At 32.2% G+C, this 924,982-nt stretch overlaps 50 protein-coding genes, 5 long non-coding RNA genes and 3 other non-coding genes across 88 annotated transcripts; 32 read left to right on the top strand and 26 right to left on the bottom strand.

Moving 5' to 3' along the window:
* The first annotated feature begins 42,894 nt into the window (after nucleotides 1–42,894).
* On the top strand, nucleotides 42,895–43,917 carry LOC130440674 (uncharacterized). Its single transcript, XM_056773938.1, has one exon. It carries the CDS (start codon nucleotides 42,895–42,897, stop codon nucleotides 43,915–43,917), a length of 1,023 nt encoding a protein of 340 aa, XP_056629916.1.
* A 24,335-nt stretch (nucleotides 43,918–68,252) lies between these two features.
* Trnae-uuc (transfer RNA glutamic acid (anticodon UUC)) lies at nucleotides 68,253–68,324 on the top strand. The gene has a single exon. It is a non-coding gene; the product is annotated as a tRNA-Glu (tRNA).
* Nucleotides 68,325–76,602: 8,278 nt separating this feature from the next.
* LOC130453142 (uncharacterized) lies at nucleotides 76,603–80,191 on the bottom strand. Its single transcript, XR_008911022.1, has 2 exons — nucleotides 79,415–80,191; nucleotides 76,603–77,053 (listed from the first exon to the last, which is right to left on the bottom strand). It is a non-coding gene; the product is annotated as an uncharacterized LOC130453142 (long non-coding RNA).
* An 11,745-nt stretch (nucleotides 80,192–91,936) lies between these two features.
* LOC130453405 (uncharacterized) lies at nucleotides 91,937–184,920 on the top strand. 3 transcript variants are annotated; one of them, XM_056793128.1, is made up of 7 exons: nucleotides 91,937–93,127; nucleotides 167,543–167,723; nucleotides 172,672–172,814; nucleotides 173,773–173,863; nucleotides 174,493–174,548; nucleotides 179,387–179,403; nucleotides 180,618–184,920. In XM_056793128.1, exons 1-7 carry the CDS (start codon nucleotides 92,344–92,346, stop codon nucleotides 180,627–180,629), a joined length of 1,284 nt encoding a protein of 427 aa, XP_056649106.1. In that variant the 5' UTR covers nucleotides 91,937–92,343; the 3' UTR covers nucleotides 180,630–184,920. The 3 variants fall into 3 exon arrangements, with proteins under 3 accessions (XP_056649106.1, XP_056649103.1, XP_056649104.1); XM_056793125.1 differs by lacking the exon at nucleotides 179,387–179,403; XM_056793126.1 differs by lacking the exons at nucleotides 179,387–179,403; nucleotides 180,618–184,920 and having other exon boundaries at nucleotides 174,493–175,939.
* Nucleotides 184,921–185,035: 115 nt separating this feature from the next.
* LOC130453406 (mitotic spindle assembly checkpoint protein MAD2A) lies at nucleotides 185,036–186,054 on the bottom strand. The gene is made up of 3 exons (XM_056793129.1): nucleotides 185,868–186,054; nucleotides 185,665–185,811; nucleotides 185,036–185,559 (listed from the first exon to the last, which is right to left on the bottom strand). The coding sequence occupies exons 1-3, from the start codon at nucleotides 185,941–185,943 to the stop codon at nucleotides 185,165–185,167; spliced, it is 618 nt and encodes a 205-aa protein (XP_056649107.1). The 5' UTR covers nucleotides 185,944–186,054; the 3' UTR covers nucleotides 185,036–185,164.
* Nucleotides 186,055–186,950: 896 nt separating this feature from the next.
* LOC130440701 (uncharacterized) lies at nucleotides 186,951–207,256 on the bottom strand. Of its 2 annotated transcripts, XM_056773986.1 has the most exons (23): nucleotides 206,580–207,256; nucleotides 204,190–204,251; nucleotides 201,573–201,625; nucleotides 201,186–201,499; nucleotides 200,690–200,896; nucleotides 200,448–200,632; nucleotides 200,279–200,388; nucleotides 199,734–200,069; nucleotides 197,642–197,864; nucleotides 197,331–197,589; nucleotides 196,774–197,278; nucleotides 195,103–195,494; nucleotides 194,542–195,042; nucleotides 194,387–194,478; nucleotides 191,332–191,624; nucleotides 191,045–191,276; nucleotides 189,790–189,933; nucleotides 189,317–189,454; nucleotides 188,195–188,424; nucleotides 187,901–188,080; nucleotides 187,406–187,793; nucleotides 187,210–187,345; nucleotides 186,951–187,130 (listed from the first exon to the last, which is right to left on the bottom strand). In XM_056773986.1, the coding sequence occupies exons 1-23, from the start codon at nucleotides 206,585–206,587 to the stop codon at nucleotides 187,082–187,084; spliced, it is 5,037 nt and encodes a 1,678-aa protein (XP_056629964.1). In that variant the 5' UTR covers nucleotides 206,588–207,256; the 3' UTR covers nucleotides 186,951–187,081. The 2 variants fall into 2 exon arrangements, with proteins under 2 accessions (XP_056629964.1, XP_056629965.1); XM_056773987.1 differs by lacking the exon at nucleotides 189,317–189,454.
* Nucleotides 207,257–207,391: 135 nt separating this feature from the next.
* Nucleotides 207,392–211,004, top strand: LOC130440703 (PAT complex subunit CCDC47). The gene is made up of 5 exons (XM_056773988.1): nucleotides 207,392–208,662; nucleotides 208,796–209,250; nucleotides 209,305–209,691; nucleotides 210,393–210,525; nucleotides 210,699–211,004. The coding sequence occupies exons 1-5, from the start codon at nucleotides 208,479–208,481 to the stop codon at nucleotides 210,935–210,937; spliced, it is 1,398 nt and encodes a 465-aa protein (XP_056629966.1). The 5' UTR covers nucleotides 207,392–208,478; the 3' UTR covers nucleotides 210,938–211,004.
* LOC130440707 (uncharacterized) lies at nucleotides 210,995–225,605 on the bottom strand. 4 transcript variants are annotated; one of them, XR_008909556.1, is made up of 2 exons: nucleotides 218,270–218,505; nucleotides 210,995–211,289 (listed from the first exon to the last, which is right to left on the bottom strand). XR_008909556.1 is itself a non-coding variant. In XM_056773993.1 (2 exons), exons 1-2 carry the CDS (start codon nucleotides 225,537–225,539, stop codon nucleotides 211,063–211,065), a joined length of 255 nt encoding a protein of 84 aa, XP_056629971.1. In that variant the 5' UTR covers nucleotides 225,540–225,605; the 3' UTR covers nucleotides 210,995–211,062. The 4 variants fall into 4 exon arrangements, 3 of the variants coding, with proteins under 3 accessions (XP_056629971.1, XP_056629972.1, XP_056629970.1); XM_056773993.1 differs by lacking the exon at nucleotides 218,270–218,505 and adding an exon at nucleotides 225,512–225,605; XM_056773994.1 differs by having other exon boundaries at nucleotides 218,402–218,486.
* On the top strand, nucleotides 214,513–219,675 carry LOC130440704 (protein spaetzle 4). Its single transcript, XM_056773989.1, has 4 exons — nucleotides 214,513–214,882; nucleotides 216,950–217,248; nucleotides 217,348–217,824; nucleotides 218,771–219,675. Exons 1-4 carry the CDS (start codon nucleotides 214,856–214,858, stop codon nucleotides 219,105–219,107), a joined length of 1,140 nt encoding a protein of 379 aa, XP_056629967.1. The 5' UTR covers nucleotides 214,513–214,855; the 3' UTR covers nucleotides 219,108–219,675.
* LOC130440705 (serine protease persephone-like) lies at nucleotides 221,517–225,220 on the top strand. Its single transcript, XM_056773991.1, has 6 exons — nucleotides 221,517–221,733; nucleotides 223,245–223,520; nucleotides 223,683–223,774; nucleotides 223,926–224,283; nucleotides 224,702–224,859; nucleotides 224,950–225,220. The coding sequence occupies exons 1-6, from the start codon at nucleotides 221,646–221,648 to the stop codon at nucleotides 225,109–225,111; spliced, it is 1,134 nt and encodes a 377-aa protein (XP_056629969.1). The 5' UTR covers nucleotides 221,517–221,645; the 3' UTR covers nucleotides 225,112–225,220.
* Nucleotides 225,606–225,830: 225 nt separating the features above from the next.
* Nucleotides 225,831–227,820, top strand: LOC130440454 (uncharacterized). The gene is made up of 2 exons (XM_056773599.1): nucleotides 225,831–225,893; nucleotides 225,949–227,820. Exons 1-2 carry the CDS (start codon nucleotides 225,888–225,890, stop codon nucleotides 226,345–226,347), a joined length of 405 nt encoding a protein of 134 aa, XP_056629577.1. The 5' UTR covers nucleotides 225,831–225,887; the 3' UTR covers nucleotides 226,348–227,820.
* Nucleotides 227,318–233,451, bottom strand: LOC130440453 (succinate dehydrogenase [ubiquinone] flavoprotein subunit, mitochondrial). Its single transcript, XM_056773598.1, has 11 exons — nucleotides 233,248–233,451; nucleotides 232,578–232,845; nucleotides 232,294–232,522; nucleotides 230,368–230,560; nucleotides 230,184–230,309; nucleotides 229,947–230,124; nucleotides 229,695–229,894; nucleotides 229,445–229,642; nucleotides 229,168–229,390; nucleotides 228,949–229,112; nucleotides 227,318–228,791 (listed from the first exon to the last, which is right to left on the bottom strand). Exons 1-11 carry the CDS (start codon nucleotides 233,311–233,313, stop codon nucleotides 228,642–228,644), a joined length of 1,995 nt encoding a protein of 664 aa, XP_056629576.1. The 5' UTR covers nucleotides 233,314–233,451; the 3' UTR covers nucleotides 227,318–228,641.
* A 114-nt stretch (nucleotides 233,452–233,565) lies between these two features.
* On the top strand, nucleotides 233,566–243,226 carry LOC130440451 (serine/threonine-protein kinase/endoribonuclease IRE1). Of its 2 annotated transcripts, XM_056773595.1 has the most exons (11): nucleotides 233,566–233,872; nucleotides 233,930–234,059; nucleotides 234,113–234,298; nucleotides 235,190–235,426; nucleotides 235,481–235,718; nucleotides 235,776–235,957; nucleotides 236,009–236,857; nucleotides 238,993–239,186; nucleotides 241,434–241,709; nucleotides 242,115–242,306; nucleotides 242,655–243,226. In XM_056773595.1, exons 1-11 carry the CDS (start codon nucleotides 233,810–233,812, stop codon nucleotides 243,120–243,122), a joined length of 3,015 nt encoding a protein of 1,004 aa, XP_056629573.1. In that variant the 5' UTR covers nucleotides 233,566–233,809; the 3' UTR covers nucleotides 243,123–243,226. The 2 variants fall into 2 exon arrangements, with proteins under 2 accessions (XP_056629573.1, XP_056629572.1); XM_056773594.1 differs by having other exon boundaries at nucleotides 233,666–233,872; nucleotides 235,776–236,857.
* Nucleotides 243,227–243,313: 87 nt separating this feature from the next.
* Nucleotides 243,314–247,518, bottom strand: LOC130440452 (ATP-dependent RNA helicase DDX42). The gene is made up of 11 exons (XM_056773596.1): nucleotides 247,442–247,518; nucleotides 247,108–247,310; nucleotides 246,905–247,058; nucleotides 246,628–246,853; nucleotides 245,300–245,587; nucleotides 245,029–245,243; nucleotides 244,548–244,973; nucleotides 244,217–244,333; nucleotides 243,886–244,154; nucleotides 243,534–243,717; nucleotides 243,314–243,482 (listed from the first exon to the last, which is right to left on the bottom strand). The coding sequence occupies exons 2-11, from the start codon at nucleotides 247,278–247,280 to the stop codon at nucleotides 243,414–243,416; spliced, it is 2,121 nt and encodes a 706-aa protein (XP_056629574.1). The 5' UTR covers nucleotides 247,281–247,310; nucleotides 247,442–247,518; the 3' UTR covers nucleotides 243,314–243,413.
* A 2,058-nt stretch (nucleotides 247,519–249,576) lies between these two features.
* On the bottom strand, nucleotides 249,577–262,114 carry LOC130440805 (protein quick-to-court). 2 transcript variants are annotated; one of them, XM_056774147.1, is made up of 12 exons: nucleotides 261,713–262,099; nucleotides 259,997–260,181; nucleotides 259,044–259,287; nucleotides 258,833–258,986; nucleotides 258,619–258,691; nucleotides 258,324–258,548; nucleotides 256,238–256,412; nucleotides 255,677–255,870; nucleotides 253,945–254,119; nucleotides 253,790–253,882; nucleotides 253,412–253,501; nucleotides 249,577–250,214 (listed from the first exon to the last, which is right to left on the bottom strand). In XM_056774147.1, exons 2-12 carry the CDS (start codon nucleotides 260,170–260,172, stop codon nucleotides 250,017–250,019), a joined length of 1,797 nt encoding a protein of 598 aa, XP_056630125.1. In that variant the 5' UTR covers nucleotides 260,173–260,181; nucleotides 261,713–262,099; the 3' UTR covers nucleotides 249,577–250,016. The 2 variants fall into 2 exon arrangements, with proteins under 2 accessions (XP_056630125.1, XP_056630126.1); XM_056774148.1 differs by lacking the exon at nucleotides 253,412–253,501 and having other exon boundaries at nucleotides 261,713–262,114.
* Nucleotides 262,115–266,408: 4,294 nt separating this feature from the next.
* LOC130440803 (clavesin-2-like) lies at nucleotides 266,409–272,296 on the bottom strand. The gene is made up of 2 exons (XM_056774144.1): nucleotides 271,994–272,296; nucleotides 266,409–269,366 (listed from the first exon to the last, which is right to left on the bottom strand). The coding sequence occupies exon 2, from the start codon at nucleotides 269,357–269,359 to the stop codon at nucleotides 268,499–268,501; it is 861 nt and encodes a 286-aa protein (XP_056630122.1). The 5' UTR covers nucleotides 269,360–269,366; nucleotides 271,994–272,296; the 3' UTR covers nucleotides 266,409–268,498.
* A 406-nt stretch (nucleotides 272,297–272,702) lies between these two features.
* LOC130440804 (partner of Y14 and mago) lies at nucleotides 272,703–275,389 on the top strand. Its single transcript, XM_056774145.1, has 4 exons — nucleotides 272,703–272,846; nucleotides 272,969–273,044; nucleotides 273,101–273,343; nucleotides 273,696–275,389. The coding sequence occupies exons 2-4, from the start codon at nucleotides 273,011–273,013 to the stop codon at nucleotides 273,971–273,973; spliced, it is 555 nt and encodes a 184-aa protein (XP_056630123.1). The 5' UTR covers nucleotides 272,703–272,846; nucleotides 272,969–273,010; the 3' UTR covers nucleotides 273,974–275,389.
* A 2,285-nt stretch (nucleotides 275,390–277,674) lies between these two features.
* Nucleotides 277,675–281,978, top strand: LOC130440802 (probable serine hydrolase). Its single transcript, XM_056774143.1, has 3 exons — nucleotides 277,675–278,124; nucleotides 279,351–279,407; nucleotides 281,015–281,978. The coding sequence occupies exons 1-3, from the start codon at nucleotides 278,094–278,096 to the stop codon at nucleotides 281,863–281,865; spliced, it is 939 nt and encodes a 312-aa protein (XP_056630121.1). The 5' UTR covers nucleotides 277,675–278,093; the 3' UTR covers nucleotides 281,866–281,978.
* Nucleotides 281,979–283,371: 1,393 nt separating this feature from the next.
* Nucleotides 283,372–285,745, bottom strand: LOC130440673 (probable serine hydrolase). The gene is made up of 2 exons (XM_056773937.1): nucleotides 285,737–285,745; nucleotides 283,372–284,665 (listed from the first exon to the last, which is right to left on the bottom strand). The coding sequence occupies exons 1-2, from the start codon at nucleotides 285,743–285,745 to the stop codon at nucleotides 283,793–283,795; spliced, it is 882 nt and encodes a 293-aa protein (XP_056629915.1). The 3' UTR covers nucleotides 283,372–283,792.
* Nucleotides 285,746–285,994: 249 nt separating this feature from the next.
* LOC130453305 (probable serine hydrolase) lies at nucleotides 285,995–289,737 on the bottom strand. Its single transcript, XM_056792967.1, has 3 exons — nucleotides 289,590–289,737; nucleotides 288,890–288,946; nucleotides 285,995–286,892 (listed from the first exon to the last, which is right to left on the bottom strand). Exons 1-3 carry the CDS (start codon nucleotides 289,621–289,623, stop codon nucleotides 286,045–286,047), a joined length of 939 nt encoding a protein of 312 aa, XP_056648945.1. The 5' UTR covers nucleotides 289,624–289,737; the 3' UTR covers nucleotides 285,995–286,044.
* A 2,344-nt stretch (nucleotides 289,738–292,081) lies between these two features.
* On the top strand, nucleotides 292,082–297,694 carry LOC130453303 (probable serine hydrolase). Its single transcript, XM_056792966.1, has 3 exons — nucleotides 292,082–292,831; nucleotides 294,767–294,823; nucleotides 295,093–297,694. The coding sequence occupies exons 1-3, from the start codon at nucleotides 292,807–292,809 to the stop codon at nucleotides 295,926–295,928; spliced, it is 918 nt and encodes a 305-aa protein (XP_056648944.1). The 5' UTR covers nucleotides 292,082–292,806; the 3' UTR covers nucleotides 295,929–297,694.
* Nucleotides 297,695–300,183: 2,489 nt separating this feature from the next.
* LOC130440499 (probable serine hydrolase) lies at nucleotides 300,184–314,955 on the bottom strand. Its single transcript, XM_056773688.1, has 4 exons — nucleotides 314,801–314,955; nucleotides 304,843–305,075; nucleotides 304,658–304,714; nucleotides 300,184–302,707 (listed from the first exon to the last, which is right to left on the bottom strand). The coding sequence occupies exons 2-4, from the start codon at nucleotides 304,877–304,879 to the stop codon at nucleotides 301,839–301,841; spliced, it is 963 nt and encodes a 320-aa protein (XP_056629666.1). The 5' UTR covers nucleotides 304,880–305,075; nucleotides 314,801–314,955; the 3' UTR covers nucleotides 300,184–301,838.
* LOC130440498 (probable serine hydrolase) lies at nucleotides 307,441–310,644 on the top strand. Of its 2 annotated transcripts, none has more exons than XM_056773685.1 (3): nucleotides 307,441–307,606; nucleotides 309,324–309,380; nucleotides 309,438–310,644. In XM_056773685.1, the coding sequence occupies exons 1-3, from the start codon at nucleotides 307,447–307,449 to the stop codon at nucleotides 310,283–310,285; spliced, it is 1,065 nt and encodes a 354-aa protein (XP_056629663.1). In that variant the 5' UTR covers nucleotides 307,441–307,446; the 3' UTR covers nucleotides 310,286–310,644. The 2 variants fall into 2 exon arrangements, with proteins under 2 accessions (XP_056629663.1, XP_056629664.1); XM_056773686.1 differs by having other exon boundaries at nucleotides 307,469–307,606; nucleotides 309,327–309,380.
* Nucleotides 312,014–315,117, top strand: LOC130440496 (inhibitor of nuclear factor kappa-B kinase subunit alpha-like). Its single transcript, XM_056773683.1, has 2 exons — nucleotides 312,014–312,206; nucleotides 312,271–315,117. Exon 2 carries the CDS (start codon nucleotides 312,318–312,320, stop codon nucleotides 314,424–314,426), a length of 2,109 nt encoding a protein of 702 aa, XP_056629661.1. The 5' UTR covers nucleotides 312,014–312,206; nucleotides 312,271–312,317; the 3' UTR covers nucleotides 314,427–315,117.
* Nucleotides 315,118–315,571: 454 nt separating this feature from the next.
* Nucleotides 315,572–317,253, bottom strand: LOC130440497 (snurportin-1). The gene has a single exon (XM_056773684.1). It carries the CDS (start codon nucleotides 316,888–316,890, stop codon nucleotides 315,697–315,699), a length of 1,194 nt encoding a protein of 397 aa, XP_056629662.1. The 5' UTR covers nucleotides 316,891–317,253; the 3' UTR covers nucleotides 315,572–315,696.
* A 50-nt stretch (nucleotides 317,254–317,303) lies between these two features.
* Nucleotides 317,304–322,888, top strand: LOC130440495 (DEAD box protein 52 homolog). Its single transcript, XM_056773682.1, has 10 exons — nucleotides 317,304–317,461; nucleotides 317,521–317,694; nucleotides 317,747–317,920; nucleotides 318,011–318,266; nucleotides 318,322–318,394; nucleotides 318,909–319,112; nucleotides 320,930–321,143; nucleotides 321,930–322,156; nucleotides 322,228–322,389; nucleotides 322,703–322,888. The coding sequence occupies exons 1-10, from the start codon at nucleotides 317,396–317,398 to the stop codon at nucleotides 322,815–322,817; spliced, it is 1,665 nt and encodes a 554-aa protein (XP_056629660.1). The 5' UTR covers nucleotides 317,304–317,395; the 3' UTR covers nucleotides 322,818–322,888.
* A 4,826-nt stretch (nucleotides 322,889–327,714) lies between these two features.
* Nucleotides 327,715–390,601, top strand: LOC130440492 (G-protein coupled receptor Mth2-like). 7 transcript variants are annotated; one of them, XM_056773677.1, is made up of 8 exons: nucleotides 327,715–327,825; nucleotides 328,380–329,068; nucleotides 379,113–379,295; nucleotides 379,760–379,838; nucleotides 379,915–380,093; nucleotides 380,143–380,308; nucleotides 381,065–381,265; nucleotides 390,097–390,601. In XM_056773677.1, the coding sequence occupies exons 2-8, from the start codon at nucleotides 328,567–328,569 to the stop codon at nucleotides 390,263–390,265; spliced, it is 1,479 nt and encodes a 492-aa protein (XP_056629655.1). In that variant the 5' UTR covers nucleotides 327,715–327,825; nucleotides 328,380–328,566; the 3' UTR covers nucleotides 390,266–390,601. The 7 variants fall into 7 exon arrangements, with proteins under 7 accessions (XP_056629655.1, XP_056629656.1, XP_056629652.1 ...); XM_056773675.1 differs by lacking the exons at nucleotides 327,715–327,825; nucleotides 328,380–329,068 and adding exons at nucleotides 336,567–337,134; nucleotides 387,298–387,474 and having other exon boundaries at nucleotides 390,097–390,229; XM_056773678.1 differs by lacking the exons at nucleotides 327,715–327,825; nucleotides 328,380–329,068 and adding an exon at nucleotides 333,450–334,300 and having other exon boundaries at nucleotides 390,097–390,599.
* Nucleotides 330,983–331,530, bottom strand: LOC130440494 (uncharacterized). The gene is made up of 3 exons (XR_008909545.1): nucleotides 331,441–331,530; nucleotides 331,196–331,307; nucleotides 330,983–331,090 (listed from the first exon to the last, which is right to left on the bottom strand). It is a non-coding gene; the product is annotated as an uncharacterized LOC130440494 (long non-coding RNA).
* A 2,476-nt stretch (nucleotides 390,602–393,077) lies between the features above and the next one.
* Nucleotides 393,078–408,293, bottom strand: LOC130453202 (pre-mRNA-processing-splicing factor 8). The gene is made up of 25 exons (XM_056792825.1): nucleotides 408,165–408,293; nucleotides 407,910–408,105; nucleotides 407,691–407,859; nucleotides 407,331–407,495; nucleotides 406,053–406,481; nucleotides 405,866–405,991; nucleotides 403,520–403,773; nucleotides 403,085–403,465; nucleotides 402,805–403,031; nucleotides 402,509–402,752; nucleotides 400,651–401,851; nucleotides 399,934–400,080; nucleotides 399,420–399,570; nucleotides 399,157–399,333; nucleotides 398,043–398,606; nucleotides 397,814–397,983; nucleotides 397,483–397,759; nucleotides 397,259–397,419; nucleotides 396,075–396,266; nucleotides 395,639–396,005; nucleotides 395,285–395,572; nucleotides 394,764–394,957; nucleotides 394,293–394,674; nucleotides 393,746–394,229; nucleotides 393,078–393,469 (listed from the first exon to the last, which is right to left on the bottom strand). Exons 2-25 carry the CDS (start codon nucleotides 408,097–408,099, stop codon nucleotides 393,315–393,317), a joined length of 7,095 nt encoding a protein of 2,364 aa, XP_056648803.1. The 5' UTR covers nucleotides 408,100–408,105; nucleotides 408,165–408,293; the 3' UTR covers nucleotides 393,078–393,314.
* Nucleotides 408,294–416,853: 8,560 nt separating this feature from the next.
* Nucleotides 416,854–444,232, bottom strand: LOC130453338 (potassium/sodium hyperpolarization-activated cyclic nucleotide-gated channel 2-like). Its single transcript, XM_056793014.1, has 2 exons — nucleotides 444,130–444,232; nucleotides 416,854–418,709 (listed from the first exon to the last, which is right to left on the bottom strand). The coding sequence occupies exon 2, from the start codon at nucleotides 418,655–418,657 to the stop codon at nucleotides 416,918–416,920; it is 1,740 nt and encodes a 579-aa protein (XP_056648992.1). The 5' UTR covers nucleotides 418,658–418,709; nucleotides 444,130–444,232; the 3' UTR covers nucleotides 416,854–416,917.
* A 4,141-nt stretch (nucleotides 444,233–448,373) lies between these two features.
* Nucleotides 448,374–476,290, top strand: LOC130453334 (mucin-2-like). The gene is made up of 19 exons (XM_056793012.1): nucleotides 448,374–448,428; nucleotides 453,031–453,213; nucleotides 454,319–454,578; nucleotides 457,737–457,861; nucleotides 461,034–461,163; nucleotides 461,235–461,420; nucleotides 462,066–462,328; nucleotides 462,394–462,522; nucleotides 462,587–462,759; nucleotides 462,823–462,942; nucleotides 465,023–465,243; nucleotides 468,300–468,402; nucleotides 468,479–468,641; nucleotides 468,707–468,829; nucleotides 469,567–469,731; nucleotides 470,582–470,827; nucleotides 471,282–471,356; nucleotides 471,525–471,587; nucleotides 471,646–476,290. The coding sequence occupies exons 2-19, from the start codon at nucleotides 453,042–453,044 to the stop codon at nucleotides 475,925–475,927; spliced, it is 6,999 nt and encodes a 2,332-aa protein (XP_056648990.1). The 5' UTR covers nucleotides 448,374–448,428; nucleotides 453,031–453,041; the 3' UTR covers nucleotides 475,928–476,290.
* On the bottom strand, nucleotides 452,142–477,275 carry LOC130453337 (uncharacterized). Its single transcript, XR_008911038.1, has 3 exons — nucleotides 477,162–477,275; nucleotides 460,898–461,118; nucleotides 452,142–452,623 (listed from the first exon to the last, which is right to left on the bottom strand). It is a non-coding gene; the product is annotated as an uncharacterized LOC130453337 (long non-coding RNA).
* On the top strand, nucleotides 477,232–482,224 carry LOC130453335 (mucin-2-like). The gene is made up of 4 exons (XM_056793013.1): nucleotides 477,232–477,562; nucleotides 479,714–479,906; nucleotides 481,116–481,490; nucleotides 481,552–482,224. The coding sequence occupies exons 1-4, from the start codon at nucleotides 477,554–477,556 to the stop codon at nucleotides 481,896–481,898; spliced, it is 924 nt and encodes a 307-aa protein (XP_056648991.1). The 5' UTR covers nucleotides 477,232–477,553; the 3' UTR covers nucleotides 481,899–482,224.
* A 381-nt stretch (nucleotides 482,225–482,605) lies between these two features.
* Nucleotides 482,606–486,963, top strand: LOC130453297 (probable RNA 3'-terminal phosphate cyclase-like protein). 2 transcript variants are annotated; one of them, XM_056792954.1, is made up of 4 exons: nucleotides 482,662–482,798; nucleotides 482,856–483,071; nucleotides 483,127–483,617; nucleotides 484,618–486,963. In XM_056792954.1, exons 1-4 carry the CDS (start codon nucleotides 482,783–482,785, stop codon nucleotides 484,972–484,974), a joined length of 1,080 nt encoding a protein of 359 aa, XP_056648932.1. In that variant the 5' UTR covers nucleotides 482,662–482,782; the 3' UTR covers nucleotides 484,975–486,963. The 2 variants fall into 2 exon arrangements, with proteins under 2 accessions (XP_056648931.1, XP_056648932.1); XM_056792953.1 differs by having other exon boundaries at nucleotides 482,606–483,071; nucleotides 484,618–486,958.
* Nucleotides 486,333–489,040, bottom strand: LOC130453296 (uncharacterized). The gene has a single exon (XM_056792952.1). It carries the CDS (start codon nucleotides 488,861–488,863, stop codon nucleotides 487,499–487,501), a length of 1,365 nt encoding a protein of 454 aa, XP_056648930.1. The 5' UTR covers nucleotides 488,864–489,040; the 3' UTR covers nucleotides 486,333–487,498.
* A 321-nt stretch (nucleotides 489,041–489,361) lies between these two features.
* Nucleotides 489,362–491,948, top strand: LOC130452812 (syntaxin-8). The gene is made up of 5 exons (XM_056792269.1): nucleotides 489,362–489,602; nucleotides 489,655–489,849; nucleotides 489,915–490,129; nucleotides 490,724–490,816; nucleotides 491,448–491,948. Exons 1-5 carry the CDS (start codon nucleotides 489,571–489,573, stop codon nucleotides 491,606–491,608), a joined length of 696 nt encoding a protein of 231 aa, XP_056648247.1. The 5' UTR covers nucleotides 489,362–489,570; the 3' UTR covers nucleotides 491,609–491,948.
* Nucleotides 491,949–492,067: 119 nt separating this feature from the next.
* Nucleotides 492,068–494,803, bottom strand: LOC130452810 (cytochrome b-c1 complex subunit 2, mitochondrial). Its single transcript, XM_056792267.1, has 8 exons — nucleotides 494,688–494,803; nucleotides 494,498–494,545; nucleotides 494,307–494,443; nucleotides 493,946–494,252; nucleotides 493,359–493,621; nucleotides 492,961–493,292; nucleotides 492,752–492,909; nucleotides 492,068–492,256 (listed from the first exon to the last, which is right to left on the bottom strand). Exons 2-8 carry the CDS (start codon nucleotides 494,540–494,542, stop codon nucleotides 492,173–492,175), a joined length of 1,326 nt encoding a protein of 441 aa, XP_056648245.1. The 5' UTR covers nucleotides 494,543–494,545; nucleotides 494,688–494,803; the 3' UTR covers nucleotides 492,068–492,172.
* Nucleotides 494,804–494,842: 39 nt separating this feature from the next.
* On the top strand, nucleotides 494,843–497,660 carry LOC130452811 (chitobiosyldiphosphodolichol beta-mannosyltransferase). The gene is made up of 4 exons (XM_056792268.1): nucleotides 494,843–495,524; nucleotides 495,618–495,862; nucleotides 496,670–496,961; nucleotides 497,392–497,660. The coding sequence occupies exons 1-4, from the start codon at nucleotides 494,983–494,985 to the stop codon at nucleotides 497,597–497,599; spliced, it is 1,287 nt and encodes a 428-aa protein (XP_056648246.1). The 5' UTR covers nucleotides 494,843–494,982; the 3' UTR covers nucleotides 497,600–497,660.
* A 1,168-nt stretch (nucleotides 497,661–498,828) lies between these two features.
* LOC130452808 (COP9 signalosome complex subunit 1) lies at nucleotides 498,829–502,413 on the top strand. 2 transcript variants are annotated; one of them, XM_056792264.1, is made up of 3 exons: nucleotides 498,829–499,034; nucleotides 499,159–500,505; nucleotides 501,577–502,234. In XM_056792264.1, the coding sequence occupies exons 1-3, from the start codon at nucleotides 499,026–499,028 to the stop codon at nucleotides 501,628–501,630; spliced, it is 1,410 nt and encodes a 469-aa protein (XP_056648242.1). In that variant the 5' UTR covers nucleotides 498,829–499,025; the 3' UTR covers nucleotides 501,631–502,234. The 2 variants fall into 2 exon arrangements, with proteins under 2 accessions (XP_056648242.1, XP_056648241.1); XM_056792263.1 differs by lacking the exon at nucleotides 498,829–499,034 and having other exon boundaries at nucleotides 499,068–500,505; nucleotides 501,577–502,413.
* On the bottom strand, nucleotides 502,333–504,815 carry LOC130452809 (uncharacterized). The gene is made up of 2 exons (XM_056792265.1): nucleotides 504,693–504,815; nucleotides 502,333–504,052 (listed from the first exon to the last, which is right to left on the bottom strand). Exon 2 carries the CDS (start codon nucleotides 504,047–504,049, stop codon nucleotides 502,880–502,882), a length of 1,170 nt encoding a protein of 389 aa, XP_056648243.1. The 5' UTR covers nucleotides 504,050–504,052; nucleotides 504,693–504,815; the 3' UTR covers nucleotides 502,333–502,879.
* Nucleotides 504,816–505,019: 204 nt separating this feature from the next.
* LOC130452805 (NHP2-like protein 1) lies at nucleotides 505,020–505,854 on the top strand. Its single transcript, XM_056792262.1, has 2 exons — nucleotides 505,020–505,181; nucleotides 505,238–505,854. Exons 1-2 carry the CDS (start codon nucleotides 505,179–505,181, stop codon nucleotides 505,616–505,618), a joined length of 384 nt encoding a protein of 127 aa, XP_056648240.1. The 5' UTR covers nucleotides 505,020–505,178; the 3' UTR covers nucleotides 505,619–505,854.
* On the bottom strand, nucleotides 505,769–509,152 carry LOC130452803 (damage-control phosphatase ARMT1-like). The gene is made up of 6 exons (XM_056792260.1): nucleotides 508,883–509,152; nucleotides 508,499–508,604; nucleotides 508,128–508,360; nucleotides 507,916–508,069; nucleotides 507,241–507,403; nucleotides 505,769–506,436 (listed from the first exon to the last, which is right to left on the bottom strand). The coding sequence occupies exons 1-6, from the start codon at nucleotides 508,981–508,983 to the stop codon at nucleotides 505,844–505,846; spliced, it is 1,350 nt and encodes a 449-aa protein (XP_056648238.1). The 5' UTR covers nucleotides 508,984–509,152; the 3' UTR covers nucleotides 505,769–505,843.
* Nucleotides 509,153–509,222: 70 nt separating this feature from the next.
* LOC130452804 (uncharacterized Golgi apparatus membrane protein-like protein CG5021) lies at nucleotides 509,223–510,521 on the top strand. The gene is made up of 5 exons (XM_056792261.1): nucleotides 509,223–509,411; nucleotides 509,479–509,552; nucleotides 509,653–509,887; nucleotides 509,944–510,057; nucleotides 510,122–510,521. The coding sequence occupies exons 1-5, from the start codon at nucleotides 509,397–509,399 to the stop codon at nucleotides 510,326–510,328; spliced, it is 645 nt and encodes a 214-aa protein (XP_056648239.1). The 5' UTR covers nucleotides 509,223–509,396; the 3' UTR covers nucleotides 510,329–510,521.
* LOC130452807 (uncharacterized) lies at nucleotides 510,399–512,072 on the bottom strand. The gene is made up of 2 exons (XR_008911002.1): nucleotides 511,954–512,072; nucleotides 510,399–510,855 (listed from the first exon to the last, which is right to left on the bottom strand). It is a non-coding gene; the product is annotated as an uncharacterized LOC130452807 (long non-coding RNA).
* Nucleotides 511,056–511,147, bottom strand: Trnai-uau (transfer RNA isoleucine (anticodon UAU)). The gene is given in 2 exon segments: nucleotides 511,056–511,091; nucleotides 511,110–511,147. It is a non-coding gene; the product is annotated as a tRNA-Ile (tRNA).
* Nucleotides 511,684–511,775, bottom strand: Trnai-uau (transfer RNA isoleucine (anticodon UAU)). Its single transcript is given in 2 exon segments — nucleotides 511,684–511,719; nucleotides 511,738–511,775. It is a non-coding gene; the product is annotated as a tRNA-Ile (tRNA).
* Nucleotides 512,073–512,076: 4 nt separating the features above from the next.
* LOC130452802 (TATA element modulatory factor) lies at nucleotides 512,077–518,462 on the top strand. The gene is made up of 11 exons (XM_056792259.1): nucleotides 512,077–512,537; nucleotides 512,594–512,791; nucleotides 513,585–513,803; nucleotides 513,892–514,048; nucleotides 514,104–514,734; nucleotides 514,786–515,555; nucleotides 515,618–515,936; nucleotides 515,997–516,258; nucleotides 517,113–517,447; nucleotides 517,501–517,620; nucleotides 517,685–518,462. Exons 1-11 carry the CDS (start codon nucleotides 512,273–512,275, stop codon nucleotides 518,069–518,071), a joined length of 3,663 nt encoding a protein of 1,220 aa, XP_056648237.1. The 5' UTR covers nucleotides 512,077–512,272; the 3' UTR covers nucleotides 518,072–518,462.
* Nucleotides 518,463–524,523: 6,061 nt separating this feature from the next.
* On the bottom strand, nucleotides 524,524–574,770 carry LOC130452639 (serine/threonine-protein kinase SMG1). Of its 3 annotated transcripts, none has more exons than XM_056791992.1 (9): nucleotides 574,036–574,770; nucleotides 571,051–572,713; nucleotides 569,550–570,434; nucleotides 564,449–566,990; nucleotides 559,833–561,140; nucleotides 534,525–534,787; nucleotides 533,143–534,463; nucleotides 526,765–528,582; nucleotides 524,524–524,837 (listed from the first exon to the last, which is right to left on the bottom strand). In XM_056791992.1, exons 1-9 carry the CDS (start codon nucleotides 574,358–574,360, stop codon nucleotides 524,760–524,762), a joined length of 10,203 nt encoding a protein of 3,400 aa, XP_056647970.1. In that variant the 5' UTR covers nucleotides 574,361–574,770; the 3' UTR covers nucleotides 524,524–524,759. The 3 variants fall into 3 exon arrangements, with proteins under 3 accessions (XP_056647970.1, XP_056647971.1, XP_056647972.1); XM_056791993.1 differs by having other exon boundaries at nucleotides 528,141–528,582; nucleotides 574,036–574,508; XM_056791994.1 differs by having other exon boundaries at nucleotides 528,231–528,582; nucleotides 574,036–574,508.
* On the top strand, nucleotides 546,120–557,584 carry LOC130452642 (5-hydroxytryptamine receptor 1A-like). Its single transcript, XM_056791997.1, has 2 exons — nucleotides 546,120–546,941; nucleotides 556,732–557,584. Exons 1-2 carry the CDS (start codon nucleotides 546,303–546,305, stop codon nucleotides 557,137–557,139), a joined length of 1,047 nt encoding a protein of 348 aa, XP_056647975.1. The 5' UTR covers nucleotides 546,120–546,302; the 3' UTR covers nucleotides 557,140–557,584.
* LOC130452640 (tyrosine-protein phosphatase non-receptor type 61F) lies at nucleotides 574,541–602,293 on the top strand. 2 transcript variants are annotated; one of them, XM_056791996.1, is made up of 9 exons: nucleotides 574,541–574,977; nucleotides 575,027–575,138; nucleotides 576,813–577,070; nucleotides 578,330–578,719; nucleotides 582,841–583,005; nucleotides 589,074–589,289; nucleotides 589,609–589,763; nucleotides 589,834–589,944; nucleotides 599,730–602,293. In XM_056791996.1, the coding sequence occupies exons 2-9, from the start codon at nucleotides 575,064–575,066 to the stop codon at nucleotides 599,752–599,754; spliced, it is 1,395 nt and encodes a 464-aa protein (XP_056647974.1). In that variant the 5' UTR covers nucleotides 574,541–574,977; nucleotides 575,027–575,063; the 3' UTR covers nucleotides 599,755–602,293. The 2 variants fall into 2 exon arrangements, with proteins under 2 accessions (XP_056647974.1, XP_056647973.1); XM_056791995.1 differs by lacking the exon at nucleotides 599,730–602,293 and having other exon boundaries at nucleotides 589,834–593,796.
* A 3,522-nt stretch (nucleotides 602,294–605,815) lies between these two features.
* LOC130452945 (adhesion G protein-coupled receptor B3-like) lies at nucleotides 605,816–607,665 on the top strand. The gene is made up of 3 exons (XM_056792489.1): nucleotides 605,816–605,970; nucleotides 606,020–606,193; nucleotides 607,347–607,665. The coding sequence occupies exons 1-3, from the start codon at nucleotides 605,889–605,891 to the stop codon at nucleotides 607,595–607,597; spliced, it is 507 nt and encodes a 168-aa protein (XP_056648467.1). The 5' UTR covers nucleotides 605,816–605,888; the 3' UTR covers nucleotides 607,598–607,665.
* On the bottom strand, nucleotides 607,611–611,711 carry LOC130452944 (peptidoglycan-recognition protein LE-like). Its single transcript, XM_056792488.1, has 4 exons — nucleotides 611,462–611,711; nucleotides 610,461–610,743; nucleotides 609,441–609,633; nucleotides 607,611–607,999 (listed from the first exon to the last, which is right to left on the bottom strand). Exons 1-4 carry the CDS (start codon nucleotides 611,702–611,704, stop codon nucleotides 607,717–607,719), a joined length of 1,002 nt encoding a protein of 333 aa, XP_056648466.1. The 5' UTR covers nucleotides 611,705–611,711; the 3' UTR covers nucleotides 607,611–607,716.
* A 631-nt stretch (nucleotides 611,712–612,342) lies between these two features.
* LOC130452602 (UNC93-like protein) lies at nucleotides 612,343–718,301 on the bottom strand. Of its 6 annotated transcripts, none has more exons than XM_056791933.1 (8): nucleotides 717,498–717,618; nucleotides 713,816–714,132; nucleotides 651,252–651,385; nucleotides 641,013–641,745; nucleotides 635,422–635,635; nucleotides 617,854–618,287; nucleotides 613,719–614,055; nucleotides 612,343–613,191 (listed from the first exon to the last, which is right to left on the bottom strand). In XM_056791933.1, exons 3-7 carry the CDS (start codon nucleotides 651,369–651,371, stop codon nucleotides 613,724–613,726), a joined length of 1,833 nt encoding a protein of 610 aa, XP_056647911.1. In that variant the 5' UTR covers nucleotides 651,372–651,385; nucleotides 713,816–714,132; nucleotides 717,498–717,618; the 3' UTR covers nucleotides 612,343–613,191; nucleotides 613,719–613,723. The 6 variants fall into 6 exon arrangements, with proteins under 6 accessions (XP_056647911.1, XP_056647912.1, XP_056647914.1 ...); XM_056791934.1 differs by having other exon boundaries at nucleotides 713,816–713,973; XM_056791936.1 differs by lacking the exons at nucleotides 651,252–651,385; nucleotides 713,816–714,132; nucleotides 717,498–717,618 and adding an exon at nucleotides 718,113–718,301.
* A 23,402-nt stretch (nucleotides 718,302–741,703) lies between these two features.
* LOC130453275 (carboxyl-terminal PDZ ligand of neuronal nitric oxide synthase protein) lies at nucleotides 741,704–831,425 on the top strand. Of its 4 annotated transcripts, XR_008911030.1 has the most exons (11): nucleotides 741,710–741,971; nucleotides 770,173–770,537; nucleotides 793,529–793,600; nucleotides 794,321–794,413; nucleotides 795,320–795,484; nucleotides 814,601–814,763; nucleotides 817,406–817,557; nucleotides 818,426–818,635; nucleotides 821,132–821,281; nucleotides 828,259–829,658; nucleotides 829,696–831,425. XR_008911030.1 is itself a non-coding variant. In XM_056792919.1 (10 exons), exons 2-10 carry the CDS (start codon nucleotides 770,430–770,432, stop codon nucleotides 828,478–828,480), a joined length of 1,335 nt encoding a protein of 444 aa, XP_056648897.1. In that variant the 5' UTR covers nucleotides 741,704–741,971; nucleotides 770,173–770,429; the 3' UTR covers nucleotides 828,481–831,425. The 4 variants fall into 4 exon arrangements, 3 of the variants coding, with proteins under 3 accessions (XP_056648897.1, XP_056648896.1, XP_056648895.1); XM_056792919.1 differs by having other exon boundaries at nucleotides 741,704–741,971; nucleotides 828,259–831,425; XM_056792918.1 differs by lacking the exons at nucleotides 828,259–829,658; nucleotides 829,696–831,425 and adding an exon at nucleotides 823,557–825,347.
* A 1,931-nt stretch (nucleotides 831,426–833,356) lies between these two features.
* Nucleotides 833,357–859,330, top strand: LOC130440672 (transmembrane channel-like protein). The gene is made up of 15 exons (XM_056773936.1): nucleotides 833,357–834,071; nucleotides 841,629–841,764; nucleotides 841,849–842,032; nucleotides 842,508–842,757; nucleotides 842,865–843,053; nucleotides 851,626–851,858; nucleotides 851,975–852,166; nucleotides 852,622–852,870; nucleotides 854,420–854,489; nucleotides 854,545–855,320; nucleotides 855,491–855,718; nucleotides 856,481–856,781; nucleotides 856,851–857,070; nucleotides 858,313–858,882; nucleotides 858,949–859,330. The coding sequence occupies exons 1-15, from the start codon at nucleotides 833,955–833,957 to the stop codon at nucleotides 859,251–859,253; spliced, it is 4,020 nt and encodes a 1,339-aa protein (XP_056629914.1). The 5' UTR covers nucleotides 833,357–833,954; the 3' UTR covers nucleotides 859,254–859,330.
* Nucleotides 845,926–848,877, top strand: LOC130453276 (endothelial lipase-like). Its single transcript, XM_056792920.1, has 5 exons — nucleotides 845,926–846,097; nucleotides 846,810–846,952; nucleotides 847,726–847,986; nucleotides 848,280–848,468; nucleotides 848,526–848,877. Exons 1-5 carry the CDS (start codon nucleotides 845,958–845,960, stop codon nucleotides 848,807–848,809), a joined length of 1,017 nt encoding a protein of 338 aa, XP_056648898.1. The 5' UTR covers nucleotides 845,926–845,957; the 3' UTR covers nucleotides 848,810–848,877.
* An 839-nt stretch (nucleotides 859,331–860,169) lies between the features above and the next one.
* Nucleotides 860,170–901,254, top strand: LOC130453331 (laminin subunit gamma-1-like). 3 transcript variants are annotated; one of them, XM_056793004.1, is made up of 13 exons: nucleotides 860,170–860,489; nucleotides 868,570–868,834; nucleotides 869,818–869,935; nucleotides 870,706–870,889; nucleotides 870,947–871,256; nucleotides 894,142–894,983; nucleotides 895,041–895,269; nucleotides 895,364–895,573; nucleotides 895,806–896,108; nucleotides 896,466–896,757; nucleotides 896,811–898,060; nucleotides 899,659–900,029; nucleotides 900,826–901,254. In XM_056793004.1, the coding sequence occupies exons 1-13, from the start codon at nucleotides 860,361–860,363 to the stop codon at nucleotides 901,165–901,167; spliced, it is 4,845 nt and encodes a 1,614-aa protein (XP_056648982.1). In that variant the 5' UTR covers nucleotides 860,170–860,360; the 3' UTR covers nucleotides 901,168–901,254. The 3 variants fall into 3 exon arrangements, with proteins under 3 accessions (XP_056648982.1, XP_056648984.1, XP_056648985.1); XM_056793006.1 differs by lacking the exons at nucleotides 860,170–860,489; nucleotides 868,570–868,834; nucleotides 869,818–869,935; nucleotides 870,706–870,889; nucleotides 870,947–871,256 and adding exons at nucleotides 882,012–882,165; nucleotides 886,313–886,740; XM_056793007.1 differs by lacking the exons at nucleotides 860,170–860,489; nucleotides 868,570–868,834; nucleotides 869,818–869,935; nucleotides 870,706–870,889; nucleotides 870,947–871,256 and adding exons at nucleotides 882,031–882,165; nucleotides 886,455–886,740.
* A 19,570-nt stretch (nucleotides 901,255–920,824) lies between these two features.
* LOC130453072 (uncharacterized) lies at nucleotides 920,825–921,494 on the top strand. The gene is made up of 2 exons (XR_008911019.1): nucleotides 920,825–920,940; nucleotides 921,215–921,494. It is a non-coding gene; the product is annotated as an uncharacterized LOC130453072 (long non-coding RNA).
* Nucleotides 921,495–924,982: the final 3,488 nt, after the last annotated feature.

Raw genomic sequence — 924,982 nt, 5'->3', positions numbered from 1 at the left:
TATTTTCTAGTGACATCTGTATTTAAGTAATATAAAATAGGTTTACAAGCATCGTGGAATATACAGATTCCTACATAATTTACATGTTGCCTTTCTTACCATCTGTTGAAAATACAATCTCCATTTTATGTCCAATAATATATTACATAAATTGGAATATTTCCTATCGACATCTATGCTCTATTGATATAAAGAAATGACTAGTTTTCCAATTTATGGATTCTTATATTATTCGTAGGGAGGCTTTTCAATGTTCTATTGAATGAGTGATCTCCATTTTAAATCTACTAATATTTCGTCGATCAGAATATTTTCTAGTGACATCTGTATTCAAGAACCATAAAAAAAGATTTTCGAGCATCGCGGAATTTACAGATCCCTACATAATTTATTTGTTGCTTTTCTTACCTCCTATTGAACATATTTCTTATGTCCAATACTATATATTTGACTAAGTTAAGTTAGGTTAGGTTAGTTGTTTCAATTACTTTATAATCTCGTTGACATCTGTACTCTATGAATAAGAAAATAAACTATAGACTTTATCCAATTTACAGATTCCTATATAATTTAAAAATTATCTTTTCATTACCATTGAATATACAGTTTCCATTTTATCTCCACCAAGATACATTTGAGTCACAGATCTAAATGTTTACTGGCGACATCTATTTATCTATAGAAAAAAACAAATTTTTCCTCAGATCGATATAATTTAAACGTTTGCTATATTTATTACGGAATATTTGAAATTTTATCGGATATTCACTAATCAAAAAGAATTTCAAACATATTTTCAAATATAGAGATTAAATTTCATAATCGAGAACTGAAAAGTTGACACAGCGACATCTTTATTGTAGTAGTGGAAGTTAATTCCCAAAGATTTCTTCAAGATTTTTATAATTTTCTTACTGCAGTGTCCTTTACTCATAAATAGCTAAAATATAAAGATAACTTGTAATTACAATTTTTACTTATACATTAGTTCATATAAAATATCATAGATGTCAAGAGAATTATTAATTATAAAAATATAATACAGGGCTAGGTTAGGTTGGTTTCTATGAAGGTATGACTTAAATTTAAGGAAAAAGAAAACTTGTACTATTCGATACATTTTACAAATTTATGAAATAATAAAGGATAGGAATTGGTTATATTTTGGAAATATAAATAAAGTTATTGATATAGTAGAAGTATATAATTTCGAAATTGTATTAAAAATCTTTCAAATAAAAGAAAAATTAATAATAATAGTCGATACGTTCTACTAAATCTTTATCTTTTTGTTATTTTTTTTTTCTTACAACTTATCTCGTAATTCTTTCCGTATCCGAGAAAGTTGAAAAGCATAAAATCAACTTTCATCCCATATATTCCCTAGACACATCCGCATCAAAGGTGGCAATGGAAATACTATTAGCTATTATAGATAGTCACTTACTTATATTACGAGATGTCATATTGGCAAAACTGGCCCGAGGCTATAAGTTCTTTAGAAATATATATATATATAAAGTTGTAGGCCTGTCAAGAGGCAGTCAAAATATTCGGAATTTATACACATACGTCGTAATTTGATATTTATTTAATCAAAACTTTCTATATTTCTATTTGTATGTTCCAAAAATTGACTAACCCAAACTGTCAACTGTCAACTGATAATGACAGTGACATTAGGTGAGAGCCCGATTTACGCAGGGAAAATGTAAATGTATACTTTTTTGCATGTAAAAATCCTAAATTTCTAAAATGATTTTATTCAAATTGATATTATCAAAATGTGGTAGGAAAAAAAACTATTTTTGTTCGGTATAACAATTCGAAAAGATTTATACGGAAATTTGGTAAAGAAACTGGACTAGAAACTCGATAAAAATAATTTAATGATTCGACTCTAGATCATCTTGTCACTGGAGAAATAATTTTCAATTTTCAAAAAGCGATTCCAGTACTTCACTTATTGTTTTATTTCCCATTCTATTGGCTGTTACAACAGTATAATAAAAATGTTTTCTTCGCAATTTTCCACGGAAAAACAAGACATAAATATTTAACGTCACCATAAAACTATTAATTTATTTCCACTTGTAGTTGATTCGATTCAAATATTTAGCTTTAAAATAAAAAGAAGATCGAAAAATATCGCCATTTCCTTTCCCGAAATAGCAACATCGAAATAGTGGAATATATTATTGGTCAAAAGAGTCAGCGAGCGTATTCCGATTGTGAATTATGATTTTAGACTACGAAACGAATCATATTTTCTGCGGCTTTTCAAAAGGACCTTCCCGTTTTCCGTCTCTAGCCTTTCCGCTCGATTTTTCTTATTTCGACATTTTGAAAACATGAACGTCACAAAGGGAATCAACACATTTATTTCAAAAACATCCACAATCAAAACCATCAAATAGTCTTATCCAAATGCAAGGATCGAATCAAACTCAGCTGGTTTTTGCATTGATCTTACGTCAATAATCCTGGTAATCATCAAACCTTGAAGACCAGAAGGTTTATACATCTACTATTGACTCTAATATTCTTTGTAAAGTTCTTTTAATTTGCTCATACCTTCTGTAAGTAAATCCAGATGCAGCATTTCATAAAGGGATTTCCAATAAGAGGTGTTATTTTCAACAGCCCGCTATTTCGGTAAATGTCACTTTTGAAGCTGTCATTTTTTGACATTTGACAAGTAGAAACTACGCCATTTACGAAAATGGAACGATACACGCTTCAACGACGCATTTAAATTATTAAAATTCACTATAAAAATGGTGAAAGTTTGGCAGAGACGGTTCGTAAAACTAAAACATTTTTGGGTCGACGCAATACAGAAATTGGTGGAAAAATTTGAGCTGTTGAGACGAGTTAGTGATGTGAAGATTAAAACCCGTGCACGTCGCTCAAGAACAACTGAGAATATTGCTGCTGTAGCCCAAAGTGTTGAAGAAAACCCAGGTTTGTCCATTCCTCGTCGTTCTTTGGAATTAGCCATTCCACAAACGTCATTATCCCGTATTTTGCATAAAGACTTGGGTCTTAAGGCCTATAAAGTTCAGTTAACACAAGAACTCAAGCGGGCCGATCATCGACAACGTCGTGTCTTTGCTGATTGGGTCCTTGAAATGCATGAAAATCATCTTAACTGATGAGGCCCGTTTCCACCTTGGTGGTTACGTCAAGAAACAAAATTGTCGAATCTGGGGCTCGGAAAACCCGAGAGTTATTGTTGAAAATCCTCTCCATCCTCGACGCGTCACTGTTTGGTGCGGTTTTTGGTCTGGCGGTGTCATTGGACCTTACTTTTTCGAAAATGAGGCTTACGGTGAATGGATTACGCTATCGAGAGATGATTAATGATTTTTTATGGCCGGAATTGGATGGTATTGATTTGGACAACGTTTACTTTCAACAAGACGGCGCTACGTGCCACACAAGCAACGAAATCGGACCATGTTATCTCTCGAAGAGGTCATCACAATTGGCCACCGAGATCTTGTGATTTAACACCTTGCGACTTTTTCCTTTGGGGGCAAACAAAGAAAGATAAGGTCTATGCCAATAGTCTAGCATCGATTCAAGACCTCAAAGATGGAATTCGTGAGGCTATCGAGGACATAGGGCAGCCGCTTTGCAATTTGGTTACGGAAAATTTCATGAAAAGGATATGGTCCTGTAAGCGCAGTCGTGGCGGCCATTTGGCTGATCTTGTAATGAAATAAACATCCGATCATTTTCTTTGAATATCAAAATAACACCTCTTATTGGAAAACCCCTTATTTACAGCTTGAAAGATCAGAATTAGTTATTTACATACTTCGGTTTGTGGTAGAAGTTTAATCATCATATATCATTGAAATTTTCGAGTAAATAATTAAATTCCTAAAGGAAAAATCGATTAAACTATATAAGGAAACGTTTATAAATATCTGTATTGAAATCGAACACTCAACACCACTCAAATCTCAGGTTTTAATTTACAAAACAAATCCAGAAAGTTGCGCAGATGGTTGGCTGCTGGTGCAAACAGTTTTTCTAAGTAGAATGTCCGTGGTGGTGATTCCCACGAGTATCGCGTTCCACGTGGTTGCCATTAAACACCTTCTAAAAATATTGTACACCAGGTGGTTGTCGAAATACCAGACATTGAAATTTCTACAATTAGAAACCAATTAACAGTCATAATGGACTTCCAGTTAAGATAAAGATCTGGAGATGACTGCCACAAGCTGGAGCTGTTTCCAAAGTTGATTTCAAGATACGACGATTTCTGAAGGTGAAAATTCGTCTTGATTTTGATTGAATTAATTGAACCGATACATTCAGAACGTTGTCAATATTTAGTTTTTAAAATTCAATACATTTTTTTTCATTTGGCTACGTCAATGAATCGAAATCCTCCACAAATTACCGGGTGAAACCTATTGAAGTCGTTCGAGAATACTAACAGTGAAAATTATTATTGATATGTAACACTTTGAGGGTGCCAAATAGATATGTTATATTCATAAGTGTCGGGAGTCAGTGAAAGGAATCGGTAATATGGAGATACGGCGATATTGTGGTAGAAAAATAGGAATTTAGATACAATGTTGGGGGTTTTTGGGTATCTAATTAAATGTAGCAGTTTTATAACTTGATCCTCAACTATAATATTACAACTTATTATAAGAAAAATAAAGTACAAGTTGAAAATTTACGAAATTTACAAACTCGAAACGTTTTTTTCGAGTTTGGTTAACTGTGGCTAGTAAGGGACGTTGAATTATGTCATTTATCTATTTATAATAAATTTAATTAAAACGATAAAAATCTCAATCCTTTATGTGAACTTTAAAGGTGGTTCAACGCCCCTACTGCATAACCTCAACTCAACAATCACCGAAATAATCTTCTCAACCACAAAGAGGATCAAGTAGCCTGCTCGACTGATTAATTGCGGCCCAATATGATCCTTCTAATTTCAATTTATATCTAATACTAGCACGGGACGGTACGTTGACGGAAAGTTGGATTTATTACAGTTTGGAGGTTCCCGTGTGAGTATTCCTATGATAAGATGGGGTTGGATAATCTTGAGAGGATTTTTGAATTAGTCCAAAATTAAATTATTCACCCAAAGGCGTAGGGTTCGTATGAAATACGTCTCACATAGGACTAAACTACAATCATAAACACCGAAAAAGTTGAAAAGTTTCCTTTGAATATTGAAAATCAGGTGTAATTGGCGAATGCTTAACAAATTCGTGGCCACAATGACTAGTTTTATTATAATCAGTTCCTGGGATGAGTCTAGATAGAGAGGGTGGTGAAAATGGGGAGGTAAATCTCGTATATGAAGCTACTAGCGCACCTAGAAAAACCTAGGATTCTCGCACTAAAGAAACTGAATAAATTTCTTAAATTTGTGCGTTCAAATGAAAATTATTCAAAAAATTTCAAGTTTTCACGGGTTAATCAAAACCAGGAGAGTGGAAATCAATCGCAGTTACATCGACGATAACATAAATAACAAGAAAATCAATTTTTTTCGGCGTTTATTTTTGTGTTTTTCTGTGACCTGTTTACTTTATGTTTTTATAAACAAGTTTCTTTTGTTTGTTTGCGGAAAATTAGAGATTTCTATAATTTCGAAGATTATGATAGTATATAAACCAAGTTTATAACAATACAACGGAATTAGGAATCAATTTAATCGCATAGCGATGGTGAAAATCGAAATAAACGGTGTATTTAAATAAATTAGTATGTTAGTGAATAGTTTAGTGAAGAAGTTTTAGTGTAAATTACGTACAACCGTTTTATGAATCGAAAATTTAAAAAAAATCTATTTTATTATGTTAGTATACTATTTCGAAAAGTTATTACGTCTAGTAATTGTATTGACCACGTTATTGAAGATCTATCAAAGATAACAACGCCCATCTATGTTATTTAAAAAAAAAATAAATAAAAAGATGCAATCAGTTCATAAATAAAAAAACAGGAAATAATCTGAGACAAGTGTGGAGTTCCCGTCGGTCGAAAAGGGACATTGGAAGCTTTAAGAGGGTACTAGTGACAGATTTCGACATCGTTTTTCCAACAGAGCCGGCTCGAGCCACTAGAAAACGGTTAAATTTTTATTTCTCCATATTTCTTCAAGTTATGTTGTTTATTCGAAGAAACAAAGTTATATCTACTGAAAACTCTTTGTTTTAAATCGATTATCATAAGTTAAACGTTTCTTCTTCCTGTTTAAATCATCGAATTTCATTTAAAGATTCAGTAGAACTAATACCTCAACTTTATATAATTTTTAAATGAGTGCTACCCATATTTTGAGTAGTTTGAGTAGTAGTAATTTTTACTTTGATAGCTTCATGACTTGTACCCATACAGGATGCTGTTTGTGGAAGGATTCATTTTCTAGTCCTCAATGTGGTACGTCAAAAAGACACTTCTGAACTTCAGAGAGTTCGTTGTCTTTTGAATCTTATTAAATCCGCTCCTGTAAACTGTATAAGGGCATCATATCGCCGCGGCGCTAATCTGATATTGTTGTTCCTTGTCTAACGCCGGACTCAGCTCAACACCCGGAAAATTAAGTTTGGTCTTGCCGGAAAAAAGCGATGAACAAGTGTCGAGGGTACGGATTTGTTGAGTTATACGGATGCCCGACGCGCTTATTGTAAACACAAATATTTCCTAATAAACGCTTAATTTTTGTCTTTAAAAAAATGACGAATTAATACACATGATAATAGGAAAAATTCACGGAAAACTGGTATGGAAAGGCGCAGTTCTAAACTTCGTACTACTCAGATATGAATCGGCTGGATGGAGGACCAAAATTCCATTCCATAACAACTGGACACTCCAAAAACTCAAAAAAGTGACATTTTGGTGTGAAATATTTTACAGTTGAAGCAGTTCAACTCAGAAATGGCATCTAGTTCAGCTTCAGAACAAATTAAAATGGACGAAACTTGTAGAGGAAAAGGGAAAAAGTTGTATATAATAAAATCCTGTCGTCCCTGCAAAGATGCAATTCTTACAAACGAAATAATGGACATCACATTGAAGACAAATTTTTTTTATAAAGAACCGAAATCGTAGATAATGAGTTTTATGAACTGAAAAGACTTTGTAAATAAACATTAACGTGTATCGATTATTATTATCGAAATGAATCATAGTTGTGATTCTGTTTACATAGGACTAACATCTCAATATGAAAAAAATAGATTAAAAACTCATCAATACTTTAACATACATTTCAGTATTAAAATATGTTAATAATAAATTATTTTCGTTCAGTCTTACCACACTGTATGATTTGTAACGTTTATAATTTGTAAACTAGAGTTTTTAATCTTTCTATGTTTTCAAGAGCTACACTGAAGACGTTAACTTAAGAGAGACAATCATTTCATTGTTTTTAGTGTGATATGAGGTCCTGATACAGGAAATATTCTCCTCTGCGGAGGAATCTTAGTGGGGAGTGTTTATATCGGTGGTCATCGGCTTGGAATTAATTTTGATATGACATAATGGTGAAAGTGAGTGGTCGTCGGACATCTGGACGATGAACGAACTCTCGAGGTTACAGGAAACCCGAAGAACGCCAACGATCGACGAGGCAATGTAATTTGTTTGGTATTTGGTTGATAATCTTATTTTTCTTTATCGTAAGTTGGGATTTAGTCCTGGATGATGAAGACCAGCTTTCGTATCATCTTGTAGATGGTCGTCCTGGCGGTCAGGACATCCTGGATGTCACGTATCTCCCTTATTTCATCATTTTTCTTGTGGTGTGGTTGGTTATTTGAATATTCTGGATACTTTAAAAGATTTAAAAGATATTTCTTTGTTACCCATCATCAATTATGATGCTGAACAAGATCGGGGTGAGGCTGTATTGTTCATAATTTATAGTTTATTAATGTCAGGTTATATTTGGAAGAAGATCGAAAAAATTTATTCATATATCATTATTATTACGTGCAATTGTTTCGTTATTGTCGATATTTTAGTAACGAAATCGTTAAACCGAATTAAATAAAACTGTTTTAGTTGATTGCGCGTATGCTGCATCAGGGAGCCATGATCGGGATCGAAAATTAATTGAAATTTCCAAACATAAATTGCTATTGTATGGGTTTCCATGTATTTGCTAACAAACTTATGAATATGGAACATTCGGGACCTGTATTATCCCTCAAATCTGTTAAGCGCTAATAAATATCTCTGCCGAATTGTTTATTTTGCCGATGTCACGTAGATGAGTTTGGTACGCGTTTGATTCCTATAAAATGAGGATTCGATTTACCGTATTTCATTTTTTAAATAAAGTATCCATCGCCGGAAACGCAAAATCGGGAAATTGCGTTTAGAAAATGCCAAGAAGGTTCCCGAATTATCAATAACAGAGTTAATTTCCGTGATATAACTCTAAAATTGAAATCGATACTTAATCAGATATCAACTAAGCAGGAACATTAGGTGTTTGGAGGCGTTAAATCTACTATAACTGCTGTCCTAAGTTCTAGTATAATTGTTTTATCCTACTAGGACTTATTACATCAGGTATGATGGTTTCCAGATCTCCAACCATTGTAGAAACGATATTTCTCGACCGTCTCCTGATTATTGAGTAAGCACCTCATTTAATGTCAGTTTTAGCAATAAAAAATTACTTCTAGAACTTAGTACATCAGGTATGATGGTTTTTAGAACTACAACCACTGTAGAAAGGATATTTCTCGACTATCTTCCGATAATTAACACCTCATTCTCTAACAGTTTTCGAAGATAAAAAATAATCAATCCCCTGGACGTATTGCAGCTCTATGGCTTTTATCACCCATAAAGTTGAATGTTTTGCAATGTTTTGTTTGTTTTTTTTCCGTTAAAGTACTTAAATAGCACTTGAATATTCAGCATTTTAAAAATTTATGTTGTTGATGTCTGTTCCAAATTTATTTTTTCTAAAAATTTATCACCAAATTGTAAATTGCCATCTTCATTGCCAAATTCGTCTTTTTTGATACCTCTTCAATAAGCTATTCTTCACTTTAGTATTAGCAGGTGTTTTTAATATTTCTTTATGATGTGGAACTGATTGTACTGTGTCTGGTATCGCATCCACACTGTTATCAACTGTTGCTATTGAGGTTATGTAATAAATATTTGATTTTCCATCACTTCCAGTCAATAGTGTGAATTCAAAACGTCCTTTTATTCTTTTTTCACTGAACTAAACGAAAAATGTCGTTTTATAAGATGATTTTCAAATTAATTGAAATGTGTCGCTCTAAAAAACATTATTTTTATGACAAATGCACTACGTTAGTGATATTACTGAACTGTTTTATGTTACATAACTAAATCTCACCTAAAAAACAAAAAAAAACGACATTTAATATTTATTTCTTGAACTCTTTGTCAAATAATCAATATTTCTTGACCTAAATTAATTAACCTCTATTATCTTATTCCAATCAATCATAATTGACATTTGTGACATTGACATTTGTGACAACCATGACAGATCTATCATAGACATCATAACCCACAAATAAATAAAGTAAACCATATTAAAACTAAAGAAATACTATTTGTTTACATATTTTCAAAAAGTGTCGTTTATAATTCATGCAAAACACATTCTAAAAGTTATACAAAAGCCAAATATCGAAATCATATTTATAAGATGATTTTCAAATTGAAATAAACAGATGTGTCGCTCTAAAAAACATTATTTTTATGACAAATGCACTACGTAAGTGATATTACTAAACTGTTTTATGTTACATAACTAAATCTCACCTAAAAAACAAAAAAAAATGACATTTGATATTTATTTCTTGAACTCTTTGTCAAATAATCAATATTTTCTCGACCTAAATTAATTAACCTCTATTATCTTATTCCAATCAATAATAATTGACATTTGTGACAGTGACTTTTGTGACAGTGACATTTGTGACATTGACATTTGTGACAACCATGACAGATCTATCATAGACATCATAACCCACAAATAAATAAAGTAAACCATATTAAAACTAAAGAAATACTATTTGTTTACATATTTTCAAAAAGTGTCGTTTATAATTCATGCAAAACATATTCTAAAAGTTATACAAAAGCCAAATATCGAAATCATATTTATAAGATGATTTTCAAATTGAAATAAACAGATGTGTCGCTCTAAAAAACATTATTTTTATGACAAATGCACTACGTAAGTGATATTACTAAACTGTTTTATGTTACATAACTAAATCTCACCTAAAAAACAAAAAAAACGACATTTGATATTTATTTCTTGAACTCTTTGTCAAATAATCAATATTTTCTTGACCTAAATCAATTAACCTCTATTATCTTATTCCAATCAATCATAATTGACATTTGTGACAGTGACATTTGTGACAGTGACTTTTGTGACAGTGACATTTGTGACATTGACATTTGTGACAACCATGACAGATCTATCATAGACATCATAACCCACAGATAAATAAAGTAAACCATATTAAAACTAAAGGAATACTATTTGTTTACATATTTTCAGAAAGTGTCGTTTATAATTCATGCAAAACACATTCTAAAAGTTATACAAAAGCCAAATATCGAAATCATATTTATAAGATGATTTTCAAATTGAAATAAACAGATGTGTCGCTCTAAAAAACATTATTTTTATGACAAATGCACTACGTAAGTGATATTACTAAACTGTTTTATGTTACATAACTAAATCTCACCTAAAAAACAAAAAAAACGACATTTGATATTTATTTCTTGAACTCTTTGTCAAATAATCAATATTTTCTTGACCTAAATCAATTAACCTCTATTATCTTATTCCAATCAATCATAATTGACATTTGTGACAGTGACATTTGTGACAGTGACTTTTGTGACAGTGACATTTGTGACATTGACATTTGTGACAACCATGACAGATCTATCATAGACATCATAACCCACAGATAAATAAAGTAAACCATATTAAAACTAAAGGAATACTATTTGTTTACATATTTTCAGAAAGTGTCGTTTATAATTCATGCAAAACACATTCTAAAAGTTATACAAAAGCCAAATATCGAAATCATATTTATAAGATGATTTTCAAATTGAAATAAACAGATGTGTCGCTCTAAAAAACATTATTTTTATGACAAATGCACTACGTAAGTGATATTACTAAACTGTTTTATGTTACATAACTAAATCTCACCTAAAAAACAAAAAAAACGATATTTGATATTTATTTCTTGAACTCTTTGTCAAATAATCAATATTTTCTTGACCTAAATCAATTAACCTCTATTATCTTATTCCAATCAATCATAATTGACATTTGTGACAGTGACATTTGTGACAGTGACTTTTGTGACAGTGACATTTGTGACATTGACATTTGTGACAACCATGACAGATCTATCATAGACATCATAACCCACAGATAAATAAAGTAAACCATATTAAAACTAAAGGAATACTATTTGTTTACATATTTTCAGAAAGTGTCGTTTATAATTCATGCAAAACACATTCTAAAAGTTATACAAAAGCCAAATATCGAAATCATATTTATAAGATGATTTTCAAATTGAAATAAACAGATGTGTCGCTCTAAAAAACATTATTTTTATGACAAATGCACTACGTAAGTGATATTACTAAACTGTTTTATGTTACATAACTAAATCTCACCTAAAAAACAAAAAAAACGACATTTGATATTTATTTCTTGAACTCTTTGTCAAATAATCAATATTTTCTTGACCTAAATCAATTAACCTCTATTATCTTATTCCAATCAATCATAATTGACATTTGTGACAGTGACTTTTGTGACAGTGACATTTGTGACATTGACATTTGTGACAACCATGACAGATCTATCATACACATCATAACTCACAGATAAATAAAGTAAACCATATTAAAACTAAAGGAATACTATTTTTTTAAATATATTTTGCCTTTTTTATTGTAGTATTTATAATTTTTGAAGTTGGCACCTAATTAGCACCTAATTTTGGCAATTTTTCGACTTGACGGAGCTAAAAGTCGTCTACTAAAGCGAAATGTACCAAATCAATTCATCAATTAGCTATTGAATTACTCTTGATTCATTAACGAATTTGGCTGGCCCGATCTACGATGGTCCCAGAAGTACCTGGCCTGACCTAGAGATAGCGTTAGTTGCTTTTTAGCTCCGTTTCATAGCCATGGATGGAACGTGAGTCCATCGATTTGCAAGGAGGGAGAACCGGCTCCAAAGAAAGCAAAAACCGTTCCATCTGCAGGCATGTTCATGGTGTCGGTTTTTTTAGATTGCGTTTGGGATAATTCTCCTAAAAAAGGAGAAACTATTAACGGCGAGGATTTTGTGAACTTATTACAACTTTGAGCGAAGAAATAAAATTAAATCCACTGCATTTGGCTAAGAGGAAACTAATATTCACCAGATTTAGCCCCTTCTGTTCCCAGACTTGAAAAAATGGTTTGGTGATCAAAGATCTTCCAATGAGCTTGACGATTCTTAATATAAAAAGAGTAATGAATAGTTTTATTCATTGGGCCAGGTACTTCTGAGACCAAACAGTCATTCTCTGTGAGTCCAGCGTGGATTCCCATTTGCTTAAATGTGGCAATTGTTCTTAGAAACTAATTAATTCAAGTGTACCTCATTCAATCGAATATGGAGAATATTAGAGAACAATATTTTGAATGGAAATTCAATATTAAAGTATGATCTTATTGGAGACGTATTCCATAGTCGTTTGGCTTCAAAACATACACAAGCTGAATCTTGAAATGGAAAATTTTCCATAAAATTGAAGGACAAAACTCCAATTGATCGATTAATTTGGATCTTCTTCAATGTTTTCTTGTACGGTGACTACATTTTCTTCAGTACGTTCTGTTCGATGACGCTCCGAAAACCGATTATATAGGTTATGTCAAACTAAAGCGTCAACCGTCAAATAAAGCAGTATTGCCAACTGATAAATATTGAATTGGTAATTGTTTTTTTTTTCTTATTCTTGTTTCCTCCTCGTTTCATTTTTATTTATTTACTAGACCGCTGTCTGTTGAACGAACAAAAAAATCTTACATATTTCATATCAAAGGAATATTCCCCGCAAAAGTTTTTCCGTCGGCGGCAACCGTAGTTGCCATAAGTCATCGCAAGATGGCGTCTCCTTCCGCATCGTTCGCGGATTTGCATAGAACGAAGTTTTATGCTAATATCCTTGATATATGATTATTTTTATTTGATTCTCGAAATTATTATATGGACTGTATCCGTATGGATGAAAATCATATTTTATATAGCGCGATCGTGGTTTTCACAGCTTATATTTAGTTACAAAAGTCGAAAACACACTTTCGCTTTTTTGTTTTGTTTAGAAGGTTACGCTTTGTGTTTGGGTATCATTTTAGTTAATAGATATTCAAAATACGCTGTTTATTATAGATACTATGAAACCATGGATAAATTATTCTTCCTTTTAGTGAATTTGCAAGTTTGCAACTGTAATATATCAAGCATACAATTATTTTTAAATATTTAGTTTGATTATTGCTAACGTCTCTATTTTTTGAGCTCCAGCTACAATTTGTCTCATTTCCTGACTTTATCATAGACTTAAATGTTATCGGATTTGAATATTGCAGAAACGATATCTACTATTTAAACTTTGGTATCGAGATCTATCTCTAATTGTAGAGAGAATTAGAAACTGTGGAGGTTTTCGATAATATGACTCAATCTACTGACTCGAATAGAGAAAATTCATTCTCAGTTTAATTAAAAACGAAGTTATGAGTGAGTAGAAACTGCTTCTAGAAAAGGCTTGTTTTTGCTTGATTAGGACATAAATCACATTTCAGATCATTTTTGGGAGATTCCAGATCATTTTTGAACATTCTAAATCATTATAGAGCATTACAGATCATTAGGAAAGATTTCGGATCATTTTCGAACCATCCAGATCATTATTGAACTTTCCAAATAATTTTGAAAGATTTTAGATCATTTTTACACATTCCAGATCATTATGAAGCATTTCATATCGTTGTTGAACATTTCAGACCATTTTGGAAGATTCCGGATCATTTTTGAACATTCTAAATCATTATAGAGCAACTCGGATCATTTTGGTGGATGATTTTTGACTATTACAAATTATTTTCGAAGATTCCTGATCATTTTTAACCTGCCAAATCATGATAGATCAATTCAAATCATTATGGAAGATTCTAGATCATTTTTCAACCATCCAGATCATTTTCGAATTTTCCATACTATTTTAGATCATTTTCAAATAGTCCAGATCATTATGAAGTATTTCAGATCAAATTGGAAGATTCTAGATCGTTTTTGATCTATCCAGATCCATTTGAGTTCATTTTGGAACATTTCTGAATATTATAAATTATTTTGGATGATTCCTTATCAGTTTTTAACATTCCAGATCATGATGAAGCATTTCATACCGTTGATGAACATTTCAGACTATATTGGAAGATTCCAGATCATTTTTGAACATTCTAAATCATTATAGAGCAATTCGGATCATTTTGGTGGATGATTTTTGACTATTACAAATTATTTTCGAAGATTCTTGATCATTTTTAACCTGCTAAATCATGATAGATCAATTCAGATCATTATGGAAGATTCCAGATCATTTTTGAACATTCTAAATCATTATAGAGCAACTCGGATCATTTTGGTGGATGATTTTTGACTATTACAAATTATTTTCGAAGATTCTTGATCATTTTTAACCTGCTAAATCATGATAGATCAATTCAGATCATTATGGAAGATTCCAGATCATTTTTGAACATTCTAAATCATTATAGAGCAACTCGGATCATTTTGGTGGATGATTTTTTACTATTACAAATTATTTTCGAAGATTCCTGATCATTTTTTATCGTGCCAAATCATGATAGATCAATTCAGATCATTATGGAAGATTCCAGATCATTTTTGAACATTCTAAATCATTATAGAGCAACTCGGATCATTTTGGTGGATGATTTTTGACTATTACAAATTATTTTCGAAGATTCCTGATCATTTTTAACCTGCCAAATCATGATAGATCAATTCAGATCATTATGGAAGATTCCAGATCATTTTTGAACATTCTAAATCATTATAGAGCAACTCGGATCATTTTGGTGGATGATTTTTGACTATTACAAATTATTTTCGAAGATTCCTGATCATTTTTAACCTGCCAAATCATGATAGATCAATTCAGATCATTATGGAAGATTCCAGATCATTTTTGAACATTCTAAATCATTATAGAGCAACTCGGATCATTTTGGTGGATGATTTTTGACTATTACAAATTATTTTCGAAGATTCTTGATCATTTTCAACCTGCCAAATCATGATAGATCAATTCAGATCATTATGGAAGATTCCAGATCATTTTTGAACATTCTAAATCATTATAGAGCAACTCGGATCATTTTGGTGGATGATTTTTGACTATTACAAATTATTTTCGAAGATTCTTGATCATTTTTAACCTGCTAAATCATGATAGATCAATTCAGATCATTATGGAAGATTCCAGATCATTTTTGAACATTCTAAATCATTATAGAGCAATTCGGATCATTTTGGTGGATGATTTTTGACTATTACAAATTATTTTCGAAGATTCTTGATCATTTTTAACCTGCCAAATCATGATAGATCAATTCAGATCATTATGGAAGATTCCAGATCATTTTTGAACATTCTAAATCATTATAGAGCAACTCGGATCATTTTGGTGGATGATTTTTGACTATTACAAATTATTTTCGAAGATTCCTGATCATTTTTAACCTGCCAAATCATGATAGATCAATTCAGATCATTATGGAAGATTCCAGATCATTTTTGAACATTCTAAATCATTATAGAGCAACTCGGATCATTTTGGTGGATGATTTTTGACTATTACAAATTATTTTCGAAGATTCCTGATCATTTTTAACCTGCCAAATCATGATAGATCAATTCAGATCATTATGGAAGATTCCAGATCATTTTTGAACATTCTAAATCATTATAGAGCAACTCGGATCATTTTGGTGGATGATTTTTGACTATTACAAATTATTTTCGAAGATTCTTGATCATTTTTAACCTGCCAAATCATGATAGATCAATTCAGATCATTATGGAAGATTCCAGATCATTTTTGAACATTCTAAATCATTATAGAGCAACTCGGATCATTTTGGTGGATGATTTTTGACTATTACAAATTATTTTCGAAGATTCTTGATCATTTTTAACCTGCCAAATCATGATAGATCAATTCAGATCATTATGGAAGATTCCAGATCATTTTTGAACATTCTAAATCATTATAGAGCAACTCGGATCATTTTGGTGGATGATTTTTGACTATTACAAATTATTTTCGAAGATTCTTGATCATTTTTAACCTGCCAAATCATGATAGATCAATTCAGATCATTATGGAAGATTCCAGATCATTTTTGAACATTCTAAATCATTATAGAGCAACTCGGATCATTTTGGTGGATGATTTTTGACTATTACAAATTATTTTCGAAGATTCTTGATCATTTTTAACCTGCTAAATCATGATAGATCAATTCAGATCATTATGGAAGATTCCAGATCATTTTTTAACCATCCAGATCATTTTCAGTTCATTTTGGAAGATTTTAGAACATTTCAGAATATTATAGATTATTTTGGATGATTCCTTATCAGTTTTTAACATTCCAGATAATTAGCCTGCAAAGTGATAATCCAGTGACACCTGGAAGATACAAGGACTAACTTATAGATCCAAGTGGAGTTAACCACTTTACTTTAGGTGAAAATCGAACAAGAAGCAGCTGATTATTAAACAATTTCCATTATTGCTCAATTTTTTTGTTTTTGTTGATACTAAATACACTAAAAGGGACTTATCACACCCGTTGCTCCCCGTAACCGCTAGTATAATAAGATTGTAAGGTTATGTTGGGATGACGTCACAACCAGCCGCCATATTGTCTCGGAGGACACCACGACAATATGGCCGTTACTCGAAATGACATATCCTTATGATTTGGGATATAATTTGGATCAAATTAAGATGGGATTTAAAAAGAACAAAATATTGCGAAGGAAAATTGATTACTAGCAATTTGGAAGAATCCGATTCAGATGATTTTTTTAAACGATCAATTAGGAGCGTAAAAGGATAATAATTTGTTGCGATATTTTGATTTGCGCAACCTTTTTATTAACAAAAATAATAAAGTCCCTTCTCGTTTGTGTCAACATCTATCTAGAAAATGTTGAAGTGAAAATTATTTGAGTAGTTTTCCCTTTTTATGTCCTTTTTATATGTTTATATGTTCGCTGATGCCCATTTCCGTCATACTTTCTTCGGTTTTGTATCATTTTATTCTTTTATTTGTCGATGGGGAACATTCTTTCCGCAATCACGTCGGCGATAATTCATTTTTAGATATTGATAAGGAAATACATATTTTTTTGTCCCAAAATATAGATACATATGTAGATCATCACTTTTATACAAAAACTACATTTTCTAGTGACCTACAAATCTATAATATCTTGAGATAAAATAGAAACCTTCCTGAATCGAATTTAAAAAATCTTCGTCCCACTTTTGATTATCAAAATCCCGCTTCCAAAAGTCATTTTCAACACTATCCGACTCTAACCTCATTATAAAATCTAATAAGAAAGACGATACATTTTCGGAAGAAACTAGATTATAAATAAAAGGGCTATAAAAAAAAAAATACAATTTTTGAAACTATGTGGAAAATGTCGAAGCGGGGTCGTTGATTACGACCCTTGGGGTTGGTTGGAAAAGCCGATTTTGCCGCCCGAAGGAAATAAAAAGAGAAGAGCGCGAAAATCTTTTTAAATAGCTTGGAATAAATGACGTCACGAAGCAGACCGCCGCCTCGAAATATGGCTGCCAATGTCTTAAGGTGGTCCGCCCAAAATATTACTTCGTCGTGGCTGTATTCAAATAAGCTCAAATATTACGATATTTAAATTGACGTTTGTAACAACAAATTCAACCAATAACCTCATATCTCAAGAATATGGTCATAATATGGCATCAAGGTCGTTGGTTTGTGAATATCCGGTGCGGAATTCTAGGCGGACAAATTATTAGTCCGCTTTTTCAATAAGCCATTCGTTGTGACATGTTTTTACAACATTTATTTGGCCCACCAGATCTCCAGACCTACCATACTTAGATTTATATTTGCGGGGTCGAATAAGAGACCCACGACAAGACATGATAGCCAGTCAACGATTGATTTCGTGTTAGGAAAATGATGGACGACATTTTGAATACCTAGGGTTGCATTAAATACGTGATTAGTTGTTAATTGTTGGATTTGTTACAAGATTTATTCAATAATTTGTTCTTACATTAACCTCAAATTGAAATAACGCCATCTATAACAAATATAAAGATTTAGAATTAATGTAGAATTAATTTTTAATTTCCGTTTGAGCGTTTAAATAAAAATTATTACCGTTTACACATTTTTTAAGATATTTCAAGACAGAAAAAAGATTTGAGATAATTTATTATAGTCCCTGAGAGATAGTCCACCCTGTACATCTCATACCATCATGTATTAATAACAATTGTGACTAATTTGAATCTTTTTAGTGACAACACATTTGCATTATGTCGAAAAACAAAGTTTAACTTTGTGTCTTCGATCTTGACCGATTTCGATGTTGTTGAATCTCTTCAGAGCGATGTAGCACTTTCTTGTTTGCTTCTACAATTGAATATCAGTTAAAAAATGTCTGTTTAACCGATATATAATGCTGATGAGAAGAATTATTACCGTTTACACATTTTTTTAGATAATTCAAGACAGAAAAGAGATTTGAGATAATTTATTATGGTTTATTATAGTCCCTGAGAGATAGTCCACCCTGTACATCTCATACCATCATGTATTAATAGCAATTGTGACTAATTTGAATCTTTTTAGTGACAACACATTTACATTATGTCGAAAAACAAAGTTTAACTTTGTGTCTTCGATCTTGACCGATTTCGATGTTGTTGAATCCCTTCAGAGCGATGTAGCACTTTCTTGTTTGCTTCTACAATTGAATATCAGTTAAAAAATGTCTGTTTAGCCGATATATAATGCTAATGAGAAGAATTATTACCGTTTACACATTTTTTTAGATAATTCAAGACAGAAAAGAGATTTGAGATAATTTATTATGGTTTATTATAGTCCCTGAGAGATAGCCCACCCTGTACATCTCATACCATCATGTATTAATAGCAGTTGTGACTAATTTGAATCTTTTTAGTGACAACACATTTGCATTATGTCGAAAAACAAAGTTTAACTTTGAGTCTTCGATCTTGACCGATTTCGATGTTGTTGAATCTCTTCAGTGCGATGTAGCACTTTCTTGTTTGCTTCTAAAATTGTTGAATCTCTTCAGAGCGATGTAGCACTTTCTTGTTTGCTTCTACAATTGAATATTAGTTAAAAAATGTCTGTTTAACCGATATATAATGCTGATGAGAAGAATTATTACCGTTTACACATTTTTTTAGATAATTCAAGACAGAAAAGAGATTTGAGATAATTTATTATGGTTTATTATAGTCCCTGAGAGATAGCCCACCCTGTACATCTCATACCATCATGTATTAATAGCAATTGTGACTAATTTGAATCTTTTTAGTGACAACACATTTACATTATGTCGAAAAACAAAGTTTAACTTTGTGTCTTCGATCTTGACCGATTTCGATGTTGTTGAATCTCTTCAGAGCGATGTAGCACTTTCTGATAAACGCTGATAAATAGATAAATATCGGGGAAGGACTACTTTCTATAGCGACCCGTCCTTTATATATCGATAGTCTTATTGAGGAAACATCCCGAAAGCAATGAATTTTGTTCTTAAGGACGTAACTCGGTGAGTTCTGGTGCCGATAGGGTGTCGAGCATACTGAATCTGAACCTCGCAAGGCGTTCAAATAAATCCGATTTTGTTATCTTTTTTACCATTCCTGATTATGACCGTCCTCAGTCTCATAAATTATTACGACATCTCCCAACTCGGTTTGCGTGAGAGAAAATTTATTAGATTTTCCAGATCCTAGTCAGATTTAACAAGATTCTTCGAATTTCGTCGAAAATATTGGTTTGTGTAGTAATTATTATAGTTTTTAATAGTTTGTAGAATATTTAATTGTTCAGAAAACAGTTTTTAAAATATTATTTACGTCGCAAACAGATAAAGAAATAACAGTTGAACTCCTATCCAAAACCAAACGCAATCTTGTTTAGGCGCCATTAACTTAATTAGTACCACTGAGAAACCCTTTTAAACCCCTTCAAAGGAAACACATAACCGTAACCAACAATTGGATATTTAAAATATAACAAACACCCCTAGAAAACAATTTTTATCATCAGCTCTCAAATTCGTTTCACATTGAACTTGAACAAACTTAATTTCAACGTCACTCAAAAAAGGAAATTCTTGTGTTTTCTTTATTCTAATACATTTTAAAATTTTAAATAAACAGTACAGCTTTTAGACCCTCAATATCGAGTTTACTTAAGTAGATTCCACGTTTCTTAACTTAACAGATGTTTCTTTGGGCAAATATAAATCTCTTGTATAAATTCTGTTTCAATTTTTTGGTTTTTTCAAACTTTCTTCAACACCATGAACTGGACAAAACAGTCACAACAGTCGAAACGATTTTACCAAAAGACATTGCAGACTTTTTAAACCAACAGGTCAAATATCTGATGTTTGGCTTCAAATAACCAGGTGCATTTCTTAATTAAAGGTGTAATATCATTTTTCCAGCACTTGGGTGTACATTTACTTGAAATAAATGGTAAGAATTGACACTTTTCCGTGATATTTTACACGATTCAGAGCCATATTTGTATAGATGAACATTTCCAAACAACACAATATTTTCGAAACAAAATTTTCCCATTAATCGAACCACCCCTTCCAATCCTTTATTTCCTGTAGTTTAGTAATTTCAATTCCACGAATTTAGTTCACATAAAGTTAATTTAAATGACATTAAAATAATAAGTGAATTTCGAATGAATCCCTATTTATAAAAATGTAGTTGCACGCCTATGGTTCAAGAACACTTATTCCGCCAAAATAAAGAGAAAGACATTATCTGAGGATGATTTATAATGTCGAGGGATAGTATTAATTTGTTCTGTTTCTAATTCGGATATAGATGGCGGTGTTTTGCTAATTGAAATTTATATTTTGGTCTTTTGTATTTGCAAATCTTGATAAGATGTGTGTTTAAAAGGGGTTAGAAAGCACAAGAAGGGTTCCATTTTTATACCGGAAGCCAATTTAATAGTTTTATCATTTCGGAATCGGAAAATAAACGAATTTATATCTGTTCATTTCTTTTTTGTCACGTGAACTGTGCCGCAAACATTGGACGCATCGTGTAGTACCGGCTTAATAATTGTTAACATTAATTTCGATGCACATTCGAATAACCGAAATTTTCGGTCGTGTATCATCGTGCACGTTGTCAAATTCATAATTCTATATTTGTAGCACGACAACACTGTATATATCTCGAAACTTAAATTTAAATAATTTAAAATAAAATAATTAAAATAATTTACGATATCTACTAAATATTTAAATTCGAAAAAATCAAACAACATACTTTCTAATGACATTTTTACGTCAAAACAATATGGCTTCCAATAGAAGGAAACATACAAGGAGAGCCTAAAGTATCATATCGTGTTTTAATATTGATCGATTTAGATTATTTTCGATTGAATCATTTAAGGCTGTTTTCTTATGGGAAAAACGTTAATTTCGAAAAAATCAAACAACATACTTTCTAGTGACATATTTACGTCAAAACAATATGGCTTCCAATAGAAGGAAACATACAAGGAGAGCCTAAAGTATCATATCGTGTTTTAATATTGATCGATTTAGATTATTTTCGATTGAATCATTTAAGGCTGTTTTCTTATGGGAAAAACGTTAATTTCGAAAAAATCAAACAACATACTTTCTAGTGACATATTTACGTCAAAACAATATGGCTTCCAATAGAAGGAAACATACAAGGGGCACCTAAAGTATCGTATCGTGTTTTAATATTGATCGATTTAGATTATTTTCGATTGAATCATTTAAGGCTGTTTTCTCATCGAAAAAACGTTAATTTCGAAAAAATCAAACAACATACTTTCTAATGACATTTTTACGTCAAAACAATATGGCTTCCAATAGAAGGAAACATACAAGGGGCACCTAAAGTATCGTATCGTGTTTTAATATTGATCGATTTAGATTATTTTCGATTGAATCATTTAAGGCTGTTTTCTCATCGAAAAAACGTTAATTTCGAAAAAATCAAACAACATACTTTCTAATGACATTTTTACGTCAAAACAATATGGCTTCCAATAGAAGGAAACATACAAGGAGAGCCTAAAGTATCATATCGTGTTTTAATATTGATCGATTTAGATTATTTTCGATTGAATCATTTAAGGCTGTTTTCTCATCGAAAAAACGTTAATTTCGAAAAAATCAAACAACATACTTTCTAATGACATTTTTACGTCAAAACAATATGGCTTCCAATAGAAGGAAACATACAAGGAGAGCCTAAAGTATCATATCGTGTTTTAATATTGATCGATTTAGATTATTTTCGATTGAATCATTTAAGGCTGTTTTCTCATCGAAAAAACGTTAATTTCGAAAAAATCAAACAACATACTTTCTAATGACATATTTACGTCAAAACAATATGGCTTCCAATAGAAGGAAACATACAAGGGGCACCTAAAGTATCGTATCGTGTTTTAATATTGATCGATTTAGATTATTTTCGATTGAATCATTTAAGGCTGTTTTCTCATCGAAAAAACGTTAATTTCGAAAAAATCAAACAACATACTTTCTAATGACATTTTTACGTCAAAACAATATGGCTTCGAATAGAAGGAAACATACAAGGGGCACCTAAAGTATCGTATCGTGTTTTAATATTGATCGATTTAGATTATTTTCGATTGAATCATTTAAGGCTGTTTTCTCATCGAAAAAACGTTAATTTCGAAAAAATCAAACAACATACTTTCTAATGACATTTTTACGTCAAAACAATATGGCTTCCAATAGAAGGAAACATACAAGGAGAGCCTAAAGTATCATATCGTGTTTTAATATTGATCGATTTAGATTATTTTCGATTGAATCATTTAAGGCTGTTTTCTTATGGGAAAAACGTTAATTTCGAAAAAATCAAACAACATACTTTCTAGTGACATATTTACGTCAAAACAATATGGCTTCCAATAGAAGGAAACATACAAGGAGAGCCTAAAGTAACATATCGTGTTTTAATATTGATCGATTTAGATTATTTTCGATTGAATCATTTAAGGCTGTTTTCTCATCGAAAAAACGTGAATTTCGAAAAAATCAAACAACATACTTTCTAATGACATTTTTACGTCAAAACAATATGGCTTCCAATAGAAGGAAACATACAAGGAGAGCCTAAAGTATCATATCGTGTTTTAATATTGATCGATTTAGATTATTTTCGATTGAATCATTTAAGGCTGTTTTCTCATCGAAAAAACGTTAATTTCGAAAAAATCAAACAACATACTTTCTAATGACATATTTACGTCAAAACAATATGGCTTCGAATAGAAGGAAACATACAAGAAGAGCCTAAAGTATCATATCGTGTTTTAATATTGATCGATTTAGATTATTTTCGATTGAATCATTTAAGGCTGTTTTCTCATCGAAAAAACGTGAATTTCGAAAAAATCAAACAACATACTTTCTAGTGACATATTTACGTCAAAACAATATGGCTTCCAATAGAAGGAAACATACAAGGAGAGCCTAAAGTATCATATCGTGTTTTAATATTGATCGATTTAGATTATTTTCGATTGAATCATTTAAGGCTGTTTTCTCATCGAAAAAACGTTAATTTCGAAAAAATCAAACAACATACTTTCTAATGACATTTTTACGTCAAAACAATATGGCTTCCAATAGAAGGAAACATACAAGGAGAGCCTAAAGTATCATATCGTGTTTTAATATTGATCGATTTAAATTATTTTCGATTGAATCATTTAAGGCTGTTTTCTCATCGAAAAAACGTTAATTTCGAAAAAATCAAACAACATACTTTCTAATGACATTTTTACGTCAAAACAATATGGCTTCCAATAGAAGGAAACATACAAGGAGAGCCTAAAGTATCATATCGTGTTTTAATATTGATCGATTTAGATTATTTTCGATTGAATCATTTAAGGCTGTTTTCTCATCGAAAAAACGTTAATTTCGAAAAAATCAAACAACATACTTTCTAATGACATTTTTACGTCAAAACAATATGGCTTCCAATAGAAGGAAACATACAAGGAGAGCCTAAAGTATCATATCGTGTTTTAATATTGATCGATTTAGATTATTTTCGATTGAATCATTTAAGGCTGTTTTCTCATCGAAAAAACGTTAATTTCGAAAAAATCAAACAACATACTTTCTAATGACATTTTTACGTCAAAACAATATGGCTTCCAATAGAAGGAAACATACAAGGAGAGCCTAAAGTATCATATCGTGTTTTAATATTGATCGATTTAGATTATTTTCGATTGAATCATTTAAGGCTGTTTTCTCATCGAAAAAACGTTAATTTCGAAAAAATCAAACAACATACTTTCTAATGACATTTTTACGTCAAAACAATATGGCTTCCAATAGAAGGAAACATACAAGGAGAGCCTAAAGTATCATATCGTGTTTTAATATTGATCGATTTAGATTATTTTCGATTGAATCATTTAAGGCTGTTTTCTCATCGAAAAAACGTGAATTTCGAAAAAATCAAACAACATACTTTTAGTGACATTTTTACGTCAAAACAATATGGCTTCGAATAGAAGGAAACATACAAGGGGAGCCTAAAGTATCATATCGTGTTTTGATATTAATAATTACTTTCCATCGAGTTATAGCGTATATACGAGGTAATTATTAAATATCTAGTTAATAATTGTCATCATTTATTACATAAAAATAACTTTGTAACTCAAGATAAAATAGTAGACGGACTTTACAAAAATATGAAACGAATTTATAGAAAGGAAATAAAAGTCCGTAAGATTTTTGAAATATGGTCGTTTCAACCTTAGAGAACCCATTGAAACGAACTCCAGAAAATGTAAAACAGTCCCGAAAAAAAATTCATTAAGAGACTATCCCTACTTCCTGCTTCCCGTCGTTTTAACTTCCTTCTCGGTAAAAAAATCTACATATTATTTATATATGCCGACGTCTGCTGCCTCCAACAATGGAGATGACTACGTATCTTGGAGAATTCTTTTCAACAACTGCGGAAACACCCCCTCCATATTCAGCGCTTACGTAAAACTTGATTCGGCCCGTAATCAAACTTGGTTACATCTAGCAACGTTAAGTGTGTCCTTATTGAAACATCCCCGGTCTATCTTTCCGAAAAACTACCCGAATAAGTTAGGAAGCGTGTTGCGGAATAACGAATGAACAGACGACACATTTATGGTTAAGTGGATCGAGACAGATCTAGATAACCAAGACCAGAATACTGATGTAATTAGATACACCGGGGTCACTGTGATGGACTCTATTTAAGCCGGGATAAACTGACGATAATCGTTTTCCCTCGTTGTGATCAGCATAAGAAATTGTTTAAATTTAATCTACTTATCAACTTGATACAAAGATGGCGCAACTACGTAATATATAACCGATTAAACTGTATTCACCCTTCGAATCGAAATTAATGGTAATTCTTACATTCTTCGATTGATTTTTGAAAACTTTTATAGTGAGTAATCAATCAGTCACTCAAAAATCGCATTTTCATTATATAGTGATTAATAGCGTGACGTTTACTGTGTAGGAATCCTAAATATACAAGGTCACTAAATTTAACAAATATTTTCATAATCGTTTTTTACAATGTTGTCGGACCTACCGCTTTTTTTAGAGATATAAAGAATTTTGATATTATAAGTGGATGATATATACTAGATTTGGTAAAAAAAGAATTGAATACACGAGGGTGGTACAAATATAAAACAGAAATTTTGAATAAACATAATAACACAGCTGATAACACATGAAAAACATAGAAAAAACGACAAAATAAGAAATAGGATACAAACAAAAGATTAAAAATGGGTTGGGCCTGATCTAACTACCCAAATTATCATTAAAATATCAAGAGGCTTCGAAGGTTTTTTACCAGACTTACAACACATGAAACTTCCCAACCAATCTGCCAAAAAAGAACAGGGCAACAAGATGCGAAGACCACAGATTAATGAGCTTGATGAGTCAATCCAAGTACCGATTCAGAACTGCTACTATCAAATGGAAACATGTAAGTATGTGTTTTATAGATTACGAAAAAGCTTTTAACACAATACAACATCGTAAACTTGCTCAAATATTTCGAAGCTTGTATTGCATCCAATCACCTGCACTTAGAGTTGGCAACGAACTTTGAAATCACCAGAAAATCATTAGAGGTGTTTGGCAAGAAAAACATTTTTAAATAAGCCCTCGAGGGTCGACAATTAGGCACATGGATCAACAATAAACACTTCCAAAGGCTCCTGGACATAGTTGGAATACACAGTCGGCTTTACGAACTCCGAATTTGATCTTAACCTCAAAATAAGATTCACAAAATGACAGGTCTGATCCTTGCACTGAAATTTAACACCATGAACAGATTGGAGGCGTTTGAGATGTGGATGTACCGGAAGATTTTGGCGAGAAAAACCAACCAAGTAATTTTGAGAAGAATATGAATGGCCGAGCACGTTAAAACAGTATACCTGGGACATGTGATGGTGGTGATCAAACATTGACTGTGATTCGTGACAAGCTGAAATATTTTCACGAAAAAAGCATCGGAAAGCTTCCGAAAAGTTGGTAAAAGTGGTCCGTTCTCGTAAGCAGCAAAAAAGCTTGTTAAATATTAAAATTTGTCTATGGTGATGATGTGCTAACTATAAAAACGAAGAAATGATGAAACTAAACAGGTTAGAGAATTAGTAGAAACATAGAAACCCATTTTTTTGGTAAGAATGATCTGAGATCTGAGACGATTTCCATAATCTTGAATATACATTAAAAATTTGTAGATTCGGCAACACAGTATGCTAGGATTTCGACTGTGTGCGTATAGACGGTTGCTACTATATGTTAGTAAACTAACACCATAAGTTAATGGACTAAAAGAATTCGATTCGTGAGTGTCGGCTTTTAATTTTTCCTGATACGCGTTTTTGTTTTTCCCCAGATGTGAAGCATCATTAATATTCTTTATATTTCGAAAACAAAAAGAGGATACAGGATAAAGGATAAAGTTAATGGGGTGATTAGTGATTAGATCATACAATAATTCAAATAATATCCTTTATTTGGTGTTTATTTATATGAAGCGTGAATCGTGGAATTTATATAACCACTTCTCATCGATACAAACCATTTGAAACGAAAAAGAAAAATTACTACGAGAAAATAGATTCTGTTGAAGGAAAAGTAATGCTACCACCTTTGATTTTCCAATAAAAACAAAATTCTCTAGGGCATCGTAGGCAATTATAAGCACATGTGACCTTTGAGCGTTTCATTTATCAAAACGACAATCGTAAATCACTTTTTTTTCCAAAGAAATTGATACATTTGGTCTTCTGCGACAAGGGAAATAATGATATAAATCGGTTTTTGATTATACGCAATACACTGTAGATAATTCAAGTTTTTTTTTATATACAGGGTATTTTCGGCAGCAAAATTCGTCTATTCCACCCTCTTGGTGTTGGTGATTGCCTAGAGGGCGCCATAGACCGATTTCCGTCACTATTATAGTATTTCGGTTTAAAACGAATGTGTTTTTTGTCGTTGAATTGAAAAAAACTCCGACTAAATGCCATAAATTATTGCAAGGGGCTTATGGGGACAATTCTCTATCTCGTGCGCGTGTTTTTGAGTCGTCTAATCGCTTCAGTGAAGGCCGAGAGAGCCCCGAACATGACCAGCACCCAGGTCGCCCTGGGACTGTTTCAACTCCAAAGAAAACTTCCAGCACTGCTTCGATCAATGAAAAAAACGTATGGAAAGGTGTGTGGTGAGGGAAAGGGAGTGTATTGAAAGGGATGCATTCGAATGTAGAATAATTTTGATAATAAAACCCTTTTTCGTAACTAATCTCGTTATTTAATAGCCAGACCTCGTAAGTCAAAGAAAATGGCTTATTTGCGAGGTAAGGTTTGAAGATAGAACGTAGTTTCATTTGACAAGTGACGTACAAATCTTCGAGGCGTATTTCTTCTTCTTTAAAACGTTGATATCACATTTTGAAAGTCGACAAGTCCAATGATTGTTATAATTTGTATTCTCCAGAGATTCGACTAAAAAGTACTAGAATACAAGGGAGATATGGCAACACTGATAATAATATGTCAAATTTGACATTGCCATCATAAAGTTTGACATCTGAATATAGCCCAACGATTCGTACAAAACCTGTGTATCCTGTTTATTCAACTTTTCTCAAAATGTTTGACGTTGTAGGCTTCAGGTCCTGTATGAGTTCGAAACTAGTTTGAACCTGCATACAGTACCAGTTTTCCAAATCTTTAAGAATAATCTAATAAACAGCGTGGCAACACTGTTAGCTCTAACTAATATGTATAAGAAAGGAACACTGTCGAACAAATACTTTCAGAAATTTTTCCATTGTTATTCTTCCCCCAAACTCATAGATTTCTTATTAGGAGGAGCGGAAAATGGTTGTCAATCCTTGAGACGAATCCATTTTTCAATCGATATCTTTAAAGGATTACAACCCCCTTAAAATGCGTTTGGTGTCAATTCTTGGTGCAAGAATATTGGAACCGTCAGCAGATGATGTCAATTTACCATTTACGACATCCAAAACCTTTTGATCAGTAAGGCGATTAGCCTTTTCCAACGCGACTAGTTTCTTTCATCCTCCAGTTTCCCAATAGAAGCTTCGAAATCAAATGATCCTGACGGGATCATGAACAACTATCACAGTGTAATTAAACTGTGTCAAATGTCAACGTCAATGTCAATGTCAATGTCAATGTCAACATCAATGTCAATGTCAATGTCAAAAGTATTAGATATTCAATATTTCGTAACGATACATTCTACAAATTAACGTATGAAATGCGTTTTCGCATTTTAGTCTTGTAAATCTGTTTTATTACAAAAAAATTGAGCAGGTTGCCCTGTACTGAATGCATGAGCTGCTCATTCATACAACGAAAGTAACATATGGACAAGTGGTATTATGCTCGACCCTGGAGACCTGTCAAAACCTATTTATACCCATATAGGAATCGTATATAAGAGTTGGATAGCCCCGTCCCTCATTTTACGTCGCCCATTCATCCACCCCTTGTCCTTGAAAGTGTTTGTATGCGGTTGCCGATATTGAGATCTAAGATTTATACGAGGGCATGAAAAATTTAACAAATAGATAGATAATAATATGGGATGTAGGTATATATACGAGGAGTCCCACTTAGAGATCGTTGAAAGCGACACTCATTTTGTTGAACATAAATTACCAATCATTTTATGGAACGAGGTATAATCAGGATAATATTTAGATAACTTTTCATCGGTTTCTTCATACTTTTTCTTTATATTAATATTAAAACTAAGGATTTAGCAGATTAATGTGAAATGTTGACAGATGACATTGGAAATATTGCGGAAAATTAAGAGATGTATACAGGGTGTCCCTCGACGAGCTAAAACTATCTGTATATGGCAAAATACTTATAGTAAACTCATGAAAATTTCTACCTTTGGGTTTTCGGATACGATCTTTTTAACTAAAATGTTTTCAAAGATGAACGACTTCCGGTTCTACCGGAAGTCGACTGTAACTTTGTTATTTTAAATAGAACACCCTATATATTAATACATTTTTAAAATATACGTAAAATTTTAGTATACTTTTGCCTATAAATATTTTTCGAAAAATGTATACTTTTTGAGTTATTAATTTTTTTGTAAAAAATTTGACCTTTGCAGACCCTTATAAATTATTTTTTTACGAAGATACCCTTAAAGATATGAAAATGATTTCTAATCATTTGCTTTTAGTCAGGTAAGACGTATTTGAATATATACTGAAATATTCTTTATTTTATACAGGGTGCGTATAAAAAGTGATCAAAGTTTAACTTCATAAATATCAAATTTCTTTATTTTTTCAAATAGAATACCATGTATATTGATACATTTTTGAAATCTACGTAAAATTTCAATATAATTTTGTTTGAAAACGTTTTTCGAAAAATGCATAATTTTCGAGTTATTAATTTATTCGTAAAAAATTTGACCGTTGCAGACCCTTATAAATTATTTTTTTACGATTATACCCTTAAAGATATGAAAATGGTTTCTATTCGGTTGCTTTTAGTAAGATGAGACGTATTTGAATCTACGTTGAAAAATTTTTCATTTTATACAGGGTACGTATAAAAAGTGTTCAAAGTTTAACTTCATAAATATCAAATTTCATTATTTTTTTAAATAGAACCACTCGGTTTTTTCTACATCTTGTCAAAGTCTGTAAGAAAAAATCAAATCAAATTGTATTTACTAATCCTATTCTAATTTTTAGTTGTTTCCGAGATATTTGAGGTTTTAAATTATTATCGTATTTTTTAACAAGTTTTGATTTTTTATGTATACTTTCAGTAGGCTTTTTAATAAATGACACTTATTTAAATGTCGTTAGTCAATTGTTGATACTTTATATATAAAAAAGTATACATGAATTTGCCTTATTTTTTACCCCTGAATCCATTAAAATAAAAAAAACCGGATGGTTCTATTTAAAAAAATAAAAAAATTTGATATTTATGAAGATAAACTTTGAACACTTTTTATACGCACCCTGTATAAAATGAAAAATTTTTCAACATATATTCAAATACGTCTCATCTTACTAAAAGCCACCGAATAGAAACCATATTCATATCTTTAAGGGTATAATAGTAAAAAAATAATTTATAAGGGTCTGCAACGGTCAAATTTTTTACGAAAAAATTAGTAACTCAAAAAGTATGCATTTTTCGAAAAACATTTATAGGCAAAAGTATACTAAAATTTTACGTTTATTTTAAAAATGTATTAATATACAGGGTGTTCTATTTAAAATAACAAAGTTATAGTCGACTTCCGGTAGAACCGGAAGTCGGCCATCTTTGAAAATATTTTAGTCAAAAAGATCGTATCCGAAAACCCAAACATAGAAATTTTCATGATTTTATTATAAGTATTTTGCCATATACATAATATTCTTTATCTTAAAAATAAAATTTACCTAAATGTATAGAAAAACAACATTTGGCAACATCGCAATCTCCATATATATCAGTATAATAAGTCATATATAACTCTGAAGGTGATAGTAAAAGTGTATCTTATTCAAATTGTAGTTTATATGAATAATATAAAGATTTTGGAAAAATGTACGCCTGAGGGGGTCGTGTAGAAGGTAGAAGGATGTAGGTATGTTGTTTTTCTTAAAATGTACTACCAAGAATATCAGAGATGATTAATTTAATTGCAAACTCCTATGACATTAACAAATTTATAAACGAAAGGTGACTTTTAATTCCATACACAATTATTAATGTTCTTTTCGAAGAATTTGTTCAAGAAATCCAGTCGAAGGGTGAAAATCGTCACCAAAGATAGGGTATCTATGTCTCTGTCGTTTGAGTGTCATCCCTGTACCATTTTATCGCTTTTCTGTTAATTTCTAATACGTAGAAGATAGAAAGACGTAGGTATGTTGTCTTTTCCTAAAACGTGCTGCCAGGTATATGGGAGATTATCAAGTTCATTACATACTTTGAGGAAACTAAGATTTGTACAAAATAAAGGCGACTTGGAATTACCTGGATCAGACATCGATCAGTCAGGTATCGAAGGATTAATGTTTTATCGCGAAAGTTGTTGGAGGAATCCGGTCGAAGGGTGAAAAACGTCACGAAAGATAGGGTATCTATGTCTCTGTCGTTTGGGTGACATCCCTGTACCATTTTATCGCTTTTCTGTTAATTTCTAATACGTAGAAGATAGAAAGACGTAGGTATGTTGTCTTTTCCTAAAACGTGCTACCAGGTATATGGGAGATTATCAAGTTCATTACATACTTTGAGGAAACTAAGATTTGTACAAAATAAAGGCGACTTGGAATTACCTGGATCAGACATCGATCAGTCAGGTATCGAAGGATTAATGTTTTATCGCGAAAGTTGTTGGAGGAATCCGGTCGAAGGGTGAAAAACGTCACGAAAGATAGGGTATCTATGTCTCTGTCGTTTGAGTGTCATCCCTGTACCATTTTATCGCTTTTCTGTTAATTTCTAATACGTAGAAGATAGAAAGACGTAGGTATGTTGTCTTTTCCTAAAACGTGCTACCAGGTATATGGGAGATTATCAAGTTCCAGTGCTATCTGTCGTTTGACGGCTTACCAACACAAATAAACAAAATAAAAATATATTTTGACAGTCATCATGTCGAAAAAAAATACGTTGTAGTCAATTTAATCCCCATAGGCGATCGTCTAATGTACATAACCTCTACTACAAAGCGGATCGACGCATCCAAAACACTAATCCCACCGAATACTTTTCAATAAGAATCAAATAACCTGCACATATGTTAGTTTGCAACGCCGGAAAACAATTTCGATATCGATTCGATAGAAAACGACAAGTTGACGGTCGAAAGATCGAATCTATATTTGTTTCTAACTTACTTGGCACCATAGGGATCCCTAATTCCACTATACGTGGAGTATTTATTCATCTCGTATGCGTATAGTGGATGGAGACCAGCTTTAATAAGGGGTGGTAAATCGCTAATATCAGTAGCGTAGTAAATAATATTTCAACACAAAGCAACAGGGAATTTTTTTATCATTATATCGAATTTCTAATCTAGAATGAACTAGACTTTTTGTAGAAGCGAATTATTCTTTAAATTTGTCCAACTGCTTGAAATATTGGATCCGGATTCATCTGCAAGAATCCTCCCATAACTTAGTGTGCCCAGAAGGCGCTATGTTTCAAAAAACTACGTAATATCAAGCAGATTGGAATGGTGAGATGAAAATCATCGACAAAACTCAGAAGAAGTGATCAAAGATCATGTGTAACGTCGCCTACTGACATGCAGATCAAAATGAGACAAACCTTGATGAAAATCTCTCTTCTGCAAAAGTTTGAGAACGATAAAACTTAGTTTAAATACCCTTCTAGATCAGTATAAAGTAAACGCATGCTTTTCATTTGTATACAGCTCTGTCATAGACAAAATCTTCTTTGGTCTGAGTTAATGGGTTTACAGAGATCGAAGAAACCAAATCTCGAGGAAAAAATCACTTTCTGCGAAGTAGAATGTCAAATAATGTTCCTGGTAAGAAATCTTCTAGATTGTATTGGAACCAAAATCTACATCTACAGTCCAAAACCAAACTAGAGCTTCTCGACTATATATTAGATAATTCCTTGTATAAGTTTTTTTTTATTTATATTGTAGGTCTAAGATTAATCTTTTTATGTGATTTATGAAAAAATTCGTACGCCTTTGGTTGTTTGAAAATTGGAGAGAGCGTTCAGCCCTTAGGATCTACCATATGTTAGTCCAGGCCGCGAACATTTGAACAGATGGCCTTGTACGCCAAAAAGTCATTAAACTATATTGTGTAGGATTGACAAGTGCTTTCGCTAAATACCAATTTATTATCAAAACTAAATCTATTCAAATCCCAGGACGTATACAGTCTAAAAAATAAAATAAACAATGTCTTCAAAATATGTAAAAAAAGCGGTTAAATATTTTGTTTCAATGTACAATATTAAATAATGAAAATTAGTTTTTCTTAATTAATAAACATTGAAAACACAAAATAATTAAAGACACTTATTTAAAGTAAAACCATTTTCTGGATGAACTTCTTGTCTAATGCTAATTTCATCTGAAGCTGCGATATCTTCATGTAGACCTCGGTCCAAAATGGTTTCTGAAGTAGTTCTCTCTAATTTTGTAATCAACTCCAAACATAGCCTTCGGTTGGATACACTGGGATAAATCTCCACGAAGTAGAGGTCGACCACGATAGAGGTGGAGTGACAATTTAGAGCCAGGATGAAGCAAGAGGCGATAGAACTATTATGGAAAAAGAAAAGGAAAAGAGAAAGTCACAAAAACATTGAAAACACAAAATTATTAAAGACACTTATTTAAAGTAAAACCATTTTCTGGATGAACTTCTTGTCTAATGCTAATTTCATCTGAAGCTGCGATATCTTCATGTAGACCTCGGTCCAAAATGGTTTCTGAAGTACTTCTCCAATTTTGTAATCAACTCCAAACATAGCCTTCGGTTGGATACACTGGGATAAATCTCCACGAAGTAGAGGTCGACCACGATAGAGGTGGAGTGACAATTTAGAGCCAGGATGAAGCAAGAGGCGATAGAACTATCATGGAAAAAGAAAAGGAAAAGAGAAAGTCACAAAAACATTGAAAACACAAAATTATTAAAGACACTTATTTAAAGTAAAACCATTTTCTGGATGAACTTCTTGTCTAATGCTAATTTCATCTGAAGCTGCGATATCTTCATGTAGACCTCGGTCCAAAATGGTTTCTGAAGTACTTCTCCAATTTTGTAATCAACTCCAAACATAGCCTTCGGTTGGATACACTGGGATAAATCTCCACGAAGTAGAGGTCGACCACGATAGAGGTGGAGTGACAATTTAGAGCCAGGATGAAGCAAGAGGCGATAGAACTATCATGGAAAAAGAAAAGGAAAAGAGAAAGTCACAAAAACATTGAAAACACAAAATTATTAAAGACACTTATTTAAAGTAAAACCATTTTCTGGATGAACTTCTTCTTGTCTAACGTTAATTTCATCTGGAACTGCGATATCTTCATGTAGACCTCGGTCCAAAATGGTTTCTGAAGTACTTCTCCAATTTTGTAATCAACTCCAAACATAGCCTTCGGTTGGATACACTGGGATAAATCTCCACGAAGTAGAGGTCGACCACGATAGAGGTGGAGTGACAATTTATAGCCAGGATGAAGCAAGAGGCGATAGAACTATCATGGAAAAAGAAAAGGAAAAGAGAAAGTCACAAAAACATTGAAAACACAAAATTATTAAAGACACTTATTTAAAGTAAAACCATTTTCTGGATGAACTTCTTCTTGTCTAACGTTAATTTCATCTGGAACTGCGATATCTTCATGTAGACCTCGGTCCAAAATGGTTTCTGAAGTACTTCTCCAATTTTGTAATCAACTCCAAACATAGCCTTCGGTTGGATACACTGGGATAAATCTCCACGAAGTAGAGGTCGACCACGATAGAGGTGGAGTGACAATTTAGAGCCAGGATGAAGCAAGAGGCGATAGAACTATCATGGAAAAAGAAAAGGAAAAGAGAAAGTCACAAAAACATTGAAAACACAAAATTATTAAAGACACTTATTTAAAGTAAAACCATTTTCTGGATGAACTTCTTGTCTAATGCTAATTTCATCTGAAGCTGCGATATCTTCATGTAGACCTCGGTCCAAAATGGTTTCTGAAGTACTTCTCCAATTTTGTAATCAACTCCAAACATAGCCTTCGGTTGGATACACTGGGATAAATCTCCACGAAGTAGAGGTCGACCACGATAGAGGTGGAGTGACAATTTAGAGCCAGGATGAAGCAAGAGGCGATAGAACTATCATGGAAAAAGAAAAGGAAAAGAGAAAGTCACAAAAACATTGAAAACACAAAATTATTAAAGACACTTATTTAAAGTAAAACCATTTTCTGGATGAACTTCTTGTCTAATGCTAATTTCATCTGAAGCTGCGATATCTTCATGTAGACCTCGGTCCAAAATGGTTTCTGAAGTACTTCTCCAATTTTGTAATCAACTCCAAACATAGCCTTCGGTTGGATACACTGGGATAAATCTCCACGAAGTAGAGGTCGACCACGATAGAGGTGGAGTGACAATTTAGAGCCAGGATGAAGCAAGAGGCGATAGAACTATCATGGAAAAAGAAAAGGAAAAGAGAAAGTCACAAAAACATTGAAAACACAAAATTATTAAAGACACTTATTTAAAGTAAAACCATTTTCTGGATGAACTTCTTGTCTAATGCTAATTTCATCTGAAGCTGCGATATCTTCATGTAGACCTCGGTCCAAAATGGTTTCTGAAGTACTTCTCCAATTTTGTAATCAACTCCAAACATAGCCTTCGGTTGGATACACTGGGATAAATCTCCACGAAGTAGAGGTCGACCACGATAGAGGTGGAGTGACAATTTAGAGCCAGGATGAAGCAAGAGGCGATAGAACTATCATGGAAAAAGAAAAGGAAAAGAGAAAGTCACAAAAACATTGAAAACACAAAATTATTAAAGACACTTATTTAAAGTAAAACCATTTTCTGGATGAACTTCTTGTCTAATGCTAATTTCATCTGAAGCTGCGATATCTTCATGTAGACCTCGGTCCAAAATGGTTTCTGAAGTACTTCTCCAATTTTGTAATCAACTCCAAACATAGCCTTCGGTTGGATACACTGGGATAAATCTCCACGAAGTAGAGGTCGACCACGATAGAGGTGGAGTGACAATTTAGAGCCAGGATGAAGCAAGAGGCGATAGAACTATCATGGAAAAAGAAAAGGAAAAGAGAAAGTCACAAAAACATTGAAAACACAAAATTATTAAAGACACTTATTTAAAGTAAAACCATTTTCTGGATGAACTTCTTGTCTAATGCTAATTTCATCTGAAGCTGCGATATCTTCATGTAGACCTCGGTCCAAAATGGTTTCTGAAGTACTTCTCCAATTTTGTAATCAACTCCAAACATAGCCTTCGGTTGGATACACTGGGATAAATCTCCACGAAGTAGAGGTCGACCACGATAGAGGTGGAGTGACAATTTAGAGCCAGGATGAAGCAAGAGGCGATAGAACTATCATGGAAAAAGAAAAGGAAAAGAGAAAGTCACAAAAACATTGAAAACACAAAATTATTAAAGACACTTATTTAAAGTAAAACCATTTTCTGGATGAACTTCTTCTTGTCTAACGTTAATTTCATCTGAAGCTGCGATATCTTCATGTAGACCTCGGTCCAAAATGTTTTCTGAAGTACTTCTCTCCAATTTTGTAATCAACTCCAAACATAGCCTTCGGTTGGATACACTGGGATAAATCTCCACGAAGTAGAGGTCGACCACGATAGAGGTCTAGTGACAATTTAGAGCCAGGATGAAGCAAGAGGCGATAGAACTATTATGGAAAAAGAAAAGGAAAAGAGAAAGTCACAAAAACATTGAAAACACAAAATTATTAAAGACACTTATTTAAAGTAAAACCATTTTCTGGATGAACTTCTTCTTGTCTAACGTTAATTTCATCTGAAGCTGCGATATCTTCATGTAGACCTCGGTCCAAAATGGTTTCTGAAGTACTTCTCCAATTTTGTAATCAACTCCAAACATAGCCTTCGGTTGGATACACTGGGATAAATCTCCACGAAGTAGAGGTCGACCACGATAGAGGTGGAGTGACAATTTAGAGCCAGGATGAAGCAAGAGGCGATAGAACTATCATGGAAAAAGAAAAGGAAAAGAGAAAGTCACAAAAACATTGAAAACACAAAATTATTAAAGACACTTATTTAAAGTAAAACCATTTTCTGGATGAACTTCTTCTTGTCTAACGTTAATTTCATCTGGAACTGCGATATCTTCATGTAGACCTCGGTCCAAAATGTTTTCTGAAGTACTTCTCTCTAATTTTGTAATCAACTCCAAACATAGCCTTCGGTTGGATACACTGGGATAAATCTCCACGAAGTAGAGGTCGACCACGATAGAGGTCTAGTGACAATTTAGAGCCAGGATGAAGCAAGAGGCGATAGAACTATTATGGAAAAAGAAAAGGAAAAGAGAAAGTCACAAAAACATTGAAAACACAAAATTATTAAAGACACTTATTTAAAGTAAAACCATTTTCTGGATGAACTTCTTCTTGTCTAACGTTAATTTCATCTGAAGCTGCGATATCTTCATGTAGACCTCGGTCCAAAATGGTTTTTGAAGTACTTCTCCAATTTTGTAATGAACTCCAAACATAGCCTTCGGTTGGATACACTGGGATAAATCTCCACGAAGTAGAGGTCGGCCACGATAGAGGTGGAGTGACAATTTAGAGCCAGGATGAGGCAAGAGGCGATAGAACTATCATGGAAAAAGAAAAGGAAAAGAGAAAGTCACAAAAACATTGAAAACACAAAATTATTAAAGACACTTATTTAAAGTAAAACCATTTTCTGGATGAACTTCTTCTTGTCTAACGTTAATTTCATCTGAAACTGCGATATCTTCATGTAGACCTCGGTCCAAAATGTTTTCTGAAGTACTTCTCCAATTTTGTAATCAACTCCAAACGTAGCCTTCGGTTGGATACACTGGGATAAATCTCCACGAAGTAGAGGTCGACCACGATAGAGGTCTAGTGACAATTTAGAGCCAGGATGAAGCAAGAGGCGATAGAACTATCATGGAAAAAGAAAAGGAAAAGAGAAAGTCACAAAAACATTGAAAACACAAAATTATTAAAGACACTTATTTAAAGTAAAACCATTTTCTGGATGAACTTCTTCTTGTCTAACGTTAATTTCATCTGGAACTGCGATATCTTCATGTAGACCTCGGTCCAAAATGTTTTCTGAAGTACTTCTCTCCAATTTTGTAATCAACTCCAAACATAGCCTTCGGTTGGATACACTGGGATAAATCTCCACGAAGTAGAGGTCGACCACGATAGAGGTCTAGTGACAATTTAGAGCCAGGATGAAGCAAGAGGCGATAGAACTATTATGGAAAAAGAAAAGGAAAAGAGAAAGTCACAAAAACATTGAAAACACAAAATTATTAAAGACACTTATTTAAAGTAAAACCATTTTCTGGATGAACTTCTTGTCTAATGCTAATTTCATCTGAAACTGCGATATCTTCATGTAGACCTCGGTCCAAAATGGTTTCTGAAGTACTTCTCCAATTTTGTAATCAACTCCAAACATAGCCTTCGGTTGGATACACTGGGATAAATCTCCACGAAGTAGAGGTCGACCACGATAGAGGTCTAGTGACAATTTAGAGCCAGGATGAAGCAAGAGGCGATAGAACTATCATGGAAAAAGAAAAGGAAAAGAGAAAGTCACAAAAACATTGAAAACACAAAATTATTAAAGACACTTATTTAAAGTAAAACCATTTTCTGGATGAACTTCTTGTCTAATGCTAATTTCATCTGAAACTGCGATATCTTCATGTAGACCTCGGTCCAAAATGTTTTCTGAAGTACTTCTCTCCAATTTTGTAATCAACTCCAAACATAGCCTTCGGTTGGATACACTGGGATAAATCTCCACGAAGTAGAGGTCGACCACGATAGAGGTCTAGTGACAATTTAGAGCCAGGATGAAGCAAGAGGCGATAGAACTATTATGGAAAAAGAAAAGGAAAAGAGAAAGTCACAAAAACATTGAAAACACAAAATTATTAAAGACACTTATTTAAAGTAAAACCATTTTCTGGATGAACTTCTTGTCTAATGCTAATTTCATCTGAAACTGCGATATCTTCATGTAGACCTCGGTCCAAAATGTTTTCTGAAGTACTTCTCTCCAATTTTGTAATCAACTCCAAACATAGCCTTCGGTTGGATACACTGGGATAAATCTCCACGAAGTAGAGGTCGACCACGATAGAGGTCTAGTGACAATTTAGAGCCAGGATGAAGCAAGAGGCGATAGAACTATTATGGAAAAAGAAAAGGAAAAGAGAAAGTCACAAAAACATTGAAAACACAAAATTATTAAAGACACTTATTTAAAGTAAAACCATTTTCTGGATGAACTTCTTCTTGTCTAACGTTAATTTCATCTGGAACTGCGATATCTTCATGTAGACCTCGGTCCAAAATGTTTTCTGAAGTACTTCTCTCCAATTTTGTAATCAACTCCAAACATAGCCTTCGGTTGGATACACTGGGATAAATCTCCACGAAGTAGAGGTCGACCACGATAGAGGTCTAGTGACAATTTAGAGCCAGGATGAAGCAAGAGGCGATAGAACTATTATGGAAAAAGAAAAGGAAAAGAGAAAGTCACAAAAACATTGAAAACACAAAATTATTAAAGACACTTATTTAAAGTAAAACCATTTTCTGGATGAACTTCTTCTTGTCTAACGTTAATTTCATCTGAAGCTGCGATATCTTCATGTAGACCTCGGTCCAAAATGTTTTCTGAAGTACTTCTCTCCAATTTTGTAATCAACTCCAAACATAGCCTTCGGTTGGATACACTGGCATAAATCTCCACGAAGTAGAGGTCGGCCACGATAGAGGTGGAGTGACAATTTAGAGCCAGGATGAGAAAATCACAAAAACCAATCAAGTAGAAACTTCAATAACAAAAAAAGGCTAAAACTTAGATGACCAAAACGAAGACCGGAATGGGAGACGACGTAGAGGTCAAGCGGCTTTAAAATTGGAAATCTGAGAAGAGGAAAGTAGGGAAAATGCTTGTCGATGAGTGTAGTATAAATAAATATTATCGGCCCTCTAAAATTAATTTCGAATCTTTGATAATAATCTCTGAAAACAACCCTTACATTTTAGAAAAAGAAAATGGGATAAATCTACTTAGCGATGCTTAATAATAAAATATGGGTCCTTTTGTCGTTCGGGATGCGTATAGGGTGAACAACAAACACCTGTGATGTGGTTCGAGCACACATATGGTACAGGCCAGAATCAATGGACTACCCCCGCAGTGAATGAATGAAAAATAAAAGGGGGTTAACATATTGTCGAGTATTTAAATACTGTTTAATTTCGTGCGGATCGTACGTTCAATTGTATCAACTATTACAACGTTCTTTACGTACAATTATATTAATTAATTAAATACCAAAGTGTACTATCTCTAATATATATCCGAGCTTTCGATTACTTCGTCTGGAAATTAATTAAGAATTTTGGTGTGTCGAATTTTGTAATTTTGATAATTCTCGACGTTTCGGCTCCCACTTTGAAGCCGTTATCACGTACGTTCATTCGCAAGAAGTGATTTCAATCTGCCTATTGCAGAAAATGGAAAGGATCAAGGACTAAATGATTTGTAAATGCTTAATATGATTCTCTATGTTCTGATCTGGAAATTTAGCCTAACGACGACATATTGAGGACAGAAGTTGGAGCAAATCCATGCCAGATAATGGAGAAATTCTCAAACATACTTCAACAACTTGAAAGGGAAATGAAAATGAATTTCCATTATTTGTCATACGTTTTATTATAACAAACGTATTGCCACAACGGCACCAAAATGGACCGTTTTTTATTTTCACATTGTATAAAATCGACCAAAATTAAAAATAAATTCCTTATTCTCGAAATGACTAGAGCTTATAGTAAGAATTCAATATTTTTATGATCCTTACATCTGCAAATGAAGTTTTAGCTTGTTTGACCCATCTGGGATGCTAAATATTTCATTTTTTCCATATTTTTTAGCTAATTTTACATTTCGCTTCTTTCTAATTGAAACTAATAACTATTAGATTTCAAAATAATCTTCTTTTCGTTATAAAACACCCTTAAATGTTTATAAATAGCCAATCGACTCATTAGTGATCATAAATGAAATATATTAAATTTTTGTTTCGTTTTCAACAACTCAATTCAATGAATATTTCTTGATATACAGGGTGGTCAATTGAAAAAGCATTATTTTACATCACGACGATGCAAAAAACGAAAATACGAAAATTAATGCATTGGAAAAATTTGGATAATGTTCAAAATGACGTATCGAGACATTTCACTTGATTTTTTTTTGTTGTGGTAATTAAAATTTAAAAATTAGATGGTAAAATACGAGGGTGGTCAAATATACATCAGAATTTTGGAAAAACCGCGCGTATAATTTAGTGTCGAGTTCCGGAAGTGCACGAGTTAAGCCGAAGTGGTATTTCGGTCCAGATAGTGAACTGAATTTCGTATTTATCACATTTTGAGGTTAGATTAACTCGAAAACTAGACGGAATATATGATTAACGAATAAAATATTATGTAAATTTCATATTGGGGTTTAAATAAATAGAAAAGGAATACCCACACACCCTTAATTCCCAATTACCTATCTAAATATATAGTTATCGTTTCAATATGTCCATCCTATATAATCCGTACCCCAAAAATTTCACTACGACTCCCATCTGAACATATAAAACCGTATTGGAGCAACGTATTTCCCAACTCCGCCTTCCCTTAAAACGCTATTGGTTCGCTTTTACTACGAAACGTAAGTTTACCCCTATAGGAGCTTTATACAAAATGTGCTTTTCTAAACGTATATCACCCGTCGCTTTCTATACCATACCATTTAGGATACGATCATCTCTATCCGACATAAGGGTGTGTTTCAAGCTGTTTTGAAGGGTAGGAATAGATATTGTACAATATTTGTACCCGCTAGTATCGTTTTTCCGCATTTAGTCTACAGATTTTGTCGAAGGAAGTCGTGAATGTTTTTTTGAAAGAGTTTTCGTAGTTTTTAGTGATGGAAGTTGCACCGAAAATGTTAAAAAGTGAATTGCACAGTGAAGAACTCAACCAAATATCTAGTAAACCAGTGAAAAGACCTTTCGACGTGGCTTTTTTGATGTTACCAGACGAAAAACTCCTACAGAAACAGAAACTACATAAAAATTTCGAAAATTGTTGTAGTAGTACGGAAGAAGATGAGGAAATCGACGTTATAGAAACGCCTCGTGAGTATAAAAAGTTGTTTACGCAAAAACAACAAATTTTCGACGATCCCAATTTGGTTAAAACGAAATACGCAGACGAACTTCGATCGAAAACTTTATCAACTTCCAACGATCAAAAAAGCGCGTTTACTAAAGTTAATTTATTCAAAGAATCCTCCAGACTTTCTCCAAGTTTAAGCACATCTCCGGATATAAGTTACCAAAGCTCTTTGAGTCCATCGCCTCCTATAATCAATAAAACCTACCAAAATTTCACAACGATATTATCACCTAATCAAATATTCAAAAACCAACAAGCGGCATATCAAAATCAATTTCTACAAGAAAGTTTCCCCACAACCGGCGCCGCCAATTTAGAAAACAACTTTTTCAAATCGCAACCCGACCTAATCCAACCCAATTACGCCAAAATCAGACCGATATATAGACCAGATCTACCCTACAGTTATCCGCAGTTTCCCAATCCGGAAATGTTGAAGATGACACCGCCGGATATAAGAAACCCCGCCGCTGCTATTCTAACCTCACTTCTACCGCCGTCTTTAGCCGCCCTAAGTTTACCGGCTCAAAATATTTGTGCCAAATGTAACATCTCATTCAGAATGACTTCGGATTTGGTGTACCACATGAGATCCCATCACAAGAGCGAAGCCGCCGAAAGCACGAGGAAAAAACGCGAAGATAAATTAAAATGTCCCGTTTGCGCAGAATCCTTTAGGGAAAGACATCATTTAACTAGACATATGACAGCCCATCAAGATAAAGCCGAAGATGAAACGAAAGATAATAATTGTGTAAAGAAAGGTTTTTAAACGAAAAAAATTGTTTTCTAACTAATCATTCCGACGATATTTTTCTAAATTCCAAGTTATTTGTAATTGAAATCGTTCAAATTTCAAAAAAAAACTGTTATACAAGTGAAAATTACATTTTTCATATTATTATGCTCCTTAGATCTATAAATAAAATTTTGTGTTGCTTGGCCTACATGACAAATAACTTTTATTCTCGAAATTACCATTAATTTTCGTTTTAAAACATTTTTTGACGAAGCCAATTGTGAAAATGCGTGCTTGTCGGAATTTGTTTTCTCGCTGTACAATTTTAAATTGTAGATATGCTGTAAATATATAAGAACAATGAATAAAATGTATGTATGTACTTTTTCGGAAGTAGATAAATGTTTATAACGTTGTTATAATTATTAGAATTAAAGTTACTAGACAGTATAAGCGGTCAAACGTGTATGTTAAAGCAATATACACTGAAAAAACTGTTCACGAACGTAATATTATCGGTGATGTACAATAATTCTTTTCATTTCAAAAAATTACTTTAAAAAACTGTATAAAGTCCGTTTAGAACGAATTTGGAGAATAAAAAATTAAATTTTGGGATGAAAAACTTTTTAATATATACATTTTATCTTGAAAACGTTCTTGGATTAGTTTCTAAACTTTTGTATATACATTGTACATTTTCTGTTGTTGATTTTTGTTAAAACTCTTGTGCAATATTCGAATTCATTTTAATAAAGTTATTTCAAAACTATAACTGGTCTTTTATTGTTCAAAACAATTCATAAATATTTCAAAATTACCTCAATTATAATTAAATATCAAATTTTTGAGCTACATACAATTTACATCAAAGTTTCCAATTTCTGGATAATTTAGACGTGCGATAAGGTCTTTACACGCGAATTGTATACAATATTTTGTCTACTACGAAAATTTTATCAAAATACAGCTAATTTCAATGATAATTTTCCTCATAAAATTATTTTTTTCAGTATCTTACGTAAAATAATGACTTCAGACGCACTTTTAAGCAGTACTGCGTAAAAAATCGTCTTATTAAGGTCTCCATAGTGTAGTGGTTAGAGTACGAGGCCCGCATGCGAGCGGTCCCAGGTTCAAGTCGCACTCTCCAAACCTATTTTTGATTCTAATGCTATTCCTGAATACTGATGCATCAGCCCGACTAAAATTGTCTGCTGATGACTTTATCAGGTTGAATCTTATTAGGGCCAACCTGATGATGATTTCGTATCAGGTTATCCTAGCGAGGTCCACCCTAAGATGGCCTACGTGATTAAAATAAATTAGTTTTTCTAGTTAATTAGGAATAGTGATAAAAATCCGCCATCTATCCATAATATACATGATCTTTGTCGAGTAGGTGCTTCATTATATGCCTAGTAACTTCCTCTGTTGTTTCACGAAAAAAAAAATACCAAGAAAAACCTTACAAATACTGTTATACGTCATAAATGAACTCGAAACGGGGATATTTCAGGTAAATGAAAAGGTAGTCCGTGTATATATTAAATTTATTAATTGTTTTTCATGCGTTTTGTTATATTTGTAAATATATATTTAATTTTTGTTTCAAATTTCATAATTGAAACATCGAATTACGAATCACGAGCCGAATAATCTTCCGAGTTGTCTAATCTTTAAGACAACCACGATCACGAGTTGGAATTTGAAACAAAACTTGGTGCGATGGTAAAAATAAAGAAAAAGGGAATAAATATGATAAACCCCAATCTAGATTGTTTAAATTGCGAGTTTTACCCTATATTTCGTACCTGGAATATTATTTACGTCTTTCCCCCGAAATATATTTCGAAAAATTTCTTAAAAATTGTATCAGAACGATCATCGTTAACGACATCATCGCCGACGTCGATTAGGAGTCGTATAACTCATCCGCCGCAGGATCCGGCATCAGCAACTCGACAAAACCCTCCCCCTTTTTACCGCCCCGCTCTCGAATCGTCCCGGAACGTTTCATTCAATTATTTAACCCTCTCTTAAACAATAGGTGGCTGTGAAATGAAGTGATCATTTTATAATGTTTGAATCACGGCTAACATGATTTGGATTTAATGGTGCGCGAATACCGTGATAAGCGAGTTGCAGTAGACGATATTTACCCCCTTCTCCATTTGTCCCCGATCTCCACGCGACTCCCAGTAAAGAATCAGTGGCAGGAGAAACGGCCAGGACAATAAATTCGTGAATATCTTTAGATTCAGGTAAAATTATTAAACGCGGCAACGTCGCTTATTATATTATACTGACGCCATTTTGAATTTTGACAGATCGAAAACGGAATTAACTTTGAAACCCTTGTAAACCGTTGTACAACCCTTTTTGTACAACGAAAGATTAAACTAAAATTAAATTTTTTTGATAAAACTATTCTCCCTTATTTTCTCTGGTATTTTTTTATTACTCTGCTTTTTATATATGGTGGGAAGTCGACAAAGAATTAATTTTTTGAAAATCTTAAACTTGATAATAAACTAGACGTGATTATGTATTTACAAAAATTAATTTGTGTTAACAAACAATTTTACTGTATATTTTGAAATGTCCGCGAAACTGGAGGTATTAGAGCTGGCAACATTGCATTTTACATTCCCACTATCCTTTAGTATTTAACTAGAAGTATAAATTCGTCAGAAAACATTTTTTTTTTTTTTGATATCTAAAAAAGTATTTTTTTGTTATCTTACGATTAAAACTTGTCAGTCCGCCTCTGGCTTTAACAAAATAATCGGTGATGTGTTTCGTGTATACAGTAAATATTCGAATGCATTTTTATTTCGTCGAGATAAACGTAACGCTCCTCTTTAGCTCTACAAACTTTTTTTGTCTCTAATATTTACGAGCCGCGATGAAATATACAGTGTGGACTAAAGGAAACGGTACGATACGCGACGTTGTTCCTAACCTCAAAGTTTTACTTGCAGGAAAGAGACGAGGAGGTTGTCGCATACATAAACACTTATTGTGAAGAAAAAGACAAAAAGAAAAGCGTGTGATTGTAGTTTTGACATAACCGAAAACCTGATACAAAATTTAGAAATGTGTTCAAGCGACGTAATAAAGTATCTGGACCAAGAGGTAGAATTTGTCGTATTGAATCGTCCTCCTAGGAAATTAAAAAAAAGATTTAGAAAAGAATAAGACGTTTTGAAGACGTGGATTTGGTTCATTTAATAAAAATTTATTTTGTCGATGTAAGTTTCGACGAGATGTGAGTATATAAGCAGCCAAGTCTTTATACTAGTATGTGAGAAGTAAATATGGGTTAAAACGAAAATTGGAAGCTAAAAATTTAAACATAATTTTTAAAATCAAAAAACAATAATAAATGAAATAAAATGGGGCGTTTGGTACCATATTTTTTGTACTGTGCGAGTTCGAAGCTTTTTTCGCGATATTTTATTCCGTTCGTGTTATTTCCAGGACTATTTCCACAACAATTTTCAGTAGCAGGTCCTCGGCAAATTGGTAAACCGACCAGTAACGACGAGAATCCCAACGACCGGCTCTCGAATTTCCGGGTGCGGATTTTCCGGAAGCGCCTCCATTGTACGTGACGTCATAATTAACAAACTAAACTTAACATGTGCTTTCCTGTCACCATTGTATTTTCTCGAATTAACGAGCACTAGGTTTCCTTTCGATAGACATCCACCCGTAGATCAAGTGACCCGTGTCGCGGCGATGCCGCCTCGTTTTTGCATTTATTTACTACGGGTCGGGATCGCTTTTTGGACGGTTATTCAGATTATATATGAGAAAATTTCCAATTTGTACGAACCGCGTACGGGTTTTGTCAAAAATTTGGGTAAAAAATTATCATCTATTCAGTTCAAGTTGTACGTATTTTCAAATACGCCCTGTAGTAGTCGACGATTCTTGGAGCCGGTTTTTTTATAATTTTCGGTTTCCTGAATATTTAATATAATAAAATCTACTAGAAATTAAAAAATATTGTAATAATCTGAAGACTTTTCGAACAAATTCGAAATGAAACATCAAAAAAGTATTTTTTTTTTGTATCAAACACAATAAAGAAGGTAAGTTTTGATTTTCTCATTAAAACAATTCGAGTAAGTAAATGCCGTCGAATAAATCTCTGAAATGGGACGGAAATCATATTATTTTTTTGAAAATGCGCTTGGTGAACTGTGTTTAAGAGTTCATTATCAAAAAAAAATGCGATGGTGAAAATACTCTCTCGAAGATTTATTTTTTCACATTATCTTTCGGTATTAAGTGATTTAGGTATAAAAGAAGGTAATAAATATTGTTTTTAATTCACAGTATGTATATACGAGGTAATAAATACAGATTTCTAAATATTTTTGAAAGAAAACCATAAATCGGTATCGCATATATACAAGCTATTACATCACTCAATAAATCGTGTGACTGACACACAGATGGCGCTGCCATTAACCATATGACGTTTATGAAGTACCAACTTATGAAATACTATGTGTCAAATGTCATAACATTTCGATTAGTCGTAAAAAAGTGACAACCATTTCAAAATAATTTCGTGTGTTAATTTATTATGACTTCTTGATGTACAAGCTCAGCAATCGCTTCAAAAGTGTTTTCCGGACTCTTCTAAATCGAAAAGAACAATTCGTTATTGGTTAGATGGATTTAAACGTGGCCGTACACACACCGAGGACGGTAAACGTTCTGGTCGTCAAATTGAACAAAAAAGTCCACGAATTGGTTATATCTAATCGTAAATTGATCATAAAGGTATCAGAAGGCAGCGTGTTTACAATTATGGATGAACATTTGACCATGAAAAAGATTTTTTCAAAATGGATGCCGCGTCTACTCACATTCGATCAAAAACAACAACGTGTTGATGATTCAGAGCAAAGTTTGGCCGTGTTAACACGTAATAAATCAGATTTTTTGCATCAAAATGAGACAATGGATCCATATCACTTGACTCCGGAATGTCGAAGAAAAACCACAGCTTCCCCAAGACGAATTACACTTCGTATTACACCGTATAGTCCAGTTTGTACAATTTTTTCCAAAGAAACTCCTCAATAAAACAATTATTTTTCGACTCCAGCTCGTTTCATGAAAAACCAATATACCTACAGTTTTTCGACGTTTTGACATCGGATTTTTGTTTTATTTTAGATATTTTATATCTCCTACTAAATATGACGTAGTATTATTTTCAGAAAAAGTCATTTAACCGATATTACGAATAATTATTCTGTTTACGTTCGAAATTCTAAATTACCTTGTATGTTAAAGAACATTAAATCAAATATTGACAGTTTGAGCGTGCGGAATAGGGTTTTTCGTATCAAATGTTTGTCAGCAACATTTCTCATAAATATTTCAAAACAGTCAGTATCGCTGGTGATGAGTTAAAACATTGAATTTTTGAAATATGGGCTGTCGTTCTGATATGGCCATTGTCATGATGTACGGCTTATAGCTTGTTTGTACCACGTTCATTTTTTTTTTCGCGTTTTGTACTAGATTTAATGATGGATTTTTATCAATTAGATATCAAAAATGGTAAAAATCATCGTTACTAGACGTTTTTATTCATTAATTTTGTTTCAAAGCTTTTTTTTTCTTATGTAATTTAAGCTAATAAACGATTTTTTCCATTAGAAACGTAGCAAACTTTATATATCTTTTAAAAATCGTTTATTTTAATGTTTTCTTGATATTTATTTCGCCCATAAATTTTTTATAGAACGAATTCGATAACTCACGTGTATATTTAACTTTTGACGTTTCCATTCCCACGTCACAATTCCTTCGACCATAATCTCCAAACAACATTATTAACGAAATGTGTTGTTTCGTCCTATATCAATAGTTGTTACCAAGTTTCTCCCATGTAATCTTATGTCACGGTTCCTTTGAAAGCGGCTGCGCTTACAAGGCGTGTAGAATTAATTACGTCGCAATGAATGCTTTCAGATTGGACACGGAAAGACACGTGACCCCTTTTTGTATGTTGCCGGATGCCATACACATCATTGACTTTTAATAGATGAAGACAGATTTACAAATTAGGTTAGGATTTTTGTTTACAAATGGGGTATGGAAACAAGGAGGATTTATGAGAAATTAAACGCGTTTCAATTATTATTATTATTGACGTGATTCGATTTAGAAACATTTTATAATAAATTAGTACAGAATCGAAAAAGAAAATAAATAAATTCTCCTTCAACTTCTTCTCATATTCGATAGACGTATCATTTACTTTTTCCAATATGTTGAAGTTGTTCCAAAAGATTGAGGTTATGAAAACGTTGACGTATGCGAGCGGCAATATGGCCGACCCCTTGCTCCGGCGGTTAGTTGAGTTCTAGATGTGGTCTGAATCCATTTGCGAGATTAAATTTGTGATTCATTGTTGTGGAATGGAGAGTTGTCACATATGTCGGCTCTGTCCCACGACTAAGTGGATAGTTACTGTATGTAGAAAATATTTTAAAGGCAAAAACCGCGACCGAACACACTCAACGTTGATTTACGTAAAGACTAGCGAACTGCGATTATCACAAACAACTTTATGTCGGGGTGAAAAATTAAAAAGAATATTCCACGTTTCCTAAAATATATTCGCAACCTGAAAATAGGAGATTCGATAATTCGATTGTTCGATCAAGAATCATTTTATATCGATAAGTAAATACAAGAATTGAAACAATCTGCAATCTCTTCCACATTCGAGAGAAAGTCCTGATTGATTGCTCCAACAAGAGCTCAAAGAAACGCGAGTGGCTGGACAGTCAGAAGAAGATTTACCGCAGCTAATCTTCTGACCAGTTACTTGTCCCAAACTAACCCTAGTCCATCTACGATTCGCCAGAGAACAAGTTAATCGGACTGACGAACCGTGAGGCTGCGTTCTCTTCTCAAACGAAAGCATATTGTGCCTACATGTTAGCGATAAAAGATGACGAGTGTTTGAACTTCCAGCACGTGTCTGAAGTATTTGATGGCGAGTAATTCTCTATCGAAACGGATCTCCGTTGGGCTGTAATTCTTTGAGACAAGTCCAATGACTTCCAGGTGTCGTTGAAGTGCAAGCTCCGTCGGTTGATTGAGTGTTTGTGGGTTTTCTGTTCTCCATCCCGAGCTCTACGTTTAAGCTTGCACGTCTACTTGTTTCCAGGAAATATTTTTGTTTTTGAAGCGTTCCAATGACTATACATCTTTTTCATTTTGGTTGTTGATGTCATCATGTATATATATGGGTCCCTGTCTAACTTAGAACCTCTCTAATCCTTAGCCTTCTACTGTATACTCGACAAGTGTTTTTGTGTTTGGTTTTTGGTTTTCCTGCATAACTTAATCTATGGATGTGTTTTAGCTTCTTCATTTGACTTTCAATGCTTGTCTTAAAGTGATTTTTTTGTTTTATAATGCACCTCATGAACCTGAATTTGCTTTTTCTATGATTTATTGATCTTGCTCCAGATTATCTTACTTTATCTTCGGTGTTATTTTTTGAGATTTTGAGATTCAACTGTCGGTTAAAACCGAATTTCAAAAGTGTCAACCGACAGTCGAGTGGTACTTTCTAACCTCAATTTTTCTTTACTTTGGTTTGATGAACTTAATTTATTATTCCTCCCGAAATTTTACGAAAACAATCTGCTTTGGATAGATAGTATTAATGTTGATTCATATGATAAATCTTTTTTAATTTATATAATATTGAAACTACATTTGACGTTTGACACATTGACACAATCTTGTCATTGGGATTTGATCGGTTAAAATTGAGATCTCAGTGCAGCCAACACGCAAATTTTCTATGTGTTGAATGATTTATTGATTTTACAAATGTTGTATAGAAACCTTTAGGAATATTAGGTCGACGCTGTGAACGAAACGGGAGGAAGACTGCTTACAATTCACTTTCGAGCATATATCCATATTAATGTAACCATATTTCATAATCTCATTCATATGGAAATCTCCAGCAATTAGTCAAAATTCCAGAATGCCAGTCCTCGAGGGCTTTATATTTTGATATTTACCGCCGCCTAAAAACAAATCTCTTGATTAAATTTTGTTACGCGGCTATATTTTCTAAATCCCATATGTATATATTATATACAAACGATATTATAGGAAAATATTCAAAAAATAATTTAAAAATAAAATACCGTCCATTAGTTAATAAATTGTCGCTGACTCCCAAACTCAACGGCGATTTACTCAACACAGCAATGAATGAAATAGTGCAAGCTTCTTTTAATCAATCTAATAGAGGGAGCCACTCGAACGATGCCAATAACTCTAAGCACTTGGTTCGATTGTGAACATCTACCCTATTTACAAAAATGATAAATGTAATATGAGCCCGCTCCATAAATATATTTCTTTTTTCCAAATCATGTGATTTGAACGCATCAAACGCTTCTTCGGTTCTAAAAAAACGTTGATTTTTAATCTGCGGGAATAAGAAGGAACCATCGGGTGCCATACAAGGATTGTACGGCGGATGATCCATCAATTCCATGTTTTGACTGTTCAAAATTGTTTGAACTGATATTTGACAGCTCACGTTGTCCTGGTTGCTTATCACCAGAGCAGCCCTACATTCGTACACGGTCTTGGTGCCGCAGATCATAGCTGAATTCATATTCAGTTTACCCTTCGAAGGTACCCACCAATTGCATATTATACCAGGTGTATCTTCAAAAATTATCGATTTATTTGATCTTTGCTTGGTGCTTGGTGTTGGATCCAGGTTCTGTTCATGATATTCTTTAAAATCTTCTCCATATTCAGATTTCTTTGGTTTCGACGATGTCCCGCGCTTACATCATAATGCTTCGTTGTTTTATTGAGAATTTTGCAGTTTCAAACTTGGAAAACTCATTAAAAATAGATTTTTCGTCTCCAAGTTTGCTTTAGCTACAATATTTAATCACAATGAGCAGTATAAGTGGAAATGCGATCTCCAGGACGTTAATACGGTATGGAGGAATCGATGAAGATCAGGACAAGGACCTTATATAGTGATAAATAATAATCAAGATCGATTTTTGATAAACCAGGTACTAGGAAATCAAATCAAGTCCAATATTGTACTACAAGAAGTATTTGTTGCATCAAAGGCTTCCAAAAAACCCATCAGATCTAGATGGAGTCGAAATTGCTAATCTTCAGAATGTTATCATGGATTGACTGCTTCTAAATACAGATATAGATAAATAATTCAAGCAATACAAAAAAAATGCTCAATACTGCCAATTAAGACCAGTAATTTTTTTCTATTACCAGCATATTTTGACCAACATCTTCCAGCTCTTGTTTTGATATGAATCGATTCTAAAATCACATTAGAAGAAAGAATATTATACACATTATAGTATGAAATATATTTGCTGTATAAGAGTTTTTATTGACTTGGCCCTTGGACTATAAGAATCATAATCATCAATGTGAAAATATGGCGTGGTCGTATATTATAATAAAATGTCATTTAGTAGATTTATTAAATCATTTTCTTTGGATGAATCTGGTTATCGACTATGATCATTTTGAAAATACCGATCGGCCATTTGTAGTTTTTATATTTTCAGCTCTATCATCGCTACTTTGAAGAGGGTCGTTAAAATAAATCATATCAAATAGAACTAATGCAATATTTTTATTATCGATATCATGTTTTTGAAAATTTTTTACAATTTAAATGCATTTATGAGAAAATTAAAACAAATAACGTGAAAATCTATCTGAAAAACATTGTAATCAAGTGTCCCAACCTCTACTTGGACGTTTTATGCCATCGATTTTGACGTTTAATGCGTTGTTTACTATGTGTTTTATGTATTACGTGACTATTTTTTGACGTATACCGTTTTTCGCATCGTTTTTGACGTTTGACAAGACCGAAGCGTGGTTTTGACCTTTTAAGTGTCATTTTTGACGTTTATTGCGTCGTTTACGATGTGTTTTATGTATTACGTGACTATTTTTTGACGTATACCGTTTTTTGCATCATTTTTGACGTTTAACAAGACCGAAGCGTGGTTTTGACCTTTTAAGTGTCATTTTTGACGTTTATTGCGTCGTTTACGATGTGTTTTATGTATTACGTGACTATTTTTTGACGTATACCGTTTTTTGCATCATTTTTGACGTTTAACAAGACCGAAGCATGGTTTTGACGTTTTAAGTGTCATTTTTGACGTTTATTGCGTCGTTTACGATGTGTTTTATGTATTACGTGACTATTTTTTGACGTATACCGTTTTTTGCATCGTTTTTGACGTTTGACAAGACCGAAGCGTGGTTTTGACCTTTTAAGTGTCATTTTTGACGTTTATTGCGTCGTTTACGATGTGTTTTATGTATTACGTGACTATTTTTTGACGTATACCGTTTTTTGCATCATTTTTGACGTTTAACAAGACCGAAGCGTGGTTTTGACCTTTTAAGTGTCATTTTTGACGTTTATTGCGTCGTTTACGATGTGTTTTATGTATTACGTGACTATTTTTTGACGTATACCGTTTTTTGCATCGTTTTTGACGTTTGACAAGACCGAAGCGTGGTTTTGACCTTTTAAGTGTCATTTTTGACGTTTATTGCGTCGTTTACGATGTGTTTTATGTATTACGTGACTATTTTTTGACGTATACCGTTTTTTGCATCGTTTTTGACGTTTGACAAGACCGAAGCGTGGTTTTGACGTTTTAAGTGTCATTTTTGACGTTTATTGCGTCGTTTACGATGTGTTTTATGTATTACGTGACTATTTTTTGACGTATACCGTTTTCTGCATCATTTTTGACGTTTGACAAGACCGAAGCATGGTTTTGACGTTTTGAGTGTCGTTTTGGACGTTTATTGCGTCGTTTACGATGTGTTTTATGTATTACGTGACTATTTTTTGACGTATACTGTTTTATGTATCGTTTGTGACGTTTGACAAGATCGAAGCGTCGTTTTTGACGTTTAATGCGACGTTTACGATGTGTTTTATGTATTAATTGATTATTTTTTGACGTATACCGTTTTATGTATCGTTTTTGACGTTTGACAAGACGGAAGCGTCGTTTTTGACATTTAATGCGTCGTTTACGATGTGTTTTATGTATTAATTGACTATTTTTTGACCTATACCGTTTTATGTATCGTTTTTGACGATTGACAAGACCGAAGCGTCGTTTTGGACGTTTAATGCGACGTTTACGATGTGTTTTATGTATTAATTGACTATTTTTTGATGTATACCGTTTTATTTATCGTTTTTGACGTTTGACAAGACCGAAGCGTCGTTTTGGACGTTTAATGCGACGTTTACGATGTGTTTTATGTATTACGTGACTATTTTTTGACGTATACCGTTTTATGTATCGTTTTTGACGTTTGACAAGACGGAAGCGTCGTTTTTGACGTTTAATGCGACGTTTACGATGTGTTTTATGTATTAATTGATTATTTTTTGACGTATACCGTTTTATGTATCGTTTTTGACGTTTGACAAGACCGAAGCGTCGTTTTTGACGTTTAATGCGACGTTTACGATGTGTTTTATGTATTAATTGACTATTTTTTGACGTATACAGTTTTATGTATCGTTTTTGACTTTTTGTGTGTCGTTTTTGACGTTTAATGCGTCGTTTACGATGTGTTTTATGTATTAATTGATTATTTTTTGACGTATACCGTTTTATGTATCGTTTTTGACGTTTGACAAGACCGAAGCGTCGTTTGTGACTTTTAATGCGTCATTTTTAGACCTTTTGAGTGTCGTTTTTGCAAACTGTCAATAGTTTCATCCAAAGTAAACCACTTCACTATTTACTAAAATTATCGTACAATATTATCTTTGAATACTTTACTGAAGAAGCTTTAGAAGCTCATTGAAACTTCGTTAATCACCTACGCCAGCATCTGCGGAGAATAGTTCTCATTTTCATCATATCCAACATGTTTCAATAGGATTTAAAGCTAGTACTAGAACAAATAATTCACAAGAGAAGAAAATGAATAAAAATCAAAATTTGTTTAATATTATAATCCAAAGAGAGACGGTTGTTTAACTAGAAAGTAGTTGGAAAATTAATGAGGTTATTTCCAAGCTACGGTCGATAAAAAACGTGTAATTTTAGTCAATTAAACAACACGTTTCGATAAAAACGCGATGCTAATATAAATTACAGAACTAGAATGGATCCCACTGATTAAAGGCCCCTTTGCTAGCAATAAAGAAATATAATTCTGCTTTTTTGTATAAATTGGAGAATAATACTATGAAAAAACTAGGTTAGATTTGTAACAATTGAAGATTTGTTCCCCAAAATTGCATTTGATCTAATTGACATTTGTTTGGTTGTAAAACCAAAAGTAACTGCGTCAACCACAACAATATAAATAACATCGAATCGATGAAGTCGCTGCTGGGATATTTTTGATTTAGAAATCTTACAACATTTTCCTCCCTAGCTAATTCTGAGGCAAATGGAACGAGATAACAAAAATAGTAAAATAAAAAGTTAAAACCGCGATAGATATCACTAAATTTATTAGCGGAATGTATTTTAGAGATAAGTTTCTATTACTAAATATAATCATCGCGGATTTTGAAGGGAAGTCTACGGAACGATCAGCGGTTCTCAAAAATTAAACATCCTATTCGCGAGTAATGGATATTACTCACTCAGTGAGTAATTGTTGGTAAATAAGTGAATCAGATCATCAATTTTCTATACAAATACAGAAGAAAAGGAAGTAGACAAGAAACGAGCAACGTTAGGAAAAACGAAAAACACTGTACTCGACGTTTGTAGACCCGAGAACAGCATTCGACCCAATCCGACGAAACAACTCGCAAGAATTGTATATAAAAGAGTGAAATTGGAAGCAAAACTGAATCAGATGATGACAATGGATGAACAATTATAGCACCCCTCGTAAAATGTGTGTATAATTGATATAACAAGAAAATACAAACGAAAGTATTTAAATAAACAAATGTTGGTATGATTCTACACATTTTTAACGTTTATATATTTAAAAAAAAATAGCCAAACGTAGTCGAATTCATCGATGCAGTTTTTTTTCTTTCCGCCGTGCTAGATTAGTTTGAAAGATGAATTTTTGAGAACCGCTGCAACAATAATTGATAGTTATCACTGAAAAACATTACAACCGCGACTTTGTTCGGCTGTGACAAATCAATTTGAAGATATACATATGTATGTAAACCCTTAATGTATGCACCCCATTCCCTTTTTGTCTTCCTCTTTCGAAAACATCCCTTAATACGAAAAGTGCCGCACTGTCGTTAAACATGGGGCTGATGAAGGGTCCAATACACTAATTTACTTCAAGTTTTTTCTTTATAAAGATATGTTGGTAGTGCTAAATACCTACTTGAATGACACGATAAAGAACAAGAAGAAATTTTTGTTTTTCCGGTATAATTATTAAATTAAAAACTAGTAAAAGTTTCGATCTATAATTTGTTTTATATGAATCTCAAAATTCTTAGGAAATTTACTTTAATTAATATTTTATGTACTGGGTATTGTTTGAAATTATTTTCTTCAAAGACAAACTGTTGATTTGACATTAATTCAAATTCATATTATTGGATTCATAGACAAATTAGGAATATACATTATGACTTAATCAAAAAGACTATAAAGGGGCTTAAGAAGGTATATATAGAAAAACTTTTAATTTCAAATTAATCGAGTACTTCGAATAGGGCAATAAATGGACAATCAATTTGTGACAGTTTTTCGAATTTGACATTTGACATAAAACTTTTGTTCCAATCTTGTGTGCTAAACTGCTAAATATGAGATGAGAAATATTAACGCGTGTTTTTTTGACGTTTTGAGTGTCGTTTTTGACGTTTTGTGTGTCGTTTACGATGTGTTATGTATTACGTGACTATTTTTTGACGTATACCGTTTTATGTATCGTTTTTGACATTTGACAAGACCGAAGTGTCGTTTTTGACGTTTTAAATGTCATTTCTGACGTTTAATGCGTCGTTTTTAATAATTGACAAGACCGAAGCGTCGTTTTTGACGTTTAATGCGTTGTTTACGATGTATTTTATTTATTACGTGACTATTTTTGGACGAGTACCGTTTTATGTATAGTTTTTGACATTTGACAAGACCGAAGTGTCGTTTTTGACGTTTTAAATGTCATTTCTGACGTTTAATGCGTCGTTTTTGACATTTAACAAGACTGAAGCGTGTGTTTTTGACGTTTATTGCGTTTTTGACGTTTATTACGTCGCTTACGATGTGTTACGTATTACGTGACAATTTTTTTACGTATACTGTTTTATGTATCGTTTTTGACATTTGACAAGACTGAAGTGTCGTTTGTGACGTTTTGAATGTCGTTTCTGACGTTTAATGCGTCGTTTTTGACAGTTAACAAGACCGAAGCGTCGTTTTTGACGTTTAATGCGTTGTTTATGATGTATTTTATTTATTACGTGACTATTTTTGGACGAGTACCGTTTTATGTATCGTTTTTGACATTTGACAAGACTGAAGTGTCGTTTTTGACGTTTTGAGTGTCGTTTCTGACGTTTATTGCGTCGTTTTTGACAGTTAACAAGACCGAAGCGTCGTTTTTGACGTTTAATGCGTTGTTTACGATGTGTTTTATGTATTTCGTGACTATTTTTTGACGTGTACCGTTTTTATGTATCGTTTTTGACGTTCTGAGTTCGTTTCTGACGTTTAATGCGTCGTTTTTAATAATTGACAAGACCGAAGCGTCGTTTTTGACGTTTATTGCGTCGTTTACTATGTGTTTTATGTATTACGTGTTTATTTTTTGACGTGTACCGTTTTTATGTATCGTTTTTGACGTTCTGAGTTCGTTTCTGACGTTTAATGCATCGTTTTTAATAATTGACAAGACCGAAGCGTCGTTTTTGACGTTTAATGCGTTGTTTACGATGTATTTTATTTATTACGTGACTATTTTTGGACGAGTACCGTTTTATGTATCGTTTTTGACATTTGACAAGACAGAAGCGTGGTTTTTTGATGTTTTGAATGTCGTTTTTGACGTTTTGAGTGTCGTTTTTGACGTTTAATGCGTCGTTTACGATGTATTTTATCTATTACGTGACTATTTTTGGACGAGTACCGTTTTATGTATCGTTTTTGACATTTGACAAGACAGAAGCGTGGTTTTTTGATGTTTTGAATGTCGTTTTTGACGTTTTGAGTGTCGTTTTTGACGTTTAATGCGTCGTTTACGATGTATTTTATTTATTACGTGACTATTTTTGGACGAGTACCGTTTTATGTATCGTTTTTGACATTTGACAAGACAGAAGCGTGGTTTTTTGATGTTTTGAATGTCGTTTTTGACGTTTTGAGTGTCGTTTTTGACGTTTAATGCGTCGTTTACGATGTATTTTATCTATTACGTGACTATTTTTGGACGAGTACCGTTTTATGTATCGTTTTTGACATTTGACAAGACAGAAGCGTGGTTTTTTGATGTTTTGAGTGTCGTTTTTGACGTTTTGAGTGTCGTTTTTGACGTTTAATGCGTCGTTTACGATGTATTTTATTTATTACGTGACTATTTTTGGACGAGTACCGTTTTATGTATCGTTTTTGACATTTGACAAGACAGAAGCGTGGTTTTTTGATGTTTTGAATGTCGTTTTTGACGTTTTGAGTGTCGTTTTTGACGTTTAATGCGTCGTTTACGATGTATTTTATCTATTACGTGACTATTTTTGGACGAGTACCGTTTTATGTATCGTTTTTGACATTTGACAAGACAGAAGCGTGGTTTTTTGATGTTTTGAGTGTCGTTTTTGACGTTTTGAGTGTCGTTTTTGACGTTTAATGCGTCGTTTACGATGTATTTTATCTATTACGTGACTATTTTTGGACGAGTACCGTTTTATGTATCGTTTTTGACATTTGACAAGACAGAAGCGTGGTTTTTTGATGTTTTGAGTGTCGTTTTTGACGTTTTGAGTGTCTTTTTTGACGTTTTTGAAGTTTACAAAATATTAATAAAACGAGAAGATATATTTTTACTCACACCAGCGCTCTATCACAACCCCACGCAACCTCCATAACCTCGGCCTTACAGAGGAGTAGCTACTACATCAGTGCTAATTCCTACTATGAAAAAATTATCCTACGAAACTCTCGAATTTATTAGATCTTCATCCACACCGGTTATTTGTGTATAAGGGTTTGAATTTTGATTTGTAAACAACCTTATAATGAGCCGGATCCAGTTCCTAAACGATTTAATGGTTTTCAAAGTTTACAGCCTTCGAAAACCACTAATTCAACATCGCTAATTTCAAAAAAAATTATTTTTTATTGAAGTTTTTGTCTTTATCTATTCTCATATCGGCTCAATTTCATATTACTCAAATATATTTTTATGAAGCGAACGCAAACAAATTTTGTCTTACATAATCTAAATGGAACTCAATAATCTTTGAATTTAGTCAACTGTGCGAATTTTTTTTGGGTAATTTTTTGAAAATTCTCGAGTGAAATCTTCATTGTTCATTACTACTATTCAGTTCTGGGGAAAAATATTCAAAAGTGAATTTTAACAAACTCATTTTAACTGCCGATCAGTTTTCCTGTTGGTGGACTTAAACCAGTAGATAAATTATTTGAAAGAGCCTCTATTCGACTTGTAACTGTTTAATATTAACGAAATATATTTGAAATATGAACATCATTGATCATATTCTTAGATAATTCGTTTCCTCCGGAGGATTCCTTTCAAATAATTTACTATTTGAAATCTGGGTTTTCCGGGAGTTTCACTTGTATATTTTTTGTGTTTTTATCATAAAATTTGACGTCTAAGGGTAGATTAATAAGCTTAAAAATAATTATGCATCTGTTAATGAGACATTTAGTTTAATAATAACTTCACAACTGAATAAAAATAACAATCCTTTAAAATTGAATATCCTGTCCATTATAAAATTTGTAACAGTTTTATTTTCCATTTCCACATTCTATTTTCCATGATCCGCGCAATCCCAGGACTAACTATACCAGGTGGGTGAAAGCTAATAAATATTTCCACGTTCCATCCTCGGAGGATACACGTACGTGTAGCTTCCTTAAATGTGCGGATGTAATTATAGTCCTAATACACAGATATGAACAATTAACGTGAAGAGACATTATGAAAACGGTAAAAGACGACGTCAAACAGTACCGTACTAAAAGATAATTCATAAAAATATCAAAAAAAACTTGTAGGAATCGTCTTAACTTATAATAGAGAATTATTTCGAAAATGTCGCTTTTAGATTGATAAAATTTGTTAAAATTGAGAATTTTTGAAAATTATGAGACGAATTAACTGAGAATCAAGCGAAACGTCGAGCGGAAAACGGTTCTTTAACCAAAATTCAATGATAGATAGAATAGAATAATGTCCTGGAGGTGTTGAACTCCTATTGCATCCAAGATTTAGTCCAGACCTTGCACCGTTAGATTACTATTTATTCAGATCCATAATACAATTCTGTCGTGGAAAAATTTTGAATCCGATGTCCACGATCTCAAAAATTTTGGTAAACGTTGGATTAGATAAAATACGATGGACTGTACTTCGAAAATCGAGGTTTTCTTTTTGTATTATTTGATAGAGAAAGTAAATATTGAAAATTGAAATAATTTATGAGACAATCTTCAAATATAAGAAAACACACAAAAGATTTTTCATCGAAAAAGTGATTTAAACAAAAATAATTTTTTAAATTAGTGCCAATTCGATTCTGTACTGACGTTCAGGTAATTTGGCAACAGGATTGGAATATTTGAACAGACACGTCTTCAGTATTTAGATAAGAATGTCATACTGCCTTGTATTTCTGATGGAAAGGTTTCCACTTTGAAAATACACTGTATGAAAGTTCATTTTGTATAGTTTTACTGTCGAATTTTCAACAAAAACATCCGTTGAGTCGAATCATCTACTGTAACTAAAAAATCAATTAAATTCAAGTTAATTTTCTGCTCCGTCGACTGTAAAAAGGCATTTGACTCCTCTATATTATAAAGGCAGATGCAGGAAGGATCCCACACAATTTCTTCCTTGGAAAATATGTTTGAAGAGACAGAACTAGACAATTTTGACGACAATATTGTACTGATATCAGCCTGAATAAACGAGGCAAATTCAATGATCTCAGAACTACCAACAGCCTCCCAAAACTTGAGTATAAACAGTAGAATGGAGAAAATAAGTATAGGAAAGACTTGGACAGCATTTGGCAAGCTGAGAAACCATGGAGAGGTCCATATTTAGTTGGGAAATTACAATATAAAAGAAGCACACATTGGAAATACTGCTGGACGAAGAGAATATTAGATCAGCGTCCCAGGGATCAGAAAAGGATATCCAAGATGTCGAAGACCCCTAGATCCAGCAGTGGACGAGACATGATGATGAAGCAGTAGATAAATTTAATAAAAACGAAGACAGTTGATATGAAAACAATAAAAGACAGTTTAAACTATTCCATATGTTATTAAAACATTGACACTAGAACTATTCTGAATATCATGATAAAGAAGATACAAAGATTGGTTTGCAACTGAGACATAAGATCATGTTTAACACTAGAAGTGATTCTTCCCATCTTCCATACGGTATTGGAAAGCGTTGCGAAAAAAACGTCATTCAGAAGGAATTAACAAAGATGAAAAAACTTTTGGATATGCCTCGGGACGAAGTACCGAAAAAGTTTAGAATCGAGTAAAGATTTTCCTTGAAATTAAGCCAAAGGATTTGTATCAAAAGACACTACACATCCCAAATCCTTCAGACCAACCAGCTTTGTGTCTAAGAATTCACCATCCGATATCCAAGCAGCCATCAAAGTTTTGAACTCGATTATCACGAAAAAATCTATTCAGGTCTATTTGGTCTGCAATTTTATACATTCCAATGGTGTTTCCTTAAAGTTAAATAAGTTATTTGGTTGTAAAACATGAGGTTTCGTAGCGTCATCATTGTAGAGTATTAATTCGACTCAAACGCTAGGAATTTTTTCGTCGCAATCCACCTGTTTTAACAGTGTAAACGCTCGAGGAAAACGGAAAAGGGGAAACTAAGAAAACCACGTTGTGAGAATACCATTAAGCATCCCATCTTAATTAGTGACTAAACGGCAAGTCGTCTTGGTATATCACTTAAATGGTTCGCAGATAAAATCAGCGCTCGGTATATTTGGAGTTTGAGCTGAATTCTCAATTACAAAATTTTCTGGTAAAGAGAAAGGTTTAGATCGCCTAATGAAACGGTAGAAAAATTAGACGGTATTAAAAAAAAAATTTTTCGTTAAGATGAATCGGGATACCGAACGCTATAAATCAAAATCTCTGGCGTATATATTCCGGGGGGATCCAGCGACTAAAAGCTCCCCCGAGGCCGAAGAGAGAAAATCATGTAAAGTAGAAAAGCATTTTGAATATTGCTCGGCTTGAGAGTTGGTCAGAAGCCAATATGTGTAGATACAAAATAGCTTCCAGGAAAATATGTAGTAGTTGTATTTTCTTGAAAGAATATTGAGTTGACGCCCACACGTATCGTACGAAATCGTTTTTTTTTTTTTTTCTAAGAGAATAATATATAAAACGGTTTACGACTGCCAATATTGTGGAAAAAATCATATCATATCATCATCATAATCGAAATGCTGCTGGATTGAAACTAGTACTTCAAATATTTCTTCCTGCTCGTCGAAAATTATCTGGGTCTTGATCTGTTCGGCGGTTTCTCGAGCTGCCTCCTTTTTCTCGTTTGTTTTCTGGTTCTTCTTTAGTCCTTTCAATTCGATTATAGCTGTGTCATCACATTTTCAATCATAAACAACAAATCTGATAAATTTTTCGTTGTTGTATTTGTTGCGTTTTGTTATATCACGTTTTATATAACTTCTCGTCGAAACGGAATAAAAAATTCTTCTCATTCGAGACATTATTTTAACTAGTAGTTGAATCATGTACAAGGCGTCCAATAAGAGTATCTATCGGGTATTTGTTTTCGCGCCACGTTCGAAACGGAGCGACGAATGCGTCCGCCATTTTGTGTAGTTTTAGTCACGACGGATCAGTACTCGGAGACGCATCGCGTATTTTGTGTACGAACGTTTTATCTTAACGGTAATTAAATGCTGACTGCTCAACGTCTGTAGCGTGCGGAGTATCGTACACGCCACGCCACGCCAAATGACGATAGCATTAGGAAATGGATCAGGATGTTCGAGAATATAGATGAGGCAGTTAAAATTCAAAATTCTGGTCGCCCTCGTTCAGTTAGTGATGAAGAAACAATTGAAGAAGTTGAGGAGTCGGTTCGTCGAAATCCACCTTTATCTGGACACCTTGTAGTACTTTTAAATTAGGTAGGGTATTTTATAAAACTATACTGAATACTCATCAAGCATTTCTTGACTTAGTCTCTTGGTATATCGGATATTAAACAATGAAAAACGTATTAACTCTGAAGTTATCACTAGCAGCCATGTTGTCTTTGTTGTTTTCTATGCGTTGAGAGCCATCTCTTTTTCTTAAAAATACTTAAAATTCTGTTTTTGCGAGACAGAATTTGCTCCTCTTGTAAACTAGGGTATAGCCTACTTACTAAACTAAATAAAGTCCAAAGTGTTTCAAAATATATGAAAGAAGACGTGACGTTTGACAGTTTGACAGAAATATTTAGGTTAGGTTAGGTTTCGCGGTAGAAAATTAATGTTCCAAAAAAAAAACTTGTCGTATTTAGTCAAATTTTCATTGTAAATTTTCCTGGAAAGCTTTTGAATGTTTGCCTACTTTCTTACTAAAGAAAACAAAAGGATTTGTTACAAATTTTACGTAATAAACAATTTCAAATTGGATAATTCGTATTTAATTAATTTTCTCTATGTTGTATAAATAATAAATAACAAGAATTTCAAACCGCAACCCTTCTAAAATGGCGTCGAGAGCTATTATTATGGAAAATAATTGAAATGCAAAGGTAGCAGCTCCTTATTGGGGGTAGAGATTTCCGTTTCTGCGGAATTAAATTAGCAGTGTTTGGAACAATGTTGTTAAGCAAGTTAGATTAGGGAAACAGTATTTTAATTGTACATTAAAAGTCGGTGAGCATAAAGCCGGGGGACTTTTAAAACCAAACAGAGAAGGAGGTAAGGGTAAAAAACCATCATACTAACTTTTTATTAACATTAATTCCAATGTTTTCGAATAAGATTTAAAAGTGAGTGAAAACCTCGTCAAGATACGGCGTCCTGTTTGCATCAAGTCCGAAGATCTAGATCTGGAGGTCTTTCTCTTCGGAATAAAGGGATTTCCTTCTGGAGTTTCACGATTCCAAGTCACCAAGTCACTCATTTAACTTAATCTTCTTTGATACACGTTTCAAAACAACCAATTTACCTACATCCGTCTACCTTCTACACAGTGTCATCACACCCCATCCTATTTCTTATTTACGCGAACCCATGCCGTGATATTTTGGATCCAATGTACAATGTATCGTCTGGTGTAGTCGCTTCTAGCTGAGTGACGCGGCTTCTAGTGATTAGACACGCCCGACGTACTTCAATTTTGCGTTTTGTATATAGTTACAGTTCTATGAAGTACAATTACCTTAAAATTGACATCAAATAAGGTCTTCAGAATGTAGTATGACGAAACTGAACCGAAAAAATGATTACGAAAGAGATGATGAAAGATATCGAAAAAGAAACGAGCGATAAACCTTAAAATCTTGAATATTCCCCTGAAATAGATTTGAGCGAGTACGTCCCTGTAGTCACGTTTAGGGAGTAACTCGGTTAGGCGCGTGTCGTAGTTGGCTGTGGTGTGTATTTTACGACAGCGAGAACGCAAACCAACAGCCGCCCGGGGACACTTTAAATAGCTTCCATTTCAAGCCAATAAACATGTAAAACACCTTATTATTACCGACCTCATGTAAACACCGCTTTACCACCGTCGTTAATATCGGGATCTGCCCTACCGACAATGCGATGCTCTAATAGAATCATAGAGATAATTATAGGTGTAATTTGGGATTGGGATTACCGCCATCTACGGATTATTATTTGTATTATGAAAATTGGAAATGGTAAAGGATACGTAAAAATAGTCCCTCGTATTTTCTTGAACTATTATTAGTTTTTTAAAAGAGACAAACAAATCCTACAACCAGTAAATCTGCATAATCGAATGAAGGCTGAGAATATTTAAAATAACCGCCGCTCCTCGCAAATATTTTCATAAATCTGTCAACGGTGATTGCGTTCGAACTGAAACTGATTTCGATTACTAAATATATATAAAAGTTGCGGAGGCAAATGGGCCGCCATTTGGTGCCGCCAACATAACGGCACTACTAAATCGGGGAAAAAACATCGAATCTTTATAAAGTGGATAAAAATGGAAATTATTGAAAAGTTATAGACTTATACGGTGTTTTTCGAAAATAATAAATTCTCGTCATTTGCGTTAAAAGTAAATTATTATATAATTGAATAACATTTAAATTTAAATCAAATTTCAACAATTGAAATAATTCTAATTATTGACCAAACATCCTGTATATAACTAAATGAAAATATCCAGAACGATATACTTCACTCGTTCAATCCGGTTGGTTATAATATTCTTATTATTCCCTTATATTTCTAGATAATAATCCGATTTGAAAACTCCAAGTTTATCGAACTGATTGTCAAGTGTCTAAAAGAAGAAAACTGTATTATCGGTATCCAAGCAACACATGATGTCAACAAGAAAATAATCTTCGTCTATTACAACATCCATACGCTATGAATCCAAAAAATATATTCTCGAATATAAAACGAACCCAATAAGAAAAATAAAAGTTTCATTCATCGGATTACTATAGATAGTATTAAAATTAAACAATAATTAAGAATTATATAGGGTCATGAATGTATATAGTTTCCTGTAATATAGAAAAGTTTAAAGTTCAAAGTATAGGTGGCGTAACGTCAATACTAGCAATAAAGAACGACCTGCGCTTAACAAACTATAGACGATGAAGGGTAGAACGACCTTTATTTATTGCATTTCGACAAGCATTATTATAAATTATACTTTGTATCCCTCATAACCTAGGCGATAAGATCACATCAAACATCCAATATGAATAACAACCAATAGGCTCTACAGATTCCTGTAATACGGAGAAATAAATAATTGTTAATTTCATTGTTGAAAGTAAAGGTGGCGTGGTATTAGATTTATTTATAATTAAAAATGTACTGCTTTTACAGAATTATATGAGATGGATGAATTTTTGTAATTCGACTAGTTTTAAGGACAATTAACATACTCTGTATAACGAAAAATACCGAAAACAATTAATTTTAACGATACAACTTTTGAACGATATCCAACGACATCCGTTTACATTTTATGTCAATCTCTTTATAACGTTTCTGGTGGTTGTCCCTGGGGACCAATCAGACCAGAGACCGCCGGCCATATTGAGTAATAAAACGATGACAATTAGTCATAAAGCGTTTATAGCTGAAACGAGAGTGTTCAAAAACATCTTTGAATTACTTTATCAAATGAGAAACTGGATAAATATGACGTCTGAGGCCGACTAACGAGTATATTCGCTTTTCAAGAAGCAATCAAAAAGGGTAGTTTTCTTGGCGACACTTTTTTTTATACATTTTTATACTCAATGTTCTAAAGGGGTAGTCGAAACAAACTAGGGATGCTGTCAATAAAATTGGATGTAGTTTTTCTTTATAAAAAAACTTTCGGCAATAAAGGAATAAGAAGTAATTGCTAAAGAGAAGTTTTATTTATATGTAATACAAGAAAAGCCTGTTATTGTTAACACGTTGACTGCCGTGGCAATTTTCATGACTTCGGTTAATAGTATTGTATCATTAAAAACATAGAATGTTAAAAGGGTTTAGAGAATGTAAAATATTAAAAAATATTTGGAGACGTTAATTACAAGTTGATTGGCAGTCAACGTGTTAACGTTGAATTAACATTTTCCTATATTACTAAGTTGGGATTTCTAGATCCATTGATGTTTTCAGTATTTAGATTGGATTAAGTCAGTTGAAGTTAAAGAATAACAGTTAAAATATGAAACTACTTATAAAGAATATTGATGAATAATATATTTCCCATCAGGAATGTTAATAGGTAAGAAATGTATTCATTATTCAATAATTTTTTAATGTCTAGTAAAATTTATGAGTAATACGATGAAAAAAATTGTATTTATAACAGTTTTTAAGATGTGTTATCATCTCCGGTATGGTCTAGTGGCTAGGATACCTGGCTTTCACCCAGGAGGCTCGGGTTCGATTCCCGGTACCGGAACTTTTTTTCCATTTCATTTTTTCAATATATTTTTTGAAAAGTAAAAGTTACAAAGATTTATAAACAATAAATCAATATAATGTTTATACATATACCCAGAAACTTATAATAATAAAAAACCTTATGCAATCACATTGTTTAGCAATAGAAAATTAAAAATATATCTCAACTCAAAATAAATAATTCGAAATTTGTGAATGAATATTATCGATAATAAAAATTTTTCGAAACTCATTAGATTCTATCATAGATTAAATTTCGAAGACTGTTTGCCATCTAGTAGTTAAAACATCTCACTGACAGTTTCGTTTACAGTTTCCTGTCGTTGCTACAAAGTAATCATGGAATGATTTCTATATATTCTATACAGAAAACTTCATATCGAAACCTATAGTGAGGCATTTATCATATAGATGCCGCTACAGTGTAAATCAATAATTATATTGTTGAAATTAATAGTATGAAAATAAGATTTATTAGTTTAATTCCTAAATATTTATGTTGATTCAAAATGAATTATGGATTAATTTATCAATAAAAATGCAACAATTACGTTGTTTAGAAATAATGTATTTTAGTAATGGAAAAATGTATACCAATTGTTGAGGTACATTTAAAACAGACGTTTTTCGTTATTTTTTTTTCTATTGTATAGTCGGGATGTTATTCCAAAAAAATATTAGTATGCCTAACTCCAGACTAATGATCAGAAAAGACGAAAGTCGGAGGTATAAGAGTTGATTTGAATGAATAACCTCGAAATAGACGTCTATGTTTAGATGCGGCCGCCGTTGTAGGCCAATTTCAAAGACACAAAGTTCTGTTAGATTATAAATTGTATAATAATTCGATTACAAGTTCTTTTTTAATCGAATATAATTGGAAATTGAATTATGATACTATTTAAAGCTTAATTTAGTTTTATTTTTCACACAAACCACCAGGGTATATTAAAGATATTAATTGATATGTATTTTTAGTAAACATGAATAATTTTTATGACAGTATGACTTTGCTTTTATAGTATTAAATTGATTTCTATACTTAAAACTGTGAAAGAAATATGTTTCAGTAATTTCTAGTTGTATAAATAGACTGTATATTTTTCAAATGTATACCAAGGGATTGGCCTAATTTAAATAAAATCTTATTTATAACACTAGTGTGAAAAACATTAAACTTAAGATAGATGTCGGGAAAAATCTTTTGATCCACAATTTTCTGTATCATTTTAATAAAATAACGAAAAGGGGACCTTAAATAACAATCGTATCTGAAATAAATATCAATTTTTGATTCATATTTTTTTAAAAATGAAAAAATTAACATAGGACTTTTGTCTTGGTACAAAATCGAGTTCCTCGGTGAAACAATTGTTCGGGAAAGTGTTTTAGGGAAACATTAGGTGGGACTAACTTGATAATTTACACTCCAATTATCAACTACATTATATTAACGGTTAAAAAAGTTTATAATTAATAACTGTTTAAGGAAAAACGTATAAAAACGAAAATATAAAATACACCATCAATCCCATGGGTGCTTAGAAAGATACACGCGGTCAAAAGTCAAAATTTCAGGTTTTTTTAGGTTTTTTAGGTATCATCATTGTAATGGTCAGGTTCTACGTAATATACACTGCTGGTCAAAAGTTATTGCCCGTCTCGTAATCCATTGAAATTTCACTCGGATAAAACACATTGAAGTCGACTACGAAACGTATGAATTGAATTGAAATATCAAAAACGAGGTTTTTTAATATGTATAACTTTGGATTGTATTAATTATTAGTAATTTTTACCTATGTTTTTGTCATTATAATTGTCTAAATTGACCGTACTATAGTTTGACAAGGTTCTACGTCACGCGCGTTCCATCCAATTAAATTGTTTTCAACAAGATGGCGATACACATTCTTCGGCATTATATCGTCATGTAATTTTGGCTAGTGCGGTTCTGGCAAGTTGTAAAAAAAAATATTCGGTAGAACATCTTTTCCTACTAATGAATGGGCAGGTATATTAGGATAATCCGCTTACTTGCGTTTAGGACACGATCTACAACTTCTATTGTACGAAATCATATTTTTTTTTTCGTCGACAGGTATTCCAAATTTCTCACACCTTCGCTATTAATAGGTAAATCGTCGGAACTCGTGATTCTTTGATTGCATGGGAATTTTTTTTTACCGGTTTGACATTTTTTCTTGTTATAGAGACGTACAACTGTGAGAAATTTCGTACTCGGAATTTTTGAGGTTATGTCATAGATTTTCGGACGTTTATTTCGATAAGTAGATAAAAATTGAGACATAACGGAATATGACGTTATGTCTCAATGTTGGTGATGAAATTAAAGTGATGGTGATCGAGTTTCGAACGATTTCTGTTGAAATTAAAACATGCTAAATCGATATTCTACTTTTTTATAACGAAATAAAGCGATTGTGAACAACCATTGGCAAGTTTTCAAATCGCATGAAATTGATACTGAGCAGAAACTAAGAAATAAATGAATAATAATAATAAAATCCCTATTAACTAGACTAACATATCCGAAAATACACATCTGAAACCCGCACGTTTTCACTAAGCTATAAATAGACGCGTATAACTTCTCTAGTTTCTTCTTTTCTTTTCTCAATTTTATGGAAACGATTCATAAGCTTTTTTAATGTCGAAATTTATAGAATTTGATTTCACTTTTATTAATTACAAATAAAAAAAAATAAGGAAAAGTAACCAAAAATTCATTTATATCAATTTTGTTTTCGTACATTTAACAAAGTTAAGAAAAATATTGAAATTAATTCGTGGTGTTCCTAAATTGAATATAATCTTGATTAGTTATAAGGAAACACAAGTTTTTGGTTTCTATTTTGATTTAAATAGCGAGATCTATAACATCAAAGTAAGTCAAAATAAATTCCCGATAAAATAATCAATTCTCTGTGTATAATTGTACCTATAAATATTTATTTACCTCACAAACATTCCGCTATTTCATCATTGGATAATACTGTCTAATTTCTTCATCACATTTGTGACTTTTCAATCTATTTTGCAAACATTGAAATGTTTGTCCCATGTAAACAACAAGCAAAATTGATATTTATTTGTATTTCTATGAAGCCTGGTATGAAAATTGCATCTGTTTCGAGTGTTTTTATGATATTCGTGACTTTTTAATCTATTTTCTTAACATTAATAAGTTTGTCATATGTAAACGTTACCACAATTATAAACCAACGTTCTTACAACAAAAACTCGATGTTTCTTTGTATGTTGATCGAACCTGGTATAAAATTTGATTCTATTTCGACTATTTTCCATAATTTCATGATGATGTCTTATTTTGATGACTTTGGAATCTATTTTGCAAACATTGAAATGTTTGTCCCATGTAAACAACAAGCAAAATTGATATTTATTTGTACTTTTATGGAGCCTGGTATGAAAATTGCATCTGTTTCAAATGTTTTTATGATATTCGTGACTTTTTAATCTATTTTTTCAACATTAATAAGTTTGTCCTATGTAAACGTTATCACAATCATAAACCAACGTTCTTATAACAAAAAACTCGATGTTTCTTTGTATATTGATCGAACCTGGTATAAAATTTGATTCTATTTCGACTATTTTTCATAATTTGATAATGATGTCTCAGTTGATGACTTTGGAATCTATTTTGCAAACATTGAGATGTTTGTCCCATGTAAACAACAAGCAAAATTGATATTTATTTGTACTTTTATGGAGCCTGGTATGAAAATTGCATCTGTTTCGAGTGTTTTTATGATATTCGTGACTTTTTAATCTATTTTCTCGACATTAATACGTTTGTCCTATGTAAACGTTATCACAATCATAAACCAACGTTCTTATAACAAAAAATTTTATGTTTCTTTGTGTATTGATCGAACCTGGTATAAAATTTGATTCTATTTCGACTATTTTTCATAATTTGATAATGATGTCTTTTTGATGACTTTCGAATCTATTTTGCAAACATTGAAATGTTTGTCCCACGTAAACAACAGTCAAAATTGATATATATTTGTACTTTTATGGAGCCTGGTATGAAAATTGCATCTGTTTCGAGTGTTTTTATGATATTCGTGACTTTTTAATCTATTTTCTCGACATTAATACGTTTGTCCTATGTAAACGTTATCACAATCATAAACCAACGTTCTTATAACAAAAAACTCGATGTTTCTTTGTATATTGATCGAACCTGGTATAAAATTTGATTCTATTTCGACTATTTTCCATAATTTCATGATGATGTCTTATTTTGATGACTTTGGAATCTATTTTGCAAACATTGAGATGTTTGTCCCATGTAAACAATAAGCAAAATTGATATATATTTGTACTTTTATGGAGCCTGGTATGAAAATTGCATCTGTTTCGAGTGTTTTTATGATATTCGTGACTTTTTAATCTATTTTCTCGACATTAATACGTTTGTCCTATGTAAACGTTATCACAATCATAAACCAACGTTCTTATAACAAAAAACTCGATGTTTCTTTGTATATTGATCGAACCTGGTATAAAATTTGATTCTATTTCGTCTATTTTCCATAATTTCATGATGATGTCTTATTTTGATGACTTTGGAATCTATTTTGCAAACATTGAGATGTTTGTCCCATGTAAACAATAAGCAAAATTGATATATATTTGTACTTTTATGGAGCCTGGTATGAAAATTGCATCTGTTTCGAGTGTTTTTATGATATTCGTGACTTTTTAATCTATTTTTTCAACATTAATAAGTTTGTCCTATGTAAACGTTACCACAATTATAAACCAACGTTCTTATAACAAAAAACTCGATGTTTCTTTGTATATTGATCGAACCTGGTATAAAATTTGATTCTATTTCGACTATTTTTCATAATTTGATAATGATGTCTCAGTTGATGACTTTGGAATCTATTTTGCAAACATAGAGATGTTTGTCCCATGTAAACAACAAGCAAAATTGATATATATTTGTACTTTTATGGAGCCTGGTATGAAAATTGCATCTGTTTCGAGTGTTTTTATGATATTCGTGACTTTTTAATCTATTTTTTCAACATTAATAAGTTTGTCCTATGTAAACGTTACCACAATTATAAACCAACGTTCTTACAACAAAAACTCGATGTTTCTTTGTATGTTGATCGAACCTGGTATAAAATTTGATTCTATTTCGACTATTTTCCATAATTTCATGATGATGTCTTATTTTGATGACTTTGGAATCTATTTTGCAAACATTGAAATGTTTGTCCCATGTAAACAACAAGCAAAATTGATATTTATTTGTACTTTTATGGAGCCTGGTATGAAAATTGCATCTGTTTCGAGTGTTTTTATGATATTCGTGACTTTTTAATCTATTTTCTCGACATTAATACGTTTGTCCTATGTAAACGTTATCACAATCATAAACCAAAGTTTTTATAACAAAAAATTTTATGTTTCTTTCTATATTGATCGAACCTGGTATAAAATTTGATTCTATTTCGACTATTTTTCATAATTTGATAATGATGTCTCAGTTGATGACTTTGGAATCTATTTTGCAAACATTGAGATGTTTGTCCCATGTAAACAACAAGCAAAATTGATATTTATTTGTATTTCTATGAAGCCTGGTATGAAAATTGCATCTGTTTCGAGTGTTTTTATGATATTCGTGACTTTTTAATCTATTTTCTTAACATTAATAAGTTTGTCCTATGTAAACGTTACCACAATTATAAACCAACGTTCTTACAACAAAAACTCGATGTTTCTTTGTATGTTGATCGAACCTGGTATAAAATTTGATTCTATTTCGACTATTTTTCATAATTTGATAATGATGTCTTATTTGATGACTTTCGAATCTATTTTGCAAACATTGAAATGTTTGTCCCACGTAAACAACAGTCAAAATTGATATATATTTGTACTTTTATGGAGCCTGGTATGAAAATTGCATCTGTTTCGAGTGTTTTTATGATATTCGTGACTTTTTAATCTATTTTCTCGACATTAATACGTTTGTCCTATGTAAACGTTATCACAATCATAAACCAACGTTCTTATAACAAAAAACTCGATGTTTCTTTGTATATTGATCGAACCTGGTATAAAATTTGATTCTATTTCGACTATTTTCCATAATTTCATGATGATGTCTTATTTTGATGACTTTGGAATCTATTTTGCAAACATTGAGATGTTTGTCCCATGTAAACAATAAGCAAAATTGATATATATTTGTACTTTTATGGAGCCTGGTATGAAAATTGCATCTGTTTCGAGTGTTTTTATGATATTCGTGACTTTTTAATCTATTTTCTCGACATTAATACGTTTGTCCTATGTAAACGTTATCACAATCATAAACCAACGTTCTTATAACAAAAAACTCGATGTTTCTTTGTATATTGATCGAACCTGGTATAAAATTTGATTCTATTTCGTCTATTTTCCATAATTTCATGATGATGTCTTATTTTGATGACTTTGGAATCTATTTTGCAAACATTGAGATGTTTGTCCCATGTAAACAATAAGCAAAATTGATATATATTTGTACTTTTATGGAGCCTGGTATGAAAATTGCATCTGTTTCGAGTGTTTTTATGATATTCGTGACTTTTTAATCTATTTTTTCAACATTAATAAGTTTGTCCTATGTAAACGTTACCACAATTATAAACCAACGTTCTTATAACAAAAAACTCGATGTTTCTTTGTATATTGATCGAACCTGGTATAAAATTTGATTCTATTTCGACTATTTTCCATAATTTCATGATGATGTCTTATTTTGATGACTTTGGAATCTATTTTGCAAACATTGAAATGTTTGTCCCATGTAAACAACAAGCAAAATTGATATTTATTTGTACTTTTATGGAGCCTGGTATGAAAATTGCATCTGTTTCGAGTGTTTTTATGATATTCGTGACTTTTTAATCTATTTTCTCGACATTAATACGTTTGTCCTATGTAAACGTTATCACAATCATAAACCAAAGTTTTTATAACAAAAAATTTTATGTTTCTTTCTATATTGATCGAACCTGGTATAAAATTTGATTCTATTTCGACTATTTTTCATAATTTGATAATGATGTCTCAGTTGATGACTTTGGAATCTATTTTGCAAACATTGAGATGTTTGTCCCATGTAAACAACAAGCAAAATTGATATTTATTTGTATTTCTATGAAGCCTGGTATGAAAATTGCATCTGTTTCGAGTGTTTTTATGATATTCGTGACTTTTTAATCTATTTTCTTAACATTAATAAGTTTGTCCTATGTAAACGTTACCACAATTATAAACCAACGTTCTTACAACAAAAACTCGATGTTTCTTTGTATGTTGATCGAACCTGGTATAAAATTTGATTCTATTTCGACTATTTTTCATAATTTGATAATGATGTCTTATTTGATGACTTTCGAATCTATTTTGCAAACATTGAAATGTTTGTCCCACGTAAACAACAAGCAAAATTGATATTTATTTGTACTTTTATGGAGCCTGGTATGAAAATTGCATCTGTTTCGAGTGTTTTTATGATATTCGTGACTTTTTAATCTATTTTCTCGACATTAATACGTTTGTCCTATGTAAACGTTATCACAATCATAAACCAACGTTCTTATAACAAAAAACTCGATGTTTCTTTGTATATTGATCGAACCTGGTATAAAATTTGATTCTATTTCGTCTATTTTCCATAATTTCATGATGATGTCTTATTTTGATGACTTTGGAATCTATTTTGCAAACATTGAGATGTTTGTCCCATGTAAACAACAAGCAAAATTGATATTTATTTGTACTTTTATGGAGCCTGGTATGAAAATTGCATCTGTTTCGAGTGTTTTTATGATATTCGTGACTTTTTAATCTATTTTCTCGACATTAATACGTTTGTCCTATGTAAACATTATCACAATCATAAACCAACGTTCTTATAACAAAAAACTCGATGTTTCTTTGTATATTGATCGAACCTGGTATAAAATTTGATTCTATTTCGTCTATTTTCCATAATTTCATGATGATGTCTTATTTTGATGACTTTGGAATCTATTTTGCAAACATTGAGATGTTTGTCCCATGTAAACAACAAGCAAAATTGATATTTATTTGTACTTTTATGGAGCCTGGTATGAAAATTGCATCTGTTTCGAGTGTTTTTATGATATTCGTGACTTTTTAATCTATTTTTTCAACATTAATAAGTTTGTCCCATGTAAACAACAAGCAAAATTGGTATTTATTTGTATTTTGATTGAGCCCGGTATAAAATTCATATAATATTTTTTCATAAAAATATTGTCCTGAATGTCACTACTGAATGAAAACGGAATAAAAACAATGTCAAAAGTACAGTAAACGCCACACCTTACTTTAGTTCTCACGCATCTTGAATGAAGGCAAACAAATTTTTTTTCGGAATTTTAAAGGTGCTCTCTGCTTCTTTCTTACTAATATACCAGACAAATATTTTCTTTGGGATTAGAACGTGACCATATTTCTTCTTCGCTATCTACAAAATTGAATTTGTATGTGTATGGGTATGTGTGCTTGTGATGGTTCTCCTCGTCTTCCTAGACTTGCCGGCCGATGAGCTTTATTTTGTTTATAACACAGACGAAGGCCAATTGATCATACTTCATTTAATTGTCGTGAGAAATTGTCTACTCCTTCAATATTCTACAAACAACATATTATATAAAGTAACAACTTTATTTCATATTTGGTTATAAATTTTTATAATCTAATATTATTTTGTCGGTAAAGATTATTTCATTGATAATAAATGTTAACGCCATTTTGAAACGTTCTGAAGCTACTATTTATTTCGTAAATATTATAGTTTATTAAATATTAGATATCGTTGACTGTCTAAACCACATAATATCAAATAATCTTAATCTGAATCATAATATTTACAATTAAAATACTACCGGAGCTCTACCAAATATAATAAGTTACTATTCTTTACGAGGGCGGTTCAAATACAAACGCTGTTGATTGTAGTTGTATTTATATAAGCAAAATATGGCATTACACCAAACCCAATCGCCATGTAGGATTTGAAGGACCGTAGGATGAAATTAATATTACTTTTGGTAATATCTCAAACTCAAATCACTCCAAACGGTGAAACATTCTACGATTTAGAGGTTATAAACATTCATAGATAAAGCAATTTTTTGACAGCATTCCAAATTATGTAAACTACGGTTACTGAAGTACTTTTGAAGACTATATATATAGAGAGAAAGGAATTGAGGTGGATTCTATAAGATTTAAGAGCTGGATCAGTAAAGAACCTATTTTTCAATACCCTTTAACATCCTTTAAGGGCATTAAGAGCTTAAATTATATAAAGCGTATTTGTCGATCGTTTAGAAAACTGAGGGGGCTTAAAGAAGGTGGTGGATTCGTAGCGAACAGGTGGTCTGAAAATATTTGTAAATTCCGACAAATTTGTGGTATAAATACGACAGGACCGTAACGGGATACTTTCAAACTGTTAAATGTAATTTATGACAAAATATTAACGAGCGAAAAAAGTATAATCGACTAGACGATATCTGATTGAATTAGAGAAAAATTTCTGTACGATTCGCCATCCATATAGTACGAAATGACGATCTGGCAACATGTTTGTTATTTTTTCTACCGAATCTATTATTTGGAAATAATATAACGATATCGGAAAAGCCGTAAATTAATGGAAAATACGGACGCCGAGACTCGTCGGCACACTTAACTCGTGGCGCCAGTATAGCTAGATACAACTAGACGCCCGACGTCGCGACGTAACATCGTTTAATAGAAATTGTAGTGCAATGTTGTCTAATCTTAATCGAACGTAAACATATATATATATATAGATAAGAATTGATAAGTATTTTAATTTTCGATCCTTGTTTTGCTTTTATTACTTTGGTGTACAATTTCGATAAATAATCGTCCAAAAAGGTTTTTTGTAGCGTTCTTCATTCGAATCCAATCAATTTTCAACAGATCTTCAATCACCCTTCCACCCCAAACCATCCCGAGGCTCGCTCCGCCGTGTTTTATTATCGAGATTTTAAATCCATTTTTTTCTTTGGTCCGCGTACAATCTTCAATTCATTAAAAAGGATTTTTGTTTTAAATTTTCAAATTGTGCTTTCTATAATATAAAATGTTTTGATTATGATTTAAAATTAGTCAAAACGTGAATTTGTTGTGTCACTAATTAAATTTCTGAACGTAACCATAATATTTGACATTTGACAAGCAACTAATATGTCGATCCGTCATCTATATCGATGATCCTTTGTGACAGTGACATTTCAAGTTATGTTTTTGTTAATTAATTACAATTATGTAGTCATAATTGCGACCACCCCGAGGCTCGCTCCGCCGTGTTTTATTATCGAGTTTTTAAATCCACTTTTTCTTTGGCCTGCGTACAATCTTCAATTCATTAAAAAGGATTTTTGTTTTAAATTTTCAAATTGTACTTTCTATAATATAAAATGTTTTGATAAAGACTTAAAATTAGTCAAAACGTAAATTAGTTGTGTCACAAATTAAATTTCTGAACCTAACCATAATATTTGACATTTGACAAGCAACTAATATGTCGATCCGTCATCTATATCGATGATCCTTTATGACAGTGACATTTCAAGTTATGTTTTTGTTAATTAATTACAATTATGTAAACAGTTATAGTATACCGATGATAACTAGTAGCTAAATTTTCGATTAACCCCGGTAGCGGATTTGAAAACGTGTAGATGAGTTGTATGCAATCGAGCAGAACGTTCACAAAAACCGGTGATGTATATCCGGTGAGATGTGCGGTGTCTACTCGTATTTAGTATATTTTTCTCACAAAATTCGTTCCACTTGGAATAAATATTCTCGAAAATAAATTTTTAATTGAAGATACTTTATCGTTGGTTTCAAATTTCTATTATGAAGACTTCGTCTCGTATTCAAAGTAGTAAAATCGATTGAAGTATCGTTAAATAAAAGTGCTTAAGAGGAAAACAAAATATCTGGACTTACCCTAGATAGTAAATTCCTCTGGAACGAACACGAACACGAAACTTCTAATTGTGTTGGGAAAAAATTGTTTTTGATGGGTTTCTTTTCCATTTTTCCTATCAAGACCTCAGGCTTTGACGACTTAATTATTTCGTATTGTTTGAAGAAACTGACCTATCAGGTAACGTGAAATTTTGGGTTTGTGCCATAAATTATAGCGAGTGCACCTTTTTGGCAGGTCGCGATATTTTCATGTTATTATTTTGTCTCGTTTCTCGTTGTTTTTTGCCATAAAATCATGATTAATTTTTCATTGCGCTATAGTTATACACCAGATTTTTTTAAGGATGAAATTTGGAAATTGAAAATTTTTATTGCGTTTTTGCCAATGTAGAGATGGAATATCCGTATCCATCCAATGAATTCAATGATTTTTCAACCTCTTTATGTCATTCTCTAAACAAAATTTCATTCTAATGATCATGAAAGCATTACTAGAAAACTAATGCAGCTTTTTCGATGTTTTTATACCATTTTGTAATTATATTTAATTCTATTTATAAACACAGTAATATTAGAGAACTGAATCGATATCATCAATGCTTTTCCCACCTCATTTTCTTCTACAAAATTCCGTTTTAATCATATGGAATTTTTGAACTAGACATCCACTAGAACAATCCACTGATTTTTCGTTAGTTTTTAAAACAAAATTTCATGCTAATCAACAAGATTGTATTCTTAGTAAACTTGTTTACACTTTAACCTAGTAATAAAATAAAATAATTATTGGCGCCTAATCTTTCTCCTCTGTCATCTGTCATCGTTCATTGTCAACGGGAGCTGATGGCCTCGATTATGAGAGTGACCAGCCAACACTGGCTGGTGGTATTCTGATTTTAGCGATACAAACTTATCATTATCTCGATTATAATCGTCGTTTTGAATCGCTTGAAGTTTGTTCTCGATTGTTCTAAGGATTGCTTTCGATGAAAAACATTTTTTTAGTAATTTTAAGAAAAATCATCAATTAATCAATATACCGCTGTCTCCCAAATTGCCATAAAACCTTATTATATGGGTAATTTATTATTTGTTGTTTTAACTTTGTTCTGAGTTGTTTTAAGTTTGTTCCAGAACAGCATAGAGCTGAGAATTACACTTTTAACGAAAATTTAATAAAAAGATCCGATCTTTGACTTTTTTTTATATCATAACTAATTGAGGATGTCGGTCTTTATGTTTTTTTGATATAATCGGATTTTTTTAAGGTTCTGAATGTTACAGCGACGTTCAAACTGTAATTATAATATTTTTAAACCGAAGCTAAAGTATTTTATTCGGTTCAAAAACTTTTTTCGCTTTGAAAATCAAACTATTTAAATGAAAGACATCAAACTTTGTGAACTGTCATTTGAAATATTATACGTCAATGTCAAACTATTTAAATGAAAGACGTCAAACTTTGTGAACTGTCATTTGAAATATTATACGTCAATGTCAAAATATTTAAATGAAAGATGTCAAACTTTGTGAACTGTCATTTGAAATATTATACGTCAATGTCAAACTATTTAAATGAAAGACGTCAAACTTTGTGAACTGTCATTTGAAATATTATACGTCAATGTCAAAATATTTAAATGAAAGACGTCAATCTTTGTGAACTGTCATTTGAAATATTATACGTCAATGTCAAACTATTTAAATGAAAGACGTCAAACTTTGTGAACTGTCATTTGAAATATTATACGTCAATGTCAAAATATTTAAATGAAAAACGTCAAACTTTGTGAACTGTCATTTGAAATATTATACGTCAATGTCAAACTATTTAAATGAAAGACGTCAAACTTTGTGAACTGTCATTTGAAATATTATACGTCAAACTATTTAAATGAAAGACGTCAAACTTTGTGAACTGACATTTGAAATATTATACGTCAATGTCAAACTATTTAAATGAAAGACGTCAAACTTTGTGAACTGTCATTTGAAATATTATACGTCAATGTCAAACTATTTAAATGAAAGACGTCAAACTTTGTGAACTGACATTTGAAATATTATACGTCAATGTCAAACTATTTAAATGAAAGACGTCAAACTTTGTGAACTGTCATTTGAAATATTATACGTCAATGTCAAAATATTTAAATGAAAGACGCCAAACTTTGTGAACTGACATTTGAAATATTATACGTCAATGTCAAAATATTTAAATGAAAGACGTCAAACTTTGTGAACTGACATTTGAAATATTATACGTCAATGTCAAACTATTTAAATGAAAGACGTCAAACTTTGTGAACTGTCATTTGAAATATTATACGTCAATGTCAAACTATTTAAATGAAAGACGTCAAACTTTGTGAACTGACATTTGAAATATTAAACGTCAATGTCAAACTATTTAAATGAAAGACGTCAAACTTTGTGAACTGACATTTGAAATATTATACGTCAATGTCAAACTATTTAAATGAAAGACGTCAAACTTTGTGAACTGACATTTGAAATATTATACGTCAATGTCAAACTATTTAAATGAAAGACGTCAAACTTTGTGAACTGACATTTGAAATATTATACGTCAATGTCAAACTATTTAAATGAAAGACGTCACACTTTGTTAACTGACATTTGAAATATTATACGTCAATGTCAAACTATTTAAATGAAAGACGTCAAACTTTGTGAACTGACATTTGAAATATTATACGTCAATGTCAAACTATTTAAATGAAAGACGTCAAACTTTGTGAACTGACATTTGAAATATTATACGTCAATGTCAAACTATTTAAATGAAAGACGTCACACTTTGTTAACTGACATTTGAAATATTATACGTCATTGTCAAACTATTTAAATGAAAGACGTCAAACTTTGTGAACTGACATTTGAAATATTATACGTCAATGTCAAACTATTTAAATGAAAGACGTCAAACTTTGTGAACTGACATTTGAAATATTATACGTCATTGTCAAACTATTTAAATAAAGACGTCAAACTTTGTGAACTGACATTTGAAATATTATACGTCAATGACAAACTATTTAAATGAAAGACGTCAAACTTTGTGAACTGACATTTGAAATATTATACGTCAATGTCAAACTATTTAAATGAAAGACGTCAAACTTTGTGAACTGTCATTTGAAATATTATACGTCAATGTCAAACTATTTAAATGAAAGACGTCAAACTTTGTGAACTGACATTTGAAATATTATACGTCATTGTCAAACTATTTAAATAAAGACGTCAAACTTTGTGAACTGACATTTGAAATATTATACGTCAATGTCAAACTATTTAAATGAAAGACGTCAAACTTTGTGAACTGTCATTTGAAATATTATACGTCAATGTCAAACTATTTAAATGAAAGACGTCAAACTTTGTGAACTGACATTTGAAATATTATACGTCAATGTCAAACTATTTAAATGAAAGACGTCAAACTTTGTGAACTGTCATTTGAAATATTATACGTCAATGTCAAACTATTTAAATGAAAGACGTCAAACTTTGTGAACTGACATTTGAAATATTATACGTCAATGTCAAACTATTTAAATGAAAGACGTCAAACTTTGTGAACTGTCATTTGAAATATTATACGTCAATGTCAAACTATTTAAATGAAAGACGTCAAACTTTGTGAACTGACATTTGAAATATTATACGTCAATGTCAAACTATTTAAATGAAAGACGTCAAACTTTGTGAACTGTCATTTGAAATATTATACGTCAATGTCAAACTATTTAAATGAAAGACGTCAAACTTTGTGAACTGACATTTGAAATATTATACGTCATTGTCAAACTATTTAAATAAAGACGTCAAAATTTGTGAACTGACATTTGAAATATTATACGTCAATGTCAAACTATTTAAATGAAAGACGTCAAACTTTGTGAACTGTCATTTGAAATATTATACGTCAATGTCAAACTATTTAAATGAAAGACGTCAAACTTTGTGAACTGACATTTGAAATATTATACGTCAATGTCAAACTATTTAAATGAAAGACGTCAAACTTTGTGAACTGACATTTGAAATATTATACGTCAATGTCAAACTATTTAAATGAAAGACGTCACACTTTGTGAACTGACATTTGAAATATTATACGTCATTGTCAAACTATTTAAATGAAAGACGTCAAACTTTGTGAACTGACATTTGAAATATTATACGTCAATGTCAAACTATTTAAATGAAAGACGTCAAACTTTGTGAACTGACATTTGAAATATTATACGTCATTGTCAAACTATTTAAATAAAGACGTCAAACTTTGTGAACTGACATTTGAAATATTATACGTCATTGTCAAACTATTTAAATAAAGACGTCAAACTTTGTGAACTGACATTTGAAATATTATACGTCATTGTCAAACTATTTAAATAAAGACGTCACACTTTGTTAACTGACATTTGAAATATTATACGTCAATGACAAACTATTTAAATGAAAGACGTCAAACTTTGTGAACTGACATTTGAAATATTATACGTCAATGTCAAACTATTTAAATGAAAGACGTCAAACTTTGTGAACTGTCATTTGAAATATTATACGTCAATGTCAAACTATTTAAATGAAAGACGTCAAACTTTGTGAACTGACATTTGAAATATTATACGTCATTGTCAAACTATATAAATGAAAGACGTCAAACTTTATGAACTGTCATTTGAAATAATGTGCGTCAATGGAGAAATATAAAAATATGATTAGTAGCGATATCTATCGGTTAAATCGATGCATTAAATTTAGACAGACGACGATATCGGCGAAATCGATGAAATTCCTAACAGTTCCTAACAAATTCTACGAATCCAATCTCTAGTTCGTAAGCGGTAGTAATCGTAGGAGAAGGCGCCAACTAATTTAAATTATTTATTGTTGTTACCTTGCCGGCAACGGTGTATTTATATAATCGGCTTACCAGAAATTAACGAGTTTATAAATTTCCATTTAAATCAAATATTTACATTCGAGGTAGTTGAGAGTTGTCTGTTGGCAGTTTCAATATAATACAGATGGTACGCTTTTCCACTTACACAATGTAATGAAATTTACGGCGATTGAAGGAAAATCGAAACCGTACGGCATCACTGTACGATAGAATAGAGGCTATATAAGTTCAATAGGACATTTAAGAACTATAATTTTGAAAATGGAAACTCCCATTTTACCGGATATCAAAAAACGTGTCGACGGCGAGTTATTTAATGTTTACTCCCCGTATAACATCTAACAAATAGTCAGTCCACGTGGACTCATCATCTACACCAATGAAAACATCAATATCTCGAAACCTGATTAACGTAGAAACCTGGGGTTTGTTTTATTGGAGTCAGAGTTAAAAAATACCTCGAGTTTACCTGTTTTTATTGGTATTCGCAGGAAAATTGAAGAACTAATGAGGAATTGAAGGACCATTGGCAAGAAGTATTTAAAAGAATTAAAAATTGAATGGAGCTTAAAAACTGCAGAGTTTTGTATGTAATCGGAGTAGTTAAACTTTATCTTTGTCCAGCTTGAATGGAAAAACCTCCAGGATGTATATATTTGACAATTTCATCGCTAATTTCCATGGGGTTCCAATAGACGACGTAGAAACCGTCCACTACGGGAACCAGGTACCTCACAGGTCATCGCCATCGTGATAATTTTGTTTAGTGACCTCCAAAAACCTCCAGAATGTATATATTTGATCAATTTCATCGCTAATTTCCATGGGGTTCCAATAGACGACGTTTCCATAAAAAAATTAAGTTTTTGTAAACGATAAAAATAATGAGATCGAAGAAGACATTCAAATCCTATTAGAGAGACTCAAACGAGAATGTGAAAATGTAGGACTCACAATAAATATTGAAAAAACTAAATTCTCGGTTATAATTAGAAACCAAAATATGAATATTAACCTTATTATCACATTGAATGAAAAATAAATAGAATTGGTGCAAAAATATAAGTCGTAAACGTTGAAATGGATCCAGACGAAGAAACTTTGACCTTGAAAACTCAAATGATCAAAAAACTTGAGGCGTTTGAGGCATGTAACTCTATAGACGCATCCTGAAAATACCCTGGACTTCCGGAATCACCAACGACGAAGTACTAAGACGCGTTGGTCATAAAAGAAAGTTGTTGACAATTTTTAAACAGAAATCTAAACTTTCACGTCAGAATAGGATTGAAGGAATGTTATTTGTGGTCGGTACTGCTGTAGAAAGTGGAAACTCAGACCTTGGAAGCTCAAATGACCAAAAACCTTGAGATGTGACTCTATAGACGCATCCTGAAGATTCCTTGGACTTAAAGAATCCCCAACGCCGAAGTACTAAGACGTGTTGGTCATAAAAGAAAGTTGTTGACAATTTTTAAACAAAAATCTAAATTTCCACGTCAGAATAGGATTGAAGGAATGTTATTTGTGGTCGGTACTGCTGTAGAAATTGGAAACTTGGACCTTGGAAGCTCAAATGACCAAAAACCTTGAGATGTGACTCTATAGACGCATCCTGAAGATTCCTTGGACTTCCGGAATCACCAAAGACGAAGTACTAAGACGCGTTGGTCATAAAAGAAAGTTGTTGACAATTTTTAAACAAAAATCTAAATTTCCACGTCAGAATAGGATTGATGGAATGTTATTTGTGGTCGGTACTGCTGTAGAAAGTGGAAACTCAGACCTTGGAAGCACAAATGAACATAATCCTTGAGATGTGACTCTATAGACGCATCCTGAAGATTCCTTGGACTTAAAGAATCCCCAACGACGAAGTACTAAGACGCGTTGGTCATAAAAGAAAGTTGTTGACAATTTTTAAACAAAAATCTAAATTTCCACGTCAGAATAGGATTGATGGAATGTTATTTGTGGTCGGTACTGCTGTAGAAAGTGGAAACTCAGACCTTGGAAGCACAAATGAACATAATCCTTGAGATGTGACTCTATAGACGCATCCTGAAGATTCCTTGGACTTAAAGAATCCCCAACGACGAAGTACTAAGACGCGTTGGTCATAAAAGAAAGTTGTTGACAATTTTTAAACAAAAATCTAAATTTCCACGTCAGAATAGGATTGATGGAATGTTATTTGTGGTCGGTACTGCTGTAGAAAGTGGAAACTCAGACCTTGGAAGCTCAAATGACCAAAATCCTTGAGATGTGACTCTATAGACGCATCCTGAAGATTCCTTGGACTTCCGGAATCACCAACGACGAAGTACTAAGACGCGTTGGTCATAAGAGAAAGTTGTTGACAATTTTTAAACAGAAATCTAAATTTCCACGTCAGAATAGGATTGAAGGAATGTTATTTGTGGTCGGTACTGCTGTAGAAAGTGGAAACTCAGACCTTGGAAGCTCAAATGACCAAAAACCTTGAGATGTGACTCTATAGACGCATCCTGAAGATTCCTTGGACTTAAAGAATCCCCAACGCCGAAGTACTAAGACGCGTTGGTCATAAAAGAAAGTTGTTGACAATTTTTAAACAAAAATCTAAATTTCCACGTTAGAATAGGATTGAAGGAATGTTATTTGTGGTCGGTACTGCTGTAGAAATTGGAAACTTGGACCTTGGAAGCTCAAATGACCAAAAACCTTGAGATGTGACTCTATAGACGCATCCTGAAGATTCCTTGGACTTAAAGAATCCCCAACGACGAAGTACTAAGACGCGTTGGTCATAAAAGAAAGTTGTTGACAATTTTTAAACAAAAATCTAAACTTCCACGTCAGAATAGGATTGATGGAATGTTATTTGTGGTCGGTACTGATGTAGAAAGTGGAAACTCAGACCTTGGAAGCACAAATGACCAAAATCCTTGAGATGTGACTCTATAGACGCATCCTGAAGATTCCTTGGACTTAAAGAATCCCCAACGACGAAGTACTAAGACGCGTTGGTCATAAAAGAAAGTTGTTGACAATTTTTAAACAAAAATCTAAACTTCCACGTCAGAATAGGATTGATGGAATGTTATTTGTGGTCGGTACTGATGTAGAAAGTGGAAACTCAGACCTTGGAAGCACAAATGACCAAAATCCTTGAGATGTGACTCTATAGACGCATCCTGAAGATTCCTTGGACTTAAAGAATCCCCAACGCCGAAGTACTAAGACGCGTTGGTCATAAAAGAAAGTTGTTGACAATTTTTAAACAGAAATCTAAATTTCCACGTCAGAATAGGATTGAAGGAATGTTATTTGTGGTCGGTACTGCTGTAGAAAGTGGAAACTCAGACCTTGGAAGCACAAATGACCAAAATCCTTGAGATGTGACTCTATAGACGCATCCTGAAGATTCCTTGGACTTAAAGAATCCCCAACGCCGAAGTACTAAGACGCGTTGGTCATAAAAGAAAGTTGTTGACAATTTTTAAACAAAAATCTAAATTTCCACGTCAGAATAGGATTGAAGGAATGTTATTTGTGGTCGGTACTGCTGTAGAAAGTGGAAACTCAGACCTTGGAAGCACAAATGACCAAAATCCTTGAGATGTGACTCTATAGACGCATCCTGAAGATTCCTTGGAATTAAAGAATCCCCAACGACGAAGTACTAAGACGCGGTGGTCATAAAAGAAAGTTGTTGACAATTTTTAAACAAAAATCTAAATTTCCATGTTAGAATAGGATTGAAGGAATGTTATTTGTGGTCGGTACTGATGTAGAAAGTGGAAACTCAGACCTTGGAAGCACAAATGACCAAAATCCTTGAGATGTGACTCTATAGACGCATCCTGAAGATTCCTTGGACTTAAAGAATCCCCAACGACGAAGTACTAAGACGCGTTGGTCATAAAAGAAAGTTGTTGACAATTTTTAAACAAAAATCTAAACTTCCACGTCAGAATAGGATTGATGGAATGTTATTTGTGGTCGGTACTGATGTAGAAAGTGGAAACTCAGACCTTGGAAGCACAAATGACCAAAATCCTTGAGATGTGACTCTATAGACGCATCCTGAAGATTCCTTGGACTTAAAGAATCCCCAACGCCGAAGTACTAAGACGCGTTGGTCATAAAAGAAAGTTGTTGACAATTTTTAAACAGAAATCTAAATTTCCACGTCAGAATAGGATTGAAGGAATGTTATTTGTGGTCGGTACTGCTGTAGAAATTGGAAACTTGGACCTTGGAAGCACAAATGACCAAAATCCTTGAGATGTGACTCTATAGACGCATCCTGGAGATTCCTTGGACTTCCGGAATCACCAAGGACGAAGTACTAAGACGCGTTGGTCATAAAAGAAAGTTGTTGACAATTTTTAAACAGAAATCTAAATTTCCACGTCAGAATAGGATTGAAGGAATGTTATTTGTGGTCGGTACTGCTGTAGAAATTGGAAACTTGGACCTTGGAAGCTCAAATGACCAAAAATTTTGAGATGTGACTCTATAGACGCATCCTGGAGATTCCTTGGACTTCCGGAATCACCAAGGACGAAGTACTAAGACGCGTTGGTCATAAAAGAAAGCTGTTGATAATTATTAAGATAAAAAAAACATTTTACGCAACGATAAATATCTACTGGACAAATCTCAGCGTCGAAGAATTGTTTCACGTTACTAGCGACGGAGACGCATCTAAAAACGTCTTTAATGAGAATATTACATGAGAAAAAGAAGAAGAAAATCTTTTTATTACCTAAAACTTGTAGTTGTACCGTTCCTTACCCTTAAAAACTCACCCCTTTTCTTTTCCAGACCTCAGATATCCCGTAAATTATTCTTCCTTCCATTTTTATTATTTTCTTCTATTTTTCCAATATGTCTCATCGTACTATTTTTTTTTTAATCACTTTGTATCGTTTTTAAAGGGTTCTGGTCTATTAATAAAGAAAAATTGACAAAAAAAAATGTAAAAAATCGTGGAATGACGGTGGTTGGATTTCCACCGTTTAATTGCGAATTAAACCCGATTGAACTGGTATGGATTACGAATGCTTCATTATTTTATTACTCTCTCACACATAAAATGGATTGTTTTTAATTTGTTACCTGTTTTTTTTAACAGGTAATTGACGTTTGATAATAAATCAAGACTATCAATAAAATAATAAGAGAAATATATTAATTTTATCAGTTTTAAATAAATATACAAGTTTTTTGGAAATTATAAAAATACCGCGCAAACCGATAGACGAAAATAAAATTAATTCGCGTTATTAATAATTCATTGATAAATATTTGTTATAAAAAATATCAATAATTCAAATGTACTTGATTATAAATGATCCTACCAACAAAAAAATGGTTGCATTATAAAGATGGCGCCAAGGAGATAAGGAACGAAAAGATAAAATAATTATTGAGAGGATGCTTGATGAAATAATCGTGCCAATTGATATTAAAATTTTGCTGATAAATTGAGAAAATGTGGGGCAATCCCCGATACTGATAAAAAAAAATTTCACTATTATATTATTTTTAGGAAATTTCGTAATCTCATGATTATTTTTCGTATCAGATGCAAGTTCTGGTACTGTACAGTGTGTCCTTTTAACTTCGTAGTGCATGGGAAATTTTCTTATTAATAATATTTCGAAAAATAAAATGATTTTTCGTATTTTCTCTGTCGTATTTCAACTTTCTCTATGATTTCATGATAGAAAAATCGAATTGGACTAAATATCGATCAGAATATATTCATACTCCAATAAAAGTTTTTTGAAATTTTGGTCCTATCGAAAGTCGACAATAACTTTGTTATTTTAAATATAACACCCTGTATATTAATACATTTTTGAAATCTACGTAAAATTTTAGTATACTTTTATTTGAACACTTTTTTCGAAAAAGGTATAATTTTTGAGTTATTAATTTTTTTGTAAAAAATTTGACAGTTGCAGACCCTTATAAAATATTTTTTTACGATTATACCCTTAAAGATAAGAAAATTGTTTTTATTCGGTTGCTTTTAGCAAGGTGAGAAGTATTTGAATCTATGTTAGAAAATTCTTCATTACATACAGGGTGCGTATAAAAAGTGTTCAAATTTTAAATTCATAAATATCAAATTTTTCTAAGTAGAAACACCCGATTTTTTCTATTCTAATATCTGGATAGAGGTAATGTATTTTTCATCCCCGAATGCATTAAAATAGAAAAAATCGGGTGGTTCTATTTAAAAAAAAAATAAAGAAATTTGATATTTAAGTTAAGTTAAACTTTGAACACTTTTCATACGCACCCTGTATAAAATGGAAAATTTTTCAATATAGATACAAATACTTCGAACTTTGCTAAAAGCAGCCGAATAGAAACCGTTTTCATATCTTTAAGGGTATAATCGTAAAAAAATAATTTATAAGGGTTTGCAACGGTCAAATTTTTTATAAAAAAAAATTAATAACTCGAAAAGTATACATTTTTCGAAAAAAGTTTTCAAACAAAAGTATACTAAAATTTTACGTAGAATTCAAAAATGTATTAACATATAGAGTGTTCTATTTAAAATAACAAAGTTACAATCGACTTCCGGTAGAACCGGAAGTAGGCCATATTTGAAAATATTTCACTTAAAAAGATCGTATCCCAAAACCTAAAAGTAGAAATTTTCAAGATTTTGCTATAAGTATTTCACCATATACCGATAGTTTTATCTTGTCGTGGGACACCCTGTATATAGAAGTTAAAGATGACTGTTCTTCATCGTCTTTCATTGACCTCTCCGACCCTTCTTCTAATCATTATATCAATTACATTATTTCTTCAGTAAAATTCGCAGATTTGGCGATTTGCATTCAAAAAACAAATCACAGATATGACGGCTGCTTCGTAAATTTCGAAATATGACAACACTGATGTGTATATGTCAAATATGTCATTGTCATCATAAAATTTGACATTTTCAATGTCGAACGTACTATCCCGAACCATCGTGCTTCGCTGGTTTTCGCTACAGAATAAATTTCGTAACGATCTTTCAGGTCCATCACTGCAAAGAATAACGGTCAAATCTGGATGATACATCATCATTTGTTTATCAGTAGAAGAAGAAGAAACCAATAGAAAAACACTAATCATTCTCCATCTAGAACAGTCAAAACATCGAATTGATTCATCATACGCCGTATAGATCGATGATTTTCTTCTTATTTCCGTAGATAAACAATAAATTGTGAGGTTAACGTTTTTCAAACGCATTAAAAAGTCTATTGATTGTAATGTAATGTAATAAATTGCGAAATAAATATTTTTTAACGTTGAATAGAAATACATTTCGAATATATTTGTAGTAAAATCGAAAAATTTTAGTATTTGTTGTGTGGAAGGTGTGGCGGTAAAATTTTCGTATTCTATAAGAAGGTAAACAAACAATGAACAACATTCAAAGAAAGAGTCATCGGTACACGGTGTAAAGAGAAAAGAAGAAGCGAGCGTTTCGGTTTTCACATGAATAGCGTCCGCGAATTGAGGCGTCGGTCGCGTCGCATTCGTCCTACTCCGTCGAGTCGTCCAAGTGGTGGGGCCAGTCTCTATATCAGAACTTCAGTGTAGCTTGGGCCACCCGACGACTAACAACCGAAACGAAATTTGTTATCTACCTACAACACGGTTGCCGATTTTAAGTATACGGCGCGTCGCGTGTTTATTAGGTGCAACCGCATTTAAATATTTATATTTATTTATATATAAAAAAAAAGGAAAAAAAATTGAAATAAATAGTGCGTCAGTGCCGATCTCTGCGAGATGTGTGTGTGATATATTATCGAGTTATGTGACATTTAGGGATGCCCGATAGATCGTTATTGACGATTTTAAATTATCGGAAAAATGAAGCATCACCACATCATCCGTATTATCTTATATTCGCATCTCGATATCAGATATCGCCACATTACCACGGATACCGGCTCTTAAATACGTCTTAAAAACAAATCACCGACCCGATTTAGACATGTACCAAAAATGCGTATGTTTTCTATTTCTAGTTATCCTAGCCGTTCTAAGTTGTTCAGCTTTCCACATAGATAACCTCGTCGCCATGGCGGATTTTTCCAAAAAAAATGTCCATTTCCAAAAACCCCATAAAATTCGGCATCACAGGCTATGGAGGACTCAAGCGCGCGATCGATACCCCAAATCTCAAATCGAAACAATCGTATATTATCCCCCACCACCGAAACATACCCCTTCGATTACACCCTCGACCATCGACGGTGAGACTCTCGAACGAATCTCCTCGAATACTTATTCTAGATCGGGCGAGATTTCCATTTCCACGACGTTTCCCAATGAAAATCTCGCTCAGATTCCTCCGACTGATTACGTTGTATCAAGAGCGCAGCGCTCCTCGGATCATCGACAGAGGAAGCCCAGATGGACTTTGAAGCAGAACGAAGATATTTTCGCGAAAGCTTTTAAAGCGAAGCTCGTAGTTTTGGCGGACGTCGAATCGAAATCTATCAACGAGGCCAACGGGGCCTGTCAATTTTACGCCAAAGTGATAAAAGATTTCAAAGGTAACGCGCAAAAATATTTCGGTAGTGTAAATAGGTACTTGAGGCATATTGTGACGGCGGCGTGCGATCTAGTCAAAGAGATGAAAATCTCCAGGAAATATGTGTTGTTGTTGAATAAAAAAAACGATAAATTGGTGTTGATCGACACCCCGAAACCTAAGAAAGATCTGAGGGCGTCGACGAGGAAAAAATTTAACAGGGTGTGTAAATCGGGGTTTGGTAAGTCCAATTTCATGAAATATCTATCATTTCTACTACCACCCCAATTATATTTCAACATCATAATACAGGGGGTAATCAATTAATATGATTTTTCACTCATTCAACAACTAATAATCCTACAGAATACTGTGTATCACATCAAAATTACGTTTTTTCATATTTTAAAACATATTTAGAATCAGTTTACTTTCCCCATTATAATAATTAAAAGTTGCGATATATTTTACGGGGTATTTAGAAAGTTGTAACGAATTTTACATAAAAATCGTAAAATTAAATACCCTGTACAATACAAGAGAAATTTTTTTCTTACAAAACATTCGAATAGTAATAAAAATCCTGGAAAATTACTTATTCCATTGAATCTGATACGGGGTGAATCAAAATAATACATTATCTTCTCCGTTTTTTCCATTACACCACCCTGTATTGCATATTTTATCGTTAAGCTGTTTCCAAATATGCCGTAAAATATAGGGTGTTTCATTTAAAAAACGTAACTTTGATATGGCACAGCATTTTGGAATATTAATACTTCAAATTTTCAAATTGATATTTCAACGGAGAAACGATACAATAAATCGCCTTGTATATTAATAATTGACGTGTTTTAAGTAGCGTGTCTGGAATATACAAGGTGTAGCTGAAAATACGAGTATTTTTTTTTTTCGTGACAAAGCTGGACGCGTTTAGAATTGTATATATAAATTCCCACTACGAAACCATTCGTAATCTAGCTGGAAAAGAGGGTAAAAAATACTGTCAACTCCTTTTCTTTACTAATTTATGATGATTTATAAAAATTTTTTCACACGATGCAGTAAACAACTATCAAGAATTCGACTGTGCGTAGAAATTTCATCACCGGCTTTGGAAATATCAATTTAAGTTTTAGTGTTAAATTTTGCACCCTGTATAATATTTTTTTTGATGCAATAAATGATTTTGAAACTAAATAATATATATTTTATAAAATTGTTCGTTCTGTAGTCATTCACATACCTAAAGTTGCGTTTTTAGTGTTCCGTGTAGCTAAAATGACAGTTCTGTATTGCTAAACACTTTCGGAACGTTCTGGAGTCACTCTAATGTTGACAGTTGACAGTTTCAGTTCGATGATTTTGCACAACCTTAAATTTTTAATGTTCTCAAATTATTTGTTGTATGTTTGTTTTGTTTTATCAGGATTTTTGTCAAAAATCGCTCTATTTTCGATAAACAATGGATTGAAAAGTCAAACCTCATGTATTTGTTAATGTCTGTTGATTGTAAATGATTAAAATTTTATCAGATAATGATACATTATATAAAATGTACCAAATAAACATACCGAACAACAACAAAAAGTTTTAAAATCCATATTGGAATTGAATGACTGAAACTTTCTGAAATTCCTAGTGGAAAAACAGAACGACAACTTGATGACATTATTGACGTTGATGTCAAATGTCAAATGGTTGAGCGATTACTGAAGATGAAATCCATGGGTTGGAATTTTGCAGATACTATTTACATATGACGCCCAATACATCTTTTGGAAAACTCGCAATTTGTCTTGTACTTCGACTCAGAATACAATATTAGCAGTCTTCAATATTTTGGTCCTTGTCAGATGGTTGGTATTTCCCTTTAGAAGTAGGCTATGATCATAGCTGCTGCTCTAAATGGGTCAGATGATGTGATGTTGAACAATTTGCTCATTTTGTAAAATCTTAGATGTTGCAGATGGTTTTTCGTTTTGTCTTGATGATACGTCAAGTTTTCTTGTTCCCTCGTGGAAGAATCTTTCGGATTGGACACTAATCCAAGGAGTATTCAACACTTGTGACCAGGAACTTGCCTTTATGCAGAAATTTGCTTCGTAAGCTCCAGAAAACGTGAAAATAACTTTTTATTAACTTGTACTGAAATCTTGATCGTTTTGGTGTACACTAGTGCCATCTAGCGACACAATGTTAATATAAAAACCTCACTTTGATCGACTGGGATTTGTGAATGTGATAAAAACTAATTCGAATGTATAAAAAAATTCGAAAGTAAAGTTTAGAACGAAAAAAAAAGTGTTTTAGTTCCATTTTTGGGCATAAATAACCGAAAAATAATTAAATTAACTTTAAAACAGAGAAAAACTAAAATACATCGATTGTAAAACACTTAAAAACCGATTTAAATAATTTTGAAAAACATTGAATTGAATTGATAAGACATATAAAACGAATGAAAAATAATGGGGAAGTTAAAAGAATAATAAAATGGAAACCCTTTAAAATCAATGATAAAACAACAAATTAAGATACCAAGTATGACGTAGAGATGGCGGTAGTTGTTTGAAAAAATACCGGAATATTTGTGTTTTATTTGTTAGGTTAGGTACTTCTACAAATTGTTTTCGTCGGGATTTCATCAAGTATAAAAATAATTCTAATGATTTGATATTTTTTTTTTTTTCAATTTTTCATATTGTTTCTGTGTTTAAAACAAACAAAATTTTGTAAAATTATGTATATCAAGAAATATGATCTTGTGACCTATTACAAAAGACGAGACTCTTGCCAACAATTTTTGAACTAAAGCAACTGCCAAAACACGAAATTATGATCTGGGCGACAACATTATTGATCTAATCAAATGGAATTTTCGAATATTTCTCTAGAAAATTAGTCGGTAATGTTGAATTAATAACGTTAATTTCCTATACTTTATTCAAATAAATTATAGGAGAAATCTGTATAAAAACAGATAGAAATATGTTCGAGGGGGGCAATTTATATAAATATTTGTTTATGTTAAATTAAATTGTGACAAAAACCAGTGAAAGTTTGAGTTTTAAGATGTATCTTAATACTTTATTATATTTATCTAAGGCCTATCCACTCTCGGGTGAATTGGTCCACTTCCCGGAGCACCTCCTACTCCTATTTTTATTGCTTTCAACTTCTTTTGTTCTATTCTATTCTCTCCTATTGTTGTTTGTGTCGTTATCATCATCATGACCCCCAGAAACGGTCAACCAACTACTACTAGAAGTACTGAATCGCAAATTATCAAATTTTCTGTAACTTTCCAATTAACATTGTTAAAAACATGTCTTAGCTTATTCGATTTTTGAAATTTTAAGGTTATGTCACTTCAAAATAACCCCCTGAATAGTTCCATCGCTTTCTTCTTCCCATTCCAGTTTCAAACAAACTACCAAATTGATTTTTATCGACATACTTTGAGGCTCTAAAATTCTCCAGGGATTCAACTTGGTATAGACGCGAATTACCTCCAATCGTCATATTTTTGGGCCCCTTTATATGTCTATTTACAGATCTTATCATATTTCGTTTCTTGTTCGTAAATTCCTAATTTGTTTTTCTCATTTTCTGTTCCTTCATCTAGTGCTTTGTCATTTCTTGTTATTTGTGCTTTTTTTTCTATTTCGGCACCTCTTTTGTTACTTCGAGAGCTCCGTCAATCCCAAGCACTTCTCGGAGCTCCTCCTCCTCCTCCTATTTTTATGTCTTTTATTCTCTCCGATTATTAGAACTTTGGTTTTTAATCTTTTCATTTTTTATAAAGCCTTCCATGTCTTTTAAATCTCTTAGAACCTTTAAAACGTCTTTCCATTTTCCAAAAAATTTGTTGTTTTGTTTTGATGTTTTGGATGGCATTTTCGAAAATATTAGCGTAATCAAGATGCTTGTAATTTATTCTTAATTTAGAACTAATTTATTGTTTATACAAGTATGTTCGCGTGTCTTAATTATTTTCATTAATTCAATTATTAAATTAATTAACAGTTCTACAAAATCAGTTCAATTACATATGCTTAATTGTGTAATTTTTTTGCGTTGTTTCTTACAGTTTTCTTGTTAGGGCAATTCAGACATTGGAAGTTACATAAATTCCCATTAAGCTGAAAATCCCATCGTTTCCGTGTATGGAAAAAATTTTATTCAAGGTCAAATGTCGAAAAAATGAATTTTTCGCGATTATCAGCAAAACGTAAGTAAAAAAGTAAGTTTTATCATAAAAATACCTCAGGCGAAAATTGTAGATATTATTGTATTAATACTTTTTTTCCTACGAGCCACCGTTTCTGAGATATAATGAGCTATTAAATTAAATTAGTAAATCTGAAACATAACTTTTACAATTTTTTGTATCATTATATCTCAGAAACGGTGACTTATAGAAAAAAAAGTATTAATACGTTTTTAGTAGATAATTTTATGATCTATAATTTTTGTCTGAGGTATTTTTATGATAAAACTTACCGTTTTGATGATAATCGCGAAAAACTAATTTTTTTGACTTTTGACGTCGAGTAGAATTTTATTTTCAATTGTATTAAACAATTTTACTGATTTTCAGCTTAATGGGAATTTAAGTAACTTCGAATGTCTAAATTGACTGGATTATAGTGGCAAATAAAATTTTTATTTAATGTCAAAAATCAAAAAAATGAGTTTTTCGCGATTATAAGCGAAACGGTAAGTTTTATCATAAAAATACCTCAGACAAAAATTATAGATCATAAAATTATCTACAAAAAACTTGTTAATACTTTTTTTTCTACGATCCACCGTTTCTGAAATATAACGATTCAAAAAATTGTAAAAGCCATTAAATACGATAGTAAATCTGAAACATAATTTTCACAACTTTTTGTATCGTTATATCTCAGAAACGGTGGCTCGTAGGAAAAAAAGTATTGATACGTTTTTTGTAGATAATTTTATGATCTACAATTTTCGTCTGAGGTATTTTTATGATAAAACTTACCGTTTTGCTTATAATCGCGAAAAACTCATTTTTTTGACTTTTGACGTCGAGTAGAATTTTATTTTCAATTGTATTAAACAATTTTACTGATTTTCAGCTTAATGGGAATTTAAGTAACTTCGAATGTCTAAATTGACTGGATTATAGTGGCAAATAAAATTTTTATTCAATTTCAAAGATCAAAAAAATGAGTTTTTCGCGATTATAAGCAAAACGGTAAGTTTTATCATAAAAATACCTCAGATAAAAATTGTAGATCATAAAATTATCTACAAAAAACGTATTAATACTTTTTTTTCTACGATCCACCGTTTCTGAAATATAACGATTCAAAAAATTGTAAAAGCCATTAAATACGATAGTAAATCTGAAACATAATTTTCACAACTTTTTGTATCGTTATATCTCAGAAACGGTGGCTCGTAGGAAAAAAAGTATTGATACGTTTTTTGTAGATAATTTTATGATATACAATTTTCGTCTGAGGTATTTTTATGATAAAACTTACCGTTTTGATGATAATCGCGAAAAACTAATTTTTTTGACTTTTGACGTCGAGTAGAATTTTATTTTCAATTGTATTAAACAATTTTACTGATTTTCAGCTTAATGGGAATTTAAGTAACTTCGAATGTCTAAATTGACTGGATTATAGTGGCAAATAAAATTTTTATTTAATGTCAAAAATCAAAAAAATGAGTTTTTCGCGATTATAAGCGAAACGGTAAGTTTTATCATAAAAATACCTCAGACAAAAATTATAGATCATAAAATTATCTACAAAAAACTTGTTAATACTTTTTTTTCTACGATCCACCGTTTCTGAAATATAACGATTCAAAAAATTGTAAAAGCCATTAAATACGATAGTAAATCTGAAACATAATTTTCACAACTTTTTGTATCGTTATATCTCAGAAACGGTGGCTCGTAGGAAAAAAAGTATTGATACGTTTTTTGTAGATAATTTTATGATCTACAATTTTCGTCTGAGGTATTTTTATGATAAAACTTACCGTTTTGCTTATAATCGCGAAAAACTCATTTTTTTGACTTTTGACGTCGAGTAGAATTTTATTTTCAATTGTATTAAACAATTTTACTGATTTTCAGCTTAATGGGAATTTAAGTAACTTCGAATGTCTAAATTGACTGGATTATAGTGGCAAATAAAATTTTTATTCAATTTCAAAGATCAAAAAAATGAGTTTTTCGCGATTATAAGCAAAACGGTAAGTTTTATCATAAAAATACCTCAGATAAAAATTGTAGATCATAAAATTATCTACAAAAAACGTATTAATACTTTTTTTTCTACGATCCACCGTTTCTGAAATATAACGATTCAAAAAATTGTAAAAGCCATTAAATACGATAGTAAATCTGAAACATAATTTTCACAACTTTTTGTATCGTTATATCTCAGAAACGGTGGCTCGTAGGAAAAAAAGTATTGATACGTTTTTTGTAGATAATTTTATGATATACAATTTTCGTCTGAGGTATTTTTATGATAAAACTCACCGTTTTGATGATAATCGCGAAAAACTAATTTTTTTGACTTTTGACGTCGAGTAGAATTTTATTTTCAATTGTATTAAACAATTTTACTGATTTTCAGCTTAATGGGAATTTAAGTAACTTCGAATGTCTAAATTGACTGGATTATAGTGGCAAATAAAATTTTTATTCAATTTCAAAGATCAAAAAAATGAGTTTTTCGCGATTATAAGCAAAACGGTAAGTTTTATCATAAAAATACCTCAGATAAAAATTGTAGATCATAAAATTATCTACAAAAAACGTATTAATACTTTTTTTTCTACGATCCACCGTTTCTGAAATATAACGATTCAAAAAATTGTAAAAGCCATTAAATACGATAGTAAATCTGAAACATAATTTTCACAACTTTTTGTATCGTTATATCTCAGAAACGGTGGCTCGTAGGAAAAAAAGTATTGATACGTTTTTTGTAGATAATTTTATGATATACAATTTTCGTCTGAGGTATTTTTATGATAAAACTCACCGTTTTGATGATAATCGCGAAAAACTAATTTTTTTGACTTTTGACGTCGAGTAGAATTTTATTTTCAATTGTATTAAACAATTTTACTGATTTTCAGCTTAATGGGAATTTAAGTAACTTCGAATGTCTAAATTGACTGGATTATAGTGGCAAATAAAATTTTTATTCAATTTCAAAGATCAAAAAAATGAGTTTTTCGCGATTATAAGCAAAACGGTAAGTTTTATCATAAAAATACCTCAGATAAAAATTGTAGATCATAAAATTATCTACAAAAAACGTATTAATACTTTTTTTTCTACGATCCACCGTTTCTGAAATATAACGATTCAAAAAATTGTAAAAGCCATTAAATACGATAGTAAATCTGAAACATAATTTTCACAACTTTTTGTATCGTTATATCTCAGAAACGGTGGCTCGTAGGAAAAAAAGTATTGATACGTTTTTTGTAGATAATTTTATGATATACAATTTTCGTCTGAGGTATTTTTATGATAAAACTCACCGTTTTGATGATAATCGCGAAAAACTAATTTTTTTGACTTTTGACGTCGAGTAGAATTTTATTTTCAATTGTATTAAACAATTTTACTGATTTTCAGCTTAATGGGAATTTAAGTAACTTCGAATGTCTAAATTGACTGGATTATAGTGGCAAATAAAATTTTTATTTAATGTCAAAAATCAAAAAAATGAGTTTTTCGCGATTATAAGCAAAACGGTAAGTTTTATCATAAAAATACCTCAGACAAAAATTATAGATCATAAAATTATCTACAAAAAACGTATTAACACTTTTTTTCTACGATCCACCGTTTCTGAAATATAACGATTCAAAAAATTGTAAAAGCCATTAAATACGATAGTAAATCTGAAACATAATTTTCACAACTTTTTGTATCGTTATATCTCAGAAACGGTGGCTCGTAGGAAAAAAAGTATTGATACGTTTTTTGTAGATAATTTTATGATATACAATTTTCGTCTGAGGTATTTTTATGATAAAACTTACCGTTTTGATGATAATCGCGAAATACTCATTTTTTTGACTGACCTTGAGTTACAATTTTATTTTCAGTTATATTAAACAATTTTACTGATTTTCAGCTCGATGGGAATTTATGTAGCTTCACTCTTATTGTTTGGTCTAATTTGACCGGACTATTATTCATTGTTGGGACGTTTTACTGATAAATAGAATCTCGGGGTTTAATTTCATCCCGAGAAAAAAATTTGGATGTTGAATGGTTGGATTACGATTATATATAAATTTTTTAGTTTGGAAAAACAGCACTTAAACTCTTGTTTGGATTCTGAATGATTACAATTCTAATAAGTAGAATACTTAAAAATTCGAGTGGGAATATAGTAGAACAGTTATTTTGAACTTTTATAATCAATTTTCGTCTATTTATCATTGCCATTAGTTTGTTTTGCGAGTTTGCAGGTAAAATTATATCCCAGGAATGTTTTTAGTGATAGATAATCCTCATTCTTTACGCATGAGTCACTACAATATTAAGATATTGGGATTTCTGAAAAATTTTCAAAGTTCAAATGAACATATATATATTTAGAAAGTTATATAATTAACTTCGACTTATCTTTCAGTTTATTTACGACATATTTTCGTAGGAAACCTTTGTAAACAATGAAAATAAGTTATTTATTATTAATGACGTTTACTGAATAGTTTTGAAAGTATTTCAAAAATGAAAACTCATTTTTTTCATTAAAATTGCACAAATAAGCAAATAAATTTGTATAAGAAACCGAAATTTAGGACGGGCTTGATCAAACTCACAAAAAAAACTGAAGGAAACATGGAAAACAATAACTTCAAAAAAGTTATTAATTTCGTGCATAAAAAATACCTAGGGCTTCACTAATTACGTGGTTAGTTACATAAATTTACAATTGTTCACTTTTTACATGGTTTATTTAATTATTTGTTTCCGTTTTTAGTAGTACAGTCGATTCGAGTATTTGAAATATCAAATTTTTAAGAAATGCTTTTTCATCATGTCCGTTTTGTACACAGAAGCTTTGTAAGGTATCCAATGAGGATCTTACTTCCTTAACTGACACTTCTGATGCATTATCATCATCTTCATCGTTGATTTTTTCATTTGTATCAATCGCAGATAAAGTTTCGTCATCGATTAGTGAACCTGAGACAACAACGACTTCATACACTCCATTTTTTTTTTAATTTAACAGGTTTTCGCTTTTTCCAGACGAGGAATTCACCTTTAGTAGTTCGATTAGCATTCACGATGAAACAAGTCTGAACTTGTTCTGTTACTTTGAATTACGTACTTAGATGTCTTAGCAGCGGGCACACACGGACTTATAAGTGACTTAATCTTTACAAATCATCATCTTTTTGTAGCCAAGTGTAACAAGTGCTTACATATTACTTAAAATATCTGTTTGTCTTTTCTAAAACACCTTTTTAAACAACAAATTTTCGTTAAAATTTGTCGATACAAATCGTTATAACCAAAATGTATGAAACAAAGCCCTGTAGCATTCATTTCGCTAATTAAATATATATTTTGTGTTGCTGGACAAGATATCTTTCAAATAACTTCGAGTTTATAAAAATCGGTTAAACAGAACCGGACTTACATGGATTTTTTTCTTAACAAGGTTCCCACTCTCCCCTACGTATTATTTGAAGAGATCTACTAAACCTTATGGTTAAAATATGTGTGGAATTTGGTGAATAATTCGATCATATATAAATAGCCTTTTAATTAGGTGAATTTCAAAGAAATTTTTTTCATTTTATCAAATACGCTTTATAATTTTGGATATAAAATTCTGATACGGCCAAAGTTTGTTTTTATTTGCCCACTCGGTACTCGCAATGTTTATTTCAAACAATATAAAATCAAATTTTTTTTGTTTTTCAAATTTACATATAAAAATATCGCAAATAATTTTTTCGGTGGAATTTACCATCTACCTGGTGTGTGGATGAATTTACTGGTGGCCCTAATAAACAAACCACATTATTTAAATTTGAATTCTGTATGTAATTTGTTCTAATAATAGTTATAATTTTTATATATTTATAAATCAAGTGAGACGTAGTAATTTTCCCCGCTAATTAAAATGAGATGAGTGAGAAATTAATTGAATTCCCACGACACTTAAGTCTGAGAAGAATCTGACGAGGTAATTTTAAAGATACATTAAACATAAATAAAAAAATATTTGCCGTACAATGTCTGGCATCGAAATGCACAATAAAACCATTCAATACTGATTTATATTGCATACCATGAAGGTTGGTTGCTTCCGAAAATGCCTTCAATCATCACTTTCTGTTATCTGTCTACAAGCTGAGACCTGTCGTCGAGATTATTCAGACTAAACGCAGATTAAAAATAATTATTGTAGGTATATTGACATTAGCCACTCGCGGAAACTCGAATTTTTTCTTTAAATCCAAAAATGATAGAAAAAAATTGATTAATTTGTGCTTTTTACTCAAAATTTCGTATCTGTGTCCCGACAAAATTATAATATATTCGTAAAACAACATTTTTTAGACGATAAGAATGTTTTTTGGTTTAAAAATTTCATATATAACGTAAATCTTCAGTTTTTTGGTTGTACAATTTTGTTGGTGCTGTAGCCATTCCTAAAATCTATCAGAATATCATCTTAAATTATTGATTTTTCTTTAAACTGTCAATATATCCAATAGGTATATATTTTTGATTAATCACACCAGTTTTCTATTATTATGATGATATTTCAACATTTTCTCGAAATTTTTTCGAGAGTTCAATATCTTTATATGTTTAGACGGTCATACAGAACAGTAGTCACTCCAAAAATACCCATCCGGCTCTTAAATGGGTCAAAAAATGCGAAATATTCAAAAAAATTTATATTGTACCACATTTTTGGAAAGATCGCAAACTTTCTATATTGTTTAAAACACTCATACAATTATTTTCTCAATGTAATGGTTGGCAGGCCATTTTGTACATCCATTAGGTACTGTAGACACTTCCAATATCTATCAGAATCTCATTTATCCATCAGAAAAGTTTTTGAATGATAATTTTTCGACTTTTCCAAAAATTTTTCAATAATTTACACGTTTTATTACTTTTTTTCGTTGAAAAGTTTTATAACAAATAGTTTCCTAAAATAACTAACGAATTCTTAGGTAGTTGTAAATTGTACGTTTATTAGAAACAGTAGCCACTCCCAATATCCAGTATAACTTCATTATGTCAAACTAGACATTGTTTAAAACAATTATTTTCTCGATGTAATGGTTGACAGGCCATTTTGTACATCCATTAGGTATTGTAGACACTTCCAACGTCTAACAGAATCTCATTTATCCATCAGAAAAGTCTTTGAATGATAATTTTTGGACTTTTCCAAAAATTTTTCAATAGTTTACAAATGTTTTATTACTTTTTTTCGTTGGAAAGTTTTATAACAAATAGTTTCCTAAAATAACTAACGAATTCTTAGGTAGTTGTATATTGTACGTTTATTAGAAACAGTAGCCACTCCCAATATCCAGTATAACTTCATTATGTCAAACTAGACAGTATAACTTCATCTAGTTATTAAGAAAGTTTGACACTACGAAGGTTGCTACGTAAGTTTCGAAATACGGCAACATTGATGTGATTATGTCAAACTAGACATTGTTTAAAACAATTATTTTCTCAATGTAATGGCCATTTTGTACATCCATTAGGTAATGTAGACACTTCCAACGTCTATCAGAATCTCATTTATCTATCAGGAAAGTCTAAGAACAATTTACATTAGTTTATAGGTAGTTGTATATTGTACGTTTATTTGTAACAGTAGACACTCCCAATATCTAGCATAACTTCATTTAGTTGTCAAGAAAGGCGGACACTACGAAAGTTGGTACTTAAATTTCGAAATATGGCAACACTGATGTGAATATGTCAAATCTGACATTGTAATCACAAAGTTTGACGTTTTTAATGGTGAACGTACTCAGAACGTGTTATCACATATTTGAGTTGAGAATTATCTTATTGAAATTGTGAATATTTCGGAGCAATATTTATTATTTATATAAAATTTTTTCGTATATTCGCTAACCTCTTTTCGTTGAGAGCTTTTATATAAATAAATTCTTAAAATAAATATCGAGATTTCTATTTGTTCAATATTGTACGTTATTAAGGTGGAGTAGCCACTTCTAAAATATCTAAAATATAACGAAATCTCATAAAGTCATCTATTAAAGATGAAATACGGTATCGTCTGATGATAATTCTTCCTGTTTTCAGAATCACCATGCGGTGACAATAAATAAAAATCATATTCCCTACAAATCTAATTTTATCTCGAAAAAAAATGTCTCTACTCCCAGAGTTTGCGCAATCGATATTACTATAAATACAAAATTAGAACTAAAATTTCTTGTAACATAAACGTAACAAAACTAAAATTCGATAGCATTGATCATTATAATATAGTTGAAGAGAACATTATTCATTTTGAAATGTTATGGTTGGATAAACGAAACACAGCTTCCGTTTAACTATTTATATTTAGGTTAAGATACGCAGCCTTAAAAGATGGGCTCAGCTCTCACTGTCGATTGTTTTTCCGAAACGAATCAATTATGTCTTTAGTGTAAATGTCATATTCATCTGCCAGACAATAATGGTGCGGCGGGCGGCGTCTCGCTCTGCTGGCTGGGTCAGCCAATCGACGACTCTGTCATCTCAATTTATTCTTCCACTTATTATAAAAATTTCAAATAATAAAAATATTCATATATATATATATACACGGACATTTATTTAAAATGTGCAATATCCAGACTCTCATTTCAAATAATTCAAAACAATAGTCCAGTCAAATTACATAAAATAACAGTGATATTTTTAAAATCATTTTTCATAGCTTTAAACTGAAAAAAGTGATATACTGAACATTAGTTTTTTTTTGGAAAATAAGACAAACTATTCAAACAGTTGGTATAAACAATTTCTTCAACAATTATTTGGGAAATATTTTGGGATGACGTCACAACTAGCCGCCATATTGTCTTGAATGTCAAATATTGCGTTACATACATTATGGTTATATTCGTGTGTTTTAAAATATAATTATCTCAACCAAAAAAGCGCTCGAAACAATCAATTCTCTATACACAAATATCTTTTTTCGTGGCGGACTACAATATGGCTGACGTGTCAAAAGACGTTACTCCAAATGCCCAATCGGCTTGCTGAACAAGAAAAAACATCCACATATAAAGTCTATTTTGACTGAACTATCATTGCTGTTTGTCCGTACTGTCGAGATCGAAACAAAAGTAGAAGAAGACGCTAAATGACACACATTTTTTCGATTGTTTATGTGAGTAACAATCAGCATGCGACATATTTGCCCATAATAGTTTTAATATTTAATTCCGGGTAATAGTATGAAGAAAATGAGGAGATCGCTTTTGATATTTTTACAGTAGCGTACTTAAATTAACGTCAATAGATTAGAAAAAGAAATATAATAAAACATTTACTACCTAACCTTTTATGACAGTTCATAAATTTCTTCTTTTTTACTTTTCTCTATTATACAATTCATTTGTTTATGTATACACGAAATTTCAAGGTTAATATTGAGATGATTATCGCGTAAAATCATACCGATAATATTTTTTTTATTACGGATAGTTGTTCTTTTAAATAAATAATATACCGATACATTAACCTTATTTATCGAATGTACGTAATGGAAACATTGATAAATAAAGTAGTTAACTATGTTCATTACGACATTTTACGATTCGCCAGATGTATTAAAATCAGAGGTTAACATCTTCATAATTTGTTTATGGAAATGCCTAACGTTTGTATTACGATTCGGCTTGCAAACGTTCGAAGTAATAAATTAGATATTTACCAAAATGTTTTTGAAACAACGTAACGTTTTATAAATTGCAGTATCTCTTCATCTTTTATTTAATATTTATAATTTCATTTGAAAGAGTCAAACATATAATATAGGAAGATATATGATTCATACCTAGTGCACAGGGTTGTACTAGACCGAGTTACAAAATTACGAAATGTTTAATAATATTTCCATTATAGACATTCTAATTAAATTGCGTCATTTACGAATAAAACTATACAGAGTGTCTCATAAGTAACTTTTCAACGTTAAATTTCGAATTCTATGAAAAGTACAATTGCTTTACTTTATTTTAATCATTCGGTAAGATCTATAGGCCGTGGGAATGTTCGATATCCGTCACAAATGACATATAAGAGATGAAAAACATGTTTGGCTCGTTTATATGTCCCTGATATAGGATTAGTCTTCACTGCAGTACATTATGTGTGGTATTAGTTAAGTTAGGTTAGGTATTTGACTTCCGAGCCATTTTTTCAAGTATGGGACCAGGAAATAATCGGAGGGGGCTAAATGTGTGAACTGGTGCAATGTCTTGATGAAACAACATTTTCTTCTTAGCCAATAGCGGCCGTTTTGCTTGATTCTTCGCTGAAACATTGCAATAAGTTGATAGGGATTCAAGATTCAAGTGAGCAAACGCGGCACCCATCTTGCGCATAGTTAATAAACTAAACAACATGGCGTCTTCAAACATACGCTGTATAGATTGTGTCCAGGTATCCATTATGTTTGTTTCTCGATCTAACTTTGCATATTCATTTGAATAAGAAGGAACAGACGTGAATAGATCGAATTTTGAGGTTAAGATACATCGGGGAAACTAATCATATCAAAATGAGCGAATATCCATTCGGAAAATGGCGGCCGTGAATCATCTAGGTGTAAATTTATTCACTTTGTGATGTTACTAGTTTTTAGAGCTTATTATTTTTAGTTTTTCATTTTCATCGTAATTTATTATTTGTTGATTTACTGAGAAAAACTCGAAAATAATCGGAAAATCTGTTTTCTCTGAACTATTTCGCAAAATGATTTTTATTCTCAAAATAACTGTTCATTTCTAAAAGAAACATTGGAAATTGTTTCAAGAAAAACTAAATCAATTAATAGAATATGTACGAGGGTTGTTTAGAAAGTTTCATACCGCAACTTGAAGTTTTAAGTCGTCGATATTATTTGGGGAATATAAAATTTTTGATTAATTACAACATTGTGCAAACTTTTGAACTATTAACATCGATTTTTGGCCAAAAAAGCGTTTTTCTTAGTTAGTCACACGACTTGAAAAGTGAATTTGTATCTGTATGAATTGGCCAGCTCTTAGTAACCGTTCCAGTCCAATTCAACTTCTATGGGTTATTTAAAACAATATATTCATCGACGTGGCTCTAAAACAGCTCTAATGCATCGATTTTTGGCCAAAAAAAGCGTTTCTCTTAGTTAGTCACACGACTTGAAAAGTGAATTTGTATCTGTATGAATTGGCCAGCTCTTAGTAACCGTTCCAGTCCAATTCAACTTCTATGGGTTATTTAAAACAATATATTCATCGACGTGGCTCTAAAACAGCTCTAATGCATCGATTTTTGGCAAAAAAAAGCGTTTTTCTTAGTTAGTCACACGACTTGAAAAGTGAATTTGTATCTGTATGAATTGGCCAGCTCTTAGTAACCGTTCCAGTCCAATTCAACTTCTATGGGTTATTTAAAACAATATATTCATCGACGTGGCTCTAAAACAGCTCTAATGCATCGATTTTTGGCCAAAAAAAGCGTTTCTCTTAGTTAGTCACACGACTTGAAAAGTGAATTTGTATCTGTATGAATTGGCCAGCTCTTAGTAACCGTTCCAGTCCAATTCAACTTCTATGGGTTATTTAAAACAATATATTCATCGACGTGGCTCTAAAACAGCTCTAATGCATCGATTTTTGGCAAAAAAAAGCGTTTTTCTTAGTTAGTCACACGACTTGAAAAGTGAATTTGTATCTGTATGAATTGGCCAGCTCTTAGTAACCGTTCCAGTCCAATTCAACTTCTATGGGTTATTTAAAACAATATATTCATCGACGTGGCTCTAAAACAGCTCTAATGCATCGATTTTTGGCCAAAAAAAGCGTTTTTCTTAGTTAGTCACACGACTTGAAAAGTGAATTTGTATCTGTATGAATTGGCCAGCTTTCAGGAACCGTTTCAGTCCAATTCAACTTCTATGGGTTATTTAAAACAATATATTCATCGACGTGGCTCTAAAATAGCTCTAATGCATCGATTTTTGGCAAAAAAAAGCGTTTTTCTTAGTTAGTCACACGACTTGAAAAGTGAATTTGTATCTGTATGAATTGGCCAGCTCTTAGTAACCGTTCCAGTCCAATTCAACTTCTATGGGTTATTTAAAACAATATATTCATCGACGTGGCTCTAAAATAGCTCTAATGCATCGATTTTTGGCAAAAAAAAGCGTTTTTCTTAGTTAGTCACACGACTTGAAAAGTGAATTTGTATCTGTATGAATTGGCCAGCTCTTAGTAACCGTTCCAGTCCAATTCAACTTCTATGGGTTATTTAAAACAATATATTCATCGACGTGGCTCTAAAACAGCTCTAATGCATCGATTTTTGGCCAAAAAAAGCGTTTTTCTTAGTTAGTCACACGACTTGAAAAGTGAATTTGTATCTGTATGAATTGGCCAGCTTTCAGGAACCGTTTCAGTCCAATTCAACTTCTATGGGTTATTTAAAACAATATATTCATCGACGTGGCTCTAAAATAGCTCTAATGCATCGATTTTTGGCCAAAAAAGCGTTTTTCTTAGTTAGTCACACGACTTGAAAAGTGAATTTGTATCTGTATGAATTGGCCAGCTCTTAGTAACCGTTCCAGTCCAATTCAACTTCTATGGGTTATTTAAAACAATATATTCATCGACGTGGCTCTAAAACAGCTCTAATGCATCGATTTTTGGCAAAAAAAAGCGTTTTTCTTAGTTAGTCACACGACTTGAAAAGTGAATTTGTATCTGTATGAATTGGCCAGCTCTTAGTAACCGTTCCAGTCCAATTCAACTTCTATGGGTTATTTAAAACAATATATTCATCGACGTGGCTCTAAAACAGCTCTAATGCATCGATTTTTGGCAAAAAAAAGCGTTTTTCTTAGTTAGTCACACGACTTGAAAAGTGAATTTGTATCTGTATGAATTGGCCAGCTCTTAGTAACCGTTCCAGTCCAATTCAACTTCTATGGGTTATTTAAAACAATATATTCATCGACGTGGCTCTAAAACAGCTCTAATGCATCGATTTTTGGCCAAAAAAAGCGTTTTTCTTAGTTAGTCACACGACTTGAAAAGTGAATTTGTATCTGTATGAATTGGCCAGCTTTCAGGAACCGTTTCAGTCCAATTCAACTTCTATGGGTTATTTAAAACAATATATTCATCGACGTGGCTCTAAAATAGCTCTAATGCATCGATTTTTGGCAAAAAAAAGCGTTTTTCTTAGTTAGTCACACGACTTGAAAAGTGAATTTGTATCTGTATGAATTGGCCAGCTCTTAGTAACCGTTCCAGTCCAATTCAACTTCTATGGGTTATTTAAAACAATATATTCATCGACGTGGCTCTAAAATAGCTCTAATGCATCGATTTTTGGCAAAAAAAAGCGTTTTTCTTAGTTAGTCACACGACTTGAAAAGTGAATTTGTATCTGTATGAATTGGCCAGCTCTTAGTAACCGTTCCAGTCCAATTCAACTTCTATGGGTTATTTAAAACAATATATTCATCGACGTGGCTCTAAAACAGCTCTAATGCATCGATTTTTGGCCAAAAAAAGCGTTTTTCTTAGTTAGTCACACGACTTGAAAAGTGAATTTGTATCTGTATGAATTGGCCAGCTTTCAGGAACCGTTTCAGTCCAATTCAACTTCTATGGGTTATTTAAAACAATATATTCATCGACGTGGCTCTAAAATAGCTCTAATGCATCGATTTTTGGCCAAAAAAGCGTTTTTCTTAGTTAGTCACACGACTTGAAAAGTGAATTTGTATCTGTATGAATTGGCCAGCTCTTAGTAACCGTTCCAGTCCAATTCAACTTCTATGGGTTATTTAAAACAATATATTCATCGACGTGGCTCTAAAACAGCTCTAATGCATCGATTTTTGGCAAAAAAAAGCGTTTTTCTTAGTTAGTCACACGACTTGAAAAGTGAATTTGTATCTGTATGAATTGGCCAGCTCTTAGTAACCGTTCCAGTCCAATTCAACTTCTATGGGTTATTTAAAACAATATATTCATCGACGTGGCTCTAAAACAGCTCTAATGCATCGATTTTTGGCCAAAAAAAGCGTTTCTCTTAGTTAGTCACACGACTTGAAAAGTGAATTTGTATCTGTATGAATTGGCCAGCTCTTAGTAACCGTTCCAGTCCAATTCAACTTCTATGGGTTATTTAAAACAATATATTCATCGACGTGGCTCTAAAACAGCTCTAATGCATCGATTTTTGGCAAAAAAAAGCGTTTTTCTTAGTTAGTCACACGACTTGAAAAGTGAATTTGTATCTGTATGAATTGGCCAGCTCTTAGTAACCGTTCCAGTCCAATTCAACTTCTATGGGTTATTTAAAACAATATATTCATCGACGTGGCTCTAAAACAGCTCTAATGCATCGATTTTTGGCCAAAAAAAGCGTTTTTCTTAGTTAGTCACACGACTTGAAAAGTGAATTTGTATCTGTATGAATTGGCCAGCTTTCAGGAACCGTTTCAGTCCAATTCAACTTCTATGGGTTATTTAAAACAATATATTCATCGACGTGGCTCTAAAATAGCTCTAATGCATCGATTTTTGGCAAAAAAAAGCGTTTTTCTTAGTTAGTCACACGACTTGAAAAGTGAATTTGTATCTGTATGAATTGGCCAGCTCTTAGTAACCGTTCCAGTCCAATTCAACTTCTATGGGTTATTTAAAACAATATATTCATCGACGTGGCTCTAAAATAGCTCTAATGCATCGATTTTTGGCAAAAAAAAGCGTTTTTCTTAGTTAGTCACACGACTTGAAAAGTGAATTTGTATCTGTATGAATTGGCCAGCTCTTAGTAACCGTTCCAGTCCAATTCAACTTCTATGGGTTATTTAAAACAATATATTCATCGACGTGGCTCTAAAACAGCTCTAATGCATCGATTTTTGGCCAAAAAAAGCGTTTTTCTTAGTTAGTCACACGACTTGAAAAGTGAATTTGTATCTGTATGAATTGGCCAGCTCTTAGTAACCGTTCCAGTCCAATTCAACTTCTATGGGTTATTTAAAACAATATATTCATCGACGTGGCTCTAAAACAGCTCTAATGCATCGATTTTTGGCCAAAAAAAGCGTTTTTCTTAGTTAGTCACACGACTTGAAAAGTGAATTTGTATCTGTATGAATTGGCCAGCTCTTAGTAACCGTTCCAGTCCAATTCAACTTCTATGGGTTATTTAAAACAATATATTCATCGACGTGGCTCTAAAACAGCTCTAATGCATCGATTTTTGGCCAAAAAAAGCGTTTTTCTTAGTTAGTCACACGACTTGAAAAGTGAATTTGTATCTGTATGAATTGGCCAGCTCTTAGTAACCGTTCCAGTCCAATTCAACTTCTATGGGTTATTTAAAACAATATATTCATCGACGTGGCTCTAAAATAGCTCTAATGCATCGATTTTTGGCAAAAAAAAGCGTTTTTCTTAGTTAGTCACACGACTTGAAAAGTGAATTTGTATCTGTATGAATTGGCCAGCTCTTAGTAACCGTTCCAGTCCAATTCAACTTCTATGGGTTATTTAAAACAATATATTCATCGACGTGGCTCTAAAACAGCTCTAATGCATCGATTTTTGGCCAAAAAAAGCGTTTTTCTTAGTTAGTCACACGACTTGAAAAGTGAATTTGTATCTGTATGAATTGGCCAGCTTTCAGGAACCGTTTCAGTCCAATTCAACTTCTATGGGTTATTTAAAACAATATATTCATCGACGTGGCTCTAAAATAGCTCTAATGCATCGATTTTTGGCAAAAAAAAGCGTTTTTCTTAGTTAGTCACACGACTTGAAAAGTGAATTTGTATCTGTATGAATTGGCCAGCTTTCAGGAACCGTTTCAGTCCAATTCAACTTCTATGGGTTATTTAAAACAATATATTCATCGACGTGGCTCTAAAATAGCTCTAATGCATCGATTTTTGGCAAAAAAAAGCGTTTTTCTTAGTTAGTCACACGACTTGAAAAGTGAATTTGTATCTGTATGAATTGGCCAGCTTTCAGGAACCGTTTCAGTCCAATTCAACTTCTATGGGTTATTTAAAACAATATATTCATCGACGTGGCTCTAAAATAGCTCTAATGCATCGATTTTTGGCAAAAAAAAGCGTTTTTCTTAGTTAGTCACACGACTTGAAAAGTGAATTTGTATCTGTATGAATTGGCCAGCTTTTAGGAACCGTTTCAGTCCAATTCAACTTCTATGGGTTACTTAAAACAATATATTCATCGACGTGGCTCTAAAACAGCTCTAATGCATCGATTTTTGGCAAAAAAAAAGCGTTTTTCTTAGTTAGTCACACGACTTAAAAAGCGAATTTGTATCTGTATGAATTGGCCAGCTTTTAGGAACCGTTTCAGTCCAATTCAACTTCTATGGGTTATTTAAAACAATATATTCATCGACGTGGCTCTAAAACAGCTCTAATGCATCGATTTTTGGCCAAAAAAAGCGTTTTTCTTAGTTAGTCACACGACTTGAAAAGTGAATTTGTATCTGTATGAATTGGCCAGCTTTCAGGAACCGTTCCAGTCCAATTCAACTTCTATGGGTTATTTAAAACAATATATCCATCGACGTGGCTCTAAAACAGCTCTAATGCATCGATTTTTGGCAAAAAAAGCGTTTTTCTTAGTTAGTCACACGACTTGAAAAGTGAATTTGTATCTGTATGAATTGGCCAGCTCTTAGTAACCGTTCCAGTCCAATTCAACTTCTATGGGTTATTTAAAACAATATATTCATCGACGTGGCTCTAAAATAGCTCTAATGCATCGATTTTTGGCAAAAAAAAGCGTTTTTCTTAGTTAGTCACACGACTTGAAAAGTGAATTTGTATCTGTATGAATTGGCCAGCTCTTAGTAACCGTTCCAGTCCAATTCAACTTCTATGGGTTATTTAAAACAATATATTCATCGACGTGGCTCTAAAACAGCTCTAATGCATCGATTTTTGGCCAAAAAAAGCGTTTTTCTTAGTTAGTCACACGACTTGAAAAGTGAATTTGTATCTGTATGAATTGGCCAGCTTTCAGGAACCGTTTCAGTCCAATTCAACTTCTATGGGTTATTTAAAACAATATATTCATCGACGTGGCTCTAAAATAGCTCTAATGCATCGATTTTTGGCAAAAAAAAGCGTTTTTCTTAGTTAGTCACACGACTTGAAAAGTGAATTTGTATCTGTATGAATTGGCCAGCTCTTAGTAACCGTTCCAGTCCAATTCAACTTCTATGGGTTATTTAAAACAATATATTCATCGACGTGGCTCTAAAACAGCTCTAATGCATCGATTTTTGGCCAAAAAAAGCGTTTTTCTTAGTTAGTCACACGACTTGAAAAGTGAATTTGTATCTGTATGAATTGGCCAGCTTTCAGGAACCGTTCCAGTCCAATTCAACTTCTATGGGTTATTTAAAACAATATATTCATCGACGTGGCTCTAAAACAGCTCTAATGCATCGATTTTTGGCCAAAAAAAGCGTTTTTCTTAGTTAGTCACACGACTTGAAAAGTGAATTTGTATCTGTATGAATTGGCCAGCTTTCAGGAACCGTTCCAGTCCAATTCAACTTCTATGGGTTATTTAAAACAATATATCCATCGACGTGGCTCTAAAACAGCTCTAATGCATCGATTTTTGGCAAAAAAAGCGTTTTTCTTAGTTAGTCACACGACTTGAAAAGTGAATTTGTATCTGTATGAATTGGCCAGCTCTTAGTAACCGTTCCAGTCCAATTCAACTTCTATGGGTTATTTAAAACAATATATTCATCGACGTGGCTCTAAAATAGCTCTAATGCATCGATTTTTGGCAAAAAAAAGCGTTTTTCTTAGTTAGTCACACGACTTGAAAAGTGAATTTGTATCTGTATGAATTGGCCAGCTCTTAGTAACCGTTCCAGTCCAATTCAACTTCTATGGGTTATTTAAAACAATATATTCATCGACGTGGCTCTAAAACAGCTCTAATGCATCGATTTTTGGCCAAAAAAAGCGTTTTTCTTAGTTAGTCACACGACTTGAAAAGTGAATTTGTATCTGTATGAATTGGCCAGCTTTCAGGAACCGTTTCAGTCCAATTCAACTTCTATGGGTTATTTAAAACAATATATTCATCGACGTGGCTCTAAAATAGCTCTAATGCATCGATTTTTGGCAAAAAAAGCGTTTTTCTTAGTTAGTCACACGACTTGAAAAGTGAATTTGTATCTGTATGAATTGGCCAGCTCTTAGTAACCGTTCCAGTCCAATTCAACTTCTATGGGTTATTTAAAACAATATATTCATCGACGTGGCTCTAAAACAGCTCTAATGCATCGATTTTTGGCCAAAAAAAGCGTTTTTCTTAGTTAGTCACACGACTTGAAAAGTGAATTTGTATCTGTATGAATTGGCCAGCTCTTAGTAACCGTTCCAGTCCAATTCAACTTCTATGGGTTATTTAAAACAATATATTCATCGACGTGGCTCTAAAACAGCTCTAATGCATCGATTTTTGGCCAAAAAAAGCGTTTTTCTTAGTTAGTCACACGACTTGAAAAGTGAATTTGTATCTGTATGAATTGGCCAGCTTTCAGGAACCGTTTCAGTCCAATTCAACTTCTATGGGTTATTTAAAACAATATATTCATCGACGTGGCTCTAAAATAGCTCTAATGCATCGATTTTTGGCAAAAAAAAGCGTTTTTCTTAGTTAGTCACACGACTTGAAAAGTGAATTTGTATCTGTATGAATTGGCCAGCTTTCAGGAACCGTTTCAGTCCAATTCAACTTCTATGGGTTATTTAAAACAATATATTCATCGACGTGGCTCTAAAATAGCTCTAATGCATCGATTTTTGGCAAAAAAAAGCGTTTTTCTTAGTTAGTCACACGACTTGAAAAGTGAATTTGTATCTGTATGAATTGGCCAGCTTTTAGGAACCGTTTCAGTCCAATTCAACTTCTATGGGTTATTTAAAACAATATATTCATCGACGTGGCTCTAAAACAGCTCTAATGCATCGATTTTTGGCCAAAAAAAGCGTTTTTCTTAGTTAGTCACACGACTTGAAAAGTGAATTTGTATCTGTATGAATTGGCCAGCTCTTAGTAACCGTTCCAGTCCCATTCAACTTCTATGGGTTATTTAAAACAATATATTCATCGACGTGGCTCTAAAACAGCTCTAATGCATCGATTTTTGGCAAAAAAAGCGTTTTTCTTAGTTAGTCACACGACTTGAAAAGTGAATTTGTATCTGTATGAATTGGCCAGCTCTTAGTAACCGTTCCAGTCCAATTCAACTTCTATGGGTTATTTAAAACAATATATTCATCGACGTGGCTCTAAAACAGCTCTAATGCATCGATTTTTGGCCAAAAAAAGCGTTTTTCTTAGTTAGTCACACGACTTGAAAAGTGAATTTGTATCTGTATGAATTGGCCAGCTCTTAGTAACCGTTCCAGTCCAATTCAACTTCTATGGGTTATTTAAAACAATATATTCATCGACGTGGCTCTAAAATAGCTCTAATGCATCGATTTTTGGCAAAAAAAAGCGTTTTTCTTAGTTAGTCACACGACTTGAAAAGTGAATTTGTATCTGTATGAATTGGCCAGCTCTTAGTAACCGTTCCAGTCCAATTCAACTTCTATGGGTTATTTAAAACAATATATTCATCGACGTGGCTCTAAAACAGCTCTAATGCATCGATTTTTGGCCAAAAAAAGCGTTTTTCTTAGTTAGTCACACGACTTGAAAAGTGAATTTGTATCTGTATGAATTGGCCAGCTTTCAGGAACCGTTTCAGTCCAATTCAACTTCTATGGGTTATTTAAAACAATATATCCATCGACGTGGCTCTAAAACATCTCTAATGCATCGATTTTTGGCAAAAAAAGCGTTTTTCTTAGTTAGTCACACGACTTGAAAAGTGAATTTGTATCTGTATGAATTGGCCAGCTCTTAGTAACCGTTCCAGTCCCATTCAACTTCTATGGGTTATTTAAAACAATATATTCATCGACGTGGCTCTAAAACAGCTCTAATGCATCGATTTTTGGCAAAAAAAGCGTTTTTCTTAGTTAGTCACACGACTTGAAAAGTGAATTTGTATCTGTATGAATTGGCCAGCTCTTAGTAACCGTTCCAGTCCAATTCAACTTCTATGGGTTATTTAAAACAATATATCCATCGACGTGGCTCTAAAATAGCTCTAATGCATCGATTTTTGGCAAAAAAAAAGCGTTTTTCTTAGTTAGTCACACGACTTGAAAAGTGAATTTGTATCTGTATGAATTGGCCAGCTTTTAGGAACCGTTTCAGTCCAATTCAACTTCTATGGGTTATTTAAAACAATATATTCATCGACGTGGCTCTAAAATAGCTCTAATGCATCGATTTTTGGCAAAAAAAAGCGTTTTTCTTAGTTAGTCACACGACTTGAAAAGTGAATTTGTATCTGTATGAATTGGCCAGCTTTTAGGAACCGTTCCAGTCCAATTCAACTTCTATGGGTTATTTAAAACAATATATTCATCGACGTGGCTCTAAAACAGCTCTAATGCATCGATTTTTGGCCAAAAAAAGCGTTTTTCTTAGTTAGTCACACGACTTGAAAAGTGAATTTGTATCTGTATGAATTGGCCAGCTCTTAGTAACCGTTCCAGTCCAATTCAACTTCTATGGGTTATTTAAAACAATATATCCATCGACGTGGCTCTAAAATAGCTCTAATGCATCGATTTTTGGCAAAAAAAAAGCGTTTTTCTTAGTTAGTCACACGACTTGAAAAGTGAATTTGTATCTGTATGAATTGGCCAGCTTTTAGGAACCGTTTCAGTCCAATTCAACTTCTATGGGTTATTTAAAACAATATATTCATCGACGTGGCTCTAAAATAGCTCTAATGCATCGATTTTTGGCAAAAAAAAGCGTTTTTCTTAGTTAGTCACACGACTTGAAAAGTGAATTTGTATCTGTATGAATTGGCCAGCTTTCAGGAACCGTTTCAGTCCAATTCAACTTCTATGGGTTATTTAAAACAATATATCCATCGACGTGGCTCTAAAACAGCTCTAATCTAATCGAACTAACGAAAGAAACAAATTTTGTACTTGAATTTGAGCGACCCATTTCTGTAGACTTTAGATATGATTTGGAAATGAATTATTCGAACTAGCAGCGCTGTTTCTAATAGAAATAGGGATCAAAATAAATGAAATAAACATTATAAAAGCGAATCGCGTCTCAGATACACATCATGAATAATCTAGCGACAAAATATTACTGGGAATTGCACAAACTCATCGAAACATCTCGGCGCCGACTACTTACATCTATCGATGTAATTCCATACGAAAAAGGAGATAAAAATAGAAGGAAAAAATAAAGATAATTGTCCTTAATAGTAATTGCTCCGCTAATAACATATTTACCTACATTTTCTCAAGTGTGGGCCCCCCCAAAAAAAATGGCGTTAAGCGGATTTTCTCATAGAATTGAGTCATTCGAAAACAATGAGAAAATTTAAATTTGAAATTTCGAGAATGAGACGTCAACAACCAGTGAATAAATTTCAACATATATTTAATAAGATTACGGGGGTATGCGTGAATTTAATACAGGACCGTCTTTTACATCGATTTTAAGTTGGCATTTGAAGTTTGAAAAGGATTCAAGTGTATCGCGAGATTGTGAATTTCCTCACAAACATACAACGAATCAAAGTGAAGAAAATAATGTAAAATCACGATTAAAAGGAAATCCACGCGATGTTTGATGTGTCGACGACGCAAAAAACATCCACATTTTGTTTACAAGACGGAAATATCGAAAAGTTACGTACTTTTGAATCCTCCCTCGTAACCGCGAAACAAATATTTTTCTAGAGAAATCCAGTCGAATTTCTATAACTAGCAGTAGAAACATTTTTTTTTTTTTTAGATACTAATATGTTTCTTATTTTAGTTTGACTCGAGGCGAAATTCCAATTCCATATTCGCAGTGTCCGCGGAGACATTTTTTTTTTTTGCACAAGGAGAAATTTCTTGACAAATTTAAAGCGAAAAGGAGATGGGGGAACTGTGATCTTCGTGTTCGGGTTGAGAAATTTCAAGAAAGCAGTTTAGAGACGACCTTACAAGGTCCTTCGATCGAAACTGCTTTCCCTTGCATTAACGCATCTTCGGTTATTTTCAAAAGGATTATGCGGGACCCCGTAACTGCCCAATTTTAGTGTTTTTTTTTGGATCTATAGCTTACATGTCTGCAAATCGATTAAGAGCTGAAATTTCTGATCCAAATCGTCAATCTCAATGTATTAAACTATATTTTGAAACATTTTTCAACACCGACTCGGTGCAACGATGTAAAAGTCTGTTCTTCGATATTTTTCCATGAGTACCGTACGCTGTTGATCGCAACTCTGAACGAAATTTAAAGCAACCAGAAGTTAGACTGAAATACCGCAATTTATCGAGAATCATTTGGAAAAACTTTAGAATTCTCCTGAATGAGTAAAAACCACAAGCAGAGTTCGCGATTATGTCTAAGAGCAATTGGGAATAGCTGCAAACATTTTAATGATATACTGAATTCATGTGAGATCCTCGCATTAGCTGAAAATAGTTAAAAATAACTAAAAACTTCGTTGAAACATAGTTGGTAACCTGGAATTAACTGAAAATAGTTAAAAACAACCAAAAGTTACAGTAAAATGCCAAAAAACACTCGGTAATACTTGAAATAGTTATGGAACTATCGTAAATGCTTAGAATTAACTGAAAATAGTTAAAAATAAGCAAAAAAACTCGTAGAAATATCTGGAAATATCGGAAATTAACAAAAAGCAATTGGGAATAGCTGAAAACAATCTGAAAATAAACTGTACTTAAGTAAGATCTTGAAATTAGTTAGAAATAGTTAAAAAAGAATATAGACTTCGTAAAAATGTCTAAAAACATCGATGAAATGTTGGTGGTAACCTGGAATTAACTGAAAATAGTTAAAAATAAGCAAAAAACTCGTAAAAATATCTGGAAATATCGGAAATTAACAAAAAGCAATTGAGAATAGCTGAAAACAATCTGTACTTAAGTAAGATCTTGAAATTAGTTAGAAATAGTTAAGAAAGAATATAGACTTCGTAAAATGTCTAAAAACATCGATGAAACATTGGTGGTAACCTGGAATTAACTGAAAATAGTTAAAAACAACCAGAAGTTATAATAAAACGCAAAAAAACACTCGGTAATACTTAAAATAGTTATAGAACTATCGTGAATGCTTAGAATTAACTGAAAATAGTTAAAAATAAGCAAAAAACTCGTAAAAATATCTGGAAACATCGGAGATTAACAAAAAGCAATTGGAAGTAACTGAAAACATTCTGGAAATAATCTGTACTCAAGTGAGATCCTGGTATTAGTTAGAAATAGTTATAAAAAAGTTGGTGATAACCTGAAATTAACTGAAAATAGTTAAAAACAACCAGAAGTTATAATAAAACGCAAAAAAACACTCAGTAATATTTAAAATAGTTATGGAACTATCGTGAATACGTAGAACCAATTGAAAATACTGAAAAATAAGCAAAAAAACTCGTAGAAATATCTGGAAACATCGGAAATTAACAAAAAGCAATTGAGAATAGCTGAAAACAATCTGAAAATAAACTGTACTTAAGTAAGATCTTGAAATTAGTTAGAAATAGTTAAGAAAGAATATAGACTTCGTAAAATGTCTAAAAACATCGATGAAACATTGGTGGTAACCTGGAATTAACTGAAAATAGTTAAAAACAACCAGAAGTTATAATAAAACGCAAAAAAACACTCGGTAATACTTAAAATAGTTATGGAACTATCGTAAATGCTTAGAATTAACTGAAAATAGTTAAAAATAAGCAAAAAACTCGTAAAAATATCTGGAAACATCGGAGATTAACAAAAAGCAATTGGAAGTAACTGAAAACATTCTGGAAATAATCTGTACTCAAGTGAGATCCTGGTATTAGTTAGAAATAGTTATAAAAAAGTTGGTGATAACCTGAAATTAACTGAAAATAGTTAAAAACAACCAGAAGTTATAATAAAACGCAAAAAAACACTCAGTAATATTTAAAATAGTTATGGAACTATCGTGAATACGTAGAACCAATTGAAAATACTGAAAAATAAGCAAAAAAACTCGTAGAAATATCTGGAAACATCGGAAATTAACAAAAAGCAATTGAGAATAGCTGAAAACAATCTGAAAATAAACTGTACTTAAGTAAGATCTTGAAATTAGTTAGAAATAGTTAAGAAAGAATATAGACTTCGTAAAATGTCTAAAAACATCGATGAAACATTGGTGGTAACCTGGAATTAACTGAAAATAGTTAAAAACAACCAGAAGTTATAATAAAACGCAAAAAAACACTCGGTAATACTTAAAATAGTTATGGAACTATCGTGAATACTTAGAACCAATTGAAAATACTGAAAAATAAGCAAAAAAACTCGTAGAAATATCTGGAAACATCGGAAATTAACAAAAAGCAATTGAGAATAGCTGAAAACAATCTGAAAATAAACTGTACTTAAGTAAGATCTTGAAATTAGTTAGAAATAGTTAAGAAAGAATATAGACTTCGTAAAATGTCTAAAAACATCGATGAAACATTGGTGGTAACCTGGAATTAACTGAAAATAGTTAAAAACAACCAGAAGTTATAATAAAACGCAAAAAAACACTCGGTAATACTTAAAATAGTTATGGAACTATCGTGAATACTTAGAACCAATTGAAAATACTGAAAAATAAGCAAAAAAACTCGTAGAAATATCTGGAAACATCGGAAATTAACAAAAAGCAATTGAGAATAGCTGAAAACAATCTGAAAATAAACTGTACTTAAGTAAGATCTTGAAATTAGTTAGAAATAGTTAAGAAAGAATATAGACTTCGTAAAATGTCTAAAAACATCGATGAAACATTGGTGGTAACCTGGAATTAACTGAAAATAGTTAAAAACAACCAGAAGTTATAATAAAACGCAAAAAAACACTCGGTAATACTTAAAATAGTTATAGAACTATCGTGAATACTTAGAACCAATTGAAAATACTGAAAAATAAGCAAAAAAACTCGTAGAAATATCTGGAAACATCGGAAATTAACTTAAATAGCTGAAATCATTCTGAAATTAAACTGGACTCAAGTGAGATCCTGGTATTAGTTAGAAATAGTTAAAAACAACCACAAGCTAGAATAAAATGCCAAAACAATAGGGAATTATTTAAAAATATTATGTAACTTTCACGAGTGTCCGGAATTAATAAAAAACCCTTGAAATCAAACAAAAATCGGTAAAAATGACTGAGAACATCGAAAATCAACTTAAAACTTGCAATTCAAACACTACTCGACGCGATCTTTCGGGAATAAACTTAAACATCGATATTTTTACATACGACAACCGACTAACATAAACCAAATTTTAATTTATTGTAATAGGATTTCAACGACGCACTTTTGTGATCATCCACGTGAAAATGTATTAAAATGACTGCACCATTCAATTAGCCCCGCATTAAAATGATAAAATGTTGTTGAGGTTATGTTCGACAATGTTTACACCAGAAGAATGTCGGTTACATACACAAACAGTTAGTGTTGTTAAGGCCGATGATATGAAATGTCGTTCCTACTGTTTTTAGGTTCATAATGGTTCTTTCCAAGAAATATTTCCTTCTTTACTTGACTTATTCAACTTACTTTGTTGTTGCTTCTTATCGTATTCTATTATTTTGATTGCATTTCAATGTTTTGAACATTTATTCGCTCAATTTCGATATTTTATGAATCTTATAATATAATTTTATTTATTTCGTCGTTATATCGTTTATTATAATATATGTTCCCGTGGGAATACAACTTTTAAATTAAGTTTCGACCAACATAACAGTACTTATTGAGTTTGGAGTGAAAATACCTTGATTAAAAATTGGAATTCCACTTGTTATTTTCTCTTAAAGTTTACCTTGCATCGACGACAACGTCTTCTGTGTTTGAGTAAAGGTAGTAGCCATCTCGATTTTCCATTTACAGTGATTCTTTCCATATATGATATACTTGATCTTTATTCTTTTATAGAACTAAATACGCTTCGGATGACACAGGCGGGATTTTGGAAAGAGTCGTGGGTATAATAAACCCACTGGATTCTCAGACAACGATTTAAAATTCGAAATTTCGTTTATTAAGCAGCTTAACTTTGCTAACGAAATTTTTTGTTTCCTTAGTATCCGCCTTATCATATTTTTCAATACATTTTCTCTTTATTCTTGTAAACTGTCATGTAATACACTGTATAAATCATTTAGATCATTATAACGTTTTGTGCGATATTAATTGTTTCATGATTTGACAGTTCGGAATGTTTTAAAATGTACGTGATATAAACCGACCCCGGTGTTGCTCCGGTGTACAATTTGACTTGGTGTACACCGATCATAGATATCTAGTGTAATGTAAACAGCGTACTTACAGCTTTCATTCTAGTTATTAGCGTTTTTTAGAATAGTATTCATTTAGAGGTTTAACAGTACGAGGAATTTCGATTTAAAGCGAATTCATTGTTGTAAAATAACTCTTGGTTCGTATACGTTGTGACAGCTGTCACTTGACGTTGTCAGTCATGTATTAAAGGTTGTTTAGCAACTGACAGATCTTAACATTAATTTGATTTTTTTTTTGTTCCGATTGAATAAAATGAATGTTTCATTAAATAATGAAAGTTTTAAAAAAATCATCTACCTGAACTAGTGCTACATATATTCCATATCTTCTGTATGCCCTTCTGTAAACACTTAACGTTACCATAAACAAATAAATATTGAACACGTGCCGTCGAATTCCTAAGGGGTCTATTAGTAATGATATTCAGTTGAACTATTTTTAGAAAGGAAATTGATGTGGAGAGAAGTTATTTATTTATTTTTTTCTTATTCATTTTTTTTTGTTCACTTTTAAAGCACTCAAATTAAGAACATATTTCTATACATTTTATTATACGAATGATGCTATTTAAATTTCGAAATATGGCAACACTGATGTGAATATGTCAAATCTGACATTTTCTACAAACATTTTGACATTTTTGATAGTGAATCTACCCAGAACGAGTTGTCCTACGAGTGCTATTCGATTGTTTACAAATACTTGAATCATTCATCTTGTTGTGCCAAATAACATCGATGCTGTGGATAAACTCATCATTTTGTGACATACCGTGAGGGTATGAGGCATTTGCATACTTTTTTCCACAGAAACTCTTCTGCGCATGCGTCAATAGTTATGACTTATCAAAAAACCTAACCTAACCTCACAAAAATTACAAAATTTTCTTGTATTTATCGATTTTTCTTGAAAATAATGCATTTGCATACTTTTTTCCACAGAAACTCTTCTGCGCATGCGTTAATAGTTATGACTTATCAAAAAACCTAACCTAACCTAACAAAAATTACTAAATTTTCGTTTATCTATTGATTTTTCGTGAAAATAATGCGTTTGAATATTTTTTCCACAAAAACTCTTCTGCGCAAGCGTCAATCATCATGACTTATAAAAAAACCTAACCTAACCTTAAAAAAATTACTAAATTTTCATTTATCTATTGATTTTTCGTGAAAATAATGCATTTGCATACTTTTTTCCACAGAAACTCTTCTGCGCAAGCGTCAATCATCATGACTTATAAAAAAACCTAACCTAACCTTAAAAAAATTACTAAATTTTCATTTATCTATTGATTTTTCGTGAAAATAATGCATTTACATACTTTTTTCCACAGAAACTCTTCTGCGCATGCGTCAATAGTTATGACTTATCAAAAAACCTAACCTAACCTAACAAAAATTACTAAATTTTCGTGTATTTATCGATTTTTCTTGAAAATAATGCATTTGCATACTTTTTTCCACAGAAACTCTTCTGCGCATGCGTCAATAGTTATGACTTATCAAAAAACCTAACCTAACCTCACAAAAATTACTAAATTTTCGTGTATTTATCGATTTTTCGTAAAAATAATGCATTTGCATACTTTTTTCCACAAAAACTCTTCTGCGCAAGCGTCAATCATCATGACTTATAAAAAAACCCAACCTAACCTAACAAAAATCACTAAATTTTCATTTATCTATTGATTTTTCGTGAAAATAATGCATTTGCATACTTTTTTCCACAGAAACTCTTCTGCGCATGCGTCAATAGTTATGACTTATCAAAAAACCTAACCTAACCTCACAAAAATTACTAAATTTTCTTGTATTTATCGATTTTTCTTGAAAATAATGCATTTGCATACTTTTTTCCACAGAAACTCTTCTGCGCATGCGTCAATAGTTATGACTTATCAAAAAACCTAACCTAACCTCACAAAAATTACTAAATTTTCTTGTATTTATCGATTTTTCGTGAAAATAATGCATTTGCATACTTTTTTCTACAGAAACTTTTCTGCGCAAGCGTCAATCATCATGACTTATAAAAAAACCCAACCTAACCTAACAAAAATCACTAAATTTTCGTGTATTTATCGATTTTTCGTGAAAATAATGCATTTACATACTTTTTTCCACAGAAACTCTTCTGCGCATGCGTCAATAGTTATGACTTATCAAAAAACCTAACCTAACCTCACAAAAATTACTAAATTTTCTTGTATTTATCGATTTTTCTTCAAAATAATGCATTTGCATACTTTTTTCAACAGAAACTCTTCTGCGCAAGCGTCAATCATCATGACTTATAAAAAAACCTAACCTAACCTTAAAAAAATTAGTAAATTTTCATTTATCTATTGATTTTTCGTGAAAATAATGCATTTGCATACTTTTTCCCACAGAAACTCTTCTGCGCATGCGTCAATAGTTATGACTTATCAAAAAACCTAACCTAACCTTAAAAAAATTAGTAAATTTTCATTTATCTATTGATTTTTCGTGAAAATAATGCATTTGCATACTTTTTCCCACAGAAACTCTTCTGCGCATGCGTCAATAGTTATGACTTATCAAAAAACCTAACCTAACCTTAAAAAAATTAGTAAATTTTCATTTATCTATTGATTTTTCGTGAAAATAATGCATTTGCATACTTTTTCCCACAGAAACTCTTCTGCGCATGCGTCAATAGTTATGACTTATCAAAAAACCTAAACCAACCTCACAAAAATTACTAAATTTTCGTGTATTTATCGATTTTTCGTGAAAATAATGCATTTACATACTTTTTTCCACAGAAACTCTTCTGCGCAAGCGTCAATCATGACATTTAACACGCACATATAGATCTTGATGAATTTATTAATGTACTTGTGAAATAATAAGTTATTTCTACGGTTTGTGCCGAATCGAAAATAATATAGTACTCATATATTTAAATATCTATTTATTAACCGATACTTATATCTGTCAACCCTATTATAAACATAGTCTAGCTACGAAGCCAAAAAATCTGATTTATTTTTCACGAGATTTGAAATAAACTTTTCTATTTTTATATAAATATGAGCTACAGATCGTTATAACCTGGCAAAAATGGCCCTATATACAAATAATATGTACTAAAAGAATTTATGAATCATAATCTTTTGTTAACAATTATTAACTTGGTCAAATCTATTAAAATCAAAATATACATTAATTTCGAAGTAAATCCCATCTCTAATCGTCCATAAAATCTTTTTTTTTTTTAATAACTACAAGCAGGTGGAAGTGATCTTGATTAAGTTAGATCGTAAACAAAAATTATTTAACGGACCTGGTAGCTTCAAAAACAAACATTTAAATCCATATTATATATTCCTAAAACCGTCCCCTAAAATAAAGTTTGTCGCTTTTTAAACAGTCAAAACATTGTGATTTACAGACTCACACTATGATTAATACATAAAAAAGAAGAGTCGTTAAGTCAGATTCAGTATAAGAGGAGCTGACAATAATTTTTAAATAATATATCGAAATTTCATGTTATAAACTAACGATTAATATAAAATTAGTTTCCAAAATATTATTATTTTTTTTGAACGTAATATTCTTTTTTTTTGATATACTCAAATTATTTTAGCTGATAATTTTTTGTTCGAAACTTTTTTTATATCTAAATTGTTGTTTTCCAATTCTTCAATACACTTTATCATTATAAATTTTAATATTTAACTCAAAATAACATTTTTTTTCAATTAAAAATCACCAAATGGTTACAAATTTATAAATATGGCGAATAATATATCGACTACTCCCGATAGATTCGCGATGGGTCAACTGTAGTTCAAACGACGCCATGTTGTCTGCTGTTTCACCGATGATAAACATTGCGTGCTCATGTACAGGGTGAAACCAATATCTTTTTACCAAGATGATAATTATTATATTACACATACAGTTTTGAATAATTTTGAGCTTGATGTTTGAAGGAACTCTTGATCTTCTTTAAGCTTGAAAATTAACCGAAAAAAGGCACTTAGCAAAAAAGACTTACCCTTTTTCGTAACCAGTCTCGTTATTTAGTAACCCGACCTCGTATACTGTTGCAACATTTTGTATAAATTCGAATTGTCTTAATCGTACGTTATTCTTAGAAAGTGAAAAAAGCAGGTCAATTATTTTCACCAGAAAATGTAGTTTCTTGTAGATCTATTTCAGAATTTTCCGTTCCCAATACGTAAATAATTAGTATTACTTTTGGAAATCACTGTATATTTAATAAGTACAGTGAAAGACAGTAGAGAAATTTGAGGGAAGACCCAGTTAAACAGCTGTGATTTTTCAGTCAAGATACTAATAGAAAAAATTCGATATACACAGATTTTAAAACACTATTTTATTAGTTTTAGCCAGTGGCGGCTCGAGGTAAAATTTTTTAAGGGCTTTGCGATGTTTCCATGAAACTTAATCTCGCAGAAATGTTTGTTAAATTGTTGTTTTTATTATAACTTTTTAGTTATAATAAAAATTGTAGTATTAGATATGGATTATTATTATTTAAATTATGTAAGTATCATTTTTCTGCTCGGCAGTACTCAAACAAAGAAATTGATACAGTTTGTCCAGGTTTTATATTATTTTGTGGAATTTATCTACCGAACCGTTTATGCGAATTCTTTTTAAATAGCGAATGATTCTTAAAATAATAATTGTATATGTTAGTGGAGTTTGCCGTTTCGATTTATCCTTGCTAGAATTTTTAAATCGAGGTTAATAAACTTCCTAATTTATTTATTTAAAACTATAAATTCATCTGAGATTAATTAAACCAGTGGCGGTGGATTAGACTCTAAATTAACGTTTTTCAAAATAATCTCCATCGAGATTTATACATTTTACATGCGTTTTAACTAATTTTCTGTGATTAAGAAGAAATCATTTGGTACCAAATAAGGACTGTAGGGTGGATGACCCATCAATTCGGTGTTTTGACTAGTAAAAAACCTTCAAAAACTACCCCTTATCGAAAAATACCAATATTATAGTTTTTCCCACTTTTTTTCAATTCAAATGTTTTTCGTTTATGAAGCATAAGTATTTTAACATTTTGTATAATAGAAAATTTATATATTTTCAAGTATCAACCCTTAAAAATCGTTAAAAACTACCCTTCTGATGAAAATAACATAGGAAACAATTTTTTAACTATTTAAAACATTGCAATTTCATTTTTACCGTGAAAAATTCGAAGTATTTTGAAAAAAATTTAATTGGTTATTGATTTTTATTATTCAACCCTTAAAAATTACCCTTTTGCAGAGAAAGAAATAAAAATAAATGTAATAATTGCAAAATTTTAGATTTTGCATTCTTTTCGGTATTAAAGTTTTGATTTACAAAAAAAATTCTTATTTTTTATGTAACTCCATTAATTTTGAAGCTATCACGTCCTACAAAAAACCATTTTAAAGGTAATGTTTAGGGCTACAAGCCTATGTATGTTAGAAGGGTTTGAGACCATCCACGTTTTATTAATAAAGGGTCAAAGGATAAGCAATCCTCGCACTATAGTGACAGATTAATTTGGTTATAACTCCGTCAATTTTCATGCTACAAAAAAAAATAAAAAAAGCAAAAGAATCGTCATAAAAAATACTTTAATATGACTATCAATTTGTTTTTTTATCTCTAATAGTTATGGAGAAAAAATGAGCAAAAAAATGTTTTTTAAAAATAAAAAAAAATTAATATTTAATGTTCATTTTTTTCAAAATTATGCATTTCAAATCAACCAAACTTTCAAATTTCGTGAATAACATCCAAATAAAGTATTTGGTACTAGGAATAAGTTTGATTTTGATTTGCAATGGTATTAGTTTTAGTTTTTTAGCTTCAACTATTTTACACCATATCTCACTGAAATTTCAGTCGAAACGACTTTTATCATAGTCATTTGAAAGGTCTTTTTAAGCTCTTTAAAAAGTATTCTACGACTTTTTAATGAAAAATGTACCATTTTCCCGTTATTAGAGGTTAAATACTCAATTACGTAAAACAAAAGCTATTCAAGTATCATCTTTAGGTAGAACATTCAGATCTTAAAACGTAGCTCAATTTATTTGTTTTTTTATAAGCTTCATTTTCGTTCATTACACTTTTTTCGATAAAATGCATCGTTACACAGTTATACGTAAAAAACTATCGAAAAAAGCGTACTTAACTTATTAATCTGGCGAAAAAACTTTATATGACATTTTTTACCCCCCCGAGGGGGGGTTACACCATGTAGGTTTCACTTTTTGGATGCAAACCTATCATATGTCAAAATTTCCGAAGCCCAAATCTTTTCGACAACCAAATTTTCATTCAGTATTAAATGTTTGCCATTGGGTCTTCGTTTTTTTTTCGTATTCCTGCCATATTTATATCGATAATTGTCTCGATTCCTATATTCTAAGTGTACCTAATCTTCTGGCTTTCATGACTTGATAATTTTTTGTTTACGATACAGGTTTTTTATTTTCTAGTATGACCTTTCTCTCCAAATATTCTTCTAAGTAATTTCATCTCGTGAGTTTTTGGAAAATGTCCTTGGAAATTTGTATCATTTAATCTTGCTTCTATATATCTGGCGAAAAAACTTTGTATGACATTTTTTACCCCCCCGAGGGGGGTTGCACCATGTAGGTTTCACTTTTTGGATGCAAACCTATCATGTCAAAATTTCAAATAAATCGGTGCTGCATTAAAGAATTCGGAGGGAAAATGCTTCAATACCTGGCCTAATTATGTGGTATCCAACATAATTAGGCCAGGTATTGAAGCATTTTCCCTCCGAAGCCCAAATCTTTTCGACAACCAAATTTTCATTCAGTATTAAATGTTTGCCATTGGGTCTTCGTTTTTTTTTCGTATTCCTGCCATATTTATATCGATAATTGTCTCGATTCCTATATTCTAAGTGTACCTAATCTTCTGGCTTCCATAACTTGATAATTTCTTGTTTACGATACAGGTTTTTTATTTTCTAGTATGACCTTTCCCTCCAAATATTCTTCTAAGTAATTTCATCTCTGAGTTTTTGGAAAATGTCCTTGGAAATTTGTATCATTTAATCTTGCTTCTATATATCTGGCGAAAAAACTTTATATGACATTTTTTACCCCCCCCCCCCGAGGGGGGTTGCACCATGTAGGTTTCACTTTTTGGATGCAAACCTATCATATGTCAAAATTTCAAATAAATCGGTGCTGCATTAAAGAATTCGGAGGGAAAATGATTCAATACCTGGCCTAATTATGTGGTATCCAACATAATTAGGCCAGGTATTGAAGCATTTTCCCTCCGAAGCCCAAATCTTTTCGACAACCAAATTTTCATTCAGTATTAAATGTTTGCCATTGGGTCTTCGTTTTTTTTTCGTATTCCTGCCATATTTATATCGATAATTGTCTCGATTCCTATATTCTAAGTGTACCTAATCTTCTGGCTTCCATAACTTGATAATTTCTTGTTTACGATACAGGTTTTTTATTTTCTAGTATGACCTTTCCCTCCAAATATTCTTCTAAGTAATTTCATCTCTGAGTTTTTGGAAAATGTCCTTGGAAATTTGTATCTTTTAACCTTGCTTCTATATAAGTCTTCGATTGTGTCATATGCCTCTTGGAAGTCGATAAAAATTGCAAATTCATTCGTATTCCATTCTCTGAGTCTCCTTAAAAGTTCATATAAATAATATAACAAACAAATAATTTAATTAACCAATTTCTTTTAGATTTTTTGATAATTTTTCAAGTTGAATCACTTAACAAACATGGAAATTTTCCAAATATCAAAAGCATGTGTTGTTTCAGTCATAATTGCGCGTATAAAATGCACGAATTTATAATTTCATGTGCAGTTGTGCGTATTCAGATCCGATTGATAATTTATTTCAAGATAAACAATTTTTTTTTTCTAATATACACATGTTTCGATCATATGGATGATCAAGTTTATTATTTTTAGTGACATCAAATTAAACAACGATTCTATCATTAATCTCTTCCAAAACAATACACAAGGAATTTCGAAAACGTTTACGTAACATAAAGTTTTTATAAAAATTCTGAAAAAGAAATAAAAAATCGACCCCACCTCGTACGTAAGGAAAAATCAACATACGAGGGTTGCTACTTAAGTTTTGGGTAACAAATAAAAACAAATATTTATAATTAAATAGTTTTTTAAATCATGTGATTTGAACGCATCGATTGCTACTTCAGGAAGGTAGAAAATTCGATTTTTAGACCAAAATGAATGTTTCAATACGAACACCACTCGTATAACAACAAGTTTTGAGTACGTTCAACTTTAGAAATGTCAAACTTTATAATGACAATGACAGATTTGACATATTCACATCAGTGTTGCCATATTTCACAATTTAATTAGCATTAGTATACAAACGTGTTTAGAAACACTTGGAATTTTATTAATGAGGTTATTTAAAACGATTTTTGTAGTAAAAAAATTTTATTAACTAATTTATATGTATATCTAATCAAATTCAAATGATACTAGTTATTTTATTCGGCCCTGTAGACGTGAAGAATTGTCCCCGAAAATAAATTGAACGTTTTCCGGTGAAATAACCTCATTTTTAAAAAAGTTCCTGCGACTTTTTGAACATCATTAAATTAATTGATAGTTATATTTATAGCACAGACTAAATAATACTACTGACGAGTCCAGATGTTTCGAGCAATTTTAGCACACCAATTTTGTTTACGATCCGTTTCAAAACAATATCACACATTTTTTTTCTTGTTTTATAAGTGCCACTTTCACCATAACCTCAAAGTTACTATTGCATTCTAAAAACGCGGAGTTTCCGCTCGATTTACTCTTCTTCTTTTCCTCACCTTATCCCATACCCATTTTTTTCTTCTTCTCTTTTTCTTTTTGTCTTCTCTAAGGTTTTTGTAATAATAAACCTTCTAAATCGTTTCTGGTGATACTTATTGTCTTCCACAAGTTTGGATCGAGTCGAATGCTGGTCTCAGGTCGATGAACGGTAAATCCTTTTTCGTATCTTCTTTCTACCATGAAAGTGTGCTCCAAACGCTGCTTGTTCTTCTTCCAATTTCTTGTCTACTTATTTTCTTGGTCTTCCTTCCACGGAGATCGGGATTAGTAAGGCAAAAAGTTTGTTTTAAGAGAAAAAATGCAGCGTCAAAATGGAACTAGTAGATTTTTCTACAATCACCTCCCATATCCTTGACTTGCCTCCTTCTCATGTGAAACCTGGTTAAGTGGGAACTGGATAACCTCAATTATTGAGAGTTGCTTTTCATTAAGACTCTGTAGCTCAATTACCTCTATAAGTGAGACAGATTTGGTCTCAGTTTATTGATGGAAAAGGAAAACTCGAATACAAGCAACAGAGTCAAAAATCAACTTCCTCCAAGCCAGGAGATTTGCAAGAAAAGTTTGGTTTTCTGTTAGCAAAAAAGCTGGATTCGAAGTGACGAATGTATCTGAACCCGAGGAGCTGGAAATCTGTGCAACGTTTCCAGAATGGGATGAAATATTTCCTTTCCATGGATGTACTCATTTCAGAGGAGCTCCACGATGATGATATAGTTGCTACGTATTCTTCTTTGGATACAGAAGAAAGAGAAGAAGACTTTGGAGTACAAACAAATTCATAACCTCAAAAATACACATTTTTGTTAACATTTCGACGTCTGCAAGCGGGGGCCTCTGTAAATGAGACAAATTATAATTTTAAACCTGCTTAATTGGAAAACTGGATTATTGAAAATCCTTACTACGTCTTGATCCCTTGAGATCCCAATTGTATGTGGTTATTCTATCGTCTTTTTGGTCTTTTCTTTGCTTTTTCGTCGATTTATCCATCATCAAAAACTTTATGAAGAATATTTTGCCCAAGATCTTAAAAAATCTACTGTTTGTGATTGTTACAAGCTAACCACTATTTTTTTATCTAATTTGACCGGACTAATAGTGAAATGATAAATGATTTGAACAGTTTTTTTAGAAAATTAGGCAATTAACGACGACTTATACAAAATAGGAGAAAAAAAATACACACAGACGTTCCTGAAAGTTTGTATTAAGAAAATAATATCTTGAAAATACATAAAAAAAATCTGGACTCGACCATTTCCCGATGATGTTCCCTTACAGCTCGAGCTTCGGCCATTTCTTGTTGAAGCTGACTTGTCGTTACGGATCCTCTTCGTAAAGTCTCAAAAATTAACTGAATACACCACCACCAAACTGTCTGACGCACGTCTTCAGAGACTAAAATAACACCAAGTTCACCTTCAGTTTCTGAAGACGATAACTTTGTTATCGAAACGCGCGATTGTGAGTAATGGTGTAGAGGTGTCAATAGTCGATAGTCAAATAGTCAATATTAATTAAAAAATGTCTAAAATAACATAAAATTTATATTACCGATCTGTGCTGATCAAAAAATTCCCCTAATGCTGATTTTGTATGCAACGTTGCCATTTTTTATACATCGATATGTTGATAATGAAGATACCCCTTTAAAATAAATAATTACCTGTCACTGGTGACAGTTATAAAAACTTGAAACGTAAAACATCCCTAGGAAAAGCTAATCGTTGGATACATTATCACCCCGACTAGTCTGACATCTATATAAGTGGATCTAAGATATATTCCAGATGTGGGGATAGTTAATTTAATGTCTACGAGGGTTTTTACGAAATTATTTTTTCTTTTCGCGTTTTTCGTTGCGTTTAATAACCAAAACCGAAATTGTGATGTAGATTGTCTATTCGCAGTGCAGTCGTCTACGTATATTCTTCGAATTCGATCGAGTATTGATGGTTTCAAATACCAAATAGTCCTCAAGACTAGGTACGTTGCCCTGTTGTTAACTCTGCAATAATCATTCACAAATGAATTTCCAATTTTACGAGTTGGTTTGCTGGTGGTTGGCCTAACGGCGAGTAGGCAAAAAAGAAGAAGTGGAAGAACGAGAAAATAAAAAGGAAACGAGATCAAGAGTGCGCATATTCAAAAAGTAAATTAGCTCAGTTTATTGTTCACGCCATAATTCGCATGCTAAAAAACCAAATAAAAAACAAAAAACAAAAAAACAACAGAGCATCGTTTTCTTGTCAGACTAACAAAATTTTATTAGGGCATTTCAGTTGTATAGCGGGTGGTCTACAGTGGCGTCTCATTGTATAATTATTAATTACTATTCGGTATACAGGGTGTCCCACGACGAGTTAAAACTATCTGTATATGGCAAAATACCGATTCTGACGGAAGTCGACTGTAACTTTGTTATTTTGAATAGAACACTCTGTATATCAATACATTTTTGAAATCTACGTAAAATTTTAGTACTTTTGTCTAAAAACTTTTTTTGGAAAAATGCATAATTTTTGAGTTATTAATTTTTTTATAAAAAAATTTAACCCTTGTAAATTATTTTTTTACGAAGTTACCCTTAAAGATATGAAAATTGTTTTTGTTCGGTTGCTTTTAGTAAGATCAGACGTATTTGAATATATGTTGAAAAATTTTTCATTTCATACAGGGTGTGTATAAAAAGTGTTCAAAGTTTACCTTCATAAATATCAAATTTCTTTATTTTTTCAAATAGAATACCATGTATATTAATACATTTTTGAAATCTACGTAAAATTTCAATATAGTTTTGTCTAAAACGTTATTCGAAAAATGTATAATTTTCGAGTTATTAATTTTTTCGTAAAAAATTTGACCGTTGCAGACCCCTATAAATTATTTTTTTACAAAGTTGCCCTTAAAGATATGAAAATTGTTTTTATTCGGTTGCTTTTAGTAAGATCAGACGTATTTGAATATATGTTGAAAAATTTTTCATTTCATACAGGGTGTGTATAAAAAGTGTTCAAAGTTTACCTTCATAAATATCAAATTTCTTTATTTTTTCAAATAGAATACCATGTATATTAATACATTTTTGAAATCTACGTAAAATTTCAATATAGTTTTGTCTAAAACGTTATTCGAAAAATGTATAATTTTCGAGTTATTAATTTTTTCGTAAAAAATTTGACCGTTGCAGACCCCTATAAATTATTTTTTTACAAAGTTGCCCTTAAAGATATGAAAATTGTTTTTATTCGGTTGCTTTTAGTAAGATCAGACGTATTTGAATATATATTGAAAAATTTTTCTTTTTATACAGGGTGCGTATAAAAAGTGTTCAAAGTTTACCTTCATACATATCAAATTTCTTTATTTTTTCAAATAGAAAACCATGTATATTAATACATTTTTGAAATCTACGTAAAATTTCAATACAATTTTGTCTAAAAACGTTTTTGGAAAAATGTATAATTTTCGAGTTATTAATTTTTTCGTAAAAAATTTGACCGTTGCAGACCCTTATAAATTATTTTTTTACAAAGTTACCCTTAAAGATATGAAAATTGTTTTTATTCGGTTGCTTTTAGTAAGATCAGACGTATTTGTATCTATATTGAAAAATTTTCCATTTTATACAGGGTGCGTATGAAAAGTGTTCAAAGTTTAACTTAACTTAAATATCAAATTTCTTTATTTTTTTTTTAAATAGAACCACTCGATTTTTTCTATTTTAATGCATTCGGGGATGAAAAATACATTACCTCTATCCAGATATTAAAATAGAAAAAATCGGGTGTTTCTACTTAGAAAAATTTGATATTTATGAATTTAAAATTTGAACACTTTTTATACGCACCCTGTATGTAATGAAGAATTTTTTAACATAGATTCAAATACTTCTCACCTTGCTAAAAGCAACCGAATAAAAACAATTTTCTTATCTTTAAGGGTATAATCGTAAAAAAATATTTTATAAGGGTCTGCAACTGTCAAATTTTTTACAAAAAAATTAATAACTCAAAAATTATACCTTTTTCGAAAAAAGTGTTCAAATAAAAGTATACTAAAATTTTACGTAGATTTCAAAAATGTATTAATATACAGGGTGTTATATTTAAAATAACAAAGTTATTGTCGACTTTCGATAGGACCAAAATTTCAAAAAACTTTTATTGGAGTATGAATATATTCTGATCGATATTTAGTCCAATTCGATTTTTCTATCATGAAATCATAGAGAAAGTTGAAATACGACATTTACAAATTTACAAATACGATATTTGAATATATATTGAAAAATTTTTCTTTTTATACAGGGTGCGTATAAAAAGTGTTCAAAGTTTACCTTCATAAATATCAAATTTCTTTATTTTTTCAAATAGAATACCATGTATATTAATACATTTTTGAAATCTACGTAAAATTTCAATACAATTTTGTCTAAAAACGTTATTTGAAAAATGTATAATTTTCGAGTTATTAATTTTTTCGTAAAAAATTTGACCGTTGCAGACCCTTATAAATTATTTTTTTACAAAGTTACCCTTAAACATATGAAAATTGTTTTTATTCGGTTGCTTTTAGTAAGATCAGACGTATTTGAATATATATTGAAAAATTTTTCTTTTTATACAGGGTGCGTATAAAAAGTGTTCAAAGTTTACCTTCATAAATATCAAATTTCTTTATTTTTTTAAATAGAACCACCCGGTTTTTTCTATTTTAAAACATTCAGGTGTGAAAAATAAATCATTTTTACTTTCTTTAATAAATTTTTAGAGATACAGGTGCGGTCTAAATTTTATTATTATTATCGTGGTGAAAAATCCACGAATTAATCTCGGTATCGGCTCATTTTTTAAGCGCCATCTTCTAGATTTTTGACATTTTGACGTCCTAGTCATAAACATACTTCTCGTTACCAATAATGATGCGCTTAATGATTATAAACAATCGCTCTTCAATCGTGTCTTCTGGAAAATCTGGAACGTCGGTGAAGTTAACCTCAAATAAAGGATTAACCATTTGACGGGCCGTAATCATCTGCACACAAACAACCGGAATGACAGAAGGTTTCCATAGTACCATCAAACCTGCCGTTGGTCGTCATGGTATCCGCGCAACCGAATGCGAAGACGTAGACCCAAGCGTTTACCCGAGGAATACAAACTCTGATTCAAAGGGAAGAAAAAACTTTTATCAACCGATCAAACGACTGAAATCGTCCGAATGGGACATCACCAGACGATAATAGCTCGATTATTCCCCCAAGAAGTTAAAGAAACACCACAAAATCCGGAACAGCAACCGATGGACTATCCTGCAAAGGACGAGCACCAACTACGGCAACAACAGCAAGAGTTCGGTTCGTACAACGTTGCCCATGGATACCAAGTTGTTAAACGAGGAAAACTTGGAATTTCCAAAACGAAAACATCTTGGAAGTCAGACGTTGGTCAGTCGAGGATCGAAGGATTCGAGGAAACGATCGAATCTTGTTATATAATCTTGTCAAAAGCTAAATAAAGACCTGGACGATTCTCTCTTTTAGAAATTGAGTGGTGTCCATACTATGACATGCCTAACTTCAATTTTTGATATTGCGACGGTTAAGTTGAGGTTAGATATGTGTACAACCTAAAATAATGTCTTGTAAACAAAATTGCGACTTATCTACCGGATTGGATCCACAATAGACAACGTAAAGTTGGACAATCTCCAAACCAGAAGAATCGTCGTGATGGAAAAATGGTTTAAAAATTGAGAAAGAAGAAATATCACACAGAAAGTAACCTATTGCAAATTACTGCTTTATACCTACAATATTTTATGTTTGTCATGTCGATGGGGACGCCTATGGGGGGGCCTTTGCTCGGGTTGTGGGAGAAATAGGAGGCGGTGAGCTGTATAAAGTCAATTTCCGATCAGAGAAGGCGCTTAGACCGCGCCATATCAAATTATCAAGCGGTCGAGCGGTCCACAACAAAAAGATGTAGTTATCGCCTTTTGTGTTGTTTTTCTTTGTGTTCCGCGACATTAACTAGAGTGATTTGTAATAGACACAACACATATTATACGTTATTTTCAATAAAATAATATAATTTGTTTTAAAAAGGCATTTATACTAATTTATCAACATCAAAACAATGTCTGACAACCGAATTTCCGTCAAAAATTAAACTACGAACATACATCCACTTCCTCTATCACCACTTGACGTCACTATGTCTGAAGTGTGCGTCTTGATAATATCCATCTCTCTTTTTGTCTCTCAACACCTGATAGCTATCCCTCTCGCTCACTCGGCACCTGATAACCTATCTTATACACCACTTTTTGTTAATATTTAGGCCAGTTACTATCAGTTTTTTTATATAAAAATCGATAGATCCATGTAAATAATTCTATTTTCATTATATTTTTTAAATATTTTTAAAGCTAGTAGAACTATAAAAACATTTGACGTACGTAAAAAAAGAAGAATGTACTACAAGACTACATTCGTTGTTCTACAACAATAAATTAAAATAACTGTACTGAATATTTCAATTTTAACTCGTTTTATATAATTTTTATTGCCACCAGTTTAGATATAAAAATTTCAACATTCAAATCTTTTTTAAAAACGATAATAAAAAGCACTGGAACTACTACTACTTTTTACATTTATTGTCGTTGTTAATTCTTCTTTTTTATATCGTAAGAACCGCATTTTCATTCCAATCCTTTTATCTTTACTGATAACATTCTGTGATTCTTCTAGTCGTCGTGCTATCATGTTTTTTTTTATGCCAACTTCACTTAATATAGTAAACAATAATTAAAAAAAAACTAATTTTAAAACAGAAGAGACCTAAAATCAAAAATATTTAAATGCATTAATATATCAAAAGATCTAAGAAATTAAAGAAATTATAGTAATAATTATACAATCAAATTATATGTATTCTGTGTTTGTATTGTTTGACATATGTCAAGTGTTACTTCCTGTAATGAATAAGCTGTAGTGACTATCGGAAAGCATTTTATTCATTAAAATATACAATACAATTCTATGGTTTACTGCTCAACTCAATACCTATAACAATTAAAATAAAAACGAAAATACAATATATTTTATATATAGACTTTATTATGTACTTATTATTTAAAAAATATAAAAATTAGTACTTAGAATATGACGAATTTGTTTATTTTTTTTTTTTTCAATAATTAAAGTACTGGCCTATCGATACCGAGCAAGTCGTAACGACCATCAAGCATTGAAGTAGTTCAAAAGTAGCATCTGGTAGGCCAATCGGCCCGCGCGAGTAGTCGAAACGTTTAAAAATACATTCATCAAGAAGGCTGTGGCCGTACAGAGCCGGCTTATACCATTTTCATTTATTAAACATATATTAAATCATTAGTTTTTATTTATTAAACAAACATAATATTAATCGTACAAGTTTCACGTGGTTTTTTTCCATTTTTATCTTTGAGAAAGCTTATAAAACCAATTTCTATATTTATGTCAAGTTTTTAAAATGGTATTGTAGGTTATTTGATTGTTCGTCTTGGTCCTGTTCTGTTTGAGGTCGATCTACTGAGTGGCACGTCTCATCTGGACCGTCTGATTAATTAATCCACTGTTAAATTAGTTTTATGTTTCTGAAATTGTGGTTAATTGACAAATCTTAAGGTCACAGTATGAGTTCTTTAAACTTCGATGAGTGTATTATAAACAATTTTCGAGTTAAAAAAGACACATAATGTCATTTTAAGGTTTTAACACTTTAGATGGCTAATTTAAGTGTAATAGTAGATGATTTTATATCAAGGTCAAATTAAACTTATCGAAAAATTGACAAATTCGAACAATTATATCCGAATGAGTTTTTTTGTTATATTACGTATAATTGACTCGGGAAAAATTAATTTTTCTCATCAGAACAAATTTCTATTTTGATTTAAGACTGAAGTTTAATCGAAACACGTCGAATTTTGTATAAATTGAATGTTTTTAATGGTCTAATATGATACGACTTTTTATAATGGGACATCTTTGACCGCCAAGCCATCGTTTCAAGTCTTGGAATAGAAAATAATCCGAGGGGAGTAAATCTGGCGATTAGGTTGCACGGGATATCAATCTAAAACTTTGATTCATTAATTTTTGTCATTGCAATAACGGATGTGTGAGCTGGTGCATGTTGTTTTGGCTGATGGCTGTCAAAAAAATACTAAACAACGTGGCAGACTTCAAATTTCAAACATATACTTTACAGATGAGATTTTTCAAGCAACTACCGCTATCTCTAGGTCGGACCAGGTACTTCTGGAATTATCCTCGTACATAACTCGACTCTGACAGAGCAACGCTGCTTTTAGAGATTAGGCACGCGTGGAGGACTCAATTTTTGTACGTTTATACGAAATAATTTTGTTAAAATACACTTGGTGGTAATATTCTGAATGCGATTATAAACGTTTATATATTTTGTAACAAATTACGATCAGTTTTAATCCATAATTACATGCCAAGTGATTTTCGTAATAAATTAAAAACTGGAAAAAAAACGGGAAGAGAGTGTAATGTACTGAAACAGCCTTCAAAACACATGGTTCGCGAATCTTGATACATATCCAGATGCAATAATTGGTTTTATTCCAGATCAGTACATCTCGACAGTGATGTCATAATTACGCGATGACGATGATTTGATGAAACGATAATAAAAAAAAATACCCCAATCCCGGATCTTTTTCATAGTATAAAAACCATATTTAGATCGTCTATTTAAAACGAAAACAGATTTTTTTTTTATAAAATAACAGATAATTCGACATTTTGTGCAGGTGTACGTGAAATAAAAACGACTGTAGATTCACATAGTTTCAAATCGAATATTTTCGACGTGAAGCAACAAAATAAAACATAAATCACTCGGAACAAAGGAAATTAAACATTTAAAAAAACCATAAGAAGAAGAAACCATGAGCGTATCTAATGTGTAAAAAAAATGAGGAAGACAAATATATTTCAAGTAGGTTTTAAATAGTTTTTTACGGAATGTTTTCTGATAAATACACACTCCTGAAAAGGAGTTTAGAAGAAATTAGCTTTTTTGGAATATTGGTTGTGAATGACGTGAAAATTAAGAGAGAAGAAGTGGAAGAGTTTTATGGATTTTGAGGTTATGTGTATAAGAATGACAGGTCAAACTCTGAATTGCTTCAACACGTTTTTAATTATAACAAAAATAAAGTTAAAAATTAGTATTCCAAAGATTTCTTTGTATCTCAGCTGATAATTCCCATCTCGAGAATTGTAATATACGAGGTGTGGTTAAAAAAAAACCAACAACTTCGTCGAATTAATAACTGAAAGTAAATACGAATTGGAATTGCTTCATATACTAAATTTTGTTATTCACAACACTTTATGTAAATAAAAAAGAATTTTATGGATTTTGAGGTTATGTGTATAAGAATGACAGGTCAAACTCTGAATTGCTTCAACACGTTTTTAATTATAACAAAAATAAAGTTAAAAATTAGTATTCCAAAGATTTCTTTGTATCTCAGCTGATAATTCCTATCTCGAGAATTGTAGTATACGAGGTGTGGTTAAAAAAAAACCAACAACTTCGTCGAATTAATAACTGAAAGTAAATACGAAACGCTTATTTTAGAATTGCTTCATATACTAAATTTTGTTATTCACAACACTTTATGTAAATAAAAAAGAATATTATGGATTTTGAGGTTATGTGTATAAGAATGTCAAGTCAAACTCTGAATTGCTTCAACACGTTTTTAATTATAACAAAAATAAAGTTAACAATTAGTATTCCAAAGATTTCTTTGTATCTCAGCTGATAATTCCCATCTCGAGAATTGTAGTATACGAGGTGTGGTTAAAAAAAAACCAACAACTTCGTCGAATTAATAACTGAAAGTAAATACGAAACGCTTATTTTAGAATTGCTTCATATACTAAATTTTGTTATTCACAACACTTTATGTAAATAAAAAAGAATATTATGGATTTTGAGGTTATGTGTATAAGAATGTCAAGTCAAACTCTGAATTGCTTCAACACGTTTTTAATTATAACAAAAATAAAGTTAACAATTAGTATTCCAAAGATTTCTTTGTATCTCAGCTGATAATTCCCATCTCGAGAATTGTAGTATACGAGGTGTGGTTAAAAAAAAACCAACAACTTCGTCGAATTAATAACTGAAAGTAAATACGAAACGCTTATTTTGGAAATGCTTCATATACTAAATTTTGTTATTCACAATACTTTATGTAAATAAAAGAGAATTTTATGGATTTTGAGGTTATGTGTATAAGAATGACAGGTCAAACTCTGAATTGCTTCAACACGTTTTTAATTATAACAAAAATAAAGTTAAAAATTAGTATTCCAAAGATTTCTTTGTATCTCAGCTGATAATTCCCATCTCGAGAATTGTAGTATACGAGGTGTGGTTAAAAAAAAACCAACAACTTCGTCGAATTAATAACTGAAAGTAAATACGAAACGCTTATTTTGGAAATGCTTCATATACTAAATTTTGTTATTCACAATACTTTATGTAAATAAAAGAGAATTTTATGGATTTTGAGGTTATGTGTATAAGAATGACAGGTCAAACTCTGAATTGCTTCAACACGTTTTTAATTATAACAAAAATAAAGTTAAAAATTAGTATTCCAAAGATTTCTTTGTATCTCAGCTGATAATTCCTATCTCGAGAATTGTAATATACGAGGTGTGGTTAAAAAAAAACCAACAACTTCGTCGAATTAATAACTGAAAGTAAATACGAAACGCTTATTTTGGAAATGCTTCATATACTAAATTTTGTTATTCACAACACTTTATGTAGGTGCGTGGTTAGTAAGGCGAATTAAGGACCAAAAGAAAGCAATCGACTTGGACACATTCCCAACACATAAATATCAAATGCATATCTTCAAAACCTGATGAATACTGGTAAATATCTGGATTATTTAAGACTTTACATACAAAAGAATACCAGAGCCCTATTCTGACCTAAAGATGCCACGTGAATGTTTTTAATGGTCTAATATGATACGACTTTTTATAATAAGACATCTTCAACCACCGAAACATTGTTTCAAGTCTTGGAATAGAAAATAATCCGAGGGGACTAAATCTGGCGAATAAAATTCATGAGATATCAATTCAAACTTTAATTCATTAATTTTTGTCATTGCTATAACTGATGTGTGAGCTGGTGCATTGTCTTGATGAAACTACACTTTCCTCTTAGCCAAATGTTGGTTTTGGCTGATGGCTGCCAAAAAAATACTAAACAACGTGGCAGACTTATCTCTAGGTCGGACCAGGTACTTTTGGGATCATCCTCGTACATAACTCGGCTCTAACAGTGCTACGCTGCTTCTAGAGATTAGGCACGCGTGGAGAATATCAAATGAATATCTTCAATACCTTTATACGCAAAAGAAAATATCCAATTTAATAACATCTTAATATTAACTATGCAGATGACTTTATATATTGGACCAGAGCTCTATTCTGACCTAAAGATGCCACGTGAATAAGAACTGAATGAGTGGTTGATGGATTTGATGGAGTTTTACTTAAGAAACACTCAAAATTCACAACCATATCAGCTGGAAGTGTGTGGTATCGACATTAAACTGGTGCTTGTTCTTCTGGTAGTTCAAATCGATTGACATGGGACAGAATGACAATTGCAGATTCTGCGCGGAAGACATGGAGAGCAAACTAACAATTGGTTAATTAAATTATGTCAAAAGTGTCATAAACACAGTACAGGCGGACAGGATTTCAATTTACGTACAAATACTGTTGAGGAGGATCTTTAAAATTCATTCTAACCTTTACACACATGTTCAAATTGTACAGCGTACGTTTCAAGTTTGAAGACGTTATTTAGTATTTGTTTGCAGCCATCAATAGTGAACGTTATGTGATACAATAGTTTTAATTGATGGGCGTAGGCCAACCAATAAGAAAGATAAACTAGAATTTACTCTACACTAGGTGACGACTCCAAAAATGTTGCAGAAAATCCACTGGATGATCGTCGACTGGAAGTGCCCGAGCTACCAGACATTGTAGGCATTTCAAAAAGTGCGATACATCGCTTATTAACTAAAACTTTGTACATAAGAAAGTTGGGTGCAGCGTTTGCTTACAAAAGAACAAAAACAGCGTACTGAAGATGATTCCATTGAATTATTGCTAGGTAGTGAAAGATTTTCCAACAAGGAGAAGGTGATATTGGAGTTAAAGGCTGTTTTGACGATTATTATCATAAAAAGGGTATGGAACTTATTGAAAGTCGCGGGAAAAAGTGTATGGAGCCCCCCAAATGAGGTAACGTTGAAGAATAAATAAATTTTCTCCCAAAATTTTTGTGTTTTTTCTGTTGGGGCAGTTACCATTCTCGTAAATACTCTTCGAACTACAATTCCGATTGGATGTATACTTTTTTAGTAGATGTACGCTCATGTTAGGATTCATTACCGATGTGTATTCTATTTTCTATTGAAAACGCCAGAGTTGTCCAAATGCAGCAGTCCTTTTCTTTATATGACTCGTGAGAAAATTATTTTAGACTTAAGAATAGTGCAAATGTTTTATTCATCACTTTCGTGTTGAATAATACCGAGGAAATTTAAACAAATGTACACAAATAGTCATTTATACCGAGTCTCATCAATACCAATACCAAATAACGAAGTTATTAACTTATTTGGATATCTATGTTAAGATATAGATGCGTGTCTATATCTCCAGTGGGTTTGGATGTTTTGATTAACAAAAACTCCTGCTGAACAATCTTAGGATTGTTGCTCAATACTTAAAAGTTCTTGAAAATTACAAATTGCAGCACGTTATCAACAATACGGCATTGAAAATATCTGCAATTCAATTGAAAGGACCAAAAGGTAAAGAATCTCTGTTCTAATGTAGTCGTCGAAAGCTTTTCCCATCGTTTTAACTAGAAACTAGGTGAGGCTGGTTGCTCTGAAGAATTTTGAAAGCTTTAGTCTTGACCCAAACTTTAGACGGCTTCTCCTGCAATGCATCAAGTGAGTTTTAGTGTTCAGAAGGATTTTTTCTTTCCTCAATTCGGTATGGAAGTAACTTTAGCACTCCTCCAAAGCCTTAGTCTTGACCCAAACTCTAGACGGCTTCTCCTGCAATGCATCAAGTGAGTTTTAGTGTTCTGAAGGATTTTTTCTTTCCTCAATTCGGTATGGAAGTAACTTTAGCTCTCCTCCAAAGCCTTAGTCTTGACCCAAACTCTAGACGGCTTCTCCTGCAATGCATCAAGTGAGTTTTAGTGTTCAGAAGGATTTTTTCTTTCCTCAATTCTGTATGAAAGTAACTTTAGCTCTCCTCCAAAGCCTTAGTCTTGAACCAAACTCTAGACGGCTTCTCCTGCAATGCATCAAGTGAGTTTTAGTGTTCTGAAGGATTTTTTCTTTCCTCAATTCGGTATGGAAGTAACTTTAGCTCTCCTCCAAAGCCTTAGTCTTGACCCAAACTCTAGACGGCTTCTCCTGCAATGCATCAAGTGAGTTTTAGTGTTCTGAAGGATTTTTTCTTTCCTCAATTCGGTATGGAAGTAACTTTAGCTCTCCTCCAAAGCCTTAGTCTTGACCCAAACTCTAGACGGCTTCTCCTGCAATGCATCAAGTGAGTTTTAGTGTTCAGAAGGATTTTTTCTTTCCTCAATTCTGTATGAAAGTAACTTTAGCTCTCCTCCAAAGCCTTAGTCTTGACCCAAACTCTAGACGGCTTCTCCTGCAATGCTTCAAGTGAGTTTTAGTGTTCAGAAGGATTTTTTCTTTCCTCAATTCTGTATGAAAGTAACTTTAGCTCTCCTCCAAAGCCTTAGTCTTGACCCAAACTCTAGACGGCTTCTCCTGCAGTGTATCAAGTGAGTTTTAGTGTTCTGAAGGATTTTTTCTTTCTTCAATTCGGTATGAAAGTAACTTTAGCTCTCCTCCAAAGCCTTAGTCTTGACCCAAACTCTAGACGGCTTCTCCTGCAATGCATCAAGTGAGTTTTAGTGTTCAGAAGGATTTTTTCTTTCCTCAATTCTGTATGAAAGTAACTTTAGCTCTCCTCCAAAGCCTTAGTCTTGACCCAAACTCTAGACGGCTTCTCCTGCAGTGTATCAAGTGAGTTTTAGTGTTCTGAAGGATTTTTTCTTTCCTCAATTCTGTATGAAAGTAACTTTAGCTCTCCTCCAAAGCCTTAGTCTTGACCCAAACTCTAGACGGCTTCTCCTGCAGTGTATCAAGTGAGTTTTAGTGTTCTGAAGGATTTTTTCTTTCCTCAATTCTGTATGAAAGTAACTTTAGCTCTCCTCCAAAGCCTTAGTCTTGACCCAAACTCTAGACGGCTTCTCCTGCAGTGTATCAAGTGAGTTTTAGTGTTCAGAAGGATTTTTTCTTTCCTCAATTCGGTATGAAAGTAACTTTAGCTCTCCTCCAAAGCCTTAGTCTTGACCCAAACTCTAGACGGCTTCTCCTGCAATGCATCAAGTGAGTTTTAGTGTTCAGAAGGATTTTTTCTTTCCTCAATTCTGTATGAAAGTAACTTTAGCTCTCCTCCAAAGCCTTAGTCTTGACCCAAACTCTAGACGGCTTCTCCTGCAGTGTATCAAGTGAGTTTTAGTGTTCAGAAGGATTTTTTCTTTCCTCAATTCTGTATGAAAGTAACTTTAGCTCTCCTCCAAAGCCTTAGTCTTGACCCAAACTCTAGACGGCTTCTCCTGCAGTGTATCAAGTGAGTTTTAGTGTTCTGAAGGATTTTTTCTTTCCTCAATTCTGTATGAAAGTAACTTTAGCTCTCCTCCAAAGCCTTAGTCTTGACCCAAACTCTAGACGGCTTCTCCTGCAGTGTATCAAGTGAGTTTTAGTGTTCAGAAGGATTTTTTCTTTCCTCAATTCGGTATGAAAGTAACTTTAGCTCTCCTCCAAAGCCTTAGTCTTGACCCAAACTCTAGACGGCTTCTCCTGCAATGCATCAAGTGAGTTTTAGTGTTCAGAAGGATTTTTTCTTTCCTCAATTCTGTATGAAAGTAACTTTAGCTCTCCTCCAAAGCCTTAGTCTTGACCCAAACTCTAGACGGCTTCTCCTGCAATGCATCAAGTGAGTTTTAGTGTTCAGAAGGATTTTTTCTTTCCTCAATTCGGTATGAAAGTAACTTTAGCTCTCCTCCAAAGCCTTAGTCTTGACCCAAACTCTAGACGGCTTCTCCTGCAGTGTATCAAGTGAGTTTTAGTGTTCTGAAGGATTTTTTCTTTCCTCAATTCTGTATGAAAGTAACTTTGGCTCTCCTCCAAAGCCTTAGTCTTGACCCAAACTCTAGACGGCTTCTCCTGCAGTGTATCAAGTGAGTTTTAGTGTTCAGAAGGATTTTTTCTTTCCTCAATTCTGTATGAAAGTAACTTTAGCTCTCCTCCAAAGCCTTAGTCTTGACCCAAACTCTAGACGGCTTCTCCTGCAATGCATCAAGTGAGTTTTAGTGTTCAGAAGGATTTTTTCTTTCCTCAATTCGGTATGAAAGTAACTTTAGCTCTCCTCCAAAGCCTTAGTCTTGACCCAAACTCTAGACGGCTTCTCCTGCGGTTTATCAAGTGAGTTTTAGTGTTCAGAAGGATTTTTTCTTTCCTCAATTCTGTATGAAAGTAACTTTAGCTCTCCTCCAAAGCCTTAGTCTTGACCCAAACTCTAGACGGCTTCTCCTGCAATGCATCAAGTGAGTTTTAGTGTTCAGAAGGATTTTTTCTTTCCTCAATTCTGTATGAAAGTAACTTTAGCTCTCCTCCAAAGCCTTAGTCTTGACCCAAACTCTAGACGGCTTCTCCTGCAATGCATCAAGTGAGTTTTAGTGTTCTGAAGGATTTTTTCTTTCCTCAATTCGGTATGGAAGTAACTTTAGCTCTCCTCCAAAGCCTTAGTCTTGACCCAAACTCTAGACGGCTTCTCCTGCAATGCATCAAGTGAGTTTTAGTGTTCTGAAGGATTTTTTCTTTCCTCAATTCGGTATGGAAGTAACTTTAGCTCTCCTCCAAAGCCTTAGTCTTGACCCAAACTCTAGACGGCTTCTCCTGCAATGCATCAAGTGAGTTTTAGTGTTCAGAAGGATTTTTTCTTTCCTCAATTCTGTATGAAAGTAACTTTAGCTCTCCTCCAAAGCCTTAGTCTTGACCCAAACTCTAGACGGCTTCTCCTGCAGTGTATCAAGTGAGTTTTAGTGTTCAGAAGGATTTTTTCTTTCCTCAATTCGGTATGGAAGTAACTTTAGCTCTCCTCCAAAGCCTTAGTCTTGACCCAAACTCTAGACGGCTTCTCCTGCAATGCATCAAGTGAGTTTTAGTGTTCAGAAGGATTTTTTCTTTCCTCAATTCTGTATGAAAGTAACTTTAGCTCTCCTCCAAAGCCTTAGTCTTGACCCAAACTCTAGACGGCTTCTCCTGCAGTGTATCAAGTGAGTTTTAGTGTTCAGAAGGATTTTTTCTTTCCTCAATTCGGTATGGAAGTAACTTTAGCTCTCCTCCAAAGCCTTAGTCTTGACCCAAACTCTAGACGGCTTCTCCTGCAATGCATCAAGTGAGTTTTAGTGTTCAGAAGGATTTTTTCTTTCTTGCATTTGGTATGAAGGTTATTTTGGGTCTTCTCCAAGACTCTGGTATTGACCCCACCTCTAGGTATATCCTAATGTCCTCTTTGAAGAACCCCATAACATTTTTCGTCTTCAGTGATCAAACGATCAAAAACAAACAAGTTTTTCTGTCTCGTTCTAATATGGGAACATGAATTTCATCGAAAGTACACTCTAGTTATGCAATGTCTATGGTTTTAACTACACCCGCCTATGAGTAAACAACGGAATAGGGATTGAGACGTGAATAAAATCAGTTTTACTTCGAAATCCAACAACACAGCAACAATTTAATGTGTTTGTAACCTTTTTTTAGTAAAATATAGTTAATATAAACAATAAAATGAACAACTTTACAAAACGCATCTGTATCATTTATACTGTTATCGTTGTGGTAGTAGAAACAGAAGAAGAATTTTTTCTTTTTTCATTCTTCTAAGATTTAGTCCTGAATTTGTGATCTGAACTCGTCCTGACCATATGAGCCGAAGTGGAAAGGACAAATACGTATTCATGAGAGTTTAATGTTATTATTGAGGTCACGTGATGAATACAAGACCGTATTTGAAGTTATTTTATACAAGGTGAATTTATATAGATAAAAAAAAGTTATCCATATTATTCGAATTGAAGTAACGGGAAAAAACCGGAAAATTGTTACAATTTGTAGACAAAAGCTTGTAAAAACTTGAAAAACAAACGTAAAAATCAATAAATAAAATCAAATTTCAATGTACACAAGGAAACTACAATGAATCACAAAATTATAATTTATAATAACATCGATTTGATTTCAATTGGTGAATGATTATGCACTTTTTTCGCATTGTAAAGTATTGAGCCCTTAACTAATTCAGGAGTAGGTAGGTGAAGGTCGTGCTCCGCGTTCCTAGGTGGATAGTCGTGGAAGATTGAAGGTGATTTAATGTCCAATCGGGCAGATTCGAAAGTCCATCAGTTCCAGATGAGTATTTATGTTTGATGTTGTTAATTGTACTGTTTTAGAATTTGTTTTATCACGTTTCATTAGATTACGAGAATTGACGTGTCTTGGTCAAAAAATTGAAGGTTTTCGTGCACATTTTTCGAAAAAAATCAGAAAACCAACTGCGACAATTGGAGATCTCATCCATCAGTTCAAACAAAACCAGTAAAAACATCGAATTGATGGATCATCCCTTCGTATAGTCAAATTTCGAGTTTAACGTTTTTCTACATCTGAAGAAGCGTTCAACGAAACTTTAGTAGCAACCCTCGTAGATTTTTTTTCTTTGATAATAATGAAAACAATACTTTTTCTTAATCTATATAACGTTTTAACGAAACCATAAATAACGTCTGTTTACTTATTTTTATAATATAATATAAAAGCCGCCGATGGAATTTATTAAATTACAAATAAACAAAAAAAAGGCTTTCGGTTTTTAAAAGAAGAATGAATATGTTGATGTTTATATTTGATAAGAATTATTATAGAATGTTTGCCTTCAAAAAATAAAATCTAAACATTGAGTTTGTTGGTGCCTAAATATTTATTCTAACTACCTATATTATCACGAATTAAAATTATATTATGTACATGCCAGGATCAAAAAGATTAAACACCAAATATGAGGATTGGATATTGCTTTATCGTTTTTCAAAATATTCCCATTTCCATGCGTTTCAACCAATTATTCATTACGATTGAGGCACTACCACCAAAACATGTAATTAAAACACTTCAAATGTCAAACGTCAAACTTCACGATGACATTTGAATCTTCGCATCAACGTTGCCATATCTCTCAGCCAAAAAATTGTTACAAAATGTATTTGCACTTAATTAGATGTATAATGATCTGAACGAAGTTTCTTCACACATAAAAAAACAAGATTGGAAAGCAATAAGTTGATGGAAGTGACAAATCTGGTAAATTTTCAGTAAATATTTGGACTTGGGATGATTATCGATGCGTTCCGTTGTATCCTATATACTTTTCTATCCTTACAGGGATGTACATTTAGTAGTCCCTCAAAAAAGGATTCAAAAAATATCATTTTATCCTCATAAATTCCATTGTTTACCTTTATTTTCATTCCTCGTGTTGTTTTTATCTATCCCTATATATTTTTTCCACCCTTTTCCATTTTGGGTACATTATTCATTACGCTCCATCTTATTTCTAACTATCACGCATAAAATATTTTCGTGAATTACCTATTGGTTGTAAAATTAATTATGACAATACCCCGTATGATTTTATTAAAATTAGCGTGACGTATACTGACCTCTTAGTCGGTATACGAAATTCACAGACTCTAACGACGACGTCTGGAGTGAAAACCGTCGTTTTATTGGAAATTATTATGAAACATAATTTCCCAGTGGATTCGAAAACGGGAGAAGCTACTCTCACGGTTCGCGCCGGCTGGTGATGCCATCTATTTTTAGATATCTGGAAATATCTCAAGACAGCCGAGACACACACCCTACAATTTCTAATTCACGTATTTACGAGTTTTCTCGTTCATGTTTTTATCAAATAATCGCGGTATTAAATCCAAATCAATATGTTGTAATTAACATATATCGTTTTTGTAATTAACGACGCTTATAATTGAATTTTAAAAAGTTTATTTATCGTTTAAGGCTGATTCATAAACTTGACTTTTCGTTTGACGTTTGCTGTCAAAATTAAAAGCATTGAAATGCATAATACCATTCATGGTTGCCTTTTGACGTCGCCATCTGCCGTTGGTGACTTTCAACATATTTTTTCTCGTCGAACGTTCGTAGTAGATTGTCGCAATAAAAAATATTTTACATAAAATCGTCGATTGCAAACAAATAGCAGTACATACGTCAAAAAGAATAACGAAATTTTTAGGTTAATGACAGCAACGTCAAGTTTATGAATCGGACTTTAATCATATGAAAAACTCATTCGTCTTCTTTTTCTAACAGGACAAATATAGAATAAAACTAAACTCAAATTTCGTTAATTTCTTAGACATTTTGATATGTTTATGTTTCTAAATCATATTGATTTTAGGTTTCTTCTGATTTAGTATCAGTTTTTTTTTAAAGGCAGATAAAAATTTGACGTTTCTACTCCATTTTGATAAAAACCGAAGTGGGTCGAAACGTCAAATTTGTATATTTTATATTATGACATACAGTGTGTTTCATTTAGATTGATTACGGAAAAAATTGAAATATGATGTCTAGAAGTTGGAAATTATGAAATTATTCTAGTTAAAATAATGAACTCTGAGTTATAGATAATTTTTTGAATATTTGATGTGTTTCAGAAGAAAAATACCCGTCCAGCTTGAAAATACTTCTTCGAACTACGTGTTGGGAAATCTGAAAGCTTCAATCTTGTTCTTATAGACGAAAACTCATTTTCCCAAGTAGCATTTTTGAAAGTGTTCATGGCACTCATAAAAATTTTAATCAAAGCGGAATGTCGATGTTATACGAGGGGCTTCAAGTACGAAACTAGTTTTGTGTTTAAATTTTGGTAAATGAACAAAAAATCGTTGGTTTTTAAATTCAGAGCCATCTAAGGACTAAATGGCAAATTTATTTGTAAATTGAAAATCCATTTCAGCCCAATATAAGTTTTTATGCTTTTTCTATTCAAGATTTATTTGAAAACGTTCAAAATATGGATTTTATTCCTAATTTAAATTATTAACCGCCACAATTTTTGATATTTACGCAACGCAAATGTCCTTAAAGTCATCCTAATACTGGGCGATCAGATTAATACAATAAATTGTTTTGCAATCTTGAAAATCTTTCAATAAATTGAAATTTGTGGAATTTAAATGAAAAAATCTTATATTTCATCATTTTTTTTTTAAAAACAACAACTTTTTATACACAAAACATCAATATTAGTTGATAATTAGCTAAAAAATTGTTGATTTTGGATGCCATGTATAATTTAATGGGTTAAGAAGGTTAAAAACGTCTTTTTACGTAATTTTTTCAATCACCTTGTATAAATAACGTCATTTTTATGCACCTGGCATTTGATTGAACTTGTTGATCTATTTTTTTTTTCAAAGTATCATCATTACAAACATACATACAGAAAATAAATTACTCATCTGTCAACACTGTCATTTTACTGGATTTTATCTATGAAAATTAGTGAGAAGAAGGGATGAAAGTTGAACAAAAGTCCAGGTTTCTACGATAAATAAATATGTAGTTCAAAAACCTGCCAGAATAGCGCTAGCGTAGACCAAGGATGTAGATGATATAACCTAACGGGCATACATAACTGTCAAATGTCAAATGTTGATTCCTCTGATTAGTAGATAATAAAAACTATCAAACTTTGAAATACGTTGTTGACTTTGAAAAATATTGTTGTATATACAACATTTTGGAGTGAAAATACCTTGATAGAAACTCTAATATTCAAAATTTCGTAATTTCCTTTATTTTCCTTGTAATTTAGTTCGTTTGGCAACGCTGTCGTAGATGATTCACTTTTTTTCACCTCAGTCGGATAATTGGAATGGTGCCAATTTCGTTTCTAACATCAAACTACCAGTTTATAGTGAATTTATGTCAAAACTTGTAGATCTCACATTAGGTGATACAATTTTTAGTGGCTTATTTTTGTCGATAGTTTTGAAATTGAGTTTAATAAAAAGTGAAAATCGTATTAAGGGGTCTATTGATTTCTTAATTTGATAATTCCATTCACAAAATATCCGAAATATATAATATACGGGATGTTTCAAAATAAATAGATTCTGGTGTAACTTTCTGATGAGTTAGGGGTCAGTCGAATGGACCGGAGTGGAAAAATATCGAACAGGACTAACTTCAAAACGATTTTTTGCATGTTTATGATCGATTCTATATCTTTTGACTACCCTCAATGACCACAGAGAAATCTAAAAGTAATTTCAGAGCTTCAATTGTTCGAAAATAATTTTAGATTTATTTGTAGAACTTGAAAATGATTCTAATTGTTTAAAGATAATCAGAAATTATTTCTATACGTTGAAGTAATGTTTCGATTCCCTTTTGATAATTGAGGACGAAATGAATGGATCGGAATCGATTTTTGAATCGATAATCTTCACTGATTGACGTTTTATATTAAAAGAAATCAAAATAAATGAATCGCGATCGATAATCTTCACTAATTGACGATTTCTGTTGAAGAAAATCAAATTGAATGATTCGGAATCGATTCTTTAATCAAAAATCATCACTGATTGACGAATTCGATTAAAAAAAATGAAAATGAATAAATCCTAATCGATTTTTGAATCGAAAATCTTCACTGATTGACGTTTCCTATTAAAAAAATGGGAATGAATGAATCGGAATCGATTTTTGAATCGAAAATCTTCAGTTTGACGATTTCTATTGAAAAAAATGAGTAAGAATGAATTGGAATCGATTTTTTAATCTAAAATCTTCGCTGATTGACGATTTCTATTAAAAAAAATGAAAATGAATAAATCCTTATCGATTTTTCAATCGAAAATCTTCAATTTGACTATTTCTGTTAAAAAAAAATCAAAATAATTGAATCGGAATCGATTTTTGAATCGATAATCTTCACTGATTGACGTTTCCTATTAAAAAAAAATGGGAATGAATGAATCAGAATCGATTTTTGATTCGAAAATCTTCAGTTTGACCATTTCTATTAAAAAAATGAGAAAGAATGAATTAGAATCGATTTTTTAATCGAAAATCTTCACTGATTGACGATTTCGATTAAAAAAATGAAAATGAATAAATCCTAATCGATTTTTCAATCGAAAATCCTCAATTTGATGATTTCTGTTAAGAAAAATCAAAATAATTGAATCGTAATCGATATTTGAATCGAAAATCTTCACTGATTGACGTTTTCTGTTGAAAGAAAATCAAAATGAATGCTTCGTGATGAATAATCTTCATTGATTAATGATTTCTATTGAAAAAATTAATAACAATGAATCGGAATCGATTTTTGAATCAGTAATCTTCACTGATTGACGTTTCCTATTAAAAAAAATGGGAATGAATGAATCAGAATCGATTTTTGAATCGAAAATCTTCAGTTTGACGATTTCTATTAAAAAAAATGAGAAATAATGAATTGGAATCGATTTTTCAATCTAAAATCTTCACTGATGGACGATTTCTGTTAAAAGAAAATCAAAATGAATGCTTCGAGATCAATAATCTTCATTGATTGATGATTTCTATTGAAAAAATCAATAACAATGAATTGAAATCGATTTTTGAATCGATAATCTTCACTGATTGACGTTTCCTATTAAAAAAATGGGAATGAATGAATCAGAATCGATTTTTGATTCGAAAATCTTCAGTTTGACCATTTCTATTAAAAAAATGAAAATGAATAAATCCTAATCGATTTATCAATCGAAAATCTTCAATTTGACTATTTCTGTTAAAAAAAATCAAAATAATTGAATCGGAATCGATTTTTGAATCGATAATCTTCACTGATTGACGTTTTCTATTTAAAAAAACGAGAAAGAATGAGTTGGAAGCGATTTTTGATTCGAAAATCTTCAGTTTGACCATTTCTATTAAAAAAAAATGAGAAAGAATGAATTAGAATCGATTTTTTAATCGAAAATCTTCACTGATTGACGATTTCGATTAAAAAAATGAAAATGAATAAATTCTAATCGATTTTTCAATCGAAAATCTTCAATTTGACGATTTCTGTTAAGAAAAATCAAAATGAATGATTCAGGATCAATAATCTTCATTGATTGATGATTTCTATTAAAAAAAAATGAGAATGAATGAATCAGAATCGATTTTTGAATCGATAAACTTCACTGATTGACGTTTTCTATTAAAAAAATCAAATATCCTTCTGCCGTACGCCCATGTGTCATCTAGTGACAGGCGATCTCTCTTTTCCCGCTATCGAATTGTAAAATTGACGAAAGCGGCACCAACACGTAGACTAAAATCCTAAATAAAAATAAACTCGTCTCTTTCAGTTAAACAAACTCTGGTTAAGTGGTTTTCGAAAAAATAATAGTCAAGAAAAATGAGAAAACGTCGGGTCTCAGACAACTTATTTTCGGCTCACTTAACCTAATATAACCTTAAAGCTGTCAAACATGAAAAGCGTAATTTATTTATACGGTTATAATTTTCAACATTATTAATTTTATCATTAAATTATCATTCATTAATTTAACCAATTAATACAGTTTAATTCAATAAATGTTTCATAAACAAAACAATCTTATGATGAGTCAATTTTCTTGTATCGCCCTGTACATACGCGCTACTGTTTACTCCATATAGAGGAGATACGGTTTTTGCAACGTCTGTTTTGATTTTAGTTCGGACCACCTGTAAAAATGCGTCAGACATTGTTACTGTATTTAATTTAATGACATTTTTTTTTCTTCGGTTTGTCGTACTATGAATCACTAAGACTGACAATCGAAAAAAGTTAAAACACGAAGACGTTTAAGTTCTTCAAGTATATAAATAAACGATTCGTTAAACAACTATAATGGAATAAAAGGAATATCGAACAAATATTGGTTTTTGTCTAATTACAGTTTCAAAATTTCTATAGATATTAGATATACAGGGTGTTCCGGATGGAAAAAATTCGGGTATAACTAGATGACGTATAAATATAAACAAAACTAACTCATACGACTTTTCGTTTCTGAGTTATAGGCCTTTAAAGTTGCGGAGTCTTCAAACTTCAAACATATACTGTATATTCTATTACAGCGGTTTTTTCAAGCGACTACCGCCGTCTCTAGGTCACTCCAGGTATTTCCGGGACTATCCTCGTAACTAAAACTTTTATTTGACACACCTGTATAATATATCAGAGAGCTTGGCTGTTTCCAAATGGATATTTATTAATTATGAGTATGAAAAAACATATTAGATCACCTCGTATTATATTGAAATATCCAAAAATGCGATCTGACTAAGGCGAAAATAACATTTTGGCAAAAATATCCGACGCTATGGTGTATCATCGTAAAATCTCGCGTGGAATTGTAAAAAAAATACGCACTAAGTCATAAATGAGACATAAAGGTGTATAACGGTTGCATAAGTGTGTGTTTCCTATTTTAAATAATCGAGTACGAGAAGTTTTTGGTCACGTGCGAGAGATTTTTAACCCGAACGCCCACCGCTCCAATACGTTCAGCCCAATTTACTACAAATTATCAGATTTGATTCGCAAAAAAAAAAGGGAAATACGAACAATAGAAATTTATTCCAATTTTAATATTTATTAGTTTATTTTATCTCTGTATTATATCTATTATAAACACTTAAGCTTATTATACATTCCATTAAATTGTTCTAGTTAAATAAAATAATACTCCGCCCATGTCTAACGTCGCAATAAAAAATGATCGCTATCTTTTTCTAATTTATCTCATCTCTACCACTGTCTCTTACCATATATAAACATATCGAATGCGCGCGTCATCTAGCGGTCGAACCCCGTATCGACCACTCTATTATGAACTAATTAAAATTGCAATCTTCTTCTAGCCCGTTGCATTTACATTGTGTAATGGCGGGTATAAATTAACATTTAGATATAGAACATTTTGAATATAAACACACACATTATAAATCCAGGTAGCCTGGAACTAAACTTTAATAAATAAATAGAACGTATCCAAAGTAAATGTACCGAATAAATCTGATAGCGAAACAGCTTGAAATAGACTGTCGATTGGTCAAAGTTCACATTGACATAACCATCGAAACGTATTAATTAGATGTAGGAGTTTCAACTTTATACGGTAATTTTGTCTTTACGAACGTAAAAATTCTGAATGACATTTTACTGAAATTTAATATTTATCGTAAGAATCGAAAACAATTGGGATGATCATAGTGTTTTTTTACTACTTTTCACAATATCCGGAATATAAAGTGTCTAGAGTTTCTGAAATAATTATCAAAATCATTGTCAACGTTCAGAGGCGTACTCTGTCTACAAATAATTAACATTTTCATAAAATACAACCAAATACGTGTTTATTATTATTATTATTATTACTATATCATTAAGGTTTTAATTTTAGTCATTAATACTGAATTAAGGTTATGTAAATCATAATGTTTGGAATTGGAACGTTCTATTAGTCCATAAAATGCGCCATAGATGTCGGTTCACGGGATTACTTGACAACAAGCTAAGAAATGAATGACGGTTCCAAACATCACTATTAAAACATCAATATTAAGACTATATCCAATTTATATAAGTTTTAGATATAAGAAATAAAATTTATAAACATAAATAATGGAATTATAATAAGATACGAGTCAAATGCAAGTCTGATCCCAATGTTTACATTCGCGAGATCACATGACAGGAGAGATCGACGGTTCGCGCAAGCGCGGGAGCAATTAATTTCTTAAAAGGAGGAGATAGAAAAGGACACAGAGTTCTCTCTCTTACACATAGACGTTATAGCTGGTCTCTAGAATTTAGGATACATTATTTATTAATTGATATAATCCTATAGATATAAATTGAATCAGGACTGTGGGGAAGTCAATATACGTTACTGGAGATTAGTTAAGTATGAGGTTGCTTTCAAATCGATAATTATATAGTACAGTCAATTTCGGTAACGGTAATGTTTTCTGCTGTTCTAGATGACCTTGGTTGGTCGGATTTTCAATTTTCTAATGTTAAAACAATTCTTTGAAATATTTTTTGATCCATTTTCGAATACGAGGGATGCACCAGTTGCTAAATCGCCAAAATTTAGACTTATATAGCAAGGTATACTGAATTTACTTGAATTAGTTGTCATATTTTTTTTGTTGTTTTTTTTTTATTACTCATATCATTTATCCCCCCAACCCATCTCTGCAGAAGTGGCTTTAAGCCAGAATGAATCATAGAAAGCTCTGTGTATTGGCACAAAGCCAATTTGAACACTCATAAACTACGATCCAGTGTAGTACGGAATTAATTTCTCAGGGGTCTGTTATTTACATTATTAAAAATGTTATTGAAATGAGAAATATGATACATTTAGTATAAATCGATTACTATACAGGGTGGTTTATCGTGTTTGACCTTGGTAATCCTGACTGTAAAACACGAAGAAGCCTCGGTGAAGGTTTGGGGATTTTTTTGGGGAAAAAACGATTGGAGACATGGTAAAAATTGGGGGGATTTTGAAGAAATAAGGCTATGAAATATGTTATAAGGATTTGGCACGAATTTAACCCGATTGAGATTAAATAATATCAAAATTGATTGTTTGTGGGCAAAAACTTTTGACCGGTAGTGTATATGCACTACAACTATTTTGACGAACATTTTTCGGTACAGTTTTATGTATTTATTTTTAGAATAACTTTATATCGGTGAAAAATGCGTGTTTCTGATATAAATACTGAAATTTTTGTAATTTCTCGGTTCTAGTTAAACAGCTAACTGTTAATCGTCTGGCTTTTCGTCTACTCAGTCACAGGGACGTGGTCTTCATTAATAAATCATGACATGACAACGAAGATTCTTCAAATATCTTCGAGCAGACTGCGTCATTCTGGTCATATCAACGACCGCTGACAAAAAAAAATGATGGAAACGATGAAAAATAAAAAATTCGTAATCATGGAATTGAGATGAAAATAAATAAAAATCGATCAAAGTTTCAATACATTTATTTTTTATAAAACAATGGTTTTCATAGACAAAATGAAAGTTATTAATTAGGTAATTCCTACCATTTCAAATGTCTGGTTCAAGAAATACTTTTTTGGGTCAGAGTTCAGAGTTTTCACCCCAAAATACCAGGTAACTTTCCCCAAAAATAGTAAAACATACCATAACCTCCAATCTATTGAAAATATCTCAATATACAGCCACATCTCTGTCATTTCTACTTTTTTATTTTCCAAAAACTTTTTGAATGACTTCCAAGCAGCTTTTTCTCGACAAACGAGAGACTTTCAAAGGCCCCACATTCTCCAAATGTTCGCGAGAGTTGGTTCGTTGTCCGGATACCTTTTACTCGTCACGTGACCCTCAAAAACGTACGAACCCCCTACTTGGACACCTGCCCCCACACACACACATTTCATCCGATCACAAAATGGAATTACCACTCGCGAAATTCCAATCTGTAACGCGACGCGTCGACAACAGAGCCCGTTTTTTAAAAATATCTGGTACATCTTCTACACTATCGAACGATTTGGTAGCGGCGGTTATTTCTAGACCTCCGACATGGATACCTGTCCACACATAAACTCCAGGCAGTTTAATTCTTCTTCGATGAAGACGCGACGATTCTGATCGTTCCAGTACGCGCAGTTATGCTTGAAGGCGCTTCTTCTGACTACAAAATGAAATGCTGTAACTGCATAGCAAAATTCCAATCTACGATCGAAATTATCCTCGTGAAGTGGACATAGCGCGTCGACAACAGAGCCCGTTTTTTAAAAATATCTGGTACGTCTTCTACACTATCGAACGATTTGGTAGCGGCGGTTATTTCTAGACCTCCGACATGGATACCTGTCCACACATAAACTCCAGGCAGTTTTAATTCTTCTTCGATGAAGACGCGACGATTCTGATCGTTCCAGTACGCGCAGTTATGCTTGAAGGCGCTTCTTCTGACTACAAAATGAAATGCTGTAACTGCATAGCAAAATTCCAATCTACGATCGAAATTATCCTCGTGAAGTGGACATAGCGCGTCGACAACAGAGCCCGTTTTTTAAAAATATCTGGTACGTCTTCTACACTATTCAACGATTTGGTAGCGGCGGTTATTTCTAGACCTCCGGCATGGATACCTGTCCGCACATAAACTCCAGGCAGTTTTAATTCTTCTTCGATGAAGACGCGACGATTCTGATCGTTCCAGTACGCGCAGTTATGCTTGAAGGCGCTTCTTCTGACTACAAAATGAAATGCTGTAACTGCATAGCAAAATTTCAATCTGCGATCGAAATCGTTCTCGTGAAGTGGACGCGACGCGTCGACAACAGAGCCCGTTTTTTAAAAATATCTGGTACGTCTTCTACACTATTCAACGATTTGGTAGCGGCGGTTATTTCTAGACCTCCGACATGGATACCTGTCCACACATAAACTCCAGGCAGTTTTAATTCTTCTTCGATGAAGACGCGACGATTCTGATCGTTCCGGTACGCGCAGTTATGCTTGAAGGCGCTTCTTCTGACTACAAAATGAAATGCTGTAACTGCATAGCAAAATTCCAATCTACGATCGAAATTATCCTCGTGAAGTGGACATAGCGCGTCAACAACAGAGCCCGTTTTTTAAAAATTTCTGGTACGTCTTCTACACTATTCAACGATTTGGTAGCGGCGGTTATTTCTAGACCTCCGGCATGGATACCTGTCCGCACATAAACTCCAGGCAGGTTTAATTCTTCTTCGATGAAGACGCGACGATTCTGATCGTTCCGGTACGCGCAGTTATGCTTGAAGGCGCTTCATCCGACCACAAAATGAAATGCTGTAACTGCATAGCAAAATTCCAATCTACGATCGAAATTATCCTCGTGAAGTGGACATAGCGCGTCGACAACAGAGCCCGTTTTTTAAAAATATCTGGTACGTCTTCTACACTATCGAACGATTTGGTAGCGGCGGTTATTTCTAGACCTCCGGCATGGATACCTGTCCACACATAAACTCCAGGCAGTTTTAATTCTTCTTCGATGAAGACGCGACGATTCTGATCGTTCCAGTACGCGCAGTTATGCTTGAAGGCGCTTCTTCTGACTACAAAATGAAATGCTGTAACTGCATAGCAAAATTTCAATCTGCGATCGAAATCGTTCTCGTGAAGTGGACGCGACGCGTCGACAACAGAGCCCGTTTTTTAAAAATATCTGGTACGTCTTCTACACTATTCAACGATTTGGTAGCGGCGGTTATTTCTAGACCTCCGACATGGATACCTGTCCACACATAAACTCCAGGCAGTTTTAATTCTTCTTCGATGAAGACGCGACGATTCTGATTGTTCCAGTACGCGCAGTTATGCTTGAAGGCGCTTCTTCTGACTACAAAATGAAATGCTGTAACTGCATAGCAAAATTTCAATCTGCGATCGAAATCGTTCTCGTGAAGTGGACGCGACGCGTCGACAACAGAGCCCGTTTTTTAAAAATATCTGGTACGTCTTCTACACTATTCAACGATTTGGTAGCGGCGGTTATTTCTAGACCTCCGACATGGATACCTGTCCACACATAAACTCCAGGCAGGTTTAATTCTTCTTCGATGAAGACGCGACGATTCTGATCGTTCCGGTACGCGCAGTTATGCTTGAAGGCGCTTCATCCGACCACAAAATGAAATGCTGTAACTGCATAGCAAAATTCCAATCTACGATCGAAATTATCCTCGTGAAGTGGACAAGGCGCGTCGACAACAGAGCCCGTTTTTAAGAATTTCTGTTACGTCTTTCACATTGTTGTTTGATAGAAATAATGACCAAACTTATGTTATAAATAGATAGATAGACTGGGATAATTATAAATCTTATTATTATTTTAAAAAATGACTTTGTAAACGTTTCCTTCGAAATAGTGAGGAAGTTACGGGGCGACGAACAGGAAATTGTCATTATATAAAAAAATATCGGACAATATTTTTGGCAAAATATCAAAATTTCCATTTTCTTTATTTGTGTAACGATAATTACGAATTTATTTACATAGTTGTCAGATGTTTCATATTTCTTGAATGTAGCGTATTTTTTTTTTGATAATCTGTAAGATTAATTTTCGAGCAATCCTGTAGGTGAATATTTAAATTTCAAATAAAAATTCACAGACACATTCCTTCAAGTGAAAAATACACTCTTCGCCCAATTAGAATCCAAATTGTTTATTAGGATTCTATTGTAAATACCGTCAATTATCGACTGCTGCTGTCATCTGTCAAGATTTATCTCCGGCAACTTTTTCTTTAACCGAGTCTGGGAATTTCCGAAAATTTGAGTAGGAGCTGAGATGAGAAAGAGAATTTTTGTGTGGAAACAGTCGATTGTCGGCCGCGATTCGATCTCCGATCGTGAGGACGCGTGCGGAATATTAAACATTAAAACAATGCTGAGGAATCCACTAATAGTTCTGGCCAAATATGTACTTGCCCTGGCAAAACATGTCCTGCATCCAACTCAGCGGCGCTACCACAAATTTCTTATATATATATATATACCAACATTCTTCGAAGTCTACTATTTTTAACAATTTCGGATTTATGGGCAAACAATTTATGGATTTTAGCGATTATTTGGACGAAAACGAAACTAGAAGCAGCCACAGTATTCGCCGGATTTCACTGTTTGAAACTAATTTACAGTCAACTACAGTTTACAGTCCTCCATTTAACAATCTGTGCATCATTTGATTCAGTTCTAACTGGACCAGTTCCGGATCCCGAGCACCAATAACTGCCGCTACATTCCCATTAAATTACATCAACAAAGGTTCTTTTGGTATCCTGCTGTATCTTCGAGGATCTTCAGGGATCGGTTCCTCGAACGACTATCCATAATCCTCTGGGGATATTTCGACGTATTGTACTCGAATTCATTCCGAATGGAACGCGTTCTTAACGACCAGTTTGTAGTGAACTGTCTTTTTATTTAAATCCATATTATCTCGAGGCCGAGTCCCAGGCGTGTTCTATTGAAGACTTAATCTCGATCTGAAGAGCTTCTCCAACAACTTTTCTCCGCTATACACAATGGTCGATGGCAACGAAGAGTGGTCCTTACTTACAGCAACCGAAGATTGTACCAAGCAATCACTTTCAACACCTCTTCGGAGGAAACTGTTCCAAATTGACGACATTTTGATAAACGTAGGTTAATAACGCGTTTCGACACACAAATTATCGTCTTCAGGAAGCGAGAATATTAAATTAACGATTTTTAGTGATCCTTGAATAATTTCGATGGTTCCAGCACTGTGCGAAGATGCAACGTTGAGTGCAGAATGAGGTTCGAAAGCGCCCCGGTCCCGTTCCCATTATGCAGAATTGTATTTTAATTTTGTCGCGATCTCTCATAAACATAAAAGCCTCGATGACGCCCTTTTAACATTTTAAAACAACATTTTTACATAAATCAGCGCTAGTTTATTTGAAAAAAAAAATTGCCGATTCGAAAAAATGCAGAACGCGCCGCCGAAAGGTTGTTTTGAAAAAGGAACCGCTTCTTCGCTTTTATTTTCTGCCCGCTTTTCTAGAATTTTAAACAGAATAATTCTTGCGGCATTCGTTTTGTTTCTCTTTTACTTACCCTGTTATATACGAGGCGCCCCGCAGATAATAAATATCCTTATTAAAGATGCTGAAATGTTCAGCCTTCCGTGGACTCCTAGGGGTTCACCTAGATCCGTTAGAAGATTAACTGATCTAATGATGGAAATTTGTGCAAAAACCTCTCGATTTCCTCTTCAGAATCTTTGGTTTTCACCTGGACAACTTTTAGGATCATTGATTCAACCATAATTGATTGTGTACACTCCTGTAGAGCCTTCCTTAGACTTCTAGAGGTTCACCTGGATCCCTTCAAAGATTAACTGATCTAATGATGGAAATTTGTGCAAAAACCTCTCGATTTCCTCTTCAGAATCTTTGGTTTTCACTTGGACATCTTTTAGGATCATTGATTCAACGATAATTGATTGTGTACACTCCTGTAGAGCCTTCCGTAGACTTCTAGAGGTTCACCTGGATCCCTTCGAAGATTAACTGATCTAATGATGAAAATTTGTGCAAAAACCTCTCGATTTCCTCTTCAGAATCTTTGGTTTTCACCTGGACAACTTTTAGGATCATTGATTCAACGATAATTGATTGTGTACACTCTTGTAGAGCCTTCCGTATACTTCTGGAGGTTCACCTGGATCCCTTCGAAGATTAACTGATCTAATGATGAAAATTTGTGCAAAAACCTCTCGATTTCCTCTTCAGAATATTTGGGTTTCACTTGGACAACTTTTAGGATCGTTGATTCAACGATAATTGATTGTGTACACTCTTGTAGAGCCTTCCGTAGACTTCTAGAGGTTCACCTGGATCCCTAAGAAGATTAACTGATCTAATGATGGAAATTTATGCAAAAACCTCTCGATTTCCTCTTCAGAATATTTGGGTTTCACTTGGACAACTTTTAGGATCGTTGATTCAACGATAATTGATTGTGTACACTCTTGTAGAGCCTTCCGTATACTTCTGGAGGTTCACCTGGATCCCTTCGAAGATTAACTGATCTAATGATGAAAATTTGTGCAAAAACCTCTCGATTTCCTCTTCAGAATCTTCGGGTTTCACTTGGACAACTTTTAGGATCATTGATTCAACGATAATTGATTGTGTACACTCCTGCAGAGCCTTCCGTAGACTTCTAGAGGTTCACCTGGATCCCTTCGAAGATTAACTGATCTAATGATGAAAATTTGTGCAAAAACCTCTCGATTTCCTCTTCAGAATCTTCGGGTTTCACTTGGACAACTTTTAGGATCATTGATTCAACGATAATTGATTGTGTACACTCCTGTAGAGCCTTCCGTAGACTTCTAGAGGTTCGCCTGGATTTATTCGAAGATTAACTGATCTAATGATGAAAATTTGTGCAAAAACCTCTCGATTTACTCTTCAGAATATTTGGGTTTCACTTGGACAACTTTTAGGATCATTGATTCAACGATAATTGATTGTGTACACTCCTGCAGAGCCTTCCGTAGACTTCTAGAGGTTCACCTGGATCCCTTCGAAGATTAACTGATCTAATGATGAAAATTTGTGCAAAAACCTCTCGATTTCCTCTTCAGAATCTTCGGGTTTCACTTGGACAACTTTTAGGATCATTGATTCAACGATAATTGATTGTGTACACTCCTGTAGAGCCTTCCGTAGACTTCTAGAGGTTCGCCTGGATTTATTCGAAGATTAACTGATCTAATGATGAAAATTTGTGCAAAAACCTCTCGATTTACTCTTCAGAATATTTGGGTTTCACCTGGACAACTTTTAGGATCATTGATTCAACCATAATTGATTGTGTAAACTCCTGTAGAGCCTTCCGTAGACTTCTAGAGGTTCACCTGGATCCCTTCAAAGATTAACTGATCTAATGATGGAAATTTGTGCAAAAACCTCTCGATTTCCTCTTCAGAATCTTTGGTTTTCACTTGGACATCTTTTAGGATCATTGATTCAACGATAATTGATTGTGTAAACTCCTGTAGAGCTTTCCGTAGACTTCTAGAGGTTCACCTGGATCCCTTCGAAGATTAACTGATCTAATGATGAAAATTTGTGCAAATACCTCTCGATTTCCTCTTCAGAATATTTGGGTTTCACCTGGACAACTTTTAGGATCATTGATTCAACGATAATTGATTGTGTACAGTCTTGTAAAGCCTTCCGTAGACTTCTAGGGGTTCACCTGGATCCCTTCGAAGATTAACTGATCTAATGAAGGAAATTTGTGCAAAAATCTCTTGAGGGGGTTCACCTGGACCACTTTCTTGTGCTTTTTTTTAACAATAACAGAATGAAAAACAAATCTGCAACAAGTTTTTACACATCAATTGGGTCAATAGTATCTATTTTCGCGAAAAATTAGATCGCGCCAACTTGCATTCGTCCGTCAAAAAATAAATAAATCATCAAGATAAATTTTTTTTTTTTAGTTTCGACCGGTAATTGTTATTTACCGAGGAACAATCATTCGGCGGATGCGCTATTGTAAAACACAGTTTAATAATTTCGCATCGATACTATTATCAATTTAAAATTTGTTAGACTGTGATTGTAGTAAAGTGCTATTGCCAAAATTTTTGAGTCACCTGAATCCTTGAGAGACGACTATTTTTAAAACGACTTATCCTATTTTTCAGTGGCTATTATGTATTTACCTGCAAAATAACCTCGATAAAATGTGTTAATGATTTTTTTTGTGTGTTTTCGGAAGGTCCCAACAGGAAGAAAATACTTAAATTTCGAACTGTAAATCATAAAATATGTATGTAGCGCCATCTGTTGAATATTAGCTCAATTATATCGAAATTTTTGAAAAACGCGCCAAAAATTTAGTGTCCTGGAACGGATGTTACACTGATTGACACTTGACAGACCGATACCTGGAAATTCCGAGTAAATTTCTCGATGGTTCAAATAGGATACAATTGAATCAATCCTCCCCGATGTACCCGATTTCTGGTATCCTTAAGGGTTTATTTATTTTTGTTTTTTGTTTGTTTCAGTACCAACGAAGCCTCAAATAGTCGAATTGAAAGAATTCTCGCCGAAATCGCAGAAAAAAATTGAAAAAAAATATCGAATATTGACGTGTACGGTAAAGGGTTTTCCCTTACCTAGGATCACGTGGAGGCGGAATAATGTAATCCTGCATCATAATAAATCGTATAACGTACTCTATAAAAGGTGAGAATAATCAAATTTCAAATTTGTTTTGCTGATTTTGTAAAACGTAATTCTAATAATCGTAATTTCATATTTACAAAACGTATTAACAATTTTTTGATTTTTCCGATTAAAAAATTTCAATTTGGAAGTTTGGTTTGTTAATAACTCTGTCACCTACTTTCATCTTTTGAACTAGATGAGTCATTCAATAAAAGGTGGCGCTGCAAAGTAGAAAATTTTAGTTTTCTCGAAGTTTTATATCGACAGGTAGATTTTTACTCTAAACAACTTTGTATATCGCGCAAATCAAATTCATGACGTGAAAATTCCAGAAAAAATACCTGGTTTATAGAAACTATAGCTGCGGACGCTGTCTAAACGTGTAGTTTGCTGTTTTTTTCCCAATTCCCACCCCGACAAACAGTCTACCACGTTAATTCTACAAAGTTCTGGTCGACCATCGTTTCCGGACGAAATTGCGACAATACAAGAAGCAACGCTGAAAAATCTAACGGTTAACAACAAACGACGACGCGTGGAAGCAACCCCTAGTGATTTCGACCTTCCCCGAATCAAAAAAACACTTGGGTGGGGCGCTTTTCGCAAAACGACGAAGATGAGGTCCTGAACTACATTCACGGTGCTGTGACAGACTTTCCAAACGTGATCCTCTCGCAGAAATCACAGGGTGTCAGGTCCACAAGACTGTGCGGGCCACTCGACGAATCAAAATGGGGCGAAGCTCCACCTGCATGAAATGAAGAATGTTCGCGAGTGTTGGTTCGTTGTCCAGATACCTTTGACTCGTCACGTGACCTGGACACACACATATACACATCCTAGACAGGTTTAATTCTTCTTCAATGCAGACGAATCTGATCCATTTGCCAATTGGAAGTTTCCCGATAAATTTGACTCGTCACGTGACTGTTGGACAAATTTGGATCTTGTATCGTATTGAATGAACTCTAATAGTAGTCAAAATTTTCTGAAAACATCATTTTTTTTTGAATAAAATACAAAATAATCATCATTTCAAATATGTTAACATTTACTAATATAATTGTTTGTTTTTTTTGTGCACGCCAGTGACGAAGAGTGGTAAGTTTTGATTTTTTTCAACATCAACAAAGCTAACCAGTGCACTTGAACGTTATTAATCGATTGTTAACGCAAGCATGCAGGTGAATTAATCAAAAAAATATAAAAAACACTCGTTTTGATTCGTTAAATTCTATTTCAAAGTTGTGTTAATATTCAAGATTATGATATTAGAAACGTTGATGATGTTGTTGGAAAATCCTAAACTATGTTTCTTTTCTGATTGACATGGTCGTCGTTGTCGTCCACGAGCTTCTGAAATATAAGAAAATGTGATAGTCACTGGAAGGTTCTCAAGAAAATGCTCTGATCAAACTTTGGGTTCGTTTATCCGCTTGTGGAAACGTTTTTTCTTCAAAATAGACGTTTCCTTTGACCTTAACGTTCCCTTCTGATGAAAATCTCTCTTGCAAATTAAAATTTGAGGTTAGGAAACAGGAAAACACTGGCTGGAAGCCAAATATGGGTGGCCAAGCTACGGCTGAATCTGTTTTCTTTTCTGGTACTTTTTGAAGATAATTTTTGAACACAATCTCATGACTATTACTTTTACAGCCGATGAAACCATCTTTGTTTTTTATTTCGGAACAAACTGGACTTTTGCAACTCACTGTCTTGACTGTTTTTTGTTTTAACCACGTCAATAACGCCTGGAAATCGTTCTTCATCTAATTTTTGGCAAATTAGTTCTTTTCGTGTGTCATAAGCCTTTTCTAGATCTCTAACTTTGATCTAATGATAGTCAAGTACCAATTGGTGAATATTTCCGATGATATACACTACCGGTCAAAATTTTTGCCCACGCGAATGTCTAAACGATATCTTACAAACCAAAAATAACATTTCTTTACTTTATACGACTGCGACATATTACAACTTGTAAATATGGCTGATTTGTTAATAATTGTTCAACTGTGAATTATTTTTTTGTTCAAACCACGCCTAGGAAACGTTCATTTGAATGCTTTTTTGGTTCAAAGTGAAAAACACGGAACCCGACGTGCTTGTATAATTCTTTAGCCAGTTTTTTTGGTAAATTAGTTCTTTTCATGTGTCGTAAGCCTTTTCTAGATCTCTAACTTTGATCTAATGATAGTCCAGTACCAATTGGTGAATATTTCCGATGATATACACTACCGGTCAAAATTTTTGCCCACGCGAATGTCTAAACGATATCTTACAAACAAAAAATAACATTTCTTTACTTTATATGACTGCGACAAGTTACAACTTGTAAATATTATTTCTTTGGTGTTTATGATTGTAGTTTAGTCCCATTGCCGTCGAATTATAAATAACTCGACGTACCGTGATACAGGGTGGCCTCGAAAACCCCCAATCGCCTCGAAGATTCCCAAGAGTATTTGGAAGAATTTGATCGTTAACTCGATTGAATATAGGGTGGGCAAAAACTTGTTGGAAAGCTTTGAATGCTAATGAATATATTGTACGAAGCATGTGGATAATGTTCGAGCTTATTGGAATGAAAACTAAGCTTAATCTATGAAGAATCCACGTTATCTGTTAGAAAAAAACAGTACCGAGATCTTAATTGTATTGTTTATAAAGATGTATATAGAAAAGTGTCTTATAACAAAATTAAATCGAATTAACTCAAAAAATTGCTACAATATTGTTTGCCCACAAACGCCATATTGAATCACGGGGTTAATAAAGCCTAATTTTGATTTCTTTACAGAAAGTTTTCGGTACTGTTTGATATTGTATATATTATAAAATGTTTCTCGACGTTTTAAATAAAAAAAAAATTAACTCAAAAAATGGCTACAATATTGTTTGCCCACAAACTCCATATTGAATCACGCGGTTAATAAAGCCTAATTTGATTGCTTTACAAAAAGTTTTCGGTACCGTTTGATATTGTATATATTATAAAATGTTTCTCGGCGTTTTAAATAAAAAAAAAATTAACTCAAAAAATGGCTACAATATTGTTTGCCCACAAACGCCATATTGAATCACGCGGTTAATAAAGCCTAATTTGATTGCTTTACAAAAAGTTTTCGGTACCGTTTGATATTGTATATATTATAAAATGTTTCTCGACGTTTTAAATAAAAAAAAAATTAACTCAAAAAATGGCTACAATATTGTTTGCCCACAAACGCCATATTGAATCACGCGGTTAATAAAGCCTAATTTGATTGCTTTACAAAAAGTTTTCGGTACCGTTTGATATTGTATATATTATAAAATGTTTCTCGACGTTTTAAATAAAAAAAAAATTAACTCAAAAAATGGCTACAATATTGTTTGCCCACAAACGCCATATTGAATCACGCGGTTAATAAAGCCTAATTTGATTGCTTTACAAAAAGTTTTCGGTACCGTTTGATATTGTATATATTATAAAATGTTTCTCGACGTTTTAAATAAAAAAAAAAATTAACTTAAAAAATGGCTACAATATTGTTTGCCCACAAACGCCATATTGAATCACGCGGTTAATAAAGCCTAATTTGATTGCTTTACAAAAAGTTTTCGGTACCGTTTGATATTGTATATATTATAAAATGTTTCTCGACGTTTTAAATAAAAAAAAAATTAACTCAAAAAATGGCTACAATATTGTTTGCCCACAAACGCCATATTGAATCACGCGGTTAATAAAGCCTAATTTGATTGCTTTACAAAAAGTTTTCGGTACCGTTTGATATTGTATATATTATAAAATGTTTCTCGACGTTTTAAATAAAAAAAAATTAACTCAAAAAATGGCTACAATATTGTTTGCCCACAAACGCCATATTGAATCACGCGGTTAATAAAGCCTAATTTGATTGCTTTACAAAAAGTTTTCGGTACCGTTTGATATTGTATATATTATAAAATGTTTCTCGACGTTTTAAATAAAAAAAAAATTAACTCAAAAAATGGCTACAATATTGTTTGCCCACAAACGCCATATTGAATCACGCGGTTAATAAAGCCTAATTTGATTGCTTTACAAAAAGTTTTCGGTACCGTTTGATATTGTATATATTATAAAATGTTTCTCGACGTTTTAAATAAAAAAAAATTAACTCAAAAAATGGCTACAATATTGTTTGCCCACAAACGCCATATTGAATCACGCGGTTAATAAAGCCTAATTTGATTGCTTTACAAAAAGTTTTCGGTACCGTTTGATATTGTATATATTATAAAATGTTTCTCGACGTTTTAAATAAAAAAAAAATTAACTTAAAAAAGGGCTACAATATTGTTTGCCCAAAAACGCCATATTGAATCACGCGGTTAATAAAGCCTAATTTGATTGCTTTACAAAAAGTTTTCGGTACCGTTTGATATTGTATATATTATAAAATGTTTCTCGACGTTTTAAATAAAAAAAAAAATTAACTCAAAAAATGGCTACAATATTGTTTGCCCACAAACGCCATATTGAATCACGCGGTTAATAAAGCCTAATTTGATTGCTTTACAAAAAGTTTTCGGTACCGTTTGATATTGTATATATTATAAAATGTTTCTCGACGTTTTAAATAAAAAAAAAATTAACTCAAAAAATGGCTACAATATTGTTTGCCCACAAACGCCATATTGAATCACGCGGTTAATAAAGCCTAATTTGATTGCTTTACAAAAAGTTTTCGATACCGTTTGATATTGTATATATTATAAAATGTTTCTCGACGTTTTAAATAAAAAAAAAATTAACTTAAAAAATGGCTACAATATTGTTTGCCCAAAAACGCCATATTGAATCACGCGGTTAATAAAGCCTAATTTGATTGCTTTACAAAAAGTTTTCGGTACCGTTTGATATTGTATATATTATAAAATGTTTCTCGACGTTTTAAATAAAAAAACATTTGAATTATTTATATTTTATTAATTTTAGGAGGAAGAGTAAACTGGTGATCAAGAAACATGAGGCAGATTCTCTGGGCGAATACGAGTGTATAGCTGAAAGTCTTAACGGGCTTATGGCGTCCAAAAACATCACTGTTAAGCCGCCTCCACCTAGTGAGAATATTTTTAGCGGTACACCTTTTCTTTTCTGTCATCTTTTCGTCATTTACAATCAACCGATCACGTGTCAACAAACTTTACGTACACTAAGTTGGCATGAATGAACACACTGTTTACACTACAATTACACTGTTTGACGCGCGTTTCCTTTAGTCTCTGAAGACGAAAATTTGGTTATCGAAACGCGCCTCAGTCAGTGTAATTGCGAGTGTTGGTGTATTCATTATACATCGTTGCCAGTTTTCAATACATAATCGGAGAAGATAGGAATTGTTTTACCTTTGATTATCGTGTAATTTAATAATTGGTTGATTGTAATTTATGTTTTCCTTGTTCTTTTTTGAGAAAAGATCGAAATCTATTATTAGAATCAGTTTTTTTTACACAAAATCCAACCAATTGCGCCGACATCTGCGCAGAAGTTTCCAGTACTATAAAAAATGTTTTATTGTGGCGAGAATACAAGATTTCGTCTCCCGAAACCAACGTTGCCAACTCTCTACACATTTTATCACGAATATGCATAAATAATTTGTTAATTTTGATCTTTTCTAAGTCTGCTTGTTTTAACATCAAGTTCTAATAATATGTTAGCAAAAAATTGGATAGAACCATCATAAAAGACAAAAATAACATATAAACATTCAAAATTACACTGTCTGGTCCTTCGAGCCGGATACGAACCTTCGATCTACATGAAGCTCGAAACAACGACAATGTATTTGTGAAATACGTGGTTTCATTTGTATATTTCTTCGTACTAACCCTTATTTTATTACTATCCGTAAACATATTCGTAGAATGCTAGTTTGTTAAAGTTGATATGCAATTTCTTTCAAGGTCATCTAGTTATTCAATCAACTTAACTATTTTATCTCATAATATGCTTTTTTGCTTTAAATAATATTAGAATTGTTGATAACAACAATTTATATTTCCTTAATTAGTAATATTTGTTTTTAATTTTCAGCTAAAAGTTGTCCAAAACCATACGATACTGACTTATGTCAAAATGGGGGTAAATGCTTTTATGAAGAGTCTATCGGCGATTATGGATGTGTGTAAGTATCATTTCAAATGTTTTTTGTTATAAATTATCAGTTTTTCGAACGTACTATTCAAAAAATATCAAATTTATTCGCAAAAGTTTTCAAAAAAACGAATTGAAACATATTGTAATTCGTGGCGACATCTATGTATCAGAGATTACGTTAACTTAAATCTATTTATACTCGGTCACAAAATCTACTAACAATTGTGGGTAGATACGAGGGTTGTTACCGAAGTTTTGAGATGCAGCGTCCACTAGGAAGCGTTCGCTCGTTGTTTTAGCGCTGCAGACAGCGTGCGTCGTGAGTTGGCGCATGCTCAGAACGCGTTTCCGTGTCACATGGTCATACTTACGTGAAATATTTATTATTCTTCGACGAATGTGCTAGTTGGATCGTATGACAAGACGTTTTGAGTACGTTCGCCGTTAAAAATGTCACTCGGCTTCTATATTTTTATTAATTAAAAGATTGTTTTATATTTTTTCCACGTCCATGTTTGGAAACGTCAAAAATCGCACTGTCAACATTGCTTGTAAATGTAAAACTTAAACTTCTTGGTTTAATTAAACTCTTGTTACGTAATATACTATTACTAAAGAAACATAACCTCGAAATTTAACGATAGTTATTTGTTTCAGTTGTCCGGATAATTTTAGTGGGAAGAATTGTCAACTGAAACTGCCCAGTAACACGAGTATGTATCCCCAACCCGATTTATACGCTTGTAAATTAGGTCTAGCGACAAAATATAATTGTTAGACGAAAGAAAAAAATTATTTTCAAAACAAAAATAAAACGAGTAGTGATGGACTTTTTTCGAAAAGGCGATTGAGAAAGAAATTGTAAATTTTTTTTTGGAAAAGCCGTTTCGAATCGGAATCTTCTTCATTCAAATTTCGAATTTCGCATTGATAACAACATCACTCAATAAGTCGTTTGACTAAAACACTTTTTTTTACCAAAAATCATTCCAACGCTTCTCTAACTCTCTATGACGTGCTTTTAGAAGGATTTGTCCTAGCAACAAGCTTTTTTGAGATCAGCGAATAGCCACTAGCACCAAATCTGGACTATACTGTGGATAAGGAAGCAATTCGAAGTGTAATTCGTCCAATTTAACCATCGACTTGTGAATCGGTGCATGTCTTGGTCCGGTTCACCGGCTGCAGTCCATTCAGATGATGATCATTTTGATCATGAATCATCAACACGTTGTTGGTTTTGATCGACGTAAGTAAACGCGGTCAAATGTTTTGAAAATAACAAAAGTAACTTCACTTAAATGACTGTCACTTTTTTCTAACCAATCGAAACTTCACACACAGTGTTTTGAAAGTTGGTACTTCACAAACGTCAAAAGGATTTGTCAACGGCGGCGCCATCTGTATGTCAGTCACACGATTTATTGAGTGACGTTCTTCTTCTCGATTTTTTTCATTAAATCTTGCGAAATTGCAAATTTAAATGAAGAATATTCAGATTCGTAAACAGGAGGTGTTAGATTTGTTTCTACTTGAAGAAACATTGTAAAAAACTTGTTACCGATGTACATATACCAATTGTGTATATTTGTAAACTATCCTATATCTATAAGACTGTCTTAAACAAATTGAAGATAATTTTGGTTCAGATCCAATACAGTTATTTATACAGGAAGTCCCGCAAACAAGTATAAGTACACCATCGAATCGGTAAGTTTTTTTTTTCTATTAATTATAACTTACTAAGTTACTTTTTTTCGGGACATTCTGTATAAGGTACGCTTTTTACCAGTTTTTATAAATTCTACCATCTCCGAGTTTTTTTTTTCGAAAAGTTTCCGTTTGATTCAAAAAATTTCGAACGAATTTTTAAGGTTATACTTATACGGGGGATGGTTCAAAAGATTAAGTAAATTGGTAAAAATCGTAATACACCAACATCAGGAACTGATATTTTACATTTTTTTTTTGTATAAATTTCTGTAGATATATTTATTTATTACATCTTTCACTCACAACAAAGATAATGAGAGAATCTTATAACAAAACCTAAGATAGTTGTAAAATTAATAATAAAAAATATTAAAAAAAATAATTGACCAAAGAGTTGTGTTATTTCGGGTGAAACCTTCAAAAGGGGGAAAATTTATTTTAGGTAATTTGATATACAGGGCGAATCGAGCACAACTGACAGGTTAAAAGCAAACGCTAGATGCTGCTCTTGATATGACCTCTTTGGGAGAAAAAACTTTCCGTTAACAATAGATCGAAATGAAAAAATAACAAAATCTCTGTTTCTAAATACAACCGTGAGCAAAAAAATCGATTCAAATCGCACGATCGCGGTCAAAGTCTTTAGCAAAAAAATCTTGTTCGATGCTACCCCATTCTTCATTGAGCGGTGTTTCAGGGTCAGATTTCGCGGCTAGTTGAGCGGTTTTCAAGGTCAGCTTTCGCGTTTCGTTGAGCGGTGATTCGAGGTCGAATCTCGCGGCAGGTTTGGTGACGTTTCAAGGTCAGCTTTCGCGGCGTTTTAAGGTTGGATGTCGCGGCAGGTTTAGCGACGTTTCAAGGTCACCTTTCGATGCGTTTCAAGGTCGGATTTCGCGGTGTTTTTTTAAGGTCGGATGTCGCAGCTGGTTTAATGATGTTTCGAGGTCAGGTTTCTCGTTTCGTTGAGCGGTGTTTCAATGTCTGATTTCGCGGTGTTTCAAGGTCAGCTTTGCGGCTGGTTGAGCGGTGTTTCAAGATCAGATTTCGCGGCGTTTTAAGGTTGGATTTCGCGGTGTTTCAAGGTCGGATTTCGCGGTGTTTTAAGGTCGGATTTCGCAGCTGGTTTAATGATGTTTCGAGGTCGGGTTTCGCGGTTCGTTGAGCGGTGATTCAAATTCGGATTTCGCGGCTGGTTGAGCGGTTTTAAAGGTCAGTTTTCGCGTTTCGTTGAGCGTTGATTCAAGGTCGGATTTTGCGACTGAATGAGCGGTGTTTCAAGGTCGGATTTCGCGGTTCGTTGAGCGGTGAATAAAATTCGGATTTCGCGGCTGGTTGAGCGGTTTTCAAGGTCAGTTTTCGCGTTTCGTTGGGCGGTCATTCAAGGTCGGATTTCGCGATTGGTTGAGCGGTTTTTCAAGGTCAGCTTTTCTGGCTGGTTGAACGGTATTTCAAGGTCGGATTTCGCGGCTGGTTTAGCGACTTTTCAAGGTCAGTTTTCGCGTTTCGTTGAGCGTTGATTCAAGGTCGGATTTTGCGACTGAATGAGCGGTGTTTCAAGGTCGGATTTCGCGGTTCGTTGAGCGGTGAATCAAATTCGGATTTCGCGGCTGGTTGAGCGGTTTTCAAGGTCAGTTTTCGCGTTTCGTTGAGCGGTGATTCAAGGTCGGATTTCGCGATTGGTTTCGCGGTTTTTCAAGGTCAGCTTTTCTGGCTGGTTGAACGGTATTTCAAGGTCGGATTTCGCGGCTGGTTTAGAGACTTTTCAAGGTCAGCTTTCGCGGCGATTCAAAGTTGGATTTTGCGGCTGGTTGAGCGGTTTTCAAGGTCTATTTTCTCGTTTCGTTGAGCGGTGATTCAAGGTCGGATTTCGTGACTAAATGAGCGGTGTTTCAATGTCTGATTTCGCGGTTGGTTTAGCGGTGTTTCAAGGTCAGCTTTGTGGCTGGTAGAGCGGTGTTTCAAGATCAGTTTACGCGTTTCGTTGAGCGGTGATTCAAGGTCGGATTTCGCGGCTATTTTAGCGATGTTTCAAGGTCGGATTTCGCGGTTGGTTTAGCGACGTTTCAAAGTCAGCTTTCGTGGCATTTTAAGGTTGGATTTCGCGGCTTGTTTAATAATGTTTCGAGGTCGGATTTCGCGGTTCGTTGAGCGGTGTTTCAATGTCTGATTTCGCGGCTGGTTGAGCGGTGTTTCAATATCGGATTTCGCGACTTTCCTTTCATCCCCTATATACCCGATAAGATTTCAATCCGAGCTACGCGCTGGCCAATCCATAGCGGCAATTTCGACATATTGTAAATAATGTCGTACCGAACTTGCAGTACGTGGACGGGCATTGTCCTGCATCAGGATGAAGTTTTTATCGATGTTCGCCCCTAATTGCCTCCCTCCATTGTTAGTTTCAATCAAAATCGACCAGTTTTTGTTTCTATCGAAATTCCTACTCAACGCTTCGCTAATATTTGGGGTTGGGGTTAATTTGGGGTCAGTAGATGGACTCAAGGTTGGCAGTCACTTCTCGCGGTTCTCTGAACTCTTGTTGGGACTTGAATACCAAATTATCAGCGATGTGGTGCAACGGGTCTGTCATATCTCTCGTAGAGAAGACTGAAAAGGACGAAGCCTTCTACTGAGTAAGATCCTTAGTTTCCGAACATTATTCCAGGTTTTTTTCCCAGGTAACATCGAGCAACTTTCATCACTTGTCGTGTCCATTTTCTGGTAGAATTTTTGTTTATTGTTTGATGGATAATCGATAGAGGTGGATCGGGTGGATAACTTTTTATAAGGGTCAGTTACCTCTAATTAGAATTATCGTAAACAAGCTTTAAAATGGTGGTTGCCGATCATAACCTATTTGTTGGACCGTGAAAGCAAAAATATTTCATATCATTTTGAAGCTAATGGCTGAAGCTTCAAGTTTTCACTAAGAAAAATACAATTTTGTGTCCGGTTTTTTACCAGTGATTTGCGATTTCGGGGATGTCGTTTAAGTCGATGTTTTTGCTCGCCAGTGTATATTATTCAATAAATGTCGTACAGTTAGTTACCGGGTGACTTGAAAAAGTAATTTAAACAAATTATTGACGTTTTATCGTTGCTAATATGGCACAAACTTTGGGATCCACTTCTTTTTGTTTTATGAATAAAATTAAAAAGAAAAAATGTCTACGTTTAGGGATGATCAAGGTATGAAAGATTTGTAAATGAAATATAGAAAATTTTTTACCTCTTTATCGATAATTTAATAAATTTGAGTTAAATTACCTTTTCGTTCACCGGAAATAAATCAAAACGAACATTTGGTTGGATTATTATTGTTCTACAGGGTGTCCCATAAATAAATTGATAAATTATTTTTAAAAATACGGTAGATTCGTACTTCGGGGTGGTTTTTTAGCGTTTGCTTTTAAATTAAACGAATTACAGCTACAATGGAAAATATGGAAAAAAATGCTGTAAATACTCGATAGGTATGTAATTTGAGGTTTTTTTTTTATTCCTAATATTAACAAATTTTTTTCCATTTTGTCTAACTTACTAATTTTTCTAATAGACACCTACTTCTAGATTTGTTGTGAGTTTCAGATGTATTTGCTATTTATTCCGCATGCTTAGATACTATTAGTGGAGATACTAGGGTATAAATATGGACGATAAGGTGGATAAAACAACGAAAAATGCCATAAAACATTATTGGCAATTGAAACGTATCAAATTAGATATGTTTGTTTAAATACCGTACTAATATTCTTTACTAATAGAAGACGTAGTAGTTGATCAGTATTTTTTTTTTTTTGCTTTCGGCTTTGAAATGACCAATTCTTCCCTGTTTCAGATACACAGTATACAACGGTGAGTTTTCATTGTTAATTTTTCGGTAAGAATCCAGAAAAAAATCCCTTTATTATCGTTTACGAGGGTTGCTACTCAACCGCTTCTTCGGGTGTAAAAAAACGTTAACCAGAACGAACCATTGGGTGCCAAACGCGCGGATGAACCATCAATTCGATGTTTTGACCGTTCAAAATTGTTTGTACTGATGTGTGTGGGCTTGTTTTGTCGTTTTTGGCTCATTTCTGGCAAACAAATGCTGGTCTAATCACCCAGAATTCACCGTACTACTTCGCTCTAATCGAACTGTGAAGACATGTCCAGTTATTCCGAAAAAACAAACGACCATTTGCTTCGAAAAGCTTCGTGCGCGAACCACAGCCAAATTTTCGTTCATATTGAACGTATACGATTAGAACTAATGCCCAAAAATGCTTTAATCTCACGGTATATCAGTTTACGCACAGCATCGATGTTTTTTTGACACATTCACAGTGTTGTCATATCTCAAAACTTAAGTACCAACCCTCGTATAATATTTCATTTTATATACCAAACAAAATATAAAAATATCTCACTGGTTGTTAGTTACATTACCAAAAACTTTCACCAAAATTTAATTATCGCATATCTAGAAGTACTGATCTGAACTTTAAAACTACGGAGTGTGCTAGAAAAGTAACGAAACTAATTTTAATATCATTATTATAAACAAATCTATTCAATACTACCCTGTAGACGCATTGTTGCTAATCAGATTACTTTTCTAACACCCCACGTATGTAAATAATAAACTAACGTTAATTTTTTTTAATATATGTCACTTGAAACAATGTTGTATAGTAGCGAAAAAAAAATAATTTAATATATTTAAAATTGTAACCACATTTTCAACTTCCTACTGTATATATTATTAAATTCAAATATTTAAACGAATCTAACAACATTTATAAATGGAGAAATATTTTAGTACGCCCCTGTTTATTATATCTTATCTTCTCATCAAGTTCCATTGAGAAAAAAACCTTCGATGCAAAATGTACTGTGAAAATATCAAATTCATCAAATTTTACTGTACAATATCGACGTAACACCCTGTATTTCGAGGTAATAGCTTTTGTCTGCTTATCGGGAAATGTTCTATATTTCAATTACGTCACTCAATGGACCGGTATAAATTTTAATGACAACTGACATATGGATATTTGAATATATTTAATTTTTGTTTTTTGTAGGATTTCAATTGATGGAACCTTCGAGGAAAAATGTGGAAAAGAAGAAACGAAGGAGGAAACAACGACCTTGAATACGAACCAGGAGGTTACAGAGTATACCTCTGACAAAATGAAAACAAATACCAAAGATGTTTTGCATTAGTACCGGATAATTAGTCAACGGAACATTTCTTTGTAAGTTCGTGTAATATTTGAAAATAAAAAAGAAGAAGAGTTAGTTTTTATTGACTTTTCTCGTAATGATGATGTAAATACTCAAAAAAATGATATATTTATATTTATTGTCAGTATTTAGGCACAACATATAAGTGTAATTGGTGTAGAAAATTTAGTACAGTCAATAAATGGTATAAATTTATAGCCCAGTTATCTTTTAGAAAAAGTATTAGTTTGAGTTTTCAGTTAATGTTTGGAAGCACATTCAAAATAAGAATGAGAGTTGAGTTAACAAAAATTTCAACACTTTTTTGGGAAATGAATAATTCGAAAACCATAAATTCCCCGATTTGTCTAGAAAACTGTACTTAAAGAATGTTTTTGAATATTTTCGTATGTTTTTGTCAAAAAGTACATACAAAAACGAACATTTTGAAGAAAAATCAATTCAATACCATAATTTGAACATTTTTTACAAATTATCGAACAATTTCGTCCTATTAAGTAATATTAACTTGACCCGACCTAAAAAATTTATTAAAATTCATATAAATCGTTTAAATTATGATATTAAATTGACTTTCTTTACAAATTATTCGTTTTTGTGTGTACTTTCTGGAAAAAAAAGTTTTCAAAGGCAAATGGGAAAATTTATGGTTTTTTATTTTTTAACTGAACAAGAAAATGTGAAGATTTTGGTTTTCAAACTCATTTTTATCTTAAGTACGAAAAAAAATGAAAAAATACTAAAAATGTCAATTTTTCGTTGGAGTTGGAGTTTTTGGACATTCCGTAGATTACACATAAATTTCAAAACAAAACACTATTCTCTGAAGAAGATAACTAAATAGCAGAAACTTATATCGAACAATTCAAATACTCGAGACAATGATTGATCTTTAATATTTTGAAAAGAAAAAAATTCAATTCAGATTCAAACAGATTTCACATAATCTATTTTTCTTCTAAATTAACTGTGGCTTTAGTTATATTTTTTAGATTGTACTATATACTCAATGCAATAGAAAAATATCAGACATTACGTCAAGAGTAAACTGCTATAATTACAATATAAATTCGACCTAATTGAAAAACTGTCATAAATATATAATTCACGTTATTGCTCAATTTTAAACTCACTTTAAGGATCGGGCAAAGTAATTAATTTGAAAAATCTACATAGATTATTAATTTCATTCACACACAACAAACAATTTGTATTGTAAATGAAAATTACACATCCGAAAAAATAAATTTTACATACCAGAATTAATATGTTTTTTATAGTGACCAATACTCTTGTTGTTATTTAAAATCAATAAGACAATTTCCCCAAATTTCTTTTTATAATAAACATAAACAATTACTAACGACATATTGTTTTTCTTCTTTTTTATATATTAATTATGGATAAGAAGATGCCCAACGATAATTAATTCTAAAATATGCTACTGGACTCCTTCTCTATATATTACACAGTTCTCTATCCAGGTTCGGATGATTTTGTCATTTTGATTTTTGCAATTTCACTTGCTCGTAAACTTGATTCAAAATCGGATCACGGGAAATTCTTTGTGTATATAGCAGTTTACTCTTTTCTTTATGGATTCTTGTATATAATTTTGCGTCTTAGGATACTCGAGATATGTGATAGCGATAAATAGCCTCACTGTTTTAATTTTTATTTGGTTTGTTTTCTCGAATTCGACTTGTTACGGCTATTTGTCGTGTTATTGATAAGTTTTTTTATTGTGCTTATAAAATTTATATAAACCCACTAGCAATATTGTAATAATATAAAAAGCATTTCACCCTTCTTAACGCTTAACTGCAAAATCCCCAAGTAAAATTCCTTATTATTAAGAATGATGTAATGTAATTAATGTGAAACTATGATAACGTTATTTATTATAATTAATAACTATTTTTTGCTGCAAAATCTTGTAAGACATTGATATTTCGAGAAATAAAATATACAGAAAATTTGTCTTCTGACATCTTTATATTGTAATAAATTCAATTCTCCTTATTGTTATTAAAAGTTACCATATAAAATAAAGATTTCATCTGAATGATGTAAATAATAAATAAAACGTGTAGAACGCCATCTATTAATAACAAATTGAATGATAGATCATTTTTAAACTGGAAATGGCTAAGAGCACGACGATCCGACATCGGATCGGTTTTTATAATTAAAAATTATTTAATACACCGAACACAGCTATTTACTTTTGTTTATATTGTTATTTCAATATGAGAGTTTTGTAATTATAATCAAGTACATCCTACTTCATCAAACGTTGCCTATTTTGTTAGTAAAAATAAGGTTAATCGAAGTATAGTAGGAAGGTTAGTCAAGAAATTTTTAAAACCTTAAACTAAATATTCAAATTTATATTTAATTCGCTTGTATGAATTGTATACAATTACTAGAAATTTGAAATCTTTGTTTTATATCAATAATTCATTTTAGAATTGTCACAATTTTTTGTAGCAAAATGAACAACGAGGTATATTATTGCAAACATAGTAGAGACCAAAATGTTTCTTATAGATAAACTGAAATTTGATATTTCCTATAAGATTGATAGAAAACTGATTATTTAAAATCAATGAATGTATATTTTACTCATATACATATACAGGTATGTTCTAGTAGCAAAGCTAAAGTCTGCAATTATGAAAATCTTATGAAAATTGTGGCATTCAAGAAAAAAATAACTCAAAGTAAATAGAAAATCAAATAGTTTCGTTCGTAAAGTTTTATTGAAGCGGTTTTTCCCTGTTGGGTGCTTTTCTTCTGCATCCCGATGAGAGTTTTTACCTTTCGGTCATGGAGAATTAATTCAATCAAAATAATGGTATAGATTCATTCACAACAAACCTGCAAAGTCTAAAAATCTTCACTACTGGTCTCCCGCCTCCCCCTCTAGGAGTACAAAACGGACAGAACCGGCATGGCCCTGAATGTGTTATATTTTTTTTCATTATCTGCTTCATGTATGCAACCCAAATGAATCAAACTCTATTGCAATTGAAGAATCTCATCTCTATGTGAAAATTTTAGATTTTGTTATCTTATTTTTACGAGTTTTCTGTCTTAAGGAAAGCTAGATGTGATAAAACAAGATAAACAATAATTTTGCTATGTATAACCATAGATCTAATTTTAAAAAAATACTAAGATGTAAATGTTGTTTAAACAGTATTTCAAAACATAGACGTACCCAGAAAGTAATTTATACACTATTCTCCTCACCAATTTTTTTTTAAATAAAACTTTTAATATAATAATGTTTCAAATGTTTTCTGTACGTCTATGTGTTGGTGGTTGAAAGTTAGGTCCCGAAATTTCATATAAAAACTTTTTTTATATAAGAATTTTTTATGAAATGAAATGTATTTACCAAACTGTTTGAGCTTGACTTTTATATCACTCAGTATATACTTACATATACTAATTTTTTAAGAAATTCTTGTAACAAAACTCCAAAATGTATAGTGAGAATATTATTTAATTATAAAATGTATCCAGTGACAATAAAAGTTTAAAAAAATGAAAATGTTTCATTTAAAAAAATAGAAGAATGCAAAGGAATCGATTTCTGATGATTACGTCACTATAAATCAAGTTAAATGCATCGAATTCATATTACAGAGAGACAGTGGAATTATTGTACTATTGGAAGAAAGAGAAAGAGCATCTGTTTGATATTTCCAACACTGGAAACTTCGACGACATGGCAATCCAATCAAAGTAAAGTAGAGAGAGATAGCGATATTCTTGCTCGCTCAAACAAGCTCCCATACTTTTCTCTCTATATTTTTAATCTCGAATTTATAGATAAATGACATGATGCCATTTTGAGCTCGTTATCTATTATACGTTCTAATTTGAAGTGAATTTGACAAACGGAAATGTGCGATTCGATAATGAGACAGTGAGGTACTAAAGCGATTAATAAGCTGAAGAAAAGAACAAAATACTGAATACGCCTTTTTAGAACAATGTAGAAAAATCCAGATACTAGGATTGCAAGTTTTGAAAGATGAATTTATAGTCAACTCAAAAAAATATCAAAATGTGACTATTAACACTGAGTCATTAGTTTTGAAAGTCATGTAAATAAAATTGCACCCGAGTTCAATTGCAATCAGTTACTATCGTTATGATAGTGAAGTGTGTTCATAAATGGTTCCAGAGCTTACCATGAAACCCCCATACCAAACACCATAATTTATTATAGAAATAGAACACATTTCAAAAAAAATGTTTAATCATGGATTTATGGATTAAGAGCGACAGAAAAAATTATTTTTAAAATTTAGCTACTTAAAAAGAGAGTCACATGATATAATTAATAAAAACACTTAAAAACTCAGTTAAACTAATTCACATTTGTATAAATCACATGAGTTTCCATTCTATGAATATTTGTAGAAAACGCTCTCATTTGTACACTTTGGGCATTCTTAATATTAGCAGGTTCCGCTTCGGCCCATTCTTTAGGTAATTCCACATCCGATTTGGTATATATTTGGATATCGAAGCTACATAAACAATCTAAAAGGGGTAAGTACGAAACTGACGATGCTATTTGTTTAAGAACGTCCCGTATTTCATTTTTTATTTGATTCAGAGGTTTTTCGGATACTTTATCGGGGTTTTCTAACGTGTCTTCTTCATATTCAACTGTAAAATCCCATCGTTCCATCACTTCCATCGTTTTTACGTTAGTAATAACTAGGGCCACTTTGTTTACAGTTCGATCAACTAACCAACCTGAAAAAATACAAAAATATGAGTTACAAACAATAAGAATTGTGAAATCATAAAAGAAATAAGTAATTCTCTTAAAAATATAATTATTTAAATCGTTTTACAAACCTTTTAATTGTTCCAAAGTTGTATGTAAGAAATTCTTAATTTTATCATCTGTAGTCATCAGCAGCGTTAATCCATAATTTTCATCGTTCTTAAAAGATTCGGGAGGATATATTCCTCGTTGGTATAATATGGAATTTATACCATAATCTACAACAACAAAAAACGGATACATAACCTCGAATTACCTTTATTTTTTCACTTACTTAAATAATCACAAACTATTGCGGCTGATCCTTTTAAAGTTATTGCTGATTTATTTGATTGCATAGACGAAGTCATGATATTCTTAATTTATTATTTTTTTTAATACAGATTAATTATTTAAAAACACAAAATTTCCGTTAATACTTCAAATTCGAGCTTGCAGAACACTGCGACATCTATAGAAACATTTTTAATTTTACGTACTACTCACCAACTGCAGCTGTTATTTTCATAGAATATTAAATTATGTAGAGGTAAAGTTTATAATCCTAACTAATAAATAATATAATTAGTTATTTAGAGCCTCCTGCAATAATTTTCATGATTATAATTATGAGAATCAAATATTCACGAAATTGTGTTTATTAAGAGGTATATCAATGTTCAAGCTAAGAATTATTTGACGGCAAATTGCTTATTGTTTTATACCATAGAACAGAGTTTTGTTCATGGGTCAAAATATTCCGAATCAGTTCGTAGTTAATTGTACCATGATACGATAATTGATAAATAATCAGTCTAGAACGATGAAAAATGACAATTAATATTGAAGTCAGTTAAAAAAACTAAAGTGTCAAGTGTTAATTGTTTATAAAAGTGTCTCTTGTAAATAGTTCAATAAAGAATTTGACATTAAAATAAAATCTTCATTTAAGAGTATTTAAATTTTTAGTGCAACAATCCAGTGAATTTAAAACTCTGTAACAGTAATTGGATTAACGTTACAATTTTAAATATAGAAAGAGCGAGCTGGTCCGAACTGTTGAAAGAAAGAGAAGGAACGTCGGTATAACACTCTTATTTCTATTCTGATTGAATCGAACTTCCAAGTTGTGAAAACGCCAGGGAAAGAGGATGAGTTTTAATTTTAATAGCGTTTAAAAACAGATTTATAGTGGTAATTCCATTGGTACTGTTTTACTATAATAACGATTTCTTTATCTTTAATGTTAACTCTATGGTTGATAATGAACGAAATCGATGTCGTTCTCGAACAACGAACTGTTACCACAGAACTAAATTAAATTTTTCACTGTTATGTAATTAAACGCTCTCTACATGTCGGGAAAAAAAGAAGAAGATACAAATAAATATTTTATTTATAAATAAAATGCTAATGTTCTTATAATACAAATTCTTTGGTGTGGTCATTGTATGTCTTTTTATTTCAGGTAAGTAAAATATTTCACAATATATATATAATTTTTAGCCATTAAAGTTTCATCCATTGATCTATTGAATATTCTAATGCCGCTATCCACCTAAAAAATTGAGGTTAAATTATGGACACTATAAATATTTATATGTAATATTTATATGTACGAGAGTGGTACAACTTACCGTTTTTTGTCTGTTTCCGAGTCCGTATGGAAATAATAATGTTTTTTACTGCTATCCGAGGGTACTAATTCAAAGGCATGTTTTTTTGATCCTGATAAATATAGTTGTACTCTATAACCATGTAAATAAGCCACTCCTAAAGAGAAAAAAAAAGAAAAATGATTTTCTAGTACGATTAAACGGTTTAAATTCTCACCGAACGCATTTTTGGCGTTTGCATCTTGATAAAAATACAAACATGCCTCTTTCAAAATACAATATCTCCTGCTCCAACTCTTCCATTGTGTTCCCAATTTAACTAAATATCCAAAACATTCCGGATCTTTAATAGCACCAGGAGGTAACGACAAATTACTTTTCGTTCTTTCTAAATAACCATCCAAAAGTTGTTTATTATCTATCATCAATTTGTTCATTTCTTCCACCCATTTTTCTTGAGTACAACGAGACTCCGCTGCTAAATATAAAGGAACGCCATCTTGTTTTTGAACAACGAATACGTGCGACTTGGAAAAATTCTCTTCATCATCTACTATTTGGATTACTTGGTCGTGCAACATCGTCACGTCTACAGGGTGTACATCCTAATACGGAAAACAACAAAATAATTATCACTACATGTATCTATAACATATATTAATCCAGAAAAAGCATTCGATTTTGTTATATTCCTACATCTACTGGTACTTACAACGTCCGTTTTGTAGCAATATAAACAACCATTTTGTTTCAAACAGAACCATCTTCTCATCCATTTGTTGGTGGAAGTGCCACTAGCGTAACCGCTCAGTTTCCAAAGGTATCCACTATGTAAGATCGTCGAATTATCTTCTTCTTTTTGAGGACATAAAGCATAACATGTTCTTGCAACCTGAAAATAATAATCAGAACACCTTCTTTCATCAATCGAACAATGTCATCATCAGCCAGAAGAGGTGGAGTTTTTATATCACAACATGTCGAGATATTGGTATAAAATGTTTACCTCCATTTTCAATGTATCGCTTCCCGCGTGCGCCATTTTGACGATTTCCGAATGGTTTTTGTCCAAAACGCTTACGCCGTTCACGGAAAGCACAATATCCCCAACTTCTAAACCGCACGTTTCGGCTGGTGTACCTGGTTCGATTGCTGAAACTACCACGGGCTTTGAGCCGTGGATACGAAAACCGAATTCACCGGATTCTCTATGAACCACTACCTTTTTGTCACAATCTGAAATTACAACAATAAAATATGCTACCAACAACTACAAGTCCACATTTTCTATACATTTCAGTGATAACTTTATATTTAAATTAGTATTTTTAATAATTTAATGCGATTGAATAAAATTCTGAAAATTGCCTTGACAGTCAACGTGTTTAAATTCACAAACTGACTATTTTGAAAAATAACGTACGGAACGATTAGAACACCCCTTGTAAACTAAATCGATTGATCGCTCGACGTCATTGGTCACGTGTTTAAGAGACCGAGCAGGCTTTCAACAAAATTTCAAAAAACACTTTTCACATACCGGATCTGAAGTTATAATGAAAGTACATTGAATTTTATTAATTTATTTACAGGAATCTATATTTTAAAATTTATTCCAATTGAATCGAAATATTGATTCAAACTATAACGTTTTCGTCAAGCCGCCATATTGTATGCATGCTGTTCTATTTTCATTCTCAATAGCCATTTTTAGTCCAAATGATTTTATAACACAGAGCGAGACGCAATAAGATAAATCAGTGACATAATCATAATTAGTATTAAATCTATTATAGGAAAGAAAAAACAATTAAAATTGTTTCTTTCTATTCTTCTCATTTAACTTTCCCACCACTCTCAACTTCGAAGTCACGGCGATCCAATCAGAATACAAGCTGTCAGCTGTCATACTTCACTCTCTCTCTATCTTTAATATTGACTCTATGAATGTAACAGGGTCAGAAATTAGATAATTATGAATGTTTGACATATGAATATAGAAGTTATAAAAGCTAATCAGTAGTTTGAATATTACTAAAAAGGACGAAAAAGAAAATAATGTTAGTAGGTATTGTATTAAAACACATATTTTGAAGATTAGTTTTAAATAATCAACTTTTGAACGAACCCTGTAACGCCTGTTTTTTTCGACACCAAACTAACAACATTATCTTCAATATTTCTTCTAATTTTATTTTCAAGTCGACAGATTTTATTTCGTCGGGAAATAAATCGGGATTAGCATCAGTTAAAGATTTCTGTAATGCTACAAATTTAAAAATATTTAAACTCGAAAAAAATCAAACCAAATATATAAAAACAAAATTATTACTCACCCAACATTTCGAATTATCAAATTAGCGTCTAAAGAGAATAGTCCGAAAATAGCACGCGCGATGGTATGCAACGAGAAACGACGTTACATTAATAATACAAACGGAATCCGACCGGGTACGCTAAGATTTCTAACAATATTTTTAACTCGCCGAAGACTCAAATTATTAAATATAGATTCGAAAAGCTCATCTAAAATAATATGTATACCCGTTTTAAATATCACGTCACGATATCTAAATTATTCGTGCTTAAATTCAAACTTACCAAACGTTTTTTTCGTTTGTCTCTTATACATTTCTAAACAAGATTTTCGATGAACCATTCGATGTGTAACCGCTTGGAACCTCTTGCGAAATTCCTGCTCAGACTCAGTACTCGAAATCGAATCTCTACGAGAACTTGGTTTGTCTGCAGAAGTATATCTGAGTTAGATTTACTTGGTCTCAATTGTGAACAGTATAAAAATATGTCGATAATTCAATATTTCCGGCTCAAGAATTCATAATAATTGATAAAATTAATTTATATTCTATAGAGATGGTAACCATTAAAATTTAACTTGGGAAATTGTTATTTTCAAACTGATTGAAGTGCAAGTAGACAATCACATCTCTATAAATGTTCTGTGGTACTCATATTACAGTTTCCTGTTAGAAGTCTGTAGTTCAAAGCGGAGATGGCGTTAATATCAAACACTGCAGTTCAAAGACATGGTTAAACGGCCATTTTGGTTGACTTTAGATATAGCTTGTTTAATTCTTTTATTCAATACCGTTTTTGGGACAAATATAAACAATTATGTGGGTGTTTAGTGTGAAAAATATAGACAACTATGTGTCTGTGTAGTGTGGAAACAAAACAAAGTTGTAAGTAATATTTATCTTTATGTATTTTTAGGTTAAGTTTTGTTGTTTTCGTTTGAACTAGTGATAATATTTTGTTTATAACAAATAACTTCTGAGAAAATTCAAGAGAATTTGTAAATATAGGCAACATATATTTATCAGCTATATTTTCATTAGCAAGCATCTGTACTTCTACTTGAAAATCACAGTTTGTATTATTTTTTGAACGTATTTAAAAGTATTTTCGAATTCTAATATAGGCATCGAAAATTGTACTAAATGCTTTTATACTAATTCGGTTTTTATGATCTTTTTATGATAGGTTCAACTTTTTTCAACTAAATTGTGTAAATCATGATTTTCTCACAAAATATTCAGCAACAGCTTGAAGTTATTAGGAGTCTAATATTTCTTATCTGTTGGTATAAAATAAATTTATTCTGAAGAGATTATTACAAATTACTTTTATAATTCTTTTGTATTAGTGTGAAATTCTTTTCATTTTATTAACAATCAATTTGAACTTAGCAGTTCTGCTTTGATTTAAAATAACTAACATATTATAGAAGCGCGCTGTTGCCAGATTTATACTGAAAAAGTATTCAAATAAAATTACTTTGTATTGATATTGATTTTTTATGAAAATAGAAAGAAATTGTAAATTTTGAACTTACCACTTGGACTTGAACACGACGTCCTAGCTATAACTTCTTCTCTTTCGTCAATATGTATCCAACAGCCTTCTTTATAAGACACGTCGTAAATACCTACATCATCCTCATTTTCGGGTGCTCCTGGCAAAACACTCGGACTGGAATCCGCTGCTTTCAACTGCTCTTGACTATTATTCGTCGATTTTGCCATTGGTCTTAATTTATTTTTCAAATTATTACCTCGTTCTTCAGACTAAAAAAAATTATAACTAAACTTGAGAAATTCTGTAAACCAAATCCAAAATCACCTTTGCCCTAACATCGGACTTATAACGATTCTTCTTGTTTTCCAAATAATTTCTTTCCTCTGATCTAATTCTTCTTTCCAACTTTTTGAATAATCTACCGCTGGTTTTGATTCTGGGGGAATCCTCAAACCCCGCTGGAGGTTGTACGATCTCCTCGGGGTTCTCCAAACTCGATATACTTTTGTCTGGATCGTCTGTTGTCACTATATCAACTTCTTTTCCACAATGCAAACAGTGAATTTGATGATCGACAGTTTGACTACTGGGATCACTGTAAAAAACGCTGTCGCTACCTAAAAACGATGGAATAAATCTTTATAAATCGCGAAAAAACGCCTGGACATAAGTTACAATGACGGTTCGCGAGAAAACGACTAAATAAAAGTAAAAACTCACGTTTGTGAAATTCCTCGAGAAATAGTCCTAATAGTAATGAGAAGTGATAACTAAAAATGTCTATAGCAGTCGCGAAAAAACACCCGAACAGAAGTGATAACGGAGAAGATCGTTTATCTTTTAATTTCGCGAAAAAATGCCTGGAATCAAATGTCATTGACATCTAAAAAATTGTTTATATACAAAATTCTCAGGAAAATGTCTCACAGACGATCGAAAATATCAATAATCTTTAGAATTCGCGAGAAAACGCCTTAAAAAAAGTGACAATTGACAACTAAAATTGATTTTCTCTATAAAATCCGCGAAAAAACACCTGAACAGGAGTGACAATGGAGAATGTCGATTAACTTTAAAATTCGCGAGAAACTGCCTGAAATCAAATGTCAACCGACAACTAAAAATTTTGTTTATCTATAAAATTCTCGGGAAAACGTCCGACAGACGAGTGAAAATATCGATTACCTTCAGAATTCGCGAGAAAACGCCTGAATCCAAGTGACAACTGACAAGTGAAAATGTCAATTATCTTCAGAATTCGCGAGAAAACGCCTGATAAAAGTGACAACTGACAAGTGAAAATGTCAATTACCTTCAGAATTCGTGAGAAAACGCCTGAATCCAAGTGACAACTGACAAGTGAAGATTTCAATTACCTTTAGAATTCGCGAGAAAACGCCTGAATCCAAGTGACAACTGACAGGAAGTGAAAATGTCAATTACCTTCAGAATTCGCGAAAAAACGCCTGAATCCAAGTGACAACTGACAAGTGAAGATTTCAATTACCTTCAGAATTCGTGAGAAAACGCCTGAATCCAAGTGACAACTGACAAGTGAAGATTTCAATTACCTTCAGAATTCGCGAGAAAACGCCTGATAAAAGTGACAACTGACAAGTGAAAATGTCAATTACCTTCAGAATTCGCGAGAAAACGCCTGATAAAAGTGACAACTGACAAGTGAAAATGTCAATTACCTTCAGAATTCGTGAGAAAACGTCTGAATACAAGTGACAACTGACAAGTGAAGATTTCAATTACCTTCAGAACTCGTGAGAAAACGCCTGAATCCAAGTGACAACTGACAAGTGAAGATTTCAATTACCTTCAGAATTCGTGAGAAAACGCCTGAATCCAAGTGACAACTGACAAGTGAAGATTTCAATTACCTTTAGAATTCGCGAGAAAACGCCTGATTAAAGTGACAACTGACAAGTGAAAATGTCAATTACCTTCAGAATTCGCGAGAAAACGCCTGATAAAAGTGACAACTGACAAGTGAAAATGTCAATTACCTTCAGAATTCGTGAGAAAACGCCTGAATCCAAGTGACAACTGACAGGAAGTGAAAATGTCAATTACCTCTAGAATTCGTGAGAAAACGCCTGATTAAAGTGACAACTGACAAGTGAAAATGTCAATTACCTTCAGAATTCGCGAGAAAACGCCTGATAAAAGTGACAACTGACAAGTGAAAATGTCAATTACCTTCAGAATTCGTGAGAAAACGCCTGAATCCAAGTGACAACTGACAAGTGAAGATTTCAATTACCTTTAGAATTCGCGAGAAAACGCCTGAATCCAAGTGACAACTGACAGGAAGTGAAAATGTCAATTACCTCTAGAATTCGTGAGAAAACGCCTGATTAAAGTGACAACTGACAAGTGAAAATGTCAATTACCTTCAGAATTCGCGAGAAAACGCCTGATAAAAGTGACAACTGACAAGTGAAAATGTCAATTACCTTCAGAATTCGTGAGAAAACGCCTGAATCCAAGTGACAACTGACAAGTGAAGATTTCAATTACCTTTAGAATTCGCGAGAAAACGCCTGAATCCAAGTGACAACTGACAGGAAGTGAAAATGTCAATTACCTTCAGAATTCGCGAAAAAACGCCTGAATCCAAGTGACAACTGACAAGTGAAGATTTCAATTACCTTTAGAATTCGCGAGAAAACGCCTGAATCCAAGTGACAACTGACAGGAAGTGAAAATGTCAATTACCTCTAGAATTCGTGAGAAAACGCCGGATTAAAGTGACAACTGACAAGTGAAAATGTCAATTACCTTCAGAATTCGCGAGAAAACGCCTGATAAAAGTGACAACTGACAAGTGAAAATGTCAATTACCTTCAGAATTCGTGAGAAAACGCCTGAATCCAAGTGACAACTGACAAGTGAAGATTTCAATTACCTTCAGAATTCGTGAGAAAACGCCTGAATCCAAGTGACAACTGACAAGTGAAGATTTCAATTACCTTCAGAATTCGCGAGAAAACGCCTGATAAAAGTGACAACTGACAAGTGAAAATGTCAATTACCTTCAGAATTCGCGAGAAAACGCCTGATAAAAGTGACAACTGACAAGTGAAAATGTCAATTACCTTCAGAATTCGTGAGAAAACGCCTGAATCCAAGTGACAACTGACAAGTGAAGATTTCAATTACCTTCAGAATTCGTGAGAAAACGCCTGATAAAAGTGACAACTGACAAGTGAAATTGTCATCTTTAGAATTCGTGAGAAAACGCCTGAATCCAAGTGACAACTGACAAGTAAAATGTCGATTATTGCTGGATTTCACGATATTTTCAAATTTAACAGTACCGGCTTGCTTTAAAACGAATAATTGTTATTTTTATTGGTATTGTACGTACCGGGACTAACAGATCTTAATGATTCCGCGCTCAGAGCTTTGAGTTTAGTAGAATCTTCAACAACCTTCGAACCATGGCGAGTTAAAGACGAACTAAAAATAATACAATTTATTCCACCAAATGAAAATAAAAAAAAAACAATTTAACAATATCACCTCTTCTTCGGGTTTTTATCATTTTCCGAAATCAAAGTGTTACTTTGTGATTGCTTCGAGGATTTCTTCCTCGATAAACTTCCCGGTAAACTGGAGGCTTTCTTATCCGCATTGGTTCTTTGATTGACCGGAGATCTCGGCAACCCTTTCTTCTTATTATTCTCTTTAATTTTCTTCCCTCGTCTCGGGGAACTCTGATTGCTCAAATGTTTGACGCCAAGATCGCAACTGGATTCGTCTGAGGTCGCTTTATTTTCTTTCTCTACGATATGAGCTTGTTTTTTGAGCTGGGTGCTCTTTCTGCTACCTTGCATCGGACTCTTCATTCTCGATTTCGATCGTTTCGATTTTTCCCCCGAAGGTGAAGCTTTAATGTTTCTTTTGTTTGATTTACTGCTTAAAATGGAGTATGTTTCTAGATATGACTTGGGATTGTTCGATAAATCTAAAGTGAGGTCTTTGCAACGACGAGCCTTATTTTTCGGAGACGTCCAGGTGGTACTGGAAGCGAAACCAACAACGTGATTCTACCATTCGAATCGTTATAAAAAAAAAACTTACTCATCTTCCATGGGTGACTCATAATACCCGGACGACGAATACCTGACACTTCGTTCATCGTCAGAGGCGTTATGGGAGCAGACTTTTTTATTTCTTGAAGGCACTGTTTCCGTAAATCTATCCAACAAATCCGGTGTAGATCCCACGCTGTAACTTCCACAAGAGGAGCTGCTTTCCTCGGACGGAGTCGATCGGCCGGTGCGAGTGTGAGGCACTGGAGTATTGCAGAGACTATGGGAGGAATCTCCCGTCGATGGAACGGGAGGCGGTGGCGATGGTGAAAAGCGTGGGACTACCATATCGTCGCCTAATAATTCTACGCCTCGAGCGCTATCCAAGCTCGAACCGTCTGTTAAGTATGCTGGTTGGAGGTTATTGTACAAGCCGTTTCCCTTCGTAAATAAAACGACATTTGTATGAAAAATAATCAAAACGTTAGAAGTTTCCACACCAAATTTGCCAGAAATGTAAATTTCAGTACACGATACACGTATTGGTAAAAAAAAAACAATTGACAAATGTCGTTTACATACATAGAATTCGCGAAAAAATGCCTTAATAGAAGCTATGGATTGTAGAGAAAGAAGCGACAAATTCAAAATGTTATTTATAATAAAAGTAAAACGAATTCATTAGAGAACGCCTGAATAAAATTGACAAATGACAAAAACTGTCAAATCTAAAAGTCGCGAAAAAACGCTTCAAATTTTCCATCTAAAAATGTCATTCAACGTCAAAATTCGCCAGAAAATTAACTAAATAAAAGAGACCAAATGTCATATCTAAAATTCGCGAAAAAATGCCTAAATAATAGTGACATTCACGTCTAAAAATGTTCAACCTTAGTATTCGCCAGGACACGACGAAATGAAAGTTAAATTTACAAGGAAATGCTGGAATAAAGTGACGTTATAATGTCGTGTACACACATAGAATTCGCGAAAAAACGCCTTAATAGAAACGACAACTGAAAATGTCGTTTATATTTTTAATTGGTGACATGAATTCGTTATAAAACACCGACAACTGACAACCAAAAATGTCGATTATTTTGAGAATTCGCAAGTAAATTTCAACTTAAAATTTCATATTTAAAATTCGCGAAAAAACGCGATTAAAAATTTCGTTCAACTCCAGAAATGCCTGAATGCAAATAACAATTAAAAACGTGTTTATATTTAAAATTTGCGAAAAAATGCCTAAATAGAAGTGATATTTCCATCTAAAAATGTGCAATTTACAAATTCGCGATAAAACGCCTGAATAGAAATGACATTTACATCTAACGATGCCGTTCAAGTTTAAAATTCGTAGAAAAATAGGTGAAAAAAAGTGAAAACTGTATGTATCGTTTATTTTTACAACTCGCGAGAAAATGCCTCAATAAATGTGACAACTGACAACTAAAAGAGTGTTTATCTTAAAATCGGTAACAATCGATACATTCCATTATTTTGAATGTTAAAATTTCATTTCCACATTTTCGATGACTATTTTCCGATTTGAAACTTATTATTTCTTGGTAAATTATCTTGATTTTAGGTCCGTTCTAACTGAAAATTAGATTTTACATCATGAATATCAAAATAAAGACCGAAATATATCGAAAGGACCTAAAATCAAGATAATTTTTGGTTAGGTTAGGTTAAAAAGAAAATATTTAGTAAATACCTTGACCGAACCACTTTTCCTTGAACTATCGGTACCGGAATTGGCAGTGATATAGTCATCAGTAGTAGTACTTTCCGATATATCAGTATTAGTTCTACAAGAATCAGTTCTGGATAGTACAAGATTGGGAACAATTGCGGGAAGTGGAGATCCGACAGGAGTTTCCGGCGTAAGTTTCTTCCTCGTACTAACCGCGTTTTCCACAAATAAATATTGTCTCTGGTGCGACGTGACGGGATTTTCCGCGTTTTTTAGAACGGAAATCTTCCTCGAAAGCGCAACGTTTTGGTCCACAGTTTCTTCGTCGAGGATTTCGGTATCCATGGAAGATCTTTGTTGGTGTTGAAGCATCAGTAGATGTTTTCTTTTCGAAGATGGCGTTAACGCTATCGGCGATGTGGCTGAATTAAATTCCGAACTACTCAGAACCGTTCCGTTTTCCGTTCCGGAGTCTACTTGGAGTACAGTAGCTTGAGATTCGTTCCAAATTCCATCGGATTGATCCCTGGAAAATAAAACGTGACGGCGTTGCGAAATTCGGAATACGTTTCGTTTACCTGGTATCGTTGGCGAGGGAATCGTTTGAAGTGAACGGAGATAGCTTAGCATGCGGTAAAAAACTTATGGAAGGAACTATTGAATCATCTTTCAACCAGTTCTCCATGTTGATGTGTTGTTCTCCGTTGTACTCGTGATCATTTAAATAGGATTTATTGTAGATCAAGTTTTCGTGGAAATCTTCTTCTATAGATTCTTGTTCGTATATCCTATTACCCAGAGAAGGATACGGGTTGTCGTCGAGAAGTTTGAAAGCGTCTAAAACATCCTTATCAATAGACGAGGTTAATATTCAGAGCGCGAAAATTACCTTCATTTTGAATCGGAGTCGTTTGAAAATGCGGACTGAACGTTCTATCTTCTTCCTCGTTATTATAAACGTATTCGTGGCTTAAAGAATGTAGAGGTTTTTCTGGGACAACACAGTCGTCTGAAATTCTAACTCTTCTTTGTTCCAAAAGAATCTCTCCATCAGATAAAGCTTTCATCAAAGTTCTTTTAGACGATTTCTCTTTAGTTGGAGACAGATGTGGCTGAATAAAAAACATTTTAATAGAACAACCTCAAAATCAGCGCGATTTTATCCGAGATCCTAATACAATCAATTTAATCCATACCAAACGAACACTCCTAATTAATTATATATTTATTACCATTCAACAGAACGCTCCTATTACATCAGATGTCAATTTAATTTTATGTTGTTACTCTGTGCGATATTCGATAGAGGGAGGATCACTTCAAATATTTGACAAAAATAAAATTGATTTCCATCTCTTTATAAAATTCTAATACTTATTTTAGTCAACACGAAGTCTATTATTATTTTATCCGTGGTTATTTGAAAATCTTTTGATGATTGTCGTAAAAAACAATCACATACATAGAATTCGCGAGAAAACGCCTTAATAGAAGCGACCTTGAATCATCTATTGATACTTAGCATTTTATACAAGGTTGATAAAGGATAGGTTGCCCGATAACTTGTCCGCTTTTACGCGTGACGTCATCTGTTGATTTCAAAATTTAATTATATTAACTAAACACTACTTTAGAATAAAAGAATCGATCAAAACAGCGGATACAGAGCAAGAGTTAATGACAAATCGAACGTAAACACCGTTTCTTCTCCGTATCATTTCCAACAAGTGACGTAACGGCTTCTTTGCATCCACGTTATCGGGCATCCTATTCTCTATTAACCTTGCGTTTGATGTACGTCAACGAACGTATATTCGAACAACGTTGCCGGTTTTTATTTATATAATTATCATTAGGGTGAAGTGGACATGATATTATTTCGATATGCAATGTCGATTTAATTTATAATCAAAATTAATTTTTGTTTGTTCGTTTGTTCGTTTGACGTAAAAAAAAAGTTCATAATGTCAAACTTTTATTAAAAACGGAAAAAAATCGTTTTCGTTGTTAACTGATTATGTAAAAAAATTGTGTTACTTAAAATCTAATTTTTTTGGGGGAAATATTTTTAAAAAATCGATAAAAAGTTATTGAAATATTATACTTGAAAAGTTGTAAGGTATAGTTTGATTTCAAAGGAATTTTTTGCTTTTAAACATCGCTCAGCATTTTATACAAGGTTGATAAAGGATAGGTTGCCCGATAACTTGTCCGCTTTTACGCGTGACGTCATCTGTTGATTTCAAAATTTAATTATATTAACTAAACACTACTTTAGAATAAAAAAATCGATCAAAACAGAGGATACAGAGCAAGAGTTAATGACAAATCGAACGTAAACACCGTTTCTTCTCCGTATCATTTCCAACAAGTGACGTAACGGCTTCTTTGCATCCACGTTATCGGGCATCCTATTCTCTATAACCTTGCGTTTGATGTACGTCAACGAACGTATATTCGAACAACGTTGCCGGTTTTTATTTATATAATTATCATTAGGGTGAAGTGGACATGATATTATTTCGATATGCAATGTCGATTTAATTTATAATCAAAATTAATTTTTGTTTGTTCGTTTGTTCGTTTGACGTAAAAAAAAAGTTTATAATGTCAAACTTTTATTGAAAACGGAAAAAAATCGTTTTCGTTGTTAACTGATTATGTAAAAAAATTGTGTTACTTAAAATCTAATTTTTTTGGGGGAAATATTTTAAAAAAATCGATAAAAAGTTATTGAAATATTATACTTGAAAAGATGTACGGTATAGTTTGATTTAAAAGGAATTAAACATCGCGGTTACGTTTTTCGCAATCAAATTTGGTTTTCGACACGAAAATCTCTTAAACAAACGATATTTTGGATATGTAAATAACGAAAATTTGAATCGCTATCAATAGCAATAGTGCATATAAGATATAGTGTAAAAAAAATCTAAATTAGATAATTTTTAGTTAGTAACAAAATATTAACAAGTACAAACCTTGAAATCAATCATGATTTCCTTCTTACATTCCGTAGAATCCTCAGATTCGTGATCGGATTTGGTTAGAGACGATGTTTCGCTATCGATCGTCGGTATAGTGCGCTCTGGGGCGGCGAACGTACTCGGTTTCTCAACTACGAAAGGAGATCTAGGCGGTTCGTCGGATTGGGTGCGTTGTAAAGGATCGTGATCCGGAATTGATTCGAAATGATGAACTTCGCCGTTAATTGGCGATATACCGAACTTACTTCCCGCTTCCGAATACGATTTTATCAGCTTACGACCGTTGTTCGCTAGACCGTTCGTTTGAGCCCCTTGAGAAACCATCTTAACCTATAAAAATTAGTTACTACCGTATCTACCCGCATAGTACGAGGGTGGTTCGAATACAAACGGGAAAAACTCATTTTGAAAGACCGACGAAGCAAGTTTGCGCGCGTCTCTTGCAACGGTCGCAGACGAAACTTACATTTGAACCACCCTCGTAGCTAGATAAATGGATTAGGCGACGTCGAAAACGCTAAATCAACCGATTAATTTACCTTCTGCATTGTTCTAGGGCTTAAATTGATATGCGGCGGTATGGGTTTTCTACCAAGACCCGCTTCGGTTTGCGTAGCTTGCGTTTTCATTGGTACCCGTTTGATTTTATCTACAAAACCGATATTATACAAGGTGAAACGAAAATTTTACATACCGAATAAATTTTACCACAATAAATTTCTTGTTCAGGTTGTTTAGTAATGATAGGCTGTAATTCGGGTTTCCTAACGTCCAATAATCTTTCTTGGCTGTTTGTTATTTTATTCAAGTGTCCGGTTGAACAGCTGAGCGTTGATATGGCGTTGTCGAATGAAGCTAAAGTGTGGGATCTAGCGAAACTAACGTGTTTCTTTCTAAAACGAAAACCGGCGTAAAAAAATATTATCGAAAATTCATTTTGTATTATTCACCCCGGTAAAGTGCCGGAAGATGAATTCGAAACACGATCGTGGCCGTTTTCCATTATAGATTTGGGTTTTTCCATTCGTATAGACTCGTCGTCTGACGGCATCCAAGTGTAACGACTCGGATCGATTATGGGTTTTCTTCGGAAGTAAGAAGATTTTAGATCTTCGTCGTAGCGGTAGATATCTGATACTACCGGACCCCACGGATACCTGCAATAAATCCAAACGAAATATATGATGTACAAGAGTTGCTAGATCATTATAAGCCCCACAACTTTGGCTCGAACCCTTTGATGTCGTTAGACAGGTTGTGGGGTTTGCCCGGGTGTTTAAACGTCCTCCTCCACGCACCAACGCCTAAGGTGGCGTCTTAGATGGCAGCGACAACGCTTTTGGTCACACCCAGAGTGGGTTCTGGGCCGATTGGCGGGTTCGTCGGCATTTGTTCGCACAAACAAAAACGTTTTCGAACGGTGAAAAGTTGGAATCGAATACTCACTTGTTTCTTCTCGGATACGGCGCGTACTCCGAAGGATGTCTCTTGTACAGATCGTAAAGATTTTCATCTGACGGTACTTTTTGTCTAACGCAAGCGGTAAGAAGCGAAGTACTTGTAGAACACGAACCTTGATGAACCGATAGACAACCGAATAAGCTTTGTTTCGTTTCCAAGGCTCCTAGTCCTCGTTCCGTGATACAATATTGTTCTTTAATATCTGCTCTGTTGTAATGGGGAGTAGAACATCTATTTGTACGGTTCAACATTTCGTCATCCGATTCGTAAGTCAGAGCGTTGGAATGTTGGATGTTAGCCTGTTCAATGTTCAAAAACGAAACAAAAAATTCGATTAAATATAGCATTTGCAGAAATAAGAGCCTCTATTACCTGCGTAGATACGTCCAAATGATTGAAAACCACTCGGTTGCTTTCCGGTAATCCTAAACAGACAAAAAACATTAAATATGAGATTAAAATCGCAATAAAATTGAGCACATTTGATAGAGGCGATTTCCTATATCATTTTTACTCACCCTCGTATTCATTAGAAGAAGAATTATCAATTTTTTTACTCTGTCTCGTATATTTGATAAAAAATATCGACTTTTTCTACTAAGCCTCGTATATTTTATAACAGAAAAATATTAGACCTCGTATTCATTATAAAAGGAAATGATGAATTTTTTTAATAAACCTCGTATTGGTTATTGGAAAAAATCGAACTTCTTTATTATATCTCGTATTTAAGGGAAAAAATTATAGAACTTCTTCGCTGACCCTCGTTGTTCATGATAATAGTATACTTCTTATTTTTTCCAAAAATATATCGACTTTCACTAAGCGTCATTTTTTAGAAAATATCGTCGAATTCATTGAACTTTTTCAGTAAACCTTGTATTATTAATAGAAAAATATTTCGTATTAAGCTTAGTCTTTTATGAAAGAAAAAAAATTATGTAACTTTTTTACTCACCCTCGTATTCATTAGAAGAAGAATTATCAATTTTTTTTACTGTACCTCGTATATTTGATAAAAAATATCGACTTTTTCTACTAAGCCTCGTATATTTTATAACAGAAAAATATTAGACCTCGTATTCATTATAAAAGGAAATTATGGATTTTTATTAAACCTCGTATTTAACTTCTTCAATGACCCTCGTTGTTCATTATAAAACGTTTTTAGTATACTTCTTATTTTTTACAAAAATATATCGACTTTCACTAAGCGACATTTTTTAGAAAATATCGTCGAATTCATTGAACTTTTTCAGTAAACCTTGTATTATTAATAGAAAATTATTTCGTATTAAGCTTAATCTTTTATGAAAAAAAAATTATGTAACTTTTTTACTGACCCTTGTACTCATTGTAGAGAACTTTCTTACTGACCCTTGTACTCATTGTAGAGAACTTTCTTACTGACCCTTGTACTCATTGCAGAGAACTTTTTTACTGACCCTTGTACTCATTGCAGAGAACTTTTTTACTGACCCTTTTACTCATTGTAGAGAACTTTTTTACTGACCCTTTTAATCATTGTAGAGAACTTTCTTACTGACCCTTGTACTCATTGTAGAGAACTTTCTTACTGACCCTTGTACTCATTGTAGAGAACTTTTTTACTGACCCTTGTACTCATTGTAGAGAACTTTTTTACTGACCCTTGTACTCATTGTAGAGAACTTTTTGACTGTACCTCATAGTTTTGAAATCTAAAGTATCTTATATTTATTACGAATAAATCAAACTTTTGTTTACGGAACTCCTTGTATATATTGGAATCATCTAAAATTCTAATAACTCATCACGTGATTTTAATAAATAAAATTTAGAAATTAACTTTTTCAGTAACCCTTGTATTAACTATAACGCATAAAGATAAATTGAAAGCAAAAACTAAGTCGTTTTCTACACCGATGTGATCAAAGAAGAAACTAACCTACAAAAACTCCCGAATGCTAACAGTTCTTTCTTCAATATATACCTTTAAATATATTTATAAACTCCTATTTTTATCTTTGTCGCAAAATAAATTGATACGTTGTGTAGGTAAAAAATGACTTAATGACCCGTAAAGCATTACGTAATTTATACGTCGTAATAAATCATTTTCCTGGAACTTATCTCAAACAATATTTCTGCTATCGGTTTTTGTTGTGTATTTATAGACTTTCAGTACAAACCGACAACAACGCGATCACACAGACAAATTAACTTTCCAAAAGAGATACACCTACATACATTTTTTTCTCGACTGGAAACGTGATATATTGTAAATAAATAAAAGCTTCTTTATAAAATTAATATATTTCTTTCGTGTTTCTTTGCATTCTAAGAGTGACATACAATTTTCTCGAAAAAAGTGATGACGTAAACTCTTGCAAAAATGTATGATATAAAATCTGACAGTTGTGATATTTTTAATCAAACAACAACGCCTTTTGACTCGAAATATTACACAAGGTTTCTTAAAATTAAGATATAGTAGAAAATTTGATATTTTCCTCCCTATTTTGAAATCATTTATTACAAAAGAAGAAATTGAAATGGGATTCTGTGTGTTATAGAATTCAATAACACACGTTTGTAACAAAATTATTCGTGTATTTGGTATCATCGTTTGTAAATGTGATTAATTTTTACAAAAATATTATTAACCAAAGATATAATGTGTTAGTTTAAGAAAAGCTTAGCTTACAAATAAAAACTGAGGAACAAAAAAAACAAATTAAAGTGAACTCTGTGTACTATAGAATTCTATGAAACGATTTTATTTACCTACATCTTTATTATCATTCATTCTTCAATGATCAAACAAATACTTATTATTAATAAATCAAAATAATGTTTGGAAAATCCTTATTATTCTCGCTAACCTAAAATAGGAGTTAGTAATTATGTTGGCTAACTTTCGAATCGTACAAGGCTAATGAAAGAATGAAAAGAAGAAGCGCGCTCGTTGTCACTTGACAATAGGTTAAAAACCGGTATACATACTCACCTGGTGGATGAATATCCATTTCAATAACATTTGCTCGCAGTCTTTTGCCTTGCCCTGTAAATCTGAAAAAAATAAAAAACGAAAATGCGAATAATTGCCACGTGAAGCGATATAGTTAGAAGAAGAGTGTTATATAGACAGAAAACATGCACAAAAAGAAGTGGTTATTTAGGTTAGATCAGGTTTCTAAAGTAAGAGCGAAATTAAAAAAGTAGAAATCTGTATATTATTACGTATATTAATGCTATTATTACATAGATGGAACCAAATTTTAAATTGAAAATTATAAGGTAGTACCTTTATTTACTTTAATTTATACCTTGTTCATTCTATTATTTCAAATGTAGATCGATAATAAAATTATTTGATACAAGAGTCTATATTTGATTATACGTTAAAAATAAAGAGTTCAAAATAAGTCGTACCTAATACAGAAACCTATTGATAATTATGTTCAATTTGCTCGAGTACGTCAAAGATGGCGCTAGTAGTTATGAACTTGGAATTGAAATTATTATTTTTAAAATAGTTTTATACAGATTAAAATGAAAATAGAAAAATAAATTGATTTTAAAAGTAAAGTTAAGAAAGAAAAAATAATTGTAAAATTATACTATAACTTTTATTTGAATAGCGATAAGTGAATATTGACAACCATCATAGATAACCTTAATGTATGGAGGACAACCATCAAACTACATTTGATTCGACGATAAACATACAATTTTTGACTATTTCTATACTTATTTGCCTGTATAAACACACTTTTTGATTCGAAAAATAGGTAGGAAACATCCAATTGTGATATCTTATGTGCATAAAACAAAAATAACACGCTATTGTTGATTGTAAAATGGCGTTTCCTTTTTATGTCATACAACAATCACCAACTCCCCTCATTAAATGAATAATTGAGAAACGGGAGTCGACGGATTCCGATGTGCTTTTTAAAATATTATCCATGTCCGGAATAATATGCTATTTTATACACACCTAGGGAATACAGCGGAATGAAATTATGAAGTTAATTTCATTTCGAATGAAACAATGGCGTAGGTATTATATGTATGAGTCACGTAATCCAATTTTATATCATTAAGAATCTAACTACGCCACTGGATAGCAAAAAACCATCGCGGCTAAAGGTAGAATTTAGTAGATGTTTCTAAGTCTGTTGGCGCGAAGTCAATTGTTGAGAAAATACATAAGTACAGTTCCGTCATAAATATATTCGAATAAATGTTTATTATAACAGAATATTAGAGAAAGAAATTTTGAATAACTGATGTGAATAAATTTGAATAGTTTAGTTGAGTGGTTTGAAATTAATTAAATATTATCTCTATATTTTGTGATAAAATTTGATTGACATTAAAAATTACTGAAGCTCGACTGAGGTTAATTCTCCAAGCAGAACGTATAATAGACAGGAAAATGGTTGAAAACATCTGGAAAGCGAACAAAAAACATCTCCTTTTTCAAGATTAAAGGTATTTGAACGGTTTTCATACTTCAATGCACACATAGAGGCTCATTGTCGTCTTGGTAAGGATCTTACGTAAGAGCTTTTTTAAAGGTAAGGATGAATGTTATACAATAAAATGTTTGATGATAAAAGAAGTTTTTTTTTATATTAATGTACCTAGTTTGAGTTTAAGTGTGATTAATTATCGTAAATGTTTATTATTTACGAGGTTATTGACCTTTTCTTTTTACTTATTATAAAAATATAGAAACGTATTAAAAAAATAATGTAGAGTATAAAAAGCCGTGAAAATACAGTGGCAGCCAATTTAAGCAGTAATTTATAAACAAAAAAAGTTCTAACCATGCTAATAATATTGAAATATTTCGTTTTATTATTTTAATAATATTGCTGAAGTAGTAAAACCACTAACCATATCATCATCAACCTAACATAGTATTAATACTTGGCATTTACCATTGAGGAGTAGATACTTTGATTAGAAAATGGATTGAGGAAATATTATGCAAATTTGATGATTAAAAAATATTTTAAAAGCTTTCGGAAGAAATAAAAGAATCACCTATGTTGAAAGATAGTATCTAAGCAAAAATTTTGTTTACTTACTACAAAGTATAAGAAAAATAGTTTCAAAAAATCATATGATGAACTTACCTTTAAAATGCTGGTATATATCTGATTGTGAGTATATTCTATATATTTATAATAACAAATGAATATATAAATGTTGCTATTTATCCATAAAAATATTGTATGTCACTGTCGTTGGCCCCGCAAAATATTTATACCTTCGTTAAATATATATTTGAGTCAGTGCAATATATAAATATTTCATCAAATAATCTAAGCTAGCTTTACTAAATAGGCACCTAGGATTTCTGTCTAAATTAACTCATAAACTTACATGTCCATAGCAGCAAATTTTTATAACATCTCAAAAACCAAAAAAATGACGTTTTTGTATATTTATTTTTCTTTTTTTGTTTTTGAATATATCTTATTGATTTACTACTTTTAAGTTGTATTTTTTATCTCGAAAAAATTTATTTAAATTCGGTGTAAACGTTTCTTAAGTTTTATATTTAGTCTCAATTTTTGTTTATAAATATTTAGTGATTTCAAAATTTTGTTTAAATAAAATATAAAAGTATTTAGCACCAATTTAGTCGATTTAAGTGAGAACTCGTGTTACACGATCAACTTTGAAAAAACGACTATCCAGACTCCGGAGTCTGGATGCAGCGAACCCGCGCACGCGCTCTTTTACCATTCCCTGCACGCTTTACCCATACATGACCTGATTTTTCGCAGTCGCCAGAGACGCACTTGAACGCGATTTCAATCGGGATTCATCTCATATACGAAATTCTCACTACTCTTATTAAAATTTGACAATATTTTTAAGAATTCAATGTAAATAATAATATTTTCGTGCAGAACGTCAATAAATGTAATCTGTAACGTTTCACACTAATAATTATGCAACCAATTATACTTGTGACTTGTAAGAAAATGAATAAATTAATTATGATGATTTGAAGTAAATAAATACGATTATTCTCATTTATAATTGGTCGTTAATCCATTAAAAAAACGTAAAATTATGAATATATATTCATATAAATAAGATTAATAATATTCGAAATTCGTTTTTGGAGATTTGGAGAGTCATTAAAAAGTTTTAATTAAGTTTGATAGGTTTTTGTACCTAAAAATTCCGTATGTTAAATATTCTGTAATTTAAGTTAATTCAATTACATTTACTTATATTACTAACTCAAATTCAATAAAAATTGCGAACACTAAGACAAGAAATATCAGCTGTGCATAAACTCCAAAAAGCAATGCCTTCCGGATATGTAGATACGCACGCCTCTGTTTTGAATTTACGCGGTGGCAATTTTGTGTAATGTGAAATTTGGTGCGTGGACATGTTTCTCGGAGTGGGTGATACCTACACATATTTTTGAAGGTTGTACGATTATTGTTCAACGAAACCTTACGTTAAATTAATAAAAAATTGCAGGAAAGGAAACATCTACTTTGAAGAAACAATTGCGGAATTATTTTACTGTAAACTGTACTCCAGAATTAGCCATATGACACATGGTACAAATAATATAATTTTGGATCTTTTTTTCTATGAAAATCAGTTTAAACTAACATTCATATAAAAGAAGTTGAAATAAACATTGTAATTAGAAAAAATTATTCGCTAGAAGTATATTTGGTTGCATAACTATTAGTGTGAAATTACACAGAATAAGTTTACACGATATCACACGACAATTTTATTTCTTCTGACTAAATCAGCGCTATCCAAATGTGAAAATATTAACTACTAATTTCTTTTACATCATAAAAAATAGTAGCAAAGGTAAGTGTATATTTTGAAATAGCAGTTAAGTTATGAAAGTAGATGTTTAAAATATTACACTTGAAACATTTAGACTTTTGTTTTGTTGAACTCCGTAATCTGAAAACTAATTGTTAAAATCATAAAAAAAGTATGAGTAGCATGAACTCCTTATAATTTTTAAGAATCATGAGTTAGAATCAAATATTAATTCACTAATACACTGTTAAAATAAATTTTTTTTAAATTTGTTATTTTTCAACTATATTTTTTATGTTGGTACCTACTTGGATTGATTTGACATTGATTTATATATGAAACGTCTATGACATAGTTCGTTTGTGGTTCGTAACCAAAAAGAAGAATATATAATAAAATAGGTTACGTGATTGTAGAGTAACTAGATTTATAAAATTAGAATTTGGAACAAAATTTTTAGAGAGAAATATGTTGATACGTTACTTAATTCTATCAATATTTTTAATTCAAATTATTCAGTGTGGTTTAACTCATCAAGATAGTGATGAACTTGATTCGTTAGACAATGATTTTGCTGAATTTGAAGATTTTGATGTTGAAGACGAACAAAATGTACCTGAGGAAAATTTGAATACAGCACCAAAGTCATCAGGTTTGCTCAAATTTATTTTAATTAAATTTACGTCACAATAAAACTTGAACTAGATTTGTAAGGTTAAGCAGTGAATAAATATGATCAAGGTTATCATTGGGTAGATTAGACCCAAGGTGTTTTTATTTTGTAGAAAAAATACTGATTGAAGATGAAATAGATATAATAGTGAATGATGAAGATGACGATTCGGAATTTGAGCACTTCCAAGATGTGGAAGAATTTGAAGGTTTTGAAATAAAAGAAGAACAAGTAGAGAGTGAACCGAAAATAACAATAGCCAAAGTACCTGTAAACTTCCGCCAAAACTGGGATAGTTATTATTTAGAAATATTGATGTTGTCAGGATTAGTGGTGTACTTTATAAATTTCGTCACTGGGAAAAGTAAAAATGGCAAAATTGCTAATACTTGGTTCAATACTCACAGACAACTATTGGAAGATAATTTTTCTTTAGTTGGAGATGATGGTTCTTTAGATAGGAACGAAAATGTTAATTTAATTAAAGAAAGTGAAAATGTATTTACCCTTTGGTGCAGTGGAAGAACATGTTGCGAAGGTATGCTTGTGGAACTCAAACTAATAAAGGTAAATTAATAATTTTTCCATTAAAATATGTTATTCTAATCCTTTATTTTCCAGAGACAAGATTTACTAGCTATACTATCTGGTATGATGCGTCCTACTATGGACCAAATCCACATCACTGTCCGCATGAACAAAGAAGACATGGACACTTTTATATTTTGTCTCGCCGCTAAAAAAACGGCCCAACAACTCGTTAAAGACATGGCAGATTTAAGTGTATATTGTCCAGAACGTAAACCTGGTGATAAATTCAATGTTTCGTCATCTTTTAATGTAATGAGTGAAATTGGAGAAGCCACGTCTGCTATTTTGGATAGTAAAGTTTCAACTGTAATCAATAAATATCCTGAATATATCGATTTTATTCATTTTTCCGATCAATACTCTGGAGTAAAACAGACTGAGGATAGTGGAGCTTTAAAATTACCTGAGACTGAAAAAGTAAGTGAAACTTCTTGAATCAATTTTTTGTATAGAAAAGTTTGCAAAATAGTAAAATGTTGTATTTTTAATTAATTATTTGTAAAAAACAGCAAAAAACTATGATGTAGTAACAACAAAATTGGAAACATAAGTTCTTAAATATAAAAATATTTTTGATATTTTCTCTGGTTTATTGTTGAGGTTTTAAGCAAGTGAATATTTGGCAAATCTATTAAGTACCTGTATTTCCAATTAGTAAGTTTCCATATAAATACCAATCAATAACAAGATTCATTTATGTTCAAAGCGTGAGATGGTTGGCACATACTAAAAGGATGCCGGGAAATACATTTTTCATTGTATGAAAGAAATTGAATGGCCACAAAATATCATTTCAAGCATCAATCTCATTGATGAATGATACCAATGATAACCTTTAATTCATCAAGGGATGCACCATGCAGTGTCACCAATTTCCCATTAGATCTGAATTTGCCATGACTGCCCAAAAATCCCAAGGGCACACTTGCGAATCTGATGAGGTTGACTTATAATCAAGTCAGGTCTTCATTCATGGCAAGATCAAAAAATATTATTTATATTTCATCTGTATATGATTTAGATTTAAATATAATTTTTCACTAATTTCTAGAAATATCGATTTGTTAATGATTTAGATGTGGAATCCTAGTAAATTTTCCCTTTATTTATTATTTTAGGTGCTTATGTTCAACTTCAATATTCCAGTTAAAGGAATGTCTCTCGAAGAGGCTTGTTCAAAGTTAACTCCACTTATGAATATGGTATTTTATTGTATAGATAAAGTTAAACGTATCAGACTTACTAAAGAAGGTGAGTTCATTATTCTGATTATTCCTTGATTCAGTAAAATCGTTATTTTTTTAATATTATCTACTAAATCGATCCAAAACTCGCCAAAATGGAGAAATATCTTTATCTGAATGAATATAATATCGGTATATAGTTTTGAGGTGGTGTATTATTCCTATTTTTTATTGCTTTAGCAAAAACTAAAGCGGATAAGAATCGCCAGAAAGTTGAAGAAGCCTTTTTGAAGTCGACACATCAAGCTAGGGCAGAAGCTGCTGCTGCCAGAAAAGAAGAAAAGAGACGTTTGGAAAAGGAGAAGATAATGGCGGAAGATGATCCAGAACGACAAAGACGTTGGGAGATCAAGGAAGAGAAGAGGCAAGCGAAAAAGAGAGGACCCAAAATGAAACAATTAAAAGTGAAGGCTTTGTAAATAAATCGATCTCCTTTTCTATTTATAGTTTCCGGTAGTTAAATAAAACGATTCTTGTTGTACGGATTTTTATTTTATACCTTTTACACCTGAATATTTCATTTTATCATAAACTTTCTACGAGGTTATGTCATTATTTTTTCTACTTTTCTCATAACTTCTTGTACTTTCGATTTGAATTGTTCCATTTGCTGATTATCCAATTTGCTCAAATACGGTTTTAAATTTACAAAAACATTATCTTCCGTTAATAAATCCGCCGATCTCAATTTTGGTATTTTATCGATCATTTCCTCTACGTCTTTCCTTATTTTCACCCTTATGTGTTCTGAGGAAGCATCGTCAGGATTTGCTATAAAAAAAAACAAATATATGTACAGTAGTTACGATAAACAACTAATAAGAAAATTGAAGATTAAATTAGCCACTGGGTACTGACAAAACATAAGTTTATAACTATAAAAGTGATTTAAATTTGAGCAGACCTCGTATAAATCATTCCTTAATAACGATATAATAGTTAATATTAAAAACAGAAAGAGAGCGCTATTTAAGTGAAATTGAAGAGAGATACAATAATCTTTTTACTCTTTATTCAAATCTTGTCACTACCACCACTTGTAACTTCGACTCATTGCGATCTAATCAGAGTAAAAGGAGATATGCCGTTGTTTTCCTTATTCGAACCCCTCTATCTTTTATATTAATTCTATGTATATTGCTCATCTCAAGTTATTCTTCTTTTTCCTGTAATTTGTCCTCTACCTATATGATCATTCATTTATAAAAGAATGTTTTATGTGAAAACTATTCGATGAAATGGAATTAGTTATAAAAGAAGAATCTGATGGGATTGAGAAACGTCAAAAGTTTTATCAAACTAGATTTTTGTAAATATTATATTGTTTTACAACATAGTGGTAAGTAAAACGTATTCTAGTCCTTTGAAATTTTCGATGATATTTATAAGATTGCTAAAATTAAGGTTAGAATCAATCAGAATTTACTACAAGATTTATTAGTCATTTTTAACTTTTTTCTGTGAATGTATAGTAGAAATCTATGTATGAGAAAGCATTTTCATTGAACGTTGAAAAATAACGAAATAGATCGAAGCCTTAATTTTTATTAGTTACTTTGAACTTAAGAGTCCGAAAATCAAAACTATTTATCATCAGATTATAGAGTTGCCAAATTTATATATATTTGTAAAACGTTATCAAACCTTTTTTTAAATAATTTCTCTAAATTTTACATGAATTATTACTAGAAAACTGTTCAAATAAATTGAGAATATGCACAATAATTTTTTATCAATACATTACAGTAGCTTTTTATGATAAAATAAAAACTTAATCGTTTCTTATTTCTCGATACTACCTTCACAGTCTGGCAACGTTGTTCAACTGTAACTATTCGTTTTATGATTTGCGTTAATTTCTATATACTGCGAGTTTTAATTGAGAAGGAACCCTCTTTAAACCCGAATTTAGATACTACATTAATAACTTTACCGTGGTTAGATTTATTCTAATGAGAAAACGAATTGATAACAAAATATCGTATATTTTGATTTTGTTAATACTTACCAGTATCGCTATTTTGATTTTCGGTCTGTACAGTCGAGACAACGAAGCTAAAGAGGCAAATACTCAAAGTCAAAATGAAAATATAAAAATACTTCGACATCGTGATACTGTTTTCCATATGATTTATTAGAATTAGTTGTTGAAGTATAAGTTGAATAGAAAATTTTATTTCGGTAATAAAATGGGTTGTAATAAATAAGACAATAAATAATTTCACATAAATATTTATTAGAAAATGTAGCAATAACAATAAACAGTTTTTCATTATCAAAATCGATATAAAATTTAATATATGAAAATAAAAATCGAAACAAATATCGTTGTGTAGCCTCGTTACAGGGTGTTTAGTACACTAGTATCTACTAAATATTGTCTCAAGTGTTTACTTTATACAAAGAAAATTGTTTTCACTATTTAGCATCCAATAAATAAATTACATAATAATAAAAACAAGTACTAATTACCATATTAGATATGCAATTTATATATATTTCATTCGGGTCAACTAATACGTACCTCGTATACTCAAACATATACCTATTAAGTATTAAGTATCCCGAGATAAAAATAATTGTGGGAGCTTTGAGGTACAGTTAAAAATCCGGTAGGTACTACCATATAGAAAGTGCCTACCAATTTTTTTTGCATATCAAGTTTAATATCTCATTTTCAGTCGGTACCTTTGACCGACGTGATAGACATTTCCCGTTAATTTGTCTCCCCGTGTAAGTACCGCCCAGTCGTGAAATTAAGTATCGTGTCTACGCGCCGTTCGAAATATTCCACCAAAAATATAAGCTTCCACATTCATATCACTGGTTAACAAAATTTTTTTGTCACACGAAAACTTTTACCAAATTTTGAATGTACTATGGCCACCAAACAATAATATATCAATGGAAAAAAAGTATAAAAATCATTAACACCGGGGAAAAAATATCGTTTATAGTTTTTGGTAAATGTTCAAGTCCCAAACAGTTCAAATGACGTTTCATAAATTGAGTCACTCTCTTGAGACACCTTATCGTGTGACAAAAATAGTGTTTACCAGTGTATTTATTGATACAGGAAAATTTAATTTACGAAGCGGCATTTAAGTAAGTGTTTTTCATATTCTTGCCACTGTATTTTTGGTGGAATGATAAATAAATAAAGAAGTGGTGATAGGATAGGCAATTGAATGACAATACCACATGCGATGAAATGAGAGAATCATCGCTAGTGGTGGTCGAGGTTTTCTGGCTTCACACGCAGTATACAGAGTGGACAACTAAATTTTTCGTATTATTTGTAGGTAAACATAGAAAATGAGACGTTAAATTAAATACATCATCTATATTACGACGTAAAAAAAGTATTTTTTGGTTAATTCCACCAAACGTATCATTCAAAATCGATGATATATATCTACCAAGTCATCCGCTTATTTCAAATCAATAAAATTCTTATAAATATTTCCATTTCACATATTTGGACATATTTGGTATCGTTAACAATAAAACGGACAAAAACTTTTGAGCGGTAGTGTAATTTTTGATAAATACAATCGCGCGCTCCTTGTATACGGAGGAGGAGACATTTGGCCCACTTTGCTTTACTTTTTCTTCTTCGACACATCGTTGTTGCCATCAGAAAGCAGAAAACCAGAGAAACCTCATTTAACTTTAACCAACACTACAAACAATGTATCGGGTATAGCTGACCACACACGTCATTTATCTGTACGAGATGTTTCCGTTTTAGAAAAATTTTGTTTGACGTCTTTTGAATCTACGTAAATATTTATTTCCAATTCAATTATATAACCTCGAAATTAATAATTTTAAATATAAATAAACTCTATTAACAAATTTATAAGAGTTATCATCTTTTTAACAGTTAAATATTCAAAAATTCATAGAAAATTCTTTGTAGTTTTAAAAAATATAAAAAAAATTTCATTTTCTCTTTTTAAAAATACCAATTTACTATATAATATCCCGCCGTAGTACAAAATATAAAATAACGTAAAATAAGGTGTATAGTGTGTGGCCTGCCAAATATATCACCATTCACTAAAGTGTTGGAACTGAAGTTCTTCAGTCTGAAGAGTTCCAACGCACACACGCTCGTATCGACAATTTTAGTTCTTCATTGGCACTGGTGACTGACTGGCCTCGAGCCGGCGTGTTTTTGTGTGAACGCTGCTAGTAGGTCGCGCTTTCAACTTTTTTTTTCTGCGTTTTCTTCTATCATATATTTGTCGTGGTTGTGCTTTTTTGGATATCCACAGCACGGAAATGCATAGACACAGGGAAAAATTACTGTTGGATATTTTTTGAAATGCAAGATGATACTTTGTTGTTTTGTATTACTGGTGAGTAACGAAAATTTAATAACGAAAATTGGGTCAAAATTAAGAAACATTCGGTTGATAATAAAACGTTTTTTATATATTTTTTTACACAATTTGCGAAACAGTTCAAGTTCTAATCGCTTTATTACACCTTTTTTTTTTGTTTTTTTTTTTAATAATACAGACATACTTTACTAATACAATCTCGTACTCTTTTCAGTTTGTCTATGAAATAAAAATACATTCAAGTACAGTTGTGAAATAAAGATTTTTGAACCTTGTATTGATGAGCTTCATTTTTTGATAATTTTGTGCTAAATATTCACCAGAGTCTAAAAAATTATTCACATTTATTCAAAAACCCACATCTAGACCATGTGCGTAACTATTAACGGCAATATATTAAATATTATTATACAGGGAGTGGTATTACTGCGATTTTCAGTTGCCATACGAAATAAAATTAGAATAATATCTTTAAATACAAAAATTTCACTTCTATTGACCAAGGAAATAAAAATTTTACAAATAGAAAGTGTATTTTAACATTTTCAGACTTTTCTCGTTTTTCTCACATAGGATTTTACAATATTATATGAACTAGATTAAAAAATATAAGCAGTATTATTTTTTAACAACTAGTAGCGTTGTACACATTCCATATAAAAAATCTAGTTACCCTCGGAGAAATTTTAATGTACCAAAAAACTTTGTACGCGCCCTGTATTTCATCACTATAACGATATGTCAACGTACTTTTAAAATTACGTTGACGTTTGACATAACCTGTCACTGTGACTTTCACATGACACATGACAACATATAACAATTGCTCTCTATTTATAATGTTTTTTTTTCAACACCCTATATATTGTATTTGGTACGTAGTTGTAAGTAACGGTTTTTTTTACTTTATATTGTGATAATGTTGCAAAAATTATACGCCCACTTACTATTTCCATAAAATACGATTATTTTACCGTTTCTAATAACAATTAAATCAGAAGTAATAAATTACGAAGTTTCTTTTTTGCGATTAAAATCAACATAAATTTGAGGTTAAGAATAGCGCATAGTCGTAAACCCTCACTTACCTTTCTCTAAACGATCTTAATCCCATAAATTTATTATCTGTGATGTTATACAGTATTAATACGGATTTTGATACTTTTCAAAAAAAAAAAGAACAGATTCGAGCAAAAAGAAAATGGTCGAACTAAGTACTGGAATGTAGCGAAAGTAAATAGCAATTCAATGACTCAGCAGGAAAAGATTACCATGAAAGAATCGTTATGCGACGCCAGATAAAGTAGATGAATAAATTTGTCGTTATAAAAGTTTCTCTAAGTGAAAACTGCAGGTGCATTCTTGATTAGTTCCAAGCAAAAACATCAAAATAATGAAATAAAATTCTCCCGCCATATTCATATCAAACATTTGACGGATGAAATTAAATGTTGCCAAATTTATGTATTAAGTAGTTGTACCATATAAAATATGTCTAATAAGTGGGCGTAACATTTTATTCGTTGTAAGCAGTGCCACGTTGCCATGTTTATTTGATTTTTTTTCTTATAATATTGTGTTTCTTTATGACGTTTCCCTTTTATAAAAACGAATTTTTAGTATTAATTTACGAATTTACATATAAAAATAAGTTTGATACGAAATTTGATACATTAAACATTATTGATTAAAGTTTAAATTTAACTAAAATATTAACGAGTGTTGTAGCGTTACTTTTTCGAGAGGGAAATCAAAATTGAGTGTCTAAAGATGATCAGGTGAAAGCAATAGTGTGTTTCTTGAATAAATAAAAACATAAAGTTAACCCAGTGACCGACATTTGTCGGCCAATGGACAGAAATCGTTAATTTGCTGGGAAAGTACAGTAACGGACTGGTACAAAATAAAAATTCGCGAATCATTATATATATTTGCTTAGTTCGTTAATAAACAATAGAAAATAAATATTTATCTATGGTAATAAAAAACGCTGCTTCTAAATGGCATGTTTAGAACTCAGCTTCAAGTTTATCGATATTTTATTTCAAGTGAAGTTTGTGAAAAAAATTGATGTACTTTTAGTTGTACGCCCGTAGAAGTTTGGAATATGGGTATGACGCTGGTGGGGATCAAGCGACTTGCGGCCGACCGTACAGATCAGGCAAAATGTTTCGGCCGCCATGCGATTTATTGAAACAAGGATATTGCACTTCGGCGGGTAAAACCTACCCTTGGCAAGCAGTACGACGTTTCGTCAAAGATAACCAAGGACTCATGAGGCGGATGTACGGTGATCAGAGGCACGGGCATGTTCTCAGAACTGAATTTCAAGACGAACCCGAAATTTTAACACCAATTGAAAATAATTTGAGATATTCTAGGTATAGTATTAATTTAAACCGAAAAATCTGTTTTTATTTGGTCAAAAAATGAATAATAGATCGTTGTTAGATATAGATTTGGTGATATTTTCTTTCCAGATATAATTTTGAAGGGGTAGAAAATGAATATAACGAGGTAGAGAGCGAGGCCAGGTTCCTTCGAGACGATCTATCAAACGATGACGTACTTAACACGAAATTTATATACTCGGAAGAACCAATCATATCGATCAAATTGGCCGGTTTGAAAACGGCGCCGCACTTTCGACAATCGACCGATCGAACCACGAAAAGTACTCCATCGAAAAAAACCGAAGATTTCACAACTACGGAAAATTATTCGGATAATCCTGACGTTACTACCACCACTGAATCAACTTTCGAATCTACTACGTACATGATGAATGAAACTAGAGAAGATAGTACCGTTACTACTACTACTGGTACCACCGAAGAAGTTACTGCAGGGGAAAAATCCGAAGAAAAGGAAAAGATGGCAGAAACTATGTTGTTTCAAGATTTAGATAACGAAGATTCGAAAAAAAAAGTACATGTCAACTATAATATGAAAGGAGTGTAAGTTTTTTTTTTTAACAAATCTTCTAGTATTTATTCTAAAAAAAGATTTCATTTGAAAAATATTTTTCGATAAAAACAATTATTTACATTGAAATATCATAAAACATGGCAACGCTGTGACTTGAACTATCGATGATAAGAATTATTTTTAGGAAAGAATATTATATAGTTCGAATGAAAATTCTTCACTTTTTTATAATTAAAAAGAATAATTAACCCAAATATAATGATCTATATTAGTACTACTAGATATTTACTAATGCAATCGAAATTTCAACTGAATTGGCTTGTCATGATTAGTTGCTAGAGAGTAAATAAAAAAAAAATGAATTCAAACAATAATTATATGATATTATAGTTGTATTATAGAAGTTTGCAATTAGATAAACAAATTAGGTGAATTTTATTATTGTAAATTTGCGAAAATCATGTTGGATCTTACTTTAAAAATGGACGAATCCAGAACGTTCACCACTTTGTTTTTATTTTTACGACACATCTCACTCATTACTGCAATTGCTAATGTCCTAATAACTTTTTCACACTAATAAACACACTTTTTATATTTACTTACGATGTACTTTATTTTCTAACATCACTTTTTACTTGAAAATGCATTTTTATAACTTAATGGCGTGATAAACGATTGCACATGGCGGCAACTTAAACCAAACTGAATTCACGTGATCCAGATCCACTATACCAATAGCCAAAAAATTAATTGGACTACAATGCTGTGTTGCCTAGTGTAACACTTCCTCAGAAATGTTTGGAAATATAATATTTTATAAGAAATTCTTTCTGATATTACATTTAGTGGTTATAAAATATGTTTATCAAAAACATACCTTTAAGATTGGTGATTTAATCTAGTCGTCAAAATAAAAATACACGTTACAAAATTTTTAGAAATTAAGTTCTGTCAAACTTATCGCTTTTTTAGGAACGCTTGTCCTGTCAGGGAAGAAGTAGTAGCTCCCTTTTGGGCGAATAATACTCGAGGCGAAGTTTTGGCCCTCCTAAACATGTACCCTTTCGAACAATACGTACACTGGGAAAAATGTACGTACGAACATAGACAAATGTATTGCAGGGACGGTTGTAGGTGTGAACAACAATACCGGTTACACAGACTTTTGGCTTACGATCCTAGCAATGAGTGTCGCGGGATTTTTTCTGATTGGTTTAAATTTCCATCGTGTTGCGTTTGTAAATGTTACGATATGCCAGTGGAATTTAGAGTGACTTCTAGAAGTCCTAGATACCAAACTGGAAACTAAAAAGAACTAAAACAATGGGAATAGGATAAATATTGAGGAAAAAAATACGAGAAAAGCATTCAAAGTGTTGTACTTCTTCTTTTTTTTTTACTTTATCGAAACGATTTCTGAAAGTCTAACCTAAACAAGAATATTTCTAATTGTTTGATTTTGAGAATAAAAATCTGACAACACCGAATATTGATGCTGCATAGATACCAACGTAAATAATTTTATATTCCCCGTTACACGAGAAACGATTTTACTTATACTTGACAAATCTAAATTTTGTGTAGATGCTGCAAATGTCAAAATTGTAAACTTAACCTAAAACTTCATATTATCGAGATGTTATTATCATATTTGTCTTAGTTTTATCTGCATATTTAGATAAAAAACTTAAGGCTAGTGTTATTGTTAAAACTATTATAAAAAGTACAATAATATATGAACCATCTAGTTTAAAATTGTTAATTACTCATATATTATTATTTGTTGCATTATTTTTATATTTATTTAAACTTTTTAATGTAAATACTCAAATAATTGTTCATATTATCTAATAAAATTTTTATGTTTTATAATAAAGTCGTTTTCAAATTTCAAATCCTTACCACAAAATAAAAAGATATTAAATTAGGCAATCAAATATACATATGAAGGAAAATGTCAAAGAAATAGTATAGGCAACCAAATATACATTGGAATTGGAATAACCCGGAAGTATGAGAAGAGACAAATATGGACGAAGTTTGAATTGAAAATGTTGAAACGATATAAAAATTGGAATTAGGAAACAACATAACGTATCAGTTATAGAACATTACTGAGATTAGAGATAACAAAAGGCAACTAAATGAATATATAAATCAAATAGAAACAGGAAGTGACGATATTAGAGATGGGCTTGAAATTTTTGGAAAAAAACTAAACCAGAAACCTGTAGGGACTAGGATTTTTTAAAATATATATATGAATGTATAAGCTGAAGGGGTTAAGTAAAAATAAAAAGAAAAAACAAAGAAACTGTGCTACAATAGGCAACCAAATATACATATACATGAAACTGCCAATTGAACAATTGTGGATATACTTGCGTGAATGTACTAATGACGTAACTTACCTTCGGCGGCAAATTTGAAACTACGGTAATTTATAGCCTTTATATTTAAAAAATTATCATATTTTGAAAAACGTAATAACACTATTAAAATAAGCAACTCTTTAAAATAGTGAAAATAAGTGAACTTGCGTACATGTGCAGGTCTTTGAGGTCGTACAACAAAAAACTTTGTTAGAAACAAATCTTTCCGTAGTAGTCGACATTTTAACTTTAATCCCTGTAAAATTACTAGTATAAATGCAATTTAGTGGTGGTAGATTTTTACGAAAATAATTATTACACAATTAAAAAAAAACTCTTCACCGAATCATTTGTAACAACAAGTACAACAGCGTTGCCAGTTGACGCATAATCACCATTTCAATCTATAATTATAAACCTCAAATATTGGTACAATTGATTTTAGTACTACTTTAAGACAATAATCCCTTTTTGGGATGATATGCCTATTTTAACTAACATAATTTTTGTGAAAATATGATCGTTTTGTATATAATTTAATGAGAGACATTTGACAACGTTGTAACTTATGCTAACACTAAAATGGAGGCTTTTCCGCGTCCTTCTAAATTTGTCTGTGCTAATTCTCCCCTCTATATCTCTGGTGGGAATAAACTAAAATAGGCAACCAAATATACATAAAATTGTAATAACTTGGAAGTGGGGAGAAAAGATAAATATGGATGAAGTTTGAACATATTAAGTAATTTCGAATGTACGGTAGTCAAAGAGGTATGAGAATGGACTAAAATAGTAACCAGTTACCCAAGATGAATCAACCATATATTATAATACTCTTATTTACATTGAGGGTGATTAAAAAAATTAAAGGAGTATAGATTTTCGTGTTTTCCATTAAAGTTGTTCAAGAAATTATACGAGGGTCAAAATGTATTTAATTTAAATAATTGCCAACTTACTTTTCGATTTTTAAATCACAAATTTTTATCCGTATTGATGATATTTCGAAATATATATATAGTAAATTTCAATATTTTCTACTCAAAACATTCAGAAAAGTGATAAAAAAAAAATTTTTTACATTAGAAAAGAAAGAGTGCAGAAACGATACGTCAAATCCAAAACAAATAAAAAAAAATGATTTTAACGAATGTATGTTATACAATTGAGCACTTATGCTTAATATACAAAAAAAAAAAAATATATTTAGTTTTTGTTCAGACGCCGAAAAACGTTCATCTCGACCCTAACTGGTTCTTCGAATTTTGGATTTCCTAATAAACGATTAATCACGTTGTTAATGAGTATGCGCAATTATAAGTTTATTTAAAACCGAATCTTGCCATACAACTTTTGTTACCGACTATCCAGAAACAAGTTAACAGCCAACAGCGGAACGAATGTCAGTCGGTTGTGAATCCACATCAAGTCGATCTTGACAATGAACATGAAATTTTTTTAATTTGAAATTAGTGATGGAAAAACACATTTTGTTAGCGTTTTGTGTAGGAACAGTTATCTACGTATCCTGTCTAGCTTTCGAAGAATACGACAACTATGACGGTAGGTGTTTATATTTTAGAGGAAGTTATACCGTGAACGAAAAAAATATTGTTAGTGAGGTTGCTGTAAGGTTATCTTATAAACGATTAAAAATAAATTTTTGGGAAAATTAAATCGCGTTGTTGGTTAAAATTGAAATATTTCACATTAATTATATATTTACTCATCATCGAAAGTCTTTATTATACAAGGTGGTGCGTTAATACATAATATAATAGATTTTTTTTTAACCTCCTTGAGAATTTGAGAAAAATGGTTATTTTCCAGCATAGAATTATATAATTAAATACTAATAACATTATTATAGATGCATATTATGACGATCGTGTCTTATTTATATTCATATAATGGCAAACAAAAGTGGTTGTGACTAAAATTGTTTCTTAGCAAATTTCGTTCTAATTATCTCTTGTTTTTGCTTTGATATGACTCCCTATGAACAGTTTTAATGTAAACAAAACTCGACGAAGATTACAGAAGCAATTGGTGGCTTGTTTATTAACCAAAACTGGTTTTAAGTCAACTGTGCCTCTTGAAAATCAAAAGATTAGTCCTCGGAAACTACAATAACCAAATTAGTCATTTATTTCAAGTAGTGCATTGACACTTATTTTTTTTTTTTTTTATTAACATAATGAAACGGTTTAAGAATTCAAAAAGCTCCATAAAGACATCGTGTTCGATAATTTTTTATTTTGAATGTATCGACGTGATTGTCTCGATCAGTTTTGGTTAGCAGACACAGCAGATTTTATCAGATTTAAAACTAATTCGAAACATTACATTTTTAAGGTTAACAATTTCGCTTTTTTAATTTTGGAATTAAATTCAAATTTTATCTGAGCTTAGTATTAGTTACCATGAAACTTATTTCAATAATTTTTTGATGTTGATATATATATTTTTATTTGTTTCATACTTATCTGTAAATTTGACCTGAAGGTCAATTTTAGCGCGACATATCTATACAGTATTTTTGTTTTATATCAATCACGGATGACATATTGACACAGAAATCCCAATAATTATACCTGGTGTCTGTATTATAATACTGTCTGTCTTGAGTCTTAGTAAAAATTTACGTTCTTCAGCATATAATAATTCATTACGTATTTGCGATGTTGCCATCCTAATCCACAAATGTAATGTTGGTTGCTTACTAACTGATCAACATTATAGAATGTATTAGGGGTCATCCATATATTACGTCACATATTATTAGAGAGGGAAATTTACGAACTTCATCTACATTTATTGATAATTCTCGCTCACTATATTTTGAATGGGAGTTTTAAATAGTTTAAGTTGTCGACGATTCCTCGCTTGATTTTTTACTGTTCGGTTGTAAGCGAGACCATTGACAAGTGCTACCACATGCGCCGGCGCAGTGACGTCAATATATTCCTACTGTTTACATGTGACAAGGGCGGGGGAAGGAGTTCAAAAGTCCTAAAATTCGTGTGACGTAATTTATGTATGGTCTCTTATACGTTTATTTTCATTTTTTCTAGTTGGAGACGAATGTCGCGCAGGCAACACTCGCGGTATATGCAAAAGCGTATCAAAATGTCCCGTTGCTTTAAATTCATTGAGAAAATTACACAAACATAATTTAAAGAGGTGTTTATGGGATAATTCTGACGAAATAGTTTGCTGCCCGGGCTCGGAAATAAGAGGCAACTCAAAAATAGAGTCTATAACGAATGGAGGAAATGACGATTCCGAAGAAACAACCACCACTCTAACGGAAGATAGACGACAATCTAATAAGAGGAAAGCCGAACAAGGTAAAAAAAATATATTAGGTTTGTTTAATGTTAAGAACGGTTTCGATGTCCAAAGACCTCATCAGTATAACGTACATGCCTCTGAAGTTCTCGATTTGATTACTATTAGCATGTACGCGTATGCAACATTTTTTCCAGTGTATGTTTTTTTGTCAATTTCAGCTTGTGATAACGTAAGAGTGTCTTTAAAAGCAAATATCATATTTCACATAACAGATGGCGAAGATGCCAAAGAAAAAGAATATCCTCATATGGTAAGAAACATATAAATATGAAATCATATTTAAAGAAAAACGTTTTTGTTAAAATTTGAGGTTAAGTTCAAATTTGAGGTTAAATATCTTAGTTATATACACAGATTTTATGTCTTTTTTAACTAATCACCCTGTATATATTTAAATTCAGGTAGCTCTAGGTTTCGAAGACGCTAATAACCCTGGGGAGATAGGGTGGAATTGCGGCGCCTCTTTAATATCATCAAAATTTCTTCTCACAGCGGCCCACTGCCTCGACAAGGCTGTCAAACCGACGAAAGCCCGTCTGGGTGTGACAAAACTCAACGACACTAATCACGTCGATATAGACATTCGTAATATTAGAATGCATGAAGATTATAATCCTTTATTAAAAGTTGGTGATATAGGTCTGGTAGAATTAGCAAAAGAAGTTACTTTTTCAAATCGTATCAAACCGGCTTGTTTATATACTAACGAGACTGATCCACTGGGGCTTCTGGTGACTGGATGGGGAAAAACATCATTTTGTAAGTAATTTTAAAAAAGTCTGGCAACAATGTATCGTATTTAATACATATCAAGATCAATTTATTACCGCCAAATATCAAGACACGTTCTGGGTTAATGCGCAATTGTGTCATATTTGTGCGTTTTTATTTATCAAAATTCCAAATAGGACATCAAAATATTTATTTACAGTAAAAAAATGTCAATAGAAAAAATGAATGTATCAATAATAAAATTAATATACGAGTGGTATTTTCAAAATACTTTTCTATTTACAATTTCATTTTAAATAATATTCAAGATGGCGACGGTATGACATCACAAAACTTTGAAAAGACTTCTTATTCATAACTTATAGATTGATGAGGTTACACTGCTTTTATAATAACAGTTTTTGATAACTGTGATGGTAAATATGAAATTAATAACAAATTTTAGTTGAAGATGATAATAGAAGCAACATCTTACAAGTGGCGAAATTAGTTCCCGTTTCCGTGCCAGAATGTAATAATACCATTTTCTCTAGATCACTAGGAAGTAAAACAATTGATTCTAGTCAAATTTGTGCCTGGGGAAATACAAGCGACGCCTGCGGGGTAAGTAAAAAAGAAGAAGTAAATTCTTAACTATTTTCACATTAATGTTTTATTATCTCGTATAAAAAACCACTTTTTTGTTTATGTTAGGGTGATTCTGGTGGTCCATTGCAAATAAAAGATGGAGATGTTTACTCAATTGTTGGTATAGTGTCGTATGGTTCCGCATGTGGAGGAAGTGTTCCTGGTGTTTATACAAGAGTATCAAAGTACTTAGACTGGATTGAAAGATACGTGTGGCCACGCTTTTAATGAATTAGTTCTTAGTTTTCTTACGTGTCATTATTTAAAATGTAATTTGTATATTTATTCTTCATAATTAAAGTGTACAGCTGATTTAAATAAATTTTTTTAAACAATCTGTATTTCAATACATTAAGTTTGTTCCAAGCCAAAACGTAATTAATAAAGGGGTTAATTCGTTGCAAATACTGTCAAACTTCAAATTGCTTTGTGGATCTATCCAAACAAAGTTAAGACTTTCATTATACAAAAGGTAAAAACAAGAAATTAGTTATTTGAAAACTAAGTCAATATTTGTAATCTACTGAAAATTTCAAATATTATAGTCTGTGAATAAAATGTTCATGATTTTTCTACTAGACTTGCCATGATATTAATAACCTAATTTAAATATAATATTAAAACTTACGATTGTGTTTTCTTGCAAAAATAAACATTTCACTAAAACAAAATGATTTGAACTAAAAAGATGTTCAAAATGTTGACATGTACGTAGGTGTAATCACCAACTAATATTTGGATGAAAAAGAAGAGTCATATTAGTAACTGGTTACATTTAATAGATGTAGAAGAATTATTAAATGTATAAATAAACTTGTAATACATAATTTTCCTATCTTCACCTCTTATTTTATTTTATTACACAATTATACCCTACCTATTTTCTCAATTGATAAAATAAAATGTCAAATAACCATCGTATAATAGATAAATATCTCAATAAAAAAGAAGAATTAGGTTAGTTTTTAGTAATCTTATACATAAGCGGTGTTAGTGTAGTTAATATGATTGTATGAATAAAACTATTCATTTATTATACTGAGTAAAACATTTTCTTTGTTGTAGGATAAAATGACATGTCCTCTATGTAACAGACGTCTAAAATTAAAACAAATAAATTTAACCGAGGCGGTTTATTTATGTACAGATTTAACATGTTCATATCCCATTAATAACCAATGTTACATAGTCAAACGAAACTTGGAAAATTTACAAAAAATATCGAAATATTCCACCATTTCAACGGTATCTAACTCAAATTCTCCTCATGGAAATATCACCGATGTTGATAACGATTTAGATATAGACGAATTAGTATCTGAGACACTTACCAATTTGAATTATTCCAGAGAAAATGTTTATAATAATTTAGATACGAAAAAATTTGAGACTAGTGTGGGCAAGATTGAAAATACAACTTATGATGCAGATTTGGAAGAGTTTATTAATGGGTTAACTAATTGAGGGTAGTGTATAAGTAATATGTAAATATATATGAAATATATATAAAAGTGTTTTTTCTATTTATTTTTTGATCATTTAGGATGGATACAACTTTCAGGATGTTTTTTAACTTCTTTAATTTTAGTGTGAAAAATAGGGTTCCAATAAAACAGAAACAGTATATGGTGGACCCCAGGTAATCCAATAAACATTTTGTTGTATTATAGCGTCCTCCCTATAGTTAGAATTTTTCTAGAAAATAGTACCTTGTAATCAGACAAAGTACAGATCCAATAATATTCTAAATGTTATATACATGAACTCAGAAGTACAAATCAAACTTATTTATGTGAAGTTTAGTGAAGCAAATAGCTTAATTTTTATTATGGAATTGTCATTAATGCTTTAGAATTTACAAAAAATATTTTAAGAGGTATGAAAAAATGAATTTGTTTTCTGTTAAACATTGTTGAAACTTGAGATTAAAACTTAAACTTTATCCATTAGTAGAAGTTTGAAGTGGGATACACCATTCTCTTCAGCATATTGCAATGCCAGCTCAAAGGCGTTATTTAAATAGTAATTAATTAATTTTCCTAATCTATTGTTGTATAACTATCAATCACTTTTATAATTTCTTTGTTAGACATATCATGGAAAATATTCTCTTTATCAATGTAATAGTTGGTGAAGGTAACTTTCCAAGATTGATAAACAGCAAAATCCAAGTTTCGTATTAAATTCTTTCAACATTGTCTTTGATTGATTGTTATTTTGATATGTTTTTCAAAGTAGGTTTTTTAAAATCTTCACAAAGTAAATGATATGTGGATCCATGGGTTGATTCAGTGCAGAGTAGTTTGGCAGAAGAAATATCGCAGTAAGCATTTGTTCTCAGCTCTTCAGATAGAAAACTGGAAAGTTATTGCAGCCATTTCCTAACTTTTGGTACGAAGCATCCAAAAATAGGTTTCGAATGAAACTAACAGTGTTTTCGAAAACAATATATTTACATTTATTTTAGACACTAACATATTTTTTTCATCTTATATTAAAAAATACTTGAATTTTTTTATATTGCAACCAACTCAAATAGAATCACGAGAACAATATTCAATTATTTAAACTACTGTTTCAAATTTAAAAAAAATATTTTTTTATATTAAATTGTATTTTTATTTGATTTTAAATTACATTAAATAAAATTAAATTGTGATTATTTATCAGTATTTACCCTGTTAAATTCGAAATATTTAGAAAGAATTTAAATTAAATTCCAACTTTAATTTCCGATAGATTCCTTTAAAGTTGCTGGTTTTAATAAAAATAAATAAATAATCGAATATAAGGCAAATATATCACACGAAGAAAATACTTTATTTATTTTTAAATAATTGTGTCGTTTATTTTTAAGTACAAGCCTCCATTTAAAAGAAGTACCTTGGACAAAGTAATTAGAAAAATTGAAATTATGGAATTCAACAGAAAGAATATCTACAACAGAACCAATTGTTTGTACTATATAAAATGGCTAACTTACTGATTATTGAAAGAATGTACTTGAAGATCAGGTACACAAAAAATCTGCTGGTTTTTTTCACATTTTTTTGGGTTGTAAGCAGACTCTGATATATAATTCAGCATTGGAAGGTGTCAAAATAAGGCAAAAGTCGAAACTTATTTGGATTTAAGAGAAAATAGAAAATATTTTTGAGAATGTATTTGAAGACTGTATGGAGATATGATAAACACTTTCGATTGAAGTTTTTTTTTTCTAAAAAATGGTCTAAACTCTGAAATACATTTGAGTTTATGCAAAAAATACTTGTTTTAGAAGAAATGAAAGCGTTTTGAAATTTCATTTCAACTGTGATACAGTTTTGTACTCAGAATATAATAGAACTAAAAACTGGTAAGTTTTTATAAGTGTAGTTATTTTTTCATCAGATAATGGCCGATTTTTTGGGATTTAAACCAAGAAAAACTTTTTGCCAAAAGTAAATTAATAGATTATTTTTTTATACAAAAAAAATAAATTATGGCTCCTCTACAATTATTTTGAATCTACTACCAAAGATATTATAGAGTTCGTTTTTATTTACTACAATTACAATAAAACTAGAACCAGTGTAACCTCTTTCAAATCCAGTTACTTTATCAACTGAAAACTGATTATATATTAATTATTTTTAAAAATCTATCTCACCTCTATACATATATATTTGTCTACACCTTTTCGAAACAGCATTTCGGTTTTCCATAATTTCAACTACAAATAATTGCTGATTAACAAATTAATAAAGACTTAAATGTGTTTAATAAGATCTGATTGCTGGTGGTACTGTTGCGCATTCGGTTTTATCTAAAGTTTCATCTATAACAGGTCGGTAATTGATTTTAACTTTACCACTGTTTTCATCGATGGTGGTTAAAGTGTGTTTTCTCCAATGTTCCGTTATGGGTTTCTATAAAAATAAAACAAACATTACAATATCAAACTTCCAGGTACCATCTAATTATGCCTCTATCACCTGAACGTTGATAATAATCAAATTAATGCAGGTAATTGTAAAAATTTGACGTTCTATTCATTAAAATACAAAATTATTGAAATATAAATACCTTCTGTTGTGTTTCCAAAGGTTTGGTGTAATCGTATTCATCGATACGTACTTTGTAGTCTTCTCTAGCATGGGCCCCTCTGGATTCCTTTCTATTTTCAGCAGCTACGATTGTCTGCATAGCGTTTAACATCAAATTTTGCAATTCCAATGTTTCAACCAAATCTAAAATAAATAATATACAATTTTTTTATTAAAAAACTAAATTTATTCAACTAACCTGAGTTCCAAATTAAACTGTTGTCTGATACTTTGAGGTCTTTTAACTTTCCGTATAAACCGATCATTTTCTGTACGCCTTCTTGAAGGGATTCCTCGGTTCTGAAGACTGCGGCGTGTGTCTGCATAGTTTTCTGCATCTGTAATCGTAAATCCGCAGTACTAATACCTCCGTTGGCGAATCTACACCAATCTAAATTAGCAACTGATGCTTCACCTGCGTTCTGCAATAAATAAAAATTAATTTGATCGTAAAGAAAATGATATGATTATTGTACCTCTTTGATGTTACCAATACTTTCACCGGGTTTGTTTTCCTGGGCTATGGTGAGAGCACAAGCTCTTCCGAATACTACCAAATCTAACAAGGAGTTGGCACCAAGTCTATTAGCACCGTGTACAGATGAAGAAGCCGCTTCTCCGCAAGCGTAAAGTCCAGAAACGATTTTATCTTCACCGTTTACAGTTGTGAGCACCTTAAAAAAATTAAATTGATGTGACTAATAAAAATTATGAAATTTTATTTACCTGACCCTTGTAGTTAGTAGGAATACCTCCCATGTTATAATGTACCGTTGGTAATACAGGAATTGGTTCTCTTGTCACATCAACGCCAGCAAAGATCATGGCGGTTTCAGATATACCAGGTAACCTTTGAGCTAATTGTTCGGCCGGTAAATGGTGTAACTGAAGGTAAACGTGATCTTTTTCAGGACCACAACCGCGACCTATAAACAATATTTTTAATATAAAAACTAAATTAATAAAATAAATAATTACCTTCCCGGATTTCTATTGTCATACTTCTAGAAACGACATCTCTCGAAGCCAAATCTTTGGCTACTGGTGCATAGCGTTCCATAAAACGTTCTCCTTGTGAATTTATAAGATAACCACCTTCACCCCTACAACCTTCTGTCATGAGACAACCAGCCCCATAAATACCGGTAGGATGAAACTACGGAAACCATATATTTAAAATTAATTTCCATAAATAGGGGTTTATATTGATTTTACCTGGACAAATTCGAGATCTTGTGAAGGTAAACCTGCTCTAGCTACCATAGCATTACCATCTCCCGTACAAGTATGAGCTGAAGTACAAGAAAAGTAAGCACGGCCATATCCACCTGTAGCTAAAATCTAAAAATAAAAATACAAAAAAAGAGGGTTTGCTATCATGATAAATATATTCGCTTACAGTATTTTTAGCTTTAAACCTGTGTAGGGAACCGTCTTCTAGACACAAAGCGGTAATACCTCGACATTCTCCATCTTCCATTATCAAATCTAAAGCGAAATATTCCACAAAATAGTTACAGTCGAATCGTAAACTTTGACCATATAAAGTGTGTAGTAAACTATGACCAGTTCTATCGGCTACACAACAGCACCTTCAGTAAAAAAAAGAAATCACATACTTAGATGGTATTCAACGCAAAAATATCACTAAAACGGGGCTCATACATAAAATAAAAAGAAAATAGGAAAAAAAAGTTCTTTGGAGATGTACAAATGAAGTAATAGATATAATGGCATGAAATGTTGAATTAATTTTTTAATAACCCTTGTATAATTGTGTAAACGCTAATAAAAATGATAATTTTAGTAAAAAAAAAATCATCAAAACAAAATTATTTTGGAAATTTTTATCACAAACTCTGTGAACCGAAAAGATTAAAGTTAATTTAAGACTGATTTTTTTTAAATGTGCAATTAACTGAATTAATGGTTTTATACTGCAACCACTTGGATTAAATTGATATCAGAAATAATTGCATAATTAATCCTTGTTTAAACCAATTTCTTCTTCTTTTTTAGAACTCTTCGAGCCTCAGAATATTGGGATTTTAATTTTCTTTTCAACCAAATTTTTCCACACTTTCCTTTCCCTTGCTATCTCATTCATAATATTGTTTTCTCTATCATGTGCTACTTGTTGTAGCCAAATTTTTCTTCTTTTCTCATATCTTTTTGTTTTTGTCAGTTTTCTTATTAAATGTTGTGGTGTCCAAACCAGTTTAAACATCTTTTAAATATTTTGTTTCCTATTGGTTCCCGTTTGAGCTTCTCCAAAACTAGTTCATTTTTTATCCTATCCATCCTCGTTTTCCCTGCTATTCCACTCTTTATCTATCTGTCTATTTTTTTCTGTTACGTTTTCATATATTCCTTTTGTTAGATCTGTATATCCATCTCATACTATCCCCTACCATTTTTCTTTCTATCAAGTCAAATGCAGCTTTCAGATCGATGAATGTAATATGTAATTCTTTTTCCTTTCTATTGAGCTCCAAATTATCCATAGTTTGTTTTCTTTTTTATATTCTTGCTTTGTTCACTATCACTTCCTCCTTCATGATTTCTTCTCTTGTCCTATTGTTGTATAATTCACCTTCATCCTTAAATTCTCCTTCTCTACTCAAGTTTCTACCTCTGCCGTTGAATTTTTCTTCAAAAAATTCCTTCCATGTATCTAATAAATCTTTGTGTTTACTTTTATTTCTTATTCTTCTTATTTTCTTTCTTTTTCTTCCTCATATTGCTTTGATTTTGTTCCAAATACTTCTGTTATTGTCTTCTCCATTTATCCACTTCTCCAAATTGTTCTCATGTTTCCTTCTTTGCTTCTTTAATTTCTTTCTTAACTTTGTTTCTTATGGTTTTGTATGCCTCCTTATTTTCTTCCCTTATATTTTCAATATAATTATTTCATGTTGTCTTTTTCTGCTTAAACATTTTCCTTATTTCTTCTGTCTACCTTTTGGGTAGGGTATGGCTTCTCCATATGTTATTTCTTTGAACTTCCATCTTCTTCTAGTGTTACAAATTTTTTTTAAATTTCTAATTATTATGATATAAAATCATTATAATCAACCTAATTACCAAACTAATAATTATATTATGCATTTTAAATTGTTAATTAACAACTATAGAAGTAAAAATTGTATCAAATTTACATGTATTATATTAAATACTATTATTTTATAAAAACTTTTTTCCCAATATCTAGCACAAACTTTCTCAAAATAAGTAAATAAATGAATAATTCAATCAATTCAATATATTAAATGAGTTTTCACATCTAAATATATAATTCTAAATCAATTTTATGATATTCACTAACCTGTGAGCTTGACCTCCTTTCCCGAATTTCAAAGACTGTCCTCCAAAGGCTCTTTGATAAATTTTCCCCTCTTGTGTTCTAGAAAATGGCATACCGGCATTCTCTAATTCTATAACAGCCTTTGGGGCTTCTCGAGTCATGTAATGAATAGCATCTTGGTCTCCCAACCAATCTGAACCTTTTACAGTATCATACATGTGCCATTGCCAATTATCTTCCTCCATGTTACCTGAATAATAAGATTAATGATAATTTCATATTGATAAAATGATAAATTAACAAACCGAGAGCGGCATTTATCCCACCTTGTGCCGCCACTGTGTGAGATCTTGTTGGGAACAATTTTGTGACAACAGCTGTTTTAAAACCTTCTTGTACAAGGCCATAAGCGGCCCTAAGACCTGCACCTCCTGCTCCAACAACGACCGCATCATATGTGTGATCAATTATTGGATATACTTTAGATACATTGTCAGTTGTAGAAGCATTTTTTCTATCTACTTGTATATGAAGATCTCTGGATGCAACCAAAGGTCTTACCAATGAATTCAGCTAGAATTTATACGTTGTATACTTTATTTTTTAGAAAAACATTATACAATAATTAAACATATCATACATATTTGAGTAGTTTATATAAAATGCGAATTCAGATATAATAACCTAAAAACAAAGAAATTGTCGAAACATTTGAACCAATTATTCCTTTCTTCAAAGTATTACAATAAATTATAAAAATCGATTTTGAAGAGGCATTTTAAAATATATTATAATTAATATCAACTCATTATGTATTACACGTGTTTAAAAATATATGCATATGGTCCTTTATTAAGAGGAATTTTCTTATTGCGTCACTAATATTTAATATGTAAAAATTAAAAGGATAACAGTTTGTTATTAATTATACCTATGCAGGCGTTATGTAATAACAGTTTAATACTAATTACGTACCTTTGTAGAGGAAGAAGTTATTACGTTTTTCAAGCACGATGCTTGAAGTTTCAAAATACTGCTCATATTTTTGTATTAAATACCGAAATTTTTAAAACTAAGATCCCACACTATTTGAAGTCGGTAATTGTCACTATTTGGTTAACACAAAATGAAAAAAGTGCATTTTAAAGTCGATATACCAGTTCGTGTCGCCATCTAACGATACTAATCTAAAGTGTTCGTAACTTACATACACCATTTTTTATCAAATAATATTATTATTAAAATATTAAATTCATTGTAAATGATAATTTCGTATTTTTATAATGAAAATAAGTTTCTAATTATAAAATTTTAGTACAATAGGTCATAAATAATTAAAGTGATTATGAATTGACAATTTATAAAAAAGAAGAAATTTATAACGGGACGATTATTGTCAAATAAATGTTGATTGTCAAATAATGTAGACAAAAATTTCAATTTTATTATAGCTATAAAGGTTTAAATATGGTGTGAAATAATAGACGTTGCAAATATACCATTTTTTAAGTATTAAACCTATTTTTTATACCTAGATATGCCGACCCAGATTATCTACGTATTTTTATTTTTATCTTTATGTTTAGGAGAAAATATTAATGTTAGTATTTAAAGAAGTGAAATAGGATAGCGATGAATTAACATTTGTCCTTTACAGAAACGAAAATTTTCGAGTTTAGAAATAGTAAAGGATAAAGACGATCGAGTGTTATTATTTTCCACTTTGGACGGTACTTTGACGGCTGTTGAACAACAAACTGGAAAAGTTAAATGGAAAGTAAAAGAGAGTACGTATTTATAAATATCGTAATAATATGCTTTTACTAATAAATCGTTTTAGAACCAATAGTTCAAGTACCAATAAATGTGTCTAATGCCATTGTGCCTATTTATTTACCAGACCCCAGAGATGGGTCGTTATATTTGATAGGAGACGTAAGGGAACCTTTAAAAAAATTACCATTCACAATACCACAGTTAGTATCAACTTCTCCTTGTAGAAGTTCAGATGGAATTCTATATACAGGTACATAGGATATTTAAGACATTTGCTATCAAAACCAGCTCATTTTTGGAAATTATACAGGAGAGACAAAAAAACTTCTCACATCCACAGTTTTAAGGCTGAAAATTTTCTAATTGTAGATATAACCTAGAAGTTGATTAGTTTTTCATTTTGATTGGAAATCATTATCTGGGGCATATTTACATTAATTAGATTGAAATGAGTTGATTTTGATGCAAAAACACGATTTTTCATGCTTCTATTAAGTTTTTTTGTTCAATTAATTTTAAGAAATCGGTTTTTCAAGGGAGTTTTATATGCAAAGACTAGTTGGTGAAAACTTGAAATACCATTTCCCTGATTTGTGAATTAGAGCATACGCTACTGTTTTCCAATCTTTTCTTGCTAATATTTAACTGTAAAAAGGAGTGGTCCATTATTGTTGATATTATTTGAATTTCTTTAACATTGAAGAGCGAAAACCCCAACATACTGACTATGATCTTGTTCTAATTTTAGCCCCTATAGTCATCACAGAAACAACTTATTTCCTTGTAAGGAAAGTAATATCTTTGAAAAATTTAATAGAAATTTGTAAAAGATTGAAACCCTTTATTAGAGTCTCTTTTCTGTTCATTTTTGTTCCGGTAGATTATGAAAATATTGTCTCTTGTTTGTGGGGCTTTGGAGTGACTTTTGACAATAGTAAGGTATTATGCTTTAGGAAGGATCTGGGACCCAAGGGAAATGTGTGAAACAGATTATCTACAGAGTTGATCATCTAATTTTAGGTTGGAATAAACTTATCGTTTGGTCAGGTTGTGAAGGACTCTTTATAATATGCAAAAAAGTAGATTTCAGAAAAATATGGAGCTGGTTTTGATAGTGCGACTTATATGTTTTATATTTCAGGAAAGAAAAAAGACACTTGGTTCAAATTAGATCCGCAAAGTGGTAAAAAGCAACTTATCATGGGATGGGATGATTATAGCCCTACATGTCCTATAGAAACTGAAAGTTTTATCTATATTGGTAGGACGCAATTTAGTTTACGAATGGTAGATGAAAAAAACACAGATAACAAATGGAATGTAACATTTTATGATTATACAGCACGACTAATGACTAAAGAAGAGTTGAATAACTATGGTGAGTATACTTTTGGTGATTAAAAATAATATTTACTTTAATAATTTGTTTTAGATTCCGTACATTTTACTTCGGCTTCAACTGGACAGATAGTAACATTAAATAGACGCATGGGAAGCTTCCTATGGGACAGAGATTTAGGAAGTCCTGTAATTGGGGTCTATTTGTTAGATTCCGAGGGAATAATGTCTGTTCCATTTACTTCTTTAGCTAATCACACAATAACTCATCTTAAATTAGACCTCGAAGCGAAAGATGGGATGCTATATAACACAAATCACATGAGGCTCTAGTAAGTTCGGAATATAATCAACAATTCAAACACGGTTATCAAAATTATTTGTTTCAGTCCAACTTTATATATAGGAGAACACATGCACGGGTTATTCGCTTTACCGTCTCTAATAGATAAGAATTACGTATCCGTGATAGGTACAGATAATGGACCGCTTTTATTAGGAGGGCCCCACGCTCCTGATGTAGTCCGTCCGGAATATCCACTTCCAGGATACAACTACCGTTTACCGGATGGTAAAAAATTTTATATTTTTGAGAAATTTTGTTTATTCAGATTATTTGTAGGTGCTGATATAAACAACAACGTACTGTTTCAAAGTTTACCCGGTTTCCAGAACCATATAATCATTTTTACCGGTCACTATAACGTCCCAAGATATAGCGAACAGAAACTACTAACAGCTCATAAAGAATTGATAGTTTTTAAGGATAATTTAGATGAAATAACCGATATAAAAGAAACAGAAAGTACTAAAGAAGAGTTAAACTATGTACTAATCGATGAAAGACAAGAAGAAATTATTACAGAGACCCCTAATTGGTTTATAAATCAATATAAGGGATTAAAATTGTGGATAAATCGACAGGAAAATAAAGAACTGAAGATTTCTCTTATAGTAATGGGGGGATGCGTCATAGCCATGTTTTGGTATCTACAAGTTCAAGTGCGCGAATTTCAAAGTCAATCGCGTCAAAATTCCCAATCGAATCAACAAAGTATCGGTAACGTGACCAATGTGACGGCTTTAGCCGAAGAATTACCGAACGGGACGGTTAAAATTGGTAAAATTACGTTTAGTCCCGATCAGATACTCGGGAAAGGGTGTGACGGTACTTTTGTGTACAGAGGCGAATTCGACAGCAGAAGGGTGGCCGTTAAGCGTCTATTACCGGAATGTTTTACGTTCGCCGACCGTGAAGTGGCTTTATTAAGAGAAAGCGACGCTCATCCGAACGTTATACGTTATTATTGCACTGAACAAGACAGAATGTTCCGATATATAGCACTGGAATTGTGTCAGGCCACTTTAACCGAATATATACAGGGTACTTGCGATATATGTCAAATTGGTCCGCTGGAAATTTTAAGACAAGCCACGTCTGGTTTATGTCATTTGCATTCGTTAGATATCGGTGAGTTAGTTTCACTTCCAAGCTCGGATTGTGATTTATTTTTCTAAAAAGGCAGCGAAAGGTATGACTTTTGGTCGTGATAAGGCGATAATGTACCTGTGAACATTATTAAGGTCCCGTGTAATGATCAGTATGTTGGTATGAACCTCAACGTTAATTCAATCTCATATTACCACTAATATATACTCGAACGCATTCATTATTGCCAACTAGTGATATTCCCAATCCAAAGAATCACCTAGGACGATATTTAGTTATTGGAAAATCCCCTCGCTTGAAGTTTATTTGAAAAAATTAAAAATCCTTTATAAAAAATTTATTTTTATCGCCAACTAACTAATATTAAAATCAAAATAAACCTAAACTTAAACATACAAACACCGATAGGCGTCTGAACAATCTGGAATACTTCTGGCAACTAGAGCATTGTATCCAATCCGCGTCCACTGGATTTAGTCCTCAATGATAAAACCTCTTCTCACATAAGGGGCGATTGGACAGCGCCTCGCGCGTCTTAGTATCACAGGGTACATACCTACGGCCCCAAAAAGTCCTACTCGGTTCCCCGATCTTGGATGTAGCGATACAATTCGAAACCATGAGGATAGTATACAAGAACTGCAAGCTGGATCAACTGGCCGTACAAAAATCTGGACCCAGGCGAATGCCATGACGCTTTTCACCGTTAACTGTGACGCCCTGATACTGCATAATGGATCTGGTACACAGACGGTTTCAGGAGGAAAAGCTTGGAGACTTCTACGGGGGAATTCCCCCCCGAAATAAGCGGTATTTGCTGTTTAGGGGATACGGATGCGCGATACACAATCGACGGCACGGGAACACAGTAATTTGAATCTGTTCGGATATCGGAGCTGTCATACAAGTCATAAAAATCGAAAAGGTGTGCCTTAGGCTAGTGATAGAGTGCCACAAAGTCCTAGAGAATCTGCAAGATTCAGTTTCGGGTCACTCAGGGTCAACCCATCCTTGACCTTGGGCTTTTCACATCAAACAACTGTTCCTAAATCAGATTATTAACCGGATACGGTCGACTAAGACTCCATCTCGACACCGTGGGCATCACGGACGATCCAGAGTGCCGTTGGTACGTGTAGGGGAGTATGAAACTGCAGCATTCATACGGACCAAAGCACCCGATCGACTTCTCAAAGGACATCGGCCTTTGGTAACGTCAAGTTGGGCACCAAGGGCCCACGTGCTCAATGGCCCTTCGACCGTCCACTATGAATTAGTTTTTTCTGATTGCAATGATTCGGTTAATGGCATTATCATTTCCTTTGCTTTCGGTTTTTATTCCTTTGGCTTGTTTTTCCACCTTTGGTATGTTTTCCTTCCTCTTCTAATGCAGTTTTCAAGTTAGTTTCCATATTTTTCTTTTCCTCTTTAGTTTTATGATGTTAAAAATTCCACTCTTTTCATATTTCTTCTTTGTTTACCGTCCAACGTTTTTTTTTATCATCTGGTAATGGAGACAATTTATGGACAGTTTGTGGACCGCGCCGCATCGCGATTAGTCGATACCTAACTTTTATTTTATCGATAGAATCTTGCCCCATGGAGTTACTAACATCTGGATCGAAGTTGATCGATTGCTTGAGGCTGCTGATGATTATTTCGTCGATGGAATGGAATATTGGTCAACAATGGCCGCAATTTGAAGTCGAACAACTTCTCTGGAAGCTTTAGCAACAAAACCGACAATATCGTAGTCAGTTATTCGAGACGGAGCTTTTGTTCTTATCCACTATGTCTCCACACTTCCTTTCACTTGTCATTGAATCGTTCGCTTTCGGAATAATACAACGAGGTTCGGCACTAGATGGCGTTTGACGTTACGCGACTTTCCCCTACAGGTCTCGATATCTCTATGATTGAGCAAAGTAGTCAAAAAATGTTTGATTTAACGCTTGAAATCACAAAAATCGTTTCTGATGTACATTAGTTACACTCCTACAGTCCCGACTTGGTCTTATTTGATTTTTTTTGTCTATAGGATTTTCTTCATGCTCTATAAATTATATATTATCACAAACTATCTTTATACTTGTAATGTACCTTAATTGTGTTGGGGAGTGTAAATTGGAATGGCAAAGATATAAATTTTTTTTTAGTTCATCGAGATATTAAACCTAGAAATGTATTACTATCTGTACCAGATAATAAAGGACAAGTAAAAGTGATGATATCTGATTTTGGTCTTTGTAAAAAATTACAAGTAGGAAGAGTTTCATTTTCTAGACGGTCTGGAGTCACTGGGACTGACGGATGGATAGCACCAGAGATGTTGAACAGTACTAAAAGAACTGTAAGTCTGTACACACTTCGTTAAAGGAGTTCGATCATATTTTTCTTTCAAATACTCACTAGAATCATTTGAAATGAAAATTTTATTAATAAATAATAGAACTTATAGTTAGCAATATACGAACCTTTCAGATGTAAGATGATAAGTCCATTACCTCTAGTTACTCTTCAAAGAATTTCTCTTTTATTTCTGTTTTCTCATCTTCAGTTGGTCCGTATGCTATAACCTTTAATAGTTCTCCATTTTCTCTTTCTTTTATGTTCCTTTCTCGATATATACTTCATATTTTCACCTTTTACTATAAGGGCGACTTACGCTCTGGCAGGTTCTCCTTTTGTCCCTCGCGACTGTATCCTCCAGTGTCCTTTACTTAATTGTACTTTCTTTCTTCTTCGTTTCTGTTAATCCCAAATAATCTGTACCTGTCCCTTTTTTTCTTCCATTAGTTTCTTTTCTTTACCTGTTACGGTTTTTACATTCCATGTTAGTAGGGTTCTCCCTTTTTTTACTTCCTTTTTATTTTCATTTCCATCACTTTTCTTGTCCTTTAATTTACCTTCTGCTTTTTGTGAAATTTGTTTTTTCCTTTCTAAGCATTTTATTCTTTTTATTTTTCTTTTACTTGAGCTCCTTATCTGTCTCCTGTTTCTTCAGTCATCACCCTTCCAATGTTTTACCTGTAATTATTAGTTTTCTTTTGGTGGTTTAGCTCCCCAACTAATTTGTTTCCATTTCCAAAACTTTCCTTCATGTATCAGACTTTTACTTGCTGTCCATTATTTCTTTCTTCTTTTGCTTTATCTCTAATAATATTTTATAGGTCTTTATATAACATATCTTGTTTTCCATCTTTCCTGCATTGTTTATTTTCACCTTAATTACCTTTAACTAAACTTTTTCATTTATTCTTCAAGTTTATTGTTGTCTTTTGATGGTATGGGAATTTTCTTGATGATTATCTTCTTTTTCTTTAAATTTCTTTCTAATTGTTCTGATGTGTCGTTGGTTTCTTTCAATTTTGCTTTTTAAATCTGATTTTTCTTCATAATTTTTCAATTTGCTGTATATTTTCTCTTTGTTTATCCCTAACGTGTTTCATTCGGTATTCATTTTTATCTATTATTCCTCTTATGATGAATAATTCTTCATTTTATGTTTATTTAATGGGTGATCTTCTTCAGTATCTCTTATTCTTTTTGTATTTTTATCACCGCTGCTTTCTGTTTCTATTTATTTCCATCTTGGTGTTTTTCTTAATCACTTATTGTTATGGACCTCCTTAAATGATTATTTTTATTTATTTCTTTTAATTTTTCCTGAAAACAAATATTATTTGAAACGATTTTAACATGATTACTTTTGTAAATTTTCAGGCTCCATTTGTGTTTTAATAACCTTAAAGCTCACTTCACTTTTTCCTTGCTTTTGTCTTAATATCCTTTATTTATGACTTATATTTGTTTTAATTCACTACAAAACTATTACTGTTTTCAAATTTCTAATCAATAACTTTAAGTTTTTGTCCAAACAGACAACCGCTCTCTATGTGATTCAAAATTCAACTGTCAAATTTATAATAGCTTTGTTCGCGGTAGAAATCCTGTTGCTGTTCTGTTACCGGATTCATCAACAGTTTGAAATTGTGCGTTCGCGGTGCTAATAAAACACGTTCGGGATTTAAAATTCTATGTTCATGGCACAAAACATACCCAATAGGATAAGTTGTGTGGTTCGCGGAGCACAGAATTCTAATTCCGAACGTATTCTGAATGCGTCCTCGGATTTGGTAAGAATTTTTAATCCGGCGCGTCTGCATTTGTTCTACTTGCATTTACCACGAACTGATCTAATACCTATTTGTCTTTATACGTACTTTTCATTTAAAAAACCGTGGTAATTGAATTTGTATTTACAAATATCAAGAATTAAATCTTAATTATTCAATAAGGTGAATATCAAACTAAACGTTCGTGGACAACTTTGATTATTTCATTATTTTGTATTTTAAAAAATGAATTTTTGTTCGTTTTATTTAAAAACTTGTTTTCATTATGAAAAACCACAACTTGGGAAATAATTCACATTTCATTTGGAATTTTTGAAACCGTTAATAATGGTAATATTTAAAACACTGTTTACCACTATTACATAGACGATTCTTCGAGTGTAATGTTTACCAATAACTAGAAAAAAGCTCAAAGAACTAGAGAATGTAATGTAATCTAATTGATGTTGATTTTATTTCAGACTTCGGCTGTTGATATGTTTTCTCTCGGTTGCCTATACTATTACGTCCTATCGAAAGGTAGACATCCTTTCGGAGATAATTTACAAAGACAAAGTAACATTTTGTTAGGTAAATATGATCTATCAGATATAAAAGGACCAGATTGGAAAGTGAACGTACAGATTCATCTTATAACCTCTTTGATATCTGCTGAACCAGAATTGCGACCAAATTGTAAAGCTGCATTAGACCATCCCATGTTTTGGAATTACGACAATATACTGCATTTTTTTCAAGTAAGTACCTGGTAATTGTGATTATTATCATATTCAGTTCATTCATGTAGCTACCTTCCTTTCATAATTATGTATTGGTCCTTCATTTGAGACAATTGATGTCTATCGTTGGTTGTGGGTATCATTTGAAGGATTTGATTCTGTGGATGACGTCCATTACCTGGGTTCCATTGATCTTTGAGGAACTTGCAAGTTTCTTAGAAATTTCGGTCTTGAGGTATATGTATATAGGTTAGTCAAAGACTCTTTTCTTTAAATGCACATTTGAGTTTCTCCCAAATGTATTCTATGTCAAATTTTATTCTTCGATTAACTTCTGGTAGTGATCCAGAGCTGTGTATTAGTTGTCCCAGGTATATGTATTATTTGTCGACCCTTTGTATGTTATTTTATGTAAATTTTTAGGAAGTTAGTGATAGGATAGAAAAAGCAGATGGTAATGAAGAAATTTTAAACGAATTAGAAGCAGATAGTAACTATATTGTTAAAAGTAATTGGAGAGTACATATCCACGAAGAAGTGGCATCGGATTTGAAAAAGTACAGATCCTATCAAGAAAATTCGTTAAGAGATTTATTACGTGCCTTAAGAAACAAGGTTAGTATTATTGATGATAAAAATCCTGTAAAAAATGCTATATTACCATTTTTAGTTGATTTTTAAATACACTGAAAAAAATTGTTTGTTGTAAAAATTCACAAAAATTAATTATTGAGATATAAAAAACTTTGTAAATGGAAAATTAATTATAATTGCGTAATAATATTCGAATAAAAGTTGTAAAATTTACTAAAATTCAATTAAATCTACTAAAAATCATCTGTAAATAAATTGTAACTAACATATGGGATGGAATTTATTCAAAAACTGAAAATATTCATTAAATATAGCAAAATTTATTTTATTTGGGGGTTGCCACCATATTAATTTTTTTTTTTTTTTTAGAAACATCATTTAAGGGAGTTATCAGTAGAAGCTCAAAACATCCTCGGAAAAGATTCCAAAACGTTTACGACATATTGGCTCGACAGGTTTCCTCTGCTGTTAATCCACACTTGGATGATTATGCAGAACGTTGCGGAGGAACAACATTTTAAAAAATTTTACCACACCGCTTACAGATACAATTTAGAAACCTACAAGGATCAAATGTTGGAATATATATCGAAAAATCCTCTAGATTTACAATTACTAGAGCAAAATCGTGAAAACGATATTATTAGAAAAGAGAAAAGGTGTAGAACTGGAGTACAAGGTAGTCCCAGCAAAAAATCGGAGTTGGTTAGATCCGGGGGACTTTACAGGAATTACGATGATGTTAATGTTAATAGAAACATTGTTAGGAATTACCAACAGAAAAAGAAAAAAATTAAAAAAGTAGAAGAACCTCTAACGTGGGCGGTTCAAGATTGAACGTCTGTTTCAAACAAACTGTGATATTTACATTTGTACAAAGATTAACGACATTTTTATTTTACTGTATATATTTTTATAAATTAATATAAGTTTCAACATAACTTAGTCGTTTTGTTTTTGATCTGGTTATTCTAACCGTTTGACACAAAGGCTCAAGTATCAATACTTATGAGGTAAAAACACTTTAATAAGACAGAAAAATTTAATTGAATTACTATTTATCTACAACTGATTATTAAAAAAAAAAGGTCAATCGAATGTTTTTAATTAAATACCCCTAAAATTATCTTACTCCCATCTGGATTTCTTTCGAGTAGACGGAGGAGGTTTAGGTGGTTGATCTGAACTTGCTGTGAACTAAAAATATTTCATTACAATAAATTTGGTTGAAAAAAAATTTATACATACTTGGTTCATATATTGTGTTTTGAACGCCTGTTTCATCGCGGATAATCTATCGGTAGCTGGACCTCGAGCTTGTTGTTGAACTACAGGATTCGTACTACTTACAGATGCTGCATTTGATGACTTCTCTTTAAAACCCAAACCGATACCGCCTACGTTTGGATTGTAATCCTTCTTATTCCTAAACCTAAAAACATCCAACAATTTCGTTCAAATATGGACAAAAAGCGCGTTAGCTAATTATACGAGGTGTGTTTGTTAAATATATTGACCATAACAGAGAAAGGGGACACAATAGATTCTTTGGGTCGCGGAGTTATAAGATGAACTTTTAGAAGACTTGTATTATACGAACCTTTGTTTTTTATACCACGAACTCTGTAACGCCAATTCCAAAACTTCAGGTGGAACCTCCTGATGTGCGGCTTCCAAATTTTTAACGATATGTCCGGCAAATTCTTTATCTTTAGCTGTGAGCAAAGTATAAGCGGTACCTTGCATTCCGGCACGACCGGTCCTACCAATTCTGTGGGTATGAGTATCGATATCTCTGGCTAAATCATAATTCACAACTGTACGGACGTGGGGAATATCGAGACCTCTAGCGGCGACGTCGGTGGCTACCTATAAGAGAATATTAAATAATTATTACAGCTAATTGAATGTTTTGTAGTACGTGAACTTACCAATAAAGAACATTCATTCTTCTTGAATGCAGTTATGACTTTGTTCCTTTCCAATTGTTCCATATCACCGTGTAACAATAAACATTCAAACTCTTTGATTTTAATATCTCTAGCTACCTGCAATGGAAATAATTCCGTTTTTATTAAACTTTAAAATGTAAAATGATGCATCCAAAGCTGTTTTAAGTGAACCCCACTGTATTTTATAATACATTTTAATTCACAATGAAATATTATCCAGTATAACTGGTCCCCAAATTGAAAAAAAAAATATTTTAAAACATTTTATGTAATAAATTGATAGTATTTTAATAAAAAAAAACAATCTTACTAATTCGGCATCCAATTTTTTGGTAACAAAGACCAATACTGAACCAGCAGATAACAACTCAACTAATTTTCCGAATAACCATTCCCTTTTAGCCTCCTGGCTGGGTAAAAGTATAACGTGTTGTGTTACATCTTCATTAGCTTGCCCCGTAGTCCCTTGAGATATCTTTATGGGATTACTCAATGCGTCTTTAGCTAATTTTTCTATCCTTCTTCGAAATGTAGCAGAGAATAATAAAGTTTGACGATCGGGTCGTACGTGATTACAAACTGAACGAACTTGCGGTTCGAAACCTAATTCAAACATCCGATCGGCTTCATCTAGTACCAGAAATGTGACTCTTTGAAGATTGGTAGCTCCACCTTTTATGTGATCGATTATACGACCGGGAGTGGCTACTACAATTTCTGCACCTTCTTTTAAAGCCTGAAATATCGATTGTTGAGTAAGAAATGGTGTAAAGTGGCACAATAACACTTACCAAACTTTGTTCCCATTTAGATCCACCTCCGTAGGCACAGATAACTCTCAGATCATACACTTTAGCAAACTTCTTAGCCTCGTTATAAATCTGTATGGCCAATTCCCTAGTTGGTGCTAGGATCAAAGCAATAGGACCTTCCCCTTCTTCTACAGGTTTCTGGACGGACACATGTTTTATTAGGGGCCATAAGAATGCAGCAGTTTTTCCACTTCCTAAAATTTTTGTATAAAATTTTATATGAAAAAAATAATGGAACATTATTATTTACCTGTATGAGCTATTCCAAGCACATCTCTTCCAAGCAAAGCACAAGGTACAGCTTGTGCTTGAATGGGAGTAGGAGAAGTATATTCGGCTTTTATAATAGCTTTCATTAATTTCTCCTCGAATCCGAAATGGGCGAATGAAGAAACCGGTTTAGGGGGATCGCTTCCAGACACAGAAATATCCAATGTTTTTCTCAATTCCTTAACTTTGTTATCATCTAGTTCTTTTATTTCAGGATGATCTTCGTAGAAGATCTTTTCAAAAGGTTTATAATCAATTTCTGAATGATCTGCGACAATACCACAATATTTTAAATAAATAAGAATGTTAAGAAGGAACTATGTTAAAGTGAAAATTAGGTTTTTTAACAGTGCAACTCACTTAGAAAGAAAAAGTAGACTATATTTAAATTATTGCGGAAAATTATAATTGTTTTGCCTTGAAATTCTGGAAACTTAGTATAATACCCCCAAGGAGTTGGCACCACACTGTCGAGTTAGAAATATTGTGGCGGTTGTTCTATGTTGTTCCAAAATATCGCACCCCAGCTCAAATAGTACCTTAAGTTAAAAGAAATAAACTATCGGATAATAATTGTTTTACATGAATTCCAACTTTATTTTTAACTTTTCTGATGACAAAATCATTTTTTGCAGCACAGAATTTACAAGTTATCTTGATCTAGTTGTTCTAAATTGTTCCAAAGAATTGTGTTCAAGAAAATTTCAGTTTTTGAAATATATGAGAAAATAGTTTACTCAACGGATATCCCACTTGTATGATTATTCGATGATCTAATTCAAATATGTGGAAATAATTCTTATTTTCTACATTGTATTAACTCAACTCACAGCAGGATTTCAGTCAATTTTCCCAAAATTTTCGAAAAGTAAATTTTTCTCGACGCAATTCTTTGAAACATTTTAGAACAACTGGGAACAACCATTAAAATCATTATATCTTGAAAATTCCGTGCCATCAAAAAATTATTTTCTGCAAATTTCGTGAAAAATAATTTTTGGTCAAACTTCATCACAAAAGTTTTAAACTCAGCCCTAAACCTTTTTAAAACAATATAGAACAAACCTAGCACAACCTAGAACAACCATTAAAATATTCCTAACTCAAATGTGCATTGCCAACTTCTTAGAAGTTATTATAACCTTTAAATATACTAAATATAACAATGGGTATACCTATAGTACCTTATAGTGAGGAAGGACATCAGAAAAATAAAGGGATAAATAAATTAGAAGCTCCTGGGTACAAAATATAACAGATCAATTTTATGTTAGCAACAATTATTTAAAATAAAAGTATTATAAATACCTATTGGTGGTAAAGGATCGATTATTTTCTTCTTATCTGGTGCGATAGGATTTCCATCTTCATCATATTCTATATCTGGATAATCATCATCTATTGGTAATAGACCAGCATTAGGATTTTCTTCCATATATCTATAATAAGATTCTTCTATATCTTCTTCTTCCAAATCATTACGAATCCCTTGTGACTGATTTGCTTGGGTATCCTGCTGAGACTCTTTCTGAACCTTTAAGTCTGATGTTAGTTTTAAAAAAATGAAAAATTAGTAATAATTTACCTGTTGTTCTATTCCTGCCATATAAGCATCTAAAGGATCGTCTTCTTCCTCGTCTGTTGTTTTTTTTTGCATCATTTCTAACCTAGTGGGACTACCTGGTGCTGGAATATAAGCCAATTCTGGTACTTGTTCCTCGTCATCTTCTTCGAAATACCTAAAATATTGTTTTAATGCATAGTCGGCGGTGGGTTATAGATACGTACTCGTCTTCAGTAGCTGCTCTTTTTCTGCTAGTACCTCCCCAAGCGGCTGAAAGTGCATTTTGGCTTATAGCATTCATTGTAGAGTAACCTTGTTTTGATACTCCACTGGATGGTGGTGGTACGGCATTGTGCCTTTTTGTATTTGAGTGAATATTTGCATAATTGAAAGCCATTTTTCTGCTGTATTCGTTTAATCAACAAACCTGGAATATAATTTCAATAAGTGTTACTTACACAGTGTTTTTTTATTCTAATATTTCATATTATGATAAAACCCAAACTTCAATTAAATAAAAATACGAATTTCATCAGTAAATAAATTTAATAAACATACTATATAATCTCAGCAACTCGTCAAACAATCAAATTTGACATTTGACATTCTTCTTTTAAAATTTGAAGTATAGAAAGATCAGTGAGTAATCAATAAGTTCTTAAAAAAACAGCTGTGGTCATGACTATATTTTTTATTGAATAAAAGTAAATGATTATTCTTTACATCAGTTCTATCGAAGTTTTAGTTAACATATCCACTCCACTTAATGCCTACACCCGCAACTCCTGGAATCCAGCTCAAAAGACCATGGATGTTGTGGGCGAAAGTTTACGTGGAACGAGCATCTTAAGCAATATGGCAGAATTTCCGGGAATTTATGATTGCGTTTACTAAAATACTTAATTGATTTTAGGTAAAATAGTATAATTTGAATAAAAAGTAATTTAACCACGATTATTCACTTAACCTCAGATTAAGAGGTCACAATAATATTTATTTTCATTCTTGACATTTCGCCATTTTGCACGGAGGACATACATAGGGGATATCGATCGTTTCGGTTTAAAACTAGATTCATAAATTTGACTTTCCGTTTGCAAGTGACGTTTACTGTTTGACATCTATTGACCCTAATCATCACAAAAATTATATAAAAATATCTAAGAAATAAAAAGTTGAAGAAATATAGAATATTTTGTAATTAAAGGTGTTTTTATTATGAAGACATTATTCCCAAAGGATTTTTTTGGCTATTTGCCGTTTGACGTTCGTAGCAAATTCTACATCCTATTCATAAACTTGACGTTGCTGACGTTAACCTAAAAATGTTGTTATTCTTTTTTGTTTTCGTGATATTTTTGTGTTTTTGTTTTTAATCCGGTATTTATGGACGATATTATGAAAAATAACAAAGAGTTTTTTATTGGAAACATTAGGCAAAATCACGTGACCAACGCAAACGGATGTGATTGACTCCCGCTACGTCCCTGATTATTCTTTTATCCCCATCTCTTTCCTAGTTTTCTGTAATTTTTATTAGTTTTAACACGTTAACTGCCAGTCAACCAAGAAAAAATTTACAAAACTTTTTTTCAAAACCTACTACTCCTATGTAGTTCTACAGGACTTCTACTCCTTTTAGTCATAACTTGGTATTTAAATAAGTTTTTTTAGTGATATAATACGATTAAATCAAATTCTGAAATTTGCCTTGGCAGTCAACGTGTTGACTACTTATGAATTCACAAAACCACTCAATTCGTAGATATTATAAGTAATTTAAATGATTAATTGAAAAATAAAAAAAAACAACTTGTTAGTTAATCGTATCCTACTCACCGGTATACTAAGCAAAAAATTAGGAATTCCTAGAATCCTGTTAGTTCTAGATTACACCATAATTTTCTAATTTTTTTTGTTTTTGATGAGGATGAAGGTAATTAAAACTAATATTCATTTACTTGTGTTTATTCATGAACTACATGTAATAAATTGTACATCGATTAAGAATTCAGTTCTCGGGTAGGATTGCAATCCATAAACTAGTTTGGAAAAAATCGTATTTTATATTTAGTTGACGAATATCAGTGACTGTGATGGCTTTTTACATCGACACTGTTTATGTTTTTTAAGATGAAACTTTTTTATCGATTGAGCCAACTTGATCATATTTTTTGACAGATCAACTGCTTTATGCATTTTCCTTCCTTGCATTACTCAATTATATAAGGTTGGCAACTACGTACTTTCGCTTTTCACTGATAGAGAGCGTTGCTTTATTTTTTGAATAACGTATATTAGTGCTGTACTTTTCCGTTTGTCACGTGGTAACTGGTTACATTGACGTAACTTCAGAAGCAAGTATTGCATCATTTTTATCAAAGGTGTTAGTTGTGGGTTAATCGGAGTGAATAAATGAACATTTTCGGTATATTTTACTTTTTTATTCAGGAAATAATGTCAAGTTTATGGTGTACGTGTCATAATTGGGAAAATATATGTTTGATTAAATCATTGTTATAAAAAAGTGTTTTATTTTATACTACAAAAAAACCGAAATTACTTTGTTCGTCTTGTGGTTAGGGACTGGGATTAAACTAAGAAGTAAGACTCTCAAATTTTAAAACGATTGGTGGTCAAAACCATGACTCTTCAGGCACATTCGTCGTTTCTTTGGAAAAAAAAAACATATATGTAGTTGTTGCAAATTTATTGAAAAAATTTTAACAAAATATATCGTTTCAGATCGATTAAACAATTATACCATTAACGTAGCATCCCATATATTTCAAAAAATGGATATATAAGTATTCTACACTGAGAAAAGTGTCGGAAATATAAAATTTTCTACTCAACATTAAATATAGTGCGAAAGGCTTAATACAATTAGCTCAGTCAAGGATACGTTTCACTTTATTCAACCATAAACGACTTATTCGTTGAATGATTGAATCTAACAATTATCACCGGCACAGCCTTATTCTCAACTCAATTAACGATTACATATATCAGGCAAACACCGAAAATTAATTAAATTTTTATATCAAATTATCAATTATTAAAAAATCGTAACGATTTCGTAAACATTTAAATTTTCAACTAGATTTTAGGCACTAAATATATATTCAAAGAATCAAGTTAATCTAGCTCGTTCTATAGTTGAAATTTCATTAGGAGTAAAACCTAATATACTTTGGATGGCCTTCAAATGACCTTGACTGTTTTCTTTATCTGTTAAAAAGTAATAGACAGCTGATTTGAGGAACTGCAGCGTTATCTCTGGATCTATTTTGTTTTTATTTTTAGCTTCGATTAGTTGCCTGTACATTGCCTAAAAATAAAAATTGTACAAATTTAATTAGTTATTAGGGGTTGTAGTGGTAAATGTGAGGAGGTCACTACCTTAGATGATGTGGACTGTAATTTGTAAAAACGTATACAAATTGATTTATAGGAGAAAACCACGTGCCACTAGATGGCGCTGAATTTCGCTTCTATAGCGGTGAACAATACAATCTGTAAACTGATGCTGTTTTGTTTTTAGTGATTTTGGTGAGATTTCTCTATTTTTGTAATTTCCGCTTTTTTCTAAACGTGTTTGTGTGGTTAAAATAAAAAGTTGTGTTTAAGAATCAGTCTAAAATTGAAGTAACCCTTTTTAAGGGTTAAAGGTGCACAAGAATTTTATTGGCCACTAGAATGGGATTTTAAAAACCAGTACATTTGTATCACTACAACTTTTACCACGTTTTTATTGTTTTCGAATTGTACCTTGTGGATATTTAGTTTTTTTATTTCCGATAAGTACTTTAAACGGGTACAATATTATAATATATAGACTAAAATTTCAAAAAAAAACCTTTTATTGTTTATAAAACAACAAAACTAGCTCCAATGTTCACCTCTATTGAAAAGAAAATCAAAAGATGTCTTCGTAGTTTACGCAAATTGCAAAATTAAAGTTATATACTTGGTTAACAGTGATGTAAAAATTAATTACGATTATAATCTAATACAGAGAAAACTAATTATGTCCATGTACACAAACCACCTATTTTATTGAAGCTGCACACAGATGGCCTAAGGTTAGATCATTCATTTAATTCAAGTTCAGATCCCTAGATGGATCTGCTAGCATAACTATATATAAAGTTGGCGCATTTGAGACAAAATTGGATAGTTTAATGTTGGTAGACATTGTGCAGTTTCTCTTGATGACTCATTGTTGTTGTGTTAGTGTTTTTGTGTCCTTTTGATTATGTGTAGTTTTAGCTGTGGTTAATTTTTCAATATAACTTCCAATAATTGTTGTGTATAACAGTGAGAATCTATTAATGTGATGCATTTATTTCCAAATCGTCATAAGGACTTGAAATGTTTTAATAGATGGTTGCCAGCAATAAACAATACTAAATTATACTGTAAGGTATGTATTACGAAGTATTTTGATTTAAAATATATATAATTTTATTATTGCTTCTAAATGTCTAAAATTTATCTTTTTTTTAAAAACTATTAAAAAAAACAGAGAAAAAAAGAAAAAAGAGAACTAAAATCAAGAACATTTAGATGCATTAATATATCAAAAGGTCTAAGAAATAAGAAATTGAAGATTTTTATAATTTTATTTCTACATTATTGAAAATACACACACGTTATGTTTGGATTATTATTGAAGGATTATCAGATTACTTTCCAAAGCATTCTTGTCTACATTTGTTCTCAAAATTTCATCTTTTGCGATATTATATCTTGAAAATATGCCATTTTGAAAAATATTATAAACCATCATTAATTTGAAAATTCATTAGTTCTGAGGTAAGCAGTATGAACTACATTCAAATAATTCAAATTATGAATGAACTTTAAGTATTTTGTGAAGTGTGTCATATTAGTAGTTCAAGGTCAATCCCCAGTCGACGACAATTTGGTTAGAACAAATAACATTACCGTGATCAGAGCAGTATCTGATTAATTTTGTATACACAAATTGACTTTTTGAATGCTTATTTGATGTTTTGAAGCTGGCTATCAATTCGTGATCTCTGGAGGTAGTAATTATTATACTCAGACGGTTATTATATTTTGGTAATATTATTTTATATACACAAAAACAACACACAACACATACGTGCAAACAACTGTCAAGCGAAACGTCAAAAGTCAAAACAAAGAGATAGGGAACAATCAGATTCCTCAGATTTACATAAGCAACGTAGTAAATTACAAATAGACTACAGGAGTGTTGACGTCACACACCGCCATTATTAGGGCAGGTCAGGGAACCAAGTTGACGATCTTATATATGTTTATTGATTTGTGATTTTTTCGTATTGATAAATTTCCACATCACCATCTTATACAACAATGAACTAATTACACACTTTTTAAATAAGAACACACACTACCTCATGAACTTTGTTCGGAAAGTGAACTACAGCAATATGACGGCCGTGACGTCACGCTCCGGTTATCTATTGGTATTCTGACATGTTTGGCAGTGGCTAAGGTGCCGTCTCGCGTACAAATTAAATTATGTAAATTTGAATATTTTAGTAAAAATTATACCGGGCGATTAATGCATATCAATAAAAATATTTTGTTTCAACTTCTAATAATCCAGAAAATACAAATTATACATTTCATGCAATATTGTCTGATCATGCATCTCATAAAAGTAAATAATAGAATAAAGCCTGCAAATCTACGACAAAATGGGATTTTAGTCCAATAAAATTAGGATTTTGGTTTAAATTTAGATAATTTATTGTGTAAAAATGTTCGGAGTGTAACAAATATCCAAAATCTTCATCTTTTTCGACCAAAATTCAACAAAATAAAAATTCTTGGAACCGTTGAAGATATTCATAATGAAACACACTGTTTACACTACCACTACACCAACACTCACAATTACACTGCCTGACGGGCGTTTCGATAACCAAGTTATCGTCTTCAGAGACTGTAGGTAAAAGGTTATCGTCTTCATATCCGTTATTTTTGTCGTACGATGCGCGGTTTACGAGATACGAGAAAAAAAAATCTTTCTCTAGAATTTTGCAAAATGAAAGTACCCAACGTGTTTTCATCGAGTAGCCAGATGCAGAACGACGATGGTTACGCTAATTCTATATCAATAAAGTATTTTTCATATACCCCTGGTATATATTTTCTTAATTTTACGTCTATTTGAATAGTTACAAGTTTTTTTACTAGAAAATATTTTCTCATTTATACAATAGACGAAAAACATTTAGGGTATTATAATTTTGATATACGGGGTGTGTAAGAATATATGAAAGGAATAATAATGAACATATCTGAATATCAACAACTTTTTCATAACGGAAACCTTGTAAGTAATATTCATGCAGCTTTAAATTAATCACAGTAGTGCTAAATAGATACCCAGCTAAAAATGTCCCAATTTTTAGTATCCCTTCACCATTTTTTTTTTCATTAATAATCGAGGACATTGTCAGCTACGGTATCAATTCAGGTGCAAAATTGTACGTCTCAGGTGATTACCTTTCTTGCACCAAGTACCCACAAAGAAAGTGCCTCTTTCGCACTCAAGAGTGGTTGTGAATTATTAGAAGTTGATGCATATTCAACGTCCTGAAAAAACGTATCAATTTAAGCACTTATAGAATATTAGTTTGTTAATGCAATGTACATTAGTTATTAGAAAAACATTTTTTTCATGTTTCGTTTGCTAAATATTAAAAAAAATACAACTTGTTAAATAATGGATTGTAGCAAATGGGAAAGATAAAATGGGTTATTTTGGGGGGTAAATTCAAAGCAAACAATCATTTTGAGTCACGAAATTGCAAACTGACACATTTTATACAAAATAAGCAGATTTTCAGATACAACCGATAAGAAATAGTCTTTTATACTTACCCGTATATTTTCCAGCTCGTTTCTTGTCACTTGTAGTTCTTTTAATAATTCAGGAACTGACACACGACTAGGATGTTGAGCCAATTCGACTATCTATTAAAGATTGAAAAAAAAATGATTTTTTTAACATTAGAATTGATTTTACAGTGCATTACTTTGTTATGATGCTTTACTAGCTCTTCACTTCTATTTAGAAGTTCTTCTGATTTAGCAGTCTTTGCTGTTTCGGCGATCTGTTCATCGAGCTTCTTACTAGCTTCTTCTAATTGATGTTCCAGTTCTTTTATCCTTTCTTTGGCCTCTTCTAGTTCAGGAACAAGTTGCCAGTACCTGTATGATTAAGTGATGTTATACCGAAACCTGATTGATTTCTGATTATTTACAGTACAGCATCGATTATCCGGATATCATGTTTTTCTTATTTATTTATAAAGGTGAAATAATAGATCCCGGCTCTTGCTTATTGACTATTTATTATTATAAACTGAATTCACTGCACTACATAAAATTATTTATATATCTAGATCCATAAAAAACAGCAAATAGAATTTACAAAACACCACAAATTATGCACTATATGTTTAAGGATACTGACGAAAGAAATCAGACATTTTCTTTTGCTTAAAACTACTACAAACACGTTTTTTGCACCTAAATTCCTTAGTCTTCTTTTTTAGAGACAAAAGCTGGATGGTGTCACACTCAGTTTGACGCTCTAGCCACTTCATAGCTTTTTCCAAACAAGAAGACACCTCATGGTGGGTTGGAATTTCATTTTCTACTTGCTTCTTCGATGATTTCTCTTATTTAATCACTTGCTTGTGGTTCTTGAGGGTCATCTGGATCAGTATCACAATTTTTTTGCAAAACTCGTGGCTTAAGACACAGTTTATTCCATGATGTTTCAAGTGTGGTGTCATTTACGGATGTCCAAGCATCCTCCGCCATATAGACGGCGTCTTTTGGATTTAATTTCTTGTAATTGATTCTTCACCATTATCCAGATCTAGAAGCAGCATTTTAAGCTATTACTTTCTGTAGAAACGTTTAAATGTTTCTAACACACCCTGGTCCATTGCTTGTAGGAGTGACTGCCATCATGTGAACTCAAAATAACGTCTGAATGGTGAGTTAGTATATTATATATGAGTAAGAGCACTTTGTATACAACAGGAAGCTTGATTATGCACTTAAAACATCTAGGCTGCTTTGCTTTCCCCAGAATAAGCAACAGGAGCCTGTGATCACCAGTAGAGTTAGCCCAAACCATGGATGTAATGCGGGCCTTGCTGTCTTTGTTCCCAGGCGCTGTAGGAAACAAGGGACTTGGTTGGCAGCTTTTCCCAGTTGAAACCTGTTTCGTCCACATAAATGTTCTTGGGTTCAAAATTACCAAAACCAACCAACCTAAATCCTGAACTGCAACGTACATTACCATGGCGAAATGAAAGTTAGAACATCCCATGCGAAAATTCATCAAAACCTAGCACGCGGACGTCCTGATGACCGGTATTAGGATAATTGATGCTCTACTGTATTTCCAAAACTTCCCTTTAACCAGTTGACAAAACATTTTTAATTTGTTAATATTTATGCCAAAACATTAATCAAAATTATTATATTGGATCAGAAAAATCACCAATCGATTATTTCATTATATTTAAAGAGTTTCTTTTAAGGATATCATTTGTTTGACATATTATAACCATTCCCATGAATTAAGGACAAAATACTAATTGTGCCCTGAGTATCTACCTTGCATTTCCATCAAAAACTCTTATCTCTGATATATTCATACTTTAAAGCCCAAATACCACTTCAACTTCCCTATTTATAAACATTAAACAAAATAAAAACTTCTCTTAAAAATAAACATTTCCAACTAACCTGTCGTTAATTTCGCTTATCCTCTGTAGGAGTTCCTCAACTTTTTCGTTGTGTTTTTGCTTCAATTGTAAAGATTCTTCTTCGTGTGTTCTAACCAATTCTTGAAACCTCCTTTCGTATTCCTCTATGATTCTTTTATGTTCCTGATCTTCTTCTGTCGAAGTCGCTTTTTCTAATTTCCTCAAACTACTAGGCTAGAGTTTTGAATACGATTATATAAGAAATATTTTCCTCAGTCAAAAATATGAATCTCATAGTGTCTAAGCTGATTAATAAACTCGACTTTCCTTTTTCCGTTTGCTGGTACAAAATTAAAAACATTGAAATGCATAATACCATTCATGGTTGCCGTTTGACGTCGGCATCTACGTTATTTTGCTTAATGCTCCCAATAAATAAAAACTCTTCGTTATTATTCATAATATAGTTCATAAATACCGGATTACAAACAAAAATATCACGAAAACAGAAAGCATTAACACGTCAAAAAGTATAACTAAATTTTTAGGTTAAAGGTTAACGTCAAGTTTATGAATCTTCTTTTTGTAAATTTAAACTTACCGATTTACATTCTTCTGATTCTTTAGAATATACGGACGAACTTGTACAGTCTTCGAAATTGCCCGAATCCGTAAAAGAACCGTTAAGTTCATTTGGTACATGATTCCTAACCCCATCGATCGTTTCTTCCGGAGTTGTCTCATTACTGTTATTCTCTCTAACAGTAATGGCATCACTGCGAATTATATTAACAAGATTTTAGATTTTCCTCGTAATTTCATTATTTACCAGTTTATATTAATTGGAAATCAATAAAAATATTGGAATGTTTACTGTACACTCAACAATAATGATTGGTTTATAATAACGAAACGACCTTGAAACAAATAAACCAACAACACGCACAAAATACAGGTTATGTTCGTTTTACAATCTTTTCCCAGTTAAAAATCTTGCATTTACGGTTTTATAGAAAGTAGTTAAGAAAACAACACTATTCTAGTTTTCAGACATCCCTCATATAATATATATATAGAAATGTTCGTGTTTATATTTTGTTTTCGTCCATTTCTATACTTGTTACGTCATCGAAACGCCCTTGTTTGTTTAATTTATGTTTCAGGCGGCGTTGCCAGGTGCCTTAGATGCATACTTGAAAATATAGTGCAGTATTGCCAAAATTATCTAATTTTGCTTGAAATCATAATAAAAAAGTTCTTTCTTTTGTTTTTATGATTAAAAAACCATTGCCGCGAAAGATAAAATATTTTTTTAATAATTAAAAAAGTGTGTATACACACATACATTCACAATCTTATATAACTCTATAAATATATTCAGAAAAATATGTATGTAAGTTATGTCTAAAATATTTAAAAAATTATATTTAATCGAATTGTTCAAACATTATTGCTATAACAAGACCATATGACGCAAAACACAAATCAAATCTGTAAATGTATTTGACCAAATTATAAATATTGGAGTTTATATAAAAATGATCAAATTATGTGTCGTTTGGCAACACCGGTCTCAGGACTGGATGTGAGTGAGAGAAAACTACTTCTATAAATTTGAATGCTACAATTATCTACAACGTTGCCACATCCAGGGAAATAAAATAAATACATTGTAACACTAAAAAAGTTTATTAAATTATTCAAAAGAAATATCGTAAAGACAATTATGAAATTGCATGTAATCACAGACTAATAACACAATTGTTAACATTTCTAGAGTGAGCCATCATTGACCCTTCCACTTTCTATGATGTAATAACTTTAGCTACAGTGTAGCCAAATTCACAAACAGTATAAGTATATAGAGAAAAAATAAAATAGGAACAATTTAGTATCATTTACAATAAACTAGTATAAACAAGTGATTTAATTTGATTTTGTTGAGTTGATATTGAAATTAAACCATTCATTATAAAATAAAAAATTCATTTTATGAATTATTCGTACGAGATTTCTATATTAAGATAAAAAGAAACATGACAACACCGTTTAGAATTTTACGCTAGGTGGTGGCTGAATACGCGATAACGAAGGAATTTATTTCTTGCGGCGTTGCCTTCCAGAAACAGTGCATCTATAATAATTTTTTTAATTATTTGGCTATTTTGATATATAACTGTGATTTCGCTCGAAAAAAATTTTAATTATCAAAAAATTATGATTCGTGGTCGTGTAGTTTGTGGTAAAGTGGATCATTTATTTCAACTTTTCTCATGTAAGTGTCGTTATGTTTTATGTCAGACGCCATTGGCGGGCCATTTTTTTTTTGTTATTACGTATTATTGAAATATTTTGTTGCCTTACATCTCTATTTAACTATTAGTACTAGTTTCTTGAATATATGTGTGAATAAAAAGTCTATTCCTAATAAAAATTAATAACTATTAATATTTATAGGAAATTAATTCGATAAAAATATTGTGTTATTAGGTTTGTGTATGTAATCGACAAAAATATTTATTGCGCGGTTGCCAGTGTAAATAAATTTCACTAGAAATCAAGATATATAAATTTATGTTACAGTGAAACATTTTTTTTACATTGTTGCCAATTTAGATATTTTCATTAAGAAATAAAGAAAAATTACGTGAACATTGATTTATGTAAGTTAATTTTTTTGTACTCACCTCGAATTTGATTTGTCTTCTGGTGAACTCAACGCGGCTTTATATAATCTTAATTCAACTACTTCTTTGGTTAATTTCAAAATATCACTATCTTTCTCCTCCAAATCTTTCTGGGCTTGTTGCAGAAGATATTTGAGTTTTTTCACTTGTTTTTGAGCTCTTTGAGTCGGCGTCAGGTAGTCATCGCCTACAGCTCCTGAATGTTGGTTACAATGAAACACATACCTACAGAAAAAAAAATGTTTTCAACACTTTTCAACCTGTTTTTTTATTGCCAATTTCTTCAGATCCTTACTTCATGCTTCGTCCTGAAAAAGTCGTACCATTCCAAGCCACACTCGAATGATCACAAGACCCCACGCTGCTCCCTAATAACAATACGTAAAATCAAATGCGAACTATCAAGAGGAATACCATAAAACTATATGAGAGAATACCACAGATCTAAAAATCATCAGAGCAGGAAGATGGAAACGATTGTAGAGTTCCTAATTGCGTATCTTACTCACCTATACTGGTAATACTTTCGTTGTCCCAATTATCGATGGCACCAGTGGAATAAATCCTCGAATCTGCTGAAATTTGTCGATTCGGAGAAGATGTAACTAATGAAGGCGATTTGGAAGTATTGTTGCCTTGTCTAGCATTAGATAAAGACAAGGACTATAAAAAAAAATTAATATAAATATACCGAAAAGATCGAATTGTTTCGATACTCACCAGACTTCTCACTCTACTCGGAGATTCGGGCGTAGTACCATTTTTTAAAACGTCCACGGGACTTCTATATCCGATTTTCATATTTTCCGGTCTCTTAGTTCCATTTTGCACCCCCCTATCGCTCCTATCCATGAACGATCGCCCCCGTTTCAAATGAGGGTTCGACGATGACTGGTGCGTCGTTTCGGCCGAAGAAAATCGATTGCAGTGACGGTCTCTGTTCGCTACGACTTTCTGATCTGGGCTAATAGTACAGTTAAATAATAAAATTATTAGTCATCGGCAAACTTTTAACACATCACTCAAAAGTCGCGTGACTAACTAATAAAAACACATTTTTTTGCCAAAAATCTATTTTATCCATCAATCCACAACCTTCCCAGCAGACTGTTGTGCCTTTGGACGCTTCGGTCGTGGTTCAACGCCTGCAATCGACTCAAATGATGATCTTTTCGATTCCAAATTGAAATGATGGATCCATTGTCACATATCGACGCAAAAAATATGATTTATTACGTGTAAACATAGCCAAACACTGCTCTGAATCATCAAAACGTTGTTGTTTTTGATGGACGTGAGTAAACGCGGCATCCATTTTGTAAAAAGCTTTCTCATGGCGTCAGCTATCTCAGGGAATTTCAATTTACGATTAGATACAACCAATTTGTTGACTTTTTCGATGTTTTCTGTACACCACGTTTAAATTCAGCAAATAACTTTTTGACTAATCGAAATGTCATGAAATTTTACTTTTGAAACTCCGTACTTCATAAACGTCATATGGATTTGACAATGGCAGCGCCATCTTTGTGTCAGTCAAACAACTTATATAAAACGATATTTATCGTAAAAATAATATCAATAAAAATATATTCTATTACTATAAAATAATTGAGTTGATTAAAATTTTTTTATATGAATTTGTAGTAACATCTACGAATATTTTTACTTACTTTTCCTGGACTATAACGTTACCATCATCACGACGTCTAGAGCTTGACGTGAAGTTGAACGATTTCTCACCTTTTAAACGAAGACTGTTGTGTCTACGCAACGGAGTCGGACTAGCAGGGATAGGGATTTTAGTTTTCGAATTTTCGGGTATTTTCGTAAACATTGTTGCACTCATTATGATTCTCTAAAAACAATAACTACTATCCAGAGCGGTTTTTGAAAGGAATTAACCTCAAAATTTTATAATAAATATATCTACTTGTCATTCTGTGCAACGTTGCCGTTGTACATAAACTTAAAAACATCTTAGGGAAATAGTTAATAAGGATATAACTTCTATTCTAAATGACTTTAAAACAACTATATATTCATTTTTTTAATTAAATAAGAATTAATTATTTAAAACTTACATTGTGTCTTCTATTATGGTGAAAAAATGAAGGTACGTAATCGTTCATATCAACAAGTGAGTTTGTAGTAGATTCAAAACGTGTTTGTTTACTGTTTTTTTTTGTAATTTTAAGAAAAAGAAAATAAACTTTATTCAACGTATTATTAGAATGAATTTGTTTGCCAACAAATCACGAAGTGTACAGGACCGGTTTAGTTATTGAAAGAAATTCACAAAACTGTTTTTATACATTTGACCTTGAACTATTACTGGAATTCTACATAATTTTCCTAACCAAATTCAAATGATAGTGAATAAAAGCATGCGCAAATAAATTTTGAAATCTTTTCATTATAATTAATTGAAAATCAAACTTATGAATATGAAGTCATTATACATTCCGATCATAAAAAGTTCAGTGATCAGAATCTAATTTTTTTTTTCAAATAAAATATTAACCTACTTTTAAATAAACCTGACACCATTATTTAGAAAGTGAAAATCGAATATATACGTGCGGATTCATAACATTATATATACGAGGTGCGATTAAAAAATACGATAAATTATTTATTTTAACAAAAATTGGAAAAATCTTTTATATGGTTAAAAATAAGCTTATCTAAACGTGAAACTTTCGTCTGCTTTGTCGTGACCTTCTCAAGGTCAGAAAAATTGTTGTTTAAGGGAAGAAATGGGAAAATAATTCCCTAAATTCTGTCAAATTTTAGTTTTCTTGTATCCAGCCGACTGTTTGTTATATAAACACTCATGAGCACTACAAATTCTATCATCTTTTCACTCAGAAAAGTCATTTATCAGGGTATCTGCAACTATAACCTAAACTAGAAAAGTGAGGTTATGTTTTTGACGTTCGGTGCCTAAAAAGTAGAAAGTTTGTTAACTTCGACGTCAAAAGCGCGTACAAGTACAATCATTACGTGCTTTATAACAGTTTTTCAATTATTTGAACTATTTTTGACATTTATGGACGTCTAGAGGGCGTCGTGCTCGCTTTTATTTGACAGTTATGTACAGCTTTACACCTCTATTATAGTATATTGTTATTACAATCGACTATAGAGGTCGAAAAGTCGCGAAAAAATAACAAGATCAAAGATAACGTCATATAACTAAATCGGTACACCCTGTATACTTATTATTTTGGTGGTAATACTAATCAACTGATCTGAAAATTAGAAAAAATTTGATAAATTAACTTCGTTCAAAATTCCAGCCTCTCTTTGTATATAAAATATTTTCATTATTATGTGGTATATTATAAATATTTTGCTTAATCTTTTTATATATTGAATGTACTCACGTAATAACGTTATTTTTGTATTTTTTTTGCCATCTAGTTCAATACGCTGCCACCAATAAAAGTCTCCTAATAAATCACATCAACACTGCAACTATCACGAAACATATTGATGAATAAATGGAAAAAATTGTGAACGTGGACTGTGTTTCAGAACGATAACCACCGCGATTTGACATAATACTATAAAATTACGTTACGCTCCGTAGATTCAAGTCTTTGTGCATTGGTACCACCATGGTACAAATGTTCTATTACCAGTAGCGGACGCACGAGCTTCTTAAGTAATTATATTGCGCTAACGAGTTTTTTTTTTTATAATGAATCGATTTCAGACGTTGCGAAATTTTCTTATTTCGACATTTTGTTTATCGTTTATCTAGTTGAACTAAATGAAATGGAATTGATAACGGATATTATTACAACTGAATATTGTTATCTCTATTTAGATAATTAGGTAGTAAGCTATGTTTGGTTGATAAACTCAAATGTGTTTACACATATTTTCGGAATTATTTATTGCCATTTTTAAACGTATTTTGCACTAACATAACGATTTATATCGAAATCATGATAATTGAATCCTTTTGAGACGATTTGGCAACGTTTCATTGCGAATTTTTGACATATTTTGCTCTAAACAACGATTTACATTGAAATTAATGGTTGATAACTGCATTGGAGTCGATTTGGCAACGTTTTATTATGACCTTGAGATATCTTTTGCACTAACCCAATTTATATTGGAATTGGTGGTAGTTAACTCCTTTGGAGACGATTTGGCAACGTTTCATTGCGATTTTTTGACATATTTTGCTCTAAACAACGATTTACATTGAAATTAATGGTTGATAACTGCATTGGAGTCGATTTGGCAACGTTTTATTATGACCTTGAGATATCTTTTGCACTAACCCAATTTATATTGGAATTGGTGGTAGTTAACTCCTTTGGAGACGATTTGGCAACGTTTCATTGCGATTTTTTGACATATTTTGCTCTAAACAACGATTTACATTGAAATTAATGGTTGATAACTGCATTGGAGTCGATTTGGCAACGTTTTATTATGACCTTGAGATATCTTTTGCACTAACCCAATTTATATTGGAATTGGTGGTAGTTAACTCCTTTGGAGACGATTTGGCAACGTTTTACTGTGTCCCCAAGACATCTTTTGCAATAACATAACGATTTATATTAAAATCGTGATAATTAACTCACTCTAAGATGATTTGGCAACGTTTTATTATGACCTTAAGATATCTTTTGCACTAACGCAATTTATATTGGAATTGGTGGTAGTTAACTCCTTTGGAGACGATTTGGCAACGTTTTATTGTGTCCCCAAGACATCTTTTGCAATAACATAACGATTTATATTAAAATCGTGATAATTAACTCTTTCTAAGATGATTTAGCAACGTTTTATTATGACCTTAAGATATCTTTTGCACTAACGCAATTTATATTGGAATTGGTGGTAGTTAACTCCTTTGGAGACGATTTGGCAACGTTTTATTGTTTCCCCAAGACATCTTTTGCAATAACATAACGATTTATATTAAAATCGTGATAATTAACTCACTCTAAGATGATTTGGCAACGTTTTATTATGACCTTAAGATATCTTTTGCACTAACGCAATTTATATTGGAATTGGTGGTAGTTAACTCCTTTGGAGACGATTTGGCAACGTTTTACTGTGTCCCCAAGACATCTTTTGCAATAACATAACGATTTATATTAAAATCGTGATAATTAACTCACTCTAAGATGATTTGGCAACGTTTTATTATGACCTTAAGATATCTTTTGCACTAACGCAATTTATATTGGAATTGGTGGTAGTTAACTCCTTTGGAGACGATTTGGCAACGTTTTATTGTGTCCCCAAGACATCTTTTGCAATAACATAACGATTTATATTAAAATCGTGATAATTAACTCTTTCTAAGATGATTTAGCAACGTTTTATTATGACCTTAAGATATCTTTTGCACTAACGCAATTTATATTGGAATTGGTGGTAGTTAACTCCTTTGGAGACGATTTGGCAACGTTTTATTGTTTCCCCAAGACATCTTTTGCAATAACATAACGATTTGTATTAAAATCGTGATAATTAACTCACTCTAAGATGATTTGGCAACGTTTTATTATGACCTTAAGATATCTTTTGCACTAACGCAATTTATATTGGAATTGGTGGTAGTTAACTCCTTTGGAGACGATTTGGCAACGTTTTACTGTGTCCCCAAGACATCTTTTGCAATAACATAACGATTTATATTAAAATCGTGATAATTAACTCACTCTAAGATGATTTGGCAACGTTTTATTATGACCTTAAGATATCTTTTGCACTAACGCAATTTATATTGGAATTGGTGGTAGTTAACTCCTTTGGAGACGATTTGGCAACGTTTTATTGTGTCCCCAAGACATCTTTTGCAATAACATAACGATTTATATTAAAATCGTGATAATTAACTCTTTCTAAGATGATTTAGCAACGTTTTATTATGACCTTAAGATATCTTTTGCACTAACGCAATTTATATTGGAATTGGTGGTAGTTAACTCCTTTGGAGACGATTTGGCAACGTTTTATTGTTTCCCCAAGACATCTTTTGCAATAACATAACGATTTATATTAAAATCGTGATAATTAACTCACTCTAAGATGATTTGGCAACGTTTTATTATGACCTTAAGATATCTTTTGCACTAACGCAATTTATATTGGAATTGGTGGTAGTTAACTCCTTTGGAGACGATTTGGCAACGTTTTATTGTGTCCCCAAGACATCTTTTGCAATAACATAACGATTTATATTAAAATCGTGATAATTAACTCACTCTAAGATGATTTGGCAACGTTTTATTATGACCTTAAGATATCTTTTGCACTAACGCAATTTATATTGGAATTGGTGGTAGTTAACTCCTTTGGAGACGATTTGGCAACGTTTTATTGTGTCCCCAAGACATCTTTTGCAATAACATAACGATTTATATTAAAATCGTGATAATTAACTCTTTCTAAGATGATTTAGCAACGTTTTATTATGACTTTAAGATATCTTTCGCACTAACGCAATTTATATTGGAATTGGTGGTAGTTAACTCCTTTGGAGACGATTTGGCAACGTTTTATTGTGTCCCCAAGACATCTTTTGCAATAACATAACGATTTATATTAAAATCGTGATAATTAACTCACTCTAAGATGATTTGGCAACGTTTTATTATGACCTTAAGATATCTTTTGCACTAACGCAATTTATATTGGAATTGGTGGTAGTTAACTCCTTTGGAGACGATTTGGCAACGTTTTATTGTGTCCCCAAGACATCTTTTGCAATAACATAACGATTTATATTAAAATCGTGATAATTAACTCTTTCTAAGATGATTTAGCAACGTTTTATTATGACTTTAAGATATCTTTCGCACTAACGCAATTTATATTGGAATTGGTGGTAGTTAACTCCTTTGGAGACGATTTGGCAACGTTTTATTGTGTCCCCAAGACATCTTTTGCAATAACATAACGATTTATATTAAAATCGTGATAATTAACTCACTCTAAGATGATTTGGCAAGGTTTTATTATGACCTTAAGATATCTTTCGCACTAACGCAATTTATATTGAAATTGGTGGTAGTTAACTCCTTTGGAGACGATTTGGCAACGTTTTATTGTGTCCCCAAGGCATCTTTTGCAATAACATAACGATTTATATTAAAATCGTGATAATTAACTCACTCTAAGATGATTTGGCAACGTTTTATTATGACCCCAAGACATCTTTTGCACTAACATAACGATTTATATTGAAATCGTGATAATTAACTCACTCTAAGACGATTTGACAACGTTTCATTACGATTATATGACATCTTTTGTAATATTATAATGATTTATATTGAAATCACGATAATTAACTCCCTTTAAAACGATTTGTCAAATTTCATTACGGTTACATGACATTTTTTGTGCTAATATAACGATTTATATTGAAATCATAATAGTTAAATCCCTTTGAGACGATTTGGCAACGTTTTATTGTGACTCCAAGACATCTTTTGCAATAACATAACGATTTATATTAAAATCGTGATAATTAACACACTTTAAGACGATTTGGCAACGTTTAATTAGGATTATATGACATTTTTTGTAATATTATAATTATTTATATTGAAATCACGATAATTAACTCATTTTAAGACTATTTGGTAACGTTTCATTGCGATTCTTTGACTACTTTTGCACTAACGCAATTTATATTGGAATTGGTGGTAGTTAACTCCTTTGGAGACGATTTGGCAACGTTGTATTGTGCCTCCAAGATATCTATCGCATCAAAACAACAATGTATATTGGAATTTATGGTAATTACCGTTTTATTACAATTTTTTGACAATTTTGCACTAAAATCACAGTTCAAATTGGATTCATGGTAGTTAACTTACCTAGAAACGATTTGGTAAAATTCTAATGCGTGTATTCGACATATTCTACACTGTCACAATAATTTATATTTATATCATGATTGTTAAGTCTCTTGTACACAATTTGGCAACGTTTTATTGCGATTTCGAATTTCAAGTCACTAGTTTTAGGTTTATCGACCTGTAGAATATTTATTTGATTCAGTATCAAAATGTAAATCAATAAATAAAATTAGCCTTAAATAAAAAAAAGTCTTTATTAAAAATTTCACATAGAAATATTTATTTATTATATCGACTATAAATAAAATTTTCCAATATATAATACAGAGTGATACTTATAGATTCACGTTAAGCTATTATTGAGGATTTTAGCTGTATAAAGTGCCAAAGAAACACCCTGTATATGCGTTTCTACTAAAGAACAAGGTTTTGTCACGCATCGTAATTTTATAATAAATATTGAACGATTTGTTTTAATTAAAATATACATATAATGAAAAATCCTTATAGCACATAATAATATATCATTTTTTGTAAAAGTCCAGCATTACGTATCACTTGTTTTCGTCCCTCAGTCGTCCTATTATTATTAAAATACAAAACGGTAAGAATTTCGCAATATTTTTTACGTATAAGGTTACTAGAATATTCAATACAGCTATGTAAGAATATTAGCGGAAATTATACAAGATGGCGACTTGGCAACAGAGTACAACAGTCATAATTCGACTTAAACTATGAAAATTTCAAAGTTAAAAGTACTAATTGTAAAATAACAATATAACTATAGAAATTGTCTATAGTTTTATTATTTTTTCTTTTACTTTTTACTTGAACCAATCCTGCGCTCGTATGGCATCGGCACCATTATAATCTATATTCACCATAATGATTCTTATTGACCAATTGGATCAGAAGTTGTTGTTGTCATGACGACGTTGTGGAATTGGCGCCATAAAAACAAGTGAACAATAAGTAAAGAAGAAATACACATTAGAATGTGTCGACTCGACACTGTCGAGAGTAGATTTTATAACTAAGTATAAGTTGGTTCTATTAATTGTGTAACAATCTAAAAGGATTCAATAAAAAATGTTTAACGTGAAGTGTGTTAAGAAAGCTGAGTTACCGCCAAGAAGACATTCGTATCGTATGATTAATTTTTCCTGTTCATACTGTAAGTACTATTTATTGCAATATATTATTAAATTATAGTATTCGGCTTTCACTTTGAATTAGAAATTTTAATAATTACGGTGCTTATTTTAACCAATAATCCGTGTATAACAATGATTACTTACTAGTGCTAGTTCATCTAAATATCAAACATCAGCGAAATGTAAAATGCAAATCAAAATACAGTCGATTAATGATAGTTTTTTTACATCGTCATATTCGTGCAAAAGATTCAATAGAAAAAAGGTTATATCTCAGTCAATTTAACCAAAATTATCTTTGGTAAACATAATACTAAATCGAAACTAGGTTTGGTGAGCAATGGTACACCATTTATTATTCATTCGAAAACATATACACCAGTATAATTTCATTTGTATTAACAAGGAATGTATTATGTTTTTATAATCACAATAAACGTGAGATAAAGGGCAAAAAATACAAGTGTCATAAACTATTTTTTTAAATAATTCATTCAATCTATCATTGCAATAATATGAAAAGTTTCTAATTCAATAGTTTGCTTTATGCTATGCAACCCACAAAACAAACAGCTTTGTTCGTAGTTGCCAAATCTCACGTTGTAGTTTTTAGACCACGTTGAAAAAACAAAGTATTACAGTAATTTTTTATGATTCAGTAATTTCTTATAAAAAATAGGTAGTTTTCATTTATAATTCGAGTTATAATCTCTCATAAAGGGCGTTAATTGAACTTGTTAACTAAATAAATTTGACTTTCGACTATATTCAGCTATGATCAAAATAATAAAAAAGAAGAATGTGAATATAACTTGACTGATGTCATTTGATAGTTTTAGAGTTTTGTTTGTAAAAAGTTTAATGTATTCGGATATAATACAAGGTAAGTTATGATTATATATATAATGAAACTTATCTTAATTAAATTTTGAAAATTAGATATCGGATAGAACTTACCTCAATTCAGTTAGGGGGAAGTGAGAAACTTGTTATCAAAAAAAGCCCGGTTTTTTCTCAATTGGCCAACTTTTTAGAACTTCTCTTATATTTTCAATGACATTTGTGTTTTTGTTCTTTGTATATTTCAAATTTTTCAATAGATACCTATTTTATTAAACCTTTGTATAAATAATAGTTGGTGTACCATCAATCACTTAACCCTCATACTTCAACTAGTACCTTCAATCTCCTTCTCATATCCCAATTTTTCGTGTAAACTATCTAAAAACGTTCTGGGATCATAACTAGGTTCTTCCCCGCCCAATTCGGCCGGCAAAACGTCCTTATGAACGTGTTCGTGTAAAGTACTTAAATTATTACCGTGTACAAAAATTCTTTCTTTCACTTTTTCGTGTAAAAAAGGTTTGATGAAAGCCAGCGCCGTTTCAACGTACCAAGGCTGAGCTATAAAATGGATACCTTTGAATCTAGCCGGGAAACAATCCTGTAGTCCTTCAATCATCAATTTCAACATGAAAGGCTTAAGATAAGTCGATTGTCTGAACGTAAATTCCGTCCAATCTACTAAAACTACAAAACCATTCGATTGATTGTGAATGTGGTCAGTGAGATGTTCGAGTACTAATAAAAACGCCCTGTATATACTATTTAATCCGTAGCTACAGTCCCAGTTGTTGGCTGTGAAGAGAAGCACGCATCTTCCTTTCCTATCTTTCTGTCTTAATACTCCAGGCAGGCCGTTTTCTAAAGATTTTCTTATATCTATTGCTGCTATATTCATATTTTGAAAAATCTCCGGATGGCGTTTCTTGTAAGACACGTAATTTTTCAATAATAAATAACTTTCTTCCAAATCGAATTTTCTGGCGTATAAAAATTTTTGTAGGGTTTGATTAGATAAATTTCTCATGTCATTCTTCAAGTCGTCGTGTTCGCATTGGTTTATCATTGATTTGAGATGGTTTGTGGTGTCGTTGGTTCTTTCTTTGTGATCCTTGTATTTCGGCAAAGTCACTTTCGAAATGCTAAATGCGCTGTTGCGCATGTTGTATTCTAAAAACTCCGCCATGGTGCATCTAAAATACCAAAATTTGAAAATAATTATTAAAAATGACACTTGAAAGTTTCATCTACAAATTGTGGGAAAAAATTTTGTAGGTTCCATATTTCCTCATTAAATAAGCATTCAAATTGACAACACTGTAATTTTTTCTGCTAATAGTCTAGAAAAACTACACTCGAAAGTGATAATTAGATTAAAAATATTCATATTTCCTAAAACACACGTTAACTTTTCTTAGTGTATATCATATTATGCTATCCCTACTTAAAAATTTTGCACGTCAGCTTATTGCCACCTCTCTTTATTAGAAACTATATGTATATGTACAGCGTTGCCAACTTCTCACTTTCTGTTACAGATTCTATTCAATACCTTGTTTTATTCTTAATAATTACTCGTTACGTTTTTGATTCTTTGATTGTGAATATATTCTATTTGCTAATTTGTAAGTACATTTCAATCTGGTGATGTACGTAAAGTTATTTTAACTAACTTCTAGTAGTTCATTTTATATTTCTATAGAATCTTTTGTGGTAGTTAGTGAACAAATATATCATATGACAACACTGGTTATGTATGCTATGCAGATCTATAGGTTAGAGTAGTATTTTCAAACAAAAAATATTGATAATTAATCATTATTAGTGAAACTTTCAGTTAAACTTTATATTAAAGATATCAATATCAAAAATTTCCTTAAAAGCATGCGCAGATAAATCTCAGTTGATCTTTTGAAACATGTTGCAATTCTAGTGGGAAATCTAGTTACTTCTGGTTTAACATCCAACCAAATGTCAATCACATCAGCTGATTGATTGTAAAACTTATAAAATTTAACCTAGTTGATTCGTAATTTTCATTTAAGGCGTTTATTTTGAATTTTTTTATTTATTTCTTCAAATGTAAATTGTTTCGATTAGTGGCAGTCATTAAACAATGACAGCGACCTTTCACAATGTCAAACAATTTCTTAAGTGATTTCGTATTTTTTCAGTCACAGAACACTTTTACAAATAAGATTAGGGGGAAGTGGGAAACAATGTCGTTTTTTGTTTATTCAATCTGCAAATTTTTTATTGTTTTTTCGGAAAGTATTTATTATTTAATATTATAAATACTACCAGGGACAGTTAAAAAATCGTTAATACATTCTTTCCTTTTCCCAGTCTAGATACATTTTTTCTTTCTTTGTTCAGCAACATGGTTTATATGTCATAAACTGGTATCTGTTGTGTATTTATTTTTCAGTATTGTGAAAATATCATAATTTATACTTAGTATGTAAACAAAAAGCGACGTTTCTGTTTATTAATAATCGAGAAAACCTACATATACCATAAACAATGATTTACAACGTAATAAAATCCCATTACCTACTATATATAGTATTTTTTTAACTATTTCTACTGAAAAAACCTGTTAGTGTGAACACCTCCTAATATCTTGTCTTCTTTTTGACACTAATACCAATCTATGTTGCCAAATCTACACTACCACTATTGGCAATAGGGTTCAACTAATTCTGGAGCGTTCTATATATAGAAAAAAGTTTCGCATTTTAAGGTTATCTTTTTGACGTCACTGCATTTCCTAATTGTTTTGTTTACTTCACATTTTTATTGTAGAAGGGGTAAAACTAAACAAATGTAATGTTTCATTAATTTTGAAAATGTTTTTAAATTCATATTTTTTATACAATGAATTTACGAACATTTTTTTCTGTATTCTTCTTGACAATACTTTTGAAAGCCAGTGTATATCCACCAGAAAGTTGATAAACGTAAAGATATAGCAGAAAAGTTAAATCAAAACTGCAACTTTCGATATACAGAAGTCATATAATGGTAATCGATTTTATTTTAGGTTAGGTTTGTAAAAAAGAAGATTCTAACGTTCTTACGTTTACGTGTTATGTCATTTTTGTAACTACAAAGATATTTTTATAGAAAATTGACGTTATGGAAGAAATATCAAAGCTCGTTCTTCATATTTCTTCTGTAATATCAATTTAAAATATTTTTTATCACAGGAAAACCTATTTAATTTTACTTATAGACAGGAAACAATAAAATAAATGTGTGTACATATACGGATGAAAATGAAAACAATAAGACACGTTCGGTGTTGTATACCGTATGTCCCACTTCGAAATTTCGTATTAAAATCTGTAGGTATCGGTTTAAACTCAATCTGTTATTATTTTCACGCGTGTAAAACAAATATTAAAAGAAATAATTATATGAAACGTGTCGTTTTCCTTGTTTTGTTCATTTAGAATATATTTTGTGAGTTACATTTTAATAAATCATCCTGTATAGTTTATTTTATATAATAATTCCACTAGGCGCAATAAATTTAAATTTTAATCAATGACGTTCTCAAAAATATTAATTTATAACATAAGATTCGTTAATTTTTAAATGGATCATGTGTTATATTAAGTCAGGTCCTGTTTTTAATAAAATGATCAATTTTATTACTACGATTTGAAATATTTCAACTCCATAAATCGTGAAAAACCAACTTGGATATATTTCGAATGACATTAAGCCGAAAGTAGACAAAAATTAACACAAACCAATCAAGGTCATCGATAATTATCACTATTACTAATAATATTCAATAAACGATATACTATACCTAAATATAGAGTATATATAACTGTGAAAAACTCGTTTCAAACACTTTTTAAAACTATTTCAATCCATTTTGATACAAAATAATGGTCAGTGTTTAGTACCATCTGTCTTTGACAAGTGTTTGGGTTACCACTAAACGAGTCAGGGTTCTACCTCAGTGACTCACCGTTGGTACCGTCAATTTACACTGAAACACAGGATTCACCTGTTCGTAACGCCACGGATTTTATTTGTTGATTCAACTAGATTATCTCTAAAAAGAGTTTTTGACTACGCTGTTATTTCAGGTAGATAAGAGGAAATCAGTAATAATTTCGATAGATACGTAGTGAATTCGATTAGTTATCTATTTAAAATATTTTTGATGGCTTTGATAATTATGTTTAAATTAAATACAAGGTTATATCGAACGAATTATTTTATTTCATATTTTTAAGACAAACAAAAAGTTTATTATCGTTAACACAAATATTTTAATTATCCGTTAAATTAAGTAGTAAACCATATTCAAAACAACAAATTTTTTGAGTTTTATTTCAACAATAATTGGATTAAAAATGGCGCTGGCTATCAGCACCACCTGTACTATAAAAGCAGTACTATTATGTAGGAAACAATTTAGTTGATTGAAATATTTAAATTTTTCTCTTTCTGGCTAAGTAATAAACCATATTTACAAGAAGTAAAAATACAATAAAGTTGAGGTATCTTGCGACCTATTTCAATAATAATTGGATAAAAAATGGCGCTTACATTCATTACCATCTATAGCATATAAATAGTACTACTAGTTACCGTCTTCGTGTCGCTAATATCGCAGAGTAGGTATTGACAGCAGTTGATAGGTAACAAATGTAAGTAACCTAAATTAGTAATAATTAAAAAAACATATGAAGTTATATTTAATTTTATATAAATGTAAATAACTACATTATTTTCAAATTTAATAGAACTTGATTGATTCTGATCTATTTAGGAAATGTTCAATTCATAAATATAACCCAAATCAATTGTAAACATGTCGTTAGCAAATAATGTCGTGATGGAAAATGGTAAGTATTTAATTACATTTATTTATAAGTACAATTTGAATGTTTTACTGTTTAAGGAGAGCAATATATACCCGCTTCTCAAAGACCTGACGGTACTTGGAGAAAAGCTAGACGCGTTAAAGAAGGTTATGTACCACAAGAAGAAGTTCCATTATATGAAAGCAAAGGAAAACAATTTATGACTAGAAAGAATGATCCGGTTATATTAGCTACCGGGCAAGTTGCCAAAAAAGCTACTATACCCGGTTTGTATATCGTGGATGATGATGTTGGTGAAAAAAAGAAAAAATCCAAGAAAAGTAAGTTTTTTCTAATAATACATTGTTTTGTAATTTGAAAATCATAGTTTATTAAATTATATTATTCTAAGAAAGATTAAAAAAAAGTTTTAAAAAAATGAATGATTTGTTTGTCGACTTTTTATATGTTTTTGTTGACAAATAGTTGTGATTTTAGGTTATTTTTAATTTGAATTTAGTTTAAACAGATAAATATTTTGATATTTATAGGCCGAAATTTCAGTATTTTTATCTTTTTAAAAAACTAATTTTCAGTTAAAAGTGACCTAAAATTGATTTCTTTCCGCTTATTATCATATTTTTTTAAAAATCAACATTGTTCCTACTAAATACAGTTATTGCTCTTGTGTAGAAATTGAAGAAGTAGGGAAACTTTTAAACAGTGTTAAGCTGACAGATACACCGAAACAAAAAGACACCAAACCAATTAAAAAAGAACAAAAAAACGAAGGCGGGGATCCAGAAAAGAAATTGAAAAACTTGAAGAAGAGGTTACGAGAAGTAGAATCTCTTGAAGAAAAAATCAAAAACGGTACATTAGCCAAGCCGGAACCAGAACAATTAGTTAAAGTTAAAAGAAAAAACGATCTCATCCTTCAAATTCATGAATTAGAAAAGCAGTTGCAATAAGGTTAGTGTGGTATATTTAATGGGGTTCTAATGTCAATTTTGTGAAATGAAATACAAGGTTTAGTGATTACTTAATTGAAATTTTATCAAAAAATTGATAACTTTCTTTTTTTATGTAATTTTGTCTTTCGTAAGTTGAAGCTTAACCAATATGTTCATTTACTAAGACAATTCATTTATCAGATTTATTATTTTGACTTTACATAGATGAAATTGTGACCTAGCTGCATTGTGCTTCATAGTTACCAAGTCTTATACTTCAAATGCTCCTGAGGGAGTTCTTCTATTCCTTGACATAACCATGTATTTTGTCATGGACTCATTAATGGTTAGTCCCTTGGTACAGGATTCCTCCTCCGGCTCGTATCTGAGGGGTTTCTAACTCGTACCTAACACCAAGAGGTGTCTTGTGGTATCTATAAGTTATCCTGTTGTTAACCTTTATCTCACGGACTGTTTCAGTTATTTATTTAGCAATATTTTCCAAAAATGTCCATTATTCCACTTTATACACTTATTAACTTTATTTCTTGAATATTTTGTTAAAAACAGCAACATAACATCACTTAAAGTCAAGCAGTCAAGCCTCTTCTTGAGTTTTTGAAGTCAACCAGTACTAGCTTGGAAATCGATTCTTTTTTTTTTATATAAAATCCTTCCAGAAATTGTAGTGATTTAGGTATAATTCGATCTAATTAATTTTGAGAAAGACCAATAAAATGAATTTGTACTAAACTTCAAAGTTTTCCTATTTCGGGGCCCTCCAATCTTGATACATAATAACCCATTAAGTAACCTTTATACTAAAATCTTCTTCCAATTCAATTTTTTAATAACAATGAATTATTTCCTCAAATTTTATATATTATCAGATCTAATATTACAAAATTTGTGATTTTTCTTCCTTGCATGTGTTAATATTTATATTTTTAATAGTCTATTAGGAAGTCAAGTTCGAATCATGGATGAAATAAAAATGTAATTGCTTTATATTAATTAATATCGTTACCAATTGAGGCATGGGAATGAAAAATGCTGTAAATATCAATGAAACCCACAACGGGCATTAAGTCAATAAAATTTAAACCGTTGAAATGGTTAAAAATGCAAAGAAATCAGGTGAAAATCCAAAATATCACCATTTTGTTGTATATTTTCAAATATCTGCCATACCATTTATTAATTGTTGGATGATTCTAAAATATTTCACTTCATTTTGGTGTTTTTATACATTTACATGCCTCAATTTAACATTGTATATAGAATTTTTCTCAATTTTATAGAAATATTTCTGTTTCACAACGAAATATCAGCTCAACAACTAATTTGAGTGGTTTATTTATTATTTTCTATTGATTTTTAATTATTTTCAACATTTTAAATTCAATACACAACCAAATAAAAAATAAAACAAAATTGGAGTTTTTGTTTAATATTCCCGAATTTCAGTATACCTAATTTCTGCGTCATTGGTTGTACAGCTTCACAGTTCCAGTCTATGTTTAGCATATATTATGCTTAGTGTAATATGGGCTTAACAAGTAGTAGGTCAAATGAGCAAGACAGGTGTCAATTGTCAAAACCGATAAATTTTGTAAACAAATACGTGATATTTATTTGAAGAATAGTGTTGATTACAGTAAATTGCGACTTAATCTTGAAACTCGTGACGATGTTTTTGAGAATAACCTCTAGGTGAGTTTCCGTTTTGTCCATTCTCTAATTACTGCATTTCTTTTAAACATGCTGCAGGCTTACAAAGGAAAGAATGGGGGAAAATAATTAAAATTATATACAGAGGTGAAAGAAAAATAGTTTTAATTTACAAAAATAAAAAAAATATAACCTAAATTTATTTAATCATTTTTTGCCGGCATAATGTTGGCCGACGTGGTGTCTAACGCCCCATTTATAGTTGGCATGTTTATCTGTTTTTACAAAAGTGTGTACTGGTCCTGTAACGCCGTGACCATGATAATCCCTTTTATTTCTTTGAATCGAGATTCTATCTGCAATAAAAAATATTCTATTTATAAAAAAGCATTTTTAACAATGACTCCTCAAAAAATTACAGTTGCTAGACATAACCAGAAATCGATAAGGTTCGAATAATTAGTTAATGTTCTTGAAATATATATATTTTGTATCTCAAATCACCTATAATTGTCACCCTAATTCTTGGTGATATACGATTTTAAAAAAACAATATCGAGATATTTTTAATTCATGTTACTTAATTTTATTATATTACAATTTATTTATCAATATAATTGTCCCAACATATTTTAAATACTTCAAAATCAAAGACAGGTTTCCTGTACAGATGATTTATTATCCTTATTAGCAGTAAAGGACCTTGTTTAGAAAATTCTGACATCAAGAATTTGGTGCTACCAAAACAATCTCAAGCTTAGCACCAATTTTAACTATTCATCAAATAATATTTGATGTTTTATCTGTTTTTATTGGATTAAAGCATTTATCACACTTATTTAATGTTTTAAACATTTCCAAAATTAAATTTTGGATTGCAAACTTCACGATGATAATACATGTTTTAGAGAGAGCTACAACAACTCAACTTATTCCAGATAAGCCCCCCATTTTTAGTGTTGATGTTTTGATTATACAAACTATTCTCTATTTTTTTTAAAACGCAGTTTTGGTACTTTTCAGGAAATACAATTTTTTGAACATTATGTTCAGAGATATTTCTTAATCATTCAATTAACGTTAATTTTTTATTTTATCTCTATTTTCACTGTTTTCTCCTTTCATTTACAAATTTTTTCCCTTCAAAATCTCTACAATTCAATATCAACTCTTCATAATGCTTGAGAATTGGTTGAATATTCCTCAATTGAGGCCAAATATCACTTCCCGAAGAAGAGTTTCCAGTCAGTATTAAAAGTCAAACCAATACAAAGCCGCAGCTGTCTGAATTATTTAATAAGTTGTAAAAATTTCGGAAATGAAATTGAAGGTAAGTGTGTTCTTTAGAATATTTTGATAGAACTTGTTAACCTTCAAAATAGACAACTATAAACATGAATAAGAACTTTGAACTCACCTTGATATTGTCCTGAAGAGAAACAAAATAATACTGATGCAACCAAAAATAAAATATAACCCTGAAACAAAACATTTTAACAAAAATTGAAATATGACTTCGAAAGTATTTGCTTTGTAGTACAATTTTATAAAATTACTTACGATTTTTGAAAATTCCATTTTACAACACCTACAGAATAACCGTCGAAACAATCTTTATAAAACTAAATAAAATAACTGAAAATATTTAACAATTACTTCATTTATATACTATTATAATAGAAGAAAATAACCAGGCAGGCAGAAAAATAATACACTTTCTTTATCCATTTTTTTCCAATAAGTGAAAGTGTCCTGAAATTGGTTGCGATATAGTCAAGGTTCACTTATTTAGATCTTTTAGAAATTTATGAAATAAAAAGATTAAACCAGTTCAATTGTTCAAATTAAATATATATATATATTGATTCAATGATTCAACAAATCGTTTTATTTGACATATTCAAATTCTTTTATTATTCATCGAATTAGTGTTAAATATAGAATTGTACTATTGGAAGAAAATCCATTTAACACTCTATTTATTTTTACCCGCTTCTAATTAATATTGAAGATCCAATCAGAATAAATTGAAGAACGATAGTAGGTAGTATACTGATGTTCTTTTTTATATGGAGGATAGTGTACCCTTTGGTATTTTCTGTGGTGTAGGTCTTCAATTGATAATTAATAATATTTGACTCATGTCACGCCACTGGTAATTACTGAAACTTCGTTGAAATCACGTGATATTTTATTCATTACATACAAGTTCCTTTTTTTGTGAATGTTTGAAATTAGCTTCCATTAATACATAATACAACCACGTACGTTTTCAAAGGTTTGCGTTTTTTTTATTTTGTCTATATCAAGTTCAAGGTGATCGTATCTCACAATCGATTAGAATTTCAGTACATATTGAAAATAAAACGCTTCCAGTTCACGCTCGTCGGTGATAGTGTATATTACACCAGCGATTACATCCAAATAACAAACCTTTTTTGTAGGTTATGTTGATTAGTTTTTAAAAATGAGTGCAAATGTTAATGGTAGCATAAATGGTAAGTAAATTTTCGAAATTAAAATAATAAACGTCTTTTATTTCTCATAAAGGATTAAAGTGATAATAATTTTAGTAAATATACGAAACCATGCCTTTTGTTACGAATAAACAATACCTTGAATAACAAGTATTTCTAAAATGGTATTGTACATTACTTAATGTTAATACGAATGTGAATTATGTATATTAGAATTATTACTACTTTTTTACAAGTATCAGTGATATCAAATTGATAATATTGTAATACTCATTTGAAATGTATTTTACATATAGATTATCTAGGAAAGTATTCAAATATGTAGCGAATTTGTATTAGCAAACGAAAATAATAATTACAGTACACCAAAGATCATTTTGAACTATTTATTTAGTCCACTCAAATTAGATCCTAACTTCTGAATAAAGAAAATCATTACCTTCAAAAAGGTTATTGAAAGTAGAAGGTTATAGAATTAGAATAATAATTTGACGTTGATAACAGTTATTAGCAAAATGATTTTATAATTCATATCATTTACATAACCAGTAGCGTGCTCGCCAAATTTTATTGATAAAACTAAAACAATAACTAATTTCCTATTTAGTTACAATTATATTAATTCAGATAAAAAAAATAGACTTTCGATTTTCAAATGAAAATTATTTCAAAACTTGTTTCTGGTACTGCTGTTTTTGTATAATTAGTTTAGTTTAAATTAGACTGGGTTTTTCCTCTTTTTCTTTGCACTGAGCCTTGTTTGTTTCGACTAGAATACCGATACAACGTTTCCCATATAGAATAAAACATGATATTTAAAACAGGAAGAGTGAACTGTTTGAATTTTCTGTAAAATGATTTATTAATTGATCTATAGCTAAGCATTAGAGCAAGAAAGAACCAGACGAGGTCATCAAGGGTCGTCATTGTGTTCCAAACAAAACAAATTTTACATTTGTTAAAATTGAAAAAAATTGTGTTTCAAATTGTTTCTGAAGGCTTGCGATTATTTAATGTAAATTGAATCAATACAAATATTTTGAGGTTAAATTATTTTCATTTTGGTATTATTAATAAAGTGTTGATGACATTTTGTATTAAAATTAATTTGTTAGGATATATAAAATTGACTTTCTACAATTTTCTATGTTGCATTAAAGCAACTTTGACTTTGTGGTGTTAAGGAAGCTTTCGAAACCTTTCAAATATATAGAAATTTTCTTACTTTTAGATAAATTCTCTTTCAGGAGATTTCACAGAATTTAAAGAAGTTGAGATACCAGTTCCTTGGGGATACATTTGTGGTAAGATATTTGAATTTGGATTGATACATTTGGTTACCTTTTTAATATATATTTTTTAAGTATATTTATTAATATTGAACAAGTTGTTTATAAGTTTCCAATTTGATATTTTTCTAAAAACTTTCCTGTCAACCTCTTCTTCTTTCCTGGTGCATGTCCTCGAATATTAAGAACAGTAAACACGACTTCTGTGCAATTACATAGACAAAGACTACTATAAGACCATATAGTTACATGAACTCTGTGGTTCACTATATTGTTCAGTTTGATTAACTACAGCCAAGTAAATACCTGAACGAATAAATTATACTGTTTTTAATGAAGGTTTTACGTCGCGGTCGAGTAAATTCGTTTTAGTCATTGTTTTAATTGAAATAAATAATTACTGTTACTATGCAATTATAAATTATTTTTTGGATTTTTTAACAGGTTTTTTTCAACTTGATAGCACCTAAATTAAAAACAATTATAAATAAAGTGGAGAAAGTCCAACGAATGGAACTTTATCTTGAATAAACTAGAAAACAACGAAAAAATGTTCAAAATGTTTCATTTTAATAAAATTTCTTGAAAAATATTTCCAATCATCTCCGAAGTAGAGTTGAAGTGGCAACAACGTATATGGATAAATTATATTTGCCGATTTAGTTCCGAACCAGCTCATCAAATCATGGTTCTTTCAGTTGATAATTTTTAGAAACAGATCTGTGGTCCCGGTCCAATCGATTCTAGTTTTTACTATATTTTTAGTACGAATAAAAATCGGATTTGTTCATATTTATTTATCTCATATTTTGGAGTTTGAAAGAATTAATACATTATTAAAAATTATATTTAACAGTAGTGTAAGTTGATATACTGTAATTCTTATATCATGTTGTAGAACGCACTTTAGTGCTGTGGTCACGTCATCATGTCATTACTGTCATTGTTGTAAACATTCAGTTAATAACATAGAGTTGATATATCTAAGGTCAACGAACCGTATATAATTTCACTTTTTGTAGTAATTAAGAATCCGTTTTTAAAATCATAATAGTACATAAAGAGGCGTCCCATAGAGAATTTAAACTTTGAGGTAAAATAAATTATTAAATTCGTTGTAAGGAAGCGATTACGAATTAGTTTGGATTAGGTTCTAATTGTGATCTGTAAATAAAGTTGTATTTATATCAAATAATGAGCGATTTATTGAATTTCACTTCTAATAATGGCGATTTTGTTTATTATGTACGTTCAAAGAAAGATATAAAGAAAGCACGTTTCATAGTTCGACTAAAAATCTGTTAATTTTTTGTTTTTAATTTGATATTTCTTTTTTTTTTTTTTAAATTAGAATGTCCTCAGCCCTGGGCTGTTCGGCCAGTTTGATAAACTCCAAAATTGTATAGGTTATTTTTAAACACTATTTTTTTCATAATAAAAGAGCTCTAGATGTTATTTAGGGATAGTTATATTTCTAAATTCACTTGTCTTCTTTTATTGGTTGGGAAAATTAGGAGTTCATGTAATTTATAGTCCAAGATGTGTTTAGTATTGATATAATGTATTATTTCATCAATGTTTCAAAAGGGATTGTGCGTACTAATTTTTTTTTTTTGCTCAAGGAAAATGGTGGGGCTCGAGAGACCTCCAGCCAATCATAGGTATCCACGGTTGGCAGGACAATTCCGGTACATTCGATAAATTAGCACCGTACATCACACAACAAGGACTTTCCTTCTTATGTATAGATTTACCGGGTCATGGTTTCTCATCTCACATCCCGAAAGGTCTCCAATACAATCTCTGGTACGATGGCGTCTACTACGTCAGAAGAATAGTGAAACATTTTGATTGGAAGAAGATTACTATCATAGGACATTCACTAGGTGGCGGTATAGCTTTCTTATACGCCTCCATTTTCCCCGACGAAGTTTCCAAGTACGTTAGCATCGATATTTCAAGTCCCAGCGTTAGAAACCCTAAGAGGATATTAGAATTTGCAGGAATTCACATCGATAAACTGTTCGAATACGAGAAAAAAACATTAGCGCATACTCCTTGTTATTCATACGAAAATATGTTGGATATGATGCTGGACGCTCACGACGGTTCCGTAGATAAAGAAGGTTGCGAAATTTTACTTAAAAGAGGAACTAAACCTTGTCCGGATAAAGAGAACCTTTACGTATTTACCAGAGACCCGAGATTGAAAATAGCGGTTTTAAGTTTTTTAAGTATGGACAAAGTATTATATTTCGCTTCAAGGATAACTTGTGAAGTCCTAAATATTAGAGCCGAAGATGGTATCAAATTGGATCCCCCCGCAAATTACGATTTACCTTTAGATACGATAGAATGTACTGCAAAGAGGCTGGAAAGGGTGGTCGTTAAAGGAACGCATCACGTACATTTGACCAATGCCAAAGCTGTAGCTCCAATTATTATAAATTTTTTACTATCCGACGCGGATTAGGTCAATTCTTATTTTTTAAATAGAATGCAGTATTTAATATTTTCGTTTTACAGCTTTAAAACTAATTGTAATTAAAAAATGTTTTAAAATAAATATTTGTTGTTTTTTTTTTCGTCCCTGTATAATTAATCCTAACACATAAAAACATGAAAAAGTCACAAAATATATCCCAAATTTTAAATTTAATTTTCTTTTATAAAAAAATAGGTATACCTTAAAACAAATCTCAATTTCATATCTGAAATCGTTGGTTAAAAACGTTGAAGTTTCTATAGACATCAATTTTATTCATTAAAAAAAAAGAAACAAGACCTTGAACAACAACCGTCACGAAATATAAATCAGTTGGAAGTCGCGACGTTGCCAGTTTTAAGTTACGATGACGAAGTTCTGTAGTGCTATAGATTAAGCAAATAATCCTTAAAATATTATTTGTTAAAAACCGTATACAAAGTGTAGAAGTGGCTCTGTCTCTAATACTAATCACATTGTACAGACAGAAAGTTTTTTTCATATCATTAGTGTAATTTACCCCACTTCACCCTGAATACTATGATATATGATTTATCAGACCTCTAAAAACGTGATTTTTCCACGCACGATTAAAAATAAATCACGGATTGGATTAATAATTATTTTTTCCGATATATAATAAAGAAAATACTTTCATTGAAGCCATGAAATCAACATTCTCAATGTAATCCGTCAAATAAATTATGACCGTCGTTTAAGGTTAAAATAGACTAAGATCAAGAATTCCACAAACATTAGGACGGTCTACCTACCTAAGCAAATCTGTCAGACTGACTTCTGATGTTACAAATTACACATTATTACTTCACTTTATAGTAAAATGTCAACAAACAACACGATAATAAAATAAGTGGTTTGTTTCATGTAAAACTCACTATATAAGGTGATTTAGAAAGATGAAAGTTTCATAGAATGCTGTAATTTGTGCCTGGTTAATGAAACTAGACCGTACTATTTTTTGTAGAAGAGTCCTTGAACTAAAATCGATAATTATTTCCACGACATGTCCAGTTATAAGTCTAAGAATTGTTTTCATTATAGACAGTTATTTTAAACAATCATCTTCCTTTAAAAATTTAATAATAACTTTTCAAAGCCCACACACCAAACTTCAAATTTTTTTATGATAATCAATATTCAGTGTTGTTTTCGTATTTGGTATTGCTACAAATGTCAAATTGTGTATTTTATTAGAAGATGACAGCATTAAAATGTCACAAGCAGGGCGCCAACCACTTGGAACGGAAAAACCGCAGTTTCAGTTTCCGCAGGCAACAGCTACAAAAATAAACGTAAAGTTGGAATTCTTCAACAGTAGAAAGCATTATAATCACAAATATGTTGTTTACGCAGGAGGCTGAAGTTCAGATTAATTTTTCTATTTTTGGTGTAAATCACTAGATGGAACTGTCAGTATAAATAAAATCCACCTGATAGTTTATTAGTTCTGGTTATAAATGAACAAATATTCAATAAGGATTTTCATATTTTTTTAATTGTATTTAAATTAATCATTTATTTATACTAATCTTTCACAACATTTAAAATATTTCTATTATAAATTATCAAGTATTACAACTGCTTTAAAAAACAACTGACTACATGGCGATGTTGCCACAAGTAAATAAAATAGTTCAACATAAATAATCAAATTTACTATTGAGTATACGAGTACATTCAAAAGTGTTCCGTATTTAGAATTATATGACTCAAATATTTTCATTTATTTATACAAGGTGGTCTAAAAGTCATCACCCTATATCGGAAGCAGCTATAATTTTTGCAAATGGTGGTAGTTGTCAGTTTTGCTTTGACATTTGTGACGTAAACCATTTTCTTTTTTATATTCGATAAACTACAAAAAATTTTCACAATAATCTGTTACTAAATCTACTTATTGAGAATTTAAAAAATTGATAATAATAGAAGCGATAACTTCCGGGTGTATTAAATGCACGTAATGCGTCCCATCCACAAAGACTCTAACGATTCGCTCCGTTTGACTACCTTCTATCGCGTCCAAAATAATATCATAATTTTCCGGTGGATCTAGTTGCATCCCTCTATCGGCTCTGATATTCAATATTTCGCACTTGATCATCGACGCGAAATCTAATATTTTATCCATCGTAAACCAAGTCAAAGCGTCAATTTTCAATCTAGGATCCCTGGTTAACGAATAACAGTCTTTCCCATGACAAAATTTTATCCCTCTTCTTAATAAAATTTCACATCCTTCTTTATCCAACGTTTCGGAATAAGTTTCCATCATCGACGTTAATATTTCTTGGTAACTCCCCGAAATATCTTCTTCATAGCCTTTTTCGTAATCGAAGAGTGTGTCTATGTTACTTGCTGCTAGCGGAAGGATTTTTAAGGGACTCTTAATGCTAGGACAACAGTTATCAATACTGATGTACTTGGCGATGTCGTTGGGATAAATTGCGGCGTATAAAAATGCTATTCCTCCACCAGAAGAGTGTCCTAAGATTATGATGTTTGTCCAATTGTAAAATTTTACTAATCTTCTTATCACATACACGCCATCGTACCAGTGGTTGTAAATGAGGCCTTCGGGATACGGGGACGATAAACCGTGACCGGGTAAATCGATACAGAATAAGGTAAATCTCTGCTTTGCTAAAATTGGAGCTAATTTGTCGAAAGTGCCGCAATTATCTTGCCTACCGTGAATAGCAATGATAGGCTGAATGTTTCTGGGACCGTACCATTTCCCTAGAAAAAATATATTATTTCCTTTATAAATCTATTATCAATAATCAACTTTTTTGACAGATTAGGTCAATATATTTCTATGGTTATTCAGTATTTGAATGTATGCAACCAACATAACTCGTCTAGACAATATTTCATAATAAAAAATCTGGCAACACGGCAATATATTAGGACTGTATTTTGTGTTTGAATTGAGAATCCACTTTTATTTTTAGCAAATAATTCAAAATTATGAATACAATTACAATAAATAAAACAAAAAATAATTTACTGCGTGTTATACTCATAGACATGCCTATAGGTGAAGGTATACCTTATTCTACCATGTTGCCAAGCCGTTACAATTAACTAAAAAATTTAATTGATTCGTTTTATTCTTTACCTCGATTTAAGATTTAAAAAGCGAAAGTATAAAATTACTTAAAGAAGCTTTAGCTTTAAATAATATTTATAAACGGTAATTGAAATGATTAGAATAAAAATACTCAAAGATATAAACAAATGAAATTTAAAAATGGCAACACAGCAAATGGCTGTTAATGAATTATGATGACATTCAATGACTAATTTAATATAAATTTCAATCATATCTAGAATTATATTGTAACATTAATTCGAAAGATGTATGAATATAATAAATATTTCAAGTAACTAGTACTTCGTATTATTTTGTAATTTTTGTTAACGTAAAGTCGTGTTGAATTCGGGTTCGTTGTAAAGGTCATTGATTCGAGTTGTATACATTTTTTTTAGAATAAATGTTGCAGTGAAATTTTTTATTCAGAAAATTTTGATATGATAATGTCATTGTCTATTATTAACCCATATTTTCTTAATTATTTTTGAGAAAACGGACGCTATTAGAATGGAATATTTTGGTAAGATCATTTATGTTTTTCAAACCACGTGATTCAATATGACGTTTATCGACAAGTAGTTTCAAGGTGTGAATTGAGATTGTGAACGTTTTTATGATTAGTTTGAGTTTATTTTAAGGATTTTACAGTTGATTAGGCTGTTTTTAGTATATAAAATAGTTTTTCGAGATGCAGAGTGAACATAAAAAATTTTAAATTCTACACTCTCATATAGGATAACGTACGTTCGCCATATTGGAAAATTATGACGATTCCGATTGTGGTTGAAACATAAATAAATTCAGAGAAATAAACGCGGGAACTTTTTCAAAATATAATAAACACTTTTTTATTACATTATTTCCAGATTAATATTTTTGTGAGAATGATAATTTCCTTACAACTTTCATGTAGTCTATGAATAAGTTATAGGTTAGAATATGGGAAGTAAATTTTTGAGGATATTTCAGTTAATTGTAATTGAATAAGAAAAAAATGAAAAATGTCCTTAAAAATCTTTAATTTCAACGTAATTAATACAAAAGTTATTTTTCTAATCGGCACTTGTTTTTAAGAAGTTCAAAACAATTGGTGCGACAATATCGACGCCGGTTAAGTGAACGTGATGTTTCCCTTCGACAACGACCCTCTCGAATCGCTTAGACGAAGATTCAATCGGGTCTAAAACGTGATCGTAGAATTCATCCATGTCGAATTTCATACCATCATCCGCCCTTATGTTCAATACTTCACAAGTTATCCTAGCGGAGAAATCTAGAAGTTTGTCTATGGTGAAGAAAGTGAAGGCATCGATTTTCAATCTAGGATCTCTTGTGAAAGCGAAACAATTTTCCTTGTCCGGAGAAGGCTTCAGTCCGCGTCTCAGTAACATCTCAGCACTATCCACGTCCAAAGAACCGTGATGACCCTCTATGAAGATGTTCAACATTTCTGGATAATCGTAACAAAGAGAATCCTCGGAACCCTTTTCGTAATCGAACAGTTTATCTATGTTCGCAGCAGCTAAGCCCAGTACCTTCTTAGGATTCCTAAAACTGGGGCTGCAATTGTCGAAACTGACGAACTTTTCCACTTCATCGGGATAAGTTGAGGCGTATAAGTAGGCCATTCCCCCACCCAAGGAATGTCCTATTATGGTAATTTTTTTCCAACCGAAAAATTTGACTAGTCTTCGGATGATGTATACCCCATCGTACCAATGGTTATAAACGAGACCTTTGGGATAAGGGGTAGAGTAACCGTGACCGGGAAGGTCGATACAGAAGATTGGGAAACCTTCTTTTTGGATAATAGGAGCTAATCTGTCAAATGTGCCGCAGTTATCTTGCCAACCGTGGATTGCGAGAATCGGTTGGACGTTCCTAGGACCATACCATTTTCCTAAAACAAAAAGCTATACAAATTCGATGTACATTAATGAAGCAGATGCTTCCATACTTTTAATTACTCTATGTTTTATCACAAAACAATTATAGATTTGTAAAAAAGAAGAAGAATGCAGAACTAACCAAGAATGTAAATGTCAAAGCACTATTTTATTTTGTTTTACGAGAGATTTTTCTTAGAATTTGTACTTTTGATCACGAATAAGAAGAAATTAATTTTGTGCTAAAATACCTATTAGTTAAATCTCAATTTAGCACGTCGAGCTGAATGAATAATTTTTTTAGAAGCTGTTTGAGTTATTTCACAATTAAGAAACAGTGACGACTGGAAGCTTCAATTAATTCGGTGAGCTTATTCCCTTTTATCTAATGTATCCTAAATCAGCAAGTTATTTGTTTGTATTTGATGCACAATTGTAACAAAATCAATGCACAGTGGAAAAAAGTAGTTATTCTCGAAATCAAAACAACTGTATACAGGGTGTCCCAGAAATTGCACGCCAGGCTGACACGGGAGGTAGATCAGCTTTAGATCTATCAAATAAAAGCAACATGACCTCAGTAAAAGTTTTTTAGTTTTCGAGATATTAACACTTGTTTTTTCAGAAAATCTCAACTTTTTGCCCTATTTTTGTCTGTTATGGGCATAAAAAACCTCTAATTTATAATTCTTTTTTTTCTGGGCTGCAGAATGATGGGTGCCCTGCTCACTATGCCCGCGCAGTTAGAGCTTATCTGGATGACACATACCCAAGAAGATGGTTAGGACCAATTTTGTGGCCCCCACGCTCCCCAGATCTAAACCCACTGGGCTTTTTCTACTGGGGATGTTTAAAAGATAAAGTGTACAGTAAACCAATTCGATCTGTCGATGAATTGCGGCAACGAATCAATGAAGCAGCTCGCGAAATTACTAATTTAAGTTTAGGACGTTTAAAGACACAGTTTTTACGAAGATGCAGGTTATGCATAAGAGCAGGTGGCAGAAATTTTGAAAATCTGCTATAATAGTTTATTCAATGTAAATTCTGAATGGTAAATATTTATTTGAATGTTGTAATTGTAAAATCTAATGAAAATAAAAAAAATACAACCCTATGTTCTGTACCCAAATTATTTTGATGCCAGCCTACAACAACAATGGATAATGGATAACTCTATTAGACATTGCTAAACTAAAAAGCGATTACAGTAACTAAAAAGTTGTAAGTTGAAGACAAAAGTCGGCTTAACTTTGTATTACGTATTATTTTTTATTTGAAGTATTGCGAAAGTAGTACGACTTCAATGACTATACTTGATATTATTTAATTTTTAGTAAAAAAAAGCTATGAATATTATACCATTTTTTAAAGAGCACTAAGTAGGCTAGTTTTTAAGAACATTTTCTGACTCAGTCTGGTACATTTTTTTTTTCACAGTCGCTAACCAAACTTTAGTTAAGGTTTTCGCTTTGAAACAAAAGGTAAGATTGAGTTGTTTTTTTTGTTAATGTCGTGCTACTTTTTATTAAAATGAATACTGGGTTGTCTCAACCAACTATTAGTGGTAGCCCAGAAAAAAAAGAATTATAAATTAGAGGTTTTTTATGCCCATAACAGACAAAAATAGGGCAAAAAGTAGAGATTTTCTGAAAAAAACCTAAAAGTGTTAATATCTCGAAAACTAAAAAACTTTTACTGAGGTCATGTTGCTTTTATTTGATAGATCTAAAGCTGATCTGCCTCCCGTGTCAGCCTGGCGTGCAATTTCTGGGACACACAGTATAGTTTCTTTCGTGGTAAAATGTGTTTTGTAATAAAATGAAAGTGTCAAAGGTACATCAGATCACTTAACCTTCCATGAATCAAGTATTCAATCACTTTTAATAAATTTTATTTCACTTTTATTTGAAATTGTCTCTATTGATAACTTTTCTGTATGGAATGTCAGGTTTTTTATGTGTCACCATTTAAAATGAATATTTCAAACTATTTAAAGATTTGTACTTACCACAAATTTTTCCCCATGGAACTGGTACTTCAACTTCTTGGAAATCATTCGTATCCGCTAAAACAATAATTAAATTGCATTCAAACCAATTAGATGGCGTATATTTATTGTTTCCTCTCCTAATAACATAGGCAACACCTTTTACATTTTGTTATTGTATTGAAAATAAATTATGAAAATCAATTCAATTAATAGTAAATCAACTGATTGAATGTATGTAATTAACTTGTAAAGAGTTACATGTTACAAGGAGTTTGTCGAAAAAATATTACTTATAATTGAGGTTATTTATTTCATGAATACGAGAATAAAAACAAAGGAATTTGGTCACTTAATGATAGATCCTGGTATGTACAACATGAAGTTAGTTGTGAAATCGTTATTTTAATAGTTGATTCTTTATATAATTGGGTATTAAATTGAAGCTTAACTAACAACTTCGAACGAAAAATTTTATCTAAAAACTAATTTTAATAATAAGAACAAATTCAATTGCTTAATTTCGTTAACATTGTTGCATAAAATTGAACTCAAATATCCTAATTTGCTTGCGTTATGTATAAGTAAAAAATAGAGATGGGAGTTTGTACAGTTTCTCAAAGAGATTTTGATATAATTTCCATCTCTATACCTTCACCAATATAGAAATAAAAGTATTTTTAATTATGTCGGATCAAAATAAAAAAAAAAATTTACTTACGACTAGGGCCAGTTTTGGCGGTTATTTTACTCATTTTGAATTAAAGTATAAACCACGGAACAAATGCAAAATCTTATCGACTATTTCGATTAGATTAATAGACTGTCAAGATGTTACTGGACGAGCAGGGTTTTATCAGCCAGTTTTTGAGTTTATATAGGTCAAGATTGAAATTAAAAAATTCATATTTTACGGGAAACAATAGAAATAAAAGACACGTGATTAGTGTCAATAATGTGCAATTACCAGTACCGTAACATAATTTTAATAATCACACAATCGTGTGTTATTAGGTAAAACTTGATAATTTTCACGGAAAATAAACTAAACCACGTGCCTCTAGTAAGAATCAACTTGCACATTTTCTGTCAACATGCTTCAAAAAAGTATATGCTCCAAATAATTTTGTAATTTTATATAAAAGAAGAAGAAAGGATGTAATCAACAATTTTTGTTTTCACTGGTGGTGCAAGTTTTGTTGAATAAAACAAAAATCTCTGGTTATTTATATTTTTCATAAAACAAACAAAATGTATTTTAAGCATCATAATCTACATTATGAGAAAAATAAATCAGAATCTTGACAAGAAAATGAGCAAGTAGAACATTTTCTTTTATGAAAATTGTAGTTGTATAACCTATCGAAAGAGTTCACTCCGTATTAGCAAAAACGAAGATTTAATTTTATAAGCAAGAAAATATCTCACAAGGATGATTGTTTTGCTATGCATATTCACTGTTTTTCAATAAAAATAAATGTATAGTTAAAAAAATTGCAAGGAACTGAGAGAGTTACTTATGATACAAAAAGGGGTTATTTACATGATCTTCGAGCTTCAATATAAAGTGGTAATACGGTTTAGAATCTAAAGTAAAAATTTATGAAAACCCCAGTCTGTCTAAAACAAAAAACTAGTAAAATCATAACCCTGTAAGAGTTGAAGTAATGAGCAGTGATTGTGACTTGATGAATTATAGTGAAAGAAAAAGTTTGAAAAGCATTCAAAATGGGATCGACTAAGGAAGCATAATGGAATTCACAATTGCATAGCAAACTGTAAGTATACTAATTCTTTAATTATTTAAAATACTGATGCCTGTTAGAGAAACACGAATTTAAAAACCATGCAAGCAAGAATAATGATATGGCTACTAGATTATAATATTTATAGGACTTTGTCAGTACTTATTAAGGTTTTATAAGTTTTTCATAGGTTTTTATCTAAGTCAATTAGTTATTATCAGGTTTCATATTTATTGCAGCTTTTGTCTTTTCGTCTTCAGATAGAACTTGGATTAATATTTTGTTGAGTAATTTTTAAAATAACTCCAAGATTTTTGAAAATATGTTTATTCATTTGTAAAAACACTACTACCTAGTTCCACTCCTCTAGTAACATAAATTTTATTTCTCTCTTGTTCTCATTGTATAATAAATTAACATTATCAGGTGTAAATATATACAGAATGAATTATTAGTTAAATTCTTTACATTAAAATTACCAAGGGAAACAATTTGAGTCACAGAATCTTTCGTATTGCGAAAAATGTGCTAAATACGAATCACAGGGATGATAAGAGTTGGTTTAAATGAACCCACTACATAAAAAATTCTCTAATATAGAATCTTGTGAATCTATTTTCTGTTATTTTTGAGAAATACACCATTTAAATTTCATGTAATCACCGCATTTCTGGTAACTCGAGGGATGGGATGACTTGGAAGGTGATAGATCAACAATCTTTAATGTCTTGTTTCTATTCAAAAGCAAAGTACAGTCCAGAGATTTTCCAAAATGATTGATGTACTAAAATAGAGAGATTAATGAGGCATTAAATGTGTATTGGACAATTATATAATGAGGTGATTAAGAGAATTTAGAAGTGAATGTATTTTTTATTATTCTTTACATTTGATTGTAAATTAAAACTTGAAAGCAGCTCTGCCAAGTTATTGTATAATTTCTTTTGTCAATTTCTCATTCTCGATTCAACGATATTCAATTTTATAATCTACATTTTGACCTCAAAGTTTCATATTGTTGCAGATTCGAAATTAATTAACATGTCCACGTTTACATTTGCACATAAATTATAACTATTTTTATCAGCATTTTGAAATTCAAATTACAAACTACTAATTCGACTCAAAAAATAGCGATAAATTTTAAATTAGCACACATTGAAAAAATGCAATTGAATTATATGTAGATCTTTATAAATAATAAAACATTTGGCAATGTCACGACGATTTCGTTACCACGCCATCTAGATCTCTAAATGTGAACTGTGAAGAGGTGTTTTTAATTATTTCTTGGTTTTTATAAGTAATTTAGTTTCAATTAACGATATAAAATTAAAAAAAAATCGATAGGAAGTTATTTTTAGCGGAAAGCAACTGGTTTATAAAATTGTATTGATTGTATAAGGTCGAGTCATATGTTAAATCGTTCAAGGTTGGGAATATACTGAATAATCATCATAATTTGAATAGTTTTGTTTTCTTTATGATTTCATTTGTCGTGTGTTACCCACGTATGTTTTCTCAAAGGGGTATAAATAACCATGTATTTAAACGAAAAAATGATTAATAATCTACAATTAAATCTGGTGGGGATTACGTTAAGTATATATACGAGGTGTGGTTATTAAGTAACGAGACTAACGCTACTACATCGATTGCGATGTCTGTCGTGTCTGTAGACAAACCAGTGTAGCTGTAGCCTTCCCACATGACAAACATAAATTTTCCACGAAAATAGCTTGTAACGAACGAAATTTGCATTAAAATAAACTAGATTTGTGCGTGTCTAGAAGGAACTGACAGAAAAAGACTTTCTAATATAGCAATTAAAGACATCTCTAGGTCAGACTAGGTACTTTTGGAACGATTCTCGTATTAGGATAGCGTGGATTACTTTGGGAATTGTTTTATTTAAAAAAAAATATTGTAATCACCCAATTTATGTTTTATTTGTTTATTGACAATTTTCAGAGAACTTAGAGACTGAATTATACTAAAAATATTCATTTAAAGCGAATAAATAATAAAAGTTGATATATTGTAACGAATAACTAAAAATTTATACCGTTTTATGTTATTTTTTTTACTGCAAGTTACGCTACTGCTAATTAAAATTCTAGTAGCTTCTATTTTAATTCAAATTTTACCAAAATTCACTGTGTATCGAAACTCGAATAGTACGACTTAGTAAAAATGAAAGTATCTAGTCAATCGCATGGTAAGTCAATTTTGACAATTTTTTTTTTCATTTCTAATTTACGAAACGTAAAAAATCAGCTGATAAAATATGAAAATTACAAAAGATCGAATCAAATTCGTACGGGAGACCAAACAAATACTCCTAAAAGTTGTAATACTACAAATTACAAATAAAATTAAAATAGAACCTTACTAAAAACTGTTTAGTGCGTGAATTTACCGTTTTCGGGGTCGTATTATCCCAAATTAGGGGTCAATTAAGACAGACTGTATCAAGTTGAAGTAGCCCCAACCAAATCAGAGCTAAAGTAACATTTTTTCTATTCTAGGCATTTTTTCTCTTCAGCAAAGTACCCATAATCCCCTCAAATTAAAGTCTTTGTTGTAATTTATAAATCCAGTTCGCAAATCCGAACCGAAAGTCAACAAATTCAATTATTAGTGGAAGTACTAATTTTCGACACCTGGAGCCTCGATAATCGGATTCTATCAACTCGAAACTGCCAAATTATGATTCACATTAGAGGTAAATGGCTTGGAGATTTGCAAAGTATGAATTTTTATGAAGGAACCATAGTCGGTAGCTGCAAAATTGCATTTTTTTATCAAAAATTCATTGACGAAACAAATTTATTGTGTACGGAACTCTAAAAACAAACAGCGTTGACATATTGTGCCGATTTTCGCTGTATTCCTTCAGGATAACACTCAGATATCCAGGATAATTATTATTGAACTTCTTCGAGACCGTTTCGGCACGAATCTCATCGATTATCTGGATTCCGGAAGCTAAGCTGTAGCTAAACAAAGAAGAAGGAATGCCCAATCACAGAGACCGCGGAAGTCAGCTAGAATTGATACAACGTAGAGCAGTTACGCCCGCAGACTCCTAGAAAATCAATTTTCTATAACCTACGGAAGTTCAAGGTCAATATCTACAGGACAGGCACCATTCGAACTGCTCGAGTGTAATAGGGTTCTTACATAAAGAAAAATACACCAATGGGGTTGTTGGACTTGGAAACTGCAATGGTCCAGTTGTCATCAACACCGGGAGGAATATTCCGAGATTTGACCTAGTGGAAGATCCTCACTTTGAATATAATTTTGGAGAAACTTCACCAGCTAGGGCGAAAGCGACATAGGGAACTGCTAAAAAACTTCCCAAGCATTTTTCAATGATTTTGACACAATTTCCAAATAGTAGATTGTACAAAATTCTGATCTCTGATAGCTCATTTTTGTAACAAAATTTCGCTGTCAAAACTGGTATCTGGTATCGATTGGTGCGAAGAAATTCAATCCTAGACGTTTACAAGATGGTGACTAGCGACGAATCGAGGATACGTGCAGATGAATCCGAAATTGAACAACAACGGGTCTTTCAAGACGAGCCGAATCCAGAAAAAGTTTTTTTCGAAATAACTGCCATTAGAGCTACGTAGAACGGTCGATTCTGAATGGTAAACCAGAATTTGTTTGCCGGAATCAGGGGAACCAATCGCGGAATACGAATCAATCTCCATCACGACAATGCGAGGTGTCAATTTAATCAAAAACGTTTTTGAATAGTCAGAACATCGAATTGAAGGGGCGTCCGCCTTTTCGGCACTCAATTATCATCTTATTATTCCCTCAAATCAAAAATAAATTGCTAGGTCAACGTAGATCCGCCTGAAGAAGCGGTTGATAGTTCGAATGACATTTTTTGGAGGTACCTCGAGAAAATACTTCGACAATTGGTTCAAACGCATGTTGAAAACCAATAAATCGATATTCAATTACAAATATTCGTTTTTATTTATCTCGGAACTCGAGTAGCAACCCTCGTAGTTCAAGTTACAATGTTGCCAAATCGCTTGTAGTATTGCGTCTAATTAATTTTTCAAAATACTTCGTAAATAAGCAAAATTTTTATTCGGAAATCGCTGGAAATTTGCTTTTCATGTTACAGAAAATCCAACTGATTACAGAGAAATCAAACTTCCGGTTCCGTGGGGTCACATTTGTGGTAAGATTCCATTTCCAAATTTTTATATGAGGATGGTCCAAGAAGTACTTGACCCAACAAAGAAATTTATATTTGTTGGGTTAATTCCTTTCAAATAACAGTTTTATATCACGCATCGATGCCTAATTTCGCTATTAACGGCCGCCAAACAAATACTAAACAAAATGGCGTCTTCAAACAACTACCGCCATCTCTAAGTCGGGGCAAGTACTTTTTGGACAATTCTCGTAATGTTTTACGCGAAGTATTACAATTATTTTCGTTTCAAGGAAAATGGTGGGGACCCACTAACGTTCAACCGATCGTTGGTATCCACGGTTGGCAGGACAACAGCGGCTCTTTCGATAAATTAGCGCCGTACCTCGTAGAACGCGGTTTGTCTTTCTTCTGCATCGATTTACCCGGCCACGGTTTTTCGTCTCACATCCCGCAAGGTCTCGTGTACGATCACTACTTCGACGGGGTGTATTACGTGCGTAGAATCGTGAAAACCTACCGTTGGAACGACGTTACCTTCATAGGACATTCTCTAGGCGGTTGCATAATATTTTTGTACGCGTCGATTTATCCCCACGACGTCTCCAAGTTCGTCAGCCTCGACACGTGCGGCCCTTGCGGTAGAAACGGCACAAAGGTCCTACGTCAAGCCAATCTCAACATAGATCAATTGTTCGACGCGGGGGACGATTTTTGTTACGGCTACGACGAAATGCTGAATATATTGATGGACGGTCACAACGGATCTTTGGATAAAGAATCCTGCGAAATTTTGCTTAAGAGGGGATTAAAACCGGCGAAGGATAAAGAAAATTGTTACGTATTTACCAGAGATCCGAGATTGAGGATTAACGCGCTGCCCTTTTTCACCATAGATGAAATAAAGGATTTCGCGTCGAGGATAACTTGCGAGGTTTTGAATATCAGAGCTAACCGAGGTACGAAATTCGACGATCCCGAAAATTACGACATAACTTTGGATGCGATAAAACGTCAGGCTAAACGATTCGAAAGGGTTGTCGTCGAGGGAACGCATCACGTACATTTAACTAACGCCGATAGAATTGCTCCTATTATTCTAAATTTTCTAATTAACCGTACGGAATAGATTTCATTCTTCTACTTCATGTCGAAATGTTCTTCTTTTTCTCGATTGGATCGCTTCGATTTCTTCTTTTTTGTTCTATACATCCGTGACTTCCACCCTTCCTAAACAAAAAAAACCAAAACCACCAAAGCGATTGACCAAATTTGGATCAAAGGCAGCGACTGGAAGTTGTAGACTGCAAAAGAGACCAAACAAGAATGTTTTGGGGATAACCGCAGACAACATCGACGAAATGAGAACCTAACCTAACTAAATGAACGTCCCGGTTCGCCACCCATCTCTTGGTCATCAATAATTGACGCCCTTTGTGCATAATGTATACGAAATTTCATCAGGATCCGAGGAAGGATGTATTGAAGACGCAAAACTAAACTTTCTTCGTCGCCAATATTGATTGAACTGCCTTGTTTGTAGTAGGACGAAACTTTTCTTCTTCTTCCTTAATAGATCGCTGGAATTTGTTCTTTTTTATCTTGTATACGATTGGATTTCATATCTATTGGTAGTGGTACCAGTAGGACAAACAAAAACAAAGTTTGATTAGTAGTCGATTGGACATCCTCAAGCGGTGATGCCATATCTACGCATTTAGAGTCGGTTTGTTGTGGAATCGATGGTGAATCTTTCCTTATGGCTTGTGTTGTTTTATGGTTGAAGCTAAATGGATTCCGACATCAGCGGAAGCGATGCACGGAGTTCTAGGTTAGGAACTTCGTCACGAAAAGCACTACGACCAAAAATATTGGAAATTATGGGAGAAAGACGAGGAATTTGCAGGTTGGCTTCAAGGAAGTACCAAATCGTGTGTTTATGCTCAGTTTAGTTGAATTAATATTCCATATAATAGCTCCGACGTTGAGAGGTTGTTTTCTGCAACTAATAAAATGAAAACCTTCCAGAGAAATAGGATTTGCACGGAAACTTCAGAGAGATTGTTGCTTACTGAAAGATCCATGACAAACAACGCAGAAAATTTGAAATTTCAGAACAGCTCAAGCATTTTAATCTTGGAAAATCTTCTACATTGAGGTGGTAGATAATTTTGCATTTTACATTCTACCAACTTCTACATTTGGCACGGAATCTACTAATTTTCTGAAATTCGAGTTGGCAACGCTGTCTCCTCAACAACAAGATCATTTTCGTCGTCTTCTCCATGCTGTGATTTCAGTAGCAGTTGCAGATGGTTTTGTAAACACCAAGATTTTAGTAATGGGGTCTTATAATCTCTTGTTTTATTGGTTACGAAATACTCCTGATTCTCCATTCCAGCTTCTTGTCTATTTCAGAAAAATATCTTTGGTCATTCAAGCTGTTCATCCCCTTCGAAGCATCTTTGACTGGTTGTTCCTTTTGTTATTGTTTTTTGAACGGAAGCAATCTGATTGAGCTTAATGCAGCAAAGACCCAGGATGCTGTGGATGAGGATTTGGTCCTGTCTGGAGATGGATTCGTTTGTTAGGTCTTGAGGTTGGGAATTAGCTATTAACTTCAATTTATCAGACTAATTTCTTTGGAGAATTGCAAGTCTGTGGAACCAGCTACAAAGACACGTCTTTGTAGATGATTCGCTTTTCTCAGGGGACGCAAGGTGGTCAACCACCACCAAAATATTGTTCCAAGGGGTGTAGGTACCAAGATGTATTTAATGTGCTAGCAGATTTTGATTATTTTGTCAAGAAGTCATTGCATATCTTCACACCAAAATTTATTAACATACAACAGTTGTACTTGTATCAATAAACATATTTTTATTCTGTCGTATATATTTTTATTTATATATCCTGTTTCTACTCTCGTTTAAAGGATTATTACATTTGATTTGTAAACCTAACAAAAATTATAGTTTTTCGTCATAATTTTTTTCGATGCTAATAAAAACGTTGTACGAAGGGTTAGACACCGAAACTTTCATAATCGATGGTATCGGAATATATCTCGAATGATTTCGAATGCATTCAATTTCTAAATGATAATCTAATAAGTAGGACAAAGAATGAAACTCAAGTTTGAAGGATTATTTCGAAAAAAACAGAATTATTATGAATCGATTTCGGTACCCACCTCGAATTGTTTTGTAAACTTGACAAAAATTATAGTTTTTCGTCATAATTTCTTTCGATGCTAATAAAAACGTTGTACGAAGGGTTAGACACCGAAACTTTCATAATCGATGGTATCGGAATATATCTCGAATGATTTCGAATGCATTCAATTTCTAAATGATAATCTAACAGGTAGGACGAAGAATCAAACTCAAGTTTGAAGGATTATTTCGAAAAAAAAACAGAATTATTATGAATCGATTTCGATATCCACCGCGAATTGTTTTGTAAACTTGACAAAAATTATAGTTTTTCGTCATAATTTTTTTCGATGCTAATAAAAACGTTGTACGAAGGGTTAGACACCGAAACTTTCATAATCGATGGTATCGGAATATATCTCGAATGATTTCGAATGCATTCAGCTTCTAAATGTTAATCTAATAGGTAGGACGAAGAATGAAATTCAAGTTTGAAGGATTATTTCGACAAAAAACAGAATTATTATGAATCGATTTCGATATCCACCGCGAATTGTTTTGTAAACTTGACAAAAATTATAGTTTTTCGTCATAATTTTTTTCGATGCTAATAAAAACGTTGTACGAAGGGTTAGACACCGAAACTTTCATAATCGATGGTATCGGAATATATCTCGAATGATTTCGAATGCATTCAGCTTCTAAATGTTAATCTAATAAGTAGGACAAAGAATGAAACTCAAGTTTGAAGGATTATTTCGAAAAAAACAGAATTATTATGAATCGATTTCGGTACCCACCTCGAATTGTTTTGTAAACTTGACAAAAATTATAGTTTTTCGTCATAATTTTTTTCGATGCTAATAAAAACGTTGTACGAAGGGTTAGACACCGAAACTTTCATAATCGATGGTATCGGAATATATCTCGAATGATTTCGAATGCATTCAGCTTCTAAATGTTAATCTAATAAGTAGGACAAAGAATGAAACTCAAGTTTGAAGGATTATTTCGAAAAAAACAGAATTATTATGAATCGATTTCGGTACCCACCTCGAATTGTTTTGTAAACTTGACAAAAATTATAGTTTTTCGTCATAATTTTTTTCGATGCTAATAAAAACGTTGTACGAAGGGTTAGACACCGAAACTTTCATAATCGATGGTATCGGAATATATCTCGAATGATTTCGAATGCATTCAATTTCTAAATGATAATCTAGTAAGTAGGACGAAGAATGAAATTCAAGTTTGAAGGATTATTTCGACAAAAATAGAATTATTATGAATCGATTTCGATATCCACCGCGAATTGTTTTGTAAACTTGACAAAAATTATAGTTTTTCGTCATAATTTCATTCGATGCTAATAAAAACGTTGTACGAAATGTTAGACACCGAAACTTTCATAATCGATGGTATCGGAATATATCTCGAATGATTTCGAATGCATTCAATTTCTAATTGTTAATCTAACAGGTAGGACGAAGAATGAAACTCAAGTTTGAAGGATTATTTCGAAAAAAACAGAATTATTATGAATCGATTTCGGTACCCACCTCGAATTGTTTTGTAAACTTGACAAAAATTATAGTTTTTCGTCATAATTTCTTTCGATGCTAATAAAAACGTTGTACGAAGGGTTAGACACCGAAACTTTCATAATCGATGGTATCGGAATATATCTCGAATGATTTCGAATGCATTCAATTTCTAAATGATAATCTAATAAGTAGGACAAAGAATGAAACTCAAGTTTGAAGGATTATTTCGAAAAAAACAGAATTATTATGAATCGATTTCGGTACCCACCTCGAATTGTTTTGTAAACTTGACAAAAATTATAGTTTTTCGTCATAATTTTTTTCGATGCTAATAAAAACGTTGTACGAAGGGTTAGACACCGAAACTTTCATAATCGATGGTATCGGAATATATCTCGAATGATTTCGAATGCATTCAACTTCTAAATGTTAATCTAACAGGTAGGACGAAGAATGAAACTCAAGTTTGAAGGATTATTTCGAAAAAAAACAGAATTATTATGAATCGATTTCGATATCCACCTCGAATTGTTTTGTAAACTTGACAAAAATTATAGTTTTTCGTCATAATTTTTTTTCATGCTAATAAAAACGTTGTACGAAATGTTAGACACCGCAACTTTTATAATCGATGGTATCGGAATATATCTCGAATGCATTCAACTTCTAAATGAAACTCAAATCACTATTTTAATATATTTATTTTAACAAAATAAACTTTCTCTCTACATATATTCAAATTATAATTAAAAATAGTTTATTATTACAGTATAATATTAAATAAATCGAGGTCTATAAAGATATTAAGTATAAATATTAGTTGTCATATTTCGATATATCGAAATATATCGATTAATTCGAACGCGTCTATCTTAATAGAAGGAATAAATATTTAAAATACTATTATTTGCGATCACGAATAAACTATTTATCAGTACAAACTAAAATAATAATAAAAATGTTTTTTTCCTCGAATTAATGTGTAAATAAGACACACAAAAAGTTCCTATTCGATTCTTCTTTAAAAAACATTCGTTTAAACTGCAGAAAATAATCGATTATTATATGAATAACGCGTCGTAATCTGCGCAAAATCACGAGACCGTACCTCGATTACGTCAAGTAACGAATTAAAAATAATAATCGATTATTTTCGATTGCTTCAGATTTATTCATTAAAGAACCGATTAATTCACTTAATTCTAAATATGGAGTTAATCCAAATCGATTAATTCCGATTTTAAGACCTTGAGAACCTTCGAAACGTGTTAACGACTAAAAAATAAAAAAGTTGGTATTCCAAAATCATCCGAGAGATAGCATAGAGGCTGTCAACACATTTTGGGGTATGAAGTTAATAATAGAGATGCTTGACAACTTAGCTGAGGCCCTTACATTCATAAAACTCAGCATTCCTGATGACGAAACCTAGGTTTATGAAAATGGCGTCGAAACTGCCTAACAATCTATCGAATGGCTTCAAAATTAATTCGAAACCGAAAAAAATATAAGTCGGTCGGGAATGATTAAAATGAATCCCTTCCAGAAGATCCGAAGGTCATTAAAAGCAGAAAATTCACGAATTTTACTCCTTATAACTTATCATCAGTCATTTGAAACCATAAAAAGTAATTTACTTAAGATACTGAAGACTATACCAATAGACGCTTACCAGTGAATGAAAAATTGGATTAGACCTAATGGTCAAAGAGGAACTATACGAGGATGGTTCCAGAAGTATGTAGTCTGACCTAGAGATGGCGGTAGTTGCTTTAAAAAATACCAGAAAGTTCATGTTTCAAGTCTGAAGACGCCACGTTGTTTAGTATTTGTTTGGCGGCCATCAATACTGAAATTAGTCATCGTTATGTTTTTTTTTGTTGGGCTAGGTACTTTTGGGAACATCCTCGTAGAATAGCCATCAATACCGACTTAAATTTCAGTTCTATCCGTTTTTTCAACACATTAAAATGATTATTTCAATTAAATATAAAGTCTACATGTTGTACTCGATATTGCTCATAACATATTAATTTAACTAACATTAAAAAGTCTTAAATTCCATTAGTTCATTCTGCAGCTACTTATTCTCTGATGAAACTTCATTAAATTTACGTTATTCCAAAAAAAAAAAAACCAGCTCATAATCATCCGAATCAAAATTGAAATTTCATATTTAATCTTCGACCGCAAGGACAGGCTGCCATGTTTTGATGGACGATTCTTATACCAGTGCGAGTGCAAGACAAAAGATTGTCACGATGTTAGGTGAGGTTAGGTTAGTGTTGTAAACAAAGACAAAACGTACGAACGCGCGCGCGCGCGTGCGTGCGTGCATCTTCATAAATTATGTGTTTTAGCTACTTCCGAAGTGGATAATAAGAAATTTAGAACGATGGGGGCGACCGTTTCCACATCAGTTAAATGTATGTGGTGTTTTCCTTTGAGATAAACTCTTTCTACTCTTTTCGCGGATCGTTCTATAGCGTCAACTATCAAATCGTAATGTTCGGGTTGTTCTAATTGGGTACCTTGATCGGCTCTAATATTCAAAACTTCGCAGGTGATTCTGGACGCGAAATCACGAATTTCGTCCATGGAAAAGAATGGAAAAGCCACGATTTTCAATCTAGGATCTCTAGTAAATACGTAGCAGTTTTGTTTATCGGGCGAAGGCTTCATGCCTCTTTTCATCAAAATTTCGCAGGCTTCTCTATCTAGAGATCCGTTATGTCCTTCCATCATAATATCCAACATTTCCTCGTAACCGTAGCAGAGATCATAAAATTTATTGTTTTCGTATTCGAACAGTTGGTCCATGTTGTAACAAGCCACCGGCAACAATGTTTGGGGATTTCTCACTCTCGGTCCGCAGTTGTCCAGACTGATAAACTTAGCTACGTCATTAGGGAAAATGGAGGCGTACAGAAAGGTGATACTTCCACCTAAAGAGTGACCTATTAGAATGATTTTTTCCCAGCCGAAATATTTGACGATTCTACGGACGCAGTACACCCCGTCGAAGGAATGATTATATACGACCCCTTTGGGAAAATGCGAGGAAAATCCGTGTCCTGGTAAATCGATGCATAGAAATGAAAAACCGTAATCTACGAGGTACGGTGCTAATTTATCGAAAGAGCCGCTGTTGTCCTGCCAACCGTGGATACCAATGATCGGTTGTAAGTTCTTAGGACCCCACCATTTTCCTTTAATAAAAAAAATAGTTTATATTCAATTGTTGGGTAATTAATTGTATCTATAGTCTTATTTGTATGTACGCGAGAGTAATGGTGGACTTAACAGCAAATTCCGTTCAAAATTTGAATGAAAAAAACTTTATCTAGAAGAAATTTTCAAAGAGGATTATTAAAAAGTCTTTCGTTTCATGCGAGAACAGCATTTTGAAAAATAGCTTTCTTAGGAGTTATTTTCAATACTATAAACTAAAAAATGTATATTATATACACAATTTTTCAATTACACACCATGTTTGTTTACATTTAATCTCTAAATATACAAAAACTAACTTTTGAAACTTTAAATATTACGAACATAATTTTGACAATCAAGTACATCAACGGGAGTTTTGGCACAAGACTTGTCAAATGTCAAATGTCTAAAACTTAGATTACTACAAAATCATTACGAACTACACCAGATTGAACTGGTATGGACATACATAAAGGGAGAAGTTTCGAGAAAGAATAAATCTTGTTGAATGAGTTAAACAGTTGGTTTTGGAAGCTGTGCATAAATTGAAAACTGGGAAAAGGCAGTTAATTATACGAGTAAAGAAGAAGAGAAAATGTGATTTGTAAGATGTAACTTTACTTATAGTAGTGAATTTTCGTAATAAAATTATTTATTATGAAATAAAAGTTTAAATCTTTTGACAATCAGGTACATCAACGGGAGTTTTGACACAAGACATGTCAACAGAGTTAAAATGTCAAATGTCTAAAACTTAGATTACTACAAAATCATTACGAACTAAACTAGATTGAACTGGTATGGACATAGATAAAGGGAGAAGTTTCGAGAAAGAATAAATCTTTCTGAATGAGTTAAACAGTTGTTTTTAGAAGCTGTGGATAAATTGAAAACTGGGAAAAGGCAGTTAATTATACGAGTAAAGAAGAAGAGAAAATGTCATTATCCATAACAGATTGTAACAGATTCTGATTTTGATTTGTAAGATGTAACTCTACTTATGGTAGTGAATTTTCGTAATAAAATTATTTATTATGAAATAAAAGTTTAAATCTTTTGACATTCAGGTACATCAACGGGAGTTTTGACACAAGACATGTCAACAGAGTTAAAATGTCAAATGTCTAAAACTTAGATTAATACAAAATCATTACGAACTAAACTAGATTGAACTGGTATGGACATAGATAAAGGGAGAAGTTTCGAGAAAAAATAAATCTTGTTGAATGAGTTAAACAGTTGGTTTTGGAAGCTGTGGATAAATTGAAAACTGGGAAAAGGCAGTTAATTATACGAGTAAAGAAGAAGAGAAAATGTGATTTGTAAGATGTAACTTTACTTATAGTAGTGAATTTTCGTAATAAAATTATTTATTATGAAATAAAAGTTTAAATCTTTTGACAATCAGGTACATCAACGGGAGTTTTGACACAAGACATGTCAACAGAGTTAAAATGTCAAATGTCTAAAACTTAGATTAATACAAAATCATTACGAACTAAACTAGATTGAACTGGTATGGACATAGATAAAGGGAGAAGTTTCGAGAAAAAATAAATCTTGTTGAATGAGTTAAACAATTGTTTTTAGAAGCTGTAGATAAATTGAAAACTGGGAAAAGGCAGTTAATTATACGAGTAAAGAAGAAGAGAAAATGTCATTTGTAAGATGTAACTTTACTTATAGTAGTGAATTTTCGTAATAAAATTATTTATTATGAAATAAAAGTTGTACCTATATAATCAGTAGACCCAATTTTTTTGATACCTTGTGGAAAAATACAAAGTACAACGAATACTTCATGATTTTATTACTCTCTCATGCATAAAAATGGACTATAATTGATTTTATATAAAGTTATATCGAGAGAAATTAATTTTATTATTCTGTTAACGAACAAACGTCATTTATTAATTAATATATATATTTAATAAATGTTATTTTACCACAAATGTATCCCCATGGTACTGGTATTTCGACTTCTTTGACTTCTGCGAAATCTCCTAAAACAAAGAGCGGGAATTTCAAAAATAGGACGATTCGGTGTTTGAATTATAGCTTTTTCTATTAGAGTTTTTTTTATTACAAATAACATCCATTGGATGCGAAAAAAATTAAAAAAAGAACTCACCTTTGGGAAGATTTTCAATATTGATGATGTCTCTCATTTTTAACAATCAGTCGGCGAAACAAGACACGAAAAACAATGGCAGGGTGACAGAGACCAAGGGTAAACCACTTTCGATGTTCAAATGTGGTCTGGATAGATCACAACAGTGCCATTTGAATGAAAATCTCAATCACGTGATTGTGATTGTTTAAATTAGTGTATTTTTTTGTCGTTCCCAGTGGCGTAACCTTGAACTGTGGTTTCAAAAAAAGAACAAATTATATTTCGATAATTATAAAATTGTATTTTTATGAATTTTAAAATTCCAAAACATACGAGAAGTTACGGAGAAATAAACAAAATAAAAAAATTTTGATTAAATCTATTCAAAGTATTATCTTTGGTTAGTGAATTAGTTAGAAAAAGTTTTGTAATGATTAAGTCTTGGTATTTAACCTTGGCCCGGTCCTGGCAGTTAAGCTTGGCCCAGCACCGGCATTTTAGTATGGCCCAGTCTTGGTGACCAATCTTGGCCCATCGTTATCACTCCAGAGTTTCACCAAGACTGGACCAAGCCTGGCTTACAACCTTGGCTCAGAGCTCTACATAGTTGGGCCAAGTATGGGCCAAGCTTGTGCCTTTGGACTTTTCCTCTTTGGGATACGATAAATACATGATTAATTTGATGTTTTTCATAAAGAATTGTCGGTTGTTTTTCATTATTTATGAAATAAAAAAAATATTTAAAGATAGTTTTAAGATTTAATTAGTAATTTCGAGCAAAAAGTTCGTTCTGAATGCTTTCAAAAGTTATTTCATTTCGTTTGTTCTATAATTGAAAAGCCAGACTAATGTAGTATTTCACAATTATCCCGCAAAAGTTCTCTAACAATTAATTTTGTTTCATTTATCCCATTTTTAACGACAATTTCAACTGAATAAGAAAAACCACTATAAAAAATCGTTCCAAATCTATATATAAATAAAATAAATAATAATACACCTCGAAAAGGTTAAGTTAGGTTAGGTTAGGTTAGGTTAAATTAGGTTAGGTTAGGTTGATATATACAAACAAATTTTTCCAATTCCAAAGTATCGATATCTCGAAAACGAAGCGAGATATCGAAAAATTTTATTCTTCATATTCGACTTATTTTGGGTCGATTTACAAAATGGGGCGCCACGGAAATCGTACTCGTGCCTAAAAAAGTGTCAAAACTTTTCACTATTACCAACCAACCAAAAACGTCCGAAATTTGGTTTTTAAGAAGAATTTGTAAAATTTCTCATTTCGTATTTCGACTTTTCGGTTCAATCGTGATTTGGAGTGATTTGAATCGTCAACTGAAAGTGCCCGAGCTACCAGACATTGTAGGCATTTCAAAAAGTGCGATACATAACATATTAACTAAAAATTTTGTGCATAAAAAAGTTGGGTGCTTACAAAGGAACAAAAACAGCGTTGTGGAGATGTTTCCATCAAGAACAATTAAGACAATGGACTGAAAAATGAAGAACCGGCTCCAAAGAAAGCAAGGATCCATCTGCAAACAAGGTCATGGTGTCGAATCAATTGATTACGAAGAAATCAAGCAAAAACGGCTAAGAAGAAAGTGTTTTTCATCAACACAATGCACCAGCTCAAAAATTCGTTACTGCAATTGCCAAAATTAACGAATTAATATTTGAACTGCTACATAAGGCACCCTATGCGCCAGATTTAGCCCCATCGGATGATCTTCTGTTCCCAAACTTGAAAAAATGACTCGGCGGTTAGAGATTTTCCACCAATGAAGAGTTGATGAGTTAAGGAACTTGTTATGAAAAGATTATCGAACTTATTGAACTTCTTTGTTGTGCCAGGTACTTCCGGGACTATCCTCCAAACTTTTTGAACCTAATCTGGTATGACAAAGCCCAAAAATCGATTTTTGCGACGATTTATCTAGCCCTACAAATGAAAATGTGCAATATATTACTCAACAGCGATAATCCCGAAGATAATCCTGCTCCAAAACACGTTCACGGTCATTGTTAATTGCCCTGAGACGCCCCGACATCTATGTTTCAATTTCAGTACTGTTTATTTCAGGCTATACTGAAAAATTGCTAAGCCGATCCTGTGTCCAAGTAAAAAGTTCGTTATTACTTTGTTGTTAACCGATCACTTATTTGTATGTGCATTAAATTTAAACACACACAATGTAATTTACTAATTTTTGAATTATATAATATTCATAATTTGACCTTTTATTATAATAGAATATCTTCGAAGGTCTGATACAATGAATTTGCATTTTTTTTCGGTCTACACGTTTAACGATTCAAAAGAATTGCAATTGTCTGGTTTTGAAATTCAAATTAGAATAGGTATGAGTAAACATTTCCTAATAATATTGTGTCGGGTCTAATTAATCCGATGATATTGAGATGGATCGGGCTTTCGTGAATTAAAACATTTTTTGGATTCAAAATAAACACCTCTTAATAACTTAACGGAAGTAATCACTTGATTAATATACTATTAATTTCAATAAATATAGTTATTAATTGTCTCAAACGTGATACGCCACTGTAAATACTAACTTATCATTCAGAATCCACGTGATTCATATTTCTATTGAAATGGTTTTCGAATTGAGTTTTCAACTCACTTGCATACACCTGGAACGCCCCATACGGTGTCAAAGTCTTCTCAAATCGAATGAATCAAAAAAAATCTTTTGGTTTTTATCTGTGATTTTGTCAAAAATGAAGGATATAAATAATAATGATTATTATAAAGGTAAGGAATATTGTTAATAAATAAGTTTTCTACTACTATTTTTTAATCTTATAGTTTTTTTTATATTATAATCTATAATATATTTTATAATATTATTTACTTCTAATACGAGGGATGTTTTGAGATATGGCAACACTGATCTGAGATGTCAAATCTGCCATCATAAAGTTTGACATTTTGGGGAACGTACTCAGAACGTGTTGTTATACGAGTGAAATTTTCATGCGATGTTTTTCAATGACTTTTAACGTGGATTTGAATCAACGTATTTCGTTAGTTTTCCGAATTTAATCGTGATCGCACTTCGCTACAAGATGAATTTCGTGAGGATCGGCCGTTGTACCACAAACCATCAATACTGTGCGTAGTGAATCGTCTGAAGAATCAATAAACCAATTTCTATTTTCTCCTCTTGTTTTATTATTATATAATAAAATATCAGAATAATAAATAAATTTACCAGTTTTATCATTATTTCATATATTTTTAATAAAAAACATAGTATTATTTACTAATAACATTTTGAATATATAAAATTTAGCATTACAACGTCAATACTTAAAGATGACATCATCGTATGAGATATAGTACAGCGGCAACTTTATCATGTAGAAATAGTTGACAAAACTTAATTATTAGATAAAATAACAACATACACGACAATTTCTCCATAGATTAATATAGTTTTAATGGGGATTATAAAAAGAAAGGTACTAATCAAGTATATATCATTTAAGAAGTAAATATTAATGCCTTCCATCACTATTAAATAAATAAGTGGTTATAGTCCAGTAGCTAACTGTTTTTAGAATGAAAGTAGTAAATACGTCAAAGTTCAAAAATTATATTGTACTTGTAACCTAAGGGTTAATGCTTTAAAGCCTTTTGCATATAAAATTGACACAATTTTATATAATGAAAACAAAGTATAGGAAAAATGAAAACTTGAATAAATAGATTCATAATGAAAATACGCATTAACAAATAAGTGAATTAATGTTCCAAGAAAATACATAGAATTTTCCCACTTTTTTTGTTTCGGAAGATAACTTTAGTATTAATTGGAAAACTGTAAAATTTATGCAAAAAATAAAAAAATAATAAAACATGGTACTTTTCCTGTAGAAATTAATCATTTTTTTTTAATTAATCTCACCATTTATTATTCAAGCATTATATAGTTCATGAAATGTTTATTTCTTCCGGTCTTATTCAAATACAAAACAAATGTTCAGAAAAATTACCATGTTATACCTAATTTCTATAATTTGTGACTGGACTATAAGGTTATAACTAGCAAAGAACAGTAACCCAGACAAAGGTTACGTCATCAACGCTACGTTGCCAAGCGTATCGCAGAATTAATATGAAATCAATATTCAAGACGATATTCTTAAAACAGTTTTTGTGATCTTAATTTTTATTGTCATAAAATATAGTAATTAAAGTAAATGTGTATTGAAACAATTTCACATCTCTCAAGTATGAATATTGATATACAAATTTGATAAATACTAAAAAATATGAATTGGAAATTGAAAAATCTATTTGAATAATTTTTGTAGTTACCAAATTTTTGGACAATAAAAAATTATAAATTCCAATTGTGTTAACCTTGCAACTTATACAATTATCAATGGAATGAAATTGAACTTGAACTTCAACTATTATAATTTATTAATTAATTCTATCATTTTTTTTTAAATTTTCATTACAGCAGATTTGAACGATTTCAAGGAAATCAAAGTACCGGTTCCGTGGGGTTACATTTGCGGTAAATAAAATTTAAAACAATTATTGATTTTGGTGATAAACAAATTATTTATTAAAGGAAAATGGTGGGGTTCCACAAACGTACAACCAATCATCGGCATCCACGGTTGGCAAGATAATAGCGGCACTTTCGACACCGTAGCTCCGTACATAATAGAACGAGGCCATTCTTTCTTCTGTATCGACCTACCAGGACACGGATTTTCTTCTCACATCCCCAAAGGTCTCGTGTACAATCTTTCTTACGACGGTGTGTATTACGTACGTAGAATCGTCAAATATTTCGATTGGAAAAAAATTATTCTAATAGGACATTCGTTAGGAGGAGGTATATCGTTCTTATACGCCTCCACTTACCCGAATGACGTCATTAAATTTATTAGTATCGATAATTGTGGTCCTTGCCTTAGGAGTACACAGCCAATGTTAGCAATCGCTAAAAATAACATCGATAACCTATTCGAATACGAAAAAAAAGATTTCGATAATATTCTCTGTTACGAATATGACGAAATGTTGGATATTATGATAGACGGTCATCACGGTTCCGTATACGAGGAGGGGTGTAAAATTTTACTTAAAAGAGGCATGAAACCGTCGACTCATAAAGATAACTGTTACGTATTCACTAGAGATCCGAGATTAAAGATTAACGCTTTCGCTTTCTTTACATTAGAGAAAGTTTTACATTTGGCGTCTAGGATAACTTGCGAAGTATTAAATATCAGAGCTAAAGGAGGTAATCAAACGGATCCTAAAGAAAATTACGATATAATAATGAGTGCTATTGAAAAATCTGCAAAACGATTTGAGAGGGTTCTTATCGAAGGTACACATCATGTACATTTGAACGATGCTGACGTTGTTGGTCCAATAATTGTGAATTTTTTATCAGATGCATATTAGACAGATCTATGATTGTTGACACTTTAGTTTTTGATGATAAAAAAGAAGAAGTAAGGTTAGAAGTTTTACAGTGTGCTGCACTAGTTAATTTTTAATCAACGTAATAAAATGTTTTCGTAATAATAAATGAGAGTTTAGAACGTGTTATTTTACCGAAAAAAGACAAAATACATAAATAGCTACAGTTTCTAATACCAAATTTTTGTTAGAAAATTATTTAAATCAAATATTTTATTCTAATTTTGTATATAACATTATGTATACTTAGTAACAAAATCCAACAGCTTAGATTGTAAATATTTTGAATGATTTGATGTTTGTAAAAAAATAAAACTGAATAAATCATATTTTTACTCACACTAGTATATTTAGTGCCCCCAAAAGTGTATAAGTTTTCGTACAACTTCTCTTCTATAAAAGTTATATTATATGAATTATGCAACACATTATACAGTACAGAACAGGTAAGTTTGAGCCATAGAAAAAATACTAAAGATAGAGAGAACGCCATGAAAGTAGGATTGGAAGTGAAATACGGTTCACCACTATCTACGTCTTTTAATTAAAATAAAAACTTGTTATTCTCCGTTCTAATCACTTGAATCATACCGATACAATCAGAACAATGTGGAGTCGATATAGTGTATTGAATTAAAATTACAGGAATAAGCAATAAACAAAAGTTTGATGCCCATGATAGTTGTTGAATATGGCGAACGGCTATATCCGTTTTACCATAGGCGTACCACATAAAAATTATTATGTACCAAATAATGAAAAAAAGGTTCCTATAGATAAAAAGCTCCTTCAGACGTTAAAAGGAGGTTGGAAATACTCTGTCCTTTTTCAATATATGTCATTAGAAAAAGAAACAAAATAAAACGTAGAAGTGAGAGTTTTTTTTGTCGCTAACATTTCATTATTTATTTCAACGACTTTCTTCGTTCTTATAATAGAATTTTCAGCGTTTGTATTCACGTTTTCCAATTTTTTCTAAATGCTATATCCGCTGTCATCCACTAAAAGATGTCTTCCAAAGTCTCATAAGGTTTGTTCTTGGCAGCTGCACTGGAACTGGACCAGTGCAGGTCAGTTCATGAGTGTATAGAATTAGTTCGATCGGATACAAAGAACGATATAGTGTAGAGAGCAATAGAGCATTTGTTGATTGTTGTATTCGAGATTATTTGATGTAATTCAGGCCTTGTAGTATTGACAATAATGGAAAACGATTTAGTACTTTTACATTCGTCCGATGACGAAGATGTTATACCACCGTTTACAGATTACACTTATTGCAAGGCACTGGCTCAACTGACTCTAGACCAGTAGTATAGTGAACTGGGTGAACTAGTTCTCTTGCACTGCTACTAAGAACATCGACATTAGCGCTGGTTCTGCTACAAAGAACGCTTTAGTGTACACTTCCTGAACTATTTCTGCCAGTGCAGCTACCAAGAACAAACCTATAGTTCATTGTACTTTTCAGAATACTGGTAAACAGATGATAATATAGGTGAAGGTTTTTTGCTATAAGACCCGGTTTATACAGCAAAACAAAGTTTAGTTTTGACGCTGTATCAATTTAAGATGACTTCTTAGTCAAAAATGTACCGCGTGACCTCATTTGACACTCGTCGAACGTTAACACGAAATTGCACCTTTAATGTAACAGAAGTTATCTACATTCGGTAATGTAAAAAAAGTTGTATAAGCACAGGCGCAAATATTTCCCTCTTATTTATTAATCTTGTCAGCATTTTTATTTCGCTATGTTTATTTTAAAGCATGTATACATACCTTGTTTTGAAACTGCAGTTTTTCGTTTGGTTTAAATAGAAATACCAAAAATTTATTGAAAAATTAACACGGCTTAGGATGAAGCTAGCCGCATTTCGCTAAAAATAAACACCGGTCGAAGGTACAGGGTGTTGGTTAAATTAGTAAAAAATTCGATTTATCTACAAGTAAAATTTTATTTTTAGTAAAATCTAGGATCGTTTCATATTATGTAACAGAAAAATAATAAATAATGGAAGTAGGAACTTGGAAAAAAATTGCCGATTTGGGGTCAGGAGCTTTTGGTATCGTATCATTATGGTTAGATACGACGAAGGAAGATTACGCTGCTATAAAAATGTGCAAATTTAAAACGAAATCTAACTTAACACCAAGACAAATTGAGCGATGGAGAAACGAAGTAGATATTTTGAGAATTATCAACCATCCGAATATAATTAAATTCAAGAAAATTCCTCAAGAATTACAAGATTATTTGATGCAATATTGTTGTAATGACATGCCTTTACTGCCAATGGAGTATTGTCGGAAAGGAAATTTACGTCGTATTTTACTAAAACCCGAAAATTTATCTGGATTACCAGAAGAACAAGTTCGAGATATTCTTGAAGATATATCCAGTGGTCTCCAGCATCTACATAATCTCAAGATCACACATCGAGATATTAAACCAGAAAATATTGTTTTAGAACATTCGGAACAAAGGGAAACAAAAACAGTTTATAAAATTATAGATCTTGGTTACGCGAAAGAATTAGGAAACGAAACAGTAAGTTTTGTTGGAACTTTACATTATTTAGCACCCGAGATTTTCGAAGGTAGAAATTATAATAATAGTGTTGATTATTGGTCAATGGGTATTCTTACATTTGAAGTGATATGCGGTGTATTACCATTTTTACCTCATATGACACCTTTCGAAAGATTTATTAAAATTAAACAAAAAAGTCCTGAAGACATATGTATTTATAACAGTTATTCAGGACAAATAACTTATTCCTCTGAAATGAAAAAGGAAAATTTCATTTCTACATGTTTGAAACAACATATAGAAATTTGGCTTAAACGAGTTCTTACTTATGATCAAGAAATTCGATCTCAAAACTTTCCTAACGACACTAAACCATTTGATAACCTACAGGAAATTCTAAAGAAAAAAATAATCAACGTATTTTCAGTATCAAAACTAGAGTATTATTCATATGAAATAACCGAAAGTACTTTAGTAGGCACCCTTAAAGATTGGATATCGAGAGATATTAAAATCCCTACGACTGAATTTTTATTAATAATATCCGAAAATTCTAATACTAAAGATTCAGATCAATTATTCAATTTTGTAAATAATAATTTTATTTATGTAACACGCAAGTATTTTCTTCCTGAAAAGGTGATTTATAACTATCCCAAATTGATAAAAGAAGTAATGAAATCAGCAGCGCAATTCAATAAAATACATTTAAAAGCTTTGAGGGTACAATTTATATTCTTCGTAACCCAGGAAAAGCAAATAGCATCCCATTTCAATGCGAGCTTTCCTTTGTACCTCAATTTTTTAAATCAAACTCTAACCAAAGTTAAGAATTTGAAAAATGGTGCTTTATCTAATATCAAACATTTAGTAACGAAAATCGATTGTTACAATAAAATTAAAACTAATATCGATAATATAAATCTACGAAATAATGAGGAATATAAAAACAGTATAAATTGCGCTCTAAGACTGATAAGTGCCATAGAACGAAGTATAAATAAATACATTGAGTTAAATAAAAAAATAAAACTTGTGTGTAAAAAATTAGAAATTTTATCAAAAATAACACCGGAAATTATAGAAATAGTTAGGAGTTATGATTTGGATGCACTACATTCACAAGCTTTAAGTTTAATCGAAAAAACTGATACTAATAAATCAGCATTTATTTCTGGTATCACAAAATCAATATCGGCTGTTCTTAAATTGAAAACTGATGTTTTCAAAAATGAGAAGTTGAAATCGTTTTGCAATCTGATTGGTAAAATTATGATCTATAGTTTTAATCTAGTAGAGTGGATTCAGAATTACAACCGACATAATGAAGAGTTACTTAAATGTTTCGAACAAAACAAGACTGATCATTTGCAAATTCTTTTCGAAGCTGCACGAAAACCTAAAGAAAGTGATGAAAGTGTTTGTGATAAAGTTTCATTAAGTGACAGTTTGAATCAAGAGTTGATAAGTTTGCCATTGGAGTATTTGTTCAAACAGAATCAAGAACTAAGGTATAATTTTGAAAATGCGTTGTCTTCAGGTATATCTTTACATAAAAAATATACAAACGATTGTTTGAGATTATTGTAATTATTATGGTGATTTTCTGTGATTTCATTCGAACTTTGCAGAATTAAATAATATAAAAAGGAAGATTTGTTACAAATATTTGTTTATAATATAAAATGAGAGGCATAATAAACTTTTATATTTATACTTTTCTCGTTTAGAGAATTCTGTTGAAATCAATGATTATCAAAATATTTTTGATAGTGAGAATTAATTTGTTATAAACTTAACAGCAAAAAAACCGGTCATTTAGATTTCGTCTTATAATTTTGTTAAATGTATTAATCTTGTAAGAATTGGTCAATTTATAGGTTATTGAAACAAAATCAATAGTCAATAAAGAAACGGCTTGGTTAATAAATTAAAGATGTTTAAATGTGGGAAAAACTACTTACAGTTTAAAATAGGTCCGACAGGTAAATCAACTTTAAGGCAAATAAATCAAATCTCAGTTTTATCTAATTGTTTATTAATCCTGAAGGGATTAGTTAGGTTAGATTATGGATTTAAACCGTACATTCTAGGTAATAACTAGAATGCCCACAAAAACAAATACATTGCTGAAAATTAGCTTCTAATAAGAAAAATATGAAGTGTCCGTTTTTTTTGCTGTATATATTGTTAATATTATCATGTTACGGTATGAATAAAAAAAGAATTTAATAGCAATGTTGTCTAAAAAGTTTTATACTTAATAAACAAACAAAAGAAATTTTTTCGTATAATTATTTTTTAATATTTTAATTTAGAGGTGATAATAATAGTTTTGCTTGCTTTTTACATAAAATAAAACTGCAACACAACATGCTTTGCGTTTAAGGATTGAATAATGATGTATTATAATTAAGATTTGAGTTGTAATTATGTAATAAGAGGCTTAAGTGGTGTTGACTAAAACATTAATACAAACGACTGTTTCAAACTTCCCTATACATAGAAAAAAATAAAAACTATTACACAAATCATCATCTTAAGGGAACGTGTACAAATTACGTAAGGCTCATTGGGAAACCTAATATACGGGGGGAGCGTTATAATTTTGTCTTTCTTAGTCTTAGTTATTTGTAAACAATTTAATTCAATAATCTACCAACAGCTTACTTCATTACAGAATCCCTCATACTTTTTGTTCATATATTTTATTTATTTACAAATTGAAACAACTATTATTATTTAAAAAAAATGTTATTCAGTTTAATAAACACTCAAATAATATAATCGAAATCACTTTTTGTCATCTGTTAATAAAATCGATTATTTTAAAATGTTGGCCACATGTTGACTATGAAAATCATGATTCCATTACGTCATTATCACTTGTATTAATTGCATAACTATCCATTTCTGTATTATATTTGTTCACTTCTGAACTATTATTTTTGCTCTTTTCTGTATTATTAACAGAGCTCACATCTAAATCACCATTTTTATTTAATCGTACATGACTTTTCTTCTTATTATACCTCTCCCTAGCTGACATCTTGCTTTCAATGTACTGTTGAAAATTTATATATCCTTTTGGCTTTTTCGCAAGATAAACCTCTGGGACATCTATTCCCAATTTCTCTGGCAACATATAGCAGTAAAGCCAGGTTGCTAGAGGACTATAACTGAAAGTATAGAATCCGCATGAGTGATAACACACTATTCCATCGTATAATATTTCTTTTTCCTCTAATTTCAGTACTTGGAAAATTTTTTCTTGTAGTAAAGATCTTTCCAGAGGAATAGCTTCGATCAAATGGAAAGTGTATTTTTTACTGACGGATTTATATAGTTCAGGCATTTCATAAAATTTCGTTTTCAACCAATAAAATCTAAAATTAGCTTCACTGTCCAAAGTATACATAGCCGACCAATATAAACAGTCTAGTACAAAGAAAGTTTTATTACGCTTATTAAATATGCAATCTAAAACTGTAACTCCTGTTGCATTAATTCCACCGCCTCCAGGAAAATGAGTCTTTAATTTAAATAAATATCTACTTTTGATAGTGAAAAAAAGTGTTCGGCGCTTGTATGCTAGTAGCAATACGCGAAAACCTTCTGGAGCAAATTTACAAAGCCAGTTCTCTTCCAAATCATCTGGAATATCTATAAACCATTCTGTCAACATCAATTTGAATTTAGTAGATTCAGGTCGACGATATTGTACTTCAGACTGCACATATTCCATTTCTTCATATTCATCTGGTTCTTCTTGTTCAGATTTCTCCAAATGTTGTACAGACTCGTCCGTATGTTTGAAATCTTCAATATCACATTCATCCACTTGTTTGAGATCTTCAACATCGGATTCCTCTAATTCTTCGAGATATTTACCATATAATTCTCTGTTTTTATCTGCTTCAATGTGCCTTTTATATTTTTGTTCATTAAGAATTTGTTGCCTTCTTTCATGTTGTGATAATTGATGTTTTTCTTTATATTTATATAAATGGGCATGTGAGGTTATTGCCGCTTCAGGTGCCTTATCCATTGGCATTAAATTAACTTTTATACGTAACTAAACTTTCTTTTCTCTAACTATTATTATACACATAACAAATATTTAGTGGAAATTGCAAATGATCTTTCAAAATTCATCGATTTCCCATCAAAGTCGTTTTTGAGGTTTGAATTTTTGGTAGTGGATAATACTCATATGACAAGTATATGTTAAAAATAGAAGACTTGTACAAATTATATTTTTTAAAATATAGGTTGCCTACTGTTAGTAAATATCTAGTTCTCTACTTATATTTAGTCAGTACTGTTGTAATATTTATTATCACCAATGTATTTTAACATTTTTCAAATGCACTATCAAACTATTTACTCAGAAAAGTTGTACAGTAGCCACATCCTTTTTGACAGATATATTTACTATATTTGGGTTGGTACTTACGAAAAATATAATTGTATTTAGTTGGTACAGTGATTTTATCCACATTTCATAAGTAAGGTTAGATCACATTGTTTGGTAAATGTGTTTATCTTTTGGTTTTTAAATGGATGCATACGATATTTTTAAAAAACTTTCAAGAGGTGCTAAATTTTCTAGAGTACCAGTTAAAGTAAGTTATTCTAATTTATAATGAAATAGGATATTTGTAGAGAACAAATTTTATTTTAGGTGGAAACTAAAACGAATCAAGAAAGTATTAAAGTAGAACCACAAATTAAAAAGGAAGAAACAGAAAACAGCTCTCCAATTACACTACTGAGTGGTTTAAGTACAGAGAAAAAAAGGAAAAAACGTAAAGTTTTACCAGATGAACATAAACAGAAGACTTTGGAACAAGAAAAGGTAGAAAGAACCATTTAAAATCCAAAAGAGTGTTTGTTAATTTTATTTTTAGGTAAACCATTATAGGAACATTAATAATATTACTGTTGTTGGTCGTCATGTTCCGGAACCTTATAAATCATTTGAAGAATTTGAAGTTGGTACTGATATCATAAAAAATTTGAATAAATGTGGATTTGAAGAACCAACACCAATTCAAAAACAAGCAGTACCACTTATGTTGAAAGTATGTATTATAACTAATTTTAAATTTACATCTAATATTTTTATGAGTGAATTTACAATATTTATGGCTCTAAACTTGTCTATTGGTTAGGAAAGACAAATTTTAGCTTGTGCTCCAACAGGATCTGGTAAAACAGCAGCATTTTTAGTTCCTATAATACATTCATTAAAAGGACCTGAACGGCAAGGCTTTAGAGCATTAATATTATGTCCAACAAGAGAATTAGCGCAGCAAACTCAAAGGGAATGCCACAGACTTGCAGAAGGGAGAGGATTTCGAGTACATGTTATCAGTAAAATTAAAAAAGCGTTGATTCAATACAATCCCAATGGATCACAAAAATTTGGTATGTTTTTAATAAATTCACATGGAATGCAAATATTTTAGTTATCTTATTGCAGATATTTTGGTAACTACACCTAATCGGCTTTGCTATTTACTGAAACAAGATCCTCCTGCAATTTCTTTAAAAAAGTGAGTATATTTATTACTAGGTTTATATTTTACCAATTATTAAGGATTTAATATTGAAAAAATTAGAAGACAAGTGCCTCATCAAGTGAAGATTTATTACAAAATGAATATATCAATCTAGCTAGGAATGACCATAAATATGATGAGAGTCTTGTACAGTCCTCAATTGACATCTGAAGATGCTACACTTATCAAAAAATGCAGCATGTAGAATCTGTTGTCTCTATCCACGTTCTCTTCTTGTGCGGGACACTATGGAACTCCAGAGCACTACACCTGGTAGCATGTGGAACAGGAGGTGGCAGCTAGAACTATCCCTTACTCTAAACTTACTGAGAGGAGTGGGATTAAAAGATCAGCTGTAAAAACTGAGGACACAATAGATCCTGTGGGTCGTGGTGTATTTGGTGCCCTAAAACCTATAATAAATTGTATTTAGTGGGAATTAACTCATTTTATTATCCAAATCTGCTTTCATTTTTAATTCAACTACATTTTTCAAAATGGTTTCTAGTATTGAATGGTTGGTTATTGATGAAGCTGATAAACTATTTGAAACAGGAGTTAGGAGTTTCAGAGAACAATTAGATGAAATTTTGAAAGCGTGTGATAATCAAAACAGAAAAATTGCCATGTTCAGTGCTACTTATACACCCGCCGTTGCCAAATGGTGTGTTCATAACATGAAAGGATTGGTTAGAGTTACAATAGGTCACAGGTAAGGATCTCTTGATTAATGTTTTGCTTTTAGATCATTTTAATTGATTAAAATGTAATATGAATGAGAATTTTTCATTTAAATCAAATAATTTGAGTATTAATGATGATTTAGGATCAATAAAGTATCTAATATAAGAGTTGTAAACCTTTTTTACAAGAAATATAGTATATTCAGGTCTGTTTAGAAAATTAAACAGTATTTCAGAAAAATAAACAAGTATTTTATTTATTTATTTCTTCTCGCACAACTTACTAACTTACAATCTTTTTTAAAAACTTTATACGCCTCACTACAATTATAACTGAAATGAAAATAAATGACCAGCTCATTTTTTATTAAATCAGTGCCGCCACTTGGCATTAGTTGCTGAAAAAACTCTGTAAATAAATGCTGAGGTGGCAGGATCAATTTTAGTTACGTTTTTAAATTCTTCTGAATTGTTTACCGATTAATAGTACCACTTTTGGCTAGTTTCAAAGAAGTCTTTGTCGTCTTATATTTTTTTAATCACTTTGAAATTTGTTAATTCTGAATATAAATCACCCACATCAATATTGAATTTATACAAATTTAGATTATCTATAATTTTCTCACAATGATCAAATGTGACCAAGACTTCAATGACAAACAGCTAATTAAAGAAAACCAGTTAGTCGGATTAAAATTAAACCATTTCTCTAAATACAAATTACTCTTATAAATAACAAGTTATTAATAGTTCTAATAAAAACTTCCTGTTTATATTTTTGTTGCATCTTCTATATTTCAGCTTTCTTTCTTAGCGTTGTAGAAGAAAGTAGTTCGTTATCACTTTCCATCTTTCATACACTAAATTTAACACTGTTATACTCATCCCATCCCTAATTATTTTAATTTTATTAAAGTTGTAAAAGAAGAATAAGTTCCAAGCGAAAAAAGGTTATGTTTTGAGAGCGCACTCGCATGTCTGTCAATAAGTGACTGTCTTGAATATTTGACATTGACAGATTCGTTCGGAATCTCAGTGTGATTTGTTTGTTGCTGCGCTGCACTGAACGCCCTCCGACTAAATAAAAACAAATTTGTGTGTGCGTCAAAGTATGACACATAATAATGTGTTTACATTTTGAGTTCTAAAAACAGTATTTTGTATACTGTAAACTTTTTGTTCAACAATAAAAAGTATGATTTAGTAAAAAACTGTTATAGTTGGCAACTCTAGTTGTAGGTATTTATTTTTGTACAAAAAGGTATACGATAGACTACTTATGCAAAAGTTAATTTTATGGTGAAGAATATATGTAAAAAAAGCCTTAAAATATTTTAGAATGAAATTTGCAGTATATAATTCAAATTTAAAGGTGAGGGGTATCAAAAAAATTTTAATTAAATAGAGAAACGTTATTTTGTTCTCAATAATTTTAAAAACATTGTTTAGGTAATACGAATAATTACAATTACACTGCCTAACATATATTTCAACAACCGATACATTGTTTTCAAAGATTGAGGGTTCCCAAAAAACTATAAATTTCTACAACGATAAAAACACCCTATTTATACAGGATGTCATTATTTTCAATTATATCAAATACAGTAGGGTTCTAAATATATAACCTCAAAAAACAGATAACAACTGAAAGTTAAAGGACTAATATCCTTTTCATCTGTTGAACAAACCTATTTAGTAACTGATAGAAACAATACTTCCTGACCTAATTGATTTCTGTAGTTACAAGGGTTCCTAAAGAATGTTTAGATGTACAATGTAAGCTCTGAACTATCTTCTGATCTCACTCCTAATTGTATGATATTTAACAACGCATTTCTTTCAGAAATGCAGCAACAGATTTAGTAGATCAAGAACTTCTATTTGTGGGTAACGAACAAGGAAAATTGTTGGCTTTTAGAGATTTAGTTAAGAAAGGAATATGCCCTCCGGTTTTAGTATTCGTACAAAGTAAAGAAAGGGCGCAACAATTATTCAATGAACTTATTTATGATGGAATAAATGTTGACGCCATACATTCAGATAGGACTCAGTTACAGGTAATATTGAAATAGTCATTAAAGGAAACAGTATAGACTATTAACAGTGTAGAAGAAGAAATATATATTAGATTACCATAACTATTTATAAAATTTTGTCCTTATATTCTCTTTCTCTATTATGTCAGTATTTTTTTTATTTTTATTATCATCCCCTTCTTCATTTTATACCATATATCATTGATATTCTGTTTCATCATCTTTATTATCTTCCAATTGGTTCCGGAACATACTGGATTGGAGAAACATTATACTTGGGAGCTAATGAAATAGAAGATATTTGCTGTATAGAATCATCCCAAGTAGATTTAATAGATTAGCTCTAAATATAGAGGATCCCCAATCCCGTAGCAAAAAAAGGTGGTACAATAGACAATGACACTCCGAATTTTCTCTCTTTACGTCCTTAGTTTCTTCAATTTGTGTTATATGGTATTTCTAGCCTTCATGTATGTTCCTCACCAATCTATTATTGATTCTTATTTCGTTACTAGTCTGAAGAATTTGTCTATTAATTGTTTTCATTAATTTTCTTTCATTTCCATTGGATTTTCCTTTCTTTGTGTCTAATTTTCTGCTGCGTATATCAGTTGGTCTTTCTATTACGATATATCTTCATTTTTACATCTATATGTCCCCGTATTGTTTTATTTATTATTTAATTTTTCCATCCACACATTTTTTCAGTATACTTTTCATATTTATTCATTTTATATTGATATTTCATTCTCTTCTACTTCTCTGTTTTTTGTTCCTTATTTTTGTAGAAAATTATTTTTATTTTAGAGAGACAATACTGTTCGTAGTTTTCGAGAAGGTAGAATATGGGTATTAATATGTACAGAACTAATGGCACGTGGTGTGGATTTCAAAGGTGTTAATTTGGTTGTTAATTACGATTTTCCACCTTCCTCAATTTCTTATGTCCATAGAATAGGAAGAGCAGGACGTGCCGGGAGAAAAGGAAAAGCTATCACATTTTTTACTACAGAAGATACAGTTAACTTGAGAAGGTAGAAATTTTTATTCAAATACACTAAACATTCTTTTAATTATTAATTTGATGTATTTTTGTTTATTACAGTATAGCACATGTACTAAAAGAATCCGGATGCGATGTTCCATCTTATATGTTAACAATGAAGAAATTACCGAAATCGAAAAGGAAACAACTCGAAGTTAGTGCTCCAGAAAGAGATGAAATTATAACTAAACCCTTGTATGATAGAATTAAGGGAGGAAAGAGGTTAGTACTACATTTTTTTATAAATATAACAATTATTTAATTTAATTTTAAATAAGATTTTTTTCTTTGCATTAAGCAATTCAAGATTGTTTTGGAAGTTGTTTTTGCTCTATATCTCATAGCTTTACCTCTATAGAGTCCTCGTAAAGATGGATACTCGTTTGGAGGTTGTTTGCACCTCTTTTCAACCTTCGGGGTACCTAAACCTTTTTGCTTGAGTACTTTTCTTTAGAAATGTAGTTTTTGGTCACCCTTCTTTCATATAGATAACATTGTCAGCTATTTATCATCATTTTCACTTTTTTATGTTTAGGCAGAAGTTGAGGGAAATGTATAAGAGAATAAATGAAAAGAAGTCTAAATTGATGAAAGACAAAAAGAAGCCGAAGACGAAGCGAAAAACTTCAAGCAAACCTGAAGATGATTAATAAAATTACTTAAACATTATGTTACTTACATATATAACTTATGTAATAAATTTTTTTTCTTAAAATAAGTTTTTTATTGGAACCTTTTATTTCCTAAATGACGAACTATACCCTCCGCAAAGTATTTTGGACATAGTAGTGAGTCCTCTGGAATTGAATTTTTTTCAAATTAAAATGATTTAGCTGAGTTTTAAAGAAACACTGGTTAAAATAAATGATTATATTATTAAATTATTCATAATAGAAAAAAGAGAAGCGAATTAAATTTCTTCCTTCCTGAATGCCTTACTATCGAATTTTCTCATTCTCCACAAAGGACAATAAAAAGAATCAAATTCATTACCCAGCTCACCTCATTTGATAAATATCACACCAAACATAAGCTAATGAAAAGATTCTTTAGTAATATACTCGATGAATACAAAAATTTTGTATGTACTTACACAGATTCATCAAAATTTCAAGACGGTATTGGTATCATTATCATTACACCAACCTCCAAATACATGCTAAGAGCTCCTCCAAGCCCATCCACTTTTACTGCTGAATTTTATGAACCTAAACACCTGATACTCACAGATTCCTTTAGTTAACTTCACCACAAATTCCTTGGCAATCAAAATCGAGCAGCAACTGCAATATATACAAGACAACAACAAAAAAATTGGCTTTTGTGGATTCTCTCACATACTGAAATAAAAGGGGACCAAGAGGCAGACCTGATCGTTAAGAAAGCTGTAAATAGTGACAGTGCATGAACTTTTTAACAAGGGTCGATATTAAATCAACCCTAAAACGTAAAGTGATCAATGAATGGGAGAACAAATGGTCAACGTCCATACAATCTCCGTGAAACCGTCAGTGCTAACGAAAGATCGCGGAGACTTAAATGTTGCAACTGCACATTGACTATTAAACACATAATTGCAGAGTGTTAATCTTTCAATGTAGAAAGATCACGAACAATATCTCTATACAATATCACTAACCTCAAAAATTAACTCAGTCGGTTCTCCATCATAAACTTAATTTAACAAATATCGGTTGATAAAATAATATCACTTAACTTGTACAGTTAAAAAAATTGAATCACTTATAACCAGTATACGGTTGATACGAATTTTGTAATAAAAAAAAGAAGATTGCTCCCTAAAGATTCGTAAGCCACTAGAATGAGTTAATGGCACAGAACATACCCTATGTTCTGTGGTTAATGGTCTATAATATATTGGTAACAATGAATAGTATGACAGAAAATTGACAACTTAAAATAAAAAAATTCCCCAACTGTAATTGTAAGATATGAACCTCAAGATCACAAAATTGAAATATTCTAGATGATTTTAGATGCTAAAGATTTAATTTCATGTTTAAGAAACCCAGCATAGATACTAACAGATATTACGTCTAAAAAAGCATCTGGAAAATGTTTCAGATAATCCCTGATGAACACACTGTTTAACTAGCACTACTCCAACACTCACAATTACACTGTAATGTAATTCAAAGTAATCAGACATCTAACATTATAATTTAGAGGCAAAACCAGCTAGGAGAGTAGAAAGTAGCTTAAATATTCTTATCCAGACCCGAGGATACTTTGGACGTATTCAAAACACATTCGGAATTAGCAATCGGCGATCCAACAACTCGAAATTTTAAATCTCGAATATTGAAATTATGGTTATTTTGATGTCTCATTTTCGTTTTTTTTGCCAAAGATATTCATTTCAATCAAATCAAATCGATCTATATACAAATAAAATAAAGATTTAGTTTGTCCCCCACCACAATATGGCCGACGTTTCAAATCACGTATATAAAATAGGTAGCTTGTGCTTTAGTTGTTAAAATAGTTTACAGTTAATCAAATATTTTTGTTCAATAATTTCAATTATATCTAATAAACAATCTATTATCAACGGAATAATTCGAAATTTCCAAGTATGTCAAATGAATGAGTGACATTTCTTCTTGTCAAATAATGATTTATGCATATAGAATGACTCATGACGTGTTAATGAAGAAAAGGATACACCCATAGACAAAATAATAATTTGTGTTCCAATATTATAATGAGATTAAAGTTCAATATCTTCTATGTAGACATGTCAGGTTGTTCATTCTATTGTATACAGATTACGATATGCATGATGCGCAAGCTATCGTAAAGGTATTTGCTAATTATACTCGATGTCGTAGGTTATTACTCTTTGGATAGCCCTCGTAATAATAAAACATTATTAGAAATGTGTACTGGTTAAGAAATAGTGAAAAAAACATTTGAGTAAATGGGATAAGAAATATAAATATTATCACCAATAAAACTTTTTATGTCTTTTTAACAATTGTTTATACAAATGCAGATTTTCATTTAAACGTATTATAAATACAAATTATTCTGTAGTATCGGCTTATACATAATACATCTATTTATAATATGTTTATATAATTGTTGTAAAATCCATTAGAACATTTCTATAAACAGCTTTCTCCAAGGGAATTAGATTGTCTTTTTTTATTTTGGAACCTATCCAGTGGATAAGGTCTAACAAATTGATTATATTTCTCTTCAATTGATCTGTAATAAAAAAAAAACATCCCAATATGCTTTCTAATTTTAATTAACAGTTTGCTAGTTGCCAGTTAGGTGTGTGCGGGAGAGTTTAAAAAAATTGTTACCACAATTTACATAATTAGAAAAGTTAATTTGCAACAGGTAATTAATTAGTATTTGTACAAATTAACAAAATATAGAAATAAAACACTTTTTCTTGAAATAGTTTGTCTCAAAATTGAAGCGACGAAATAATCGAAATATAACATCAATATTTTTTTCTGAACATCAAGTTTGATAGTTTATGCAGTATTTTGTAATTTCAAGTCGATCTTACATTGTTTACTATAACTATAAGTATAACTGATTTAATAAAAGAACTAATAAAACTACTGGACATATGTTTTATTCAAATGTATTTTGACAATTTATTAGGTACTCGTAAGTGAACTTGACTTTCCGGTTGACGTTGACGTTTGCTGTCAAAATAAAAAAACATTGAAATGCATAAGACCATTCGTGGTTGCCGTTTTACGTCGCCGTTGGTGACTTTCAACATGAACGAATTCTATCTTTTCTCGTCGGCCGTTCGTAACGGCTTTGGTAACAATAGAAAAGAGCCAGTCACATCCGATTTCGTTTGTCACGTGATTTTGCCTAATGCTCCCAATAAATCCCATAATATCGTCCACAAATACCCAAATACACAAACAAAAACAAAAAGCAGTACACACGTCAAAAAGAATAACAAATTTTTTAGGTTAAGTGCAGCAACGGCAAATTTATGAATAGGGTAAATATACGTAAAAAACAGCAAACATCATCCTCGACCGGCCCTAAATATACAGTGTGTTAGATTTTATTCCACTAAAAGTAAATAAAGAACAGATTGAAATACTTCAAATATCGTTAACTCATTGAAATCATAGTTATATCATAGTTAATCATAATAAAACTCTTTAAAGATTGTTTTCACTTTTATTTTATTTCGTAGAGGTTAATCACCTTTAGAAGCCCTGAAACGAGTTTTGAGAAATTGCCTTCCGAGTGTAATCACAAAGATTTTGTTTTGCTTGTTGTCTTATACATTAAGGAACACATATAAATTAATTTTGTTATGAAAGTTTCTTTATATAAAACTCTTTTATAAATGTGTATTATTATTTTAGATCATTATAATGAAGGTAAGCTTTTGAAAATATATAATTAAATACATACAGATAACACCAAAAAATTGAAAATATAAGTCACATATTCAGTTATTACAATGTGATTTTCTTCATGTCACACTATATAAAAACAGAATGTTATACAAATCCAACTTGGTCCTTAGAATATAATATAAAAAAGAATAATATATTCTAAACAAAAACTATAATCAGTTAACAAATAAATGAGATCCTATACATGTAAAAACTGTATAAAACCTTTTTTTACCACATTTATAAGAAGTAAAGAAAGGATTTGACACGCCAAAATAAATCTGTTAATGTTAGAGAACGTATGTCACTATATTAGCTAATCTACTGAATTTATCGAATCAACAAATTCAAATTAGAGGATTCAACATAAAATAATACTAATAACTAATCGATTGATGACTTACATAAATTTTTATGATATATAACCTGCTTCAAAAGTACTTAATATCCCATACCCCATCAAACAATGAGATAGATTCTCATGGTCGCAATCTGCGTTTAAACTTATAAATAATACTGTCCGAGAGTTGCTATTCAAGTTTTGAGAAAAACAAATAAAAACAATTGGACATGGCTTTATTGTTTATTCTCAATTAGGATCAATACACTGCACCTCACGACATCGATTAATTTTTGAGCGATTGTCGAATTATACGGTATCCAACGCGATCTTTTAGACAGCGAAATGTTCTAACGAGTGCCCTGTATGACAACACGTTATGTGTCAATGTCACATCAGTGTTGCCATATCTTAAAACATAAGTAACAACCTTCGTATATACGACTGCAATCGGTAAAGAGCTCCGGATGTATAGTTGTACATTAAATAGTTATTTATATAACATCCATGTTATGTTTATATTAGTTTACAGATATTTATGTTAAGAATTATCGTTTATTTGAATATATATATAGAATAATTTATTTTGAATCTCTTTTTTGAGATTTCATGAACTCAATATCGAATATATAAAGAAGAGTCTAATTTATTTATTGGTTGTTGTGGTGACATCAGGATCGCATTTATTAATTAACGTTAATTATTTGCGTGTGTAGAACAATTTGATAATTTTATATTCACCACCTTCTCCATTTAACTAATTATGTCAACTTTGTTATGAAAATAGGGCGTAATATCAGTTATGTAACAAATTTTCTAGGTGTTAATCATTAGATAAACATAATATTCAGTATTTAACAATTTTTATTTATTAATAGAGTTTTTTACAAAAAAATTAGTAAAGATAAAGTAAGTATAATGCATTAATATCTTGTATTTATTGACGTTTCATGTGTCAAAATGTTTATAAAAGTTATAGCTGTCTAAAAAGTTTTGAACTTTAACCTAAAGATGATAAAACTTGTTAAGATTCACAGACTATTCCAATTTTGAGGTTAGGAAGGGGAGGTTCATGTAGTTGGTCACTCACATCCCAAGATTTGACATTAATAGATTTATTTCCATTCCCAACAAAACTGGAATATCTCAAACACACGCAAAATTTAAGAACATGAAATCTTTTTAAAAATTTCAAGTATCGATTAAAAAGTTTTCTTATGAGGTTTAAACCTTTCAGAAAATATTTTTATATGTTGTATTCAGATTAATTTTCGGTCAAATATCAGTATCAAAATTTGACCAGAATGGCGTTCCTGTCGGACGAGATATCATATGATAGTCCAGTTCAGTCTTCCGTCCGTCTTTGAATATGCAGTGTTGAAAAATTTTAAATGACTAGACTAACAAAACTTAACAAACTACCTTGCTCAATTAACGAATATTTCTATTGTTTTTTTTTCTAGATAAGCTTTCTTTGTAATCAGAATTAACCAAATATTCTTATTATACGGGACATCGCCCACGTACTTAAACATAAATAAGTACAAATCACTTTATCTACAAGGAAATCTATCACATCCTGTTAATCGCCAGTTCACGTATCGACCTGAGATTGAAACTACAATAATTGTTTTAGAAAAATACGTCGCAATGTTCGCTAAAACGATGTTGACTATTTTTTTATTCATAACGTGCTATTTAACAGTCTCTGGAGAACTTATATTGCACCACGATACAGAAGATAATCCGAAGGTTTGTTCGATAAGAACACCGTGTATCAAAAAGTGTTGTCCTGAAAATTATATTTTGAAAAAGCAAAATTGCACGTACGCGCCAACTTCTAAGCTCGAGTTTCAAGTATACGATGTACAAGAACAAGTCAACGATACTGTGGAATTTAACGTTATACATAATCGAGACTGTACTCCCGAGCAGAATTTGAGGTTAGAAGCCGAGTTTGAGGAAGACACGTATTATATTCAAAAAAATGGAACTATCTTGAAGCCATTCGATGAAAGTTTTCCTCGAATTTCTTATAGCCATTACTGTTTGGATAACATCGAGAGAAAAGGTAAAACGGAGTTTGCAGTTATAGTTTGTTACGATGCGGATAATTTAGAAGATACCGTTTCTCGTCAAACGAATTCTTTAGGTAAGTAACTAATGTTTATTCTAACATTTTTGGTAAAGAATATTGTTGTAATGAGTATTTTCGTTGAAAATTTTCTCATTTGCCATATCCAGAGGTCGGTATGAGTCAGGACACGCTCATAAGTCTTGTAAAGCTGTCGAAAAATATTGAAACGAAGCATGGATAGTTGTGTGGGTCTTTATAACACTTGTTCGTCGATAAGACGCGTTTTCAGAACGAGCCTTTGACAGGTGTAGTGTAGATTAGGGGTGGGCAAAATAATCGATTAATCGGGTTATCGATTAATCGATATATACTTTTAAAAATAATCGGTAATCGATTAATCGAAAAATAATCGATTAATCGATATATATTTTTAAAAATAATCGGTAATCGATATATATTTTTAAAAATAATCGGTAATCGATTAATCGAAAAATAATCGATTAATCGATTTATATTTTTAAAAATAATCGGTAATCGATTAATCGAAAAATAATCGATTAATCGAAAAATAATCGATTAATCGAAAAATAATCGATTAATCGAAAAATAATCGATTAATCGATAACTCGATTAATCGACATATATTTTTAAAAATAATCGATAATCGATTAATCGAAAAATAATCGATTAATCGACATATATTTTTAAAAATAATCGGTAATCGAAAAATAATCGATTAATCTATATACTTTTAAAAATAATCGGTAATCGATTAATCGAAAAATAATCGATTAATCGATATATATTTTTAAAAATAATCGGTAATCGATTTATCCAAAAATAATCGATTAATCTATATATACTTTTAAAAATAATCGGTAATTGATTAATAGAAAAATAATCGATTAATCGATATATATTTTAAAAAATAATCGGTAATCGATTTATCGACTAATCGAAAAATATCGATTAATCGAAAATATTCGATTGATCGAAAATAATCAATTTAACGATTAAAAAATTTAATCTGAATAATTATTTCAACATAATTCAATATCAGAATCTTACTTCCAAATATCTTCAACAATCGATCTTTTGAAGCTTTTTTTCCGATTTTGGAATAATCGAAAATCGATTCTTTTCGATTAATCGATTATTTTCGATTTTTTGATAATTGCCCATCCCTAGTGTAGTTAGGTAGACTTAAGCCGAGCTTTGTACAACGACTTGGTAATTAACAAACTTAATAACTTTCTTCAACGATTTGAAAATCTATTCCGCGTATTTTTGATAAAATTCTACTCTATAACTATTTCTCGTTTCCCTCCATCACAAATTTTCCGAGATAACAGTGAAAATCTTCAATTGGATGGACCCGAGGTAAATTAGTGAGGTTATGTTGTTTTGGCACAGAAAAACCATCGTTTCCTTTGATTTCTGAATTGACTAATGTCATGAAATTAAATTGTAAATAACTAAAGTAAACAAACTTATTAAAAGTAATCAAAATATTAAATTATAATCTTCGATAGAGTAAAGGTGAAAAATTATTGTTTTGTATAGTAACCTAAAAATGTTTTGTATGATTAATCGGTACTTGGAAATACACCCATGATTCATTGGTAAACTTTATCAAAAGGATTTCCGAAACCATCGAAGATAAAAGATAGTTCAAGGACTTCTATTCGATTATTTAAATCCTGTGTTTTTTTCATTATATCTTTCAAAAATAGGTTGAATTTTAATCTAACCGTATGTAAACCTGATCCAACATTATCGCCAATAGGATTATGAGGAAATAATTGTCAGTTTTTACAGTTAAATAACAAATTAAAATTTAAACAGTTACGTAAAGTTTTACATAACTAATTTTCATAACCTGCAAAAATTGCGGCGACTTTCACCCGAGTTGCTCGAAGAAGATGGACATACCAAAGGCCTAGTACTTCCCATTGAATTTTAAAGTTCTGTAGACTTCACAATGGGAACCGTTAATTGCCAAGGTTTAGTCAGAAATCGTCATCACAGACACCCCTCCAAAATTCACTGGCTACTCCACTTTCCACTTGGACAGGAGCCCATTCTGCCTCAACAGAACTTGAATTGATATCTTATCACAAACACCTCTACCATAACCATCAGATGAAACCTCTCAACACACACCCACACACTTGCAAACCGAGAAAGACTGTTTTTACTTACTAGAGTTCTCGTTCTCTTTCCAGCCAGGACATCAAACACAACCCCAGACAAATTTCACAGCCCTGCAGAGGAGTAGCTCCTATATCAGGGCCAATTTCAATAAAACCGTTTCCTGTAACAAATTTTCTTTATCTACCAATAACTTTTTCTAACGAATCTCTCTCTTAGGTCAGGTTGTAACTTAAACTGTCATATTATTTGATAGAGAAATTAGACAAAATACTAATTTCCAAATATATACTTACACAATTTTTAATTCAAATATCAGTACCTCGTAATACCTTCACAGTTTTTTCCTTTACTTTACACTATTAGACATCTCCGTCTCTGTCAAGGTCTTTTAATTGAAATGGTTAACAACATTTTTTTGATACTTTCAAACAGATAATCTAAAAATAGAAAACATTCGATTTATAAACGGGGAATTATTTTTGCATGTTCAATTCACTGATATACCCGGTGTTTAGAAAATAATGTTTATAACATATGCCTTTTATTTCTAAGATATGTTGCTTTCAAGTTATCCTAACCTCAAACTAAAATCTAGTACTTTTTTCATTGTATAATAAATAACTTTCCACATCATAACAATCATGATAATCATATAAAAAGTTTAAGAGATAACAAATTCAAAGAAATAAATAAAATGTATTTTGTTTTACCCTGTATATCAATTATTCGTACTCTTGACGTTGGTATACATCCAGTATTATTTATTATTTTTAAAATATGTTGTTTCCAACTTATCCTAACCTCAAACTAAAATCTAGTACTTTTTTCATTGTATAATAAATAACTTTCCACATCATAACAATCATGATAATCATATAAAAAGTTTAAGAGATAACAATTTGAAGGAAATAAATAAAATGTAGTTTGTTTTACCCTGTATATCAATTATTCGTACTCTTGACGTTGGTATACACCCAGTATTATTTCTAAAATATGTTGTTTCCAACTTATCCTAACCTCAAACTAAAATCTGGTACTTTTTTCATTGTATAATAAATAACTTTCCACATCATAACAATCATGATAATCATATAAAAAGTTTAAGAGATAACAAATTCAAAGAAATAAATAAAATGTATTTTGTTTTACCCTGTATATCAATTATTCGTACTCTTGATGTTGGTATACATCCAGTATTATTTATTATTTTTAAAATATGTTGTTTCCAACTTATCCTAACCTCAAACTAAAATCTGGTACTTTTTTCATTGTATAATAAATAACTTTCCACATCATAACAATCATGATAATGATATAAAAAGGTCTAAGAGATAAAAAGTTGAAAGAAATAAATAAAATGTATTTTGTTTTACCCTGTATATCAATTATTCGTACTCATGACGTTGGTATACATCCAGTATTATTTATTATTTTTAAAATATGTTGTTTCCAACTTATCCTAACCTCAAACTAAAATCTGGTACTTTTTTCATTGTATAATAAATAACTTTCCACATCATAACAATCATGATAATCATATAAAAAGTTTAAGAGATAACAAATTCAAAGAAATAAATAAAATGTATTTTGTTTTACTCTGTATATCAATTATTCGTACTCTTGACGTTGGTATACATCCAGTATTATTTATTATTTTTAAAATATGTTGTTTCCAACTTATCCTAACCTCAAACTAAAATCTGGTACTTTTTTCATTGTATAATAAATAACTTTCCACATCATAACAATCATGATAATCATATAAAAAGTTTAAGAGATAACAATTTGAAGGAAATAAATAAAATGTAGTTTGTTTTACCCTGTATATCAATTATTCGTACTCTTGACGTTGGTATACATCCAGTATTATTTATTATTTTTAAAATATGTTGTTTCCAACTTATCCTAACCTCAAACTAAAATCTGGTACTTTTTTCATTGTATAATAAATAACTTTCCACATCATAACAATCATTTTAATCATATAAAAAGTTTAAGAGATAACAATTTGAAGGAAATAAATAAAATGTATTTTGTTTTACCCTGTATATCAATTATTCGTACTCTTGACGTTGGTATACACCCAGTATTATTTCTAAAATATGTTGTTTCCAAGTTATCCTAACCTCAAACTAAAATCTAGTACTTTTTTCTTTGTATAATAAATAACTATCTACATCATAATAATCATGATCAACATATAAAAAGGTCTAAGAGATAAAAAGTTGAAAGAAATAAACAAAATACATATTGTTTCACCCTGTATACCATTTATTCAAACTTTTGACGTTGGTATACAGCCAGTCTTCGTTGTTTCGATCTCAGACGCGGATCTCAAGAATGATTTCGAATTCCTTCGGATACGATAACAGTCAAATTTGTAAATTTTACTTACATAATGAATCATCTCGTTTAGAAAACCCGTGATGATTGCGTGAAATGGAAGAATCGTAAACCGCAGTTATAATCCAATTAACAAGAGGATATTTCCCGCTTGTACTTCAATAATATATCTAGCAGGAAGCTGTTCGTGATTAATTCGTTTCTTTAGTTTAATTACTTCCAGAATTTTGTTGAGTGACAGCGACGATATGCAGTCAATACTGTTAATATTAATATTTTCAGTTATTTTTGATGGATTTTTTGTCATTGCAAATATCACAATGTGCTTGAATAATTTATCCGTGAATATTACGAAAGGAGTCGAAGACGGTATTACGATGGATGGGGTTCGGTACGAAGACGAAAATTATCTAAAAATTGAGAACGAAACTTTGAGTTGTGTTTGTAACATTAAAATGTGTATTCGAAAGTGTTGTAACGAGAATGAAAGTATGTTTCACAAGTGCGAATTAACTCGTAACAATCGATTGAATATTTCTTTTTATGATATAACTGTGAAGAATGACAGCGTGCACTTACGGGATTTTCACATGGTGTACGGATACAAGTGTCCGGCGGGGTTTATTGCTGCAAGGAGTTTGGGAAATATTTACGTGCAAACTAACGGATCTCTTTTTTATACTGAAGAAAATTATCAACATCTTTACGATATTCAAAATTACTGTATCGATGATTTTAATGGATCGACTTCCGCTTTATTATGTGAACCTGATGTAGTTGTTAAAACAAAGTATTATGTTAAAGTTAATGGTAAGTGAAAAATAATGAATTTTATTTAACTTTAATGTATGATACTTAGGGTGTATACTGCAACTGGAGGAAGAAAATAGATAAGGTATTATGCAACATAACCTCTCTTTATAATTCTACTATTCTATAATCTTCAAATACGTGTATATCTGTTTATTCTGATAATAGAACAAATTTTACAAAAAATTTACATCAGTAGTAGTTTTCAATGCCTACAGAAATACTAAAATATTCTATATTTAATATCCAAACTTTGTTTGCATAGTTTGTTTATAGTCCAGTCACCAAAAGTAAAAAATGGCGTCACAATTTTTTCGAACAAAAATCAATTTGTATGAAAAATTGGAATTAACCTTCATTAAAAGTTTTATATGCACGATGCTTCGTTCCTGATACTTAGGGGTAAAAACATCCCCTTCTCATAACAACGAGGAAATAAATATTTCAATCGAAATCGTGTAAATTCTTTTAGCAGGGAGTTGAAATATTTTTTCAAGTTACGAGGATGGTGCCAACAAAAATTTTGGAATAAAATATATTTGTTTTCCGTGTTTTTTGCGCTCTAATAATTCTATTTCATCAAAAACGATCCGAAAAGAAATGTCAAAGTTATATAGAAAAAAACCTTTTTTCGATTTTCTTTCGTTCACGATATCTCTCGAATGAATTAATCGATTTTGACCTGCTTGGCGGCATTCGACGTGGTTTTTTGAGGTTAAGAGCTGATAAATTTTTGAAATCGATCAGTAGAGCCGTTTAAAAATTATTTCAAAAGGATTACATTTAAAAATCGATTCGGCAACTAAATAGCAACAAATTTTGCATATTTTTTTAGTGATTCAATTATAGAGAATCAAAAATTCTTGTAAAGGAATCTAATGTACAAAAAAAGAGAATTTTTAGAAATGATTTACATTCATAAGAACGAAAAAGCTAATACAAGTATAGTCCGGTCAAATTAGACCAAAAAATAAGAGTGAAGCTGTATAAATTCCCATCAAGCTGAAAATCAGTAAAATTGTTTAAAATACAATTGAAAATAAAATTTGATTGTTTCCCGTCATTTCCGTGTATGCAAATAGTTTTATTCTAGTTCAAAGGTCAAGAAAATGAGTTTTTCGCAATTTTCAGCAAAACGGTGAGTTTTATCATAAAAATACCTCAGACAAAAATTGTAGATCATCAAATTATCTACAAAAAACGTATGAATACTTTTTTTCCTACGAGCCACCGTTTTTGAGATATAAGGATTCAAAAAGTTGTGAAAATTATATTTCAGATTTACTGTCTTATTTAATGGCTATAATGATTGCACCAAAAAAACATCGTCGTACTTTAGTAAAATCTTCGTCAATTGATAATTTATTTGATGAACTTATGACAGTTCCCACCAGTCAACAGAAATTTCTTATAAATACAAGTCTCGGTTTATTATTATAATTTTTTCATTATATCTCAAAAACGGTGGCTTGTAGCAAAGAAAGTATTCATACGTTTTTTGTAGATAATTTTATGATCTACAATTTTTGTATGAGGTATTTTTATGATAAAACTCACCGTTTTGCCGAAAATTGCGAAAAACTCATTTTTTGACTTTTGACCTTGAATAAATTTTTTTCCATAAACGGAAACGATGGGATTTTCAGGAATTTATGTAACTTGGAATGTCTAAATTGACCTGATTACTACAATTGATGATAATTTAGATGATCTATCGATTAATATAAATACGCGAATAATGTTTTAATAAAGACTAAAAAAGAAGTCGAAACGTCAAATTTCCATCTGTCAAATTATAAAAGAAACTAATTTTGAAACAAAAGAATCGAGAATATCGATAAACGTGATTAAATAAAAAATTTATAATTATTTTTATTGCAATTTGTTATTGTAGTTACGTTATTTATTATATTTATATATGTAAAAATAAAATTAGGCACGTGAAATTAAGAGTGGTGTGAAGTTCGATTTATATTCGGCGCGTGCGCGGACTCAATTTCAGAGTGCTCTGGTTGATTGAAGTTCGAGCGCTCGAGTTAGTTAGCAAGTCGAAACTCGATGACATTGACAAAATATTTTACTGGAGTCTCCGTGTATCGCTTCATTTCCAAATAAAAAAAATTATATATACCTCAGAAGGATTTCCTATTGTTTCCGCGGTTATGATAATTTGGTCTAATCATTTCCGCTAAAAGTCATCACAACTTAATAATAATTAAAATTATAATAATTTCGAAGTTATTCTCGTTGCGATTACACCGTTATCATTATGAACTGGTGTTTTATCGTCCGTATTTGCGTATTATTTTCATACGGTTTTTCCCAACCGCCGCCATGTCCATCGACTTTGACCATTGACATAACCGACGATTTCAACCCCTCCAATCAAAGTATACAATCCCGCGGATTAAATTTTCCTCCAAAGGACTATTTTTATCAAGACGGAAGGATACTAGGCTGTGTTTGTAATTTGAAACGGTGCGTTAGAAAATGTTGCGATGAAGGTAAAATATTCAAAGGTCGAAAGTGCGTACCCGCCGATGAAACGTTCGAAGTACCTGTCTACAATGGAACAGAACTTTCGAATAAAACTTTGAGCGACTTCTTCGTTTTGTATGGTAAAACCTGTCCCAAAACACACGTTGGAATAGCGTCTGAGAATGCTGAATATATATACATTCAGGAAAACGGGGATTTGTTCTACTCCGATTGGAATGAGACTTTTGCCGCCGAGAAATTTTGTTTCGATATTTTCGATAACGATACCAACATATCGACGATAATGTGCGCATATCATAAAGATGATAAAATGGACGTGTACCTCAACACCACTGGTAAGTTTTTATATTACAAATCGTCAAACCACCGAGTAATTTTTTTCAAGGGAACAGAAAATCATCCGACGGGGCTAAATCTAGCGAATACGGTGTACTAAATAGCAATTGACGAAACAACGTTTTGTTCTTAGCCAAATGCGGCCGTTTTCGCATGATTTCTTTATTCAAAATCCCAAAAAAACCGACGCCATGTCCTTGACTGCAGATGAAACGGTCTGTGCCTTCTTTGGAAACTATTCTCCCTTTTCAATCCAATGTTTTGATCGTTATTTTGGTTCGGGTTTGAAGTGATGGACCAACTTTTCATCCGGGGTTATAAAACGACGCAAACACTCGATGGAAACATCTTCACGACGCCCTTTTTGTTCACCCATCTTGCCCACAGTCCAAATTTTCAGTTTATATGCGATGTACCACACTTTTTGAAATATCTACTATGTGTGCCATCTCTAGATCAGACCAGGTACTTCTAGGACCATCCTCGTAGTCTTAAATCAAAACAACGCCGTGGCAAACTCCTGATCGAGCCCTCCAAGTAATTTTGATCCAAATTTGTCGCGCTATGTCTATAATACATTTTGCATTCGTTAAAGGTTAGCTGGTAACAAATCTGTCGATCTCATCTTGATGTCGATACGGTTCAAGTTTGGTCTACGTGCAGGCCACTTTAGAACCACAATATTTGTATCATTAAGGTACTGGTGTACTAATCTAGGTATATGAGGACGTGCGTTATCATCAAGGACATTGAGAAAATTTTATTTTTGTGAAATGTTGTAAGAAACGAAAGCCGTCAGTCCCAATTTTTCTAAATGTATCCGTTTTATCGATGGGGTTTAATTTACCCGGCGAATAATTTTCAATTCACACGATGCTCATTAATTATTAATAATAATTAATTACTTTATGAATATTTTATACCAGTATCGGTTATTACTTCTTAATTTTCAAATTATAATATTTCGAAAACGGTATAAAAAGTATCCAGTTTTAATAAATATACTTTTTCGGTGTTGAATTAAATGATGTTTAAATTTTGCTTGATAAATGTTTAATACTATTTGGTACGAATCGTATAACTAGTGCCCTCTATGAGAGTCAGATGGCGTTTTTACTGAGCAGCCCCCAAATATTTTTCAACTATTCGAAAGGTCTTGACCAATCTTAGATTTTGAGTACAATTTGAACCGAGTTCGACCAGTAAATTTTAAGGAATCTCAAAAAAACTATGAAAATTTCTTTTTTTCGAATGTGGTTTTTTTTTGAAATAACTTTTAAACGGCTTTATCGATCGATTCCAAAAACTAATCAGCTCTCAATATCAAAAAACCACATCAATCGCCGCCAAATCGGCCGATTTTCAGTTTCCATTTTGTTGCTTATTCTTTAGGCTCATTTGAACATTGTTCAACGTAGCAAATAAATTTCTTTAGCATTTGTTGTTCAATAAAATCAAATTTAAGGTAGCTTATACTAGAAATATTGTTGCTGATCGAAAAGATCGGCCGATTTTCAGTTTCCATTTTGTTGCTTATTCTTTAGGCTCATTTGAACATTGTTCAACGTAGCAAATAAAGTTCGTTAGCATTTGTTGTTCAATAAAATCAAATTTAAGGTAGCTTATACTAGAAATATTGTTGCTGATCGAAAAGATCGGCCGATTTTCAGTTTCCATTTTGTTGCTTATTCTTTAGGCTCATTTGAACATTGTTCAACGTAGCAAATAAAGTTCGTTAGCATTTGTTGTTCAATAAAATCAAATTTAAGGTAGCTTATACTAGAAATATTGTTGCTGATCGAAAAGATCGGCCGATTTTCAGTTTCCATTTTGTTGCTTATTCTTTAGGCTCATTTGGACATTGTTCAACGTAGCAAATAAAGTTCGTTAGCATTTGTTGTTCAATAAAATCAAATTTAAGGTAGCTTATACTAGAAATATTGTTGCTGATCGAAAAGATCGGCCGATTTTCAGTTTCCATTTTGTTGCTTATTCTTTAGGCTCATTTGAACATTGTTCAACGTAGCAAATAAAGTTCGTTAGCATTTGTTGTTCAATAAAATCAAATTTAAGGTAGCTTATACTAGAAATATTGTTGCTGATCGAAAAGATCGGCCGATTTTCAGTTTCCATTTTGTTGCTTATTCTTTAGGCTCATTTGAACATTGTTCAACGTAGCAAATAAAGTTCGTTAGCATTTGTTGTTCAATAAAATCAAATTTAAGGTAGCTTATACTAGAAATATTGTTGCTGATCGAAAAGATCGGCCGATTTTCAGTTTCCATTTTGTTGCTTATTCTTTAGGCTCATTTGGACATTGTTCAACGTAGCAAATAAAGTTCGTTAGCATTTGTTGTTCAATAAAATCAAATTTAAGGTAGCTTATACTAGAAATATTGTTGCTGATCGAAAAGATCGGCCGATTTTCAGTTTCCATTTTGTTGCTTATTCTTTAGGCTCATTTGAACATTGTTCAACGTAGCAAATAAATTTCTTTAGCATTTGTTGTTCAATAAAATCAAATTTAAGGTAGCTTATACTAGAAATATTGTTGCTGATCGAAAAGATCGGCCGATTTTCAGTTTCCATTTTGTTGCTTATTCTTTAGGCTCATTTGGACATTGTTCAACGTAGCAAATAAAGTTCGTTAGCATTTGTTGTTCAATAAAATCAAATTTAAGGTAGCTTATACTAGAAATATTGTTGCTGATCGAAAAGATCGGCCGATTTTCAGTTTCCATTTTGTTGCTTATTCTTTAGGCTCATTTGGACATTGTTCAACGTAGCAAATAAAGTTCGTTAGCATTTGTTGTTCAATAAAATCAAATTTAAGGTAGCTTATACTAGAAATATTGTTGCTGATCGAAAAGATCGGCCGATTTTCAGTTTCCATTTTGTTGCTTATTCTTTAGGCTCATTTGGACATTGTTCAACGTAGCAAATAAAGTTCGTTAGCATTTGTTGTTCAATAAAATCAAATTTAAGGTAGCTTATACTAGAAATATTGTTGCTGATCGAAAAGATCGGCCGATTTTCAGTTTCCATTTTGTTGCTTATTCTTTAGGCTCATTTGGACATTGTTCAACGTAGCAAATAAAGTTCGTTAGCATTTTTTGTTCAATAAATCAAGTTTAAGGTAGCTTATACTAGAAATATTGTTGCTGATCGAAAAGATCGGCCGATTTTCACGTGAATTATCATTGCACAACTAATAAAATTATAAAATTTTCATTAAATTGACTACTCTAGATAGATCTAGAGCTCTAAATGTGGAATATATAATTAATTAGACTTTGTATCATTTGCGTAAACCGTCTATAAAACAGTTGGGAGTTCCCACCCTTTTTTTCCATTTTCGCGATTAGGAAAATGCTTTTCTTGAACGCCACCGTAGGGGTTGTTAGGAACTTTTCAGCTTGGCATGTTCTTCGTTGGTATAATTTGTTGTATATAAAGGATTAACAGACAGGGGAGGAGCTACAGTTTTTCTAATTAATTAGAAAAAAAAAAAATAATAAACACGATGTATAACTTATGAAACGCGAGGTAGTTAGTATAATGAAAATCGTTTGAAGCTTCTATCCAGGACGTCAGTCGGTTTTTCTTACAATTTTTCACCTGCGAAACTAAACAAACATTTCGAATTTGTGTTTCTGAATAATTTGTGCGTGTACACGTTAAATTTAGATTGTTAAGACGTTGGTACGTGTTTTTATTCAAAAGACCACGAACATTAAATTTTTAGTACAAAAGCACAGCTGCATAAATCGATATGTACCGATTAATTTTCGTAATTTTTTTCTATCGAAGCGTGTATTCGGAGTCTGTAGTATTCCAAGGTCGATTCACGTCGTGCTGCGATCAAAAAGAGTTTCAAAAATTCAATAAATGTGCGTCACATCAAGATTTATGTCGACAAGATACGTTATTCGAAGAAGACGAAGCGAAAATCGACGAAGACAAACTATTAATAACAAGTAAAAACGTTTTGTACGATTTTGACGAAATATGCCTAACTGGCTACTTCGATGAGAAACTACAACTTTGTGTTAGAATTAAACGGAGCGGTGTAAGAAAATGTTGTCGAAAAGACGAAATAATCGTATCGAAATCGTGCCATCAAGTAAATAAAACTTTATCGACGATTTTCTTATCACAATTGAAAACGAAATCTGAATCCGAACAATATTTTCACGAAGAATTGAATTGTACCGAAAATTTCGAACGAGTTAAAGTCGATGATTTTAGTTTTGCGAAAAACGGTTCGATATTTTGGGAACACGGCGGTTATTACATCGATTCTAGTTTTTATTGCGTCGATCTTTTTACCGTTGATGGTACTTCGTTCGCACTCAAGAGTTTGGTGTGTGTACCAGAAGAAATTGCTTACACAGATAACAGTTCAATTTGGGGTAGGTAATATGTATTTAATCATATAGTACTAGCTTTTACCCGCGGTTTCGCTCGCATCGAATCCAGTAAATAAGTATCAGAAATCATTATAATAGAAAAGAACGAAAGAACGAACTCTGTAGCTATATTAGAACCTGAGATATAGATCTTTGAATGTAGAAATATTGCCAAAAACCTACAAAAATCCATAACTCCACACTGAATGTCCGCGCCTAGCTCTTCTCCAACTCAACCGATTTAAATGGTCAAAACATCAAAAGAAAGAAGGTATTTCAGAGATTGTTCTCAAACCAAAACGAACTCTGTAGCTATATTAGAACCTGAGATATAGATCTTTGAATGTAGAAAAATTGCCAAAAACCTACAAAAATCCATAACTCCGCATTGAATTACCGCGCCTAGCTCTTCTCCAACTCAACCGATTTAAGTGTTCAAAAACTCAAAGGAAAGAAGGTATTTTAGCGAGTGTTCTTAAATCAAAACGAACTCTGTAGCTATATTAGAACCTGAGATATAGATCTTTGAATGTAGAAATATTGCCAAAAACCTACAAAAATCCATAACTCCGCATTGAATGTCCGCGCCTAGCTCTTCTCCAACTCGACCGATTTAAATGGTCAAAACATCAAAAGAAAGAAGGTATTTTAGAGATTGTTCTCAAACCAAAACGAACTCTGTAGCTATATTAGAACCTGAGATATAGATCTTTGAATGTAGAAAAATTGCCAAAAACCTACAAAAATCCATAACTCCGCATTGAATTACCGCGCCTAGCTCTTCTCCAACTCAACCGATTTAAGTGTTCAAAAACTCAAAGGAAAGAAGGTATTTTAGCGAGTGTTCTTAAATCAAAACGAACTCTGTAGCTATATTAGAACCTGAGATATAGATCTTTGAATGTAGAAATATTGCCAAAAACCTACAAAAATCCATAACTCCGCATTGAATGTCCGCGCCTAGCTCTTCTCCAACTCGACCGATTTAAATGGTCAAAACATCAAAAGAAAGAAGGTATTTCAGAGATTGTTCTCAAACCAAAACGAACTCTGTAGCTATATTAGAACCTGAGATATAGATCTTTGAATGTAGAAATATTGCCAAAAACCTACAAAAATCCATAACTCCACACTGAATGTCCGCGCCTAGCTCTTCTCCAACTCAACCGATTTAAATGGTCAAAACATCAAAAGAAAGAAGGTATTTCAGAGATTGTTCTCAAACCAAAACGAACTCTGTAGCTATATTAGAACCTGAGATATAGATCTTTGAATGTAGAAATATTGCCAAAAACCTACAAAAATCCATAACTCCGCATTGAATTACCGCGCCTAGCTCTTCTCCAACTCAACCGATTTAAATGGTCAAAACATCAAAAGAAAGAAGGTATTTCAGAGATTGTTCTCAAACCAAAACGAACTCTGTAGCTATATTAGAACCTGAGATATAGATCTTTGAATGTAGAAAAATTGCCAAAAACCTACAAAAATCCGTAACTCCGTATTGAATATCCGCGCCTAGCTTCTCTCCAACTCAACCGATTTAAGTGTTCAAAAACTCAAAGGAAAGAAGGTATTTTAGCGAGTGTTCTTAAATCAAAACGAACTCTGTAGCTATATTAGAACCTGAGATATAGATCTTTGAATGTAGAAATATTGCCAAAAACCTACAAAAATCCATAACTCCACACTGAATGTCCGCGCCTAGCTCTTCTCCAACTCAACCGATTTAAATGGTCAAAACATCAAAAGAAAGAAGGTATTTCAGAGATTGTTCTCAAACCAAAACGAACTCTGTAGCTATATTAGAACCTGAGATATAGATCTTTGAATGTAGAAAAATTGCCAAAAACCTACAAAAATCCGTAACTCCGTATTGAATATCCGCGCCTAGCTTCTCTCCAACTCAACCGATTTAAGTGTTCAAAAACTCAAAGGAAAGAAGGTATTTTAGCGAGTGTTCTTAAATCAAAACGAACTCTGTAGCTATATTAGAACCTGAGATATAGATCTTTGAATGTAGAAATATTGCCAAAAACCTACAAAAATCCATAACTCCACACTGAATGTCCGCGCCTAGCTCTTCTCCAACTCAACCGATTTAAATGGTCAAAACATCAAAAGAAAGAAGGTATTTCAGAGATTGTTCTCAAACCAAAACGAACTCTGTAGCTATATTAGAACCTGAGATATAGATCTTTGAATGTAGAAATATTGCCAAAAACCTACAAAAATCCATAACTCCGCATTGAATTACCGCGCCTAGCTCTTCTCCAACTCAACCGATTTAAATGGTCAAAACATCAAAAGAAAGAAGGTATTTCAGAGATTGTTCTCAAACCAAAACGAACTCTGTAGCTATATTAGAACCTGAGATATAGATCTTTGAATGTAGAAAAATTGCCAAAAACCTACAAAAATCCATAACTCCGCATTGAATGTCCGCGCCTAGCTCCTCTCCAACTCGACCGATTTAAATGGTCAAAACATCAAAAGAAAGAAGGTATTTCGGCAAGTGTTCTTAAACCAAATCGAACTCCATAGCTTTATTAGAACCTGAGATATTCAGGATAGAACGTGTGTATGTGAAAAACTCCCATAAGTAATGTACAGGGGGAAATCGCATGAGTATAACTTGAGAATGGTGAAAATTAGATGAAATCCGATGGTTGATGGCTGATCTGTGCATCAATACCTTTCATTGAAAAAAAAAATTAAGCAAATCGGTTGGGTAGAACGCCTGAACGGACTCGGAATGGAAATCATCAATTTTTTTAATGTATAAGATTAGCGCGTTTCGAAAGGATATTTTTCGATAAAAAAAAACTACTTTTCTCTTATCCCTACTCGATTAGAACTTTTTCCGATTTCCTTCAAACGTCATAAGGACTTTATCAAGTTGAAACAACGCTATCCACACTAAGTCTGCGCTAGGATCCCATCAGGATAATCCTATTTACCTTCCTGAAAAGAAAAATGTTTCTCGTCAGGTTATTCCGACGATTGAATCAATTTTTTCTAAACGGATTTGTGCTAAACTAATTGAACAACGTTCCTAATCGATAGAAACAATAGAATGGCCGCGTAAGTCACCTGATTTGACTCATCTTGATTCCTTTTTATGGGTATACTTGAGATACCAGTATAGACTACTAAATATCGTTAAACTCAAAGAAAGGAAACGTATTGACGTTCACAGATAACTCAAACATGTCTTTGATGTTAAATTTATATTTTTTTGTAAAATACAGGGACGGATTAAGATTTGTAAGGCACAAAATAATATCAATATGTTCGATTTGTGGTATCGACACATAAAAAAATACAGAATGATGGGGCCCTGGTGAAATACAATGACTGATTCTTCCGTTAGGAAGTGGCGAGAATTAATCTCGGCGTAAAAACTGACAATTGTACCGATAAATTTTTTGCGGTTCACTGGTATATACATTCCGAGGTGATTCATAGTTTGAGAGTCCGACAAATTATTTATGTAAACACGTGGTGAAAGATTTTACCGTAATTTTAACAAAATTGGCTTCACTACTATCAACAATCACTATAAATTTAATGTATGTTTACTTATTTTAAACAGGACCGGCTTCGGGCGCAACTTTCGATGAATCCCGAAGTAAATCCTCGAATTTAAAAGTCTAGTTCGCCTCTTAAGTAAAAATACATGCTCAGAAGTACCTGGTGCAACGAATAAAACACAAAATTAACTGGAAATATTTTCACGACGATGTTTTTGTTCCATTGTAAGTAGCGTCCATCTTGCGCACAGCTTTGTCGAATCCAAATTTTACGTTAATATGCGATGTATCACACTTTTTGAAATGCCTGCAATGTCTGGTAGCTCGGGCACTTCCAGTCGACGATTATCTTCAATATTTCTGGAGTCGTCACCTCATTTGGTCGACCACTGCTGGTTCCTTTAGTCCAATTCTCTGTACATCTGTTAGGTGTTGACGTATCTGTCACTGTTTGCTTTAGGTTGGACTATTCTCTACGCAATAGATGCATACAGCCTTATAATATGACCTTAATGAGATGGAGCTTGGTCTTTGAACGTCGGTATTCGGTCCACAATGTTCTGAACAATTTCGGCGTTAATCATTTCAGTTATCAATCTGATTTCCTTGGTTATAGTTGGGTTTACTATGAGAGCTTGAGATTTTCTATCGAATCGCTACCTCTCAATTTCTGCTAGACCTAGCAATGCAGAGGAAAATCTTCCTATACCAAAGTTATCTAAAAATTATACCTTATCCTACTAAAAAGCGATTAAAAGATCCTGATTTGTGTTAGTCCTAGTCTAAATTCGTGATTTAAGTCACGATAGAGCCTTGTAGAATGATCCAGACTTTAAATTCTTTGTTGTAGTTGCCACAGAAAGGTTTCAAGTTGGAAAAAAGCCTTCTTGATACCAGAGGATCAAAACCAAAAAGACAATTTCCAAATCTATGACTTGGAAGTTCATTCTGATACCAGATCTATCCAAAAACATAAAATTATCCTTGTATCCTACTAAAAAGTAATTAAACGATACTGATTTGTACTAGTCCTAGTCTAAATTCGTGATTTAAGTCTCGATAGAGCGTTGTAGAATGATCCAGACCTTAAACTATCTCTTGTAGTTTCCACAGAAAGGTTTCGAGTTAAAGAAAAGCCTTCTTGATACCAGGGGATCAAAACCAAAAAGACAATTTCCAAATCTATGACTTGGAAGTTCATTCTGATACCAGATCTATCCAAAAACATAAAATTATCCTTTATCCTACTAAAAAGCGATTAAAAGATCTTGATTTGTACTAGTCCTAGTCTAAATTCGTGATTTAAGTCTCGATAAAGCCTTGTAAAATGATCCAGACCTCAAACTCTCTCTTGTAGTTGCCACAAAAAGGTTTGGAGTTAGTGAAAAGCCTTTTTGATACCAGGGGATCCAAACCAAAAAGATCATTTCCAAATCTATGACTTGGAAGTTCATTCTGATACTAGATCTATCCAAAAACATAATCCTACTGAAAGGCGATTAAAAGATCCTGATTTGTGCTAGTCCTAGTCTAAATTCGTGATTTCGGTCACGATAGAGCCTTGTAGAATGATCCAGACCTTAAACTCTTTCTTGTAGTTGCCAAAAAAAAGGTTTGGAGTTAGGGAAACGCCTTTTTGATACCAGGGGATCCAAACCAAAAAGATCATTTCCAAATCTATGACTTGGAAGTTCATTCTGATACTAGATCTATCCAAAAACATAATCCTACTGAAAGGCGATTAAAAGATCCTGATTTGTGCTAGTCCTAGTCTAAATTCGTGATTTCGGTCACGATAGAGCCTTGTAGAATGATCCAGACCTTAAACTCTTTCTTGTAGTTGCCAAAAAAAGGTTTGGAGTTAGGGAAACGCCTTTTTGATACCAGGGGATCCAAACCAAAAAGATCATTTCCAAATCTATGACTTGGAAGTTCATTCTGATACTAGATCTATCCAAAAACATAAAATTATCCTTTATCCTACTAAAAAGCGATTAAAAGATCTTGATTTGTACTAGTCCTAGTCTAAATTCGTGATTTAAGTCTCGATAAAGCCTTGTAAAATGATCCAGACCTCAAACTCTCCCTTGTAGTTGCCACAAAAAGGTTTGGAGTTAGTGAAAAGCCTTTTTGATACCAGGGGATCCAAACCAAAAAGATCATTTCCAAATCTATGACTTGGAAGTTCATTCTGATACTAGATCTATCCAAAAACATAATCCTACTGAAAGGCGATTAAAAGATCCTGATTTGTGCTAGTCCTAGTCTAAATTCGTGATTTCGGTCACGATAGAGCCTTGTAGAATGATCCAGACCTTAAACTCTTTCTTGTAGTTGCCAAAAAAAAGGTTTGGAGTTAGGGAAACGCCTTTTTGATACCAGGGGATCCAAACCAAAAAGATCATTTCCAAATCTATGACTTGGAAGTTCATTCTGATACTAGATCTATCCAAAAACATAATCCTACTGAAAGGCGATTAAAAGATCCTGATTTGTGCTAGTCCTAGTCTAAATTCGTGATTTCGGTCACGATAGAGCCTTGTAGAATGATCCAGACCTTAAACTCTTTCTTGTAGTTGCCAAAAAAAGGTTTGGAGTTAGGGAAACGCCTTTTTGATACCAGGGGATCCAAACCAAAAAGATCATTTCCAAATCTATGACTTGGAAGTTCATTCTGATACTAGATCTATCCAAAAACATAAAATTATCCTTTATCCTACTAAAAAGCGATTAAAAGATCTTGATTTGTACTAGTCCTAGTCTAAATTCGTGATTTAAGTCTCGATAAAGCCTTGTAAAATGATCCAGACCTCAAACTCTCTCTTGTAGTTGCCACAAAAAGGTTTGGAGTTAGTGAAAAGCCTTTTTGATACCAGGGGATCCAAACCAAAAAGATCATTTCCAAATCTATGACTTGGAAGTTCATTCTGATACTAGATCTATCCAAAAACATAATCCTACTGAAAGGCGATTAAAAGATCCTGATTTGTGCTAGTCCTAGTCTAAATTCGTGATTTCGGTCACGATAGAGCCTTGTAGAATGATCCAGACCTTAAACTCTTTCTTGTAGTTGCCAAAAAAAGGTTTGGAGTTAGGGAAACGCCTTTTTCATACCAGGGGATCCAAACCAAAAAGATCATTTCCAAATCTATGACTTGGAAGTTCATTCTGATACTAGATCTATCCAAAAACATAATCCTACTGAAAGGCGATTAAAAGATCCTGATTTGTGCTAGTCCTAGTCTAAATTCGTGATTTCGGTCACGATAGAGCCTTGTAGAATGATCCAGACCTTAAACTCTTTCTTGTAGTTGCCAAAAAAAAGGTTTGGAGTTAGGGAAACGCCTTTTTGATTCCAGGGGATCCAAACCAAAAAGATCATTTCCAAATCTATGACTTGGAAGTTCATTCTGATACTAGATCTATCCAAAAACATAATCCTACTGAAAGGCGATTAAAAGATCCTGATTTGTGCTAGTCCTAGTCTAAATTCGTGATTTCGGTCACGATAGAGCCTTGTAGAATGATCCAGACCTTAAACTCTTTCTTGTAGTTGCCAAAAAAAGGTTTGGAGTTAGGGAAACGCCTTTTTGATACCAGGGGATCCAAACCAAAAAGATCATTTCCAAATCTATGACTTGGAAGTTCATTCTGATACTAGATCTATCCAAAAACATAATCCTACTGAAAGGCGATTAAAAGATCCTGATTTGTGCTAGTCCTAGTCTAAATTCGTGATTTCGGTCACGATAGAGCCTTGTAGAATGATCCAGACCTTAAACTCTTTCTTGTAGTTGCCAAAAAAAGGTTTGGAGTTAGGGAAACGCCTTTTTGATACCAGGGGATCCAAACCAAAAAGATCATTTCCAAATCTATGACTTGGAAGTTCATTCTGATACTAGATCTATCCAAAAACATAATCCTACTGAAAGGCGATTAAAAGATCCTGATTTGTGCTAGTCCTAGTCTAAATTCGTGATTTCGGTCACGATAGAGCCTTGTAGAATGATCCAGACCTTAAACTCTTTCTTGTAGTTGCCAAAAAAAAGGTTTGGAGTTAGGGAAACGCCTTTTTGATTCCAGGGGATCCAAACCAAAAAGATCATTTCCAAATCTATGACTTGGAAGTTCATTCTGATACTAGATCTATCCAAAAACATAATCCTACTGAAAGGCGATTAAAAGATCCTGATTTGTGCTAGTCCTAGTCTAAATTCGTGATTTCGGTCACGATAGAGCCTTGTAGAATGATCCAGACCTTAAACTCTTTCTTGTAGTTGCCAAAAAAAGGTTTGGAGTTAGGGAAACGCCTTTTTGATACCAGGGGATCCAAACCAAAAAGATCATTTCCAAATCTATGACTTGGAAGTTCATTCTGATACTAGATCTATCCAAAAACATAATCCTACTGAAAGGCGATTAAAAGATCCTGATTTGTGCTAGTCCTAGTCTAAATTCGTGATTTCGGTCACGATAGAGCCTTGTAGAATGATCCAGACCTTAAACTCTTTCTTGTAGTTGCCAAAAAAAAGGTTTGGAGTTAGGGAAACGCCTTTTTGATACCAGGGGATCCAAACCAAAAAGATCATTTCCAAATCTATGACTTGGAAGTTCATTCTGATACTAGATCTATCCAAAAACATAATCCTACTGAAAGGCGATTAAAAGATCCTGATTTGTGCTAGTCCTAGTCTAAATTCGTGATTTCGGTCACGATAGAGCCTTGTAGAATGATCCAGACCTTAAACTCTTTCTTGTAGTTGCCAAAAAAAGGTTTGGAGTTAGGGAAACGCCTTTTTGATACCAGGGGATCCAAACCAAAAAGATCATTTCCAAATCTATGACTTGGAAGTTCATTCTGATACTAGATCTATCCAAAAACATAATCCTACTGAAAGGCGATTAAAAGATCCTGATTTGTGCTAGTCCTAGTCTAAATTCGTGATTTCGGTCACGATAGAGCCTTGTAGAATGATCCAGACCTTAAACTCTTTCTTGTAGTTGCCAAAAAAAGGTTTGGAGTTAGGGAAACGCCTTTTTGATACCAGGGGATCCAAACCAAAAAGATCATTTCCAAATCTATGACTTGGAAGTTCATTCTGATACTAGATCTATCCAAAAACATAATCCTACTGAAAGGCGATTAAAAGATCCTGATTTGTGCTAGTCCTAGTCTAAATTCGTGATTTCGGTCACGATAGAGCCTTGTAGAATGATCCAGACCTTAAACTCTTTCTTGTAGTTGCCAAAAAAAAGGTTTGGAGTTAGGGAAACGCCTTTTTGATTCCAGGGGATCCAAACCAAAAAGATCATTTCCAAATCTATGACTTGGAAGTTCATTCTGATACTAGATCTATCCAAAAACATAATCCTACTGAAAGGCGATTAAAAGATCCTGATTTGTGCTAGTCCTAGTCTAAATTCGTGATTTCGGTCACGATAGAGCCTTGTAGAATGATCCAGACCTTAAACTCTTTCTTGTAGTTGCCAAAAAAAAGGTTTGGAGTTAGGGAAACGCCTTTTTGATACCAGGGGATCCAAACCAAAAAGATCATTTCCAAATCTATGACTTGGAAGTTCATTCTGATACTAGATCTATCCAAAAACATAATCCTACTGAAAGGCGATTAAAAGATCCTGATTTGTGCTAGTCCTAGTCTAAATTCGTGATTTCGGTCACGATAGAGCCTTGTAGAATGATCCAGACCTTAAACTCTTTCTTGTAGTTGCCAAAAAAAAGGTTTGGAGTTAGGGAAACGCCTTTTTGATACCAGGGGATCCAAACCAAAAAGATCATTTCCAAATCTATGACTTGGAAGTTCATTCTGATACTAGATCTATCCAAAAACATAATCCTACTGAAAGGCGATTAAAAGATCCTGATTTGTGCTAGTCCTAGTCTAAATTCGTGATTTCGGTCACGATAGAGCCTTGTAGAATGATCCAGACCTTAAACTCTTTCTTGTAGTTGCCAAAAAAAGGTTTGGAGTTAGGGAAACGCCTTTTTGATACCAGAAGATCAAAACCAAAAAGACAATTTCCAAATCTATGACTTGGAAGTTCATTCTGATAGTTTCTTTCGACTCAATTTCAAACACTACAGTACAGCAATGTATTCGAAACACCTAAACATTTGGTAATTATCATGAACCCCACTTTCTAAAATTTAAACGTCATTTAGACTATTCCAAATCCATTAGTGTTCATTTTAATATATAAATAAATACTTTGATTAATCGTTTTCTCACATTAACCCAAGCCCTTACATGACGATTAATGATTAGTTTCTATCAATATTAATCTCAAATAAACACGATGGTTCTAATTTTTCGTAATTTTCTTGTATCAACAACTATTTTATCTGTTGTTAGTCACAAGTGTCCTGAAGAATTAAGTGTCGATGTTACTGAAGGCGTCGTTACGAATGGTGTTATAGAAATGTACGGGATGGTCTTCGAACCGGAGGATTATGACGTAGTGAACGACACAACTCGCGGGTGCGTGTGTCGTAAGAAAATTTGTGTTCAAAAGTGTTGTGGAAACGATCAACATTTAAACGGTCGCGAATGTGTCAACAGTAAAACCTACACCAATTTTCAATACTACAATTTCACAAATCCGGTAAGATCCCCCGAGAATTTATGGTATATTTATGGTAATCCTTGTAGAAACGATAGATTTGGTTTGGTACCTCGGGGGGACTATTACCTGCAGTCGAACGGTTCTTTGTACGCTGTTGATGAAATCGACTGGTCTTATAAGATGTATTCACCTTTAAATTATTGCGTGGACTACGATTTCCTTCAAGGTTTCAAGTTGAAAGCTGTGATTTGTGAGTTTGATATTGAGGAAAAATCAAACATTCTTCCAACCGTCGGTATGTTATTTTTTTACCTATAGACTTGTCCACGATTGGCCTTTCTACTTATTTCTAACACTAGCCCGTGTTTAAACATTTAAACTCCGTGATTTCGTCCTGTTCTTAGCTCCAAACTCTCCAGGAGAAGCTTCTTGATCGATTTTTAAACAGTACTCCACGGCGCAGTCAGTATTTTTTGTACCCAGGTATATATAATATAGACTGAAAGAAAATATTGTATGCAAACAAAGGAAAATCAGTAATTTTACGAAATTCTTAGTTTCAAAATGGTATACAAGACACTTTAATGGACTTTCTTTTCAATATAATAATTCCTATTCTATTTTCTGTTATCCCATTTATAAAACTGTTATTTTAGGGCCCACCTCTATTCCTTAATTGAAAACACGCGAACATTGTTTCTTATAATTTTGTTTTGAAAACAACGTCATCTAATTAAAACACAGTAATATAATTGAAGGGCGTAATTGTCCGTGGGGGCTGTAACAACCCATTGTTTCTATCAATTATAATACAAATTGCAACTCGACATATCGTGAAAACAATTTTTTATGCGTAATTTTCATGTTTGACAGAAGTGACGTTTCTAATGTCATTCATCAACAATTAACACTTAAATAAACTGTTCATATAGAAGTATTATATATCATTATATATGTATGAAGATAATTATATACTGTATTCTGTACGAATAACCAATAGTTCTAAATTACAACTTACAAATCTGCTTACTTAATTAAATCGTTACTAGAACTTCTATATCGGAATTCATCGTTACTAACATGATGTAAAGACTACAAGGTGTGTTCTTGCGCAACCGGATAGCCACAGCCAATGAGATGTCCCACTATCGGCCATATTGTTTTTCTGGCCAATCAATTAAATGCGGGAATTTGAATCTTTTCGTTTTAAGATTCTTATGAACAAAACGTTGAGTAACGAAGTTATTTCATAACGTTTTCATATTAACGTGATTTCAATAATTTTGAATAGATTGCAAACAAAACTTTTTAACATGTAAAGAATAAATATGTTTTATTTTTTTTTTTTCGTTTAACAAAGAGAATTAGATAATAAATAAAATGCATCGGGTGTTTTTTAACAATTTATTAATAAAACAACTGCACTTCGGATAACACATAGATTTTTATATCTCCACTAACAATAAAGTGCGCGGGGTTTTGCACGTAGCAATTTTTTTTTTAAATGATTATAATTCAAATAATAAATATTTGATTAATGTTAAATCAACTACCAAAAAAATATAGGATAAACTTGTAAACACTTACCGTGTTGGAGGTTAAGTTGTCTTTCTCCACAAACTTTTTTTCATTCGCTAAATAATTTAACATCTTTTGTAGGAAATCTATGGAAACTGATATCTTTACCTCTACAATTCGTATTGTTATTTGTGCATGCAAACTAGAAGTCATTTTAATTTCAATAATTACTCTATAAAATCAATGTAAATAAATATAAATCAGTCAGCTGGTGGCAGCCAATATGGCGGAAATTGGACTGCGCAGTAGAGGTCGTTATTAAACTACTGCGCATACGCTTTCACTTTGTCGATTGTCAAACTTTCTACTTCTTCCGACTAAAGTTGGGATTCTTTCTGGAACTAGATTTTAAAAAAATGGAATCTTCTAGGCTTGCGTTTTACATATGTCAAAATTCTTACTTTTGTTGATGTAAACTAGTGAATTTGCCCTGTAAACATTAATATTTTCTGCTAAATCACATTACGTCATTGAGACGCTTTTTTTTTGACTACATGACATGATTCACGCCAACGCTTTGCTATTTTTTTTTCTCCCACCTCATATTTATACCATTAGCGTAAGATTCAATCAACAGTTCAGTAATTAGGATAATTAATTGATATCTAGCTATAGATTTGAAAATTTAATCAATTATCTTTCTATGAGAGGTGCAGGATAAATATTTACCATATGTAATTGGGCGTGTTTCGTACGCTGTAGTAGAGGCGAAGCATTTCATGGCAATACATACAGAGTAGTTTGTTTTGAAAACCTAATTACCCAACAATACGAAAAAATAATTAATTTGGCAATATTGCAGATGTCAAATTATACAACAATTTATTTCAAACTTAGTTTATCTGCAATTTTAATATTTAACTACGAGAGATCATGTCTTTAAAGGCCGTATTCATTGAGGCATAGACTTCATCACGGATGGTGGTCTATGTCATTATAAAAATATGAAGAATCTTTACTCAAAATGTTCATACACCACTCGTTTCATTTCGTCGTCACTGTTGAAGTCGATTGAGGTCTATTGTCACATAAATCCTTATACATTCAGGTGAATTGGCGTCTACTTTTGTCAGATATTTTCGATCAACAATCCATTGAAGCCGATTGAGGTCGATTGAAAAGTTTAAAAGTCTGTTGACGCCGATTTAAGTCGAATCACATCAATTCTTATACATTCAGGTGAATTGGCGTCTACTTTTGTCAGATATTTTCGATCAACAATCCATTGAAGCCGATTGAGGTCGATTGAAAAGTTTAAAAGTCTGTTGACGCCGATTGAAGTAGAGTCACATCAATTCTTATACATCCAGGTGAATTGGCGTCTACTTTTGTCAGATATTTTCGATTAACAATCCATTGAAGCCGATTGAAAAGTTTAAAAGTCTGTTGACGCCGATTGAAGTCGAATCACATCAATTCTTATACATCCAGGTGAATTGGCGTCTACTTTTGTCAGATATTTTCGATTAACAATCCATTGAAGCCGATTGAGGTCGATTGAAAAGTTTAGAAGTTTGTTCACGCCGATTTAAGTCGAATCACATCAATTCTTATACATCCAGGTGAATTGGCGTCTACTTTTGTCAGATATTTTCGATCAACAATCCATTGCAGCCGATTGAGGTCGATTAAAAAGTTTAGAAGTCTGTTGACGCCGATTGAAGTCGAATCACATCAATTCTTATACATCCAGGTGAATTGGCGTCTACTTTTGTCAGATATTTTCGATTAACAATCCATTGAAGCCGATTGAGGTCGATTGAAAAGTTTAAAAGTCTGTTGACGCCGATTGAAGTCGAGTCACATCAATTCTTATACATCCAGGTGAATTGGCGTCTACTTTTATCAGATTAACAATCCATTGAACCCGATTGAGGTCGATTGAAAAGTTTAAAAGTCTGTTGACGCCGATTGAAGTAGAGTCACATCAATTCTTATACATCCAGGTGAATTGGCGTCTACTTTTGTCAGATATTTTCGATTAACAATCCATTGAAGCCGATTGAAAAGTTTAAAAGTCTGTTGACGCCGATTGAAGTCGAGTCACATCAATTCTTATACATCCAGGTGAATTGGCGTCTACTTTTGTCAGATATTTTCGATTAACAATCCATTGAAGCCGATTGAAAAGTTTAAAAGTCTGTTGACGCCGATTGAAGTAGTCACATCAATTCTTATACATCCAGGTGAATTGGCGTCTACTTTTGTCAGATATTTTCGATTAACAATCCATTGAAGCCGATTGAAAAGTTTAAAAGTCTGTTGACGCCGATTGAAGTCGAGTCACATCAATTCTTATACATCCAGGTGAATTGGCGTCTACTTTTGTCAGATATTTTCGATTAACAATCCATTGAAGCCGATTGAAAAGTTTAAAAGTCTGTTGACGCCGATTGAAGTCGAGTCACATCAATTCTTATACATCCAGGTGAATTGGCGTCTACTTTTGTCAGATATTTTCGATTAACAATCCATTGAAGCCGATTGAAAAGTTTAAAAGTCTGTTGACGCCGATTGAAGTCGAATCACATCAATTCTTATACATCCAGGTGAATTGGCGTCTACTTTTGTCAGATATTTTCGATTAACAATCCATTGAAGCCGATTGAGGTCGATTGAAAAGTTTAGAAGTCTGTTGACGCCGATTTAAGTCGAATCACATCAATTCTTATACATCCAGGTGAATTGGCGTCTACTTTTGTCAGATATTTTCGATCAACAATCCATTGCAGCCGATTGAGGTCGATTAAAAAGTTTAGAAGTCTGTTGACGCCGATTGAAGTCGAGTCACATCAATTCTTATACATCCAGGTGAATTGGCGTCTACTTTTATCAGATTAACAATCCATTGAACCCGATTGAGGTCGATTGAAAAGTTTAAAAGTCTGTTGACGCCGATTGAAGTAGAGTCACATCAATTCTTATACATCCAGGTGAATTGGCGTCTACTTTTGTCAGATATTTTCGATTAACAATCCATTGAAGCCGATTGAAAAGTTTAAAAGTCTGTTGACGCCGATTGAAGTCGAGTCACATCAATTCTTATACATCCAGGTGAATTGGCGTCTACTTTTGTCAGATATTTTCGATTAACAATCCATTGAAGCCGATTGAAAAGTTTAAAAGTCTGTTGACGCCGATTGAAGTCGAGTCACATCAATTCTTATACATCCAGGTGAATTGGCGTCTACTTTTGTCAGATATTTTCGATTAACAATCCATTGAAGCCGATTGAAAAGTTTAAAAGTCTGTTGACGCCGATTGAAGTCGAATCACATCAATTCTTATACATCCAGGTGAATTGGCGTCTACTTTTGTCAGATATTTTCGATTAACAATCCATTGAAGCCGATTGAGGTCGATTGAAAAGTTTAGAAGTCTGTTGACGCCGATTTAAGTCGAATCACATCAATTCTTATACATCCAGGTGAATTGGCGTCTACTTTTGTCAGATATTTTCGATTAACAATCCATTGAAGCCGATTGAGGTCGATTGAAAAGTTTAGAAGTTTGTTGACGCCGATTTAAGTCGAATCACATCAATTCTTATACATCCAGGTGAATTGGCGTCTACTTTTGTCAGATATTTTCGATTAACAATCCATTGAAGCCGATTGAGGTCGATTGAAAAGTTTAGAAGTTTGTTGACGCCGATTTAAGTCGAATCACATCAATTCTTATACATTCAGGTGAATTGGCGTCTACTTTTGTCAGACATTTTCGATTAACAATCCATTGAAGCCGATTGAGGTCGATTGAAAAGATAAGAATTTTGTTGACGCCGATTTAAGTCGAATCACATCAATTCTTATACATCCAGGTGAATTGGCGTCTACTTTTGTCAGATATTTTCGATTAACAATCCATTGAAGCCGATTGAGGTCGATTGAAAAGTTTAGAAGTTTGTTGACGCCGATTTAAGTCGAATCACATCAATTCTTATACATCCAGGTGAATTGGCGTCTACTTTTGTCAGATATTTTCGATTAACAATCCATTGAAGCCGATTGAGGTCGATTGAAAAGTTTAGAAGTCTGTTGACGCCGATTTAAGTCGAATCACATCAATTCTTATACATCCAGGTGAATTGGCGTCTACTTTTGTCAGATATTTTCGATTAACAATCCATTGAAGCCGATTGAGGTCGATTGAAAAGTTTAGAAGTTTGTTGACGCCGATTTAAGTCGAATCACATCAATTCTTATACATCCAGGTGAATTGGCGTCTACTTTTGTCAGATATTTTCGATTAACAATCCATTGAAGCCGATTGAGGTCGATTGAAAAGTTTAGAAGTCTGTTGACGCCGATTTAAGTCGAATCACATCAATTCTTATACATCCAGGTGAATTGGCGTCTACTTTTGTCAGATATTTTCGATTAACAATCCATTGAAGCCGATTGAGGTCGATTGAAAAGTTTAGAAGTTTGTTGACGCCGATTTAAGTCGAATCACATCAATTCTTATACATCCAGGTGAATTGGCGTCTACTTTTGTCAGATATTTTCGATTAACAATCCATTGAAGCCGATTGAGGTCGATTGAAAAGTTTAGAAGTTTGTTGACGCCGATTTAAGTCGAATCACATCAATTCTTATACATTCAGGTGAATTGGCGTCTACTTTTGTCAGATATTTTCGATTAACAATCCATTGAAGCCGATTGAGGTCGATTGAAAAGTTTAGAAGTCTGTTGACGCCGATTTAAGTCGAATCACATCAATTCTTATACATCCAGGTGAATTGGCGTCTACTTTTGTCAGATATTTTCGATTAACAATCCATTGAAGCCGATTGAGGTCGATTGAAAAGTTTAGAAGTCTGTTGACGCCGATTTAAGTCGAATCACATCAATTCTTATACATCCAGGTGAATTGGCGTCTACTTTTGTCAGATATTTTCGATTAACAATCCATTGAAGCCGATTGAGGTCGATTGAAAAGTTTAGAAGTTTGTTGACGCCGATTTAAGTCGAATCACATCAATTCTTATACATCCAGGTGAATTGGCGTCTACTTTTGTCAGATATTTTCGATTAACAATCCATTGAAGCCGATTGAGGTCGATTGAAAAGTTTAAAAGTCTGTTGACGCCGATTGAAGTAGAGTCACATCAATTCTTATACATCCAGGTGAATTGGCGTCTACTTTTGTCAGATATTTTCGATTAACAATCCATTGAAGCCGATTGAAAAGTTTAAAAGTCTGTTGACGCCGATTGAAGTCGAGTCACATCAATTCTTATACATCCAGGTGAATTGGCGTCTACTTTTGTCAGATATTTTCGATTAACAATCCATTGAAGCCGATTGAAAAGTTTAAAAGTCTGTTGACGCCGATTGAAGTCGAGTCACATCAATTCTTATACATCCAGGTGAATTGGCGTCTACTTTTGTCAGATATTTTCGATTAACAATCCATTGAAGCCGATTGAAAAGTTTAAAAGTCTGTTGACGCCGATTGAAGTCGAATCACATCAATTCTTATACATCCAGGTGAATTGGCGTCTACTTTTGTCAGATATTTTCGATTAACAATCCATTGAAGCCGATTGAGGTCGATTGAAAAGTTTAGAAGTCTGTTGACGCCGATTTAAGTCGAATCACATCAATTCTTATACATCCAGGTGAATTGGCGTCTACTTTTGTCAGATATTTTCGATTAACAATCCATTGAAGCCGATTGAGGTCGATTGAAAAGTTTAGAAGTTTGTTGACGCCGATTTAAGTCGAATCACATCAATTCTTATACATCCAGGTGAATTGGCGTCTACTTTTGTCAGATATTTTCGATTAACAATCCATTGAAGCCGATTGAGGTCGATTGAAAAGTTTAGAAGTTTGTTGACGCCGATTTAAGTCGAATCACATCAATTCTTATACATTCAGGTGAATTGGCGTCTACTTTTGTCAGACATTTTCGATTAACAATCCATTGAAGCCGATTGAGGTCGATTGAAAAGTTTAGAAGTTTGTTGACGCCGATTTAAGTCGAATCACATCAATTCTTATACATCCAGGTGAATTGGCGTCTACTTTTGTCAGATATTTTCGATTAACAATCCATTGAAGCCGATTGAGGTCGATTGAAAAGTTTAGAAGTCTGTTGACGCCGATTTAAGTCGAATCACATCAATTCTTATACATCCAGGTGAATTGGCGTCTACTTTTGTCAGATATTTTCGATTAACAATCCATTGAAGCCGATTGAGGTCGATTGAAAAGTTTAGAAGTCTGTTGACGCCGATTTAAGTCGAATCACATCAATTCTTATACATCCAGGTGAATTGGCGTCTACTTTTGTCAGATATTTTCGATTAACAATCCATTGAAGCCGATTGAGGTCGATTGAAAAGTTTAGAAGTTTGTTGACGCCGATTTAAGTCGAATCACATCAATTCTTATACATCCAGGTGAATTGGCGTCTACTTTTGTCAGATATTTTCGATTAACAATCCATTGAAGCCGATTGAGGTCGATTGAAAAGTTTAGAAGTCTGTTGACGCCGATTTAAGTCGAATCACATCAATTCTTATACATCCAGGTGAATTGGCGTCTACTTTTGTCAGATATTTTCGATTAACAATCCATTGAAGCCGATTGAGGTCGATTGAAAAGTTTAGAAGTTTGTTGACGCCGATTTAAGTCGAATCACATCAATTCTTATACATCCAGGTGAATTGGCGTCTACTTTTGTCAGATATTTTCGATTAACAATCCATTGAAGCCGATTGAGGTCGATTGAAAAGTTTAGAAGTCTGTTGACGCCGATTTAAGTCGAATCACATCAATTCTTATACATCCAGGTGAATTGGCGTCTACTTTTGTCAGATATTTTCGATTAACAATCCATTGAAGCCGATTGAGGTCGATTGAAAAGTTTAGAAGTTTGTTGACGCCGATTTAAGTCGAATCACATCAATTCTTATACATCCAGGTGAATTGGCGTCTACTTTTGTCAGATATTTTCGATTAACAATCCATTGAAGCCGATTGAGGTCGATTGAAAAGTTTAGAAGTTTGTTGACGCCGATTTAAGTCGAATCACATCAATTCTTATACATTCAGGTGAATTGGCGTCTACTTTTGTCAGATATTTTCGATTAACAATCCATTGAAGCCGATTGAGGTCGATTGAAAAGTTTAGAAGTCTGTTGACGCCGATTTAAGTCGAATCACATCAATTCTTATACATCCAGGTGAATTGGCGTCTACTTTTGTCAGATATTTTCGATTAACAATCCATTGAAGCCGATTGAGGTCGATTGAAAAGTTTAGAAGTCTGTTGACGCCGATTTAAGTCGAATCACATCAATTCTTATACATCCAGGTGAATTGGCGTCTACTTTTGTCAGATATTTTCGATTAACAATCCATTGAAGCCGATTGAGGTCGATTGAAAAGTTTAGAAGTTTGTTGACGCCGATTTAAGTCGAATCACATCAATTCTTATACATCCAGGTGAATTGGCGTCTACTTTTGTCAGATATTTTCGATTAACAATCCATTGAAGCCGATTGAGGTCGATTGAAAAGTTTAGAAGTTTGTTGACGCCGATTTAAGTCGAATCACATCAATTCTTATACATTCAGGTGAATTGGCGTCTACTTTTGTCAGATATTTTCGATTAACAATCCATTGAAGCCGATTGAGGTCGATTGAAAAGTTTAGAAGTCTGTTGACGCCGATTTAAGTCGAATCACATCAATTCTTATACATCCAGGTGAATTGGCGTCTACTTTTGTCAGATATTTTCGATTAACAATCCATTGAAGCCGATTGAGGTCGATTGAAAAGTTTAGAAGTTTGTTGACGCCGATTTAAGTCGAATCACATCAATTCTTATACATCCAGGTGAATTGGCGTCTACTTTTGTCAGATATTTTCGATTAACAATCCATTGCAGCCGATTGTTACTTCATGCTAATTGATGTTTTCTGACGTCTATTGACGTCGAAAGGGTCTGTTCAATTTCTGCGCACTTCGGCTGATTTTGCCATGCCTTTTCTTGATAAAATATAATATCCGCTTTTTTTGGCACGGTTCTATAGTTTCATCATTCGTTACAATTGCTCAGATCACAATCTCTTGGTCCTAACGACAAAGCTCACAACTCGACGAGAATTCGAAACACTCTTTCAAGTGTCAAGGACCACTTGGAATCACTTAACTATGAGGTTGGTGCCCATTAGGAGTGGTTAGTGTACAAACTGTCTTAAGTACGTGAATTATCTCACCACCCTGTTGGGAACCATTAGGATCTCTTAATTATATAGTTAAATGATACAAAGTGTCCCTTATTTTCCTTCCATTAAACTAATTTTTATCTTTTTTTAAATGTGACTGTGAAGAACCATAAATATTCTTTGCCTACCGGTTATTTATAGTTTTTTTTTTATACGATAAGATTTAGTACTTGTTCACTAACCACTCCTAATGGGAACTAACCTCATAGTTAAGTGATTCCAAGTGTCCCTTATTGGCGACTAGACGCACACTGTAATAAAACAGTTTTTAAACTATATTTCGAAGATACCCGACTCTTGTTAATCATATTTTTGAGTTATTGCTTCAAAAAATCCAGAATTATCTCTGTTGTCTACCGATTTAATCATTATTTATTTATTTATTTAGTATTTAAGGCAGCTTGTACACGGATACTGGGTACTTAATAGTTTGACAAGTTTAATTAATTATTTTTCTGCTTTCCAAAGTATTTATAATCGAGTTATGTAACTGGTGTAAACTTATGTATTATTTCGTCGTTGAACAAATGTAAGATGGCCTTGTAATTTCATTTACAAAAGAACGAGGATATTCTCGGAACGAATTATTTTAAACATAAAACTTATTGACAATATTAAACAAAAAAACCTTCTATGAATAATCGGTTCCTTTTGGTATGCCCATTACATAACCTTCATATTTTTCTCCGACACTTCAAACATTTTCATGAAATATGAGTAAATATTCTCGTTAATAAAATAAACAAACGGGAATTCTCGATCACAATGGATTATGTTTTTAATTTTTAGTCTTTTGTAAAAGTTTACCGCGATGGCACCGACTCCAATCAATCGATATTCTCGCATGCTATTTCTCTTGGTGATTAACGTCGTTTCCGGCTGCCGAATGTATTTGAGAAAATGCTGTCCTTTAGGTTTTATGTTCACATCAAATTATTCTTGCGTTCCCGACGATGTCCTCTTCGAATTCGACACCGGGCTAGATTACTGTCTTCTTTTCGGACATGAATGTTCCGACGGAAAAGTTCCTGTCGACATATCCGCGGACGTAATTGATTTCGATGAAAACGGCAATTTAAATATTTTCTTAAGTTCGGAATATAACGTGACCGATATTACGTACGAAAATTTTTGTGTCGACCATATTAACGAAAATACCGATATCGGGATTATTCTTTGTTTGGAGAACGATCCTGAAAGAAGTACTGGTTCAGTGTACGGTAAGTTCAATGGTACGCATTGTTTAAACGCAAGATTATTTTACATCGAACGCACTATTCACGTACTATTCACGTACTACCTATTAATAATACGCGAGTACGCTGTTTCAAACTGATCCATCAATCCCACTCCTTTTAAAAAGTCTAGAATGTGGAATGGCTGTTATTTTCGTCATTACAAATTTGCACGCCGCATTATCTGCTAGGTCTAGCATCTTTGGATGTTCTTTGAGGCATCAGAAGAGTCTTTGTCTGTCTCAACCCCCGTAGGTTGATCCAATGATTGGCACGCCGCATTATCTGCTAAGTCTAGCATCTTCGGTTGTTCGTCGAGGCAACAGTTCCCCGATAGAATTCTTGTTAGTATTCGTAGATTGTTCTTACGTTAATACATCCAGCAGATCTTCTTTGGTTATAGTTTCCAAGAAGAGTTTTTGCCTGTCTCAACCCCTGTAGGTTGATCCAATAATTGGTTTTGCTCCTATCCCCTTTTCCAAAACTTTTTCCGTTGTTTTGTAGCTGATACCAAAGAAGGGTTCGGATCCCATGAAGGGCTCGTCTGCCCCTGCTTTAGCGAGCTTATCATTAGACCAAAACTAGCAGTAGTAATTATTGAAAAATAGTTTTTCTGTGTTATTTTGGATAAAACTGTGATATATGGATAGCTGCCCGCTCTCAAGATAGTTTCCATGGAAATGGATAAAAACTCCTAGCATGTAACAATCCACAAGCTCCAAGGAACTATCAGAAAGTTTTCTTAGGCAAGTCTTACATTTCACACGGTATCGATAAAAAAATTTATGGGAAATAACTTGTTAATGGTTAGTATTTCTTTAATCCGACCCTGTCATAAAAATTTTACGTACAAACATGAATCGAGGTTTATTATCTAACCGGTTTAATAACATTAGTTTGGAAAATCCGGTTGATATTTTCAAAATAATTAAATAACATCCTGATATTCCGCGATTTGTTGCCGGATTCGTTGATTTATAATAATGTGCGTACATACACCGGACATCACACCGATTTTGTCCGGTAAAAAAAACGGACGTACACAAGCGCCCTAACCTAACTGAAAAAAGAACGTTACACGACAATTATTAAGCCTGTACCATACGATGCATGACTATTGATTTGGAAATTAGTTTAAAACTATAGCTTAGCATCTATTTCACCCCAAAAATATATTATTTCAATAAAAATAGATTTTTTACGTTAGTATTTCGAGTTTTTAGAAATGAACTTTGAATTGACCGCGAAAAAGGCCAAGACTGTCATGGCGTCTTGAATGACTTCCCGTTTTGCGAAACAGCTGTGTTTGTTTTTGACAGTCAATTGTGTCTTTTAATAAATAATAAATTCCTCTTATTATATACGAATACTGTATAGTGCCCCAATGTGAAAGTACAATGATAAAAACGCCAGACAAATTATTCATATACGTTCCAAACAATAAAGAAAAAAATTCCGTGAACATCATTCTGATGTAAGTAGGAAACAAAATTTGATGTATCTATTTATAAATATATAGTAAAAGTAATGAATTTTGCAAAATCTACTTTAATATACCACACATAACATATAAAATCGCCAGACAAATTATTCATATACGTTCCAAACAATAAAGAAAAAAATTCCGTGAACATCATTCTGATGTAAGTAGGAAACAAAATTTGATGTATCTATTTATAAATATATAGTAAAAGTAATGAATTTTGCAAAATCTACTTTAATATACCACACATAACATATAAAATCGCCAGACAAATTATTCATATACGTTCCAAACAATAAAGAAAAAAATTCCGTGAAGATTATTCTGATGTAAGTAGGAAACAAAATTTGATGTATCTATTTATAAATATATAGTAAAAGTAATGAATTTTGCAAAATCTACTTTAATATACCACACATAACATATAAAATCTCATTATTTAATTAAGTTAAAGTTATTGAAATTTTGTATTCGCTAACCTCAAAATCAGTGAAGTATAACGGCGTCAATTTTGGGTAAATTGCTGCAGTTTGCTTTTTTAAATCTTGATTCCATAGCAAATTAGACCTGTCTTTCAAGACTAAACTAAAAACGAACTTTATTAATTTAACAATAATTGCCGAAAACTCGAAATAACCTGGTTACTTTATACGAAAATGACAGCTACAACCAAGGTTACTAGAATAATAGAAGGTTAGTGATAATAACAAGATGCGCAGTAGACAAGTGACGTCACCGGTTCTACACAGTTGTGTTAGTTAGAAATATATTCGTTTTTATAAGCCAGATCAGCACGGGATAACACACATCCTCATAACTCGAACATAACGAGGTTCTGTTTGACATAAAAATATAAAAAAAAAAACATAATGACGTTGCTGTTGTTCTAGCAGCTGATCGTTTGTTAACAAAAAAACGCGCATGTCACAAACCTTCTAGTATTATTCTGGTAACCTTGGCTACGTGACGTCACGCTTTTTTTTTTATTACTGTTTAATGTCACGTGATCAAACGGCTCATTTTGTCGATTTTATTTTCCAAAAATATTGTTAATCTTTTATTATTTTTGTAGGAAAGTTGTTTTTTTTTTCTATTTACTAATTATCGTGGTTAATCATTAGAAAGTCAATTCAGTGGAAACAAACTTATTGTCGATATGTTTTCAGACATTCATCGTATTTTATCTATTACAAATGTTATTCTAAATCAAACAAATTCCAAATTGGATTTTTTAAATCGAATTTAATTTACCGAACTGTTGAAATTTTGTCTCGCCGTAATCGACATTGTTTTCTAAATAAACTGAAATAGGTATTTCCTTGGAAATGACATCAAATATTTATTTAACGTCTATTCACCATTTTCCCAACGAAATTTTGCAGTCATATTTCACAGTTCGTTAATGAATCAACAAATGATAAGTCGTACGTTTTTATATAACTGTCTTTTCTTATCTGTCCTATCTTATAGATAATTTACTAATAATCTTTCGGTAATTCGAGTTTAATGGTTTCTTGGTGGGAACTGGATTGAAAAAGATGTTTGTCGTAGTGTTTTTATTAATCGGTTTGCTACAAACTTACGGCGTTTGTGACGAGTCTGTTTGTGAAAATAGTGTTGACATTACGGACGGGATCCGTTCTGGTACTAACATAACCAAAGATGATATCACTTACACCGAAAAAAATTATTTCGTTCAAGGTGACTCGATTAAAGGTTGTATATGTAACGTTAAACAATGTATTCGGAAGTGTTGCGACGAGGGTGAGGTTATGAACATGACGACAAGGACTTGTGTAGCGGATAAATCTTCGGACACTCCTTACAGTGCTTTTTCGGTTTACAGTATCATAGTGGTACCGGATAATCAGATATGCGACAAAATAAAAACTAGAGTACTTATTAACGATGATTTCAGGATTATTGATGGCGAATTGATATGGGACGACGTTCATTTCGAAATGGACGATTATTGTTTGATTAAAAATGGAGATAATTATATTGCCATAGCTTGCGTTCAAAACCAAACATCTTTTGATGGATTCGTTGCTACTTCAGGTTAGTTATTGCTCCTGTTCGAAATCGGGGAGAGTACGGTTACCGTGGCGCCGCGATTTAACTTAATTACGCCGAAATAAATCGAAAATGAAGAATGAAATTTTTCGATATCTCGTTTCGTTTTCGAGATATCGATACTTAAAGTTATAATCAAACGTTAGTTCAAAATTCGCTGTATTAAACAGATGGCGTTCGATACTTCGTTTCAAATAAATATTTTATCACTTCAAATTCAATATGAATGGTGAGAGGGCGAAGCCCCCCAAAAGAAAAAAGAATAATAATAAAACTAAAATAATACTCACGCGAAAAAAAAAATTTTTACACAATTTTAGCTGTAAAAAATTCACGATTTTTCAACTTTTTGCACTTAAAGTGCACCACGAGAAGGTGAGGTTAGGTTAGGTTAGGTTAGGTAAGGTTAGGTTGGTATATACAAATATTAAATATGGATTTGTTGCTACTTCAGGTTAGTTATTGCTCGTGTTCGAAATCGGGGAGAGTACGATTGCGTGGTGCCGCGATTTAACTTAATTACGCCGAAATAAATCGAAAATGAAGAATGAAATTTTTCGATATCTCGTTTTGTTTTCGAGATATCGATACTTAAAGTTATAATCAAACGTTAGTTCAAAGCTTTATTGAACAGATGGCGTTCGATACTTCGTTTCAAATAAATATTTTACCACTTCAAATTCAATATGAATGGTGAGGGGGCGAAGCCCCCCCCCAAATAAATAATAATAAAACTAGAATAATCCTCACGCGAAGAAAAATTTTTTTACACAATTTTGGCTGTAAAAAACTCAAGATTTTTCAACTTTTTGCACTCAAAGTGCACCATGAGAAGGTTAGGTTAGGTTAGGTTAGATTAGGTTAGGTTAGGTTAGGTTCATATACAAATATTAAATAAAAATAAATTTTTCCAACTTCAAGTATCGATATCTCGAAAACGAAGCGAGATATCGAAAAATTTTATTCTTCATTTTCGGCTTATTTTGGGTCGATTTACAAAATGGCGTAGACATATCGAGACGTCACGGAAATCGTACTCGGGCCTCAAAATCTAAGGGTGTTCCGGAACTTAGTAGATGACGTGAAAATAATGCCGTGACATAAAAAACGAGTTACAGGCCTTCAAAGTTGCGAAATCAGAGCTTATATTTAAGTATATTTCCTATATTATACATTCGAACAATCCGTAACTTTGACAGGGACAACCTGTACAATATAAAGATAGTAAAAATGATTCTTCCGACGATTTTTTAACAAAAAAGTATTCTTTGTTGAACTCGATAAAATTTACGGTTTAGGAGATATGTAGATTTTTAAATCGTCGTTCGCCATAAAGTAACATTCTCAAAAAAATTATCATAAATTGTAATTATTTATTGAAAATACGTATAAAAAATTTCGTGATCCTCATATATTATTTTATTAATAACCTGAATGGTCAGCGATACTCAGAATTTCTTCAAAATGATTTCCCCCCCATGTTATGTGCTATTTCTCCAAACATTCGCAGAGACACGTGGTATATGTGCGACGAAACCACTAATTGGTGGTTTATCCGGGCCATTTGCATGGCCACCACGTTTCCCCGACTTAAATACAATGGATAAACGTGGTAAATCCAAAAAACGAAATGATCGATAAAATAAACTTCCGCAAGTGTGTCCAACTAAATTTTCCTACATTCCAATTTTTTCGTTACGTAAATAACATGATGTTCGACAGTATGAAGTTTAGTTAGAAATGTTTGTAATAAATAATTACAATTTATGATAATTTTTTTGAGAATATTTCTTTACGGCGAACGACGATCTAAAAATCCAAATATCTCCTAAACCATAAATTTTATTGAGTTGAACAAACAGACCTTTTTGTTAGAAAATCTATCGAAATATTCATTTTTGATATTTTTAAATTGTACAGGTTGTCCCTGTAAAAGTTACGGATCGTTAACTTGCTATGTACAACGATCTAAAAATCCAAATATCTCCTAAACCATAAATTTTATCGAGTTGAACAAACAGACCTTTTTGCTAGAAAATCTATCGAAATATTCATTTTTGATATTTTTAAATTGTACAGGTTGTCCCTGTAAAAGTTACGGATCGTTAACTTGGTATGTACAACGATTTAAAAATCTAAATATCTCCTAAACCATAAATTTTATCGAGTTAAACAAACAGACCTTTTTGCTAGAAAATCTATCGAAATATACATTTTTGATATTTTTAAATTGTACAGGTTGTCCCTGTAAAAGTTACGGATCGTTAACTTGGTATGTACAACGATTTAAAAATCTAAATATCTCCTAAACCATAAATTTTATCGAGTTAAACAAACAGACCTTTTCGCTAGAAAATCTATCGAAATATTCATTTTTGATATTTTCAAATTGTACAGGTTGTCCCTGTAAAAGTTACGGATTGTTAACTTGGTATGTACAACGATTTAAAAATCTAAATATCTCCTAAACCATAAATTTTATCGAGTTAAACAAACAGACCTTTTCGCTAGAAAATCTATCGAAATATTCATTTTTGATATTTTCAAATTGTACAGGTTGTCCCTGTAAAAGTAACGGATTGTTAACTTGGTATGTACAACGATTTAAAAATCTAAATATCTCCTAAACCATAAATTTTATCGAGTTAAACAAACAGACCTTTTTGCTAGAAAATCTATCGAAATATTCATTTTTGATATTTTTAAATTGTACAGGTTGTCCCTGTAAAAGTTACGGATCGTTAACTTGGTATGTACAACGATTTAAAAATCTAAATATCTCCTAAACCATAAATTTTATCGAGTTAAACAAACAGACCTTTTTGCTAGAAAATCTATCGAAATATACATTTTTGATATTTTTAAACTATACAGGTTGTCCCTGTAAAAGTTACGGATCGTTAACTTGGTATGTACAACGATTTAAAAATCTAAATATCTCCTAAACCATAAATTTTATCGAGTTAAACAAACAGACCTTTTTGCTAGAAAATCTATCGAAATATACATTTTTGATATTTTTAAACTATACAGATTGTCCCTGTAAAAGTAACGGATCGTTAACTTGGTATGTACAACGATTTAAAAATCTAAATATCTCCTAAACCATAAATTTTATCGAGTTAAACAAACAGACCTTTTTGCTAGAAAATCTATCGAAATATACATTTTTGATATTTTTAAACTATACAGGTTGTCCCTGTAAAAGTTACGGATCGTTAACTTGGTATGTACAACGATTTAAAAATCTAAATATCTCCTAAACCATAAATTTTATCGAGTTAAACAAACAGACCTTTTTGCTAGAAAATCTATCGAAATATACATTTTTGATATTTTTAAACTATACAGATTGTCCCTGTAAAAGTAACGGATCGTTAACTTGGTATGTACAACGATTTAAAAATCTAAATATCTCCTAAACCATAAATTTTATCGAGTTAAACAAACAGACCTTTTTGTTAGAAAATCTATCGAAATATTCATTTTTGATATTTTCAGATTATACAGATTGTCCCTGTAAAAGTAACGGATGGTTAACTATATATTTCACGCCGATATATCAGATATAATTTCATATACGATGTTGAATCGGTAATTTGCTGAATTTAAGTTTTGATTCTTGTTCAACCGCATGGTCGAACATAAATTTGATAACATCATGAAACAGATGCCACTTAACAACATTCAATCAATTAAAATAACAAATTCAGTTTATCTAATTATACCGAGAATGGTGACACGATTCGATATTTTTATTGTTTATTCGTTTTTCCTTCTCGAAAATAGTTCTACTTTGGATTTATGTGATCTAACCGGTACTACATCTTACACCAACTATACATCGAACGTCTTCGAACTCTGCGGATGCAAAGACAGTCGAATTTGTATAAGAAAATGTTGTCAATTAGGGTACTACCTATACCACGAGGAAGACGCGATTTTCGGTACCGACAAGAACGTCTGCGTTAGAAACGTAACTGCGGATCTGAATTTTTCCGTACCTGTGTATATGAACGAATCGAAGATTTACGATGAAACAAATTTTACGGTGGGGATGTTGGGGTGTAACCGAGGGAAGTTGTACAGATATTTCAAAATGGATAACGGTAATCCGGACGAAAAGTTTTACGTACAAGAAAACGGGACGTTATTCTATCCAAATTCCAAATATAAATACTACCAGAATGATAGATTTTGCGTGGATGAAGATGAGGGTTTATCAGTTTATTTGTGTTATACGTTGGACGACCCCTATTATCTTGCCAGGGAATTTAATAAAACAGGTATTTAATCATCGTTTTTAACAATCACCATCAGCTTTTGTGAAATCGAATCGATTATATTTAATTTTAGACTTAATCCATCAAAACCCCTAGATAAGTTGTTATCAACCCTCGAACGACAATCAATTACGCGACAAAGCTTCAAAAGACGCCACCTTGCGGTGAATTTTTGTCATATTTAAATGCTAATGAGGGTTCCTTAGAATACTTCTTCTGGAAATGCTGATCAGTGTCGCAGTTTCTTTTGATTTTAGGCATTTGAAATTTTCTGGACTAGTCATCTTCTGATGATTATCGTCCTCGGCGAAACAAAATTTCTTTTAATGAATAAACTTATTTTATACCGTAGTTATTGTTTCTTCTTCCTTATTACATCCCTTGAAACTCTTTAAGTACTTTATCAACTATTGTTTGTACTCTGTTTTTGTTCTGTTTCGATTTTCTCTCAATTATTTCTACGTCGTCTGTTATTTCTCTATGTATCGTCTCTGACAATTGACATCGTCCATTTTCCCTTCTATTAAAACATGAAAATCCGTCTAAAATTTATTTTGAGATCAATCTTCAGTAGGTGTTTAGATAGAGGACGTTTTAGAATCGAAACTTGCAGTAACTTCTCGTCGAAACGTGAAAAATATTTGGAAAATGGATTGGCGTCTTGGTGTTATTTATATTTATTGAGGATTTTGCTAATGATGCGTTTGTTTGAATGTGTTTTTCTTCCATATATCTTCCATTTTTAGCCTCAACTCTTCATTTGTGTCTAAATTATTTTAGCTTGTTGTTTCTTCTTCCCTATGACATCCCTTGAAACTCTTTAAGTACTTTATCAACTATTGTTTGTACTCTGTTTTTGTTTTATTTCGATTTTCTCTCAATTATTTCTACGTCGTCTGTTATTTCTCTATGTATCGTCTCTGACAATTGACATAATCCATTTTTCCTTCTATTAAAACATGAAAATCCGTCTAAAATTCACTGTGAGTTCAATCGTTAGTAGGTATTTAGGTAGAGGACGTTTTAGAATCGAAACTTGCAGTAACTTCTCGTCGAAACGTGAAAAATATTTGGAAAATGGATTGACGTCTTGGTGTTATTTATATTTATTGAGGATTTTGCTAATGATTTGTTTGTTTGAATGTGTTTTTCTCCCACATAGCTTCAATTTTTAGCTTCAACTCTTCATTTGTCAATTTTTGTGTCTAAATTATTTTACTTTGTTGTTTCTTCTTCCCTATCACATCCCTCCTAACTCTTTAAGTACTTTATCAACTATTGTTTGTACTCTGTTTTTGTTTTATTTCGATTTTCTCTCAATTATTTCTACGTCGTATGTTATTTCTCTAGGTATCGTCTCTGACAATTGACATAATCCATTTTTTCTTCTATTAAAACATGAAAATCCGTCTAAAATTTACTTTGAGTTCAATCTTTAGTAGGTGTTTAGGTAGAGGACGTTTTAGAATCGAAACTTGCAGTAACTTCTCGTCGAAACGTGAAAAATATTTGGAAAATGGATTGGCCTCTTGGTGTTATTTATATTTATTAAGGATTTTGCTAATGATTTGTTTGTTTGAATGTGTTTTTTTCGAAATTTAAAGAACCCTCCCTTGGATTATTTCCTAATTTGTTATATATGTTATTTGAAAACTCGTAATTCGTTGATTATATTCGTTGTGGCTGTAAGATATACAAAGAGGGTTACTAAATTCAGGAGATGGTAGCTCGTACGAAATTATGATGGATCGACCCCTTTTCGAGCCGTCACCCTTAAAAAATGGTGACTAAAATTTCAGTGAAACTATAATCTTGAAATTCTATAATTTTCGTGCACAACCTTACATTATACAGGGGTGGAATTACACCAACCTTTACTTTATATTATAACGAAACTTTCTAGATGAAAATTATAATTGAATATCCTTGTTTTATTCAAAAATATTTTTAATTATCAAATTTTTTAAATATTTAAATTAATTTTGGAAACTATCGCTTTGTATCGATCACGTAAAAACCGAAAAATATCTAAAAATTAGAATTGTAATGCCATATTTCATCACATAACTAAATTTGAACTCTAACCTATAATTTTAAGAGAAAAAAAATTTTTTAGGTTAGGTTAGGCTCGTTTAAAATCAAATTCCAGTTAAATCTACAAATATATCAATATTAATATTGATAGAAAAACAACTGTTTTCGTTGTTGAATGAATATGAAGAAATTGAAGAAAAGTTGCGTAAATATTATCCTGAAAATCGAAAAATTTACAAAACAATCCATTTATTTAGTTTTACAAACAATTTTCACGTGGAAATAATATAAAAGAGCGACCCTGGAACACGTGGAATTGCCTCGTATGAACTAGGTGGCACAAGTTTCGTTCTGACGTGCTTAATTTTGAATCGTTGTCGCAATTGCCTCAATTTTTTGGATTTTTATGTGCTATTAAGAGCGTTTGGCTGCCCCACCTCCAAATCCAATAAATTGGTCGCTTCCTAGCGCTGTTTCATCTTTTTTTCTAATATTTAATTGACATTCTCTTAAAGTACTAAAGACCGCACCGAAAAATCTTGTAGAAGCTCCTCCTTGGTTCCGAAGCAATTACTGAATCGTCTCGGTCGTTTGGACGGTCAAACCATCTCAAATTTTTATCTCCATTTTGATTTTTTTGAAGCAGCCACCGATAAATCGAGATTTAAAGCAAGATTTGAGTTTTTATTTTCATAAATGCCGTTTGTAGGCAAATTTCACGCGAAATTCGCGACGTTATTAATTTTTCCCTGTACACAAAACACTCCATTATGATTGATAGTTGTTTTCCACTTTTCTGGAAAAGAGTTCATCAAATAATAAATACGTAGCGTATCAAAAATATTTAACCAGGCACTAATGGAGTAGATTAACATTCAGATTATTAAAAGTATACATGATATGTATCAGTATATATCAGAGCTATTTTTCAATCAACTCTTTATCTTTTACCAAATATTTACTTAGTAGTTAGAATCGGAAATATCTTAAAGTGGCAGCTTGAACATTTATAGTCCGTGGTAGTGGTACAAATTGATTATTACAATTACTATTCGCCTACATGTCGAGATAACCACGTCCAGTAGACTGTTCCCTCTGCAACAAAGAGGAATTTCAATAAACTGCCGTTCCAAGTACTACATTGGTCAACGAAGAATGGTCATTCACCAGAAAATCGGCGACCTTCCTCGCGAGAAGCGTCGCCGGCACTCAGAGGACTCCCTTGTCCTGGAAGAAGGTCTACCGAGGGAAGCTTGTGATTAAATTTCGATCCCAGTTTACACCATTGGACATTAAACGTCGTTTGCAGCAATTGGGCCTCTACGAGGAAAATTTTGCGAAAGGATTTGGGTGTAGAACCTTATAAGATACGGCTGGTGCAAGAATTGAAGCCACGCGATCTCCCACAACGTCTAACTTTTGGTGAATGGGCGCCGGCAAACGAAGCCCATTTCTGGTTGAATGGATACATCTACAAGCAAAATTGCCGCATCTGGAGTGAAGACCAGCTAGAAGTATCGCAAGAGCTACCAATGCATCCCGAAAAAGTCACTGTTTGGTGTGGATTGTGGCAACATCGGGCGACGATGGTCGGAACGTTACTGTGAATGGCGAGCTCTGCCGTGGGATGATTGACAATTTTTTTTTCGCCCAAAATGGAAGATTTGGACATGCCTGACATGTGGTTTAAATAGACGGTGCCATATGCCACGCGGCACGCGAAAAAATTACCAAATTGAGAGCCGCCTTCGGTGAACAGTTCATCTCGTAAAATGGCCGCCAAAATCGGACGATTTAACTTCTTTGGACTATTTCTTGTGTGGCCATGTTGAAGCTAATGTCTATAGGGATAAACTAGCAACGTTCTGGAAGCCAATATTGAAGCATTTATTCGTTAATTTCCGGCCGATATGTTGGAAAGAGTTGGACCTTGCGCATGGTCTATCTAAACCGAAAAGTTGCATGAAATTATCTATTATAACGAACGTCGTATCGATTCCAATAAAGATATCATCAATTTTATCAAATTCAAATTCAATATCTTAAAAAATGACTGATTATAACCAATTATTGGAAACGCCAAGCTCCCGACCCCAACCTTACGTTGTGAACCACGCGACGCCGCTGGTTATCCGTAGATTAATCATTTTCTTCGTTGCTGTACTTCGATTGATCGTCCTCTTCGCATCGCTTGTCACTGTTTGGTGTGAATTGTGGCAACATCGGGCGACGATGGTCGGAATGTTACTGTGAATGGCGAGCTCTGCCGTGGGATGATTGACAATTTTTTTTTCGCCCAAAATGGAAGATTTGGACATGCCTGACATGTGGTTTAAATAGACGGTGCCATATGCCACGCGGCACGCGAAAAAATTACCAAATTGAGAGCCGCCTTCGGTGAACAGTTCATCTCGTAAAATGGCCGCCAAAATCGGGTGATTTAACGTCTTTGGACTATTTCTTGGGTGGCCATGTTGAAGCTAATGTCTATAGGGATAAACTAGCAACGTTCTGGAAGCCAATATTGAAGCATTTATTCGTTAATTTCCGGCCGATATGTTGGAAAGAGTTGGACCTTGCGCATGGTCTATCTAAACCGAAACCGTGGCCAAAACTTGCTTGAAATTATCTATTATAACGAACGTCGTATCGATTCCAATAAAGATATCATCAATTTTATCAAATTCAAATTCAATATCTTAAAAAATGACTGATTATAACCAATTATTGGAAACGCCAAGCTCCCGACCCCAACCTTACGTTGTGAACCATGCGACGCCGCTGGTTGTCCGTAGATTAATCGTTTCATCGTTGCCGTACTTCGAATGATCGTCGTCTTCGCATCGCTTCCCTTACCTTTTTGCAATTAATTGGCTGTTGCGTTGGCTCATGTACTACTCCGATATTCGCTCGAAGTCGTTTCTTGTCGCTGGCTTATTTTTTTTTTAATCACAATTACTTGTGAAAAACAAGCTTATCCGATCGGAATATCCAGTTCCCTCATGGCTTTCGAGTGATAGATTATTGAATAAATGTCGTATAAAAAAATTACAGATATAAACAATGACACCAACGTATTTTTATGATCTCATTTTCCTGTTAATTTTCTTGGAATTTGTTAGTGCCGTCGATGTTTCGAGACATTTCGATAAGTGCGACGAAAATGTAAATTGCGTTAGAAAATGTTGCGGTCCGGGACAAATCTTTAAAAAAAAGTGTTTGCCAAGCAACTCCAGTGAACCTTTCTCGGTGCCCCTTTACAAAAATAAGTACAATTATATAGGGATTATTAATAATTCCACCAAGTTCCTAATCGGAGAATTATCTTGTAAAATGTTCAAATTGAATCCTGATATTCCAACTGACGCTTATTTCCTCCAAGAAAATGGGACGCTTTGGGTCCCGACGTTCAATAAATTCTTCGGCAATGACGAATATTGCTTGGACGAGTCGAATTACCTTTCCGCTTTTCTTTGTTTTTCTACTGTAAGAGAACCTTTGGATCCCACACGTGAAACTAATTGCATAGGTAACTAAATTTATTACCATTGCGATAAAAAATATAGAAGAAGACATTTCAGATGTAATTAACAAGAAAAAATCCTTTAGGATCATGTAAAGTTTCAATTTATTATTCATACAGATGGTTAAGGCGGGTTTACACCGAACAAAAAACATGTCGGCAGAGGTTTTACCTCTGAGAAAGTTTCCGAGAAATTGCCTGTTCTTTAGATGAAAAAAAAAGTGTGCAAAATCAATGGATAATTGAGGTGGAATGATTAACCGAATGCTCCGTAGTTTAAAAATGTAAAAAAGCTTCATAGAAAGACGTATAATTGACTAATACGTCGCGAAAACTCGGAAAAAGTTTTTTTTTTCGTGACGTATTGTTACGTTGTTGTCTTTAAAGCGAACAAAACATTTTCCCATCTCGATTTGGTAACTCAAAAAAGTTCGAAAAGAAAAACTAGGTTGCCTCACCAATTTTGCATGTGTTTAAAGTTATTCATTTCAAGTTATTAAACTTTTATTTCAATTTGAACTCCAAATGTGGAGCGGAGCTTGTTCTTTTTCTACCTATTCCACGTTCGAAATTAGGCTCAATACAGTACGATGCAAAAAAATGCACAATCACTTGCCAATTGAAATCAAAGCTATAATAACTGCATTTCGCACGAATTTGAAAGCATATTTACTAGAAATTGCTCAATACGGTTATTTCTACACGCTGGTCAAAAACTATTATCGATCTTTAATACAAAATTTTCCATATTTTAGGATCTATTATCTCATTTAATCACATCAAATGAAGTTATTTTGTTTTGATGATGTATATCGTTATTTTTAGCTATTTACAAACACTTTTCTACAAATATTCAGCAATTTTTTGTTTCAACATGCTGCCCCTTGAAAGCCATTGCACAGCACATTTCCATATTCTCTGATTGACGTCTGTTAGAGCTTTTGCACGCATGTCATTTATGCAGCGCACCACTGGATGCATAATGTGCGCCGCGGGATTTTTGAATTTGGTGCGGGCCACTTAAGATTCCTTCGCGGGCCACAGTGTGGCCCGCGGGCGTGGAGTTGTTGTTTGTTGTCACTTTTTATTTCTGGAGTCTTGTGCCAAAAGTACAATGTGCAGTATTTCTAAATCTTATCATTTTTTTGTTGTTTTTTTATTTATCCTTGTCTAAATTACTATGTTTGATCATAACTTGTGACAAATAAGGAGTAATGCAGTGAAAACAATCCGGAATAATATAATATGATTGTTAATATTGGATTGGGTTGATTTTGGATGTATATGTCTTCAGAAGGGAAGAGAAAAAATCCTAAATTACAAATTTAATAGTTTTTCTATATTCTCTACTTCTCTAATTAATTCAATAACGAAGTTGAACGCCTCAAATCCCTTTTAAATTTAAAACAATCAAAATGGATACATATTTTGTTCCTAATATTCTATCTTGATTAGAAAATCTTAATAATAATTCACTATTTTGCTAAAATACATATTTTTGAATATTAATTTTAACCATTTTCTGTTCAAGTTCAATCCTACATTCAGTAGTATGTTTTTATATTGTGTAATATATTTCGATCTAGTCTCGAAGCAATTCTTCTAAACTCGAGACGAGACAATACCAAAAAAAAGTTTGTTTTTATTTAATCGTCTGAAGAAACCGCTTTTACAGCCCACGAAATATCGAGTTTAATACATTTTAGATGTTTCTCTCGACGAATAAGCTAAGCAGAAAATGAATTATTCATAAAAATTTTTCTACTATATATTTAAATTCCTGGAAAATTATACTAAACCTTGAATCGTAAGTAATTTCATTTATATATAATATTTTGTTTCGAAATACGTAAATAAAAACAGAAAAAATAACATACATAAACAATATGATAAGTTTATACGAAGGAATTTATTTATTAATATTCATAAATTTGAGAAAGCAACAATAAATTTATTACAATCTACATTAACATAGAAAAATGCGTTATAACACATATAGGAACTTTTCGTAAACTATGACAGTTGACAGTTCGGAAACCCGAATCACGTTCGTTGTTGTTCGAAAACTGATCGAGTAAATGCGATCAGCTGACAGGTTGTTTCATTTCTCTATGGTTTTTTCACTAGATAGAGAATTGTTTCAATCGGAGTTTTTTTCCATTTAACGAGAAATTTGAGAATGATACGCTGCTGCTGTTTTTCGTTGAACATGGTTTTTGGCAAAAAAAACACGTTCGCTTTAAAACCGATACTATAAGTCTCGTTATTTTAATAGCCAGACCTCGTATTCGTTTGATTGATTTATCTTTTTAGATCAAAATTTTTACGTCAGTAATTTAGTTCGAAAAAGTGACAAAAAGTTTCATCTATTTAATTATTAGTTTTTATTTTTATAATTTCTTGTCTATATCTTTCGTATAATTGAGCAATTCATCGTCTAAATGAAAAAAAGGATGAAATTTAGTGAGCAATAAAATAAAAATATGATTAACTACATAATATTTTATCGTGGCACCAATTACGTCTGGGAAATTCTAATTTTCTTACATCAATTAGTTGTAGACGACCTTTATGACTATGAAAAGAAAATTAATTAAATTAGTGGATATTAGTGTAGTATTAGTTATAGTAATAAAATCTTAGGTGGGTATAAGTTTGAAGGACATATAAATCGCTAATGAAACACAATCACGAAAGATAAATTAACAATGAAATTACCTTTTTTTTTACCTTTGATCAAGTCATGTTACATTTTATTTTATTCTACGTTCAATATTCTTATATATTTACTATTAAAACACGTCTACACGTATTAAACACACTGTTTACACTACAACTACACCAACAATTACTGACACGCGTTTCTATAACTAAGTTATCGTCTTCAGAGACTGTAGATAAACGTTTACCAGCTCTGAAGACAATAACTTGTTTTATAATAAAAAAAAATTATTCATAAAACCAAAATTTCATTAATATAAATTTGAAAATTTGTTTGCAGGAATGATAATATCGATGCCTTTTCTTCTGGCCACGTTCCTGGTGTACCTGATTTTACCTGAAAGAAACTTACATAGAAAAGCCTTGATGTCTTACGTATTCACCTTACTGGCTGCGTATATTACTTTGGTTACCATTCAAATGTATCCGTATCAATTCAAACCTGTGCCATGTCAAATTTTGGGTGAGTATAGAATAATTGAAATATTACTTAGTACATTTGAACAATTCCTTTTCGATACATTATTCAACAAAACTTGAGGTTTATTCAATTCAAAACCATTTGCATGATGACATCAAATAAGTCCAGTAAATGTAAATCGACATAACCAATTATGAAGACGTGGAAGTGGTATGAGGACAAGCAGCTGGATCAAATAAGGGATGAAAAATACCCAAAATAAGAATCAAAAAGCACCGATTTTAAAAGCAACAATAAGACCAATAATACAAGGACAGAAACATCAAAACCGAAATAACTCTTGGAGGCCACAGTTTACGATTCGATGTTTTCATTGGTGAACAGTGGAGATGATGAGCATTTTCAAACTCTAAATCTTCGTATTCTACTTTTTTTATTTTGGATATCATTTACAACCTAATTTAAATGTAATTTGCGGCTAATTACATCCTTATTTTTTTTTTTAGGATATTGTATCATATTTTTCTTCCTGGTGTCCTTCTTTTGGATGAATGTTATGTGCATAGACATGTGGCTAGCTTTCAGGTATATTGTTTTATTTATACAGGAATTCAAAATACTTAGGTGAAGAAATTAAATTCATTTGATTGATTTTTTTCAGTGGAATGCGAACAGTGATGTCAAAGAAATATGCTGAAAGAAAAAGATTCATTATTTATTGTATTTACGCTTGGGGTACGCCCATAATCCACGTGGGAATAGTTTTATTATTGAATACACATTCACCCCCAGACGCCGACTATTATCCAAAGATTGGGGACCCCAGATGCTTTTTAGGAGGTAAGTAAAAATCAATTAATAACGACAAGAAACTGATAATTATTTTTAGACGGAATGCCGACGTTCTATTATTTTTATCTACCGATGGCCATCATCATCGGCATTAACATTGTTTTCTTCATTTTGACCACCGTACGAATTCAACAAATTAAAAAAGAAACATCGATGCTGAAACAAACAGAAAGCAAAAAATCATACGAAGATGATAAACAAAAGTAAGTTGGTAATTCTACTTCTAAACATCACTCTGTATATATTATTATTATGTATATTCGACATAGAGTTAATATAAAAAATAGACAGGGTACTAATAAAATCAAAATCTTCTTTCCCGTCACTTGACTCTTTAACAGTTTTTCGTGCCAATTCGAATTCCCATACATAAGTTTCTCTATGTTTAATATCAATTCTATGATTCTCGCAGAAACGTCATTGTTCACAACCATAGGCAACCTTACAATTTGACAGTTCTATGTTTCAAGGTTGGATAATTTATTCTGTGAAAAGTGAGTGACAAGTGACGTTTTGACATTCGAACCGGATTTTGTTAATTCTGATTGAAACATTATAATTGAACACTTGAAGAAGAGTATTTTTTAATTTGGTGGTCCTTCAAATATTTACAACTCTCAAGGCACTAACAGACATGATGACTAACTTGGTTATAGGAAGTAGCCATCATATCGTAAGCAAAAATATAAGTTTTCATGATAAAAACACAAATTTCTGTAAAATGAACAAAATTTTGGAAAATTTGGAATAATAATAGCAAAATTATAGCCGTAAAAAACATTATGGATCATTATCATTATAAAAATAGTCCAGCATCGATTTTGTACACGGAAATATTGAACGAATTGGATTTGGAAGTCCAGGATCACTGTTTTAACACCAATTATCATTTTTTTTTCTTATTGCAAGTATATATATTGGTTTTAAATCATATAATTTGTTATTAAATTTGATTAAAGGTTTAACCTGTACTTAAAACTGATGTTTGCAATGGGTATCAATTGGATTATGGAGTTAATATCATGGACAGTCGAGAAATTGTTACGTGACACTCCTACGTTTATTTGGTATTTGTCTGACTTTACTAATGCCATGTACGGAGTTCTTATTTTCGTTATATTTGTCTTTAAAAAGAAGATTTGGCAATCGTTGAAGAAGAGGTAAGTAATTTATTAATTTCTTAGATACTACCCTTAATTTTCTTACACCCACTTCTGTTCATATTTATTCATTTCACTTACACTCTTTTTTAAGTGGTTCACATTTTTTTAACACTAACTTCTGTCCCATTTGTCTAGTCAACTTCAAGTTATTAGAGGTTTTCGGTGACTAAATAAGTCTTCCAAGTAAAAATTACGGGCACAGGTTATCCAAATTTCTGGACTTGTAACTCAAAAAATTATTTGAAATGCGAGTAATTCAAAATCCTCATAATTTTCGAGATCGCAAACTGTTTTTACATAAATTCATTTTACGGTGACAATTTTGAGGTTAGGAAAAATGCTTCAATACCAATTTGTAGACAATTTTGTTCTGTACATTTTTTGTTCCAGCACTTTTTTTGATTTTCTCCTAGTTTTCGAATAATTCGCGATTGGAATATAAACCCATTTTAAGGTGAAAATTTTGAGGTTAGGTACAAATACCTGGAATACTTTTTTGTAGAAAATTTTGTACTCTACATTTTTTATTATGGCAGTTATTTTTCGAATTCCTCATAGTTTTTTTGAGTTCCAATTCCAAAAACTTCGAAAATTCGTACCCATAATTTTGTTGAGAGTTGCTAGATTTATTCAGTATCCCAAAACCTCCCACTATGTAGAAAACCAAAACCGCCCAATTTAATTTAAGGCTTTAGCTCAAAATCGCCTAATTTGCCTGTATTATATAGAAAAGTCTAACGACAACCTTAAATTGAGGAAAAGTGTGCTGAAAGATATACACCAAAATGTTTTTCCGCAACGTGAATTATTTTTTATTGCAACATGGTCAAAACCATGAATACCGAATTTTCGGTTTCTAGATATGATTTTTTGTGTTTATATCTAAACCGAAAAAAAACATCAGCAATCAAGACCGTGTCATCAGTATTGATTCCTATCACCAGGTCCTTCAGAGCCTGCAGAAAAATCACCTCCTTATGTAAATGAATCAGGAGTGGTCACACCGCTTCCCTTTTGATTTTTATGGTATTAGACATACTATAATCTATTTTAACTTGTGCTATATAAATGGAATATTTTAAAAATCGTTTTCTAACCTCAACAAAACCCATAGTCCGCTTTTTATTTGTAAATAATCATCTTCAGAGTAAAACAATGAACAAACCTCCATATTTTCCAATCTTCTTTTTTAATATGCAGACCTGTCATCTTTCAACGAGCTATCATATTTCCTGTCAACATAGGTCATTTTCGAAAAACGTGATTTGAAACGTCGTATTGAACAAACAAATATTTTATTTAATTTGTCTATATAGAATTGATTATTTCGAACGAATATTTAAATAAAGCACCATTATAACCATGATTTTAATTTAAATAACCACAATATGGCGACTGGTTGTCAATCTACTAGTTTCCACTTTTGTACATTCCCTTTAAATCGAAATGCCTTTCTATAGTAAATGACAATTGATTGACAGATGACAAACTTGGATTTAATTTTATTCCATTCCCTTGTTGATAAATTGATTTAGTTGCTTCATAATATTAACGAATAGTTTCAAAGATGATTGTAAATTTGATAAATTAAATTTACCATATTTATAAACTCACAAAACGATTATATATCGAGTATTTATGGCGAGAAATAAATTTTAGATTGATACGGACGTTACACTCTCAGAAAGTTGATACGAGTGGAAATCAAATAGTTCATTTATCATTTACCATATTTATGAAATCCCGAAACGTGATAATTTAAGGTTATATCATTGACATTTGTCTTCAGTGGTTTTTGTATCGATTATATATCGAGTATTTATGGCGAGAAATAAATTTTAGATTGTTACGGACGTTACAAGCTCAGAAAGTTAATACGAGTGGAAATCAAATAGTTCATTTATCATTTACCATATTTTTAAAATCACGAAACGTGATAATTTAAGGTTATGTCATTGACATTTGTCTTCAGTGGTTTTTGTATCGATTATATATCGAGTATTTATGGCGAGAAATAAATTTTAGATTGTTACGGACGTTACAAGCTCAGAAAGTTAATACGAGTGGAAATCAAATAGTTCATTTATCATTTACCATATTTTTAAAATCACGAAACGTGATAATTTAAGGTTATGTCATTGACATTTGTCTTCAGTGGTTTTTGTATCGATTATATATCGAGTATTTATGGCGAGAAATAAATTTTAGATTGTTACGGACGTTACAAGCTCAGAAAGTTAATACGAGTGGAAATCAAATAGTTCATTTATCATTTACCATATTTATGAAATCACGAAACGTGATAATTTAAGGTTATGTCATTGACATTTGTCTTCACTGGTTTTTGTATCGATTATATATCGAGTATTTATGGCGAGAAATAAATTTTAGATTGTTACGGACGTTACAAGCTCAGAAAGTTGATACGAGTGGAAATCAAATAGTTCATTTATCATTTACCATATTTATGAAATCACGAAACGTGATAATTTAAGGTTATATCATTGACATTTGTCTTCAGTGGTTTTTGTATCGATTATATATCGAGTATTTATGGCGAGAAATAAATTTTAGATTGTTACGGACGTTACAAGCTCAGAAAGTTAATACGAGTGGAAATCAAATAGTTCATTTATCATTTACCATATTTTTAAAATCACGAAACGTGATAATTTAAGGTTATGTCATTGACATTTGTCTTCAGTGGTTTTTGTATCGATTATATATCGAGTATTTATGGCGAGAAATAAATTTTAGATTGTTACGGACGTTACAAGCTCAGAAAGTTGATACGAGTGGAAATCAAATAGTTCATTTATCATTTACCATATTTTTAAAATCACGAAACGTGATAATTTAAGGTTATGTCATTGACATTTGTCTTCAGTGGTTTTTGTATCGATTATATATCAAGTATTTATGGCGAGAAATAAATTTTAGATTGTTACGGACGTTACAAGCTCAGAAAGTTAATACGAGTGGAAATCAAATAGTTCATTTATCATTTACCATATTTATGAAATCACGAAACGTGATAATTTAAGGTTATGTCATTGACATTTGTCTTCACTGGTTTTTGTATCGATTATATATCGAGTATTTATGGCGAGAAATAAATTTTAGATTGTTACGGACGTTACAAGCTCAGAAAGTTAATACGAGTGGAAATCAAATAGTTCATTTATCATTTACCATATTTTTAAAATCACGAAACGTGATAATTTAAGGTTATGTCATTGACATTTGTCTTCACTGGTTTTTGTATCGATTATATATCGAGTATTTATGGCGAGAAATAAATTTTAGATTGTTACGGACGTTACAAGCTCAGAAAGTTAATACGAGTGGAAATCAAATAGTTCATTTATCATTTACCATATTTTTAAAATCACGAAACGTGATAATTTAAGGTTATATCATTGACATTTGTCTTCAGTGGTTTTTGTATCGATTATATATCGAGTATTTATGGCGAGAAATAAATTTTAGATTGTTACGGACGTTACACGCCCAGAAAGTTGATACGAGTGGAAATCAAATAGTTCATTTATCATTTACCATATTTTTAAAATCACGAAACGTGATAATTTAAGGTTATATCATTGACATTTGTCTTCAGTGGTTTTTGTATCGATTATATATCGAGTATTTATGGCGAGAAATAAATTTTAGATTGTTACGGACGTTACAAGCTCAGAAAGTTGATACGAGTGGAAATCAAATAGTTCATTTATCATTTACCATATTTTTAAAATCACGAAACGTGATAATTTAAGGTTATGTCATTGACATTTGTCTTCACTGGTTTTTGTATCGATTATATATCGAGTATTTATGGCGAGAAATAAATTTTAGATTGTTACGGACGTTACAAGCTCAGAAAGTTAATACGAGTGGAAATCAAATAGTTCATTTATCATTTACCATATTTTTAAAATCACGAAACGTGATAATTTAAGGTTATATCATTGACATTTGTCTTCAGTGGTTTTTGTATCGATTATATATCGAGTATTTATGGCGAGAAATAAATTTTAGATTGTTACGGACGTTACACGCCCAGAAAGTTGATACGAGTGGAAATCAAATAGTTCATTTATCATTTACCATATTTTTAAAATCACGAAACGTGATAATTTAAGGTTATATCATTGACATTTGTCTTCAGTGGTTTTTGTATCGATTATATATCGAGTATTTATGGCGAGAAATAAATTTTAGATTGTTACGGACGTTACAAGCTCAGAAAGTTGATACGAGTGGAAATCAAATAGTTCATTTATCATTTACCATATTTTTAAAATCACGAAACGTGATAATTTAAGGTTATGTCATTGACATTTGTCTTCAGTGGTTTTTGTATCGATTATATATCAAGTATTTATGGCGAGAAATAAATTTTAGATTGTTACGGACGTTACAAGCTCAGAAAGTTAATACGAGTGGAAATCAAATAGTTCATTTATCATTTACCATATTTATGAAATCACGAAACGTGATAATTTAAGGTTATGTCATTGACATTTGTCTTCACTGGTTTTTGTATCGATTATATATCGAGTATTTATGGCGAGAAATAAATTTTAGATTGTTACGGACGTTACAAGCTCAGAAAGTTGATACGAGTGGAAATCAAATAGTTCATTTATCATTTACCATATTTTTAAAATCACGAAACGTGATAATTTAAGGTTATATCATTGACATTTGTCTTCAGTGGTTTTTGTATCGATTATATATCGAGTATTTATGGCGAGAAATAAATTTTAGATTGTTACGGACGTTACACGCCCAGAAAGTTGATACGAGTGGAAATCAAATAGTTCATTTATCATTTACCATATTTTTAAAATCACGAAACGTGATAATTTAAGGTTATATCATTGACATTTGTCTTCAGTGGTTTTTGTATCGATTATATATCGAGTATTTATGGCGAGAAATAAATTTTAGATTGTTACGGACGTTACAAGCTCAGAAAGTTGATACGAGTGGAAATCAAATAGTTCATTTATCATTTACCATATTTTTAAAATCACGAAACGTGATAATTTAAGGTTATATCATTGACATTTGTCTTCAGTGGTTTTTGTATCGATTATATATCGAGTATTTATGGCGAGAAATAAATTTTAGATTGTTACGGACGTTACAAGCTCAGAAAGTTGATACGAGTGGAAATCAAATAGTTCATTTATCATTTACCATATTTTTAAAATCACGAAACGTGATAATTTAAGGTTATATCATTGACATTTGTCTTCAGTGGTTTTTGTATCGATTATATATCGAGTATTTATGGCGAGAAATAAATTTTAGATTGTTACGGACGTTACAAGCTCAGAAAGTTAATACGAGTGGAAATCAAATAGTTCATTTATCATTTACCATATTTATGAAATCACGAAACGTGATAATTTAAGGTTATGTCATTGACATTTGTCTTCACTGGTTTTTGTATCGATTATATATCGAGTATTTATGGCGAGAAATAAATTTTAGATTGTTACGGACGTTACACGCCCAGAAAGTTGATACGAGTGGAAATCAAATAGTTCATTTATCATTTACCATATTTTTAAAATCACGAAACGTGATAATTTAAGGTTATGTCATTGACATTTGTCTTCACTGGTTTTTGTATCGATTATATATCGAGTATTTATGGCGAGAAATAAATTTTAGATTGTTACGGACGTTACAAGCTCAGAAAGTTAATACGAGTGGAAATCTAGAACTTACAAGTAACAATAAGGTTACTTAGGAAATATTTAAGTATTTCAAAATGCAGTAAGTTAAATATGAAACATTGTTTGATGATGCACTTAATATGGGCAACAAGGTATTTTACAAGGTTGTGGATTGTTATTGAAATAGTGTAATAGAAGATGTCTAAGCGGTCTGAAAGAATCTTTCGTGAGGTTTGGTTCATATACGTCGAAGAAAATGTTTATAGTACAAATTTTTGTCACTTTCTATTTGGTTACCTCCTTCAGAATATGTTTCATTGATGATAAATGTTTACGTAGAAGGTGGGGCGGTTCTAACGAGGAATATTCAATGAAATCTTTCAACCGAACAACGGCGGAAACGAAATCTACCACCGTACATTCCAGGAAAAAGACAATGGAAGCAACTACTTTAAATGATAGGCAACAGCAAGTTTCGCATTATGATGTGTAGTACCCGTTATTGACGTTTTACAGGTTCAATGAAAATTATCTTATTAATTGCATGAAGAAAACGAATTTGTTAAAAAAAATTGTAAATTGCGGATTAAAACCGTTGGGTTCCGATCGAAATGGAAAAAGCTTGTTTATTTTATATGCTTATTGCTTCTAGACTGCGATTCCAGCGCTCCAATGTCGAAAGTCGTAAAATTACCATAAAACAAAAACATAAAAGTTTATGTTTTAGGTTAGGCGACTTTTCGTATTTTAAGACCCGGCCATTATTATTTTTTTTGTGTTGCAAAACGTGAATATGTATATTCAAATATAGTAACTAATTTTTCGAATTCGTTCGCGCGTCAAATTCCGATCGCATCGCATCGAACTGCGAACCACAATATTGAAAGTGCGCATGCGACCGGTTCCTGAACTGATTCGGAACTGATCCGCGAAGAAAAAGCTAATTCAAATCGTGATCGTGACTCTAGCGGGAAAGAAATTTTGTTTTTCTTATAAATAAACAAGCCCGCGAGCTTTTTTGTCGAAAAGAACTCGACGGTTTTATTTTTGATGTACATACGGCTTTAAATCGTCAATTCTATCAAAATATTGTGATTTTTATCCAGTGTTTGTTACAATTTGATGGAAATTAACATCGGTTAGGGTTTACTTTTCTTAGACCGCAAAGACATCTCGATATCAGTCGAATTAGTATTTTTCGGTTATGGTTTCAATTGAAAATATTATAAATAACTAACATGCATGAGCACGAATACGCTTTTTTGCACATATATATAGTTTTTTTGCACGGTTGTTTTATACACGCTTGATTTTGATAATTTTTTTGTGGTACTAAAAATTAAACACGTTTAAGATGAAAAGAAATCGTTAAATTCGAAATTGTTGTAAAAAAATTCATATGCAAACATTATGTACCTCTAAAAAATAGTTTGCTTACAACTATCTATGGAAAACTTCTTCTGTTTTGTTAGAAAATTTTGAATAATCAGATTTTTTAACCTAAAAAAAGTCTTCGACTAGAATTATAGGGAAAAATGCGTGTTTAGTAATGCTAATTTCATTTGAAAGGGCTTCAAACTGTTTTTTTTTAATTAGAAACGTCCCTTACCCCGTTTTCGTTCTTTTTATAGCACTAGTGCGGTAATTACCCCAAAAAACTAACCAATAAATTATTATTTATTATTTCTGCGAAGTATTATTAGAAAACAAAGAAAATGGCGTGTCTCGAGTGATTAGCTTCTTAGTAAAAAGTAACCGACTACAAAAAAAGTTTTCCATTAAGACTTTTGCGTGCTTTTGAACCAATCGTCGAAGCATTTTCTCCATTCCGATTGAGGTAGCGTCATTTGAACGGATCAAACGTATCTTCAGATGTAGAAAAACGTTGATCTCGCAATTTATTCGTGATGTGCGGGAATAAGAACGAATCATTGGGTGCCAAACAAGGTTTATACGGCGGACGAACCATCAATTCGATGTTTTGACCGTTCAAAAACGTTTTTGTTTGTACTGATGTACGGGAGTTCGCATTGTCGTAGTGGATATTGGTTTCCCTGATTTGTTTGGCGAACAAATACCAATCTATGTCGCTCTAATGAAACAGTAGCAACAAGTTTAGTTATTAAACAGGCGGCCATTTACTTCGAAGAACTTCGTGCGTGAATTTCGTTGGATTAGGATCGACTTGAAAGACCCAAAACAATCGATTGTTGTTTAATTTCGGGTTCGTAATCTTTGGAAGCATCGCGATTGTATTTTTTAAGCATTTCTTTGCTACAATCAACAAGAACGATTCTCAAATTATGCTGTTTACAAATATTTTTGGCAGCTAAATGTTCCTGCACTATTGAATCTATGCGAGTGGAATTAATGCCCAAGTATGTCTGAATCTCACGGTATGTCACGTGACGATCTTGCAATATCAGTTTACAGACAGCATCGACGTTTTCTGACCGATTTTGGACGATATTCATCCAGTAGCGAAGCTTCACCACCAAAAGTCGAAGCGAGTTCGATTTGATCCTATTTTTAAATTTTTCGACCAAGTTGAATGTTTCAAGAATATGTAAACAACTCCAATGTCACTCGTGTGACAAGACGTTCCGAGTTTAAACTTTATAATGTCAATGTCAATTTCGACATATTCAAATCAGTGTTGCCATATCTCAAAATTTAAATACCTACATTGGATTGAATCAAAAAAGAAGGGACACGTAAGTTTGTTCCATATTAAGCACGAGGGGTGTTTTTTAATAGTTAAAAAAAAGAAATTAATGTTTTATATCGTCCCATATTAATAATATTTGTAATTATTTCCATTCCAATTAAATATAACTACTATCTCCGCACTAGTAAAATAAACAAAGTATAGTAAGTTCTTTCTTGTACCATTAAAATAATGTTTTGAATGTTTTTTTTTAACTAAATTCATTCATTTCTCAAATTATTATGAATTAGTCCTTCCAAACAATTGAAATGTTGTATATTTGACGTAAATAGCCCCTCATAACTTTCCTTTTTCTTAGTTAAATGAGTATGGTAGTTACAGGAAAGTTATAGCACAACTTAGATTGTATTAATACTACAAACTAATTATTTTGTTAACACAATTTAATTTTTTAATACTTTATTTTACAGATACTATGTATTTATTGGTAAACCGCATCTTGCCCACTCTTTTACTACGTCATCAGCTCGCGGTACCCGGGCAAGTAATTATTCGACTACTGATACCGCCGTCAGTACTGATTACCGTCTCAATGATATGAAGAGGATCCCAGAAGAGTCAGCACTTAACAGAACTTGAAGCTGAAAAATATGTTTGTTCTATGTGCCATTTATGTTCCGGAGCTATATTGCACCAAAGATAATAATAGTTGTAACTTTAGTAAATAGGTAAACACAATTTTGGTTTCAATTATTATCCTATATAACAACTAGAATAAAATTTACACTACAAATGAAATAAATTGAGTATCTACACAAAATTTGGTTGGAAAAACGGCATAAAATTGGAGTACGAAAAGATATAAATAAATAATTAGTGCGGAAAGAAAATCGAAATAAATTGCTTGTTGATCAAATTTTTTGCTTAAATATTATAAGTTTTATTGAAACGAAATAAATTATTGTTAATAAAATTTGTATTTCTTAGTAACAATCCGTCGATCGGTGTAGTAGCCACTACAAATCAAATAATATTTTATACAAACCATAGACTTTATGCTACACCACAGAACATACCATAAGTATGTTTTGTGAACTACACATCGCGATTTATATACTTTCTATTGAAAAGAAGTGCCAACTTTAGAAAGAAACAGTCTCTAGTCTAAAAAATACATAGAAATGAGATAGGAGAGTAGGATTACAAATATAGTTTATCTGTGAGAACGATACACGAAATAAGAAGAAACTCGTCTAACAATTGACAAAGATAGACACCACAACTTTCTTCGTGTCTATAATTCGAACGAGAAGTTAATTTTGAAAACCGTAACAAGCTAAACTGAACAGGTACAGTAGCTTATATTTGCTTTGTTCGCGTGTCTAATTCCGAATCAATATGGCAGTACGAATCAGTTATACTAGTTCTAACCAACTGATACGGAACTGATTATGATCACATGCTCATTTCAATTTTATCGTTGGATGAATTGTTAATAATTCACAAATGTTTAAGGTATATTTCAAAAGCCAAATTATAATTATGTATTAAATAAAATAGGTTAGTTATGAAAAGTTTTAATACGTTATGAATGGATTTTAATATTTATTATTTTATTAAACAAAATGAAGAATATACACTTGGCACCATGGTTGAAACCTAACCTTTAATCACGTTTCTTTTGTTTGGGCCCGTATAGTGGAGTAAATTTTTGCTTATACACTTTTTTACTATTGCTTTTAATCTCTGCATTCTTTTCGTGGCAGATGATTTGATTTTTAAAATCACGTTCATACAGGTAAGTTGAGTATTTTCTCAAGTAATCCATATTAATTTTTTTAGTATAAGTATTTCGAGGCCCATCTATATATTTGGTTTCTTTATTTCTTTAATTTTTTCCTTTTTCCCACTATAATTCGATTAGAATCAATTATAATAGTTGCTAACTAGAATTTTTGTTGGTATTTTCAAATCTTTTAAAGTCCAAATAACCACATTTAGTTTACTAACTGTCTCCTTATAAAAGCTCTGATTATGTACTCCGATTAGATTCTTTTCAACAATTCAAGGTTAAATATTGAACTAATAAAAATTAAGATTCAATTTATAATTGAAAGAATTCATAAATTTCAGCTTCTAATATGATTTTACCCTATTAATTTTTCAGTATTGAAATATTGTGCCCAGTACTGAGACAGTTGTAGTCCTTGAATTATAATCAAGGAACTTCTAGAATTTCTAAGTTATCTCCATCAACACCAACTTAATTTTTGAGGTGTTCAAGAGTCTAATATTCAATAATGGTTATTTAATTTATTCTTGTCAAATTATACTGTTACTTACCTTTACAATCCTACTTTCTTTAGGTATATTTGATGACTACACTATCAACTATTTGAAATTGGATTAAATGTTATAAAAGTGTCTAGGAAGTTAATAAAAAGAACATGCTGTATCATTGAGTTTAATTAATATTTAATTTGTCTTATTTTTTCATTGTTACCATAATATTAGTTACAGTAGTTTGTTTTTGCATTCAAAATATGCCCGTTCCAAACGAATCCCAGATGGTAAATAAACATTTATAAAAATTCTCACGCGATATATTTGTTTAAAAGCAAAATTATAAACAATTGTTGGTGGAATCTATTTATATTATCAAAATTGTTATTAATCACTATATTAAGAAGATATTTATTTTTGTATGGTGTTTGGAATCGATATAAATTTTTCATTGTAGGATTGAAAGTGGTAAACACACTTTATGAAAAGTATGGTGACTGCCATAGAAAGAAAAGTAAACTTAGTTGTTACTCAGTGGAAACAATTTTGCAAAATATTTTTTCGCGATTCATTTATATTTAAAAATTTCCTGAAATTTGTTCGTTGTTGTCGACTTGTTACAATTTTAGTTTTTGGAAAACATCCTATTTCACTGATTGACATTTGAAATTGACATATGACAGTTTTCAACATAATTTTTATTGTTTCTGATAAAAATCAAATTTTATTTGTAATTTGTGTCATCTTGACTAGTAATAACAAAATGTGAGGTTGATACAGAACTCTGTAAAAAACTGGTAGACATTCATTGGTGATTAACACGAATGGATTTGTTAATATTGCACACTTACCAAAAATAGTTTATAGCACCATCTTGTTTGAATAAACGCTTGTTTCCCGAAAAGGGAACAGTTTGGGAATAAACTATATTGGATAATTGGAAGAAAATCACAACAATCAATCGAGAATTTGTTATCGGTATATAAGACGACACTATTTATAGATATGGAATTATGCAGGCTGGTTCAGCGTCTACATAAAATATGAGTCTGTAAAAATTTATGAGGATTGATAATAAATGCTGCAATGTCATTACATAGAATACAAGTCACAAATCGATGCATTATTTTGGAGTATTCTCTTTTCAGGATTATGAAAAATTACAATATTTGTAATTTTATATCAAAATGTAATTAATTATATGAAAAACAATTTATTTACATGTAATATGTAGTTATTTGTTACATCTACCTATCGATACTTATTTATCCCATACAGTATTAAAATATATTCAATTCTAATAAGAATTATTATTGAAATGAAACCAAAAGTCTGCAAACTTGAAACATTGAATATATTTCTTACAAAGTTGATAAAATATCCTTACAAACATCTACAAAATTATCTAAGCATATGCATCTTCTCTATCGGCACCGGCTCCATCACCATCTTCCAAAGAAGAGAAATTAAGGAAATGAGCAGGTCTGTGAACTTCGTGGTAAAATTCTTTTGGATTAGCCAACTGCAATTCATACTTCATACTAGGATCGTGCCTTACACCTAAAACAACAATCAAGGACTAAAGTAACATTTTACGGTACATAATGGAAAATTTTTAACCAACTAATGGATTTTCACACCATTATACCAAAAATTCATGTTTTAAAATAGTATGTTGATGTCATTCATATCAACAAATAATTTAACAGAAACTAAAACAGAATGTTTAAAAAAATTTTGTTCACGAAAAAAAAAAATGACCTTAACAATCCGGTATAGACTCAATATCTCTATAAAATTAACGTTTGGATGGAAATTTTACATTATAGACCTTACCCATAAAATTATAATTCCAAGATCCTTGCGTAGGCACCATAAAGAAACCCAAAAACCTATCAGACAATAACATCTGCACCTTTTCATAATGACTCGGCAAATACCCTTTGGGATTATTCCCCTTGTCAGTATTTTGTCTTCCCCATTCAAAACCGGACGGTGTCAATTTATAAGCGGTCAGTGAGCAAGATCCTGGTGTAAAAGAACAAGTAATTATAATGGTCTTCTCTCCATCCCATGCTGGATTGTCGGACATCAATTTAGCGTGGGTTGTGATATCTTGAGGAGATAATTGTGGCAATTCATTAGGTTGAGTATGGATCCATCCTAACGGTTCCATGTCTTTAAGGAACGGATGATTTGGTGGAGTATTCGGTATATGTACAGTTTGATGGGTACCCCATTGTGGTGGTAACACCAAACAACGCAGTTCTTTTACTTGGGGATTATCAGGAGGACTTACTCCGTATAAAAATGCACATATCTGGAATAGAACAAAATAAATGAGCAAACAATATTGAGGGAATTTAAAAAACAATGTTTCTACCTGAGCCCTCAAATCAGAAATAGTGACAAACTTCTTGAGAACATTCTTTGGTAATATATAGGTATAACCAGTTTCTTTGATATCATCAGAACTGACATAAATATGATTAGTTCTAAGGTGTAAATTCGTCGCGGAAATAGCTCTAACTCTCCATTCGGTCTTCGAGCTAAATGTTTGAGTTTCATAGTTGCTGGTGGTACTAGTGATAATTTCGTCACCGTGTTTGTTCACTGTTCTTGTAGTTGTAGCGGTAAGTTGCGACTGTTCTTTGGTCTGTTTTTCGATCTCGGCAATTTGTTGTCTTTGTGCCGATGGAGCACTGATCTCCATACCGAGGATAATATCACGAATTTCCGATTGCGTTAGAGACGCCACATTCACACTAAAAATTATTTTAGTTATTGTATCAATAATACAAATGATAATTGATTAATAAAAATACAAACTATACACATCAAAATAATAACTTACTTGTTTTTCTTTCCATAATCAGCAAGAATTAAATCTTTAAGTTGTACTTCAACCTTTATCCATTCATCATCAGATAATGTCGGCCAAATATGATGAGGTTCTGTTATTGTAGTTTTGTCTGGTTTTAATATAACTTTAGTTCTTTCGGTATTAACATGTAAAGCCCTTAATATTAAAATAAGTCTCGAGAAAGCCTAAAAAAATGAATATAGTCAAAACCTGATATAGCAACATTGAAGGGACCATATAGTTTCCGACGTTACGTCCGATAGTTGTTATAAGCAAGTAGTTTTATTATCATAGGTATCTACCTAGTATAGGTTATGTATGTGAACTTGTCAAATGAAATGTCAGAGGTCGTTATAGTCGACAAAATCGATAGTTTCGTCATTGTAAGCGGTATGTCGCCGTATCCGACGTTGTTATAAAGGCGGTATGTTTACTAGAGATTCGACAATTTGTAATAAGCGATCGGTTGTTGTAAACGATGTCGTTATAATTAGTTTCGTCAATAAACTTACTGTATACGAAGATATAGTCTTCAACCAATCATCGTACAGATTGAATAGTACCATCTGGGGTTCTGTAGCTTTCAAAATCAAATCTCCGAATTTTTCAATTTTAAGACAAGCCTGGAAAGGCAGCTGCAATTCGGAACCTTTGATGACTATATTAGGAAAGTCGAGTAAGTGAACCTCGAGCGGATCCAACATTCCTTTTCTTGTTACTATAATTTGTTTAGGTTGTTCTTCGACTGGAAGAGATCGGATAAGAGCTGCTACTTCTTCGGCAGTTTTCCATTTAGCTAACTGAAGTTTTTTAAAAAAAATCAAGTGATAATAATGGATAATATTAATTTAATAATATTTCCTTACCTGTCCTAAACGTTTTTGTCCGGCCCATACCGACGTATGAATGATTTTCAAGAACAATTGTCCAGTTCTTGGATTGAAAATAAATATAGCTCCATTAATTGGTTTCGTGGTAAGATTTCCTTCGAAAGTTTTATGAATCGTTACTCTGTATACGTTAGTATCGTCGACGAACCAAATTATTTGATTAGAGAATAATTCACCGTAGTTTTGACTCGATAGATAAGGTTCGGTAGGTTCACTGGAGTACAGTTGTAAAGCCTTACGTATACGTTCTCGAAGTACATACAAAGCGGGATTGGCTTTCATTATTTTCGCCATAGCTTGTTGGATTAATGGTTTACAACCTGGGAACCAATTACCATATGCACTAAAAAATTACAACATTTTCTTATACATTCAAAAACAATGAAAATTTTTCAACAAAAACAGATCTTACCTATGAAGGTTGTATGCCAAGTCGATAGCTATTAAAACTCCCGTGGGAGATGGGTATATTGACATGTTGTCTGTGGTGTAATCTAAAAATTTAGCCCGGGCATAACGTTCTACATCATGAGAATCATAATCACCCCATCTTAATTGTACATCTATCCAGTATTTTTGGGTGGTCGTATTGTCCATGGTGTCCCTTAAAATAAATAATCATGTGGAATATTACATATCATAAAACAAAGTCCTAATAGCTTGTATCTGTCGGGTATATTTGGTAGAAGTGCACTGGCCACCAGCTTTAATCCGAAAGTTAATTTAGATCTAGGTACAAGGCGATATTATATCTTGTTTTGGTAGATTATAAGAGCTAGGGAGTTAAGTCCACGAATCTACATCACTTTGACGTATTGATCTATTATGTACCCCAAAAATTTTCACTTGTCAAGTGGTAACGACTTTGCCATATGAACTACCTATCTGGTGGCTATGCGGTTCACCTTTTATGGCTTTAAGAAACTCAAATTTAACTACTGTAGCCTTTGTCTATGGATTCCCTAGCTTTCACAGAGAAAATGTTGAGCTGTTTCTTTTGGTTCATTACAGAAACGACAAGAGCTATTGAAGTGTCCGTGTCCAGTAAGCACACCAGTAACTCTCCTTAGTTCGTCTTTGTTCAATCAAGGGTCTTTCCAGACCAGTTGGTAAAGTACAAATGATGTTTTCTCGTTTTCCCACTTTTTTATGACCGTGGCTTAATGGCTTTTCAGGAAACCTATGAAATGTTGTTATCCTACCTTTTTTTCGCCACAGATAATTGGTTTGTTCATTGCCGTCTACTCTGGTGTGTTCAGGTACCCATATAAGAGTAAGTTTATTGTTTCCTCTCTGCTATCTGATAGGATAAATATCTTTGCATCGGTAGTAGTAGTAGAAGGTTCTGAATCCATTGGGATAGCGACCTTGGTTCTTGCTCCTACTAGTCAATTTTGAGCCGTGTTTTATGTCTTATTGTCTATTTAGGACCCTGAGAATTAATGTTCCCATTCACGGATAAGTACAAATTTGAATTTGAATAAATTTCATGGGAACTATATTCCAGGTAAAATCAACCATTAACATATTTGATACTAGAAAAACTTGATGTGTTGTTACCATCAACACTCTTTGAACTATCTGATCCTTACTTACTTTGTATCGGCCAACAATGACGGCCTGGAAACATTCCATTTATAAGCGGAAAACAATAAAATGTCGGCACAAGATGAATTCATTTTGTATGATTTTCTAGGATGTATTGTTTCCTTTTGGACAGTTTCAATTTCCAAAGCATCCAATTCTTGATCGAATACCTACAATAAACAGTGAGGTTATGTTTATTTATCTAGTTATTATTGGTAAAAAAAAATGTTTACCTGACATAAATCCATTACAATAGATTCGTGAACTTTTTGCCACAAGTGAGCCCGGAAAATCTGGATTAACGAAATTTTCAATGTAGGAATTTTACCGTGCATAAATATGCCGGTCAGATCTAATTGTACTTGGAAACCGACATACACATTAGCTCTGTTAATTGTAGGCGACCACCATAAAGTAAATCTACGGTTGGGGATTTGATTCAAACCAGATCTTTGCGCGTTGGTAAGTTTTTTGTATTTCATCGATTCTTCAAAACCTGATGCTTTTTCCCTAAAATATCATTTTATAGAAAATTATTGCGAGGCAAAAACATGAAAAGCTTACCAGAAAAGACCTTCCCATGTTGGGAAATAAGTACCTTTGAACAAAGTATGTTCTAAAATACCTTCAACACCACCGAGCGCTTGAATCATATCCGTACGATAGTTGTTAAGATTCCATAATTTACCATCGTGTCTCTGGTGAGTCCACCAGAAAGGATTTTGTTTTAATACCTGTAAATACAATTACACAAATCAAAATTGGTTAATAAGATTGAAAGAAAATCCTTTACCTGATATTGTTTAAATTCCGTTCTGATTCTCCATCCTTTGTCATACGCCAAAGTGTGCCTGTCTTTCTGGAAAAGCGTATTTATCCTCGGTATTCCTCTATCCCAAGAATCTTCCAAATCTTCCAAAGTCAATCTTCTATTTTGCGCGTTCGCTTCCTGTCTTTTAAGAGCGTACTCCGCCCACACTCTCTGGGAATCGATAAACTCCGATTCCCATGGTTGGATATATCTATACAAATTAGGAATTAGTTGATCTTCGTCGTGACTAATACCCGATCGGAAATGGGTGATGCCTACGTCGGTTTGTTTGGACCATCTCAAATCTGATTGCGGGATTAAAACGTGACCCATGGACAACATACCGAGTCCTCCCAATTCTTTCGGCGTATAAAAGACGACCGGCGGAAATCTGCTTGGCATTTTCGAATTCAGACCTATTTTGATACGCGTTTGGATTTTGTTTTCGCATTTTACCAATAAATCCAGAAGTTCTTGGGTATTTACGACGGCTTCTCGGAAATATGTCATTAGGCCTATTAGAGCTGTATTCCATTTGTTTACAATCTAAAATGAATAAATAATCAATCAAATGTTCTAGGTTAAAGTGAACTGTGTTAATTCACACTTGTATGCAATGGTGACATTAGGTGAACTAGTGTATCATTCTCCTTCTTACACTATTTATAATTTCTACTAGTCCTAATCTAATCAGATGTTTACAAATGTAGCAATGTCCTTTGAGTATATGCTAGCTCGGATTTATTGTAGTCCAGCTACATATGCTGGATCATAAATAAGTAAGAGGAAAACAGGGTACGAGTGGAACAAGATGGATGGAGAAGAAGAACGAATACAGAGATTAAAAGGTTACATGGTCAGGCAGGGATCGGATAAAGGGCAAATATTCTGCTTTGGTTGGGGTATATAGCCAGATTTAAAGGGAACAGATGGGTGAAAAAAGCTTTTAACAAGTTAGATGCATGTAAAGAAGACTTACAGAAGCTAGGGATAGCGAACTGGCGCACCTTTGAACAAAAGGAGTTGGAGGAGAAAAGCAGTAGAGATACTTCAAGCCATGGGTCTATAAGACCATACAGATTTGGTTAAATATTACCTTGGTAAATGTAGTAGAACCAGATGCCATGAGAATTTGTCGTACTCTATTGTGGAAGCGACTCATAGATTCGTCGTCTACCCTTAAAAAGCATTGTGCAGTTCTTTCTTTGCTTCCTTCATGTTGAAGATTCCATACACCGTCTCTGTGAGTGAATTCTTCATGTTGAGTACGACACTAAAACAAAAAATTTAATCTAATGATTCAGTGCAAAAATTAAATTAATAGGAAATAGTATGAGACCCATTTTTTTTTATAATTACCTTTGGAAGAATTCTACATTCGAATCCTGACATGTTGAATAACAAATTTGGATTATCTTTGGAATATACACTAACAAAACTGTTCTCCCATTGAATGGTCGTTACGGATCTAGGTAATCTGTTTTTGATATCCCAAAATACTGCTCTTCCCCTAAAATTATATAAAATTAAACCAATGCTTAAAATATTTCATTTAGTTAGGTTTAGATATGCTAAATATTGTTGCGAACTCGTCCTCGACATAGGTCATGAAGCCGGTTATAACAGAATTCTAAAATTTGAGGAAAGCGGAATTCGTTTGAGGTTTGTTTTTTTATATGTTTTTATCATAGCGGCGATTTTTTTACATTGTTTTTTAGAACGACTTCCTAGGAAGGTCTATTTATTTATTTGTTTGTTTATTTTCTAGAATTTTCGAGAAATTAGTATTGTGTATTTTATGGGAAAGAACTAACCAAATTCAAAATTATTAAATGACAATTACTTTAGAATAAATTGAAAAAAATACACTTACAGGTTAACGTCGTGCTTCATGAGTCGCATTCTTGCATCCCTGGGCCAACATTTCTTGTTATTATATCCAACAATATTCTCATTATTAGGATCCGGATGTTCAGTTAAATATCTTTGAATTAAATCTTTTGCCTCCTCGGCAGAGAATCTAAAAAAAGCCCTTGGTCAGATAATATCTACACATTCATTAGTTCAAAGTAGAGAGTGACGGTTGTTGGACCAGAAAATTACTTGTACGTTATGACGAATCAACAACGTGTAATTCTAGTCAATTAAAAAACCGACAGTGGTCAGTACTCATAGTAGATAGGTGATTTTTGAAGTTTTATTACGATACCTCCGGATGGAGGCCCCATTTTAAATCCTTACATGCGATATAAAAAAGAAGACTAACGCTATTAATGAGGACTACTGTTTATAAGCTCTCCAGTTAGTTTTGCGAGTTATTAGAAACAGTATTTAAATTTCGTAGTAAAGTAGTTCTTTTTTGTAAAAAAAAAAAACAAACGATGACAAGTTTGTATGTGACAAAATGACATTCCAACTTTTATACGATATATTATACAATGAAACTGTCATAAATGACATATGAGAAGATTTACTAGTCATGTCAGAAGGGTTACTAGAGCCTCTAGAGACAAATTTAATCGTATCAACCCCCTTTGATACGCGCTATATGCAATTACAGTTAATTTTATTTATACAACTTGATAAATACCTGAAAAACATGTGAATTCTATCGACATATCGGCAATATAATCGAATTGGATGACAAGTTTCGGATTGTACATCTTGAAACGTCAAAAAATCGTTAGGCATCTGCGGCGGTCCTGCCATTTCGCTGGCCCTTTGCAACCCCAAGACAAGTAAATCCAAAACTAAACCGTAATACTGTGTAATAAAAGAAGCAAACTGTAATCCCCTTATTATTCCATAACTGTTGGTATGATTCATATCTTTATAATTGATAACGACGTTATTTTTAGCCGTCATATAATCGGCAATGTTATGATCGACGATCAGTCTCAATAATCTATTTAATAGAGTCAAATCGATCTTTTCATAGAGTTTTTCGAATTTGGATTCCAACAAGACGTTGCATTCTCCTTCATTAACGTCCCATACGTCTTGAAGATTGTTGATACCTTGACACCATTTGTAAACTAATAACGGCGGAGGTTCAGTATCCGCAGGTTTTATCCAAGGCGGAAACAACCGTCTCTTATCTGCTTCATACCATAGATATTGATCTAAATAAGCATCTGTGATCTTCTCTAAAGGTTCCACGTCGTAAACCGGAATTAAATGACTATACAAATCCATAAATTCGATTCCCACTTCTTTGAAAGCTCTTTGGGTTAGAAGATGACGCTTAATTCTCGATAGAGCTTCGTGAGGATTATCGTACGCTTGTTCTATCAATCCTAATTCCTCTCTTTGACTCTGATTCAAACGTGATTTTACACTGTAGGCTTCTTTTAGTCTTTCCAAAGCTAAAATGAGTAATTTTGTATCGTGTTTGTAAGAAAGGGGCGGGAAAGGTATAGGGGCAAATCTTCTAGATTCCAACCAATGTACTGTTGTAGTATAAATTGCGACCGCTTCTTCCGGTGATATGTACGGACCATCTTTCAAATAATTATGCTGTCTTTCTTGTTCCGCTTTCAAATATAATCGAGTAAGACGCCCGAGATTTTTTTTGCATACTGTTTTATCGACAGTGGCACCTCTACGGATTCTTTCGCGATTGTAGTGAGCTGTATTTGTCCACCAATCCGCTTTCATCTTTACATAACGTAAAATCATGTTTTCGATAGGTATAGGAAGTCCTGGTACTTTCCACGGTATATTCGCCTTCCAACATCTCCAAGCTTCCGATAAATGTTGAAGAATGGTTCGGGCTTTGTTCTGTTTTATACCTGCAAAATTTAGTAGGTTTAATATTTGAAATCATAGCTTTAGAATTGGTTGAGCTGTTATGAGTTCATTTGATTTTTATAGGTTATGTAAGGTTAGTTGGTGGTATTGAATGTCTTCTTTTTTCTCTACAACAGAAATTCAAAACAATTAGTAACCAACTAACCTCACATAACCAATAAAAATTTAACTCCATTCAAAACGACCAAATCCTAACCTAAAGATTCACATAATTTTGGATAATGACCAGAATCAACATTTATTTCTTTTATTATTACTTGACTATAATTTCAGTCCCAAGCAATGAATGTATTTGAAAGCTCAGATATATTTTAAATAGTATATAGAGAGCATTCTAAGAAACAAACTACGATTGTTAAATGTTATAGGTTAAGTGTTTCTTTGTTTTTGTAATATTTTAAGCATTAAACAATTAAAACTAATTTACACTTTATCTTCTCGAGTCATTAGAACATATACTTAATAGGAAAATGACTGCATACCAACTAGCAACAAGTACTGGTAGCTTAAAAGTTCTGGGGTACATATGTACCCCATTAGCTGTTAAGTTTTTTTGTTTAACACTCCGTGCCAGTGACTATTGACTGGCGAGGTCTTATTGGCAAAACGCGTAGCAGTATAAGTGTTAATATAGGTACCTTCTGGCATCATGTCAACTATATCGTGCATTACGGAAGCTCTCAATTCCAAATCGAAATGCGATTCAACTCTTTGTTTGGTTACTGTTTTAGCAACTCCCTTGGAATGTCGTCCTTCGAATTGTCGGGACAAGAGATTCCCCAACCATCTTTCTAATAAAGGCGTTATTCCTCTCATAAAAAAGAGCCAGACTCTCCAACCAGGTGCCCAAAAACCGCAACCGGGTCCTTTACCAACAGGTCCCTTAAATAAAATTTTTGTATTGATGAAAATTTACAAGAAAAATTTTACTTACGGTATTAAATCTGTAATAAATAAGATGTTTCAAATCTTTACACATTCTGATTTGTCTCATAAGTTTGTATTTATATCTGTACATGCCAGTCAATTGCCCAACGTGAGCAAATATATACTGCAAACCGTCTGCCAATTGGAAGGCGTCCACATTATTCAAACGGTATTGTACATGAGAATCGATAATAAGTTTTGTCAATCTTAATATTTCTCTACATAAATGGAAAGCTGAAACAACAGAATTAATAAAATAAAATCATACTAGATAAAAATTGACTCACCATTTCCAAATCTGGATTTTTTTCTCTCCTTCGTTGTCAAAGTTTTGACGGGTTTCAAATTGAAATTATAATCCAAATGAAGATAATTCAAATTCTTTCTGTGTATTAATAAATTCAACATGTTATAACCTTGTCTACAGACTTGTAATCCAGATTCGACCCAATCTAATGTGGTAGTCTGGAAAAATTTGGTAGATTTGAATGATCTAAAGAGGTATCTCTTCTTCTGCGCCTTGGGTGGTCGATGCTTAAGAGCATTTAGTACGTAGTACTTCAATAACTTCTGGTAACTAACTCTCACTTTCACCGGTTGTCCCGGAGGACAGTGTTCCATGTACCAAGGTTTCACTAGAGGTACGTCAATGGCTCGTCTACAACGACCTTAAAATAAACAATAATTGATATATTTTTAAAATAATTTAATTACCTACATACCTGATCTCATGTTAAATGGTCTTGGTGCCCATAATAACGCGATACCATTTGCAGTGTTGTCAGTGTATAAAGGAGTTTCTTGTAAAAAAGGTTGAACGCTTTCTGGTAGAATATATTCTTCGTCGTCATCTGGCAAAGGTTCTAAACTTTTAACGGCATGTCTATGTGATATGGGGTTAATTAGGGGATCGAAATAGAAAGCTGGTAAATCAGGATCTTCAGTTTTTATATAGACAACATTAGGAGCATGATACCTGAAAATATTTTATGTATTTTAAGCAACTAGTGATTGAAACAGAAAAATTAATAATAAAAATAAAAAAAAAGAGGATGACAATGAAAATGAAGAAAGGATAACAAAGGAAGAAGTTGGCTAAAAATGAGACAAAATAATACCTGAAATTTTAAAACTTATGGGAGAGAAAGGTAGAGAATTATTCACAAAAATAAGTTTGGAATATGGAAAAGATACCAAAAGACTGGAAAGTATTTTCAATTCAGGAGACAGCAAGTAATATAACAACTACAGAGGATTAACTTTACTGTGTACACCGAGAAAATCCTAGATAACAAATTAAGACAATATAATGATACACAAAATGGATTGCGCAAAGGTAAAAGTGTACAAGATCAGGTATTTAACCATCAAACAACTTATAGATAAATCTGTCCGCCAAAATAAAGATGCAATATTTGAATTTACTGATATAGAGGAAGCTTTTGACAAAGTACTACTGACAAAAATATGGCAAACTTTGGAAAGAAGAAAAATAGATATTGACTTACAAAATGCAATTATATCAACAAAATGTCTACCATGTTATTAATAAAAACTTAATTTCAAAGGCTTTTTCTTTTCATAAACCCTACGGTTCGATACCGGGGAACCCAATGTTTACAGCTGATTGGTTATCGGACAGAATGATGGTCCACTGTTTGCGATATTTTTTCTCTAGAGTGAACTGGACAAATTTTTCAATTGCATAGATTTCTGCTTGTTGTATTACCCGTGCTTTCAGAGTGTTTGGTTTTGGGCCCCTGTACTCCTATTCCAGTTCTGTCTGGTGTTTTTGATCCCTCCGTATACCATTTAATGGCATTTTTGTACATTTCTTGTGTTGTGTTATGATCCCACTTATTTCTAATGCTTACTGTTGGAATAAACGTTTTCTCAAAGCTAAACTTTTTTGATGTATTACCCTGAAGCATGTCCCAGGTTTGGTCATTATTTAGGAACGTTTCTTCTTCGGTGATTCCATCTCTGAACATTCTAAGTAATGTTTTCTTCCACTTCTAGTGCAGCTATTGGGTATTATTTGATAGCCCCCTTTGTTTCTCGTGGTATTCGGATTAGTTCTAGTACCCCAAACCACTACCCCATATGAGGTGTACATCCACAGTAGTATCATTGGGTTACAACCCCAATTCCTCTCTGAGAAGTTACTGCCCACCATAGGGACTTTTGTAACTTTAGTGATTATCCCTTTTTCTTGTTTGTTCCAGAGAAGTTGACTATTCGCTCAATTACTTGCCCATTTAGTTTGATGAATATGAAACTATGACTCTCCCCAATAGACAAAAAGTGTATTGCAAGAAATGAAATATCTCAGGTGTTACAAAAAAAATGTAGATCAACAAATGACCAAAAACAGCATATCAGTCATGGAATTTATTGAACAAAGACATTTAAGTTGGTGAAGTCGTTCACAGGGAAGACTTAAGACCAGTGAAGAGAGACTTGGAAGCATAAATACCCAGAGAGAGAAGCAAAAATAACAAAAAAGAATAGTATACAGTATATAACTGAGAAGTTAGACCACACATCACGAAGTGGTATATGAATAATTTTTTTTTGGAAATGTTAGCAACATTTCAGCATTTCCGATTATAGACTCTAGATCGGAAAGAATATCATGTTACTTCTTATGTTCCACATACTAGTATATTTGTCATATTTTTTTTTTAAACAAATACAAAACTAATGTGGATTAATAACAAATATATGTTCAAAGGAGAACAAGTCATAAAAAAATGGTTAATACACTCTTTTTGATTGGTTTTATTTTTAAATATGACATGACTAACAACAAACAAGATTTTCTAATGACTTTGATAAATTATTCAGTTTAACAATGTGTAAAAATTAATTTAAGTTATGGGATTCCCGTGCAAAATTATGTTTGGTACCAAAAAAAAGTGAAAACGACTCCCAAATAATGCGAGAAAAAGTGTTTGCTCTCATTGAGAGTACAAGTTATTTTATCACTGGAAATTGTACAACAAAGTTAAAAATATTTCATACTAGCTTATGTGTTACGATACAGTATCAAATAAATAAATACTTACCAAGACAAGTGAACAAAATGGGGCATATTGTTATAAAGATATGGAAAAGCTATTCTGTATTCCGTTCTAATTGGCTGTCTAATGATAATTTTATTAATATCATTAAATTCATTCCAATCTTCATCACTATAAATAAATCAAATCAATAAATTAACTAAATATCTCAATATATATATTTAAAACTTACGCAGGATTCATATCCTTGATAAGAGGTTCAAACTTAGGCCCACCAGGAATTGCCATGTTAAGAGCTTTCGCAGTAAAGAAACTTTTAGTATCGAATAGATAAAAATAATTATTATCCACCAAATCAGTCAACAATTGATTGGCTAAACGGTATAAAGTAGCCATTATGGGTAAAGAAAGATTCCATTTTCTATAAGTTGCTCCGTTTACATATTTTGTTCCTACTAATGGTTTATGATCGTAAAACCATTTCGCTATAGCTGAATCCTCATCGGCATCTAATTCAATTTGGATTGCTTCCAAAGGTTCTACATCTAAAACGTTGTCTGCATAGTCTAGAGGTGGTTCTTCATCATCAAAAGGTGGAAACCGCATTCTTTTGAAATGTCTCCTATCTCTTTTTTCTCTCCTCATCATAATCCAAATAGTACTACAAATAATTCATCTTTTTATTTAAAGATTAAATTTAACTGTGTCCTGGCACTTGCTGAGAAGCATATATAAGTGTTATAGTGGTAGTAAGATATTAAAAAAATTATTACAATGTTGTTCTTAGGAGGTAATCTGAAAATACCAAGATCTTTACAACCTCAACACCCAAGAAGTGAATTTGCAGTTATGATGGTATTATATGTCCAGCTAGGACCAAATCCTGAGCTGCAGTGCCAACTTTATGAAAACAGCAGCATCAGAATAACAACTACTAAAAACAGAGGCATATTACAGTCCGGCTACAGCATTTGAAATGGAACACTATGTTTAAACTGTTGTTCCTTGAATTGGTTGTACTGAAATTATTAGAAACATTGAAAATAAAAGTGAAGAACTGACAAATATCTTTTGCATTTGAAGTCGCTGCGGCTTAGAAGTGACTACTGATTGATAAACTAGGAAAATATTTGACTATTAGAACATTACCGCAGGTTCACAGCTGATTGATAGTCAAATTCAATACATATTTCAATAAGAAGGATAGTTGTGTAATACAATGAGACAGGTTTTCACCAACTTTCTATTATTATACTTGGATTGTGGTATTGATTTACATATTCATAACTGTTATGTCCATTTATTGAAACTGGAATTTATTAAATATAATACACATAAAAGAATATATTTTCTCAAAAAAAATTATTACAAATAGTGAGAATTTGAAAATCAATCGATTTTATATAACTAACATTACATAATATGTTGACTAAATATAAACTGAATTAACACAACTTTTGGAAAAACTATAAATAATAATTAACTAAAAAAGTTTTATAAATGAACTTACCCCCATTGAGCAATATATACTGGCTCAATAACCCATGGAATTTCATTTACAAAAGTTATAGCACCAGTGATATGGTACAAAACTTTAACATCTCGTATCTGTTCCCAAGGCATAGGCATGTTTTCAAGGAGCTTCATAACTGCATGCGGCATATATTTTAAAGCTCTGCGTCAAATTTAAATATGTCAATACTCAGTTATTTAATTTAGAAAATTCAATATTAGTACTGATTTTCAATACTCTAAATTGGTAAATGTTTATATAATTCACAGTTATATAAATATGAACAAATTACTTTAAAAATAAACTTCCTTTATCATATTTTATGGTAATTACTTATAAAGCAGTGCTAGAACATACCCTAAGTAAACTCGTTTATCATGTCTGTATTTACGACTGCTCATATCTCCATGATCTCTAATAATTTTTCTAATATGTTCAGGAGGCATATCTTCTTTCTGTGCTTCGACAAACCCTAATTTTCTCTTATCGGCAAACCTTTTGGACTGTAGTTGATGCCATTTTTGGGCTACGACATGAATTTTGTAATTTCCATTCGCCATTACTAAAATAACTTACCTTTTTCCTGTAATTTATCTTCTGTTATAACATCTGACTTTGGATGAGGTGGTGGAATTTGTTGTTGTAAAGCGTGAGCATGTGCTTGAGCAGCAGCGGCTTGAGCTTGTGCATGTGCCGCCGCTAAATGCTGCTGGGCCATCATTGTAGCCCACGGATTGGGGCCCAACAAATACGGTGGTAAAGACATTGTAACCTAAAAATGCTATAATGTATAAACACTACTTTTATACTTTGGTTTCACTTGTGACTTACTTTTTGTGTTTGTCTTTACATGTGTAGTAATATTTTATAGATGTATATTAATTCAAACACACTATTTAATTATTAAATGCTATCAGAACGTATACACAACGAACACATAAAACATTCTAATTAAGATGCGTTTGGAGCAAAGTAGCTTTACCAACTTATCATTTCGTGTTTTTTTGTGAGCCAATCAAAAATTGTCAGATCAATACAATGATAAAACTTTTCTTGTTCCATGTCAAATTTGACATAAAAATATCAGTCAGCTATCATTATGCTTTTTAGTGGAAACTCATCTTAATTAATGCTTAGAGGGCTGTCTGTTTTTCAAATTGTACCTTATTTTCAATATATAATCCTTGTTTTATGAAATTCTTTCTTGCAACAGGTCACTTATTTTAATTCCGTATTTGATTTTTTTGTGAGTGAAATTTTATATCTATATATTTTACACACAGAGTATGCTGTTTCTTTGAATTATTTTCATTGAAAATATCTTGAAACTTTTAATTTTTCACAATAAAGTAGAATTTTTAGTTAGATAGAAAATATATCTGCAATCTCTACACAATAAAATAAAAATGAAATATGTTCATATTATTAGTTGATTCCTACGGTTCATTGACTACTTTGAATACACTGGGACATAAATTTATTTTTATTTTCACCATAATAAATAAATCAAGTTGCCCCTTTCTGAAGATTGAGAAGCAAAATTAAATAAAAACAGGTTAAAAATAAACATTATAATATTCCCCCGCCCGTAATTGTTTGATACCTTTCACCTTCTCACCAAGCCCATCTGCACATTGCAGACAACCACATTCTCCATAGCTGCTATTGACTATCGCGGAATCAGAAGAACTTCTTCGTCGAGTTCTTTTCGACGAGTCGTATTTTCGTAATATTTTATTCGGTACGCGGACGTACCTCTATATCCGTTTTGTGATTTGAATTTTGATTTTCTTTTTCATATTTTTATATTCCAAAGAGGGGAAATGAAGTGTAACAATTAACGGGTGGCGAATTAGTTACTTATTTCAATTGATATGTGATAGTTGATTTATTTTTTTTTGTGTTAAAGTTAATGAAAGGATAATAAAAGATGATGTCGGTAAGATTTTTCTTAACTTTCCACTTAATATTATTAATTATTTGTTTGTTATAAAAGTATTGCTGCAACAGGCACTTAGTTTCAAACAGATTTATTTTTGAAGATATGTTTTTGTAAGAAGCATAATTAAGTGCTTATTTAGAATTCAACAGGAAACTATTTATGCAACATTTGTTTAGTTGCAACTGTAATTTAAAAAAGATTGCAGAAATCGATTTAATTTATATCTACTTTAGGTACTAGCACTCGGCTGAAACCAATTTTAAGAAAGCTAAAATTCCAAATTTGTTCACCATGGAAACAATATTATTTGATATTAATTTTATACTAAAAAGAGTAGAGCAAGTTTGTTTCATGGTTATAAACAATTAATCAATTTCTAGTCATCAATTATCAACACAAAAGAAAGGTGGATTTAATATAAGTACAAAATATTGAGGCAGGATAAAATAACTCATACAATATATTCAAAATAATTCTGTTTTCTTTAGAACTTATATAATTATGACAAAATATTTTTAGCCACAGGTTATACTAAAAATTTGTTATATATGAATAGCTGAAAACAGTATCCGGGAAATTCATTTCCTTAATTATCTAAACAATGTTTTTAGTTTTAAATATTTAAATATTCCCGCTACATACATCTCACACGATTGGAATATTTATTGCGTTCATTGCGTACATTTGATGACACTGACTGTTCGGTTTCGTTCGGCAATCCATTTTATTTAGATCTTACTGCTCTAAGCATTTAAAAAGTTACTGCTCTGACTTCAATTATTTTGGATTAAGTTTTTTCCGTTATTCTTTTAGTATTCGGCAAATACCACGATCAATATGTATAACCTATGATCGCGTGATACAAATCGCTTTCCGCTCGTTCTGTTCCGCGAACAATATTACTGAGCGCAACTATTAACAGATATAAGTAATCGCATAGGTGATATCCCAGATCATCCACATTTTGAGTGATGTAGTTTTATTGATATCATTTGTTTGGATATCAACAATGCTATAAAAAAGAAGAAGAAATAACCCCATCTAATGGATTAAAAGATTATAGATATTCTGTATAAATATAAACTATCTGAAGTCCATAAAAAGGCAGCATTATTTTCTTCGTGTGATAGATAATCAATTATATTTAGCTGCTCCACGTATAGTTATAACGATTTGGATTTCTATATGAATCTGAAGATTCATTCATTATACCACCTCCGTATTTGGAAAGAACTTCAGGTTGTTTTTAAAAAATTGTGTCTGGTTTTGCAAAAAGGATAAAAACAAATACACTTTATGTTTATTATTTATCTGAACTACCTACACAAATAAGAACAGCTTCTCTCAGCAGATAAAATATTTTTTATGGTGTGATTAATTTTATGCGAATGAGGTAGATAACTTTTGCTGAACGGAATTCGTAAAATTGATGTTTATGATTTTATTTTGATATTAATAAAGTAAATAGAAATATATGATTTTGATGAAGCAAAATATCAAAATTCAAAACTTTGTTTATTTTCTTTGATATAAAAGCAAATATGAGCTTACTAGATTTTTTTATTATTTGAGAACTCTCAGCAATATCTAAGAATTAAATCCAGTAATCGATGAAAAGTATTTATGATTTTAATTTTTTCTAAACACATAAAACAGTCGCCCAGTTTCAATTTAGTTGTACTTCTATTATGAACGTCCTAATCCGAAAATTTTCTTGAAAAAAATATCTGAAGTGAAACATTTTATTCAGGTATAAAGTTTTCCTGACTAGCGTCAACAAGCCCTAATTTCATACCAAAGAAATATTTGTATTAGTCACATTAAGCGATATACGAGTGAGAATAGATAGGAAAATTTCATGTTTCAATTATGATAAAATGAAAAGAATTGGTGGTGGTGCATTTTAATTAGGGAACGTCACTTGCTGCTAGAAATTTTCCAGCGTCTATTTCTGAGCAATTTTGTTTTCTGTTATTCTGTAAAAAGTTATTTATCTTTTCAATTAATTTTTTTTATTTATTAATTCCGTTTAGTTTTTCAATTAAATTGACTGATTGACTATTGTATGTTTATTTTATATAAGTTTTCACTTGCATCGAAAAAGAAAGGTATTAGGTATTTCCTATTGTAACACATAAAATTGACTTCCATAGGATTCATTATACAGTAAACACTCTCGTCATTTAAGAAGATAAACTGTTGTAAAATTTCAAAATATATACAAATCTCTATGAGTTTTTTGAACCAATAAAAATTTTATTATAAACTTAGCATACAATGATACTATAAAATCTATTTGTCGAATCTAAGCTTTACGTCGTTATTATAAAAGTACACACTTTCACTTGAATGGATTTTTATCAAATATCAGGAAGAAAGTAAAACAGATGTGAAGTATTTCTCATAATGCATTAAAAAATGAAAGTTATAAATATAATAATTGGTTTCCCTATTAAAACTGAATCATCTTAATTTGAAATTAATTTCGGGGCGATAAGCAATCGAAAAATTCGGCCATGATATTTCATTCTAATCTAAAAACAGTTTTGTTCAAATATCTTCAAACAAATTTTTTTGCCAAAGAAAAACTATTTATCAATGAAATAAAGTTATAAATAGATACAAAAAAGTACGGTACATTAAAACAACAACCTTTTATGCAGAAAATTTACTATACATTTACAAACAAATATTGTTTGTTTTGTTTCAGGTATTTTCTGTATATTTTAATAAACATGATACAATAAATAATTATTTATATTTGTAGGTTAAGACAAACCAAATTCTTTCCAAGTAAAACGTATCAGTTTGTTTTGCATATTTCGTTTAATGAATTTCTGATTGAATCATAAATGATTTAGAGAAGATTCGCGATGTAGAAACTGGAAGACCTTGATTCCAAGATTACTTTTACTTTTATGAATATAAGAATTCCAATAATCTATACTAGGATTGTTATTGAAAAATTTAAACTCTGTACGCCAAATACCAATCCCCATGTTCGTTTTAGCTCTTAGATATACCTAGATATTTTTATACTGGGTGACCCAATAACAATGGCTTTGAGTCGTTCATAAGAATCACTTCATAGTATGTAATTAAGGGAAAAAATTATTCCAAAACTGGTACCGGAAGAAACTTGAAAATTAGTTTTTATTGAATAAAAAAAAAAAGATTTATTAACATAAATTTTATAAAACTAATCTAATCATGTATTCTATCTATATTTGAGAGTTTTGGTCTATTCATTTAAATAAAGTATGGGGTAGATTGGGATTTTTGATATGAAAAGGAAAGCCTATAACTCTGCTTATACATAACCGATATAACTTCAGATAAGCAGAGATTGAAAGTAGAAAAAATTTTACCTGCCTTGGTTATCGAGATGCGCGTCAGACAGTGTAATTTCGAGTGTTGGTGTAGTGGTAGTGTAAGCAGTGTGTTCAGAACTTCACACTAGTTTTGTTCGTGGTAGATACCCTGAACGCGTTCTGCCACCAGAATCATGCGTAGTTTGAAATTGTGCGTTCGCGGTGCTATTTCCGAATGTATTCTGGATACGTCCAAGAGTAAGGATTTCAAATCTAGTACACGTGTATTCATCCTATTTGGCATTTTTGTACCACGAACTAACCTCTAACCTAGGCATTTACTAACGTACTTGCAATTCAAGAAAAAACATGGTGTTTGAATTAATATTTGCAAGCACAAATCTTCGTCCAGTTAATTATATAAAAAAGTGAATATTCTGTACAATTTATTGAATTCAAATTATAATTTTATATGTTCATAAATCTCTCGTGGCAGAATGTATATTCAGAACATATTCCGAACAAAGCATGCGCATTTGACACGTCCAGAAGATATTCAGAGTACATTCGGAATGTATTCAAATTACCTACCTCGAACAAAGTTAATTATTTATAAAAATCGTGTTGTATTAAGTAATGTGATTATTAATAGTACAATTTCTTGATACGATGCTTGATTTATCTGGTAGCGGACACAATTTGACGTTGTTGATTAAATAAAAATGTATATGTAGGTATATTTACTAGTTTATTTATAGTTAATATTATTCACATCCCTTATAGTAATAACCTTTACCAAAACAATAGGCGGCGACAGCCGATCTAGTGGTCGTGCTGCTTCGTCTGTTCCGATCCAGTGAACAATCTGCTTAAATCTTAATTTCTTGCAGTATCCCGCTTTTATGCGAATATCTTCGTATGTCATTATTATGAAACAACAAAATTATTAGAGTGAGACTTGTTCGTCATTAGATAACTTCAATAAAATGTGATGAATATTAAATTTTTATGAATTAAAAATAACCCTAAATGTTATATAATATATTTATAGTTTTTACTAGAAAATTCTGAATACTAATGAGACTACTGTTACGCACGTCATTAATGTTGCATACCTATACAGACACATGTAAGAAAAAACGTTCTTAATACCTAATAGTTTTTTTATTAATTACAAATTAACTCTCACGAGCTTGGAAAAATAGTTATAATTATTTTCGCAAATAATTCATTGAAATTGTATGTGGAAAGTTACTTTGAAAGAAAAAATTATATATATATATATATATATATATATATATGATATCTAAGATTGCAGTGACGCAATAAAAACTTATTTAACAGATTTCACTTTTTCATATTTCATTACTAATATCGCTGAAATGTAATATGGAAGCAAATATCTATCAGCAAATTAATTCCATGAGAGAAATTACTTCTGCTGATATAACCGTGTCACATAAATTATTAATAGTTATGAGTATAATCACAAAATATACAAAAATGTTTGAGGTTAGGTTCAGAGATTTCGATATTCTCAGTTTAGTCCATTCATAAGTATAGTACGGTGACAATTGGGGCTTTAGGAAAATAAGTTTTTGATAGTTGGTAACATTGTGTTTAACTGTCTAATCATTGTAGGGCTTCCAACTTAAGAGTTTTTCCTCAAATTTAGGGGGAAATGTGATGTTTTTAGGGGATTTTTATAACTTCAAATATTTATTTTTTTGTTTCAAATTTTTTAATGTAGTATGTATGATTTTGAGAAATCAGAATCTGAAGACAGTTTTCGATAATTTACGAATAAAAAACTTGAGAAAAATGATGTTGTTGATTGAAATTATTTATCGATTGTTCGAAATTTATTATTCTTTTAATGATATTTTATAATTTTTAATTTATTATTCATTTAAACTTATTTAATCTTTTATTCTATTAATAACGAAACTTTTTAAAGGGAATTTTCAAATAATTGTGGTCATTTCAGGGTTTATTGATTGGAGCTTAGGGAAATAAGTTTTTGATAGTTGGTAACATTGTGTTTAACTGTCTAATCGCAGGGTTTCCAACTTAAGAGTTTTTCCTCAAATTTAGGGGGAAATGTGATGTTTTTATGGGATTTTTATAACTTCAAATATTTATTTTTTTGTTTCAAATTTTTTAATGTAATATGTATGATTTTGAGAAATCAGAATCTGCAGAAAGTTTTCGATAATTTACGAATAAAAAATTTGAAAAAATTGATGTTGAATGAAATTATTTATCGATTGTTTTAAATTTATTATTCTTTAAATGATATTTCAAAATTTTTAATATAATATTCATTTAAACTTATTTAATCTTTTATTCTATTAATAACGAAACTTTTTAAAGGGAATTTTCAAATAATTGTGGCCATTTCAGGGTTTATTGATTGGAGCTTAGGGAAATAAGTTTTTGATAGTTGGTAACATTGTATTTAACTGTCTAATCACCGTAGGGTTTCCAACTTAAGAGTTTTTCCTCAAATTTAGGGGGAAATGTGATGTTTTTATGGGATTTTTATAACTTCAAATATTTATTTTTTTTGTTTTAAATTATTTAATGTAATATGTATGATTTTAATAGTATGATTTAAAAAATAAGAATCTGAAGACAGTTTTCGATAATTTACGAATAAAGAATTTGAAAAAAATGATGTTACTGAATGAAATTATTTATCGATTGTTTGAAATTTATTATTCTTTAAATGATATTTCAAAATTTTTAATATAATATTCATTTAAACTTATTTAATCTTTTATTTTATCAATAACGAAACTTTTTAAAGGGAATTTTCAAATAATTGCGAGAATTTCAGGGTTTATTGATTGGAGCTTAGGGAAATAAGTTTTTGATAGTTGGTAACATTGTATTTAACTGTCTAATCACCGTAGGGTTTCCAACTTAAGAGTTTTTCCTCAAATTTAGGGGGACTTGTGATGTTTTTAGGGGATTTTTATAACTTCAAATATTTATTTTTTTTGTTTTAAATTATTTAATATAATATGTATGATTTTAAAAGTATGATTTAAAAAATAAAAATCTGAAGACAGTTTTCGATAATTTACGAATAAAGAATTTGAAAAAAATGATGTTACTGAATGAAATTATTTATCGATTGTTTTAAATTTATTATTCTTTAAATGATATTTCAAAATTTTTAATATAATATTCATTTAAACTTATTTAATCTTTTATTCTATTAATAACGAAACTTTTTAAAGGGAATTTTCAAATAATTGTGGCCATTTCAGGGTTTATTGATTGGAGCTTAGGGAAATAAGTTTTTGATAGTTGGTAACATTGTATTTAACTGTCTAATCACCGTAGGGTTTCCAACTTAAGAGTTTTTCCTCAAATTTAGGGGGAAATGTGATGTTTTTAGGGGATTTTTATAACTTCAAATATTTATTTTTTTTGTTTTAAATTATTTAATATAATATGTATGATTTTAAAAGTATGATTTAAAAAATAAAAATCTGAAGACAGTTTTCGATAATTTACGAATAAAGAATTTGAAAAAAATGATGTTACTGAATGAAATTATTTATCGATTGTTTGAAATTTATTATTCTTTAAATGATATTTCAAAATTTTTAATATAATATTCATTTAAACTTATTTAATCTTTTATTCTATTAATAACGAAACTTTTTAAAGGGAATTTTCAAATAATTGTGGCCATTTCAGGGTTTACTGATTGGAGCTTAGGGAAATAAGTTTTTGATAGTTGGTAACATTGTATTTAACTGTCTAATCACCGTAGGGTTTCCAACTTAAGAGTTTTTCCTCAAATTTAGGGGGTAATGTGATGTTTTTATGGGATTTTTATAATTTCAAATATTTATTTTTTTTGTTTTAAATTATTTAATGTAATATGTATGATTTTAAAAAATCAGAATCTGCAGAAAGTTTTCGATAATTTACGAATAAAAAATTTGAAAAATTGATGTTATTGAATGAAATTATTTATCGATTGTTTGAAATTTATTATTCTTTAAATGATATTTCAAAATTTTTAATATAATATTCATTTAAACTTATTTTATCAATAACAAAACTTTTTAAGGGGAATTCCCAAATAATTGCGATCATATTTCAGGGTTTATTGATTGGAACTTTAGGGAAATAAGTTTTTGATAGTTGGTAACATTGTTCGTAACCGTTCGTCGTGTATCATCCCAGCTGTCAAATTATTGAAAGACACTTATTACCAAAAAAAAAAAAATAAAAAATTATTGATATCAATTTAATTTACCACGTAAATATATTTTTTTCTACACTCAAATAAAATACGATTTGATACTTAATTAAAGAAGGTCTCTTCTTTGGCTGGTAATTTCTCTTTTATTATACTCGTCCAACATCGAGGTAACTTCCATCCGTTCTTCGGCTATATGTTGAATATTGGCCAACAGATCTGGATACGGATTGATCGCCTTAACGAAATCCTTCTGATCCAGCCTGTATATTTCGGAAACTTCCACCGCTACCACGGAAGCTATCCGAAACGTATTTTTGATCAGCAACGCTATTTCCCCGAAATGGGCGCCGTCTTCGAGATGACAAACCTCCTTTCCGGATTTCGTGTATATCGCCACGGTACCGGTCGATATGAAATACATACTAACGCCCGGCGTATTCGCTCTTATTATAACGTCGTTTACGAGGAACACTTCTATTTTCAAACACGAAATTATTCTTACTAATAAATTTAAAGGCAAATTTCTGAAAAACGTCACGTTCTCCACCAACTTTTTGCAAGCGTGCATATTCATTTCTTGCCGCAGTTGTTCGGATATCGTCGATAAAATTTCGTTTTCTCTAAAATATTTCTTTTGGAATTTGAATTCGTAATAAGTTAAAATTCTGGCGCGCATCTGCGTCGGTAATTGTTTGTGTCTCATGTATTCCTTGAGCTGCCTTTCCATGGCGTCGTATTTCAAAGCCGAAGACGTTTTGCCGGTATTAATCTCCATGATCATCGCTAAAATATATATACAGAACAAACTGGATCCGTACCATACGAAATAAATCAATATAATTTCTAATTCGGTTTTCGGTATTGTTTTGCCGTATCCCGAATTGTAAAGTAATAGGGATTTGTGATGCAGCGAATTTATGTATTTTATCCAGACTACGTCGTTGAGGTGATAACCCGTTTCGGAGGTATCGTAGAACGCTTCGAATCTATTGTAATAGACAATATTCGATCTTATGAATTCAATAACGCAACACATCACGTGCCAAAACAAAATCGTATACACTATTACCATCGCGGTCATATAATTAAAATGATTAATTTGAAAATAGTTGGCTAATATTTTCGAATACGCCGTAAATGTCCTTATCAATAAAAACCTGAAGATAGTCAACCACAAAATGATGGCCATCTGTTTGGTATTCATTTTATAAAAAATATCGACGTACGTCGGAAAGGAAGACAGTACGTCGGGGATGAGATTGGTCCTTAAATAATGTTTAAAAATTGACGGGAAATCCAACATGACCTTTTGCATCGGTTCGTCGTAGAAACCCGTAAAAAAGTTCATCAATACGTTCAGTATTAGAAAAGAATCGAAAAACAACCGGAATATATTCAAAATGGGATCGAAAGAAAAATTGGGATCTCGAAAATCGAATAAAATGTACAAAAACGAAGTTATTACGAACTGATACAATATAACCACCATCATAATTCCAGCCCAAACGATTCTGCCTAAACTAAACGGGTGTATGGCGTAAGGATAAAACTTCAATTGTCTTCTTCTTTCCGCCGAAATGGCGCCGAAACTTCTCAAATGGTGGGTGTACAATTTGCTCGTTTCGGAAACGACTCTCATTCTGACCAACCATCGTCTAAATCGAGCCAAAAGTGAATCTCCGGGGGCGTATTCGATATCGTAATCGTCCGATATTCCTTCTAACGTACAATCGTGTCCATAATTCAAAAATGTTTTTTTAATTCCCGATTTAGTGGCGCTGTGCATTTTATGTATATTCTTCGGGCCCGATACGACGACATGTCTTCTTGAATTACGTTTAAACATCGTTTTATTAGCTAATTGCTTTTCGTGGAGCAAATTCTCACGGTAGCTGAAACTATAAAAAATATACTTCAATACTTTTTGTTTTTCTATTTGAAATATTAAAGGGTCGTGTTTCGAAAGTTTCCGACCAAACGAAGAAGAAACGCCACGTTCTAATCCCTTGGACCGCGGCCGGTTCGGATTTTTCACCTAATTTAATGGAAAACTTCAAGAAAATGACTCTAGGATGTACATAAGGTAGATCGTAACCAAATATTTCTGTTCTATTACAGCAAATTCTCCAGTCTACAGTAACAAATTCCACCCTATACTTCTTGAAGAAGATTCTTCAGTATTTTTAATGGAAAACGTGACTACCAGTCGTAGCTTCTAACCAAGGACCCCTACGTCAAATAGTGAGAAAAATTCCCGGTTTTCAGTAAGCAAATTACTCAGACATCGAAGAGTGGATAGCGCAAGATTCCGTCGTCCACTTGGAGGTCACCGACGAGCTCCAGTGAACCGGAGAACGATAAAAATGACGATGACCTTGATCTGCGCTACCCAGGGCACATCTACTGGCACGTTTCTACGACGATAACGCAATATCGTAGCACCAAACAGATTTTGTGCTTTGAGCAATCAAAATTCACTAATAAAATTGACAAAATATGGTTTTTAATAAAGTCGCGTTGCAGCAAATTTAGTAACAAATCTCTACAAGCACTTTTTGAAGGAAATTCTTCAGTATTTTTAATGGAAAACGTGACTGCGAATCGTAGCTTCTAACCAAGGACCCCTACGTCAAATAGTGAGAGAAATTCCCGGTTTTCAGTAAGCAAACTACTCAGACATCGAAGAGTGGATAGCGCAAGATTCCGTCGTCCACTTGGAAGTTACCGACGAGCTCCAGTGAACCGGAAAACGAGAATAATGACGATGACCTTGATCTGCGCTTGAATTCGTAAACTTTTCAGATAACAGAATAAAGATTATGGGCAAATGTTTCGGAACTGCAGAATCCCGAAACAATGATCTCTGTTAGAACATTATAGCGGGTTTTCCAATAAGACGTGTTATTTTGATATTTAAGGAAAAATGCCATTTTTTGAGCTAAATGATCGGATGTTTATTTTATTACAACATCAGCCAAATGGCCGCCACGACTGCGCTTACAGGACCGAATCCTTTTCATGAAATTTTCCGTAACCAAATTGCAAAGCGGCTGCCCTATGTCCTCGATAGCCTCACGAATTCCATCTTTGAGGTCTTGAATCGATGCTGGACTGTTGGCGTAGACCTTATCTTTCTTTGTTGGCCCCAAAGGAAAAAGTCGCATGGTGTTAAATCACAAGATCTCGGTGGCCAATTGTGATGACCTCTTCGAGAGATTTTTCCCGTAAAAGATCGATGGTTTCGTTGCTTGTGTGGCACTTAGCGCCGTCTTGTCGAAAGTAAACGTTGTCCAAACCAATACGATCCAATTCCGGCCATAAAAAATCATTAATCATCTCTCGATAGCGCAATCCATTTACCGTAACTGTTGCTCCAGCCTCATTTTCGAAAAAGTAAGGTCCAATGACACCGTCAGAACATAAACCGCACCAAACAGTCACGCGTTGAGGACGGAGACGATTTTCAACAATAACTCTCGGGTTTTCCTAGCTCCAGATTCGACAATTTTGTTTCTTGATGTAACCACCAAGGTGGAAACGGGCCTCATCAGTTAAGATGATTTTCATGCATTTCAAGGAACAAATCAGCGAAGAAACGACGTTGTTGATGATCGGCAGGCTTGAGTTTTTGTGTTAACTGAACTTTATAGGCCTTAAGCCCTTAAGCTTTATGCAAAATACGGTGTAGTGACGTTTGTGGAATGGTTAATTCCAAAAAACGACGAGGAATGGACAAACCTGGGTTTTCTTCAACACTTTGGGCTACAGCAGCAATATTCTCAGTTGTTCTTGAGCGACGTGCACGGGTTTTAATCTTCACATCACTAACTTGTCCCAACAGCTCAAATTTTTACACCAATTTCTGTATTGCGTCGACCCAAAAATGTTTTAGTTTTACGAACCGTCTCTGCCAAACTTTCACCGTTTTTATAGTGAATTTTAATAATTTCAACGCGTCGTTCAAGCGTGTATCGTTCCATTTTCATTAATGGCGTAGTTTCGACTTGTCAAACGTCAAAAAATGACAGCTTCAAAAGTGACATTTACCGAAATAGCGGGCTATTCGAAAAAACACCTCTTATTGGAAAACCCTGTAATAACAATTTCAAAAAATTCCATCTGTTTGATATTAAATTCGAGAAATAGTAATTTCGAAAAGCGACGAGAAGTTTAGAGCACTCTAAAGACAATTTCTCACTCACATTTTCCCTTTCTATTCTGATTTAGCAATTGAGTTCGTACTTATACCCTAATTGTCGGTATATAAACTTTTATCATTATCTTCTGTTTTGTCGTTGACGTTTTCGTCTCTTCCTCGTATAATTTCACCCAATGTTATATTCCAATTTTGTATTTTTTCTTTCTGTTTGTATTTTCGCTTCAAAGACGACAGATCACGTGGATTATCACATATAGGGTTTACATTTAACCCTTCCCAAATTTTTTCCCTTTTTTTTTATATTTAGATACTTTAACCCGTGTTTTCCTTAGTCTTCGTATTCTTATTTATATTTGTGCTTTATATACATTCTCTTCGCTTCTTATTATCACGTTTTTTAACATGCCCCATGATGTTATTTTGAAAAATTTAAAGATTTCTTTTATTTTTCCTTTTCATACAATCATTTCGTTTTCGCTTCTTGTATTTTTTGTAAACGTCCTGTATACACAATCGATTGAGAAACGATATATTCGTATCTATGTTTTTTAAAAAAATATCGTCACGTCTTCAAATTTTCATTCCGTATTTTTTTTATTATCATTTTTTTCTACTTCGGGGTTTTTTTGCTTCCACATGAATTATCCACAAAATTTTTAGTTTTTATATTTTGATTTACTATTAGTAACGCTGATTCTCTCTCCTCCTTCTTCCATTACATCTTTTTATGATTCTATTCTCCTACAATCCCTCCTCTATCCAAACTACATCGTATACAAAAACTTCTTGGTAATTATTTAGTTTGGTTCACACACGCCCGATTTCCTTGAAATTTTAGTATGTTATACAGTTTTTTATGCTGAAAAAGAAGATGTATATATGTTGGTCACGGAAATTATTCCTTCACATACTTTTTCCAAGTTGAAAATTAAGATAGGTTAAGTTAGGTTAGGTTAAGTTAGGATAGGTTAGGTTAGGTTAGGTTAGGTTAGGTTAGGCTCGTACTCAAAATATTGAGTTACTATTCGTGATAACATACCTCGTTATGGAAAAATAAAATCTAATATTTGTACGAGTAAATAAATGATTATTGTTAGATATTGATTTGTGTCATTACTTTAGTCGTAACTGATTATAATTGAAGTTGGTCAACTATAAACCATGAAAAATATGTGAAGGAATGTTTTGCGTGCCCAATATATATATACATCTTCTTTTTCAGCATAAAAAACTGTATAACATACTAAAATTTCAAGGAAATCGGGCGTGTGTGACCTAAACTAAATAATTACCAACTTCTTCAGTTATTTGATTCTAGATTTTCATTTCTGGCAGTTATTTTTTGTTGATTTCTCTTTACGACGTTCAAATCTAGCTCTGAAGAGTTTGTCTTAGTTGTTTTATTGAGAAAAACGATCTTAAAGGCTTTTTTGTCGTCTAAATCAACTTAGTGCCTTTTATACTGAATGTACTAATTATAATTTGACTCCATTTTGTAAAGTTTTTGGTCTACTTCCTTGAGATTCGAGATTTCGTTTTACTGTTTAGTTTTTGCTTTTCCGTTTCGTAGATTTCCACATCTTCTGTTTTATTTTTTCATTAATTTAATTATCTGTTAATGCTTTTAGTTTCTTGGTAAAGTTGATATGAAATATTTTTATCTATAGTGAATATAAGAAGTACATTTACGCAACATTCATCGAAGTAAATTTAAAAAAAAAACTATTTTTCATAAAATATCCCTAAAAATTAAGGTTTTATTGAGTTGGTGGTGGTGCTTACCTTCATGTTACACAAGCCTTACTACAATTCAAATCATCAGTTTTATTCTGTTGGAAGATTAAAAGGAAAATAAACGGTATAAATTTCATTGAACATGAATTTTTACGAATAAAGTCATCTAGGTATATCCAACCTTTCAAAATTCTTTAATACTATTTTGGTGTTTTATATTTTCGTGTAGAAATAACTGTCAAAGTGACAAACGGTGATATAAACAATCAATAACGAAATATTCATAACCTATAACAATCGAAAAAGTGACAGTTGGGTATATGACTTTTGAAAGTACAGAAGAAGATAAATGATCAACGAAAAACACACTAATCAAAGTTGATGGTTTAGAATTTGGAATTTTTTCAATTATTTGATTGATACTGATACTGAAAAAATAAAAAAAAATAGATCAAATGTAATATTTGAAAGTTCTAAAGTCGATTCTTTATTGGTTGATGTTAGTCCTAATAAATTTCAGACGGTGCAAGGTCTGGACTATCTGTGCGTGTCTTCGATCTTATCTCCGGTAATTTTCGTGGATATTTCTCCGTTTGAATTGCAAGTTTTTACCCCAGCTGTCCATTAAATACCTTGGTAGGGCAAGGAGCTGCTTACACGACGATCTTGGTTAATTCGACTCCATAGTTTCAAATAGTTTCACATATCACAAAATCTGCCATTTTACTAACGAAGTTCCATAGCCAAAACACTCTAAATCGGCTTCAGATCATTTTTGAGCTGATGATCGTGAACAATTCAGTTTTATCGTGTGCATTACCTCGCATTAACAGGAAACTATTACAAATCTAATATACAACATATTGTTTGCGATCAGTGCGCTCTTCAAAATAAATACTTACCCAAAATATTATTGGAACATAGTAAACTTGGATTCTGTAGCTGATCTACCGAACAGTAGATTTGCAAACTGCTGTTTCGTACGCGTCCTGAAGGATATTTTTGAAGTTTCACAGTATTCTTAAAAAATATAACTTTAACGCGACCTGTAGCTTATTACTTTATCTTTAACGGTGTTTCCCGTATTCTTTTTAATCTATTTCCATTCTTAGGTGTTTTGTGTACTCCCAGATGCTTGATTTGTCTTACTTCTTGCTTTCTCTGTCATCTCCTTCATTTTTAACAGTGTTTCCCGTCTTCTTTTTAATCTATTTCCATTCTTAGATGTCTTTTTTACTCCCAGTTCCTTGATTTGTCTTATTTCTTGCCTTCTTTGTCTTCTCTTTCATTTTTAACAGTGTTTCTCATCTTTTTAATCTATTTCCATTCTTAGATGTCTTGTTTACTCCCAGTTCCTTGATTTGTCTTACTTCTTGCTTTCTCTGTCATCTCCTTCATTTTTAACGGTGTTTCCCGTCTTCTTTTTAATCTATTTCCATTCTTAGATGTCTTGTTTACTCCCAGTTCCTTGATTTGTCTTATTTCTTGCTTTCTTTGTTTTCTCCTTCATTTTTAACAGTGTTTCCCGTCTTCTTTTTAATCTATTTCCATTCTTAGATGTCTTGTTTACTCCCAGTTCCTTGATTTGTCTTATTTCTTGCTTTCTTTGTTTTCTCCTTCCTTTTTTAACAGTGTTTCCCGTCTTCTTTTTAATCTATTTCCATTCTTAGATGTCTTTTTTACTCCCAGTTCCTTGATTTGTCTTATTTCTTGCTTTCTTTGTTTTCTCCTTCATTTTTAACAGTGTTTCCCGTCTTCTTTTTAATCTATTTTCTTTCTTAGATGTCTTGTTTACTCCCAGTTCCTTGATTTGTCTTATTTCTTGCTTTCTTTGTCTTCTCTTTCATTTTTAACAGTGTTTCTCATCTTCTTTTTAATCTATTTCCATTCTTAGATGTCTTTTTTACTCCCAGTTCCTTGATTTGTCTTATTTCTTGCTTTCTTTGTCTTCTCTTTCATTTTTAACAGTGTTTCTCATCTTCTTTTTAATCTATTTTCTTTCTTAGATGTCTTGTTTACTCCCAGTTCCTTGATTTGTCTTATTTCTTGCTTTCTTTGTCTTCTCCTTCATTTTTAACGGTGTTTCTCATCTTCTTGTTAATCTATTTCCATTGTTAGATGTCTTTTTTACTCCCAGTTCGTTGACTCGATCTTATTTATTGCTTTCTTTGTCTTCTCTTTCATTTTTAACGGTTTTTCCCGTCTTCTTGTTAATCTATATCTATTCTTAGATGTCTTGTTTACTCCCAGTTCCTTGATTTGTCTTATTTCTTGCTTTCTTTGTCTTCTCCTTCATTTTTAACGGTGTTTCTCATCTTCTTTTTAATCTATTTCCATTCTTAGATGTCTTTTTTACTCCCAGTTCCTTGATTTGTCTTATTTCTTGCTTTCTTTGTCTTCTCCTTCATTTTTAACAGTGTTTCCCGTCTTCTTTTTAATCTATTTCCATTCTTAGATGTCTTTTTTACTCCCAGTTCCTTGATTTGTCTTATTTCTTGCCTTCTTTGTCTTCTCTTTCATTTTTAACAGTGTTTCTCATCTTTTTAATCTATTTTCTTTCTTAGATGTCTTGTTTACTCCCAGTTCCTTGATTTGTCTTATTTCTTGCTTTCTTTGTCTTCTCCTTCATTTTTAACAGTGTTTCCCGTCTTCTTTTTAATCTATTTCCATTCTTAGATGTCTTGTTTACTCCCAGTTCCTTGATTTGTCTTATTTCTTGCTTTCTCTGTCATCTCCTTCATTTTTAACGGTGTTTCTCATCTTCTTTTTAATCTATTTCCATTCTTAGATGTCTTTTTTACTCCCAGTTCGTTGACTCGGTCTTATTTCTTGCTTTCTTTGTATTCTCCTTTTGTCTCATCTTTCTTATAGTAATTGTACTTCTGGTTTTTAAATTCTTTAAAGTTAAAACTTCTCTCTATATTCCAAGGACTAGTTGCGTTCAAGGATAATTTATTTAGAAACATAAATATTTTATAAAGGTCGAAAATTGAAATCAAACGATCGGTGTTTGATAAATAACAGACTGGTTCAATGAAGTTGTTTGTCCTCTTTATAGGACCGGTTAGTCCTTTCAATACATACGATTTTCCTTTATTAAACAATAAGAAATGTGTTTAGACCATTTGAGACCACATTTCAACAACAATCTAATATTTTTATTCACCGATAATGTAATGTAGCTGATTAATTTCATTTTTGTTAGCCGTATGTTATATAATTTCACGTTTTCCTACATTCCTTTACTATTCTGACGATTAGACAACACGGCAAGGTTCTAAAAACTCTGTTCGCCATCGGCCTGTCGAGTATGCACGTCCTTGTCGTTATGTAAACCCCATAACATGATAAAATAATGACGGAACCGCTGACATATAAGTGTGCAATAATTATTAATATTTAACGGACTTGAGTAACGTTTAGCTTTCTTTCCTATGCGCGCGACACAGTTTTTATCATTTCCTTCAACATAATATTCAAATTAATATCAATATAAGAAACTATTTAAACTTATAGTCCAGAGAATTCGGCCTGTTTTTAAACTAGGACTGATTTGAATTTAAGTTGGCAATTCTGTTGATTCCTGATTGGTGGAATCGCAGCCGGTTTCACACAGCATGTCTTTGTGCAATTACAACATATAAAATAGGGAATAGCTGCGGCCAATTGGCTGGCGAACCGGTTGACCAGGCAGGGTTTTATCAGATGGGCAAGAAGAAAGAAGAAACAACGTGTAAATTGGAAGAAGTGGGTTTGAAATGAAAAAATTCGAATACGTGAGCAGAAGAAGTAAAAGGGAAGATACAAGTGACGAATAAAGAATGAAATAATAAAAATGGAAATAGATTTTGAAATACTAGGAGCAAAATAAGTCCCACTATAACTTATGCTACAGAGACCACGAAATAATGCTGGGAATGGAAAGAAATGCAAAAATTAATAAAAGAAGAACAAATAGAAGAAGTGTTGGAGTTGGTGATGTGGTAAATATTAAAAATAAAGAGTAAGATGGCAAGGACATAAACAGGGTGTCATACGACGAGTTAAAACTATCTCTATATGACAAAATACTTATGGTAAAATCATGAAAATTTCTACGTTTGGGTTTTCGGATACGATCTTTTTAACTAAAATATTTTCAAAGATGGTCGACTTCCGGTTCTACCGGAAGTCGACTGTAACTGTGTTATTTCAAATAAAACACCCTATATATAAATACATTTTTGAAATTAACTTAAAATTTTAGTATACTTTTGTCTGAAAACTTTTTTTGTAAAATGCATACTTTTTGAGATATTAATTTTTTTGTAAAAAATTTAAGAGGTTGCAGACCCTTATAAATTATTTTTTTACGATTATACCCTTAAAGATATGAAAATGGTTTGTGTTCGGTTGGTTTCAGCAAGGTCAGACTTATTTGAGTCTACGTTGAAAAATTTTTCATTTTATACAGGGTGAGTATAAAAAGTGTTCAAACTTTAACCTTAACAAACATTCGATATCTGGATAACGGTAAGGTTTAGGTATAGGAAAGTATTTATGAATGTGCCTTATTTTTTACCTCTCAATGCGTTAAAATAGAAAAAACCGGGTGGTTCTATTTAAAAAAATTAAGAAATTTGATATTTATGAAGTTAAACTTTGAACACTTTTTATACACATCCTGTATAAAATCAAAAATTTTTCAAAATAGATTCAAATACGTCCGACCTTGCTGAAAAGAACTGAACAGAAACTATTTCCATATCTTTGAGGGTATTCTCGTAAAAAAATAATTTATAAGAGTCTGCAACCTCTTAAATTTTTTTCAAAATAATTAATAACTCGAAAAGCATACATTTTTCGAAAAAAGTTTTTAGATAAAAGTATACTAAAATATTAAGTTAATTTCAAAAATGTATTAATATATAGGGTGTTTTATTTGAAATAACAAAGTTACTGTCGACTTCCGGTAGAACCGGAAGTCGGCCATCTTTGAAAATATTTTAGTTAAAAAGATCGTATCCGAAAACCCAAACGTAGGAATTTTCATGATTTCACTATCAGTATTTTGTCATGTACAGATAGTTTTAACTCGTCGTGGGACATCCTGTATAAGAAAGATCAAATTCGGGATTGTTAGATGAGGTGGGGGTTGATTTTGAAAGAATGTGAGTGAAAAACATGTAAAAACTGAAAAAGCTAAAGAATATAAGACAGTATGGAGCCTCTCTTGAATAAGGCAGACAAATACTTTATAAAAAATGCCATTCTATATAAATATGTAAGTAAAATACACATTATAACTTGTTTTGCAATTTATAATATTGCTATTTAACAATTTTATATAAATAATAAATAAATCTTGATACGAAAATACCACTAAAACTTTCGAATTTTTCGGACGTTCAGTATAGATATAAGATTGCAAATTTCTACACTGTACTGTCTTGAGAAACCACATTCTTTCATCGTTTTTGTCACATAGTACAAAAAACTGTAACGTAAACGCGATAAAAGTATAGTGTGGTGTTGTGGTGCCGCCAACCACGTTCTTTTATGTCTTATATGTTGTTAATACCGTTAGCTAACTACCCGATTTCGACACTACTTGAATCACCGACACAGTTTCAATTCTAATAACGTTTTAATTGTTTCATCCTTCATTTGCTAGGCGACAGTATGATTATTACCAAGTAATTAAACGTTACATTACGACGGTTTTTTTATTTATTTAATTTCCAAATCATATGAGCCTGTTTGCATCGTAGCTGGCACTAATTAATAAATAAAAGAAATGTAAACAAATTTTCTAACCTCAAATTTTATCATCAGTAGATAATATCTGATATTGTCTTGCTTTTGGAGCCTAATAGACAGAACGGAGCACCCAGTTGTTGGGTAAATCCCTGGCTAGATAAAACAGGGAAAACACAAGTTTTGCTGCAAGTTTTCACGAGAAAACTATTTGAAAATTGGCGAATAAACTTTATTTTCGTTGTTTGTGAGGTAGAAGATGAAGAACTGGAAGAAGATTATCTATAGGTATAGATTTATAACGAGGATTGTCTTTTCTAACCCAACATTTCTTCCCTAGGTAATCATAATTATTTTTCAAATGTAATCTCTAACCTTAATCCGAAGGACTATTTGTAGATGATATTGTTGGTTGTCCGAAAATCACCGTCAATCAAGATAATGTATTGTTATTGTTTTTTCTCGTTTTTAAACTGGAAGAACCATTTTAGGAAACCTGAACCAACTAGAAATCACTAGAAAAGTTACTAGATTTAAAGCTATGACATAATAATAACAAATGTCAAATTTAGTGACACATGAAGTTTTGAAAAGTCGTGTATTTATTGGGGAAACAAATTTTGAAATAATGATTCGTTTCTGATCAAATGGAAATAAATCAGAAAGGAGAAACTACAATAGACGAAAGTCTCAGTATTTAGAGAGCGGAGAATGTTTTTTTTTCGAAAATTTAGCCATATAAGAGAATAGTATCTGATTTGAGCTAGAGATGGCGGTAGTTACGGCATTTGTTTCTAGTTTGGAGACGCCACGTTGTCCAGTATTTCGTTGGAAGTCATCAATAGTGAACGTGGAAAAAAACATCTGTTATTAATGGCCAAAATTTTATGAATTGAAGTTTGAATTGCTGTCTCACGCACCGTATTCGCCAGATTTAGCCCCCTCGGATTGTATTATGTTCCAAATTATTGAGGTAACAATCATAAAGGGAAAATACCAAGGACAGGATGTCTTATAACGATGATTCCAACGATAAATCCTTCGATTTTAAACGTTTACAATTTGAGGTACGTCTGATAATCAAGATGATAAATTATGGTACAGAGCCTCGACACACAATGTATTGTCATTGTTTTTTTTCGTTGTTTGCTATTCCCTGTTTTTAAACTGGAAGAACCATTTTAGGAAACCTGAACCAACTAGAAATCACTAAAAAAGTTACTAGATTTAAAGCTATGACATAATAATAACAAATGTCAAATTTAGTGACACATGAAGTTTTGAAAAGTCGTGTATTTATTGGTGAAACAAATTTTGAAATAATGATTCGTTTCTGATCAAATGGAAATAAATCAGAAAGGAGAAACTACAATAGACGAAAGTCTCAGTATTTAGAGAGCGGAGGATGTTTTTTTTTCGAAAATTTAGCCATATAAGAGAATATCTGATTTGAGCTAGAGATGGCGGTAGTTACGGCATTTGTTTCTAGTTTGGAGACGCCACGTTGTCCAGTATTTCGTTGGAAGTCATCAATAGTGAACGTGGAAAAAAACATCTGTTATTAATGGCCAAAATTTTATGAATTGAAGTTTGAATTGCTGTCTCACGCACCGTATTCGCCAGATTTAGCCCCCTCGGATTGTATTATGTTCCAAATTATTGAGGTAACAATCATAAAGGGAAAATACCAAGGACAGGATGTCTTATAACGATGATTCCAACGATAAATCCTTCGATTTTAAACGTTTACAATTTGAGGTACGTCTGATAATCAAGATGATAAATTATGGTACAGAGCCTCGACACACAATGTATTGTCATTGTTTTTTTTCGTTGTTTGCTATTCCCTGTTTTTAAACTGGAAGAACCATTTTAGGAAACCTGAACCAACTAGAAATCACTAGAAAAGTTACTAGATTTAAAGCTATGACATAATAATAACAAATGTCAAATTTAGTGACACATGAAGTTTTGAAAAGTCGTGTATTTATTGGTGAAACAAATTTTGAAATAATGATTCGTTTCTGATCAAATGGAAATAAATCAGAAAGGAGAAACTACAATAGACGAAAGTCTCAGTATTTAGAGAGCGGAGGATGTTTTTTTTTCGAAAATTTAGCCATATAAGAGAATATCTGATTTGAGCTAGAGATGGCGGTAGTTACGGCATTTGTTTCTAGTTTGGAGACGCCACGTTGTCCAGTATTTCGTTGGTAGTCATCAATAGCGAACGTGGTCATCTTTATTGGGAATTAGCCCAACAAAATACGAAGAAATCCATTAAAAACGACAGCATTTAACTAATAACACATTAATGGTCAAAATTTTATGAATTAAAGTTTGAATTGTTGTCTCACGCACCGTATTCGCTAGATTTAGCCCCCTCGGATTGTATTATGTTCCCAATCATTGAGGTAACAATCATAAAGGGAAAATACAAAGGACAGGATGTCGTATAACGATGATTCCAACGATAAATCCTTCGATTTTAAACGTTTACAATTTGAGGTACGTCTGGCATTTGTGATAACAATAAATAAATCGTAAGGAAGTTTGTGGAATCAACTTGAAGTTTCCCAGTCGGAAAACCGTCACCTTAGATTATTACACAAAACAACAAAAAATACAGTTTCCTTTTGTTTGTTTCAAGTTTATTTTATACAAAAGTGTAGGTATTTCGTTTACCGATCGAGACAGTACGAAGTGCGCCGGGTTCAGTTAGTTGGAGATGAAAATAAATTTGAAATTGCCGCTATTAAAATAGATGGACTTTTTTAGTATTTTCTTATTGCCGTACTAAGCGATGGGACTTCTAATTCTGTTTGCTATCAATCAATTGTAACGATTATAGCGTGTCTCATCGTAATTTAATGGCAGGTAAATCATCACGCTCCATTAGAAATTCAACTAACTCACAGATGGGCGGACATTTACATTTACATCAATGTTTTTGTATGTTAATAATTCAAGTATAAAAACAGTGGGATTTTACGTGAGATATAATAGAACCGAAACAACTCACAAAAAACGTATTTCGACGATTATCAAGTTTAGAATTCAAATAATCCATAAACGATTTCGAAAATATTAAAATCAATGATCATAACCTCAAAATAATATTAAAAAAATGATTTTGGAAGATTCTGGACTCAAAGAAATACGTTTTCATCCTAAAAGTTGTTACTTGAATAGGAATAAATTAATTTTTTAGGTCTTTAACTTAATTCGTACGGTTTGATAAAAGATGGCGTGACTTGTATGATATTACTACGTTCCAATATTACGAAAACTTGCGTTGGAAAGCTACTGTCTTTTTTTTTCGCTCAAATATGTCGAAAAAGAGTTTTCACGGGGAGTTCTTCTTCATAACTCTAATATGAAGAAAAATGCTTCAAAATGTCATCGTATTTTGGTGGAAGTTTGGTTTGCACGATTTAAAAATAGTGATTTTGGCTTGGAACGTCCGTTAAAAGTTTGAAGATGAAGAACTGGAAGCATTACTGGATGAATATTGTTGCCAAATACAAGAAGAGCTCACAGAATCTTTGGGTGTCACTCAAGCAGCCATTTCATCAATGAAAAGAAAGGAAATTGGGTTCCACATGAACTCAAGCCGATAGACGTCGAAAGGCGGTTTCGCGTGTCGTGGAACGCCACAAAAGGAAGCGATTTTTGCATCGGATTGTTACTGGTGATGAAAAATGGATCCATTACGACAACCTCAAGTGTAAAAAATCATATGTGAAGTCCTGCCAACCAGCCAAATTAACGGCAAAACCGGATATGCATGTCGCGAAGGTAATGCACTCTATTTGGTGGAATCAGAAGGGTGTGCTGTATTATAAACTGCTGAAACTATCAATAAAGAACGCTACCGGACACAATTAATCCGTTTGAAGAGAGTAGTAGCCGAAAAACGCCCGGAATATGCGATCAAGCACGAGGCAATAATTTTCCACCGGCTCCAAGTTGCTAATTGGAAAACAGTGGATGGGAAGTTTTACCTCATCCGTCTTATAGTCCAGCCTTGCCCCTTCTGACTACCATTTGTTCCGGTCGATGCAGAAATTGGTTTGATTCATTCTAGGCTGCCAAGACGGCGCAGTTCTTTTGGAACGGAAGCCACAAATCGTGTATTTGGAATCAATAATTGAATACGTGAAGTGTAAGATCTTTCACGTATTGCATCTGATCTGATTAGTTTAACTTGTCTAATTTCGAAAGAATTTTAATCGAATTCCATAAACATCGAAGCAGGTGTGCTGGTTTAGATCTAAAATTGCATTATTCGGCATAAACTTAACGTGATGTAATAATATCGGACAGTTGATATTAGTGAAAGCGTCTAATTTCTTCACTTTCGTTTTAATGTAATTTAACATACTTGAGTTCGGTATGTGATACACGCCTTTTCGTTTAAAGTTTAAACAATGTTCGTAACTAAGAAATTTCGCCAATATTTGTTTACGACGAACAAATAACGATTTCTATAAAAATTGGTTTCTACGAATTTTCCGATTTACTACATTTCGGACCCCAAAGGGCTTCTACAAACCCCAAAATTTCAAAAAAAAACATTAAGAATTTAGTGAATTGTAAACCAAAGGCTTTCCACAGGTGATTCCCCCGATATATTTTATCAGAAGATGTTTCTGATAATCCCACTTGACTGTCGCTGTTTTCTGTCGTTTCCCGGGGTCTCTGCCCCTGTAGGTTGTCCCAATAATTGGTTTTGCTCCTATCTACCTTCTTTTCCAGTCCATTGTTCTGATAGCTGATACCACAGAAAGGTTTCGCGTCCCAAAAAGGGCAATTTAGTGAATTATGTCGTCGCAAACCAAAGGCTTTCCACAGGTGATTCCCCCGATATATTTTATCAGAAGATGTTTCTGATAATCCCAATTGACTGTCGCTATTTTCCAATTGGACTGATACAACGCTGGAAAACGTTTCCCGGGGTGTTGATTTGTCAAAAAATTAAAATAAGTTAATCCCCATCGAGACCCCCATCCCGGACTTACAATTTGTTGCTAGTAGCTTTTTCTCTCGTCTAATTTGCATTAGAAAAGCTTCAATCTTTAATTATTTACACCTAAATCTTTTGCAATGTCATCTGATGCATCTCTTCTTTCGATTTTGTTGTTATAATCATCATTATTAGGGTCCCACAATAAAGGTTTACTTTTGTAAAAAATCTTTACTCATTTTGCGGAAAAACCACGCACACACTTCTCCACTGAATATTTTCAATAAAGAAATGTTTATGTCCAAAAATTACGCCGGAAAACCACTTCGAAATACACTGAAACAAGCCAAACACTTGGTAGGGGGAGTCACTGACAAACAATCTTCGATCTAGGAATTGGAACATTCTAAGACAAACAAAAATGGCGGCTCCTTTTCCTTCCATACATGAAATGTTTGTTGGGATAGCGTCCATACCAAAAACAACGGCTAACATTGTTTGTCTAACGAAAAAGTTTGTCGAAATTTTTTCGACAGAGATCTTCGTCTTCAATTTCATACGTGTAGTGGTTTGGAGTTCCACACTTCGAGAAAATGCCACAAAGTCTGCTAGGTCTAGTGTCTTCGGGTGTTTGTTGAGGCCCCGATAGATTGTTCATACTTAGGTTGATACATTCAGCAGATCTATTCCGGTTATAGTTTCCCAGGAGATTCTTTGTCTGACTCAGCCCCTGTAGCTTGTCCCAATAATTGGTTTTGCTCCTATCTACCTTCTTTTCCAGTCCATTGTTCTCTAGCTGATACCACAGAAAAGTTTCGCGTCCCAAAAAGGACAATTTAGTGAATTATGTCGTCGCAAACCAAAGGCTTTCCACAGGTGATTCCCCCGATATATTTTATCAGAAGATATTTCTGATAATCCCACTTGACTGTCGCTGTTTTCTGTCTTTTCCCGGGGTCTCTGCCCCTGTAGGTTGTCCCAATAATTGGTTTTGCTCCTATCTACCTTCTTTTCCAGTCCATTGTTCTGATAGCTGATACCACAGAAAGGTTTCGCGTCCCAAAAAGGGCTTGTCTGTCCCCGCTATAATTTCCCTTCGAGCGTTATGTCCCAGAATCAACACTTGATAGATATGCTGCACGCTTTGGAAAATATCGAAGCAGTTGAATCAAAAAAGCTGCAAGAAATGCTCATCGATTGATCGAATGTATTACCGAGTTTGAGTATATTTTTGTATTGAATATTATGAAGCACTTTTCAAAGTACATACAGTAGCATGGAGTTCCAGAAGTTTTCTACTGAATAACTTGATTTTGATAAAAGACTCTGCCGAAAGTTTTTGAAAACGTTTAACTACAATCTGTAAAATACACTGAGTAAAAACATTAGGTCACGATTTAAAAAAAAAAAACGGCTACTCAGTTAGTGAAAATCGCATGTTTTTTTCGTTACTGGCACGAATGTTTTACCGTTGGCGAATAGTTAAAAGAAAACGAATACAAAATCAAACAAATAAAGCTAAATGTAAACAAACAATGACAAGTAGTTGTTTCACAATATCGTGCAGTGTTACCAACTTTCTAGACTTAATTTCCCTGTCTATTATATATGTAAATTTATTGACTTTGAAAGTTACTAAATATGTCGTCATCGTTAACGTAAAAATGGTTTCGAAGCTTGACTGGTACAATAAATTTATCGTACGGAATCTAAGATGTCTCGGTGATTTAACATTGCCCACGTTACGCCTCTAAATAACGGCAATTGAACCGATTTGCGGTACAATTTACAAAAAAGGAAAAATTAATATTAAAAAATAAAATTTGCATTAGTCATCTTCGTTTATAAATAAATTTACGACATTTTTACGAGGTTCGTTCCAGAAGTACCTGGCCTGATTTAGTGAATGGCGCTAAAAGATTACGTTGGATAATAATTTTTTTTTTCAAATGCTTTGTGTTTTCTATGAACTGCTATGAACCGTAGTGGTGACGCTAAAAAATCTAGATTCTTCGATCTCTATAACAAATAGCTGTCGAGTAATCTTGTGATCGACATTTTCGCGGTTATTTTCATAGATTTAAAATTTTCCCACGTTAATTAATAGTAAATTGATCTATTTTTATATGAAAATTAAATTTGCATTCGCTATACAGTACGTCCCCAATATTTAATAATATAGTGAGTAGTACAAATTTTCTTAGGTTAAAACAAATTTTGATTTCATTTTTTATTCGGTATTCATGATGTAGATCAATTATTGATTAATATAAAAAAGGAAATTGTTAATGTCAAGTCGTATTTTGATGAAGACAGCAACAGGTCGAAACGTCAAACTTTAAAAGAAATCCAAATGTCAAACTTCAACTGTCTTTAGAAAATTATGAAAATAAACTAATTTTAAATCAAAAGACACCTAAAATCAAAAACATTTAGAAACAATAATACATCAAAAGGTCTAAGAAATAAGAAATTAAAGAAACGTCAAATTTATGTTTCTCGATATTCTCGATTTTAAGTGTGATTCGATTTAAAATTAGTTTATTTCACAATTATTTGAAAAAAGATGAAAATTTGACGTAAATCATATTTAAAAGAAGTCGAAATGTCAAACTTCAACTGTCTTTAGAAAATTATGAAAATAAACTAATTTTAAATCAAAAGACACCTAAAATCAAAAACATTTAGAAACAATAATACATCGAAAGGTCTGAGAAATAAGAAATTAAAGAAACGTCAAATTTATGTTTCTCAATGTTCTTGATTTTAAGTCTGATTCCATTTAAAATTAGTTTATTTCACAATTATTTGAAGACAGATGAAAATTTGACGTAAATCATATTTAAAAGAAGTCGAAATGTCAAACTTCAACTGTCTTTAGAAAATTATGAAAATAAACTAATTTTAAATCAAAAGACACCTAAAATCAAAAACATTTAGAAACAATAATACATCAAAAGGTCTGAGAAATAAGAAATTAAAGAAACGTCAAATTTATGTTTCTCAATGTTCTTGATTTTAAGTCTGATTCCATTTAAAATTAGTTTATTTCACAATTATTTGAAGACAGATGAAAATTTGACGTATATCATATTTAAAAGAAGTCGAAATGTCAAACTTCATCTGTCTTTAGAAAATTATGAAATAAACTGATTTTAAATCCAAAGAGACCTAAAATCAAAAACATTTAGAAGCAATAATACATCGAAAGGTCTGAGAAATAAGAAATTAAAGAAACGTCAAATTTATGTTTCTCAATGTTCTTGATTTTAAGTCTGATTCCATTTAAAATTAGTTTATTTCACAATTATTTGAAGACAGATGAAAATTTGACGTATATCATATTTAAAAGAAGTCGAAATGTCAAACTTCATCTGTCTTTAGAAAATTATGAAAATAAACTAATTTTAAATCAAAAGACACCTAAAATCAAAAACATTTAGAAGCAATAATACATCGAAAGGTCTGAGAAATAAGAAATTAAAGAAACGTCAAATTTATGTTTCGCAATGTTCTTGATTTTAAGTCTGATTCCATTTAAAATTAGTTTATTTCACAATTATTTGAAGACAGATGAAAATTTGACGTAAATCATATTTAAAAGAAGTCGAAATGTCAAACTTCAACTGTCTTTAGAAAATTATGAAATAAACTGATTTTAAATCCAAAGAGACCTAAAATCAAAAACATTTAGAAGCAATAATACATCGAAAGGTCTGAGAAATAAGAAATTAAAGAAACGTCAAATTTATGTTTCTCAATGTTCTTGATTTTAAGTCTGATTCCATTTAAAATTAGTTTATTTCACAATTATTTGAAGACAGATGAAAATTTGACGTAAATCATATTTAAAAGAAGTCGAAATGTCAAACTTCAACTGTCTTTAGAAAATTATGAAAATAAACTAATTTTAAATCAAAAGACACCTAAAATCAAAAACATTTAGAAACAATAATACATCGAAAGGTCTGAGAAATAAGAAATTAAAGAAACGTCAAATTTATGTTTCTCAATGTTCTTGATTTTAAGTCTGATTCCATTTAAAATTAGTTTATTTCACAATTATTTGAAGACAGATGAAAATTTGACGTAAATCATATTTAAAAGAAGTCGAAATGTCAAACTTCAACTGTCTTTAGAAAATTATGAAAATAAACTAATTTTAAATCAAAAGACACCTAAAATCAAAAACATTTAGAAACAATAATACATCGAAAGGTCTGAGAAATAAGAAATTAAAGAAACGTCAAATTTATGTTTCTCAATGTTCTTGATTTTAAGTCTGATTCCATTTAAAATTAGTTTATTTCACAATTATTTGAAGACAGATGAAAATTTGACGTATATCATATTTAAAAGAAGTCGAAATGTCAAACTTCAACTGTCTTTAGAAAATTATGAAAATAAACTAATTTTAAATCAAAAGACACCTAAAATCAAAAACATTTAGAAACAATAATACATCAAAAGGTCTGAGAAATAAGAAATTAAAGAAACGTCAAATTTATGTTTCTCAATGTTCTTGATTTTAAGTCTGATTCCATTTAAAATTAGTTTATTTCACAATTATTTGAAGACAGATGAAAATTTGACGTATATCATATTTAAAAGAAGTCGAAATGTCAAACTTCATCTGTCTTTAGAAAATTATGAAATAAACTGATTTTAAATCCAAAGAGACCTAAAATCAAAAACATTTAGAAGCAATAATACATCGAAAGGTCTGAGAAATAAGAAATTAAAGAAACGTCAAATTTATGTTTCTCAATGTTCTTGATTTTAAGTCTGATTCCATTTAAAATTAGTTTATTTCACAATTATTTGAAGACAGATGAAAATTTGACGTATATCATATTTAAAAGAAGTCGAAATGTCAAACTTCATCTGTCTTTAGAAAATTATGAAAATAAACTAATTTTAAATCAAAAGACACCTAAAATCAAAAACATTTAGAAGCAATAATACATCGAAAGGTCTGAGAAATAAGAAATTAAAGAAACGTCAAATTTATGTTTCGCAATGTTCTTGATTTTAAGTCTGATTCCATTTAAAATTAGTTTATTTCACAATTATTTGAAGACAGATGAAAATTTGACGTAAATCATATTTAAAAGAAGTCGAAATGTCAAACTTCAACTGTCTTTAGAAAATTATGAAAATAAACTAATTTTAAATCAAAAGACACCTAAAATCAAAAACATTTAGAAACAATAATACATCGAAAGGTCTGAGAAATAAGAAATTAAAGAAACGTCAAATTTATGTTTCTCAATGTTCTTGATTTTAAGTCTGATTCCATTTAAAATTAGTTTATTTCACAATTATTTGAAGACAGATGAAAATTTGACGTAAATCATATTTAAAAGAAGTCGAAATGTCAAACTTCAACTGTCTTTAGAAAATTATGAAAATAAACTAATTTTAAATCAAAAGACACCTAAAATCAAAAACATTTAGAAACAATAATACATCGAAAGGTCTGAGAAATAAGAAATTAAAGAAACGTCAAATTTATGTTTCTCAATGTTCTTGATTTTAAGTCTGATTCCATTTAAAATTAGTTTATTTCACAATTATTTGAAGACAGATGAAAATTTGACGTATATCATATTTAAAAGAAGTCGAAATGTCAAACTTCAACTGTCTTTAGAAAATTATGAAAATAAACTAATTTTAAATCAAAAGACACCTAAAATCAAAAACATTTAGAAACAATAATACATCAAAAGGTCTGAGAAATAAGAAATTAAAGAAACGTCAAATTTATGTTTCTCAATGTTCTTGATTTTAAGTCTGATTCCATTTAAAATTAGTTTATTTCACAATTATTTGAAGACAGATGAAAATTTGACGTATATCATATTTAAAAGAAGTCGAAATGTCAAACTTCATCTGTCTTTAGAAAATTATGAAATAAACTGATTTTAAATCCAAAGAGACCTAAAATCAAAAACATTTAGAAGCAATAATACATCGAAAGGTCTGAGAAATAAGAAATTAAAGAAACGTCAAATTTATGTTTCTCAATGTTCTTGATTTTAAGTCTGATTCCATTTAAAATTAGTTTATTTCACAATTATTTGAAGACAGATGAAAATTTGACGTATATCATATTTAAAAGAAGTCGAAATGTCAAACTTCATCTGTCTTTAGAAAATTATGAAAATAAACTAATTTTAAATCAAAAGACACCTAAAATCAAAAACATTTAGAAGCAATAATACATCGAAAGGTCTGAGAAATAAGAAATTAAAGAAACGTCAAATTTATGTTTCTCAATGTTCTTGATTTTAAGTCTGATTCCATTTAAAATTAGTTTATTTCACAATTATTTGAAGACAGATGAAAATTTGACGTATATCATATTTAAAAGAAGTCGAAATGTCAAACTTCATCTGTCTTTAGAAAATTATGAAAATAAACTAATTTTAAATCAAAAGACACCTAAAATCAAAAACATTTAGAAGCAATAATACATCGAAAGGTCTGAGAAATAAGAAATTAAAGAAACGTCAAATTTATGTTTCGCAATGTTCTTGATTTTAAGTCTGATTCCATTTAAAATTAGTTTATTTCACAATTATTTGAAGACAGATGAAAATTTGACGTAAATCATATTTAAAAGAAGTCGAAATGTCAAACTTCAACTGTCTTTAGAAAATTATGAAAATAAACTAATTTTAAATCAAAAGACACCTAAAATCAAAAACATTTAGAAACAATAATACATCAAAAGGTCTGAGAAATAAGAAATTAAAGAAACGTCAAATTTATGTTTCTCAATGTTCTTGATTTTAAGTCTGATTCCATTTAAAATTAGTTTATTTCACAATTATTTGAAGACAGATGAAAATTTGACGTATATCATATTTAAAAGAAGTCGAAATGTCAAACTTCAACTGTCTTTAGAAAATTATGAAAATAAACTAATTTTAAATCAAAAGACACCTAAAATCAAAAACATTTAGAAACAATAATACATCAAAAGGTCTGAGAAATAAGAAATTAAAGAAACGTCAAATTTATGTTTCTCAATGTTCTTGATTTTAAGTCTGATTCCATTTAAAATTAGTTTATTTCACAATTATTTGAAGACAGATGAAAATTTGACGTATATCATATTTAAAAGAAGTCGAAATGTCAAACTTCATCTGTCTTTAGAAAATTATGAAATAAACTGATTTTAAATCCAAAGAGACCTAAAATCAAAAACATTTAGAAGCAATAATACATCGAAAGGTCTGAGAAATAAGAAATTAAAGAAACGTCAAATTTATGTTTCTCAATGTTCTTGATTTTAAGTCTGATTCCATTTAAAATTAGTTTATTTCACAATTATTTGAAGACAGATGAAAATTTGACGTATATCATATTTAAAAGAAGTCGAAATGTCAAACTTCATCTGTCTTTAGAAAATTATGAAAATAAACTAATTTTAAATCAAAAGACACCTAAAATCAAAAACATTTAGAAGCAATAATACATCGAAAGGTCTGAGAAATAAGAAATTAAAGAAACGTCAAATTTATGTTTCGCAATGTTCTTGATTTTAAGTCTGATTCCATTTAAAATTAGTTTATTTCACAATTATTTGAAGACAGATGAAAATTTGACGTAAATCATATTTAAAAGAAGTCGAAATGTCAAACTTCAACTGTCTTTAGAAAATTATGAAAATAAACTAATTTTAAATCAAAAGACACCTAAAATCAAAAACATTTAGAAACAATAATACATCGAAAGGTCTGAGAAATAAGAAATTAAAGAAACGTCAAATTTATGTTTCTCAATGTTCTTGATTTTAAGTCTGATTCCATTTAAAATTAGTTTATTTCACAATTATTTGAAGACAGATGAAAATTTGACGTAAATCATATTTAAAAGAAGTCGAAATGTCAAACTTCAACTGTCTTTAGAAAATTATGAAAATAAACTAATTTTAAATCAAAAGACACCTAAAATCAAAAACATTTAGAAACAATAATACATCGAAAGGTCTGAGAAATAAGAAATTAAAGAAACGTCAAATTTATGTTTCTCAATGTTCTTGATTTTAAGTCTGATTCCATTTAAAATTAGTTTATTTCACAATTATTTGAAGACAGATGAAAATTTGACGTATATCATATTTAAAAGAAGTCGAAATGTCAAACTTCAACTGTCTTTAGAAAATTATGAAAATAAACTAATTTTAAATCAAAAGACACCTAAAATCAAAAACATTTAGAAACAATAATACATCAAAAGGTCTGAGAAATAAGAAATTAAAGAAACGTCAAATTTATGTTTCTCAATGTTCTTGATTTTAAGTCTGATTCCATTTAAAATTAGTTTATTTCACAATTATTTGAAGACAGATGAAAATTTGACGTATATCATATTTAAAAGAAGTCGAAATGTCAAACTTCATCTGTCTTTAGAAAATTATGAAATAAACTGATTTTAAATCCAAAGAGACCTAAAATCAAAAACATTTAGAAGCAATAATACATCGAAAGGTCTGAGAAATAAGAAATTAAAGAAACGTCAAATTTATGTTTCTCAATGTTCTTGATTTTAAGTCTGATTCCATTTAAAATTAGTTTATTTCACAATTATTTGAAGACAGATGAAAATTTGACGTATATCATATTTAAAAGAAGTCGAAATGTCAAACTTCATCTGTCTTTAGAAAATTATGAAAATAAACTAATTTTAAATCAAAAGACACCTAAAATCAAAAACATTTAGAAGCAATAATACATCGAAAGGTCTGAGAAATAAGAAATTAAAGAAACGTCAAATTTATGTTTCGCAATGTTCTTGATTTTAAGTCTGATTCCATTTAAAATTAGTTTATTTCACAATTATTTGAAGACAGATGAAAATTTGACGTAAATCATATTTAAAAGAAGTCGAAATGTCAAACTTCAACTGTCTTTAGAAAATTATGAAAATAAACTAATTTTAAATCAAAAGACACCTAAAATCAAAAACATTTAGAAACAATAATACATCAAAAGGTCTAAGAAATAAGAAATTAAAGAAACGTCAAATTTATGTTTCTCGATATTCTCGATTTTAAGTGTGATTCGATTTAAAATTAGTTTATTTCACAATTATTTGAAAAAAGATGAAAATTTGACGTATATCATATTTAAAAGAAATCCAAATGTCAAACTTCATCTGTCTTTACAAAATTATGAAAATAAACTAATTTTAAATCAAAAGAGACCTAAAATCAAAAACATATAGAAGCATTAATATATCAAAAGGTGTAAGATATATTTTTATTTGTATATTGGAATATAAATTCAATTCTCTTTCAGTAGCTTTCTATCAAGTTTATAGATTTAATTACCTACAACCGGTTCAATTATGTAACGATATGTGTTGTGATCTGCCTTTTTATTTATATTTTGAGTGAACCTGTTGAATTAAACGCTCTAAAACGGCAAAACAATGATGATTTAACATCGAGTAATTTAGAAAATGAAAGTCGTTTCGGTTGACAAGATTACCTTCGCTTCGTTTGTAATACTCTCATTATTTTATGAATCGACAAACGGTTATTATTCAAGATCTTATTACATTTTAAGTACAGTTGTTGCAGAATAATTTAGGTCAATTATCTGTCATTATTCATTCACCTGTTAAATTTTTGATTTATATGTATGGTCTAACAAACCAAGCGATTGCTTTTTACTGATGTAAAATGACCTCAGATGTTCCCCGTCACCTTCCTTTTGTGGAGAACATCCCCTAATTCACATATTCAATGGTTTTGAGCTCAAAGCTCAAAAACCTTCCGACTGATCTCGACTATGGCATCATCTAATCGAAACAACTTGTTGAACCTCCCTCGTAACTGCACTCTTATTTACTTACTTTTTGCTTTGAGTTCCCTCCGAAATACTATGGCCAGAAAACAAACCAGTTTCTCAAACAAAAAAAAATCAGTCGATACATCCGCGTAGAGTGTTGTCTAAGAATTTTTTCTCAAAAACATTGTTTCGCTGTGTAGAGGTCAGCGGAGGTCATTTTAAATATTCAATTTGTGAAAATTTAAGTTTGAAACTTAATTAACATTAAACTAAACTTTTTTGATGATAATTTTTCTATTTATGCAGTAAATTAATGATAATTATGAATTACAAAGGTGTGGAGACATCCTGACACTGTCTAACAGTGTTCTAAAAGACATTACTGACTCTCAGACATTGCTTCCCTATTTTTTTAGTATCAGTTTTAAAAATAAAACACCACGGCTGAAATCAGCTCAATAACGCGAATATTTCAATAAGCAAAGTACAATGATGTTGTAAACAAAACAATACCACCAATAGAGACTGTATTCTGTGCTCATAACCTCACAAAATTAAGGAATTTTTCTGCATAAACTACGAGTAGGTATCATTTTAATAACTTTCAACTAGTAATTTAATTTATTGGTTTGATATTAATTTTCAATTATTTGTGCATAAAATTAAATATAATATTAACAATATTCGGTAATACCGAATCATACCTTTAAATAGTATTTGTATTGATCACTCTTGTTAACCTCAAATTTTTTTCTAGTTTCTATAAAATATTAAGTTCGTTTGTGTAGCTACCTATGTGAACACTCACGCAACTTTCTTTTTAGTATATCCTAGTAAATAAATCGTTCTCACAAACGTTACTTCCTAATCGAGTGATATGAAAGCTATTTCATGAAAATCTCAACGGCATACTTACTCACTTTTACTTGTTACAAATGACAGTTAGACGTTTAAATCTAATTTTTAATTTGAGAAAAACTTTAATTACAAAATACACGTTGCTGTACTTAATCATTCGAACTCAAAATAAATGAGGTTTATACATTCAATTGTAGCGTTTTATTCCTCTAAAAATCGCCATTAATAACTTTTTTGGATTTTAATCCCCAATTATCCAACGAGACTTTATTTTTGTTCAGTGCATTGCATCGTGTAAGACTCTTCGTGATTCAGGATCGGATTTAGGAGAGGGAATTCGGGGTAACAGAGCCTTCGTATTTCTAATAAGTGATTGAATCCTTAATTGAGATAAGTTTAATTAATCGTATACAACAATGAACAATAATGATAATATAATTATAAATATGTTTTCTCTTTGTTACCAAGCCTATTGATATTTAAAATTAAATTAACATCACAATGAAAGTGATGTTGGGTTTAACAATGAAGACTCTCACTGACTTTTTTTCCAATTTATTCTACCTGATCTTACTTATTGTAACACACCTTCGTTTAGTTCAGCCTGTAAACGTTAATTGTACATAGCTCAGGATGTCTATGTATATTTATGTTTCATTCAAGGTGAAAGAAAGGATTTTACAATCTTCTGAGCGGGTGACATAAAAACATTAGATCGTGATTAACTATTTTTAACACTGTTTAGCGAATAAAGTGGATTTGCTTCATGACTTCAGTTACGTACACAATTTATTTCAATGTACATATTAGTAAATAAATAGAAATAACTATAAAGCAAATTATTTTGTAAAAATTTTATGAACCTAACCTAAAAATTATATATGTAGGGTTTAAATATACAACACAGTTTGTCTACGTGTTGAAAATGCAAGAAATTAACAAATATTAGTATTCTATAACAAAAACACAATTTCCTTCTCGTAAAAATCGGTTCCATCGAATAAAGAATGTTGATAAATTACTTTTAAATTGTCTTCTTCGAAAGTTGAAGGTCATTAACGATAATATTGACTGTCGTATCCAATAGAATTTAGAAAGGAAGATTTCAATTAGTTTCTCATAACGTTAATTTATAAATGAAGAAAAATGCAATTCATGAAATGTATTCAGTAGGTTCAAGGTAATCTCCCAGAATTTGTTCATTATTACATAGTAGGTTTGTTAATATACTATTAATATGTTAATACTAACCTTGATATCGAATCCATTCGAAAATTACAGAAGGCATCGCAGGTTTCAACTACAACGCTTTTTTCTTTGATGCTATTATAACGAAATATATATATTTTAATACAAAATGGGAACCTTAAACGTTTAACAAATTCTCTTTTTACCAAATTTGTTTATGTTGTATAATTTTGTAATCAAGATTTAAATAACCTACGTTGTCCAATCAACTTCCTATTTTGTATACTCCCGATGACAATATATGAATCAATTAAAAATTAATTGACCAACTATAGTGGTTATAAAGTTATTATTCCATAATACTGTGAAACTTGTTCATTATTTGAACAATAGATGGCGGTAGAAACAATTATACCTTCTACATAGATTGCACAAGATGGCGCTAATAATATTAATGATTGAAAAATAAAATTCACAACATTTTTAATAACTACGATTGATATGAGTAATAACAATTGATTTTTGGAGCTGACTATTTAAAAAAATATATTGGAATTAGCTATTGAACATGTGGGACTAATTATTATCTTTAAATATATAATTCTACTGTACGTGTGTATGTCAATAAACTCCTCCTAGGCGGCTAGACCGATTTGAATGAATTTTTTTGTAAGCGTTTGGATGGTTAAGATTCACTAATCAGCCCGGCAGATGCCGCTGCATTCGGTATCTAGGTTATTTATTTATGTTGCAAGCAAACGGTAGGATCGATTTGAATGAATTTTTGTGTATGCAATTAAGTGGGGGCCCAAAAAAAATCATTTTTAAATCAACATGGCGGCGTTGCATTTATGTGGGCTTATGAGTGAATCGGTCAACATAAGTCAAATTCTTTTTTGTTGACCACTGAATTATAGTTAATAAGAGAAGCATTACACTTAGTAAAAGAATAAAATTTATATCAGAAAGGGTTGAAAAACTCGCTGAAAACTAGTTGATATACAATAGAAACTTATGATTATGGAAAAAATCATCTTGTTCCTTTATTTGATCGATAACTTTCTAGATAAGCTAGAATAAGCATACAATTTTTTGAGAGATGACTAAACGGCTAGTTTTTTGCCTCTAACTGTAATATATTTCTGTTTATTCACCAACAACACTTTTATTTCGAAATTACACGAAAATATAAGTGGAAAAAAAATGTATTTAGTGGTTTATAATGCAACTAAATAGTACTTTTCTTCAAGTCCGGTTTTACATATCGAACTAGGTAAATATTACATTAAAAATTCTTGAATATATTAAAACAATGGCCAGTGCTTCTCAGGACATTGAAACCATTGTTTTAACAATATTACAGAATAATGCAAAAAGGTTTCTATAAATACCGAACAATGAAATTGTTAATAGCTGTGTGGAAATATGCACCCACTGATTTTACTTCTAATTGCGTTATGTAAATTGTAAACGAATGGATACAAGTCACCTGAAGATACATGTGATGCTTAATTGCACTAAAACTGTTTTTAAATTTACGTAAACAAGAAGTAAACATAAAAAACTTCCAATAAACGGTGATTATGTCGCTCAGTGTGTATTGGTCTTTAAGATTTCACTCGAATCGATGCTTTTTTTATTGTTGTGATGATCTCCACTTGTCAAAAACTTTACGATATATGTTTTAGTAATAGTTTTGAATTTATTTGATTTGTAAGAATATATTTTTCATTCTAAAAAAGCAATGATTAATCTCTGAATCTAACAAATTGTCTAAATCCGCTGATTCCCAGATAAAAATGAAGTAAACAAATGATTTTGCTGTTTTTTATGAGGTTTGTGAACTTATTCGGTCGATTTTAGATTTTATTCTTTCTTTTTTATTGTGTTCTTCTCGGAAACTTGACTTTGTCGTTTTTTCCACCATGCAGTGTTTTGCTGAGCGTAGGCAACTTTCCTTGTACTTTTCAGTTGTCACTAGGTTATCACTTTGCAACCTACTAATATTTGATAAACATCAGTGAAAATTAATGTCTAAAAAACTCCCATTATACGCAAAATAAATACAGGTGTTCTAAATTTTATAAATTGCTTGAAAGCTTAAGCATTAAAAAACTATAAAAATACTCAGTTTTTGCTGTTTTACTTTCACTGAAACTGATCTAAAAAGTATCTATGGAGTCCTTTTAACACCACGAACCAAAAAAAATATATATATGAAAAACAACTCTTATTACCTGAATAACCACGAAAAGCTAACATTAGTATATACGAGAGAATCAATTGTTTACCCCACGGCAGCCAGTTTGACGTATATCAGCTGTTTTCTTACTTTACCTAATTTGGCCTACTTCTTCTTTTTTAAACACTTTGTAATCTCTCCTTTATATAAAACCAGCTCCTAGTAAAAGAATTTGAAATATTTCTTTTCATTGACAATACAACTTGACGTATATAAATTTTATGCAATTTGGATTTAGGATCATAAACAAAGATTATTGTGATGATGAATCAGCCGATATTATAATGTTATTATAATCTATATAACATGAATAAGTATTGTATTATTTGTTTATGGAAATTTTAATTAATGATATCTATTAACATTCCTAAACTTAATTATTTTATAGATTATATTATATTATTTTTCGGTTACAAAACCAACGTATATATATGAGATTTATAATGATTGTGAAACACAAAAAATGGTCTAATCAAAATATTTTATGTACCTATTTATTAAAAACACAAAAGTTTGGCAATTTTTTAAAATAATATTAATATAATCACTTTGATATAAATAATTGCATTCGTAATAATATTTGTACAAAAATTATTAATGACTGTTGTTAATTTGAAAAAAAAAAAATTCATACTAGATAAATAATACGATATTGAAACTGTCATCAAGATACAATTTCTGCAGTCTGTTTGCTGGTTTGCTAATAAAATTATATTAGCTTCGAATTGATGTACGAGGATTATCTGAAAAGTTTCCGATCTCACAAGGAAATAAGACTTTCTCATTTTTGTAAATAGTCTTGTTCAAATAATATAATATTTAATATTACATGCCAGAATTAATAATAATACTATTTTTTTCTATTTTCAGACGGGTATCTGTCGATGGTTATTTCTATTGGTTTCATTGGCAACATGGGTGACATTGACGAGTAAGTGAAACATTGTAATTGAGTTAAAATTTTGAAATATATGATAATAGCTCTGTTAAACACTGTTTGGGTAACGGAAAGCTGAATTATCTGGAAAAAGTCGCTTGGAAATGTTTTATGAATGTCCAAAAATTCTTAGAAAAAATTACAGACTTAATCAATTTGCTTTTAATTTCATACAAAGCTTTGGAATGTTATATGTCTTCAAAAATACATATCCTGCATTTCCATCTGGATTTCTTCCCCGAGATTTTGGGTGCTGTACGTGACGAACAAGGCGAAACTTTTCATCACGACATTTCCTTGATAGAAAATCGCTATCAAGGAAATGTCATCGCAAAGACCAGACGTATCGGAAATTGTAAATGTTTAAAATCGAGAAATTGACAATTTTTTGGATAAATGCACCTTGCAAGTAAAAATAACAATATTTTTTATTTTTATTCCCTAGAATATCAATTGGTTGTCAAATGTCAAATATTATGGTTGCGTTCAAAAATTAAATTCGTGAAAAAACTCAAGATTCATCAAACTACATATATTTGGTTGTCAAATGTCAAATGTCAAATATTATGGTTGCGTTCAGAAATTAAATTCGTGAAAAAACTCAAGATTCATCAAACTACATATATTTGGTTGTCAAATGTCAAATGTCAAATATTATGGTTGCGTTCAGAAATTAAATTCGTGAAAAAACTCAAGATTCATCAAACTACATATATTTGGTTGTCAAATGTCAAATGTCAAATATTATGGTTGCATATAGAAAATAAATTATTGACAAAACTCAAGATTCATCAAACTACATATATTTGGTTGTCAAATGTCAAATATTATGGTTGTGTTCAGAAATTAAATTTGTGACTATCGATATACATTTAGTTGGTTGTCAGATGTCAAATATTAGGTTGCGTTCAGATGTCACAAACAAACATGATGTTTCAATCACGTCTGACTGCATTATCACCATGTGGTCAACTTTTATTTCCGTCAAACTTGGAGAAATGTTGGAAAATTCGACCGCACTAAATCAACATTTATTAAACGTCGCTTTATCCTTCAATAATTCAAATAATAGCTTGAGTATCGTGAAAATTTGTGCATTAATGAAGCGTATAATAAGATAATGCAACACTGATTTTTATATTGTTACCGTTTACAAAAGATAAATTCTAGTTTTTATCTTGAGTAGATTCCCAAAAATCATTCGAATTCAGTGGTTCCAACTCTTAAACTTTCATATGACATGTTTTCCCTTAGTCTTGTAACGTTTTTCGTATTTATTCACACTCTTTCTATTCGTTCTCAATTTATTTACACTTAACTTACAATAATTTACTTATAAATATCACTTTTGGTTGTCAAATGTCAAATATTATGGTTGCGTTCAGAAATTAAATTTGTGACAAAACTCAAGATTCATCAAACTACATAAATTTGGTTGTCAAATGTCAAATGTCAAATATTATGGTTGCGTTCATATATTCAATTTGTGACTATCGATATACATTTAGTTGGTTGTCAGATGTCAATATTAGGTTGCGTTCAGACGTCACAAACAAACATGTTTCAATTTTTTTCCATTGAAATATTATTGTTTGGTGGCCATAGTACATTCAAAATTATGTCGCCCAGTGTTTTTATACATATTTAATAACTCTCGATTATTTGTGAGTCAATAGAACGAAGGCCATTCTTGGAATATTTGTATAATCGGTATATAATTTTAATGGCATGCAGACAATTAATCTTAAGCTGAATCGTGAGTTGATAAATGTGCTGTTGGCCAAACCTTTTCGCTTATGTACTTCATACACTAGATTTTTTCTAGTTAAATCATTTTATACCGTCAACTACGTTAATAAACTCGAATAATTTTAATGTCACTTCAATTATCTTGCTACAAACCACGCAGGCTACAATCTAGACTCCGTGCAACAAACTGTTGTTTTGCTTAATTATTTTTCTATGATCCTGACTCCCATATCAACCTCGGGATACGAGTGAGTTCTGTGGTTGTTACTGTCCAGAGTTCTTCGCCGATTAAAATATTCTCAATATTAACCAAAATAACTATATTCATATAAGAGTTTGAAGTAACGTTTTATTTTAAAAGTTCGAAACGAAAATTTTGATAAACTTCAAGAGAATTTCAATAAAATGACATTTTGACGTGTCTTGTTTGTAAAATATTTCATTTGCTATGAACTGTTCATTCTGAATACACTGTTTACACCACCACTACACCAACACTCACAATCACTCTGTCTGATGCGCGTTTCGAAAACCAAGTTATCGTCTTCAGAGACTGAAGGTAAAACACAAAATATCAAGAAGTGATTGAATCGATTTAACAAAAACTGATAATTTAGGAATTAGTTCAAGATAACTCGATGGAAATGTATTGAAGGTTATAGCTGAAGAGGCAAAAATTCTTCTTAAGAATAGAAACTCGTCAATTTTGAGGTTAAAAATCGGGAAGCAAATATTCAAAAGTAATTTTTGAGGAGGAAAAATGAAGGTTATAGTTCCGAAACATTCTCAGGTCCAAAATGGGGTGTTTTTGGTATTTTTTCCCCTCGTGGGGATAATAAATTCAACGACTTATTGTAAGACATTGAAAAGCATCGTGTTGCTATTAAAAAAAAAGACGTAGAATGCCGAGTAACCGTCTTTTCGCTTTTGGAAATAACTAAATCATCCTTCCTACAGTCTCGATCTAACACACAGTGACTACCAAAGTTCATAGTTATAATAGTGGGTCGTCATGAACTGTTTCGTCGGTTTGAACTTTTTGAAGTTGCTGGGGAAACTGTGTTCGCACCTCGCCCCCTTGAGTTACTGTTCTAGATCACTGGGTACATAATTACAAACTAAATAACAATTTACGGTCAAATTCAATACGTATAAACATGTTAAATACATAATTTGGATTACCTGAGACTAATGGTAACAATATCTAAAATAACTTTCAAATGTTTAACAAAATGATCAATGTTATTTTGGTTTTTTATCGACCTTGTCCTCGCGTAAGTTCAACTTAGTTCATATTGGTCTTTTTTTAAATTTGGGGTTAATATCCACCACAAAGGCATGTTAAACACCGTGTTTAATCGAATTAATAGCTCTAAGTCCATTGTGTGAGTTTCCAGGTGTGAAAACAACTCCTGTAACTTGATACTCTCTTAAATCGATCAACTGAAATGATAGTTGTATCTAATGAATTCTTTTTTATTTTTCCGCAAATAATAAATATTATTCTGCGAGTATACCACAAATCACGTTTGACTGCATTATCACCATGTGGTCAACTTTTATTTCCGTCAAACTTGGAGAAATGTTGGAAAATTCAACCGCACTAAATCAAAATTTATTAAACGTCGCTTTATCCTTCAATAATTCAAATAATTGTTTGAGTATCGAGAAAATTTGTGCATTAATGAAGCGTATAATAAGATAATGCAACACTGATTTTTATATTGTTACCGTTTACAAAAGATAAATTTTTATCTTGCGTATATTCCCAAAAATCATTCGAATTCAATGCTTCGAACTCTTAAACTTTCATATGACACGTTTTCCCTTAGTCTTGTAACGTTTTTCGTATTTATTCACACTCTTTCTATTAGTTCTCAATTTATTTACACTTAACTTACAATAATTTACTTATAAATATCACTTGAAAAATTTTTCCGACTACTTTCTCCTATTAATTCTTTTCGCTACGATTATTTATTTAAAATTAACTAACTACGTTTACACAAATTATTTATATACCTAAATACAATTCTGGAAAGTTCTAGAAAAAAAAATAAACGAAATAAATGGACTTTCCTTGAAATTATTTGAAATAAATATAATATAAAAATAAATAAATAATATATAGAAAGTTCTAAAAGGAAACATCAAAAGGCGCTTCCGCCATTTATAAAAAATGTGAAAGGCGCCTCGCGAATTCGCCGAATTATAAAAATTCCACAGTAGCTGGCCTAGGGACCCAACTTTAAGGCACTTCTAGCAGACATTGAACTGGTCTTGTCAATCAGAGCTACTATTTGATCATTCCTAGAGGCAGTGGCCTTCCTTGGTTACAAGACTTGCTTAAACTATGGTAGGCGTCAAAAATGCTCCCATATCTGGTTTATAATAAGTTCTAGCACACAATTCTAGTATACTATACCCCACAAATGGCAACCTAGAAATTTTCCATTATCAGGTACTAAAATGGATATTTCAGGTAGACGAAAAGGTAGCCAGAGTACATAATACAACTCGTGACTGATTCAATAAGATTATTACCTGGAATTTAGTGTCTAATTCACTTTGTAAGGTTGGAAAATGGAAAAGAAATGAATTTTTATTATTTGGGAAGCCGTGGCTAAGTTAAAATAGGTTAGGTTGACCAAATAAAATATAAATTTACGGAACAAGTTTCTTATATATCTTACAAAATGTAATATGCGTTTGAAATGTGAAATATCCCTAACGAGTTGTCTAATCTTCGTGTCAACCACGATCACGAGTTGGCGCACTGTCACGACATCAGTGCGCAAATAACGGCTCAATATTTACTTATTTTAATGACATTTTTCTTAATTTCAGATTCAAAGGAGATGCGCGTCGTTTGCTATTATACGAATTGGTCAGTGTACAGACCGGGCGACGCTAAATTCAGCCCCCAAAATATCAACCCCTATTTGTGCACACATCTTATATATGCGTTTGGAGGATTTACCAAAGACAACACGCTCAAGCCTTTTGATAAGTATCAAGATATAGAGAAAGGTAAATATGCAGTATAGAACCATTTGAATTTTTGAGGTTATGTGTCATTTTTGTGGTTAAAAGCTATTCTTTATGTTACATCTCACTCTTCGCCTTTAACTCTTCTATTCTTCTTTACAAATGCCTGAGATGAGAAGACAACAGTAACCAGAGTGTTTTTAGAGCAGCTCTACGCTCTACGCTACGCTGCAGGCAGCTAGAAGACCGATTTAAACGCCAGAGCAATCGCAGACCGCGGACCGTCGAAGTTTCATTGGCTCAATTAATAAAAATCATTATTGCAAATGGAAAGAAGAAACTATTGGAATGTGGTTTTCTTGGTGGACCAGAAATGTCTTTAAAAACTCGTTACAGTCGAAGCAATTTTGATTTCTATTGTAATAATCTCTTTTCCTTGTTCAATTGCTTCGATCCGATGGTAAAAGCTGTAGATGGAAGACTGAATGGAAATGGATGAGATGTAAAGGCGAATAATGTTGTTTATGAATGATTAAATTCGCTTTTATTAACGAGAAAGAAATTACCCGCGTAGATAACGCACAGACACATCAAAACATTTGTGTGTTTTGAAAATTTTGCGGGGAAACGTTTCGTTATAATGAAATATACCCAATCTCCCCTACAGCTCGCAATTTACCACATTTAACAATTCTGAATCGCAATTATATGCAAAATAATCTCGTTTTCTAAGTGATTCGAAAATTACGCGGTTCGAATATCGACAAACCGCGTAATTTTTGCAACAACTTCGTTGTTATATAAATAATTTGATAATAACAACCAGAAATTATTTTAATAATAATAAGCGAGAAGCAGAACGTTGTTTCTTTGTTATAAATAGATAATTTCTGATTTATTGTTAATAAAAGTTTTTTAATCGAACCGTCTAAGGATTCTGCGGTACAACCAGATCTCGAAAACCTCCAACTTGTTAATCGGAGTCGTCTTCAATGTCCAGCCTTCCTTAGACCACCACCACTTCACGAACCTCAATCGTAGGTTAAGATCAAAGATAAATAAACACTTTTCGAAACCTCAAGAAGAAGAAATCATCAATGAGTCCTAGTTCGATTCCTGTACGTTATTTTTTTATCGAATGTTCCAGGAGGTTACGCGAAATTCACAGGATTGAAAACTTACAACAAGAATTTGAAGACCATGCTCGCGATCGGCGGATGGAACGAGGGTTCGAGTAGATTTTCATCTATGGTGGCGAATCCAGAAAGACGAAAGGAATTCGCTAAAAACGCCATTAAATTTTTAAGACTGAACCATTTCGATGGATTGGATCTTGATTGGGAATATCCGTCTTTTAGGGACGGTGGAAAACCAAGGGATAAGGATAACTATCCACTTTTAGTCCAGGTTTGTAGAAAATCATTTATAATCATCATCTAAATTTTAGTTCGAAGCGATCCGTCTTCTTTACGTCTTTTATATTAGTCTCAGGATAGATCTGAGGCATACAAATATATTTGTTCACGACTTTTTTTATTAAAAGACCCTACTTTCCAATAAGAGGTGTTATTTTGAACAGCCCGCTATTTCGGTAAATGTCACTTTTGAAGCTGTCATTTTTTGACATTTGACAAGTAGAAACTACGCCATTTATGAAAATGCGTTCAACAACGCATTGAAATTATTAAAATTCACTATAAAAAATGGTGAAAGTTTGGCAGAAACGGTTCGTAAAACTAAAACATTTTTGGGTCGACGTGAAGCACCTTCTCGGACCGCAATACAGAAATGGGTGGAAAAATTTGAGCTGTTGCGACAAGTTAGTGATGTGAAGAATAAAACCCGTACACGTCGCTCAAGAACAACTGAGAATATTGCTGCTGTAGCCCAAAGTGTTGAAGAAAACCCAGGTTTGTCCACTCATCGACGTTCTTTGGAATTAGCCATTCCACAAACGTCATTACACCGTATTTTGCATAAAGACTTGGGTCTTAAGGCCTATAAAGTTCAGTTAACACAAAAACTCAAGCCGGCCGATAATCAACAACGTCGTTTCTTCGCTGATTGGTTCCTTGAAGTGTATGAAAATCATCTTAACTGATGAGGCCCGTTTCCACCTTGGTGGTTACGTCAAGAAACAAAATTGTCGAATCTGGAGCTAGGAAAACCCGAGAGTTATTGTTGAAAATCCTCTCCATCCTCGACGCGTGACTGTTTGGTGCGGTTTATGGTCTGGCGGTGTCATTGGACCTTAATTTTTCGAAAATGAGGCTGGAGCAACAGTTACGGTAAATGGATTGCGCTATCGAGAGATGAATAATGATTTTTTATGGCTGGAATTGGATGGTATTGATTTGGACAACGTTTACTTTCGACAAGACGGCGCTAAGTGCCACACAAGCAACGAAACCATCGATCTTTTACGGGAAAAATCTCTCGAAGAGGTCATCACAATTGGCCACCGAGATCTTGTGATTTAACACCTTGCGACTTTTTCCTTTGGGGCCAACAAAGAAAGATAAGGTCAACGCCAACAGTCCAGCATCGATTCAAGACCTCATAGATGGAATTCGTGAGGCTATCGAGGATATAGGGCAGCCGCTTTGCAATTTGGTTACGGAAAATTTCATGAAAAGGATTTGGTCCTGTAAGCGCAGTCGTGGCGGCCTTTTGGCTGATGTTGTAATGAAATAAACATCCGATCATTTATCTCCAAAAAAGGCATTTTTCTTTGAATATCAAAATAACACCTCTTATTGGAAAACAATTCAAAGATTAGTGCTAAATACTCAGACAATGTTTGTGATTCTTATCAGAAAAGAAGTTTAGGACAACTATCTTACGGGATAGATAAGGTGTACTTCTTGAGTGCCCAAAGCTGATTGGCTCACCATAAAATAGCTACCGATGGAACCAAAGCCCATTTTGTTGGTACATCTTCCAGTAGTTTAGAACCATCTGGTATGTGGCGAACTAAGATACGCATAAAAAAAGCCTTTTGCCTTTCTTATCAATCGACAGCTCTACTTAAACAGGTGGTAAATTTAACTGGTGACTGGTCTTTATACCGAATATGGTTATGAACGATCCCATCTCCATAGGTATCACGTTAGCACCCACACGTGCCAGTTGTGGTAGTTTACTTGATATAAACTCTAAACCAATGTTCAAATGGATCTGTTATCACAATATCTTCATTTTTTTTAACATTTTAAAGCATGTGTTGGAAAACAATTTTTGGTAATTTTATACTTTCGCGGTGCCCTCGTTTTTTGGTCCTAAAAAATCGAAAAATCATCCGATTTCGATGAATTTTTTTTTCAATTTGTTCGTTTTTACACCGGATTTACGAAAAAAAATATGAGAATAAAAAAAAATTAAAATTTATATTAGTTTCGGGGCTTTAAATGTTCATGAAAATGCACTCGATCACGTATAATTGTTGATAACTTTTTTCAAAATAATCAAATGAAGTTGTTATACTTTTTTTCATAATCTACACTAAAAAACGTACGAATTGAAAATAAAAATTATACAAAAATGTTGATTTATCATATTTTTACAATTAAAAATAATAACAATTTCTCTTAAAATTGACTTTTTCTCAAATATACACCTTTTTTGTTAAATAATCATTGAATTTATATGAACAAAAACATTCCTAAAATCACTTATTATAATCAATTGTACAATATTAAAAGTTAACTTTGAAAAATTTAAAATTTTCACCATTAAAAAAATGGTATCTTACTAAGGTTGATTGTTAAAGAAAATTTGGAGTGTGCGGGGAAAGGGGGGTCTGAAAAGCAAACCACTTACCCTCCTCCTAACCTAACCTAACCTAACCTAACCTAACCTAACCTAACCTAACTTAACCTAACCTAACCAATATGTTTTAATTTTTTATATTCCCATAATTTTTTTCGTAAATCCGCTGTGAAAACGAACAAATTGAAAAAAAAAATCAATTTTTTGGCGATAATATAAAATTACCCAATTTCTGAATTCTCCATTTTCAAATATTTTTGATTTCATACAAAAAAAATAGTAAAAATCGAAATATTATGATACACCTTGTAGTTATTGTTGATATTTAAATGTTTAGACAACTAAATTAAGACTGTTCTAAAAAGGTTCAGTTTCTACTAACAGTGAAAGTTCAGGTGTTCTAAACGTGCTAAATGGTATTGAAATTTTATTTAAATGATTAATAAAATAGATATATTTTAAATGTCAAGGTTAATAACTATTATTTCACCTAAATATTCCAATGGAAATAATCTATATTCCATACGAGGACTATTCATTTTTAGTTACCGCCAAATGTCACATGTCATCTGTCAAATTCCTTCGTCATAGATACTATACGAGGGTTGTATCAAAAGTTGTATACGCATGAGTTTAGAGATTCTCACTAAAATGTCAACCTTTTTGGACGTTCATTCGTAATTGAACAAAATTTCTATATATTGGTGAAAACCGTATGAAAATCAATTTAGTAGTTTTTGGACTTGACGCGAACGAACAGATATTTGTAATATTTAGAAATAAATTGTATATTTCAGGATCTTAGAGAAGAATTCGACAAGGAAGCAGAAAAAACGGGAAGACCAAGATTATTGTTAACAATGGCCGTACCTGCTGGGATAGAATACATTAATAAGGGATTCGACGTGCCAAAAATAACCAGGTAAAAAAATGTAACCACGTGGCAGATTTATAATACATAGAATGGCCTTCATAAAAAACTTGTTCTACAAGTGTACATCTATCGGGGTATAATTTGCTGTCACTTTTGCGAGAGAAAATTTCTTAGTAACCTTAAACATGGAGTTTGATTAATGATATTAATCAATTTATTAGTTGATGATCTAGCTTTGATTTTATTGGAAATAGAATGAATTACGAGGTAGTTTCGATTTTTTCATCGGAGCTCTTTCGAAGAGCTTTTTCCAAACATCGTTTTTCCGTTATTGAATCTCGAAATTTTCAACCGCGAATTGAAATTTTGACAAAAGTTTCGAATACCATTCATGTACTTAAAAGGATTTCCTTTTTTGCACTTCTTGTTTATCAAATTAAGAAAAAATCGTCATAACTGGTACAAACGTTAATTTTCCGCTGAAAATTGGATTAAATCAAAAACCCAATTAGCACAATTGCACTTGTGTCGTTTTTCTACGACAACTAAATTGGGTCACTGTTCCAATAAAAATCGGCGCGAAAAAAAAACTGACACTTCCGCCATCTCGCGTTTGTTTGTTTTAACGCAATATTGTCGTTATTCTATTCGAAAAATAATAGCAATAGGACATTAATAGAAAAATATAGACTATAACACGTGATAAAATGACTTATGCTTGCGTAATTTTTCCCCAAAAATAAATCCAATGCATTTAATTCAGGACAATGTTGTGGCCATGCATATCGACCTCCCCAGTCAATTCACCTATTAGAAAAAATGATTTTTCACATAATTTAGGAAGTGGGGAGGAGATCATATAAGTATAACTGACTTCCTGTATGTATTTTCAATAAATAATTACAATTTATGATAATTCTTTTCAGAATTACTCTTTATGGCGAACGGTTTCGTTGATATCTAAAAATCTAAATATCTCCTAAACCATAAATTTTATCGAGTTAAACAAAGAGTACCTTTTTGTTAAAAAATCGATTGAAAAATTGATTTTTGATATTTTTAAATTGTACAGGTTGTCCCTGTAAAAGTTACGGATTGTTAACTTGGTATGTACAACGATTTAAAAATCTAAATATCTCCTAAACCATAAATTTTATCGAGTTAAACAAACAGACCTTTTTGCTAGAAAATCTATCGAAATATTCATTTTTGATATTTTTAGATTGTACAGGTTGTCCCTGTAAAAGTTACGGATTGTTAACTTGGTATGTACAACGATTTAAAAATCTAAATATCTCCTAAACCATAAATTTTATCGAGTTAAACAAACAGACCTTTTTGCTAGAAAATCTATCGAAATATTCATTTTTGATATTTTCAAATTGTACAGGTTGTCCCTGTAAAAGTTACGGATTGTTAACTTGGTATGTACAACGATTTAAAAATCTAAATGTCTCCTAAACCATAAATTTTATCGAGTTGAACAAACAGACCTTTTCGCTAGAAAATCTATCGAAATATTCATTTTTGATATTTTTAGATTGTACAGGTTGTCCCTGTAAAAGTTACGGATTGTTAACTTGGTATGTACAACGATTTAAAAATCTAAATATCTCCTAAACCATAAATTTTATCGAGTTAAACAAACAGACCTTTTCGCTAGAAAATCTATCGAAATATTCATTTTTGATATTTTTAGATTGTACAGGTTGTCCCTGTAAAAGTAACGGATTGTTAACTTGGTATGTACAACGATTTAAAAATCTAAATGTCTCCTAAACCATAAATTTTATCGAGTTAAACAAACAGACCTTTTTGCTAGAAAATCTATCGAAATATTCATTTTTGATATTTTTAGATTGTACAGGTTGTCCCTGTAAAAGTAACGGATTGTTAACTTGGTATGTACAACGATTTAAAAATCTAAATGTCTCCTAAACCATAAATTTTATCGAGTTAAACAAACAGACCTTTTTGCTAGAAAATCTATCGAAATATTCATTTTTGATATTTTTAGATTGTACAGGTTGTCCCTGTAAAAGTAACGGATTGTTAACTTGGTATGTACAACGATTTAAAAATCTAAATGTCTCCTAAACCATAAATTTTATCGAGTTAAACAAACAGACCTTTTTGCTAGAAAATCTATCGAAATATTCATTTTTGATATTTTTAGATTGTACAGGTTGTCCCTGTAAAAGTAACGGATTGTTAACTTGGTATGTACAACGATTTAAAAATCTAAATGTCTCCTAAACCATAAATTTTATCGAGTTAAACAAACAGACCTTTTTGCTAGAAAATCTATCGAAATATTCATTTTTGATATTTTTAGATTGTACAGGTTGTCCCTGTAAAAGTAACGGATTGTTAACTTGGTATGTACAACGATTTAAAAATCTAAATATCTCCTAAACCATAAATTTTATCGAGTTAAACAAACAGACCTTTTCGCTAGAAAATCTATCGAAATATTCATTTTTGATATTTTTAGATTGTACAGGTTGTCCCTGTAAAAGTAACGGATTGTTAACTTGGTATGTACAACGATTTAAAAATCTAAATGTCTCCTAAACCATAAATTTTATCGAGTTAAACAAACAGACCTTTTTGCTAGAAAATCTATCGAAATATTCATTTTTGATATTTTTAGATTGTACAGGTTGTCCCTGTAAAAGTTACGGATTGTTAACTTGGTATGTACAACGATTTAAAAATCTAAATGTCTCCTAAACCATAAATTTTATCGAGTTAAACAAACAGACCTTTTTGCTAGAAAATCTATCGAAATATTCATTTTTGATATTTTTAGATTGTACAGGTTGTCCCTGTAAAAGTTACGGATTGTTAACTTGGTATGTACAACGATTTAAAAATCTAAATATCTCCTAAACCATAAATTTTATCGAGTTGAACAAACAGACCTTTCTGCTAGAAAATCTATCGAAATATACATTTTTGATATTTTTAAACTATACAGATTGTCCCTGTAAAAGTAACGGATCGTTAACTTGGTATGTACAACGATTTAAAAATCTAAATATCTCCTAAACCATAAATTTTATCGAGTTAAATAAAGAGTACCTTTTTGTTAAAAAATCGATTGAAAAATTGATTTTTGCTATCTTTAGATTGTACAAGTTGTCCCTGTAAAAGTTACGGAATGTTAAACATTGGGCGTGAGTCAGATAGAAAAATCACGTAGAACAATTTCTTGCAGATACGTAGACTGGATGAATATTCTGAGTTATGATTACCATTCCGCTTTCGAACCTTCCGTCAACCATCATGCTCCATTATACTCGCTGGAAGAAGAAAACGAATATAACTATGATTCGGATTTGAACGTGGTAAGTTGTTTAATTAAAAAAAGAAAATTTAGCAACAACAATCTTATAATACGTTAATTATTCATTTCTAGCATTATTCTATCAAACACTATCTGAAAAATGGAGCGGAACCGAGTAAATTGGTGGTCGGTATTCCAACTTATGGTCGATCGTTTACACTCCTGAATCCCGATGCTGTTGATATTGGATCTCCTGCAGACGGACCTGGAAATATGGGGGAAGCTACGAGAGAAAATGGATACTTAGCTTACTACGAGGTAAGACTTATTACCCACCGCATCCACCTGATCTGGCACCCAGCAACTTTTTCCTGTTTCATAACCTTAAATTTTCACTTGCAGGAGATTTGTAGCACACGAGAATGTTATAACAGGTTTTTTCTTGTATTTGAGACCTAGGAAACGATTAAACTTTTGTCAAATTTGACAAATACGTTTCGCAAAATGGGTACCGCGTCTTCATACAAAAACAACGTCGTGAAAATGTTTCCATCAAGTGTTTAGCAATGTTTTTCCTTAAAGGAAACGTCTTTCACTGACTGAAAAGGAAGAACCGGCTCTAAAGCCAGTTCCTTCTGCAGTCAAGGTCATGGCGTCAGTTTTTTGGGTTGTTATGGGTTATGCGAAAGTTTGAAAGAAAAAATCGAGCAAAAACGATCGAATTTGGCTAAGAAGAAAATGTTGTTTCATCAAGACAATGCACCAGCTCATACATCCGGTATTGCAATGGTCAAATTTAACGAATAAAAGTTTGAATTGCTACTTCAAGCGCCGTATTCGCCAGATTCAGGACTATTTTCTATTCCTAGAGTTAAAAAAATGGCTGGGTGGTCAACGATTGGGCAACCTAACCTAACCTAACCTCACCATCCTCGTAATCACGTGAATAAATTCATCTTTCAGATCTGTCAGTACGTTAAAGAACAAGATTGGGAAGTAGAACAGCCAAATTCAAAAGTAATGGGTCCGTTCGCGTTCAAAGATGATCAATGGGTGGGATATGACGACGAAGAAATAGTTAAAAGGAAAGCCGAATACGTAGCGGAGCACAACTTGGGTGGAATCATGTTTTGGTCAATAGACAACGACGATTTTAGAGGAAAATGCCATAACAAACCTTATCCTCTAATTGAAGCGGGTAGAGCAGCGCTGCTAGCAGCCCATGGGTAAGCATTTTTCTATTTTTTAGTTTTAAAAGTTGGACAGTAACGAGTGATCGGAATATTTTCAGAGTTACAGACGATAATCTCATCGCCCCAACGAAAAAACCTTTGAAATCTAGAACGAGAACAAGAACCAAAACATCGAATGTACTAGAAACTGAGAAACCAGAAAAAATACAAACAAGGAGAAGGAACAGGTACACGGATTGTTCTAATATTTCATATATTTCATTGTAAAAAATTTGTTGTATGTAATTTCAGAATAAAAACAATCAAAACGAACGAAGAGGAATCTACAACAATACGAAAAACGAGAAGAAAGGATACCAAGAATGTATCAAACGAAGAAGAAACTTCAAGTTACAGCAGTCTCAAAGTTGTGACGCCGAGTTACACCACACCGGCTCCACCGCCAACTCCCGATATGGACGGAGGTGATGTTCCTCAACGAAATTAATTTGATTTTTTTATAATTTCGAAATAAATCGTTATTTTAGATTTCAAATGCGAAGACGACGGATTCTATCCGCATCCAAAGGATTGTAAAAAGTATTATTGGTGTTTGAGCGGTGCTGGAGATTCTGGAATTATAGCTCATCAGTTTACATGTCCTGCAGGTGAGTACAAAACTATAAAAAAAAAACACTAGACCATTAAAACACACGCCAAGTTGTCAAATAAACTTTTTTCCTCGTGATTTACACCATTAGAATAGAAGTTTTTGTTGTTTTTATAAACATTGGACAAAAAAGGCGCTCGTCGACTAAATTCCTAAAAACCACAATCGACATATTTTTTGCTTAAGTCGTTTTATCTACCTATCGCAAATTGTTGTAAGTCTCTGGAGCGTGCAACGAGAATAGCAGCGGAGGATTCAGGACTAGGCAGGACCACAACAGCAAGAAATGACGGTTTTCTCGTCACCAGTGCTTTAAAAAACCGAACGGTAACGGAAAAAATTGAGAAATGTGAAAATAAGCCATTAGACAGTTGCTGGATCATCTTCTCGAACTACCGGACCGATCACCAGATTGAATTTGTTGTCTGATGAATCGCGATTCTGGTTTAAGGACTCAGATAGACGTGGGTCTGTTATAATAAGCGACGCAACCTTTTCGCATAATACTGCGCGCAAATCACGTAATTTTCTTGGCCTGCTCACAGTCCAGACTCACAGTCCATTAAAGATAAGATGTGGAGACTTGTACGGAGACTTGCGCTGGTCCTCATAAATTCTAACGAGCTTCGCGACATATTGGTGCAGGAATGTGATACAAAGCAAGCCTCATCGTTTGCAAGAGCAGGAAATACTCGCCAATTAATATAAATTACAATTACAGAACAATCTTATGACGACTTTGTAGGGAGAAACGGAAAACTACAGCTGGAGATCAGAGTTCATCTCATCGGGTATCTTGATATCACAAAGGTCCATGGATACGGCCCCGACCAGGACCTAACGATACATTTTAACGACAAAGAGAGTTTATTACACGCTGGAGTAATCGGTGAATGTCGAAATCCTTTTGCTGGAGCAGCTTTCTGCTGAAGCAACCCCAAAATAAGTGAATTTTCCTCTGGAATATAGACGGGTGATACTTATAGAACCAGAACTGCTATAAATGATATATTGGATAGATCTTCTTTGGTTATACATCACCAGGAGTATCTTTCTGTCCTCTCCAAACCAACCAGGAGCGAAGATTGGAGCTCAGAGCTTTAATGACTGCCACAGATGATAATCTCCTGTTTGCGATAATTTCTTCGTGGGCAATTCCAAAGGATGTTTGCCAACCTTCATCAGAATACTGCCCAAGGTTTTAGAATGTGTAATCCTGGTCCTCTCCATTCCTATTCTAGTTTTGTTATCATTTTGATGAGCAGCGATCGTTAGTGGACGGGAACTCCAAGTCGATAACGTCCGAAAATTGAGCCTTCAGGATAAATCCTTTTGCTGGGGCAACTTTCTGCTGAAGCAACCCCAAAATAAGTGAATTTTCCTCTGGAATATAGACGGGTGATACCCAGGAGTATATTTCTGTCCTCTCCAAACCAACCAGGAGCGAAGATTGGAGCTCAGAGCTTGCCACAGATGATAATCTCCTGTTTGCGATAATTTCTTCGTGGGCAATTCCAAAGGATGTTTGCCAACCTTCATCAGAATACTGCCCAAGGTTTTAGAATGTGTAATACTGGTCCTCTCCGTTCCTATTCTAGTTTTGTTATCATTTTGATGAGCAGCGATCGTTAGTGGACGGGAACTCCAAGTCGATAACGTCCGAAAATTGAACCTTCAGGATAAATCCTTTTGCTGGGGCAACTTTCTGCTGAAGCAACCCCAAAATAAGTGAATTTTCCTCTGGAATATAGACGGGTGATACTTGAATGGAACTTCTTTGGTCTTAAGTGTTCGGATTATACGTAGAATTGATCCTCTCCAAACCATCTAGGATCGAAGATTGGAGCTCAGAGCTTTAATGACTGCCACAGATGATAATCTCCTGTTTGCGATAATTTTTTCGTGGGGAATTCCAAAGGATGATTGCCAACGTTCATTAGAATGAAGCAGACACTGGAAGATCCCCTCCGTTCCTCTTCTAGTTCTGTTTTGGAATCATCCTTGTTCCATTTGATGGCGTTTCCGTTTAGTTGAATATTGAAAGATCCTGTATGCGTAAAATATGTTGTTCTTCGTAGGTCTTTATTTCAATAAAGCTGCAGATTCTTGCGACTATTCACAAAACGTATTATGTAGCAAGAAAACGCAGAAAGTAACGACCGCATCTCAAGATATTTCACCAGGTTCTACTACTTCGAGTCCGTCATCTACTTCCAGAGCTCCGCCGAAAATTACGGCGGCAACTAGTAGAACTACATTCGTACAAACATCCACTACTACCACAACGGAAGCATACGAGGTGAGTAAAAGTGAAAATACGATGAATCGGCAATTTTTATTAGTTCTTCCATTTCTTCTACAGTTCTACTAGATAAAGATTGCGAAACCGTCACTAAAGGATGCATGTGGGGTAATTTAGTTTTTTCCAGAGGTATTCCCATGGGTAGCATCGGTCTGTATCCTTCGTAAGTCTTACACCTCCTCAATTCGTGCGGATAACGCATATTATCTTGGTTTATCAAATTCCTTATGAGTTCCTTCTTATCGGCGGTTAGTACGTTCTTCAACGGATCCACACAAGCTCCGCATATAACCGGATTTTCTTTTTCTTTTCGAATCCAAAATTCTCGAGTGGGATCCGTATCGCCTCGAAGCTGGTCGTCCTCCCAAGCTTTACCGGACTTTCTAAATTTTTCAGCTAAAGCCGGCATTAGATTGATTTTCAAGGATACCGTATCGATTGTTTCTATTTTATCGATTTTCGGTTTGATTCGTTTGAAATTCGCTGCGCCTTCTCTTTCTTTTTTGCCCCATTCGGTGGTGTACGTCGTTTCGCAAAGCAAATCTCTTATTGCCGGATCTTCGATGTTATCTAATGGTATCGCCGGCAACATAAATACTCTCGGTCTAGTTTTTATTGCTTCTTCTTTTGGTACTTTAATAACTTCTTTCAATTCCTACAATCATAACAAATAGATGAGTTAACCCCTGACAGCTAGAATTATGTCATTTCCTTCGTTATCGCCCTTAAAAAAAATTATCAGCATCATCTTATGTACCGATTCTTACACTTTTCACAATTTACTTCATCACTACAACTAATTTATTGATAATTGTTGATGCGAAGAACAAGAAAAATAAGGAAGGCTTCCGATATAACGTACAAACCAAGGTACAAAGTTAACAGTGGATTGAGGATGGCGGAAAGCATCTTCGACTATTCTTCTACTATTGGAAGAAAGAAAAAGAGCATCGTTTCACCGATCTCTATCTCTCTCTACTCATTATTCTCCCCCTTTCTAGTTCCCACTACTCGTATCAACAAAGTCATAGCACTTCAATTAAAATAGACTAGATAAAGATAAAGAGGTGGTTTACCGACGTTTTTTCTCTTTCTATAAAAAGCTTTAAGCCATTGGAAAGATATATCTTGCTCAGTCTCTCTTCTATATTAACTTTTATCGTAAAGAGTTCAGTATTTTACGTATTAGCTAGATCTGGCTCCAGTACACTAGTGGACGGCCAAGGGCCTCCTGTTAGGCCCGTCGTAACCCACTTGGCATTACCAAAAGCAGACATCCTTTGAGATGCCAAGCGGGTGCTTTGGTTAGAACCTTTTGACGAATTAGCTGAAGAGAGAAAAACTGCAGTAACTTGGTTCCACTGCCGGATGGAGACCGCGTGATTTCCCCACAGCTGTTCTTCAAATGGCCAGTTGCACATTAGACCGTCCCTCCAATTTCGCGTAGCTACCACGGGGCCTTACCACAGATGGAATTTCAAGTCTTTTGGAACCAAATCCTCTCGGTGGAAAGCCGTGGTTGGAGGTCGCAAACTTAACAACCGGGGACGTTAAACCATGAGTCGTCTCGACTGCGTTTTTTTCTTCTTCGCTTCTCTGATGTTGCGGAATTTCAGCACCGGTGGGGCTTCGATATCGGTAGAAACCGACGCTTTTGGGGCACTGGGTTCCTTGGTATCTACTTGCTCAGAGCCCTTGCGGAAAAGAGAAGGTCTCTGCTCTTGTAAGGCCTTTGGAATTCGGCCAGATTTCCTGCAGACGCCTAATTAGGTCTCGGGTACCGTTCATCCAAGATTGCGTTCGCCTTGGATTAAGTTCCTTCAACCTCAAAACATTCACTTTCTTTCAATCTATACAACTAATGAGCAACTTACTTCGAAAGGTTTCCTAGGATCAGTATGTAATATAGGTTTGGGTGTTAAAAATATCTCGAACGGAACTTGTACATCTTTGCGTAATTTTCTCAAAGTACTGTGATCTACTGGTTCGTACGGTTTGGGTTTCTTCTCGATTTTTTCTGCTCGACCCGTTTCATAATCGTAAGTTGTTCTAAAAACATCGCGGTATTTTTTAAAGTCGCTTTGATATGTTGTAGAATAAGATGTCGTAAAGACATCTTTGGTGAGAGTTTCGTCGTAACATTCCATTATCGCCGACGAAATGACAGCCTGTCAATATGACAGATAAGTTTGTTTTGTCCGCTACTTCTTATTCCATAGATCAACAATGAAATTTCGTGTGCGGAAGGCAGACCACACGTAAGAGGCTTTTTCGACCGTCTCTGCAGAAGGTCCCGTTGGAAATTGAGCTAATGCGTTTGGATTATTCTCATTGCAATGAGCATTTGTCTTTAACCTCGAAATATCTGTCCATTGAGCTTCCTCTTGACCAGATCTTCGGAATACAATGAATTAGAAAGCGATTCGAAATCCAATTCAGTCAATTTCGTACTTTTTATCGAATTCTGACAAGATGAATTGTCTTAAAGAAACTTCTACTTCAATTAGTTATCGATTGTGAGCTCAAACACGATATTTATTGTTGTTTCGCCTCAATTAAACTGCTATTTATGTCATCGATTTTGGTAATCAAACACGTATTACTTACGGAAGCTTTTTATTACAGAAAAAGACATCTCTGTATTCTAACCTTAAAGTTAAAGCACACACAAACACTCTTAAGCATATGAAACAGGTTAAATCAGTTCCATATGAATTTCTCTAACGTTTCTGTTAACACTTGTATATATCTTATATTGTAAACACAAAAATTTTTCTATGATTGTAATGGTTAGATAAACGAGAAGTGTCAACGTCAACTGTCATAGTTACACTTCCGTTTCTTATCAGCGCGTCTTCTTTTTTTATTATTCTATGTCATTTACATCAAATGATTCTAGCGACTTTTACCATAGCATTAAAGTCAATTGTATTTTTTCCAAAAAGTTTTCCAGGATTTTTTTTTAATATTAGTATTACTAAAAAAAAGAACCTTCAGACAAAAATATTTGACGTAGTTACTACCATCGTTTATTATTTCTGTAAATATTACAGGAAGATGAAGAATATGAAGACGATGAAGATGAAGACAAAAAGAAAGAGTCGGAAGAAGATCCAAAAGTTATTAAGGAGTTGATAGAACTAATAAAAAAAGCTGGTATGTATTGGTTTGAATCACAAAAGTGATTTAGACTGCACCGATGCACCTACTACATTAATTATTGCATTTCTAGGTGGTCTAGAAGAATTAGAAAAACAATTGAATGCAAAATCGAACGTTGATAATAATTCAGAACAACCAACTACGAAATCGTCTCTATCTAAAACCCTATATGAAAGAGTGCTTAGCAAAGCGATTAAAAATACTCCAACTACAATACCTAGTCCAAAAAGCAGGTAAAATTCGAAAGAACTTTCAATTTTTGTAATTTATATTAATAAGAATTGTTATCTCATTCCAGAAACTCAGTTTTCCGTAATAGTAGAGGACCCCAAAGCGAGAAAACCGAAGAAGATGTTGAAAACACAACTACAAGAAAATCTGAACGTGCAAAACTGCAATATACTTCAATTTCCAGATCCAGGTATTAAAAAACAATAAAACTTTCAGAAATCGAGGATTGCTACGCAAGTTTCGACATATGGCAACACTGACGTGAATGTGTCAAATCTGTCGTTGTCATCATAAGCCAATCAGAACGTGTTGTCATACGATCGCTATTTGAGCTTACAGATACAGATTTTCTATGACTTTCGACGTGGATTAAACCAACTGCAATGTGTCTATTAACTCGTTTCGACTTTTGATGATGAAGAACTATCTCGAACCACCATGTCACGCTAGTTTTCCGAATTTAATAGTTGGCGCACTTCGCACTACAGGACGAATTTCGTGAGGTCGTCCAAAATCGGTTGTTGTGCCAGAAAACATCGATGCTGTACGTAAACTGATATTGCGTCATGTGATTGAGGCATATTTAGGCGTCGAAACGTTCTATTAGAGTAACGTAAAACCGTAAATTCTGAATAGTACACACCAGCCTTTGTGTACCAGAAGTTTTGAAGAAATCAGGGAAACTAATCGCAGAAGACGAATCATTCACCACGACAATACAAGCTCGGATACATCGGTTAAAACAAAAACGTTTTTGAATAGTCGAAACATCGAATCGATGAGTTTGGTTAGGTTAGGTTAGGTTAGGTTATACACCTGAAGAATCCTCGATGGAAATTCAATGATCTCAACGGAAAACATTTTGAAAAACAATATTTGTGTTGGTAGCTCATAAAATTTGAAAAACTCAACAATTATTTGTTACAGACCTGCAGTTTCACGTGATACGGAAGAAGATTCAGAAGACGACGAAGAAATAGAGGAAAAATCAACAGGTCAAACAACTAGAAAAATAACCGACAAATTTCCTGTTTATACAAATATAAGACGAGGTAGAATCAGTACCACGACGAAAGCTCCTGAAAATGACAGGTAAGTTGTTACTTTGGTGTCAAACTAGAAGCTTCTGATATGCTGCAGATCTTTAGAACCATCAGTTATTTATCGTTCTCTTTACCTTTACTTAAAAGCTAAACAAGGAGGTTTGAGCTGCAGAATATGCCATCGCCAGGACTGGCAAGATCCGCGATCACGGCCCAAGGAACGTTGATAAAAAATTGTTAATCAGTGAAGACCCAAAAAGTTTGACTATATATCTTTAAACGCAAAAATTTTCCACGAAAAGCCTCCACGGAGTTTCTAGACTGCGTAAAATTGAAATGAGTCGGTGATTAATAGAACTGAGCCAGTTTTCACAACAAGCAGCAGCTTCATAGCGGCAGAGTCCGTTGAGAACTATGGAGACAGATGGAGACGATTGGAACAAGATTTCCGAGCAATCCATTCTCACGTACGGCCGACACAAATGTAGATGCAACCCCAGTAACACAGTTTATATCAAAACAGACATAACCCCCAAGCTAATCCGTCAAAATGACCTCCAAGTACTCTATGTGATTCGTACCATCGAATCAAACAACTCCGCTACCAAAGAAACCCTTTTTTCGCCCAGGCTCGCCAATATACAGTCCTTCGTCTCCAATACCCTATCCGCCCATGAAATCTACCTCAACTTCCTAGACAACTCTCCCTACCACACACAAATACCTAATGGTCCGGGGGAGGGACCCCAAACCCTCACTTTGCTGGGTATAATCCGGACCCCAGTGTAGAAGGATGATTTAGACCCTTCCTCTTATAATTTTTGATTGTGCTTTATATAAAAGCTGTATTGAACTTGCTAAAACATCAACTCGATACAAATACTTTGGTTTTCTTTCAGGAATAAAATACTAGGAGAAGTACCTGTCGACGAAGACGACATTGAAGATGACGACGATACTGATTCGATCGAAGAGTTGGCTTCGACGACGAAAAAAACGAATATGCCCCAATACGTGAATATAAGACGACAGAGACCTTCTACAACTGAAGAAATTCCCGCTTCTCGTTATTCGGAGATCAGAAGAGGTACTACGACGGAATCTGTTTCTACAGAAGCGCCAATATCTTTATCCACTACGTCGAAGTGAGTATTATGAATCTAATTATCATAAGTATCATAACTAAAGTCGATTTTGTATCAGCAATTACTTATGACGCATATATTTACCTAGTATGTCTCATAACCTCACATTTTGTGACAAGCAGGGACGAGTAGGAACTCGTTCTGGCTTATTAAATACTTCATCAAAACGTGGATTGTAAACATGGTTTGTTTGTCGAAAAAAAGTGACTGAGAAGCTCCAGAAAGTGAAAATGAGTGTTTTCGACCGAATTTCGATCTCGAAAACTGATAAAAAAGTGCAAAAATCGAACTAACTTCTTTCAAACAGACGATTGAATAAGTGAAAGTTATAAAACATCTTCTTTGTTTCTTGTAAGGAGAGATTTCGAAAATTTTGATAAAAAAAATAGTTTCTAGCACTAAAATCGAATTTCTTGTTAACAATTATGATTAGTATGATTAATATTAATTTCAGATACAAACAAATTCGACGAGGGACAACTACTGCCATTACGAAGAAGCCATCAACAGAGGAGACGCAATTTTTGAGGTTAGTTTTCGATAAAAACTATTTAATAGATTATTTCAACTTGAATTTCCTTCAAAGCAAAACTAGAAAATTTGTTGAAAAGCCCCAGAAAGTAGTGATAAGTTAGACTTGTCTTGTTCTTGCGGTTTTGAAAGGTTAAGACCCGACAATCTTTATTTTTAATTGCAGTACTGACGTTTCACAAGACGAAATCCCAGTAACCGAACCGGAATCATCGGAAACAGAATTGGGGTAAAATCAGTTACATCAAATTCAATAACCGTATCATAATCTTAATTGTTTTCAACAGGTCAACAACTTTGGACAAATCATCCGACGATACAAGTGAAGACAATAGAAATATACTTAATGTAATAACAACAACAACAACTAAAACATTTATAACTACAACAGACGACATTAACACCGAAATTAATGAAACCAAAACAACCGAAAAGCCAAACTTACCTTCAAAGCCAAACCTATTTAATCCTATCCAAAGAAAACGGCCGCAACTATTCGAACCAAGACCTTTTTCGAAACCGACGGAAGCTCCAACAAAACCCCCAGCAACTCAAACAACTAAGGTGAGTTACGACTTTGATTCAAAGATCGATAAAATCGTTAAAGAAAAACCCAGTATAAACTTTAGATCTAGAGGCACTTCGAGATTTAATTCCCCGAAAACTGCAGATCAAGAAGATGAAAGCGAAATAAAACAAATAACACCGAAAAGACGATTAGGTGTTAGAGAAAAGTATACAGAAGATCACAGAACTTATAGACCATCTGAATTAGCAGATTTATCTTCTTTAACCGCCGTAGATTTTGATAACATCAAGGAATTACATGCGCAGACTAATCAACGAAGAAGAAGACCAACTACAACAACTCAATCACCCGAAATTGCGCAAAAATCAACGTCGCCTTTTAAAAGAAGAAGAATCAATGTGAATATAAACGATTTGAGTAAAAATTCACCGACAACTGAAAGAAATACTGTCGCGGATTCCTCGCCGTCGATATCGCGAAACAGAAAAATCATTCGTAGATTTAGAACAAGGACACAAGAAATAACGACACCTACATCCACGACAACAACCGTATATGTAAAACCCACGAAATCACTGTTAGACGTAGCTCTAAACGATAACGAAGTTGACGATGATAATTTCGAAGACGCAATCACAGAAGAATACGAAAATATCAAACTTTCGGAATCTAATATCAGAGAAAACAGTGACATTAACAGTTTCGGAATCGATCCGAAATTAAAAAATAAATTATTCGGAAAAAGTAGCGTTTTCGATAAAAAATCAGGACTCGTAGATGTATCTTCAACAGAAACAACAATAAGCAAAATCACTCCAACCGAATCTTCTAAAATAACTTATATAAACTCCGAACCAGTATTTGGTAGAAAAAGGAAAATAATCCGTAAATTTCGACCAACATTTAATAGAAAAAATTCCACAGAACAAATTAACGAAGATACCAAATCAAACGAATCGGAAACCATAGAAAAATTAAACCAACAAAATAAAACTGAAGAATCGAAAGTTCCTAAAAGAATATTCCGTCCAAGAGAAAACATCAGACGGTTCACTCCATTAATTATAGAACCGGAAACAACGTCCCCTAAATATTCACAAAAAAATAGAGGTCCTAATAGAACCTACAGACCAAAATTCGACATCACAACTAGTACCGAATCAAATGCTTCATCTCAAAAGTACAGTTTTGTACCAAGGCGTACTACTAAAGCTACATCAACAACAATTGCACCGGATGAAAATACAATTACAACTACTTCAACTCATAATCTAATAAGTACTAAAACAACTTCTCAACAACCAACAACAACCATTGAATCTGACGAAAATACCATTGCAACTACTTTAACTCGTAATTTAATAAGTGCAGAATATGAAACATCTGATACTGAATATTCAATTACTGAAGACACTACCACTGAAGAAAATATTAGTGACACGACGACAAAAATGGAAAATATCGATATTATACATACGGAAATTCCAACCACGATGACTGTAGATGTTGAAACAACTACTATTGAATTAGAGGAAGCGGAAGTTACAACTGAAAGTTTGGATCAAACAACTGATAGCGCAATCGCAACAGACACGACAACTGACACTCCTCTTGTCACTACAGAAGCTCTACAACAATCTACTGCGGAATACAAATCGAATATTCTACGACCAATTGAAACTAGACCCAAATTTATACCTTCTAAACTGAAAAACCTTAGTATAAATGAAAATACTGAAACCAGTAGCTTCAAACCAAGAATCAACTATAGAAATAAATTACAATCGACTACGATAAGTACATCTACCAGTGAAAAAGAAAAAGACGCGATATTATCCACTAAAATTAATAAAAGATTAAATAAATTTAGACCGAGTAGTAGAAACGAAGATATAAAATCGCTAGAAAATAGCCCACGTTTATCAATAAATAAAAATTTATACAAATATAAAAGACCGAAACAGATTACAAAATCTGAAGAAAATAACGACGAAATCATTGAAGATAACATAAACAGCAGTTCCGTTAAGAAACAGTTATCGAACAACAATATAACACAACAAGATATTGATGATATTGAAGATGCTACAGTAGGTAATGAACCCTATAGAGAAAAATCAGAAGAGAGTAATGAAAAAGAAGATGAAAGCATAGAAGTAACTGGTGTTTTAAAATATATTAACGCTGATGGTATCTCCATGAAACCACTACATAAAGATGACAAGCTTATAGAAGAAAAAGCTACCGAATTAGATGTAGAAGAAATATCGACAACGGAATATTCACCTCATACCATAACATCATCAAACGAAACACCCACAATCGTTACAAATGTACCAGAAACAACTGAAACTTTAATAAATGTTGACACTAGAAATGAAAATTCATTTGACAACCAACAATTTAGTACTGAAGAAAATATTGTTAGATATAGGAAGACTCTAAGAGAAGAAACTACCAAATCAATTAAAGAAGTAGATAAAATAAGTGACGATATTGAAGAAAAAATCTCTAATCGTAAATATTCACCTTATATAAGTAGTACTACGATTAGACCGTCAAATAAACCTTACTTAAGGTCAAGTTTTCCTAAAACGGTTACAGAAGAATCACAATCAAAAGATATCAATTTGGTAAAAATTAGAAACAGAAATTTGTTCAATAACAGAAAACCCAATTCTAATCTTTTTAATCCGGAGGAGAAAGATGAAGAAAATAATGTCAATAATAGTAAAAATTATAGTAGGTATATAAAACCTAAAAAAGAAGAAAGTTCTAAACCGGACGAGAAAGAAGACACGGTTGATAACAAAAAAGAAAAGTCGCCGAAACGTAAATATTCACCCAATGTCAGTAGTACTACACTTAGACCATCTAACAAACCTTATTATTTAGAACCCAGTTCTTCGACAGCTGTTCCACAAGAATTAAAAGATATCGATACTGATGCTGTAAGAACTAGAAACAAAAATTTGTTCAATAGTCGAAAAGCAAATTTCAATATTTTCACTCATTCAACTACACCTTCCACTGTAACAACCGATGAATCAATACTATCTACAACTATAGTACCAGAAGAAACATCTACTTACATTGATACTGATATTACTTACAACACATCACCTCTGCCCGAATCTACGAGTCTTATTCATGTATTTGCGGAAAAAGATGAAAAAATCGAAAGTGAAAAAACAAATGAATCAATGACAAACAAAGTTGAACGACTTATTGAAGTTAATAGAATTGTAAATGTGAAAACTAAAGAAGATAAAGTTAAAAATCACCACGTGGAACATGTCACCGATGAAGAATCGTCTATTTTAGACAAAATAGGCGCTATAAATAGAGTAACAGTTATAAAAGTAGTCGATAAAGATGGTAAATTGTTGGATAATAGCGAATCGAATTATACTCACACCACAGAGTCGCCTATAAAATCTTCTGTAGATATGATCATACAAATTGCAAAAATAGAGGAAGTTCCAAGTAAGAATCTGGAAAAAATAAACTTAACAAATATTTCAGTCGATATTAACCCACCTGTATCGCAAAGAGAAGAAAGGAAATTAGATTTAACAGGAAGTAAAATAGATTATAGTAAACATGAAAGCAATGGTAAGGCCGAGATATTCGGAGGACTTTCTCATATAAATATCATAACACCAAGATCTGTACACCTAACTGAATCGTCGACGATAGCTTTAGAAGGATTATTCCAAACTGAAAAACCAAATATTTTCACGAATAAAAATTCTATCAATGAAGAATTGCTAGAAACGGAAAATTCGAAATTTGTAAACATAAGAGTGCTACAACCAGACGAAGGTTACAAAACAAATAAAAAAATACTTGAAAAACCGAAAATAATTCCGATAAAGATATTGAAACAAGATGACGATATCGTGATGAAAGCGAAAGTAGTAGAAGTATCAACTAAATCGCAATTTAACATGTTTAAAATAGTTCCCATTAAAGTAGAAACTGCCAAACGTTTACCACCCCCGTTACCTTTAATAAGGATAAATAGACAATATAATTAATATACTTTATTATAATTTTAATTAATTTAAATTTAGATTTAATTTATGCTGTGTGTATATACAAAATGTTCTTGTTGTTGTTATAAAAATGATGTATGTTTGATAATCGGTGTAAATACTAAGCACCTTGTAATATATTGAGCACTCTACACTTTATTGTTAGTTTTGATTGTTTAATTTGAAACATATCCAACTAACCACCCCTATTAGTCCGAAAACTACCAATCCTAAACTTTCAGTGATAATGACGTTTTAAATTTAACACGAAAACAAACTGTCGATCAAAAAAATTGTTACCATGACACACTTTATATTTTTCTGATGAAAAAATAAACACAATAATTACACTTAATCTTCAATTAAAAACGTCGTTTTTTGATGCCCTTCATTTTAACTTCCTCTGACAGCTGTCATCATACATAAAAATTCTTGATTAATATGTGCCTAAGAGTTCATTTAACGTGTGTACTAAATAATCTATATTGAATATTAAAACTACTATTACTTATCTAAAATCTCCAAATTAAGTAAAAAATTATTTACATTAACTTACATACATGCATTTCATGTATTTTCTGCACAAAAAATATGCTATGATTAGATATTCTAACAATAAAAATAAATAGTTACGCACACGACAAAGTACCATTAGCCACTTCGTTTTGACTTCGTAATTTTCAACTAAATGTTAGATTTGTAGACAGGGATATTAATTTAAATCCTAATATTTTATTAAAGTGATAATAAAAGTAAAAGTTTGATTTCTTATATCTATTATAATTTTAAGGATATGAGGATAGTTCTTACCTTGTATTAACACAAAAAAACTAATGTACGAGAGCAAATTTTATTTAAGTTACTAGACTTTGAGAATAGTATGGAGATATAGAAAAAGTTGAACAATGCATTGTTGGATTATAATAACATCAAAATAGTTTCTTTTAAGTTTAATAAATGTATATGTACGAATTTGAGACCTAAATATATTGGAACATTCCTAAATTGTGTATTATTAACAAATACTTCTTTTTCCAATGAAAGCAAATCAATTTACTTTATTAATACCTTATTTTTTGGAATCAATAGAGGGGCATTACTTTGAAATATGTTATGAATAACATAATTCATTAAAATATTTCGCATCGATGAAGGTGTAATGAAATTTTTTTTACATCAAGTAAAAGAAATAAGATTAGACTGGATGTTATTAAACATTTCTCATATTTGGACTTACCTCTCACATGGCCTTAAAGGTTAATTGGCAATTATTTCCACATTCTTGCTCAAAATAGTGATTTAATGATACAGAGTTTGTTGCAACGATTAACAAATTTGTAAAGAATTTGATAACGTCCAACAAACATATAAAATTACCACCCGTCAGTTTGCACTTCTAGATCTTCAATTGTAACAATAAAATTTGAAATGTGTATACAATTATAACACTTAAATATGACTAAAAAACTGTTTTGACCAATTCGAGGTTATAATAGGTTATCTATAACGCATTGAAACGGTAAAGTGGTTTCTAACCTATATAAATAAAGTGTGAAAAACATTTCCCATTATAAATATAAAATTTTTAAAGTTTCTAATACTCGATATGTGTTTTAAAGAAAACTCTTAATGTTGAAGGTAAGTTTATTTATGTTTTCTTCATCATATAAACAGCTACAAAACCTGTATCATTACGCTTTATATATTAATCATTTCATTGCCTTGATTTTTGTTCGGTGTTCATGGATAGGAAACAATATGATTTTCTCAAACGACACAAACTGTTAATTTCTGTTCAATAAAGCCAGAGACATGTATTTAATTTATATTTACAAATTTATAAAGTAAACTCTTTCAGCAAATTACCAAACCAATTATTTCTGGTGTTCTGCATGATTAAAAATTCATTCCAGCTGTTTGCAAATTAAGATTTTTAAAATTAATCATAATATAACGGTTTTCATTATATAAACTTGTATATTATATTTTACTCTATTGGAAATCACTTTTACACGATAAGAATAAATCATGAGAAAGTTATTTCACTCAATGAAACGCAATTAATTAACTTTATTTTTATTAACATTTCATACAAAAACCTGTTTTCTTGTTCAATAATTATCGAAATTTCGTTTTTGAATCGCGATTCTTACAAATATGGATGAGTAGGTAATCATTAAATGTGATAGAAAGGTGAGTCAGGAAAAGTGATTTACAATAACCTTGAAAACGAAAGTGAAATATGCAGAAGAATTGTTAAAATTAATCAATTGTTTTCGATTAAGTTTTCATATTAAATTGATTAATTAACTGCCGAAATGAATGTAAATACCTACATAATATTCTATTGATATTTATATAACCATCGATAAACCTAAATTTACTAATTAGTTGGGGTAACCGAAGAGATGTGGTCGTTGAGAAACTGCTTAATGCTATTAGAAAAATAGAAATGCGTGTCCGCGGTTACGGTAACCTTATTTGTTAGGAATCTAATTGTTGTGGTCAAATACTGTAATTAATCATTAAACTGTAATATTAAATTATATAAAATAAAGTTATCCGTCAATGAACTGTACAATGATACTTTAGTTAGGAAATATAGAAAATCTACGACTTCTGAAAGACTTTCCCATGATAATGAGATACCATAACAAATATTAAAGACTAGAAGAGTGAATGACTGAAAAGATATGACGTAACAAACAAAAAAATATACTAAAAAAAATCTTCCAAATAACTGAGTGTACCAAAATATACAGAATATCGAAATGAATAAATTTGAATACAGATTTCAGAGAAAAAAAATTCTTGAATGTTTGGAAGTGGGGTCCACTCTATTTTTGGTCATAAAAAATCAATATTTGCAATATTTTTTCCTCATTTTGTTTATCTGTTTTACGTGTTTGAAAGTTTAAGAACTAAGCTTTCAACACTTTATTGGTTGACAAAAAAATATATATGATTAGTCGTATTACTATTTTTATTAACAAAAAGCAAAATTTTATACTCTAACTGAATAATTTTGAAACTTATGCAACGTTACAAAAAAAAACATGAAGAAAGAGAATCCTAACCTAACTTAAAAGATTTCTAATTATTTGTAAAAATTGTATAAAATATTATTTCATTTGTTTTTTTTTTTAATAGTTCGTTTTGTAAATATTTTTCAAAAAAACATGATAAATTCGTTAGAAAAATTATTAAATAAACTTTTTAGAGATATATCGAGGAATTTATAGTATTTGGATTTTTTTATTGTACAAACAAAAGTCTTAAAATATGGGTTTTCAAACTTAGGTGCCACATTTGTCTTAAATGCGACAAAAAACGATCAAAATTAAAGAAAACCATTGGAAATATCAATTTTTCCATTTTTTATGATCAAAAATATGGCGGACCCCACTTCCAAATAATAACTGAAGATTCTTGTATTAAATTTCGATCAAATACTTTATAATTTCTGCCAAACAGGTGAAATATTATAGATGACAAAGTTTGGGAAATGAAACTCAACAAGACATAAACATTTATTTGCATTAAATATTATAAAAGTATAAACTAACCTAAATGTGTTACTTTTTTTACGCTACAAGTCTATTAATTTCAAGGAAATGAATTAATCCATCGTAACTCACCTTGTAAATAAACCGACTGTTTTTCAATTTTGTGCTAATCCACTAATAATTCACTTTTTAACAATGTAGTTTAAAAAATAGCTATTTAACAGAATATTTACATATATTTCACTCATAAAACTAATCATATAAACAAAACTAAAAATTTCAGGTACCATTTAGAACCTTCTTAAGAAGAAGAACCACATTTCCGAAGAGATTTCAAAGTACGAATTCCATTTCGACTCCAGCAACGACTACAAACATTCCTTCACAACCTCCGTCGAGATTCTCAAAACCGACTGGCCCGTCTCGTAGAATATACAAGACGAGAACAACTACTATTAAATCATTAGAAAGTCAAGGTGAGATGAAAAAAATTCCTGGTAAGAAATTTTGTGGTACAGATATGGTGGGATAAAGGTTTAAAATTAATGTTCGTTATGGTTTGATAATTCTTATAAACCGGGACGTCAGCAATCACGTATATGTTTTTTAGATACAAATAAAATTAGGTTAGAAATTTATCACGTGATTAGAGGGGCGTATAATATAATCACATTATAATGATATAACCAGTGGCGGCGTATGAAAGGAATAATAATTTTAAATATACACTAATATTTTGATGTAGAATTTATATATTTCAAATATTTTACGGAAATATAGAGGGTAGAGGATTTTAACATGCACGAACGTACTAATGTCGTAATCGTCCAGGAGACAGCGGGTTTTTTTTAAAGAAATTTTATCCCAGCTGAATTTAATACAGTACTCTTACGCGTGGATGTCACGTGTTTTGTATAAAAAACCGGTATGATCCAGTTTTTGTTAATACTTGTTAATAATTTAGTAGTAACAGACATCGTTTGACACCCAACTTGAGTGGAATATTTAGATTTATACTTATTTTCGTTGTAACTTCTCATTTGCTTATACAGGGTGATAGGGGAAAACAGTTAAACTAAAATCTATGGGATTTGTGAGTTTTTGTCTAAATTTTCTTCTGGATGGAGAAGGGAAGTTCTGGAAGGGGCATTTTCTCTATAAGCTCCTGATTTTGTGATCGTAAAACTTGTAATTTTCTTTATTATTGTTATTAAAAGTTTGGAAAAGTAACTTGAGTAGTTTATATGTTCGAAAACTTGAGATTAAAATATATTTATTCATCCAAACAAAGTTCACAGCGCTGTAATCATTGGGGGTACATTTGAACTACCGTATTATTAAAGGGGAAGTGAAAACAGATTTATGAAGGGCTTGAAATGAAACCGGAAACTTAAAAAGGTTAGGTTCTACATCTGAAAGAATTTAAGGTTCATTTGAACTACTGCTTTAATTCTCAACTAATAATTAGTTTTAAATTGTTTTTTCTTAATTTAAACAACTGTAATTTGTTTTATCTTTTTATAATTATTGTCCAAATTTTACTTGGAAGTTCTAGAAGGGATTAGAATTTTGTGATTCTCCCCTTTCTGAATCCTCCATGTTTATTTCCAGTCTTTGTAGTGGCAGCACTGCATCTATCTAACCTTCTCATTTTAATTTAAAAATTAATTTTATGATTTTTCCAGAAACTTCTACAACGACCAAACCCAATACGGATGTTTCTTCCGGTTTCGTACGAAGACCTTTTATACGTCGACCGACAAGACCTACAACAACAACGAAACCTTTCGGTTTAGTAGCAAATTCAGACCAAAAAACATCACATGGTTTGGATCCTACTAATGAACCGATAGAAGTTAAAAATTCGATTCGTACAAACACGCCAAATACATCTCTAGTACTCCCGCCAATCCAGTATAATTCAATCGATGCTACGAGACCCGATTACCTCTTATTCGATGACGTTATGAGTACTACCGTTCAGCCTAGAAGAAGTACCGTCACGCCAACTCACCATTCCTCGACAACCACTCGACCTAAATTGTACCATACCTCGAGAAGTAAGTACCAAGGGGTTTAAAAAATTTCCATTAATGGAGCAAGAAAAATATTTAATTTTAGTTCGTCCAGCTATAAAGCATACAATAGCTAATACAAGTCCATACCAAACAGATTTATTCGGCAAAATTCATCGTCCGAATCTTGAAAGCGACAGTTTATATCCCAGTGTCTTAATGGATCAATTACCAGCTCAAACCAAAGTTTTGTTACACGGTAACGGGTTAATAGAATGTTTAGACCAAGGAAACTTCCCCCACCCTGCTTCCTGCAAGAAGTTCATATCATGTTCTAAAATGGAAAACGGAAAAATGATCGGATGGGAATATACGTGTCCGAGAAATTTGAGCTTCGATCCCATTGGAGGTATTTGTAATTGGTCTACTGATGTGTTATGTGATGTTAATTAATTCATGTATTAAAATAAATTATGTGAATCATTTTTATGGTCTCAATATTTATATTTGTAAGAATAATAAATTTACTCAACATATATTTGTTTTATTTTAAGAATCCTATTTTCTTAAACTTATCTAGTATTAGGTACACGATCACGACCTCGTGATCACAATCGCTGATTTCGTCAGTCCATTTGTCATAATAGCCGCGTGAACACATGTTTTTATGACTGTCACTTTAGCTTCACGTTGGTATTAATTTTGTACGTTTATGCCACAGAACATACCTTAAGGGTATATCTTGTGGTTTATTCTGGATATTTTACAACACTAGTAACGTTTCTAACTCTTTTTTGAATTGAGGAAAAAGGAAGATAAAGTTGGAGAGTTGGGTTCAGACAAGCGAGCGTGTCATCCACATCCACTTTGCACAGCGTTTAATGTCAGACTGACCAAAGATAATTGACACGGACTAAGATCAATTCGGTCCTGTGATTCTACGTTTAAACTTGATGTGATCATAGGATCGCAATCAAGATTGCAACTTTTTACTTCTTAGTTCTTTTTATATTTTTTCGTAATGATTCATTGATTATAGGTCTGTTTTGATAAAAAACAAATTAAAAATAAAAAGTTAAAAATTTGACATATTAACTTATTTCAAAATTTCCAGATATTTTGTGATCATTTACACCATTCAACATCGTATGTCAGCAATGTGGATCGCGATTATTGATTTGGATCTCTGATCTAAATCATCTAAAAAGTTATTTTTCATAACCCTACATTAACCTAAAATTTCGTATTTTGTAAAAGTGATTGTTGACTGTAAATACCAGAATAATTGGTTTTTTTTCACGTATATACTAAAAAATAAATTTGATATAATTGCAAGAATGCCAGCGAAAAGGGGTAATACATTAATATACAAAGGAAGCAATTACTTGAGGCAAAGATTAATTCTTTCAGTCTTAAGTGGTAGGCCTGTTCAAATAACTGATATACGGATCCAAGATGAAGAACCAGGTTTAAAAGAATTCGAAGTCAATTTAATAAGATTATTAGATAAAGTAACAAATGGTACAATAATTGAATTAAACGAAACAGGAACATCATTATATTTTCAACCAGGTCTATTGTATGGTGGTGCTATTGAACATGATTGTTGTACAGAAAGAGGCATAGGTTAGTAAACTGTTATTTTACATATTCAAACAGAAACTTTGTATTTGCATTGTAGGGTACTATTTGGAAGCTCTAGTTATGTTTGGCATATTTTGTAAACAGCCATTAAATGCCAAACTAAAAGGGGTAACTTCCAATAATATTGACCCTTCGGTTGATCTAATAAAAACGTCTTTACTTCAAACATTAAAAAAATTTGTATTAGACGATGATGATTTGGAATTAAAAATTTGTAAAAGAGGTATGAGACCATTAGGAGGAGGTGAAGTGATATTCAGATGTCCAGTAAGGAAACAGACAAGACCGGTACAGTTATATAAAAGTGGGATGGTGAAAAGAATTAGAGGAACAGCTTATGCTTTAAGAGTATCTCCGGCTATGGCAAATAGAATAGTAGAAAAGGCTAAGGGAGTACTGTTGAATTTTATTCCTGATGTTTACATTAGCGTGGATCAACGTAATGGGAAACAGGCTGGAAATAGTCCAGGATTTGGAATTCACTTATTGGCTGAAACTAATGAAGGGACATTTTATTCAGCAGAACAGGTAAAATTTGGCATTATTATTTTATTAGAGCAAAATTTATATGTGATATTTGTAATCTGATGGAACAGATGGAATTTTACTGGAAAAACATACCAAAACTAAGACAATCTAATAGTTTCCTAACCATATCAGTTAAGAAATAAGAGGAACTTCTCCTTAAACTACATTTAACTGGTGGTCGGTCTTCTGACAGTTCACTGCCCCGCCAAACACTATTTTAAGACAATGGGCAAGACAAAAAACAACTGCAGATTCTGCTAGCAAGTCATAGAGACACAGAGCATCTACTATGGGAATGTCCATCCAAAGACCTAGGTACCTTAAAGGGGAAGTGGAATATTAAAAACCCAAAAGACTTTGTACTTTGAAAGGGGTAGTGTTAATACTATGGGAAGTAGGATATAAAAATCCTTGAAAAATAGCCTCCTTTGGGAGCAGGAATCAAATTATTTTATAGGAAGCTGCAAATGTCCTGCCTACTTCAACTAAAGACTTGGCACCTTCAAGGGTTGGTTTTAATACCTTGGGAAGTGGGATATAAAATCTTCCTTTGGGAGAAATCTTTTCATTTTCTAAGTAAAGGTATAGAGTTGCTGAAAAGTCAAAACTACTGCCCAAACAATATGATTCATTAATTAGTAAAAAATGGTAATGATACTTTTTGGATTCAAACCGTCTTGTATCAAACACTAATATGACATTTATATTATAAATCAATATCTAAATTTTTCTCAACGTTAACCAGCTTTTTGATACATTAGTATTCACAGGTTGTTATTTTAAATAAATAGTAGTTTTGGGAGGCATTAAAAATATTTGAAATACAACTGAATTGTAGAACATAAAAGTAGAAGTCGGCCATAAAAAGTATAACGTTGAAAATAATAGAAAGAGTAAAGATGATAGGTATTGGAACTAACTTGAATTTTATTAGATATATATATAGTTTTTATTGAAACGTCAAAAGTAAGCTAAGCCGTCACTCTCAGTATTTTTTTAGGTGTCAAATGTTGTAGCAAATGGTGAGGAACCTTCTATACCAGAAGATCTAGGAATTGCTGCTGCTCAAAGGTTATTATACGAAATATATCTTGGAGGAGTAGTGGACTCGACATCTCAATCACTGGCAATTTTATGTATGGCTTTAGGTGATAAAGATGTTTCAAAATTAGTCACAGGTCCTCTATCAGATTATTCGATATGGTTTTTAAGACATTTGAGAGATTTTCTTGGTGTTACCTTCAAATTAGAACCTTTCGTAGAAGATGAAGAGTATAGTAAAAATGGTTCATCATCAAAAGTTTTATTAACTAGTATAGGAATCGGATATACCAATATAAGTAAAAGAACTCTTTAATTTTGATAATTGATCTTTTAATTATATCACCTTCATGTCGTAAAATTAGCTCCAAATTTTGTTTTTAGCTTCTGAGCAATATTTAATTCCTTCAAAATAATACAAAAGGTCTTTTTTACATATATACTCATTATAAAACTTTTCCACCTACCCCATAGGTTACTCCTATAATTTTTTTCAAATACATTTTTTAATTATATACAGGGAAAATATCAACAGGTTATTTTTTGTTAAATCAGTTAATATCACCAATTTTCATTGCAGTAGGTGTTTTCATAATTTTAAATAAACGAATATTCCATTTTCATAAAATAAAATTAGTGCTCAAATTGATTGATGAGTGAATGAACATATTGTAATCTATTTCCTTCCCCGATTAATATTTGTTTGGTCTAAATGGTACAGAAAACAATGACGAATGAAGATACTGGAAGAAAATACTCGGATACCAAATAATTAAAGTCTCCTGTAGCATTCTATTGAAAATATGGGTTAAAAAAATCTTCTATTGTCAAATGTGTTGCTTTGGATTGTTTGAGATCATTATTGATGGTTCATATGGTACCAATTACTTTGAACTCTGCTCTAATGTACCTTTATCTTCCATCTTTTTCAACCATATATCTTTTAATTGTCTTGAGGGTTGTTACAAGAACTAAATCTGTATATATTGTTTAGATATTAAATAATTCTGATTTACTTTTACTAATTAAGTATCAAATTACTCCGCATCCTTTTCTTGGTGGATTTTCAGTAGGAAACAAGCACGCCAATAGTTACATTCTTTCGGGCATTGTATTCTTGAAAATTTTTGGTTGACTATCATCTTTTGTGACATAAGAAATTTTATCTTTTGAGTTACACATCTTAGATTACCACACTATTTCTTCAACATTTTCAGGCCTGATACTAAACTCTACTTCATTACGTAGTGACAATGTTTTCTTTGTTTGGATTTTTAAAAATTTATATTCCAATCACCTTATTTTTGTTTCACGAACAACAAAAAACAACTTAAATCTAGAAAACAAAGTTTCACTATATTTCCACTTTCTCCACTTAATGTTAAAAGTTGTTTCTCAAAATGCACTAATCACTATCTTCAACCAATAAGTTCACCAAAAGCTGTATATTCTTTTAAAGTTTTTATTATCGATTTTATTTATTAAAAAAGAGTTATTTCACTTCTTCACTTACAATTGTTCTTACTACCTGGTTATATCTTGTTAAAATTCACATTATACTCAGCATTTATTAGTTTTTAAAACAGTAGCTATTTCACATTTTACCACACTATATTGGTGAATAAAAATATCAACTTAATATATACAAGGTGAACCTGAAATAAATTATATGCATCCAGTTATAATTTTTAATACAAATTGTTATAATTTTCACAAGATAACCTTTCAAAACTTTTTACATTCCTGGATAATTTTGATGATATTTCAAGCTAATTCTACATTTAGGACACTATCTGAATCACATTTTACAAAAAAAAAAAAGAAAAAATCGGGTGTATATGTTTATTTCATATGAATTAAAATTAAGTCTATGCCAACTAGATGATGAGCGTTTACATAGTGGAACCGTAGCAAATTAAACACCAACCTGTATATATTTCCGAGCTTTCAGATACTTATGTATTCAACGTCTGGGAATCAAGAATTGCGGTGTGGTAAATTTTGTAATGTCTTTTAATATTTCTATCAGGTTGATGAATCTAATGTTATTATTATAAAATGTATCACACCACAATTCTTAACTAATTGATTCCCAGACGATGAATACATAAGTATTCGAAAGCTCGGAATATATTAGAATTAGTACACTTTGGTGTTAAATTTTGCCACAACTCCACAACGAAAACGCTAATATATGTATGTATATATGAGGATTGAATTATTTCAGGTTAACCATAATTATAAAATTATTAGTAAACTTATCTATCCAAGGAATATGTTTTTTTTTCATGAATGGCTAGTGTAAAAATATTTATCAATGTGATGTACATACATAAAATAATTATATATACAAGGTCAGTAAAAGAAAAGAAGGCAAAACAAATGGAAATTATATCAAAAGGAATTAGAGAACTACCATTGCATTGGGATCTCCAAATTAAAAATTTTCAAAATAAAAAAAAAAATAAATAAAAGCCAGAACTCTACACAGAAAAATCATCAGACCTAAAATAAAGTGAAGGTTTTCCTAATGAAGAAAATTTCTTCAAAATTATAGCAATACTGTTGAATCTACAAGCCAGAAAAATAAATTATAGATTCCAAACTTATTAAAAAAATAAAAAGAAAAGCAATGTAGATAACAAAATCATCTTAAAAACATTATAAGTAATAACAATGATCCAGAGACAAAAAAATGAACATTTTAACCTAGTATCTGGATTATTCGGTGAATTTTTAGTGATACTAGACATCTTCTATCAAGCGATATTTATATTAAACTTAAAGATTAAAGTAAAGAACAACCGAATCTTTGGAAATAACTGTTAAAGCAAAGAATTTCAAGTCAGTCTTTTCAGTTCCACATATTTGTTAGGACACTTAACAGCAATATGACCTCTCTTTCTACATTTGTAACATAGTGGTGCATGACGACAAACTTCTGCTATGTGACCAATCTTGCCACATGTATAACACTTTTTGTTGTTCATATCTTCAGATTTCGGATTGTCACGAGTTGTAGTGGAATAACTCAAGTTTCTTTCTTCATATTCTTCCTCTAATGATTCTGGTTCTGGAAGCTCGGCGCTTAAACCATAATTTGGTATTTTAACCAAAAATTGAGAATACAATGTTTCTGGGGTCAAGAAATTATATTCTTTCGCTTGATTTTGGAGGTATGGATCATTCAATCCGTCAATCAAACATGATACAGCATTCATACCAGATATTTTACAATATTCTATTAAATACATTTTAGCAAAATAATATTCTGTAATAGTCTCATCTGGCCGTTTAATTCTATCTACTAATAAACGCAATGCACTGGCAAAATCAAAGGTATCAGGAAATGTTTTTGTAATTAACATTTTTAACTCAGGCCAAGTATACTCAAAAACATTTAAAGTTTTAAACCAAGCCTTCATTAAACCAGACATTTTAGTTTGTAAATAATTAATACAAGCAGTATCGTCATAGTTTCTATCCAAACAATATTCATTGATTTCATTCAGCCACAACGATGTACTAATTTTTGTATTTTTGCCGCCTGCTTCAACAATATCTTTATTTTTTTGTGAAGAATCTATATTTGTTGCTAGAGATTTACTGTGTACTAATAATTCTATCATTCTCTCCAATCTATCAATTCTATCATCAGATTTACTACTTCCTTCATCATTCAATGGCTTACTAACTGTATCTCTCCTTTCATCTTTACTGCTTTTGCCATCTAACGGTTCATCATTATGTCGTCTATCAGTATACTCAATTCTATCGAACGATCTCCTATCTCCATGCCTGTCAGATGTGGATCTCTTATATTCTCTATCCTCAAACTTCCTTTTTCCACCATCAAGTGATTTTCTCTTATCAATTCTACCATTATTACTTGGTCCAGGAGTTGGCGGTCTATAAGATGATGTCTGTTTATATTCGAAAATAGAGGGGTCGGAAAGCATGTCTAAATTATTTGGAAAGTGCTGCACATTTTCCTCATTTTGTAAATATTCCGATCGAGCTCTTTTATCTGAAACATGATGTTCTCTTCGTCTTCTACTACTTTTTTCAATTCCACGATTGTAACTCTTATATTCGTCTCTATGCTGAATTAGCTCTCCAACACTAATATCACTCAAAGAACTGATACTAAAAGTCTCTACGTCCATCTGTTCGGAATGCCTTCGAGGACTCCTACTTCTACGCATATCTTAATAAATATTCCTTCACTGAATCATTCAAAATCAAACACATGAAAAATAACTGTAAACAATATCTAAACACAAGCTAACATAGTCTTGTTTAAACTTATTCCATAAAACTGAAAATTGACATTTTTGACATAACGCATCTCGGGTGCATTCCACTAACCGTTCACGGCGCCTGAAATTATCTTTTGTGATCACGATTATAACGGTCTAGACTAAGTGGAACGGAAAAGATTGTGAACGTAATTGTCGTGAGTGCTTAGTGGAATGCATTCATCACCAGAATAAGTTAACCCCGATCATTTTCTGAATATCACCCGCTCACTGAAAATAAAAAATTGAATGGGTCGTAGTCATATGATATAATCTTTTATTTTCACCCTATAGTGCGTAAATAATGATCGGCTTAGCCCAATCATGATCTGAATTTATATGTCATTAGGATTTGAGGAACTCACCTCTGAAATATGACATATGACAATGTAAAAATGGAATTTAAGTCATAGATCAAATTTAAGTTCAATTATTTTTAATCATTTTCTTTTATTAGTAATTTTATGATCTGTGTTCATACCCATAAAACATGTCAGATAATACAAAGCGAACTTAACTCGAAGAAGATGATTTGAACTGCCTACGTTATATATCTTATTACTTATCTGATATATTTCTGTATATATATATTGTTTACTTTTATAATAAATAAAATGGCCCTTGGATTTCTTGACGAAGATCCATGGTAAGAGTTTTGATTATAATAAAAATTTAACTTGTTAATGTTAACATTACAGGTTGCTTGAACATGAGTGCTGTGAAAAGTTATATAGAGATATAATGGAACAGCTCACTCTAAGACAATCATACCCAAGAATTACTGATAAATATTCACAACTATCAGCAAATATAAGATTGCGTTTAAAACAATATAACAATGAAGTTGGCCAACTAAATCAAAAGCTTGAAGCCATGAGTAATACAGACAATATGTATCCTTTCAATATAAACAAATTAGTTATTAAATAAATATATTATTCCTTATATAAAGCATTAGAACTCCTGCAGAATACGAAAGGAGAACAAGACAGATCGAGTTACTGCACTCTAAAGGAATTAAGATGCAAAAACTATTTGATGAACAAGTAGTAAATACTTTTGAAGCAGATAGAAAAGCTCTGATTGGGAGTGGAACAGCTAATTTAGATATTGGACCAAGTACAAGTTATTCAGTAACTGATATTAGAGAAACTCAAAAACGAATTGTGGGAGGTAAGTTTGAATGATAATTCAAAATTTTTAGGCAATAAGTAAAATATGAGAATCTAATTCATTTGTTTTGATGTAAAGTTGAACAAATACAAATTTAAAAAAGAGAAATATAAAAATACTTATTCATATGATAGATGTTTTTTGAATTTGTTTATTGATATATAATTTCGCATCTTCTAGGTATTCTCTTAATTGATTTCTTTTTGTCTTTTAAGCTTTCAGAAAGTTATTTTTTAACTTTGAGTTAATTGAAATGACCAACATTATTGAGTTAGCTGTTGACTCATTTTAAAAATGCTATAATCTTCATTCTTGTTTAAAAATTCTAGAATAACCTAGAACTCATATCCTGTATAAGGATTATTTTCACTTTATCTGAAAATGCTAAGTGATCAAATACATTGAAATAATACTTTTTTCATGAATTTAGTACGTATTCGGTTTAAATTGAATCCCGAGGTAGCAATCATAGCTAGAAAATAGAACCAGAACTTAATGTTTTTTCAAAATTTCATCATATATTTAACAATCTGTGGGGGTGATAAGTATGTTTTATATTAACCAAGTGTAATTTTAATTGCTTTTTTTATATAGAACAAAATGAAGGACTAGAGAATTTATCAAAAATAATATCTCGCCAAAAAAATATAGCTACTACCATTTCTAAAGAAGTAGACTATCATAATGGTAAGTATAATTGATACTATTAGAATATAAGAATCTATTTTTTAGTTATATATTGTTCGATGTTTAGTAATATATGTTAATCAAATAGTTAAGTGATACAAAATGTCCCTTATTTTACCTAATTTTTGTCTTATATTAATGTGACTGTAAAAAATCATAAATTCACCTACCAACGTCATAGTTAAGTAATTCCAAGTGTCTAAGTTCCATTAACGTATCAAATTACTTACTTTTATTTTATATTGATGTGACTCTAACGACCATAATTCTATAATTAATTATAGCTTTCATATAAAATAAGATCAGTATTTAAGACAGCATATACACGGATACTGGGTTCTTAATAGTTTGACATTCGTCGAGTATGGTAGTCGAATTATTGAAACCAAGTTTAATTAACTATTTACTTGTTTAATTGATTAAACAGAAGATACAGTACAGGCATTCAGTATCAATTTATTATTGTCAAAAGTAAAGGCTTCAAATTTGGACTTCTTTAACCATAAATGAACCTTAAAATACTGCTATTATTTCCTCTTGATTTAATTCGTTGTCAACAATTAGGAAACAATTACAAAGTGGCAATCTATCATGGGTCTGTTAACTCATCATAAAAGCTGTTTATTTGTAGAGATATTGGATGATCTTGGAGACCAAATCGATAGAACAGATTCAAGATTAACACAAGAAACCAGGCACGTCGAAGTAGTTAATAGAAAAGATAAAACTTGTGCATATTGGGTGATAATTATTTTATTATTTATAAGTATCGTAACTGTGTCAGTCATTTAGTTATATACCAAAGTTTTATTCATGTTATATCCAATTTTACCAGTTTTTTTTTCTATATAATAGCGCATTTATTTTTATAAAAATAAGTATCCAGAATAAATTCGATTAATAGTGTTGTATATTTAATGCTTCCATTACTAATGAAGGTACATTTTTTATTATGTTTGTATAAGTGAAACCTGCGTAAAGACACAAAGTGAAATAACAGGGAAAATGATGATGTGAAGAAATGAAGTAGTTATAATAAAGGTTAAGCAGGAACCAATAGGAAACAAAATAGTACATACACAAAGAGAAGAACATCAGAAAGCCTAATAAGAAAAATGACATAAACAAAAGAAAAGTAGGAAAGAAAAACTTGGTTAGAACAAGTAATAGAGGAAGGAAGAAATGGGGGAAAAATCCCAACACACTGTCATTCGAAAGATCATAAAGGTTTCTGGAAATGATGCACACAAATAAAGTTTGGTAATACTTTATTTAATAGCTTCACATAAATGAAAAGTTGATGAACAAGCTATAGAATATATTTTATCAATAAATTATTTATTAAAATGTACAAAGTTATTTCAATTCATCTAAGTATGGTACATTAGAGAGGTTACCAATTGCCGCTAGAGTTAGTTTGGATCCAGCTTTTTTGAGGGCCTAAAACAATGATATAAATTTACCATAATATTAATAATTTCAATTTCTACTGTGTTATCACACCACTATTATCTAGTGGAACTCGTAATAAAGTATTTAATAGTAATTATTGGCTCTTAAAATGAAAAATGGTTATTAAGATCAGCTTCTGATACAACTATTCCAAATATATTTATAGTCTGTCTTTTTATCACTAGCAGTACAATTTCAGGGGATTAGTCATAAAATATTCACAAACTATAGGCGTTACAGTTCTTACTAAACTGTAAGATAATACTTATAAACTTTCATATTGTAAACAAATATTTAGATAAAAATTAGCTGAATATTTGACTACAATTACAATGAAACCTAAAAGGCAATACACCAAACATTCTCTGGAGCCAAAAAAACGAATTCTAAACCTATATTGGCTTGTTACAATTGAAACTTTTTAGAGATTTACAATTATGAGGGTCAATGATAGAGGAACAAACTTATAGTATCAATACTTACATTTTGAACATCACTTGTAGTAATAGAATCTACAACATCAGCTAATTGGTTAGCGGTTTGTAATTCTCCAGTTAAAACTGCTCTGGTTCCAATGTCTCTAACAACATCAGCTCCACTTTCTGAATTAAGAAATAGTGACGTCTTCAATTGATTTTTACCTAAAAAATTGATAATTAAAGTTGACATAAATCTTGATTTCTTTCAATTACCTTTTTGCACATCAGCATCCGTTATAGAACCAGACTTCAAAACGCTCACGGCTGTTTTAACTGCTTTTTCAGCAGAAGCTGAAGGGGCAGCAACTAAAATTCCAAACAGACCGCTGTCTGAATAACTAACATTGATAGCAGATGCTGCAATATCAGTTAGACATCCAAGTGATTTGTGATATAATCCGTGATCAACATTACTGTATTTTACCCTTGGACCAGAACCTATTGCACCTTGTAAAACTGCAAACGCAAGAGCCTCTTTAGTATTAGATAAGGCAGCACCTTCTCCGGCTACAGTAACATAGGCAATTTGACCACCTTTGTTTGATCTACAATTAACAGAGAATTATAATTAATCCTGAAAAAACCTATTAATAAACTCTTGTAGTACTTACCGAAGTTCGCCTCCTTTATACGGAGAAGGTGTGGGTTTGTTGGCTCCTGTTTGAATTTCCAAACTTGATGCAAATTGTTTTACAACATTCTCGTTGATACCTGTACCAACAACGGCAGCAGTACCAGAGAGAAAATTACTAGCAACATAATGCTGTAAGGTTTCAGATGAAACTTTCCCTACTTGAGATTTTGGAATGAAAAGGGAATTGCCTAAACCTTGGCTTCGGTAAGCTGCATTATGAAGTAAATCAATGGCTCTCAACTACAAATTAAGAGAAACAAAAATGCAGTGATTCATTCACGTTTTAAAATGAATAGTTGATTCCCTATTTTGTAATTAGCTTTATAAAAAAGGTTTGTTGCATTTAGTTATAAAACTACACTTACAATGAAAATTTATTTGACTAAAATGTTTAAACCTAAATCGTTTCTTCCACTGGATTCATCTTGTTACCAATTACCTGTTACACAGTTACCTTCGAAATTGCTGTTGATAGAATTAAGAAACCTTGCAAAGTTAATACTAGGAAAAGCTTATCAATGTACTTTGGAAAGTTGATAAATATATCTATCAATTATGTCTTACCTGTAGAGGTCTAGTGAGTATATCCAACATCAACCTGTTAGATAACTCTGACAATTCCCACGGTCTGAATTCTTGTTGGGTGGCTACTTCTGCTAAAAATGGTAAAGCTTTCTCAACAGCTTTCTTAGTACCTTCTAAGGTATATAAAATTGTTTCTCTGTCATTTGTAGCTGTTAAGTTGGCCCCAACTTGTTGAATATTACGAATAATAGCGAATTGAGAAGCATTTTTGGTAGATAGACCAGCTGCAGTTCTCAAAACGTGAGTAGTACCCAAGTTATCAGATTGTTCATTCCTACTTCCAGCCCTAAAGAGAAAATAAATAAATAAAAATAATCAATCTTTAAAAAATATCACATACCTAAATACAATCGACACTCTCGTGAGACTAGCATCGTTATCTACTGCAGCAACAATTAATTTATTAGGAAGAGTACAAGTTTTCAGCTCAGCACAAGGGTTTCCAGATACTGGCACAAGTTGGCAATAGTTTCTCGCCTATAATGAAGCTATTGGTAAAAATCAATATTTGTGTATTGTATATCAACTTACTGCAATTGCTCGAAAAATAGGAGCTTTCGTGAAGCTTGAAGCCATACTCTGAAATTCATTTAAAAACCTTCGGTTACATAATTTTTTAACTACATAACCTTTGTTATTTAATATTAGATCGACATAGCAGTTCGTTTATTTAAATAATTTGTTGTTTATTAAATATTCGTAAAGTGAAAACAATACTTACAATTTTATTATAGACTAAATTGAAAAATTTTTCTAGTTGGGTCAATTTTCCAGTTACTCTGACAAGTGACAATTTCAAGTAGTCTAATTAGCTCTTATCTTTCAAATAACAAGTCTTCTTTTTTACAAGTTACATAATCCTTAATTTTAGTTACCATCACGATAAAAAAGAAGCAGTATTAAGAGATATGTTATCTACTACTTTGTTCATGATCCTTTTTATTTTATAAAAACTAATTATTCGACGTTTTACACTGTCGCAATTTTAAACAGGAATTTTTTGTTGTATTGCTACGATGTCCGAAGAAAAGAAAAACGTTTGTGTAGTAGTATTAGGCGATATCGGAAGAAGCCCCAGAATGCAATATCATTCCTTATCTTTAGCAGAGATGGGACACACAGTCGACATAATTGGATACGGAGAAACTGAACCAATGGAGACAATTAAAAAATCTTCGTCTATATATTACCACTATTTATTGGCTCCTCCAACAATTCCATTGAAGTTATTAAACTACGGATTTAAAACAATATGGCAAGCTATAAACTTGATATTTTTACTTATAATAACTAGAAAGCCTGATATTCTTTTAATTCAAAATCCGCCTGCAATTCCCTCATTGATCGTATGTTGGTTGTTTTGTTTTATCATTAGAGCTAAATTTATAATAGACTGGCATAACTATGCACATACAATCATGGCTTTGAGTCTTCCAAAAGATAATATATTAGTAAAAATTACAAGACATGTAGAGGTATTTGCAGGTCTCAGAGCTTACAATAATTTTTGTGTGACTAATGCAATGAAAAATGACTTGAACAAGAACTGGGGTATCAGGTAAGTAAAGTCATATTTATTTGTCATTAAAATACTTTTAGTGTTATTAAAAAATTATTACACTGCTAAAATAGTATATTTGTGTTATCACAGTGCTACTACTTTGTATGACAAACCACCAACTATTTTTAAATCTATAAGTATAGAAGAAAAACACAAATTCATTATTAGACTTGGAAAAACGTATAAACAACTTCTCAATAATGATGGTTCTACACTATTTACACAAATAACAGGTAATGAAGTAACTTACAAAAACGACAGACCAGGTATATTAGTATCTAGTACAAGTTGGACAGAAGATGAAGATTTTTCAGTTCTTTTTTCAGCTTTACAAGGTAATTTATTGGAAATGTTCATGTTTAAAAGAAACAAAAATTAATATATTCTTAACCATTGCATATCTGAAGGTCCTTTACATTTTGTGAGCAAAAAAATCGACCCCTGCAATTTTAAGTCACTGGCAAAAAAACTGAACACAGAATTGTATTTTTCTTAAGAAAATCTTGAAGCTAATTGTATTAGCTTCAAAATGATATAAAATAATATGTAATGTTTTTTGCTCATAGTCCAACAATATATTACCACCCTTTATATGTTAACAAGAATGCTAATTAGGAGTAACTAATCCTTTATAAAAGGTTATCTAACTGATCCATCACTATCAGTTAGCAATTAAACGTCTTCCTTAACAACAAATAAGAATTAGACCTGAAAATGGACATAATAAGCTGCTCAAGCGGCAATCTCATTGCGACACGGCTTTAATTATCCAAAAATTGCGATAGCGATAGAAGAGAACAAGTCTACAGCAGACCTGGGGAAAGATTTGCAGTGTTGCATCAAAGAAAACGTGTCTTTTGGAGGAGGTGCCTGGATGGTTTGGACGGGCATTTCAATGGAGGTAATAATCAAGTTTGTTTTCATTGGGGTCAACGGCGATTCCTTTTCGTTTCATATTTTTTCTTTGTCAAAACAATAACTCAATAATAACATAGACCACTCATTGTAAAGCGCTATGACCAATGGATTTGAAATGCTATAGTCAGAAAACAAATGTAAGCTACGGTTTTTTTGCTGGAGACTTTTGACCTTAAGTCGATTTTTTTGTTCTGGGTTTAGAGGTTAAAATAATAATTTTGTAGAATACGAGAATCATATTGCTCAAGGTAATATAAGAAAACTTCCACAATTAATTTGTTTTATAACTGGAAAAGGTCATTTGAAGGAATATTACTGTAATAAAATAAAAAACGAAAATTGGAAACATGTAATTGTTCTTACACCATGGTTAGAATCTAATGACTATCCATTGATGTTAGCCTCTGCGGATTTAGGTGTGTGTCTTCATACGAGCTCGAGCGGTTTGGACTTACCAATGAAGGTTGTAGACATGTTTGGTTGTGCCTTACCTGTATGTGCCTACGACTTCAAGTGGTGAGTATATTTTAATATAAAATTAAAGCAGAGACTCGATTTACTGGATTAATAGTTTTTATTGGGCTTTTGCATAATAGTTGAGTGCATGCATTATTAAAAACAAACACTAATTTATAATTTTTTTAATTTTCTTATTTATATGTTATTTTACTTAATCATCTTGATTTTAGAAGTCTACTGATTGAACATAAATTTTTAAAAATACAATTTTTAAGAACTAATTTTGAATCAGAAGACACAATTATTAATATACTTTAGTCTTAATCAAGAAGTAATATATTTGCATATGTCCTAATCACTCCAATTTGTTTAAAATATTTGTTAATTATCACATGAAGGTATAAGATTATTTGATGGAAAATATATATCGAAAAATCAATTTTCCACTGGATGTAAGTTCAAAGAACATAGTTCTTGTTCTTTCTAGTTTGGACGAGTTAATTCAACATGGGAAAAATGGATATAAATTTAGCAACTCCGAAGAACTATCTAAACAGTTATTCGATTGGTTCCAGAACTTTCCTAATGATTTACATCAACAAGAGACTGAAAAAAAATTTAAAAACGAATTGGAAACATTCCAAAAGTTACGGTGGAGAGAAAATTGGACCAAATATGCAGCTCCTTTTTTTTAAATAAGTGAAAAGTATTATCTTTTACATGAAATATTTTAAATAAATATTGTTGATAAAGACAGTTGTTTTACTTTCTGAAATATTCCAGAACTTCAACCTACTAACATGTATTAGCATCAAAGAATCATTAATTTTTGACGTGTTGTTTTTTAAGACAGTTTGAAAATTTCAAAATTATCTAATACATAACAAAACCCTTTATCAGAACTACTTTAGAAAATGTCAAATAGTTTTGCCACTTACCATGTATTAAAAAAATTGGGAACGAGAATACACAAAAAAATTCAAAAGAAATATCAATGAATAGTACACATTTGGTACAAAAATCACCATAGAAGCTGCTACTATATGCTTACTACAAAAATTCTACCCGGGCATCGTCCTGGTAGAAATACATACAAGATATTTACAAAAAAACCATCAAGAATATGATTGCCTTTAATTCTGATAGTCTTGTAGCTACAAAAGCACTGAGTTCACATGTCATTGAAAAAAAAGCAGGTTCCTGGTCACATAAGAACTAAATGAAAAGGCCAACACAATTGTCAGAGAAGAAACACTAATGCCATTAATTGGTTTGATGTTTTTTTGTAATGTTATCGCGCCTACATCACACCCAGAAAAAAATCTTTGATATAACTAGAAACAAAACGCATCCGGATCTAGGCAAAATCAAACTAAACCTTCTCTTCGTATCATTATGTGGTGTTATGGAAAAAGAAGCACTCCATTCCAACCTGCACCGCTTCCAGGGTTTTTTTTTGATATAACTAGATCTAAGAAAAAAATTGTACTTTCTCGTGACTATTATTGAGCACTCTCACCTTAGAAAATACCAGATAAGAAAATTTCGAACAGAAAATAGTGTAAATTATATAGACTTGTAGGATTGAAGAGCTAATCTCCTTAAAACCAGCACAATTCATAGAAACTGGATTGTGAACAGTAGATTTCAAAAACAGTTCTGATAAGAGACACACTGAAGTTGCTGTGTAAAATTTAACCTCTAATTGAACTCACTTGACTTTATATACAACAATAAATGCTGAACACGTACGAATATTGTATTGCGTTCTCTCCACTAAAAGTTGGTGGTTCTGTTTTATAAACTGGACGGTAGTGTATATACAAACTATAGTACATATGAAATAGTGCATTTCCATTTAATGCAGAACAGTTGCAAAAAATTGACTAAACTATACAAGGTGAAAGTTTTACCAATACTTTTTAGATAACTGTAGTACCAACAGTTAAAAACAAAATTTGTAGATCATATTACAGGTATCTTCAAAATATCTAAAATTATGATAATTACGTAAAGAAAAGTTTGATTAAGCATCAGTGTTTATCTTAGATGTGTTAAAAAAAATAAACTAATCGATATTTATGAAAACATATTATATTAAATATAATTTGAATCGACAAAATGGCACAGGTAAGCAATTTTTATGTTGACCCATTTAATTTGTGTCATTTGTCAATACAATATTTTCAAACTTCATAAAAAATTTCCAAATCTTCAAATAAGGTTTTGTTCAAATATAATGTTATTTTTACAGAATGCAGTAGAACCTATGCAAGTAGACGCGCCACCAGAAGACAATGATAACAATGAAGAAGATAACTATATTGTAGAAAATCCAACATTAGATTTGGACGTTTATGCAAACAGCTACGTAGGATTGGCAAAGTTGTACCGGCTTATTTATATAATAGATCATTGCCCTTCCCTTAAATTAGAGGCACTTAAAATAGCAATAGCATATGTAACAGATACATACAATGTAAACTTGTATCAAGTTTTACATCAAAAACTAGCTGAGATAACTACAGCTTTGAACGTTCCTGATGTAGCAGCCCCTTCTACATCCCAAGATATACCTGCCATAGATAATATGTGGATGGAAACGAAGTCAAAAAAAGCAGCATTTAAGCTAGAAAAATTGGATAATGATCTAAAAAATTACAAATCAAATTCAATTAAAGAAAGTATTAGAAGAGGACATGATGACTTGGGTGACCATTATTTGGATTGTGGTGATCTATCTAACGCTCTAAAATGTTATTCAAGGGCTAGAGACTACTGTACTAGTGGAAAACATGTTGTTAATATGTGTCTGAATGTTATAAAAGTATCTGTATATTTGCAGAATTGGTCTCATGTATTAAGTTATGTTTCTAAAGCAGAGAGTACACCCGATTTCTCGGAAACTCAGTCTAAGGATTCCAACCAAATCATATTGACAAAATTGAAATGTGCGGCAGGACTTGCAGAACTAGCAACAAAGAAATACAAATCTGCCGCTAAGCATTTCCTTCAAGCAAATATAGATCATTGTGAATTTCCAGAATTACTTTCTCCAAATAATGTTGCCATGTATGGGGGTCTGTGTGCACTAGCAACATTTGATAGGCACGAGTTACAAAAAAATGTTATTTTTAGTAGTTCTTTTAAACTGTTTTTAGAATTAGAACCACAACTACGTGATATAATTTTCAAATTTTATGAATCAAAATATGCCTCCTGTTTAAAACTATTAGATGAAATTAAGGACAACTTACTCCTCGATATGTACATTGCTCCCCATGTTAATATTTTGTATACGCAAATTAGGAACAGGGCGTTAATCCAATATTTTAGCCCTTATTTATCTGCTGATATGCACAAAATGGCTTTAGCCTTCAACAGAACCGTGCCTGCTCTGGAAGATGAACTAATGCAACTTATCTTAGATGGACAAATTCAAGCTAGGATTGATTCTCACAATAAAATTCTTTTTGCTAAAGATGTGGATCAACGTAGTACTACTTTTGAGAAAAGTTTGTTGATGGGAAAAGAGTATCAGAGAAGAACTAGAATGTTAATTTTAAGAGCCGCAGTTTTAAAAAATAAAATCCATGTCAAGGTAAGTTTATTTAATGTTTCTGTTACATTTTTGCTTGTTTTTCTTTGCAAACAAAATGTCTACAAGGATATAATTAAACAAATATTAATCAAAATTCTCTGAAGTGATTCATATTGTGCACTTCATCTACTTTATAAGGTCAATTAATCTGTATTTGTACATTAATTATTTATTTCTACATGTAACTTTTAATAATTTTTAAACTAGACACTGTGGCTGCCAAGGACATGAAGAAAATTTTTTTTACTTTGTTTCAACAAGTTTTTTAACTTGTCTAATTTGGTCTTCGCCACAAAGGAAAAGAGCGATGAGAATGTGTCAATACAACTGAATGGGAAAAGGCAATTATCTTAGAACAAGTTCAAAGTTATGTAAATCTTGGAGTGGTTATCAAGGAGGAAATCTGGAAGAGAGGATGACGATGGGAAGTAAACAGTTGGAAGTGCTGAATGCTATGAGAAGATCCAAAATAATCTCCAGAAAGGCGAAGCTACATCTTTACAAAACAATAATAAGACCAACAGTGAGCTACAGAGCAGAGGAAGAGAATTTAGATATATGGGAAAGGAAAATACTAGGGGCTAAAAATGAGGGAGAATTATGACTGAGGAAAATAAATAATGAAATACGGAATCTATTTGAAGAAGCAGAATTAAGAAAAGATGCCAAAGAATAGAGTTGAAGCTGTCGAATAATATAAATAGAGTGTTCTATGCTAGCAGGAAGTAATATAGAAAGAATAAGTTGAATTTGAATCTTACAATATAATGTTCCTGGCAAGAAAAATAATTACATCTCGCTGGACCGTCAAAATGACCTGTCACAAAACAGGATTTATATACCATTTTTCATATTAATCAAAGTTTAATAATAACGCTTGTTTTAGAAGAACCGAGAGAATAATTGTCGTATTTACTTTGTATCATATGTTCAGTGTTTATAACATGACGTCAAGTAATATGGCGGCCGTACTGAAATGTTTAAACTACCTACAAAATTTTTGAATTTTCAATAATTTTTTTCTCTAACCATGTAAGTACTCTATTGTATATGCGTATTTTTTATTTTTAGAGTCCTCAGAGAGAAGCAGGTCAAACGGGAGAAATTACAGTTGTGCCGTTCTAAAAACTATCAACTCAGTTATACTAACTTATATTGATTTGATTTATTCGAAAGTTTTGTGCGAAATTCTTGTAGTTGTATATCAACATTTCAGTCATTTTGATGTTTTTAAATAAATACCCTATTTTTGCGACTGTATTATTCGTTTATTTTCAAAGTTGTTGAGAAACTGTAATAACGAACGTACACAATGATCGTGCTTGTACGCGCTCTTAACGTCGAAGCTTCTACTTTTTACGCGCTAATCGACGTTAGACGTCAAAATCCTAACCTCACTTTTCTAGTGTAGTTTGTAGCTGCAGGTACCCTGACTTCTCTGAGAGAAAGGTTGGTAGAATTTGTATGAGCTCATGAGTATTCATATAACAAACAGTCGGGTGGATAAAAGGAAACTAAAATTTGACATAATATAGGGAATAATTTTCCCATTTAAAATTCCATGACATAAACTGGCGATTAACTTCCTTATTTCCTACATTTATCGCACTGATTGTCGTTAAACGTCAAAAACATAACCTCAATTTTCTATTGTAGTTGCAGATACCTTAAAAAATGACTTCTCTGAGTGAAAGGTTGGTACAATTTGTATGAGCTCTTGAGTGTTTATATAAGAAACAGTGGGCTAGATACAACAAAACTAAAATTTGACAATACAGGGAATACCTTTTGTTAACTAACTTGGTAAAAGAAATAAAAATACTTAGGTTATTGTAACAGTTTATTTGAATATAAAAAACAATTAAATCTTACCAACCTTAAATTTTGAATCTAAATTTATCACAAAAATTGAAAATAAAGAATTTACAAATCTTTTTTTCACATTTTTCTATAGGAATTTAAAAATATTATGTAAACAATAAAGACACTAATTTTTTTCTAACATTTAAACTTGACACAATAGTTTTGATGCAAGTAGATTAAAAGTCTCACTGATTTGCATAAGTGACTTCATAAACAGGGTTAAAGTTGAAGGGGTTGTTTTTTTTTTTGGAATTTCGTGCTCATTGAGACTTTCAAACAACTTGCTTTGGACGATGAAATTTTGGATCAATTCCCTTATTCCCAGGGTACCTTCGGATTGAGGAAGGTCCTTTTTATCGTGCAGATATTTTTGTATATTTTCCTGTTTTGTCAGTATATTTCTCTTTCTTTCCTATTTTAAAGTTGAAATAGAATAAACATTTTATTACAAAAAATATATAAAAAATTACATTATACAACCATATTTTTTCTAACATTAAATTGGTAAAATTTAATCATCAGAAGCGTCAAATGGTTTTATTCCTAAATCATCTGAAGAATCATCTAGACTATCACTCTCAAATTCAAGTGAATTTATATTATCAACATATTTCAAACTCTCAAACAAATGTTTGATAAGAGAGCTCACTTTTTCTTTATCATTATCTAGATTTTTTTGTATTTGTAAACATTCATCTATTACAGATCGTAATATATTTGCTTTTTGTTCAATAAAATGACTACTTGGATTTGGCAATTCCAAAGATTTTATGTTAATCATTGTTGCAACTTCTGAAAAAAATTCGGATAAATTCAAATCATGTCCTTCTGTTGATTGTTTATCATCGAAAGTGTGTTTTACAACTAATTTATTTCCTGACAGAGTTGAAGTAAGTTCTTTACATTCTAAAAATATATTATTTATACTTGAGATATTTTTCCATTCTTGTTTTATTGCTTTAAAATTTTCCCTCAAGCTACTCATTGATGGATACAAAGTATATTTTTTATAAAAGTCCTCTTCCTTTGTTATCAATTCCTTTTTTGCTATTGAAATTTTTTTATCTAGTTCTGCTAGCTTATCAACGAGCATATTAGCAGCACACTTCTGATCATTTTGATATTTTTGGAAATTTTCAATTTTTTCTTTAGTTCGAATTTCAATTTCTGATGTCAATTTGTTTATATTATTCAACATTCCTTGGGTTATATTCGGATCTTTGTTTGGTATGGGACAGTAAAGTAACAAACCTGAATTTGTTTTCTTTAAATGCTCAAACATTACCAACCGGGATAGTATCAATAAAAATTTGGCTATTTTGAATCCACCCGGTGAAATCAAATGTGAAGACATTAGTGGAGGTATATTAGCATAATTATAAATAGTATTTAATTCGTTTATATACTTCAGCAATTCACTTCGAAACTTGTTATCTCTTTTAATTTCTAATGGTGGCCAGGATGGTAATTTCTTTTTTGTTAAATCTGAATTTAAAATATCCAATAGGTAATAAACCACTTCATAAAATGCAGCCTTGTTGTTTTTAACAAACATATCTTTTTTGAAAACCTTTTCAAAGTCTGTATTGGTTTTGTAAGTACATTTTAATAAATATATATTATTAAACATTTCTTCGTGTATTTTATTTTCAACTTCTTTGAATGTTCGTATTTCCGACATTACCTAAAAATCATTCCCCTATTTATGAACTAGCAGTAATAAATGATAACCACAAAGAATCACCCTTTATAGGACATACATTTTACTTGGAACAACTTGAATGAACTACTTGCCCCTCAATCTTGGTTTATGCAGTCAAAATTATATTAAACTAAACTTTCCTGGTGGTAATTATTTGGTTTATACAGTAAATTAACGATAATTAGAAAGTACTGGTGAACAATAGAACTCACCTGAGTATTCTGTGCTCAAAACCTCACACAATTAAGGAATCAAACTAAGAAGTTAAAAGTTGGCGAACTCTTCAATTTGAATTTAAATTTACTGTTAATTCACTTCATGAAATACAAGCACCATTTCAATGTCTTTCAACTAGTAATTTAATTTGTTAGTTTAATGTTTAATTTTGGCTACATAAATCAAGCTTTAATATAAGTTTATACACAATTGTCAAGGAGAAAAGATATTTATTGAAATTATATTTAAAGGCGAGCTTTTCATTAACGTAAATGTTCAGTTAACAAAAAGCTAATGGTTATTACTAATAGAATTTGGTGACAAATATAGGGAACATAAAAAACCAATTCATGAACTTAAGGCTTTTATTCTTTGTGGTTAAATGAAAATAATTCAATTACTACACCTTTTATGTATTCGTATTCCGATGTATAAAGAAAACTTTTTTTTAGTTACTAACTATAACGACTTTTTAAATTTGATTTCGTTTACTGTAACTGTCAAACGTCATTTCTACTTTTACTTTGACTTTTTAATATTTGCATCTACTCCTTAATATTAGATTTGAATTGAACTATAGAACTTTAAATATAATAATAATATTGAATAAGAAAATTATGGATCTGTAAAGAGCTACTATTAAAAAAAGTGTTTTTCTTTCGTTAAAATGACACTTAAAGAAGGGTTTGAGTACTATATAGTCGAAGGCCGATAATAAATACAAGAGCACGTGCGGTTAATGCTAACCTCAAAACCTTAAAACACGAAGTGGATTCGTTTGAAAACGTTTTCGGCAGTATACTCTAACCCCTCAGTGAAGCGAAAAAATCGCAGAGAGGACAGAGAAATTATTATTTTCGTCAAATCATTTCAGTAATTGAATAATTTCATCATGGTAAGCACCTTTCTATAAATATTAATAAATATATATATATGAATATTATATTTTAGGCCGAAGAGATCAACCCGAAAGCATATCCTTTAGCGGATCCTACGTTAACAACGAAAATATTGAACTTAGTTCAGCAAGCTATGAATTACAAGCAATTAAGAAAAGGGGCTAACGAAGTTACAAAAACTCTCAATCGAGGTATAGCAGAATTCATTGTGATGGCCGCTGATGCAGAACCTTTAGAGATTTTGTTGCATTTACCGTTGTTATGCGAAGATAAGAATGTTCCATATGTTTTTGTTCGTTCCAAACAAGCTTTGGGTAGAGCTTGTGGAGTTTCAAGGTCTGTTATTTCTTGCAGCGTTACCATCAATGAGGGTTCTCAATTGAAACCTCAAATCCAGACGATTCAGCAAGAAATTGAACGCCTATTAGTTTAAGATTTAAAGTACAAATGATTTTTTTATTTGTAATTTTTTTAATAAAATACTTTGTAGCTTAAGAGTCGCAATAAAATTATTTCTATGAACAAATTAATTGATTGAAGGTGAAATTGATATAAAATGTATAAAAATAAAACCATTTGAACATTAGATTGAAAATTTATTGGGTAAAAACAATGAAATTATAATAAATCAACAATAAAATGTACAACTTGAATTATATTATTCAATGGCAAGTTTCTGTTTGGAAAACTGAATGAGACCATAATCTCCTTTTTCCATCCATTTTTCATCTTCAGCTTCAATTTCTTCTGCTAAGCCATTTGGTAGACCGCAAACAATGTCTGCTTTGATAGTCCTTATGATACACAGTTTCGTAGGATGAAATCCTTGCAAAGCTTCATCAACAGGTGTTGCTGGGTCCCAGTTTTTCTCACCAAACAACTTTCTGTAGTTCAAGTCACCTTTAAAAAAAACAGCTTTCGCCTGAGCCAATTGTTTATAGAGCTCTGGTTCTACAGTAGACATATGAGTAAAATCAAATGGCAAAGTCCAAAAGTCTGATATTACAAGTGTCCATGTACCATTTTCTATATAACCTGACCATCTCCCTCCCAATAGTCGAAGATATTCGTTGTTACTACTTTTTAATTGATCTAATATCCAAAAGAAATCTTGTTGCATAACGTCCGAGATGAACCACTGAATCGTCTTGACATAAAGACGCATTGATTTAGCTAAACCTTTGGTTATCAAATAATCGGCTACACAGAGATCTGTGAAGACTTCATAACCAGAATTGTCAAATACAATATCTGAAAAAGGTATATTCTACAAAATACTTACAACAGATTAAAATTTATTTTACTACAGTAATTTTTATATGAAAATTTAGTATCTTATTTCATTCTAGAATAATTTAAGAGATTAATTATGGTAGCAGAAATAATTTAAAAACTTGATTTCAAAATATTCATTTTACAACAGCCCAGGGTTCTATTTTTTTATTAATATAATCAAGGTTTTCAACTTTTTACTGAATTTTTAAATTTTTATCTGACCAACAGCAACTTTTTTGATACCTGCATCTCCTTTAGAATCTTTCTACCTGAAATAACTGTGCACCTTGGACACGACTTTGACCATTCATTGAATTTATTCCCATGTTGAACCCATACGATACGATAAACTCTGCAGCAGCATCTTCATCGTACTTACAGTTGAAAACTAAGTCATACAGTGTTCTCATCTCACTTCCTAACAGTATTTCTACAGGTGTTTAATCTGAGGACCTCCGCAACTAAGCTACAACACTTCTGTAGGTCTATTTCACTACCAATTTGGATCTTTGTATTTTAGGTGTTTTCAATTGGAGTTTTTTAGGGAGATGATTTTTTTGGGACTTGAGAACACTGATCTAACCATTCTGAGTTTTGCCATCAACAATTCATTTGAACAGAATTCTTGCATGTACTTAAGAACAACCCCACATCTGACTCCAATTTGTATTATGTTGGTTTTCAGCTATTTATTTCAGAAATCAAGTTTTATAACTTTGTAATTAAGATTTTTTAATTTTCATTAATAAACCAGCAACGATGCTACATCATTTAACTCACCTATGATATCTGAACAATCATCATTTGAAATATTTTCCCAAATTGTCTCAGAGTCATCACATAATATATACTTATCTAAAGCGGCAGTATCGAACAATTGGGAAGAATCATTAGCTTTTCCTAAGGACAAGGATAAATCGCATTTATTTCCCCACAAGTTAACCTAAAATGTTTTTTTTTTTCGATAATAAAAATCTAATTAGTTATTACTTTTTATTATACATTTGGATTAAGCAGAAATGTATAATTGTTATACTACCCTACTGGTAGCGGGTTAATAACTTCAAAGTTTTCATTTGCTAATATTAGCACGTTATTCTCAGCAAAAGAAAAGTTTATCAATAGATGAAATTGTCAAAAAATGTAAAAAATAATTATCATCAATATTATCAAAAGGAAAAATTCGAATCAAATATTAATTTACTGATAATGCATTACATCTAGAAGACTTTAAAGATCCTAGAGTTGATTCTTACTATTGCAAATATCACTATATAATTTCAAATTATAAGGAGAGCAAAATGGATCTGTATCTGTGTTGTTCTATATAAATTTTCATACAATTTTCTTCAACTTTTTATTTCTTAAACCTTTTTATACATTCTTAAATGGAATGGAAAAACCCTTTAATCGCTAATTTGATAATAATCTACCATTTTAGTTATTGACACATACCTTGAGCAGCTGAATGAATTCATTTTTTTCAGGTGGATTCTGATTTGTTAATATTTTAACAATAAATTCAGCCAATGTTTTAATTATTGGTAGAGCTACTGTATACGCTTCTTGTTTTTGATGAAGAAAATAATCATAATCCTTAATTATTGTCCTGAAATAGAAATTAAATCAATAATGCCACTTTTAAATAAAAAAATATATTTACACACTTGGTTTCGAACATTTGTTTTATCCTTCTGTACATATAGCATTCAGTTAACAACCATATAGTATGAAAATGAGTTGTATGACCTTCGGCTACTGTCTGTTTATAAATATAATCATTATAAATTTTTACATCCTTAGCATCAGTTGTTAATGGTTTTAAGGATTTATTTGTCTGGATTTCATATTTAAGTTCAGATATTTCTCCTATAATTATCTTGAGTTCCTCTAGTGCAGCCTAAAAATATTTAATATCAAGGAATAAGTTTATTAGGTTTTTTTTATAAATAGTAATTTCTACTTAAATATATCTAACCAAGCATATAATCATACTCCTAAGTTAACATATTTTATCACAATCTTTCCAAAAAATTACCTCTCCGTATTTTTCAATGATATATTTTTTATTTCGCACTAAAGAATCTATCAAATTTGTTAAAATAACAGGCATTCTATGTTTAACGGTGTAAAAAGCAAAGCTCCTATAACAGAAATAAACATTTATGAGCACTAAAAACAATAATAATAAATTTTCTTGATTTTAGGTCTTATTTGATCGAAAATTAGTTCAAAAACAAAGGTAAAAATTGACGAAAAATAGTTTGATGAAGACCGAAATACGTTAAAATGTTACTTTTTATCTGTGTTTTCAAACTTTTTTTCTATCAAAAGAGAGCTAAAATCAGGAAAATTTATAAAAAAAAAACATAAAAAGGTCTAACATGTAAACAGTTAAAGAAAAATAATAGTTAGTTTGTACCTTTTATAAATAGCTGAAAGATGTACATTTCTAGGTGTTTTTATATCTAAACTACGATTTGATCCACATTGACAACTACCATTTGAATCGGTGTCAGACATTTCTTTAAAACTTATAATAATAAATTCAAATTATCCTATTGATTTGATAAATTTAACAAGTCATCCAAGTGGTTTTTAACTTGTTGACAAATAATTTGAAGGTTACTTTTTTAGCCATAGAACTTCTTCTTACACTAATAAGGCAAGTAATATTTTCATATATAAAATCCAGTCAGGAATTATCTAATTTTTTATAACGAATTGTATTGCTGTATTACATTAAAGTTAAAGTCATTTATCAATTTGATAAGTATGACTTTAACCAAAATGAAGCAAATCATATTCGAAATGTTCTATGATTTGTTATCCACATAGACAATAATAATGAACATTTAAACAGATTCAATTCTACATGATACTTTAAATTGCAAAGATAATCGGTTATCTGTATATGTTATCAGATTATTATCATTATGTCGTCTGCCAGAGTAAGTAAATAAACGTCTTTTTCTCACCAACAAAAATCGAAACAAAATATTGATTTTTATATTGCAGATGCCCCTTTTGGAGGATACCGTTGGTTTTGGTGAAGATGAAGGAGAATTTGGCGTTAAAAAAGATTCTTTAACGTAAGATAAAATTAAATTCATACATTAAAGTAATTGTTGTAATATATATGTAATTAGTTTAAATAAGTATTATAGATAATTTGTATTTACTAATTGGTAGGCATCCATATATTACCTTATGCCACATCGCATTTAGAGGAGCAGCTGTAGTAGTTTACCTATTATGTGAAGCATTTGGTGCAGGTTTTATAACAAGTTTTGTCAGTGTAATTTTATTGTTATCTGTTGATTTTTGGACAGTAAAAAATATTACTGGAAGACTTATGGTAGGTTTACGATGGTGGAATTATGTTGATGATGATGGAAAATCCCACTGGGTGTTTGAATCTGGACAGGTATTAATTCGATGATGGATATAGAGAAAATTTATTTATTATTTCAATATTTTTAGAACAGAGTAAATGAACGAGAGTCTAGAATATTTTGGGTTGCACTAATTTTAACCCCATTATTATGGTCTTTATTATTTATAGTTGCAATCTTTGGATTTGAATTTAGATGGTTGGTGAGTTGTGTTTTTGTAGATTAAAAGTTAATAAAATAAATAAATTATGTTCTATATTTTGTAGTTATTAGTAACAATAGCTTTAATCCTAAGTGGATCAAATCTTTATGGTTATATAAGGTGTAAAGTGGGCAGTAAAGAAAGTATGACAAGTTTGACTTCGGATTTTCTTCGAAAACAAGTTCTACAAAATGCAGTATCTTTAGTTACGCGTCAAACAGCTGCACAACCAGCAACAAATCAATCGAACAGACCAACCAATATAGTATAATATTAATTGGTAATTCCACGTGTGTTGAAATAAAGTGTAAGATACAGTGATTTGAATGTAATATATTAGATTTCTAATTTTGTAGTTATTTTATTTTAATACATTTTGTAATACTGTAGTAACAACTGATTAATCTGTATTTATAATTTTATTTTTTTTCCTTTTATATAAATAAAGTTTTCAAATTAATCGATGTGTTTTTTTCATTCAAACTAAACCTTTTTCATTAGTAAATTCAAAACAAAAACCTCAAAATAAAGACTAAAAGAAGTTGAAACGTCAAATGTTTATCTGTCTTTAAGATATTATAAAAGAAACTAATTTTAAATCAGAAGAGACCTAAAATTAAGAATATTTTGAAGCATAAACATATCAAAAGGTCTAAGAGATAAGAAATAACAGTTTATAGATATGATGAACTCCATTAATATAATCATATGGTAAATTTTCTAAATCTCTAGAAAAACTTCAAAATGAAATAACAATTTATGGATATGATGCACTCCATCAGCATAATCATGTGAGACCTGAAAATGTGTACAGCTTATATAATCTAATATAAATAAAATTCATGGTATAGAAATTATTTTAATTTTAAAAAATGATTGTAGGGATTTTTCTTTACTATGCTATATTTTAGAAATTTTTCATTTTTGTGCAAAAAATATATTACATGTCAAAAAAAATTATTTTCTGTTGAAATTTTTCTATATAAAAAAATTACTGCTGCTCCAGGTGAGGCTCGAACTCACAACCCCGGCATCGCTCACAACTACTGTCTTATAAGTACCGTGCGCTAACCAATTGCGCCACTGGAGCGACGTATTTATTTGTGTCAAAGTTCAGTTATTAAATTACACTGAATGAAAAAATTGTGAAAATAAGTATATTAATTTTTTTTCTTGATAAATTATCTTAATTAGTTCCAAAAAATAGATAAAAATTGATTTTTGGAACTAATTTTTTATCTAAAGAGACTTATAATCAAAATGATTTATTACGAAAAACACAACATAATAAAACAAATCATTTTTATAGTTTTCATCAATTAAGAGGAACTTTAAACTAAATTATTTGTATTCGCTTACAAAATGACACAAAAATATGAATGAGTAATACTTATAAATTATAAAAAAATACTTCTAATGGAATATAGACAAGTTTATGTGTGAAGTCCTCGAGAGATATTGCAATTGAATCGATCCATATTAAGTATATCTAAAGGGGTCTATCATAATTAAATTACTATCTTAATTCTATCTCTGTAAAATATAATATCAAAACGAACAAATGAAATAGTTTCTATATTTTCAGAAAAAAATTCAGTACTTCTAAAAAATAAATTTAAAAAAACATGCTCCAGGTGAGGCTCGAACTCACAACCCCGGCATCGCTCACGACTACTGTCTTATAAGTACCGTGCGCTAACCAATTGCGCCACTGGAGCGTTGAGTATATAGATACTAATAACCGTATATAAGAAAATCAAAAAATTATCAACTTTCTGGTTATTTTTCATAAAAATAATGAAAATAACAATCCTTTAATTTTATTATTAGATTCAATTTCAATATTCTATGCGTAATTTCTTCACGAAGTTATTTAATTAGTATAATAGTTATTACCTATAGTAGCCACAAATTTTAATATTATTTAATCATCGTATAATTAATTATTTTAAAAAACTCGGTAAGTTCTATTTCATTTGAAAGGTTTCAGCTAGTAGTACATGACAAACTGCTTATTTATCAGCAGTTTAAATGTCGTACTTGTCATTTTACGTCAACAAATTTTTGTCAACATGTCAAGTGATATATTGTAAAGTGTTTAAAAGTATATGATAAGAAAATATCGCATACCACATAAAACTTTAAAGCATAAATGTTACTTAAATAATGTATATTTTATCGTTTTATATTTATTCGTTAAAGAATATGAATCAAAATGAGTTGGTTTGATGCAGCAGGTCTAGCAAACATTGCAAAGTCAGCTCTTAAAGAAGCTCAAAAAACTATAGATAAAGCTTTAGATATTAAGGACGATGAATCTATTCTAACTCCTGCAAATACGCCCATAGATCCACTTTCAGATGACTTCTTTGGTAACTGGGGTTTGGCACAACCAAGTACCAGTCAGGATAAGAAAAATCAAACAGCCGTTCATCCAAAACAAATCAATGTGTCGAACAGTATTTGGGGATCATTTACAGGTTTGCTTGAATTTGGTGTTTGGACGATATGTAATAATTGAAATGAAATATCGTAGGATCTTTTTTTGAAAATAATCAGGATGGAAATAAATCACCTTCGATTACCAGCCTGGATGATACTCTGGACGGTATAGAAACGTTTAGTCGAAGTAAGCTTGTTGTACAAAATATAGAAGAAGTAGATAATCATATTTCTGATATTGTTGAGGGAGAAAAAGGTGAAAATACCCCTGATCAAGATGAAATTATTACAGGTAACATTCTTGATCAATTGTCTTGATTTTAGATAGAAAATTAGTTTAAAAAAACAAGATTTTCGATCTATTTCAGTCTTTGTCAAAATATATTTTTTGAAACTAATTTTCTATCAAAATCAAGGTGATTTATCAAGAATAAATTTTACTTACCAACTTACTGATGGTCAAAGCTCTAGTTCCTATCAAGGTCCCAACAAATAAATGCAAAGTATGTGGCCAATGTCTTGTCTCTCTAGGGTCTAGGTATTTTGAATCAAGGGATTCTCAAAGTTGTCAATATCGATTCTCTGGGACTGATCAAAAATCAACCCCTTTCAATTAACACAAGGTCTTGATTAATAATTAATTGATAATATTTACATAGAATGTTATCACTGTTGTATTTTTTAAAAACTGAAAAAGTTGCTTGCTCGGTTTTTTTTTAATTCAAACTATGAATTGGTAAGCGTGAACTTGAATGAGTAACTTTGTTAATTTTATTATCGCTGGCTTTGTTTATTGTAATTAACAGTCCACAGTCGAGAATAAAGTCCTTAGTGTTAAAAATAGAAGATATTATGTTATAACATTGTTAGCTATGTTTACAAATATTTTTAAAATAAACTAAGGTGGAGGTTTAACACTGCATCTTTTCAGTATTGATCAAGGTTTAGCTATATTTACAGAAAATTATTAATTACACTTGATATTTATCAAATTTGGTCTATTTAATTTATTAAATTTGCAAATATTCACTTTAATCTATTGTAAATTTGATTTTATTTTATTCCAAATGGGAAAACGTTTATAGTTGATACTGATTTGGATAATCAAAATAATACAAATACAGTTAAAAGAAGGGAGAAACAGACCACTTCACAAAGCAACAGGCTCTCAGTACTCAGTGCTGAAAGTGGTAAAAATAGTTCCGAGAGTGCTGATATTATAACTTGTAGTACAGAATGTACAAGTCCAGATTCAGAAATGTTGTCAGCCGGCCATTCCATCTCTACATCAAGTTCTGCATTAGGTAAGGTATACTTGAGTATTATTATTTTGTTTTTTTCATAAAATGTGAATTTAAAATCAGTTTATCTATAGATACTCAATGTATTTAGGTCTTCAGCCCACATCAGACTCCGTGGAAGTATTGGGCGATAGTTTAACTAGTCCAAGTTCTGTGGAAGTGATCGGTACTGATAGTACTAATAGTAGAAGACAGTCCGATTACACAGATGAAGTTATTTCACCATTGTCAGAAGATGAAAAAAGCAGGTAACATATTATATATTTAATGATGTAAATAAGAGTTTATTTAATATTATTTCAGTTCTGTTGATAAATTATCACCGGATAGTGTTGAAGTAATTCCAGAAGATCAGGATGAGAATAGTATTGCTGAAGATACAATGTCATATACATCAGTATCAGAAAGTACATCTGCAACTGTATTAGATTCTGCTTTTAACCCCCATCTAAAACCCCAGAAGATGTTAAAAGATACATTCGGTCTACCGGAAACTGTAAATGAAATTAACACAGATTCAGATAAAAAATATCCTCTTGTAGATGCTATTACAAGGGCTCCTGCTAGAAGTACCATGCAGTTGCCATTGACACAGGTTTTGATAGATACCCAACCACAGAGTATCAAACAAGATTTAACTAATATTTTACAAAAAACTAATATTATAGATATTCCAGTTGAGGTAGAAGAACATAGCATAACAGAAAATCCAATTGATAGTTATATACAAGATGATAGTTCACAATCAGATAAAACTATAACCGGAAGTGATAATATCATGGAAAGTAGTAGCGATACTAGTACAGCGACTGAGACAAGTAGCAATTCGACTTATTTAAAAAATTTATTAGCAGATGCAATGACAGAGAAAAGTGTATCTAACGAACCAAAGATGATAATGGATTCTAGTCAAAAAAGTCTCACTTTGTCACAGGTAAATATTAAATTTATTCAAATAAATTTATTTTAAATATTATCTTTTCAGGTAGAACTGATTCCTAGGGAGAATTCACCGATTAGTTCAGAAAGTCGATCGGATCTCGTTAAAATAGGATCAGATCACACATCAGGGGATGAATTAGAAACAACAACATCTTCCGATATAGAAATAATATCAAGTCCTAACGGCGACTCGAGTAGTACCCAAAGTAGACAGAGTCCCGCTAAACAGATTTGTACAAGAGCTAAAATGGAAACTGAGGGATTAGGCAAACTGACTATAAAGAAAATAAAATGTCATAATCGAGAATTATCGGAAGCTTCTAGTATAAGCGACGAACTACATCCCCCGGAAGTGGATAAGCTCTTAAAAAAAATAACCGAAATAACTGAAATATTAGAATCTAGAGAATCTAAACTCATAGATGTGAATCGTCGAAATGCCGAATTACAAGAAGTAAATAACAGTTTGAAGGTTCAATTGGATACCATAATAAGTAAGCAGTTGGAAAGTGCTGATTTATCGCAGGTCACTGAGGAATACACCCAAAGGATGTCTGCGTTAGAAAAGAAATTCCAGCAGGCGATCAGGGAGAAAGATAATTTAAGAAAGCAATTAGAACAGACGAAAGTGGAATCGGCAACTAGAATCAGCAAAGGTGAATTTGAAAGCCTATTATCAGAGAAAGAAGGGGTTATAAAAGAATTGATGCAGGAAGGTGAAAAATTATCTAAACAGCAGCTGCAACATTCTAATATTATCAAAAAATTGAGAGTTAAAGAAAAAGAAAACGAAAATACAATAAAACATCTCAAGTAAGTTTTTTTTTGTTGTTGTTTAATAATGTAAATTTATAATTTCATCATTTTTATTTTAGGGAAAACGTGGAAAGTCTTACAACAGAATCGGATCGTCTTAAAAAATCTCTAGCAGCGAAAGATGAAGTTGAAAGGACGCAAATAGAAGCTATCAATCAGTTAACGTCAAAAAATAAAAAATTAGAAAACGAAGTTAATAAATTGAAAGGACAATTGGACGATTTAACCCAAAAATATGATACTGTTAAAAAATCACTAGAAGCGGCTAAAAAAGAACTCCAAGAAAAAATTAAAACTAGTTCCGAATTACAAATGCGTGAACAGCTGCTGAATACTTTGGAAAATCAAAAGAAAATGACCGAATCGCAAAATTCCGAAGTGAGTTTTTTTCAAATTATTTTTTTTTTCGTGTTATTATTTGTTATTTTTTATCTGTAGCTGGTGGATCAATTAGAAGATTTAAGGCAAACGTTAAGGCGATATGAAGAAGATAACGTGAAAAACGAGGAAAAATTCAGGGAAGATAAAAATAAATTGATGAGAAAATTGGAAGAAGCCGAAGCCCGAAATGAAGAACTATCACAATCAGTATCTGAAGTTAGCAAACCCTTAATACGTCAATTGGAATCGTTACAGGCGACGCATTCATTGAAATTAGCTTCATTTGAAAAAATTGAAGAGGAACTCACATTAAAAATTAGTGAGTCATAATTAGAAAAAATAATTGATGGAAAATAAGGAAGGAATTTATTTTTTCCTATTAGAATTGAGGGTTGATAGATTATTTGAAATGTTTTACAAACATTTCAAAAGAATGAGGTTTTTCAAAAAAAAAACACAAAATTATAAAATTAAAGTTTAATGTGATGTTAGTTATCATGGAAAAGTTGATATCTAAAAACAATAAATCACTGAATTGACTTCTCAAATTACTGGCTTAAATCATTGCTGGCTTTTTTGATAGTCGAAATCGTTCAGAGTCTTTTGATTCTAAACTAACCGGAATTTTCAGTATTTTAATCATTTGTGAGGTTAGATCTGTATTTGTTTCATAACTACTTCAGTTTTCTCAACACTTTCTGAACACATTGTAATTTATTTGATGTAACCAATAGTTTTCCAAAAGTAGAATCGAACCTTTTCCTTTGTTATTTCTTCAAAAACAACTTTTACTTCTGTATCTTCCTGTATATCAACAAATTTACTTGTTAAATGGTCTTCCTGTTCAAAAAATAATTGTTATGGTCTATGGTAGAGATGAAACACCATCAAAAACAAAAGTAGAGGAATTAATAAATAATATGAAGAATGGCAAAGCTATGGAATTCCAATAGATCCCATTGTAATTTATTTGATGTAACCAATAGTTTTCCAAAAGTCAAATCGAACCTTTTCCTCGGTTTTTTCTTCAAAAACAACTTTTACTTCTGTATCTTCCTGTATATAAACAAATTTACTTGTTAAACGGTCTCTGTCACTTTCATTTGGAATTTTTAGATTGTTTAAATCTATTTTCTATCCTATCCAAGCCTGTTACGGTTTTTATTTTTTTAGCCGAGCTACAAACAAAATTACAAACCGCGACTAACAATGAAAGAATCATCAAAGATGACTGTATCCAATTAAGGTCGAAATTTTCGGATATGGAAAGCGAACTTAACAGCTTACGCCACAAATTGGAACTTTCCCAAATGGAATTGCAACAACAAAAAACTGAAAGATTCGTTAACGAACAAGAATTGAATAATAAAATCGAAAAATTGAATATTTCATTGAAAAAATGTAAAGAAACAATTAGTGAAAAGGAAAACGAACTTTGTAATTTGCAGCAACACTTTAATGCGGAAAGAGCTGCTTTCGAATTGGAAAAGAGACAAATTATGTCACAGGTGAATAAAATCGGAATTATATTACTTGTTTATAAAGTGTTTCTGATTTTTAGGAACGACTACCAACCGAAAATCAAGTAACTAGGTCTTCTAATGGCGGTAGTAATTCACCTACTTTAAGTTTAGGAAAAGTTTCCGTATCTGATTCCATGACTGGTTCGTTTTGGTCCCAGGCAAGTTATTTCTTTAAATAAAACTCGAAATATTAATTATCTACAGGATATTATTATTTTACAGGACGAACCGTTCGAAGTTACTGCTACCCCCCGTTACACGAACATGTTCGAGATGCAAATGCTACAAACAAGTTTGAAACAACGAGACGGAGAAGTGCAACAACTACAGTGGGAATTGAATCGACGAGAACAAGAACGCAACCTCCTCAATAACGAAATATCTAATTTATTAACGAAAGTAGAAAATTTGGAAGGTAAAGTAACCGAATTCGACAGCCTAAAAATAAAATTCGACGAATTGGAACAACAATATGATACGTTGTGTCAACTGTATGGGGAAAAAGTTGAGCAAAACGAAGAATTGAAATTGGATTTGGAGGATGTCAAGGATATGTATAAGAGTCAAATCGATGAATTATTGAGACAGCAAAGAGAACGTGCTAAATAGGTTTTATTTTATTTATGAAAAAGGAAACTAAAGACTTATAATCCATAAGGAATTAGTTATTGATTAGGGGGGTATTCTGGTCTAGAAGACTAAATTTTAGGCATTTTGAAACTAACGTGAAAAAATGTTTACTATCCATTTTTTTATAAGATATTTATTGACTTATTAAGAAAATAAAAATAAAAATATCTCAATTCTTGGAATAAAATTATTCACCTACCAGTAGGGAAACTCACGATTCGACTAATTTAGCAACTAGAAAGTTTAATAGAAAGTAAATGTACAAAATGTGATTATAAATTGATAATCCAACTCATTTTCCACATAATTATGGGACAAAAAGAAAAATCCTGAAGTTTTTTGAATAAAATTATTCACCTACCAGTAGGGAAACTCTTCATTCGACTAAATAAGCAGCTAGAAAGTTTTATAGAAAGTAAATGTACAAAATGTGATTATAAATTGATAATCCAACTCATTTTCCACATAATTATGGGACGAAAAGAAAAATCCTGAAGTTTTTTGAATAAAATTATTCACCTACCAGTAGGGAAACTCTTGATTCGACTAATTTAGCAACTAGAAAGTTTTATAGAAAGTAAATGTACAAAATGTGATTATAAATTGATAATCCAACTCATTTTCCACATAATTATGGGACGAAAAGAAAAATCCTGAAGTTTTTTGAATAAAATTATTCACCTACCAGTAGGGAAACTAAATTTCCTACATAAATGTGGAACAAAAAGGAAAATTACGAAGTTTTTTGAATATTATTCACCTATAAAAATTTTTAATCTGTAAAGATGTCAATTAATCAAAAAAAGTAGTTTGGAGAAAAAAAATTTGGGAAAATCCGTTCAAGGACATATTCTTAAGGGTCTAAGCTTTGAAAATATGCAATAAAATCGTTGTTTTCAATTTCTCGACCAGAATACCCCCTTAGATCGTATTTGAACTCGTTAGCTTAATTTCAAATAGTTTCTTCATGATTTCCAATAAATTTTCCAATATTTTGAACATATATAATTAAGGTATCAATAAAATATAAAAAGTAGCATTTAATTATCAAATAGATCATATACTCTGGAGATAATAAAACATGTTTTTGTTAAGGGGTTCCTTTAGTTTCTCGCCGGTTTTTTCAATATTTTTTTAAGGCCAAACCATTGAAATTGTCAATCTCATTGTTTTTGAATATTCTTTATTGTCATTTGAATAAGCTTTACAAATTTTTTCAAGTCAAAATATATAATAGAATGAAAGTTATAGTGGCCGACAGGAAGACATCAAGTACAAATGATGCTTGACGGTGAACAAGATGTCGGCTGTTCTGCTTATCCGAAATCTAAAAAACCATTTATGGTAGCAGTTAGTTAGATTTAGGGATATCAATACAATTGTCAGCACCCCTCGATTTTAGGAGCTGCCCAGGACCAAAGGAACCCCTTAATTTGCGGTTAAACTGGGTTGTAAAACAGTTTATGTAAATATATATGGTGGGTTTTAATGAAAACACTTTGTATAATGTGTCGCTATAATTAGATAGATGGTACGGTTTATTAAGCTGTGATATGTGCAATTTTTATATATCTTTAATCTGATACATTTATTTATAAACATGAAAATTTTAAAATTAGGTTATGTTGATAAATAAAATTTAAACTTTATCTTGTTTGGATTTTACTCACCCCTATAGTGAACTAAACCGAATAATTTAAAATAAAAGTCTTTAAACTACCGAAACGGCGCTGGGGTGCAAGAAAATCCTTAAATAACTGGTGAGTGGTGGCTGCAAGATCCAGCTCGCTAACAACTAAATTTGTATTTCTTCTTCTGTGACATACAGTGCCGATCAAAAGTTCGGATGGAACCGTGTAATAGTATTTGATTACAATATCTCGAGATGATTCAGTGAATGTTGAAATAATCAAAACCACATTTTACTTTTATATTTTTATTTGAAATTAGAATGAATATCAAAAAGTACGGATACAATTTGATCCTTAAAAAAATGAAATTAAACAAGATAGCAACAAACATCTACAAATAGTTTCGTCAGTTGTGATTCCAAATTATTTAAGATGACATAAGTTAGACAAGTTTACTGACATTAATATTTTCAATGTTTATTACGTGTCTTACTAAAAATCAATCTACTAAAAAACGAAAAACTCCCTAGCATTAATACCCTATTGTATATTTAGTACATTTAAATAAAAACATTCTTGCAGAAAATGATATGGCAACTGGTTCAAGACATTTTTTTTATGTTGTTTGTGTAATAACTGATTTTTGAATTGCAAATAATGCCAAATAAATTTCGTTATTTATACATATTTGTCTATGAAATGAAATAAAAATTCTGATAATCCTTGAAGGATATTCAAGATGCTCAATGGAACATTCAAGATTTCAAATCAGGGCAAATTCAATACAAATATACAACATGTTTTAGTACATTTTGTCACAAGTCCAATAGAGCTGGATAAAGTAAGAAAAATTATGAAATTAATAAAAAACCAACACGTTTTTGTCATAAAATTGTTTTGTCATTACTTGTGGACAATAAAATTATTGCGTCTGTATTACCTTCACATCTATCATTTCTGGGGTCATTATATGAGGCTCCCATGACTCCTTCATATTTTTTTTCCATTCAAAACTTCGTATTTTCAATTTTTCATAGAGTACGATATTATGCTTTTATATATTAAGCTCGGTGACTCACCTAATCACATATCCTAAGATCAATGTCATAGGAATGTTGTTACCTAAAAGGGAGAATTTCCAAATTTTAGGTTAGGTTAGTTTTGTACCTACTAGACCGAAAAATATGAAGGAAACGTGAACGTGCTATATAAACATACATAGACATGAACGCCCTATATAAATATACATGCTCAAAATGACCCCAGAAATTACATAGGTCAATGTAATAAAAGAGTTGTCTCTTAAAAGATGGAATTTGCTAATTTGAGGTAGGTTAGTTTTGTATCTTCTAGACCGAAGGGAATAGTGAGATGAATATTTAGAAGCATAGGATCGTAAACTATGAAAATACGAAATTTTGAACCGAAAAAAAAAAGATGGGGGGCATAAACGTACCCAGACATGCTCAAAATGACCCCAAAAATGACATATGTCAAGGTCATAGGAGTGTTGCCAACTTTTAACACATTTTTTTAGCAAAAATGTCAAAAACTTAGCAGTGCACAGTGATATAAATCACTTATAGGAATATTTGAGAGAAAAGAAAAATATCTTAAAGCAGTTTTCATATCATAGATTTTCTTTCATTTCAATGAACTAATACCTAACATCTAGTTTCAAAAATAAACTAATCGCAAAAGATGGTTGTTTAAAGATGTTAAGTTAAACAAGAATTTCCTAGGGTTATGATAGAACATTACAATTTATTTTTGGAACCGGACTAACACCTACAGAAAAGAAGATCAGTAAATGATTTCATGTTAATTTTACTGAATATGATATACTTAATGGACGTCTCGACGCGCTTCTTCTAGACATACAATAAACAAGAATATCATAGTTTTAATAAATGATACGCGATTCACACAATAGACATAATTACTTTTAATTTCATTCCATTTTTTGTTAAAAAAAGGGGAAAAAATCTTTTTTCTAACATATTTCAATGTGAATGTGGAAAATTTTATTATAAAACAGAAAAAATATAGAAAAGAGACAATAAATTAATAATAGAAATATTCTTAAATTGAAGGGGGCTAATGTTACTCGATTAACAATATTTTAATCATAATAAATTGATGCTATCGGAAGAGGAAATACTAGAAATGATACAAGAGGAGAGAAGACAAGACAAAATACAATCGGAATTGATCAACTGTATTAAAAAAGAGACATCATTTAATAAGCTATATACGGGAACCAGAGTTAATGCCAGAAGTGTGGAAAATGGTAATCGTGGTACTAATACATCAGAAAGGGAAAGAAGATGAATGCAGAAACTAACCGCTACTAGATACAGTCTACAAAATAATAGCTAACACCAGAAGAAGAAGAAGAATGAATACCAATTTATGCGGATTTCTAAAAATCTTTCGTTACTGTAAGAAAATTATTTGTACAGTATTACAAACGATTTTAAAATATTTCCAGACCAACATAGGATGAGAACAGGGACATCCGTATTACATTTATAATTACGAATGTTTCAAGTTACTACATTTTATTTTTAATATATATCACTTTTTGATAATTGAACCAAATAAAATCAAAATACATGAACAACTTTTCAGTTGAACTGAAATTTATTGAAAATAACCAACAGTTACGTACAGCTTATCCGAAAGTTTTCTAATTTTCTTACATATTATTATATTATTTGTTAAAAATCTTTCTATTATGACTTTTATTAATAATAAGCAATCGAATTTTGTTTTTACGATATTAAAGAAATCATCCAAAAGCGTTGTATAATATAAAAAAAAATAATATTTAAATGAAAATATATTGGATAAAATTTATTCCTCTGTATTATATATCTTATTCTAATCGTACCACCAAGAAATAGACCTTTTACTATATAACAAGATACAATCCTCAGAGATATGACATTTCAATATTCTTCACCAAAAGTCACCTCAAGTTTACCAAAAAATAAAATTTACTACATAAACCACCCATATGGAACCACATGGAGTACTTCTATTATTGTATATAATGAAATCAAGTGTCACAAACATGGCAGTAGATATGCTGAACACACTGTTTACACTACCACTACACCAACACTCACAATTACACTGTCTGATGCGCGTTTCGATAACCAAGTTAACCTTCAGTCTCTGAAGACGATAACTTGATTAACGAAACGCGCGTCAGACAGTGTAATTGTAAGTATTGAAGTAGTGGTGACGTAAACAGTGTGTTCAGTAGGAATGTCACTAACGGTTGCAAAAATTCTTAGTAATAATGGCAGTAGACAGAGGAATACGTTCGATAAAAACATTTACGAAGTTAGTTTTTCAAAAAATAAAATGAACCTTACACTAGATTTTCCAAATAACGTTTGGTAACAAAATTATTGGTGGAAGGGATCAAAATTAAAGTAATTATTGCTATTGTGTAATTATGATTCTGGTCATGTAGTATATCATAGTGATTCGATACTTATGTTCACCTCTCCATACTGTAATAATTTCAAATTCAATAATATACAGTATGTTCAGTATTATCAATGTGTATATGTTTGTGGATTTTACATTATAAAATTTTTGTGAATATTATTGGAAAAACCCAATTTCAAATGAACAAAAACAATGATACCAAGAACAATGCAACCCTATAGGTCTCTTTAGTGATTCCAATATATGATTTTATGAAAAATATTACCACAAAAAGTTAACATGTCTTTTTATACGGTTTACTTGTCCTTAAGGACTCGAAGGAAATGAAGGGAATTTTGGAAGAAGATGGAAACCGGTGTGGATTCCTCAGGGAGAAGAAATAAATTCTGAAATGTCCTGCAATTGCACGTTTAGTATTAAGAATCATATCTTTTAATACGGTTTACTTGTCCTTAAGGACTCGAAGGAAATGAAGGGAATTTTGGAAGAAGATGGAAACCGGTGTGGATTCCTCAGGGAGAAGAAATAAATTCTGAAATGTCCTGCAATTGCACGTTTAGTATTAAGAATCATATCTTTTAATACGGTTTACTTGTCCTGAAGGAGTCGAAGGAAATGAAGATGGAAACCGAAGTAGAAGCACTCTGGAGGTGCACAACTGAGAGTATCTCTTCGATAGCTTCGTCACAAGATACTGCTACTTCAGGAAGCATATGATGATATTAGGATTAATTGAAACTGACAATTAGGATGAGGAGCCAATAGGAGAGACCTAATTTTCTTGAAATTAGAACAAAAGAAAGTAAAAATGCGATAATAAGAAAATGAATGATTGATTTAACACCGTTTAAACATTTTTCGAACATGTACAACTCACTTTTAAAGTATCTAGGTATTTGTTAGATTAAAAAAAATCATTTTACATACAGTGAACATGTAATTTAACGAAAACCAAAACAGAAACGCCAAGTAAAACGTACAATTTTTGTATTAGATATTTTTTAAATTTGACTACCAATTTTTAAATCTATAATACGAATCTAATAATCTAATAATTGAGGAGGATGAAACAGTAATTTGTGAAAACAAAAACAGAACGAAAAGATGAACATAAGTAGTAATTCAACTCAAGATTTTGTAAACAGACGATTATTTCGTCAACTTCATATTAACACTTTATCTGTCACCTTGACAGAACTTATTTGTGTATTTGCCACCTCCGACAATACCTTGAACAATAAAATAAAAAGCAGCATTTATTTTTAAACACTTTGCCATATAGTACAAACAGCAAAGTTTTACCGATATTGCAAAATTCGAATTTTTTTAAAAACAATATTTATTTATTTATTTTTTTTGGTGAATATATTTGATCTCATTCAGTAGATTGATGGCATTATGATCTCTTGCAAAAACAATAAAACTAAGCAACTTGATTCGGTTAAGCAAGTATAATTAGATGGATATGCTGCTTTTTCCACATTTGCCGCAACCCAAGCTTGCGGAGCTCTACTAGTAGAACCGAAGGAGATCCAGGCGGTAGTATAACCGCCTTACTCTGTAGTGTTGTTGTCTCACACCCATGGAGTCCAGCCCTCATACAATAAAGCAAGGTTGTCCAAATTCGTTGCCTCGTGTATCACATATTCCACCTGAAAACATTAGAATTTAAGAACCATCACAAAAAATGACACTGACCACGTTATTGGTTTTGAAGAAACGTTTTTTGTAGTGTAAATATACTTTGGAATCAATAAAAATATGCTTCGAGAAACCGAACAAAAAGTCTGAACCGATAGTCAACCAATCCAACTCTTGGGGAAGAATTACATTCTGGTATCTCGATAAATGGAATTTACAACTTCGAAAATGCTAAACTAACATGTTTTATTATGAACCTAAGCCGTAAGTATTGCCGAAAAATTTTATACTTGAGAAATTTAGTTTTTGGAGGTTAGTTCCTGACAAAATAAAATGTTTTGTAGATATGTGAAGGTTATAAATCTAATAACTGCACATTTTGTCCAAAATCCGATTTCTGTTTTGTTTTAATACCCATATTTACAACAGAAATTGTTGGTTGGTGTGTTTGGTTTTAGATTCAATATCAAAAGAAGCAAAAGTTCGCAAAGGTATTTGAGTTGGTAACATAAAATGCATGATCGGCAACATTGTATAGCTGTGAAAGCATATTTAGGTACTGCAAACAAATCAAATAAGTTACGCAGGTCATAATGGTGGTATTAGGAGACCACAGATTAATGAATATTGTATTTTTATGAAATACCAGATAGTGGAGAATAAATAGAATATTGGAAACTAATTTAGAATTTAGATCTGACAGCAGGAAATTGTAGGAATTGTAGACGATAGATGGAGATGGTAGATGGGGTTAATACTCACCCAGAATTATAGAAGACAAAATATTGATATCAAAAAATAAAATTTTTCGGTAATTTCGGTTCTCTTGTTTTTTTAGGATGCAGGAATTTTTTTTTGAAACCTTCGTTTTTACGAAAAAAATACGTATAGTTGTTGATAATTTTTTTTACCATTAATCAGAATGAAGTTTTCATATTTTTTAGTGTATACAGAAAACAAAACGACAAATTTAAAAAAAAATTGTACGAAAATGTTGTTATTTCGTGTCTTAAACAGTTTAAAATAATAAATCTTCCTAAAAGAATTGACCTTTTCTCACATATTATATTTTTTATTTTTTTTTTGACCTAACCTAACAGTTTGAGTGAGGTTATGTTTGAAATGAGTACGATCTAACTTTGTATATAATTTGTTTGTATAATTGGACAAGAATTTTGCTCATCAAAGGAAACTAAATACTTGAAAAATCTCAATAGATTCCAAATTTTTACGAAAAAGAAATTTGGCGGAAAAAACGAGAAGAGGAAATCAACGATTTCTAGACATATAGGAAGACGATACTTATTTTAGACCTAACCTAACAGTTTAAGTGAGGTTATGTTTGAAATAAGTACGATCTAACTTTGTATATAATTTGTTTGTATAATTGAACAAGAATTTTGTTCATCAAAGGAAACTAAATACTTGAAAAATCTCAATAGATTCCAAATTTTTACGAAAAAGAAATTTGGCGGAAAAAACGAGAAGAGGGAATCAACGATTTCTAGACATATAGGAAGACGATACTTATTTTAGACCTAACCTAACAGTTTAAGTGAGGTTATGTTTGAAATAAGTACGATCTAACTTTGTATAAAAATGTTATATACGATAAGAAACATTAATAAACTCTTATTTGTAAAAATATCATAAAGAAACATTTCTACCTGATTTTTTTTGTATAAATTAATTAAAAAATATAAAAATTTCACTTTGCAAAAAAATTATAAACTATAATATTCACAGAAGAACGTTGATGATAACATTTAAAACGACAAACTATATGAAATCTGCAAGTGACATATTCCCCATATTTTTTTTTTCATAAATCCTCGCAAAACCAAAAAAAATTTCCTTTTTCTACATGCGATATACGAGGGAACGACGAAATATTCGTATACATTTATATATATATATTGAATCATATACAAAGCTTACTTGTTCTTGCACCGAGCTCTTCCTGCCTGGATCCGGATCCCTTCCTTCCAACTTCATTTTAACCCTACGCCAAACGTTAACGGCGTACGCGTTTCTCTGTTGTCCTTTAGTCGAATTCTCCTGTTTCTGACCCGGCAATTTATCGTCGATTAAACCTTTCCGTTGAATCAACTGCGCGCGTTTCTGAGCCGATTCCAAATTAAGCAAATCCTCGTATATATTTTCCGTATGATCCTTTATGTAATCCAAACGATTCAACAAATCTTCGATTTCTTCTCTGTTCAATTCCTTTTTGAATTGGGCGAATAGAGCCGAAAAGTGATCGATATATTGTCGGTATTCTTGTATGAAATATTGCGTCGCTATACTATAATCTTCTATTTTAGTCATTGTTTTCATTAAACCTTTCACGTCCGATATCAATTTACCGTGTATGTTGTAAATGGCTTTGAAATTATCCATTACGGATATCAAATTGTCGTTTTCGGCGAAACTCGTTTCCCTTTTGTCGTTCAATTCTTTTTGAGCTTCGGTGATGGTTTCCGTTAAAATTTCTGATATTTTTTGTAACCATTTGGGATCGTTGATTAGATCCGGCGTTAGCATCTTCAATATACTTTCTTCGGACGGTAATAGAGATTCGATTTTTGAATCGGTGTATTGGCAAGCTAGTCGCCACGTTTCGTAGGCTTTCAGGAAAGTTTTGTCGCGGTTTTTCGTTACTTCTGACGTTGCGGTTCTTAATAATTCGTGTTTTAATATAGTATCGTATGAAGATAATATTTGATTGGAGATTTTTAAAGCGAAATTTAGTTGGGCGTTTCTTTTGTCTACTGCCGTTTCGAAAGCTGCTGATATTTCGACGAAATTTGGGTTAGCACCTTTCGCCCACTTTAATCTTTGTTCGGCTTGTTCTATCAATTTGTCTTGATTGTTTTTGGCTTCTGTCATTTGTCTATAGATGCTTTGTAGATTTGTAACTTCGCTTTGAATGTCTATGGTAAATTTTGTCCTCACCGATGAAAATTGTTGTAATTGTAGTACCTCATCGAACATCATATTATGTACAGCTAACTGACTTTGTAATCTTATTGTACTAGATTGTAGTACGGTTAGTTTTTGTTCTATCTTTTTAGGTTCTTGTATTTTTTCCCAAGCTAATTTTAGGTTGGTTTCTAGACTAGAAGCTTGTGATAGTATGTTTTGCGAAAAGGTACCGTCTTTGAGTAGGATGTTCCACGCTTTAGTGTACAGTTCGTCTAAAGGTACTTTACTTTCGGCCCCTATGTCTTTTTGTTCGATTTCGTGGGTAACATCTAAACCTAAATTTTGTAGTAAATAACAAACGGCGTACGTTATAAATTCGGGTAGGATACCTAATAATTTTCTCGATATAAATTCCGCTATGAATTGTTTTACTGGTTTCGTTAGTTGTTCATCGTTGAAAACTATACCGGATCCTATACCTTTCAATGATTGACACATTTCTTGTACTAGGGCGAAAAATTCCACTATGGCTTTGAGTCTCTTTAAGAAAAATATGTCTTCGAGTATAGTTCGAACTTTGGGGTTGAATATGTGTGGTGCTATATTCCTTGCTTCTTTTACGTGATCCAACCTCTTCCATGATTTCGGTATATCGATATTACCCAAGGTGTTTGTTAAGTTTGTTATTTCTTGTGATAATTTTTCGAATAACCCATTGAATCCCATCAGGAGCATCTTCCCTTGACTTAGTTCCTCAGATTGGTTCGGTATTAGAGCCATAAATTGCTTTTTTGTATAAGCTACACGTTCCAAAATATATTCGTAGGTATTCTAAAAAAAAAAAAGCAAAATTTAATAAAGCCAGTACATAGAGACCAAAAAAATAATAAACAATTTGTGATCTTTCAATTTTTAAAACATTGATAACACTAAAAAGGGGAGATTAGTATTCAAAAAGATTTTTAAAACACCCTTAACTTATTTAAACAATGATAAACATGGGAATTACTTTTAGTATTTCCGGTTATACCAATAATTAGATTGTTTGACTTCCGATTAGATTTTTTGGACTTGGGATTCATGAACTAAACGAAACGACAGTTTTTTTTATTACAAAACCATCAAACAAGTTATCAATCAATTAAGATAACCTAACCTAAAATAAACGAAACCTAACCTAACAAAAAAATTAATCCGTTCGTTCTACTTAACAACATTAGACGGTTACCAATTCAAATATAAATAAAAGTTAAATAAATAAAAAGGTGACCAAATCTTTTTTCCTACTGTATATCTATCCCCTCCCCAGCCAGGCCTTCCAACAAAAAAACTTTTCGTTTAATTCATAAATCCGAACCGATCCAATTATTGGTCAAACTGGAAATTGTAATTTCCGACATTTGAGATATCGATAAATGGATTCTATAACCTCGAAAACGCTAAACTAACGTGTTTTTTATCACGATCGTAAACCGGGTAACTATAGAAATGTATCATTAATAGATAATGACTATTCGAAATATTTTTCAATACTAAACATTTTTCGTAATTACTCATTTAAATAGTATTAAAAAAATATCAGAAGATGTAAGAGAAAAATGACTAATTTGAGAAATAACAAGGGAAAACCTTGGTCAAGGTCAAGAAAATAAGCACGAAAAAGCTTTTTATCACTAGGTTAAATAGGGAGAAAGATTAGGATCTACCAACAGCGCTTACAAGAATCAAATTTGAGAATTTGGGAACTGGAGCTGGTGTGTATGAAGATAACTAGCTCCGCAGACAGAAAAATATAAGCAACAAGTGCTACAAAGTGATCCATTTCCACATTTAAACTCATGTGAGTCTTGGAATACCACGAGAACTTTTAAAGTCATTTGGGAAACAATGGAAACGGGAAGACAAAAATATTTTTCCGAAACCTAACGCCTAATCTATCCCAAAACCTTTCAGTTGTATAGAAAAAAAGAGTTTCAAGGGATGGAAGATGGAAATAGATCTAAGAAATGTGTGTAGTAGAAGTAGAACCGCATCTGGAACTCTATGGAAAAGAGGAAAAAGTACTGGATCAACTTATTACGAACTTACTATGCCATTACAAGCCTACGTAGAGAAGCCTTTGAACGAGGCACTTGTAGGAACCGAAGAGCGAGCTGGTGGTAGTTCGATAGATCTGATGGAGGGTATAATAGACCTTAGAGGTCACAATATAATGTTATATAATCTGAGATAAGAATAAGAAGCTTTTAGCTGCGAAGAATTAACCTTCAGGAAGCCTTTTCAGTTTATTAGAATCTAGAGGCATAATCGGATCATCTAATTACAGAATGTCCTGTCATCACAAACCAACACGGAAAAGGTTTTGAACGAGGAACTTGTAGCAGCGAGGACAAAAGACAAACTGGAGTTGATATAACAACGAAAGTGGATCTGTTGGTGATACAACAAGCCTCAAGGATCGGAGTACAACATTATATAGTCTATATACAGGATCATCTAGTTACAGAAAGTCCTGTCATCACAAACCAACACGGAAAAGGTTTTGAACGAGGAACTTGTAGCAGCGAGAACGTGATCGGGATCCAAAAGGCGAATTGGAGTTGATTTATCGACGAAAGTGGATCTGTTGGTGATACAACAAGCCTCAAGGATCGGAGTACAACATTATATAGTCTATATACAGGATCATCTAGTTACAGAAAGTCCTGTCATCACAAACCAACACGGAAAAGGTTTTGAACGAGGAACTTGTAGCAGCGAGAACGTGATCGGGATCCAAAAGGCGAATTGGAGTTGATTTATCGACGAAAGTGGATCTGATGGAGATACAAAAAGCCTCAAGGATCGGAGTACAACATTATATAGTCTATATACAGGATCATCTAGTTACAGAAAGTCCTGTCATCACAAACCAACACGGAAAAGGTTTTGAACGAGGAACTTGTAGCAGCGAGAACGTGATCGGGATCCAAAAGGCGAATTGGAGTTGATTTATCGACGAAAGTGGATCTGATGGTGATACAACAAGCCTCAAGGATCGGAGTACAACATTATATAGTCTATATACAGGATCATCTAGTTACAGAAAGTCCTGTCATCACAAACCAACACGGAAAAGGTTTTGAACGAGGAACTTGTAGCAGCGAGGACAAAAGACAAACTGGAGTTGATATAACAACGAAAGTGGATCTGTTGGTGATACAACAAGCCTCAAGGATCGGAGTACAACATTATATAGTCTATATACAGGATCATCTAGTTACAGAAAGTCCTGTCATCACAAACCAACACGGAAAAGGTTTTGAACGAGGAACTTGTAGCAGCGAGGACAAAAGACAAACTGGAGTTGATATAACAACGAAAGTGGATCTGTTGGTGATACAACAAGCCTCAAGGATCGGAGTACAACATTATATAGTCTATATACAGGATCATCTAGTTACAGAAAGTCCTGTCATCACAAACCAACACGGAAAAGGTTTTGAACGAGGAACTTGTAGCAGCGAGAACGTGATCGGGATCCAAAAGGCGAATTGGAGTTGATTTATCGACGAAAGTGGATCTGTTGGTGATACAACAAGCCTCAAGGATCGGAGTACAACATTATATAGTCTATATACAGGATCATCTAGTTACAGAAAGTCCTGTCATCACAAACCAACACGGAAAAGGTTTTGAACGAGGAACTTGTAGCAGCGAGGACAAAAGACAAACTGGAGTTGATATAACAACGAAAGTGGATCTGATGGAGATACAACAAGCCTCAAGGATCGGAGTACAACATTATATAGTCTATATACAGGATCATCTAGTTACAGAAAGTCCTGTCATCACAAACCAACACGGAAAAGGTTTTGAACGAGGAACTTGTAGCAGCGAGGACAAAAGACAAACTGGAGTTGATATAACAACGAAAGTGGATCTGTTGGTGATACAACAAGCCTCAAGGATCGGAGTACAACATTATATAGTCTATATACAGGATCATCTAGTTACAGAAAGTCCTGTCATCACAAACCAACACGGAAAAGGTTTTGAACGAGGAACTTGTAGCAGCGAGAACGTGATCGGGATCCAAAAGGCGAATTGGAGTTGATTTATCGACGAAAGTGGATCTGTTGGTGATACAACAAGCCTCAAGGATCGGAGTACAACATTATATAGTCTATATACAGGATCATCTAGTTACAGAAAGTCCTGTCATCACAAACCAACACGGAAAAGGTTTTGAACGAGGAACTTGTAGCAGCGAGGACAAAAGACAAACTGGAGTTGATATAACAACGAAAGTGGATCTGATGGAGATACAACAAGCCTCAAGGATCGGAGTACAACATTATATAGTCTATATACAGGATCATCTAGTTACAGAAAGTCCTGTCATCACAAACCAACACGGAAAAGGTTTTGAACGAGGAACTTGTAGCAGCGAGGACAAAAGACAAACTGGAGTTGATATAACAACGAAAGTGGATCTGTTGGTGATACAACAAGCCTCAAGGATCGGAGTACAACATTATATAGTCTATATACAGGATCATCTAGTTACAGAAAGTCCTGTCATCACAAACCAACACGGAAAAGGTTTTGAACGAGGAACTTGTAGCAGCGAGAACGTGATCGGGATCCAAAAGGCGAATTGGAGTTGATTTATCGACGAAAGTGGATCTGTTGGTGATACAACAAGCCTCAAGGTTCGGAGTACAACATTATATAGTCTATATACAGGATCATCTAGTTACAGAAAGTCCTGTCATCACAAACCAACACGGAAAAGGTTTTGAACGAGGAACTTGTAGCAGCGAGAACGTGATCGGGATCCAAAAGGCGAATTGGAGTTGATTTATCGACGAAAGAGGATCTGATGGGGATACAACAAGCCTCAGAGATCGCGGTATAAGTTATATACTCTATATACAGGATCATCTAGTTACAGAAAGTCCTGTAATCACTAACCAACACGGAAAAGACTTCGAATGACAAACTTATAGGAGCGACGACGTGACCTGGAACCGAAAGGCGGATTGTAGATGCTGTAGCAACAAGAGCAGATCTGTATGGTGACCTGATGGGGTTTAAAGGTCGCAGTTTAATCTATCTTGTTGTACAATGTCTCGTCATTACAAGCCCATATGGATAAGAAGCTTTAAAGATCGAGGAAGTAACCTTTTTAGGGGCATTCCAGTTATGGGAGTTTATCAGAATTCTGGAATTGATTGCTGTAAATGTTGTAGAGGCAAAGGCAGATCTCATAGGGACATAATAGGGATTAGAGGTCAGAGTATAACGTTATATATACATCCATGCGAAATTTCTCGGAGATTTTGGTTTTTTGTGGAATTCTACTTACCTGGACGTGAAGAATAATATTCGATTGTTAATAATACTTACGTTATAATCCATCTGCATTAGGATACACGTCAACAGCTTCTCCAATTGCACAATCATATCCGGAATGGAAACTCCGATATCTCCCACGACTCTATTGAGATCATTCACCAATTCAATCACCGATGGTTCTTCGGCTTGTATCTTCTTCATGGATTCCGGAAGTATGATGGTGTGAAAATTGAAATTCAAATCGTACAGTCCCTTATAGATGTTGCTCGCTATTCTGATACCGCCTAAAACTTTGCCGAAATTATCGGCGTAATTACGTTTCGAAGACGGTAAATTTCCAATCATTTCTACGGCTTTGGTACTATGGAGTAGGAGATCGTCCAAAAACCAATCGCCGTCGCGAGACGTGAGTTTTATCAACCAATCGCCGCTACGTTGCGCCGCTATTTCCAAAGTCAACAAATTTCTATTTAGCAATACGAGTTCGCTGGCTATGACGAACTCCAAAGCGTTAGTAGCTCCTTTTTCCATATTGACGAAAGTATCGATACCGGCTTTGGCGTTGTTGTACAATTTATCTAAAGATTCGTTGGAATCTTTGGATCTGATCGTTTCCAAATCGCCGAACAATTTGCTGACTTGCAAAATGTTTTCCTTGTAAATCGATTCCAAGCTGTAAGCCACGTTTACGATTTGGGGATGTAATATTGTCGTGGTGTCCAAGAATTCTCTTATTTGTTCGTAGATGACGTCGCAGCTGGCGTAATTGTTGGTTTCCAGTAGAAATTTCGACCATTTTACGTACATGTTAACCCTGTGCGATTCCTGATAAGATTTTGGACATTGGGATAATATCGAAAAGTAATCTTGATATAATTGCAAACATTTTCTTATGGATAGATTGAGATGTTGTAGCAGGGCGTGTACTTCTTGTTCGGAACGTTCGCATTGGGTTATCAGATCGTTTTTGCCGGCGTTGTGTAAAAATTCTTTCACCAAATCGAATATCCGCATGCTGTCTTCGTTCACGTTGACTTTAATTTCCATTAACCATTGGGAGAATTGTTGGGTATCGTATAATACCAATAGATTGGAATAAATTTTGACGTGTTCTTCGCATTCGGTTATAATATTACGCAATTCTGTTTTTGCGTTATTTACTGAAGCTTGCGACTTGTGGTAGGCTTCGAAATGTGACGGTAACGAATATAAGGAGTGTTTATGAAGACCTTGGGCTTCTGCTTCTTTCACCAACGCCAATTGTTGGTGTAGATCTTGAAGTTTATCTTCCATATCTGCAATTTTCACATTCAATTCGAGATAATCGTTGAGGTTCTTTATTAAATTTGGTATTTCGTTCAAAATTTCTTCTCTGCAACAAATGAAAATATGTTAGAAACGTTTCGTTTAGAAAACAAAAAAAAAAAAATTACTTGTTTTCGTTCCATTCGGCTTTCATTTCGGTACATCTCACATTGAACATTGATAGTGTCACTTCTCTTTCCAATTCTTTCTTACTCTGTTTCGATGACGTGTTTGTGTTTAATGCCCCGAATGTTGTACCGGCCAATACTTCGCCGCCGACCGTCCAATCGATCAGAGGATCGTAAACGAAAGCTTCTAATAGAGTCAAGAGAGTTTCTCTACCTTTTCTCATTACTTTTAACACGTTTTCGCACGCCAATCGGAAGATACCCTGAAAAACATTTCATTAGAGCGTTCCGACACGATGTTAACAATTATCGGCAAAAATATTTTCCGGTATCCGCGCGAATCTGTAAGTTTACATGTTAGAGTCATAGAGATATTGCAGATAGAGGCAACCGGATAGACGTCTTCTTAAACGAAGAATTTAGAAGTAAACAAAAATATAAATTGTAGCAGATACAATCGACGTTTGATTTTCCGTCTTATTCTCTCTGATGGTAGTTGTAGTTCGTTGAAAAAGATTAAAAAGATATAAACATTGTCATTTGCCAATTGTCAATTTGTCAATTCTGGTGGGTGTTATCTATGGGTATCACACGGGATGTAAAAACACACAGAATTCGTTTAAAGTGGGCATGGTACTATCGTCTTACTACGAGGTATGGCTATTAAATACCGAGACTGTTTTATTATAAAAAATATTTCACATTCGAATGCTCCCCTTCAATATATTTCCCTCCCCTCGTCACACACCTTTCCATACGTTTTTCCATTGATCTAAGCAGTGCTGGAAGTCTTCTTTGGTGAGGGCCTTTAGGAGCTCTGCCGTTTTTTGCTTTACCGTTTCCATCGACTCAAATTGGGTCCATTCCAAAGTAGATTTTTTTCTAAGCTTTCAAGGAAATCTGAGCAGACCGTTGACGCAAGAACTTTTGGTCAGGAGTCAGATTTTTTGGCACCAACTTCGCACAGACTTTTGTCATGTGTAATTCCTCGTGTAACATTTTTCAAATTGTTTCTTTATTGGCGTTTACAGCCTCGGCCATCATCCGGATGATCTGCACGTGTTTTGGGACGTGCATAGACAAGATATTTAGATACTCAACGCACTCGTCTAGAGCGCCCCCTAGGCGCGCAGTCTCGTTAATTAATAGTCAGACCTCGTGTTACGGTGTAGTTGGCGGACAGCTTTAGTTCACGGGAAAGCGATTTTTGGTCTAATACGAATTTGTTTTTGTCGAAAAAATACTACCAAAGCTGTTTTTTTGACAAATTAATGTTGCGAATGCCATTTTTTTGAACTTGAAAAATAATTATTTGTCTAAACTGAAATTGGAACATGGGTTTATTTCCAAAAAGCTGGATAAACCACTTCTTGGCGAAATTAAATTTGGTCCAATACGAATTTGTTTGGAAATGCCGTTTTTGTCGAAAAAATACTACCAAAGCTATTTTTTGACAAACTAATGTTGTAAAATCCATTTTTTGACAAAATTGTTCGTGGTGAAGCAATTTTTGTTCAAATTGAACTTGGGAAATAATTATTTGTCCAAACTAAAATTTGGAAAGCGATTTATGCCCAAAGAAAACCTGAAAAAACATTTTTTGGTGTAATTAGATTTGGAACAACCATTTTAATATAAATTGAGTTGGGAAAAGCCGTTTTTTTTTCAACAAGAACTAGCAAAGTTATTTTTTGTTTAGAAAAGCCGTTTTTGTCGTGAAAATACTACCAAAGCTATTTTTTGACAAACTAATGTTGTAAAATCCATTTTTTTGACCAAATTGGACTTGGAAAAGCAATTTTTTGTTCAAATTGAACTTGGGAAATAATTATTTGTCCAAACTAAAATTTGGAAAGCGGTTTATGCCCAAAGAAAACCTGAAAAAACATTTCCTGGCAAAATTAAATTTGGACCTTTTTTGTTGAAATTAATTTTGGGTTTGGTAAAGAATTTTCCGTTCAAATTAAATCTGATTTGTCCAAATCCAATTTGGTATGTTAATTTTTTGTTCAAATTAAACTTAGGAAGGAATTTTTTGTCCAAATGGGAAAATCGGTTATTTCTTGTTGAAATTAAATTCGGAAACGTCATTTTCATACAAAATTAAATATGTAAAAGACATTTGTGGCTTCAATTAGATTAGGAAAAGCCTTCTCTTGACCAAATTAAGATCGGAAAAGCTATAAAACTAAATAAAATTTTCTATCCAAATTGAATATGGTAAATAATTTTTCGCCCACATCAAATTTTCGCGGAAATTCACTTCAAAACAGCAATTTTTTGTTTAGAAAAGCCGTTTTTGTCGTGAAAATACTACCAAAGCTATTTTTTTCACAAATTAATGTTGTAAAATCCATTTTTTAACCAAATTGGACGTGGTGAAGCAATTTTTTGTTCAAATTGAACTTGGGAAATAATTATTTGTCCAAAATAAAATTTGGAAAGCGGTTTATGCCCAAAGAAAACCTGAAAAAGCATTTCTTGGTGTAATTAGATTTGGAACAATCATTTTAATGTAAATTGAGTTTGGATTTATAATTTTTTTTTGAAATTAAATCCAGATATGTCATTTTTGAACAAAATTGAAAATGCAAAAAGGATTTCTGGCTCCAATTGGATTTTTGAAAGTTCTTTCTTGCCCAAATCCATTTCTGTGCATTTCGATTTAGAGAAAATATTGTACAACGGCCTTAAGCGACAAATACACAATGCGTTTTCGTTATTCGCAAATTCATCGGGCTCCGATTGGAATTTGAAATAATACCGACGAAGAACAAATAAAAAAATTATGCGTCGACGTGCTAAAAAAATTAAACTCATATTTTATCTTTATGCGAAATATTATCAAAGGCGTTTCGTTAATGAAAATGATAAAAACCGTTATACCCATACAATTAATTATAGCTACCGAAAATAATTTTCATATTGACTACACAGGATTTTTACGTAGTCAGAATCTGGATGATATTATTAACCTCGGAATATTTAAAGTGTATTGATAAAAACGTTCGCATGTGGAGTTTTATTATCAACAAAATAAAAGCCCTGTCTGTCAATTACGGAGCAAGTAACAATCATCGAAAATTATCAGTGGCATCGGCAAAGTATACAATATACCGCGAGGTTCACGTATTTTATCAAAAACTACTATAGCTGTGAACATATCGTGATAAAACATGTCTTTTTAAGGACGATACTAGTATCCGTTTGCCTAATTCGTAAGCACGTTTCTCCACGTTCATAATTAGTCAAGGGCTCAATACTGTACAATGGAAAAAAGTGCGCAATCATTTGCCAATTTGAAATCGAATCTATAACATATTTTCCCGCATTTCGCGATAATTTGAGGGATTATATACTAAAAAGTGCCTTCTACTCTATAAACGATTTCTATCCTAATAATAATATCTTTACATGGAAGTTTTTCGCAGAGATCCAAACAACTGAACTTATCCACCTCCTTAACAGTCTATTATGCCCTTATTAAGTCGCATCTCCCTTCTGGGGTACGTGTGGTTCGACTCAATTTGAGCGAAACTTCAAATTACAAAAGAAAGCTGTAAGGGCTAAGCACCAGGGCTCACTGCACTTTAAAAGTTTAAAAATTCTGACTCTTCCTTCCTTGTTCATTTTTGAATCCGTTTGTCTAATTAGTAAGCACGTTTCTCCACGTTCATAATTAGTCAAGGGCTCAATACTATACAATGCAAAAAAGTGCGCAATCACTTGCCAATTTGAAATCGAATCTATAACATATTTTCCCGCATTTAGCAAAAATTTGATGGATTATATACTAGAAAGTGCCTTCTACTCTATAAACGATTTCTATCCTAATAATAATATCTTTACATGGAAGTTTTTCGCTGAGATCCAAAGAACTGAACTTATCCACCTCCTTAACAATCTATTATGCCCTTATTAAGTCGCATCTCCCTTCTGGGGTACGTGTGGTTCGACTCAATTTGAGCGAAACTTCAAATTACAAAAGAAAGATGTTAGGGCTAAGCACCAGGGCGCACTGCACTTTAAAAATTTAAAAATTCTGACTCTTCGTTCCTTGTTCATCTTTGAATCCGTTTGTCTAATTCGTAAGCACGTTTCCCCACGTTCATAATTAGTCAAGGGCTCAATACTGTACAATGGAAAAAAGTGCGCAATCATTTGCCAATTTGAAATCGAATCTAAACATATTTTCCCGCATTTCGCATTGATTTGAGGGATTATATACTAGAAAGTTACTTCATAATTATATCTCATGTATCATCATTCAATAATCTGTTTTACATGTGTCAAATCTAACAGAAACATAACAGGGATAGATAAGGGGATTAAACCCCTTTTTATGGAAGATAACCTAATTATCACACTTGAATTGTTTGTTTATGATTTGTATAGAGTTATGTCATGCTACCCTTCAACAACGTTAATATTAGTCGTTATTGCAAAATGTACAGGGTGGGTTTTTCGAGTTCCAATCGATTTAAAGATTTTTTTCGGGAAACCCTTCATTTTTAATAGATGAAACGACTCGTGTACAGATGGAAAATTCTCGATTTCAATTGTTGTTTTTTTTTGGGGTTTGGGTTTACTTGATAGAAGACTCCAAATTTTCACTCAAAAAAACATATTTTTTCTGTTAGTTATTGAGAATCACCATCTAGGATTCAGGACTTTATAAATCAAATCTCGCCGGTTTTATGGTCAGAAAAATGATAAAAAAACCATTAGTACCATCTGAAACAACTTTATCGCCGCTACAACTCAAACTTGGTTTTATAAAAAGTGATGCCAAAGTTAAAAAAGGCATTTTCGTCGGTTTTAACATAGAAAATAGCCAAAGATCCTGCTTTACTTAGATTTTCATGAAACAATTAATTGGTTGCTGGATGCATACCAAAAACTAGGACGCGACAAGTCATTGAAAATTGTTTTGAAGACGGTGGAGGTGAGGGGTAGATGAGAACCAGCTATGCTTGCATACTATTGTTGAAACCTCCGAAGGGATTTAGTGCCATCACCAAGTACCACCAAAAACGTTAAGAGGTAAGCAATACCCTTCGTATGCGACCGTGAAAAATTGGACTGCAACCTTCAAAACAAGTAAATTTTCCATTGAAGATGATGACCGATCGGAAAGGCCAGTTTCTGTGTCAGTTCCCGAAAATATCGACATGATTTTATCAGACCGTCGAATTAGGCTAAAACGGATCTGATCTGAAGCACTGGATATTTCATACCAACGCGTTCATCATATAGTTGACGTCAATTTGGACATGAGACAAATTGCTGCAAAATGGATCCCCAAATGTTTGAATGTTGACCAAAAGCGTCAATAGTAGAAGCATCCAGACTTGGGTACATTTCTACGATCCAGAAACAAAGCTACAATTGATGGAATGGCGACACTCTGGTTCTCCAAGATCTAAGAAGTTTCGTATCCAAAAATCTGCTGGAAAAGTTCTTGCTTCAGTTTTTTGGGATTGCCATTGAGTAATCATGATTGATTTTTTGGATAAGGGTAGAACAATAACTGGAGATTACTATTCGACATTACTACGGGGCAAAATTAAAGAAAAAAGACGCGGACAACTATCCAAAGGTGTTTTGTTTTTGCAGAACAACGCCCCTGCACACAAATCTCATGTTGCCGTGCAAAAAATTCGTGATTAGGGTTTGAATTAGTAGAACAACCGCCTCATTCGCCAGATTTGATTCCGTCCGACTATCATCTCTTTCCTCAACTGAAAAAACGTTTAAAAGGTCGTAAATTTTCCTTCCAAGGAAAGAATTGCTTCTCCTTTTGGCATTTTTTTGAAAGATCTAGAGACGTTGGCGAAAAAATAAGTTTTCTTGGTTGCATCGTGTTGTTATCATCTATTCAATTGCTTATTATTCGAATTGAATTTTCCGAAATCGTCGCAAATTCTACGCAGTAAAACAACAATAAAAATCAACACCCACATCGATACCGCCGGTACAATTTCTTTTGATAACGTTCGTTGGTTTATACACTTATTAAAAAAACATTGTTGGCATTGTAAATCCTACTGTATTAACTATATTTATGGAATACTCATTTACTGATGATATTAGTCCTTCAATTTGTTATAAAAAAAGGATTTACGTGATGCTTTTATTAGTTATCGATCATCTGCGTATTTTATATAACAAAACGTACGATTTTACGAAATTTGAAGAGATCATTGGTAGATCCTACTGGAAATTCTTTTGGTTTGATAATCAAGATAATAATTTTGGTCATTGCAATAAGCATGATTGTCTTGGTGGTGTTATTGTCTTCGCTCAAACGTTGCTGGTTTTTACAGGTCGAACGGTCTCGTCGAAACTCCGCTACCCAATAATTTACGAAGGAAAAGTCTTACCCAAAGCGGAATCTAGTTCAGCTTTTATTGGTTGGGTTAATTCCTTTCAAATAACGATGCCAAACAAATACTAAACAACTCGAAACTTTCTAATACCGCGGTTTATTTCAAGCAACTACCGCCGTCTATAGATTTGTACTTAGTAACTGTCATTGCAATAAGCATGATTGTCTTGGTGGTGTTATTGTCTTCGATCAAACGTTGCTGGTTTTTACAGGTCGGACGGTCTCGTCGAAACTCCGCTACCCAATAATTTACGAAGGAAAAGTCTTACCCAAAGCGGAATCTAGTTCACCTTTTATTGGTTGGGTTAATTCCTTTCAAATAACGATGCCAAACAAATACTAAACAACTCGAAACTTTCTAATACCGCGGTTTATTTCAAGCAACTACCGCCGTCTATAGATTTGTACTTAGTAACTGTCATTGCAATAAGCATGATTGTCTTGGTGGTGTTATTGTCTTCGATCAAACGTTGCTGGTTTTTACAGGTCGAACGGTCTCGTCGAAACTCCGCTACCCAATAATTTACGAAGGAAAAGTCTTACCCAAAGCGGAATCTAATTCAGCTTTTATTGGTTCGGTTAATTCCTTTCAAATAACGATGCCAAACAAATACTAAATAGCTCGAAACTTTCTAATACCGCGGTTTATTTCAAGCAACTACCGCCATCTATAGATTTGTACTTAGTAACTGTCATTGCAATAAGCATGATTGTCTTGGTGGTGTTATTGTCTTCGATCAAACGTTGCTGGTTTTTACAGGTCGAACGGTCTCGTCGAAACTCCGCTACCCAATAATTTACGAAGGAAAAGTCTTACCCAAAGCGGAATCTAGTTCACCTTTTATTGGTTCGGTTAATTCCTTTCAAATAACGATGCCAAACAAATACTAAACAACTCGAAACTTTCTAATACCGCGGTTTATTTCAAGCAACTACCGCCGTCTATAGATTTGTACTTAGTAACTGTCATTGCAATAAGCATGATTGTCTTGGTGGTGTTATTGTCTTCGATCAAACGTTGCTGGTTTTTAAAGGTCGGACGGTCTCGTCGAAACTCCGCTACCCAATAATTTACGAAGGAAAAGTCTTACCCAAAGCGGAATCTAGTTCACCTTTTATTGGTTCGGTTAATTCCTTTCAAATAACGATGCCAAACAAATACTAAGCAACTCGAAACTTTCTAATACCGCGGTTTATTTCAAGCAACTACCGCCGTCTATAGATTTGTACTTAGTAACTGTCATTGCAATAAGCATGATTGTCTTGGTGGTGTTATTGTCTTCGATCAAACGTTGCTGGTTTTTACAGGTCGAACGGTCTCGTCGAAACTCCGCTACCCAATAATTTACGAAGGAAAAGTCTTACCCAAAGCGGAATCTAGTTCACCTTTTATTGGTTGGGTTAATTCCTTTCAAATAACGATGCCAAACAAATACTAAATAGCTCGAAACTTTCTAATACCGCGGTTTATTTCAAGTAACTACCGCCATCTATAGATTTGTACTTAGTACCTATACGGTTTTAATAAAAAACGACCCATCAATTTCCGGAATACGTAGAGCGCAGATAAGGAACTTCATAATTAAATATCTTTGTTTAGATATACAGTTAAATGAATTTTGATATTATCGATCGACCTAGTAGCGTTTTCTAAATACCTACACAAAAACTTTTAATTTGAAAAATGAACGCATCAATTAGTAATTGGGTGTTTTTATTTCTCCATTAAGTTAATTGTACTTTTACACATATCGATGTGCAATTTTAAACTCGATTCCGATACTAGGAAACACGCGAAAGCCGTAAATATTATAAACAACGACGAATCATTTAATAGTTTTGAACTTTGTTTTATTGTCCGTTGAGGTAAAGTTTATGGATATTAATTGAATCAATTTGTTCCATATATAGGGTTATTGCTCGAAAAGTACATTTGTACGTGAAAATCGGAAAATTAGAAATAAATGCATACCAAAATGGTTTCTTTATTGTTTTTGCTCTGCACAAACTAATCCGGAAAATTAAAAAAAAGCTATAGAATCTAAAGAAACATTTCTAGGAGGTTTTATTGATATTTAAATCGCTTTTGGCAAGACGTTCCATCCATCTGGTAAGACGACAAATTGAACCAAGCATTAGATCAAATGTAATCTGCCCTTACAAGATGATATGTCGATGAAGGTCTGATCTTAAACCCTTCTGAGACTCTTCTAATTTCATCTAATAGTTCCAAAGACCCTCAGGGTCGAACTTACCTTTATAAACATCTACTTAATTAATATTTATTGTTCTTCCAAGTGTTTTATATATTTTATTACATTTTGCACGATATCTTCGATCAGTTTTTTGATTTTATTTCTTATAAACGATAAAATTTTGAATAAATATCTTTTGAACTAAACATGACAAGCCTATATAATAGAAACGGTGGATGGAGGTCTTCCATTATGTGACTCTATGTTCTACATACTATCTATCGATTGTCTTCTTCGCAAGTCCAACTACAAGACATACGTCCGTGGATATAGACAAAATTTCAATGTCAAAATATTTTATTACTCCTATTAATTGGATACATTTATTATAGCGAAGCTGCAACGTCTCTAGACCTTTCAAAAAAAAAAAGTTTCTTCTTGCTCTGCAAACCAGACCTCCACAGCTTTTAGTACTTCCTGGTTGGAAGGAAAATTGACGACCTTTTAAACTTTTTTTCAGTTGAGGAAAGAGATGATAGTCGGACGGAGCCAAATCTGGTGAACAAGGGGAGTATTCTGGTAATTCAAACCCTAAATTACGAATTTTGTGCATGGCCACATGAGATTTGTGTGCAGGGGTGTTGTCCTGCAAAAGCAAAACTCCTTTGGATAATTTTCCGTGATCAGTAAAGTCGAATAGTAATCTCCAATTATTGCTTTACCCTTATCCAGAAAAACAATCATGATTACTTCATGGAAATCCCAAAAAAAAAGATTTTTGGACACGAAACTTCTTGCACGCTGCAAAGTGTATGGTACTTGAAGAAGAATTGAATCATTTAGGATTCAAATATGAAAAAGAACACAACGGAAGAACATTTGTACAACGTACAAACATGGCTAGCCAAAGAGCATGTTTTGTTCGGAAATATAGAAAAAAATCGTGTTGGTTTGTTTTCAAAACAAGTTTTTTTTGTAGACGAAACGTAGATTTTGTAACTCATTCACCCTGTATATTAATATTTTCATCTACCTATTTGTTTAAATAACAATTCGTAAAAGTCCGACCTTTGGAATATTAGTCATAACGATTATTTCTACCGTGTTGATGTTAAAGTTTTGATTTGATTCATATGAAAATTATTGCTGACGTATTAGTCACGTGATGGAAGATCTCTGCCGTTTCTACTGCACTTTCCGCATAAAAAATCGGGTCTTGTACCCCTGTCATTCGAAAGGGGTTGAAGGTAGCGATATACGTATTCTCTAATATACAGGGTTTAGATGCAAAAAAATCAGAGGTGAGTAGATGACGTCCCTTCCGAATTATACATTCCGTCCTTAGGACTTTTCGACGAATGATTACGTATGTTCATGAAGTTTGACGGAATAAATAATTCTAAACTACTATATTAAAGCCAGGGGCGGTCTCGTGCCTAATAGTTAACAATCCGTAACTTTTACAGGGACAACCGGTACAATATAAAGAAAGAAACTCGATTAAATGGTTTAGGAGATTGGAGTGGATTTTCAGATCGTGGAATATACCAAGGAAACCGTTCGTATAAAGGAACATTCCGAAGAAAATAATCAGGGATATTTCTGGGAGTCACAACTATATATCAGGGACTGAACAAACTTGTGTATAATGTCCCGTTGCAAGGAACCACAACATTGCACCCAGATACGTACACATGGCAAATGAATTAGAACAGAAAATAAAGACCTTTTTGAATAATAATAACAGGCTAAGTTGCTGGACCACAAGCAGACAAAAGCTTGAAGCAGGCAACTTAGACCAGGCAATCAACACCTGTGCCACACCTGTTTTACGTACTAAAACAGAGCTAGAAGGTATTCGGAAGTTGACACGAATAATGGTGACGAAGAACAACAACCACCACCCGAAGTCATCCACTATTAGAGCAAAATTACCCCGAAACGAAGGTGGAAGAAGCTTGATCGACCTTCTCAACCAGCACTCTGGGCTAGTAATGAAACTACATGAATTCTTTCATAGGAAATCAGAAACCTCAACCCTAAATCGGATTATATTCAAGGATTACTCAACCCCCAACCTCGCATCACCAGAATCACGAAAGGCACTACACGGTAGACGTTATCACGACCTCAACCAGCCGCATATTGACAAGGAAGCTCCGAACAGACGGCTTACCAGCGGCAATCTCTTTCCGGAGATCGAAGACTTCATGATGACTATCCAGGATCAAGTTATTAACACGAATAACTACAAGAAAAATGTTATCAAGGATCCGAACACTCAAACAAACATCAGAGACCATTCAACATCTGCTTGTAGTGTGTTAGCTATTTATACCGATATAACCGAATGTGCAACATCATCCACAAGAAACTGGCCAACAAGTTCGGTCTTCTCAATACGTATAGACCGTATTACAAGTACCAGTCGCAGAAGGGGCTCGAAAATGACAATTTTAAACTTTACTACGATAGATCGATAGACAGGTGGTTGATGGAAGAGTCAATTCAGTCGTTCCTGTCGATGTAGCTAAACCGAGCACTAACAAACACCAGCAGAAACTGACCAAATACGCGGATATCGCAATTGAGATGTGGCGCAACGAAATTGTGGAAATGGTCCTAGTTATTACAAACTAGGGACTAACAAAAAACACCTTCGCAGGTGTGAATACCCGCCACACAGTGCGCAGATAGGTAAATAATAATAATCATAATGATCGAATGCATAATTTAACTTTAAAGGCGTATAACTCGGAAACGAGGGATCGCGCGATAATTTTTTTTGTAACGGCGTTATTTTTACGTCACGAATTTTTCGCATCAAGTCCCCGATCGCTTTATAGATAACATAATAAGTTTCATTGTGTCGGTAAGGTAAAAAAAAAAAAAAAATCGAAACACAGTTTGTATAAATTCAACGACGAACGCATCACAATTATTTCCCGATACCGAACCAGCGTGATATAAAGTTGAATGTAACACGAGGGAAGGAAACTCTCAAAAACAACTACAGTCGATAGTAAACGTCACAGAGCAACAATCACAATGATTTTTTTACATTTTAATAAACAAACAAACGACACGGAGATATTCGTTTTTATATAAAAGTGAGGAGTGTTAAATAAATTGTTTATATAAATATATATATATATATTTTTTTGAATAACAGAAGGAAATGAAAAGTGTTTGGTGATGGTGGCATGTGAATTTTGCGGTACCACGTTGTGGATGGTGACCAGTATCGGGACGACGTTTCTGACAATATTAGGAAACACCTTGACCTTGTGTACGATTTTGATGAGTAAAAAGTTATCTTCTTTAACGGCTAATTATTTTATATTCAGTTTGGCGGTGAGTGATCTCATGGTGGGTGTTTCTATACCGTATCATATGTTATTTTATACTAAAAGTGATTTTGGTGCCGTGAAAATCCGGTGTCTACTTAGATTCGTGCTGACGTCTTTCGCTTGCTCCAGCTCCATATGCAACTTGTTGTTCATCGCCATGGACAGATATTTGGCCATTGTTTATCCGCTGCATTACGCTAGATTTATGGTGAAAAAAACCGCTTACGCCCTTATAGCCGTCGGTTGGGTTGGGGCGTTTTCGGCTGCTTTCGTCCCGCTTATTTGGAACGAATGGACCGAGGGGGTTACTTGTGAGGTTGTTAACGTTTTCCCTCATAATTACATGCAATTTATATTACTGCCAATGTTTTCGTTAATTTGGACGACTATGTTTCTCCTATATACGAGGATTTGTCAGGAAGCTTCGGGACAACAGAAGAAAATTAGAGTTAACGGATTAAAGCATCATTCGAAATCGTTTCAGGCAAGTAGACATTTTGTTTTCAACATTTAATTCAATCAATTTCGATAATCAATTAAAAACGGCACTTGAACGGTTTAATTTCAAACTTATTGATTAAACATTGGCTGTTTATCTTCAGAAATTCGTTTAGGATAATTCTTACACACATTTTCTTTCTCAAAGTCGTTTCTTTCATAATTTTCTAATTAGAGACATAGAGACCCAGTACAATTTGTTTAATTTCGCCAATAAGATTTCGTTTAGTTCCAAATATGGAAAATCTAAAAGAAAAGGAACGACGTAAAATAATTTCATCACCAAAATCAAGATATGAAGAAACGTTGAGTGAAAGTTGGAAGGGAAGCCGGATGTATTGCTGCACGATGAGTCCAACGGTTGCGGCAACCTTCCAAGAACCTGGCCTGAACTGAAGATGGCAAAAGCGCAACCAATATACAAAGCTGTACTAGATTCTACTCTGGGTGAAACTGTTCCTTCGTTATCAACAGTAAAATATTGGGTAGCCGATTTTAAAAAAAACCAGCATCGCTGAGGGCGACCAAATGAGGTGACGACTCCAAAAATGTTGAAGAAAATCCACTGGATGATAGTCGACTCAGTATGCATTCCAAAAAGTGCGGTACATCACATAATAACTCAAAATTTAGACATAAGAAAACTGTGTGCAAGATGGGCGCTTACAATTGAACAAAAACAGCGTCGTGAAGATGTTTCCATCGAGTGTTTGGCAATGTGTCACAGAAATAAGGCCGTTTCATAACCAATGGACGAAACGTTGGTCCATTACTCCACGCCCGAATCAAAAAAACAATGCACCGGAAAAGGAGAACCGGCTCCAAAGATAGCAAAGACCGTTCCATCTGCAGGCAAGGTCATGGCGTCGGTTTTTTGTAACGCGCGTGAAATAATTTTCATCGACGATCTTGAAAAAGGAAAAACTATCAACGGCGATTATTATGCGAACTTATTGGAGCGAAAAAATCAAGGAAAAACGGCAGCATTTGGCTAAAAAGAAAGTGTTGTTGCATGCACCAGCTCATACATGGCCAAAGTTTGAATCACTACGGAGCTGAAAGGAGATTCCGTTGAAAAATACAGTAGAAACTCGATTATCCGGCCCTCATTTATACGGATTCGCGATTATCCGCACTATCAACTGCGACCAATTAAATAATTAAGTACACTTCCTGCCTGACACGCGTTTCAGTAACCAAATTATCGTCTTCAGAGACCGAAGCTAAACATATATGGATGTTGAGTCTTCCGAAGATGTTTTTAATATATTTGCATTGATCCATCCTCAACCCAATTGTGACTCTTTCTAGCAACATCTTTTGGATAAGCTTTTGTGCCTATACATTATTTTGAGAACTTTCTTACATGAATAATTTCAAATTTAGAAACCCATTGGATTTAGATTCATATAGCGAACTTGTTTATTGAAAATAATCATTCCAACCAACGTTTGAACACATAGAAATTGAGAAAAATTGTAAATTTTGAAAGTTGGAATATTTGTTGAAACATTTCGATAAAAATAAATTATTTCTCGACCCAAAACAAACAATCAACACTTTTACATCCTGCGGTTAAGTGTTTTAATGAACGTTGTAATGGAAGCTATGGGGTATTAAGAAAACAATACAGTGTTTACTTTGGAAAATGTACTTAATAGGTTTCGTGAGGAAGGTTGAGACAAAATTATTCAAAAATAACACCGTAGTTATTAACAATATTTATTTATACAGAGAGGAAAACCTATTCGTTGCTTAGTTATGATTTTCTTTGTGTGAGACAACACACTTAATGCAATATATCGTAACTTATCCTGAATCTACATCCTTCAAATTCAAATCTAAATCTATCCATGCGACCTTCTTGAATGAAACAACTTTTCACCTGAAGAAAACAGCTTGAGATCAAACTATACTGGATAAATTTATAAAAATCACAACTATTCCTCAAGAATAAGTTATTTGGATATAAGGATTACACCTAAAAGTTTCGCGGCTTCATGAAATATATATTTCAATAAAAAGTTCTGGAACTGATAAGAAATTTTCCATAGAACGTCTCCAACCACATAATTGTTAGGGATCTACAAGTTTTTCCGTTCAAGCTCTTAATCAGCATTCAATTATCGATGCACTTACCTTCCAGAGCTTTTTTAAAGTACATTATTGGAGGAAGAAGATTCTAGAAGGGACTAAGAAGAAGTGCTTCCATAGTACTCGTATTTTGAATTAAATTAATCGAGTATTTGTTGGGGTTTTCGTTCAAGTAACTACGTCCTTGAATATTAGTAAAAGTATGTCATGTTAGCACAGTTTGCGATAGATTTCAATAAAAAGTTCTGGAACTGATAAGAAATTTTCCATAGAACGTCTCCAACCACATAATTGTTAGGGATCTACAAGTTTTTCCGTTCAAGCTCTTAATCAGCATTCAATTATCGATGCACTTACCTTCCAGAGCTTTTTTAAAGTACATTATTGGAGGAAGAAGATTCTAGAAGGGACTAAGAAGAAGTGCTTCCATAGTACTCGTATTTTGAATTAAATTAATCGAGTATTTGTTGGGGTTTTCGTTCAAGTAACTACGTCCTTGAATATTAGTAAAAGTATGTCATGTTAGCACAGTTTGCGATAGATTTCAATAAAAAGTTCTGGAACTGATAAGAAATTTTCCATAGAACGTATCCAACCACATAATTGTTAGGGATCTACAAGTTTTTCCGTTCAAGCTCTTAATCAGCATTCAATTATCGATGCACTTACCTTCCAGAGCTTTTTTAAAGTACATTATTGGAGAAAGAAGACTATAGAAGGGACTAAGAATAAGTGCTTCCATAGTACTCGTATTTTGAATTAAATTAATCGAGTATTTGTTGGGGTTTTCGTTCAAGTAACTACGTCCTTGAATATTAGTAAAAGTATGTCATGTTAGCACAGTTTGCGATAGATTTCAATAAAAAGTTCTGGGACCTATAAGAAATTGTCCATAGAACGTATCCAACCACATCATTGTTCGAGATCTACAAGTTTTTTCCGTTCAAGCTCTTAATCAGCATCCAATTATCGAGGCACCTACCTTCCAAAGCTTTTTTAAAGTACATTATTGGAGAAAGAAGACTATAGAAGGGACTAAGAATAAGTGCTTCCATAGTACTCGAATTTTGAATTAAATTAATCGAGTATTTGTTGGGGTTTTCGTTCAAGTGACTACGTCCTTGAATATTAGTGAAAGTATGTCATGTTAGCACAGTTTGCGATAGATTTCAATAAAAAGTTCTGGAACTGATAAGAAATTTTCCATAGAACGTATCCAACCACATAATTGTTAGGGATCTACAAGTTTTTCCGTTCAAGCTCTTAATCAGCATCCAATTATCGAGGCACCTACCTTCCAAAGCTTTTTTAAAGTACATTATTGGAGAAAGAAGACTATAGAAGGGACTAAGAATAAGTGCTTCCATAGTACTCGAATTTTGAATTAAATTAATCGAGTATTTGTTGGGGTTTTCGTTCAAGTGACTACGTCCTTGAATATTAGTGAAAGTATGTCATGTTAGCACAGTTTGCGATAGATTTCAATAAAAAGTTCTGGAACTGATAAGAAATTTTCCATAGAACGTATCCAACCACATCATTGTTCGAGATCTACAAGTTTTTCCGTTCTAGCTCTTAATCAGCATTCAATAATCGAGGCACCTACCTTCCAAAGCTTTTTTAAAGTACATTATTGGAGAAAGAAGACTATAGAAGGGACTAAGAATAAGTGCTTCCATAGTACTCGTATTTTGAATTAAATTAATCGAGTATTTGTTGGGGTTTTCGTTCAAGTAACTACGTCCTTGAATATTAGTAAAAGTATGTCATGTTAGCACAGTTTGCGATAGATTTCAATAAAAAGTTCTGGGACCTATAAGAAATTGTCCATAGAACGTATCCAACCACATCATTGTTCGAGATCTACAAGTTTTTTCCGTTCAAGCTCTTAATCAGCATCCAATTATCGAGGCACCTACCTTCCAAAGCTTTTTTAAAGTACATTATTGGAGGAAGAAGATTCTAGAAGGGACTAAGAAGAAGTGCTTCCATAGTAATCGAATTTTGAATTAAATTAATCGAGTATTTGTTGGGGTTTTCGTTCAAGTGACTACGTCCTTGAATATTAGTGAGAGTATGTCATGTTAGCATAGTTCGCGATAGATTTCAATAAAAAAGTTCTGGGACCAATAAGAAATTGTCCATAGAACGTATCCAACCACATAATTGTTAGGGATCTACAAGTTTTTCCGTTCTAGCTCTTAATCAGCATTCAATTATCGAGGCACCTACCTTCCAAAGCTTTTTTAAAGTACATTATTGGAGGAAGAAGACTATAGAAGGGAATAAGAAGAAGTGCTTCCATAGTAATCGAATTTTGAATTAAATTAATCGAGTATTTGTTGGGGTTTTCGTTCAAGTGACTACGTCCTTGAATATTAGTGAAAGTATGTCATGTTAGCATAGTTTGCAGGAGATTTCAATAAAAAATTCTGGGACTGATAAGAAATTGTCTATAGAACGTATCCAACCACATAATTGTTAGGGATCTACAAGTTTTTCCGTTCTAGCTCTTAATCAGCATTCAATTATCCAGGCACCTACCTTCCAAAGCTTTTTTAAAGTACATTATTGGAGAAAGAAGACTATAGAAGGGAATAATAAGAAGTGCTTCCATAGTACTCGAATTTTGAATTAAATTAATCGAGTATTTGTTGGGGTTTTCGTTCAAGTGACTACGTCCTTGAATATTAGTGAAAGTATGTCATGTTAGCATAGTTCGCGATAGATTTCAATAAAAAAGTTCTGGGACCAATAAGAAATTGTCCATAGAACGTATCCAACCACATAATTGTTAGGGATCTACAAGTTTTTCCGTTCTAGCTCTTAATCAGCATTCAATTATCGAGACACCTACCTTCCAAAGCTTTTTTAAAGTACATTATTGGAGGAAGAAGACTATAGAAGGGAATAAGAAGAAGTGCTTTAATAGTACTCGTATTTTGAATCAAATACGAGAAAAAAATTTTCCATGGAACGTATCCAACCACATCATTGCAAGGGATCCACAAGATTTTTCCGTTAGGGAACAAAATGAAGTGACCAATGAAAAGTAGCATGAAAAACTTCGATCCCGATACAATTAACTGTCCAAAAACCTAGATTCATCTTCACCCGAATTGAGTTTTCTCCTAGCGATATATTTGGCATAAACATTTTGTTTCTACCAAGGTTTCGTCTTTTGTGATATATCGACAAAAGAAATTTGAAGATATCTAAATATTCCTTTGAATTTTTTTAAGCAAACGTGCTTTTGATCAGCATTCAACAATCGAGGCACCTAATACCGTCCAATATTTGTTATGGATTTCATTTAAAGACAACGTTTATGAACCTATCCATCAGTTGATATGTTTTATTCATATTTCTAGTTGAAATTCATGTGGTTTTCCAAATTTTCCACGAGCACTTTAGAATTCATATCACGAATACGTCATTTGGTTCAACAATGCGGACGTTCTACCGAAATAAAGGTACCTGTATATTAATTTCCTATTACTTCAACTTAATTAATTCTTATTATGAATTAGCCGAGGTAAACTACACTGAAAAAACAGTGTTTTTTTTGCATAACTTCACTAAATTCCCATTCCATTCAAAAACAGACGTGCAGCGTGATTGTTCACGAAAATTTCTTATGCTGATGTGATTCGATTTTACCTAAACCGGTCAAATTATATATTCGAAAACCAAAATATAGCAAGGAATGTTATGGGAGTATAGTATAAAATTTCGAAAACAGTAATTCTCAATTACCCCTCATATATTTTATATCAATCAATAAAATATTATGTGTTAATATTTCATATAAACTCAACTATTCATTTGATCTTGATAAAATTTTCGTAATATTTATAATGTGTGCGTATTTTGGTATGGCGAGCCTTAAGCCAGGGACGGACTGTTCCCAATGGTTATTGATTCAATATTTTTGTAACTCCCCGTATGGAATTACCAAAAATGATTCAAACTTTGAGCCATCGAAAATATACAAACTATGAACGCCAACAATTCGAAATAAAAGGTCTATTGGAAAAGTTAATATGAAGTACCAACTCCGGATTTTTTTACCAGGAACACTCTGTATATCACTAATAAAAATATCAAAAATTTAGATATTTTCGAATGTTGGTCATACATTTGTTCGTTTTTAATGAAACTAGCGGTTTGTTTTTCTCTGGAAAACCCAAATATACGAATAGCGCCTTATTCATTACAGAAGGGCATTAAAAAACATTGTACTAGTTGCTAATAAATTTAAAGTGAATATTATGTATAAAATAAATTCGATCCACAAGATTCCCATTCGAAATTCCTATCACTACATTAAACATTTCATAAACATCATTTCGAATATGCTATTAATGTTTATTTTTAGCTAAAGTGGAAATAATTCCATGCAGATATTAATTATAGTCCGGGAAAAACGTAAATTTCTACTTGGATTCGTTATTTTTGATATATAGGCTTTGCAACAAACTTTTTCACGTCTAAAGTTGAAGAAATCTTCAATTTAAATGAGCTGCATAGTCCCAAATTTATCATAATGTTTTAACAATAAATAATTCCATGCAGATATTAATTATAGTCCGGGAAAAACGTGAATTTCTACTTAGATTCGTTATTTTTGATATATAGTCTATGCAACAAACTTTTTCATGTCTAAATATGAAGAAATCTTCAATTTAAATGAGCTGCGTAGTCCCAAATTTATCATAATGTTTGAACAATAAATAATTCCATGCAGATATTAATTATAGTCCGGGAAAAACGTAAATTTCTACTTAGATTCGTTATTTTTGATATATAGGCTTTGCAACAAACTTTTTCACGTCTAAAGTTGAAGAAATCTTCAATCTAAATGAGCTGCGTAGTCCCAAATTTATCATAATGTTTTAACAATAAATAATTCCATGCAGATATTAATTATAGTCCGGGAAAAACGTAAATTTCTACTTGGATTCGTTATTTTTGATATATAGGCTTTGCAACAAACTTTTTCACGTCTAAAGTTGAAGAAATCTTCAATTTAAATGAGCTGCGTAGTCCCAAATTTATCATAATGTTTTAACAATAAATAATTCCATGCAGATATTAATTATAGTCCGGGGAAAACGTAATTTTCTACTTGGATTCGTTATTTTTGATATATAGGCTTTGCAACAAACTTTTTCACGTCTAAAGTTGAAGAAATCTTCAATTTAAATGAGCTGCGTAGTCCCAAATTTATCATAATGTTTTAACAATAAATAATTCCATGCAGATATTAATTATAGTCCGGGAAAAACGTAATTTTCTACTTAGATTCGTTATTTTTGATATATAGTCTATGCAACAAATTCTTTCACCTCTAAATATGAAGAAATCTTCAATTTAAATGAGCTGCGTAGTCCCAAATTTATCATAATGTTTTAACAATAAATAATTCCATGCAGATATTAATTATAGTCCGGGAAAAACGTAAATTTCTACTTAGATTCGTTATTTTTGATATATAGTCTATGCAACAAATTCTTTCACCTCTAAATATGAAGAAATCTTCAATTTAAATGAGCTGCGTAGTCCCAAATTCATCATAATGTTTGAACAATAAATAATTCCATGCTGATATTAATTATAGTCCGGGAAAAATTAGCTGCATAGTCTCAATTTATCAAAATGTTTGAACAAATAAATAAAAATTATTTTAGCAGCTTTCAGCTATGTATTAAACGGGGAGAGGGAGAAATTGGAACCAGTCTTTGAACATTTTTTGATAGAATATCGTGGTACCGCTAGTTATGTAGATTTCTTACGTCACATGCACAAATAAATCAGACAGAGCTAGCAAAAATCCTGATACGAACATTGGATTGACTTCGAAAGATTTGTAAACAACAAAAAAAGGAAAAAAACAAACTATTATGCATCAAATGAAGTCCAAATTAACGATAACTCAAATTGTTTTTATTTCCACACATCTACAGAATAGTTTCCTTACTAATGGTGGTGTTTATACCTTCGTGACAATGAATTCAATTTTCAAAATCATATAAATTCATCCCTGAACCAGCGTCAGATTTAAGGAGTATCTAGCCCAGGCCCCGAGCTGGTAGGGGCCCCGCAAAATTACTAATTTGATCATTTATTTTACCACAAATTTAATTTATTTTTACTTATAATTTATATTTATTTCAAAAACTAATATATTACATTTAAAAACGTTTAAGCTGATTTTGATTTTGAAGTGGGTCCGTGGTCGATTTCACCCCCAGCCCCACTACTTCTTAATCCAACTCTGTCCCAAACTAGTTCACCTTCCATCTTGAATGTTAAACTGAATTGATTCGGAAATATTTGTACACAAAAACAAAGAAAAAAAAACTATTATGCATCGAATGAATTCCAAATTAAGTCCATAAAAGTTAATCCCTAGTTTCCCTGGACTAACAAACATAGTGAGGAAATATAAATAATTGCACCATAACCTATATTCGATATATATTTCAAAGATGATGAAAGGGTATGACACAAATATTTTAAACTATCTGCATGTTAAAAAAAATATGAAACTTCAAGGGTGAAACAACTCTTGTATGTACTTTTGATAAAAAAGATCGGAAAAATCTAGTACGCTTTTGGAAATTTTCCGAAAAACTCAGAGTGTCTTTTACGTGTAGCTATTAAGTAACGAAACTGGCGCTTCTACAGAAAAATTACGCATACGTCATAAGTTAGCGTCCGTCAGCTGTTTAACCCGAAGCCTACTCTTTCGAACGCGATGTTTACCTGTAAACAAATCAGTGTAGCTGTTTCACGAGAAACTCAATAGAGAGAAAGAGAGAGATTCGTTGGAAAAATTTTTAGGTAGGATAAGGAAAATTTGTTATAGGAGGGAGGTTTGCTGTCCTGGCTGGAAAGGAGGAACGACATTTGCCAGAATAAAACGAAAAGAGAACTCTAGTTAGTAAAAACGGTTCTTCTCGGTTTGGGAATTTTTTTCTTGTAAGTTTTTTAAAAATTTTTCGCTGGTAAACTGGTTCACCAGGTTACAGGGGAACCGAAGAAAACCTGCAACACCGACGATACTAGAAACTTGGCAAAACCGCAGCTGAAACTTATAATTTATTGAAACGAGTATCTGGCAATTAATGTTTGTCGCGTCCACGCGCTTTTGAGCGATTTAAACGTTTTAAAGATAAACTAGAAGATGTTGAAGATGATTCACAGTTTTTCCACGTCGAAAACGGTAGAAAGTATCGAAAAAATTAGGCGGTACGAATGAACAAAGAATGAAAATTTCAACGGTACAAAACTGGTGCCTAGTTGCCAGTGATAGACCACCTTATTCGCCGCATCTTGTACCGTGCGACTTCGACGTCTTTCGTGATGTCAAATCCGCATTAAAAGGAACGAGATTTGAGTTTATTGAAGTGAAACAAAAATTCGCGGGATAAAACACGAATATTTCATATCACCATTTTGTTATTTAATAGCTACACCTCGTATATACCAAATATGAAAAAAAATATTGTTGAAAAGTTGAAAATTTCAGATTAAATTTTATGCTCCGCTAATCCCCCTCGTATATATGAATTTTCACTCGGTATATGGTGACAATTCAACCCCACAAAGGGTTGACCGTTTGATTATTTTAGTACCTAACCTAACCTTACTAAATTTCTTTTTTTTTTCTGTTACAGGTGACACTGATAATACTTGGTTGCTTCACCATATGTTGGTTGCCTTATTTTGTGATAGTAGTATACATTAGATCAACAAAAAGTTCCGAATCCGCTACACTATACGAGGTATTCTTCAATCTGGCAATGGCCAATTCCTGCATGAATCCCCTGATCTATGCTTGGAAAAATAAGAATTTCCGGAAAGGATTTTTCAGTTTATTAAAATGTCGACATCCCGATAAGACAACGGATTTCGTAACAAATCACGTGCCCAGCAAGAGAAATTCAGCTAACGCAGTTTGGAACATTCAATGCCACAGAGAAGAATTGACAACTGGTACAGAAATGTCTAATTATGATGAAAAAGGTGACAACGTTGTAGTTCAAGGTTCAGAAGAGAACGAGTTAAGAAGAGAAACTATATAATAAGAGATTTCAAATCGTATTTATGATAGTTTATTTACTTTTATAGTTATCGTAATTATATTTGAACAATTATTTGTGATTTATATCATATTGATTAAAATTAAAACTGATTTTATGATAAATTTCCATGGTAAGTACCGAACCCTTTAGAACGTACAATAAACGATGAACAAATAAGTCAATCACATTTCGAAAGGAAAATTTTATTAAATCCCCAACTCCAAACAACTTTTAACTGACCTTAAGTAAGGTAATAACACTCCTTTACTTATTAGGTCACTAATGGTTCTTTTAAATAATTCCAGTCCCAGTCAGTAAACTGACCGCAGAATTTATCGAAAAGAAAATGGTACTGAAAATAATTTTACTGTATCTTATTTAAAAATTAAAACGTTGGGCCCAAAGCAGTAGGATTCAAATGATTACCGATACTGAGGATAATCTCCAAAGGCTCCTTCAACACTGAAGCAAAACAACTCACATATTCATCAACATCGAAGAGACCAAATGCCTAGTGAAGTCCAAACATGTAAGTTGGAAATCGGCTCAAAAATTATCTAACAATTGAATCATTTTAAATGCCTGGGAGCAGGAATAACGATTCATGGTAACCTTTTTAATTAAATAAGAGAACAAACAATAAAAGCAGCTCGAGTTTCGGGATGCATGAACATACTCTATACTCTACACGAAAGAATACAGAACATAGGAAAGTAGGTGTGCAGAGACTAAAATTCTGAAACAAACATATAAAAAGAATGGAAATCACTAGACTTGTTTAAAACGCAGAAATAAACAGCCCAGAAAAAAGAAGACCACCTAAACTATAACGAGAATGCTGGATTTCGTCTTCCAGGCAACGAACAGGTAGTAGCCTACTAATATAGTCATCTATGTTAGAAAGAAGAAGGAAAATGGTCTAAATTATCAAGATATAGTAGTTCTGTACCAAGATGTACAAATAAGAAGAGTCCAGTTTAGTACACTCAACCCAACTATTAGATGTCAAGTTGTTAATAAAAAATAAAGCACATCTTAAACTAATTGGGATAAAAATGAAGGGTTAAAGTTATAGGAAGCAATTTAATAGACATGAAATGCTTTACTCACTTGGATTGGAAACAACGTATCAGTAAAAAGAGGAAACAACTTGACATAAAAGGGAAAAAATCTGAAATATGATCAAATATGGGGGCTGTGCTTCAAAATCTAACATACAAAACATTCAGAGATCTCAATCTAACATACAAAACATTCAGAGATCTCAATCTAAAATACACAAGTTATTAAAAAAAAGTTTGGGAGCTTCTGATTTAAATAACTTCAACAAATAATAGACGTCCCATGAAAATAGATCCACATGAATAAAAAATATAAGAAGTTATTGAAAAAACATCACAAAACCATAGAAATCTATCCAAACCCACTATTAGAAGAAATGTACAACAAACAAATGAGAAAAGTTTGACCGATAGACCTAAAATGAAGTGTTAGAGGTTGTTAACCTAAAAAAAGATAACTAAGATGTTAAAAAACGAACACGAGTGAACAAATTAACTTATAATCAAGTATGTATACAGAAAGATGTCCAATATGAGATAAAAATTTTAATATCTGCCAGAATAATGCAATTTTATCACATTTCATAACGTTTCTACATTTAACCAAACAAATAATTCAGAAATCTTAATCAGTGATTTCTAAAATGGTCCAGTAACATCCCCAGGGGTCCAGGGGGAGATTTACAACAGGACTATACTAGAAGTTATATAATAAAATTTGACTTTTCGACAAGTTGTTGTGGTGTAAATGTATCAACTAAGATTAGTCATTAGTATTTTGAAAGTGGTTCTGATCTAAATAATTGCAACATATAGTAGAAGCCCCATGGTATGGGGGTATAGAAACCCTTCCAAATCCACTATTAGAAGAACTGTACAACAAACAAATAAGAAAAGTTTGACTAATAGACCTAAAATGAAGTGTTAAAGATTGTTAACCGAGCACGAATGAATAAATAATAAACTATACAGAAAAAGGGATGTCCCCTATGGGATAACAATTTTAATATCTGTCAAATTAATGATGTTTCATCCGATTTCATAATGTTTGTATATTTCAATAAACAAATCATTCGGATATCTAAATAAGTAATTGCAGGTGCTCCCCCAAGGGTCCACGGATCGTTCTACATCATGAGTGTATTTGAATTTCCATAATTAGATCTGATTTTTAAATGAGTTGGTAAAATTTTGCAAACATAGTAACTAAAACTAGTAATAAGTATTTTGAAAATGGTATACGATGGAAAAAAGTTTGGGAACTTCCGATTTAAATAACTTCAACAAATAATAGACGTCCCATGGTATGGGACATTACAAAATCATAGAAACCCATCCAAACCCACTATTAGAAGAACTGTGCAACAAACAAATGAGAAAATTTTGACCAATAGACCTAAAATGAAGTGTTAGAGGTTGTTAACCTAAAAAAAAGACAATTCAGATGCTAAAAAAACGAACATGAGTCAACAAATAAAGTATACAGAAAAAAGGTTGTCCCATATGAGATAGCAATTTTAATATTTGCCAAAAAATGATATTTTTTAGCTATTATATAACTTCTAATGATCATGACGGATCGGTTAGAATGAATATTAAACGAGTTTGAATAATAATTAAATAAACACTTACTTCTACTCCGGTTACACCCAAGGCATCTCTAATGTTCGGTGTCAATCTGAAAGGCACTTTCTCCGGTACACGTAAAGTTTTTCCTTTCTCAAAACAAACGTTATAATCGATATGGACGACATCCCCACTAGTTAAATCCACTAAAACATTATCTAAATGTCTATCGCCTAAACCGATTATATAACCGATTATACTCATAACCGCTATGGAATAAGAATACCGTTTAATGACTTGCCACCACAATTCCGGACTCACCGAGTTACACCAAAACTCCTTCGACAACAAATCACTGGGAGTTTCATTCATTAGTTCGGTTAAAACTTGTTTCAAAACACTTAACGGCCACTCTTTGCGATTTTCGATGTTCTTGATACCGTGTTCTTGTAGTAGAGGATTCAATTTACTGTAGAAAAGATCGGAAGGTCTCAGTACGTTTCCGTTGAAGTTTTTAGCGTTCGGTTTGGCGATTTCGCGCTGTTGCCAACGTTTATATAACGCGAACACCGGAGTCGTACCGCCCACCCAGAATATCAAACCGGATCTCGGGCCCAGAGGTATAACCGAATAGTGTCTAGCTTTATAGAAATTCGAACCGGAAGGATCGGCGATTTGAGCCATCATGGTATTAGCTATACTGAGAAATTGCATTATTCTTTCGTCCAAATGTAAGTCTTCTAATCCTTTGAACAAATAGGTGTACGTCTGACCGTCGGATCCGAAAAATACCAATTTTTTCGGTTTGGTTTTCGTCGGTAGGATGGAAACGACGTTGGAAACGTGAGAAATGGTTATGTTCTTTTTAGCTATCGAAGCCAGACCGGGCATTGCTATGACGGTGTCTTTAAGAGCATAAAGAACTGGACTGATGTCTTGCATTTTGAGGGTATAAGAAGCTCGTTTGTGGAATTTCTGTTGGAACTTCTTCTGTAATTGTTTAAGGGGTAGTAAGGATTCTTGGGGATTTTCGGGACGGTCTGGATCTTTCAATTTTTTTATTACGTTCACTATATCTTCTAAATATTTTTCTTGGAAATATTTTTCGTGAGGAGTTTCAGCTGTGACGCTTGTTACTTCTAGTAATTGTTCTAATACGAAAATAATTGGTTTGATTATTATTCTATGTTTTTCTATGATGAGCGATGCTTTTTCCGCTTTATCTAAGCTCGTATTATCGTTCACTTTTTCTATTTCGTATTCCAATTGTTGCTGTCTCTTGGTAATTTCCGATTGGTGTTGAGCTAACGTTCCTATCCACAATTCGTCCCATAGAAGGGTGATTCTCCTTAGTTCCTTCACTAATGTTTGAACCTAAAAACAAAAGATATTTCGAAACAGAACTAAATACCATGCAATAACGGATAACCTCAAAAAAGTAAAGGAACTACCAAGAAAAAGAATATGGCAACGATACTACATTTCAAATAACCTATTGGAAGAGGTTGTTTTGAACTACTAAATAATTAATGAAGAAATGACGAGGTTAAGAACCCAACAAGAAGAAGAAATCAAAAAAATTCACCATCTTCTAGAAAATCAAAGCAAAAGAAAGTCAAACTGACCTTAGAAATAGTTAAAATTGTCCAAATGACCTTAGAAATGGTTAGAAATAAGTTTTCTAGAAAATCAAAGCACAAGAAAGTCCAACTGACCTTAGAAATAGTTAAAATTGTCCAACTGACCTTAGAAATGTTTAAAATTTTCCAACTGACCTTAGAAATGGTTGGAAAAAAGTTTTCAGTTGAATAAACTCGAGATTCATAAACAGTTATTCACCATCTTCCAGAAAATCAAATCAAAAGAAAGTCCATCTGACCTTAGAAATGTTTAAAATTGTCCAACTGACCTTAGAAATGAATGGAAATAAGTTTTCAGTTGAATAAACTCGAGATTCATAAACAGTTATTCATCATCTTCTAGAAAATCAAAGCACAAGAAAGTCCACCTGACCTTAGAAATGGTTAAAATTGTCCAACTGACCTTAGAAATGGTTAAAATTGTCCAACTGACCTTAGAAATGGTTGAAATTGTCCAACTGACCTTAGAAATGGTTAAAATTGTCCAACTGACCTTAGAAATGGTTGAAATTGTCCAACTGACCTTAGAAATGGTTAAAATTGTCCAACTGACCTTAGAAATGGTTGAAAATAAGTTTTCAGTTGAATAAACTCGAGATTCATAAACAGTTATTCATCATCTTCTAGAAAATCAAAGCACAAGAAAGTCCAACTGACCTTAGAAATGGTTAAAATTGTCCAACTGACCTTAGAAATGGTTGAAATTGTCCAACTGACCTTAGAAATGGTTGAAATTGTCCAACTGACCTTAGAAATGGTTGAAAATAAGTTTTCAGTTGAATAAACTCGAGATTCATAAACAGTTATTCATCATCTTCTAGAAAATCAAAGCACAAGAAAGTCCAACTGACCTTAGGAATGGTTAAAATTGTCCAACTGACCTTAGAAATGGTTGAAATTGTCCAACTGACCTTAGAAATGGTTAAAATTGTCCAACTGACCTTAGAAATGGTTGAAAATAAGTTTTCAGTTGATTAAACTCGAGATTCATAAACAGTTATTCATCATCTTCTAGAAAATCAAAGCACAAGAAAGTCCAACTGACCTTAGGAATGGTTAAAATTGTCCAACTGACCTTAGAAATGGTTGAAATTGTCCAACTGACCTTAGAAATGGTTAAAATTGTCCAACTGACCTTAGAAATGGTTGAAAATAAGTTTTCAGTTGATTAAACTCGAGATTCATAAACAGTTATTCATCATCTTCTAGAAAATCAAAGCACAAGAAAGTCCAACTGATCTTAGAAATGGTTAAAATTGTCCAACTGACCTTAGAAATGGTTAAAATTGTCCAACTGACCTTAGAAATGGTTGAAATTGTCCAACTGACCTTAGAAATGGTTAAAATTGTCCAACTGACCTTAGAAATGGTTGAAAATAAGTTTTCAGTTGAATAAACTCGAGATTCATAAACAGTTATTCATCATCTTCTAGAAAATCAAAGCACAAGAAAGTCCAACTGACCTTAGAAATGGTTAAAATTGTCCAACTGACCTTAGAAATAGTTAAAATTGTCCAACTGACCTTAGAAATGGTTGAAATTGTCCAACTGACCTTAGAAATGGTTAAAATTGTCCAACTGACCTTAGAAATGGTTGAAAATAAGTTTTCAGTTGAATAAACTCGAGATTCATAAACAGTTATTCATCATCTTCTAGAAAATCAAAGCACAAGAAAGTCCAACTGACCTTAGAAATGGTTAAAATTGTCCAACTGACCTTAGAAATAGTTAAAATTGTCCAACTGACCTTAGAAATGGTTAAAATTGTCCAACTGACCTTAGAAACGGTTGGAAATAAGTTTTCAGTTGAATAAACTCAAGATTCATACACAGTTATTCATCATCTTCTAGAAAATCAAAGCAAAAGAAAGTCCAACTGACCTTAGAGATGGTTAAAATTGTCCAAATAGCCTTAGAAGTGGTTGGAAATCATGTTTCAGTTAAATAAAAAAAGGATTTGTTACCTTCTAGAAATTCAGAACAGAAGAAGACTAAATTGACCAGTTGACCTTAGTTATTGTTGAAAATTGTCCAAATGGCCTTAGAACCGGTTGGATATCATTTTTCAGTCAAATAAAAGCAAGATTCTTTACCTTCTACAAACCCAGAACAGAAGAAAACTAAATTGTCCACCTGACCTTAGTTATGCTTCAAAAGTGTCCAACTCACCTTAGAAATGGTTGGAAATAAGTTTTCGGTTGAATAAAATCGACATTCAAAAACAGTCATTCATCGCCTTCTAGAGAACCAAAACTGAAGAAGACTAAATTGTTCAGCTGAACTTAGAAACGGTTGAAAATGATTTTTTAGTCAAATAAAAACGAGGTTTATAAAGTCACGGTGTTTTTGATATGGTTAGGGATATGCAGGAGACCTACGGCCTAATAGATACAAATGGGGTTTGTGTCAATTGAGCGCCAAGTGTACTATTTCTAATATATTTTTTGTTATATATTTAAAAAAACATCAATATAAATCTATAAGACCGAAAAAAATGTACTGAAATTGTTGAAAAATAATAAGGGTACAGCTGTCGGTTATGGATATAAAGTTAAAAGCAAATAGTATAGATGCAACGGAAATTAAACCTAACCTAACCTCTCTCATACAATGAGAAATGGAAATATATGAATTAAGATGTCGGATACCCGAAAAGAGAATACCAAAAAGAACCTTCGAAACCAGGATAACGGAAGATAGAAAATGTCGTAGCAGTAAGATGAAGCTGAGATGATGAGTGCAAAAGGGGAAGGAATAAGAGAAAGAAGGACACGAAGAAATAAGTTGTATACGTCACGTCCCCAAATTTTTTACGAGGAGTGGGATTAATAGATGAGTTGTAGTAAAGTGAGATCCTCAAGAAAGGGGGACACAATAGGATCCTTCGGATCGCGGTATGCACATACATACACCCAACCCCCAAACAAACAAACAGGCCGACACCTCCAATAAAAACAAATAAAATCCATCGGCCAACGGCGGTTTTAAATGTCGAGATAAAATCGTTAAAATTTTCGACAAAATAACCGACATTCTACTTACTTGTGATATAGTTTCGGGATCCTGCTTACTCAAAGTATCGACCATAGTTTTAAAACAAATTTGCAAACTGTTATTACTACCGACTGGTTCTTCGTTATCGTCGCTATCGTAATTATCGTCTTCCTCTTCGTTATCTTCGCAAGATTCGTTATTTTGCGACAGACAATCTTTCGGTAAGGTTATTTCGGAAAAATCGAATTTCAATCCGCCTTCCAAAGCGCCAACAACAGCGGGAAAAGTAATGAGATGCGGAGCATCTTCGGCTACGCGACAGAGTAAATCGGATACGCGCAATCGAACGTAACTTTCGGGATGGTTGAGTCTCGAAAATAATTGGGGTATTATAACTTTCCAAGGGTGCGTCGGAGTCGTTTGTAAACCTTCTTCTAAAATATTTTGTAATTCCAAGGCGTATTTAACTATTAATCTTAATAATCGCAAAGTGACTGTGATCGTATTGCATTCGGTGTTTTTGGTTACGTTTTCCGATTGTAGAACTAATTGTAAATATTTGAAATAAGCCTCGGCGCTTAGAGCGTAGTAATGGTAAATCCTCTTTTGGGTGCTTCTCCATATTTGCAACAAACTTTTCAATTGCGTTTCGGTAGCGTCTTGTAACACTTCGACGCATTGTAATTGAGACTGGATCATTTCCGAAGTTTTGATTTCGTTGGAATCGATATCTTCTTCGTCGATTATATTCCTGTTCGTTTGGGACAATATGAAAAATATTTTCGTTAAATCTTCTTCGGTCGTTTCGGGGGGTAGTAATTTTTTAATTTCCAAACAATGTTCGTCGGTTAAATTATTTTTTATCTCGGAACTGTGATCGACGATTTTTTTACCCCAACGATAACACCACGTGCCGAAATCGTTCCAACTTTTCGCCAAACTACCGTAATGGTGTACGCTGAATTGTAATAATTTCCCGATGGCGATTTCGTTTAAAGGGATTATATTCGAACTGGGGGATTCCCCCATACCGATTTCGGGTAAAACTAATATTAATTTTCCTAACGGACTGTTCATTTCGGTTAAGGAAACGTTATCGTTAGTTTGTAACCAATTGGATAATTTCAATAATATTTTGCTGCTCAATTTTCTCAATTCGTTAACGCCGAATAATTCGGCGTATTTGGATATGGCGGTGGACGAGGCGGCGCATAAATTGAAAGTTTGTTGATGGTTTTGTTCGAACGAATACGATAATTTGATTACTTCGAATACGGCCCTGGCTACGTCTACAGTCCAAACGTTTATTTCGCTTATTCTATGTATAAAAGTGTTTGTTATATTTTTAACGTTCATTTCGTCCGGTAGTACTACTAAATCTTTGTCTCTGAAAAATTTGTTTATTTGATTAATAGCCATGTTGAAATTTTTTTCCTTCCTCGATCTTTTTATTATGTCTAATCGTAAATTACTACAGAATACGTTGAAACCTTGATTTTGAACTTTGCCGAAATATTCTGACCACCAAAGTATTTTTCTCAATACGCTCGAATCGATTTTTTGTATTTCGTTTTCGAATGATTCCGATACTAAAAACACGGTGTGCGCCAAATTACCTTCGGCTATATGTTTCAAACCGTTTACGACGTAATGTAATAGAGAAAAGTTTTGTAAAAACTCCGACGGGGCTAAATGTAAATGATCTTCGATGTTATTTTGTATTTTCATCATTATCTTGTCGATTTCTTGGATGAAATTTTCTTCGTCGTTTCTTACCGCTAATTTAACGGCCACGTTATACAAATTACTTTCCGTCATACATATATTTTCGTATATACTCCAAGAATCTTTGTTGTTGATATTCCACGTGGACAAATCTTCGAACGCTAAATTTTTCGATTCGGCATCGAATAGTATTCGATTCGTTTCCCAATCGGTGACGTTGAACCAATATTTTCGTCCGTTTTCGACGTTGTCTTGCTTCGTATGCCATTCGAATAAATCGATCCAGTTGCTCATCTCTTTGTAACAAACGATTATTTGATCGATTATAAAATTGTGTATGTCGCTATCGAGTTTGTTGTTTTCGTCGGTTTTTTCTTGCAAAATTTTTTTGTAACCTTCGACTGCGGTTTCGTATTTTTTCGAACATTGTTCGGCGGCGCATTTCATCCACGAATACCTTTTACCGACTACCGTTTTACACCAACTGTATAAACCGTAGAGGGCTTCCGGTTCTTTGAGATGTAACATGGCTAAAGTAACTATCATAGCTACTCTTTCGAATTCCAAGGTATTAGTCCTGTTGGAATTTACGTAGTCTTTAAGGAAACAAAGTCCGTTCCTCAGGGCTATGTTTATTTCGCCACAGTGCAGAGCTATGTGCATTAGAACGATTCTGATGCGGCAAAACCATTCGTGGCACGTATTTGTATTGGCGATGAAAAAAGATCTGACCACTTTCGTTGCCGGCGGCATTGCCATCGCGCAACCCTCGGAAGCGTTGTAAATTGCCTTTTCCAAATTTTCCACGAATCTAAGTAACATCCTCACTCTATTTCCGTCGATGTTCGCAGAAATTTCCGGTTTTCTAAAAAAAGAAATAACAAAAATCGGTTACGACATTATTTTTTACGTAAACTTAAACTTTATCATATAACTAGAAATTATTATAAATGATATCGAAAAAAGGTTGATGAAAAGTATAATCGGTTGAGGTCTTCCACCATGCGGTGATTTATCGAACACATATCAATAGAAATCAAACATAAGATAGATTGTCTTTTCCAAAAGATCAACTACAACACGTAAGTTTCTTTAAATTGACGATAGTAATCGTACAAAATAAATAGCCATTAACTACCGTAACCTCTTTCACCACCGAGCCATTTTTTCTAGTCTGAGAATAGAAAATAATCCGAGGGTGCTAAATCTGGCGAAGAGGGTGCATGAGGTAGAAATTCGAACTTTAATTCAGTAATTTTGGCCTTTGCAATAACGGATATGTGAGCTGATGCATTGTCTTTCTTGTTAACCAAATGCCGAGGTTTTTGCTTGATTTCTTCGCTCAAACGTTGCAATAAGTTCGCATATTTCTTAGTTTTTCCTTTTTCAAGATAATCAATCCCAAAAAACCGACGCCTTTATCCGTAAATAAAGACATTTTTAATAATAATAGACTTGAGCGCTGCCTCAATATGTAACAGTGACATTGTGGCAACCAATTGTGTGTTTGTAGAGTCAAGTAATAAAAGTTCAAGTCAGAACTAAATTATTGTTACGAACTAGTCTCCGTCCTGGAGGCGTTCATGTCTCTGGAAGTAGTGGAATTCTAAAATTGGCCGTTTATAATGTACGTTCGAAATACCCGGAATTCGTTTGACGTTTGTTATTTATATAACTTCTTATTAATAGCATGCGGTTTATTTACATTGTTTCTCTTCAACTAATTTCTATTGTTATTTATTAGTTTTGTTTCTTTATTTTCTAGAATTTTTGAGAATTTCTTTTGGGATATATAAGCGGGTTCGTTTAGCACGGTTTAGTTAGTTTATAATAAATAGTCATAGTGGACAGACCGAAATAAACAGTAGCCAATGGAAAAAGGGAATAAGAAAAAAAGTATTCATACTTTTTTATAGATAATTTTTTGATCTACAATTTTTAACTGAGGTATTTTTATGATAAAACTCACCGCTTAGCTGAAAATAGCGAAAAACTCATTTTTTTTTTACCTTTGACGTTAAATAAATTTTTTTCCGTACACGCGAACTTTCGAATTATATTTTAAATAATTTCTTTGAATTTCAACTTGGTAGGAATTTACGTAACTTCGAATGTCTAAATTGACCGGACTAAAATGTATGTTCGCATTTTTAACGTTCGATTAATTTAAAAATTTTTGGGTAATCGCACCTCGAAGTAAAAATATCGATAAATCGAACACGTGGAGTGCAATAAACACTTTTTGCACGAGTTGCAAACAATATTTTTTCTACGTCCATGAATAATTTTTGGCTGCCATTTCCAGAACTGCACAGTTTCATTTTCCAAATCACAGTAGTCGAAATATAATTGATCAAAATCGTTTTTTATATTATTTTCTATATAAAAATGTTTATAGTTATTTATGCAACAAGTGCAAAAAGTGAATGTTTATTGCACGCGACGTAAATTTGTCTAAAGAGACCGTTAGGTCGAGTTTAACAACACGTCGAGTGCAATAAACACTTTTTGCACGAGTTGCATACAATATTTTTTCTACGCCCACGAAAATTTTTTGACTGCCATTTCCAGAACTGCACAATTGCATTATCCGATTCACAGTAGTCGTGATCACGTATGTTTGAGGCATTTAAGTTAGTGTTAATAAATTGTAATCATATGATATTTTGGAAAAAAATGCAAAAGGACTAAATAATTCGATCGTTTGAATGTTTATCTTGATCACAAACCCCTGTACTACAATGACAGCAATAAAGATCCGCTTTTTATTATTTTTTTATTTCTGTAGAAAAATTTAAATTGCAATTTTGATATTTTTGGTCATCGAAGGTGGGTTTCATAAGGGTTGAAATATGTAAAAAGCAACACTTCTGAAAAATACCGACGAAATATTCTCAATTCAATATAAATACACTTTTGAATAATTTTCAATTATAAAATTATTATAAAATAACTAATAAGATTCTTTTTCAACTTTTTATTTGATTAGGGGATGATTTTGAGGGGTTGCATGTATCTGATTCATCATAAATGCGTTTGAATATGCCAATAGATTTACGAATAATTCATTTAAACTTCAGTTGACCCGAAACAATAAGGGGTACTTTACATCCCTCAAAATATATTAAAGCCCGGTTCGGTACAGGGATGATTTTGTAGAAGAAGGTAAGTTTAAGTCTTTAAAAAAGTTTTCAGTATTACTACCCTTAGAGTATGGTCTTTTGAAGGGTTGCATGTACCCGATTAATCATAAACATCAATGATTTTTAAATTTTTAACGATAAGGGGTAGTTTTTACTCTTAAAAATGAAAAAAACACCTTTAGCATAGGATAGATTTTGAAGAAAGGGGGTAAATCGATGATGATTAACAAAATACCACAGTTTTAGAATATAAATTATAATAAGAAACGTGGTAAACTTACTTTTCCATTGGTTTTTTTGAAGTGATCAAATCGTTTCCCAAATTGTTCAGAGCGCTTTCGATTTTTGTGAAAGTTTCGTTGGGTTTTCCCAAGGGCGTTCTCAATTTATAATTAACACAAAATTCGGCGGCTTCCAACGTGATCCAACTATTCAAAACTTGCCTATTGTTCGTGATAAGTTCATAAAAGAGTTCCATGTTCATTTGTGAATCAGATTCGATGGCCCAACAACTATTAAATATTTCCTTCGCCCAATCGGATGGAAGGTTTTCTTTGCTGAGTAAATAATTCATTAAAGTCTTGAAATGCAAGGGGTACATTTCCCCATCGACTGTTCCATTCAAATGTAAATGTTGGGCCAAATACACCGTATGATTGTTGTATTCTTTTAGATAAGTGCTCTTCTGCTTCATGGAATGTATAGAATTCATTTTGTTCAATTCTACGACTGCTATATCCCAAGGTATGTTCGAAGATAATTTCGTATAACATTTACGGATTTCCGGTTTATTGGAATTGATGTGTAATTTACACAAATCGCTGATGTTTGTTAAAAAGTTGTAAGACCACGATAACTGTTTATTGGATAGCAGCTTATTTAAATTATCGTATACTATAAGTACGACGCTATCATTGAAACAGTAACCGCAACGGACCAGTGCATCAACCACCTTTAAAAATTTCTCATTTACGTACAAGTTTTCTAAATAGATTTCAGAATTTATGAGCACGTCATTCAACCACTGCAAGAGAAGTAAAAGTATCTCGTTGGATGTCTCAGCGGTGAGAGAATTGTGAATTATGTCCAAAATCGTTGCGAAATTACCAGAATTTGGGGATTTATTTGGAACATCGTTTATATTTAAACCTTCTGTTAAAGCGAATCTAAAACAAAAATAGAATGTCATTGTTGGTATTATTGTCCTCCCTAGTACGTAATTTCGAATGGTGTTGGGGTTAAGGATTCAAAATAAAATTGAACATTTTAAAAAAACTCTTGGACACCATTCGAAATTACATACTAGCAGGGACAATAATATCAACGATCAAAGTTAACATGGGAAAGCCATTTTCTGACTTAATTAGACTTGAAAATTTTTTTCTGTTGAAATTAGACTTGGAAAATACATCTTTTGACATATTTAGACTTTGAAAAGCCTTTTCTGTTGAAATTATACTTGGAAAAGCACTTTCATTATCAAGTTTAACATGTGAAAGCCATTTTCTGACTTAATTAGTCTTGAAAAGTATTTTCTGTTGAAATTAGGCTTGGAAAAGCCATTTTTTGACATATTTAGGCTTGGAAAAGCCTCTTCTATTAAAACTAGAGTAGGAAAAGCACTTTTATAATCAAGTAGTAATAGATAATTATATTTATACGAGATGAGTGTTATTAGTATTATTAAATATCTAAATAACTTTCCTCATTGTTTATATAAACTACAAATGTGTCTTGATTAAAAACTTGTGTTAAAAAATACAAAAATTCAATTTTTCTTACCTATTCATTATATTTGGAACCTCTTGGGTTTTGTTAACAAGTGTACTGTTCGATATAAAGTGATTGTAGCATTTGCAATGAGAAAATAGCAGATACAACATACTATATTGTAGAGCCGGTGCTTTCTTAGATAAATTCTTATCGTATGGTACCATAGTGACTCCAACAAGTTCAAGAATACTAGGTTTCAATGCCCACATAACTATAATAGAACTGGCATTGGCCAGCTGTGACAAACACCTCAATAGAAACAGTGTAGTTTCTTCGGGATCCTTTATTGCATCATAATCTTTAAATGGATTGTTTTGAGTGAAAGTTTCCACAATTGTTGGTACTATTTGTTTATAAACCATTTCCAGATCGCCTATGACGTATCGGTAAGCTTCTTGTAATAACGAAACGTTTTTTAAATTAAGAAGTGCTTGATATACACAAATAACAGCTTCTTGTATATTTTTAAAAGGAGAATATCGTAATTTTATTATCTCGGATTTGGGCCCAATTAATTTATCTATGATTTCTATGGGTAAATTGGCTGATAGTTCCTTAACTACTTTTGATATTAATACAAGTAGTGATATTATTGTTGCATCCGATAAATCTGATAACATTGAAATTTCTAGATCAATTAACACATAAATTTGTGTACAAAGAAACTGCGATTTGTTTTCGAGATACCCAAGTAATAAACCTATACAATCATTACCGGCTATTGTTAAATTGTCTGGTACATAAGTCTCCAAAGTATCATGTACTGTTTTTATTATTCTTATTAGGGATGAATTTATAAATTCAATTGTTACAGTTTTGTTAGTTAGAGGATGGAATGATGGTCCTAGACATTTTAAAACAGTATTCATGGCTAATATCAATACAGTTACATGATCAACTGTACCCATATCTCCAGTTTCTTTAAGTTGTGTAGAGTAATTACCAATATCTTCTAAAAAGTTCTCTATTAATTGGATGGAAAATTCTAAATAGTATTTGAAATGGTGCGATATTCTCTGTAGGCTTTTGGAAATAAATTCAATGTTACTTAAAGGCTGTGTATGATCTACATGCCATCCAAATAACAAATCTATGGTATCTCTGAATTGATCATAAAATTCACTTTGGTACATTTCTACTACTGTCACTAACACATCCAGAATAGATTTAAAAACTTCAGCATTTTCTGTTGTTTCAATGGTAGCAACTAAATTATTGATTAAATTTTCAACGTGACTCTGCAAAACTGGTTTCTTTTCCTCAAAACTCAAAGTCTCGTGAAGACTTTTCATGAGTAGAATCTGCATTTCTTCTGTACTATTGGCTAGCTTATTGAATAGCCAGTGCTGATATCTTTCAAAATCATTTTCTTGACCCATAATGTAACCCATCCGACCCAAGGCTCTGGCAGCTTGTCTTTTTGCCATAGGACCGGGAGAGACATGTAAAATTTCAAACATTGATTCACCAAGTATATGGAAAGCCTTCCTAACATAATTAGCATTATCAGGTAATAGTAAAACTTCAAGTAATTTTTTAGAAATAGCCAATGAGTTGTCTTGATCAGTTTCAATATTTAATCTTCTCAGAAGTTTTGATATTCTCGTGTCCTCTGGAAGATTTAATTTGATCTCAGTTTTCTTTTCAGGTTCATAAAACTTTCCTCTACTCCCTAAAACAAAATTATAAATACATTATATAATACTCAGGTACTCAATACTTGAATAGTGGATAATTTACATATAAAGACCAGAAAACAGTTTATTTAAAGTACAAAACTAGATGTTAATAAACAAGATGATGAAAAATATGCTTCAATAACCAATGTCTGAAATCAATAACTTGGGTATTGAAATGTGCATCAGACAGTGTAACTTTGGGTTTTTTTGTATTGGTAATGTAAATAGTGTGTTCAATATAAATATTGGTAATTCCAACTTAGTTAAGATGATGAAAGAGTTGATTACAGCATATTGAGATGTTTTAAATTGAAAAAAATTTTTTTTGAGATGTAAAACTCAGTATGTTAGCATGAATGTATCAGTATTGCAGCTATTACAATACACATTGATATAAATTATCTATAATTTATTTTGTTAAGGAAAATATTTAAATTTTGATCAAGTTATTTCATAGACATTGAGATGAAATTTATCATTTCTTGGGCTCAAACTGACAACTTAATGCAGTATATTACTGTAAAGTAAGAAATAAAAACTATTAACCTCATTCAAATGACCTTCAAGTATTTCATGTAATATGTAAATAATAAAAAAATCGTCAATGAGATCCATTACTAAGTCAAAACTATAGTATTCAATGGACATTGATTTGGGTGTGAAAAGTTCATAATAACAAGCACTAAGAACCACAATTATCTCTATGATTCAGATGTGCTACTCTATAACTCAATTAATTTTTGATATTGTATATAAATTTAAAATCTAATAAAACTTCCACAATATTCTAACATTCAATTAAATATTGACAAACAATATAAATTATCTAATATTTCACAATTTTTATATTTCAAGTTTTTTATCTTAAATACCCTCATAGATAGGTATCATATAAACATTTAATTTAATTTAGTTATTTAAAGCAATGGGGTAAACCCAACAGCTGATTTAAACCTGAATTACTAGAAAATAGTTTGAAAACGAAGTCATGAATGTAGTAATTAATTCGAGCTTTGTAAACAAATTATACAATAGTTAATATAAAGTGATTCAATTTGATCTAGTGGGGTCAATAAATATGTACTTCTTTATAACTGGTTCAAGTTTTTTTAGAGATATATCATTACTTAGTACATAATAAAAACAACTAATAATGTTATAGTATTTTCAACTGATAGAGACTTTGTTTATATTTCACTTAAAAAATGTTCTAATGAGATAAAAAGAAGATTAGTATGAATGAATAATACATGTTTTTAAATACGACCTTTAACATTTGAAACTATAAAAAGTACCCCTTAGTTGTAGAGCTTACCTAATGCTTCCGAATTTCTAGATTCATATTTTCTCAAATTATAAAAGTTATCAGAATAATCTCTATCTCCTTTTCTTCCTTGCAGACCTGATCCTCTACTTCTAGAGCTTCCCCTACGGTCATTAACTTTGCTAGACCTAAATTCAGTGGACCTAGTCCTACCTGTCCCGCCTTTATTAGTTCTAGCATCTTTTAAATACGATGTTCCTTTTACATCTTCGTCTATATTATCGTAATTATCTTCTGAATTCCCGTAATCATATTCATGAACCTCTCTAGAGCTTTTTGAGGCCCTGAGTTTGTACCCTGAATTGTTTGATATCATAACTCACATTACGGATGTAATTATTAACTTTTTAGTTTATCGAAAACTTTTCAGTATTGTGCGCACAATTCCGATTGAAAATTTTATTTCTAAAACAGATAAAAATCACCTTTTTGGTTAACTTCTAGCGATGTATCAGAATATTTTAATAATGTATAAAGGGGACAAACTATAACTGTCAGTCTATCATCCGTCAATCTATTGTCATATATTTCCTTTGCTTAAGCTTTGGTTATATTGGTTCAATGGTTAATAAATCCTATCGACCAGTTATATTTCTACATATATAGCTTGTAATTTTATTAAAATATTGAATCAGATTATATAATGCGAAGAATTTGTGAGAATTATGAGTAGGAGAATATACTACTTAAGTGTAACCATTGTAGTACTTCGATCACTGGACTTTTAGAGTTACGTCTCTATGTTTGACAAGTGACATGACAAATGATAGTTATATAAGACATTAAAAAGTTGTCAGTGTTCTGTATTCTGCGTTTACATACAGCATTTTGGAGCGGAGAAATTCTTTGTTCATTTTTTTATAAATTCAAGTTTTTATGTATTTCTTCCTAAAAATATAATGGCTGTTCGATTTCTATAAACTTACTTCTCACGTAAGTCATAAATTTATTATTAAAATATATTTTATAGTGCTTATTATAGGTTCATTTCACGCGAAGAGATATTTCCTAAAATCACAATGACATCTGGCAACAACATTGAATCGGAATACTTACAGCTGAATGCTAAAAATGAATGGCAAATTCTTTATCAGGTAATAATCATATGATTACTCATTAACTATTCATTGATGAAAACTAGACATTTCCTAAACTTCTTCATTAATTCGTAGATAATAATGCTTACATGTTTGGTACCACTTAAGTTGCTATCATACATTCTCATCATTATATGTTAGTAAATTCTATAGCATTAAATGATTTCACTCTCTTTGATGGTTACAGTTATTGCATCATTTTACAGTTGCAATATAATAAGATGTAATTATTCACCTTTATTAGTTACTGAAATATTTGATTAACTTAACAAATGCAAAAATTTATTTTTAAAATATATAATGTTTCTTATATGTGTTTTTGAAATTAGAACTTCTTAAGAATAAATACTGATTGATTCAATTGAATTAATTTCGATGTTTTTATGTACAATAAACGAGTTATTAACCCATTAGTGACCAAATGCAACTAAAGTTGCATGAATTTTCAAATAAAAAATTATCATGTTTTCGAGAAACTTTTAATATTAAAAGGATGAAGGTGAAAAAAGGAATAAGTGGCTTAGTTGATAATATCATGCGACTCATGGGTAACTCTTTTTTTGCCTGTTACCTGCTTAACTTCATTGTGGATAAAGGAAAATTATTTTCTTTCTAACAGAGCTATTATTTTCATATTCGTGAGTCCGTGGTAAAAAATGGAATTGGGAAAAGGATGATGTTCAAATTTTCATGCAACTTAAGTTGCTGCTTTTTTTAAGGAAAAACTGAAAAAAACGTGTTTTGATGTATCTCTATTCACAAAGAAAATATACAAAAAAAATTATATTTTTGATATATTGAAAATATAACTTGAATTATTACATGGAAATAAACCAAATTTTAAAAAGCTGTCTCTACGGGGGATAAACATTCATTTTTTAAGAGTATGAGATAAATGTAAAATGATTTCCTGTGGGAAATTGAACATGGTCCAATGAAATGATAATAATGTCGTTACAGTTTTGATAAATTGTGTTCTAGGGCCCCAAAATCCGCGATTAGGTATTCTTAAAAGACTCTCGATTCAAATGACTCCAGTTAATATGGTAGAAATCAACCAATTCATCTCTACATATAGGATTTGAATAAGGCCTAAAACAAAGTGGTGGCCTTATTTTTTCCTGGATCATAAAAGATTGTATGGTCCAAGGATGCTATTGCAGTTGCTGTTAGGTTCTAACATATACCTTTTGCAGAGAGAATTATGGCCATGAACCACACCTAGCTTATACAGGAAGAAATGAGCTTGGTTTGGATAGGTTAGATTATTCAATTGTGAAAAGGGAAACTGAATATAAAGTGTGTGTATTATGTAAAAATCCAAGAATTTACTTATGTAAGAAATGCTGTCTTTCACTCCATCAGGAATGTATTTTGGATACAATCAACCATAAAATATAAAATGTTGACCTTTGGAGAAACATTTTGAGAAATATATTAGTAAAAAACTTGGATTTTAATTCAGATGGTCATATTAACTGATTGTAATGAAATCTTTTATTACTTTCATTTGATCAAATAATACAAAATATTTACTGGGCGTTTGATATAATGTTTAAAGTGTTAGCATTTTTATTAAACTTTATTTTTGTAAAGATTGTATTTCTTCAAATATCAAATTTAACAAAAATTTGATATCATACTTTGGAATTCTGGAAATTATTGTTTCAGAGAATCCGCAATCAGAGTTATAAAGACAATATATACACAGAAGCTGTCAAACCACAAAATAAGATTTTAAATAGGTACAGAGATGTGAATCCTTATGATCATAGCAGGATAGTATTGAACCGTAATTCAATAGATTATATTAATGCTAATCTTGTTAAAGTTGAAAGAGCGAATAGACAGTATATTCTCACCCAAGGACCGTTATCTAATACTTACAGTCATTTTTGGTTGATGATATGGGAACAACAGACCAAAGCGGTGAGTGAACAACATTTATATTTATTTTTGATAATTTTATTGTAAAACATGCATTTGAAACAAAATATATACGAAAAAATTGTATTGTTTGAACAAACTAAATAAGTTTAGTTGACATGAAATCAAAATGTGAGAATTATGTGCCTTACTCATTACGTTCAAAAGTTTTTGTTCACTGTATAGTTTACGTGACATACCATTAATAAAAACTTAATTTTCCTATAGAAGAGACCTAAAATCAATACAATTTAGCAAAAAATTAGGGACTTGACTCCCATTGAGGCAAAAAGTGTTGATTTTATTATTATCAAAACCAATTGAATTTTGAGTTTTTAAAAATTTGTCTAATAAATATGGATTATAAATTGCTTAATATATGAGTCCCATTTACAGGAGAAAAAAGTTATAAATTTTCTTTAACTTTTTACCTTTTAGATTTTTCTCGTTTTTCTTTTTGATTTACTTTAATTTTAATAATAATTTTAATAAAAAAGAGACCTAAAACCTTTTTACTGGTAGTGTATATTGAAAACTTTTGTTGTACTGTTTTCTTCATTCAAAATGTTGATTATTTAATATGATATTCCTAGTAACATTTTTTCCGCTCCAATTAAATTTATGTCGGCAACAATAAATTAATATTATCAGTAAAAGTTCTGATGATAATATTCATAAATTCATCTTTATGTCATTACTAGATAACCAAATACCTGCTCAAACTTATCACATTTACATTTTTGTATTCATTCTAATACTTAATACAAAAAAATTGACTGTTTATTGTAATCATAAGTAATTCATATTAAGTGGCAATATAAAACTAATTATGTTTTTAAACTGTCTTGATTTTATGTCTCCTCTGTTATAAAATTAGTTTTTTTAAATAATTTTCGAAAGATAGTTGAAAATGTTGACGTTTATGCTTCTAAATGCTTTTGATTTTAGGCCTTTTCTGATTTAAAATTAGTTTCTTTTATAATTTTTCAAAGACAGATGAAAATTTGAAATTTTAAATCAGAAAAGACTTAAAATCAAGAACTTTTAGAAATATAAAGCTCCTAAGAAATTGAAGAAATTTAAAATGAATTGGAATAAGTCTCTCCATGAAATGGCCTCAAATGAAGCTTCTATCCTATAATTACTTTGTTCATAATGAAATTATTATTTGAAATAAGTAACCCTTTTGGTTTTAATTTACTGCAATCTCAATGCAGAAAGGGGTAAAAAATTATATTTACGGATTTGATTGCACATTTTAGGTAGTCATGTTAAATAAATTGGTAGAAAAAAAGCAAGACAAATGTTATCAATATTGGCCGTCCAAAATTGGTTCAGAACATATAATGAAACTTGAAGACGTCGGATTAACTGTAGAATATTTAGAACAGCAAGACCATTCTTATTATTTAACACGACTGCTTAGACTGACCGATACCGAAAGTGGCAAATCTCGTGATATCATACAATTTCATTATACAACTTGGCCAGATTTCGGAGTTCCTTGTTCACCTACAGCGTTTTTAGAATTCCTTAAAAAAGTTAGAGATGCAGGAGGATTGGAAGCAGACGTCGGACCTGCAGTGGTGCATTGCTCTGCAGGGATTGGTAGATCTGGGACGTTTTGTTTAGTTGATTCTTGTTTAGTTTTGGTAAGTGATGTTCTCTATTCCATATTAATATTAGTGATTTAGTTATAATTGAATCAGTCAGCGAAAGAACCATACAGCCGAGGTATACAACATGATTTTAATACATTCACACATCAATTGGCAAAGGAACTCATCGTCCCAATATATATGAATGACTGAAATTTATAATTCAAAAGATATTTTTATATTTTATCATCAGAAGCTCCCTATGGGAGTTTTTATTTTTCTTTTAGAAGGCATTTGAAAAAATATCTTGACATATATGAATGAATTGTATATTTTTTATGGATAATAGGGTAATGTTAGCATCTACAAAACGCTTTGAGAAAATATTTCATTGTTTTCCTGTACATGGTCACTCTTTTTCTTACCATGTGATGATGATATTGGAAGCGAGGAAATTTTGATTTTTAGTAACTGGATTTAACTGTCTCGATTTATGCGATTCCTATATAGTGGAATTCCGGGGTAGATTACTACATCTTGGCTTTGTTTTGTATACTTTTGAAATGATGATAACTTAATACTGAGAGAAAACAATCTGTTCACTCAAATTTTTGTAAATCACATTTTGGATTTCACTGTCTCAATTTATGCGATTCCCATATAGTGAAATTGTGGGATAGATTATTAAATTTGAGTTTATAGGTGACTTTTTTTTGTATATATTTAAAATAATGAAAACTTGATAAATGAACCTCAATTTTATAAATAAAAAAGCATATCAAGAAACTGTGCTAATAAAGGAAACAAAAATATTAGATATTTAAAAAGACTTTGCTTTTTGTTATCATTACGACTTCCTGGAAAGTGATTAAAAACAATACAAAAAGTACCATTTTAAATTCTATTCAATTAATAATAGGAATAGTAAAGTATGTGCTTTATTGTTTCATTTTATTTGAAGAGAAGAAAGGAATATTTTTTCAAATATGTTTTTTCTATATATTTTTCTATTTGCCTCCAGCATCAAAAGAGTCCCATTTACAGGAGAATTTTTTTCGAGCTATAAATTTTCCAAATTATCTCTAACTTTTAACCTCTTGGATTTTTTATGTTTCTCATGATGGTTTGTCTTGATTTTAGTTGTCTTTTCTATGAAAATCAGTCCAAAATAATATATAAAAAGTTTTTTGATTAGGTTAGGTTAGGTCATAGAAAAGAGACCCGAAATCATGACAAATCATCAGTAAAAACAATTTTTATGTTAAAAATAATAAGAAAAATGTTTTATTTTACAACACCAATCATTACATAAAAAAATAAACTTTAAAAATTGAATTTTTTACAAACCATAAAATTATATATACATAATATAATGTTAAGAAAATAATAAAGATTACATACTGGAATTTTTTTAAAGATAGTGTAATCTATAGAAATGAATAAAAACATAGACTACTTGAAGTTGCAATTATACAAATATACTGTAAGATGATAATTTTTGGAATGATGTCATTTAATAAACAGTTTAATTAAATTGGGCAAATAATGGGATTCCCAAGAGGCAACCATTCAATAAAATTCTTAACCATATTGAACGTATAATTACCCATTAACATCTTCCACATATATTTTTGTAAAAACTAAATTGAAATAGGTTTTGATTGATCATTTTTATACTGTTCCCACAAAGTTAAAACATAATTCTAAAAATTAATGGCCTAATAGTATTATTTGGTTATAGTTTAAATTGTTTTTTAAGGTTTTCCGAAAAATATTACACTCTGATTACTATTTCTCAACGTTCAATCATTATATCTTGATGTGTTTGATTTCCTATTGGATCGAGTCTTAATGGAAGTTTATTTAACAGCATGATCCTTTGATATTTTTAAATTTTAACGTACTTTTTGCTCTTCAAGCCCGAATAAAGAGGTACTGAACAATATAAGAGAATTGCCGAAGAAGCAATAATGCATTACATCACAAAATTAATTGATATTGTAGAGGAAATTAGTGGAAATCAGCTTGGACCAAATAATTTCGAAGGGGATCAAATCTGGTGATTACGATGGATGGATTGTTATCCAAATTTCAATACTAAAGCCTATATACGCATGTTTAAGTAAAAGTTACTAAAATATTTTCTCCAAACTATTGATTTGTAGTTCGAAGTATGAAACATATGAAAATTATAAAGATTTAAAGGAAAAATTCATAGTTATTCAAATATTGATTTACTGGTTTCAAATGTTCCACTTCTAGTAGTCTTGAATTAATATTTAAACAAAAGTAAATATTTGGCTATTTTTTTGGGTTATTTTATCTGTAAAACAAAATTTTTTATCAGTTTGTTTAAAGTGTTTTTTAATTGTATCAATATTATTTACTATTATTAGGTCATGCCTGTTTTGTTGTTCATAAGTAAACATAAATTTTATATAATTGAAATTTAATCTATAAATTGATAAACAGTTCCTTCGAATATTCATTAAGGATAGTACAAGTGACATTTCCAAATGAAACAATTTCATTTTTTTTGAAATAAAATACTTTTTGTTCACAAATTACAGATTATTAATTGATGAAGTAGTTTTTTGATGATCTAGACAAACTAACCTCTTATGTCACTGTGGCTATATTCACTTGTAGCAAGATCGTTGGTAATACATGGAAACGTAGGCCTAAGATGGTGTTTTGGTGGCGGAAAATTGAAGGAACAACAGGTTAGAACAAATTGAACAAAATTTAGCAGTTGATCTGTTTGGATAATACAGTTGCCTTGTCAACATATTCCACTAAAGCATCAGAGGCGCTGCTAAACCTCCCCTTTACCTTATAGTGAAGAAAAGATACATTTAACAATATTCATTAGCTAATTCAAGTAGAAAAATTGAATCAGGAAATTTGTCAGGTTACCAAGGGTTCTAGAACCGATAAAGCTATAGATCAGTGACAAACCAAGGGACTAAATGCAAAATATGATCAATAGAGATCAACCGGAAACTCGAAATAAATCTTTTTGGTAAACAGATGGCTTTGAAGCAAGAGCATGAAGCTGGATTGGGCATTTTTGGACCAAAAAGCACAGGAATACCATTAGGAAACTATTTTTCAAGTAGAGCTGCTAGTTACCTCGAAGGGACAAAAAACCAATGGACTAAATGGATAGCATGATGGACACAGATATTCCATTCAGGGTGGTAATTAATATCTGCCATTCATAGATCAATAAAGATCATCCGGAAACTGGAATTGTATCTTTTTTGTAAATAGATAGTTACGAAGCAAGAGCAAGGAGCTGGAACGAGCGTTTTTGGACCAAAATGAACAAGCTTGCACATTTGGCAACAATCATTAGCTAATTCAAGTAGAAAAATTGAATCAGGAAATTTGTCAGGTTACCAAGGATTCTAGAACCAATAAAGCTGTAGGTCAGTGACAAACCAAGGGACTAAATACATAATATGAACAATAAAGATCATCCGGAAACTGGAAATGTATCTTTTTGGTAAACAGATGGCTTTGAAGCAAGAGTAAGGAGCTGGATTGGGAATTTTTGGACCAAAATGAACAAGCTTCCACATTTGGCAACAATCATTAGCTAATTCAAGTAGAAAAATTGAATCAGGAAATTTGTCAGGTTACCAAGGATTCTAGAACCGATAAAGCTGTAGATCAGTGACAAACCAAGGGACTAAATGCATAATATGATCAATAAAGATCATCAGGAAACTGGAATTGTATCTTTTTGGTAAATAGATGGCTTTGAAGCAATAGTAAGGAGCTGGATTGGGAATTTTTGGACCAAAAAGCACAGGAATACCATTGAGCAACTATTTTTCAAGTAGAGTTGCTAGCTACCTCGAAGGGACAAAAAATCTCTGGACAGTAGCCACCTTTAGAAGGAGTCTACGTATTTTGGAGGAAGAACAATGATATGTAGAATATATCTTTAGATATAGGTACTGAAAGGTCGAAACTACCCTCAAACAATCCACAAACTGTTCGATTTGTGCTTAGATTTCCAAAAACGGTTTTTATAAGATGCTGGTAAAGATATCAAATGTTAATTTCTCACGATTTCAAAAGATTCTGGAATTTTTAATACGAATAAAAATTGTATGCGAAAAATGTTAGATTAATTATGCCACTAAAATGAAGTATATCTTTTCAAGATCGAAAAATATGGTATAAATTCCGTGGACGTTAAAGAAATTCTATTAGAAATGAGGAAATATCGAATGGGTTTAATTCAGACCGCCGAACAGTTGAGGTTTTCATATCAAGCTATCATAGAAGGAACTAAACAAATATTTAATCAAAATTCAGATGATAATAAGGTGAGTGTTACCATTTTATTTAATAGAGTCACATTTTATTATCACCAAATTTTTGTTATAATAAACGCATCTGTTAATTTTTCATTTCTATGTTTAAGGTTAGCAACTAAGTACTTTCGCTTTTCAATCATAGAGAGCGTTGCTCATGTCGGTGCTGAACTTTGACGTTTGTCACGTGATATTTATCGCATTGACGTACACTTTAGAAGCAAGTAGTGCGTGATTTTGTTGTGTGTATGTGTGTAATTTATAGAGTTACGGTGACAAATGCTCAAGGTATGATAAGTTTTCTGTTTTTATTACTTCAAATGTTGAAAAATTATGAAAAAGAATTTTAGCCACCCTAACTCTGTAAATATCACTAATAGCGAAATAACCGAGGATCGTTTTTGAGGAAAAACTTACAACTTTGACTGAACTTTTTCCAAAATTTTTAAAAAAAAGCAAATCTCATCAATTTTTTCACCCCTAATCAACGAATCTCTTTTCTTGGTCTATATTATAATCAAACCCAAGCGGTGCCTTGTATCTTCACTATCACCTGCTAACGATTGGCCGATTGCTGAGCCACATATCAGAATTGGTTTAAAAAATTTCGTTCTGGACATTTTCCCCTCAAAGTTGAGCAACGTCCTGGTGGGCTTACTAAAGTTGATGATGACCAAATCATAATTGACACTTAAATTCATATTCATAAGTCAAAAAATCAACACTTGCGACATGCACGTAATGAATCCGACCCTTTCTTGAAAAGAATCATCACGGGTGATGAAAAAAAGGTTCTCTACAATAATATACTGCGAAAACGATGATGAAACAAACACGATGAACCAGCACAAACCACATCGAAAGCTGAAAAACAACAAAAGAAGCTCTTGGTGTCAGTTTGATGATGTTACAAAGATGTTGGGTTTTTTGAGCTACTTCCAAGGAACCAAACGATGAAACTGGATGAAGCAATCAAAGAAAAACGGCCAGAATTGTCGAATCTGAAAGGTTTAGTGTTCCACCATGATGAAAACGCAATAAAAACTATTGGAGCTTGGCTGAGAAGTGATGCCACATCTACTATATAGTCCTGATCTGGTATCATCTGATTTGCCACATATCAGAATTGGTTTAAAAAATTTCGTTCTGGACATTTTTCCCTCAAAGTTGAGCAAGGTTGAGGTGGACCTACTAAAGTTGATGATGACCAAATCAAAATCATAATTGACATTTGAAATGTCTTGGGGTAGTTAAGGAGCTTGATATTTGGGTGCCTCACGAATTGAAAGGAATTCATATAAGTCAAAAAATCAACACTTGCGACATGCAAGAAATGAATCCGACCCTTTCTTGAAAAGAATCATCACGGGTGATGAAAACTGGGTTCTGTATAGTAACATACTTCGAAAACGATGATGAAACAAACACGTTGAACCATCACAAACCACATCGAAAGCTGAAAAACAACAAAAAAAATGCTCATGGTGTCAGTTTGATGATATTACAAAGATGTTGGGTTTTTTGAGGTACTTCCAAGGAACCAAACGATCAATTCTGTTGTTTACTGTTAACAATTGATGAAACTGGATGAAGCAATCGAATAAAAACGGTCAGAATCGTCGAATCTGAAAGGTTTGGTGTTCCGCCATGATAAAAACACATCTTTGGCACCTCGTGGAAAACTATTGGAGCTTGGCTGGGAATTGATGCCACATTTCCTATACAATCCTGATCTGGTATCATCTGATTTCGAAGTTTCCAGAGTGATTTGAGTGGTTAAACTTTCACAAATGACGATGACCTTCAATCTCATCGGTACAGCATTTTGCTGATGTCGAAAGGTCATTGAATAAAATGGAAAATATATAATTGATTGAAAAATATTCTTCGTTAAAAGAAAAGTGTTTTATTTTATACTGCAAAACCGAAATTACTTTGTCGCCAATCCAATATATAATGTCTGCTTTTTTCTCTTTGCCCCCTGTTGGTATAGGGATTTTTTTAATTGGACAAGATTGTGGAAAAAAGAGAATTTAAGTACCGCATTAGTTAGATCCAAATATTTTTGACGAGATTCATAAAATTCCAAAATAGGCCAAAAGCGCCAGAGCAAAAAAAGTACGTTTGTAATACAAAGTTCTGGAAAACTTTTTATCGAATAACTCGCGAACCGCGCATCGTACGACATAAATAACGGAAACTTTTTTTTGTATAACGCCTAGGTTTTTAATTATAGCGACCCAAACTTTTGACAATATGTTTTTTGCTAAATAATGATAAATTAGTTTGGAGCGCTACAATTAAAAACCTATGCGTTATACAAAAAAAAGTTTCAAATAAAAAAGATGCCAAAAATGATTGTCTACAAAAATGTTAATTTCTAAGTGGATTTTTGTTCTTTTAGTATCGATAAACTGTTCAATTTTTTACCGCGTATATCACAAATTATTGAATTGTCGATATGACAACGACTTTTATGTTCTTTAAGTTCTTTAGTAGTCGGAAATTGCATAATACAACTTCGATACGTTGCTATATTTTCTCCTAAATGCTTTTTCCGGTGGAAGTTTCAATATACCCTCGCCACACACCTTTCCATACGTTTTTTCCATTGATCTAAGCAGTGCTGGAAGTCTTCTTTGTTGAGGGCCTTCAGGAGCTCTTCCATCGACTCAAATCGGGTCCCTTTCAAAGAAGATCCTTTTCTAATCTTTCAAGGAAATCTGAGCAGACCGTTGACGCAAGAACTTTTGGTTAGGAGTCAGATTTTTTGGCACCAACTTCGCACAGACTTTTGTCATGTTTAATTCCTCGTGTAACATTTTTCAAATTGTTTCTTTATTGGCGTTTACAGCCTCGGCCATCATCCGGATGATCTGCACGTGCTTTGGGACTTGCATAGACAAGATATTTAGATACCCAACGCACCCGTCTAGAGCGCCCCCTAGGCGCGCAGTATCGTTAATAGTCGGGCCTTGTATTAAGGTGTAGTTGGCGGACAGCTTTAGTTCACGGGAAAGCAATTTTTGGTCTAATACGAAAAAATACTACCAAAGCTGATTTTTTGACAAATTTATCGGCGATTACAGCCTCGGTAATCATCAGGAAGCTCATTCGACGATCTTCACGCACAATTTGTTTGATTTTGGTTACTGTTTCCGGAGTTGAAACAGTCACAGGGCGCTGATAATCTTCAGTGTTCTCTCGGCCTTGACTAAAGCGCTTACACCACTCAAAAACAGGAGCACAAGATAGAGATTTGTCCCCGTAAGCCTTTTGCAACAATTTATAGTACTGAGTTATAGTTTTCTTCAATTTAACACGTTCGTTTCAAACCGCTACTGCGCAAATACTATAATAGTGACGGAAACGTGTTTTGGGACGCGCAAAGACAAGATAAAAATTCATTAGTTCGTCTGAATCGTTCAACTGATCCTGCGACTGACGTTTCCATAATATTCTCTGTAATCGTATTCTATTTTTGGAAATTTACAAGGTCCATAAAACTAGGAAGTTGTACTGTTGTAGAAATAGAATCCAGAATTAACAATCTGCTTTAGAGTTACTGTAATTTTTGTCGTGGTTCGCGAAGTATTCGACAAAACGTGTTTTTCAAGGTAGCAGATTACACAGGCGCCCCCTCTATGACGCCCAATTGAATTAACGTCCAGAAAACACCCATGAACATATCCCAAAAGAAATCCCTTCTCTAGACCCGACGCTTGGCCTAAAACCCCAGCAAAAGACAAGTTCTTCTTATAGTAAAGACGAAATAAAAGTTAGTCAAGTAATTTTAGCTTGGTTCCAAAATACCAAGAGTTTCTACATAGAGGGAGAGAAAGCAAATTATCTCAATCTTCATGTTTTATTTCTAATCAAATAATTGCTGTTATTTGAATTCTTCGAATCCGGATATCGATAAATGTAACTTTAGTCGTAAATTTTTTTTGTTGGCCACGGTATTTTCGAAACAACTCGCTAAATATCCAAGTAGTTGTTTTTAGAATGGAATGTGTAGTCTCGATTTAAAATTACCGGACATTGTGATATTTACATCATCGAGTTTTCTACGAAATATTTTATATCAATGAATTTTCTAGGAAATATTCGATCGGCTTTGAATTATGTGGTAGATAACCTCTTAGTTATTGCGTTTCTTCGAAATAATTAGTTTGACTTGATTTACGGATACGTAAATCGTTGTTCTGATTAAATTTCTATTTGATTGTGTTTTTTTTTAATGATCACATTTGAAACGAGTAAATTTAGTAAGAATAAGAGGCATCGATTTCGTTTATTTAGTCACCACCCGTTCCCGAATATTAATAGATACTTAATCGTCAAAAAAAGGATCATTTAATACAATATGTATTATCCATAACAAAATTATTTTATTCCATTCACATCCATTTTACAATAAAGTAACATTTGGGATTATATCTGCATCTTGTGTCCCGTTTATTATTGTCCCAGTTTTTGTTTCACACCTCCATGCTTCACTGATGTTTTTTCACTTAAAACAGTGCCTTTGTTTATGAATATGATGAATAGTAATGGATTCAAGCTTCCCATTTATCTTAATCCCATATTTCCTTATATATTATGACTGCAATCTCATTTTTTGCATAAATATTTTGTATTATCTTTAAAATTCCTCTATCGGCTAGTATCTTTGATATTTTCTCTCTAGGTACTCTGTCAAAGGCTTTTTTTAAGTCTTAAAAGGCCATGTACAATTTCTTCTCTTCTTGTATTATTATTTTTTATTTCATTAGTGAATACGTGATCTTAGATGCTTCTTCCTATTCGAAATCCATTTTTTGAGTCTGTCTGTAATTTGATTCTGCTCTCTAATATGTTTATCATCATTTTCATCGTTATATTTATTAATATCGTTCCTCGATAGCTGTTGCTACATCACCTTTTTTATAAAATTGTTACAATTAGTGCCTTCTGCTGGTCTGTTGGGATTTTCTTCTATAGTTTCATTAAAAATATGGAGCAGCATGTATTTTCCTTTTGACCAATATTTTTTATTGTACTTTTCCATTATTTAGCTCTGTTATTGTACGTTCTATATCTTCTTTACCAATTTTTATTACTGATCCTCCCATTATGTAAATTTATATAACATCTGTTGTGTAATATTCTTTTCTCCATTTTTATTTTCAACAAAATATATGTCTTGTTGTTTTCTGTTCTCACATTTTCTAATGTTTTTTGATTTGCTTTAGACTCTTCTTCTATTTTGTCTCCAAATTTTTAATTTTTTTCTCAAGGCTCTTATTTGAATTGAGTCATAATATGGGGTGTCAATCTGGTTTATTTAGTGACTACACATTTTTGAATATTAACAGTTACTTTATAATTTTCCAATAAAATCACGATTGGGAAAATAAATAACCTTCCATTGATGAATGAATGAATGAAAATAGGTATCTTTAAATATTAATTTCATATATAGCCAATTACAGCAGCAGTCTTAGCTAATTCGAGTAGAAAAATTAAGTCAGGAAATCTGTCAGGTCACCTAGAATGGTTAAAGCTAGAGATCAGTGACAAACCAAGGGACTAAATGCATAGCATGATGGTCACAGATATTTAATTCGGGGTGGTAATTGATAATTGCCATTCATAGATCATTCGCAGACTCGAAATGCATATTTTTGGTAAACAGATGGCTTCGAATCAAGAGCAAGAAGCTAGATTGGGATTTCACATGCATTTTTTTGCTAATGAGATGGTTTGGAATGGCGAGCAATCTCACCAACAGGTTTTGAGAAAAATGTAATTCAATATTCGATGAGGTATACGGCCATTTTGATCTAGTATAAAGCAGTAAAAACTCTTGTACAAATCATTTATGGAGAGACAACATGAAATGTATTTTAAAGTGATGATTGTGGAACAAAAAATGCGTTTATTGAGATTTATTTGGTGTTAAAAAAATGTTACTCTTTATTGTTGGATCCATCTATTCCCAATATTTTCCCTCCTCCAGATATCCAAATAGCTGAATCGTCAGAAGGTAACCCTTCCAATTTTCTGTGTATTTACTACAATAGTCTTATTATTTTTAGGACAACCATGTAGTAATAAGTAACAACATATCGCCAAATGTTTCGGAAGAAAATTCCGAATCTGAAGACGAACCTCCACCATTACCTCCCCCCCGAATGGAAAGTCTCAATAAAACAAATGGAAATGGTATTGATAGGCCTCTTCCACTTATACCAAAAAGTATATCTGAAGATAACGGTTGGAATTTCGAAAACAAAGAATACCAAGACGAAGAGGTAAATTTGTCTTATTTGTTCTTATTTTTTTATTCAAATTCTTTTTCATTTGATATTTGTATTCCTCAATTATGTTTCAATCCACAATACACAATAATAATTCCCTTAAATCACTTGAAATTGGAAAGAATGTGATGAAATAACTCTAAACTCACCCTCCAACATTATAACATCAATTTAATTATCCTGTTGTCTTATAATAACTGCGAACACATTAATTTTCTAATCAGTAGTTAAAGAAAATAAGTTTCTTAATTCATCCCTGAATTACCAAAAAAAAAATCATAGTTGAAATACGTTTTTTGTTATTCCGATACAGCTTCAGTCTTACATACCAAGTGGTCCTTTACCAGTTGTCCCTGGAGATGAACTTAGCGAAGAAGATGAATTAGAAGAAGAGGATGATGATGACGAAGAAGTTAGATCTGAAAGTCCTGTTTCGGATCACTCGGATTTAATTAACTCCAAACAAAGGTGAGTGTTCAATTAATATTTCATTTTGTTGTGATATAGAATTTTGTGAAACGGTTTTATTTTGTTACAGCTCCGAGTTAAGACAACGAAATCGATTGGAGAGAAAAGAAAAATTGGAGGCGCAAGTTAGAGATATGAAACGTCGTCAACAAGCCAACGAACAGTGGACGCAATTGAAGAGGTCTTTATATTTACCTTTAGTTATAGGAGGCACCCTTATTTTGGGCGGTGGTCTCATTGCTTACTTTTATTTCAAAGATTGAACGGACTAATCGCACTTTTTTTGTATTTATTATTTACCAGCTGATATAGATTGTTAAGTTTAGAAAATGGGGGTTGTCGCATTTGTTTTTATTTTCTAAAATACTTTTTTTGTGTTGTTTTGCCCTCTTTCTAGGCAAATATTCTTTAGTGGTCGTTGTCGAAGCTGAATAAGGTATTGTGTCCAGTAATAGTTCCCATTTTATGAATTAATCATTAATACAAAACATAATTGTCAAATTTTAAATTTTATAGATTTTTTTTTGATAATTAAACATTTATTTTCGATTTAGGTAAACTGGAACTATTTGATTGGTAATTTACAGTGCTTCCAGTACCTTTTTATAGGTTTATAAACTTAGTATCCGCCAATTTGTCAACACAACAACCCTCCCTTTATGTCTAATTAGATTTACATTTTGTTTCTTATTCACATCTTATAGTTTAAATTCGATGCCAAAGTGTTAATTCCGTAGCTCCTGTTATTCTTTAAAATCTAATTTTGGAAGCTCCGGAAATACTTTTCTAATTATTTGTAATTACTTGCTAATGGATTTTATTATAATTATCTACAGCAACAAAGTAGGATTTGGCAATTATATGTTTCACTAAAATATCCCAAATAGGAATTAAATCAGCCTGATGAGTATTTTGAATTACTTTTGCTATCATCTAGGATATGTTGCTAATATATTTTGTTATAATTACTTAAAGAAACAAGAAATCAGACATTTTTTTTAAAATAATACACCGGCATCAAAATTTTGTTTGAATACTTCAAAGTCCGTTTAGCAACAGTTGCTAATGAATTTTGGTATAACTGCATATATAATGAGCAAAAAAAGAAGGAAATGACCACATTGTTTCTTTTAATAACTTTCGTAATGTAATCTGAGGTGTGTTGCTAATAAACTTTGCTCTAATTGCATACAGAATCAACAACAAAATGATAATAAGAAAGCAGACATGTTTTTGGGAACCATAGAACAGTATTAAAATATTTGTTGCCTCACAATTGGTTTTAAATACCATAAAGTCCGTTTAGCAACATTGCTAATAGATTTTGCAATAATTGTGTACAGAACAGCAACGAAATACATGTTTTTTCAGATCAATACAGTAGATAGATATTTGTTAACTTCACCATAGTTCTATTTAAATTGAGTCATTAATACATTTTGCTAAAATAATTAAGGTAATTAAGAACTAGCAAATTTCGATTACAGTGTTGAAGAAAATGTCTGTCGTTACGTTTAGTTTTATTGTTGATTGTGCAGACAATTATTATAGCAAAATGCATCAGTAACAAATTCCAAATTATCTCGATGGTACCTAAATCTGACAAAATTCATTTTTTGCATATTTTTTTTTAAAGTAGGCAGATTTCTTTTTTCTAATTTGTTGATGTCTCTGTAGACAATCGTTATAGTAAAATTTATTAGTAGGAAATTCCAAATGATCTCAAAGGAATTTTTAAAACATTCGATTAAGAGGAATTGACTGTAGCAATAAAATTAATTGTTCGATAAACTAATTAGCTGCTAATTCTCCAATGAAACTAGTTTGATTTTGGTGACTTGTCACTAGTAGCTTTTTAGACCTTTCTGCATGACTCGTTTTTGTTATTTCGATATAAAATTATTCCTTCTTATCGTCTTAAAACTCGTCCTTGAATGAATTCAATTTTGTTAAATGGATAAAATATAAATTAAAACAAACTCTCGTTACCCTTAAAGAGGGCAAAAAATATATTTTTATATAAAAAAATTAGACTGAACGAGTGCTATAACTCCTCTTTATGTCTTGCTGATATTGCGCAAGATATATTTTGTATATTCTATAATGTATCAGGTGATCACAAAATGTTTTTGGTAGCACTGGCAACTTTATCTATAATTGTTTTTGTTGAAGAAAAGAAACATATCAGTAATTTCATGTGATTTTTTCTTGAAATAATCTTCCGTATCGTTTCAATTTGTAATTGCCAAAAAATATCGGTTTTGGATAACGAAAATCAAAAGTAATTTGGTGTATCTTCCATTTAATTTTGTTCATATTGTATGTGAATGTTGAAGATGAACCAGTGGCAAAATTAAACTCAATTGGAGTCAAATTCAAATTATGATTCAAAAAGTGAATTTGCATTTTTGAATTAGTGTTTATTTTAGCACAAATTTAAACGATTTGCAAAGAAAAATGTTTCGAGTTTTTGAAAAACTACTTCGAACATCTTTTTTTTGAAAATATTCCAAAAATATATGTTTTGTATAAAATTTTGTATTTGGGGTATTGACAACTAACGATTTAACTTTATAGTTCAGTTATAAAATTTTTAAATCTCTTATTAGACTTATTAGGTACGATTAAAACAAAAATATTTATCGGAATAGTTTCCAAAAAAGCTTTTTGAAGTATTTTTCAATATTTATACCTCTTTTCTCATCTACCACCACTTCTTTTAAATCCTTTGAGTGTGTAAAAATGTATCTATATCCCAAAATGCATTTTTAATTTTTGAGTCGTGATTTAATTGGACTATTTCGATTTTTGATTTCAAATTTGTGTTTTTTCAATTACTAACTCAGTATTTGAAGTATAATCGATCCTGGCGGTATTTGAAGGATCATTTATTGATCAATTTATATCATTCGCACTAATATTGAGTTCGCTGTTCCGGAAAAATAGTGATGTAAATGTCAAAACATCAATTTTATAGAAGAGAAAAAAACAATTTGCAATTGTATAAAACAACAATGTAATGAGACCTTGTAGAATACTTATTTAAATTTCATTTTCCATTGATTAGGACGTAATCACCCTAATTACAACCCGTAAGTGCATACCGTCAACTCTTTCAGAGATTTCATGGAAATTTCTTCTCCGATCATAAGAGATGAAAAAAAAAAGAGTGGGAGTCACTTTAGGGTTTTGTCAGAAATTGCATTTGTCAATTTTGATCCACGTGTCATTGCATGAAGTCACTTCATTGAACGAAGGTAAAATAAGTTGATATTCAGACTATGATTGGAACTGGAACTACAGTTACGTCCATAATTTGTCTAATATTATCTAAAAACTTATTACCATTTAATATTTTTGAAGTGCATCATTGTTCTTCCGGAACATCGATATATAATTTTTGAGATATAACCTTTATTTGGTGTGTTTCATAAAAACGCTTGCTAAAAAAACAGTTAGTCATATCAGGTTTGTTCTTAAGTTCATAGGACATTGAATTCCAAAAATAGATCATTATCAACCGTTTTCGTTGGTACCATTTTATATCCACAGTGCTTTTCAAACCGTCTTACATCATTTAAGATCTGCAATTACTATTTTTTACAAAAATGATTATCTTACGCAATATAAGAGATCTAAAAAATATTTGTCTGTACATTTATTGATCTATTCTAAAGGAAACGATATCCGAAAAAAATGCAATATGATAAACACTTTTTATACGACACTTTACAATATTTCTATAGGGCAAATTTATCTAATAGGAAAAAAAATAAATGAAATTACTTGTAGTAGGAAAGAAGACAGGTCAAAAGACTGAAAAACAATTACTCCCAATTGAATGCAGTATTTGTCGGAATTTGAATGAATATTTAATTGAACAGGAATGTGGACATTATTCATTTGATAATTTAGAACAATATCTTTTTAAGATTTTTTTTCTTTTACTCTTATTAACCATACAAAATCTCATTTTACTATATATTTCTTATCAACGACTTCATCTTTCTGAAAATCTATTGTGATTTGAGTATAAATCAGGGAGTCCCTTGATTTATTTTGATGTTTCTAAGAATTCATCAATGATTTTTTATTCTATATGTATAATTCTTTTTTATATTGCTGGATTACTCACGAATAATCGATTACAAAATGGTTTTTTCACAGATAAACAATCTTATTTTCTTATCTTATCAATATTTCTCTCTTTGTATGGAGTTTTTGCTAATTCGGTACCAATTATTCTATTCCAAACACCACAATAATTTTATTTCTATCATAAGGAGCTTTTTCAAACTACCTACCTACGAACACTTTTGATATTTCTCTCGTAATATGGAGCTTTTCCAAAATCCCCACCGACTTTATCAATACTTTTTTCATCATATGGAGCTTTTTTTAGCCCCATACCAATTTTCTCAATTAATTTATTTTCCTTGAAAGGAGTATTTTCAAACATTACCACTATTTTATGAATAGTGATTCTATCTCTGCCATAAAGAGCTTTTTCAACCTTCCCACCAACGTTTGCAATAATTTTTGTCATTTATGGAGCTTTTCCTAACACGCTACTAATTTCTAAAGTATTTTATAAATGGTTCTTCTTCAAATAGCACAATAATTTGATGAGTAGTGATTTTTTTCTTTGATAAGAGGCTTTTCCAAACTCCCTCAATATTTTTCTCATCATTTGGAGCTTTTCCTAAGTCCCTAACGACTTTTTCAATATTTTTTTCATCATATGGAGGTTTTCCTATCCCCATACTAATTTTCCCAACTATATCATTTTTCTCGGAAGGAGTTTTCTCAATTATTTTTCTTAAAAGATGTTTTTTGAAACTGTACACAAACTTTATCTCACTAGTGATATAATTTATCTTACTATTTCAATTTACTATATACTTTTTTACAGTAGAAAGCCTCATATTTAATCTCCATTTATATCAAAACTTTCCTCAGTTTTCACACCATACAACACTTAACGAAAATCATTTTCAATATAATTTTCTATGGTTAATAAGTGTGAGAAAGGTCAAATAATTCTTCAATAGGGGAGTTTAAAAACTAATGAAGAACTTGCTAATATTTCTCCTAAAACTGATTTCGATCACATTAACTTTGGACATTCGATATCCGGCTGAAGTTGAAAGAAATTGTTTGAAGTGATTTACTTCTATAAGGCACCGATTTCTAAATTTCTTTCTTAGAAAATTTTTTCAATAAAAAACTTTTAGCTTCATTCTTGTGGATTTGTCTTGTACTCTTCGATGCTTATTTAACCAGGAACTCAAACCATAGACACTGTTATTCTTGTCTCAATAATTATCCCATTTTACACTGAAAGTTTCATGAAGTCATACGATTGATTATATAGTTTCGGTGTAATATAAGCCTATCGGTGAATGGTATGAGTAACAATTTACTTTTAGCTTCATTCTTGTCGACTTGTTTTATACTCTTCGATGCTTATTTAACCAGGAACTCAAACCGTAGACACTGTTATTCTTGTCTCAATAATTATCCCATTTTACACTGAAAGTTTCATGAAGTCATACGATTGATTATATAGTTTCGGTGTAATATAAGCCTATCGGTGAATGGTATGAGTAACAATTTACTTTTAGCTTCATTCTTGTCGACTTGTCTTGTACTCTTCGATGCTTATTTAACCAGGAACTCAAACCATAGACACTGTTATTCTTGTCTCAATAATTATCCCATTTTACACTGAAAGTTTCATGAAGTCATACGATTGATTATATAGTTTCGGTGTAATATAAGCCTACAGGTGAATGGTATGAGTAACAATTTACTTTTAGCTTCATTCTTGTCGACTTGTTTTATACTCTTCGATGCTTATTTAACCAGGAACTCAAACCATAAACACTGTTATTCTTGTCTCAATAATTATCCCATTTTACACTGAAAGTTTCATGAAGTCATACGATTGATTATATAGTTTCGGTGTAATATAAGCCTACCGGTGAATGGTATGAGTAACAATTTACTTTTAGCTTCATTCTTGTCGACTTGTTTTATACTCTTCGATGCTTATTTAACCAGGAACTCAAACCATAAACACTGTTATTCTTGTCTCAATAATTATCCCATTTTACACTGAAAGTTTCATGAAGTCATACGATTGATTATATAGTTTCGGTGTAATATAAGCCTACAGGTGAATGGTATGAGTAACAATTTACTTTTAGCTTCATTCTTGTCGACTTGTCTTGTACTCTTCGATGCTTATTTAACCAGGAACTCAAACCATAAACACTGTTATTCTTGTCTCAATAATTATCCCATTTTACACTGAAAGTTTCATGAAGTCATACGATTGATTATATAGTTTCGGTGTAATATAAGCCTACAGGTGAATGGTATGAGTAACAATTTACTTTTAGCTTCATTCTTGTCGACTTGTTTTATACTCTTCGATGCTTATTTAACCAGGAACTCAAACCATAAACACTGTTATTCTTGTCTCAATAATTATCCCATTTTACACTGAAAGTTTCATGAAGTCATACGATTGATTATATAGTTTCGGTGTAATATAAGCCTACAGGTGAATGGTATGAGTAACAATTTACTTTTAGCTTCATTCTTGTCGACTTGTTTTATACTCTTCGATGCTTATTTAACCAGGAACTCAAACCATAAACACTGTTATTCTTGTCTCAATAATTATCCCATTTTACACTGAAAGTTTCATGAAGTCATACGATTGATTATATAGTTTCGGTGTAATATAAGCCTACCGGTGAATGGTATGAGTAACAATTTACTTTTAGCTTCATTCTTGTCGACTTGTTTTATACTCTTCGATGCTTATTTAACCAGGAACTCAAACCATAAACACTGTTATTCTTGTCTCAATAATTATCCCATTTTACACTGAAAGTTTCACGAAGTCATACGATTGATTATATAGTTTCGGTGTAATATAAGCCTACCGGTGAATGGTATGAGTAACAATTTACTTTTAGCTTCATTCTTGTCGACTTGTTTTATACTCTTCGATGCTTATTTAACCAGGAACTCAAACCATAGACACTGTTATTCTTGTCTCAATAATTATCCCATTTTACACTGAAAGTTTCACGAAGTCATACGATTGATTATATAGTTTCGGTGTAATATTAGCTAACCAGGTAATAGTTCTTTCATTTCCCGATTTTTTAAAGGTTATTAGTTCATTTATATCATACGAATATGTCCACAGTAAGAAAATATATTAATTCCCAGTAAATGTTATTTTATCTGTGAAAATATATGGTTTAATTTGCAGACATACGTTCACATTTGTTTATAATTAACATTAGTAGACATTTATTTACAATAAACTTATGTGAACCGAATAGCTAAATGTGATGGCGCTTCTGTATACCGTTTGATCCACCTCCGATCATTGCAACACTTCTTTTTGGATCAATATTTGATAAACTTTTAAATGTTTGTGGTAAAAAAATCGTCAGTTTTAAGGCTCCAATTTGGTAACACTTTGTACCTTTAGATACGACAGCTTTTGTTTATTTTTCAAATTTGTTATTTGACTTTTGTTGATTAATATTTAAATTTAAATACCTATCACCTTCTAAACAAGAATATACGAGGTGTGTTCATGAACTTCAATCAGATGAATGCTTTTAATTTCATGTGTGCCATAAAATAATGACCCTTTAAGGTTCTGTTTATTATTAAAAGTTCTAGGGCAATTATTTTTTACTAAACCCGAGTGTTTTTTATGATTTTTTCAGGTAAATTGTCTTAAACTGGTTATTCTTTGATTTTTCTGTTTACCTTGGTAATGCTTATAACAGTCCAGTACTTTGTTGCACTCACTTTTTTTCATTTTTTATTTATCACACTTCAAAGGCATTTACAGAAAAAATTCCCAACTGGCCAAATTTAAAAATTCTCATTATTTTCTGAACACACCTCGTAAATTTCGATAACACTATTGAATACTCATACATGAGGTTTTAATAAAATTTTTTTTTCGAAAATAACTTAGGTATGAATAATAAGTAACCTGGTCGAATTTTTTTATTACATAACAATTTTAAGTTGATCAAAGGGATTAGAAAATAGAAGAGGGTGTGGCGATTATGAGTTGATCACACTGTATATATGCTAGAATTTAAAAAAAAATTCATATATATATTCACCGGTTGCGACGTGAAATATTACAGAGTTTATTCCATATGTTGATTAATAAATAAAAATAATATTGATATTAAATGTCCATAAACTTTACAGCTTTTTTTGTGTTTGAACCTTTACAAGTCGAAAATGTTTCAATCATATATTTGAATGTGTTTTTTTCTTTCAAACTAATCGTACAGTCTTCCATTAATTATTATTGTAGTAACTACCTTGGATGTATGTAGATATTGGGGTATCGTATACACCTCAACCTAAAGGTTGTATGGTGTTCCCCTTTTCGATACCGGCGAACCCAATGTTCCCAGATGATCCAATAATTTCCCTCCACTTCGAAAAAATGTTGATAGAGATTTTATTTCCTGTACAACAGATTCTGCACTCTGCATTATCTGCTATGCCTAACTTCTTCGGATGTCCATTGAGACAGGCAGACCAGATCTCTGGTTATAGTTTCCCAAAGGAGTCTGTGCTTATAGATTATCCCAGTAATTTGTTTTACCTTATTTTCCTCTATTGTTCTGTAGACGATACCACAGAAGGGTTCAGGTCTTGCGAAAGGTTTCTTTCTTCGAAATCATTACTATCAATATTTTTGTTATCTTCTTGCTCAGTTAATTCCTCGAGCTCATCATTAGAAAGATTAGCTGCTGTTTCTTGGAACTATTTCTTCGACGTCTTCCACATTTACCTCATCTGAACCGGTTTGTTTCGGTAGATACACCATTTCATCTATATCGACATAATGTCTTTGGTCTTAAATCTGGTCAAAAATCCTTTCTGTTATCTTATTCCAAGAGAGGTTTATGTATTCTATTATTAATTGATTCTCTTCTTCGTCTGCTTTTTTAAACATCTGCTTGAATGCTTACCCCTAGTAAAAAATCTTGAAATTGTATAAAACCCCTTGGTCCATTGGTTGGATTGAGGAATACATGTTGTTAAGTCTGATAAATTTGCTAGGTGCGCCCTTTCTTTAAGTTTTTTAATGTTCAGTGGAAACTTTTCACAGTCCAAATCAAATGTACAGTGGATTTAGATATGCCTTTCATCGGTGTTGGTTTTCCGGAGTTATAAGCTATTAGTGGTTTTAATTTGAAATTTCCGCTTGCCTTACCACACAGTAGAAACGTTGAGGAATCGTTTACAGCTTTAAATCCTGGTGCTCGAATCTCTGCACGGGATAGAAATGCGTCCATACAGCACAGCACCAAATGAGAATCACAAGTACACTGTTTCAATAAAAAAAAACAAGTTGATGATCGTTCCAATTAATTAGTTGATGCATTATTATATGAAAAATAACCAAACTGCAACTTTAAGATTAATAAAATGGGACTAATCGTATGTGTTTAATGTGCATGTGTCCGGGATCATGTACCATGTCAAGTGCTCTTTATAAGTCGCAAGTTTATTTCTATCTACCTCGAATTAGCTCTCTAAAATATGAGTATTTGAATAAACTCGGTGATATTGACGTAACCGATATGAATACAGGGTGTTTGGTAATATTTAAATAATAGTTTTTGTATGTTTCGTTAAAATATTCCAATTTTAAGTGCCTCCACAATACGCTATTAGAAATTGCATTATGACAATATTAATTGAAGATTTTGTTATTTATTGGAAACTATTGTGACAATCGGTTTATAAGTATTTTCTAAAATAAAATAAAAAACCGATTAAATAACTTTATTGTGATTATTTACTATTTTCTCTAGAACTTTTATGAATTATTCAATAAAATTATTTAAAAACGAATATAACAAATTGTTTAATATACCTAGGTTTCTCTTACAGGCCTAAAACATCACATCAAGACTGACATTTGAAATTTTTTTGGAGACGACTGGACTTTGAGAAATTCAGGTTAGTTGAGGACAAATTTTGTGGTCTTACCTTTTAATCGAGCTAGTCAATTAGCGATGAGGTCGAGACCCGGTAGAATTAAGCTGTGTTGTGTTTTAGAACAGAAAAAATATGCCAAATCACAAGAATCTTCAAAAAATCTAACAAGTAAGAACTGATAGAGGTACTGCATTTATTATTTCATTTCAATAATGATTTTTTTTGTAGTTTATTCGCAAATAATAACCTTTAAATTATATTTCTAGACATATTTTTTATTGTTACAAAATTGGAATATTGAAAACACTCAAATATTAAAATTACATTTCAAAATTGTATGTCAGTTACCTCGAAAATGGTATCTAATTTACCATTTTGACAATGGAATATACAGGAAATTATCTAAAAGTAGTTGTCAATTATGACAATTACTTTTAGCAAAATTTTACAATTTTGAAAATATAAAAAACTGAAAAATTAAAAAAATTCGAAACTTGTTTTCAATTTCTCAGTTTGATGAACAATAAAAATTACTTAGTTACTCTTGTGGGTGTAAGAAGTGAGATTGATTTTCTCTTTCCATCGAGTCCTTCCCTTCCAACATTATTTCCATTCCTTTCTGTTCTTTGTTTGTAGTTTCTCCCTTCTCAGATCTTCCTGAGGTTGATTTTCTTTTTTTTTTCGTCGAGTCCACCTCTTCCAGCATCTTTTCCATTCCTTTTTGTCCTTTGTTTGTGGTAGTATCTCATGTAGTTTCTTCCCTCTGTTCTTAGTTACTATGTTTATTACTTCATCCAGGTCTTTCTGTGCTCTTGGCTTCTAGTATACTTTTCTTATCATACTTGTGAATTGAAGTTGATTTTCTTTTTTTTTCATCGACTCCACCTCCTCCAACATTATTTCCATTCCTTTCTGTTCTTTGTTTGTAGTTTTTTCCCTCTATTCTTAGTCATTTTGTTTGTAAAGTTCATCCAGATCTTCCTGAGGTTGATTTTCCTTTTTGTTTTCATCGAGTCCACCTCTTCCAGCATTCTTTCCATTCCTTTTTGTCCTTTGTTTGTGGTAGTATCTCATGTAGTTTCTTCCCTCTGTTCTTAGTTACTATGTTTATTACTTCATCCAGGTCTTTCTGTGCTCTTGGCTTCTAGTATACTTTTCTTATCATACTTGTGATGTGAAGTTGATTTTCTTTTTTTTTTCATCGAGTCCACCTCCTCCAACATTCTTTCCATTCCTTTTTGTCCTTTGTTTGTGGTAGTATCTCATGTAGTTTCTTCCCTCTGTTCTTAGTTACTATGTTTATTACTTCATCCAGGTCTTTCTGTGCTCTTGGCTTCTAGTATACTTTTCTTATCATACTTGTGATGTGAAGTTGATTTTCTTTTTTTTTTCATCGAGTCCACCTCCTCCAACATTATTTCCATTCCTTTCTGTTCTTTGTTTGTAGTTTTTTCCCTCTATTCTTAGTCATTTTGTTTACAAAGTCATCTTCATACTTTCATCACTTATCCTTTCCACATATCCCAACCTTCTTCTATGTATTGTTCCGTAGGTGTTGTATATAATATTTGCCTATATATTTTATGTTTGTTATGGTCTAATCTAGTCTTGTTGTTTGTATCTTTTCCCTGTGTCTTTCGGTAGTACAAAAAAAATTCTGGCTGTTAAATCCACACTTATTTAACAAAATGAATCTGGTTTTGCTGTACCCTATGTACACTATGGGGTTTGTTTGTTTTTATTAAGAACGAAACCCACTAATAACACTCCACGCCACCCCACGCCCCTTGTAGAATATGTTTTTCCACTTAATTCAATACACAATAGAATTTTGAATCTTTCCACGTGGGATGGCGTGACGTACACACTTAGCCCACCATACGCCAACCCTGGGACGATTCAAAAGTCTCAGATGTATTGAATTGAATGGAAAAACATATATTCGACTCGTGGCGTGGCGTGTTACTACTTTAACCATTAAAAATTGACCTACGAATAATTGAATTATAATATTTAGTGAAAAAGTAGATGTTGTTATAAATTTATAACATTTTTCAGATGCATTGTTTGACTGGAAGCTCCAATAATGAAACAATTTTCTATAGATATTTAATTTAGGTTTCCTAAAATTTTGTTGTACGCTTTCTAGATTAATTCCTTCGAAACGGTTCAGTTCCAATACCCTGTATTCATCATATACCTTAATTAGCTTCTATTTGGGCTTCCCGCAATAGATCTTCCTTGGTATCCGGAAAATCTCTTGCTTCTATTTTCAGTAAACACCCAAATATATTATCTGTTATTTATGGTCTCAATAATGGAAAGTTATTGCTTAGCAACCTCTATTTCTTGTCATATTTCCTCGAATAATAATAAATTTAATTTATTTTGTACTAGAATTAATTTTTTTCCAATTCAAATCTCTTTAAATTAATTTTATACTTGTAATGCATGACGAATCTCTTTATTTTATATATTTTAGTAGTATGTGTTTTTGTTTCCTTGGAACGGTTCATCTTCTTTCCATTAATATACATTAGTACTTTCCTTTGAATCCTTTTCTGTCATCCACAGACACCTACATGTTGTTTGTTACCGGATAATAAGGATAATCTGCAAGGGATAGCACAACAACATGTAGGTATCAAAAACTTTGAAATGGTTCAATGTTGGATTATCCTCTTTCCATCAATGTATATTTGTGCTATCCCTTGTAGATTATCTTTATTATCCGGTAACAATTGTGATCCTTTCTATCATCAGAGAACACCTACAATAATTATTTATCCTTTATTTTCATATTCTTCAAGAATGATGTAATCGGCTTCCTCTAGTTCCTTTATTTTTTTTTATTTTGTCACATTTCTTTGTTATTCTTATCATTTTTTACATTTTAGTATTTGCGACTTGAATACTTGCTGCAGAATCTGCATTTTGGTCGGTGGTTTTCTAATTCAAATATCTTAAAATTACTTTTATAAATCTCCACAATAATTACCTTCAAAAATACCTGTTTAGGTCCCTTTGTTTTTTTTAAATTCTATTGTTTCATTATTAATCTTGTCATTTTTCAAATTTTAGTACTTTTGGCATTTCTTAGAAAACAGGAAATTCATTAACGTCATAGTTTTTTTAAATCTTATTTTAATTGGAGCATTCTTTTATTTTTAGTGAAAATATTTGATTTCCCAAAATATTGTTATTACAAATCTAATTTATTTTGTAGTAGAATTTTTAGTTTATTTTTTTTACTAATGATACTTTTATTTGATTATATTACCTGACTGTATATACCAAAATTGGCTCTTTCTGTATTGATTTTTTTAATATTTGGTACAACATGTTTTAAAACATTTCAAATGTAGTGAAACTATATTTCTTTTACATGTTCTTGACACCTTGAAATGACACTATTTGATGCAAAAAAATTGCAGTACTTCTATGAAATGTCTTACCTCTTCTAACATCATCAATTTCTCTTAAGTTGTATTTATTTTTGTTAATACTACATCAGTATTTTACATAGAATGAAAAATTCATACTGAATATTTTTTTATAAATTAGTATTTAATATGTAATAAATAAATTAATAAAAAGTGTTAATTATAAAAATAGACAATTTTTTATAAAGGAACTATCGCTTTCAACATATTGTTTTGGTTATTAAAATTTGTGTAAAAACAATTTATTCGCAAATATTCTAATAAATTAATATCAATTTTTACTTCTAAGTGCCTAGAGATTATAGTGTCAATGATATCGAAATATAATTAAACAATCTTTATACCATTTTTGGAAAATATCAATGCGTTATTTCATTTATATAGTTATATATTATTTATTTATGACACAAAAAAAACGTTATCTATGCCGAAATGAAGTTATAATACACAATACTTAGGGGTTCAATGATATAGTATATTTCAGAAAAATTAACCGATTGATACATTGAGGGCTAATGAAGTTGAATTTACCACTAAAAGCGTTGGATTAGAATCAGTAACGTCACGTCAAATGTTTTTTAGTGAGTTTACTGCGATGATAAAAGAAAAAATAGAAATTTCTTAAAAACGATATATAAAGTTTTCGGAAAAATTTAATTTTGATTTTATGACATAATTGATTTGTGTGTTCTGCTGCTGAAGGAAATCGGAAAGGAATCGAAACTCTTGGACTATAAAATCTAAATTAGCAATTTTTTATAGAAATAAAAACAGGAATTCAACTATCATTTACATTTAGTACATTATTTTGTGTTATAAATACAATAGAAGATTGCGAAGCCTCCACTGCTTGGCAAATTAGAACATTACTTTCAGAATAAATGTAGCTTTCAGATTTTTTTATTAATTTTTGTATACAAAAATCATTTTTGTCCCTTTTCCATACACTATTGTCTCTTAATTGATTTTTTCCCCAATTTTATATTCAAAAATTTTAAACTAAATGTAGTTTAATAAACAATTTTTTTGGACGTATATACCATGTGTCATACATTATTATTTTTTAATCGAATTTTTTAAAAAAAGTTTCTACTCTTACATTTGAAAAGTTCTTACTTTTTAACAAAAACATCACAATAGAAAAAAAAACACTGAAAAATGAAAGTTGCACGTTGTCTACAAAATCTAATTCGAAATTATTCATATTTTACAATTAACTACAGAAAAATGAATGTAATTAAACTTTACAATTTTCTTACGAGTTTTATTGTTGTTTACATGCCCGTTTTCGTTAATTATTTATAGAGATTATATAGATGATGGTCCTTTCTAGAACACGTGACTTTGACAAGCAGGCCATTTTGCCTGGATGGTAAAATATTTATTTTTTCTTTTATAAACGAACGTATCTTTTGTTTTTATTGTGACTTTTGCGTTTTTTGCATTGTTCGTTCACACTATTTCGACAAAATGATTCACTAACTGAAAATTGCACTTGATCTATAGAATCTGAATCGAAATTATCAATATTTATAATTAACCACAGAAAAATATATTCAATTGAACTTTGTATTATAATTTTTTGACTAGTTCTCTTGTTCTGTTATAATTTCATAATAAAAATTTCATCTATCACTTTGTTTCTATGTCTGTTTTCGTTAACCATTTGTAGAGGTTATATTGAATGACAAGATGATGGACTATTCTAAAACCCGTGACTTTGACAGGCGGCCATTGTGTCTGGGTGACAAAATATTCTCCATTTGTTAAAGAGGTGTCCGCTGTCTTTGATGTTAATTGTCATGTATATTGTGTTACCTGTTAACAGTCTTGTCTTATATGTCATTTGTCGTTCTCGGCATCTGTCAACTGTTCTGTGATGTTGTGAAGTATAGAGGTAACGAGAACCATCTCAGTATATCAATAAGTGTCCGTTGAAACCAAGGTTTATAAAAAAAGCGTGTTAATATCAATATCAACGTTTTATAAAGAAGTTTTAAGGTTATAATTACCAAATTATTTTTGACTACGTAAGTAGCTGGGATTTTAAATACTATACATTTTTCAATTACATAAGTCAAGTTAAATAGTAAATTATTCAACCTAACACACTTCACTCTGTTTATAACTTTTAAATTCATATCATTTCCACTTGTTTCAAAAGCGCTATTTAGAGGTGGACACTTTTTCAGCTTTCCCCTATTCAAGACGGCTCTCCTCACCTTCATATTCTATTTGTAATGTCCTCGTGTGTGCTGAGTTGTCTTTGATCCACTGTACGTCATCATAAACAGCCATCTTAAAAGTTTACAGCGCAACTCGGTTTAAAGTGTAAAGATACCGTACCGAGATACGTAATTTTAGGTACGGCTAAATCAATTGTCATGTGTCACGTCAACACCGGCTAATGTATAACATTAGGTAACTACGAAATGTGTATCGTAGGTTAATTATAAAATATGTGTAATGAAGTACCTTATATTAAAATAAGTGTGAATAGTTAATTCAATAATAATAAGTCAATAAAAATAGGTTTGTTATTATAAAGATGTAAGTATTTAATATTTATAAATTGACTACATGTAATTGAAATGGTTGAAATAATTATTATAGTAGCCCATGTTTAAAAATTAGAAGAAGAATTTGAAACTTTTGACTTTATTAATTCATGGCGTTTATGCCCATAGTGCTAGTCAAATTATTTATTTTATATATCGTTGTAAACTTGAACAATGCATACTTTATCAGAGGTACGTACCAAAAACTTTCTAATATATTTTTAAAATTGACTAATTTTAGAAACATATGATGATGTTCTACCCGATTTACTCGAAAAATCTGTATCTAAACGAAAGATAAAAGATGATATTGTTGATTATAGTCTCGATCCAATTTCAAATCAAAATTATTTAGTTAAAAATGACGTGAAAAAAGATACTAATTCAAAAATTGGTGATATGAAAAATCATAAAGGTGAGCATTTTAAGTGAATTTATTCATAAAACTTTTTTGAAATTTTGAAAATTCTATTTGATAATATATTACGTTATAGTCAAATCAGCGAACCAACATCATCGCAAAAAATATCATATTTTCTGCTATTTTTGTGTATTTTGGAATTATTGGATTTGCACTATGTTGCTGGAAAAGTCTAGTAAAATAGTTGAATGTGTTTGGAAAAATATGATGAAAATACTTTTCTCTAGGAAGAATTTTTTAGTAACTTGACATCTTTTATGTGTTTACCTGAGATAAATATGTAACAAAATTGTAACAAAGTCATATTATCTAAGACCGTCTGTGTGACTATCGTATAAGGTTCAAAGAAGTTGAGAATTTTTTTTTCAAAACAGGAACAAATAAAATGGCCAATATGTGCAAAACAAATATAGATAACATCACACTTTTCAAGCAAGAAGAGTTAGTTGTGGCAACAAAAAGACTTAAACTAAAGAATGCACCAAGATCTGATCATATTCCTTCTAAAATTTGACAAAGCATAGTCCGAAATGCTTGAATATGATTAATGAGCTACCCACAGATATGGAAGACTGGTTCTACTGGAGAAACCTAGGAAACCTGAGCAGAATAAACCAAGTTTTAGGCCAATTTGCCTATTAAATTGCATGGGAAAACTGCTTGAACATCTGCCAGAAGCACAGTTGCTGAGGAGTATTGTGAATAGTGGTGGACTGTCAAGTAATCAGTTTGGATTTGTAGAGGAAAAGTGAACCATCGATGCTCTCAAAAAAATAATGGATAAAGAGAAAGGAATCCAAAAGGTTGTCTAAATAATTTCTAACCTCAACTTGAACATGTCGGTAAAGTATTGTACGACTCTAATGTCATTTATTTGGAACCCGAACCATTCAAGGCTTTCAGCGTTTATCGCCCAATATTTGTACGTTTTTGGACTATTCGGTTACGTTTTGTTCTTGATCTTTCTTCAAAACGAGAGACTAGCATCTTCAGAAGCTGCGATCAGCTCACTAACAGTCCAAGTGATCTCAGCTTCTGAAGATTCTGTTCTCATGTTGGCGAAAACGTTTAGAAGAAAGCACAAGTAAATAGTGTAAAAAAATTGTTTTTTTCTTCTTCTTTCTTCCGTTATCTAACATATTTTTAGGTAGAACGAAAAAGTCTATAGGAAAAACGACACAAAAAAGAACGACGAAGCTTCCGGCGAAAAATACCGAAACGATTTGGGAATCGTGGACACCATGGTCAACTTGTAGTGTAACTTGCGGTAAAGGTCGCAATATACGTTGGCGACATTGTAGAAAGAATTGTAGAGATGTTGAAACCGAAATGGAAGAAAAAGCGTGCCAAATGCCCGCCTGCCCTCAAAAGTTATTCGGTTTGATCAAGTTGGAATAATAAGATTTGATTATATTTCATGGAAATATATTGAAAATCATTTTTATCAAATACAGTTTCAAGATAAATATGTTATTTTATTATTGTTAAACTACAAATTTGTGAAATGAAGTATCGTTTCAATTTTTTAAATCGTAATCGGAAACTTCTTCAACTACACAATCAATATTTGACTTGTGAACGGTAACAGACGCGTCCCAATGATCCCAAGTCTTTATTTCTTCATACAATTTGGTTCCAGGGCTCATTGTTGGTGAACATTGGCAATGAGCTAGTAATTTGTAATCCGAAGCTATGGATCCTTTTTTTACCCCGGTTTCAATGAGCTCTTGTGCTTTTTTCAAAGCAGCCTTTGGAGGTAAGTGATCTATGAAACATCCTACAAAAGCTATACCTATAGATCTAAAACAAAAATATTATCAACGATTTTGCTTTGGGAGCATCCTATCAAGTGTTAACACAATTAGTAATGGGAGATATCGTAGAAACCGTCTCAACTATCAAATATAGAAGCTCCGAGGTCAGTACGGGTAAAGGAGGCAACAGATAAATAGCCTACGGGTGACAAATCTGTATATCCGTAACTGAAGAAATGTGAAATAAAAGTTTATTGCATTCATATAAATTAAATCATGCGCAAATAAAGACAGCCAGCACTCTTATTTACCTAAGAACCTAAAACTCGTAGAAAGAAAAAGTGCGTGATCCTCGGAAAGGCCCCACGGGAAGAAATCACAAGGTGTCAACGTAATGGCCATTCAACGAAAACTCTTCTGTCTATCAATTCTCTAAAATGAACATTAAGTTGAGCTCGCACACATTACGCGTAGTGTAGAGTCCATTTTCCATATTAGAATATTTCGGTCCGTCACGTGATCCTCAAAAAAGTGCAGACCCACGAGACCTCCCGCATAGATACCTGCCTACACACACACACCCACCCCAGGCAGGTTTAATTATTTTTTAATGAAAACTTGAGGATTCTGGTCGTTCCAGTACACCCAGTTACTCCGATTAACCGTATCGTACCGTTCAGCTTGAAGTTACTTCATCCTATCACCAAATGGAGTGCTAGAACCGCGGATCATCCTGATTGCATCCGAGGTACCACTCGTAAAATTCTAATCCTCGTGAAATGCCCGAAGGAGACGCGGACAGTAAACTCGATAGCGCATGCGTTTCAGTTATTACAAATACCGGTTGAGCAGAATGCGGCGCGTCGACAACAGAGCCCGTTCTTAAGAATTTCTGATCTTCCACAATGCTGAACGATTTGGTATCTGGGAGTTCGGAAATTGTTGTTGAAATTTGTTTCGTAATCCGCATTCATACGCAGATATGCTGTAACAAAAAAACAACTAATTCTTGAAGCGCGAACTTGTATCGGTTGTTCATTCTGAAAACACGTCTACTCGACGAGCGCGCATCGCTCAGACGCAACTGTCTGAAGCACGAACTTGCTTTGTTTTAATCTTTTTCGACAGCGTTGCCATACTTAGGAGCGTTGCTGGATTTATGCCGATTTTTCGAGAGTGTTGCCTGACTTATACCGACCTCTATATTAAGCGAAGTCATTGCTTATCTTAAATTTGTTCCTATTCGCCGATGAGTAAGTAAAAAGGAAAAAAGAACAACTTTTGAAGCCTAATCATACATTTGATTAAGTTTAAATCAAGTTTTTGGTTGATTGGTAGAGGATAGGTCGCCCTCTAAGATGAGATGTGCTTAATATATTGTCCATAGACACATTTTCACAGTTAAGTCATTGTCATTTTCTGAAGAACTCCCAAATTATTCATTGAACCATCTGTATCAATTGGATGTGTGACAAATATATATTTACTTGCAATTGTAACCTCTGGTGTGAGCTCCGATAACTCCCCAGCCTCTACCTTCGTAGGCTAAACCGTCGGAACCTATAAGAAAATTATAACTCGTGTCTTTCCATTTCCTGCTTTCTATATGGAAACTTTGAATCAGTCGGATTAATAAAGTGTTCTCAGCTTGACTGAACCCTTCTTCAGTTGCCGTATGTGCTACAATTATAAAATAATTTATTAAAAGACTGAGATTGACATCGGTCAAAATCTAAATATCCACTATGTCAATGAAATATTTGGTTGTATGTCAAGAAAAATTACATTGCTAACATTGGCGGCTATATTGCATCGGTCCTCGATGTTTATTATCGAAATCAAGTATTTAGGCATTCTAAGAAAATAGCTGAGCTACGTCAAAATGGCGGCCGTGGGACAAACAATCAATTTTGTTCTATGGTGTCAAGAGAATTCCACACATACGTTTTCGATCTGAAATTGAGTATTTCTGAAGTTTTTTTACTCATTCTTCAAGTGAGCTTTTCAATGTCGTATTCAAGTTTATCAAACACGAGTGAGAACTTTTTTAGGGCGCAAAGTGATAACCCAGTAGCAGTTGGTAGGTACAAACTGAAACTGAAACTGAAACTTTAGGTCCTTTTCATTAGATGAAAAGAGTTGTACTCAGAATTAAAGTCGGCTTACAATATATTTGCTTTTCAGACTATCTTTACCGCTTACCAGTAGTACCTACATAGTCGAAAAAAGATGATAAAGCGACGTTTCCGGAAATAATGCCTAAAATCCAACAAATAACTTCATAAACCTCACAAAAGCTGTAAATGCATTTGTTTACCCCACGGCGGTCATCTTAAAATGGCCATCAGCTGATTTTGACAATTTGTTAAATCGGTCATTGTGTCAGAATTTCTTGTAGCGTTTCTCATTAACTTTTTTAATAATTATATCACGTGATTTGAACTTTATTACCATCTAATTTCAATGTAGTCATTCAAATAGTTTTCTAGTAATGATTTTGATTATACCTATTATCACATATGGAACTGGCTCCTTCAGGTATTCTTTTTCCCCTAGCGCTGGCTGGGCCAACCAATTGGTCCTATCTACTATGAAAGTGCCTTTATATGGTTCGTTATAGGGAACTGAAATTTTTTTATCTTTATACGCGGAACTACTATTAGTTATTATCACCGGTCCGTTGATGTAAGTAACGTCGCCCACGTGGACTTTCTTTGATTTGTAAATATTGACGTTGTCATATTTGGGATCAACTTTATTATCTTGTATAATAACAGATTTGTATCCATCCTAAAAATGACAAATTCAGGATTTTTTTTTTCAATATATCGATACACTTGATAATGTTGAGCAATATATGTTGTTTTTGAACCCAGACGTTCTTTGTAATTAGTTTCTCTAGTTCTGTAAGACTTTGGTAGACCCATAGAATGACTTATATAAAAAACGTTTGCTGCAAATGAACATCTGCCAGGGTATAAATTGTGAGATGTCATTCGATAGGGGATTCATGTTTTAGATTGACCAATGTATTTTTTTTACAATTTTTAAACAAATTATTTCATAACCTATGTTAGTAAATTTTAGTAATTGGTATTCAATCTTTGATTTTACGGAAAATAGAATGAATAATAAGGTGCTGTTTGTTAGTAACTTTGATATTATGTTGAAAGATTCTTAACTACAATTAGAGCAACAGAAAATTGTGAGACATTCTGTAGCCGCAGATGAGACTTGAATGGATCACCCGAATCTAAAAAAAATATTGAGTATGCTTGTTAAATCCAAACTTATATAATTATTCGAGTATTTAACCAACTTTCTTCCTCATTTCTGTATCTGTATTTCAACAATATACTTTTTATAATTTAAATAATTATGACCAAGACTAATTGTACAGAAACTTGCACCAAAATTTTGATTTTTGCAATTTTTATTGACCATTTTGTCATTAAATTTTATACTTAACGAATATCTATTAATTATTATATTTTCTAAAACTTCTTACGTTATTAATTGCCACTATACTGTTATGAAACACTAAGCCTGAATCAATGGCACTGCTTGTTGATTCTGTTAATACAGAATTATTTGAATCTGAGTACACGGAACAACTATCACTAATTGTACATGTATCTAACCACTTTTGACACTTTTCTGAGATATCCTCACCATTATTCGTTTCATTTCCTTCCAAGTTATTACAATTTTTATTTGGAATATCTGAAATTTTATTTATGGGCGTAACCATGTTCGCGGTTTGCTATGTTTTTATCAAATGATTCATGATATTATCTTTTGGATTAATGACGACCGGAATACCGAATCTAAAATGCGATAAAATTATATTTATTTTGGTTTTTGCAACATTAGTGCAAACTAAATTTAGAACATCTTGTTCATGGATGAATTTTTCAAGGTTTTCCACATTTTTCTATATTTATAAATTCAATATTAGTTGTTCACAGTATAGAAAATGAACATCAAGACGTTAAAAAACTTTTCATTACCATATATATCAGAAATCTCCCAAAAACTATCAAATTATTTCATTGAATATGTTATCTTGTAATAATTGTACGCTGTTTACATAAGACAGACATCTGAGTACTTAGAAAGTAAATCAAACAGTCCTCAATACTATACAACTCACCCCTCACCAGTTATATTTATGGTAATTAAAAGTATTAGTGTACAATTTTGTTTTTATAGTGATTCTGAGACTCTGTCACAACGCAAGTCTCCATAGTTCCTAATCTTCACTTTTTTTTAAGTTTTGGAAATTGGTGGTAATGTAGCTGCTCCACCAGATCCAGCGGAATTCGAAACAAAAAAGTTTGGGAACCTGGAATTTTAGGAACGAATAGGGGAAAAGAAACTTCGGTTGAATAATAATTTAAAAGAATTTATTTTTGCAGTATCGCCTCAAAATACTGATATTTATACAATTTGAATACTTAAATTTCTATATTTTACAATCTAAGAAACATCTATTTATATTTTCTGTACACATTTTCTAAAATTATCAGAAAAATAAAATATGTATATATATATATAAATAATATTTGAAAACAAAAATTTATTGGTTTAGAGTGTTTAAACATCTAAAAACAATTTCCACGACGTTCATTGTTTATTTTTTTCCACAAAACAAGATTATAAATGATGATACAAATAAAATTTATTCGCTCATGAACATGGCACTGCTGCTGATATTCGTTCAACTCTATTGAGAAATTAATTTGCAAATAAATAATTGTGCAATAATCTTGGGCGAGGCATGTATTTTCAAAAAAACAGCTCATTTATCAAAATTTTTGAATTGTATCATCTGTAGTAAGTTATGGTAGGAACTCTACATAAAATTGAAGGGATTGTTCGGGATAAGTTCATGAGGAAAACTTTTAAAATAAACAAAAAAGAACAATTAAAATTATTTAGTCAATTTAAAACTGGTTTGGGTACAAACTAATTTTCAAAACACCTTTTATACAGTTGACAGTTTCCATTGCTTCATCTTTTATCTCATTCAAAACGCGATCGCTCATTATTCTTTTATAGCGATCAATTTAAAACATCCACAACAATTTTTCGGTATCCATTAAAATTTCTGTGGATATTTCTCCCCTCGGTAAATACTGTCCATTTCCTACTGTTTTATTTGTATAAAAAATGATGCAATAATGTCCATACTGGTCCCTTGAAGTACTACTGATCGATCTATTTTATTAGCCGAGTCTGAAACAAAAATTTTGCTGGTAATTTTATAGTCATATAATTTTTCTCCAAGAAAACACTAAAACATGGTATTATTCTGTTATAAAGATTAATAAGCAATTTTTTTCTAGCTAATATGGAAATTCTCAAAGTCTAAATTCGCTTTTAACTAACCCTCATAATGTATATATATATATCATAAGTGGATAACTTCAACGTTCCCATAATTTCAACATCTAGGTCCCTGTATCATCAACTACGTTCCTTCATGCTCTATTTTGGAAACTTTGTATCACCGATTTCAAATTTCTGAAGTAAATTTTTAAGATTTCCAAACGTTTTTTGTTCGTGTACTTCACCATGATGAAAAGGTTATGTTTACTGAATAAACTGACAGTGACAGTTCGATGTTAAGTGAAAAGGTGCGTTTGTTTGTCCCGAACTTGTTTTAATCATGTTCTTATTCATTACTGTTTTCTTAAGGTACTTCTTTCAGGTATTCAGCAATAAAATCATTTTGAATACGTTTGATTTCTTGAAAAACTTACCTAATTTACAAATGTGTAACAATAATTTCGTCGTCAATATCGTCTTTTTCGTCATCGGTTTCTTCCGGTTCTTGTGGAAGAATCTCTTTGTTTCTAGCTGCTTCAGCTGCTTTCTTTTCTTTCTCCTTCTGTCGACGAATCTTGTGTAGATGGTGGATTTCGACAATGACGTACAATAAGAATCCAGACACGAGAATGGTAAGTTGAACGTAAAGCTTCATTCTTGCGCAGATGTGCGTTGAGTAAGCGTATGCTATAACAAAACCTACACTCTCCCATAGACGGTAGTTGGAAAACGCTGCTTCCTTGTTACGACGGAAAAGAGTACCATACAGACCTGAAAATAAAAGAAATTAAGACTTAGGAATATTATTTTATGGTATATGGAGATTTCGGGAATGGCTCTGATATAAGAAAACTTTTTCTCTGCTTTGATTGGTGTATAGAAACTGTTTATAAATGTTACTTTTCACAATATTGGAATATTCCTTGGAATTGTTCTTTGTTAGGTTAAGGTTAAATGTTGTTAAATTTGATTACCTTTTCTTCTGTAATTGACAATAATTAAAATCATTGTTATATTAATTATTTCCAGTAAATTTCGTAATACTACTCTGATTCATTAAACAACAATTGGAAATTTACGTTAATACATCTCGAAATACAAGTAAGAATGTTGTTTGATTCATATACGAGGGTTGTTAACTATGTATTGAAACATTAATATGAAATACATTATGAAACATATTAAGATGATATTATTGAAGAAAATGAAAAGTTTAAAGAAGAAATTGGAGAAATATTTAAGGGAATTAAAAATGTGATGAATACATTAAGAAACAATTGTGTAAGAAAATGATAAAACTAATAAAAAGAATAGAAAAGTAATTAGAAAAAATTAATAACCATTAGAAACCACTTATTGAAGAAAATAGATTAGCAAAATCGAGACAAAATTAAATAGCAGATATATTTTAGCAACAATGAAAAAAAAAGACAAATTAATTCTATTTTTATACATATCTAACCATACTTTTTAACATTAATTATCAAATTATCAACAAATATCCAAAATTCGATATACCAAAATGAAAAATTATCAATTAAACTAATTTAATGTACGTGGGTTGTTCATAAAATAGGGTTACCAAGAAGCTACGGATGATAGAAACGGTGTTAGACACAATTTTGCGAGATTGGCATGTAGCTTGGCCCCCTTTCTCCCAATTCCCGCCCCAGCGAGTTATCTACAACGTTTATTTGTCTTGGAATCAGAAAAAGATGAATTCAAAGAAGGACGTACAGATTTCCATGACGAACGACGTTCTGGCCGGCGAAGTGATTGCGAAAATAGAATAATCAATGCTGAAAGATCAGTCCGGGATCATAGCGAGATGACAAAATTTCGAGAGACAGCTTAGGATATCCCAAGGTTTGTGCAAAGGATACGAAAATGCAACGGCAACGATACCTTGGGTTTCATTGATTTTAACGGCGGTTATGTCGAAAAATCTAAGTTTTCCAAACATACCTAAGCCAATAAACACGCTTTTCATTGTGAACATTCTTTGGGTACCTTATTTTATGGATAAGCCTCGTACATTGAATTTATAAATTAAGAATTCTTATGTATTTGAAAAAAATTTTAAAATTCTCTATATGATATTTTATACTCTGTTTTAAAAAGATGGTTTATTATATGCTTTAATGTATTTACGACTCGTTGATCTATTTTCTAAATATTCAGTTGTCTGTCCTATATAATATAGCAAAATTTAGTTCACATCTTTGGCCATGGCCATTGATTGAGTCATCTGTAATAAACTGTTGACAAATTCCATTTATTTTTCGTCGAAAAGTTTTCGCGTGATTAATTAACATCCAAATTCGATCAATTAAAATATCATACGAGGTTTGTATTACCATCACGAGATGGCATTCGAAGTAATAATTGACGTGTGGGTTATACAAGATGTATTTGTACCGAATTTTTATCTCGTTCAGCCTCAAATCTTATTAAATAATCGATTAAAAGCAATTACTTTAATATAATTAAAGTTTCAACGAAATAATTATGATATAAGTTATGCTTTTAGTATATTTTCGTAAAATAGTGTAATAGGAATTCCCATCGTGACTGTTTTATAAAAAACATTAATATTTCAAAACAAATTAGGATTGTTTAGTTTCACTTAATTACCCGATGATTAATTGTTTGTAAACAAAAGACAAAGAAACGTAATTGTGATTATTTTCACCTTTTAGCTTTAACGATCAACATAATTATTCCAAATCTTGTTATTAATATGAAAATTATCATACTAATTTAACATTGTTCTATTGGATGTAAATATATATTTAACCGCACGTGCAACACGACATTACTTACTGATCAGTTTTCAGAAATAAATTTGAACACGTTCCGAATAAATTCTGAACGTTTCAATATTGTTCAGAACCTTTTATGAACGTCTAATTTGACATTCAAGCTATGTAGGAGAATAAGATGTGTACAATAATCACCTTACCGAATAATTGAGATTTATTCTAGTCATTTTTAATTACAAATACGTAGAAAAACAAATACGTGATGAATATCAGAAAAATGGCACGTGCCAGGTTGAAAATCCTAACCTAGGTCCGAGGACACATCGGACGTAATCAAAAAACGTTCAGAATTAGTTATCTTTGATCCACGAACATAGAAATATATACCGAAAGTACTTTATTCATACCACAGACGAGAATTTCAAACTGCGCATGAATCCGGTGACAGAATATGTTCTGTCAAGCCTGGCTGACTATAGAATGGTCTAGGCTAAGTTACCCAAACTTCGGCCATTATTCGTTTGCCAAGTCCGGGTTCCCCAACGTTGCTCCAAGCTAATCCCCGTCGTTCAAGTCTGGGGGCTCTTACATGGGAAAGCTTATAGTTTGTCTTGGACAACTTTCTATTCGACACTGTTTTTGCACTATTTAAATGTTCGTGTACGATTCTTAGAATACTTATTTTGGAAATGCTGCAATGATGGACAAGTGTCATTGTAAACAGCCTCCATTTTGTAAAGCTTGTTGAGACTTGTCACTTGTCATTTACTATATGAAGCCGAGACCAAAATCATTCTCTGGATTGTTTTTTTATATAACTTTCTTTCAGATAAATCACATATTTCCTTTTCTATACTGTTTTTTTTTAAAAATCCGTATATACGCATTCAAAATTACAAAATAATCGAGAACTTTCTAATGTTGGAAAACCGGTTAAGGTTAGTTTAAACCGATAACGATCGTTTGATAGTTACTATCCAAGTAAATTTTTATTAATTACACAATAATTATTTATTGATACATCTATTCACAGTTACGTAGAAATTTTTTTAGAAATGATTTAATATAAAAACATTTTATAGTCCGGTCAAATTAGCCCTAATTAAAAAATTTATTGGCATTCAAATTGTATTTTGCCAAAACAAAAATTTCTAGATCAAATAATTATATTTAAAAATATTTCCTAAACCTTTTTGAGACGAGAGGAGCTGAAATCTACGAGGGTTGTCCATTTTTCAATATATTTGGTATTCACCATTACTTTTGAACCGTTCCTTTGGCTTGTGGAAGAGGTGATAATCGCTGGAGCCTAAATCCGGGCTGTAAAACCTCTCTGGCGAGTTATCGAGAAGGAGTCCCCCCAAAACACAGTCACCATAAACTTTCCTGTCAACTGTGTCAACTGTTTGAATTTCTTTAGTGTTTGTTGTTTCGAAAGTATAATGAAACATCCACGTTACATCTCCTGTGACTAGAGAGAGTTGCCTACCCCCTAACATTGTTAAAACAATTTGCGACCACATCTAAGACGGTCTTCTACTCGGTTTATCATCGCGAACTTCACACAACACAAATCCTGCACCATTTGTGGAAGTGGACGACATTTCAGTCAGTTCTCCATGAGAAAAAACTTCCTTGCTTGGAGAAACCGGTTTACTGAACTACAGCGTTCGATACTTCCGTTCCTAACGGAAGTATCAAGCACTTTGGGAATGATTCGAGGGCGGAAGGAGCGTTGTGCACGGGATTATTGTCGGATTTAACCTAGTACCAACGGAATTCGAATATTTCTGTTAATTAAACTCACCGTTAACTTGCGTTTGCCAAACGGCATCTCCAACGCCCCACAAACCAGCTGCCATGAAGAACTGATAAGGTGTATCGGGATGCGGCCTCCATAACAACATCCACGTTTGCAAACCGACGTGTACCAAAAATCCAAGACCCATAATGGGCGCTCTACCGATATATTTCATAATCGATCCAAATAGAAGACTGCAAATTGCGTTGACGCAACCGAAACATATCATGACGTAACCGACGGAAGGAATACCCAGAGCACAGGACACGTAAGCTTGCGTAAAATCTGCACCGATGAACGCTTGTTCCATACCGATCCATACCGTTATCGGAATGAGGAATTGCTGATATGGTTTTTTGAGTTGGTAAGCTGTCGCCGAAAGTAATTGGATTCCGGTGAGTTCAACTTGGCTAGCTCTGCGACCTTGTTTCTCGCCGTATCTGGAACAAAAAGTTAAATGTATTCGTACGTAAAAGTGGTTGTAAATAAAGCCAAAAAAGACTAGTACCAATCAAACTACACTAGATTAAATGTTAAGGTTCTTTTAGGTACATTTTTAACAGTTATTTTCATGGAAGAAGAATTTTAGTTGGTAAAGACTGCATTTCTAAATCACAAATCTAAATCACAAACTGCAGTTGAATCGAGTGCTGAAAATGAGTCCAAAATTTTGAACGCAACGATAGGAGTCAACCCCTTATAATAAAACGGCTACCTGTATCGCCTTAATAGGTTTTCCAATAGGGACTTGACACTTTTGTATTTAGTTTGTGAACGCACCTTTCCTGTCAGTTTATTCAGTAGACATAACCTAGACAAATCTTGAAAATTTACTGCAGAAATTGAGCTCTGGAAAAGAAGCGCCAAGCTGATCAATTTCATCGCAAAATCATCTCGTGTGACGAAGCTCATTTCTGGCTCAATGGATAAGTCAATGAACTAAATATGAGGTGAAAATCCACATGTGTTTAATGAAAAAACACTTCATCCACAAAAAATAACTGTTTGGTGCGGTTTGCATCAACAATTTAGAGGTTTAATTAGATAAATAACCAAATTGTGGAGCCGTGCAACTTTTATCAACATTATAAATGCTATTCAGATTATTTTCTGATTAATTGTTCAATACCTCGATGAGAAGACAAATTCGATGACTGGTACTTGGAATATAACCAATTAACTAATAGATTATTGAAAAAACATTTTCTAAACTATTTAATGTCAAAATGAAGAAGATTTCTTGGTGCCTTTTGATAAGTTTACGTTTCTAATTCGTCTTCATTTAAGTTAAGTTATTTAAGCTCGGAATATATTAGAGTTAGTACACTTTGGTGTTTAATGTTGCCACAATCCCACTGCGAAAACGTTTATAATCTAGCTGGCAAAGACTTCGTTTCAATGTACATATATATATATATATATATATATATATATATATATATATATATATATATATATATATATATATATATATATTTATTGATTGATTCAGTATCTGGGATTTTTGTCGCCCGGAGTTGGTAATCCTGATTACAGGCTTTGAAAACCCTTAATTTTAGTATACCAAATATATTTGATAATATTTACGATTAATTTTATAGATACAAAAAAACATTAAACAGGTTTAGATAGTAGTAGGTAAAGAAAAAGTTGTAGAAATATAAATCACAACTGTTTTTGTACCCGTATAATCAGCGTTAAATTTAAAACGAAAGACATTGAATAAATTTTAGGATGGCGAATTTGAACGACCTCTAACTAAAACACATTGAAACAGACCTTGTAAACTTGACACGGTTTTTGGAATGAAGTTCACCTATATAACTTGCGCCGGACCTGTTTGTGGTATTTATTAAGTAAAATAATACTGATTATCTACACATTCATTAGAATTTTCTCGTTAACATTGGAAAGCGCGAATTCAGCACTTCCTTGGCGCCACAAAAAAAAGTATTCGTACAAGAACCACGCATTATATTAATTTTCTTTATTTATAACTGCCCTGAGCGCTGCAGTTGATAAACAAATTTTATATCGGGTCGTAACCATATTATCTGATGCCATTATATACGAGGTATGAACAAAAAATATATTGTTCAACTCGTACACTTCACAAAAAGATCATAAAATGTTTAAATATGTCTCTGATGATAATTTAGATACTTTTAAGAATGTTTATAAATAATAATTGATAATAATAAGACGTGGCACCGTCTAGACGTCCTTTGACCTCAACACTACTTAAAATAGACAAGAAAGAATAGCCGTTTGGTCTACTGTGACGTTTGCGAAACAATTAGCGAAGAAAAATATCCGGAAATTAATCAACGACCTTCTTTTTTTATATTTTAACTCGCTACTATAGTTTTTAATAAGATAATAATCATTCAAAGGGACTGAAAACTTTCTATTGGATATTTATGTAACTTTTTTCGGTTTTCTTGACTATTTTGACTGTTCAAAAACGTTTGTACTTAAACTTAAAACATTGTCGTGTTGGAGAATGACACTTGTGGCCAACAAATTCTGGTGTACCATCCAGAATCGACCGTTCTACGTTGCTTTAATGGAACGATGGCTGCAGGTCCAGTTATTTCAAAAAACCCGGCGATTATTTGCTCGGAACAACTTTTGTTTGATTAGGCTCGACTTGACAGACCCATACAGTCGATTTTTGTTTAGTTTCCGGTTCATATACATAGATCTATGATCAGTCGCCTGTCACGATCTTATAGACGTGATTGAAGCACCGAAATTGAATTTTTTCATGCTTCAATCTGGTACAACAGTCCGGTTATTTCAAAAAAACCGGCGATTATTTGCTCGGAACAACTTTTGTTTGATTTGGCTCGACTTGACAGACCCATACAGTCGATTTTTATTTAGTTTCCGGTTCATATACATAGATCTATGATCAGTCGCCTGTCACGATCTTATAGACGTGATTGAAGCACCGAAATTGAATTTTTTCATGCTTCAATCTGGTACAACAGTACGGTTATTTCAAAAAAACCGGGCGATCATTTGCTCGGAACAAATTTTGTTTGATTTGGCTCGACTTGACAGACCCATACAGTCGATTTTTATTTAGTTTCCGGTTCATATACATAGATCTATGATCAGTCGCCTGTCAGGATCTTATAGACGTGATTGAAGCACCGAAATTGAATTTTTTAATGCTTCAATCTGGTACAACAGTCCGGTTATTTCAAAAAAACCGGGCGATCATTTGCTCGGAACAACTTTTGTTTGATTTGGCTCGACTTGACAGACCCATACAGTCGATTTTTATTTAGTTTCCGGTTCATATACATAGATCTATGATCAGTCGCCTGTCACGATCTTATAGACGTGATTGAAGCACCGAAATTGAATTTTTTCATGCTTCAATCTGGTACAACAGTGCGGTTATTTCAAAAAAACCGGGCGATCATTTGCTCGGAACAACTTTTGTTTGATTTGGCTCGACTTGACAGACCCATACAGTCGATTTTTATTTAGTTTCCGGTTCATATACATAGATCTATGATCAGTCGCCTGTCACGATCTTATAGACGTGATTGAAGCACCGAAATTGAATTTTTTCATGCTTCAATCTGGTACAACAGTCCGGTTATTTCAAAAAAACCGGCGATTATTTGCTCGGAACAACTTTTGTTTGATTTGGCTCGACTTGACAGACCCATACAGTCGATTTTTATTTAGTTTCCGGTTCATATACATAGATCTATGATCAGTCGCCTGTCACGATCTTATAGACGTGATTGAAGCACCGAAATTGAATTTTTTCATGCTTCAATCTGGTACAACAGTACGGTTATTTCAAAAAAACCGGGCGATCATTTGCTCGGAACAACTTTTGTTTGATTTGGCTCGACTTGACAGACCCATACAGTCGATTTTTATTTAGTTTCCGGTTCATATACATAGATCTATGATCAGTCGCCTGTCAGGATCTTATAGACGTGATTGAAGCACCGAAATTGAATTTTTTAATGCTTCAATCTGGTACAACAGTCCGGTTATTTCAAAAAAACCGGGCGATCATTTGCTCGGAACAACTTTTGTTTGATTTGGCTCGACTTGACAGACCCATACAGTCGATTTTTATTTAGTTTCCGGTTCATATACATAGATCTATGATCAGTCGCCTGTCACGATCTTATAGACGTGATTGAAGCACCGAAATTGAATTTTTTCATGCTTCAATCTGGTACAACAGTGCGGTTATTTAAAAAAAACCGGCGATTATTTGCTCGGAATAACTTTTGTTTGATTTGGCTCGACTTGACAGACCCATACAGTCGATTTTTGTTTAGTTTCCGGTTCATATACATAGATCTATGATCAGTCGCCTGTCACGATCTTATAGACGTGATTGAAGCACCGAAATTGAATTTTTTCATGCTTCAATCTGGTACAACAGTCCGGTTATTTCAAAAAAACCGGCGATTATTTGCTCGGAACAACTTTTGTTTGATTTGGCTCGACTTGACAGACCCATACAGTCGATTTTTGTTTAGTTTCCGGTTCATATACATAGATCTATGATCAGTCGCCTGTCACGATCTTATAGACGTGATTGAAGCACCGAAATTGAATTTTTTCATGCTTCAATCTGGTACAACAGTCCGGTTATTTCAAAAAAACCGGGCGATCATTTGCTCGGAACAACTTTTGTTTGATTTGGCTCGACTTGACAGACCCATACAGTCGATTTTTATTTAGTTTCCGGTTCATATACATAGATCTATGATCAGTCGCCTGTCACGATCTTATAGACGTGATTGAAGCACCGAAATTGAATTTTTTCATGCTTCAATCTGGTACAACAGTGCGGTTATTTAAAAAAAACCGGCGATTATTTGCTCGGAATAACTTTTGTTTGATTTGGCTCGACTTGACAGACCTATACAGTCGATTTTTATTTAGTTTCCGGTTCATATACATAGATCTATGATCAGTCGCCTGTCACGATTTTATAGACGTGATTGAAGCACCGAAATTGAATTTTTTCATGCTTCAATCTGGTACAACAGTACGGTTATTTCAAAAAAACCGGGCGATCATTTGCTCGGAACAACTTTTGTTTGATTTGGCTCGACTTGACAGACCCATACAGTCGATTTTTATTTAGTTTCCGGTTCATATACATAGATCTATGATCAGTCGCCTGTCACGATTTTATAGACGTGATTGAAGCACCGAAATTGAATTTTTTCATGCTTCAATCTGGTACAACAGTACGGTTATTTCAAAAAAACCGGGCGATCATTTGCTCGGAACAACTTTTGTTTGATTTGGCTCGACTTGACAGACCCATACAGTCGATTTTTATTTAGTTTCCGGTTCATATACATAGATCTATGATCAGTCGCCTGTCAGGATCTTATAGACGTGATTGAAGCACCGAAATTGAATTTTTTAATGCTTCAATCTGGTACAACAGTCCGGTTATTTCAAAAAAACCGGGCGATCATTTGCTCGGAACAACTTTTGTTTGATTTGGCTCGACTTGACAGACCCATACAGTCGATTTTTATTTAGTTTCCGGTTCATATACATAGATCTATGATCAGTCGCCTGTCACGATCTTATAGACGTGATTGAAGCACCGAAATTGAATTTTTTCATGCTTCAATCTGGTACAACAGTGCGGTTATTTCAAAAAAACCGGGCGATCATTTGCTCGGAACAACTTTTGTTTGATTTGGCTCGACTTGACAGACCCATACAGTCGATTTTTATTTAGTTTCCGGTTCATATACATAGATCTATGATCAGTCGCCTGTCACGATCTTATAGACGTGATTGAAGCACCGAAATTGAATTTTTTAATGCTTCAATCTGGTACAACAGTCCGGTTATTTCAAAAAACCGGGCGATCATTTGCTCGGAACAACTTTTGTTTGATTAGGCTCGATTTGACAGACCCATACAGTCGATTTTTGTTTAGTTTCCGGTTCATATACATAGATCTATGATCAGTCGCCTGTCACGATCTTATAGACGTGATTGAAGCACCGAAATTGAATTTTTTCATGCTTCAATCTGGTACAACAGTCAATTTTTGATGACCTTCACGAAATTTATCCCGTAGCGGAGTGCGACTACGATTGAATTCGGAAAACTAACGAGTCCGTTTATTTGTTTTTGTTGTTTCTTCGTGTTTTTGAAAGCAACTTGTATAATATACAATCTCTTGGTAACGTGTAACGTGAGGTAATAATTTTCTCGAGACTTACCTTACCGAGAAACAGGTAAAAGAATGATAATTGAATCACTTGAAGGTCGTGCAAAGATATGCCAACAAGGTGGGGCTCTAACATGACAAAATATTATATAAAATAACAAACATATAGAATATATATTTCTGGTTTGTGTTTTAAAACATTCCGACATCTTGTTGAATGTTGGTTTGTTCGGAAACATGAGTCACTATCACTTTATCGCAAACTGTTTCTATAGAAAGGAGAAAAATGTTATTTCAAAGGTACAACTTTCTAATTTACTACAATAATTTTATAAAAGTGAAAAATACGTGCATTTAATTGCGATATTTCATACTATATTTACCTAAAAAGCTTTTACACTTCCCCTTTCACTTTTTCAGTTGAATAATGTATTAAAATTTTCTTATTTCATTTGTAATTATAATTATGAGTTGCAAAGTAGTTAAAAAGTGCAATTGATGTAAAAAAAACAATAATTAAATAAGTGTAATACCTACAATTAATTGCAAATACGAAAATCAACTAAACAGGATAAAGTATTTATGTGATATCAATTAATCGTTCGAGAATTGTAATTTAGTTTTTAGACAACGAAAAAATAGAAATTTTAAGCTGTCGATAAAAAATCGACGAAAATCATCCATGTTTATGTAAATGTAAATTGAATGCAATTTGAAGTCTAAAACTTAATAATAATTTGACATTTCATCACCGTTCCATTAGAGCAGCTTAGAACGTTAAATTCTGGCATGGTACACCAGAATTTGTTGGTTAGGTTAGGTTATTTTTGTTTTGTTTATATCCAGCAGCCATTTTGTAAAAATATTTATAAGGTTATGACATTAAATGCAACTTCGTCAAACAAATTATCCCGATATTCATTAAAATTATGGATTTTAAACAAATAATACAAATTTAGCACAATGTAATTGATAACATTTATATGCACAATGATAATAGAAATAACAAACAAAACGAAAACTTCACTATTAATATAAAATTGTTTTAACTATGTAAGCAGACCCATCTAGGGCTCTAAACCAAAAATACAAAATTTACTCGACTTTGCGTCACCTACGTAAATCCACCTTCAAAATGAGCATGCGCTAAATGGCACACATTACAGACCAATCAGAAAGTCGCACCAATTGTAGGCGTAGCTCGCCAAATTTAAACAGAATGTAGTGGCTGTATAAATAACCACCCCCATAGTAATGTAACCACTACACGCCCCTTTACGTCCATGATTTTGCTTATCGTTTAAAATTCATTCAAAATGTTTGAAAGAGTTATTAAAATATAAATTAAATCACAAAATTGCAATTGCAACAAAAACAAATTCTAGAAATAAAGTCAATTGAAGAAATTCGGTTTTCTTTCAATTTCATCGCCGTCGTTGACGTTCGAAGTGTTCGGGTAAAGTCAGTATCAGCTGGTTTCTGATTGGAATGTCTGCCATTTAGCGATTTATAATTTTTGGAATATCTTTTTCTTATTAATTAAAATTGACATTGACACTTTGCATCAAATATAACCTATAAATACTTATAGGGAAGAAAATTGGGAAATTAGACAAATTTTTTTTCTCCGCTACTGATAATGAAGTTTTAATCGGATTTAACAACATCCGGTATGACCCCTTTCATAATCTGACCATCAATTGAAAATTAGACATGTTTGACACTTGAAAGTTTGCAAAAATTATTTATGTAAATTCATTATAATAAACAAACACGATGACCTACTTTAAAATATTTGGTCTTGATCGGTCCACAGGTTGATACCGCCTTTTAAGTTGGCAGGTGTTTCTAATAATGTGTTTTCTCACGATCATATTCGTTAATTGAAAACAGGAAAATAAAACGAAAAGATAACGAAAACATCATTCAACATAATATCAAGTGTTTGGGATAAACTTGATGAGCTCGTTAACTTTCATTAAATAAATCAACAAACAAAGTTTCAGTAAAGTTTATCGAACTACTTAATTTAATTCAATCGTTATTAGACTGTTTACAACAGACTTTTACACAGTTGTTTTATCTTACACTTGACGTTTGGCAACAATCGAAATAGTACGAGAAAATTTCACGTCATCAGCTAGATGAACGCAGCAGTATTGGAAGTTATTAAATATATCATTCTGTAAATGGATATTTTTCTTTGGTAATATTAATATTTATTTAATTAACAACTCTTTTATAACTATTACAATTAATAAATAAATACACGTTTAGGAAAAATGGGAGAATGAATTGAACGCGCCATCTCACGGTAATATCATCAACTAATTTTAATGTCTATTTATAATTTCATAGTTGAAGAATTTACGGATTTATACGTTTTCAACCTATTTCTAAAAGGAGGTAGTGAATATCGTATCGCTAATAAATTAGATTATTAATAGATTATAGCGAAATCTCTGCGTGATATTACTAAATACTACTTACAGATATTACAGGTACTTATTTCCTTCCTTCACATTAATGGTATTTTTTTAGAACATTTACGTTAAAAAGAATTGTTAATAAACCTCAAAATTTCGAAATATTTTTAATAAATTGATGATGGTTAGCATATTAATAACATTTCTAAATGTTCATTGAGTGAATATAAACTAACCAGTGTGACATCTTTTAGCCTTATTATGAATTAGGTTAAATGTCTAATTATTCCCTCATAGAATCAGTTCATAATTGGTTTTAAAGGTATTTTTTAGTTAAGTAGATGTTATAAAAACTTGTCGATGAAAATATAACTTTTTAAAATCATTCTCGACAGCCAGGCGCAGCTTATCGTATTTCTTTTAAGTTGACAAATATCAACTAACGAGTACGACATCTCTCGGTGGTGTTATACACTATATTCGACATATGATTACAGATAACTACTGAACGATTGAAACTGATGTCAAATTTATTGTTTTTCTGAAAATGAAGTGAAGTATCTATATTTGTGTTAATAGAAAAGGTGGTTTTGTTTAATTAATTTTCAATAATAATTTATACAGAACGCTGATTTAAATTGAGTTTTATAATGATTATAAGCAATTTAAATTCTAGATATTGTAAAAATAAACAGGAACTTCCGATTTACGAAATTATTTAATGCCTATTAATTCTAAACACATTCCTTAGAAGTTACGTCGGTATTTCTCTATTAAGAAACCAGACTTTCATAACAAAATAACTATTATTATAATATTTTTGGTTCAACAGTTTTAATAAACGATTATAAACAGATAATTTAACGTAATGCAACTAGAAGGTTACTATGCAAAATGAAAGCCATATTAGACGATGGAATAGTTTGTGAAAACGGCGTGACCTGAATTCTAACACTAACTTATACTTATATACGGGCAACATAGATAAGATACCTACGTCCTCCATTACATAATTAATTTAATGTCTACCAGACATTATCGTTAATAAAAAACGCTTCAAGGGTGTGACGAAATTCGCGGAAATTGATCTGTAATTTTACACTATTTACAAAGCTCCATTTTGTCCATTTTATATTATTTTTTAAGTCGTAATTTTGCTTAAAAACGTACGGAGTTTTTCACTAAAAATCAACACCCTATATTAAATACATTTAACAAATTTGCTACAGCATTTCACATATAATTAATAGTATATTACGTAACAAGAGTTGTAAGAGTTACGTACGAAGTGAAAAATTTCATGAGTAACGTACTATACTTTTTCTACGCCCATTCATACATACTACTTACTATTTTTAAAGAAATTGCATAATGTGCTGCCTACATTTAGGGGCATCACTCTTTCAATCCTGAATATATTTCGCTAATGCTAAAAGTTTTTTTGTTTTTTAATTGACTAAATTTTCAATTTAATTGAACCAAGAAGTTTAAGTTTTCTTCTCAAAACGCACAAGTATGTTATGAGATCTTATGAGAAATGTCATTTACATGGAATGTTGACAGTGCGATTTTTGACATTTACAGATATGGGCGTAGAAAAAATCAAATAACTATAATAGTGAAAAGTGTGTGCCCCAAATAAATCAAACAAAAGGCAATAAAATAACGGTTTATTAAGGATTATAGTTACTAGAGATGAGATTTGAGTCGTATTTCCCGTAACAAACAAAATTTAAACATAATTTGATCCAAAACAAATGCTAAGTTGTTGTTTTTTAGTGAAAAAGCTGGTTTGTGATCTTTTTAGACCGTGCAATTACATGGACTGTCACTTTGGTCAAAAAAGTGGCTTCATACGAAAAGCACTAACATCGAAACGATCTTGGTCGATTCAATATTCCCTTTGCTGTTTTTAATAACCCCAAATGAATCGGTAATCGTTTTATATTCTTTTAGAGTTCGATTCTTTTAAATGAACTGGAAACAATATTAACTGTTTCAGCAGAATCGTGTAATTGAATGTTCTGCATAAAAAATCAGAATTTGGTTTCCTATTGGTCGGCTAAAGTGAAGGAAATGACTGAAAATTTTTGATCAAATCCAGGAGAAGTCTCATAAAATTATTTTTTGATATAATTTGACATTGAAAAATATTTTCTGTCAACATTAGAAGTGGAAAAGTTTCTTTTTTATCAAATTCATCATGGGAAAACTATCTTCCCTAATACAGACTTTGAAATGCCCTGAAAAGTCTCTTTTTCATCAAATTCATCATGCGAAAACTATCTTCTGACATATTTAGACTTTGAAAAGTCTTCTCCATTGAAATTATACTTGGAAAATCATCTTTATGATCAAATTTAACATTGGAAAGCCACTTTTTGACATAATTAAACTTTGGAAAACCTTTTTTGTTGAAATTAGATTTTGAAAGTTCCTTTTTATATATTTTTCACACAATTAGAGTTGAAAACTATTTGAAAAGCCTTGGAATTCCTTTTTTGATCAATTTTAACTAATAGAAAAACTTTTCTCTGATCAAATTTTGACAAAACTAGACTTTGGAAAGCCTTTTTTGTTCAAATCAAGGAGACGTCGAAACCAAATAAGAAGAAAAAACGAATAAAATATTTATGACCATGAGCGGCATATGAATTATTATATTTTTGCTTTCACTAACAGCTGTTTCACGTAAATTTTGCTTTTGGGAAAAGTTTATTTTTTTCGAGTAAACAATACATTTTGTTATGTAAAAGTGGTCGCTTGTATAATTTTAGCACATCGATAAAAATACCAAATTCTTCGTTTTATATCATTTCAAACAGTTTCGCAACGTGTATACTTAAAAAACCGGTCGGATCTATTCTAAAAACGTTGTTTAAAAGTAATTGAAGACATTCCAAAGAAGTACGCGTCCTTGCCTGGCAACCTTCGAAAGTACAAAGCGATTACGTGTATCAATGCGTTGTTCTGAAGGTTCTAAAATACGTTAGCAGCCTTTGATTCTGTCAAAAGCAGGTTTTTCGAGTCAAAGAACCCGTTGAATGACCGTTACAATTCGATATTAAATATTTTGGAAGTATTTGTAATGAGAATAATAAAGAAGACAATCATTATATTAATCTTTAAAATTGGAAATTTCTTTTTTAACAGCAAAGTTAATATCTTGAAATTGTAATTTAATACTGGCTCAAACTTAATAAAAATTCAACATATGGAGTCATTTTGAAGTCAAAATGAGACATAATTAAACTTTGAAAAGCCTTTTCTTTTCAATTTTTTATTTAAATTAGACTTTGAAAAGCCCTTTAAGACAAAATTCAACGTGGAAAAGTCTTTTTTGGAGTCAAAGTGAGACTTGGTGTAAAAAAATGTTTTTTATCAAAATTTGACTTGGAAACCTCATTCTTCTGGCCAAATTTTGACATAATTAAACTTTGAAAGGCCGTTTCTTTTAAATTTTTTTTTAATTAGACTTTGAAAAATCCTTTAAGACAAAATTTAACGTGGAAAAGTTATTTTTGGAGTCAAAGTGAGACTTGGTGTAAAAAAATGTTTTTTATCAAAATTTGACTTGGAAACCTCATTCTTCTGGCCAAATTTTGACATAATTAAACTTTGAAAGGCCGTTTCTTTTAAATTTTTTTTTAATTAGACTTTGAAAAATCCTTTAAGACAAAATTTAACGTGGAAAAGTTATTTTTGGATTCAAAGTGAGACTTGGTGTAAAAAAGTCTTTTTTATCAAATTTCGACATGAAAAACAATTTTCTGGCCAAATTTTGACGTAATTAAACTTTGAAAGGCCTTTTCTATTAAAATTTTTGTTCAAATTAGACTTTGAAAAGCCCCTTTAAGACAAAATTTAACGTGGAAAAGTCATTTTTGGATTCAAAGTGAGACTTGGTGTAAAAAGTCTTTTTTATCAAAATTCAACATGGGAAACTCAATTTTCTGGCCAAATTTTGACGTAATTAAACTTTGAAAGGCCGTTTCTTTTAAATTAAACTTTAAAAAGTCCTTTAAGGCAAAATTTAACGTGGAAAAGTCATTTTTGGAGTCAAGGTGAGACTTGATGTAAAAAAGTCTTTTTTATCAAAATTCAACATGGGAAACTCAATTTTCTGGCCAAATTTTGACGTAATTAAACTTTGAAAGGCCGTTTCTTTTAAATTTTTTATTTAAATTAAACTTTAAAAAGTCCTTTAAGGCAAAATTTAACGTGGAAAAGTCATTTTTGGAGTCAAGGTGAGACTTGATGTAAAAAAGTCTTTTTTATCAAAATTCAACATGGGAAACTCAATTTTCTGGCCAAATTTTGACATAATTGAACTTTGAAAGGCCTTTTCTTTTAAATATTTTATTCAAATTAGACTTTGAAAAGCCCTTTAAGATAGAATTTAACGTGGAAAAGTAATTTATGGAGTCAAAGTGAGACTTGATGTAAAAAAATCTTTTTTATCAAAATTTGACTTGGAAAACTCAATTTTCTGGCCAAATTTTGACGTAATTAAACTTTGAAAGGCCTTTTCTTTTAAATATTTTATTCAAATTAGACTTTGAAAAGCCCTTTAAGATAGAATTTAACGTGGAAAAGTAATTTATGGAGTCAAAGTGAGACTTGATGTAAAAAAATCTTTTTTATCAAAATTTGACTTGGAAAACTCAATTTTCTGGCCAAATTTTGACGTAATTAAACTTTGAAAGGCCTTTTCTTTTAAATATTTTATTCAAATTAGACTTTGAAAAGCCCTTTAAGATAGAATTTAACGTGGAAAAGTAATTTATGGAGTCAAAGTGAGACTTGATGTAAAAAAATCTTTTTTATCAAAATTTGACTTGGAAAACTCAATTTTCTGGCCAAATTTTGACGTAATTAAACTTTGAAAGGCCTTTTCTTTTAAATATTTTATTCAAATTAGACTTTGAAAAGCCCTTTAAGATAGAATTTAACGTGGAAAAGTAATTTATGGAGTCAAAGTGAGACTTGATGTAAAAAAATCTTTTTTATCAAAATTTGACTTGGAAAACTCAATTTTCTGGCCAAATTTTGACGTAATTAAACTTTGAAAGGCCTTTTCTTTTAAATATTTTATTCAAATTAGACTTTGAAAAGCCCTTTAAGATAGAATTTAACGTGGAAAAGTAATTTATGGAGTCAAAGTGAGACTTGATGTAAAAAAATCTTTTTTATCAAAATTTGACTTGGAAAACTCAATTTTCTGGCCAAATTTTGACGTAATTGAACTTTGAAAGGCCTTTTCTATTAAAATTTTTGTTCAAATTAGACTTCGAAAAGCCCCTTTAAGGCAAAATTTAACGTGGAAAAGTCATCATATTAATCTTTAAAATTGGAAATTTCATTTTTTCAATAACAAAGTTAATATCTTGACGTTGTAATTTAATACTGGCGTCAAACTTAATAAAAATTCAACATATGTTTTTTAATAATATCTTCTATAATTTATTATTTAGATATTACTTTTTTTTATGGCCTCATCTGAGGTTTCATTGAGGCTGAATTTATTATTACGACACATTATTGTGTTTATATTGTAATTTTATTGTGTTTTAGACGACACTTAAAGGCTTCTGAAGCCTTCGAGTTTATAATTACAGATAAGTGGAATTTAATAATGAAGCTAACAATTTGTGTTTGTTTCACGACATTAAACATTAGATGTATCATTTACTTTTAATGCCACATTGTTTTCTGTTTAATAATATTATAAATTATTCATATAACTTGTATGTACAAAGAATCGATAAATTTCAGTTTGATATCAAATATATAAAAAGAACTGTCGATATAATTTGAAGAAACGTTAATAAGTTATAGGTTAAGTTAATATTTGAGCCATTTTTTGACAAAATTGGATTTGGAAAAGTCTTTTTCGGTCAAATTACACTTAGAGATACCTGATTTTAACAAATTTAACATGACAAAGCAATTTTTTGATATAATAAGCGTTTTTTGATAGAATTTAATAGAGGCAAGTCATTTTTAGAGGGATAATGAGAATTGGACTAGAAAAATCTCGTTTTTATCAAATTTCGACATGGAAAACTCAATTTTCTGGCCAAATTTTGATACAATGAAACTTTGAATGGCCTTTTCTCTCAATTTTTTTTTCAAATTGGACTTTGAAAAGCCCTTTAAGACAAAATTCAACGTGGAAAAGTCTTTTTTGGAGTCAAAGTGAGACTTGGTGTAAAAAAATGTTTTTTATCAAAATTCAACATGGGAAACTCAATTTTCTGGCCAAATTTTGACATAATTAAACTTTGAAAGGCCTTTTCTTTTAAATTTTTCACTTAATTAGACTTTGAAAAATCCTTTAAGACAAAATTTAACGTGGAAAAGTTATTTTTGGATTCAAAGTGAGACTTGGTGTAAAAAAGTCTTTTTTATCAAATTTCGACATGGAAAACTCAATTTTCTGGCAAATTTTGACATAATTAAACTTTGAATGGCCTTTTCTTTTAAATTTTTTATTTAAATTAGACTTTGAAAAGCCCTTTAAGACCAAATTTAACGTGGAAAAGTCATTTTTGGAGTCAAAGTGAGACTTGGTGTAAAAAAGTCTTTTTTATCAAATTTCGACATGGAAAACTCAATTTTCTGGCAAATTTTGACATAATTAAACTTTGAATGGCCTTTTCTTTTAAATTTTTTATTTAAATTAGACTTTGAAAAGCCCTTTAAGACCAAATTTAACGTGGAAAAGTCATTTTTGGAGTCAAAGTGAGACTTGGTGTAAAAAAGTCTTTTTTATCAAATTTCGACATGGAAAACTCAATTTTCTGGCAAATTTTGACATAATTAAACTTTGAATGGCCTTTTCTTTTAAATTTTTTATTTAAATTAGACTTTGAAAAGCCCTTTAAGACCAAATTTAACGTGGAAAAGTCATTTTTGGAGTCAAAGTGAGACTTGGTGTAAAAAAGTCTTTTTTATCAAATTTCGACATGGAAAACTCAATTTTCTGGCAAATTTTGACATAATTAAACTTTGAATGGCCTTTTCTTTTAAATTTTTTATTTAAATTAGACTTTGAAAAGCCCTTTAAGACCAAATTTAACGTGGAAAAGTCATTTTTGGAGTCAAAGTGAGACTTGGTGTAAAAAAGTCTTTTTTATCAAATTTCGACATGGAAAACTCAATTTTCTGGCAAATTTTGACATAATTAAACTTTGAATGGCCTTTTCTTTTAAATTTTTTATTTAAATTAGACTTTGAAAAGCCCTTTAAGACCAAATTTAACGTGGAAAAGTCATTTTTGGAGTCAAAGTGAGACTTGGTGTAAAAAAGTCTTTTTTATCAAATTTCGACATGGAAAACTCAATTTTCTGGCAAATTTTGACATAATTAAACTTTGAATGGCCTTTTCTTTTAAATTTTTTATTTAAATTAGACTTTGAAAAGCCCTTTAAGACCAAATTTAACGTGGAAAAGTCATTTTTGGAGTCAAAGTGAGACTTGGTGTAAAAAAGTCTTTTTTATCAAATTTCGACATGGAAAACTCAATTTTCTGGCAAATTTTGACATAATTAAACTTTGAATGGCCTTTTCTTTTAAATTTTTTATTTAAATTAGACTTTGAAAAGCCCTTTAAGACCAAATTTAACGTGGAAAAGTCATTTTTGGAGTCAAAGTGAGACTTGGTGTAAAAAAGTCTTTTTTATCAAATTTCGACATGGAAAACTCAATTTTCTGGCAAATTTTGACATAATTAAACTTTGAATGGCCTTTTCTTTTAAATTTTTTATTTAAATTAGACTTTGAAAAGCCCTTTAAGACCAAATTTAACGTGGAAAAGTCATTTTTGGAGTCAAAGTGAGACTTGATGTAAAAAAATCTTTTTTATCAATATTTCACTTGAAAAACTCAATTTTCTGGCAAATTTTGACATAATTAAACTTTTAAAAGCTTTTTCTTTTAAATTTTTTATTTAAATTATACTCTGAAAAGCCCTTTAAGACAAAATTTAACGTGTAAAAGTCATTTTAGGAGTCAAAATGAGACTTGATGTAAAAAAGTCTTTTTTATCAAAATTGTACCTGATTTTTTGATCTAATTAATTACGAAAATACCTTTTTTGGCATAGTTACAGGTGTTTTTTGATAAATTTGTACTTGGAAAACACATTCTTTCCACCAAATTAGACTTTTAAAGGATTTTTTCAATACGATTTACAGTTTGAATCATTTTTGACAAATTTAAACTTTTAAACGTTTTTTTTTGACAACTTTTGACTTGGAAAAGCCCATTTTTGATCAAATTAGACAGGTTTTTTTTTTCATTAAATAATCCTTTGATTTGGAAACCCATTTTTTTACAAAATTGGACCCGTAAAATTATTGTCTTGACTAAATTAAATTCAGGAAAAGTCATTTTTTAAACACAGCAAAGTTATTTTTTGTGAACAATGAGACTTTAATTCGGAAATCTTATTCTTAAGACCGAATTAAAACTGCATAATTCGTTTTATGGTCAAATTGAATTTGGAAAAAATCATATTAATATCAACTCGGATTCTACTCCTACTGAGTCCCATTCTACACTGGTTTGAGTCAGTACGTCTACGCAAAATGTCTATTTTCATTGATAAACGATGAGATAAGTATACTAAATGTACATAAAGACTTAGAGCTTCCATACACTTTAATTTCAACACAACACAACTAATTCAACCTTTTTATTTATTTGTTTACTTTCCAGTATTCTAGAAAATACTTTCTGATATAAATGCGTGCTTGTTTAGCAGCGGAAGTCAGTAAATGATCTGTTGTCTACCCGAACACATTGGGATCGACAAGTCACGGCGTGTTTAAATAAACTAATAAGTTAAGAATTAGATAAATGTAGTTTTAAATCTCAGTGTATAATTTAATGAATTGTAACTAGTTCAGAATACCTAGTGTTAAATTAAAAATAAATAAACTACCATCTTACCTTGTAAGTGGATCCACGATCAATGCAATAAGTGTGACGGCTGCTATGATACACGCCAAGTATATCATCGAAATTTCGTAAATTTCTTTATCGTCTGGCCTTTCCAAATTCTCGTTATTATTAATGGTGTTAACACAGAAATTTGCTCCACAAAGGTCGTAATTAGTACCGTTGGAAGAATGACTACCTCCACCTCCATGGGGATTACTGAGAACTGAAAATAAAAAAACAAGCATTTATATAAACCAAAGTATAATAATTGTTTTCTTTTTATTTTAAAACGTTTTAATATTTTTCCTTCAACATATTCACTCCACCAGTACTTGATTGGAAACGTTTTGCAAACAATTTACCGAACAGTTTCCTTCACAATAAAATTCTGGGTAAATCAATTTTGTAACAAAATAATTTCGTCCTCTTTTGTTTTTATGTTGGTACTTTTCCTTTCTTGGTTAAGTCTGTCTGGCCTCTAGTTCAACATAGAAAGTTGTTTACCATCCAATCTTAAGATATCTTGAGTTTACTAACATCAGCATCAAACATCAACCCGATCTCCTTGAATATGTCACCAACGTATGGACTGAAGCTATAGAGAAATATGGGGAATCCATAGCAATTTCACTGGATATATCGAAGGCTTTTGACAAGGTTTGGCATGTCGACATTGTAAATAAATTAATATCGTACGGTTTGTGAAACGATCCATCAAGAACACACCTCAGTAAGTCAACTCTGGTGTTCTACAGGGATGCATCTTGTCACCTATTAATTTTCTCTTGTAGATCGACGATGTACTCAACACAACGAGTCCAAAGGGAGCGACAGATCACCACCATCAATACCAATATCGAAAATATTCTGGAGTGGGTGGAACTGATCGAGTTTAATGCAGCAAAGACCGAGACTGCGGGTTTTACAAAGAATACTGGCGCTGTAGTTCAGGATTTGGTCCTATCTGGATATTAAATGTCACCATCACCGCAAATTCGCTTGTTGAGTGCTAGGGTTGTGAGCAACATGTCCTGGCACAGTCATATGGTCGAATTAGCTGAGACCAAACAATCTACTCAACAAAACGAATCCAAAGGCAGCGACAGATCACCACCATCAATACCAATATCGAAAATATTCTGAAGTGGGTGGAACTGATCGAGTTTAATGCAGCAAAGACCGAGGCTGCGGGTTTTACCAAGAAGATTGGCGCTGTAGTTCAGGATTTGGTCCTATCTGGATATTAAATGTCACCATCACCGCAAATTCGCTTGTTGAGTGCTAGAGTTGTGAGCAACATGTCCTGGCATAGTCGCATGGTCGAATTATCCGAGACCAAAAAATCTACTCAACAAAACGAGTCCAAAGGCAGCGACAGATCACCACCATCAATACCAATATCGAAAATATTCTCGAGTGGGTGGACCTGATCGAGTTTAATGCAGCAAAGACCGAGGCTGCGGTTTTTACAAAGAAGACTGGCACTGTAGTTCAGGATTTGGTCCTATCTGGATATTAAATGTCACCATCACCGCAAATTCGCTTGTTGAGTGCTAGAGTTGTGAGCAACATGTCCTGGCATAGTCGCATGGTCGAATTATCCGAGACCAAAAAATCTACTCAACAAAACGAGTCCAAAGGCAGCGACAGATCACCACCATCAATACCAATATCGAAAATATTCTGGAGTGGGTGGAACTGATCGAGTTTAATGCAGCAAAGACCGAGGCTGCGGATTTTACAAAGAAGACTGGCACTGTAGTTCAGGATTTGGTCCTGTCTGGATATTAAATGTCACCATCACTGCGAATTCGCTTGTTGAGTGCTAAGGTTGTGACCAACATGTCCTGGCATAGTCGCATGGTCGAATTATCCGAGACCAAAAAATCTACTCAACAAAACGAGTCCAAAGGCAGCGACAGATCACCACCATCAATACCAATATCGAAAATATTCTGGAGTGGGTGGAACTGATCGAGTTTAATGCAGCAAAGACCGAGGCTGCGGGTTTTACAAAGAAGACTGGCACTGTAGTTCAGGATTTGGTCCTGTCTGGATATTAAATGTCACCATTACCGCAAATTCGCTTGTTGAGTGCTAGGGTTGTGAGCAACATGTCCTGGCATAGTCGTATGGTCGAATTATCCGAGACCAAAAAATCTACTCAACAAAACGAGTCCAAAGGCAGAGACAGATCACCACCATCAATACCAATATCGAAAATATTCTCGAGTGGGTGGAACTGATCGAGTTTAATGCAGCAAAGACCGAGACTGCGGGTTTTACAAAGAATACTGGCGCTGTAGTTCAGGATTTGGTCCTATCTGGATATTAAATGTCACCATCACCGCAAATTCGCTTGTTGAGTGCTAGGGTTGTGAGCAACATGTCCTGGCACAGTCATATGGTCGAATTAGCTGAGACCAAACAATCTACTCAACAAAACGAATCCAAAGGCAGCGACAGATCACCACCATCAATACCAATATCGAAAATATTCTGAAGTGGGTGGAACTGATCGAGTTTAATGCAGCAAAGACCGAGGCTGCGGGTTTTACCAAGAAGATTGGCGCTGTAGTTCAGGATTTGGTCCTATCTGGATATTAAATGTCACCATCACCGCAAATTCGCTTGTTGAGTGCTAAGGTTGTGAGCAACATGTCCTGGCATAGTCGCAAGGTCGAATTAGCTAAGACCAAAAAGCTATATACTCCGTAGCAGCTTTTAATTCTCTACAAGGTCAAGATTCCTTTATCTTTAGAGTGTTGCTCAATATAGAAGAGAACAATTCTACTTCTAGACGATCCATATTTGACCAGAATCTTGGATAGCTTAGAGCATGGAAGAAAGGTCGTTGACCTATAAAACTACAACAGGTGCTCTTCCGAGCGAACCAATATGATCCTAGTTAGAGCAGTACATCGAAATATCTCAATTCACTTAAATTATGATTAAAATAAGGAGTATTTGTGACTTTCGGATTACGATTGGTTTTGATTTTGCAATTTTATAACCAATTTGTTGTTTTTTCACGTAATTTACCATCCCTGGATCCAACGGCTGTGTCGCTGGTGTTATCGACAATAACGCGTGGAACTGGAAGAACCAGGAATATTTGTCGATAAAATAATTGTCATTATATTAAAATATTTAGCTCTAAAAGGCTCTATATTTATTTCTTTACCTTTTAGATGAAGATGTATTAAATAACCAGTTTTTTATCTATTTTTTAGACTACAGTGGTTTACCTTGTTTTATTAATACTTGTTAAATGAAACATTAATTTTCTTTTGTCCGTTGTTTATGTAAGAAACGACTGCGCATGCCTGGCGCCTCACTAATTGACAGTAAGATGATATCATTAGGATTTTAAAATGACGTAATAGTGATTATTTTCAAATAATTGATTTCTTTATAAGTATCGTAGTGGCTAATAATTTTTTGTTATTAAATAAGCAATTTAAATCTTCTATTCAAGGTAAACATACTCCAAAGTTTTATGACAATTTGTCGGTTTACAATTCATTGTTATTGTTAACTTTTTACGCAGCCATTTTCAATCTTATTTTCGTTTATATGTCTCTGATATATTATTTTGTATGAACTACAAAAATTATCTTAAATAGAATGTACACAATTAGATTAGAAATTGAGAAAATCCTTTTATTCTCATTGTTTTAGTATCTAACCTATTATTTGGTTTTATGAGAACAATTAAACGATTAAAGTCCAATAGAGAATATTTGTTTTCGTATTTGAATAAACATTTAAAGAATGAAATTGTTATTATTTTAAAGAATTATAACAAATTTCGAGACAATAATATTTATAAATTGAATTACGAGAAATACAGATTTGAATATACGAGGTCCAGCTATTAAATAACGAGACTGGTTACATAAAACGGTTTTATTATAAAAATTATTCCATTTCCATACGATTTTTCCATTAGACGAAGCAGAGTTGGAAGTCTTCTTTGGTGAGTGCCTTTAGGAGCGCTGCTTTACCGCTTCCATCGACTCAAATCGGGTTTCAAAGCAGATTTTATCTTCGGAAACAAATAAAAGTCGCACGGTGTCAAATCTGGTGAATACTAGCCAAATATTACTTCACAAAAACGCTTTATGAGCAGGTGCGTTGTCCTGGTGCAAAATCTTTCTCGCAGTGTTGCCAAAATTGACAAATATTAAATCTGGTTGACAGTCTGACCCTCTGGAACTCATTCAGTCATCACGATTCCGTTAATGTCGAAAAAAACTGTCAGCATTGCCTTGAATTTTGATTTGCTTTCTCTGCCCTCACTAAAGCGCTTACAGCACTCAAAAACACGCGCACGAGATAGAGAATTGTCCCCATAGGCGTCTTGCAATAATTTATAGCACTCTATGGAATTAAAATCGTTACTGCGCAAATACTATAATAGTGGCTTCACGCGTCTAGGGCGCCCTCTAGGCGAGCAGGTTCGTTAATCAATAGCCAGACCTCGTATTCACGAATGTCTAGCAAACTAAACTGGTCAGTTGATCCTTTTGTGTCCCGCTATAAGTTTAAGAGAATGAAATGAGGGTTGACTGAGTGATTTCTGTCTTTTATGGTGATTTTTTATACATATACCACTAAAATAAACTAAAAGTTGCTTTAGTTCAAGATGGAAACGTTAGGCCATCCATTTCTTCACTCAGTTCCAATGAATTAGGCGTAATATAATGTTACGAGTTTATATTATAAACCATGAAACCGGTCCTGTTCCAATATATCGTCTAAACTAAAGTTTGGTGGACGCGCCGGGTATTTCTTGAGAGGTATGCTTGTCTTTGTGACTTTGAACTGATGACATCTAAACATCTACCACTAAACTAAACTAAATGGCTTGGGAATATCAAAATAACAAGCTAAATTCTCGAAATAATTACAAGAAAGAAATCTTCTGCCTAAAGGTACAAATATAACTTCGTTTAGAAGTAGAAGCGATAGATTTTTGTAGTTTACAAAGCTGAAGGATCTATGTGTGCATGTTTTGATATTGCGAGGTTGATAACCAAGCTTGAAATAAATCATATTCCTACAAAACGACGCCTCTTGATTCCTCCAAATGTAGATTCAAGGTTGTTTTACTTCACGATGTTAATGTTAGGCCATTCATTTCAGTTTCTTCACTCAGTTCCAATGAATTAGGCGTAATATAATGTTACGAGTTTATATTATAAACCATGAAACCGGTCCTGTTCCAATATATCGTCTAAACTAAAGTTTGGTGGACGCGCCGGGTATTTCTTGAGAGGTATGCTTGTCTATGTGACTTTAAAATTCATTTACGACAAACTAAGAATTTCTAGGAAGCAAACGTTCTGGATTTGATGTCATAATGAACAAACCTAGTAGTAGAAAGTGAACGCAACGGTTTATTTAAATAAATTAGTGTTAGTGGTTGAGTTTTAGTGAATAGTTAGTGTATGAATGCACCTTTTCGTGATTAAAAATTGTTTAAATGCATGAGAATAGTATATTTATATTGATAATATGATAATAATATTGATAATTTTTGGTAAGTTGGTTGAGTTTACAAGAAAAATCGCAGTGATATTTTTAATTGTACGTACCTAATGAAGAAATGAGGTTTCCCCATAATTCAGCGGTTTGCCAGGCCAAGAAGAAGAAGCCGAAGAACCTTACGATAATACCGTCAACAGCTTGATCTGTTAATTTGGCATAAACTCCGGCGGCTTGTGTGAGATACGTTGCTTTCGACGCCCACATGGGAGCGGCGCCGATACCGACGAGTATACCAGCTGGTATTAACGTGTAAAACCTAGGATAAAATTGAGCGGCAATGTATGGTGCGTAACACATCAATGAAAAACAAAGTGTCCACTTAACGGTGAGTTTTTTTATAACGAACGTAGGCACGAAAATGCAACTCACTACTAGTGCCGCGTAAATTGCACAAAGGGACACCGTACCGAGTCCGTCTTTAGCGTTTATACTACTTTGTAGATTTGCCGTTCCCTGGAAAGCTGTGAATTGGATCATGAAGGCGCACGAAATCGTCGAAACGTTTTTGAGGATTCTCCATTTTTCTTTAGTCGACAATTTGAATTTGCCTTGTTGGAAAGCTTCTTCGTCGGTTATGTCTCGCGGGGGTTTCTTTGGGCCTCCGTTATTAGTATCGCCTTTGAAAGCTTTATTGTCGTAAGCTCCGGTCACCGATACTGTGTATACGTCGTTGTGGTTATTGGATCCGTCATGGCCGTGGTTGGCGTTATCGCCACCGCTTTCGCCGCCTACTCCGAGGGACGCGGTCATCTCTGATGGGCCGCGATCACCCTCCTCGATCTGTAACAAAAACAGCTATTCATCTACTGATACTTTAACAATTTTTGAATATATATTATCAATTGACAAAATAAAATAGCAAATAATAATTATTTCGCGTCTTGGTATATCTTTGTAGGTTTTTTGGTAGCCTGGTGAACCAGTTCATGGCCGAAAAAAGACGATAATACAGCTACGGCTGTATCCGTTCCTGCATAGCAACTCAGAGTGAACTCACTCACACATCGACTACAAAAACTCGGTTCGTCACGCCCTTTTTCTCTCCCATTAATTTATTTTTTTTTTGTCGGTGTTGGCGGACAGACATAAAACGAGTGGATACTAAAGTTACCATAACCTCAAATTTGCAATTACCTTACGTCAAGGCTACAACTGGAATTAACCATATCCTATGTCTCTATTACACACAAAAACAATTTAACAAATCTCCCTCTCTTTCTAAGGAGGTCCATAACCAAAAAAAAAGTATAGAAATATAGAAGAAACAAATAAAACAAATGATAACAGCAGACGAAACTTAAAACGACAAAGAAACCCAAAAAGGAAGCTACTCAATTAGATAAGATTATTGATATATCAATTTTTATGGGTGAAATTCTATTTTCCTCGACTTTTTCCTTTTCCTTATTCATATTTGAATCTATTTGCCTAATCCTATTTTGTCATTGTCCACCTACTCCATTTTTAGAATTAATTAAAGGGCTCAATACTGGACAATGCGAAAAAAGCGCACAATCATTTGCCAATTGAAATCAAGACACTTAGTCTACTCAAGTCATCTTAGTATCTATTAAAGTCAAAAAAGAATCTCTTGGTATTAAATCTGGACTATATTACGTGACTTTTGATTTTCCAAATGAGCAATCACGCCAGTTCCTTCGTTATTGTACATGCCACTCGTGAATCTTGAATGACTCCGCCCGAGATCTTCACCGGTAGATCTTTCATGTGGATTCGTCCCGAAGAACTTTTATTAACTGTATGGCAATTAGTACCAACTGTCTCAACATTGGTTGACGTTACTCTTGATAGATGTTTTGGGACTTCCCTGTTCCTAATGTACTCTAACCTAATATTTAGAATATGTTATGACACAGATACAAATAAAGTGATAATGGTTCGTTAAATGGAATAAATAGAAAATGTTTCGATATGCAAGCTCAGTCGACTTCCTTTAGAATATACTTGAATGTATATAAATAGACATCGCAAATCTGCCTACGTATTACGAGAAACGCCATAATCATAACCGGACTCTCAAGCTTTTTATTCTATTTATTTCATAACGTTACTTTCTGTATTTAGAATAATAAATTAAACCGGTTTTAAGAAGTAATCTCATTGCGATATTAACAGTTATATGAAATCATTTGTACAATTACAAACATTTATTCATGTCACTAAAAGTGAATTACAGGGGTCATAATTATCTATGGAATATTGTATGTGTCAAAAAACTTCGAATTCTGTGGCGCATGGACGTATGTTAGGTTAGGTTTATACGGGCAGTTCGATCTAGATAAATCTTGTTTCACTTGGAGACATGGAGATTTGGAAACCTAGTTCACTAACGATTCTTCTAATTTTTCCATTTTATAGCTTAGTCTAAGATCTTTTTCCAACATTTGACGTCGTTTCTTCATTGATTCTTGGCCTTGGCTTTGGTTATCGTGCAGTCACTTCTATATCGTGATTTTTGTGTCAATAGCATCTTTAACAATTTCATCGGTACTAACATTGTGTCTTCGCCATTTTTGGCAAGCTTATCTATCATAGAGATTACTCTGGTGTCACGAATCCAATAGAATATTTCGCGATTTTGATGATATTGTTTTTAATCCTGTCTGAATAGACTGTTGTATTCCTATTTGATTAGCAGCTTTCTCTATTGCAACTAATCGACGTGTTGTTTAATTATGGATAAACTAACCAAATAACAAATCAAAATAAGCAATAATAAAACACGGCCATGTATCCATTGATCTTTGAGTTGCGATATCTAAGAAAACACCAAGTCGTACAGCTTCACTAGCTTCAATATAGTCCTGATGTAGGACCTTCCAAGGTAAGAAGAAAACGATTGATACTAATGCGAATTCATCAATGGAAATTACGAAAACTAACTTCTGAGATTGCTTTAGGAAAGGAGAATATGTTAATCAAACTAACAAAGATACCAAAATGGAGCAATTCGATTCTATTTGGTTATTAACTCAATTCTAAAGTCGCGTTCAATTCTAATTATATTATCAATTAACTCTATAAAATGCCTAAGGCAAAATAAAAAAAATTGTCTTATAACATCATAAAATGTATTTTTTTTTTAATTTAATTGTGGGTTTTTACGAATGAGATCATGTTTAATCCCAATAATTATAGATATTATGTAATCTTCTAATGTTTGAATTCAATATTGAGCAACAAAAAGGACATTAAAATCCTTTTGAGAATGCAGAACAACTTATTGGAGGATAAAACGAGATACATCCACCATCGACCAAAATATTTGACGTCAAAGAACTGATATTTTGAACTCGTTCATAATAGTTAACGATGAAATTAACAATGACGAAGACAATAACTATGTTTCTGAATCAGTTTAGGGGCCGATCGCATGCGCACTTTTAAAAGTTCGCAGACTAATTAATTTAAGATGAAACTGAATTACGATGATTAAATATATTCTTGAAACACAGATATTATACTTAAAAACTCAACAGTAACATACTGAAATAATATGGAAGACAATCTGAGCTTTTGGGGTAATGATTACTCAGTCCTAAAGGTTTAGAAAGATGGAAGCAGTGCGGAAGAGGTGCGGTTTTAGTGGATAGGGTGTCCTCTGGAACGTTGCGGAAGTCCCACACATTGTACATAAAAAGTATTTCCACACCTCTCAAAAAAAAGAATCAATTTCAGAAAACTGGGAATCTTAAGGTGGGTGATGGTCTAGAACTCATAAGATAAAGTGCTGATGTGCGAACAAAGTAAAAATACTTGAATTCAATTGTTAAGGGCATAAGGCAATTGAAAGAGTTTGGAAAAGATGACAGGCAATCGTTCTTCTAAAAATAAGCAATTGGAAAAATTTAGGGAGGTCGAGGTTAGCACAGAAGAAGAGGGAGAAGGTATAAAAATGTGCTGGATACAAATTTGTTCTTTTTAAAAAGTTGAACGATAAAACGTTGAATAATTTTCGGTATTTTATTAAATCGCTACCACACTGAAGTGGCTGTGGTTGTCCATTTAGTAAGAATCCCAACCAAAATGATTTAACCAAAATATCTAGTGGAAAAAAATGATTTTGTCTAGTTTTAGTGCATGTAAGCTTCAAATCTAGCAAAAAAACTGTTTACTTTTCGTTTAACAACCAACCAAACATTAGTTAGGTAAGTTGAATGGAACCCTTGTGAAAAACTAACTAATATCGTTGAAAAAGTAACCCTCATCTCGATTAGTCATTTTTTACTACCTTTTAATTACTTTATTCTAAATTCTGGACATACAGAAAAGTGTATTGTCTAACTACGTCCAAGATTTAAGTATTAAATCATTTTTTACCATGTAACTGAATAATAATATAAATAAACATATCTTTTCTTGATGATTACTATTTTTAAAAAAGCATATTTTTAACCGGTCCTGCATAAACTGCATCTTGTTTGCTGCTGGATACTACCATGTGGGCGCAAAAGGTTGTAATTACCAAGGTCGTCCAGTTATTCAAAGGACGTCAACCCTGTGATACTGGTTTAAAAGAGTGTACATCGCGGTTTCCTTAAATATGTTATTTTTATAAGCCAATTACAGACTTCCTATGTTTTATGATGTTATGATATTAGTATTGAAACTACTAATTTTTTTACCTGATAGAAGAATCTATTTTAAATGCCCCTAGAATAGAAAAAAATTATTTTGCAAAAAAGATATTTCCATATTGAAAGTTTGTAAATAACTAATGTTCAATCAATATACACACAACTTTTATATGGTCTTGATTAGAGTAATATTTATAATCTATTAAAATTTTTATATACAAGTTTATTAAAAGTAATTCAATTTCATATATCGAAATAACAAGCTATTAAATAAATATTATTATGACAGCTGACACATATGTAATTTATTGTAGATAACTCTTCTTTTTTATTTTCCTGAAGGCTGACTTTGTTTGATAACTCATCCATTTCTCTCTCTAATTTTTAAATCAGTATCGGGATTTGTTGTAAATTTAGAAAAATGAAAAGATTTATGTTTATAAAATAATTTAAAAGGAAAATGTCTTTCGTTCATCTATTGCTTTATTGTATAGAAAAAAATTTAAGAGAACTTGATATACTCATCTTTTTTATATTTCTGGAGACTAAGCTTTGTTTGATACTTCAACCAATTTTCAAATGACTATCAGAATTTGCTTGAAATTTAGAAAAATGAAAAGATTTATGTTCATAAAATAATTTAAAAGGAAAATTTCCTTAGTTCATCTATTGTTTCATTGTTTAGAAAAAAATTTTATACTAAGAGGATAAAAAAAATAAAAAAATTGCATTAATATTACTTTAGAGTTTTATTAATATTTTAACTTTCTTTGAAACCCTTTTTTTCGTAATAAAAAACGGGTTAATTTCAAAATATTTCGTATTGACTATCACATTTCGTCTCATTAAAACAAAAAGAGATGCAACTACTAAGTGAAAACATATTTCATAATTAACACATTAATATTAAAAACTAATTTTTGTGCTACTTAATAAAAATTTTGCAGTTAGTGATAAATCCCACATTAAACATGTCATAATGTGTGTAACCAACTTCATACTTCATGTTCATTAGCAGTAACCAGTTAACACGTGTACGAATGAATCATAATTTTTTTCGGATAATTTTTTGTACCATATTTATCAAACGTAATGAGATAACAATGTTCATACCATCGATATAACTGTCGATCCTAGAACATCGATATTTTGAAAAGTGAAACATCGACCTACTCCATTTATTTTCAAAAAATAATTACAGAAAGTAGTATGTCTAATACCAATCTGTCATTACATTTTAAACACTTTCATTATTATTGTTATGTTATATCGATGTTTATGAATGATATATCGATGTTTATGAATGATATATCGATGTTTATGAACGATATATCGATATTTGAAAAATAAATTTTGCGCACGACTGTACTATATTGCAAGTACGGTCCTGTACTACACGATCATCTCTTGTAGAACATCTCACGTCTTTCAATTTATTTATGTCTTCAGGTAAATATATTACCACTTGCGACGTTCCCAGTTTAGAAGATGTAATTTTAGCATCTCGATATCGAGTTCTTGTTACAGAAATAACCACGATATAAAAAAGAAGAAGATGCTGTCATGATCTGAAGAGTTATAGACTACAACAATTAGCAAGTTTTTCTCATCGATGGTTTCTTTTATTTTTTGTTGGCGTTGCAGTTATTTTATATCATCGGTTGATACAGGGTGTGTTACTACTTCTTTATATACTGCAAGCTTTTTAATGATGACCATTACAAGGCCGTTGCTTGAAATATACGGGGTGCGATCGATAATTGTTCGGTGAATTGTTTTATTTGAAGCAATATTTTAAAGTAATGCCTCGACGTTGAATGCATGAGTGAAACCATTTCTGGAAAGCTTATATCGGATTTTTATTTTCGGTTTCTAATCAGCAATAGTGACAAGATGTTTTCTTTTTGGTACAATTTCTAAATAACTCAATTCACAGCTTTGAAAAACAATTTTTTTACATAAAATATAAATAAATAAAGTGGTTGCAATAATTTGACTACTGTACTCTGGATGTTAAAGCTATTTAGAACACACTATGTGTGTTTATGCTATTTTAAATACTAATCCTATACAGGTTCTCATCAGGAGATAATTCCAGCAACAATGCTTCACATTTTCTTAACTAAACTAACACACGAAATTATTTTGAATCCAATGTATTGAAAATAAAAAAGTAACGTTACTTAAATGCCTGTCACTTTTTTCTGACTAGTCGAAATGTCATGAAATTTGACACATAGTCTTTTGAAAGATGGTACTTCATAAACGTCATATTGATTTGACAATGGCAGCGCCATCTGTGTAAGTAAATAAGTAAAATATATCTACGAATGTTTGTTTGTAAATTATATTTGTTCATACAAAACAATTATTAGAGAAAAAATATTCTCCCATCAGACGTAGGAAACGTACTATTAAGAACTTCCGTTCTAGTGAGTACCAAGGTTTTTTTTCTCTAAATATGCGCACGCACCTTATACTTTTTTCTACTTATCTACAATATCGATTCTCGAAAATTTTAGTTAATTAGATAGTTAAATTATTCTTAGATAATTACTATTATATCATAATTGTTGTTTGTTTCATTCATGAATATGATTTGTTTAATTCGAAATAATATTCCCGTAAGACTGAATGATATTTATGTAAATTTTCACAAGACCGTGAAATTTATTAATGGAAATTATGTAGTCAAGGAAAATCTTCGTTTTTATCTATTCAATAACATATACGAAGTGCTATAAAAGTAAAAAAACTAGAATCATTAGAGGATGACCCACGTGCGGGAGAACTTGTGACGATGATTATTCCATAAAACGTTAGTGGAAGAAATTTTTCTAATTCCACGGCGCTTAAAAACAAAAAAAAAATGTATCACAAAAGAAATTAATACAAAGGTGGTGCCTCTGATGAGTAGTAACACCACTTCATAAAGAGCTCGTTCTGTTTTTCGTACCTTGCACGAGATTTATCCGGCAACGAATTAAGAACGGCCGCGTTGCTTTCTTCGGTGAGATCAGCTGGCGTGGATTCGAGTAACTTTTCATCGTTGATGTTTTCTTTTTCATCATCATTCATTAATTTAGACAAAACAAATAATTTCAGAAAATTAAAAATTTAAGATTATGCAAAATCATCGAAGTGAAACTGTCAACTGTCAACATTGAAGTTGTCTACTCCAGTGCGTCCCGAAAGTGTTTTGCAGTGTCATTTTCACTACACGGAACACTCAAAACGCAACTTTCGGTATGTAAATGAATTACAGACTCTTTGTTACTCTGTTGATAAATCTTTATTTACCAATTATAAACATTTCAAGTTGAATACAGGGATTAAAGATACCGTCTTTATACCTGGAAATGTGCCCTTAGGAAAGTTATTATTTTTTATTCTTCACAAAACTGTTGAAAATTATACTTTGTAGCGATACTACAAATGCATTTCGCAATAAATTTAATATGACACAAAATCCAAATAGACTATGAATACAGTGACTGTAATCTTGCTGTTTATAACAGTGTTTATCAAACTTTTATTATCACTTCAATTAAAAGAGAAAAGCAAATTTATATAGATTATTAAGTTGAATTATAAAATAAATGATATTTGTATTACTAGAATTAATTGGACACGTTTAAAGATAAGTAACCAGAAATTATAATAATTATATTATAATACTCTATCTGAATTTATTACACAATAGATGTCGCTGGATAGATTCTACTAGAGGAATGAAGTATCAAGATAATACCAAATTTAAAGTCAGTTATATTGAGGATGGTTATTGACCAATGTTTTGTAATAAAATTAATGATAAAAACCTATTAACCTATATTACAAAATTGCGCCGAGTACATGTTTTACATGCAGCCTTATCACCCAAGTGAAACGTGGTAAAAATAAATTACAATAATACTTCGGTGAAATCAATTCGATTTGAAAAGTTGGTGCGTATTTTGTTTCTATGTAATGTTAATGAGGTTAGGTATTGAATTTCTTTAAATCACATTTTCAATATTAAATTGGACAGATAAGTATTAAAAATTAATAAAAAAGTTACTAATCAGCTAGATTCCAATAAAGTGAAAAGTAGGCAACCATTATATCACTGAATAGCAGTGACATCTATAATTATTTCTTGGAAAAATAATACGAAATCACATATACATGAAAGAAATGGAAAAATCTGTTATTTGTTATATAGAAGATACAGATTTTATTGAATAAATTAATTATTCATATGAAAATTTATTTTATTTTCCATTATTATTGTTTTTTCAATACCGAATCATCTTAATTATAAGGGTTACTACAGTTAATTGGATTATTAACAAAAAATTAAAGATTCAAGAATATAGGAAACAAAATTAGGCAAAAATAAAAGTAATTGGTACTACGAAGTTTATTTTGAGACATGGCAACATTAATGTGAATATGTCAAACCTGATATACAAATCAATTCAAACAAAAACGTTTTTAAACATTTAAAACGTCACATCCGCCGCGGAATGCTTAAGCCATATCCAATTATAAATATTTGTTTTCATTTGTCTATCTTAAAACTTAAGTAGCAACCCTCGTAATGATTTTTTTACCATGTAACTATTTGGTAATAGGCTAAGAGATATCGAGCCATGCATAACTTTGTTCGATAGTCTCATCAAGATCTATCTGTGTGTGAAAAGTCATGACGATTGACGCATGCGCAGAAGAGTTTATGTGAAAAAAAATGCAAATGCATCATTTTTATCAAAAAACCTAACCTTACAAAAAATACTGAATTTTCATTTTATCTATTGATAATGCATTTCATACTTTTTCCACAGAAACTCTCCTGCGTCAATCATAATGACTTTTCACATCCAGATAGATCTTGAAGAGATATATCAAAGTTATCCATGGTTCGATATCTGAGATAATGGCCACTTCCGGTATCGCCGGAAGTAAATGTTTCTGCATAAAATCGATACGATTTTTCGTAATATCAATAGTATTCAATATTAAATACTCGATTATGAAATTATTAATGATAAATCATTTTTTCTCAACATTTAGCTTAGTAATTCTTAATTAGAATTTGACAATTTCTGAATTTAAACTCGAAATCGTGTAAAATTGGTTGCATATTTTCCAGCGTTTCGAACTTAGCAAAATAGAATTTGAAAGCTGCCCAATGATTTAATTTCTAAGAATAACGAAATTTTTTGAAAGTAATTATTTTTCGTAGTTTCATAGTTTGCGAAATTGTAAAAAACTTTGTTAATGAATCAAAGAAAAATATCGATCGAACTCCATATGTAACAAGAACAATTATAGCAAATATTGATTAACAAAATGAATTTTTTGTTTTATTTTGATCAAATTATATTATTTTGAGGTTATACATTCTAGAAATTATAATAAATTACATTCTGTTGTGATTTTAAGCATTAATTTTATTTTGTTCTAATATTTTCATAAATTACTTCTTAGATTTATTAATATGCTTTAATCGATAAAAATGTTTGATTTTAGGTTTGTGTTGAAGGAATGTTAATTTTTAAAATAGATAAAAATTGATGTTTCGACCTATTTTGGTCTTTGTAAAAATATTCAGGTACAAATATGTTACGAATAAAAGATAATATTTCATAAATATTGTAATTAAAAATTCATGTAATTAAGTAACAATAGACAAGATCTAATTACCAGTGGATTAACCATAACCCAATAAAAACTCCTCACTGACATCCTCCTCTGTTGGGTAGGAGGAAATGAGATTGGAAAATTCATCAATGAAAATCTTCTATTTTGGGCACTGTCCGTCATATTGAAAAACTTTCCTATAAAAGTACACAAAACATACAAGAAAAAAAATCGTGCTATCGCACAGGTGTCAAATTGGCCATATTGAGTTTATCGCGACGCACAGTCTCTACCACTGAAAGATGCTACGTCAAATTGATGTTTGAAACATTTGTATTAAGTAAATTTCATGGTGAATTAGAAACAGCCTTGAGAAGGCATAAACAATATATTATCATACCATTATTGGTTATTAGAAATTTATTTACTATAATCAGACATCAAAAACGGCGAGTATCTGATCTAAATCAAATATTAATTCAGAGCAAATAAGAATCTACACCCTATATATATAATCAACACTACAAGTATACTTTTAATAATCTTATATTGAGATTTCAAAGTTTAATTCCAAAAGAGTAATCTAGCAATGGCAAATTGTACAAAATGCATCCATCTTATTTAATTCTGCACATAAGAAACATATGCCTCAGTGCACCACAAGAGAATTTAGGCAGTGATCCAAGCTCTTCTCCATTTTATTTACAATATGGTTAACATCTAATACCGGCTATTATCAAATGGCACCTGAGATAGATCTCATAACTAATTCAAAATTAAAGCGGTTGACATTTAACAAGTAATACCAAAATGAATCAATTCAAGCAGCAAAAAAGAAGTACTTACGAAGATTCAGAGGTAATATCTAAAAAGATCGATTAAGAAAAGAAATAACAATAAAAGAAGACTTGATTATAAAACCTGTAATCAAAACAATTCAAAAACAATAGCTAATAGTTTTTAGATATATTGTAGAATGAAGAGCACAAAGGGAATGTATGCCAAGTACTGAAAGTCTGAAAATTACGAGACGAGCGGCGTACACAACACTTTTTAGACGATGAATAAGATCCAAAACTTTTTTAATTACACTGAGATTTATCCGGCAATGAATTAAGAACGGCCGCATTGCTTTCATCGGTGAGATCAGGTGGCGTGGATTCAAGTAACTCTTCATCATTGATGTTTTATTTTTCATCATTATTCATTAATTTAGACAAAACTTCGGATAAAACAAATAATTTGAGCAAATTAAAAATTTCAGGTTATACAAAATCATCGAAGTGAAACTGTCAACTGTCAACATTGAAGTTGTCTACTCCAGAGCGTCCCGAAAGTGTTTTGCAGTGTCATTTTCACTACATGGAACACTCAAAACGCAACTTTCGGTATGTTAATGAATACAGAACGAACATATACATCGTATACTACATCAATGGAAAAGATAAAACGAAGACGTCCAAAGAAATCTTGGGAAAGTTTAGGTCGAATAAAAAATAAAGATAAAACCCCAAAAAGTGTTTTACTTTCTGCTTTGTGTAAATAACATTCTATAAAATAAAAATAAATCAATCCAATAAATTCATTATTATAAATAGTATGTTCTTATTTTATGAACACTATGTATATCATATAACGCCGTCGAAGTGTTAACGGGTTTGTAAGATGATGGTGTGTTGTCATCCGGGTCGCTGTTCTGCTTTATGCACCGTCATTTTGTTCTTATAACATAATGTTTTGATTCAAAATTATAAATTGTTCAAAGTTCTCAGTGTAATCGGTGTAGAAGAGAAATGAAGTTTAAGCCCCTTCGCAATTTCTGAATATCAAAATTATCTAGATAATAAGATAATTTTTTTCGTATGGAATATATTAACCTACAAATTTATGACATCATTTCCGTTCCGTTCCAATAGGTTGTAAGACCTCCTCTTAGAGTATCCGCAGTCTGACATCAGTTGGGCGTGCTTAAAATGAGGTTGAGGTTAGAAAGACATTTTCTTCTCATCAAGTACCAAAGATACTTGTTTAAAAAAACATTCTCTTTTCATTTTCCGATCTCAGTAAGTAATTTTTCTTTCATTTTTGTTATATTCTCTTCCTTTTCCTACTAATTCTCTTTAATAATTTATCGGTAGTGCTTTTATATTAGGTTTATTAATTTATTTTCTCATGTAGATTTTATCATTTCACAAAATACGTACTAATTAGGTAAACATCGATTTATAACCAAAATTTGAGCTTGTAATTTTATTGTTATTGATTTAAAATGGACATGTATCGATTTAGTGTAAAATTCATTGTCAATTCTACTACCGGTTAATTGTTGTCAGCACTACCCAAGTTATTTATTTATTACAAGACACGTTCGATTCGAAATGCACGTGTATTGGCAAAACATTTCGAACATGTATAGAAACAATTAGACGGACATCTTGTTTTCCACGTCTGTTGTCGAAGAATTTGCGGTTCGACTTCGCGTTTGTTATAAATAATTGAAGAGGTCATTCATCTTTTGAATTAAATCTGTGCAATTCTAAAAGTATTTTACGAAAAAAATCGATTTAATATTAAATTGAACGTTCCAGTGACTTCACAATAATTATTTATTTAAAATTGTTGTGTTTGGTAAAGTATTTCTAGGGCTTCCACATTTCTGCAATTAAAATGAATCGATTTTTTTTAGGTAAGAAAAAAATGCTTAGTATCAAAATAAAGTACAATTCGTCGCCTTTCAGTTGAGCCAAATCATTTCAGGAAAGAGAAAAAATTAAAAAGTAGATTGGTTTATCAAAATTTTCGATAAAAATTTTGGAAAGGCGAGTAAATTTTTAAGTAAATAATAAAGGAATATAAGAAAAAATAACCGTCAAATTACGAAATCAAAACGTAGACTTCTTTTATTTAAAATCAACGAAAATAGTTAGTAGAAATTACAAACAGCCAGCTAAGTTTCAAAAATGTAAAAAGTAGTTTTTAGAAAGTCCGCTAATTCCCAGGATAACAAACTTTTACAGAGCGAGCGTCTCTTTTTCTTTTCAGACAGATTGAATTGGTAAATTTAGACTCTAAAGCGACGAATTTGTTTTTATTCATTACGTTTCAAACCACGTTTTTTGCAGTTTACTGAATGAAAAAAGTATCTCTACTGAACCATCAAATACCATCTATATTTAAAACTAATTCACTTTTTATCAAATTCAGAGACGTTTGGTGTCTTTCGTCACGCATCTCTTGCTATTCAGCATAGAAAAAACTCTTTTTGTCAATTCTGACTCGGCAGGAATTGACAATAAACGTGAAATTATTTTAAACAAATGCAAAAAATCTTTCATCACTCTTATGTTGCAATTTTTGTAGAGTTGTAAGTTCTGAAAATCCCTAGAGATACATAAGTTAGTTTAATAAAGCGATTTCTTCATAAATATGCGAAATAAAGTATTTTATTGTTCTCTCGGAGTATAAAGTACAATCACCTGAAATATCCTACAATACTATATTATAAATTACGGGTGGCAACCCTTAGTATTCGCCCTTTGGACATGTAAAAGGTTCTTCAATTGTACATGGGATCTTAAACTTCTTATCACATCGTGTGGTGGCCATGTGCAAAGAAAGCAGAAAGAAGAGTTCAACTGGACAAAGTCCAGCTCCTCGCTTGTCTCAATATTACAAGATCCATGAGTACGGCTCCAACTAAGACCCTTGCTGGGTCTCCCACTTTTGGATCTAGTGATACAATTAGAAATCTTGAGGATAGCATATGATCTGAGCATCCTCGAAGGCTAGTCCAACTGACCATGTCAAAATCTGGATGCAGTTCGCGGTGAATGTCCAATTATTTTGATGAGCAGTGACCAAATGGCGCAAAGCAGCTCGACGGAGATGGATAGAGGCACCTAGCGTGAGATAAGCGAAGACACAGATAGAAGGACGTTTTGTCGCTTAAATAGTCACGAAATCCGTTCAGAGACGTTTATCTAAGACGCCATCTTAATACCATAGGCATATCGGACGATCCGGAGTGCCGCTGGTGCATGGAAAAAGATGAAACTCCAACTAGGACCTTTGCTGGGTCTCCCGCTCTAGGATTTAGTGATACGAATAGAAATCTTGAGGATAGCGTATGATTTGAACATCCACGAAGGCTAGACCAACTGACCATGTCAAAATCTGGATGCAGTTCGCGGTGAATGTCCAATTATTTTGATGAGCAGTGACCAAATGGCGCAAAGCAGCTCGACGGAGATGGATAGAGGCACCTAGCGTGAGATAAGCGAAGACACAGATAGAAGGACGTTTTGTCGCTTAAATAGTCACGAAATCCGTTCAGAGACGTTTATCTAAGACGCCATCTTAATACCATAGGCATATCGGACGATCCGGAGTGCCGCTGGTGCATGGAAAAAGATGAAACTCCAACTAGGACCTTTGCTGGGTCTCCCGCTCTAGGATTTAGTGATACGAATAGAAATCTTGAGGATAGCGTATGATTTGAACATCCACGAAGGCTAGACCAACTGACCATGTCAAAATCTGGATGCAGTTCGCGGTGAATGTCCAATTATTTTGATGAGCAGTGACCAAATGGCGCAAAGCAGCTCGACGGAGATGGATAGAGGCACCTAGCGTGAGATAAGCGAAGACACAGATAGAAGGACGTTTTGTCGCTTAAATAGTCACGAAATCCGTTCAGAGACGTTTATCTAAGACGCCATCTTAATACCATAGGCATATCGGACGATCCGGAGTGCCGCTGGTGCATGGAAAAAGATGAAACTCCAACTAGGACCCTTGCTGGGTCTCCCGCTCTAGGATTTAGTGATACGAATAGAAATCTTGAGGATAGCGTATGATTTGAACATCCACGAAGGCTAGTCCAACTGACCATGTCAAAATCTGGATGCAGTTCGCGGTGAATGTCCAATTATTTTGATGAGCAGTGACCAAATGGCGCAAAGAAGCTCGACGGAGATGGATAGAGGCACCTAGCGTGAGATTAGCGAAGACACAGATAGAAGGACGTTTTGTCGCTTAAATAGTCACGAAATCCGTTCAGAGACGTTTATCTAAGACGCCATCTTAATACCATAGGCATATCGGACGATCCGGAGTGCCGCTGGTGCATGGAAAAAGATGAAACTCCAACTAGGACCCTTGCTGGGTCTCCCGCTCTAGGATTTAGTGATACGAATAGAAATCTTGAGGATAGCGTATGATCTGAACAACCACGAAGGCTAGTCCAACTGACCATGTCAAAATCTGGATGCAGTTCGCGGTGAATGTCCAATTATTTTGATGAGCAGTGACCAAATGGCGCAAAGAAGCTCGACGGAGATGGATAGAGGCACCTAGCGTGAGATTAGCGAAGACACAGATAGAAGGACGTTTTGTCGCTTAAATAGTCACGAAATCCGTTCAGAGACGTTTATCTAAGACGCCATCTTAATACCATAGGCATATCGGACGATCCGGAGTGCCGCTGGTGCATGGAAAAAGATGAAACTCCAACTAGGACCCTTGCTGGGTCTCCCGCTCTAGGATTTAGTGATACGAATAGAAATCTTGAGGATAGCGTATGATCTGAACATCCACGAAGGCTAGTCCAACTGACCATGTCAAAATCTGGATGCAGTTCGCGGTGAATGTCCAATTATTTTGATGAGCAGTGACCAAATGGCGCAAAGAAGCTCGACGGAGATGGATAGAGGCACCTAGCGTGAGATTAGCGAAGACACAGATAGAAGGACGTTTTGTCGCTTAAATAGTCACGAAATCCGTTCAGAGACGTTTATCTAAGACGCCATCTTAATACCATAGGCATATCGGACGATCCGGAGTGCCGCTGGTGCATGGAAAAAGATGAAACTCCAACTAGGACCCTTGCTGGGTCTCCCGCTCTAGGATTTAGTGATACGAATAGAAATCTTGAGGATAGCGTATGATTTGAACATCCACGAAGGCTAGTCCAACTGACCATGTCAAAATCTGGATGCAGTTCGCGGTGAATGTCCAATTATTTTGATGAGCAGTGACCAAATGGCGCAAAGAAGCTCGACGGAGATGGATAGAGGCACCTAGCGTGAGATTAGCGAAGACACAGATAGAAGGACGTTTTGTCGCTTAAATAGTCACGAAATCCGTTCAGAGACGTTTATCTAAGACGCCATCTTAATACCATAGGCATATCGGACGATCCGGAGTGCCGCTGGTGCATGGAAAAAGATGAAACTCCAACTAGGACCTTTGCTGGGTCTCCCGCTCTAGGATTTAGTGATACGAATAGAAATCTTGAGGATAGCGTATGATTTGAACATCCACGAAGGCTAGACCAACTGACCATGTCAAAATCTGGATGCAGTTCGCGGTGAATGTCCAATTATTTTGATGAGCAGTGACCAAATGGCGCAAAGCAGCTCGACGGAGATGGATAGAGGCACCTAGCGTGAGATAAGCGAAGACACAGATAGAAGGACGTTTTGTCGCTTAAATAGTCACGAAATCCGTTCAGAGACGTTTATCTAAGACGCCATCTTAATACCATAGGCATATCGGACGATCCGGAGTGCTGCTGGTGCATGGAAAAAGATGAAACTCCAACTAGGACCCTTGCTGGGTCTCCCGCTCTAGGATTTAGTGATACGAATAGAAATCTTGAGGATAGCGTATGATCTGAACAACCACGAAGGCTAGTCCAACTGACCATGTCAAAATCTGGATGCAGTTCGCGGTGAATGTCCAATTATTTTGATGAGCAGTGACCAAATGGCGCAAAGAAGCTCGACGGAGATGGATAGAGGCACCTAGCGTGAGATTAGCGAAGACACAGATAGAAGGACGTTTTGTCGCTTAAATAGTCACGAAATCCGTTCAGAGACGTTTATCTAAGACGCCATCTTAATACCATAGGCATATCGGACGATCCGGAGTGCCGCTGGTGCATGGAAAAAGATGAAACTCCAACTAGGACCCTTGCTGGGTCTCCCGCTCTAGGATTTAGTGATACGAATAGAAATCTTGAGGATAGCGTATGATTTGAACATCCACGAAGGCTAGTCCAACTGACCATGTCAAAATCTGGATGCAGTTCGCGGTGAATGTCCAATTATTTTGATGAGCAGTGACCAAATGGCGCAAAGAAGCTCGACGGAGATGGATAGAGGCACCTAGCGTGAGATTAGCGAAGACACAGATAGAAGGACGTTTTGTCGCTTAAATAGTCACGAAATCCGTTCAGAGACGTTTATCTAAGACGCCATCTTAATACCATAGGCATATCGGACGATCCGGAGTGCCGCTGGTGCATGGAAAAAGATGAAACTCCAACTAGGACCCTTGCTGGGTCTCCCGCTCTAGGATTTAGTGATACGAATAGAAATCTTGAGGATAGCGTATGATCTGAACAACCACGAAGGCTAGTCCAACTGACCATGTCAAAATCTGGATGCAGTTCGCGGTGAATGTCCAATTATTTTGATGAGAAGTGACCAAATGGCGCAAAGCAGACTCGACGGAGATGGATAGAGGCACCTAGCGTGAGATTAGCGAAGACACAGATAGAAGGACGTTTTGTCGCTTAAATAGTCACGAAATCCGATCGGACACGTTTATCTAAGACGCCATCTTAATACCATAGGCATATCGGACGATCCGGAGTGCCGTTGGTGCATGGAAGAAGATGAAACTCCAACTAGGACCCTTGCTGGGTCTCCCACTCTTGGATTTAGTGATACGAATAGAAATCTTGAGGATAGCGTATGATTTGAACATCCACGAAGGCTAGTCCAACTGACCATGTCAAAATCTGGATGCAGTTCGCGGTGAATGTCCAATTATTTTGATGAGCAGTGACCAAATGGCGCAAAGCAGGCTCGACGAAGATGGATTGAGGAAACTGCAAACCACGTAATCTGTGAGTAACTAGGACATCAAAATGTTCAAGTGTCTAACGTGCTTAATGGTCTTTGGCTACTAAGAACCCTTAGTATTTTTAAAAACAATTTAAATTTACTCTTGTCGGAATATTTCGAAATTGGAGATGTAATTAATCGAGGTGGTATTATACAATTTGCCACCGTGTTCGTTTATCTTCTATGGACAATAATGGCGCAATAAAATGATTGCAATCATTAATATTTATGGAGTGTTACTTCCAACTAATAATTTAGGAAATAATAATACTTTTTCGGATAGCTTCTTATTTGTTCAATGAGTCTCATTCATAGTGTTGGAATTATGAATAAATACATCAAATTTTACCAAATATTCTGAAAATTTTGTTAAAAGGAACAGTTGTAGGTTTCTTTCTACTTCCAGAAAAATGACATTTTTTCAATAATGTGCAAGTTACGCAAAAATTATGACCAGCGTCAATAATTTTTGATTAAAACATAGTATTAGGATGAAAACTTTTGGGAAAGATAAAGAATATAATAAAAATTGAAGGAAAAATAGTTTACGGGGGGGCAAGAAGGGGGTTCAAAAGTAAAAATCGTAGAAATATCTCAAGTTTTTAGCTTTTTTACTATTAACTTTAAGAAAATACTCTGCAAAACGGTGAAAACTCCTTTTTTTATGCCCCTAATATATTTTTTGGTTCAAAATATTAATTTTCTCAACTTATTTTGACTTAAAATTGGAAAAATATCTTTAGAAATTCTCATGTGTGTCAATGTAACATGGAATGTCAAGTTTTCGCAGTAATAAAATTAAAATAAGGAAAAAAAACAAATATTTTAAATCGAAAAAGCTACAGAGTCTTTGAGACATCAAAAAAACCTTTTTATTTAAAGATATCTACAACGAACAAAGTTTTTCATTGTAAACTGATTTCTCCCTTTAACTTTATAACCAACAAATAAAATAAATAAAATTATTTCAAACAGAACTTGTACGATAATATAAAATAGGTACGCAACGCTGGCAACTTTACTTTATTCTTACAAATGAGACACCCAGTATATTTTTTCTTGATATTGCGACTGTTGGGGTATAAGTCATGAAACTATTCGTTTTTTTTTGTAGATATATACATAAATATCATTTTTAAAAGAACATAAACATACCAAAAGGTCTAAGAAATTAAAGAAATTTACATTAATATATAAATATACAGGGTGGCCCAATAGAACGTGCATATGGCATCATCTTTTTTCACGAGGAAAACAGTGCGAGGACGGGGGGAGTCTAGCGTGGTTGGAAAGTTGCCCTCGTGGGGTTTTAGTAGCCATGAGTCACTTCGATAGAAAGCGACGCACGTTCATAATATGGATTAAGACACATTAATAAAGCTCCGAGTGCAAAATCCAAGAGCGTCTAGGACCACAGACTTTTGAAGTTGGATCTTTAACTGCATCCTTATAAGCTCCAGTTAACCCAGGAATCAAAAGTTACCGACTTTGGAACGAGGTTGGCATTTTCCGAAGAAATGTTTAATCGATTTTCCACTTTAGACAGCATCCTTTTTCAAGTTGAGGCTCATTTTCATTTAAATGATTTCGAAATCCAAAAACGAAACATCAAAAACCACCGCATAGTCCAAAAGTAACGGTATGGACAGCAATCTCAGGCAAAGGAAGTGAAGATTCACGAGGACGAAACATCACCGTTAACACCGACCGCTATTTTGCGATGTTAGATGAATATTTGACTCCAGAAATTGCGGGATAGAGAATGGCGTATACGAGAACTTGGTTCCATCTAGAATGTCACACATCAAATGATTTTATGGCGGCTGCGAGGCAGATATTTCTTAATTTTCAAAAGAGGTGGTCCCCACGTAGCCCTGACTTGACGCCTCTTGATTTTTTTTTGTGGAAACACCTCAAACATAAAGTCTACATGAACAATCAGTCAGCTAAAGGAAAATATCCGCCAGGAAATGTAAGCAATTGACAAGAGTTTTTACAAATCTGCGTTCATATTTTGGGGAGTGCCGTCTTCGAGATGGCCGTCATTTAGACGATGTTATTTTAAAAAAATAAACTTGATATACTTAATAAATGCATGTTTTATTCCGCCACCCTTTATAATTTAAAACCTCATCTTAATATTTATGACAATAACTGATTAAATATGACACGATAATTAATTGAAATGACAAATTCGAAAACAAAAAATTTAGACACGATTCTACCTGATTTTGGCAACAATAAATTTTGCAACACCGAAGCTACACGATTGCCAAAGTTTAGAACGTAATTTCTCTTGATACACGAGGTATTCTATTATTTAAACAATTTGGCAACGTCGTAGAAAAGATAAATAATATCATGACATGGGATTTATTCGTGCATAATGTGTATATGACGAATATAACGAATTCGTAGCTTTGATTTATGTCTTTTTTTCATGTATTCACACTATGCAGCAAAAACTTGAAACTAATATATTAATTCGACTTCTCAGAACAAAAAAAAAGTATACCTCTGTCGCAAAAAACGATTCGTAGAACTCAGATACAGATAAAAGCGTCAAAAGTCGAAAATGAATCGACTGTTGTGATATTTCATTGAAAAAAATATGTAAATAACAACATATTATTTATTTTAATCAATGTTCCCACATTTTCAGAACTTTTTTTAGTCGTTATTATTGGCAACTGTAATAAAAGATGATTTCTATTACTGATTCTTTTAATTCTTGGATCTTTTCTGTTTTGTTTATTGTTTCATATATATTTATCTCACTAGTATGAACTACAACATGACGTTTTCTCCCTGGCATTCACCTTGTTAATATTTGGCAACCGATCGTGATTTATGACGTTTCAACGCTGGCAGACATCCATTAAGGTGGATTAATATATCAGTTAATTATTTCTCTCGTCAATCAAATGTTTACAATTCGATAACAAATTATAAATCACGTAAGGAAACTATTTATTTAGAAACAAAAACTTCGCTAATAAAAAAATATTGGTAGCAAATGAAAATTTCTAGCATAGTTAGTTGACAGGCTTGATGAAGATCGAGGTGTGGCTGTTAAATAACGAGACTGCGCGTCCTAGACGAGTAGTGACAGGTATAAAAAAAGAAGAAGAATAGTCCAGTGAATTTCTATATAAAAATAACCCAATATACAAGTTCCAAAATAACTTTTCATTATTTGATTTTGTTGCGAATGTTATTGAAATGAAATCTGCTGATACCTGCTGAGAAACATGAATATTTCTACGAGGGATGTAAAAATGAAGTAAGTTAAAGGTATAAAAAAAAGAAAATGAATAGTCCAATAAATTACTATATAAAAATAACAGAAAATACAAGTTCCAAAATAACTTTTCATTATTTGATTTTGTTGCGAATGTTATTGAAATGAAATCTGCTGATACCTGCTGAGAAACATGAATATTTCTACGAGGGATGTAAAAATGAAGTAAGTTAAAGGTATAAAAAAAAGAAAATGAATAGTCCAATAAATTACTATATAAAAATAACAGAAAATACAAGTTCCAAAATAACTTTTCATTATTTGATTTGGTTGCGAATGTTATTGAAATGAAATCTGCTGATACCTGCTGAGAAACATGAATATTTCTACGAGGGATGTAAAAATGAAGTAAGTTAAAGGTATAAAAAAAAGAAAATGAATAGTCCAATAAATTACTATATAAAAATAACAGAAAATACAAGTTCCAAAATAACTTTTCATTATTTGATTTGGTTGCGAATGTTATTGAAAAGAAATCTGCTGATTCCTGCTGTGAAACATGAATATTTCTACGAGGGATGTGAAAATGAACTAAGTTAAAGGTATAAAAAAAGAAGAAGAATAGTCCAACGAATTACTATATACAAATAACATAAAATACAAGTTCCAAAATAACTTTTCATTATTCGATTTGGTTGCGAATGTTATTGAAAAGAAATCTGCTGATTCCTGCTGTGAAACATGAATATTTCTACGAGGGATGTGAAAATGAACTAAGTTAAAGGTATAAAAAAAGAAGAAGAATAGTCCATCGAATTACTATATACAAATAACATAAAATACAAGTTCCAAAATAACTTTTCATTATTTGATTTGGTTGCGAATGTTATTGAAATGAAATCTGCTGATACCTGCTGTGAAACATGAATATTTCTACGAGGGATGTGAAAATGAACTAAGTTAAAGGTATAAAAAAAGAAGGAGAATAGTCCAACGAATTACTATATACAAATAACATAAAATACAAGTTCCAAAATAACTTTTCATTATTTGATTTGGTTGCGAATGTTATTGAAAAGAAATCTGCTGATTCCTGCTGAAAAACATGAATATTTCTACGAGGGATGTGAAAATGAACTAAGTTAAAGGTATAAAAAAAGAAGGAGAATAGTCCATCGAATTACTGTATACAAATAACATAAAATACATGTTCCAAAATAACTTTTCATTATTTGATTTGGTTGCGAATGTTATTGAAATGAAATCTGCTGATACCTGCTGTGCAACATGAATATTTCTACGAGGGATGTGAAAATGAACTAAGTTAAAGGTATAAAAAAAGAAGGAGAATAGTCCAACGAATTACTATATACAAATAACATAAAATACAAGTTCCAAAATAACTTTTCATTATTTGATTTGGTTGCGAATGTTATTGAAATGAAATCTGCTAAATTCTGATGAAAAACGTAAATATTTCTATTAGGAATGTCGATAAGAAAATAAAAAAGGTATAAATACGAAGAATTTACGCTAAAGTACATCACAGGTGAAGCTAAAATAAATACCAAAAGCGTTTTTTTGGAAATGTAAAATAATTTTTTAAGGAAACCAATAATTAAAAACTGATATTTCTACATAGTTTATATTCGATATATTATATAATATAACTAAAAATAATGATTATATTATAAATATATATTTGTTTCTTTTATTATTTTCGAAACTTTCACGAAGTAATTTTCCTAAATAATTCTAGTGGTATCAGAAATCTTTTCGTGCGCAATGGACTGCGCATGTACGAATGACGGACGTTTCCGCCTGGACAAGAGAAGGTTCTGAGATCATCGGGTCAGCAAATCATATTCTATAATATCGAAAAGAGATAATTCAGACGTTCTTGACCCACAATGCTCTTTATTTTTCATGTGCTTTAACGACGAAAATGAACGTTGGACTCTGCAGTTAGCGATTATGAGAGATAAATAAATGCCCAAAGCAATTTGTCAATTATTTGTTACTAATTGTTACAAATCATTTTCGTTTTTTTTTCCCATTCATGACATTCCGTAAGCTCTTTGACACGTGCTTGAATATTTGCAAAAATGTAGTTTACCGAGTTATAATTTATGTGGGTTAAGTGGGTTGTAATATGTAAGGCCCCGTTTCGCGCGGGGCCCACAACGATTGCTACTCATACTACATGATTAGCGCCGCACTGATAAAAGGTTTTGAAACGAATACAAAACTTGAAAAATTGAAAATTTTTGTTTTCATTTTTTCAAATTCCAGGCACTTTAAGATAGAAAGGGCCATTAAAATAAAATTTACATAATACTCACACTGTCATAGTCGCTCGAGTTGATAGAAAAAAAATCGAACAGAGAATAAAAAATCGACTTGTTGTCGTTTTCGCCACATTTTTTAATCAAAGGTTCAGTTTCTTCATCGTAATTAATACTACAATTCGTTTTCGATTCCATCTCTGGCTAATTTTCAACATTAATTTCCAAATTAATTCACAACACTTTATAATATAACACGAAAACGTCAATAATTGTCCGAAATATTCGTAATTACGCCACTATCATCGATTCGAACGAATTAGCTCAAGTAATAAATAAAACTAAATAGATTAAGTTCATCAATGTTTACAAAAAGCCGTTGATGGAATTAACCATAGTATGTGGAAAAATATGGATATTTTTAAAACTGTGATTAAACTTCTAACGTAACTGAAAGTGAAGTTCAAGGACCTGTATATATATGTACGAGGTCTGGTTATTAAATAACGAGATCGCGCGCTTAAGAGGGCGCCCAAGACGGGCCAAAAAATCTGACTCCTGACCAAAATCTTGCGTCAACGGGTCTCCTCAGATTTCCTTGAAAGTTTAGAGAAAAATCTGCTTTGAAAGGGACCCGATTTGAGTCGATGGAAGACCCTCGCCAAAGAAGACTTCCAGCACTGTTCAGATCAATGGAAAAAACGTATGGAAAGGTGTGTGGCTAGAGGAAGTGACTATATTGAAGGGATGCATTCGATCGTAGAATAATTTTCAGAAGGATATGATCCAATTTTAAAAAAATTATGTCGATTGAATTGATAGTTACATAGATATCATTAAAATTGAGTGTACATAAAGTTTATGTATTCTATCCTTTTCTACTTGCAATAGAATTTTAATTCTCGAAGATTTCTATCAAATTGGGAGCCTATAGACTCCATGGGGGATCAACGGGATCAATTGTTACCCCTCAGAAATGAAAAAAAAAATAGAATAATCTTTTTGTTAGTACCTACCAATAAGACTGCGATGTTACATGGGAATTACGCGCCCATATATAAGAACTTTTCCCACCAAACGAAGAAAAAAGATATTTTTTTCCCATAAACCATGAATTGAATGTTTACTTTATCATTTATCCTGTGCAAGGCACTCGAACTAAATGGGGATTCCAGATGAACGTAGAAAAGACACTGTACTTGAATTAAGCATAGACAAAGAATGGATAAATTCATAGGAGCCACGAAAAGAGACGCCTTATGAAGAGTAATAAAACGACGCAATAAAAATTCGTATGAACCTGAACAAACAGTTATAGCGAGGAAAAGCATTTGGTACTGGCACCTACAGGTAATGGGGATGGAAAAATTGCCGATAAAAAATGAAGTGGATCTGTCAAGAGAACCAGAAAGAGAGAAATACAAAACAACGCGAAAATCCGGGAACTTATTCAAATGATTCTACTTTATTAACCCCCAACATTTTAATGCGTTGTAAAAAAACGTTGTAAAAGATAAATTAGACTTATGGTGGATCAAATATCTAAAAGAATGTAAGTTATACCGACCGATATTCGCTATTGAAGCTGTTGGAGACCTTATTTCCAAACAAAAACATCTTGGTGACATCTTAAAATTTATTTGAGGAACTCCACAAGCCGGAGAAGATTGAACGATTGAATTCACTACAAGATTTTCCTTAATAAGACTTAAAAAAGGGCTTATATCGATGAGGATTTATTTGAAATCATCAAATCAATATCGAGATTTTCTCCCACAGATCTTTTTCCAAACATTTCTCATCTACAACCTTATCTAATTCTATCCTAGTTACGTCTGTGTCGTACCAAATTTGAAATTTGTCCCATAGTTAATCAACTGATTGCTCTTTAATCTTTTGTCTGTTAAATTATGAGCTAGGGAGTAAATATCGGGACTACTGACTGTTCATCGTACCGATGATAGCTTCGGAATCATAGAGGAGGTGCTCGCTGGTTTCTTCTGGTTGCTTTTGGATGTTTTTCGCGCGGTACTTCACCGGAGAGTGTCCAGTAAGCATACTAGTTCTCTTTAGCAACTCTTTGCTTGAATAAAGAACCTTTCGAGTCCAGTTAGTTAGAATAAGGAAGAAGTTTGTGATGTCTGAGGTATTTTGGAACCTTCAGAATCAGTTGTAGTGAATCTGCGTAGAATATTTAATCATTTTCTGGATAAATAAACAATAATCAAGAACAGGTGTTTCAAATTTGTATAAATTTCATAAGAAAGCAGCTAAATTCTTCAAATTTTATATTATTAATAAAACTAACGTCGAATTCCGTACTAATGATATAAATTCTCAAGAATGTAAGAATTTAAAACAAAAGAAAATAAAATTATTAAGCACATTAGTACCAATTAACGATACGTTGGAAGTTTACTTACACATTCTTGTTTCTACTGTATAATTGAATTTCTATTTTATTTCAATTCGTATGACGTTTCAAATAATGTTCAATTTATCTAATTGATTCTCAATATCATTAATTAAAATAAACGAAACAATGGAGGAAATAATGAAATGATTTCGTGTGCAATTTCAATCATATTTTACCATCGACCGGCAGAAGTTAATTTTAACTAATCAAAACTAGTTATTTCTATTTTTTCAACACGATGACATATAATAACCTATCGAAATGTACGATGGCTGTTCAGAAAGTAAGGAATTTAAAAGTACGAGAATTATAATTTACACCTGGAAAAGCCCTACATTTCTTAAGATATCTCGGAACCCAAAAAAGATATAGACATGCATTATTTACTATTGTTGATTCAGTTTACCTCTAATGGTCTTAGTTCACTCAAGTTTATAAAAATCAGCTAAACAGAACCGGATTTATTATACTTACATACATAACAAGGTTCCCACTCTCCCCCACGTTTTATTTGAGGAGATCGACTACAAATTGTAGGATAAAAAATGATTGGAATTTGTTAAAGAACTCAATGCCACTTGATAGGATAAATTTCAAACAATTTTTTGCATTTTAAATTTAAAATTTCCAAATACGGACCAAAAATTCTGAAAAAAAATCCGAGTGGTTTTTGGTACCACTTTGATAAACTATGGCACTTGGAACTATGTTAGAAAATCAGAAAAATCAAGTAGGTCAAACACAAAAACAACTAATCATTCATTTAATCAACTCAGGTGTTCCCCAAGGTAGCGTTTTGGGTCCTCTACTACATCTTCTACATACAGTCGATTTAGCCACTTCAGAGAACACACTTAGTGCAACTTAGTTACAATAAACGAACATGAAAGCCATTTGAATGGGTGACTTCCTTGAAGGAAACACCTCTTCACTAAAATAAAACAGCTCGGGATCAAATTTAGACAACTATCTATCGAATCGGAATGAGTTATTGGTATAAAAGGCAATAATTTAACTTATTTGGATGTATGGAATCCAGTTGTGGGGTTCAGGGTTTATATCAAACATAAATATTTCAGTCAAAGGTTCTGATGATGATATCAGATGCTCCATGTATTGCTAAGGATCTACAAGTGCTCTCAGCTAGAGAATAAATTGAAATAAGCAATGAAAAGTACAATTGAAGACTTCAGGTTCAATCATTTGTCCAAAAAACCCCTTTTAGAACCTTTTATCCGACGTAGACTCAAAAAATACAATTAAGGGGGAAAACCTTAGAAACAGATTGTAAATAAATTTGGTAAAAAAATTTGTCTTTGAAATTCATATTAATTTGAAAAAAATTGGGCTAGAAAATTCTAAATAAAAGGACGAAGCGACATGCCTGTACAATTTTGAGTTTAGTAAACTTACTAAAGTATATTTTGATTAGGAAAAACAATTTTTAGTAAAAAAATGAAACTGAAAACAATACGAAACAATATTTTGAGTGGTGTGTGCTCAAACATTGCACTATTTAAATTGAAATTTCAATATTGATCAGCACAAAACTTAAGTATACAACATGCAGAAATGAAAAAATTGATTACCTTTTATAGTAATATTAATAACGAAAAGGATTTTGCAAAGTTTCGCCTTATAAGGAACTATAAGGATATAGGACATTAAAGAACCGCGAAGGACTCTTCCACGCACTTCAAAATTAAACTCTGAACCGCTTCTGTCGAGATATAAAACATAAATGAGAAAAGGAAAATTTTTCCTTCTCGTTTTATTATAGTCAGCAGCTTCCAAAACATTAACATTGGGTCAAACAATGTGACAAAAATAGATACGAATTATATGATAGAGAGACTACAAATTCAAACCTAATCTTGTATTATGAGATGGATTTATAAGCCCGGGAAAGTCATAGAACCTAATGTAAAGCAAGTTTTTGAAAGGTTTAATTATAAAATTTTGATATTTTTATAATTAGCGCGAAATGATGTGTACAGAAAGGGATTCTTCAACGAAAATGTTACTTTATTCTAAAATTAGTATATTACGTGACGAGTTTGAGTAACTGAAACGTAACGAGTGCGAAATACACTTTCCAATGAGTTGTGTACACTATTTTTCCTCAATTCATCAAAAAAAAAACGTATTTTTTTAATAAGGAAGACAATTAAACAAGTATATAAAGACGTGTGCTGAAAACCATTAAATTTTCATTCAACTACTTCATACATTACCTAGTAATAGTAATAACACTCAATATTAACGTTTAAATTATCTTGCAGGCACTTGTGTGAACACAAATCACAATTTTTATTGTAAACACTAATATAACCTCAAAAAATCATATTGTCTACTTCTTCAGTCTTCTCTAATTTGGCCTTTTGCCTTTCGACACCCAGCCAGAATTATATTTGTATTCGCGAATTCCCTCTATCGTTCGAGACCATATATAACATAAAAAAAAGAAGATTTTCGATATATGCATGTTCATGCCTTTAAATGTTCTAGATTTCAGGTCTCTTCTGTTTTAAAATATTAGTTTTTTTAATAATCTTTGGATGAAAGATAAAATTTAACGTTTCGACTTTTCTTTAAGTCAAAATATGTTGATAAAGACTTAAAGAAAAGTCGAAACGTTAAATTTTATCTTTCATCCAAAGATTATTAAAAAAACTAATTTTAAAACAGACGATACCTAAAATCTAGAACATTTAGATGCATTAATATATCAAAAGGACTAAGAAATAAGGAATTAAAGAAATTTATATGTATTGACATTTTGACAGCTGACAGGACGATGCATTAATCAGTCATGTGTGAGGTTATTTGAATTTTAAGACATTATTTACAATGAATTATGTGTTTTTAGACAAAGTATATCCATAGAAATTATTATGTGCCCCTCTCTAAAGCTTTTAAAAGCTGTTTTCCATTTATATCAAAACTCAGATTATTTTCACTTATGACGTCTTAACCCAGTTCAAAGCACCTTCTTTTTCAATCTCACAAGTAAGACCTAACCAAGCTTGAGATCGTGTGTTTTAGTGAGTTTTGTGAACTCAGATTAAAAGTGAGGTTAAGGACATTACGTTTTCAGATTTTGTCATAAAAATAAGCAAAATACTAAATGATTACAAACAGTCATCGATCTAAATAATCTTACAAATAATATTATTTTATTTATATCGTTTCTTTTGCTGCAAGTAACAGACGATTGGAACACCAATGATAATGGTGAATTTTACGTGGTCATTGAGAATATTAAGTCACATTACGCGTACCTTTTATTAACAGAACAGTGACGTCATTATCTGAGTATAAGATACTTACATAACTGAGTGTCACAGTTGACTTGAATGTAAATGGAAAGCAGCCAATATTTCCAAAGTCAACTGTCAAACATGAGTCAGTGCTACCAACCAACCATTTACGTTACGGTATAATTTCCCTAAAGTTTATTTTTAACAATTTTTTTATAAATAAATAAAATACAAGCCGAAACAAAGAAAATAATGGACGAATGGAAGGGGAATTATTATGATTAACAAGACACGTTTCTTCAAACAAAACGTGTGACAGTTTACATGAATGTGCATGGAAAGCAGCCAGTATTTTCAAAGTCAACTGTCAAACATGATTCAGTGCTACCAACCGACCACTTACGTTACGGTATAATTTCCCTAATGTTTATTTTTAACAATTTTTTTATAAATAAACAAAATACAAGCCGAAACAAAGAAAATAATGGACGAATGGAAAGGGGATTATTATGATTAACAAGACACGTTTCTTCAAACAAAACGTGTGACAGTTTACATGAATGTGCATGGAAAGCAGCCAATATTTCCAAAGTCAACTGTCAAACATCAGTCATTGCTAACAACCGACCACTTACGTTACGGTATAATTTCCCTAAAGTTTATTTTTAACAATTTTTTTATAAATAAACAAAATACAAGCCGAAACAAAGAAAATAATGGACGAATGGAAGGGGAATTATTATGATTAACAAGACACGTTTCTTCAAACAAAACGTGTGACAGTTTACATGAATGTAAATGGAAAGCAACCAGTATTTTCAAAGTCAACTGTCAAACATGATTCAGTGCTACCAACCGACCACTTACGTTACGGTATAATTTCCCTAATGTTTATTTTTAACAATTTTTTTATAAATAAACAAAATACAAGCCGAAACAAAGAAAATAATGGACGAATGGAAGGGGAATTATTATGATTAACAAGACACGTTTCTTCAAACAAAACGTGTGACAGTTTACATGAATGTAAATGGAAAGCAACCAGTATTTTCAAAGTCAACTGTCAAACATGATTCAGTGCTACCAACCGACCACTTACGTTACGGTATAATTTCCCTAATGTTTATTTTTAACAATTTTTTTATAAATAAACAAAATACAAGCCGAAACAAAGAAAATAATGGACGAATGGAAGGGGAATTATTATGATTAACAAGACACGTTTCTTCAAACAAAACGTGTGACAGTTTACATGAATGTAAATGGAAAGCAACCAGTATTTTCAAAGTCAACTGTCAAACATGATTCAGTGCTACCAACCGACCACTTACGTTACGGTATAATTTCCCTAATGTTTATTTTTAACAATTTTTTTATAAATAAACAAAATACAAGCCGAAACAAAGAAAATAATGGACGAATGGAAGGGGAATTATTATGATTAACAAGACACGTTTCTTCAAACAAAACGTGTGACAGTTTACATGAATGTAAATGGAAAGCAACCAGTATTTTCAAAGTCAACTGTCAAACATGATTCAGTGCTACCAACCGACCACTTACGTTACGGTATAATTTCCCTAATGTTTATTTTTAACAATTTTTTTATAAATAAACAAAATACAAGCCGAAACAAAGAAAATAATGGACGAATGGAAGGGGAATTATTATGATTAACAAGACACGTTTCTTCAAACAAAACGTGTGACAGTTTACATGAATGTAAATGGAAAGCAACCAGTATTTTCAAAGTCAACTGTCAAACATGATTCAGTGCTACCAACCGACCACTTACGTTACGGTATAATTTCCCTAATGTTTATTTTTAACAATTTTTTTATAAATAAACAAAATACAAGCCGAAACAAAGAAAATAATGGACGAATGGAAGGGGAATTATTATGATTAACAAGACACGTTTCTTCAAACAAAACGTGTGACAGTTTACATGAATGTAAATGGAAAGCAACCAGTATTTTCAAAGTCAACTGTCAAACATGAGTCAGTGCTACCAACTGACCACTCATGTTACGGTGTAATTTCCCTAATGTTTATTTTTAACAATTTTTTTATAAATAAACAAAATACAAGCCGAAACAAAGAAAATAATGGACGAATGGAAGGGGAATTATTATGATTAACAAAATACTTTTTTTCAAACAAAACGTGTCAATAAATCAGCGGAATATTGGCCAAAAATCGGTTTTCCTAATAATTAATAAAAAAATATTGAGAAAACATATTTTAGATGAGCCCCTTGCTTTTTGGTGTATAATGATATCCGCAAATATCATTTACCTACATTAATGATAAAATTGACGTAGATAACATTGTTTCAGAACGACTAATTATTCGCAAAAAGGGCATTGTCGGCTTATTAAGACACTCTTCACACTACCGGATGGTTTCTTCTTCGCTTCCTATACAACAACAAGGTTTCTCTCTACATTTATTATAAATAAATCAATGGAAACAACAGTAAATTAAAATTAATGTATCGTTAACTATCAAATGAATTATTCGTTGCAACCAAGCAACATCTAGAATAATCTGTTGGAAAGATCTAATGAAACTATTATTCTTTGCAATTATTTTACATAATTTGACACTTCCTGCAATTTGCGATGTTCTAATAAAACATCCATTTATTTAACTGAATTCCCGATATATTGAAGCAATAAAAATTCTTCTTTATTACAGGAAATTATTCAAGCAAATTTGAATCACTAATAAATTTAGTATGGATTTAGTACCATCAAACATTTGGGCTGTTGTCGGTGAATTTTGGGTAGCTCGCGGTGGCCCTCAGTGGGTTGGCAACACTGAGTGTCTGAGAGCGCTGCAGTCGATTACTCATTTTGTTTCGCAGACTGTCATTGTCACGCGTGTGACCAGAGTGAGGTTATGTCTATGCCGTAAGTGTTCAATTCACATGTACACGTTTAAGCTCTTTCCTTGTTTCCTGTTTTTACCGATTACTTTTTTTAAGTTAAAAATAAATGTGTGTGTTTCTTTTGTTATGTGAAAGAAAGGAAATGTTGAGAGTTATTTCAAGACAGTTCACAGTGGAATGGTTAAAAACTCAGCTAAATGCGCAACAATCAACTTTTAAAACACTAGACAAGAACAAGGCATCTACCGGGGCGTCATTCCGGGTTTCCAAGGTCATCTCTCAACATAGGAAACCGTATGAAGATGATGGATTGATTAAAACTACATTTTTAGAAGCTGCTATGAGTTCTGATTTAGTTTCACAGTTTAAAACTGTTTTTGATCGTTGTAGTTGTTTTTCCTTACAACTTGACGAATCAACCGATATAGTTAATACAGCTCAGTTGGTTATTTTTGAAAGAATAGTATTTGAAGATTTGAAAATATGGGAATTTAAAGCGCAAGTCAGATTCAAATGGAAAAGGTCAGTAAAGAAAATATAAAGGACAATCTTAAGCCATGTGTAGACGCTGCTCGTTATATTTTCTCGAACTCGTCCACTGATATAGATCGTGAAGCCGGTTCTGTCTCAATATATTGTCGGAATGAAAGTTTTGGTAAACGCGTCGCGTATTTCATGAGAGCTCACGACAAACTCGTGATTTCCACCAATCAAAGATTCTAGAATGTGATAATAGTATATAAAACGAGAATCTAGCAGCCGTAGGTGTCAGTAAACAATTTGGAATAATAAGTAAAGTTGATAATTCAAAGATTCATTGATAGCACTGATTAAAACACCGAATAAATACTGTAAAATTTGAGATATCGGACTAGATTAAGTACTATCAAAAATTGTAACTAATCAGGGATCCAAATGAAAAAAATTTTAACACTTTTTAACGTTTTTCCAACAGAATAATTATTTTTATGATAAATTTTGAAGAATATATCTGAGTCAGTTGTTTATCGATGATGGGCGACTTTACAAGTAAACACTGGTAATAATTATGAGTTAAAAAAAGTGTTAATAATCAGCGTGAACAGAAAAACAGTCAAATGAATCACGATTAGAATTCTAAACTGGAATTACCACACAAATTAAATTGTTCGGTCGCCTTTACAAGAAATATGTTTTTTTCTCGTTCAGAATAACTTCATTCTTTCGTAACCAGCGCTCAATTAACAAATTAAACAAAGATATATTTTATAAAGTAATTATATATCTGTGAAAATTACGCAACAATGATTTTGTAGCGTCGTGTGAATACAAAAGTTCACTTCTTAGACCTTTTTATATGTTTATATGTTTGTTTTGGATAAATCTTCTCGACTTCAAGACTGGTTTCATAGAAAATAAGTTTAAGAAACGCAGATGATAATTGTTAAAGACCTAAATGTCACTTTATACGTTCCTGAAAAGCGCCGATACAATGTTTGCTGATTTTCCTAATAAACAAGCAATGGTGCGGATTAAAGAGGCGTGTTATTGAAGATGCACTATCGGAATCCGTTAAAGATTTCATCTTACTGAATAAAACAGAACAAAAACTAGAAATTTCAGAGTAGTGAGACGGACTTCTGGAGAAGAGCAACCAAACAACTAGTATCGTCATCTACAAAGAATATTAAACAAAAGAATACCTAAAGAAGAGGAAGACCACGAAGAAGCTGGATAGAAGGCGTAGATAAGGAAATGCAGGAGAGAGCTAACAGAAGATGCAGAAAAATGCAGAGGAAAATGCATTTTGAAAAGTACATCCCGAAAATGAGCTCAATTTTACAACTGGCCGAATATTTACATCCTAGGGGTTTTCTAGTTCTATTAACACGAAAAACACTTTCCTCATTACATTTAACAATTTTATAAACCTATAAAATTAAAACAGTTTTGTTCAAAATTGTTAAAAAGTTGCTGGTCCTTGTTCCAACATTTCTAATCGGTTTAAAACGAGAGCATGCGTTTGACACACTGTATAACATTTTAAGGTTAATAGCTGCCAAATTAAACACGACAAATGATCATGATAGTCGCTTTCCAATTACATATAATTACATAATAACCCATCTTGAGCACGGCAACAACTAAACAAATAATTTATGTTTTCAAATTTGACACTTGACACGAAACTTATCGAAGTTTGTTCTAATTGAATTTTAGGTTTGTTCTTGGTAGCTGAACTAGTTTAGGAAGTGTACACTAAAGCGTTCTTTGTAACAGAACTAGCGCTAATGTCGCTGTTCTTAGTAGCAGTGCAAGAGAACTAGTTATTGTTAATACTACAAGGCTTGAATCACATCAAATAACCTCAAATACAACAATCAACAAATGCTCTGCACTACTCTGCACTATATCGTCCTTTGTATCCGAACGAATTAATTCTGTACACTTATGAACTCGTCTGCACTGGTACAGTTCAGTACAGTTCCAGTGCAGCTGCCAAAAACAAACTTCTTGTGTGTCAAGTTTAATTTACACCTCTAAATGTATTGCGAGAATTTCTCATTCAACGGAAAATAATGAACAAAAGTCCCTGCTAGAAAAAACGTTGATTACGAATAATTAGCGAGTGAGGCTGATGTTTAGTTGTTTGCTGGTATGTGATTATCGAATTTAAACCAATTGTTCCAAAAACAATCGACGGATGTTAAATAGAAAACCAATTAATATTTTTTAACGATTCAAAGGGATTAATGATGGTCGTCAATGTTTCTATTACTGTATTTATATTTTTTATTGGCAAACACAGAACTGACCTTCAACAGATCATCAAACGACCACGTTACATAATTTTTACACACAATAATAGAATCATGAATATGACTATAATTATACACATGGAATGTGATTTCTAGGAGGGTTCTTTATAATTTGAATTTATTCAATATATTAGTTTTATATATTTGAAAAGTATGCAGGTTGCAGCATCGTATCCAAGGAAACTAAGTACAAAGCACATTCTATTCACTTCGTTGAAGGTCTATATTATCGACGTTGCCAAGTCTAAGTAGTCGGTTAGGTATTAGGAACATTCTAATACAATATGGTATTCAATTTGACTGTTTCCTCGAAAATTTTCAATTTGAAATAGAAGTCGATGTATGTAACAGAAGATTTTTGTTTCAAATTTATTTTTTATACAAATTAATAGATGTAATATATGTTGAATTTGATTACCACTCGATAGAATATGATATGAAGTACACTCAGTAGACCTATTAATCGTTTTAAGCCCGATCCACACTCTCGCGAGGTGTCTTCACATGGTCTTAGCCAGCGGACGCGGCAAGAATGATAGTTAACCACATTTACATCACTCACTCACTCACCAAATATGGTTTAGAGGATTTTAAGAAACTCAGGGAGTGAACGTTGACTAGAAAATGGTATTCAAGTAATTTCCTCCATGTTTTCGATAGGTACAATGGAAAATAAACTTCTCACTATGACACAAGCATTGATATAGGAAACTTTGAATACAGAAAAGAGTTGTGAGAGATCCAGGACGTGAAGCTGGACTAAAAAATGGTATTCCAGTCGTATACTTCCTATTTTTGGGAAGTACAATAGAAAAATGTACTTTTCACATAAAACAAAAATTGATTTAGTGAACAATGATTACAGAAAAAGTTTTGAGATACCTAGGACGCAAAAAAGGCTAGAAAATGGTATTCAAGTAGTTTCCTCGATGTTTTCGATAGGTACAATGGAAAAATAAGCTTCTCACTATGACACAAGCATTGATATAGGAAACTTTGAATACAGAAAAGAGTTGTGAGAGATCCAGGACGTGAAGCTGGACTAAAAAATGGTATTCCAGTCGTATCCTTCCTATTTTTGGGAAGTACAATAGAAAAATGTACTTTTCACATAAAACAAAAATTGATTTAGTGAACAATGATTACAGAAAAAGTTTTGAGATACCTAGGACGCAAAAAAGGCTAGAAAATGGTATTCAAGTAGTTTCCTCGATGTTTTCGATAGGTACAATGGAAAATAAGCTTCTCACTATGACACAAGCGTTGATATAGGAAACTTTGAATACAGAAAAGAGTTGTGAGAGATCCAGGACGTGAAGCTGGACTAAAAAATGGTATTCCAGTCGTATCCTTCCTATTTTTGGGAAGTACAATAGAAAAATGTACTTTTCACATAAAACAAAAATTGATTTAGTGAACAATGATTACAGAAAAAGTTTTGAGATACCTAGGACGCAAAAAAGGCTAGAAAATGGTATTCAAGTAGTTTCCTCCATGTTTTCGATAGGTACAATGGAAAATAAGCTTCTCACTATGACACAAGCGTTGATATAGGAAACTTTGAATACAGAAAAGAGTTGTGAGAGATCCAGGACGTGAAGCTGGACTAAAAAATGGTATTCCAGTCGTATCCTTCCTATTTTTGGGAAGTACAATAGAAAAATGTACTTTTCACATGAGACAAAAATTGATTTAGTGAACAATGATTACAGAAAAAGTTTTGAGAGACCTAGGACGCAAAAAAGGCTAGAAAATGGTATTCAAGTAGTTTCCTCGATGTTTTCGATAGGTACAATGGAAAATAAGCTTCTCACTATGACACAAGCGTTGATATAGGAAACTTTGAATACAGAAAAGAGTTGTGAGAGATCCAGGACGTGAAGCTGGACTAAAAAATGGTATTCCAGTCGTATCCTTCCTATTTTTGGGAAGTACAATAGAAAAATGTACTTTTCACATGAGACAAAAATTGATTTAGTGAACAATGATTACAGAAAAAGTTTTGAGAGACCTAGGACGCAAAAAAGGCTAGAAAATGGTATTCAAGTAGTTTCCTCGATGTTTTCGATAGGTACAATGGAAAAATAAGCTTCTCACTATGACACAAGCATTGATATAGAAAACGTTGACTACAGAAAAGAGTTGTGAGAGATCCAGGACGTGAAGTTGGACTAAAAAATGGTATTCCAGTCGTATCCTTCCTATTTTTGGGAAGTACAATAGAAAAATGTACTTTTCACATGAGACAAAAATTGATTTAGTGAACAATGATTACAGAAAAAGTTTTGAGAGACCTAGGACGCAAAAAAGGCTAGAAAATGGTATTCAAGTAGTTTCCTCGATGTTTTCGATAGGTACAATGGAAAATAAGCTTCTCACTATGACACAAGCGTTGATATAGGAAACTTTGAATACAGAAAAGAGTTGTGAGAGATCCAGGACGTGAAGCTGGACTAAAAAATGGTATTCCAGTCGTATCCTTCCTATTTTTGGGAAGTACAATAGAAAAATGTACTTTTCACATGAGACAAAAATTGATTTAGTGAACAATGATTACAGAAAAAGTTTTGAGAGACCTAGGACGCAAAAAAGGCTAGAAAATGGTATTCAAGTAGTTTCCTCGATGTTTTCGATAGGTACAATGGAAAATAAGCTTCTCACTATGACACAAGCGTTGATATAGGAAACTTTGAATACAGAAAAGAGTTGTGAGAGATCCAGGACGTGAAGCTGGACTAAAAAATGGTATTCCAGTCGTATCCTTCCTATTTTTGGGAAGTACAATAGAAAAATGTACTTTTCACATGAGACAAAAATTGATTTAGTGAACAATGATTACAGAAAAAGTTTTGAGAGACCTAGGACGCAAAAAAGGCTAGAAAATGGTATTCAAGTAGTTTCCTCGATGTTTTCGATAGGTACAATGGAAAATAAGCTTCTCACTATGACACAAGCGTTGATATAGGAAACTTTGAATACAGAAAAGAGTTGTGAGAGATCCAGGACGTGAAGCTGGACTAAAAAATGGTATTCCAGTCGTATCCTTCCTATTTTTGGGAAGTACAATAGAAAAATGTACTTTTCACATAAAACAAAAATTGATTTAGTGAACAATGATTACAGAAAAAGCTTTGAGATACCTAGGACGCAAAAAAGGCTAGAAAATGGTATTCAAGTAGTTTCCTCCATGTTTTCGATAGGTACAATGGAAAAATAAGCTTTTCAATATGATATAAGCATTGATATAGAAAACATTGACTACAGAAAAGAGTTGTGAGAATTCTAGGACGTGAAGCTGGACTAAAAAATGGTATTCCAGTCGTATCCTTCCTATTTTTGGGAAGTACAATAGAAAAATGTACTTTTCACATAAAACAAATATTGATTTAGTGAACAATGATTACAGAAAAAGTTTTGAGAGACCCAAGTAGTTTTCTCCATGTTTTCGATAGGTACAATGGAAAAATGTGGTTTTTATTATGATACCAACATTGATTCAATGAATGTTAGTTTTGAAAGAGCTAGACCGTGACTGAAAAACGGTATTAAAGTCGTATCTTTGAGAAAAATAGAGTTAATACATACCAAAGACAATGAAAAACCATCATCATCTCCATTTTCACACATATTTCTGATACATCTTTGAAAAAGTTCTAATTAAATAATATTTCTTCTTTAATGGAAACGTAAGATACTGTTAGTCGTTTCTGTTTGTTGTAGAAGGTATATTAGAAAAGAAATTTTGCAATTCATGAAAGTTAAACGGTTAACAGTTATCACAATGGACAATAAATCATTTCAAAATAATTTTAAATATTGTTTTGTCACGGTATTGTTAAATTTAATGAATACATTTCTTTACCGTTTCAATCTGCCTCTCCTTGAAATTCCGGTTGTCCCAGTAAACTTTTATTTGCTGATAAATTTTTTATTTCTCTAAGTACCCTACATTACTTTGAAAATACGGAACTAGGTACTACTATCACTCGTCCTTTTAGTCCAAATCGATCGAAATCGAGAAGTTATTCAATTTGGATTTTCCACACTGTATATATCTATAAAAAGAGGCAATTGGACCATTGATGATAAATTAACTTGAATAGTTATTTATAGAAATCAGCAGCTAATGTGATGGTACAATGTGTTACACTTTTTTTTTGTATAATATTACGAAATGTCTTATCAATATGGAGGTAAACTTTCACTAAAAGAATGATGATATCCATTTATCCGGTTTTCGGTTATTTTTAGTTTTAAATTATCGGTTATTGTCCGAAATAGACATTTAATGTGTTCGAGGAGACATTCTTTAGATACTGGATACAAAAATTTATGAAAATATGCTAAAAATGAGAGTAACTAAGAGTCCACATCTTTACTTGAGAGACCATTACAAAACAACTTCACTTTGCAAGCATTTTTATATTTTAATTCGAATTTCGCGCTCTAGAAAGGGAATTTTTGAGAGGTTAGGTTGGTAACACTGATCGAAACTTGGTTCAGACAGATGTAAACACAATAAAAATAAAGATCATTTTGAATCTAAAAGAATCTTGAGTTAGATAAATGAAAAAAAGTTAAAAACAACTAGAAAGTATACCTCGGTTGTATAAACATTCAAAAAGCATTCGACAGCGTCTTAAGAAATCGATTGTGGAAAAGTTTACAACAAAGAGGAGTTGAACTTAAAGTCCAATCAAAACTATCTCGTCATATTGTGGACTTGCAAACAAATAACGAAAATAACATCGACGAACAACATCCAAAAACATTTTGTTATTGTTATAATTTTCTCACAAGATGTGTGGCAACATCACGCTGTCATAATATGTCTACTCTATAACCTCTCTGATACATCAGATTAGTTCGATCTCAAGTATTTACCCAGCGGTTTCTATTTTATATGCGTCGTTGTCAGATTTTTTTGCACATCGATCAGAATGTCGTTTTTATTGATGTATACTATGTGAGGTTTAAGTAAATTGAATAAAAATTTAGTACTACAATTTTTTTTTAATAAAATTATCTTGTAGTGACTATTCAAAGCAGGTACTCAACGTGGTTTAGAACGCATTCTAGATTTTCTATATATTGATTTTTTCGCACAATAATATTTAATAAACACACAAATAATAATTCTTTTCCATTTGCTTTTAAAATTACCCAAAAATTTGCTGTCAAATACAAACTAAATGACGTAGTTTGCTCATATTTCGACAGTAGTTCAATGACAGGTGTTAAAAATCACGGAATGATATAGTTTCTGACGTAGTTCGCTCATATTTTGACAGTAGTTCAATGACAGGTGTTAAAAATCACGGAATGATATAGTTTCTGACGTAGTTTGCTCATATTTTGACAGTAGTTCAATGACAGGTGTTAAAAGTCACGGAATGATATAGTTTCTGACGTAGTTTGCTCATATTTTGACAGTAGTTCAATGACATGTGTTAAAAATCACGGAATGATATAGTTTCTGACGTAGTTTGCTCATATTTCGACAGTAGTTCAATGACAGGTGTTAAAAGTCACGGAATGATATAGTTTCTGACGTAGTTCGCTCATATTTTGACAGTAGTTCAATGACAGGTGTTAAAAGTCACGGAATGATATAGTTTCTGACGTAGTTTGCTCATATTTCGACAGTAGTTCAATGACAGGTGTTAAAAGTCACGGAATGATATAGTTTCTGACGTAGTTTGCTCATATTTTGACAGTAGTTCAACGACAGGTGTTAAAAATCACGGAATGATATAGTTTCTGACGTAGTTTGCTCATATTTTGACAGTTGTTCAATGACAGGTGTTAAAAATCACGGAATGATATAGTTTCTGACGAAGTTTGCTCTTATTTTGACAGTAGTTCAATGACAGGTGTTAAAAATCACGGAATGATATAGTTTCTGACGTAGTTTGCTCATATTTTGAAAGTTGTTCAATGACAGGTGTTAAAAATCACGGAATGATATAGTTTCTGACGTAGTTTGCTCATATTTTGACAGTTGTTCAATGACAGGTGTTAAAAATCACGGAATGATATAGTTTCTGACGAAGTTTGCTCTTATTTTGACAGTAGTTCAATGACAGGTGTTAAAAATCACGGAATGATATAGTTTCTGACGTAGTTTGCTCTTATTTTGACAGTAGTTCAATGACAGGTGTTAAAAATCACGGAATGATATAGTTTCTGTCGTAGTTTGCTCATATTTTGACAGTAGTTCAATGACAGGTGTTAAAAGTCACGGAATGATATAGTTTCTGACGTAGTTTGCTCATATTTTGACAGTAGTTCAATGACATGTGTTAAAAATCACGGAATGATATAGTTTCTGACGTAGTTTGCTCATATTTTGACAGTAGTTCAATGACAGGTGTTAAAAGTCACGGAATGATATAGTTTCTGACGTAGTTTGCTCATATTTTGACAGTAGTTCAATGACATGTGTTAAAAATCATGGAATGATATAGTTTCTGACGTAGTTTGCTCATATTTTGACAGTAGTTCAATGACATGTGTTAAAAATCACGGAATGATATAGTTTCTGACGTAGTTTGCTCATATTTTGACAGTAGTTCAATGACAGGTGTTAAAAATCACGTAATGATATAGTTTCATGTTTCTACTATTGAATAATTATATTTTTGGTTTGTGTATGAGGAATATTAAAATAAAAAAAAGTCGTAGCGACGAAAATTACGAATATTCATTCAAAATCGTTATTTATCATATATAAATTATTCGTCCAAGACCACAATTTTAGCAGTTTCGTAAACAATATTTGTTCAAATTTGAATGTCAAGGTAACAAATACCAAAATAATTATTACACACGGTACTTTCATTTTGTTTCTATATAAAAATAAAACGAAAACGTTTTATTTATATTGGTTAAGCTTAGACTAAAATTTGACCAATATATTTCACACCTATTAGATGTTGTAGACATCCAATACATATTCATAACAAAAACTAACAGTAAAACGTGCCTAGAGGTGCTTGGTGCGAATATCGTTTAACAGGTTAACAATCGGTCGAAGTACAAAGTAAAAAAATTCGTATTGGTGTGATCACATTTTTAAAATGTAAAGTTATTATTGAGAATCAGATTATATGCAAAATAAATATTTCAGACCAGATTGTGAAAGTGGAAACAATCATAAACACATCAATCTACACAGATATCAATAGAAATCCAACGCCAACGCAAAGCAATCTCCTAGATTCGTGACACAAAGTAAATATCTTCTAGGTAGCTTAGCACCAGGAAGTGGAATGGGAATTCATAAGTATTGCTACTACCAGTGGGATTGTTAAAATATGCGATTGAAACAAGAAGTAAGCACAAACAAGAATCCAAAGCGAATTGGATAAAAATTAAAAGGTTAACTGTATGGTAAATTGTAAATCTTGTAACAGAGAAGATACGATTGAATATCTGCTCTGCTAATGCCGGAAAAACGACTGAGAAGCGACAAAATTTCAAAGAAATAATCGAATTTTCAATATTAAAAGTAGAAAACTTCATTCTAGGTAGGTGGTACTGAGTGCTTGAGCATCACGCCGAGACAATTTCAAACTTAAATTTATTTACTTGTGGTATTTAAAGAAATCGATGTTCAAATAACCTATGATTAAATCGTCCAAGTAATTTTGATCAAAATTTTCCTGCAATTGTTGAAGGTTAACATTTACCATATGCTCAATAGGATTCAAGTCAGAGCTGCGCGCAGGCCTATCTAGAAGTACAGTATTCACCTCTTGAAGGTACTGCTGTACAATTCCAGCGACATGCGGTCGTGTATTAACACAAACTCATTACCTATAAAACCGGAACGACTTGCAAATGTTGTAAAACCCTACAAACTCAACGCGCCTTGGTTAGGAACGGTTACAATTTGTGCTAGGAGCTGAAGGGTGATCAGAAACTGAGAAAGAACCATTCCAGATATTTGTTAAATCATCTGTGTTGTATAGTCAAAGAAAAATGATTGAATTCGGTCATGAGAATGAGGATCCGTCTTTAAAAAAATATAAAGAGTTCTGGATACACATTCTTAAATCAATATAACCTAAAATTTGATAGAAATCAAAAACGTCAACTCGTTCCCGATCACTTAGCTTAGCGTTACGTCTGCTGAATGCGACCATAGATAAACCCGCGTTCAAAATGTGTTACGTACATTACTCAATCTTGGATCGTGGCAGTTCGGTGTTCCCTCGTCAGTTGAGGAGCAATTTCCGCTCCAATTCCAGAATTTCTTAGAACATTTTTGACGATTTGTAGTTAGTTTTACATTCAGATAAGATGTCTTCTTTGTAACTACCCGGGACAGGGAGCTGACTAATGAACGCGTTTAAAATTTCCAGAAAACTTGAAATGTGTACTCTCAATCTGCGCCGAAGTAAAATCCAGTTCATTTCATACAAGTAATGTCAATAAACTATCATAGGAATTGATTTTTATACTGGTTCTAGTATTTGAATCCAGTCTAGACGAACAATGTCGATGTTTCTTATTATAGCAGCTGAACAAACCGCAAAAAATATTTTAACATTTAAAAAAAACCAAGTATCAGTTTCGAAGAAGATAAAAAAGTGAAAATACACAATGAACTATACTGTAGATTCATGAATTATTCATACATTTTGAAGAAAGTACGTTGTTGACCTAGTTTACAATTACAATATTTTTGATATCTTTGCACGTAGGTCAAGGTCGATAGAATTTGTATCCAATAAAGACAAAATAAAATTAATAGACGCCGTGTAGTTTCAGATAAAATATTTTACATATTTTAGAACATATTTCCAAAAAATAGTTGTCAAAATGACTAAATTTCTACGTGAATTTTTTAATTCTGCAAAAAATGTGGTTTTTCCAATTTAGTTTGAGCCCCTTTCTGGCTTTAATAGGAATTTTCAACTATTTTCTCGACAGATATCATAAGGGTTGCTACTAGGAACCACCTCCAGTGCTCTAATTACCCTAGATGGGGGTGTGCAGCAATAAAAAGTGTTTCTTCATCTCCATGTTTTTCAGACAATAAATTTTTATAGTCTGGGCTATTTGCAAATTTCATTATATCAGTTTCTTGTTTGAGTTATTTCAAATTTAATATTTAATAATATTCAATTGTTACAATAAAACTAATTGGTATTTAATGTGGAAAACATCGCTCAACCGACTGAACAAAGAAAAGGAAAGTCATCTGGGTACAATGAACCACAAACAATTCAGAATTAGTTTTTATGGTACCAAAACTTTTGACAAATAAGTGACCTTAAATTTATATTATTTTATTGCAATGTCATTATTTTAGGAATTAGAATCATCATCTTTCTTTCTTCTTTTGAGTTTTTTCTAACAGAGTTTTCGATTCGACCATTTCTTTAAGCCATTTACAAGTCAGTTCCTTTAAGCATCACTTTTAGTCTGGAAGAGAATCTAAAGATTGTAAACCAGTGATTCCCAGGAGACTCGGGCGTGACAATAATGGGGGTCCAGAAGAACGAAAATGTCGACTGATACTTGTAAAAACTTGCATATTCCGTATTCAGAACAACGCGTTCAGACTTGCCGGTACCGCGCCGGCCGCCGTCTTTTCCGCAACACTTGTTCAAACGTGCAAATTAATACGAGTAGTGCTTGCGATCTTGCACGAACTTGTCTGACTCTACGTTTAACGTACGTAACCAGAGCAATGTTGTCAAATCACAATTTTATATAAGGCGCCAACAATTATAAACAATTTTAATGAATATACTTATTGGTATTGATTGAAAGGTATTATAGTGAGGACTAGAAACTTCACTTCACTAATTTATAGTTATTATCTGTTTCACTTTGAAATTTTTTTAGGCGCGTCTCTGAAAAATATCCGCCACCAAGAATTGCTTAAATAAAATAGCGTTAATTAAAAGCTTTTAATAAATCAATGTTAATCTCAAGTACGTCTGATTTGTTTTTCTATCAAGAGATTTAACAAGATATATATAATAGGTAAACGCATACGAGGGTTATTTGATATATAATAGTCTAATTATTGAATGTCATATCCGTGTTCATACGACCAATTTTTAATACAGAAAACCACTCACAAATTATCGTTTTATTTATTTAACTTTTCTTTAATATCTTTAATTTTGTTTCCACGTAAAAAATCATGATAAAGTGAAATTGTTTCTTCATTTTTACTCAACAAAGTATTAAAACTAACCTATCAGTCGGATCTGTCTAAAATTTTGACAGATGACATTTGCTCTGTTTGAGTTTGTACGAGGAACAGTAAATATCGGTAAAATCGACTAAATCTTAAGTGACATTTCTAATAAACTGTTTCGGAGTAAAAATATTTGTAGTATAATTAGAGTTCGACCCTCGTATATAAGGAAAACCGATAGTTTCTGGTAGTTAATCTCTTATTAAAATTCGTAACGTACTAATTAAAAGATGAATGACGTTTAACCTTCAATAGATTTTTTATCGACACTTCTAAGACGTTTATTTACCGACAATTTCGAAAGTTGCACGATAAACTTTTTGAGGATGAGGATATTTCGTCATAACCTCAATCATCTTATTTATATAAGAGTGAGAAAGGTCATGTATGCGACATTATTTACATTTACAATTATACGATATAATTTTTTGTATATTGAGATAAATACAATTTAAATTTCGTTGGTTATTCGCCGGTTACGAGGTCTGGTTATTAAATAACGAAACTGCGCGCCTAGAGGGCGCCCTAAAAAAACGAGTAGCGCGTTGGGTATCTAGACATCTTGTATATGGTCGTCCTAAAATTTAAATTGAAAAAAAAAATCCGCCTGAGTGCTATAAATTGTTGCAAGAGGCCTACGGGGACAATTCTCTATCTCGTGCGCGAGTTTTTGAGTAGTGTAAGTTCTCAAGTGAGGGTCGAGAGAGCAAATCAAAATTAAAGGGTCAAACTGTCGACCAGACTTACTATTTGTCAATTTTGGCAACACTGCGAGAAAGATTTTGCACCAGGACAACGCACCTGCACATAACTAGCTAGCTGTAAAGCAGTATTTGGCCAATAAGCTCATTGCATTGCTCGAACACCCATCGTACTCACCAGATTTGGTACCGAGCGACTTTTTTTGTTTCTGCTTTGAAAGGGACCCGATTTGAGAACTTTTATTGATATTTTATGTAAAAAATAAATAGTTTCGAATGAGAATCTTTTTGTCTTGTTATATAACCCAGCCTAACCTATTTTTTTTTTATTATAAATGAGCTCAAATTTGTTTAAAAGACATAAAACATGTGACAATATTAGCCTTATGTAAAACAATTGAGAAAAAAACACTTCAACGTCTGGCAACTTTAGATTAAAAAGTGATTTTTCTCTTACTAGTCTGCGTTTTCTGAATCATACGATTTGAATTAGACTAAAAAATTTATATTTGGGCCTAACATATCGTTAAAGATAACAAAGTTTAAGTGGTTTTACATTATAGAAAATATAAATAATTGTAAAGACCTTTGATTGGGCAACAACTGTCTGGGATGCAGACAAGGATATTTCAAATGCTTTATCAATTACGAGTAAATCCAAGGGCGTACCACGGTCAAAATTAACGGGAATTTTCACACGATATTTTCTAAACAACTTATTCGAAACCTTTGTTGCAATATCATTGTACTTTTGAGTCGATTTTTCATTATATCTTTCGAGGATTACTATCGTATTGTTCAACAGTAGCCTTGGCGGATGGGAAACCGGATCTTGTTGAATCCCATTTTTCCTCTAGAATTAAACAATTGATTTTTTGCTTTTCCTACCTCCTGCACTTGACTGGACACATAACAAAATGAAGGATTATAACAATGGTGATGGTGACACGATACTACAACGGAAGAAATATTAAAAAGTGTGGAAAGCAACCACTTACAGGAAGTAGAATTCGTGCTACCAAGATAGAACAAGTTTCAATTAACCTCTGCAATTCCCGTTCCACTAGCGTAACAAGGTCGAGTGCGTTGTAGTTGAAAGTTAAAGGTGGAAAACACATCTTGAGCGCAGAAGACTCACAATATGGCTGCTAGGGAACTAAAACAAGTTATTTGAACAATTACTAAAATTGTAATCGGGATATTCATAGTCGTACCTCCAGGATTACTTCTTAAATAAGTTAGTTGTTGCATATGTTCCTACAATGATAAAAAAAACTCAAGTTGCATTTTAATTTTTTAAGTATTCCACTCGGTATTAGTCGTACATGTGTTTTTTATTATAAAAAATAGATGGATTTGATCATAATATACCATTACGGTTATTTGAAATCGTCATACCAGTTAAGGTATAAAAATATTTAAGAAACAAAGTTTTCTTTTAGAGGTACCAATCATTTTACTTTCCTACAACCCTATTACCTTCTAGGGCAGAGTCCTCTATGTCCTATGCCCTTAATAAGTCTGGTTGCAAGGTTCTTAGACCATACAGTTACAAGAACTGTTACTTCTCCTTTGCTCCCCGGCAAAAAAGACTAATGTTAACCAGAGGGATTTTCCATAAATTGATTCCAATTAATGCATTTTCAATTCTTGTAAAATAATCGCTAATTATTTTCAAACTTTAAATACATTCTTTTGGAGAAGTTAACGGATTATAGAGTCGTGTATAACGTTGGTTCTTTTAGATGTTTTGCTACTTTTTGGACCAAAGTAGCAGTTTATGTAAATTGTCATATTGACCCAGAAATGGCTTCGTTCATGTAGTAATGAAGATTTAAATGTTAAATAGCTTCTGTATGACATTGTAAAGAACAATCGAAGGAAGAATTTCCTTGTGAATCATTTATAAAATAGCCGAGTTGAAATAATACCCTTGAAGAATACAATTTAAATCGCTAATTTACAAATTATATTTACTCAGTTGATTTCGAATTTAGCAATGTTTGCAAAGAAATATAGAAAGTATCAATATACCTAAATACCTGTAAATGTGTCATTTCAAACAACAAACTTATTATTATTTACGCTAATCAATATTATAAATATTATTTCAAATAATAAAGGTGTTAAACTAGTAGGAAATCCGTCAAATTCTTATTGATTTAAGATAAAGGAATGAATGAAATTTAAAGTGTGAATCAAACCACAAATCATGTTTATGAGTTTTCTCAATAATATTAAAAAATAATTAGAGCTAGAAAGCTTTTGTAACCTAACCTAGAAAAGTGTAGTAAAACTGAAAATTACAAGGTTTTCCCATTGTTTTAAAGAACTAAACTTTAAAAATAATTATGTCAATCGACGATACATCGAATTATCAAATGAAGAATTGCTTCTTCTAGATCAGAATGACTTTAACGTGCCAAAGGAATTCAAATAAAAGGACGATATGTACGAGAGTTGTCCGAAACGTTTCCAGCATCATCCCGAAGAGGTCAGCACTTATCAATATTAAAATCCCAAACATTTGCTTTTAGGAAATTGTCTTTCTCGAATTTGAATTGGAAACGTTTCTGCCAAAGAACATTAAGGTGGGAAACTTTTAATAAAACGTATTTATGGTTCATTAAGAATGGGATTAAATATTTGTTTTAATCTTCAGGACTGTTTCGATTTTAATTACAACTTATCTGTATCCAACTACCTTATTGTTAGTGTCGGCAGAAATGACTATCAAAGTAACTCAAGTTAATTGTTGTAAAGACACGAACGATATAAATAAAAATGACCTCGGGCGAAATTCCTCGGATTCAGAAAACAAAAATGTTTCCGAACTGCTTAACGGCGGTTTAAATTAGGCTGAACTGGTACACAGCAAAATAAATAATCAACACTGTTTAACTATTTGTCTGTATCATTCCAAGAATCAATGTAATTAAAACTTTGGATAGTCAGTGTCGTTTTAAGATAGAACGATTAGGGACAGGAATCAAATTTAACTAACAAATTAGAATGATTATTATTAACAACTTTGACATTGATTTTTTGTTTATTGTTCACGTATAATTAATCAACTTTAATTCTGGAAAAATTATTATTGGTGGTGAACAGGTTAAGATCAAAAAACAACAGTCAATGTTAAATGCTTTCTTCGATTATAAAAACTCGCCAGCATCCGTAAAATCCCCTTGCAGCTTTTGTTTTTTTCTTTCAATCGCTTGGGAACAATTTCGAAAGATATTACTCAGGATTGGACCCATTGGATCCATTCTCTACGTCGATACCTCAGACACAGAGTGAAGATGAAGTTATGTGTATTTTGTGATGAATAACGTCATTGAGGCAACAATCATAAAGAGAAAATACAAAGGAGACGATGTCTTCATCCCGCCTATACCGATTTTAAACGTTTACAATTTCCGGTTCGTCTGGTCTTTGCGATAACCATAAATAAATCGCAAGGTCAGTCGTTGGAAGTTTGGAACTTGGAGTTTCGCGCATGGATAATTATACGTCGCGTGTTCAGGCTTCGGAAAACCGTCATCTTTGTTTATTTATGCACAACAAAACAAAAAATTTAATTTAACAGAAAGTTTTAAATTGATTAATAGACAGTATCATAACTGTGAGTGTCTGTCATTAGCAAATTGAAACTTTATAAGAAAGGAAAAGTCTGTTTTGTACCGAGCATTGTTTTTGTTTGTTTTACGTTTATTTGATACAAAAGTTTAGGTCTGTTGTATATAGATTGATAGTACCAGTACCAAGACTATAAAAATGTATCCTACCTTGATTTATCAATTTTTTTGCATGAAATATCAATTATTAACAAACAATACATAACGGAAAAGAACTAAATGATATTTAAAAAGCTTTTCGTGTATTTTATTATCGACAATAATCTGTTCTTTCCACTATTATTTCATAAATCATTTAGACTTCCACGTACCTACCTGGAGGTTTTTATTACTGCCTCAACTACAAGTGATTAGTATCATTTTTTCTTAAAGTTGAATACAATTATTTGTCCTACTACTATAAAGGTCACGAAACAGACCTTATAATCCCTATAGCCCCAATAGAATTTACGTTTAAATTGAGATAATCCATAATTATTCAAATTTGAACTGGTCTAAATTCTTTTTCTGTTAATTAAAAGTGAACTAAACGTAATTACCGAGAATTTATAACAAAATTTAAATAAATATGTGTATTATATACTTCGATAATGATTAAATAACTAATCAATATGTTTTTGCACAAACAATTTGTTATTATTTATTTATAATTAATTGAATACTAGTCAGATATGGTAACAGCTGGTTCTGTTTATATAAAATTTTTACTCCATATATCAACAACGCCGTAAAATCAACGATAAGAATGTTTCATTATTTAATTGCAGTAATTATAACTCGGTTATTGATTCTTCGGACACAATAATAATTTAGTTAAATACGTTAATTGATATATCGCAGTAGAAATATGCTGATAATGTTCAGACAATCTGGTGAAGCTAGTTGCTGCTTATTTTAAATCAAAAATTTGAAAAATCCTTTATAACTTTCAACATAAGAAGCCCTACCATGAGACCTGCATAAAACTAAATGAATTACACAAAAGTTACAGGAAGATTGATCTTGATAATGATGAGCTACATCAAATACAAACCCCCTGAAAGAATTGACGGCCTACATTAGAGTAAATTGTGCAAGACAGGAACAGAACTGAGAAAGAGGGTCCGTAAATCCTTCAAGATTGACAGGATATCGGTTATTCCCTCAAAATAATTGGAGAGATGGAGGGCTCACTACAAACTACAACCGTAGGAGTTAATAGGCTACATTACAACACATTAGAGTAGACTGTACAAGGCATTATAGACAACCCAACCACTACTAACTCGGCTAAGAATTCGACCTTCTAAAAGCCTGACTGGAACGTAAAAAAAAGGAATTATGTGCATGGAATACTCTGAAGGAAAAAAACAAAGAATAGGACACTAATAAATACTATCCAATGACCATGAAGCACAAGATATGCATCAAAATAATTAACAGCTTCATATTTTTGAATATCTTCAATAATAATTCAGCAATTCCTCCAGAGGCATAGAATTTATAAACGTTGAATCACTTACAATAATCGCACAAGTTTGCTTGTAGCCAGAAACGTTTAATTAACAATTAAATACTTATACTTTCCTAGAAATGTGAAAAGGATGAAATACCGGACGTAATTTTTTAATAGAAAAACCTGGAAATCAGTCACAAATCATATTTTATTCAAGTTAAATATTAATATTTAGAATACCAGATTTTACAGATTGAATATTATTTATAAAACACCTTGTATTTTCAGTTAATTGAACGCTTAGTATAATATTGAAATTTTTATATAATTTATTTGGTCCTCTACATTAAGGCGGATACTGGACCAATGTCTAACACTTCCTGTTTCTATATTTCAACGTACGTTTTTAGGATGAATAATAATAATAATAATAATCGAATCGGTTACGTTAGGATGAATATTCGCAAAAATACGTATCGTAATAAACATATAGTTGGGTAATAATCTCGAAACAATAAAAGGAAAACTGAATATTGATACATATTTAAATCAACGTACCTACATGTACTACTTTACGTAATACATTATTTACTTCCAACTCGACTGTCCTAGATTTACTTGGCAGTAATATTATGCAAAAATAATGTTTGTAGAGAAATACTACGTCACTCAATAAGTCGGGTGATTGACACACAGATGGCACCGTCACTGTCAAATCCATATGACGTTTAAGAAGTACCAACTTTTAGGTTATGTGTAATAACAGTGACAGCCATTTAAATGTGTGCTGACGGCATCAAAAATCATATCTACGACTTTTTTCAACAATATCCTGAACTTGAAGCTATTCCGAAAGGCTTCGTCATATTTTGAGACGTTTTCTGATTTTTTTAGAAAGTTTAAAAGGTGGTTGACTAAAGTGATTAGTCCACATGGCCAAAAGTATCGCTAATTCTGTATTTTTTTAATAATTTTATGTTTAATTATATATATAAACTATAATATCATTGATTTTTATTTAAAAATGTAGTTGTGGACTATCTTTTTGTATTTATTTTCAACATACGGCATCACTGTTTTGACAAAGTGATAAATAAACGTAAGCAGGTACAAACCTGTATCGGAATCGCGACAGGTACGGACGTGTTTTGTATGCACAAAAATAATTGGACTATTTTCATTCTGAAACTAGTGTAAGAAGCATAAAAAAAAAATTGAGTTAGAGAATTTGTCTAGAAAATAGATTTGCTACGACAAAAGTGATGAAGAAGAAAATGGAAAGATTTTAAGGCTAGTCGCCCCGCCAGGAAGCCCAAGTTACCAGCTGCAATGAAAGCAAAGCATCTGGAGTGGGCCAAACAACGACAATACAAAGATGTAGACTCCTGGACATAGGTTGATTTGGGCAGTCATCAGCAGTAGGGCTTTGGACGTCTGTACGTCGTAAAAGGACTAACGAGGCAAGATCAGTACAAAGATGTATGAAAAGAAAGTGGCTAAAGAGGTGATCGATCACCAACAAACCCAGCATCTAGATAAAATTATTCATGATGGCAGTCCGCGTAAAATTAAAGCTTTAAAAGCGGCTAAAGGCGGCTCCGTAATTGATATTTTACTTTATTTTTGAAATACCCGTCCAATAATAGAAAACATATTTATTAACCCCATACACGTACCACTTTTCAATAGCTCAATTATCCCTGTTTAAAGTGGTTCTTTGTTCATAGTGCAAAAAGTGATTACAAAGACGAAAATGTCGATTCAAACGCGCCGCAGTCGCAAACCTCCTCCTGAAAATGTGAAAAAAGCCTATTTCAAATATTTTGGTAGACCAAGACAAACAGTGGGCCCCCCACGCGTGCCGTGTTAGTTGTAGCGTGTCATTGGTGCAGTGGATGAATGGGAAGAAAAATAACTTAGAGCATGGAAGGTCAGCAGTTAGTTGATGAACTTGGTGCTCGAATGTCATTGAAAATTCATTTCCTCCATTCCCATGACATTTTTTCCCGAAAATTTAGGAGCTGTCAGTGATGAGCGGGGTGAAAGGTTCCATCAAGATATTATATTCTATTTCAGAAAGGTATAAAGTAATAAAATGGGGTTCGGCTCAATTTCGGTATCGGCCATAGGTGTAGGTTAATTGTAACGTCTACAGGAGATGACAGTTCCTCAGATGACGAAGAATATTATGATTTTTTATAATTTAATTTCTATATAATGTATTTATAATAAAATTATTTCCTTTTTACGAGTATCCTACCGGTACGCCTTTGGCACACTATTTTCAGTGTTTGTGAATGGATAATACAATAAACTATACCCATATATTGACTCCAACCCGGATGGTACTACCTGCACTTAATAAAAAGAAAGAATTTTACAATGAAATCAATGCCAAACTATAAAAGTGGCTTAAATATTCGTTGGGTCCATCTGTGGTCCTTTTGCATATCTAATGAAGTTTTATTACTCTATATCTTTCTGAAATAAACTATAAATAATGGAAATTCGTATCAAGGACGATGGAAATCGGCCACGATGGGTGAGTACAGTTGGTTTTCAAAACGTGAATGTGTAACCCCTAATAAAAGGAAACATTAGACTTAATTGATATTTAAAATGATTCTTTTTTTAAAATTTTCGTTTTTTAATAGACGCGACGCATGTTTATTAGATATAAACTATAAACATTGTCAATATATACGATTTAAAAAAACGTGAAATTATTTTTTTAGAAAATAATAATTATTTTACCAATGAAAATGGTTCCTATATTTTTTTCATATTTTCGTATTTGTATAGGCTAAAAAATTTTGAGCAAAGATTCGTTATTAATATTCCTTCTTCATCCTACTTCTTCTTAGGCTTCATTGTTATCTGCAGTCTCTGAAGTTGATAATTTGGTTTAAACGAAACGTAGTGAGGGCTGGTGTAGTTGTAGTGTAGTCGGTATCGTCCCGTTTTCGTTATTATCATAAAATGCATAGATAGGCATCAACAAATAAAAAAGAGATTTCAATTTGAGCTCTGTAGATACATTTTCCTTTAAAGTCCCGCTTTAATTTGCAATCCTATATATCTGTCGCAACATAAAACTACCAAGTAACAATTTATCGATACATAACCATAAGATTGACTAATGTGTATCTATAACATAGTCAAATATAGTTCTAATAGTCATTTTTTATTAAACAACGTACGCATACTAAGCACTCCTTACTACAATTGAAATAATTCCTAATGACCTTGACTTTCGAAGCCGAAATGTCAATATAAATATCATTTGTTTGTTGTAGCTCAATTTAATTTATTGTTATCAGTTATCAACTGACAGTATTTTGAAGAATTGAATAGGTGATAGTTATTTCGCTTACTATGCTGTACACAATCTCATTTGCAAAAATAAATATTAACAATTCCATTGCAAAATCTTTTGTTATATATAATTAGCTTAAAAGTTTATTTCAAATAGATGAAAATCATGTTTAAAAAACATGTTAAAACGTGTTATATTATTAGAAATTTATTTTAATAGCAACACTCATACTGGTGGAATGTTAATTGGATACAGAAAAGTTTAAAATCGAAACAGTCCTCAAGATGGAAATATCCACATCCTTATCGAACTATACATGAATCCCAGAAGCTTTTCCATGAATATATGTATTTAAATACATATAAAATGTGAGCAAAAGCTGCTTAAGCGGTCACTCTATTGCGACAAGGCCGGAGTTAGCGAGAAGTGGACAGTGCGCTGAGTATGAGTTAGTCTGCTGTTTCCGGAGTTTACCATCGTTACCAAGAGACCAGTAACTTTCATTAAAGACGCGGTTCCTGAAGAAAAAGGTACACCCACGACCAAATCTGGCTCTCACTGATTTTCCAAGTCCAGCAAAAGCTCCAAGAGGAGTGGCAGTGAGTAGCTGGACAATCAGAAGACTTAAGGCAGCTAATCTTGGATCAAAAAGGTCCAAAAGGAACCCTGACCCACAGAGTAGCTAGTCTACTTATTGCCAGACGAAATAGAGTGCATATAGAAGAGAATGAGTCTACAGAGTACCAGGATGAAGACACGCGCAGTGTTGCATAAAAAAACGTAACTTTTGGAGGATGTTCCTGGATGGTTTGGCCCGGCTTTTCATTGGAAGCAAAAACCGAGATCCGAGGAACATAAAAGAAATTTAAGAAAATCGTTTTCGTCTATTCTAATGCAGGTTGATGCCCGTCCAAATACTGCAGGTCTCGTACGGCAGTATTTACAAGATGTCGAAATTACCGCTATGAATTGACCACCGCGTTATCCAATTGTACATTCGAAGGATGAAATTGAGAGAACAGTTCGGGCTAAAAACCCTGTCGAGGCTTAAATCTGTTTATTTTTTCGCAATTCCGTTTCGTCCTTCTCCTTGTCTTTGGTTCAGACTTTTTAAGGTTATTTGTTGGAATATTTATTTCATAATTGACCGTTTTCTATATTAGAAGGAGATTACTGTAGTTTTTCGAAATATATACAAAAAATACGATTTAAAGACTCATTTATATACTATCATCACTTTTCAGAATCCTCCATTTCCTTAAAATCTTTAATTTGTCGTATAGAAACAAAGGAATTGTCTTTACAAAAATAGTCACACCATAATGTAAACAGTTGAAAAAATACAAAGAAATAGCCGTCACAATAACCACGCATAACAGGCGCATTCACCAAAATTTAGCTTCGTTTAACATATTAGAACAGGACCCACTTCACGATCTATATGGACGAGTAACAGTGTGTTTGTCTTGCGATTTTAACCATAGGAAAAAAGTTGATTGGCTTAAATTTTGTGTTTTTGATAGTATTTTCTGTTTTTTTTTACATAAAAATGCTGTTTTTAATAATTTTTTTTGTTAGTCTGGGTGAAATTTGTTCCCATGGTATATACGACGAATTTTTACACCCAAAACAGAGTTGTCCGTTAAAATGAAAGGTATGATGTATAATAGACATTTTAAAAGGTAGGAAAAGAAGATTTTGGTTCTTAAAATATGTAAAAAAACAAAGTTTCTGTGGTTATAACTAGATTTTCAAATACAGTAGGTTGCAAATTTCATTATAGACACCGTTTTTTTTTCAACTGAACTTTGATTATCGTATTAACAACATTTTTATCTAATTTTTTTTCTGTGAGCCTTAAAAACGATAATTTAAATTCAACAACACTGTATATCTTGAAGTTTCGTTATATTACAGTTAAATAGAATAACTGTACTTACATTTTGCTCATTAGCAAACCTTTATGTCACGAGAACCATGTATTACAAATCACTTTTTTGCGTCTTTTCTTAATTCTAACGGCATCTTATTAAACTTTATTCAAATAGATCTGATTCCAAAATGAATTCTAATTCAAATGTTAATGATTCGATTAGAGAACATACAGGAAATCCCCGATACAATTTTTTCCATAGAAAGAACACTTGAAACAATTTAAATTTGACTTTTTATTAGAATTTTACAAATACAATTTTCAATACTTTTCATTTACATCTCCTCAATTATAAAATGGAAGTTTATGTTCATAGTATGGCACTAAGAATTATCAGTCATATCTTAAGAATTATTTTACAGCTTCAAGGAAAAAAATTACAACAAAAGTAACCCCGAGAAACACGTGGACATTATTTTAATCATTTTAGGTCCACTACTAAATTAAAGAAACATATTTTTGGTAAAAAATGCTGAAAAATTTCAATAGGGCTGTTTCAAAAGACGTAACAAGCAACGATTCATAGATAAATGCATATTAACCCAAAATTAAACAACAATCTATGGTACGAATGTTTCAAGTTGACCGAAAAACTCAAGGAAACCAAACACAGAAAAAGAATCATTCTTCATCACGACAATACAAGCTCTCACGCAACAGTTCAAACTAAAACGTTTTTAAACTGTCAAAACATCGAATTGATGAGTCGTTCGCCGTAGAATCATTGTTAGACACCTAATTATTTCTTATAAATTGCGAGATCAACGTTTTTCTACACCTGAAGAAGCGGTTAGTGTATTTTGCAACCTGTCACAAACATCTTTAGTTTAAAACTTTTCAACTAGCCCCCGTAAATTTTCCGACTCTGGTTAGTGCAGATCAACATGCAGGTACCTCACGTTTATCGATTGAAACTGTTATATAAAATGACAAATCAAAATTAATTAACCTACTTTCACATTTACAAAAATTTCGAAAGCTATTTAAATGTTTACAATGTATGGTTAATTTCCGATGATATATTAACACATTAATATGCTAATATGCCAATATTAATTATTTTTTTCAAAATCAATTGACCACTACTTTTAATTCGACTGACAAGAGGTCTACATAACGGCAATCGCGCCTTGATACGGGGCTGAAACAACTAAAAATTTAATTAATTAACGAATAAAAATTATTCAAGATAAAAATTCTGTTATTTCATATCAATATATTGATTTATTAACTTCAAATTAGGTTTGGGATTGAAAAACTTGGAAGAAGATAATTAATTAACCGTCGTTATAAATTGCTTATATCTTAATTAATAATTTTGAAAGTTTTTACTACCTTATACTCCCTAACGGCATTATAATTATTTTTAATTGTATGAGTTTTGCTGTAGACATTGTTGCCAAATAAATTCGGATTACCAAAAAAATCTAAAAACAACGACAGTTGTAACTATCGACGCCTACTGCATCTTACCTAATCATTTCTTGTCTTGCGGGCAGTACATTCTCAGGTACTGTCAATACAAGTGGGGACTCATCCCCAGTAATACCATTTATGTCAATATTGGTACTATTTTCGCGCCATGGATCACTATAGACGTTCCGTTTCCTCAAAACCCAAGTAGAAACTTACTTTCCACCTTTTAAAGCAAACTACGGCTTACTAGACTTCCCTGAAAACTATCTTGAGTACTCCTCCATCGCTATTAAGTGGAACCCTCTAGCAAAACCCACCTCGTTGATAGTCGGTGTTGCAGTTTGCGGTTAGGTTAGGTTCCTGTAACCTGGTGAACCGGCTAACCAGCCAAATGGCCAGAAAATATCCAAGATTTACAGAAAAACTGACAGATAATGAAAACCCAGAGATTTCCAGGATAATTAAAGATGCTGTGTGTGAACTGATGTGACATAATGTGAGATTGAGGTATACTTGGGCATTAGTTCCATTCGCATACTTTTAATATTGCACGAGCTTTTGGCTGTCAAAAATTTCGCCCTCATTGGATACCTCATAATTTGGCAATCGCTGAAAAAATGCTTGTATCTATTGGTGCAAAGAAAAATCGACTGTATGAGTGTTCCAAGACGATCCAAATTTGTTCGCGCACGTAGCATCTCGAGCATCAGTTCATACAAGAACAGTTTTGAACAGTCAAAACATCGATTTGATGGGTACAGTTCTTATTTGGCACCCAATGATTCCGTAGATTAAAAATAAATTACGAGAGGTCAACGTTTTTCTTCACCTGAAGAAGCAGAAGCGTTTTGGAAGTACCTCAATTGGAATGGAGAAAATACTTCGACAATTGGTTCAAACGAAGTGTATAAATCTTAATGCAAAATAATTGTTTTTAAAAACTTAACTAGCAGCCCTCGTATACTAGAGGGAAAAGAAGTAAAATAACGGCACAAATATGTATACAGGGTGTCCCACGTCGATTTAAAACTATCTGTATATGGCAAAATACTTATAGTGAAATCTTGAAAATTTCTACGTTTGGGTTTTTAACTAAAATATTTCCGGCTTCCGGTTCTACCTGAAGTTGACTGTAAGTTTGTTATTTTGAATATAACACCCTGTATATTAATACATTTTTGAAATCTACTTAAAATTTTAGTATACTTTTGTCTAAAAACTTTTTTTGGAAAAATGCATACTTTTTGAGTTATTAAATTTTTTGTAAAAAATTTGACCGTTGCAGACACTTATAAATAATTTTTTTACGAGGATACCCTCAAAGATATGAAAAAGATTTCAATTCGGTTGCTCTTAGCAAGGTCGGACGTATTAGAATCTATATTGAAAAATTTTTGATTTTATACGGGGTCCGTATAAAAAGTGTTCAAAGTTTACCTTCATACATATCAAATTTCTTTATTTTTTTAAATAGAATACCATGCATATTAATACATTTTTGAAATCTACTTAAAATTTTAGTATACTTTTGTCTAAAAACTTTTTTTGGAAAAATGCATACTTTTTGAGTTATTAAATTTTTTGTAAAAAATTTGACCGTTGCAGACACTTATAAATTATTTTTTTACGAGGATACCCTCAAAGATATGAAAAAGATTTCAATTCGGTTGCTCTTAGCAAGGTCGGACGTATTAGAATCTATATTGAAAAATTTTTGATTTTATACAGGGTGTGTATAAAAAGTGTTCAAAGTTTACCTTCATACATATCAAATTTCTTTATTTTTTTAAATAGAACCACCACTCGTCGTGGGACTAATTAGAAAGTTAGACCAAACTACACTATGTGGTGTATGTGTATATGTATATCCGATTATACAGGGTGTACCGTGTTTATGCAGGACACCCTGTACAAAATCCAAAGGTAAGTATAATGCCACGTACAATAATTCCAATGTAATTTTTCTTTTCAGATTTTATGATGGGGACATATTTAGTTCAATGTTAATAAATAATTTTACGTTTATAAGCCTATCCTAGTATGATAATTATTGTTTTATTATATGTTTATAATATTCATACTTCACGATTTTCAAGGAAAAATCAGGTGAAATGTCGACCAAGAGTCAAGGTAAAAATTATTTATATTACATTCAAATTGATCATATTAAACGACTATAGTTTTCCTAATGGATTTTACCTTATTTTATTTTATTAAATATTTACTGAAAACGAATCGTGACTTGATTCACCAACAAATCTAATTGGTTTAGAACAAGTTTTTTTTTTATAGTCATTATACACAAATAGAGATAAAAAAACAAAAATTTTCGTAGTGATATTTTCCAAAACCTATTTTTGGTTGAAATATTTTTTAGCGACACGTACGAAAAAAGTTATTGAGAATAGTTGGTCCAAATTTCGAAATATAAAACGTCCAAATTTTATTATAATCAAAAATTAACACTTAGCTTATTATTTCTGTTTTTATATTTTGTTTCTTGTGATGTATGGTTCCAGTTTAGTCAACAAAACAATAATAAACAAGAAAGAAATAGTAAAAAATAGTAAAGGGGTTGAAATAATAATCTAATAGCAATAAAATAGAGAAAGTTCACACAGCCAGGTGGTTAATGATTATGGATTATATGGGAAGGAATTAAATAAACTAATTTAACAATAAACAACTTGAACATAATCTTTTTTCGTGGATTTATCGGATTTATCTGGAGATCCAGTGGCCAAATAAATAAACTTCCACGTTCTATCCACCTACGATGTTTTTTTTTGACAAATATCGAGATATGATCGACGGCTGTTGTTAGTTGTCCACCCCGTATACAATTCTGGAAAGTCCGGACTAGAAATATTCTAGTAAAAGGTAGAGAGGAAACAAGAAGATGGCGAATGAAAATGGATAACTATATGTGGGTTTAAAAGCGCGAGAAAAAATTTCGAAAAAAAATTAATGCATCATCAAAAAAAATTGTGTAGTTTCAAATAGAATGTTATAATCGTCAATCGCTGTATAATTATAGCTTTGGGCTAGTGAAGTATTCTTCTCACGCGACATAAAAATAATTATAGTTAAAAAACGTTGGATACGGCGATCGAAATAATAAAAGTGAATTTTTATGTTATCTTACTACTATTTTTAAATATTTTTATATTAAAAAAAATAGCGCTCAATCTCAATTTATAGAGAAACATAGGGGCTCTATCAATTTCCAAATTTAATTGATCAATATAAGGAATCCTGAATCGAAAAGAACGTAAAATAAATGATAAATATAAATAAATGATTTGTGTTATTTAACGCGCTAAAACGAATAATTATATTATAAAAAAACTTACATAAAACTATGGAAAGTATTAGCCTTCTTCTAGTCCCACGCAAGGACCTATTTTCTCGACAATTACCGTTTTCTTCCAGGCGCTAAACTCTTAGTGAATTTTCCTTGGTACAGTTGCCCGACGAAATAAGTCACACACGAACCACGGTCAACAGCCGTTTTCAACAGTAATAAACCCAGGTTTAACCGCAACGAAGTGTACCGAAACCGAAACCACCTTTTCGCTAAATACTGTGGTTGCTTTGGGTATCTTCGACGTCCAAGAGCGACGTGGGTACTGACAAGAGAACCACCGATGAAAGAGAGTGGTGGACGAACTGCAGAAACTTTTTCCTGCGACCAGCTTTTAGACAGGAGGTTCACGTGCCTCTGATACGGCAACTAATTGTCTTACATTGATTTTCGAGATTTGATATAGTACGTCATTTATTTGAGAAGAGATAACATCTTGAGATTTATTAGCTTTTGTTTGTTTTTGGATATCATATTTAACCGAAAAAATATTTTTATTTTTGTCACAATTTTATGCTTTTCTAACGAAAAAATCAACTATTCCATTATTTCAAATTCCAACTTGATATCTTGAATAAAAATAGAAAATACGTATACGAGGATCATAACAAAAGTCCGAGCTAAAATTAAGATAAACAACCACATCTAATTTCTATAACTTTCAACTTCATTAAATAACCTTCTGAGAAAGATCGCTCACTGAAAACATGTTTATTGATGCACCCAAGTTCAAATATGATAACGAGGTCGATCTTCTTGAAGTATTTCAGTATAAACTCCTCCAACTTTATCTAGAATGCTACAAATTTTTATCAAGTTAACGGTGTGTTGTTGATCAATCTTAAATCCCGAACGTACCATTGAATTGTCATAATGTAACCAAGGCAAACAAGTTTCAAATACTATGACGCCCACATTCTTTTGCACATGGCGCTCCTAATCAAAATGCGGTTGCGGTTTTTCTCCACGCCGCCTTTTACGCTCAGAAGATGACCTCCCACTAATTCTCTTTCTGATCGACAAACACCAAACCAAATTTGTTCACCCAGTTTCAACAATTTTCAGCTTCTTCAAATTCATCTTCAACAACGCTGTTAATATCTATGGAGGATACTACAAACCCTCCAAAGTTTTTATTTTGTGTTGTGCGGCTCCGCTACATCCTGAACGTAGCAAAGAGTTGTCTTCAGATCAATAAAAAAAGATAAACAACCAAATTTGTTCAACCAATTTCAACAATTCTCAGCTTCATTAAATAACTTGATGTATTCCATTAAAGCCTTCTTCAAATTCATCTTCAACAACGCTGATAATATCTATGGAGGATACTACAAACCCTCCAAAGTTTTTATTTTGTGTTGTGCGGCTCCGCTACATCCTGAACGTAGCAAAGAGTTGTCTTCAGATCAACAAAAAAAGATAAACAACCAAATTTGTTCAACCAATTTCAACAATTCTCAGCTTCATTAAATAACTTGATGTATTCCATTAAAGCCTTCTTCAAATTCATCTTCAACAACGCTGATAATATCTATGGAGGATACTACAAACCCTCCAAAGTTTTTATTTTGTGTTGTGCGGCTCCGCTACATCCTGAACGTAGCAAAGAGTTGTCTTCAGATCAATAAAAAAAGATAAACAACCAAATTTGTTCAACCAATTTCAACAATTCTCAGCTTCATTAAATAACTTGATGTATTCCATTAAAGCCTTCTTCAAATTCATCTTCAACAACGCTGATAATATCTATGGAGGATACTACAAACCCTCCAAAGTTTTTATTTTATATTGTGCGGCTCCGCTACATCCTGAACGTAGCAAAGAGTTGTCTTCAGATCAACTAAAAAAGATAAACAACCAAATTTGTTCAACCAATTTCAACAATTCTCAGCTTCATTAAATAACTTGATGTATTCCATTAAAGCCTTCTTCAAATTCATCTTCAACAACGCTGATAATATCTATGGAGGATACTACAAACCCTCCAAAGTTTTTATTTTATATTGTGCGGCTCCGCTACATCCTGAACGTAGCAAAGAGTTGTCTTCAGATCAACAAAAAAAGATAAACAACCAAATTTGTTCAACCAATTTCAACAATTCTCAGCTTCATTAAATAACTTGATGTATTCCATTAAAGCCTTCTTCAAATTCATCTTCAACAACGCTGATAATATCTATGGAGGATACTACAAACCCTCCAAAGTTTTTATTTTGTGTTGTGCGGCTCCGCTACATCCTGAACGTAGCAAAGAGTTGTCTTCAGATCAACAAAAAAAGATAAACAACCAAATTTGTTCAACCAATTTCAACAATTCTCAGCTTCATTAAATAACTTGATGTATTCCATTAAAGCCTTCTTCAAATTCATCTTCAACAACGCTGATAATATCTATGGAGGATACTACAAACCCTCCAAAGTTTTTATTTTATATTGTGCGGCTCCGCTACATCCTGAACGTAGCAAAGAGTTGTCTTCAGATCAACTAAAAAAGATAAACAACCAAATTTGTTCACCCAATTTCAACAATTCTCAGCTACATTAAATAACTCGATGTATTCCATTAAAACCTTCTTCAAATTCATCTTCAACAACGCTGTTAATGTCTATGGAGGATACTACAAACCCACCATAGAGTTGTCTTATTGCATCCAATGCAAACTAACGCTGGTCTGCTACCAAATCCCATAGCACTCAATTCTATAATCACATTTTACTATACATGACCCTCCTAATCAAATTGTAGTTCCTGTTTTTCTCTTTTTATGCTTTGAAGGTGACCTGGTCTCTTTGTATATTCCAGCAGATAACTTCGACGATGCTCAGTAGCACCCAGTATTGTTAATCAATGATTTGCGAAAGCCTGAATGCTGCTAAAAGCCCAAATCGACGATTTCGTCATTCTATGGTTGCTCTACGATGTCCAGATTCTCTGGATTGGTAACCTCGACTTCTTGGGTCTACGTCCGATGACATTGCAGTGTTGGTTTTGTTGGACACTTCTCTTGGTTCACGTAATACATCACCTCACTTAGCCGGGTCACTTTGAGATATTCTAGGTACTTTTGTTGACTCTAAAAGGCTTTGAAATTTACTAATTCTTTATTCAAAATAACTGAAGAATCACCGCAGCTACTACAAAAATCTCAAAAATAAAATTAGAAGAATTGAATATTTATTTTTGTCAATCAGTGTATTATATATTTTAGAAATTTAGAGCTTCAGTCTCTTTGTTCAAATAACACTTGTGGAGACCTTCAACTGTTTCCAGTATCTGCAGGTGTGTATACCAGCACACAATGTACTTTCGTGATTAATAATTTACTACTTATGGTTTAGAAATATGATACATACGTTAGGGACTCACATAAATATATGAAATAGATATCTATGGAAGTAACAGATTTACGAGAGACTGAAAACGATAAAAAAATATCAGACTAACAAAAATCTTATTAAGAATTAGTGACAAACAACAGGCTCCACTCAGAACTTCTGGCTCAGCGACTATCTGTGTATAAAATTCGACTCCAATGTTTCCATTAACATGAACATAGACAAAGTTTGACTCAACAATGTCTGGTGAGTTCTGGCCAATCAAAATCTCTAAATATTGTCTACTACAACTTCCGTATTAAGATTTTTGACCTCTTAAGGCAATCATCTTTTGTATTGGTCGTCCCGAACGCTTGTACACCTTTCAAGACTCTTTCGCAAGCCTGTAAGAGCTGATAACCATAAAGGTTATTTTGATAGTTGGTAAACTCTAAGAATGTAACGTTGAGGTTGGCAATTATGTATTAGAGCAAAAGTTGAATATAATTTTCTCTGGTTAGGTATTAGCACAACGTTAGTCTAACACTCATGTGAGAATTGATTCCATTCTTCAATTCCATTCTTCAACGATTGATTGATAATTTTACGTAGTGGGTTGGTGCACCTGAATAACAGTTTCATTTTGACATTTTGACAACTGACTGCTGTCATAATCATCACTTTATAGTTAAAAAATAGTACAAAAAAGCAAATAACATTTTTTTAAAACGTTAAGAGAAAAAAATTATATGAATAATTGCACAGAATTCGCCAATATGTCATAATTTTATAGGAGAATCAACAAAATATCAAAATATATTGAATAGTATCTGCTGCTAAATATTTTTTTGATTTTCAATTCCAGTGATCTTGTTAGGTTCCATTCAGAACTTCTGGCTCAGCGACTATCTGTGTATAAAATTCGACTCCAATGTTTCCATTAACATGAACATAGACAAAGTTTGACTCAACGATGTCTGGTGAGTTCTGGCCAATCAAAATCTCTAAATATTGTCTACTACAACTTCCGTATTAAGATTTTTGACCTCTTAAGGCAATCATCTTTTGTATTGGTCGTCCCGAACGCTTGTACACCTTTCAAGACTCTTTCGCAAGCCTGTAAGAGCTGATAACCATAAAGGTTATTTTGACAGTTGGTAAACTCTAAGAATGTAACGTTGAGGTTGGCAATTATGTATTAGAGCAAAATGTGGATATAATTTTCTCTGGTTCGGTATTAGCGCATTTTCATGTGAGAATTGATTCCATTCTTCAACCATTTGTTGGTAATTTTACGTAGTGGGTTGGTGCACCTGAATAACAGTTTCATTTTGACATTTTGACATTTTGACAACTGACTGCTGTCATAATCATCACTTTATAGTTAAAAAATAGTACAAAAAAGCAAATAACATTTTTTTTAAAACGTTAAGAGAAAAAAATTATATGAATAATTGCACAGAATTCGCCAATATGTCATAATTTTATAGGAGAATTAACAAAAAAATCAAAATATATTTCAATATCATTTCCAATTCCAATTATGTCCAATTCTTTCAAAAATTTTCAGTTTTATTGAGGTTTTTGACTTTTTCTACACAGTAGGTAGTTATTAATATTAATAAAAAATATATGAATTAGAATATAAAACTATGTTTGGTTTTTAAATTATCTAACTTATTAGTGTAGTGACTATTTGAAATATTGGTGAAGGTGCCCGCGTGAATTGATTTCAAAACTCTGTTTTCTCAAGTACAGTGTCAATTACTTTATCTTATGTCACTTATAGTCTTCCTCTTCTTTTATTTGTGCCCAGTTTTGCGCCCCACACTCTTCTTCACCGGTGTCGAGTTTTCCTTTCTTAGTAAATGACCCCACCGACTTAACTGTCTTTGCTTAAAGAGACAAAATCTCCAATTATTGTCGTTGTTGTTATCACATCTCACACACTTATGATAATCAATTTCTGCAGCTTTCAAAGCTTTTTTGTACAGCAGTAAGTTTATACTGACCTTTAAATTGCCGTATCTTTTTTGGGACATATTTTTTATTCATCCAGTAGTTGTTAATCATCTATTCTTATATATAGGAGACTTGTTTATGAAATGGAAGGTTCCCAACGAATTTTCACAAAGAAAAACATGTTATTGTCATGCCTGTTATGCCTGAGTCGTAGAAGTCTGCCAAAGCGACCCTCCCAAGTGTTTTTTTTTTCAATGGTAATCACTGGGGACTAAGTCTGGGCTGTAAGGGGGTGTGAGACACTATTCCATCCAAATCTGTACGTCCATCTTTGAATTCTCTGTACTATTTACGCACACGTTGTACACTCAACACTTTTCTCCATACATCTCACACATTTATGAATCAATGTCCAGAGTGGGAGCATTTTTTGTACATCGAACAAAGTTGGGGGGAAAATCAAATTGAAGCCTCATCTTCCACGGCTACTAAGACAAAAGTGATCGTTGTTGACAGTTCACCGGGGCTTTTCACACGTTAGGAATTAATGTCCGGTGGTGGAGTTCACCGGGGCGGGAACTAGGAGCTACAGGCTGGTCTCGCTTCATAACAGAATTCCGCAGCTCCTTGGGAACCTTATTTTATGAACAATATACAAAATTTCATAACTAAATTGACCTAAAGTTTATAGTTTTAACATATTTAATCTCCAAGATTGTAACCAGGAGACCTAACCTCAATCTCAATCTTTTAACATGAGTTTTTATTGCATCTAATAATTTTTCCACCACAGTTCTTTCCATAAACATATAATTAAATGATATCTTCAAAAGTTTGAGATGTATCTAAGTATAAAAAACGTATGAGACCATTTTTGACATATTTTCTTTGGCCACTCTAGTAGTGGATTTTTCTACCGTAACACTCGATAACGAATTATATATTCATATGTATTCAAAATAAAACAAATATAAACGTTTTTCAATATGGCCAAATCAACATTAGATAATGTTATTTGCAGAAATTCGGGTCTCTAATTTTTAAAACTAAACACAACATCATATTGACATTTTGACTAACGGAATGACGAATAGACTTACTCAATAGCTCAATAAAGTTAAGCGGAAGAATGATTAACAATCCGAATGTTGGTGTATTGAATCCGTTCTTTTCTTTAATCTTATTAATGCCGTTATGAAGAACGGATGATTATAAAACGTTTCCAAGATTTTGACGAGTGTTAACATCCCGATTACCTGCACTTCCTAGTTTTATTTCGATTTTTGAATCGTAGATAGTGCGAATATGTTATTTTCATCAATACAGTAGTTATCACTGAGCTGGTCACGTTTTTTTGACCATGCTATCATCCACACCTTGCGTTTCAGTGTTTTACTGATACTCGATGTTCAAGCAAGTCTTTTTTACTCATTATTTCTTCCATAACAGGTCTAACGTCTGTTCCTTCTTCGATATCTTCCTCATCCCGTCTCTATCTCTGTCGTGGTCGACCTCTACTCCAATTGGAGATTAATCTTTTTCTATTTTTACTGGTCTATCCTCTTTCATTCGACTTATAAGTTGGTTCCATTGTTTCTTATATACATCCCATCCCATAAAAGTCTTTTGATGTATTTGATTGTTTCAACGTACTAAGTTCTGAAGACCTTGTTTGCCATAGCCTCTTACCTAGTCTTCTACGTCTCCAAAATTGGTTACATTCAAACTCTTTGTTGTTTAAATCTGAATTGAATTGAAATACTTGAATCAAAACGTCACTTTGAATATGTTTAGAGGCTTTAAGTTTGATTGTTAGGTCATTTTTGATTAACCGTGAACAATTTTGGGTTTGGGTTTAGATATGTTGAATGTTCTAGTAAAAAAAATGTACAAATAAACACGTTTTGATTACTATTACCGTTTTGGTATCATTGGAATCATTGTTAGGACATGAATTTCTGTAAATAAACATTTTTTTATCACATAACTTGGCATTTCTTGTGATAAAAACTATGGCAAATCTTTAATTTTTCAAATAATCAAATTGGACTAAATTGAAAAGTTGCTTATGCATACTTAAGTATTTCTGAGCTTTATTTTACTTAATATATTAGTTTCCCTAGGATTTTTTAATAACGAGAGTTTTCTCAAAATTTCCGAACGTCGCATTTCGTTTTCGGTAGAAATTTTATAGTCCAGTCAAAGTGGGTCGAAAAAATATGATTTTCGAAGAAGATTGATTTGTCTTGTCTTGTGCAGTACCCCAATACAGAGCTACTGTGAAAAATTAGGGTGATAACTTTTGGCGGAATTGTTTACATCACATTAACTCAAAAACTTAGCAATCGTCATTCAATAATAGCCAAATTCTTCTGCTCTTCGTGAATCTATCTATCTATCTATCGGAATCGTAAAACTACAAAAAACAATTTTCCACTGCAAAAAATTAAATTTAGACATTTTTTTCAGTTTATTTAATGCCTACAACATTTATTGAAGTCCATCTGAGCATAAGTTTTCCTCCAAAAGGTGGAGAGCATTCCACCTGTGCCAGCTATTATCCAGTTAGAAAAAGTCAAGGCAAATATTGAAAAAAAAAGCAACCGAAACGAATAAAATAAATGTTTAAATAAAAGCAAAACTAAATCAAAAGGAAACGAAAGTCTGGAATTTTCGAGGAGATTGTATCTCAAGTAGACGAAGGAGTGTCGGAGATGGAAGATTCGACGGCTGCAGCGAAGAATACAAGGAAACCACAAAAAAATTTGACTGGATCCAATATTTTCGGGACAGCTACTAAATACTGCGATATCTAAGACACATTCCAGTCAAATATAGAGCAGAAGTTAACACTTACCATCAATTATGTCAAATCAAAAGAAAAATTTTGATTTTATGAATATTTTGTAGATTCCTAGATGTTTTGAGTTTAATTACTAACAGGCCAAACTGTATAAAAGTATTTCAAGGATTCAGTTTAGTAATTTACTGAATTTATTCAACGTAATGTAAGCGAATATATAAAGATTTGCATTTTCTTTATCTAAGAATGCCAAATTAAACATTAAGTAACTTTTTCTTAGTACTGACTCCACGGTACACAGTCGTGACTTTCACAAAATTTGAAATATGTATCTCGTTGTTTAATTCGATAATATCCAAAAGTCAATATTGAAAAAATACTATTAAAAAACGGTTTGAAGTAATATTCAATTCCGAAATTCCATATTTTTTTATATATTTCTACTTCAAATCTTGATAAAAATAGTCAAAAACATCCGCTGCGAATAATTTTAACAAAACAACATATAGAAAACAAAAATGAACGTTATTTCCATTGCTGATTTTCAAGACGTGGGCATCATGTTTCCAAATCCCAGATAAAATAGTTTAAATCCGTTTTCAATAAGAAAATAAAGGAAGTCAAAATTTTGAGGTTACAACACTTCTAAAATGCTAGTACGAACCTGGTCACGAAGAAAGAGAGACGACAAATCTATGTCTTGGACAGAAACGTTTCCTTTTGGAACTCGATTGTATTGATTTGCATGCACATTTCATGGACCGCCATTTGATATTTTGAAGCCAAAAAACAGTTACATCAACTTGAAAAAAAATCATTTATAATTGAATTTTCCTTGCAAGATCAAAATATTACATAGACGAATATTACATGTCACTTGTCATTGCATCATGGTTGCCAATACAACATTTCCTAACCTCAAACTTTATTTAATAGTTTGTGGGCAGTTTGAAAATGAAAATAACAAAACTAGATAAAATAAACAAGAACAAAATGGTCAGTGCATCACTGTCAACAATTTTTGGAGTCCGCTGGACAGTTTAGCTGGAGAATTGGATGGGAAAACATAGAAAAATTAGTCGAGAATGGATGAAGACACGTATAAAACGCAATATCAGCAGATTATAAACTTATTTATATCTAAAATTACAACTTATACACAACCAAACCGATAAAACAATCAGCTGAACATTTACGCATGTTTTTGAACAAGAAATATTACGACTTGCACTGCATTGGACGTTGTATTGCATCATGTCAAGCGGCCTTAAGGATTTTCTGAATCGTATTCACAAATACGTAGAAAACAGCATCTAATTGACGTCATTTTTTACACACTTCACTATTTTTACTTATAGCAATATATTCGATTTCAAAAGATCCTAATTTTGGATTCAATAACGGTTAACTTGGTAATTAAAATGTTTTTTATAATTTGACAACGGCGATTTATATACATGCAACAAGTTTAATATTGTCGCAGCCAAAACTGAAGCTCTGCAGAGGACTGATTCCTATATCAGGGCCACATATGATAAATCCTTTACTTCATTTGGATATTATTATCATCTCAAGCACGAAAATCCCTTTCCCTGTCTCTTTCTGCGCAAACTGTATCATGTTTAGCTATTGAGATGGTTCAGAAACGTGGAAGAATGTAGGGGAAAACAATAATAAAAAGAGTACGAGCAAGAATAATAGATGAGAAACACAGAGAAAGGATAATAGTGATTGACGAAATTAACAAAGAAACTAATACATCAAATAAATGGCAGGAAAAAGCTGAAAAAGTTAGGAAGCCTGTAAATGATATTGAAGATTGTTTAGTAGTTTAATTCGTTTTTCGTTTCAGAGGAATTGATCAATGGTGTGGCGGAAAGTTTAATGGGTTTTTTATGTCTACTACTGTAAAATCGTTAATCGAATAACACCTTCAACAAGTTTTCTTATTGGTCGAGAGAGATGTAAATCAATTTCTGCGATCAGTCATAAAAATTTGAAATAATCAATTGTTAACCATACATAATATGCAACAAATTGTAAAATTTAGTTTATATCGTTAGAAAAATAATACTAATCAAGTCAATATGTACGTGACTTGAATTAAACACTTCATCTAACTTATCAAGATCATTAGTTTGTGAACTGATTTTATCATTTTCACTTCTAAACCATTTCTTCTTGTTCGGAAACAAGATATAGCCACTCGAGGTTAAATCTGGAGAATAGGGCGGATGGTGGAATAAGTCTGTTACTAATTAAAGGATTTTGGCTCTGGTGGATTACGTTTGTGGTCGATTGTCAGTACACGCGAACCCTTGAAAAGAAATTAAACTGTAACTACCTAACCTAGTTGATTGCTTTCACTATTTCGCGCTTAACTCGATTAAGACCGGTTAAGATTTCGTACACTCCATGGTCTTCCTCTTCTGTGGAATCCGCTCCATATTTTATATGCAATATTTCCTTCCAAATCTTCCCAATACGTTCTACAATTGTTTCTTTCAGGTTCACGCACTAACCTTGACGTTCTATTTGGTCCTCTTAAGGTGTCCATTCCCCTAGTTCCTATTTTTTTCTTCAGAACTGGAGAGTACTAGTTATTATAGACTTAAGGATGAAATAGAAAACTATAGACAGTTATTTAACTGAAAAAAATTTTTTATCTAGTTGCTTCAACAACGTATATAAGCTGGTGTACTTTAAATAACCAAATTATATTTTTTCTACATTGATATTTTCACTTAGAATCTTCGCTACATTCACTGAAATATAGTATTTCTTCTGTCGTCATCTTGTTCACACTCAGTAGATGTTTCTCCAAACCACAACTCTACAAATCTTGTTAACTCGAGTCTGAAGATTTTTATTGGTTAAATTGGTATGATCCAGGCTTAAGCGTGATGTTCTCATTTGGTGTTGTTCACGGCCAAGGATTCACTCATTACCAGAATGTGTTGGTACATAAATTCGAGAGAGACATCTTCATTTGGATTCTTGGTAAGTAGGTGTTGGAAAGCAAGAAGTGCTCCTCTTGTTTCCATTATCCTCCAAAGTGATTATATTTGATTCAGCAGTTCTTTCCAAGCTTACTTATCCTGTGCAACTTTTCGGCATGATGCAATATCATATTTATTAAGGGTTTTGTTGGGTCTGATCATCTAATTGGAGATGTGCTTTGGACGTTTGCCATTGTTTTTGATCTTCTAGCTGGTATGTCCCAGGTACTGCTGATATATTCTGGTTAGCAGGATTGTACGTGGACCAATTTCTTGTATCTGCTTTGTTTAAAGACCGCGTGGAAGATAAGAGCTTCAGCTAGATGACTATACATTATTAAATTTAAAATAGCTGATAACAAAGAATGAAAAATGGAGATGAAAGTATTCAGCAATATCACAGCACGTGAATAGGATCTCGAGACTTCATGGCAGTGAATTCGACGGTGTTTATGTGAATAGATTGTTTTCGAATAGAGCTGAGATGGAGAATAGAGGTATAAGGTTCATAATATGAAGAAGAGAAAGATTTGTTAACAACAATTACTTCCTGCAAGTCGTCAATTTCTGCTTTTATTAGATTAGAAACGAATTATTATAAAATGACTTTTTAAAATTATTTATTAGAATAGTTAATTACGAGATCCAGTGGCGACCTTCGAAAAAGTTACTTAATCGATGAATTTAAACGAATTTAACAGTTACGCAGTAATTTTTACATACCTGTTAGCTACAGTTATATCCGAAGAATTATTATCTAGAAGATCACTCACATTACACAATCACTGTAGACTTAAGATATTGATGAGAATGTTCAATTTGGAAATATAAAACCGATTAACCTCGGAATTGTTATTTCGATTTATTGCGCGGCACTAAACCTGTTTCAATATTACAATACGATTTTTAATATCATTCTTATCACAAACGTGGTAGCAAATTTTGTATTGACACGTTTTCCGCCAGTCAAAGTTAGTTTTTAACGATTTGTACAAATTGTAATTTAATTATAGACCTGTTAATCGCTTTGGGCGTCTGTACTATAAATTTGGGTAAATGAAACAAAAAAAAATGAACTACATTATGTAAAATAGAGAGAATAAAGTTGCATTCACGTGGAGCAAAAATATTATGAAGAAGATACACTTGGGTGTCTTCATCTACTATTTTCAGTTATTAAGGATTAATTGATACTTAGAAGAGACCAGATTTGATTAAGTTAGAGCACAGAGTGACCTTTATATTCTTCTTTTATCTATATCTAACCGACTAACTGATTCATTCACTTATCAACGCCCAGCAAAGGCTATTAAATATCGAGGGTAATGAAATTTTGAGGGTATGTTGGCAAATTCGATGTTTTCGTTTTTCTCGGCTGCTAATTGAAATATCAACTTCGTCTTTGCACTAAAACATTCTCCGTATAAATACCTAAAATTCAATTTCGGCGATTTTCAAAAATTCGACTTGGAAAGGGTTCGTAGAGCTGAACAAAAATGTTTATTACGGAACCACGTATTTAGCAATTCTTCTTGACGAAATGAGATATCAAAGCGTTTATTTTTTAGAAATGAATATCTAAAAACTAATTTCTCCTTTTTTTGGACATTTCTTTTTGATTTCTTTAAAAAGGGTTAAATATGAAATTGGGTTTCCAGCGTTTTATGCAGCCAATTCTGCATAGATTTATGATATCGTATAACTGATATTCCTGGATAAATTTTGGAATATTAAACAATTATCAGTATGTAGAAATGTGGAAAAGGCATAAGTAGCAATGCAAATAATTGAATTGAAACCAAAGGAAATAATTATAACCAGTTTGTGCGGGATTAACAGGAAAGAAAGCTGGAAGTATGAAATAAATTATCCAAAACAAATTACATGTCTTTCTTCGAAGTTTTTTTGAAAATTATTCTTTATTTGAACTCAAATTTGGTAGTTGAATCAAATTGATTAATCTATTAAATCAGCAGGAGCGTAGCTTGGTCTAGATGAACCATGTATGAAAATTTGTTGGGAGGCATTTCAAACTAACTGAGGCGAAGCCTAAATTTTAACATTGTGTGAAAATAGCATTGCTGGACGTCATATTCAAAATAATCACAAAAATTTTAAAAATATACACAGAAAAATTGCTAGAAGACTACCAAGGAGAGTTTAGAAAAGACACAGAAACATTGGACTAAATTTTTATGAAAAAACAGCTGTTATGAACATGAGATACCAACACAGATCCTTTTTATTTATTTCAAAAGTATAAACAAGAAAAAGTTGAATCAAATAAGGGGTTTTCCAATAAGAGGTGTTATTTTGATATTCAAAGAAAAATGCCATTTTTTGAGATAATGATGATCGGATGTTTATTTCATTATAAAGAGGAAGGTATGCCGTTAATAATGGAACACAACATCAGCCAAATGGCCGCCACGACTGCGCTTACAGGACCATATCCTTTTCATGAAATTTTCCGTAACCAAATTGCAAAGCGGCTGCCCTATGTCCTCGATAGCCTCACGAATTCCATCTATGAGGTCTTGAATCGATGCTGGACTGTTGGCGTAGACCTTATCTTTCTTTGTTGGCACCAAAGGAAAAAGTCGCAAGGTGTTAAATCACAAGATCTCGGTGGCCAATTGTGATGACCTCTTCGAGAGATAACACGGTCCGGTTTCGTTGCTTGTGTGACACATAGCGCCGTCTTGTTGAAAGTAAACGTTGTCCAAATCAATACCATCCAATTCCGGCCATAAAAAATCATTAATCATCTCTCGATAGCGCAATCCATTCACCGTAACTGTTGCTCCAGACTCATTTTCGAAAAAGTAAGGTCCAATGACACCGCCAGACCATAAACCGCACCAAACAGTTACGCGTTGAGGATGGAGAGGATTTTCAACAATAACTCTTGGGTTTTCCGAGAGATGATCGGCCGGCTTGAGTTCTTGTGTTAACTTTATAGGCCTTAAGACCCAAGTCTTTATGCAAAATACCGTGTAATGACGTTTGTGGACGTTTTGGCTAATACCAAAGAATGACGAAAAATGGACAAACCTGGGTTTTCTTCAACACTTTGGGCTACAGCAGCAATATTCTCAATTATTCTTGAGCGACGTGCACGGGTTTTATTCTTCACATCACCAACTTGTCCCAACAGTTCAAATTTTTCCACCCATTTCTGTATTGCGGTCCGAGAAGGTGCTTCACGTCGACCCAAAAATGTTTTAGTTTTACGAACCGTCTCTGCCAAACTTCCACCATTTTTATAGTGAATTTTAATAATTTCAATGCGTTGTTGAAACGTGTATCGATCCATTTACATTAATGGCGTAGTTTCTACTTGTCAAATGTCAAAAAATGACAGCTTCAAAAGTGACATTCACCGAAATAGCGGGCTGTTCGAAAAAACACCTCTTATTGGAAAACCCATTATGACGATAATCAGAAATTCCAAACAAACTAAGTAAACTGATTAAAATGACATTAGGGACTCAACCAAATTAATAACAAGAGAATTGAACCTTTCAAAACACAACAAGGATTAAGAAAAGGCGACTCCCTATCAACGGTACTATTTAATCTAGATTTGGAAGACACAATAAGAAGAACCAGTATCTGATATCTAACAGAAGTCATCAGCTTAGCTTATGCCGATGATAGCAAGAAACTGAAGAAAGTTTGAAGAAACCACAAAGCAACTAGTAACATCAGCAGACAAGGTAAGTCTACTCTTGTATAATCAAGACAAAAAACAATTTCAAAGTACATAAATACGATAGGGCGTTAATAGAATAGAAAGAAGAAGAAAATTTCATGTAGTTGGATGTACTACTAGATAATAAATGTCAAGAAGAAAAGGAAATCGAATTCAGGATTGCCAAAAGCTGTGCAGGCGGTTGTAATATCAAAAGTGGTATTAGAATCGACGAAATCTCTAATTTTGAGACCCACCCTGTGAAACCTGGATAATGACGGGTAAAACTAAACAAAAATTGGAAATCCGGAAGAGAAAAATAAATGGAGGAAAGTAGACAGAGTTAGGATGGAAGAGAAGATCGAACCACGAAATTTACCCACTTCATGGGTCACCAATCAGCGCGTTTATAAAGACAAGAAGGTTACAATGGCTAAGTCATTTCGAACGAATGGACGAAGACAGATTTCTGAAATTAGTTGCATGGAATATACCAGAGGAAAAGAGGTAGACCACAAAACGTAGTGGAAGAGAGAAAAAGCAATGGACCTAAAGAAGTGGACAGATATTGCAATGAAACGGAAAGAAAAAAGAAAAGTTTTACTAAATGACGATATAAAATTAAACTGGCTTCCAAAATAAGAACTTTTACTAAATTTTTCAACCTCATTAGTTGAATTAAAACTATATTTTGTATAAATGCAACTTTACCCCTTTTTTTTCAAGATGTTCGCTGAGAAATGTTTTACACTATAACGATACAACGATACTGGTATTATACTGATTGTTTTTTTTCCTGCAACTTGGACATCTATCAAGTCTTCAGGTGTTTAAAATAAATTTATTAGATATATGTTTGTTTAATATACACGACTGACACGACAAAGTGATAAAAACGACAATAAATTGCATACGGGTACATAGTTTGTACTGCATACTTTTAAATATAAAATTAAGTATTATTCGTAATTTATTTATTCATGTCTTCTTTTTTTCATTACCATATCAAATGGAGGATAGTCTGAACTTAAATTACGAATAATTTAATTCTATATACATAACTTAATAAAAATTAGAATTATGATATTTTATATTGTTGTTTGAGAATTGTAGAAAGACTAGCTGCAATATTTTTTGACTTTAACATGCCTTCATGTTCTAAATTTTATACTGTATAATCAAAGCTTCAAATAGCTAAAAGAAAAATATAAACAAAAATAATTTTTTGTTAATAAAACGTCGTTTAAACGTTAAACAAAATGCACATACACACCTTTTTGTTAATATAAATTGAAATGTGGAAATATGAAAAATAAGTAACTTTACCTGATGAACTAAATTATATCTTCGTTAAAACAGATCAAACACGAATCGAAATTATTTCAATTATTCAATACTACTACACAAAATTCGAATTAACGAACGATTGCACGAATAATATTTTAATAACTTGAAAAATACACGGCGTTTGAAAGTGACAATATTTACTACTGAAATCTGTTATTTACGTTAACTATTTGGGTCTCGGTTATACTGAAAACGTTTGAATGCAAAAAAGTTAATCAGCAAAAAGAAATAATGTGTATTGGTCGATAGGTACGACCGGATTTTTAATCAGTTACTCATTGCTTAAATAAACATTTGATGAATTTTATACATTCAGGAATTTGTCTATCTGCATTTCGGAATATTTCCAGTTTAGTTCCAAATAGTTTCACACGTTACTTAATACCAGATAAACAAAATTTTTGTTATAAATACAATTTGATATAGTTGGAAAAAAACTGTGTTGATGGGTTTTACAATAAAATACATCTAGTACCACAGAAGCGTGGATCTTTGGAGTTTTAAACTTTATAGTTTATTTTTATGAATAAGAGAGTATTAAAATGATGAAACATTCTCAATCCATAGACGTATCACTTTTATTTTCACCAAATAAAAGGTTATTTTTCACAAAGTATGTTAAAAACATTCAGGTATAATACTTTAGTCTTTGATTTGAATCAGATCGGAATCAGAAGATGAAATCGTGCAACCAATATATTCACAGTAAGTGGCCAGATCATTTGATCAGTATTTTTGTCCAATTTCCACACCTCCTCTTCTTTTTTACCTGCATTTTTCCAGTTATCTCAACCCATAGACGTATCACTTTTATTTTCACCAAATAAAAGGTTATTTTTCACAAAGTATGTTAAAAACATTCAGATATAATACTTTAATCTTTGATTTGAATCAGATCGGAATCAGGAGATGAAATCGTGCAACCAATATATTCACAGTAAGTGGCCAGATCATTTGATCAGTATTTTTGTCCAATTTCCACGCCTCCTCTTCTTTTTTACCTGCATTTTTCCAGTTATCTCAACCCATAGACGTATCACTTTTATTTTCACCAAATAAAAGGTTATTTTTCACAAAGTATGTTAAAAACATTCAGATATAATACTTTAATCTTTGATTTGAATCAGATCGGAATCAGGAGATGAAATCGTGCAACCATTATATTCACAGTAAGTGGCCAGATCATTTGATCAGTATTTTTGTCCAATTTCCACGCCTCCTCTTCTTTTTTACCTGCATTTTTCCAGTTATCTCAACCCATAGACGTATCACTTTTATTTTCACCAAATAAAAGGTTATTTTTCACAAAGTATGTTAAAAACATTCAGATATAATACTTTAATCTTTGATTTGAATCAGATCGGAATCAGGAGATGAAATCGTGCAACCATTATATTCACAGTAAGTGGCCAGATCATTTGATCAGTATTTTTGTCCAATTTCCACGCCTCCTCTTCTTCTTTAATTGCATTTTTCCAGTTATCTCAATCCATAGACGTATCACTTTTATTTTCACCAAATAAAAGGTTATTTTTCACAAAGTATGTTAAAAACATTCAGATATAATACTTTAATCTTTGATTTGAATCAGATCGGAATCAGGAGATGAAATCGTGCAACCAATATATTCACAGTAAGTGGCCAGATCATTTGATCAGTATTTTTGTCCAATTTCCACGCCTCCTCTTCTTTTTTACCTGCATTTTTCCAGTTATCTCAACCCATAGACGTATCACTTTTATTTTCACCAAATAAAAGGTTATTTTTCACAAAGTATGTTAAAAACATTCAGATATAATACTTTAATCTTTGATTTGAATCAGATCGGAATCAGGAGATGAAATCGTGCAACCATTATATTCACAGTAAGTGGCCAGATCATTTGATCAGTATTTTTGTCCAATTTCCACGCCTCCTCTTCTTCTTTACCTGCATTTTTCCAGTTATCTCAATCCATAGACGTATCACTTTTATTTTCACCAAATAAAAGGTTATTTTTCACAAAGTATGTTAAAAACATTGAGGTATAATACTTTAGTCTTTGATTTGAATCAGATCGGAATCAGGAGATGAAATCGTGCAACCAATATATTCACAGTAAGTGGCCAGATCATTTGATCAGTATTTTTGTCCAATTTCCACGCCTCCTCTTCTTTTTTACCTGCATTTTTCCAGTTATCTCAATCCATAGACGTATCACTTTTATTTTCACCAAATAAAAGGTTATTTTTCACAAAGTATGTTAAAAACATTCAGATATAATATTTTAATCTTTGATTTGAATCAGATCGGAATCAGGAGATGAAATCGTGCAACCAATATATTCACAGTAAGTGGCCAGATCATTTGATCAGTATTTTTGTCCAATTTCCACACCTCCTCTTCTTTTTTACCTGCATTTTTCCAGTTATCTCAATCCATAGACGTATCACTTTTATTTTCACCAAATAAAAGGTTATTTTTCACAAAGTATGTTAAAAACATTCAGATATAATATTTTAATCTTTGATTTGAATCAGATCGGAATCAGGAGATGAAATCGTGCAACCAATATATTCACAGTAAGTGGCCAGATCATTTGATCAGTATTTTTGTCCAATTTCCACGCCTCCTCTTCTTTTTTACCTGCATTTTTCCAGTTATCTCAATCCATAGACGTATCACTTTTATTTTCACCAAATAAAAGGTTATTTTTCACAAAGTATGTTAAAAACATTCAGATATAATATTTTAATCTTTGATTTGAATCAGATCGGAATCAGGAGATGAAATCGTGCAACCAATATATTCACAGTAAGTGGCCAGATCATTTGATCAGTATTTTTGTCCAATTTCCACACCTCCTCTTCTTTTTTACCTGCATTTTTCCAGTTATCTCAATCCATAGACGTATCACTTTTATTTTCACCAAATAAAAGGTTATTTTTCACAAAGTATGTTAAAAACATTGAGGTATAATACTTTAGTCTTTGATTTGAATCAGATCGGAATCAGAAGATGAAATCGTGCAACCAATATATTCACAGTAAGTGGCCAGATCATTTGATCAGTATTTTTGTCCAATTTCCACACCTCCTCTTCTTCTTTACCTGCATTTTTCCAGTTATCTCAATCCATAGACGTATCACTTTTATTTTCACCAAATAAAAGGTTATTTTTCACAAAGTATGTTAAAAACATTGAGGTATAATACTTTAGTCTTTGATTTGAATCAGATCGGAATCAGGAGATGAAATCGTGCAACCAATATATTCACAGTAAGTGGCCAGATCATTTGATCAGTATTTTTGTCCAATTTCCACGCCTCCTCTTCTTTTTTACCTGCATTTTTCCAGTTATCTCAATCCATAGACGTATCACTTTTATTTTCACCAAATAAAAGGTTATTTTTCACAAAGTATGTTAAAAACATTCAGATATAATATTTTAATCTTTGATTTGAATCAGATCGGAATCAGGAGATGAAATCGTGCAACCAATATATTCACAGTAAGTGGCCAGATCATTTGATCAGTATTTTTGTCCAATTTCCACACCTCCTCTTCTTCTTTAATTGCATTTTTCCAGTTATCTAGCTTCAAAATCGACTGTTTAACAAAACTCATTTTAAAAGAATGATTTTTTCTTGATTCAGTTCGCAATGATATGGTGAAGATCTATAACTCGATTGTCTGGAGTTCTTTCGTCTCACACACTTGGAGAAAATATGAGTTTCGTCGTCTACATAGTAGGATCTGCACGTTGCATCCTCCAGGTTGAGGCACGAATATCAATAAGGTTGACACATTATTGGTTTCCAGGAATGCATGTGTCAAACCCTGTAGATTGTTCCAATATAAGGATTCATCCACATCAACTTAGGAACTTTGTCTATTATTTTTTTGTTTCAAACCTTCATATGGAATCTTTGGTTAAATTAATGCATAAAACGTGGCCTATGAAACTTTCTTGGAAAGTATTTCGTGCTTCATTTTGTTTTCTGTGTATCGAAAAATAATCTGCATATTGGTTTTTAATGGAAAAACATTTATATCTTAGGCTATGTATGGAAAATCTTCTCATTGGTGTGAAATCAATTCCAAGCTTTCGTTATCAGAAGAAAGCTGTTAAAGACGTTGAAGAGATTGCAGTACTCAATTTCTTTGTGAAGTTTTTGTTAAATGTTCAAAATTAAACAAAGCTGGCTTCCATTCATAACATCCTTGGTTTTAATTGCGCATAGAATTGACTATATTCGGCGACGGTAGAAGTTTATTACATTGTCATTACGTTTAGCAAATTAGTCATAGATTTTATTGTATGTATTATGAACACAGTTGTTTTTCTCACATAATTTACCTACCTGATATTATTTCAAATATTAACTGCTAATTACTTAATTTTTAGAAGTTTTGTTTTTAAGAAAACGTATTTATTAGTAACTATTAATTTTATGGTATAGTTGACTCATTCGTGATAACAGAAAGCGATGATGTTTTTTTTTTTTCATTAAGATCTTCCCGGAAAATACTTTTACGATTTCGCTGCTGCGATCTAAAATGAAACAAAGTGAAACAAAGAAACAGAGCCGGCTCCACTAAATCAAAATAAAAGAAAAGAAATGAATCAATCAAATACATGAACTAAACTTAAAACTTCCCTCATTCCTAGTATCATCATTGAAGATCCTGAAGCAAACAAAATTATTTTTCTTCTACTACTCTTTGATTTTCATTTTTACCACCAATATCTTTAATATCTTCATCAGAATACACTTAGACGTGGATTTAACATCCGTTCTTCTTTTGGCATGCTAAAAAACTAACCGAAAAATCTCAAACTTTGACTAATCACTCCAATAAGACAATCTTCACGATGTTCTTCAGTTTTCACTGCCACCTTTCCAAAAAAGGCCATCTTCTTACAGATTTATTTACCTCAGCTGCTAGCTATGGGCCCTAAGTCGTCAATTACATTCCCTGAACAACACAACACGTTTATCTTCAAGGGTTGTGGTTTTTCGGTGCCGCCTTCAAGGTTTTCCTTCGGTGAAACACCTGGTGGATGCATATTTGTTCACGTTGTAGTCCCCGGAACGTCAAGGTATTTTTAAATCGCCGGATATTTTGCATTTTAAAACTTACCAAGTTTGAAATCACAGCACTTTAGTGGACTAAACTACAATCATAAACGTCAAAAGAATAATTTCGGTGTCAAATATTTCAATAGAGGGGCTAGAAGGAAGAGGGTAACAAGTCGCAATTCACAAAATCTTGAGATTTTACGAAATGAAGTTAGTCATAGAGGTAACAAGTCCTAGACCTAGACGCAGCTTAAAAGATTCGTTCTAGCGTCTAGCCATTTGTGTTTTATTGGTTAAGAAGAAGAAAATCCACATTTGATTTGAAATAGTATCGACAAATTTAACAAGTGTTAACCTTAAAGCGTTCCAAAGTAGCGATAGTTCTGCTAGTTCTTCGGATCAGGGGATAGCGTAAACCAGAGATTCCCAAGGGGTCAATATCGGTTTCCAAGGGGTCGACATAAACGAAAACAGTTTTTGGGGGTCGACGACGTCTAAAAATCGGCCCGTATTAACTAACTCGAGTTCGAAAAAGGCTTCAGTGTGGTTATAAACATTTTGACAAAACAAAGGTGATTTAAGGCTGCAATTCACCAATTTCGAACCGAATTTAGCTAGATTGGTAGAAAGTCACCAGATTCATCCATCGAACTTTGCAATTTAAACGTTTTTTCAAAAAAATAATTCCTACTCAAGTATTTTTACGTAACTTGTATTAATAATTATTAATTACACTTGATATTTATTGTATTTATTTTGATAAATTTTGATGACTAAAGAATGTTAAGTTCATTCACTTGACCACCCGCAAAGTTTCTAAATTGGTAAGTATTTTGTGTCAATAGAAAAAAAAATAGGGGGGTCTGAGATATCAGTTCAGTTAGGAAAAGGGGTCTCTTGCCTAAAATGATTTGGGAATCCCTGGTGTAAAGAATAACGATTATGTGGAATAAAGTTATGATAATGGATATAACGAAGAAAATGATATTACAGTATGTATAAAACAGATGTCGCTTATTTCCTTTTAAGCAAGAAAGTAGTAACTTTTTCAAGTAAATCATGGCTTACAACCTCATTTTTACTGGATTTTTTTAATTTGACGCTATTCAGTAACAAGAAAATTGGTTCTAAGATAAAATCATTATATTTTTTCTTTAAGTATTGCCACAGTTACTGATCACTTCATCTTTATCCTTTGATATTGAGTTATGTGTCTTATTTCATGTGGCCAGAACAAATAGCAAAACGTGGGAGCGAAGAAATACCAATATTTTTTTGAAATATATTAATAATACTGCCCCTCAAACACAAGAAATAAAAATTTTTATCGACAACTGTCGGGGACAGAACTAAAACTGGACGGTAATGTGTTTATGGGTACAGATGATAGAGAAAAAACATTTAAACTCATTGATTTATTGTGCCAGGACATACACTCTTACCATCCGATAGGGATTTTCCTGCTATTGAGAAGCACAAAAAATATCTGTATGTATGCTTACCAAAAGAGTGGAAACACTGTTAGAGAAGCGCAAATAAAAAATGTGTAAAGTAATACCAATGATACAAGCAGATTTTTATTGCTTTGGAGATATAAAAAAAATATAACAGACACAAAAGAAAATGTGAATTTCAGCAAAGTTCGGTGCTTTCGATTTGAGGTAGAGCGTCCTAATACTTTGTTCATAAATGAACCTTTCAAGTCAGTAAATTTAGGAAAACGAGGTGTTCAAATGGCAAGTTGTCCAACATTTTCGAAACTTCCGCTTAAATATTCAGCCTTTGTTGAAATAAATCCAAATAAACTGAAAGATCCCGAGGAATTCTTATCTTTTGTCCTTCCTATTTATCATGGGTTTTAATTAGGTGTAGAAGATGTTCAATTAGAGGCCACAAGATAATATAGAACAACTATACAAAGATAAGTTTTTTTTTGGTTAATTTGTGTTGAAAGAAAAATTATTTATGATACTTTATAAAAATCTGTTACAAAAGGCAATAAGCCACATTTTTTCCCAAAAATTATCAAGTTTTTTCGTTACCTAGTAATATTTTTTTGGGTAATTATCTAGATTAGGTTATACCCCTCTGATTTCTTTAAAATTTAAGTATGTTATAAAGAGAATTACGCAAAACTAGAATATGTGCAAATTTTGTTGTTTAGTCGATTTAAAAAATAGAAAAAAAAATATTGTTCACCTGTAGAAAACGAAAATTGATATTTTTACAAAAATAAATAGCGTGTCTTTGTTTTTTTCGAGGATGAAATTTGTAAAACATTCATCCAAACATTGATTAAGCATATCAAAGAAGCTTTGTCTTTACCGTGGAAATAATCAATAATCTCACACGAAACTGTAGCTTTCAAATTATATATTTCATATTTTATTGATAAAAAATATAATTTGAATAATTGTTAATTGAAGACAGTAGAAACCGTAAAAGATAAAGAGCTTACAAGAGGGCAAACCTTGAAGACCCTCGACTGGCAAATCTTCAAATTCGTCACTGGTTATTTAATTTGATTAACAAAGATGTATCATAGAAATAAACAAATTTAAATATTTTATACCATTTCCTGATATTTTATAGTCAATTTTAATAAATCAAACGTTGTTTAGAAGATTGATTTAGGTCTAATACCGTAATTTCTAAAGGTGGATCACCAGTGATCTACGGAAGTCTCGACGGGGTCTACACTACTGATACTTGTCAAAATTTTCAAATTCCATTTCATATTTAGAGTTTTTGGATTTAAAAGAAAACCTTGATCAATTTTAAAGCGTATTTGATTTGTGCAAAAAATTTAATGATCTCAACTTGCAATTACAAGGGGACAACCTCATTTTACCAAAAACAAAGAGTGTGATCATTGTCGAGGACTCAAAATAAAGTTTTCTATGAGTTTTTACAATGCCAAAGATCAAATCAAAGATCGAAACGTTGGCATCTTTAAAAAGAGTGTAATTCCATCTTTTCTTGGTTAATTGAAATTTATGAAGTAAAATATTGGTCGGCCCGAATTTTCAGTTTTCAAATTTGTAGCAAGTAGAATGAAGAAGATGTTCAGACATACGTTAAACATTCGATTGCCCTGCATGATGGTTTAAAATCAGATTTGAAGATATGCTGTCGATGGAAATACCACCATTGATCATAAATCCTTTTGATGAACCGCCATCATACTATCAAGCAATCAATTTTAACCTTTTTTTTTTTCGAAAACTGTTAAATCGTCGTTGAAACTCAGCCACAACACAAGTTTCCATGGATAGATCTTTTGAGTTCGATGGGTTAAGGTTATATGTTTCAGAGGTACCAGAGATCGTTCAGGATGACTAACTCAAAGCCAAGGTAGACCACGGTGCAGGTAGGAACAGGTCTTCTTTATATTTGCTTTATAAAGGTGTGCTGGATAGCATGCATGCTCAAACTTGAGTCTTCTTCGAGGTAACTCATACTTCCTGTGCCAAAATTGAATGGGAATTTCTAGATGTATATCTTGTCAGCTTCTTGATGCAATATTCGTACCAAAAGTGCTTAATTCAACTTAATTTTTGTTTTATTAATACCTTCTTCCACAGTTAGTTTGTTATTTAGTTCTTCTTTGATGACTTCTTTTGCTAGATTGTCTACATGTTCGTTGTGACCGAGTCCGATATGTGATAAAATTTTTATATCATATTCTTTTATACGTATTTCATTAGCTTTCAGTTTAATTTTTAGATTAGTTTGATTTTCAAAAGGTTGTCGTTAAATGAATTCCAGATATTTGATAATTCCGATCGTTTCTTCAGAGAAAATAGATGTCAGACAATTAAGTTTACCAACACAACTTGATTGATTAGAAACTTCTGTATATATGTCGCTATAATTTTTGATAAATAAGATAGATCTAATCTTAAGTTTTTTTTTCTTAGGTACAGATGTATTTCAACTTTATTTATAAATAAGAAACCTCCTCAACTTAGTCGATAAATCGTCCAGTTAATACTTGAGTTGAGGTGCTGCTTCGCTCTAATTTTTTGGGTTCGTTTATAATGTTGAGCTTGTATGTTTTTTCAAACTTAAGAAGCTAGTCATAGAATAGAAATCCCATAATTTATTATGTTTTTTCCCTCTCGATCATTTTTTGTGTGACTTTTGACGAAACGAATACATATTTATTTTTATTATTTCTATAATCTAATACAAAACATAACCTCAAAAATATTTGACGAGTCTAGAAGGTTACTATTTACCCTCATAACAAAAGAATGTTGAATTTAACTAAACGAATATCGTTAATTAAACAATTTGAATTAAATTCTACATTTTGTTGACTCAATACTACTGATAATTATCCAACTAGACAATATACAAATAATGATAAGTGTAAATTTAGTTGTATGTTGGAATGACATTCCAAATTTTTGACAAAAAATTACGTCATTAAATATTCTGTTTTGTTATTTAATTTCAACACTCATATTTCTTTAATCTCTTTTAAGGATAATGTATATTCTAAATAATATTTCAAAAATATTTTCGATAATAGCGGATGCTCGTATTTAGAGCTCAAAATTTAACAATTGAGGGGCTTCGAGGAAAAGGGTAACAGCCTCTAAGTCACAGATTTGTGTTATTTAAATTTTAAGCAAATTCTGAAATCGTAATTATTAATCATACGTAAATTTTTTGCAGTACTTGCAGTAATTATCTAGATTAGGTTACACCCCTCCGATTTCGTTAAAATTTAAGTATGATATAAAGAAAATTGCGCTGAACAAGAATATGTATATATAGGACGCGAAAATCATCCCTTCAGGTACTTTTTTGCGTTTAAAGAATCAAATAATTGTAATGATTTGTCAGTCATTTTAATATTTAAGTTAATAGTCGAAACCTAACCTAACCTAACCTAATCTAACCTACATACTTCTCTACAAAATGAAATCCAATCACAAGCAGGGGTTGCTGTTATCGAAAACTCTTCCATGATTTTTACACAATTACATCTAGAAATTCCCATTCAATTTTGGGACAGGAAGTATGAGTTACCCCGAAGAAGACTCAAGTTTGAGCATGCATACTATCCAGCACACCTTTATAAAGCAAATATATGTTCCTACCTGCACCGTGGTCTACCTTGCCTTTGAGTTAGTCATCCTGAACGATCTCTGGATCCTCTGAAACATATAACCTTAACCCATCGAACTCAAAAGATCTATCCATGGAAACTTGTGTTGTGGCTGAGTTTCAACGACGATTTAATAGTTTTCGAAAAAAAAAGGTTAAAATTGATTGCTTGATAGTATGATGGCGGTTCATCAAAAGGATTTATGATCAATGGTGGTATTTTCATCGACAGCATATCTTCAAATCTGATTTTAAACCATCATGCAGGGCAATCGAATGTTTAACGTATGTCTGAACATCTTCTTCATTCTACTTGCTACAAATTTGAAAACTGAAAATTCGGGCCGACCAATATTTTAATTCATAAATTTCAATTAACCAAGAAAAGCTGGAATTACACTCTTTTTTAAGATGCCAACGTTTCGATCTTTGATTTGATCTTTGGCATTGTAAAAACTCATAGAAAACTTTATTTTGAGTCCTCGACAATGATCACACTCTTTGTTTTTGGTAAAATGAGGTTGTCCCCTTGTAATTGCAAGTTGAGATCATTAAATTTTTTGAACAAATCAAATACGCTTTAAAATTGATCAAGGTTTTCTTTTAAATCCAAAAACTCTAAATATGAAATGGAATTTGAAAATTTTGACAAGTATCAGTAGTGTAGACCCCGTCGAGACTTCCGTAGATCACTGGTGATCCACCTTTAGAAATTACGGTATTAGACCTAAATCAATCTTCTAAACAACGTTTGATTTATTAAAATTGACTATAAAATATCAGGAAATGGTATAAAATATTTAAATTTGTTTATTTCTATGATACATCTTTGTTAATCAAATTAAATAACCAGTGACGAATTTGAAGATTTGCCAGTCGAGGGTCTTCAAGGTTTGCCCTCTTGTAAGCTCTTTATCTTTTACGGTTTCTACTGTCTTCAATTAACAATTATTCAAATTATATTTTTTATCAATAAAATATGAAATATATAATTTGAAAGCTACAGTTTCGTGTGAGATTATTGATTATTTCCACGGTAAAGACAAAGCTTCTTTGATATGCTTAATCAATGTTTGGATGAATGTTTTACAAATGTCATCCTCGAAAAAATCAAAGACACACTATTTATTCTCGTAAAAATATCAATTTTCGTCTTCTACAGGTGAAAAATATTTTTTTTTATTTTGTAAATCGACAAAACAATAAAATTTGCCGCCTTAGGCTACAGAATACTCAACCTGCTGATAAATCCACCGCTAATCATCATTTCAAGATGTGAACTTGCTTATAATATTACAAAAATTTAATATACAGATTAGTAAAAAAAATAAAAAAACAGGAATCGAATAACTCTTCATCGTTGATGTTTTTTTTAATTATCATTCATTATTATTCATTAATTTAGACAAAACTTCGGATAAAACAAATAATTTAAGAAAATTAAAAATTAAAGGTTATGCAAAATCATCGAAGTGAAACTGTCAACTGTCAACATTAAAGTTGTCTACTCAAGAACGCCCCGAAAGTGTTTTGCGGTGTCATTTTCACTACATGGAACACACAAAACGCAACTTTCGGTATGTAAATGAATACAGAACGAACAACTTTCAGATGACGTCGTTTAAAAAATAGTTTTTATTTATTACAATATCTATTTTCTCAGTTCTAAAACTAATAGACTTCATTATTGCTGCCTTGTTGAGGTTTCACGTAGCATGTTGATATCAATTTTTAACTTATTATAAACGTATTACTACCAAAACCAAATAATAAAAATTATTAAACGACGATAGACAGTTTCGGTTAACACCAAAGAATTTTGTTTGCGTGCAGCTGCCGTAACATTGCAAAAATAATCAAGGTCGAGTTCTATGGGAATTCATCATCGAAATTGACCGTAATTGTAATTTTATTATTTTTCATCAACAAAACGATCTTCACTAAAACTTCCAGCGCCGGACTTAGCACTTGAGAATTAATTAATGATAAATACTCGTAATAAGTAGAAAAATCAAATGAAAACTTATTTAAATAAACGAGAGGCTCGTGTAAGGAAAAGAGTATACGAAAATACACAATCTAGCTCGTTTGCAGCGTTTATCGGTCTACGATTGGTGCCTAAGATCAAAAGAAATTGCAGAACAGTCACTAACAGTCACGAAATGTCCTGTTTTACACAATGTTGCCACATACACACAGATATGAGTGAAGCTAACCACTAAAAGTGATACATCTGTTCAAAATGAGCGCTCAGTAATTTAAGATTGAAACTATAAAATTTATTGGTGCTAAAAGTACCAATTAAACATACAGAACGCAAAAAAATGAGTTTTATTGAAAATTAAGAACTGTTGCTTCTAAAAATGGGTTATAAGTGTTTGGAGTTTGGAATTAATGTTTTGTGTTGATAGTCGAATATTTGGAAGTAACTATGAAGCACTAAATTATGAAGAAATTGTACAAAATATGCTTCAGATTGTACTATCCAGAAAGGACAGCATTTCATCCAGAAATTGGGTTAATGGGATCATAATATTACTGAAAATTACTAACAGTTTAATTATTTTCGTTCTAATCATCTTAAAAATAAATAAATAATAAATATATGTATCCGGGTAACTACACCAGCAAAAAAACCACTGAAAATCAAATTCAACAATTAGTATAATAATGATCTAATCCAATGAATATCTATTGTTATCGCGATTATTTACCATTCATTCGAATTTCATTCATTCATACAAAAAAACTTAATTTGCTAGTACAGCGGAAATATAATTATGGATCTTCTATGGTACAGTAACAACTTCACGTAAGAGCAACCAGCAGAACCGGCTCGAAAAGACAAACAAACACACGGAATGTTTTTTATAATTTAGTATATTGTGTATTCTTACTAGATGTTCAATATTCAAGGTTCATTCGTACAATAATAATAAGATATTACAAATAAATACTACAAAAAATGTTTTAATTTACCTTATGTTCAAGTTATAATTTAAATATTCTGGTTTTAACTCAGTTGTCATAGTTTTAATCGAATTTAAAATATTTTAGAGATCCCTGTAGATTAACGCAGTAATAAATTGTTTGGTTTTGAAAAGTGTAGATCAAAAACCACTTACATAGCTGTGTAATTCTTCTTTTCACTAAGAAACCGGTCCGGGAAGTACAATAAGCAACTGTAACTTCAATGGAAGTAATAACATAGTCTCATTTGAGAAAGGAAACCACGGAGAAGATCAAGATCTGGACCTATAGCTTTTCAAGAGTAGAAGCTTGAGACGAAATACGTAAATTTTTCGTCCTTTTCGATAAAAAATCAGTTTAAAAGGACAAGTCAAAAATGACTGCAGATCGCCATGCCTAAGAAGCCTCCAGCAATCCTTCTGAAACCCTAGATAAGATTTATAACGATATATATTCAGTTTAATCTGAAACCCAACCTCAAGGAGACACTCAACTGCCCTAGAGAAATCAAAAATGTCCTGGATTCCTTAAAATTGCCAAGCTGTTTTCTAAAATATAATATATGTATTGTAATAAATTTTGTTACAGTTCTTATGTATCTTTTGTTTGCTATTGTCTGCCAATGACCAGCGCTGTCGAGGCACGCTAAACTGTAAGAAAAAAAAGTGACTTTGCGACTTACTTCGGTCTCTAACAAGGTATTTTGAGTCAAAACTTCAATTTTTACCTGTTATTTTACCTAATTTTCTATCAAAAATCAGGGTGATTCATGACGAGAAACATACAAAAAGGTCTAAGAAACTTTTACCTGTTATTTTACCTAATTTTCTATCAAAAATCAGGATGATTCATGACGAGAAACATACAAAAAGGTCTAAGAAACTTTTACCTGTTATTTTACCTCATTTTCTTTCAAAAATCAGGGTGATTCATGACGAAAAACATACGAAAAGGTCTAAGAAATTTTTCCCTGTTATTTTACCTAATTTTCTATCAAAAATCAGGGTGATTTATGACGAAAAACATACAAAAAGGTCTAAGAAATTTTTACCTGTTATTTTACCTAATTTTCTATCAAAAATCAGGGTGATTTATGACGAAAAACATACAAAAAGGTCTAAGAAATTTTTACCTGTTATTTTCCCTCATTTTCTATCAAAAATCAGGGTGATTCATGACGAAAAACATACAAAAAGGTCTAAGAAACTTTTACCTGTTATTTTACCTAATTTTCTATCAAAAATCAGGGTGATTCATGACGAAAAACATACAAGAAGGTTTAAAAAGTAAAACATACATTGTCAGATGGTAAAATGAGTGAAAACTTCAATTTTTACCTGTTATTTTACCTAATTTTCTATCAAAAATCAGGATGATTCATGACGAGAAACATACAAAAAGGTCTAAGAAACTTTTACCTGTTATTTTACCTAATTTTCTATCAAAAATCAGGGTGATTTATGACGAAAAACATACAAAAAGGTCTAAGAAATTTTTACCTGTTATTTTACCTCATTTTCTATCAAAAATCAGGGTGATTTATGACGAAAAACATACAAAAAGGTCTAAGAAATTTTTACCTGTTATTTTACCTCATTTTCTATCAAAAATCAGTGTGATTCATGACGAAAAACATACAAGAAGGTTTAAAAAGTAAAACATACATTGTTAGATGGTAAAATGAGTGAAAACTTCAATTTTTACCTGTTATTTTACCTCATTTTCTTTCAAAAATCAGGGTGATTCATGACGAAAAACATATGAAAAGGTCTAAGAAATTTTTACCTGTTATTTTACCTAATTTTCTATCAAAAATCAGGGTGATTCATGACGAAAAACATACGAAAAGGTCTAAGAAATTTTTCCCTGTTATTTTACCTCATTTTCTATCAAAAATCAGGGTGATTCATGACGAAAAACATACGAAAAGGTCTAAGAAATTTTTACCTGTTATTTTACCTCATTTTCTATCAAAAATCAGTGTGATTCATGACGAAAAACATACAAGAAGGTTTAAAAAGTAAAACATACATTGTTAGATGGTAAAATGAGTGAAAACTTCAATTTTTACCTGTTATTTTACCTAATTTTCTTTCAAAAATCAGGGTGATTCATGACGAAAAACATATGAAAAGGTCTAAGAAATTTTTACCTGTTATTTTACCTAATTTTCTATCAAAAATCAGGGTGATTTATGACGAAAAACATACAAAAAGGTCTAAGAAATTTTTACCTGTTATTTTACCTCATTTTCTATCAAAAATCAGGGTGATTCATGACGAAAAACATACGAAAAGGTCTAAGAAATTTTTCCCTGTTATTTTACCTAATTTTCTATCAAAAATCAGGGTGATTCATGACGAAAAACATACAAGAAGGTTTAAAAAGTAAAACATACATTGTTAGATGGTAAAATGAGTGAAAACTTCAATTTTTACCTGTTATTTCACCTAATTTTCTATCAAAAACCAAGATGATTCATGACGAAAAACATACAACAAGATAAGAAGTAAAATATACATTGTTAGATGGTAAAATTACATAAAATTCATTTTTCTATGAAGCTGGACTAGAGTTATTAAAAAACTAGACTTTTACGGAAAATACAAAAACCCCTTAGTATCTTGAGTCGAAGTTCGTCCATCTTTGGACAGTATTGAGACGGAATATGAAGTAGCTTCTTTTTCTATTAGCTGGACAGAAAATATTGAGAAGCAAGACTCATAAAGGGAAGTACATAAGTTCATTTTTCCACTAAGCTTCTTAGTATTGGAATTAATTCTCCGTATCTCATCCTTATTGTTTGTTTCCATTTATCATTTCCATGGTGTTCTGTCTATGGCATTTTTTTTATTTTCTCCCAAGCGATCCTCCAATTTCATTCTCTACCACTTCAATCCATCCTTCATTCGGTATTCCTCTGCCCTTTTCTTTATTTATTTAACTTTTGTACGTAATAACATATGCAATGAAGATTTTACTGCAGCATACGCAATAGGACACGAGATTTAAAAAAAAATTCCAGAAATAGAAAATTTTACTATAAATAACAAAATTTTTATTCCTCATCTAATAAATCATTCCTTGTTCAAATACTATTTTTCAAATTTACATGGCAAGTCCAATAAATTATTATTCATTTATTTTAAGGTTAGAAGAAGAGTTGAATGACGGCAATAGTGAATTACGACGGTACGGTGAAATTTTTGAAATAAAAAACGTGTTATAATGGAATAAATTTTAGTCACAATCTCGGCAGATTTATTCCAATTATTTCGCAAGTTTGCAAAGTAAACTATATCGGTTATCTCAAGTTCATCTTTCAGCAAATTTAAAACGCAGGTGGTATTATAAATCAGGGAAAGTTCCTATAGCAGTCCACACTTTGATAGATTATGTAACTTAACAAAATACATAACAATCAGGAAAATACATTATGAAATTCAACTTTCTACGAAATGTCACCTTCTATAATCGACTTTAGAATAGAAAATAAGTTGAAAATAACCTGAATTCAAAAACTGTGCGGAAAATTTGGTTTTTTCCAGCTTAAACATCCGCGATATGAAAACCGTCTTCCAACGGTATCAAGCTTTACGTGCCAGGAAAATTTTTTTAATAACAATTGGATTGACGCATGGTAGAGATGAAAATGGTTGGGCTGAAGTAACTGAAGATAATTTTGAAACCGAACATATATTGATAAGTGTTGTCATATTGAGGTTGAGGTCTTTTCGGACTTACATCTGCTTCAACATAATCAATCTCAGCAATAAGTTGGAAACTACACACTCAGTAAGACTAAGAAGTGTTACCTGTCTGTGGAACCGAATTCAGTGTCTAGATCCGATGGTGATTCAACCAAATTAAACAGTATATTCGATATTATATCTAACATATGTTCGATGGAATCAAATCTGCTGCCAGTGGTAGTTACGACAGAATTTCGTTGACTACCCTCCATAAATCCAAAATGTGGACACTGTCTTAACGAAAAAAGACTTATGAATAGATAGATAAGGCAGTAAAATGGTCAACGGACACACACGTCTCGAAAGTGATCATTCAGACGTTTTAGTACTACAAAATATTTGCTTCCGTGAAATATACAATATTCGAGGTTGAGTGATGATGTTTCTAAGAAATCACGGTTAAAAAATCATTTTTTCTGGGAGCTATATCAAAGTTTAGAGGTTAAAATTAATTAGTAAAGTATGCAGGTATATTAGAACGTGTTTTTTATTAAAAAAAAAAGACAAAACCACTATAAAAGACACCAGGGGATAGTAATAGTAATATTAATATCTAGAACCTATATTTTTTAGCCGTATTTGAATCCGAAATTATATCGGAATCAGAAAATTGTGCGACAGGACTTCAAAATCTACTTGGTACCATTTGAAGATAAATATTATCATACTGACATAAACTGAAGAAAGTTTTAGACGAACCAAGGTTGCTCAAGGTCGGATACCACCCAACCAAATATTGGTCAGTCAAGCGGTTTTCACCCGACCAAAGGCACCTCGTATGGGTGACCGGTTCCGACCGAGTAGAACGCCTTTAATCATTTGTTTAGAAGCCAGATTTCTACGGGATTTAACATCGATCAAATACCCGCCGCAGTATTCACGATTTTATCCAATTACATCTTGAAAAATCTCGTAATAAAAGTCTGAAATTAATTGCACCAAGTGTGTGATTACCATGCCTCAAATGTCACGTGTCAGTAGCGCCGTTGAAACAGGGAAATATTTGCGTTGTTCGGTAGACATACTGTTTCATGGATTGAAATGAACTGACACAGACAAAGGCGTTAAGATATCGGGTACAAGTCGGGTATAAATATAAGGGTAGAGGCTATAATACTTGTTCAAAAATATGATTACATTTGCTATTTCCATTATTTTCAAATTTGATAACATTGAAGCTTAGGAATGCCAACAATATTTGCACAATACGATACCTAAAAGTTTATTATCTTGTTTGTTTTCTCATAATATATTATGAAAAGAAATGGTATATAGTCGAAATATTATGATTTACAATTTTTGTTAAAGGTTATAAAATTAAAAACAATTTCCTTATCTCAAGTTCATCTTCATCAAATTTATATATGTCAGAATATTTGCTGAGCCATCAGGAGTTATTAGCAGGGCTGTATTTAATCAGACGTATTAAAGAGTGAAAATTATGCATCCGAGTAGACATTCGTTTCAATTAATTTATGGTTGCAATTACTGACTACAATTAAAAATCTAGACTGTAAATATTTTTCAAAATATAATTTTTTAGTCAGTTTTTTAAAAAACAACTACTGCTTCGTGTACTACATCACTCAGTAAATCGTGTGACTGACTCCCAGATGGCGTTGTCAGTGTCAAATCCATATGACGTTTAGGAAGTACCAACTTTCAAAAGACATTCACGATAATTTCGATTGGTCAAAAAAAAGTGACAGCCATTTAAGTGAAGCTACTTTTAATACTGTACAAGCTCAGCAATGATTTCAAAAGTATTATTCGGACTCTGTTCGATAGAAAAGAACTATTTGTTAATGGTTTGCCGAATTTAAACGTGGTCGTACAGACACCGATGATGAAAAAAATTTATAAATTTGATTATATCTAATTGGCTTGTATGAACATTTGATTACAAGAAAGCTTTTTTCAAAGTGGGTGCCGTTGATAGTTCAGAGCAGTGTTTGACCATGTTTACATGTAATAAATTAGATATGTGACAATGTCTGAGTGCACTGAAGCCACGTCCGAAACGTCCAAAGGCACAACAGTCAGCTGGGAAGTTTATGGCTTCAGTATTTTGGGATTTTCATGGAATATTGTTCATCGACCATCTCCAAAAGGGAGAAACAATCAATAGCGAATACTACATAGAGTTGTTGGATGGTTTGAATGCGAAAATCGATGGTCGAAACTAGGCGGGTTTAGAATTCAGAATGATCTGTGAGATATGGAAGCTGCATTTGTAAAGGATAAGGCAAAAGTCAAACTACCAAGATCCTAATGTGTAAATTTGAGCAAAATATAATTTTTTACAGCATTTTTTTATTCTTTTTACTTCCAGAAATTGTTGAGTATTATCATATATTATTTAAATTCTGTTAAAGTTAATACCAAATAATTATTTACAAACTAATAGCCCCGCATATTTATTATTTATAGTCCTTGTCCCGGTCCTGGCTACCACCATCATGTCACGCGGCTTCTGAGACGATGCAAGTCACTTGGTTAAGGTTGTCTATCATTTGGGCCAAGGTAGATTTCCTGGTAATCTAATGTTTGCATTATTTGATTACTTATTTTGGAACTTATCAACAATAGAATATTTCGCCAGATTGTTTTTTTTTCATTGTTTGAAATGAACAATTTCTAAATCAGTTCAAAATTGGAAGTCAAGCAAATATTTGCATGACGCCGAAACAAAAAATTCGTCTAGAAAAACTCTTTTGATTGAAAAACTCTTAAACAGTTCCCAAGGACAAAATTAAACGAATAGAATTTTATGACATTACCACGTAAATCAAATTGTAAACATAATTCGTTCAATAATATTAACATTCCTAAATATCCCCAATTAAAATTATTTTTAAATAATTTATTAACAGATTGGATAAATATTTGGAATCACAGTTTTAAAACAATGTGTCAATTTTGAGTAGCTTTAGTTTTAGCGACCTTTTCGATCGATGGAACACTATGTGACATAGAACATGGCAATACGTCATGGTGCAGACTGTCGTAGCTTGTATCCAAACATTATTATTGCGTCAAAACAATTTCTAGGTTATGTTATTGTATTTGTTTTGAAAAGTGGAGATTTTGGTAAAATCACACTTAGAAATTGAATTGAAGAAGATTTTAGGTAATAAATCGGAATAATAACAAATGTTTAGACTTAGATTATAGAAACAGTGAAAGGTTGTGGTATGTCCGCACTTCAAATTATAAAAACAATGAATTAAATCGTGAGTTTTCACGTAGCCTTGCAAAAAATACAGTTTAGATGAAGTATCAAAAAGAAAAGAAGGAACCTAATAAGCGTATTTCACGGGAAACGCAATCATCTCACCAAAAAAACTGTTCTGGATCTACCAAAATACTAAAAAATGGCTTATTTATGAATCGTTGCAGTTTATACTCGAACTGACTCGACTCAACTGAATTGATCAAGAAAAATATCACGTAGCAAATTTGTAGAAGCATGTTTTTCAAAATAATTTATTCAACCTGATGTTCAACAGTCTCATGAAGAGCCCATATTGTATTTACCAAAATATTCGTCATGGTAAATAAGTGAATAAATAGAACCAACGTATCTAGACTACATATTTTATCTAATTACCTCGCTCTAATTTTAGTAGATGTTTTGTAAATAATATTATATATTTTCGGTTTTAGCTGTAACGAAGATTGATAGGTCGAAGGCAAATTTTGTCTCATTAAATATTTACACTGATACAATAGAAATCTAAATGTGTTGAGAATAAATGAACATGAAGAAAATAGTTTGCTGACCCAATTTCTAATACCACCCTTATGATTGTTTATATCCAAAAATAATTATAATTATTCTTATACATTTCTAAAATTCCTGATCTTTCTTTTTTGTATTTGACTGTTTCAATGATTTTTAAATTGTAGGTACTTTTTTCATAATACATATTTTCTGCTAATAGAATTTCAATATTTCACAGTATTGATGATTTCTAAACCTCTATTATGAATACTAAAATGTAAAAAATATAAAACAACGCACCAAATGGACTAACTAAATATTTTCATGAAATGTTATGTCCTTTATGACTGATTCTAACATATTTATTAATAATTTGATAACTATTGAGAATGTCCTTGTTCATATGGTAAGGATAGGTGTTTTTCATAGTTTTGTTCAGGATCTTAGTATCTATAACTATAAATTATTCATAATTTTGACTGGAATATGTGTTTATGTACATAACACAAAAATCCCAGTATTTAGAAGGAAGATTAAAGATCATAAATTTGATAAAACAATGAATCTACATTAGTAAGACATCAAATGAACATTTATTCAAGTTAAAAAAATGAAAAATCCATGAAACAAAGTCAAATAAAAAAAGGAATATAGCTGAAAAAAAATTGGAATATATTACTTGTAATTTTAGGTAGTAGGTATATTTAATAAGTAGATATTTCCTTATTTGTTGGATTAAATAAATGTCAATATTCCAATCGGTATTTGCTTAACACTAAATTGATTATTGTAAGAGACGTGGATCGTTGAAATATTTGCACAGGTGTGCAGTGGTCATTAGCAATGTAAAAGTCATCTCACCTGTCGTTATTTTTGTATACAAGTTAAACAATGAGTTTTTGATTCATACAAAGTGGAAATTCTAGGTAACGCAGTTTTAGGTTTACCTGTAACTCAGTAGCGAAATAGTTAAAATGAGATTCATTTTTGTTCTCTATCTAAATATTTTGTTGATTTTCTATGGAGCACTTTCATGAAGTTTTTTGACTTTAACGCGTTTGCTTTTCATATTAACTGAAATTATTTCTTCTTTTTTTTATTCTTCATAGGTCATAGAATCAATTTTACTAAAACTAATACTATTCCACATAAAATAGATGATTAAATATTGTAAAAATTAATTACATTTGGTAAACGTTTTCTAGTAAGTCTGCAACACATTTTACAGTATGTAGCGTTTTAAGTTGCATAATTTCCATTGATCAATCATTTCATTTTACATTTGGAACAAAAATTCACTTTTTCTCATTAAATCTAATTTTTTGGGAGAATAAAACGAAAACCCACCGAGAAGAATCAACAAAACGTATTTGTTTTGTATTGCATCGAAATTAAAATTGGAATTTCTTTGCAAATCTAATCTTTAAACCACTTAATTTGCAGAAGGTTTACGTAAATGGCACAAGATCAAATTAAGTTTTGAATTTTGGTTTCATACACCCAGATTCTGATTCTGACATAAATAGGCATCAAATAGTCAAATAATTTTATGTTGACAATGATTTCCGTTCTAATTTAGTTTCGTTATCAATGTGGTTATAAATGTTATTAATCCATTATGCATTGTTTGTGATATTTTCGACAATTTTACAGATAAGTATTAATTTGATAAAGTTTTGAGAATAACTATAAATCTTTTGCAATGAAAGTCCATTAGATCACTGCCTTTATTGTCACATCCGTATAAAGAGTTTTACACGATAGATGTATAAACAATACTGCATCAAGCTCTCAATATTTTATATGTAATATATTTATAAATATAATATAAATATTTTATATGTAATATATTTATAAATATAAGTTTTTCACATGTAACATTTTATTTACCCTTATTTTATTGAAATTCATTGAAGAATTATCACATTAACATTAAAAACATATTAAATTCAATCAATATCACAAATTTATTTTCTTTTCCTTTTAGTTTTCGATATTTCGTTATTTTGTGGCAATATACTGCTAATAAATTGAACTTATAGACCTATTTTATGAGATGTATTTTTACAAATAACATTAAATTTCGCGCTGTTAATAAAGGTCAAATTTAACAATAAATATAGAAAGTCCCACAAACCAATTGTTCCTGTATAGAAAAGTATGAACATGCCCCGTCATTCACGCGATTGGTTAGCCTCGAACTACGAAATTTATGGCGGCTCCAATAAGAGAACCGCGCGAAATAGTGGTCTATTCAAATGATCGAACAATGTTTTGATTTTTGGGATATATATGTTGGGACATGTTTCAAATTACAGATGTCTTATGAAAGAAATAACATTCACAGATATAAATAATGAAATTACAAAAAGAGAGAAGTCATTAATTTCTTGAAATGAGAGTATAAGTGCCATCTCTTGGTAGTAACCACATTTAATAATTTATAATACAGATCACTTCTTTCACATAACATAAATGATACTTTCAAATAAGTAGAATATTAAAGAGAAAACAAAAATCAACAATGAATAAAAGCTGATATTTATCGGAGCAATTATACTATTTACTACTAAAAACAATTGAGATGAGTACTACAGTTACGACCTCTAGTGCGTAATAGCTATACTATTGAGAAAATATTAATTATGTAAAAATATATGAATATTTCATTATACTGCTATGTAATAGGTAAATTAGTAACAATGAAAACGTGGAATTCATTTAAATATAAAAGATTTTCAATTGCTCAGTTTTAATACCGCGACATCTCGTGGTTGATAGCTACATTTAATAGATTTCATAACAGATAACTTTCTTTGTAAACATGTCGTATCAGACAGAATTTGAGAGATGGCAGCATGAATGATATTGAGACAGTTAAAAGCACATGAACCTGTTTGAGGGCAACAATTTAAATATCTCTGAAAACCGCTTCCAAAGCTTTGAATGTGCATATACATGTCTAGCGTCGGTCGCGGCGCTTAGAGCGTATCTCGTTTCGTCACAAGCGGTACAGCACGTTGCTGTTCGCTGTTTTGTTATTACTTCATTCAGGAAATGACAACAAATCAAAAATTCCGTATTTACTACCCCCTTTGAATCAATTATTTTGTTGTGTTTGTACTTTTGTGGTAAATCTACCATATCGTATAGTTTTGATCGAGTGGTGTGTGTGTGAGGGAACTTCTTGTTTTGTTATTGGTTCTTTGCTGGTAAGTAATACCGAGACAGGTTTGACTTGACTTATAAAGAATATAAATAAATTTGTGGTTATGGAAACTGGTCGAGGGCTTTTTACAAAGTACCGTTATAAATTTCAAGGTTCATGGTACTGTCCAATAAAACATTCTTAATGTACATCGTGTGAGATTGAGGGGCCGTTGAAATTGTAGATTATTTCTCAATTCTTTGGAATCCATTTAGAAATCACACAAAATTATTATTTTGATTCAACTTTATCTAAGATACTGTGTATTTATTTTAAGAACTTCTGGTATAACTTCTGTTTTATAATTAGAGTGAAAGGAAGATAAAACTGGATTAACTGAACGTCTAATTATTTGTTTCGAGAACGAAATTGTAATGAAAGAAATAATACACTAGCACCATAAATCTAATGTTTTCTGTCTTATAATTATTCCAAAGAAAACTTATTCCCTTATGAATTTTTTCGTACTGTTTATGTAATTTTTGAAAACTACAGTTGATTTGCAAATGATGTAGTTCGTTTTTTTCTTTGGTAAACGCCGGTATTGACCTTGAGGAGACTTGAGATTGTTGATATGTTAATTAATTGTGTTTATTAATTTAGAAAGGTCTACAGAGAATATCAAATTGGTCTGATGAAAAACAAATATGGCGAGTGGGTGATGTGAGTGCGAAAAAAAACAAAAAAATGGAAAATAGAGCAAAATTGTATGCGTTTATGCAGCCAAAATTAAAACTAAATTAAAATTAACATTAAAATACGAGGTCGGCTATTAAATAACTAAACTGGTTATAAAAATAGGGTTTTATTATCAAAATTATTCTTCATTCGAATGCTCCCCTTCAATATATTCCCCTCCACTCGCCACACACCTTTCCATACGTTTTTTTCCATTGATCTAAGCAGTGCTGGAAGTCTTATGTGGTGAGTGCCTTTAGGAGCTCTTCCATCGACTCAAATCGGGTCCCTTTCAAAGCAGATCTTTTTCTAACCTTTTAATGTGATCAGACCCAACAGCTTTTGATCAGGAGCCAAATTTTTTGGCACCAACTTTGCACAGACATCTTCAGCAATCATCCGGATGCTCATTCGACGATCTGCACGCTTAATTTGGTTGATTTTGGTCACTATTTTCGGAGTTGAAACAGTTATAGGGCGACCTAAGTGTTGGTCATCTTTAGTGCTTTCTCGGCCCTCACTAAAACGCTTACACTACTCAAAAACACGCGCACGAAATAGAGAATTCTCTATAATAAAACAGAATGGCGCTTGTTTGTGTTGATTTTTCTAAATACGACTGGAATAAGAAATCGTCTATACCAATAGGACATAAAGTAAATGATTCAATAAGTGCGTCAATGAAATTAATAAAGTATGAATAAAAGTAACATCATTGGAAAGTGTTAAACTGACTCAAAGTAATTGATTTGTTATTGGGTTTACAAGGTGGATTACCAAAGTCTTTTGTTTCCTTTATCTTTGGGTCATCAGGGCCAGAAAGCATCATTATAAAAGAAATATATACACCGAGCACACTGAGTATCAAATGGAAGTCGTTGGTAAACCCAAAAAACTTCATTTGTACAAACTGCAACTTATGAAAAAGTTTGTGAAGGCGTTAAATCGAAATGTGGTGATGAATTTCCACAAGGAAAACTAGAAGAGATGCTGGCCCACAGATACGTAAACTTATAAAAGTCTCTTATCTGGAAAAGTGTCTTGGCAGTCATTCAAAACGGTTCTTGAATAGTTTTAGGTTATAAAATTTCCAGATTTCCAGCATTTACATTTTCTTAACAGCTTGGGAAGTATGAGGTTAAAAAGACGTGATATTTTATTTGCTAGTTACAAATATCAATCTTCGATCTTATCATCAATAGTTTCGTTTATGAAATTATCAATGAATTTTTAGAACAATACATTCTGTATGATAACATTAAGTTGTCATAATTTCTATCCGAAATTCGATAAATAAACTGAAATTCCAACAAACAGTTACCTCGTATTGTATATATTTGACTGTAGTGGATAAACTTGGGAGAGTTAAATTGAAAAAATACTATCTTTTCAAAACGGGTTTCGCTCGAGTGAGTTGCTTAGATTATTAATCGTGTGACCAATGATTATCTATGATCGGGAGAAATGACTCCGTGGGCCGACGATTCAATGAAATACGATATAGAAACGAGACGTTCAATTATACCTACGTTCATCGGAAATGATTGGTTACCATTCATATTGAAATTTACCAGAGGGATGTAGATTATTGTCTTCAATTTTCAACGTATCTATATTTACATGGTATTCAAACGTTTCTTATTTATCGTGCTGTAATTATTTGTTCGTACATACACTGGCGAGCAGAAAATTGAGACCACCCTAAAATATTCATGTTCTTTGTACGTTTTCAGATGGTATTCTCAATCTAGACATCATTTCATGTGCTTTTGTAAACTGAATGTGATACTCTATACTGAAGAAAAATGCACAAAAGCCACAAATTAACATTTTGGGCGAAATTCAACGTTTTGTTGTTAAGAAAATAACGAACAAAATAAAAAAACTTGACACTAATAACGTGTATTCCCTCCTTTTGTATTGATGACTGCTTGAAGTCGGCGCGGCATACAATTAAGTTGCGGATCACATTCTGGTCGATGTTATCCCATTCCTGCTCAGCTCCTGGGCAGTTCTTGGTGCTGGTGTGTGTCAGTCGTCCCAACTCGTCCCAGACATGTTCTATAGGCTGGCCAGTCAAACCGCTTAATTTCTACCTCATCCAGATACTCCCTGACAATTCTGGATATGTGGTCTCGCATTATCTTGCATAAAAATACCACGTTCCCCCATAGTCACCATGAAAGGCATGATATGGTCTTCTAGCACCTCCCTAATGTACCTGTGAGAGGTTAGGAAGCCATTTTCTATTAATACCAACTCTGTATGAGTTTGTGTAGTGATTCCCGCCCAAATCATAAGTGACCCACCGCCATATGGAAGACGTTCGTCAATGAATACTTCAGCTTATCCTTCCTCAGGTCTTCTCCACACTCGTCGACGTCCATCTGACCCGGTGAGGCAAAAACGCGACTCATCTGAGAACAATATCCACTTCCAGTCATTATCATTCCAACGAACGTGATCTCTGGCAAATGTCAATCTTGCACTGCGATGCTGGCTGCATAAAGTCTTCTTCTAACGTTGACATTTCTCATGTCTTTCAACTGATTTCGCTTAGTAGCTGTATTATTCCGCAAACTTGTGAACACCGAAAAACGGTCATCTCGTTGAGGGGTAACTCTTTCTCGCCCAGACCCTGGTCTTCTAGTGATCAGGCCAGTCTCCACAAAGCGCTGGTACACCCTTTGTAAACCACAAAGACTAGCACCAACAATTCAACGTTGGCCCCGACCATCTCGTAACAGCGCTTACCACACCAATCTAAAGGCATTATGGGTATGTTAAATCACTACACTTTGCAATCGTTAGGTTTCACACAAAGAATCAATAGTAAACTGGAAAACAGGGAAGAAAAATGCGAATATTCAATTAGCGCAAAGGCAATTTTTCATCAAAATCGTACTCTAATACATCGAATGACAACTAATGACAGCTGTCAAGTGTCGCAAAAACATTAACGCCTACTAATTTTTCATCAAAATCGAATGACAGCTAATGACAGCTGTCAAGTATCGGAAACGCCTACTAATCCTTATAAATATTGACGCTTAAATTATTCGCAATTTCTGAAGTGACCTCAATTTTTTGCTGGCCAGTGTATATAAAGAAAAACAATGCTCATCGTTTTTATCCGATAAAGAATCATACCACAAAAATAATAATTGATTTCTTTATAAATATAACGTGTTTCCAGGTGGTACCACTTCAACTTCATGTTTTTTTGTTATTTTATCTACATTTTATCTAATTATAAATCACACTTAGCCCTGTAGCTTCTCAAGAAATGCCGGTTTGGTCTTAAAAAATTCCCTCATCCGCCAAATGTCGATTTACTTCACATTTAACAAAATGTTTAAACCATTCCAAATTTTCAGCTTTTATTGTTATTAGTTAAATTAAGTGTGAAGTTTGAGCAATCAGAAAACTGAAAATGTGGGATTGTAGTTCGTTGTTTCCGTCCTACAAGAGTTGTTTTCAAAATTTCGGATCTAAAACTGAAAATTTCACCATTTATCAAGCTGGGATTGAATGATTCCATTATAACTTGCGTTTGTCTATTCTTCCGAAGAAAAATACTTAAATGATGTAGAGTACCCCACGAAGTTTGTGTTTTTATCGAATTATCGACAATTTTCCAAACTGTACTTCCAGGGATGCTCGTTAAAGCCGAAATCTTTCAATGAAAAGTATTTTACATGACTAATTTTGAGTCTTTTAACTATTTATTTTTGCCTCAACGGCCAAACATTTGAGCTGTTTGGAAAACATTTCAAAAGACACTTTATAATACACACTGTTTCATGGTTCGAAATAAACTGACACAGACAAAGGCGTTGGGACTGGACTGGAGGCATTTTTTTAGATCGTGAAAAATTCTATATCATTGTAGGAAATATATTTTCTATAATAAAGTTCAAATGTTGGCTGATTAATATCTACCAATCCGTCACAGTTTGTCACAATTTTGTTCATCGTGAAGAGTTTTTGTAGGTTATGGACGAAATTATGTGGAAATAATCGGGTGCATACAAAACTGTGGGAAAGGAATCAATTAAAAACTACCACGAAATACGAGTTTTGGGTTATATTTTGAGAATAATTAAAAAGTTTTAAATATATATAAAAAATATAAACATATAACTTTATGCCTACCTCAATTAGGCCACTTTTCGCCCCCTAAAACGCACCCTTTCACCCTACGACTGTTTAGAGTAGTAAAAAAATAAAAATTCAATAAAATTAGAAGAAATTGGGTTTCATTTTTTTGTAGTTTTCTTAAACAATCTTTTTCTCATCCCTTCTATTGAAAATAAAGTAAAGAAAACTTAATTTACTTAATATTTCAGTTAAAAGAGTTATTTTTAAAAAATTTATAGACGTTAGTATAAGAAACGAAAAATCTACGATTATTTTATTATAACTGAGAGGAAATGATGCGTTTTAGGGGAAGACTGGTCTAAAATTTTATGCCCTATAACTTTTATCCGAAACTTTTTCGATTTTTTCAAAATATAATCCAAAAATCGCGGCAACTTTTAATTTTTTTCACGCCCTTTCCGCGGGTTGAAAACTTTTTTATTCTGCCCACGAAAAACCCAACATTTTCTTATCTTTCTGACTGGATTATACACGTCCAAATAGATTCAGTTTATTGAAAACATATTCTAAAATATTGTATTATAATATCGATACATAACAGTTCTTAAAATATCCACATCCTGTCTTTTTTTTTTCAAATATTGATCGTTTGCCATTAATCGCAATTAAACTTATGATGCCGTTACGTTTTCGGCTTCAGAATAAAATAAGAATTTCAAAGTTGCCAAATTCTGTACATTATATTTCAGTTTATTCCAGGCGTTCCTGCTTTTGTACATGTCATTGATATAAATATTTTTTGACGTCATACTTGTGACGTCCCCTGCGGAACACACGGCACAAAATCATTTTGATTTATTGAAAAAAATGGTTTGTTTGGATTTGAAAGTAAATCAATGAGATCGAAATGAAACCCGCTGAAAATTCTTTTGATTACATAATACAATTTAAATACTTATTTGTTGAGATGTATCGATACCGAAATTTTTCGATTTTCGATACCGATACCTAAAAAATCGATACCGATATCGATACCATCGATGTATAATAGCCTCTTGTAAAAAAAATTGTCTTACTAGAAACATATTTACAATTTGTTTGAAAAGGCGGTGAATATTTAAGCAGATTACATAATTTCCAACTATTTCGATCTTACAAGCATTCAAGAAACTCGAAGGTCATCAACTTATTATGATATTGACTTTGTATTCTCATAATACTCCACATTAGATATTTCTATTTATATACGAGTGTTTGGGCGAACAAAGTATTAAATGGCAACAAATTTATCAATTTTATAATACAATCACGCGGTGAAGACTTACAAAAGTACATCTATGTAGATTATCTTGTAATATGTAATTAATTTTGAAGATATTATCAACATAGGACAATAAATGACAAGTGACGTTTGAGCTACGCGTAGGAAACAGTTGTACCAACTTACATTAAGTGACGGTATATTGATTTCTTTAAGACATAATGAAATAGTTTTATTTAAAAACAATAAATGTTTAAACCACTTTAAATGTTAACTAAATAAAATATAAATAAAGGACGCAGATGAAATAACAAACAAATCAAATTGCCACGATTGCTTTTTCCTACTTGGTTATGCTGAGATTGTTTATTTTTTCTAAACAAATTGCTGTTCATTCTTTTAAATCCTGTTAATTAAGCGATTTTATCACTACGGTTTATTTTAAATAGTGTTAGGAATGCAATTACATCACGCTGATACAGTGTGGAAAATTTAAAAAGTTATAAAAACATTTCAATTGTTCATATTGATTTCGTGAAAGTTAATTTTTTTCTGATATTAATTATTAATACCTTCTCTATTTTCTATTTACTTGTCTGTTATTGTAAAGAAGAAAGCCGTTGGTTAGGTTAGGTTTTTTAGGTCGGAATAGAGCTTGTTTGAACGGGTTTGTCCACTTTTTGCAAATTCGTGTTTGAGAACGAAAGAAATCTCGACCGGTTCTGTTCCTAACCGACTTTTAGTCGCTCATAACATTCTTGAATGAACAAAATCAAGATCTAAAAAAATATTTTACGATTAATCACTTCGTAAGAATGGGAAACGCCACAATTTGCGATATGTAAGCCCTTTGTGTGGGCGTCATAACACTGTTAATTAAACTCTACCAGTGAATGTTTTGATGAAATTCGATAACGTATTGTATTGGAACATAACAAGGGTACAAACTACCCATTAAAGCTCTTTCGCAATGAGAAACTACTTTAATATCTCTTGAAAATATATTTAGACAATAGATTGTATCATCGATGCTCAAAATAATTGAATAAAACCAGGGCCGGATTAGGATTTATAAGGTCCGGGGCTAAAATAATGACGGAGCCCCCTTAAGGAAAACCCGGTCAATACGTTAGATTTGTGGTATCAACACATCAAAAAATACAGAATGATGGGGCCCTCTTGGACCTGGGGCCCGGGGCTATAGCCCCCCAAGCCCCTAGCTTAATCCGGCCCTGAATAAAACCAATTTGAAATGTTGTTGCCGCTGCTGGAACATCAGATAGTTCACTATAAAGAAACGATATTGTTTAATAGAATTAATAAACATTTATTCGGAAATGGCGTTCCTAACACAATATAACACGTATGTACATATTATATTTTACCGAGGTATGAATTTCTACATCCAGCATAATGATGAGCAAGCAGGAAGTTCATTGAAACTTATGGGTAATATTTCAGATAAACCATGAATTATTTATAAGCGTATTTAATTATGCACGAGTCGAATGAAAAATAGTTTTGGTCAATATAGATACTAAATTGATCTTTCTATCTATTGTGGAATGTCTAAATACAATAATTTGCATTAAAAAACAATTTTTTTCGTAAGGTACGAAGGAAAAGTTCATTTTTATACCCTAAAAGTGATCATAGAATAACACAATTTGCATCACCATATTCCTGAAGACGGTTTTCAAAAATCTTAATAAAAATCCTCCCCTTGTTAATTCCTCACAAGCTGTAAATACGAGGGATCATCAATAACAGATTAGAAATATCCACCACATCTTCTTAATCTCCGAAAAACTTTTGAACAACCCTTTTCAATGACTTTTATAACTTTTGTGCCTCACCATTGATCTGGTGCTTGTTCCCAACTGTTCTCTTCATTCCAAGCACTAAATTAGACTTAGGTTTTCAGTCAATTCGGAATTTTTGCGTGTACTTTCACTCTATAATAAAATATCTCGTAACATACGTTGTATTGTATCTGGTTTTATGTAGAGCAACATATTCTGATTCTAATTGTTCGATTTCATAATCAGCCTTTTTTAAACTAACAACTAATTTAATTCAAATAATGTAAAACGTCTCTGCGGATACTTTCATAACCTTAAATTTCGGCGAATCAACAGTTATCTGTTAGGCTTCTGCTTCATTTACTTGTACTTGTACTAAAACCTAGATGGCGTTACTATTTACCCGTTTTGTGATAAAGACAGTGTTACCAAATATGAGTGGCCGCCATGTTTAACCCAAACTCGGCTAATTTGGAATTTGTTCTTTTCATTATAACGCTTCTAACATCGTAATTTATATTCTTACTCAGAAATTTTCAAAAGCTCAATAGTATTTTTAACTAAAAAGAAAGATACGAAAATAATTTATTTTGTGTCGTAGTTTGAAACACGTCGGTGAGTCTCATGTGGCCACACTGTTATTTTCTGGGAAGTACCTAGTGGAAACATTCGTCTGAATCACCAATGAATGTCTACTCTGTATCAAATCGATCTGATAATTATCTGGCAACACTGGTACGTATAGATCAGGAGCTAGTCCACTAATTTTGATGTGCATCAAGTGTTTTAATTACTTATTAATAATTTTTGTATACTGTTCCAAAATTTACGAAGTAATGATTATTTTTCCATACTTTCTATTCAATTTTATCAATAATAGCTTTTGTTTGTAACATGATACATCATATAAAAGTTTCTTTTCATTTCTAACTATATTTGTTTGGCATTCAAATGCAGTTTCTCTTTCTCCTCTATTTTTTTTCATATTTTACATCCTCCGAAACTTGGTAAATTTACTGCTTTTGTTATATCCGCAACCTAAACGTTCTACAATGGTTTTCTGCAATTAAAAGAAATTTGCAGTTTATTATTTTGTGCACAAACTTCGCTCTATTGTTCATTCAACGTTTCCGACAAGTCCCATTATTATAACGGTGTAATAGTTTTCGTTTTAATTGAGCATGTCGGGTTAGGGCAGTTGCTGTCTGTTAACTTTCTAGTTGACCCGAAAGGTAAATCGTTAGGGGGTTACTGCTACCCTTAAGAAAACGCTGTGGGTCGCCAGGGTTTACAAACTCCTGGACGAGGTGCTTTCTCTGGTTCCTTGAATAGATTTTCTGCTTGGTCTGCGCTTATTTTATCCTTGGTACCTTGGCCGTTTTCCTTTAAACGAAAAGTGCGCCTAGACTGGAAAATCTTTATATTGCAACGATAAAATAATAAACAAATAATGCTTTTACCCGCGGCTTCGTTCGCATCGGATCCGTTAAATAAGTATCAGAAATCATTATAATAGAAAAGAACGAACTCTGCAGCTATATTAGAACCTGAGATATAGATCTTTGAATGTAGAAAAATTGCCAAAAACCTACAAAAAACCATAACTCCACATTGAACGTCCGCGTCCAAGCTCCTCTCCAACTCAACCGATTTAAGTGTTCAAAAACTCAAAAGAAAGAAGGTGTTTCGGCGAGTGTTCTTAAACCAAAACGAACTCTGTAGCTATATCGGAACCTGAGATATAGATCTTTGAATGTAGAAAAATTGCCAAAAACCTACAAAAATCCATAACTCCACATTGAATGTCCGCGCCTAGCTCCTCTCCAACTCAACCGATTTAAGTGATCAACAACTCAAAAGAAAGAAGGTGTTTCAACGAGTGTTCTTAAACCAAAACGAACTCTGTAGCTATTTTAGAACCTGAGATATAGATCTTTGAATGTCAAAAACCTACAAAAAACCATAACTCCACATTGAATGTCCGCGTCCAAGCTCCTCTCCAACTCAACCGACTTAAGTGTTCAAAAACTCAAAAGAAAGAAGGTGTTTCAACGAGTGTTCTTAAACAAAAACGAACTCTGTAGCTGTTTTAGAACCTGAGATATAGATCTTTGAATGTCAAAAACCTACAAAAATCCATAACTCCACATTGAATATCCTAGCCTAGCTCCTCTCCAACTCAACCGATTTAAGTGTTCAAACACTCAAAAGAAAGAAGGTGTCTCATCGAGTGTTCTTAAATCAAAACGAACTCTGTAGCTATATCAGAACCTGAGATATAGATCTTTGAATGTAGAAAAATTGCCAAAAACCTACAAAAAACCATAACTCCACATTGAACGTCCGCGTCCAAGCTCCTCTCCAACTCAACCGATTTAAGTGTTCAAACACTCAAAAGAAAGAAGGTGTCTCATCGAGTGTTCTTAAATCAAAACGAACTCTGTAGCTATATCAGAACCTGAGATATAGATCTTTGAATGTAGAAAAATTGCCAAAAACCTACAAAAAACCATAACTCCACATTGAATGTCCGCGCCTAGCTCCTCTCCAACTCAACCGATTTAAGTGTTCAAAAACTCAAACGAAAGAAGATGTTTCAGCGAGTGTTCTTAAACTAAAACGAAGTCTCTATCTTAAATAGAACCTGAGATATTGAGGATAGAACGTGTGTATGTGAAAAACTCCCATAAGTAATGTACAGGGGGAAATCGCATTTGAGTATAAGTTGAAAATGGTGAAAATTTGATGAAATCCGATAGTTGATGGCTGATCTGTGCATCAATACCTTTCATTGAAAAAAAAAATTAAGCAAATCGGTTGGGTAGAACGCCTGAACGGACTCTGAATGGAAATCATCAATTTTTTTAATATATAAGATACAAATACAAATTCCACAGAAATACTATTACCTGATCCTGAACCTTGACCAATTTACTTATTACTTATTAATCATATTTCTGTATATTTCAAGCCTTATTTCAATATAAAATCTACTCAGCAAAATATATTCATTTTTCAACGTAATATCCTTTTAGCTTTAACAGTGATGTTCAATAAGTTCAATAAATCTTTGAGTTCCGAACCATTTTTTCAAATCTAGGAACAGAAAATTATCCGAGGGGACTAAATCTGGCGAATAGGGTGCATGAGGTTGCAATTCAAACTTTAATTCATTAATTTTGCCCATTGTAATAACGGATGTATGAACTGGTGCATTGTCTTGTTGAAACAACACTTTCTTCTTAGCAAAATACGGCCGTTTTTGCTCGTTTTCTTCGCTCATACGTTGCAATAAGCTCAACGTTGATGGTTTTTCTTTTTTCAAGAAAGAACGCACTATTTTCACGAAAATATTGACCCTTTTTTGAACTCCCTGAGACTGTCTCATTTAATTAATTTTAATTACATGCAATTACGTAAAATATAAAATCAAACGGTAAAATTTCATATTTTGTCGTCAGATATTAAGAATGTATCATCATCGTGTAATTTTTTCCGTTAAATATATCGAATGAATGTTCACTCAATTGTTAAATTAGTATATAGGTTATTAACCTTATTAGGTTCGGCCCTTTGATATATTACTTAACAAGAATGCCGTTGGTAAATATTAACACTTTACATAGAATTAGTCGACAACCGTATTTGAACAAACAATGGCTTCTTTGTGTTACGAAAATTTTGGTGAGATTAGAAAATTTGTAACACTAAACTCAGTTTACTCATAAATTGTTCTTTTTTCTAACCGCCTTATAAGAAATAACAAACACTCCTTGATAGTACTTTTGTTATATTCAAAACAATTCGTGTGTCAATTTATGATGTACAAACTCAGCATTGGCTTCAAAAGTGTGGATAGTGAACGTTCTGGTCGTCAAATTGAGGTGGTTACTCCAAAAAAACATCAAAAACGTCCACAAATTGATTATATCTAATCGTAAATTGAAAGCCGAGGCCGTAAAGATATTAGAAAGCTGGTGTTTACAACATTTGATTATGAGAAAACTATTTTCAATGTAGGTGCCGAAAACAACAACGTGTTGACGATTCAGAATCAAAATGATCATCATCTGAGTGGACTGCACGATCCACGTCTGAAGCGTCTAAATCAGCTGGATTGTTTAAATACACCGAGGAAAACCGGCCTCTTATGTCGAAAAAACAACCACTGCTACACCAAGACATTAGCAATCTCTTTAGTAACCAAATACTTAATGAAAAAAAAAATCCGCTTCTCCAATCCTTGGTATTGTCAACAGCTTTAATTTTAAGCCATTATAATAAGTATAAATAGAGAAATGTCGTACTATATTTTCGATTTTGAAGACCTGGAAAATGATGGGATTTGCTAAAATAACTTCAGCAGCCATGAAGGTGGAATACAGGGAAAGCTTGAGAATCTGCTCGGGGTTAAGACAGAATGGTGTACAGTTTACTATTTCTATAACAAGGAAAATTTATTTTAGTCGAGGACAACCAACTATAAATAGACTTTAGAATATTTTGTATTCGCTGATGATGTTGATTCGACAAAAAAGTGACTAATTGAAAGCTGCACACACACTTAACAAGGAAAAACTAAATATATTGTTACAACAGATAAAATACACACTGAACTTGGCTAAGAAAGTTAAAATTATTAAAATAATAATTAGTCACTTATTCAACTAAAATTTTGACTGCCACTCAAAGTAAAAAAATTCTTATTTCATAAAAAAAATCACGGGCCAATAAATTATGGAGATTTGTGGATAATCAGAAGTAATTTAAAGTTGAGTAAGATTTATAAAGAGAAAGATAAAGACAAATAAACATTACGTAAATATAATGGTTTGCATATCTCTAACGAATGCAACAAAGATTATGAAGAAAGAGTAGAAAGGAAAATAAGCATTGGACGACCAAGAAAAAAGTAGAAAAACAAACCAGGAATAGAACGAAGTAGAGTTGTCCTCTATGGAATCTAGTTATTTATCATCACGTAAACTATTGCGTATGAACTAGCGTAGAATCTGTATTCTATCTGCTTCTTGATTAGTTCCACCTGTAACTTTGTGTGTCGGGGTTATATTCTTGAAGCCTGGCTTCCATCTCTTGGGTTTTACATGTTTTTACTACAACTCAATCCACAACTTTGTTTCAATCATCTAATAAACTTATAAGTACCCAGTATCCGTGCACAAACTGTCTTAAATACTAAATCTCATCGTATACAATAAAACTATAATTGTAAAATCAGTAGATAAGGATATTTATGGTCGTTAACAATCACATTAATATACATACAATCAAATTAATGATGTTAGGGTTCATAGTCATAAATAAGCAATTGTTGATGGCACGCCATTGTGATAAGGGACACTTTGAATCACTTAACTATATGATGATTCGTGTTAGTTTATGTTACGAATACTTTTTGGTTATAAATGTGTACAGGATCGGTATTTTGAGGTAGCGAAAGACTGGGCTGGATAATTTTGGAGTAACAACGTACAAATTAAGTCTACATATGCTATATACTTATTTTAAAAAGAAATTGAAGCTTTCTGACAAATATATATCTAGTAATACGGACTGAGATTCGTAGAAAAGTAGATTTTCTTAATACGAAAGGTAATATTTTCCAATATAACCTCACTACTCCGAGTTATATTTTTTCATTTATTTTTCTCCAACCTCATCTTTCTACGGATCTAATATGGCAACAATAAATTACATTTATTTACTACTTCAGTATGTCGAGACGGAAAAATTACAAACAATGTACACTAAGAAGTATGTATTGGGACATCATAACTTGTATATAGTATTTTATGACCTAGTAAAACAGATTAAAACTGCCAAGAAGATGAAATATAACCTTATAATCTCTAAGAAGTTAAGTTTTATAAAACCCTTTCTTTCTATTTTGAAACAAACCTTTTCTCAAACCTCCCTTCCCTAAATACGAAGTGACCTGTTCAATTATCTTACGAGGACACGGTTTTCAGTGTATTTTACTGTATGTAGAAACAAAGCCAGTAGCAATTTTTAAAACAAATCCAGTTTCATTGTAATTTTCTGCACGTTGCAATCTAGTTTATGATAGATAAAACAGTAACGTTCTTTTTAACTTTTTCCCAGAAAGCGAAAGTGCTTGAAAATATGATTATTATAAATCAAAACTCCAAAAATGATTTATTAGTAATACGAGGGTTGCTGCTTAAGTTTTTAATTAGACAAATAAAAACGAATATTTATAATTTAATATGCCTTCATTATTTTTCAACATATTCTCAATTAAAATCAATTGTCGAAGCATTCGGATTGAGGTACCTCCAAAACATGTAATTTGAAAGCATCAACCGTTTCTGCGGGACTAAGAAATCATTGGGTGCCAAATAAGGACTGTATGGAGGGTGATATATCAATTCGATGTTTTGACTGTTCAAAACTGTTGTTGTACTAATTCGCTTTGTCATAATAGAGAATGATTCGTCTTCTGTGATGGGTTTCCTTGTTTTTTTCGAAAAATTCTGATAGACAAATGCTGGTGTACCATTTGCTTAGACTTTTATTAGATTTGACTCATCATGGAAGACCCATACAGTCGATTGTTGTTTAGCAATCGAAAATGAGCTTTTTTTTGAACGATTTTCAAATTATGAGGTATCCAATGCGAAAAAATCTTGTATGTCACATGATGATGTTCTAACATGAGTTTACATCTAAATTTTCTGGCACAACAGCCAATTTTGGATGACCTCCACCTTGTAGTGTTTTTTTTTTCGATCAAAATGAATATTTTAACTTCCTGTAAACAACTCAAACAAAACTCGTACGACAACATGTTCTGAGTACGTTCACCAGTTGAAAATGTCAATGTCAGATTTGACGTATTCAGTGCTGCCATATCTCAAAACTTAAGTAGAAATCCTCGTAAATAAAAACAGTTTAGTTAGAAACATAATAGCACTAACGTATGGCACTGTATGAAATGAAACATTAATCAAATTTGATAAAGCTAAAGTACTTTTGAGAGGGCCAATATGAATGGAAATCAAAATATTTCAAATAAAATTTTGATTCTAGTCTGATTAAACCGTCATTATTGAAATGAACCATGTACTAACAGATTTGCGCCTTCCATAATTCACTTACCGAAACATAAGGGGTTTTCCAATAAGAGATGTTATTTTGATATTCAAAGAAAAATGCCATTTTTTGAGATAAATGATCGGATGTTTATTTCATTATAAAGAGGAAGGTATGCCGTTAATAATGGAACACAACATCAGCCAAATGGCCGCCACGACTGCGCTTACAGGACCATATCCTTTTCATTAAATTTTCCGTAACCAAATTCCATCATTGAGGTCTTGAATCGATGCTGGATTGTTGGCGTAGACCTTATCTTTCTCTGTTGGCCCCAAAGGAAAAAGTCGCAAGGTGTTAAATCACAAGATCTCGGTGGCCAATTGTGATGACCTCTTCGAGAGATAACATGGTCCGGTTTCGTTGCTTGTGTGGCACGTAGCGCCGTCTTGTTGAAAGTAAACGTTGTCCAAATCAATACCATTCAATTTCGGCCATAAAAAATCATTAATCATCTCTCGATAGCGCAATCCATTCACAGTAACTGTTGCTCCAGCCTCATTTTCGAAAAACTAAGGTCCAATGACACCGTCAGACCATAAACCACACCAAACAGTCACGCGTTGAGGATGGAGAGGATTTTCAACAATAATTCTTGAATTTTCCGAGCCCCAGATTCAACAATTCTGTTTATTGACGTAACCACCAAGGTGGAAACGGGCCTCATCAGTTAAGATGATTTTTCGATGAAATTCCGGATCATTTTCATGCACTTCAAGGACCCAATCAGCAAAAACACGACGTTGTTGATGATCGGCCGCCTTGAGTTCTTGTGTTAACTGAACTTTATAGGCCTTAAGCCCTTAAGCTTTATGCAAAATACGGTGTAATGACATTTGTGGAATGGCTAATTCCAAAGAACGACGAGAAATGGACAAACCTGGGTTTTCTTCAACACTTTGGGCTACAGCCGCAATATTCTCAGTTGTTCTTGAGCGACGTGCACGGATTTTATTCTTCACATCACTAACTTGTCCCAACAGCTCAAATTTTTCCACCAATTTCTGTATTGCGGTCCGAGAAGGTGCTTCACGTCGACCCAAAAATGTTTTAGTTTTACGAACCGTTTCTGCCAAACTTTCACCATTTTTGTAGTGAATTTTAATAATTTCAATGCGTTGTTGAAGCGTGTATCGTTCCATTTTCATTAATGGCGTAGTTTCTACTTGTCAAATGTCAAAAAAAGACAGCTTCAAAAGTGACATTCACCGAAATAGCGGGCTGTTCAAAATAACACCTCTTATTGGAAAACCCTTTACAAAACAGTTATATAGCTATTTTAAAATACGAAATATGATATAAATAGCGAGAAATTACGTTTTTTTTTGAAGAAGTGATGAAAAGCAGTATGGAATAAAAAACAGGAACAAATTAGAAAGTGAATGTGGCGATCTTAGCACTTCCTGTGTGGAAGTTAAATTGTATTATATCATCTGAAGAGTTAGAAATTGGGTAGTTGGTGACATTTATTGGTCAACATTCAATAATATCATATCTAGGACGAAAGTTTTTTAAGGTTATGTGAGAAATATAAACATCTCATTTAAGTAGACAATAAAAAATATTAAATACCATATAAACGACTTAAAATTGATATATATCATCACTTAGTAAGTGAAATAACAGAAAAAAAACATATTTTTCTTAAAGATTCATCAGGTCACTGTCAAGAGTATACATGTACCCCATCCCTGCTCTAATAAACAACGATCAGTAATTCATTGGTAACAAATCTCGTTCTCTGGAAGATTCTCACTAAGTTTGCAAATAACCAGTTCTCACTAGTGGTTAAATCTGGCTGGTAAAGAAGTGAGATCCGCTAGCCATGGGAAATAATTATTTTATTGTGTCAAATATTGTGGCAGCTGATAATTTTGTATATTCTGCTTAAACAGAGATTGAATGAAAAGTCTCTTCATTTTTGTTTGTGTTCTACCCTTCATCTCTTCCGAACAAAGCTTCTTCGTGGACAGATATTTATGGAAAAGTAGATGATTTCGATATTTCACACTATCGCAATTTACTATCACTGAAAACTATTTTGTGAATAGAATTCTGGCGGCCAGATCGTTAAAGATTTTTTCTGACAAGTACAGAATATTTATAATTATGTTTCCATGCCGTTAAATTGGAGTTCTGGTCACTTGCAAGAGTTCATGAGCCACGTCGAGTAGGTTTTACAAAAACTGGTCTAGGTGGGACTAAGCTGGACAGCTCGGAAGAGAATCTGCCATAGTAGTATCGATAAAACAGAGTCAGGTCAGCGACTTTCTTCTTTGCTCTAAGCTCTCCATGTTTCTGGTCAACTCTGGATCAATTGATCTCTTCTATATTTAGTCGAGAGCATCCTCAGGGTATGCTTAAGAGCCGATCACTCGCGAAATGTCATTTGGACACATGTTTCAATATTCTTTTAGGACACAACTATTTTTTTCGAGAGAAATCAATGAGAATTTTCTTAGAGTAACCTACTAACCGCTGTAAAAAAGTGAAGGTGGCTCGTGGAATAATTTATTATATTCCTAACTTCAAATTTAAGTAAATTAATCAATGAAAACTGCAAAAAACAGATTTTTTAATGATTTTATCCTTTGTGACAATATTTTTGGTGAAGGAGGCTTCTGTAATAAATATTTTCATAGATTTCTTACTTCTTAAACCTTTTTTATACGGTTTTGTTGATAAATAGCTTGATTTTTGATCGAAACGTCAAACTTTATTTGTTCTTAAACGAAATTTCAATTAAAGGAGACCTGAAATCAATATAATTTATCAACAACACAATTTATTAATATGAAATATCAAATTACGTTTCTTCTTGTAATTGTAATGATTTCTGTCTTTACAAATGAAGAAATAAATATTGAAATTATCGACAAATATAAACTATAGTCTTCTATGTAATTTTGTCTTCTGGATAAAAAGTAAAAACTTGTCTGTATAACAGCGCAGGACGAAAAAAACATTCTTCAGTCGAATCATTCGTGTATCACCACTCTACTACAAGAAAATTTTTAAATGAAACATTCAACATTATTAATTCTTCCTATTATAGAAAATGAAATGAAAATAATAAGAAAATAGTCTTCTAATAACGGTGACTGTTTGATTTGATCAGGCGGTTTTGTGTTTTCACTGGTTGCACTCCAGCTGCAAGACTACGAATCTTGCGCAAGATCTAACCACTTATTTACTTCTTAGTTCACAGCCTCCTCAGTTCTTAGATGTTTTTGTTGTTTAGTACACGTGCAGACTTATAGTCCAGTCAATGTATTCTCGAACATATTTTACTACAACGAAATTAAATGCAACCTTATCTATTTATATCCGTTTTCATCAAATATGTCTTTTTTATTTATACTGAAAATTTAATTATTTAACGTACAAAGACTAACAGAAATCATTTATAGTGGTCAGCAGAAAAATAAAGAGTAGAATGTCCTCTAAAAGACAATGAGGGAGAGAAAAAAAACAGTCATAAGCAAAACGCTGGTAGCGAAAATATGAAATGGTATTTTTATGATGAAATATTGACTTAAATCCATTTCATATGTCTTGAAGGATATCATACACCAGAAACTTCACAATATGGGACAGCTCTAGCCTCTAGTCTCACATTTGCACCAGAAAACTTCACTTAGTTTTCTAATATCTTTTCTATTACCCTTTCCACCCCTAGAAAGTCTGTTTACTATTCCATTTCCCTGTCAGGGCTGCTAGTTCTGTGGAATTGTAGGAAGTTTCTACTACAATACGAAGAAAAATCCTCCGAAGGACCACCTAAGCGATTAGGACTCCATTATAAGAATTAGATGGTTGTTTAAATAGTTATTACTTAGACATATGGAATTTATTTTTATTATTATTTATTAGTATATTTAATTTATTAATTTACCGTACTATATAAAACGTTAGGCGACGCAATCATTTATATTCTAAGCAGAAATGTACTTTGGTATTTCAAATGTGTGCAAATTCGTGAATATCTTTTGTGGGAGATCAAAATAAAACGTTTCTTGTTTATATCTGTTTCTTTAATATACATCACATCATAAAACTATGGATCAGTCGTTTTGATTTATGGAAAACTTTTTCAATATCTCATTTTGTTAGACAACGGTTTAGATACCACCGACTATAAAGCCGGTATCACACGATGACCATGGAAAGTCGGTGTTTTAACACGCGTTAAAGAAGTACCCAACCTTGGAACGAACTTGTGGTACAACTACATACACTTTTTGTCCTTTTTGCTTGTTTTATATGAAAAACCAATGTATCGTCCAGTTTATATCCAACTGTAGTGTGTTGTTCATCATGTTTTATATATTTTTTCACGCTCGACTTAGACACATCGTGTAGTATGGGCTTAATAATTATTTAACCGTTGATAAAGCTTCGAGTGGATGAATTATAAGTCAATAATATATCTAGAATTTTTTCTTGTATGTGATATATTCTGAAGAAACATTTTTATAGATTTCTTACTTCTTAAACCTTTTTTATACGGTTTTGTTGATAAATAGCTTGATTTTTGGTCGAAACGTCAAACTTTATTTGTTCTTAAACGAAATTTCAATTAAATGAGACCTGAATTCAAAATAATTTTTCAACAACACAATTTATTAATATTAAATATCAAATTACGTTTCTTCTAGTAATTGTAATGATTTCTGTCTTTACAAATGAAGAAATAAATATTGAAATTATCGATAAATATAAACTATAGTCTTCTATGTAATTTTGTCTTCTGGATTAAAAGTAAAAACTTGTCTGTATAAATGCGCAGGACGAAAAAAACATTCTTCAGTCGAATCATTCATATATCACCACTCTACTACAAGAAAATTTTTAAATGAAACATCCAACATTATTAATTCTTCCACACTATATATTTTTTCACGCTCGACTTAGACACAACGTGTAATACAGGCTTAATAATTATTTACCCGTTAATAAAGCTTCGAGTGGATGAATTATAAGTCAATAATATATTTAGAATTTTTTCTAGTATGTGATATATTCCGAAGAAACATTTTTTCATCTAAAAACTTCATTATGAGGTCTATGAAACTTTAGTGTTCTATAAATCATATAAAAACTTATTTATTCCTTTGGATCTTTCAGTTTTAGAAAAAAACCAATTCGTTGGCCTCAATTTATTCATGCCAAATTCTGTATTAACCAATCTGGGAAATTTGGAATCAATCAACAACAAATTATCCTTCATTCCTGGTGCTTTTTCACAATTATGTTTTTGGTATTTAACCACATGGATAAAGATCTATAACAATGAAAGGCTTTTGATTATTCTAACAATAAACTTCTTGTTTACATCGATTACTAAAACTACGCAATTGAAAAATATTTCTTTGAAAGTGAATGGGATTGAATATTGAAACCAAGGTGATGATTTACAGGACACTTTTATCATGTTTATAATGAGAAACTAGTTGTAATTAATTAATAATTCGTTGGTTGATTGTACCTCAGTACAATATTCAAAATAAAGTTGAATATCTTCTAATGAAAAATCTATAAAAGAGTGTCTTAAATAAATTATCACATATTGTAACTTCCTAGCAAGTTTTTAAACAAAATGTCCAAAACAACATTTCTTTCTAATATTAATGCAGTAAGGAAACTAATAGTTCAAAATTTTGACCGAAGAGAATACTGAAAATTAAAATTGAATAGGAGTTCGGTATAACATACAATCAAAATAACTAACCGCGAATGAATGAAGGAAACCGATGAACTGTCAATGGCTGCTTAAGCGGTCCAAAGTGTTAAAATCTGAGAGGGAGAGATCAGGATTGTTCCAGAGTTTCAAATTCCCAGCTCTTCTTCGAAATTATACTACAACGCTTGTTTTGAATTGCTGACTCCTACCATTTACGGTAGTTCTTCCTTGAGTTGTCTATCATGGTGTATAGGGATTCCCTTTACCTTTCTATCCGATCTGAATCTATGAACACTTTACCAAAAGTGTCATTTTCACGTGCTTCCATAAATATAAATCCATGAAACTCAAATCTGGGGATCTGGATGGCTAATTGCTATTTGGAAATTTTGTATTTAGATTTATCTTTGCTGTGATATTCAAAGGAATATGTTTCAAGAGATAGCGAGAGAGAGAAATTCGTTAGCTGAAGTTTGGTAGGATAAAAAGGGGGATTTGTTGGAGTAGGCTCTGATATAGGAATAGCTCCTCTGCGGAGCTGGAGTTGTGGTGGTTGCTATTTTTGAAGGGAGATTTTGGCCGGAAGAAATTTAAAAGGAAGCTTGTAAGCAAAAACGGTAACAGATTGCAGGGAAACCGCAAAAAACCCGCAACACCGACGATGTTTCAAGAGATCGCAAAATGTCATAATCAAGAATCTCAAAATTAGATGATTCTCCATAATCCCACCAAACACATGTCATAATAACTCAAATTTGAAAAAAACTTCTTTCTCTGCGACTGGTCAAGGATCCATAAGCAAAAGCCTATGTTTTGGCAAAAGTTGTCGCTGCAGTTGAATATGATTCAGATGATATTTGTATTCTCTTAGAATCCTTAAAACACCTGTATCTCAGGCATTTTTTCTTGTGTTTATATTCCTATAATCAACTACTGCTAGCACCGTTTCAAAACTTTGGTTCGGTATAGTTTTTTTTGCTAAGAATGTTTTTAAATAATCGAAATGAAACGAAAAAATTTTGAAATGATTATTAGAAATATAACTAATTTGTAAAAAGTATTAAATCTTTACCTACTGATATTTCTAGGTTATGCGAATTGATTCTCAATTATCTAGCTGTTCTCGTAGATCATTTTTTATATATCCGACAGAGATTCATATTAATTAAGACACTCTGTATAATTTAACTGACGTATCCTTTGTCTTAATCAATTTTCAATGTTCTCAACCATAAACCCTTCGCAATATTGCAATTTATGACAACAATAGTAGACTCAATTTCCAATTTAAAAGAGATTCGGTTGAATTATTTTCCTCTGAGGAACGGGATTTTCTGTTTCAGCTGTTAAATTGAACAGGCAGGTGGTTTATAACTGAATGCACCTGGCGTGGACGAGCAGAAATGGATTTTTATTATATTTTACCTGCTGCGCCTATATTTTCGATATTCATCGAGTTTGTGGCTTCAGAAGTATTCAAAGAGACGTTAAAGATTACATTTAATTAGTTTTTGGGAATAACCTTTGATCGCTTCTATATCATAATCGGATAACATGGTTTTTAAAAACATTAATTTCTAGTCGAAAAAAAATTAGAATCTTGTATATGTCTTCGCGAAAATTGACCAAATTCTAGGGAATTAATTGTCTTTGGAAAGCTTAGTGTTGATGGAAACTGAAAAATCAAGATTCTACTTAACGGTATTTCGCTATGTCGTCGTCCCGGTTATTATTTGGTAATAAAAACAATTCAATTGGTAAAACAAAATAAAGTTGACACGATATTATTGTATAAGCAATAAATATGCAACATTTAATAACTTTAATAAGTAAATTATATATAATAGACACACCGGGTTAAGTCAGGCGAGTAAGGAGCGTGGTACCACGTCATTTTTAGCGAAAAACTGTTTGTGCAACTAAATTACCATCCATCATCAATCTACATTTTTAAACCGTGCGTCCAGTGGTATATTTGAAATTTTTCCATATCGATGTTTCAGAAATCAATCTTTTACGATTCGAATCGATTCAAAATCGATCTTTTTTCGAAAGAATCTCCATTATCTGGTACAACTATGTTTATATTCAAAGGATGATAATACTAAGGAAACTTGGTAGATTAAATACTTCGAGGAGTTGTCAGAGAGAAATCTATTGGACCTGATGTTCTTTCTTCTAGTGGTGGGCTCAGATATTGCTCAAATTTAACACCACCAGAACTTGGAACTCTATTTGTGCTGACAGATACAAGCTTTTCACGTCTTCATTTGAAGATTTGAAGATTCATAAGGTTTTGCGGCTGCTTGGATTGGCTTTAAATCCTCTACGTCTATGCTTTGAGTGTGTATCTCTAATTATTGTTGTGACACGGCAACTGAAGACGTAAACTGAATACGTTCAAGACGTTGGTGTATAGAGACAAATTTTGATTCATAATTTTGTATCTTCTCAATTTAGTATTATACTAAAAACATGTTAGCTTAGAAAAACACGCGTAATGCCCTCAGAAGGTTTATGTTTATATTGAATTTGTTCCATTGGGCTAGGGAATTGTGGAAAATCCAATAGGTACATAAAAATACTGGTCTATTGAGGTACTTTATGACAAACAAACATTTAATTTCGAAAATGCGATAATAAAAGCACGAGAGATTCAAATATCGAACACTTCCGTTGAAGATTCCGTATCGGTAGTTCACCTCAAGTCAAATTTTCATTCTTTAAAAAATTATGGTCAAGGTCGACCGGTGTCTGAAGTCATGGTTGCACCGAGTTAAATCTACTTCATTCAAGTTGTTTCTGATTCTATTTCGATTCACATGAACAATTTCAAACTTTTTATTAGCATCGAAAGCATGCAAGTTTCATTATCGTATCGCTTTTATTTTCCATTACGTAATTACTTAGATTTTCTTTATAGCTACTAATTCATAGATTTCGGAAGCAACGGAATAATGGTAGAATGCAGATAGCAACTGAAATACTCTAAGCCTTTTGTTATTTTTTGTCTTTACTTTAGTTTTTGAAACCAACTTTGCGACATCGTGGAGTAACCTTTGATCTCAATGATACTTGCAACGTTTGAAACGGAGCTGGAAGAAATCTCAAGATTTCAGAATCCCACCGTGAATCCCAGTGAAACTAAAATAGTGAATTCCCATCAATCAATCAATTATAAAAAAGGTACAATTTCATTTCCGAAACTTTTCACTACTTGACCGGATTCCCCGAACAACTTTCTTAATAAAACAATAATCCTTTGATTCCTGACTGATCGTTGCTTAGACCAGGGAATTCCAAGCTGTCTTCTTTCGGAAATTTCAAATTACCTTTGATTAATAACTTTCCTACACCCTAACGGCAAGCAATTGACTCAATCCTCTCCGATATATCTGGTTTCATGACATCTCTCCTGTTCGTTACTAGCACCAACCCAGGCGAAACATTTTGGATCTGTTAGAGTTAGAGATAGAGTAGATCTAGTCGTCTCTACGGAGCTACGTAGTTACTAGAGATTAGGCACGCGCGGTTAAGTTCATTTTGTTATGTACATTTGAGTATATTGTCCTTCCATCCTCGATTCTAACACTAGAGTTTATAAACAGAGATAACAAAAAGTGAGATTTGTAGAAACCTGGCTTGTGTCTAATATTTTTGGAAATTATGTATAATCCTCGCTTCTAACCTCTGTGCCGAGCTGACCCAAATCGCTTGCCCCAAGTGTCCTATCGAATAGGACAATACCACTCACATAACATAATTACTTTTTTTTATTTTTTGGAGCGCGTGCAACAGAAAACTTCAGGCTTAATTGACAATTGTGTCGCATACCAGAACGTTGATTTTACGATTCTAATTCCAAATGTGAAATCTGCCACAATTGAGTGACGTTTTGTACACAAGGTTATACGTTATTTATGAAAAATAGTAGAAATATGAAAATACATATGAAATCAATTTTTTTTACGTGATCTAAATTTATAAATAAGGAAATCTTGAGTTAAAAAAGTGTAATATTCAATTAAGTTTGTTGCTGTGGATTTCAACGCTGGAATTTTTCGTTTATTTAGATGAATTTTTCAAAAAATTGACCACCTTGTATATATGTGTGTATTGAAATTAAACCTTAAAGACATAGGTCGTTAAAGAAATGTTATGAAACTGATAAACAAAATGCTGGTTGAAGAGATTTCCTGGGTTCCAGATGAAATACAAATGTGGCAGTAGACAAATTATAACAAACTTCCTTTCAAGCATCTGTGAAAGAATCTCTAATTCCACTTGAACTTGATAAAATCCATGTCTTCGTTTAAAGTTAATGGAAGCTTCATTGTTCTTATAAATGCTTCTGGTTTTGTCGATGACGGCAACGACAGAAGCAAAATCATCTAGGAGATCCATGCAGCTTCTGGTAACCTTAAACTGAAACATGGATTTTACAAAAGACGTTGATGGAAATGTCCGAAAAGGACATCGACAAAAGCAGAAGCATTCAGAAGAATAATGAAGCTTCCATTGACCTTAAACGAAGACATGGATTTTACAGAAGTTCATGGAAAAGCTCGAAGACGGCAACGACAGAAGCAGAAGCATTTTACAGAGGAAGTTAATGGAAATGTCTGAAGCTGCATGAATCTTCTGGATGCTTCGTTTAAGATTAATGGAAGCTTCATAGTTCTTCTAAATGCTTCTGCTCTTGTCGATGTCCATTTCCATCAACTACTTCTGTAAAATCCATGTTTTAGTTTAAGGTTACCAGAAGCTGCATGGATCTTCTGGATGCTTCTGTTTCTGTCGTTGCCGTCATCGTCATTTCTTCAAACGTTCTTTTCCAAGTTTCCAACACGCCATTTACAAAAACTGGTGAGAAATCCTCAGATGAACTTTCAATTCGCTAACCTAAACTTGTTATATTGAAGAAATAAGCAATAGCAACAAAAGTTTTGATATTAGTATGATTTTAATCATCTCTGCATTTAAAAAATAATCTCAACCCTTTCATGAGCTTCTGTAAACTCTATGTCTTCGTTTAAAGTTAATGGAAGCTTCATAGTTCTTCTAAATGCTTCTGCTTTTGTCGATGTCCTCTTAGGGTATTTCCATTAACTTCTTCTGTAAAATCTACGTTTTAGTTTAAGATTGCTACAAGCTGCATGGATCTTCCGAATGTTTCTGCTTTTGACGTTGCTTTCTCATGAGCTTCTGTAAACTCCATGTCTTCGCTTAAAGTTGATGGAAGCTTCATAGTTCTTCTAAATGCTTCTGCCTCTTTTTCATTGCCTTCAGATCCAGTTAGGTTAGTCTAGGTTACGGTCAACCTCTATCTATCTAAAAAACATTTTTGTGGTGCTTCCTTCATATACTTACCTGTATTCGAAAACAACAAAATACATTTTGTTTGTTAGAGAACAGATTTCTAATTCGTACTTCCGTAATATGAATATTTCATTGTGTATTATTCACACACAAAGCTACTAAAACGTAATTTGTCCAGCTGACTTTTGTTGTTTAAAACGTGAGAGTAGAGAAAATTTCAGTCAATTACCAACATTCTTTGAAATGGATATTGTCTACTACTTCCAGGTGCACCATTTGTAAACGAAAGATTTACACGTATGAGTCATTTACTGCCCGGAGAACTCAACATTGTTTATTACGTCAAGATAAACATCGTACACATTCATAAAGGGTGTTGTACATACAGGGTTTTAATAATGAAAAAATTTTATTATTAGTGAAAAAATAGTTTTGAAATTACACATGATGGACTATGTGTGTAAATATTAGTAGCGGAACCAAAAAAAAAGTTTAATAAGTTTTTTTTTTAAATGCAGAGATCATTAAAATCATACCAATATCGAAACTTTCGTTGCTATTGTTTATTTCTTCAATATAACAAGTTTAGGTTAGCGAATTGAAAGTTCATCTGAGGATTTCTCGCCAGTTTTTGTGAATGGCGTGTTGGAAACTTGGAAAAGAACGTTTGAAGAAATGACGATGACAGCAACGACAGAAACAGAAGCATCCAGAAGATCCATGCATGCAAGCTCATGAAAGGGTTGAAGTTTTTTTTTTAAATGCAGAGATCATTAAAATCATACCAATATCGAAACTTTCGTTGCTATTGCTTATTTCTTCAATCTAACAAGCTTAGGTTAGCGACTTGAAAGTTCATCTGAGGATTTCTCACCAGTTTTTGTGGATGAAATCTTGGAAAAAAACGTTTGAAGAAATGTAGATACAAATTTTCGATGGTTCCTCAAAATCTACAGTAAGTTTGTAACAAAACGGAGCAGAACTTTAGAAGACAGAAATTTTTATCTGTTTATGTTTCGGAATTAGATTCTGTCGGAGTTTTTGTTAAAAATTTCATACAAACATACAATTGTTCGAATGTATTAGAAGTAAATAAAAGCATCACTAATGGTACAAAAACTAATAGAAGATATTAACTAAATTAGAAACAGTAGTAGATTTGTTAAGAGAATGTAGAAAACATTTATTTCCAAATATATATGTGTTGATTTAAACCTTTAGTAGAATTCTTATAAGAATTATTAACGATAAAAAGACTTAATTTATCTTGAGGAGACTAGGCAAGACTTAAGGAATTATAATAGATGATGACAATATTCACAAAAAAGAAAATTGATCCAGATGACATCGTTTACTTTGAAAAACGTTAATATAAAATAGATTTTTATGCAACACTATAAAATATGTGGACAATTTATCAAATGAATTGTGTTATTATACTTTACCTTAATCCTAAATACTGTAATATGTGGAAAAACAACTTTATCAATAGTAAACTAAATTTTAGCAGCTATTTATGGGTATTTTAATCATGCCCCAAGCACCACAAGGTAGCCTTTTCTTGCCCAACTAACCAGGGAGAAAATTTTGATCCAACCTATATTTGTTTTTCCCTCTGGTTATCGTCTTTGCTTCTTCTCCTTGTGGCTTCTTTATCTACTTGACGTTGATTATTTATGATAAATCCTCAGGGTACAGCATAGACTTTCTTCATGGTTTTTCTACTGGTTTTTATTCAGTTCTATTTCTCTCTTTGATTTCACTATTCTCCATTGTTTTTATTTTCTTTCTGGCTCTCTTATTTCACCCCAAACTTTCCTGAACATATTTTGAATATATTTGTTATTTATATCTATAAAATAATGCCTTTCATTCCAGGGAAGTTCTAAGTATATAGCTTAGTACGAAACTGAATTAAATCTGCTTGTCGATTCAACTCTTGTTGTGGAAATGTCCCCCTTGGAAGTATAATAGACCTTTTCTGATTAATAATAATAAGGGTGGAAAGTTATATATTAAAGAAACGAAGGAAGAAAAGGTCATATAATAAATCGTCTCTTATCTGATTCATAAATGATAAATAAGTATGAAGATATTCCAAGTATTGAAAATACCATACGAGGCTCTTAATTGCTTTCCATAAAATTAACCCGTGAGAAAATAGAAATTGTTTCTAATGATCAGAATAATTCATGGAATCTAATAATGTTATCATCGTTTGTTTCAGGTGCATTTCCATAGAATGCGTGAATCATGACTCCCGGAGGTACTTCAATGAACTTCAAGAGTTTCTCAGTCCACATTCACTTATTCAGTTTATTTTCGAATCGGATTCTGACCAACATCCGATTTATTCTTAGTGAAAACATGTGTTTGGTTTAGTGAATAAATAAAAATAATATCTAGTGCCAAAAAAGTTTCTGATAATTATTCAGTATTAATTCGTGTGTAGTGTTTATGTAAAAATAAAATGTAAATGATACAATGCCATCAAAAAGGCAGTACGATTTAGTGCAAAATGACGATTACGATACGAGAATTCCGCTGCATCCCGAGGAGGCATTCCACCATGGAATTACATTTCAAGCCAAGGTGAGTAAGATTATGCAGTACCGGACTTGTATACTTAACTGTGTTAAGTACATCTGTACCAGAATATTCTAATAAAATTAACTCGAGGAAACTAGGACAAACTATTTTTGTGGAGACGAAATCGAAACATTTTCCCGTTTTTACAGCTTATGGCAGTCAAAATTTGAGAATTTCACACTGATATCTCTTTTGTTTTTCCTTTGGGTTAATCAAATCGATTAAAAATGGAGTCCTCAAAATTTCAAATCCGATATTGCATGAAAATATCTTCTGAAACGAATTCTTAATAAGGGGTTTTCCTATAAGAGGTGTTATTTTGATATTCAAAGAAAAATGCCATTTTTTGAGATAAATGATCGGATGTTTATTTCATTATAAAGAGGAAGGTATGACGTTAATAATGGAACACAACATCAGCCAAATGGCCGCCACGACTGCGCTTACAGGACCATATCCTTTTCATGAAATTTTCCGTAACCAAATTGCAAAGCGGCTGCCCTATGTCCTCACGAATTCCATCTTTGAGGTCTTGAATCGATGCTGGACTGTTGGCGTAGCCGGAAATTTTTCCCGTAAAAGATCGAGATGGTTTCGTTGCTTGTGTGGCACGTGGCGCCGTCTTGTTGAAAGTAAACGTTGTCCAAATCAATACCATCCAATTCCGGCCATAAAAAATCATTAATCATCTCTCGATAGCGCAATCCATTTACCGTAACTGTTGCTCCAGCCTCATTTTCGAAAAAGTAAGGTCCAATGACACCCCCAGACCATAAACCGCACCAAATAGTCACGCGTTGAAGATGGAGAGGATTTTCAACAATAACTCTTGGGTTTTCCGAGCCCCAGATTCGACAATTTTGTTTATTGACGTAACCACCAAGGTGGAAACGGGCCTCATCAGTTAAGATGATTTTTCGATGAAATTCCGGATCATTTTAATGCATTTCAAGGACCCAATCAGCAAAGACACGACGTTGTTGATGATCGGCCGGTTTGAGTTCTTGTGTTAACTGAACTTTATAGGCCTTAAGACCCAAGTCTTTATGCAAAATACGATGTAATGACGTTTGTGGAATGGCTAATTCCAAAGAACGACGAGGAGTGGACAAACCTGGGTTTACTTCAACACTTTGGGCTACAGCAGCAATATTCTCAGTTGTTCTTGAGCGACGTGGACGGGTTTTATTCTCCACATCACCAACTTGTCCCAACAGTTCAAATTTTTCCACCAATTTCTGTATTGCGGTCCGAGAAGGTGCTTCACGTCGACCCAAAAATGTTTTAGTTTTACGAACCGTTTCTGCCAAACTTTCACCATTTTTATAGTGAATTTTAATAATTTCATTGCGTGTTGAAACGTGTATCGTTCCATTTTCATTAATGGCGTAGTTTCTACTTGCCAAATGTCAAAAAATGACAGCTTCAAAAGTGACATTTACCGAAATAGCGGGCTGTTAGAAATAACACCTCTTGTGAATTTTATACTTTCGCGGTTCCCTCGTTTTTTAATTCTATAAAATCGAAAAATCATCCGATTTGAATGAATTTTTTTTAAAATCTTCGTTTTTACGGCGGATTTACGAAAAAAATTATGGGAATAAAAAAATAATGGAAACTTATATTGGTTTCAGGTCTTTAAATGTTTATGAAAATGCACTCATTCACGTATAATTGTTGATAACTTTTTTCCAAAAAAATCAAATGAAGTTCTTATATTTTTTCATAATCTACACTAAAAAACGAATAACTTGAAAAGAAAATTTATAGAAAAATGTTGATTTATCATGTTTTTACATTTAAAAATACTTTCCGGAATCTCTAAACAACATACTATGAATATAACAGGACCTTATAATCCAATCTGCACATAATTTATGAAATTAGTTGTTTATTTCGTGATAAAACATGCATTTGTTAGTCTAAGAGGTCACTCACACATCAGATTACCTCTCACAAAAGTGACAACAAATTACACCGTGATAGATGCTCGTTTACTCAACACGTTTTCTATGAAGATCATTCTATGAATTATGATTCTGCTAAAGTTTCACTATTGACCAACATATAATACCGTTAGGTTGTATAACTGTTTATTTTTACAAGCTTTTGTTAACAAATTGTAATTTTTTTTTAAAATAGAGCATTTTTTCTCTTTCTTTGTCTTTAATTTCGTCACTTTTGTTTATTGCCGTCACTCCTAAGTATTCAAACTCTTGTAATCCATCGACGTTAATCATAACGATTTAAATCAACGTGAACTTCAATTGGACAGATTTCGATATTAAAAAACCATTGAATAGCAACAAAAATCAACGAACTAAATCCAAAATTTTATGAAAAATGTCTTATACGGCACTTCACGTTTAACTATTATAATTAGAAACGACATGAATTACTCAAAATGATCAGTATACTGATAAAAAACTGATATAAGTAAACTTATTGTATTCAATGACATTTTTAACGACATAACCTCAAAATTCAAAGTCGATCATAACGATCTAAACTGACATAACTTTCGATTGAACGAATTTCAATTTCAAAAAACATTTTAATAGCAAACAAAATCAACAAAATCTATATTTATGTCTTGTGTATATTTTTATATTATATTTCGACCATAATTTCAGTCTGTAATGTTTTATAAAGCTTGAAATATATATTAGAAAGGCTACACACACACTTTGATGTTTGATTGCCACCTTGTATGGTTTTCTAAATATATTCAATGTTCTGATGTAAGCAGAAAAAATCAAATTTTATTTTAAAAATTTATTAAAACAATAATTTAAGCTCTCGTTGTCTACAACTATTGATAACCTGCCAAATCTAAAATTAAAATATCGATTTCCGTAGATTTTATGATCAATTGAAAAATATGTGGTAATAATGTTAATAACTTTTAGACATATCAATTAATAAAGTTTTAGTTTATAAATAAATGCTTTCCGACCGAAAATTCAACAACATATTGAATTTCAATGCCGCATCAAATTTTTTTGAAATTATTACGCCCACTTTTCGATCGTAAGGTCAAAAAAAACATTCCTGTGGCTGGATATTTACCATACCAATGAATAAAGGTGAATGAAGACATATCTATTCCAAAATCAAGACATACCAAATAAAATATAAAAGCTAGAAAGTTTTCTGTACTTTGTAAATATAATAACAGATCAATTCAATATTTTTTCTTAAAGTACCATCATTCAAATGTCACACAACGTCTGACTAAAGATTAAAATAGATTTACGTTTCTTCATTAAAGTTGTTTTTTTAACCGGAAAAAAATACTGTTTATGCCAAGGATTCATTTGAAAAATACGAAAATCTCAATGGAAAACCGCGAAGTGAAATTTATAAAAAATGGTGCAGTATAGTTCAAACTTTCCGAATCCATCTATGTTTCCCAAAAATATATTAATATATGTGGTACTACACAAACTTATAATCGTGCCTCAAGTCTATCCAGAAAACCGTTTGTAGTAACTGTCTGTCTTCCAATTAATTGTACTTCAAATCTTTTGGTTCAGCACCTGGGGACTACTAGTTATTTTCCGACATAGAAAAATGCTGAGAGGAAATAAGATATCAATATAAAAACGACATGTAGAGGTCTAAAGATTTAGAAATGATCGAGGGTTGAAAAACTTGTTATGAATAAATTTACAAACAACTCGTCTCCTTTCCAAATCGATTTTGCAAAGTGAAGATGTTCATTAGAACAGACCTGAATGTTTGGATATGGTCGTGAATTAATCCTAAAACTATTAATTTGGAAAAAATAGTGGAAAAGTTTATATATATATTTTTTTTTGTAACAAACTTTTCCCCTCGACATTGGGGATGTTAATATCGACAAAAAGTTCAATTGACATCACGCTCTTCAGATGTAATTCAATGTTCTTCGAGGCATTAGCCAGGAAAGTAGTTGTTTTCTCCTTTGAGGAACCACAGGATACATTTTCGAAATATTCTTTCCTCTCGCCATTGGGGATGTTATTATCGTCAAAAAGTTCAATTGACATCACGCTCTTCAGATGTAATTCAATGGTTTTCGAGGCATTAGCCAGGAAAGTAGTTGTTTTCTCCTTTGAGGAACCGCAGAATACATTTTCGAAACATTCTTTCCTCTCGCCATTGGGGATGTTAATATCGACAAAAAGTTCAATTGATATCACGCTCTTCAGATGTAATTCAATGGTTTTCGAGGCATTAGCCAGGAAAGTAGTTGTTTTCTCCTTTGAGGAACCGCAGAATACATTTTCGAAACATTCTTTCCTCTCGCTATTGGGGATGTTAATATCGACAAAAAGTTCAATTGACATCACGCTCTTCAGATGTAATTCAATGTTCTTCGAGGCATTAGCCAGGAAAGTAGTTGTTTTCTCTTTTGAGGAACCACAGGATACATTTTCGAAATATTCTTTCCTCTCGCCATTGGGGATGTTATTATCGACAAAAAGTTCAATTGACATCACGCTCTTCAGATGTAATTCAATGTTCTTCGAGGCATTAGCCAGGAAAGTAGTTGTTTTCTCTTTTGAGGAACCACAGGATACATTTTCGAAATATTCTTTCCTCTCGCCATTGGGGATGTTAATATCGACAAAAAGTTCAATTGACATCACGCTCTTCAGATGTAATTCAATGTTCTTCGAGGCATTAGCCAGGAAAGTAGTTGTTTTCTCTTTTGAGGAACCACAGGATACATTTTCGAAATATTCTTTCCTCTCGCCATTGGGGATGTTAATATCGACAAACAGTTCAATTGATATCACGCTCTTCAGATGTAATTCAATGTTCGTCGAGGTATTAGCCAGGAAAGTAGTTGTTTTCTCCTTTGAGGAACCACAGGATACATTTTCGAAATATTCTTTCCTCTCACCATAGGGGATGTTATTATCGACAAAAAGTTCAATTGACATCACGCTCTTCAGATGTAATTCAATGTTCTTCGAGGCATTAGCCAGGAAAGTAGTTGTTTTCTCTTTTGAGGAACCACAGGATACATTTTCGAAATATTCTTTCCTCTCGCCATTGGGGATGTTAATATCGACAAACAGTTCAATTGATATCACGCTCTTCAGATGTAATTCAATGTTCGTCGAGGTATTAGCCAGGAAAGTAGTTGTTTTCTCCTTTGAGGAACCGCAGAATACATTTTCGAAACATTCTTTCCTCTCGCTATTGGGGATGTTAATATCGACAAAAAGTTCAATTGACATCACGCTCTTCAGATGTAATTCAATGTTCTTCGAGGCATTAGCCAGGAAAGTAGTTGTTTTCTCTTTTGAGGAACCACAGGATACATTTTCGAAATATTCTTTCCTCTCGCCATTGGGGATGTTAATATCGACAAACAGTTCAATTGATATCACGCTCTTCAGATGTAATTCAATGTTCGTCGAGGTATTAGCCAGGAAAGTAGTTGTTTTCTCCTTTGAGGAACCACAGGATACATTTTCGAAATATTCTTTCCTCTCACCATAGGGGATGTTATTATCGACAAAAAGTTCAATTGACATCACGCTCTTCAGATGTAATTCAATGTTCTTCGAGGCATTAGCCAGGAAAGTAGTTGTTTTCTCTTTTGAGGAACCACAGGATACATTTTCGAAATATTCTTTCCTCTCGCCATTGGGGATGTTATTATCGACAAAAAGTTCAATTGACATCACGCTCTTCAGATGTAATTCAATGTTCTTCGAGGCATTAGCCAGGAAAGTAGTTGTTTTCTCTTTTGAGGAACCACAGGATACATTTTCGAAATATTCTTTCCTCTCGCCATTGGGGATGTTAATATCGACAAACAGTTCAATTGATATCACGCTCTTCAGATGTAATTCAATGTTCGTCGAGGTATTAGCCAGGAAAGTAGTTGTTTTCTCCTTTGAGGAACCACAGGATACATTTTCGAAATATTCTTTCCTCTCACCATAGGGGATGTTATTATCGACAAAAAGTTCAATTGACATCACGCTCTTCAGATGTAATTCAATGTTCTTCGAGGCATTAGCCAGGAAAGTAGTTGTTTTCTCCTTTGAGGAACCACAGGATACATTTTCGAAATATTCTTTCCTCTCACCATAGGGGATGTTATTATCGACAAAAAGTTCAATTGACATCACGCTCTTCAGATGTAATTCAATGTTCTTCGAGGCATTAGCCAGGAAAGTAGTTGTTTTCTCTTTTGAGGAACCACAGGATACATTTTCGAAATATTCTTTCCTCTCGCCATTGGGGATGTTATTATCGACAAAAAGTTCAATTGACATCACGCTCTTCAGATGTAATTCAATGTTCTTCGAGGCATTAGCCAGGAAAGTAGTTGTTTTCTCCTTTGAGGAACGGCAGAATACATTTTCGAAATATTCTTTCCTCTCGCCATTGGGGATGTTAATATCGACAAAAAGTTCAATTGATATCACGCTCTTCAGATGTAATTCAATGTTCTTCGAGGCATTAGCCAGGAAAGTAGTTGTTTTCTCTTTTGAGGAACCACAGGATACATTTTCGAAACATTCTTTCCTCTCGCCATTGGGGATGTTAATATCGACAAAAAGTTCAATTGACATCACGCTCTTCAGATGTAATTCAATGTTCTTCGAGGCATTAGCCAGGAAAGTAGTTGTTTTCTCTTTTGAGGAACCACAGGATACATTTTCGAAACATTCTTTCCTCTCGCCATTGGGGATGTTAATATCGACAAAAAGTTCAATTGATATCACGCTCTTCAGATGTAATTCAATGTTCTTCGAGGCATTAGCCAGGAAAGTAGTTGTTTTCTCTTTTGAGGAACCACAGGATACATTTTCGAAACATTCTTTCCTCTCGCCATTGGGGATGTTAATATCGACAAAAAGTTCAATTGACATCACGCTCTTCAGATGTAATTCAATGGTTTTCGAGGCATTAGCCAGGAAAGTAGTTGTTTTCTCCTTTGAGAAACCGCAGAATACATTTTCGAAACATTCTTTCCTCTCGCTATTGGGGATGTTAATATCGACAAAAAGTTCAATTGACATCACGCTCTTCAGATGTAATTCCTACTTTCTCTGCAACAACAGCAGCTTTCTTTATAATTTCGGCTGTCACTTTTTGCGGATTCTCACGGTGGGTTTTAATTAAAACCTTTCAACGTGTTCCCAGGCTTTGACCACGTCCAAAGCTACAGATTGGAGTACGTTGACAATGGGTTCCATCTAAGCCGAGTATTTGGCTACCAACATAATCCCGAGAATGAAAGACATTCTGGAAGTAGCCGCATGCAGTTGGAAGGCATTTCTCCGAGCTACATCATTTCCTTCCTGAGATAATATTTGTAAGGCTTCCAGAATTACCGGAAAATTTTCTTTAAAAACTCTGATGTTTTGTGTTTCTCACTCCATCTTATTTCGCAAAGTATCAACTACCTCTTCCAAACTGATTCCCGAAAAAAGTTCTTTGGTGATTGAACCAAATGCTCGCACGGCCTTAGGACTTTGGTCGCTGCTAGCTACATTTGGTCTATTGGTACTTTGAGAAATTGCCCTCCTCCTGTCTCCCCTTGGCAACGCCCTAAGTTTCACGGTTTTTTCGAAACACTATCGCACCTTTATTGACGGTCCAATTACTATTAAAATCTTAATATATAAAAATATAGTGTCCGTGTGTATGTTCCAAATGAATTTGGTCCTAATATGGTCCTAATGGTCTCAATAATTAATAATAAACTGATCATCAACGTTGATTGTTGTTATTAATCGTAGTTTCAATAAGTCTGGAAAAGATGGCGCCTTAAGCGAATCTCTTTACAGAGAACTGTAAAATTTAGTCCTTTGCACCTCGGCACCTAGATCGCGCCACACTTTAATGTGATATATTTTTTTAGACTACACACTATACATTCTTTTTGAATCACTCAGCCACCGCTTCGGTTTTTATCAAGAATATGTTTATGATTTATGTTTCGCTCATTTGTTATTTAAATTAAGATTTTCCTTGGGTATTTTTTTTTGAAGAATCTTGTCACATTTTACGTTTCATAAGCGTTGATAAATTTCTTGGAAACGAATGAAAAAAATCCCTCACGGAAAATGGCATTGCATGGAACACCTCATTACTTCTAAACACCAAAATAAATGGTTCATAAAATAGATTTATTAGAGGCTCATCAAATAAATTACGCGTAATGATACAACGTTGTCGATGTTATTGATAAACAACTTAATCATTAACGATTTTAGTTGGAGCTATAAATTTGAAACGAATATTATTATAATCACAACAAATCATCAAACTATTTATCAGTTAACATCAAATGTAGATAATTAGAAAAAATATGAATGAAAAGAAATAAAGTTGAATGAGGATACGAGGCTCATCAATAAAATAAGATTCCCAACGAATTCACACAATGAAAAACATGTTTATTGACATTAAATAATATATATTTGGAATTTTTATACTGGTAATCACTGGAGGCTAAGTCTGGACTCCAAGGTGGGTGCGGGACAGTATTCCATCCAAATTTAAACGTCCTTCTTTGAATTCTCCGCACTATTTGCTCGTATGTTGCACACTTTTCTTTATACACTCAGTTGGGAATGAATGTCCACAGAAGAAACGTTTTTTGTACACAATTATCGTACCTGGATCGAGAATCGAATGGAAGTTCCATCTTCACGGCTATCAAAACAGGAATGAACGTTGTAGACAGCTCGCAGGGGCAGGAACTGGGAGAAAACAGTTCTCCTAGAGTCCGCAGCTCCTTGGGAACCTTATTATATAGACAACCCTCGTATATACTTAATTTTTTACCATAATTTGATTCCCCGTTAATTTTTTAATTAATAGATATATGAAAAATGATATTCATTGTACAGAGTGTTCCAAAATTATCTTTAGAACTCATAACTATAAAAATAAACAAGATATTTATATTCTGACTTCTGCATGTATTACTGCAACTAATCAAGTTTTTTTAGTACACTTCAACATGCGTACCATTGGTGGCACTAAGCACTTTCTGTGTCTGGTAAACAATGTCCTTTAAATAACCCCACCATAAGAAATCGAGGGTGTTATGTCCGGAGATCTTGGTGGCCATGGAATTGATCCATCCCGTCCAATCCATCGGTTGGAAAAAGTTTCGTTGAGGTGTTCCCGAACTGTTTTAGTCGATCTTTTGGTAACAGTGCCTGCAGCAACCCTGTGGATTGTAGTTGTAAGCATTTGGAGTTGCCTGACGAATTGAAGTTTTCGGATTGTGCTGGAATGTTTGCCGTATTCGCTCCACATTTTCTGGATTTGTGCTGGGTCGTCCGGCTTCACATTGGAGGGTCTGGATGGTGGGTCTCTTTGGAATTTTGTCCTGAAGTTCCGTTAAACCTGTGTATCTGTATCTGTATAATTTCACTTTGTGAGAAAAATAATGAAAATTGCATCCATATCATTTAAATACAACTAGTTTCTTAAACATTCGCAACGGAGTAATACTGCAACTAATCAAGTTTTTTTAGTACACTTCAACATTGCACCATTGGTGGCCCTAAACACTTTCAGTCTGTAATCAATTTCAAGCCAGGTGTTATGTCCGGAGATCTTGGTGGCCAATCCATCGGTTGGGAAAAGTTTCGTTGAGGTGTTCCCGAACTGTTTTGGTCGATCTGTTGGTAACAGTGCCTGCAGCAACTGTACTGTTATAGGTATACTGTTTATGAAAAACCCTGTGGATTGTAGTTGTAAGCATTTGGAGTTGCCTGACGAATTGAAGTTTTCGGATTGTGCTGGAATGTTTGCCGTATTCGCTCCACATTTTCTGGATTTGTGCTGGGTCGTCCGGCTTCACATTGGAGGGTCTGGATGGTGGGTCTCTTTGGAATTTTGTCCTGAAGTTCCGTTAAACCTGTGTATCTGTATCTGTATAATTTCACTTTGTGAGAAAAATAATGAAAATTGCATCCATATCATTTAAATTCAACTAGTTTCTTAAACATTCACAACGGAGTAAGAATGTCAAAAAAAGAAAGAAACTTTTTGAATATAAAATCGAGACTTTCTTCTATTTTACAGATTGACAGTTATTTTATTTGAAAACATCGCTCAAAATCATGAAAATTGTTGAAAAAAATTGTTCAAAGATTGGGTATAAACAAAACTTACTACAAAACATAATTTTGATTCAGCCAACATATGCTGCAATGAGGATTTACGAGAGTTGTTTCAAAAGTTTCCGATCTCAATCTGAAGAAGTGATAAAAACTAGTTCTAAGCGGTAAGGGGAAAATTCATCTCTATCGGAAGATTCAAATGCAGAATTTCTGTACTGGTTATTTGTATACACAAGATAAGTTCATATTGACGCGGTTAAAGCATAATGAGTCGATTGATATTTAAGAAAATGGATTGCAAAGGGCGAACTGTCGATGAAAAAAAAAAGGAAAAACGGTTTTGTCCACAGGAAAAGCGATGGCGACTGTTTTGTTTTGGGATAATCATGGGATATCGATAAAACGATTATCTTCAAAAGAGTTTTCTTGTTTCATAACCTCAAAATTTTTATTTATGGTATAGATTTTTTGTCTCTTTGTAAGGTCGGAAATTTTGCAGACAAACCTTGTACAATATTTGTTTCCTTTTGATCTATATATCGTTTTTAACAATCTACAGTGTTTTTTTTAAACATTTCAAAAAGGAGTTACATCATATCTTAGGAATTTAATTTATTCTATAGATTGCATGCATAATTTTGTGTAGGTATTATGAGATGCATTTTATCGCATTCTATATAAACTAGCAACCTCAAATCTTTAGTAATAAACTGCGTCTAGTAGATAAATTATATTCTAAAATGTTATGCAAATGTTACTGACCTACAAACTGATCAATAAGCAGTCGTAGTTTTATTTCAGATTTACATTTAGCTTCAGATCCAATTTTTTACTACACTCAATTTAACTTTGTGTGAATTTAAATTCAATTTAAAATAAGTTTTATTAGACACAGAATCTAACTATGGTTACCATGTAGAAAAATAGTCGTCGGTTCAATAATGAAATGTTTTTTTGTCGTTCTATAATGGGATTTAAGATTTAAGTTATTTGTACGTGTGTGTAACCAAATAATAAATAAAATTAATGAGGAATGTAATCAAACTAGAAGTTTGTTTCTGGAAAGCGATTTAATCTCGTGTTTTATTTTTAAAACCAGCTTCCCATATCAAAAAAAAAAACGATTTTTTTGCAAAAAACAAAGTACGAAGATTAGCCAAACGAGAGGAAAGTGTGTTAGTATTCAGAGACGGTGATAAAATGTATCCTCTACCCATTACCGTTGATGGAATGTCTTTTTTTTTCTACAAAGGGTCTTGAAACTTGGGAAAAGTCAATGAATCATTTCAAAGGAAACGTGTCTCCTATCTTATCTTTGTTAAGTTACTTGTTCAAGAGATTTTGTATTTTATATATTTTGTTTGTTTTCACTTCCATTTAAAAATTGATTATAAAATATTTAATAGAGATTATCATTACAAATACACTACCGGTCAAAAGTTTATGATTTTGATTTTTTTAGAAACAAACACAGTAGAACCGGAAGTCGACTGTAACTTTGTTATTTTTAATGAAACACCCTGTATATTAATACATTTTTGAAATTTACGTAAAATTTTAGTATACTTTTGTCTGAAGACTTTTTTAGAAAAATGCATACGTTATGAGTTATTAATTTTTTTGTAAAAAATTTGACAGTTTGTACGCCCTTATAAATTATTTTTTTACGACGATACCCTTAAAGATAAGAAAATGGTTTTTGTTTGGTTGCTTTTAGCAAGGTCAAGCGTATTTGAAACTATGTTGAAAAATTTTTCATGTTATACAGGGTGTGTATAAAAATAGTTCAAAGCTTAACTTCAAAACTATCAACTTTTTTTTATTTTTTTAAACAGAACCGCCCGTTTTTTTCTGTTCTAATGCATTCAGAGGAAAAAAATAAGGCAAATTTATGGATATTTTCCTATACCTAAACCCTACCGTTAACCAGATATTAAATGTTTTCTATAAATTTTTAGGGATGCAGATGTGGTCTAAATTTTATTTTGACCCTTACTAGCATTAAGAAAAAAAAAGTATTTTTCTTTATCTTGTCAAAGTCTGTAAACAAAATCAAAACAAATTGTATTTACTAATCCTATTCCAACTTTTAGTCGTTTCCGAGATATTTGAAGTTTTAGATTATTATCGTATTTTTGAACAAGTTTTATTTTTTTATGTATACTTTTAGTAGGCTTTGCAATAAATGACACTTATTTAACTGTCATAACTGTTAAAATGGCTCGTTCTCAATTCAATAACGAATAATTTAGGCCAAGCCTGAATCTCCAAAAATTTACAGAAAACATTTTTTTACTATAAGTATTTTGCCATATACAGATAGCTTTAATTTGTCGTGGGACACCCTGTATAGATAAGAATATAATAATATTAATAATAATAATAAGTTTTTAATTATTATACATTTAAATTTTTGATTCATCGTATTTTTTATTTGTTATTATTATTTCGGTTTACAATTTTGATATTCTCTGTGATAATTTCAACAACAAATATTCGTCTGTTTGGTTTTATTCGTTCTTCAGGATATTCCAGAGATGTGCAATGGAAAAAGGACACTACTTTCGAACTTCCCTGTCCAATTTGTCTCACAACTATATCGGGTTGAGGTCGAACGACTCTAACAGCCATATCATTACTTTCAGTACAATTTTCTTCTGTGATTCTTTCAAATACTCTTTGTACAGCTTCAAGAAATGCTTGGGATATTTGTAAGGTCTTCTTTCTGCAATATCACTTCAATATTCACCAGGTCTCCAGTTGCCCAAACTTTGACGACCCATCTTCATAGAACTCTCTTCCACTTTTCATGCGTTCAATTTTTATGTTCTTTAATCCACTGCAACCTCTCAAAGGCCAGTTTCTGTCAAAGGCAGATCCCTAGATTGATTCATCTAACTTACTATCTCTGCCTAGACCATGAAAACTTGCGATTAATGCACTAGTCTCTTGGTTTTACCCAGTTTAAAACTTACAAGTCTGAATTTGCGAGATTTCTTGGTTCAAAAAGTATAAATAACAGCGCGTGTTTGCGTATTCACATTGCTAACTAGGACTAAACTACAATCATAAACACAGAAAAAATTATCGACGGTTAAAGAATTATAAACAAATCAGCCGATACTTGCAAGTATTAACTTGTACTAACCGAGAAAATATAAATAAGCGTTCGTATAAAGTATACAAATAATTTGAGGCAATTTCCTTCAATTGAAAGTTGAAGAGAATCATTGCTTTTGGTTGGTCGTTTTCGAGATAAAATTAATTGAAGATCGAATCTTTACGTGATCTAAAAGATTTCGAAAACTTCATGGAAGGAAAATACTCAGATTGTTTATCTTAATAGTTTCGACCCACACTGTTTAGGTTATGAAAGCGATGGGACAACAAAACCACTACACATTCGTTTGGAGGAAGATAAAAATAATTGAGTGTATTATTCGGACAATTTTTATTGAGATCATTCCAATAGGAACAATTCACCCTTTTAATGTAATTCTATCATTTAAAAAAAATGAAATGACAACAATCATACACTCGTAGACAATAATAACGCACCACCACCGTTTTTGAAAATATTTTTTGGTATAATAAATTTATAATAATATTTCTATTGTTTAAATTTCTTTTCAATCATTTTGACGCAACAATAAGAGATGTGTAGTAATTTTGAGTGGTTTTTAATCAATAAAAAAATGCTGTATCAACTCTTGAGGTATGTTATCATGCATTAAATGAAAATCATCACCAATAAATGGCCCAAACGGATTTTCAAGAATGTCAGTTATGTATCTTGCTGCTTAAAGGGCGGATCTAGGAAGAGACACTTATTCTGTACAGGCATCAAAACAAATTCCTCTCCAAGACATGATAGACCCTCCTTGGAACGTATACAACACTGCGCAAATCTTTCTCTTCGCCGTCTTCTAATTTGATTACCTCTACCTGGACCTCTTAGATCGATTCTTGTATCATCAGTAAATAAAACTTGGCAACAATTTTCTAAATTCCAATCTAATTGTTGCCTTTAAAATCTTAGTCTAGCAACACGATACTGCCTGGTTAGCAAAGGTACTTGGAGAGGTCTTCTGCTGTGTAGACGGTGTCTTCTTATTGATCTATCAGAGTTATTTACATTTCGGACTTTTCGTAAAAGGCCGTTGAGCTCGACACTTGTAATTGAGCGATTTAATTACAAGAAACGAGGAGTTACAACTGGAGGACGTCCTTGTCCAGGACTCCTAGAATGTAAACCGGTCTCTCGAAATCTTTGCAAACTTTGTCTTTGTGCAACTAACTCGGCTATTGTTTCAGCATCGCGTTCACTTAACTGCATAACTCTATTCATTTTTTGTTTAACTAGTCTCGACTTTAACACACCTCGATTGAGTTAAATTACCTTTAAGATGCTTAAACTTTTTGTGATAGAAAAGAAAACCCACAAGATTAACATTTTAGGTTCTGATATTAAAATAAAGGGTGGTGCGTTATTTATGGCCACGAGTTTATAATGAATATCAAAGCAACAGTTTTAAGTTAAGCTACTTAATTCATTGAAGTCATCATGTCATCAAAAATGATATTTTCTACTTGTAACAAACAGAAAAATTCGGAATTAACTCTATTCCTATATTGATAAAGTTAAAACTCTACACGACAGAATACGAAATGAAGACTGGTGCTTTCACAGCCTCAAATCACGTACTAAATTATTTAATTATTTTTAAACAATTAAATGCATCATGTCGTACAGCTCAAACAGAGGTTTTACTATGACAAGCTGTTGACTGTTGTCATATCTCGCGGACGAAATCCGGAACTTTTTTCTTAGTGAACTAAGGTAGCTTTTTCTTCAATTCGATTCAATAATTCGAAAGTTTTGTCCTCCTCCAGGTGCTACATGTAGATCATTCCTTGTGATTCCCAGAAAATGTGGTCTATCACTTTACAGCAGATATTACAGTCTAAATCTATTTTTCCAACCGTTCCTTGGTGTCTTGTATGTACCAGTAAATCCATATTTTCTATCTCTAACAAACAAAAATATAGATAAATTTAAAGTTAAAACTCTACACGACAGAATACGAAATACTGGTGCTTTCACAGCCTCAAATCACGTACTGATATGACAGACTGTTGACTGTTGTCATATCTCGCGGACGAAATCCGAAAGATGAATTTTAACACCCTTGTTGCCAGATCTAAGGCAGTTATATTTCATGGAGCTGAAGCTAGTGCCCATAAGAAAAAGTTGAGTGCAGAAAATCCAATAAGCCATAGCTAAAATTTATTAGGATCACAATTATATTGATTAGACAGTATCGATTTCTCAAATTTAATTACATATTTCATCTCAATTTTAGTCATCGCTTTAACAGCTAGAGACGATGAAAAAAGTTGAAAACACGCTCATAGCTCCTCGAGTATCTTCCGGTATCAACATCAGAGATGTGCAATGGACATTGAACTGCCTGTTATAATTGCAAGATAATTTCCTGTTTCAATGTGCATGGTACCTTACTTCAGATGTCAGCATATTGATAGGAAATGTAAGTTAATATGTAAGCATTTTTGGTTGGTTCGATCCATCCGGGTCGACGGCTTATTATTATTATAACTATGATCGTTGTCCAGTACAGACATGTAACGTTATCAATATACGTGTGAGAGATTTTTGAACTTCCATTATTCTAGCGAATAGCTAGATCATGTCCCCCTTTTTACCCTAAAGGACACATTCTTCACACATGTTTTTATCGAAAAAAAAATTTATATCTAACAGAAACAATCTTCACGGAATAATTCAGAATATTATTACCTGCTTAGCGTATTTAGAAATAATTCCACATTACTAAAAGTCTTATCAACCAAATTTGTCTAATCATTATTACTGTAATTGTTTATGTCTTGGATTTATCGCGTTCGATTAATTTTTGTGGCCGCTAGTTTCAGCTCCAGGCTTTCGAAACGAAACTGCATCTAATGATCACGAAATCACAGATTCAACTGGGGATTCATCAGATTCAAACGTATCTTTGGTTTCTATGTAGCTTAAGGTAATGAAGTCCAAACATAGGAGTCAATCTGTCCTACTGGAAGAGCTGAACTGACTGATATGACCTGCATACTTACAGCACATTGTCACATCAATTATCTTATGCGGAATACGGTTCCCTAGAGCTTTAGCCAAGAAGCTACTTAATGATGATAACGTCATTGGAGATGTTTGCCTTGTCTAAGACCGTTTCTTCTTCAATTCGGCTCAATAATTCGAAAGCCTTGTAATAATTTAAAACTTCTCTTGGTAGTAGATGTAAACCACTTCTTGTGATTCCCAGAAAATTACAGCAGATATGACAGTCTAAATCTATTTTTCCAACCGTTACTTTTGTATACCAGTAAAACCATGTTTCTTCAAACTTTCACAAAATAACGCAGAGATGCTTAAAAAGTGTTAAAAACAAATCTGAAGTGGTATCACGGTTAAGCTTGTTGACCAGAGTGAGCTCTTGCGACATCTATCATGCTGACAGCTCTCTTGTTGCCGAAAGTTCTTTTGAAATCTTGATTACATTCAATCCACGATCTCCCAATAGAAGATCCTGGACTTTTGTCCCGTTATCCTCCGAGGTAGTCGTTTTTGGTGTACCAGGACAGCTTATCAAAGACCACATTGAAACTTGTTAAAACCAATTTTTTACTGTCATTTCGCTACGTGATTTCTTGCTGTTCTAATGCTGTTCCGTGTACTATCAACAGTATTCGACTTTTTGTGCGTTGGTTTTTCGTTTTTCAATAATGTATGTTAAGTTACAGAAACACGTGTATTAATAAGTTTTCTGGATCATTATCCCACACCGCAAATTTATATTATATTAAATCTAGAGCGTATTCAGTGAGTCTGAAAATAATCTGGTTAAAAATTAATTTTCATTGAATATGATAAATATACGACCGAGTTTCCACACAAATAAGCGTTTCTACCTCTTCATTTTCGGCGATAATTCTAATTGAATTTCGAGAGAAGCTCTGAATAGTAAAATGTATTTCATCCTGATTATATAAAGCGATAATATACACATCGCTTGAATCGCTGAGATATCAGCACCTTCTGTCAATTTATTTGGAAAAGGGTTTCGTCTAGTTGTTTTATTAATGAGGTTATACAAAATGCAATTATTAGAGGGCTTTCGAAATTAAGGGCTCGGCATTTGTGAGTATATATAAGGAAACCCCGCTGAAATATAAACACGATACTCCAGCCGACACGCCGCGATCGTCCTTTTCTACAAATTAAATTAGCTCTTAATGGAATAAATGTTTATATATATATTTAAAATGAGTTTGCTAACTTTCCAAATAAGATGGATCAATTATTATTGTAATAATTATTCACAATCGTTATTTCCATCAAATCAGACCCGTAGTTTTGTTTTGATTACTTGAGGAACCGTATTCGCGGAAATTCAGGAAATAATACAAACAAATTATTAGCACTAGAGTTTCAATTGAAATTGAACTCCGTTTAATTAAGAACATCGACAAAATAATTAAATCAACAATGACTAAAAGTGAAAACATGTATATTGGTAGCAATAGTTTTGGGCATATGGAAGAATATAAATTTACGCGGATGATCATGTCTTGTTAACAAAAAGAAGATACAAGACTCAAGATCACACAAAAGTGCAGACGGTGGGACTAATCATTATTGTAAATGTGATAAAACAGAAAAGGAAAGATAATGAACAGGGAAAAGAAAAAGAAACGCAACTACAAGCTACTGTAGAAGATGAAGATATTGGTATAAAAGTTATAAATAATAATGAATTCTTACAAGACTAAGAATGATTAGAAGCCCTACCATAGATCGCATTGATCGAATGTTTATATTAGAATATTTTGTAAGCATCACTCCAGGAGAGCAAAAATTATATTAAAGAATTTCCTTAGAAGCGCATTCATAAATATGATAACACCAAAATAGGATCTGTTTAATCATCTTCTGATTTCCTTCCTATTTGTATAGTAGAAGACGTATGTCTAAACCCATATTTCGCGTACTTTCCGAGATTTTCCATTTATGGCATTGCCAAGTTTCAATTTGGTCTTTGATAAGCTGTCCTGGTACACCAAAAACGACTACCTCGGAGGATAACGGGACAAAAGTCCAGGATTTTCTATTGGGAGATCGTGCATTGAATGTTATCAAGATTTCAAAAGAACTTTCGGCAACAAGAGAGCTGTCAGCATGATAGATGTCGCAAGAGCTCATTCTGGTCAACAAGCTTAACCGTGATACCACTTCAGATTTGTTTTTAACACTTTTTAAGCATCTCTGCGTTATTTTGTGAAAGTTTGAAGAAACATGATTTTACTGGTATACAAAAGTAACGGTTGGAAAAATAGATTTAGACTGTCATATCTGCTGTAATTTTCTGGGAATCACAAGAAGTGGTTTACATCTACTACCAAGAGAAGTTTTAAATTATTACAAGGCTTTCGAATTATTGAGCCGAATTGAAGAAGAAACGGTCTTAGACAAGGCAAACATCTCCAATGACGTTATCATCATTAAGTAGCTTCTTGGCTAAAGCTCTAGGGAACCGTATTCCGCATAAGATAATTGATGTGACAATGTGCTGTAAGTATGCAGGTCATATCAGTCAGTCCAGCTCTTCCAGTAGGACAGATTGACTCCTATGTTTGGACTTCATTACCTTAAGCTACATAGAAACCAAAGATACGTTTGAATCTAATGAATCCCCAGTTGAATCGGTGATTTCGTGATCATTAGTTGCAGTTTCGTTTCGAAAGCCTGAAGCTGAAACTAGCGGCCACAAAAATTAATCGAACGCGATAAATCCAAGACATAAACAATTACAGTAATAATGATTAGACAAATTTGGTTGATAAGACTTTTAGTAATGTGGAATTATTTCTAAATACGCTAAACAGGTAATAATATTCTCAAATATTCCGTGAAGATTGTTTCTGCGAAATATAATCTTTTTTTACATGTCTGATGTTGATTCCGGAAGATACTCTAGGAGCTATGAGAGTGTTTTCAACTTTTTTCATCGTCTCTAGCTGTTAAAGCGATGACTAAAATTGAGATGAAATATGTAATTAAATTTGAGAAATCGATACTGTCTAATCAATACCATTGTGATCCTAACAAATTTTAGCTATGGATTTTCTGCACTCAAATTTTTCTTATGGGCACTAACTTCAGCTCCATGAAATATAATTGCCTTAGATCTGGCAACAAGGGTGATAAAACTCATCTTTCGGATTTCGTCTGCGAGATATGACAACAGTCAACAGTCTGTCATATCAGTACGTGATTTGAGGCTGTGAAAGCACCAGTATTTCGTATTCTGTCGTGTAGAGTTTTAACTTTAACTTTATCTATATTTTTGTTTGTTAGAGATAGAAAATATGGATTTACTGGTACATACAAGACACCAAGGAACGGTTGGAAAAATAGATTTAGACTGTAATATCTGCTGTAAACTGATAGACCACATTTTCTGGGAATCACAAGGAATGATCTACATGTAGCACCTGGAGGAGGTCAAAACTTTCGAATTATTGAATCGAATTGAAGAAAAAGCTGCCTTAGTTCACTAAGAAAAAAGTTCCGTTCAAATTATTAGAATTGAGATACAAACTACTGCATCATCTCCTGCATTCCACAGATTTGGTTCTGTACGACTTTAGCTAGGCAGAAAATTCAGCCTAATAGTGGGGTCGTGTTTCCACGGTAGCCTAATCAGCAAACAGGTTAAAGAAGTTGAAATACGGAAAGATTTTCAAAATGTATGTGATTAAAACATTAAAAATAACAGTTCGTGTTCTTGTCTTCTTGTTAATTCATCAACAGTATATTATACAACTTTTTCAAATCAAAATAACACGAATCCATAAGATATTGTAGACGTAGGTACAACTAGATGTAATGGAGAGAGGTGTTAAGGACTGGTAGGCGAAGAAACCAAAGAGTGTGTCATATATATAACACAAAGACTATTTTGTCATCTATAACAATTAATATTGTTCAATTCGATCACGAGATATTAATTATAATGCTTGTTATAGAATGTAAATACAAGCAAAACACAAAAGAAACAACTATATTTTAATAATAACGTTGAAATTAATTCCAGAATTCTAATTGGGAATTGAAAATTAAATGCCAGCGCCAGAGTGGCCAAAGTTCAAACTTATTATATATACATTAATAATTGTTGGTTAGTTGCTTCGAGTTTTCATCATCAAATGTTTCCAATTAACTATTTAGTTGTAAATTTAGTTAGAGAGTGTTCGGTACGCTTTAATATAGGAAGGATAATTTTTCAATAAAAACTTTATTTTAATGTGAATAGTTTTAAATATCTGTGGTCAATAATAAGCTACAGGGTTGGATGCATACAGGGAAAAAGAAGTAGAGGTTTATCGCCTATGAAATGGTCTGATCAAATCTGACAAGTCACAGGAAGGACACAATTAAAAAAAGAAAAACCGAACGAGCAGATATAGAATTACAATTAACATCGAATCGGACATCATCGAAATCCTGTTAAACGTAATACTGATTTGAATGAAATTATTTCATTTATTTTCGAAGGATTATTGACATCAATTTCCAGTTATTTTTTTCGCAACCGGTCCATCAGTGCGACCGAAAAGTATGTTTAAGGATCAATCATTCGCATTGCAGCAGATTAGGTCCAGCTCATCAAGTAAGTGACAAATGACAACCTACCTTCCTTCCTTGTTTACATAGCTTAATAGCCGCCTGGGGAAAGTGCAGAATGATCAAAGATCTTGTAAAATAACATCTCGTTCTCTCGCCACTTACAATAATATAAAAGGGTAAGCTGGATTGAGGATTATACCAGCTCCGATTCGTATATCCCTAGCTTTAGGACAGCAGAAAAAACGATTATATCTGTAGTTTATCTCGATCCAACTCTGTAAAACATCACTAGTCCCATTCACAAAAAAAATTGGGATCAAAACGTATGAGAGTGGAAACATTAGTGTAGGTGTATTTTGGACATAAATAAGATTATGGGAAATATTATTAAATCAGAAAAACGGATTTTATTTATTTCAAAGTTCATAAAAGCTCTAAAAAAGGACGTTTCCAAGTTCATTAATTTTCCAGAGTAAATCGTAATAATCTGCAGTACGGTCGAATTAATATCTCGTTTAGGTTTAAGAGTTTTCTTAAGAACGTAAGCTCGATGGAAAAATTTTATGCATTTATTTTCATTCCTTCTAGATTTAGTACTAAAAATAAATCATAATATTCCCGAGATCAGGACCGTCTTAAGATCATTTCGAAATATTAATAAATGAATAAATAGTAAAAAGGAAACGTAAGAAAATTTTGCCCAGGCACCTACATTGAAACAGTGGGATACTTTGTTATAGCAGACCAAAGCCCCTTTTGGAAATCGCTTTAATTTAATTTGATTGTTACTATTCCGCACTGGGAATCAATTTTTATATGGGTCACTACGTTTAAACAACATGCAAGTGCAACAAAACTAAGAACCGGTCCATAAGATCATTGAAGTAGTGATTGTGGGAAAAATTCTTCAAGAAGACACATATTCCCATCATACAGGGTGGCGGTTGTGTAGGAACGGTTAAAACGTTCTTACAATTCTGGAAGGAAGGTGTATGAGGTTCCTCTAGATGTCGTTCTGTCGTTTTTGATGACGCTATTATTTATTTACCGATGAAGCTAATTTGTGTGTATGTATGAACAAGTAAACAAGCAAAACATGCGTTACTGGGCCGAAGCTAACTTCCTAGAATTGCAGCGGTGGTTTTCTGAAGAAAAATGTAAGCATAGTATATGATGAATCTCAACAAGACCTCTTCCTAACCAGTGGCTATGTGTAGTTGCAGGTCTGATCCCCTTCGAATACACACACTGATCACGACGACTGCCCAACCGCGATGACAAGGTTGTGTAGCCTGTTGAGCTAACCTAAAAGATCTTCTGGCATAACCTATGGGGAGAGGAAGGAGGCTACACGCGAAACTGCGACGCGACCACGATGAGGACCTGTTGAAATGACAAGGGGTGGTGGATTACCCTATTTAGCATCCATTTGAGAACTCTGTTTGGAGGTAGATGACTAAGGAGCGTGCGCAAGTGTCCATGTATTTGTCATTAAAAATTACCCTTAAGTATTTTCACAATTACACCGAAAATACTCGTTTTAAATAAAAAGCCAACCCTGTACTATATCCTTTTTTTTATAAAGCTACTCCTCAATTCGAGCGTCTAATTCTAAAGAGGTTAGAGTCATAATCTGGGTTAAGTTTTAAAATAAATTTTCGACTACAAAAAACAGAATTTTATACAACAGAATAATCGCAAATTAATGAATAATTCATAATTCAAAATCAATCGATTAAATACTCATGCATACACTGAGAAAAATATCAAACTTCAAACTAATCAAGATTAATAATTTTTTTTTGTTTAATACAAATGTTTAATTTTCATTTCAATCCACAATAACTTGAGTCCAATCAAGTTCCAATTCTTTGAGGAAATTTTATTTTCGGAATTGTGGACAATGGGTATAATCTGATCGTATTGTCAACACGCTTTTATTAGTTTCACCTGTATGAGAATTCGTTTGCGATCTTCTTTGTAACTCTCCTTTGTGATTTATTGCTGTTAGTATATCCCACCCACTTTAATTGCGTTCGTTAAGACATCAACCTCCGGATTCACCAGTCGTAGGTTCAAATCACGTTCAAACTGTAGAAATCACTACAAATTTTCTAGTACATAAATAGATGTTCTTTTTATTAAAAACTGCATATAAAAATGATGAATTAATATTTTGTTCCTTTTTATTTCAGTACATCGGTATGCTGGACGTACCAAGGCCTACTAGTAAAGTTGAAATTGTGGCAGCAATGCGGCGAATTCGAGTAAGCAATTGAAATAATATTTGATTATAATATCTTGGTTGTCTTGACTAATATCGAAACGATGTAGTTGACGACGATAACACAAACAATTCTTCCAAAACAAAGAAATAGAGAGAGAGAACTGTGAAAAATAATAACAAAAGCAGCCAAAACAAACGACAAACTATAAAGAAAATAAAAATTAGAAAGCGAGGAGTAATCCACCTCAATAAAAAAAGGATTCAAAGCGCCAAAAGCGATAGCTATAATCCACATGGTATTGAAAGGCTTGATGATGATGATGATGATGAAGTTCCATTATTTCTTTCTTCTCAAACCGTGTTTGAGTTCAGATTTTTTGGTTCCATATTTTCCAAATTTTGTAATTCGGACCACAAATGGAACCCCGCCTCCACGCTCCCCGGATACCATTTGAACAAGAACAAATCCGGGGAAAACCCAACACTAGTAAAGAGAAATATACGATCGGGTGCTTTTACAAGAAATTTATTGTAAAAGTGTAGAAGTTTTGGATTTTTTAGTCGATGGTTTTCGGCCTGGCATTTCAGTAAAGCTTGATGTCCCGTATAATTCAATTTAATGGATGTTCTGATGAATATTCTGGGTATTTTTCAGCAACGAGTAATTCGAGACATTATTTTCTTGTATTTAACGAAAAAACTTTCACAAAAAGCACAATAAAACGCTATAAATAAAACAATTTGATCCTTTTTTTTTCAGTACGAGTTTAAAGCCAAAGGGATCAAGAAAAAGAAGGTGACAATAGAAGTTTCCGTAGACGGGGTAAAAGTGACACTCAGGAAAAAAAGAAAGGTACGTAGTGTTAAAACGCCAATTTCTAACTTTTACTCCAAAGAGCGGAAACACGATTTTGCTTTTATCGTTTGCTTCCGCTTTGAGAGTTACAAGTTTCAGTTGGAATTGATGTCGAATTAGATTCTCGGTCTGGATGTCGATAAATTCGTTGTTTTACGTGGTCAGCAGTCAATATAATTTCGTCAAATTAACCGAATCTTTTTGTTGAGTGAGCGAAGTCGTTAAATCTAAAGGCCGTATGACATTGTGTAGTTTTCGATGTGGACAAAAACTGTGGAGTGTCGTAGGAGCGCGTAGTTTGCGATAACAGTCAGAAATACTATTCCAAGCTTTGAAAATGATCATGTTTTCCTTCTCCAGGTCATTCGAAGCAAATTACTTCTATTATGAACTGAGATCGCATTTTTTCTTTTCCAATACTTCAAATTCAACACAAAGACAAAGTTTCAAAATCCACCAATTGTATTTCGAAGCTACCAATATCAATTTGAAAAGGGTGAAATTTGAACTCGGTTATTGTAGTATTTAGAGGATTTTTGACAAATACTAAAGCTGCTCTGCAATTTTCATATTTCTGAAGCATGCTGAGAAATGCTTCAAATTTATTGTTTGTCAATAGAGGAATTATTTTCTCGGGGTTATTTCAGCAGTGTTGGAAAGTGGAAAAGTGTTTTTTTTTTCAGAAACCTGATCGAAATGGATAATTTCATCTCCAATCATCAGAAAAATTGAGTTTTCTTTTTTTACCTATCTTACAACTTGAAGAAAAAAGTTCACATGTTCTCGATTTATAGAAGATGTAATTTTGTTATTTTTGAATGAAAATATCATTGCACCTCACGTATAAATATAAAAAAAAATGTCGTCAGTGTGTAAATTTGATACAACTAATTTTTGTTCCAGAGAAAAAACTGGTTGGACGATGGAAAATCGGTCATCCTCAACCATCCGATTTATAGAGTTTTTTACGTGTCCCACGATTCTCAAGATCTCAAAATATTTAGTTATATAGCCAGAGACGGATCCTCTAACGTATTCAAATGTGCTGTTTTCAAATCTAGTAAAAAGGTAAGGATTTTTGGATATTTTGGTAACGAACTAATCCTTTTACATTAAATCAAACCTTTGAGAAGAATGAACCATTCATAACTCGTTAAAGTTTAACGTTATTTCAAGAACAACTGACCTGGCCATGTGGCCAGAACAGACCAAAAGTTTGAATGAAGACCTAGAGAAGATTCCCATCCACCAACACCTTGGTTTAACATATTAAAAGGATGGTTCCCAGTTGGATGACAGTTACTACACGTTTTTCCAACACGTTATTTCAAGAACAACTTACTTGAAATGGAACTGTGTGGGCCACGTGGCCAGAACAGACCAAAAATTTGAGTGAAGACCTAGAGAAGATTCCCATCCACCAACACCTTGGTTTAACGATATTAAAAGGATGGTTCCCAGTTGGATGACAGTTACTACACGTTTTTCCAACACGTTATTTCAAGAACAACTTACTTGAAATGGAACTGTGTGGGCCACGTGGCCAGAACAGACCAAAAATTTGAGTGAAGACCTAGAGAAGATTCCCATCCACCAACACCTTGGCTTAAAAGGATGGTTCCCAACAGTGGACTTGACTGGCTGTTTGTTATAAATATTGCTTTTAAAATAGTAACTGATTGGGATGGACAAGAGAATTTTTAAAAGTAACATAGCGATGGAAACACCATCAAACATATCGAAGCAAACAGTTGGAGCTCAAAGGTACCATGCCCAAGCAGTAAATTGCAATAATGGTGCTGGAGAGGAAATTGTGGAAAAAAAAAGGGAACGTCCGAAGTAAAAAGAAGTTAAGCGGAATATAGATGAGGTAGGAATGATTGATTAAAGAGAAGGTGCCAACTATTTAAGAAAACGGAGTAGAATAGTGTGAAGATCGAAGTCAATGATCGTGTAGATCTGAATTATATGGATAATAATCTATTGGGTTAGTTTTATGTTACTTCCCGATGTAAAATTATAGTTACCAAGGATCCTGGAAGACCTGTAGATCTAAATTATAAAAATATTAATCTACTGGGTTGTTTTATGTGAAATTATGAGTTGTATTATTGTATTATTATTTCAACCCTCGTATATAACTGTTTTTTCATTGATATTTTTTATGGTCACTTTCAATTCCATTTAGTATTGATATTTTACATCAATTTATAACAAGATGAAATATCAGTTCTCTGCTTACAAAGAAACAAAAACACTGGAATGTTTTCGGGGAAAACTCACAAAAGAATATTAATTATAAGCCAAAGCGAAAAATGCTTTATTCATATAACAGTAATTAAATTCTGTTTTAAGATAATAAACCAGATGGTTTCGTAATCGAAAAGAACATTTGGATAACGAGTCGAATTTAAATTTTAATTCGATTTTACACTTAACATCTTTTGTTCGAAATAAACTCGCTTGTGTGGATCTGTTATCATTATCTTCAGCTATTTTTTTAATAGTCACGCATAGATCTTGCACCACAAAACACGTGGACAATATTTTCGTGCTTGGTAGAGGTTGTGGGTACTGCACCTGCACGTTGTCAGGCGGTGTAATCGTGAGAGTTAGTGTAGTGTAAACAGTGTGTTCAGTACGAATATCACCAACGGTTCCTCTTGTTAATCAAGTCATGTCAAGTCAAAAACTTGAAACAAATGGAAACAATACTAACAAAAACATTATTCCTCATCATCTATTGGGTTTTCACAAAACACGTGGACAATATTTTCGTGCTTGGTAGAGGTTGTGGGTACTGCACCTGCACGTTGTCAAACGGTGTAATCGTGAGTGTTAGTGTAGTGTAAACAGTGTGTTCAGTACGAATATCACCAACGGTTCCTCTTGTTAATCCAAGTCATGCCAAGTCAAAAACTTGAAGCAAATGGAACTAATACTAACAAAAACATTATTCCTCATCATCTATTGGGTTTTCACAAAACATGTGGACAATATTTTCGTGCTTGGTAGAGGTTGTGGGTACTGCACCTGCACGTTGTCAAACGGTGTAATCGTGAGTGTTAGTGTAGTGTAAACAGTGTGTTCAGTACGAATATCACCGACGGTTCCTCTTGTTAATCCAAGTCATGTCAAGTCAAAAACTTGAAACAAATGGAACCAATACTAACAAAAACATTATTCCTCATCATCTATTGGGTTTTCACAAAACATGTGGACAATATTTTCGTGCTTGGTAGAGGTTGTGGGTACTGCACCTGCACGTTGTCAAACGGTGTAATCGTGAGTGTTAGTGTAGTGTAAACAGTGTGTTCAGTACGAATATCACCGACGGTTCCTCTTGTTAATCAAGTCATGTCAAGTCAAAAACTTGAAACAAATGGAACCAATACTAACAAAAACATTATTCCTCATCGTCTATTGGGTTTTCATGAAAAAAATGGCACGTGGAACAAGTTCATAGAGTAGTTACGTTGCATGGACGTAATATTCTTACAATCAAAGTACTATCAAGTGAAGAAAATCATGAAGAAAGCGCTTGGACTAAATAAGGAAGATAGGAGATAAGGAAGGAAAAAAACCTTAGTTTAATGATAATAAGCTCAAAAAACTGTTAAAAAACTTCGTCCACGAGTGGAGATAACTGGTTTTCAGTGAATTCCAACCACCACGAGCTGTTTTTTCAAAAATTTACCGATGAATTTTCCGTATTTATTCACGCATACGAGTATAAACTGATAACTTGTTAGATAAATGAATAAATAATATTCAAAATGGCTCTACACTCCCTCAATTTCGCATAGAAGAAACATAAAAATGAGTTTGATCTCCGTATTTGGTTTCATGAATAAATCTTTGTCAAATATCATGAATCATTATTCGGTTTTGGGATACATAACGAATCTTATATATAAACCAGTAAAAATTGGAATTATGGTTTTTGTTATACTTACTCATATTATAGTATTGGATGTTGTGTTCCGTGAAAATATTTATTACCACATAAATTCACCGCTTCATTTATTTTCAACACTATAGATTTATTGCTAACCTACAGACCTACACGATAAAAATAGTTTGTTAGTCGTTGATGCTGCTAATAACTTATTTACAACTTTCGTACTGTAAGAAAAAACCCCGTAGAAACTAAAATACTTAATCCTCACGTCCACCTACCATTACGGATGTAAGACTTGGGGGTCTAGTTTCTTTATTCCTTAAAATTTTCCATTCCTTTCGATCTTTTCTTTTTTCGTAGCTTCTTCTCTATGTTCTCAATAGATTTGTTAATTTCGTCGATGCAGGTTTTGGCTTTGACACTATCTTTTTAGCCAAATACTGCCGGTTTTGCTTATTATTATTCCACATTATTGTCTTCTTTGGAGACGGTTCTCCCTTTTCAGTCTATTGTTATGAAAATTCGGCTTTATTTCTGTGGAACATTGCCAAAAACTCGATGGAAACATCTTCAAAACGCTCTTTTGGTTTCATTTTGAGTAAATGCGGCACCCATCTTGCGTACAACTTTCTCATGTCGCAGTTTTCAGACTTTTTAAACTACCTACTACTTATGCTACCTCGCGCACTTCCAATCGACGATCATCCAGTGGATTTCTAGAGTCGTTACCTCATTTGGTCGACCACTACGATGATGGTCTTCACCAGCTGAACGACCTCGATCAAACTCTGCCACCCAATATTTTACTGTTGATAAAGAAAAAGCAAATCCAAAATAGAATCTAGTTCAGCTTTTATATTGGTTGGACTAATTTTTTCCATGTTTACAAATTCACTGAAAACGTTCACTATTGATGGCTGCCAAACAAACACTGAACAACATGGCGTCTTCAAACTAAGATGGTGGTACTTTTCAAGCAACTACCGCCATCTCTAGGTCAAACCAAGTACTTCAAGGACCTTTTAAAGATCTTGGCTACACTGTTTGTTACCACACGTCCTCTAAGATATTTTTTTCTTCTCTAAAACGCCTCAAAACTTTCTCGTTAAACTGAATCTACTAGATATGACAGGCGACGTAAACAGATGACGTCTTAAAGACATTTCGATCGATAATTTCAAGTAGGGCCCTACGGGAAGCGACGCCGATTATGGCTTGTAATTATAATAGTTTTGAAATAATATATAAAAATGAAATAAAGCTTGGACGTATTGAAATGATCGAATTAAAAGTTTAAAAAAATTGGAAAGTCTTTTGATTAAAACGATTATCGGGATTGGCACCTTCGACCCAAATTAATAATTGATTCACGGTCCAGTTAAATAGATTGTTAGAATATTCACAAGCGACGCATCATATTTCGAAGGGACGGGTAATTTCGGCAAACATATTTGGAATTTATCCAAGAGTATCTATTCGTACACGTGAAAAGTTCGGTACGAAACTAAGTTGTACATTCCTTTGGCTACATTTCCAACGAATTATGTCTCGAAATCTTGGCAGTGTACAGTTATATAGTGAATGTATCATTAATGAATTATTTGGTGGATATTTTCCACTTTTTATTATTGAATCTAATTAAATTTAATTTTTTTCGAAATATTGGGAAATAACAAACAGAAACTGGTTTCCTATTCTCCACCTAAACATTGTTGCTCTTGGTCCAACTTAAAGTTGAATTTCCATCTAACGTACTCACTTGCGACTAGTTTTATTTTCAAAAATAGAATTTTTAAAGTGGATTTTCTTATAATACAAAAAATTGTGTCCAAAATATACGGTAAAGAAAAACATACAGAATATTTAGATGTATTCAATGTTGAGATAAGCACACGCCAACCCGGATCGGTGACAGGTGACAAGTGACAGGTAAACGAAAAGAGAGTCCGAGTACATAATACAACTTGTTATTCATCAAGGTAATACCTGTAATTCAGTACCTAACCCACGTCATAAATTTGAAACAACAAAAATTGAAACCTAGAATTTCTGAATCATTTAGCTTAGGTTAGGTTATATTAGACGATATTAGGTTAAGTTAGATTCAGTTGGGTTAAGCTAGGTTAGATTACCTAACCTAAATTCACAATTTTATAAATGATACAGATCTTTTAAGAACTGACCGAAGAGAATTCATTTCTTTGGAAAATGATTTAACTAATATCATTTGGATCTGGAATGAATTTAAATTGTTTGAAAAACTCGTCAGCATTTTACATGGATGGCACTTTTAAGTACTGTCCAAAGTGTTTAGACTGTAAAATACTTTTTACTTAAATACACTGTAAATAAATATTTTGGTTTTGTTTTTCATTTCATAATTAAGATCCCGAGTTCCACCATCTTCCCTCGCGAGTTGTTTAATCTTCATGACAACTACTATCACGAGTTACGTTGTAACAAAACATTAAAATCTGTGGAACAAAACTATTAGAAGTCAAAATCAATCTAAATATTTTATTTAATACAAATAATGGGACAGTTTCCTGTTTGGGACACTTTGTTTATAACTGGTGTCATTGGATAAAATTCCATTATCAACCCATTGATTTTACTGAATTTTTTGTCAAAGCTTGTCATTGATTAGAAGATCTGCTCCAAGTATGTAAAAAAGAGGTGGCTACCCTCTCTGTAACAGGCGTGCGATGCTGTCCATGAAAAAAATTGTCAATTTGATCCTGGGTTACAACAGCCAAAAGAAATTTCACATAAATGATGTATAAAGCTTTTTTTGTAGAGCTTTTCATGAGTTTCCTTTTCTATTTAAAACTTTGTTTCACAAAATCAAAATTTTTGTTATAACTTTGAGGAAACTGGGGGACAAACGAAATTTTGTCAGTGAAAATCCTTGTAGAGATTATTTCCTCTAATCAAGGACAAACTATGGCGAAAATTTCAAGATGATCTTTTGGGAATTACTCCCTACTTTAGTCGTAGGAATGAGGATTTCTTTAAAACTTCCCCGGAATTTTCTGATGCTTCAAGTTAGAAATAGAATAGAGAATAAGTTTATGCATACAAAATGAATGAAGGAAATCATATTGAATTAAACATTACCCAACTGCTATCATGTTTGACATTAAACGAATCAAAATAAAATTCCAACTTTATTAGATGCACTTTCGATATAAAATATCCGTTTTGAAAATACGAAATCCATCTCGTTGAAAGTGAAAATGACAGCGATCGCTATTTATGTAACAAGGAAGTACAGTAATAAAAATGTAAAGTGGGAATCTCATGTCAATGCCAGAAATTGTGCTACAAAAAATCTGAATTGTCCTCTATATGCCCGCGAGAAACAAAACTATGAAATTTGAAATATGAGCGTGTGCGAAGAGAAAACTACCTTTTCTTCTGGAAACACCTAGGGCGCTAACACGACAAAAAACAAATGGAAATTATGTCACAATAAAAGGAAAACTTTGATACTGAAAATATATAAATAGAACAGGTACGAAATGAACCCTTATTTTTTCCCGTATCAAGGGATGTCAGTTTTTTACTTTCTATTTGTATTGGAACGGAGAATTGAAAAGTCTGCATTTTTAACAGAATTCTCAAGGAGCTAAAACTTTGTTTTATTTGTTAAAATTTGATAAAAACTTGGTGACTAATGTTCTAATTAGAAAAAAGACTATACGCTTGGTTTTAGTCTAAAAAATATAGTTACCCGTCGACTAATAACCTTGCCGTAAATTGGCAGACATTGGCGAACTTGGATACAAATTTTTTTTAGTGAACGTCATCATTTCTTCCAAAATACGTCACTTGAATTGTAAGATTGCCAAATCAAAATCATTAATTTAATAAAGAGACATGCACTGGCCGTTACTAAAATAAGTTGATTAGTATATTTGGAAGAATTATCCGTTGTAAGTCAATCTATTAATAATATTGATATAGGGTTGTTTTCTTTTCAACCTCCGATGGTATGTAAAAAGTGAAATCAATCAGTGTAAGCGCCTGCTTGAATAAAATCACCCGCCTTTGAAAATATCCTTTGCTGAAGGGTTCTTTGAGTTACATTTTTTTGGTCTCAAAAAACAGTTGCCACAATCTCACGGTTGTTGAATTTTGTTGGAGAAGTTATGTGTATCCAATATGTTGTGTGTTGTCACAATGAATTTAAATAAATCTTCTTCATTAGTATTCTAACAGCCAAGAAAATGAAAAGCTGCACCCATTTAATCACTTTCGCGATTGTCAGTCAACATTATTGGGACCCAGCGAGCGCAAACTTTCTCTATCCTAGCTGTTCAGTAACGATAAAATATAAAAGAGATCTTGTAACTTCCGGAAATTCCTTCTATAATTCAGTTATGCTGGATATTCCAGTTTCCCTAACCGATTTGTCAACTTGTTCAATCATGAACATTAATTCGACCATTTTGATGTTTCTCGCCTCGACTCTTTTTTCGATGAATTTTCGTTGCACACCAATCACCTGCTGCATTCCTGGCCGTCACACCAATACGTGTTTGGACATATTTACACGTAATAAATCAGATTTTTTGCACCGATATGTGACGATGGTTGGAACATGTATCCATCACTTCAATCCGGAATCAAAGTGATCAAAATCTGAGTGGAATGCAGCCGGTGAACCACGTCCGAAGCGTCCAAATGCACAACAGTCAGCTGGGAAGGTTTTGGCTTCAGTATTTTCGAATGCGAAGTCAATCGACTATCTCCAAAAGGGAGAAACAATCAATAGCGAATACTACATAGAGTTGTTGCAAAAATCGATGATAAACGGCTTCATATTTCGAAGAAACAACCATTGTTTCACCAAGACAATGCACCGATTCACAAGTCGATGGTAACGATAGTTAAATGAACGGATTACTCTCCGAAATGCCTCCTTATCCACCCTATAGTCCAGATCTGACCCCCCCCAGCGATTACTAGCTATTCTTTGATATGAAAAAAGTGTTCGTCGGTGAGAAATTCAGCTGAGATGTAGAAGCAATTACTGAAACTGAAGCATAGAATCGTGAAGTTGGAAAAGCGTTGGAATGAATGAATAAAATCGATTTTTGTCAAAAAACTGTGTTTTTTCTTGTTAATCACTCGACTTTTTAAGTGATGTGTTATATATTTGAGATTTATTGTGGTTGTGTAGTATTTTCAATAATTTACATTCTGTAGCATCTAGGATTTTATTTTCGATCACTTTTTATCACTAGCCAATCTATTTTCTTCATTTTTCCTTCTCCTTAAGTTTACCTACCCGTACTAATATCGAGTTTCGCTTATTTTTTTCCGCTTTACCAGAAAAGAAAAATTTTTTTGTTGGAAAATTTTCTGTCAAATCATGTTGTTAAAAAATCACCAACCATTTCTTTAATCTCCGTTATATGTACCTTGACGCGATTTGGTTTTTATTTCTTCTCAAGTTTATAGACACATTAATCTAATGAACACAAACCCGAAGTTATCACAGCATTTCAAGGATTGGCGAACCTAACTGTAACTCTGCTTGAGTAACTAACTATTAAAGAATTAAATAACATTACTGACATTCTGGCAAATTACTTTTAAATAACAATCTAGACAAATGTTGGGAGGTTGGTATAACTAATGCGGTTGTTTATAATTATGGTCTAGTGGTAAAAAATGATATCATGCAAAAAATTAATTCATTATCAAACTTATTGTGTAAAAAACATTATCGGGTAATAAGATCTATAGCTGGAAATTTTGAATTTATATATAGGGTTTTCCAATAAGAGGTGTTATTTTGATATTCAAAGAAAAATGTCATTTTTTGAGATAAATGATCGAATGCTCATTACAACATCAGCCAAATGGCCGCCACGACTGCGCTTATAGGACCATATCCTTTTCATGAAATTTTCCGTAACCAAATTGCAAAGCGGCTGCCCTATGTCCTCGATAGCCTCACGAATTCCATCTTTGAGGTCTTGAATCGATGCTGGACTGTTGGCGTAGACCTTATCTTTCTTTGTTGGCCCCAAAGGAAAAAGTCGCAAGGTGTTAAGTCACAAGATCTCGGTGGCCAATTGTGATGACCTCTTCGAGAGATAACACGGTCCGGTTTCGTTGCTTGTGTGACACATAGCGCCGTCTTGTTGAAAGTAAACGTTGTCCAAATCAATACCATCCAATTCCGGCCATAAAAAATCATTAATCATCTCTCGATAGCGCAATCCATTCACAGTAACTGTTGCTCCAGCCTCATTTTCGAAAAAGTGAGGTCCAATGACACCGCCAGATGATAAACCGCACCAAACAATCACGCGTTGAGGATGGAGAGGATTTTCAACAATAACTCTTGGGTTTTCCGAGCCCCAGATTCGACAATTTTGTTTATTGACGTAACCACCAAGGTGGAAACGGGCCTCATCAGTTAAGATGATTTTTCGATGAAATTCCGGATCATTTTCAAGCATTTCAAGGACCTAATCAGCAAAGACACGACGTTGATGATCGGCCGGCTTGAGTTCTTCTGTTAACTGAACTTTATAGGCTTTAAGACCCAAGTCTTTATGCAAAATACGGTGTAATGACGTTTGTGGAATGGCTAATTCCAAAGAACGACGAGGAATGGACAAACCTGAGTTTTCTTCAACACTTTGGGCTACTGCAGCAATATTCTCAGTTGTTCTTGAGCGACGTGCACGGATTTTATTCTTCACATCACTAACTTGTCCCAACAGCTCAAATTTTTCCACCAATTTCTGTATTGCGGTCCGAGAAGGTGCTTCACGTCGACCCAAAAATGTTTTAGTTTTACGAACCGTCTCTGCCAAACTTTCACCATTTTTGTAGTGAATTTTAATAATTTCAATGCGTTGTTGAAGCGTGTATCGTTCCATTTTCATTAATGGCGTAGTTTCTACTTGTCAAATGTCAAAAAAAGACAGCTTCAAAAGTGACATTTACCGAAATAGCGGGCTGTACAAAATAACACCTCTTATTGGAAAACCCTTTAATATTAAAAGAAAATAAGTTTTATAATCTTAAAAACAAGTTCAAAAACGTGAAAAATAGAAAAAAGGTCATAAAATTATAGCTTTTTTGATAGTGCTCTGCCCCGTTACCACTAAAAATTTGGAAAAATTATATGATATAAACACTAATCAGTCGGTAATTATGAGTATTAGTATGATCGAAAAACAAAAAGATCCATTTGTTGGAACCAAAATAATTAATAATTAGCTAAAATAACATGGATTCAAATAGCTAACAATTAAGATCTAACACCACTAATTTATAAGAAATTTATCGCATACAAGTTACAATGGAAAAATCTATTTGCATTTGAGCTCCAATCAATCAGATCAGCTGACTTTTCGCGTTTTGATGTGAATTCCACCTTGTTGTATCGTGATTTGTGTTGGTACCACTGATTTACATCATTTTTTATTTTGAAATATTGGCAGCAACGTAAAAGTCGAGAAGATATTTAACCAATCGAAAACCAAACAGATCACCTGATCAATTATAGGACTTTTGAGTAAACCCTGTATGATATAGAACGAGTATGAAGTAAAATACCATCTGAAAATGCCCTAATTGATACAATATACGATTAAAAAGACAAAAATTATGATTAAACTACACCGAAAAAAAAAATCACTACAACATCAGAATTATAGAATAAACAAGCGATGTATTATTTTTCTCACAAACCCTGTATAATTACAAAATGAAGGGTGAAGAATTGATGAAGTTCACGTGGAAAAGTATGTTTTCCAGTGTACAAAACTCATTTTTTAAACCCTATGTACTTTTTATCGACATATACCACTAGACAATGTTTTTTTTAAAATTTTTACTTTTTAGACCTTTTTATATGTTTTTCTTAACAATTAATCACGATTTCAAGTTTATTTACATAGAAAATCATTAAAAAAAAATTAATAAAACCTGACATTTCGATATATTCCAATCGAAACGATAATTTCGAATGTACCTGTTATATGAATACATTTTGGTAAACCCTGTATGATATAGAACGAGTATGAAGTAAAATACTATCTGAAAATGCCCTAATTGATACAATATACGATTAAAAAGACAAAAATTATGATTAAACTACACCGAAAAAAAAATCACTACAATACCAGAATTATGGAATAAACAAGCGATGTATTATTTTTCTCACAAACCCTGTATAATTACAAAATGAAGGGTGAAGAATTGATGGAGTTTACGTGGGAAAGTATGTTTTCCAGTGTACAAAACTCATTTTTTAAACCCTATGTACCTTTTATCGACATATACCTACTAGAGAATGTTTTATTTTTTAAATTTTTACTTTTTAGACCTTTTTATATGTTTTTCTTAACAATTAATCACGATTTCAAGTTTATTTACATAGAAAATTATTAAAAAAAAATTAATAAAACCTGACATTTCGATATATTCCAATCGAAACGATAATTTCGAATGTACCCGTTATGTGATTACATTTTGGTAAACCCTGTATGATATAGAACGAGTATGAAGTAAAAAACGCTTTGAAAATGCCGTAATTGATACAATATACGATTAAAAAGACAAAAATTATGATTAAACTACACCGAAAAAAAAATCACTACAATACCAGAATTATGGAATAAACAAGCGATGTATTATTTTTCTCACAAACCCTGTATAATTACAAAATGAAGGGTGAAGAATTGATGAAGTTCACGTGGGAAAGTATGTTTTCCAGTGTACAAAACTCATTTTTTAAACCCTATGTACTTTTTATCGACATATACCATTAGACAATGTTTTTTTTAAAATTTTTACTTTTTAGACCTTTTTATATGTTTTTCTTAACAATTAATCACGATTTCAAGTTTATTTACATAGAAAATCATTAAAAAAAAATTAATAAAACCTGACATTTCGATATATTCCAATCGAAACGATAATTTCGAATGTACCCGTTATGTGATTACATTTTGGTAAACCCTGTATGATATAGAACGAGTATGAAGTAAAAAACGCTTTGAAAATGCCGTAATTGATACAATATACGATTAAAAAGACAAAAATTATGGGTTCAAATGAACGTACGGAAGCTCCTGCGACAAAAGGAATCACGAAAAACACCAAAAAAAATGAGGGCTACAATATTTTGACTTTGAGAAATTGGCTCTGACTTATAAGGAACTTAGGCTAGCTTCATGGCAATGTTCTAGTCCACACTCCTCGGTTTCCAAGGCGAAATGAAGACGAATGAAGCTTCACAGAGATTGAACACCCACCATATAGCCCAGATCTGGCCCAGTTTGTCTGTTTTTTGTTCGCAAAGCCGAAGGCCGAGTTAAGGAGTAAGACTCTATACATGCTTGATGTTGTTATATTGGAATAGAAGGTTTAGTGAGATTTTTTGAAAAGTGTGTGGAAATAACGCATTTTTATTTATGACCTTTCTTTCTACGTCTGACTAAGAACTCATAGATGGCACTACGTTATTCAGCAGTTGATGGTGTCATGATATTATCTGATGATAGTTTTATTTTTACGTTCCTAACCATAATAATATTTTCATTTGCGTGAAATAACTCTTAACGTATAAAAATAACTTGCATCTGGTTATTTTACAACTGTCAACGTACTACGAATACGAAAAGTTTTAAATATACTCCAATCGAATTTTCCTTGAGTCCAATATAGACAAAAATCCAAAAATAAACGAGTGTATATTATAAAGGTGCGAATTCGTTATGGCGCCGCGACGCTTTCTCGCTCCGTCATTTATAATCGGTTATCCACGGCCACCTGAACGTCTCTATCTCGAAGAACAATTTTCGGAAAAACAAGTTTGCGGAATTTTTTTTGTACAACATGTGTGTAGTGAAAAATTGTGTGCGAAATGTTCGTTTTTATTTTATAAACATGTGATATATCATCAATAGTGAATTTTTACCACAATACATATCAGCTGATTTTATTTTAAATAATTATTGGAACGGTTTGTTTTCATATTTATTTAATGCACATTATTCGAGACGTTTAGAAATAAATATAATGAAAAAATAATAGAAAAATTTCAAACAACTTAATTCATTTTCATATATAACGAGGAAATAGATTTTAAAACGTCTAGTTAGTCGTTTTTGGTGTTTAGAAAACTAACTTTGTCTTTATTTTCGGAAAAATTGTAATTTAAAAGCTTGTAAAGATTATACAGTTTTATATAACATGTTTTTACTTCAACCACGTGGTTCTAAATAAATGATATAACACAAAAATTTAGCTTTTATTAAACAATTTTCATAATATTTTACATCATCTATAGTCTTATATTAGCTAACCCATTTTGAACAAAATGTTTAGTTCCATAACCTATAAATTTGATAAAACCGTGTACTAGTCGATAAGTTGAATTGAGAACCATTTCTTGTCCAAACTTCCCATATTGATTCCACTTGGAACAAAATGAAAATATTTTCATTCAAAACGTTACAAAAAATCTGATTTCACAATTTATTAATATTCAAAAACGTCCTAGTTGTTCTCTGATATACAAAACAATTTTACCATAGAAAACAGTATTTTTCATGGGTCTTTACTTCGTTTCAAAATGTATCACAATGTTGGGAATTTTCTGTGACAAACTAACCCGGATCAAGGGCATTGTTTTTCGGAAACTGCCCACCCAAAAATTGAACGAGACGTTCGGAAACCGTGATCTAATCAATCAGCTGATAATCGATCCTCCTAAACCCGGATGGTAATTTTCGAAAAGCCCCTTTCTTAACCATCGATAGTTTATAGAAATATTGGTGTTAAATAATGATTGAATGATGGATTTCTGCTGTTTATAACTTGTAATATAAAAGTCATTAGCTTGAAAACTACACTTCTCATAACGATTCTGCAATCACTTTCAGCTACTCGGTTACTGATTATTACAACCATTTGATTGTTTCCTAATGTCTCATTAGATGAGTTTTTAATTTAAAATAAAATAAAACTTTCTTATCCTCAATTTAATATCAAAATCTAATAAACGTTGGCATGAATATAATTTAACTGATCATTTTGATACACCGACGATCTGAATAGAAATTTCTCGGAAATTTTCGATGGATAATCCTTCCACCGATTTGCTTATCTTCCATTGACTCTTGTACATTATTCTTCTTTACCATCTTTCCTATCCTCAACTATGAGTTGAAGACGTCGGGCTCCTTGTACATTAAACCACTGGAATTTCTGAGAACTGGTCAAAAACACTCTCTCCGTTACTCTAAATTATTGTCACTAGTTTTTAGAACGCACACATTCGATTTCAAATACGTACTAAACGTCTTGCTCTGTTGCCTATCCCAGACGAATGCTTCCAGTGTTGCCGTATCAAACGGTACGTTGCGAGTATCATCACTGATATTCAATACCTCGTAGTAGGTAGATTCAGAAGAGACGTTTCGAGCTATCTGTCGGCTTCAAGACATTCACTCAAAGTTTTGTTCCACACAAATAATTGCGATCTTGAAAACACACTCTTCAAAACACTTCTACAATATAATTGACATTTGAAATGTCACACGAATATTGTACCAACTTAGAAAAAAATTGTACCGATTCGATTTACGCGCTCAGTTTGAAAGCACCAATCCGGTCGAATGAATTTGATCATACCATGTATATAGATGGATATTATTTATTGATATAGCAACATTCTAGGTTTCATATAAAATTATTTAGACCACTGACACATTTTTCTGATTCTACAAAAGACGTTTTGATGTTCAACTCTTCAACTTTTCCTTAATTACTTTTTTAACGAATTTGATGACATCTTTATCAGTATTAAAATCGTTTTTTTGTAAAATTTCTTGGCGCTTCTATCGATATTCTAATTTATCATCAACACCCCGTCTAATTTGTAACAAATTCGTGGTGAAAAACTTAATTTTGTAATTAGTATGGAGAACAAAAAAGTGCATTATTGAATTTTGTTTGTACCAATCGAAACGAGTTTTTTTGTACGAATTTCACGGTATATCACATGATGTTCTAGCAATTTTACAAGTTAACGCACAGCTGCGATGTTTTATGCCACAATAGCCGATTTTGGACGACCTTCACGAAATTTATCTTGTTGTAAAGTACGACCACGATTGAATTCGCAAAACCAGCAAAACTCGATAGCTCGAGATAGTGCTTCATCACCAAAAGTTGAAGCATCAGAACACTGCTGTTGGTTTAGTCCACGTCCAAAGTCATAAAAAAGTTATCGCACGATTTAATTCCATTTTTTAGCCAAGACGAATGTTTCAACTATCTATAAACAAAAGCACTCGAATGACACCACGTTCTGAGTACGTTCACTTTAAAAACTGTCAAACTTCACGCTGTCAATGTCAGATTTGACATATTCACATCAGTGTTGCCATATCTCAAAACTTGAATAACAATACGTACTTATAGATTTTATTCAAACAAACGTTTTGATTCCATCATTATTAAATCCAAATGGTTGTTATGTTTTCAAAATGAAATAAATTTCAATTTCATGTTCTTCGTCTTTTTCCATATTACGGTCAAGACCGATTTACAAGTATTGACCTTACGATTGTTTACAATAAAATTGAAATTACTAAGTTGGTAGTTGTTGCTGACATTCTATATGAGCTTGTAGTTGTACTGAAATAAAAATTATGGAATCTGGTATGAATTAATGAAAGTTTTAGAAAAAAATAGCGAGATTCAACAATGAAAAACAATTTCTGTGTATTGAGATAAACTTATAATTTGATTTACGTAGAATAATATTTAAACTTGGATGGTTTCCATAATTAAAAATAATTTATATTTTTTGAAATACAGATATAATTTACTACGTGACCAATTAAAAAAAATTAAATACGTACATTGAAAATAAATATTTGAAATATAAATTGTTTGATCCGAAATTTTGTCTATATATATATTTTGAAATCAGCTGATATATTTGTACTAAATTTCACAATAGCAGAGTAATGACTTACAAAATGATTAAAAAAGTCAAAGAAGACAAGAATGAGGAATGCGATGTTAAGAAGAAACAAGACGTTCTTACAAAAGCAAGAAACAAACTTCTGAACCTCAGCGAAGCCCTTAAATCAAACAAAAATCCAACCGTTCCTACCCAAACTATAAAAGGAATCATCAAGTCAAACACCCAAGTGAATTTGGCAAATTTTTTAAAGAAATCAGCAGAGAATAACCTATACATCAATACTCACCGTAAAACTCCAAACGGTAAACCTGGTTCTTTGTCGAAACAACACTCTGTAGGATCTTATCCAATCAAAATTCAAGTCACGAATGAAAACGAAGAAACGGAAATTATTTCTTGTAGTGAGGCTGCTCTCGGAACTGAAGCACTAGCATTAGAAAAACCAAGGAAAAAGTTATCTTTTCGTGTACCAGAAATTATTGGTACTTTCACTGATAATACATTGGGTATTGGAAACTTGAAGAATAGTAGAAGTGGAAGCTTTAGGAATATTAGAGAAATTATTGAAAAAGCTGGAGCTAAGCCACCTTTTTCAATTGTTAAAGCTGGTTTACAACGAGATGAAGACTTCGATGATAGCGATTTGGAGGTAATTACAAAAGACACTGACTATATTATTATTTAGAATATCATTACTTTACAGAATTGTGAAAATACACTTTAAGATCAAATACGGAAACAATCTTATTACCTAAGAAACCTGCAACCTTGGATAGTGGCATTATCAATATCAGTCTAGGAACTGAAGCAATGGTTGCAAAATTGGGAGACGGATAATCACAATCGCAATTATTATGGCCCTCAGTGGTGTATAAACTGCTTATTAACCACGGATACTCTAACAATCGCTCAGAAATGGCGTCTAACTAGCCCTTATACAGTAAGCCTTAAGGCTTTAAACAACTGCTGCTGAATGGTGGAGCTTAAAAATAAAAATTATAAATTAGATTTACAAATCCGTGTCACGACTAACATAAGCTATGTAGCTTTTATATGGTGGCCAAAAATACAAACCAAAATTAAGAAAACAATCCTATATAAGGTACAGAGGACTTCTTGACTTACAATAGCAGAAAAGTATTTTGAACTTGGCCCTTTTGAAGACCTTTGTAGAAAGTGGGCAATAAACATTCTAAAGGAATGTAAAGTGTCCATAAATATGATGTCATGACTTCCAAATTAGTCTTTATCAGGAACTCCCGACAGCTTTTGTCGTTTGTGCAAGTAACCAAAGAAAACTTCTAAACACTTTTGTTAGTGTCAATAGACAAAGATTATGGTACTTCGAAGCTAGAAGAGGTAAAGCCCACAGACAGAATTCACCTCGGAATTTGAGATAATAAGCTGGAAACTCGTATACCTACAGCTTCATTTTGACGTTCTACAAGTTGTCTCAACATTCTCAAATTATCTCGTGCCTGCGTCGTAAGTTATTCGAGGTCAAAGGTCACTAAAATCGGTTTTTGGCAATTATTTCCGTTTCTATGGTTCCAATCACCTCAACACCTATTATGAAAATTAAAGACAAAAAAATTTGCCACAACTTTTATCTCAACTTTTTTTCTGTACGCTCAAGCCTTTTCGAGATAGAAAGCGGAGAGCTTCCAGCGCTTAGACATATATACTGTAAGACGAGGTCAACCGTGAATCTCGGCATTTAAATTCTTCAAAAATCTTAAGTCCAAAAATATAAATTTTCTTCTTTTTCTTCATCATCCTCTATTGGGAAATTCAAAATTTCAAATGCATTGTTCACAAGCTAAAGTGCATTGCAAGCCCGATTTTCTGCATCCGCAGCGTAAAAATATTGTACTGAGCTGGTGGTAATAGTTTAGTTATTGGCTGCAGAAACTCATTTTGAAGTACCCAGCCCCATTCTCGAGGTTCCAAATCATGTCTTAACCATTTTTGTATTCGGTAATAAAGACGATCTTTGTGTTGATGATCAATCTATATATTTATCCGAAACATCATTCAATACAATGTATTAACTAATAAATAATACAAATTATTTATTGTTGATAATATTTGAATGATTTAGTAACTATATACAAGGTATTATTCACCGAGATTCACGGTTGATCTTGTATTACAGTATATGCCTAAGCGCTGGGTGCTTTCCGCTCTTTATCTCGAAAAGGCTTGAGCTTACAGAAAAAAAGTTGAGACAAAAGTTGTGGAAAATTTTTTTATCTTTAATTTTCATAATAGGTGTTGAAGTGATTGGAACCATAGAAACGGAGATAATCGCATTTTCGTGGCCTTTCACTTCGAATAACTTACGACTCAGACACGAGATAATATGGTACTTTTGAGACAACTTTTAGAACGTCAAAATGAAGCTTATTATCTTAAATACCGATACCAGTAGATTCACTTGAACCTTTAAACACTTGTAATTGTCGGTAATCTACTAAAATTACGTTAAAAGTATCCCAAATTATATTTAATATGATCGATATGTGTTATGAATATATTGATAAGAAAATATGAAAAATCTTGTTGTTAATGATGGCCAGACAACTCTATTTTTATTATATCATTTCAAAATATATTTCTAAATGAACCATCCAAAATTAATTTATCAAGTTCAAGTTTAAGTTTCTTTTTCTCTCTACTGAATGAACACACATTATTTCGACAATACAAACAAAAATATTGATGTATTATACAGAAATTAAAATGAGTGTCTAAATTTAAAGGCTTTAGAAATAAGAAATTGATTTTATGTTAGGTTAAGTTAGGCAACAAGAATCAAGAGTTTTGTCTAAGGCTTTACTGATTGCTAGCATATTCCGATTTTCTGATTCCTTTTAGAGTTAAAGGTTAAACTTTCCAATCTTTTGATTGGTATGGTCTATTGTGCATGTATATATAAACAAAATGGTGACTGAAGGTCACTCATTTCATGAATCGATCCTATTGCGTAGTCACGAGGCGACATAACCTCAAAAATTCGATCATATAAGAACTACTAAGATAAATTACGTACCATTGCTCTTGGTACCTGCGAGTTTAGCTGAAAACATTACCATAAAATGGAAAATAAATTAGTAAATTCATAGAATGGAATAGATTTTTGAACAATTGTAATCCCTTTGATAATCTAAATCTTCATAAACGTTTTACCACTTTTCTTTTACTGCACATGTTATAGAAGAATCATCATAAATGAAACACGAATATACCTAAGAATGTAGAAGCTGAAAATGATTGACAAGGAAAAATGTATCATAATATTTCGTTTCAGAGCCAAGCTATGCGTGTAGTGCGTACTGTGGGTCAAGCTTTCGAAGTGTGCCATAAACTTTCGTTGAATAATCCCGAGCAGGATCAAGATGAACAGGATACGCTTACTCAAGACTTACTCAGCGATCGTCTCAGTGATATAACTAGTGATAAGCAAAAAAGAGGTAAGTGATTTCATCGCTGGAATCGAATACCTTTCCGCCAAACAATTTCCACGATGTTTGGACACAAAAGTCAAAAAAATTTCTTATTTACATATTATATAAACATAAATTGAATGAAAAGTAAATAAAAACGATACTGTGTAATGGCTTGTTGGTAAATGAAAAACAGATTGTTACAAATACCATGAGTATTTGAAAAATTATCCCGCAAAACTAAATAATCTGTAGTCTGTTCTATACCATGTTGATTAATGTGTTTATAGTCGTTGCAATACAAATTAATTTCCTTGACAAATGAAACTATGAGGATGATAATCCTCACTGTGAGTTATAGTAGTCGCTTCGTAGGAGTAATATTGAATCATGATCTCAATTATTATTAGAATAGAATAAAGTATTCAATGAGAGTTGTCACATTAAATAAGAGATTGAATCAACATAAAGAGAGACTAGAGAAAAGCTTGACACAACAGGTATGGTTGAAAAGATGGTATCAAGGGCTTACCTAACTTAATAACAAGTAGATTAAGGTATTAACCTTGTCCAATCCATCATTTAGTAAAAGAATTGACTTGAAATATCATATCATATAATCAAAAATTGAAACCAGAACGGAACTGTTCAAAAAAATGTAATTTGATCTGAAGAAGATGAGGTGACAGCCTTTATACTATTCAATATTATCATAACAGAATCAAAAAAAGGTCCAATTAACGCTTGTTTCAGAATGAGATGTCTGTAATTAAATTTGGATTAACAAGTGGTTCCGGAAGCAATTTTTGGTGTTGCAACAGTCTGCTTGCAAGGCAGGCTTTGCGAAGATTGATAGAGACACCCACATCGGCCTGAGTAATATCAAGTAGAGTCTACCAAAAGGGTCTATGTATAGCAAACTTCCTGGTCTAGCAGACCCAGACTTATATTGCATAGCTCAAAGAGCTGCTGGGTGTATGTAAGAAATTCATTACTTTCGATTCCAATACGGTTTTAAGACTGAACTACATTTTGAAAGAATGATGTCTGTACTAACTAGGAATGATCTGGAATTACTGCTCCGCTGTTTTCCTCGATGTGTCGCAGGCTTTTGACAGAGTATGGCATGCAGGCTTTCTATAAAAACTAAAAGCTGAAATGCCTCCAGATATTAATACTTAGGTTTTATTCGACTGACATGTTCTTCCGAGATAGTTATCAAGAAGAATATTCATCGCTACATTCTATAATAGCTGAAGTGCCACAGGGTAGTGTGCTGGACCCCGTGCTCTACTTGATCTACACAGCTGAACAACAGTTGTCACAATAGATGTTGAAAAAATATTGCATATTATGCATTTTAAACCCAAAATTTTGATCAAATTTTTGATAAAAACAACGTATTTAAGTGTTTATGACCGCCACGACGTAAAAACTGGGTGGCGAAATATTGGGGGTGTTACGTTTTCAAATTAACACTTTGTATAGGCTAGATTAAACAATTTTCATGTTGTTTGTGGTTATGGTTTAATAGTTTACTTTTCAACCCAAAGGAAATCATTAATAAATGGAAAAACTTTCCCGATGAAATGAAAATAACTAAACTATTTTTAAATTGAATGACTAATATCAAATCTGTTGATCTAAATAATTGAAAATTCGTTATACTTTAACAATTAAATGATAATTCAAGAAGTACCTTGTAGGTGATAGAATGAATAACTAATTTATCGTCTAATTATAGTTTTGGCTGTCAGCTCTTGATATTCACCTTTTATCTCATGCTTATCTCTTGATGAACTCTTAATTAAGACAACAATATGATTATCAAGTTAGTAGATCGTTTTCGGTTTATAAAGATTATGACCGACATGTAGGATTTACATCGTTGACAAATGGTTCGTTATTCTGGCAAATAATTAATTTTGTTATTTCAAACGTATCCGTATGCTGAAAATTGTTCATTTTTTATTTCCTAATCCATAATTTCAAATCGAAATACATCCACCAAAACTATAACAATTTTAACGTATCAACAAACTAATTATGTTTTGTTTTTTTTTTCATCAAGTTTCCAAATAATACACTTCTGGAGTTGTCACCTCATTTGGTCGACCATGCGATGGTGGTTTTTGTTCAATTATCAGCAAACGCGGCACCCATCTTGCGCACAGCTTTCTCATGTCCAAAATTTTGGTTAATATGCGATGTACCGCATTTTTCAAAATGCCTACTGGGTCCAGTAGCTCACGCACTTTCAGTCGATGATCATCCAGTAACATTTTATGAATTTTCTTCAACATTTCTGGAGTTGTTATCTCAATTGGTCGACCTCAGGGATGCTTGTCTTCGTCTTGTTTAAACTCTGCTACCCAATATTTTACTGTTGATAACGAAGGAGCAGTCTCCCCCAGAGTAGAATCTAGTGCAGCTTGTATATTAGTTGACCTAACGTCTTTCATATAAAAGTATTGTATCACACTGAAAAATCTCACCATTATCGGCTGCCAAACAAATACCAAACAACATGGCGTCTCCAAACTAAGATGGTGGTGTTTTTCAAGCAATTATCGCCATCTCTAGGTCAGACCAAGTAATTCTGAGACCATCCTCGTAGATATAATAACGATTTTGTTTAGGTAAATAGAATTATACTGTTTCATTTCTAGACATACTATCAGAAGGTGCCAGTGACAGAATGTCTTTACCCCCAGACGACTGCAGCTTTAGAGATCTAGAAAATTGTAAAAACTCTCGAATTTCCACTCAGCTTGACATACTACCACCGCCTCCAAATACTAACACTAAAAGTAACCTGATGGTAAGTACATTTTTTCGTTTTCATATTAATATATACTGGGAATTTTTCACTTGTTTGATATTACATACATCAAATTTACTTTATACAATTCATTTGATGAGTAACCCACATCTAAAAGATCTAACCTAACCACACTACCATTGTGGTCAACAGACAACGCGATAGGACAACCAACAAGGAGCAGTTCCTAAAAACAAACAGCAGGTGATTAGCATTCCGAAGAAACCAAATTTGCCACTTCTGTACCCGCCAGTGTTGATATTTTCTCAGTATAAGGACGCTCGAAGCACCGAGCACAGAGCAACGAAAGCAGACGAAGCAAAAGATCAGATTAAGGATTTGGAGCTACCTCAATTCATGGGTGATACATTCCAATTAACAATGGTTATCTGTTGTTAGGAAAATGAAATGTACACCAAAGTTCTAAAGGAACTATGCAAAAGAACAGCGAAGAAAGTAGCAAATAGAAAATGGACGAGGAATACTTTTGGAGGTGTTACTCCAAGATATGTGCCATATCTACCCATATAAACGCTTTCCTTGCAATCATAAAGATACTTATATAGATAAAAGTGGCTATCCAGTAAAAGAAATTGTATTATTCATTATTTCCATGAATTTTATTTAATTTTTCTGCTTCATACAAAACTGTTAATACCCCTTTAACTTCGAAAATGCTGGCCTCGGGATTTAAAGACGGAATTTAATTTCCCACAAACTTGTAAGGAAGCCGGAGATCATTAAACTTTATAATCGATTCACAAAAAACTTATTCAAAGTTTTGTAGTTTAACTTTGAAAGTTATTTAAGTTGGATTTACCATATCTACAAAATAAATTTTGTTTACGTATGAAAATTTTTTTCACAGTCGTCTGCAGAGATGTATTCTTCACCTCACAGCGATGGTATTACGACAGGTAGTGCAGAAAGTGGTGGGAGTTTACCTCCAGCAGGAAGCGCTCTTTCTACTCACCACGAGATTCAACTAATGCGAGAACAACTCGAACAACAAACGCAACAAACACAAGCTGCGTTAGCTCAATTACAATTAGCTAGAGAACAATTAGCCGCCGAGCAGGTTAGTCTGAATAACATTAAATCAGTTTTTTGTTCACCACTGTACTATAAAACATTCATTATACTTGTAGAAATAAAAATAAAACTTATTATTTACTAGTGTATATTCGTTAATTACGAGAATTTAGTGATAACTGGCAACGTGGCGTTATTCGCTCTGTTTAGCAGACTGAATCTCTATTTCAATTATATTTCAAGCTTGAAGTTCATGGCAGGTTTGTTCTAAAGAATTTCCCATTACAAGTAATAATTTTGGATAAAATACAGAAGCTGATACTTTATTGCCGCACCTCGTATACATATCATGTGGAATTATGTAACAACAGATAATTTTAGTCCAAAATGTTATGCTAAAATGTGTTATATGTCTAATTAATTCGGTAAAAATGTTAAATCGATGTATAAAGATATTTCAATGTAACCTAACCTAAAAAAATATGATTAAACCACGGTTTTCAAACATAAGGTTTGTTCTTAGTAGCTGTACTAGTTCAGGAAGTGTACACGTTCGATACAAATTGTTGATCCGTTGCACTCTGCATTACTATCGTTCTTTGTATCTTTTTACATTCATGAACTGGCCTGCACTGGTCCAGTTCCAGTGCAGCTACCAAGAACAAACCTATTCTAGTAATACTTTGGAAAAATATATCTGTAAGTTTATATTGTAAACTATATTCCTCGTGGATAATGCTCGTTATTATGATCACTAGAAGATAATAATGTTGTTAGGAGTGTTTAATGTTCGTCATTGAAAACTTTTGATGTCAGTATTTTGCATAAAAATACAAAGTGATTCAGATTTATCACCGTTTGAACTTTGTAAATTGTTACAATATGCGGAAGAAAAAAAAACTAAATATAAATCTCAACATCAAACGTATAAAATATAATTTTTCTCAAACTATATATAAACCAAGACAAATCTGATTCTAGAAGTCCAGTTCACGTGCCAAAATTCAACAGAAGAAACACATTAGAAAATTTATTTATATTTATTGTTTTTGTGAAGTCGAGTCGAATTGATTTATATCAAAATTTTGGAAACAAATGGTTTTTTCGCATGAAGAATGTACAAACCGAATATACAGTGTGTTATTTATGAAAAGTGGCAAAAGAAAATACGTTAACTATGGAATAAAAGAAGTTTTCAAAATAAACGTCGGTTTAAGCTAAAAAAAACAACCTGGAAATTTTAAAGCTACTTATTATGATCAGCTGATTATTTGAAGCACTTATGTAAAATGAAAAAAATTGTCACGTCTTTATTTTAAGCAGCAACGACGATTTCAGAATTTAACATTGACGTTTTCAAGCTAAGACAAAAAATTTAGTACCTCTTTGTAAAAAAAATGCATTTCACCTATTAAAGTTGTATTTTATAAATAATATTAAAAGTGTGATGTCTGATATCTATCCATAATTTATCTTATTTAGTCTTTCTTCCCACAAAAGCGATGAAACTTTACAACAAGCATTTATACCATCTTCGTACAATAATTAAATCTCCCGCATGAGTTCAAATTTTATTTTTAACATCATCATTTCTTGATTTAAATATAGGAGAGGTGTGGATTTGCAGCCTACAACACTGATAGGTGTGTAAAGATTTATGAACATTTCTTTATCCTTCCTGGTCGTAAAGGGCGTTAACAATACGAAATAATCTAAATTTGAATGTTTGTCTGGCAGTTACGATTATACCATAATATATACATACGAAAAAATATTTAGTATTATGGACTAAATTACAAAAAAAATTTGCACAATTTAGAAAATTTATTTCTATTTTCAAAAATAAAACTCAATATAACATTGTGTCATATCGTTTTCTAAAAAGATTTCCTATACCTTCCTTATAATGGCGCATGTTAAGGATACATGACATCCATAAACATGCGCAAAACATTTTTAAAAAGACAGATGTATTGTCAAGTTTACTTTGACATTGTGGCATGACGTTTAATTGAAAGATTTCCAATACTTTCCTTATGATGGCGTATTCTTTACTATTGTACTTATTATTTACTTAGTGTGTCTTATAAGTGGAATATTGCAAATTATATTTCTTTTTGCTTACGTATCAACAACTTTAAAAACTATGTTTTGTATTATGTTACATTATTCAATGGTTAACAACTTCTGAAGTTTTGGATTTTATAAATATTCAACGACTGAAGCTTCTTCTTGACGTTAACAAGCAGCTTTGTTTCTGTAAATTGATATAATACTCCTAGAATTGGTTAAAAGTGTATTCAGGTGATTGGAAAATCGAATAAACTACTTGATATTGTTGAAAAATCGGAGAGTAGTGTTTGTAATTACATGTCGTTATGACGATTCGCACAAGAAATTTATTATAATAAAAACTCTTTTTCAATAATGTAAACAATAATTTATTTAATTATAAATTGATACTGAAGAGGAAACTAACTATATTATTTACATTTTTTTTAAATTTTTATATGAAATAAATAATTCATTTCATTTTTTTTAGGCTGCTAGACTTGAAGCACAAGCAAGAACTCATCAACTTTTGATTCATAATAGAGAACTTCTGGACCACATAGCAGCTTTAGTAGCTCATCTTCAAGGAAATGAAAAATCTGGCCAGCAACCGACTCCTCCACATATGGCAATGCCTCAAGTATGTTCAATATCTAACAAAAAAAATTTCCTCTTTGGATATATTCCAATAACTGTAGGTTCCAGTACTCCAAAAAGTATTTTATGTAAAAACTTCCTCCTCATTCCCTTCCTATTCAGTATATATCGCCTAGTCTTATCTATGCTGTTCCTAATTGTTGTTTATTCTTTATTATTTTTGCTTCCTATTGATTGCCTCCCCCATGTAACTATTTTTGCTATTTATATATTCTAATATTTCTCATTATTATCATTAGAAAATTAGTTTTTATAAGTGATTAAAAAATACGGGCATGTATAAATTTATTCGTTGCTTTAGCTAAAATGTTTTTGTGCTGCTATGAAGTGATTGTGTTAGTGCTGCTTTGTTTCGGCAAATAATTGCTCTGCTGCCTGCACTGACTCCATCTAATCCAGAACGAACGCATTTGGTGTGTGCAGGTCTTTACACAAAATATGGATAACAATAATCAAATCGTTCTGGATCTTGTATGTAGATCCAGTTTTTAGGTAAATACTCATATTTTTCTTAACTAAACATATTTCTTATTTTCATTTCTTATTCATTATGTTAATTTTCATTCGAGTCTTTTTAATTAAAAGAAAAAAAATGATTTAATCAAATATTTTTCATTCTGTTTGGTTCTAGGAAGCTCTACTGTATGAGCTTTTCACATTATCTTTATGATTTTTGAATATTTCATTAAAATAAGACTGAATATAAGAAATATGAATTAATTTAAAAAAATTTTCCCTATTCCTGCATTTTTTTTATTTTTTAAATGTGTTTTTCAGCAACTAATTACAAAATTTTTATTAAAATTAGAATTTAAGAAATTTGAATTATTATAGAAATTACAACAATTTGTTTGTCTTGAATTTTTTTATTAATATATTCTATTTTAAAGTAAGTTATGAAAGAATTTTTTTCTTCTCTATCCAAGATTAAATTTCAATTCTACACATTGTTATAAATATAAATATTGATTATGCAGAATAACAGAATGTACCATTATGCAAAAATGTATCTCATTAATACCTCAAAATCCTATATTCTGAACAACACTCCAACTTTTTAGTAAATTATTTCCTTGGATTCCAAATATTCCAAATTTAGTTTATTATAATCGAAGATTTTGAGGTTATGAAAAGCTTTTTCAATAAATGAATATATTCATAATTAACAAGTGATATTTGAAAAAACAAATTATGAAAAACTCACTATTATTGCTAAACTATGTGCTCGAATATTTTTTAAATAAATTTCAGAATCAGTATGCTTGTAATTCAAATGTTAAGATGATGCCTTTCCAAACTTTTGTAATTCATATGAATTTTAATTTTAAAAATTCATGAGAATGCATTTATTCATTGTTTTCTCGAGAGGAATAAATAACAATGTGTATAATTGTAATATCAACAGTCAGGCCTCAATAGAATAGTTATAAGACTATTAAAATTAATTTATTTTGAAAATTAATTGAATATATGTACCCTCATTTTATAATTTTGAAGTAATAACAATTATTTTCTCTAATAACACTGGATGACTGCAGTAAATCCAATAAAATAAAGATAACATATTGTTTAACTGAGAAAAATTGAAACTATTTCAAAGTAATAATAATTATAAGAAAATTTTTACCCCATAAACAGTATTTGATCTAAAAACGTGCCATTGAAGAATAGAAATAACTAAAAATTTTTTCGACATGAGATATTTTCTGTAATAATCACATAAACCGTTCTTTCGCAACTATAAATCGAAACTATAAGTACATACAGGATTTTAAAGACCCCGAAAACGTTTTCTAGCCCTTACTATACATTTTACTAATCATTTAAAGGAAATAAACTTTGTTGAGGCAAAAACAGCTTTCCAGTACACACAGTAGAAAAAAAGGTTTTTACTATCCACATTTGCCTCACCAAATTTAGCATCATGAGTCTTGTGACTCTTCCAGAAAATAAAATTTCTTAAATAGGAAAAACTTTGATACAAATCCAATACTATGGATTCAAAGTAGAGATTGCTAACAAAGGGCAGTACTTTGAAGATTAATTTGACTTTATTTAATTTATTTATTCAATGGCATATTGATATTCGTATGAAGAGCATCAAAATTAATTGAAAAAACAAAATTATCAAATGAGATAAATCTTATAAGAATAAATTTGTTGTCCAATGCTATTGAGCTTAAATATAACATCTTTCTAAAGATCAATATCAAGTAAAAGCGCTGAGTGTTTGAATTAATATTTTTTTTGTTCCACAGCAGTCGAATCAAATGAGTCAAAATGAAAACGCTGGTACTGAAGGCTACGACTACGCTGATAATCCAATATTAAATCCACATACTTTCAACATGCCATCAACGATGGACAATAAACCTTCAACATCTTATCTACCACAATCACCTATTAGGAACTCGTTAAATTCGGGAGGACCCATATTCAACTTTCCTTACGCGTTGGAGACTGCGTCTATAGAAAACCAATTAATACAAAAATTACAAGCTTTAAGTAATTTCCAAATTACTCAACCGCCCAATTTATACCAATACCCAGTTTCTCAGTCACTACAATCTTTACCTTTTTTCCTACAAAATATTTACAATCCACAAACCATTAATAAACCATTTACCATGCACAATCCTCCTCTTTTTCCTAATAATACCCTTGGAAGACATAGCGAACCGAAGCAACTTAACCCTACTTATTTTCAAAATCAGTCACCTCCCAGTAAAAAAGAAGATTATTATACTCCACAATATGGAACCGTCAGACAGAATTATAATAATCCAATTAATAATGAGACTTATCAGAAAAAAGAAACGGAATCTCCAATTTATCAAAAAATAATTCCTAAAAAAGACACAGAAGTTAAACAACAACAGAACCAAAGAGAAACAAGTCCTAACCCTTTATATCAAACAATTCTACCGAAGAAAGAAGTTTCCAACGATAATAAACACAAACAAGTTCAACATAATGAATCATTACGAAGAGAAGCTACCCCGAAACCTTCAAATAGTGGAACACAAAATGAGAAAAATTCTGTTTTCATCAAACCCCATTCCCAAGTGGGAACTCTAACTACTACAGATGCCGATGGGCGACTTAGAGTTATAGTTCCAGTTTTATCTAATTCTACTAACGATTTAAGTGATTGTTTTAGTAATTTAAGGACTGACGATAGGTCTAACAGTACTTTATCAAGGACCAGTAGTGCAAGGAATCATAAAAATGTGCCACAGCAAACGATAATTTCAAGGCATAAAAGTAATTGAGTATAATTAATTTCAGTTCTATAGGTGAAGTTTATTTTGAGTATTTTTTGGGTTTGTGCATAAATCCATTCGTAGTTGCCGTTTGACGTCGCCGTCTGCCGTTGGTGGCCTTCACATAAACGAATTTTTCCCGTCGGTAGTTCGTAACAAATTTCGTAGCAATAAAAGAGAGCCAATCACATCCGTTTGCGTTTGTCACGTGATTTTGACGTATGACGTTAAAGCGTTATGTCGGGGTTACTTCCCTTTTTGTTTGTTTTTTATAGTGTTTCTTTGGGCTCTGTTTTCTCAGAGATTAGAAATAAAAACCCAAAAATATGACAAAATCAAAAAAGAAGTATACACGTCGAAACAATAACAAAATTTTTAGGTTAACGGCAGCAACGTCAAGTTTATGAATAACTGTCAAACGACAAACGTCACCCGGGAAAGGTAAAGGGAAAGTCAAGTTTATGAATCGGCATTTAATTGGTAACATTTCTTGTAGACAAAATCACTAGTTTGCTTCAAATAGCCAAAAAATCCTTTGAAATATTTTCATAATTAAAACATCTCTTATTACAAAACATTTTTAAATGTTTTTCGTGATGAATTTTCTCGATTCTAGGTCTCTTTCAAGAGAAAGACAGGTAAAAATACTTAAATATTGCCACTTGACTCGTCTTTTTTTGTTAATTCATGATTTACGTCTATAAATGTTATTTCCTTCATAAAACTTTTATAATTTGAATATACGTCCCATCCCAATAACATTGTACGATCATTTGAACAGACCACTGTTTCGCGCGCTTCTCTTATTGGAGCCGCCATTAAGTTCTGAGCTCGAGGCCAACCAATCACGTTAACGACCGCTCGTGTCCAGACTTTTATATACAACGACTTTAATGTTGTCGTTTTGTGAACGCCCTCTATTTTTATTTTATGCCAACCTGTTATTTTTATATCTAAATCTATGTAATACGACAATGTCGTTTAGTTTGCTTGGCATTTTAGGCACATTGCAAAACAAACAATATAATTAAAAAACACAAAAAATACTCTTAAAACGATATTTATTACTACACTATTTTTTAAAATAAATTTAATACTTGAAATGAGCATTTAATTTTTTTATTATTATATTTTTCGCTCGTACCGTGAAAATAAGAGAAGTGATTCAGTAGAAAATGGACGGTTATATAACAATTATCAAATATTGTATACATTCCTTCAATTTCTGCTTATTCTATCATCAGTTTATTATTACATTGATTGTCTTTTATGGACTAAATTGGGCCAAAAATATTTATGTTCATTAGAAAGATACTCTGAATTTTTTTGAAGTGATGTGATGTGAAAGTTGAAGCAGTTAATATTTATATTGACATACTTATCACAAAGACGGATATTTTAAACGAGAATCTTAATTCGTTGATCTTGGAAATTTTGTTAATACACATAATTGAAAATAATCAAATTTATTTCAAAAAACGTTAACACAAAGAAAGAGCTGCAAAATAGAATGGAAAGTAGAGTAATGAAATGAAACAATATAGATAAATAATAAAAATATCAAACACAATACAAGAAATGACTGTGCAAAAACAAAAACAGATAAAGAAGAGAATGGATAAAGTATTCAGAGATAATTATATGACCAGATGAAAGAATTGATGAAAAGGTATCCAGTGGGGAAACAAGATATAGTATTTTTCAACAAAAAAAATTGGTTGCAAATCCTTGGTGCTAACCAACAATTTGGAGTAAAAAATGATAACAAGATAATATTATCTTGGATATCCATAGTATTTTTCAACAAAAAAAAATTGTTTGCAAATCCTGGGTACTAATCAACAATTTGGAGTAGAAAATAACATGTGAAAATGATATGGTGAATGGAAATAAACAAAAAAGAGAGCCAGACTCAGGGAGAAAAGGAATACAGAAATAGCAAACAATCTGGAAAAAAGAGAATTAAACTGGAAACTGGCTAAACGGGAAGTAGAGAATAGAACCAAATGGAGTAGATCTTTTAATTTTTTTCTATTAAATCTACTCATTTACATATTTTATATTCGATAGTAATTATCTATATATAAACTCATATTTCTACGTTTCCATCTTTAACACGTTTTATTATTTAGTTTGTACTCTTCTTGGTATTGCTAAGCGGTTGAAAGTACCTACCTTCCTCAGTTAAGTCTACCATCGAAAGTCAATTAACTAAAAACGACCATGAAAGGGTTGTATCACATCAATAGAATGCAACTTCAGCATCGGATAACTTCTAAAGGAGTGAATTCAATGAAAAATGTTATGTAACCTCTCTTACAGTTATGTTATGATGAGTATTGAAAATAAATATCAAGGGCTTTCATCTTCACCATAATTTTTATTATCATGAATTAAATAATCAGAGTACCATACAAAAGAAATTCTTCATGTTTTTAGCTGGACTACAATGGATACAATACGAATGAATTAAATTGTTTGGGGGGTTCTTTAGGCACTAAAATACAGATTTAATTCAAAGTTCACAAATTTCAAAATCTATTTTTTGAAATGACAAAATTACATTGAATCTTTATTCTGGAAAAAATGTATACGTGTTTGAATGAAATCAACTATACCCAGTGAATCATTTATGAATCACTGATAAATATAATAAAATTAAAATACTGATATCAAGTTGTAGAATTAGATATAATTTAGATTTAATTGTTACTATTATTATGAATATAATGGTTTTGACATTTTCCATTTGTTTCACAGTATTGTTTCTGTATCATATTTTAAATCTATATACTTTTATATACAAATGTATTTTCATTTACCTTAATCCTGATCTTAATTTTCTATAGAAACTATATAATTTGTCGAGTTTGTTTAATTTTTGTCAATGGTAAGGTTATATCTCTTTTTTTCTATCTGCAGTGTTGTTTTTAGAACAAGTTTTTTCTTTATTCTAAAAGGCTGCAAGTCTTCTTCTTTTTTTAAAACATCAACCTCATACTATTAAGCAACTTAAGAAAACAGTTGCTATGCATCACAATTCACTAAATTTTGAACTTTTTTGTGGAAATTAATATCCACTGTTGTAGTAGAAGGTACTAGTACCAAATTTTAAGTGAAGTTTTCATTAGACAAGTGCGTTATCCAGAATTCAGCTCATTTTCTACAGTTTTCCAATATATTTACCTTTTAGACCGTATAGTCGTAAAACAACCGACAAAAGCACGTTTTACAGAAAAAATTTCGAACTTCTTGTAGTAGCAATCTTTTAAGATGCCATTTTGCAATAAAACTATAAATAATAGGGTCGAAAATCCAACAAATAACTTCACAAACCACACACTGCAATAGCATTTGTTTACCCCACAGCGGTAATTTTTCATTGGGCATCAGCTGATTCTGACAAATCGTCGCTAATTAAATACATCTTATTTTTTACAATCTATTACCAATTTTTCCAATAATATCAGCTGCAGATTTCCAGTACAAAAAAAACTTGTCTCTTTCACATATTCTGATTCACTTTTTTACCTTCGATATCAATTATTTATTTTTAAAGGTGAGTATTCAAAATAAAAAGCAGAACGCTTCAAGTTTTTACACCAAGTATATTAATAAATAAAAAACTTTTATTGCTTTCGCCACTTTCCAAGTATTTTCTATAATAAATCAAATTGACGATAATTTTTATCCACAGTTGACTTCAACAGCGAAAGTAGAGCGTTGGTTTGAGCTGTTTGAACCTTCGTCAATTTCACGTCCTGAAAGCGGATTCGTTTCCTATCAAGATCAAGAAGCCGAAGAAGACGACGACGAGCGTGAAATAATTGAAGGAACTAGAAATCTATTATCAAAACTCAGTGCTAGAAAACAGAGAAAATTACTTGGACTAAGATTGGGTAAAGTTACAACGTTTTGACGATTAGAATAATTTTAGGATCTGATATGTACCTACAATAGAATAGTTTAACAAACTTTTTAATTACATATTTCTTAATTCAAAAGTTGTTTAATATAGAAGCAAGTATAATTTATGGATTTGTAATTAGTTTAATCAATAATATTCTATTAATTTTTTTTTGTAAATAATTATGCATTGAGTATAAATTAGAAACGGTGGAGGGCTTCCATCACGTGATTAAGACGTCAACAACAATATATCAATCAAATCAAAATTTCTGTCCAATCAGTTGAAATAATCGTTATGGCTAATATTCCAGAGGTCGGAATTTAACTTAACAGTATGAAATCTAACCTAATCATCAAGGCAACACATACAAAAATTCATAACAGACGTCAGAAATAAAATTTATACACATATGGGTGGTAGAAATCTAAATAAAACAGACAAATTTTTGAAAAGTGATAGCTAGAACCCAAAGCTCTTTATTTCTAACTAATACTTGGTACTTGATTTCCTCTGGGGAATTCCATATTTTTTTTAAAGTTCACGCTTTTTAAACATTTTTTGTATATTAAAATTTTCATTACTCAGAACCTCGACGATGATTCTTACATTAAATTACTTTGTAGTAAAAATAAGAATTCTAATCTTCCCGTCTCACGGCATTTTAGGTATCATGAAATGTCAAATGTTTACAAGTTGATGATTTATTATATTCGTGCTTACCGACCTAAAATTGAATAAAAAGTTGAATCAGTTCTTAAAAGAACTGATTTTAATAATAAATACACGTTCAATTCAATAATTAGCTAAAAACAACATAATAAAAAAAATTTCACGACAAATTTAACGTACGGTCAGTTATTCACGTTACGTCAATTATCTCGTTGTCTCTTTTCATGATTACTAGTGTCAAATTAAATAAACTATTACGTATGTCTTGTGAAGAAGACAATCGATCTAATGTTATTTTTAATTTCTATTGATAGAAGATAGTAAGTAAAAAATAAGTGTCTGATAAACCCAAAATTGAGTCACGTAATGGAAGACCTACACCGGCTACATACCTCTGAAGAATAAAATGTTAATTATAATAATAACTGTAAATAGTCTAAATTTACGTGCTCAAGAACTGGACATTTATAGGAGTTAACGATTATTAAAAATTAACTATTTATCCACAATCACTAGACGTAATTAATGTGACATTTTTATGTCTATTTTTGGTAGTTTTTTATAGTGGGCTGGTGCCCTTGAATAATAGTTTTATTTTGACAGCTGACAGAACAATGCATCATTCCGTCATGAGTGAGTTTTCAGACAAAGTAAATGTAGTCATGAAATATACAAATCTAAAGTGAAGAAATTTCTTGAAAAACGAATGACTTCACAAACTTTGAAATTCAAATAATATTTCTAAAGTCGACTGTCAAACATGAATCAGTGCTGATGTGATTGTGGATAAAACGTTGTATTATGATGCGTTTTATTCACTCGAGAAAATTGATCAAACGATTCTCGCGATTAGTTTTTCTAGCAAATAAAATAGTATCCAATAAAATCCACAATCGATGAATATTTATGACGAAATAACTTATAAATATGACATTTTATAATTACTAGAAGTAATTTATAATTATGTGATGAATCTATATACTTTTTTGTGTTGAAAATAACTAATCGTAACTTATATAAATCATTTTGTATATTCCATAACAAAATTCTGAGATAATGATTTTATTTTTAACAAATATCTTTTTGACATTTCGATACGGTTACAGATTCTATCAAAATATTTGTTAGATATTGATAACTTTGATAAATCGTTATGACTAATATTCCAAGTGTCAGTGTTCACGATGAATTATTGGTTAGAAAAAAAATTCAACTTTCCAATTGCATGGTTAAATCAACATATTTAGCAAAACTCGTTTTGATAAAAGTATCGATATACTGGGTGAATAAGTAACAAAATCCAAAATTATTATCAAATTTTTACAGGATAAATTGAATTCAATATAAGTAGGTACATATTTACGTATTTCATAAAATTGACGAAATATTTAGTCTTTCAACCGTTACAAGTTTAATCAGGCACTTTTTTGACGCAATTTTGACAATTCTACAAAGATTTATGGATTGTAAAAAATTATAGACATCATTTATCACTAATAGGTAGTAACATAAGCATTGTATTTTTTCCGTCTTACGGCATTTTAGATATGAAATATCAAATGTTGAGGATGTATTACATTCGTACTTACCGATGTAAAATTAAATAAAAAGTCGAATCAGTTCTCAAAAGAACTGATTCTAACAATAAAGACACGTTTGCATTCACAATATCGTTGTCTCTTTACGATTACATCTGTCAATTTAAAGTAACTATGACATATGTCTTGTAGTTGGTGTTCTATGGACAACAATCGATTTTATGCTGTTATGTTTGACCTCTAAGTTACTACTTTATTGGGGTCTTAAAAAAATCGATTTTACTTCGAAAACTATTCGATACGAGAAAATGACAAGTAACATTTAAAAAAATGTCAGCTGTGAGACAGATTAATCCTCGTGTATGGTATATTTTCGTTATTACTTTGAGGGGTTATCAAATAGAATGTTTATTATAAACGATTGTGTTTTTATTTTGTTACTTTGTGTTTACTTGTAGTGACATGAAGGTTAGGATCAATTTGTTTAACTGATCTTAATGTGTGAATGAATAATAATTTGAAAAAACTAATGTCGAAATGTCAAAAAGTTATTTTCAAAAAAAACATTTATTACATCCAGAAAAATTATTCATTGAAATAAAAGTGAAGAGCTCTAAGAATAAAAAACTGATTAAGATTATACGTAACTATTTAAAGTTATGTAATTAGTTTCGTAGTTGTATTTTTTGTGTGACTGATTATTATAATTTTGTAACGCTAGTAAATAAATATTTTTTTTACATACTATTTTTTCGTTTCTGTTTAACAACCTGTTCCAATATTAATACATATCCTGAACTTTGTACTAAAAATTCAAATAAAGTATCTAAGACATTTTTAGATTAATATTAGAAGAGCACCCAAACAAAAAATGAGAGATATTGAGTTAAAAACTCGATTTTTTATATAAATTTTATTAATTTCAGTTCTTATTAACTTAGTTTCTATTAAATAAGAAGAATAGTACGGTTATTATGAAGAGATTGTACATTTAACAAATATACATCTGTAGATAAACATAATAATCTCCAAAAGCTGTAAGAAGCGGCTTTTAAGTGATATCTAAATAAAATTTACTGTCATAATACCATAACATAAAGTATTTCAGTGATAAAGAATCACACCTAGAACTACACTAATTACTAAACATGAAGACAACAAAGACACTAAGTACATATACAATTAAAATGTACAGACAAGGGAATATGTATAAGTAAATTAAAGGACGATCTTAAAAGACAACACCTACTACGAGTATAGTCACGCGTTTGGTAGTGGAGGTTATGTAGAAGATAATTTTCAGAAGTGCGATCTTGCGCAGTTGAGACAAATGAAAGAGAAATGTATTAAAGGTTGCCTACTTAACAGGGTCGATTCTCTGGAAGCAATAAATATATTTTGAAATTATGACTTAAAAATTCGAAAGATATTCTCATATTTGTTGTTGGTTAGGCTTCTAAGGACTTTCAAATTTTAAAGATGATAGCTGCTAAATACAATAAAACTTTTATAATAAATAATAGTTTCGTTCGGAATTCTTTGAGTGTTGTTTTACTCACTTTGTTAAATGGCAAAATACTGTTCTGATTTTGATTGAAGAAATTTTAGAAAAAACAATAGATGATATCGTCATTTTATTCATTCCTAAATAACTTTATCATAAACAACGTGTCAAGTAACATGAATTAACTGAATTACTTCGGATAAAGGTCGTTGATTTTTTAATATCTCTGTGGATCCTAATTAATTACGGAATCAGGATTTGACGTGTCATTGTATATCGAACTAATTAATTCGCTCTGTTGACTGGCTAATCACCTGTTTGCGATAATATTGACTGTAACATGCAATATTAATGCCTGTACAAACAAAACTATGTCGTAGAACTCAATTCAACAATAGTCTAGTTAATCAAGCAAGAAACGTTTTAGAGTACTACATTTCAATTATTTATTATTTTATTTCAAATTTCAAAACTCCTGTAAACATCAAAATATAAAATTGGCCGTTTTTTTGAATAAGCCGCCCTAGGCTTCAGCCTACTAAGCCGAGAATCCACCACTGTGTAATGTATTGTTACTCTGGTTAATAATTTAAAATAAAAATAAATGTTTTATTACTACGAGGGATGATCAGAAACCAAATGAAAAATATTGAATCAATCCTTCTCACCGATATGAAAAAATGAGGACCAGATTATCCTTTCAGGCCTGTTTTAGAACAAATGAAAGATTTGAGAGCTATAAAACAATATTATTATTTTATCCATCAATTTTCTTATAGCTAGAAACTACCCATCGTTATCCTCGCTTCCAGAGTTCTTTGTCCTTGTTAACCACCCCAAGAAATACATAACTTGTTCTCATTGCTATTTTTATATGTTTATTTTAATATCTAGTTATACTAAGATGGATTTCATATCAATTACAATAAGTCTTAATCCATTTTGTAGAATCTTGAGGATGAGTTAGATAAAGGTTTTCATGAAATAAATATAAGAACGAAATATTTCCATTTAATCTATTTTTCACCAAAAAAAAGTTCATAGGACACATTCTACTAGAATAATAATTCGCGTGATGCGTAGGTGCTTCATTGACTGTATTAAAATAGTTAATATTAAAATTTCTACTGAAAGTAACACGAGGTGTGGTGTGTCTTCCGACATTTTCATATTTTCACTTTATAGTGTATCGCAGTGCTTCAGAAGGTAAGAGCTTTGGAAATTTTTCGTTAAACCATTCACACTCGAAAAATTGAGATTCAGAAGGTCTTCAAGTCCCAAAATGATACAAACTCTTCAGTATTAGATATACAATGTGTTGATAAAGTAAAGTAACTTACTAATAGTGCAATTTTCTTCCATTAAATGTGATTATTATTTCTAATTGTTATCGGGGAGAATTATTTGGAGAAGACAATTTAAATAGATCAAACCATTTCGGTTTGCTGAACCATTAAAAAAGTTTCTGTAGTAAGAACCACAACTCATTGATGCATTATCACACTTCAGGCTTGTTGTCAAAATTATTACACGTCCAGATTTATCACTTTTAGTCTATTTTTTATGGATATATCTAAAAAACAATTGCGAGCAAGCCAGAAAATGATACTGGGGATCGTCATTAGTTCCTGCTCTTTTTTTTACATTTCTCATTATTTAGGTTTTAAAGTTTTTTCATTTATTGAACATTCTCTGTATCCACTTTCTGTCTGCTTGAGTTTTTAATAATTATAATTTGTTTTATTAACGAAACTTGATATTTTAGTTTAATAATGGATCACAATAAAGATAACGCACACACTTCTAAGAAAACTCTTCCACCAGGTATTCTTAGATTGGATTTTGGAAAACCGAGATGTTTAACTGCCGAATTCAAGTTTCATCAAGAGGTTGGTATTTAATTAAAATTAAAACTATTTTATGATAAAGCAACTTGCTTAAAACTCTAAACTACATCATATTCAATAATCAGACGAAATTAAAATGTCAAAATCAAAAGGAAGTGGCTACTGTTACTTTGCCTCACTATTTGAATGTCTTCACCAAACATTGAAGAAGACAATGCAAACAGAGTGAACTAGAACTCACAAAAGATAAGAAATTTAATGGAGATTGTTCAGGAAGTATCTCCATTGCCTAAAACCATGACCCACATCATTCGAAGCAAATCAAAAGAAAAGGGAACTCGGTAAAATGTTTGCTATGTACAAAACACTAGATATATTTGAGAAGAAGAGAATTTTTTGTTTTCCACACTAAATATGAACTAATTAATTGAGTTTGTTCCTATTTAATTTTTGAATTTTTGAAAATATGTATAGAAAAAATTATGTAGAAGGTTCATAGAATAATTGAGGGAGTCTCTATTTGTGTATTTGTATATACAACACGAAATTAAAAATTGTATGATGCTTTTAAAATGTTCATACTTCCAAAGTGATGTTTCTTTGACGTTCACAAGAAAAATTATTGCATTACATAAATCTAGAAATGAATGAAAATTTCATATCACAAAATCCCAGAACAAAATAGTATGTTTGAGCAAGACAGCGTACACAGTTTTGAGTACATCGAAATAATAAATATAAAGAAAGTTTATTGAGTACAATTTGGAATATCTTTTTCAAAAAAAAGTTAATAAATAGTTCAACAAAGACCTGAGCAACTCAAACATAGATGTTACTAACAATTCTTGCTTATAATGATAAAGAAATTACCAAAATTGTTGCATATTTTAATGAAGGACTTTAAGAAGAATAATTAAGAAAATCGTGCTGCCAAATGGTATAAAAATTGTCCTGTAGATATGACTAAATTGAATAAATGTACACGTGCAGAAAATTAACTGGTACAATCGACTGTAAACTTACAAATAATTACTGAATCTATGAAAACGTTTTGGAAACTTCTCGAAGAATAAATATTATAGAAATACTTTTGAAAAAATTAGAAAGATTACAAATGACCAATATTGGAAAGACTGTCAACTGGAACAACGGGATATTCCACAACTTCTAACGAGAAGGAAGCTTAAGACATCTAATAGTCTACAAATAATAAATTATAATGCAAGGACGATGTGGAAGTTTCTAAATAGGTTTTTTAATCATATGTCTTACTCATTATCAGTCCTCTCTTAAACTCGTCATACCAATGACTCGTGAAGGACTGTTGCACCCGTTCAATATTTTATTTGAACTTGAAATTATAGTGGATAATAACACGCACATTTTCTTTTATATGTAATCTATGATATACTGAATACATTGTTTACACCACCACTACACCAACACTCACAATTATAATGTTTGACGCGCGTTTCGTTCACCAAGTTATCGTCTTCAGAGACTGAAGGTAAACTGAACTCTGAGGACGATAACTTGGTTATCGAAACGCGCGTCAGACAGTGTAATTGTGAGTGTTGGTGTAAACAGTATGTTAATTATGAATATCACCAACGGTTCCAGAAATTCCTACTCAGGACTCTATGACAACAGCGACTCTTTCAGGCAGAATTAACTTGTAAACTCGGATTTTTCTATTTAAATAGTTTCAGGATTAATAATTTAACCACAAATAAAATTTCTGCGATAATGAAGATTATTAATGTTACCTTTTAGGAGCGGTGTACATATACCAATCACGTGTTTGAATTAATTCTCTTTTTTACCCGGTTTTCATCTTTATTCGCGACACGACACGAACAGGGAGTGTTTCAGTTAAATGCTCCGTATAATGTGAAAACGCTATTAGCAATTAATTTTTTTCCTTGAAACGAAAATAAGTGAGTTAAATAATTCGTTGACAGGGATGATTTGCGTTAATGATAAAAAAAAATGTTCCCTCGAGTGCACCGACAAACCTAACGATTTGCTTCCAAACTAACTTGATTAAGTAGTTACAAGATAATTTGATATTTGATAATAAATATTTTCTAACCTAAGAGGGCGCTGTGACATGATTCTGATGTCATCTGTCAATTTTATTTATATAAATCAGTGGTAGGGTCGGTACTTATTTACGGTATGGAAGGTTGGACATATAAGAAGGATGGAATTGATAAATTAGAGGCTTTCGAAACGTGGATACATCGACGAATACTTAAAGTACCCTGGACAGCTAAACTAACTAATGAAGAGATACTAAGACGTGTCAACAAACAACGAGAACTCTTTGAACGGCATATTTAGTCGGTAATACATGCCTCAAGGAATAGATAATGTCATCGTAAACATTCGTTAATGGATTGGTAAAATTGATTGACCATTTGGTGTGCAATTCGTGATTTTAGTCATGTCTACCACCAAAAAAACCCTAGCAATCAATGATTCGTAATACTCTCCTGTTATTTTTCAACCTTTTTAAATGATCACTCTCCAAAAAAAAAACGAACGTCATCACTTTCTAGATGTTTTGGACTTGTTCGAAGCTGGTTCATCCTTTGCAATCCACTGTTTTTCAATTCAGGAGTGTAGTCGTGGCAGTTTTCATCTAAAGGTATTAATCAACACAAAAATTCGATTTATTCTTCTGGTCCAAAGTGAACAACCACTGGTCTTGATGCGTGGTTAGCTCAGGCATGCATAATTCTTCGGTAAATAAATGGCAAATACGTTGTTCTCTCTCGATAATCTTAATTCGACGGTCGTCCAGAATGACTTGATTAACTTTTTCGTTTATATCACTGGTTGCCGCTGTTTTTGGGCACACCGAACACTGTTCATCTATCAAGCTGATATAGTCCAGTTTGAGTTCGAGTTAATTTACAGTCGGCATTGAACAGAACACCAATAACGTCATAGCTACTTTTGAGGTTATGTTTAGGGTATGCCTCGATTTGCTGAGTCGATTTATACGTCGGAAAGTCCTGAGAATATTTTAAAACTCACCTATGTGTATCTGAAGTGTCCTTAATCTTTTAAAATTGGAAATAGATTATACTTGTGCTTAGGAATTTCGAAAATTGTGTAGCTCACTTTTAAAAAAATATTTTATACTAAAAAGAAGAAGCAAAAACTGTCATGTCAGTAGGTATTAGAGATATTTGAATTGCCAATAGGCTTTTTTTAGTAGAATCAGCAAGAAAAGATGCTGAGGCTTCAATAGAAATCAAAATAAACTCATGACACTCATAAGTTATTTACACGCGGACAGTTAGTTGAAAAGCAAGAAAAACCATTCGAAGATAATTATTATTACAATTACAATTATAATTACAAAGTTACATAAAGTTTCGTAGTTACATAGTTTCTTTGTCTGGACTTTCAAGCCTTCTACAGGTTTATACGCGGCTCGAAAGACCAAGCATTGTAAATATGTAGTTATTCAGATGTAGCGGGGTAATCAGTAATTGAAGAATTAATTTTTAGAAGTTGTCTTGCATATTTCAAATTTTGTAACATATAACAACTAATACTCATTTCTTTATGCTTCTAAATGGTCTTGATTTTAGGTTTCTTTAGATTTAAAATTAGTTTCTTTTATAATTTTTTAAATACAGATGAAAATTTGACGTTTCGACTTTTTTAAATCAAAAGAGATCTAAAATCAAAAACATTTTAGAAACTCAAACAAATGAAAAGGTCTAAGAAAGAAAAAATTAAAGGAATCTATTTATTTAGCTTCAAATTAATTTTTCTACTTTAAACGTCAAAAAACAAAATGAATGGGACATCTGGTTTCTCTTGAAACAACCCTTGATCCCACGGCACTTCTAGTAACCTAATCACCTTTAAATCATGGTGCAATTTTAATCTTCTCTATCTCAACACCACCATTGATGTATCTGTAAAATTCTTAGGACTTGTTGTGGACAATTATCTAAAAAATTAAGTTCCTCCAGCTTTGCGCTGAGATGACTGTCCAAAGAACTGAACTTATCCACCTCCTTAGCAGTCTATTATGCCTTTATTGAATCGCATCCCCGATATGCACTTCCCTTCGACTTCTTTAAAAGATTAAAACTGACTGACTGACTCTTCATTCCTTATTAATCCTTGAATCCGCTTAAGAACGCGGAGCACGACCTTTACCTACCAATTTCACGTTCGTAATTAGTTAAGGGCTCAATATTTTACAATGCAAAAAATGCACAATCACTTGCTAATTGAAATCAAATCGATATCATCTTTTCCCGCGTTCCGCAATAATTTCAGGGCATATTTAATGGAAAGTGCCTTCTACTTTGTATTCAAATAATAATATTTAATTCCGGACATCCTGAATACTGTTTTAATTTTACTAATTATTACCTATTACCTATAATTTTGTTGCTTATTGTGATTATTCTTCTGTATATTGAAATTTTATTTTATTTATATCTTTATTTTGTTTATTTTTATGTTTTTTTTTTAGTTTTCAAAAGCTCTTGTCTATAAATTGTATCAATTTTTTGACAAAGCATACTAGTAAATAATATTTTTGTATAATGAAATTGAATCTGTTAGAAAAACAATTCTACACCCTATATTCAATAAACAGAGCAGCGTGCTAGAAAACAAGAAAAATAAATTTTGTTTAGACGTCTCACTAAATCACAACTAAACGCGATCTCATACGGAGCCCATTAGCTTATTGGTCAACGTAGTTCTGGGGTTCTGGCTCTACAAGTATGAGAAAAAGAGAAAAGACGAAATTAAAAAGAATATTTCGCTATTAACTGTTTTTTCATAGAGGTGTGGTTTAGATTGAATAAATGCGTGTTCGAAGGTTTCCCATGATTTTGATTAAACTCTTTTAACCCCTCTTCCCAATCTCGGGAAATGAACGAAGTGAAGGAATTTCCTTCCATTCAAATAAAACTTAGTATCGAGTTCGTGCTTGTAAACCAGCGAATGTGTAGTGTATCAACTAAATTGATTGAAACAACAGGTAAAATCTAAAACCTAATCCAAAATTACGATTTTATCGGACAATTTGATTTTGGGGTGTTTTAAACGTCAGTTTATCATGAAACGGATGATCCAAAATTAACTTTTTCAAATTATTCAACTTTTTACAATATTATGAAGGGTTTTGGTCGAATGATTGAAGATTGGAAAAACTCGACGATGATGATGAAGAAATTATCAACATTGTCGTCGCGCGTTGGCAATTCCTCATAATTTTTTTCCTTTTCCTTCTAAGTTACTGTATCACTTTTATAGGAATCGACTGTTTCTTCACATTTCTTCACAAGGTTAACCAAAAGCATTACTTGGTAGAAATTGCACGAGTTTTTTGTTCTTTATTCATTTTTGTTCATACAATTTTCTTAAACAACTTCTCCAACTACACTTTGACGCTGACACGTGTGAATAAAGACCGCAGTATGTGTAAATGCAATATTAGAAATATATAAACACATCTAGAAGAAATTTTTATATCATCTTTACTCATTAAAATAAGTACGAGGATGGTCTCAGAAGTCTGACTTGGATAAGGCTGCAATTGATCATCGTTATGTAATACAATACTTTTATTTGAAAGGCACAACCAATATAAAGGCTGCAAGAGATTCTATTTTGGATGAGACTGCTCCTTCGTTATCAACTGTAAAATATTCGGTAGCAGAGTTCAAACGAGACGAAGACCAACATCGCTGAGGTTGACCGAATGAGGTGACGACTCCAGAAATGTTGAAGAAAATCCACAAAGCGGTACTGACTGAAAGTGAGCGAGTTAGCAGAAATAGTAAGCGTTTCAAAAAGTGCAGTACATTGCATATTAACTGAACATTTGGACATGAGAAAACTGTGCGTAAATTGGAACAAAACATTTCATAACCATGGATGAAACGGGGACTCATGATTTCAAACCCGAAACGAAAGAACAACCAAAACAATGGACTGAAACGAGAGAACCGGCCCCAAAAGCAGGAAAAGACGGTTCCATCTGCAGGCGTCGGTTTTTTGGAATGAGCGTGGGATAATTTTCATTGACAATCTTGAAAATCTTCAACATTTGAGCTGCAATGATGTAATACACCTAAAAGTACTAAAAGACTCTCGTAGAAGTACCTGGCCTGACCTAGAGATGGCGGTAGTTGCTTGAAAAAGGCCACTGTATTAAAAAGTACACAATTTATACAGCAAATGTTCCAATTTTGAAAACACCTCGTTGTTTGGTATTTGTTTGGAAGCCATCACTAGTGAACGTTGTGAAGATGTTTCCATAGAGTTTTTTGGCGAAGAAAACAGGCCAAAATGCCTCTAAGAACAGTGTTGTTTTATCAAGACAATGCACCAGCTCAAAAATCCGTTAAAGCAACGGCCAAAATTAATGAATTAAAGTTTGAATTGCTATCTCATGTCTCCTATTCGACAGATTTAGCTCCCTCTGATTATTTTCTGTTCTCAGACTTGAAAACATGCCTGGTGCAATGAAGATAGAAAAGTGTATGGAGCTAAAAGGAGAATACGCTGAAAAATAAATATATTTCTTTCCAAAAAATTTTGTTATTTCTTTGTAGAGCCGGGTACATCTGGGATTATCCTCGTACATCGATGTAGGCAACATTGAAACCATGCAAAATAGCATTTTCGATCTTGAAAATTTAATTTTTGTACAGATTAAGCCCATAATACTCCTCAATAAAATCAAGTTGCAAATAATATCCCAGAAATTATATCGGAGTTCATTATTTTCCTTATCAAAATTAATAATAATGTTACTTATTGCTTCATTTTCCGTTGGTTAGAATTTAAGAAAATCGTATTTATATTTGAGATTGAAATTTTCCAATTCATCAATTTTTAAAACATCCCTTAATTCATTAAATGTGTCTTTTGGAAAATGTTAAACATTTGTTCAGGAGTTAAGGTTTTCATTCAAGTTTTGCGAAATGTTTTGGTCTGATATAGGGCTGAGGTTTATGATTTCTGGTAAAAAAAATCACCTAGCTTCATCACCTGTCGGGAGTAAAGGTTAACAAGTTCAATTAATTTTCTTACACCCTCTTTTCGGGGTAATATTGTTCTAATAGTGATTGACTTCGTCATAATTGTTCGTTGTAACCTCTGAATACCTTCTGCCATCCCTGTTATCGTTTAATTCAGGATTCAAAAGAAGTATGTTGAAGCAAACATAGATGTTGATTGTCTGGACTAATTTGCTTTGATCCTGGATTCAAGCTTTCGCCGGCTTGTTGTCCAATGAATTAGCCTTTTGAAATTCCAGCTATTTGTATGTTTACCCGGTTTCCATTACCAGGTAACTGCACTGCACTTCATGACAATACCTTTCCCACTAAGACAGTCTTTACTCCATATGTGTAATCAGTTAAATCGAGAAATTAGTTGATTTGTCACTATTTGGTATTAATAACGTCCTATAATTTCGGTTCTAATTGATCAATTTTGGCAAACTTTACCAACATAACATTCGTACTCTATTAGCTTGTTTGTTTTAATTAAAATGCATTTAAATGAAGATATAATCGTGATAATAAACTTATCTTGATGTCTTAGGGCGAACCAACTTCTCCTCAACCATCCGATGATCGTCTATCAGTTACATTTGCTGATGAATCAGTGAAAAGTGATAGCTCCACAAAAGTTAACTATTTCAATCCTCTATCATTCACAATGGATGTAATTAATACAGGTGAGCTGCTTACTTCCAAATTTCTTTAAGGTTTGACCAACCATCAAGTGGCAAATCTTTCAATTTGTTATTAAATGTCTGTAGATGGAGAAGATTCTGACCAAGAAGATTATTCTGCTAGTGCGAATGTAATTATGCAAAGAAAAGCATCTACGAGAAAATCAAAACGTAAAAATAGAAGAGCTAGTTCACCATATAGTCCGGATGTATTGCCCAACGCTGATAACGGCCCAAGAAGATCTTCAGTTTTTACCAATTCATCGGGAGAGTGAGTAATTTTTCTATCACAATAACATCTGCTACCAACAGGGCTAATCTTCATAAGATTTGCTTTAGTATTTGTATCAGTTTCGTACAAAGTAATGACCTCATAGCCAAATACATTTCTGCAAAGCTCTTTTTGAAACTTCTTTCATCTTAACTATCGAGACCTTCTCAATGTCAGGAAGGGTATCATCATATAGAATGATCTAGAAGACTCCAATTTAGAGCATTTGTCATGATTGAACGACCTTTATACCTTAATGAAGGCATGATGCAATATTTCTTGATCAAAAGCATGCACAGTTGAAGTTCGGCAGATTGCTTCATGTGGAAGACCTCGCAAATACAACATTATCGATTTGGTGACAAAAAAATAACGTCACAATTCATTATTCAACTGTGACTAGGCTAACTGGTCGGAAAAAACCTCCAAAAAGGAGGAGGAAGACACAGTTAATGATGTTGGAAATCGATTTCAGTACGGCCATCACGATGGATGAAAACTTGGTAGCGGAAGCGACGCAAGAAGAAATTTTCGAAAATATCAAGTTGCACAAAGAAGTTTTGAGTAACGTTCGAATGCAACCTTGGAATATGCGGAAAAAAATCAAGTTGGTCATTCAAGCTAAGGCCTACATTAAAAAACACGAAGGGGTTTTGCAAGAAAGATTAGCACAAAGCCATTCTACGAGAGATTTATTGGCACGTTGGCATATTCTATTAATCAAAGTGAGTTTTTTTTTAATGACTATTCAATATGAATAAATTTAATCAAAGAAAAATTGGAAATAGAAAAACAGAATAAGACGTTTTAAATTGTTTTCTTAAATTTTTAGAAATGGCAAAAGTTCAGAAGGGAAATGCTAAATTTGTCTATGTGGTTTATACCGTGGGAATTGAAAATTAAAGAGATCGAATCACATTTTGGATCCGTGGTAGCGTCATATTTCATATTTTTGAGGTGGTTGTTATGGGTTAACGTAGTGGTTTCAGTTGCACTCATTTCATTCGTAACTATACCTGAGGTAAGTATCGTACAATACATTCAATCATTATATTCTAAATTTCTACAATTAACCGTCATCAGAAGGTTTCATTTATACCAAATAAAGTTTACGATTGTGTATTTTCTACAATAAAAAATGAGTATTTTGAGATATTCACTATTGCTACTACTTTAAGATCAACGGAATTGAACTGTAAGTATTCGATTTTTAAGTATCGAACCATCATCGAGCCATACCTGTATTTAAAAGGGTTAAGAGGTAAGCAGATTTACGATGCTTAATACCCTTGGTGATCAATGTACTTCGTATGCGACCGTGAAAAATTGGACTACAAGCTTCAAAAGATGTAAATTTTCCATTGAAGATGATGACCGATCGGAAAGGCCAGTTTCTGTGTCAGTCCCCGAAAATATCGATGCAGTTCATGACATGATTTTATCAGTCAATTTGGACATGAGAAAAATGCCTGCAAAATGGATCCCCACATGTTTGAATGCTGACCAAAAGCGTGCAAGGGTAGAAGCATCGCGTTCGATCTGTGCTCAATTTGAAATCTTAAACCGAATTGTTACTATGGATGAGACTTGGGTACATTTCTACTATCCAGAAACAAAGCTACAATCGATGGAATGGCGACACTCCGGTTCTCCAAGACCTAAGAAGTTTCGTGTCCAAAAATCTGCTGGAAAAGTTTTCGCTTCAGTTTTTTGGGATTGCCATGGAGTAATCATGATTGATTTTTTGGATAAAGGTAAAACAATACCTGGAGATTTCTATTCGACATTACTGGCCACTCTATGGGAAATAATTAAAGAGAAAACACGCGGAAAACTATCCAAAGGTGTTTTGCTTTTGCAGGATAACGCCCCTGCACAAAAAACTCATGTTGCCATGCAAAAAATTCGTGATTTAGGTTTTGAATTAGTAGAACAACCGCCTCATTCGCCAGATTTGGCTCCGTCCGACTATCATCTCTTTCCTCAACTGAAAAAAAGTTTAAATGGTCGTAAATTTTCTTTCAACGAGGTGATAATAAAAGCTGTGGAGGTCTGGTTTTCGAAGCAAGAAGAAACATTGTTTTTTAAAGGTTTAAAGACGTTGCTAATTCGCTGTACAGATCGATATTGACTGGTATTGTGAAGAGATACAGCTTTGGCACTAATTTTGGATGAATGAATAAAAAGTGCCTTCAGGAAAACCCATTTTTTTTTGTAGAAGTAATTTAGCATCATTACAAAATACCGCATCATCCTCTAAGGTAAAGATTTCTCGTTGATTGTCATTTAACAAATCCCAAATCCCAAACGAGATCATTCAAATTAGATTGAGCTAGAAGATAAGTCCCTGGATACAAATGACAAAAACGAGGACTAGTTTGTCAAAAAGTATTTTTATCTGTTCTGTCGCTATTGATACATACAGGAGATTTTGTATTATTGTTTCGAGGTACTGGTAATAAGTGTAAAAATGACTTTTTTGCTACATTTGCGACGAATCCATTCAGTTTGTAGTAAAAAATTGACCTCACGAAGATTATTTCAAGTCAAAATTAACTATAGACATCTAAATTTTGATAGTAACTGCCAAGATCATTAAAAGGTAAAATAATAACTTACTAATTTCAAAGAACTCGTCCACTAACATAAACCGAGAAGCCGATCCTGCTCTATTATGTTAATAGAATTTCAAGTTTGAAAAATGCCCAGAGAAACCATTCACTTTTTGTTTATTAATACACAGCGGCAGTTTCCTTATATAACTTATTTACTTTATGTTGTGACTGTTTTTATTGGATCAATTTCTATTTGTTTACGTCAATTTAGAAATTTCAAACATTCTGGATATGATTGTTTATATATAAACGGATATTTAACAGCCGTAGTAATCAGTAAATAACTGGAAGTCAATAAATTATATAAGTGTTTAGTTATAAGTTAGTGAATAGTTCAGTGTTTAGTGCACAGTTTAGTGATTTTATATTAATATATAAATAAAATTAAGTGAGTAGGAAACATCATGTGTATACATTAACCCCTCTGTCGAAATATTATAAATGAATAAGTAAAAATATTACAATTTGTAACGTATAACGTGTGTATCAGTACAAGTAATTAGAAGAAGAAATGATGTTTGTTATACCAAGAATAAAGAGGAAGTATCTAGAAGATTCAGTACTCATATCTACCATCAAAAATGGTTCCAGTACCTCATAGTGGACATTCTCAGGAGCTTTCTTGATCATATTTTAATGCTCGGTTGCAAATAAAATTGAAAAGTTTCTGTGAAGGCTCTTCGCAAAGAGTTTGAAGCTTTTGAATACTCATTTTTCTTCAATTATCAGATACTACAGTTGCAGCTGGTATTTTTGTAGGTCCACAAACCATGAGAGTGATGATCAATGAAGAATTTAGAGATTTTGTACAAAAAATAAACGCGGCTACGCTTTAAAGCAGTGGTTTATAGTTTTCTAGGCAATAAGAACCTGAAAATTAACTCAAAAATATCTTGTAAACTCATGGGTTGCAGATTTTCCCTTCAAATACATCATCACCTAGATTAGATTAGATTTACATAAAGATATTATGAGTTTAGAACGTTATCAAGGACAATATAATGAGGACAGGATTTGGATTGAAATTTCCCAATTTCATGAGAAACTATCAATATTTAATGTTTATTCGAGCTTTTTTTTATATATTTGGAGATTTATCTTCATTGTTCTTTGTAAATAGAATGGATTGGCTCCTTCTTTAGTTAGATATAATTTACGGAATTTATTTGTGTAATTCTAATTAAAATTGCTTAATAAAAACAAACTCGCTACAGTATGTATAATTATTATTTATATTATACTTTCAAAAACAAACTAAATAAATTATGCTTGATATGCATTTCAAAACATATTGCGTGAAACAATAAAATATGCCCGTGAGGTTGATTATATTCAGCGCCCTAGTGCATTTAGTGGAAATATATGGCAGTTTTTTTCCAATAATTCACCCAGATCGTTTGTATAATTATTATCCACCGGAAAATGAAGTGACGTTTTATTTATATTATAGGTAAGTGCAGTTTCCATTGAATTTTTATATTTTCAAATTATTTTTCACGCCAAAGGATCAATATTGAAGCCAATAATAAAATTACTTGTTCAACCATATCAACATTAATCATTAGAGCGATTAGGGTTGTCATCTCTAAGACTTGGCAACCGGGAAAGACGCGGGAAACCCCGAATTTTGAATCCACAATCCTTATCAAATTTAGGGTAAATCTTTTAGAACAATAACTTTTTATCAGCAACTATTCCGCAAACTTCTTTAAGAGCTTCGATTCGTACTGTGTAATTGACGAGAAAATATAAATTTTTGAGGTTATGAATTCTATATTTTCTGGCCGTAAATCGTATCCGTGAGGTACTGCGTTGTTAATAACATGTGCAGGACATCCCACACTAACCATGTTTGGGTTTAGATTTACTTTCAGCTTGTTTAAAACAGTGTAGATTCTATATTTTCAAAATTTTTAAACACGCACTACAAATAAACCCCTGGTGGACGCACCCCGCATCAGGATTTATCCGAGGAAGTCAGTTCAAATATCTAACTCATACAAACGTCTCAAATTCGTCAAAAAGAATGAGCAAAGAAATGATTCAGATAAGCGAATCAATTTTATTCATCTGGCACCAAGAATCAGTAATGAAAAGCCACCAAAAAACATTCAGCATCTAAAGTAATATCCTAATGAAAAAATAATCGAAATCTTATGTAGGAACCACACTCCACATGAAATCATCATTGATGATGACGTTTCTTTGGAAAATTCGCCATTTGATCCCGAATTATCCACTAAAATTATTATCCATGGATGGACCAATGGAAAAGATACTCCTTGGGTAAGAGAATTATCAGAAGGTAAGTAAAATTTGGTTCGAGTTTAACAATAGATCTTTTGGAAAGAGCTTTCCACTTTCATAGAATATATATTGTAGTATTAGGCTCAAACCAATTCTGGAGCTGATATCTTTGAAACATGGTTCTGAAAGTCTTTTTCAATTTCTTGATATGCTAAAAATCTGTCCGCGGATCTTTTCGTGTTTAATCTGTTGTATAGTAGTGTTCAATATCCTAAATCGGTAAGTCACGTGCTGATCTTTTTTAATCGTGCTGCTCTCAGCATCGATGTTTCATCACTAACGAACGCACGACCATTACGAAATTCTGCAAAGCACTTGGGAAGAGTCTTTTCTGGTGGTGCTTAAGTACTAACAGTTCCATGAAGCAATTTATGCATAGTTGTTAAGTATGAGCTTTATTAGAATCATAAAAAATCATTAAACGTAAACCTTTCCATTTTTGCTCTTAGCTAGCTTCTTTCAAACGTTCACTATCAACAACTCACTCAATTTCCAAACTGATTTAGCAATAAATAATTTATTTACGCCACCCATTGTTTAATCGTGAAAACTTAAAAAGGTGCCATTACACGCGAATAGAATACAAAACTTTTTCCACAACGTTAATTGAACTGATTAACTTGACACGTAAATTATTAGTGACAATAACTGATTTGTGTAGTTTTTCATAACAAAATACTCGAGATTTCACTCCTGCGACATATTTGAGTCAACAATTCTTAACAAACTGTCAACTATACATTTTTCTACTAATCTTTATTCAAATATCAGTTTTAGCAACAACTGGTAAATGGAATGTAATTGTTGTTGACTGGGCCCCTTTGTCTCACTTTATTTATGTCGAGACTAGACTTCACGGTTACGTTGTGGCAAAACAGGTGAAAAAGTTCGTCCAGTTTTTGGAAAGGATAAAAACTTATGCGTTGTCGAATATTCATATTATCGGTCACAGTATGGGCGCCCATATTGCAGCTAAAATTGGCCACGATGTTCAAGAAGACGATAATAATTGTAAAGTAGGGAGGATTACAGGTGAAAGACTATTATTTTTAATCTGAAACTCAAATTTTTAATTTATTCCTAATTGGTAATTTAATAGACAAAATAATAGGATAAGACTTTTACAGCTGCTTCTAATAACGATTTTTCTTTTGGTCAAATACTCTTCCATTGCAAATGTTCTTCAATACAAACTGCTTAACGCTAACTAATGATCAGCTATTTGGTTCATTATTGATATTCAGCAACCTCCAAAGGTCCAAACATTATTTGACTTCTTTACATTTCGCTGCTAAACATCTTAGAGATATTAAAAATACATTTAGGATTGGATCCAGCTGCGCCTTTGTACGAATGGCCTCATATCGAGTCATTAGATGAAGTATTGGATCCTACGGATGCATCTTTCGTCGACGTGATCCATACAAACGGGGGATATGTTGGTATGATTACCCCAGCAGGTCATGTTGATTATTATCCTGATGGTGGTGAGAAACAGTGGGGATGTTATCTGTGTAAGTTGTATAATCGATATGTTTACCAGACTTATTTCAAGTTGTTTCTTCTTTCAGTAAGTTGTAGCCATATGAGAGCTTGCGATTTATTTATAGCTTCCGTTAGAAAACCTGATTTGTTCAAAGCGTATTCGTATGAATCGTGGTTGAAATATATGAATAACACGTCGCCTTATTTGGAAGCTTATCCTATGGGTATAGCAGCTTCTCCAGAAATTCCGAACGGGATATATTTTCTGGAAGTGTACGATACTTACAAGCCGTACGTATTCAGTGAAACTACAATAAAAGATAGTTTTGATGGATATTTTGAACAGATGTTAGAACATTTAATTGGTTGAAACAATAATCGGTAATTTTTTATGTACAAAATGTTTTTAAAAATCAAATAAATCATTAATAAAAAATAGTCTTGTCTCTTTTTCCGTGCCTCCTCAATCAGATAATTCTTTTCACTTTGTTTTCAGTTGATAGTTGGAAACTTGTGGAGGAACTCCTGATAGGATTGGATAAAATCGGTGTCATACTTTGTGATATCTAGTAAAACTGCCGACTAGTTTGTATTAGCTCCAAAATTTACATTTATTTTATTGAATATTTTATAGAACATTCTCTATAATGTCATGTTTGCTTTGGAATCCGGATTGGTGTTGCAGTATGAAGTATTCAACAACATTTTTATAGATAATTTTTGTAGTATCTTAACGGTGCTGAAATCCAAACTGTTTGCTTTTCTGTCCTGATTGTTATTTTGCCTCAAATATTTTTATTTCAATATGCAGTACATCCTTAAGATGCATCTGGATATTGACTTATTCCACTTTCTTCATCTAATGTATCCCGCGAGCAAGTTTTAAACAATTCTTGCAGGATGATGTCTGTTGATTTCGATTGATGTCCATTGAAGTCGATCGATTTCGATTGTTAGCTAATATTGAATGATGTCTTTTTATGCATATTGAAGTAATTCGATTGTCAATTGTTGTTGAATGATGTCTTTTGATGCATATTGAAGTAAATTTATTGTCAATTGATGTTGAATGATGTCTTTTGATGCATATTGAAGTAAGTCGATTATCAATTGATGTCGAATGATGTCTTTTGATCCATATTGAAGTAAGTTGATTGTCAATTGATGTTGAATGATGTCTTTTGATGCATATTGAAGTAAGTCGATTATCAATTGATGTCGAATGATGTCTTTTGATCCATATTGAAGTAAGTTGATTGTCAATTGATGTTGAATGATGTCTTTTGATGCATATTGAAGTAAATTGATTGTCAATTGATGTTGAATGATGTCTTTTGATGCATATTGAAGTAAATTGATTGTCAATTGATGTTGAATGATGTCTTTTGATACATATTGAAGTAAATTTATTGTCAATTGATGTTGAATGATGTCTTTTGATGCATATTGAAGTAAATTTATTGTCAATTGATGTTGAATGATGTCTTTTGATGCATATTGAAGTAAATTTATTGTCAATTGATGTTGAATGATGTCTTTTGATGCATATTGAAGTAAATTTATTGTCAATTGATGTTGAATGATGTCTTTTGATGCATATTGAAGTAAATTGATTGTCAATTGATGTTGAATGATGTCTTTTGATGCATATTGAAGTAAGTCGATTGTCAATTGATGTTGAATGATGTCTTTTGATGCATATTGAAGTAAATTGATTGTCAATTGATGTTGAATGATGTCTTTTGATGCATATTGAAGTAAATTGATTGTCAATTGATGTTGAATGATGTCTTTTGATGCATATTGAAGTAAATTGATTGTCAATTGATGTTGAATGATGTCTTTTGATGCATATTGAAGTAAATTTATTGTCAATTGATGTTGAATGATGTCTTTTGATGCATATTGAAGTAAATTTATTGTCAATTGATGTTGAATGATGTCTTTTGATGCATATTGAAGTAAATTTATTGTCAATTGATGTTGAATGATGTCTTTTGATGCATATTGAAGTAAATTTATTGTCAATTGATGTTGAATGATGTCTTTTGATGCATATTGAAGTAAGTCGATTGTCAATTGATGTTGAATGATGTCTTTTGATGCATATTGAAGTAAGTCGATTGTCAATTGATGTTGAATGATGTCTTTTGATGCATATTGAAGTAAATTGATTGTCAATTGATGTTGAATGATGTCTTTTGATACATATTGAAGTAAATTTATTGTCAATTGATGTTGAATGATGTCTTTTGATGCATATTGAAGTAAATTGATTGTCAATTGATGTTGAATGATGTCTTTTGATGCATATTGAAGTAAATTTATTGTCAATTGATGTTGAATGATGTCTTTTGATGCATATTGAAGTAAATTTATTGTCAATTGATGTTGAATGATGTCTTTTGATGCATATTGAAGTAAATTGATTGTCAATTGATGTTGAATGATGTCTTTTGATGCATATTGAAGTAAATTGATTGTCAATTGATGTTGAATGATGTCTTTTGATGCATATTGAAGTAAATTGATTGTCAATTGATGTTGAATGATGTCTTTTGATGCATATTGAAGTAAGTCGATTGTCAATTGATGTCGAATGATGTCTTTTGATCCATATTGAAGTAAGTTGATTGTCAATTGATGTTGAATGATGTCTTTTGATGCATATTGAAGTAAATTTATTGTCAATTGATGTTAAATGATGTCTTTTGATGCATATTGAAGTAAATTGATTGTCAATTGATGTTGAATGATGTTTTTTGATGCATATTGAAGTAAGTCGATTATCAATTGATGTCGAATGATGTCTTTTGATCCATATTGAAGTAAGTTGATTGTCAATTGACGTTGAGTGATGTTTTTTGATGCATATTGAAGTCGATTGTCAATTAATGTCTTTTGATCCATATTTTGTACCTCTTTTGAGGCAGAAAATTAAAAGTTCGTGTATTGGTAAGTTGTATATGAAAGCTATATTTTGCTTTCTGCCTATTTTCAAACCGAAATATAAAGAAAAAACGATTTCTGCAGGAAATCCGTCCATCCTATTTTTGTTGCTGAGGTATTAAAACAGAGAATCACTTATAGGATAATGTTTACGTAACTTTTCAACGGTTTTTTTTCAATTATTTTCCACAATTGTCGTAGATATAAACGCTAATTAGTGAAAATATCTATTTCTAGTATTTAATAGCCAATCCTTTGGATTTCCAAGATCGGAAAGTTATATTAGAAGAAGAAAAATATAACGCTACAAATTTTATGACGCTTTGGGAATTCGACGGGCTTCTCAAATACACGCCACTGTTTTATGGGTGGTACTCGAGTGGGTCATCTGGAGGTTATAAAATGCCTATAGCCTATTTCGTCACCGGACTTGTTGTCTACGGATACAGTTTTTTTGCAACATTGAAAAAGTACGTGAACCCATCCATTGATCCGTTAATTTTCTAGTTACCTATTCGTTTGAATCATTTCTTTTAGTCCATAATTATCATTTGGATTCATCCATTGCATTCTTCTAAAATTTTAGAATGGCTGAAAATTCTCGAATGTCGAAATTATCGGAAAAAGACGACGAATGTATTTTCACTTGGAAAGTGTTCACTGCGTGGGATTATATGATTGGAAATGCTGAAACGGCTCATAATAGAGTTGCTTCTATTGTCATGGGTTTCAAAGAAGCTTTACTAGAAGAAGCAGAAAAAAAGAAAGATACAGAAACGTGAGTTTAAGACGGATCCCAACAACTTTCTTAATCTACTCATTTTTTTTTATATTTTTTTTCATTCGTTCATGTCTCTATCATCTATCAAAGTATTTGTCCGAGATTAAATCTTCCATTTAGTGTTGAGCAAGACTAAGTTTGGTTTTGTTTCTTTGCAAGACCAAAACAAACAGGTTTTGTCTGGTTTTGGTTGTTTCTATTTCGATTTTCGAGTTTATCATCAATTTTTGTTTATAAATTCGACTAATGCTGTTCCTAGATATTGTTAATACGTTTTTAGTAATCAATATCGGCCAGTAATTCAGAATTTTTGTACTTGTTTACCAATGTTAATAAAATTTTAGATTTATCAAGCACCATCTAAAATTGTGATTATTAAATACCTAATTAGATCATCAGATATATGCAAAGACATTTAATTATTGATGTAAATACCACTTCGTATGTTTTAGATGGAGAATTGTTTCATTTCGGGTATTAGTAAACGTTATCGTAATTGCCTTATTAACTCTTTCTATGTATATAGTAGTATTGGTAGTGAAAAGATCTACGGATCCAGAGGCAGAGAGTACGTTCTGGAGAAAAAATGAAATTGCGATAGTAATATCAATACTAACATTTATATTCCCAATGATATTCGAAGTTTTGGGAATTTTTGAACAGTACCATCCAAGGAAACAGCTCAGGCTACAATTAGGAAGGTAATAATTTGAAAGAAAGTGTAAATGTGGATTAATATCTAGTTCATTCTTATATGTTTACACTTTTCATTGATATTTTCCTGTTTAAAAATTTTGATAGGCTTGTGAATTGATTATATCTATCGGATTCAATTAGAATCTCCTCGCAAAATCGATTTCGTACTTTGAATTGAAATTACTATAAAGTTTGAACAACCAGTATAATAAATATGATGTATTAACTGAATGGGATACAAACCCACGACAAACACCCATAAAAACGGCTATTAAAGCAATCCAAAATCAATTTTTTCCAAATTATATTTATGACTTCTTCATAACTAAATCTATTTATTAAGATTGTCATTCCACACATTTAATTCTTCACTTAATCATCAATGTATTGTGGCCTTTGTGTTTCTTCATTCCAAAACCTGATGTTAACTGGATCTTTTCGGATTATTTTATTAACATTACCATGAAAAAAATAAGGAAAACAATTCACACTTTGAGATTTTATTATTCAATTTACCTTTTAAACATTCTAAGCCGAATTAAACAAAAACATTTTGCTGTGTCATAGGAAAAGCTTCTGAGATTTTTGGTAAAACGCTCTTCAGAGTTTTTAGCACCAGCAAAATTTTTTTTGGTATCCATATCGTGAGGTAGCTTCATGTGTTTTACAGAGAACTTCACCCAAGTTAATATTTTCAGTACAAATTGTACAATTCGTAGTATGGAAGCCTTTGGACATTTTAATCCACGGATCTTCAAAAAACCTTCTAGATTTAGACGTAATGGATTTAAAAGAGCGATAAACACGACTAAAGCAGACTAAAAAAGGTTTATTCTTTCAAATTTTGAGCTGTAATACACCTAAAAGTACTAAAAGACTGTCGTAGAAGTACCTGGACTGACCTAGAGATGGCGGTAGTTGCTTGAAAAATCCCACTGCATTAGAAAGTACACAATCTATACAACGTATGCTTCAAGTTTAAAGATACATCGTTGTTTGGTATTTATTTGGCAGCCATGACTAGTGAAAGTTGTCAGTCAATTTGTAAACATGGACAAAATTAGTCCAACCAATATAAAAGCTGAACTAGATTCTACTCTGAGCTAGACGGGTGCCGCGTTTGCTCACAATGAAAGAAAAACAACGTCGTGAAGATGTTTCCATCGAGTTTTTGGCAATGTTTCATCTGCAGACAGGGTCATAGAGTCGGTTTTTTTCATTGACTATCTTGAAGAAGAAAACTGTCAACTGCAGCTTTTGAGCGAAGAAATCAGTCCAAAATGGCTCTAAGAAGAAAGTGTTGTTTTATCAAGAAATACACCAGCTCAAAAATCAGTTACTGCAATGGCCAAAATTAATGAATTAAAGTTTGAATTGCTATCTCATGCATCCTATTCGACAGATTTAGCACCCTCGGATTATTTTTAGATCACAGACTTGAAAAATGGCTCGAGGGTCAAAGATTTTCCAACAATGATGATAGATACTTCTATGACCATTTTCGTACAGTATATAGTTTAATGAAAGTAAATAATTTAATTATCAATCTTTTAGGATTATGATTCTTAATTTGGGGAACTTATATTCGTTAATATTCGCATTGATAGGTAAAATCGGCGACATGGTAAGTAGAAACTACTTCCAACGTTTTATATTTTATGAAAAAAATTGTTTTTTAGACTGAGGAACTTCAGATGTTTAAGAATACGACTTGGACGGAATGTCGTTTGGATTGTATAGACAGCTACAAATTCCCCGATTCAGATAACCAAATTATGGAAGTGATAACAAATGTTTCTACCAAAATCTTATCGAATATAACTTCATATTTTAATGAATCTGAATCGGATTTAGCTTTTTTAAATAACTCATTGATTAATTTCCTTTCCAATACAATTAATACTACCATAGATAACATAACCTATATTTATGAAGATTTAGATGTTACCGATTTGGAATCTAAGTTTGCAGATTATTTAACTTATCTTTTATATTCATTTCAAGATAACACCAATTCTACACCGATTGATTTTGAAAATTTAACAGAAAGTTTTACGACAAGTACAAATGTAGTACCCACAACTTATTGGGAAGAGATTAGTTCTACAATCCTCCCTCTACTCATGAATATAACTGATCGTATCGACGAAGGACGTTTTGATTATGATATATCAACTATTTTTAACAATTCTTCAACGTCTGTTACGACAGATTACGAGTCATCGACATCTTCTATTGGGTACAGTAATTGTACAAAAATATGTGATGATTTGGGTATCGAAAACTTGGAAACCGGAATGAATTATACCATGAAGGCTCGATTCCGTAATTTATGTTGGGAAACGATGTTCGGACAAGAATTGATGAGTATCACAGTTATGGATTTGATAATGACTATAGTGCCTTCACTGGGAATGGATTTTTTCAGAGGAATATTTGTGAGAGTCATGAATAGGTAAGATTGAAAATATGATACATATAATCAAAAATATGGAAGCCAGAAGCCAATGTGTACATTGTAAAAATCCCCATTTCCTAACTTTTACTTATATTCCATTAGATTAAAACAAGAGGCAATTTTAACTGAGTTTCAGTTCAATAATTATCAATTCTTGGTGGTTCTAGATGCTGGTGCTGGGATTTAGAAAAAAAATTTCCAAAATACGGCGATTTTAAAGTAGCTGAAAACATTTTATCACTAGTTAATAACCAAGGTATGGTTTGGATGGGAATGTTCTTCTGCCCTGGTCTAGTGGTTTTCAACGTGATAAAATTATATATTACAATGTATTTCAAAGGATGGGCAGTTATGACGTGTAACGTACCACCAGAAGTAATATTTAGAGCCTCCAGGTAAGAAGTTTTTCCAATTTAAAACTGTTTAGCAACGCTATGAAGAGACTGATGGTGCTGGAGATGCCCATATCTTGCTTCGTGTAAGAATTCGACGAGGATCGGCTCTATTATAAAAATAATGCATCGGCAATCAACCAACTTCTAGCCTAGTTCAGCATCCCAGTGCTAGACCATCCCATTCAATTGTCTGTTTTCAAAAATGAAATCATATTGAAATGAAGACAATCTGATCGCCATTTATTTGTCGAGTTTTGTTCTAGACATTTAGATGATGGAAAATTCATAATAGTATTCCAGCTTCGAAGAAAAAAGTGAAAGAGTGAAAAGTAAGGTTTATAATGATGCAATCACCACGGCATTTAGCGCTCAAAAATGCGTCTGTCTCTAGTTCTGCGATGAGAAGGCCTATTTCCATCCATAGAAGATGGTGATTGCGTAAAAACTATTAGAATCTGATTCCAATTCTCGTAGGAACGCGTGTGAGGTTGTGTCTGAATAAACTACTACTTTTTTCAATGATGAAACCCATTTCTATTTATATGGATCCATGGTTCTTCAAGAATTTCATCACTGTTTCAATGATTCGAGACCAGTATGTAAAAATGCTACAGAAATGTGTTGTTCGTGATTAGATGGACGATTTGCAGTAACCAGTCCGATCTTCCAACTAATCCCCTTGTGATTTTTTTCTATGAGGTTTTTTCAAAACCCCTGAACTCATGTGAACCTTCAAGGATTAAGATTATGTTTTTCTTCCAGATCTAATAACTTTTATTATGCACTTTTACTGGCTATGCTATTTCTATGCGTCTTACCTGTGGGTTTTACAATTGTTTGGATTCAACCATCTTGGCATTGCGGTCCATTTTCTAAATACCATAGAATATTTCACATCTTTACTAACACGATAAGAGACAACGTTCCAGAGCCCGTTCGGCGAGCTCTGGATTATATTGCTTCGCCGGGAATAGTGATACCACTTTTGGTACTATTGATATTGATAATTTACTATTTGATGTCTTTAACCAATTCGCTTAGAGAGGCTAACGAAGATTTGAAGGTACGGTAACAAATATAATAATTTTTTTTTATAAAATTTATCCACGTTTCCTTATTCATATACTTGTAGATTCAACTCCGTCGCGAAAGGACTGAAGAAAGAAGGAAAATGTTCCAATTAGCAGATAGAAGGAGAAGAGGAGGATCTGGGGAGTCAAACGAATTATCAAATACTCCTTTCAATAAATGGAAAAAGCTAATGGGGAATCTTCCGTCTGGTAAAAGTTTGGACGAAACTCCTAAACAGGAAGATGTTCAAAAAGAAGGAAAACCGGAAAACAAAAGTAAAGGTGAATATTTTTTTATTCTAACTCTATATATTAGCTCTGCGTTTCTCATCCTGTGGGAGACCCCAGCACACCAAAATAAAAAAAATTTCAATAGTTAAAGAGACTTCCTCGAGAAGAGATATTCGGCTTTAGTTGAAGAGACTTCTCGGAAGCTATATTCAGTCTTAGTTAAAGAAACTTCCTCGGGAAGAGGTATTCGATTTAATTCGAAGAGATTCGTCCTCAGGAAGGTCTCAGTTAAAAAGACTTCAACGAGAAGAGGTATTTGGCTTTAGTTAAAGAGACTTCTCGGAAGATATATTCAGTCTTAGTTAAAGAAACTTCCTCAGGAAGAGGTATTCGATTTAATTCGAAGAGATTCGTCCTCAGAAAGGTCGTAGTTAAAAAGACTTCAACGAGAAGAGGTATTTGGCTTTAGTTAAAGAGACTTCTCGAAAGATATATTCAGTCTTAGTTAAAGAAACTTCCTCAGGAAGAGGTATTCGATTTAATTCGAAGAGATCCGTCCTCAGAAAGGTCGTAGTTAAAAAGACTTCAACGAGAAGAGGTATTTGGCTTTAGTTAAAGAGACTTCTCGAAAGATATATTCAGTCTTAGTTAAAGCAACTTCCTCGGGAAGAGGTATTCGATTTAATTCGAAGAGATTCGTCCTCAGGAAGGTCTCAGTTAAAAAGACTTCAACGAGAAGAGGTATTTGGCTTTAGTTAAAGAGACTTCTCGGAAGATATATTCAGTCTTAGTTAAAGAAACTTCCTCGGGAAGAGGTATTCGATTTAATTCGAAGAGATTCGTCCTTAGGAAGGTCTCAGTTAAAAAGACTTCAACGAGAAGAGGTATTTGGCTTTAGTTAAAGAGACTTCTCGAAAGATATATTCAGTCTTAGTTAAAGCAACTTCCTCGGGAAGAGGTATTCGATTTAATTCGAAGAGATTCGTCCTCAGGAAGGTCTCAGTTAAAAAGACTTCAACGAGAAGAGGTATTTGGCTTTAGTTAAAGAGACTTCTCGAAAGATATATTCAGTCTTAGTTAAAGCAACTTCCTCGGGAAGAGGTATTCGATTTAATTCGAAGAGATTCGTCCTCAGGAAGGTCTAGGTAAGGGAACTTTTTCGCAGGAGGAAGTCTCGATGTGAGTTAAAGTTTATAGAACATGTATTCAATGGTATGAAAAATTAATAATTATTAAAGAGGAAATATTTTATCGCAAGAAATACGTATTGATATAATGTTATTATTATTACAGATTTCTTTCATAAATTAATAAAGCGAGCCCTAAGAAAATCGTCGACGTCCGATGATGCAGACGATGGTACTGACACAGAACAACATGATTCGTTACCTTATGACACAGTAGCAGCAAAACCTATTAAATCTTCTTTTTCTTGGGGAAGCGCAGATTTCCAAAACGTAGCTTTGAAAGCGCGGCAATTAAAAAAATCTAAACCCGAGACTCAAGTTCATCACGAAGAAACAGTAGATCAAAAACACGTACATATAAACGACAAACCTGTTTTAAGTGAAAAAAGCAACGAACCTTCGACTTCTAAAGGATTAAGACATAGTTTTGGTTTCAACAGACATATCAATATTAATGATGTGATACATTTCAATTCGGAGCCTTTCACGCCTATAACCGAAGTTTCTATAACTGATATTGATACAAATTTGAGAGAATCGATTGAAAACCAAACAGTCTCTAACGGAGTAAGACAAGATTCTGATTCATCGGTGTGGTCTGACGGCATTCCAATGATAACCATAAGTAAAACCGAAAGTAACGAAAATATTTTAAGTGTCATCAACGAACCGATAAGTTATGAAGATATTTCCACTTCTAGCAACCTATTTACGAAACAAAAAATCGGAGATAAAACTGAAGAAAATAATGATGAGATCGTTATAAAAGAAGACGTTCCTGTTCCAAATGCGAATATATTTAAACCAAAAATAAAATGTGTTCTCAAAAAACAAACAACGGAAATCGATGAAGATACTATAAGATATTTTAACGATGATATCGAGAAGAGTATTTCTGTAAACGATAAACTTAGAGCGATCGTTGATAGAGATTTTGAAGATACGGGTTTATCACCTGATGATGATATCTTAACTGATAAATCTTCTTCGGATACCGATCAAAAAGAGAGTAGTGTGGATACCGTTCTTCAACTATCGCTCACTTGAAGTTTATTCCATTTAGAAGCACTTCGTGAATAATTCATTATGTTAAAATGTATCGGCTAACCATAAATAATGTAAATCTTTTCACAGTACGAAATATATATATATATATATATATATATATATATATATATATATATGAATAAAAGTATAACAGACGTAGTTTTTTTAATAACATTGTTGAAAATATAAAAACGGGCTCTGTTGCCGACGCAACTAACGAAAATATCTATACAGCGACGTTGGCGTTAGTTGAGCAGTCGAATCAATCTGCAGAACTGCTATCAGGAGAACGCATCTCGTCCACACACTTCACTTGTATAATTTCGGTCGCAGATTGTAATTTTGCAAGTAGTACCTCGCGAATTAATGGTGGGATGTCGACATCTTCAAGCTAAATCGGTATAGCTGCGTCCAGAATCTTCACATCTTGTTTGAAAAAGAATTAGAGTTGCTTGGGGTGCGTGTATGTGTAGACAGGTATCCATGGGGGAGGTTTCGTGGGTTAAACGGTTACAAGGCGGACCAAAGTTATGTGGAAACGCTCTAAATGCATCTTCAAATCCCTTTGGTAATTAATAAATTCATTTCATTCACGCAATCATATGAATTATTCGACACACTCGATATAATAAACAGTTTCTACACATTATCAATTAGAATTTCAATTTTATTCATAGAAATTGATTCGAGAAAGTATTTGTCTCAGTGACTAGCATAATAATCGACACATAAGGCGTTATCCTATGGAAAATTATGTTGACGATGAAGCAATCATCCGAAAATTCCTTAATAGACGTCTACAACCTCCATACTTTTACGTTCCGCATAACTGAGATCGTAGTCGTAAGCGTAATCCGCAACTATCATATGTTATCTGTATCTACATACATATACCGCGTGTTGGGAAGGACAGGAACTCATCTTTTACTCGCCGAGTTCGAAAATAAGTCTAGTCTCAGACATTGCGTCGCCTTATTTTGAGTGGACTTGACGTTTCTTTTACGATTATGTTTATTTTTTATTTAATATTCGAGTGATTCTGGTTAGGCGACGAAATGAAGAGCTCTGTTGATTTATTTGTAAGAAGGTGTTAAGTTTTCATTTAACATGAGTGTCGGTGTGGTATTGTGGGGTATTATTTGTTTAGTGATTGAAAAATGTACAGCAGATATTGGTGAAACACCGACGTTGGGTACACAAGGAAATAGATGTTACGATAATTTTAGAAGACCGCAGGTATTTTTATTAGGTAAATAATCACCAAATCAACTGTCCTTCAAAGTATTCTAAAATAACAAAGACGTTATGAATTACGCAAATTTATATATTTTGCATCCCAAGACAAAGCTGGATACAACAAATTCCTTTGCTGGTTTCTCTGATCAGTACTTAAGTAGACCGAAGAAAATAGTCTGAACAATATCATTCAAAGCTCTTCGCCTTCTTAAGCCAGTTGAAACTTTAACTTTAACCTAAAGATTATTTTAGATAGATCAGTAACCCATCATCTCTTTAAATTGCCTGATTTTTGTAGCTTGATTATTTTGATTTTAGATTTCTTCGGAATGAAAATTAGATTTTAAAGCAAAAATGTAAACTTTGAAATTCGTCTAATCATTTGTGTGTATTTTCTGAAATTATTTTCGTCTTTTTAGTCTGAAATGCTAGTTAAAAATTTTGGAAAAAAACAATTTTAGTTACATTTATTATTCAAATGAGGTGTAAATGCAAAAAAAATAACACAAAAAAGGAAATAAACAACATTCGACGTTCCAGACCCCAGAATCCACATTTTTCTTTAATTTGTATAAAAGTATAAAATGTTTTATAACCACACAAAATGGCGAAATTATCCTTAATATAGATATAAATAGTTTACAATTTTTAAAATGTAATGATCCGTGGAAATCATGTAATATAAACTAAATAACAATTTGTGTAAATAATATTTGTTCATGAACTAGTTTATTGTTGATAAAGAAATAGATTCTCTTCTATATTAATGTAATTAGTGACGCCTTTCAAACAAAACTTGGGGTTTCTTCTTGTTCAAAGGCTTATTTCAAAAAACGATTATTGTTAGTAAATAATAAATAGTAAATTTCCAAACCTGTACCAAACTACTTTTCTTTATTCATAAAATATTGCTTATCGAGCTAGAAGTTACTACTAATTAATATTAAATTATTATTCTTAATTAATTATGAATATGAATATATGAAAATGGTCATAGGGAACTTTAACTAGTGTGAAATTATACTTCAATCAGTCAATTTTTACTTTTTAACATTGGTATCCATGACAATTAATTTCAACTTTACTCAATAGAAGATTTTTCAAATAATTATTATCATGTTATCAACAGTATTAAGATTTACGTCCTGGCGTTTCCTAACATTTCGAAAAGTCCCTCACCGAAGTAATCCAATATGAAAAATTACATAGACAAACGTTTTCTCTATTGTTTTATGTAAAAAATAAATCGATATCTCGAATTGTTTCAGAAATAAAATTGAGTTGTTGCTATCTTTTTGACAAGGCTGTTTATTCCTAGTAGTATCAAGAGCTTGCCTTTGATCCATTGGTCACTACCTTGATCAAATTTGGAATCTCCATGCGATCAGATCATCAGATTCCCCGATTCCAATATTTTTGTGTGATCAGGCTTTTTTGAGCTGCTGTTTGTTCAATTTTCGACAACTGAACAAGCGTTGCATGATCATGAGTCTGATAACCGTTTTATATACCCAGTAAACTATCTTAGGCTCCCCATGTCTTGCCTAGGAAGTTTCTATAATTGCGATTGCTTTGGAGATTATCTTGTTTATATGATTGTTATATGATGATAGTACTCTGAAAATTATTCCCTCCTAATATCCAGATTAGAACATTGTCTCTAAATTTTTTATTAAGATGTTTTTAAAAAATCTGTTTGGAATTATGACTTGTCTATTGTAAATACAACAAACTTTCAAAATTGTTGTTTAATGTTAACTCAATGTTTGCCTCTGACGGCTTTATTAATAGTTTTTGACAGTTGGTAGTACGGTTCCTTATTGGGAATGGCGAATTGACAGAATTACCAACAGTCTATAAGTAGGTATATTTCTGACGACTTTATTAATAGTTTTTGACAGTTGGTAGTATATATATATATATATATATATATATATATATATATATATATATATATATTAATCGGGTTAAAACGTTCTTCGCCGTCTTCCGATTCCCAGTTTCCATTTTTCTCGATCTTCCCAAAGATCTTCTTCCAATCCTCTCTCTCGAATATCCTTCTCGATACCTTCTCTCCAGCTTAATCTTGGTCTTCCTCTCTTTCTTCTTCCTTGTGGTGCCCAATTTAAAATTTGTTTGGGTATGCGGTCTTCAGGCATTCTTTGGTAATGTCCGTACCAACTTAACTGATTCACCCTAATGTCTTCCGTAATCGTATGTTGCACTTTCATGATCTCCCTGATTCTGTCGTTTCTTATTTTTTCCAGTCTTGATATTCCTGCCGCGCGTCTCCAGTAATCCATTTCTGTGGCTTCAAACATTTTGACTGTTTTTTCTTTTAGAGGCCAGACTTCGCTACTATATGTTGTTATACTTTTTATTATGCTAATGTATATTCGATGTTTGTTTTCCTTGGATATTTGTTTGTTCCACAATACACTATTTAGTTGTCTTATTGCTTGTCTTCCTTGGTTATTTCTTTGTGTTATTGCTTCATCAGCAAAACATGAAGTTGGTAGTAAGGTTCCTTATTGGGAATGGCGAATTGACAGAATTACCAACAGTCGATAAGTAGGTATATTTCTGAGGACTTTATTAATAGTTTTTGACAGTGGCGAATTGACTTCAAGTTTGTAATTTCATTGTAATTTTATAAAGATTACATTTCATTCGATGACTCTATCACAGTGGAGAATAAAAAAGGTAATTATAATATTTCAATTTTGATGGCTTATTTAAGTATGTTTTTAGAGGTATAAAGCATAGCGAAAAGATAGTTGGTAACGAAAGGTTATGTTGCGAGATTTTTTTAGGTTATGATTTATTTTGACATTCCCTCGCCGTCCTTTTCTCATTTCAAATAAAAAAGAGATGATGTTATGAGTTATGAGGTAATGACTTTCAAACAAGATCGACATTTTTGGTTATTGAAACTTTTTAATTACCATTTTGTTTTATGCTAATACTCGATTTTTAAATTATATAATAGCCCACATTTCTTTTCTAATTGAAGCGAATTCATTAATAGACGACGATGATTGATTGTTTATTTTCTTCTAAAATATCAAGCTTTCACATCTAATTAAACAGAAGTTTTTGACATATCGGAGATAGTTAGATGGAGCAATGAACTCGGAACGCTTGACATCTATAAATATAAAAAGTAGTAGCACCTTCAAAGAGACCTATCATCTTTAATCTACAGGCCTTTCTCATGTCTACCCACAACAATTTCAAGAATAAGATCGGATGATTCATTCACGAATATTTAAAAATTTTATAACTAGAAAACTGCCATAACAAAATATAAATTCACTGTATGTTGTGAACGCACCTCGTATATATGTATATTTCTTTCGTGTTATGAATCTGTTCGCCGTATATACTGAATTTTGTTACCGTGGCAACAAGCTGTATTGTGGTTTTTATTCTTAGACCTTTTTTTTTGCTTGTCTAGTCGGTTAACGCTGGGCCAAAAGATAAATAGAAAAAGAAATGTAACACTTGCGTGTGATTGTTATTGCGCTACTATCTTATAATATATTTATATTTTATGTATTTTGGTTGATGTCAATTAGCAAGAGTGTATAAATGTTTTAGTTTCAATTTACAATTTAGTTAAACAGTAAATACAGTCCACTACTTATTGGTTTATGGTTTTGATGTAGTAAAGGTGAATAAGAAGAAAGTTTAGTGTTTTATTTTCCATTACAAATGAACTAAAAAATAACGTAATCAGGAATCTCCTGTACACTGTCCTTAATTATGTATTTTGACATGGTGTGCTGAGAAAACAGATCAGATTAGTACTCATATGAGATAGAATACGCAACTAGAAAATCCAAGTAACCGAATAAATTTCGTTTCTAGTACATGCAAATCGTATTTAACTTTAACGTAACGGACCGAATAGATTTTCAAGTGGTACATATTTATTTCACGTGACTATTGAAGCATATTTTGAATAGTTTTTGATTACCCTCGCCTTCATTTTCCCCTGGAATGAAGTTTCTGTGATTACATAGTGAATCCCATCTCTAGCCATAAACTGATTGCTGTAATTACTCCAGAAATATTGGGGTGAACTCCAGTATACCATCCATCCCTCTTCAAACTTCAATTAGACGGAATTCTCGCGAATTGGAATTTTTTGTTGAGTAGTTAACCTACGGGGGCATCCCTAAAAGAATTATCAGAAATTCTATAATGTAACAAAGTAAAACTGAAATTAGTCGTCCATATTATCGATATGAAACGATTTGTAACTGACAAATAATGTTTCAACATAAAACTGAAGGTTTCTACGTGAAAATGTTTATGTAATACTATTTATTGACGAATTATTTACTTTTCTTAGTGTGCTGCAACTAACTGTATGTCGAGTAGATTTCAAGATAGTGGTCTGTTCGAATCTTAATGGATCATGACATGTAATTGACAGCAACGTTATGCAATCGTTTATAACATTAATAAAAAAGAAAATCTGTCATTCATTTCATAATAGTTGCAATTGAAAAGAAACGAAATAATACTATTAAGAATACATTAGAATAAACGTTGTATTATATATATAGGATGTCACCATAGCAAAAAAATTTTCCAGACACGCCTCTTATTATAAGAAAAATAGCAATCAAATGAAAACACTTATTAGCTCTGAAAGGTGGAATTTAGAACAATTACCCAACAGTTTGAAATGTCAATATACATCTGACAATAACTTGTCCTTTTACAAAATATGTCCTGGCCTAGTCGCGCGGCCTAATAGTTAAGGGAGGTCCAGATTCATCCATCACGTGGGTCATGAACACCAAGTTCGCTTTTCTTTGAAGAAGTACGAGCCTATGAAATCACCTATCAAGGTACGTCTTTCCCAGATACTACAATCTACAGAAGTTCAAGATCAATAACCACAGGCGTCTCCACACGGTAGACACCACTCGAGTGTAATGGTGTTGAGAATTGATCAAATTGACAGGTGACCCGACCTTGACCGTATCCTTACCTCCAAAAGTTGGTAACCATGTTTATAATTAATTTAGTTAAGTTGGCAGGCAAACGTGTTCCAATTTGTAATTTTAAGAATTTTTAAGTATCGAGTAACAATCCGACGATTGTTCAGCAAGAGTTCTGTTAATCAAAACAATTATCAATTCTCAACAAACCCACTGAAAATAACAACAAATTGTATGCATGCATTTAACATAAAAAAAAGATGATGAAGAGTTTTTAAGATTCTTTCCAGTCGCTAAAACAGTAATAAACATTCGTAATACAGTTCTAGAGCTTTAATAGTAGTTAAAATAGAAGTGGCATGACTAACAATTATTAGATTGTCAGCGTATAAAATAATTTGATGGAAATACGGAGATTGGATCAATTGTATTTATGGATATCTACTGACAGGATCAACAGCCCGACCAATATCCCAAAAATGATGCCTACAATCGATTGAATCGACTAAAAGATCACTGCCTCCAAAGCTGGAGAGTATGATGCCTTTTCATGTACCTGAATCTAAAGAAGAACTATATCCTTTGAGATGTAATGACTTGACTCATTTATTGGTGACGCAAAAAATGTCTATTCATATATTCTGGAAGGATATGTGATAAAATTCTTATACCTACATAAAAAACTAACAAATTTTCAATATTCACAGTACAATCTTTACAACGCATATGCTGTTAATAAAAAATCCATTAAAAGATTAATTATGTTCGAAGATTGAGCAGATTTTTTTCAAGAAAAGATAATTTGTTTGCAAATACTTCATTTACAGTTCCCTGCGTGAGAAACTAACATAAAAATTATTTTTGATAGCAGACTTAAACCAGTTTCAATATGTGATACATGAACGGTCGAAGAATTTCATTTAAAAGGATGAAGTGGTCGTCAAAATTCAGATTTCTATGAAGTGGCAGGTGTCGCTTTCTAAAATAATCTTTTTATATATTTATATTGGCTCATTTTTTTCACTTCGCTTCTGTGTTTGTTTGTAAATGAATCCAATATCTCCCAACACAATTTTGGTTTAAAATTTGAGGTATTCAAACATGTCAAATCATCATTTATTGTTCCTGATATTCTATTTTGATTTAAAAAGCTCACTTTAGTCACATTAATTAATTAATATAAACACTATAATTTCCGGAGGAAAATTATAACATATAATGGCATGCAACGAGGTTTTTTTTTCTTTTTATTGTACGTAAGTTACAAATATTGCAGTCATCAAAATCTTTGTTGTCGAAAAATCGTTTCTGTCTTTTTATTTTGGTAAATATCAAACCTTGTAACACATAACTCAATAAATCGTGTGACTAACTAAGAAAAACACGTGTTTATTGCCAAAAATCGATTTTATTCATAAATGTTATTACCTTCAATAATTCCATCGCTTCTCTAACTTTTCCAAGCAGTGATTGTAGAAGGATTTATCTTTTGCCTCAAAGTAGGCTTCAGATTCAACAATTGCTTTCTTATTTGAGCTGAATTCCTTTCCGGTGAGCAGTTTTTTAAGCTCAGCGAGTAGTCATTAGTCATTGGGGGATATCTCCACCATACACTGGACGAGGAAACAATTCGAAGTGTAAGCCATTCAACAGTGATTTTTTCTTCGACGTTTTCCATTGATTTTTGCATTCAAACAATCTAGCAGCTCTATGAATCATTTGCTATTGATTATCTCTCCCTTTTAGAGATAGTCGATGAACCATATTCCATGCGCATCCCAAAATATTGAAACCATAACCTTCCCAGCTTACTGTTGAGCCTTTGGACGTGGTCCACCGGCTGCAGTTCACCCAGATGATGATCGTTTTGATCCGGAGTGATGTGATGGATCCATGTTTCATTCATTGACACATATCGACGCAAAAAATCTAATTTATTATGTCTAAACATAGTCAACACTGCTCTGAATCATCAACACGTTGTTGTTTTTGATCGACCTTTGTCATTGTCAAATCTTCATCCATAATTATAAACTGATGATGATGATGATGATGATGATGATGATGATGTAAACTGCCCTCTGATATATTTACGGCCTCAACTATCTCAAGCAATTTCCATTTGCGATTAGATATAACCAATTTGTGGGCTTTTTTGATATTTTCTGGAGTAACAACCTCAATTGGACGACCAGAACGTTCACTATCATCGACCACGTTTAAATTCAGCAAATCAATAACTAATGGTTCTTTTCTGAAGCCATCGCTGAGTTTGTACATTATTTTTTTATCAAAAAGCAATGATAAATTAACATACCAAATTGTTTTGAATCCATTGTTTCGAAAATAACAAAAGTAGCTTCACTTAAATGGCTGTCACTTTTTTCTAACTAATCGAAATGTCATGAAATATTACACATAGTCGATTGGAAGTTGGTACTTCATAAATGTCATATGAATTTGACAATGGCAGCGCCATCTGTGTATGAGTCACACGATTTATTGAGTGATGTACATAAGTCATTTTTGTCATTAAATGTGGAGAAAATATGAAATGATATTTATCGAGATGGCCTCATTAAATAGGATGAACAATTTTTTGTATATTTTCATTAATGATTTGATACGTAAAACTATTAATTTGCGGGAATAAATTAGATCCAATCGTTTATTATTGATTATTTTTTCATTTATATTGATTGTGGTATGTATGCCCTTCTTCCTGACCATGCACGCCTATGATTCGTTCCGATTATTCTTCCGTGTGAGATGTCGAAGATTTACGCGAGTTTATAAGGAGTCCGACATACACAGCAACCAACCACGGGTCAAGAAACCCTGACCGTGTAATGCACGTGCATTCAAACTGCATTACTAATTTTAACATTTTTATTTTTTCGAGAAAAATGCCTAATCTGAAATCTGAATACTACAGCTTCGTACGAAATATTAATATACAGGGCGTTCCGCAATTAGAAACCTGAGTTCTTATTGTATGTACGGAACATATTTTTATTCTACTCAAAAATTGTTTTAATGGTGGTTTATAACGTGTTTTTTCCAAAATACTTCCAAATTCCAAAATATGTGTATTCGTGTTTAATAATTTCATCATTTCGTTTTAGAGATGCATTCCTGGCTTCGAGAATGCAGCCTTTAATACAGTTATCGAATCCACGAATACTTGCGGACAACGAGGTCCTTCTGAATATTGTGAACAAACCGGCGTAAATAGCTTGAGGAAATCCTGCGAGCTCTGCTATCCGAATCAACATCTTCCTGAATACATGACCGATTTTCATAATGAAGAACATCCAACTTGGTGGCAATCTGAAACTATGTTCGAAGGAATACAATATCCGAATCAAGTCAATTTAACTTTAAAGTTCGGTGAGTGTCTTCTCAATTTTGCATGCGGGATAAGAAGGAATCTTTGGGTGCCCGATAAGGACTGTGTAGCGGATGACCCGTCAATTTTATGTTTTTATTTGAACTGATGTGATGTGTGAGAGCTCGCATTGACATATGACATATGACATATGTCAGTAACCCAATTCTATGGGATTTAATGACATAATTCATTGATTACTTTTAAAATATTAAAGAGTCAATGACGAATATTAGTTATTAGGTTGAATTAAAAAATAAAACAACAGCTTTTGGCAAAGGAAAAAGTTCATCTAGATAGGATAACGTAATATCTATTGCAATATTCGTCAAATTTATTGTCATTTCTTGATTCCAACGCTAGATGATAGATGTCACGATCAAGTACATATTGAGGTGACCTCGTTGTATCGCATTTTTTTTATAAAAAAACAGTTGAACAACGTTGGACAAAGACATAAAGCTTAAAGAAGACTACGTTGAAAAATAAGAAAAAATCCATTCAAAAACCTGTGTTTAAATCAAAAAGTCACGAACTTAATGATTCGTCCATGTATACAAAAGAGATCTGAAGTAATTTCCATCAAATTAGTCTCAGATTTGCTTAAAATTTATTTTCCAATCTTTGAAATTGATAAAAAACTTGAGATTTGATATCAAAACATTCATGGCAGTGAAAGAATGAATCCACTCCACTTTTTTCTCAGTGTAACTTGTATCAGCTATTTATTTCTAATATTTAGAGCTGAAATTTGTAAAATATTTTATGAATACTCCTATTTAAACTAAAATTGAACGTTTGATTCAAATGCTCCTAGTTATTGTACCTAATTGAATACTTCCTTGAACAAATATATTGATATATATATTCTAATGTGGGCCATTCTTATTTTCAAATTAGAGGTAAGATTTAACAAATAAATTTGTTCATAATAATCACGATATATACAATTGAAATTTACTTTACTTTAATTTATCTTTTTTAGGAAAATCCGTCGATATAACTTATATAAGAATATGGTTTTGGTCACCAAGACCAGAGAGTTTTTTTATTTCGAAAAAAACAACCGAAGATAGTGAGTGGATACCTTATCAGTTCTATAGGTAATAATTTCCAGAAACTATTTGTCCACAAATCGTTCAATATGCAAAATATTTACAATAATGAATTTTTATCTGAAACCTTTCGAACATATAGACAACTAACAATACACGCTACATGTATAGATACTTAAAGTTTGACCGATTCCATTCGACGTAAAAGAAGAAACAAAATCATCACTAATTATTTCCCCACAATAATAAATTTACATCTAAAACCCGAGATTATTATTTTCAGAAAATATTTTTTCACAACTTGTTGAATATGAAATGCCGAAATACCTAATGAATCTTGAACCTTTCAAACATATAGATAACCAACAATACACACGCTTGTTGCAGCGCTACATGTAGACATACTCACAGTCTTCTTGATTCTATTCCATATACTAGAAGAGACGAAACCCGAGATTATTATTTGCAGAAACTATATTCCCAAAATCGTTGAATATGAAATTCCAAAATACTCAATACAGTAAATGTTCTTCTAGAACCTTTTAAACGTATAGACAACTAACAATACACAAGCCTGCTTTGTGTGTTGCAGTGCTACATGTGGAGATACTTACGGTCTACATAATTGCATTCAACTAAAAAGTGGTGACATAGGTCTAAAAGTGGGGACGGAGCCCGAAATTATTATTTTCACAAACTATTGTTCCAAAACTTGTTGAATACGAAATGCCAAAAAACCTTTAATAATGAATTTTCACATGGAACATTTCGAACGTATAGACAACCAACAATACGCTAGCTTGTTTTGTGTGTTGCAGTGCTACATGTAGAGATACTTACGGTCTACCTGATTCCATTCAACGAAAACGAGGGGACGAAACCCGAGCTTCTTGTACATCCGAATATTCGGATATATCACCTTTACGTGGGGGGATAGTTCCGTTTGGAACGCTGGAAGGTCGTCCATCTGCTTTGAATTTCGACGATAGTCCTGATCTACAAGTACGTAGATCATTATAATTGTTCAGTGGATGATATTTTATTCTAGATTATTTTCAGGAATGGGTAACAGCAACCGAAATAATGATAACATTGGATCGTCTTAATGTATTCGGCGATCAAGTATTTGGGGATGAAAAAGTTTTAAAATCGTATTTTTACGCAATTTCTGACGTCGCTGTAGGCGCTAGATGTAAATGTAACGGACATGCTTCAGAATGTGTAACAATTCGTGGATCAGACGGCTATCAAATCAGAACGTGCAAATGTGAGCATAACACAGCCGGGAGGGATTGTGACGAATGTTTGCCTTTTTATAACGATGTACCGTGGCAACGAGCAACTTTCAAAAACGCGCATGAATGTAAAGGTAAAAATCTAATTTTCTATTCGATTTAATTAAACTGACAGAACTGGGTTTTGAAAGTAAAACCAAAGAGTGCGTTTTAGTGCTAGTTCGATGCGTGATCGAAGTTTGATCACCACGCCTCTCTGCACCTATTGGCTATGATAAACATGCTTCTTTACGGTGGCCAATCAGATTTATCTGCAATCGGTCGGGGTTGGGATTAATTGTTTTTGGTAGTGTCGGTTTATGTCGGTGTTTTGAAGTTTAGTCTAACCTAACCTAAAGTGTCATATACTGATACGGCGTTGCCACAGTCCACCCAAAAAACAGACCAAACAAACCGCATTTCGATATTGATGAAAAAAATGTTATTTTCGTCGATGAAATCGAGAGAAAAGTAGAAAACACTACTGAAGAAGCCTTTCCAATAAAATTATTGATACGAAATGAAATGTCAACAATACATTCAGTGATGTGATTGATGATGCTGATCTACTTAATTCCATAAATTCGACATTCCACAAGTTGCTGAAGAAATTAAGGAAGAAAACAGAAAAATATTATGAGAAAATAGACGGCTAATCGTTTGAGAATAGGTTGATTAATGTTTAGCTAACCTAACCTAACTACTACGGCCAAAAAAATACCCTGATTGATGACTGAGGATAGAGGATGAACAAAAAATGATAAATACATTGTAGACGAGATTGCTGAAACGTGTAATAGATATCTCACGTTATCAAAACTACCTCACCGTCTCTCAAAATTGATTCTTCCATTCGCACTAAGAAATTCATTGTTATCAGCAAGTTGTGTTTCAATATCTTCACTCATTTTATTTATTCTTCTGCTAAAAGTATTGTTACCGAATGGTATAGCTTTTACATCTTTTTAAGAACCTAGAATTTTCTCCTACAGTAAAGTATTTGCGATAAATAAAGAAAATCGATAACTAGCTCCAAAAACACGATTATTGGTTGAATTTTGAGCTGTAATTAGAGACTAGAAGGAACGACGTCAAATACAAAGTTGATATTTTGGTTTAATCGAACCAAATCATACCTAATAATGAAATTTTGCTCGGAGCTAAAGGGTTGTAATCTTGCTGGGTTTATTATCGAATTGCTTAACTAAGAATATTTATTCATGACACAAAATTAATGGATAATTATGTAAAAACGATTTTGAACGATACATAACATAATAGGCGTGATGAAAAATTCAGATTGTCTTTTAAAATAACTTACTCGTTTATACTAGCATGACCCGAACTTCGATAAAAGTTAATAGTCAACTTTTTCTCATAGTTATTGAAGTACAAAAACTGAAAGAAAACATTTACCGCCACTTAGTGTCCATTTACGTGGATATTTATACCGGTTGACTTATAATTAATGGACCGATAAAAGAGGGCAATTAGCGCAGAGTATAACCTCCTTAAGTGATTCAGTTCCAGTTCAGAATCTCGAACTGCATCTATCGAGAACATTCACCTTTCTGTCTCTTGTTTATGATGGTGGCACGCTGCGAAGTTGGATGATTATTTGCATTTCAATTTCTTATACTATCACGAAGCATATTTCATAGTCAAAGTTTCATTTTATATATTCTGATATATAGTTTATATATAATTTAACCAACCAACCCTGGTAAGAATATATTTTATATAGAACTTTATCAAGATTAACACTATGAAAAGTGTTATTAATAATAATATCAAAGACTCAAAATTATGTCCTCAAATAAGCAATGAAACAAAAAATGAAGATAAGAATGTAAAAAATGAAAAAGAATACTGAAAACTAGTATATATTTAACTTCTTATGGTCAGGAATAAATCGCAAAAAAAGGATTAACATCAAAAGATCAAATAATGAAGATTTAAACCTCGAAATTGACAACTAATCTCTGAATTATTAATCTTAATGGTCACTTTGTTTCATTGGCTCAAAATAGAGCAGAATTACCTAAAAATTCGACAAGAAAAATAGTAAAATAGTTCATGGTTTCAAAGTGGATTCGACACAAGTGATAAATAACTGCTAAAAAAGAAACTAAAGATAATCAATGGAAGCGATACCAACAGTGAACAATAACGTGTGAATTTAAGAAAACGGAAGCGGAAAATGACGAACTCTATCACACAATAGAGGCTTATTTTTACCTTTAAATTGTGGAAGGCAAGTTAATACAGTTAATACTAGTACTACTAAAAGTTTTTTCTTGAAATCTAGTTCTACCTCGTTATAGGATACCAATTTCGATGTTCACAATTTTTGGGTACGATCAAAAAGAGATATCAGCGTAAAAGATTCAGATTTCGAGTGCCCTATGATAACTGCATCGCAAGATCTTACCTTGTGTCTAATTTTCTGCAAGCAAATTATACTTTGAATATATTTCGGTTTGATCTAAGCCGTAGAATTTTTTTTTCGTATACGTATATTCGTCATTTGTATTAATATCAGTTTGAAAAATCTCATTTGCATGTCTCCGAGAATTGTGGTCGACAGACGACGTCGGCAATTGTCTATCATTGTCCGGTATTACCTTAAGAGGCTTACTTCGATGTTCGACAAGATCGGCGGCATATTTGGCGCCCACGACAAAAATAGTCACGGATATTAAGGTTAAGTCATTTCACTTTACTATTTAAGGTAGCATTTGTAATGAAATTACGCAACGAATCATACCTCGATGATTTAAATATGTTTTATTCATTTTTTCTCTGATTTGTAAGAAATTTTATAAAGTTGGAAACTAAATACTTTCGCTTTTTACTGATACACCGCGTTGCTTTATTTTTGTAATAACTTAGGTTAGTGCTTTAATAGATTGCACGTGGCGGAATTAGTATGAAAAATTCCTTCTGGAGAAGCTCCCTCGAATACGAGCAACGTTCTGGTCGACCTACTGAAATTGACGATGACCAAATCAAAGTAATAATTCAAGTGGATCGTTATAAAACTGTTCGAGAGGTTGCCAAGAGGCTACATATATCGCACCCTATAATTGGAAAACACTTAAAATATCTTGGGCTAGTTAAGAAGCTTGATATTTGGGTACCTCACGAATTGAAACACTTTACACAAATAATCAACATTTGCGACCCCTTTTTGAAAAGAATCATCACGGGTGATGAAAAATAGGTTCTGTACGGTAACATAGTTCGAAAACGATGATGAAACAAACACGATGAACCACATCGAAGGCTGCATAAGTTCATGGAGTTAGTTTGGTGGGATTACAACAACAACAACAACATTAAACGATCAATTCTGACGTTTACTGTCACCAACGGACACCATGATAATGCGAGGCGACGCACATCTTTGTCAACTCGTGGGGAACTATTGGAGCTTAGCTGAGAAGTGATGCAGCCCCGATCTGGCACCATCTGATTACCATTGAAAAATTTTTTGATTAGTCAAACATTCACAAATGACGATCACCTTCAATCTCATCGGTTCAGTATTTTGCTGATTAGGATCAGAAATTTTATGAACGTGGAATCGTGAGGCTGAAAGAAAGATGGCAAAAGGTCATTAAACAGAATGGAAAATATATAATTTATAAAAAATAGTCTTTGTCAAAAGAAAAGTGTTTTATTTTATACTACAAAACCGAAATTACTTATTTACAATAGTTTTGGTACTAAATATTCCACCATGTATATTTGTAATTAGTATTTTTGCAATTGTATGATACACCTTTGGGTTTTTTTTCAGTGGAGGTGTTATCTGTATCATATTCATCCAAATAAAAGAATAATAGTTCTTGTTTTTTGTCAAAAAAAAACAATTATGTCAGATAAAATATAAATTCCCAATGATGGTTCTCATATTATTTAAAATAAAAGTATATCTAGTTGTATTATTATTTCGTTATCTTTGAAGTAGCAATAACAAATTACTAGTAACAATCACATCTAAAATTTCTACAATTAGTTCCATTAAATTATTTTCTACTTCCAACTTACAAACAATTTTCTCAATTAACTTTTTTCGACGCAGTAAATGATGAGAATCACTTCGCCTTCGATTATTATTAAGCCTACTCCGACCGATTTATAGTATGTTATTTGGCGCCCACGTGTCAATTAGAAGAATAAAAAAATTCTACATATCAAACGAGACTTGAAAATGTTTAAGAGCAACCAAATTATACAATTTAAAATATCAGAATGTACGCTGGTTAACTATAACTATAAAGACTATACAGATTAGAGAGATCTTCAATTTAGTTTCCACTCCATCTCTAATAATATATCAAGCCCTAACACATATAAACCAAAGTAGCCACCAAAACAATTTCCTCGTCATCACAAACTTCCTCAATCTATAAAAACAATGAATTAAGAACAATATCTGGTTCAATACATTGCTAAATCTCATCCCTTATTGGTATTAATGGATATGAAGAATTTAATTGAAAATTTACCCATAGTTACATGATAAAACGTGAAGCCAATAAGTGCTCCAAGTCATAGAATGTTCAAAGTACCACACCGGAAGAAAAAAATGCTGCTCCACATAATTCAGGAGCTTTTTGTGAATCTATAAACACTCTTTGTTTGTTCTTCTTCGTAATTAGTATATTCCTGGTGTATCTATTTGTTCCATTTTTCATTAGTTCCCCCTGGATCTGCAATTCTTCTATTTTTTAATTGCTTGACTTTATTTATGACTACTATTGGTTCTTTTTGTATCTCTTTCAATTCGTATGTCCATCTGTGTTAGCTTAATATATTCAGGTCTATCCTCACTCAGTAGTCTTGCTTCTCTATTCTTGTATTTATTTTTCGTCGACTAGTTTTTCCGATTCAGAACCCTACCAGCTGTAAACTATATTGTTTCAGATTTCCTACAGTAAATGATACGTTTAGACATATCAAAATTACGCATTTCTTGATACAAACGAATTGTGAGTGGTAGTTACTCATTATCATGGATTTTACACACTCTTACTAGACTTATCCATCCACTCCATCTCCAAACAATGTCTTCTGTTTTATGATATTAGTAAGGTGAAGATTCAACGTTGTCAAGGTCAAACGTTTCCGTCTAAAGGACTGACTATAAACGTATAGAGGTAATTCCTATTCAATACTTACTCCTTAGAAATATTTAGAAAAGTACTGGCAGGTGGCATAGAAGTCAACGCAGAAGCAATCAACAAAATTACACATGTCGACGATACAGCAATTATAGCAAATAATAATGGAGATCTACAAAATATTAAAAAGTCAACATCCTCCAGTGTGTCTAACGATAAACGGTCAGTATCTACAGTAAACGCAAAATGGGACCAGGCATCAGAAATACGATCACGGATAGACAGAGCTCGAGCTGAGTTTAACAACATGAAAAAACTGTAAACCACCAAAGATGTTCCTTTACAATTAAAATGAAAACTAGTCGGATGCAAAATATTTTCTCTTTTCTTCTATAGTGTAAAGGTTTGGACTGCAGCTGGGGCAACAGAAAACAGACTGGAATCTTTCGAAATGTGGATATATCGCCGTATTTTGAAAATATCCTGGACGGAACATATCACCAACGTGGAAGTTATGCAGAGATTTAGGAAACAGCCACATAATAAGTCACGACAAATACCGTCTTTTGCAGTTGATTGCGAGAAGACAGCATTTATGGTTTAACAACCTTGGCCAGTGATTTGGAATGTCATCATAGTTGAATATGTGAACCAACATCTTCTAAGAACTCACAGGTCGTTTTAGTTCTTGTTTGTCTTCCTCTATTTCAACTTTAGTAGCTTTTAAAACAGTTTTGTACCGATCATCTTCTTGCTCCCATTTTCTTCAAAATCTCGGGTTAATAAATTCTTTAAAGACATTTTCCTTTTCTCTTTGTTTCCATTTTTAACTTTTTGAAGAAGAGATTTTAGAGTTTCAGCTAGTTTCCGAAAAAAGTTATGGTAATTATACACTTTCACGGTCATCTGGTTTTTTGGCTCTAGAAAATCGAAAAATGGATGGATTTTAATGATCTTGGTCTCAAAATGTTCCATTTTACGGCGGATTTATAAAAAAAATTAGTAGAAATAGCTGGAATGAAAATTTCTCATAGTTTTACTGTTTTAAATCGTAAAAAAAACGGTTTTGCAAAATAATCCTTTACAAAAAATTATCTCATTGTCATATTTTGTATTCTACATAAATTAATAAACAATTTAAAAAAAAATCCAAAAAGAATGATTTTTCCAGTTTTTATAGCTTAAAATGAATTCGATGAAAAACAATCAATTTTCGTGAATAGTTTCGTACTATATTCTTCAATGTTAATAGTTTTTGGACCATTAAAAATCGAAAAATAAATAAATTTTATAATTTTGGTCTCAAAATGTTCCATTTTACGACGAATTTATGAAAAACACGGGGGTAGTGGCTGAATTTGCGGTTTTTAATAGTTTTAAAAACTTTTTTTTTCAAAATATTCATTTTTTTATGTCAATTGCGAAAAAAAAAATATACGAACTTGATTCCACGACGTCAGAAATAGTTACGAAGGATTATAGGTATAGGTATGGGTCATTTTTTTGCATTTAAAGTCATGAAACTGTAAAAAATATTTATTTTTTTTAATTTTCGTATTTTTTTATAAATCCGCCGTAAAATGGAACATTTTGAGACCAAGATCATTAAAATCCATCCATTTTTCCATTTTCTAAAGCCAACCTAACCTAACTTAACCAAAAAACCAGGTGTCCGCGAAAGTGTATAATTACCATAATTTTTTGTAAAGGATTATTTTGCAAAACCGTTTTTTTTTACCATTTAAAACAGTAAAACTATGAGAAATTTTCATTGCAGCTATTTCTACTAATTTTTTTTATAAATCCGCCGTAAAATAGAATATTTTGAGACCAAGATCATTAAAATCCATCCATTTTTCCATTTTCTAAAGCCAACCTAACCTAACTTAACCAAAAAACCAGGTGTCCGCGAAAGTGTATAATTACCATAATTTTTTGTAAAGGATTATTTTGCAAAACCGTTTTTTTTTACCATTTAAAACAGTAAAACTATGAGAAATTTTCATTGCAGCTATTTCTACTAATTTTTTTTATAAATCCGCCGTAAAATAGAATATTTTGAGACCAAGATCATTAAAATCCATCCATTTTTCCATTTTCTAAAGCCAACCTAACCTAACTTAACCAAAAAACCAGGTGTCCGCGAAAGTGTATAATTACCATAATTTTTTGTAAAGGATTATTTTGCAAAACCGTTTTTTTTTACCATTTAAAACAGTAAAACTATGAGAAATTTTCATTGCAGCTATTTCTACTAATTTTTTTTATAAATCCGCCGTAAAATAGAATATTTTGAGACCAAGATCATTAAAATCCATCCATTTTTCCATTTTCTAAAGCCAACCTAACCTAACTTAACCAAAAAACCAGGTGTCCGCGAAAGTGTATAATTACCATAATTTTTTGTAAAGGATTATTTTGCAAAACCGTTTTTTTTTACCATTTAAAACAGTAAAACTATGAGAAATTTTCATTGCAGCTATTTCTACTAATTTTTTTTATAAATCCGCCGTAAAATAGAATATTTTGAGACCAAGATCATTAAAATCCATCCATTTTTCCATTTTCTAAAGCCAACCTAACCTAACTTAACCAAAAAACCAGGTGTCCGCGAAAGTGTATAATTACCATAATTTTTTGTAAAGGATTATTTTGCAAAACCGTTTTTTTTTACCATTTAAAACAGTAAAACTATGAGAAATTTTCATTGCAGCTATTTCTACTAATTTTTTTTATAAATCCGCCGTAAAATAGAATATTTTGAGACCAAGATCATTAAAATCCATCCATTTTTCCATTTTCTAAAGCCAACCTAACCTAACTTAACCAAAAAACCAGGTGTCCGCGAAAGTGTATAATTACCATAATTTTTTGTAAAGGATTATTTTGCAAAACCGTTTTTTTTTACCATTTAAAACAGTAAAACTATGAGAAATTTTCATTGCAGCTATTTCTACTAATTTTTTTTATAAATCCGCCGTAAAATAGAATATTTTGAGACCAAGATCATTAAAATCCATCCATTTTTCCATTTTCTAAAGCCAACCTAACCTAACTTAACCAAAAAACCAGGTGTCCGCGAAAGTGTATAATTACCATAATTTTTTGTAAAGGATTATTTTGCAAAACCGTTTTTTTTTACCATTTAAAACAGTAAAACTATGAGAAATTTTCATTGCAGCTATTTCTACTAATTTTTTTTATAAATCCGCCGTAAAATAGAATATTTTGAGACCAAGATCATTAAAATCCATCCATTTTTCCATTTTCTAAAGCCAACCTAACCTAACTTAACCAAAAAACCAGGTGTCCGCGAAAGTGTATAATTACCATAATTTTTTGTAAAGGATTATTTTGCAAAACCGTTTTTTTTTACCATTTAAAACAGTAAAACTATGAGAAATTTTCATTGCAGCTATTTCTACTAATTTTTTTTATAAATCCGCCGTAAAATAGAATATTTTGAGACCAAGATCATTAAAATCCATCCATTTTTCCATTTTCTAAAGCCAACCTAACCTAACTTAACCAAAAAACCAGGTGTCCGCGAAAGTGTATAATTACCATAATTTTTTGTAAAGGATTATTTTGCAAAACCGTTTTTTTTTACCATTTAAAACAGTAAAACTATGAGAAATTTTCATTGCAGCTATTTCTACTAATTTTTTTTATAAATCCGCCGTAAAATAGAATATTTTGAGACCAAGATCATTAAAATCCATCCATTTTTCCATTTTCTAAAGCCAACCTAACCTAACTTAACCAAAAAACCAGGTGTCCGCGAAAGTGTATAATTACCATAATTTTTTGTAAAGGATTATTTTGCAAAACCGTTTTTTTTTACGATTTAAAACAGTAAAACTATGAGAAATTTTCATTGCAGCTATTTCTACTAATTTTTTTTATAAATCCGCCGTAAAATAGAATATTTTGAGACCAAGATCATTAAAATCCATCCATTTTTCCATTTTCTAAAGCCAACCTAACCTAACTTAACCAAAAAACCAGGTGTCCGCGAAAGTGTATAATTACCATAATTTTTTGAAAAGGATTATTTTGCAAAACCGTTTTTTTTACGATTTAAAACAGTAAAACTATGAGAAATTTTCATTGCAGCTATTTCTACTAATTTTTTTTATAAATCCGCCGTAAAATAGAATATTTTGAGACCAAGATCATTAAAATCCATCCATTTTTCCATTTTCTAAAGCCAACCTAACCTAACTTAACCAAAAAACCAGGTGTCCGCGAAAGTGTATAATTACCATAATTTTTTGTAAAGGATTATTTTGCAAAACCGTTTTTTTTTACCATTTAAAACAGTAAAACTATGAGAAATTTTCATTGCAGCTATTTCTACTAATTTTTTTTATAAATCCGCCGTAAAATAGAATATTTTGAGACCAAGATCATTAAAATCCATCCATTTTTCCATTTTCTAAAGCCAACCTAACCTAACTTAACCAAAAAACCAGGTGTCCGCGAAAGTGTATAATTACCATAATTTTTTGTAAAGGATTATTTTGCAAAACCGTTTTTTTTTACCATTTAAAACAGTAAAACTATGAGAAATTTTCATTGCAGCTATTTCTACTAATTTTTTTTATAAATCCGCCGTAAAATAGAATATTTTGAGACCAAGATCATTAAAATCCATCCATTTTTCCATTTTCTAAAGCCAACCTAACCTAACTTAACCAAAAAACCAGGTGTCCGCGAAAGTGTATAATTACCATAATTTTTTGTAAAGGATTATTTTGCAAAACCGTTTTTTTTTACGATTTAAAACAGTAAAACTATGAGAAATTTTCATTGCAGCTATTTCTACTAATTTTTTTTATAAATCCGCCGTAAAATAGAATATTTTGAGACCAAGATCATTAAAATCCATCCATTTTTCCATTTTCTAAAGCCAACCTAACCTAACTTAACCAAAAAACCAGGTGTCCGCGAAAGTGTATAATTACCATAATTTTTTGAAAAGGATTATTTTGCAAAACCGTTTTTTTTACGATTTAAAACAGTAAAACTATGAGAAATTTTCATTGCAGCTATTTCTACTAATTTTTTTTATAAATCCGCCGTAAAATAGAATATTTTGAGACCAAGATCATTAAAATCCATCCATTTTTCCATTTTCTAAAGCCAACCTAACCTAACCTAACCAAAAAACCAGGTGATCGCGAAAGTGTATAATTACCATAATTTTTTGTAAAGGATTATTTTACAAAACCGTTTTTTTACGATTTAAAACAGAAAAACTGTGAGAAATTTTCATTCCAGTAATTCTACTAATTTTTTTTATAAATCCGCCGTAAAATGGAACATTTTGAGACCAAGATCATTAAAATCCATCCATTTTTGATTTTTTAAAGCCAAAAAACCAGGTGACCGTGAAAGTGTATAATTACCAAAGTTATGGTGATGATAGCATCTTGACTTTTTGCACTACAACCACCAGTTTCTTGAAAAAGTTTGTTTCTGAAAATGGTCTGGATAAATTTAAGTTGTACAAAATGTGATTAACACTATCTCGCGATAAAAAACTATATATTTTCGTATATTTTTGTTTTCTTAATGTAATCGAATCTATTAAATTGATTCTCCCAATACCGATCAATGAATCACGGTTCATTTAGACCAATAAAAAAGCAACGGTTCCTTCCGAGAGCGGATACCAAATGCCGTTCCATCTAAAACAAATTGCAATCTTATAAGGTTGCACTTCGCGTCTAGCCGTGAGTCAGTGTCGGTTGTCGCCTTAAGTGAGTAGCGCCAACAACGATACAAAAACAAAAATATCCCACGTGTGACTAAGTGACAGATAGTGATATTAGTGACAACTTTTTCGGTTTATATCTACGTGATTTATATAGTAAATATTATATAAGTTCCTTTTACATTTTGAATATTACAAATTACAAACAAAAATATGATTTTTGAGGTTAACTTTGAAACCGTTCAATCTATTAACCAAATTATTGAAAATAATGAAACGTTTGTTAATATTTATTCCGAAAAGTATGTAAAGTTTTAATCAACAACACCTATTGTATCCTTTTTGTTTTTGTGAAAAATATAGAAAAAATAGACTCTTACTTTGATAATAAATATTTATTAAAGCAACCAAATGTTTTTGATTTTAGGTCTCTTATGTTTTAATATTAGTTTTTTTTTGAAAGAATGATAAATTTTGACGTTTCGACTTTCTTTGATAAAGACTAATTTTAAAACATAAGAGATCTAGAATCAAGAACATTTATTTGGTAGTACAAAATTTAATAGTTATTTAGATGGTGTAAAATCTGTCATTATATCATTAATTAGCATTTCATAGTCTTAAGAATCATCTCAACAACTGGCATATTTTGATTTTTCATCCAATATATAACGTTTATTGATATTTGACTGAAAAAATCACTATTAACTCAGAGGTTAACACATCTTGGTATATTAATTATTACAATAATAAATTATAGGGTGGTTTATTGACGAAAATGAAGAAAATAATTAAATCGAGTTTCTTTTTAATAATTTTAAACGGTCAGATCAAAATTTCTGTAGATGCAAATAGATTTTTTGTATTTCAAATGTTATAAAGTACTGCAAAATCATTATAAATCTATTTAAATGTTTTATAATGTTTTGTATCATATTGGAAAACTTATATGATAGAAAAGAAAATAACGAGAAAGAGTTTAAAAGTATTTCTTCACTTTATTCATATTTTAATTAATTGTTGGACTGTAAGTATCTTAAAGAAATTGTGAAACACCTTTCTTCTTGCTTTTTCAGACGTGGAATTAGAATTAGAACAGTAAAGTCTCTCTGTAGCTTCCATTTCTTTTATGATTTTGGCATCTAAAAGACTTAACTTTGTAATGAATGGCCTATATTTTTATTTAGTAATTTTTTGTTAAAAAAAATGGAATATTAAACAATGAAAAGGATTATAATAATAGTTTAAATTCGTCAAAATAATAATGTATTTGGAATTATCCTATCAAACTTTAGTGTTCTCTGTTCTGGCCCAAATAACAAGTTCTAATCGGTTTTTCATGGATCGAAAACGGGCAGTTTCGACATCCTTTAAATATTATCGTTTGGAACTTGCAGTCGACGAGTATTGAACTGCTAATTAGCTGCATACAGCCACTCCTCGCGTTTCCGTGAGAACCAATTTCTCAGCAATGAATGAATCCGTCATTTTATCTCTGACTCTGGCGTCGTCGCAATAAAGTGACTGTTGGAGCAGCTCTATTACCTATACTCATACTATTATCTTCAAGATTTAACTGAAAAAAATTCAATTTTGTGTTCATTTTTTGGACTTGCGATTGCAGGAGTGTCGACTGAGTTGATTTTTTGTTCACAGCAGCATATATTATTTAAATCAAGCGTTCTTAAAACAATATTTTTTTAATAAATGTATTTAGGTAGTTATTACAGTCTAGAATACAGTTAGCCACTTCAGATACCTCGTCGTACTTCAAACTGTACATGGTTTGACGAAAAATATGATGAATACATTTAGATAGTAGCAAATACTTCATTATTCAACTAGTATTTCATAACCACAAGTATTAAAACAAGTTTGAAAGTCTGCTAATATAAACGGATATACGTGGATTTTGAATATAACTTTAAAGACTAAAATTATGGTTTTAGGTAATATTTATACTTCCCTCGTAAACGAAACATATTTTACAATATTGTTAAACAATCACTAATTAAATTAATTTCAATAATAATATGTTATTAAATAATTACAACATAACAATAGACGATTAATAATGTTTAAATAAATTGTTTAAAAACTATTAGTTTAAAAAAGTTCCTATTGTTTAACGTTTATTTCAAAGGAGATCAATAAAAAAGGCAAAGTAATAAACGACAGAAATGGCTCTTGAAAATAATATACGAGGTATTTCTTCACACCAGCTTCACCCCTTTGTTCGTGAAATTCATCTATTTGCTTCCAGCACTACGAGGCTTGTGGTATATTCCCAACGAATTTTCACAATGAAAAATATGTTTGTTGGCATTGAATAATACATATTTGGAAAGCTAAGACCTCTTCTTTCAGCTCCTCACAAGTGTGACTTTAATTCAGGAAAGAGATTGTCCGATTTCACAAGTTGTCGTTTAATGTCATCCGTCAGCATTTTCTGTACCCACTTTGGTCTCTCAAAATGTTGTGACTTACTTACTAAGATCCCTTCAGATCTTCCACTTTCGCTTCGTCCGAGAGCAGTGATCGGCCAAAACATTGCACGTCTATCTTTGAATCTTCTGCATCATTTGCGGGAATGAATGTTCACCGGAGGAACTTTGTTACACATTAGAAACGAATCGTAAGAGTGGAAGCTCCATCGTTGACGGCTGCCTAAACAAGAATGGGCGTTGTAGGCAGCTCGCCGAACTGGAAGAAAAGCTACACGCCAAATCCCGCCTAAGAGCAATCCTAGCGTCCTCAGTTTATTGGTAATTTATTTTATGGACAACCCTCGTCGAGTTTAAACAACGAGTTTTCTGTTTAATGCGGTTATATGAGTAATGAAAACAATTAACAATTGAATGTCTGATTCAATAGAAAATTAAAGTTCTGTTTCCAATTCTCGCAATTAGAGAAATCTCTCGTTTATTGTTCAATCGTTAAAAAGTAATTTTAACAATATATTTCCTGGTAGCCGCCACTTTTTTCGTGTATTCGTTACGGATAGAATTTGACTTCAATTTTTTGTATAATTCCTTTAAAAAAACTATAAATAATTATTGTGTCTGGTTCAAGCTCCTGATGGAACTAGTTGTCACCGATTCCGAATTTAAACTTTTGTCGGTTGGAAATTTTCTTATCTAACAATATAACTTATTAAATTACTATGAATGTCTTTGAAATTGGGGCTATTAGTCAGTACAAGCTCCTTGATTGTATTACAATTAACGCCATCAGTAATATGTAAAATTTTGACATAAGCACTTACGTAACAAATATATACAGTTGATAATAAAAATAAAAAAAACGACATGTTGTTTTGTACCATTGAGAAAGAAAGAAAAAGCATCGGGATATCACTACCGTTTCTTCACCCTAGTTTATTTAAATCCGAACTAACTAATAAGTATTTGTCATTTGATTAAGTACTCAACAAATAGCCTACAGTTGGTAACACTATGAAAGATGTCTATATAGCAATCGTCCATGTATTGAATAAGGAAAGAAATAAGCAAAAAAAAACGTTTTTCTATTGACGTTTTCCTATGATCTGTGTTTGTGATAACGTTCCGTGCTTAATTGAATTTGCACGTCTTTTGTTAAGGTTATGTAGTGGCTAGTTGAAGTGTTGATCTGAAAATTATAGATTAAATTGAAAATAATTGATAGGAAAGAAAAAAGAAAACGGTAAAAAATTTTATGACGAACGGAATAAGTTGGTTCTTCTGGAATTTGCTGTATTTTCTCGATCAATTCCTCAGCAAACAAATCTTCTAAATCTTGGAAAGCTTCCATATTATATATTTAATAATTTGTACGACGAATATTTCCAAAAACTAATCAAATATACGTATAATAAATAAACAAACGACTTTTGATGCATAATATTTTAGGTTAAGTTTCTAGTACACTTTTTAATTGATAGTTGTGACTGTCTAATAACTTATTTGGCAAATAACTCGATTTATTCGGAGGTTTAGTTTATCAGAAGGTGAAGAAACTGAATTTTTGGTTATTCGGTAAATAATAGTTAGTAGAAAGTGAAGAAACCCGGCCTCGATCTATCACTAATTATTTCTGTTTGCTTTGACATTTAATCAGAATAGATTAGAGAGAGATATAGAGTGGTATACCGACGTTCTTTTTCTGTCTGTCAGCAGTTCGGGTGCACTTAAACAAGGGAACCTCATCAAATGCCTTACCGAAATCTATATACATAATGTAATAATACAAAATCATAAATTTAATAATTGTACTACAAATATTGCTCTACCATATGATATAAATTATTTTATCTCATGTACAGATTACCTTTCCATAATAGGAGTCCAGAAAACGTAAATAGTTATAAATCTGTCGCAATTTTTTTATGTGGAATTTTCTTTTACCATAAATAAAATATTCTTCGGCAACTAAATGTAATTATATCGAATAAACCAGTGTAATAGTGCTAGTAACGTGCCGGAATGACTTTTTTTTTCACATATTCAAAGAATTAACGGCAATAGCGTTATAAAATTATGCCGCAAGATGTAGTGTAATTTGTAGAAGATGTTCATCGAATGATTAATAATATTAAGACTGATTACGTAACTCGGCAGTGTTTCGATAATCTTTGAATTAATGCGATGGGCCATCGGAGATGTTTCGCATTATTATTTTTTCTTTTTACTCTGACGAAGATAAGTCGATGCACTCTTTGGGATGGAATAACGCCTTGGTATACGGGATCCAGTAAGTAGTAACCTTCTCAATTACCTAAGAATCATTATATCTCATCTATTAAATTTGCTTTCATTGGTAATTTGATTTTAATAAATTTTATTATTAAACTAGTTTATCAATCGCGATTCCCTTCCAAACTGATCCCTCGGATAAGTAACATGCTTATAAAGTTGGGTTCATAGATTTTTCATCCATTGACAAATAAGACAAAACCTTACAATACAATCTGCCTTTACTAGAATTGAAGATAAAACACCAACCAATAAACTTATTAACATAGTTTGTGAAATTCATTGTTTAAATTGTGATAAAAAGTACGTGGGTGACAAATCTCACAAAAGTAACAGCAAATTATACCCTGACAAATTCTCGATAGTCGCACGCGTTTTCTATGAAGCTCAATCTATTATAATTCTGCTAAATGATCGGTGTTTTAATAAAAAAAACAACCGATTTAAATTACTTTAGTGTAATCGACGCATATCTTTTAGATTTTGAAAGAATCTAATTTTCAATTGGACGCGATTCAATTTTCATTTAATTTGTTATTTACAGATGAACATTTTTTCAAGTTTTCCCCCTTAAGGGAACTTTTATCTTGATTCTACACTTGGTAGTATTTAGTTAGCACTGAAATTATGAATGTACTCGTACTGAACACACTGTTTACTTCTACGCCAAACTCCGAGGACGTCGCAAATCATATTTATACATCTTTCCATTGGAGTACAACAGCTCGATCAATGTAGCTTGAGACTTCAAATGCGCAGACAGAGAAGCAAAGACAACAAACGAAAAATAATGATGGCAAAACACTTTTTTTATTTATATCAAACTTTATTAAAAATCAACATATCGACGAAAGCTAAATATGTGTGGTTCGGTGCGAAACAGATTATTTTTTGGGGTTGGGGTCCGCAAGGAATATAAATGTGCATATTTTTTCAATTTTATTTGAATATAAATCCGCGCTTTATATATCTGGTCATATCTTGTAATTGTCTTGAAAGCTGAATGGCCACGAGTTAAAAAATTCTAAATCCAAGTCACTAATGATAATTCTACGGAATTCTACCAATATTTACAAAAGTATTGAACAATTTTGGAACACAACATCAGCCAAATGGCCGTCACGACTGCGCTTAAAGGACCATATCCTTTTCATGAAATTTTCCGTAACCAAAGCGGCTGCCCTATGTCCTCGATAGCCTCACGAATTCCATCTTTGAGGTCTTGAATCGATGCTGGACTGTTGGCGTAGACCTTATCTTTCTCTGTTGGCCCCAAAGGAAAAAGTCGCAAGGTGTTAAATTACAAAATATCGGTGGCCAATTGTGATTACCTCTTCGAGAGATAACACGGTCCGGAAATTTTTCCCGTAAAAGATCGAGATGGTTTCGTTGCTTGTGTGGCACGTGGCGCCGTCTTGTTCAAAGTAAACGTTGTCCAAATCAATACCATCCAATTCCGGCCATACAAAATCATTAATCATCTCTCGATAACGCAATCCATTCACCGTAACTGTTGCTCCAGCCTCATTTTCGAAAAAGTAAGGTCCAATGACACCGCCAGACCATAAACCGCACCAAACAGTCACGCGTTGGAAATGGAGAGGATTTTCAACAATAACTCTTGGGTTTTCCGAGCGCCAGATTCGACAATTTTGTTTATTGACGTAACCACCAAGGTGGAATTGGGCCTCATCAGTTAAGATGATTTTCATGCATTTCAAGGACCCAATCAGCAAAGACACGACGTTGTCGATGATCGGCCGGCTTGAGTTCTTGTGTTAACTGAACTTTATAGGCCTTAAGACCCAAGTCTTTATGCAAAATACGGTATAATGACGTTTGTGGAATGGCTAATTCCAAAGAACGACGAGGAGTGGACAAACCTGGATTTTCTTCAACACTTTGGGCTACAGCAGCAATATTCTCAGTTGTTGTTGAGCGACGTGCACGGGTTTTATTCTTCACATCACTAACTTGTCCCAACAGCTCAAATTTTTCCACCAATTTCTGTATTGCGGTCCGAGAAGGTGCTTCACGTCGACCCAAAAATGTTTTAGTTTTACGAACCGTCTCTGCCAAACTTTCACCATTTTTATAGTGAATTTTAATAATTTCAATGCGTTGTTGAAGCGTGTATCGATCCATTTTCATTAATGGCGTAGTTTCTACTTGTCAAATGTCAAAAAATGACAGCTTCAAAAGTGACATTCACCGAAATAGCGGGCTGTTCAAAATAACACCTCTTATTCGAAAACCCTTTATTTTACCTGTCATATTTAATTAATTAATTATTTACATATGTGTACGTGTAACCGTGACAACTATAGTTGTACAGTGATTGTGTGATTTTTTTATTTATAATGTCTGCAGTGTGGAATTGTTTTACTAAAAATGGGAACAATCAACATGTTTCTTGTAATTTATGTGGTAACACATAAAAAACATGTGGAAATACGACAAATTTAGCGACGCATTTGATAACAAAACATTATAATGCTTTTATACAAATATCAACAAATTCAATACCACCAAAATCTGGAAATGGAACTAAGTATCCTATATTAGTAGATATATAGATAGATATAATTTATAATACTTTATTTAATTAATAAATAGAGCTGACAAAAATAAAAAATACTCAACGCTCTGATTTTTACGCTGCATGCATCGATATTCTTTGAATATATCGATAAGATATTTATCGATATAATCCATTCATTTGCCCGTCCCTAAAATGAGCTCTCGACATATTCCGACCCGCCTGACTATCGCGCATCCAAAACCAAGTCTCAAGCTACACTGGTCGAGGCGGCGGGTGTAATTTGGACGCTAACCATCCTTCTTTACCTGTCTGACCAAGAAGGGTAGATAATCCGACATGTATTTTCGGCGCTAAGAAGTGCAGGTAGGTCGAATCATAAAATAACCCAATAGAGGGAAAGTTGATAGATTTTTAAGTAGATTATGTTAGGTTAGGTTAGATGAGGTTATGTAAATCTCTTATTTTATATGTATTATGTACTAAATAAAAATACAGGGTGCGGCAGCATAACTTCCTTTTTTAAAAAGTTCGCCATTTAGTCGGTAGATGTCGTAACGGAGTGCTAGTGGTCTCGTTCGAGAGGGGGGACTATAAAGTTTTGTTTCGGCACAGTTCAGTCGCCATCATGCGTTGGAACAGTGAGGAGCGTGCGTTTGCCGTTGAGGATTACTTTTCGATCGGATGTTCTGTGATCGCAACCCAGCGCGCCTTTCGGAATCGCTTTAATTTAGCCCCCTTGGCCCCTGTCCCGGACCGGAAATCAATTGTTACGTGGGTCACTACGTTCGGACAAACTGCAAGTGTGACAAGACGAAGAACTGGAGTCCCTCGGCCCATTAGATCACCGGAGAAGTTGAGTTAGTTAGAACTTCAGTGTTGCGATCACCACGGCGTTCTGCGCGCAAACATGCGTCTGCCCTTGGACTTTCCGATCGTTCTGTGAGGAGAATACTTCATGATGATCTTCATTTTCATCCATACGTTTCATCCATATGTTTTTTTTAGTGATGAAGCCCATTTTCATTTGTGTGGATCCGTAAACAAACAAAACATGCGCTACTGGGCTGATACCAATCCTCGACAATTGCATCAACGGCCTTTGCATTCACCTAAAGTCACAGTGTGGTGTGCAATTTACTCACGTGGAATTATTGGTCCCTGGTTCTTTGAGGAAAATGAAGTCACAGTGACAGTGAATTCGCACCGGTATGTAAACATGTTACAGGAATTTTTTTTCCCACGGCTAGATGAGTTGGACTTAGGGGACACTTGGTTCCAACAAGACGGAGCAACGGCACACACTTCAAGAACATCGATGGCTGTTTTGAGGGAACACTTCCCAGAGCGCCTTATCTCAATTAGGGGCGATTTGGAGTGGCCAGCCCGCTCTCCCGATTTGACCCCTTGTGATTATTTCCTATGGGGTTTTTTGAAATCCCGTGTGTATGTGAACCGTCCAAGGACCCTACAAGATTTGAAGACGAACATCCAGGAAGAAATTGCCAACATAACGCCTGCTATGCTGGCAAGAGTCATGACAAACGCCAGAAATCGGTTTACTCAGTGTATGGAGAATGGGGGACGTCACCTAACTGATTTGATCAAAACAGTTGAACAAAACTCAGTAAAACAAAACTTTATGTATGTGCCTGTATTATAAAAAACGAATAAAAATTTTCTGATTCATACAATAAGTTTTATTAACTTTTGAAAAAAGGAAGTTATGCTGCCGCACCCTGTATAAAATTTACTTTATTCTGTAGAGTGTTACAAAAATGTTGTGAGGAAACTTTATTAAGGGCAGATTTTTCATTTAAAAAAGTGCAAAGTAGGCCCCTCTAACGGTAAATTTTTTCACACCTTAAGTGATAATGGGTCATTTCTCTTATAGGAAAATCTAAAAATACAAAAATATATCTTATTATAAATGTCGGTGATTTAATAAATAACTATTTCAAAAATAATGTACTTCAGTCGGTTAGCGCCCAAAATACACATAGGACTAAAATGACCCTTCGGTCTCGGCGCCTGGTTTACATGTTGTAAAAAGTACATTAATCCTTTAGCGCCCAAATTACATCCGCCCGGTCGAGTTATACCTTTGGAACGACTTTTTCCAGTGTGACAAATTTCGACTTCAAACAAGTCAATTCTGTCAGCTTCATCACTCTAACGCTAAAGTCTATATTCAAGATAAATTTTTAATAAAAATAAATAACAGATCGTGTAATCTGTTAAAGAATTGTGAGACAGTTGATATATTTTAAATTATGATGCTTAAATAATTGACTACATGGCGAATGTTGTTGATTACATTGAAAAAACTTGTAGGACGTTAACGATATACAGCGATTTTTTTATTGAAACCTCATCATACCTAATATCGCTTGCTATTGAAATGATAATTGATGTAATGAATGATTTAATTTTATAAATTAATTGCCCGTATCAATTTTCTATTAACGTTATTGAAAACATGATATTGCTGAAACTTCCTTAATTGGAAATGCGGCTCATTTTAATTTAATCTCCAATGGAATTTTGATTAAGTACTTTTCATTTGGTTGGTAACTTGTTGATTCGACTGAAATTTAAATATAGAATAAACCGAAAAGCATTTAAGTAAAAAGACTAGTACAGTCTGAAAGACAATCAGAGTTATTATTGTGCCATATGGAGCCATGGCTCTAGATATACATCTCTCAGTAACATGCTTGCTTCTTGGTCAGCAAGGTGGTTTTACCAAGTTACCATGTTTCCTGTGTGAATGGGACAGTAGAGCTAGGAAACAACATTGGTGGAAAAAGAACTGGCCTGTTAGAGAGTCTTCAAAGTCTTTAAAGTTAGACCTCATGCGACATTAGGCCACAGTTTGTATTGTTTCAAATATCTCTGTTTGAAATTTTCACACATTTCAGAAGCTAAATTGAAAGAAGGCGTCTTCACCGGACCTGATATTAGAAAAATGTTTGACGTTAACTTCGGATCCGCAATGACCTCAAATAAAAACAAGGATGGGTATCCTTTAAGCAAGTTGTCACCAAGTTCTTGGGAAATGAAAAAGACCCACATACTAAAAAGGTTTGAAGAGTTAGGATGTTCGATAAGTCTTAAAGTTCACTTTTTGAGCAAGGTCAGCGTTTTCACCAGGATGTTAAAAACGTTACTGTTGGTCAGTTCAGCAAGCGAATCATCGCAGAAAAAGTTGCGCAAAAGTTTCAAAGAAAAAAGGGAGAAAACTATAGACAAATTCCAGTTGAAAAGTAAACAGTTTCCCTATATACCGTACAGGGGTGTTTGATTATAATAAAATACATACTGCTTGGAAACTATGGGTGATACAAAAAAATTAAGGCCAGATTTGGATTCAGCATATAAAAATCTATAAAGATCAGCTATTAAAATAAAAAAAGTTTTCTGTTGGCCTGTATTATTTGAGGAGGATAGTGAATGAAATTTTTCATTTTTAAATTAACAACAATAAAGTCTATAAATTTACATTAACCAAGGTTTATAAAAAAAGCGCGTTAATATCAAATCAATATTCACGTTTTTTGAATAATTTCAAAGGGTATAATTTTTGACTACGTTCCATTGGAGTACTACCTTTGGAACGACTTCTTCTGGTGCGACAAATTTCGAACTGGTCAATTCTATTTGCTTCTGTTTCTGTTGAATTGAAAGCAACTGAAGTTACTGCATCAGCTTCATCCTAAGCTTCAGTCACTTTTTTTACGTCTCTTGCTAAAACGCCAAGCAGTACTTTTGCTAATTGAAGCATATTTATCGATCTTTCAGTACACTAAATCACATTAACTTTTACCATCACATCACTCAATAACAATGACAATTATTAACTAAGAAAAACACATTTCTTACCAAAAATCGATTTCATTCATCAATGTTATCTCCTTCGAGATCAATACAATCATTCCAACGCTTCGTTAGCTTCAGTGCTTCTTCATTTCAGCTGAATTTCTTACCTAGGAGCATTTTTTGGGATCAACGGATAGCCAGTAGTCACTGAGGGCCAGATCTGGACTATACAGTGGTTGAGGGAACAATTCGAGGTGTAATTTCTTCGTAACAATCGTTGCTATCGACTTGTGAATCATCAACACGTTGTTGTTTTTGATGGACTGTGAGTAAACGCGTCACCCACGTTGAAAAAACCTTTCTCGTGGCCAAATGTTCGTGCATAATGGTGAAAACATATATTTAAGTCCTCAAGTATCTCACGCAATTTTAATTTACGATTATATATAACCAATTTGTGGACTTTATTGATGTTTTCTTGGAAATGAAACACATAATCTTTTGAAATTTGGTCTTTTATCATTTATCTGGGGAAACAGGATATTCATCAATATGTTTCATATTTTTGTACACCCTTTAAATCAGAAACGAATTTGGTATTAAGAAAAAACTACATATTAAAGACTTTTTTTCAATTTTTCAGTTAAAGAAATAACAAAGAAGCCGCCTATTGTTAGAATACAACTTACCAATTATTTTTAATAAGCCGTAATTTCGCCAGCGCGCCAGTACAAGAATCGAGCTGGGTATTGTTTTTACAGTCATTCTGGTCTTTGTAAGATATTTATTTCGCTAATGATGTCGCTTTTTGGAGATTGTACCTTATAAGTCTTCGTAGACGTTTTATAACCTTAAATAGTATTGTTTTAATGAAGAGATCCAGCGGCGTGCATCAATTCCCTAGATTCCATACCGGCAATTTAAAATTAATTATTCTTTTGACGATCTTTTGTTTGGATATCGGTGAATTAAGTCATGAATACAAAGTATTTTTTTTGCACACTACGTGTCTGTTTTAGTAACATATTCTGAATGTTTCAGAATGCAATTGTAACGGATATTCCAATAGATGTTACTTCGACCAAAAGTTGTACGAAAAGACGGGACATGGTGGTCACTGTCTGGACTGTACAGCTAATAGAGACGGAGTCAACTGTGAAAGGTGCAGAGACAATTTCTATATGAGACAAGATGGATATTGTATACCGTGCGATTGTAACAGAATTGGATCAAGAAATTTGCAGTGTAACGATGAAGGAATATGTTCTTGTATGCCTGGCGTAACTGGAGAAAAATGCGATAGATGCGAAATCAATTTCTATGATTTCTCTGCTTACGGTTGTAAAAATTGTTCATGTTCACAAGTGGGATCTACTGATAACCAACCAAGATGTAATCCTTATTCCGGAACATGTTATTGTAAAGAGAATGTAGAGGGGAAAAGGTGTCGTGAGTGCAAACCTGGTTTCTTCGATCTTCAATTGGAAAATCCATTCGGATGTACACCGTGCTTTTGTTACGGACATTCTTCCAGTTGTAAATCAACTCCTGGATACTCAAAGTATACTATTGAATCAACTTTTGCGAGAAGCGATGAAAAATGGACAGCTGAAGATATTAATGGAAGATCTTCTCCATTGAAATACGATTCGTTCACTCAAAGCATAGGTGTGAGGTGCTTAGAGGACGAAATTATATATTTTGCGGCTCCGTATAGATTTTTAGGTGATCAGAGATTATCGTACAATCAACTTTTAGAATTTATACTGAAAATCGGTAACAACAGACCAACTCCATCGGCAACCGATGTTATTATCGAAGGAAATGGTTTGTCTATATCTAATACAATATTTTCACAACAAAATAAGTTGCCTTCGATACAAGTAAGACCCGATAATGAATTTTATTAAATTTGAATTAATATCTGTGATCAATTTCAGGCTCAAAAATTTAGTTTTCGCCTTAATGAGCATCCTAATTACGGATGGCAACCAAGGGTATCTTCCTTTGTCTTTATCTCCATTATAACAAACATAACTGCTATTAAAATTAAAGGAACGTATGGTTTCGGTGGTGTTGGATACATGGAAAAATTTAGATTAGAATCTGCTCTAAGAGGAGGCGCTGGTGAACCTGCTCATTGGATAGAAACATGCGATTGCCCAACAGGTAAAACGTTCAGGATTTCTAACAGACTATCCATGTCTTCAGTGTTTGTATTTGAATCAAATTTCGAGCACTGAAAGCAAATTTAATCTTCTAGGTTACACTGGGCAGTTTTGTGAATCGTGTGCTCCAGGATATAGACATTCGCCAGCGAGAAACGACCCTTTCTTACCTTGTGTACCGTGTGACTGCAACAATCACGCCAGCATCTGTGATTCAGAAACGGGTAAATGCATTTGTCAACATAACACAACGGGAGAAAACTGCCAATACTGCAACAGAGGATATTATGGGAACGCCCTAAAAGGTAACGGTTACATTTTATATATTCGTGCCTGAACTACGAAACTTTTTTTCATTTTTCATGATATTTGGATATCCAGTAGAGGTGTAGAGGTTCCCGATTTAACACCTACGGACTTTTTCTTGTGAAGTTATGCCAAATCTAAAGTTTACGCTAACAAAACGGTTTAAATTTAAATGTGTTTACATTTCTTTTGAAACACCTTGTATTATATAGTTCTTGGTATTTGATCTAGGTACCCCCAACGATTGTCAACCTTGTGGTTGTCCTAACAACGGTCCTTGTATCCAGATCGACGACAAACACATCATGTGTACGGAGTGTCCCACAGGATATACTGGACATAGATGTGAATTTTGCTCGGACGGTTATTTTGGAGATCCTACGGGACAATTTGGACCAATCGCTCCTTGTAAAATATGCGACTGTAACAGAAATATTGACCCGAACGCTATCGGAAATTGTAATACGACTACTGGGGAATGTCTCAAATGTATTTATAATACAGGAGGTGCCAAGTGTGACGTTTGTTTATCGGGTAAGATTTAAACACTTTAGGAATAAAATTCTAATCGTCAAAATATTCTTTAAAAGCAACACGTTAAGTTAGAAGCGTCTGTTTTATTTTTCATTTCATCATTTTCAAAAAAATCTTCACAACAACGTATTTATTTGAATGTCAAACAGAAACTAAGTGAGAATCTCTCCAAAAACATTTCCAACTTTTATCTTGAGGTTAAAGTCGGAAATTTTTCAGATAACCCTTGTAGTAGTTCGTTGTAGTTGAGAAAATATACTAAAACTGCTTTGGATTACCTTCTAACTACACATTTTCAACTAATTTTTCGATTTATTGTTGTACCGGTACTTTTGACATTCTTCGTTGTACCAACAGGTTTTTATGGGAACGCGCTGGTACAACCAAAAGGAGATTGTAAGCGATGCGAATGCGATCTTCCTGGAACTGAAACGGACTTAAGAGGCGCCGCTATATGTGACCAAACCACTGGTACTTGTCAGTGTAAGAACCACGTAATTGGCAGAAATTGCGACAAGTGTGAAGACGGGTATTTCAATTTGCTCAGTGGACACGGTTGTCAAAATTGTAATTGCGACACTATAGGATCGATAAATCAAACTTGTGACGGTACTACGGGGAAATGTTATTGTAGAGCTGGTATTACAGGGTGAGTAAATAATAAACTACGTTTCTACTTACGATAATTATTCTATGTTACAGTTTGAGATGCGATCGATGCGAAATTAAACACTACGGATTCTCAATTGAAGGATGTAAAGCGTGTGATTGCGACCCTTTGGGCTCCGTTGATCTTCAGTGTGATAATTTTGGTCAATGTTTATGCTTAGATAACGTCGAGGGCAAAAAATGTGATAGATGTAAAGAAAATAAATACGATAGGCGAAGAGGATGCATCGAATGTCCGGAATGCTACAAATTAGTTCAACGTTCTTTGAAAAATCACACCGACAAGTTAGATATGTTGAATCAAGTATTATACGATATTGAAACAAAACCAACCGTTGTATCTGACGATGAATTTCCGCGAAAATTAATGGAAATACAAAAAGAAGTCGCTGAATTATACGAAAACTCCAGTGATATGCTTTCCGAGGAAGGATTATTTGTTAAAGTAGATCAAATACGGAGCGGTACGACAAATATTTGGAGAACTCTATCAGAAATCGACGAAAACCTCTACAATATAGAAAACACACATTTTCTGACTAAAAACAATTTGAATCATATTGACGAACTGGTCGAAGAATTTAAAGAAAAAATTGATGAAGTAGAAGAAGACCTAGTAATGAAAGGAACGCGCTCACTAAAAGAAGCTCAAGAAAGAGCTATTATTGCCGGAGAACATTCGGAGAAGATGACAGCGATTTCGCAAGACGCGAGAGATCTGGCGAATAATCTTCAACTACAAGCTCTAAATATCCAAGAAACAGCCTTAAAATCAAAATTGCGATCTATAGAAGCTTATAAAATAGCTAAAAATTCCTTAGCGACGCAAGGACAAATTACAGATTTCTTGAGATATTTAAGAAACGAACTTCAAAAAACAGAACAACAATTATATGCTTCGAAAGAATGGACTAAAGAAGTTAGTGATAAAGCGCAAACTGTTAAAAAGAATGCCTTGCTTTTATTTAACGAAATTGAAAATCTCATTATACCGAAAATAGATATCGATGAGTTTGTAGAAAAATCTCATGAATTAAAACAAAAAGCTCTTGATTTCAAATCAAGATATAACAATATTTTAAAAGAAAGTGAGGACGTAAAAAATAGAAACGCACAACAAATAATTGTCAGTAAAGAGCTACTTGCAGTAGCTTTGAAACAACAAGAAGAAATAGATGATTTAAAAAATGATTTAATTTTATATGAAAGTCAAGAAAAGTTCATCATTAATCTTTGGAACGAAATATGGAGTAACGCCAACAGCAACTACAAATTACTAAAAGGTAATAATAATAATATTAGTTTTATCCACAGTATGTTTAACACATTCCATACAGTGCCCAATTATTTAAACTTTCAAATTGCAAATAGCTCAAAAACGGAAACCAACGAACGACAGCTGTTTCAAAATTTGAGAAATCTGATTGGCTGACAGCTTTGTTTTTATTTTGCACTGATGTCAAATTGCAAACAGCTCAAAAACGGAAACCAACGAACGACAGCTGTTTCAAAATTTGAGAAATCTGATTAGCTGACAGCTTTGTTTTTATTTTGCACTGATGTCAAATTGCAAATAGCTCAAAAACGGAAACCAACGAACGACAGCTGTTTCAAAATTTGAGAAATCTGATTAGCTGACAGCTTTGTTTTTATTTTGCACTGATGTCAAATTGCAAACAGCTCAAAAACGGAAACCAACGAACGACAGCTGTTTCAAAATTTGAGAAATCTGATTGGCTGACAGCTTTGTTTTTATTTTGCACTGATGTCAAATTGCAAACAGCTCAAAAACGGAAACCAACGAACGACAGCTGTTTCAAAATTTGAGAAATCTGATTGGCTGACAGCTTTGTTTTTATTTTGCACTGATGTCAAATTGCAAACAGCTCAAAAACGGAAACCAACGAACGACAGCTGTTTCAAAATTTGAGAAATCTGATTGGCTGACAGCTTTGTTTTTATTTTGCACTGATGTCAAATTGCAAACAGCTCAAAAACGGAAACCAACGAACGACAGCTGTTTCAAAATTTGAGAAATCTGATTAGCTGACAGCTTTGTTTTTATTTTGCACTGATGTCAAATTGCAAATAGCTCAAAAACGGAAACCAACGAACGACAGCTGTTTCAAAATTTGAGAAATCTGATTAGCTGACAGCTTTGTTTTTATTTTGCACTGATGTCAAATTGCAAACAGCTCAAAAACGGAAACCAACGAACGACAGCCGTTTCAAAATTTGAGAAATCTGATTGGCTGACGGCTTTGTTTTTATTTTGCACGATGTCGGCATTTCCACAAAATTATTTTGTCCATAGTTAGAGTGCTGTGCTTAATGACATTTTGAATTTGACATTTGACAGAGTGACAGAGCGAGTTTCAGAGAATCATAAAATTTTCTCTAAGTTAAAATATAATAATTTTTATGTTTCTAAATCGTCTTGATTTTATGTATTTTCTGTTTTGAAATTAGTTTTTATATAATTTTTGACAGATAAAATTTGACGTTTCGACTACATTCAGTATTTATCAAAATATGACTTGACACTGACAAACGATTGACATAATTGGTGAATAATTGTTTACAAGCATCAATTCATTTTCAAAACTGCACTTAACGATAAACTTAAAAAAATAAATACTAACTTCTGTGGTTTTCGGAAAATTATCGTGTTAAACATTCGATTTCACACTTGTTAAGTATGTTAGTTATTTCTTAATATTAACACCATTATAAAAAACATATTAATTGAATTAAACTCCACTGTAGCTTGTTTAAAAGTTACTGTTTTCAGTTTCATCCACCATGATGTTTAATACTTTCAATAAAGTCCAATCAATTTGCTGCATCTTGAGATATTTATATTGCTATTGCTATTTTTTAGAGTTTGATTCTCAAACAAGAAAAAGCAAGGAAGAAGCTGATTCAGCTTTACAAACCGTTAATAAAATAGAGAGTACTGTGAAGGCAACTCTGTTACAAATTCAAGATTATCAAGACAACCTTCAACAAGCTATTAAAAATGCAAATTTGGCATCACAAAAAGCACAACAAGCTAATCAACTGGCAAATAATGCATCAATTATTGCCGAAGGTGTTAAAAGGGAATCAGAATTATTGTTTAAAAATTCTACGTTATTATCTGAAGAAGCTGCTCTGATGTTTGATAGAGTGCAGAATACTGAAGGCGAATTGAAGAATTTGATAGAAAAAACTAGAAGTAATACTAGTTTGATTAATGAAGCGAAAGAAAAAGTGAGTAGAACTTTATTATGTCTTATTACAGGTTCTGGGAGGTAACAGTAATAATAATAAACACACTGATCAAACCACCACTTCACTAATACAATTACACTGTCTGACCAAGTTATTATCTTCAAATACTGAAGGTAAAATGAAACCTAATGACTTGACTCACCTATTTTATACTAAATTTTCCCACCAATAAACCTTTTCCCGCAAAAATTAGTTTTAGCAAGGAAACCTCCTTGGCGGGATCTTCATATTTATTCCTTGACTATTAAACTATAGAGTGGGCTGTAAGGAGGGAGACTGGTAAAAGGTGCACATCCAAGAAAGATAACAGTTTAGTGTTTAGGTCTAACAAGAGCTCATAGCAACGCGAGGAGAGGCTGAATAGTCAGAAAAAGACTCAAAGCTAACTTTGAACCAAAATGGTTCCAAATCCACCCCAGCATGTCTACGATTTACTAGAAATCACGTTAATTGGACTGGGGAATAATGGAGTCTGTAAGGGGTAACAATAGGAGACAAAGAGACTACAGGAGACCTGGAAAAAGATTCGCGCAGTATTACATAAATCTTTGGAGAAGATTCCTGGATGGTTTTAGCGAGGATTTCAATAGAAGCAAAAACGGAGTTCAAATTCCATATATTATCCTCTAATTCAGATAAAAATTATTTGACAGATGACAGATAACTAAGTAATTTAGAAAAGTGCTTGAGAAACTAACGTACATTACGTATAGTTTTATGGGTCTAAGTAATTGTTTCCTATAATTTTTGTAATTTGATTTGTTTCTGTTTCTAGGTTGGTCGCGCTGGAAAAGACACTCAAGAAGTATCTGATAAAGTTAAAAATCTACTAACTGATATCGAGAGTATAATGTCCGAACTACAGAACTCACCAGGAATCGACGATAACGACGTCGATAGACTAGAAGAACAAATTAGAATAACTGAAGAAAAAATAAGAGCAGCAAATTTAGATGAAACGTTAGAACAACTTAAAGAAGAACAAAAAGCGAAGGACGAATTGATTGAAAATTACAAAAAACAAATATCAATGTTGGAATACGAAGTAGAAAATATCGAGAGAGTTGTCGAAGCCCTTCCGACTGGATGTTATAGACGAGTAGAATTGGAGCCATAGAAAATAATATTTTTCAAAATAATATTGTTACGTTTTATATTAAAACTTTTATAAGAATTTTTAATAAACCTATTTATAATATAAAAATGTTTTTTAAGAACCTTTCCTAAAAAAATTTATTGTAAACAATATACAAGGAAACTTGTAGAATATGAAAGACACAAGTAAGTGTTTATAAACTAGATATTTGCTTGTTTATTATCAACCTCTCTTTAAATAACTGTAACATTGTTTTTGATATTTTCGTTTTCTTCGTCAGTGTTACGATTATTACTTCCAGCTTCAATCCTTGGTTCTTTAAGACATCATTTTTGCTAGTAGAATATCATCATCGTCTTTATCTTGTGATTAAGATAAATCTTGAAAACCTGCATGTAGAAAGGAATTGGTAATAATATTCTGAGTAATCATAGATCCTATAAAACGCTAAAACTTTTTGTATCTTCTCTACTATTAATATTCTGAAGCATTTTTATTACTTGAAGTTTTCTGTAATGAATTTTGAGACCTTCAATCACTACTTAGTCCATTTGTAATACAAAGTTAACATTAGGTGGCATAAACAAATTTTTTTTGTATTTGGGGTTGGACTACAGGATGAGATGTAAAGAATAATTTTGTTAGTCCTTCAGATTTCATTTGTATGTTTTATCTTTGAAGCCACCAATTTTGTTAATCTTGTTGTACGAAGCTTGTTCAATTTATAATTCCACAGCAAACTCAAAATTTGATCAATGATATTTTAGATGTCATATAAGTTTTCAAAGTTATTTGACATACTTTCTACCATATTTCAACATGACAGTTTCGTTAATTTCGCATATATTTTATTAATGATTCCAATCATTATTTTCTAAATTTTAGTTACTTTTTATTCACATGCAAACCTACAAAATTTGCAATACAGATTTAAGTTATTTTTCAAAAACTAAAGATGTAGTTGAAGAACAACAACAAACTTCTAAATGTACAATTCTAAAGAAAGACAACGGGAAATGGTTCAGTCCACGAAGGTAAGTAGAATTCATTCGATTTTGCAACAAATTTTCATATTGGAATTATCTATTTTTTGTATAACAACTATTTTTGTACAAACTAGCTTACAACAATGGTAAAACTTCAATGAATTCCGAATAACTAAGTTTGATTCAATACATAAAAATGTAACTGTTCAATATAAATATTCTGGGTATTACAAATCTCCATCAGGTGTTGAATATTTCATTCTGGAATTTATATTTTTAGCACTTATAACCTGATTCTACAGAAAAAAAATATGTGATATACTCATTAGTCCGGTCAATTTAATCTAAGTGTATAAAAAAAATGTATTCAAGGTCAAAGTTATTGCGTGTAAAAATAGTACACGATTTTGACACTTTGCAAAAGTAGATTAACTTTTTGGTGAAGAGATTTCCGATTGTTGTTGAGCTTTTCCTGGTTTTAAGAAGAAAATGTTTCTTCAGTTGGAGTTCGGGCAGTGAATTGCTCTTTTGCCGTTTCAATAATAAATATATCAGGATCATTATTAGCTTGTTTTACCAATATATTTTGAGCAGTAAACTTTTCTTTCAACATTGAAATGAACCGAGACTTGTACTCATGCATGAACACGTTGAGCCCCGCAACTGAATTTTCCCTACAGCCCAGATCGGTCCTATGGACGTATTTGATTTCAAACCTTCTCCACGGCCCAAGGGATCGCATTTAAATGTATTTTACAGTTTGGTTGGATCGTCCTGGGTCCTTGAAATACTACCCTACACTTGGTCCATTTGATTTTCTTACAAACATTTTTTTTTTTAAATTACAAATTAAAAAAAAGGGAACTTTTATTACAAAAATTAATACAATCACAATAAATTGTTGTTACAATCATGTTTTTCCGCAAAACACGGGATATAATAATGTGGTTTTTCAGAACAAACACTGCATTGTTTTGGGGTGAAAATTTTAGCAGTAAATTTTCCTTCGGACCCAGAGCGGGCCTATCCTATGGACCGTACACAAAATTTTATCGCACTCTATATTTGAAATATATTTTTCTTTATTTTTCCTTGGATCTATACCCTATAAGGAGTATAAAAACATTTTTAGGCCCAACCAATTTCGGTTGGGGTTCAACGTGTTAAAACGATTCCAGCTTTTACAAGTTTTTGAATCGTTATATCTCATAAACGGTAACTCGTAGGAAAAAAAGCGTTGATACGTTTTTTGTAGATAATTTTATGATTTATAATTTTTGTTGGAGGTATTTTTATGATAGAACTTACCGTTTTGCTGAAAATCGCGAAAAACTTTTTTCCTAACCTTTGACCTTGAATAAATTTCTTTTCATACACGAGACTGATATGGAACTTTTTTATTTTATTTTCAATTATATTTCAAACAATTTTACTGATTTTCATCCTGGTCGGAATTTATGTAGCTCCACTTTTATTTTTTGTTCTAATTTGACCATACATTATTTGTAATTTGTCACATCTTTTTCATAGATAAATAACATTTTTATTGTGCAACGTGTTGTTGTATCTTTTATTACTGTAATTCTTGATCGAGAATATTTAAAAGTTCCCGACGTTTGAAAGAGAATTTGTTTTTATTTTCAGGCTCTCGCCAGTTCATAATAAAGACTCGGTGCCTTCAATTACCACGATATCTCAGATGAGGAAGCAAACTTACCAAAGCGCAAATAACATATATGCTGAGAACGAAAATTGGTATTATCGTTTCAATCCGATAACGGCAAGTTGGCCAATCAACTTTCGACCAATATTGTAAATATTATTATATACGATACAACTGCCGTTGATTTAATACTATCGGTTACTACCGACAAGTTTTTTTAACAAGTAGTAGTGGATTTGGATGAGTTTCTATAGTTTTGTGGTGTTTGATGATCTTCTCTTGGATAACTTCTTGTATTACCAGGTCCATGTGAATGGTGTGATTGGTTCCGTGCCATGGAGCACCAACTGGTTGACCGAGTGTTTAAAATTGGGATCATTGAATAAGGATAAGGACTTTGTTGTCAAGTGAGACTTTGGATTTTCTCCCTATCAACCAATCTATTTGTCCAAGTAGCGGGAATATCAGATTCGTTGATTTGGTCTCATCAACTTTAATCTTCCGTTTTTGTAGCCACTCTTGTAATTGGTTAAGATGAGCCTGGACATTTTTTGCTGCTGTTTGTGGTTCTGAATCAGTAAAGAGGATGACTGTGTACTCCTGTTGTTGTATACTATGTCTCTGGTATATCTGATGTATACAGTGTGCATAACATCGGGTCTAGTACGCTACCCTGTGGCACCCCTAGCTGCTATAGTGAAATATTCGAATTTTTCCTCATTGTTTGAAAGGTTCTGTTGGCTAGGTAACATTTCAGAAGTGGGTACTAGTTTGGGGGAAGAGTTCTTTTAATTTTCTATAGCAGCCCTTGATGCCACGCTCTGTCAAAAGCTGGTCCGATATCCAGGAAAACAGCAATGCAGTATTCTTTGTTCTAAAATTGATACTGCTTTGTATTGAACTAATTTTTACTGAATACAAGTATGCCTATACAAGAAGTTATCATGAAAATACGTCGTAAAGAATTCTATTTGATATATTTCTTAGAAATATATGAAACATTTTCACATGAAGCCAGTAAATTATCGTCTGCTATTTACAGAATTGTACGTCGTAGCTTAATTTCAATGTAGTGAACAGGGATGCCAAATATAGCGATTTAACGTGAGGTCTCGCGATTTCATGATCAAATTCACGACCTTATATTCTTGTATTGCCATTTTTGAACAAATAAATATCAATGTAAATACATGAATAGATGAAAAGAAGCCCGTAAAAATATCTTATTATCGGTACAAGAAAAAAATTTAGTATCCAAGAGTCCATTGATGAGTGAGGAAACAGAATCATCAGTGCACTACGAGAGATGGTGCGAGCTGTTGTTAAATTGTCTGACAGAGAACAAATAATGTAGATCACGAAGGAAATACCTTTCCTCGAATCAAGAATAAGAACAGGACCCCATAATATCATAATATTGTTGGTAAAGTTGAACTTTACTGCTAATTCCGCAAGAATGTTTCCACAAGTAACGAAACTCAACTAAGAAATCGCCTTGGAAGCGCTCCTTTTAACAAAAAATCAGTTTGAGTGAGATTTGGAATGAGTAAATTTATTTCATGAAATCCCTTTTTTTACATTATTTATATACCATTCCTTTATTGGATATTTCCAATTTTAATTAGTGTGAGAGTTTCAGTTAATTGTACTTAGGCACTTATTGTTCATATTTTTGTGAATAATCAAATATTTCCTACTAGTATTTTCTTTTATTCCCACTCCAGGAGCTTTCACGTTTTTTGGCGATTTTTAAACCACGGATCTCGCGATTTTAGCTTCTAACCATCTGGGGAACCATGGGAAGGGAGCTGTTACTGATATTTTGAGCCGGATAGAGCCGATAGAAGCTCCAGCAAAAACACAGTGGACCGCGTCTTCTTTCTCTTTCAAAAGGACCAGGTCCTGTTCAATTCTCTACGTTTGGCCCTCTTCCTGGATCTTCCTGATAAGCTTAACTCGTACCTTGATGGTCTGCCTACAGATCTGCGTGTGTTCGGTCTCTGAGTTTTAGCCCACTTTGCCCGTTGAAAAAAATAACTAACTTATATGTTTTACAACGATTTGCAGTTTGATTTTCTCTTAAAAAATGCGTATTATGTTTAAGGGAGAATAAATCAATTGGTACCGTACCATCAAGTGGCAGTATAAAGAGTGATGGTTTGTTAAAACATAGAAGTACCATAACAACGTTGAGTGGATCTGGAAAAGAGACGAGGTGATATCAGTTCTTTTAATACTAATGAATAGTTTAGTAAAAATTTAATCAAAACTTACACTATATTATAAAATCAGCTACTGATGCACATCATTACCGGAGGCTACAATATACTAAAGTTAAAGATCAATATCCACAGGCATGTCCACATGGAAGGCACTACTCAAACTAGATGAGAGTAATAGAGATTTGAAGATGACAGTTCCTTAAGATAAATTATGATTTTTTTTGAAAAAGACATTTCTAAAAACAAATCTTCTAGATTAGAATTTGATGAAATGCTAATGATCTAAATATTTCTGCGTATGAACCGTCATTTTGAATCATTTTTCCTATTCCAAAAATATACATTTGTGACATTTAATTTGATAGTACTGAATAGATTTTTATATTATGTCACTGTGTTTTAACAATTTTTTCATTTTATTTTAGGGATGCCGCTAATTTCGTAGCTCCTTGTCCTAAACATATACATAGACTCGCACTTCCTCCTTTCAAGAATCCTTTGAAACAAAAAGATACAACCCAGTTTGCAGATGGTCAGAAAATTAATAAATGGTAAATACTTTGCAGCAAACTATTGTCTTCATTCTTTCTTGAACAATTTCAAAGTTAACGTCATTTAAGTACATTCAGATTCACCCAATAATCAATCATTCCACTTATTGTTTCTTCTTCTTTCTTCCGTAACAGATCTAACCTCTGTTCCTTCTTCGATATCTTTCCTCATAGTAGCTCCACATCTTTCGTGGTCTACCACTATTCCGTGTTCCAATTGGAGATTGATCGCATCCTATTTTGACCAATCTATCCTCTGTCATCCGACTTATATGTTAGTTCCCTTGTTTTTAAAGCTGTTAATATTCGTCTAATATTTTCGCTTCTTTCATGATGTTTTTCCGGAGATCCGCCTGAGAATTTTCATCTCTTTGGTCTTCAAGAGTTGTTTCGTTTCTGATGTTTCTGGTGTTGTTTCTGATGTCTTAGATGTTGATTCCGCTATACTACGTTCTGAACACATCCCGCGACCTTATTATTTGATTATGAAAAAGTTTGTTCTTGCTTTAGTCCCCTAGTTACCAAAGGACAGCATTTTACCATCGGTACCCAAGTGAGTTTGATATTCATTGACCCTAAAAATGTGAACAATATGTATAAAACGAACGAGGATATCCAAATTCGATCTAAAGTGAAAAATGGAAAAACGTAAGTAGCGATTACGTTAATTTCTTCCATAAAATGAATAATCGATTTTTCAAAATTTAGTAAACATTCTGGAAAATCCAATACAAGCATCAGTAGTTGGGATTATTTTGATGATAGGTTACCGGAAAATAGGCGTTGGGAGGAAAAACGCATTACAGGAATATCAACCAGACAAAGGTAAATATAAATTCACTTTTTCCTCGTAGTCAAGTTGTCTGTAAATTACTGTATTGGTGCTACCCACGATCTCTTCACTGAATACTTTATTTTGAGTGATGCGTTAAGATAATACCAAGACCAGGTTAGTCTTGGTCTCGTGTGTGAAGTTTTGGTCTTGGTTTTACTGGTTCTTGCACGAAGACTGTTTCTTTAATCGACTAATATAGATTTGCACATACTGCTTCTCTACACAGGTGAATGTAAAACAAGTTTTTCTTGTAGAAAAAGCAAGACCAAGGCCAGGTTAGACTAGGTTTTGCTGGGTCTCGCGCCAAGACTTTTGGAAATCTTGCACTGGTTCTTTATAATCGAACTATATCGATTTGCCCATGCTATTTCCTTATACAGATGAATTTAGAACAAGCTAATCTTGTTTAAAAATCAAGACAAAGACCAGGTTAGTCTTGGTCTCGTGTGTGAAGTTTTGGTCTTGGTTTTACTGGTTCTTGCACGAAGACTGTTTCTTTAATCGACTAATATAGATTTGCACATACTGCTTCTCTACACAGGTGAATGTAAAACAAGTTTTTCTTGTAGAAAAAGCAAGACCAAGGTCAGGTTAGACTAGGTTTTGCTGGGTCTCGCGCCAAGACTTTTGGAAATCTTGCACTGGTTCTTTATAATCGAACTATATCGATTTGCCCATGCTATTTCCATATACGGATGAATTTAGAACAAGCTAATCTTGTTTAAAAATCAAGACAAAGACCAGGTTAGTCTTGGTCTCGTGTGTGAAGTTTTGGTCTTGGTTTTACTGGTTCTTGCACGAAGACTGTTTCTTTAATCGACTAATATAGATTTGCACATACTGCTTCTCTACACAGGTGAATGTAAAACAAGTTTTTCTTGTAGAAAAAGCAAGACCAAGGCCAGGTTAGTCTAGGTTTTGCTGGGTCTCGCGCCAAGACTTTTGGAAATCTTGCACTGGTTCTTTATAATCGAACTATATCGATTTGCCCATGCTATTTCCTTATACAGATGAATTTAGAATAAGCTAATCTTGTTTAAAAATCAAAACAAAGACCAGGTTAGTCTTGGTCTCGTGTGTGAAGTTTTGGTCTTGGTTTTACTGGTTCTTGCACGAAGACTGTTTCTTTAATCGACTAATATAGATTTGCACATACTGCTTCTCTACACAGGTGAATGTAAAACAAGTTTTTCTTGTAGAAAAAGCAAGACCAAGGCCAGGTTAGTCTAGGTTTTGCTGGGTCTCGCGCCAAGACTTTTGGAAATCTTGCACTGGTTCTTTATAATCGAACTATATCGATTTGCCCATGCTATTTCCATATACGGATGAATTTAGAACAAGCTAATCTTGTTTAAAAATCAAGACAAAGACCAGGTTAGTCTTGGTCTCGTGTGTGAAGTTTTGGTCTTGGTTTTACTGGTTCTTGCACGAAGACTGTTTCTTTAATCGACTAATATAGATTTGCACATACTGCTTCTCTACACAGGTGAATGTAAAACAAGTTTTTCTTGTAGAAAAAGCAAGACCAAGGTCAGGTTAGACTAGGTTTTGCTGGGTCTCGCGCCAAGACTTTTGGAAATCTTGCACTGGTTCTTTATAATCGAACTATATCGATTTGCCCATGCTATTTCCATATACGGATGAATTTAGAACAAGCTAATCTTGTTTAAAAATCAAGACAAAGACCAGGTTAGTCTTGGTCTCGTGTGTGAAGTTTTGGTCTTGGTTTTACTGGTTCTTGCACGAAGACTGTTTCTTTAATCGACTAATATAGATTTGCACATACTGCTTCTCTACACAGGTGAATGTAAAACAAGTTTTTCTTGTAGAAAAAGCAAGACCAAGGTCAGGTTAGACTAGGTTTTGCTGGGTCTCGCGCCAAGACTTTTGGAAATCTTGCACTGGTTCTTTATAATCGAACTATATCGATTTGCCCATGCTATTTCCATATACGGATGAATTTAGAACAAGCTAATCTTGTTTAAAAATCAAGACAAAGACCAGGTTAGTCTTGGTCTCGTGTGTGAAGTTTTGGTCTTGGTTTTACTGGTTCTTGCACGAAGACTGTTTCTTTAATCGACTAATATAGATTTGCACATACTGCTTCTCTACACAGGTGAATGTAAAACAAGTTTTTCTTGTAGAAAAAGCAAGACCAAGGCCAGGTTAGTCTAGGTTTTGCTGGGTCTCGCGCCAAGACTTTTGGAAATCTTGCACTGGTTCTTTATAATCGAACTATATCGATTTGCCCATGCTATTTCCATATACGGATGAATTTAGAATAAGCTAATCTTGTTTAAAAATCAAAACAAAGACCAGGTTAATCTTGGTCTCGCGTATGCGGTCTTGGTTTGCTGGGTTTTGCACCAATAATAGTGGAAGTATTGCACTTTTTGAAACGAGCTAGTCTTGCAGAAAAAAGCGAGGCCAATACGAGTCTCGTTCATCACTATTCTACACTGCATAAAGCTATTTAAACTGGTGTTCTGTGACAAAATTAATTGTCTGTATGACATCAAACATAATATTAAATGTTTCAGGTCTAATCCTATACTAACCCGTTCGAAACAGGAATTGTATAAAAATTTAGATAGTCCCTCGGCACAAATGATGACCGGCAATGGTGGCAGAAACTACTTTCCCGGTAAAAAATATAACAAACAATTATTCCATGTGTATCCTATGCAGTGTGCCTCCAATTATAAACACCCTGATATAGAGTAAGTGGTAATGACATTACTAATTATGGTAGGAAACGCAAAAAGTCTTGTTTTGCCAATTTTTGTCATATCTAGTTACTATGAATGCAATTATGGTATATTTCATTGAAATAGGAAACTTTTAATACGCTAAAATCTATTTTCAGCAGAGAAGATACTGAATTACGTATGTCGTCGAAACCTGAACGCGTGATACCGACAGTGAGAAATTCTTCGGGAACATTAAAGTAAGAATTACTCTTAAACTTAAAGTATATTGTATCCCTAATCCTCCAAAAGCTGTTAATTTCCTAATTTCCTTACATCCATGATCTTCCGTCAATATTTGGAAGCATATTAGATAGCTGAGATTGTGCTGGTGGTATTTGGTGGTATATCATTCAAATTGGACCACTAGGAGTTAGAATATATCTATTTGAAGCTGTTAACTTCTGAATATTTAGTACCTGATTCAAAAATTGAACAGTGAAGGGTATTCCTGATCCTCCAGTGTCAATATTTGGAAGCTTATTGGATAAATGATGTGCTATTAGAGGTATTTGGTGGTATATCAATCAAATCGGACCACTAGGAGTTGAGATACCTCAATTTAAAGTCGTTAATTTCTATATATTTACTATTTGATTAAAACATCGAGCAATGGAGGGTATCCATGATCTTCCAACATCAATATTTGGAAGCATATTAGATAGCTGAGATTGTGCTGGTGGTATTTGGTGGTATATCATTCAAATTGGACCACTAGGAGTTAGAATATATCTATTTGAAGCTGTTAACTTCTGAATATTTAGTACCTGATTCAAAAATTGAACAGTGAAGGGTATTCCTGATCCTCCAGTGTCAATATTTGGAAGCTTATTGGATAAATGATGTGCTATTAGAGGTATTTGGTGGTATATCAATCAAATCGGACCACTAGGAGTTGAGATACCTCAATTTAAAGTCGTTAATTTCTATATATTTACTATTTGATTAAAACATCGAGCAATGGAGGGTATCCATGATCTTCCAACATCAATATTTGGAAGCATATTAGATAGCTGAGATTGTGCTGGTGGTATTTGGTGGTATATCATTCAAATTGGACCACTAGGAGTTAGAATATATCTATTTGAAGCTGTTAACTTCTGAATATTTAGTACCTGATTCAAAAATTGAACAGTGAAGGGTATTCCTGATCCTCCAGTGTCAATATTTGGGAGCTTATTGGATAAATGATGTGCTATTAGAGGTATTTGGTGGTATATCAATCAAATCGGACCACTAGGAGTTGGGATACCTCAATTTGAAGTCGTTAATTTCTGTATATTTACTATTTGATTAAGAAATTGATCAATGGAGGGCATCCATGATCTTCCAACATCAATATTTGGAAGCATATTAGATAGCTGAGATTGTGCTGGTGGTATTTGGTGGTATATCATTCAAATTGGACCACTAGGAGTTAGAATATATCTATTTGAAGCTGTTAACTTCTGAATATTTAGTACCTGATTCAAAAATTGAACAGTGAAGGGTATTCCTGATCCTCCAGTGTCAATATTTGGGAGCTTATTGGATAAATGATGTGCTATTAGAGGTATTTGGTGGTATATCAATCAAATTGGACCACTAGGAGTTGAGATACCTCAATTTAAAGTCGTTAATTTATGTATATTTACTATTTGATTAAGAAATTGATCAATGGAGGGCATCCATGATCTTCCAACATCAATATTTGGAAGCATATTAGATAGCTGAGATTGTGCTGGTGGTATTTGGTGGTATATCATTCAAATTGGACCACTAGGAGTTAGAATATATCTATTTGAAGCTGGTAATTTCTGAATATTTAGAACCTGATTCAAAAATTGAACAGTGAAGGGTATTCCTGATCCTCCAGTGTCAATATTTGGGAGCCTATTGGATAAATGATGTGCTATTAGAGGTATTTGGTGGTATATCAATCAAATCGGACCACTAGGAGTTGAGATACCTCAATTTAAAGTCGTTAATTTCTGTATATTTACTATTTGATTAAGAAATTGATCAATGGAGGGCATCCATGATCTTCCAACATCAATATTTGGAAGCATATTAGATAGCTGAGATTGTGCTGGTGGTATTTGGTGGTATATCATTCAAATTGGACCACTAGGAGTTAGAATATATCTATTTGAAGCTGGTAATTTCTGAATATTTAGAACCTGATTCAAAAATTGAACAGTGAAGGGTATTCCTGATCCTCCAGTGTCAATATTTGGGAGCCTATTGGATAAATGATGTGCTATTAGAGGTATTTGGTGGTAAATCAATCAAATCGGACCACTAGGAGTTGAGATATATAGGTTTGAAGTTTTGTAGGGAAATTTCTAGAGTAGATTTTCTGGGTGGCCAAGAGCCATACATTTGGACTGCTGCAATTGAAGAAATGGGTGTTACGGGGATCTGAGTCTTTTCAGTTTTTTGAAGAAGACATGCGTTACTACCGTGCCCAGATGATTAGAAAACTATCACTAATGGAAAAATAGTTTTAACTATGTAAAGTGTATTTAAGATAACTTGTGATGGAATATTGTTAAATATATTTTTTCGTAACATTCATTTTATATTTTTCAGTTACAATGAAATAGACAACCAAGAAAGTAGAATGAATAACTATTTCAGTTCAGGATTACCGAAAAAAAATACGTAAGAAATCGAATTTATCATTTTTCTTTCCATTTTTATCTTGTGTACAAACAGTGGAAATCATTCATTCCATAAAATGATCACTATATTCACTGGATGGCAAAAAAATGTATCGCTATGTATTTATAATCATTTTTATAGAAAGTTACTTGTTTGCAATGACTTATCAAACGCAATAACTTGTAAAACACATTAAAATTAAATGCGTGCGTATTTAAAGCGACATCTAAGTCATTCTGTGTTTTATTTAAGGCCGCTTGCAATGCAAGACGCAATATTTTTAGTTATAAATCATGCGCAGATGAAGTTTCATGCAAGATCTTGACATTATCTTTTGGCTTAACAGATCAGCTGACTTTCGTAAAACTTAGCTTTGTTATTTTCATTATTTAGCTAGGTAAAAAGTATTAGATAAAATTTGAGGTTAGGAATTTGTTTACTTTCACTGTTTACAGAGACTTGCTTGCAATTTCTGGCACGTTGTATTGCATTATGTCAGCGGCCTTTAGAACACAGGAAAAGAGCGATTGAACTCAACTGAACTAAACTAAAAAACAGAAAACGATAACAAGTAGTGACAAATAAACGATTCCAATAGCAAAAAATCACCCCATCTCCAGCCTTGCAGAAGAAAATTTCTCCTGTATCAGGGCGAATATTGAAACAAACCATATTCCACATAAAAATGTCCCAATCTCGCCCAAATAAATCACAACGAGATTTTCTTTCTAGGTTGTACAAATCTTACGATAAAGTTTCAACTTTTCAACTTTCTAATTCTACAGAGTGTCGCATACATCCATTACTAATAAAATTTTTATAACTAAGAACCTCAATTGCTTGAAAATTGCAACATATTTCGGTCGTGGGCTTTAATGGAAACCGCGAACGTCTCGATTCAATATCCAGTGTTCTATCCATCGAACTACTACTTATCTTTAACAATTAGACTATAATGATTTTATTAATGATGTAAATTTTCATTTTCAGATATAAACTTCCCGATTCGGACGAATTCGTAAACAGAAATTCTCAATTAACATCTTCCGTCGAAGCTATACCAGCAGCGTTCAAAGATTCGATACCGAAATGCTCGTTGCACAACAACGTCGGCTGTCAAAATTCAATATGTAAAACCAAATCATCTTATTTGCTAAGAAGACACCGTTATTATGAAGCTATAATGGATCAGGTACATTATATAAAGCGGAGAATCAAATCTTTGAATTTTACTCTGAGAGACGTGGAGCAGCTCTTCAGTTTAATTGAAAAAGCTAATGAGGATCTAATGAACTATCCGGAAGATCCTAAAGATAAATTGTTGGCCAAGAAAAACAAACTCAAATGGGAAGGTATATTTGATATACATAGTTTGAACAAATTTGACTCGGACTGGTAGATTTCTTCTTCTCCTCCTCTTTTTTTCCCTTTTGTTCGTGTTCGTGCGAATTTTGAGTGTTTCTCCGCTGTAGATTTACGATGTGAAACTGATTGCTTGAAATATTGTGTTTTCAATGGAATACTTCGTAAATATGGAAATTGTCCAACATTCTAGCGAATGGTGCCTCAAAAATGAATTTAAACCATAAAAATCACGTCGTATTCTGTCGAAAATCAAAGTGATTCTTGTAGTTTTTTCTTTTTCGACTATAAATTTATTCCAAATGGTCAAACGGTCACTAAGGATGACTATCAGCCGTTTTGAAGCTTCTCATGGAGTTTTCACCACGATCTGTTACCGTTCAACAGATTTTTTGCCAAAACACGAAATGAGAGTTATCGCTCAACCACCGTTTTCCACAGATTAGGTTCTCTGCGACTTTTTTCTCTTTCGAAACTCATAAATCCGCTTCGTGGTACTCGCCATGGGTCCAGTGAAGTCATAAAAAGTGATTCGCTTAGGTTCTGAAGGCTGTCCCAGCCAAGGCTTATGGACAATTATTCTCCATCAACTGACATCATCATCATCGTCATATAGCTCCGAGTGGGCACCTTTCGGCGTTTCAACAGCTGTGGTAAAACGATTCAGAGCGTTCCAGCAGGAACAACAACGTTCATTAGATCTCTGCCACGAGTTCGTGATACTTTGAAATCTAATTGATTTAATGATTTTGTTTCGACACTTTTTTTGTAAACAGAAATCAAAATATTACAAACAAACTGTATAAAGTTCTTTTTGCTGAAAGACTTGTTTCATCAGTTGGTTGATTTGGTTCTTTTTGGTTGAAAATGATACAGTTTGATCGATTTGAATTTCAGGTTTCCATAAAAAAGTAAAATCCAGTAAGGACGAAACGAAGTATACCTTGGACACAATCAAACAACTTGAACAACTCTTTGATACGGTTTTGATGAACATTGAAATGTGCGAAAACAAATTTGATCCGTCTGATAAACAGGTGAGTTATATAATAGTGAATAGAATGTGATAAGCTTTCTTACTGTTTTTAAATTCTACAACACCACTTGAGTAATAAATATATTTGTCGTTTATTCGGTAAAATTATCGATTTAACGCTAAGCAATTATTATATTATGCCGTTGTCTTTGATATTAACATCTTCCTGAGACCTAGTGTCCTCTAAAAAACATTATATCAGCCATATTATTTCGAAGATCTTTAAATGAAAAGCAATACCAGATGACAGTAAGAAGAGCAGTAAATAATTTTATCTACAACTATCACATATTTATATGGTGGTACTAAGAGAATATTGAGTACCAGTAATGACACTTTTTACTCTAATCAATTGAAAAACATCGACAAATCGAAGGATTAACATCATTTAATAATCATATCACGTTAAAGTTAAATCATCATCATCGAATTTGCTATAGCGTTACGGTCCTTGTAGAACCTCGACCTCCCGGACCACTGTCCTTCATTCCTATCGATGTTATACTTTCCTTGCGCGAGTTTCGGACGCCTAGTTCTTTTAGGTCCTGTTCTACGTCGTCCTATCAACTTATGCGTGGTCGTCCTGGTAGTCTGCGTCCTTTCGACTTTTGCCACATATGCAAGTTTTACTGCCCGATCCTCCTGCATCGGTTCGACGTGACCCAACCATCTTAAAAACCGGCATTAGAACTGTATCTCTCCTGTATCTACAGTATCTCCAGCGTTTCTAGAATCGATGAAGCTGGAAAGCAATGACAAAGAGATTGAGGTATTGAGCATAGTATGAAGGTAAAAACATCAATCGATCATGGGTCAATCGGGATCTTCCGCAAGCTCGAAATGCATATCCGTTATATACACCAGATGGTTCGAGTCTAGCACCAGGAGCTGGATTGAGCATTTTTAGACCCATACCACTAGGAAAAAACATTCACCATTTTTGAGGTAGAGCTATTAGAAATAAACTTATATACGATTACATTTTCTCAAATCGCCAAGTAGCCTTGAAGGCTATTTAGTGCAAGTGGGAGTGAAAAAAAGTAGCAAAGTAACTCTAATGTGGCTACCAGGGTATAACAAACAACGAAGAAGCAACGACTCCATATTTTGGACCAGAGCCCCACTAAAGAACTGAATAGTTGGCTAGATGAGCTGAACTGAGAAGTCTAAGGAATTTTTCGTGTCTAGAAACGACATTAAGCTGATGATCAGTCTTCTAACATCAAACAGCACATAGTCATAGCAGAGAAAGTTCTGCCTAGCAAGCCCAAGAAGGTAAACCCTGTTACAATCAAATAACTCGAGGGACCAATGGATATTGAATGTTCTGTTAGGTTATAGCTTTCGGAAAAGACGTGCTTTGATAGCTGATTCCACTTTTTCAAAAGAAGGAATCCCGATAAATTGACATTTTGGGTGTCTGCTGTGTTAGTATGGGTGAAATAGAGGCAGGTCAATGATCTTTTTTCAATGTAGTGTGCTGACCAAATTTCTGGTCAATTCTGGATCACCTGCAAGTTCAATTGCTCTTTTTCGTATTAAGTGTATCCTCAAAGTATGCTTGGCCGAGCTCCAGATACGAACAATACTCAAAAGAGTGAGTAATTTGGACTTAAACGAAAATACACCCACCCAGAGTTATTGGGGATGCTGATTTAAATGGTTAGTGCACCATAAATAGGAAAGATCCTGGCCACAATGTGTGCGACATTACAGATGTAATAAAATGGGACAGTGGAAATCAAACGCAGTTAACGAAAGTTTTATCGACGACAATATAATATTTATAATATTAATAATATTATAAGTACAGGAAGGAGTGCTTGTAATATGATGGATAGAGAAAATTGAACTTTTATCAACTGTGGTAATATTAATTTTTATTATGTTGACAAAAATTAATAAAATATTGTGTTAGTTTTTGCTCGATAGTTGTAGATAAAGTATTGTATTCTATTCGCGAGTAATGGCTTTTATACTAAAATTATTAAGACCACAAGTCAAGTTTTTGTCTGTTTTATTGAACGTCAGGTCTTACTGATTGTAATGATTTTGTATATTTTTAGTAATTTACCAAGAAAAGACGATGACAAATTCTTGGATATTGGACTCAATATCGAGGTATCACAACGGGTGTATTATTTTCAAGAAAATTAATAAAAAATAAATTATATTTACTTGAAATTAATAAAGAAATCATTCCTGCTAATTATTTTGTCTATTTTTTGATATTTTACTGAATTTTCTTACTGGGTGAGTCGAAAGAATGGACATAAATTATTATTATTATTAATATCACTTTTTATTTTATCATTCTCCTTTATTAAAATTTGAATCTAGATAGTTTTTTAAACACTTTCAGGTCTCAGGAGGATATAAATATGGCCTTACGTTAGGTTTATATTGTACTACACTAATTATAATTAAGTTTAACTATACAACATCTTCCAATTGATTCCAATTATTGTAAATCATGTTTTTATCAATAATTTCTTCTTGTGCTACGGTTACTTGAGAAAATTCAAGTTTTGAAATGATCCAGAAAGAAAGAGGCTAAAAAAATATATTCAATTCTTCACATTGGGTCGAAAAAAAAACGGATTACTTTGTTGCAGATGAAAATGCTAACGATGATACAAAATGAAAAAAAAAGTAGACACAGAAGCAGTGTGTCTATATTAAATCTATTAAATCAGCAAAAAGAATTTTGAGTATTTTGATTGGATAACATATTTTTTTCGAAATTTCAATGTAACTGTAAATAATTTGAATAGAGGGTTGCTTCTATTATATATCGGAAGTAATATGTATTTAAAAAGTCATTACAATTAAAAGAGACCGAAAACCAAGACGATTTATCAGCAAAAACATACAAAAATCTAAACATTAATTTTCTATTAGTTGGTCGCATATAAAAAGAAACTAAAAACGCCAGTTTTGAAAATCCTAACTTTCGGTTTAAGCATCTTTAACAGTTTCAGAATAATGTCATCGGTATAAATACATCGTGGCCGTATTTAATGGGGAGCATCGTACAGTCCTTCTTTGTCCCACAATAACTATGTATACTTATTTCAATCTGCATATTACAATGATTCTAAATGGGAAATTCAGAGCGATATTTCCAAAGAAGAATTAATAGGTAATAATATTATCTACACAATTTATCTTATACCTGACTGGCCAAAAATTAGGACAAGTTTCTTTTTAAGGGACGTTTATCTTTGTTTCAAGTTAATTTTGTGACGTCTGGATCAAAATAATCTTTCAAATAATAATTTAATGATGGGAGAAGTGAAAAGTTTAAATATGAGTATAATAATAATATAATATGAGGTCTCCTCAAGGGATGGAAATAAAAATAAAGTTTTCGTTGAATTTTAAAGGGTTAGTGGTGCGGTAAACTATTATTTCCCACTGAGACACTTTTTCGTATCGTTATATTTATTTCGCATTTTTTTTAAATCTTGTAAATTTTTTAGCTTGGTGATAGACGTAGTTTACAACTGAGTTTGATCGAGCTAGAAGAAAATCTAAAAGAATTTGAATTTTTGAGAAATTGTAAAAAAGGTTGGATACACAAGCAACTGATTCTTCTAAACGATTACGAGATGGAACTAATCAAAATTCGAAATATTCTGCAAAGTATTATCTTATCATAATAAATTTTCGTGAAATATTGTAATTTGTAATATTTAAAACAGCCTTTAGGTCGAATAAAAGTTTTGATTTCTAAAACCGTGTCACCTTTATTTGATTCATCTTTAACCAAAATTTATTAAAACTATATATTAGTGTGTACAATGTATACAGGGCGCGTAGCATTCAAGAAGAAAAAACCTCCAGAAACATGAACGATTTGTAACAAAACATAATCAAAAATTCGATGATCTGATCCTTATCAACTTCTGGTTTCACTCAAACCAGTAATTTCACCGTGTGCATAAACTTGTGCACACGTCACTATACTGCGAGCATTCAACATGGTCTAGGTTCTCGTAGGTTGCCACTACTATCACTGAACTTTATTATGACGCTATTATACAGAGAAACTAATAAATATATTGTTAAGAAACCCAATCTAAAAACATACATTACATTGAGATCGAAGTAATTTGCTTCTAAAACCAGTCAAATTAAAAAAAAAATGTACCTTGAAACACAATATTTACTTGATAGAAACCATTTAACGAAACTACTTCAGTCATATATGTTAATAAACATTTTTCCTGTACCACATAAGGGCTCTAGATGAATTCAAGTTGTACTCATATTTATTTACGATTCCTGTTATCAAGAACGCGGATTAAAGAGTTTTCCTCCACTTTTCCATTTAAGCTTTGAGTCTATGACAAGAAATTCGACGGTTTGACGACTGGTTTAATGTCAGAATAGTTATTGAGGTAGTTGTTCAATCCTTTATGAGAATGGAATCCATTCGGTGAAGAACTTCCACATTCTCGATCCAACTACACCTCTAAACTATTCAGAAGCTAAAACCATGAAGATACTTAATTTTTAATCGATGAGAGATTGAGCTTCGTAGGTGCAAATGCTTCTGGAGTAAGGAATATCTTATCGCCGAACGTAGGAAGTCCAAAACAGAGAAGGAAAGTAGCGACTGAGTACCCTATGAGTTACCAGCGCATTTCGCACAGTGTACCATTGTAGAAATACTGCCCTTTGGAGTATTCGTGATAGAAAGATAATTCCTTTATCGGCAGAGAAGATTGACCGAACTGAGCCCGACAGAGCTCAGGAGAAATGAGCTGATAGATAGCAACGGAAGATGAACTTATCCCAACTCATCCCGCGGTTAGATATCTGGCTTAACCGACCCCATGGAGTGGTTGATTATTATCTAATACTCCGAACATGATTGCTTCATATGCCATCGCTCCGGGATGCTTCATTGTACCTGGGAAACAGCAAGGAAAGCTCTCGTCAGACAGTGGACAGCGTCGAGCACGTTCGTAGCTGAGGTGTTGAAAAAATAAAAAAGGAATAAAATCGGGGTAGTGAAAGTCATTGAAGGAGAGAGGGGCCAGAGGTAAAGGAAAGGTTTCCGAGTCCGACATACCAGTCAGAACAGCAAGTCTTTGCGACACGTAAAAGTATTTTTTCCTACCTCTAAAAAAACCCTTAATTTTAAGATAGTACACATACTATCTTATTGAACTGTTCTATAACAGTTATAAGCTTAAATTAACCCCACCCCTTCGTTTTGTCACGATTAGGTGATGAGATTTACTTGGTTATGAAGGACCAGCTCCTTTTCTGAGATATACTGAGTCTAACATCAGTTTAATAGCTGCCCCAGTTGAACGTATCAACGTTAATTATTGTATTAATTCATACAATTGGGTTCTAGGCATGAAAGAATATTCTAACAATGTTTTTTCTTTATATAAAAATACATTTCAGCGCAATTTTATGTAAGAGATTCCAATGACATTAGATTTTGTCAACAGTCTTATTAATTTTTTTTAATTGTATGCTTTTTGTATATCTGACTCGGCTATGGAAAATGTTGCGTGCAGGTTTTAGTGAGAAATGTTATCAATGTAAAATTTGCAGCCAGCGAAATTGAGGTAGGTTAAGAATCCAGTAAATATTGCACACGACACTTAAAGCTGAATATCGATATTAGTCCAGTTCATATAAAATGAATTCATTACTATTACTGTTAGTTCATATTGACGTAACTGAAAAAAGTGTTTGAAAACCTACTTTCTTGAAAATATATCAGGTAAGTCATTTAATATTGTATTTCCCTGTTTCATTTATTGTTTAAATCTTGCTGTTAAAACTAAAATAGAGTCGAAAATACTCTTTCATTTTCATAAGTTTCCTTTTTGTTCCAAATTACCTTTTGCGATAATTAATTTCGAAGCATTCTTAAAAGTAATCTGCATCAATGTATATATTGCTGGCGTTTTTGGACCAAACACTTTAGTCGTATCAAAGAATATTGTTCAGTCTCCCGTAAAACATTTCAACTGAATTAGTTCTTTCGATTCCAGATCACTTTTTCAACAAAAACCCGGAAAGCACTGCACTTGCGAAAATAAAAAGATGAAGTCCTGCTGTCAAGATGGAAAATGTTCTTGCTGCTTAGATATTTCTTGTTGCAAAGTAGATAAAAGTTCCTGCTGCGATAGAAAACAGTGCTGTGAAAACAAATCATGCGAAAGAAATGATAAACCTCCGTGCTGCCAAGGTGGAAAATGCTCTTGCTGCCCGATAAAAACTTGTTGCAAAGGAGATAAAAGTTCCTGCTGCGATGGAAACCAGTGCTGTAAAGATGGCCCAAGCTCCTGCTCTAAAGGTGCCATATATATTTGCTGTGAAAAGAAACCATGCGAAAGAAATGATAAACCTCCTTGCTGCCCGATAAAAACTTGTTGCAAAGGAGATAAAAGTTCCTGCTGCGATGGAAACCAGTGCTGTAAAGATGGCCCAAACTCCTGCTCTAAAGGTACCATATGTATTTGCTGTGAAAAGAAACCATGCGAAAGAAATGATAAACCTCCTTGCTGCCCGATAAAAACTTGTTGCAAAAGAGATCAAAGTTCTTGCTGCGATGGAAACCAGTGCTGTAAAGATGGCACAAGCTCTAAAAATAGAAATTGTACTTGCTGCGAAAATTGTTAAGCACTATCTGTTGCAAAATTGGAAGTGGTGGTTGGTCAAATATGCTTAAATATAATAATACTATTTTTTTAATTCATATTCTGAATATATTACTCCACTATATGATTTGTAATCATTTCCAAAGTACAATTTCATTTCCTTAAACAATAAATATATCAAAAATTATCGAATTTGATTTATTGCTCTCCCTATATGATCAACTTCTGAAACCAAGTATATTTTTGTTATTGAAAAAGATACAAAAAATTTTTTTACTAATATACAAACCATCTTTGAACGACATATTTCGAAATTATTTACAAAGATACAGATTGAGAGAATGAAAAAGTTTTCAACAAACTTATCAATTTCGAATCAATCATTGATTATAATGTATTTTTATATTGCTTTCAAATTATTTTAAATAGTGAGGTAGTGAGTAGGAAGAAATCAAAATCAGAATTTGTCAAGTACTTCTCAATATTTGCAAAGAGAAATCTAAACCTCCACGTCAGAATAGGATTCATGGAATGTTATTGGTGGTCAGTACTGCTGGAAACTTTGACCTTGAAAGCTCAAATGATCAAAGAGAATGGACAAATCTCAGCGTCGGAAAATTATTTCATGTTGCGAAGAACAGAGACAAATACAGCATGAGAAGAAGAAGTGAGGTTATATAGAGTTATATAAAAGAAAAAAACAGAAATGATAAATTTGATTCATAAAATTACCTCCAGAACAATTAAAGCATCTCCAAAAAAACCAGGTTTAAATTTATGATGGTGATATAAAGCTTCAACTCACACTGTATTAAATTTAACGAAAATAAACCATATCAATTATTATTAAAAAAACTGAGACTACAATAAAATCGTGTTTCATTTAATAAATAACATTACTGTGGTACAGTGTACAGAAAGTCCATGTATATAATTCATTTCGAACTGTTACTTGTAAATAACTTCTTGATATCTCGTTAAATAATGAGCGATGCTGTTAAGGTAAATAAAGATTCCTCTAAGACCTACAAAAGTAGGTCATTGCACCTACTGCACTCATTTTCTGTTCATAAAATCATTTGAAATATTATCATTTGTTGTAATGTAATAAAAAGAAATTATAAAACATTTAGATTGAAAATTAATAGTGATTCATTCTTATTTCATAATAATGTAGATATTTATTTCAATGACGAGGAATGTAAATTTTTCTTAAACTCGTAATCAAACCATTGAAAATATGTAGAATTTATTTCGCGTGAAAATAACAGCACAACACTTTTCATTATTTATATAAACACGTGAATCAACTTCAAATTGCAATGTCAAGTTTCTTTTGCGCTCAGCACTAATCTTTCGGTTAGCGGGAGTGCAAAATATAGATAAAACTATAAAATGAATAGGTTCACATTAATACCATAATTTATTTGTTACTAGAGTCGGAAAGACCTAAAGTAGTGATATGTCGAGTAAGTACCAATATTCTAGTTCATTTTTAATATATAGGACTTATGATTTCAATGAAAATACCAAAAAATAATTACAATTGATTGATTTTGTTATAACAAGGTTTCAGTTCAAAATGTATCAAATAGATTAAAAATGATCATTAAGTGTTTATAGAATATAAAATAATGTTTGCGCCTGCCTAAAGAAATGTCACTTGTCATGTTTTAGTCGTTAGCCAAATATTATTGTTAAATGAAAAACTGTTTTTTGATACTCTTTTCTCTGCTTTTAGTTTATGTATGCATAAATAATGACAATAATAATTTAATAAAATAACGTGTAGGTCTTCGTACATAAAAGTTTTGTTCCAGAACTTTTTTTCAGTTATTTTTATTTTTACATGAGATTTCTAAACACACATAAGGTAAACTCATACTTTTATTCTTATTTTTATTTGTCTGCATGTTAAAGAAGTTTAGGGTAAATATGTTATATTAACGATGGCAACAGCTATTTTAAAAAAACGATTCAACACAATAAATACAGAAGTGTGAAGTCACACAACGCCATTGTTAGCGCAGGTCAGGGATCACTTTCCAATCAAAGATTTAACTGCGGTCACGATCGTGTATTTTCCTTGATAAATTTTGTAAAAAAAATACCTTCTGGCACAAAAAATTACCATCTTATACAACAGTGAACTAATTAAATACTCTTTTTAAATAACTTTAATAGACACACACTATCTCACAAACTTTCGAAAGACAACTATTACAATATGAAGTAGCGCTCCAGTTGTCTATTAAGTTTAGATCTTAAAATTAATATGTAATTTATTATTTAATGCTATGATTTTGTTGGAAAACAGAAATCTGTATAAATATAAAATATATTGCAAAATCTCTATTGTGAAACCTAATAATAGTTTACTTACATTTATAACACAGAATATCTAGTGTATTCTATGTTATACATTTTCAACCAGTTCTGTTTCCGCAGTTTCTTGAATTCACGATAAGAAAACATTTTAGAACTGCGACACGTTTATTTACCAAATAATATTTACATACATTTTCAACTAAACAAAGGAAAGATATAGGAAGATATATTTGATGTCAAAATGATTTCACTCATAATTGTATGCTAAAAATGTAGATATTATACAGTTTAAACTTGATTTGAATGAAAATATCATGACAATAAATTACATTTAAGATTTATTTTCAAAATTTGTATCAATATATTATGTGTTGAAGTACTACAAATAATCAAATCGATTTGTATAGCAATATTTTGGTTTTAGATCAAAGCAGTTGTAATACGGATTTAGGATTAGAAAATTCAAGCTGCAAAACATCAGAAAGTGTATCCAAATCATGTTGTGAAGGATCTAATTGTGCAGGAAATAAAAATAAATCCTGCAATAAAGGAGAAACAACTGAAAAAGTTGTAAGAGAATGCTGCAAAGGAAAAAAATGCTGCAGGGCTAATTAATCTTGAATGTGGAATTCAAATTTGCAGGATACATGTCTATACATTCAACAATCATAATGTTTGTTGTAAAGCTTCTGTATTTTTTATGATTATGAAGATAATATTGTTTTTTATTCTCCAAGAATGTAAGAAAATAAAGATTTGGAAGAGCAGTTAATTGATAAACTCATATGCATTTCTTTGTTCATTCTATTTTTCAATATTATCAAGTAGAAA

The sequence above is a fragment of the Diorhabda sublineata genome, chromosome 2 (genome assembly GCF_026230105.1).
Source record: "Diorhabda sublineata isolate icDioSubl1.1 chromosome 2, icDioSubl1.1, whole genome shotgun sequence".
Lineage (NCBI taxonomy): Eukaryota > Metazoa > Arthropoda > Insecta > Coleoptera > Chrysomelidae > Diorhabda > Diorhabda sublineata.
This window is presented reverse-complemented; position numbering and strand designations above follow the sequence as displayed.

What these genes read in the sequence shown, in the direction of transcription:
- LOC130440674 (XM_056773938.1), top strand. Translation starts at nt 42,895, where the DNA reads ATGGAAGTTGCACCGAAAATGTTAAAAAGTGAATTGCACAGTGAAGAA.
- LOC130453405 (XM_056793125.1), top strand. Translation starts at nt 92,344, where the DNA reads ATGTACCAAAAATGCGTATGTTTTCTATTTCTAGTTATCCTAGCCGTT. An exon ending in ATCGGCGATTATGGATGTGT is followed by an intron (nt 173,864 to 174,492) that starts GTAAGTATCATT and finishes TATTTGTTTCAG; the next exon opens with TTGTCCGGATAATTTTAGTG. An exon ending in GAAACTGCCCAGTAACACGA is followed by an intron (nt 174,549 to 180,617) that starts GTATGTATCCCC and finishes TGTTTTTTGTAG; the next exon opens with GATTTCAATTGATGGAACCT.
- LOC130453406 (XM_056793129.1), bottom strand. Translation starts at nt 185,943, where the DNA reads ATGACTTCGTCTATGCAATCAAATAAATCAGCAATAACTTTAAAAGGA. An exon ending in AATAGTTTGTGATTATTTAA is followed by an intron (nt 185,812 to 185,867) that starts GTAAGTGAAAAA and finishes TTGTTGTTGTAG; the next exon opens with ATTATGGTATAAATTCCATA. An exon ending in AACTTTGGAACAATTAAAAG is followed by an intron (nt 185,560 to 185,664) that starts GTTTGTAAAACG and finishes GTATTTTTTCAG; the next exon opens with GTTGGTTAGTTGATCGAACT.
- LOC130440701 (XM_056773986.1), bottom strand. An exon ending in AATGGATATTCATCCACCAG is followed by an intron (nt 201,626 to 204,189) that starts GTGAGTATGTAT and finishes TTGTCTGTTTAG; the next exon opens with GATTACCGGAAAGCAACCGA. An exon ending in ACAAACGAAAAAAACGTTTG is followed by an intron (nt 189,455 to 189,789) that starts GTAAGTTTGAAT and finishes TTAAATTTGTAG; the next exon opens with CATTACAGAAATCTTTAACT.
- LOC130440703 (XM_056773988.1), top strand. Translation starts at nt 208,479, where the DNA reads ATGTTGATACGTTACTTAATTCTATCAATATTTTTAATTCAAATTATT. An exon ending in AATTACCTGAGACTGAAAAA is followed by an intron (nt 209,692 to 210,392) that starts GTAAGTGAAACT and finishes TTATTATTTTAG; the next exon opens with GTGCTTATGTTCAACTTCAA. An exon ending in TATCAGACTTACTAAAGAAG is followed by an intron (nt 210,526 to 210,698) that starts GTGAGTTCATTA and finishes TTATTGCTTTAG; the next exon opens with CAAAAACTAAAGCGGATAAG.
- LOC130440707 (XM_056773992.1), bottom strand. Translation starts at nt 212,791, where the DNA reads ATGAAAAACTGTTTATTGTTATTGCTACATTTTCTAATAAATATTTAT. An exon ending in AAATCAAAATAGCGATACTG is followed by an intron (nt 211,290 to 212,526) that starts GTAAGTATTAAC and finishes TTTTTTTTATAG; the next exon opens with CAAATCCTGACGATGCTTCC.
- LOC130440704 (XM_056773989.1), top strand. Translation starts at nt 214,856, where the DNA reads ATGATACTTTGTTGTTTTGTATTACTG. An exon ending in AATAATTTGAGATATTCTAG is followed by an intron (nt 217,249 to 217,347) that starts GTATAGTATTAA and finishes TTTTCTTTCCAG; the next exon opens with ATATAATTTTGAAGGGGTAG. An exon ending in AACTATAATATGAAAGGAGT is followed by an intron (nt 217,825 to 218,770) that starts GTAAGTTTTTTT and finishes TCGCTTTTTTAG; the next exon opens with GAACGCTTGTCCTGTCAGGG.
- LOC130440705 (XM_056773991.1), top strand. Translation starts at nt 221,646, where the DNA reads ATGGAAAAACACATTTTGTTAGCGTTTTGTGTAGGAACAGTTATCTAC. An exon ending in TAAGAGGAAAGCCGAACAAG is followed by an intron (nt 223,521 to 223,682) that starts GTAAAAAAAATA and finishes TGTCAATTTCAG; the next exon opens with CTTGTGATAACGTAAGAGTG. An exon ending in AAAAAGAATATCCTCATATG is followed by an intron (nt 223,775 to 223,925) that starts GTAAGAAACATA and finishes ATTTAAATTCAG; the next exon opens with GTAGCTCTAGGTTTCGAAGA.
- LOC130440453 (XM_056773598.1), bottom strand. Translation starts at nt 233,313, where the DNA reads ATGAGCAGTATTTTGAAACTTCAAGCATCGTGCTTGAAAAACGTAATA. An exon ending in TGGGATAAATGCCGCTCTCG is followed by an intron (nt 232,523 to 232,577) that starts GTTTGTTAATTT and finishes CTTATTATTCAG; the next exon opens with GTAACATGGAGGAAGATAAT. An exon ending in GGTTTAAAGCTAAAAATACT is followed by an intron (nt 230,310 to 230,367) that starts GTAAGCGAATAT and finishes TTTTATTTTTAG; the next exon opens with ATTTTAGCTACAGGTGGATA.
- LOC130440451 (XM_056773594.1), top strand. Translation starts at nt 233,810, where the DNA reads ATGCCGACCCAGATTATCTACGTATTTTTATTTTTATCTTTATGTTTA. An exon ending in TTTGCATTCGTTAGATATCG is followed by an intron (nt 236,858 to 238,992) that starts GTGAGTTAGTTT and finishes ATTTTTTTTTAG; the next exon opens with TTCATCGAGATATTAAACCT. An exon ending in ATATACTGCATTTTTTTCAA is followed by an intron (nt 241,710 to 242,114) that starts GTAAGTACCTGG and finishes GTAAATTTTTAG; the next exon opens with GAAGTTAGTGATAGGATAGA.
- LOC130440452 (XM_056773596.1), bottom strand. Translation starts at nt 247,280, where the DNA reads ATGGCTTTCAATTATGCAAATATTCACTCAAATACAAAAAGGCACAAT. An exon ending in CTAAATGGGAACAAAGTTTG is followed by an intron (nt 244,974 to 245,028) that starts GTAAGTGTTATT and finishes TCGATATTTCAG; the next exon opens with GCTTTAAAAGAAGGTGCAGA. An exon ending in AAACACAATATATGAACCAA is followed by an intron (nt 243,483 to 243,533) that starts GTATGTATAAAT and finishes AAATATTTTTAG; the next exon opens with TTCACAGCAAGTTCAGATCA.
- LOC130440805 (XM_056774147.1), bottom strand. Translation starts at nt 260,172, where the DNA reads ATGAGTGCAACAATGTTTACGAAAATACCCGAAAATTCGAAAACTAAA. An exon ending in CGAGTAGAGTGAGAAGTCTG is followed by an intron (nt 258,987 to 259,043) that starts GTGAGTATCGAA and finishes TTTTTTTTATAG; the next exon opens with TCCTTGTCTTTATCTAATGC. An exon ending in GAAGACAAATCAAATTCGAG is followed by an intron (nt 256,413 to 258,323) that starts GTGAGTACAAAA and finishes TATAATTCGCAG; the next exon opens with TGATGCCATTACTGTTAGAG.
- LOC130440803 (XM_056774144.1), bottom strand. Translation starts at nt 269,359, where the DNA reads ATGGCGGAGTTTTTAGAATACAACATGCGCAACAGCGCATTTAGCATT.
- LOC130440804 (XM_056774145.1), top strand. Translation starts at nt 273,011, where the DNA reads ATGTCGTTAGCAAATAATGTCGTGATGGAAAATG. An exon ending in TAATGTCGTGATGGAAAATG is followed by an intron (nt 273,045 to 273,100) that starts GTAAGTATTTAA and finishes TTACTGTTTAAG; the next exon opens with GAGAGCAATATATACCCGCT. An exon ending in AAAGAAAAAATCCAAGAAAA is followed by an intron (nt 273,344 to 273,695) that starts GTAAGTTTTTTC and finishes GCTCTTGTGTAG; the next exon opens with AAATTGAAGAAGTAGGGAAA.
- LOC130440802 (XM_056774143.1), top strand. Translation starts at nt 278,094, where the DNA reads ATGAGTGCAAATGTTAATGGTAGCATAAATG. An exon ending in TGTTAATGGTAGCATAAATG is followed by an intron (nt 278,125 to 279,350) that starts GTAAGTAAATTT and finishes ATTCTCTTTCAG; the next exon opens with GAGATTTCACAGAATTTAAA. An exon ending in TCCTTGGGGATACATTTGTG is followed by an intron (nt 279,408 to 281,014) that starts GTAAGATATTTG and finishes TTTTTGCTCAAG; the next exon opens with GAAAATGGTGGGGCTCGAGA.
- LOC130453305 (XM_056792967.1), bottom strand. Translation starts at nt 289,623, where the DNA reads ATGAGTAAAATAACCGCCAAAACTGGCCCTAGTC. An exon ending in CGCCAAAACTGGCCCTAGTC is followed by an intron (nt 288,947 to 289,589) that starts GTAAGTAAATTT and finishes TTATTGTTTTAG; the next exon opens with CGGATACGAATGATTTCCAA. An exon ending in TCCATGGGGAAAAATTTGTG is followed by an intron (nt 286,893 to 288,889) that starts GTAAGTACAAAT and finishes TTTTTGTTTTAG; the next exon opens with GAAAATGGTATGGTCCTAGG.
- LOC130453303 (XM_056792966.1), top strand. Translation starts at nt 292,807, where the DNA reads ATGAAAGTATCTAGTCAATCGCATG. An exon ending in AGTATCTAGTCAATCGCATG is followed by an intron (nt 292,832 to 294,766) that starts GTAAGTCAATTT and finishes TTCATGTTACAG; the next exon opens with AAAATCCAACTGATTACAGA. An exon ending in TCCGTGGGGTCACATTTGTG is followed by an intron (nt 294,824 to 295,092) that starts GTAAGATTCCAT and finishes TTTCGTTTCAAG; the next exon opens with GAAAATGGTGGGGACCCACT.
- LOC130440499 (XM_056773688.1), bottom strand. Translation starts at nt 304,879, where the DNA reads ATGAGAGACATCATCAATATTGAAAATCTTCCCAAAG. An exon ending in TATTGAAAATCTTCCCAAAG is followed by an intron (nt 304,715 to 304,842) that starts GTGAGTTCTTTT and finishes TCTTTGTTTTAG; the next exon opens with GAGATTTCGCAGAAGTCAAA. An exon ending in ACCATGGGGATACATTTGTG is followed by an intron (nt 302,708 to 304,657) that starts GTAAAATAACAT and finishes TTTTTATTAAAG; the next exon opens with GAAAATGGTGGGGTCCTAAG.
- LOC130440498 (XM_056773685.1), top strand. Translation starts at nt 307,447, where the DNA reads ATGGTTTTCGAATTGAGTTTTCAACTCACTTGCATACACCTGGAACGC. An exon ending in TAATAATGATTATTATAAAG is followed by an intron (nt 307,607 to 309,323) that starts GTAAGGAATATT and finishes TTTTCATTACAG; the next exon opens with CAGATTTGAACGATTTCAAG. An exon ending in TCCGTGGGGTTACATTTGCG is followed by an intron (nt 309,381 to 309,437) that starts GTAAATAAAATT and finishes TATTTATTAAAG; the next exon opens with GAAAATGGTGGGGTTCCACA.
- LOC130440496 (XM_056773683.1), top strand. Translation starts at nt 312,318, where the DNA reads ATGGAAGTAGGAACTTGGAAAAAAATTGCCGATTTGGGGTCAGGAGCT.
- LOC130440497 (XM_056773684.1), bottom strand. Translation starts at nt 316,890, where the DNA reads ATGCCAATGGATAAGGCACCTGAAGCGGCAATAACCTCACATGCCCAT.
- LOC130440495 (XM_056773682.1), top strand. Translation starts at nt 317,396, where the DNA reads ATGGATGCATACGATATTTTTAAAAAACTTTCAAGAGGTGCTAAATTT. An exon ending in AGACTTTGGAACAAGAAAAG is followed by an intron (nt 317,695 to 317,746) that starts GTAGAAAGAACC and finishes TTTTATTTTTAG; the next exon opens with GTAAACCATTATAGGAACAT. An exon ending in CAGATAGGACTCAGTTACAG is followed by an intron (nt 321,144 to 321,929) that starts GTAATATTGAAA and finishes TTTTTATTTTAG; the next exon opens with AGAGACAATACTGTTCGTAG.
- LOC130440492 (XM_056773674.1), top strand. Translation starts at nt 336,570, where the DNA reads ATGAACTGGTGTTTTATCGTCCGTATTTGCGTATTATTTTCATACGGT. An exon ending in TGTGCCATGTCAAATTTTGG is followed by an intron (nt 379,296 to 379,759) that starts GTGAGTATAGAA and finishes TTTTTTTTTTAG; the next exon opens with GATATTGTATCATATTTTTC. An exon ending in CCCCAGATGCTTTTTAGGAG is followed by an intron (nt 380,094 to 380,142) that starts GTAAGTAAAAAT and finishes AATTATTTTTAG; the next exon opens with ACGGAATGCCGACGTTCTAT.
- LOC130453202 (XM_056792825.1), bottom strand. Translation starts at nt 408,099, where the DNA reads ATGTCTTTACCACCGTATTTGTTGGGCCCCAATCCGTGGGCTACAATG. An exon ending in GACAAAAACGTTTAGGACAG is followed by an intron (nt 395,573 to 395,638) that starts GTAAGGAAATAT and finishes AAAAAACTTCAG; the next exon opens with TTAGCTAAATGGAAAACTGC. An exon ending in AGACTATATCTTCGTATACA is followed by an intron (nt 394,958 to 395,284) that starts GTAAGTTTATTG and finishes TCATTTTTTTAG; the next exon opens with GCTTTCTCGAGACTTATTTT.
- LOC130453338 (XM_056793014.1), bottom strand. Translation starts at nt 418,657, where the DNA reads ATGTTTAAACGTAATTCAAGAAGACATGTCGTCGTATCGGGCCCGAAG.
- LOC130453334 (XM_056793012.1), top strand. Translation starts at nt 453,042, where the DNA reads ATGCGCGTCGTTTGCTATTATACGAATTGGTCAGTGTACAGACCGGGC. An exon ending in ATGATTCGGATTTGAACGTG is followed by an intron (nt 461,164 to 461,234) that starts GTAAGTTGTTTA and finishes ATTCATTTCTAG; the next exon opens with CATTATTCTATCAAACACTA. An exon ending in AGAACTAATAAAAAAAGCTG is followed by an intron (nt 468,403 to 468,478) that starts GTATGTATTGGT and finishes TTGCATTTCTAG; the next exon opens with GTGGTCTAGAAGAATTAGAA.
- LOC130453335 (XM_056793013.1), top strand. An exon ending in TAAATCATTAGAAAGTCAAG is followed by an intron (nt 479,907 to 481,115) that starts GTGAGATGAAAA and finishes TGATTTTTCCAG; the next exon opens with AAACTTCTACAACGACCAAA. An exon ending in ATTGTACCATACCTCGAGAA is followed by an intron (nt 481,491 to 481,551) that starts GTAAGTACCAAG and finishes ATTTAATTTTAG; the next exon opens with TTCGTCCAGCTATAAAGCAT.
- LOC130453297 (XM_056792953.1), top strand. Translation starts at nt 482,783, where the DNA reads ATGCCAGCGAAAAGGGGTAATACATTAATATACAAAGGAAGCAATTAC. An exon ending in TTGTACAGAAAGAGGCATAG is followed by an intron (nt 483,072 to 483,126) that starts GTTAGTAAACTG and finishes TTTGCATTGTAG; the next exon opens with GGTACTATTTGGAAGCTCTA. An exon ending in CATTTTATTCAGCAGAACAG is followed by an intron (nt 483,618 to 484,617) that starts GTAAAATTTGGC and finishes GTATTTTTTTAG; the next exon opens with GTGTCAAATGTTGTAGCAAA.
- LOC130453296 (XM_056792952.1), bottom strand. Translation starts at nt 488,863, where the DNA reads ATGCGTAGAAGTAGGAGTCCTCGAAGGCATTCCGAACAGATGGACGTA.
- LOC130452812 (XM_056792269.1), top strand. Translation starts at nt 489,571, where the DNA reads ATGGCCCTTGGATTTCTTGACGAAGATCCATG. An exon ending in TTTCTTGACGAAGATCCATG is followed by an intron (nt 489,603 to 489,654) that starts GTAAGAGTTTTG and finishes TTAACATTACAG; the next exon opens with GTTGCTTGAACATGAGTGCT. An exon ending in TCAAAAACGAATTGTGGGAG is followed by an intron (nt 490,130 to 490,723) that starts GTAAGTTTGAAT and finishes TTTTTTATATAG; the next exon opens with AACAAAATGAAGGACTAGAG.
- LOC130452810 (XM_056792267.1), bottom strand. Translation starts at nt 494,542, where the DNA reads ATGGCTTCAAGCTTCACGAAAGCTCCTATTTTTCGAGCAATTGCA. An exon ending in TATAAAGGAGGCGAACTTCG is followed by an intron (nt 493,293 to 493,358) that starts GTAAGTACTACA and finishes TGTTAATTGTAG; the next exon opens with ATCAAACAAAGGTGGTCAAA. An exon ending in GGATGCTGATGTGCAAAAAG is followed by an intron (nt 492,910 to 492,960) that starts GTAATTGAAAGA and finishes TCAATTTTTTAG; the next exon opens with GTAAAAATCAATTGAAGACG.
- LOC130452811 (XM_056792268.1), top strand. Translation starts at nt 494,983, where the DNA reads ATGTCCGAAGAAAAGAAAAACGTTTGTGTAGTAGTATTAGGCGATATC. An exon ending in TCTTTTTTCAGCTTTACAAG is followed by an intron (nt 495,863 to 496,669) that starts GTAATTTATTGG and finishes ATAATTTTGTAG; the next exon opens with AATACGAGAATCATATTGCT. An exon ending in TGTGCCTACGACTTCAAGTG is followed by an intron (nt 496,962 to 497,391) that starts GTGAGTATATTT and finishes TGTTCTTTCTAG; the next exon opens with TTTGGACGAGTTAATTCAAC.
- LOC130452808 (XM_056792263.1), top strand. Translation starts at nt 499,144, where the DNA reads ATGTTATTTTTACAGAATGCAGTAGAACCTATGCAAGTAGACGCGCCA. An exon ending in AAAATAAAATCCATGTCAAG is followed by an intron (nt 500,506 to 501,576) that starts GTAAGTTTATTT and finishes TTTTATTTTTAG; the next exon opens with AGTCCTCAGAGAGAAGCAGG.
- LOC130452809 (XM_056792265.1), bottom strand. Translation starts at nt 504,049, where the DNA reads ATGTCGGAAATACGAACATTCAAAGAAGTTGAAAATAAAATACACGAA.
- LOC130452803 (XM_056792260.1), bottom strand. Translation starts at nt 508,983, where the DNA reads ATGTCTGACACCGATTCAAATGGTAGTTGTCAATGTGGATCAAATCGT. An exon ending in AATTCATTCAGCTGCTCAAG is followed by an intron (nt 507,404 to 507,915) that starts GTATGTGTCAAT and finishes AAAACATTTTAG; the next exon opens with GTTAACTTGTGGGGAAATAA. An exon ending in TGATTGTTCAGATATCATAG is followed by an intron (nt 506,437 to 507,240) that starts GTGAGTTAAATG and finishes TACCTTTTTCAG; the next exon opens with ATATTGTATTTGACAATTCT.
- LOC130452804 (XM_056792261.1), top strand. An exon ending in GTTAAAAAAGATTCTTTAAC is followed by an intron (nt 509,553 to 509,652) that starts GTAAGATAAAAT and finishes ACTAATTGGTAG; the next exon opens with GCATCCATATATTACCTTAT. An exon ending in GATTTGAATTTAGATGGTTG is followed by an intron (nt 510,058 to 510,121) that starts GTGAGTTGTGTT and finishes TATATTTTGTAG; the next exon opens with TTATTAGTAACAATAGCTTT.
- LOC130452802 (XM_056792259.1), top strand. Translation starts at nt 512,273, where the DNA reads ATGAGTTGGTTTGATGCAGCAGGTCTAGCAAACATTGCAAAGTCAGCT. An exon ending in TACATCAAGTTCTGCATTAG is followed by an intron (nt 513,804 to 513,891) that starts GTAAGGTATACT and finishes CAATGTATTTAG; the next exon opens with GTCTTCAGCCCACATCAGAC. An exon ending in AGAGACAAATTATGTCACAG is followed by an intron (nt 517,448 to 517,500) that starts GTGAATAAAATC and finishes TCTGATTTTTAG; the next exon opens with GAACGACTACCAACCGAAAA.
- LOC130452642 (XM_056791997.1), top strand. Translation starts at nt 546,303, where the DNA reads ATGGTGGCATGTGAATTTTGCGGTACCACGTTGTGGATGGTGACCAGT. An exon ending in ATCATTCGAAATCGTTTCAG is followed by an intron (nt 546,942 to 556,731) that starts GCAAGTAGACAT and finishes TTTCTGTTACAG; the next exon opens with GTGACACTGATAATACTTGG.
- LOC130452639 (XM_056791992.1), bottom strand. Translation starts at nt 574,360, where the DNA reads ATGATATCAAACAATTCAGGGTACAAACTCAGGGCCTCAAAAAGCTCT. An exon ending in TAGAAATTCGGAAGCATTAG is followed by an intron (nt 572,714 to 574,035) that starts GTAAGCTCTACA and finishes ATTTTGTTTTAG; the next exon opens with GGAGTAGAGGAAAGTTTTAT. An exon ending in TCAAAAAAACCAATGGAAAA is followed by an intron (nt 566,991 to 569,549) that starts GTAAGTTTACCA and finishes TTCTTTTTTTAG; the next exon opens with AAAACCGGAAATTTCTGCGA.
- LOC130452640 (XM_056791995.1), top strand. Translation starts at nt 575,064, where the DNA reads ATGACATCTGGCAACAACATTGAATCGGAATACTTACAGCTGAATGCT. An exon ending in AATGGCAAATTCTTTATCAG is followed by an intron (nt 575,139 to 576,812) that starts GTAATAATCATA and finishes TTATTGTTTCAG; the next exon opens with AGAATCCGCAATCAGAGTTA. An exon ending in TTAATTAACTCCAAACAAAG is followed by an intron (nt 589,764 to 589,833) that starts GTGAGTGTTCAA and finishes ATTTTGTTACAG; the next exon opens with CTCCGAGTTAAGACAACGAA.
- LOC130452945 (XM_056792489.1), top strand. Translation starts at nt 605,889, where the DNA reads ATGGCGTTTATGCCCATAGTGCTAGTCAAATTATTTATTTTATATATC. An exon ending in CAATGCATACTTTATCAGAG is followed by an intron (nt 605,971 to 606,019) that starts GTACGTACCAAA and finishes GACTAATTTTAG; the next exon opens with AAACATATGATGATGTTCTA. An exon ending in TGATATGAAAAATCATAAAG is followed by an intron (nt 606,194 to 607,346) that starts GTGAGCATTTTA and finishes ACATATTTTTAG; the next exon opens with GTAGAACGAAAAAGTCTATA.
- LOC130452944 (XM_056792488.1), bottom strand. Translation starts at nt 611,704, where the DNA reads ATGGTTACGCCCATAAATAAAATTTCAGATATTCCAAATAAAAATTGT. An exon ending in GTATAGTGGCAATTAATAAC is followed by an intron (nt 610,744 to 611,461) that starts GTAAGAAGTTTT and finishes TGTCATTTTTAG; the next exon opens with GATGGATACAAATCTGTTAT. An exon ending in AGTTCCATATGTGATAATAG is followed by an intron (nt 609,634 to 610,460) that starts GTATAATCAAAA and finishes TTATAATTGTAG; the next exon opens with CACATACGGCAACTGAAGAA.
- LOC130452602 (XM_056791933.1), bottom strand. Translation starts at nt 651,371, where the DNA reads ATGACGGACAGTGCCCAAAATAGAAGATTTTCATTGATGAATTTTCCA. An exon ending in AAACCTCATTTCTTCATTAG is followed by an intron (nt 635,636 to 641,012) that starts GTACGTACAATT and finishes TTTTATTTTCAG; the next exon opens with TTCTCAGTAATCCCCATGGA. An exon ending in ATCGTGGATCCACTTACAAG is followed by an intron (nt 618,288 to 635,421) that starts GTAAGATGGTAG and finishes TTTTTGTTCCAG; the next exon opens with ATACGGCGAGAAACAAGGTC.
- LOC130453275 (XM_056792917.1), top strand. Translation starts at nt 811,331, where the DNA reads ATGACTTACAAAATGATTAAAAAAGTCAAAGAAGACAAGAATGAGGAA. An exon ending in TCGATGATAGCGATTTGGAG is followed by an intron (nt 811,940 to 814,600) that starts GTAATTACAAAA and finishes ATTTCGTTTCAG; the next exon opens with AGCCAAGCTATGCGTGTAGT. An exon ending in ACACTAAAAGTAACCTGATG is followed by an intron (nt 817,558 to 818,425) that starts GTAAGTACATTT and finishes TTTTTTTCACAG; the next exon opens with TCGTCTGCAGAGATGTATTC.
- LOC130440672 (XM_056773936.1), top strand. Translation starts at nt 833,955, where the DNA reads ATGGATCACAATAAAGATAACGCACACACTTCTAAGAAAACTCTTCCA. An exon ending in TTTACCAATTCATCGGGAGA is followed by an intron (nt 842,033 to 842,507) that starts GTGAGTAATTTT and finishes AATCGATTTCAG; the next exon opens with TACGGCCATCACGATGGATG. An exon ending in CATTCGTAACTATACCTGAG is followed by an intron (nt 843,054 to 851,625) that starts GTAAGTATCGTA and finishes ATCTATTTCTAG; the next exon opens with TATTTAATAGCCAATCCTTT.
- LOC130453276 (XM_056792920.1), top strand. Translation starts at nt 845,958, where the DNA reads ATGCCCGTGAGGTTGATTATATTCAGCGCCCTAGTGCATTTAGTGGAA. An exon ending in TAAAGTAGGGAGGATTACAG is followed by an intron (nt 847,987 to 848,279) that starts GTGAAAGACTAT and finishes AAATACATTTAG; the next exon opens with GATTGGATCCAGCTGCGCCT. An exon ending in ACAGTGGGGATGTTATCTGT is followed by an intron (nt 848,469 to 848,525) that starts GTAAGTTGTATA and finishes TTCTTCTTTCAG; the next exon opens with TAAGTTGTAGCCATATGAGA.
- LOC130453331 (XM_056793004.1), top strand. Translation starts at nt 860,361, where the DNA reads ATGAGTGTCGGTGTGGTATTGTGGGGTATTATTTGTTTAGTGATTGAA. An exon ending in AACATGCGATTGCCCAACAG is followed by an intron (nt 895,270 to 895,363) that starts GTAAAACGTTCA and finishes TTAATCTTCTAG; the next exon opens with GTTACACTGGGCAGTTTTGT. An exon ending in GTGTGACGTTTGTTTATCGG is followed by an intron (nt 896,109 to 896,465) that starts GTAAGATTTAAA and finishes TTGTACCAACAG; the next exon opens with GTTTTTATGGGAACGCGCTG.